The sequence below is a fragment of the Manis pentadactyla genome, chromosome Y (assembly GCF_030020395.1).
Source record: "Manis pentadactyla isolate mManPen7 chromosome Y, mManPen7.hap1, whole genome shotgun sequence".
In the NCBI taxonomy this organism is placed as follows: Eukaryota; Metazoa; Chordata; class Mammalia; order Pholidota; family Manidae; genus Manis; species Manis pentadactyla.
The window spans coordinates 32,878,791-33,842,129 of record NC_080039.1 but is presented as its reverse complement, the minus strand read 5'-3'; the positions used below and the strand labels follow the sequence as shown (position 1 = coordinate 33,842,129).

The 963,339-nt window shown below is 44.6% G+C and overlaps 2 protein-coding genes and 1 long non-coding RNA gene across 14 annotated transcripts; 1 reads left to right on the top strand and 2 right to left on the bottom strand.

The window, feature by feature from the left end:
* Positions 1–13,162: 13,162 nt before the first annotated feature.
* On the bottom strand, positions 13,163–305,568 carry LOC118935983 (uncharacterized). Its single transcript, XR_008995389.1, has 6 exons — positions 304,991–305,568; positions 260,579–260,677; positions 231,031–231,144; positions 132,401–132,524; positions 48,291–48,337; positions 13,163–14,297 (listed from the first exon to the last, which is right to left on the bottom strand). It is a non-coding gene; the product is annotated as an uncharacterized LOC118935983 (long non-coding RNA).
* A 78,182-nt stretch (positions 305,569–383,750) lies between these two features.
* On the bottom strand, positions 383,751–481,606 carry PUDP (pseudouridine-5'-phosphatase). Of its 3 annotated transcripts, none has more exons than XM_036932601.2 (4): positions 481,452–481,606; positions 458,920–459,138; positions 445,423–445,652; positions 383,751–384,567 (listed from the first exon to the last, which is right to left on the bottom strand). In XM_036932601.2, the coding sequence occupies exons 1-4, from the start codon at positions 481,519–481,521 to the stop codon at positions 384,487–384,489; spliced, it is 600 nt and encodes a 199-aa protein (XP_036788496.1). In that variant the 5' UTR covers positions 481,522–481,606; the 3' UTR covers positions 383,751–384,486. The 3 variants fall into 3 exon arrangements, with proteins under 3 accessions (XP_036788496.1, XP_036788493.1, XP_036788494.1); XM_036932598.2 differs by lacking the exon at positions 383,751–384,567 and adding an exon at positions 426,937–428,417; XM_036932599.2 differs by lacking the exons at positions 383,751–384,567; positions 481,452–481,606 and adding exons at positions 426,937–428,417; positions 474,375–474,734 and having other exon boundaries at positions 458,920–459,106.
* On the top strand, positions 480,159–950,109 carry LOC130678838 (steryl-sulfatase-like). Of its 10 annotated transcripts, none has more exons than XM_057496242.1 (11): positions 480,225–480,557; positions 492,396–492,600; positions 540,097–540,237; positions 542,932–543,053; positions 543,142–543,264; positions 544,845–545,268; positions 555,724–555,860; positions 577,787–577,924; positions 600,319–600,478; positions 607,065–607,186; positions 619,504–622,517. In XM_057496242.1, the coding sequence occupies exons 3-11, from the start codon at positions 540,101–540,103 to the stop codon at positions 619,875–619,877; spliced, it is 1,737 nt and encodes a 578-aa protein (XP_057352225.1). In that variant the 5' UTR covers positions 480,225–480,557; positions 492,396–492,600; positions 540,097–540,100; the 3' UTR covers positions 619,878–622,517. The 10 variants fall into 10 exon arrangements, with proteins under 10 accessions (XP_057352226.1, XP_057352225.1, XP_057352222.1 ...); XM_057496237.1 differs by lacking the exons at positions 480,225–480,557; positions 492,396–492,600; positions 619,504–622,517 and adding exons at positions 480,924–481,482; positions 870,723–870,821; positions 950,035–950,109; XM_057496238.1 differs by lacking the exons at positions 480,225–480,557; positions 492,396–492,600; positions 619,504–622,517 and adding exons at positions 480,925–481,482; positions 870,723–870,821; positions 891,954–891,973.
* The last annotated feature ends 13,230 nt before the right edge of the window (positions 950,110–963,339 follow it).

The window sequence follows — 963,339 nt, the reverse complement described above, 5'->3', positions numbered from 1 at the left end:
GCACTAAAGGAAGAAAGAAGACAGACAGAGACCATGAAAATATCTAGCCTTGTATCATTAGCTTAAATTTGCCAATGAAATTCATAATGTCGAATTATTTAAATAGAGCAGAATCCTAAAAAAGGCAGTTAATCTGTACACTACCACTCTTCTGATCCGTCTGTCTGTCTGAGAAGCAGTGAGGACCTTTTCATTCGGGAAGGACTCCTCCTGTGGACATGACACCCACTCTTCCACTTGTTTTAGAAAAATATAAACCTGAATGAATCAAACTACTTCCTGCCTTTGTTTTTCTACCCCTTCTCATCAGGCTTCATGCATTTGTGGAACTGGGAGGCTCCACAAATCCCTGCCTCATCCATGTACAGGATAGACACCCAATGCAAAAGAAGTTGCTAGAATTGGCAAAAAAAACAAAACAAAAAAAACCACAAAGGGCTGGGGCAGGACAGGTGGTAGGGAGATAGTGCCTTCAGGCATGGAGCTCCCACTCCAGATACTCATCAGAAGCTGGGATCAATGATAGTCATAACAAACCAGGGGTGTTTATCTTCTTATGTTCTGCTTTGCAAGCTCGCTATCGTGCTTTAGGTCCACCACTTTGTTAGGTGAGGTATGCTGGGTGACACTCTCTGTAGTCCCTTATCCCATATGATGTGTGAGGGGGCACCTGCTCTTCATTTGTTCTGCATTACCTTTCCAAGAGCGTGTGTACAGTCAACAGCCTTGGAAGATGGATGGTGTATTTCTCAGAGTCAAGGGCAGGCCGCCTCGCTGCCTGTAATGAAACATTAGTTTCATAAGCTGGGCATGCATGGGTAACATCTGCCTGAGCCTCTGTGCATGGCCCCTTTAGAACTTGGAGGGCACAGGGAACCTTTGGCAACAAGTGGATTATGCTGGCTGCTGTGCTGTAGCAATGTTTTTTGTCTCTGACCCAGGGGTTTCGTGTCTTCTGCCAGCATCCATGGCACTGTGGCTGCCTATCTTCTTAGCTTCCAAAAATGAGTAAAATCTCAGATGCATCCTAGTTCCTGAAAATGTATACAAGTGGTACCAAGAAGTAAAATCCATCACTGAATCTGCCTCAGTTGGCAGCACCATGGACCATGGAGCCCTTGATGATGGAGAAGTGACTTCATCAGGAAGGCCAGCGTGCGCTTTAAGAAAGATGATATTTTCTTATAAGTTTGTCATCAAGTTCCAGGAAAAGCAGCGCAGTAATGCAGTGACTCTCTCGCTTTGTGTTTTCAAATATCTTCTACTGTGTCTATATAAGTCTCATCAGCATGCCCCGGTCTTGAACACAAACATGCTACAGACTCCGAGAGGATGCTCATCAGAATGCAGCTCTAATAGTTGTTTTTTTCTGCATAGCCAGGGAAGCAGAGGGAAGGTTTTTCACGGAATGGGGTAGAATTTTCCGCATCTATTATCTTCCTGAATATTTTTGACCAGCAGAAGAAGATTAATCTACCTGTATTAATCTACCTGTATTAATGTGCCCCTAACACAGGTGAGAAGAGAGAAGCTTTGAGTCTACAAAGCAATGCCTTAGATGTATGCAGCCAATAAAGCTATACACAGGAGTTCCAAGAAAATTGTTTTTCCTACGCAGAGGCAGGCAGAGTAAAACACATAAGTAAAATACTGAAGAATTTTGTGCAATACGGACGGCTTAGCTAACAAGAAATAGGACATGATAGGAATGTTCATGTACAAGGACTGTATTCTCCACAGGGTGATGCCACACCCAAGGGGGTAAAAACTGACCCTTGTGGGGCAAAACCATGTTACTCTTTTATGTATAAGGAGATATATATATATATCCATATATGGATATATATATATATATATATACGTATATATTACATAAGCAGATCTCTGGTATTAAAATGACATGGGGAGGGGTTAGGAAATCCTATCTAAAAAGTGTCCTTGGGGGTGACATTGGATTCAAATGATCAACAGGTTGATGAATACTGCTATCAGGCACTGAATCTGTGTGTTCAGAGACAAATTAAAAAATAGCACTATTTCTTCCAATAGCATCAATAGCCATTCAAAAAAGGTAAGTAAATAAGAATTTATTAATGTGCAGGGGCTCGATTAGTGCAGGCCACTTTCATAACACAGCAAACGGAATAAGGCAGAGTCCTGAAGAAATGTATACTTATGTCATGAAATAATACACACAAAGTACAACGAACGACAGGCTGAAAAATACTCAACTATTGGGACTCTGGGCAGGGAAAGCCTCGATTGGTAGCATTTGGTGATGTCTGTGGTGAAATCCTTGAAGCCTGCTCAATATCCCAGAACATGGAAATAAGGTGTCCCCTGTCCTTTGATGCTATAGGATTCCCACATGAACATACACTAGGTTTAACCTGAAAAGCATAACTAATAGTAACATGTACTCAAATTCTTAGTCAGGGATGAGATTAGAGCATTTATTACTCTTTCAAATAATGTATTTAATTTTAAGGTTATAGAATTAATGTTTTATTGGTGGCTGTGTTTAACAACCGCCTTTCAAAATTCCCAAAAAGGGAGCCACAGGCAACCACGAGCCAGGCCTGGGTCCGGAAGCACTGCAGCCAGAGAGGCCTGGGAGGTGGTGTGTGAATGAGCCCTGGATTATGGAGGATGCCCTTTAGAGAATCCAAAAAATTGACTGATACATCAACTATTCAAATTAATACAAGTGTTAAACACAGTCTACCGTCGCTTTTCTTTTTGTACAAATAACTCTCTTTTAATTGACTTTCATTTAACTGCTATTTCTGAGTTTCTTTGGATTTTGATGGCTTCTCACAAAACTCACTTTATTCTGAGTGGATTTATTATTATTCTAAGTCATTGTGATGAGGTTAGTGTAGACCTGCAGACCTTTTTATTCTGAGCCCTGTGTCTCTTCAGTATGGATCCGGAGCTTTTTAAAGCAACCAGGATTCTGAGTATTGAAGTTTTCATATTTAAAAACTTAATAATGCTTTCATAAGTCTTCAAAATAAAACCCCATCACACCTAGCATATAAAAAGTAAAGAGTTAGACTTAAATAAAAGCACAGCTTTGGTGATAATGCAACTGGTGACTCGCTACTGTCCCCTCCTAAGAGTCTCCTCTTACGGTTTGGGAGGGCAGGGGAGGATGGGGTGGGCGTAAGAGAAACGGAGGCGTTCAGCATGGAGTTTTATTAATAGGTTTAGGGAACAGACATTAAAGTTGGTTGCACTGATCCTTCAAGGTATTAGATAATATCTTTCTACACTCATAAGTACAGGAAACAAACCTGTGTTTGCCAGAGGGGAGGATGTCAGGGGATGGATGACATAGGTAAAGGAGATAAAGAGGTACACACTCCCATTATAAAATAAATAGGTCATGGGGATGAAAGTGCAGCGTAGGGAATATGATCAATAATACTGTAATATTTTTGTATGGTGAAGGACGGTAACTACATTTACCATGGTCAATTCTTTATAATGAATGCAATTGTCCAATCACTAAGTCATACACCTGATAACCAATATAATGTCAAGTGTACTCTAATAAAGAATCTTCCTGTCATTTATAGATTTATTCATTTTGCTGCTAATGTTTAACGATTTTTTAAGAAGTTGCTTAAGAAATTTTATACTTTAACACAATGGCCAATCAACACAGTGCATGCAGTAAGAGTTCTCGGCACACTCAAGCTCCCTGGGTGTTACCGATTTCAGAAAGAGCCATTTATCCCCATGATCCCACAGAAGAATCAGAGGCTGACCTGTCTCCCTCTAATTGGAGATGAATCAGGCACAGTTCCTCTACATACTCTCATTTAACTGCAGTCATCAAGAGAATATTCTCCACCTGTCATCTAACTCAAGGACTGGCAACTTTAAATTATAAGCCACGGGCATATTAAAGTAAAAGGATATAAAATTAAAAATCACGTGTTTTCTGTGAGATTATGGAGGGTCTTCCTTTAAGTGTATTTTTTTGTTGAAGTATAGTTTATATACAATATTATATTGGTTTCATGTATACACATGGCTATTCAAGTTATTAAATCCTCACCCCCACTAGTGAAGTTACTACTTGTCAATATAGAAAGATGTTACAAAATCATTGGCTATATTGTCCATACTGCACTTCCGTCCCGGTGATTAGCTTACATTATGACTGAGATTTTTGTGCCCCTCCCCCATGGTAACCACCAGTCACATCTCAGTGTCTGTGAGTCCACTGCTATTTGGTTCATTCTGTTTGTTTTTAGATTCCAAATGTAAGTGAAGTCATACGATATTTGTCTTTCTCCCCCTTGCTTATTTCACTGAGCATAATACCCTCCAGCTCCATCCATGTTGTTGCAAGTGGTAGGATTTCTTTCTTTTCATGGCTGAATAATATTCCATTGTGTATATGTACCACCTCTTCTTTATCCATTCGTCTACTGATGGACACTTAGGTTGCTTCCATATCTTGGTTATTCTAAGTGCTGCAATAAACATAGGGGTGCGTATGTCTTTTCAAATCAGAGGTTTTCTTTTCTTCATTCTTTTTTTTTTTCAAGGGAGAGGAATTTAAACATTTATCTCACACTTTAAAGGGATTAATAATGGTGGTTTTAGGAAAACTTTTTATTATAAGATTTCATTCTTATCCAATCAGCTTTCTCTGATTGAAGTAGACATTTCAGGAAAGGTAATATGTTGATTGAATGTGAACATCTCCAGTGCATGAATATCTCATTCTATGAGAGGAAAAGAGACAGGCGGGAAACAATGTGTGAACTAAACCATAGGAATGTGCTAAACTTGATTTCTTACATTCCGTTATGGGGAGGTTAAAATGCAGGAGGCTTTCACTGAGAATACTTACGCAGATTGAAAATCACCACTTCTACAACGTCATTCCTGTTTATTTCCATAGCGTGGCAGTCCGAATGTTTTGTTGGTGGAGTCCGATGTTTAAAAACATTTATGAAAATGATGTTACCGTTTTTAAAAAGCTCTGGAGAATTCATGGTTTTTCAAAAAGGTACATGCATTTCTGGGAAGGAAAATAACTAGTATCAGAGAACTTTCTGCTGGTTTTTGGCAAGCTTATTATTTCTTTAAAGGTGCTCCCATTTAATTGGGATTCAGGGGGCATAGCTAACAGTGCTCCTGGGGTTGAAAACTGGAGAACTACGGTGAAAGCACTTTGTGGAAAAAAAAAAAGGTGTTGTGGGCTATTTTGGCTTTGTTTCCATACACTGTACAATCACAGTGAAATATATGTTTGCATTGTAATAGTCAATGAGTTTTGGTGGCAAACAGCTTGCATTAAGAATAGGTAGCTAATATGCAGTGTATGGGGTTACTTTGGGGTGTGGGTAAATTTCATGTCATGGCATCTTTCCACCAGAAGAATCAACCACAGCATATCTCTGTGGTTCCAGGAATCATCTTGAAACAATGAGTCCGTATGGTTGCAACACTGTGTCCTTTGCTGACTGCATTTGCAGGAAACATTTGTGAAGTGCCCACAGATGTATGGGTAAGTTTTGGTCATTAACAACTAGATTTTTCCCACTCTGCTTTGGATGTGACCATGTGAGAGGAAGTGGCTCTCTCTGCTCTTAGACTCTGTCTGAATTTGACCTGCTTTCTGGTAGTGCAAATACAACGACCTCAGGAGAATTTACCTGAGGAAAATGGTGTGCTGAGTTCTGCATTGCTTCTAGGAACCTAGATTCACTTTAGGGTTTGCAAATCTCACCATGGTTGACCACGTTGTCTGGGAATTTTCATGGAACCTGTGCCTATCAAGATTGATACATATATCTTTGTCTAGCCATTTGGAAAAGTGTCTTCCATTGCTTTGTTTTGTTTTGTTTATTTCATTTGGAAAATAAAAAGGAAAGGACAAATCACGTCTGCTCTTCCCATCCCTGGCTCAAAGAATCTTCTTGCTAAAGCATGTGTTGAAATACTCAAGGGTTTCTCTCCAGAGGAGTCCATGTACAGCCAAAAAACATACTGCCCTGAAAAACATTATGGATTTATCTAAGAAAAGCTAAAACCAAACACAGTCATTTCTGGGTAAGTCAGAGTGAACACCAAGGTTGAAATTAAGAATTTTTTTTTTAAGAAATGGATTGGCTGTCTTAATAGGTCTGCTGTCCTCTGAATGAAAGACACACTCAGTTTGCTTTGGTGGACCTTGAAATTGAACAACCAATTTGGTCTGGCCATTAAGTCAGTCTTGATTTGGTCTGGGCATTAAGACAAGCTTCAACCAATTTGAATGACTTTTTTTTTTACCTTCTAAACTCGCTGTTTGGCATCATGTAGGAAAAGTTTTGGTTTCAAGACTGTAGAAAGAACAAAGAAAGCGCATTACAACTTCCCGTCTGGAAACTAAAATATGAAAGGCTACATGAAAAATTCAGTTTAAAAATGTTTATCTCCACATCGACGTAGTAGGATTTTCCAGCCTATATTTATTCCTGTTTTCCTTCCATTTCATTCTTAAACTGACAGCCAGGAATAGAAGAAACATCTCCCACAGTTCCATTGGGCTTTTTCATGCAGATATGTATGTGAACTAGGATTATTCTTGTTAAGTACAGTATGACTACTGTATATAAGTCATTTCTGCATTTATTATTAAGTGTCACACCCTGTACTAAGTCCAAACAAAATCACCATCCACCTCAGTTCCATTCTGCACACAAAATATTTAGCTTGAGAAATTGGACACCCTCATCCTTCTTCATCCTCCATCAGGCACTGTATTTACCATACTGAACAGCTTTCCTGGAAGGATGGGTTTATCAGTGCCATGAAATCCAATGGAAAGGATGCAGATCGCAGCAGTTGTTGGCAGCCGTAGCATCAGAGATGTGTGTGCTTGGGGTGGGACATTGGGATTTTTGTTTGTTTTTGGACAAAAAATAAATAGGTAATGAAAAAAATGATAATATTTAAAATTAAAATAACTTAAAGCAAAAATAATGTAAAGAGAGGTTGGGTATAGTCAACTTTGAAAGTCAACGGTTGGATCAAAATCATCTCACACGCCTGTTGGTGCATCATTAGCAGGAAGAGCTTGCAAACAGGAGCTGAATGGGAGGCCAAGACGGGGACATTCTAAGGCAGAGGGGGCTGCCTTGAGGTGGTCCTTCATCGCTGCACATCAGCCATTCAGTTGAGGATTCAGTGCTGACTGGAGCCCTTCTGAATGATTTTCACCTGGGGGGCGATCCCACGACACTGGCTAAACTGTGGAATGTGAGTCTACTGACACCCTATCTATTAATTACTTTTTATAAAGGCAGAATTAGGGAGAGCAAATGTGGCCAGACTCCACTTTTTTTTTCTGGGTGTGTTGGTTGTCATTCTTTCTAGTAAAACCTTCCATCCTTCATGGATCAAAGAATCCAACTTCAGCCTCAAAAGTTCCCTTCGATAGGATGGGCGTTTGTTTGAAACAATACTTAGAGAGATTCTCTGTTCTTATATTTCTTTGTGTTTTCTTCTCAGAAATCCACAGAACTGGGCAGGAGAGGAATTGCTATTCTCGTGTCCTTTCACACAGCAATTGTTCTCGTAAGGTTGTATGATCAATGTGTCTGCGTTAGGTCACAAACCCAAGGTTGCTGATGTTATCTATGGATGTTCCTCTTGATGTTCTAAGTATTTTTAGATGTTATTTTGAAAATCTGCCTGCTGCAATTTTCACATACTAAGCACATGTGAAGAATCAGAGCAACAGACAGTCCTGTCCTTAATGGCGGGTTTGCAAACAATGGTTCCTGCAAAACTATGGCCACCCTGTCCGTGTAGAGTTGGCAAGGTACGAAATGACTGAAGAGTCAGTAAAAGAAGAATGTTTTTTGACACGTTAAGATTGTATGAGATTTAACCTTCAGCACCTGTCAGTCAGAGCTCTTGGTACACCCAGCCCTGCCCGCCCTTTCTGTGCAGCCTGGTGATGGCTGCAGGCTTCCGGGGGCTCCAGGGAGGTCGAGAGCGGCCACACAGAGCATCTGCCCACAGAGCCTAACCTGGTTAACATCAGTGTCTTTACGGAAAACACTCGTCCAGGTCTGGTTTAGGGAAACACCTCGAAACAAATGCCCTTGGATGGGAAGGGGGTTGTCCCTGGAGTTGACCTGGAGAGAAAGCTAAAAGGAAGAGAAAGATGAACTGCTCTGCTTCTCTGATGGATTTGGAGTCACCAAGGACAGATCTGGTGATGGGGCCAACTTAGTAATGTGGGTGTGTGCTTGAGTAAATGGGAATGGCCCACTGTACAAGGAAGGGGCCTCTTCGTGGTCCACAGCCAGTTGGATATTCAGTGTGTCACCAGGGGACAGCCAAGGATTGTTAAGATCAGCATTTGCCCTATTTGTTTTAAAGGAGGTGCTCCTGTGGCCCCAGCCCCAAACGCTGCTGGGGATGGGCCATCAAAGCAGGATATGGGGTGGGCCCTTGACCCTTAAATGGCTGCCTACTGCATGGGGACCCCAAAAGACGGGAGGGTTGAGGGGCAGTCTTGTGGCTTGCACTTGAGTTACATTTTGTAGTTACAACAGGGGACCTGCAGGTACAAGGTCTACTTGATTGCAATTATCACCCAAACTGCTTTCAATCATGAATTTTAATTTTACCTGTTCCTTTAGCTGTTAAATGCTCAGCACATCTATGGCTGAATCACTCTCCAAATATATATTTGGATACAGGAAGAGGAAAATAATAATGTTTTTGAAAAAGTCCCAAATGGATTCTGATGATAATCTTATTTCAGAGAAAATAATTAAATGAATTGTTGTTCTCCCTTTAACTGCTTCACACTTAAAATCAAACGTACTCAGATAATACTTTTCTGCATCTAATTGAATCTCCATGGTTCCTTTTATTATAAGACTAGGTTAGATGGGGAGGTGAGGACTTCAATGTGACTATAACAGTTACACAAAATTACACCATCGAAAACTATACAGCAAGTGTACCTTTTTTTTTCTTTCTCCTCATGGAATCATATTCAGTGGAGAACTGAACTCGAATGTGAGACGGTGCACAGGCAGGTCAGAAGCCCATTTCTGTTTTTAGGATATAAACAATTTCTCAAAGAGTTGAATTGTAGCTATGATGTTAAGAAAAATAAAGTTAGACATATCTTATATATTTACTTATTACTCAACCTGCAGTTTTAAAAAGAAGGACATTTCCAGCCTATCTCTGTATATATATAATGTTACGTCTTTTTATTGACCATTAACCATTGTTTGGTTTGATGAATGGCCCTTCTTTCTCCTGGATATTTAACAAGATCCACTGTTCTCACAAAGGCACTGTAGGATCCATTGCCATGATAGAATGGTTTTTAAAAATATGAGCCTGGAATTTCCACATCAACATAAAAAGTCATGATGAGTGATCTCACCCAGTTTTTACCTTTTTGTGTGAACTTTTTTCATCCTTGATCTTCAGCCTGGATGCTTTAGGGAGATTGTAAATCAATATATTTTTCACATTCCACATGGTTTCTATGTACTATGAGGCCATGTTTGAGCGACGTCAAAGATGTCTCTAAGAGCAATGCTTGTTTGGAAATGGAAGGTTCTAAATGTAGACATATTACAAGCACAGTGATAAAGAGAGAGTGTGCCTATCATAGAAAAAAAGGAATAGACAGTTCAAGTAGTAACAACTGTGCAACCCTATTCTCATTTATGATTGCAATGTTCATGGTACAGGGAGATGATAACAGAGGCTGACCACTGTGACTATACTCAATATATGTAGTCACATCCCAAGAACTATGATCTGATCCTCATAAATTCAGAACTTATGAGATAATTTGAATAATCTTAGGGTCTTTAAGTACAGAAATAGTAGGTAGTAGCTATATTTGGGTTGAGAAATCAGTGGATCTAACAATTTCCAGAAGGCTTGTCTGTAAGCCAAGGATTTACAGTCATTCTCCAATGTTTCCTAATAATGGTTTAAAATTGTTTTTTCTCAATTCCATCTTCCATCCAATGCATCCTGCATGTTTCCATATGTAGCAGTTGTATGATCACACATTTAGATTCCATGTACATATTTTATACCTTCTTATTGCTAATATCTAATATAATTGCACAATGGACAGTGAACAATATTTTGATGATTTTGATTCTTTGGAATTTTTTGGTTTCAAGATTTCCTTTGTAGTACAAGTTAAACTCTGTAAATGATCCAGACACCCTGTAAAGATAATGCACGTGTCTTGTTTGGTTATATCAATTCCACTATCTTGTCATATCCCTTAGGTCATGCTTGCAAATTATCACATTCCAGGTTTTATTCTTTGTTCTATTTATTTTTTGTCTATTTCCTTTTACAGTGCTTGACAGGGGTTACTCAGTTCTCCCACCAATATGTGTTTTTAAAATACCTTTGGGTGATTCTTTCATTTTAAGCTGTAGATATGTCAAGGCTCTGCCACTGGCATTGAAACAGATGTTGGAGATTATCATGGATTTGTAATGGGATGTTTCCTGATGATGTGTTATCACTGACCTCTAGTCCCTCCTTTGTCTTCAGTTCACTGGTATCCCAGCTTCACGGTTCTCATTAACATGGTGTGCAGCTTTCAATTTCCATTATTTTCAAACTCTTTTTAACATTTTGTGATAGACAGCTTGCTGGTAAATAGTTGCGAGCTGAGTTACTCACTTTAATCCAATCTGAGTGTCTGTGCCTATTAATTGGGAGGCCAGCCTTTCATGTCCACTATGATTACCTACACAGTGGGCACATTCCTACTTTTTCTAATTGCATTTCCATTCCTCCCCCTCCCCCTTTATCTGCCTTCTTTTTTGTCTCTCCTTTCCTAACCTCTGGTGATTTTATCATTGTTGGCGTAGTTTTCTTACTTTTCCTCACTTGCTGAAACTTTTAAATATTCAGATTTCCAATTTCCTAATGAACTTTAAAGCTCTTCAGTATCTTTATCCTCTTTCTTCTCCAGTCCCTGGTGCTAATGTACTCAATCTGGTCAGATACCTTCCCCACCCATCATTCTTTATGCCTATTGTTTAGCATTTCTATTTCTGCTTACTTTTCAGCATAAAAGTTTAACATGGCATGAAAATCATTTTTGCAATTCACATATATTTATAGATTTACCAGAATGGCTCACACTGGCCTTTCCTTTTCTAGTGCATTTAATCCTATTACATCCTATCAAGTTTATGACTCTTTGAGCTAAAATATATTATTTTATGGTACCTTTATAGAGGATTTTTGAGTAAAATATTTTGGAGTCATTAATGCCTGAAAAATATCTTTATGTATTAACTGTTGCATCATGGATGGCTGTGATTGGAATTCTAGATTCATATATTGTATATAAATATTTCCAATAAATTGTGATGGATAATATATTTGAAGGACACCCCAGTGATCCCCATTTCCTGGTGTTCACATTTTGTAAGCCCCTCCCATGGAATGTAGGTGGGATATGAGATTTTTTCTAGACATATAGAAAGTCTTAAGAGGGATTATAGGTGTAATTTATGGTTTCACATTAATTCATTTTGAGTTCATTGAAAGGAAGGTTATTTAGGCTAGATCTGACTTAATCAGGTGGAGGTCCTTAAAAGAGGGACTGGACCATCCCTGAGAAGAAGTCTCTCCTTAGTCCATGTGTCAATGAAGTGTGCAGCCATAGTGGAGAAGCCCTCTTGTGCTCACTTGTGTTGGATACATGTTAAGATGACCCCCATACCACCTTGTATATGCCCCCCCTTGTTGGGTATGCCCAGGATCCCAGGATGCCACTTGTGGGATTACTTGTGCTCCATAAACCTGTATCTTGCTAGCAGATTTTCTTTGCAGACTTTTCCTTGCTGACATTGAAGAAGTGGGTGGTCATGTTGGAGAGCCCACCTGACAAGCCGAAGATATGAGACTTCCTCTGCCTGACACCCAGAATTGACCAGAGCATTCAGTTATATAGCCATGAGGAATTTAACTCTGTCCACAACCTGGGTGAATTTGAAAGCAGATTCTTCTCTGTAGGACGCATGTGAGACCCTGAGCATCAGGCCCACATAAGCCATACCCAGATTCCTGACCTGCAGAAACTGTGAGACACTAAATGGTTTTACTGAATAACGTTAAGCTGCTATGTTGTGGGATAAGTTGTTACACAGCAATAGATAACCGATACATGCATGATTTCACTATTATGTCCATTTGAAGCAGAGTGCTTAAGACCAGGTTCTGAATCCAAACACACTCATTTTGGTCATCTATTCATTGGGGGTAAATAGCCACATGCCATGATAGAATCATTATGCAGGCAAAGCATTGATTTGAGTGATTTAGAGCGAATGTTTAATAAAGCTGTGATTATTATTGTTGTCATTATTATTGAAGAAACTGAACATTCTGAGAAATGAACATTGCTTATCTGATGTTTTCTGTACTTCTTAGACCCCTGAGTACTCAATAGACAAGAGCTTCTTGCCTTAAGGAACTTGCTTTCAGAACATCTGACCCTCTCTTGTTTGTGTGACAGGTTTGAATATCTGGTCTCTCCCATCACAAGATCTCTGTAATTATGTGCTTTCTACACTTACCCAAACCTTAGCAATCTATTGATTTTTGAAGTGAACACATTGATTTTTTCTCTCTCTCTATTACAGTGCCAAAGGCTTTTAATAAATGAGCAGTGGCCTTTATGTGAACTAACAGAAGTCGCCCCGATGAAGCAGCTATTAAGATATCATCCAGACATAGAGGCAGATATATTTATAAGGTCTTGGCATTGACACTCTTGGTCATCTTATGCTGGTAGATACTGGGACTGTGACCCCCAACCAAAATGTAAAACAGACCACTCCCCTCTAATTATATAACTTAACATCACAATTTTTTAAAGTTTTTCTGATATTTTATGCATTATAGTTCTAATAAACAAAACTAGCCTTTTATTTATGACAATTTCTTATTGGTATCTAAGTTACTTGATTTTATAAAAGGACATCTCAACTTTCCTTTTATACAAGAATAATGACTTGTTTCATCTCTATGGATCAAAGAAGAAAATGGACACATAAAACCAGAAGTTAGGTTACCAATACATCAAAAGTATTACTTAATTTTCATTTACCCTATCTGATGTATTCAGCCTCCCCAACCAATTTGCTTGAAAGAGAGTCTTTAAAAATTATCAAACAACTGATCCCACTGTTAAGAAGTCATCAGTTACCCCAAGGGTACACTTAGTGAACATTTTGGAGCAGATCATTGTACCCATTTTCTGTTGTTGTTTAACAAATTACCTAATAATCATAGAGGCTTGAAACAACACACAGTTTATTATATCATAGTTTTTATGCATCTGGAATCTGGATCTGGTTTATCTGGGTCTTGGTTCAGGATGTGAAAAGGCTCATCTGGATGTTCAGATGTGGAAAAATCCAATTCTAGACTCATTCAGGTTGCTGGCAGAACCCATATCCTTGCAGTTATATAGCTGAGGGTTCCCGATTTTTGCTATGCCTTTGCTAGAGGACACAGAGGCGTCCATGATTTCTAGAGCCCACCCACAGTTCTGTGCCTCTTGAGTTTCTCCACCATGGACATTTATGTCATCAGCTCTTACAAGACTCTTTCAGCTTGGTGAGGCCTTGGTCCACATTAAGGTCTTTCACTTGATCTGAGCAAGCCCACCCAGAAAAAACTCCCTTTTAGTAAGCTCAAAATCAACTGATTTGGGACATAAATTACATGTGAAAAATTCCTTCACCATTGCCAAATTCTTGTCTAGAGGCAAATTCACCAGGGCGGGGGCTTAAAGAACCTCTCATGCATGCTAAGAATCCCACTTGTCGCCAATTGAATCAAGATTTCTATGATTTGGACCTCGGTGTTGGCATTTTTTTTTTTTAAGTTATTCAGGTCATCCAGCCTCGGTATTGCTGAGTAACAGATTCTAGCTTTTGACCTAAATATATGTATTTGGGACAGCTTAGGAGTAACCTCAAAACACAAAACAAGGAAGTATAAATCATGTTTTGTCTTGAGCTCCAGCTTTCTCTTTAGCTCTCAGCTGTTGCTTGATTTTACACCTCAGACTATTTTTTCTTTAAATACTGATATTCATGACCCCTGACTTACCTTTTATTTTCCTGAAGAGGATCCAGAAAGATTACACACGTGTTTGATAGGCAGACTTCCTTTGTGACTAAAGATGCAACAATTCCTCGGGTGGCTTAAGCTCTCATCACAAGTGGATCCTAATCATTGTTGACATACCATGACTGCAGGAGAGAGAAAAATACTCATTTGAAAGCTGCAGGCATATTTTTTTTCTTTCCCTGAGTTAGTGAAGCCCTCTTCTCTTCTGATTTGGTGAAAAATGCTCCTACTCTGAAAAAACAAGCAGACATGGCTTCCTGGATGGAAGAGGTTACCAACGGTGCCTGGGTTCACCTGGGTCCCCGAATAGGAGGCTCCAGGATGGATCTTCTGGGGAAGCAGGCATAATGTGGTCAAATACCTGCATGAAGGAAAATGGGGAAGGATCTGGGTACAGTTGGGAGACCCACCAGAGCTCAATATAAGTCTGACTTTGAGGGAAAAAAGAGGACAGGAAAAGGAAGACTGGGAAAGGTGGTTTGGATTTGCTGAGATATAAGAGATGGAAGGCTTAGCATGTGCCCAGGCTTAGTCTGGCAGCCACCTGGTAAATGCCTCACCAGCAAGGCCAGCATGAGGTGCCAGCTCATGAGCTCAAGCAGTGGGGATGATGGGGACATATTCCTGAGGATGGTTGTCTACTCTTTGGAGATGACTAGAGATGCTTTAGGAGAAATGCAACCAAAACACTGGACTTCCTGCAGGCACACACACATGGCGGCTGGGACCTGCATGTGTGAGCCTTGCAGTTATATGTGTGTTATGCCCTCCTTTCTCCCAGTAGTAGAAACACACCAATGTCAATTAGAAACCACCTCATTCATGCTCTAAAATAGTGTCTACCAGAAGGGTACTATCTCACTATGAATGCACATTTAAATTGCAATCTGGGAGTATTGGTTTTCTTCTTAGGACTGTTGCACGATATTGCCAACCTCCAACGGGCTGGGCTGTACGGTCAGTTGAACCTTTCAAGTGTAGGTCTCCATCTACTCTAATTTTTCTGAGAAGGGTAAGCATGTTTTCCTTGAAATTTCTTGCAATTAGCCTAGTTCTGCAATTTGGATGTTCTGCCCAGGACAGAACAAATCAATTTCTCCTTCCTCATTGCTGGCCAAGGGCTTGCTGGAGGGACATAGGTCCTGGCTGATTTGTTCTCAGAGATACAAAGGACTGACAGCCAAGATGAGGGTGTGGGTGGGTTGGTTCCTTCCCAGAGATGTGTATGTGGGAGATGCCTGTCAACTGTTTCTGACAGTTTGTTGACCATCTACGGTGATCTTTGGCCTGTGCGCACATGATGGCCACCTCTGCCTTCATCTTCCACCAGGCTTCTCCCTGTGGGTGCCTATCTGTCTCCAAATTTGCCCTTTCTCTAAAGGCAGCTGTCATCATGGATTATGGTCCACCCTAAGGACTTCATATCAATTTAATCACATCTCCATCAAACCTGTCTCCAAATCAGGTCACTTCTGAGGTGACTCCAGGTTAGCTCTTCAATGAATGAATGGTGAGGGGACACAAGTCAACCCACAGAAACACTAGGGTGTCACAGACATGGAACTCGAGTTCAGAAATGGAGTGCCAAGGTCAGGGCTCTGTGGGCTGCCTGGTGATGCTCAGGACTTGGCGAGAGTGACTCCGTTCACCAACAGAAGCTGGCTCAGCAGCTGAAGGAAGGAAGCCTCCCACACCTGCCATGTTCAGCTGTCAGGTTCCCTGAATTCTGCAGAGGTGCCACAGTTAATTTGATATCTATAAATTATCCCAAGTCTGGCTGATCAAAGAGGCTGTGCCAAATTCCAAAAGTAATGAGTTCAAATTCGTGTCTCATTGTCACACCTTACCTATAATGCTCACAATATCCACTTTGGTGACTATTCACTTTTTAATGTAGCCCAATTAAATAAATGTCAAGTGCTTTTTTTTTGTGCGGGTTCCTCAGATGTGTTCTTAACAATTACAGCCTGTCTGCTCAGCAGCAGCCTTAAACACCGTTGGCACTTGAGAATATTTTGAGTCTGTCTTACTTCCTGGCAGAATTTTTAGAACCTGGATAGAAACCTGCAAATCTAAGATCTCAGGTTTTTCCCTTAGGAGCTATCTAATGCAAATTTTGTGGTCCATATTTTTGTTACTAGTAATGATTGCTTCTTTATCTTTAAACACAGATTTAATGATGCACTTGTTAATTAAGTCAACCGTTGTCTAAAGGTCTGCATGGACAGGGAACACTTCAACCCATTGCCAGAATGAATGTTTCTTAGGTACAAGATGTAAGACAGCATGGTGATCTGAAGATGTGGCTGTTTCAAAGATGCCTCATACCTTCAAGGAAAAGTTATTTTCTTTTTCCAGAAATGAAGTCATTATTGATCCTCTCTAAAGTACCTCAGTGGAGACTTCCAGCAATAGAATTCAGCATTTCACAACCTCTTCTGCAGACTGTCAACTGTTCCCTCAAAGTCCATGATCGTTTTATAAAAACAGGGTCCAGCCTAGCATCGTGTTAACGGAAATGAAGGAACTCAAGCCTACTTAATACTGAAAGCCAGAGCACATATGGAGAAAAATGATACACAGGCAAGAATTAACTGTTGGTGGAGAACACACTTGGAAGCTACTGCTCCCTGGAGGCTATTACAGCCTTGTATTTGAACCTTCTGGAAATAACCTAGCTCAGCAAAGGAGGACACACGTATGCAAAACCTCTTTCATGCCTGCCTAATATTCCATTTTGGAACCACTGTCATTGAACTTCTGTCAATGGTCATTTCAGTGTTCTCTTCCTATTTCTGCACTACTATAAAACAATTCTGCAGTATATGCACCCTGAAACATAAATCCCTCTGCCCTGAGGGAGTGGGCAAGCTGCATTCCTAGAGGTGGCAGTAGATGCTGCATCCAAGGCCATGTGCATTTGACATGTGCATCTGCCTTGCCCATTTTCTCTCTCACGGGGCTACCTAATTCATACGGTCATGATCAAAACAGTTGCTATGTTACCAATTTTTCAGACTTCTGTCAGTTTGAAGGTTAACAATACAGGTTTTCATCACTGTTTTGATTTGCAATTCCTATGAGTGGGGAAAGAAAATGTTTCACTTATTTAGTTTCTATTCTGTTCAGACTTTGTTGTTGCCAGCCCGTAGTGTGGACGCAGTTTAGATACGGTAGCCCGCCGTTCATATTGCGAAGGTTAGTTTCATGTTTACATTATGTTGCTTGGGCTGCCATAACCAAGGACCACAGACTGGGGGGATTTTGAACCACAGAAACTTATTGTCTTACAGTTCTGGGGGCTGGAAGTCTGAGCTCAAGACCAGAAGTCTGTCTTCAGGGGCCATGAGGTGACTGTCCATTGCAGTTCTCTCTCCATGGCTTGTAAGTGGCTATCTTTGTCCTGCACCTCTTCATACGGAATTCTCCCAGTGTGTGTGTCTCTGTATCCAAATTCTCCTTTTTATAAGGATACCAGGCACATTAGATAAGAGCTCAGTCTAATGACCTCTTACCTTGATTATGTCTTCAAATAAGGTCACGTTGTGAGATGCTGGGGTTAATATTTCAACACATACACTGTGGGAAGGACACAATCGAGGCTACCATGGGAGGGACAGCAGTATGGTTCTGTCGTCAGGGAAAACTGGTGGCAGGAACATGCCAGGTATTACAGGGAGTGTGAACTCTTGTCCCAACAACTATATAAGCAGGTCTTCCTGGGGCCCTTAACCAAACTGGGCAGGGTCCACCATGTCACTCTGCCAACTCCCAGGAGAGGGAGCTGAGGGGGGGGACAGGCTGCCTCGTACAATTGACACCTGGAAGGCAGTCACAGCCCAGAAGAAGGTCATCCTGATACACTGGACCACCTCATGAACCCTTCTTTGGATATCTAGAACCTCGACGATCCAACAGTCACTCAGAGGTGCCTGTTACAGTTGCTTCTTAACTGCCTGCCATGCTTAGAAATGATGACATCTTTTCAAGACTCCGGAAAGAGCTTTAAGATTCCCCAAGACGTGCTCTGAAGGCCACGAAGGAGAATGAGAACCATCAGAATCAAGTGAGAAGGCCATGAGCTAGGAGGTACCTCAGACCAGGGCTTACAGCCCTATTTTGGGAAGTGATGCCAACACGGTGGCAGGAGCAGGGGCACTTTCCTAGGAGCCAGCCCTCGGTGCCTGACTTAGGAAAGGGGAAGAGGACAGAGAAGGCAGGGGAAAGGGGACTGGCTTTGGCCCACCAAGTCCTCATCACCGTGGCCACCGCAGGAATTCAGAGGGGTCTGAAATCATGGCACACACCAAGACTTTTTGTCGTAAACTCCACGGCGTTGGCGTGGATGACACGTTTTCCTAACTTGCTGCTTAAAATTCCCTTCATACAAAACTTCTCCAATTCACATGCACGGTAAACAGACTTCTTTATTGATGTGCAGCAGGGTAGCTTTGTAAAAAGAAAAAAAATTCACTTCATTGAGATGTGACAGGCATACAAAAGGTGTACATACGTAATGGATACAAGCTCATGACTTTGGAGCAAGTATATACCGCTGAAACCGTCGTGATCTGTGCCACAAAATTACCCACCACCTCCAAAAGTTCCTTCTGCCCTGTTCATTATTACAACTGGTGTGCCTGACAACATTTAACACCAGATCTACCCACCCGCTTGGCTCATTCTAAGGATGAATATTGCTAACTACAGGCTCTATGCAGTTCAGTACATAGCTGTAACTTAATTCGTTAGACATCACCAGCATTTTGTACCCTTTGACCAACTCCTCTTCATTTCTCCATCCCCCAGCCCCTGGCGAGTACCGTTCTACTTTCTGCCTCTGTGAGTTTGACTATTTTAGATTCCACGCGTTAAGTGATCTCATCTGGCGTTTGTCTTTCTGTGCCTGCCTCATTTCGCCTAGCGTAATGCCCTGGGGGTTCATCCATTCCGTCTCCAGTGGCGGGATTTCCTTCTTTTTAAGGTGAGCCGTATCCCATTGTATAGATAGACTGCATTTTCTTTATCCGTTCATCTGTCAGTGGGCATTTAGGTGGCTTCTCTCTGTGGACTCTTGTGAATAATGCAGTGAATGCGAGGGTGCAGAGATCTTGTTGAGAGCCTCATTTCAATTCCTCTGGATCGATACCCAGCATTGGGACTAAGTGGGACAGTTTTAAAGCCACTCTGCATCGACTGAGCCTCTTGGATGCAGACCTCAGCAGGTGCTACGGGCTTCTTCCTCTGAGAAAGCGCCTACAGAAGAAAAAAAGAAGTTTTTCTGGTGTCCCTAGTCCCTGGCCCTGCTGAGCTATGCTGCTTGGGGCTCCAGAATCTGAGAGGGGTCCTGTTGCTGTCACGTGCCCTCTTATCTTTGCCACCCCGCTGTGGCTTTGCCAGGACACCCACCCCTTCTGTGATGTGCTCTTCACCAACCCCAATGGGGACGTCAATGTTCTATAATAATTAGGAACCACTGACGATGGTGATGGGGATTGTGTCTTCGCCCACGACATCCTAAAAGGCACAGTAGCCACAGGATAGCTGTGTCGATTGGCTCATGCTTCCTGGCTCTGGAAAGAAATCAGGCTCTCCTCAGAAGAAGGCAGGTTTTGGGGGAAAAAAATACCTGGAGGAGCAAGTGAAATGGGAAAGTGGGCTTCTGTGTATTGATTGTCTACTCATCTTGAGAAGAGTGAATGAACGATAGGTAGAGAAATGGTTGCAAACATGGTAATATTGGTTTGGTATGTAGGCAAGAAGAGACAGACTCTGGGAACTCCTAACTGGGGGAGAGAAACACGTTGGGCGATTGCTGGCAGCCTGCATCAGCCCCCTTCCTTTACGGAATGACTCCCAAGCTTAAAAATAAGGGATGAAGACAGCATGACATCCGCCACACGTTGTCAGCTGTGAAATGTTAAAGCAAAGAATATTCTTCCATGAGGCTCCCGTCAGAGATGCAGGGGAAGAAGACCACCCCCCACCCCCATGCAGAAAGCTCAGCGTGTTACTAGGAAGCTAGACGCACATTAATATAATTCTTTCCTCAGTTATTTTTCACACCATGGAAATGATTCTATAAATAACCCGCAGAATTATGTAACTCCCTTTGCCATTGTATTCTTGTCTGTGTTTTTTTTTTTTCTTTTTCTTTTCCTTTTTTAAGAACTTTGAGTCGGATCCACCATGAGCTGTTTCGGCTGGAAGCAGTATAAAAGATGTCTATCTCAGTGGACCCTTCTGGTTCATTAAGCCTTAGACAGGCGACGGTCCCGGGAGTTATGATTTAATCTCGGCAATCTTGGCAGTGCGGTTTGAGCAGTGGGTTAAGCTGTAAAAGGCGTGCTTCAACATCTAGTGCTCTCACCGTGAGATGTAAATGTTTTTACTGCATTTCTACAGCCCAGATTCTCCAAGAAAGTAAAAAAAAGAGAGAGAGAGACAGACAGAGAGAGCTAGACCAAGTGCTCAGTTTTGTGGATGTGATACATCAAGCTAGGTTCACAAAAGGAGACAGATTGCTGTGGAAAAGGCCCTGAGCACGAGGAGTTGGACGACTCGGGACTGAACAACAACACCCTTTAGGACGAGTCTTTGATGCCAAGCGCTATGAAGTTCAGCATTTGGAGTCACTGCCCAGCTTGGAAATCAAGAGTTCACATCCGCACCCCCACCCTTCCCATGGCTCATTTTGCTTCAGAAGGTTTTCTTTCTTTCTGTTTTAAAGAAAGGAGAGGGCTGAAGGGCATCTTATTACAAAAAATGAAATCTAAAATTTCCATTCAGATATATTCACAAGTTTATTGTACGGTGGTCCTAAGTCATTTAGGGAGCCCGAATGTGCTGGTAAAATGACAGCGAGAAGCCCCCGGGGGGTTCCTTGTGAACACTAAAACAAGGTAAATTTCCTTTTTCTATTTTTCGTTGATGGAGAATGTGAACAAATCATGAATTTATTTTAAACTCTATGTGAAATGCCCTAATGAGCCTACAATATCAGTTAGTAGACAGCTGATTTATGATTTCTGTGTTTGCTCGGTTTTGCTTATCACTGGAATTAGATAACCCAACAGAATCTATTTGGTTCGGTGGTGTTAAAAAATAGATGTGAATGAGGGCATGTTTGGTGTCTGAAGTCTGTCTTTTCTAATGCTGTAGAGTTTCAGAGTCCCTAAATATATCTTGTCAACTGTTATTTTCTTTTTTAGTTCTCATCTGTATTTAATGTTTGCTTTTGATGTAAATTCATTGAGGGCACGACTCTGCCTTTTTTCATCCATAAAAGATGAATTATTCTCCTTCTCCTTCTTCAACAAACCAGGATAGCAATTGAATTAAGTTGATCCGTTGCACATATTTCATCAAAAGTTCAGTGTTAGGGGTTAGATGAGGCATGCTTCTCCTAAAAGCATCACCTTTAAGAGCATAAATTCCAAAGTGATGCTAATTTGAGGAGCCATTAAATATCCCTAAAAAAATTTGGCCACGTGATTCAGAGCAGAAGGTGGGAAAATATGCAAATCACCTGTTTTCAATTCCTCCAACAGGTGTAGGGAGATGGGGCTCTATCTGTTTAAGCGCTGTTCATTTTATGAATGGCAGTGATGCACAAATTAAGCAGCCTGGCCAGCTCTGGTGTGACCTTTTCTCAGTCACACTGCAGAATTCTGTTGCTCATACAACTAGAAGGAGTCAAAACCTTAAGTCCCGAAATAATGGAAAGGTCTTTGTAGGGTCATAATCATTTCCTATTGTTTCAATCGTCAGAATCTATAGTTGGCATACATGACGTTCTCAACATATTTTTCTTGGATGGATGATTGCATGAGTTTAACCCATGTGCAAAATTCTGTGCCTTGCACTTTGGAAGACCACTCGCCATACGGACAGACAGGGAGAACTCTAAACGTACTGAAACGCCTCCTCATATCAGGGAGATTTGTGTTGCCTTTCTTCAAGAGAGTAATAAATAAGAAGGGGAACAGTAGGATGCATGGAATAGAATGCACCAGCTTCATTTGTGTCTTCACAAGAACCATAATTGAGGGTTGGCTGCCTTGATTAATAATGTTCCTTGATACTTCCCAGAAGGGAGAAAGGCAGTCATCTGACATTGACGGAGCACTGTGGATGGGATCAACAGCCCCGAGTGCTTTCAGGAGTATCTTTCTATCACGTTGTTTGGTTAATCAATGCTCTGTGAGGTGTTACCACCTCACATGTACCACCCAAGTAAGGAACTTGAGCAGGAGACGAAACGTGACAGCAGTTTCAAGTGGTTGATAAATGGCAGACCTGGGGTCTTAACCTTTAATTTCCAAATCCGGGTCCAGAGCTCTTACCTCTCTACTGACACCTGGTGAGGGAGCATGAATTAGTTCATGGTACACTTAGCGTTAGAGCACACTCCAGCACAAGAATATTTTCAGCAACGAGATTAACTCCTTTGCAGAATGCAAAGCCATGGGCTTCCGATTCATGACCCGTCCCTCCTTACCGAAGTCATTCTGCCAGTCTGATGATGTTGCTAATGGGTTAGAGAAGTCCCAAGACTGATGTTGCCACAGTGATCCCTCAGCCACCCACAGGGTCTGATAGGATTCATCCTTCTTGACTGAGCAGGACAGGGGATCCATTGTACAGACTGTGTCCAGGAGAAAAGTCTGGAGGTCAGATCGGTGGGTTTGCATCCTGTCCTGTCACCCAGCTTCGTTCCATCGATGCCACTGCCCCTCCTGGTAGCTACCACCACCTCTCTCTGGGGGACCCCCCTGTTTCCTCACTTTCTGCTCAACCTTTCTGCTAGCCTCGAGTCCAACTTGGGCTCTGTCCTGGAACTCACAACTTAGCATTTAGTCAAGCAGGAGGGTTTGACCCCAGAGATGGGCTCAGGGATCATGCTATGACCCAAAGTCATGAGGACTCAAAGAGGATGTGACTGGATATGCTGGGATCTACATCTTCATTCAAGTATGAACAGTCCTTTATGCAGGTACCCGGAGACTGAGCACTTTGCTGCTTAATGGGACAGGAGTTTACAAATATGTACATGGTATTCTTTAAATATCCACATGCATGTATCCATATACATTTATTTATATCCGTATGCATGCATTCTGTCGATATCACATATCTATATTATTTATATATTTATACATATGCATACTTGTTTTGCATATATCTCCCCATATCATGTGATCAATGGGAACCACAAATGGCTAAAAGGCAGACTTCTCTGTTGGTCAGTGGTTACTTCTCCACAGGCTTTTCATCTTCATACAGCAATGCTAATAGGATTATTTGAACATCTGACTGCTTTCGCCCCTATTGTTTTATTTTTTAAAGAGTAGGAAATGGAACAATGAGTGTATGACTCCCATAGTAGGGAATACACGTTTCAAAAAGTTAATGAGAAATGTGAAAAGCATTCGGTGAAATGGAAAACAGTCACTAGTCTCCAGCTTTTGTGGGCTTAAGCTTGCGGGCAGTGTGCCGTCTAGAAGAAAGAGGACACAGAGAAGTCTGCCATACTCGACTAGTACCATCGACACTCTTGTCTAAAAGGAATATGTTAGTGTTCGTTTTTTGTTTTATGGACCTGAAGTTCTCTTGTTAGCATGGTGGTTGTTATTTGATTTTTTCATATTCCAACGTTGTATTAGTTGTTAGGAGCATTTTGTATCATAAAGGAGTTAAAAGCACATTCACACTACGCCTCCTCCACTCACTTACTAGTATATTCCTGGGATTTTATCCCATTTATGATATTTATGCCCTGCCTCCCCTGCAAAAAAAAAGAAAATCCTGATAAAGAATGGACCTTGGTCTCTCTCTGTTGGAGCACTTTGATGTGTCTTCTAAAACAGCAGCATTATCCTCTTATTTTCCCCCATTCCTGTTTATTTTCTTCCCTGGAGACCTGAGCTATCTTGGTGCATCCCAACAAGGGCTGTTTTCTTTTCACCTGAAGTCTTATCAAGAAATGAAAAGCTCTTCTTTAGGATATGGATCGTAGTGGGGAAGTATATATTTTTTCTTTCCAAGACTGTCACATTATGAAAGTCCCTCTGGGTTGGACCCACTGTGTCCCTAGTTTGTCTTCCACTTAAACGAAGCTCCATCTGCACTTTCTCTCTTTTAAGAGTTTTCCTGTTCAATGATGTAGTCATTTGCTTTTCTAGAAGACTTTCCCCTTAATACCTTCCCCTTCATCATTACCACCATCCTCAGAATCCTCAGGTAAAGAAAACCCTTCTGCTGCAGGAGAACATGAGCCTGCTCTAGTCCTACTGGCTTCTCAGTGGTATTTCTCTAGGCTACAGCTCATGATTTACTGTATTTTTACATTTTCAAGACCAGTAGGTTTCCTGCCATGAGGCTGAGTTCTAGAACACCTGAAGGCTTTGCTCAGAGAAGCCCTGTCTTCATGGGACAGGGAGATGGGTGCCAAGTTTGACGGCTATCAAAGGATCTCATAGCATATGACTTGTCATTCCATTTGATTTAAAACATGTTCCCCGAGACCCTCATATCGATGCAGAAATAGTACACTCTGTCCTGCCACTGTTGCCTAACTTCCCATGTTCCAGTAAATTTGCCACGGAAATCCTTGAAGGTGTCAGCCACTCAGAAACCATACATTTTCACAAGGGTGTGTATGAGTTGTGCGTGCTTCTGTATCTCCTCCAAACTAGTCATCGGGAAAACGCAGCCCCTGCTACGCCATTTAACATTCTTCCTGTAAAACTCAACTTTGATCTTTCTGACTCAAAATTTTGTAAAAGTATGAGTTGTAAAACCAAGAAAATGGCCTGGTTGCAAAATCCTTCAACTTTATTCATGTATTATCTTTGCAGTTTTTCTTTCAGGAATAATAAAAAGGGAGAAGCATGCAAAGAGATAATAATTGCACAAAATGGCAGAGAGCTAAGGACATAAAATTTTAATAAAATCTTTTGGTGTTTAGATAGGAAAAGGAAATGTAAATCATTTACAGATTTTTAAAAAATGGATGTAAGTAGGTCTCTTTAGAGACCATGCATATTTAATTTTTATGTTTTATAAAACAGAACCATGTTTTAATCAGCCATACATACACAGATTAAAACAACTTTCTCATGTGGCCATTCCAATTCATCTGGCTTGTTTATTTTGCATTATAGACACCTAAAACCCCAGTTCTTGGCCCTGAGAGGAAACATGGACTCTTTTTAGAGGAAATTTTCTGCACTGTTGAAAACAGTGGATAATTTTATGGACTTTGAGTGAATTCCTAGGAAGCAGGTCTTATAATTTTTAGGATAGCAAGAGATTACTCTATTTTCCATAACTAACAATAGGAAAACAAAGGTTTTACAATTTGGTCAAAATGTCCTTTCCAAGGTAAATACAGCCTAACTTATCTAAGCTGGAAAAAGACTCCCAGATAAATATTAAGAGGCAAGTATCAATGTGTGGTATGAACTGGGTAGGTGCTCACCGACCCCCACCTTTTCCTTCCTGGGTACACAGGAAGGACATAGGCTCATACAGTTGTGTTCACAGCCTTGCTACTCAAAGTCTGGTCCATGGGTGGAAACATCAGCATCATCGAGGAGATTGTTAAACAATGCACAAGTTCAACCTCATCCTAGACTTGCTCAATCAGAGTCTTCCTGGTGACAAGACTCCCCTATGATGCGTGTGCACCTTAAAATACGAGGAGTTCTGTTGGAGAGAAGCATCACAGGAGCCACCTGGCCAGGGACACCTTTCCATAGAGGAGAAGTTAACACCTGGGTTGAGTCATTGAGAGGCGGAGTTGTGTAACACAACATCCAGGACTAATCCTGTTCAGGAATACTCAGTGAAAGCCGTTCGCCATGTGACTCTCCAATCTTACACCCGTAATTATCTTACTGTTAATGTCGTAAGTGCAGAAGCACACACATTTATGCACACGATCCTGCCCCCTTTCCCTCGGTAGAACATGAACACTTCAGATTAGTGGGTGCTTCTTCTTCAGGCATTGCAATCGTGCTTACCAACCTTCTCTAAGAGCATGAGAAGCAGTTAAATATTCTGAAAGCTCTACAACGTGGCCTTTGTGTCTCTGAGATCTAGAAATGATGGAGTATCAACCGCAGAGAAGGGCAGCTGTGTTCGTCAAGGTCATGGCAGGGTTCATCCATAGATTCTCCAGTCAACACAGATCAGCTCACTTGAGAGAGCGTTGAACTCTTCTCAAAATGTTTATTTCTGGGAGCAGGCAACCAGCTCTAATGCAGCAGTGCTCAAAAAGCTCAAAATTTTCATCTAGGGACCAGTTTCCCTTCTGAAAAGTGATTCAGGACCTCAAAGAATGTTTTTTAATATGGGTTCTACTTACCAATAGTTATCAAAGTAGAAATGAAAACCTGGAAATATTTAACATATCTACTTATCACTATATTTAATGTATGCAATATAATAAACCCTTTGCATGCTAACAGAAAGAGCATTTTCTATTAAAAAGGACTATATTTATAAAAACAATAGAGATTTGCATTCTACTGTTTTGTATCAGTGATCCTTAGTATGTTTGATCAAAGACAGCTGGATTCTCATGTTGGCCTCTGTATTCAAACTCTTATAATATCACATCATGTTCTGGAAAACGTTGCTGTCAGTTCTTGAGAGAATGAGAGGGGGAAAAAGAAACAGGATCTGTGAATTGTTGTGAAAGGGGTTTTAACCCAATGATGTTTTGATAGGGTCTTGCAGACATGGAGGGTTTTCTGAACCACAGTATGGAAAACTGTTCTGTGAATGGTTGAATGCTGGCTCTTGTGTAGTCACAGGGGCCAGGACCACCTCCATTCTTTTAACAGATCCAGACAACATGGAAATTCAGGGCCCCTGGACCAAAAATTTTCACAAACTTCAAAAGGGCAATGGCCGAGCATGAAACCACATGGATGGTTTTTTAAGAGTGGGTCCTGTGTGAATGAATTTGGCCCCAGCGAAGGTGGAAATAAATTGTTTTTTCCCCTGTAATGTTGGCATTGAACGGAGCTGGGCTGGGTTCACTCCAGGATGCCATGGGCTGCCAATTGGTCCAGCAGCGGGAGTCAGTTATGCCATGCTTAAGGCAGAATCTGTAAGACCGTTTTCTCACTGTGTCTGGTTTAGGCGTCCCCCCCCCGTCCACCTTCCCCGCACAGAGCGGGGTCTCTGCATGCTCTTGATGGTGCTTGTTGATGGAGGCCAGCCTCGTGGCAGGATGAGCAGGGCTGGGGGAGGGAACGGGAGGAAATGAAGCATTCTGTCTTCCTGATCTGGTCTCAGACGTAGGCTGCTCCCTGGTTCTCAGGGTTCAGAGGCAAGGCTTGTTATCATTGCAAGGTCCTTGTAAGCACAGGAGGTTAGGGTCAGAAGAAATTCCTGCTCCTCTGGTAGGATGAGAGCATTTGCCTGCTACATTCCACCCAGTTGCAAAGGGTCTCTACCTGGGCCCGGGGGGTGACATCCCTGGCTGCTTCTTTTCTTAGGATTTAAGCCTTTATTTTCTGAGGGACGATTCTGGGAAGGCTGTGGGTCTTTCTGGCCTCCCATAGCAGGGTTTGGTCACCTCCTTCCTGTCTACAACACTGAGGCAGGCACTGTTTCCACTCCCACCTGCATCCAATCTTTCTTTCTTTTGCAGAATCAAGAAGACCAGCAGAGAGTTTGTGAATAAGTGTACAATCCCCTCATGTGCAGGGTCCCAAGGATATAGGAAAAAATAAGTACTTTGGTGTGTGCCAAATAATTTATCCAACTTACTAATTAACAAGGGAATCGGTAAGACACACAATGCGTTTGCACTTTTTGAGTCCAATAAAGGATGCTGAAATGAATTCACAAAGTGGATGGAAAGTTGACCAACTTCTTGCATCAGGTTCTTACCATATAGTTTCGTGAAGAGAACACATGTAAATAGAAAAAAATAACACTGGCAAAATCTATATGGCACGAACCAATTACATTAAGAAATATCTAAATAATTTATAGAGTTGAAAATAGACTGGCCAGATGCCAGCAAAGAAAGAAATTACCAGGACGGATATTCAATACATTTTTAAGTCTCAAAAATTTACCTTAGGGAGCTTGGAGTTATTCTAGATTGACACACTAGCTCACCATTGGCCAATAAAAGTGGGTTAAAATGTTAGCCAATTTTGTCCTGTTTACGAAGGGGAGCAGAATACGACAAGGACAAGCCCAAATACGTCCCTAGCATGAGGATTACTTTGAGCTGATAATTTCCAGGATGGTGCAGACATGACAGAAGGTCTAAAAATGGAGATGTTACCTTTTTCTAAGGGATATTCACGTGTTTAAAGGAAATTTCCATTTGTAAGGGTTTCTCCTTTCCTGTGTCAGGAAGATGAGGATGGATCACTAGAAACTCTTAGATGCAGAAGACAGCGACTGAAATGTGCAAAGCAACCACACCTATGTGTTGCTTATCTGTCTTTTTATCACAGGGGCATGTCAGCCAGGAACACAGAAGGGTTGAGGGAGCCCTATTTTTCCTGGCCTATTTTTGCTGGACTGAAGGATGGCTCCCTGTTCGTGCTGAGAAAGGGAGAGGTGGCCTTCCTCATTCTTCTTGGAGGCCCCTGTCCATTGTCCTTTTACTGATTCTGTAGTTGTGCCATTTCTAGAATGTCGTAACTGGAGTTGTACAGCACATAGCCTTTTCGGATTGGCTTCTTTCTCTCAGGGATATGCATTTCAGGTTCCTCCATGTGTCTCCATGACAGGATGGCTCATTCCTTTACAGCCCTGAATAGTATCCCATTGTCTGGCTAGACCTCAGTTTATTTATCCATCACCTACTCAGGGACATCTTGATGCTTCCACATTTTGGCAATGATGAATAAGGCTGCTGTAAACATCTGTGTGCAGGTGTTCTGCGGACATAAGTTCTCGATTTCTTTGGTTATATACTGAGGAGCTGGATTGCTGGATTGCATAAGAGGGTGTTAATTTTTGGGAGAAACCTCTAGACTGTCTTCCGAAGCAGTTGCCCCAATTTGCCTGCCCACCAGCCTGAAGGAGCATTCCTGTGGCTCCACGTCCTCACCAGCATTTGGTGCTATCGGAGGTTTGCAATTCGGCCATTCTGCTACGTGTGCAGAGGAATCTCATTGTTTCAATTTGCATTTCCCCATGACATATGATGTGGGGCTTCTTTTCAGTAAATCTGTGTGTTTTCTGTGGTTACAGTCACACAAACAATTAGACACAGAGTGCTTATTAGGCACCCTTGAGGAAGCACTTTTGTAAGCAGTAGAGAAAGCACTAGAACCTGACATCCATGCTGCTCTTTAGGACCCCAGAACCTTGCACTTTGTATTAAGGAAAACATTTCACAACAGATCGAAGTCCCTTGTTGAAAAAACCTTCCCATCCGTAGGAGTGTTTTATTTTCTTTAATTCAAAATAAAACACGCCACTGTCAAAATGTGAAGTTGCTATTTCTGGCAAACACTTTTGAGTCTTGACTGAATCATATGCATAATTTTCTCCAGGACTCTCAGCATCTGCGCATACAGGGTTTGATCTCAAGTTTTCAGCCTTGTCCTTTCCATGTGGGAAACACAATCCCATGTCGTTTAGCTGATGTCTACTTATTTTTGTTCAGGGTGTTAACTAACAGTTTTTCTGATGGACATGGGGACTTGAGGGGGTCCTTTCCTATTGCTCAGAGTGACTCCTCATTTCTGCTTTATCATGGCATTGCCAGGCACATGTAGGCAGAGGGAACTTAGAAGAGTGATGGCTGAAGGGTGGTAGGCCAGCTGCATGTGCTGAGGACACACACTCCCTGGGAAGGCCTGCAAAGACACCAGTGCGATTTACGTACATGTTGGTGTGCGTGGCTAACTGCTGCCCATCCGCACATGGGACGCATGTGTGTTCTGCGGCCTCTCGGTCTCTGCACTCAATACAAACCATACAAATTGTTTTCTAGGAGTAGCATTAGCAAATTCCTTTCCTATCATCGGGATGCATTTAGCACCACAGCGCATTCAGGAGGTGGAGACACAGAGGACACATGCTTTGTAAGGTAAGCCCCACTGGGATCCAGCCACGACTGGTCCATGATGATGATAATACCAGCCTTGTAAGAGTGTTAAAATGATACAGGGACAGACGAGCCCATGGTGCATCAGTCAACGAAGAGCATTATTACACTTACTTTCAGCAACGTGTGACTCTAATAAACATATGCTGTGAAAAACCCTCTGGTAGTTTCAAGGGTAAACAATACTAGACGAGAGACGTAGAAGGGATTTGAAGCCAAGGACTAGTTTTCATCCCCTGCAGGGCAGAGCCTTAAACAGTGATAGGAGGAAATCAGGTTCAGTACCAGCCATAAACTCAATGTCTATGATTAAAATGCTCAAAGCTTTTTCTCTATTGACATTCAATCATAGTGATTGCACACTCACTGTCTGGTCTGCACCCCCTTCAGGAGGGGTTGCCATGGGACGTCTCGTGTTAAAGCCTGAATACTGCCCATGGGACCAGTGGGGAGAATCTAACCCAAAGAACTCCCCTGCAGTCAGCCTGGGGTCAACCTGACACCCAGGGTGACCTCACCCTCCATCTGCGAACACCTTGAAAAAGAAGTGATCTTTATTTTTAAGGTCCTTTCAGTAAGTATCTGTTAACTGCTGATGAATTAAACATTGAAAAAAATCAAATATTAAAATTGTTTTTTCTATATGATTTGAACACAGGCTGACTATAGAAAATTTTACATTTCAGATAAATAAGACAGAAAAAGGCATTCTAGTAAGTCCCCTTAGTGATAATTACCATTAACACAGGTCTGTATTTCATCCCATAGTTTTTTCAATTGTATTTTGATGTATTGAGGTATTTACATTAAATGTATGTGTTAATACTTAATACGATATACTCCATATTCTAAATGTGCACATTTGATTTTTATTTCTGGTATATCATAACCCAGAATTGATGTAATGTGATTCATTTAAACATTTGCCAATATTTACAAACGTATTTAAATTACTGACTCTTTTTCTTTATTACTAACTGTTTTATTTTCACAGATGAACTCAAACTATGAATGACAACCCTCAACCATTTCTCCTTAAAGGCTTTGCATTATTTTTAAACCATCAGATGGCATTTATTGTGGAAAATCCCCCGTGGATAAACTGGGGTTTTTTTCTTTGCATTTTTTAGGTCACATCTATTTCCTGTTCAAATGCCTGTATGTGAGTCGTTGCTTTTCCATGAAATTCTTGCGGAGTCTTCTTTATTACCAAACTCAGTTATTTCCTTGGCTTAGGACATTTTTTTTCTAGGACGTTTCCAGTATGTTCTTCCCCGTCTGTTGGCCATCTTTCTCTAAGTTCCAACTATTATTTGGAGTTTGAGGTAAGGTTCTGCAGGACCCCTGAGACTCTAATAAATTATCTCATTGATTAAAAAAAAAATCCTTCTCATTTTGTATTTACGTTTACCACCTCAAACTGTCATCCATTTAGTAAGCTATTTCCCCATGTTTTGCTGGGATTTTACTTACAAATTACAATCTTCATCTTGGTAGAGCAACTCTGAATTGAACAAAATCATCCTCTACCTCCATTTATTATTCACCCATCTCAACCATTACTTCCTTGCCTGTTTTTTTTCTCCCCCACATAAGCAATCTGATTTTATGCTTACTACCTCGGAATAGTGATTTTTCCATGGTTTCTATTCTTGTCACTCATACGCATTCATGAAGAATGCTTTCGTGCACCCCTTGGAGACTTGCAACCCTCCCTGAATCCAGTGGGACTGCGCCCCGCTCCCTGTCTCAGTCTCCTAGTCGAGGGCGCTGCCTCACCCACCTGCTGGGCTCTGCAACTTCACGCCCGGGAGCTTTTTGTCTCCCTCTTGGAACTTGAGTCACACTTACCTAGTCGCACCTAAAAAGAATACCATGGACATCGCAGTGCCTCTAGGTAACAACACTGCATTGCATATTTGCAAGATGCAAAGAGAGTAGATCCTAAAAGTTCTAAAAAAAAAGTTGTACTATGTGTGGGGATGGGTTACTACAGATTATGGGCTGTCTGTGGTGCTCATTTGATAATGTATGTCAATATCGAGCCATTTTGTTGTATGCTTGAAACGAATATGATATCTGAATAAAAAAAGAAGAAACCAAAGTTTAACAAAATTTTTTTATTAAGGTATTATTGATATACACTCTTATGAAGGTTTCACATGAAAAAACAATGTGGTTCCTACATTTACCCATATTATCAAGTCCCCACCCACACCCCAATGCAGTCACTGTCCATCAGTGCAGCAAGATGCCACAGATCCACTATGTGCCTTCTCTGTGCTACACTGTTTTCCCTGTGACCCCCCACACCATGTGTACTAAACATAATGCCCCTCAGTCCCCTTCTCCCTCCCTCCCCACCTGCCCTCCCACACCCCTCCCCTTTGGTAACCACTAGTCCCTTCTTGGAGTCTGTGAGTCTGCTGCTGTTTTGCTTTGTTGTTATACTGTACAAATGAGAGAAATCATTTGGTACTTGTCTTTCTCTGCCTGGCTTATTTCACTGAGCATAATATCTTGATCTTGGACTTCTGGCTTTCAGAATTATAAGAAGATAAATATCCATTTTTTTAAACACAGCAGGATCCCTTTTACTGGGTTTGGCACATACTGTGACCTGCACTGCTCATGTCTGTCCCCACAGCCTCCTAACAAAATTGCACCAGTATATTTTAAGCTATATAAAGATAGGGAAATCATGTCTTCACCCTCCTGTTCTCATTGAGGGGCACATTATCTCAGTGCATCCTAAATAATAATGATCCAACTTATCTTTTGCATCCATTTATTATTAAAGAACACTCAACACTCCTTGTTGAGTGAGGGCAGATCTACAAAAGCCTATGTTTGCAGAAAGTGTGTAGAATCAGAGCCCAGTTGGAAGGTCTGGTTCTAACGTCCAATCTGTGTGACAGCATTATGTGATGTCCTTTGTAAGAATAGCTTGGGAGCGAATCATTTTTGAACCAAGTTTCAGGCTGCTGGGAGATGAGATATCACCACTTCCCGAGTGGCTGATGTATATCAGGAGATTCTCAAAAGAAATACTGCCTATTTCAATCTTTGCAAATACTTTGTAAACTACATATGAGCAGTTCCATTTTGTAAATAAATAAAAGTAACAATCGGAGAAGTTACCTATCTCTGGGGGATTGCACTCTGAGCTGCTGGGTCTGTTTTCATCATTTAAGTTTGAAACCCCAGACTGCACCTGCATGCAAGACTCTGACGTCTCCCTGTTGAGGACACCTACGAGCTCTCCTTGATTTTGTGAACTGTGCATTCCCTTGCTCCCCAAAGCTCTGATCCTTTCATGCTGTTTATGCCCTGGAGGTACAGACCTAACTTGGCTCGAGTTGCACGCAGCGTGGAAGGTGAAGCCTGTGCATGGCAGACGCAGGTCCACGCCCTGTGCCCTCTCATTACTGAGGATAATATTCCTTCCAAAGCCATGCCCTTCTCCATGGAATGCTGCCCGCCTCTGAGAATTAGACTGTGCCCAGCGCCAAGGATTCTAGTCTGCCAAGAAATTTTGAGTTCAATTCACATGGAGTAAATGATAATCTTTTCCCATAAATGACTACTTGCCACAAATGGCAAGACCGCTATTTTTAAACATTCATTCACTTTTACGCGATAGTCCCATCCTTGTAATGACTAAACAGGAACATGGAGAACGTCTGCTGTGAAAAGGAAATTGGTTTTACTCTTGAGCTGGCTGCTCATCAGCAATTCTGGAACTAAAACTTGCAATGGCTTTGGTCACGTGGGAGCACACAGGCGGGGAACACCGAGTGCCCACCGTCAAGACGACTGGCGATCAACCTACCCGTGTAAGGGTAATATTTGCAAGGTGGCTTCGTGCTTAGCGCTCCCCATCATGCATGGTACAAGTGCCGTCCACTCGCTATGAGTACAGGGTTGAATTCAGTGAACTCTGTCTTTCTCCTCCTTATAACTCGTGTTTCCTGATTGCACCATGACCTTTTGGCCAGACCCTCTCCCTGGCACACTTTGCTCTTTCAGTGTTAATTTACTAGCTGGCAAAGTCTGGTTATGCCAGACTGTCAAGTTCACTTTAAGCACAACGAGAATTCCATCCCTCAAGTTCTTTTCCTGATTAGCTAGAAAGAGGTACGGATAAAAGTGATGTGCTGGACAGGGTCCCTAGCATGGGAGAAAATGGAAATCCATGTGTGCAGACACCAAGGACGTAGGATAAAGAGATTTGGGGCATGACATCCTAGTATATTGTAGCTCTCCACAGTGTACTGGAGACCATTCAGTAAATAGAGTCACTGTCACAACTTGCTTTTTTTTTTTTTTTAAACTTTAGACATTCGACACTATTTGGATGATGTTGGTTTCAAAACCTCATTCATTGGAAGTTGTACCGGCAAGAAAGTAGATGAGGTCGCATGAGTTACCTTTCTTTCCACTCAACCCTGAGTTTCATTCCAATAAACAAGCGGGACTATAAGCTACCAGAAATGTGGCTTGGGCCCGGGAAGCTTCAGTTCTGATAGTTTTATATTTAATGCGTCCTTGGGTTTATGCGAAATGAGCTTGTTTATACATTGTCTCCAAAAATCATTCACTGATGTCTCTGGCCAAAGACGGTGGAGGAAAGACAAGTATATTACGTTGTTCCTCCTTAAAATCCACCGTAAGTGAAATAGCGAGACCTAAAGGAAGCTAAAACCTCTGTCTTTAATAACATGAGAACATTTTCACAGACCCAGTCAGAATGAGTCATGGCCGGTGATCAAACATGAAATCTAGATTAAAACAAAACAAAACAAAATGATGGGTCCTTTTTTTCTTGAAGAAGGGAACACAGAAAAGCTAAATCACCTCTCCAACCTGTAACAGTGGCAAGAGAGTTCAAGAGGCAGCTTGAAGCCAGGAAACAGCTGCAGAGAAGGGACTACAAAATAAACCAGAAAGCAATGAAGCCACCTTGGGAGGAAAATGGAATCGACATGACTGATAGGACTGAATATAGTCAAGGTAACGGGGATTGGGTTTGAAGAATTGCACCCACACACCGATGCTCTAAGAACAAGGTTGTTCCCTTGATCATCTCGTGGATGTTTCAACTTTTAGTGCCCATGTGCTAATTTCCATTGGAACGGTGGCATGTCCTGCCCTGCAGAAACTGGCCGCCGGTTCGCCAAGCACCTCTTCTTTCCTAGGACATGTCCTGAGTACCCATCCCGTGTGCCTCACGGGGAGGTCCAGGGCTTATGGGAGGTGAGCATAATTCATGGGACTGCTTTCAGTCCTGCTCTGTAAAGTCCCCCTGATGATACACTTCATTCCTTCTCCTTTCTCAGATGTCTGGGATGAAGACAGGCATGGTGGCTTGAGAATTTGACTGCAGAAAATCACGGCACCCCGCAATGGATAGGAAACGGTGTCTGAACCATTCCTTGGAGGAGAACGATGCGTGAGTCCAGATGAGCTGTCCTGGACATCGTGTGAGAGAAACTTCTGTAGTGTTTGAGCCACTATATAGCTTGGGGTTTATTTCATCGGTACGGTTATCTTATTATATAGTTAATATACTGTATATTCAACAAGAGACTTGAATTACAGTTAAATTATAGTTCATTACAAAGGACAAGAGAGTTAAATGTTTTCTTCACAGATAAACTCAACCTAGAAAAGAGTTAACATATTCCTGAAATTCCTCTACATTCTCTTCTTCCTACTCCTTTATTGATTGATTCAGTTCTAAATCCACAGGGAAGGGCTAATAAAGACAGGTGTCCACACCAGAGTGGGAAGGGAGTCCTGGTGGTCTAGAGCAAGAAGTCACAGCTAGACTGAGGTGTGACCCCACAGGCTGCCTGGTGTGCGATGCTGAAGTCCACAGGGGTGGGGGGTGCACAGGAGCTAGATTAGCTATGGGAAAATGAACAAAAAGCATATATATTTGCAAGAAGGGGAGCCAGATTTCTCACTCAGATAAGGGAGATAAAGTTACGGATAGAGAAAGCTTGTATGAAGACAGTGGTGTGGCAAAAGAATCCAACATATCAGTGTTCTTGCATGATTTGTGACGCAGAGACATAAATGACTATGGATATAAACGCATGCACAGATTTCCTAGCTCTGCTCACCAAGAGGGCCTGGTGACAGGGAGGATCCCCCTGATAATGAGCACACCCAGGACCCAGGTTTTGGCATCTAGGAACCATTCTTCATGAAGAGATACCGGGGAGCCTTGGAAAAAAATGGCAGAGTCCACAGCTAGATCAGAAAGTGCAAGATGAGTCAGGAATATCACATGTCAGACAGTGCCCGAGAGATGACATGGTGTCAAAGGACACGGAGCCTCATTTAAAGGAAGTATCACTGGTCCAACTGGGGACAGTGAGATTATCAAAAGAACTAATGACACGAATTCATTATAAACTGTGGAATGACATGAGAAGCCACGAGGCCCTATTGATATAAATAAATGAATAGAAAGTTGGACGAGGAACAGGCTATTTTCATAATTTGAAAGAACTGCCCAGTGGATAGTTTGTTACAAAGGGCAAATGAGAGATTTTAAAGGGAAGCAAGAGAGATGTTGCTCTAATCAAATGGTGAGGGTGCCCTGGTCAGCAGTGGTACTATGCTGTTCACCACAGGATGGATCAAAGAGAACACATTGCTACTTCTGGGCCATTCTTGCCAATGACATATAACTTGAATGGAAGCATACAAAGGAGCAGACAAACCCATTTGAGGGATATTGTACAAAATTACTGGCCTGCAAACTTCAAAATTACCAACATCATAAAGGTCAAGGAAAAATATGAGGAACTGCTCCAGACTGAAGCAGACGGGAGAAACATGGTAGAAACATGCATCATGTGATTCTGGGATGAATTCTTTGACTATAAACGACATGATTGGGATGATTGGCAAAGTTAACTAAGGTGTGATAATTAGACAGCAGTTATAGATCCAAGATCGTTTCCTTTATTTGATATAAGAATTTCCTCATTTGTAGAAAGTACGTAGTATATTTTCAGGATTAAGGATGTGTCAAGCATCTGTATTACTCACCAACATTTCCGGAAAAATAAAAATAGTTCTTTGTACTTCCTTAGAACTTCCTGTGTCTTTGAGTTGTTTAAAGCATTAAGAAAATGGGTTATCAGGGTCTCCCTTCGACACTTCTAAAGAGGATCTGGATGCTTGTAAATATGTCAGTGGTACAGATGTCAATCTTCTCAAGTTAATTTGTAAAACTGAAGGCAATCACAACGTAACTGTCAAAAGGATTGAAGCTCACAGCACCTTAACTGTCAAAAGGATTGAAGCTCACAGCCCCTGTGAGGGGTGGAGTCCCCGCCTAGGTAGGAGGAGCACAGGAAGTCCGTCCTAGAAGTTACCTGTGAGCCACTTGACTCCAGAGTTGAGGCTGATGCCTTCTTCCAAGGTATGAAGGGCTCTGCCCTCCCGAAGCCACATCTCTGCTTTTGCTCTGGAGCAGGATCGTACCACCAGAGGCCATCCAGAGCGGGGTCAGTGCCAAGGGCTACTGCTCTCTGATTCGCCACATGCAGACATAGCTCCCTGGGACCAGCAAGACCAGTGAGGGTCCAAATTCCTTCTCATGCACAACCAGCAATCCTCATCCTCCAATTTTTTCTGCAACATCACCCATTTGCTGCTGCATTTCTTGCCTTTCATACCTTGCGCCTTTGAAAGACCACGTTTTCTTTATTGTTTTCATGATGACCCAGAATATCAATGCTTGATGTTATGCTATAATTACTCTTTAATGCAATAGAGAGGAGAAATAAATAGAATATATACCTATTATACAGGAGCAGGCAGAGTTATTATTTTCAGAAGTATAAGTTTTACAAGTGAAACACTAAGAGAAAAATTAAAATGGAGAGGCTAAGACATTAAAGCGACATGGCTGCTTATGAAATAAACATACAAATTCAACAATTTCCCCATATCTGAGTAATAACATGTTACAAAATAAACTGACAGGGAGAGAATTCATGTACATCATCAAATACGCAAAAAATAAAGTGCCTCAAAATGAACTCAACAACCTGCGTATGATATATATTTAGAGAAAATGTGGAAACGTTATTGATGTATATTATCTAAGAATTAAATATGGGAAAAACATGTTACTTTTTCTTGGTGAGTTGGACAGATGTCAATCTCCCTAAATTAATTTGTCCATTGAAGGCAATCTCAATATAAATTCCAACAGGGTTTCTCTGAATATGAGAAAAGCGGATTCTCATAGTAATAAGGAAAGACCAGCCCCTCTGGACACCCAGAGGTATTGCAAAGCTGTATTATGAGAGCTGTTGGAACTGGCACTAGAGTGTACGGATGGTCATCAATGGGACCAAGTCCATAAAGAGAATGACATCAAGAGGAATTTAGTACATGACAAGGAGAATATCCCAGTGCAGAAGAGACAGCACATTTAACAAAGAGATTTGGGATAGTGACCAGAGGGCCATCGGAGGGAAAACCATATAGGTGCCTATGTCCATACATGTATATGTGTATATGTAACAGTATTTGTCACTAAATAGAGTAACTGTATACTGTATATATACACAGACTATATTTTATATAGTATCTGTGCATCTAAATAGACATAGATGATTATAGATAAATAGAGATAGATGATAGATGATGCAGATGAGGGATCGATGACAAATGACAGGTACTACTATTCAGCTATCTATACCTTATTTTATTCCTTCTATAAACTTAAACACAAAGGTAGAAATTGTGGAAGGAGAAGGGTTCCTTTTCCGAGTATGGTGCTGAAGTGGAGATAACTTTCAAAGAAAAAGAGAAAAATCCCAGACGCCGTAAAGATTTGCTGATTTGGCCAGATGTGAATTTGTAATTTCTGCATTCCAATACATGCCATAAATACAATTAAAAGACAAAGTTTTTAAAATGTATTTATTGGCTTAGGTCATCCTGAATTTGAATGTGAAGGGCTCCCATGCACTTAATTATTTCGTATCACCAAAAGCTGTCAGAATAGCACACTGATTAAGTGTCGCTCTGGACATGCTACATGGATGCTAATTCCCTGGGTTCATCAGAAAGCCATAATCTCATGTATGAAAATTTCCCCTAAATCCAGGCAGGCACGATTTCAATTACCCTAAGGAAGTAAAATCGGCCAAAGCTCCCAGAATTTGGCTAAGCAGAGACTGTGGGACTCAAAAGGAAAAATAAATCAACCCTATGGGAACTGACACAACTATTAAAAAGCAGTCCAAACTACAGAGTCCTTTGATTTCCACTTTGTTTCTTTAACAGTTTTATTAAGATATAATCCACACAGCATACAAGGCACACATTTAAAGTACACAATTCGATGGTTCCTTATACAACTGACTCAACTATTAAAAAGCAGTCCAAGATACAAAGTCCTTTGCTTTCCACTTTGTTTTTTCAACAGTTTTATTAAGACCATCCACACAGCATACAAGGCATACATTTAAAATACACAATTCGATGGTTCCTTACACAGACACAGAATTGTGCAACCATCATAGTACGCCGTGCATCAAAAAGAGAACCTGGGTAGTTAGGCTGGAATTCCTCATTACTGCACCCCTCCCAGCTCAGCCCTCAGAAACTGCAAATACGCCTGCTGTCTCTGAGATCTGCCTATGCCAGGCATTTCCTAGAAATGGGATCCCACAGCAGATGGTCTTTGTGACTGGTTTCTCTGCTTAGCATCCTGTCAGCAAGGATCAGCCACACTGTAGAGCGTGTGTGTGTTCTTCATTTATATGGAATAATGTACCATGGATGGAACACATTTGTTCATCTCTCCATCCATCAGCAGAAATGGGACTCTGTCCACTTTGTTCTTCTCTTTCAAGGATGTTTTGGCTATCCTGGTCCCTTGAAATTCCCTGTGAATTTTAGGATCAACTTTTCCATTTCTGAAATAGGCCACTGGGATTTTGATGGGATTGCTCTAAATTCAGAGACGATGTTGGTGAATGTTCCTAATCTGGACAATAGTAAGTCTTCCAAATCATGATGACAGGATATCTTTCCATTTTTTTTAACTTTGCTTCAGCAATGTTTTTTTTAATTTTCAGAGGATAAGTTGTATTTCTTTCATGTAATTTATTCCTAACCATTTTATGATTTCCTATGCTATTGTCCATGGAATTGTTTTCTTAATTATATTTTTGGATTATCCATTGCAAGTGTATAGAAATTCCAGTGATTTTTTTATATGGATCTCACATCCTTAGAATTTTCTATATACAAGCTCATGGCATCTGCAAACAAAAACCACCTTTTTCCTTTCCTCTCTGCATGCCTTTTATTTCATTTTCTTCCCTGTTGGGGCTGGAAGGTCCAGCACAATGTTGAGCAGAAGTGGGGACAGCAGAAATCATTGTCATGTTCCTGATCTTGGGGAGAAAGCACCCAGCCTATCACCATTAAGTGAGACGTTAGCTCTTGGTTTTCTGCAGATGCCCTGTGGAGATTTCTCCTGGTTTTCTGTATGTAGGAAGAGCACTAAAATTGAGGTAATGGTCTGTTTAAATTTTGACATATATACATCCATTCATCCTGTACAAACCACAGACACTGAGAGATGTGTTACTCTCTGATAACTGATCTTAAACTTGTGTCAGTAATAAAATGTAAATTCCCAAGCAGCATTAGAATTCAATATTGACCCAATTCACATTCAATTGTAATGCTTCCCCCAAAATAAAAAACAAAAAAAATAAAAAGAAGACATACAACTTCTCCCATGATATTCAAACACAGATTTTAACTATAATGTAGCACTCCTAACAAAAGTATTGGTCATCTTAGAAATTATTGAAACTACAGTAAGAAAAATATACTTTTAAATTATGCTTAGTAGGTTAAGGAACTTGTCAATTTCAGTTTAAAACCAAACTGCTACAGTACATCTGGGAAGCACTTCTCAGCTTACCAAGTATTTCCATAAACATTATCTCCATTTACCTCTCAATTTGGAGTCAGGTAAAGCGTATTCTTGAAGACACTATGTTTCAAAGACACCAATTAGCTTGTGTGAATAAACACTGAGTGAAGCTTATACTAAAAATTAAGTTTCTTCATCTCTTTCCAGAGTTCTCAACTCTTCTTTATGGCCCCCTTGCCCTGATGTTTGCAAAATTGTTTATCAATCGTACCACCACCTGTAGTTCGATCAATTAAGAAAAAAAAGCATAGAAACTCTAAAGAGCATTCACATGTCACATGGCACTGGATGGAAAATAAAAGCTGAATTTAAAAATATGATTATGGGCTGTTTGCACTGATTAATATTAATTTATTTTTTGCTACTCAGGTGCTTTCCTGGGGTGAGTTAATTGACCTGAGATGCTAGTTCTAAACTTTTCTGAATATATATTTTAGGTAAAAATGCTCCAATTTCCAGGATGGCATTCTATTTTCTCAACAGTTTAAAATCAACGATCCACCATTAAGACCATTTTAAAATATTGAAAGAGATAGCAATCATCTCTACTCTAGCTAGAGTTCACTGTATTGCCCTGGGACTTGAGTTTTGAGATATCTAGATCATGTTAAAGAATTCTAGGACATTAAAAAGAGAGTTTTTTTCTGAGAATTTTCCTTGTAAAGATGGGATTTCATGAGTGACACTGAGGTAGAAAGAAAAAATGTTCCATGATAGAAGGCGTTCCAGACTTACGTCTAGGAAGCATTATTCGTAGCTACACTGCATGCAGCCAGAATGTGAGGCCACGTGTTTGTTCATGCAAAAGTAAATAATGGCCCTGAAAACATTCCTTCATGTTTTGTAATGACATGCCCAAAACATCTGCCTTATGCAAACTTGCATTATAACAACAGAATACCTTCCTGCCTCTTAGCCATACACGGGGGGTGAATTCTTTCGAGCACAGTTGCAATGGCCGGAGAACCTGGGCAGTCCTTGGGGAACTTGTATTGCTATTTTAAGATGCATCATGGACAGCCAAGGAGCTCATTGCTTCCACACGCAGCCTAAACTTGTATCCACACATTTGCTGATCGCTCGATGTGTGTCTGACTTGCTTACAGAGCCTGGTATGATTTGGAAAATGCTGTCGGAACAGGTGATGAGTTACACGTTATACTTTAGCTTTCCGGTCTGCAGTCTGCGCTGGTCTGAGAACACCAGAGGTGACATTGAGAAATATCCTAAGTCATTGTTTTGTGGATGTTGCCTGATTGATTCTTTGGCATATGTAAGTCATGCCAAGGTTGGGTTAAGGAACCCTCACAGGATGCTTCGGTCAGGATTCTCCAGAAAAATGGAACCAATAGTATATACATATACTTGGTATCATATAATATATATCCAATAACATATATACACTATAGAAAATTCTGGAGGTTTCCATGGGAAATAGTATACTTAAAGGCTTCTGATGGGTGGTTAGTTGTTATACACTTTCTGGAAGGGAATGTAACAATAGATAGCAAAGGCTTTAGAGAAATAAATTTGCTATGACTTAGCAGTTCATTCCTAGAAATATACTGTATGCAAATAATCGTTGATGTGCGCAAAGACTTAATTGTATGTTCTTCTGTTTATTAACAGGGAAGAGGTGGCCAGAAACTAAATGCCCCAAATGGAGAATCATTAAAATAAAAAGGGGTTGAATTTCACTGTAGCTATTTCATGATGGTGTTGCAGGATCGCTGATGACGGGGGGCCAAACGTGCAATATAGGAATTAATGAAACAAGTTAAAAGGACTGGATGGATATAAACATAGCTATGGAGAGCTGTAGATCAGAAACAAATAAATAGATACAGAAATACCTAAAAGGATATATACCCCTTAGGACACAGTGATGCAATTACAGCTAATTTAAGTTTTCTTCTCTGCACATTTCTGGATGTATCAAATATACTTTTAGCACAAAAAGTAACAGTGGAGAAACCTAATACCACCTTAGCCTGGTGATCAAGTTCAACACCAATGGTAGTGTCACGTGATGGAATGTCCCTGGCTAGGATGTGATAGACATGTCTCGCTTCCAAAAATCTACAACCTCAGTCTAAAGGTGAGAAAATCGTCAGACAAATCCCGATTGAGTGGCATCCTACAAACCCCCGAGACACCCTCGGCCAAACTGTCCAGGTCATCAAAACAAACAAAGCCGGAGAAACTGTCACAGCCCAGAGAAGCCTAAGATACTATGAGGACTGAATGCCATGTGGGGTCCCGGGGAGGTACGACCTGAAGAAGTCGTAGTAAAGGAAGGACTTGGGTTAATGAAATGTAGCAATGGCGAACCTTTATCGTGACGACTGTATGTCGTTTGTGTGCGGTAAGGAACTTTGGAAAGGAGGCGGATTCCAGCAGAAAGCCTATTTTCCAGAGGTCAAGAGCTTTCCAGCTGGAATCTCTTCATGCCCATCTTCCCATTCTTTCCCACTGCAGAGAAAGATGCAAAAGGGGTGTCTCCTTTGAAGTTGAGACCTTTCTCAGGGTCTGATACAGGCGTCCCTGAGGCACAGCCAGTCTGGAGAGTGTCAGTGCTTGGAACTCACCTCCATGTGCAAACAGCTCCTGCCCGTGAATCCTCCTTGCTTCTGTGCGCCCAGGGATCGATCACTCTAGCCAGGAACGGGAGAGAGGGGGATACACTTCCTGTATCCTACAGTGATCGTTTCCTCCAACATCCCAGAGCAGGTGAGCTCACCCCTGTCCTCACCCTCCTTCTGGGCTAGACATGACTAAGGCTTGGGGGCATCACACCTCTCAACTGTGGGTGAGGCCCAGCCCACACTGATGTCACAATGTTGGGGCTCTGTGTGTTTGTGACATCATGGGTGCCCAGGAGATGGGCTGTGATTCTCACAAGTATGAGGACAGACATCGTGAATCACCTACAGTATTGACAGTGAACAGTTACACAGGTTCTAAAGCACGTTGCTGAAGATCTTTCCCCAGAAATGACAGCAATTTCTACTCCCATCAGCAATAGAGGTAAGGGCTCTTTTTACCCCTAAACTGTACTTTTAAAACTGTCTCTTAGTATATTTGGAGGATTTGCTTTTTCACTGGAAGGTCTGAGAGCTGCATTTTCCCTGAGAGAGGTTTCCTGTATTCCCTAATACCGTGGGGTCATGGTGTGGCCGACAGAGTAGTTACAGGCTCCCAGCAGTGCAGGACAGGGGTCAGGAATCCACAGCATTTGAAGGGAGACCCGCTGCTGGGTAATGGACGGCACTGGGTATGTCTCAGGGAAACAGGCTTCAGTCCTTACACTCTGTACCTTACGGTATCTTCAGACCAGCAACAGGGGGGCTCAGGCTTGCCCCCTTTCAATGCAGGGAACAGACCCCTCCAAAGTTGCTTCTGGTTCTGATATTTTATGGCTACAACTCTAAGACAAAATTCACCAAGGGGCTGGAGGTTGGGCCTGCCCAAGGAGCAGTTACATCACTATTAGGTCAGAAGGTCCTTGAAGGGAATTATCACAGCACTTGGGTTATCTACTCATGCTCTGGACTTTCAGGGCATGATTATGCGCGAGACGGCTGGACAGAAAATTTGCCAGAGAGGGAGAAAATCATGAACTGGGTGCGGTAACCTAGGTAATAGGGGCTGATTTATTCCCTCATCAAAAATGGATTGCCAGTCCTCTCTGAAATTGTGCAGGAGGTGATTTTATATAATCAAATACAGCCACGGGAGAGAGGGAAGGGAAGAGATGCAATGAAAGTACAATGCGGAGATGATAATGGGAGAAAAAGGGGGTGTTTGAGTCTGGAGGGAAGTAGAAAGCGATGTGCTCCCCTTTGGAGGGAAATGAACTCACATGTGACGGAGCAACTGGGTTGAATCTTGATAAAGAGGGCTCCTTCAAGGGGAAAGGTCGGAAGACACTTTGTGGTCCCTTCAAAGAACTGAATGCACAGCCTCTGAGCTAGAGGGTAGGATTCCCGGACAGGATGTAGGCTTTGAAGTTTGGCAGGGAGGTCAGGTCAGAGCAGAGAGGACAGCATACACCAGACTGGAGAATGTGAAAGATGGTTTGCAGGTAATGAGGATTTAAGAGTATTTTCCATGATAATTAGAATGTTATTAAGGTTTCTGGCTGAAGGGTGGAAGATGAGGAGGGGGCAAGGAGGGAGAAGGTGGATATTAAAATTGCATCAATAGACCAAAAGTGAACAATGTGTGAGTTTATGTTCAACCCACAGAGTGCTGGGCATGCCAGGCTTAAGGAAAACAGCATAGAGCATTAATGCTGCTTTATTACTAAAAATAGAGGGAAGACAGGCAACTTAGTATTCACTTAAGAACTTTAAAGACAGATCAGACCACACACAAAAGAAGTAATATAAAAAATAATGGAAGTGAATGATTTAGAGAAGAGGAAATGTATTTTCGTAAAATCAAGCTAGATATGATTTTCTAGGGAACAGCAAAATATAATGTCAGATATGTAACTATGAAAGACAATTAATATACAGATATCCAAAATGAGGGAGAAGATTTTATACAATCAAATACAGAAAAATTAAAACATTTATCAAAGATATATATATATATATATAACATTTGAAAATGAGAATGAACTAGAGTATTATTTTTACAAAAACATGTTATTAAAATTGACTCAAGAAGAGGTAGAAATCTTAGACAAATGGTTCCAAGGGGCTTTGAGAGAGCTGTCAAAGAATTATGCCATACGATGTTGTTTTAAATTCGGAAGCATAGGATTCCTGTAAATATACAATTTCTCAAGAACAGAGAAAGAAATCTGGACATTGAAAGAATATGTCAATACTAAATAAGGATTATTTCAGGAATGCGAGGCAGGTCAATGTTATAAAATCCATATATACAGCCCAGTGTATTAATGGCACATGGCAGAAAGAGTAGGCAGTTTTCTTCATAAATTAGGTCACATTAACAAATCTGATAAAATTCAACACCCACACCTAATAATGATTCTTAATAGAACAGCAAGAAAAGAAAAGTCCTAAAAAGACAGACACTTACTTCAAAAATACAGTCACCAGTAGGCAAAACACTAACTTTTCCTGAATATCCACCAGTGGTATAACAAGAATTCTCACTCCATTTTTGTTTACAATATTTCTTCAGTAAAAGAAAGAGGGACATATTTGATAAGAGGAGGCAAATTTTTTTATTTTTGAAGATGCTTTCATAGCTGACCAAAATAGTCAACTAAAGTAAATAATATCCAAAATGATTTAAGTTCATGGTGAAGCTCAGGGATTAAAAAAATTTGTCACTGACTATTAGAAGACAGAAAATCCATGTGATTTTTATGTTCAAACCACAACCAGTTAAGAAACATAATGTTAATTGTTTACACAATAGCCACAAACATGAGAAGACAAACCTAATTACTAACAAAGTTTCAGGATTTTTGTGAAGAACGATGGATTCTTAAACTTAGTGGGAGGACGTTAGGAAAAATAGACCTGATTTAATACAAACACTGACTAAAGAGAGAGACATGGCCCGCGTAGGTCTCGGAAGAGTTAAATTACAAAGATAAATTCCACTCCAATGTAATGCAAATTCATCAAACATTCAAGTTGTAATTTGAAGAAATGTTTTAAAATTCTCTTGGACATATATATTTTGTAGATGATCCAAGGAAGTTTTAAAAAATAAAGGACAGGTTTCCTGAGATACCAAGATTGGTATGAAGTTAAAATCATGTGTAGAAAGCTCCTTCGGAGTCAAGCAACAGGGCACATTCATTTCCCAAATACACTTACAGACATAACCGAACAGTCTCCACTCATCCCATGATGCAGCTCTAACTGACAAGGGGGAAATTCAGAAGACATCAAATGAAGAAAATAGTTGAAAGCATAGTATGTCCACTGTTGTCCAAATTTGATTAAAACTAAATATGTACACATAAACATGTTTACACAGGGGCACCTAGATGCCATATGCCTGTACCTCAGTGGCTCCAAAAAGATGCCATCTCACCAGCATCTTCATTTTAGCCCAGGAAGACCCCCATCAGAATCTTGACCTCCATGACCATAAGACAATACATCTGTGTTGTTTTAAGCCAGTACATTCATGGTGATTTGCTACAGGTGCAACAGATAACTAGTAGTTTAATTCTATGATGAGCTGCATCTGTTTCGCTATAGGAAAAGTCCCATTTTTCGTAAGGACCCAAACAGAAATAAACCAGACTTGGTGAGGGATCAGCCCTGTTCTTCAGGGAAATTCCTTAGATGCAAACCCTGGTTGGGATGACCTGGGGCCAATGGGCATAGGAATTTCCTATCCCTGATGAGACCTTGAACCACTGCAGATTTCCTAATTGAAAATGAAATATTTTAATACCAAAAGTGGTATGTTAGAAGGGGCAACTTTGATTCACTTTAATATGTAATCAAACCTCATGCCATTTTCTTCTTAAATGGTTTCAGAGCCTCTGAAAAATTTTCTAGGTGCTTTTTCTTTCACACAGATAGGTTGGGCTAGGAATTTAGGTATTTTTAAATCAAGAGAAGGCTTCTCTTTATACATTTACTCTTTATATGTTGTTTCCTTTTTCTTTATTTTTTTCTGCAATGCATGTACATATGTATTTGTAATTTGTATTATATGTGAGTAAGAAGAGGAAACACATTCTAAGTGCTAATTAATTCTTGCATACATGCAAAAAAAGGTAAAGAAATTCTTTGGTAACCAGGTGGAGATATTATGACATAAAACAGTAGTTTGCAGACTGTGGTCTTTAGTCCAGCAAGGTGAGAATGTCCTGAAGACTTGCTAAAAAGCAAAATTCTCAGGTATTGACCCAGCCTTACTGAGTGGAAAACCTAGAACTAAGAGACAGAAGGGACCTTGTTTATTACACAGCGCTGTGGGATTCTTTTAGAGATAAGGCTCAAAGTGTCTTCCGTGGTTTGGGTGGGAACATGCCGTGGAGAAAAAATTAATACCAGGTCTTCAAATTTCAAGTCTCACACTTACTCAGGTCCCCGAAATGGATGCCATCTGGAATATCCTTTTTCTCGATCCTTTGAAAAGAAAAAAAGTAGCATCATAAGTTATTTGCTCTTTCTGATATTTTATGAAAAATAAAGGAGAATTAATTAATGACATCCTCAATCCAACTTTCATTTCACAGATTTGAATACTGTCCCCCCTTTTTAAAAAAAGTATCATTTTTATCTGAGGTCTACTACCAGCTGCTTGCAAAACATTACAGAAAAATGGGGCTCACACAGGCATTAGTATATTTTCAAAGGAAAAAAAGGGGGGAGGAATCCATATCTACAAAGGAAGTTTCAGAATTCACTGGTGTTTTTTTTTTTAATGTAAATCACCCACGGATTATGGACACAATTTGCACTTGGTGCATTTTTATTCTTCGTCTGTTGTCTTGTTTCTAAATGTCAGTATTATTTTTGAATTTTTGTTTCCTGTCTTGTAAACCATGTTGCATTTCTTCCCCTTTGCTTGTCATGGCCAATCTGTTGGCTTTGTTTTATGTTCCAGCTGTTAATTTGTTTCATGTCAAAATAATCTTTCCACCTAATTGAGGACTGCATGTGGCCTGGGCTTTGAATTAATAGGATTATTGCTAAATTTTCATTTCACTTTGGGGTGTCAGGAGGTAACTCGAGTGTTTCAAAACCAAACATGTTTTGTGAGCATTCCTCCTGAGCCCTGGTCTGGAATTTATGAATCCAACATCTTTAAGGTCTTTCTGTTGGAAGTATGGTTCTTGGACCAGTAACATTCTCCTTGCCTGGGAGCCTGTAGGAGACGTGGGATCTCAGGACCAAACACATGCCTACGGTAGAATCTGCATTAGAACACGTTTCCCAGGTGACTAGAATAGACACTGAAATTTGAGAAGCACCTGTTTAAAGCAAACTTTCCTGAAGTCTTGAAGACTGGGGGGATCTTAAACAGCGTAGTAGGCAGGCTGGTAGGGAAGTAAGTGTCCCGTGTATTGAAACATGCATCTTTGGTGTTAGGATGCATAGGTATTGTCTCAGGGGTGGTTGAGGAAGTTTGGTCCCAAAGCTACAATGACAGGAAGTAAGGGCATCTGCTTTTCCAAGTCCCCCAGCCGGGTGACGCCCCTTGGTGGACACACGGCCTCTGGTGGGACTGATGCATTGTCCTCTATCTAACCTTGGCTACTTCCTGATCAAAAGACAGGTGCAACCCTATCTGTTTTTATTTTACTTTCAAGAAATGCAAAAAGAGGAAAATCGTTAAAGACAGTCATTGTCACCAATTTCTGGCTCTTCAAAAATATCTGAAATTCATTATCACATTAGTTTTACTCCATTGACTTTTAAGAGTCGAGAGAAAATCCTGTTCTTTGCGGTTTCCTATCTAAAGATAATGATCTAGAATGAAAAGAGATACTCATTCTTCAGAAGCTTAAAGGCGTTTCTCCTTAATTCCTAAACTACAGTACCCTGGTATCTCCACGGGTGGTCATTTCTCTTTCCAAACTGAGGAAGGCTACATCCACGAGAGGTGAACACCTTTATTAGGGGCCTAGATTTGCGAAAGGCTGAAATCCCATCACAATGAATGGAGGGTATTTGTTCTCACTGTGTGGTATCATGCCTGTTTATATGACTATGGTGCCTCCTACCTTCCTCCCGTTCCCACAAGTCAACCAGGCACGAGTGAAGGATGGCCTAGACCTTGTGTTGAGTATTGATGCCTCTAACTTCCGAAGGACGGCATCCTGCAGAATCCGGGGCCCCCCATCCTGAAGCTAAGTGTGCACATTGGGGGAGCTGATGGAGGAGCGGGCAACAAGCACTTGCAGACAGACTGCTGCTACACATAAAGTGAGTGAGCACATCAGAGGCCACGTGTGTGCACAATGGCGCTGTTCCTACCCACCCTACTAATCCCTCAAGGCTGTTCTCTGGGGTGATGCACACAGGGCAGGGACTCATCTCGGAAAGGGACTTCTGGAACCTGTAATCATCCCCTGTGACACATGACTAAAGGCCCCCTTGCATTGTTCCTTCCCTGACTTTGCTAAGTTCATGGAGCATTTAGGGACCAGGATTGTGGGGCTTGTGAATCAGGACTTAATTAAACCCAAGCTACCTGGCTCGGAGTCTAATGACCTTTGAGAATACGAACATGAAATGCCCAATTTCCCTACCAGGTGTCTGAGTGTCCACTGTAGGACACTAAAACTCGTGTCTCCGATAAATTTCTGAGCATTCTGTATCCGGATGGTGTTCTTTTATGGCTACTGGACTGGATTACAGAGATGCGATGGAAATGGTCGGATGAACCTGTAAATGCAAAAGCATTCACGGGCCCTGGCTCTTTCCACATTCGAATTATTCCATCACAGTTGGGAAACCTGGCCACCCCATCCGACCCTCCTGGGAAAAAGCACATGATAAATGTCCGATTTCAAAAAGGGCATCTCAGGCAATGTGCTTCCCTGAATCTACTAAAACCTTGAGTATATCGAGGCATGAACCTAAATCTTCCATCCTAACCAGTTACCATTTTGTCATGACATCATTTAAATTTCTCTTTTAAGCACAGGTTTATCCAAGTCTTCTAAAAAACAGTTTTTTTTCCTCTTTTGAGTAGCTGGAGGGCTGATAATTACTCTGTGTATTTAGTAGCAAGTATCATTAGAATTCTGAATCAAAAATAAGATTAATGATTTAATTTCAATCTTGTCGGGATGACCCATTTAAAAAATAGTACTGATGTGACGGAGTGCTATAAAAGGTTTAAGCATAATTTATTGATGAAACCATTACAACTGGACTGAGATGGCTATTTGTGTACATAAGGGTTCCTGAAATCACACATAGTACTCTCCCATTATCTTACTGCAACATTTTTAATTCCTTTTTGGAGGAACTATTTTTTTTAGCCACCACATATGGTCTTACGTGCCAGCCCCCTGTTCTGAGTGTCTTACAAATAGTAGCTCACTCAGACTTCAAAACCACCTGATAAGGTGGCACTCTTGTTATCTCCACATGATGCATAAGGAAATGGAGATGTGAGAGGTTTGGTACCTTCCCCACTGGAACACAGCAGGGGAAATTTGAAGCCATAATGCAAACCCATAGATGCTGGCTCCAAAGTCCAGCCCACTGTTCTGCAGTGTTTCTCCCTTACAGGAAAACCGACGAGACCTTGGACGGAAGACAGTAGCAAATGCACATTGGCATTAGGAGAAGTAGCCAGGTGACAGGATTCCTGATGCTAAATGCTCTGAAATGCATAAGGCCGGTATTTCTCACAGCCAGATGAGTTATTCCAGAGATTTTCTCATAACAAGGAATTATATAACTTAAGATGTAGAAATTTAAACTTAAGATTTCTGCTTTTGGTTAAGAAGGAGCAATGAATTAGCTCCCCAATAGGAAAAAAAAAAAAAAAGAAGAAGAAGAAAGCACTGGTTTTCAAGACACTGGCTATCAACCAATGGAGACAGAATCCTAGGGACAGGAGTAACCAGGGAGATGAACCCTATATTGGTACAGCTGCAGCCCTAAGTGAGATTCTAGCTAATGGTAAGGGGAGGTGGGCACAGGAAGAACCCAGCCGACTCCCCGAGTTGAGCAGTGGACCTGAGAGTAGAGAGAACAAGACCCTTAGGATTTTGAGAGCCAAGTTTGCAGGGAAAGAGACGGTTGCCTAGAGAATGCCAAAGAGTTGCACAGGGCACCCCTTAATCGATTGAAGAGATTACTAATCAGGCACGTGACTAATGCAGGACATGCCGCTTACTCAAAGATGGGGATAGGACCCCCCCAAAGGAATAGATAGGATAATGCTTAGTGCTCAGAGGGCTGTAAATAGTTCCTGTTCCCAGTAACCAGTGGGGAAAAAGACATCTCATAATACCTAAGACATTGCATAGAGGACTGAGGGGGCGCCCCCTTAGGAAGGAGGAAATCATTGTCCATCACCTGTGTACTACTCAGGGTTTTGGGTAGGTCCTACCTTTAAACAAGACGAGAAGAGATACATCTCCTTACAAATGGCTGAATGAAATCCTAGAATTAAGCCTATGATTTTCCGTGGTATAAAAATACCCAGCCCTAAAGTGGTAAAATTCACAATATTCTACATTCAAATATTAGGAAGTTTCAAGCATAGCAACTGAAACTGTTCAAAAGTGAAATAAAGAAATAAAGAAATAAATACAAAAACACTGAAAAGAGCATAAATGATTTGTGGCACCCTGCAAATATCCCATTGGATGGGCGACTGGAATACCCAAAGGAGAGGAAAGAGGACATTCAAATTGTTTCTATTTTGGTGTAGTTGATTCACAGCACTATACTGGTTTCAAGTCTATAACATACTGATTCAACAGTTATCTCTGTCATTCAATCTTCACCCTAATTAGTGCAGTTACTATATGCTTACATAGAAAGATGTACAGAACTATTGACTATGTCCTCTATGCTGTACTTTCATCCCTGTGATTAATTTATATTATGATTGTGATTTTGAGTCTCTTTATCCCCTTCCCCTATTTCACTCACCCACCCCAAACCCTTCCCCATGGTAACCACGAGTCACTTAGTGTCTATGAGTTCACCGCTGTTTTGTTTTTAGGTTCCGCAAATAAGTGAAGTCATATGGTATTTGTCTTTCTCCACCTGACTTATTTCACTGAGCATCATACCCTCTAGGTCCTCCCATGTTTCCATAAATGGCAGGATTTCTGTTCTTTTATGGCTGAATAGTATTCCATTGTGTATATGTACCACATCTCCTTTATCCATTCATCTACTGATGGACACATAGGTTGCATCTTTCTCTTGGCTGTTGTAAATAATGTGGCAATAAACATAGGAGTGCATATATCTTTTTGAATCAGAGATATTGTTTTCTTCAGGTAAATTCCTAGAAGTGGAAACACTGGGTTATATGGTATTTCTGCTTTTAGTGTTTTGAGGAACCCCCATACTGCTTTCCATAGTGGCTGCACCAATTTACATTTCCACCAACAGTGTAGAAGGGCTCCCCTTTCTCCACATCCTCACCAACACTTGTTATTTCTTATCTTTCGGATAGTGGCCATTCTGACTGGTGCGAGATGATATCTCATTGTAGTTTTGATTTGATTTCCTTGATGAATAGTGATGTGGAGCATCTTTCCATATGTCTGTGGGCCACTGGCATCTCTTCTTTGGCAAAATGTTCAGGTCCTGTGCCCATTTTTAATTGGCTTGTTTTTTTAGTGTTGAGTTACATGATTTCTTACATATTTGAAATATTAACCCTTTATTACAAATTTATCATTTGTTAATATACCCTCCCATACCATAGGTTGCCTTTTTTTGTTGTTGATGGTTTCCTTCGCTGTACAGAAGCTTTTTAGTTTGATATAGTCCCACTTGTTCATTTTTGCTTTTGTTTCCTTCATCTGGGGAGATGTATCCAGAAAAAAATTCCTCATGTTCAAGAGAGTTTTGCCTATGTTTTTGTCTACAAGTTTTATGGCTTCATGTCTTGCATTTAGGTCTCTGATCCATTTCAAGTTTAATTTTGTGTATAGAGTTAGAAATTAATCCAGTATCATTCTCTTGCACATAGCTGCCTAGTTTTTTCCAACACCATTTATTGAAGAGACTGTCTTTTCCCCATTGTATAGTGTTGCCTCCTTTGTCATATATTAATTGACCATATGTGCATGGGTTTTTTTCTGAGCTCTCTGTTTTGTTCCATTGATCTACGTATCTGTTCTTCATAATGCCATACTGTTTTGATTACTGAAGCTTTGTAGTATAGCTTTAAGTCCTGGAACATGATACCTCCAGCTTTGTTCTTCTTTCTCAAGATTGCTTTGGCTTTTTGGGGTCTTTTGTGGTTCCATATAAATGGTAGGATTATTTATTCTAGTTCATTGAAAAATGCCATTAGCACCTTGATAAGGATGCACTGAATCTGTGCAGGATGGCCATTTTGACAATATTCTTCCCATCCATGAATATGAAATAGATTTAAAACTTTTGAAGAAATAATGGTCAGAAATTTTCAAAATTTAAAAAATAACTATAAACCTATAGCTCCAAGAATTTCAACAAACTCCAAGTGTAAGAAATATTAGAAAAATTTTATCAAAGCACATCTTGATCAAAACACTCAAAATCAGTGATAAAGATAAAATCTTAATAAGCATCTAGAGGGAAAAAATGTGTTTTATATAGACAAAGATAAAAATAACTTTAGACCTCTTGTCAGTAACAGTGTAAACAAGATGGTGAAGACACATATTTAATGTAGTTTCTAAAAAGTCACCTGGAGTTCTATACCCAACAACAAATATCTTAAATTAAGCATAGGTTAAGAAAATACATTTTTCAGATATATGAAACCTGGAGAAATTCATGATCAACAGACCTGCACTAAAATAAGTGTCCACATAATTCCTTCAGCCAGAAGGAAAATGACATTAGATGTTTGGATTTACACCAGAATAAAGAGCAGAAGAAAAGAAATCTCTTTGGTGAATCTATAAGATGGGTTTTTCTTCTTATGTATATATATCTTTAAAAAATAATTGATGGTTTAGGCAAAAATGATCGGAATGTACAGTAGAATTTATAATGCATGTAAAACTAAAATGCATGACATAACAGTATATGCTGAGAGAAAAATAGAAATATACTTTTGTATAAAACTAGACAGATGTAGCACAAGAACAGAAAACTACAGACCAATATTCCTCACGAACATAGTCAAAAATTCTAAACACATTGTTTAACAAAGTGTAGCAAAACAGTATAAAAAGGATAACCAAAAACCATGATTAAGAGGGATCATGCCAAGATTATGAGGTTGTTTTAACATTCAAAAGCAATGCTATACTACCCAATTAAAAAACATTTTAGCAGAAAAGAAGATTTTTGAAATTCAGTGTTTATTTCTGATTTTTTAAGAAGATGCTCAACCAGATAAGAAAGGCACTTCCTCTATCTGATAAAGGGCATCTATATAAATCCCATAACTAGTAGCATTCCTCAATGTGTATCTCCCCGCCAGACCCTGTTAACTCGGAACAAGACCAACACGTCCGCTCTCTCAACTTCTCACCATTGTACTAGACATTCTAGCTGCTACAATGAGGACATTTCTTTTTTTAAGTCTCCAGATTGGAAGGGAGGAATTAAAACTGTATTTACAGATTATTTAATCATCTATGCAAAAAATGGAATCCACAAAAGAAACCTACTAGAACTGTTAATGTATTTAGCAGGATTGCAAGATAAAAGATCAATATGCAAAATTAAACTGTATTTCAAATACTAGCAATAAACACACAAAAACTGAAATGGAGAAAACAGTATCAGTAACAATAACATCAAGTGTATGCAATACTTTGGGAAAATTCTGACAAAAGGTGTGTGAGACCTGTACACTGAAAACTATAAAACATTGCTCAGTGAATCTGAAGGAGACCTAAATAAATGGAGACGGCTACTGTGCCCATGAGTTGGAAGACTGTATTGCCAAGTTGTCAGTTCTCTACAGATCAATCTTCAGATTCTATGCAATCCCAGTCAAAATATCAGTACGTTTTTTTTTTTTTGTCAAAATTAATAGACTTATTCTAAAATTCTAAAGAAGCTGCAATAGAAAAGAAAAATCTTCGGAAAAAAACAAATTTGGAGGTGTCACAGTACTGAATTCTAAGACATAGGCAAGTGATAATAATCAAGACAGCATAATATGGGCATAAAGATAGACAAATAGATCAATGGAATAGAACGGGGATTTGAGAAGTGGCCCCCCACATATATGGCTAACTTCACTTCTAAATATACACACACAAAGTCCACTTGACATTTGAGGGTCATCAGAAGCAGATATTTGGGACTCACGCCACCATATCCTCTTTCAGCTTCCAGGCAGACTAAATGATCAACATTGTTTCCAGTTAAGCCTTCATTTCTTCTCAACAAAGAATATGATGTAGCAGTTCCTAGCTGATGATACATCTGATTCACCATCTTGGATGCTGACCAACACACATCTCATGTTACAGGAGAGAAACCCAGGCACTGGGGATAATGAGAGGCTGATTCAGAATCCTATATGACAGGACAGAGGATAGAAGAAAAGAGTCAAAAAAGGTGTAAGATGGGTACAGAAGATGGTGCAACTAAAAATAAAAAGCTAAATTATCTAAACTTAGACATGTACCATAGATACTTTTATTTGATCTACCTTGAATCTGTTAAGATATTTATGATCTAATAGCATCTTAACAAGGGATAAACTAGTAATTTTAATCCTGGTTTATCTGAAAAGATACATAATTGAAATTGTGCTCTTTTTTTATATCCTTGGTGGCTTATTACACCATGGAAACCATTTTCCAATTCTGGAAAACATAGTGTAAGAAGACTAACTGGTTTTTATAAATGTATTTCTCCTGGCTAGACAACATGTCACTAATATATTTAAAAAGGATATATCTACATGAAATACACTTATTATCATTTTAAAAATTAAGTTATTATGTATAAGAAGAATATATGGAATTCTATATGTACTGACAATTCATTAAGGATTTATATCCATTTGTGATACTTCTGGAATAAAATTAAGTTTCAAAATTGGGATGCCTTTTTTAACTTTGCAGAGGTTCATCCCAGCCAAGCAGGCTTCCCCACCGATTACCCCTCGGGTGCTGTTTTTGGTACATGGGTGGGAATATAGGGCATACGTGTTCCGTATGTGTGGAAGTGAACAAGGTGATCTGCAGTCTTCATTACTGATGACACAGGCTGTTAATTATCTCCTCTGTAATTGAACATAATGAGCGTCAGTGTTTTAGACTGAGATGCTTTAGCATTGTCTGATATAAACAAATGAAGGCCTGATGGAGAATCACAGGGCTTGGTGATGTTATAGTTCACTCTCAAACAAAGGTGATTTAATGTTCAATTAATCTTGTGAGGAGGGACAAGCTGTCTCACATCGTCCCCTGATACCAATTTATATGTACTGCTGGGTCTAGTAATAACCTGATGTGAACTCTAATAAAGAAGAACATTTTTATCCAAACACTCTGTCTCCAAGTAGCCCATATGTTTAGTCCAGACATTTCATAAAAGAATGTTTAAATGTGGAAGAGATATTTACAGTGCGCTACTCAGTGTAAACTATAGTCTCTTAAAAGTGCTCATCAGTTTATTACCATAGTTATGATTCATAATGAATCGTTTGTAAATGATTTTGATAAGCCCCTTGTAATTAAGGTGTTTTAATTTTGTTTCTAATTGTTCTAATCAATGCATTATAAAAGCTTACTGATAAATTTTGTGTTGTCAATGGTTAGGAATTTGTAAACACAGTAAAATCCTGACTAATGATATGTCACTGATCAAACCCCAAAATATTTTCTTTTTATTTAAAGAGATTTATGAGGAAGAGGGGAATGCTTTAGGATTTTAAAAATGTAGACCTTAAAAAAAAAAACAGAAGGTATATTTTGTTCCTCTTCCAAAGTAGATTAAAATTTAGAGCAAGTCTTTATAGTGTAGACTATGTTGAACTAGCCCAAGAATAAAGTAGAGAAGTAGACCCAAGGACACACGGAAATCTTGTGTAGCCAAGTTAGGTTTCAGATCATTTGGGGATGAATGGATGTTTTAATAAATGGCATTATGACACATGTATGCAGCCATTTCAGAAATGATAGACATTAGGTCCATACCCAAGAATGAATCCCTGATGGACCAGAGACCAAAAATTAAAGGAAACAAAATCACAAAAGTCCTAGGAGGAAAACTGGGAAAATTCTTCTATGACCTCAGTGTATGGAAATGGCTTTGTAATGATGACACAAAATCCAGATTTAATAAAACAAGAGATGACAAATTTGACATTACAAAAAGCTCCACATGGAATCAGACTCCATAAATAAAGATAAAATAAAGACAAAGGAGGAGAAAATATTTCTCACAGATAAAGGGCTGATATTCCCTAATATACAGACTTATAATAATGTGGGGAAAAGCCATAGATTTTTTAAAAAGTAGGCAAAGGCACAAACTCATAACTGACACACAAGATTTTTCTTTTTTAATGACCCTTATATGGAAGGGTGTTGAACTTGACTTTTGTAGGGAGAGATATAAGCTAAAACAACACTGTCTTCTCTATATTGACCGTTATCAACCCCTTGGCAATACGATCTGTTGGCCAGGCTCTTTGGAAATACTGCCCTTAGGGCTGTAAGACATACAGCGGCTCTCGGGGGGAGTGACAGTATGTAACAGGACAACATACATCTTTACCGTGCAACTCAACAATCCCACTTCTGGAAATGCAACATTCCCACTTCTACATCTCCAACAATATGAAACACATGTGCACGAGGCTATTTCTATGGCACTGTTAGTCATGGTAGGTATAACTATTGGGAGCTACCTAAATGCTCAAATAGAGGCAACTGGTTGAAGTAATTATGACACAAAGTGGAGTACTATGCAGCTATGAAAAAGATGGAGACACTCTTCGTGATCTCCTGTGAGTGACATATTATTTTTTTAAAAATCAGTGCAATTCCTGTACATATGGTATGCTAGTGTATGAAAGAAAAATAACAAAATGTATATATAACTGTTTATAGCTAGGGAAAAAAAGACATATTGTTACAGTAAAGCATGAAAAATAACAAAGAATCCATGGGTCCACACCACTAATAAATAGACAGGTAAATGGGGAAGAAAAATGTTTCCAGTAGAATGTGGCATGTAAGCATGAAAGGAGCGGAAAAATCATCAGTTTGCTCTCATCATAGCAGATGCCTTTAAGCAGGAATCATCAGTGAGTATTGTGTCTGTGCAGAAGGGATAAAAAAAGAAACTGTGCAGTGGAGAAACTTGAAAACACCTACCATGTCATCAACATTTAGCATTGCTGGGCACAGGTGCTGAATATGGACACATTGCTTAGGAAACCCTTCAGCTAGGGATGCATGACAAGGGTTAGAACATGGGGACAACCAGGCAAATGCACACTGAGGACCATTTGATGAATAAGCGTTCAGAATTCATCTAAATGTTGGTGTTACCGCAAAGAAAAAGTGAGACTCTTCCAGACAAAACAGACAAAAATTATAACACACTACCCAAGGCTGGACCATTAATGGGAGAGAAAGGATGCTAAAAAGAACAGTATTTGATTGGATAAAAAACTGGAAATTGCATAGTACAATAGGTAACATTAACTTAAATATACTGAAGTTGAAAACTGTTCTGTGATTATTCAATGAATAGTCTTTCTATTAGAAAATACACGTTAAAATATCAGGGTAAGGTGCCACAATACTTACTTTTAAATGGCCACAGAAATTGTCTACTATCTCTCTCTCATCTAATCTCCCTATCTCCTTATCTATCTAATCTATGTATCTTATTTTATCTGTCTGTATGTATGTCTCTATCATCTACTTTCCTATCATTCTATCAGTATCTACTGTCTATCATCTATCTATCTATCTATCTATCTATCTATCTATCTATCTATCTATCTATCTATCATCTATTTCCTACCTATTTCTACATATCATCTATTAATAAAGCAAAAATAAAACAAATGGGACAAAGTATTTATACCAGATAATTCTGGATAAAACATAGGCTGCTGTAATATTCTTGCAACATTTCTCTAAGTTTGAAATTACTTTCATATATAAGGTTAATTAAAAAAAAAACTCAAGCCACAAAAAAAACAAAGCCTTAAACAAAAATTATGGTTTCCGTAGGAAGAGCTTGTTGTCAACAGAGAGTAGATGCTCAGTAAATGTTTCTTAAGTAAATTAGTGACTATTTTTAATCAGATAAAATATACGCAGAATTAAAATGTGTATTCTTTTTATATACAGTTGAATTGAAATATGCATGTCCTAAACTTGTCTTTAATAGCAAGTTGTTACTAAAGCGTGTGTTTGTAAAGGAGCCTCTATGTGCATATTATTGCTCTGATAAAAATCAGAGCCACAGTATCCTTCGCCTGCTTAAGTGTCTGTCTTTGTGTTTCCTTCTGAGAACAGATGACCTTCTGAATTCCATCAGGGCAGAGAAGGTCCGACCATGCACGGAGTGCTTGGTACATGTTACTGTCCCAGGTTTCATATCAGTCCTTGTATTTGGGGTGCACTAAGGAACACAGCAGCACCTCTTCCAAGAACACACACTGCTCCAGGGTATGGAGAAGCTGTGTCCTGGGTGACCGTCCCCATTATCAGCAAGTGTCCCATTTTCCTTCTTTAACTGGTGTGCATCGCAGGCCTGCATGCCCCCACAGCTTTCACAGAAGACGAGGTGGTGACACCATGATTATCATTCAGCCTCTGAACGTCCTGAAGGCCTGCGAGGCCTAGTGGAGCCCTGCGGTGTCAGCGGGTCAGGCCAAGCCTTCCTAACCAAGGGAGCAGAGTGGGGCAGAGGGAAAGGAGAGAGATACACGTGAATTTGTCACAGAGGCAAGTCCCATTGTCGTCAAACATTACCCAGATCCACGTGGGGATGGGCGGGGAATGAAGGTGGCGGATGAACCGTCTCCTCTCTTCAACTTTCTCAAGTATTACTTTGGGAACACCTGGCATCGGCCTTCCATGACCTCTGCACCCTGTGGAATACGTGTGGTGGCGAGGAGCGAGATGATCTGTGGCTTTGTTCACACTTTCTAGCTAAAAGCACAGGACCCACTTGGAGTTTTACACATTTGGATGATTGCCTGAAATGCTACATATGATCTGAGTTTGGAGAGGTGCCATCTTTAAAAATAAAAAAAAAAGAGCCATTGGAAGGTCAGCCACCAAAGGCAGGACACCTATAATTCTGGCGGCCAGTGGGGGCATCCTTACTGTAAGATGCTTTTCTCCCAAAGCCAGGAAATGGGGCCTCCAAGGCAGGGTTTGCTGAGATGGCTGGAGGTCGGTGAGCACATCTGGGCTCTGGAGCTATATTATCTCAGGGTTTTGGGGCGTTGGGCTGAACCGGGAACTTCTGCTGTTCGATTTCTCTCCTTGCACTGAGGTTTGTTATCTGCTGCGTCTCATAGTACTGTTTCTTTCCACAACAGCTTTCTTTGGTTTGATCTCTTTTTAGATCCTGGCATTTTGTGAACACAGTTTTTTGTACAAGACTGCTTTCCTCTGTTGCTTGGTAAAATGCGGTCTTTTTAAATGGATGATGGTGGTCAGGGTGGTGGGGGTGCAGGGGGAGACCCTTCATTTTCTCCTGTTTCCTTCTTTCCCTACATGGCCACGTCTCTAAGAGGACAGTATTCTGATAGTTTCCCCGAGGCCATGATACTTCGCCGCTACTCTCTTGTCCATCAGGTTCTGTGAGCCACTAACATGTATGCACAGTCTTTTGGTGCTTATCATTTTTATAATTTATATAATGTTCATATAAAATGTAATTTTTATCATTTGTGTTTTCATGTGTCTGAGCACATCGTGGACTTTCAACCTAGAGTAGATGGTGAAGAAGTTCAGCAGGGGAACTCACACACTGTCAGACACCAAATTCTCTGGTAGCAAAGTTGTGAAACTTTTTATTTTAAGAGATAACAATAACATCTCTCATTTAATGAAGACTGAACCTGGTGGACGGCAATGCTTGGATCCATAAAGATCATTTTTGGTTCAAAGTTGAGATAAAAGAAACGGTGAATTTGATTGGCATGAGGTTATTAATGCGCAACAGCACGGCTTAGCTAGGCACGGCAATAAATATATGGAGGAATTAATTTATTATCACCCATTCTTTGGGAAAGGCGTGGAAGAAAGAAACTTAGCTAAAAGAAAAAGGAAATTGGAAATGATTTCAAAGAAAGCAACTCCTCAATTATGGGAGTGAAATAAAGTGTGCAGCATCGTATGAGAGAGGCAGAATTAGTATTTTTCAAGTGAAGCATTCCCATAATATTTGGGTCCAATATTGTGACACCTGCCAAAGATGGCAGTTGCCTATAAAGCTAGAATAAGTGTTGTCATAATACATTGCTGAGATTTTATATTTATCTTTTCACAGACGAGAAATATGTTTTGGTATTTTTCTGAACAGACAGCCAAACGTTCCCCAGCCCTACAGTTCACCATATGTGATGTCAAAGAACTGAATCAGTTATACTACGGTGTCTTCTTCATCTTGGAGACAGCAACCTGCACCAGCCTAGCTCTTTGCCTCAGCGTCTCTGGCCCCATGGGTAACTCACAAATCAACAGTCCTGCCTTATCACACCGACTTTGAAGTCTCCTCAATACTGATTCTTCCCATCCCCGTCCACCTTCTCCAGTCCAACCAGCTTCCAGTGTATCTGAATTCCAAAATGTATTCCTTGTTCCCTGTTCTATTATAAAATCAATAACCCCTGAATGTACATACATCCATAATAAATAGCATACCTGATGCAGAAAACCTGTAACACCTCCATAATTAACAGGTATTTGAGAAAAAAAGATGTTTCCATCAGTGCATCTCTTTCTTAACTTTATATAGCACTCTTGGATGATAAACTCAGGCTGAATGGCTGAATCCCCAACCAACCTTTTAGATGTTATTTTGTACCAATGCCTGCTTTGCGACAGAAGACCAAATTCAGAGGCATTTCCCTGTCGTTGTACCAGTTAACTTTCTTGAGACTATTTGGGGTTTTTTAGGAACATAAATATGACAGACACAGATGTTGGAAAAATGACCAACATTGACTTTAAGCTGCAATTGCTCTTATTCTGCAAAAGATAGTTTGGGTGAAAGAGCCTCAAAACTTTTCAGTGTTTCTAGGAATTATTCCTTGGTGACACAACTTTCTCAGAAGCGGGAGAACTGAATTTTCCACACTACCTCACTCTGTTTATACTGACCACCTTGCCAAAATAATTTCTTTTGGGCATATATGATATTTTCTTAAGTGAATGAAAGCTCATTGTTTTTTTAAATTTTTACTTACTTACTTATTTATTTGTTTATTTATTTATTTTTATTTTGGTATCATTAATCTACAATTACATGAGGAACATTATGCTTACTAGACTCTCCCCATCACCAAGTCCCCCCCACATACCCCATTACAGTCACAGTCCATCAGTGTAGTAAGATGCTGTAGAATCACTACTTGTCTTCTCTGTGTTGTGCAGGCTTCCCTGTGCCCCCCTGACATTATGTATGCTAATCATAATGCCCCCTTTCTTTGCCCCCCCTTATCCCTCCCTTCCCTCCCATCCTCCCCAGTCCCTTTCCCTTTGGTAACTGTTAGTCCATTCTTGGGTTCTGTGATTCTGCTGCTGTTTTGCTCCTTCAGTTTTTTGTTTGTTCTTATACTCCACATATGAGTGAAATCATTTGGTACTTGTCTTTCTCCACCTGGCTTATTTCACTGAGCATAATACCCTCTAGCTCCATCCATGTTCTTGCAAATGGTAGGATTTGTTTTCTTCTTATGGCTGAGTAATATTCCATTGTGTATATGTACCACATCTTCTTTATCCATTCATCTACTGATGGACATTTAGGTCGCTTCCATATCTTGGCTATTGTAAATAGTGCAGCGATAAACATAGGGATGCATCTGTCTTTTTCAAACTGGAGTGCTGCATTCTTAGGGTAAATTCCTAGAAGTGGAATTCCTGGGTCAAATGGTATTTCTATTTTGAGCTTTTTGAGGAACCTCCATACTGCTTTCCACAATGGTTGAACTAATTTACATTCCCACCAGCAGTGTAGGAGGGTTCCTCTTTCTCCGCAACCTCGCCAACATTTGTTATTGTCTGTCTTTTGGTTGGTGGTGATCCTTACTGGTGTGAGGTAATACCTCATTGTGGTTTTAATTTGCATTTCCCTGATGACTAGTGATGTGGAGCATCTTTTCATGTGTCTGTTGGCCATCTGAATTTCTTCTTTGGAGAAGTGTCTGTTTAGTTCCTCTGATCATTTTTTTAATTGGATTATTTGGAAAGCTCCTTGTTTTTGAAGATTATTTAAATCATTCATAAGGCCCCTGGGTTAACTGGCCACACCCAGCTATGTTATTGAAATAGGGGTGAATAAATGATTTGGAGGGACATGGAGTTGCCATGTGAAACAATACTTTGAAATAATGTCACATCTCGTGTTCCTGGGAGAGGGAAGAATTTGTTTTCTCTGAGTTGTAGTTTGTCCAAACCAGGCTGCAGATGAAGGGGAAATTTTGTATTTCTGACAGGGAAACATACCCCATATCCCAGGTAAGCTTCTTTCATAAATCCACTCCCACTTGGTTGTAACGGCTTCCCCAACTCCCCAACCTCTTTCCAAGACTTGCTCCATCCCCTGGGAAAGGTCAGAGGGTAACTTAAGATTGATTTGCTTCTACTGATTCAGTATAAAAGTGAAAACACTAAAGGTTACCAGGGAGCTACAGAATGAAGTACTAATTGTTCTAGAAAATATGAGGACAGGAGAAGTCATGACTGACACATGAAATCATGGCATATGTAACACCCCTATTTTCTTGTTTACATAATTCCAGAATACTAGGACCAGGACACATTCCAGCTGGTAGTTTTACGGAAGCTCACTGATTCATTAGGAGAAGCAAAGATTGTTCTGGAACATGAAGCTGTCATTTTGGTGTGGGGGACGGGTTTCACAGGGTGATGTAAAAAAATGGAGTGATCACCGTTTCTCACAGCACTGTTACAATGGATGAAATGAGACATAAGGAGGTTTTTGTGCTGGATTTTCCAGAGACAGATGATATCGTATCTGGTTCACCTTGGCTGCCATTTGGTGCTGCCCAAGAAAATGTTGTCCTTGTACCCAGAGGACACACATTCCTGATGTTGTAGCAATCTACAAGGTAGGTGAGTTACTTCTTCAATTAATCCTTAGGCTAATTCTTCAGACCAGGTTTGCTGAGATCTTGAGTGGAGGTAGTGTGGAATTATTTTATTCTAATAATTAATTACCATTTGTTCTTCCCTGATACTGAAAGGCAGGGTGCGACGTAAGGGTCATGGAACACAGAGCGGGATCCACATACTGTATTAAGGTGGGATTGTGTCATAGAGTCTACCAAGTTACGGATTTTAAACAAGATTAATTTTGGGGGTTGTTGGAGAGCAAACAGGGGCTTGTGAAGCTGGGAGAAGCAGATAATGAAGGGAGAAGTGTAAGCCATCTATATTCCTTCAGGAAGGTGAATATACATAGCCAGTAAGATTTCCTGGTCCCGCTGCCTAAAACAGAGCCAAGAAAATAATGCTTCATTGGACTTTTATTACAAGACGTTATGAAATCCATGCCATTGCTTGGAATCTTCACGAATGCCAACCTTTACTAGTAGAAACCCACATCCTACTTGCTTATCAGCAGGAACAAGATGCTGAGACGTCACCATTTTGGTGGAAAAGTTGTGGATGGGCAAGGTGGCGATCACAACAGGATGTGAGGCCAGTAGACACGGTAACCAGAGACGTCACGAATAGCCCCAAACGAAGTGGCATGGCCGTGGTGTGCAGTAGGACCGCATGAAGTCGCTCTTGTGGGAACAAAAATGTCCCTCATCATTGGAGGCAAAAGACATCTCTGAATGGCAGTCTTTCCAATCAACACATAGGATTGCAAGGAAATTGGCTCTATGTACCAAGAGAAATAAAGGAAGAATGTCTGATTTCTCTAAAGTTACAAGAATTAATTAGGATTTCTTTTGTAGGTAAGGGAGACCATTTCCGTGGTGCCAAGCCCAGGATAAGTTTCAGGGAAAAGTAGTGAAATAAGCCTATTTTTTTAAAGGTAGATCTTAAAGTCTTAAAGGCAATTTTAATTAAACCTATCAACTAAGCTCTGCAAGTTCCCCAAAAGAACAAATATCCCACATCTATAACAGATACTTGGAATATACCTTGTTCTCACCCAATTATATTACTGGTTCATAATGACAGTTGACTTTATATAGTATTTTCTAGGTGTCAGGCACAAATCCATATACCATAACCTACATGATTTTCAAAAGTTCTATGAAGCACATAAGTAGTTTTTATCAGCATCCTGCAGTTGAAGAACTTAAACCAAAGAGAGGTAAATAGCTTGCCCAAGGTCACAAATCTGATAAATGATCAAATATGAACCCAGCAATCTTAGCCATTATGTTGTAATTTACCGACACGCATAATTTAATCATCATCGTCATACTGGCGATAGTAAAAATAAATTCCCAAGAAATAAATGAAAAGTAATATGTCGTAATATAACACATATTTCCACTACATGACTTAACGAAGAAACCCAAAGAAGTTGGGGGGTGAATTGCTTGTACCAATAACGCAAATATCATGAACAGTGTTGGAATTTTTCTGAAATTGTTCACAACTCTTGGGTAAGCTTCCAAACAAATAAACTTCAATTTTCCCTCTAATTACTTGGCAGCTGTGTTCCTGGAAAATTTAGTGCCTATTAAAGCTGTGTGAAAAAAATACTGCTTGAGGGATGATATAACATGGAGTTAGGTTCTAGACTGAGAGATACTTCTTGAGAGCTTTTGTCTATAAATGACTACATGGTGGAAACGTTTCAACAGTGTGTAGGAAATAGTATAATTCCTTTTCATTTTGTTTTATTTTAATGTTCCTCTAAATGCTGTAGTATCCCTCAGTTATTACAGTAATGGTGACAACAGTGAAATCCCAAAACCACCATTGAAGAGATAACAGTTCTAACAAATCTATGGATAGAAGTCAGGACCTTCTCAAACTCTGAAATCCTAGGCAAAATATTGAGTATAGAGGCATCCTCCTGGGGAGGTTGTCAATAACTTGTAGGAAATTCTCAAATCATGATTATCATCTAATCATGTATAGCTCCAGCAGTTCAATAAAATTCATTTTTCAATAACTTTTTAGAATTTATTATAGGATTACACACTGTTTTGCATCCCCGTTTCTCTCCAGTTGTGGTTGAGCAATGGAATTACAGAGTCACTTTATTCAGCATTGTTCTAATCTTGTTACTTTCAACTTCTAACTCTCCTTATTTCATCTTTTTAAATGTTAGTCATTTATATAGAATATTGAACACCTTTTCTCTAACAGTCCCCTTTGCATGCGGCTTTCACAGAACGGCATTAATCATTGATTAAAATTTTTAAATGTTACTTTAATAATATTAACAAAGTATTTAATCCCCTATTGAAAATTAAATCCATATTTCTTTTTTTTATGACTGTCTGACAGCTATTGAATGAGCTGCCCAGCAGCAAGGCTAACGGGATTCCTCTCTGGGCATAACTGTTAGTCTGTGTCAAACGTAACAAATGAGTTCCAGCCAGAGTCCTCTGGAAACTGGCCCTGAATATAACCCTGAGAGAAAGGTTACAGTAGCAGTTGTAGAAGTGGTTTGTGTCTGTGGTGCCTTGTTGAAATGTTCGCCCCTCCTGTGGTGTTGGAGGAAGGCATAAAAGAATGACATGTCAGAGTTTTAACCTTTTGTATGGTTCTTATGTATACAGACTTGGAGGAGAGATCAAATTTGCATAGTTTCTCTCCTGGGATTAAGATCTGGAGGTCCAAGCGAAAGCATGTCACGGTGGGATTCTGAGGAGAACCGGATGCCAGAACCCACAGGGGACTTGGTCTGAAGACCGTCTCAGGGCCATTGGATATGCACAGCGTCTGAGCCTTGTTTCATGAACGAAACTGAAAAAATAATCAGTATCCTGTCTAGTTCCAAAGGTCCAAATAAAATAAGGAAGTGGGCATAAAAGTGTTAAGTTGATCATGAAATTTATACAATTATAAAGTTGAATTATGACCACCTCATAATAATTGTTAACTAGCGCCTGTTTGAGAACGGAAGCAGAGCTCTTTTTTTTTTTTTTTTTTTGAGAGGGCATCTCTCATATTTATTGATCAAATGATTGTTAACAACAATAAAATTCTGTATAGGGGACTCAATGCACAATCATTAATCAACCCCCAGCCTAACTCTCAACAGTCTCCAATCTTCTGAAGCATAATGAACAAGTTCTTACATGGTGAACAAGTTCTTACATAGTGAATAAGTTCTTACATGGTGAACAGTGCAAGGGCAGTCATCACAGAAACTTTCGGTTTTGATCACGCATTATGAACTATAAACAATCAGGTCAGATATGAATATTCGTTTGATATTTATACTTGATTTATATGTGAATCCCACATTTCTCCCTTATTATTATTATTATTATTTTTAATAAAATGCTGAAGTGGTAGGTAGATACAAGATAAAGGTAGAAAACATAGTTTAGTGTTGTAAGAGAGCAAATGTAGATGATCAGGTGTGTGCCTGTAGACTATGTGTTAATCCAAGCTAGACAAGGGCAATAAAACATCCACGTATGCAGAAGATTTCTCTCAGAACGGGGGGGGTGAGGTTCTAAGCCTCACCTCTGTTGATCCCCAATTTCTCACCTGATGGCCCCCCTGCGACTGTGCCTGTCTTAGGTTGTTCCTCCCTTGAGGAATCTTACCCGTCCGCAGAGCTCTTTTTAATTCTGCGTTGTCCTTTACGGATGGAATTCAATATTAGTATTGTACATCTGTCATTCATTCTCAGGGATTAGTGAATTCTCCTTGTAGCTGTTAACATGCAGGCAGGCTTCCAAACTCCGCTAAAGGCATGCATCTAGGATAACCATAAATCGAATGATATTTACTGAAATCATGAGTTCTAATTATGGATATGAAATAAATTAAAAGACATGAAGTATTTACCCGGAAATCGACCAGATTAACCCAAAAAAAAAAAAAAGAAAACAATGTAGGACATTGTGGATACTTACTCTCATGATGTATTGCAAGGACACATAAATCTGTGCTCTTAGAAGTTTAAACTATATATTCTGCGCTTGATTTATAAAACCCACTAATAAATCCAGTTCAACTTCTCATTGAGAAATCATTATTCTAAGTGTCAGCTCTAGCTAAGTATGAGGATTTATAAGCCAGGAAAACACAGGTACAAAATGATTTTGAAATCATACCAATAAATCTTGTAAAGAAAAAACAAAACAAAACAAAAACACAACCTTCTATTTACAAATCCTTACCTTACACTTGGAATACGTGAAAGATTCAGAAACCATGACCTTCAGTATGTACAACTATGGCCTGCACAATAAGCCATTATCTAATCTCAGTTCAACACTTTCCAGTTTCTGAGGGGTCCCTGTTAGCAATCACCGCGTGAAGAGGAACGTCATTTTAAAGGAAAGCTTAAAGAGATTTTTCATCGTAGGAGTGAGTTGGTGATAGAAGCTGCTTGGGGACCTTGCCCAGACCCTCTGCAGGGCCAGTGCACATCTCTTTCTCCTGTCGGAAATGTGGTTGCTCTGCCTGGAAAGGTGCCCCCGACCTCCCCACCCTCGTGACCGGGATACCTATCCCTGCCGTGGCATCAGGACAGATATCCAGAAATCCAGAGGGCTGGAATTTCCCGAAGGCTGGTCTTTTTTCATTTCTTTCTCCTTCCTTATTTTCTTTCCTTGGATACCTTTCCCCTCCCCTATTTCTTTCACCCACCCCCATATTTTCCTCACTGCTTTTTCCCTGTGTATCAAACGCACGCAAGTCCCCATGCCAGGTTCTGCTCTGGCCGACCCAAGCCAAGTCTCCTGCTATTTCTAACGTTGCTCACATGTGTATCGCCACTGCAGTTCTTGTGGATGACCAACTCCAATCTAAGGGAAGCAGGGTGTCCTTTAATGTCCCAACAAGTTATTTATTTGTTTTTATCAGAGAGCTTCTGAGTCAATCTGAACATCTGAATGCCATCAGCGGTGGCTTCTCATTTTTTTCATTTTGTGTTTGTGCTTCCCCAAAAATCAGAGGTGGCTTGATATGTGTGCTAGCTAATTATCTCTAAGAGGGTTTTTCATGGGGTTTCACTACCTGGAGTGAATGAAGTCTTGGTTATCTGAGCGCTGGGTATCGATGTCTGTCTTAAGATGGGCAGGGCTGTCCCCACCAGGAAGAGAGGTTCTAGTGAGATTCTGGCCTTCTGATCCAAACCCTCTGTTTCCCCCCACAACTTGGAACCACCATTAGGAGATGCATTAAGCATGCAGGACGTTGTGCAACGGGCACACAGCACTTTGAGAGCTAACACAACATTTTCCATTCCTTGTGGATGATGATGAATGTGGCTGTCGATGAGGAGAATAATGGGGCTTAAAAATTTCAATACATGGAGAACGTTCCCTCCAGGAGCTGCTTAAATAGATGCAAGGTTGTTAGTGACTCTTGGTGATTCACTTGCATGCAGCCAAAGCTTTTGCTTTGCAGCATCTGCATCCTTAGCAAGAGAACCAAGAGTCACAGATGATCCTTCGTCACCCTCTTTTGACTCGGAGGTGCAAACACAATTATTATAGGGAAGAGATGGGGTTCCATCCCCTTAGTAGGGAGAATGGATGTGAAATTTACATGGCCATGCCTGGTCTTGAAACTGGGAAGTGAAATTCAGTTGTGCAGATTTCTGTGGACATTCAGAGCCTCTTGAAGTGCCATCATGCACGTGGGGACAAGTGGGATCCCACGTCCGTGTCCAGCAGGGCATGTGAGCTGGGAAGGGATCTCTGGACCACTGCCTGGAACCACGTCACTGCTAACACTTGGCACTTGCTTGTTACGGGGCTGAAGATATAAGCTGCCTGTCGGGGCATCTGCACACTGTGTGTAAAATGGATATCAAAATACCTTGTAGCACATGGCTGTTTTGAAGATTACAACATGAAGTCAACAAATGTAGCAGACTTAGAAAGCTGCTTGACATAAAACTCTAAAAACCTGGGTGCAAATATATTATTAATCAGCATATTTCATTAATATCAACAATATAACATCTAATAATCTATAATAAAAACATAATATACAGCTATATAATATAATGTAATATCTATTAATATATTAATTAGCACAGATATTTCTATTTACATATGAATATATACATTAGCATACAGATATTGATGATCAATGTATTAATATGTAATAATATAAACTCTGTATATTTTAGTATAATAAATGCTTGTGTGTATATATAGAGAGTGACAGAGAAGGAGAGACATATATATATAGGTATATAAGGAGACAAGGGTCCATGTAGGCTCTCTGTGTATAAAGGATGCATTTCAATAAGAACATTGGCAGTTAAGTCTGTAAGTTTCTTTGTTTTCAAGCAATATCAGCCTCAATAAGGTCTGTTCGAGCTGGCACCATTATTCCTATGTTCTCTTCCTGCACCGTCTTCCCGACACATCAAGTTTTATCCTACTTTAGATCGTAGGAGACATAGGAGATTTAATCACACCACTCTCCGGATCACTCCACTCAGAGAAAGAAATAGGAAGTCCAGACTAGAAAGTCTGATCCCGGGAAGGTAACTTGGCAGGTAAGACATATGGACAGAGATATGGTTTGTTCAATTCAGGGAATACTGGTGCTTTAATACACACTTGCATCGGATGCTAGGAATCAGATCAGAGTAACCTGACCGTCATGACTGAACCTCTTTATCAAAGCACGCGAGCTCATGCCCATGTGTTTTAACACATCCCCAGGATTCCCAGAGGCCTAACTCCTTAAAAAATTCATATTTTCAAATGGAAAGAGCTTACGGCTTGTTGCTTGATAATGTCTGTGATACATAAAAAAAATCACATGTAAGCAGGAAAACAAAACGCTGAAATGAATGAAAGAGGGAAATAAACCAATTATTAATAGAATATTTTTCATTGCACTTGAAACCTACGAGCCATCACTTCACACTGGGAAAATAACGCATGTCATTTTCCTCATGTCCTCAAGATGTTTTTGAAGAGACCATGTGAGCAGGTTTGATGCTGTAGAATGTAACTGTGCAGCTGGGGTACAGGGATGGGGTGTGGTGGAGAAATTAGAGGGAAGAGGGGTGTGAACAGTTTTCCCACATTCCCTTCATGCCTACTTTACACTGGTTTTCAAACCATAATAACACTGGAGAAATATTTTTAAATCCCTATATACCTGCCCTCTATTTCACCTCTCTCTCTCTCCCTTCCCAGCAAGACCACTCAATTTGGTTTTAGCAGTGCCTTATGTCCTTTGATAGTCTTATCATTTTGATAAATGAGAGGTCTGTCTATCGTCCATCTGTCTACCATCCACCCATCTTTACTATCATCTGCCTATCATCAGCTACCTATTTACCTATCATCTGTCAATCAAACCTACACATCCATCTCTCCTACTTAGAAGCTAGCTATCATTATCATCATCTACCTATTTATCTATCTATCCATCTCTATCACCTATCCATCCATTTTCAAAACTTAAGAAAATAGTGTCATGCTGAAGGTCATCTTTCATTTCATAATTAAATTTGAGACTCACTGAGTGGCTACCTGTAAGTACATTTGACTCATTTTTTTAATACTCGATTATTCTCATGGGGGTAGTTTCCACGTTTTCATTATTATAAGCAAGTTGCTGCAAACACTGTCATGTAGTGTGACGCCACACAGCACCTTCTGTGGAAAACACTGCTGTCTGGAAGGCTGAGTGTCTCTTGAACCCTACGATGTTTTGGATGTTTTGAGAAAGCTTCCCAAAGTGGGTGCATCAGTACACACTCCCTCTACCAGTATAGGGACCCATCTTTACTTCATGTTTTCCTCCTCCCTTGACACTGACTTCATTTTTTTATCCAACTGACGCAAGTATTATTCGTGTTTTAGCTTGAAATTTCCTTGTCCATGAGTAAGAGACAACAATGTGTTATTGGCCATTCAGGTTTTTTTCTTAAAAGAAAAAAAAAATCATTTAAATTACATTTTAATCACTTGCCTATTTGTATGGAGTTTTTACCCCTTTTCTAAGTGATTTTGAAATCTGTGTATTTACATAGTGTCATATACAAAAATATTTACTTACATTCTTATATATATGAATGTTTACATTCTTATATTCTTGATACTAATCATAAGCCCATTGGGTAAAATGTGTTCCAAACAGCCCTCACACATTCTAAGTTTTTCTTTATGTTGATGATATCTTTTATTTTTTGGAACATTCTTCATGTGTGTTCAAATCAATTTCCATTGTTTAAAAACAATTGGTTCTTCTTGTGTCTTACGCCCCAACCTAGTAGTTTTGAAACTATGCTCTAAGGACCCCCAAGCGCTGTGCTGAGCCCACCAGGAGTGGAAGGGGTGAAGCTGTGAGGGGCTGAAGGGCTTTCTGGTTGTTGATGGATTGTTTGCTTTCTGTGTTTTGTTGTTTGTTCAGTAGATTGAAGTTCCAGCTATAATTTCATCTGGAGAGTCACGATCCATCCTTGTACCTCCTTTCCCATGTGGAGATGCCACAGGTCTAATCTGAGGTTATGGAATTGGAGCAGGTCTAAGATTAAGGTGTCAGGGCTTGCCACACACCAGGCCTCTGTATGCTGCCCTGTGGGTTTACCCTTATGCACTAAAGGACAAAGGAACACAACTCCTCTAGGAGCATAGCCATAGGATGCATTATCCTTAGCCAATAATGCTTTCCCGAAACCCCAGTGAGACAGGGACCATGGATGTAGTCAGAGCAGGGTGAGGGCCTCCGGAGGGTGCAGGGTGGGATATTTGCAGTCAGAGCAATGTAACTACACGTAAGGAAACCCCCCTGCTAAAACTCTGTTAAACATTGAGCTCTAGAATCATTCTTCAGTGAAATCAGTTAATGTTCCCCAGATAAAGAAGAGTAGCACATGTTTTATTATGCTAATCATTTGTAACCATGTGTAAGATTCACTTTAGCATTCTAAAAGGCCCAGGCCTATGTGCTGTCTTTCCTCCTTCAGATCTGACAAGGTGATTCTGCAGACTGAGCGACTAACTTAGCATGCAGACCCAGCTGTAGACGGCATGGTAAAAGGCAGGAAGAATTCCATCTTAAGGATAAGATTGCATTTTAACACCCAGGAAGTTCAACAGGCAAGATTCTTTAGCAAGTAGACAATACCTCAGCCCACCTTGGGGGCTGGGCAGGCAGCCTTTTGATGTGCTCCCAGACCAAGGCGCTGGTGTCCCAGAGAGAAATCAAGGCAGGAAATTCCTTATGTTAAGTTAATTTTTAATATTCAGGGACCACTTAACAAGTCCCCACCCCTAAGTTTTTTCACGTTCTTGAAAAATCCTCAACTGCCTATAAAACCCCCTAGACAACACACCAACGACGGACTCTCCTGTCCCCTCCTGGCGTGAGCCGGGAGCTCTGTCCTCTCACTTTATCTCTAAATAAAAGCCTGTCCCTTGCTCTCCTACCTTGGCTGTTTGTGAAGCTCATTCTTAGTCTCCACAAACAAGAACCCCGGCGTCACCAGGTGCAACGCTGATCCTTGCTTTTTTAACATCAAACATGGACAAGAAACCACAAGCCAAGGAGATGTGCAAGCACACACAGGAACAATGGGTCCTCACGATGCTGCTAAATGCTGGCAGTTTCAGGTATTTCTTAAGTAGCCTGACTAACGAGGCTCTTCCCATTGCATAATGACAAAAACAGGACGGCCACTTACAAAGACAGCTGGTATTAAAAGCATGTTATGTTGTTTTTTGGAATTAAGCACATTTGGCTATTACTGGAAACCATCGCACCATCACCACCTAAATCACCACCATCACGTCGTGCAGAGATAGCAGGGTTATGTTTCCCACGTACATTTAAATCACTTTTATTCGTGATTACCCTGTGCCCTACTTTTTTAATTGGAAGGTATTCCCTCTCGGTACTAAGGTCCTAATGAAATCCTCAGACTCAAGAATGACAATGGCCCTCATCTTTTCACAGGAAGTGGACATCCTTTCAAGGAGGGATCCGTGCCTTGCAATTATGAGGCTCATTTTTCCATAACTTGGAACCAACCACTGCATCCTAAAAGAATAAATTCTACTGAAGGTTGTTCCCGAATTGGGGTTATTGTATTCTACAACCCTACATCTTGTGAGATGAACTTAAAAAAACTCCCCTTAGTGAACCCTGAGGACATTTTACAGGTGTGTCATAAGCCAGTCACAAAGGAGAACACGGGAATGCCAGGGGCTGGGGGAGGGGGATGGGAAGACAGTGTTCAGTGGGGACAATGTCCGTTTTGCAACACAGAGAGAGTTCTGGAAACGGAGTGCAGGGAGGGCCGTCCATCACCCTTGGCGTGTATGCTGTTCCACGTTAAACGGGCGACAAGAGAAAACACGGCCCATTGCCAGGATATTTTCTATGAGTGTTTTTTTTCTTGAAATGTATTCGACCTATAACACAGTGTCCATTTCAGGTATGCCATGTCGTTTCAATACATTTATGTATCGTAATGTAATTGCCATGGTGGCCTTAGTTAGCAACAGTATTGTGCCACATAATTATCATTTCCTTTCAAGATATTTTCTGTGGGATGTCTGTAGTCATGGTATGCCAAGCTATATAGGCCAGGTAATAAGCTCAAGTTGTTTTTGAGCTAATTCTGAAAGTAAGGATTGGAAAAAAAGACAGGCATGAGAGAAAGGTTTGTAGCTTTCTGGACTCTTACAGCTTTTCTAGCTCAGTTTCAAACTCCTCTGTGTGGACAGCAGGAAAACAGGTGAATAACTCCAGGACAGTGGTTGATGAGGACGGAAGCCGGACCTTGTGAACTTGTGGTTAGAATGTGCTCCCCTGGTTTTGCAAGAAGCTGCTCAGCCGCACATCTTCCTCCAGGTATTATATCAACTTCCCATCTTCTGGCACCTCATGGAGGTGATGTCGGGTGTCATGCTCAATATTTTTCCCTGTACCATCAGTCATGAAGCTGAGCAGGACCTGGGCCTCCCATCCTACTTTTTAAATTTGAAACAGACTCTTAATCTGATGGCATCTATTGCCTCACACAGAGGATGATCTTTGTAAGGTGGTCTGGGCTTGCTTTGGTTCAGACTTCCAAAAACTATGAAGACGCGTGTATGACGGAAACTGGATTTCTGCATCAATTGCTGAAAAGGCTACTTTGTCGAAGGCCAGAGGTGCAAGTAGTTCACCCTGGAAACCTAGCCACACATTTTTTTATCCTCGAAAATCCTTCTGAGGATTAAGTGGTTTTGCACAGTGCCTATTGTTTTTCTCTAAATCCTGCCTTGTTGAGGGCAATGTCAATAAAGCAGTGCTCAGAGAGGGCTTGGCTGTCATTTATGTGCGGGCAGATTCCACAAATCACGTCCTTTTTATGAACATCTCAGACAAAAGATGGTTCTGTTGATATCAGACTGATACCATCAGACTGTTTTCTCAAAATTCCCAGTGGGAACAACAGTCAGGAAGATGGGGGGGTGTAAGGTTGTGTAACTCAAACAAGGAAACACGTGATAGTTTCCATAAGCGTCCATAAACTCTCACTTAAAGATTCCATAAGCTTTAATATGCAGGTTTTACTGATAGTCATTGTCAATAATGTGATTACTGTTAAATTCACTACCAGGAAGATAATCCAGACCATTCTGATACTTTCAAATAGGGGTTAGCAAATTATGACCCATGAGCCAGATCTGGCCAGCTGCCGATATTTGTTAGTTTTTAAACAGCTGGTGAGTTAAGAATGGTGGGCATATTTCTAAATGGCTGAATTTTAAATAGTTGTATGGATATCTACATAATCTCCACTCTGTTTCTTGGTTCATGAAAGGCTAAAATATTTACTCTCTGGCCCTTTAGGAAGTTTTCAAAACCCTGCTCTATTATTTCGGTTTTATACATAAATGTTTAATTGAAAATGGGCCACCAAGAATTTTCTAAAGAATCCCAAAGAATGGGATGGCTGTTGCACCGGGTCAAAGATCATTTTAAAACGGGTTTCGGCATTTGTGCATTGTGGTCAAAGCCGCTGAATGTGTACGGAAGAAACCCCCAAGTGTGTGAATGTGCCTTTTTTTTTTCTTTTTTTTCCTCTAGGGTCTATAAAAAGCATTTAGTAACTTAAAAAAGAATTTCCCTTTTGTTCTGCTCTGGTGATAATTTCCCTGTTAAATAATTACTGGTAAAGGAGTTTAGTTACACAGGCGTTTGTCTTCTAAAGGGAACTATTTAAGTCATTGTCTTAGTGCTGTTCACACAGTTCTTATTAAGGTATTGGCCCAATAAGTTGCTAAAGAGGGTGGGGGGTAATCGCAGGACATTTTCTAGTTCGTCTTCACTTCAGCTCCTTTGGGCTTAAAAGCGCAGTGATGTGCTCCCCAGGCGGTGGCAGGGAGAATTCCCTTCACTTCAGGGCATCCAATATCCAAATATTCACATATGTCTCTAGATAAATATCTTCTCACTCTATAGTTTAACCCCCAGGAAGAGCAGGCGCATACCCAACCATGGAAGGATTTTAACCAGAAATCCATTTTCTAGAGAAAGTACACTTTTGGCCATTTACACCCATGGCTTCTCGATAGTGCATTTAGCCCGTGTGGGATGAAATCTGTGTAGCAAAAGAGCATGAATGAGCATTTGTAATCCACGAAATCCCTTTTCACTCATTTTTATGGAACTGCTCTAGAGAATGTTAACAGAATTTTGATTTGCACTGTTAATTGTTACTACGACGACGGCTTATACAGGGCCAACTGTCTTGGCACTTAGCGCTAAGCATAGATAGGTGATTTTAAGGCTCTCAGGAACCCTACAGACAATGAGCATAATGTGATGAAAAGGATCAAAGTCTGATTTTGTCCCCTACTATCCGTGTTCCTATGCATTTTCTCCTTTATCAAGGAGAGGACAAGAGAGAAATGATGGTGGTGATGAGAATAACAGCTCGTTTAACTTGGAGCGTGTCTGCTGAAAGCACCATGCAAGAAGATAGCTTTAAAACCAGACTCATAGAAAGTGATGGTGTCTGAAAACATTTTAAGGCTCTTGGATTTGTACCAAAGAGTATGTGATGGAAGCAGAGTCCCAGCTTCATTCAGATGGCATGGTGCAAACCCACTTAGCAGGGCGGACACCGTGACAGCTAGATTTATGTGTCACCTTGACGGTTATGGATGCCTGGGTGGATAGCTGGTTAAATACTATTTGTGGATGTCTCCATGAGGGTGTTTCTGGTTGAGATCAGCATTAGAATTAGTGCACCCGGTGAAGCAAATGCCCTGGCCCAGTGTGGGTGGGCCTCATCTAAGCAGTGGAAGGGCGGACTCATTAGTTAACGTGGCTGGAAGGTGATGCTGCTCTTTGACTGTGTGAGCTGGAACACCTGCCTTCTCCAACCCTGGCCCTGGAAGTGAGTGACTCCATCAGATTTCTGCTTCTCAGGCTGTCAGAGTCACACATCTCTGACTTTTGTCTAACGGACACCGTGTCATCTCTCCAAAGATGTCTGGTGCATTATCACCTCCATCTCTATCACCCCACTTTACATCTCTGCATCACGTCCCCTCTGTTTTACCAGTCATCCTACAAAAGCTGAAGGTTCTGCCTTCCTATAAGGGAATGATCCCCTTCTAGAAATGAAAGCTGCCCCCATCAAAACAGAAGAGGTCCGTCATCTATCAGAGTCTTCATCTGAGCTCTCAAGGCTGTTGTCTGCAAGCCCGATACAGGACTGGAACGCTTGCATCCACTGCTCGGAGCCTTTGTGTGTGTGCACCTCACTCCCGACCCTCCTGGGAAGCTCCTACTGGGTCTGTGTTCTCATGTCCTCTGCTTCCCAAAGTGCCTTCCACAACTTGACTTGTAGACTAATGGAGCAGACCCACTCCCTGGTCACAGTTTAAGAGCACTGAATTTTTCTGACTTTAAATTCCATTCAAGAATAACAGCCAATGTGCGGAAACCACGAATCTCACTCCTGGCCACTATGTTTCCCTAAATAGCATGTTTTGCGTATCTACACGACATTCTTTGTAAGACAGGACCACCCAAAACTCAAGGGCACAGAGGGCAAGGGGCAGAGGGTGAGTCTTGATGATTTTGTTTACCTGGCATCCTCTTCAATAGAACCTGCATGCCCAGGTCTCAGCACACCTCTTACAGGGCCTGAGAAATGCCTCCTGTGCATGTGATCACGGTGTTCCTTGTAGGGAAGGGCAGCTGCAGGGAGGTGAGTGAGGCCTGAATTCATGGCATTGTACAGTCACAACGTGGTTGTGCCCAGCGTGTTCCTGTATGCTGGGTGGTCCAGAGGAATGCTAAGGTACACAGACCCAGAAATGGGCCATCTCTGCTTTGCATCCTGCATTGCACCTGCGTCCCCACCTTCTGGGAGCATCCCCCACTCACTGCTTCTCAGCCTTACATGCTTACCCATCAGGCTTGACCTCAGAGTCTAGCTCATGGATCTCACCCCACTGCCTGGAGCAGGGGACGTTTCCCAAATCGCTGGCACCTGTCCACCCCTGAACCATTACTAGTTGTTCCACTCAGGGTAACAGCGGAAATTCTATGACTCTGGTTTCTGAACATTCTCACATTTTTGCTTAGCGCCCCTCACCCCCATGCATCTCCCTGAAATAGGGGCTTGCTTCTGTTTCAACACGTTCTCACGTAGGAAAAATAATCGGCAGCATCATCTATTGAAACGTGCCTGATTCTGGTGAAAATCTGTATAGCCACCCTCCTTCTCCTCCTCTTTCCTTCTTTCCAGGGTCCAGTCTGGATGGCATCTGCTCCTCTCTCTTGAGACCTTTTTGTTCTACTTTCTCCCCGAGTATTTCGGTTCCTCTTGTTTTTACGACGGTGAGCTGCTTTGAGGAGCCTGTGCGTGTGGATTAAGTGCTATTCATGGCACTGCACATCATGGTCCTACTGACACCCGCCAGTCCTGATGCGTGTGGCCTCTTGGCGACCCACCGAACCTCCTATGGGATGTAATGTGGGTCACTTTGGAGTCTCTCTGTATTGGCCCACCTCTTGTATTTTTAACAATTCCAGTTTTGAATGATGGTTGATTTGCATTGAAGACAATGGTTTTTGTGAGAGAGGAGAAAGACCTAATGGTCTGTAATTGAACATAAATGTCATAATAGTTCCCCAAATAGGCACATTCAGCAGGTAACAGTTAAGCCTTAAGATTTCCTATACATCCCATCTTCCCCCAGATTTGCCTTTGGAAAGTAGAAACGGTGTCTGGGCAGATACATTAAAAATCATTTTGGCATCTCCCCAAATATCCAGAGATGGAGTCCGAGCCAAACCCTGGTGGTAGTTTTCCATTTCTGTCCTGCTGAGACGTCATCCTTCTGTCATCTTGGAGCTGTTCTCACCAGTAACAAAAGGAACATTCTTTTTGCTCCACTTAGCTTTGCTTAAACCACTGCTTTATTGGATGAATGTTCGAGAAGTGCGGCGGGGTGGCAAACAGCTCCGATACGGAGGGCGCCGTGTTTGTTAAAGACGAAGCCACTGTTCACCTCTCCCTCCCACAGGGACCTTGTCTTGTCTAACCTTTTTTCAGTGCCAGTGCACAGATCTGGCTCTTGCCTTTTAATGACCCCAAGCTTGCTGGGAAAACCTCCTCCCATTAACCAAACTTCACAAGATCACAGGCTGCTAGGAAAGAGCGGGGCTGTCCGGTCATAACACATTCTGTGCAGAGGTCTTGTGGGGCCCGGGCATGTGCAAAGATGCTTCCAAGGAGGTGTCCCGATGCTTTAAAATACGTTCAGGGAAATTAACGGGTCACTTGACATTTAGGAAATGGTCTTGGGCAGATATTGACCCATGAGCTGGTCTAGAGGAGAGACAAGTTTATGCATCCAGCAGGTGGTGACTGATTTTTCACCAGCCTCGTTCTTGAACAAACCACCTGCAAATAACAAATTTTATCTCTTGTGCTGGTAACACAGCTATAAAGTGCAAAATCAAAGTGCTTCGCAGGCTTCAAATCCTTGCTTTCTGTTCTATTACCCTTTTGTGTGATGTTCTCGAAGGCCAGGTGATTTCCCTGGAGGAGGCCCTGGACGGAGGGCAGCTTCCCTCTGCTGTGGTTGGGGGTACGTGCGGCACACGCTCACGCAGGACGTCTGAGGACAGAGCCCCATGCTGCTGCACCTGCCTCCCCATGGATACAGTACAACTAAGGCCTCTTCTCGCGTCTCCAGTGTCCACAGAACACACTGTGTGGGGTTTCCCACAAATACGAGCCTCAAAGGACCAGAGGAAGTGCTTTTCAGGGAGAAGGAAGAGGCACTCTTTTCCAGAGGCCATCAGGAATTTTCCAATCCCACTGGGTTTTCAAGTTTGGAGGTTCAGGATACAATGGGGTACAGCCACTGATCTCAGCCCCGAATCCCATGTGTGGAGCACGGGGGGCAGGCATGGGCTTTGTGTGTCATTGCTGGTCCTTATAACTCTGGCTGTACATTGCCCCTGGAGACCCTTTGCTGTCCCGACATCCAAAATGCATGCTTTGGGGGCCCTGGGAGTCTTGGTCAGTGGGCAGGAGAAGAGCCGTCTGCTGCGAATGTAAGGTTTCCACTCTCTCTGCTGGGAATTCAGAAAGTTGATGCGAACATGCCGGTTGTTAGAGTCCACCTTGGCTGGAGTGCAAGCTGCTGGAGGGAACAGAGGAGGTCTCAGAAGAAACTGGGGGAGAACCCTGGAGTGTGGAAGAGGTAAGCAGCCAGCAGTGATGCGTGAAGGCTGCCGACCTCAGTTAAGCAGTTTAGCAATTGAAGGAGTTCCAGAAGCAAGGCCAGCAAGCAGGCTTTGGGGTGCCAGACATTTCTATCCAGCTGAAGTACAGGGAGAAGTGGGGGGGGCACCCAAATCTATTGCCTTTTACAAAATCTACCAAACGTGACTGGGGCCTGGAGGATGGAGGGCTTTGGCGTCACCCCCAGACTCCTTTCCACAGGAAGGATGGACAGCCACACCACTCATTACTTCTGAGACACAAAGAAATCCCAACCCGAGGCATAAATCTAAGCCCTGTGAACCTGTTCACTGGCTGTCCTAAGCCTCTGGCCCCAGCATCAGAAGCATGTCCATAACCACTGAGCGCAGAGCAGACACTGCATAATTGTTGCTCGTTGTCTCCCAGTGACGTGACGTGGGGTTTGTGCAGGACTTGGGTAAACACACTAATTGCTGAGCCCCCTGCCCTGCTGAGTAGACACAGAAGGGCATTCTCGCCGCTCAGCGGCCTTGACTTCAAAGATGCTCTTTGGCAGCGTGATTTGTGGGGCTGTCTGCTGCCTGATGGGTCCTGAATGGCTGCATGTCACAGGGGAGGCGGGGGCTGGGCTTTCTGGGCGTCCCGGTGAAGCAGGAGGATCCCGAGGCTTACATATCCTACCTCCGTGCTTTTGGAGGGAAAAGAATGCTCCTTGGAATCCTTTGAAGGGCCTGCCAGCTTCGGGGCCACCTCATCTGCATGGCCGCACTTCAATGAGCTCATTCAGCAAGTCTTTCCCACAGCCTGGGTGCAATCCGGGAGGCCGGTGGGGTTTTGTGCGCCTGCCTCCCTGCCAGGAAGGGACGAAGCGTCCTGCGCTGCGTGTCCGGTGACAGCATTCCCAGGCCAGTGCGTCAGGGGACGGAGAAAGGGCCTCAGGGATTGGAGCGAATGCATGCCACCCCAAACAGAGTCCCTGAGGCCACAGGGGAAAGGACTCTTCTGCGAAAATCTCCCAGGACGGGGAAACCAATCCTTTCAGAGTTCAGGTTGTTCTTTAAAATGTCATCTGTAAGGGTAATGAGTAGCTGTTTGTGTCCACCCTGTTGTAACAGTCCTTTTACTTCCCCCCAAAATTGATGGAGGCGGTATGGACTTATTTTTTGCATAATCAAAGCCACCTAGAAAAATGTAATGCCTAGACTTGTTCCAAATGATGTCTGTGTTCGTAAAGTCCTGGGGGCCTAGCATTTGAAACTTGGGGTTCTTGTCATTAGGAAAACAGCTTCATTGTTCTTCCGTTCACACGGTGTAAGGCGTTTGGCTGTGCTTGACCCCAAGGGGAAGCCAGCCCATCATGGAGCCCCTCAGGGGATTCTGCCCACATCTGGAGATGTTTTCACCATCCTCACTGGGAAGGTTCCTACTGAATTCTAGTGAGCAGAGACCAGGGAGGCTGCCCAACATCCTACTATGCCCAGGACGGCCCTCCAGCAAAGAAGTATAGGACCCCAAATGTCAGCAGTGCTGAGGTGGAGAAACCCTGCAGTCGACCCAGGAGGAGGCATCCCTCTGGGCTCCGAGGACTCACCTTCCCGATGGCAATGGTAATACCTAAACTCCGTTTTCCATCCATGCTGAGAACCATGAGCCATGCAGGAGGATTCTCCAAGCAACCTTCATATGGAGCAGTCGGACATACAACAGCGTTTGTAAGTAGCTAAGACACGGCTCCATATGCAAGGTCAGGAACCCACTTTCCCCTCCCGACCCCGTCCGACGGTCCTGCCCCGGGCAGAGCTAAGCTGGACCCCAGGAGGCCGGCGTGTTCTTTCTCAGGAAAAGGGTACTTCCAGGGGGAGAAGTCCCCTACGACTCCTGCATGGATTTTCTCGGTCGTTCTGTTTGTTCAGCAGCGTGTCTTCCTGTTGTTCTTAGAGTTTCTGTAGCAGAAACACCCCCTGAATGCCTCCTTGGTTGCTTCAGTGCTGTCTTCTTGAATATGATTTTGGCCGGTGCCCTGGCACATTAGGCGTTGTAATTCTAATTGCTGACACCCTCCTCTTTTCCCAAAGGTCTCATCCACCTTTTATATCCACCTCTGCATTTTTCTCTACCCTGTCTGCATAAGGAGTCCTCTCTAGTTCTTTCTTCCCCCGAGAGAATTCCCTCCAGGTTAGGACTACGGACTGTGGCTGCCGCACAGCCAAGAGACGATTGAAACATTAGCATTAAATGACATTTCCATATTGTGCTCCCTTCTGTACATGACACGAGTGGCATCTTTAATCGCTCTGTCTTGCATCACTTCCTAGTCTCTGCTCACATCTTCACCTGCACAATGACGTCCCCATTTCCATTCTGTCCACCGAGATGCCGCACAGCTTTGAGGTCCACCCGCAAGCCCACGGACTCTGTGAAAATCACCTTTGACTGGGCAGCCTCCGTGGCTTCCTACCCCTTCTGAGCTCCTCCTGTGATTGTAACATGCATGCGGCTCTCGATTATCACAGAATTTCAGAGTCGGAGAGAATGTTACAAGGGGTTTGCTTCCATTTGTTCATTTTATGGGTGAAGTAAACTGAGTCAAGACAACTCTTACCACATTGCCAGATGCAAGGTTCTAGCATTAGCACGTTTTGTCCCAAGTTAATTTTTTTCTGCCCTGCTAGATGGCAGGGATGGTATAGCCATCTGCATGTAGTGGACACATCTCCCTGTGCCAAGCCCATGATATGGGTGGTGGTCAGCCAGAAAGATACGAGTCTTTCTTTAATATGCTTTATTCCTTTATGCGTGTCTGGCAAGCGTTTCGAGGGATTTTGAAATCAACAGAAATTTATGCATCAAACGTCAAGTTAAAGTTGAGGATGCAAAAGAATTCTCTTTTACACAGTTGCTTGTTTGTCCTGGTGAGAGGATTCATTTCTCCTGCTGCGGAAACTGTCTTCATTTGCATCGATTCTTAGTTACTTTGCAGAGGCAACCAGCTGGGGGCCAGTCTTCTGGAGATATTCTTGCCTGGAGCACACATCCATCTTACAACGCCCCAACATGATTCGTTTTTCTCCTAAACCCAGCTATTTGCAACTTCTTCCATTCCCAGATACTCACTGTTTAATTCCATAAACAAATTCAGTGATCAGTTACGTCCTTATTTCTACAGAGTGGCCCTCTTAACTTTCCTGCGAGTTTTGACTCATTATCTTATTTTTCTCAAAGAGAATGTAGGATTCATGACACAGACATGGTCATTCTGATAGAATAGAATCAGGATCTCATTTCCTGGGTCTTCTGTCATTCTGATACTCGGCACGCCTACAAGCCCATCTGAGAACTGGTTTGTGGGTATAAGTGTTCATCCATCCAGAAATTAAAATATATTTTTTGCCTTCTGGAGGGGTGATGGTCTCAGTTCCTGCTGAGCTCCGCCCTCAGCCATCTGAAATCCCCACATCACACACGATGGACATAGTCTGTCCTGAAGACCCACAGAAGGGAGGTAGAGGAAGTTCCGTGTCCCCATCCTGCAGAGCTTGGTCTCCCCGGTGTTCCTCCCCAAAAGCCACAAGGCAGAGCCATGCCTTCAAAAGCCAACCTCCTTGGGGTTCTAGACTTGACCTGTGCTAGACTTAGATACTCATTATTCTAGAAATCTACACTCGCTTCATCTAACACATACTCATCAACCATCTATTATAGATGCTTTCTATCATTTTAGTGTGTGTGTGTGTGTGTGTGTGTGTGTGTGTGTGTGTGGTTTTTACATCCAAGAAAATATAATGTAATTTCCAGGTAAAGCATCTGACAGATAATGTGAAATGATGAAGGAAAAAAACGATGTGGTGTGATGGCCACCAATCTTCCTACCTCAGCCCGTGACTTAAAACGCTCCCACTAATAAAAAACTGAAAGTGGACTTTCATAACTAAACATCATCCACTAGTTTAGCATTGGTTTCTGTATTTTCTCATTAGATGTAAAGTCAGCTTTGATTGTCTGTTAGTGGGGAACCTTTTAGCTCTTGTTCAATACATGAGAAACTATACCCCATGTCAGAATTTCCCTTATAGATATTCCACATGTGGACAAGATTCAGAAAGTTCAGTATCCATTGAAAACCCCACAGAAATGCAATAGTCTGTAATCCCAAAGAGCTACAGTCTAAGGGGTACCTGGCTGGTCCTAGTCAAGGCAATAGCGAATTAACTGTGATCATAAATAGTCCTCGTCCTGCAAAAAAAAGTTCCCCCAGACCAGCTCTGACAGTACCAGGTCCTTGTTATGATGTTATTTACCCAAGTCCTAAATTAAAAGTGATCAAATTTGGGGTATGCAGCCAATGCTCTGGTGATGTTATTTCAAGAGAACACACAACTGGACTCTAAAATATGTCCATGCAGCACCATCACTGTGGAATTAAACATGCATGAACTGGCTTTTAAACAGGAATGCAGAACAGTAAATTCTGGAGAAGTAAGTTCCTTCCAAACATACCTCCCTTTTGATGAAATAAACCAATTATTGCCAGTGAAAGCTATATAGCTAGGAAATTACATGCATATGTGCAACAGGAGTGAATGAATAAGTACACATGATATTTTATACTGAGATGAATTGCCTTCAAAATTTTCTCTATTTCTATATTAAATCAATTTATGATATTTTTAAGAGGTGCATAGTACATGATTAATAAATTGGTAGTGCCTGAAAAATTAATGAGCATATAGATTATTTTAGAAAACATGATTATTCATTTTTCTCAGAAATTCACAAAATGATAAAATTCCAATAACAGGATCAACCTAAAATTACTGGTTTGCCATTATTGTTATTATTTGATATTTACTTAGTGTTAAGAAAAGAAACACAGGAAGTCATACGTATTCTTCCTAGAAATAAATATTAAAACATAGTAAATCCACCCTAGACCAGGTATAAAAGGGGGTAAATAAAGAGGTTAAAAATCCTGACTTCTTTCACAAAGCAGAAAAAAAAAAAAAGAATGAAAATAAAAAGCACGGGAACTTTTATGTTAACATCAAATGTGGAGTCCTAAAAGTAAAGTAGAAAAAAATAAGTGGAGGTAATTATGGCCTGGGGCTCTATCTTTCTCGTTATCTCCATTCTTTGAACGGCAAATGAAATGGCATTACCATTGTGGAATATAAATCAATTAATTAAAGATCCAGATCTAAATAACTTAACAAAAGTTTAGAAATATAGATTACTACTACTATTTATAAATACTCCGGAGCCCTTTTTAAAATTATGTAAAGTTGCTAAGCTTCTTGTAAGTCCTTTGGGAAATCTAAAGACAGATTAATTTTTCAATTACAAGTATAAACATCTGTGTCTTGGAAAAAAAGACCATTGTTGTTTATGCTTTTCTTCTTTATTTAGGGTTGATTATTGGTCTATTTCTATTTTGGCAATATTAACCCTTGTTATTTAACATGCCCCGTTGAATTCAGTCTTACGTGTTCTAAGATTATTTGTCAACAGAAATAAGACAGAATGCCCCTGAATGACAAATTCAAAGAGCCCGCTGTTGACAACACCAAGGAAACCTCGAAAGAGGTTAAATGTGGTAAGATGGAGATTGATGTGCTTCCTCTGACCTTCCCCATCGAATGGGTGGATAGGGCAGCAAATGCCGTCCACAAAAGCCCCCGGAGAACGGGGATTATTAATAACAGCATAGACGGAATGATGAGCAATGTGCACCTACTGGGATGCAATGACCTCTCAGCTGTGCCCGAAAATATCACGCCCACCAGTGCCTCCCTGGTGATGGCACTGAAGGTCGGCCACAGGTAAGATGGACCGACCTGTAAGGTGGGCTATGGATGTAGGAGAAGGAAGGAAAGTGCCTGGGGTCATGATCCAGGTGTATAAATGTCATGCGTGAGTTCTGGTGATGCAAGGTAGTGGATACGGACTCCCCCAACACTGGGAACCACAGCCAGGGTCCTGAGCCATTCCACACACTACCTTTGGGAGGGCTCTTGACAAGCTGGCTGGGCTTGTGACCCTGAATCTGTGATTCATGGACGCAGTGACCCAGGGGAACTGCAGCCCGCCGCTCCCACAGTCAACTACACCACAAAAGAGCGTGACCCCATCCTTAATCTTTAACACCAGCACCCACCTCCTACTCGATGACAAAAGGCTCTCTCTCAGCCCCAACCCTCACCATCCCAGTGTCACGGACACTCCTTTTCCATGGAGGCAGGTAAGTACCCCTCCTCAGTGAATCCTCTCGGGAATGTGCGTGGAGTCATTCTCAGTGTCCATGGGAGGCTCTTTTTGTTGCTGGGCAGGTGCAAAAACTCCATACGTCTGAGAGGGGCTGTGCCATCGGCAGAGCACAGCCCAGCCTGAGCCCTGATAAGCGCCCAGCCTGTTCTTCCAGAGCCACGGAGTGTGGCCAACGGATGCAAACACAGACCTAGTCTAACACTGAAAGGGGATTACCTGTGCAATCTTCATCATTTCCTCATGCTTTTGATTTCATAATCTGCCCGTACCTCCCTCGTGCCCAGAAGCCTCTTCCAACATGATTTTCAATAGTCTTGGTATTTCTCTCTATTTCTCAGACATACAGCCAAGTTAGTTTTGTTTTGAAACATCCTGGAGTAACCCTGAGCCAGGTGTCTCAAACTTAACTGCTCCTGAGGTCAGACAGGTAAAAGGAAGGTGAGGATCAAGCCGGTGGTGAAAGAAATCACAGGAAACAGAGAGACAGCAGACCCAGAATTTTGGGTAGAGAACCAACAGGATAGTGCACTAAGGAGCACGTGACCCCTCTACTAAGCCATTTGCATGAATTGGCAACTATGTACAAAGGAAATTGTTTCAGGTTGAAAATTTTGTTTGATAGCACTTTTTGCCATGTGAAAATAGAGGTCCCATATTGCTGGATGTTCCCATTTTTAAGGGAAACAGAAAATCAAATTCCACAATCAAACTGTAACCAATGTTTAGTGCTTGATAAATCATATTCTAAAAGATAGTTGCATTGAGGGAAAAATGCATGAAGAAAGGTCCACAAACTCTCTTTATCGCAACTGCATGTGCACTGATGATGATTTCAAAGTAAAATGCCATGCAGATCAAGCCAATGTAGTGAGCTGGGCATTCTACAGCGTCTGCGTTAGGCTGATGGATGAAGTGATGGCTGTGCCTCAATTTTTGGGATATGGTTGTTTCCTTGTTTGTGGCTACCAGTGAAAATGGCCTCATAAAAGACCTTACGTGTACACAGGGGAAAGTCTGTTTGTAACGGATACCCATGCAACACTGAGTGGGAAAGTGTGTGTGTTGGCAGTGCCCTCCTGGTTTCTGAGAGGGCCTATCCATCTGGCGTGCCATCACAGTCTCTATAACCAACCTGGGGACCTTGAGCAAGCAATGACCCCAGACGGTGTAGGTGTAAGCTGGAAGAAGTTAGTATCAAAGACCCAAACGTGCATGTCCCAAACTAGCTGCAAACAAGACAAAAGGAATAAAAAAATCAAACTGCATTTAAAGGGTAGACTTGTAGGGTCCTAAAGCCGAATTCAGGAATGTCTTTGACCATGTCAAGTATAAACTGTCAAAATCTCTTTATCACAACTGCATGTGCATTGATGATGATTTCAAAATAAAATGCCATGCAGATCAAGTCAATGTAGTGAGCTGGGCATTCTACAGTGTCTGCATTAGGCTGATGGATGAAGTTCATTTGTGTGCTGTTTAGGTGATTTTCACTAAGACACACTGTGGCCATTTCATGGGTCTCTCTGATGAAATTGTGGGCATTCCTATGTTTGAAGATACATTTTTGAAGTTCTAAGTTTGTCTGCCGTTGTGCTGGCTTGGATTCTGATGGCCTATCTCTCTATCAGTAAGATGAGAATAGTAATGTGGTCAGCTCTCTTAGTTACAGTTAAGCTCTGAGCAATCAGTTCCTTTAAGCCAGTTTCAGAAATATGGTTTACACACAGTAGAAAGCACAAGAAATGGAGGGTCAGAGGATGCCATTTGGGAACCATTTGATGGTCAGCTAAACTCCCACAACACAAGGAAGACTGAACACTTACCAAGACTGGCTATACAGGCTCCTTGTAACTTAACTTTCATGGGCTAATTTAATTTCATCTTCAGTCCTGAGCAGCAAAACTGTGTCTGTCCTGTATTTGCTCAGTGGGTGGGTGAAGACACTGAGATGCACAGACTCCCCTGGCTCCCTGAGGCAGCGTTCTGCGTAGCTGGCATTGACTCCAGAGCCATGTTCTTAAATGCTCCAATACGCTGCCTAAAACCACCTTCCTATGCCTTCATCTTCTCTGTAATGCAAAAAAGAAAGAAATTCTGCCTTCTTGCACACAATTTTTGGGATCCAGGAAGATTTATCAAAGCGTGGTACCCTTCCAATCACAATGTAGAATCCTACGAGGTGCTGCATTTATTATCTAAAACTGAGAGGCAAATTGTTTCATCTGGAAGGCATTTCTTGCAAGAGAACCAGGGCTGGACTTCTTTTCAGAGACTCTTCCTGGTTGGTAAGGCCATGGAAGCAAAGCAGAATTGGATGCTGGGAAAATGTGGCCCGTAAACCCAGGGCATTGGGAGGTAAATGTCTCCACGTGTCCACTGGGAAGGGGCACAGTCCAGCCCATCCATAACAAATGCCCACTAACACTGTATGGAAATAGCAATCCGGGCAATGCTGGTCTTGCAAACAGTCAGGACTTCCTATAGGTGCTCTGAAAATCATCTGCAATGATTTCCGTTAAGTACTGTGGCTTTGTTCACATGCAAAGTCACCAGTTATCTTGCAGGTCATTGCCAAGAACACTCATGGGTGCCAATTGTGTTCCCTTACCCACATGGCAGACTTGTTCTTAAACCTGTATTCCCTGCAAAGTGAGTCCTTTAGACCGATCTTACATTCTGTGTAAAATTAGAATCTACCATCCACATATTCACAGCCATGCCAACACCTGGCTTTTTAACTCGTCATCACGCAAGTCTGCAGGGAATCGTTTTCCCATTTAGCCAGCCCTTGTGATGATAATGCAAAGGATCTTTAAGTCCCTCATTCCATGGGACTGTAAGAGGGAGCGGGATGCTTGGAAGGTGTGTCTGAATCATGCGCTGCTATTAAAGCAATTATTGGATCAACCATAAATCCGGCTGGATAAACTCTGAAAGAGAAAATCCTTTTTAACATCCCTCTGCCTATAATGAGTGCACACGTCTTCCTGCCTTGAGCTCATATTTACCTGACAGAATAATGCTGGGAGCTGGCCAAGCTTGAAATTATTGAATGGAAACATCTCATTCTGAAAATCCACAAGACTGATTCTTCATAAAAGCCTTCTGCGTGAAGGAACAGTCCGTCATTCAGAAATTATTGGTGGAAATAAGAGGTGTCCCTGGGACTTAGCCAGGCTACCTACTGGTGGGCCGGTGTGGTGTGTGTGCAGGTGGGGGGGGGAGAAAGAGGGGGGCAGAGGGTGGAGCCCTCGTCAGTAAACTGTCGGAAATGTTTGACATAAAGAAACCTTTTCTTTTCACCAGGGCTATGAAAGCCAGTTAACGAAACACGCCTTGTTTCTGCGTCAGTGTGAACCGAAATCGGGAGTCTGCAAAGAATCTGTGTGGTCCAGCAGGGGATGGGGAGCTGAGCTGACGGATGGCTGCTCCCCTCAAGGTGAGTGTTGGCTGCTGCTTCCAAGGGGTGTCTGAACACCCCTGGGGAACATCCGGATCATGTACCCTCTTGATTGCCCTAATAAATTACCCTTTTCAGGAGAACCTGCATTTTTAAACCATCTTCCCTTTGTTTGCCAAAGAACTGGTTCACTCCATTAGTGGTTAATTGGAGAATCAAGAGTACTTTTCTTTTAAATTTTTAATGCTTTATACCGAGACATTGATACAAGAAGCTGAAATGCACTATTGAGTCGTGATTTCTTGCTCTTAAATCAGCGGGCAAGCCTCTGAGCCTTCCAGTGTCAGGAAAGTAAATTTATTTTGTACCAAATGATCACCTATCGTGGACACTGCCTGGGCCTTAACACTTTGTTTTCATAACTAAGGCTGCATAATATTGCTGAAATTGTTGAATGTAAACATTCTCAAATCATTCTGTCATCTTCTTTTTTCACCGTGGACTTCAACGCTTCGAGAACACTTGCTGTGTGCTTAGTTAGTGTATTTGAGTTGACGTGGAGGATTTAGTATTTAAATCTGGCAGATTTAAAGGGAAAAGTTTCTTGTGCATGCATGAAAGAATATTTTCTTGTTATGGAATTGTTGTTTTTATATTCATTCATTCATGTATCCATCCAGATACTAGACTTTGGGCTAGCATTTTTCTGAGTCCTGGGCAGGTAAAGACACACTTATGTATTCAACAATGGTGCAGGTGTTTTAAGTACTGGGAACCAAGTGGCAAAAAGCAAAGCAAAGGGAAACAAACAATCAATAACAAAGGTCTTGTGCCCACAGTGTTTACATCTCAGGGGACGGCCAAAGAAATGTTTTCTTCCGGGGTTCATAGCTGTGATCATTTTTCTCTTGCGCCACTCAGCGCTGAGCTGGAAGAGTCCAGCTATTCACTTCTCTATCCTGCACCCTCCAGGTTTTTTTTTTTTTCCCTAACGGGTCTTAACTTTCACTTCCTGGTTGTTGAGCATCTACTTTCCACCCACGATAGACCAGAGGATATGTCTCAAGTAGGTGTACTGAATAAAAGCACCTGTCATCCCAGGAGCATTATCTGTGGGTACCATGTTGCACAGCAGATCCTTAGAATTTATTGATCTTGCATGACTGAAACTTTATACCATTTGAACAAGTACTCTTCCCTCACCCATCCCTCGTACCCACCCACCATGCTACCCTCTGCTTCCATGAGGTTGACTACTTCCTATGAGTCAATTATATATATATATATTACATTTTCTTTATTTATTCAGCCATCGATGGACATCTGACTATTTCCACATCTTGGCTATTATGGAGAGGGGTGCAATGCGCATCCCTTCAAGATCCTGAGAGCCTCAGCAGTGGGATGCCTGGATCCTATGGCACTTCTATTTTTAACTTTTTGAGGAGCCTCCGAAGTGTTTCCCAAAGTGGCTGCACCATTTTACATTCCAACCTACAGTATACAAGGGCTCCAATTTCTCCACATCCTCACCAACACTCGTTATTTTTTATGATAACTATCCTAATGGGTGTGAGGTAACTACAAAGGTAGATCTCATACACACAGAAAAGCAACAAAGAGACACAAGGAAATTTTGGAGGCGCTTGACTGTGTTTATGAGAACATGGGTGTTGCCTATGTCCAAACTCATCAAATTGTATACATAAATATATCTACTTTTTTGAATGTCAATAAAGCTGTTAAAAACACGTTGTCATCACATAGTCTCAAAAACGTTCTTGAACTATAATAACCCTTTTGAGGATGACTTGTATGAGGGTAATATCAACATAAAATTTCTACTAACATACGATGTAAATTGCCATTTCAGTTTCTACAATTCAGAACATGACGCAGTAAAAATTTTGCAAGCTCATATCTTAAAATAGTTCCTAACCTGGGAGAAATGTCTGTTTTTGCACGTTATCCCTTGGTCATTTATATACACTTTGAGCAAACCCTTTTCATTCTCTTCTATGAGAAGTTTTCTTATCTTAAGAATTTTTGTTAAAACGTTAGAATTTTAACAAGAGTTCCTTAAGTTATCTGCCTTCATTCATAGGTCTCCCCTTATAAATCTCTTGGTCAGCTCTTCTAAAAACCACTTGAGCATTTAAGATGTAACTTCATAGTCATTCTATTTTCATTGAAAGAAAGCTGCTGACACATTCCTGTTACAGCTCAAAAGAGGCCAAAATAGGTATCTGTATCTAAGAGACCAAACTCCCCGAAATGGGTTTTATTTAATGTCCATATCTCTCCATTGCTACCCCACTCATCATATGGTCCCTGAGAGTAACTATACATCCTTTCCTAACTTAGAAACCCCCCAGTTGTACCTGGAGTTTTAGAAAACCTATTGCATCCAGTAGAGTTTGTTCATTAAGACATTTCCCCCCCTTTTTCTTTCTTCTCAGCCTCCGTGGCTACGCTTTCCAGATTACAAATAATGTTGTTTTCTAAGAGCACGTTTATGACTGCTTTGCTCATTAGAACGGAAGGTCCCTGAGGACAGCACAGGACTTGGGTATCGACTCACCCGTGTGTTCTGAGCACAAGGATGTTGAATAAATATCTGTCAGAGGAATGAATAGATGCACTGTTGAGAGTATCTTCACAGGCAGTCTTTCTATGGGAGCCAAAAGCCAAACATCCTTTGCAGAGGTTGAATGTAGACTGCTGTGCTGACGTCGTTTGGCTGCAGAGGAAAGGGTGGCTTTCATATGCCTTTAGAAGGTCACCGAGGCAGGGTGACAGGGAAATGAGGGGAGTTCTGCACCACGGAGAGACCCTCCAGCCAAACTTCTGTAGCAAAAGGAAAAGACCCACTTCTCTGAGTGGTGAAAACCACATGCTTCTGTGAATGCTCCGTGCAGGATGAAATATGCATTAGGAAATAAAAACCCTGTAGGGAAATGCAACTCAGCCAGAAGGCAATAGATGTTCTCGCGCAGTCACAAGGCTTCAGAGTCTCTTTGAGGAGTTCCAGTAACGACTGACATTTAAAATCACTTTCCTTTTTCTCTGTTTCTCAGTGTTTGACATTCACTTCGATGCTAATAGAACACAACGTGGTTTCCATGGAGACCAAAAAGGTGTTTCCTTGTTTCCATAAAATGAACTGAATTGCATGCGTGAGAAGACGCAAAGCATGACTGAGGGACGGAAGCAGGTTCCTTGGGGGCTTTCTCCCACAATTCCAGGTGCATCTTTTAAGAGTTTCTGGGTAGGAAAGTGGCCTCTATTGGTTACGCAGTAGATTCATGTCTTTCCTTTGACCTTACCAGATGCTAAGTAAAATCAGTGAAGGGATAGCTGAAACCTGAAGTTAGACAACAATCCAGCAAGCTGGTTGCTGCTATTTAAATGGCTTTAAGATGTGTTATCATAAACTCAAAGAATTCTAGTAATTCTAATTTGAAAACTTTTAATAATTCTAAATGGCAAACCCTTGAGGTAAGGGATAGACTTTTATTTCTGCTAAAAAAACTGGACTTGTACTTACAAAAACTAGGTCCTAACTCATGATATTTGTAACATTCAGCAGGTCACTTAAATTCTGTTTATATTTATGATCTTTAAAATGAGGAAATTGGACTAAGCTTGTCTACAGGCTATTCCTACTCTGAATTTTTTTTTTTGGGAGCTTGTATTTTGGACAGTTCAAATTCAAAAAACATTTGTTAGATGAACCTGAAGAGATAAAATTCAGTTTACTTCTGAGAACAAATTGCATTGAATGCATGGTGTTGCGTTATTTTTTCGCAATTCGCATTAAAATGCTTCCCTTGTAAACTCAATGATGTATTTGTTTATGAAAATCAACTGTATTTGCCATCTAGGGTAGAATACTGTCATTTTAAGTCCCTAATTCAGAAATGCAACAGTATCCATAAAGGATGCATTCCAAATATCCTTTTTGAAGTCTACCACAGAGGATCCTTATTTGTCGTGATTTATATTAGAAATAGTTTTTCTCAGGTGATGGGTTGGAGACAAGATATGTGGTTGAATAGTGTGGCAGGCAGAATAATGCCTGCTCCAAAAATGTTTATACAGTAATTCCCAGCCGCTGTGAAAAATGCTACCTTGTGTGACAAAGAGTAACCAGGTTGTGGCTGGGGCGGAGGAAACAGATTTTGCCCTAGAGCCGACAGGGGGCAACATGTCCTGCTGACGCATGGTATCAGCCCAGGGACACCATGCTGGCAATCTCCGCTAAGTTGCTGCAGGATAAGGGATGTGGGTGGTTTTCATTCCCGAGGGTGTGGCGGTGTGTTTCAGCAGCCATAAAGGAGAGCAAGCTTGCGTGCTTCTGGGAAGCTGGCCACCTTGGAACCTAACTACCTTCAGGACCAGGATCTTGGTATTGTCTCTGTCCACTAAACACACACACACACTTCAAAGGGAGACTTGTCCAAACCAACCTGAAGTTTACCTAATCCTGTCTCCATAATATCATTCAATCTCAGTATATGTCTTTTGTGAAAAGGATTTGTGTCCAAACACAGAGTAGAGGCTTTCCTGCGTTTATCAAAATACGTCTGCGGGCTTGTACATATTTGTACTGTTGGCAGAATTGACCTTCGCTGCGTTTCCACCAAGCTGATGGGCTGATCTGTGTCAGGTCCGGACACTCCTGATATTTACAAACGGGACCTGGGTATTGCTCAGCACCTAAATTAGTCCAGGTCAGATAAGGGCTAAAAAAAAATTAGTAATAATAAAAAAAGGCTATCTAATTGACCACAATCGATTTAATAATGACAAATGAGCATATTCTCTTCATTATCATCTGCCCTATGGACAAATTTTGCAAGCATGTAATTTGTCAGTGAGCATTCTAGAAGTTCACAATCTTCACTAATTTAGACTGACCTTCTCTACTGTACATCATGAATATACTGCCACTACTTTGGAACAACACGAATCAGCCTGGGGTCAATTACAAATATCATAAAACTCACATGGACGTTCTTCCCATTATTGGGAATCAAATCCTCATCTTTACTGAGCAGTAAACAGTGCCAAAGTGCATGTTGATCAGGTTAAGCTACACTGAGAGGAAAGGGTGGCAAAATCCCATTATTTATTTATAAACCAGTCTATTTGATCTTCCAGATTTAAACTCCGTGATGGCAGGGGCTGTATTTTGCTTGCCTTTGATGTCTTTAAGAATGAATGTCTGTGCAAAATGCTATCCCTTCCTTAGTCCTGGAGATATTTAAATTGAATGAATCAAAACCATTGAATGAATTTAATTCCATAATTTCCTGTGTGGTCCTTTCAGAGTCAGAATAGGATGGAAAAATAGAGAAAAGTAATTTGGGCTGGGTACTTCCTGACTGCAGGGGCCAGAGGCAGAGAAGCTGAGGTTTGGGGATATATGCTAAAGATGAAGAATGAATTATAAAGATGTCTTCTAGATGGAACTTGATTCAGTGTGATGACAAGGAGGTCCACTAAGAAGCTTACAGCACCGTCCTGAGATGTGACCATCCAATGAGATAAGGAGAAACAGGCGAATGCTTGGACACTCAGTGCTCAGGTGAGCAAGCCCGTGGCTTCCAAATTTGATTTATATGTAATGTTGGGTCCCCTTGTAGATTAGGGTGGCAAAAATTACTACCTTAATTTGAATATATTCAAAGATAATGGCTTTGATCCTGAGATGGAAGAAATAGATAAGGAGGGAAGATCATTAAAAGATGTAAAGAGTTGACATCACAACCATGAGGTGATATTCTAGTGAATGAGAATTTTAGATATTGTGTATTTAATTACATAAAAATGAACATAGGAAAAACAAACTTGTGGGAAACAACCCACAAAAGATTTGACATTTATTTCAAGGAATTCAGGGATCCTAGTGAGTGTATTTCCTGCCCCTCTCTCTCTCTCTCTTCAACACCTTTCCATAGGAAACTTGTATTGTTTATCAAAGAGAGACATAATTTTTTTTTTTTGAAAAGAAGTTTATTTTAAAGTTGTGAGCATGCGATTTAAATGATCCATGTCATTAGAGGAAGGACTGGAACAACCTATGTTTTTGGCTCAGCTTTAACAAATTTTCCACAACTTTCCAGGATATATAAAACACTCTGATATTAATGTAAAGATCCATATTTAATTTCATAAATACATTTTTCCTTCCAAATATCCATGGTTTATGATTTCACCAACCAGCAACCAATTTGGTTTCCTGGGAAACTGTATAGGACTTATTTCATGTTCACAAAAACTGGTTGTAGGAGAATATGTGAAATTCAGACAATCACACGTACTGAAAATAAACCCCTTGCGCTTGGATTAACGAAATTCAATTTAGAAAGAACATGAGCACTTTAACTAAAAACATGTAATTGTGAGCATTTAAGCCATCATGTACTAATTTGGGTTAAAAGAAGGCATCATAAAGTCTAATTCAATATGAATACCGAGACGCATTCTGACAATTCATCTCCAAGAGTTCTTCCAACCTTTCACTTTCTTCCTCAGAGAACATCTTGGCAATGAGCTGAGAGCCCTTAGGTGCATGAGCAGACACCCAAAGACCTAACATAACAGGAAGGAAGATGATCATATACATAGATGGAGCAATTTTCCCAATGATCATTGTCTTTTTTCAAATAGTTAAGATCCTGGCATTTTCTTTAAAGGATGCCTTGCTCTGAAATCCATCACTGATCATTTTAATATTCTCCAGAAAAGATGTGAAAGGAAGAGATAGATGTCGAATGCTGCTCTTCTACTAACCATGTGACATTTAGTTTGCTACAGACAAAACAGGGAGCAAGTCATAAAGATCACTTTATTTCATATATAATCAAGCACATAATATCCACGTACTACTGTGTCCCAGACACTGAATCATGCTTAGGGATTTTAAAGAGGAGAAAGGGTTCCTTTGGCCATTTACAGGGGACTCGGTCTGTGGAAAGGAACCTAAATACAGAAGTAAATTTTGCCTTAAATGTGTGTAGGAGGCCAAGGCACTGCAAAATAAGACTCGCCTCTGCCTGGTGTTATGTGGTTTTTTGCTGGAATATAAGCTTCTCTAGGGTGAGCATTTCTCAGTGTCCACAACCAGAGCAGTGCTTGGCATACAGGTTAAGAAAAATTTACCGAGTGGACCAGTGACCAGATGTCCAGTGGAAACTTCTGCCACAATGGATGCGCTCCACATAGGTCGAGTCCAAAAGGGTAGCCACACGTGGCTATGGGACACTTGAAACATAGCGGACATAAGCAAGGAACAATGTTTTTTTTTAATTTAAATAATGAAGATGTAAAGTGCAGTGATAGCAGAGCTAGCATTTACATAATGGACACCACAAGGCTGGGTGTTTATTGGGGGCTCTGCTAATACAAGAATGGAATATTCCTTGGGTGTATTCCCTGCCTATGTGCAATTAATACTCTCATAGAAACTCTTACTCCAAAAAGCTAGCAAAGGGACTCATGTTGCTTTGATGTCATTCGTTTATGGTGTTTGTTTTTACACAGAAACTTGATTGATCCATGTTTCCCTTGGTGTTTTATTTGTATTGCCCTAGTGAGAAAGGTCTTCCCCTCCAAGACACATCAGTTCTATCATCCTTCCTTCTGTTACATTTTAAGGTTTCATGGTTTGCATTTAAACCGTTGACCCATTTCTTAATTGTCCTTGCGGACATGGTGCGACACATCACATTTTTCTATTTTTCCGTGTGGCTGAACGGATGTTGCAATATTTTATTGATGTGTAGCTGGTCCTACTGACTGATATGGTAATTACTGACGTCCAGAAATCCTATATGTATGTTGGTGCATATCTGGACTCCAATCTATTCCAGTGGCAACGTCTGTGCTGGAAATACTCCCGCTGCGGCTGATCGCAAGCTAGCAGGGCTTTGTCACACAAGGCGGAGATGCTAAGAGAGGCACCCAGTTGTGCTCCGGGCAGCCAGCCTCAGGCAGCTCCACATGGGAAGCGACGCCAGGCATGGCTGACAGAAGTCAAAGAACATAGAGCCTAGCGCTAAGGCGGACCCTAGACGACATGGAAATAAATCTAGGAAGCCCCCAACGTCTGTATTAGAACTCTAATAAAGGTGTAACTCTGCGGCTTTATAGCGTGTGTCTCAGTATACGATTTGGACACGGAAAACTGAAGCTCACACAGCACAGAATCGTAACACTGGGTTTCAAATACGGTTGTGCCCACCCACCGGCACTGGCTCACATGAGATCTACAGCCTATATTTGATGTCAAGACCTGGCTGGCGCTGGAAATCATGCAAGTGAAGACAATGAATGGATCGTGGAAATGCTGACAGCCTTTCCAGCAACCTGCTAATATCAGAGCCGCACAGAAACAAACCATAGATCACTCATGCATCAGAGTAAATCTGGCTAAGATCGGGGCATCTGTGAAAAACAAACAGGCTTGAAACATGTCAGCTTTTATCCTTCAGGGAAAAATGTAGAATCAACATAAGCTTTCTGTGTTTGTTATGAAAAAGGGGGAAAAAACATGTTATCCTTCGATTATTCAAACATGTTTTCAGGTGACTTTAAAAAAAAAGGATCCTTAAGAAAAATGTCACCATGTTAAATTATGCCTTCTTGTTGAGAATGTTAGTGGAAATAGCTGTTTGAATAAATACATTTCTCTCTGGGGAGATTAAAACTCACACACAATAGCTAAAATACAGCGTGATTGACTCAAGGTAAGAGCCGGGATGATGGCAGTTTAAGGAGTTATCACTTGGAGTTGGGGACAATGGATTCTCACGGTTGACTGCATTGTGACCTGAACACAGTACCTAGACATGAATTTTTTTGTTAACGGTAGAAATGTTTTCTTTCCCTCCCACACATGTAACATTCATTGTATTCTACTGAAGACCAAGAACTAAATATTTCACTTTTGTGTCTCTGCCATGGGGTCCTTTTAAGTTAAGTTGGTCTCCAGCTATTTTATTTATTTTAATCCTCTGAGTTGATTTTTCCTGACCGTAAAGCCTACAGCTTACCAAGGTCCTGGCAGATGCACTGAATGCTCAAAAGACAGAGCCACCACGTGACTTGGCAAACAGATTGTCTCATCCCTGATGCAAGCGATTGAGTTCCACAAGCATTTACAGCAACCTGTTATACTTTTCTTAGAACCATCATAGAACTTTCTTCTTGTTCATTTTCAAGTTATATGAAATGATGGTATTTATAAAGGAGACCTACCACCTGTTAAAATGAGGTTCTTAAGACCAAGATCCAACTGGATGTTTTAAGATGTATGCAAACGGGGTCTCAGGTCAGGTTTTCCGTTACAAGAGCTGTGGAAAGGATTCTTCCCACACATGCATGTGAATGTTTGAGGAACAGCTCTCAGGAGAGGGTCAGGCATCCGGGGCAGTGGGCTGGGAGAAGCCTGGGTGGTGGGTGCGACGCCAGCTGCAAATGCTCTTCAGCCTGACCCCGCAGGGAGGTCCTGAACATGACCTGCATCCGGAGATACGAATGTTTAGTCCAGTCCGGCTGCCATAACAGGATACTGTAGCCTGGGGGGGGTTTATAAACACAGACACTTATTTCTAATCGTTCTGCATGCTGCAAAACCAGGATGAGGGTGCTGGCAAATTCTGTGCCGGGGAGAACCCACTTGCTGGTTCACAGACGGGTCTTCTCCCTGCATCCTCACCTGGCGGAAGGGGCAAGGCACCCCCCTGGGGTCTCTTTTATAAGGGCACGCATCCTATTCCTGAGGGCTCCACCCTCATGACCTAGTCAACTCCCAAAGACCTCACCTCCAGATACCATCCCCTGGGGGACTAGGCTTCTGTATACGAATTTTGGCGGACACCAATGTCCAGTCTATAGCAGTGACCTTGTGGCAAGAGGGCCAGCATCCTGCAGTCCAAGTTCAGCCTGTCATTGGCCACAGGTAGCAGGTGTTAGTGGCACAGACCTTAACATGATGTTCACGAAGGATTTTAACAGTGAAAAAACTGGATTGCGGTGTGTGTTAAGCAAACTGGTGCGTATACATGAATCTGCCCATGGTACAAATGTAACTGTCTCATGACCAGAGGCAAATACACCCAGTGCTACTAGAAGTTGTCTCCGGAAGATGCAGGACTGTCAGTTTCTGGAAGTTTCCAATATTTTCACAGTGCATTTGTGTAGTGAACACCCACTGAGGATGTGTCCACCACCTTGCTCAGCAGCCTGACCATCATCCTTTTAGAAAAGGTGTCAGTTTACTATGCTGCCTGTTTTATAAAGTTTTACTGGGACACACACATGCCCACTCATTTGGTGCAGCCCACGGCTGCTCCCACACCATTGCAGAGTTGAATAATCTCAATAAAGACCATGTGCGTGGCCTCTGATGTATATTCCTCATTTGTAAACAGGGTAACAATTCTTACCCTCGTAGGAGTTCTTAATGGTTTAAAAGACAATGCCAGTCAAGAGCTAAGTCAGCTTTACATACAATCATTAAATGTTCCTATAGGGCTGATTGGCTCAAGCATTCGTTATTATTTGTGGACGATGTGGTTTTTAAGGGATGATGGAATGTGTTTCTTCTGTATATTGGAGACAGCTAGAACTTTATGGGTAGCATATCTGGGTAGAATTTTTTTTTTTTTGCTTGAAGAATGTAAGACTTATCAGCATTCGTTACATGCCTTCTCCAAGAAGTAATGATATCATGCTTTTAACTTCTGTTCCAAAATGCCATGCTGGGGAACAAATGCAATTTGGGTCAGACATGTCATTTCTGCAGTTCCCTACACTCATCACTGAACTCTATAGATGTAGGCTAGAAGAAAATCAACGTAGCTGAATGAAGTCTATTTTCTATGTCTTTATTTTCCACGTGAAATGTTCACCTGGGGAATCCTTACGAGTGAAATGCAGGTCGTTCTAAAACTGTAGGAAAAAGCTGCCTCTCAATGTCCTTTCCACTTCTGTTCCTCCGAACAGCTGTTATCTTCCCAAATAACTGAGTGTCTCAGGAATGGTAAATGATAATGGCTTAGGCTGCACCAGAAAAAGGACAGAGCAGAATTATGATTCCTTCTGACACGGATGGCAGGTGATATTTAAAAATAGGCTGTCCATTTATAAACAGTGAATGAGTCCCTCCTATGCACAGGCACCCTCTGAGAAATGTGTAAATAAAACTATCCCTGAATTACATAAGCTTAACATTTTTGTAGAAGAAATAAATGTGTTAGGTAAATGCTTATAGGACAGGAAAGAAGCGATAGCTTTAAGGCGTTCAGCAAACACAACTGGGTATTTTCTATATGCCGGGTCACCCAGAAAGAAGAAAGAGCACCCCATCTTTCTCCTGTGACTGATATTACAAATGGTCTGCCTTTGAAGCGTCCAGGAAACAGAAAATCAATGACTACATAATTGAAGAATTTCTCTCCATGGTGACGGGGGAAGAACGTAGGCTCCGGATGGACCAGACAGATGCTCGGATGATCCTGGAAGTTGCTTTATCCTGCGGCCCCTGAGGTGGGAGTGGGGATGAAACTGAAGACCAGAAGCCACAGTACTGAGCTGAATGCGTGCTTTGCAGCAGGTATGTCCACACCTCTTGAGTGTCCTGGAAGACGCTGTTCCCCATCTCAGCCTTCACTGGGTGAATGATGGACCCAGGAAGCTAGGTTAGTGTTGCAGAGGGAATGAAAGTTCCATAGCTGCTGGCAGGAGAAATGCCTGCCTATGTGAGGACACTGTCTTCTGGAGGTGGCCGCCTATGAGCTAGGACGGTGGGCAGGGGCTCCCTCACCTTTTCCTTTCCACCCCCATCACTGGGTTTGCTTGGACGCAAGCATTTGATGGTGCCAATGCCATTTAGAGAGAATGGTGTCCGAGGGAGCAATACTGCATGGACAGAAGCTCTAATACATTCTCTTCTGGACCAGGACTTGGAGGTAAAATAGATAAAGACAGTCAAGGTGGTCAGCGTTCACACAGGTGAAGATGGGTGAGCTGAGTTACAGCCTAGGCTGAACTAAAGCACCTGCCAGATGGTAGAGCTGAAATCCCAAGAGGCTCTGCTCTTAGATCCTCAGACTCGGAACCTGGTTGGGAAGAAAGCCTTCCCTAGACATCCGGGCACCTTCCTGAAAATAAACCATATGGTGTTGCGGCGGACCACACCTACTGTCCTCCGAATTAGGGGCTCCTACTGTGCTCCTCCTGGTAGCCACGGCAGCCCAGGCTGAACCAGAATTATCTCAACAGTAAATAGAAAAGGAAAAGGACCTCATTTCACGAGCTTTGTGCTGTAATTGGGGAAGATGAATCAGCACATGTTTCAGAGAAGCTTGGAGAAAGGTTTTCTGTATTCGGACAATAAGGAGAGGGAGGGCTCATTGGGATGAGGACACATCTCCTCTGCTCCCCAAGAGGAGGGGATGGACTCACCAGGAGATTTTGGGGGGGGGCCCAGGTTCCCAGGAGGTCGAGGTAAAGGTCAAACATGTTGGACCTTTTGTAGTTTATTCTGCAAACCCTAAGTAGTATTTGTTTGAAGCACATGATACGAGAAAAAGTAAAGAACTCTACACCCAACAGGGTAACAGACGGTGGAAGACAGTAAGAAAGGGTGCTAAGACGTGCAGCCTAGGGGGATCAGCTCTTGAATGGGACATTCTTTAATGGACTGTGTTGCATTAGAATATTTAATCTTTATTTCAAAGGCACACATTTTATAATGATACCAGTCAGTAATATTGGGTATTACTGTGCTCTTTTTGCACCCTTGGAAACTAAGGCTCAAAGAAGAGAGACTCATTTATAAACCCGATTGCGATTAGTGGGCAAAAGTTGGAATTTGGACTCAGATCCATAGACAAAAAGTTTCTACGCCTACTTTAAAAATACTAGTGAAGCTACTTTTCTACATTTGCTTGTAAAATGTATTAAGCATTTCATAAGAGAAATCATTGAAGATGCCCCCATTGAATTCATTATTCCCACCAAAGAATAGATGGAAATGCACGAATTCTGTTTACAAGAGCGATGTTCAGACGTGTCTTTAACATGGACGGCAGGGCAGCAAATGCCAGGATGGATACAGAGGAAATTCATCACTCCTTCGGTTTCCACTTTGGGGAGAATTAAGGAGGCACCTGACCTCTGGCAGAGCTGATTTGATACCTCATTGACGCGAGCTCAATTACCTGCCGTTTCTGTTCGAGAATTATGGGTTCAGTAGAGCTGGTGGGGCGAACTGTGTTTCCCCACATAGCAAGATCCAATACTCAATTCAATGAGCTGAAATTAACTGCCTCTCCCGGCTGGTAAACAAGCATGCCTCCAAGACGATTTCTACAACAGTAAAGTGAATTAATCTATTTGCACACACTCCGGAGAATCTGCCGGTCTCTCTCCCAGCCCAGACTTTCCTTGGCATGAGGACCAAATGCTGTCTTCTCACTTGCCCACTTTTTACTTAAAGGAACAAGGTAGCTAAAGGGTAAATGGGGGATGGTTCATCTTCGGGATAGACTGAAACCAGAAATGTCTGAAACTATCCTCAGAATGATTGAGTCCTTGGAGGTCTGGCCATGGAAGAATTGAAGGGATAGAGTTCCTGGCTTGCAATCACTTAAGAACTTGGAGGAAATCACAGAAAGATATTTTAAGTGCTCTATCTAATCTGTGCCGACACAAGAACCGAGGTCATACAATTGATAAAGGAGATGACAGATTGACATTTCCTTTCACGCTATTTGAAAACTGAGGAGGCATAATTCCCCAGGTGGATGCATAATCAATTTTAAAAATCAATTGATGGAACAGCATATAATCATCGAGCTCCTTCTATCTTCATAATATTGAGCAGAACTCCAAGGTGAGTGCAATTTATTCCTGGGAGGAGGCGCATGCAAACAATGTTGTGTACACAGGGGTTTCTTTACATCTGTTATTTGATTCCTATCCATAGGAGTCTCATAAGGTCGGTAAACTGATGCACATTTTAGAGCTGAGAAAACAGAGAAGGAAGAAGCCACGCAGCTGCAAGGCTGGGTTGTAACTCAGAATCTGGCTTGCTTGCCACCAAGAGCCTGTGTACCATGGATAGCATCATGTGGCTTCAAGGCGGAGAGGAAAATGTGTGTGTGCATGAGCACAGAGATGCAGTGTGTTTATATAGCAGACACCCGCACATTTGTGCACACGGAGCCTAAGAGACAGGCTCCACTGGATGGCCGGTAATATTGCTATTCCAGCTGGCTGGCAGTGAGCAGATGGGCAGGGCTGGTATAGACACCAGTCTACCCAAGTTATGAGGCAGGGAACTTGTAGGATTCAGTGGTGCTAATGCACGGGGCAGAAAAACTCCAGGAACGTGAAGCTTTGGGAAACTGACTCGTTTGGCTGGAGCCAAGATCTGTCTTGAGATACAATCATAAGTTAAGTCTGGAGGGGGAGATGGATTTCAATCTTAAGCGTAAAATAGACTCAGCTTTTTCATAAAGAGAGTATTGGCTGGAATTATCAACATCACGGCCCTTGATGTTGCCTTAAATTAAGATCTTTCATGGGTATATTTGAGTTCACAGAAAGTTTTACGTTTGTGCAGAACAATTCTCAATGATGGTACGAGACTAGAAAGATCCATTCTGTAAAGTCCAACTCTTAGACTCCACGAAGGAGAAAGTCTTATTTCAGAGAGAGGAGGGGGCTTTGTATTATCTGATGGAAAGGTCTTAGGTGGCCTCTTACGGAGCCTAAAATGAAGACAGATTCCAGGCTAAATACACAGAAACATTTCCAATGTAGAAGTTCACTGCAGGAATCAAAAGCCCCATAGAAAATAACAGAATTTATTTCCCAAAGAGGAAAAACACACACAAAAATAAAAAATACAAAACAAAAAGGATTCCATCCTTCACCAACCTAATACAGTTGATAGAAGGATAAAGACACATGGCTTAGAGACTCAAATGTGAATTCTCATCTTCTGATTTTAAAAGTAGTGTTTTTCATGAAAAGATGAGAATACTAAAACTTGCTTTGGTTTCAGTAATTCTCGGATGAAGGCGACCTTCAAGGAGGAACACACAGCCCCATTGCCCAAGGGCCATGGGAAATGCAAATGATACAGAAATGGGAGTCAGAGACTCTACTTTTTGAAGAAGAGAGATGATTTTACAAGGATTGTAGAGCCCACGGTGGCCAACCACTATACATCTTCACGGGGAGGGGCTCATAAAGGGAAAGAAGACTGGGAAATCATGCCATGTTTAAGGCTGAAACATTGGAAATGCACTTTAGAAGAATGTGTTTTTTTTCTTTCCCAGTTGCCCTAATAATTCAGGCCAATGCTGTCTGCCATCTAAAGGGTATTTTAACAGGTGACTTAAATGAATGAACAACAATCATTATGAGTCAAATTCGGGTGCAGAAGTAAACACGTGATGGTAAGTACGAAGGAGGAATAGATCATCTCACGCCAATGTTCTAAGTTTAAAACTTGCAGGAATGTCTGCATTTTTAGGATGTATTTATGGGCAAGTCTAGACACAATACAATGTGAAATACTTGATTCCCCCACCCCACCCCCAAAATGGAAATGGAGCTACAGAAATTCACTTGCAGTTATTTGAATTTCTCATGTTCCCTTTAATAATAAAGCTAGAATAGAGATTTTTGGCCAAAAATAAGACTTGATTTACCTGCTTAATAGTTAAGTTTTCTGATGCTGTCTTTCTTTCTTATGTGAATAGGGCAAGTGAATCCTTAGAGTTTGCTTGTCCGACATTCAAGGTATTGGAGGACACATGGGTGCAATAGTCAGTGTATGAAGTTACCATTGTTCACGTGAGGATGGTAGGCTCTGAACTTAGTGCTTGGTTATGAAAACTCAACATGTCCTCTTTCCTTTTACACCTTGACTCTTTTCAACAGAACTTATACTGTCTGCGAATGCTACGGGGTCTGAAATGTCCCAGAACAAATGTGCATGGCTGGGAAAGGGGATGGGTGAGAACTGAGCCCAACTTCTCAGCCACATGTGTGGCTAGGCACCTGATGTGCATTCATTTATTATTAAATATTTATAGCTACCCTGTAACATAAGTCACGTCAGCAACCTCAAATAAGGAGGCCTGGTGTCAGGTTGGTCTACAGGAAAAGTCCCGTTTTGCTTTGTATTGTTAGACATGTGATCAAGTGCCATTGTCGTCTTGATGAAAATTCTGGCAATCTGAGGTGATCAGAGTCACTTGGGGACTTGGGAATTTTAAAACTGAGGCACACTTGTTGAGTAGGTTCTACATGTCATGGCTAAGCTGACGGTCTAATCATTTTTGTATTTTAGTTAGAAAACATTAGAATGTGTTCCAGTCAGTCAATTAACCTAGGCAACATCAACGTGTTATTTGATTAAAATATTCCAGTATGCCTGGTTTTTGGAAGAGATAATGATATGAACAGTTGCATCTGTCTCCCTATTTGAGTCTATACAGACCTGAGATCAAAAGAACCCCTCCGAGCCAGTGCAGAAACTGACGTGATCGGGCTCCTGATATGATGTGCTCAAAGTCCATAAGGAATGTTCTCGCCAAGAAGCTTAACCTGAATCTAATCATGACAAGGAAGCAATTAGACGGATCCAGATTGAGGAGCAATCTATGAAACACGCAGCATGGACCCCTCCTCAACAATGTCAGGTTTTTGAAACAGACCCAGACAGAGAGGGGCAATGCTGCATTTATAAGGGGCAAAAAGATGTGACAAGTAAATGCCAAGCATATTTCTTACCTGGAGCTTGTCTACCCAGATATTTTATATGTAACCTCATATATATACATACACACAAACACATAGGGATAATCCCAAATATATACACACACCCATATTATATATAACATGTTATATATTTGTGGGATTTTGGGACAATTGGATACTTTTAATATGAGATCATACGCTAGATCTTCTTGCATCCATTATTAAATATCTAGGGTGTGATCATTATATTGTGGTTATGCCAGAGAATGCTTTTGCTCTTGAGAAATACCTACTGAAGTATGTATCAGTAAAAGGGCATCCTCCCCAATGATTCAGAAGGAGGTGAGTGTATATTATTTCTATGTATTTTATAGGGATTCATATATGTGCATTATACATGTATTTATGATTATTTTATGTATATAGAAGAGCATGCATAAGCAGAGGAGAACATAAATGTGGGAAAATGGTAACTGCTAGCGGTCACTCTCAATGAGGGATATGTGGGGTGACCATTGTATTATCATGACAGCTTTTCTACACTTTTGGAACTTTTGAAAATAAAACCAGGCAGGGGGAAGGAGATGTACCTCTGACTCTCAGGGAGAAATGGGTCAGTAAATGTCAAATATATATTTTCTGGAGCAGCCCTTCTCTGTTACCCCTAACTTCTGCATTTTGGCTACACCGTATGGTCTGTATTATTTTTACATATTTGCAATTGTTTTCAGAGGTAGCAATTCATTATTTTTCTGTCTTCAGTGATACTTTGTTTCACCTCTGGAAAATAGCCAAATTTATTTAGAGCCAACTGTTGTGACCCTGATGGATAACTACACGGCAGTGTGACACTGCCAGGAGGGCATGGAAAGAGTCAGAACTTGAAACAAAACCCCTGAGTTCTGGTATGACCCCAACACTCACCCCAACACTGAGCAAGTAACTGAACTATGTGCCTCAGTTTCCCTAGATGCCTGTTGCACATCCCAGTGTGTTAAATTGGTAAAGTTCAGTATACATAATGGGCTCATCAGAGTAACAGAGGTGTTAACAAGTAATGAATATTAGCAAACTGAGAAATACTGTCTTTGTTGAGCTCTGGAGATTTTTAAAGCCACAAAACTGATTGCACATGGTATGTAATGTGTTCTCTTTTTAAAACAACCTGTACCAAAGTAATTCCCCAAATGGGGTAATGATAACACATGGACCATAACACTTGGATTCATAGGTTAGGTCCATTATTTTAAAAGCTTTGCATTAAGGGATCCACTGAGCATTTATGTAGAATTACATTTGTACGTGCATGTGTGCTGATGTCCACACTGATAAAAGCTTCCAGGGATTTCCTAGAGGTTGCTAAGAAGCAGACAATTCATGCAGCGGAGTAGAGAGAAATGAACAGAAAATACAGATTCAATGTATGTGGAATAAGAATGTAATTTTTCAGTGGCTAGATTTGGGCAGACGGTAGGAGTTTATACATAAAAAGAGTACCTGAAACCATTTGGGGAACTGGCAGGCTACTCACCTAAAAACTCTGCAGAGAATGTAGTGGCAGGATGAAAAGAATAGTTTCCTATTCACAAACGAGTTGCTTTTCAAAGGGTAATTCTTCCCATAATCAATAATACTGCTCCCCTTGAGTCACAGGAAACTTAGGAATTGACTTTAGTTTCTTTTTAGGATGGAAGTGTGACACTTAGCCTCACTCCTGCAAACCCCCAGTTCATGTGATGACTTTCAAAGTCCTCGTCCTTGACCTGCAGACCCACAGACCCCTAGGAACAGCGGCATCTATTTCATCGACTTTCCCCTTTGTCGCTTCCACTCAGCCCAAGCTCTGGCTCCTGCACGTGACGCTCTCTGAGCTCTGAGCTCATGCTGGTCTCATTCTGCTTTTCCACCCTTCCTCCCATGGCCGCGATGCTACCTTCACTTGGTGGGAGCACGTGCACCTGTACAGAGTTCGTAAAGACGAAACTGCCACATCATGCACCCCCAAGTCCCTCTGGGTTTTTCTGAGCACTGATGGCAGGTAAAACCATGACAATAAAAGCCAGCATGGTTGATTCGGGTCAGAGAGGGGACACGTCTCCTAAGGTAAAAACTGCATTGCTAAAGGTGGAGATCCATCACCCAATGAAAGGACAGATTGTGGTATATCCATACGGGGGAATATTATTTGGCCATAAACAGGAATAAGGTACTAATAGGTGCTAATAATGGATGAACTTGAATCATTAGTCTAAGGAAAGAAACCAGTCAGAAAAGGACAGTATTGTATAAATCCATTTGCCTGAAATGTCTATAATAGGCAAATCCATAGGGACGTGGATTTTGTAGAAAGTAGATTATTAGTGTTTGTCTAGGGTTAGGGGTGAATGAGAGAGATTAGGGGAGATGATTAAGAGAGGCAGAGTCTGCTTTTGGAGGTGATGAAAATGTCCTAAAATTGACTGGAATGGTGGCTACACAAGTCTGTATATATTCTAAAAGCTGTTGCATTGTATACGTTCATTGGGTGAATTGCATGATTTGTATTTTCATTTCAATAAAGTTCTTACTAAAAACACTGTTGAAAACAGCTTTGAGACGATGTAACTGAAACATTAAAGTAGGAATTGGTGATGCCCATCAGTCGCTGATTTTTTCTTCTTTTTTTTTGTCTCCTGCAGCCAAGGATTTGGTGTGTTAACACCTGCAAGAGATTTACCTGCAAGGCTTATAAAGCATGTTTATGGTGTGGCACAAATGCCCACTGCTCTGCGGGGGATCGGGGTAATCTACTCTATAACTACTGGCCCAAGCAGAGCCAAACAGTCCAGTTTATTGTCTTAGATAACGACACCCAAGAACAGAAGCCTGGCTGTCCTGGGGAGCTTAACTCCAATGGTGTCTATCTTCCTTGGCTCTCTAAGGGCTGCAAACAAATCCATTTTCACATGCTCAATATATAAACTAGTACATACAGTATTCTGTAGATGCATAATTTTTAGTTTAAAGTTATACAGGTTGCTTAATAAAATCAGCCAAGGAAAAGTTTTTTTTTTTTTTTTTGACAAATGTGGAAATTTGAAGTTTGAATAGCGGGTGACAGATGTAATCTTATTACATTAGTTTTCACAAATTTGAATCAACCACTCCCAGAACATCTGAAATTCCTTCCTAAAGCAAGGGTTCCTGGGAACAAGTTGAATGAATACCGTTTTAACTGGCTCATTTGCCATTTAACTTTTGAGTAACTAAATTTCAGTTTCCTTGTCTTTAAAATGAACCTGCTTCTGGTGTGCTGACCTGATTTTTCAACTGCAGTTCTATATGAATTTTGTGGTAAAAGGGTATGGTCCTGAGAGATAAATTAAAAGACATATATATGTATGTGCAATATATATTTTATATGTGTGTATCTATTATACACATGTGTATATGTATCATACATATTTTTTATATGTGTGTATATTTTAGTTAATCATTTTTTGACCACAAAGTGTATGATAACAGAAAATCTTACAAAACATGATTTGTTACTATCAGTAATTGTACCCTTCTTCATTTGGGGTGTAGGATTCTACAAAAGACAATTGGATTTTCCCATATGAAATTAAAACAGACATACCAGTCCTACTTAATTTGACCACTATAATTTACCAATGACATTAGTCTCTTTACACACACACATCACATTTGTGTCTGAGTTCTTTGCTGGTCAGAATTTTTCACTCTCTGAGTCTTGCCTTCTCTGTGCGGAGAATTTGAAATAAAGCATGCCACCAGCAGATTCAAAATCAGGCACAAGGTGACTTTTCTCACACCTGAGCTTTTGTCCTCATCCCTCCACCACCCAGGTGTCTGCCTTGACTCTAAGGTGACACAACAGATCCCTACATCATCTTCTTGCTTTGCCTCCTGCTTGATACAGCCCATCCTGCATTCCACAGCCACACAAAGTCAGTCTTCTGAGATGCATTTACCAGAGAATTGCTTCTTAGCCTAAAGACGTTCCTCAGTTTATCCTCTGTTATCTCCAACGACCACCCCCCCACAATTCCAATCCTGCTTCAATTAAATTCCCAGCCCACTGAACCCCACTGGTCTGCTCACAATATCTTAATTTTTCTTGAGCTTCCCCCATTCCATGCTATTTTTCCTGTCATGGTGGGAAGTAAACATCTCACTTAAGTGCAGGCTTTGACTTATCCGTGTGTCAAGAACATGTTTTCAACATTCCACAGTCCCTCTATAGAAAATTCCAGCCCAGAATGGGCACCACACACACCAGATATTTGCTTCTTTTACAGTGAGCTGTCTTTTAAACCAAGATTTTGTAAATGCAAACTTACATCCTGTTACAGGTGAAAGATCCATGCCCAGGAATGGTTTGCTTATATTTTTTGCAACCTTTTTATTCGTACACATAAGTTGCATTCAACCCACACATGTCAACATAACAGTGACATGGAGCCCTCCCAGCATTGCAAAAGTGGGAATGTTCACAGCATTTTAGTGTCATTGCAATGGGAAGACAAGGCGTGTTTAGACTCAAATCTAGTGTCACACTCAAGGAGGTCTAAGTCCTCTGAAACATCTCATGCTGCAAAAGGCGGCCATGTGTCAAAATACTGCATCTTCATGGCATTCTTTTCTCAGTGTTGGGCTGATACATGAAACCACCCTTATTCAATGTCACTGGGGATCTCGGGAGCTGGGGTCACCCTTTCCGTGCCTCTGCAACAATTTAACACAAAGTGAGCATCTTAGAAGAATACCCACGTGTTAGCTTGTGGATTCTCTGGGGGAGATTTCCAGACACAGTGTGGCTCAGCTGGTTCTCGTCCTAGTCTCACCAGAATAGAATAAATGTGTAGGCACCGTTTCTTTGCAGATGCCTCAGTTTCCAGGGGTCTCTCCCTTACCTGGCCTCCGGCCCCTCTGACACCAGCCATGGTGGGTGGAGCCCCTCCCATGCTGTGAATCTGTCTCAGCCCTTCTCTGTCTCCCACACAGCCCCCCGAGTGCTTCTTCACCTTTTAAGGGCCCCTGCGATTGCACTGGGCTCACCTGCATAATTCAAGATACTCTGTTAAGGTCATCCGATGAAACCTTAACTCCATCTGCAAGGTCCCTTCACAGCAGAACCTGGAGTAGTGTTTGAGTGAATAAACTGGGGCAGGACCCTTGGGGAAACATTTTTGGAAGCGTGTAAAGACGGGTTAGGATTCCACCACGCCCATCCATGGAATCCTAGGAGAAGCCAGGGCTGAGATGAAGGAAAGCAATGATAAGGGTTAAGGCACGTGATCGTCAGCCACGTGCTGTTCATGCCTCAGCCATTGCCCCCCTTTGTGCCGGTCTCTCTCCCTAACTAGACTGTAGCTCTTTCCCCTTTATATCCACACAGCCTTGCAAAAGGTTCCTGAGATATGTGAGGCACTGAATCAATATTTGTCGAATGGAGTGTTATTGTTATAAATTAAACAGCAGGTTGGTGATAAATGGTGTCGTGGAACGTTGGGCATAAGAAGCACGTGTAATTATGTTTCAGCCTTAGCGGTTTCACAGTGAACCCAAAGTTTGACGCTTTTCTTTAGGGATAAGTGATTGGATGGGTAACAATAAGAGAAAAGCACAATTACATTTAAATACTTACTGTAAGTTAGAGTGGGAAGCCTTACGCAGGTGTTAGAAGAATGCCTGGGAAAGCCACAGGTCGACCCCAGGCGGAAATAAAAGTCACCCCTCAGTCTGTAGAGCTGCAGCTAATTTGCCATAATTAATGCAATGACTTCCTTTCACAAAGCCAAGGACAAAGGATGTTTCTGAGTCCTCATCCCCTCTTCTTATAGGGACACCAGTCTTATGGGATCATGACCCACCCTAGTGATCTCACTGTACCTTCATCACTGCTTTAAAAACCCCACCTCCAAATACAGTCATATTCTGAGACACTGGGAGTCATGACCTGAACTTATGAATTTGGTGGTGGTGGGGCACATGATTTGGCCCGGAACAGCCATGTGAAATAACATATCCAAAGGTTCCATGGATGAAGACATGGACCTTAGCAGGGGTACTGGAATTATTCAGCCTACCGCACAGTTAACCTCTTGAAAACCAGCCAATAATCCAGCATATATGACTCAGATTAATACCATCTAGTAAAGAGTCCTCATGTCTAATACAGCAAAACTAGGTACATGGGCAGTTTAAGCTAAAACTGGGATTAAGTAGAATTAAAATTTTAAATTCAGTTCTTCAGATGTACTAGCCACCTTTTAAGAGCTCCATAGCCACGTGTGGCTTGTGGCCTTGAGACTTGGCAGAACTGATAAGGAAGTTTTCATCCTCACGGAAGGAAAGTCCTGTTGGACAGCATTAGTCTAGACAGTAATACCATGATTTTTCCGTGATGCGATTCCCTCAAGAGGATGTAACCCATTTAAGGGTATTACAATATGGATGTTGATTTCTTAATATGGTAATATTTATGATGATTAATTTATATAAAGGAATAATTATCTATTCAATTCAAGACTAAAGAAACAAAAAACACCAATTATATTGAGGATGTCAACCAGCAAAGAAATGTAATTACCGGAAGATAGATCTGTCTGCCTCCTGCATTTGGTTCCATGTCCTGACAGGTCTCCAGAAACATAATGCTGGCTTTCATTGCCCATGATGGATTATACCCAGTAGACCCCTAAACTTTGGGTTTCTAGGTCACTGTTTTCAGACCTGATCCTTCTTCAGAACAAAGTTCAAGAGTTAGAAGCAGTGGCTATGATCTCCTGATACACACACAGTCGCTTCGTCCCAGTTAAGACAGCAAACGTTCATTCAGAGTTCATGAATGGGCTGTCAAGTTATCTCCTAGGTGGCAAAGAGAGGCTCACTGCTGTAAAATCCTTCATTTTCACTTCTTTATGGCTGCCACTCAATGCATTTTGCTTGAAATCACACACCCAACAGAGCTTTCAGAACCCTTTTTAAAGTGGGGCGGCTCTTTGAAACCGATGACACTTTTGTCTAAGTCCTGGTGGTGATTTACTGTGATGACATAAGGGTCTGCCATGACCCCTAGAAGACTTGAGTAGGAACAGAGAGGTAGAGCTCAGACAGAAGCCTGTTTGTATTTATTTTTGTAATGCTGGCAGATCTTGGCCAGGTAGGTATCTGTGTACCTGGTTGCTTGGTTAATACATTACTGGTATTCATAAAGCGCTGGTACTTTTCAACTGTAGAGGCACATTTCAGGCACACAGACATGCAGACAGGCCTGCAGCTGTCTCCCAGCGTGTATTTACCCTATATGCACAGAACTGGTGTGCACATGGTGCGTGCCCTGCTGCATCTAAAGGGGAAGTCCTGCTTCGCCACATCTCCATTTGCTGGACTACATGACCGAAGCCTCTTACCGCGTCCAGATTCTTTAAAGTCCTGAAACACACCCAACCTCTGACTCTACTTGCTGAAGCCCCAGGAAGCTGCTTCTCTGGTCTCAGAGATGTATTAGGAGAAAAGCTTCAAAATTAGAATGCCAGGACCTCAGAGCTCAACACAGCTGCCCCTCTGTTGTCTGGTGTTTGGCAAATCATTTAATTATTCTGAACATCTGTTAAAAAGCACATTTACTAATGACAATGGGTCAAAAACACTAAGAGTTGCACTCGGAACATATGAGCATCTGTAGCAGGGGTGGGCACATATGCCCTGAAAAGCACCAGGCTGTAAATATTCTGGGTTTTGTGAACCATCCTGTTTCTGCTGTGACCAGGGGCGGGAAAGCCACCGTAGACTATGTAAACAAAAGAAGCGTGGCTGTGTTTGCCTTTCTTCTGTTTGGCCCAAATCGAAGTGTTGTGATTATCATTTTCAATCAAGACCAAGCCCTGGAAGCTTTTTATGTGTCCACAGATGATGCGCACAGGTTGGACCTGCTCCGCTGAAAAAACATTCTATGGGAAGGGTGATCGTGATGATTCAGGGTGTTACGTACATTCCAAACGACGGTAATAACAACAACCATTCTCATCCTCATTTAACGCTTCATCTTGCCGGATGTTTTATCTTCCCAAACACATTATGACGTAGATAACGATGAGTGTCTCCAATTTCCAAGTGCGCAGAAAATGAGATGTGGAGAGAGGCGGTCCATGGAAGTGTCGAACGGTTGAGTGAAGAGCCCAAAAATGCTGAGGTGGCTACACAGCTCTCTGCTGGTTCCTTCTCCCCGGCTAATGCTAAACTGCATGTTTCTGGTGCAAATACACAGAGCACGCGTTGTCAGTCTCTCATCAAATGTCTTTCCTTCACCTTCACCTAACGGCTCTGTGAGCTAAGCACCTAACCGTTCTATGTCTGTATCTAGAGGGTGGCATGGGAATGCAGCACTGCTACATACATCCACGGACTGAATGAGGTACTTAACTTATAAACACCGTCGCACATGGCCAGTGCCTATAAATATCAGCTTTCAGAAGTCAGGAGGCTCTGGTGTTTGGAGCTCGGTGAGAGGTGCAGGCTACAGAGATCCATCGGGGGGTGAGCACAGGGAGGCTGTTTAGCCATCAGCCTGGAGGATTTTTCCTGGGGTAGAGGGTATCAATTGTTTCTCCTTTTGGAAAAAAAAAATAGGGAGATTAACCCAAAGCTGTGATTGGAAAAAGGGGAAAGCTGAGGCTTAAATTGAATTCTGCTGTGTTTCAGAGAATCACGCCTTTTCCAGTGGAAGGTATTGTCCGGACATGACATGACCGTTTTCTGTCCAGGCTGCTGCGCCCGAGTGTGCACCACAGCCCTTCTCCCTAGTCCACTAGTTTCCCACGGCTGCTGTCACGAAATTAAGGTGAGTGTGGGGCTGGCTCGTGGAGATGTCTGTGAGGGACAGACACAGTGCCCCCTGCCTCTCCCCAAGCTTCTGGAGGTTTCTCTCAATCCTCGAAGTTCCTTGGCTTGTAGATGCAACCTGCCAATCTCCGTCTCTCTCATGGGATGTTCTCCTTGGGTGTCTCTCTGGATACTAATCTCCCTCTAGCTTGTCTTATGGAGACACCATACCATTGGACTAAGGACCACCCTAGTCCCATACACTTTCACCCTTATTACATATCAGAGACCCTACTTCCAAACAAAGACACGTTCATGGTGCCAGAGGTGAGGACTTAAGCTTTTGGGGGACATGATTCATCCCATTATACCTAGTAATCCCCGACTGCGATAATGTCTTGAGAAGACATGAACAAATGGGGTAAATGTGTCCTAAATCCATAACCCCAAAGCCCACTTCACCAGGGGAATGTCGTCACATCTCGGGACGGAAGGTCTAGTCCATGGCAGTTGAACAAAGGGCACAGGAAGGTTAAGACGTGTTGCTAGACATTCCCCAGCTGGAGGGCCAGGCGGGCGCAGGCTCAGCTGCCTGGCCGAGAGGAGATGAGAGGCCTGAGGCAGAGTGAGTTTCATGAATATCGACAGGCTGCAAAGACCACAGCTCCAGGAAGGTGGAAGAGGGCAGGGTTGGGGACCCTGCGCTAGCCACCCTTCACAAACCCAAGCAAACAGCCCGTGTATGCAGTGCTTGTTAGAAGTTAGCGCCATATGCCTCCACCTGTGTCCAAGGCCCAAACACAGTTGTGCTGATGGAAATGGAAAGATCAAGGCAGGACCCTGTCCCTACGGGGCTGGTTAGGAGGCAGAGAAGCAGGCAGAGCCTGGACAAAGCTAGAGGTCCCCCAGTATGGAGCACAGCCGGGCCTGGGACCTTGCACCACAAGCCAGTTACCAGAGCAGGAATGCAAGTCAGAAAGGGTGACAAGACAGAGTCAGGAGGAAGTTAGTGGGGAGGAGAAGGAAGCAGACATTTTCATGTGCAAAGTCCAGGGTGGCCACGTGGAGGGGCTGTGGATGGACACGGCTTGACAAGCCTTCTATCTGATCACCAAAGGCTTCCTTGGGGCTATCCTGACATCCTACAAAAGAGTCAGAAGACCAAGACCCCTCCCTTGGCTTCGGCCCTGCAGACCAAGATCCTGACGTCAACCTGCCAGTCAGCATGGAGGACAAGGGTATAGAATAGATTCTTGAAGGCTCTAAAAATAAAACGAAATGGAAACTCATGTTTTAAACATTGACGGCTCAGGCACCACGGCGGTCCTTTGATATAGATGTTTTGCTGTAGGCTGAATTCATTAATTAATTTGCATCAGGCCTCCGAACTCAACTGAGTGTTTCTTTCTAAACTAATATGCATTTCCACAAATAAGCCTGGGGAACAGAAGGCAAAGTAGGACAGCAAGCCCCAGTTTGACCTGAATCCGTTGGGCGGCTTCGATCAGGCGATCCTTACCGAATCTCCTGATGCTCCTGGTATGTTTAATGTGCCATCGAGGCATGTTTCAGGAAATGCATTTATCACAGCGAGCGTCTAAAATTCAATACTGAATATCCCTTCCAGGTATGTGTGGTACATTGTAGATGCATTTGTTATAGAGGTGCAGAAATTCCTTTTCAACTTTGTTGTAGGAGAAATCTGTGGATTTCAAGGATGTTTGGGGTCATTATCGCTGATGAGAATGCAGATTTTTATTCCAAGTTTGATTCTTTCTACGAATAATTATGCCAGGCACTGTGCTTAATGCTCAGGAGAAGAAAAGGAAAGAGATTCAACACTGGCCCTCAAAAGGTTTAAAGACAGGGAGGGGAACACGCTTAAGGAGAGGTATTCCTCTTTTGACTGGGCTTGTTTTACTGTGTGTGGGACACACTGTGTTTATTAAGAATTGTAGGTTTAGGACAACCCTTCAGGAGCATGACTATGGAGCCATGTTTCCAACAACATCTGCTCACTTCGTATCTCTCTGTCACATTTCGGTAATTCTTGCAGTATTTCAAACTTTTCATTATTGTTACATTCGTAACGGTGACCTGCAATCAGTGAGCTTTGAGGTTACTAATGTAATTTTGGGGGGTACCATGAACGGTGCCCTTATAAGACAGTGAACTTGATCCATAAATGTTGTGTGTTCTGACTGCTCCACTGACCAGGGGTTCCCCTGTCTCCCTCTCTTCGGGCCTCCTGGCTTTCTGAGACACAGCCAACTGAAATTAGGCTAATTAATAACCCTCCAGGGGCCCCTAATGGTTCAAGGGAAAGGAAGAGTCACATATCTCTCACTTTAAATCAAAAGCTAGAAGAATTAACCTTAAGAAGGTGTGTCGAAAACAGAGATAGGCTGAAAGCTAGGCCTCCAGAGACAGTCAGGTTGTGAAGGCCAAGGGAAAGTTTTTGAAGGAAATAAATGAAAATCACTCCTCCAGTGAATGATAAGAAAGAGAAACAGCCTTATTGCTGATATGGAGACAGTCTGAGTGGTGTGGATGGAAGATCAAACCGGCCACCACATTCCCTTAGGACAAAGCGTAAACCCGAGCATGACCCTAAATTGCTTAAACTCTTTGAAGGCCGAGGGAGGTGAGGGTGCTGCTGAAGACGAGTTGGCAGCTGGCAGAGGCTGGTTCGTGAGGTGTAAGGAAAGACGGCGTCCCCGTGACATGAAAGGGCAGGGGAATCCGCAGGTGCTGATGGAGAAGCTGCCGCCAGTTACCCAGGAGGTCCAGCTAATGAATGAAGTGGCTACACCACACAGCAGGGGTTCAGTGTAAAGGAAGCAGCCTTCTGTTGGAAGGAGATGCCATCTAGGACTCGCATAGCTAGAGAGGAGAAGCCAATGCCTGGCTTCAAAGTTTCTAAGCACAGGCTGCCTCTCTTGTGAGGGGCTAATGCAGCTGGTGACTTTCAGTTGAAGCCAGGGCTCACTGACCATCCTGGAAATCGCCAGGCCCTTGGGACAGATGCTGCATGTACTCTGCCTGTGCTGTCACAAAGCCTGGGTGACAGCACAGCTGTTTACAACATGGTATACTGAGTGTTTTAAGCCCACTGCTGAGATCTACTGCTCAGAACAGGATTCCCTTCAAAATATTACTGCTCATTAATAATGTCCCGGTCACCCAAGAGCTCTGATAGAGATGCCGAACAAGAGTTGTGTTGTTCTCATGCCTGCTAACACAGCATCCATTCTGCAGCCCATGCAGCAAGGAGTCATTCCGAATCTCAAGAACTTGTGGGAGAAATACATTTCATAAGGCTCTAGCTGCCATAGGAAGTGATGTCTCTGACGGAGCTGGGCTAAGTCAGAAACGTTTCCCATGTTCACAGAGTGCCTTCCTGGTAGCTGAAAAGTCAAATTCATGGTCATTACCTGATTCCCATCTTCCCCCATTTCCCCCGCCAGGTAACCACAATGTAAGGCATCAGCGCTGGGTCTTTGAGACACTGTGCTTAAATGGATATCACACCAACGCAAGAAGAAAAAGACAGAAATCTCCATCAATGAAATGGAATCTCGCTCCTATTATCCAAAGAACAGCAACCTATTATCATGTTTTCCTACCAAGAGGTGGAGATTATTACAAGTTTGGTTTGGAGTGAAAAAATGTGAAGGCAAAACACGGTGTTACAAGAATTTCCCAGGGAAACATAAAAGGGACAGCTTCCCCGAGCTGCGAGGGGAACCGAGAGAACAAACAACCACGTGGACAAGCCGGCTTGGACAGTAAAGGAGTGTTATGGGGGGGCTACTTACAGAGTGGGGATGGCATTCGGGTGGCTGGTCTGCTGAAGCCCACCGCCCCGTTCCCCCCTGGCTAGCTGTTATCAAGGAAAGGGGAGGCGTATGACTGCATGCAGGGAAGCATGCAACCTGGACACCTTCCTCTTACCTTGGTTCTCTCCTTAGACACAGCACAGGTGTACATTCTTTGCATCCTGCCCTGGCCCTTTTTGGGGGAAAGGGAAGGGCTACTCCTTGTTCCCAAAATTGTAGCTGAGGAAGGAAGCCCACACAGAATTCTGAAATGACGTCTTTAGCCAAGGCAGCTCCCCTTTGACCAGGGTTCAGAGGCTCGGCAATGCCAGAAGAGGGGGCACCACCGTCAAGGTAAGATGGCAGGATGGCTCATAGAGGTCCGCTTCCATGAGTCCCGTGTGCCTGTGAGCTTCACGTCTGGTGCTGCCCTGCGAACTCATGACAGACCTGCCCACATGTCTATGTCAGCAACACACATACACACAGTCATCAGCCTTGTGATAGAGATGCCTGCTCGGGAAGGTTCCCTCCAGAGACGCATAAAAGTTGAGCACGTATGCATGTCAAATGGTAACAAAAACATTTGAAGGAGGCTAGAAGGCACACCTACGTTACTATCCTAATTAAAAGGCATCCAACCACGATGTCAAGCCCAGCAGAATCTATGTGTGCACAAAGTATTATCTTGACTCACAAGCTAATTGCATGGAAACATGTTGAGTTTCTACATGGTGTGATGTAGAAGGACTATATACGGAACCACAAATAATAGATGGATGGATTCTCCACAGTGCTTCACAAGATGACGAATGGTGGGTTGATTCTGTAACAGGATCTAGATAAGGGTGTCTGCTAATCAGGGCCTGAGGATACAGCCCCACTTCCTTTCCCTCGTGCACGCTCAGCATAGGCCAAATTTCTTTGTGGATGATGAATGGGCCATGCCAAGGAGCATGAAAACTACAGGTTTGAAACACCATGCCCTGCTGGCCCTTTGGCGGGAGAGCCGAGGGGAGAGAGGTAGAGCTCTCCACATGTCCTTGTCTTTGGGGGCAAACGTTTGCATGACTCTAAGGAAAGGGACCGGCCGGTGTAATTAGGGAGTGAGGCGTTTCTTTCTGGGACTTGGTAAAAAAGAAACGGACTTGAATCTGATATCCATAAACCATAGCAACTGGCTACTACGAAAAGTGATTTAGCAATGGAAGTCAACTTGGCAGAGGTCGACAAAACGCAGCACAGAGAGATGGGCAGTGTTACGGGGGCCGAGTGATGTGGGCTCACCCGAAATATGCGTGTCCTCACGTCCAGGGTGAGGGGCCCCTCCAAAGCAGAGGCATCTCACACGACATGGACAGGTGGTGACGGAAGGCGGGTGGGAGGGAAAAGCAAATGCTTTCCACTTAAAAAAGGAAGGAGGAGAAGAAAAGGGGTCATTCTGGCCCTTCTCCCATCTCCTTATTCCATTAGAAAGGCTGGGTGAAATGTGTATTTTAATTATGTGAAGGCTCCCCCCACGGGATGCCATTATTATCTGTAAACGACAAAAGCTCTTTTTCTCGCCCTTCCTGAATAGGCAAAGCAAAACGTCAAGATGTGATTTTGCTTAATGTATTGTTTTTAATGAGAGAGGCCAAAGGCGGGGTAATGAGCCTCTTGGAAGACAGCAGCCTCCTGGGTGCCACAGGGACGTGGCTCTGATTCGAGAGAGGAGTTGGCACGTGGCCCTCCCCCCTGCCCCTCCCCATGCCACCTTTTTCATCCCCCTCTCTTGCCCTCTCTGGCTCCTGTGCTTCTGCCCCTGCGGTGTTCCTGCAGTGGCTAACTGCTCACACTCATTTATTTATTCGCAGGCACACGAACAGTTTATCCTGAGCCAGAGGCTAAAGCGATTTAGACGCCTAATCAAATAAAGATGTGCTCAGGAAATAGACTAGATAATGTCTTGTTAAGAGCAGCATCCCTTTGAAAAAGACCATCACATGTCTCCAATTTTGGATGCCAAATGGGTCTTTGAACAAGTGTAACCCATTTAGATATTTCCTAAAAGTGACAGGTAATGCTTCTCCCAGTAACTCAATTTATTGGGGGAAAAAAGAATCTTGAATCATCTGCACAAGCGTGTCAGGCATATTCCTTGAAAGCTGTTGGAATGCTCAGTTCCAAAGTATGTTCTTGGATTCCTCGGAAAGAGACTTGGGGATTTAAGTCATCCATGCAGTCGATTTTACCATTGTTCACTTCCAATGTGACAACTTTTCTCCCTTCTATAACTTGGACTAACTTTCTCCTCCAAATATCAAATATTTCCCAACGAGCCTTTTACAATGAAATAAGGATGCATGTAAGTCCTCTTCTGTAAGAGGGTCTTGGGATTTGCCTCCTCTTCAATTTAAGATTTGTGGGCTCTCTCCATTAGTGACAAGTTACTCTAAATAGGATCCAGGCGGTTAATCAGTTGCCATTAAACAGGAGTGAATTGTTCTGTGCTTGGTTGCTAATAGCGCAGACTTTTCCATGGAAAAATAAACACTGCTAGATCCACTCTGCAGACCATAGAAGCAGTATCAGTTCATCAGGACAGATAGCCACTGGTTGTATTTTCAATACAATATTCAAAGGTGAAAGATTTTTGTTAAGTGCACCTTGGAGTATTTTGGTCTGGATGCCATGGAGGGAATTAGAAAACTGTGAAAGATACATTTCTGAAAACACACAGGTAGGAGGGAAAACTTCATTTCTCCAGTAAATGTGCCAATCGCTTTCTCTGGAATTTATGTTTTATTTCCTGGCGAGGAGATGCCTCTTTAATTGTGTGTTTAAGTGGAAATGGCATAAATACTAAAAGTGATGGTTCCAAGCAAAGGAGCATTTTTCTTATGGAATTAACAACAGAAATGTATCCTACTCAACTTTCTCCACAGAGTTGCAAAGCTGTAAAGCTCTTCTCTGGAAACATGGATACTCATCACTTGAGTGACTGAAACAAATTGGTGGGGAATAAATGGCCCGGAGCTGGTCCTTTACACTATGGCATTAAAAACGAATATTAAGTACACCCCCAACTATGTAAAGCTATCACCTGGAGGCCAAAATGAGTTTAGTGCCTTGACCATAATGGTAACCAGCCCATTCTTAGAAATTTACATGCACTCAGAACTTTATATCCTCACAGCCATTCTGTAACTGGGGTGTGACAATTATCTCTGCTTTGTCAATAAGGAAAACAAGGCTTAGAGAGGTAAATAATGCCTGGTGCAAACGGAAGTCAGGGAAGGAGATGCATTATGTACCTACGAGTGAGGGCAAAACCACACACCTAAGGTTAAAGGATTCTCCCTTCCACAGGGAGGGAAACTGAACCCAAATCCAAATGACAGTATCAGGGACTTGGCAACAATAATTGTAGCAAATATTTAATAATACATACACCTGCTATGTATGGGAATAGGGTACCATGCAAAGTTACCTGCAGAGAGATGGGTAAAATAGAACCATTTTGCAAAGTTTATGATGCATGGGAGAGAGAAACTGCAATAATTACAGAACAACATCTTACTTAATAAGAAAAAATAAATATAATTTAATGAGGAAACGGCATTCTCTAAGGATTCCTTTAACTCTTGCTTGTTTTAAATGAGAACATAATGATCCTGTCCCTGCAAAATCAGTTAAGTATTTATATTTCCATCTGGTATGTCATATGGGGTCTTCGATGAAAAACTGGCCCTTTCACGGGAGAGCTAAGGCGAAAGAGGCTGAGCTCATTCTTAGGGTGAAATTTTCAAGAAAAATTGTCTTTTTGTGGTCATTCCATTCTTGTTTCTACATTAGAGAATTACTCTATTGTATAAAGTTAATTTTGGAATCTTTCAGCTAAGAGACCCTCCCTCAGAGATTAAAGATATTACTAAACATAACCCAGGAAAATTGCCTGTTGGTAATGCATGTACTCAACGCAAATAACACAGGTCTTTAAAATAAAGTAGATTGCTTCACTGTGGGTACAGTTCTCTATAACCTGATCCTCTGAAAACACAACTCTGGACCAAGATTTCTTTCATTGTGATTAAAAAAAAAAAAGACCAGGACCTTGTCAGCTGGATTGAGATAACTAGAAACAAAATTCCTTCCTTAAAATGTCCTGGGCATGTACATTTCCTAGAGAGTATCAAGCTATTTGCAATGTGCCATATTTCCCCCCAGTGATGATAATCACTGGAAACTTCCGGCCACACACAGAGTCATTATTTGTATTGGAGACAATGTATTTTATCTCATAAAAGAGCACAGACACATTTTGCTATCCTTGTCTAGAATAACAATCTGACCGCACAGTTCTCCCAAAGCCAAGCGGTAGAAATATAAGCGCTCAAGTGACATAATGTGTCCAACAGATATTATGTTCCCTTCAAATTATTCACAGATTGTCTAGGCTGCATTATGACTCATTCTTCATCAAGACAAGACTCAATCCATCCTCATGCAACAGATTTATTCAGTCTATGGCTAGTGGTTTAGCTGTAATTTCTTCAAATGTTGATTTCTAAGGAGACCTTATGAGAATTGCAATTTGGAAAATCCTGACTGGAGTCGTGACAGCAGCTTAGCTCCTAATTTTTCTTTTATACTACATATGAGGCATTCCTAAAGATGCCACCTGCTCAGAATGCAGGGCTTATTTTATATACCATTCCCTTCCTGAGAAAGTGGAGTAGTGAATCTGATGTGGTGGACTACCTCATTTTTCACTCCCAAATCACATTTAAAAAGGCCTTAAAAGGTTTAAATAACCACATACACCAAAATGGCCTGTGCTGAGGATCAGCGACATGTCATTCCCTGGGAATTTCATGAATGGCAGACAGAAAGAACATCTTGAAACTTGAGTTATAGGGGAAATTATATGCCAGATTTCCAGAGTGGGCAGGTTGCTCTGAAATTAATCAGCCATTATTAAAATTTACTTTCATACATACTTGGCAGACCGGGTCATTTTTGTTTGTTTATGTACTCACACAATTACTGAAGTCAGTGTTATGCCATACAGAGTACTAGACCTGTGGGATAAGAAAATGTTCCTGCCCAGGATCTCACGATCTAAAAAGAAAGACATGGCAGTGTGTATGGCACTCTGTGAGTGAGTTTCTTTCTCACTTAGCAGAATGTTTTAAGCTTCATCCAGGATGGGACACACATCAGCACACCTCCTTTTCATTGCCAAGTAATATTCCTCTGTAGTGATGGAACACGCTTGCTGTATTCATTCATTCATCAGTTGGTGATCTTTCACTGGTGGATGTCAATATACAGTGTCATGCTTGTTAAAATAATTATCTGTTCTGTCAGACAATTCCCACAGCCCCCTCCGTCTGCTACAGTTCTGGGGTTTGTTCTCCAAGGACACGGCAGGTGGCTGTGCACATTAACCTCTACTTTGTCTTCCCTTGCACCTCTCATTTGCAGCCACAGGACCAGACCCATCCTGGCCAGTCCCATCAGGCTTCTAAGAGCCTGATCGGCTTTCGGTCTTAACATCTAGCTCCCCACTTCTTCCACGGAAGCAAACTAGACCACCCAATTTCTTTCACGGCTCATGGAGCATAATCTGCCCCTAGAATCTCCACCGCATGCTTTTTCTCTTGCATTTGGTGCATTACTGGGATTTCCTTTGACCTAAGCGTCAAAGTCCTTAAAAGTCCAGCTCAGGAATTTCACCAAACCAAAGTCCAGATTACCAAACCAAAAGTCCAGATAACCAGAATAAGTTCAAAAGACTGAATACCAATCTAGCTGAAGTTAGTGGCCTGCTGATAGAAGTAGGCTGGTTCTGGAGAACAGGTGGCGCTTGGAATAGAGGAAACACTCTTGCCAGTTTTAGCCCCAAAGCAGGTGACCACCTGTACTTTAGGGAAGGAAAAGTCCATTGTTGTTCCGATTAGAAATGGAATAAAATACTGAGGCGGGCAGTAAGCTCAAATGCTACTTTGTGTGTGAAGTCTTCCTTCAAAATCCTGCTTGCCCCCCTAAAACTCAGTCCCTTGCCACACCTCAGGACTTCCCACTCTTTGGCACATAGCATTTGCAAGCCTGCTGTTAAAACATCAGTTAGAGACATACACTTTTTAAAAAAATGAATAATCCCAGTATTTGAGATCAGAAGGAAATTTTGTTAGATGGGAAATCATGAAGCGTTGTAAATACACAAGCCAGTTTCCTCTGAACTCTATGTGGCCCCTGAAACTTGGGGATGGGTGGAAATACCACAGATGAGAACTCCTTTGAGTTATCAATTACATCTAGACATTTCACTGCAGTTCCGGTGTTCTCAATTTATCCACAATCTGAGAACCAAGTTGTGTTTTCCCATGGGAAGCTTATCCCGACTCCATGAAACCTCTGCCCATTGAATGGCCCTCTGTGTTCATATAAAACCAAATCACCCTGCTGAAAGAAGAGGTCATATGTGCCTTGTCCCAGTCAGGACTAAGAATCATGGTTTTTAAATTTATTGTCAAACACAGGGCCAGGAAGATATTTACCCAGGCCAGGTTTCTGTAAGGAATTCTCAGTTCAGTTTCATGCTTTTGATTCATTTATTTTTCCCATAACTAGCACGCATCGGCATATATTTCTGCATTCATTCACTACAGCCCTGGATTAGAACATTTTCTCCTAAAGCTTTATTTTTTCTCTTTTCTCTGTCTCAGTTTCTTATAAAATGTTTGCAACACTATTTATGCCTCTTCATTTAATGTGAAAAACCCTGAGAAGTTAGTTTCCACTTTGGATTATATGTATGAGTTCTTTGAACGTTCTCAAAGACCTGAGTTCTTGTTTTGCGATTTTGTATGTCAAGGTTGATTGGTATAAGTTGAACCACCCAGCCATTCACCAACTGCAATATTCTTTTCTCAAGTATTAAGTAATGATTTCCTTTAAATGTCATTCACATGATTAACGGGGGGTTGTGGATATTGCAAATCGTATCCTAGGAACGTTTTCGTAAGTCCATAATTTATAAAGACAGAAAAAAAAATCCTCCGCCCACCAGTAAAAACAACACAAAAGTGCTTTTCTATAAAACGCTGAAAGCTTGATGTTTTTTGAGTTGTTTTTTATATCCTCCTGTGGCCTTCACATTATCACGAGGTGTCTGGATGTCTGTCATGGAAGTGAATAAACACCTCTATTGTGCTGCCTTTTACTTTATGGGTGGACAGTCCATCTCCAAGCTGACTTTGTTGGACTTTGATTATCTGCCCGTATGGGAGGAGCTGTGCCTTGCGTGGGGCCATATGCTCACCACCAGGCCCTTGTCCTCCGTGCAGGATCCGGGACTCACACGTGCACAGCCACAATACGGCATTTGAGCCTGTGTCCTGTTGGTTGTCTCCATACAAGGAAACCTGTACCCCACCCCCTGTCTCCACGTCTGCTATAGACTAAATGTTTGCAACTCCCCTAAATTTGTATGTTGAAACCTAACCCCCAATGGATGGCATTTGGAGGTGGAACCTTTGAGAGGGTATTAGGTCACGAGGGTGGAACACCATGAATGGGATTAGTGTACTTATAAAAGAGACTCCATTGCTTCCTCATGTTACACACACACACACACACACACACACACACACACACACACATACACACTGGAGGGAAGAGCTAAGAGTGCCCCCGTCTTGAATCTCCTGCATAAATGCCAGACCTCCCATGAGCATTCCCAGACGCAGTGCCTGCTCCCCACCACTTGCCCCACACCTCAATCTACCCCACCTCGTCTTCTTGGCTTATGCACCCTTCCTCCAGCAGGAGGAAGACCTTTAAGCAGTGTGCTCTCTACAGAACGATGCTCACTAGCTGACACTTGAGTCCTTGATAGTAATAACAACAGCTTTCATTACTGGACACTCCCATGCCAGCTGCTACAGTTTCACGTGCATTACCTGCCTTGTTCATAACATCTATATTGTGGGCATTTCTATGTCTTTTCACCTCCTTATTTTGCAGTTGAGTACATAGGGTTTCAGGGAGGACAAGCAGCTTTCCCAAAATGACACAGATAAAGCACAGAGTCTGCTCTGTGGTGTTATTCTATCCACCTTCCCATCCTCCAGCACTGGGACTAACGAATTGCACTATTCAACGACGAGGATATTTATATTATAAATATAAATGTGCCATCTGGACAGTCGGTACGGCTTTACGCTTTCCAGTGTAAAGATCGAAATTCAGGGAAGAGCCCCACTGAATTGTGAAAATTTTGATTTCACTCTTTGCATTTTGATTGTAGTCATTATTTGAGCTTACCACTGCAAAGTTTGGGATAGGTACATACATGAAATCTTAAAGATCAACTCACTCGGGCTTCAGACATTGTGTAATTTCCAGAAAATGAGATTTTCCCCATCTTCATTAATCCAAAGGAAGCCTCCTTTTGAACTTTCCTAATTCTTCTTCAATTGACCATCTTTTTGTTAATTACTTTACTGTTTTTGAAGAGCAGATAGTTCACTAATACTCAGTAAATGCTCCAAAGTTCATTATGAAGGGACAATGTTGGTTTTATCTTTCCTACAAAAATAGCTGTGTCCATGGAAACTGTACACTGCCCCTTAGACTAGATGTTGAATGTTGGTTTGTGCAAAAGAGAAAATCCTATTCTGTTCATTTTTTTCAATTCATCTTTTTTAACTAGTCACCACTTAATATATGGTCCATGTGAGGTAATGTTGCTTCCTTCTCATAGATACATAAGATTCGTGGGATCATGACCATTCAAATGTATAAGGCTCTGCAATAGGTTTAATATTTTCTAGTTAAGGTATTCTGATAACACTTTTATTATACAAGGCCAATGTAAACTGTTAGCTGGACACTTTGTTGAGCTATTCTGTAGAAATGTACACTCTGTTCATACATTTAACTTTTTCCTCCAAGTCATGTATGTTAAGAAATTAGACATAGCTAGTCCTTTTATCAACCCGTTTAAATTTACCCAAAGAATGAATATATCTGTAAACTTAGTCTCTTCGAAGCTTGGCAAACACAGACACAGTGTTCGGAATGGGATTTGCAAATCAGATTCCCTTGGAAATGAATATTGGCTGAGCTTATACATACGAGTGAAGATGTTCCTTAAGGTTTAGATTTTCAAAAATACCCCAAATGCTAGTGTACAGAGAGTTTTTGAGGGAGAGAAAGATGTGAGAATACTGAAAATATTCTAAACAAAATTTTAAAAAACATGTATTACCTGATTTTCAGCCAATATTAAGGCAGTAAACATTTTAGATCTTAATATCAAGAGCAGTGACGTGATGTTAAACGCACATGTGCATCCTTTAGTACACCAGTGAGGCAAAATGCTTGCTCAATAGCAGGAGAAGAGATGTCTAATGAGACAAGCCCCACAAAATGGCTCACAGAGATTTCTGTGGCTCCCATCCTGGGACAGGCAGTGTCTAGAGAGGGCTGGGTGGGACTTGAGTTCTGCTCCTCCAAATTACACCATGTCTTTTCCCATTGTTGAGCATCACAGCCTTATTGCATGACATCCAATCCAGGGAGCAGAGGGGATGGAAAAACACAATGAGAGGTCGCCATCTCTCACTCAAACCCCACTACCCCTCAACATCCACACAAGAGGTGGACCAGCTCCCTGTAAACACTGAGCTATCGTTTCCTGTTCTGTGAAGGGTAGATACCACATCCCTCCCATGTTTTTTTGTGAGATCACAGGACAAATTACATGTGAAAAAAGGTTTTGTGAATTGTCTATATTTTATGTACCCCCAAACATGGGTAAAGGGTGTGGGAGCAGGAAGAAACACTGTTGACATTGAGAATAAAATCTACAGAGGGAGAGTGAGGCTTGTTAGTGAATGAAGTTGCAAAGTTCAAGTCCAGTTTATTTTTTGAACAACTAAGCAAAAATCACAGAATTTTCCCAGAAAATATTGCCTTCATCTACATGGCACTGTCCTCAGTCATATAGCACAAGGGCATCTGATCATCTTACAGTTTCCAGGAAATGCTTGTATGTAAACCTGCTATTACCCTAAAGGATTCATTGTTATGGAGACCATATAAAGATTCTACTCAGAAAGCAAAAACCCTCTCATCTTACAGGGTGTCTGTAAATGAGTCCACACATTCATGAATTACCTTCAGGGTTCCTGACCCTAAGAAAGAGATAATTAGCATTATGCTGTAAAAAACTGCCTTACGGAAACCTAGAATTATACGCTATTCTCCTTAATATAACATAGGGGAAAGACAGCATCTTGGGGCTCGTCTGAAAAACATGCCCTGAGACATCTTAGGAGAAAGTAAGTTTGCTTTCCAAAGGGTAAGAGAGAGCCTGAAACTCAAGTTCCCATCAACCACACACTTATAAATAATGTATCAATGAAAAACATATCAAAATCTTACAGTGTGTTGATAGGTATTTCCTGCCTGGCTGCAACACCTCCTAATGGAGGAACTGTATTGTTTTACCTACATTTCTGAAAACAGACATCTTTTTGTTGTCCCACATGACGTCCTTCTTTCCTGTTTGGCTAATGAAATAACGCAGTGTAGTACTTACCTATTCCTGCATGAAAAGTTATCCCAAAATGCAGTGGCTTAGAGCAAACCACACGCATTATCCCACAGCTTCTGTGCTCAGCTTAGCTGCATCCTCTGAGCACAGTCACCTGAAGGCCCAACCGGGGAAGCACACGCGTCCCAGCCCCCACGGTTGCTGACAGGGTGCAGTTCTCTGAAGTTTGCTGGACGGAGGGCCATGCTTCCTTTGTGACTGGTGGTCAGAACTTTCCCTCAGTGCCTGCCCTTGTGGGCTTCTCAAACATGTCAACATACACCACCCAAGTCTGCAAGTCGAGAAGGTACTAAAAGTAGTCCACTACCAAGATGGACATCGCAGACTTTCATGACCTCATCATAGAAGTGACATCTCTTCATTGTTTCAGTACAGTAGACCCCTTATCTGCATTCCAAGACTCCCAGTGGATGCATGAAACCATGAATCATACCAAACCTTCTATCTATCTATCTATCTATCTATCTATCTATCTATCTATCTATCTATCTATCTATCTATCTATCTATCTATCTGTCTATCAATCATCTATCTATCTATCTTTATCTATCTACCATCTGTAGGTAGATAGATATATGTATATATATGTATGATGTTTCTCATGCACATATTCCCATGATAATTAGTTGTAAAGTAGGTACAGTAAGAGAGGAACAATAATAGTAAAATAGAGTAATTATAAAATATACATAATAAAAGTTGTGTGAATGTGGTCTCTCTCAGAAGATCTTATTGTACTTCACTCACCCTTCTTGTGATGATGTGAGATGATCAATGCCTACCTGACGAGATGAAGTGAGCTGGATGGTGCAGGCATCGTGAGGCAGTGTTAGGCTACTGTTCACCTTCTGGGGACACATCAGAAGGAGGGTCATTTTCCTCCAGATGGTGGTTGACCTGGAGTAACTGAAACCACAGAACGCAAAGCCACAGATGAGTGGGGACTGTATTATTCTATTCATTGGAAGGAAGTCATTAGGTCCTCCCACACAAATACACAAAGTGGGGGCACTGCACAGGTCCCATCAGGAGGTGGGAAATCATTGGGAACCTTTCTAGAAGCAACAGCATGCAGACCTGCCTCATGGGACCGAAAGGGAGCTCAAAGAGACAGGACAGAACACTTAGCACGATGCTCAGTGATAATCTGCATGCTGGACCCATGTCGTTTGCATTTTTAAACAATGGTTCAGTTTGGATTGTAAGCAAAGTTCTAAGAAAATATATTGGGGAATTATTTCCAATGCTTAGTATGTCCTCCCAAATGAAATCCTCATTTGGTCCTCAGCCTAACAATCAGATTCACTCATACCCATCTATAAAGTTTAGGTTTTAATAGGATAACAGAAATGAAATAAAGCAAAACATTTTCTTTGTGTGGCTCATGGGAATGATAAATCCATACATTAAACTGTATTTCCTTAGAGGTAAATTCCTAATGGAAGAGAAATAAGCAGATATGTTATAGAGTTGTTCATGGCATGTGTTTTTGAGCTGAAGTCATCATTAGATTTTTTAACAAGACTTCATGATTATAAAAAGAAAACGTGGTCACACTAGAGGATGTCAGAATATGTAATGAGGCAAACCAAGTCTGCAACATAAAGAAAAACACTGCTTCTGTTCTTTTAACAGCTTTATTGAGCTGTGATTCCCACACTACAATTTCACCTCCATAACGTGCACCTTCAGTGGTTTTTACTGTATTCTATCCACAGGGGTGTGTCATCATCATCACAATCAATTTTATTTAACCTGTACTTTGACATAGAACCCCCTAGCCTTTTCGTCTCCGCATTAACATACATTTTTTATAACCTGAATTTGCACTTGACATGTTGTATTCCCCCTTCCAAAAATATTCTGCAGGTGCGTGCTTTATAATAGGCATGTGGTCATATATGGAAAAAACAACAACAACTTTCTTTTATGGATGGTTAGTTTTCAGCAAGACACTTTTGCTAAATAATAGTGTCATTTAGTCTTTGAAAAACTTTGCAAAAAGTTTGCTCTTATTTATAGAGAACCGAGGGCCATAGAGAAGATAAGATTCTTGACCACAGTTGTTGACGTGGTAAGCAGTGAGTGGTCTTCTCATTTCCAGGGTCTGACTCTGCTTTCTTCATATGATCATACGCTCATTTGGTTGGCCAACCCCTCAGTGTCGAAAATGTAATTGGTTTTTGATTATGAGATATTATAACTCTATCATTTGTTTAATGGTGCATAAGAACCGATCCAAACATTTAGCAAGTTAAACAGTAATTTATCTCATAAAATTTGTGGGTCAGGCATTGAGGAGTAGCTATACTGGGTCCTCTGACTTAGGAATACTTATGAGATTGTAATTAAAAGTCAGCTGGTCTGGGGTCTTATCTGAAGTCTCCCTTGGGGAAGGATCTATTCCCAGACTTGCTGGCTTGGCTTTAGGAGACGTAAGGTTCTCACTGGCTGCTGGCCAGAGACAGCATTTCTTTTACATGCTATCTTCTCCATAGGCTATAGGATAAATGAGGTTTTCTACCCAAGTTTTATAGTTCCAAGCATTCTCTTTCACTCCTTGGCCCTCGTTAATGGGACTCATTAAAATATGCAGTCGTTGTTTTTCAATGTGAGTGCTGGCCTTCCTGGGGTGGGGAAATAGTTACAAGGACCCAAACATTAATTTGTCCTTGAAATTCTCTATCGTACAGTCAGGGCTACATTCATTGTTAGAATATATCATGTTGGTGATGGGTGGAGAGGAGGCATTCAGCGACAATAAAAATCACAAGGATCCCAGTGCCCCATCCCAACTAGTCTATAAAAGAGATAAGAAGAGTCAGTGCTAATTGTAGAATTTGGTGCTTTCTCAACCTCTGCTGGAGACGCTACTTTTTGCTCTAATGAAAACTTGTATTTCATCTGCTGTCCTTTGACTCAAAGGCTACTGGTAAGAAATCATGACGACAGTCCTACTGTTCTAACTTAATTCATGCTGTATAATAGAACCACTCTCCAAGGAGCCCGGATTGCACTAGATATTGGATATATAAATATACCACGTTTCACAAGATTTCAGATGTGTGTAATCCTGCTCTGTTGTGTTCTTTTCCGGACAATTAAAACAACAGGATCTTATTGCATAATCAGGTGTTACTCTAACTTGGTCTCTTTAAATGAGGTTAGTTATTCTCGGCATTCAAACATGCTACTGAGATGTGCTCCCACTTTTAAAAGTGCCCCCAGTGAATGAAGACAAAGACACCTGCTTCCCCTAAGGCACGGCCATTGTGTAAAATGCAGGCATGGAGTAATTTATGACTCACCTTCTCTGTAGTCATACCCAGACCAACTAGACTCTGCTAGTGGTGGTACCAGCCCCTCCCCATTCCAAAGATACTGGAAAGTCTGTGTTTGAAGAGACTGACCTGAATTTACGTTTGAAACATTGCAATTTCATCCTATATTTTACAAGAATGGATGGAAGTGTCTGTCACCAGTCCTACATTCTTCCTGGAACGATGCTGTTGAGCATCTTTGGGTACCACAGGCTTGTTCCTTAGATCATTCAAAGTATCAAAGTCATACTTTGCTGCTCAGACTTATGCTCTGCAAAGCGTATCAAGGATTAGTCAGGCCATAGTCATCTGCAACTGCTAAATGATTTTATTAGAAGGAAAATCTTACAGCTCTGAGACAAAGTATGAATTCAAACTCAGGGGAGGGCCATCATACAGATAAACAACTATTTCTCCAGGGCTGTTAAAATTGCTATCACTTGGTCAAACAGATGATGCGGCCATTAAAACAATTTGTCAATGAGGGAAATTTCCCTCTTTCTTTATTTTCCATAGGATTCTGTAGAAATAGCTTCCATTCGAAAACCAATCAGACTGATTTCTGTTCCCCTCAGAACTCGAATGTTTCTGGAGCCAAACATCCCTCTATTTTCTAGGGATCAAGTCAAAGTTCACTTCAGTTTTGAAGATATCCCTCATTTGCCCACCTGAAATGGACTTTTTTCTCTGAAAATAATTTTCTGCTACTTTCCTTAGGTCTCATGCTTCATTCACAATTTACCCAATTTATATTTATTTGTGTGTTTGCTTTTTAACATTAACTACACCATCTTATTCCTCCTTTTCTTCCTCCACGTTTAGGATAGAGTCCTGCAGGCAATAAATGGGAAGACAAATAGCTGCTTAATGAATTAATAATTTGCCTGAATGGATCCTCAAATATAAATTTGGATCAACCAGTAATTACCAGCAAGTTTCTCAGATATTATCAGACCATATAAATAATTGAAAATGTCTACATCACAAAGAGCTTCCGCTATCCTTATAAAAGATCTTTCCCTCCAATGATGAAATTGGGTATTTCAGACCAACTCTGCAGAAATTTAAGCACCTGCAAATTCATGTATTTCTATTTTACCCCTGCACCCAAATTTAGATGCATCTATAAGGACTCTGCATGATGCACAGTGTCATTGCATTAATTCATTTACAAGGCTTGCCACTCTGATATATTTTGCAGAAATATTCATGAAATATAAGTGGCTTTCATGCAAAAGGCATTAATCCAAGAAGTCTTCATTTAAGACAACTAATTATCTTTACAACTAATAAGAGCATAAGCAAACAGTTAATGAATTTGCTAATTGTTTTTCCATTCTTTGGACCTTTGTATGGCCTTTAGTTGTTAAAGATACTCTAACTAAGGTGAAACAAAGAACAGCTACATTTCAATATTTCTTTTCCCTTTCTCTGTTTTGTTTTTCTATAAGTCAACAGAGCATATGAAAAAAAAAATTAAAGCTAAGACATGATTTCATTCATTGAACAAAAAAGTATCTGTACTTTTCCAAGGTGTGCACAATGCATCTTCATTTGTACATCAATTGTTCATGGAAAGGCAGGCACAGAGGTAACGGCCATGACCTGGTCTTCAGGGGTCTAGAGGGGTCCGCAGGCTGGTAGGATGCATGAAGTCATCTAGCAGCTATGATAAGATGGGAGGGGAGTACAATGGGGGTCAGAGCAGGAAGCTTTCTGTGGCTGTACAAGGAAAGGGCACCCACACTGATTACAGGCAAGAAAGGGATGTTTAAAGCATAACTGCTGGGTGAGCATGACTTGTAGGAGGGCAGAAGGGGGTTAGGGGATCTGGTGTTGGGGATGTACTGCCATCTGAGTGGGCAGCATGTGTGAACCCTGAGAAGCAGGAGGGTACTTGCCCGTTGGTGATCAAGGCTCACTATGTCTGAACAATGCTCCAGAAAGGAGGCATGGTGAGACACAATGGGGACGTGATTGCCACACATTTATGGGGTGGTCTCAGCTCTGGAAAGCTTCCAACTCTCTCCAAAATATCTCCCTCTAGATCCTTTCTTTGTCCCCCACTGCCTGCTTCCTCTCTTGGGGCTGTGATATGGGCTTTCATGAGAAAAAAGTGTCTGCAGTGTAAGCCCCCCAGTCTGTGGTCCCTTGTTACGGCAGCCCTAGTGATGAATACATCCTTCGGGTGGGCGCCACATCCCATGGACCCATCTCTAATTCCATTCTTTGTCTCAAGGCCATGTATTTGACAGCATTCTTCTAAACCCTCTCCCCCTCTGAGTCCCGGGGTGGAAACGGCTCTCCTTGGCATGATACGCCAACCCAGTTGGTTAGTGACACCGGCCCGCATGTTTGTAAATGCCCCCGGACAGCCATAGGTTCCGATGGAGTGCCTATATTTAAGTGTGCCTGTACTTCCCGTAGGAACCTGACCGACAGTCTGAGCTGGGAGCCGAGTGTTTGGCTTCTCTGGCTCTGCTGGGCTCCAAACAGCGGCACCTCAGTCAGCTTGCATTGCTGGACAGACGCAGGTGGGACCTTTGTTAGAAAAGCCACTGTTCTTCTAGGCAACCACGTTTCAGCCCATGTGTCTCTCTGCATTAAGAGACCTTACAGGAAGCCAGACTGAATTCCAGTGCCAAGCTCCCCCATGCCACAGCCCTGAGGGCACCTGCTGGGTTAACGATTTAACCAGCAGCTATGATGTGTTCCAGGGACCTGCAGATCCCTCAGCAGGCTGGAAGGATCCTTCTTGGGGCACCCCTAAGTCCTCCGCATATCCAGGTCGATGGCTTAGGATCTGTCACTCCATGCCAGCCCGGGTAGATGCCATGATTCCTCTGCAACACATCCATTTTGGGAGCCAGTGGGATCAGATGCCCATGCACACTCACATAGTGCCCTTGTGAATGGCCTCTTCTCTGCCTACAACCTACTCAACACATTACAGTCTTGGCTATTCTTCAGTCTTGCCATCACATTTCACTGTTTTAAATGTAGTGATTCCTCCCAAGTATGTCCTGACGTCTGCTGTCCATGAATCATGGGCATATCAAAAGAAGCATGGCCGCGTTATAATTCTTGGTTTTCCCCCACCCAGAAACTAGGCATTTTGTCAGTTTTTTTAAGGTAGTGGGTGCCTCATTCATGGGCTCTGAGGCATGGCTAAAAAGCTCAGACATACCCGCGGTACCAGCCTCAATTCCCCGATCTGCTCACAAGCCCGAAAGCTACCCTTTGCACCCATGCTGCTGTTGTGTCTAACGGGGAGCCCTGGGGGATTACAGCAGGACCGTGTCTAAGTGGGCCTATTTCCCCTGGGCACCTGATTGCTCTGTGCACTGGCTGGAGGTCACAGATCTCAGGCCCTCCTCTCCTGGTTCCTGCTTCGCACAGGACATCTGTACAGTCTCCAATGAGCTCTGGATCTGCATTAATCTCCATCCAGTTTTATTTTCCTTAACTACACTGAACATATCTAAAGTGGCCTTGTTCGTGTACTTGTGTCTCATCTATTGCTAGAGCTTCCCCACCAGCACCCCCAACACACATACTAGAATATAATAGCCATGGAAGCAGAGATCACACCTCTGTGCTCATCACCATATCCCATTACCTAGGGGGATGTCTGGAACCCAGGAGGCATGCATTGAATACCAACTGAGTTAATTATTTGCTTTGCCATATTTAATCATCAATGCACATATGCCTATGCATGATGCATTGATCTAAAATCTACAGAACAAGATGATCACACGGATAAGTTGGCTGAATGTATGGAGATAGCCGTGGTACATAGGGGACATAGGGACAGAGCCGTCTGACCAGTCGGTGTTCACTCACTGACCTGGGTCTTCGCTGAACCGTGCTCATAGTATGAATCAATCACAGTGAAGCCACACTTACTAGGAAGTCATTGAATCTAAGTTGCTATAGTGCTCCCCACCCCTAGGGAGGCCGCATTTCAAGATCAGTTTCTTAAAAATGGGGCACAGCGCTTTCTTAAAATACAACTTCTCGGTGATAGGGGGTTATTTGAAATTGCATCGTTGATCTCAATCCTGGATGACTTCAAAACACAGAGATGTAAGTGATTCAAAGGACAAATTGTGATGCCCCTGCCTTCTGGGTTTGCAGTTATTGGGACCATATGTTTCCTTAAGCCGTTACAACAGTTCCTTTGTGGTGGAAATCAACTTACCGGCTATTTTATGAAAAGGAGCATTTCATCCCCAAGAGTTCTCTAATCTCGTTCCAGGACTACCAATCTCTCAACACTAGATGTTAACAGCCCTGGTGTGATAACCTGATTTATGCAGAGCGGCTGGCTGCCCGGTTCATTCTCGCCCACAACAGAGAGTATCGGGCCTGCGGGCGGTTCAATAACTAATTTAACCTCAAGTCTAATTCTTCTAATGATCTATCAATCACAGCCCCTTAAAACGCCCATGTCACATGAAAATATACAGCTTTGGCTTGGATTTAATTAATTTATACAGCATGCATTTTACCTCGATGAACACCCATATAGGTGGACCGAATATTTATGAATGTATGCAAATTTCAGGTCCAGTTTTCTCTATCAGTGAAAAGTACATCAAGTAAATTAAAGGAAAAAAGTCACCCACCCATTAAGATACGTGATATTCTCTTCCTATAATGGCAAGGGAGGAAAACAGGAAAATAAGAGTGAGAAAAATAGTGTTTAGTATTGCTAAGACCCTATTGGTGCCCAGAAAAGGAAGGTGATTTCTACTCAGACCTGAATGGATCCCCATTTCTTCCCACTTTGCCCCAGCGCCAAGCTCGACATGGGGAACATAAATGAGTGCAGAGGACAGATGAATTCTCAGAGGGCAGGAAGGTGGAAAGATCTGGGTTCTGGCCCCCAGCGTGTGGGGTTCTGGGCAGAACCCAAACCTTATGGATGGGGTTTTGCCCTTATTTACTTGGATCTTTGGAGTTTTCTCTTTAATTCTCTTTTTAACATTGAAATACGTTTGACATATGACAATCGTGCAAATTTAAGGTGTCCAACATATTAATTTGATACATTTATACATTGTAGCAATAATAAGCACCTCTAGCATGTTACGTATTAGTTAGATCTCCGATCATAACAGGCTTAGAGGTTAAAATTCAACTCCCGTTGACACATATTTCAAAGCTTTTGCTTTCTGGGATTTAGGCCATTGTTCTCCGTATGAAATAAAGAGAACTCACAAGACCTGCTCTGGTTTTTATTTAATAAAGGCAGGCAATGTCACAGTGATGGCACCACTCCCACAAAGACACACCGCAGAGCAGACAGACCTCAGTGTGAGGGCGCAAAAGATGTTTGCTCATGACGGTAAATGTGTCATGATTTGGGGCCTTTAAAAAAAAAACAGTGGATCTCTCTTGAAGGAACACAAGGTATTCAGAGCTGAGGAATGCAACATTTAGAGAACATGTATTTATTCATGTAGTTCATTTTACATCAGCGTATATTTTAAGATGAACGAAAGGAAGGAAAGCAAAGGATTTGTTTCATGTCCTGGACTGAATATACAACTTGATGGTCCCTGGTTCTGCATGAGGAAGAGAGGAAGGGACCCAATACCTTCTTTCACTCAGGAAAGCAGAAGGCCACGCAGCGGGGCCAGGAAGGAGCTGAGCTAGTCTGCAGTTCAGCCTCTAGATTCTGCTTGGTTGGTTTTGTGTTTTTTTCGGCCTTAGGGGGAATCTATAGGCTTGGTGCTCTTTCTACAGATACCTTCCTGGCACGTTCTCTCTCCTCCTCCAATTTTGTTAGTTATATTTTCATTTCAGAAAGGGCAGGTTTTATAACAATTCAATTCAGCCAGTTTCCAAAACATCCTCCATCATTGTATCCTAAGATTGTAGTGGAATGGATGGAGTGCACAGCACCGCTCCTTCTGATGGAGGCTTCCCATGTCCCGATTATGTCCCCAGGCTCACTGGGGTGGTTTCATTCTTGGGGAGACTATTGTCTAGGAGTCAGACTTGCTGTCAGAGGTCTTTGCAGTCCACGGACGATTCTAAGGAGTATTTTCTTTAAAACTGGAGGCACTGCTCCATTCCCTCCTAACGCTGAGGCCATCCTGTTTCTTCTCCATGTTATAGTGGACTTGTTTTCCTCCCCAGTCACCCCTAGGATTCTCTCTTTTTCGCACTGGGCAACATCCACAGGCTCTGTTTTGGTGACAGTTTCCTTGGGTAGCAGCTTTTTCCAGAACCGAGTTTTGACGACTAGGTTCAAGTCTTGCTTTTATCTCAAGAAAGGTCTCTTCTATCCTGTCTGAACCTTCCTGCTCTTCTCGTCTCCAGGAACGCTAGTTATATAAACATTTTATCCTCTCCATCTTCATTGCTGTCCTTTTCTTCATTCTAAACATCTTCGCCTTTTATTGTTTTATTTCGAGTGACTTCTTTCAACCTACATCCTGTGTGTTTCCGGCAATATGTCAGTCTTTTAAAGGCCTTTGGACGGTCCTGCAAGAGGCTTTTTCAACCTTTTGCGCCCTCCTGGTCCTCTAGTATCTCTCTCACTAGCTTTTCCAACGTGCTTTACATTTTGCTCTGCTGTCTCATAATCTCTTTTGTCTTCTGAGACATTTTATTTCAACTCACTTAAAAATGAGAAGTCCTGTGTTGGAAATTTGTTGTAGATGATGAAGAATGATCTGCCTTCATGTTTTTTTCCTTATGTAAAGTTTCTCTCTCATTTTTGTTTTGCTCACATGCCTCGTTGTACCCCAGCCCACCTGCTATTTTTTGAAGGTTAGGGAACCATGGTCTGCTGGCTACTCTTTGAGTTTTCCTTATCGTGGGATAGACGACAGTCCATGTATGAAGATTGAGATGAAAGGAACCTGCGCTTAAGCTTTGAATTACGTTCTTGCTTTAAACCGATTATCTGCTCACTTATCATCTGCCCTGGAGGGCACGTCTCTCATCACATTCAAGAGTTCAGGGAGAATTTGTAGATGTAGGAAAACCCCTCACCCTGTGCTTTGCATGTGGGATAGTTGGAATCTTAAGATGACTGCATTCTCAAACTTAAGGGAACTTCTTTACCACAGGCAGCCTCCTGGAGTTAGAAGCCTAACCTATGGGAACACAATAGACAGGACAGCTTACACACATTCAAATGCTTTTCTCATGTTTATTCCCATCAACAGGATTGTATCCTGAGGCAGCCCTAAGCATCTCTCTCCCAGCATAAGGTGGAGAGGTGCTTATAGTCATATTTCCACTTTGAAAATAGGATTTTGGAGCAAACGGTATAGTCTTGATAGATGGGCTTTGTCAGAGAAAGGATTTACGCATGGCCATTTGCATTTCTTTCTAATTACTGGATACGGCTTTCAACTATGACAGTTTTTTTCTAGGATCTGTTAATTCTGATGGAGGACAGGCTGTCAGTCACCCCCTCTCCGGCAGACTTCACTGTTAGCTGAGCAGGAGCTTGGTTAATGGGCTGGAGTTGGCATTTCTGGCTTTTATTGAAGAAGTTTTTCTATTTACACTAAGAAAGGAACTGAAGTTAAAAAAATACCTTTACCATATTGAACAGGAATACTGGATATTTATTATTTATGTTCTTCATCTTAGAAGCAAGTCTGTGAAAACTTGACTTTTCTTCCCTGGGGATCATTTAAAGTGCTTCAAACAATTACACAGAAATATTCACAAGTGCCAATTATGAGCCTATGATTGTCCTGAATATGGATTGTTGAATAAAAGAGCATGCTAGCTACTTTCTTAGAGATTACAATTTAATTTGAATGGCTTCTTCTCCACAAATTCCAATATCCCTGATTTCTAGCAGAATTAGTTTTGTAAGCCAATTTGCCATTCTGGGCACAAAATATCTTTCTTCATTTGAAATAGAATTCATTCCTCCTTGAAGTTACACGAGCAATCTGTATTTGAGGTATGCCTGCTATGTTCAATCCTCTTCTCTTCTCTTTAGGCCAATTCAGACTCATTTCCAAGGTACTCTCCTTTCTCATTTTAGATTTAATATGTATGATTTTTCAAGCTATTTTTTTATTCCATTAAATGGAGTTCTTCATTTATATTTTTCTTGTTTTTGTGTGTGTGTGACTATTTAGAATGCATGCAAGCATTTAGCACTGAGCTCAAAGTGCATCAGATATTCAATAAATGTTGGTGGACATTAGTTTTGATGAAGTCTTAATGTCCAATTTGCAAGGAGAGAGTCACCTCCCAGACACATTTTTTTTCCCCCAATTTAAGGTCTTAACAACCGACATGATTAGAATAAAGTAAGATTGATTTGAGTTACTTAATAATCATGTAAGCGCCAATGTTTTCTGCAGGAAAATTAAGCAATTAAGATGACTGCTGACCATTATGGATGAAAATATAAATGCATATTTCCAAGGAGAAAAGTTGTAAATATTTCATGAATGTGCCCAATCATGTAAACTGGAATCTTGCCCGCTGATAAATGACACTTAAATAGTACAGATACAAACATATTGCATTGTTTAGAAAGCCGAATGAATGTTGAATTTGAGTTTTTTAATTGAAAGAAAACATTCTAACTGAAGTAAATGACTCGTTACTGTCTAAATTCCTCAGGCATATCTACAAATACTGAGAAAAAGAAATAGCATGTTATTATTAAGGCAGAGTTGAGTCTGGTATAGATTCAGAACAAGAAAACAATACTATGTTTACAGACAGCTTATGTGTACCTTCAAAGCCAGAAATAAATAGTAGATATATATGGCAAAAATATATAGAGATTATATGATTACTGTATATATTCTATATAGAGAGATTACGTGTATAACATTATCTGTATACGTTATAGAGAGATTAGTTTATTTTCTAATTTAGCTTAAAAAATAATGGGCAGATGTTTGAAAGAAACCTGAAGATTGAAGGGAATGGCTTAATTGTGACTGGAGATACAGATATATGATATTTCTTTGGGTTAAACTTAGAAAAATTCTGATTAACCAATTTTCAAAAAAATATCAGCTATTATTCTCCACACCAGAGGGAAAACTGTCAACCTTATTTAAGGTGATTTTCTTTTCCGGCTACTAAATATGTTTGATGAGATCTGTGTCCATAATCAGATATAGTATTCATGTATACAGATGTGTCACGACTAATTAACCAATATCTGCCATAGGGAAGTGCATTCATGCTGCTTTTTTGGTACTGAAAACTTCCTTGGGATCATATATGTCCCCACCGATGCTATATTTCTTTGGGTTAAATTTATGAAATTATGTGTAGAGACAAATTTAAGACATTCAAAGGCTTTTATTATATATTTTCAAAGAGCCTAACAGAAAGGTTATACAGATTTATTCAAAGTGTTCCAGGATACTCCTTGCTGTTTAGCTATGCCCACATTTCCTATTATTCATATTTGTTCATCTCATGGAAAATGTATGCAGTGTTCAAATATAAGCCTTTTTTGTTCATTAGTAAACAAACTATTTCTTCATATGCTTATGGGCTCTATAAATGCTTTTATAAATAGTTTTTTTTTTGCCTTAGCCATTATTTTATTTTACTGATATTTTCCTATCAATTTTAAGAGCTCTTTATATTATGTTTGATATATATGCCGCATATTAAAAGCTATTGTTTCATTATGGGTGATATACATTTCCTTTTTATTGTACAGAACTTTTTATTTGTAAGTATCTTTCAGAAAATATTTTTTGAGCCCCATTATGGGAAAGAAACACTAACCCTGGGGCAGTAATGTTGCGAAAAATTTGCCTTGTCTCTCTCCTGAGGGTTTTAATATGTTGAAGGAAAGAAAGATGTTTACTTTAAAAAACAGAGAAATCAATATACCGCCATCAGTTTTGGTTCAGGCTACGAAGGGTTATCAGAGGTTATGATGCAAGTGTTTCCTGGGGACGTCGGATCCATGAAGTGGGTGTAGGTGGGCAGGAAATGAGGTGTGAGCTCATCTGAGGGGTGACCTGGTCCCAGTGGGGAGGGTGTGACTTCGGGGTGGGAGGAAGGACAGGTGGACGGCAGAGCTGGGCGGGCCCAGGCCGCTCCGGCTGGGAACGTTTAGAATCAAGCTTACCAGGTCTTTCTACATCTCAAAGTTTATTAGTATTTGTGTAATTTTTACAATCTACTTCTTTACTTTCTTTTTCTTTGTAAATGACATGTTTCATCGGTCTGAGATTTATGGGTGTACTGTGTGCGGTAGGGATCTAGTTAGCTAGCTGCTGTTTGTCCTAATGTCGATGTTTTCCCACCACTAACTTGCCGTTTGTGTTCTTATATGTTAAGATTCTATCAATATTTTCATCTCAAGGGCCTGTAAAATAATGTCAAAGAAACTTTGACATTAGAATTGACTTAAAAACAGAAATAATGCCTGCTGCTCTAATAATAAAATCACAGACATGGCATAGAATGATACCTGGCCTTTAATAGAGGCCATGGGTATTTAGGTTGTACATATGATTAGAATAGAAATGAATGATTTGCGCTATTATTGTTTTTCTAGAATTTGACTGGAAGGATTCTGCCCCACTGAGGTGACCTATCATTGGACATCCTTTGCTTATTCCTCCTTCTACATCCACCTTATTTGCACTGAATAGCTGACAGAATTCCTTTTTGTACAATACCCATTGACGTATCCATCTCAAGAAACAAACACCCCATGTCCTTGGGGGCAGAGCTTTTATAAACAGCATACAGAAAGCACAGACCTTAAATGTAAAGATGGCAAAATTGGCTTTCTTATCACCAACAACCTATTGTCAAATGTGATGACTCTTACATGAGTGGGAGGGAAAGTGGCACGTCAGAGGAGAGATGGGAAATTCTTACAGCTGAAAAAAGAGATTGGCATAGTGGTATATATGCAGGACGACTTCAGATCCATTGGAAAAGAATATAATGAGACAGACAACCACATCAAATATAGGCAGGACACTTTTCTAGGTGCTTTACAAATGAGAAGCTCTAAGTGGTCAGGACACATATGAAAAGTTATCCAGACTTATTAGCCACCAAGTAAAGGCAAACGAAAACCACAAAGTGATACTGTCATGCACACACCTGGATTTCTAAATGTGCAGACTCACAACACCAAGGGTTGCAAGGACATGAGTGGTACTGCCCAGTGGAGCTTTTTGATATGACTGTGCTCTATTCTGTGTCGTCCAATATGGTAGCCACTAGCTGCATGAGGCCACAGAGTACTTGAAATTCAGCTCCTAGGACTAGGAAACTAAATTTTTAATTTTATTTCATGGTCATTACATTTAAATGATGACTGGTGGCTGCCATACTGGACAGCACGGATATAGAGCACCAGGGAAATATGCATAGGCTGTTTGGGGGAGAAAATCAATGAATACCAGGCTTTGAAAAGTGTACATCCTTGTGTAATACAGGTGAACATATGCCCTATGACTCATCAGTTTTACTTTTAGGCATATATGTAAAATGAACACTCATCAGCATTACTTATAATAGCCCCGAATGGGAAACACATCAAATGGCCATCAATGGTAGAATCTATTGATAAAGGACAGTATCTTTAAACAATGCACCACCATCTAGCAACAAAAATAACCTAATCACCACCATGCATAACAGAATCTCAGAGACATAACTCTAAGTAGAAGCAGAGAGGTGCAAAAGAATATCCTATGATTCTATTTTTATAAATATTAAAAGGAGCCTAAAATAATCTCTGGTGCAGAAAATCATGACAGAGAATAGAGGGTTAGTGGTTTGGGGAATCTGCATGTCATGGTTAGCATTTCATTCAGAGATGAATACACACATATATTCATTTCTGATCATTCAAGGTGCATGTAAATAACTTGTACCCTTTCAAATATGTGTGCTGCATTTCCATATAAATCGTGCACACGAAGCACGGAACGTCACATAGCAAATACTAATGACACGGGAGATTATTGCATAGTGCCAGAAGTCGTGAACATCGACATATAAAACATAACGGAGTTTTCGGGGCCCCTTGGCTAACTTGTTTTGTATCTGTTTTCTGTCTCATGTGTACACAGAAGTAGTGTAACAAAATACATATTCAGAGTGCCATTTGAGTAAGTATAAAATAAAGATCATAAGTGATAAGGAAACATTACGTCATCGGTATAATTGGCAGCCAGAGAGTAGTGACAGGCCGTACAGTCCAGTTTTCTTAAGATTAAAGGAAACAGAGTAGCTGATCACTACTGAGGTTTCCTAAAGGCAAACCAGACATCACACATCAAGCACCATAATCACGGGACAGGTCAGAAAACCGTCGTAAATCAAATTGTGTTCCCATTGAGGGCAGATGGGATTTGAAGAAACAGGAAACAAACAATAGACAGTGGTGGCTCCGAATGAATTATAGTAATTTAAATATTTTACCGAAAGGAGTGTCTTTCTCCATGGGTGGGTAAAGTCAAGAAAGTCACAGAAAACCAGGTTTACATGTGCCTTGGTGATTTGTTCACAACAGCCCTTTTAAATCAACGCATATCTAAAAATTCGACAACGATTTATGGGAAATGATCATCCCGTGTCAAACCTAATGTCACACCTACCCTGATGTATTTTGTTTCATTGGGTGTGGGAATTCACAATGGCTTATTTTATTTATCCTCACATCAAATGCACTGTCTTTTTAGACAAGCTCTGTGTCACCGAGGACTCTGTGTGAAGACTTTTCCGAACTTGAGTCAATGTCTTTTATGAGATAATTACAACGTCCGAAGCGTGTTCAGGACGGGAACAAACACCGGGGTCTGCTCGAGCTTTGTCATGTCCATTCTCCCTCTGACGAGAACTTTGCCATCTGAAAAGCACTGCTGCTTTTGAATTCTGTCATGTGCAGCAATGAAATAACATGCAAAGAATGCACAAACTTTATTGAGCATTTTCTACTGCTGACCCTTTCTCACTACTGCTTGATTTGATATAAACAAAGCAGGCTTTCATAATCAGATGGCATCAGAAATTTTAGTCTTATCAGCAACAAAAGGAGAAGTGCATGAACGCTTGTAGACAAGTACTTGCACTGGGACCCCGGCCGCTGCCTCACAGGATGGATGTCCCCACTTATGCTGCCGACCAGAAGAGTGCTTTTGCACATGTGTTCATGCCCCGCTCCATCCCAGTGTCCACGGAACAGCTAATGCCATCTTCAGCTCCTCAGGGTATCTCACAGAACCACAGCAATCCCTGTAATCTTGCTGGTGTGCAGCTCAAGAACGGGGCAGGTCATGTCATTCTTGCTAATAAGAGGGATGTCGTGAAAACTCTCAAGAGAACAGATAGCTCCTGACTGGCAGAGATGTAGAGGAGAGGTGGTCTATTAGCCTGCACATCACAACTCTGTGCTGATGCCAAGCTGGGAATGGCAGAGAAATCCTACAGGTTAAAGATGACCAAACAATGCATGTCAGGAAGAAGGAAGTGCCGGGGTTCACAGTGGCCTCACTGACTGACGTCATTCTGTCACTCATGCCCAGCTCCCCCCCGCCCCCCGGGTTACCTGGGAACTAAAATCTGGACCTCGTGGACAAGTGGGTCAGATTTGGAGTCTGGCGGACTGACGGGAACGCAAGTAGAGTGTTTGATCATAGCTCTCCCAAATACAGGGTAGCTTTCCCTCATCATGCTGAAATGCTTTGAAAGGAAACATTTTCGGTCATAAGAATGTCTGATCTGTTTATCTCAAAATTATTTTCAGATAATGGGAAGTTTGAACAAGTAAAAAACAAAACAAAACATCGTTTGCTAAGCTCACAGATGCCCACAAAACCGACCTATTGTTCAGTCTTGATCAAACGCTTTAAAGGAAGTAGTTTGAACACAGTAGGACCTTTTGTACAAAATGAACAATATCAGTAAAGATGAAGACGGCAGAAAATGAGCAGCTATCACAGTTTCTAAGGGAGACGTCATTCCGTTTATTACATGTAACTTGGGGGTAATTATCATATTCAAGGCACTGTGTGGGGTCCTAGGAAGTCACAGTTGACGTACGTCACAGATTCTTTCATCAACGAGGACAAAGAGCTCATGTATACATGACAGTCTCCTTGGGTACATGGAGTTTGTGTGGGGCTAGCGACCTATCCTTCACGGCTAAAAGCAGAGAAGAGGCAGGGGTGCAACTGGCAGGGTTTAATGGGTCCAGTGCTAGCCCGTTTTGACTTCCTACGCTGAGCGGCACATGGATACCCTATCTGCCTGCTGTGCCCGTAAGCTGAAGCACGAACCCCTCCGTGTAAGGTGGGTCAAAGTCAAGGGCCATTCCCCAGTAACCAAACAGGTAAGATACTGGTCCAGGTCACAGGAGCTGGAGGGGTTCTTTCTAGCTGCAGGGGGGTGGGGAGATTAAGAGGACAGGAATGTGAAACAGCAAATGCAGTTAGAGGATTTTACCTTTCCCATTGGGCTGGTCCCTGCAAGAGTCTGCCCACTGGATAGAGACCTTAGGATCCTTCCCCATCCAAACCGTCTTGCATAGAGCTCTTTAAGACGTGCTTTCGCTGAGTAAGTAAACACACACCAGTTTGACCAAGGGTCTGAGGCCGGCAGGAAGGATTGTAGAGCTTTCCCCAGTCCATAGCCAAGTCATGAAACACCGTTTTGGGAATGAGCTCGTAATTGTGGGGAAATGGGCAATGCTTCGGGGCAGGAATGTGATATTCCAGGAAAGCCGAAATTGTGAGGACCTCTGGTCGGGAAATGAGGTGTCAGAATTATTGAAGATCAGCCGGAAAAAAAAAAAAAAAGGTCATCAGGCTGCTGTTTGCTGTTGTTTTTCTTATTGTAGAAACAGAAGTAGAAATGCAGCAAATTAAAATATTCCAGCAAAGCAGCACCCACACTCCACACATGTCTATGCCTCCTGTAGTTGCCACCCCCCTGTTAAATTCTACCAAGTGTCCTTTCTTGGGTTCAGAGTCGGCCTTCTTGCACGGATCTTTGACACGGCAAAGATTACTCATGTCATACACAAGGCCAATGCATTACAAAACTAGGGTAGGCTTATGCAACCAGGAATAAAATAAGGACATGCTTATCAGAAATTCCACACAATCAACGAAAACCTGGAGTAGAAACAGGTGAGACAAATACTGGAAACAGCAAGGTGATGTCGGGTTTATCAGCAGATGCTAGAAAACCAAAAGAACTCAGTCTTAGATGGTTGAGCACATTGATTCCAAAATATTTTACAACCTTTCCCCTAGGTCACATATAATAACCAATCATTTTGAGATAGCAAAGCAATGGAACACAGGGTATAAAATATGTTGAGATGTCCTCTGAGGGTCATCATGTGCATCAGCCCCCAAACAGGTTTCTGATGTGACCACCCTTCCAGCCAGCTGCCTGCTCTGATCTGCAGGACAGGTGAAGGAAGTTATCTTTTCTAACAGCCATGCAAAACCATTAAGGGTTTTAAGAAGGACAATGATGTGTGATCTCCTCTGTGGTTTAGAGTCTTCTCTCTGACCACAGAGAGGAGAATCGCTGGCAGGGAAAAAGGCCAGGGGCTAGAGAGGTCAGCCAGGAGGAGGTATTTGCTTTAAAGGAGAAAAAAAAATTAATTGTTAATGGAAAGCTACTGTCTACTCACAGCATTGCTGACGCCAAATGTGAGCTTTCTGCACCAAGCAATTCTCCATTCTCTGCAGAGACAACTGAGTCCTACCCTCGAATCCAACCTGACACTACTCCCAATGAATTCAGACCCCACAGGCTAAAGGTGGGTCCCACAGACCACCAGCACTTCAGACGCCAATTCCAAGTAGTGAGTCCCCGGGGCAACCCACACTTCTGTCCGACTTGGCTACAAATAGGGGGTTCCAAGGGCCCCCTCTTCGGTTTGGATAACATGCTATGAAGACTTAAGAACCCAGGGCACATGTTACTTACTATTACACAGCTGTCATGAAGGACACAGATAAGCAGCCAGGCGAAGAGGTGCGTAGTGGACGGGTCTGCAGTACCAGATCCTCTGTCCCCGGGAGTTTAGGATGCACACTCTCCAGGGATGCAGATACATTTATCAACCCAGAAGCTCTCTGAACCCCTCATTCATGGGTTTTTGTGGAGGTTCCATTAGGTATGACTGATTGAATCATGTCCGTTGGTGAGGGATTCAACCTTCAGATCCTCTCCCATCCCCGGAGGTTCAGACATGGGGCTGAAAAGTCCCATCCTCTCCTCACATGGCTGGTTCCCCTGGCAACCTGCCTGCATCCACCAGGAGCCCATCGTTAGCACAAACTCAGGTGTGGTGGAGATGGGCTTGTTATGAAGAAACCAGGTGCTCGCCTCACTGCCATCAGGGCAGCTGGACCTGCCCTGCCTGGACCTCGGAGCCCCACCTGGACCTACGATGTCTGGTCTCCAGGGCTGGGGAGGGTGATTCCTATGACTGTCAGCCTCCCAGGCTGTGGGCCCCCTAGAAAATCAGCACAGTCCTGAAATGTACTTAATGTCTTCTCCTCCACATCTCACCAGTTTCAGGGTACTTAACTTTCTAACTTAGTTCCAGTTGTTCAGTAAGAGACTTGGTAGTTAAGTGAAGGTACCACCATGCACGTTGGGGAGACTAGAAGACTGGACCCTCCTCAGCACACCTGTACGTCCACCACTTAGAATGTGGAAGTCCTCCCGACAGCTCTGCCTGGCCCCTGGGTTAATGAGCACAAAGCTAAAGGTGACCTTCGGCTAAGAAGAGCCTTCTGGGAGGGACTGAGCTTCAAAGGTGCCTCTAGCAGCCATGTATTCCCAGATCTTCTCATTCATTTTCAGACAAGGTAAAAGAGGTTTTTACATTAATTTTAATGAGAGGAGAAACAACCTCTCCTACTAAATTCTAGGAAGAAATATGGCTGTGATGGGACCATGGGGAATGGCGCCTACACCAATTTCATTCTTTTCTTAAATTCATATTTATTAAAACTAGAGTTAAAATATTTTTAAGTACCAAGGCGTGGATAGTTAAGCAATGAAATTTTGAGGAGAATGTCATAATGAAGTGAACCATTATGAATCAGGTGCCCCAAATATGGAATTATTTGATTTGTTGGATATAATGATTACAGTGACCTGTGAGACATAGGTACCTCCTGGAAGAGGTCCTCAAAGTCTGTGCCAGGAACATTAGCAGCCAGCTAGGAACTTGTTAGAGGGGTAGATGAGGGGGTCCCACCCCAGATCCACCGAGCCAGAACCTGTGGGGTGGGGCCCAGCCGTATGGGTTTTATGCCTGTGCAACGCCTGCGGACGCCTATGCAAACCTCTGCCAGCATATGGCAAAAATGGAACATTTATGCTTCCATCTCTGCAAGCAAGTTCACAGCAAATCTGACAACAGTAGAAAAAGAATATGATTTTGTTTCTCGAAAGAATCACACATAGAAACTTCCATGGGTTTGTTAGAGACTGACCATTTGGGAATCTGCATTTTTATTTTGAAACCTTACTTAATGCAGATGAATCACTGGCTTGAAAATGGGATTAGTGCAATTTGGCAGCTGATGAATTTAATTTGGTCCAAACTCAGTAGAGAACGGTGTCTTGCCTGAGGGTTCCAGTCCCCAGCAAGTTCACCATGGATTTGGGGAGACCGAGAAATGACAACGGAATGTTCTTGGGGTAAAAGGGTTTATACTGGGCTTTATTCTCACGGGAGGAGATGGAGCACTAGAGCCCTGTCTGCACCCAGCAGTCTGCAGGTCCAAAATCCACCTCTGTCTCTGCCTGCGTTCAGAGCACCACGTGGAGCTCTTCATGTCGTGTCTCAGTCAACAATAGTTCATTGCCTACGGGTGTGGGAGCATCAGCCTAGCAGCAGGCCAATTACACCATCAATAGTTTAGGGTCAGGTGAGGATCCTGATCATAGCAACTTCTTTTTCCCCACCAACAGTACATGCTTGAGGGCGTAATTGTTGATGGCTGCCCAGGGGAGACCCTGGAATCAGTGCGATGGTTTCCCCAGCCACCAGCAAATGGGAACAGCCAAGCTGTGCCTCTAATTAGCTGCTCATCTCTGCTCTCCAGAAAAAGTCACTACTGTTCCCAGAAGACGACACCAATTTGCTTCCAGAGCCCTGTCCTGGGAGCTGCAGACTCATGCTTCCCCAGCGAATATCCAGGTGACCAGAGAGGGGACAGAAAATTCCAAAGGAACAGTGAAAAGTTTATTCCCTGTTCTCTCTTGACCCAGAGGAACGAGCGATACCAGAAACCTCCACGTCCCCAATGCACAACCTTATTTAAGTTTCAGAAAGGTTTCACAGACGCAGTTGTGTGTGTTTCGTAAAAACTGTTGGGTTTATTACTGATGACAGGCATAGCTGCAGTCAAGAGCATGCACGTGAAATTAAATTATCTCTTTGATAAGGGCAGGACTGCAATCAGAGAATGAAATCTGTTTTCTCATCTGGTTATCTGCCAAAAAGCGTACATACTGTGGAGCTGTGTTCTGCTTTTGCTCACATGGAAATCATATAGAAAATCTGCAGACGTGTGTTTAGGGAATGCTCCGAAACAGGGCAATCATATAGCAGCAGGCAAATGGAAGTTAGATTTCCTTTGCAGAGTATGAAAGGGAATTGAAGATGTGTATGAAATTGTGAGGGCAATTCCAGGTAATTGAAATTCAAGCATGGATTCTTTTCTTTGACTTAATTATGATATAAGACAAAAAGAGTGGACGCTTGAAATCTACAATATTGGCCTTCAGTTTAAAAAATCATGAAATTATACTTTCAAGCAATCTAGAAATAACAGAGATATACCATTCTCTCTCTCTCTCTCCATCTCTCTCACACTTACACACACACTTAATAGCTAGTATTGCTCTGAGTGTGGTATTTATAATGTAGTACATATATTTTTTTTGGACCGTTCTTGACATTTCTATTCTGAAAAAGTATATAAATTGGAAATAAATTACATTTATGCATCTATGTACACTCCTCAAATATTCAATCAAAATTGGAATATTTCCAGTAAGACTGAAAAATAATAAAAATCCCTGTAATTTGAGAGGTGGAGAAGAATCTTAAAATGTACATTAAAACACTATAAAAATAAGGATAGATTTGTCTTGCCTGAGAATTTCAGCCCTGGGCAAGTTCACTATGTATTTGGTGAGACTGAGAATTGACAACGGAACATTCTTAGGGTAAAAGGGTTTATACTTGGCTTTGTTCTTCTGGCTGTGGGTCGAGCACTAGAATCCTGTCTGTACCCAGCAGTCTGCAGGTCTGTAACCCACCTCCATCTCTGCCTCCTCCCAGAGCACTGGGCAGAGCTCTTTATATAATGACTCCGTCAATAACAGCGTATTGCCTACGGGTGTGGGAGCATTAGCCTAGCAGCAGGACAATGACATCATCAAGTAGTTTAGGGTTGGGGGAGGATGCTGGCCGTAGGAACTTCCATTTTCCCCACAGATTCTATCCCAGAATGCCTGCATTCCATTTCTGAAATGTGATTTCAAGGACTGGGGAGATAAAAGTGACTTAGAGACAGAATCATGATAGTAGAGAGAGCAATTCTCAGTCGCATCTTTCAGGGTGAAGGGTTGTAAGTGTACCTGAAGCAAACTTGTGATGTCCTGTTGGCTCTGGGACATCCCTGGGGTGGACTGGACCAGCGCCTGGGCCAGAAGGGGCCCATACAGCGTCAGTCCAAGACCTGTATCAACAGATGGGGGGATAGCCAAAGTGCGTGCACAGGGGTCTGAGACCACCTCCATAAATGAGTTGAGACTTCTGATAGCTGTGGCTCTTCCTACCTCTTGAATTCTGTATGCATTATTTAAGCAAATAGAGAATGTTTTATCTACTCTCAGAAGTCAGTTACCACAATAAATGCCATATGTGAAAAACCCACCACTAACATCATACTCAACAATGAAAAACTTAAAGCTTTTCTTCTAAGGTCCAGTATAAGGCGAGGATGCCCTTTGCAGCCAGTTCTATTCAACAGAGCCCTGGAAGTCCCAGCCAGGGCAATTACACAAGAGAAAGAAAGTCATCCAGACTGGAGAGGAACAAATCAGATGAGCTGTGTGTGCAGATGACACCATCTCAACAACAATAAAAACTCTTAGAACTAATAAACGAATTCAGTAAAGTGACAGGACGCAAAATCAACATACAAAAATCAGTGGCCTTTCTGTCTGCTAATAATAAACTGTGCAAAAAGGAAATTAAGAAAACAATTTCATTTCAAATGGCAACAAAAATAATAAAATACTTAGGAATGAATTAACCAAAGAGGTGAAAGGTTTGTACACTGGACATCATAAAATATTGATGAAGGAAATTAAAGATGACACAGATAAATGGAAAAACACTCGTGTTTCATGAACTGGAATAACTAATATTGTTAAAATGTCTGTCCTACCCACAGTGACCTAGATTCAATGCAATCACTTTCCAAATTCCAACAGCATTCTTTACAGAAATAGAGAAAAACAATCCTAAAACTCACACGGAACCCTGGAGCCCTCCGGAGCCAAAACTATCTTCCTCTAAGGAACATGTAAAGGAAAACACACAAATTAGGATAAATGCTAATTATTACTGTTATCTGATGGCCTGAACTGATCCTTTAAAGGCGAGGATTTCAAACCTGATGTAGCTATGTTATTTAACGTAACACTCAAATAGTATCGAAGCATTCATCACCAATAGAAATGCTTTCCCTAAAGGGAAAATATACAAATATGTGGAAGACTCCACTGAAAATAGAATTGTTTCTAATCCAAGAATAAAAGTGATTAATCATAGGAATATTGACTTATAAGAAATTTTAGCTTCCAAGTATACCTATGGCTCGCAGATAGGAATAATTCAAATACTTAGGTTTTTTTTCTTTTGCCTGATGTTTTCAAATGAATTGATGTGAATACATTGTAAAATCTCCATGAAAGTCATCACAAGAGTATCATTTCTTCAGACAAATTTTCGATAGAAATATCAAGAGTCTGTCATTTCTTCTGATAAATTTTCAATGTTGAAATGAGGTTGGCATATAAACCTCCACCCATTGGAAATACACTTGATGTCACAAATGGCAAGATTACACTCTTCAAATTATAAAATAAATTAATGGAATGGAAGAACAACATAGAGCATATATGGCCAATAATATTGTAATATCTTGCTATGGTCACTGGGAATAATCACACTTATGGTGGTAAGCATTTAATCACTTCAGGTGTACAACATGAGTCACTACGTTGTTACACCTGAAACCAATACAATATTGTGTATCAACTATATTTCAACAAAAGAAAACAAATACAATTGATGAGTCTAAGGGAAGGGAGAGTAACATCTTGAGACAAATTCTCCTCCTCTCTTAAATGGGAAATATTTAGGATTTTGGAAGTTGAATAGGCACGTTTGCTTTGATCCCACTTTTTGTTTTAAAAATATATGTTGAATTAGTCCATTGAATTTTTCTTCAAGAAACATGTATAAAATGCTTTCAATTTCCATTACTTTACTTTTGAGTTCTCAGTTGTGTGGGTGAGTGTGGATAGAGACACCAGAAATCTTGTTGTTGTGAAGTTATAAACTAGAAGAATGAACCAAAAGCATAGTATGGCTGCAGAAATCATATAATTACTGCCAAAAAGAAACCATACACTCCCTTATCTCCACACCCCACTACATGAATCTTTCTATAATGTGCACACATACGACATCATACTCTCCTCCCTGTGCCATATATGATGTCATAAATCTATATACTCTCTCTATATCATCACATGGATATATCTAGATCTGTATATACGCTCTTGTCTCTGTTTCCCTGGAGAACCCAGATTAATACAATGACCTCTGCTTTTCATCCCAGAAGTCATTTGAAATGTTTTGAGTATAATAATGTAGCCTCCTAGCAGAGACAGAGACAAAATTCTTTCTCCTGTTGCTAATAATGCAATTACCTCACCACTAATAATGCAATTACCTAAGCAGCTATGAGCAGGTAATTAATCATAAACCAGCAAGTCAAGAGTGGGAAGCATGGGACCGGTGTTTCCTAAGAAACAATTTTGTGGTTGTCTACTAGTAATACCTTTAATGCACATGAGACTAACTTTGCCTTTTAAGACGGACAAGGCTGCTGACTCATTCACGCCTGAGCCCTGTTGTATGCCTCGTACATGAATGCAGACGTGCAGACAGGATCCCGGCCCCCGACCACCTTCAGGGTAACCAAGGAGGGGGTGTGCCCACGGCATGCCACGTGGAAGGCAGAGCCCAAACATACCTGCCTCATAGCTGTGCACCCCTGCGCATGCTCCTCTAGGATGCGTGCCCCTGTTTTGAACCTGCACCCCAAATAAAGCCCCTTGGTTGGAAATGCCTGTATCATTTCTGGCTGTATTTAATCCTATTCCATTCTCTGTCCTCCTTAGAGAAGAAAGATGAGCTTTATCTGGCTTCATCAATTTCTAACAAGCAAGCTGCGGCTACTGTAATATTTCCCTGATGCTATTTTTCCTTTTCTTAATGGTCCCCTTCAGTCACTATTTAAAAGGAAAAAAAAGAGAGAAATGACCCTTTATGGTATTTGTGTGGTTCTCAACCTCAGGGGAGACGGTCCTCCCCCAGGGGACACTTGTCAGTGTCTGCAGACGTTTTTGGTTGTCACCGCAGGGGGAGGGTGCTCGTACTGACATCTGGTGGGTGGGCACCAGGGATCCTGCTGGAATCCTACAGGGCCAAGACAGTGGGGAGCCCCCCACCACAAGCAATGTTCCAATACTGATGTCCATCGGGCCGGGATGCAGAAACTGATGGGCCCCAGTCTCTGAGATTCTGACCCACAGGCGAGCTGACATCACAACAGAATTAACATAACCCTGGACCACTCGTCACAAATCGAACATGCATAGGGGCCTCTGGCCATTCCTGGAAAGTCTAAAACATTTGTGTGCACGTTATTTCATTTTCTCTGTTCTGTTTGAATAAACCTTTAAAAAGCCTCCATCTGGGGCCCAGAACTGCGGGCACAAAGGTGGATCGGATGCTCCCGCATTGCTCGAAGGCTGGCAGAGGGCATCAGCGTTCCATCACACACACAACACTACAGTGTCACCGAGTAACGGGGCGGCCACAGGCTCTGCAAAGCCGGGAGGAGGCACCTCTCCTAGGGAAGGCTTCTTCAGAAAACTGGTGCCCTGGGTGTGAGTCTCTAGGAAGAGGCAGGAGTGCCGGGTGAGAAGGGGAAAGAGGCTCCGTGGACTCCATCCTGGGAGTCCAGACAGGGCCAGTGTCTCCTGAGATGTGAGAATGCCAGCGTAGCTGGAGCCCTGGAGGGGACTCTCAGCAGGACAGCGGAATGAAGCCCAGGCGACACTGTCCTGGTTTTTCACATGATTGCCAGTTTGGGAAGTTCACATCGTGACTGTAGAAACCACTTCCAAAAAGTGGGTGGGTGTCTAAATGACCAGTGTCGAAGAAAACATGTTTCTCTCCTATTTTACAATCATAGACTTGGTTACCCTCAGGTTTTGCATCGCTTGCAAATATTTATTAACATGCATTTGGTTTTCTCTGTTTACTTCAAGAAGAGTGAGATGTACACGGTCCTCCATCAAGAGGGTGATTTTCTGAGGCTGGGTGTTGCCTTCCCGACGCCCTGCTGGTAGGGAGGTGCAAAAGGACAGCTGTGTCTGCTCCTGTCTCGGTGTTCAGGGTGTCCCCTGATGCTCCTGTCTATGCTTTGGGTCTGGGTAAAGATCTCCGGGTTTCCTGGGAGAATGTGTAGTTCGTCTTATGTGTTTCTCCAAGTTAGCTGCTCATCAATCTCACCGCTTTGCATTCGCCCCTTGCAGAGGCTTTGCAATGGAGACCACTGTCCACACTACCAGGTTCCACTGTCAGAGTAGGTGCCTAAAAACCACCACTAGGTTACTCTGAGAAGTGTCTGGAAAACAAATGATAAGGCTGGAAGAGGAAACAAGGGCAGCAGGGAGGGGAACTCCCAAAGCTGGACACTCCCTGGACAAGCTGGTGCTCCCAGCCCAATCCACCTGATCCTCACACCCTCTGACCACTAGCTTCCTTCTCCAACAATCCCTCATCAAAGATGCGTGCAGGTCTGTCTCCGCAGCTGGCAAGTCTAGCCACACCAGGGTAAACTGACCGCCCAGTGTCCCTCATCTAAACATAGGGCCCCATGCGACCTGGTTTATGCTCCCCATGAGTGAGCTAAATTCAGTGGAGCTGTCCCACGGCCTCATGCATCCTGTCCCCTCCTCAACTGCATTCTCAACTTGCCATTTACTTCGCAGAATCAACAAACGCACGGAGCGCTAAGAACTATGATAACGGGAACAGGTGCTGTCAAAAAGACCTCACGCGTGACTAACGCAACGGATATTTGTGCCTGTAACAGGCAGGGGAGTTTGATTCTTTAATTTCTCACTCGCTAGTCTTGTTAGGGAGCTACAGGAATATTTAATGCTCCATTGTAAAGCTCTGTAATGCAGAGGAGAGAGCAGGCAGGAAGCGGATGTTTGCAAGTGACAGGCATGCAAAGGTGAGCGTCCTAGAGACACGTGATTGGCAGCTCGGTGCTGTAGCAAATGCTATAAAGGCACCTTGTATCTCTCTAGGATCATCCTCCACAGAATTCAAGGTAGTCAGAAGTGATTTTTTATGGCTTGGGAAATTCCTGCAAATGAGCCCTGAATTTTATTCTAAGACTTCTTAGCTAATCATTGTTTGTTTGTTTGTTTGTTTGCATTTTCTTTTTTTAATAAGGTATCATTGACATACAATCTTATGCTCAGGTTTCACATGAGCAACATTGTGGTTACGACATTCCCCCCATTATCCAGTCCTCATACCCCATTATAGACACTGTCCATCAGCATAGTAAGATGCTATAAAGTCATTACTTGTCTTCTCTGCAGCACATGCATTTTTTTTCTTTTAGTTTTTTTATTTTGGTATCATTAATCTACAATTACATGAAGAACATTATGTTTACTAGGCTCCCCCCATCCCCATGTCCCCCCCACATACCCCATTACAGTCACTGTCCATCAGCATAGTAAGATGCTGTAAAATCACTACTTGTCTTCTCTGTGTTGCGCAGCCCTCCCCGTGCCCCCCACACACTATACATGCTAATCATAAGGCCCCCTTTCTTTTTCCCCACCCTTGTCCCTCCCTTCCCACCCATCCTCCCCAGTCCCTTTCCCTTTGGTAACTATTAGTCCATTCGTGGGTTCTGTGATTCTGCTGCTGTTTTGTTCCTTCAGTTTTCCTTTGTTCTTATGCTCCACAGATGAGTGAAATCATTTGGTACTTGTCTTTCTCTGCCTGGCTTATTTCACTGAGCATAATACCCTCTAGCTCCATCCATGTTCTTGCAAATGGTAGGATCCGTTTTTTCTTATGGCTTAATAATATTCCATCATGCATATGTACCACATCTTCTTTATCCATTCATCTACTGATGGACATTTAGGTTGCTTCCATATCTTAGCTATTGTAAATAGTGCTTAGCTAATCATTATTATCAAGAATGTGGTTTTAAAATTAGGTAGATGTCTGTTATATATTACATGCCCAAATATTGCATAGTGTAGATCAGATATAGTTAGATATGGATAGATGAATAGACAGATAAATGATAGATGCATGGACAGATTAAGAGATAGATGGGTGATACAAGATAGATATTGATAGATGTGGGCTTATGTTCAGTGGGATGGTAATATGCTATGGAAGGTAAAGCAAAAATATAATTATCAATAGAAATATAAAACACTGGAGAATAATATTAAGAAGTGCTGCCTTCATTAGCATTCTTGCAAAAGGTACTCTTTTGAAATTTTTAACCTGAACTCCTGTGCATCTTCTGTACAAAAATAATTGACAGTCCCAAGACCAGGTACGACATACAGCAGATTCCCAACCCATTACCTGAGCTGTCAAAGAAATATTAAATTATGGATTCATTCAGGACAAAAGTGAGATTAGTTTATAGGCCAACTAATCAAAATTTGTTTGGGGAAAAAAAAATCCCAGGGGCTGTTATCTTTTGTTTGACTCTGAAAAGATAGCGGTATTGGGGAAAAATGTGTGTGGGGTGGGGGGGCAGGATAATCAACAAAAAGAGGCAGTTGGGCTCGTTACTTCATTTTCCTGCTTTCATTCAGTTTTAACTGAAAATAAAAGTCATGCACATACATAGGAGGAGGATTCTCCAAAGGAAAAAGGGATATGAGATGAAGAGAAAATATTGTTAAAACCCATACCATGACCATTTTCAGACCCATTGTGTATTGTTCTTGTGCACACATATCTGTGTATAGTTGTATGTGTTTATGTATGTAGGAATGTGTATGCACATGTGTATACACAAGTGTGTATACATACCAACTATATCGAGTACTATGGTATACAAGTTCATATGTATTAAGTTCATAAGGAAAAAGTGTGAACATTGTCAAAGAATTTCCAAAGGGCAAGAGCATATATTTCATATTAAATAATTTAAATTATATACATATATATATATATGTTACATACATATATACATATATAATTATAAAGATATATATGCATATATAATTACATACACACACATACACACATATTTGCTATGCAATTACTGAATTCTCTTCTTTCTAACAGGTTTTCCAACTACAGTCTTAATGTTTTCCAGATATACACTCAAATCTGAAAATTATTGTGTTCTTTCCTGCCTATTTTTTATTTTATATTTCTCTCTCCTGTCTAACTGAATTGACTAGTAATTTTAGAGCAATGTTAAGTCATAATGGCAAGAGGGGGCAACCTTATCTTAAACAGACTTTATAAGAATTTTTCTCATATTTCCCTGTGAATTAAAGCTGGTTCATGGCAGAAAATACTTATTTTTTCATTATAAAATTATCAGTCCTTTTTTATGACTCATTTTAGTCAGAGTTGACATTGGATTTTATCAGATTCCTTTTGGCACATATGGCTCATAAGGCTGACATCCTCTGTGATTTATTATTGTGGTGCAGGGCATTAATAGATATTGAGCTATTCTTGCATTTTATGGGATGAATTAGTTTTGAGACTCATACTAATTTTGAAATTCAATAATATTACAAGACATTTATTCTTCAGAAGTGGGCATCAGAGCTGGGCAGAGATCCTGATGCAAGCGTCAGGCGGTTGGGGATGGAATTGGGTTGAGCAATCTCATGGTATTGAGTGAGTTCATTTATCAATTCACCATTTATTCATCTAAGGGCAGATGCTCAGCAGAGAGTAAGACGGACCCTCCTTCCCACCCCACAGCACCTGGAAATGAGGTTTCATCTCACTTTGCTCATTAATAAGGCATTTGTGTGGTTTTTTTGTTGTTGTTTAAATTCCTACTCTCTAAAATCCTTTTTATGTTATTACTGAGGGCTTTTAAATACAATTAATTACACTTAACTTGAATGAAACGGGTGGGTGGGTAAGCACCAAACACATTTTGAGCAAATGTATTTGAGAACTTTGGAAATTTCATCTCTGCTTTGGGGGGACAAAAGCCTAACTTTGAATTAATCTAAACACAAATGACATCATTGGAGAAATGATGAGAGTGGGGATTTATCTGCACATTCTGGCCACCACTCCCCAAAGGTTGGTCACTATTTCCCTTTAATGTTTTAGGCAGAGCCCACCCTGAAATAGTACATTTAAACCCCTGAGCTCATGCTTCAAGAAACACTAAGAATAATAGTTAGTCCCAAAGATCACCTAATCTGAGCACAGACTGAGAAACATGTTGAAAAAATTTCTCAAGAATGAGCAAAACAACATATTTAATTGCAAACTCCTAACAGTTATCACTTTTAAGTGCTTAGAATCACTCTCATGTGACATCTTTGCTTTCAATGAAGCAACGATTTAACAAAGAACATGTTAAATTCAGAATTTGTGCTTTTAAGATATTTTTTTTTAACTTTGAGGATTAAAAGAGGAAGCCTGATGAACTCGTCACCTCTGAAATATGAATGACTCATGCGTGCTCCCAAGCTCCACACGTGGTGCTGCATCCCGTGGATGCAGTAGTGACATGGCTAAAAACTCCCACTGAGTTTATCACCCCGTGGAGGGGGAACAGTCATTAAACAGAGCCATACAGAGGGACAGTCAATCAGAATGTGGGCAAGTGCGATTCAGAAGAATACGTGGAGGAAGCACCACAATTTAAACCCCGATGTCAGCTTTCCTTAGCAATCCTATCCGTTGGACAGAGTAACATCTCCATTATGGTGGGAGGTCCAGATAACAAGCCAATCAAAAATGAATGCAAAGAAGCAGAGATGTTTTCTCTTCTCCCCCGACCTCCACACTTTCTGCACCATCGTCTTATGAAAAATATACAGGGTTTATTTGTCCTTTTGCATGTGCAATAACTCGTCACCCTTCACGTCTTCACTCGGAAGTTGTTTATTGAGGGCGAGGCACATGACCGAATGCCAGGAACACAGGAATGAGATAAGCATTTCCTCCAAGGGTCCAGGGCAAAAACCGGGGGCGCTCGATGTAAATATCCTAATGCCGTGGAATGAATGCACAATGTGGGTCTGTAGGAAATGGTTTGAGAGCGACAGGTTTGCATCAACTGTGCAACAAATGAGGATTAAGGGTTGGGCCACAGTAACACAGGAAGGGCATGTCCAGGCCCTTTAATTGCCCGTCCCCTAAGGCCATAGCCCCATTGTATAACAAAGGGATGGATGTCTGCAGAAATGCAAGGACTGCACTCAATTCCCACATCCAGTCAATGGGCTGCCCTTTCCTATCAGACCCTGTCTTCCTTTTATTACATTACATCACGTGGATTACGTTTATCTAATAAGCCTGTGTTCTGCAAGCCTTTGTGCGCAGTCCGTCATTTACCTGGGGCGTGCAGTCTGTCCTTTCTCTCTTATGTTATGGAGGTCTCCAGTGGGCCTGTTTGGTCTGCTATTTCATCGGTGACGTTAAGAAGGATTTGATAACACAGGGCATTTGCCTGGAGCGAAACCCCAGCGGGCATGCGGTGTTGTTTGTGGAAGAAAGATGCCTGTGACTGCTTTCAGCAACATCAGCGAACTGCTTCGTGATGTAGATAGAGGGCTTCATTTTAAAAAACACAGAGCCAGCAAAACAAAAAGATGATGAATTGCATGGTGCCATCTTTTATTTCAAGACCCCTAATGATAACTGACTCCTAGGTCATGGCGGCATCAGCTGATCTGGTGAATCAGACAGCAAAACAGGGTGGGTGCGTGGAAAATTTGGAATAGCAACGTATTTTCTGCTCAATACTGAATAAGTCTGATTGTGAAGATCTAAGTTAGCCCTCCAAATACTATATAAGTTATTCCTTGAAGTGCTATATAGAAAATCTTTAATTAAAAATTAAAGTGCTGTTTACATTTGTGAGAAAACAGAAATAAAGGTTGGGCTACATCCCCAAAGGGCTCTACGATGCATCATTAACATTTCCTGGGCACTTCTTTACTTTCAATCACTTTGGCCTTAGCTTTTAAAGGCAATTTCTGAAAAGAAATTCTGGTATATTTTTACCTAGAAAAAGTTCACCTTTGTAAGAGTAAATGGGGTTCAGGCATAACAATTTCATTTGAAAACAGCTGAAAGCCAGGGAAGGCAAAAATGGATAAAGAATGGTCCCACCTTGGTTCCAACATCTGAGATGATTTTTTCCACTCTATTATATGAAGAATATTTTGAGACCAGCTGTCTTTGCTTTGATGAATTCCTCCGAGCGCGTGTCTGGTGCTGTGGTTCAATTTACTACCAAATGGGGGAACGCCCGAAGGAAGTGAACTTTCCAGGCGACGGGCAGAGTGTTTGGAAATGTCCCTTCGAGCTACTGAACTGCTCCTGACCCTCCTGGTTCTGCCCTGGGAAGGTGCCGCTGCCTCCAGCAGGCCCACGACAAATGCCCAGTCGTGAAATCAAGAGCAGCTTCTCAAATGTTCCTGGGGTTATTCAGGGTTTCCTAAAACCTGGAACTTTGACTCAGTCAGCTTGCCTTTGAAACCAAGGCGGGTGCGTGGAATAAAGGCAGAGGAAAAAATAAGGCGAATGTTTGATGCCTTGGGATTTTTATGCATTGAAATCTAAGGCAGATACTACGCCATGGGATCAAGAAATCCAATGAAGAGGGATAACGTTCTTGCTGATGAGCCATAGTATCACTGACATCTTCTTAAGCCTTTAGGGGATCAGACCAAACAGATGCTTCTGATGAGCATGTTCAGGATGGACGGGAATACTTCGGTCTGCTTGCAGAGGCAGTCTTTGCCTTTGGCAATTCAGGGAGCAGCGCCCGCCTCTCGGGGTTCTGCGTTCCTACGTTGTTTCTGTGGTTCTTCCAGTCTGAAGGGGTAACGCCTACCTCAGTGTTCAAGGCATCGTGACTGGGATTGTTTATCCTATACAGGGAAACTTTTATGCTCAAGATTTGTGAAATGGGTGACACCAAGAACTACTAAAAATGCACCGCTGGACGGTTCCAATTTTATATTGTGCTGACCCACAGTTTAATGAAAGAAATTTCTGTATGGGTCCAGGATGTGGCAGCTGGTAGCTGGTGGTGGGATGTCCCGGGACATCCACTCCAGGGGACATTCTGTTCTGAGTAAATAAACCTGCGTGTCACGAGATGAGCAGATGCTGCTTCCTTCAGCGCTCCAACAGCCCCCCTGCACCATTTTACCGATGAGGAAATGAAGGGGCTTTGCATAACGTGTGCAAGGTCCCCCTGAATAATAAAGCCAAGAGGGGCTTTTCACTTCCCCAACTTTGCCACATGCCAAGCTTACCGCTCACGGTAAGATCCTTTCCCAATTCGAAAGCCACACGATTTGCATGGGGCCATGTGGCTTTCTGGCAACGAGAAAGCTTGAAATAGGTGTCCTGCTAAACATGTTTTGCAGCGTTACTTTTAAAACTTTGATTTATAAAACTTAGAATAAAAACTTGCATGGAATAAACGCAGAGGAAAAAATAAGGCAAATATTTGATGCCTAGCGATTTTTATAGATTAAAATCTAAGACAGATACTACCAAAAAAAAGGAGATATTCAAACATCCAAACATACACACACACGCACAATAGTTAAATAGTAAATATGTATATTGTAAACATGTTGATTTATTTAAGTTTTGTATTGTATATATATTCACAATTACTCATATTATTTAAGGTTTATTTATGTATTCATAATTATTCATATTATTTAAAGTTTCTATTAAATATATATGTAATTATTCATATTTCAGGTTTCTGTTATGTATGTATTTGTAATTACTCATATTATTTAAGGTTTACATTATATATGTATTCATAATCATTCATACTATTTAAGCTCCATATTGTATATGTATTTGTAATGATTCACATTATTTAAGGTTCCTGTTGTATATGTATTCGTAATGATTTATATTATTTAAGGTTCCTATTGTATATGTATTTGTAATCCTTCATATTATTTAAGTCTTATACATGTATTTGTAATCCTTCATATTATTTATGTAGCTTTGTTCACTGTGAGTTTCCTTCATGTTGGCATATTTCTTGATGTAGATGTATTTTTAAAAGGTGCTCAACTTGGTTAGCCTCCGGGAAATTAAAATTAAATCCATTACCTACCAGAATGACTGAATTACTAAATCCTCGCAAAGACTGGCAACATCAAATGTGGACAAAATGTAGAGCGGCTGGAAATAAGCCAGAGACTGCTGAGCCCCGAGCATGTTTTTAAAACAGAAATTCTCAAAAGGGAGTGAACATCCTGCCACCAAGTGCTGGGAGGGACAACAAGGAATGGGGCCCCTCCTCCTCTTAGGGAACCAAGTAAGAGAGCATGTGGCAACCACACCCCTGCTGTGTGACCCCAGAAATGGGACAGTCCATACCCCTGTGTGACCCCAGAAATGGTACAGTCCACACCCCTGCTGTGTGACCCCAGAAATGGGACAGTCCACACCCCTGTGTGACCCCAGAAATGGGACGGTCCAGACCCAGAACAGCGTCCACATTAATAATTCTCCCTTTGAAACCCAGTCACTGGCTGTCACTTAAGCCAATCTGCTCTGTGCTAAAACTTCACAGAAAAGAGAATTCCCTTCTCCACATTCTGCATTGCAAGTCGGTAAGTTAAGCTTAGGTAGAAGAAATATGTATTTGACGTGTTTAGTACATTTCAAAGGTTTATATAGTATAGGACAGTGTTGTGTTGGGCATTTTAAAAGAAAAATCGGCTGCCGGTAGGTCAAATTCACAAATATTGACTATTAGCTATTTCAAAGTTGTAACCATTTTATAGGCTGTAATCACTTACAATCGTAGTTCTAGTTCCTCTCCCTTCTCATGAGGTTGAGCATTTTGTCATTATGACTATTTGCTTTCTATGTAAGCTTTGACTATTTTGTTACTTTTTTTTTTTCTTATTGGAGTATTTTTGATGCACTGTTTTTTATGGACTGACAGGAGCAGTTGATAAGCATGATAACCATCATAAGTAAGGGTGGCAATCTGGTTTGCTCTTTATTTACTTAGTTTTACACTCGGAATTTTTCCAAGCAGGCATGAAGCTGAAGTATTGGAGTGTCAGAGCCTCTCGAGCTCGGGTTCAGGGAACGCATCACTGACATTTTCCTCTAGGTCTCTTACTGCTCCGGTCCTGATGCAAGAGCCTCCTCCTCCCCACGAACATTCTGGTGTTCTGTGTGCTGTGGCCGTATCACCTTTCCCTCCGTCCATCCCTCACGGATTGGAGATGCTGTCTCGTACCCATGTTCCCAAAGGTGGGCTCCCATGCACAGCCCCTGACCCTGGGGCTGCCTTCTGGGTGCGGGACTCTCACAATCCAAGCTGGATTATGTTTGTGTCATGTTATTGACCCGCCTGTGTCACATTCTTCCACCCTCTGCCTCAGTTTGTGAACACATCAGCAACCAAGCATTGAAACTGAACCTGGAATCCCGTCTTGGCCTGTGTACACCCCAATTACTTTGCATGAGCTCCTCTGTATGTGAGCTTCTTGGCTGTTGGAGGGCTGTCTTCAAAGGCGCAGTCTTCTGTGCGTGCACAGAGCATGTCCTTTCCTGTGTCTGGAGGTGCTGGCACCCCTCATGAGCACCTGCGGGAGGCGTGGACCACTCAAGGTCATGAGCTGTCTGCTCTCCTTGCAGTTCTGGAAGCGTGTCTCCTTTGCCTGGCATTCTGGGGTGCACGGCACACGTGTCTGCTCTTCCTGCTGGGGCGAGGTGTTTTCAGGATTCTTATTTGTCCCTGAGTAGATGTCACTTGCTCACACGTGTTCTATTTCAACGATGCCGTTGTCTTTGCTACCCAGCAGGCTGTTCATTGTCTCCGTGGCTGTTTTCATTCAGTTTTCCTTTTTTGTCTCCATTGTGTGATTTCTGATCTCTGTGTGCATCGCCACGGTTTCCTTGTCTCAGCCTGACGTACTTTGCTCTTGAATTGTGTGTGTGTGTAGATCAGAAATATTCAGTTTGTCACTCTGCTTCTTTGAACACACTTTGGTATAGAAATACCACCCTCTGAGGAAGACAGGTGATACAATTCCAAGTTTTAGTTGGTTAGGCGGGGAGAATTTGGGAAGGTTCATGGGGCTTAGATGTCCAGACTCATATTGTGGCCTATGATTGCTTGATGGAAATTGGAGTTTACTTATCCTATATTTTATTTTCCTTGCACTGAGAAAAATATCAGTGTTGTGGTAGACTGACAGAAGTATAGAAAGTTTAGTGTTTAAAAGATACTCCTAAGATTACAAAATGTGGCAGCGATATGTTATTTCAATTCTCATAGAACTTGCCTCGAGATAAATCAGGTTTCATTTAATTTGAGGATATATTTGTTCATTCTCATGATTTGCATTGTGAAACTGATTAATTCGGTTTTCTCCTTATTGAGTCAATATCACTTAACATTTTCATCTAGAAGATAAACATCTAGATAAATAATTTGTGGTCATAAAGTTTATCAGCATTTCCTTTTATAATTTCATATCTGTTCTATTCCTTAGGTATCTTAACAAGGAATGATTTCATCAATAATGCTCCAGTTCCTGAGGGAAGAGAATGAGTTTAATGAGGATAGCCTTTTTCATTCTGCAAGGATGCCATGTCTCTGCACCGGAAAATTAACTAACAATCGAGAACCATCTGTGACTGCTTCTAATACTTAAAAAAAAAAAAAAAAAGTTTAACAGGAAAAATAAGGTGGAAGGCTTTGACTCATTCAGGTATTATTCATTACTTATCTTATATTTTAACCTTAAGGCAATTTTCATAGCAATTTCATTTCCAGGGTGTCATTAGGGAAATGATCTTATAACAGCTCCGTTTCCATTATGCTTATAATTCTGTGACAAATAAGTATCAGCAGGTGTGCTTGGAGAGCAGGGCTGATGAAGCCAAACTATTCAACAGAAGATACTAGGACGACCCAAGTGTGAACGACACACACATTACTTCCCCACCCGGAGAGGCTGACTCTTTAGAAATGCAACAGGGAAGCCCTTTTAGATCACGTGGTAGTAGCCAGTATTTCGGGGTAACCACAACCCTCTGGCCTGGCATAGAGGGATTCGAACTCAGTTGGAACAGAGGTCTCTGACCTCAGCGGCATTGTGACCACCCAGGGGGTGGGGGCCTCACTGACAGAGGGTCTTGTCTGGTAACTCAATGGCAGGGCCCTAGATCTGCTTTCCTAGCAAGTTCCCAGGTGACGCTGATGTGGTGATCTCAGGACCACCATTCGAGAACTCCTGACCTCGGGTGACTCTTAAGGCTTCACAAAGAGCGAGGTCCTCTCCAGATGAGTACATGCCTTTGCTCTCTGAGGTCGTCCGCTGGGATCAGAGTGGGGCAGAAATCTCCCACGGACACGCAGGGTTATGCATCGGAACTCCACCGTGCTTCTTTAGCTCATGAGTTCTTGAGTATTGCTGCCTTAAATCCCTCAGCAGGCTTAATCATTGTGTTTACAATGTTGACATTTTAACGTGCACAAGGAATATTCTATTGTGGTTTTAAATAAGTCTCTGTGTTCGAGTAACTTTTCGGCATTCCGACTTATTAGGTTACCTTTGCTGTTGAACCTGGAGGGACGGGGAAGGACCCCTTTCTGCACGGATACCTCCCTTCCCGTGGTTTGTGTATGTCTACCACCAAACGTCAGGCTGTCTCCGTTCCATTAAAGATGCGATCCATCGATCATTTTTCATCTTTACCAGATCCATAACTGTGCGCTTGCCTGCCTTCACATGAACCTCTTTTCTCAGAATTGTATTTGCAGATTTCTATACTGAAATTCTCATGGAAGGCATATATTTGTCTGGCTTTATTCTTCTGTCTTCTCCATAATGTAGTTCACCTTCAGAGTGTGAACCTCTCATGAACAGCACTGAGTCTGAGGCAGTTAGGAAAACAGCTCATTTATTGCCCCTCCAAGAGGCCACGGAAAGACACGTTTCCTTCTGACAAGTCTCTACGAACATTAGTAGGGTGGTATAAATCCTTTTACTAATGCAGACTATTTTTAAAGTGCTATTAAGTATTCTTATCTTAGGACAATGCCAAGAAATCAAGACTTGATTCATAATTGACCTTTCTTTTACATATGAAGCTGATTAAGGGGAATTCTTTTCATCTAGCTCATCGCTGTGACATTGTGTTTTGTTTTTAAAGTGCTATTAGGTCAAATAATTTAGAGTCAAAAGCAATGACTCATCAAGTAGATGTCTTTACAAAGACATCCCTTTGAACATTTTCATTAGAAACCCTATGCAACACATTGTTTTATTTAGCTTTACTTGGAATTGTGATGCCTTGGGTATCTATCTTGTTTTTTTATTTTTTTATTTTTTACTGCTATCAGTTAGGCTTCATTTGCGTTCAGACTCCTGACTCAATAAAGTCGTTCTGTTTTGCATATCAGAAAGCCCTGCATATTGGAGTTTGGATGCATTAATTTCAGGTTCCAATTACTTAGCATACGTTTTAGTAAATGTTTCTGCCCTCTACAAAGAAGAGAAAACTCATGGAAAGACCTTACTCCACAAAGATGCACAAAGTCCTGGATTCTCATCGTGGTCTTAGGCATTGACCAGCCAGGGAAACCTGGGGCCAGTTACCAGTTTGCCTGATTTCCAGTTTCTTTGGCTACAAAATGGCAACAATATTTTCTCTGCCTCACGATTTTTTTTTTGGTAGGAAAGAAAGAAAATGGTAATTTATAAGAACCCGTGGTACTAACATGTCATATGATCACAAGGTGGGATTTGCAGTTTGCCCCGAGGCACATTCTTCTCTATCAGAGCTCTTCCTGTAACTCTAGCTGGGTCTGAGGGATGAAAGGACCATCAGTAGATGCATTCACGGACCTCTTTGAAGTGCAATATTTTTATTCTCTGCGTTCAGTCTTGTCGGTGCAGGGGAACATTCCTGCTTTTTCTTTATTTTTCCAGTTCTTTTTTTTTTTTTAAAGCACTGCTCTGGTTTGCATTCTGTTAGGTGTCCAAGAGTTGGAGAAAGCCAACATTCTGGTGGATTTATTTGTTTATTGTGTCAATGAGGCTCAAGGCTGTACCTATGTCCTAAAGCAATTACTGTGGGTGGAAAGATAATGAAACATTTTAAGGCAATCCAAAACACCCCCCTTGTTTTTCTAGAGTCAGTGTGTAGACATGGTATATGCAACAGAAGATGGCATGTAATTGGGAAATGGGGAGCTTGGACCGCAGAAAATGGGAGATATGGCTGATGGTTACCATGGGTTAGAAAGAGGCAGCATGAATGCAAAAATCTGAATCCTGCTCAAAAGTGATAGAGTTTCTGAAGCGCTCAGGTGTATATAGACTCGATTCTTTTGAAACAGTGATAATTTAGAGATTTTTAAGGAAGAAACAAAAAACCAGTGTTCCTAAGTCTATCTATGTCAGCTCCATGACATATGAACACATTTATCTGCTTGGTTCTATTAAGAATTTTTGTGAAGAATCTTAAGTTTTCCTCCAACTGCAGGTTTTTTTGCATCCTTGAATTGTCAAACACCTCATTCCTCTGAACAGGCTCATTAAGAATCTCTCACATTCCTTGATAAAGTATGTCATTGTCTTACAGGTTTCTATTATAATTAGTCATTAGGGATAACTGGAGTAGATCTAAATATTCAAAGATGAGGGTGCGCCTATGAACTGCATGTTGAAGAAAAATAGAATGTACATCAAAAACAAAAGGAATACGTAAGACTGTCTAGTCTAAGTCAGCCTCTTAGTAGTATATTAAAGCTCAGTTGTTAGTTAGATCAAAACCTGGGATTCAAAACATGATTTCATGAACCTAGGTCATGTAAGATATATGCACTAGATTGCTTTTTCTCCCTTTCAGCAAATTCTAACGAAAAGTCCCTACATGTAGATTTGTTTTGTCACTTCAGTGGCACTGTTGGTTATTTTCTCTAATCCGTGAATAGAGTGAGTAATGATTAAGTTCAGAATACTGGAATAGAAAACAATTGTCCATTGATGCATATGAGTAGTGGAATATGGACCCGAAGGGGAATAATTTTTACTCTCATGTTAAAATCACTGAAATAATGCATGCTTGTCAACTAAATTCCATAGAATAATAGGAGCAAAATATGGCTGCAAAAAAAAAATAGGAGCAGAAACTGCCTGAAAGCACAAATGGGTACCTTTGGAAATCAGTGTGTTGGGTGCAATTTTAAAAACTATAATAGATGCTCCAGTATAACATACAGACAGCTTTCTGTTTATTCATCCCTCTTGTCAGTATTAGGTTTAGAGGAAGGAGTTCAGAGCAGAACCCAGCAATTCAAATAACAAAAAATCTCTGGACTATGGGCAATTTAACCTGGTTGAACTCTTCCAATAAGACACCTGTCAAGATATGTCAGAACCAATCAAAATGGTCCTCTTGCGATCACAGCAGAAAACAGTGTCAGATTTTCCTTACATGCTGTATTTTTAGGAGGCACTTAGACAATGGAGTAGTGATAATAAATGACACATATTGACCTCAAGTTGAATAAACTTAACAACCGGAGCACTGAATTTTTTTCAAAAAGCAAGTCAAAGAAGAATTTGTCCCAGGTGACTATATTTATCTAAATATCAGAAACATGGAAAACTGAATGCCATATTTGTATTACTAATATAGTTCCCTCTAAGTGGCTATGTGCTGACATGTAAACCTGTTGGGTCTTAATACTGATGAGATCAATGTGTGTACAAGGTGTTGTGCGTGAACAGGGCATGCACACCTCCTTAAACTTTGGGTGTCCAGTGAGCAAATTCTGCAAAAACGAGAAGCTGATGCTCTGCGTCTTCCAGGGTGTATAGACATGAACCAGTCAGAGAAGAAAACTGGTGGAAAGGTTTGGGGATATCAGAGTGAGCCCTGTGTTCTGGGAAATGCAAGGATGTGGATATTTAGCGAAGGAGGGATGAGAAGTACTGAGAAACGAAGAGGGGAATGTGTGCATGGGCAAGATTTTCATTTCACATGCAGTGACTGCTCATATGCACCAGGCAACCCTTAGGTGGGGCTCGCAGGACTGTGCATGTGGAGGTCCAGAAGCAAAGGGCATGCGGTCTGGCCTTCCGGAGCTTGGATTGTAGAGTGTAAAGTTACATCCCAGAGTCATTTTGCTGTACTTTGTTTACTTGGTTTCTTTCACACTCTCCCCCTCCCCAGCTGGGCATGGTGGCAGTAAGCTAAGGGAGGTTCTGAGAGGGAAGGGGGTCTTTGGAGGGAACCCAACAGGAGGGAGGGTGTCTCCTGAGCAGATACAGGCACAAGTAGAAAGAGCAGGCGCCTGGCTGAAGGTTAGGGGGTATGGACTGTGGTGACCGGTTAAGAGGAACCCAAGGGACATCGTGCAGTCTAGGAATGGTTGGTGGTGACTGTGTTTCACTCTCCTGGGAGAACTCAGTCTGACACTGTTGGGATATAGTGCAGGTGGAACTTCTGAAGTGCTTTGGGCACTGGCTTTGCAGCAGTCCTCAGCCAAACTGGGAGTGTAGAAGCATAGGACAGAGAAACAATCATGTCTTTGCCTAAAATGATAGTGTGGCTGTTCACGAGTCCGTGCAGAAGTGCCACATGGGCTGAGAGGACGTTGTGAAATGGGGCAGTGACGATGGGACAGAGAACAGTGAGTCAGTTGTTCCATTCGGTGTCAGGGGAAAAGGCTTAGCTGATAAGGGCGATGACCAGTTATGGGTTTGGTTGAAGATTTGACCCCGACTACAAGAAACGGTCAGGAGAAAAGCTGCCCCGAGGATGTTCTCTGTTAAAATTGGATTGTGTAGTACATTTTAGGGGGAAAAGGACATGTCTATTCCAATTACTCTAGAGCATTCCTAATAAGGAGGAGCTAGAATGCACCCTCTCTAGGGGCCTTGAATGGACAAGATCATACCAACTTGAAGGCATTCAAGCCAGGGCAGATAATGAAATTAAAGAGATTCCCTTTGGTAAATATAACTACCCCACTGGCTACTCTGCTATAGAACTCATCTAAGGAAAGTCAAACAATAAGCCTGGGTCATTTTGTTTAGCATTTAAAAAAGATATTGCTATAATATTAATGTGTTCATAAACATAAAGAACGAATGAAAACCTCTCCAATACGTAACTACATTTGGATTACCCATGATACATAAATGTAGTAACTGTATGAAAATGTCCGGTGTGGTCCAGGATGGAAGACAAGACCAACCCAATCATTGTTCCCAGGAACAAAAATTATAAAACTGCTCTGAGAAGTGCACAGCTATGATGGGTGCATTTTAGGGTGTTCACATCGGCTGGGTGTCCTTACAGACTACTTACAGAAAAAACAAGTAAGGTAAATGGTAAGTAAAGAATGGAATCAGGACATGTAAAGAGCAAGGCTCAGAAAGTTAAACAGTTACCCTAAAACCCAGCAACCCCACCCCCAGGTGTACACCCCAGGGAAGTAAAGACAGAAGCTTTGGTGGGTCCTTGCACACGAATGTTCGGGGCAGCATTAGTCGCAGTAGCTACATGGTGAGAACAATCCAGATCTCCGTCTGCAGATGGATGGACAAAGGGTGGTCTCTCCCTGCAATGGATTATCATTCTGCCTGAAAAAAGAAGGAAGCTCCAATACCCACCAGCACAGGGATGGACCTTGAAAACACGATGCTCAGTGACATGAGCCAGTCCCGAAAGGACAAATCCTGTGAGATTTCACTCATACGAGGTCCTTAGAAGAGTCACATCCCTAGTGAGTACCAGGGGCTGGAAGGTTGGGGAGTTGGTATTTAATGAGCATAGGGTTTCCTTTGTGGGGGGAGGAATGAAATATTTTGGAACCAGACAGAGGTGATGGTTGCACAACACTGTGAATGTATTAAACGTCACTGAATTGCACACTTTAAAATGGTTCAGTTTATGTTATGTGAATTTTATCTCAATTTTGTAAAAAGAGAAGGAAGCTCTTCTGTGCCATAGAAATAGCCTGACACAAAACCCAATGACCTGAGGGGCATAGAATCACTGCAGATAAAAGCCTAGACAGCATTTTTTAAAACTGTAAGTGAAACAAAGGAGAAAGAACCACGCCCCACGTTTAACATGCCCCAGAACTGCGTGATTTTGTTTTCCTGTCTACTTTTTAACTTTGTATTTTAGGATAATCATGGACTTTCTGAAGTTGCCAATGTTGTAGAGTTTACACTGTAAACTATTGTAGAGCGCACCCTTTACATTGTTTCTTCTAACGATCACATCTAATGTCACCTTTGTACAATTACAAGACCAGAAAATTATCACTGATGCAACACTGTTCACTAAGCTAGAGATCTTATTAAGATTTCACTAGTTTTCCCCTAATGCTCTCGTGACGGGAGAGAATCCAATGCAGGATTCTACCTTATACTGAGTTGTCATTTCCAATCTTTGATAAATGCTCCATCTGTCTTGTATTTCACGGCTAAGGGTGACCGTTTTGGAGAGAACTGTGGGCTCAGTTATGTGGTGTCCTGCCTGTGGGATGTGTTTAAAAGCCAGAAAGACCTCAAAAGAAGAAATCAAGTATTTTAAAATACAGGTACTCACTGGAGACATGGTTTGCAAGAAAAAACAAGGCAGAAATAAATAGCATAATCAGATTCATAAACATTGGGACACTGAATGGCACTGCCTGGAGCCGTGGACACCGGTGGGTCTCTAGGACCTCGGGGAAGGGCGGGAAGATGGTACAGAGAATGAAGACTGACACCAGGGGTGGAGGAAGAAGGCTGTGGCAGGTGTGAGCCCACGCTGACAGCCGGCACTGAGCCACGGTACCAGATTCCCCAGGGCAGTGTTGGTCCGGATCTTAGCATTTCAGCCGGTCACCACCCTGGCCTGACAAGAGCATTCTTGACATGGCTGCTCTGTTTCTTAAGTTTAAGTGTTCCTTAAACTCTGGGGCCGCACAAAGGCCTGGAACACCCCTGCCCCCTTGTCCATCTCCGTGGCTTTGAGTTCCATGTTTCCAGCTCTTCCTCCATGACGATGTCTCCTCCCTAAGTTGTGAGCTTACTACCGTCTCTGAGCTCAGCCATCTTTGGTGTCATACTCTTTACCAGTGTTATTTTATTACTGAAGCATATTTCAAATGCTTCTGTGAAATTCTGCAGACCTCCTATATTTTCTTATAAATCCAACTGATTTTGAAGCAGAGGACTCCTTAGTGCTAAAACTACGGAGACAATTTCCTCTTATTTCATTACACGATGCGCACCTATTTAACCTATTCTAATGCCCCATTTATGTTTACTCTAAGGGACTCTGACTCACACCTGACTACTCTTACCTCTAACTTCTACTTCTATTCCTGACGTGTTCATGCAGGGCCAGTCTGGTTGTGTAGGCTGGTTGGTTTTTACTCCCAATGTGTAGTCAGTAGCAAATCCCAGTGGCTTACATCAGGGTACCTCAACATTATGGTATGTTCCCTAAAGGAATATCAGTTGTAGCCTCGTTTTTCTCATTGCTCCTTTTTAGCCTTTGATATAAATTCTTCAACACACCTCAGGAAGGCTTGGAGTCCTCCAAGCAAAGGTGTATCTTCACAATTCCCACATGGTATTTCTCCTTGCTAGAACCCACTCTCTGGAAATTTCCTAGCCAAGTAAATGTAGCCAAGTTAAAAAAAATCTCCCAGTCCCATGTGCATACATTGGGTGTCCTGATGGGTCAACGACTCTTGTAAATACTAATAATGTTTAGTCCACGGTTGGTCTGGATGACTTGTGTCGAGAGAAATCACTTCCAGTTTCCAGGGACAGGAGTCTGCTACCATGGACCTCTTGCCTCCTTTACATCATCTTTCCTGTGTTCCCACAATCGAAATGGTTGATGAAATACTTGCAGCCCAACAGGAGCATGCTCAGCGTTGCCAAAGACGGAAGAAAGTGCTCTTGAAAAAGCCTTGTGTGTGTGTGTTTTTATAACACACACTGCTCTGAGGATAAAGAGAAAAGTGCCCTGTGTTCGGAACAGTGGGTTGTAGGGAGAATTTACTCTCCAGCTGAGCTTACATTATAGTCAAGTGTTTCATCTCGATCCATAAAGAAATCACCAGGTTAAAGTCCACCTCTTGTCTCCTCTTTTCCCCACTCACAGCTGCGATTATGTAGACAATAAGGAGGAGAAATTTCAACGTATAAAATAAAATCTTTCTTCTGTTCCCCCTACTTTGCAAAGCAATCCTTTATGCTTTTAGGAGAGTCCTTAAGTTCAAATGACTCTAATGGTTTAGTTGTCCAATGATAAGTTTTTTCCAAGTAAGACAGCCTTTTAGCATAGATTGTTTTTGAATTCATATGTGAAACATCAATATCTCATCAATTTAAGGGGACAGACAACCTTTGGGAAAAGAGTATAATCTTCCAAGTGTCTGTATGGAGCTAAAAGCTCCTTGTCTATGCAATTGCCCATAATTTACAGAAACATGATTGAAAATGTCCACCTAGAAATGGAATTACAGACCATGCTGCTTTTGGGGAGGGGACGGTGATGAGTATAAGGATGCTGAGGTGGAAAATAGTTTTGCCACATCTGCCGTCAGCAGTAAAACATCACTGGTACTAAAGTAATAAAATGAGCTGTGTGACAAAAGCATATGATTATTGCAATATAGGTGCAAGATGCCGGGAAATGTGTGGATCCCAGATTTCCAGCTTCCTTTGCAGTATGTGAGACACAGCCCCTGAATAGGTAGACCTCTCAAAAGGTGATCATTCAATATACAGATTTGAATACGTCCAGTTTCATAATCTTCATACCCAGGAGCTCTGATGAGCTGTAGAGAGGGTGATGGACTCCCCTATCTCTTCACTGCTTTGGGGGGAAACACTCTTGCTTTAGCGTTGATACATTATTTATCAACTGTTGAGAAGGAGGCATTTCCATGTATTGTGATGCTTTGAAATGATGGATTAGAACTCTTGCAGAAAAACGGAGGTCCTGGGTTCCAGCCATCAGGCAGACAGATTACCATTATGCTGTGTGAGTCATACCCTATAAACCCATTTGTCACACAGAAAAGGTGTCACGTGCAATGTGATTCACGGCATGCAATGGATTAGGTGATATTTACTTAGATTTCAGCAACGTGTGTAAAATAACTAACTTGGCCCATCAGCAAACTGTATTTTATCTTTTAAATCTCATTAGGACTCCCTGGGCCAATGCAAAGAATAGGTGGTTGTATTTAGATGGGCATCAGGACGGAACAACGTGGCGACCTGCTACCACAGATCATCACCAAAGCAGCCCCACTTAGGCTGTTTGCTTGACATTAGAAGGACTTGTATGGCCTCATACACAGAGCTATCGACTTATGTATGTGTGGTCTGCGTTAATGAAGGTTTGCCTTATTTGAGGAAGATCCTGTAACTAGGAAAATACCTACACTAGTGGGTCTGAATGTTTGACTAACCAGTGGGTTTTGATGCTATTACAGGGGCAAAGCAACACTGTGGACAACTGCCGTGTTGTTGGCTTCTTACTGCTTACTAATTCTGGAGGTTGGGAAGCCCGAGATCAGTGCCAGCCAGACCCCAGGCAGGGGTGGCACTGATTCTGGGCTCTGCTCAGCCCCTCCTTGTGGTGTATCGACCACTGCCTTCCCACTGTGTCCTCATCTGACAGAGAGGGAGACAGAGAGAAAGGAAACGCTCTCTCTCTCTTGCCCTGTGTCTCTTCTTTTAAGGGCGCTAAACCCATCACGAAGGCCCTCCCTTCGTGAGTCAGTCACCTCCCAAAGATCCTATCTCCAGGCACCATCACAGGAGAGATTACGGTTTCAACATAGGAATTTGAAGGAACACACTCGGTCGATGGCAACATGTACATTTTCTTTTGGGGGGAATTTCCTCGCTCCGTTTGTGTGTGAACTTAGTGCAAAGGTAAGTCAAGGTGAATGTCTCCCTTCTGGGAAGCCAGACAGGACAAAGGTGCCCTCTTACTACCTCTTGAGCAGATAAGGATGGTGGCAGGGATGGTTGACCCCCAGGCAGTGCAGAGCAGCCTGTGCAAGATGGTATCTGGCTTCCCACCTGATCCCAGTGTTGACTTCCAATGATCAAGGGCTTCACGAGCCTCCCTCATAACCTTCCTGCCAAATTCTCTGAGCTTCCCTTGCGTTCCACGGCACCCACACCAATACAGACCCTCCCAGATGCAAGGGGTAAAACCTGAGACATTTGCACATAATCCACCCGATAGCTATGCATCTCCTTCAAGGATGGGAAAGACAGACCTTACAAGGAATTAGGTATATTCTTCTCAGTTTGTTCAAGACATGGCCGTATGCAGAAGAACAGGAACTAAATGCTAAACTGCGTCATTTTTAAAAAGGTGGACTTGACTCTTGATTCAACGTAAATGCAAAGACCCGGTTGGATGACCGGGGTTAAGGTTTGAGAGTGTGGAGTTCACTCTGGTGCATCGACTTGAAGGCCACCTTTCCTGCTCAGTGGGTCTCAGCCTCTTGTTTTGTTGTCATGGGAACAGAAGATTCAAACCATGATGGAAAAGGGCAAAGAGCGAGTAGAATTGGAATCTCATGGTTCTCTTTGCCAGGTTAGAACAAGTGGTTTAAATCACCCAGACTTCTGCAGTGGATTTTTACTTGGAAAAGGCTTCACAAGAGCCCCTGTCTCCCGTACCACCTCCCACAGGGGGTCGCCATCCTCTTTCGCAGGAATTATTCTGATTGCCCCTCAAATGTTCTCCTGGCTTCTCATCTTACCCTCTTCCCTTCTGTTCTCCAAAATAGAGTGAGTCAGGGAAATCTTTAAAAATAGAAATCGGATCATGACACCATTTGAAAGTAACCGTGACTTTGACAGCTTCCTGTATCCTTTAGGGTGAATCCCAAAGGACGTGCCATGACTTTCTGAATGCGATTCCTGCGTGTGCCCAAGCTGCCCCTCCACACGCTCACCACAAGCGTCCCCATTCTTGCACAGTGCATTTATTTCTGGTTCCCCAATGTGCCCCGGCTTCTCACATCCCTGCATTTCTTCCCACGGGGCTCATGTTGCCTGGTAAACCCACCCCCAGTCTCACCTCTTGAAATCCCCTGCCCACCTCAACACAAAATGTCTACTTGTCCTTCCCATAGTAAGCACTTCTTGTCTTCTGCTAATATTCCTTCTCTGTCCTTGCCTGTCACTGAACATGCCAGTATTTCCCTTTGCTGACTCCTCTTCTGAGCCGTGTAGCCCATTTAGCTGTATTCTTGAGGTGGGAAGTGATGGCGGACTATTCCCCATTATATTCCCAGGACTTACTGTCATGCATGACTCCTAGCAGGTATCAAGAAAAGTATCTGTGGTCAGCATATTGCTGAATGAAAAGCCAATCTACTGATGAGCTGATAAACAGTAGAACTGCCAGTATCTATTCCTTCCTAACCTCCACCCCCTACCGACTTTTGAGAATACCATCTAAGCCATTCATTGGGAAGGAAGTCTCTCCAACTACCAGATATGGGGGGATAGTAACTCAGATGTCTAAGACAGGATATCTCTCATCACAATAAAAATGTCATAATTAGCCTACATTAAAAGAGCATTGATTGTACCCTCCACCCCCCCACATGATGCACAAATCCCATCACAGAATTTTGCAAACTAAAATGCTACAGACGTGCAAAGCAGAATGGTATAGGATCATAGAAATGCACTCAGAAAGAGATGGAATATGAGAGTGCGACCAAGGTAGTTGGCAAACAGACACGCTCTTTCAGTAACTGGGAGATGGATGAACGTTCTAGAGGGATGCTGTTAATCGACCTGTTACATAATTATATTCTGCGAAGCACGATGCTATCTGCTACACAGCCATTTAAAATCTCTGCTTAAAAATGGGGCCAGACTGACATGTTTTATGGGAAATAATTAGGAGAATTTGAGAAGTAGTAATTTTGGTAATTACCAAATAGTGCGATTCTCTCCCAATAAAGCATATGTCAAGTTATATAAAAACATCATTATGTTGCTTTCCCTGTTTAAGATTTTACATACGTAGCCTACAAGTTGAACAGTCTAATGCTTTTCCCCACATTTTACTTTAGTGACTTTTTCAACAAATGAGTTTTAATGTTTCACTATTTCATGTTGTCCTAGGAAACTTCAAGTTCTGAAAGTTTCTTTTGATCTGTCCCCAGTGATTTTTTTAAAGCAAAAATGGCACTTTTCTTTCTATTTATTTTGCAGAGAGGTAGCACAGGAGAGCGGGTGGAAGTGGAAAGAGTTTTGTTCTCCTAAGAAAAGGTTCTGTGTCTCTCATTCCTACAGATGACATTTTCCGTTATACATCTTCTAGAAAGAGAACTTTTTGTCTGATAACCAATCACCCTGATGCAGTCTGTTGCTTGCTGTGAAACTCTCGAGGTATTTTATTGGTCTTCTCACGTTCATTGTATTGTTGGTGAAATACCATTTGCATTTCACAACACTGAGCTAATGTCATTGCATTTCACAACACTGAGCTAATGTCACTCAGCACTTGATTTCGTATTGTTCCGAGTGATGGGGATGGTTACCCATCTGGGCCAGTGTGGGGTCATCGAAGCAAATTCAGTCTATGGCCACGACAAAAGGGAACTGACCACAGCAGAGCTAGAATATGGTTCAGGCTTTCTTTATACACTTGGTGTTTCCTTCCTGGGCCGATTGAGAAGGAACTTTCCAAAATAATCCAAATAATAAAAAAGAAAACACAAATACTTTCCCATTACTGTGGAATGCCAAGGTCCACTGGTTCTGATTCACACAAGCAAGATAGTGTGGACATGGTCTCCGCTTGTACGGAACGCACACCGTTATATTCTGTGCACAGGCAGCCCTGAGTGAACACCGCATTGCTGCACGACACCCCGTGCCACGGACTGCACGAGCCTACGCATGCTCACCAAACACACATCAAAGCTGCGGCTCAAGTTATGACAAAGACCGATTTCTGTGTGCAACTCGCTTGCCTTACAAAGCTGTCCCTCCTGGGAGAGGAGGCGTCCACCTTGTGAGTGACTGAATGGTGCCCCATCCCCAGGGGGATGGTATTGGTGGTTGGGCCATTGGAAGGGGATCGGGCTTAGGTATAGTGGAATTGGTGCCCCATAAGAAGAGGAGCAGGACTCGACCTCTCTTTCGAGCATGTGAGGATGCAGCAAAAGGACGTGAGTCAGGAAGCGGGTCTTCCCCAGAGCTGCACCACACAGCCCCGCAATACCACACGTCTAGCCTCATAATGTGAGAAATCGGCGTTTGTTGTCAATCCCCCCAGTCTAGGGCATTTCGTTCTGGCAGTCCAAAATGACAAGAAAGATGTGCACAGGGAATGAACTGGGCACACCCACCCTCAACATGCCATCACCATCATAAACCCGTGGGAATCACCGTCCCAGGAATGCTGACTGTATGCTGAGTTCCTCCACACCTGGGTGAGCTCTTAGCAGATCCACAACCGTCCTGATGGTACGGGAGGGGAGGGGTCACATTTGCCAATCACCTAATTATGCAGAAGAAAACAGTGGAGCCAGATTGGAGCCCAGGGACTTGGTGACCATCACACGACTATTTCATGGCAGAGACTCGAATACAACCCACCGTCCTGATGGCCAGGCAGAACGACTTCAATTACACTGCGGCTCATGAGTACCAGACTTGTAGCCCAGCTTTCCCTTGGCAGGCAATGATATAGAGAAGGGTTCAGTGATTGCACTTGCCCTATATAAATAATCCTATGTATGTACGAAGCGTGTGCATATAGGAACATGTGTATGTATGTCAGCATACCCACATATGCCTGCATATTGCAGAGGCATTAATATGTCCATTTGACAGCACGTTGCTAGGCAGTGATATTAAAACAATACAAAATAACAAGTCAATAACAAAATAAGAGGAAGGTCACATCTTGATTCGCTGCTCCCTTTGAACCCGTCTGTTTCCATATTTTCTATGGCTAATTTGATGGGCAGGAATGGCGTCATTCCCACCAGCAGAAAGGGTGTGACAGATTTACCTCTTGGTGACACTGAGTCCCCTTTGCAGGACGTTTTAGGAAAGAGGAAGAAAACAAGGTGGGAACTTCTTCAAGCCAGGGAATTGCTTATCGTTGTGCCTTCCCAAATAACGCATACGTCACACATGCTATGCATCCCATCAGTGAGTAAGGTCATTGTCCAACCCCCCTATGGTTTAAAACAACATGTCCAAATGGTCTTCCACATGGGGGGGCAGGGTGCAGTGCTGGTTCAGACACAGCTGTGGTGCTGGGCCCGCTCACACGGCCTCTGTTGCTGGTTTTCTCCATGCACAAGTCTGTCTTGGCCCCCAGCTGTGGGGACGCAGCCACCTAGGGACCCCTTCGCCCTCCCTCGATTTCCTTTGTGGGGAAACACTTCTCCCACCCTGTGTGAATCTGGGGGCCGGTAGATCCACGTGCCTCTGTCTTACTTGGAAATTCCAAAGGGATGGGAATCCTCCTCTCCCAAGCCCAGAAGCAGGTGTTGGGCCTCAGTTCCATACATGCAGACACCCTCCCCAAGGTTGATTTTTGACAGCTTGGCCTTGACCCACATCCCTCCCTGAACCACTGATTCCTACTCATAACACACACGAGTCTTATGCAGTGAGCCCTCCTGCAGGTACAACCTTATGCATGATCTCACGATGCAAGAAATCCTCCTTTCTGCACAATTTTCAAAGGCACTGTCATTTCTTTTTGAAAGGATGGAGACGTCCAAAGGTCGTGGAGCTCAAGCATTCCCCGGGCATGGACGGGCGATGTGAAGGCGGGCGGCACACCAACACCACCCCTATGCCCTGAACAGAAGAAAGAGATGTGTAGGCGGGTTTGGCCAAAACTGACTTCGAGGTCCCCTGGTCTGAGACACGCTGGCTGTTGATAGCCAGGGGGTATCCGTGGTGAGCAGGGCAGTCTGTTGCACAGAAAGCAAAGTTGAAGTAGCTCTGTGTGGAGATGCCAAAATGTCCATCAAGCAAAGAGGTGAGGGCAAAGGCCCATATTCTGGCAGCGGAAACTACAGCAGCTGGACAAACGATACCCAGAAATTATGGGGGGAGGTGGGTAATCCGCCGTTTTGTCTTAAAGCCCCAAGTCAGAAGGCAGGCAGTTAATCCAATGAATATTTGAGCATTTATGCAGCATCAGGATGGGTGCTGAGCAGAGCAGAACCTCTCAGCACAGCAGGGTCCAGCCAGTTTGGGTGAACGCCCTGCAAAGACTCCCTGAATTTGGGTATGTGGACGATGCGCCCAGACTCGAGAGAACAAACCCACGCAGAGCTTCCATTTGAAGATAAGGGAAATGGCTTATGAGAGAGAGACAGAGAAATACACAGAGATACACACAGAGAGAAAGAGAGGGGGAACACACAACAGAGACACTCTGGGAGTCCTGGGGGTCCGCAGGACATTCCTGGCAGGGGGCACAATCGGTCCCCTGTGTCCCTTTTCCACACACAGACTGTGTACTGTCTCAGACCTAAACCTCCAGCCCTAAATCAGCTGCTGCTCAGTCCTGTATTGCAGGCTGCCACCTCTCTCTGCAAGGCACTGTCTCTGCTATGAGAGCATGGAGGTGTGTCCTGGGCCTGTGGGTGGGTGGTCTGCATGCCCAGGGGAGTGGGCACATGGGCACTGCCCCTACTGAGGAACGGGAGCCTGTGAATCAATCCTCCAGCTTCACTGGAATCTCAGGGAGTCTCCTGTGTGACTGACACTCTGCCACCCTAGCCACAGCCCCTCATGAACTCACTTTTTATTGCTGGGGGAGGTTGAGTTCTAGGACGGACTCCAATATTCTTGACCGTGGGTGTGCCCAACATGTAGAGGGTCCTTCTCTTGAGAGTGGGTGGGCCCTCTCGAGAGGACAAACGCCGCTCCATTGATTAGGTTACTCTTGCTTGACTTTTGAGTGAATCTATGACCTTAGGTGGGCCTGACCTAATCAGAAGAAAGGGTTGAATCAGAAAGATAGGATTCTGCTGGCCTAGAAGAAAGCAAACAGTCATACTGACAGCTGCTTATCAGGCCATGTGTCAAGAACCTGCGGGCAGCCTCTGTTTGCTGAGAGAGGTCCCTGGCCAACCATGAGCTGGAAAATTGGGATGTAAGTCCTACAACTGTAAAGCACTTAATTCTGCCAGATCTATGTGCACTGGCAAGAGTCTCAAATGATGACAGCTTGATGACACCCTGTGAGCCCCACCCCCAATTGAGGACCTAGTTCAACCTGCACCTGGACTCCTGACCTTCAGAATCTCTGAGATAATAAATGAATGTGTGCTGTCACCAGCTACTGCAAACAGGCTCATTTGTTATGCAGCAAGAGCAGACTGGTGCAATGTCCTCACCTCCCGGTCCCTCCCTCCAGCATGATGACATTTCAATAAGCTTTCTGGAACAAATTCTTATCTCAGATGCCATGTTTAGGGAACCCAAACTTAGATGCGTACAGTTCTCAAAACACATAAAATGTAGTTGGGGTAAAGAGCCAGGGCTGAGGGGAGGTATGAGATAATATTCACCTGACGGTTCTCGATGGGTCAATGGAATTAAAGACAGTCTTTCATTTTTAAACTAAAATGATCCCCATAGCGCTGCTGGGATTCTCTTCTCATTCCAACTGGGAATGCATTTCTTCACAAAGGGAACAAGAGAGTATTAATTCAAATTACCGTAGGAAGGAATTTGGGAAGTTGTTAGAAATAATGTTCCTCTGTAAGTTGATCTGTGGGATGTTGATGGGAAAGTATTCAAGGCTCTTTTTACGGATATTTTAAGGGAAATAAGCAGGAATTACACTGCTGGCTGTTGGAACGGCAATTGCAAGTGAAGAACCTTCCTCAGGAGGAAACCAGCTTTGCTTTTACCATTTGGGAGAATCTCCAATGTGATATAAGTTCATTCGCATCACATTCCCAGGGCTTGATTGCTTGATGGTTGGACGAATCCACCAGAGGCTAAACCCTCCTATTAAGAATGTTATAGGAAGACTATTTTCCCTGTGCAGTGCAGTTTTTAGGGCTTTTGCTGGGGGACATGCAGAGTCACTGGGTCTCTGAAGCTTGCTAGGCTTTGATGGAGCCGCTGTAACAAAGGACCACAGACTGGCTTGCAACAGACATGTATGTCTCCACGTTCTGGAGGCAGAGAGTCTGTAATTCAGTCCTCCTGAGACTCCCTCCTGGGCGTGTGGACACCATCCTTCCCTGGGTCCTCACTGGGCCGTCCCTCTGTGTGTGTGTCTGTGTCCTGACCATCACTTCTTAAAAGGACACCAGTCCCAGGGGATCAGGGCCCACACTAGTGACCCCAGTTTACCTTAATTACCTCTTTAAAGACCTCTTGTCCAAATACAGTCACATTCTGAGGTCCTGAGGGGTTATGACCTTAACATACAAATGTGGCAGGGGACACAGTTTAACCCAGCACAAGAAGTAAAGAATTAAATAGAAAATCCTTTTAGCTCCTTTTACCTCTGGGCATCTCTGCCTCCATATGTAGTAGGATAACTTCCTAACATGTACATACAATGTTAGAACCACTTTTTTTAAAAAAACACTGGTTGTGCAATTAACTTTCACACTCCGCAGAAAGTCCTCATCGTGACTGGTGGGTGGCAGTGCAGACACCTCCATGCGTCCCCTTTCTTTCCCTATTGCTATGGACAGTGTGACTCTGAAGTCCTCTAGGAGAAGCCCTAACTATGCTCCTTGCACCCCACCTTTCTCCACGTTTGCTGACTCATCCTAGGGGAGGCTGGCACTGCACAATTTCTCCTTTAGAATCACAGTCCTGCCAGCTGACTGCACTTTGCCCTGAGGTCGAGCAGAGCAGTGTGCCCCCCGGGAAGGCACCAGAAAGCACAGGAAGGCTGAGCCAATCTCCCTGATTCTTCTGCAGCTTCCTGTCCATCCCGCCCGCTGCCACTCGCTTTGGCCACGTTTGTAGAAAGAACTGCGTTCACCTCACATCCCGACAATGCGGGTGACACTCTATGAAACCAGCAGTGTGAACCCAGCGTTGGGAGTGGGGGGTGGGGGAGGGATGGCAAGGATCCAGACAGGATTTTTTTTTTAAAGTAATGAGATACCTTGAGGCACGAGGTGTGAAGGAATTAAATTTGCTTTTGTCACAACGTGGTTCAGGGCCAACAAATAAAAAATTAAAAAGGTTGCGTGAAAGACAAGCTTATTTTCGGCTTTGTGTTTGTTAATCATCTGCTCTCACCCTGGGGTCCTGCGTAGGATCATCTGATTTCTTTCCAGGGGAAATAAAACAAATGAGAAGCAGGTCAGCCTTCCTAGTCTGCCAGCCCCTGATTATATTTAACGGTCTTTCTGCCGCTGGTTGAATGACACAAGGGCCTTTTGCAGCATCTTAGGGGTGGGATATGGGCCGTGGTTTTGTATTCAAGGAAAATCAAGTTCAAGAGCCATGGAACAGCCTCTCAGATTTTGGCGGGTCTTGACTTTGGAATGCAGCTGGTCACTGAGACCTGGGGCAGAACACTGGCATCATGCAGGGGGCTTGCACGGGCACACAGCGTCCCGTGGCTGTCACAACGAGTTCCCACAACGTGCACGTCTCCAAACAAGACAAATGTGCTGCCTGACAGTTCTGGAGGACAGAGATCCAAAACTAAGGTGTCAGCAAGGCTGTGCTCCCTCTGAAAGCTCTGGGGAATACGACTCCTCGTCTCTTCCTGCTTTCTGGAGGCTGCCTGCAGCCCGTGGTGCTCCTCGGCCCGCGGTCCCTTCTCTCCAAGCTCTGCCTCTCTCCTTCCATGGGCCCCGCTTGCATCTCGTCTGTGTCTCTGGCACCCTAATCTCGCCCTTCTGCCTCCTATGAGGATGCCATGCATCAGAGTGAGGCCCCACACACTAAACTGAGGGTGATTTCCAGTCAACATCCGTACTTATTTACCCCTGCAAAGACCCTCTTCCCAAATACGGTCCCATGCAGACATGCTCAGTGGCATAATGGAGGGGAGCGGGGGGCCCTCCTCAAGCCACTACAGGACGGCCTTGCTCTCTCTGTCATCTTTCTGTGGGTCTCTCCTTGTGCGCAAGGAGCCGAGAGGTCGTCTGCACAGGCAGAAGGAGAAAGTCTGCTATTCTGGGCACAACCCGTTATTTTTAGAGGAACATTGTCCAGGGCTCACGCGTCCCCAGAGCCCTGGGATGGACTATCTCTGCGCTCGCACGTCGATCACAGAAATCAGATCAAACATGAAAAACTCTAGCAACAGGATTAGGAACGTGGGCCACACCCCTCCGGCGGGGCCTCTTCCCATGAATCCGGCTGAGTGCAAAATATCAGGTCTTCTGTCTCTGTAATTGGTATTGTTCTCTCTCGCAAATTTAACCTCTCTTCTCATGTGTGTTTTTAGCTCCAGGTTGGAGGAATATGCAGCAATCCGCCTTCCCCGCTGTGATTCTTTCTGGGAGCTGGGCCCCGGGGTCCACCGCGCCTGTCCATCAAAGGGACAGACACAAAAGGCTTAAACCCGGGGAGGCTGTCCTGGTGCCGAGCTCCCCATTCAGGCTGGATTATCTCTGCTCTCGGGGACACTGTTACATGCCAAAGAAATGTTTCTAGGACATGGTGAGATCCCGCTGCCTGCCGTGAAGATGTAGGAGTGGGGGCAGCTACACTGTGGTGGCCACACAGAAGCGGACAGACAGGCCTTGTGCTCTGGCTGAGGTGGACGGACTAAGTTCGATCTGTGTGAGGGCAGGAGGGAGGGGTGTGAGTGTGGCATAATTGCCCATTTCATCTTCGAGGGTATAGATTCAAGTCAACCAAAGTGACACCTAGGAGGGTCGGCAGGTGTGAACAAGATGGACAGAAGTGTGAGAAACGGTAGCATTTGCCTGCCTTTCTAGAAACAGATACCCAGGCAAGCACGATAATCATAGTGATCACGGTAAAGCTCTGTGCATATGTAGTGATTTTCTTTATAGGATCAAAGTAATACGAGTCCTGTATTCCCTCCTCCCCTGGGCTTAGGAAGAAGGCACCCTTTTATTTCTCTTCTCTCTGGCTGCCTTCAGCACACCATCCCTGAAGAGAATGTTCTTGAACCACTCTAAACACAAGAGTCCATCAATGGGATGCCCCTGACCATGCAGGCCTTTCCTTCTGTCTAGGGCAAAGGTGCCCGGAGGTATGGAGCTAGCCAAGCTCAGCCCCTGGTGGTTTTGTAAATAGTTTTCCTGACATAACGCCACACCCATTTGTTTGTGTTACCCAGGGAGCCTTCTATGCCACGGCGGCAGATTGCAGAAATTAGGAAGCGACCCTGTGGCCCTCTGAGCCTGGAAGATTCACTGGTGTGCCCCGTACAGAAACTGTGTGCTGACCCACGAGAGGGGATGGAGACTTGTGGAGCAAAGAGTCTAGTAAAACAGTTTGCTCAGCCGTGTTGTGTTGTAAATACTGCAGTTCAGTATTTCATGACCCACAGGACATTGGCGAGATAAGCAAATAAGGGCAAATTTCAAGCCATTCACGCCTTGAGCAAGTGGACGGTGCAGAAGGAATGAGTTTCGCCCTAAAAAAGAATGTTAAAACAGTCCAGGAGAAGAAGATAAACCTCCGTAAGATAAATCTCTCTTCTACCTATAAAATGTCTGCCTGGACAGCTAGCTGTAAGCATCCCCGTATGTTCAGATTTGCCAAGTGTGTTCAGAATTTATGTCAGTATTCCAACTCCAATTTCGTCCTCCAACATTTTTCTCGCTGATAGGAAACTAATTAAGTCTAATGTCTTCACAGTTCTGGGAAAAGATTATTGTTTTAAGTCTACCCCATAACACCTTGAGGGTCTTTAGCACTGAGGAAAAAATACAGTCTGAAAACGTTGATATATAGTCTACTACCATGTGGATGTTAATTCTCTGTCTATAGAGCAGCCATTTAAAAATGATTTCACTTCCTTTAAAATTTGATTATCTATTTTAAGACGACCCACTGCAGCCTTTCTGTGCAAACGGCCTGCTGTGCTCCATATATGTATTTCTGGGGCATACAGAGCATGAAGAGACTATAAATTTGGGTCAGACCTATAAATTTTGGTGATTTAATATGCCTCTAAGTAGTTAAGATCTGCTGAATACATCTCCACAGCGGTTGCTAATTGACATCCATGTTCAGATGCATGTTATGTCAACCCGTAGAGGTGAGTATCAGCTCAGAGGACGTTGGTAGCTCTCTTGATTTTTTTCCCCCATTCTTTCAGCTCCTGCTCTGTGCATAATACCCTTTAATAATGCAAAACAGCACAATAGCTATTCTTCAGCAATGATTCTGCCAGACCTTAACAACCATAATCTTTAGTACCGAATTCAGGGAGAATTACACTTCCAATATTTTACAAGGTCATGGTGTTAATACTTACATCCATTTTTCTTCATTTGTCATGAATATTCTAACTGTTGTATATTACTGGGCCATCAAATTTTCCTATTAAAATGCATATTAGAATATTTAATATTCAAAGTATAATGGCGTTTAAAAAAAAAACCTTTTTCAATTTCTGGAAAATGTACAACTGGCATTAGTTATTCAATGTTAATGTAAGGAAAAGAATCCCATTTACTCTGTGAAATAAGAGAGTGTCCATAAACAAACACATATGGGTCCTGGGGTTGGAATAGGCGATGAAAGGTAAATACAAATGTCAATTGTAAATAAGTTTAAAGACATCAGGCTTAAACCACAGACCAACGTCCTTCCCAACAAGGCACCTTCAGGTATGTACAGTTGTCCGGCTGCCTACTCATGTAATAAATGTCTCTGTTCTCCATTGTTCTTTAAATAAAAAATAATTTTTTATGAAGAAAAATGCAAGATTTACTGAAGAATGTATAAAAAAGACTTTAGAAAATGAAGAAATGCAGCATGTTTCTGGATGAGGTTATTCAATATGACTAACGGCATTTTCTTCAAAATGAATCTGTTGGACACAAAGTTAATGGAGAGCGCAAGAGAATTTGTTTTGTGTTTTAGTTCACAAAATCATTCCTCTGATCATCTGCAAGAGCAAATGTGTAAGAATAGACGTGGCAATTTGGGAAGGAAGAGCAACGGAGAGAAGAAGAGGGAGAATAATCATCCCAACCATAAATTTGCAATCATTAAAAGAGTCTGATAGTAGAACAACCATACTGAGACTGATTAATAAAATGAAATAGACGCAAGAAGAAACATACAGAAACGCACAAGTGTATTAGACAATCTAATGCAAGGTAATGAGCATTTGGGTTAACTGGGGAAAAATAAAATTCATTTCCTACGTAATTGAACACCAAAATTAAATATAATCATTAGAATTGCCACTTCCATTTCAAGAAAGAACATGATTCATCCTAATAATGAAAACAAGAGTGCCCTGTTTAAAAGATGTTATAAAAATAAAAAATCTTAGTGTGTATATATATATATATATATATATATATATATATATATATATATATATATATTTTTAAGATTTGCTAAAAGTGCAGGACACAAACACACACAACAAATTCCAAAAAAGGAGCAAAAACCGTCTCTGGGAAAGCTAAGACCCATATCTATGTTCATCTTTGTTGAAGTGGTTGCGGCACAAGGAATCTTTTGTAGATGATTATAAAGAGAAAGTAGCTACATCTTTGTGACATCTTAGTGGCCACCTGTGTGTGTTGCCATGTCAGATTAGAAATACGAGGGGGCTGCAGTCTCGGATCATAGATTGACCCACCTGCCAACTCGTTCCCAAAAACTGTCGCAAAGTAAAGAGAGAGTGTGTCCCATGGGAGAAGAGGTGAGCTCAATACCCCTAAAGCATATGGGTTTCCCCACCAAATTCAAGGCAGCCTCTTTCAAAAGGTGGCATCAGGGCTAGAGATCCAATTGAAACTGTACTTGGGCATCCCCAGCCTTCACAAGTATAAGACAATGGCCATCCAATTCCAGACAGTGCCACCAGGTGGAAGGAATTGTCCTGAGGTTCAGAGAGCTGGACTTGAGAGACAAAGCCAGTACATACCCCACACTACCCCAACACAGCACCTTGGTGGGAAGAGAAGAAAGCAATCTCATGGCTAAGAAATTGGGAAAAGGGTGACTTTACTGCAAAACACAAAGAGATCTCTGGCATCTTACCAGTGCCAGATCCCAAACCCTATTAAAGATGAAGTTGTAATCCTGCTCCCCAAAAATGTGAGGTTAACGGTGAAGTTAGTCCACCTAGAGCTAGAGTATTGGTCTCTAGTCTTTTCTTCTCTCTGTATTTCAGTTTGGATTCTTTATATCTGGGTCAGGAGAGAAGGGAGGAGAGAATGGTTTGCAAGAAGAATTCAAAGATATAAAAACTGGAAACCTTCTGAAATCAATGCCAGATTATCAATGCACAGGGTAATACTCGGCAGACCACAGGCAGGATAAACACAGAGGAACCACCACCTAAATTTCATCGAGAAACTGCTGAATGCCCAAGATAAAGAGGGAATCTTGAAGGCAGCTAGAGAACAGGTATTGTGCACAGGCACATGATGTTATTACTCTGACCTTTTCACAGGAGGAAAGAGGCCAGGAGGCAATGGAAAGGCATCTTTAAGGTGACGAAAGAATAGTGTCAACCTAGAATTACATATCCAGTGAACATATCCTTCAAAGCTGAAAATGAAATAGAGATTTTCTCAGACAATGAAAGTTGAGGCACGCCTTTCCAACGGACCTCCTCCATAATGCATGCTAAAAATGTAAAAATCAAAGGTTTTCCAGATGAAGGAAAATAATGCCAGATAAAAACCCACCTATGAATCAAAATAGCAAGTGGAAGTGTAAATATCTGGGTAAATATATAATTCCTTTCTTTTTGTATCTATACGTTTGACTTTAACAAGTACTCATTATTTAAAACAAAAATCGCAAGAACATTTTGTTAGAGTCTATACAGAAGTAAATCACAAAATAACGAGAATTTAAAGGGCAGGAAGGGAATACGTGTGGTTATTCTGTCGTAAGGGTCTATAGTGTTTGTAGTTTTGGAGGTAGTATGATTTTCTTAAAGGTGGACTAGGCTATGTTAGAGGTAAATATTGAGATCTCTAGAGTGCTGTTGTTCAACTTTTGGAATCTTCTGACATGATTAATATGTTCTGTGTTATCCTGGATGGTAGCCATTCACCACACCTAGATATTGGGGATGTGAACCGTGGTGACTAAGGAATTGGATTTTTAATCTGACTGCATTTTAATTCATTTCAATAGCTACACAGGACAAATGATGACCCTCCTGAACAGTGTGGCTTTAGGCAGTCAGATATGAGCAACCATTTTCTGTTCAAGATTAGGTAGGACATTAGCTTACCTATTGTAGACCAAGAAACAGACTGGAGGGTTTGTTTATGGAGGTACATAGATAAGTACTTAACATGCAACCATTTAAAAATATAATCACCGTTCTTAGCTAGTAGACTCTATGGAAACAAGGGGTGAACCATATCCCTGCCATTGCAGTCACAGAATATCTATCTACCTATCTATCTGTCTATCATCTATCATCTATGTCTGTGTATCTATTCATTTATCATCTGTTATCAATTGAGGAGATAAGGCAGAATACTAAAAAGGATCCAATTAATCCAATAGAAGGCATACACAAGAGTCACAAGCTAACACAGACAGAAGAGACAGGTGTGAGGCCACTGTAGGAGAACGAAATCGAACTGGAATTCACTCAGACTTTCCTCGTGGGACAGTCAATGGCAAAGCTACTTTGAAGTCTCCCTGGAGTATTCTTTATAAGGTCAAACATACTATGATACTAGATTCCTGCAATACCTATCCTAGATATTTACATGAGAGATGAAAATGCATATCCTCAAAAAAAACGTGTTCAAGAATGTTCATGGCAGGTGTATGCATGGGAACAACCCATACATCTGTGCAGATTAGATGGAATAAAGAAATTGCAATATAGTCATGTGATGCATATGACTCAGCAATAAGAGAAAGTGCAAAAAAGTCAAAATCTTGGTAATTTTTCATAAATTGAATACACCTGGATAGTCATGCTGCAACCCGAGAGCTAGATCGTGACAAGCCACCCAGAAGCCTCCCTCTGTCCTTTCCGACTACAGCAATTTTGTTTCTTTTTCTGTGTTTCTGTATTCTCCAAATTCCCTACAAGAATTGAAAATATTTTTAAATAAACATTTTCCAAGTAAGTCCCCTGCCCTATTGAAGGGTTTTTTTGTACCTTTATTTCCCAGAATTGAGATCCTTCATTAGCGTTCATATACAACATATTTCATATAAAATAGTCTCTCTTTAATGGTTATCCTAAAATTGTCCTCTAGAGAAACTCACAAAGAAATTATAAATTTCATTCCTTTTCTGCAAACCTTAATTCCAATTTGGATATATGCTGGAGCAAATAGATTGCGATAAATTTTAATAGATATCGGAATTATTTGTTACTATATCTCTTCCCTATCATTTGGTAGATTTACCCAATCCGTCATGATGTTGCCCCTCCACAAGGCACATAGACGGGCATGGATTTTCTTGTTGTTTCATCACAGGCTTCTATCTTCTAGTGACATGGGAAAATCTGTTATACTTTAAGTAACTCAAGACAATAACTGTTACAAAAAACAAAATCTCTCCATACCCCTACCTTTGCTCCATCAGAAACCACAATAGTGCTTTCATTGCTCCTATCTGACCTACATCAGATAACAAACTAATTTCTCAAACTCACGGGCTTTGAAGCAACTGTTCAGGGTTTTCTGGTCCATCCTCATGACTTCTGGCAGAATTACACTTTCACAGAGCTGGATTCGTGGAAGTGCACATGGATTCTAAACACCGGCAACCATGTTCCACCATTATTAACTCTCTGGATTGTCTTTCTATTAGACTGTGAGGAAGGTGCATGGCTCTATTTTCTATTCCAGAAAGTGATAAAACCATTTCACCTAGTAATTTTATTCAGTTAGGTAGTTTATAGAGGCAAAGAGGAACAGGACATAGGCCAGGTGGAATTATTACCTTCTCTTTCACACACTTGAATTAGTCTTTTATGGTGCCCATTTTCAAGAATCATGATTCTTTCAACACGTTTGCAGATGTATAAGCATTCTTAAAAGGTAACCCCCTGGTCTGGTCCTGTGCCAGCCTGGAGAAGGGTCCACAGATTCCACTTTCTTACTTCAGACATGAGATGTTCACGTCTTTCTAAACTTAGCTTGATAACCCAACTCCTGACATCTCCCTTCATTTCAACCACCATTTTTCTCGATTTTAACTCTCTCCCTGATTCAGACCCACAATTAATACCTATACACACTGGCAGGTTCCAAGCATTTCCTTCAACTTGGGCTTCTTTTCAGAGCACCAGCCCTGACAACTGGACATCTGATATGTGGGTGTCTCTTTGGGACCACAAACTCCATCATATTCAAGAGGGACCTATTCTTACTCTATGCCTTTCTCTTCTCATGCACAGTTACTAAATTCTGTTGACTCTAATATCCAAATTTACAGACACATGTGTGTACACTTGTGTTTCTGTGTGTGTCTCTTTCAAGAAAATTGTTCATTTTCTTGAGTTCTACCGCAGCCATCCAAACTTCAAACCACTGTCTCTGCCTGGGCTGTTGCAGTAGCCCCCTAGATGGGAATCTCAAATCCCCTTGTGCCTGACTCCAATTCATTCTCTTCCAGGAAGCCCTGGCTGACCTTTTCAAAACAAAAATTGGGTGTTCCACTCTTCTTGTGAATCTCCTTCCAGAATGTATTTTTTGTTTGTTTGTTTTTAAACAATTAGGATAGAGTCTAAAATGTTCAAAATAACCTACGTTAGGCCTCATTTGATCAATCCTGCCCCCAACTCTGTCCCCCAAAACAGCACACTAGGATGATAAAATGTTCCAGAAAAGACAACAAAGCTTTTCAGCAGAGACCACGAGGATTTTACAAGATTTAAGCAGAATTTCTGGTGTCCTTTTCATAGATGAAATTTTTCATTTCCAGGTGGTCTTCGCTGAAACAAGTGATGGCCTGCAGCCAATTTCTCAACACGAGACAGCTGGATTATGAGCTTAGATTATAAACCTTTTGTAGAAGATGATTTGAACACGTTGGCATGAACTCTAGAGACTGTGAAGATTCAGCGTGGAATTGTCAAAGTTCTCAAAGCTACCTGCTTGCCCTTCTAACCACTCCGTTCCTTAAACCCTGCTGTCCCAACAGGGGACATGGTTACTTTTCACTATTTAAAATAAGGGATGGAGAAAAGAAAGTAAAAAGTTATGAAGGTCATTAAGAAAAAACAAAAACAAACGTGGACTACTGAGTGGTGTAACCTTCCACTGCTGTAAGAAAGCAGCCCAAGTTGGGGCCCCAAACTACAGATTTTATTGTCCCCCGTCCTGGAGGCTGGACTCCAGGAGGGCCAGGTGTGGGCAGAGCTGCTCCTCCTGAGCCTCCCTCCTGGGCAGGTGGACGCCGCCCTCTCCCTGTGTCCTCACGGAGTCGTCCCTCTGTGCATCTGTGTCCTGATCCCCTCTTCTTAGATGCATACTAGTCCTATGCGATCAGGGCACACCCTAATTACCTCCCCATTTCCAAATACAATCACGTTCTGAGGACCAGGGGGTTAGGACTCCAACATACGAATGTGGTGGGGGCAGGATGGGACGGGGCTCAGCTCCTAACAACCATGCTGAACCCAAGTGTAATTCCCTATGCCTTCTGCAGCCTGTCACTTAGTGTTATTAGAGTGTTCTGATAAATGACTTTGGCCGTGTATTGATCTTTTGATTCATATGGCAGGCTTGGAGAAATAACTGATTGGCCTGAATGCCTATGAATGTGCAGTGATGACTGATCTTGGCCTCTGACTATTCTGAGAGTATTCAGTCAGCTTGGAGATGTGTACTTTTGAAAACTGTGTGGAATGTCAATGACCACCCATGAGCTGGGGTCACAGTGTTATCTCCTAGACTCACATTTATAAAGCACTGATTGAGGAAAGACCTCAAACCTCTGGATGTGGGAAAATTCATTTTCCAAAATCCAGATCTTTGGTAAACACATGATGATAAAACCAGAAAAGAAAAACCCTCTATGTTTCTAAAGAAAACTTCCTTCTGATGGACAGGTCAGAAAAAATACATTCACCTTTCGATATTTATACTTTCTCTTGCCAATTTGAGAGCTGCCACGGGGTCCTGGAAAACAATTAGGTCACAAAACTAAATTCAGGGCCATGATATTTCCAGCTGTATGCCTTTGGGAAAGCGTCCATTTGCCATGATTAGGAAGTGAGTTAAATGTAGATTTAAATAATGTCTAACCCTCAGAGAAGCCTAGAGACCACCCCCTCTACAAGCACGGTAGCTTGACAGAGAAATGCCAGTTTTAGGAAACAACGCTCACAACCACCATCTGTGAATTTCTATAGGCAAACTTTTGACAAACCAAAATTGCTCTTACCTGGGTTGTGGGGTAATTAGTGTAATCAAGTTAGTCCCCATCCACCAGTCAAGTTAGGACTAAGTTTATGGTGGATGAGAATCATGCTTGGATTCCAGCAGGATGTTTTTATATTTTAAAGTATTGAAGATTTTTTAAATCTTTTTTTGTTTTTATAAATTGTATGTCCTCCCCCTATACCACTTGATCTCACTTGATCCTCATCATAATTCTCAATTTGTGGAATCACAATTGGTTGCCATGGAGACAACTGCAATGTCACAAACAGGATTATGACTTCAAGTGGAGAATAAACAGCAGGCACAGCGACCTCTTAACAAAATCCTGTTATTATGCAAATAACCTTCCAATAATCAAGTGTAACCCAAAATGGCATAATTTTCTTTCATGGTTTCTTTTTTTTTTCTTTTGGTGTAGAAAAATGCATCATCAGCTGCTAAATTCAATTCTAAAATAAAAATGTCACAGGACTTCAAAAATGTATTTTTAGAGTGGAACACCATAGTGTGTAGTAACACACACACAAAAATACTATCAATATGTTGCAAAGACCATTTTAGGAAATACAGTGATTTGCCCAAATGTTACCAGAGACATTTTCCACACCAGAAGGGGAGTGGGGAGCATGCTGAATAACTGACAGTTGATAGGTAGAAAAATAAAGAACTTGCAATAGAAATCAAATACACCGGACCTGGTTTCGGAAACTGCAATAATTATTGATCACCTGCATGTAGTGTAGACCTCAGCACTGACACAAACATAGGTATGTAGAAAAGTTTCTAGGATACCATGGAAGGCTCCTCTGGCTAGGAATACCATTCTAATGAAATCTAGAAGAGCATCTGAATTTGCCATGGGAGTCAGCTTTTGTAATAAACAGAAAAGAATGGAACTAATATTCACAGAGCATCCCCTAGCAAACCTGGTACCAGTTACTGTATGTCAGTTCACTGAGTCATCACGATAATATTGGAATACACACACACTGCCCTCATATCCCCATTTTTATGGGACTGTGAGGATCACCGAGATGATGGAGTGCGTTGCATCAGTGGTTAGCAAGTTTCAGAGCCAGCATTTAAACCCACACTCAACAAGTCCTCTGGTGACTTAAGTTGCTATAGCTCAAGGCTCAAAACCTTTAGTAAAACACAGTGATATGGAACCCAGATTACCAGTTATTATCACCTTGACTCCAAGTAGTTATAGTTGTTTGGTCTTTGACGAGAGCATCGAGTTCCTAAAAGTAAGAGGAGGGATCAATAGCACTGGGCTCTGCTCGGGAGACACAACCAGATTATACGGCTGGTGGACAAGATGTCTGCAGGATCTATAGCCCTGAGAACTTTAGCTCTAAACATCTTACTGTAAAGTCCTATCATAAATTGCTCCAGGGAGTCACTCCTAAGAGTTTCACGGTTCTCTGAATCTTGGAGTTTGAATTGAGGCAGGTGGATTTGCACAGAGAGGGTCAATAATCGAAGGATTTTCTAATAAGGGCCATCGATGCAGTCTATGAACGCATCTTACATTGGGGATAGGACTAGTGGAAAATGGTATGTGACAGGCATGATTTGTTAGTTCTTCTGAAATGCAGAATGCAGTAGTTTCCCTTGTAATCCCATGGACATGTCTAAGTGGTAATACTTAGAGATGAAGGGATTTGTGAATTAAGGCAAGTGAGGGAATCTGTTAGTGTTTCAGAAGTATATTAAAAAAAAATCTTTTTTAATGACATTAAGGATAGTTGAGGAATTGGAACGGCACCCAAGGGGTCATGCGTCTGCTGAAGAAATGCCATTCTTTTTTTTTTTTAGGTTTTTAAAATTTTTTATTTTGGTATCATTAATGTACAATCACATGAGCAATACTGTGGTTACTAGACTCCCCCCTTCACCAAGTCCCCCCCACATACCCCATTATAGTCACTGTCCATCAGTGTAGTAAGAGGCTGTAGAATCACTACTTGTCTTCTCTGTGCTGTATACCTTCCCCCGTGCCCCCCCTACATTATGTGTGAAAAATGCCATTCTTAAGCTGCAGATGACCACTCCTGGGGGTAAAGAAGTCTATTTTCATTGCAGGGCCCCCCAAGCCTGTCCTGGTGCATTTGCATCTTAGGAATTTTACACTGGGTCTGAGTACTAGATCAGCACAGTAACTGGCCCCAGATTATGTGCATCACTGAAGGAGAGAATGAGCAGGATAACCCTGCGTGGTGACTGGGGCCCCTCACCATGCCCCCTAGACGTGTCTTCTGTGCAGGGAAGAGAATGCCTGGCCCTCACCATGAGGATGGCAGGGTCCCTGGCTGGGCAGGGAACATGGTACGTGCATAGGAGCTTCTCCCTACTGTTCTGCTGTGCCTGTGTAGAGAAGAGCCGCCTGGGAAAGCCCGGACTCTGTGTTGCAGAGATCTCTGCCCAGTCACCGGGGCCACAGCCCAGCCCCTCCACGCCTCGGCTCCCGCAGTTGAGGAGCAGGCAGGCAGGTGGTTTACTTGGCTTGAGTGAAGCTGGAGCCACACTTGCACGCGTGAGGATGACATGTCATTTGGAAATCCGCTGCATTTGTTGAAGGTGATTGACACAGGCTGCTTCCCTTCCCCTCCCTTTGACCTTGGTGTATTTAAGGCGCCTCTCGCCCTGGGACCCAAGCAAACTCATCTGGATGGTTCACAAAGGGGCCAATACCCCATCAAGTTTTGCACCCATCTTCGCCCATCCTCAATATTTTCTCTTCCTTTTCCTCTTCGTGGAGCTGAAAGTTCCCTTCAATGACAGGCAGCCAGTTATGAACAATTAAGCCATGGAGACAATGAATGAAAATGACGGCTTAGTAAATATAGATACCACTGTGGTTTTTAAACAGTTTCAGTGAGCTCTCAGTCCCGTACCCACCAAGCCACCTATGTTCCCTGCACACGTCAATGACTTGGAACGTACTTACAGAGCTGCACCAGCATTAACCGTGATCTCCTTTTAGAGCGCTTCCCCCACTGCAAACAGGAAACTCACGCTGAGCAGCAGTCATTCCCCCATCCTTCAAGGTCACCCCATTGCAAATCACCTGCTTTCTGTCTCAGTTTATTTGCTTTTCTGGGGATTTCATACACATGGAATCATGCATATATATCTCATCTTATGTGAATGAATGGAATCACAGTATACATAATGCTTTTTCTAATTATAAGGAAAACACAAAATATAAAACTTGGCATCCTAGCCATTTTAAATGTATAGGTAGGTATTAAGTACATGTGTGTTGTGGTGCGACCATCCCCAGCACCCATGCAAAGAACTCTTTTCATCCTGAGCAACTTTTTATGTGAGCATTGGCCTTTCATAGATCTATTTCAGGCAAGTTTCTTTTTAGTTCCTTTGCTTTTTTAATTTAGCATACTTATTCTTTTGTTATTGAGTTACTTATATATTCTGAGTCAAGTCCCTTACTGAATATATGACTTTCCAATATTTTCTGCCACTCTGTGAATTGTCTTTTTCCTTGACGCTGTCTCTTAAACAGCAGATATTTTTAATGTGGATAAAGTCCAATTTTTTCCTTGATCTGCTGTCCCCTGTGTGTGCTCTTAGTGTCATATCTAAGAAAGCATAGCCTAACCATGGTCATGAAGAAACATTCATGTTTTATTCTAAGAGTTACATAATTCAGCTCTTACATTTAGGTACGTGATGCATTTTGAGCTGAGTTTGTATGTGGTGTGTAAGAAGGGTATTGCTTCATTTTTCTTTATATGTAGACATCCAAGGTGGGTACCACATATATCTTCTAAGGGGACATACACCTTATATAACATACCAAATACACCTTATATTTGGCCCCCAGTACCTAGCCCATTGCCAGTTATATACTAAACATAAACTCAGATTCCGTGCTTCAGTTTCAACTAAAAGACAAGGTTGAGGGCGAGAAGAGTTGAAAGACGCATCTGTGTATCTGTTCTACTTATCATGCGACATGGACCGCAATTCATTTTTCTCTATTAAGCCTTTTCCATCACCTGTTGAGAAGGCACATACTAAAATAACAAACTCTCAAGGGTGCAAAAATGCCCACTCAAACCCTTAGTGTGAATGGAATCAAAACAAGAGCTGGCTTCTTGAAACGACACTGAACTTCTGCTGAATTAATAACGACCTGTTCTAACCCTGATCCCATCACTATTTCTCCCCCAGCCCAGTGCAGAGCTCCAGACTGTTTAGACGGCACAAAGGAGAGGAAGGACACCCACATAAAAACCCAATTCTTCCTGCCTTCATGATACCGCGTATCAGAGAAGTTAGACACCACACCCACTGGACCCTGGAGGGTATCTTCCCCACTTGACTTGTTTTTTTGCACTTTTACAATAACATGCCATCAGAGTCAGAACTGCTCATTCAAAGAATGTTCTTTGTTCTGTTACTGCCCTCCATACGAAGGATTTCCTCCAAGTATCCTAGAACTCATTCCTGTTTCAAAAGGAACATTTAAGCTGCTCTTTACTTACTCTCTTATGGATAGCTATGCAGAAAGAAAACCATCAACTGTGATAAAGGTGGAAACAAATAGATACCCTGTCGTTTTTTTCTATTTTCCCCCAAAAGATGTTTCACAGACTTTCTATCCCGGGCTTATCAATACCGGTTTCCTGATATTCTCTGGCCCCGTGTAATACGTAGTACGCAGTGACTGCAGCACCAGTTCTCAATGAGAACTGGGGTTTCTGATTGAATAGTTCATAATGTTCAAAATCCTCTCCTCAAAATCACATTTGCTTTACGCCCACCTACTCCTTCAAGAGATAACACAGTGAAATCTTGAGAAAAAAGAGGTAAGGGAGAAATCTAAGGATGGTGGGCCTGGCTACTTTTCAAGAGTCCCACACGCTGGAATTCTCCACGCTGAAACTACTGACACTTGGGGCTAGAAAACTCTTTCTTGCAGGACTGTCCTTCTTATGAGCCTCCCACATGTCCACCCACTAGATGCTGGGAGCACACATCCCCCACTTCTGATAATTAAAAACATCTTCAGACATCGCCCTTTACGCCATGGATAGTAAAACCAAGATTGGTGGAGGAGCTTATGATGCATAGGACATAGGGACACAGAGGATATATACAACTATTATTTTCTGTGAGGCTCTACACCAGAATTCTCCTTTCTAACATAAAACGTTTTCTATTGTAATGCTTCAATAAAAGGTTGTCTGATTTGCACTGAAAATTATTTCACTCAAAGAGATGTATTCTGTTGACTTCATCATCTTGAGATATTCAGGTGGCATAATGACAACACTTCAAGCAAATGAGAATTAGGAAATGCTAGAGCCATTTTTTAACTAGCGAAATGGTAACTCTTACACTCTCGGGGATAACCAACAGGCCGTGTTTTACAAAGTTCTGCAAAGAATTAACACATCATCTGGTTGGCATGCGGCCATGTTGAAGATTCTGGAATCTATTTTCTGGTTTCTGTTCCCCTCCAGTACCACAGCTGGACTGGATTCATCAAGACTGTGATTTGTGATAATATGACTGTGTGGTATTTCCTTCCTATATATGTGGTTTCCCTACAGAAATTCTCTGATTCTCCCACACCAGCTGGGTGCCCCCAAACCAATTCAATTCAGACATTCTTTACCCAAAGTTAGTGCAGATCCCACAAGATAATGTCTCAGTCCTACTAGGCTGCCCCCTTTTCAGAAACCAGCGGCAAATGGGGCACCCAGTTTACCCACTTGTTCCCATCTAGCTACAGATTTGCAGTTCCTACATCCCTCTTCTCAGGTGCAATAATTTGGAGGAACGGCCCACAGGACTCAGGAAAAGAGTTTACTGTTTCAGTTTATTATGAAGGATACGATTCAGTAACAGCCAAATGGAAGAGGAACCTAGAGGGAGGTATGGGTGTGGGAAAGGCGGGGTTCCCACCCTATACGGATGTATGGATGTGCCATCTGTAGCCTCTAAAGGTGTCCACCGACCCGGAAGCTCCCTGAATCCTGCTGTGCATGCATTTTTTTATAGAACTCAGCCTCCAGCCTCTCCTCTTGAGAGAATGGGGTGGGGCTGGACGTTCCACCTTCCAACCTTCCTGGAGACCAGTCCCCAGCCCGAGTCACCTCATCAGCATGCACTCAGGTGTGCTCTAAAGGGTCTCACGATAGGTAACTGGAGACACTCCTACCATTCAAGAGATTCCGACAGTTTGCAGAGGTCTGTGCCAGCAGGCAAAGTGCAAATAGATTCTTTCACTATACCCGAGATAGAAATGACTGCCCGCTGCAGCCATGGTAGGTGGATTCCGGCTGAAAACACCACTGGCAGGGGGACGCAGGGGTTTCTGTGCATTGCTGCTCATCTTCCTGGGCTCGAGGCAGGCAGTTCTGTATGCCCATCCTGTCCTAGCACCTCTAAAAAACGGTTATACCACTCCCATGGGCATCGTCGTCCAGATTTATCACCCTGCTTCTTTAAATTCAAAGGAATCCCCGCCTCTGGAGAAGAACTACAGTTCCTGGGACAATTATATCCAGTCTTGGAGGCTTTAATTAAGTAGCACATCAGGTCATTTTTGTTTGCATTTTTTCCAAACATCCCATCCTTACCACAGGGGCTGGTGTGAAGTACTCCAACACCACGGTCTCCTCCCTGGGTACGTTATTATAACAACATAACATATAACCCGACATCCCATTTTTCATGTAAAATAACAGAATTATAAACAAACAAACCAAGAAAAAAAAGCCCTGATTCAGTGGAAACACCATTGGACTGAAAAATATATGGAAATGAAATCAGATACTGTAAATACAGAATTTATATGGCTTCCAGGGGCTCTGTCTACTCAAATAACTGTAATCAATGCTCAGGTTTCTTTGTATATACAAAGCTCTGGGGAAATAAATGTACGGGAAGCAGTCTTCTCCAGGGATGACTAGCTTATCTTTATACAAATGCATCTAACTGTCAGCTATTTCATTCCCGAAAGCTGATTTTTAACTGTATGTTGCCCATTTTCTTTTTTAAAAATTCCAATAATCCCACTTCCAGGTATACATTCAAAAAAAAAATTGTAAGCAGGATCTCAAAGAGATATTTTCCCATGCATGTCCATTGAAGTATTAGTCACAGTGGCTAAGAGGTGCAATTAATGCACATGTCCACCAATGGATGAATGGAAAAAGAAAATGTGGTATAAACATAAGACAGAAGGACATCCTGTCACACGCTACAACATGGATGAACCTTGAGGACATGAGGCTAAATGGCATAAATGAGTCATAGAAAGGCAGATACTGTATGATTCAACTCACATGAGGTATTTAGAAGTAGCTAAACTCATTAAAACAGAAAGAATGGTGGATACAACGCAAACAGAAAGAATTAGGGAGACGGTGTTCAGTGGGTGTAAATTCTCAGCTTTGCAACATGAAAATATTCCAGAGAAGCGATAGGAACGCTCATTCATTGTCGGTGGGTGTGCACAATGGTGCAGCCAATACTCTGATCGGGTGATTCAGCAATCATGCTCCTTGGTATTTACCCAAAGGACCTGAACACTTACGTCTACACAGAAACCTGCCCACGGATGTGTATAGCAGGTTTACTCATCATCACCAAAATGTGCAAGTAACTAAGATGCCCTTCAGTAGGCGATCGATAAATAAACTGGGGTCCATCCAGATGATGGGATATTATTCAAGCTAAGGAAAAATAAGCTATCCTGCCATGGAAAGCCATGGAGGAACCTCAAACTCTTATTACTAAGTGGAAGAAGGCAATCTGAAAAGGCGATGTAGTGTATGCTTCTAACTCTAGGACATTCGGAAGAAGACAAAATGAGGGAGACAATAAAAGCATCAGTGGTTGCCAGGGGTTACAGAGAGGGAGGGGTGGAATAGGTGGGTGCAGGGGGTGTGTAGGGCATGGAAATATTCTGTGTGAACCTGTAATGGATACCTGTCATTATACATGTGCGCAAACCCATAGAATGTACAGCACCCAGAGTGACCCCAATGTAAACTGTGGGCTTTGGGCCATGAAGACGTGTCCATATCTAGGTTCATGGTGTGGATGCTGATAATAGGGGAGGCTGTGCATGGGTGGGAGTAGGGGGACGATGGGGATCTCTGTACCTTCCCCTTTATTCTTCTGTGAACCTAAAACTACTCTAAAAAGATCACCTTAGACATACACATATATTCAGCTCCAGAGATATGTTGCACAACAATGTGAAATGACTTAATCTTCCTGAACACTTAGAAATGGTTTTGACGGCAAATTTTATGTTGTGTGTTTTAATACAATCAAAAACAAGAAATAAATAGCAATACATTGAACTGCTGTGTCAGCTTAGAAAAGAAAGCAGCCATTATCTGCCCAGTGCCTCAGGTCAAGGAGGAAAAACATTTTCTCTATTCTCTTAAATTCTTGTTCAGAGGGCTGTGAATTAAACAGACCAAAGACAGGCAGGAGGAAAGAGATTTTTACATATGAAAGTTCACGCAGAAAACATGTGACTCAAGATGGCAGTTAGAATTTGGGGCTTATCTGCCATGTTGATGGGGGACCAGAGATGGGCAGTGGAGGGAAAACAAATGACTTGCAGGGAAGACAATGGGCCATAGGGGGAGATGGGAGGGGTGCTGGTTTAGTGACAATGTCTGGGCGTGGTTCTGTCTTCTTGTCCCCAGTGACGAGTCTGTGTCCCCGGGGTGTTCCTGGGCAGGGGGACTCATATGGGAGCTCTTTTGAGCTCCCTCTGGAGGTTCTGCTTGTAGGCAGATAAGGGACTTCAGAAGGAAAAGAAAGCATATTCCTAAATGCCTTCCACTCAAAATATTTTTCAGGTTGCAGTAGCCTGTGCTGGACCCTTTCACTTGCAAGGACCCATCAAGGGACTCCAACCTCATTTGCTTAGCCATCGAGACTCTGCATTTACCGGGGTCTCTGTTCCAGTCCGATGCATCACAGCACCATGTGCAAATACCGGCTCCCTTTTATTAAGAGGCACGCTGCTGGCAAATGGATAAGGAAAGACATGGTATTGGACAGAGGGTGGAAAGATCAGAGATAGTGAACCACATCCAGATGGAGTCTGGGTTTTAAGCAGCAAGAATTAGAATGTCTGGTTCCCTTGGCGAAAGACAAAAAACGGTGCCAGGAAATTAACAAGGTGATTTATTTGGGCTATTGCAGGGGATGATCATTAATAAGGAACATCTTGAAGGAACGGGCGGGAGTCTGGGGTTTCCTAGAGGCGAACAGACAAGGGGATCATCTTGTCTTCTGCCAGTGGTAAGGAAGGAGGGGGGTGGGTGGCCCCTGGGGATGCTCAAGGGCAGGGTGGTCCTCTGCTGGTAGGCATTTCCTAGAATATCCTGGATCATAAAACAGTGGCGATGTTTGCTATCCTCTGTTATTTTCTGAGAGCTCAGGGCTCAGGTAAGGCTGAACACTGTCACCTGGCTAGCCACCTGCCATGGTGATGGGTGGCCTCCACCTTTGAGTTCATCCTTCGAGTTCCTTCCTAGACATAGACACCAGGAGTCCTACAGAGGAGTCACAGGTAACTGCTGGGAAGCCTGCACTGCTCACGTGGGTATACCAACTCTTTATTTTGGGGTGGAGGGCCTCGATTGAAATTTTAAATTGCCTATAGTTTGAAAAACATCTTCCCACTAGGTCTCGTGATTGACACTCCTGACATCTCACCAAACAGATTTTAAAGCCACGACTACAGGTAGAAACTGGTACCACGTGCCTCGTATATGAGGCTTTTCAGAGGCATCTGCCATTTGCGATCCCACCCCACGGAGGCTTTTACTTCACAAGCACAGGAATGCACCCAGTTCCGCTTTTTTAAGAACAAACAGAAGAAAAGAAAACAAACATTAAGTGTTTCTACTTGACTGTCTTCCACGATGCAGTGTATTCCTTACAGGTTAGCGCTCAGCTTTTTCCTAGGCAACGATGAGAATTGAACGGTTTCTTGTCATATTACACATCTGGCATTTGGGGTGAAAACCTGCAACACAGCTTCTGTCACTGCACATTCAAAAGGCTTGTTTCTCCTCCTTGATCCATCTACTCCCAGTGCTGGCACTGAGGGCATTTCCATGTCCCCACAGGACCTGTGGTTGCCCCTCACCCCACACCGACTTTTGGTCACAACATTGGGGTGAATTAGCACTGAAAACGGCCACAGTGTTTCTGGAAGCCAAGCCATGATACGCACACCAGGAGAGGCAGCCACACTGAGGTTACATGGAAGGGCCTGGGGACACACACAGCCAAACTGCACGGACTCCTGGCTCCGTTTTCATCCTTCCTGTGGCCAAAACACTCTGTCCGCCTGGCATCACCTGGCGCGTGGCCCCGTGAAGGAGCAAAGGAGCAGAAAGAGACACTGTCTTCACCAGTGTGGTTAAAGGATCCCACTGGAGCAAGTGACATTGCGATCAGGAATAAATGTATGCTTGGCTTTTCTCTGTGGTCCCCCTTTCTGGCACAGAGCTCCTAAACCCTTGGGATTCCCAGTGAGGACAGTCACCAGGGAGTCTGTTGTTATGGGAATCAGGTGGTTTAGGATGGGGGTCGGCTGCCAGGGGAACCAACGTGTACTAGAGGGTGGCACTACAACCCCACCCCTACCTCCAGAGGAGACGGACAGCAGGCTGCGTTCAATCCCCAGCAGCCGGTGGTTTCATTGTCATGCATTAAGTCAGAAACTCTCCAAATACCCAAGAGGACAGGGTTTGGAGAGCTTCCAGGCTGGTGAACGCATGGAGACGGGGAGGTGGCAGCCTGCCGAGGGCACGGAAGCTCCAGCCCCTCTCCCGGTGCCCTCGGCCTGTCTTCCGCATGGCTGGGTCTGAGTCACCTCCTTTAGACACCAGCCGGTGGTCCGGTTAGGAAATGTCTCCCCCAGTCCTGTGAGCAGCTCTGACAAATGAATCAAACCCAAGCTGGGGGTTGCTGGGACCTCTACTCTGTCATCATGGGTTCCAAGGAAATTTCTTTTTAATTTTTTAATAGAATTAGAGACCAGAGATGTTGAAATGAATATGCTAATGTTGAGTCAACTAGGTTTTCTACTGGGCTGGGGATCAAGAGGTGATTCACCCTAATTAAGCCTAAATGGGACAAGAAAGAATTTTGGGGTCTCTAACAACTACTTCGCTATTGTTTGGGAGGAAGAAATCCCTTCTACTCCTTAAGGTTTTTCTAGCTGATTCAAGAATCTAATTGACAGGAGACAGATGGGCAGGAGAAAAAACAGAACAAAACAAGGTTTAATGACATACGTGCAGGGACGCCAAAGACAGCTTCCAAAGAGAGTCAGGGAGAATGACATCTGTCTGTCATCCCGAACCCAGAAGAAGGCAGAAGGGGTCTGAGACTCCAAAGAAAAGGGAAGCAAGTCTCAAGAATATGAAAAAAGTAAATGTTTGATGATTAGATATTCCCAGGGCCACAGTAACAATGAGGGGGCACAGAGAGGAATTTTAACAGACTTAGCCACAGCCCTCCCCGTCTACCACCCCTAGTTTACATTATAACACAGCTGTCCTGGAGCAGGCCCCCCATCTAATGTCTGTCTATGCAGTTGAGGGGGGTGAGACCAAAGTTTCCACCTGAGTCTTTGGGGCCTTGATTGCTCTCAACTCTGAAATACAATCTGCGCGGCACAATGGCACATCTTTGGGGGGGGGCCTGCTCTGGGTCCCTACACTACACTGTTACCTACCATTTACAGAGTTGAAAATTAGAAAATGAATGTGTGCTCTGTGGTGGGCAATGCATACTTTTCTTTAAAGCATGTTTTCCTATAATTCTTCATTCCTAAACCCAGTTCCCAGGGAAACTCATTGTTTCACATTTGATTTTTGTTAAACCCAGCGCTGTTTTCCTTCTGAATAACATGTGACTCTACAGTTAAACTCACTTATTTTTCATACATGACACAGAACATAAACACACGAATGTGCATTACCCCCTTCAAAAAGTGTCATTTACTAAAAATAAGCGACACAGAACATAAACACACAAATGTGCATTACCCCCTTCAAAAAGTGATCAGCCTTTGACACTTTTAAGAGCAATGCAAAGGCTCAAGATATGCTTTGAAATCTTGGGTTCAGGATTATCCTCAAAGCCTGCCACAAATTTACTTGGAATAACCTCGTCTGTGGCCAATCAACTGTTTTCTCACATTCTAGTTCATTTTCTGGAGCAACCAAAACAAGTGGTGGGCAAGTTTAGCAAATAAGGGAGCTGAAGAACAACATTAAGAATTTAAAAACGAGGAGAACCATGGGGGTAGACAAGGAGGTAATGGTGTAGGAGAACCATTGCCTACTTTTGAACCACATCCACCCATTGCATTTCTCCAAAAATATTGGATGTTTGCACAGAGTTGCGAGTGAATAAAAAAATTAAGCACTATCACGTATGATCACTGTAATTCATAAAACAAAGAATGTGTAGGCAAGTTTCCTGCTTCCATAGGAACCTAGGCCTGGGTTTGCTTAGACGGTGTTGCTTCTCTGATCCTGGTTCTGCAGGGCTCTGTGACTTACATTCCTGCTGAGTGATTTTCCAGGTCTGCAAAAATCCAAGTGACTATGAATAATGCATGATAATTCTTGGGTGTAGGCATGCAAATTCTGCCCCTTGGAAACTCCACTGACGTCCCCCCTCAACAAAATGAGAAGCGTGTTTTGCCTTTGCTCATTCATTGCCATGTTTTTGACCTGCAAGTAGGATTGTTCTTTGAAGCTGTAACACCTTCCCAGTGGTCCGCCCATCACGGTTGAGTCACGTGCCATCTTGAACACTTGTTCATTTTATAGCTGAGAGTCGTGATCTTACCATTCCTTTGAAAAGTATCCTTTCAAAGACACTTTCCATAGGTTGAACTTATTTCTAAGGAAAAAAAAAAAAAACCTTCCCAAAGAAGATTTATTGACAAACTTATACTTAGCTAGTTCCCCCTAGAGATGTATTTCAAATTTTCGCTGAAAACAATGGCAAGATAAAACTCTGTTTTATGATGTTGCTCCCTTGTCTCTGTAGAAGTTTGTCAGTTTCCTGACCTTTCTGGTTTCCTGCGGTGCAAACTCAAAACAGAGCTGGAATGTCAAGCTTGTTATAAATCTCTTTTAAAAATGGATAATGCTCGTCGGCAACACCGTTTTGTTTTGTTTTGGTCTCTGAGTCCTGCCTCCCTGTTGACGGGGTTCAGGACAGACTATCCTAAAATATGGCACGTTGCCACATTCGTTGTAAAGAGGAAAGAGTTTGAGCAAACGGTGGAAGCAGAAAGGTCACCCTGACCTGCTCTGCTTCCTTGTCCTTCTTCCCTGAAACAAATCCTAAAACCCTCATGTGAAGGGTACCCTTCTGGTACCAGAGACAGGGAACTGGGGGGCCAAATCTGTACAAACAAACTTTGTAATAACTAACTCAGAACTCCCTACTTCTTTACCACTTACTACGCATGGTCCAAACCCTTGTGTTTTGTCAATTCTTCACCAATTGCTCATTCCTTTTTTTAAGGGAATTAGAGCTGCCTGCGGGCACTTCTCTGGGTCTTCATTCTGCTGTGACGGCTCTCCTGTGCATGTAAAAACTCAATAAAATGGGGGTGCTTTTCTCCTGCCGCCGTGTGTTCTGACCACTCAGCATTCAGATCCCGCCACAGACCCAGAAAGGATGGAGGAGGATTTTCTCCTCCCCCGACTCTGGAATAAGAATATTCCGAGAAGCCAGAGCACTTGTCATCATATCGTCCTTGTCTTTCCCATCAAGGACGCAGTAAAAAAAAAATCTGGCAATGGCTGGCCAGGAGCCACAGGGAGGGCGTTTCTGGATGGAGACCTAAATCATTGTTTTGCTCTCGTCAAACTCACTATTAAGTGCCTCTTTTTCTCCTCACTTCCTTCCACTCTTTGCATTCATGACTCCACATTTTTGTATTTTTACTGGAACTCTTCCTTCTATGCTACCTTTGAATATCTGTGCATGAACAATGACCTTTACTGCCAGATTCACTGCAGAGCCCTGAACACGTTATTTTCTTCCTCAGTGTATCTCCGTGCACGAAGGTATCTTTCCTTGGTTCAGGACTGAAATAATGGTATATGCTGCACACTTCTAAATACTCTGAATTGTCTTTTTCCCATCTGCCACCCCAGGCTAGCTGGACTCATGTTTTCATTCTTTGCCACAAGTCACTCAAAGACAGGGACTCCCCAGGATGCACAAGTCGTGGCCGGTCATCTTGGGGGCTTTCCTCTGAGTCAGCCTCCTATGCTTGCTACAAAATCAGACATTGTCTTACAGATTCTGTGGCATGCTGACTATGATGGAGGAAGTTTGTGCCTTGAGCAAAATGCCCATTTGATTTTGAAAGTCATCTTTCTTTTTACCTCCCCTGGAAGGCTGAATGAAGTTGCAGAGAGTTCTAATGAGGTAATTTACAGGTGATGGCGAAATAAGGCTCCTGGAACACCTGGCTTCCTCTGTCCGTTTTCTTTTTTTTTAACTTCTCCTGGCAGCTGATTTCCTTTATTCTCAGTAGAGTTAACTCAGTCATTTGGTGTCACAGCCTGAATGTTTGTCCCTCCTACAAATTCACAGGTGGAATCCTGACGCCCAGTGTGATGGTATTAGGAGGTGATCAGATCATGAGGGTGGAGCCCTCGGGAATGGGATTAGTGCCCTTAAAACGACACCCCAGAGACCCTCCTCTATAACGACACCCCAGAGACCCTCCTCTCCCATTGCTCCATGTGAGGACACACTGAGAAGATGCCATCTGTGACAGGAAGTGGGTGTCACCAGACCCTGAATCTGCCGGTGCCTTCATCCTGGCCTCTGGCCTCCCGAACTAGGAGAAATGCACTCTCTTGTATAGGCCAGCCAGTGCATGGTATTTGGGGTAGACCCGTCTAAACTAAGATACTGAGATTCAGAAGAGAGCTGCCTCACAACTTTTGGGAGGATGGGATATTCAACTTGTTTCCATGCTTGGGGAGTCTTCATTGGGCATTTAGGATATTGAGTGAAGCTTGTAGGTCCTACTATGACTCAGGAATGAGAATCAACAGTATAGATGGTGGAGCTGGAGATTCAAGAAGGACCATAAACATTTCTACTCAAATACTTTTGTTCTGAATGAATTCATTAAAGCTTAGACATTGACAGGCTTCCCACAGGTCACAGAGGGAGTGGGTTAGGGGTGGACCAGCTCTCAGAATCCCAGCCCGCTGCATTCTCCATTCACATTCTGTCCACTACTTATGGACAATGACCCCATATACTGCCACGACTAGATAGCCAGGCAGTGTTAAGCAACAACGTTGGAAACTATAGAGAAAACATAATCCAATTGTTGTATGAAACGACAGCGTGCCTGCACTGGGGACTCTCTGAGAACAGTTCTAGCCTGTGAACTTCAAGAAAGACAGGAAAGCGACTGAAAATCAGCCCTAAGTCAACAACATCCCCACAGGAGCCACTTCATAAGATCCCCATACAGCGATCAACGTGAGGAGGGTCGGAGCAGAAGGAAGGTACGAGGGTGGTGTTCCGTGAGGACAGACGGAAAAGAGGAGAACATGGCAATGGCCTTCCCGCAGCTGGGGCCCCCCCAGTTCGCTTCTGTAAACTCAGCCTCACCTCAACAGGGGCCCTACACCTGGTCCACCGACACCGACTTCCAGGCCTACCGTTGCAGGCCAGCCCTCCCCTGCATTCTGCCAGACTTCTGTTACCATGCCAGCCATGGGAATTCTGCCTTGTGTGTGAGCCTAGTTCCCAGCTCTGTTCCACACCCGGTTAACAATGGAAGCCCTGGCCTGTTCCGCATGCTCCAGATCTTCCTTTGCAAACCTGCCTAGTCCCCCAGTGTCTCCAAGACCGGGACTTTGCTCTGTGCTTGCTGACGTTTTACCGCTGAAGTCCTCCTTACGAAGCACAGGCCGTCCTGGCCCCCCCAGATTGCTTGTGGAGATGCTCAAGGCTGAATCCGTTCCCTCTGCCCGGCTGCCCCCAGAGTACCTGATGGAGGAGGTCTGGCTTCGAGCTGAGAATCCGCACTTCTGAGAAGCTCCCGGGAGATGCTTATGCAGCTAGCGTACGGCCACACCTGGAGAGGCACAAGGCTGACAGGCAGCACAGAGTCACTGGTCACGATTTCTGCCGTCTGTTCTCACTGGATTCAAATGCTTCATCTGTGTCAGCGTCCAATGACAGGCTAACCAGTTGGCAGTTCAGAGCCTCTTGGCTGCTACTTTTTATCTCCTACTCCTGCCATGCCAATGTCATGTTTTCCTCCAGATCCAGCTTCTGAAAAATGCTACTTCCTTCTCCTCCTTCCTTCTCTTGCCAATGCTCCTAAAAGCACTGGCTCCTGGGCAGTGTCCCCAGGCCTGGGGCTGAGGGATCAACAGTTTGGAAAGCACACAGTTCAGTGCCTCCTCACCCACCACATGTTCGTCACTCGCCGCACACTGTGGCTCTGAGACTGTCTTTCCTGACGAGGGCATCTGCCCTTGTGAGGTGCAGAAGCTTGGTCCAATTTTGCAGCTTTCCTGATTGGCAAATGGAGTTCCCCAGAGGTTAATTAGCTCCCCTAATATCTCCAGTTGGCCACGGTATTGAAATTAGCGACGTGGGGTGAGTAATTGGCACTCTTGTGCTGGGATGGCCCGTCAGTTGTCCTCTATTTAAGCCATAATTGACATTTTCTGCGTTACTCTTAAACTCATTATCGTTGCACATTAGAACGGAGCCCATGCACTTATCGTAGACTTTGATAAATATGTTTACTTACAGAAATTCAACAGGTGGACAATCTTAAGCTAACTGGGTCAACGGCCGTTTAGAACTTTGAATTCACAGCAGCGCTTTCTGTCTGCAGGTGTGCAAAGAAAGGCTGCCCTTTAAGGATAGATATTGCAGGAGGGAATGCAGCCCTCATGGGAAAGGCAGTCTGTGACTGTGCATGAGGGAAGCGTGGGACGGGGTGGCACCTCCCGGACAAGCCCCTTTACCTGGAATAAGACAGACATTCAGACTGGCTGGCTCTCAGCAAATGATATGGGTGGAGAAGCCCAGAGAGAGAGAGAAAGTGAGAATTCTCCTTTTAAACCTAATTTTTATTCTTCCAGAAACTGGACCTAACAGTTTCAGGGTCACACAAACTCATCTCTCATTCAGCAAAACGTAGCACTTCGCCCTCTCCCCAGGCCCAGCTGTGGGTTTTTTTCTCTCCCCAAATGCACCCAATATGTCGTCAGGGCAAAATGCCCTGTTTAAGGAGGGGACCACATCTGTTTCAGTTTCGTTCTTTGGATCTATTTTAGTAGCATCCTCATTGTGTCACAATAACCCACTGAGATATAAGACAAATAAAAAATTCCTGCAAAGAGGAACATGTTGTGGGTGGTTTCCCGATGCTGGTCTAACAAATTGCCCAGCCTCAGGGGCGTAAGACAGCAAAATGTATTATTGTATAGCTCTGCAAGTCAGAGGTCACAAGGGGGTCTCAGTGGGCTGTGCTCCCCACTACTTTATTCATGAAAGTGTCTCAACTTGTGAAACTAAACATCTACCTGCGTCCAAAGTTTTCTCCTATAATTGAAAGAGCGCACTCCTGAACTATGTATTTTAGCTTTTTCTCTGATCTTCACTTAGCCATTTCCCAAGGTGAGATGCTATTTATATACCCCCAGCTCATCTTAAAAGTACTTCTTCTGATGTTGCTAAAGAAAATAACAAGCCCCAAATACCAGCAGAAGAGTGCAAATATTAGCCTGCTGTTGATATTCAACTGTTTTTGACCTACAAAAAAAAAGTGATTTCATGAAATCCCACCAAGAAATAATTCACTACCTGAGAATTTTGTTTACATTGTCCTTTCGGATGAGAATGTGCATTGAGAGAGATGAGTGATGGGTATTTTTGTTTCATTGTCTACAGTGGTTTATACTGAATAGAGGGAGTATTGATTCATTCACTGATTCTTTCAAGAAGATGTATGAATATTTATTGTGTGTCTTTAAATGTGCTGCACTGTGCGGGTGCAAAATAGGATGAAACCCAGTCTCTGCCCTCAAGGAAGTATTCAGTGTGGTCTGGTTCTGGAACGTTCTCCAAGAAGTAGTCATCTCAAGAAAATGAGCGTCATTCCACACTTCTTGGCCACTGGCGCTATGGAGTTCTTGTTATGGCCTTGGGGTAAGGAGTTTAAGAGTCCATAGAAGGTATTGTTCGGTTTCTTTTTTGTTTTCAGTTAAGGATAAGGAAGTTAGGACAGTAGGAAGAAGTCAGGCTGGACATAAAGAAGAGCTTCCTAGGGATAAAGCATGTTCTTCTCTGAAAACACAAGATGTCTGTTTTTCCAGGAGAGGGTTCGTTCGTCTCTGTGAGGACGCTTTTTGAGCACAGGCAAGAGGCAATCACATCTCAAGGAGGGTTTTTGTGTTGTTGTTGTGGAGTTCTGGGATTCTCCTCCAAAGCGTCACATTTTCCGTGCCCCATCCCACCGGGGAGAAATAAAGAGATGGAATAGAGCCCTTTCACAGCTTTGATTAACTTTACACGGAAGGACGGGATGCTGTATTTGGAAGGCGACCGTGGGTTCTGTAAAGTGATGAGTGTATTTGGTGGCGCCATACAGAATAACGACCCTGCTACAGAGAATGGTTAAGGGACGGCCCAGTGTCCGCAGCTTTTCATTTTGGGGGGGAATAAAAAGGTGTAATAATGATTATTACATGTTATCATGGGATTTCGTGGCTGCCTAACTGTGTTTGGCTTTTCCAGGATTAGCACTCTGGGCCGTGATTGCGATTCCTTCTGATTGCACAGCACGCCGTGGTCACGCTGCGACTTGATTCCTTCGGAGCACCGGCCTCTGCATTCTCTTTGGGCTGATTTGAAGGTAATGAAGGAATCTATATTTAGGTATTTTGCAGAGGTTTTTATTTTTGGCTAAATGTTAAGTATACATTCTCCTGTCGTAAATACCACTGACAGCAAAGGAGTAGAATGGGTTTTTTGGGAGCAAGAACTCGAAACCTGACTTGAATTTAATGAGCGTCATCCTATCGCCACCGCACAACCAGGTCTGGATGCTGATGAAGGATGGATTGAGAGATGGACTGGATTCGTCAATGTCTATGCAAATGCTGTCAAGTATTTGATGGATAGGCAATACCTTTGGGGTTCCCCCACTCGTATTTTGGGCAGCAGAAATTTCTGTACAAACAGAGGCGTCCTTGGAAAGCATAAGCAATCGCAACGTCCTAACAGAGCACAGGTATAGCCCTGCTTTGGCACGTATACAGGGCCATAGGGAATGCACACTTTTATAATCTGAATCCTTGCTTCTACTCCACGTCCCTGTTTGAGTTCTCTCCTTGTCATCACCTAACTTCTGTATTGTGTTCACTGTAAGTAAACATTGCTTTGCTTATTGTTTTACATATATATGGTTTATGTGTGTTTCTAAGCCACCATAAAGCCTCTGTGGAAAAAAGAGAAGGGATGGATAGATGGGTAGATGAGTGGGTGTATGTATGAAGGGATGGATGGGGGATGACTGAGTGGATGGGTGGATAGCAGAGATCCTAGAAGGGCAGACGGATGGATGGATATATCCATGGACAGATGCAAGGATAAATGGGTGGATGAATGAGTGGATGGGTGGATAGCAAGGCAAGGGATGTGTGGGTGGATGGATGGATGGATAGATGGATAAATGGGTGGATGAATGAATGACAGAATGGGCAGTAAAACTGAAAGACCACAGTCCGTGACAGCAAACCTTTCAAGGACCTGCTCTGTTCTGCACAATATCAGTTGTCCTGTCCTTTGTCCCCATCACTGCTGACATGACAGTTGTTCTGGCTGAGTTCTTCATTCCTCAGTTCTCAAGTCCTTTCTCGTTCCTCAACCACCCTTTCTCTGAGAAACCTTTTTTCTCATGCCCTCCTCTCTTAGCAGAATTTAGACACCTCCTTTTCCTATGCCCAGAGCATCTTCAACAGAGTGGAGAGCTCACGCTGTACCCTTTGTGATCTTCTTTATGTCTTAACCAAGAGCCCAGCTGTCTGAGGCCCCTGTTCTGTCTTGTCCTGGGAATCCTAGGGCTCGGCATGGCATTCTGCACATTGCAATGACAGAATAGTAGCATGCATTGAGTTCCTATGATCTACTAAGTCTCTCATATGTATTTCACAGGCACTGACATCTAATCCTCACAGTTGTGGGTAAATGGATGCATGGAGGAATACAATTTCGGTTAGTGGTTCCTCTTCCCAAGTGACCTCCACATTCCCCGTCCTTCCAAATTTAATTCCTTCCTTTGAGTGATGTGATTCTAACTAACAGAATACAGCAGAGATGATGGAGGTCATGTCTGTGATTAGGTCACCCAAGACAGCGGCTTCTGTGTTTCTAGCAGAAGTCTTTCTGGCTTTGGAACCAAGAAGCAGCCATAGGGAGAGATCCACAATGGAGGGACAGTGCCAGGTTATAGCCGCCAAGGAACGGAGACTCGCCAAGGAACCTGCGAGGGACTGCAAACCGCTAACAGTCACGTGCGCTTGGAAGCAAATCCTTCTGGGCCAACCCTCAGGGTGGACCCCCCGTCCTGGCTGGCATCCTGATGGCAGCCTTGTGAGAGAGCCTGCAGCAGGAAACCCATCTGAGCCACACTGGGAGGCCTGGCCTGCAGCACCCGTGTGACGATCAGGGCGTGTTGTCTTAAGCCAATGACTTTGCAGTAATGCATTATGTGGCAAGAGGTGACTACGTACAAGGAGCTTGAAGTCCTTGGCTTGGAACCATGAGAACGTCAGACCCAAGATACTGACAAAAATTAGATGCAGATTCTGCGAGCTTCTTTTCCCATCACCTGACCTCATGCTAACTGGACCTGAGATCATGAAGTTACGTTTGTAAATGTATGACTTAAAAGTATAGGGAGAGCAGAATGGACAGATGGATGGATGAATATATCCATGGACAGATGCAAGGATAAATGAGTGGATGAATGAGAGGATGGGTGGATAGTTTACTTGCAGGAAAATGAGCTGAGCAGTTTGGAGCCATCCTCCAGGGCTCAGTGGCTTTCTGCACACGGGTGCGTTGCTTTGTGTGAACACAGGTGTATATATAACTCCATAATGGATGCATTTATTGACGGTGGCTAGTCTGCTAGCTAGGATGGTGTTTTATCGGGGTGCCTGGCATCCCCTGGTGAATGCCAGTCTGCCCCCTGTGCACAGGTGCATGGATGTAGGGGCAATAATGTGTGGTCACCAATGATATGAAAGTTCATTAGGCACACAGTCAACAGCAGAAGCATTTCCCAAGGCGAAGGGCTCCAGTGGCATCTGCAGTGAAAGGACAGCTAGAGGGGAGGGAGAGACTGGGTTTTATCGTGGTTAGGGGCTAGGACCAGGGGTGGGGGGCCCTGCATGCATAAGTTAGGATTTTCGTGGCTTGAACATCCTCACCACCTTCAAGGGAAGCAGCTTCTGGTGTTTTTTATTGGTTTGTCCAGCTGTAGAACAAAAGGGAGAGAGGGGAGGATTTTTATGATTCCCAGGATCCCGGAGATACTAAAATAAGGGGAGCAGCACGGACTTCTGGTCATTATCAATGACTCAGAGTCGCTGTGTTGCTGATCAGATTCCCAAGCCTTCTTTCAAAATCCTGATCTCTTCCGACATGAACTGTGTATAAAGAACTGTTTGCCCCACATATACCAACAGTTGTCCCATAAATGTAAACTGCCAGGAAAAGCCAGCAGGCAATAGAGAGGAGAGAAGCTTAACACATTTATTTGAAGCTAATCGCTTACTTTACTCAAGGGCTGGCCAGCTGCAAAGGTCAGTGGGGCAGCTTTGACAGCATTTGCTGAACTTTAATCTTTACTTAGGGAAACCCCATGATTCCCTGGGAATGTTGCCTATGTAAAGGCCGTAACATATGGGCCATTTGCAGAGACATATGTTTGAGTATTGAGCCCTCAGGCAAAACTTCCACAAAGTCCTCTCTGGCTCCTCTTTCAATTTCCAGGGAACAGATCTGCAGCAGGAAAGCCACTCCCCGTCCTCCCTTGTCCCCAGGGTAGGGTCTATGCGGTTACCAAGACCTTTCTCTCTGATGCTCTGTTCCCATCAGAAACAGGAAGTAATGACAGTCAATCCAGGCACTTGGCTCACATTGCAAAGAACCCTTTTTTTCCATTGATTAAGTGCATGGACAACTTGCTCTATTGCCTTTGGCCCTAGAAGATCAACCATCTGTTCCACAGAGTTGCAGGTGTAAAGCAAGAGTCAGGGAGCTTCAGGCAGAAGTGAGGGTGGAGATGGGCTTTGGCAAGAAAGGGACACGGCCTCACATGGGCCACTGCACGCCTGGTGGTGCCAAGCTGGCTTCTCGGCTCTTCTCTCAGGGCACAGGAAGGTGACTGCGCACACTGTTTCCCGCCGGACGCAGAAGAGCCCCTGCAGCTGTGTGTGATGGGGCTGCCACATCATTTTTTATTACCCCCTTCCAGCCAAAACACACCAGTACCTGAGTCCTCATGAGGGTCATCGAAATACCACGGAGCAGCCAGAGGTCTCCAAAGGTTGTAGGTTGTCAGTAGGGAGCCAGGTGGAGAAGGGGCGCTGGCACAGGGACAGAGGGCAGCAGGACGTCCGGAAGCCAGTGTGCACGCCCTGCACAGACCCAGCCCTAGATGCTCCCAACCCGAGGGACACCCTTGGGCATCTTTGTGTAGCTGGGCCTCTCACCCAGATGTGACGATGTGGTCCCCAAAGAAGCCATGGATATAATTACAGCACAGTAGCTTTCTGAGCATCACTTTCTCCTTGGAAATCAAAAATATCCATATAGCTTCCGCCACATGTGTTAGACCCGAAAGAAAGTGCTGCTAATAGGACAGATATGGTCCCTCCCAACAGGGGATGGCAAGGTAAGCGTACACACTCCCGAGCCTCACCAGGGCAACCTAGAGGGTCTTGGGTGAACACGGAGAAAGGGGATATTCCGGGACCAGAGAGACCAGAATGTCTGCCACGAGAAATAGGCATTCTGCACATTGCACATCTTGAACACCCCTGCTCACACACCAGCGTTGCAACCTGCTTGAACGCAGGTCATTCTGCAAGGTCTGTCTGTGCTGACAGGTACACTGCAATGCAGGCCTGAAGGTGAATCTGAGCCCTCGATTAAGTCACACGTGCCCCTCAGCCTGGAAGCACCGTCTGCACAGCTCAGATCTGCTCACCTGAGTGTTTCCCCAAAAGGTTCCGCGCTACAGGAAGGGGCCGGCTGCCGTCGATGAGGATACGGCCTGGATATGTTGGGTAAATGCCTCGGGCAGCTACACTAGGTAACACGCGCCTCATTTTTGGCAGCCTGCCTGATCAGGGGGCAAGGTGAAAGGTGCCTTTCTCCAGAAGCAAAAGCACACGGGTGGGGGGCAAAGACCCATTATCTGGATGTTATCAGCTGCGAAGAGGTGGTGGGAAAACTCTCTCTCTTCGGTATGGATTTAGAATGAGCCATGTCTGAGGTTCCATGTCAAGTCCTGTGTTGTTCCGCTGGGAAAGGGGGCAGAGCTGTCTCTCGTGATGGTGCACAACTGGGGAAGCCCGAGGGTACTCTGATGGCCAGCAAGGACCCCGGGTCGGGCGCCACCCAACTCCCTCTTCTTCCATGGCCTCTGCTTGTTGGGGGAGCAGAGAGGGGAGGGCAGGAAGATGATCTGAGAATGAGATCTACCATCTAGAATGTCTTCCCTAAAGAAGGTGGGGAATCTACGTGTGATGGAAGGAGAAAATGGTCTTCCAAGGAACCCGAATCTACAGATAGGGGAAATGTTAAGCACTGGTGTTGTTTCCTTGGAATTGAGCGGCAACGATAGGAAGCCTGTGGTTTTAAAGCCTTCTCTCCTGCTTACAGTTCCCTGTGACTGTATGCTTCCCAGCGCACGTGGCAGCTCACAAACTACTGACAAGAACTAACACGATAATACACGTAGCAACAATCCAATAAATACTGCTCATTGTTACAGAGCAGCAAGGGAGGAAATTGCACAGCTACACACAGCAGCTTTTGTGGTGAATGGTGGGAAATGTAGAATTGGCAGCCACCTTGCACAGTCTAATCCTTTCTGTTGATCCTGTGGGGGGAGAGTATCCTCTCCAGGGGGCCCTAGGGATCCCGAGCTTCGGGTAAAGACCAGCCGCGAGGGAAGTGATGAATGATACCTGTCAGAGCTACAAGCAGCGGACATCTCTGTTCTTAGGGGGCAGTGATGAGGTGGCACTTGTATATTTCTGTTGCCAACACAAAATGCCCAGTGCACTGTGGTAGACACAGGGGAAACCCCTGCCTTTCTGGAACAAGTGGACAAAGGCAAGCCCTGGGAGTGGAGAGCATGACGTTCTCTGTCACGGGTACCAATTAGTTTCCAGCTCCGTCTTACCCTTCTAAGTACTGTGACTTCTAATTTACAGAGAAGGAAACTGAGCCTCAGGGCATATATGCGGCTTTCTCCAGGACACGCTGCTGCCTAGCTTTTCTTTGTAACTGAGGTGAGAAGAGAGTTGTTGTGTCCTACACATGACTGAGTTTTGCTGCTTTAAATGTTGACTCAACTTTTTTTTTTCTCTTATCAAATGAGTCTTAGTACTTGGACTTAACAAATCTTAATCATCTTTCCACATAGATAGTGACCACACCAGAAGGGGTCAAGATTTCATTATATGGGTCACTGGTGAACCACGGTGTTGTATTTTTGCAATAACGTTAAGATTGTATGTCAACTATGCTTCGATAAAAATAAAAGTATTCATACTGACATTTTTCAAAGTCGTGCATCTATGTGGCCTCTAATGCTCTGTGAAAACGAGTTAATTCTAAGGTCTGTCTGGGAAGAAATCAAGAGAATGGGAAATGTAGGATGTTTTAGGAACAAGCGTTACAATAAGAAATCATGTGATGTGCAGGGAGAGTGGACATTGGAAGGTGGCCTCACAGAGTCCCGAACGGTCCATTTGGCGAAAAATGTCAACATCATTTCCTGCACCGACTCTCCAGGGGGAAATAATTGAATTTGTCACTGTGAACAGACATTAAATACTAGCCTTTTTTGCATTTTCTTTTCCCTTTAGTGTTTCTGTTAAGAAAAAGCTAGTGAGTTTCGGTGATTCTTTTGAATTAAGAGGCCAAAAGAAGAAAAGTACCAAATTGTAAACAAATGTCTTCATGACTGAAACCTGCCTAGGGAAATCAGGATGCCTTTGTCTCCCGCTTTACCCTCACCCCCACGTTAGCTGCAGATCACCTGGCATGCTCCGTTTCACAAATCTTAACACAGACACGGGCGAGCTGAAAATCAGCCCACATGTAAAGCAGCCTGCAGAAACCCCTAGCTGTAGCCTTTTAATATTAACTAAAGCTAAAATGAAGAGAACACTCCAATTGGGTGTGGGGTCGGGGGGAGAATCTCATCAAGTTTTGGTCTATCTTTGATTTGAAAGGAAAGCGAGTCTTTACTGTTCTCAAAACCAACCCTTCAGTCCTGAATGTGGATGTTCACAGGTAACTGCTCAATCAAGGAACATTAAAAAGTTAATATTAACTTCCTGTTCATGTATGACATACTGTGCAAAAAGCACAGACACCATGTCTGTATATGGAATGAATGATTACAAAGCAGATGCACTCATGTAACCGCCATCCACGTCAAAAAACCAAACGTTACGTGCATCTTGAAAGCATCTTTCCAGCCCGTCCCAGTAGTTACCACGCTTTATGCCAAAAATAACTGCTTCCCTGAATTCTAACACCATTGATTTGCTTGTTTTTGAACTCTGTGTAAATGGAGTCACATCGTATTTCTTATTCTGTATAGCTTCTTTCACTGAACATGATTGATCCGTGTTGCATGGCATAGCAGTTGATTCATTTTTCACTTCTGTATAACAGCCTGTTGTGTGAGGGCCCCTCATTTATTTATTCATCCCACTGTTGAGGAGCATTTTAGGTTCTTTCCTGTTCTTGGCTTTAACGGCTAGTAATGCTCTGCACATTCTTGAACAAATGTTTTGGAGCACTTATGTACTCATTTTCCATCAAGACTGGAACTTGGTATATCTAGAGTTAGCTTGTCATGGACTGAAATGGAATAGAAAATCACCAAGTAATTTTCCAAAGGACTGTACGAATTTACACCCCACTGGCCATGTACGTGACTTGAAGTCACTCTGTATCTTTGCTCACACGTGGTGATGTCAGAATTGTAGCTCATTGTAGACATTTTGCTGGTTGGGTAGAGGCCTCCCGTTGCTGTTTGAATGTAAGATCTCCTGCTGCTGAATGAAGCCGAGTGTTATGTTCATAGGTGCACTGGGCATTCGGATGTCCAAAATAGGATGCGCTGCTGCAAACCTGTTGCCCACGTTTCGACTGTTACGTTGTTATTTCTTGATTTGTAGTCCTGTCTATCTACAGGAAATGAAATTTTGGCTGCTTTTAAATGCTGTAAATATGATCTCCAAGTTGGTACCTTGCCTTTCTTCTCTGGAGGCTGTCTTTTGTCTAATTTATCAGTCCTTTATTTTACCGGTAGTGTCTTTTTAATGCCCAGTTACAGACACTTTTGAAAACTCTGGATGTTGACGGCTCTCTGATGTCTTCGGGCTTTTTGATTGTTCGTTTTCCTTTGCTGTCAGCAGGGTGCATTGTCTGAGATCAGCTAGAAAGCTGTTACTGCAAGCAGACCTTTAATCAAATAGTAGTTTGATTAAACTACAGTGGTTTTTCAAGTCTTTCCTTGATTTTTTTAAATGAAAGCACCTCATTTTCCTTTTGTATTTAAGTAAACCACCTGAATGTAATTCTTCTCTTCATGTTTTGCCCTCTAAAATAAGTAAAATATACTTTACAAATGGAAGCCATATCAGTCACTTATAGTTTAGTACGATTCAGTTATGGAATACATCTAGTTTCCCATTATATTAGGAATATAAATACAATGAGACAAAAAAAATCACTGTGTACCTATTCAGGTAGGAAGAGGAGATGAAAAAGAGAAATTGGAGAAAATGGAAGGTCTTTTTAGCCCACTTGGATAATGGGCAAATTGTCAGATCTTGCAATATATTGGCAGGTAGAAAAGGATGTCATGATTTATTTTATAGCAGTGTGAGTATTACAGGTAAGACAATTAGAATAATGAATACAACAACAATTAGGTAAGTTCTAGTCGTCATTAAATACTGGCAGGTGAGTTTGCCCATGTCCCTCAGAATTTGTCTGCATGTACCTTAGTAACTTTGTTTCCAGATGAACAAAACCCTTCTACAGAGTTTGACTCTAGCATAGATTATTCATTTAGAAAATGATATATACTGGTAATTGGTTGCATTTATTTTAAACTGTAAATATGCCTTTGCTTATATCCCTCTTATCTTAGAGAAAACGAATCTCGGTTCTATGTAACTTTACTGGTCATATTCCGTTTGGGCATCTGTTGTGCCACTCTTAGCCCTACTGTTTTCGTAGATTTTCACTCAAATAAAATGTTCTTTAATAAAGGAGATATGACAAGTATTATATTCTTTATTTGACCTAAATGAATAAACCTAGGCAAACGAAGCATACATTGTTAATTCAAGCTTACAGCTACGTCTCAACACCAGTCCTGGGCTACATTCCTGAAGGCATGACGTCTTTCAAAATGTGTGTGTTTTGTTGTTGTTTTTTAATGTGTGCTACAAAGAAACTCAGGTATTTGAAATTTAGGTCAGATAAAAAGAAATTGATCCACTTTTGCTCCGGCACAGAATAAAATGTGTAGCAAGTCTAACAAATTGATTTATGGTGACTAATGGGCAAGATGAATGTAGAGATGGGATAAGAGATTTCTCATCCTTCATCTCTGTTCAAACCTAGAAGTGCAAGTTTAATGTGGTCCTTTAGGGCTGTGGTTACAGATGCACAGCCATACAGGAGGTTTACATGCCTGACAAGAATTTCCCATTTAAGGCCAGCATGTGCACCTGGAGACTTTATTCTTTAAATTAGGCCTGAAATGAACTTGACTCCCAACCTCACCACTGAATGTTATTTAAAAAAAAGCAGTGGATATTGGCAGAGTAGAAATGGCAGAGGTGGTAGAGATGAATCCAGTGACAGATCTGCCTTTAAATAAACCGGAAATAATCATGTAAGACAAACACAGCGGTACATCTTATCTACTGCATCCCTCCTCTAGAGAAATCCCTGTTATGTACTTGCAGCTTTAAATGAATCTTAGAGACTTAAGTTACAACGGGTGTCTTTGCATCCACCCGACTCAAGCTCTCTTTGTGTCTGCCGGCAGACAGGGCAGTTAGTTTCCCAGGCAATCGGGTGGGGTTTCCCAGTGTCATCACAGGGAAAGTAATAAGCACGGGCATCTGGGACGTCATGCTCAGATGGGTGAGCAAAGTCCCCTCTCTAGGAACTCTAGCTCTTCTGGTTGATTTATTTCTACTTGGGGAACTTCTAACCCCAGGATGTATTAAGGAAACTCAGTGGAAATAGAGAAAGAAGCACACACATGTGAGGAAGAACTCAGAAAATAGATGCCACGGGCCCACATGAATCAAAATGTTTGCAATCTTGCCCTGGAAAACATCAAGAGGAATGTGACAGAGCCCAGGCCAGGGGAGGGAACTGCCCGGGGCCATGAGGGTGGGCGGGAAGGACCTGGATCCTTGGAGAGGCGGCTTCAGGAGCCGGTACCGCTGGTTGTGTGTGGAGCTTGCTGCTGTGCTGTCAGGACGGAGGCGATAACCCAACCGAGCCGGAGACACACTGTCCTGGGTGTCAGGGAGGGGGGCTGATCAGGTGGCTTTCTATAAGTTGGGAAGATGAAATGATTCAAAACTATCTAACATGTTCATCGTCAACCAACCAAGCAGTGTCTTTTTGGCGGGGACCATGTTTAGTCCTGGGAGATGAGGGACAATAATTGCAAGTTACAAAATGACATGGCGTGCAACGGGGAGATGGAAGACCAGATTAATACAACACTGGATCTTGCCACTTAGAAGCAACGATTAAAAATAGACGTACAATTCATTCCATCACTAGGTATTCATTATCTGAAGCATGTGCCTTGTTTGATAGAAATATTGATGAGGGCTTTCATGCAGTCCCTTAAAACCTAAGTCTCTAAAACTTAGTTTTCCTTGAGTCCTGTTTAATAGGAGTTTTAAAGAAAAGTAATGTTGGTGGCTGAAAAGGGAATACAGTGTTCTGCTCCACATCCCAGCACTTTCTGAAATGTGTAAAACTATGTGGGTGGTTTTTTTTCTTTTTTTCAGGTCTAGACAGTTTTGAAGCATCAGTGCCTTCTATATTACAGTCTCCTGGAAATCTCTTAATAGTGAAAACAATCTTTTAAAACTCCAACGATAATTCTGTTTCTAAAACACCTACCATGTGCCAGGAAATTAGTTATGCACTTTCTAAGGAATCTCGCTTATTTATTTAAACTTCAAGACGATGCTGCAGGCACAGATGATTGGCTGTGTTTACAGGAGAGGAATCCAAAGAGGGGATCGTCTAAGGTTTCCAAACTTCCAGGAAAGAGGCTGAACATCTGAACTCTGTCTTATTCAAACACCAGAGGTCTTGCTACTTATCTGCCTGGAATAGATTCATAAACAGGTGCTCAACAAATGCACAGGGTGATTGCCCCGATCCTTGTTCCTTTGTCCTCATGTTAACACAAACCCAGGGTGACATTTACTGATGGTGGCTGACAGGTCACAGTCGCAAAGCATGGTCCTCCAACATGGACATACGTCAGAATCATTCCATTCAGCGTCCCAAGGTTTTTTCTGTAGAGAGCCTGATGATAAATATTTCTGATCCTGGGGTCCATACAGCCTCAGACACAACTATTGAACATTGCGGTTGTAAATGTTAAAGCTGCCATCGGTCATCTGACATGGACGGGTGTGGCTGTGTCCCCATAAAACTGTATCCATGGACACTAAGGTCCACATGGCTTCCATGTGTTGCAGACTCTGATTCTTCTTTAGATTTGTTTGTTTGTTTCCCAATGACTTAAACATGTAAAGACCCTTCTTACTCCATGACTATAAAAAGGCAGATTGTGGGTCAGATCTGGGCCGATGCACATCGTTTCCAGACCCTGACCTCAAGGGTTTATTTAAGACACGGAGGCTGGGCTGCACTGTCGGGTTTCTCATGCAGTAGAACTAGAGGGTGGCTCAAGAATTGCGCTGCTGCCAAGCTTTGATGTGGTGCCCCCATCAGGAACCACCCCCCTAGGTCGTGGGTGAAGACTAAGAAGTCAACAATGAATAGCCCGTAGCCAAGTCTCCCTCAAAGGAGCGCCTCTGCTTCTGTCATCTCCCTGAGTGCTGGTGCTACCCAGAAACAAACCCGTGGTCAACATCTGCACGTTTAGATCTTTACAGGAAAATCTGAACTTTTGACTATTCTTGAAAAATGCAAAAAATGGGCAATGTAGACCCCGCATTCCTGCATGGCCACCCTGGCAGTCAGGTGCTGAGGTCCCTGTGAAGAGAGCCTTGCAGAGTAAATCCTTTGGGCTGTTTATTTAGCAGCCCCTGAATCTGCCTCCCAATTCCTGACCTACATTCATAGGCAAAGAATGCTCCGGCTGACGTCAGAAAACTTGCATGTAAATAACATCTAATTTGTGTGGGGCTCTGAGCCATATACCATATATATATGAGTGATATGCCTTGTATGTATGAACTCACATGTACACATACACACACAAACATATGTATATGCATACATATGATTAATGGTATAAAAATATGTAATTTCACTAATTTATACATTGATCACTGAAGTAGACATCACTGTTTCTGTTTTCTGGGTACAAAAAGAGAATTGCAAAGGCCAAACAAATTGCCCAAATTTACACAGCCAACAAGAAAGAAACACTACTGACCACCAGATCAGTCTGACCCTAAATTACATGATGTCTTTTCTGTATATGAAGCCTGTCTCCTCTCAAGCACAAAGAAATACTTTCTCCAGCATACGCTGCGGACAAGCATGAAAGTTTTGCGCCCCTCCTCTTGTGGGTGCAGCAAAATTATTTAGCAGATTATTTACTAGATACACGTATCAAATTTTATAAATTTTGAATCACTTAGAGTCTCATGGTGTTTTAAAATGCAGCAACAGCTTTTCTAAAAAATGCTTTCCTTTGCAAATCTACCATAGTTTATCCCCTGACACATAATTGCATGCCAATCAATTTTGATTCTCTGCTCTTCAACAAGCAATATTTGTTTAAAATATCTCTGATTTGATTCTTCAACGAAAAAGCCATGTGTTGAATAGGAGAATCAGAATGTGTTCTTGTGAAAGATAGGCTGTGCTATTTCGAATTGATGTTGGACACAGGTTCAAGGGTTAGATGTCAAAAGCACTTCAGAGATTCATTAGCTTCCGCATTGCTAGGAAAAGAGGAGTTGCAGAAATGAGGCTTTTGAAATTATGCTGTTAATGCACAGAAAAATTGGCATGATTAACAATTGTTTTAATCCATATGGTGTTATATATATATACACTAACATATGCATACTGCTGTATACTATATATATATAATTTATATAACTATAGGTTTATATATAATATATGTGGATTATAAGGCCATATATGTTAGGTGCACTTTGTGTGCGTGTTTGTGTATACATACACACACATATTCATATATATTTACACACCTGTATGTTTATATATATATATATATATATATAACAAAGAATATATTTGACATTGCATTTTCATGATATGTGGATTAAAACTATGATAAATATATTGATGTATATACAGTTATTATGTATATGATCTATATATATCATGTATGTATAATATATACAACATACAAACTATATAATATGTAGTATATTATATATATAGTACTATACATTGATTGTATATCACAACTGTTTTAATCCACATTATAAAAGTGCATCTGAAATATGTTCTTTGTAATATACATAATATATATAACATAGTATAACTATTATGTATGAACACACACACACACAGACACACACACACACAAGTACCCCTAACATACACTGTTTTTAATCTCCATACATATTACAAAGCAAAGTGTTGGGGACTCTTGCATAATATCATGTGGATTAAAATAATTGCTGACCATGCCAACTTTTCCGTAAATATATACATTATACAGACACACACGTGTATGCAACGTTCCTGTTGGGATTTATAGAGATGATGGAAACCATAATTCCTGGAAGCTACTACTCTATATTCAGAGATACTCAATAAACTAGTTAGAGGTGTGTTTGCCCATTATGATCTCGCAGTGTGTGTGTGTGTGTGTGCGCGTGTGTGCGTGCACGCCATCTCTCTGTGACCCCCACAGCCGTTCGCACTGCAGCCCCAGTGGCAGGCCTGTCTCTCCAGCCAGGATTTCCCAGCTGCCGACGGTCAGTAGGCGCTGACCCCACAGCTCAGCCAACGAGTGGGCTGCTCCTCAGAGAAGGGGTGACTATGAGTTATGAAGACACCCTGGGCCACAAACAACCCAAAACTTGCAATAAAGCCTCTTAATTCTGAGAATCTGTCACTTTGATTAGAAAAAAAAAAGGAGCACTTCATTTCTATAAATGAATCTAAAAGTCAGGAACACCATCTGGGAGAAAACGAAAGATTTAAAGCAAAAGGTAAAATCAGTCTGATTTACAGGTCTGTTTAAAACCAGCACTTGAAGTTGTGCCAATGTCTCTGTTTTCGCGTTTTCCCCCTTCACAGAGAGCACTTACTTACTCATGCTTGGAGGTCAGTTTCTTCAGGGAGCTGACAGATCAAAGCATGAAGGCATTTTTTCCAGGGATCCTGTCATCCCATATTGTCGACTCCACTCCAGCTCATCATGTCTGTCTGTAAAAGAACAGGAAACTGCTCTGAGGGGGTGCAAAAGGAGGTATTACCATGTAAAATGAAGGGAGTGAAAAAATAAATAAACAATGAACTAGAGAGAATGGCAGGCAGACCGCGGAGAAGGGGGATGATTACTTTGAATTAAGAAAATCGTCCATGGTGCTTCCATGATTCCATATAATTTCTCTTTTATCTCATCTTTGAAGGGATTTTTGTCTATTGCATGGAAATGATATTCTTTTTTTTCAGTTTCCAGGGTGGTGGATGTTCTTAGGTACAGGGACAAATGATTGCAAAGGGATTCTTTGTAGTAACAAATGATTGCAAATGGTTTCTTTGTAAGGCAGAGTGTTATTGGAGTGATGGCTCAGAAGTGGTGGAAAAACAAAGATTTTAGAAAATTGAAATAGGCTGATGTGGAGAAAAACACACTTAAGTTCACAACGTCCAAGTTATCTATAATAATGGGGTGTTCTTCAAGGACCAAAGCCCTGTCTTTTGAAAAGGAAATTTTAAACTTTTGCTCTAAATGCATAAATACTGAAAATAACTAGGCTTTCATCTGAACCTCGGAAAGTGCACACCAGACATTTTTAGGTGTTACAAGACCAACGTCCATCACTGAAAATGCTAATTATTTTTGACTTTGGTGCATTTAAACACGCAGGACGATGTTCACTTCACCCGCTGATCTACCCTCAAGGGTCCCACCAGCTCACTGCATGGCGCAAAATGCCCCATTCCACACGCAGACCATCCCCTGGGTTACTTGATCCTGACATGGAAATGACAAAAGCCCGTGGCTAAGCTGAATGTATTGCATGCACACTCATTATATTGTTTTAATTTTTAGTTTTCTTTTGTTGATGCCGGAGAAGATGGGGTATATGACATTGATGCTTTGCAAAATACCGACACCTCTGTGACAGCGAAGGTCATGGTTAATTTTTGTAAATGCATCCTGTGTTCCAAGCACAAAGATTCTCTGTGGGTGGAAAATTCCATGTGCATCTCATGACACATCGTTATTCACTGTATTGATCAGAACGTAATGCCTCCTCTTCTTTCTCTTCTAACAGTTTGATCTCCAAGTTCTGGCTAAAATCGCTATATACAAATCTCTCCTTTAAGGTTTGCCAGTTTTGTTTGATACATGTTGACGCTACGGTGTTGGGTTGCATATGTTTTTATGATAGACAAACTTACTTATTCTATTTTTGTTACATAGAGTAGAGCATTTTTCATTAGAGCATCAGTATTATCCCTTCATTATAACATGTTCAATCACAATTTTGTGAAGTCAAATAGTAAAATTGCTATCCCAGAGCAAATACTTCCCTAGAAAGGACACAAGAAGGATTAAACATAAAGAAAAAAAAAATGGGAAATTGGATTTCGTTAAAGTTAAAATTCTTTGCTCAACAAAGGATGTGGTTAATAAATTAAAGTCAGCCAGGGATTGAAAGAAAACATTTGCATTACATTTACATATCGAAAGATCTGTATCCAGAAATATCAAAAGCTAAAGAAATGAATAAAGCGAAAAGCAAACCATTAAAAAAAGAGCAAAAGCCAAAGACACTTCACTAAAAAAGAAAACAAATGGCCAATAAGCACATTGAAGGTACTCAAGATGATTAGTTAGAGGGAAATACAAATTCACGTCCCCAAAAGATAACACTTTCTGCCAATGCAAACACTGGAACAGTCCCCCATAATTCCCTATGGAGTGGAAGTCTCCTTTGAAAGTGAAATAAATTTTTTTAATGAAATAAAGCTAAGAAAAATGTATCAGCATATCTGCATGAAATGAAATGCTAATATATATTCCTCAGGCTGAAGAGAAGTGACACCAGGTAGAAACGTGGATTTTTTTTTAACTAGGACATTGCATTATTTGTGTCGTCCTGCACCCCCACCCCCAAATTCATAGGTTGGAGTCCTAACCCTCAGGACCTCGGGATGTGACTGTATTGGGAGATGGGGTCTTTAAAGAGGGGATTTAGGTAAAATGAGGTCAGTAGGGTGGGCCCTGATCCCATAGGAGTAGTGTCCTTATAGGAAGAGGTCAGGACACAGACACACACAGAGGGGGACGCCCCCATGAGGACCCAGGAGAAGACAGTCCACACGCCCAGGATGGGGGCTCCGGAGGACCAGCCCTGCCCACACCTGGACTCCAGCCTCCAGGACAGGGGGCGTGTAATGTTTGTTGTGTAAGCTGCCCCATCTGTGGTCCTGTGTTACGACATCTGTAGCAAACAAATGCAACTGTTGACATATTAAACAACGTGCCTGAATCCTAAAACCATTATGTTACACAGAAAACCACCAACAAGTGCACTCTAGATTCCCACTTATGTGAATTTCGAGAACAGGCAAAATGAGTCAATGGTGAGGACTGCAGTGTGTTGATGGGCATAAGGTCTGAGCGCCTGTGGGGGTGACATAGGCTGTATCTTGATCTGGCTTGTGCTTATGCAGGGTCATACGATCTTCAAAACTCATGGAGCTGAAAACTCACAATCTCTTATTTAGCTTAATAAGAAAAAATATCAAGATGAGAACACAAAGATGAACGCTTCTCTGTAACCAGAGCCCTAACATGAGCAGTTTTTTCCAACTAAACAGGTGTTGGCCATGGGAGTTCTAGCAGCATGCTACCTTAGGATAGTTGGTCATTGTGTTTTCCATTACATTTGCACCCCCAGAATATTCTGAGGTCCCTAAAACAGGCCTTCATGAGCAGGCAAGCAAACGTCCGGGTCAAAGGAATACAACCAGCACAACAAATAAGAATAATGACAAAGAAAACCCATGAATTCCCAGAACAGTCTTAGAAGATAACTCTGAAGAGGCACTTCAAAACCCTATTTGCATGCCAAATTCCTAGAGCTAATCAAACAATTTCCTCAGAATTAAGTTTTTGCAAAGGTTCACCATCATCATTGCCTTGACTTTATCTAATGGAAATCATGGGTCTGCATTTGCAGGCTGTGCAAAAGTTTTCTCCCTACCTTCTCTCACACTTGCAATGTTTCTCATTGCTTTGATCAAAAACACTACATGTTTCTTCAAAATCTAAGAGATCGGCATTGCCTCAATTGGTGAGACAAGGCTGAGACTTAGCACTAGACACCTTTGCATGCATTGACTCATTTATTCCTGAATTCATTCTTTCTTTCTTCTGCTGGAGTCATCAGTAGAGAGCCAGTAATTTAACGAATTGAGTACCATTTGTGACAGGCACCCCGTTAGGCAGAAGAGATACAGGTGGGAAGAGAATGCAAAACTCTTTGCCCTAAATGAGAACAAGCTTGCCTTTTAGTTTGAGAGAAGACAAAAAAAAAAGTAAAAAGAAGGCAATTTTAAAAAGTAATGAGGCAGAACATATTGTACGTTAAGTAGTGATCAGTGTAAACATCAAGTGGGCAATACTGATTGGGGTGGGATGGGATTGCTATTTTAGATATGGGCCTAAGGAATGCTCCCAGTACTAAACTTACATCTTTTTTTACTATTCGGCACACACTGCCTAAAGCATCTTGTAGATATCAATATATTCGCTCACAAGAGAACTGTATGAAATAGACTCCTTGCTACTGATGTTTCCCTTAACCATATACACAAGTGTGCATGTGGAAAGATGCATCCTAAATGGAACAGATGCTAACTGTCCTTTCCACCTCACCCGTTCCCCTGAAGTGTTAGGAACTTCAGAATTTGGGGTTCATGAACACAACTCAAAGGGGGGGGTTGCCCTGACATGGAACATTCTGTCTGTACTTGGATTTAGGGCATCTGGCATTGGAGACAGGGAACTGTATTCTTAAAAGTACTTGGAATGACGCAGATCCCAGATGGAGTGGCTGCGTTGGGGGGATGCATGGGGAGCCAGACACAACGGTGCGCCACCAGATCGCCTAGGTGTGTGGCCATTGGCAATACTCCCTGTGATTCTTCTGTGCAGGCCCAGCCTGCCTGCCTTCATTTCTTTTGGGCTGGCAGGTACACACAGCCTTGTTACAGTTTTCAGAAAAGCTCTGGTGACCCGGCTGGGATGGTCTGCAGAGATGTGCAATGTAAACAGATCGCTGGGGGCACACTTGCATTTTTTCCCATGGTGCTTGACCACCACGAGCCCTGCTCTGAAATCCACAGGGGGCTGATCAATCTGGAAAGTCTGCAGATGGGCACCGTGGGGCCCTCATAGGGTGGGATGGGGATGTGCCCTTTGAGGTCTGCTCCTCAAACAGGCCTAGGGGCTTGGGGACATCATGAAAGGTTTAGGCACTTGCTGCATCCTCTGAACACCCAGCCCATTGTCTAAGAAGTGTTGTCAGGTTCGTCACTGTGTGCAGGGAGTTGGAAAACTCATTAAATGGGCATGTCGGAGCCTCCTGGAGGCCCTGCCACAGGGCACACACAGATTCAGCAGGTCTTGGGTAAGGCCTGGGAGCCTGCATTTATAATGAGCTCTGGGTGGAGGCTGGTACCATTGAGCCGTGGACCATACCAGATGTAACCCGACTGTGCTAACCCAACCACAATGCTGAAGTCTGGACGGACATGCAGATACACTGTGACTCAAATACCAAGATGCCCGAGGGCTTTCAGATTACCCAGTATCAAGTGTTAATGACGCGTGAATGTGGCTCTGAATTATAGCCAAGTGCTTTCATAACCATTGTTTACTACAAGCTCGAAATGCCTTTCTGAAATCCATAAGACAGACATCATTTCCTCTTATTTTTTAAAAAACCCACCAAAACACAGGTTAAGTAATAGAGAAAAATAATTATACAAATTGCATCCACTGCATTCTAGGCTTGAATTTGGGGATTTTTAAACAGCAGCCAGATTTCTTCTGGATGGTTTTCTGTGCCCAGAAGTCCGGTCAAAATTTTCTTCCAACTATAAATCTATTATTGAAATAAACATTATTGACTCTGATGAAGCACACTTAGTAGTTCGCAAAACCATGTTTAGTTAGTAATTCCCCTCAGGGGGTGGGGGCAAGCCGGTTTTCCAATGAAGAGTGATCAGTATTATTTCAGACATCAGGAAGTCATGCACACCACAACGGGGCATCAGAAACCCTTCTGGCAGGGCAGTGAATGCTAAAGATGTCAAAATATATACAGAGAGTGGTTATTTTGCTTGTTACCCAGGATGGCACTGTAGGACTGACAGAAAGAAGTAAAAAATACCTCTGATTGCATAAGCTTGTTCTTCTTCTCGGGACTACCTACCACTTATTTCTTGTGCATCAAAGAGGCATGACTATTTTCAACTTCAGTAGGAAGGAATGGGTCAACGTAAGTGAAACTCAGGAGAAAAGGTGGAGGAATGAGCCATCGTGTCCCCTTAGCTTACACAATCCATAAAAAGGGACTCCGCAGGGGCCAGAGAAAGTATGTGCAGGTAATGCTGGTCAAACTAAGCTTCCAAGACTCAGAAGTTTTAAATAGAGTGGCACTTATGGTCTTCTTTGGCCTACTTGCTACTTAAAAGTCTGTGGTTTAGGAATTCTGTGATTTCTTTGGTTCCCAAAGTGGTAGACAGAATGATGTTTTACATAATTATATCACACAATCTCTTTCTTTTCCTTAGTGTCTCCGTTTCTCCCTCTTTGGGTGAGGAACGATGCTGACCTGGGAACAAATAAAAATGAGAAGTCTAAATTCATTCTTTAACATTCACTGAAGCCTGAAAAAAGCAAGTCACTTTTTTTTTTAACTGTAAAAATTCAAAATTGTAAAGAAAACACACTGCCCTGGAAAGTCAGAAAACAAAAGCTCTTTTACTGGTCCTTTTCGGGTACATTCTTAACTTTGCAGACATTCATGATAGTAATGAGTCTTACTACATTTATTGAGACTCATGTCTCAAACATTCCCATAATAATTTTAGATATGTGTACATGCATGTAAATTGTGGGGAGTCTGAGCTTTGAAATGATAGATGATAGATACATAGATAGATAGATAGATAGATAGATAGATAGATAGATAGATAGATAATAGATAGATAGCCATACAGACAGATAGACAGACAGACTGCCCAGGCAACTGAGAAGAGGCAGATGCTGGAAGAACTCTCTGCCTTACCTTCCACATCCCACCCTGTCTGCCTTAAAGTGGGACATACATGTCCATCTGAGAAGGTACACTCCCCCTCCCATTACAGGAAGAGTGCATGATCCCTGCAGCATAAACTTTATTAAAGAACCTTTAGCTACTATACATTTCCTAGTCATCTTCCCTTAATTCACTGCCCTTTGGAGCCAAAATCCTTCTGCTTTATCTGGTTACTTCTCCACAATTTATTGCATTTGTTAAAGTGGTATATAAAGTCTCTGGGTCTGATTGCCTTTTGGGTTTTCTCTTTTGTGAAGCCCCCATGCACATAAAAAATATAAGCTTCAATAAAGAAACATATGCCTTTTCTTCTGTTAATCTACTTTTGTCAGTTTAATTCACAGGTCCCAGACACAGAGCCTAAGAGGGTAGAGGAAAAATATTTTTTTCTTCTTTACAGAGAGAGAAAGAGAGAAACACAGATTCATGGATAGATGGATGGATGGAAGTTAGGTAGGCAGACTGTATCAGTCAGAGAAGTGGCAAATGGATAGATCCCAACTTGTGTCTTCTACAAAGGCTTACGGACTGAATAAGATAATCTACCTCAACATCTCTTATCCACCATATAAATTTTATAACTGCTTTTAATGTTGTATCCATGATTACTTCTGAATAAAGAACTTCACTTATTGAAGCTTATTTTAGGCAAAACATTTTGTGTAGTGAATGGGGTGATAAAGCAGTAGGAAGGGAAGTCTTCTCTTTCTGTTGTTTTAATACTCAGCTAGAAGGTAACCGTAGAGAACTTTGAATCCTAGAACCTGTTAGAGATGGGGTTCCCTTTTGGACCTTCAACCCCAAATTCTGCTTTGTATATAGTTTCGATTCCATTGACTATCAACTTTATGAATACTCTCAGTTCAACTGACTCGGCATCTCTGAGGGTCCTCATTTCAAGCTATGAGGGCTAAGATTAGGCACAAAGGTTATCTGTAGTGACTTTTGCTATCAGAATAACATACATCAATGATGAGTCACTGGACCAGATATTAAAACTGTTTGGCTCTAGTTCTCTTTCAGGGCCACCATGAAAAACAACCACTTTGGGAAAATCCCCGTACATTCTTTGTAACTCAAACTTCTCTACACCAAACCTTGTTACGCTGCCACCGACCCAAACTGAGGTTTTATGAATGCAATGAGATTGTGTTTTAGCGTGTTATTCTCTTTCAAAAGAAAAGAAATAGGTGAAAGGGGATTAAGAGGTAAACTTCTGGTAATAAAATACATAAGCCATGGCAAAGTAATGTCCAGCCCAGGGAACACAGTCAATAATATTGTAAGAACTTTGTTTGATGAGATATGGTAACTAGACTTACCGTGGAGATCATTTCTTAGTGCATAAAAATATCAAATCACTATGATGTATGCCTGAAACTTATAGGATATTGTATGTCAATTACATTTTAATTAATAATGAAAAAAAGAGAATATCAGCCTAGGGTACAGAGTGGTATCTTCAACTCTTTCCACAGTATGACAATGGACCCACGCTAGTCATTCCGCATCCCTGGCTCCAGGGATGGGTTCGCCCATGCCACATTGGCCAGTGAGTCACAGAAAAGATTTCCTGGGTGGGGTTCCAGGGAAACAGGGGCCGGTCACTGTTCATCTGTGAGGATGTGTATGAAGAAGCTCTGGCTGCTCTCGGCAACCACACACAGCCGTAATGACGCTGAGGCCCTAAAAGGAGGAGCAGGACTCTGATAACACAGTTGCGTTGTTGAACAATCTTCCCAGAGGCCTGCTGCACCCCTAGTCTTGCATCCAATAAGGTAACAGCCCTCACTCTTGAAGCCAGTTGGGGTTTGGTCTTCTAGCTCTGTGCAGCCTGCCATCAACCAAGGGATGCTTGTTATTAAAGCATCTTCATTTACCGAATTAACCTTTTTTGAGTATCTACTATATGCATGCAATCGAAGGGTAAGAAGATGCAAAATGCACAGCCCTTCTCTCTCAGATCTGGCAATAGTTTTCATCCCACACTCATTTGTTGAAACTACAGATGGGTCATTAGCAAAGTTGCTTCTTTACAATTTAAACATACTCCCAAAGAGGCAAAATATTTTTCTCTTTCATTACCACGAAAATGCACATGTTATTTTATGTCCCATAGAGTTAACTTCCAGTTAGCTGAGGTAGTTTTCCAAGGATTTTTCTGAAAGAGTTTTCATTTGTGTGTTTATTTTTTCTTTCATCTCAAGATAAATGCAGAAAGAATTAGATTTCAAAATGTCAACATATGTATAAATATCTATGCTGTATTCTTAACGAAATAAACAAATTGTAATAAGCTTAGGATGATTCCATGTGTTTCATATATGTATCATGTACAGAAAGATAAATTTGTTATGTTCATGTATAAGAAAACACAGTTGCATATTTTCCCATGTGATGCTCTCTGCACAGAAGATAGGTTGCGGAATTATCTGGCGATTAAATTGGGGGTTTTAGACAAACCTGTACCATTTGATTTTGTTTTTCACAGTAGCATATTTAACATTTGAAATGGCTTCCTCCAAATTCTTAAGTTATATCCAAAAAATATTTAAAATGTATTCAAAGAATATAGCTACTTTGTGCGGGACAAAGAAAACAGTTGGCTGGGTAAATATGATGTCAAATTAACAGATCCCAAAGATTTTTTATTGTGTCTACTTCTTTAGAGAATCATTACTCTATGCCTCTCCATAATAACAGAAAGCAAACCACATTTAATTCTCTCTTGCACTGTGTAATCTGCACCTTGTCACTGTAGACAGTCTCTAAAGCCAAGAACCTTTGAAAGAAAAGTGAGCACTTTTTAAAAAGGTATTTATGGCTTATCTCTGACCCTATGCCTTCAAAAATCTACAGATTTTCTGGTTCTGTATAGCTGATATTACCAAGTAGACACAAAAGCATGTCACTTTTACTATATATATGTATATATATATTTATTACTAATTTAATTTGAGAGCATCTCTGGAGGAAGCATGCCAGAATGAAGCAAATTCCAAAATTAATTGATTTAGGTCAAGAGGTCGAAATTTGTTCTTACCCTTTTATCTCAAGAAGTTGCTATTAATGCTTAACAATTGGACCCATTTGCAAACATGTTTTCTTTTCCATCTGGATTTATAGATTGTCTTTTGTCACTAGCTTTGGTCTACATCTTGGTGGACACCAAGCCCAACAGCTTTTATTTTTAATTTTTTTCCCTACAATTAGACTTGAGAACGTCTGTGTTCATATCTTGTGTTTACTAAGGGAGACCCAATCCAGAGCTCATCAGAATCACCTGGGGGCTTTTAAAAGTATGATCTGGGTCATTCCTACCAATTTTGAACACCAGCAATGATGCCATCAAATGGTGTGTTTGTTTTTAAGTATGACTCCTCATTGCTGAAAAACCTTGATGTTTGCCCTGAAAATGTACTAGCTGGGCTGTGTCTGCTTGCTGCTTCTGTGTGGACAATCTTCTCCTTAGTTTTTTAGTGTTCTTATCCCTAGTCAGAATGTGGTTTTACACACACAATGGAATATTATTCAGCTTTCAAAAGGAATGAAATTCTGACATATGGATGAATCCTAAGGACATTGCATGCCAGGGAACCTAACTTTCTCTCAAGCCCTCTGAGGTCTTGGCTGAGACCCCTGTAAGAAAAGGCAGATTAACAAGAGAAAAGCACACAGAAGTTTATTAACATGTTTATGTCCTGTAGACATGGGCAGTCCCTAGGGAAAAATGAGTAACTGAAAGTGGTGGCTGAGAACTCTGGCTTCTGTAGCATCATCAACAAAGAACAACCTGGGAAATGAAAAGACAAAGGAGAGTGATTTTAGGCTTCCAGGTGCAAACTTGGGAAGAGGGACTAATGGTAGATAAAGGCTAGTTAGTGAAGTTTGTTATGTAGTTCCTCTGGTGCCTTATCCAGGCTGATAGGGTCTAAGGTTGTCTCTGGTGGTGAACCTTTGTCCTTTCTGGTAGAGAGAGGGGCAGGGACATCTCTGCAAATGTAGGTCCTGCTTTTAGGCAAATAGCGGGGAATAGGGAGATTGTTGTATCCGTTTCTTCTCAATTGCCTTCATCTTAAATAATCCTTACGCCAAAGTGGTGTGTTTTGGGGTGGTGTTTTCTGCTATCCTTCAACATTATGCCAAGTAAAATATGACAGCCACAAAAGGACAAATACTGCATGATTCCACTTACATGTGGTAGACGGAACAGTCAAACTCACAGAGACAGAACGTAGATTAGGGGTTTCCAGGGTTGGCAGGGCTCAGAGGCTCAGGTAATGGAAGAATGTGGAGTTGTAACTGAAAGTATGTAGCAGGTATGGAGTTTCAGCTGGGAAGCTGGAACAGTTCTGGACATGGTTGGTGTAATGGTTGCACCACAGTGTGAATGTGCTTGCTACCACTGATCTAAAAAACTTACAAAAAGGTTAAAATGGTAACATTTATGTTACATATCTTTTACCAAAAATTTTAAAAGGTTGCCTAAATAAACATCAGTAATAATATACCAGGAATTCCTAAAGGAGGGTTGGAATTCAGTAAAAAGGGGAACATGAGGTGCCATGAATGGTACTTGTGAGTTCTATGTCATGCCTGCTCTAGAACCAAGACTGGCTGAGTCATTCTCGACCAGAGAACAGACTACAACAGAAGAACAAGAATATGCTTAGAAACACTATTCAATGATCACTATGGAGGTGGCACTTTTATAACCTTGTAGTAACTCTGGGGAAACTGTTCATTTTGGACAGTGTCTCCTCTAGAGCAAAATACTCCAATGGATTTTCTGCAATCATGGCTGGATTACCCAGAAAATGTACTTCCCACACCACAAAACAAGCGGAATTCCTAAAATAGTTGAGGAACCCAAAGGATTGCCAACCATGGAGAGATGCCCTAAGGAAAGAATGGACTCTTTCCACAGTCCCAAAATGGGTCATCTTTTCCTCACTGTCACGGAAAGAATTCTTGTGAAATGCCAACTGCCCATGGTGGCATGCATTCCAGGAGCCTCTACCTGCCCCCCCACCCCCAAACAGGGCGAGAATGGACCGGGTAGAGAGAATTCCCCAAAATAAGATGTTCCTCTCTGCCGGTGTAGAAATAGACTCTGCAGCCTGAGGTAGGACACTCTATGCCTCCCTCTCATTCCCCTGCTCTGCAGACCAGGGCCCCACGGCTGTCACATAGCCCCCAAAAGTGCTGCCGAGATGAGCAAGATGACATCTGTGGACTCCTTTGGGGCCCACAGAAAATGGCTTGTACACATAAATGAGCTGCTTTTGACATTCACCTGGAGAGCATCAGGGTTCATACCAGCTAGATTATTTAACCGTGGCAGGTAACGGTGAGGCCCTTCTTGATTCCTTATCATTTCATCAAGTTTATTAGTTCTTCGGTGGTCATCATTTTGACTGTGGTCAGTAGATAGCCAATGCCTCGGTGATTAGGGTCCCACATGAGCCTCGGAGGACGGACAGCAGCAGCCAGGAGTAGGGTGGGGACAGAGTCCCAGGGAGTCCCTCATCTGTTAGTTGACTCTGTTCAGAAGGTCATCAGAGATCCAGGCAAAGACTGTCCCAAACGCAAAGGACTCGCCCCCTCTGTCCTGCGCGTAGGTATGCATACGGAATACCCTTGCAAGCATGAACCTGGACATACAGCCCATCCTCTCAAAAAATGCGCAAAGCTCAAGGGGTCTCAGGATCTGAAAAGGTGCCCATCATCCTAAAGCTTTTTGCCAAGTCCCTTGTCAGCATCCTTTTAAATGATCCAGGTTAGGGTTCGTCACATCCCCACTCAGATCTCGAAGTGACACTGCACTGCCTATGGGATGAAGTCCAAGCCGCTAGGCACACGGCTGTTCCCAGGGTCTGCCTGTAACACGGTTCACCCCCCAGCTCTCAGCACATGGCTTGACTGGGGCCCCTGCCCCAATCACACATGCTGTCCATTTACAATCCCCCGGAGACATCATACACTTTCAGGCCCTCCTACCGAAGCTCCGATCCCAAACGTCTCTTCTCTCTGTCTCTCCAAGTCCTGCTGGTCTGTCAAGACCCAGCCTAAGGGCCATCTCCTTCGGAGAGTCTTTCTTGATTCCCCCAACAAAAGGAATCCGTCATTCAACTGTGGTGCTTTCATCCCCGGTGCCGTAGAGGAGCTATGGTCGGCCTCTCCACGCTAACGGACAAGAGCTGGGGTACTGCTCCCCCCTCCCTGGGCACAGCAGGATCTTGCTCCTAAGAGGCCCTCAACAAATGTGGCTGGAGTGGAGTTGCTTATCTCTGATGGGAGTCTTTAAAATGATACCACCTTAGGCTCAGACCGTGGGGCAACATATTTCCATCATCAGTTGGGCAGTTACCTTTAACGGTGGGGAAGTAGATGCATTTCACTCATAAAGTGCCCTTACATCCCCAAACCTAAGGCACACGCCGAGAAACCGGACATTCTTAAAATTGAATCACGACCCCGTTACGCACTCCATACAAAGTCTGCCTAGGCAGCCCCATGCTTACTGCACGTCGATGACAACAATCATCAGTATTGTCAGCCCTGATCAGATGAACTCATTCCAGCTGAAAGTAAGTAAAATCCTGGAACATGACCGTGTACAGAAGGTCCTGGTTTGTCTGTTTGGTGCACAGTCACTTTTAAGGGCCTGACTTCTGATCGGAGGCAGTGTGCGTGTGGCGGTCGGTCCCCACAGCCGGCTGCCATCTCTGTGCTTGGCTCATACCCCCAAAAGTTGCCTTTCTCTACGTCTCTCCCAAACACACAGCTTGCCAATTAGAGACCAAGTCCCGTCAAGAAAAAAAGAAAAGTATGCCGTCTGTGGGGTTGGAATGATCCAGTGACCAAAGTGCCTTTTTAAATGTTGCTGCTGGGTGGAAATATCACCCTCAGGACTAAGGAAGGGATTTGAGGTTTCCCTGTGTAGGAAGGGCCAGGTAGGTCCCTTTGGGGTTGCACAAAGCCACGTGCCTGTCCAGTGACACCAAAGCTGGGGGTGCCACCCTGCTGAGGTCCCAAGCCAGGGATACTGGTGCCCCCATGCGTGCCCTGCTTTGGGGCCCGGGTGGCACTGATGGGGCTAATGTTATGCTCTCCCACCTGACCACCCTTGGTTGCACCCTAGCTGGGGTGCACAGAACACCCCAGGTCAACCATCTGCCCTCTGGCTAGCAGTGGCTCCTGTCGAAACGGCCTTCCAGACTCATAAAACAGCTGCTCCGCCAGTTGGAGGGGTGGGCAACCGAACTCGGGGGAGCACGGAGCTGGTGGGCCAGGGCTGAGTCAACAGAAGCAGCGCTTTGGAATATAGAAATCGCTATGTTTTCTGCGGAATTCACCTCTCTGCCGGAAGCATCAAGACGAAGCGAGGTGGTTTTCGCTGGAGGAACAGGTTTCCGCGCCTCTTGGCGCCGTCAAGGGAGTCTGGGGAACTGTGATGAAGTGCAGCAGCCCCGGAGGATCGGAAACCCTGAGCCCCAAGAGGCAGATGCCTCAGATTGGAGAGTGTTCCCTGGGTCTCTGCAATCCTGTAAATGAGACCCCGGGGAGAGGCTGGTCTTTACATGGAGGCTGGTCCCTGGAAGCCAGGAATCGTGTCTGCTCATTTTTATGACCCTGGTAATCAGCACAGCAGGAGGCTCATGGAGATGCACAGGTTAGTGGAAAGATTTTGTTTAGGTTTGTGTTTTGCACTTGAAGCACTGTGTCTGGAAACAAGATACATTTCAGAAAGCTTACGCTTAACGCTATCTCGCGGGAGAGAGCAGAATGAAGCTGTCTCTGTCGGGATGCACCTTCCTCTGTGGCCTGTGGACTGGGGGTGCTACGGGGCAGCGACGGTCTGTGGGCTCCCTGGGTCCAGGGGAATACGCAGAGAAGGAGCCCTCCAGGGGACAGGGCAAGTCCAACAGGGGGCAAATCATCTCTGCAGACTGATAATGCTGGTGGCAGAGTTACAGGTGGCTTAGTGTTACAAGAACCTTAGCAGATATTTATTGCAGAAAATGCACGAATCTAGGTGGTCAGTAATTCAGCCATCCAGCGTGAGCCATGGAAAAATTTACGTAGAGATGCAGGTAGACATAGAGACACACACAGATGATTGAATGAGAGAAGAGATGATAGAGATAGACATATAAATATGACCTGTTTTGGGGAGATTTTTTGCTCTTCCATGTACTTCAAATGATATAAAAGTAAAGCTGAAGAGAGGACCTCAGAATAAAATACAAGTGAGTCTTGAGAAAATGCTTCACATTCTTGTTTTAACTCACCACTGTCACCACTCAGATCTTAGATGTCATAAACTGGCTGCCTGTTCGTCATGTGTGTGTGTGTGTGTGTATGTGTATGTGTGTGTTCAATAGGAGTGTATATATTCTGTCTATATGTATAAAGACACACACATATATAAATATGTATTCTTACAGAAAGATATATATATACACACATATGTACATATCATAGTATGTACATTATTTATATATGTGTAGACATATATTTACTAAAAAGGAGTTCATGCTGATGATTTTTAAAAGCTAACAATAGATCGTGGTCATTTCCCCACCTCAGTAGCCCTCTGTCATTTTTATGGACTGCACAGCATTCAGATATATGGCTATTGTAAGAGAGGAAAAACCTTCCCTCTACCCAGGCACCAGGATGAGAGACCACATAAACTGATGTTGCAAACCTGTACAGCCTCCCACGCCTTTTCCTAAAGGCCTATTTATCATTCCTGAATGGTATTGCATTCCCCCTCACACTGTCCTAGGAAGATAGTATAAAACTAAATTGTACATACTCCCCGGAGCCAGTTTCTTTGTGAGCTCCCATGTATTTCAGCACGTGAATAACCTTTGTCTTTTCTCCTGTTACTCTGTCTTCGGTCCGTTAAATTTGTCCTGCCTCAGTCACAGAGCCCAGGTGGGTGGGGGTAAAGTGTTTCCTCCTTGACATGATTAACTACTTACGAATTTAAAGTAGAATTTTTAATCAATTAATGAATCTAGCCATAAGCCCCTTTCAATACATAAATATCCTTTCACAAAATTCAACACACACTATCTGCTCAAACTTACTTTGGAAGAGCTAGCCAGGCAATCAGACAAAACTGGTCAAAGGGGTGGGAATAATGTATAGAAAGAAAGTATCATTAGGCACAGACACTACGATTATTTACAAGGAAAATCTAAGAGCACCTTTAGGGCATCTATTAAGAAAAGAGTTCCAGAAAGCTGCTGGATACAAGACCAATACACAAAAAGCAATTTGCATCCTTTTATGTCAGCAACAAATTATTACAAAACATCATTTAACAGGCATTATATTAAAAGCACACACACAAAAATCGACTACAAAGTGCCTAAAATATACCTATAATAATACATGAAAGTCCATTATGGGGAGAAATGAATGACTTTATGAATGTAAGAGATGTAACAATGAATAGGCACGCTTTGTTCACTAAAGGGAAGACACTATCTTTCAAGATGTTTATAATCCTCCAATTAAGCTCTGGATTCAGAGCTGATCACCTATTGAATTGCAATAGAGTACTTCTTTAAACTGGAGAAGGTGGTTCTCATTTTACACAGAAGGTAAGTGTCCACAATTGCCAGCCCTGTTTGGAAGGAGAGTCCTAAAGATGGTGAAATCATCCTACTAAATTGCAAGACATTAGAAAATTGATCGTAAAAAAAATCAAATCAGCGTGGGACACTGGCTAGACAAACTGACTAAAGGAACAGAGGAGGGAAAGAGGCAATAGATGAAGGTATAAAAATAAACTCCTAATATGGCAAGAATTCATTGCAAAATGATGGTGGGTGGGCAAAAGGACAGGCTGCGAACACATGGTGTTGGCATAGTTTTGTTTGTAGATGGTGGGAGAGGGTAGATAGAGCCCTCATCAGACTGTATTGAAAAAAATCTGGTGACTGAAAAAACTTTGAAATATCCAAATAATTAGAAGAAATATTAAAATATGTTAAAGACCTTGGACTAGGAAACGTTTTCCAAACACACAAACCCTATTTAAGGAACATATTGGTATGAGAAATCACATTAAAAGTCAGAATTTCTGCATGATTGATGACATCGTAAACCACTTTAAGAGAGAAGCTACAGACGGAGAGATTTACAAGGGACAGAACCCAAAATGGCTTAGTTCCTGACTCAGTCAAGACGTCCTACACATCAGTAAGACAAGAAAACAGTCGAGGAGAAAATGATTAAATGGCATAAAAATAGTTTATAGTAAAGGAGCTGAATAACTTTAAAAAAAGACTTTTGGAACATTTGTGCAGAAATTAAAAATTAAGAAAATATGTGTTTAAATGACAGGAAGCTACCATGGCATACCAGTTAGATTGTTTTTAAAAATTACAAGCTAAAGCAACACTGTTTTCAAGGTTGTGGAAAATGTAATTTTTCATACTGTAAGTCTGAAATACTTTAATTTTTTGTTAATTTAATAAGCTATGTTGATTGGGTTTAACAAAATATGTTGATGGCAGATTTAATTCAAAACTGGAAAGAAATCTGTTGCTTTGCTTTTCTTCCTGGAATAGCCTCACATTTTTTCTTGTATTTTAATCTTTTTCCCTTACATTTTTACTTCCATTCTGGGCAAAAAGACACTTCTTGAGTTGCCATGTTTCAGAGAACATAGTGGATAAATTCAAACCTTGAAAGGTCAAGGAACAATAAAACCATCTCATCACGCATTTACGAAAGTGAGTAAACTTACACGGCACACTGTCTGCGAATATCTGCTGTGTGTAAACATCGGCTCCACAGTTTCATTTCCCTTTTGTATTTCTCAAGACATTTTTATGAGATGTGAAGAGAAAAACACAACAGGCATAAGAACCCAACCATCTGTAAAAAAAAAAAAAGTAAAATAAAACAAAATAACCGATGTCTTAGACGAGGAAAATCCTGCTGAAATGCATTCGTGGCAGAATGAAATACACGGATGATTTCAGGACTTACCTTAAATGAACACAAGTTGATCTTCTAGTTGTTAGACTTTCATAATTCGTTAATTAGTCAATGTTCTAACATAAAGTAAGAATCACTCTTTTCTGCAGAGTTGCTTAACCGGATGATTTCTAGATCTCACTTGCTAAAATCTTGGGGAAATACTTACAGCATTGAAGATGCTCAGCCTGTCTACTGCCTTGCACACATCTATGTGGATCACAGATGTCAGGGGGAACATCAAAATGTCTATTTTAATCAACCGGATGCTGTACTCTGACACAGCAGGGCATTCTCAATACCAGGCATTAAAAAAAGGGAAAAGGTTTATTTTTAAATAAACAAATAGACAATGGAGGAAATGGCAGAATGTGTTCACGCCCCTCAATTTCACTGTACACCCATGGTCTGCAAATGCTGCTTTTTGGGCCCCAAGCGCAGGGTCCCCGATGGCACGGCTGTGCATTGTTAGGGGCCACGGCACAGGTATGTCCTCTCACCGAGGATGCCGCCAGGAGGTGGCGGAGACAATGAGGATATTTCTCAGGACATGGTCCTCACAGGATGGATGGGACACGCTGGTGAAGCCCAGCTATTTTCCAGTCCTCGGGGCTTCTGTACAAAACAAGCAGGGAACTTTCCTTTTCCCCTTTAGTCCACAGCACATGAGGGTCCATCCCCCACTGGCTTATTTCAGACAAGTGGGAGAATGAACATCACTGATTTTTCCTCATGAGGCGTACGATGGCAGATTTTAAGAGCCCTGGGGAATTTAGATATGCATGGCCAATTTTAGACACTTAGGGTCACAATATCACCTCTGGGACACACGTGGAAAAACACATTCTAAAACAAATCCTAGCCTGATGTACATCTTCTCAAGTAGAAATGGCCAGGAAATACATACTCGGGGAAATGTCTCCCACATACAAAACTAACTGAGTTTTTTTTTTTTTTAACATGTGAGGACAGTGACAATATGTCACTCATGAAATCTTCTTGGCCATGCATAAACATTCGGAGATGGGCTCCAATAAAATGAGAAATCCATCAGAATTTTAAAATATAAAATGTACCATTAGAGACAGTAAGGCATGATAATAGCCGCTGCCAAGAGGCATCTGTTTAACTGTAGAGTTAAGCCAAAAAAACGGTGATAAATAACACTACACACAGAATATAAAAGTTAAAATTCTTGAAAGAACTTGGGTGATACATGATGGGGACATGATTTTTTAAAACAGCAGGAAAATAATCCTTCGGGAGGCAGAAGAAATAATGCTAACACATAGACTGAATGGATTACAAAATGAAAAAGAAATAGCTGAATGGATAAGTAAATTCAAAATGTGAATCTCTGATTCCTGCCAGAAAAAGGAAAGTGAGAGACAGAGAAGTACGATGGAAAGAGGGAGAAAGTGTCTAAATAAGATGGTTGAGAACATAACTGAGTAAAGGGATTAATAAAGTGGTAATTTGAGGACCCTGATAAAGTTGTGCACTTTATTTTCATTAATCATATTTTTCTCTAAAACCTGTCTATCAGCTGAGTACCAGTGTTTTTCCTGGGCTGGAGGTGGATTGGAAAGATGCATTCGTGGTCCATCAGGACAGGATGCCATCAGCAGCCGGCACTGCCCAGAGGGGCACATTTGCCCACAGCGATGAGGGTCAGCCTCTCAGATCGAGTCCCCAGCAGTGGCACAGACACCAGGGGAGCAACTGAAGGGCAACCAGAAGGGACGTGGACGGAAACACCTGTTGAGTGTCTCACCTTTGCACACTAAAGCCTCTCATCCACTTGTGAATGGGGCTCGCCCGGTCATGGGAGGGGCTTCAAACTGCAGGGAAGGGGGTCTGGCAGTGCTGGGCACAGGGAGGCAGGCAGCAGGAGGGTGTTGGGGGGTGTTCAGGAGAACAGGAGGGGATGAGGTCACAGAGGTAAGCAGATGTGGGAGAGACCCAGGTGCGGTGCCTTCCGACATCACAGGGACTCTGGCTTTGCCTCCAAGGAAATGGGGGCCTTGCGGGGTCTTGAGCAGGCGGTCAGAGGCTCCTGCAGCTGCCTGGTGGAGGGCATTCAGTCTGGGTGACACGAGTCAGGAAGCTCCTAAGGGATCCGGGGAGAGATGGTCCCCTGCGGTTCAGGTCAAGGCTCTACAGACAGGTCGGATTCTGGATCTATTCTGAAGACTCTAAAGTGTCAGATATGATCTGTCCCATCAATCCACTCAGGGAAGTGGGGGAACCACAGTTTACATGGGGACTTGACCTGCAGAAAAGCCCTCAGGCATTGCTGGACACTGAATATTTCTAAGGTGTTGAGAAGGGGCTTTCCTCACACACCTGAACTCTCTCCATCCCCCATCAGCTCTTTGACAAGTATTTCTCCCTTCCGGGAATTAGACTCACTTCCATCCTTCTAAAACTGAGCCAAAATCTTTCCCCAAGAATGTTGTCTGGGATCTTGGGGCAGCATGGTGCTACCTAAGGCCACGTGTTTGTGGCCACACCAGAGCTTCGTGGCTTCCCTGGGATTTGTGATGTCAGGTGCACAGAGAGGAAATACTAAGAGGAGACTTAACGCCTGGAGTTGTAAACACAGGGCTCAAATGTGCATTGGGAGCTCATTACAAATGAATTAATCATATTAATATAGGATGCCTGGGGGAACAAATGTGCTGCCTACCATTCACACATTCCCAACCACACCTGCTCTACATCAAAACACTCTGCTCCGTGGACCCCTGTGCTCCGGGAGCCAGTGATACCCAGGCATGGGCTGCGCTTTACAAACCCGCCTGTGTTAGCGACAACATCCCATGGTTGTCTGAGTGCCAATTATACTCAGAGCGGGCGGGCTTCTTTGCAACCAAGTTAAGGTTGCACTCCGCTAACGAGGTAAACATTATATTTACAGTTCAGGCAGCCTTGGGCTGAGACCGTTCACCCTTGGACACAATTCCATCCACACTGCACTGCCGTCCAGGCGTTTTCAGTGACCAACCACCTCCAGACATTGAAAGAGGCTTGCGTCAGATACTTGTTTAAAAGTGAGATGGGGTCATTTAAATATGGTGAAGAAGGTGAGAAAGATAAAACCTCCACAAAAATAAAATGTATTCATTTTTGCCTATGTTTCCCTCTTGCTTGTATACTTACTCATTTCACACAGATACCGCGTAGAAATAAATTGAGACACAAAAGAAATAGGGTATGGCGAATGCAGTGGACGGCTCCTGCGTGCACCTTGGTGGGAGATCTGCACCCTCTTCCACATGGCCATTAACCGCTCTTTGGATAATTTTTTCATCTGATCTATGCACTGCTTTATACTTTGATGACACACGATTATTCCTACGCCACGTACACATCGGATACATTCGGCCTGTCTGCACACACACGCAGTGAATGTTTTCTTAGACGTCCACACCCCGGGATACTTCAACAGGAAGCCCACTCCTGAAGGTCACACAGGGATAGTTGGCCCCTCGGTAATTCACTGTTCACTGGTGTGTTTTCCCTCCACCACAATTCATGTACAGGTGGGATACTTCATTTAAATGGCAATAAACATTTTTGTACACATATCCCTGTGCACAGAGGTAAAAAGCCAATCCCCACTGTCTCTTCAGGAGCCATTAAAACTCTTGTGGGCTCTGTCTGGCTTCTCGCTTCACATTCTCAGAGACACTCATTTTCTTTTTTTTTTTAGAACAGTGTTTTTCTTACTTCCTTGTTTGCTTTTGGATTGATAGAAATTTCTCTGCTGCGTTTCCCATACTGGATTGGGAATTACATACTCTTTTTCGTTTCTTTGTGTTTGGTGTGTCACAGCTTGCATGCGTAGGGTCTGATGTAGATGGGTCTGTACTGACCCCTGGGAGCTGCGCCTCTGTTCTTCTCTGAAGTCTATGAAATTGCCAGCTACTCTCTGTTCTTCTCCCCTCTCCTGATTTCTCCTGCAACTCCAACGAGCCCTATGGTGGATGTTATTTATGGAGCATCTGTGATAATCTGGATGGGGGAACACAGCAATAGCATCAGAAATTCAAAAGAAAAACTTTCACCCCAGTGGATTTTAATCTCCCAGGGAAGACCTAAATCATCTTGAAATAAATATGAGAAGTAAATAGGTTGCTGTCCCTCATGGGCTCTTCATCTTTCTCCCCTAAACTAGTGGAACTCTCCTGGAGCTTTTCTACTACCCAAGGACATCCGGCAATGTCAGCTGACATTGGGGATTTCATGCAGCCAGGTCATGTGTATCAGGGACCCTGCTGAACATGCCACAGAGCACAGAGAAGTGTCCGACCCCAAAGGTCAGCACTGCCGAGGTTGACAAACCCCACCCCAAACCCAAGGGCTTTTACGATGCTGTTAATGAGTCTGTGAGCAAATTGCCAGATTTTTAAACATCTCTATTTTTCTGACGCTACTGATTTTAAGTGACAAGTCGAAGGTCGTGGGAGGGCAAGACGGCAGCAGCATGAGAGGATGAGAGGGAGAGAGTGCAGGCAGCTGGTGGAGTGCCTGCCTGCCCCCCACACAAGAGGCTCTCGGAGCCAGTCGGGAGGCCCACTCAGTCCTTCAGAGCAGCGAGCACAAGTATTTGCATGTTTTCTTCCTTCCTGAATTGTGTCTGAGAGCTACAGGAAGGACCTGACAGTCGTCAACAACACACCAGGTGTGGAGGTCGAGGGCCAACGTCTTTGTCATTGGCGGTTCTGAACGTGATGCCTCAGACAGCCTGGCTCTTGGGGGGTCGGCAGTGGGCGGTGGGGCACGGCGCCCTCCAAGCTTCACCTAGAGGACGTCGTAGGACGATGCCCTCCCGAGGGCCCGCCTCCTCACCCTGCTTGTGTGCTTGTGCACAACCTATTATGGATGATCACCTGTTAACAGAGAGCGATTGTGCCCGTTTGTCTGGGGACACGTCTGGTTGTCACAGAGTGTGTGTGGGGGGGTGGTTCCTGCAGACACGTAGTGAGGGGAGGCCAGGCGTGCTGCTCAGCATCCCACAGGACAAGGACAGCCCCCGTGGTCAAGAGCAACCCAGCCCCACTGTCAACAGCGGCAGAGAAGCCCTGGAAAGACAGCAGGATAAACACAACGATGAGTGGCTTTGCAAATGACCCCTCCTGTGTGCTCAGACCTATTCATACACCCTCTTTCACTGCACATACCCATTCCGTTCCCTGTTGTCTTCAAAATCACGCTCTTCAAAAGGGTGTTACGATAAAACGTCGAGTCAGTCTCCATGTTCCAAGGATGACGCAGTCTCAGCTGGAAGGTCAGACCTGGCCACCGTCTGAGCACGATGGCAGCTTCTAGGGCTTGGTTATGGGGAAGGTCTCACACCTCTGGCTTCCTGATGAGCCTACTAAGGCTCTGTGAGGGGTGCCAGTGGAAACAACGGTGGGACTTGATTTAGCCCACAGTTTCTCTCATTCCGTGTTGGACCCCAGAAGCCCTTTGCAGAGTAATCATGCTGTTCCCAATTTCTTCAGTGTGGTTTGCACAGTCTGTCCCAGTTTTAGGACTGAAAGTTTCATGTCCTGGGAGCTTCACCATCCTAGGATGGCTGGTCACCCTTCCTTCTACAGAACGAATGAATGAAATAACTTTTTGAAGTAACTTCTCCGGTTTTTGTTTTTTTTTTTTACAGAACTGCATGGGCACAACCTCTGAAGACATCCTGAGGTGACTGGCATTCTCCCCTCTGGAAAAGGAACAATTAAATACCTCTCATCATGGAGTAGACACTATGCACCCAGTTGGGGTTTATATGAAGGAGCAGAAGGATCATATCCTGAACAATTCAAGATATTTGTTTCTGAGAGTTGTTTCTAAATCATTCCTGCTTTCTCATTCCACGATTAAATTTTATTTTTATCTTATTTGATAAAGCTCAAGGATCCCCAGACAGACGTCCCCAAGAGTAAGATCTTTACAATTGAAACAGTCTCTTTTGCAAGCCGCTTAGTGTTGTGATTCACTTTTTCCTCCTCAAATGTAAGGCCGTGTGTCACATTGGAATAATAACCCTGTTCATAAAAGGGACCCACCACAGAGGTCCATGGAAACTCCTCCAGTCTTCAGGGTGGCCCCAAATTAGTTCAACCAGTGGAACATCAACTGGGCAATACTGACAGCCATCCACCAGCCAGGGTGCCCATCATCTCACACCCTGACAGCATCTTCTCTGAGCGTTCTGACACAATGCATTCATGCATCTGATTCGGGGGCTGCCAGGCTGTAACAGCACGACAAAGCGTGGCCTTCATATCGTATCTGTCTCTTGGCTGCCTTAATCTTTGGACCAACAAGCTTCTGCTCAGCCCCGCAGCCCTGCTCACAGGTATGTTAAGCATCCACAGGGATTTTGCTCAAGACCTAAGATTGATGCAACCGACCCCTTTACCCGAAACTTGCCTCCCCAAAGAGATGCACAGAAATGACAGCTGTTTTGTGAAAGACTTACAGGAACATCGTAACCAGAGCCATGTCAACGAGAGTCAGCTAACCAAGGACAGTAGCGTCACCACCCTCCTCAGACCCTTGCTGCCGTTCCGATGTGTGAGGCTGACCGTCAGCTTCTGACCTCAGCCCCCTCCAGCTCTCCCTTCCCTAATATTGAAGGAGCTTTGAATCAACCCTGAGATAAGAGGGGGCTTTGGGACATGAGTCCATGTCCTCCACCCACTGCCTTTCCCAACAAAGTCGCCTTCCTTGCCCAGACACCTTGTCTCTCGACTTCCTGGCATGTTGTGCAGTGAATGGCATGAGCTTGAACTTGGTAACAGTTTTAATTAAAATAATCTTGGCACTGGTCCTTTTCAGAAACCTAAGTCATTTGTACCCTAATGGCTTAGTTTGCTTCTGCAGCTCTAACACAGTGGAAAGACAGATTCCAACATACCTTCTGAGAATTATCTATGTGACATCACAAGTCTTCTACTCTGTGCTCACAATGTGCTCATAGATGCATGTGTATTGAAATAAATGTGTGTATATGACTTCAATAAAAATTAAGTATGTGTGTGTATAGGTCTACGTGTATAGAGGTGTGTGTGTGTATATGTATATGCACACAGACACACATAGCCGTAAAAAGATAAAACTGATGTAGATAGACATGAAGATAGATGGATAATAGATAGACAGACAGACAGATAGATGATGGATAGATGATAGGCAGGTAGACAGATTCCAAGAGGCATCCTGGAATTTTTTATAAGTAAATTCCTCATATCAACTTGTTTTTGCGACATTAAAAAAAAATGCATGCTGATAAAAAAATGTCTTCTTTTTATTTCCCAAATGTTTATCTTTGGGCTTAGTCAGGATAAATAATACAGAAGTGACATAACTGGATTTTCTGAACTAACTCTCAAAATTCTCTCCCAGATTCAGATATTAGATGGGCTCATTTAGGGGAGGGTCACAAAATGACAGCCCCCAAGAATAGTCAGGCTCCCTGCCTGTTTTTATAAGGAAGTTTTAAAGGCACACAGTTAGTTACACCCACAGTGGCAGAGTTGAGTATCTGGGATAGAGATGGTGGCTCAAAAACTCAAAAACTCAACTACTTGGCCCTTCACAGAAAACACCGGCCTCCCCTTACATTAGACTGCAGAGAACCAAGTTCTGTTATTTTTAAGAATAAATAACAGAGAAACCAAAATGTATAGCTTCCTCAGTCACAACGTCACCCATATTTAAGAATAGTGTTCTCAAGTATGAAAAAAAATGCATGCCACAGGCTTTTTTGTTTTGAAACATGTGAGCAATCTGGTTGCGATTGGCGCAAGTTGCTCAAGATGTTTTCTTGGGGGAGATGGATGAGGAATTTACGGCCTTTCCTGTCCACCATTTGCAACTCCCTCTGCTTTGTCATTTTTTTTTTAACAGGAAAAAGGTGTCCAGAAGTGAACACCTACTGTTCTCTTTTAACTGCAGTAACCATCTCCTTCATTATGACACGTTTCCACGTGAGGGGTCACCTGGCAACCGGCCCGCCAGCAAGGCCCAACAGGATGCCTGTGGAAGAACACAATTCCACATCTGGTAAGGACTGGTTCAAACTGTGGTGAGCTCAGTCACCACATGTGACATTATGTATTGGATCCTATCTCCCAGCGTCATACCGGGGACTGTCAAGGGCTTTCCGCATCTCATTGTCAAGGAGGACTCAGGATTTCAAACCAGACTTGCTTTATCCTCACATCCTGGTTTTCGTTATTTTTGTTTCCCATTTCTTATTTACTTTGCTCTGCTATGTTAGGTTTCTACGTTATGCCACGCTCCATCCACTTTGCAGGAAGAGAATGTGCATGTTCATACACAGTCAGCCCCGCATCAGTCTGTGCAATGCTTTCTGGCCTTGGCAGAAGAGCCTGGATTAGAAGGTGTGACTCCCAGTGACCCCTCCGCCACGCACTGGTCATGCACCGTAAGGCACCCAACACAAACCGGTTTCCGCAAGGTTGAGGTGCAAGGGGTCTCTGAGCTCTAAATGCAGGCCCACTACTTCTGCAAACAGGGCAGTCATTATAGCAGGAAGGAGAATGACAGAGCATCTTTTAAACCATTGTTCCCACCCTTTTCTTCTTTAATGTTGGTCACTGGCCATGGGTACATCTGTGTGGTCATGCAGAGGACCCACGTGTACTTTGGGGGAAATGCCCACCCAAGGCATTGCTGACCTCCCCCAGGGACCTTTGAGTCACAGTCACTGCCACCTGCCTGGCTTGAGGGAAATGGAATCTACATTTGCTGCCAGGTATTTGTCTAAAAAGCTTCCTGGATGAATTGATATCCTACAAGGTCTGGATGAGAATGATTCTGTCAGTTAAATGAAGACTTTGTCCCCCTAAACCATCCCCAGAAAATGTCCTCTACTTCATATCATACTTTAAAAGGCAAATTGGCAAGACAGAAGAAGAACCTTCAACATGTTAGATGCCCTAGTAGTCATTCTGTTTCTGGGATTTTATGCCCTCGGGAAGCATCTTCAATATGCGAAATGCTTTGTGCATAAAGAAGTTTGTAACTGAACGAGTATGTGGCAGCATAAAACTGCAAACAAATATTGAAAGAGAGAAGAAGGGCTACATAAAGAGTGACATATATGGTGGATGGAACCATTCGCAACTATTTTAAATGATGATAGGAAAGTGTGTATCATGAGAAAATATTTCTTTGAATTTTGATGGTCATTCAGTCTGTATCTTGGATCCAGTACTTTAATATATTATTTCATTTAAGTATTCATTAGGACCCTAATATGTGATTAGAGGTGTTGGTGTTACAACTGAGAAATCTGCAGCAGAGAGAGAGTTAAGACCCCACAGACGCGTCTTTAGTGCAGGATTCACCTGTGGCCTTAACTGCTCACTGTCACCCACTATTCAACACCACCTCTTCGGGCAATGTCACGATGCAGTATGATCTACACCATGTCACTGCGGCAGTATTTTAAAGCCCAGATACATTACAGTGATAACAGTGATGGAAAAAATCTGAGAAAAAAATAAAAACCCTAAATAACAATACTAATAACAAACCAAAAGTAAAAAGACAATATAGTTAGCTGAGTTTGTTTGCCAAAATGCACCAGAAAATAAGAAAGACATTTTGCTAACAGGCAATTTTGAGTCCTCTGTGCCTTTCCACAGACAGAGGAAGGACATCTCTCATGACAAACCCCTGGGTCTGGGGCTTCACGAGTTACGTGTCCAGCAAGATGACTATTTCTTGTGGAAGTTAACGGCGCCTACACTTTCCTCCAAGTCAAGTGGAAAGGCAATGCCTCCAGTCATCTGCATATCTCAGCTCCCGACTCCCCGACCCCTCTCCAGCCAGAACAGCCAGCGCCAGGCTTGGCCTCACAAAGAGCTGTGCATGCGTCTCTCAAGGCATCAACCTCACACTGCTTTGTGCCACTTGATTATTTCTGTTTCCCCTGCGAGATGACAAGTGCCTTGAGACTGGAAGTACATTCATTTACCATTCTTTAACATAGTGCCTTAGTCAACACATTCTTTTTCCTACTGCATGCATGACTGAATACATGAATTCATGATGCCCCAAATCGGGTGCTCTGTTCCTCTCAGGCTCAGTTGTATCTGCCCATGAGTCTGTCTTCTAGACCCGTGAGCTTCAGAAGTGCATTCCACATATTTTTTCAGCCATATTTTCAAGAAGTATGGTGCTATGCTGTGAGTCATACTGACCTTTCTGGGTACATACATATGCATGAGCCCCTTGTCAATATTGAAATACTCTTTAGATAGGAAGACACGTTACTCCGTTGCTACACAATTAACTACAGGCATCATTTCAGAGACTTTTCCAATGAGCGTATTATTGATCATTGGCTAATGTTAATTAGACAGCCATAATCGCTTTTGAAAATACAGGAAACGACATCTGCTTTAGAAAGGTATATTTAAATATCAATTTAATCTTGGAGGTCCTTATGAAAATACCCTGATGGGAATAATTTTACCGGATCATAATACTCAGTAAAAATCCTAACTATTCTCTGACTCACTATTAAAATTCAAGATCGCAGAGCAGCATATACCAAATGATGTATTGTACCTAATGACTTTCTTATTCAATTTTTCTAATCTCTATTTTTCATCCCCTGGGTTTTTTTTTTTTTCTCCCTCAGTAATTGTCCGGAGCTTTAAATAAAAGAATAGTAGAGATTAAGCGTCTTTATTTTTAGACTCACATCTTGAAGTCTGCAGAATAAGCAGCAGAGAATATGATAGAACAACGTGTGTGAAGATGATCTGTGAAAACCATCAAACCATTGCAGGTTATTATGTGTCCCTCAGTTCCCCACATAGAGAAAGGAAGGGAAAAAGCCTTGGAGGGGAAAGTAATCCCTCTCTTTTGCTTTGGGAGATGTTGTCCTTAGATGAGTATGTATCTATTGGGCCTCATCAGTAAGAGGCTGCATATGTTCACGAGCTGTCATTGTGAGCACGACCCCAGTTCAAGGGTTGTGACCTAGGAGCAGTCTGCAGGTGGGTGTTGCATGAGGTTGGATCATCAAACCTGTACCACGTTCACTGCCAAGTGTCTGGGAAAACCCTCAGGCCCTGGATCTGAGTAATTCTTCAGTTCCCTGCAAGCTTCTTTTATGTTCAGCCGTCGAGGCTGAATGCAGAGCCTCCCCGCACCACCCTAGCTGTATTACTCTTGGCAAAATAAGTTCTCTGATGCAAAATTAGTCATATCCTGTCTCCCCAGCACCCCTGTCCTGTGACAGTGTAGCTACGATTGGGGTCAACACCACTGAGGAGACAACTCACTGCTTGGAAACTCTCAGAGCCCCAAATCACCTCGGCAGCCTGCACGGGGACAAATGAAAAAGTCCTAAGAAAGCATGTTGTCGGAGCAACGGACTGTTTACTCCTTTTAAAAGGAGTAAACAATTAAAATTAAAAAAAAAAAAAAACAAGCGCCAAGTTTGTGAGACTAAAACTGTGTGTGTGGCAGAAATATGAGCTACAACAGGTATTAAGGTTGTGACTGTTTAGGTCACTGATTGAAGAAATCTGAGATTGAAGGGCAGTGAATTCTGAGAGCAGACGAAGGACTCCAAGTAGGAGGGGAGGAAGACGTTGTGAGTGTGAGCGTAGACAGTTCCACGCACGTTTGCCCAGCAGTGCGTGAGCTAAAATTGAAACAGTGCTGATGGATGATATTTAGCACGTATGTTGAGAAGTTGAGAAGCACGGGGAGCTCATGCATTTACAGACACTCCTTTCTCGGAAAGGTTGCGATGTGGGAGAGGAACAGGGCGGATGCTGGTGAGCACCCTGCTGCTCAGCGGAACATACCAGAGCACAGGGGAGATGCTTACCTGTGTCCTACAACCTCTGTGGACGGAAAAGCAAGGTGCAGGGATACATCATGTTGCAAGAGATGTGAAAGCCCAAGGAAGGTCCTTCCTGCCAATGACTGTCTTCTCTTTGCCTTAGAATCGGAAGATAATTTCTGCACAAGGATTTGGTGGGATGGAGCTGATTTGATCAAAGGATGAGGGATAAGAGAGGTGGGTGTGCTGGTCCGGCAGGGATGGTCTAGTATCTGAAGTGGCATCTCAGGGGAGATGGGAACAGGATGGTGGGGAAAACTCCCCAGAGAGAGAGAGAACCTAGTGGCCAGTCCACGGTGGGCACTCAGTGAATGACTGATGTGGAGGTTCATGAATCTTGATGACCTGCATGAGTCGTAGGGGCGGGCACGGTAAACATTTGGTTTCCTACCTTTGCTGGTGACACAGGAAGTGACCCTTTTCATAGGATATTTCCGCAACTGCACGTGTCCTGTGTCTGACAGCCGCTTACAAATCCATTTCTTCCATCCTGGAAGGAACAAGCATGTTGAGTTACTAGCATCAGAAACCCAAGACTCCAGGAAGAAAGAGGTAAATTTAAATGGGGTGAACTCGGCACAGTGACACCCGTACACTGAGGTGATGGGTTGTCCTTGCGGGACGTCTGCACTTAGCGTTTGGCATCAAGGGGCCTGAGGAGGGCAAAGCTATACACGGGGGATGACTACAGGCGCCGTGTCAGTGTGCAGATCTGTTCGCGTGCTGAAGCCCCTGGCTGTGCTTCCCAAATGTAAAACATGTACGGGTCGCACTGTAGAGAGTGCTCACGTGGGACTGCACAGTCCCAGCAAGGGCATGCAGGGAGGGGACACAGGCTGCTCCCTGTCATACCCCCTCAGCTCAAGAGTGTCCGTTTCGCCCACCCTGTTTGGTGCTCGTTGAATTACATGCTTTGCAAACAGCACTTCTTCTGGAGCGAGTGTGTGTGCTGCACCCGAAAGAAGACGGCACACAGCTGAGATCCCCGCTCACCAGCCCCCTCACAGGCTCCCACACATGGACGTGACAGTTTGCACAAGACAGGTGCCCCGGGAGGGTCGCTCACTGGCTGACTGCAGGCGGCTGGGGTTTCTCTGTTGGAATCCTTGACTGCTGGTTCCTTTGCTGAACGTGGCAGGGTTTTGTGCTTCCCTCAAAGAAACGATTAAATTAAAAATGACGAGGAAATCATTGGAGGTTTCCCTTCCAATGATAAGATGCGCTGTAGGCGTCACAGACACACTTGTTTAAATCAATTGTGGTTTGGTAATTAACTCAGTAACGACTTCCACCGAGAGGCCTAAAGTGGACGTGGAGATAGTGTCTGAACACTTGCCGGAGTCAGCAACAGCCTGGGAATTTTCTAGTTGACAGACACATAGCGGCGGTGCCACGAGAGCTGAACGACCTCCAGGAAGCATGCTATGTCCTTCATACTGCGAAAGAAGTTTCTGGTACCCTTCATCATTTCTACAGGTGCATTTCCTTATGTAACAACACTTGGCGAACCAGTTTGCAGACTCTGTTTTCCCATAAATGAATCCCGGCAGCTGGAGGTGGAGGAATATTTTGGTCCCTGGTCATGTTTTCGTAATCACCTCCTCCAGCTCTACATTGTATGAATTTATTTAGTAAATGGGTTGCTCATCAATACTTTAGCAATGAAGAAACATTGAGTGCCTCCTTTAGAAACAGAAAGGAGAAGAATTAAAATAGCAGGTTGTTGAAGTCCTTACGAGGGAAGGGGGAGCTCTTGGAGGGAGGGACTTGCGATCAGTTTTCAAGACATACGTGCAGGGCAGCCTTTCATCTTGTTTGAGAGATTTTGGGAAAATAGAGCTCATTATCAGCCATGGTCAGGTGTTTCTTCTTGGTCCTTAGCTCAGAAATCCCCATACTTGTATGAATGGTATTTTAATGGTGAAAACCTATAAATTGTGCAAGATTTGTGTACAGCAGGAGAAATTTAGCTGAGCACTTTGGTAGAAGAGGGATCGGTGGTTCTGCACACTCACCAGAGGTTTGGGGGATAAGAATTATGGTTTGTAGGCACTCTCAGGCCCACATGCTGTGTAGCTGTCCCCTGTCTTTCTCTCTCGTCAATATGGCCAGGAGGGGAATCTATTCTCCATCTTCCTGTCTCCTCACCTCCCCTTCCTCACCACTGGCATGCAGGCTTCTCTCCATCCCTCTACAAAAACGGTTTCACCAAAGGACAGATAAGTCATCCATGAGGTTGGAGGGAAGAAGTCAAGGCCATGGGATAAGGGCGACGGAGAACAGCCTGTCCCAGTGCTCTGTGTCCTCTGAGGTAGGGAATAGGTTCTCCTGAGGGGAAGGCAGGGACGGTGAGGGACGTGAGTGGCCTCAGCAAGGCAAGAAGGATGTGGAATTCCTGTTTGGAGGAACCCAAAGGGGCCGTAGATCTGTAAGGATGGCTGGCGGCACTGGGGTCCTTGTAAGTCGGAGGCATAATGCCAGTCCCTCAAAACACTACAGCAGGTAGAGCTGGAGAAGCCGGGCGATGCTGCTTTCAGCCAGGGTTCAAGAAATGATGGGGCAGAGAACAGGGAAATGAGGGTAATGGGACGTGATAACCCTGAGGATCAGACTGCTGAGGTGACAGGCGTGGGATCAGAGCTGAACAGAAAGGAACGCATGGGCCGTGGAAGGTAGAGATGAGCAGGAAGGCTCCCCTGGGCACAGGGACCTGCCGGAGAGGAGACACACCGATGAGGCCAGAATGCATCACCAGCCGAGAGAAACCATGTCTTCCCAGGACAAAGTCAAGGAAAAAATGACAAGTACTCTGCGTATTTGCAAGACATGCATGGGTTACAACGGCCCTGTTTTGATCAATGGACTACAAAGTCTGAACAAAGTGTAGCACGAAAGGTTTTTAACAGGTAGATTAGCCAAGTCAGAAACACACATGTGCATATGAACAGCAGGGACCTGGGCGACTCTTCAGGAAACTGACCTAGGTGTCGGTTCCCATAGGCAAAGAGTTCCAAAGGGATGAGGGGCAGGACCCGTTCTGAAACAAGTAAACCCTTCCTGGGCTCTATGTCCCGGCATTCACTTCAGGGGCATCATTCTCCATGACTGCCAATTCCCAAGATGGATATCACTTTTATGTTCTTAGGATGGTTGCTTTGTGGATAATCCAGAGCCATTTCCTCGACTGCTGAAGGGGATTTACTAAGAGGCACATTTTCACACTGCTTTGGCAAATAATTGTGTCAATTTAAAAAGAGCTGAGACCACACACCGACTTGTCAGGGAAATATCTCTCTTAAAGATATTCGCAGCATCGAGCCGGCTTGGTGGAATGGTCATGAGATGCTAGTACACCCTGAGGAGATAGTACACCTCATGCTTTGCTTGGTTTGCTCTGTGGGGTGAGAACAGAGAAACTGATTATAGGGTATGTTTATACACACACACACACACACAGACACATACACCCTACACACGTGTGTATGTGTGTATGTGTGTGTAATAAGTGTCTGTTTAAATAACTCTATTGGTTCTGTTTCTCTGGAGAACCCTAATACACACAGAGCAAAGCCAGTACTAACCTCTCAGAGCTGTGTTCACAATTCAGTGAGACGGTGCAGGACAGTGCTAAGGAAGGCCCAGCACAGGGGAGGGGTGAATTGGTGCAAAACCAGTGGACTTAGCATTACCCCTGCAGGGCCCTATTCCCTCCTCCTTGGTGTCTTCTCCCTTACAATGGCATAAAAGACAAGGAACTCAGCCATTCTGCAGGGACCTACACTGCATGCTTCTCCTAAAAAGCAACCCACACGGGGTCCAGCCACCCTCTGGCTTACACTAAGAAGGGACTCCCAGCACCCACCCTCATTTGCAATCTCCTGACAGTGTGTTTTCTGGCACAATCACAAACTTGGCTTGTGTTCTTCATTCATGGCCACACCTCAACTGTTGCTTCTCTGGCTCTGAGTGCGGGCTTCCCTCATTGATGATACTTAATTCGAGGCTCCGTGACAGGGGGTGCTGGCACAGGGCAGCCGCCTTGTCCACCTTCTGCATCCTGCATTTCTAGGAGAGAGCTTCCTGCAAAGCAGGTCCTCAGTAAAGATGTGCCTAGGAAACAGTCAGCCAGGCTACCCCACTGCACAACTTCTGGAGGGTCCAGGGGTACCCGTCTGGCCCGTGACTCCATCTTCAGGGTAGATGGGAAAAATATTCAAACAGGACTTCCTTTAGGGGAGAGGGATTGGGATGCAGACAGGTTTGGGGTCAGGAGAGCCACACGGCGAGGGGGCCACACCGCCTCCTCTTCCTAGTGGGGGTGACGGCAGGCGGTCTGCATCAGGACGCCGAAGAGTCAGAACACTCAGGATTGATAGTCCCGCTACGCTTCTTAGGAGCCCAATGAGAAGCCGGCAGGAGAAAGGAAGCGCTTATGTCACAATAAGGGAATCTTGGCCCAGTGAACTATGCAGGGTTCGGTGCACATTAAGGAGAAATCTGTTCTTAATCATTTACGGTACAGTTCAAGTTTCCACGGAAAATGTCATGGGCACAACACTAAAGCATCTCTTGATTCTCAAAATATTAAAATTAAATGGGTGGCGCTCGAAGGCATAGGACACTTTTCTACTTTCTTTTTCCAATGTAATGAGTGTGTTTAATATTTTTCCTCTTCTGGCTCAGATACTCTTTGAAAAATGTCATCCGTGTAAAGATCATGGGGCGGGAAGTGGGGAGGAGGGAAGCATGAGTGACACAACGAATAAAGGACGCTCTCCCCATAGATGACAAACATCCATGAGAGGTGGCGACAGACGGTGAGAAAGGAAATACATTTCAGAAAATGGGAAATGAATCCTTAACATACAGGAGAAAGGCCAGCTTGAGAATGACTTTTTGGAGTAGCATTTTTCAAAATAATGTTTTGCATTATAAAAGTAATACTCACGGTAAAGCATTCAGCAAACACAGCAAAGCATACAAAGGGAATGAAAAATCACTCCAAGGCCACCCCACAGGGAAAAACATGTTAATATTTGGGGTTATTTCTTCCAAGTCCTTTTTATATGTCATTTTTATATTTTAATTTTTCCAAAATGGGGGCATATTCTAAAGTGGTTTTTGATTCTACCTTTACTTTCATTCAATGCTATGTATGAGCGTCAAAATACTATTTGAAAACATGATTTTATTATTATATTGGGGGGTCAGTAAACTATACTCCATAGACCAAGTATTGACCACTACCTGTTTTATGCAGTTCACGAGCTAAGAGTGGTTTTTCCATTGAAATTAAATGGTTGAAAAATCAAAGTAAGGATCATATATCCTGACACATGAAAATTATATGAAATATATATTTCAGTGTCCATCAGTAAAGTTTTATTGGTACACAGCCATGCCCATGTCTATATATATTGACTATGGCTGATTTTGTCCTATAAGGGCAGTAAGATAATTTTGAGAGAGATTGTAGGAACCCCAAAGCCTAAAATATTTGCTGTTTGTTTTCTTGCAGAAAACTTTGTTGACTCCTGACCTATATAATTATATAATCTCTGCATATATCATAATGCATATGCTTTATCATACCTGTATGTTTTCTAATGAGATGTTTCCCTATTACTGGGCATTGGGGAGATTTTCCTTGCTATTTTAGGAAACAAAAAGTTGTGAATTCTCTTGACCTAAATTATGGTTGACATCTCTGAATGTTTTTCTGGGTAATTAATTGTGGACCAAGGGTCATGGATATTTTTGTACCTCTTGGTATAGTGTCCCCCAGAAGTATAGAATGGGCACATCCTTCCATGTCAAGAATGCTTATGAGCACACGGGGCTCTGACCTGGCACCACGGTGTTTCCTCCATGGGAGTTTATCACCTCCTGCCAGCACACAAGTCCGACCAACACACAGCTAGGATATTGGCTGGTGTCTTTATCATCTAGAACTCGTTCATCGGTTCTGCATGGTGCTGGCAGCTAGAACATGATCCACATTCATCTGTCTGATGCACCCAGAGGGTAGCAAAACTTTCCTCTCACTATCCAAGCATTTTAGCAGGTGAAATAGTGTTTGTTTCACGTTGGAATGCAATCGATCCGGGCAGGGATCAGAAAGTAGGATAGAAACAATGGGGAGATTCCTGCCCTGGCAATGGAGCCGAATGACTGAGGAGGCCAACAACAGCTTATAAAGCAGAAGGCGAGGCAGATGGCCTCCTGTCCTGGGCGGGGCAGCCAGGATTACAAGCAATTACCAAGAACTCAAATTTCAGTGCAAGGCAGCTCTTAGCACTGCATTTAAGGGAACATCAGAAACGAGGCAGCGCTGGGAACCACCATGGTTTGGTTTGAGGATGTACCTGAGAGATAGAGATGGTGGGTCGGTCATTGCTGATATGCCTCTAGCTGCCCATTGTCCACTGGGGAGTTGATATTTCTTGTCCTACTTTGTAAGATCGCTCTGTATTTTAAGACTATAAATGCTTTGTCTCCTAAGGATCATCTATGCTGGATTTCTACGCATTTTCCAGAGTTTTTGACATGGGTGGCTTGTGAATGGAAAACACTGAATCGAGCATGGCTAACGGAGGCTGTGTAACACAAAAGCCTTTAATATAATAAGGGGGATTGTGAATCAATGGGTGGGGAAGGAAATGTGGCATTTGCTAAAATTATTGAGGTATTGCACAACTTTGTTGACTAGGCATCTTTCAGAATATGCTTCCATCTGTTTTGTAGCTAAAATTCAGGAATCTGCGTAGGAAGCATGAAATAGAGAGGAATTGTCTGAAAAGACACTGAACCCTACTGAAAAATAACTACCATTTATTAGAAATATGAATCAAATGAATAGCTGCAAAATAAATATAATAAAACAACACTGTGCCTATGTACAAGAAACATCTAATCGCAAAATATTAACTGAAAAGGGCCTATCCAAACAATTAAAACAAAAAATATCTAGGAATCATCTTAATGAGGTATATGTTCAACCTATCTAGAAAAATCATAAAACTTTACTAGGCACATAAAATTAGACTTGCACACACACAAAAAATCAATTGCCAGTATTCAAAATACAAATATCTTAATTATATTCATTTTTTTCTGAATATGTTGTAGATTTGTATCATGACCATAAAAACTGTTAATGAATTTTTTAGAAACATGTAAAGTTCTTTCTAAAATGGATGCAAAATCAGTATGCAATCATATAAATAAAAGCCTTAAAAACGATAGTAAGGGAAATGTGAATAAACTGTGATAGCTATGAATATATAATATAAAATCTAAAGAAACCACTAAGAAGTTATACAAAGAGACACACTAAAAACCCCACAGATAAACCAAAATGAGATTCTAAATACTGTTCAAGTAACTCACAGGAAGGCAGAAGAAATGAAAGAGAAATAAAAAACAGAATCAACAAAAAAGTGGCATAAATGTATCCCCAACATATCAAACATTGTATTAAATGTAAATGGTCTATGTACACCAGTTAAAAAACAGAAATTGCCATCCATGCATGATAAATACTGTCAGGAAAGTAGTATTAAAGGGAAATTTTCTCAACTGTGTGGAGAACAGCTGCAAATGACTTCATCGTGCAAAGTGAATGCTTTCCTCTAAGAAGAGAACACGGTAAAGATGTCCACACTCACCACTCTTACTGAACATATACTGGAAGTTCTAGTTATCGCAATAAGAAAGTAAAATGCATATGGATCAGAAAGGAAGATATGAAACTCTTCTTGGACCAGACCCCATAAAAGAAATCACTGATAAATCAGTCTTCATCAAAATTTTGAACTTTGGCTCTGTGAAACACCCTGCAGAGAGGATAGAAAGACAAGCTATAGAGTGGGAGAAAATATTTGCAAACCACAGGTCTGACAAAACACCTGTGTCTAGAATATATAAAGAACCCTCAAAACACAAAAGCAAAAAAGCAAATGATCCTACTGACCATATATGTACAAGAGATGTAAATAGACATTTCAGTGAAGAAAAGGTACAGATGGCAAATAAGAACAAGAAAAGATGTTTCACATTATTAGCTATTACAGAAGTGCAAATTAAAACCACAATGACATATCATAACAAACCTACCAAAATGGCTAAAATTAAAAAAAGAGTGACAACACCAAATGCTGGGAGAGATGCAGAGAAACTGAATCAGTCACATATTACTGGTGGGAGATATAAAATGGTACAGGCAATTTGGAAAACAGTGTGGCAGTTTCTTGAGTAACTGAAAACGTAGCTAACACCCAATAGCCAGCAATTTCACTCCTGGACATTTAGCCTAGACAAAAGAAGACTTACGTTCACACAGAGTATTTATAGCAGCTTTATTTGCCATAGTCAAAAACTGTTGACCACCCAGATGGCTAAAGAACTGGGGTACATCCACACCATGAAATATTACTGAGCAAACAGAAAGGAACAAACTATGGGACACACAACGACCCTGTGAATCTCAGGAGAATTATGCTGAGTGAAAGAAGGTGATCCTAAGGGGTATGATTCTGTTTACATAATGTTCTTGACATGATGTTATTGTGGAAATGGAGACTAAATTAGGGGCTGCAGTGGTTAAGGAGAAACTGGGGCCAGGGGAAGGTAAATGTGGCTTCCACGAGGGGTCCCTGCGGTAATGGTAACATTTTATTTTGACTGTAAGAATGTCAATATCCTGGCTGTTATGTTGTACTTAAGTTTTGCAGAACGCTCCTCTTGCAGGTAATTGGGTATAGAGTACGTGTGATGTCCTTATTACTTCACACAACTCTAGGTTTATAATTACATCCAAATAAAATGCTTAATTGAAATAAAAAAAGACACATCTACTATCAAAAGAAGCAACAAAAAGAGCCTTTAATAGGATGGGGGGACATGCATGATATGTTCATTAAAATGGTATATGCCATTTTACACACTGTCAGAATGCATCAACATTTTATCAAGAGTCGATGGGATTTTTTTTTCTTCAGTTCATATTTTTATTGTCTGTACAGATTTTACATTTAAAACCAGAAAAATGACACTACAATGGGCCAGTGTTGTGAAGCCGTGAAATTACTTAGCGTAGCTAGGCTGATGTTGTACAAAGACTCTGGTCAACGGTGACATGCGTTGGGTCCTTTGTTAACGAACTCAAAACCGACTGCATTCTTGTTGGACACGCACCTGCCACAGAAGGGTTGACTGGTATTAGCCCTGCCATGTGTCTTAATTTTTGCTTTCTGATGAAACTCATTCATTAGCGAGGCCCCTCGTTGTCCTGAAGGAAGACCTCCCAGGAGACGCACCACTTCCTATTTTATTTTCCTCATTAGGGGGTGGGGAATGTGGAATATACAGCTGGACAGAAACACCAACCCATTTTCATGGGCTCACCTGCCTCCTGATGAAGACAGGATGGTGTCACTTCCCCTGAAATGGCAGCTGCCTTTCACCCACCTCGGGACACAGCCCACTACATCTCCTGGTCACCTGGAGGACCAGTGGACTAGAGCCACCTTCCACGGGGCAGCTCTGGAGCACGTGGGGAAGCAGGTAAGAAAGATCCTAATGCCCCAGCAGCCCTTTCTAATAATGGAATGGATTCGTGGAGAGGTGAGGAAGGTGATTCAGGCTCTGTCGGGTGGAGCTGAAAAACTCCGCGGTGAGTCTGTCTCCATGACCCTGCGCCCACTTTCCTCTGCGTGGCCAGCGAGTCATCGGTATGCCCGCTTTCAAACCCCGTCGGCTCCATGCTTTGCATTTAAGTCTGCCCAGAATCGGGGGCATCTCGGAGACTGTTGCACACACTGGGGTTCTGAGATTTGAACAGGCCTCCCAGGTCTATACGTGCCCATTTATGACACCCACTCTACGCCATCTGCAGGATGCACCTATTGGGAAGCTGGGAGGTGACCGGCCCAGAGACTGTGAGGTTGGACCGTCTGAGGTCAGCATTTCTGCAGGTCCAGGATAACGAGATGTTGGCAGTTCTCGGGGGTTCATCCAGGGGTTCTCATCAGGGGCAGTTTTGTCCTCCTTGGTTACATGTGGGAGGGTCTGGACCCATCACAGGTTGTCATGACTTGCGAGGAGGTGGTGGTACTGGGATTCGGCAGGGTGAGGCGGGGGACATGGCTGGCCATCCTACAGAGCATATGACAGCCCCAAAGCAAAGACGTACTCTGCCCCAAATTTAAAGAAAGCCGGGGTGGACAAACCCTGCTTTCATCCATGCAATCAGAAATGGCAGCCCATGGTGACCCTCGTAAATAGCTGTTTGCTCTATTGTCCTGAACTGTATGGTGAGTCGGGCAGGTCCTACTGCTGCTGGACCTCTGCTGTTACGGGGATGCCACTCACCTCTTTAAATTACCTGCCTGGCCCCTGCATCTGAGTTTGCAGCCCTCTGCTTTTGAAGAAGAAGATACTAAATTAGTGCTTCTCAAACAGGAGCAATTTTCCATCCCTTATCTCTGGCCCCTTCCCAGAGACACTTGGTAAAGTCTGGAGACATTTTTAGACGTCACAACTGGGGAGGGGCTCCTGGTATCTGGTGGGTGGGGCCCAGGGCCGCTGCTCACCATCCTACCATGCACAGGACAGACTCCAGCATGGAGAAGCGTCCAGTCCAAAATGTCAGTAGTGCCAAAGAGAAACCCCTAGTTCTGCCCAATAGATTCTAGGATTTAAGACCACTGCCTGATTGCATGGCTTCCCCATTACTTGAGTCTGCTTGAACATGGCAGCTAACACAGCAGCAATGATGCTTCTGCCTCAGGGTTGTAAGGAGGACCTAGTAAGTAAATAGGGCTTATTTCCTTTCAATGGTGTTGGGGACACGGACGCAGGCTAATATTCCCTCTAGAATTCTTTTTGAGAAAAAAAAGGCAAGATCCAGAATTCACAAGAAATTGATCAGAAGTATCTAGGTGGCTGGAGATAGAGTTTACAGGGGTGCCTTTTGCCCACGAGAGATGTCATTCCCTTTCAACCAACATAAACACATACACCAAAATGAAATAATTTTTGAAAAGGAAGTTCACTGTGGCAGAACATTATTGCACGGATTTTGTGTAGGAAACTAGCTCCTTACAGGAAAACAATGAGATATTTGCATTGTTTCCTCTTTCTCCAGAGAAGTGGCCCCCCAATGAAATCAAGAGAGGCTGCACTCTATTAAACGCGACAACACGGAAGACGCGACTAGAGCAGTTTTGTGCATGGGCGGGAGGAGCTGTGTTGAGCCGTACAGAGCTCGAGATGTCACATAATTATACCCTCAATCCTACAAACGGGTCCTGAAGATGTGAGTAAATGGGCGCGGCTCTCGTCTCCTGCATCTCGCAGCAGGTCTGGGTTCGTCTGCAACCTCATTCCATGTATTTTGTCAGAAATGAGCCACACCCGAAGGACTTCTGGCTTGATCTGCACATGTAAAAAGCACGATTTTGCAGAAATTACTTGGATTCGAAACAAAGAAGCCAGCTGGTGAGTGAGTAAGCAGGTCAGTTTTTCTCATTAAGGTGTGGGGGACACAGTCGGCTGCGCCCTGAACAACTCGTCACCTTTGGCAGGGGAGACAGGACGATGCTCTCAGGCGAGGTCACCCTGCATGGCTGTTGTGCAGTGCACGCCTGGTCCTTCATTAATCCACAGGCAGGTGTGACTCTTTGTCACCAAGATGCTGAAGCAACAGAGCAGGCTGGCAGGTGCGTCCACCCCAATCCCAGGGTGCAGGAACAAAAATCAGGATTACTTTTTCTCACTTGCCTGATTCTTCTTTAGCTTGTCGTACGGACGCTTACATCTGACCGCCTGTGTTTCGAGTTCGTTGAGTTCTACTGTATTTGGGGAGATGGCAAAGGTTTGATATTCTGGCAGCATTGTCTTGCTGTTTGGAGAAATGCTTTATAGCGCAGTCAGCAACTCAGTGCATGTCCTAGACAGGATCCTGGGCAAGCCTGGCGGCAGGGCACGGTCATACTTTAATAAATAACAGCTTTGATGGGAAGTAGAACACCAGTATGAAGGAACAGTTTCCAGTCCTTTGCTGTGGTCTGGTCACACCTGCGGAGCTCAAGCGATCTAAAAAGGACGATAAACTGAAAACACAATCTATTCCGTAGACAGTCCTCAAAGCCTTCCAGCCTCCTTGAGCATCCCAAGCTTAGAGGACAGAAGGGGAGAGTGATTCACATGGAGTCCTTCCCAAACACGGTTCTGTTTTGATTTTCTATCTCTCCCTGTCCTGATTCTTCAGCTGGACAAAAGGTTGTTCTCACCCATGACCAGATGTGAAAAGCACAAGCAAATTCTGAATTTCCCTCCACCCCTGCCTTCTTCCCATTAGATGTAGTCTAAAGATGGGCCGACTGTGGCGTGCTGGTCAATCCTGACCACGCTTTTCGTATTTATGTATTGTCTGCAGTGGCTTTGCTCTACAGTGGGACATTTGAGTAGGTGTGGCAGACACTACCTGGCCCGAACCCATGTCGGTCGTATATGAACTGACAGGAAAAGCATGCTGATGCCTGGTTTTGGAGTTAAAAAAAAAACAGAGGTCAGCGTGGTGAGACTTTGTCAAGACCACACAGATGGGCAGGCTGGCGGCAGACCCGTGTTTGCTGTCGGGACTTTGTGCTGGAGCTGCATGTCACCCTCCTGATGTCCACGCACATCACACGGCGGCATGTTCTCTAACACAGACTAACTGACACTATGAGGACCGCCTTTGTCTTGGGACAGGCAGGGAAGGAAGGGGATGGATGGATCGCCGGCTGTTAGGCGAGGCCGTTTCCTCCCAGACGGCATTCCATGCCACCACTTCATTCATGCCGCATTAAGAATAGAATGTGACATAAGACTGCATATCAATGATACTTTAATAATAAAAAATAAAGAAAGAATAGAATATCAACTCCTAAATCATTCAAAACCTGACCAACGGGTATAACAATGTCAGGCTGCTTGGTGAGTTTGAATAGAAAGCCCATCTAAAAGCAAATATCTCTCATTAGGTCTCAAATGATGAAGAAAAGAGGATGACAGCCTGTTATCTCCTGGGAAAAATCTTCAAGAGACGGGAAATCTGCCTGACAGAGGAGTAAGGCCTTTCCTTTTCCAGGCCAGCCTACTCACCACACACACACAACACTTAATCTTGTAAGTGACCTGTTGTTTCACTGTCCAAAAGTCTTCCACTGGGTTATATGCAAACTCTTCTGTCTGGGGCACAAAACCCGCCCCCACCCAAGCTCTGTGCCCTCTGCCTTATTTCCAGCTCTCTCTGACATGCATCCCGGGCTCACCGCCTTCGGGCACTGCACCCTCACAGAGGTCACAGGAGCACAGGCCCCCTCGGACAGGTGCCCCCAGAAGTCTTGCTCTACTTCTGAAACCCGCTTGGTTGCAGAATCTCATAAACTATCTCGAGGGCAAGAACTGTTCCCTTCACCCTTCTAATCATCACCTTGCCTTCCACGTAGTCAGCACTCTCAAAGGTTTTGGGGAATTGGGCTATAAGTTAGGAAAATGTAACAGACACCGGTTTGTATCAGGGTTGCCTGGGGAATCGAAGCCAGTGGGAGAAAGCTTTATCTATGTCTGTATTACAGCTCTGTCATCTCTCTCTGCTGTATTTGCATCACCTGGCTGTTTACACTCACATCCACATTTATGTCACCTACATTTATCTATATCTATCCCTATATCATCTTCACCTGGGTCTATATCTATCATCTGTCTATCCATGCAGAGAGAGATTATAAGGAATTGACTGACACAATTACGGGGGTGGAGAAGCCCCCATAGCCTGCCATGTGCACGTCCAGGAAAGACAGTGGTGTTCTGAGTGTGAAGGCGTGGGCACTGAGCAGCCAATGTTGTAAATCTCAGCCTGAGGGCAGGAAGGCGACATCCCAACTCAATAATCAGAGAGACTGAGAGAGAATTCAACCTTTCTGCCCTTCTTGTTCCATTCAGACCCTCACGGGACTAGGTGACACCCACGTCTGGGGAGGGCCATCTGCTTTACCCAGTTTACTATTCAGTAATAATCTCATCTGGAAACACCTGCATGGACAGAACCAGAAATAATGTGTAGCCAAATACCTGGGCACCCTAGCATGTCCACCATAGGTGGCTATACTTTTCAGGGGGCTATGTAAATGCTTCCTCTCGTGATGTGCATGCAGAAAGGACACCATACACAGAAGTACTCTAGAGCAGAGGTAGGCACACCTTTCTGTAAAGGGTCAGAGAGTAGATATTTTAAGCTTTAGCAATAACTCAGCACCTGCTGTAGCATGAAAGCAGCCACAGACGCTTTGTAAATGAACAACTGTGGCTGTGCTCCCATGGAACTTGCCAGAACCAAGTGGTGGGCCACATTTGGCCCACAGGCTGCAGGGTGCAGATCCCTACACGTGCTGGATGGAGAAATCCTGCAGGCTGCCTGTCAGAGAGACAAACGAATGTGGAACAGAAGACGCCTTAACATGTGTTTTCAATCCAAGAAATGAAACAATCAGCAGATGTCCATTTTCTCACCATAAACCCTTTTTAAGAAGCATTTTTCTCCACGCCTTGTAGCCAGCAGCCGTGAGCATCACGGCCTGTTCATCAGCTCCTGCTCATTTGTTCATTAGTACAACTTTTTGGTGAATCACTGCTTTATCTCCCGGTTCCTTAGTTAATTTGTGGCAATTAGCTCCTGATTTCAGAAAGGTGGGCCTGGACGGGGAGGTCTTCTTTTGACTATATTAACGTGCGGAAAAAAAAAATGTGTCCTCCTTTTTCCTAAAATGGTGATTTTAATCCATACATGAGTCTTGAGCACATCCATGTGAAAGCCACAGGCCACCTCTGGTTGAAGGGGCTCCAAGGCCACAGCAGGTCCCTGTCCCATCTATACGGGAATATTAGCAGATTGATACACAAAGCAGGGCGAGTCATTTTCCATCACCTCAATATTGGCACCCCTCTCATCTTCGACCTTTGATCTGGCTTCTTGAATACATCACACCAGGTCAAACCTCACATTGCTATTTCCAGCTTTTTCCAGAAAAACAAACGTGAGTATGGTTCATCAGATTCTCACAGAGATACATAGAGATGAAGATAAACAAACAAACAAATAAATAAAGATAGATAGATAAATAAATAATCTACTGATGGGACAAAGAGGGTTGTTGACTCTCTCCACAAGTTCATGAACTTTCTTTCCTCTTTGGACACTTTTATTATTTTTGGATGATAATTGCGGGATGACTTGAAAAATATGTATTAAAGTTTTTCTCGGACATTGTTGGGTCAAAGGCAACCTGGGAAGATGTGATGGAGGGATGGAGACGTGCTTGGATACGAGGGGGAGGCTGAGGACTGCAGGGAACTCGTGGGGGATGGGTGCACAACCTGTCCTTCCCAGTTTACCTTCAGGGTGGGGCTAACACTTGAGAATCTTCCTGCTTAGGGACAAGGGCCCTGTGGGGAGGGGACCCTGTCTCTTTCCCATGTTTTCGCTTGTTGGATGGCTCAGGTTCCGGTGAAGTCTGAGGCTTATCTGTTCCTTGTCCTTACTAGTCTCTCTCGGTACTGCCATTTAGGGTTGCTGCTCAAGGTTTTCCCAATCCAAGGCAGTTTCTGGATGAAGTTAAGTCCAGAAGATTCAATGTTTTCCTGGAGCACCATTTCCTGGATTACCTTGGAGAAAGAGACTAGAGTTCTTAGACGTATAAGGTGTTCCTTTAAGTGGAGCTCTATTTTTTAAATAATGGGGGGGACATGATTGCACATTCAGCTCTACAGGGCTCGCGGACAGTTGCCAGTTGCAGGAGATTCTCAAAGGCTTGGCGCCAGCATTTCTCAAACTCCTTAGAAAACAGAAACCCTTTGCCTTGGGAGAAGGAACAGCAAATTTCTGCACAGCGATGATCCATGATACGCAGTGTGGGAAGGGGGCACAGCCTCATGAGAAGGCAGGGTGCTGTTTGGCAGGTCTGGGGGGCAGCTGGGAGACTATACAGATCGCAGTGTCCACGTGGCTGACAAGCTTCCTGGTGGGGCTGGTCCACAGACTCTGAGCAGAACATTGACAGTGCCCACCCCTTGACGTTGTTGCTCTTTTATCTTGCAATGCTAGACAGTTTTTAAAAATTGACATAAAAATCACATAACATAAAATTAACCATTTAAAAATTCATTCGCTTCTAGTATGTCCGCCATGTACCACAACCATCACCACTGTCTCGTTTCTGAACATTGTCGTGGCCCCGAGAGAAACGCCACGCCCGTGACCCATTTCCCTGACCTCAGCCCCTGGGAACCATTCATCGGCTCTCTGTCCGTATGGGTTTTCCTATTGTGGGATTTCAGAGAAACAGAAGTGTGCAAAAGGTGGTGTTTGGTGTCAGGCTTCATGCATTTATCCTGCTGTCCTCACGGCTTGCCCATGTTGTAGCAGGGTCCCTGTGTGGCTCCTCTTCGTGGCTGAGTACTATCCCGTGGCACAGCTGGACCGCTGTTGGTTTTCCCATTAACCCATTCATAGGCACGTGCATTTTCACCTTTTGGCGACCGTGAAGAGCATCGCTGCTAACATGCATCCTTTGAACACCTGTTTGCATTTTCTTTAGAAATGGGCCTAGGAGTGCATATGTAGGGTCATATGGTAATTCCATTTTTAATTTACTGAGGAAACACAGAACTGTTTTTGACAGTGGTTGTACCATTTCCCATCCCCACTGGACATTGATATTTTAAAAAATTTCCCGTTCGAGTCCAGTCACCAGTCACTACTACCCTATAAGCAGGTGGCTGCCCTGTTAACTCCTGTTAAACAAATTTGTCCGGTTGCATGGGGTCCCCAACCAGCAGCATCGGTGCCACCTGGGAACTTGTTAGAAATGCAGATTCTTGGTTCCCACCCCAGACCTACTTCCCCAGAAACTCTGAGCACAGGAAGGGGCAGCCACCTTACTTAGCAAGGCCTCCAGAGAGCTTTAAAGTTTCAGAACAGATGCCCTATATACAATTTAGTAACTTGCAATGTTTTCGCTTAACCCTACTGCTTGTGCATCTTCCCACATCATGAATCATTATTTGAAAACATGATTTAATACCTAGATATAATATGCTAATACAAAACAGGCCCATTATGCATTTCCCCGTTCCTTTGTGGGGGGCGGGGGAAGGCATTTAGTTTTTCTCAACTATAAATAGTCCCCAGTGAATATTCTTAGTAATAAGGATCTGCTGACATCTCTGAATATTTCTCTTGGTTAAATTTAGAGTTCTAATTGGCAGATTATAGAGTTTGGACATTTCACCCTTATAATGTGTCAGTTTTTTGTGGATGGAAACCTATGCTTTCATGGGTCACACATGAAGAAGACTATCTGGATTTCTGGTTAACACTTGGCACGTATTGCTCCATCACCAATTACAGGTTGATTTTCCTACCAAACCAGGGTCAGGGGAGTAAATATGGAGCTCTATTTAGTCTCTACATTTCCAGGTTCCCTGTTTCTTTGGTATTTATGATGCTTCGGCCAGTCTTGGTTTCTTATCCACAAAAAAAAATGGATAAAGAAATGCATCACCATTATATGACTGGATTTGGTTTTGAGTCCAGAAAAGGCTGTTTATGTTGCTGGCATTGTAATTTTTATACATAGCAATTTTGCTCTATCATCGGTTTAAATCATCAACAAGCCCAAAGAAGAACATGGGAAAAAGCAGCTGAATAATAAGCCCTACAAACCGAGGGAATCTCCTCTCTTCACTGTGAACTCTATAACCTTAGCCCTGAAATCTATTCTTTCCTTGATAGTGAGGCATCAAGTCTATGGGTTCCCCAAATCAAGCATATGGGTTCCCCAAATCAAGCAGCCTACTCAGTGTGACGTAAGAATCAAGGACCCAAATCAAGACCCAAGAGCATCTGACATTAAAAAATACATTTGGAGGAAATCTCAGGTATGAGAAGGAACTTGGAGTTCTGCCACATATTCTCTGATTACAAAAATGTGAATAATTTCTTACTCTCCTTTTTTTTCTTTTCCTTGACCTAGAGAGTTCGGGGAAAATCTGATATTCTTGGTTAGCACAGTTGCTTCCCAGCCCTTTGCACGCCCGGTGGGGTGCTATTTCCATTGCGTCCATCTTCATGGAGGTTGCCTCAAATGCCTTTTGTGGAAGAGGTAGTAGAGAAACAGTGACAAGACAGCAGGCACGGGGATACAGCGACGTGATGTGGAACATGCCCGGGACCGCGGTTTCCTCCCTAAACCTTCACAGCAGGTGCGTGTCTAAGTGGAAACTATGGTATCAATGTGGGACTATGCATAACACTGTCCATTTTGACCAGTTGCCTGGAAAAAGGCCTTGGCTTCCCTGGAAATCAGGACGATTTCTAAGACCTTGAGAGGTATGATGAGCAGTAATCGGCTCTAGTGGGGCATTCAGAGCCTCACAAGAGACCTGCTCCGGAGCCACGAAGGATATTTCTTCCCATAAAGATGCGCTTGGACACGACTACTCTGGAGTTTTGGCGTGTTTCAATGAGCCTTAATGAGAAGGCCTGGGCTCTGACCCCACGACGCTTGCTACAGTTCATGGAAGCAGAAGGGGATGCCTGCCTTTTTCTTCTGTTTTCTCCGCAAAGTTTCATAGGGTAGGTCTTGCTCAGGGTGATACAGCTGAAAACACCCCGAAATCTGCCACAGGACCGCTGCTGGAAGCAAGAATGGTGTTATCTGTGTGTTTCCTAACAGGGCGATTTTAGATAAAGAGGGACGCAAATCTACAGTGACCCTTGTCTAAATCTCAGGGCCAGCCGCCCTCAGCCGGCTGCACATCTTCATTGAACTGCAGAGTTCACCCCCCTGTCCACCCGAGCATCTCCCTAGCTTGGAAGAGGCATGTGACTCCCGGCTCACTGCCAGGACACCATGTGCGCGGCAGCCCCTTCTGATGTGTCTCTTTCTGTAAATGACAGGAGCAGGGAAACAGGGCATTTGCATCCGGAGGGCAGCTCTGCGAGAGTTGGGATCTGAGCAGGCAGGGGGGACCCCTGCTTGGTCTTCAAGTCGGAGGGGGGATAAAAAAAAAGAAAAAAAAAAAAGCTGATGTCCACCAGAGCTGGTAAATGCAGGGCTGGATAAAAACAGCGGTGTGGCTCGAAGGGCAGGGAGAGCTGGCTGGCCGCAGCCTTTATTTCGTGTTAATCGCTGTGTATTTGCAGCAGCCTGAGAAAGACGCATTTGTTATGCAGACAGCGTTCATTGTCAGGGGCCGAGACCCAGAGTGCAGTAATGCCTGCCACAGAATGAATCAGCTCTCTGAACACCAAACGGGAAAGTCAGCTCCAGCCAGAGCGTGGCACACTGACAGCACGAAGATGAAAATACACTATGTGCCCACAGAGCTCGCTTTGTGGCCGCTGCTGGGTATCTGCTATTTTTAGGATGGGCCCTGAGAAAGGAGAGCTCGGGGGACAGAGGAGCGGCGGCCCCAGAAGAGGGCTCATTGATGACGCCGGGGTCCGCAGCCCTCTCTCCAAGCCCATTTCCCAGGCTCTGGAACGGCCCTTATGTGTTACTCAGTATTTATTATTTATCCTCTCTATGAATGTTGGGAATGTCAGCTATTCCAAGCATGCTACAAAAGGGGACCTGTGCTCTGCAGAGCGGCGAAAGCAAAGCTTTACTGTGCCCACAGGGAAACTGCGCAGACGCAGGCACAGGGGAGCTGCTCTGGGGACGTTCCCCCCCACCCCCGTGTCGGGGTGCCTGCAGAAAGGATGAGGTGATGCGGGGCAAAGAGCCCCTGCTGAGAACGGGTGTGCAGGAAGCAATGCACTGCAAGTGATGTTGACGTTATAAGGATGGTCCACGGAGGGGAGTTGGTGGCACAGCTGTCACCCCGTCCTATGGACACCCTGAGTCTGTCAGCTGCAGGCAAGGGGGCGGGGGGGGCTCTCCCTTCTCTGGGGCTGCTTCCATTCCATCTGCATTCTTGCACTTCTGACCAGAATATAAAGCTCAGACCCAAGCACGTGGATTCCACACAGCTTCCCCACCCAACCTAAAGGATCCCAGCTTCTAAGGCATCACTACGGTGGTGCCGTGAAACAAGGGACAGAAAAGCTGCCCTCTTAGTGCTGTCGTGTGGTCTTATATTTGTGGGACTCATTTGAATGACGATGACAAAGGAATTCCCCGAGGAGCTCATCTCAGGAGGATGGCCCAGACGGACGTAGCCCGACGGGAGGGAAGGAGGCATTGTGGCGTCCCCTACAAGGACAGTGTCATTCCCTCATCAGACCTTGTGGGCTCAGCAGTGCCCTATGTCGGTGGTCTACGAACGTGTCTTTTTCTCAACAGATGCAGATTCACCCAAGAGGTGGACCCTCTGAAGGCCCTGTTCCGTGAACTTCAGGATGGGACAGTTTGGCGTATTTCGGTGGCTTTCCCCCCAAATATTTTCAATCTTGAGAGACACGAGTCCTGATGCACAACTGAAGAAGGGGAGGAGCCTGCCACTGAGTCCCCTCAGGGTGAAATGGTAAGTTTCTGAGCTGCCTGGCCCTGAATTTATTAGGAATTCTTTTCAATTTTGTTTCGGGAACAGAGATTCCATGTCACAGACCCCCTAGGCATCTCTCTCCAGGGCACGAGTTTGACCATTTTCAATGCACCCTTTGCCTGCTGCATAAAGTCCCTGGGGAAACAAGTCCTCCAAGGAAGTGGTTCTCAAACAGGGCATGTTTAGTGATGTCTGGATATATTTTTGGTTTGCAAAATTGCTAAAGGCCAGGGGATTGGCTCTGGCATCAAGGGTATGGAGGCCAGAGAAGCAGGTAAATGTGTCACGGAGTCCAGGCCGGCCCTTCCACAGCTGATCGCCAGCCCCGAATGCTGGGAATGTCAAGGTCAGGAACCCTGCTCTGGGAGTGCCCTTGGCAGGGCGAGTCCCGTCTGAAATAGCAGTGCCTGGAGCTGGCAAACCGGTTAGGAAAAACAGTCAGGACAGCCTTTCGGCAAGAGGCCTCTTCCCTGTGGATTGTGTCACACACTCTCTCCGGACCCCGTAAAATCACATCCCGTCTGCACCGTGCAAAACAATATCTATGTGCTACAGAGAGTTACACGTGTTCAGGGGATTCCTGGGAGGAGGACTGATACTGGATGCATCTGGCTCGGGCAGGCAGGGCAATTCAGACGCCTGCGCTCCCCGCCCTTCTCCTCTCTGAACACAGACTCCACCTGGGATGATACACGCTCGTGTCTGAGCACCGCGTGCACTGTCCAACCTGCTGAAGATCTCTGGTGATACCAAGCATATAAGTCAATGGCCTCTGCCCTCAGGCGGCCCTTCCTGGGCATCAACCTTCTAAAGCCCGACGGCCAGTCCGGGAGGCCGTGCTAGCAGCCTGGTCACCCCGTAAGAGTGTCATGTGCAACAACCTGAATTCATAAATGTTCTGTGTGTGCCGTGCCGTGAGATGAGCCAGTGTGTTCAAATACGAGATTGGGTGGGTTCCCCAGGAACTCCACGTCTACCCCCTTGTCTGGGTCAGGCAGCCTCCCCGCAAGGTCTCTCCTGCTACTCGGCACCTGTGCGTCTTCCCAAAGGCCCTTCCCGTGTGACAGCCGCACCCGCTCATGCAGAAGGTGTACGGCCTGGTGAGCACTGGGTTGTGTGAGCCCCAGGACGCAGCGCATGCTTCCTAACACTACTGCGTGCAAATTCACACGGGCAGCGACCTTCCCAGCGACTGAACGATGAAGCGATGCATGCGGTTCATATTTAAGGAATGTAGAGAGAGCGGTAGTTTCCCATTTGGGGTCGAGAGCGGACGGTCTCCGGTTTTAGCCAGAGGCTGCACACATCTCCCACGATTGCTGTCTAGCGGTTGGACGTCATGGGCTTTGCTCCATTCTGAGTGTGGCCTCTTTAGCATTTATTCTGTGTGGAAGCCAGGTGCCGGTGCCATCTGGGTTTTGCGCCGCTGATCCCCAAGACTGTAAGCACCAGAGGTTGTAAACAGTCATTTAAATTCCGAGGGTCAGGGTTGGTGCCCTGTGGAAATTAGACTCTGCTCCTGGGACCCTGCAGGAAGCCAGTGCAAAAGGTCTGAAGGCAGGAGACCCTCAGGAGAGTGAGGAACACGAGAACATGGCCAGCGCACACAGTCGGTGCCAGCCTGGGAAGGGCGCACCGGCAACCTGTCCTTTGTCCCACAAACCCGCTCACCCGGCTATAACGTGAGAAGCCCTTTCTTTAGTGTGACGTTGGCTGCAGGAGGTTATTTTCTAACCAACAAAAATATAGGCTTGCTTCCTGACAGGCGGTCAGAGTGCAGCTTTCTGTGGTTTCCACTTACTCCCTGAGTTGCCCCTGACATTGTGCTCATACGAGGGCCATGGATAACCAGTTTTAATGCCCCGTCAGAGACGCACGCCAGGGTGCAGGCTGGCATCCTTTCTTCTGCCAGTGGGAATGTTTATCCACGAGTAATTCATTATTTCTGGTTTGATTTGATTCAATCAGGGATCACTCCAGAGTGTTTTTCTTAGAATCACTATTGGCTAATTTTAGAAGGTCCTTTCTAAGCAGGCACCTGTTTAAGTCACTAAGTCACTGCATGGCATTACCTGTGGTTTATTTTGTTTTTAAGATTCCTCTACTCTTTCTGCAAATGCTTTACATATGGGCAAGAAAGTGAATCAGCTAATTTCCTTACTACCCAGGGATGCATTTCCAAGAGAGTTTTCATTTCAATACTTGAATGTCCTCTTCGAAGTACGTGTCTCTTTTTTAGTATTTTTCATTTTTGATGCTTTTTTGCACCTGAATTGCATTCCTTCCCAGGATGGTGTTCCCATCATACACGCACCTCACTGGCTTGATACTTCTTCCCATTAAACTATAACCATTAGGTGACTCTGTCAAAAAACTTCATTTAAATTCCTTAATGTTATGAATGTGTGTTTTAACTGAGTTTTCCCTCAATATGGTACGTTCAGAACAAGAAACGAGCAACACATCCAATGGGTGCATTTCCAAATGCTTCCTTCACACCTTCCCTGCCCCAAATGAAAAATCCTAATGACTTTATAAGGAAGACATTTTATACATAACGACAAGTCAGGTGGCATCTATTATAGCCACATGTGGCTTTTAAGGCAAGCATGTGTTGGGTTCTGGTTTCTTAACCACCATATGCTTCTCTCCTTCCAGTTAATGAGATTTCCTCTCCCACTTCCCCAGGCTCTGTCTGGTGTAATTGGAACATGCCTTTGCTCATTTCCATCTGGGGACATGCAGGTGCTTTCTCTCCAAATCTCATCTATCATTTAAAGCCTCTACTCCGTCAACCATCTCCAAGAACGCTCAACTCTCGGTCCCCTCCGTCTCCCAAACCCCATAACGTTTATTGTGTAGGCCCCTGGTTGACCCATACAATGTTCGACTGAATGCCATTTCACTTTGCACTTGCTTCTTCCGTATCTATTTATTGATCATCTCCACTCGCCCAACAAAATGCTTGACCCTGGGGCCATCACGACACGGCGAGGGACAGGCTTCCCCGTGTCATTGCCTGGGTCTTAGTGTTTAAAATCTCGAAGCAGAAACAGGCATGAAACAGAGAAACACAGGCTGATTATTGATACTCTGAGTCCCACTTCAAGAAGAGAAATGTCTGTATATGAAAGGGGACCCGTCCTGTACAGATCACAGCTTCTCAGAGTGAGAATCTCACCAGGTGCTCCAAAGACTTAGCTCAGGTTTTAGACATAGCAAACCTTCTGTGCTACTTCAAGTCCTGCATCTACAGGCTTTGAGGTAGGCTGGGCATGTGTGTGGCACTCTTTGGCCACCACTCTGAAAGGTGCGCACCCCTCGTGCACCTACCTGGGCCACCTGTACGGCATCTTTTCTGTCACTTGCATTCAGTTACATACATCTGACCCCCCCTGGGACTTGTTCCTAGAGTCTCATAAGTATTCCACCACCACCTTCTAAGTCTTATGAAGTTGATGGAAACTTCTTATATTCCTTTCAAAACCTGTGTTTTTCTCAAATCTCTCCCCTGTACTGTGATGGGACACATTTCCAGCAAATTCTCCATCTCAAGAGCTTGTTCTGTCTCTCACTCTCAGGTTGATTTACACTAGAACTTTGTACCGATGGCCTGTTCAGCTCATCAATGGTCACATGTCACATGCTTTACGTGGTTGATGTGATTGATGTTATCTCAGTAGACAGAACTTAGGAGTGATTTGATGGCTGCTTGAAATCCATTCCAGAATCAACCCATGGGTAGTCAGGGTCTTAAACAGCCTAAAATAAAGCATGATGTAAATTATGAGCAGAGGACGTAAAACTCTGCCCTGGCCTCACATGACTATGTGCCCTTTAGACCTTGGGCTGGTTGCTGAATAGACACTGAAACATGTCTGTACCTGCTACGTACAGCTGGGAGGGATGGCACACATTCTCTAGCAAACTGCATCACCTGACAACCTCTTTGTGGAGCTAGACACCCAGGGGGGAAATGCAAAGTCAGTCCCGTCGTGGGACAGGATTTCCCCATTTCTTGGTCTCTTATTGTCTTAGCCTGATTTGGTTTTTGTGCTCTGTGATATTATCGCTTTTGAAATTCGGTGGCATTAACGACCAGTCCAATCCAATGGGTACAACGGAAGAGTAGCAGAAGATGCCACCTTAAATTATGACCGGGGGAATTTAGGTTACGTGCACTGAAGGACGCCACTTGAGCATACTGATTACTCTGAGCAGAAAGCACTTCAAAAACGGCAGATATGGGGAGAGGTTTTTTACCAAACTCTTCGTATCTGCTTCTTGAAGGCAGACCCTCCAGAAGGGATTCAGCTATCACCAGTTCCCTCCCGAGGCACGGGGGCGAGTGGTCATCAACCAGGAAGATGGACTCTTGCCACAGATAGGAGACTAGATGTCCACAACACACCCAGGCTTTGTCGCAAACTGTCATACCTCCTGTCTGTTCCCCTAAGGCCCCATCATCTTCCCCACAAATCATTCAGTGCCCCCTAATTTCCCCCAGCTAATCGCCCTCCTCTTCTCCTGCCAAGATCCTGACTTCTAAAGCCCCCACGTGGAGTCACTCAATTTTCCCGGGCACCTCCCATGTCTACGTGCAAATACATGTTAGTAAACTTCCGTGTGTTTCTGTTGCCCACCGGCCTTTTATTGTCAGGAGAGAAATCCCAAGCTGGAGGGACAATCATCTTTCCTCTACTCCACAATCCTTTCTGTAATTATAGGTAATTATTTTTCCCTGAAACTCTTTTACACCATTTCCTACTGTTTACAGCATGATAACCCAAGACCAAAAATTGGGACATAATTTCTAATTTCTGGAGGATGGAAGTACATGGCTATTAATGCCTTTCTTTTAAGTACTCATTGTCTATGGTAGTTGAACTGATTACATCCTTATGCGAATATTGTTGGCACTTATTTCAATCACTGGATTATCTTCGCCATTACTGCTAGAAGCCTGGGGAGAGCCATTGATGAATCTTGAAGGAGGCCAGTGGTTTCTTACACCTTGGCTACTACAGTTTCCTATCTAAAGCCTATGTATATTAGAGAAAAAACACCTAGTTTATATATGTAAGCTCAGTTTTGTATATTATCCTATGTCACAACAAAATAATTTACACCTTCATTCAAATATTTGGTGAGTAACAACTACGTGTTGATAAACATTTGAAGCGCTGGGCAGGGGGCTGTAAAAAGGAGAGATAAAGTCACTCTCATGAAGCCTATGGATACAATAAGCAAATAGATAAGCATGCACAGAATTTATGTGACCATACTGTTTAGCATGATGGAAAATACAGAACAACGGAAGGGAGCAAACAATCACACGCATATGCATAAGGACATGAGGGGTGGCTCTGAGTTGGCTGGTGAGCTGGTGTGGCCATCTCCTCAGCAGGTGGGCAGGGCAGGTGCCCTGGAGAGAAGACACACATACCCTCAGGATGGCAGGGAGCTGAGTAGTCACGCAGCCCGGGGAATGAGGGCTGGTCGGTGAGCAGAAGGAAAGACGGGTGGTCTGAGGCTGGTGAGCACAAAGAGATGAGGCTCCTGACATAAGTGGGAACGGGGCCACTTGGAGTGTTGGGGTCTTGCGAATGAGTCTGCATTTTATCTTGGGTTTAATGGGAAGCCATTGGAGGGTGATACATAAATCAACAGATGATAGTAGATAGGAAGGGAAATGACAGCTAGGTAGGTGGTAGATATGGATAGAGGAAGAGAATGTTAGATCAACAGATAAATAAGAGACATAAACAGATCAATAGATGAGAGATAGACACAGCTTTCTGTAAGGAATTTGCTTCCTTCCTTCTTAATGGTATGTGGGTAGGAAATGCAAGTGTCCTCCTCATATGTTAATACAGTGACTGGAGATAACTTTTGGTTTTAGCCATTTTGACCAGGTCCTAGTGAAGTTCATTTCAGCGACTTAGCAAATTACCGTCCAAGGAAGTCCATCACTGCTCAAAGAAAGAAATAAAGGAAACAAGCTCATTTGCATTCAGGGTTCACCCACTGTCTCCCCGTTTCCGTGGCCCAATGGTGAAATGCCAGCTGGTGCCCCAACAGGCAGCCATGGGACAAGCCTGCCAGTCTCAGAGAAGCACATCTGTCTGGGGAACTTCCAGCAACGTCCACCTGCCATCTTGTCCAGACAAGGCGGACCCAACATGCGACAGAGTGAGAGGCGGCTTTTGTATATTTGGTTTTGTGCTACACACATCTTTGAATTTCTCCAGAAACTAACTTTAAAGTCTCCCAAATTGTGCCAAGACGCTGTGCCCCCAGCAGGAAGACGGAGCGTGGTGTCTGGGGCTGGGTTCTGTAGGAAGCAGATGAAGACACTATCAAGAACGAGGTTTATCAGGATCTACATTTGTGGGAAGAAACAGCACAAAACGGAGCTTTGCTGGGCAGAGGGAGAAGTCAAGCCCACGGAACACAGGTTGCTTCTGGAAGCTAGATGGGGAGGAAACGAATTCTCCCACATGCCCCCAGAAAAATACAGCCTTGTCCACAGTGCCCAGTGAGCTGCAGCTGACGTCTGAACTCTAGACTGGCAAGTGGATCTACTCGTGTCATTTAACCAAGTGCGTGGTTAGTTGCACAGCAGCGATGGGAAACTGCTCCATTGAGTAAGTAACACGTGAACAGGAGCACCTATAGGACAGGTACGTGGTTGTTCTGTGGAAAATTCCTTCACTTTTTTGCACATTTGGAAATTTTTTGTAATAGAGTTTTTGAAAAAAATAAATCATTAAAAATAGTAAATAGAAGGTTTATCACCACATTGGTGCCCTGCAATTCACTCATGTGGGAAGAGACGTACTTGACACCAGAGTCAAATACGAGATTTGAAAACGGGAGGGATCTGCTAAGTGCATGCTGCAGGCAGGCGAGTGATCTGACTTTCTTGCAAACACGTATTCAGAAGAAGGTGTAATCACAGTCCATTTTGCATACCCCGCTCCGAGATATGAAACCTGAGAGCTAACTGCTCTCTCACAGCTCGGAAGGCAAAGGAAGGGTCATTCACTTATTATCCAGCAGGCTATTTATTCTTGAGTGAATTGTGTTCCCCACCCCTAGCAGGCTTACAGAATGGCATCTCCAAACAGCATCAGGCCTCTGCAAGAGGATTTCTGGTGAATGCCATGAACCCCATCTCAGCTACACTTCTTGGGATGTCTCAGGCTCCGTAGAAAGGTTTCCTCTCTCCTGCCACCCCTTCGTTCGCTCTTGCAGAGAGGCTCATCTCTGTCTCTCAGAAGGTCTGAGACCCAACAGGGTACCCCCAGAAACCAGAGGTCAGGAGGGCCACGTTGGAGAACTTAGACCGGGAATTCTTTCACTCATTCACTAATGACCCCTGTCCTGTCCTAGGTACTCATCTGGGTCTGTATTGTTAATTATTGCTGTGTAACAAATCATCCCCGAATGTCGCCACTTAAAACATGCACGAGATTGGACCCCACCATCTTTTTCAGCCAAATCTTGGGAGTGATATCTCATTGCTTCTGCCACATGTAGCTCATTAGAAGTGAACGCCTAACCCCAACGCTCTCTCCCGGGGAGGAGGGCGCACAAGGCTGTGGATACCAGGAGGCAGGACCATCCTAGACAGTGCCTGCCACCTTCTGTCCCCTGACCCCAGCAGTTCACGGTCCTCTCCCTGTAGTTTCACCCTCTGCCCTCGTCTCAAGAGACTCCTGCTCTAGATAAGTAGGTCAGACAGTTTCCTGCTCTCCCAGAGCTTCTGGAACTCAGGCAACAAAGTAGTAAAATAAACAAGAAAACTCCGTGCCCTGGTAGTTACGTGGACTGTGTTGTCAAAGGGGTCGGGTATTACATTGCGTGAAGAGTCAGTAGGCTGGCCAGCATCCCGCCTGAAGTCAGCAGACTCGGAAAGGCAAACATAGACCCAAGACCTTTTGGGGAGACAGCAAAATAAGAAGAGGCAAAGCATGAATGTGTCTGTTCTTAGGACTAGCAGGGTGAGGCTGGTCAAGAACATGGCTGGAGTTGTAGGAAAGGAACACGGGACTCCGTGCAGGCTTGGCTGCAGAGACTCCCTTTGCCTATTCCCAGACGGCAGAAAGTCCTCGCCGTACCAGTTACATTTTAATGAGAGCCATGCCCGCAGGTGTCAGAGCGGTCGTTAGACTGAAGCTGCACCCGGTTTCGTTGGCCTCGGGGCATAGTCCTAGTCCTGGAGGAACGCTTTCCTGGTGCTGGGAAAATGGTTAGCGGCCTGATAACGTGTTGCTTCTCTGAGCTTGGCCAAGCAAGGCCAAGGAGCAGTGAAGGACGGGGTTTCCTGTGCACGTCCTTCCGCCTGCTCCTCTCTTCGGCATCACTGTGGGAAGGACCACCCTCCAGAGCAGAAGCAGCTTGCTGCTCGGATGCCCACCCCCTGGGCCTGACCTCCATCTGTGACCAGTGCCTGTCCAGGACGTGGCCAGGCAGGGCAGCCCAGATTGTTAGGAAGACCATAAAGAACTAAGGGACAGTGATGGCGTCTTCAACCTCAGAAACCAGACGTGGTTAAACAGGCCTCAGCTTGGCTGGAACTTAAAACGATGCTTGGCTAACCCGTGTTAGCACTCTCCTTGCCTGGACCTACCTCTGTCTATCGCCCTCCTCCTCGTCATCCCGACCTCTCCGCTGCCCACCAGGAACTTCGGGGGCTCACGGGCATCAACCAAAAAGACGATGGAGTATTGGGCTATTCGCCACACCCGGAAATCCCAGCTGTTAGAGGAAACATTTCCTCCTCTGGAGAAGCTGTCTAAAAACCATGTTTACATCCATCAAAGACTGATAGCATTTTCCTCATCTTTGCTCATCAGCTGGTGTCCTTTGCTAAGAACTGTGAAGGGTCTGAGATGTTCCTGCAGTTGCAGCCCAGCAAGTTGGCGTCTGTGCTGATTCCCTGGACAGAGGCTCACCCAGGGGCCACGGAGAGGGTGCAGGGGGCCGGGGCCTGCATGCACAATGCACTGTGTGAGAAGACCAGCCAGGCGCTTAGGGACCCTGGTCTGAGGATCTGTAATGCACGGTGGACCTGTCTGGTCTTTCCTCCCAAGGGAGACATTATCTTTATGAATCAAGTAGTGGTATGAAAGCACATGGGCCACTTGCTTGAGAGAAAGATGCCACTGATGACTTCTGAGGCAGCTGGGTCTGCAAATGACCTTGAAAACACAGTCCAGATACAGGCTGTCAGCACCTCTCTGCTTGCAATACATGCAGAAATGCAAACATCCAAGCAAAACGGTCCCCACATCTTCTCACTGTGACTTGGTCCACAGATAAGAAAATGACGTATGGGTAGAATAGAGCTTGGAATATGTGAAAAATGGAGACACAATAACTCTCCATCCCTCTGGAAAATGCTGAGAAACTGCCCCAGGTTGGTCTCCTTCCTCCAAACTAGGCCTTTGCTGTTCACATTAAAGGGTTTCCCCAATGCAATCCTGAGAAAACTGTGCTTCAGACACCTTAGCAGCTTTGCACTCCAAGGCCTCGTGGCCACCCCATTGGGAAGTTCATTGCACCCACAACTTCCCTGTGAAGAAGGAAAGTACAGGGATGCAGCGTCCTTGGTGATGGATTCCACACCCATGTCTTATTCACCACTGACAGCCAGCTTTCTGGACCATGAGAAGTCCCTGAGTGGAAGACCACTATTGCCCAGCCAATGTGACACTTTCTATATCATTAGAGATGCCTGAGGGATCAATACTGATAGTTTGTTTTAATTAGGTTCAGAGCATGTGCATCTGTGTGTTTGTGTGCTAATGTGCAACTCTCTTTTATGATGACTAATATTTTGGACTCAAGTTATTTCTTAAGGGAAGTCAGTTTGTGGGTGGGAAAGAAGCAATAAAAGATTAAAAGTCTCCTGGCCAGTTTGGTAAAACACCATAAAGGGCTTTGTGCACCAAATGGTTGTTCATTTTTCTACTTACTTTCCAGCCATCTATTACCTCTACATCCTTGCTTATGGTATGCAGAATTGAGTAAAGAATTCACCTTAATACAAGTTGTATTTTGAAGTTCATATTGGCCTGAGTCACGGGAGCATCTGATTCTTTCCAGATGATACACTCAGATGTGTATGTTTTTAATCTAAAACAGAATGAGAGGCAGAGACTAAGAGAGGGAAGAGAGAGGAAAGACAGAGAGAAAGAAAGAATTTAAAAAAATGACAAGACACGTATCAACTCAATCATTTCTTAGCATTATTCACCACATCTGAATTTTGTAGAACAAATTAGAGATTTTATAATGGGCAAGATGTGGCCAGTGAAAACGAAGTGTCTATGCATATTGTTGAAAATATTCACCATGTAGCCCTGATGGGTACAGAGCAGATGGTATAATCTCTGATGCCTTTGACAGAAAACAATTTCCACTCCACTTGTTTAGTGAAATAATTCTCAACCTAAATGAGGAATTAACTATGGAGGAGGAACGAAATTAAATTGTTGGATGTTGTAAAGCATTATGCTACAACAAAGAGCTGGAGAAATTAACAGGCTACTCTCGGAGTGACCTTAAAGGTTCATTTTAGTGAGCACATTCATAAGTGCGGTCATGACAGCCCCTTAACTCACCCATATGGGTGATTGTCCAAGTCATAAAGGGAAATCACTAGGTCATATGCAATGGGAAATTTGGATAGAAAGGGTCTGTCTTTCCACCTCTACAGTTAGTTCCTCATTTAGGTTAAGAATTATTTCTTTGAAGATGTGGTACATATACACAATGGAATATTATTCAGCCATAAGAAGAAAACAAATCCTACCATTTGCAACAACATGGATGGAGCTAGAAGGTATTATGCTCAGTGAAATAAGACAGGCAGAGAAAGACAAGTACCAAATGATTTCACTCACTGTGAAGCATAGAACAAAGAGAAACTGAAGGAACAAAACAGCAGCAGAATCACAGAACCCAAGAATGGACTAACAGTTACCAAAGGGAAAGGGACTGGGGAGGATGGGTGGGAAGGAAGGGATAAGGGGGGGGAAGAAAGGGGGCCTTGTGATTAGCATGTATAGTGTGGGGGGGTGCATGGGGAGGGCTGTGCAACACAGAGAAGACAAGTAGTGAGTCTACAGCATCTTACTACACTGATGGACAGTGACTGTAATGGGGTGTGTGGGGGGGGACTTAGTGATGGGGGGAGCCTAGTAAACATAATGGTCTTCATGTAATTATAGATTAATGATAACAAACAAACAAACAAAAAAGAATTATTTCTTTGGCTCCGGAATGAGAACAGAAAGCATCCGTCATTACAGTAGCTTCTCTGGAGTGGCCCCAGGGATCCCTGCCCCTGCGACTCACACCCTTATTCAGACCTCACTTACGTGTCTCAGGGATGCTTTGCATGGCCAATAGATACTGCGGCTGTGCAAGCGACGCTGTCGGACTCCCAAGGTCAGCTCATCAAACACGTTAGGGTTTCTATCTCGCTCCCTGTCCTGGATCCCTCATCTGCAGAAGGCCAGCAGCAACCGTGTAAAAAGCTCGAGCAGCCCAACACAGAAGGCTGCCTGGTGAGAGAAAGCCGAGCGCACGGAGCGGAGACCCGCCACCCACAGCCAGGCCAGGGAGCCACCCTGCAGGCAGACCTTCCGGACCAAGGGAAGCTTTACAAGCCCAGTTGACATCATACGACCCCTGAGCCAGAGGGACCCAGCTCGACCACTCAAGGATGCCTGAAGCATGGAGATGGTAAGAAACGGATGGGTGTGTGGGACACCGTGCACTGTGTGTATTTGTTACACAGCACATGGTAACTGACTGCGTTGCCAGCACCCTCCTCTGCTTTGGAAATGAGATGGAAATGCTGGGAGATGAAGTATCAGTGCAACGTCAACATGGTGCGACATTGGTGTCCGTGACACGGGTCGCCAGGCCACTGCAACGATAACGCCATGTGGGCAACGCATCAGTGGACGTGACCCTGTTCTGGCAGACATTACAGCCAGTGCATTACAAGGTGGAAACTGTCAAAGTATCAGAGTCCAAAATACTTTTGACTTTTTTCATTGTCATGTGTCCATGTTCACATTTGAGAAAAAGATAAGGAAAATCAGATTTATGTTTGAACTAGGCCAGCTGATTCCGAGGTTCCCAAGGGGAAAAAACCTGCAAAAAGATCCAGGAAAGTTCAGGGAATGAAAGGCAATGAAGGGGGAAAATGATGCCCCACAGATATTAAATCATATTTTAAAGCTACAGTAATTAAATAGGTTGGTTCTAGCTTATGGGATATGACAAGAATATTTATGGAATGACTGTTTATAGCAAAAATGTTTGGACATACTTTCAATGTCCATCAATAGAATAATGGTTAAATAAATAATGGTCCGCCCACTCGATAAAATGCCACACAGGCATTTAAAAGGATGAATCGTCTCAGTATAATTATGGATCAGTCTCCGCAGTTCTCTTTATGTGGATAAAATAAGATGTTACACAGATAATCTACAGATGTAATCAGTGGCTAAGTGCTGAACTTCAGCCTGGTTCCTGTAAAACAGTTCTTAGGTTTGCAGTAGTGATTCTTTAGTAAGGCATTTGATTCTAATTTACCTGAAGGATTTAAGAGCAAGTGTGGACCCATGAGAGGCTAGTTTTATTGGCTGAAATAAACCAAACTCTTTCAGGAAGAACTCTAAACACAAATCTGGCTAAACTTGTAAAATAAAGTATTTTAAGATAGAGTGACCTCTAGATACTTAAAACGTGGTTTGAAGGTTTTTCAAGGTTTTGATTTCTATATACTCAAACATATGACTAAACCAAAAGATAAATAGCATATTTGACTGTTAAACCTGGCTTGGGATAAGAAGGTCAAGACTCTATTTCTTTTGTTAAAATGGCTTGGGCAGAGAAAGACAAATACCATATGATTCTGCTTATCTGTGGAATCTAAACAAAACAAAACAGCAGTAGATTCATAGACACTGAAAAGTGACTGGTGGTCACCATGGGGGAGGGGCTGGGCTGGGTGAGGGGGATAAAGAGGCACAAAATCTCCATCACAACATAAATTAGTCACGAGGTTTAAAATATCACATAGAGATATAGTGAATAGTTCTGTAACATCTTTCTATGTAGACAGTGACTATACCAGATGGGGTGATGGCTTAGTAACGTAGATTATCATTGAATTGCTGTGCTGTACACTTGAAACAAATATAATGTTGCCTATCAACTATACTTCAATTAAAAGTACATTTTAAAATATACCTTGGGAAGAAAGAAACAGGAAATGAACATACACTGTTTTTTTTTTTTTTATATGTATCCTTATTCCTTCATAGTTCAAGAGTTTCAAGTGTTGGGCTGTAAAACAACGATGCCCATTTTGTTTATAGACCATTGTTGATATGACTTTAGTAATAATAACTCATTTCTCCCCTGGCACTTGATCCTAATTTCATCTCAAGAACAAAAAAAATGGGCCTGTGTTTGGAGAGCGGTACAGAAACCTGTGGTGTTCTTGGTAGAACGGTGTGAAATCCTAACGGAGAAAAGGGCACCTCACTAAAAAGCTGCATCATGTTTGAATCTGATGCAATCCGATAAACTATATATTCCGCAGATGAAAAACCAGGTCTGGCATTGAAAACAGCCAGAGAATGTTTTAAATTTTCATGTTTCAGATTCTTGTCTAAATCTAGACTGAGACAGAGTCCCCCCCCCACCACTCTGCATTTCAGTGTCTTAAATCATAAATTTTAAATTCTTATGTTCTTATTTTGCCCATGCGGTGAATGTCTACTTCCTGCTATTTAACCTAAGGGAAGAAAATACTCAATTCTCATGCAAGGAAACATAAGAGAAAGTAGCCACCACTACAAGCAGTTCTGAATATTAGGTCTTCCTGATAACAAGTGGTTGTTACGGTTAAAAATGAGCTGCCAGCCTCGGATGGAAATGCACGGTGCTCATCCTGCTGCCGGGCCCCTGCAGACAGACACACAGCCCTTCCCTTCCGCCGTGCAATGAATGCTTCAGCTCCAACTAGAACTCCCGCTCCCTCCCCTGCAGTTTGGTTTTCCACTCTCTGGTGAAGGACTCTCACACCACCTCCTATTAATTTTGGCGGACATTAAATTGTCACTCACCAAGCAGGCCTCTGCGAATTCGGCCTCCCAGGACAAGCGATGGGAAATGGCCTCTCACTGTTACTGATCAATGCTCACAGCTAAAAGCAAGCCTCCTGGCCAATTATTTGGGCATCTGAGGAAGTAAGTGGGTCCTGTCCTCCTGGACAAGCCACCCTCGCCTAAAATCACACCTCGCCGGCGCCTTGCCCACCTGGTCCCCTGCCGTCTGCACAGAGTGTCTCTGTGTCTGCGTCAAGTGTCACCCGGACACACAGGACACACAGCTGTGGGTTGGGGTAAGAACTGGCTTAGAACAGGTGGCCTGGAGCTGGGGCTGGGGGAGGAAAGGCCCAAACCAGCAGGTGGGAAGCACTGTTCATGCAAATGGCTTTTCCCTGGACAGCAGGGACACATGCCACGTGCTGTCCTGTGCCTGGGGCCACTGCGAAGGGTGATTCCCTCTGTGAGGTCTGACCTGTTTTCTGGACACCCACATTCTGAATCTCCCTGCTGGGCCACTTTCCCCAGAGAGAAGGAACCCCGTGCGGAACAACTCCCCTTGTAGCTTCATGGGCAGTTGTCCATCATTAATTTCAAACACGCAGAAACCTTTTCTGTGCAGCCACGATCAATGGACCCCCGCTAGGAGGTGGTGCATGTGTCTCTCGGGGCTGGACGGGGTTTCAAAGTGAGGGATAAGTGGATGTTGGTGGTCGCCTGTAAGAGGGTGAAGCGTGAGGGGAAGAAAACGCCGGAGCCAGAGGGAAGGTTTACGGTGGGTGAGAGCAGTGCCACCCATTGCTGCTGCCCCGTGCCCAGAGAGAAGAGCTGGAGCAGGTCTCCCTGCCTGCCTGCCTGTGCATCCGTTACAGCGGGGTCTCCCTTGATGCGGGCAGTCACCAGCCGTGTGCCACGTGTTCCAGCTCACAGGGCACCTTTGCTTCAGAGAACACCCTGGACCCCCACAGCGATCACATCAGGAAGGCTAACTGTCGCACCCTTTTACAGGTGGGAAACTGAGGCTTGGAGAGAGTGTGTGAAGAGAAGCACCCTCCTCAGGCCACTCAGGGTCCCACTGAGCTTAGACCCTCGGACCCATCACGCTGGGCTTTGGTCATAGCTTGACTTGAGCATGAACAACTGTTATCCCCATTTTCCAGAAAGGGGAACTAGGTCGTGGAGGGTGTCAGTAAACCACAGGCGGTTGTGCAGGGGTACGCCACGGGTTGTCTGGCTCAATCTGAGCTCTTAGTCGCTAGGAGAGTCAACAGCAGCAGATCACAGACGAGGGGCTGCTCCAGGAGGGGACAGTCAGGGGGAAATGGTGGCACAACCATATAGGGGAGCCCAGAAATGGCACCAAAGGCTGGAGTGAGGTCTTTATCTGTCAGTCTTGGTCAAAGGAAACCCATGCCGTATTCTTGATCCTAATCAGAATCTATCCTTTGAGCAAAAGTCAGGGATAGCAACCACGAGTGCATCGGTTAGCAAAGCTAGAGTGGGCGAGAGAACGGGTCCAGGACACATAGGGTTTGTGGTGGGGATCCTTACAGAACACAATGGAAAACCTACATGAAGGCAGAGCAGAGTGGGAATACATTGTCCAGTGTTAAATTTATTTTCCAGCCCGTAAATACATCCCACCCACCCGACCTCCTCATCAATTCTAAAACACGTACTTTACACAGAAGCCCTCTCAGCATGACAAGAAAGTTGAGGGGCTGCAGCAGGAAAAACATGGCCATTTTTAAATGACTGCCTTACGGGAATTCAGCCTTATCTGGAAGCTCTCTTCTAGGAACGTGGTGATTCCTAAAATTCTGGTAAGAGATTTATGTATCTCTGAATGTGATGCATTTCCTCACTGGGGAAGGATACAGGACAATCCCACTTCACACGGAGGAGGAATTTACAAAGCAAAAAGATAAGGGAAAGAGGCCAGGGTGTCTGAAACCCACAGATGAACAGTCCACGTCCGTCAGCTCCCCAGCCGATGGCACGGCCCCTCACATCTCTGTACGGCAGTGGCTGCGAGGTAAGGAATATTGATGCTGTTTCTTTTGTGGTACTTTAATTGTATTTGTGAGACTTATATTCACAGGCCGACACATGGTAATTGAACTCAGGGGAATGCTTTCTTCATCTCAATATTAAAATTCATGTTTTTTCATGGATTGTTTTGATGTTCCAGGCAAAATATGCAGTAAACGAATTTATAAAGTTGTCTGACATGGGGTGATCAGAAAGGCTCCAGGATTAATGGCATACACGAGGTAAGAGGGTACAGGAGCTCTGGGGAAATATGCCCGTGCATACACCAAGCATGGATGCATGCGTGTGTGCACACACCACCATGCATAAGGGGTGCAGGATGCAGGCAGTTGGGTGCTTCTCATGTGCCAGGACTTCTTTGCTTTGAGTCTGCCTGTCTGAGCAAAGTTCCCTCGTCACGGAAAGGACCCCAGAACAGGGCACGCAAACGGGCTGTGAACAGCAGATGTGGCTGTACTCGTTTTTTTCTTGATGTCTCAGAAAAGATATTTAACTTCAGAGCAGTTGCATTTCCTGTCTTATCAAGTATTAGGATATTTAGAACACTCCTCTAACCCACACATGGCAGGAGCATTCCCTGGCATGAGAACCAGTATCTCCAGAGGTTGCTGAGTCCCCTGGGAGCCAGCCTGACCTCTGGGTGAGAACCGCTGATTTAATTCCACCGGTATTCCTCGTGCCTCTGCCCTGCAGTGCTGCGCTAGGTGTGCAGTGGACACAGAAGAAGCAGGCAAGTGCGAGGAGCAGAGGGGCTCCGAGGCCACCAGTCACGGAGGGACCCCTGCGTCACCGCTTATAAGCAGGGCTGCGAGCACAGCCACAGAGCAGGGGGGCACACCTGGGGACGGACCCCACAGGTGGAAGGGAAAGCAGGTCAGAGCTTTCCTAGGAAAGAGCAGCTCCACCGTGCTGGAGGGTGAACACGACTTTCTGGAGAAGAGGGGCTGAGGGACCCAGCCAGGGGGACAGCCTGTTTGAGGGTCTTCAGGGCACACAGAAGCACAGAGACAGAAGCAGGAGGGTCGGCGGGCATGCAGCCCAAAGAGTGAAGTGGGGGGCAAGTGGGAAAGGAGGCCAGGAGTCAGGTTTTGCATGGCCAGGTGGACCATACACGACGTGAATGCTGGATGGCATTCTGAGCTCTGTGGGAGCCTGGGGGCAATGACTGAGGGGTGAATCCCATGGCCGACCAGCTCAGGGAAAAGGTCATCAGGTGTGCACGAACGGGGTAAGGAAGAGCAGGTGCAGAGAGTCCCCAGGGGAAGGGTCTGGCGGGAAACAGCAAAAGAAGGCAGCATGTGCCCCGCAGTGGCATGCTGGCCATGCAGAAGGGAACAGGGGACGGCTGGCAGCCACTGCAAAGGGTGCTCATCCCCCAAAGGGGACCTGCTCCCCCAGGGCGCCCCCCCACTGCCAATCCTTGCTCTGCACAGCATTGCTCAACTTATTTCATGGTTATTTCCCTTAAATGTGTACCTCCTGTCCTGGGCTTTTTCCAGTCACACCGTAATCCGGTATCTAGGTATAGACGCCGTTGCGTCAGCCTACCTGGGCTCTTGGCGATGGCTTTCGCAGGTCACCGCAACATAACATGACTGTTAATAAATGCCAACATCTTCTTCTTCCTGATCACCGAGGCACCCACTGAAATGATGTGGCTGAGGGGACTATTTGTGTGTTGAAATTCAGTTCTCCGACTCTCACCGTTTGTGCTTTGTGAGAGCTCTGCCACTGGGATTTGCAAGAGAAATTGTGTTCCTGCTCCTGCAAGGTTTGAAATGGAAACAAGAGCATGTGTGGGCATGGCCACTTTTTCACGTGTGTGACATTGGTAGAGAAGGCGTGGTGTGTGAGAGACCAGGCTTGTTGCTGGGGGGAGATGACACACGACTTCTCTTTCCAGGGTGAAATGAGCAGGTCGGCCCCATCCTCCAGAAAGGCCCAAAGATCAGAGATGTCTTCCCAGGCTGGCTTGACGGGGCGGTGCCCGGGGTTTACCCTCATCACTATTTACGGGGGACAGATATTCAAAGCGATAGTCCAGTGGGCTGAGGTTTCCATTTTCCGTCTGCAGATAGATGGAAATGTATGCATCTCTGTTACAGACACTGGGATGCATTTGTTCACAAGGAGCAGGAAGCAGAAAGGGCTAAATCTGACGATGGAAAAAGACGTTCATGAGGTGAATAGCCAAAACGGCGGTAGCAGTTCCAATTAGGAAAAGGAGGTCTAAAAAGGTGAAAGGACAGGACCCAAAGGAGCAGATTCTAGCAGAGAAATTGTTTCCACAGTGAGGGCGGGCAGATCTGGTTCCAACACACCCACAATTTACTATCGGGGACCATGCCTCTTGGTCCCAGCCCCTAATATATAAAAAGAAGATGGTAAGTTCTACCTTAAGAAGTTTTATAAGCATTAAATAGGATAATATATATCAAAGTGCTTAATGGCATGGCATATGACTGATGCCTCCTACATTGTAGTCTTTCATCTGAAAATGTTTCAACTATTTATATTTTTACTCTCACATCTGAAGCCCAGCAGTGGATACATCCATTTACTATAACATATTTTTCACACCTTGGCAAAACTTTAGGCATAGACTCCATTAGGAAACCTATAAAAATTTCATAAATATGAAATTAGAGCCTGCAGGAATGCAAATTTTATTCTATGGTTCTGATGTGTGCCTCCAGGAAACGGCCCTTTACAACAGCTGTATCACGTTTATGCTCTGATTCTGGTGCCTGGGAAGGGGAAATAAAGTGACCTGGTCTCCTTCTGTTTCACCTAAAATGGCCCAAATAAGGGAGAATTATAATAATGCCTGTGGCTCCCTAACGGGTTTCCATCCATTATCACAGTTAAGCCAGGCGATGGTTCCCCTGGCTAATCAAAATCAGTCAGGTTAAAGGTGTTGAAGATAGAGATGTAAACTGAGTCACCCTCGGGATAAACATATGGTTGAAGTCGGGCGTTGAGTCTAAAGCACATCTGTTGTACTTGGTGGTTCTTAGAACTCAAGTCCAAGGAACCAAGATGTTCCCTACCCCACAGAGAAAGTGGCTGAGCGGCAGAGGCTTACCTAGACGCACATCAGGGCAGAGCAGAGGGAAAGAAGTCAGCTTCCTGGAGGCAGAGGCACAAGAATGAGTCCTTGCCCACTGGGGGACATGCACGTGCCGGAGACATGTGTGTTTGGCATTATGGACATGACGAGAACCGACCGGAAGACTGGATGTGGTCCCCTAACTGTGGCCGCCACACCAGATGTAAATGCTGGCCCCCCTTCCCTACTCCACTCCCAGGTGGGACCCTTTTTCAGCACCCAGCCAGGGCATTAGCATGTCTCAGGGATGTCTGCTGAATCTGAAATATTGCTTCTGAGGCTGTCCTTCGCACATCCCAGAAGCCGTCAACATTATCGCCATCCACGCGCCTTTTTGTAAGGAATGTAATGCCTTCTTTACCATCTTATAATGAAAACTCTCACACACTACACCCTAGCACAGTCATAATTTGAAAATAAATCAGTGCAATGCCCTAGCCATGCTATAAAGAAAATCGAGGAAAGTGGTTCTAATAAAATAATATGCATTCCAACACGCCAATGATGACGCCCAATGGCCAGACGTTCTTAAGGGGAATGTGGGGCATGGCAGAGGAGAATGCAGAATGCACTGCAGTGGGGACTTAGCATTGTGGGAAGGAACAACAGACAAGATGTTTTTGGAGGTAGCAGGAGAAGAAGAGGGAGATAATGGCAGACCAAGTAAGGGTGACCTGCCGACACCGGTCCCAGGCTGTCCTGGTGGACAAAAGGAGACAGCACACACCCTCACACAAGCGGCCTTATTTCTGCACATCCTTCCAGGAATACGGAATGAAGCAGGTTGGGATAAACTGCCATGGAAAGTGCTGTGCATGGGAGATGATTCCAGGATGGCGAGTAGAACTCCTGTCGTTCCCACAATGTCCTCAAATGCCTCTCAACGTTTGGGTAAGTCCCACGCAAAAGAAAGTATCCATATCTTACCTCACCATCCATGATGCTTGGATTCTGTAAGAACATGAGTGGGTTTCAACATTGTGGGGAAAAGGTATAGAGTATACGGGGAAAACAGACTTCGGTTGTAGGCTCACATACTGATGAAAAAGTTCTTTATGTGCAGGGGTATTTAAGGAGGCTTCCGAGAATCAGGCAGGACGTGGGGCAGTTCTCTGTTGCGGTCTGCCTCGGCGTGCCAGTGTGTCTTGATAACTGACCCTACCCAGAAAAGCCTTCGTGTCTTTATGTATTTTGGTTGCTAAAAAGGGCAGACATTTCCAAAAGGCTCCCTAGGGGGGCAACACCATCCCATTCAGAACCGGTAGAAGTGCTAGAAGCCAATGATAAGATTAGGTAATTACCGAGACACAACTGCCCTCAGAGGGGGTGAAACATAGGAGGTATGTTCACGGGAGGCAGGAAGAAACAGCACAGCGTTTGACAAATGCCAGTGGAGGTTCAGCACGGGGTCCAGATGCCCAGAGCGACTAAGCTACTCACGCCTATTGTCCCCCAGGCCTGTCTGCAGAGCCCAGGCCCTTCCCAGAACTGCACATGCAGAACGGACGACTGGAGAACGTGCATCCCTTCTGCTCATTAGACAACGGCTTTCTTGCTGGAGGTGGCATGCCATGTACGCCTTTCTGGGGAGATCGGCCCAAACAGTCATGTCTTCGGAGGTATTTGTCCTAAAGCAGAGCCCGCACACCCAAGAACCCCTGGGTCTTACTCACAGTCCAATCATCAAGTTGCAATTCTCCCGCTTTCAGGTGTAGCAGGTGTGTGGTTAAGACGACACATGCATTGAGGGAGTTCTTATTTCTCGCCTCGTGTTTACCATCTGGGGTGGATGACGGACACATGAGAGCAGAGACATACACACCCGAAGCCGGGGGGGTTCCCACCTGGGGCCATCCTGTGTGTGTGCCTCCTTTGCACCCGTGAACACTCTGTGCTCATCCATGTGAGCAGGGGGGCAGCATACCCCACAGGGTCCGTCCGATGCTCAGTGTAAAGGTGTAGGGTGGGTGGGAGGGCTGGGCATCCGTGAGCTGCCAGGATGCAGGATTCAGAAGGAAAACTGAGGCAGGAAGGACCCCAGGGAGGAGGTCGTCGGGAGAACACAGACAGTGCCGGGCGGGGACCAGCCGAGTGTCAGGGGGTGACACTGAAATGCTCCCACCTCTGGAAGGATGCTGAGAGCTCAGGCACATGGCGGCCCTGTGACTCTGCCTGCTGTCCCCAGAAGGGAAGGATCTGCATCTCCGGGTGGAGGTCACTGCCTTAAATCACAGGGAGCAGGTGCGCACAGACAGGCTTTAATGTGCCACCCTGGGACTTCAAGTCCTGGAAGGGTGACATGTCTCAGAGGGCATTCCTGAGGAGCTGGGGATGATGTCAGCCGTGGAACTCGGAAAACTCATCTTGCCAGGGAGTTTGGGGGTTTTGATAAACTCCTTCAGGTCCAAAATGAAGTGAAAGTTCCAGGAAATCCTAGTGGAATGGCAGGGCTCCCACTGTCGTGTCATCTGCTTTCCTGCAGCCCTCTCTGTGCCCATGGAGGGTAGGGGGCAGCTGCCCCAGGCCGGGCCACGGGGTGGGGAGGGATGTACAGCTGACAAGTCATTCCTTCAAAAGGGACATTTGGAATAGAGGGCCTTGAAGAAATGATTTTAAGGCACTGCTTTATGTCTGAGGGTATCTTGCCTTGCCTTCTGTGTGGGAAACACAACAGCATAGAGGACCTGAAGCTGTCCTAGGCTTCCACACCCAGCACCCCGTGCTTTCCTCTGCAAACACAGCAACTTCGATTTTAAGCATTGCTCAGTCTACACCAGGGGAGTGTAATCTCTTTGTGAAGAATGATTCTCTCCATTTTAAAAAACAAACAGGGCTTGATCCCAGAACCAGTGAGAAAATGAGTCCTGCAGAAGAGGGCAGAAAGTAGAATGGAGGGTGCCAGGGGCCGGGGCGCAGGGGAAATGGGGATAGAGTTTCAGTTTTGCAAGACGAATTCCTCCTAGAGCTTTCTGGCAGCTGTTCAACCCATTAACCTCCCCGTCTCCACCACCCAGCCTCCAAACATCACCCCGTACTGGGGTGAAGGACAGGGGGCTGGCACAGGTTTGTGGTTTTGTTTATTTTGGTGATTGTTTTAAAGTCATTTAAAGGATAAGAGAGCAGAGGTACCTCTAAGCAAACAGGAGAAGGAATGTCTCCCTCTCAATTTGGGAAGAAACCATTAAGGTGCTCACGGCCTCCAGGAAAACAGTCAACATGGGAGAAGGAAGGAGCTGGGGACAGGATGGGCTGTTTTTTGTGAGCCTCTTTCTTTTAAATTTATTTTTATTGAAGCGTACGTTGATATAGAATCTTGTATTGGTCTCAAATGTACAGCACAGTGGTTCGGCTGCTACTCATATTGTCAACTCCTCACCCCCTCTAGTGGGGTCACTATCTGTCAAGCTAGGAAGGCGTTACAGAACCACTGGCTGTCTTCTCCCCGCTGTACGGACATCCCCATGGCCAGCGTCTATTATGACTCAGAATTCTTTTCACGATAACTGACTTTCACAATTATTTGCATGTAATTCTTCAAATGCAATAAATGAAGTATCTCACTCATCTGTTCCATACCAAAAGTCAGGGTGATCTTCTGAAATATGACTGTTACTCTCCTGTGTAAAATTCTTCAGCACACCCCGCCCCCCACCCCCAAATGCCCAGAAAATAAAGTCTCAATGCTCGACAGCCTAAAGGGAGGTTCCTGGGTTCCTCAGGTACCCCTCCTGCCCCACGCAGGGGCTGGGCTGCCTTGCTCTTTGCCTGCCTCATGGCACTGGGATCTTGCTCATATCACAACATTTCTGGGTCTCCTCTGGGCTGTGCAGCCCCTGAAGGTCGAGAGCTTCTTGTCCAGGGCTGTGTCTGCGCCAGTACCGGTGCCCTGTATTTATGGAGGGAACACACACATTCTTGTCTCGTTTCTCTGACCCACGCTTAGCAGAAAATCCAGGTTGTCAGGAGAGCGCTTCAGAGAGGGTTCCTTGAAAATGGACAGGATTCTGTTTCTTTCTGCTAAGTTGATGAAAATAGCATGCGCAGGACATCACCGCATGCCTCTCAGGAAAAAGAGTTTCAGGTCGACATTTACCTTGCCTGCTTGGAGGGTGGCAGGGGGGAGATATTTGTGGAAAAAGACTAAGTCTATGAAAAAAACTACTGGGAACAAGAAAGCATTCACTCTCTTGGTTATGGGCATTTAAAGGTGAGCCCTAAAATCCAAAGGTTGGGTGCTTACTGGTCTTCTAGGCAAATGAGCTCCAACCAGCGGTCCTTGAACTTACATCAAAAGTGAGCCACCTGTCAAAGAATATGCAACTTGGGACTCACTGACAGCTTGCGAGATCAGAAACTGCAGTGGTGAGGCTTGTAACTTGGCATTTTCTAACATTTCCCCGTGTTAATTCTCATGGGTGCCCTGGTTCGAGAACCAGGGATGGGGTTGAGCTTTCATGCAAGACTCGGGGAAGCCTATGACGTCTCTGGGAGATGGGCATTCCATCCCCATTTGAAATCTCTTCTGATTAGAAATGTAGTGCTTTTCGTACAAACTTGTTCCATTTTCAGAAATCTCAACTGGGTAGAAAGTATTCATTTTAAATGAACTGCATACCCTTCTTTAACTTGCCTTCACTGGCACTTATTAGCTCGTTGAGAATCAACAGAGCCCACTTGAGCCCTTCTCACCTTCTAGAACCCTTTCAGTGTTTGAACAGGACCAGCATATCGTATGGATTATTGCTGTGTATGCGATTATCCAATTTTCTCCAGTTTAGTGACCCAAAGCAATGTTTACTGACACGTGCGCAGACCAAGGCCCTCTGGATGGGTTCCCCCAAAAGTACAAATCTAACTGCCCGGCCAGGCTGTGGCCTCCTCTGCAAACCCCACCTGGACTGACCTGCAGCCAAGCTCAGGATGTGACCGCTGAGGGGATTCAGCTCTGCAGAGGGCCTCTCTGTTCCACGCGGCTGTGGACACAGCCATGACGGCGGCCCCCTGATAAGACCGGCATCCTTACAAGAGGAGGAAGACACATCAGGGCTTGCTGTCTGTCCACCACGGGAGGACCCAGCGAGAAGTCAGTGTCTGCAAACGAGCGAGAACGTTCTCACCAGAACCAGAACGGCCGGCACGCTCACCTTGGACTTCCCGCCTGGGACACAGCGGATTCTGTCCGGTAAGCCCCCATCCGTGGCATTTTGCTATGACAGTCTGAGCTGATTAGAAAATGCCCCGATGTCAGATGCCTTTTTATCTGGACTCTATTCACGGAAAAGGAGTCACACGCAAGGGTGAATCTCAGGAGGCCAGGCTCAGTGGGATCCAGCCAGAGGCCCGCCTACCACACAGGTGCTTCTGAGTCTTCTTTCCTCCACGTGCCCCTATCGCTTGGCACTCTCACCAACCCACATCCCATCTCTGGTCTTGGGGTTTGTCTTTGCTGGGACGCTGACTTCGGCCGTGGCTCTTCTAAAATCTCACTCAGAAATGAAAATGAGAAGGATGTCTCTCTGTCTTTTCTTCCCCACTCCACCCAAGTCCCAGTTATTTTATTTTAGGACATTTTATTTCCATCTGCCTGCAATGCTCAGGATTTTTTCACTGAAGTCTATAGGCACGTGTCCGAGTGTGTTGTGACATCCACTGTCCGGCCACGGTTCTTGTGTTTCTTTTCTTGTTCGTGCTTCATGTCTCGAAATCCATGTTATGTACGAAGTCTCACTGCTCAGGCTGGGAGATCTTTGTTCTCCGATAGCCTTGAAGTTTTGGACGCAGGCAGAAACTTCATGGCACACATACACCAAGGGGCATTCTTTATATTATTTTAAACTCTTCCCCATCTCAGCAGTTGGAAAGGCACCTGCTGAGTAATGCTCAGCAGAACTGAGAAAGGTCTAGAAAGATTTTAGCTTCCTTTGGTCTATTTCGAGTCACAGACTATGCTTGTAAGAATACAGCAAAACATTTTATGTAAGATTCTGCATTTCAGTTTATCTGCCAGCCATAGCATCCCAAATTAAAGTGAATTAATTCATAAATATGCTGGGCTCTTAAGAGAAACAGAACAAATCCTCGGCATGTCCAGTGCCCTTTGTTGGGGAGGAAGATTCTCCTCTACCCTTCAAGGTTCTTCTGGCTGGTCTAAGAGTTAAATGGGCATGTGACAGATTAATAGCAGAAAATCAAAGTTAATTATGTATGGGAATCCACACAGACATGAGAGATCCCAACGACACTTGGGCAAAATGAGGTGTCTATGTCATGCTGGACCTCCGGGAAGGGGTAGGGGCCTGAGGCTCAATGGAAACAAGGGCAGTTCACAGGAAGATGGAAAAGAACCAATGTTTGGAAAACAGAGGTTTTCTGGGCCACCCAGAAATGATGGGACACAGAGAGGAACTGGACCCAACAGGCCTTGCCAGTTTACCACCTCTAGTTCATAGTATAGTGTAGTTATCTGCAGTGAAATGCCCTTCCTGGAGAATGTCCCATCTCTGGGTTCCTTTAGGCAGGTGCAAGACAGGCAGAAAGAAAAGCTTCCTGAGTTTTCCGTTACTGAAAAATAATCAGCCTAAAATAATCCACGTGCCAAAGAGACACATGTTGGGGTGGAAAACGTCCCCGCCCTGCACCTGTGCGTTAGATTCCATGTTTTGAAACTGTGCAAGTCAGCAGGTTTCTACTCTGCCCCCACCCAACACAAAGAGTAACACAAACTACAGTCGTCACTATTTTTATTGTTCGGCCACACAGGGTTGTCTGTGGCCGTCCACCCAGTGAACGGACCTTTGGAAAAAGCTCAGCACACGGGCTGCTTTCTTTGCCTTGCACCCCCTGCCGCAGGTAAAATATAATATCCATGTAGTATGGTGGAAAAAGCTCATGTGCCTCTGAGTTACACAGAATTGGATGTACAGCTGCATTTCATTAACCCACTTGAGAATCGATCCTTTCTAAACCTACTTTCCTGTCATTTAAGAAATGTGAATAGTCATATTTACGATATGACGGGGGCGACAGTCTAAAAGGTGAATGAAACAGTTAAAGAATAAAATATAAGTAAGTATGCATTGTTATTGTTCCTCTCTGCTATTTCTAGAGCTCACTAAGAGATTCCTTCCAGAAAGACATATCTGTCCCTGAACATATTTGTCAAAATGTAATCAGACCCCACAAAAGTTTAACATGGAAAAGGGTGTGACTTAGGTGTGAATGTAGCATGGACACCTCAGCAGTATGTTGATAACAGGGAGGATTTGGGTGGGCATTGCAAGTCTCACTTACCCAAGGGGATACAGTACAATTTGTGCTAATGGTCACATGTCCTCATTTGCATATTCCTTAGGCATCCCGCCCTCTGGAATACGATGGTGGTGGGTGGGGGAGGGGACTCAGACACCCTGAGGACGCTCTTAGTGCAAAGATTTGTGCTACCAATGGACACTTTCAACTTCCCCCTTTCTGCCTCCATAGAATGAATGAAGGGAAGAATGGATCCACTCAAAATCATATTTGAAAATGTCTTCACGGATTCCTGCTGCTTTTTTTAACCAGGGAAGCAGGTGTAATAATTTGTCTCCATTCACAAGCGCAGGGCTCTGACAGCCGGTTCTGCAGTCTCATTGCTTTTAGGAGGGCGTCTTCTCTTCTCTCAGCCGTTGTTCATGGTTAGCAGCAGACAGGGTGCCGTTTGCCACATCTGGTGTTTATGTTCCCTGCGTATTCTGACAGGACTGGACAGAGCCCACGGGAACTAATTTTAAAACAAGGAGAGCGGGCTGACACGGAGCGGGGACAGTCATGCCGTGAACCAGAGAGGCGTCTTGAGGTTGGGCTGGTGCGTTTGGGTCCTTGCCAGGTGTGGGCTGCAGTATGACACGGTGCGGGATTATGTGAGGACAGAGAAGGTGGGGGCAGGGATGCCCTGAGGGTGAAGGTGGGGTTCAAGACAGGGCAGGACGTGCATTGGGGAGCCAAGTGCGGGGTCCCCTTCTTCTGAAAAAGAAGAATAAAAAGACTGTATGCGATGATGATTGGAATGACATGGGTGCATTTTTATATGAAGTTGTGTATGCAGGGGACACACACACAGAAAAATTAAATGGTGAGATGTTAAATTTTTAGAGTGTCTAAGTAAAAGTAAATCTGCTTGGGGAACGAACAGCTCTGTCGCTTTGAGGAACACACTGGAGACAGATGTTGCGTCGGCTCTGAGGGAAAGGGGGTCCTGGAGGTAGGCCTGGGGGGCACCAGAGACCCACCGGCGACAAAACAATAGCTGGCAGCTCCCCGTTAGGGGCTTCAAGCTGCTCTTCTTCCTTTTTTTTTTTTTTTTTTAAAAAAGAAACCTTGTTGTTCATAAAAATGTAAAAATAAAACCTTACTCTGGGTTATCAATGGACAGAAAGTGAGTATCGTTCTTTAGACACACGCCAAATTTGACCGTGCTTTTACATGAGGATCAAGCAGTTATATGTGAATGAGTCATTTGTTATTTTAACACTTTTTTAGTGAATTATAGTTGCCATGCAATACTATATCGGTTTCATGTCTACAACATAGTGATTCAACAGTTATGTACATCATTCAATCCTCACCCCAACTAGTGCAGTTACTATCTGTCTACACAGAAAGATGTCACAGAATCCCTGACTATATTCTCCATGCTGCACATCCATCCCGTGACTAGTTTATATTACAATTGAGATTTTGTGGCCCTTTATGCCCTCACCCTCTGCCCCATTCCAACCCCATCCCCACGGTAACCACAAGTCACTTCTGTGTCTATGAGGCCACTGCTGTTTTGTTTGTTTTGTTTTTAGATTCCACAAGTAAATGAAATCATATAGTATTTGTCTTTCTCCACCTAGCTTATTTTACTGAGCGTAATACTCTCTAGGTCCATCCACGTCATTGCAAATGGCAGGAATTTCTTTTTTAAGGCTGAATAACATTCCATTGTGTATATGAACTGCATCTTCTTTATCCATCCATCTACTGATGGACCCTGGTTGCTTCTGTATCTTGGCTATAGTAAATAATGCATCAACCAACATAGGGGTGCATATGTCTTTTTGAATCAGAGATTTTGTTTTCTTTGGGTCAGTTCCTAGAAGCGGAATTACTGAGTCATATGGCATTTCTATTTTCAGTCTTTTGAGGACGCTCCATACTGCTGTCCACAGTGGCTGCACCAATGGACATTCCTGCCCACAGCGTAGGAGGGCTCCCCTTTCTCTGCACCCTCAACAATACTTGCTACTTCTTGTCTTTTGGATGGTGGCCATTCTGACTGGAGTGAGGTGATACCTCATGGTGGTTTTGATTTGCATTTCCCAGCTGATGGGTGACGTGGAGCACCTTCATGTGCCCGTTGGCCGTCTGGATGTCTTCTTTGGAAAAATGTCTATTCAGGTCAGCTGCCCATCCAGGAACACTAATTAGGCTTTGCTGACCCCAGAGAAAGAGGAACCACATGCCACATTAGCAGAGTGGCTTCCCAGTGAATGCGGGAGTCAGACGGAAGCAGCCCTGGGGGTCGTGGCTGCCCAGTTGTGGTGGGCACTGGGGACACAGGGAGGGCTGCCTTGCAGGCCGTGCCAGTCAAAGGCCAGGATTCCCCTTGGGAACATCGTGGATGAGGGTGGATCCGCTCTTGCGCCCACATGGACCCTGACCGAGGGGTGACCCCAGCAGCCCCCTGCCTGGGTAGCAGGTGTCTGCACTCTGGCTTCTCCCTCCCATCTGCCCCAAACTCTGAATCCACCCAGCTGCTGGGGACAGAACAGGTGCCATGCCAAGCTGCCTGCTCCCCCACATTCCACACCACACACAGGGCCATTTCTGAGTGGTTTGTCCATAGAACGTCTGTCCAAAGGAGCAGGTGGCAGCCGGGTTGAGGATCCGATCAGCTCCCTGACTTAATCTTACTTCAGAAAAATCTTTCTCTTCTTAACACAGAAAAATTGGTGCCCAAAGACTTGCATATCCACCCGAGAAGTCTTGTCATATGTGGAAGCAAAGGGGAAAATGATCCTCAAATGCTCAAGGATTCCATCTGTTTATAACCCAAAAGCTCTTCTCCAAAATAAAATCTACTTCAGCTCACAAACAAGAACTCAAACATGGTGAAATTATGGGATGCAGTCTGAAAATGACTCGTCACACCAGATAAACACAGTTTTCATACAAAAATAGACGTTTCTAATATGGTTTCCTAAATGAATTAAATATCAAAAGTTATTGAAAGAGGGACGTTTTTTGCATCATACTTAACAGATATGAATAGTGTTAAGAATCCAATACTCTGTTAGAAGAGAATATGAAAATATGACAATAAAATACAAGTTGTCTTCTTTGGATAGTAGGAGTTAAAAGGTAACCATTTCACAATTTAAGTACCAGTAATGACAAAAACAACTAATATTTAGGAGACAGTTATTAGACATCAGGAATTCTCAGCATTTTCTACGTAGATTTGTAATGTGGGTTCAGGAATTGTTTGTCTGTTTGGGCTGCACTATCGAAATGCCATAGACTGGGGGGCTGATAAACCTCCTCCAACATGTATGTCTCTTGGTTCTGGAGGCTGGAAGTCTCAGGTCCAGCCACTGGCTTGCTTTTTGGTTCACTGACAGCCGTCTTCTCTGTCCTCACAGGGTGGAAGGGGCGAGGGGCTCTCTGGGGTCTCTCTGATATGGGCACTAATCCCGTTCACAGGGGCCCCACCCTTGAGACTGACCACCTCCCAAAGGCTACCTCCTAATACCATCACAGTGGAGGTTAGGTTTCTATGTACCAATTTTGAGGGACACACACACTCAGTCTGTAGCATAAATGAAAAGTAGTTCTAGGAAAACAAAAAGGGGGCCACAGCATTTTTCAAAAAGCAGGATCTGCTTTCCAATCTTTGGGAAAGATATAAACAAACAAGATATAATCATGACAAAAGAGAAAACAAAGGAAACACGGAGAAATGCCGACATCCCTCGTCAGTGCTACTATGATAGAAACAGGTGAAACTCCTGCCTACAAATGCCACAAATTGGGCCCAAATACATCTGAAACATCTTCAGGAAAATAAGAGCCTAAGAGCAGATGTCTGACCCCCCTTGCTCCCAGTAAACAAAACCTATAGGACCTGACAAATAATCACCACAGGAAACAGAAAGCCTAGAGGAGAGAAACACAGCTGTGGTGCTCAGACTAGCATGCGGTGTCAGGAGATGCCACGCACTCCCAGGCAACTGCCTTGTCTAGAGGAAAGGGGCCCCAGGTCAGGCTCTCCCAGGGGCAGCCCCTCACCCTTCCTCCTGAGAGATGGGCGTGATTCTGTAGGATATAAATGAAAGACATCTGGGAAACTCAACCAGCCAAAAAAAGCTATGTTAGGTCTGCAGAGGCAGGGCTGTGCCCAGCTCACATCACTGGGACGTCGACCCGTGTGCTAAATAGGGAGTGGAAAGAGGGGGCACAGCTTGCAATTCTTCTCAAAACTGGCTGTTAGCGGCAATCTCCAGCGCCCCTTTTGGGGCAAAGGAGGAGGATGACAGAACTGGGAATCCTGGACATGAACAGCAAACTATCGAAAGTGGCCGTTTGCAACCATGTAAAAACGGTATGAATTGGAAGTCAGGGTGAAGAGGGGGCCTAAGTACATTTTCACGGGGACATTTTTGTGTAGAAAGTGTATCTATAACATACACATACATTGATAATTGACAGATGGGTGGATGAACAGATAGGAACTCATAGGTGACAGGTAGGTAGATGAGAGACTGATAGGTGAGAGACAGGTAGATGATGGATAGGTAGACAGGAGACAGGTAGATAATGGGCAGGGAGAAAGCTCATGGGAATAGACAGATGGATGCATGGATAAAAAGACAAACACATATTCAGGGGTCATCTCCATTGGGACTGTCTTTGGAGTCACTGAGAACATGACAGGGATCTAGGGAAAATGGTTAAATTAGATGACTTCCTGAGCTAGTTTCCTCATCTATCAGGCAGAAATACTAATGCATATACAGTCTAGTTCTTGTAAAGGTCAGATAGCTATTACCCGTCATCCAGCTGACCCTTAAGATTTTTTCCATAACTAATAGTTCCCTGCCTTCTCCGATTTAGAATGACATGTACCCAAAAAGGCATATTTAAACAAATAAACAGCATCTAATCCTGGACCATTCCGGAGTAAATGAAAATGAAATCACAAAGTGTCAATATATCATTCCTATGGTTGTGCATTACATTTTTTAAAAAGCTGAGATAACCATAAGTATTATATTACTGTGTTTCTTCGACAAAAAAACACCTGGCATACACAGAGGTGTATGTGTGCTGTGGGAGTGGGTGTGGGGGCTGGGCCTATTTAACACTACACTTTGCAAACTTCTTCAAGGAAAGAAGCTTGAAAGACACAAGATAGGGTATTTGTTTCAATGCAAATAGCTCATAATAGCTCTCAAATGCTCATATTCCTCTATTGCTAAAATGAATTTGGAAAGATAAGTTTCTCTGCCAGCTTAATTTTCATTTTTGAGAGAGAAATCCTTTCCAAATGTACATAGTAATACTGTAATAATTTCATACAGATATGCATGTGGATATATATATATATATATTCATGTGTATATTTAAATACAAAATACCTTATTGTCCATCTAGTGTCATTTATTTAGTCTCTCTTAAAACCCACAAATATATATTTTTTTCATCTGAGGCAAACATCTGTTCCGACTTTCCTGTTGGCCCTTCGTGTGCAGTTGTACGGTGAACATGTTCACTTTATAGTATTGAATTCTGTTTCTTCGAATTATTAAAAACATGACCCAGGACCCAGTGATTCTGTATCTCACTAGCACTTAGCTAATAAAATTTTTGTTAACTGCAAACAAAATTAAAACAATAAAAATGTGAAACATAGGCTTATCACTGAGATAGTCACACTAGTCAGTGGCATTGCCTCTAAACAACTGAGGTGGGAAAGGTAAATTCAGAACTCATATATGGATTATTATGTTTATTGTGAAAATATACCCATTAATGTCGGTGCATTGGTGAGATTGAAAATGGAGTAAGATGGGCAAACCCTGGTATTTCTTAATACCTGGTGTTTGTGGAAGCAAAGTAAAATGACTTCACTATATGCCGGGCACAGCTGTTATAAAATCCTTTCTTCCGACAGCTTTGCCAGACGTTGGTTTTCAGCCATGACTTAAAGTTCACATCGTTTTTGACAACTTATTTGAGGAACCTTACAGTGGGTCTAAGCACTTTAAAATGTCCTCTAGTTTTTATGCATGTGCCAAGTGATTTAAAACCTCACGAAGGACCCCGAGTTACAATGACCCAGTTAAGCTGATCTAGAATTTCAGACCCTTCAGAGACAAGGCAGAAATGTTTGATCATATTACACCACTCCGTTCCAAGATCATTTATTATGAAGGAACAGATAATGAATGCAACTGTGATCCTCCTTCACCTGAGGTGTCGGGAACCTCAGCCCAAAGGTGGGATGCAGTGTGAGGAAGGACCCCCGGCTCTCAGGAAGGGGCCGTATCCCCCTGGGTCCCTCAGGAGCAGAAGGCTGCTGGGCACGTGTCTTCCAAGCCCCACAATCCCGGGATGACAATGCTTCCATCAACCCTACATGCCTCCGTGCTCCAGGAGCCGTGTACCATCAGGATTCAGACTTGGCTCTGTTTGCTACACTGGCTCAGGGGCCCCCAGTGGAGGGTGTTAATGAGAAAGGAGACACAGGAACCCTGTAGCAAAGAGAGAGAGTGTCCCAATGCTACCCCCGGTCCTGATGTCAAAGGAACAGGGTCAGTAAAGAGAGGACTGGGGGAGGGTCACCAAGAAATGAGCACGGGCAGTGTTTTGTCTGTATCAAAAGAGTCACAACTGTGTTAAGGAAGGCAGAGGTTTTGTGACAGCAAAGACAAAGGGAAGAACACAGTCCAGGGAAGACTGGTTTGTCCCTCTGACCCTGGGACTCTCCCCTCCAGATCCAACACCGTCCTGAGCTCAGTCCTGTCCAAGAAGGAAATTGTGGACAGGAGCTTCGTTCACCCAAGTACGAAGCAGAATCGCTGCTCCCCTCCGGGCGAGCTCTGCATTTATCTGTCCGAACAGGTTATTTAATCAGCGCCCAACAGTTCTAAGGGACCGTATTCATTCCCTTTCGCAGCTGGAATGAACCACCATGACACAACAGGGACTTTCGGCCTGCAGCTCTGGAGGTCCTAAGTCCACAGAGGGCCTCACTGGACTGGGATCGAGGAGGTGTGGCTCTGTACTCCTTTCTAGAAGCCCAGGAGAGGATTCACTGCCATTCCCAGGCTCCAGAGGCACCCCAGGTCTACGCTCGTGGCCGCCCCATCTTCCGTGGGTGGTGGGGTCTTTCTCACACTGCCATGGCTTTGATCCTCTCTCCTGCCTGCACAGTCCCCTCTTATAAGGACCACTGTGATTCCATGGGGTCCACCTGGATAATCTAGAATCATCTCCTTATGTTAGCATCAGGTGTTTAGCAATCTGACCACTGATTTCATCTGTAGCCTTAATTTCCCTGTGCCATGTAGCAGGGTAGGTCCATTGGTTCTGGACATGGGGCCCAGGCACCTTTGGATGACAATCATTCTGCGTATGACAGACACCTTATTTTTCTGAGAGGTACCCCAGTGCACACGACATAGGCCCTGCCATCTGGGGTATCCCAGTGTAAACGGCCAGAAAGTATGTGATGAACTACTTTAACCACATGGTCCTGTAGAAACACAGAACAGGGGATGTGTCAGTGCCTGTGGCTGGAGAAAAACCACTAGCAGTATCTGAGCTAAGTCTTAAAGATAAGTGGTCCTCAAGAGCACGTGTACAGAGACGGGGTGCTGAGCTCCCAGCAAAGGAACAGCGTGAAGGCAAGCGGGGAAGAGCTGACGTGCAAGTGAACTTTTACGGCATTTTCTTACTGTTAAGTGAGCTAAGTGAAGAAATTAAGGACTTGCCAGCAAAACACTCTGGGGTTTGTCCTCTAGGATTCAGTTAGCAAGGGAATCTCTTATTTTTTCCAAACACAGCCTAATGGGGAGACACCAAATACAACAGATAAGGTAAGGCATCTCTGGTGGGGAAGAGGAACAGAGAGAGATGGGGAGGGAGACCCTCACCCTCTCAGCCCTGCTCCTGACTCTCCAGGAAGTGCGGAGTATGTGGAGCATTGGACACATGAGGAATTTCAAACAGTCCTCCTACATCGCTGAGGAGGGACACTGAGCAGCAGAAAGCTGGGACAGGAGATGGTCAGGTTTGCATGTGGGAACAATCACTCAACCGTAGTGTGTGGGGGGGGATGGACCATGGCAGGGGGGCCTGGAGGCAAGAAGAACAGTTACCCTGCACCTGGACTCCCCGAAGAAGTTCTTGTTTTGTTTTCTGGTGACAACCTTCCTTGCATGACAGCCCCCAAACTGACCCCTTTCTATCTAATTGCATGTTAACTTGCAAATCAGCACTTTAGTCTCTTGGTACCTGGGGAAGTCATCTTGATCCCCTCCTGGGGTTGCCTACGTTCTGTCCTGGAGCACCTCAGCAGGAAGGACTGCGTTTTCTCAACCCGGCCACTGGCTCCTGACTTTTGCTCTCACTTGTATCTTGGAAGGATTCATGGAAGCTTTCCAAAAGTAGAAGACAGAACCTCTTGAAATTATAAGTGCTCCCTTCCTAGAAATATTCAAGCCAGTATGATGGCACCGAGATCTGTGGGGAGTTCACTGCAAGCTAGGGCTGCATGGTGAAGCAGGTTCACTCAGGGGTCTTTCAGGACAGGGCTGCCCAAAGCGTGCCCTGCGGATGGCTGCCATTCCAAATATGCAAGTGGAGAGAAAGCCTTTTGAAATTTGCACAGTAATTTTGTACAGTAATCGATGACTCTCACCATGAAAACATGAGCTCACGGCATGCAGGTCTTCTCATGTCATCATTCTTATGGCTCATTTTGGTCTGGCGCCCGGAACACTGAAAACTGTCTTTCTGAAGTGGTGCTCTCAGCCATCTCCCATCTCGCAGAGGCTGTGGCTCAGGGAGACTTGGGTCCGTGACTCAGAGATCCCTTGACACCCGTGCTGGCTCGGCCTCCCATTTTCAGGTAGTCCTCCGTCAGATGCTACCCGGCCTCCCACAGCTGATGCCTTCACTCTCTGCCCGTAGGCTTTTATATTTTATATGCAAATCTGAAAGCATGTCCTCAAACTCCTAATTTGTATTGATAAGAAGAGCTGAACGACTAAGTCCAAGCACTGCTGAGCACGTGAGACATATCATTTCTATCTTCTTACTATCCATCAGGGAAGTGAGTCACCTTATGGCTGAGGAAATAGTCCAAAGAGAGTGTGTGCCTGAGCTGGTGTGGGGACCGGTGCCTGGGCTGGTGCGCGGACACGTGCCTGAGTTGCTGTGGGGACCAGTACACTTTCTTTCCTCTCTCCCACACTTAATTTATACCAAGGGATCATGTCTGCTTCCACCAAATAATTGTAATTTAATTTTTTCCTAGTTCAGGGTCATAATCAATCTAAAGTCCAGTCATGCTGACCTAAAACTATAAAAATGCTCTACAGGAAGCTCGGTGGCCACTTTTCATGAAAACCTTTAAAAATCTGAATTCTAAGTAGCGAACTACAAAGGTTCTTTGCTAAACAGTAAAATTAATGATTTCAGAGGCATCATTTAAATAGGATATAAATTTTGATAAAAGCTCAATGTGTCTCGTAGAAATCATGAAAATGTGACTTACATAGTTCCACTTTCTCAAAAGGAGATTGTCAGGCATTGACATTTCCTGCTGCCAATCTATTTTTTAAGACCAAGGAATTATAGGGGAAAGAACTGAAACAGAAATTATTTCACAGCTTTGTCCTGCCACCCTCCCCACAAAAAAAAACAAAAAAGAAGAGAAAAACATTTTACCTCAATCCAAACCCTTTTAAAATAATTACCAGAGTATCCAAAATTCAGATAGAGTATGGCCAAACAGAAGATAGCAATTCTTGTTTTACATTACAAATCTGTTCTGTTTTAATCAGAATCTCCCTTCTAAGTGCCACAAAAAGATCCCAGTATTTATACATGATCACCCTTAAGTTCACAGGTTTTACTTGGATATTTGTGCTCCAGATAATACAAGGCTCTTTATGTATATTTATTTCTCACCATATTCATATGCAATACATATTACAACCTCTGTTTCACAGAGGAAGGAGCCATGTGTGTCAGTTAGCTACTGCTGTATAACAAAACCACTTCAAAACTTAGTGGCCTGAAATAGCAGCCATTTATCCTCACATATTTGAGTCAGTTGGGTATATTTCTGACCTACAGTGAGCTGTCCGACCTTGCATGGGCTCCATTCTGCACTTGTGGTCCAGCCAGTGGGTAACGAGGGAAGACCCTCAGTGAAGATCTTCCCTCAGGCTGGCCTGGGCTTATTCTCATGGCAGTGGTTGGGCTCAAAGACAGGAAGCAGAAGTACTTTCTCAAATGCTGGCTATGTCACATTAGCCAAAGAAGTCACAAGCCCAGGTCCCTAGTCAGGACTCAGAGAGGATACAGTGTGAGTCCTGGGCTAGTTTGTGGTTTAGGTCCAAACCTGAATCCAGGGCATGTTGTTTTATTCTGCCACATTTAATATATAGGAAGGGATATGTGCATTTTTACCAGATCATTATAATTAATCCTTATCTAGTTCACAGTCATAAGAAAACTAATGTCCAGCCATGCTGACCCAATTTATAAAAACACAATACAGGAAGCAGAGCAGGGCTTTTCGCAAAGTATTTTAAAGCTCTGGATTGCACCTAACTAACTGTAAAGAAATGGACACAGAGAGGGGCATTAAACAGGGCAATTGATGCAACCAATCCGTCATACCAAGGCTCAGAGATTTGACAAGTTGTCCACGGTCAGGCAAACAGTAATTTGAAAACAGATCTGAGGGACTCCAAAATCCGTAATCTACTCCCAACTCTCCGATCCCTCCTCCAGATCAAGGATGTAAAAATGGATCACGCCTTGGAAAGAACATTTCTCCAGGGAAGCTACAAAGACAGAAAGACCAGGAGCGTCACTGGAAGCCCTAAGACAGCCTGAGGCTGTTCCCTGAAGGTGAGACGTCCTGAGAACTGGCCAGTGGGCATGGGAGCAGGTGGCGACGTCAGGGCTGGCGCTGTGTTCCCTGTGGGCCAGGTGTTGGCTGGCTGGGGGATAGAGCCACCCAGGGGTCATGTCATGTTTGGCCCATGAGGACAGCTGAGGAGGCCAGGTAATAACCCCGATGATAAGAATCTACATGGAGGACAGACTGTGGGAAAGGCGGAGGCAGAGCAGATCAGGAAAGCAAAGCAGATGTACTGCATGCATCCAGGGTGCTGCAAGAGAGACTCTCAAGACAGAAGGGTCTTCCAGAAGTCCACCAAGCTCAAGAGAAAGATTTCCTTAAATTTCACTAAACCCAGTGTGGCAGGCCGAATCATGCTCCCCAAAGATGTCCACGTCCCTAACCCCCCACCAGAGTCTGTGAGTGTGCTACCCTACACAGCAAAAGGGAGTCTGCAGATGCGGCAGGGTCAAGAATGCTGAGATGGGGAGATGACCCTGGATCGTGTAGGTGGGCCCAGGGGAGTCACAGGGCCTTATAACAGAGTCAGGAAGTCAGAATGGGTTGGAGGCGATGCGTAGACCAAAGCAGAGATTGGAATAAGGAAGTCCGTGACGAGAAGTATGGAATTCTTTCCTGGAGCCTCTGGCAGGACAGCAGCCCTGTGGACACCTTGATTTTAGACCCAGGGATTGGGTTGATATGCAAATAAATGAGTCCCATCACCTCTTCTCATCACCTGGCACGTTAAAGGCTACTTGCCCACCTCCCCTCATTCTATGAACCGAGGAGAGGAGAGCAATATTCAGCAAGTGCCTCTCGTGTGCTTTTCAGAGAGTGAAAACTCCCCGTGTCCTCCTAGCACACGGTCACTGTCTCCATCTTCCTGATTAGGAAATATGCTCAGACAGGTGCAATGATTCTCCTGTGATCACTGTGCATGCGTTCCCATAGCCAAGTGTGGCCACCCTATCTGCCTCTAAAGCAACCCACCCACCACGAGTTTGAATCAACCCCATTTAGCCCCCCACACACAGTGGACTGCCGATCTTTGCCACCCCTTCTGCACATCACCTGACAACATCCTAACCTCTCCATCTGAGTTCTCTTAGCTGAACTGTTTGAACTTCTTCCGCTGTAAAGAAAGAAGCTCTCCTTTCTCCACATCTGTAAAAGCCCACAGGACACTCATCTGCCTAAAGCCCACCAAACTTGTGTAGTTTTGCATGATCTGAGTTTTCCCCACTCCTCCTGTGATTCATTTATTTATTCGAGCCTGAGGAACCATGGAGCCTTTCCACTTTGGTCTTAGATGGGCACCCTATGTCTAGAGTATCACCCACATGATTCTCATGTATCTTATCAGAAAAGCGACAGATGGTCCAGAACATCTCTGCCACCTAGTTTGGGCCCCTTGATCACATCTGGACAATATTAGGTTTCTCAGGGCTCCCCAACATTTACCCCCGACACACAGTATGCGATTGTATGTTGGCTTGAATCTCCTCTAGGGAAGCAGTACCATTTAATTACTATCCTATAGGCTGATTTTTGGATGCAGCTTGGTCCATTTTAGGAAAACCTCATCCTGAACATCTGGCACAGGGCAAAGATGAGGAAGACCTCTCCGGACACAGCCTGGATGCTTCACTCTTGAGCTGTGTGGCTCTGGGCAACCTCAGTGTCTCCGTCTCCTCTTCCAGAACCCCAAAACTTCCATCTGGCCCAACTTACCAATTCTGTTCCAAGCATACACGATATTCTATTTCTAACATCCCAAATCACATTAGAGAATGATTGGAGGTTTTGAGCCCCTTTAGATTTGCCTTTCTGACAATGGCCATGAGTCTAATTCCTGCTTCGGATAAAGGCAACCCTCTACAGGCACCCTGGATGCGTTTCTAGGAGAGGCGAACCATAGGCAAACCATGGATGAAGGAGGGAATTCTCAAAGGACAAATACTTGAGTGCCCCCAGTGTCATGAAGCCACGTGCGGTTTAAATCCACACGACGATGCCCATTTCCACAGGCACAGTATGTGGTCAGCAGCCTCTGCTCAGCGTCCTGGACAGAAAAATGAAGCCCATGTCAGTTGTTCAGGGATTTAATATACACTTGATAAAGGACCTTTCCTACTGACATACATTTTTTAAAAACGGGATGGATAACATGCAAGGTTGGAGACGGTGGGGCGGTTGTTACAGCGTCCCGGGGTAAAAAATTACTGTCTTGAAACTGAAAATTGAAATTCTTGCCAATACCAATTTGTCACAGGTCCTAAAGAAAACCACCGAATTCGAGTCTTTAATTAATCTAAATGATAAATTACCTGGGAATCTCAAACCAGGTAGGCAGCACCTCTGAGCAAGAAGGCCCACATGAGAAAAGAAAAATAAATGAGAATACTGGGGTTGGGAATTTATCTTATAAACAACATTATTCTAAATTTTAACAACCTACTACTTTGGAGCCTCATAATGTATTTTCTCATGATCCCTGAAGGAGAGAAAGATTAAGGGTATTCTTTAGGGCCTCTACAAAGATGTATTGCCATGTGTGTTCGCTATTACCAAAAACAGACATTCAGATTAAAGTAGCTGACCCCAAAGTCACTCTCTGGAGATGCACGTAAACAAGTTAATCTGAGGCTAACCCCACAACCCAATGCACGTATGATGGATTATATCAAAAAGAAAATACACAGCCACGTGATTATTCATCTGACAATAATAGAGAAGTCTCTCTGGGGACAAAGATAAGGGGAAAAGCAATGGAGTATTTGGAAAAAATCAGTTTTCATAACATCTTCAGGCATATAACTTATGTGTTGGCTTTGTAATCATACAGGCACATATATTTTTTTGAAATCTCTTTCCCTGGAAAATTACCCTCCCAGTACCTATGTCCCCTTTCTCCCGCCCCCTCAAAAAATCACTTCTATAAGAAGAGATGATCTTTTCCTTTTTTGCATTGTGAGGCATCTCTGAAGAGGGAGAATTTGCAACATCTGGGAAGAGCCGTTCTAAGAAAACCCAGTCACCTTTCAAGCAGTGACACAATATGCCAGATGTTAACGCTTCTCTGAGGATCTCCACAGGAGCGAAGGGAAATCAGGCACTACCGTTCATTTCTTCTGCTCAGAACCTCACGGCCAAGGACTGCAAACATGCTGGTAACGATGTACGTAATGCAGGCGGCACTTTCTCGTTGCAAAATTAAAGCGTGGACAGAATTTTATTTAGTTTCCTTTGGGGTGGGGGGTGATGCTGAGCATATAACAAACTCCATTAATTACATCATTTTGCAATGTTATTTCACAGTCACGAGAGTTAGAGAGCATTTTAAGACCATTACAGGTAACACACAGCAACAAACTCTATTGTACAGACGTCCCCTGGTGTGGTCACAATACTGCAAGAGCCAAAGAGGATGACTTGTCCCCATTGCACAGGGAACATAGTGTCACGTGGGTGTCACCTGAACCCGGGCATCCTCAAGCCCAACCTTTGAGTCTGGAACACACGGTTCTACTTCTGCTCGACCCGAATGAGCCTCCAGGTCCACGGAGTGAGGGCCAGTGCCCCCCAGGAACCCTCCCCGTGCACGATGCCCCTATTCTAGGCTATCCTGGCTGTTTCCAGTTCCTAGGTGGGTGTTTGTGGGCCATGCTGTGTGCAAGAACAAAGTAGAGACATCCGTTGAGGGTTGTGCCCATTTCCCGTTTCCGCCCGTCAGACCAGGCTTCTGGGGTTCTCCTGTGGACGGCTGAGGGGAGCACGCAGAGGGGGAGGGCAGCCTGTGGGAAGGCGCTGCCTTTGAACAACAGGCCTGCATGATTTGGGGAGGGTCCCGTCTGCATGGCTGAAGGAGGCACCGGAGGGACGAGACGTACGGTGTGGTCTCCAGGCACGGTGGAGGGTGGCCCCCCGTCCTGCATTCCCGTGGGCATCCTGGCATCTGGTGGAGGACAGAATCCATCCGGGGCACCCCACAGATCAGAATGTACCGCGATCCTGTCTGAGGGGAAGGCATGTGACAGAGCCCCACCGGCCTGATGGCAGTCGGCATCCCTTTGCTGGGCTGTAACAGCCGGCGCTTCCGATGTGACTTCCACGCTGGAGGGGGCATTGTTCCTGCAGCGGACAAGCCACAGCCCACGGGGCTTGGACCCGCTGGGAACAAGAGAGGCCACCCAGCCTGCTAACCCTGCTCTCCTCAGTGTGCTTGTGGCTGAAGAAGTACCGGACTTTTGTAAAACAACTAAGTTATTGCAAATTCCCTCCTACAACCAGAATTGCACAAAACACTTGTTGGGTTCATATCATTTCATTCAGAGAGAGCGAAGGGGATGGTTTCTTTCTTTCTTAAATAAAGAGATGCATATGGTTTGTTCATCATCTGTGTGACATTCATTACGGCGACTCCTGCGATTCTGAGGCTCACATTCTGATGTGAGTGGATCCCCGGGCTCCGCTGTCCTGAGTGACCGGCATTAACGAACAATGAGTGGTCTTGTCAAGTCTCACCATATTTTTTCCTTTACTTTTTTCACACTAAGGTTAAATGGCTATAACAAAAAATCAAGCATTTTAAAATACACAGTCACTCCACGGCATGTAGCACATTCACAGTGTTCGCAACCATCACCGCTATGCAGTTCCAGGACATTTTCCTCCCCACAAAAGGAAACCTGTACCCTGTAGCAGTCAGTCCCCATTACCCACTCCCTCTGGCTCCTGGCAACCTCCAGTCTGCCTTCTACCTCTATAGATTTGCTATTCTGAGTAGGTCACATAAATGGAATCATGCACTATGTGACCTTTTGTGGTTTATAGAGCATAACGTTTTTGAGGTTCATCTATGTGGTGGCATGTATCACGCTTCACAGAAAATGCTTCATTCCTTGCTATGATGAAATATTCCACTTCCTTTAGCTTTTAATCTTCCATAATGTGTAAATTAAAGACGACCCCACTTTCACACATACAGCTCTTTCTTTTAACACTCTGACTCACAGATGACTTTGCAGCCCAGAGCGGTTATAATATTTACATGTTTTAAAGGCATCAGGGTCCCAAATCTCACAACATTTGGAATCGGGGAAAAAGAAACACCGCCTAGACGTGTACAAGTACAGATCGTCAACCACGTCCAAGTGCCAAGATTGCTTTGTTGCTCTCTCTTTTCAAGGTTTCAAAAATTGAAATTCACATCAGTTTCAAGCCAGTGCTGAGCCATTTCCAAATAATGCATTTCAATGACCAGCTCTCAGTACTACCAATTGTACCATTTCTACTACTGAAAACTGGGGAGTTGAACCGAAAGTCACTGTTGAATCTTTGTTCATCCTCGTTAACTTATTTTTAGTCCAGTGTCACCCAAAAGCACTTGGGATGTGGTGGCCTCTGGCCATCTCCAAGATGTTCAGCCACGCAACGTCCTCCACACAACCACGATACATAGAGTCCTGAGTTTTACAGTCTCACTCCATATTCAATACAACCATCCCTCTGCGGTGCCTTCACACTTTGGACCAGGATTTCCCAAAATATGGTCAAAGGAACAATAATTTAGAAAGACACTGACAGATGCTAGGAAGCAGGAAAAGAAAGGCTTGATCCAGTAAGTGGAAATTTTTGAATTACATAAACTTCAACAAGTTTCTTCACTTCAAGATTTCTCGATGTGTGGACCTTCAAGATGCTAATGCTGCATTATAAGCGTGGATGTTAGAACATTTCTCAATTTTACTGAGTCTCAGAAACCTTCCTTCAGGAGGACTCTATCCATCAGGGATAAGGTTGCTTAATATAGGCCATGGAAAAGGTCGCTTTTGACCTTCTTCAAATATTTAGACCTTAGAGTGAAAAATAAATTTAGGAGCAAGTGCAGCTTGCAGTTCGGGACGGGGATGGGATAAGGGAAGAAGGGGGTGCAGACGTTAATAAGGGCCTGTGGTTTTCATGTCGGGATGACTGGGCACACACTTGACCTGCTTCCTCATACCATAACATGATGTTTTTTATGTGCATCCGGATGGTGCAGGAATGAATAAGATCAGAAAAGTGCCATCAGAAAAGGTTTAAAGAAGGGATGGGGTTTGCTCAGACACCTCTCCACCTCTGAGAGTTAATTTTTTGTGTCCATTTGACTGAGCCAGGGGAGTGCCTAGACATTTGGTCAAGCATTATTCTGGGTATGTGTGGGAAGGCATTTCTGGATGAGTTTAACATCCGTATCAGCAGACTTGAGTAAAGCAGATTGCCCTATCTGTGTGGTGGGCCTCACCAAATCAGTCAAAGACTGGAATAGCACAAAGATGAAACAAAAACTAAGTAGGGGGAACTTTGCCCGCTTGACTGCTTGAGCTGGGACATGCATCTTCTCCTCAACTTACACTGAAACTTGGCCCATTGGTTCTCCTTGGTGGGTCTCAGTCCTTCAGACTTGGACTAGAACTAGACTTAAAACTTTCCTTGGTCTCCAGCTTGCAAACGACAGATCCTGCGACTTCTCAGCCTCCATAAGCATGTGAGCCAACTTCTTAATGATCAATCTCTCTGTATATGTCTCCTTTTGGTTCAGTTTCTCCGGAGAGCCCCGTCCGGCTCATCACCCTTTGTCCTTCGCCATCTCTCTCATCGGGTTCCCCTGAAGGGTCTCTGAACATCACTGATAACCGCTGGCTACTTCCAGCGCTGAAATCCAGACAGCAAGGGACACACCTGCAAGAGAATCATGCTCCAGGTACACGCCCTCCACACAAGTCCATCCTGTTGAACTATTCGATAGAGCTGGTCTTGAATTAATATTGCAATCGATGATCCTCCTCCTCCTTACCTACCTTTGCAAATTAATTATCAGCAGACATTGGCAATATAGACCAAGGATATTTGAAATTGCACACTTCAAATCGGATTGCAGGGAGGACCCTCTGAATAAACTGCACTTTCATGTCTAAATATAGAACATAGATCTCTCTGGAATCTGTAGATCATAGGCCTCTCTGGGAAATGGAATAACTCAGACAGGATGGGTCAGTAGTTTAATGAGACTGATTAGAGTTGATTTACATTTACGACGGGCCCCACTTTCTTGTCTTAGTTTTTATTTTCTACCTGATTCCTGATATTTTGATTTAAATAAGCCAATAGGTGTAGGTATTCAGCATTTGAATATATATTCAAATTAAATTGTTTTTTGCACCTTATATGACACAGTTTTAAGAAAGAAACCATAGCTAGTCACAAGGAAATTGAGATGGTTTTCACCTGGCTGATATTATGAACAAAGACATATTAAACAACAACCAAAAACATGTATGTACATTCTACACAGATCTGTTAAGAACTAAAGCACAGGTTAAAATCTGATGAAATTCAGCAAACATGGATTCATTTGTTCAAAAAAAAAAATCACCAAGCATTTGCTCTGGGCCAAGAAATGTTCTCCAGCAGGCAGAATAAAGAATAAAAATGTATGGTCCCCAAAGAACTGCAGGATAGAATAGGCAGAAAACGGGAGCAAATATTAGCAGGAGTGCAGGTGGACTGGATAAAGTTGCTCTCCTAGAATATCTTCTGAGTGGAGGGAATAGAAGAGATACAGACACTAAAATGCACACAAACACATCGCAAATCAAGGAGATTTCCAAATGAGATGCAAATATGTCACTTGATACCCTGTCCCCTTTCTACCCTAACTTTGGCTGCCATATATTGAGCATTCACTGTGTGGCAGGCTTTACTGAATATATTTCACAGATATGGGATACCAAATAATTTGGTCTTTGTCTCAGGTTCTGGGCACAGATGTTGAAAACCCTTGGAATGTCCTGAGGGTAGGAGTGTCTTTGTGATGTTAATGGGGACCTGTGGTGGGGATCCCTGTTGGTTTCTGGACAGGGGCTGGTCCCCAGCAAGACCGAAGGATCAGAGGGCTGGGACCTTCAGCCCCCCAGCCCTCAGGGAGGACAGCATGCTAGAGGCTGGGTTCAGTCACATGGCCAATGACTTGTCATTCCGTCATGCCTACCGGATGAAAACTTCTGGACGCTGACGCTCAGAGGAGCGTCCTGACTTGTGGACACCTCATGTGCAGGAGGGTGGGTATCCTGATTCCACGGGGAGGGTGCTCAGAAGATCTGCGTGCCTGCCCAGACTTCACCCTACATCCCTATCCTGTCCGTCCACCTGTAAGTATGGCACTTCTCTAAGTTCTCTGAGTCATTCTAGTGAATCTGAGAACCTGGGGGCTTGTGTATGCCTCTGAATTTATAGAGTTGGTGCAAAATGTGGGAGGCCTGGGGACCCACAGGCTGACATCTGAAGGTAGCACGGTTAGCCTTCTTGGAGTCTTAGTTGGTGAGGTCTTGTGTTAATTGCAGGGGTTGAAATAGATTAACACAACAGTCTCATCACCACTGAGGTAGGTCAGGGACATGGGGCAAGCATCATGATTAATTTTTCCTGCCTATGATGAAAAATACTGAGATATAAATAGTATGTATAGTAGAACAGGAGGGACTCCACCTTACAGCTAAGATTCCATTTTAAAAATCTGGGAGTTAGGAGGTGAGATTCCTAACATATTTTATGGTGATTAGCAGACAACCGACCCCCATCTTAAGGCAGGGTAAGGAGTCCTAAATGATATGTTCCCACTGCTTGAGGGAAACCACTATCTTGGAGAAGAACAGGAGCAAGAAATTCCTTGTGTTGAGTTCACCTTACAGACTATCTAGAGGACAGACTATGGACGGTGACATAATGTGTCTCATTGGAGACAGACGTCGTGAAACCGCACGTCAAGCCTACACCCCGTCCACCTCCAACCCTTTGCCCTGTGCTTGAAAGCCCTGAAAGACAGAATCCTAAGCCTTTAAGCATGCCTCCTCTCTGAGGTTGCTCACACTCTAGTCAAGCATGTACTCTGCCTCACATAAAGCCTTCTTGCTGCTCAATGTACTGCGTTTTGTCTCCGTGCTTTTGCAAGCCTGTTGGCAGGTTAATAAGAGACCCCTTTCCTGGTGGGAAACATCTTTGTTACTTCACTACGTCATCAGTTTCCTAGACTTAAGCACCAGTCTTCACTCTCTCTGTCCTACTTCAGACAAGTCAGGAGGGGCCACTGGATCTCTGATTTGGGCTTGCAAGTTCCCGTCACCTGAGTGACCCCGACAGGACTGCAGCTGTATAATCATGCTTGACAGTAGCCTGCCTGCAAATCTCCTTTCTTTGCCTTTGGGGAGCTCTCAGAACATCATGTCTCTCCATCCAGTGCTCCGTGGCTCCCCAAATCCTGGGGTGGTAGGGGCTTGATTCTCATGCGGTGCAGATTCAAGTGCACACTAGACGCCAGGTGACCCTGGCTGGCTTCAGGTGTTGGCAAGGGATGTGCCCTGTGCCGAGCAGGAGTCCCATGAGCTTCCCTCTCTTCCCTCTGCCCGCCCTTGCTCTCCGCTGCCTGCACGGCTGCTGACGTTCGCTGCTACTCTCGCTTTAATAACTTCCTTGCTTACCTGCACTCCTCAGGCCTGCTCGTGAATTCTGCCTCTATCAGAGTCAGGAACCCTCCCCTGGGCAGGTTGTGGTTTCATCTCATGCAGAGGGAGAGAGACCTCCCCAGACGCAGCTGCCTGGCAAAAGTGTTCAGAGTCCCATTTTGCAGATCAAGAGACCGAAGCATGGCGAAAACAATGAGCTCAGGGGCAGTCTGGTTTCAAGCCCATATCCTTACTACGCTGCTATTTGGCCCCAGTGAAATGTTTTGCTTTCTCCAAGATCGAGGAACATATGTCATCACGACACCTTCCTGTACATTATTGTTTCAGTGCTGTGCGGTGTTTTGCTATAAAATGCTCGACTCTGGAGAGAGAGACAAGTCAACAAATGAATAGAGACACTGGGATAAAAGGAACACGCACAACCGCGTGGATGTCTCTACTGCTGTAAATCTTGGTGATCTTCCTGCAGTTTCATAGGGAGAAATGTAGCCGATGTGAACCCGTAGCCATATTTGCATATGCAGACATTTTTCAACGTGCTAAACGCCTGGAAAATCCCATCTCTATTGACTTTAGTGTAGAGATATCTGATGAAAGTTTCATCAAGTACTGCCTCCCTCCTTCTCCCACAGGGGATGCATAATTTACACCTCTGTGGGGGAGCCAAGCCTTTGATCTGCCCACCCCGGGAGGTTCTGGGTTGAAACAGCAGAGGCCACCCAAGCCTCTTGTGATAATACCAGTCCCTGAAATGCTCCCAGGCCCTAAAAAAGCAAGCTTTGTGTCCCCAGACTTGAAATGCTGCAAGAATGGAGAGGATTTCTAACTAATTTATGAAAGTGGAGTTTTCAACCGTGGCTCAGGCTCATGGCTTCCTGACACTCTCTTCTGCCCAGTGCGTTCTCAAGAAATTCTGTAACGTTCCGTAGCAACGCTTGAGATTACGTAAGTCTGTGTCAATTATGTTTTCTCCCATTACAAATCAAAATGATGGTATTTGAAACGTGCATATATCGCAGTGTCAGATCACATGGGTGTTTAAAAGTTATGCCAATGCAGGCTTGCAAGTCTCAATTTACTAGCCTCTAGTTCGTAGGGATTAGTTAGTTTGACCATCTTCCTCTGAGGGCACAGACCCTGAGACAGGAGCTGGCTGTGGAGAGGACAGTTATTTAAAGGATGATTCTAGGAAGCACAGCTGAGGAGGCAGAGGAAGTTATTTAGCAAAAGTGACAAGCCAGAGAGATGGTGGGTTACTAAGGGGTGAAGGGGTTCAGAATAAGCCACCCCAAAATGTGCCATGGTGCCAGGTAGGCTGTTTTGAGCTGAAGATGATCGAGATCTTGCAGGCTCAAGAGGAACTTTTTTCCTTTCCTTCACTATCTAGAAGAATCTATATTGGAGTCTTCTCTAAAATAAGGGTTATTGTAAGAAATAAATCCTCTGAGTGACCCACCTGTACAGCTGGGCAAACGCCTAATTACCCAACACCTGCTCTTCTCATTGTCCTAAATTGCCCTCATTCCCTATGACGTCCCAGACCCCTGCCCAGTCCTTAACTCAGGATGGCATCAAACCTCACATGACCTTTCTGCTGCAACCACACAGGTATGTGGGGTTTCCGCATATGTGAAATTAAATTTTGGTTTCTCCTGTTCATCTGTCTCATGTCAATTTGCTTCTTAAGACCAGTGAGGGAACCTTGAGGGATACAAGAAACATTTCCCTCATCAGTGGTGTGCTTACTGTCCAGTGATTGGGGCTGTCATTCTGGGGAGGGCCAAATGGAGGGGGAAGGTGTGGACTTGGAACTTTCATCCCCACCCCAGGATGGGCAGCTTGCCCATTTGACCTCCGCCTCCATCCAGCCCCCAGCTGAGAAGGGGGAAGGAGGAGCTCGCCTGAGAAGCCGTCAGCCTGATGGGAACATCATGCACGGCATCTGCTGGGAGCTCAGGTACGAGGGTGGGACTGCCATGGTCCCTGCATGGTGGGGCTGCAGGTGCCGTGCTGAGAGAGCTCCCTGATGCGCTCATTTGGAGTCCCTACTGGATGTGCTGGGGAGGCTAAAGAGAATTGTCGGTCGTAATGGTGTTTCTGCATCACCGTCCAGACAAGAAAAGTCCCAGGTCTATACTCCTGGACACCCAGAATTCTCCCTGCTTACCTCCCCCTGGAGACGGATGGCTGCAGGGGTCAGTACCAAGTCTGCTTAATTGGCAATACACCTCACACAGAAAGCACTGAATCACTGTGTTCCACGAGTGTGCTCAACAGTGTGGATGAATGTGGATGAGCAACCGGTCCCCTAAAGGTTTAGCTCAGGAGATTATTACAGAAGGCTGTGCTGAACTTCCAAAGATGTTCATGTTATATTCAGAAGTCTGGAAGAAGAGATGAATTAATTTTCCAAACACTTGTTTTTCCACGTCATTTTAAGAGTAGACGGAACATAAAATGACTCATTGAAGTGAAACTTATAAGAAGAACCCCTGAAATATACTGAGTATCTGCCGTGATCTCTTTACATCTTCTTGATCCCTTTTGAATGGCTTGTTGTTCCTTCGCTATGGGAGGAGAACTGTGCATCACCATTTCCGATGGCCAGCTTAGAGGTATTTAGGCATGATATGCAGCCAGTCTATGCTTTAGATAAAACTGCGTGATTTTCTGAGGGTTCTTCCCTTGATCAGATTTATAGTTTGAGATTTCAAATATCTCCGGTTGACATGCCCAATACTGACAGACAATCAATTTGCAAAGCTAAGAGGCTGGGGTTGTGGTCACTTCCATTATTAGCTCAAGATTATCACTGTCCAAGAGAAATATGGTGAAAGTCACAAATATGAGCCACGTATGTGATTTTAAAATTCCCAGTAGCTCCAATTAAAAAAAGGAAAAGGAAACAAATAAAACTCAGTTTCATTGCATATTTTATATAAATCAATATACACAAATCATTTCAACACAGAAACAATATTTTAGAAATGACTGAGATAATACTTTACATTCCTTTTTTCCATAGCAGGCCACTGAAATCTGGTATTTTGTACTTAGAACCCATATCAGTTGGGACTCAACGTGTTATATAAAAGCCGTGTGGGGTGAGCAGCTGCCATATTTGACGGCGTAAGTCCAGTTTGCATTGTGGGGAACTGTGGTGGATGGCGGGGCCGACACTGGCCAATGAGTTTCAGTATAAAGGAGGGAATATCTCCCACAGACGGTCCTGAGACTGTAAATTTCTTTTTGTTTTGCGCTACACACACTCTGACATGTAACACAATACAGGTGTTCTCTGTTGGCAGTCCACACCTGTGACTCGCTGTTGTGTGGTGGAAGAGCTGTGGTTTGAAACATTCTTGAAAACTGAGCTTAGAGAAGTCAAGTGATAAGAGAAAAGGTACTTTGGGAGTGGAGGATACTTCAATCCTTGGGTGAATGACAACTTGGTCTATGTCCAGACCTGCCTTTCTGGAACCACCCACCTCCAACACAATAGGACACTTGCCAGGAAATGTTCCTATTTCCCACTGATGACATCTATGTTCCCCTAATTGAAGTGGGAGCCTGTATTGGCTTTCTCCACCTGCTGTAACAAATGGCTGCATATTCAGTGGTGCAAACCAACACAAATCTCCTCTTGCACTTCTGGAGGGCACAAGGTGGAAATGGGTCTCACTGGGCTAAGATCTGACTGTCAGCAAGGATTCATGTACTCTGGAGCCTTTAGGGAGAATCTGTTTCCTGGCCTCTTGCAGCTTCTGGAGTCGGCCTGCATTCCTTGACTCATGCCTCTTGCATCTTCAAACCCCGTAAGGACTGGTCAAGACTTTCTCAAGTCATATCCCTTTGGTTGTCTTGCCATCCTCTTCCTCATTTGTAATGACCTTTGCAATTCCACTGGCCCAAATGGATCAGCTTAGACAATCTCCTTACCTGAAGGTCAGGCTGACTGGCAACCTTGATTCTTTCTGCAACGGGAGTTCCTCCTTTGCCATACAGGGGAACATATGCACAGTTTTAAGGGTTAAGGGTGTGGATTAAGACTTGGATGTTTGCTGGGGGTGGGGTGGGGGGTTGTCGTTTGTCCAGCTGTGCCTCCTCCCATTATAATTCTCTTCGGTTGTTAGTGAAATTGTGTGTTGAAACTGTAAAAAAAAAATGCCCAACTGAAATAGTTAATGTTTTTTTCCAGAGCACAGGTATTTTTAATTTATTGGGAATTATTACTTACTATTTATTTTTCATCCTTGTCATAGTTTTTTCACTATTTTCCTGAACTGATTTCTTTCGAGTCTAAAGAATTCAGTTTTAAAATAAGTTGCTGATTTTCTGTCCTGGACAATAATCTGCAATCTGCTATTTTCAACCTCCCATTAAAAAGAGGTTTCACCGTACCTTTATGATCTCTCTCACTCAAGTGTTAAACGGAGCACAGGGTAATGTTTCCCATAAGACATGGAAGAAGAGAAGCCAGGAAATATTACAACACTTTGAGTCACTTGGTAAATGTGTCAACTTGGGGAACAGAATGACTATTCATCCTTAAATGTTCTTACTATTAGCAACATTTTCTCCAGTTTCCCCTCCTAGAAAGGTATATTCCCTTTTACAATTATGTGACTGGGTCACTGAATTTTAACTAATAGTTTAAATGTAACTTTTCTTCTAAGCATAATCATTAATTGCAATTTGGGCAAATCAGATACCTCTATCATGGCCAATATGCAAAGAATGGAACAAATTTGCACACACCTCTAATAAAAATAAATATACATTTGAGCACGCTAAGTTGCCTCATCTCAAAAAACTCACATAATTTTTTATTCTTAGGGGGTTAGAAGTAGTTAGAGGTCAAATAAGAAATCAAATCTGCTTTCAGAACAACTACCCACAGTAATGGGAAGGAAAGTTTTAGCTTTCCCTTGCTAGCTGCATTGCACCACAAGATGTGAAATAGCACCTGGTTAATAACTTTTTAAAGATTAATAAATACAAGCTAAATTCAAGCTTTCTTAAAAGTTGTCGTTTGTTTAAATTCAGTGTGTGCTCTTTCAGTGGTACCCTTGGGAAAGTGTATTTTAGGTACCAAAGAAAGAAAATGCATTCAAGCTACAAGACTAATTTAGCTGCGGCGCTGTTCATAGCATTGGGAAAGCAGTTTCTTCTAAGAGGGCCCAGCGGTGCAGGCTGACCAGGGGTGAGGGCAGAATGAAAGGCAGCCCGTGTCACCCTGCAGGGTCACGAGGAAGGGGCCCCGTCCTGTGATGCGTCTTTGGAGGATGCAGGCTCCTCGTAACTGTCACAAAGGACCGAATGTGTTGGGAATGCAGACGCCTCCCTCTGATCCCCAGGAGATTGTGCTACGGACACGAGGAGCAGAGAAGCTCCAGGCCAAGGAGAAAAGCGTATCACAGATTTATTCAGTTCTTCTGACAAATACATAGGAGAGGCTTCTCTGCAGGCAGCGGAATTCTGAGACTGGGAATGTGAAGACAGCCTCAGCTATGTGGAACTCATATTACGGTAGAGAGGAATGAAACGGCGTAGAAATCGGAGAGAAAGAGACGTTACCCAATTTGCTCCACAAATGAAACTTGACCTGGATAACAAGACAAGAAGTCCACTGGGCCTCTCGGGTGGGTTTGGGGAGGCAGACATGGATTTTAGCCAGAGGAGGAAGAAGGGCATCCACAGTCATCGTATTTCCAGGTTCTTTTCATCGATCCTGGTACTATTCCGAGAATCTCCCCTATACTGCATGTTCCCTTCGGGTTTTACCTTTTCTGCCTGGAGGTGGAGGTGGTGGACCTGCAGGTGGAGGTGGTGGGCCTGGTTAGAATATGACCTATGATCTGTCCTATGCCCGTATTCTAATCCTCTATAGATGGAGGACTTTACCATGGTAACTGTCCATCACCCACCTCACCTCTATGGAGGAGAACAGATGCAGGTTGGCATTTAGCATTTACTTTAAAGTTTCTTTGTGTCTCTCAACCATCTTTTTTGCAGCCTCTGCCCATTGTTTCTATTCCAATCAACTTGCTCTGAGTAGGAAACTGACTCCAGCTCTTCCGGCATCTTTATATACTTAAGAACATCTCAGCAAACATCTGTACCCCTGGAAAAATAGTCTCTTCTAGACATTTTCTAAGGTAGCTGTCCTTGTATGTCTTTAAATGAGTTGCCAACAGCCTCATTCTAGGAGAAATTGAAAAAATGGGGCAGTTATGGGCCTAGCACGGGTCCCTTCCCTTTATGTTGGTCTTCACTCACTTTTACAATGCATTTTCAGCTTGACGCTATTAATTGCCTGGCAAAATATAAATTCCTACACCAGGGGAGATGAACTCCTAAAGGTGACCCACAGCAGATAGTGTTGGTGACTCTTTGCCCCTTTACCCTTTGGGACACCCACTCCCCAGTGGAGAAGAATATTGGCTCCTAGAGGCTCAGAGCTACACCAACTGCTTTCAGCCAAATGGGAAATGCCAGGGGGGGTCACATCCAGCCCAGGATCAAAGCCAGTGATTGGCATGACCGTGTTCCTGTGGCCTGGCACTCCGCAGCAGACTGCCCTGGATTTAAGGACATAGAACAAGAGCTATCTCATCAGGCTCATGAATTGTGCGGGTCGAGAATCTGGACTTGAGTTAGCAGAGTTTGTCCTTGTCCGGCGTCTGGGGCTTCAGCTGAAAGTCCCAGATGACTGGAAGTGGCCTGGAGAAGCAGGCACTGGAAACCCCTGTGGTCTTCCTCAGTCACCTGACCCATGCCCGTGCTGGGAAGACTGCAGGGTGGAGCTCTGAGGGGGCTCCCAGGGGGCACAGCTGCCCACGCCTCTCCAGGCAGCTCGGGCTTCGGACAGCATGCAGCCGTGGAGCAACTGGACTCCTTAGTGCTGAATGAGTGCTCCAGGAGAGAGTGATGCAGCCGCCTGGGAGGGGCTCTCTGGCATATTGCGGTCTAGGAGCAAAAGCCACAGGGCACCCAACAGGTGCACAAAAGATGCTCAGCATCACTGATCACAAGGGAAGCGCAAATCAAAACCACAGTGAGCGGTCACCACACACACATTAGGATGGTTACTACAGAGAAAGGAAGGGAGGGGTACAGGGACGTAAACTGGCGCAGCTGCTGTGGAAAACAATACGAAGTTCCTAAAAGACGTAAAAGTAGAACTACCCCATGATCCAGCAATCCCACCTCTGCATATATGCCGAGTGAAGGAGGTAGACCTTGAAGAGACCTTGAAGAGACATCTGTCCGTCCGTGCTCATAGCAGCATTATTCACAATGGCCAAAAGGTGTCAGCAAACCACGGGTCCACTGATGGACGAAGGGGTAAACCAAATGGGGTCCATCCATAGCACAGAGTATCATTCAGCCTCGAAAAGGAAGGGAATCTTCACAACTGGTACAACACACATGAACCTTGAGGTCATTGTGCTCCGTGAAATCAGCCAGGTGCAAAAAGACAAATACTGTAGATTCTGGTTATATGAGGACCGTAGAGTCGTCAAAATCACAGAGACAAGGAGGAGAATGGTGGGTACCAGAGGCTCGGGGGCAGGCGGAACGTGGAGTTAGTGTTTGACGGGGACAGAGTTTCAGTTTTGCAAGATGAAAAGAGGTCAATAGATGGGTGGTGTGATGCTGCACAGCAGTGTGAATGTAGTTAACGCCAGCGAACTGTACACTTAAAAATGGTGAAGGTGGTAAATTTTACGTCATGTGTATGTGACCATAAATTATTTTTAGAAGTCACAAACATCTATCTGTTCCACCATATTGTACCATCCTGGGTGAAGCAATCACAGTTCTGACAGTATTCAGGGGAGGGGACGCAGACCCACCTCTTGATGGGAAGGAGGTCACGACAGTGCCGCTGTGTTTTCAAGCCACCACGATGGCCCCACAAGGTGGGGCATATCCACAGTCCCATTTGTGCTCCAGAGCTCCTCGGAGATGAAGCGAAGGCCAGCGAGCTGCAGTGAGGCCCCTGTCTGCCTCTTCTGCTCGCCGCACCTGCTTCCCTCGTTTCCTGCAGGTCCTGAGAGCGCGCCACCAATGAAGCAGTGGCCCGTGATGCCTCCGCTCACGCTGTGCTCCCAGGGAATCTGACCTAAAACCTCCTCTGAGACGGAAGCTCTATTAAAAACTCAAAAGGGCTCTGGAGTCTAAGATCTTTGTGGAGCAATGGGGAGGAATATATTTTGAAACAGGAAATTTTTCTATCAGCTCTTGGAGGAAGCCCTGAAGGATGCCAGCTCCTCACGAGACCTGCCCTCGTCTCTTAGCCCCCTGCCCGCAGAGGCCCCTCTTCATCCTCACGGCCTGCTCTTCAGACCCGAGCCACTAACTCAGGGAGACAGTCTGGCGAGCAGGGCAGGGAACTTTGAGCCAGCTTAGGGTGACCGCCTGTCCTTGTTGGTTCTGGACTAAGAGCTTTCCCTGGACACAAGACTTACTATGTCGACACCAGGAAGCCCCCCCCAACACACACAGGGACAAGGTGGGTCATGTAGGGCCAGCTAGCATGTGTGTGCTGTGGAAGAAAAGACAAATGGCAATTGTATATATTTTTAAGGAAAATTAATCTTTCCAGCTGAGTAGATTGCTATTGAATAAACATTTCCTTCAATAAAAGCAGACACACTGTGGCCCCAAACCGAGCATTCACCATCAAACAAAGACTACTAGTTCACCCCCAATGCATGAATGAGATCTCACTGATCAAGTCTACATTCAAACGGCTCATGGTTTGTTACAAAGTAAGCCTATTAAGTGAGTCACACTATGATCTGGTAATGAACTGGTGATTACATAAAGGCATATCCTTTGTAAGCTAAAAGTATGCTAGGAGCAGAGAACTTAACCATGTATTATGCTCCCCGTGTGTTAGATACCTGTCAACCCCTGTGGGCAGCAGGTAATTACCTGCTTTTTACTGGCACTACAAAAGCCAGTTGTCACTCAGATTGATGGAACAACCAATTTATTCTTATACATTGCCACTACATCAAGTGGCATTATATCCTGACATAAGCTAAGAATATACAGCCATTTTTCCATTAAGCAAAACACTAATCAGAAAAATTAAAGTTTAAACACCTCCAGCAGAATTTAGCTAAATGTGATGGTTTAGAATTTTTTTTTTTTTTTTTTTTACCCCAAACTGAGCATTTACTGATTTGGGAATGCTGACTGTGCATCATACCATCTTCCCCCCATTTTTTTGGTCTCATCCTTTTACAGGTTTTAAAGGTATCTTATCCACTTTATGTGAAAGCTGTTGTGCTGACTTAATTCCTGTGTATCCAGCAGTAAACATCCTTCCACAGAGCGAACAGAAATCAACAATCGCATTTGATTTTATTCACCGAATTCATGGATTATTGTTTGTTAAATCCCCTCCAAACTGTTTTGGACCAAGAACAGAGGAAAGACCACCAACAGAGAGGGGAATATTTGGGGAGGGTGAGTGGCTGTCGGCAGCCAATTCAGTTATCAGTACGGATGTCACTCAAATCACTGTACAGCGTGGTGCTCGGTGGCCCAGGAGTAAATTCAAGCTGGGAAACTATAGGCTGTGCTCACATGCACCGAATGAAGTGTGAAGCGGCCCCATTCTGGTGAATCTGGTCCATCTACATGGCCATCAAAGCTCCCAAATGAAGAGAGAAGAGAATTACATCTTTCCTTCTATCATGCACACTGCCTTTCAGTAGCTAAATTCCCCACCTTGCCTCTTCACTGGGATTAAATAAATATGCTGGTTCCTTCTGGGAGACGAAAGCATAATAATGTTTCTCTCCAGAAGATTCTGCAATATCCATTCCTCAGAAATTACACTTTATTTAGATGTTGAAACTTAAAACTTCACGGTCTAAGGACTCCCTCTCTTTGCATACCTTTTATGACTCAAAGACTCGGGGGAAGAAATGACCAGAGAAGATACATACATTGTTGTGAATGTTTTTCTTACATGTCCCAGCAGTTAATGTTAACTCGGTGTGTGAGCACAGCTTATTTAAAGGGCTGTTTCAAAATCTCAAAGTGGCAAGAGAGGCTTTTCTCCTTGCCCCTCCCAGCTCCATCCCTGACACGGGCACACTTGGTTTTGAACCACTGTGTTGGGATTCGGTGGCACACAGTTCTACCTATTATCTGCAATCCCCACCCATGTCTGCTATTTTTCAACTGCTTTCAGCTCAAGAGAATCTCCTTCCCAAGTGGCATATTTTGGAGTGGCATATTCTGGTCCCCTTCTATTCTCATATTGTCTATGTTGCTTTAATGCAACATCAGTAGGGAGTAGTTAAGACAGAGACCAGATAGCAACCAAACTAAGAATGTGTAAGACCTGGCCTTTCACAGGAAGACTCTGCCAGCCCCTACGTACATAAGAGAAGCATACTTTGCTGAAAAATAAAAAAAAGGCACATGAATGCCTATCAGATACACTATGGAGATGGTAAAATTCCACAACGGAACAAAGGGAATTCAATAGAAAGATATTTTTAGAATTTCTGAAGTTTGCTATCACCTTTCTAAGAAGGTATGGGGTGATTTTGATAATGTATAAATGGTCATTTAAACTTTTTCAAGCATTGAAGTTCCAAATATTTTTCTGTTGTAAAATACAAATACATGCGTGTATATATATACACGCATGTATTTGTATCTTGGTCTCGCCACAAAGCAGAGAAACAGAGAAATAGAAATGCAGCCCATGTTACGTTACTATCACAGCTCCAGGCCATCAGCATTTAAGTACAATAAATAGCCATCCCAGAATACCTGTGCAAACAGCAACTCATTCTATTGCTATAATTTCCATTAGACTGAATTATTTTCCAGAATAAATTGAAAGGGCATTTTGTTTTAAACCCCTTTTATCACAGTTTTCCTAGAAATAGTTGTATACATAAAAGAGGCAGGGCCTTTATTAATTTCTACAAAGTTTTTCACAAGGCTGATAATTGAAGCTTCGAACGCAGTGAAGTCAGTTCTCATGTCGCCTGCTTTGAAACAGTTGAACTGTTTATTTTGAAAGTAATGGTAAAAAAATCTTAATTTTTTTCAAAGACATTTTCAAAAGCATGATGGGAGTACAGACATAAACCATTCTCCTCTGAGCCACAATAAGTCCCACAAGAAATTCCCATAACTGGCAGACTTCTCCTCTGCCTGAGGTTTATTCCTTTCCTTTATGTTTGGATGGATGGGATTCTCACCTCCTAACTCGTGATGAGGCTTCCCTGGTGTGTGAGCAATTATAATGCAAGGGAAAAAGAATGAACAAATCCAAGACACAGCAAGTGGCACGAGGAATAGGAAATGCTTAGGTCTCTTTTAAGGTCACTGAAAGATTGTGTATTTAGGATCCTATCACTTAGCTAACATATTTCCTGATAAGTGCAGGTGTTTTATAGATGCAGGTTCTGAAGAGTCTAAAAGACAGAGATCAGAACTTGAACTCAGGGACATGACAGGTGGCCTCGTCCCCAACGAAAGACGCCTATGGCGACATTAAACCACAGGTGTGCTCCTTTTGAGAGGTGGCAGGATAATTCCAAATGATCGTTCTTTGACCAAAGTTTGAAAATGGAGACCGAGTCATCAGCTAGCATGAACTGAATCGATCCCTTTCTGAAGGAATAATTTCTTGGAGAAACCACATGGCTGGTGTGGAAAGCCGTGTGGCAACCGCCAATCATCTTTCTTTGCTTCCTTGCAGGAAGGAACGCTGCATTACATCTGCTTCACGTGGCCCAGAAAAGGCGGTTGACCACCTGTGGGTGAACATTTTATTACCAAGAGGAAATTCATTTCACCAGGACAGAACCCACAAGACACATCATGGTTGACAGGATCTGGCGTCCTCAGTAATGACTTCAGCAATGCCAGTGTCTAGGGGGGACGGGAACCTCATGTTCTGGCTCAACATGTGAAGCAGAAAGGACCTTCCAGGGAGGACGCTTTCAAAGCACCGTTTCCAGATGCTCCACCTGCTGGATCCCACCAGGGAGGGATGGCCCGGCCAGTGGGAGCACGCTGCGAAATGCTCTCTGGACGGAAGGCGGGTTTGAGGGCTCGTATCCGTTCTAGCAAGGGAACAGGCTGATTTGGCCATCATCTCGGAAAACACAGTGCTGGAAATGCTAAGAAGAAATTAGACAGGACTCCCCGAGCTGATTCCCAGGACACACACTGTGAATCATCACACAAGATGTATTCTCCGTACAATAGAGACCGAGACATTGCCAAATATAAACGGGACTCTGACTCACTGTTTTCATGTCTTTGAAGGCAAAGATATGCGTGCTGAATTCCTCCCCCTGAGGAATGTGGCAGGGGAGGTAAGTATGTCCTTCGTTCTTGTCTGTTTGAGATGATCTCTGGCTCATTCTCCCTTCCTCCCCCTGTCCCACTTCTGGATTAGCATTTTCCTCTCCTTTTCTGTTGAGTTGGGTATGGTGGATCATTTCGTCTTTGAACTTCTCTCTGGCATGGCACATGGGATGCTTTTGTTTCCTAAGCTTTAACTTGGTCCCTTATATAATAAGTACGTGTTGGGTGGATGGATGACTCAGGTAATTAATTATACCGTTCTGATTTGTTTTGCCTGCCTTAAATTAATGACCCGTCCCCACACTTCATCTTATGCACCCAACCCTCACTTTGTGGTGTCTCTCCCTGCCCCTCATTTTCCACTCTCCAAGCTGACCACAGACCCCGGCACTTACTTCATTGCTCAAGGGTCATACACCAGGTGTCCTCCCCAGTTCCAAAATCCTTGTCTCCTCTCTGAGGCTGGAAAAACTACCTCCTACTGCCTTTCACTTCTTGACCCTTCCTTCTTCCTGAAGACCTTTGACCCCATCTGCAAAGTTCAGCTGAAAGACCATCTCCTCCAGGAAGCCCACCACGATTGCTTACATTCTACAGTGGCCCCTCTTGCCCACAGTCCCAGGACTCCTGTCGCATGGGGCACAGATCTCGTGAACCAATGGAGTCAACTTCCTTGTTAATTTGCACAGATCACATGGTCAGATGCTTCCTAAGGGCAAAACAGGTACCTTTCTGTGCTTCTTGCCATCGTCCATAGCACTTTGCACAGTTGCTGATTAAATTTTTTTCCCGTTTCCATCAAATCAAGACTTCACAGGGAATATAGTCAATGTTATTATAATATCTTTGTCTGCTGACAGATGGTCAGCACTTACTTAGAGTGAGCATTTAATAATGTAGCTAACTGGTGAATCACTATGTTACACACCCAAAACCAATATAATATTATGTATCAACTATACTTAAATTGAAGAAAAAGGCTTTCAACAACCAGGGTTGCCAGGAAAACACAGGACACTCAATTAAATTTGAGTTTGAGATCCACGACAGACGCCCTCGAGTATAAGTCTGTCCCAAATGCTGTATGACATATACTTGTAATAAAAAAAAAAAAAGAAAGATTGGTTGTTTATCAAAAACTCTAATTACCTGGGCATCCTGTATTTACTTGCCAAATTTGGCAGGCCTACCAATAATGGATTTAATTCCCAATACGTTATTGGAATGAGCCGCCTGCTAAGGAAATACCAAAATAGCAAATGTCTTGTCTCTTAGCTGTGAAGAGGCGGCATAGAGAATCAAAGATGTAAGCCATGGGGCGCAAGTTGCCCTCCAAGGCAAATGCATACACACCGATCTGTAAAGATGATGGCGGAGGAGGCAGAGAATGTAATTCAAGTCAGGATCTGTTAAGTGATGCAGGTTTCAAGGACATGGCCCTAAAGCTGACTTTGTAGCAAGACGGGACATTTCTGGGTCGGGGGAGCCAGGTCTATTTATCCACCAAGGTAATGCAACACCACAGACGGAGCAGGTGAAACGACACGTTTGTCTGTCCTGGTCCTGCAGTCTGGAATCAGGTCAATGTGCGGGCGGGGCTGCTCCTCCTGAGCCTCCCTCCTGGGCGTGTAGATGTGCCTCTCCCTGTGTCCTCACGGGGTCGCCCGTCTGTGCATGTGTGTCCTGATCCCCTCTTGTTAGGGCATCAGGCCTGTGGGATCAGGGCCCACCCAACAACCACATTTTAATTCAATCCCCTCTTTGAAAGCCCTGTATCCAAATATAGTCACTCTGGGGGCGAGGACTTCAACCTATGAATTTTGGGGACACAACGAAGCCCACTGCACCAGGAGAGTGTCCCAGGAGGAGCTGAGACAGTAGGAATGATTGGCACGTTCGTTCACCCATTGTTCTCCGCTTCACTGTCACCAATGTGTTCTGTCTGTTTTTACCAGTTTTTCTGAAGTACCAGGCCTCTTGTTCCTAGATTGCCAGTGACAAAACCTGACCCCATTAGTCCCAAAGAACTATTCCAATCGCTTCTCCACATGCTGGGGACAAAAGAGGAACCCACTCGGAGAAAAGCCTGAAAACAATGACTGAAAGAGTGTAAGGCTGTGTTCATGCAGGTTGTGATTATTACTCCTTTCGTGAAATTCTGTAGCTCGGAGCTTCTAGGATTCGGTGTACACTCGGGTAGAAAAGCAAATGTAAACACTGTGTACCAAAGTCTCAGTGTCCATGAGGAAACGTGGGTATTCGCCAAACACTTGGGATACTGGGTTTAGTTTTGTTTTATTTTCTGCTGATTTATTCACAAGAACTTACCCCAAGAAGGGTGCACAAACTATGTTAATGCAGTTATTTTATAAGAGGAGCTTCTAAACCTCTCACTCTCAATGACTTTAGAGACATTTGTGTAGGCAAGACTTGCAAAGTTGATGTGCCTCATCCCTCCTGACAGTAAGATTTGTGAAGTTTTACTTGTACGCTGCACATTTAAAATCAGCTTCATTTTCTGAAAACAGACCAAACGACTCTGCACCAGAACTCCATCTGACAGGCAGGTCCCCAGCCGGTTTGAGGACTGATGAAGTCACACGAGCGGACTGCGGTGCCAAGAATGGTGGGGGGATTTGCTCTCTTTTGCAGGCACGTGGCAGAACTGGGTCTTTCCCCAAACCAAATTGATGGCTTTCCATCCTGCAAAGGGTGGGAAGGCTTGTTTCTAACTCCACTCATGAAAGAAGTCTTGACATTGCACAAGAAAATAAGCGACACTTTCAGGCATTCGCTTGGCAAAGCGTGCCTCCATCTGTGGGGTTTCCAAGACGTCAGCGTATATCTGGCATTCTTGCCAGAGAGAGTGTCTCATTTAGATGCTGGCCATTGGCAAAGCCAGTGCAGACAGTGGGTGTGAAGGGACAGTGGAGGGGTTTCAGAATCCTAGAGAGTCGGGTTCTGTTAGTAGTGCAAGTGATGAAAAGAAGTTTGTATTTTTAGAGAGAATTCAAATCAAACAATGTACAACATTTAATTCCACACCAACCCCGAAATCCTGTGTATCACTGAACATTGTGTATGTCAGACATGTGAGTTTTCTGGAAAAGCTAGTTGCCAATTTAAAACTGGCTTCTAAGTCCTGGTGTCCCCTGCGTCCTCAACCTAGAAACAGAAACGAAGTAACAGCTTCTACTGGTTCCCAAGGACGGATCACCAATCACCAAAGTACTGAACTCATGCGACCGCTGTGAAGGAGTAAGGCTGGGCGCAGAGCACAGACGTGCCCTAGTGGACATCAAATAGTCGTCCCTGAGAGCCCCTGTTGTGGCTGTGTTTGTGAAACTTCCTCAATCTGCCCCAACACACACGGGTTTAGCATTCCATGTCTGGTTCTATTATGAATGGAGGCTTGTTTTTTTGCTTTTTAGAACCAAGTTATTGGGCAGGTTTTACATAATGAGTGTTGCCATTGATTTTCAATTTTATTTCTTGCTTTCTAATTGTCAGTAAATAAGAGGAGGAGACACACAGGGTCTGATGAGTCTTCTGTATGGAAGCAGAATGGGTGGATGTGAGCGGCAGAGAGAGTGAAACAGGGCTGGGTAATTGCTGTAGTTAACATCGCTCAGCTGGAAATGATTCTGGAAAAATAGTGCTTCCCTTTGTCTGAATGTTAGACGTCTTCAGCTGTACATCTTAGCGCTGACATAGGGCTGAGCAAACAATATAAAGGTGCCTGTACATCAAACCCAAATGCTTGATGACATCCGGGTCTATTTCAGGGACCCAGTGATCAGAACCACAGGACAAGGCGGATGTGCGATTTCATCCTTGAACGTGGTGAACCGGCTTGATGTAGCTGGGCCTCCCTTCACTCTGTGTGTCATTTTTTCTCCTGCAGTTTCATGCAGCTGCTTTTTATTTTCTGCTTCCAGAAGATACCCGGGAGTGCCCTAAACTTGGAGTTAAATTTTTATGAGGCCCTGGTACCCAGAGATGTTGAATTTTCTAGCTCTGAGCTATCCTGACCTTTTGTTTATACAGAATTTTAGGGATAGTAGTCATGGCAGGACAGGGGACCGCTAACACTTCTCTTCTTCTGCAGACTTCTAAAAAGTACAATTTCTGAAAGTCCCTTGTTTGGGAATTGCTGCTAAATACTTTAGGAGCTGGTTTTAAAGCCAGGTTTCAATCACATATTCCTTCAGGTTTAACGGTTTGCTGATAAAAAAGTTCACGTTTTAGATGTGTGGTCATTGTCATGCTCAGAGGCAGTGAAAATCCAGGAGAGACCCACCTTTTGCCTTGACCTTCAGTCGGCCACTGCTTCCACAGGACCAGGTCACAAGCCAAGATGAGGGGAAACAATATGTCTTAGAGGAAAACATTATTTGGCTGCTGAGTAATTTAAACATTATTTGGATATGAAAACCAACACAGGTCAGGGCCGAGAGTTGGTTTCTGCATCATATAATCTAGCGTGGTTTGATGTCTTGAATGCATATATGATTCTTAAAATTCATATGCACATGTGCGTGTGTGTGTGTGTGCATGTGTATGTGTGTGTGTGTGTGTGTGTGTGTGAGATCTGATACACACTGGAGCAGGCTGCATTATCCCTCTGATATTTAACACGAATCAGAAGATGACTTCCTTGCACCAGCCACGCCACGCACAGGACATGCAGGATTAAATGTTTGCTTTTCTCTCTCTTAAGTCAGAAGGCCTGAGTTCAAGTCCACCACAAAGTGGAGTCCATGATCTTGGACAGGTCATGCACCCTCTATGTGCCTTCTTCGTTCCTGCCACCGTAAAACGGGATCATTTACCTCCCTGGGGGATTGCACATTTTCCCGAAGATGAGACATGTAACCATGCATGTAGAAAAGCAGCCCATAACGAGGGGCTTACCCTCTTTTAGTCAATATTTCTACCAAGGCTACTGTGGTAGGAGACATTGATAACACTTCCCGTTACCACCGCCTGTACTGGGATTGAATCCAAAATCCAAAATAGCTGAAGATGGAGGACTGAGCCTAAGGTGACCCAGGGGACACATGAGCCCCCACTGGTGAGGGAGACCGTGAGTTCTGATCATCTCCAGCCACAATTCAGGGAAGCCTGCCTGCCCTTCAGGAGGCGGCTACAGAACCCAGAAATAACACGTGGCTGTCTTGCCACTCTTCTCACCGGAATGCATGTCGGGATGGACCGAGTTCATTTGGGTTTTCAACACTGGAAGGTTTCAAACCCACTGAAAAGCCAAACCTACTTACAGGCGTCTGGTCTTGCCTTAAACTTCCACAGTTATTGCCTAAATGCCTACATTTCATTAACGGATGCGATCAAGGGTTCATCCTCCTGTGCATCTAACAAAACAACTCTGCTCGCTTTCTAAATAGATAAGGCAGGGGTCGGCAAACGTTTTCTGTAAAAGACCAGATCGTTCCTGGCTTTGTGGCTCATGTGGGCTGTGTTGCAGTTATTTGGGGCTGCTTATGACATGAAGGCAGCCTACAGATGCTGCATATGTGGTCAGGGATGGAGAGAGGCAATAAAACTTTACTTACGGCCGTGCAAATTTTAATGTCATATAAATTCATGCGTCATGAAATAGTGTTCTTTTCATGATTTCCCCCAGTTACTTAAATCCATAGAACAAGTGTTTCTGGCTTGAGGTCAAGACTGCCGAAAACAAGTGGCAGGCTGGATTTGGCCAAGGGGCCGGGACTGACTAAAGGATACGATCCGTGCTGTTTGTCTGAGAGTCCAGGGCCTCCGAGGTTTGCCCCTCACAACGCTCCCAAGAGAAGGTCTTCCCTCCCTTCCATCTACTCAAACCTGCCTGTCCTGCAAGGCCTAGCTGAAGGCTTGGCTCTTCTGTGATCCCTGACCGTCCCCCTCTACCCCTTGGGGTCACAGTTATAAATGCCTGCAGATCCTTCAGTGTGACAGAGCCCACTCCCTTTATGAGCACAGTCAGAGACGGACCACGCGTGGGTTGACTGCCAACCTGCTGACCTCTTTAAGTCTCTGTTCCCTTGTCCGCAAAGTCATCACCATAATGCATGTAAGGTTGTTGTGGGGACTAAATACAGACCATTTAAAACACTCACGGCTTTAGCGTGGACTAGCAGCTCATCCAATGCACCCTTAGTAGAGGTAAGGACAACAGAGGGGAGGGACTGGGACCCCCTGCAGTGACCTAAGTGGATTTCAAACTTTGTAAACTTGGCCTGCCTCCACCCTTCCGAGCTAAAGCTCACTGAGGTTACATCAGAAGGAAATGCTCTAAGTCCCAAAACGTGTCTCCCTCCTAAATGGCTCTTTCAGGCTTATTGGGAAAACTGAGATATTAAGATCTATGTTACCGAAAGTAGTGGTTCATGAACAGGCCCCCCGTGCCCTCCAGGGCACATCTGCCAATGAGTGGGGACCATTCGGGCCTCACAAATGGAGGAGGGGGTGCAGCTGGTATCTAGTAGGCAGAAGCCAGAGATGTGAAGCATCGTACAGTGTACAGGGCAGCCTCCCACACTAAAGGATTACCTGGCCCCAAATGGCAATATTAACAAGGTTGAGAGACCCGATCCTAGAAGAGAGGGAGAAATGGAGAGAGAGACAGACAGACAGACAAAAGGAGGGAGACAGAGAGGTACTTTAAAGTGCATACTCCTCTTGAAGTAGATTTCTCGGGAAATTAAGTCACTTTCTGTTTATAAATCAGTGTGACCTAAGAGGGGCTCTGCTTTTCTGCCCCACATTGCTCAGCATCAGGGAATGCAAATTAACACCACAGTGACACGTCACCTCACACCAGTTAGGATGGCCACCATCCAAAAGACAAGAAACAACAAATGCTGGCGAGGACACGGAGAAAGGAAACCGTTCTACCCTGTTAGTGGGAATGTAAATTGGTGCAGGCACTGTGGAAAGCAAATTTTCAGTCAAAAAACTAAAAATAGAAATACATGACCAGCCAGTAATTCCACCCCTAGGAATTTACCTGAAGAAAACAAAATCCTTGACTTGAAAAGACATATGCACCCCTATGCTTATCACCACATCATTTACAATAGCCCAGATATGGAAGCAACCTAAGGGCCCATCAATAGATGCATGAATAAAGGTACGGTGCATATACACAATGGAATATTATTCAGCCATAAAAAAAGAAAGAAATCCTTCCATTTGTAACCACATGGATGAACCTACAGGGACTTACACTGAATGCAGTAAAGACGAGGCTAAACATTACTGACACAAGGGTATAACAGAGGACCAAGAATTTAAAAATGGGTCCCTGATGGTGGACGCAGGAATTGAGCCAAAGCAAAGGACTCATTCTCAGGAGCTGCACAGCTTTCTATGAGGGATGTGACAGTGTGTCTCTCAAGGGAAGAGCCGATGGGAACAGCTGTGAACCCGTTTCTAGACATAATGGGGAGGAGGAGCCCAGGGTACGCTTTCTGTTAACATGACTGTAAAGATACCCAAGGAGTCCACTCTGTTCAAGGCAAAGCCAAATTAACGCATAATAGAGGATCTAGAAGCCACCATCAAAAACACATCTCCTTATGAGCAGGCATCCACACTGCCATCTACTCCTTACGCTGCCCTGTTGTTTGTGTGGTTACTTGAAACTGTGTGGTACTTAACTTCCCATGCCCCTGTCTTATCTCTCTCACTCAGTTATAAACTAACCGAAGGAAAAAAGCAGCCATGACGTGATCTGCCTTACGGTGGAATCTGTTTAAAAACACATGTGGCTATAACGATTCTCCACTTGCAGAGGCAGTGACAACCGTCCAGGTGACCCACGAGTCACCCCATCATAGGGGTTGCGGAGTCCCTGGATGTGACCCACCCCTCTCTCTAAATAACTACATCGAAATATGAGTGGCAGTGCCACAGAGGTCTTGCACTGGGCAGGGGAGGAGGCTACACTATACAAACACTGGATTTTAGAATTAAACGTTGCCAGAAAAAGTGGCTGGTGTCGAGGAAATCAAGAGGTGAACAGACGCTGGGAAACAACCCTCTTTTTGACCTTGTGCATTCATGACTGGTGTGAGATCTGTACATTTAAACAAGATGCCTGCAGTTGGGCAGCGTTGGGAGCCGACAAAGACTTAGAAGCCAGGTTCTCTGCCCCCTCTCTGCTGTCTCCCCTTAGACCAGGGCTCTGTCACTAGACGGAAGTAAGAAACCCCTCCTCCCAGGTGGGACAATCAAAACCACCCCCAGACATGGCCAAGTGTCCCCCGTCACTGGGTGAGAACCACTGCCCTAGACTTATGTTCCCTTGACCTTAATAGTTTAAAAAAATGTTTCTTAATTAGACACACCTTTAGTTCTGTGAAGTTTCTAAAAACTAAGGGCTTTAGCAAATGAGCTAAGTCTTCTCACGGCTAAGTAATGGCATTTGAGCGTCTTTTGAAATCCATTCTTCTGTGTTTTTCAGCAATAGCTCCGTATAAAGCTTTCCTATTAACCTTTCACTTCCTCGGAAATGAACCGTCTCACTTCCTCTGCACTTCACTGGATCCGTCAGGGTCTCAGTAGAGATGGCATTACAGAGGGCTCTCCTCGCAATGCGTCTGTCTGTAAGAGTGCTGGGGGCAGAGAGCCGGGTGCGCAGGAGGGACAGCTGGCGAGCAGGGGCCAGCACAAGGCCTCTGGGAGGCTGGCACCTCTGCAGATTCACTCCCCTCTCTGCCACTCGAGTCTCTGCACCTTGGACGCTGGACGCCTGCCTTCTGCCCTCACGCCCTGGGATTCTCAGGGCCGAGACCTGCCACAGGCCCCCTGAGTCAGTCAGCCCACCTCACTCCCTTCCTTCACTCCACCTTTCTCTGGGAGCCCCTTCTAACGGCCGCCTACATTTTCTAAAGGGTGTATTTGATGTCCACGGAGGCACCGAGTCTCACAGTCCTAAGGTGATAACCTGGAAAGCAACAGCTCGATAACTGTCTTTCCTGGAAGAAATGCTGGACTGGTAGTGAGGGCTGGGATGTGAGTCGCAGATCCGACGCTTGCTGGCATGGGGCTCACTGACAGGTTCCTGGTTGGGGGATGACAGGTCACCTCCCTCCTAGGTGTATCACTGAGAATGTCGGGATGATACCAGCCACGGGTGGCGAAGATGACAAGATGGCATTTGCGTAGCAATCAGCCCAGAGGCAGTGGTGGGGCAAACAGCCACCAGGCATTTCTGTTCTCTTGGTTATGAAACGCCTCCGTGATGCATGAGCGCCGGGCACAGGGAGGTCTTAAATGCAAAAGCAGAATCCTGGTATTTACTACTTTGAATGGACTTAGATCTGAAAGCTAAGGTACAGAGGAATGACTTCAAGGCATTTTAATCAATACCATTGGCAAATTTTTCCCCTCAGATTATAGTCAATTGACACGTTTCCCCTCTGATTATGTGGAATTGACGATTGTCCCCTCTGATGACATTGAACTGTTTTCCTGCCAACAATCCTCAGGAAGCAATCTTTCTGCTCTCTAAGTTTATGCGGTTTACCCCTGAAGCCGCCAATTGCAGGCTTTCCATTCTCTTTCGCTGGCCCCATACCCAGGACAGCGTTCAAAGAACTCAGTGTGGGATATTTTCCTATCCAACGGCTCTGGGGGCAAGAGGCACTTCGGTAAAGATGAGGCAGTTTGGAAATTCCTGCTGTTTACCCCTGTGATGCTACCAGGTGGGGACACTGAGTTGCAAAAGGCAGACAGTAAATGAAGACAAGGAGATGAGGACATGATTACGAAGCCCCCTGTGGCTGCACTGAAAATTGCTTTGAGTTTAGACAAAACAGTGAGAGTCTAAACCCGAAGGGAAGCTACTTCTCGCCGAGGCTTGCTGCTGGTGCAGTCAGGACACTCCGTTGGACGGAGGTGCCATGGAAACTGACCCATCGGGCGTGATCAAGACGCTAAGCGGAGGCGGGGGAACCTGAAACGGAGGAAACTGCAGGGGGAGGGGTCTCAGCGTGCACAGGTGCCAACGTTGTACATCAGAGGCACAGCCGGGCATGTCAGTCCCGGCCCAATTCCAGAGCGCCTGCTCCCGATGACTTAGGTGCCTACATGTCAGGGAATTTCAGAGGACACTTTCAACGCCTCCAGGGGCTGCCAGGGGTGCAAATGCAGAGGCTGGTCTGCAAAGGAAGGCTGTCAACCACCCAACTCCTCCCTGCCTCCCCAGGCATGCCAGGTTTCCGTGTGTGTGTGTCAGGGGAGAGGGGGGCATGGAATGACTTTTTCCCCTAGCTTTACTGACATGAAATTGAAACATAACACTGTGTAAGTTTAAGGCGTACAACTTGTTGATTCGATACTTTAATACACAGCACCACATTTCTGTGAATACAATTGGACCCCCGTTGTACCCTACTCTCAAATAAGAACCCAGAATGGATTAAAGACTTACACATTGGACTTGAACAACGAAAGTCCTAGAAGAAGACACAGGGGGAGAGCTGCTTGATGTGAGTCTTGGCAACGATTGTGTAGATATGACACCGAAAACATAGGTCACACAAGCAAAGCAGTAAGTGGGGCTGCACCCAGAGAAGAAGCTTCTGCACAGCCCAGGACCGTCCAGCGAGATGAGCAGGCGGCCTGCTGGATGGCACAAGATAGTTGCAGACCACGTATCTGATAAAGGGTTAAGATCCAAAACATAAAGAACTGATACAGCTCCACAGAAAACAAACAACCTGATTAAAACGTGGGCAGACAGAGTCTATAGACACTTTCCCAAAGACATACAAATGGTCAACAGGGACACAAAGAGGCGCTGGACATCGCTGATCATCAGGGAAACGCAAATCCAAACCGCAGTGAGGCATCGCCTCCCACCTGCTAGGATGCCGTCCTCAGCGCCCCTTTCCCTTGAATGTACAAAGCCCCCTTTCTCCTCGCTCCCTGGGCTAGAACCCTCTCCCTCTAGTTGCTCAGGGGGCTCACATCCTCCCTTTACTGGTCTGCACTCTGCCTCCTTAGTGACGCAGGGGCTCCACTCCCATCCTCACCTCTGTCCACGTCTCTCACCCTTTATTCTTTGTATCCTTTTCACAGCCTTTAGCAAGACCAGAAGGTTCACATTTATTTCATGTCAATTTCCAGGGCAACTCCATGAGGGTCGGACTTGTTTGGTTTATGGCTACAATCCCAGAAGAGAGCTTCTCCTCACGCACCGCAAGGCCCCTGCAAAGAGTCAGCAACGTGCATGCATTTGACCTGGAGCGGAGTCAAATCCAGGATAATCTCACCAAAAGGAGGAGAGAAAAAACCGGAACATGAGTCTAGCTGTGGAGAACTAGGCAGGCACATGTGAGGTGAGAAAACCTCTGTCCAGCCGCACAGAGAACAGGGATGGGGGGTATCGGCGAGAAGCAGATTGAGTAGCTGACAAGCTGCCGTGCAATGTCTCGCTTCCACGTGCCACAGGAGGAGGGACGCTGCACGGTGGGTTCACTGCTGTCTGCCAATCTCTGGCCTCAGGCTTTCCTGCTGTGAGATGATGGACACTTGTGGGATGGATGAGGGTGTCGCTGAGGACCCTCGAGCCTGTGATGTGCAGCACTATGGCAAGTGGCCTCTATGTCAGGGCCACGCAGGACCACGCAAGCAGAAAAATGGATGCGTGCCCGGACGGGCTGCTTTGATTTCAGGGAAGGTAAAATGCCAGAGATGAGGAAGACCTCATGCCCTGTGAACAGCTGGCCTAGAGTTTCAACAGGGCAGATGCTGATAAAACCTGAGCACTCATAGCATGCCCCATTCTATGCTTTAGACTTTACATTCCTAAATATCCCCCCCAAAATATCAGCAACCTTTGAGGGGACAGCCAATAAGACCATCCTCTCTTCTGATGCCCCTGACAAGTTCAGAGGTTCCCAAGACCACCGAGGGCTGACAATTCTCTAGAAGAGGTGCCCAGAACTCACTCAGGTTATATTCACCCCTATAGTTTATTTCAGCTAAAGGATAAAGATTAAAGTCATGGAACACCAAATGTGCCGAGGACAGAGTCCTGGAAATTCCCAAATGCAAAACTCCGGGTTGGCCTTTCCCTGAGGAGCCTGGGAGAGCATTAACTCCTCCCAGAAGTGATGCACGACAATAAAATGCACATGGGTCCTGCTGGCCTGGGGCTGCCAGTCTGGGGGGTGCCACCGCGTACACACGGGTTTCTGCTCACGTGCCTGGGCGCCGCCTCCAGCCCCTCATGCCTGCCCTGTGCTCCTAATCCCCTTCCCCAGAAATGAGTACCATCGGTGGTTTTATAGAAATCATTCCAAACCACTTTCTGTGCTTACATTTGCAGAGATACAAACAGAATATGTTTCAAACCCTCCCTTATCATAAACAGCTTTCCACATCAACAAATCATTCCTCCATCAAATTTGTAACATGAATGTATCAGAATTAATTTTGTCCATCTACTATGGTTGGGCATATACATTGTTTACAATCTTTCATTTTTATAAGTGGTAGTTCAGCAAAAATCCTGGAACTGATGTTTTGTAGACAAACCATGAATAGTTTCTTGAAGTCAAATTTCTGGAATGACTGGGCAAAGTGATCAAAGTATTTATGTATTGCTTGGATTATTTCTGACCCACTCTTTTTACACTTGAAATAACTATACACTATTATGTATGTGACTTGAACTGGAGAAAGCAGCATTTATCTGTATTAGATGACATCCATTTAATATGTAGCACATTTTGGATCTACAAAGCTCACCAGTTTATGAAAAAAGCACCATAGAAAACCTTAGAAATTTTTGCAAAGGAAACATTAAGGTGTTTTAAATTTTCAAGAGCCTTTTTTTTCAGGGGGAAAGACCTTCCCAGCCCTAATGTTACCATAAACTAGGTAAGTTAATAATAATCATTTTACAAATATATCAGTAGATTATTGAGACAATTATACAGATTCCCTTGCCTAAAAGATTAATTTTCTTATTTTCAAAAAAGCATCCCTTGTTATCTCATGCCCTCCAATCCTCCATCAGAAACTTTCTTGAAAATACTTTGACTAAAAAATATCAGTATATTGATGGTCTCTGTTCACCTAAGTTATCATAAAATTATTCCAAGTTTGAGAACATTTCACAGACGATGAAATCCCAAAGGTGCAGAATGTCACTCTAAAGAAATAGTATTTCTAAGAGCAATGATGATCTTCCTTCCTAATTCCCTCACCTGGAAGCTTAAAACCCCCACTCCCCAATCCAAATCATTTATAAAACTCATATGAATGGAATGTTTTAAAATATTTTTCCAAGATTTTTCCCCCAGAGGCATAGTCTAAGTGGGAAAAAAAAATAACATTGGATATGCAAAGGACCTCGGACAGAAAAGGGTGAATAAATTGAGGGTGCTCTACTGATTAACATCTGTAACCTGCTCACAGAGCCGTGAACCTAAAACCTCTGACAGGGGAAAAATGGATTTGCTCAGGGAAATATTTCATTTCCTTTCTGGGATGCAGTTGGCCAAGAACTCTGTGTTTTGATGGAGACTCTTAATAGTGACTCTCAGGCTTGTAGAGAAACCCACACGTTTCACTTTTTACTGCACTCAAAAGTCCATCTAGCTCATCCTGAACATGTCCGAATCGTGTGCCATGACTGCCAAAAATAAGCATTTGGACCATCCCTAGGTTTTGAGGTAATGCTATTTATTTGCACATCTTCTCCATTAAATACAACTTGAATATGTTCTACATTCTGGATCTACAAAGCTTCCCAAGTTATGAAAAAAAGTACCAGAGGAAACCCTAGACATATAGCCCCCATTTTCTTCGCAAAGGATTATTTTCGGAGAGTAAATACATGCGCATTCCTCACCCACATTAGAATGACACTCGAAGGATCCACACTAATGGGGTACCGAAAAGGAACAGGGCTTCGCGCTCTACTCTGTGAGCCCACCTGGATAAGAAGACAATAGCCCTCCTATGATCTGTAATTTTTTTCTCTTGTAATACAAAAGCAATTTTATATTGGAAAGTTGGAAACATACAACTGAACATGATTTCTTAAATCACACCAGTGTTCAGTTCCCACATAAAGTAACGTAAGTTCGCAGTACTATGCTTTTCAGAAACGTATCATTCAAACAAACCCCTTTAACTATGCTGAGACTCTATTTTCCACAAACACAGAGAGTTAGCCTTTATATTTCTCAGTTGTCCTTCCTAAATAGCGCACTTTGAAGGACTGATTTGAATAGCTCATTTTGTCCCAGATGTTTTTCTAAAACCTGCCTTTCTGTGTCCAACTCATATATACATTGTATGTTTTCAGTCATAAAAAACAGTAATTTTATATCCCCGCTGCTGTTTTGTTTAAAAAATTGCAGCATGTTAAGCTGATGAGTGTGTATTTCTCCTCAGTGAGATATATTTCCTTTTATATTTGTAAAAAATTCAGGTGTGAGAGCTTCTGAATCAATTATTGAATGCCCACCCCACCGACAACATCCCCCGACCACCACTTAAACATGCTTCAGTGACCTCTGGTAACATCTTTGTGACCCTTAAAGACAAGAGAGAAAGAGAAGGAGGGAGACTCTATAGTCACAAGAAAATGTGATTATCTGGACTACACGTGACCCATGATTACACTCTGTGCCCCATCTTTTGCACATGACTCGGTCTTGTCTATGAAATACATTTTAAGACCACTGAAGGCAGAGACCACCTCCTATATATTTTGCTGACCCCACCCCACAACCAAAGAGGTACTCCGGGAGGGTTTGATTAGATGGATCTGAACAGAAATCATTCACCATCTTCTCAAATGCAGGATTCTGACTCTGTCGCTTGGTCCATAATCACATCTCTTTGTTAAACGATGACTGCCCTAGGATTTAATATGTGATTTTACTTAATATTCCTAATCTCTGGGGCAGTGCGTATTGTCGTCATTTTACAGAAAAGGAAACTGTGGCTCCATTTGAGAGACTTTTAGTAGCTTAGCTGAGATATGCTATACTGCTATGCCCTTGTGTATTTGTCCAGAGAGACAGACCCAATAGAGATACACACATATTCTTTATATATACCTATACATATCCTTTATATATGCATTCTTTATATGTCTCCTTTCTTCCTCCTTGGAATGTAGATGCAATGTCTGGAAGTGCAGCAGCCATCACATGACCGTGAGGTCAACCACCACGTACTAAAGATGGCATAGCAGGGAGACAGACCAAGCTCAGGCTGCTGATGTTACTTCGGGGCTGCTGAAACAACCCTGTGAATGCTCGACTTTGTTCAGTAATGCAGCTAGTGTTTTGATTTGATTTGATTTTGACATCCTTTACTCAAAAGCGTGCCTGTAGAAGAAACTGTAATGTGTGAGTTTGCTTCAACAGTGAGTGTAAATATTATTCATTGCTTTCATTTAAGTCTAACTGAACATGATTTATAAAACAAGATTGCAGTAACTAAAATTATTATTTCTTGGTCAATGCAGAGTTTTTCCAAAAAAATAAAAATAAACATTTTGTTCTTTGTTTAATGGAAAACACGCATTGAAATACCTTCAAAAAATGCAGGAGGCCAAAGAAAAATGCTGGGTTTTTTCCCTCCTGCATTTCATTTATAGCCCTTTGACTTCTATTTTAAATTTAAAAAGTTCCTACATCTTGCTGACACATTAGCAAGTTTGCAAACACAAAGTAAACAAACAGTACAAAAATATGGAAAATCATTGGAAAAGTCTAAAAATAAAGTAGGTATCTCTATAATGAAACGAGCCTGTGGATTTCTGACTTGTATTTCGTATTCATTCAAAACAAACATGTGGTGGTGACAGACTTCCATGTGTGACGCCTGTGCAATTTCTTGTGAGTGGTTGTGCGTGAGTTTCCGTGAAGCAGAGCCTCCTCTTCCTCCCAAAGAGCTCTTGCACGGGGTTATGATGGCAGGTATGGAAAGTCTCCTGATCACTTGTTTTGGGACCACTCTGGTGAGTCACCCTAATCACACCAAGCAAGGAGAGGCCCACGAGAACAGGGTGGCGATGGTAGTTTGGATGTCTTGGGGAAAACACAGAGAAGCCACATGGAAATCAGGCGGGGTGGGCGGGCACGTGCGCTCACCAGGAGTCACCAGAAGTATCATGGAGACGGAACCTCAGCCCTGTGGCTGCGGCTGGTGCCATCTCGTCTCTAACTAGTGTCAAGCCTAAACACTCCCTCCACAACACTTTCTGCAGAACCAGCCTGAAGAGGGTATGCTGCGTACAGATGATGCCAGACGTGCCAACCCTTATCCATCTGCTCTTGACCCCTCTTTGATGTTCCACTGTCCCTCACACAGCTCTGTGCAGACAGGCAGGCAACAGGTGCACAGGGAGTGAGGAAATCTCAAGATGTGAAATGAATGGGCACTTTGAGGTGAACTGGCGATTTGGGGATTCCTGCATTTTCGGCAAAAGCGATGAGCCTCTGGTGACATCGGCATTTGAAAGCCAGTCACACAGACACCAAATCCAATCCTTCCAATTCAGCAGACATTCACTGAGTCCTACTGTGCAGAAGCTGAAATTCTTTGCAGCCTGTAAGTGCAAATTTTTTATCTTGATCTTTTCTTTGGAACTGAAACGTACATGACTTATGTCATCATGACCTTCAGAAAGCCTCCTTCCTGTCCACCCTGCCGTCCCCATGTAAGCAGAAAGCCTCGATGTATTTCTCATTCAAATTCAAAAGCAAAACCATGCTTCTACTAAATTCTGTGACACTGCCCCCATTTGGTTTGGCTTCCTGCCTTCATTAATTCTGCTATAGAATTAGAAGAGCTTTTAAACCCAAATGGAAATTTAAAAGAGAAGTCTCATAAAATTGGAGGCTTCTTTCTGCATCTGTTGAATCTGAAACGTCCTCAATGTATTCTGATCTTCAAACCAACTCAGGGGTTCTTGGGGTTCCCCACAGTTCCGTGACCCTGTCCCCACAATGGTCGTGTCCTACACACACCTCAGCCACGCGCTCCAATGGCCACAGCCTTCATTTTGTACTTATCCATAGCCTGACTACCGCAAGCGCCTGTCGTGTGGTGTCAGCGTGTGGTGTCGGCTTCTTTATTTGCCATCGACTGCTCCTCCTCATCCCATCTGCTGACTGCTAGTGCCTGTCATTAGCCAGCTCTGCTCACACCTTCCACAGCGGCTCCACAGCCACTCACAGCTTTACCGTGACTCTAAAGCCATGCATCCTGTGGCCCCTGGTGGCTTCGTGGACGCCCACCCTGCCACCACCCACTCTCTTGGCGCTGCAGCCAGCCCCAGTCCTGTACTGGTCCCCAAGAGCCCCCACCCCCCTCTCCATGAGCCACTCCACCTGCCCCTGTCCCAGGGCTGCTTGCACCGCAGCAACCATGGCATGTCCACGTCCTCTGCCTTCAGGCACCTGCTGATTTCCCTTCTCGGGGCTTCCTCCCAGGCGCCTGGCTTAAAATTTCCACCAGAGCCCAGACACTTTTCTCTTCCCTCCCCAGTTTGTGCGTCCTCCCCGGCACGTCTCCGTCTGACATCCTGAATGTCACATATTTATCCTGCCTATGACCCATCTCATACATGGACGGCACGGACGGCTGCCTGTTCTGTTCACTGCTGCGGCTCTCACGCCAACTCATTGCTTCATAGCTAGTTGCTGAATGAACGCTGAGTAGCAGTGGGTAGAGCCAGAAGGGCAGATAGCAGTTGCAGTAGAAGGAATAGAACCTGGGGTGCCAGGGGCTATTGTCTGCATTACTGGCTTTTTAGAGCAATTTGCATTTTTCTTTACACAATGTGCAGTTTAAATATAAAGCTATCAAACATGCTGCAATAGATTTTCTCTTCCTTGTAAGCCTTTGGGCCTGGTAATCATCTACCCCAATGATCAGCATTTGGTTATGCACCTCTCAGCCGCCAGCATGTTCCAAGGAAGAGGGGGCTGTGTTGGGGCTGAGCTTCAGACCAGGTGGTGCGTATCAGGACATCTAAGCGGGTAAGTGGCGCAGAACCTTTCTTTAAAAAGCAACATGAACACGTCAACCAAAAAACCTCTTCTACTGTCTAATTTCCTTCGTACTCTGCTTTCAAGTGAGAAGCATCTGCCTGTGATTAGGTGATTACAAGTTACCCTTTTCAAAGGAGAAATGGAGTCTGTCCATTACATTCAATATGGAAAGAATGCGACCTAAACACTTGGATGTAAAGAGGCTGGTAGCCAGGTGACGCATTTTCCTTATCTTTCTCTCCTCTGTTTTGGTGTTTTCCTCGTTGTCTCGTATATTGATTTGCCGCAAGCCTGGGATTATGTTTCTTAATTTCTATTTCTTGTCTTCAAACCCTGTTTAAGCAACAGGTAACTTCCAGTGCCCCATGCAGCCACACATCTGTGGGCACGAAGGGCCCTGGGTTTGATCTCTGAAAGACGGGGGTGGTGCGACGGTGTAGGGAATGCAGGCGCGAGATGAGGGCACCGATGCTCGGTCTGAGGCTGCGGGGCAGCTCCGTCGTGGCCGCCGTGATCTTTTAAACATCATGTTGTTGCAGGACAGAGAAAACGCTCTGCAGAGAGCCTCGCCTGACGAATCCTTCCCACTCTGTGCCTGTGTCTGCCTCTCAGCCTCTTGCTAACAGTCAGGCAGGGCCGCGCTATGGAATTAGTGTCTAAAAATATAACTGAATAAACACACACTATAAAACACAAAGGAGGCAAGATTTATGGGAAGACTTAAATGGGAACAGCAAAACTTAAATTATAGGTCTGAAAAGCATGATCTTTTCTTTGAAGGCTCTGTTCTTTTCTTTTTAATGCTTCTAATTCCGTGAAAACAGAATGGAGCACAAAGCCTTCGCTGGGAAAAATGAGGTGGCTCAGCACTAATTCAGCTTAATTAATGCCATCCTGTTTTTTAGTCTACAAACAATTATTGAAAATGCAAGATAACTCTCTATGCCCTTCTATGCTGTCTTGCTTTTTACAAAACCGTTTTCTCATGCATTTGTTGTTACCAAGAATGGAACTCTGCACTGTTCGCACAGCGTTCCTGCATCTCCTATAGCAGCACCCCAGTTGCCACTGCCTCGTGAGGGGGTAGGCATCTGCCCCTTCGCTTGCCTGGTATGAGTGCAGTACACTCTCACCAACCTCTCTGAAATCATCCTATTTCTTTTAGTAACTGGCACCGTGTTGCTGTTTGCACAAACGGTCTTAGCCACGACAGCCCATGGAGGCTGAGGAAACGATTCCTTATAAAGCCTCTAACTCTAAAAAGAAGTAACATTACCATAGTTCACGGCAGTAAGATGAGGCTACTCGGAAGAGCTACATTATCCTTCTACGGGATGTGCACTAACTGGGATGAGAACGCTGGGAGGTCATTTCCTCTCCTTTATGCAGAAGAACCTTCTCCTGTTCCTACGACTTCCACTGAGCAGGGCTGACTGACACTTGTTGCACGGACCCCCCCCCCCCCCGTTTCTCCCAGGGCTTAGAATGCTACGTGGTCATCAATGTGATTCAAATCCACTGTTCATCTCTTGGTGGGAACCTCCAGACCGGGAACATCCTTCTCATTATTTCCAAATCTGGTGTTGTGGCTCCAGCACGGCGTGATTCTTATAAGGTAACTTGTGAAATCTCTTTGATATCTTGCATTTTATTTTCAAACTTGGAGCACATGTGTCCTTCCATCCCATAAGAATACCCCAAGAGTGGATGCAATGTAAAATTAAAAATATAAGCTACTCACAGAAGAAGGACACAGTCACAGAGATGTTAAAAACTACTTCCCACATCTGCAATTGAATTGATACTCCCTCCAAAAATGTCACAAATGACCTGCCATCTCCCATAAGTTTACCTCAAAGAAGTGAACGAAAATTTTGCATACTCCTGATCACTCCTGGATCCTATTTGGAAAATCACAGTCCTAGAGAAACAGTACTGTGCTTAAGTACTTACTCTGGCCCCTGGTATCGATCGAGTACTGCACTGACCAGTCACTGGAGGCCAATATCCTGTTACACGGGATTTACTCAGTACTGGGGTGGCCATATTAGCTAGTAACAATACAGGGGATCCAGTTAAAGGTGACTGTCAGAGAAACAACAGTTCCTTTTCCCCAGTGTATGTTCCACACTGACATGAAATTCAAATTTAGACGAGTAACGTGCATTTTACCCAGCAACCCAAGTTTCGTACTGATGAACCCAAAACACCACACTCGGTTAAATGTCCTGCTCCTTAGGGTCCGTCCAGTCCCAGTTCCCCTGAACCTCTTTTCCCGGGTGTGACTATCACCTCTTCTATGGAGGGGCTGTGTGATCCAGAAGGCCCGGATTACAGAGAATTACCGTCCATCCCAGGCTAGTGTTAAAAGCAGATCTCTGTCACTTCCTGGGGGTGTACAAGGAGATAATGGATGTGATGGAAGGAGCAAAGGGTGAAGAGGTCCTGCCAGGTCTGCCCAAGGGCAGAGATGAGCACAGGCTCCCAAATGAGACAAGGCCAGGGGCTGAGCCTACTTCACGAGGGCCAGTGGACACCGGGGAGGTTGTTCTGTCAAGGTTTCCTGCAGGTCAGCCTCTCTTGACCTTGCTGGTCTGTATTTTTCACCTGGACTTCAGTGAGATGCTCAGCTCCATGCCATCTTGTGATTGAAGGGTGGAAACCCTCCTGAGCTTGACTGGAGCCCCCTGAGCTCCCCCTGGAGTCCTCTCACATGCCAGCCCCTGGACTGGTCCGGACGTCGCTGCTGATCCTAATGATTGTTAGGCTCACTGCAATGCCTCTGAGCTGCATCACTTGTGCAAGTGAAGGATGGTGGTCCTGTTCACAGAGGCAGAGCGTGCCTAAGAAGGACCAGGTTTCCAGCTTCGTGAGCTTAGTTTCAGAGTCACAGAGCTTGAAGAGATGCCGCGAACACCACAAACAGGGCGTTGGATAAACAGCTCTGGGGCTTAGGAGACAGGGCAGCCAGTATCTGCTGAGGAGAGTGAATTAAATCCTGACTCTGCCCCACCTTAGATGTTGACCTTGTGCAAGTTCCTTAATCTTTATCTGCTTCAGTTTCCTCATCTGTCAAAGGGGAGGGATGGTGACATCAGGACCTATCTCCACTCTCAGGGACATGATGAGGATCAGGTCAGTCAAGTGTCTGGTGCAAACCGTTGGTAAGTGTTTAGTCTGCTCGATGTGAGTCCTGTCCAGGCACTTTCTTCACGGAGCTGTGGGCTTGAGTGAGATCATCTGAGGACAGACCACAGAGGTGGAGGAGATGGCCTGGGACAAAGACCCACTCATCTCTGACACCCAATGGTTCGCAGAGCAGGATGAACCTGCAGGAGACACAGAGGGGTCCCCACTGGCCAGGAAGGATGAGAGAGTGACACGCTCTGGGGAGCGGCCAACACGGCCATGCTGGAAAACAGACCCAGAAGAGAAAAACTGGTGCATGTTATGAGGAGCCATATGGAATATGAGACCTTGTTGAGAATCGTTTGGGTGGAGTGCACGGGCCAGAAGCCAGCAGGGAATGGGTATTTTGCACGCAGACGGCAAGCTCAGACCACCATCTCGAAAAGCTCACTCCAGAAAGAAGACAAATAAGGACAGAGGACAGGCAGGTGTCTGTTCGTGTTATACTTAAAAGCGAAAATGTCTGAGGCTAAGGGAATAATACAGTAGATTTGTTATACGCCACAGGATGGAGCCTACAGAGCCAATGAAGTAGCTCAGTGTAAATCACAAAGTTTAGGAGGTAGCTCTTCTGTGCAGGGATCTTACAATGTGAGGAAGCTCAGCTGGAGATGAAGGATTCTGTGGACCTTTGGAGCTGTGGACAGGACCCAGCCTGCAGTACTCGCACGAGTCAGCCCATCAACAAGGTAAATCATTTTCCCCTACGGATCTTTCCTACTCTTCCTGTGACTCCACTGTGGTGGGTAGGTAGGTTCAAAACCTCTGTTGCTATTTTAAAAACATCTTTAATATTTAAAAGGCTAGCTTCAAGATATGTAACTCTTAGGAGGCTTCATGCCCCAAAGCTTTTAAATTAGTAAGAATTAATTCATTGCTTATCTCTATGACCACCTTATACAAGCAGCCTCCTCTTTAATTAAATGTATGTTTATACAGAAACGTATGTGTGCGTGTGTTCCTGTGCACACCGTGTATAAGAAGTTCTGAAGGCACAGTTTCAACACCATGCCAGTCTTTGGTCCTTAGCGTGGCCACTGCTTATTAACTCAGTTTTGCAGTCAGAGCGGAGCCTTCCAGGCAGGCTGGTGAATTCATCCTGAGTAGCGAAGGCAGGTCCACCTGGGTTCTGTCATCCGCTACAAGCAAGTGCCGGATGGAGGACAGACAGCTCTGGCCCGGAGGACCTTGCCCCTAACTAAACGCATGCAGCCTGCATTTCGGCATCGCCTAATCGTGCCGTTTGACATGCACAGATTTTTCTCCCTTCTGCCACCTTCTTGAGCATGCGTATCCCATCCGTTGCACCTGAACTTGGTAAGTTTCACGATTTCATCTCTGCAGGGTCGAGATTCATTCCACTGGAAGGATGAAAGTGAGGATCAAACCTCACAAAAGGGAGCAAGCTACCCCTTTCAGGTCAAGGGGTGCATGAATTATGTCAATTTAAGAAACACCTTCACAAAACGGCTTTTCTCTTTTCTTCTGGCAAAGCATGCCCGCCAAAGGGAAGAGGTGCAAAGGTGAACGGGGAACTTTAATGCAAATGTCACATTTTACTTTCAAATTCCTAAGCACAATTATCCGTTAGGTCCCAGAAAATTGGTAATAACTAAAAAAAGCAGATAATGGATAAGTACTCTAGCAGACCAATTATAACGTATGCTTAAAATTATCTCTTTGCAAACTCATTCTCCACTCTTGGCTTCTTTTGATTTATGCAAACTGTGACTTTTTATCTCTAGTTTCCATCCCTCATTTGAAGAGATCTGGTGAAATCTTTTACATTTAAGAAAGTGTAGAAAGGCCAATTTCTTTTCCATTGAGAAGAGATAGGTTTTTATCTTTACTGAACGCCTTGCCAACGTGTCGGGGGCGATGTGTTACTATATGTGAAAGGTTTCCTTAGAGCCATAGCATTAAATAAAATCATCTTATATTTTAAAATGAATATCTCAACATTTAAAGACATATTTAGTCTTACAACTTGGGGATGCTCATGAATAGAACTCAAGAATTACAGATAAATGTTAAAGAAGGAATCCCACTTACATCTTTTCAAAACACAAGGAAGATTTACGTATGATCATTTCTCTGTTCGTTATCATCAACACTGTATCAGCAATTTCTTTCATATGGTTGTGTTCACCATGTAAATTTAAAAAAAATAAATGAAATAAAACACATTCTGGGAAAGTCTGAAAACACTGAGCCGGAATCCTGGACCTCCAACTCTTAGCCTCTCCTTTCCCCTAAAAGAAAGGGTCTTTAAAGCTCTTTTTCACTGCTCATTAAGCTGGACTCACCATTTCCAGCAGAGACTCGCACACTAGAGCCCACAAACCAAATTTGGCTCTCTGATTCTTTTTGTAAATAAAGTTTTATTGGCACAAAGCCACACCCATTTGCTTACATACACATATGGCTGCTTTCACGCTACAACAACAGTTACCATGGCAAATACAGGTGTTGATAAGCATCACCAAGGTCAGGCCAACCGGCCATATTTGCAAGAAGCAAATTATAGGAAAGAAAGAAGAAATTCCTTATTAGCTCAAAGCTGGAGGCCACCTCAGGCCCCTAAAGTTTTCTAAAACTTTACAATTGCAGACTTTCTCTTATGCATTCTAGGACCCATCAGAGAATTTGCTGTCTTGTGGGTAGCAGGGGAGGGAAGTGTTTTGCTGGCCACAGGTGAGCAACCTTGAGGAAGTATGTGTGAAATGATCAATCATTTCAATAAACGTGCTTTGTCTCGCTTCTGACATGCAGTGTTTATTTTATTACAGCCACAACTCCTCTATGGTTGCTGCTGGGAGAGTTCTTATGAGAGCAAGCATTCCTCCCTTACACAGAGATGGAGCAGAAAGGGGTCCTACTCTTTGGGGTTTTTTCTCTGTCCAATGGCTGCGCTGGTGAAGAAGGCCTGCTAGACACTGCCCCAGCCCCACTCCACCCCAAGCTGTGTGTACCAGCCTGCAGTGGAGAAGCTCTTAGCCTGATTGTCCTGGACTATGGAGCCAATTCTTCTCTCCATGGAAGAGGATCTTCTTTTCCATTAGAGGGAGATATCCAAGCCTCAAGTGTGGGATTGGAGGGGGCCTGTGCAACTTGCTTTGCTCCCGACTGAAGGTGTCTTCAAGGCTGAGCTACAGGAGTGGCATGTGTGGCATTGGACTGGTCCAGTAAGGCTCCACGTTAGGGCTTGGGGTGAACGGTAGTAAAGAGGGCTCTTTCCAGCCACTGCTTTGTGGGGAGAAGCTGAGGACACAATGCAGCATCCTTGGATATGTAGGGGAGGAAACAAATTTTCCTCTACCTTCTTAGGTTCTAAATTGAGGCCTGCAAATTAAACTGATAAAAGACAGATTAACAGTAGAAAGGGTTTATTTATGCATAGGGAAGCCTTCATAGGAAAGAAGACCAAGGAGCTTATAAGCCACTTTAACAGAAGGCAATAAATTGCAGATAAGTGATGAGAAAGGAAAAGGGGCTGCGCTTCTTTCTAGCAGCGGTAAGCCATGGGAAGGTAAATATACAGGGAAACTAATGGAAGATAAGGGTTATTTCATGAGGTTTTTCTGAGAAGTCCCATCTCAGTGCTGACCTTCTGTCTCAGGGATAAGGGTTGACCTCCTGCGGTGGGAGAAGGAAGGGGTACATCTTCATAAAGGGCAATTCACGCCCTATTCTGGAGTAGATAGTTGGATGGCACAGAGTTCTTTCTGTATTTTCTGCTTCTTAACTGCCTTCAGCTCAAAATAATCCTTATGCCAAAGCAGCTTATTTTGGGGTGACATAGTCTGATCCCCCTCAGCTATCCTAAGGATGAGTAGTGATCCCTAAAACCCATGGTCCACCCAGAATCTCAGAATGTGAGTTTCATTCTGATGTAATCAGTTAGGAATCTGGAGATGAAATGCTCCGAAATTTAGGATAGACCTCAAATCCAGTGACTAGTGTCCTTTTAGGAAGATGAGAGGGGACAGAGGTCACACCAGGAAGAGTCCACAGGAAAAAGGAGGCAACGATTGCAGTGATGTTACCCCAGGTCCAGGAGCCATGGACGAGGCTACTGGAAGTGGGGGAGGCGAAGATGGTTATTTCTTAGAGCCTTCAGAGGAAGCACATTTTGACACCTCGGTTTTTGGAATTTTGACTTCTTGAACTGTGAGAGAATAGGTTTGTGTTACTGTAAGCCTTCCGGTTTGAAGCACTTTGCTCCGGCAGCAAAAAGGAAACTAATGTACACAGATAAACATCAGCATCCTTTAGAAATTGCAAGCTCACATTTGTCTTTTTTACCCAAAAGTCCCTGCATGGCGTCTTAATATCACCACGATTATGTACTACTAATGGAATTCTTCAACTCCTAACATAGGCTGGGTCTGATGTGGAGCTTTTTATGGTAGGTACATTTAAAGTCTTTCATATTTATTTCCAAATTGTGCTGTCACCGCAACATTTCCTAAAAGTCTTCATCACTAGGACTTTCAAACTATTTAATAGAATAATAGGATGTGTTTTCCTTTGCCAGTTGTCATCTCGGCAATTACTTTATTACCTAAAACATTTCAACGGTTGCTTTCATCTTGCCAGAAAGTCTTTTTACTGGGGGGCCTGTGATCGAAGGTGTTATTTCAGCTCGCAGGAGCACCGTGTCACTTATGATCCCAGAGTTCTGTTAGGTGGGTTCCAGTTATGGTGGTTCACAGACAGAACAGAATCAAAACCATACCCAGTTTACTACTGGACGGTGCTGAGAACACAGGCAACATTTACCATTGGTATTAGGCATTTAGACAGACAGATGAGGAATAACGCGTTGACATTCTGGAAAAGCCTGTTTTTATTAGTTCCGGAAGTATTCAGTGGGTTCCGTTGTCTACATCCCAAGTGTGGGATGCTGGCGTTTCCCCAGGAAGGACACACTGCCTCTCAGCCTGAGTTTTCAGCTCTCTTAAACAGTACCACATTTCCAACACTTCAAAGAGCATCTCACACACTGCCGCTGGAGGCAGACATGAATATTTTATTCCCCCTCAATAAAACACTTAAACAGATCCATTCTGAGCCATTCAAGGATTTATGACCTAAGGCCAGGGCTACACCATTTTAAATGAACACAGATGAGAAAAAAAATAGAATAGAAAGAAGTGCACATTCACATCCCTTGATCTGGTCATTTTTGGGGAGTGTGTTGGTCATTTAAATTGCAGGCTACTGCCTCTGATGTGGAGGTTTTGATTTCTTCCATCGATGGCTTTGGTGTGGTGGTGACACGGAGCTGACCATGTTTAGGGCAAAGAGCTGCCACCGACCCAGTGCTGGAGTTCGGTTCTCTCCCTGTGTGATCCTTTGCACGGTCTCCACTGCCTGCAGCTCTTCAGCCCCCATTCCTTGTCAACACTACTGACTACTGTCCACATGCCAACTGCTGATCCTATCTTCTCTCCTTCTCAAGTTCATGGAATGAGTTCACCTGGAGAAACCTGGAAAGCAGCAGCCATCCACAGTCGCCACTACCTCCAGAATTAAAAGGATATGACGTACGAGGGGCTCCCTCATGTCTGTCCGACATGCATCACTGAAAGAGGGAAGCAGGTGGTTGCAGTTAGTTCTGGGGTGAGGTGAGGACAGGGGGATTCTGTTCTTCAAAGCAGAAATATCGCCCAGACACACACATCTATGCCTGTATTCTGCCACCTTCCATTTGCCCCTAAAGTAATGGGTTCTGAGGGATGCCCAGACTTCCCATCAGTGGTTAGGCTACGTCCGACATTGAGAGGCACGTGGCGTCCATGAGCTTCAACGTCCATGGGATTTATGTAAGATTTCCATAGTCATCCATCTCAGTGCACTTAAAGAAGGGTATCTAAGATGTACGCGCAACAGAGTACCTGGGACGATTCCAAATTATTTGAAAAATATGCTAGACGTGCTGACATTATATTGTAGGTGCCTATGAAAGGTTCTGGGGGCACAGAGACCCAACGTGGTTACCACCCAGCAAGGAAATGTGGAGACGGACTGGGACAAAGCCTGGGAATGAGGAGACGGCGATTTCCAATTAACATTTGCAATTCTCTATCTTTTCCATTTTTGGTCACTAACATACATATTTTGATATTTTTCTTTTTGGGCTTTAAAATCACACGTGTTTGTATTCCACCTGTTTTGAAACTGTAACTAGTAGGAAATATTAGTAAACAAGTGGGCAAAGCAGATAAAGAACAACTGAGAAAGGAAATCTGAATGGTCAAAACAACGCAAGCAAGTCAGAGGAGTGCATATGAAAAGGATGAAAATCAAAATATTAAAATCTATGAAGATTACAAGAGTGTTTTCTTTTAAGAGGGTTCCCAAGGGGTGTCAGTGGAACAGAGCTCTGCAGACTTTTATGCACAATTGGGGAAAGCTTAAATTGGAAAACCTTAAAGACAAACAAAAAAATCATAAAGTTTTGGCCACCCTTAGACTCAGAAATTTAACCTCTAGGAATTTACCCAAAGGAGAAAAACATGGATATAAAGGATAATTTAACTACAAGGTCGTTCTAGCAAAACCAACAATCATATCACACAGGTAAGACAGAATGTGCAAGATTCACCACGGAGTGATGTGAGGCCAGTTAACAACGGTGCCAAAGGAGATCATGAATTTGTAGAGAAAGATGTGAACAGTGTATAAAACATTCATTAAAGTTTGCAAAGCAGTTTTACATATCGATCCCATTTTGTTACAACACATTCTCCAGGTCTTGCTATGATGAAGAGGTACAGAAACTTCTATGATAAAATGGAAATGTCAGTCATTCTGGCAGCAGGATCGGTGCTGGACTTCACTGCCTTCTTTATGCTCAAAGGCATTTTCTAGGTTTCAAATGTACGTGTACTAATTTGATACTTTGAAAAAGAGAAGATGTTTTGTAGAGACTTGGTCTCAAATCAGCAAGACAAGATGGCCTAGTGGAGAGTATCAACACATACATACGTGGTTACATTTTATCACCAAGGTAGACTCAAAAGCTATGAATCCAGCAGTAATCACATAAAAAAGGCTTCTAAAAATATAAATATTTTAGCTGAATATAAACTTAGAGGAAATTGTGGATTGCATTGTTCTTACTTTGACAGTGGTTAATGCTACAGAGAAAGGATTCGATGTGGGCGATCCTGTTTGTCCTTTGCACAGAATAAGCTTCTTACCGCAACATTCTCCTTTGGGCTTTCAAATGAGACCAGCTTTCTTATCCAGCCTCTTAAAAGGAAAAAGAAGAGGAGGAAAATTGGATGTTGTACATGATTCCCTGCCTCCACTCCTCCATGACTTCAACTTGAGACAAAACAAATGAAGACATCCCGCACAGAGCAAAGCGCTTTCTCCCAGCACGCAATAGGGCAATTTTGGTATCTACTCAGGAGAGAAGTCTTCTATAAAAATTATTCTTTGGTTCGGACAGCTATTTGGAAGCTGTAGAAAACGGGAGGAAAGGACAGCTTCACTCAATTGGTGTTTGAATATGGGTCCTTGTGATAAAGTGAAATCTTGGTCTCAGAAGAAACTTCCTCTAGGCTGTCAGTGCAGAAGCCAGGAGCTGGGAGTCTGACGTTTCCAACCCAGGCCAGAACCCTAACCACCAACTCCGGTCTCCTTTGCCCGATTCTCACATCACTGGTTGGAGCAGCTGAGATTTCACATTCACACCATGGAAAAGAGCTTCTCAGACTTCAGGGTGCACACAAATGCATGAGGGGGCTTGTTAAAGTGAAACACTCCAGTCTCATCTGGGGATGGGACCTGAGATTCTCCATTTCCTACAAGCGCCCAGTCCTAGACCATGCCTGAGAGTGGAGGTTTTTGATAACACTGGAGGAAGGAATATTTTTTTTGCGTATGAGAATTTCCTAGAGTTCGTATGTTCTGTGGTCAGTTTGTACAATGTTTCTGTCCTACAATGTGGCCTGGGTAATACCAGCAGAATGAAATGTCCCCAGAATGGACAAAATAGCAGAGAAAGACATGTTCCAGGGTGTTGGCATCGAGTGGGTTGGGAACCTGAGGAAACCGTCTACTTTTGTGGAAATTGAAACAACTAGGCTGACACTGTGCTCTGCAAGAAGGCAGGACAAATGTGTGACTGAAGACACAGTCACACCAGCCAACGTGGTGGTAATGATGGTGGCAAATAATATCGCTGTTTCCTAGGTCAGTCCTTCTTCATTGCATCCAAGTCAAAAATGGTGAAACCCTAAAGTCAACTCATGACATATGCTATAACATGAATGTAAAAAACAAAGACCATTTATCCTAGATACATGCACTCTATCAACAGCCCAGAAGACAGGCCTTTACTGGGGTCACCCAACACAGAATCTGTCTCCCTCACCCATTCCCATGAGAAATCCATCCACATGGGGTATTTTGTCACTTTACTTTGCAGACTTTATTAGAGATACAGCAGATGGAGGGACTAGGTATCACACCTTTCACAGTATAAGCCTCCTGATCTTTATTTCCATGTGTACCTTCTGAAGTTTTCTATCTCTTATTTTCCTTCCTTATTGGTTTCCTCCTTTGATGGTCTGCACACCCCCAGTGAAGCAAGGCCATCAAAGCCACATGCCCTACCAAACTGCATGCTCTACCAAACCAAAGGGTGCTTCTCCCCTGTTTGGCGACCATGAATTGTTGCTCTTGTATGTTGACGTAATGGTTAATTTTATGCGCCAAATTCACAGGCTGAGGCATGCCCCAGGGAGTTGGTAGGATATTATTGCTGGTTGTCTGTGGGGGTGTTTCTGGAGGAGATTACATTTGAACCAGTAGCCTGAGTACAGATCTGCCTGTGCCAGTGTGAAGAGGACCCACCTAATCCCTTGAGTGATCAAATGCAACAAAAAGGCAGAGGAAGGGCAAGTCTCTCTTCTGGAGCTGGTACATTTCTCTGGAGAATCCTCATACAGTTGGCAAGTTCTCATCTTCCATCCCAAGTTGTTATTTGCTTGCAGTAATCTCCCCATATAGAATCCTTAGATTTTTGGTTTATGGAAATGGCTTCCTGTTCCCCTTAGGGTAACGTCTAAATTCTGTGTATCAGTACTCTACTGCTGAATGACAAATGGTCCGCAGACTCTAACACCTGAACACAATGCCCATTATTACCTCATGGTTTCTCTGGGTCTGGGATAGCTAGGTCTTGATTGAGGGTCTTCTGCCAGGCTGCCATCAAGGCACCCCCTCAGAGCTGGGATTTCAACCAAAGGCTCCGATGGGCAAGGGGGCTACTGACCAACTCATTCATGTGGTCGTTGGGAGGACACAGTCCCCTGCAGGCTGCTGTCCGGAGTTCCCTCCGTCCCTTGCCATATAGAACTGGAATCTTCTCATGTGTCCAAAACAGACAGTTTGCTAGCAGGTGAAATCCCAGTTTTATAACTTAATCATGGAAATGACTTCCGATCCTTTGCCATACTCTACGGGTCCAACATCTGAATGTGTCTGTGAAGATGTCTTTGTATGAGACTAAAGTTTTCATAGGAAGGCAGGGAAAAGCCAACAGCCTTCTCTGATGTGGGTGAACCTCACCAGATCCACTGAGGGCCTGAACAGAACAAAACAGCTGAGCTTCCCTTCACCCAAGTAAAGAGGAATTTCCTCCTGCCTGACTCGAGTCATACCTCCTGTATGTAAGACTCCCTAAAAATGCCAAGACATTCTGGTTGCCCTTAATTTATGAAAGGATAAGAAAAGGGTTGAACATCAATAGCCAGCTGGGAAGTGCTTGGATTCTCTGTGGGAGAGGATGTTTCAAAGCCTGCGCAGTTAATTTCACTCTGAGTGTTATATTCAGGAGTGTGACTGGAGTCACCCTAGAATATTTCTAGATCAGGGACCCAAGGGCCTCATCCCTTACTCTATTGAACGTGGACAGAAGATGCCTGTTGTAGAGAACGTGGAATATAAAGGGTAATATAGTGGTTCATTTGGCACTAAATTTATTTGTACAGACACCCACAGTGAGTTAGCAGGAACTTTCCTTTCCCTAGCACTGTTCTTCCCGTTTAATATTTTTAGGTAAAACTACTTTGGAACAACTTTAGATTTACAGCAACAGTGTAAAGATTGTATGGAGATTTCCCTCACCCAGTTTCTCCTAATGTTACCATTTAATATAGCCATCGTAAGTGTGTCAGAACTAGGAACCCCATCTTGGGGCATTACTATTAACTCATAAAATCCCCAGTTTTTTCAATTTTCATCTTTTTCCGTTTCAGGATCCCATCCAGGATAACATATTGTAGTTAGTTATCATGTCTCTTGGTTTCCTGTATTCTGCAACAGTTTCTCAGAATTTCCCTTTTTTCTTGATGACCTTGACTGTTACGTATTTTTTTAGAGTCTCCTTAATGTGGGTTTGTCTCATGCTTGCCTGATGATTAAACTGGCCTCGTGGGTTTCAGGGAAGAAGTCCTCAATGGTCAGGTGACTGCATCACGTCCTAACAAGGGAACCATGATTTCCATACGACTCATCACTGATGATGTCACCCGTGGTCACCGGGTAAGACAGTGTCTGTCCAGGCCCTCCAGGGTAACCCCTCCTTGTTTAGTGTGATCATGGGATTTTAAAAACTGGATTAATTCTCAAAATACCAAAAGCCACATTTACTTATTTGGGTTTCTTTTTTTATGTTTTCAACTGATTTCTGCTTCAATTTCACCTTTGTTGTTTTCTTTCAGAAAAAAAAAAAATTCTTAAATACCACATGCTTCATAGAACTTTCCTGCTTAAACCTGGAGGCTGTTCTTGGTTAGAGTAGAAGGAAACCCTTATTTTGAGCACCTAAAGGAACAGTCCCCAAGACTGCCACCACTTCCGACGCTCATTCCAAGCTCTGGGGTATGAGGGAATGTAATTAATATTTAATATACATTTCCAACTGAACATTTGACAAGAATCCTGTAAATTAAATATTAACAAACCGCTTTTCAAATGAAGAAACCAATTTTCCCAAGGCCGTAGTGAAAGACAGCAAGTGATAAAACAGATAGGAAAGTGCCCAAGTTCTTTAGCCAGAGATTCACGATTACCCACAAACTTTTCAAATTTGACTCCTGCAAGGCTACTACATGGACCTGTCCCTCCAGAAAGAAAAGGTCTGTGCCCTGCAGCACGACCTCTTGCTGAATGTCACTGAGTTGAACTGTCATTCCTGCAGATCCCATTCTCCAGGTGGCCTCCCCACATATCGCCCACCCTCCGTGCGGGCTGAAGACCACCTGGCCAGTAAGCTCTCCTTCCCTATGCTGCCCCACAACAATGTTGTTCCTCTTGCACTGAGTGGGCTGTTTGTAGCATTCACTGGTGCTAGATGAGAGCCTCCAGCTTATTGAGTGGGGTCAGCCCATCCATGCACCATGCGTGGGAAGCACATAAGTTAGAGCCCTGATCAATAGTGCTGCACAGGAACCCGGCTAGAGTGCCCCAGCTTCCTGGCTGGAGCCCTGCATCGTGTGTCTCTCTCTGCACCACAGCTCCTGGCTGTGACCCCCTTCTGGGGCCTCCCCTTGCATTTGGCTATATGCCCATGCAGAAGTTAGTCAACTGAAAAGGTAAAGGGAACACTCCCCAAAACTGCCACCACTTCTGATGCTCATTCCAAGCTCCGGGGGGGTTTACCCGGACCACCCTCAGGTTCAGTAATTCACTAGAAAGACTCACAGGACTCACAGAAAGCCGTTTTGCTCACAGTAACAGTTTACTACAGCTAAAGGATACAGTGGAAATCAGCAAAGGGAAAAGGCATATAGAGAGACACACAGGAGCATCGCAAATGTGCAGCTCCCAGATCAGACGCCCTCTTCCTGTGGAATCACAGCGTTGTTACTTTCCCGGAACTGGCATGTGACAACACACTTGGAGGGGTGCCAATCCCAAAAGTTCACCGAGTCTTGGGGCCAGAGATTTTGTTTTTTCTCCATCATGTAAGTATGGATGACTGACCATGTGCAGGACCTCAATCTCCAGCCACTCTGGAAGACAAGCGGACACTGCATGACCCACAGCCCCCCACCCCCGTGTCACACTGTGGGCTTTCGTGACATGGCCAGCAGCCTCTGCCCACGAATCCTAAACCTCATGGTTACATTATCCAGTGACCCAAAGCCCCAGGCAAACAAATGACACTCCTGGCAGGCATGACATTCCAAGGGCTTAGAGGTCACTTGCGAGCAGCTAAAGTGCAAAGGCTACATCTGTTTGCACAAGATTAAATTCTTGACCACACACTTGGGTGTCTCTTACTGTCCTGGAGACCTCCGCTCTCTTTTTCAACTTTTAGCTGTACGTGTGTTTCTGCCGTAACCGGAATATGTGTGCAACCCAAACGTTTACAATGTTACCTCAGTCCTATGATCATGGACAACTTTTAAATTTCTCCTTTATACTTTTCTACTATACCCACACTTCTACATAAATGGTTGCTTCTATAGTTAGGATGGGTAAATAAAGTTTAATGAGGCTTTTTTTTTTTACAATCACTTACCCCGTTTTGCTCACTATGAGCACTAGGATATGTCCACTCAGTAAGTCATTTATATAAAATAATACCAGTAGGATTGTATGCTTTTTTTCCTCCTCTGAATTATGTGAAAAATGATGCTAAGGGATACATTAAAAATAATTTAAACTTGTTAATTACAACAATGTACGTTTTAAGCTATAATAAAACCTAAATAGACACACCTAAACAGCAAAAGCACATACAAGGCACATACATATGTAAAAATAATTAATATAAACATGTAGATATAGAGACATTGTGTGGATCATGAAAAAGTGAATATATAAGACTCAATGCCAGTATGGCCATAGGAATACTCTCCTTTCTATCTTGTCAAAATTTCTTTTCTGCCCATTCAATGTTGCAGTTTTTTTGCTACACAGGCATTCTCAATGGTGACAACAGCATTTTGAGACACAACGATTGGTTCTTATGGGTGGAAAAAATCTGTCTTTATGTGTAAGGCACAACAAATAGGCATGCAGTACCTAAACAGGTGTACATAACCTTGGTAGTAAAATTTCATGGGAGGGGAAGGGTACCATTAGAAAAGAAAATGTCCAAAAAAAAAGAAAGCACGTCCACCATGAAGCTCCCCTGACCCTCCGATAGCTCCTTTCTTCACCCCACCCCTCCCTGAACTCACTTCAGGCAGAACCGCTGCATCGGGTGGACATTGTCCATGAGTTAGTGTGTCTGCTCAAGCACAGAGTCTTTGTATTTATCTCTACGTTTGCAAGGAATCGGCACCATCTCCAACACACGGGAGGTGCTCAAAAATCGCTTCATGAATAAACAAACACACCAGTGAAGAAACAAAGGTGAACAATGAAAATAACTCACAAGTATGGGATGTTTATAAGGAGCAAAGAACTGTTCTGTTAATCTCCTTAATCGTCACAGCAGCCATATGTGGGAGACACTGCAAGGACCATTCTCATTTTATAAAAGAGAAAAATAGCACCAAGAGACTCTAAGTCATTTCCCAGTTGACCCCGTTACTAAGGGCAAGACCCAAGAACCTGGCCAGGGGTCTGAGGCGCGGGGGTTGGCCACTGCACTGCTTCTCCACGCCGATACACTTCATCGTTATTCTGAGAAGAGAACAACACTTGGAAGAAGGGTTCTTTATGCTAAGAAAGAATAAACATCCCCTTCATAAATAATACAAAAACAAGCAACTGCCTCTGCAGAGTGGAAACCTACTTTCAACGAGATTGAAGTATGCTAGGAACTGATACAACATTTCAAAATGCACTCGGTAATTCCGAGACAAAAAGGGAAATCAGTTAATGATTCCGAAAGGAATAGCAAGTGGACACAATTATTATAATTTTACATGTATTGAGAACCCATAACAGTCCCATGGTCGAGCTCACAAAACCCACGCTCTGTGCTGGGGAGGTGTAATTTTAACCAGGGGTAGAGACGTCAGTCTCCGTTACTGGGCCACTGTTTTAATGTGTCAGGGTGTGCCTCTGAGAGATGTTCAAAAAGTCAAACAAAATAACACAGATGTCCTCATTGGGTTGTCTAATTCCACAACATTAGTTTGAAATCCTATATCCCCATGTTTGAGTCTATGAGAGCATTCACACAGGATACATTCAGGGAGCTCACAGTAGGCAGGATTAATGTCTCAGGGTTCTGTCTAGTTTTCAATCAACTCTTTCCTATAAAATAAAAGTCAATTCCAGAAAGTCCCATGTTTGGACTTAGATTCTATTATTTCTTGAACATGAACTCCTGTTCTAATAACATAGTCACTCTGGAAAATTCTTATTTTGCTAAAAGTGTCCCTGAGCATATGTCTAAGTAATTACGGTGCCTCAAAAATGCAAAATAATGCAAAATTTTATGCCATGCAATTCAGCTCATGGGAAGTTCCTGTCAATTGTTCTATATCCACTGCAAAGGGCTGTTTGACTTCATTTTTCATTTTTCCAGTTGCACAGAAAGCTGGTATTTAGAGTGCTTAAAATTAGCTTCATATGGCTATTGTTGGTCTCTTTCTACATGTTCTAAAAACTACATCCTGGGTCCCACTCTAATAGAACAAAGCTAGACCTTCAGCTATGGCTGATAAGCTGTGATTTCTCTCCTCTACCTTGATTTCAACAAATAGATGTTGGACGACAACACTAGCAGGCATTTTACATGCATTGTTTTTTATTTATCCTTGCCAGAACCAAAGATGTCAGCTCTGTGACCATCCCTAGTTGACAGAGGAGGGTCTGAGGAGAGACACTCCCAGAGCTTGTGTGTCATAGCAGGCCGAGCTTCAGGAACAAACAGGCCGCACAGGGCTGGCTCAGACGTGGTCACTGTCGAGCACAGCACGGAGCCTGGGCCGTGGGGCAGGGGAAGCCTCTCTCCACACAGTCTGGAGATCTGAGCAGTCACACTTCTGTCATGTGTCGCTCACGTCTCGCACAGTCCCCCGAACATCAGCGTGCAGTCAGCCGGAAGGCAGTGCAGGGAGGGAATCGTGCGTGACTACGCTCGGGCCTGACACACTTCAGCTCTGCTCAGCATCTTCTGGGAGGACACGATTGCAAGGGGGCTGGAAATGGGCATGATGGGGCACGCAGGAGAGGCAGTGGGCAAACATGGTCTCCACGACGAAGAAAGATCCGCAACAGGTCTGAGCAAAGTTGTTCTGACTGGAAGTCCTGTATCTTCTCTCCATCCACCACTGCTTGAATGCCTTTTGGCCAGATGGAATGAAAGGACCTTTGGATCGGACAGACCTTTTTCTCATTCCCAACATTTTTTGAGAGGATATAGCCATCACTGTGGTCAGGCCAACACTCTATCCATCAATGTTTTCCTCTAGGAGGATCCAGGCTCTTTACTTCCTGAGAACACGGTTGACCCCAAAGGGGCATGACTCAGTGCACGCCTACGCCACAGGACGTGCACAGAATGAGCCACACCAGCTGTATAAGCAATTGTATACACATCAGGGGTATTTGGTTTTGCCCAGGGTTCCAGGACCAGGACCCTGCATTCTATAGGAACTAGTAAGGAGGTACCTACTGGGGACCCCCCTTCTAAGCATGGTGACCTCTGTAGGCCAAGAGTCTTAGAGAAATTAAGAAACTTGCCTGAGAGAGATACAAACATCTCTCCCCCAAAATCTCATAGGTGAATGTTCACATAGCCGAAACATGGAAACGGCCCAAATGTCCACCAATTAATGACTGAATAAACCAAATGTGGTCTGTCCACACAGTGCAACATCATTTGGCCATATACAAAGCAATGAGGGTCTATGTGTGCTACAATGGGGCTAAGTCTCAAAAGGTCATCACATATTATGGGCTCCATTTATAGGAAATGTCCAGAGAAGATAAATCTATAGGGACAGGCAGCAGACTGGTGGCTGCCAGCTCCTTCTAAGGGACATGCAGTGAGCTTGTCCCAGCGAGGTCAGAGAGGGCTTCAGGGCTTCCTCCTGGAGGCACTGGGGGGTCTCGGGGTTCCCGCAGCCGTGCCCGCCAACGAGAGCTGCGACCCCACACCATGGCACCGACCGCATTCCATGAACAAGGATCACACAAGACCCTCTTTCGGTGCATCCTCAGCATCCTCATTTACATGCCTGTGCTCAGAGCCTGCGCAGCCAAGAGGCTCAGCATCTGTGTCAATGTTGCTGCCAAGACCCCCCCAGGGTTCCCCCAGGACAAGGTTGAACTTCACCCGAACACCAGAACCTCATGATCTTGCAAAACTGTGAATGTTACGAAATCGCTCCGTTCCTGAGTTTCCAGAAAAGCATCAAAGAACCATCCTTCTACATGCAAGTTAGCCAAGAGTCACAGATATCCCCCTTTTTCACCTAGGACAAGACCAGACACCCCCTCCAGATTCCATTCTTTGCCTCCTAAATGATTCACTAAACAGCTTTTTCTCGGCGATCAACTGGAACAAAATGCTTGTTGGCCAAATTGGGTTCAGCTTCCCTTCCTCCCCCAGCACTCTGAAGTTTGGTCCACCCCCAACCTGAGCCAGCACCGACCTCCGCCTAAGGCCAGGCTGGCTGAGGGCAAAGTCCGGACCGTGCCCGCTTTCATTCTGCTTCCCCATGCTAAGCTGTTTCTGCATCGGTAGGTCAGGAAGGGCTCGTTTGCTCCTTGCACTAAGAGAAATTGCCCTGGGTTTTGCCTGACTTCTGTCTGCTGATCTTGGAGACAGAGCATTCATTCCCCTAAACCCGACAGGCTCCGCCCCTCCATGGTTCTCCCTTCTTGCAATAATCTTTTTGAATGAAAGTCTCTTCTTACGAAACCCACATCTGTAATTTTGTTTTGTCTTGTTTTGATATCCACAACCCACATGGCACTTTTAGGATTGAGTTTGGGATTCCCACAGCAACGCCCACCAAGGGAAGTACTAACCCATCCCGTGACACCCACGACGTTCCGTGAAACAGGCTCACGCGAGCTGTTCGTCCCAGTGCCATCGCTCCCCTGGCCTGCCTGCAGCCCTGGGGGCCTCGGTTTCTCCATGTAGCTCCTTGCTTCGTCTCTGGTGCCCCCTTCATCCTCTGCTTTCTTTTAGCAAGTTGAGTTACTCACCCCAACAATCAGATTCTCAACACATAGCAAGCCTTGGAGAACTTCTTTCACTTTTGCAGGAAGGCAAGAGGACCTTCGGCGGTAACGGGATGACTGTAATGGGGACTGTGGGATAAACACGATGGGCGACAGAGGACACACCTTGGTTTCTCACATCCCCACGGAGCAGCTCTTGGACGAGGAGTCTCATTCCATCTGGGCTGGGTCTTCTCTTTCACCTGCTGATCTGTGCCCTGAACCCTCCTTTTTACTGGGCATTTTCTGGAAATGCTGAGTGGTTAGCAGTGCATTTCTAGCCACATGTTGACACCACGAGGGCAAGGAGGATGCCAGGAGTCCTCTGTACCCTATGCATAAGTGCTCCCCAGGGTGGTCACAGGGGAAGCTGGTTTGAATCCCTTCATGTCCCACACTTTGTGAGCTGTTCCAAAGAAAGAAACAGGTTGTCCAGACATCACTTCAGTCTCGTGCATGGGAGGGAGGAACGGAATGTCCAGTGACTCTCAGCCATCTCATTTTCTACAGAAAGCACTACTGTTCTAACCATGGAGGGTAAGTGGTTTGCATTTACGTGGCTATTCTGCTATTTTTTCAAGAACTGCGTTCTGGGAAGTACACGGTGGACCGACATCTGTATTGTAGGCAGTAGAGAGCTTTATTTACAAACCGAGTGCTTTAGACAAAGTCTTTTGCATAATACAAATAGCAAGTGATTATTTTCAAATGACCATAAAACTCCTAGTCAAAAGCTCTTTCAATTGAAATGGCATTAGCATACATCTTATTTTCTGGAAAATGTACTGGAAACTGCAAGAGAAGGCACATTCTCTGTGTGCCTGGGAACCCAAAGCTCTTGAAGAAAGAGGAAAACCTAAGTCGATATTAAAAGACCTGATTCCCCACTTTGGGTAGGTTCCATAATTAAATTCAAGAAACGGGTCTTGGGCTTTTTTTGTGTTGGAATGAGGCACTGTTCAAGCAGCCAGGGATAAAATGTTGAATAAGATATGGTCCTTTCTCCCTAGACGCTTACAATCTAGTTTTACAAATACTCTAGTCAAGACCTGCAACCGTCATGCTAGACGATGGCTCCTTTCCAAGGTTTGGACTTTTTTTTTCCCCTAATACTGTCCAGATTCAGCATCTCAACCAAGAAAACAATGATATCTATGTGGACCCAGACAATAGTCCAGAGAATCAAAAGCTAAATGACTTTGTCCTCTGTGTGGTATTTGCCTGATTATTTAAAAAAAGAGAAGTCGATGACTGTTTATGCACTAACTATTCACAACCCAAGGCGTTCTTCTTAGATTTAAGGCTCTTTAGGGTCACTGAAGTGTCATTTAGAAGATTGCTTCCTGACGCATAACATTATGGTAATGATCTCACAAAGCGGGGCAGACAGGCTCTGCTGTGAGAGCTAGCAATTTATTTCCTTCCAAGTATTGTTTTAAAACAAGAGGCAGCTGGAGGTCAAGAGAGAGGCTTTGGGTTATAACAGGCTTAATGTGACCCAAGGCATTTATTTTTTTTGAACATACTTGAGAAAGATGATTCACAAACTGGTATTTAGAGCAGCTCAAAACAAGGGAAAGACACATTTCTCTTACATCAGAGCACACGGTTATTACCTATGTAATGATACCAAATAAGGGAAAAAGTAGAAGGTACAGACTATAGGGGGTGTGGCTAGAATCCAAGAGATCTGGATTCCAGTCCCACCTTGCCTCTCACTGATTATTACCCATTTAGTTTACAAAGTCGGCTTTTGGAGCTCAGCCCCGTCATATTAAGCAAAACTACCCGCCTCGAAGATGGCTGTTAAGATCGAATAGAATAGTGCAAGCAACGGTTAAGGAGCAGACGCTGGTACGTAGCATAAACTCAGTAGCCAACTGACCGTCACTACTGTTACTGTTACCCAGGAGTCACACAGAGTCGTTGCATATGGTGCCAGGGATGGTGCTCAGTGCTTGAGGCAACAGCTAATTTTGTGTATCAGTGGACGACACCTAGGTCCCATTCTTTGGTTCAACGCTAGTCCAGGGGTTGCCGTGATGCTACTTTGTAGGTGTGATTGCATTTAAATCAGTAGAGTTTTAGTAAAGCAGGTTACCATCCATAATGTGGTTGGGTAGAGGGTGGTGGGGTGGGTCTTATCTCATCAGTTTAAGGCCTAAGCAGAAAGAATATGGCTTCCCAAAGAAGAAGCAATATTCTCCCAAGACTGCAATACTGATCCTGAAATTCGAGCTTTTTTGGCCTACCATGCAGGTTCTGGACTTGCCAGCCCCATGGTCACATGAGCCAATTCCTTAAATTTCTTAGCAGATAGGTAGATTCAAGTCTGTCTATCTATCTATCTATCTATCTATCTATCTATCTATCTATCTATCTATCCATCTATCAAAATATCTATATCTACCTAAAGAGACAGAAAGAGATCTGTCTAGATAGACGGCAAATAAAGGCAGATAATATATAAACGGATGGATGCATCTAATAAAATCACAATTATCTATTGTGTAAATAAAGATCTATTGGCTACTTCTATTATCTGTTGAGATTTGTCTCTCTATATATATATATGATCTATAGATACCTCTGTCTACTATCTCTCTCTCTCTCCATTTATCTATCTATCTATCTATCTATCTATCTATCTATCTATCTATCTATCTATCTATCTACCTACCTATCTATCTATCTATCTATCTATCTATCTATCTATCTATCTATCTATCTATCTATCTATCTATCTATCTATCTATCTACCATCTATCTATCTCTGTGTATATCTACAGATAGCCAGCTGGGTCTCTTTCTCTTGAGCGCCTGACTAATTCCAGTGGGGGGAACACGTAAGAAGGCAGTTTGAAGGTTCCACCACAGGTCGGTCTCATCAGAACTTGAGGTGCTAAGAGAAGGAGTAGAACAAGTGTCACTTAAATCCGTCTTTGAAGGCTGAACGGGATGAAGCTGCCCAAGAAGATGGTTGGAAACGAGAACACCCTTTAATGGGTGGACACAGGAGAGGAAACACAGGGACAGCGGGAGGGCTGAGAAGATCAACAAGACGGTGTGATGTGTGAGGTCGTGAGAGCCGAGGAGGGACATCTTCCCAAAGGGAAGGACGCAGCCCATGGAAGCGGTGCAGGGAAGGTCAGTCAGAGGGCAGGGCGCTCGCACTGGGGATCTGGGGCAGGTCTTGGTCCAGCGTGAGCATTAGGGGCAGGGCACAGCCATGGAGGAGGCGGGGATGGAAAGAAGGGGAAGGCCCTGAAGTGAGAAGACCATGAAGCCAGTAGGTGCTGCCTCGCGGAGGTCCCTGGGGTGCAAACCAACGGCCATGCCCTGGACGGCACTTCAGGGCAAGGCGCCCCCAGACAACGTCGTCCTGAAGGCATGTGAGGCAAGAAGGTGGCAGAGCCATGTGCGCAGAACAGCGTGAACAGCTCCAGAGCCACACGATGCATGAGACACCTGATTAGAAACCTGGCTGCACACATACTTCCCCCCAAGGACTTCTGCTTGTGAAACAGGTGTGAGCATCGCATCTGTCTGCAGATGGCAGGACGTCCCTGGCATCCCACCTCCACCAAGCCCACGTGTGTCCTGTCTGCTGGCAGCCTCATCAAGGCTGACTCTGTCCAAGTGAGCAAACAAACGGGGTGTCAAGAAATGTCCCCAGGGGGCGCCCGTCCTAGGAATAAAGGGAGGTCTCCCCGGCTCTTTGGAACGGATCTCTCTGCAGAAGCGAATCAGCCTCTAAACCATAATACAGATATGGGACATGAACTATGGCATCTTATAATATTGAAGGTACAATCACACTTCTAAACACACAGTGCTTTCCTCTGCGCAAATCTCAGTGAAAAAATATACACCATTTAATACATTTTCTACTAAATACCTATAGCTCTGGAAAATAGATTTTGACTTAACACAACATAGCAGTGGAATGGCCACTCATCTATCATTTAGCCATTTTGCAAAATCAGATGACAGAGGGTACACTGTTATTCAGAGCTAAACGTTCATATGGGAATTGTTTGATGTTGTGTCACACTGTAGAAGGCACAAAGATATGAACAAAAAGCTTAGTAAAATAAATCTCCCCCTTTAGCACAAAAAATAATTTTGGGGTTCCCTATGGGTAGGGAAGTAGGGTGTGGGTAGTAGGTGGAGTGAGACTGGGTCTGTGAAACCTTGAGAGGGGAAGGCATATAAGCAGGTGGGATATGGCAGCATGCAGAGCAGACCAGGTTTCTATATGGCCACACGGATTGGGCCTGTTAGCCTTTATCTTCTAACAATGAAACTTCCCAGGAGCACCAAGTCAATGGTGCCCCTTGGGAGTCCCATTTACATTGGCTGCAGTAGATGGCACCCCTGGAGCTGGGCAAAATAAAATAGCTCAGGTATGATTCTGGGCATGCAAACGGTCAGTGAGATAACAGTCCTTTTAAAGTAAGGTTCAGCCTCATTCCCTCAGCTCCTTTCTTAAAGAATTCTGAATGTGGTTCCTTTCAAAGAACAATAAAGTCAAAGACGCATCCCATAGCTGCTTCTCGGGAGACTTCAACCCCTCATAACACCCCCTGGATGAACATCAGAGCTTCTCATGCACCTACCACTCTAGGGGCCAAAATGTCAAGGTGAAAGCCATCCCCTCTGACTGTCTGAGCATGGAATCCAAGCAAAATAATCACAGACTCAAAGGGCACGTCACACGTTAGTGAACATGTAACCATGCAAAGCAGAGACATCCAGTGTGTAAAATTCCAATCATCGGTCAGAGTGGCTTTAAGGATTCATATCCTAGGCAACAGAAATGTGCTCTGTAAAAGAAATCTGCCCACGTGCTTTTCTATATTTGCCAGAGTTAAGCCTGCATTTAAACCAAGGATGAGTGACTTACCTCTCCGCTGAGTGACCCTCGGCAAATGAGAGCTGTTCTCCAAGTCGCTCTGGGAACAGACAGAAAGAACCAGTCTCATTGTAGGGACCACAGGCTGCCCCTTTGTCTAAGAAGAGTACAGATCTCAGTATCAAGGCCCCAGGATGTAGGTGCAAAGATGTCAGATGCAATTAAGAACAGAGAGCTTTTGTGCAAAACATTGTTGTCTGCAAATGGAAAAACGGCATCTTTGACCGAGAATCAATAGTACACACATTCATGGGATTTGTTCCCTATAATAAGACCATTTTTATGTTGACACACTTCTTTTCTAGTTGAAAGAATAATCGATGGGATACATATGAGATGTCAGACTGCATTTATTGCAGTCATGGAATAAATTATTCTTTTCTTCCATGGAGGTTTGACTCTTGACTTGGGACACCTTGACTTTTAAGATGAGAGCTAGACACCTAATTACAAACTCTCAGCAGCCCCGAAGCTGCCACATCCCGAGCGCTGCCATCTGGGGGGTCTGCTTGGGGCTCGACGTGCTCCCGGGTCAGTGACTCGAAGAGCCAGAGGCAGGGACAGAGTCTCCATCAGCTGAGACCCAACGCTGAGGCCCTGACCTGGCCAGGCCTCAGGAAGCTCTCCCAGGGCCGAAAGGTCAGCACAATGGAAAAAGCACAGGGTGCACAGTGGGGTTCTGAACGTGTGCTCCACCGCTTTGCAGTATGGTGACTGTGGACATCATGGGTGCCCAGGGACTTCTGGGAAGGTGCGTGGCCTCCAAGCTCTGGGCGTTCTCCACATGCAGCCCAGCAACCCGGGCGCTGGAGTTGGGGACCGGAGTCCCAGGCCGTCATGAAGTGCTGCTTGCTTGATGGATCTTCATGCAGCAGGCGGTGCTGAACAGGGCTTACAGGAGGGAAGGCCTACAGACAAGCCCTACAGTAGTAGGTTCCAGAACCTTACAGGGAGACAGGAACTTATTGCAAACACCACAAACTGTCTTTATTTTCCAAACCCAGTTCTGTGGAGTGCACTGCGGCCCTCTGAGTATCATAAGATGCCATCTCTTAGGGGCCTTCTGACACGTCAGCGGTCTCTCTGATGCAGCCCGAGATGGTCTTTCTGCTGAATTCCGTCTTCCATGGGCAACACCGTGGAAACGTCTTTCTGAAGAAAAGGAACAAGAACAGGAATTAACAACAGAAACATAAGATCGGTTTTTCCCTGGGTTGTTCAAAATTACTGAAATAAAGTAGCCCAACTTGTTTGATTTTACTTTTATTTTTAATCAATTTCTATCATTGTCTAGCTAGACCTCACCACCAAGAGATAAGAAAACTATAGTCATGGACTCCTTTTACGTCAGGTAATGGTGATGATGTTCAAACAAAGGCAGATGATGTAACAAAAGAATGAATGCTGTGATCCTCTCAGAGTAAAAAAAAAAAGCAAAGGAGATAAAATAGAGCAAGGGGAAAAAAACTTTCAACAATCAGTTCTGGGCCACCATGACGAAGGGATATTTTTACAGGCAGGCATGGTCAGAAATAGCACACCAAGAATTCACCCCAAGTGAAAAGGGAAGGTTTTTGGTACAGCAGAAAATGCGGATTGTATTCTACAAGGCTGATTTCCTGTCTCTTGATGAAATTGCCTCCATTTCTATTTTCAAGTCCATTCACCAACCTTATGACCTCTGAACTATGGGTGTCTAGGCTTGGATCCCTCCAACAACTGTGAAATAAGTTAGCTTTTAAGGACCTGCAGAAGCTCAAAGGTGTCTACCTCCATGATAGGCAGAGGATAAGCATCTTTAGACAAGAAATACTCAAGACTCATTGGCTGAGACCTGCTTCTAGATTAATGTTATGTCATTTAATAGTGTTATTAATGTTATAATGACAAAAGGTGTAAAACATAATGTTATAATAATTTATGTCATCTAACAGTATGTTCTCTTTCAAAGGATGTCTTTTTGCAGCTCAATCAGCAGGCATTTGACAGCACAAATCAACATCCCATAATTAAAATATTTCAAAATAAATACGATGCGGGAGCTTTGCAAACTGCCTTCTATTTTGATCAGTGGGGGAGCCTTCCCCACCCCTGGCCCCTGTATAGAGGTTTTCTATTTACCTCTTTGTTCTTGATTTTTAATTTAATGCATTATGAAGAGAAAATGTGACTTACATGATACCCACCTGATGAGATTTACTGATAATCTGCTTCATGAACTAAGTGTTCACTTTTCATAAATGCTCCTGTATTGAGAACGTGTATCTTTCCTTTGAGGGCTGCCATGTTCATAGGCTAACGTGAAATGCATTCTTTCTTTCCATGATATTTTCTGCTTTTGAGATTTCCACTACATAGTGAAGTTATTGAATTGTTGAGCCATGTTCAGAAATTCCTTCCGATATGTTTATAGAGTGCTTAGAATATGCTTATACGTGGCTTTGTGCGAGGCACGAAGAATACAGTGAGGAAAGAGACCAACAGTGGGCTTGTTCCCGTGGACCTGCTTTAGCATCTAAAGAGACAAGTACTCACACGGTTATTTAGCTACTGCTGTGTTCAAGGGCATAAGGGTGAAGACAGCGTCAGGTGAGGAGCAATGGTCTGAGATGAGGTACCGCGGCTACAGCATGCTGCACATCGCCAGCTGTCCTCAGAAGCGTGGACACAGATGTAGACAAGACGCGCAGGCATGCGAATCATCAGAAAGTTTGAGTCCAGCTCTATGCCTGTAGCCTTCTTTGTCTTCCATCCTCAACCCCTCCCCATCTCCACCAGGTCTTTGTTCCATCCCCTCATCTCCTGTCTTCCACCTGCCCATCATCCTCTATTTTCTGTGTCCTTACCACCAGTCGTCATTCTCTGAAACATACCACTGGGCAGTCACCACGAAACTCCACAACTCTGTGCGTGTGGTCCATTCACCAGTCTCCAATGCCACTCCCACACTCTACATTGATTTTTCCAGCCCCAAAGTTACCCGGTTTACCAAATTTCACTGTTACTTGGCAACATGCACCTATAAATATCAAAGTATTTTAACTAGTTACTGTGCTGTTATTCTAATGAATGCCGTCAGCCAAGGTGAGGGCCGAGCTAAGGTTACTTACCCCACGTTCCACATTTCATCTCTACTGCAATTGTGTTAACTTATATGAGCACTATCGCCGTTACACTGATTACACCAAGGACCCCTACTGCCTGACAGTCAATGAAAATGCCTGGTTATCTTTATTAGGCAGGCGTTTCAGCCCTGTCTGCCCAAGTTTGTACTTGAGTGGCCGGCGTATTTGACCAAGTGCTTAGCTGCTATCAGTGTCCATAGGTTCATTTCCGTTGGTCCAGCCTCGCAAGTGTCCTCTACACTGGCTCCTTCTATTCTCACTTTAATTCCTGGCTTCCTTCGTCTCAACTGCGTCATTCAATGTGATAGCTAATCACCCCAGCTTCTCTGACTCTGCAGCACTGATCGGCAGGCTCTCTTTTCCTTCAGCCAAGTCCACGGGAGAGGACTGAGGAGACAGCCAGGGAGAGAGCAGGAGAAACACCCCTGCAGGTGGACAGCCGTCCCTAACTCATTAATGCCAGTCATTTCAAGTTGGTCTTAGTTGCATCACCATCCAGTCCTCAAGGCTACGACTGAAAATCTTTATCCGGATTTTGCAACATCTCAGATGGAGATACTGCTGTTTAATCAACTCATTTCTCCTCTTTATCAGTCCAGTGGAAAGGTGTTAGTCTGGCATGAGTGCTTCATAATGAGCCAACCCTGACTCACAGTGCCCTCTGCTTTCTCATTTACCCATTCACCAACCAACCTCTATGATAATCCACTTCCAAATTATCCTCAGGGATGACATCAAGCTTGTGTTCTCGCCATTCTGAATTGATTTCTTGCTGATCTCGAGTGACAGCTAATCACCAAACCCAGTGTCCTGTCCGCAGCTGTCCCCACTGACCTCTGAATGGCGTCTGATTATTGCCGAACACCCCGTTATTCTTCTGGCACGTCTGTGCAATTAAGCCTCTTCATCTTTGAAGAATTAGAACATTTGTTCATTTTCAGTTTCTGGGAGGGACATCTCTACTGTCTTGTAAAGGATTTTTCAACATTGCCAGTAGCGATTAATCTAGACGATGTGTAAGCTCTTTCATGAATCTGAGAAACAGCTTATCCAGGCTTGAAAATCTTTCTCCACAACTGGGATCCCTTTTTAAGCTCCTCGTGGTCTTAGGATGGCAATCTTCTTCTAAATGTTAATTTCATGACGACCTGTCTACAGATTATTCTCAAAGACAGAGTAGAGGAAGCACAATGAAAGCCTGAGAGACACTCTGTCTTGCTATGGAAAAAACTAGCCAGCGGTTCTGAACCCTGTCTATGTGACGGAACGCTAGAATTCAACATCCCCTCTGTGAACACCTCCATGTTGTAAAAGACCATGATTTTGGCAGTTATTTTTATCTGATGACCAATTTGGCAATACTATAAATAACATAAAATTAGAGCTATGAACAAAATACCCTCACTCCCTGTTATTCAAACAATCTCATTCTCGTGTTTTCTGCTAATAATTGCTTGCTTATTCTTTATTTGTTCTTTTTTCCAAGGGGAGGAGCTTAGTACATAACAGTCAGAGAAGGAGGCGGATGCCAAACCATTAGGAAAAAGAATTACAGGAGGAAATACTGTAAGACTGCTACTGTTTTTTCTGTTAATTCTGGTGACTTGTAAAAAGACCACAGCCATCCCATAATTTCAGGAGCAAGGATCCAAGGAAAACGTGGTGTTGCACAAGGAAACTCCTAAGCTTGCTATCAGGAAGTCGGGAGTGTCCCTGAAATGCCCATTACACACTCAAGGAAACGCAGTTGCTGAGTGGAACTAATTCCCATCTGTCATCTACCTTTTTGAAAGAAGTCAGTAAAACGCATTGTTTTTTCTCAAAAACCTCCATCTCTACTTTATAAAAGGATTAAAGATAGTGTCAGCTTCCCCTAAAGAAAGACACGTGTCTGCACAAGCTGAACAGATGTGAAGGGCTCCAAAGCACAGGAGCAGCAGTGAGCTGGATGGAGATTTTTTGATTTCCCAAGTTTATTATTGCCTATGTATTTCCCCTTACTGATTACCACGTAGGCCCTTAGATAATAAATGAGTGCATCTCCTTTTATCCAGGAATATCATGGAATTGGAAATCAGGAGTGACTGTTCACACCATAGGTTGGCTCTGGGGAAAAGAAGGCAAGAGAAATGTCAGCAGATGGGAAGGCCAGCAGCAGCTATGAAGGAATAGGGGGATCTCTTACCACCTGGGTCCTGGGGAAGGAAGATTTAGAGAATCATTTTCAGCCAACGCTGCAGAGTCCCTGTGAAGGCCTCATGTGTCTGGCTAGCTGACCCATGGAATAGAAGCTGAGGTCCTCTCTCCTTCTTGGACCTGTAAAAGTTACCCAAAGGCTCTTTTGACACCTTTCAGACTTTCAGATGCCTTACTTATTGTGGGCTTAAGACATCCTGATACTTTTCTTACAAATATCTGCAAGAATTTTATATTCCTTGGGTGGCTGTGTGCCCATCCTTCCTTAACTAGCCCAAGTTCCTGTGATGTCTGAAAAGAGAGCCACATCTCTCTCTCTGAAACTGAGATTTCCCCATTATATTGTTACAAGGAAAGTCCCTGAAGAGATTTTGAATTCCTTCCTGGCTATAGGGCCCTCCTGTAACCTCTGGTCAAGTTTTCTCCTTCTCCATACTGTGATTTTTTTCTTGTTGTGTTTCTCCCCTTCTCTTTATGGAAGTACCAATTATACATAGCTTGGACACTCTGTGCTAGTCTGAGTATCCTAAATTTTTTTTTTTCCCATCAGTGCCTTGCATTATGATATGCCCTTATTCACGGTTAGCAAGAGGTTTCCCTGAATCAAAATTCCACAGGATTTTTGAAGGGTGAGAACTATCATCCATTTTGCTCACCCAGGTCAGCCGCACAGTGGCTACCGTCTATAAATTCTCTCCTATCATGCCATGTTTGTAGCTGTACCTTGCAAATGTACCAAGTCTGACTGCTTCCTTGACATATCTTGCTTTCCATGCTGCCTTCCAGCACCCTGTCCTGTCATCCTGATTTGCTTTCCCAACCAGTGTCTTCCATTTTGCGTTGGCATCTCCTCTGAAGAATAAGGTATTCCTCCTTAGTATCTCCCTGTCACACTGCCCAAGTTTCACCATCTGACAGCCTTTCTTCCTGTACTGTGTTCAGCACTTCAGTAGTTCTTCACTTCATCGAAGATGGACTTTAATTTTAATACTTTTCTTTTTGTTGTTTTTGATTGTTTTGGTCAGGAAAGGACAGATCTCTAACTAAGCTTATGAATGGGAAAACTTATTTCTGTTCATTTTTCTAAAATTGTGAAATATAAAATGTAATATGCTAATTATCTCCACTGTAATTGCCACATTATTTCATACCGGTTCCTAATATGTTCCAATATTTACTTTTTGGTCTATATACTCTACTAGACCGCCAACTCCATGAGTATAGATTCATTAAGCACGTGTGGGTTGAACTGAGTTGATTTGGACCAATTAAGGAAACGATCCTATATTCTGCTCATTTCATACAAAAATATAATTGTCCTTGGGGTGGAAGGCGTAATACAAATTTAATCACACTTATTTTGATATACAAAATGGACACTATTGCAATGATTGACATCATTCTATAGATCTATTTTTTCCTTTAGTTTTCAAAATGAGCCGCTATCAAATCTACTTTACACTGACTTTTTATAAATATATAAAAGTGCATGTGTCATTTCTCAGGTTCTGGAAGGCCTCTGGAGTTCCTTTCTTTTTGTGGAACCATTTCTTTACTGTCCTTTTCCACATTTACATATACCCAGAGACACCTGCTTGGCAATGAATAGACTCAGCCTGCTTATATCTTGCTCCATCATTGTGACATTCTTTTCTGCCTTCCTGTAGATAAATAACATCTGGGAATTGTGGAAAAGGAAGTAATCTTAGAATCTGTCCACTCCAGCTCCTGTACTTAACAGGTGAAGGAACTGAGGCCAAGATGCTCACACACACACACACACACACACACACACACACACACACACACACAGACATTCTCACAGATGGTGAGCAGTGAGCTAATTTTCCTGAGATCGAGTCTCATGTTCTTTCCACTGCCTTTATTTTGAACTTGAGCATCAGCTGAGTAGACAAGTACAGCGATGCAAATGTAATTATGTCCTTGGGAATATATATAGCATCCCCCTGAAGCCCAGTGACTTGGCAGCCACCCAAACTTTAGTTTTACCTCCAAGCAGAAATAAAACATAAAGCGTGTCATTAGTATAAATATGACAGATAAATTCAGGGCACATAGAGGCTTCATGCTTCTGGGTGGTGACCATCTTTTGTCTTTCACATAAGGTGTCCTGTTTCTACCACAGTCTCAAAATTCCTCTTTGCCCAGAACACAGCAAAAATAGAACTTTTTTTTTTTTTACTGTCAGACTCACTTTTCAGTATCTTCAATGGTTTAATAAAATGCATCAAATTGACAGTAAAAACAATGGGCTGCAGCAGGTTATCTAAGCAGCTGGTTTGGAGCAGTCACACACGAGATGCCCACCTGCAGCCCAGGCAAGAAAATATGTTCACAGACAGACCAGAAGTTAAGTGCAAGTGACTTGGGGTTGAGTGGTCAAGTGGATAACACCAGCAAAGGTGCAACCAGCTCCATCTGTGGGAGGCAGGAAGGAAAAAGTCTTCCTTGGGAGCTAGAGTATATTGGGAAGCTACGTAGGGCAGAAGCATAATTCAAACAGGGAGGGACTCATCAAATTGTAGGCAATGCCATCGTCTTTGGCAGCAAAGCGGAACAGAGGAGGGCCAAACCTGGGAAGACCAGGCTTGCTCAGACGTGAATAAGCGACCATCAACATCGCCATTATGGTGCAAAGAGGCAATACAACGGTCAGTAGGTGCTGACCACCCGGAGCCTCCCCAGAGCCGCACTTAATAACAAAGGAGGCTGCCATCCTTACTCGCCTTCTCCGGGCTTTTGCAGCTGGCACCGGCCCACATTCCGTTTCTCCTGACAGCTCCCCCTTTTGGAGGGATACCAATCCTGGTACTATTATTACCTCCTGCCCGCACTCGGACAAGCTCTCCCTGCGAGTCTCTGCCTCTGAGGCGCTGGCGTTTCCCGCATCTTCCTTCCCACCCCCGCGGCTGCTGAGAAGATTTCAGCTGGTACCGTCTCCCTCTTTGGAGCTGGGAAAGCCCTCCCTTGTTCTGATGGCAGGGTTATCACCAGTTGGCAGGGGATGGGGGGCAAGATCAAACCACACAGTGCGTTTGGATAGGAGACATAGGTTAGGACCCAACACAGATTAGGAATCTGTTGACTCCTCTCTCTAGAATTTTCTGTTCCTTGACTTGAGACTGCAAAGGTTGCTTGAAATAACTGTTTTTCTCTTAACTGGAGAGTAACGTGGGTGCCTCATGCTAGAAAAGATGTGGTCCTTGTTCCGGCTGTGCCCCACACCACTGGACAGATGGGAAACGGACAGGTGCGCCCCACGGAGGGATGTCAGGTGATAGATGGCAGAATGCCCTGAGGGCCACAGGGCAGCATGTGGCCTGATCTGGGGTAGTGGGGGGGAGCTGAAGCTACGGCTTCAAGGGGTTCAGGATATAGACCCCTGCCCACCCAGGGGGAGGGGCAGAAGGCACAGTCAGGGCAATCACCACCCTGGGCATGTGTGAACCTATGTGACCTCAGGCTGTAAGTTGGCAGCGGAATGCCACGGGATTTCATGATGGGACTTGGGGAAAGTAACCCCTAAGAGCCTCTCTTCTCACCAGTAAGTGGAGAGGACAATACGTAGTTCATAACATTAAATGGAATCGCCCAAGACCAGAACTAACGGGTCATCCACAATGGGAAGCCTTTGCTATTCTCAAGGGAAGGACGATCACCTCATGTTCTGGAGCAGGGGTCGAGCTTTTACTGGGAAGGGTCAGACAGCAAACATATTCAGCTTGGGGGCCATACGGTGTCTGCTTCACCCACAGGATTCCACGGCAGCAGCCGGAACACAGCCGAGGACGGTGCAGGGTGACTGCATGACAACAGTTCCGGCGAGGCTTTATTTACACAAGCCAGCAGCGGGCCGCGTTTGGCTCAGGGGGCACAGATTGCCAGCCTGACTTCTGGAACGCTGTCCATGGCTCATGACACCTGGTTTACGGTATCAAGCAGCGTGTCCTAGCTGCTATCACATATGCAAACTACCACCCCAACAACCTTGAGAGGGAGGTTTTAAAGGACTTTGCTCTTTGCAGTGAGAGCCCAGTTATGTTAAGCAGTTCACTGAAACCCACACGATACACTCTACGTTGTCAATTCCAATGACCTGCAGCTAGTTTCCTTATGGGGTCACCTTCCTGGACTGGGAGTTCATGCTCCTCGGTGCTAATGTTCTTTAGGAAGACAGAGGTCCATTCTTCTGGTGACTGTGACATTTCTCACGTAAGCGTGCTAGGTTTTACGTTATTCTTTGCAGACTCTTTCGATGCACGCCTCCTGGCTCTCTGTCCACTGCTCTGTCCAGATCCATGGCGTCCCAGCTGCACGATGCATGCATGTTTTACCCCCTGTAGGTGACTGCCAATGTTTCAAGTTTCCCGCATACACAGTTCCCGCCCCACAGCAGGCTTCCCAGGTCTTAACGTCATTTTGTTTGGAGAACAGATGAAATGGGGGTCTTGGCTGCTGGAGGAGGAAGTTGTGTGCAAACTTTCTGATCATAGGAGCTCAGCAGGCCATCTCTGCCCCAGGTCTGAGACTGGAAATGAAATTCTGCTGTCAGGACATTCGGATTCACAAGAAAATACAACGTGAACCCAATTTATTTTCCTCTGACACCTCTAAATCTAGATTTCATATTTGCTAGTGTTTACCACCCTCCAGGGCTGCCGGCCATCCAGCGTGCACGCTTCCTGGGAAGCCCAAGAGAGGACTCCGCGTTCGGGGCCAAATGTAACCACAGAAATAGCAAAAAGTGCCAGGAAAGTTCATACCAGAGCCCTCGGCAACTCTCTGTTTTCGATTTGTGATCAACTTATATATGTCTTTCAAGTGCTTTCAAGGGCATCCCTTCTTCAGGGTACAATTTCTTCCATCTTTATGGAAGTACACAGCCACCTCTTTCAGTCCTCTGGGGCTCCAAGGGCTGGGTGTAACCTTCTGGAGGATTCTGCCACGATGCCTGTGTAAGTAGTGGGAGCAGGTATCAGGGTCCAGGGCTGAGCAGCACAGGAGGCAGGAGCTAAGGGCGAGCGGCCAGACAAGCTGAGGGCCCTGGGCCACTGCTGCAGAAGGGTGGGCATGCTGAGCATCTTCATGGGGCCAGGGGCTGCCTCCAGAGTGGGCAGCCTGCAGAAAAGTTTATGAAAGCTTTTGACAAACATTAAAGCCCTCTTAGGAGGGAACTTGGAGAAATACCAAGCACATTTGTGTTTCAAAACACCAGTCCTGCAATGGTAGGAGCGATGTTATGCAAACACGATATAATGGGCAGAAAGGCATTCATTGCTTGACTGTGTGGATTCACCCCATTGCTATGAAATCACCCATTTCCCCCCCTGACTGTTTCTGGGATCCTGCCTGTGAAGCAGAGCTTCTTGGGAGAGCCACGTGTGTGGGTCCCACTTAATCGTGAGGTAGAATTCTGGTCCCTGAGGTGGGATTTCCCCTGGATTTATAGGCAGCGTTCTCCTGGACAAACCCTGGGCTTCCTGTGGCCACAAGTCATCTGGACGTGTTTTAAGCCTGCAGAGACACGATGCAATGGATGTAGGTGGGCGGGCAGCAGTGGAGAGCTCTGCTCACATCATTAGATGACTGATTAAGGACACCTTTCATGATTTGCTTACGTGTAGCAACTTAGAGACTGGTGGGCAAACACTGAACCACAGGTTAGCCCCACCAGAGCTCCTGAACACCTTTCTCATTTAATTTTTCTGGATAGCCCTTGCGGCCTTACGTACTTCCCTTTTTTTTTTAATTAGCAGTTTTACTGAGATACAATTCAGACACTGTACAACTCACCCCTATCATGTCTATGATGCAATGGATTTCAGGAGGTTCAGAGTCGGGTAACCATCTCCCCAGTTGCGTCACCCCACAAAAAAAAGTCCCTCTACTCCATGGCCTTTTCCCCCTAACCCATCTGTGCCTGCAGCCCTTATAGGCATCGTCTGATTTCTGTTCCTGTGGACCTGCCTAGTCTGCACACTTCAATTAAACAGGGTCACACCGAACCTGTTCCTTTGTCTCTGGCTGCTTTTCCCCAGGACAAGGTTTTCTCAGCTCATCCATGTCACAGCGGGTGTCAGCATGCCTTTCCTTTCCATGGCTGAATAATGTCGACCACGGCTTGTGTATCATTCATCAGCTGATGGGCAATGGGGTTGTTTCCACCTCTTGGTGACTGTGAAAAACACTGCTGTGAATGTCCATGCACAGCTTTTCTATGCATCTTTCTTTCTCTTGAGCATATACCTGGGGGTGAAATTGCTGGGTCATGTAGCTAAGCACTTTCTTCCCCACTGTCTGCTGCCCCATGAGGGCCTGCAACTTTGTCTGCACTGTTTATTCTGTCTGGAATATGGCAGACACTTGACAAATTCTTGTTCAATGAATAAATGAATGAAAAATGTGGTCCGGAGACCTGGGTCCCACCATGGGCTTTGTGGAACAACTCTGTCATTTGGAGAAAGGCGCCCCTGTTTCCTGACTCAGTTTACATATCTACCAAGCTTTGTGCTAGAATAGGTGGGCTCTCAGATGGCTCAGGGAATACAGTGTATGAAGGGACGGGTGTGGGGTAGTTTTTCCTTCGAACTGAGCAGCAACCCTTGCAACAGAGCTGAGGATGCGCGACAGAAAGGAGAGGCTGCGTCAGTTTCTCGCACTCTTAGACCTGGCGTATTTCTCAGGTAAGACCCACCGGTAAACTGTATATTTTTCTACAGTACCGACTGCACGAACATTGCTATTTCTGCTGGTAATTGAAGGATATGGGAGTCGCCACAATGATAAGCCAGTATTAGTGAAGAAGCAATCGTAAGTGTGTAGACAATATTTTATTAAACACATGCCAATTTTAAAACACTAGGATTTTTAAAAACTTAGTGAATGAATAAAGAGATGACGTGGGAGTCGGGTGCAGACTGGGATTTGCTGAACTTGAGTCTCACCTCTAATTCCCACCTGGTAGCGAGTGAGGGCCACCTGCCCTTTTGTCTGAGCCCCTCTGGGCAGTGTGGGGGCTGTGGCACCGTGTGACATGGCTCCGTCCTTCAAACGTTTGCACGGAAGAGAAAGACCCACACAAAGGACCGAATGTCACAAAGCAAGTGCCCCACGACCTGGGATAAAACTTCCATTTGAAGAGTGACTGGTCGGCAGCAAGGAAGTTAACACTGTGACAGGAGGAAAGCCACCCCCAGCTGCCCTGACTTAGATCCTCACCGCTCTCCCTTCTTTTGAAAGGTCTCCTTTCCCCCACTACCTGCGATCTCCTGCACTGGACAGACTGCAAGCTTATAAAAACAGCCCTGAAGACCTGTTCTGACAGCTGCAGGCATGACGTCGCACCGACAGCCCCGAGCAAGAGGCGTGGGCAGCAGCGAGGGTCCCCGATGGCTCGTGTCTGTGGACAAGGAAGCCCGCTGGCCGAGCAAACCACAGACATGCTGCCCTCCCCTCTGCCCGCCCTGCACAGCAGCAGCCCCATCCAGTCGATCCCAGTCTCCCGGCCTTGAGGGGCTCCCCGACGGATGGGCCTGAGCCACCGCGGTGCTCACTGTGCCCTGATGATGTCGGCCCACCAGGTCCAGGAAAGTCCTTCATGCCTCAGGCTTGGTGTCTCAGTGGGGCTCCCGCAGGGAAACAGCACGGGCTGGGCGGCTGGAACACACACTTCGGTCTCACCGCTGCGGGGGCTGCAAGTCCCAGGGGGGGCCTGCAGATTCCCTTCCTGGAGGGCCTCTCCCGCTGACCTGTCCACACCTCGTCTCACTGCGTCCTCCATGGTGTGGATGGCCACAGACTGCGGGCGCCTCTTCCTCTGCCCCAGAGGCACTGGTCCCACACGGCGCCCATCCTCGTGACCTCATCTGAACCGAACGATCTCCCAAATACAGGTTACGGTTTCAACACAGGAATTGGGGGGGTGGGGGTGGCACAGACATTCAGCTGATAACAAGTGGTTTAACGTGGTCCTGAAGGAAGGGTGAGATTTTGCCATCTTGGGATGGAGGCTGGTAACAAGGACGGCACAGGAAACTGCACAACACTTACTGGACAAAAGGCGAGAGCCCAGGGCGTCTGGGGAACGGTTTTCAACTTTGTTACTGTATCTATGATCACAGTTGTTTTCTTACTCACGTCCTGGAGCCACAGAGCTGCCAACCATCTCACCCATCACCATATGAATTCTTTAAATGAAAGCAGATACTTTTTTCTGTAAAAGAACGTTCGGCCACCCCTTTACGGTCTGCTCTTCTGACCAGCCTACGGAATGAATGCAGCTTCCATTGGAACATCAGCAGGGTGTGTGCGAGACATTTACAAGGTGGTTGTGAATGGTAAATGGAAGAGCAGACCCCTGAACAGGTAAGGCGCCCCTGGAGAAGGGGGACAAGGAGGAAGTGGAGGAGAGAAACCTCATTGTATTAAGAATCAGGAGACACGTATGGTGATTACACCCGTTTGGGGCCAGAGCTACAATGGACATATTAGTTGATGCAAAGAAACAGACCTTTGGGACAAGGACTTTCCATACATGGCAGTGAGGGCTTCAGACGTGTGGGCCCAGCTGGGATCATGGTGCTGGGATGGATGAATATTGATACACATGGAGAAAAACACTGAACCGAAACCCCACCTCGCGCTGTGCACAGCGACCAACTCCAGATGGTTGGGAACCTCAAATGGCAAAGATAAAGCTCTCCCAGTTTCAAGACAATTTTGGAGACTGTCTGATATCCTCAGGATAGGAAAGCGTTTCTTAAACAGAAAAAAAAAGAAAATGCCTACAAGGCATAAAGAAGAAGAAAAACAAATTGACTGCATTCCCTGAATTTCTGTTTGTCAAAAGATGCCAGAGAGAGAAAAAACTAAGTCAAAAGTAAAAGACAATTACTTCTAACACAGAACTCACAAGGGCTTAGCATCTGGAATACATAAATACATCCTCCAAGTGAATATAAACAAGAGCACCCCACAGGAAAACAAAAATGAGGAAAAACCCTTAAACAAGGATTTTATAGAAGACTCAAAAACATACGATGTTATGTCCAATCTCATTAGTTATCAGGGAAATGAGATAAGAGTTTTACACACACCAGATTGGCAAAAACTGACAGATCCAAAACCAGGAGCTGATGCACGTTTATCGGCTACCCAGGCAAGTGTGGGCAAAACTGCATAGGGCGGGTGTTCATAGGAAATGCTAAGAATTTACTGGAGGACTCTAGGACCAGCTGCTAGACTGTCCATTATGAGAACATGCAAGCGGGGTGAGATCTGAGACGGGCGAGGAGATGTCCTCAGAGCGGTCTGTCGCCACAGAGTGGGCAGCTCTGCCCTCTGCAGGGGCAAAGGGGCACACCCGAAGAGCCATGACATGCGCTCCCTCAGACCCCAGCCGGGGGCCCAGCCGAAACACCACGAAGCAGCCCTAGAAAGCCCCCATGTGAGCCAGTTCCAGTCCCCTGCAGGCCATCCAGGGACGCAGAGAGGCCTGTCCACTTCACCCCACACGTCCTGTGGGCCAGGCGTGCGTGACACACAAGCGGTACCAAGTCAGTTTCCAAGTTTGAGCTGTTACACGGGACTTGTGTCCTCATTATGGAAACCGAATGGTTTCCTGGCTAGAAGTGCTGGGAGGGTGTTTTACTGTTGGAATGAGCATCTCCAAGTGTTTAAGAAGGATGGTCAGAGGCTGAAATATAGCTCCCGTGCTGCTTCAAGTTTTTGGCGCCATATTCCTGACCCCTTCATCATCTCTTCAGCATATTTTTGCAGGGATTCAATATTTAATATAGAACGACATCTAAAAGGAAACTATAAACAACTAGAGGACAACATATGTGCCTATATCTGACCAGAAAATTCTTTTGTTGTATTTTTTTCCTCTTCTCTAGTCTCTGGATCTGTAATGGGTCTTTCATGCCATCCGTGGTCCAGGTACCCGAGGCTCTAGGCTTCTGAAAAGCAAAGGAAAGAACCATTTTCTCTATGCGCCATTCTTTTTATTTCTCTGTCCCTGGACATGCTTTTTGATTTCTCATGCCTGCTGGGCTTTTTGGAAGAGGGACAGGGGTGTAGGCGGGAAACAGAGGCTTTACAGGAAAGCTGAAAACTTCAGGAAAATTCCAAAAATATCCACACTGTTACTAGTGATTATCTCCAATGATCAAGTTACTGCTGACTGTTTTCTGTGATATCCCCCAGGTTCCAAGCTTTTCATGATGAGAATGAATGACATGAGTAATAAAAATAAATGCATAGAGATTGTTTGCTTTGAATGTCTCTCTGATTGCAGAAACTGAGATAATGCTCCCAGCGGGCACCCAGCTGCCCGTTTGTCTCAGCCCGGGGTCTGGTGCATCGCAGACCCTTAAAAATAGTTGTTGCCTTCAAGGGGGTGAGCCAGTTTCCAATCCTACTCTTTCACCCATTTAAAAGTGCAAAACTAAACTGATGATACATAATCTCTTTACAGCTATGCTTTTGACCATTCCCAGGTAACAATTCTGAGAGCAAAGATGACTGACGTGGTCTGTCCTCATATTTTCCTGCAGACACGGATAAGCTGTGTATTAAGTAGTAAGTACTATTGTTTGTTTGTTGAGTGTGTATGTGCCAGACGCGATAGCTCTCCGAGAAGCCGATGATACAGGACTTCTAAGGGGGGTTGTCCCCCCTTACAGATGAGGAGAATGTAGATATTAAGCCGTCTGTCTGTGATGCCGTAAGTGCACATTACTGGACTGTCAACAGTGTCAGCTCTCTCCCAATATGGACACACATCTTCCATTTCTGAAGTCTCCTTTAAAGCACAACAAATCACTGCTATTTATCCAGCCTGGAGGAATTACACTGCGGGGAAGCCATGGTGTTGATACATAAATTATGTTTGAATCCTTCCCGCTTTAGCCTCATCAGGTAGGCTTACTTAAAGCCTTTGCATTCTGGACCCCCATGATTCCAAGGCCACCTCGCTCGCCTTGCTGCCTTCGGCTCAGCCTCTCTGCTCCGTCCTGGGTGGCTGGCTGCCCCGGGTCCTCCTGGCATTCCTGCCGGTTGCCACCTGGCTCATCTCTGCATCGCTCACTGAAGCACAGATCCTTTGGGGAAGTTTCATCAACACCGTATTAGCCACCTGATCCCTGCTGTAACAAATTCCCACAAACACTGGCTTAAAACAACAGGGCCCAGTGGGTACACCTTGACCACAGACCTCATCACAGGGTCCCCACTTTGCCAGCTTCTCTTTCTCCCTCTTGACTGGGAGCCCCTAGAAAATGGGAGTGGACTGGCATGTTTCTAGAAGAATGAGTGACTGACTGACTGATGGACTGAATGACTGACTGAATGAATGAATGAATGAATGAATACAGAGCTTATTCTCATGTTAATTATTGCATTTTGTTTCCACAGGTTGAAACTGGGTTCAACTGACTTTGTGAGATGTGAAGAGCGAACCTAAGTTTTTTATTTTCACACAGCTTTTCGGCATCCCCATAGACAAGAAGTCATTATAATCAAGATTTATAGCTGCTTTTCTCATAGAGCTTCCTGGCTTTTTAGCTACTTGACTTACACCTTGAGAAACCGAGTTAGGACACAGTGAGGGAAAGGATCTGGACTGGTTTGCCAGGGACCACACTGGTATCTGGTTGTATCCCTGCTGTCCTGCTAATTATTAATGATGCCCCCTTTTCTGTACATGTCCTGATGTTGATGGAAATAAGAGTCGCTCTACAAAAATTAGTAATTTCAACATCAAATACATCAATTTGCTTGGGAAAAGAAGGAAAGAGAGAAACCAGTGGAGTATCTGCAATAACCCTAATTTCACACACGGGGTCACTTCCTCCAAAGTTTGGACACTCACCGGGATTCCTGAAAAAGTTAAGAACAAGAAGAAAATTTTTACCAATTTTCTTTTAGGAAGTGGCAGGTGTTCAAGCCAGCCTCAAAGAGCAGCGTTTCCACTGGCATGTTTTGTGTTGAAGCCCTGCCCTTCTTTCTCAGATGCTATGACCTCTTTGGAAGGAACTCAACTCGCTGACAAACGGCTGCAGAAGTCTTGCCGAGAAGAAAACATTAGGTCGGGACAGGGGCCAGGTGGACAGGCAGCGTAGGTGAGGACGCACCCAGCTGAACGGAAAACCACCACGGTTGAAGGGAGAAGCAAGCGGGTGAGAGCCAGTCGTGGAATGTAGGAAAAGAAAGCATGTGCAAACGGTCTGAAGGAGCAACTCATCTCTCGCCTGAAACCGAGACTAAACAACAGAAAGCGAGAGCACAGGGGAGCCCCAGTGAACGGTATGTCCCACTATGAGATTGGTATGGCGGGTCCTGCAGAAAGATTTTCCTTGGGTCCATTGAAAGATGAATGAATGCAGCTTAAAATATCAGGAAATGGCCAGGAGGAAATACAGGACATTCATGCTCATCTGCTAGAACCAGGCTTATTAAAAAAAATAATGATGGTGGAAGAAAAGTAGGAGAAAAAGATATTGTTCAAGAATTCTAAAATCACTTATTCAAATTCTAGAGAAACAGAACAATAAATATTTCCTGTGCAGCACATCTATCGAGTTGGAGCCTGGCAGAATTACTGAGAAGGTTGCTTCTAATGTCTGATGATAAACAAGGACTGGTATGAAACTGCTCACCCATCCCTAACTTTTAACTCATTTTTCACCATTGCCTACACAACATCTACAAGTCACCAGAACAGAAAGATCATAAATAAAGGTTTGCTGCTTATTTCCTTTAATAGACCCTTCCTTTATATCTGGTCTGCTGATGAGGCCATTACTCCCTATTAAACAGAAACCTAGGGGTATTTGAAGGAGAGCGATTTTATATTTAGATGACCCCCAGATCTTCTGGCTCGTATGTGGAAAATGAAATCATTGCTAGAACCATTATTTAAAGATTAGGGTATGAAAATAGTATTAAGAGGTCAGAAAGTTCTTTCTTTAGCAAAGGAGCTTATCTCGACTCATTCAAAGAGCTTCAGGCCAGTTTGAGGTCCTTCTGTAAACTTTAAATTGCTAAATGAGAGACCGTATGTGTCCCGATGCTGAAAGAATGCAAAAATCTCATGAGCAGGAGGGACAATTCCAGTATGTTCCCTGAAGTTCTGGCAAAAAAGGAAAAAGGACAAGAGTTGCCAAACCATTCAGTGTGAGTGCTTACGATGCCCGTGCATGGGCTGGCTACGAGGTGGAGGAAACCATGAGTCATCCCCACGGGGTTTACGGTCTTGCTGGGGCCAGCAGGGGTGGTCAGCGTGGGCCGCTCCGACCAGCCTGCACTAACACTACACAGACTTCTGCGTCGACGGCTAGGATCAAAACCTCAATGAACGGTGAGGGCCATTCAGAGAAAGCAGGGTTCAGTTCAGCTGTCTGCAAAATGGAATATTTCATAGAGGCAGTAACACTTGAACTAGACCTTTAGGCGTTGGTAGGATTTTAAAAGGAAAGACAGTGAGGGAAGAAAGGTCAGAATGGGCAGAGGCACAGAGGTGAGGCAGAGGAGTGGTTATTCTATTTTTTAACTGTGTTAAAATGCACATACATAATTTACTCTATCATTTTTAAGGGAACAGTTTGTAAGTATTAAGGACATTCACATTGCCATGCAACCATCCCCACCATCCATCTGCAGAACATTTTTCATCTTGCAAAGCAGAAACTCTGTCCCCACTGCTCCTAACTCCCCACCCGCTTCCCCGAGTCCCTACGGATTTGATGACTCTAGGGGCTTCATGTAAGTGGAGTCATACAGTATTTTTTTTGGCCTGGTTTATTTCAGTGAGTACCTGTCTTCAAGGTTCGTCCATGTTGTAGCGGGTATAGAATTTCCCTCCTTTTTAAGGCTAAATAATATTCCATTGTGGCAGCTACTACTTTGTTTATCTATTCAATACACGAATAGACACCTGGGTTGCATGCACATTTTGGTCATGGTAAACGACTCTGCTATGAACATGAGTGTTTATACTATCTATTTGAGAATTTGCTTTGGGTACATAACCCAAAACTAGAATTGCTGGATCATATGGTGTTTCTATTTTAATTCTATTTTAAGTTTTCGAAGAACAGCCAATATTTTCCATAGACCATCACACGTTTCCCCCAACAAGTGTTCCAATTTCTCCACATCTCAGGCAACACCTGCTATTTCCTGTTTTGTGATAACATTCATCCCAGTCCGTGTGAGTTGGTATTTCATTGTAGTTTTGACTTGGATTTCCCCAGTAGTAGCCTGCTAGCCATTTGTACATTTTCCCTGAAGAAATACCTGCCCAATTCATGGCCTGCTTTTCACTTAGGGTGTTTGTTTTTCTGTTGTCAGGTTGGGGTGGCAGTCTCTGAATACTAGCGGTGTTTCAGCAAAGCTGGGGGACGGAAGCCAAGAAGAGCGCTATCAGTCATTCACCTCAGGTCATGGCTCGGATGGGCTGGACCTTGTCCAAGGTGGGGTTGAGGTTTCCTCAGAGGCTGCGCAGCCAGCATCCATGAGCAAGGGCATGTCCCAACTGTTCCCTCACAGGAGGTACTGTGGGCTGATGACAGGGAGAAGGCTGTACTGGAGTCAGACACAACAGCAGGCTGAGAGGAGAGATGGAGCTTGAAATGGGGGAAAGTGGGTTCTAACATGCCAGGGGTCAGCCTCAGCCAGCAGCAACGTGGAGAAACCATCAAGACAGGAGACTCCAGATCTGAGGTTCAAATTCCAACATCATGCGTCCATTTTCCCCCCAGGGCTATGGCGAGAGTTATATGATGTAATACACAGAAGACGGAACAACACAGATGCATGTTACCAACCTGTCTCAGCTAAGATGACACAGTCCTGTCTGTGCTGGGGTCAACACCAGTAGGGTGTGACGGTAGCTCCTTACTGGGCAAACGCACTTTCTTTACTCCAGTACTGTCACCATGGCAAGGCATCTCTGAAGATGCCCTCACCACCCATTCCCCCACTGACTTCAACAGATACGGCTGCAGGAGCTGGCAAGTGGTGGCTGAGCTTAAACTGCTCCTCATTTTTCCCTTGCAGGCTGACCCTCCGGCGCAGGAGCAGGCCCAGATGTCCAAGACCTCATGTCAGCTTTGCAACTCATGTTGCAGACAGAGTTTAGGATTAGTGTCGTCTCCATCGCAGATGACACGGAGGTCTTCACGGAGCTGCCGAACGTGAAAGGACTGTGGGATTCCATCGTTAATGAGTGATTAGCTGATGCTTTGAAACCCCAAGAAAGCCATCTACATGTCACAGTCATATAGGGACATGAGGGCTTTACTGTATATGGTGATGTTTTAAAGTATGCTGGCCCAAAAAGTGAAAAACAAAAATAGTTTGTTTTTGGAGCATAATCCCAAGATAATAACTCACCTGTGAACCGAGTATTTGCCATGTTATCTGGTACTGCCTGAACACTGGCACGACTTAAATGCAGTGCAGTTAACATTTACACGGTTCTTGCAAGCCTTGGAAACCCTCGGGATGGGTGGCCCCACCCCTTCTGCGGTCAGGACCAGGGGGCTGCTCTCAGAGCACGTTCTTCCCTGCATGTCATACCACTGGCGTTGGAAGGAAATTTCAATCTCTGATTTTTTACCAGAGGCAGAGAAATGCTTACCTTACAGCTTTGTTTATAATGTTGTTTCTTGCAAATTCTGTGCTCAAAGCAACTAAAAGGACATGAATATCATGAAAAAGGTGCTCTTTCTTCACCATTACCCATGCTTTAAAGTGAAATAAAACAAACCTATGGCTTAAAATGACAATCAGAAAATAAATCATGCCTGAGGTGAGGTCCTGCCTTTGAAGGTTAGAGCCCAAATAATGTGACATTGTGCTCATGAAACATTGAAAATAACACTTGGGGCAGCAGCCATCAATAATTTAGAGGGAATAAAACTACTTGGACTTTTGTGGGGGAATTTACAATGTAGCCTAATACCATTCAGATCAAGGAAAAAAAATCATGACTTAGCTATTTACATTTTTTAATGTGTGGTGTTGTGAAGTTGTTGAGAAGTAGAAACAGAAAGAGAAGTCCTTGAACATAAAGAAAACAGATTTTTATAAAATACATCTGATCTAATTAAGAAAAAAAGTGAATGTCTATCATACATGAAATAAATGATTTCAGAAAAACGTGAAGCTGCAGAAAAGTCTTAGAATATTCAACCAATATTGGCTGTGGGCAGAAATAAAAATATTTTTCAAAATGTTTTTTAAATATTTAAATTACATAAAAATTATCTAAATGTTGGCCATCCAGTGTCTGTAAAGTTGGCACTGGGAGGACACTTGTTATTGAAAGGGGGATCTGGAATATATTTCCAGGGATTTGAAAGAATATGGGGTCATGATTATTAAGTGACGGACATGGGATAATTCCGTGCATGGGGCTTGAATTCAAGTGCAAATCGTCAGGTCCAATCCCATTATAATTCTTAGATTTGGCCCACTGAGCTGTCAACAGTTCAGGGTCCCAATCTGTCAGGAAAAACAGCTGTTGTCTCGTGTGAGTCCATGTGGACAGGCCTAAGTCTTCCCCACAAAGATGCTGGTAGACACACAGCCCCAGCTGCGTCCTTGAAGTGGATTTGCACACCCAGAAGTCGCATTCAAAGGGCGACCTGCGGAGCTTGAGAGGATTCAGTGCTCGATCCCACCCACCAGAGTCTGAAGCAGGTGGGTGCAGTCGCGACGCCGGGGTGGTTTCCCTCCCCCGGCTGGTCTGACAGGCATCCCAGCCCCCCAGTAGGACGAGCAGCCTCGGGCCCCAGCACCCTCTCCTGATGGATGACTGGCTGCTAGGTGGACCCGTGGTTCTGTAGGGCGGTCAGAGCCGAGGGGGTGAGCGCTGTTCTCGCAGAGAAGCCAGCATCAGATCAGGTCCACTGCTTAAAAAAAAAAACAAAAAAAAACCCGTGCCAAACCTCAGCAGTTTCACAGTTCAACTCTTCCCAGTTGCCCAGCCCTGGTTATGAAGACGCCTGGTTACAGTCCTCACACTAGGCTGAGGCGGCCCACCGAGGAGAGCCATGCGGACGTGCTGTTAACGGGGTTACAAATCAGCCCCAGTGTGCAGGCACGGGGCACAGTCCTGCCTCTCACTGGTGAGAAAGCCGCTGGGCACCACGCCAAGTGCACACACACTGAGGATGGCCTCACAGGGAGATGAGCTGCCTAGACGTCTTCCAAGATCTTTACTTCCCTCCAGTCTCACTGCCTGTGAAACCACAGAACCTTCCCTTCATGTCATCACGCGCATCAGTAAGGGAGCAGCCTGTCTGGGTTGGGGATCTGGTTCTAGAGATGCAAAATACTGACCATGGGGGGGTTGGGGAGGAAGAGGCTTCCAGCGCCCGTGCCTGGCACGGGGAACGCCCGGCAGCCTGTGGTTTGCTCACAGCACGGCCGCCTTGGGATGGAAGTGCCCGGTGGCGGCTGGCTGGCCTTCTCTCTGTGCTATTTAACCATGACCAGGGGAAGCACAGCTTCCCAGCCACCTTGTCTCCGGGAATGAGTGCCTTCATGTGTCACCACCGTCCTCTCTCCAGACCTTCCACCACATGAAGGCCTGGGTGGGCCCGAGTGGGGAGGCTTGCGGGGGGCGGGCAGCGCCCTGCCGACGGCCCTGGGCAGGTGCTCGCTGGGTGGCCATCCTCGGATGCTGGCTGTGGCTTCCCTCTTCAGACCAGGTTCTCCCCACTCCTTATTCTTTTGATCCTGCACGGGCTTCAGAACAAAACACACAACTTCAGAAGAAACCAGGTGGGGAACCTACGTCTTGGGAACGCTCTCCAGATGTAAGACTGATTGGTGGGGTCTCACTCGGCATTGGTGACTTACAACACGGCGCACAAGAACATCGGCATTTTCATGAGGGAAACTTGTGTTTTGGAAGTGAATATCGTAATACCAACCATAGTCTGCGAGCTGGGGAACAGTGTGTGTGTGTGTGTGTGTGTGTGTGAGCTCTGCACCCAAATATACAGATCAAAGATCAAAGCATTTATTTCCCAAACTTGTCTAATCTAACAGTCTGAATCGAGCTCTTCTCTTCTCTTCCTCATGCTACCTCAATTCTTCTCCATCCCTCTAGGCGAAACCACTTAAAACTTTTACCTAGGTTTCCTTTGTGGGCAAGCAGGGATAACAGACGCCCGCTAGCCATCTCAGAGTCATGTCTGATGCCAGCCGTTACGTGCTTAGATGAGGACGGAGCTTTGAGCTTCTGGAAATCAGCTGCTCTATAAATATCATCCGCAAGCTGGGAGATTTTATCATTTGAAATGGACAAGCACTTCTCTTCGAAACCATCCCATCTTTAGCCTCTGGACACATGTTCCCGAATGCTCTCACTCTGTGAAGGTCCACTTGGCTCCACGAGAAGAGGTGTGGTTCGCCACCGAGAGCTGCTCCTGAGAGCCAGAGCAGGGGCATCCTGCCTGCGGGAGGCACAGGGGGATGTGCAGCGATCCCGGCAGGAAGATCTTGGCCGTGGGAAGGGATAAGAAGAAGGGAGGCCCTCCTGCTCGGATGGCCGTCCACCGGAAGGGGCACGGTGGGGAGCTGAGGCGGACACGCGGCAGGAATCCAGACCTGAGTGAACCCTGGAGCCCTCCTGTCCATTCCTCCCCACAGGCGGCTTCCCTGCAGGTAGACGTGCTTCACACCGGGAGCCCTGCTCCTAAGCCGACTTAAACAGAGAGAGGAGGGGGAGGTTGAGAAATGTCCTTGATGAATTTTCATATGAGTTGCCTCCATTCTCTTCCTTTTTGTAAACGGGGACTGAATTCTCAAGAGGGCATAGAATAAAGTGCTTAGTGCCACCAAGTGCTTAAAGACTACAATAAGAGTGGAATGCATGAGACGTGTTCTTCATCAGTTTTCAAGATGTATGCAGGCATGGGGATGTGGAAATACAACAGTAAATTATCTGACCCAGTGATGATAAAACGGCATCTGTTCCATGAGAACTGGCTGAGAGAATCACATATGTCTGTCCACATTTCTGCAAAATGATGACTACGGTTTGGGCTGATTTTCCAAACCATTTTTTAAAATTTCCTACTTCCAGAACATGGGTCCAGTCAAATTAATATAAATTTCAAGGGGATAGGCCAATAGCCAGATATGAAATCAAAGGAAAATAATGAGGCTAGCGAGTGTCACTTTCCTCTGCTATCATCGCACAGCAAAGTTGACAGCCTAGTCATATGGGTTTGGGGAATTCTTCCCATGGGAATGACTTGTTTCCTGTGCCTTGCGAGCTAAGCTGGTGAAAATATAGGCTGGCTATAGTCTCATGCAGGATCCTTAAGCTGTACTCCAACCCCACAACTAGCCATTTTGTGAGTGTCTGATGATGACAGGCACCAGGCGCGACTCTATTCAAATCCGCTGGAATGTCAGCTCAAAGCATCTAATTTGGCAATGATGGTTTAGCATCAGGACCTTTGCTGGGGAGTGGATTCAGAGAACCTTAAAGTTTAGAAGGATTTTAAAATTAAACCAAATATTATCTCTTAACTACTGTAAATGCCTCTGCAACCTTGAAGCTCCTATTTCAATTTGATTATTTTTTTTTTTTCAGTAACTCTGATGTGCCCAAAAGTTGTTAGGTGCTAGAAATACAAAGGCCAGTAAGACATGATTAATCTCTGTCACTGAAATGTTGACAGCCTAGTGTGGAAGACAGCCAAAACACAGATATCTTACTCAGAACGTTCTAGAGACAGGATGGAGCACAAGAAGAAGCATTTAAGACAAATTTGAGACATTTAACCCCAACGAGAGTATCCAGAAAGCTTAGAATAAGTCCAGACAAGGAAAGTCAGGTTTTAACAAATTGTAACATTCCAATTGATAATCAACATCCTTTTTGAAAAAGTAGTTCCTAATCATAAGTCAAATTCTTCCTTCGTATAACTTTTACCCAGTGCTCCCATTTCTACCCTCTGGGGTGACGCAGCGCATGTATAATTCGCCTCTTCCGTCCTTAAGACAAGGAAGGAACAAGCAAAGCCTCTCCTATTCTCAACTGGAATCGTCCTCATGCGCACTGGTCTACAGTAATGAATCTCCAGGGAATTACGTACCCTGGGCTCTTAAATGTCCCCACCTTCAAGATGCTTGTGCATCTCCCAAGGCTGACACTAGTGGGCCCTCTTGCCTGGAAGCCTGCTGTACACCTTTGGTGGGTTGGGACAGGAAGAGACTGAGTCCCAAAGAAGGCACACAGATGGCCAACAGGCACATGAGAAGATGCTCCACGTCACGAATCATCAGCGAAATGCAAATCAAAAGCACCGTGAGACATCTCCCACCTGTTGGCAAGGTTCCTATCGACAAGGCCAGACCCGACGTATGCAGGCGAGTACGTGCAGAAAAGGCAGCCTTTGTGCGTGGCTGGTGGGAATGTAAACTGGTGCAGCCACTATGGAAAACAGTACGCAGGGTCCTCAAAACATTAAAAAGAGAAACACCAGACGGCCCAGGAATTCCACTTCTGGGGATTTATTCAAAGGAAATGAAAACAGGATATTGGAGAGATATCTGGCACCCCTACGTTCACTGCCGTGTGATTCACAATATCCAAGATGTGCAAACAAGCTAGGTGTCCATCTGTGGACAGATGGATAAGGGTGAGACACACACACATACACTACTAGAACATTATTCAGCCATAAGGACAAGAAAGTCTTCCCTTTGGGGACACACGGGTGGACCTGGAGAGCGTTATGTTCAGTGAAGTAAGTCAGAAAAAAGACAAATATTCTACGATCTCACTTGTATGCAGAGTCCAAATAAAGCAGTCCTCAGAGAAACAGGAAGGAGAGTGGGTGTCACCAGCAGATGGGGAGATGCCGGTCAAAGGTGCAAACTTCTAGCTGTCAGATGAGCAAGTTCTAGGGATCTAAGAAACGGTAATTGCATGACATGATGAAAGCATCAGCTCACGCCACTGTGCAACATATTCCGCGGCATGTAAGTGCAGTGTGCAAAATGATCGAGTTGCACACCTTAAATTTAAACCACGTTATGTGCCAGTTACATCGCAGTAAAGCTGGAAAAAATAGATGGAGAAGCACAAGTCAGAGTCCTCCCCTTCCTGAGCACCCCCGTCTCAATAATCAGACCAACGTGAATTGGAGTCCAATGAGACCTTACCTGTGTCCGCAATGAATACATCAGGGCGGCTCCAGACCCCACCTATGGCCTGCTCCCACATGGACTGGCCACCCACTGCTCCTGGTGTCTGTACCTCATGATAGGAGGTCCCTGGGGGGATCTCCACCCACTGCGGTGGTCAGCTCTGGTCCTGTGCACCACCGACTCTCACTTACAGTTCCGTGAAGGCCCCCAGGGGACACCAGCTCCTGCAAAGAGCCCTCAGGCTCCCCAGGGTATATCACATGGCTTTGCTCTCCTACCCGAAAACCTCAGTGAGCCCCCACTCTGGTCTAAGACTGCGATGAGATGCTTTCATTTTACGTTATTTTGAATGCATTATTTGTACTTTTTTGAATTGAACTACAGTTGATTTGCAATATCACATCAGCTTCAGGTGTGCTAGACGGTGATTCAACAATGACATACATTAGGAAATGCTGTGTGATTGCTTTTTGAGGATCTAAGAGAGCATTTTTCCTGAAACGTGAACTAATGGAATGCCGCAAGGACTGTGGTCTGTTTATAAAGGCCTCTGTCCACTCTGCTCCGGGAAGGGCCAGGGAATAATTAGGCAGCAGTCGATTCTTGCTTTGAAGGCCTGTCCTGAGCAGAACACTGGTGCCCTCAGCAACCGCGGCAGAGCCTCCTTGAGATGTCACTGCCAAACCTCCCTCCCCAGGCCTGCACACAGCGCTGCAGGGGCCCAGCAGCCTGGCGGCCTGCACGCCACTTCCGTGTTCTTCTTCCAACCCTACTGTCAGCTTGCCCAGCCTTTGCTGTCAGGACTGTAGGACGTGAGAACAGATTTCATTGTACCTGCTGTGCGCCTGCAGAGAAAGCGAGGCTTCATTTCATCCTGGTGGCTCGCATTTCTTACAGTCCTTCCTAAGACCATGTGTTATGTATTATCCACTTTACACACGCCCGCCTGCACGCACACCGAGGCCTAATGAGCTCTCATTTCTTCCCCCAAGAGGAAAGTAATGGGAGTAAATGAGGAATATTCCTTTTACCTCTTGATCATTTTAAATGCAGGTAATTGTAAAAAAGAAGAAAAACGATATATAACTTGCTCTCACTCATAATCCCAATGTCTCTCATGATGAGCACACATTTCATGTGCTGGAGCTCACAGACTTTAAGGTACTAAAAATGAAAGATAATTTTGAGAAGCAGAATTAGTGTATTTTTGATATCCTAACACTTTGGAGAAAACCTGGGGCCCCCGAATAACTAAAGAGAACAAAAATTCATGTTTTACGGACAAGGGCACATGTGCTTAAATTCCACAGTGGTGATAACACGTGTGTGATCTTCTACTTTGGGACTGTGTTTATTTAAAAAAAACAAATACAAGGTCAGTAACGCTAGCTTATGAGAATATAACTGTTGAATCCCTGTGTTTTATACTTGAAACTAATATTGTATATCAATTATGCCTCAATTTAAAAACAGGTAACCTATGGAGGGCCACCCCTTTTTCCCCCTCTCCCACTTTCCAAGACAGATGTTGGGTCCACCTGTTCACTTTCTGGGGACCCACTATGCTTATCAAGATGATAAATTCAGACGCATTAGGAAGAATTTCTGAAGGATTGGGCAGATTTGAAGATTTAAAAATACAGAAATTAGTCTCAGAAAAAATAAAAAAAATAATATCAAAATGGGGGGGGGGCAATGGAGAGAAAGTTTAGGATGGTGGCAGGAGGTCTGAGCATATCAGACCTGCTAGAGAGATTCAGAGCAGATAGATTACAGGAAGAGAAATTTAAATGGTGCTGCCCATTTGATAGACCTTGAGAAAGAATTAAACTTTTTTTCAGACTTCTCTGGATGTCAGCAACGTTCTCCATTGTGATGTGACGAGCTTCACATTGCAGTGGCCTAATAGAGCATCAGATGTCTCTAACAAATCGCCAGTTAACTGGCACACACTGAACAGGCATTCAATGCAAACCCTCAGGTCTTTCTTTCCAGATTTGCAATTATTTGTCAATCGTAAGTCACAGCTGTACTGAGCATGTCACCTTCATCCCTGATATGCTCCTTCTCGGTACCATTTCCCATATTAAACTGCTCTGTGTCACCAGGGCCAGCTCCTCTGCCACTGTGATGTGAAGGACGTGCTCTGACAGAAGGCGGCGTGCCGTTAGAGCTGTGCCCCTACTCCTCCAGGCCCTTCTGTTGTCTGAAGGCTCAGCATCACCTTGATGGCCGGTGTGTCCACCCCCAGTACCAGCCGTTCTAGCAGAGTGACTGGGACACCCCAGGGCCTGAAATGCAGCCCGGGGCTGCCGCTCTGACCCCTCCCTGTGTACGAGCGATCGGGCATGGAAAATCACACAGCAGCAGCCTGGACCTGCCATGGACAAGTGGCCTGGACCCATGCTGAGCAGCAGCCGATGGTTTTAGTGAAACCACACGGCTATTCTGTGAGTCTGGCGAGGCTGCTGAGGCAGGTGCTCCCTGTCCTGACCTTCACCATCTCTGGCAAGGTCATGAGACCACGTGGGTGTCTGATGAGGCAACTAGGGTCTAGTGGTTCCACTGTGGCCGGTATCACGTCTGCTACTGCAAAGGGCAGTCTGCTCAAATAAGTGTCCTTTTATTATAAAAGTAACACCCGGCCTTTTATTTCAGTGACAGCTGTATGGGAATGTTAGTTCTGCCATTATTGGTGCAAACAAATGTGGAAGGAAAGTCAACCCAGTGGGCCACATGGACTGGAAACTAATTGTTTAGCACCCCGGAAATAACTGGATGGAAGGGCTTGTGTTATAGGGACAGAAACAAGCACAGTGTCCCCCCGACCAGCACCTTTCAGCCCTCTGCCCCTTGTTCCTATCATATTTCGTATCGCCACCCTGATTACTAACAGTGCCAGGGGGATGTGCTGTGTATTACTGCTAAGAACCCCTGGTGAATCTCCGACGTTTGGAATGTCTAAGGTAAATATTTCTTGGTTGCAAATTACTGCGCAGCCCCCTCCTGCACCCCCTCAGCTTCCCACATGGCCTGTACCGGGCATGTCTGACACACTGTTTGGGACGCACAGCCTCTCATGCCAGGACCATGCCAGTGGACGGGGTCAGCTTGTCCACCCGCGCCAGCCCTGCTCCCACACCCTCGGCTCCCAGCAGGTCTTGCACCCGAGCTCTCCTCGCCGGGGCGCAGGCCAGGAGCCCACAGCTAACAAGGCCAGCTTCAGAGGTCCTCTCAGAGGCTGCCCGTCACCAACGGGATGAATAAGCCTCTTATGCTGTCCATGTGCGCAGCTGCTGTCTAATACTCTGGCTGATTCCTTTGAGCCTATCCTAAGAGATCGCTCTCACATTCCCATTTGCAGGGTGGGAAGAATATATATATATATGTCTGCCAGAGGACGAAGATAAATAGCTCACTTTTTATCCACGCTGAATCCATAAACATCTATTACTGAGCAAAGACACCTCAACGCTCTCAGCAGAGACAATAAGATTCAAACTACTGGCAAGGAGTCATACAAAGGATCTGGCTTTTTTGCAGCCCCTCTCAAGTTCCTCTGACCAATTTTAAGACCCTACAGATGTGTGAGCCGCATTTGCTGGAGTGAGAGGCTCCAACTTACCCAGCGGCAAGACAATCAACTCAGGACAGGAGAGGCGGGTCTGTGCACACGCACGGGGAAAGGTCTGCGTCAGGCCAGGACAACGGGCCGGGCGGTCCTAGAGAAATGAGCGTGACTGAGGCAGATGACAACAGGTAGGAAATGGAGCTTAGCTCTGTGGTCACAGTACCTGAGTGGCACTCAGCTTAGTGTCAGTAGGAAGGGATGCTCAGCCTCGCAGACGTGCTGTGACTGGGAAGGTTTCATAAGCATGTTCATGAGTGTCCCAGGGCTGCTGTAACACTAGATGGGGTACTCATTTCCATAATTCTGGGGGCTGGGAAAGAGCTCCAGGTGTGGGCAGGGCTGTCTCCCCCCCGAGGCCTCTCTGCAGGGTGCGTGGACACCACCTTCTCCGTGTCCTCATGGGGTCGTCCCTCTGTGCGTGTCTGTGCCCTCCTCTCTTCCTGTAGAGACACTACTCCTATGGGATCAGGGCCCCCCTATGACCCCATTTAACCTTAACCCCCTTGGGACACACCCCATCTCCAAATTCATTCCTATTCTGAGGCCCTGGCGGGTGAGGAGGTCAACACAGGAGCTTTGCCAGACACACAGTCCTGCCCCTATCAACAGGCTTCCCACGGGGGGTCCACAGTGGGCTTCTGAGGCAAGAGGACAACTGAGTAATGACGTTCGGAAAAGATAGCCAGAAAGGGCGCAGTCCTCCCGAGAAAGTGGGTGCCCCCAGGCTGGGGCACTGAATCTGTCAGCGCTCTTCCCAGGGCCCAAGGGGATGCATAGGGGCTGGCTCTTCGGAGTGGTGATAGGTTTGCATTTAGCAGGCCTTAGTCCTAAAGAACAACCCCCCTGCAGGCACTCACACCTGAGGGACTACGGGAGTGGGAAGGAATTCCCTTACATATCTGAGGAAGTGGGCGGGGCATTCTCCTGATCGCCTTCAGAGGATATCTTGTAATCAGCCATCCATAGAGCGGTGACATCGAGCCGGTAAGCAACACGAAAATGTTTTACGGATGCACCCACATAATTCTTTTTGCGAGCAAAGTTCAAATTTCTGTTTGGATGTTTTCCAATGGTATCTTAAAAAGGTCATCATCATGCCACCGCTTCAGGGTAAGGTATTCTGCAGAGGAGCAGACATCATTTCTAGCCCAGAATGTGAAGATCTGCATCTCTCAGAGGTGGTTATATGGTCACGTGATGTTTCTCTGGTTTCAGCTTATGCAAATGAACTTATATATATACACACACCCACACACATACACAGAACTGTAAACATTACCCCTGTGGTCTATGTTTCCCCCAACCAGCTTTTTAATCTTCAAAATCAAATTTCTGGGTGCAGGGCTGAGAAATACGGAATGAAACAGCTCACAGCTAATGGGTTGACACTCTGCTCCTCATGAAAACCTGCAAAGTTCAACTGCCTTTTCTGTTTTTCACACCAGCAGGTCTAATTATCTATCGTCGTACCTGGGAGGGAAGAAATCCTCCTTCTGATTACGAAGTTATTTGATATCAAAATATAATGACCTGCAGATGGATTCAAGCAGGTTATGTTTTTGGACTCAAGTATCTTCAACTCAAGGAAAATGCCATTTTTGTCCCACACATTTGAAAGTTTGAATTAAGGGAGGTGAACTTCTGTAAGACAATATATAAACTCACAGTTCAAAACCACTCAGATAAATGTCACAATTAAATATAAGGAAAATAAAAAACTCTTTGAATATTAATGCACAGAAACTATAGTGCACAAAACCTTCCAATACATCATTTTCTTTATTCTGACCCAACTTCATTGGCATGTATATATTTTCCCTTCTTCAGATAAAATCCAGTGCATAGATGATATACTATTTGTAATAACACGCATAATAAGGATGTTTGTAAGCCCCTTTCAGGCAAGCGTTTTATGAACAGATAACTCTTGAAGGAAAGCATGAGAAATATGTGTTTGCGAAGTACACAATGTCTGCGTGAGACGAAGCTGGCGTTAACCAATCACCATCCATGCCTGCCGTTTAAGGAATTAGTGCTTTAACGTTACACGTTAGAAAAATCACCCGGCTCCATTTTCAAGTCAGGGAAAACATACGTGGTTCCTGATGTGTTCTCCGTCTCTCAACCTAATATTTAGTTTCTGTTTTAAAAACCTGCAGAAATGTAAAAGCACCTTGCTAAGTGAAAGAGAGTGATGTGAAAAAGCTCCATCGTGTATGACTCGGGCTCTGTGACTTTCTGGAAAAGGCAAAGCTATGGGGACAGTAGAATATGCGTGGCGGACAGGGGCTGGGGGATGAACGGGAGCACACAGGATTTTCGGGGGAGTGAACGCAGTCTGCATGGTACCGGCACGGTGGGCATGCCGTTTCTGGTTTGTCAAAACCCACAGAATATGCAGACCGAGAATGAGCCCTAATATAAACTACAGGCTCTTGTTAATAGTACCAGTACCATCGTGGACTGCAGCACACGCACCCCACTAATGGGAGAGGTTCCCAAGAAGGGAATCTGGGTGAGGGAGGGACATCTATGGGAACTTGCTGGTGTTTGATTCAAGTTTTCTATAAACCTAAAACTTCTCAAAAATATATACTGTCTATTAATTTAAAAGCGAACCTTCAGATCTTTTTGGCTGTCCTGGCCAGCAGCCTGGTCCCCTGGGTCCTCGGCAGGCTGCGACCGACTAGGGCTCAGAGCGCTTCCTTCCACTTGCAGATGACAGTCTGGCCACCACGCTCAGACGTCCCGGGGCTTTTCCGGGAGAGCAGATGTCCCTTGAGCAGGACTTTGAAGTTAGGGTCATGTGTTAAGATGAAGAATGGAGTGAGGGACTGAGTGACGGCACTCTGCTCAGATCCTGCTCCTTCGAGGAGCCCTCCACACCCACCAGCGTGCCTGCTCCTGTGCCCACCCTGTCCTTGCCACGAGAGTCTGCCCATCACCGTGCCCCTTTCTGTCCTGGACTTTCGCTCATGTCCTACAGAAGCGTTTCATGTTCCCTGCGTCCAGGTCTTGGGCTACAAAAAGAAACCACATTTGGAGTCGGGGACCTCACCTGAGGCTCTTATTGAGAATTCTTGGACCTCTTTCCAAGAAGTCTTCGTAGGGGATCTGCCTAATATTGCTGATGTTTACTGTACTGAAATGAAATAGACTGAAACATTCTGCAGGATATATATTTGTTTGAAAATGGATAGCATATGGTACCATTCTTCTTTTGAGGTAATACACACAGTCTGTGGAAATTAGGTTTACTGGCATCATGAGCCACTTATGCAATTATTCTTATGAAATGAAGAAGCAGGGTGTATATTTGATTTGAATTATTGGGTTTTCCTTGCAAACTTCTGAAAAAAAATGTTAGCCTTTTAGTTTTTCTAGTGCTAATGCCCATCACCTATATATACACATCCTTCTTTTGCTTGAGATGAATTCGAAAACAGTACCTTTTGAAAGCTTGGAATCCAACATGAGAAAAATCGGCGTTGTGTTGTACATTTCATTTTCACTTTTAACTGCATTTGCTGGTAGGATTTTTAATTTAGTAACGTGATTCTATCTTGCCATGGTGGACAACATTCATTTTCTTCTCTGTGATCCTCATTTCATCAGGCTTTACCACGGTTCTACACTTAAATACACCCTTTGAGGTTGCAGTGAATCTTTCAGACACAGTTCGCCGTGGTTGGTGAGAATTCAACCTCTGTTCTTCTGTTTTCTTCATGGACATATATCCCTGGAATTTATCTATTTGTATGTGTTAGACATATTTTCAGTTTTGGTTGCAAGCTTCGGATGGGCACTACTTCCTTGAGGACTTCTTATGCATTGCCCCACTGTCTTCTAGCATTGCATGTCTGACCCAGAGCAATCTCAGCTTTCTAGGTTTTCTCCCTGAGTATCCATAGAATCTTTTCCATAACTCAATGTACCAAGGACTTCCTGGACTATTTCTTTGTGAATTAATCTATATAAATACAGCCTTGGGTTTCACTGTGATGTTCAAACTTTCAGATTAAACTTCCCTGCATTTCAGTTTTACCTTGAATGATATCTTTGACTGTTTCTTCTGGTTCCATTGATTTTGAATTTTGGCAGGGTACCAGTTTTACAGATGTTCCACCTCTTCTGTTTCTTGGTCTCTGTGTTTATCTCTGAGTCCATCCATCTCTCTGTCAATCACTGTCTCTCCATTTCTGTCCCCATCTCTCTGCCTCTCTGTATGTCTCTCCATTCGACTCTCTCTCTCCGTCTCTCTCCCTCACTCCCTTCTCATTCTCAGTTAATTCTCATTTATGTCTGCTTTTTATTTCCCTGTCACAGTGTTACCAGTTTTTCCTTCACGTCTTTTCTCTCCTTTTTGAATTTTCATTTCAGAGACACGTTTAACTGCTTTGGTGCTTGGGCATCTTTTGTTTAAATGGTGATCTGAAGCACCATGAAAATAAAAAGCCCCTATGTGTTCACTCTTGGGGGCCCTGAGAACGATGTATACTGCAAATTGGAACCCGTCTTCTTGTATTGCCAGCGTAAGTCACACACCCCAGATGTCCCCCACCACCTTCAGCCAAGTTCTCACACACACACGACCATCTCAGGGTATGTACTGTGATGGACGGTCTTGGGGGACCCCCAGCATCAGCCAAGATGAAATCCCCTTGCTCATTATTCCCTTGGTTGTGTTAGGTTCGTGTCACAGAAGAAATGGGACAGAAGTACATACACAGCCATCTGTAACTGAGAGGACAATTCCTTGAAATCCACTCTGTTCTCCCTCCGCCCAGTGGATCTGACACCAGAGAGAGGGAGGGAGAGACACGACTTGAAGGGCATGTGCAGCACACATGTACTCAGAAGTCCCGGGCACCACGCACAGAACATATATGAGGAAAATAATGTGCTTGTTAATGCTACACAGGGACGGTTTATGGAGAATCTTCCTAATGAGGATGGAAGCGAGAACAACAACCTGATGGATCATTTTAATTCCATCAGAGGAGAGGGACACGGCACAGGAATGCTTTCCTTTAATTCAGAACGGCAGATGGCACGGACAGCCACATCCCATCTTCTCTAAGCTGTTTGGATTGAAATGTACTGAATCACATTGGTCTTTTCCCCCAATTTTCACCTTAGTTTCTATTTTCTCCTTTTCGCTCCAATTCTGCCAGTGGAGAGCGCTTTCCCTGTTTAAGCTCCATGGACTACTGGCCCCCGCTGAGCGCTGAGCGCAGTGCATAAATGCATGAACTAAGAGGGAAGGGACCACCTGGGGTGTGCGACCTGGGCTGGCAATACAACACGGGCTCCGATTTGCATACATCCTCCTCAGGTCCCCCAAGAGTGGACATGGAGGGGCTTTTGACTTTCAGGGTGCTTCAGAGAGCCATTTAAACACAGTTAAAGTTAGGTGAAGTGTGTGGGTTTCTGAGAGATCAAAGAAAGATGTCAGTTTTGAATCCTCTTATGGAAACAGTTGATTTATTTCAACAAAATAAGTTTTAAAAGGATGAGAGGGTTCTTGCTATTGCTCAGTGCATATGGAAAATACTCAGAATTGAAAAACAAAGCATATTATTCTCAACATTCATACCATTATGGCTGGGTGCAAATTAATCTGCATTATTTAGTAACTCTGTTTTATAATGGATTTATATTGAAGTGAAATAAGGCAACTTTAGCGACGAAGTCATACGCTTGAAGGAGAAATAATTTATACGTTTATTCAGATCTCCATATGCCATGGGATGAATGTTGCTCTTTCTCTGATTGCTCATTTTCTACCGTAGTAAGATTAAAAAAAAAAATCTCACAGTAGACTTTTAAAGCATGGCTGATTTGATTCAGCCATCTCCAGGGCTTATTTGAGAATTAGTCTGATATATGTAAGTTTATTTTACAGCAGGACTTTCTTACAGCAATCTGTAATGATGTCAGTTTGGAAATGAGTCTCCAGTGCTGACTGCAAACTCTTTCTCTCTCAGCTGCTGAGATGGTATGTGTATACTTTGGGGGATAATAATGGCATTCTTCTGGGAAAATTCTGACTCTGGTTGGCCCAGAGGGGCGTTTCTTCTCTCAGTTTTCTCTGAGCCACTGTCTGGTCCCGGTTACGTTTAGCGTGACAGGCCACTCCAGTGCTGGGATGTGGAGACACGTTCCTTTCTGTGAACTCACCTGCTCTGAGACTCACGGGTAAGGTAAGGGCACAGGCATCGGCCTGGAGACAGAGCTTTTTATGACCTTGGGCCACAGAGCCACCAGCTGACCTCCTGGAAAAGTGGTCCAACGCAGCATCGCCATCACCTTCAGATGCCCAGACATGGGCACTGGCAAGCCCAGAGCCGGGCACGTGCTCTGGAAAGGGGTTCAGGAGAGGCGGCCCCAACGCTGTTGGCCCACTGAGTGGATGCAGGGCGCCGGCTGCCACAGGGCTGGACTCCAACAGAAATGCTGCCGTGGGGAAGCCTGGCCACGGACAGACCGCAGAAGAAAGCCCAGCACCACCTTGGTGATGCACCTCCCTTTTCTGAGACTTCAGGACACCACCAGTCGCCTCCTGATCTTGGTGCCTTTGTGCTCCCCACGGGGGAGCTCTGCAGAGTTTCCAAAGGAAGGGGTAGGCTCCGAGTGGTCCAGGACACCTAAGTGCTCGGACAATGGTGGCAGGCGTGCACCATGAGACGACCAAGGGCATCCCGGGAGGTGCCGGCAGCTCAGGTCTAGGTTGCCTAACTGCACTCTCACCGCCTGCACCCAGCAGTTAGCGGCCTTAACGGCAGGAGCCAGCACGAGGGGAGATGGTGGGTGCCTGGGCAGTCTCCTTCTCCAGGCCCCACCCTGCCCTGTGGCAGCACCCTCTTCTCCTCCCCCCTTTCTTCCTGGCCTCCTATTACTGTCAATCTCTGCGACGTCCCATGGAGCACCCACTCAAAGCAACTTCCTCACCTGCTGTGCTGCCTATTCCAAGGTCCTCCACTCTTAGCTCCCCTCTTCATTTCCCTGAATCAAAATCGGACTCCCTCTTATGAGCATTTCTCCGCTAATGAGGAGGAAGCAATCTGATGAGAGAGGGTGAGAGAGGAATCACAGTCTCCGGGTCATGTGCATTGCAAGGGGCTTTGTGGACCTACTGCTACAGTCACCATGGAATTTTGCTCCGAGCAATGGGGGGCAGGAATGAATTCTGTTGAGTTCAGGAAGTGGTATTTGGGATGGGAAGTACTTGGGGGTGGGGGTGGGGGGCCCCAAATCGTACAAGCACGTGGCTGTTTCCTACGCAGAGCTGTATGCAAATGCATCTTCTGAGTGGGACCTGAAGAGTGAGGGAGCACAGTGACCCCGGGGAACTTCAGGCAGTGCTGCACGGGATGGTGGGGTTAAGTGGACTTCCGGGGAAATGCCAGTGCAGCTTGTGGGGGCTGTTGCCTCTGGGCTCGCCCTCCACCTGGCTGGCTGCCCAGCCTGTTCTCTCCTCCCTGTCTCTCGGAGGCCTCATTTCTTGAACGAGAAATTGAGACTGTCCACTGCTGAGGGATCCTCACTGCCTGTAGGATATAGCTTTGGTCCACCATCTGGAGCCTAGAAGCGCCTCCTCTTTCTGCCCACTTATGGTCTTTTGGTCACACCACACTCCACAGAGACTGGACCCCAGGGCGGCTCCTCTCTGCCCTGTAGGGACAGCCACTGTCTTTGCTCACGTGACCAGCAAACCTGTACTCATGGCCCATGTCCCCACGTTAGTCTGCAGGATGCCCTGCAGCGTCCCCAGCGGTCCTAAGCTGTTCTGTGCAACTCCAGAAAACCAGACCCTTGCCCACCATCTGCCCTGATCTTCCTTCTGGCGTCTCTGCTGCATTTCAGGTCGACCTGCACTTCCACGACATGCTCCGTATGGTGCTCGGTGCCACGAGCAATTCCCTTCTCCCCATTTCTCAGGGAATACCTTGTCTGGATGCCTGAGACTCTGCTGCAGCTGTGCATCTCCTCTAAGCCCGGGGTCGTCTTATCGGGACCAAGTGGTGGTGGTGGTGGGGGGTCACAATACCACCATATGAACCAGGCGTGATCTGAGCTCCTTCTGATCTGCTGGTTCTGCTAACGAACATCACATACTGCTGAGGAGGCTTAGGATATTCACATACAGGAAATGGACCGAGTCTACGGATTCATTTGGCATATTCTGAACACCCAGTTGAGATCTGCGTTTTCTCCTGTCCAAATTACCTAACTAGTTAGACATACAGGAAGATGTTTTGCTACGAGCTAATTTAGAGGAACAGGTTTGAGTGCTGTGGAACTCGCCACCTCCACCAAGCCAGTGCCCTTCACCGGCTTCTGTAGCCCCCTCCTTCTGACATATCAGGAGCGGAAATGTCGGGCATTGTACGATCTAACTGCTTTCCTTTCAACAAAAGTGCCCAGGCTAGCATCTACTTCCTTCTGATGGCATCTTAAAGGCTGCTTCTGCACCGAGGTCCCCTCCTTGACCCTACACACCCTGAATGGTCACTGAGTGGTCACTGCCATTCTGTCTTAGGCTCTGATTTTCTACTTTGTGGAGTTTATAAGAATTTGCAATAGTGCCTTTATGCGTGTGACTCCTTCCCGTTTCTCCCACACTAAATTACACACTGCAAGGGGGGGTCAGGGCCATGTTCCTCTGGGTCACCACTGCTGGGAAACAGTCTGGGGAAATGGTTGGTGCTGGCCTCCACTCCCACACTACTACGGCCCCCCCATCCCCCTGCTGAATTCTTGGGATACACTTTGAGGTATTCCTTCAAGGACGTTCTGGCCAGAGAAAGGCAGGTAACGGCTCATAGCTAACAGGAGGGAGTGCGTCTGCAGGGGTGATCAGAGCATCCACGCATCTCATATGTTCTTCAGGATGCCGGGAACCACGCAGGCAGTGGCTCACCCTCCATCCTGGAGTTCAGGTAGTAAATTCTCACTGGGTGTTGGGAGAGTGGGGCTTGGGAGTGTGGGAAATTGAGATGGGAGGGAAGCAATCAAGGCAGATGGTGGACATCATCTCAGGAAAAGGTGTGATGGACCAAAAACCTCCATTCTTAATCCCTGAGATGCCTTAAAAACCCTAAGAATACCCTGATGCTGGCGTTTAGGACCTCTGGGCCTTGGGATGGGGCGATGCTGGGGAACCTGCACTGTGGCTGAGAACATGCAGATTCTTGTCGGCTCAGGCCCAGCCTTGAACCAGCTGACACCCTGCTTGTCAACATGAGCACACGTTAGGAAGGAAATCAGCAGAGAACAAACACTCCTCACACAGGCTCCATTAAGTACTTGCAAAGAACAAGCACTCCAGAATGACATTTTGCAGTGTTTTCAAGGATGCTGAGAATACCAAAAACCCTCGTGAAGGGAAAGCTGTCTTGTGTATGGATTCGAGGCAGTGTTCAAACACCTTAGTATCTTCCCAGTTAGTGGGCATCTAAATGGGTTTAAGGACAACAGTCTTGATAAAAACTGACCGTGAGGCTAAGGCAGGTACGTGTTCTGCGTGCCGCACCTGTGGGTGTTCAAACGCAGGACCTCTGCTCCCAGGTCGGACCCGAGTGGGTCGGCTCTACACCAGCAGAGTGGTGATGGGGCCACAGACATCCTTTTTACCAGAACTACTGAGAATACGTGTTTCTCTCCCTGTGATGAAAGATGATGATGCCGGGGACACGACTACATTTTCAGGAGTGTGAAGTGAGGGTCACTTGTAACTCTGACCCTCGGCTGCCTCTTCGTGAGGGAGGGGCCTTCCCAGTCACGGCCCCGGAGGGCGACCCCAGGGGAAAAGTGAGCAGATAGGGAACAGGGAACATCACATCCAGTACAGAGACGGGGATGCGACACAAACACACAGGGACGTGCGGTCATAAATATATAAGTGCCCAGCCTGTGCTCAGAACTCAAGAAATGTTAGGTGGCCTACTCAGGCAGAAGTTAACAGTATCTTGCAATTTTCAAGTGACCAGCCCGTATGGATCCTTTGTACTAAATAAGACCGTTTTCCATGAGTTTGTCGCATTTCAGCCAGTGTCCGTGTGCCTTTCTCCTCAAGGTGGGCAGTCCCTGCAGGCCGGTGAGCTGTGTGGCTGCTGGTTTGCGTTCACAGAAGACATGGAGCCGTGTGCAGGGGAAGGCGCAGAGGGGAAGGGAAGGTGCCTCCTGGCTGGTGCCAGTGTGCCTGGCCCCCTGGTTAATTTAGAACTCCAATCCTCGTTAGGTGTGTGGGCTCCGTCCAACTCCAGGTCATCCCCAAGGCCAGGTCGTTTCCTGTTTGTCCTGCCATCATACGAGGGTCCTCTAGCCCCCGAGCCCTGGCCTGTGGTCGCATAGCCAGTACCTGGACAGGACTCACGGATCACACACATTGCTAAGAGTGCACCTTTCCGTTTGCTTTTATGCAAGCCTAGGAATACTGCAAGAGATAATGGCTGAGAAGTTTACAGACACACAAGCAAAAGCAAACTAGACATGGGGTGGGGGGATCTACAAGGTGCAAATGCGATTAGAACAAAGCAAGCGATTGCTTGGAGACCATGAACAAATCTTCACGGCAACTTCATGCTCCCACAGAGAGGAGACAGGTGGCCTTCAAAGGTAGGACTACCCAAACTACCAAAGTTGGATAATAGAAAATATTATCTTTAAAGGGGAAAATAAAGTGAATGTCAAACCAGAATTCAATATCCAGTGAAAAGATCCTTAGAAAGAATGGTGAGAGAAAGACGTCTTTAGACATACAACAGCTGAGAGAAGCTGTCATCACCAGACCAGATCGGTTAACATTAAACGGCATTATTCACAGGTGGGAATTTCTAGAACAATGACAAAAGGTCACAGTTACCTTGATTCTGCACTTCTAAGTGGAATGTCTATTTTACCACCAACTACAGCATTGACTTGGTTTCCAGAGAAATAGGCATTCTCTGTACTAGTGAAATACCAATTCGTAGTTTATGAAGACTTTGAATAAGAAATGCATGCCAATTCTTTCCTGATGTGGATTCTGAAAACATACCATTTTAAGCGACTTTGCATAACATGTCACCATCGTTTGGCAAGGGTCTTAAAAAGTAATTGTTTATGAGTCTGTGTTGCCATGGTCTCATGTTTGTGAAGAGAGATTAGAGAATATAAGTATTCTTTGTAATTTTCAAGCCCTAGAGAAATATACTATTAACATTATGGTAAGTAATTGGACATATTTTCATGTAAAAATACTCATTTCATATACAAAGCTGGAGAAATTCACCACCTTGGGAATCATTTGTTTGCAATAAAGAAAAGCAAGGCTTTAATACAATGCTTTCGTACTAAGGGGACTTTGCACAGTTCCTAATGACTTTTTGATGAGAACCCACCACAGCGGGGGGAACAAGGAAGAGCAATTACCTCCTTTATCCTTCAAAAAGAACTCGGGTCAAAAAACATACAGAAAAATTTGGTTGATTCAAGGAGTAATCAAATCAGACCAGACGACACAATGACCTGGTCGTGAGTCGCACACTTCTCCTGCCCCTTAGTGTGCAGACTTGACAAACACCCTAAGATCCAGTCTTATTCAATTGTGTACATCTGCAGGCCTGGCACATTGTATGCAAGCAGTATTTCTTGACTTACCCTGGATGACAGCTCTCCTGATGAAAAGTTACACCCAGTGGAGGTATCTGTGGTTAATAAGAGAGAAAAATTAACTGCTTATGCGTACAAGATACCATCTATGAAAGACACTGAGGGGAAACCAGAATATACTGAGATATCCTGCAGACCTGCCTTCACAGATAATCCGGAAGATGTGTATCCATCAACACATGTTGTTAAAAACATCTTTCATAAATGAAGTGTCTCCAATCAACAAAAACCAGGTGAGAATGCTGCTGGGACCCTGATACTGGGAGTGTGGCCACCACTTTGCAAATCATTCATAATGGGCTTAGTATTCTCACTCCATGTGCAACTTCAATCTGTTCTTCACACCAGTGTGACAGAGAACTCACTACCCCCATCTCACAGGGAAGGAAACTGGGGTAGAAATCGATAAAACAAGGTGACACAGCTGTTTAGCGGCAGCACTGAATTAAAGTTTAATTTGCAATCTTTTGCTTTTCAACACTTCATTTCCTTCACAGAAGAAGAAGGATTCTAAAGACCTCTGGTGATAGACTTTGGTCGGGAATCATTCACGGAAAGCCAAGGAGGTCTGGACTTTAGCCTGTGGAATTGCAGCGCGAAGACAATGTTAAACAGAAGAGTCAGTCGGTACAGATAGGCTAAAACTCAATGTTCTTCGGTATGAAACTTGTTAGCGTGTGTCCATTTGTTTCTGAAAGTTGGAACCACCACCCATAGCATGCCAAATTTAGCATCCAACTGTCAGTTATGTTCAAGGAATACACGAACCGCAGTAGCTAAACACTGACTACTGTTTGCACAGCAGAACAATTCCTATTCTTTAATAAGAATTCCCTCAAGTGCAAAGCAGGTGTCTTCCAGGACTTTCTGCTTTTATATAAATCACTGAACTCCAGCTGAGGACTTATTAGGTGGAAAAACTCTAATAAGTAGTAATTAGCTAGTTCTCCAAAGTGTTCCACACAGGTGGAATTAAGCAGCGATTAATAGTGTCATCTGTCGAGGGGGGCTGTCATCAGTAGCACGAATCCTCCCAAAGGATGTGCAATGGGTAAGCAAAGAGTAGCTGCCAGTTAGGGAGGACCTGCATCGCTCCTAATAATGCCTGCGTGTCCCAACTAGGACAGACGTGAAATGAGCCAAGACAGAACACTGACTCTTCATACTTCATGCCTTCTGCACTTCATCGTTATGTCTCCATGAAACTGACACGTTACTCAGTGGGATAACATCTCTAAAGTGTAGTGAGGCAACTGATGCAGGAGAATAAGAAAATGTGTGCTTTGGCTAAGAGCAGTATTTTCCCTGGTACCAAAATACAAGGGTTTCACCACAGCCTTGGTTAAAACAACAAAAAGAACATGAAGGCACCTGACATAAAATATACTCTAGAGGAAAACATACCCTGATCTAGATCTACACCATTTACAGAGGCATTAAATCTCCTTACACTATTCACACAAAACGGTTTAGGGATTAGAAAACAGCAACATTAATATTTGGAAGAACAATAAGCCAAATCTAACAAGCAACTGTTCAATAGAGAACACATAGTTTCTGTAGGCAAGGGCGCTATGGTTCACTTATATATATTTAATGCCATTTTGCAGTGTGAGTACTGTTTGGTTAAAGAAAAGTCAATTAGTCATATTTATGTTTTACATTCATTAGAAGATGTAATTCCTTCTTTAAAAAGACAAAACCATAGAAACATAAGGTGCAGAAGTGTCAAAGACTTTATTCAACTCAATTAATTGGTGAGGGAACCAGTAAGATGTTGCAACCAGTTCAAAGCGAACTGAAGTAGGTAAGGAGATAGGCAATCAAGAATGCTGAAATGAATTTGCTAAACTGACGCAAAACTGATCAACAAGCCGTGGCAGTCATGCCACCAGACAATCACACATATTACTATGGTTTTTCTACAACTTACAGAGTTGAAAAATGAGATCAATGACAATCATGAGAGAGGCCGCCTGGAATGGTACACTGAGCAGGAATACCCCTTGACTGTATTTTCCCATTTTCAATGTCTTTGCCAATTTTCCCATCACAAAAGGCTGAGTACAGCTATTAATAGGGATCAATCACCGAAGTGTAATGTGTGATACGTTATTCCAAAAACGTGTCATGGCTCTCAGTCATACCAAGTATACATTCTGAAATGAGATATTTGCATCAAAGAATGTATTAGAAAAATAAACTTTCTTCAAGGAGGGAGGTTTTTTTTTTTTTTGAGTAGAAAACATTCTCACATGTGGACACGTGCCTAGATATAAAATACAGGCTAAATTATAGGCACACTAAAAAGAAAGAAACTATTAATGACATGGCTCAGAGTTAGTCTCTGAGCGGAGGCCAACACAGACATTTTGAGGGTACTAAAAGAATGTGAAGTTTGTCATAAGGAGAATTCATTTCTTAGGGCTCATCCATAATGTGGCTTTCCAACTCTGAATACAAACCAAATATAGAATTACATCTCATTTTATCAATTGCTATTGCATGTTATAATCCAGTGGAGCAGTATAGTATACACATGTGTGTGTATATAACTATATGTAATATTTACATACATATATATACATATCCATGTACATATGGATATACACATCTACATGTTGTACATTTTCTAGTCAGGGTTTAGAAAAACAAAAAAGAAATGAACGTAAGTGAACTTTCATTTTGTCTCAGATTAGGTATTTTACATCTCTGCATGCATATATACATATATACACGCACATTCATGCACATGTATGCGTATGTATCATTTGTATGATTATCATGTGTTTATTCAAGTAGGGTATAGGGTCACTGACATGACGATTCTGATCTCTCTTCTGAGCTATATCTGCTTTCCGTCCAACCGTCAAGTTTCAATTCAGCACCACTTTTGAGAGAGCGGGCCAAGCCCACATGGCATGAGGGCCGAGTTCAATCTGGAATGAGAGCGCACTTGGTGATTTCTTGGGTGGTGTGGGTCACACAGTGGCCACCCAGAGCAGTACCTGGACCTGTCACTCATAGGGTGGCAGGCCGAACAGCTCGGGCTGGAAGTCCTGCAGGGAACCCAGCACCAGGGTCGCCTTGGATGTCAAGTCTCGGTGTAAGTTGGCATCTGGAACCATGACCACCTGCATGCCTGCTGCAAGGGCTGCCTCCACCCCGTTGGGAGCATCTTCAAAGACGAGGCACTGTAGGGTGAGGAAGAAAAAGAAGGTTGAGATGGCCTTTTCCGTAACGAGACATTCAGGGGTTTTCACTATCATCATCCCAGCCGGCTTTGTCACTGTGCAGAGGGAGACAGAGAGGAAGTGTTATTTTCCCAGGAACTGTGGTGAGGACAGCCGTTTGGGACCCGGTCCTGTGGGCTTTACGCTGATACTCTAGAAGGGCGAGGTTTCCATTGCTGCTGTTAAAGCATTATTGAATGTGGTGCAGCTGGGCAGCAAGATGGGATTCTGGGTTTAAAACTTTATTAGAATCATAAAATGTGTGCAATCAATAATTGAACATTTAAAGCATGAGAGGAAATTGTGTGTGGGGGGAACCCATGCTTTTTAAACATAATTTCAGAGCTGGTAATGGTGTAGGTACTGCAGCTTGGAAATTACATGCAGAGGGTGTTTTAGTAAAATATTCAGGCCCTGTGTGAGCCAGAGTTATGCAACGAAAATCTCGTTAGCACTAAGATTGAGTGCCATGCGCGGGTTCTCTTTTGGCTTCTTGAGTAAACCCACCTTATTACTGGATGAGTGACGCGCATTCCACCACCCAGATTTAAACAGGGTGTCTGTGTACTTTCTCCATCAGGAATCTCCAGAATGTCCCCCACGGGAACAATGCTACGGGAACGTTCACATTCGGATTTGTTAAAGAGAGACCTGAAGTCTATCCACAGGTGAGTCAGCGCGTCATCTCTCTGTCATTCTCCATCCTGGGAAAACGCACATCTAGAATGCTTCCCTGCGGCCCTGGAATCACACACTGGATGTGGAAGCAAGTTCATAAATCCTTTTCCATTAAGATTCCGTCGGGCCAGACATCTGTAAAGAGGGCTCCTCCATCACGGGCGGCAGATGCTCGTGGGTTCCCACCGTTCTTAACTGCCGGACGACTCCCGGGAGTGGCGAGGTTGGACCCTGGTCTCCCCTCACCCCGTGTCCCCACCCTGGTCCCCCTGCCTTCATTGGGATGCCTGGTCCCTGTCATCAGCAGAGAGCTGGCTGCCCGAGAACTGGCGCTGGGAGCGCTGCGTCCTGATGCCCTTAGGTCAGTGGGCGGCACCCCCATATACACACACTTGCCCACCCTCCCCCTCCCACACACACACTCACAGAGGCAACTTCACACACGCATGCCTACAGTCTTCCCCGCCGGTCTGCTCTGCAGCAGGTACACTTTGCCCCCTTCTTCCCTTCTGTCTGGGGCTGAGAAGGGTGGTCGGCTGGCTCACCGTGGGGTCAAGGCGAGGACCAGAGCGGTTCGAACAGGTCGCAGCGCCATGCCGGTGCCCAGCCGCCTGCAGGGAGTGGGCTGGCCTGTCCAGCAGACAGGGCTGGGGGCTCAAGCCTGCCCATCGGGGCAAACTGCACACAGTCCCCCTGCCTTCCCCTCCAGAGAACTTCTGGAGACCCTGGCTGTTTTTTAGGCTGTCTGCTTGCACGGAGAGATGCCGTCTCCATCTGAGGGGGGAAATCACTGCACTCAGACCACCCAGGTTGCTTTTCTTAGTCATCTGAGCAGAGGCCTCCTGCTGGTGGTATTTCTGTCCCTGCCTTTTTAAAGCTGCATCCCGATCGCATTCTAAATGTCCTCGGCTGCTTGACCTGGGGCCATGGATAGGCACTTACATGTCCAACGACATTTCGTTTCTGAAATACCAGCTTGTTCTCTGAGAATTTGGAAGCTTTGTAAAGTCCACCTGAGAAACTGCGTGGGGCACAGGAAGAGACCTTGGGGGTCCCTTGGGGCAACTCTGCTTGGCTGGAGTCATGAAAGTCACTTAGTTTGGATTTGTGTGAGGCGCCTTCTGAAAAGCAGGGTGGGCTGGCAGCAGGGAAAACTGGCGGCGCAGAAACGGTGGCACTTGTCAGAAAGGAGGCCCAATACCTCCATCCCATCTGAGACACTGAGGATGCCCTCCGCACCCGAGAGTCTTTGCAAACACCACTGCTTACACTCCAGGAAGTAGGAGGAGGGCCGTGGGGTGATGAGCAGAAGCTTTACAGGAGTTTCTGGCTGCGATACAGGGAGTCACCCACAGGCCCCCTTTCTGGATATGTCCCTGCTTCCTAGGCCATGCACGTTTTATTGGTTTCTCCATTTCTAATCCTTAATTTGTCCCTACCCAATTTTGGAATTAACATCCAAATGCAGCATCTGCCAGGCATGGGCAGAGGGCGAAGGAATGTGCTGAGTAAGACAGCCCCGAGAAAACACCCAGGATGTTCGAATGCCAGGGTAGGTCAGCCTTGCTGATGCCACTGAGGCCACAGGGCACCACGCAATGAAGGGTCATAGGAACGTCGGTGTGCGCAAGCGTACAAGGCGGTGATGATCCGGGCGGGTGGGGAACACAGCAGGCTGGTGTGAGTGTCTTCCTCCAAAGCACTCTGTAGGCTGCTGATTCCACAAGGTCACAGGCGACTGAGGTCTCTGATACAAATACAGGCGTGGGTCACGTCAGCCACAAAAGAACCACTGAGCCCAGACAGTGTGACACACGTCACTGGAGCCCAGGATCCCATCTGCACCCTCCTTCCCGCTGCCTGTTCACTAGTAGTTGTCACAAGGTGCTTTCCATGGACGTCAGCTGGGCTCGCATGCTTCACATCAGCTAACGAGATTCAAATCAATGAATGTGGAGATGTGAAGAGAGCATGCGAAGTTTTTAAAAGCTAACTGACCGCCTATGGGAGGTGGTACATGCTGGGAATGTGGCCCGAAAACTCAGCAAACAGGGGAGGTACAGCAGCGAGCCTTTCAGAAGAGCAGAAGCGCTGGGCCTCCACGCACGCGCGGGTACGCGGCCACATCTGGTTAGGAAAGCAGCCGAATGCAGGGCAGAGAACAGACTCCAAACAGGACCTGCCCACGTGGCACCAGCCCAGTGCTGGGTCTACAGAACCACCCACCCGCGGGCTGCACTTGCGGCACCGAAGGCTCAGTGAGCCCACTCCGTGTGCGCCTGGCTGGAGCTGCCCACGCCCTCCTGCCCCTTAGGGGCCATACGACCGCACAGCAGAACCACTCTCCTGGGAAGCACCTGCAGAAATGTCCCCAAATGCCTCTTATGTCATCTTTATTCTCCATGTCTTGGCTCCTAAGATCTATGTGCTTCTAAGGGCCACTCAAAGGAGAAAAGTACCCAGTGTCTGAAAACCTGCACATTTTAGGAATATTCACAGCACGGCTTTATCTATCTCTTGAAACCAAAGAATAAATCTTTGAAAGTTACCCGGACAGTCTCTGCCTGTGACTCACAGGACTCAAGCATCACGAAACCATTGAATAATATTAGCTAAAATAACACAGCGTATATCTGCACAAACATAAGGGGGAGTGTGCTGGTGCATCGGAGACCCAGCATCTGCCTGCAGCTCCTCTCTGCTCCACGCAGCTGATAGGAAGCTCCACTGGTTGAGCGGTAATTACCCTCATTCCCCAGCCAACCAGAGTTTCACTGGTCAAACGTCACCCCCTCATTGTTAAGTGCTCTGTTCCCTCAGTGCCAGCCCTGCCCGCCCCACCCTGCTCTGAACGACTCCGCTGGTCCCTGAAGTCATTACACCCACTCGCAATGCATGACTTCCGTCCAAGCCCTCTGGTCTCTGTGAAGGACGCTGTCCCTCTGAGTAAAGGTTCCGCAGCACTGCCGGCAGGCAGGAGGGGCTGGCAGCCCAGGATACCCTTTCTCCCTATGCCACGGGGGTCATGGGAGCATGCATGTGCATTTGCACGTTTGTATCACCTAATTAGTGTAGTGATCTCCTGGTAGCACAGGACACGTACTGGGTATTGCAGGACACATTTCCATGACCTCAGGGAAGTGTCTGGGCAAGGAGAACGTGCTCGCAGCTGTGTTCACACTCACCTGGGTGTCCCTAGGCAGGGCTGGGTCAGTCACAGCCTCACAGGTACCCAGCAGGGAGTGAGCATAGGGACACCTGCTCAGTCAGGGAGCTGGCCAAGTGTCCTGGCACAGGACGTGGGGCGTTAAAGGGCCCCCGGGGTGCCCCAGCTGGAGGAGAGCGGCGGGCCCAGCGCCCTCCTGTCATGGGTAAGGGGTCTGGGCCAGGGGAGTTCAGAGGTATGCTCAGGGTCACGCAGGCACGCCGCTGACAAAATTCAGGAAGGGCCCGGGTCCCCAGGATGCCACGCTCTTCTCGGGTTACCCAGCGGAAGGCTGAACTATGTCTGAATGCCATCTCTAGGAGAGCAAATGAGCTGAAGTAAACTGTAGCTGGAGGGGCTTCGTTTAGACAGCAGGGCATTTCCAGCTACTGAGGAGGTGGAGCATCTACGGGCACCATCTCTCACGGTGCTGAACCTGCTCTCTGAAGACAGACGCTCAGCAGTGCCCTGGGAGGCAGCCGACGCCCGTGTCCTTCGCCGGGCTGCTCAGCAGGACCACCTGAGGGGTTCTTGTGCATCTTGCACTGCAACTTTCTAGAAGGAGCATCATGTAACTGAGACGCTGCATGTCATACCGAAGGTCTGTGTAACAGACTCTTTGTCTGAGAGTGGGGGGCCTGGATGGAAGTGGGTGGGAGCAGGGAGGGGCTTCAGCCGACGGAGCTTGATGCAGGACACGCTGGAGAGGAAGACAACATGGTCCCAAACCCTGTAACGTGCGGGGTCCTGGGGTGAGGGGTGGGGTCGGCATGGGAAGGCCAAGTGCAGCGATGATAGGCAGGTGAGGGGCTGAATGTGGGTCGGGCGTAAGCTGGAGATGAAGGGGAGGGGTCAGGAGTGGCCGGGTGGCTCTCCACGGTGCACAGGGCATCCAGGCTCTGGGGACAGGGCAGGGCAGCAGCAGGGCCCAGGTGAAGGACCTTCCCAAAGAGAGGCCATCACCGCAGTGAGGGTGTGCAGCTGCCCAGAGGTGTGCTCGGTCGCCGGGACCCCCATCCCAGGTAAAGGCTTACGCTGGGCCCCGCTCGTGAGACCTCCCGTCCCTCCTCACAAGCTCAGGGGAAGGCACCCACCAGGGAGAAGCCCCCTTCGGTCCCACCCTGGCTCGCTCCCAGCCTCCGGGGCAGCACGCTCCACACCGACTTCAGGCTGCACTTGGTTTCTTTTAAATAATTACAAGTTACACGATTTTCTGGAACAAATGGACTTTCCAAATGTGGCTCTATCACCTCTTGGGAATAAAGATTTCCCTTTGCAAAATGCAAACTTGATAGAAAACCACTTCACGTTCATTTTCGAGACTCTCAGAAATCCTGGACTTGTACAATGAACACTTCTATACCCCAAAAGCAGGCCCCATGCCTAGAGCCATGTGTGATCTGAATACACTCACTAAAAACAACAATGTTCTGCTAAAACACCACTTGTTCAGTTAAAACTTGCATCGTATCACTTCTGGCAGGGTTTTTCCCCATACATTAATTTGCAATATTAAGTTCAGTTTTCAACTTGTTAGGTATCAAAATTTCCAGGAGGCCTTAAAATCTGTTTTTTGGTTAGCTTCCAGTCAGCAGCAGTCATATGAACAGTTAAATGTTCGTCTCCATGTTCTCTGCCAGGGAATTACCTATAAACAAGGGCCACGATATTGTGAGGCTGCACAGGCACATACTTTGTGAGGTTTATTGAAGTGTCTTTAGTGTAATGCTGTAAAAATGACCAGTTTCAATGTATTTTGTCATTCGTAGTTTGCATTATTCACATGTCCACCCATCAGGCATGCAGGCATCCATCCCCGCCTAGCTGTCTGTTGGTCTGTCTTCCCACCCCCCCACACACCTACAGGTAAAGCACACCTAGTTGTGGTGTGTTCCCTGCACAATAGGGTCTGACCTTGAGCTCCCGTACCCCTCGGGCATTGCAGAGGTACTGTCTTATCAAATAAACTTTGGTCTGAAAAGCAAACTACAAAAACCAGTACTGACAGAAACATATTCCTAACCAAACCCTCCAGACTTACAAGGAACATAAATGAAAGAAACCACCACTGACTTGACTCCCTTTTCTTTTGAGAAAAGGCTTGGAAGAAACTTGGGATCTTAACCCCTTGGTGGGACTGGGTGGGGAGCTTCCTCAGGAATTTTCTGCGTCGGTGATTCATGAAAAATCCATTGTGAGGCACTGTCGTGGCCACTGTAAGGTGTGGGCATGTAAGGTGTGAAACACAGCTCAGGAAACGTTTTCTAAAATTCTCTTGTCAGATTCCGTGTCCACCAATTTGTCAGAAGCCACTGAAAAGCCCAGCAAAGCTCTCAAAGGCACTCAGTGTTCTAAAGATTCATAAACCAAGTCCTACCAGTGTGTGAGAGCGTTTTTCTTTTCCTGCTTCGTCTATGTTCACCCCATAGTGTAAGATCACCCCAGTCTTGCTTGGACTTCTGCTGATACCCATGATACACAGCATGGCCTGTGCCCAGATTAGCTTCACCTGCTAAGCACTAAGCTGTGACGTCGTCGGCCTCTTGCAGATTATTCACCTATATGACTAATATGCCTAAGTATGTGCTATGGGCTGACTGTGTCCCCCAAATTCATGCTGAACGTAAACCCTACTCCCCAATGTGAGTGTGCGTGGACAGAGCGTCCTTAGGAGGACTTTAAGGTTAAATGGGCAGAAGGAGGGCCCTAATCAGATAGGATTAGTGTCCTTGTAAGAAGAGGAAGGGAGAGGCTGCTCACCCCCTCGCCCCCCATGTGCAGAGAAAGGGCTGTGAGGGCAGGGGGGCTGGGACAGAGTCCTTTCCAGAAACCAGGCCCTGCCAGAACCCGGATGCAGGACTTCCCAGCCTCTGGAGCTGTGGGAATGCCAGTTTCTGCTGGTTAAGCACCCAGCCTGCGGTGTGTGGTCAGGGCGGCCCGAGCAGGCTACCACACAGCAATAAGCTGCACTTAACCTCCAGCCCGCGTTCTCAGGACGGCACACCTGCGGCTGCCCTCCTGGGAACTGCGTGTGGCTCGTGGGAAGGGACGGATGCTGCCTCTGTGGCAGGGCTCCACCACTCCCCGGGGTGGCACAGCCATGTTCCGCCTGCCCTGGGAGCAGCTGCTGCGCAGGACGCATCAGGGGTCATCGCAGGGCAGGAGGTGCCACGCTGACCCGTGGGAGTGACGTTTCCCTGCAGTCTCCATGCCCTGCACTACTACTACGGGAAATGACAGCCCCCAGGGAGAGCCGGAGGGACGCACTGTGCCTGCAGGGGATGAACGCTTCATCGCCGAGCTAACAGACGGGTGAGAGTCACTGCAGGGGAGCACGCGGCACGGCGCCTTGCAGGGGGTCTCCGGTCTCGGGGAGCCACACTGCTCCTAAGGGCCCAGCCACCTGCTCATCCCGCGACCCGAGGTGTCTGGGGGCGATGCCCTGAGGGTTTACCTCCCAGGGACGCTCTCACCCCCATCCCTGTAAACATACGAAGTGCCGAATCCCCAGGTGAATGCTGGTTTTGACCCACGTGGTCGCAAAGCCAGCACTCCTGGAAATGAAGGCGCTGCATTCCAGCTGAGGGTAGCAACCGTTTCACTTGTCTCTCATTGCCCCCATTAATGTCCAATTCTAATAAACTCCCTACTAGGTTGTCATCATGCTTCCAGAATGTTCTTTGACGCACCCGTCCAGGGAAATCTTTGCCAAAAAGGAGATTCTGTGCCTTAGAAGAAGAACTGGACAGTCACTATTAACACAGAAATGGTCCAGAAGTACTGTCATGGGTAAATCTGTTGTTTAAACTTTGCTGCATTTGTTTCCTAAGTGTGGAAGTTTTTCAGAGGAAACCAAGAAATGACCTCAAAACCAGGGCTCGGAGGAATGCATCTGGGGCAGGTGTTTGCTAGATACGCCTGACAGGGGCATGATGCGTGTGGATGCAAATGAAATTTACCGGCTGCATTTTCGGAAGTGTTCTGAATCTTCCCTTACACACTGACTGTAATTTAGGTGCTTACAATAAACCAAAGCACAGATGGCAACTCTTGGCTTTACATGTCTATCAGCTCTGGCATGTAGGTTACACTTGCATTTCATTAGAAACGGCACTGGGTGCAGACAAAAAGAGCTTGGAGAGGCGCCCTTCCTCCCCTGCCTGCTCAGATGTGGGTTCCACTGAGCACCCCAGCCAAGAGGCACTTCAGGTCACCACAGCGTGTGTCCTGGTTAATGTCCCTCTCCTTCACATAAACTTCTTCTCAGTCTTGGGATACAGAGCAGGCATCTATCCTTCCTTTGGCAACCTGGGATTCACGTGGAGCCTTCTTTGCCAGAGTAACTGGGACACGGTGTGCTGGAGAAGAACGAGGGGGCACTGGGGCATTGCTGGGCAAGCCTGGGGATGCTGGCAGAGGGTATCAGACCCCTGACGGTGGGCAGTTGGGAAGGGATCACTGGCCAAGAAAACCCCAGGACCTGGGTGCACGTGACAGGTCAGCCGTGCGGTGCTGTGCAGTGCAACCCTGGAGGAAACGGGAATCTGAACCCTTGACAATGATTCAGAAAAAGCCCAGGGTGCAGAGGAAGGAAGCCCAGGGCTTAATCACTGGGGGCAGCTTTACTCCTGCAGCAAACGTAATTTCCGCAAACCCTAATGGTCTCGCCCCATTTTATCAGATGGGAAAGGTGAAACTCAAGGCATTCTGGTAGGCAGATGGCCCTGAGATGTCCACCCCTTACTGCCAGGACCTGTGACTATGGCCCTGTATGTGGCAAAAGGGTCTCTGCAGATGGGATTCAGGTTATGAATCTGAAGATAGGGTGGGTGTCCTGGCTGGACAGGTGGGTCTGGTTTAATCAGTGTGCACTGAAAGCAGGGGCACTTTCTCTGGCTGGAGCAGCAGAGATGCTGCAGAGAAGATTCGAAGTGCAAGAAGGTTCCAATGTACCCTTGCAGGCTCCGAGATGCACAAAGGGAGGCCTGCCGGAACCAATGGCGGGGGCCAACGGAAGCCAGCAACAACAGGGAGCCCGGAAAGTCCTGTCCTGAGAGGAACTGAATACTGCCAGCTCCTTAAGAGCTTGCAAATGCATTTTTCCCAGCTTGTATAGATAGGAGCCCAGTCCAGTCAGCATCTAGATTCCACATTGTGAGGACTTGGGACAATGCAACTATGCCACGCCTGGAATTCTGGCCTCTGGAACCCTGAGGTTTCCAGCCATTGACTTTGTGGTCCTCTCAATGGCAAGGATGGAAAATGAGCATATGCATAACTAGCCTGATGTTAAGCCTCGGAATTCATGTAGAAGGCTTTCTAAACATACCCAGCTATAGATGCTGTACCTCACTGTTGAAAAAATAAAACAAAATGCAACCAACGTAGCCTGATTATGCTATGAGGCCTCCAGCTAATAAAACAAAGTGCATGTTCCTCCCAGAAAATATCAAGAAAGACTATGCTCTAATTCACTAACAGCTGAAAGAAGGCACTCTGGCAGAATCCCAAACCAATGGCCAAGCTACTTTATTTCTGTGGAATTCACACCCCAGTTCCTGTGCCTTCATTGGGAGTGATGTTTTGTTTTACAAAACAGTCAGGGACTCCATTTAATCCAGTTTATGCCCACAATATGTGAGGGGGTTACAGACTTTCAAAATTAGGAGAGTACTGAAGAATGGCTGGCTCAAGATTCCCTGCACCCCACAGAAATTAGGACCCCCTGATGAACACTTCAGACAAGCTCTAGCCAGATCTGGGCTTGACCTGGGGTGACCAGGCCCGACTCAGTTGCCAGGACACAGAGACCGAGACCTACAACTGGGATGGTCCCCACCCAATCAAAATGACCGAGTCACCTGGTTTAAACAGACAGTGATGGAGACACCCTTCGTAAAACAGAAAACCACCTCTGAATTGATTAAATGCCATCCTTGGAAATCATTGGGGACTATTGGCCCAGTTGATTAACTTAGAAATAAATAATTAACTTGGAGATGAATTGGAATTACTAACTTAGTATATGACGAATCCAGAGTTTCAAAACCATTCTGTTCATTATTACTGCCTAAGGAGCCTTTGAAGACATTCCCCCGCCCCCCACCCAAACCCACAGGCTCCCTTGTGATATGCCAGTAATACAGGCAGAAAGCTAAGGTGGGGCCCTGGAGTAAGCAGGAGGGGAGAAGGCCAGGCTGAGCGGTGTGCCTGCCACGGGGCTGCAGGGACGGCAAGATGGGACCAGAGCCTAAGAATGGTGCCACAGCAGTGCTTTAGAAACATTAACAATGCAAAGCCATCAATGTACAAAGAAACCCTTCCAGGGCTAGTTAAACGTCACTGGCCCTTATTCCTGCAGTACTATTTATATCTAATAGGTGCATCGGAGGGCACACGTTTCATTAATATTTTTTTGGAAATCCAAGATACAGCTCATCTTCTTAAATATCTGGGGTTCTGCCCACTGTTTCCTTCTGTGATGGTGGCTTTATGTAGACAGGTGATGTGCTACACGACATCATGATGGCCTAATGAGAACTATCATTCTTTGAAATCGCTAATATGTGAAGATTTCACAACCTCATGCACGGATATGCACAGAACTGAGGAAACCGCTTAGCAGTTATACTGGTGCAACCCCATTACAAGAATAAATTAGAAAGGAGTCCCTCAACTATGGTGCTAAGTCATGGTAACAAAGAGTCGCTCCTGGCATATCGTTTCAGCATTTACATTTCATTTGATATATGTGTCTTGTGTATATGAATCCAAAGAAGAACAAATTAATTGCCTATGAATTTATTTACCAGACGTCTCAGTGAACAAAACATCACCCATAGGTACAGCGTGACACTCCGCACGGGTTAAGGGTCTTTGGGATTGCAAAGGAAAGTGGTCTTGCCATCGTTTTTTGTTTATTCAGTTCAGTTGATCTGTAAGATCAGCTAGGAAACTATCAAGAGCAATTATCAAACTTGATTTTGAAATGAAGATGAGCATCGTTCAGTGGGTCTGGGAGGGAGAGTGTGCGGGAGGTAGACCGTATTTGCTGTCCCAGGACATTGGATCTTTCCCATTATTCCATTAGCGATTGTGAATACAGGTAATTATGTTTTTAAATATTGCAAATATAGTATTCTATGCGTGTGAGTTGGTGTATAGCTTGTTTCTTAGTGACAATTGAGAAAATCTACAAAAGGCTGTATCCGATAAGAAAGGTGATCATGCATGCATGTTTTTATTTCTTTAGTGCAGCCAGCAGGGGAGACACTGCTAAAGGTCTGGAAGATGGGCAGAAGCCACCTGAGTTCCTGAGCGCAGAGGAAGGCACGGGCTGGCAGGTCTGGACGGGATCTGCAGAGCAGCAAGCCTCAAGGGTGGCAAGGGGCTGGGATAACCTGGGCAGAAAGCAGTAGGTGCCAGGGTGAGAGGCTGCAAGAGGAGAGGGCTGAAGATGCGGTGTGAGACAGGGCCTGAAACGGTGGTCTGAGCGGTCCCTGGGGCAGGCCACGGGGCCAGCTGCTTAGGAGGGAACCAGGCCAAGGACAGCAAGATGCCCTAAGGCCACACGGACGGGACGGTGGAAGCACCTGGGCTGAAGTCCGGACTGCAGAGCCAGAGGCAGGATTATTGGGAAGGGAGGAGGCTGTGGGAACGCAGCAGGCAGAGGGCCTTATGTTTGGCCAGCTAGACACTGAGCATTCAGAGGCGGCGGCAAGAGGGTGACAGTAGGGTGTTTGGAAAAGGAGAACAGAGACTTCTTGGTGGTGAAAGGGGTCCAGAACATGCCACAGCAGCTTCAGGATTATTTTGAGCTGAAAATATTTGAGAATGAGCAGCTGCACAAAGAGGCTTTGTCTCAATTCTCCTTATCATCCTAAAAGCAAAGCCTCCATAAAGAATTCATGCGTTTTAAATCCCCTTCCTGGGAGTTTCACAACCAGGGAAGGTTCACTCTTGTGGCTGAAATCCGCACAGGTCAGCACCTGGATAAGAAATCGCCTAAACACTGTAACATTGTCACAAAACTATCACATCTACCACTGGTTTTCCTAGGAGACCGTTTACTTTCCCTAAGTTATTTGTTCTCCCAGCACTGTCCGGCCCGCTGTCTCTCCCCAACCCCTATTAAGATGATCTGTAAGCCCCAGATTCTAACTGCCTCCTTGAAGTACATTTTTCTGTAAAATTCCAAGTATATGTAAATAAACTATCTTTTCTCTATTAACAAGGTCTTTTGTCAGTTTCATTTGCAGGCCCCTCCTAAGCGAACCTCAGAGTACAGGAAACACCTTCCTCCCCAGCCGTGGGATCCGGGAATGCAAACAGTCTTGCCCACTGGCCCTCAGGAAGGACACCAAGCTAAGCCAGACTCAGTGAGAGAAGTAGAATGGGGAACTGTGAATATAACAGTTGAGTTTCTGTTTTTGATGAAGGGAGGGCCTCGTACATGTGGCTGCAAGAGCCATGAAATAATACTGAAGCCCAGTGACCAGAGGTGCTAGCACTGTGCTTGGTGAGTGACAGGAGGAGAAGGTGGTCACGAGGCCTGGGCGGTGATGGCAGAGAGGCAGGGTCCCTGCAGCCGCTGGGGGTGGTGGACTGCAGTGTGGTGACTCTCCTCCCCCCCTAGGAAGCGCTCCGGCATGGCTGTGCGGCTGCAGGGCTCGTAGGGAACGGGAGGCTAGCGATGTCAGTCACCCACAAGACACGGGCCAGCACAGCTCAAACCTGAGTTCCAAGCCGGACACGGCCAGTGCATCCACTGGTTTCCGTTCTTCTGGGAGGTAAACAAGTTCTTCACAGTCGTGAATGACAGCAAGATGCTGACAACCCACACCTGTGCCCAGATGTGGGGACATGCACAACGTAGGACAAAAACAGCTCCAGGGATTGATTCTTAAGTTAACCTGTGTCTTTGTTAACAGGTTATGTACAATATACTAATGGCCTTTTCACATATCGGTAAGTCATCTCAGGTGATGACTCCTCTGACTGGGGGAATGGTCTGAGGTTTATGATGAAGACACCACACAGTTAACCAGAGTCACTGGTTAAAATGGACTTACTGTGCTGTGTATGCTCTTATGGTGTGTTAAAGTTCCATGTGTGGAACTTTCTTAAAGACAAAACAGGTAACTAAGAAAAGAAAAAGCCCTGAAACTCAGCTCTTGACATAAACAAGAAAACTAAAATATGCAAAGTAGCGATTATTATGCTTTTTAAAATGGATTTCAAGTTTTACTTGTAGTAAGTATCAACCCAAGACATCACATGTCAAAGATGCCATCATTTTATTTTTGAACCAAGTTGGGCACTTTTGTGCCTAAGAACTCGAGTGGCAGAAGTCACACAGCAGGGGGCCAGGGAGCGACTGACTCCCCACGTGGTCCCTCCGCCTGCCTTGGCCCGGCGATGTCCCGTCACCCACAGACACGGGCCAGCACAGCTCAGACGTTAGCTCCAAGCACCCTGCCAGCCCCCACAAGTGCGTGCGCCAACCGTGAAGTTTGAGCGCGATCCCCTGCACCCCTGGGGCTGCTGCTGCGAGGCTGGGGCGCCCTCTCACGCGGGAGCCTCCACGCGTGCTCATTAGCGAGGATTGGCTACGGGCACGCGGCAAGACGGCCTTATCTGTTTACCTTGAGCATGGAAGCGTGATTCGCAGGTAACTCAGAAGGAAATGTTTTCAATGAAAGTTTATTTAATGCAGTTCTCCAAGGCACTTTCTCCTAGTAAAATTAACTCATGCCTTAAGAGGACGTCCCCCTTTTCCACTGCTTGCTTTCTACTGTCCTACCACTCCAACTGCGCCTAATTAATCTGGTGACACCCACCGCATAAAAAATTCCCAAGAGCAACTGTGAGAGTCTGTAGCGACTTAAGTATCACATGAAATGCCCTTGAACTCCGGAGGCGCACTAGCAATGCGCTCGCACCAAGGAGAACACAGCAGGACAAAAGCATGTTTCAACAAGCCCCTTGGAAACCGCTTCCTGTGTTAGGAAGACAAAACGCAAGGAAAAAATGAGGGGTCCCTCTACTTCAGGGAGCCCGTTAGTATCTCCTTTCAGCATTACAATATGCACATCGTGTGAGGAAAAAGCCCGAAAGCCTTAACTATATTTGCCTAAAAATTATGACAAGAAAGGTTTCACTTCTGCAAGACCATCACACCCATAAACAAACATGGATTAGTTACAAGGGTAACGTCTGGAACACGTTCAGAGCTAAGTTACTCTTCAGATCTGTAATTGCTTGCTTTTCTTGGCCGGGTCTGAAACAAACACTGCCAATGAGGAGAACAGGGAAATCAGGCCTTTCTGCACGGTGCCTCCTCAGGGGAAATGTCCACAGGGGGAGACGTGCAGGGGGTTCTGTGCACGGGGGAAGCATGCAGGGCTTCTCTGCAAATGGCCTCGTACAAAGTGAGCACATGCTTTCCATACACACTCTGCTTCCTACACACTTTAAAACTCAGAAACGTCAGGTTTCCATTAACATGGGTCTCCTTGCAAATGAAGGTCTGCCTTAGCTGGAAGAAACATTACATCCTCTTCCTTTTCTGCCTCAGCCCCACACACAGATCACATCAAGGCAAGTCTCCTCTCCGATCTTTAGGAGGAAGTAAAGGCCGGACTGAAAGGCGGTGTGTGCCCACTCTGAACCACCCTGGGAATCCGCTGGTCCAGTGTGGCACCTCGTAGAGAAAATGGGAATTTCTGCCCAGGATTCCCGCCTGGCCTTCAGAGCACCCACTGTGTATATATGAGAGCCTGCTGTGCATACTTATGAGAGCAGGGAGATGTTTACCGGGCACAGAGCGGCTGGGCAATCACAGGAGTACGGGCCCAGGGGAGGGGTGGAGGGGAAACACCCGTTCTCTCAGTTCCTGGTACGTAATGGGTCGAGCATCTGCCAGTCACCAGGGACCTGCCGACAGGACACCTCCCTGGGCCAGGAGGGCAGGGAGGTCAGACCGCGGAGAAGGGCAGCCGGCAGGGAGAACAGGAGAGAACGGCAGCTGGTGGAGGGAAGCGGGGGTCTCTGGTGCTCAGAGAGGATGAGGCCTGTGCTAGGGAGCAGGACGGAGCCGCACAGGACCAGGAGAGGCTGAGACCTCCCGCCCTGAGAATAAACAGGGTATGAACCCCTTTACCTGCCACAACTTGCTTTTGTCTTTATTCAGTCAAACCGAATTCAGCAGGAAAGTGCCATGGGCGGAGAACACACCTTCCCTGTACTTGTGAACAGATAAACAGCAACTTGCACCAAACAAAAAATGGCATTTCTAAAAAGAGGAAGGCTTTACAACCGGGAGGTATAAAAAGATTCTTTTAAGGAAGAAGCTAGTCCTTAGGGAAAAAGAACACCTTTCTGTGTAATTTGAGCGGGATGCCAAGCACGCACACATACGGATGTTCTGACATAAGGAACAGACACACTTTACACCCAGGAGCCCCTCTCAACCACACCTAAGTTTAGGCTCATTAAGTGACCCCTGGCTGATGCAGGGGCCATAGGTGGCTTCAGGACTGGGTCTGGGGGCAGGAAGAGGCATGACTAGAAGGCTGGAACTTTCATCCCCATCCCCTGGCCTCCACGCCCAATGATACAGTCACCAATGGCCAATGATTTAATCATGAGGCCTAGGTAATGAGACGTCTGCAAGAAACCCTAGAAAACGTTCTTGGAGCTTCTGAGCTGACGGGCACACGGAGGTGAGCCCAGAGAGGGCAGAGAGCTCTCACCCCTGCTCCCCAGACCTCGGGCCCCAAGCACATCTTCCACGGGGCTGCTCCGGAGTTGTATCATTTATCATAAGCCAGTAAACACCAGCGTTTTCCTGATTCTATGAGTTATTCCAATATATGATTGAAACTGTGACAGGGGCTGTATGGGAACCACGCAGTGTGCAGTTGACTGGGCAGACATGCGGGCGGCCTGGGTACCCCACTTGCGGCTGACATCTGAAGTGGGGGCAGTCTCGTGGGACTGAGCCCTCCGCCTGTGGCTTGCGCACTGACCCCAGGTAATTAGGGGCAGAATGCAAGTGAGCTTGGGAACACCCAGCTGGCACTAGGGACTCGGGGACAGGGCAAGGGTCCCATATTTTCACAGCCTCTATGGGTCAGCGTGGTAAGTTAAGACCTTGATCCAAAAAACACTCCAAAACACATCATTCAAACGCCCCAGCCCCCGGCTCCCTCGGAAGCAGGTCTGAGCGACTGTCCCAGAGCTTGCCAACTGCCTAGCGAAGCGTCAGCACCGTCTCTGGGTCACTCCTTAGTGACAAGGGGCCACGGTGAAGCACTTCTCTGCACCTGAACGAGCTCCCCCACCAAACAGCCAAGTCCCCGGGAACAAGAGCCCTGGGGGATGCGGCAGCGCCCGTCAGCCCGGGTCGCCCGCCTGCTGCTGCTGCTGCTGCAGGGGCACAGGTCACCTGCAGGAACCCCGCGCCGCCCTGTCTGGGCACCTGCAGGAGCGGACGGCTGAGGCTACGGCCCCACACAGCAGCCACTGAGTGGGAGGAGCGTCCGGAGCAAAGCTAACAACCGCCGCCCACTCACTCTCAGCTGGCTCCCAGCAGCACCACTGGCCCCATGTCCCCCGTGGACCCCGCGGAAGGAAGCAGCCAAAGAGGCGGGAGGGGCAGGGCAGCCCCCAAATCCCCAAGCCACCCGCTCCCAGTGCAGAAGCAGGCAGAGGCCCGGAAACGTCATGGCGTAAAGCAAAGGTCACTGTGAGCAAAACCTTGTGAGCAACGGAATGCTCACGACACATGGGGACGCCAGGGCGCCACTTGACCGAACGCCCCCTTCCTGCACGGCGTCCCCGAGGCAGTGTTTTGTGACGGGCAGGCTTTCTGCGCATCCCAGACATCGGGCGGTCCGGCTGGCTGGGTGGCTCTGCTGGCTGCACGCGGGGGCGGTGCAGGGATGCCCTGTGCGCCTCTCACCCGGGGACCCCCGACCCTGCTGTCTAGGTGTGGGGGGCACGCGAGGTGGCGCTGAGCACGGGGACCTCCAGGCTGGGCCACGCGCCCGGGCTGCCCCTTCCCGCGCCCGCGGGGCTTACCTTGTCCAAGGGAGCAGGAGGCGCGAACCTCTCCGCGCAGGCCAGAAATATGTCGGGGTGCGGTTTCCCGCCCCTCACCGCGGGGTCGTCGCCCAGGACGACGTGATGAAACAAGCCGAAGAACTCCTTGTGTCGGCTGGTCTTCATCTCGAAGGAAAGGGTCCCGGAGCTGGTGGCCACGGCCACGGGCACGTGGTGCTTCCGCAGATGGTGGATCAGCTTCTCAGCCCCTGGAGGGGGAGGGACAGCCTTCAGGGTGCACCCCGGGGCGCCCTGCAGGCTTGGGGACCCCAGCCCCCCTGCTCAGGAACCGCCTCATCTGACACACACCGACCTAGAGGAGGTTGTCAGCTTTCACACATCCCTCCTCCAAGCAAAACACAGAGCAGCGGTGCACTGGGCTCCTGCATCCCCAAGGAACGGGAGGCGGTGCTGCTGCAGGCACGTGCCGCGGTGCCCGCTGAGCCTCCCCGGCCGACGCGGGGACACGGGGCAGAGCAGCCCCGGGGAGGCGCCTCCTGCCCCGGCGAGCCGTCGTGCGGGCTCGGTTTTGCTTTATTTCTGAAGCAGCAGGTGTGCTCTTGGCGCATTCTGAGAAAACTCGACTGTGCGGGAAGCCATTCAATCATTCCTCTCAGACTGCTGGGGGGAGAGAGGGGGACACGGCCTCCATCAGAGGCCGAGGAGGGAGGGGTTCCCAGCTGAAGAGAGGAGCCCTCCCTACACAGCGAGGGGCTTATTCCTAGTAAGAGAACAAAACAGACCCTGCCTGACATGGCTGAACGACAGCCGCCACCACGCAAAACGCAAAGGGACGGTCTCCCTGACTCTTAGTAACTGTGAGGATCAGGAACAGGGGACTCGGGGGAATGTTGTTACTCACTGACCAGTAAGGGACGGCTGGTTGTCAGGAATGTCAAAAATGACAGGAATTTCTACCTTTACCCTGTGCTGATTAACCAGCACCAACCTCTATGTTTAACCTAAAATAATATTTTGAATCATCATATAATCATGACTATTCTGATAATTACATGAGGCAGTGAGTGTCCCTACTTTCTTAATTGCTGCAGAAAAGGTGGACACAGTTCTTTCAAATACCTAAAACCATTAAGGCAGCTGATACTGTGAGCACTTGACCCTTTAGAGAAATAGTCCTAAGATGTTCAAAGGAAGGTGTGGATCTTAATTCCATTCTAGGACAACTCTTCAATGAAATGAAATCTCTATAATCCAGCACTCCGCTGGATATAAAATTCACAATGTCCAAGATCCAGTCAAGAGCTACCATGCCCACAAAGTAGAGAAATACAACCCATAACCCAGGAGAAAAAAGGGATCATTAGAAATGGACACAGAAATAGCAGAGATGGTGGGATTAGCTGTTAATGACCTTGTAACAGCTTTATAAATATTTTAATTTGCCCAAGTTATAAAGTGTCAGAATGGAAAAAAATGCAACATTTTTTTGCCAAGCTGGACAGAAGCCTGACTAGGAAACTACAGATCTACGTCCTCTCGTGAACACATACACACACCCTCACAATTAAAAACAACTTTCAACCAGTGTAAAAGTATTCTACACGAGGGGTTTCCACAGGGTTTGAATGCCTGAGTTAAAAATATTAAAATGCCAGAACATCCCATTAGTTTGTAACAACCACCAATTAATATCATGGAGGATAAAATTTATTAGCTACATTTCAATAAAAAGAACCTTTACTTACCCAGTGGATGGCTTAAAAGAATCCTCAAAACAAAAATACAGTGAATAATGAAACTTTCTCTGGATAGAGTAATTAAAGCTGAGTATCAAAATGACCAGAATTTAAAACAAGTTTTTTCAAACTGTATTACACAAAAATAAGCCAAGACTTTAAAAAATAACGGAGCATATTTAAACAAATGGCTCACTCTAAAACATACCGGAAAAAGAACATTTTTTTGGAAAATTTATTTGGTGCTATTAATTTAAAAAAATTAAATAGTTTCTTTGGTATTAGCTTTTCCTTGTAACATTTCTAGTTCTGTGAATACTTTGTAAAATACCTAACATAACAGTGCTGTCATATAAGTAAACAGACAGCAAGAAGCCTGTACTAGAGAGCATACACAATGATTTTTATCGATAGAGCAATGGATCAAAAATGCTTTTGGATAACTGCTTTTAAATCTGTCCCAACATATGTGTTTCTTCAAAATGTCTGAGACCAGTACAGACATGAACTCAAGAGAAGGGCCTCACGTAAGCACGTGGGTGGGCACTTAACATGCATGAAGGAAGCCCAGATGAACGTTATCACTGTCACTCTCTCATTCGACAAAACTTCAGCTTTACAGTCTATTAATAAAACATTCAAATACCCTGAAACATAATTGCCTGATTCCTTCAATCACTTTTGTGGCCTTTAAATATTGCACACCGACTTTTTCTTATTCAGGCACCGTCTCTGAGAAGGAAAGGACTGTAAAAATGTAAATGCACTTCTGTCCTGCGGAGAAGCTGCTTAATTAAGTATATAAATGAAATCCGGCTAACAGCTTTTAGTCCTTGGTGTGCATATGCTGGTTTAAGGGAAGGGCAGGAAGACTGGTATCTATGGCTACCCAGAACTGGATCTCAGAAGACTACCTCCAGGTGGGGGGCGGAAATAAGGAATGTGAGGAATGAGCAATCCGGACTGGAAGGAAGTTTCCACTGCACCTCATCCTAGAGACCTCAGGTTGGTGGAGACACAGGCGCTGCCATAACGTGGATTTGAAGAAGGAACCATGTAGAGCAGGCTGAAAGCAGACAGGAGCTCTTTGCAGTATTTCTCTGGGATTCATTCCTTGCATGGAGACATCCGCCCACACCCTACGGCTAAGGCTTTATTAGCAGCGCTCCACCTAAACACGAAGGCCCGCGCTGAGGAGCTAGCCGTCCAAAGGAGACGAAGCCACTTACGGAAACGCGCACACCACGAAGAACCGTGCGGTGGGTGAAGAGCCTAGGGGTCTCTGAGTGAGACAGCAAGATGATGGCAGGTGTCACTGCGGACGGGCCATGGGGTCAGGGGATGACCACCACCAGGTGCCCACAAGCAGAAGAGACATCGAGGCTACCCTGGGCCCAGATACGCTGTGTGGGGACTCTGCCAGCCTAGACCTTCTCTGCGTGCATCGTGCTGACAGTGCTGGGCTGGGCTCCTCCTCCCCTGTCCCTCCCCACCCTCCCCTGTGCAAGGACTGGCAGGCCACCTCTCTCAGAAGGCGGCATTCCCAGTACCTGAAAGGCAGGGAGGCTAACAGTGCACTGGTACACATCAAAGGCATGCGACTGTGTGCTGGGTGGGCTGTTGACCAAGCCCAAACCCTTGGTGCCCCTGAACACGGCCTTCCTTGGCACAAGGGTCTTTGCGGATGTGGTTAAGGACGCTGGCAGTGAGAGCACGGCAGGTGTAGGCACACCTGAGACTGGTGTCCCAGTCCGTGCACGCTGTGGTAGCAGGCGGCCTACGAACGCAGAAGTGTACTTGTTACAGTTCTGAAGGCTCAGTCCCGATCAAGGCACTGGCAGACCCCATGTTTGTGGGGAGCCCTCTTTCTGACTCAGAGATGACCGACTTCTCGTTGTGTCCTCACGGGGCGGAAGGGGCGAGGGAGCTGTCTGCGTCTCTTGTATGAGGGCATGAATGCCACCAGGGGGTCCACGCTCATGACCGATCACATCCACAGCTCCCACCTCCAAAAACCAGCACACTGGGGGTTATATATGAATGTGGGGGAGACAAACATTTTCACCAGAGCACCCGGTGTCCTTATATGCCAAGAGGAGAGACAGAGGAGACATGTGACAATGGAAGCGGAGACAGGAAGGATGTGGCCACAAGCCCAGGCCGCCTGGAGCCCCAGAAGCTGACGGAGCAGGAAGGAGCCCCCCCTGGGGCCTCAGGACTGAGTGCAGCCCTGCTCACACCTTGATTTTGGACTTGTGGTCTCCAGACGGTGAGAGCATACATCTATGTGCGCTAAGCAACCAACTGTGCGGTCCTCTGTTACGGCAGCCCTGGGAAAGTCAACACAGGGCCCGAGCCAGCAGAGACGGCAGTGGAGACCAGGAACGGGGGCCTTGGTTCTGAAAAGAGCATCATTCGTGACTGTTAAAGAGAAAAATGTGCTGGCAACATTTCAGAACCTGTGAGTGACCACGGACAGAGCTCACCAAGGGGAAGAAGGCAGAGAAGGCGGGGAAAGGAGCAAACAGCCTGGGGGTTGCTGTGTGCATCAGTAGAAAGAGGCCCCGGGCATTGCGAGCTGCCATCAGACCCGGAGCCCTGGACCCCAGCAGGGCAGCATGGACAGGGCCTGAGGGCTGCTGGGCAGAGCTTCTCAGAGGGGTATCTGGATACCTCGCCTTCCTCAAAGGGGACCTTTGGCAATGCCTGGCTTTTCACTTCATTCCTGATTTCTAATCAGCACTTTGAACTGGAACTACCCCGGACGCTGTGCTCACAAGCCTGTGGGAGATGAAGGCGTATCGACTCCCACCATGAAGCCCTGCACCGTGGGAGGGGAACTCTTCACATGGGCTGTCATTGCCCTCAAGGAGCCTGTTCCCCAAGCCCCGTGCCTGGGAGCGAGGGCAGGATGCCCGGTCCTCTCCCTCACCGTCCCCACCCTCCCTCCGTCTGTGGACGCGCTCCTGTCTCGGAGAACTGCAGGATCTTGCTGGTTCCCTCAGGGGCCTCCGTGGGCAGCTGCTCCCCTCGCCTCTGATTCCCACTGCACCCTCCACACACCTGATCGTTCATATTTGAAGTCTCTCTGTTCAGCTTTTAAGCATAATAAATAGCCTGTTTTCTGCTCAGGGTGGGGTCGGCGTGGCATCTTGGATACACAAAGGGGGATGGAGTGCCCAAGGGTTCGGCTGTCTTGCATCCAAGATTTCAACCCTCACTTCTTGAGACCTCATCTTAAGATGCTTCTTCGAAATGCATGTCCAGCCCACCTGGATTTTTAAATGGAAAGTGCCAGAAGAGGGATATGACAGAAAGTTTGAATTGAAGGGTCCACAGAGAAAGTTTTGTGGGAGTGCAGCCACACCCATCCCTCTCCACATTTTCTGTGGCTTCTTTTTGCTAAGGATGCAGAGCTGAGCAGTTGTGACAAACAGCACACGGTTTATATAGCCGAAGGCACAGGAACAGTTTGCCAGTCTCTGCGGCACACCACCAGGTCTTGGGCAAGCACCAGAGGAAAGATGGAACATACAAAAGGCCGGGAAAAGTTGAGGCAAATTGTCGAGGGAAGGACGCCACCCAGGCTTCGGAATCTCACCGCTACCCCCACCCTCTCACCCCGGGGTGCTAATGATCAGTCATCACAGTTCACAGGAATCACTCCAGCAGCTGAAGTGAAGCTCAGACCACATTGGAAATTAACCTCCTAAGGAATCACCATTCTAGAAAAATGATTCACAAGCCCCAACGATTGTCTTCCAACATCCATTTAACTAAGTATTCTGTATTAATGTCCACATTATTAAAGCATGATTAGAGCAAGCTGTCAAAATAACGTTGAGAATTTAAGTATCTATAATAGTACATATTTTATATACTACATAATAAAAGGTCATCTACATATAGCATGCATGTTTATTAATGTGTAATGTTCAATTCCTGGGCTACATAGCTCAACTCTGTAATGGGGATGTTAGTGGGCCATATACTGGACAGTAATCATTGGCCTACCATTTCAATGCAACCTGAAAGGGGCAGAATTTTTTAATTTTCGAAAATTTTCTTCATCTCATGAAATGCAGTCCAAAGAAATCCCTAATAGACAATAATTACATACACAAAAAGTCAATCAGTCTGATATGCCAAGCTGTTTGAAATCTCTGCATAAGACAAGCAAAAATCAGTTATGGAAGTTCATACAAACCAGGTAATATCCGACTTGGAAGTTTCGAACTGTTCTCTGCAGTGGGCACTCAGAAATGCCCATTTCCGGTGCATTAGGTAAAGGGGACACTGGTCACATGTGACGCCCATACCCAGCCTCTCAGTTCACAAGGCCACTAGGTCTCAACACAGAAAAGCCCTTTGTTCTCACACGACAGCTGCTGGAGGTGGTGTGGGGGTTCCATGCGCAGCCCTGGGCCCGACCCCTCTTGGACAGCCAGCCTTCTCTTCTACCACACGTGACAAACCTTACCTTGGTCCTGAGTTCACCTGGAAAAGTCGGGACCTGCTTTGTTTTCAAAATTGAGTCTGTTGATTCGCGTTATACCACAACTTTGCCAGATTTTACTTAGATGTGCAGAATTTGCGGCACGGAACAGCCCCAGAGCATCCTGGGTGGCACAAGGACCTTAGTTAATCGAGCTGAGAGGCCTGCCCATTCCCCGTGCCCATCAGCGATGAGGGGCTCAGCTGACCTGTCGCTTCCAGAAGCGGACACGCTCGCCGATGTGGCTCCTCCACACTGTCTGTCGGACCGGGCCCTCCCCATTCGCCCACCCACCTCCTACCTGTCCACCTCAGTTCACCGCAAGCTCCGGCCCCCAACCACAAAGCTGCCCCTGCCCCCACAATAATTCCCTTAATTTTCCTTCATAGCCCTTCAGCAGCTCTTCCATGAATTTCTCTTTTTGACATGAACCCAATATGCACTGTGGATTTTCACTTGAATGGACATGCATGCCCTCTCAGTTTACACACCCCACTGAGAAAGGGACATTCCTCTACTGTCCCCCTCAGCTGCCACTCAGCACTAGATGCATTCAGGAATCAAGTGACACAAGAGGGGCGTTTCAGGCTAAGAAAATGAATGTCTTCTTGCTCAGTGAAAGAAAGCACGTTCATAAAGGGGGGAGGCTGTTGATAAATATGTTAACAGCCATTGGGGATGAAGGCTGTAAGAAAAATAAAGAACGAAGTGAGAGAAGAAAACCACCCACGCCGCGGAGCTGGAAACAGGCGTAACTACACGGGATAAGATAGTCTGGAAAGAAGGAAAAAATGGACTTGGGTAAAAATGGGACCAGGGCCCACAACACAGTGAGACATGAGCACTTCATGGCTGGGTTATGTCTTTCCAAGAAGCCGAGCAGAGATGGAGAAGAGTGGGGCTGACTCTGCAGTCCCCTTGAGGACTAGATCCTTGCTGGGGAGAAGTTCTCTCATGTGTTCTCCAGTCATGGCTGATCTTACAGCAGCCAGGAGGCGAGAGCTAGGACCAGGAGGATAGGAGGCCCAGAGGTGCAGGGTGCTGCCTGCACACCTGAGGGGCTGTGTGCCACGGGGCAGCCCCGGGTTGCCTGCAGTGCATGGACCACACGGCCTTGTCACACTCCTCTCACGGACTCAGATGCCCTGTCCTGGGCTTTCCCTTGGGGAATCCCACACCCTGTGAAACAGGTGCACAGGCAAAGAGCTAGGACCTCAGGTAAGCCTTGCAGAGGGTCCTGTACCATAAGACATGCTGACGTTGTTATTGGCCTTCTAAACCAAATCACTCTCATTAAATTATGCCAGCATACGTTATTTCTCTAATCTCGGGGAATCCACAAATGAAAGAAGTTGCTCAAAATGCGACGGCGGTAAGCGACATCTTTCATGGGTAATACTTCTGAAAGGTTTTCTTTTATCGCAAGTCAAGAATTTTCCTTACTTAAATCACATTTCAAGTTTTGATACCGCCCATACCTGTTAAAGCCCCAGAAGACTCACAGTGGATGAACCACTTATGTATTTTTTTCTCTGAAATATTTGTCACAATTTAAAAGATGCCTATATTCAGAAGATAATTATACCCTTGAGTAAGCCATAGTTTACATTTCTCTGTTAGGTCATGTAGACAATGCCTGCACAACTGCTGCTTGGATTTCCTGAGGACATTCATGGCCCATGCCTTCCTGGAAAAAGGCTTCCAAAACATTCAGCAATTAGACTGCCGATGTGAGGGTGATTTAGATGAGTTCCGTGGGCTGTTGCATGCCCCACGGGTCAGCCCTACCCTCCCTCTAGGTGGCTGGATGGGCCCAGGCAAGGACACGCACTCCCACCATAATCGGGGCCCGCTTCCCCAGGTGACGGGCCCAGGAAGGGAGAAGCCACCCATCACGTACAGGGGCCACTTCCCCAGGTGATGGGCCCAGGTAGGGACACGCCCCCATCACAATCAGGGCCCACTTCCTCTGGCAATCTGCCATCCATTCCTCCAATTTAACTTGCTAAATACCTGCATGGGCCACACCTTTCATCTTGAAAACATGAAAGAAGGAAGGATGCTGAATTAATAACATACCCTCTCTACCGGCAGCCTTCCTTTCTAATGAGCTCGAGGTGACTTCCACCACCTAAAATCACCTACCAGAACATTCCTTCAGAAAGAAAAAAGAAAGCCAAGGGTTACATTATCATCCGCAGTGTAATAAAGGGAACACAGCAGTAAGTGAACAAAGCAGACACCTAGATCTAGAAAGGGGACAGTGACAACATTTTCTGAATAGAGTCACCACACCCAGGATGCCAGGAGGTCACCTTTCCAGGGGAATTCAGGATTGGCTCAGATAAAAGAGGTGTCAGAGGAAGGAGTGCAGAATGAATGGAAAATAGGGAGCAAAGCAAGTCCTTTTGGGGTGGAAAATGACCTATTTTATTATTATTCTTGTGCCTGGCATATTATAGAACTGAAGCCCTATGAAAAAAGATGTTTTTGGATCAACAGGTTTACTCCAGTCAATCCTACAGTTTCCTTCTCAGTTTTCCTTCCATTTCAGGATTAAGTATAATCTCTAATCATTCTGTTACCCTAACCATCTCAGAAGGTCAAGGTGACTTCTGTCGCTGGTCAGACCCAGCTTCTCTGCCTCATTCAAGCTTCTCCTCTCCAGATTCCTGTCGCTGGTTGGACCAAGCTTCCCCGCCTCATTCAGGCTTCTCCTCTCCAGCACTACCTTGAGCTTTGTGCTCTGTGTCTGCCTGTGTTTAGCTCACCTCCCCATTGAGTGTGTGGTGTGGAAACGACCTCATGTTTTGAAAGACAGACTTTAGAATCGCTGGTAAGTGCTTGCACTCCTCTGTGAGGCTAGGAAAAGTTAAAATCAGTACACATAAAAAAATCTTATACACAAAAGCAATATTCATATAATTTTAAAAAAATAGCTCTTTTAGCACTCTCATCCAGAAGAGGTCAACAAGTGGCACCACTAGAAGAGGCACCCAGGTAGGTCCTGTAGGACTAAACTGTCTTTGAAAAACTGATTCCTGCCTCACTTGTTCGGTGGAAGTTTCTGGATTCAAGTATCATCTATGGTTATCTATGCTTAGCACCTGAGTCGACTGATACCTGGTCCCTGGGGGAGCCAAATGGGAAGGCTACATAGACTGGATCAAACAGGTTTCATAATAAAGACCTTAGCATTCCTGCCAAATCACCAGATGACCGAGATAAGACCTCATATTTTCTTGGAATTGCATTGGAACATATCTCAATTATATCTTAGAACAAAGGGAAAAAATTCTAGAAGGAAAACCACTTGAAAGGCCTTGCTGGATAAAGAAGAAAACAGGTACATACATATACAGTATGGGTGCTTTTGATGTTAAACAATGAAAGAGAATCCAGGTCAAATATTAACGGTATGGACCCATCCTTTGCTAGATGGGAAACAAGTGGAACAAGGGAAGATTCCCGAAGTGAAAGAGGACACATTAAGATCAATGCCACAAAATAAAAAGGATTAAGGACAATAATAGAAAAAGTGTATGCCAACAAACTGGGTAACCTAGGAGACATGGGCAAACTGCTAGAAACAAATGACCTACCAAGATCAAATCAAGAAATAGAAAGCTTGATCAGACCTAAAACTATTAATGAGATTGGATCAACAATCAGAAACCTCCCAATACAGAAAAACCCAATGCTGAATTCCACCAAACATTTAAAGAATTAACACCAATGTTCAATCTCTTTTAAAAAATTTTAGAAGAGGTTACACTCCCGAACTCATTCCGTGAGGTCAGCATTACCTTAATACCAAAGCCACAAAAAGATACTACAAGAAAATAAAACTAATCAATATCTCTGATGAATACTGATACAAAAACAGTCAACAAAACACTAGCAAACTGATTTCAGCAGCACATCAAGGATAACGCACCATGACTAAGTGGGATTTAGTCCTGGAATGCAAGGATAGTGCAACACGATAAACAATGTGATACAACGGATTAACAAAATGAACGGCAAAACCACACGATCGTCTTAATTTACGCAGGAAAAGCATTTGACAAAACTCAATATCCTCTCCTGATATAAACACTCAAACTAGGAATAGAGGAAAACTACCTCAGGATAGTAAGGCCCATCCATGAAAAGCCTACAGCTAACATCATACTCAGTACAAAATGGCTGAAAGTTTTCCCTTGGAGATCAGAAACAGGATAAAGACGCATTCCTTGTCAATTTCAGAAGTGCGGGACAGCAATTAAAGCAAGGAAAAAAGAATAGTGAGCATCCCCATTGGAAGGGAAGGTGGTGTTGCATCTGTCCACAAGTAACACGATCTCTTATGCAGAAAACCTAGCCATTACACACAGAATTATCAGAACTAATAAACAAATTCAGTAATACTGCAGATTACAAAAAGTCAACATGCAAAAATCAGTCACCCGTCTATATACTAACCATTAACAATCTGAAAGAAATGTAAAACAATGCCATTTGTAATAGCACCAAAAAAGGAATAAGCTTAACCAAGAAGCTGAAAGACTTATACAATGAAACTATAATCACTGTTGAAAGAAATTGAAGAGAAAAACACAAATAAATGGAAAAACACACTAAGTTCGTGGACTGCAAGATTTGGTAAATGTCTTTTTGTTAAATGTCTGTTTGTTAAATGTCTATATTACCTAGAGCAATATACAGAGTCAAAGCAATCCCTATCAAAATCTGAATGGCATTTTTTGCAGAAATATAGAAATCCATCCTAAGATTGTAGGGACTCTCTCAGGGAACCATGAATAGCCATAATAATATTGAAAAAGAACAAAGCTGGAGGTCTCACTTTTCCTGATTTCAAAATATATTACAAAGCTATAGTAATCAATGTCGTACTGGCATAAAGACACCCATACGGACAAATGGAACAGAAGAGAGGATGCAGTAATAAACCCTCACAGATATGGTGAAAAGATCTTCAACAGGGGCCCAAGAACATTCAATGGGGAAAGGACACTTTCGCCAACAAACTGTGTGTTGAGAAAACTGGATATCCACATGCAGGAGAATGAAGTCGGGCCTCTATGTTATGTCATATACAAAGATTAACCAGAAATGAATTAAAGACCTAAAACTATAAAGTTCTAGGAGGAAACAGGGAGAAAGCTTTATGAGATTGGATTTTATGATGGTATCTTCTGACACTCAAGAGCAAAAATAGCCAAATGGAACTGCGGCAAATGTTAGAAGTTCTGCACATCAAAGCACACAATCCACAGTGTGGGAAGGCAGCCTATGAAACAGGAAACCATGTATCTTTCAAGGGGTTTATATCCAGAATATATAAGGAACTCCTACAACTCTTCAACAGCAAAGTTAACCCTATTAAAATATGAGCAAAGGACTTGAATAGACATTTATCCAAAGACAGCATACAAATGGTCAACTGCATAGGGAAACGACGCTCCAGATCATTAATGATGAGCACAGTTCAAATAAAAACCACAGTGAGATATCACTTTACACACATTAGGAGGGCTACTATAAAAAAAAAAATACAGAAAATAACAAGTGGTGGAGAAAATGTGAAGAAATCGGAATGCTGTGGACTGTCAGTAGGAAAATAAAATGGTGCAGCCACTGTGGAAAAGTGTATAGGGATTCCTCAGAAAATTAAAATAGAATCACCATATAACCCAACTAATGCAACTGTGGATGCATAGTCAAAAGAATCGAAATCAGGAACCCGAGATGTCTGCATCCCCTACGTTTGTGGCCACATGACTCATGAATGCCGAGCAGCAGAAACCCAAGTGAGCCCTGACAGGTGAATGGATAAACTAATGCAGTCGTGCCCCACCATGGGGTACTAGTCAGTCTTACAAAGGGACAAAGTCCTGCCATGCAACAACCTGGATGCACCTTGTGGACCTGGTCACAAAAACACAAATGCCGTAGGATTCCACTTAGACAAGGTCCCTAGAGGAGTCAAATTTAAAGAGACTGAAAGTAGGTGGTGATCCCCAGGGGGTTGGGGATAAGGGGATGCGGAGTTAGTGTTTAATGGGGACAAAATTTCAGTTTCGCAATAAGGAAAGTTTTAGAGATGGATGGTGGGGATGGTTTCACAACATGAACAACACATTTAACACTACTGAAACTGTACACTAAAAAATGGGTAAGATGGTGAGTTTTAAGCTACGCAGTCCCGACACAATTTAAAAAATTAACATTTGTATGGATGCGCTCCATTTAAGGCTTGTCAGGATGGCTCTGTGTGCAAACAGAGCAGCAGACACGGAGTGCATATGGGGGTCATGTGTGTGTGTGTGTGTGTGTGTGGTCTGTGCGAACTAAGGGCAGCACACGTGGTTACTAAGTGACACAGGCACAGGTATGAGCACGGCCTTTACAGCAAATTCTCTAGTTCCAGGAAATATTCAATCTGCATCTTTGGGTCTATGTAGAGACATAAATAACACATGTCAGAAATGACTGTGATTCATATTAACGTTTTAAATCCAAAATTACTGCTGTAACTGCAAATTTTTCCTCCCCTCGCACCACGGATTCTAAAGACAGAGCATTCACCTTGCTTCCTGAAAGAATCTTAAAATAGGACTCCATTTTTAAGCATTTTTCTCCTGGCTCCATAATCTAGAACATTCTTGACCTTCTCAGTGTTAGCCAGGAACAGCCAGCAATTCAGTTCTGACCAATCTTCAGTCAACATGCCCCGAGGGAGAAAAGGCATCTTTCCTTTCAAAGGAAAACAAGTCATGAAAGGGGTAAAGGGCAGGCAGACAGGCTGAAACTGATCTATGCTTGTAACTTAAAAAAAAAAAAAAAATTAAGCTTCTCCGGGAAGATATAGCTGCTCGCTTATCATCACTGTGTTGAAGTCTGCCTAGTTAATATTAATCCTGCACCTGGTTTTGAAAAGGAGGCAAAGTAATGTATTAAACTCTGAAGCGCTCTGTCCCGAGTATCATTTTTACATAATATTGGCACAAACAAAACTGCAATGCTTTTGGACTTTGGGGACTCTGTGAAACGAATGCATTATTCTAAGAAGTCCTTAAAAAAAAAACAAGACTGAATCACAGCCCACAAGAGGGTCAGGCAATTCTGACAGAGGACCCTGGAGCCCCAAAGACGGAGTGTCTGAGAAGTCACAAGGCACACGGACCCGCTCAGCGTGCCTGGGGCTGGACGTGCCCAGGGATGTGCAGGAGCATGGGTGCCATGCCCGGACGCGGCCCGGACAGCGCGCGGGGACCGCACCTGGCATGAGCGCGGCTGTGGGGAACACGTCTCGCAGCATCCGCTCACTCTCCTCCAGCAGCTCCTCTTTGGCCATCGGGAGACGCAGGACGTCTATGACGATCTGTGCGGCCTCCAAAGCCTTTTTGCCCATGACAAGTGACTTGACTTCCCAGGTGTATTTCTTTTCATAGCGGTCACATATTTCCTGAAACACCACGGAATAGAGCCGTTCAGTATCTGCAGAGGCAAAGGTGAGAGAGAGATAGATCTTCAGCGTGCACGCTGCTGCGTTAATACAAGTCTGTATCGGATAAGCGTATACACACAGTGTAGGCCACCTTCAGGGAAGAGGCCTATGGGGACGGTGGAAATGAGCTAGGGTCCTCTGGACTGAACCATGCCCCGGACAGCCGGCTCTAAGTTGGCTGCAGTATCTTCAGAGCTGTGACCTCAAAGTTAACAACTGCGAGAGAAATGAAGTTTCTGTTATCATCAAATGGTCGTTTGCATAAACAGGTATGTATTTGAGTTCAAATATGCACTAGAAGCCATGAACTCCATCTGACACTACGAGGTGTCATTGCCCCGTAAGCCCAGGGTGCCTGAGTACAGCACCCAGGACCCACTGCTGTTGGGGACGTCCTCGCTGCCCCCTGCCAGCACCCCAGGCCCTGGTGCTGCTGGGACGCTCCTCGGGGACAGCGCACATGTCTGCACAGGCCTCCGCAGGGGACACAGTCCTTGCTTCCTCCTCACCCCACTCCACCCCTGGCCTCACAGCACTCCCAACAGGAAGCCACCCCGTCACACCAGCTGGTTGTTGCACAGCTCAGTTCTGACGGCGTCAGACCCCACAGGGGAAGGCAGGGCTTAGCCCTGCAGGAATGCCCCTCCCCTCCACTTCAACGCCAGCGTGAGTCCAGGCCGTCACAGGCAGCATAGCCACCTGACTCACCAGCTATGGCTGGAAGGCTCACATGACCCCCTCCTCGGGTTCAGTTAATTTGCTAGAATGGCTCACGGGACTCAGGAAAACGGTTCACTGTTTACCCACTTATCAAAAAAGGATGCAATAAAGGACACAAATGACCATCCACATGGAAGAGATGTGCTGGGCAAGGTGTGTGGGAAGGGGTGTGGGGCTCCCGTGCCCTTCTGGGGTGCACCACTCTCCTTGCACCTCCACATGCCCCCCCCCACCAGCCGCTCTTAGAACTGCAATACTGTTGGGGTTTTTATGGAGCCTTCCTCATGTAAACATAATCATCAACTATTTCCAGCCCTTGTCCGGAGAATGGGGGTAGGACTGAAAATTCCAATCCTGTCTTCCAATCATGGCCTGGTGTTCCTGCTGACCAGCCCCATCCAGGAGCAGACCGGAGGCCCCTTCATTAGGACCAAAGACCTCCCGTCACTTAGGAACTCCCACGGGGGTTAGGAGCTGGGTGCCAGGAACCAGGGGCAGAGGCCAATATGTGTATTTTCTCTCATTTCCCAAGGCTGCACCATTACGCTGAAAGGCCGGCCCGGGAGCCTGGGAGCTGAATTCCAGCTGGGCACGTCCTAGGGGCAAAGCCTCAGCCATCTCGGGCAACCTCGTGGCTTCCCTTGCACATAAACAGACACAAAGTGTACAAAGGTGCGAGTCACACGGAAAGAGCTGATACGCATACAGCAGATTCAGTGCAATCAGTAAACAGTGCTCTCCAGATTTGCATGTATGTTTTTATACATTCATAATTCATATATAAATAGTAATAATACTATTCCTAATGTAATACCAGTGTGAGGACTACACGTTCAGGAGCCATAGGTAACCTTCTCGGGACAGCATCTGATGCTCACCGGGGCCTCATTAAACGCCAGCTGTCATCGTCAGCCTTTCCGTCATGCTGTCCATGATGTGTCCATGGACCTCTGCAGAAAGACACCTTCACTGAAAATCCAAGCAACACCTATGTGACCTGCAAAAGGTGGCATTTACGGTGGAAAGCGGCATCTGCGAACTGAGGCAGGTCTACCACGGGTGAGCATTTCACGACCAGGTAAGCTGCACAGGGCTGGGGGCTTTCTGGGGACCTGGAGCCCAGGTGCCTTCAGGAAAGCAGGAAGCCTTTGTTGAGAGGTGGAATAGGGCCCTGGCTTCCCACTTGGCTGCAGAACAGACAGGCACTCGGCAATCCCAAGAGGCAAGGCCGTCTGGGTTCACAGGTGGCTTGCAAGGCAGAAAAGCAGATGCATTTGACAAAGTTCAGCTCCGAGGTGGTTAGGAGATCGACCGCCCTGTTCTAAGTGCCGTAGTAAGGTCCTCGTACGGGTCATGAAGCAACAGTAAAGGAACACATTGTACACCAAGTTCATAAAGTTTGGCACCGTAACAGTTCTTGGAAACTGCTGGGTTCTCAATGCCTTTGAAATGTCTTTCCTTCAGGGAGCTGGAAGAATACAATATCGGTGCCTAAATATGACTTCCTTCCATCTAAGATAATATTTGGGAGCTCCAGGGCCCAGGAAAGCCCATGTGCACAGAGGGAGCAGGGGGAGGGCTGTGCGTGGACATGCTGGACCCGAGGATTCAGCAGCCATTTGCATTTGTGTTCATATACATTTAGCGCGTACAGGCGCACATGCTTATCCTCAACTGCCTGGATCTATATGGAAGGTCTTCGAGGCACGGACCCATAGAGTTAAAGAGGCTTCAGTCTGAGACCCTGCTCCTCCCCAGAGGGACTCGGAGGGCTGCCTGGAGTACACAGCAGCGCCCCGAGTCTGCGGATGACAGGAGGCACACAGCTGTCCCTTCACCTCCACAACTGGCGTGTCACTGTGCCGTTTCTCACAGACATAAAGGGATATCTGAGCAGTTCCCCATCTCCACGACCTCCCTTCCAAATCCACGACCCACAGGAAAGGCCAGTGCTACCTCCTAAAGGCGGTTTTCGTGTTTCCTATGTGTCACACTGTGTGGATCTTCACGTCCTTCCACATACAATGGGAACTGACAGACACCTTTCAATAGGTTTGATTACCGTAGCGCCCCAGACGTCTTCCCCAAGAGTGTCTGGGTCACAGAACATGTGCATTATACATTATAAAAATAGTAATAAGAAAATCTACATATAACTGGTTCTGCAGGTTTTGGAAAAGGGCTTCTGAACCCACACCGATAACCGCTTGCTACTTAAGGTCCAGCTGGCCCACTGGGACCAAAGCGACTGAATGCTTTTTTCAACATTTCACGTATCTTATAAATAGTCTTACTTTTTATTATTTCCAGATATAAAAAAAAGGGGGGGGAGTGTCTAAAGCCAGTGCTTTGTGTTCCAGGTATTTGGTTCCTTAAAGATAGAAAATATTTTCTCCCATGGAAGAGGCCCTCTGGACCGAAAAGAAAACTGTCCCAAGCCGGCAGAGAGGAAGCTCTGGTGGACCGCATGCTTCTCTCACCCGGACATGTACCAGTGCTGCTGAATGGGGCAAAACTACGTTATTTTAAGTGGGGAATGGCTTTAACAATGAAAACCGGGTGTATAGTATATTTGGACAAAAGCGGTGCTGTCCTTTTCGAAGCTGTTCTGATAGTATGTGGTAGGTAAAACTTTTGGTTGAAAAGATTTATTTTTGAACTTATTTTGTTCACCTAAGATACCCTTCCAGTGGTTTCCTTTACCCACTAGTACATAAGGGTGGTCCCTGCATCAGCACCATCAAGAATGCAAATTCTCAGGCCCACTTGTACCTGCAAAGGGTGGTCCCTGGATCAGAAGCATCAAGAATGCAAATTCTCAGCCCCCACCCCTTATCTGCAAGAGGCCAGCAGGTCCTTTTTAGGAAGCGTCCCCAGGGCATTCGGGTGTGGGCTGAAGAGGAGAACCATGGATCTCACGTTTTTGTTGAGCCCTGTGCTGCACAAAGTCAAGTGGTTTTAAACACGGATGCATGACAACCAAGAAGAGCTAAATTTCAACAACTGCACACAGAGATTTATTTATTCAGTAGAAATCATAGAAAAAAAATGTGTGATGTGAATCTCGGTATTTACGCTTTCCGCCACGCTGCATCCTGTCACTAAACTTTCACTTCTTCCTGTTTCTCTCCCTCACCCCATATCGGATTTGTTAGTCTGTCTGTAGTGAAACAAGATCCTTCAAGTAAGAAATCTTGAATGCGCCCTGGCACAGGCCTGGCATCAGGACACCTCCTTTGAAAAGACACCCGATATGCCATAGTTTCTTTTGAGGAATAAATACACAGCTTAAGGGAACATGCTATATTGAAAGGATGACGTTAACTGGTTCATCTTTCTTGTGAAAGGATCAGCCAGTGACCAATGACTTAGTCGATCCTGACTATGCAGTGAAGTTCAACCATTGTGGAAACCAATATGAAGTTCCTCAAAAAACTAAAAATAGAAATACAATTTGACCCAGGAATCCCACTCTTTGGAATTTACCCAAAGAATACAACTTGTCAGATTCAAAAAGACATATTCACCCGTATGTTTATCACAGCGCTTTTTACAATAGACAAAATATGGAAGCAACCTAAGTGTCCATCAGTAGATGAATGGATAAAGAAGAGGTGGTACATATACACAATGGAATATTATTCAGCCATAAGAAAGAAACAAATCCTACTATTTGCAACATGGATGGAGCTGGAGGGTATTATGGTCAGTGAAATAAGACAGGTGGAGAAAGACAACTGCCAAATGATTTCCCTCGTTTGTGGAGTATAACAAAGCAAAAATGAAGGAACAAAATAGTAGGAGACTCACAGACTCCAAGAAGGGACTAGTGGTCACCAAAGGGGAGGGGTGTGGGAGGGCAGGTGGGGAGGGAGGGAGAAGGGGATTGAGGGGTATTATGATTGGCACACATGGTGTGTGTGGGGGGGATCATGGGTAAGACAGTGTAGCACAGAGAAGGGAAATAGGGACTCTGTGGCATCTTGCTACACTGATGGACAGTGACTGCATTGGGGTATGGGGGGGTGGCTCAATAATGTGGGTGAATAATGTAGTAACCACATTGTTTTTCATGTGAAACCTTCATAAGAGTGTCTATCAATAATACCTTAAGAAAAGAAAACACCAACATGTACATCAGCATCTTTTCCTCAGCAGAAGACCTAGTGCAACGTCACCCCCAGCTAGCCCAGTGCCATCCCAGAAACGTCCTCTTTGGAAGCAGAAGTCAGGCCGAGGGATGTCAGGAGGCGCACATGACTCCTAGCAGTAGGGGGAGGAGGGAGAGAGCCAGCTGAGGAGAAGCTCAAGGCAGGGGGTGCACCCGTTCTCCAGCGCACGCTGCAGGTTCTCACCCGGTGAGGGCCCTCTGGGGCCTCCCCCATCCGTGAACATACTCCACGCTTTGCCCACACGGGCAGGGAACGTGTATACGCTGCTGTAGCTATTTAACCTTTACAAAGGGGCGACATTTGTAAAGAAGGGCATCCTTGTGTTTAGGAATGTAAAAGACTGACGTGAATAATTAACAAGAAAGAAAGAAATTGTATGAGTCCCAGTACTATTTGCTTCAAACTAGAAGCTTTCTTGGTCTCATAGGGTTAGAGAAAAGTAGTTAAGTATTTGATCTATTGTTTCCTGTGTGGCTGGAAGCTATCTGTTTTGAACTGTTCATAAGTAATAATATATGTGATGGCTTAAAATAAAGCTCCGCAATGATAATTTAATTGAATGACCATTTGTAAAGTAACCTCTCTGATTGCCATTCAGCACGATTCACTGGCATTATCAATGACTCCATTTAGTAAGTAGGGGTTTGTTTCACAATATCTTTTTTCTGAACATCCATATTAAAGTTTAACAGATCTTTTTAAAAATGAACTTGTTCAAAAAATGTGGCTGGATCAAATATGGATGTATGGAAATAGAGTGTATCTTGTGAAAAAAAAAAAATGAGCATCGTTCCTTAGCATCATAAACCTAAAGGTAAAACCAAAACTATAAAACTTTGAAAGAAGACAAAGAACATCTTGGGAATCCTGGGCTACATGAAGTTTTCATAAAACACCAAAAGCCAGAGCCATAGTTGAACATGAGGGTAAAGGGGCTTTCATCAGAATCAGAAGACACCAGAAAGAAAAGAAAAGGCAAGCCACAGGCTGAGAAATATTCACAATACACACACACACACAAACTTGTACCTAAAATATATAAAAACTGAACTTACAGATGAAACAACAAGAAATGGACAGAGTAACAGCCCCCAAAGATGCCCAAGGCTCCCCACCCACCCACCCAGGAACCTGTGAATATCTCATTGAGAAAAATGGACTGTGTAGGTGTGTTAAGTTAAGAATTTTGAGACAGCGGACGACGAGCTGGATGGGCCCCAGCAACTTGTGCGTTCACAAGCCCTGGGGCAGAGTCGGATGCCTGCTCAAGGGTGACAACCACCGCAGCCCCCACGGCTGTTTGATGGCACACATTACTTATGAGCCTGTAACTGCGAAGTTAGTTAACAGTCAGTCACTGCTGGGCACGCCCATGGCCGGGCGCCACGGAAGTCGGCCACAGCCCTCCCTGGGGTGTCCCAGGAGCACCTGCACCCAACTCCCAGCTGGGCAGCCTGGGGCTTGCAGGCCACTGTCCAAGACCACCCGAAGGCAGAGGAGACCCCCTGCTCTTGTCTGACTTCCTGACCCCTGCTCTCAGTCCCTGTGCAAACCTGCCTCTCTGGGGAGCGACTCATGTTGACCAGTAGCTAGACTGCACCCCGGCTGGGGATTTTCATCTCGACCCAGCAGGTCCTTACTTTGCAAACCTGGACTCCAGGTTCTGAATTTGTCCCTGTTTCATTCCATGTCACCAGGAAGACTAATCTAGAAGCTCAAAGCAGCAACACCTCGCTCCCATATTCCCAGAGTTTGAAGAAAACTGAGCCGAGGGAATTAAGCAGAATGACTGCTGGGGTCCTGGGTGACAAGTGAGCTGTCTGAGCTCCCCAAGGGTAAGGCTGCTCCAAGGTCTCTCTCAAGACCTGGAGCAGAATCTACCCTACCAGGGCACGGAGCTCCCCATGAGGTCACGGAGTCTTACAGGGCCCTGCAGCTCAGGGACATGAACCTCTTCCTTTTGCACACAGACTCTGTCCCCGAAGAGGTGTGCTCTCCCTCCACCCACGTCACTCCTACACCACACCCTCCTGCGCTCAGCCCTCTGCCTCCCCACCTTGTGGCATAAATACAGGCCACAGCGCCAGGCAAAACCTAAGGGGGCCCATCAGTGAAGCAGCACACAGGAGACACCAATTCCCCTCTTAATGGCAGTCCTTTGAGAACCGGATCTCAAAGGTTTAGAATCTGAGAACCACAAACAACAGCCTCTTTCTGGGCCAGCACATCAGGGAGGAGGCGGAGTTCACGTGCGTTAGCTTGTCTAGGCAACAGTGGGTCACGCCGGCTCCTGTTGGGGCTGTCCGTCCCCCACGAGGGCTCTTTAAACATCTCTCTGCACCTTGAGGCTCGGGCAAGCTTGTCACAATTATTTACCGCCTTCCGTCTTGGTGCAAAGGCTGGGAGGGCAGCACTGTGGGCAGAGGTGAACGGTTTCACCAGCTGGTTCTTCCGTGTGAGAAGCTGTCTTATCCCCAAAGCCGGGGTCTTGGGGGTGCGCGGTGGAAGGAGGGGGGTGTGACGGTGGAGAGCCACACAGGTTTGGATTTCCATGCCAGCACTGCCACTGCCTAAAGGGACCACCCTGTCAAAGGGAAGGCGCCCTGAGCATCAGTTTCTACCACGGTGCAACGGGGAGCCCGCGCCCCGTCACCTAAGATGGCCTGGGGATGAAATATGTCGTCACACAGAAACCGTGCAGACAGAAGATGGGCTCAGCACACACCGCTTCACAGGAGGGGAAGCCGAAAATAAGCGGAGGGTAAGACGCTGCTTCTCCCATGAGGGTCTCAAAAGGGGGGCGTGAAGATACAAGGAGGACCCCTTGGCCCGGCCTCGCGGGTAGGAAGGCACGCCCCATGGTTTTGAGCCTCCGTCCCCAGTCCCGTCCTGCCCGGGGCACAGGGCGCCACGTACTCCACGGTGCTTCCTTAGGGAGTCACCCCTCCACTCCCACACCATCCTGGCTAAAGGGAGGTTCTGCTCCTCTTTTACGTTTAATTACCGGGAAGGTGGGCTGGAACGGACTACTGAACAGGAGAGTGAGGTCGCCTGGCTCCAGGGAAGACGGCCGGCCCCACCCACGGAAACACTGAGCGCCGTCCGACAGAGACAACCTGCAGGTAGGCAACCCACCTGCGACCCGGGAGGCAGGCGCCTGGCAGAGGCTGGGGCTGGCGACAGGACGGGGCTGTCTCTCCGGATGCTGCATGACATGTGACGGCAGCAGGCGGGCAGAGTGTGAATTTGTACCTGCAAGACAGCTACGGGACCTTTCAATTAGCTGTACGAAGGACAGGGAGCCTTAAATCCTACAGAGAGTAATGCTTTTACCTTCGTTTGCACAAGAAGCTGATACACAGAATAAAGAGCCCAGATGTACAGGGAGTAATCGCACTACATGCTACACGCGTATTGGTCTGTCGTTAAGACCACACTTTTAGTAGGTCCCATGGGGAAAAAAGGCTATTCACGTTAGTTTCCTATTCCAGATATTGACAGACCCTGGCGTTTCCTGAGTCCTTCCTGCCCACGCTTACTTCGTGGACTTTTCCAAGCACAATCTTAGAAGGTGTAGATGGCGATGAAAGACCGCTTTCCTATTGCCTGTAAGGAAGGTGCGGGGCTTTTATGGGATGGTATTTATCTCCTCACATTTTGGATCTGGCTCTATCAACAAGAGCCATCCTGCTACAGCTTCGCTGTCAGGTCACCCCCTCCCCTAGAAAATGCCACCGGGTATGTGGGCACAGCTCAGGGAGACAGCAGAGGGCGCCTCCCTGCCACTGGGGATGCTGGGCATGACTTACAGAGACTGCTGATGGGCCTGGACTCGGATTCTGATCAGCCACTTGGAAACCAATGCGTACTTCGAGGTGACTGCGTAAGAGCGCACGGAAAGAGCGCGCCGTCCCCACTCACTGGGCGGCCCGTGTGCACAGCGCTTGGGAATCAGGGTGGACCCTCGCTGGGACTTTCTCCAAGAGTCCTACGGTTGAGACTATTACTAGGGTCACGTTGTGCTTTTTGTATGTACTTCTCTTTGCAACATTGCTTTCAATATTTGAAAAAAGTTTACTACCATAACAAAAACAGTTCTAACCGGAAGGTGGGAGCTAACGCCGTGATTATCATAGATGTTTATTTTTTTGTTTTGCAAGGTTTGGGAACATTTAAAAATGTGATACCTTTTACCAATAACATTTGTTTTTTGGTTCATGATCCAAGGACAAATGCAAAAATTTCCTGGGCCATCTTTCTGCATCAGGCTAAATGGCTTTAAAATGAGATGAAGAAATAATGATTTAACTTATACCTTAAAGTGATGCTTCACAAATGGGGGAGAAATTATGTCCACCGAGAAACATAAAACATGAATGTGTTTTTAGTTTATACATTTTTTTTCTCCTATCTGACTAGAAAGACAACTGTATAAAACAGTAATTTTAACTCTGTTGACATGCACATAAGGAATAAGATGTAATCTTTCTGACAATAATAGGACAGGTGGAGGGTGAGAATGAAGCTACATAGGGGCAAAGTTTTTGTGTACTTTTTGAATCAAGTTGGTATTCATGCAAATAGGATGACTGTAACTTGTTCATTGTAATCCTCAGAGAAACACAAAGAAAATAACTAAATATAAATCAAAAGAAATGACAAGAGAATTAAAGTGGTGCACTAGAAAATATCTAGTTAATGCAAAAGAAGGCAGTAATAGAGGAATAAAGGGGTAAGAAAAAACAAAAAACAACAAAATGCTGAACAGACATCCTATGCTATCGACAGTGGCATTATATGTAAATGGTTAAAAACCCAAGCGAAAGGTAGAGGCTGGCAGAATAGATTGAAAAAAGAAAAAGAACATGGTCCAACTTATATATTGTCTAAATGACATACTTTAGATTAAAAGGTGCAAAAAGGCTGAAAGTGAGAAGATGGAAAAGATGTCCAGTGCAAACAGGAATGAGCCCAGAGCAGACCGGCCGTATCACGCAAGACACACTCAAGACAAGCATCTTCACCAGAAACAAAACAAATGATTTCAGTAGAGACATTCTATAATAATAAAAAGGTCATCCATCAAGATGCAACTAGCATAAACAGGTATGAGCTAACAACAGAGCCCCACAATGCATGAAACAAATCGATCACACTGAGGGGAGAAACAGATGGGGGCTTTGATAAAACGCTTCCAGTCACGGGGAGAATATAACCAGGCGAAAAATTAACGAGGAAATACAAGACTTGCTTTAAAACCCTGAACTAGTTGAACCACCATACACCAGCAGGCCCGACAGACATCTGTGGGCCCCCCACCCAACCATAACAAAAGAAACTTCTTCTCAAGCACACAGGGTGCGTACTGCTGGGCCTTAAAACAGGCCTCCCCATAAGGTGACATCATGCCAACTATTTCCCCCATCAACAGAGGAATGAAGTGAGACGTCAGAGGCAGAAGAAAACTTGGGAAATTCACCAACATCTGGAACTTAAACCACGCACGCCTATACAGTCAACAGTCACGAAGAAATACCAGAAACTAGAAGATACTTCGGGATGTCTGAAAATGCACACACAACATACCAAAGTCTATGGGATGCTAGGGAAGCAGAGCTGAGGAGCACGTTTATGGCTGCAAATACCTGTATTACTAAAGAATGCTCAGGGTCACAAAACATGATGGGCTGGAAGATGAGAAAGGAGGCCAAGGGCCAAGGAGTGCTGGCAGCCCCTGGTTGCTCGAATAGGTATGGAAATGGACTCTCTGTGAAGAGCCTGCAGAAGGAACACACCCCTGCCAACCCGCCAACTTTGGTCCGGTGAGACCGATGTAGGATTTCTGGCTTCCAGAATTTCAACGTGATACATTTGCGTTACCTTAAGTTTGCAGTAACTGGCTGCCAGAGCAAACAGACAACTAATACAATGAGAAACTCTCTCAGCCATCCATTTCTCTTTCTCTCTGATTGCAATGGCTTCTGTACAAGGACTCTGAAACAGATCAAAAGCACAACCTAAGGTTAAACCATCTTCACATCTCACTCCCAAGCGCCCTAACAAGCAGAGGTCAAGGGCAGCTGCAGAGAGCTGCAGGAGGGCGTGTGGCCACTTCCCTGAGGCCACCTGCGTGGCGGCCACGCCACAATCACACAAGCATGAATCTTTCTAATCACTGGGTTTGTCTGTCTTTTTCTTTCCATTTCTTGTGGACACGTCACAGCCCTGCCATTTAGTAAGAAAGAGACGATCACAGGGTTCTGAACGGACGTGCTCTTTCCCATCTTCCAGACAGCTGAGCCCTGTTCAGAGCTGGTTACCCTGGACCCCAGGCTTTCTGGGTTCATGCTGAATCCACATGTTCTTATGTCTTCTGAAAATGTGAAGTTACTAAAGAATGCTCGGCCATTCTTTACCAGCCCTCAGCCTCCACAAGATGCACAATGGTTCTAAAGACATTCTTCCCCAGCAGCCATCGGCTTCCATCCCTCCCCAGGGTCTGCCTTTAAGGGGCCGCCTGCTTGCCTTCTGTTTCTGTCCTCGCTATAGGTTCCAGGGAATCCCCGACTGACAGTCCCTTGGAGTAGATCCCCAGCCGTGTAGGCATTCGTATGGAGACGATGCCAGAAAATAGTTTTAATCAGGGCAATCAAATCGTCATGAAGTCCAGGAAACACACTGAGATGAAAACAGTGATAAATGGTACAAAATGCTCCTCCTTTAAGAAGCAAAGGACAAATGTCGTGTAACTGGGGTGTTCTTTATTCAATGATTTTGTGTGTGTGTGAGTCTGTGTAGGAATGTCAGAGAGCTCTATGGCGAAAGGTGACAGGAGTGAGAGAGGTGAAACTTGCCCTGTCATCTTGATGGCTCCCACTCAGCGCCCAGCCTGGACACTCACAGTCCACATTCCTGGCTGCGATTTGCAGAAATCTTTAAGTGCTGGTCCGGACCACTTGATCCCTTCACGGTAGCAAAATTCTAAATCTCTGGGTGCAACAGTCCTCTTGGGTTGCCGTAACCAAGTACACAGACTGGCGGCTTAAGCCACCGAAATTTACTTCCTCACAGTCTGCAGGCTGGTAGGCTAAGTGCCAGGGGTCAGCAGAAATGACACATTTAAGGGACGGGTATGTTTCTGAAACTCTAACATCACCAGTTGGTAAATTTTTAAAGCTGGAATGTACAGTAGCCCTCACAGAACCCAAGACGTGCCCTCAGTAGTGCTAAGCTCCTACGATAAACTCACCACCTGTGTGCGTGCCAGCCGTATGATGAGAGCTGTGTGACAGGCGTCAGCCATACAAGTCAGGGCTGCACCTTACTGGCCACAAGGCAGAGAAGGGCTCCCCTGGAGCAGAAGTGTGCTCCTGGCACTCCACGCTGGTGCCCAGAATGGGGTTCCCCATCATCAGTAAGAGGTGGGCGTGGACACTGGGAAATCAGACAGCTCTGCCGGTGTGCGGAGGGTTTTCTGCACCTGGGTCTGGGTATCTAGTTTCTATTTACAGCATGGCTATCTGGGGAAACACGTTCCACTTTTCCAAGTTCTGCACACACCTTAACTATGTTAGGCCCTTTGTTTACAGCCCAGTGTCGATGGCGGTGAATGGTGACAAGACCAAATTCAGATGGCCGCTGCGTGAAAGCACAGGGCCCAAGGTGGGCATTCCGGGAACACACGAGGCTACGCATGTGCTACATGGCAAGTTCCTGGCCCAGCCACGCTGTCTCTTTTCTGTAACTGCAGTTGTTTACTAAGCGTGCACTTAAGTGCAGCCGCCCTCTGAGTTCCTGCGGGTGAAACAACACGTTGAACACTGTCCTCACCCGGGAAGACAGGACAGAGACTTTAGCCTTTGGCAGTTCTGCGTACCACTGCTCCGACATAATTAGAGAAAGCCAGTCCATGCAAAAGATGTTCTAGGATGTAATTAGTAATGCCCCAACATCTCATTAAGGACAGTTAACAACCCCTGGAGATCACAGGGCGCATACCACACCGTATCCCCAGTTCTCTTCACGTGTTTCTGTTTTCACACTGCCTCCACTGTATGGAAAACGGGGCGTGCAGCACACAGGGCTCAGCCTCGCCCTGCCACGGAAGGACTACCCTTCCCTCCAACCTGCAGGGGTGCACTCATCTGCGTTGCTCCGCTGACAGGCGCTCCACGTCCGGGCATGGCTCTGAGTGCTGACAGCGAACAGCCCACAGACCCACCTACAGCGGAACCTTCCAGGAGAACACGGTCTGGAAGCCAGAGCTGTGCTCACGGACTTTTCTCCCAGCCCCAGAGGGTGGGGCTGAGCTCTTCTGCGCCGTCAGAGGGCTGCGAGGGCTCAGCCCGCCCCAGGCCCTGGGAAAGGGAGGCAAAAACCGCCACGAGGAACGGCGGCCCCTCTGGGAAGCACCGCTTAGTTATGATCTCCTCGTATCAACAGCCTGGACTTCTCCTTTGGAATACGAGGTCCTCCCTTCTTCAAGGACTCAGACCCTTTCAAGGGAATCAAAGGAACACAGACTTTGGAAGCCGCACAGAGTGACACATCCTCAAAGACTGACCCCAGAATGGCAGGCTCTGACACACAGGTCAAGACAGAACCAGAGGATGCAGGGACCTCAGACCCATGAAGCGCTCTGATGGCTCCCTCTGCACTGGGGTAGCCCGCTTCCCTCCTGGCTTCCAACTTGTTCTTTTGCTATTTCCATGCAAAATAAAACAAAACATACAACAAAATACGGTGGGCATAGGTTAGTATAGATTTCCAGCTCCGTCCTTCCTAGCGCACCTACCTACCTGTGCACTGTCTGTGGGAAGTCGGACCTCAAACATAAATTGAAAACGTCTACGATGGGTATGGCCGCTGCAAAGATGGGTCTCGACTGACGGCTACCTGTTTCCATCTCCTTTGGGACGGCACGGGGGTTTTGCTGTCTTGAGTGGGAAAGCACGGGAGGTTCATCCATGACGTCCCCCTAAGGGCTGCCCAGGCTTTCAGGGAACTGCACCTCCCCACGTTCTCACGCCCGCAACAGATGGCATCACTTCTATGAGGGCTTACCGACCCCTCTGGTCTCTACTTCAGAACAAGGTGGCGCTGTTCACCTGAGTCTGACAGGCTCCTTGCCATGTCTTTCTCCCTCACCCGCACCCAAGCCAGCTGCCAACCAACGGGCTCTGGACCAGGCCTCTCCACCTCCGCTCACACCAACCGTGTCCTTGCGTGGGATGCACCCACGTGCTGCCCTCCTGGACCCTGTGTAGGGACCTTATTTGGAAACAGGCTCTTTGAGGCTGCGATCCAGCAGAGGATCTGCAGATGCCATCACCCTGAATCACATGGCTGGGTCCTAAGTCCAGTGACAGGTGTCACATGGGAGAGGTCACGGCAAGACGGAGCAGAGACTGAAGGGTCCAGGCCACAAGCTCAGGGACGCCTGGGAGCTGGAAGCAGCAGGAAGGACCCTCCCCTGGGAGTGTGGCCCTGTTGACACCTTGATTTTGGACTGCTGGCCTGAATACCCTGAGGAAATGAATTTATATTGCTTTCAGCCACCAGATCGTGGCAACTTCTCACAGCAGCCCTAGGACACGGACACAGCCCCGCATCACCCACCGGGGTGACCACGACAGCCTGCTAGCGGGCCTCCCAGCGCCGAGGCCGAGCCGGCACACCCTGAGGTACACCCTTCCACGGCACACTCTGCCTCCGAGGGAGGCTGCCGGCTGGGAGGTAATGTCCAAATTCCTGAGTCCGGCACGAGGGCTCACCTGCCTGTCCTGGGCACGGCTTCCTCCCTCCTCTGCTCCTGCCACGCACTGGGTAGCTCTTCTCTGGTGCCACCCAAGCCGCCTTTTCTCCAACCCCTGGCCCTGCATGTCTGCACAGCCCTGCGGGCACAGGGAACCCTCAGCTCCTCCTCCACCCAGCAACTACCCCAGCCCCCGCGGAGCTCAGGATGAGTCCTCCGTGTGGGAAGCACACTCTTCCTCCCAGCCCGGGTCAGCTCGGCAGAGAGGTGACAGTGCAGGAGGCGGCATCTGCCCCCCACCCCGCACACCACAGCACGCCCGACTGTAGTCCCGGACGTGCAGGGGCAGTGCTGTGTCCCGTCCCCGCCCCAGTCTGAGCACCTGCCACCTGGGGGCCATGCTACCGAAGGCTGTGGGGGTTCCTGATGGAAGGAAGGCCCTGAGCATCCCTCTCTCTCGTGGTCCCCATGGAACCACCCCACTGGGCACTGCCTAAATTCCTTATCAACTTAAAGTTCTATCTCCAAACTCTCCCCAGCAGGCAGTGCCGACCACCTCCAACCACCCTGATGGACCCACCTCCCGGCTGGCAGCAGTAGGCCACTCTAACCACCTCAGACGGCTGGATACCTGCATGGCTCCTGGGACCCAGGGGAGTCTTTAAATGTTTTTATCAGGCTGCTTGCAGCTGGGCAGGGTCAGCACGACCGCTTAAGCAAGACGGGTGTTGACATATGGCTGGGGCTTCCGGAGAGGAACACGAGACCCAGAGTCGATTACACATTTGTTATGAGCACATACCCAAGCACACGAAAAGATGCTCCACATCGCTAATCATCAGGGAAATGCAAATTAAAACCACAGTGATCTCTCACCTCACACCAGTTACGATGGCCAACATCCAAAAGACAAGGAACAACAAATGCTGCTGAGGATGTGGAGAAAGGGGAACCTTCCTACACTGCTGGGGGGACTGTAAATTAGTTCAACCATTGTGGAAAGCAGTATGGAGGTTCCTCAAAAAACTAAAAATAGAAATACCATTTGACCCAGGAATTCCATTCCTAGGAATTTACCCTAAGAATGCAGGAGGCCAGTTTCAAAAAGACAGATACACCTGTATGTTTATCACAGCACTGTTTACAATAGCCAAGATATGGAAGCAACCTAAGTGTCCATTAGCAGATGAATGGGTAAGGAAGATGTGGTACATATACACAATGGAATATTATTCAGCCATAAGAAGAAAAGAAGTCCTACCATTTGCAACAACATGGATGGAGCTAGAGGGTATTATGCTCAGTGAAATAAGCCAGGTGAGAAAGACAAGTACCAAATGATTTCACTCATCTGTGGAGTATAAGAACAAAGCAAAACTGAAGGAACAAAACAGCAGCAGAATCACAGACTCTGCAAAGGGACTAGGGGTTACCAAAGGGGAGGGGTGGGGAGGGAGAAGGGGATTAAGAGACACAATAATTAGCACACATAATGTATTGGGGGAGTACGGGGAAGGCAGAATAGCACAGAGAAGACCCGTAATGACTCTATAGCATCTTACTACACTAATGGACAGTCACTGCGATGGGGGGTGAGGACTTGATAACATGGGTGACTGCTGAAACCGCACTGTTGTTCACGTGAAAGCTTCACAAGGTTGTACATCAACGATACCTTAATTTAAAAAAAATAAAAATAAAAAAGCAAGAGGCAATAATTAGGCTTGCAAGCTGCTGAAACTGAGGTCAGCAAGGGACAGCGAACCCTGTACATGCATGAATAAGTGACCCCAGGGTTCCAACGTCAGGGATACCTCTGTGCCTACGGAAACACACATACTCGAGCATTACTTTGAGAATCATCTCGTTAGTTCACACACATTCAAGCTCCAACCCCAGGTTTCCTTGGACCTTGGCAGCCTGCAGGTAGGGAGGTAAAACGAACCCAAGCCTGGGGCTACGGAAGTCAGCAGCGCCGTGCAGTGAGAACCTGTCCCAGGAGCCCAGGGGAGTCGGCTGGCAGGCAGCCGCAGAACAGTGTCACCCGCTCTGTGCAGCACACCACGGGAATCGCAGGCCCTGGGCGGATACTCTTTGGAATAATTTAGGAAACTTAACATTCTTTTTTGGGGGGGATGTGAACTCCTGACATACTATCACCTCCCAGTTAAGATACCACAAAAAGAAATTCTGGGTCACAGCTGAGAGAAGGTTTTACTGTATCGAATGCCCAAACGATCAGTCACGGGTATTCATGTATCCCCGTGAAGGGACTGGGCTGTCAAAGGGAATCCACTGTGCCCTAAGGCTGCGACACCTTCCAGCTACCCGCTGTCCATCAGTCGCTTGTCAAACATCGTGTCCCAGCTTGGATGAGTTAGTTACCTGGGCAGGCACATGGGGGGTGATTTCAGCAATGGTTCTGAGGGTATTATCTACCTTTGCATTATTTGCATTGCCTTGACTCACCTATCTACCCCTGAAAAAATGACACAGTGTAACTGATTATTTATATAGTAGTTTAAAAAAAGGTAAACAAAAATAGAATCAGAGTAAACAGCACACAATCAGAAAGACAAAGGGGACAGAAGAATCCTCAACACACAGCTTCTCAAGGACGAAGAACAAACAGGTTCGTGAGAAAATACGATGACTGCTCTCCCGTGAACAGTCCTGGAGGTGACGTGCCAGGACGCCAAATACAACCACTAGGAGGATGCGGAGGCAGGAGAAAGCAGGGAAAGGGCCTTTCACACGCGCACTGCCAGGAATCTGCGGACTACTTCAGTCACGGTGCCGGCTGGACAAAGCCCTCATTTATCCGCAGGATGGTGCAGTTTAAATCTCGCCGCGGCCTCGACCATTCTAGAAAACAACGGCAGGTGTGGGGGACAATCGACTACAAACTACATAAAAAAATGGAGCTTCGTGCTGGTTGACTGGGAAGCAGAAAACTAAAGGCGTCTGAGGCCAACCCGAGTCCACACGTGCATTGCTTTTTGATTACTGACCCACTTTTCTTTAACGGCCAGTACGGTCTATAGTCACCTTCCCCCAAGCCCTGCCACCATCACACTCCCACCTGAGGAAGTCCAAGGCAGGCCCCCTTCCGTGTGGGCCCCGCTTGGCCGCGAGGTCTCAGACTGGCCTCCCAACGGCAGCCAACTCCTTTGCAAATGTGGACAATGACCTAGATTTCACCTAGCAAGGTGACATGAAGAGCAAGTGGGTGCCGTTAGCTCCCAGCAGAGCCAGGGCCCACAGAATGTAAACGTCCGTCCTACCGCAGAGGTGCCCCGACATCCGGGAAGCACATGGCAAAGGCGGGTTCTCCAAATGAAGAGCTGAGGATGGTTATCTCACTCCTGCTGAGAAGGCTGCAAGTTCTGGGGGCGGACAACCACACACAGGGGCATCCCAAACCATCCTTTACTTTTCCCGACCTTCCCGAGAAAGCACCGAGACTTTCTGGGAATGCTCGGGTGCAGGAACATGATGTGATGCGGGCTATGGGCACTGGAAAGCGCATTATTTCCACTTTTCAGCCTCGTAATTATACTGCAGGACCAAATGGAAACATCAGTCAGTCCCTCCAAAAATAGATCAAGGGCATGTACTCGTACCATACGTAGAAATGTTTCACCATCAGCTTTATGAGTGTTCCAGTGTCCAAACAAATCAGCACAGATGAGATGAACAAGAGAACGCCAGGGTGGGATGGGATTCCCGCCGGTCTGGGCATGACTGAGAGCTGGTTCAGTCAATGGAGATTTCCTGGCTCAGCAAAACCAAAGTCCCTGCCCCTCCAGGAGCTTATGGGGCATCCTGAGCCCTGGAGAAATATGCACCACCGAATAGTCTCAACTGCTATTATTGGGCAGGTAGGAAACTATGGGAATGTGAATTATGGGAATATCAGTTACACTCTGTGTAATGATATTTACAATGTCTAATTGTAATGAGACATCTCATTTTGCATGAGGGAAGCCCCATGTCAACCCATTAAAATCCTGCAATCTGTGTGTATTTATGGAGATGCAGTACATTATAAACAATACTACAAATATTCTTCTCATTTCTCCTTGCAGACCCATCTTCTTATTTTCTGATTTTTTTTAAGAATTCGAAAAGCTTATTTTTCTTTGCTGATTTTTTTAAGGATTTTAAGTAATGACCACATCAGATTCCTTGAAAACAATTTTACGTATACCACATCGTATAGATACCAAAATGCCTCTTTACAAATATTCTTAACATCTACCCTCTGTCTGTCCTCATTATCAATAGCTGGCAACCTAGGTTGCTTCCTGAAGCTCTCCATCTGGACTGTTTGGCATGGCCAGCAATCCCAAAATGTGGCTATCAGACATGTGAAATGTGGCTAGTCTGAGCTGAGATGGGCTTTGAGTGTAAAGTAAACATACATTTCAAAGACTCGGTATCAAAAAATCAATGTAAAGTATCCCAATCGTTTATATATTGACTGCACTGAGTAACAGTATTTTGGATATGCTAGCATAGAAAAAAAAAATGTACCATTCAAGTTCATTTCATCTGTATGTTTTGTTTTTTTGGAGTTGCTACTAGAAAATTTTATGTGGTTCTATTTGTCTTAGTGCTGCTCTAGACCACAGAGTTCCTTGTGTTTTAAAGAGAATGAGACCATCTCTTGTGCTCCTAATTTCAGTTATTTATGAACTAGATAATCTTCCCTTTCCAGGAGCTGAGATGCAGTTTAATACTTGTCACTCCCCTCCTTCAAAATCTTGTCCTGGTTCATAAACAACTCAATCCCCTTTTCTCTTCTGTAAATGGCACTTGAGAGCTGAAATTACCACCTAGATCACAGCTGACTGCTACCTTATGTCAACAAACACATAATCCAAAAAGGTATTTTTTGTTTGAAAGCACAACAGCATTGTATGTTTCAAAAACACTTGGAAAGTGCGCTGATGTTCTTGTCAACATTTCTATCTGCAAAAACTTCACTTACTTCCTCATGTCCTCTGATTAAACAAACTCCCATAATGTAAGAATTCCCCATAGAACTCTCTTTTTCCAATTTCCCTTCACCAAGAATGCGTGTATTGGGGCTACCCTGACAAACAGGACTTCCTGGGGAAATGCATTCAAAATGATGAAAAGCAGACTTCCTGCAAAGGCCTCATTATAAACGATAAGATATTGTTATACAAACAGTGGATATACTGAAGTGAAGCAGTGAAGAATTAGAGCAGGCCTAACTGGGCAGAGTAAATGAGTTAAAGTAGTACATTTTGGAAAGTGGTGTTTTACACAAGATGGTTTGTAGAGGAAATAGAATAAGCCAAGGTGACTTTTTGAGAAAGTTCTTCAAGGCCTTACTACCTCACAGGAGTTAGGGCAGAAAGGAGAATAAGGGCAGAAAAGGCAGAGGGAAAAAAGAGGTAGGTCTTGTCTTCTCTTAGAGCAACGTGTGGGGGCTCTCCGAACAGTTCAGAAGATTGCAAATCAGAGCCACATGCTGAATCAATAAACTTGCCTGAACCAGCAAGAGGAGAGACCCTAGTTGATAAGTAACCCTGTGGGTAACTCGACATAAACCATATTCATTGCCCCAGGGAATGGTACATGCGAATCTCGAGTTGGGAGGAAGCATTAAGCTCATTTAGTTTAATAAATTTAATTGTAATGAGACATCTCATTTTGCATTAACATTAATGAGACTCCCACAACTGGTTCTCTGGACCTTTCATTAGAGGGTAAGGAATTTAACTGACAATTTAACTTCTTACCCACCTGAGCAGGGAAAACCATGTCTACCAGCTAAACGTATCAATCCCAGAAGGTTTTTGAAATTGAGTCATTTCCTATTTCATAGCTGCATATGCTTTATCTCCAATTAGGGACCTCTGTGGGGATTTTTTTTTATTGCCTTAGGACTTCATCCATGTATCTATCTGCACCCTTACAATGAAGAGACTGGTTTTCGTATGCGTTTAAGTAAATCAGTCTTATTACTGAACCACGCAGCAGCTGAGGGGAGGGCAAAGTCCCACTCACCATGGAAGAGGGGCACATCATTTGTATTTAGAATCACATCGATCTTGAGTCATCTCTCACTTTTGTTCCTTATTAGCTCCATGGGGTAGTTATCTCTCTGACACGCAGTGCTTTTTTTGTTGTTAGTCAATGCAAATATTTCTCTGTACTGTCATCACACACACGCAGCCCCCTTTGGATGAAGCCCCTAAGACATTTCTGCAACAAAGAGAATCCCATGTCCCTCAGTTATGACCCAGAGTGTGTGTGGGTAGTGGACTGAGTAATTAGAGATTAAAGAAAATTGGGAGTCTGCAAACCAAAGTAAAGCAAACTGCACAGACCCAGGACTCTTAGTTCCCCCTCAAGGCTATAGATAAACTCTGGAGTAGTGTATTGTCCAGATGTTTTATAGGACTTTGACCCCTAGCAGATGGGTTACCTCCTGACCACAAGCACACATATTATTAGCAGACTGGGTGGACCTAGAAAGACTGATTAACTACGAGCCCTGAAACGGTCACATCACCTCACCACTGCCCATCAGAAGATGGGCATCGTCTGACCACACACCGTGCAACCCTTTTCTATCATTTTGTTCTTAAAGACCTTTGCTTAGAAGCAAACGTGAAATTCGGGACCTTGGCCATTAGCCGCTCGTTCTCCTCGCAGAGCGTCCTGCAGTCAATACCCAGTGTCTGTCACTGCATCCTGATGTCAGTTAGACTTTGCTGCGCATCAGGTGAGTGGACCCAGGTTTGTGTGGATGAGGAACAGTGCCCTGCAGGAGTTTATGAGATGAAGCAATAATGGATGTGCATGTCCACCAGCTCGGCAGTCTAAAAGTATGCATTTTCACAGTTTTATGGGGGCAATGGTCAGAACATGCGTTTCATAACACGACAACCCTTCATAGTGTTATGAAACAGGTCGAGGCTTCGGGCGAGGACTCAGGGCACTTCTGAATTACCCGTGGGGCGTTTTCTTGTTTGAATTCTACTTTTGGGTTGTATTTGTGGCGAACTTCCTGACCGCGCGCCGTTGCAGCCCGACTGGCGCGCGCCCTGGGACGCCCCACCCCCACCCCACCCCCCTGCACGGCGTGTTCTGCAAACTTTGAGGAGCTTGGGAGAAAATGCAGATTCCGACTGCGCAGATGTGGGGTGGGGCCTCGGTTCCGCACGGCCAGCCGGGCGGCTCGGGCTGATGCCGGCGCGGCCAGCCGAGCCCTGCGCGCCGTCCCTGCAGCGGGCAGCCCCTCTCCGCACGGTGCCTTGCAGCGGTGCCCGCCGGCTCCAGAGGGCCGGTAGCCAGCCGGGCTGCAGCCGCTGCGCCCCAGGGGCGCGCCTCCATCTCGGACAACCAGACGCCGCCGGACACAGTGGGCAGAGACCCGCAGCGCCGGGCGGCCCACCACGAGCCCAGCGCGGCAGCGGCGGCCCGGGCCCCGGCGCGCAGACCCGGAGCAGCGCCGGCCCGAGGTACCCGCCCGCCCGCACGGGGTCCCGGAGCGCCGCCCCACGCGCCCCGCCGTGCGCGCCCCGAGCGCCGTGGACGCCGCGGACCCGCCGCGCCGCGCCCGCCCGCCCGGCGGTCCCGGGCTCGGCCCTCACGGGAGGCGGCCCTGGCTACCCACCCAGAAGGAGGCCGTCCATGTCGAAGAGCAGGTGGGTCACTGGCCGCAGCGGGATCCCGGGTGCCGCCATTGCGTCGCCGCCTACGCCAGGTGGGGGCAGACAGGAGGCGCGCGCCCGTCGTCCCGCGCACGCGCGCTCTGGAAGCCTTGCGCGCCGCGAGCCGCTCTGCGCACGCGCGACTCGGTCCTCGTCGTAGCCGCGGCCCGAGCCGCGCACGCGTGTGCGCGCTCCTGGTCACCCAACCCCACCCCCCCCTCACCCCCTCGCCGGCCTCAAGCCGCTCTGCGCAGGCGCCCTGTTACCTCTCTTCGGGCCTTCTGAGCGGCTCCCGCGCACGCGCACTCCAGTCTTGCCGGAATTTTTACGGGGCAGGCCTCGGGCTATCAGCACGTGTGCAGCCGTGTGCCCCTAGGGGTGGGGATCGTCCGAGCCTGGAGGGTGTGCAGCCCCTGGCGCCTCCCTGGGACCTCCCCCTGGCCAAAGCTGATAGGAAAGGGCGACAGAACAAGAGTTTCTGGCCTGCCTTACTGTACCCCCGCATATCTCATCTGCCTCCGCTTGCTCTGAATTTTCTTCCTCTCACAGCCTTTCTGAGTGCAACTTGAAAAACTTTTTTTTTGCGAGGGTTGAGGGGGGGAGATGTTCGATTTTGTCACTCTCAGAAATACATTTTTGGTCCCTGTTCCTATTGAGTGTCTTTTGGCGTTGTATATGCATATTTAAGCATAAGGATAGGACCTTACAATAAGCAGATGTAAGGAAAGTTCCAGAGACGGGAAAATGTTTAAAATATTTCCAGTGAAGTGCATAAAGTGTGCGCTGGGCCATGCCTGGCCTCAGCAAGCGTATCCACGAGGAGACGGGACCTCTGTCTGCCTCAGGATCCTCATGGGGAAGATGGGAGTGTCCAAGAAGATAAGGCGCGTCTTGGTGCTAGCAAATTGTGGTCGCTTCATTTATGTCTTTTTGTAGCTGTTCTTGTAAGAGACTCACCCTTGTTTAGTGTTGTCATGATTTCCCTTTGAGGACACTGCACCTCGGAGAAGGCAGTTTATCAACCAGTTAGTAATGGGACTGTGATGTAAGGCAGCAAGGCTGCGGTAACAAAGTACCTCCAGCTGGGCGGCCTCAGCAGCAGAAGTGGGTGGTCTCCCAGCTGGGTGGCCTCAGCAGCAGAGTGCGTGGTCTCCCTGTTCTGGAGGCCAGAGGTCTGAACTGAAAGGTCAGCAGGGCTAATGCCTTCTGAGGTCAAGACAACAGGACGTGTTCCAGGCCTCGCTCCTTGCATTGTGCATGGCCATCTTCTGTCTATGCATCTGTTTTTGTGGGCAAAGTTCCCTCTTTATAAAAACACTAGTAATATTGGATTGACCACCCACCCTCATGACCACCTTTTAATTCGATTACCCATATAAAGATGCTATCTTAAACAGGGTCGTGTTGTGAGGTATACTTGAGTTTTGGACTCCAACGTACCTATTTTGAGGGTTGACAGATGGGCTCCGCAGTGATTAATGAGGCCGCCGGTACGCCAGCACTTGACCTGTGGCAGCCTCTGCAGTTCTGCGTCCCAGTTGCTTTCCATTCTCCGGAAACGAAAGGAACTGTTCTTTCTTCCTCCGCTTGTAACAACGCTGTACTTCCGCTGATTCCTCAGATAAAAGAAGTATTTTTTTAAAGGGAAAAAGAACCAGGAGTGAGAATTTGAAATGCAGGGAACCTAGGAGCTATAGTTGATCTGAATGTCGGGGATACTTGGCTCCTTAGAGGGAACTTGGGGACTTGTCCGGGTTTTGAAGCTTTCTAGAGATTTGCTGTAAAAGTAAGTATACACATATGTGTAGGCGATGAAGGTGTCAGACAAGTTGGTACAGACATATTTGGAGAGGGACCCCCATGTCTGGCTTTTCAGCCACTAGCACTCTCGGCTCTTGGCAGAGAAGCCAGTTTGTTCACTTACCTGAAACAAGGTGCCCTTCTGGGAATCCCCCTAGAAACCTTGGCTGAACCAACAAAACCACCTGTCACTTGCCAAGAGTTGCATTCCGGACCTTGTGGACTTCTCCCCACGGATGTGAAAGACATGGCTCAAATTATTTTTTTAAAGTCTTTTTAACAGCACTCCTCAGACACATCTCTTGCATATGATGGAAGACACCTCTTTACTTGAAAAAAGAAAACAAACAACAACAGCAATAACAAAATGCCCAGAGTATTTTAATGTTTGTTCATTACAAGCGTGAATGGGAAAAAAAAAAAAATGTAAGAATTAATGTGGTTTCTGCAGCAGGAACCAGATGCCCTTTAGGTTTTCATAATTCTACCAGCAGTCAGAGATGAATACAAAGAGTCGAAGCTTCAATGAAGACAGAGGATGTGTTTCCTTGCACAAATGACAATTTAGTTTTGCAAAATTGCATTTTTCCCATGGGGCAATCAGTTCCTTTTCCTGACAAGTTTAAAATGCAACCGGAGATCCAGTAAACTGTAGTCCAGCATTCATGAGTGATGGCATAATAAGAAGATGATCCTTTCGCATATAACGTGTAAACGTAAACATGTATTTCTTATGAAAATTAAGTCTGTACACAGTCTTATTTCAGCCTCCTCATTTCGCTGTGTTGTTCCTTCTGAACGTCTGCTCTGTGTGTTGTATTTGGAAATCTGCTTGTAGCCCGAGTTATCTTTGGAAGCAGTCCCAGCCCTGCCGTTGACCCTGAGCAGTCCTGAGTCCCTTCTTTGTCCTGTGACCTGGACCCATGGAATGTGAGGGTGACGAATGATGCTCCTCCTACAGGTTGACCTTGCTGCCAGCGCTGGGCCCAGAGGGGTATGTTGAGTCAAGACCCAAGGAACACTGGCAGCTGCACACACACCGACACACACACTCTTATCATGATGTGTATTTATATACTTTATACATATTTATTTATATTCCCTGTGTATGGGTACACACGTAAGCATAAAGTATATAAATTCACATATTTTTTTCTATTTAATGATTTCACACTGTAAACAGCACACAATAAGGAAAACATACACACCTGCAACCTCTGAAGTGCGTCCTAAGGTCACACAAGCAGTCTGTCAACTTCAGAGACTTGTAAATTCATTGTGGACCTTTCTGATGAGAGACCCTTACTAAGAGTGTATCAGTTTGCTTGAGCTGCTGGAACAAAGTATTACAGCCTGGAGGGTTTAAACCACAGATGTTTGTTTCTCACAGTTCTGGAGGTTAGAGGTCCAAGGTCATGGTGCTGGGAGACTTGGGACAGCCGGCTTCTTGGTTCATGAATGGCTGTCTTCTTTCTGCTGTCTGGTCTTGCAAGGGTGCTAATCCTATCTGTGGCCTTCACTTTCATGACCTGTCACACCCTAATAACCTTCCTATGATATGGTGAATGATAATAAACATATATGTGGTCTTACTCCCATTTTACGCAGCTCCTAAAACCCTAGGAATTTCCATGGTGAGGAGAGAGATAAAGATGTCTTTTGTTATATGAATGAGGTAACTTTTGGAAAGCCAGTAAGGATGGGGGCTGGTTTCTAGGGGGACCCAGGCACAGGGCTAGAGGGTTTTAAACTTTCAGTCTTGCCCACAGACCTCCAGGGAGTGGAGAGGGGCTGGAGGTACCATCGATCCCCAGTGGCCAATGATTTAATCAACTGTGGCTATGTCATGAAGCCTCCGTAAAATCCCAAATGAACAGGTCTGGAGAGCTTCTGGGGGGTGGACATGTGGAGGTGCTAGGAGAGTGGTGCCCTCCAAGAGGGCATGGAAGCCCCACTGTGCTTCCCACACACTTTGCCCAGCACATCGCTGACCCGTGCATGATCATCTGTGTCCCTTATCATATTCTTTCATAATAAGCAAGTAGATAGTCAATAAACTGCTTCCCTGAGTCCCGTGAGCCATTCTAGTAAATTAAAGCCAAGGACAGGGTCCTGGGGACCTCCTCAATCCATAGCTGTTGAGTCAGAAGCACAGGGGACAGCCTGGACTTGGGTTGGCATCTAAAGGTTATGGGGGTGGGGGGCAGTCTTGCAGGGCTGAGCCCTTCCCCTGTGGGGTCTTGAGTAGAATTGTGGTATATATACACCCAGCTGGTATAGGGAATTGCTTCATGGTGTTGGAAGACCCAGGAATCAGAATTGGCATCAGAATCGCAGTCCCAGAGGCCTCCCCTCTAAATGCCATCCCACTGGGGGTAAGGACGTCAGCCTGTGAAAGTTGGGAGCCACCTTCTGTCCATCACCGAGTGTTAGGTTTCTTTCCAGCTCTGCTCTGTGGGATCCTTGGTTCTGTTTTACATGGAGTGACCGGGTTACCCTGCTGTGCCCAGGGCCTTCGCAGGAGACAATGCATTTGGGGACCAAAGTGGATGTTGCTGTAACAAACCTCCAAGGTGTCTCTGAGGGCTGGAAATGGAGGTCATGCAACATGTGTCTGTCCCATGTCATCTGCGTGGACAGCTTTCCTTACAGGGTGGGCCTAAGTGTGACCCACAGGCAGCTTCCCAGAGGGACAGCAGATGGTTCAAGGACACTCTATGGACTGACCCACGGGGTTTATTTAGCGGGTAGGTGGGGAAACAAGCAAGTGCATGTTTCAGAATCCTGCAGGAACCACAGGAAAACCATTTGGGGTTTTTCCCCTCCGTGGCACTGTTAATATTTTGGGTAGCCAAATTGTGTCCTCCAAAATTGACACGTTCAAGGCCTAGTTCCTGGTATATCTCAAAATATGGCTGTGTTTGGAGATGGGGCCTTTCAAGAGGTGGTTAAGGCAAATGAGGTCAGTAGGGTGTGCCCTGATCCCAGGGGACCAGTGCCCTTATAAGAAGAGATGAAGAGGTGGGGACACAGACACGCACAGAGGGATGACCCCGTGAGGACCCAGGGAGGAGACGGCGTCCACACGCCCAGGAGGGAGGCTCAGGAGGGCCAGCCCTGCCCACACCTGGACCTCTGGGTCCAGCCTCCAGGATGGGGGACATAAACGTGTTGGAAGACCCAGGTGCCTGGGTGGGCCCTCGGTATTGCAGCCCGAGCGGACTCAGACAATAGTTGTCTGTGGCGGGGCTGTCCTGTGAGTTGTCAGCTGCTTACCAGCATCCTTCCACCCACTGGACGCCGTAGCCCTTCCTGCCTGTGTGTCGGGCCCTGTCCATGGGCGCATACACACACCCACACACATGTAACGATAACGTGCTGGCATCTGGGAGCCAGCGAGGTAGGAAAACAGGGTGGCAGCTCAGAGGCTCTGTCGGGTCTGAGCAGCGCCTTTCACCATAGCTCTCCTCTCCCGGGACTCAGGATCCACCTGGAAGAACTCTGTCTCGGATTCAAGTGGGTGAAAACAAAGAACAGCTCCCCCCACCCTGCCTGCCCCATCCCCCTGTACAGCTCCTTGCTGGAGACAGCTGCTGTGCAGACGCCCATGAGGCTCCCCCTTCACCACCCCTTCTCCAGAGACTGCGCGGGGGACGGTGGCATGAGCCTGCCTCGCGCCATGCAGACCTGTTTCTGCAGTTGCCTGTCTGCCCTGCCTGCCTTCTGGGACCCACCCACGTCTGGTCCACCCGTATGTGTGGAGGGCGACAGGCAGCCCTGGGCTTGGCGTTGTCTGTGGCATCTGCAGGCAGGTGCCTGTAGGCGGTGGTCACACTCACTGCATCCTGAAGAGACGGGGTCTTCACTGAGCTCAGGGTCAGGATGGGCCTGGGTGGAACTCTCCCTGAAGACCCCCGGAAAGTAGAAAGCCCTGGGTTCCATCCCTGGAGCTTGGCTTCCCTCCCGCCACCTGCTCCCCCAGCCTGGTGGGCTCCGGAAGGGAGGCTTCCCATGGTGGCTGAGCTGGGGGCTTGTGGTATTGTTCCTCTGGGATGTGGCTGGTGTTGTGGGTGGCCTTGTTATTCTTGGCCTTCTTTGCAGTCAGAGAGCAGTCTGCCTCCCAGCGAGGACCTGGGCTTCCCCCTCATCCTGGTGGACAACTACAGGGTCCAGGACCCTGCTCTGGGACCATCCAGCTTGCAGGCTCCCGGCCCCACCCAGGCCTGGGGAGCCAGCATCTGACTTGCATCAGGTCCCCGGAGGCTGAGGCCACTGAGCCCCTCCTGGGGGTGTCCTGGAGACTTTCCAGGACCCTAAAGAGTTTTCCCTTTAGGGTCCCCTCGTGACACCCCTGATTGTGGAGTGGGGCTCATGAGAACCTCTGCCTGCGGTTGTTTTTATATTAAAGGGTAGGAAATAAGTAAGCCTTTCACCCAGCAGACGCTGCAAGTGAACTGCATGGTGGGCAGTCATGCTTCCTGTGCCGTCGCCGTTTGACTTGATTTCAGCATCATGCCATGTGCATGTAGGATTAGGTGTATTTACAGCTTATATTACTTAACTTTTAAACCAACCCTCACAAAATGAACAAAGGACGTTAAATAAATCCTACAAGAACAGTGAAACGCCACCCTCCAGCACTGCTTAAAGGTAGGCGTGCCCACGGCAGACTGTCTGGGGCACTTTAGAGCTCTCTCCCCAGACTCATGCGGGTGCCCACGGCCCTGCGTGCAGAGTCGTCTCTCCTGGGACCGCGTGGCTGCCTGACCTGGCACGGCCTGGCCGGGTGCTGTCTCTGACATGCACCTTGCACAATTCCGACTTCTGATGAAACCACTGGCTCCAGGGAAGGGCTCGGACCCTGTGTGGCATCTGAGACAAGCTGCCAGATTCCAGATGGTGCCCACGTATGTCATTCAAGACAAGTGTCAGAAGTGCAAATTAAAGAATGATTTGTTGCTCATGGCTTTTTGTTTCAAAACAAGGGTAGTAAAATCCACCAGCCTTCCAAGGACTAGGCTATGTTCTCTACTTTATAACCAAGCTCAGCGACCTCACAGGGCAGGTGCTGCAATTACTCTAATACATAAATGAGCAAATGGAGCTCACAAGGACTTCATTACTGCACCTCAAGCCATACACCTGAGGAGGAGCAGCTGGACCCAGCCCTAAACTGGTTTTGCTCCCCCTAAGAGAACGAACAAACAGAACAATCTATTTTTATATTTTTCTATACGTTTTTATAAATTTCTTATATCATTAGTAGGTGATCTAAACTTTAACCTGAACAGATGACTAATATGCAAAGCAAAGGTATTCATGATTGTATAAAAAAAAAAAAAAAGGAAAAAATATTCTGGAAACCACACACATTTATATTATATATGTAAATGTAGTGTGATTTTAAGCAGAGTAAATTTATATAGGAAACTGTATAGAATGAGAATCGTAAGGACCTCAGATAGCAGATTTTAAGGATCGTAAGAGGAATGGGATGTGTGTATGTACACATGTATATGCATACAGACACGCACACACGTTTATGTTATATATGTAAACGTAGCATGATTTTAAGAACCTTGAGAAAATGTACATAAAATTTAAATGCACTTAACTTACATACATATATACACATATTTGTGTGTAAGAGATTATGTATGAATAACATGGGTATGCTTTTAAAAATCCTAAGGAAAAAGTCATTACATATCATTTAAACATACTTTATTTACTTATATACCTACATCATATATGTAAATATGCATGTGTATCTTTAATCAATCTAAGATGAACAGTTCTGTCTCTACAATGTGTATGTGTACACACATAATTACAGGCTGGAGACTGGCATGATAGGATAAGTGAAATAGATGGATCAAACAGGTACAATAAATGTATTTTGCTCTTTTATGGATACATTTCAGTTGAATATGTTGGCTGGCTGCTGTTCTAATAATGTATAAAGAATAACATTTAAAAAGCATATATTTCAACTCCATTTCCTAGGAACACTTAAACTATCTGAAAGAAACTCAGAGGCAATCAATTCCTGTGACTCCTTCCTTCTGGCATAGACCCAAATGCCATTTAAAACAAGGCAGTTTACTAGGAGACTTCTTTTGGGGTTTAATAATAAAGCTGCAGCTTCAAACCCCAGAATGCCTTCTATCCAGAAGAAGCCCAGGATTAGCTGTGCTAGCAAACAGGAATGTGCATGATCTGCTGAATAACCAAAAAGCACCTGTCCTGAAAGTGCTGGAACTTGCGCACCCTCCTTCTTTGTTTGCCCCCACCCCACCCCACCCCCCATCTACCTCTGTGCAGCATACAGAGGAAGAATTCTGTGTGCTGAGAACTTTCATTTTAATAGCCTGAGAGGGTCTCCAGGCCAATGGCATGAGACCACCTAGGAGGTCTTAGCACTTCTGGGCCTTAGGAAGGTGTGAACAGTTTGCTTGAGAAGAGCTGAGCTCATCCTGAATGTATACATGCCTGTGATAAATGCTGTGCCATTGTGGATAATACAGTAGGAGGACTGCCCAGTGCATTCTGGAGCTCCAGGCCCCCTTCCGTCCACGTGGCTAAGATAAGAACCCATCTGTGGGCACTGTATGGCTCCTATGCCAGTTGCCTGATTTGCATTGAGATGCTTGTTCCTTGATTCAAGGCTCTAATGAGTATGCGTGCTCTTAATGTTCAGTGTTGGGGAATGAATCTTTGCTTGCTAATCCCTGAATGACTGCACCATGCCCTAGGTCTGTGGGATTCCAGAATTTCCCACCAATAGTCTCCCCATTGGGCTCTTCCTCTGTAGGGTCCCAACTAAGAAGGCACACCTGGTTTTCCCTTTAGGGTCCCCTCGTGACGCCCCTGATTGTTAGCTTGGCTGGAGGGATGTCAAACACCAGCTGGGTTCCACCCTAGACGATTTCAAAAACACCTATGCCGATGACGTGACCATACAGCCCAGTGGTTTACATAGTTCTGTCAGGTGGAATCTTTTCACTTCCGTCACTCTAAAATTTGACAAAAAGAACATCTGTTTATGTGCCAGGCATCGTGCCCTGGGCCATCTTCTCTAATGCATAACCCTGCCTGGAATGCATTATTCTGTCTGCTGTGCAGAAGGGAAAGCCAACCCTCCGAGATTAAGGACTTCTCTGAGGTCACACAGATGGCTAGTGCCAGGGTCAGAACTGAAATTTATCTCATCTGACTCCAGAACCCCACCTCCCCCTTAGTAAAATAAACCGTTCTTAGGGAATATTATGGTAACAGCCCACCAAGTGGGAAGCCTCGGCTGGAATGCAAAGAAATGGGGCTCTGGAGGCACCTGCCATGAAGGTAGCTGCAGCCCTGGAGTCCCTGGGGCCCCATGAGGCTGTAGAAGGCTTCAGAAGGACAGAGGAGGGGTTTATGAAGTGGTTTCTCAGCATTTGCATTTCAGCCCCCCCACCAAGGGGCCGTGGGTGACTGCCTCCAGCCCAGCCCCTCAAGGAGGATTGGCGAGCATCCTTAGACAATTGAGGTCGGTGTCTGCACCTCTGGGGGCACCAGGGGCTGGCGCCAGGCTCCTGAGCCAGCTAGGCAGCCGTAGCTGCACTCCTGGGATCCCTCCAGCAAAGATGCTCCACCAGACGGGGGCCAGTGTGGAGACAGCCTTGCAGCCATCCGGACATCAGCTCAGTGAGACCTCTTGCAAGAGGGTGGCGGTGGGGGACTCCTGCAGAGAAGGCCCCGCCATCCATGTCTCAGGAGTTGTCAACAGGCCGGGTCAAGCAGTGTGGCTCCCAAGACCTTGTGAAGAAGCCAGGCAGAGGGAGGTCAGCCTCCAGGAAGCCTGGAGCCACCTCCTGATGTACCAGCGATGGGAGACCTCACTGTCCCTTTGGGTTCATCGTTCCCTGCACATGCCATGCCAGGGGGTCCAGCACAGCAGCTGGGGGTGAGGCAGAAGGTCACTGAGAAAGCCAAAGCCGCCCTCCGCAGGCCCTCCCTTCCACGGCCACGAAACCATGCCCGGGCTGCGGGGTGACTTCTCCAAATTAAACCCTCAGAGTTTTAGAATTGCAGTAGACATTTCATTTTGAGTTTAAAGGCATGCATTCTGGGACATGCTGGAATTTTGACCACTAGCTGGTGTAAAACCTGTCCAGTGCCCAAGTATTACAGAGACCCCAGGAAACCAAATGTAGCCTCTCTCAGATATCCAAGTCATGCTTATTCATGATGCCATTTTTTCAGGTTTCCGCGCATGCTGTCATCCCGGGTTATCATTAAGAATGGGAACTATGTTAGCACCTGCTACATTATGTATTAATTATTTGAATGCCTACCGAGAGCCACAGGCACATGAAATAATTAAAAATAAGCTATGTTTTATTTATAGATGTGCAAGAAAGAAAACAAAGACTCATAATTTGGCTCTATCTTTTTTTTCTTCTAAACAAAATGAAATGAATGACACGGGCACAATATTAAAAGAGAATTGCTGGAGTTATTTCTCCAGCGGTACAATTTCCCTCAAGACATGGGAGCGGATGCCCCCCCACACCCCCCGCTCATTCAGTCAGCGTCGAGGCGATGCCTGCATGCTTCCTGTCCACGAAGCTTCCTGGTGGCCTTGCCTATGGCCCAGCCTTTGTGGTTGACGAAGAATGAATTCCGTGGGGCTCCATGCGTACGTGCGTAGGTGTAAGTCATATAACAGGCCCCCAGGGCTTCCGTGCAGAGCTATCAAAAGAGCATTCCAACCATGACCGTCACTGTTAACCTCCATCTGAGTTCTTATCACTGGGAAAGCCCGGCTTCGTGTGTCTGCCTGTCCTACCATCAGAGGGTCCGCACTCTCCCTGTAAAGTGTGCCCCGGAGGGGGCAACCCCAGGGCCCAGTGCTCGGAGCCACTTTCACTCCTGTTTCCACTCAGGGTGCCTGCAGGTCCACATGGGCAGCAATCAGGCATTCAGGACTGGTCGTCATGTTTCCTACGGGGTGGTTACTCGGTTCAGGAGGTCAGGCTTTCCTCTGATTTAGATCTGAGGCACGTGGGGTGTGAGAGAAGCCCAGGTGGAGAAACATATGCAGTTAAATAACTTTCTTATGATAGATTCGCCAATTACACAGTGATGACGTCATGACCAATGATGGTCAGTATAACTTCCAGAGTTGTCCAAGAATTGCTCACATCCCAGAGCATGTGACTGGGGTGCTGTCCAGTGGAGTTATTTGAAAAGCTGCGTGACATCCTTGGAGCAAAGGCATGGTGTCTGTTTCCCATTGATTAGCCCCACCAGACAGCCTCCTAAGAACTGGTGAGTTGGATTCATTAATTTGCTTCTCTACTGCTAAAATATTGAGATAAATGATGACAGAAAATGTCTACTGGGAATGGTTACTCGAAAGGTGCTGCATCAAAGAACGCTGTTTCCTGCCCTTTCTGAAATAGCATGCAGGACAAGCGTTTATTAGATAATTGAGGAACTAAGTCTTGGCTGTGGGAGATGGAGTTTTGAACCATCTCCTGTGGGACTAAGGGAAGTTTGTACGTTTTGATCTGTCATGTTACATTTTTTAAAAATCTGTAAAACCACCTATACAAATACAAGTGTTCTCATTTGTTCATTTGCCCTGAAATAGAGATTTTTGGGGGAGAAGAAACTAATCGCCAAATAGTCTTTCTTTCTAGTTCAAGTGGTAGTTTGATAATACAAGCTTGGTAAAAAGAATTAACAAAGGGCTTAGAGTCAGGAAACCTAACAGCCGAGTCAATGAGCAGGTGCATTTTGCATTATACCTTCTTCAAAAAGGAAATTGATTCATGAGCCTTAATCAAAATATTAGAACCACTACTTCTGAGTTAGGTACCATGGATATAAATAAGGTGTATTTTCCATTACATGTATTCCATGACGGATGAGTGCTATTCTAAGCTTACTGCCATTGCTTTTCAGAAAAAAAGTAAATTTGAGAAGGAATTAATCACATGCAGTTCCATTCTCTGTCAAAGCTTTTTTTAAATTTTTGACATATTAATGTTCATTTTACATGTACAGATTCAAAATCTGTCATGAATGCCTTGGATGGGTGTTCTGAGAAACAGAAAGAGCATGCACTAGGTCACTGAATTTATCCTCCGGACCATAGAATCGAACATTTCTTAACAGGCTGTGATGGCTTTTGTTTAGGATGGGGTGTTTGTTACCCGAGTGACTGTGTTTGCTGTCTAAGCCACCATCACAAAGGAGCTGTGTTAAGGAAGGAGTGCGTCGTTCAGAAATCAACTACTCCATTCCGAAAATGTACACTGACTATCAAAGTGACCATGCAAGACAGTTCAGGCTTTGTCGTGAATGCCACACAAAATTTACCAACTTTGAATCAACACACATGTATGATTTCTTTTTTTCCAAAAAAAAAAAAGAGGTGCTAGGAAATGTATGTCATTCCTCTTAGGATCGCATGAGTGAACGATCCTAATTAGTTAAGACCTTCTTGCTTATACTACTTCTTATCTGGGTACCATCTGTCATGTACACATCGATTCTGCCCTCTGGAACCCTTGTCAACTGAATCAGAGGGCTGTCTGAAAGGATGGTCAGTGAAGATGATATCACTAAAACTGGTGAAAATATTTTATTGAAAGATTTTACGGTCCTTCACTATAGGCAGTCTTTGTCTCACTAAGCTGATAGAAATGAACCCTATGAATGGGTATTTACAGTGACATCAGTATTTACCAACTGAGAAGTTTCCCCATGTTCATTTATAATGAGATGATCATGTAGCAACTGATGGTATCAGGATCCAGAAATGTAAAAAAAAAAAAAAGAGAGAGAGATAAAGCCTCCTTCTATTTGCATTGAAAACCTAAACAGTAATCATCGCCGGGCATCCTTTAAAAGGCTGAATGCAACAGGCGTGAAAAGTCTGTGGCTTAAAAAATACTAAGACATGTTCTTCAGACCAGTTTCCATCTGCGTGGCTTTGTGTCTTGTCCTCTTATTAACATTCCTGCCTCATTTGCAAATTAACCCTGTAAAACTCCATCACCGAGTCAACAAGCCCTTACCTGTCACCTCTGAGATCCAGGTAATAAAAGATGTAGCAATGATGAAACACGTCCAGTCTCAGCTCCGAGGTTGTCCAAGACGGTGTGAATACTGCAGGGGACAATGTTGGTACTAATTAAATGGTTACCGTGAGGAGGAAGTACACGGTAAAGATGCAGTGCTGGGCTTGTTCGGGGCAGCACCTTTGACTTTTAACCCTGATAGAAAACCCGGAGGTAAGACTGCAGGGAATGCGGGTCTGGTGGTCCTCTGCGGTGGGTCCAGGATTGGGGGACGTCGTGCACAGAGGTAGATGGATGGGATGCTCTCTTTTACTATTAATCTGTCTCCCCCCGTGCTTCCAGCTTCTGCACTTCACAGTGCATCGACCTGTCCATTAGAGGATGTTCAGACTGTAGCCTCTGATGCCAGTACTCTAGGTAACCCCCCTCTCAAAATGCCTCCAGCTGTTACCCAATGTCCCTTCAGCTCCACTGACCTAGAAACAGCTTTTAAAATGCCAGAGGTGGAGCTTTGACCCAAAGCAGGGTTGCTCCACCTGGGAACCTGCCTTCTTGACGGCTTCTTTCCAAGTGCCGCCTGCCGAGTTCCGGATCCCCAGCGCTCCAGGCACAACAAGAAGAAACAAGAAGAGATAGGAAACCAAGTTTTGGGGGAACTTATTTAGCAACACCACAAACGAACATAAATCTGACATAAAGTTGAACTGTCTTTATTCCTCCCACAGAATGCAAATGGTCCTTTTGCTTCACTGAGCACCTGTCAATAGATGTGACTCCAGGTCATTTTCCAAAACTTTGCTCAAGGTGTTGTGGATGGCATGAGGTAGTGGCCATTACCTTCATGTATGTGCATGTTCATATATTTATATAGAGAATGTATGTTATGCATTGGGTTATATACAAATATGTGAAACAGTATTTAAATATATAAAATATATACTTCATTATATAAAATGTACCTATTTACATATATAGAAAAAATATCTATTTTTAATATATATCCCATGTATATACATATACACACACACAAATATATTTTATACATATTGCCAGTTATATTGAATGGCAAGTATGTACATATATTCCAGCTTTACTGAAATACAATTGACATAGAACATGGGGTATGTTTCAAGTGTAGAGCACAAAGGTGTGATAAACCTACGTATTGCGAAGGGTTCGCCACAGTGGATTGACACCCATCACCTCACATAGTTACCCATTTTTGTCTGAATGTCTCATGGTGTGTGTGATAGAATGACTGTTGCATAGAAAATGACAGTGCCCAAAACTGACCTGCACACAGCTAAACTTCCAAGTGGTCTTTGAAGGCATTTAATACATTATTTTCAACTCAAAAACCCATTACCCTCTATCATCCGAAATGTTTTGAATTTTGAAACAGCCATGGCCCCAGCAAATGGGGCATGGTTCGTTTTCAGTGACTTTGCACGCTGGGTTGGCCATGCCGTGTGGACCTTTTTGCGTGTTGGGTATCATCATGTTGCTCGCATAAGCCCTCAGAGGTGGCGTGGAGCATTTAGAGCCTCGTTCCTTTTCTGCAGCATCCAAGAAACCTGATATTCAGCCAGAACAGCTGGGCAGAATGGCTGTGCCTCTTGGTTGCTGTGCCCAGGGATAAGCAGCTTCTGACCCCAGAACCCCTGAGCCCAGGCATCTAAAAGGCAGACTGCCCCTTAATTCAAACCTCCTAGGGGTCATGATGGCCCCGCGTGGGTTTCCATGTTCTGGGAATACTAAACAGAGAAGCATGCATTTGCTTTAGAAAAGCAGCTATGTGATCCCATCCAAAACAAATGGCAAGTCCATGTTCGGTTCTTTAAGAAGAATGGAAAAGTGTTGTCTGGCAAGCCTGTGTGCATGAAGGAAAGGGTTTCTCAGCCTGAGCGTGACGGATATTTGGGACTGCGGGATTCTCTACAGGACAGGATCTGTACACTGTAGCATGTTTAAGCTGCATCCTCTGACACTACGGAGGAGACGCCAGTAGCACCCTTCTAGTTGTTGGGTGCTACAGACATTGCCAGGTATCACCTGGGCAGGGGGGCAAAGCCACCCCTGATTGACAACCACTGTCTAGGAAAAGCGTTTCAAAATTAATTAAGACTGAACTTTGTGTAAGAGCTGGATTCTCCCCCTTGGCACGACTGATCCTTGGGACCAGCTTATGCTCTGTTGTCAGGGACTGCCCTGTGCATTGTTAGATATTTACCAGCATCAGGAGCTTGCCCACAGGTTGTGACAGCCCAAAATGCCTCCAGATGTTGCCAAGTTTTCTCCTGGAATGTAGGGGCCACCCCAGGTGATAAACCCTGGTCCAGGCCAATACTGTAGTGTATACTGAGCCTTGTTATACAGGTACAAAAAATAAACCTGTTTTCTTTAGATAATGTCAGAGGGTCAAGATTGTTTTTGCTCCACCCTAGTGTCACACATCACATGGGTGACTCATCCAAAGGGATGTCGAAAGTCATTTGTGGGCATTCTGGGTCACAGCAAAGAATTGACATATCACAAGGCAGAGTCACCATCGCAGGCAACGCAAAATGGATTCCAGGAACTTCCAATCTGCAAATCAGTCCAAGGGACAAATTTGTTGACCAAGCAGGTGACAGTCACTGGTGGCTGTGGATGGAGGGCACACCACTCAGAAGGTTTTTGGCTGGACGTGACGGAAATGCAGCACCACCTCACTCAAACCCAGGAAGGCACGTTTTGGTTTGCATATGTGGGAAGTTCACAGAATCAAAGGGAAAACCACAGGACTCAAGACCAGTTTCCTCAAAGACAAGTTGAAAATCCTTTGTCGTCTGATTGATGTGACCCGTTGCTACTGTCTCTGGCTGGTGGAGGCAACCACTGTGTTTGAAAAGGGTCAGTTTTGGTTTCTGGTTAAATTCGGTAGTGTTCTTCTCAATACTTTATGTATATTTGGCAGCCAGTGTTGCATAGCAGACCAATACTATTGATTATCTCTTAGACTGATACCCGTGTATCTGTCCGTAATCACGTTGTCTGGGCATATGGTTTCACTGTGTCCTCTGCTCAGAGTCTTATGAGGCTGTATCAAAATGTTCACAGGGTTGTGTTCACCTCTGGAGCTTGGGACCCCTTCTGAGTTCATTCGAGATCTTGGCAAGATGTTATTCCTTCTGGTTGTAGAACTGAAGCCTTCCGTTTTTAGGGATCACACCTCCCTGCAGGCATCTCCCACCATGAGTGTTTCTGCAAGGTCCCCAGGGCACATCTCTTCTGCATGGAGTCTATTTTCAAGGGCTCACCTGATGAGGCCAGGCCCACCCACAGCAGTGTTCCTTCTGATTAACGCAAAGTCAGTTGATTAGGGGCCTCAATCACATATGCCACATCCCTTCATGTTTGCATATCCTATTGGTTAGAAACACGTCGCGGATCCCCCCACATGCAAGGGTATAATACCCTAGAGATGTGTGGGCACTAGAGGCAGGGGGTCATGGAAGCTGTCTTTAATTCTGACTACAACAGGGGCATTTTGTCAGTGGATGTGGGAGCCTAAATAGGATTTAGAGAATCAAATGACCTAGAGTCAGATATTTGGAGAAACCAGTATGTGAGGCCAGGTTGCCAATATTGATGCAAATGAGCTCCCTTGAACACCATTTCTTTACATTTGATGATAATAAAATGGGAAGTCCAGGAAGTGATTGCATATTGCATGGTGTAAGGCCAGGACCTCCTCTTACTCATCAAAGCCTTATCCTTGTGTTGCTCAGGAGCGTGTCTGGAGGCTGGCCACTCCTCTGAACACATGAGGCAGTCAGGAAATGTCCTTCTCCACAAGCAGGCTTGACAAGGTGTCTGGACAGCCCCTGCCTCCCTTCATGCAGGGGACCCCACTGATGTTGTTCCTCCATTATCCTGGCTGCTGGGTCAGCCTGCAACCTGTGTTCCATCCCGCCAGGCCTTGCAGCAGGAAACCCTCTCATCGATTGGGAATGAATACAGCAAGTCCTTGTGTCATTGTACACGTGTTGAAACGATGTCTGAGGTCCTTGGGCTGAATGGACGGTCCGCATCCTCCCCAGCTTGACCTAGCAAACCACTTCCACGCACAATGGGGTTTTGGCATTGGTCCAAATCTCAGTTGCACGCTGTTTATGTCATGCCAATGATATCAGAATGGTCGATATTATATTTTTAGAAATCCGCTTCAGCTTTGATGTCTCTTATTTTATTGGGGTGACATTCACAGAGCATGCAATTAGCCATTTGCAAGTGTGCAATTCAGAGACATGTGTGCATTCAGCCACTTGGATTGTTCCACTACTACCTCTGTCTAGTTCTAGAACTTTTTCGTCATTCCCTCCCTGCCAAAAAAAATCCCTATCCTTTAGCAGTTGCCTTCCCCCGGCCCCTGGTAACTACAAATCTACTTTCTGTCTGTGCATTCGTTTATTCTGTGCATGTCGTGTAAATGGAATCATGCACTATGTGACTTTTGTGACCAGCTTCTGTCCCTGAGCATCATGATTCCAAGGTCCACCTGTGTTGTAGCATCTCTCGGGCTCTCATTCCGCTTTATGGCTGTGTCCTACCCCGTGGCTTGGACAGACTGCCTTCTGTGTACCCGAGTGTCCGTGGGTGGACATGATGCTGGTTTCCACCTTTGGGCACGCGTGAGTCGAGCTCCTGTGAACGTGTGTGCCCATACCCACTTGTCTCCTTGCTTTTAGTTCTGCGGGGCACATGCTCGGAAGCAGAGTTGCTGGGTCACACGGTAATTCTATGTTGAACGTTTTGAGGAACCGCCATGCTGCTTACCACTGCGTGTTGTGATGCCTCTTTACTTTTGAGGTCCTTGTCTTAGCAGTTTTCTCTGCTCTGTCTGAGCAGCCCTGAGAGGCAAAATGACACTGCCTCCTGTCAGAACCTGTGTCGAGGAGGAACATGTTGTGAAATAGCCCTTGGCACAGCCACCGTTTATATTACTTGCATTTCTAGGACTTGTTTCTGTCTGCCCTGCAGCCCTTGGGAAAGGCAATAGCCAGGGCAGTTCCGGCTCTGGTGGAGTAAGAGAGAGGGGGTGTCCCAGAAACTGTCACCTGATACGCTGGGTCACATGGTTCCAGGGGCCTCCAGGCAGGCCCTCGGGGCGCCACCCAAACCTGTCCTAGGGCGGTTGCAGCTTGGCACCACCTGTGGGTAGCTCTTTCCCCAGGCTCGAGTGGCTGGTGACATTCCCAGAGCAGTGCAGCCATTCCAGGCGTCTCTGAGTTGGTGAGTTGGATTTGCCCCTCACCTGCAACTGCGCCATGCAGCCAGGAGCAAATAGCGTCCGCTGCGACCCATCCTTCACCCTGCTGTTCTTCAAGACGGGTCACTCACTGTCCTCTTGCCACCTGGCATCCTTGCTGTCCACCCCTGCTCCACCCTAGTACATCACCCATGCCTCGGTCTGCGGACACAGCGGGTGGTTCTGAGGTCTAGAGGATGGAGCTAGTGGCCCATCGCTTAGGAATATGCGCGCTCCAGTTATATCAGGAGCTGGCATGTTTGTGGTACTGGACTAATTTCTGTCTCTCTCGCAACACTCAGTTCCTCACCTGCAATAAATAACAGTTGGCAGGGCGCCGACAAGTTATGAATTAGGGGTTTTATGGCATAGAAGTGGCTGAGTGACTCATTACCAATGATTTCTAGCAAAAAGTGTGCTCTTGGCTACTGTGCAGCCATTCATTAGGAATGGAAACATGACGCAATGCTGTATGTGGAATTTATGTGATACCTAATTACATGTCTGATTAAATCCATCGGAGGAATCAATATGGTTACTCTTGGTAGCCATCTGTAAAGAATTCCATGCATTCCCAGTGACCTCTGAACATACAAGTGGACCATCTATTCCTCTGATTTGGGTTCAGGACGTGCACTTTATATTTGCATCTCATAACACACAAAAATACCCTTTGAGTCTAAGTACTTTTTCTCGGTTTAAATGGTGGCATCATTTTGCAGAGACTGGCATCATTTTGACCCATGCTAAGGACATTTTAGGGATAGTAGGAATCATTCCTGTGGCCCTTCTGTATTTTCTTACCAATGCTATGCTTGGTTATTCACCAGTTTGCTTGGGATGCTGCCAACAGTTAACTATAGTCATAGAAATACTTGTTTTTAAATAGGACTTTTAGAATTTCCTTTTTTAACCAAACCTGTAGCCTCGCAATGCACAAATCTGGTCTTGAAAGGATGTTTGCCTGTAGCATATAATTATATTCTCAACACCATCATCCCAGGCAGGAAATGCTTCTGGTTTTCCTGCAGAAATGCGCACTGACAGTTTTTCCTGGGATGTTACAGGAACAAAGGTGAATGGAACTCCTCCCAGTGCAGTTGAAAACCAGGGCTGATGTGTGACTGCTCCGTTCGTTACAGATGGGTTTAGGAGCAGGGCTTTTTCCATTCTCCGTGTGTAACCCAGTAATTATTGAATTTAAGTAAATTTGATCAGAATGAGTTAGGACGCAGCCCTGGCAGCCTTTCAGTGGTAAAAATAGGGTTTGATTTGAAAACATCCTCCTTTAGTGGAAATAATCTTGACGATATTGTTCTCTCTTTGGGTATCTTACTAAAAAAAGCACAACTTTGGAGTATCTGTGGGCTATCAGGGTGCTGGGCACTCATATTTAGATGGGGGACAGTGAAAAGCTGCTTCCTGCCCCCCAGAACTGCTTAGGACCCTCAAGCCCCCATGCCTCCAGTAAGGCACACTCCTCAGTGCCTAGGAAGCCTCCCATGTGCACCACTCGTGGCTGAAGGTGGCCCTGAGCCCCTAGCATGGACCCCTGTGCTGTCCCAATATTGTCTCAGTAGGTAAAGCTCTGTTCACTTCTCTCTCATATTTGTGTGCTCGCTGTGTGACCTCTGCACTGAGACTGCCTTCTCTTAGCCCTGGGAGTTCTCCATCCTGGCTGTGCTGCCCCCAGACCATGGGGAAGGCCCTCCCAGCCCCTTCCTCTTGGCTTGGTCTAGGAAACACCCTACCCACTCAGCAGACCCTTCGCACTGCCTCCAAATGAGGTGTGTGTGCAAGCGGCCACCATACGGGCCAGGCACCCAGCTGTGGCAACTGTCCACATCAGTTCCATACCGTGGCAGGGTTTCTCTTGAGCCCTGCGAGATGAGGGGCTAGAAGCCTGCAAGGGCATCGAGATACCAGTCAGTCCTCTGTGTTCACATTGGGCAGAAAGAGAGGAAAAGAGTAGTGCATGAGGTCCAGCCTCCTCCATCACTTCACCGGCCCACAGAACACGCTCTTCTAAATCCATATATTTGAAGTCAGGCTGTTCTTTTTTTTCTTTAAAGAGTTCTGATGAATTACACACTTACAGCTTTTTTGAACGTATTTTCCATGTCATTTTGTTCACCCACTTGCCGAACTCTGTGGTTTTTTTGACATAGAGTTGTGCAGTCATCTCCATAAAACAGTTTGAGGACATTTTCCTCACCCTGGGGGGATCCTTGGAGCCCACTTCTGTTCATCCCCATTCTCCCTCTGTGCCTGAATAGGTCATTAAGTAGTCACATCTTCCTAGGTCTCACCCTGTTTCTTTGAACCCAGGGCACCGGGCTGTTGCCCCGGGACCTCTGGCAGTGTCCTGATTGCATCAGTCTAGGACATGTCCCTGTCATCATTGTCCTACAGGGCCCAGAATGAAATTGCTGAGCCATAAGGAAACAAAACCTGTGTGTTCTGTAAATCCCTGTGACCGTCCCCGTTTGGAATGCCTGTCTTTCATCCACCTTGGGACTAAGCCCTGTGACCCTGCTGCTGATTTTCCCTTCTTCCCCTCATTAGGGTCATTGCCTATACTTCGACCCTTAGGACTGATTTCCCCTAGAAGCCAGTCACCATCTCTCCATCAGACTATCATCGCTTGTATATCTCAGCCTGCTCTCATTTGACCAAATGTGTAATTATTGCAAAAGATGCTGCTAACTAGCAGGTGTAAGGGAAGTGCACGGGATAGAGGCAGATTGCATTGTAAATAAGAACCAGAACTTTAAACCTGGACACGGAAGTGTGCTGGGGCAGGATTTGGTCCAGACAATGAGCAATGGGTTCTTACCTCCAGATAAGAAAATTGGCACAGAGGCCTGATCTATTGGTAATCTGGGACTTCAGATACCTGGACATCTGCTGGACATCTCACCCCAGCTGAAAGCTTAATATGTGATAAACTCTTATTTCTGGAAACTTCATCTGGCAGATAAAATATTGTTCTGAAATTGACCGTGATAAATGAGAAGTTGGTCGTTGAATTACAAACAGTAGGAATCTTGGGAGGAAGTGACCAGTCTTTTAAAATCTGTCATAGTGAATGACTGACACGGTTGAGCATGTGCCCTGGCATATATATACAGGTGTTCAGATAAAAATGCAGGTGTCAATAGAAATGCCATTTGACCCAGGAATTTCACTCGTAGGAATTTATCCAGTTTAAAACAGACATATTCACCCCTATGTTTATTGCAGTGTTATTTACAATAGCCAAGAAATGGAAGCAATGTAAGTGTCCATCAGTAGATGAATGGATAAAGAAGAGGTGGTACATGTACACAATGGAATATTATTCAGCCATAAGAAGAAAACAAATCCTACCATTTGCAACAACACGGACGGAGCTAGAGGGTATTTTGCAAAGTGAAATAAGGCCGGTGGAGAAAGCCAAGTACCAAATGATTTCACTCATCTGTGGAGTATAAGAACAAAGGAAAAACTGAAGGAACAAAACAGCAGCAGAATCACAGAACCCAAGAATGAACTAACAGTTACCAAAGGGAAAGGGACTGGGGAGGATGGGTGGGAAGGGAGGGATAAGGGGGAAAAGGGGCATTACAATCCGCACACATAATGTGGCAGCAGGGGGGACATGGGGAAGGCAGTATATACAGAGAAGACAAGTAGTGATTCTATAGCATCTTACTGTGCTGATGTACAGTGACTGTAATGGGGTATGTAGTGGGAACTTGATAATAGGAGGGTCTAGTAACCATAATGTTGCTCATGTAATTGTACATTAATAATATCAAAAAAAAATGCAAGTGTCATCATCCGGCCAGGCGTGCAGGAGAAGGAATGGCTGCAGTATTAAGATGTCCCCCAGCAGGAAGTCTGCCTTCACAGTCCCAGAGCGGTAAGGAATCCCATGGACAAGGGAAAGTGTGAAGCATTTAGAGAATGCAGCGGGACCACGGATAGAGGGTGTCCCTTGACAGAACCCAGGCTTGGAAAGGGAATATTTGGGAGGGTGAGGAAGGAGAGAGAGCCTTGAAATGAGAGGTTTGCTTTTCTAAGGTCAGACCCAAGCCCCAAACAAATGGATGGAAACACTGCCTCTGTGCCGTGGCTCCCATGTCGACCCAGATTCCGATTCCATGCCCTTTGATGGGATCACATGCCCTCTGCATCAGACGCAGCCCCCTCGGAGCTAAGCCACCCATTTCCACCGTGTCGATATTTTTAAAGGCCTGATACTGCCTTGCCCCACCTGACATTAGCAGATAACATTCTGTCCTGTTGCTTCGTGTCTGTAACCTCAGACTGTGCTGAAGCATTTCTTCCATACAATCGCGTGCAAATGCTTGTTGATTCCAAAGAGTATGTGGCCCCACGTCCTCTGCTGTGTCTTCTGTGTTCCTTCTTGATTGATTTACAGACCTGAAGTGAGCCTCCTTTTGCACCCCCCTGCGTTCCAAGCCCACCCTCCTAGAATCCTACTGCCCACCGCTGTTCCTCACACTCTGAGCGGGAGACTTTTTCCCTGAAAACTCTACTCAGACAAGCAGACTGATTCACTGGCAGGCCCGCAGATATTCCGTGCACATGTTGGTCTCTACCTACATCTGCCTTGCTTGGCCTCTTCTATAAATGTCAGGTTCCCCTTCCGCAAAATGGGAGGGATTCATACATTACAGAAAATACAGTATGCATATCAGTGACATTTATTTACAGCAGTTAGATAATGCCCATCCGCCTGGTCAGCCTTAGTAGTTGATGATTTAGTATTTTGTTGTCTGTTTCCTCGGACATGAGCTCCCACAGGTAGTTCTACAGCCTCCCTGGCCTCATTTTCTAGGCAACTCAAAATCTACCTGTTTTGTCTCTGTGCCAGTCATTCGCCTACATCCTACGTTGTGGCTCATTTCTCCTGGAGGGCCTTCCTCATCTTGCTTTCAAAAGTCTTGCTGTCGGCCCTCTGATGCTTGCAAAATCTATTTGCATTTGCCTCCAAGCCTCGCGTTTCCCAGGTCCTCACTGTAACCCCTCCTTCCAGGGTGCCAGCTTGGAGCACCTTCAGCCCTCCGGCCGCTGCCTGCACCCCATTCCCCTCCAAACACTCGCCACACTCAGCTTTCCCTCTTTTCCCATATCCTTCCTCCCCTTTGAAGATACCCTTGACCACCTTCCCAATCCCACCTTCAACATGCAGCTTAGATCTTTTTGTTCTGAGAGGTGAACTAGAAGGGGCACTGCAAACCTGATCTAAGTGGAGGTTCGGGTGCCCTCCCACCTCCAGGGGTAAGACCACTGCTCCTTACCAATGCATGCCCGGTCAGCGATGCCCATTGAGGTGGCATGCATTCCAACTATTGCCCTTTACACACTGGGTCTTTATTATCTGAATGAAAAAAGTAAGCTCCCTGAAGAGAGAGTGCTGGCTTCTCATGGTCCCCTGTCTGTGACATGTATTCTCATTACATGATTTTGATGAATGAACCTCATAGGAATCGCAAACATGTCTTAGAATGCTTTTTGTCTCATCCTTCTTTCTGTCATTTGGAGATGATATTGGCATTTGTCGACCACTGCGAGCATGGGCGTTTGCCACATTTAGGTCAGAAGGGCTAAAGTCAATGTGTCGGCACTGCTACATTCATCTGGAGGCCTTACAGGACAATTATGGTCCTTGCCTTTTGCCGTGTCTAGAGGCACCTGCATTCCTAGCTCCCGGCCCCTTCCTCATTTCACCACAGCCCCTGGCTTTTCTTTGTGCACATCTTCTCTCACTCTCACCTGCCTGCCTCACTTTTATTAGTACTCATGGAGTAACACTGGGCCCACCCAGGTGATCCATGACAATCTCCCATCTCAAGGCCCTTAATGGATCACCCCTGCCAGCTCCCTTTTGCCTTGTAAGGTAACCCATTCACAGGCTCTCAGGATTAGGGTGCGGCCGTTACTGGGGGGCCTTATTCTGTGACACTTGGTTTCCATTGATAACCTTCCTAAAAATACACCTTGATCGGCGCTTTCTGTGGGCCTATTACTTAGCTTTTTATCTGTCTGGAAGTTCATTAATAAGACATTGCATTGCTTGCTAAAATGAAATTATTATTAGAGAAGCTGTAGTATTTATATGTCCACTGACAAGTAGTATGAACATAAACTTCCCTGCCATCCCATCCTGCTTTGATCTTACACAGTGGAGACTTTTTCTCAGATCAGTATACTTGAGCTGGTTCAGGGACATCTGCTGGGTACAGAGACAGATTTACTGTACAGAAAACAAAATTGTTCTGTCCACACAAAACTCTTAAAACCAAAATGCTCATTGTAACTGGGCACTAGCCAAAAAAAATACAAGTAAGTTTTCCCCCTTCCTTTTCTTTTTTTTTAGCCACCAGGGCTTCCATGCAGAGAGGAACTGTTGAATGACATTGCTTCTGCTATTTGTTCAGTAATCTTAATAAGTTGGGGGAAAGATTTTGCTGTAGGCACAGGGGAGGGAGTTTCAGCCTCTGTGGCCTCTCCTACCTGCCTGTTTCCATCGGGTGCCCCTGGGGCACCGCCTGGCTGCGTCCCCAGAGTCCGTGATTTTCCCTTCCCATTTGCCTCTGCCATTCTTCTCTTGAGCTAAACTGTTCTGCTTTCTCTTCCTTCCCTTCCTGACAGACGTGTCAAGGAAGCCAGAGTTAGCTGTGTCTATGCATGGCCCCTGGCTTCCTGCCTGCTCGCCTGGATGGCACAGGTGCTCCCATCCGAGTCTCTGGTCTCTGCAACTGGCTGGTGATGAAACTAGACAGGCCACTGTTCCCACTTATTAAAAGTCATTTCTTGGCAAACGTAAGAGCTGGGGATTAGTTGCCCTTTGCTGTTATGACTGGTCTTTGTGTCCAGGAGCCGGGGTCATTCACTCTGTGGGGCAAAGCGATATCGTGTCACCTGGCTAGCATGGAACTGGGGTTTGGAGACCTGGAATTCTGCAGCCTCCGTTGCTTCCTGTGTGATGTTGGGCAAGGCGCTCACCCTTCATGGTCTGCATCCTGTAAATCGAGGTCTTTTGATTTTAATTCCTGTGAAGCATTACTCAAACTCAGCAGAGTCAGGCCCAGTGGGTTGAGCCATGACACCATATTCTCCAAAGTTCCCAGGCTAACATTGGAGATCAAATGTCCAGAGCTTATGTCAGGTCCTAAAACCTAAAACCAGAGATTGACTTAATGACTGTTACTGCACTAGTTGTGGGGGGGTAGGGGTATCGATCCAGTTATTCGGTAATTTATAAAAGACTTCGCCGGGGAGAGCTGGCATGCTCCATAAATCCCCCCAGCTCCCCAAGACTAGTAATTTAACACTGAAAGCTAGTAATTGTGAATCTGCCTCTAAATCAAGATGTGAAACCCACATTCGAAAGTTGACAAACTGTCCTCAGAAGTGAGATGCCACTTGTCAGGAAGCCCAAAGCCAGGACTTTTCACTGCAGGCATGATTCCTAGTGTCATTGCTCAAGTGTACACCTGTTGAGAAGGGGACATTTAATGTCCGTCGGGGAAACCCTTCATGGTTTAGTAGGCAGGCCGAGCATGTGTGCTGACCAGGGACTATGGGACTGTCTTCCATGATAGTGTGACAAACCAAAGTGACGTTTAGCCACTTATGCTTTAAAAGTTGTACACACGTTCATTCATACTATCATGTTTAGCATAAAATGTTAAAACTATGAAGACCCATCTGCCAACTGTTAGATCTCAGGGTAAACCCAAATTCCAAGTGTTAGAGCTGTCTTCATGAAAATGACAGGAAATGTGGTGGGGTCAGGCCAAGAAAGGTTTGTGGGGAAGAATAGGAGGGACACGTTGCACTGAGGCAAGCCTCAGAATGGTGTTTTGTGCCATCATTTCAATCTCAGTCCTATTTCAGGCATGCAGGCCACTTTATAGCTGGACTCAAGTACTAAAAAATCCCGATATTTTCACCTGTGGATTGGAAGTTAAACCAGCTCCCAGTGACACGAGTGAGGCTGCACCCTGTGAAATGGGGAAGGACTGCACAGCCCCTGTGGCTTTTTCACTTTACGTAACCAATTAAAACCTTGCTCCTGGGAGAAAGGGGCTTCCATGAAGTGGGAATACAGCTGTGTGATTTGCTCTCATCATTCCAGATGTCCATACGCAGAATGACATCCTCACCCCCACTCCCCACTCTGATCACATTCCCAGTGTCTCCACCGTCCTGGGTTATACAAGCTCTCAGGGCACGCTGAATATGATAATGCACCCACAACTTCTTATCGGGAAGCTCTGGAAGCCAGATGTGTTTTTGAAATTCAGAGTGATGCATATTTTAGATAACACGCACCTTTGCCATGTCTCACCAGACACCTCAGCAGGTTGGGGGCAACACTTAATATGCCTGCAGAAAAAAAAACAAAAACGCATGCATATTCCTCCCAGGGGGACCTTTGGAGACTACAAGCCCTATAGTAAAGTATTTACATAGTAGTATGTTGGTGAATTAAATTGCGTGGTGATAGATGATGACTATGCTAGGTGCATCCTGTATCCAAGGAAAATACCAGAGGCAGCCAATTCAAAATAAATAAAATCCCTGTGATGTATGTTCATAATCTCTGGAGGCTGGATTCCCTGTGAGAAGAGGGCACTTCAGGGCCTGATTAGCTTCCCTGTCTTCCTTCCACTGGTAGATACAGACCGTTGCGGCCGTACCACTGTGATAGGCATTGTGACTTAATCCCTTTAGATGCTCATTAGTCACCGTGGGTACTGAGCACAGAGTATCAAATATGGGTCAAAGGGCTTCCATGCTGATATGGTCAAATCTGTTTTCTGTAAATAAAAGGTGTGGGCAAGAGAAAGGAACACATGATGATTCGGCTCTTTCCTGCCTCTCAAGGGAAATCTCCCCTTGTTCACATCCACGCCGGTGGTGTGTTAGCCTTGCCGAATAATGTCGTGGTAAAAGAGCACAAGAGGTGACCCTGCCGAGCGGTTCTCTGCTCCTTCAGCAGGAGGTTAAGGATCAATGTCGACAGCACATCACCCTGTTTCAACAAAAATCCAACCTGAAAAGCCACGCCGGAAGATTGATGACGGTTTCAAATGCCATCTCCGGGGGAACAATAACATTTCTGGGACACCGATTGAACCTAAGAAATGATTGCTGGAAGCTGAACTTCCACAAGGCAAGGTATCCCCATTTACAAAAATCTGTGGAACAGTAGTTTTGTTCTAATGGAGTGTTGTGAATATTACTAAGTGGGATTATGCTTCATATTTTAAAGTATGAGCAATGGCATTATACATGGAGGCATCGTTTCAAGGCACAGACTAGTTTTTGTCTAAATGTCAACGGCTCACAAAAAATCTTCAGTAAATTCAGACCCATCTTCTTGGCTTTCTTCTCACTTTTTTCAATTCACATATAGGACTCTATATCAGGGGTTGAAAAATTTTCCCGTAAAGGGCCTGATAGTAAACATTTTCAGCCTCTCGGGCCAGACAATCTTTGCTGAAGCTCCTCAGCCGTAACGCTGAACCGTGGAAGGAGCCACAAATTATAAGTAAGCGGATGGATCTGGCTGTGTCCCAGCGCACTGTATTTACACACACAGAAATACGAATTTCATATACTTCTCCCACACTGCAAAATACTCTTCCAACCATTTGAAAAATGTAAAATAAACATCCTTACTTGGGTCCAGAAAATGGATGGAGAGGGGGACAGTCCTGTAGGCAGGAGTTGGTGTCCCCAGCTGTCTTCAGAAAATATTTATTGAGAGCTTGCTTTGCTTGAACAAATGGCTCATGCCCTCAAAGTTCTTAAAGTCTGTGCGAAGGACAGATACCAAATAAAAATAGATCAAACAGATATGTTATTGCAAATAGTGATAACTGCTAGCAAAGGAGAAGATGCACTATGGTAGGTGACAGCAGGAGACGTCACTCGGAAGACTTCAATGCCCGTCCACGAATGCTTGCCTCGCCCTGACCGTGCTGTCCTAGTCAAGCAGGAGTATCTGGTGGCCTTTGTCACGGTCTTCCGGAAGATTCTGGCTTCGCAGAGGTAACATAAATGTGGAGCTGACCCACTACCCCTTTCTTTTCTAATGAAGGGTCACCTGTGGCCAAGGGGCGCCTCAATGAAGGGGAGCGCATGTTGCTAGAGGAAAGCTGCTGGGCACCAGAGGGCAGTGCCCTTGGAGTAGTGGGCAAGGGCAGGTGGCTTGTGATGTGGCACATTTTGAGGACGGTAGGGGTGGGGATTTTGCAATGGTCAAATGTGTTTCCTGGACCTTTGTGGTGATTCTAGTTGAATCACCAACCAAGCTGGAAACGCGTGGCCACGTGCGAAGGCTCATGGTTACACCGTTTGGTCCACCTGCTTCCCTGCTTCAACAACCTGCGGGGCAGAGCAAACTCCTTTCCTGCAGTGTGAGCACCTCCCCCTGGCGGAGGGCAGGGCGTGCGTGGTGGTGTCAGATGGGCTGAAGAAAGTGGTGTTGTGAAAGGCCTCAGAGGCGGGGAAGGCATGTGCTGCACGCTTCCCTCAGACAGAGGCATGTCACTGGGACGCTGTGCCATTAGGGTGTCAGACTGAGCACTGCTGCGTCCATGGCATATCATTGTTCCCTGTGCCGCAGCTCAGAGGTGCACAGCAGAACCTTTCAGGAAAGGGGCACCCCGGGCCAGGAAGGCACCCCACAGTGGAGTCCCAGACCCGTGCTTCGTGTGGCCACTGAGCACCCTGGCTTCCATCCTTCTCAGGGAAGTTTTACCCTCCAGGAAATTTGGCACAGTCTGGAGACATGTGGGTTACATGACTTGGGCTTTTCTACAGGCATCTGATGGGTGGATATCAGGGATGCTGCTTGCCATCCTGCAATGTCCAGGATGGTCCTCCCAGCGAGGATGTAGCCCCCTCAAATGTCAGCAGTGCCCAGGTGCAGAAACGTCAAGACCCTTTAATGTCAGCTGCCCCTTTCTTCCTAGCGTGCTCAGTGGTCCTGTACTTTGAGAAACCTGACTTACAATAAGGCTTAAAGGGAACAAAAAGACAATACCCTTTCAGGATGTTTTTGCTATTAAACTTCAGGCCCACGGCAGTGGATTCTGTTACCGTAGGAAACACCCACGGGCTTAACCTCAGCTTCTATCAGACGTAATGCTGCGCAGCTTAGTGGGTTCATTTTCTTTTGCGATTCTTCTAACTTGTTCTTTAAAAGAATCATGTGTTCCTTTTCTCTGTTTCAAAACAGACTTTCCGGGGATTTTTTAAAAGAATCATTTACTTCCAACATGATCATTAATGCAGGAGCCGGCTTTGATTTCTGACCCGGCTTTCAAAGCCTTAACACCTGCTACGTGCAGTTTTATTTTTATTCCTGTGGAAAACGACTGTACATTTTGCAGGGAAATGCATCGAGTTTTTTTTTTTTCTTTGTCATTTTAGTCTAGAAGGAAGGTTGACTGACATTCTTTGGACCCAGCTAGAAGACCTCAGAAGAAAATGGACAGGTTCAGTCACTAATTACAAGTATGCAGCTGAAAAAGGCTCATGATTAATTCATGAAAAACTAATACAGCATTCATTATCCTCTCTTAATGTTCTGCTGTAAAGTGGGAGTCTTCCAGTGGGGACTAAAATATCTGTTCCTAAATACCTAATAACAATATCCATCATATCTTACCAATATGAAGCCATGCGCGTGGGGGATTTTAATAGAATTCCCAGGTTTGAAGTCAGGGTTCTTGGATGCAACATCATACACTCTTGGATGAAGTGCATGAAGACTTTGGTGAACATCAGGAAAATAACTTTCATTGTGTCCTTGGTATTTCCAATTTGTTCCCCTCCAAAGAAGAGTTTTACTGAAATTAAAAATTTCAAGGAAAGGAGATTTTCTAGGAGATGTCCTTCCGATTGACAAGACCTGCCAGGAGTCTCTTAATCTCCTTCAGTATATGTGAGGCTAGTCAGTCATTTTTTTTTTTAATGCTTTGAAGAAGATGAAAAAAGTTTTTCCAGTGGACTGTAAATCCTTATTAAGGATATTTTACATCAGCAAATGCCCGTGATAATATGCACGGTTCGGGAACAGACTCATCCCACCCCAAGAATGATTTTTTTTTGGTGTCTGTGGTCTGTGTCTCAGGGAGAAGGATCAAGGGAAGGTTCCTTACGAGGTAAATCGTGAGAGAAAAACTGGAGCAATCTGGCGGTGGCCGTCCTAATCAAGAGGCCCTCGATAGTGGGGCCCCTCGCCATGTACCTCCTTCTATGGGGCAGCAAGGATACAGAATAAACCTGCCTGAAATCTTCAACCTGAATCTGTTCACAGTGAAATAGGAAGGCTAACCTGCCTCTGTCCACCTTGACTCTGGCCCAGTCCTCTCTTGAAGTGTGTTTAAATAAACCTTCTGCTCTGCTTAAGGAAAAAAAAAAACTCTTCCAGAATGAATCACACTGTCTAAGATAACAGTCTGGACTTCTCCCAAAAAGCCAGTGTTGTGAAAAACAAAGACTGAGGACTGTTCCAGACTTAAAACAGCAACCATAAACAATGCCTGAACCTTGAAGGGGTCCTGGGTCAGTAAGAGAAGCAGGTGGTGCAATGATTTGGGGACTGTCTGGGAGATGAGTCGATTGAATGTTAGCCATCGTCAAGTTAGTCCTCACAGAGCAAAACGTCCGTACCGTGGGAGACCCGTGCCGAGCTACTTAGGGGGTGAAGTGTTCCAAACCCTTGCAGCTTACTGGGAAACAGCGTGATACACAAACATATGTATCCCTTATCCTGAATCTTCCGATGGAGAAAAAAATAGACACACATGTCATATGTGCATATGTATGTATACACACATGAGTACCCACGTACAATTAGCGAACCTAGGTGGAGTACACTTGTGTTCGTTTTTATTCTCTCAACTCTTTTGTAAGTTTGAAAGTTGCGAAGATAACATTGGAAGTTTTCTTTTGCTTCTCCTGTTTGAGGAGATCTTTTAGTTCCACCGATTTTGTTTTTAAAATTTTGTACAGGACAAGTCCATGACAGGCACACCCTCGTTTACCTGCACCGGGGTGCTGTCCTTCTGATGCATTAGGTCTGTTTGTGATGCATTGGCGTATGATTTTAGGTTCCATTTGGCCAACCTTGATCCCTGTGACTCGAAAAGCAATCCCCATTTCTTGGTGGGGTGCTATTTGCAGGAACCCTGTGCATCCTGTCATCTTGCTCGTCCACGTAGCTGTGTGGAGGGTTGAGCACAGGATAGATTTTTCATCAAGACGTACACTCAGAAATTGGCTCTGGTAATTCCTGTGCCATCTTCTGAACCTGCCCAATTCCTACTTTCTTTTACCAGAGATAGGGTGCACGTGACTGTTGAATCACTCCTGCACATGAATGCAGGAAGTGTCTCAGGACGCATAGAAATAGCGGTCTGCTTCATTTCTCTGAGTGTGTGTGTGTGTGTGTGTGTGTGTGTGTGTGTGTGTGTGTTCCTCTGCGTGGTTTGCTCACACACGGTTAGCTCAGGTCTGTGGATCTCTGCACGAGGGTGGGAGTAACAAAGCCCGTCTCGCTCCTTCTTGACAAACACGGGTTGTATTCATACTTTAGACAGATCATTTTGTTCTATGTTTTTAAAAATAGCATGTAAAAATACCCCAAAAATAAAGCATTCCGTCTCTGTGAAGACACCTGTAGATGCACTCCGGGCAAGCGCTCCATTCGCAGTCTTTACATCCGTTCTAGTGAACATCATTTAGGATGTTAGCCCCGAGAGGCCGTGGTCAGCAAAGTCTTCCCATGGGAAGTGTGACCGGGCCTGGGAGGGGTGGGCCGAGCCATCTACCCGAGCAAAGCAGGGCGGGTTTTCATCTCTGTTGGACTTTCTTATGCAAGAAGACAATGGGACTTAGAAACAATGCCAGAAGATGGTTTCTCTACCTGTCCTAGCTTATAACTGAGGGCAATGCTGAAACCAAAAGATGTTCAGTTATTTACATGAAGACGAGATGGGTCTGTCCATGGCCACGGATGCTTTAGCCGCATTACTGTCTAGCCACAGATGCACTACAAGAAAGAGACACGTGGTTTATGTTGGAAGAAATGACATTTAGACCCAAAGAGCTCTAACCCCCAAAGAGCCACAGCCGCCTTCCGTTTGTTCTCAGGAGACTCTTGTCCTTCCTTCCATACCTGGGGCTGAGCCGTTATCATCTCACACCCGCCTAGAGGGCTGCCTGCATCCATTAAGGCCTCGCTCACCATCAGCAGCTGGAGATACATTCCCAAATCCCAGGCCTGATCCCGCTCTGGACCTGTTAGAGTTTTCCATTGGCTGCTTGGAAGACAGATTCCGGGACCAGGGCTGGGAGGATCTCCGTGGTTGAACTCCTACCCACTCTGCTTTCTGCCAAGCTTCCAGCTCCCCCTTGGTTTCTCTCTCCCCTGCAGGCACGTTATCTCACTAAATATCTCCTACAGCCAGCTGCTCTTCCCCCTTAGGACCTCCCCATCAGCCACCCTCTCCTTACCCTAGGCCTCCAGCTAGGTAATGCCCACTCCTTCCTCCAGACACACACCCATCCCATTTGCCCCTTCATGCCATCACTGTGCTTCTGTGTCCGACAGGGTGATGTGAATCTTATCTATCTGCAAACACACTGCAAGCTCCATGGGGGCAGGAGACGTGCAATGCTCACTAGTACGTTCTAATAGTGTAGAGTGCCATGTAGGTGTTTGGTAAATAACTGTGGAACCCATGAGTGAAAGAGAAGGATGCCAATCTCATAGTGATACCGGTATAAATGACATGTGTTAGAGTTCAATCAAGTAAGGTCACATGCAAAAAAAGAAATCTCCTTTCTGATAGGGCTTCCCTCTAACTTACACCAGTGCAAGGAATGACATGTGAGTCAATCGGGTTTCTTAATGTGCATCTTTGCCTAATATCTGTTCAAGATTATCTCCAGTTAACCTACCCCAGATCTGGGAGAGGAACAGAAGCGTCCAATTCCTGGAAGAAGCAAGTGCCTTCTTTTCGTAAATACTGATAGAAACAAACTTTGAAACTAAGGCACATGAATTTTCTGCCATATATCCCCCTGTATGCTTTTGTTCCCTGGCTCACAATAATTGAAGGAGTATGATAGTTCCTTAAGGTATGTTGCATGTGGGGTGATCAGTTTATGAATTTTGTCCGCTTTTAACCTCTCCATGTTAGGCGTGAGTTCTATGGAGAGAAAGTCCAGTATATAGGTCCAAGTATAACATATGTTATTTGAAGTCAGGCGGAAAATAATCTGTACCACACTTCAAACTCTTCATCATGTTTCCGTATAAAATCTTGGAAGGTGGTAATACAATGTCTGTCCCTAGATGGATTTTTATCATTGAAAGGCACAGCCTTCTAATTTTAAAAGGATCAGTTGGCGATGACTGATTGATATACTTCTGTCAACTTCTTGTACTTCTTGTCTCTATTTTTATTGAAATCCACTCTGTGTTTGATGCTGTAATGAAAATGTACCTTTGAATATAACACTTTGCTAATGTTCTGCTCTCATAATATAAAATGTGCATTCTTTCTTTGAATTCTGCATCATTTTAACAGTACTTTAGTCTCTGGAGCCCTTAGGTTTTTCTCAGTGTATTTCAAGAGCCTATGGGCATTTGATGTGTATATTCTGTCATATAATATACCAGATGAGTGTGGAGCCCACCGGTTTTCATTATCTGTCAGGTTTATTTGCTTATTTCATTATGATTTGTCATCATGATTTATTTATTTCCAGATCTCCTATTTGGGGGTAGGGACTGATCAGGTGCAAACCTACTGTATATTTACAGTAATGAATAAGATGTTGTTCCCTTCATGAGTTACTTATGTGCTTTGCTGTTTAAAATAAATACCAGACCAATTATGCTTAGAAAAAAACAAAACAAAACAAACATTGACTCCAGAATTAATCTGCCTCCAAATAACATTTCTCTTTGCCAGAAATAGGAAGTTGCCTCGAACATCCTTAGCTTTTGGAGACAGGAGCATATGATGCGTGTGTGAAGCATGTGATGATATGGGACGTCCTACTGAGAACTTAAAGTAATTTTGATTTCCTATTCCGAGGCTACCAATTTGAAGTATTAGAGAATTTTGGGAAATTGACAATTTTTTTTTTTTTTTATTATACTGGGCTTTATTTGCACTGGTATTCTGGGTCATCTTGATTAGGAATGCCAAGAACTGGATTCATTTCTACTCTCTAGTTGCCTTCTTCATAATCTGAAAACATTATTTAGGTAATTACTGTTGTCACCGTGACTCTCCCATCATATTGGAAAGCGTTCAAGAACTATGATGTGATTCCTTTGAGAAAGTGGCCTATCGGACGGGCTGGGGATGTTGAGATTGCATAGGATACGTCGACCCCCCCAAATCACATACCGATGTACAGTGTCTGTGATGTTAGAGAAAAATCTTCCACTTTCCTTGCCTTACCGATGTGGTTAATACCGTCGCTCTCATTTCGGGAGGCAGAGCGAATGGCTGAGGACCAGCTGCATCCTATGAGCAACGAAGTGAGCTTCCTTTTCTCCTGCTGTCTGTTCCTACCAGCAAAGTTTGCCTTCCTGCCCTGTTGATGGACTTCTGCTGGGTCAAGCAGGGGGAGGTGTGTGCCAAGGAGAGAGAGAAGGCGGGATGCATTTTGTTTATTTGCTCACTCCATGGTGGGCGTGAGCCTTCAGGAACAGGAGACGGTGCCTGGTGCCACGGTCAGCCCGTCTCCGTAGCTCTGCATCTGCTCTTTGGGGCTTCCGTGGATTCACACTCAAGTCCCACAGATCTTGCAGCCTCTGACTCAGTGGCCCGCAGCTCTGCGCAGCTTGGACTCCCATTTTCCCAGCAGGTGGTCTTCCCCATTATCCCCAAGCCCCACATGTGCCCCTCGTCCCCATGCTCTGTGCAGCCTTTGATGTGCACTTCCCTTTGTCCCCCACTGTTTAAAGGCCACCATTTGCTGGTCACAAACATACACACACACACATACACACACACACAGGTATGTACATATGGTATTTTTTGTCTCTGCACCCCTGGGGTTTCCACACTGAGAATGTTCTTGAAGGGACACGTTTGGGGTGTAATGATGTCTCAGCGACATAGACACTCCTTGAAGGACGAAGGACCTTGAAGGTCCTCCATATGAAGACCTGAGCCAGTTTTGTGTTTTTCATAGCCTCTGTCTTTCACACACACACACACACACACACACACACACACACACACACACACACACACACACACACACACACAACTTTTCTGGCAGCTTTAGGATTGCAAGAATCCTAGTTAAAACTGAAGAGCAAACGCATCAGGCACCTCACCTGCCGGCAGTACCCTCACTTACACCCTGTGTCCTCTTGGGGTGCGCTCTGGGCAAGGTGACATTTTATGGCACCCGTCCTGGTCTTTGATTGCATTCTTCTCAGTAATGACCTACCCACAAGTCGTCATGCTGTGCATGGATCTGGGAAGGCCCGCCCGCTTCAGGGAGCTGCACATTTATCTGCAGGTCAGTGCATTTATCTTGCAGCACTGATTTAGAGGCTCCCCGTACGAGTTTCAGGGATGTGGAGCCGCCTAGGATGTAACGTAAGAACAGACTCTCTGCCTAAAGGCAGGACCCCTGAAATCGTGACCCCTCCCACCCCCACCTAGCTTCCTCCTTTCAAATCCATATGCCACCAATTGGAAATAATCGCTCTATTTTTTTTTTTTTTTTTGTCTCTGTCTCTCTTTTAACCACATACTTTGCTGGTCATTTTCTTTCCTTCTGGCTAAATATACCAAAAAAACAAATTAAAAAATGTGAGTGGAGAAAGTAAATCAAGCTTGTTAACTGTCGGCATGCCCCACACAGGTGTAGACCCACGGCATGCCCTCTGCTGCTTTTCCGCAGGCTCTGCCGTTATAATCAGAGGTTCCTTCCACAGGGAAAAACTCGAGACATTACAAATGTGTTAATTCGGTTCTCTGCAACCAGTATTGAGTAAGCATTCGCCATGTGCTTGTGCTAACAGAATAGGGACGTAAAAAGATTTCTCTGAAAAGGGATCCTTGTTTTATATTCTGATTGTGTGACAAGGGCCAGCTGCGTGGTATTTGACAGAACATGGTTATTTAAAAATCAGGCCTCATCAAATTGATGTTGTCTAAATTAGGGTTTCTCCAGGCCAACTGGACACCCAGGTCCATTTTCTTTTTATTCCCATTAGGACACATTATCATGTTGGAGGAGTTTTGTAAGTTTACCCATGGCACCATTTCCACGTGCAGAAAATATGATTCAATCATACTTTGTGGTACAATTTCTTTCCTGATTGTAAAAATAAGAGCATTGGATAAATACATGAATATGTAAAAAATCATATAGAAACCTCAGATAATCCAACTCCCTCAGAACTGATTACAAATCAATTTTATCTCATCTTTTTTTCCAGCTATGTATGCGTCTGTCTACACACACCTATAACAAATACACATCATACATGACAATGAACCTTTCCTTAAAATTAGTGATCATGCTGCCTTTATTTAATGCTGGATTCTGCATTTTCCTCCCCAAAGTATACCACAGAGCTTTTCTTCATGACAAAATATTCCTCAAAACTCAAGAATGTTAAGGGCTGCCTTATACTCTATAATGGAATTTATTTTAGCTTTCTACATCTTTACCCGCTTCACAAACCTCTAACTAATGTTCCTGGGACTGTATTAAAAACAGCATGCGTGTGCCTCCTAATATATACATGGGATAAATTCCTAGAAACAAACACCAATTCAAAGAGTGTGAACCTGTTGAGACACTTGATGTCTATTCCAAATCTGCTCCCAAAAGTCAGTGCAATTTGCGTTTTCACAGCCACTGCACAACAGTTCCCATTTCCCCACCTCTTGTCCAAGATGCAGTGTTACCATGTCATAATATTTACCAAATTGATAGATGAAAACCAGCATTTTCCTTGCATTTTAATTTTAATTTTCCATCCCCAGTGAGATGGAACATTTTTTCACATCTGTGTCCATTTATGCTTGCCTGTTTGCACATTGTTTGACATTATTTAATTAGCATGTGGGTGTTCCCCCCTCCTTCTCATCCTGCTCTGCCATAACCATTTGCTTATCCACCAATTGCTTCACCCTCCTACCAGGAAGGGTCATAAAATCTCCTTTGAACTACTATGGGGCCCCATGCATTGATTTAGACTCTAGATCCTTCTGAAAAGCAGAGCCCACATTTTGTGTAGTTGTAAATAACGCTAGCAGGCTCAGATACTCTAGTGCCCAGACCTCGTGGAAAAGGGGAGAAGATACACCCGACCATTTCGGTACGGACCCTTTTCCCATACAATGGTCGTGGGCTAGTATATGATCACGCAGGCTGGCAGAGTAAAGAGGCTCGCATTTCATGCAGTTGGTGACTCTCATTCTGCTGGGTTACATTGGAAGCAGACACTGATTTTTGGTACCTCAGCCCCAACATCCTGGTTTCACGGTGAAAAAAGAGAAGGATCAGCAATTCAGTTATCGGAATGCCAACTGTCCCCAGGCTGAACGTGACATCTCTGTCTGGCTCTTTGGGGATCTCACGTATGAGGGTGTAGCAAGCACACATGGTCCCCCGGCCACAGATGCTGTCTCCCCGACACCTTTCTAGTGTGTTGTGATTCCTCACTTCTGTTTACAGTAAAAAGGGAGGCTTGGGAACCTTGTGGGATGGCCGGCCCTTACATCCATGAGTCCAGCTGCCTGCATCTGTTGTCTGTCCCCCACGTCCACCACCTTCAGCAGACAGGAGCTCTGTCTTCCAGGGAATCTGGCTCCCTGCACAAGGAGGCCCCTGGCTCTGTGGGCGGGCCAGCCCACTCCCCCTCGGTGCCGAGTCCCACCCACCCCCCTGCAAGCACTCACATTTCAGCCTCTTCTGCTTGCTTACTTAGGGACACTTCCTACAGTTGCCAACCTTCTAAAAGCCTGTGGATATTTGTGCTCTGCCCTTGTCTTCTTTCTGTCTTCCTCTGTCCCACCGGGCTAATCGATCTTAAAACTCCCTTATTGGAATTTTAAATAGCTGTAGAGATCATGAATTTGATGCATCTGCCATTTTACCATTAAAGCTCTTGTTTGCTGCCCTCCTCTCTGCAGAATAGCATTCGTATCCCTCTTTTATGATGAGAAAACAAACTCAGAATCGTTAGGCAGTTCCCTGAGAATCCCACGGGAGGTGTATTAAGAGCTGAGGCTGAATGCAGTTTAGCCCGGCACCTGTCTACATGATCACTCATTTTAGGCTGTGACACCCATTTGAGCCATATGACATTGCTGATCGGTAATCGTTTCTGACCTATGAGAATGGGTATTTCAAATGTTTTGCCCTCCTACTTGGATCAAAAGACCTTACCCTGTTTATCAATAATTAAAGCTTCTCTTTACCACTATAAACAAACAGACCTAGGTGATCCCAGAGCATTATATAAAAGGCATGGGTGCCCCTGTGTTGAGTAAAATGTAAATCCTAACTTGAAGGAAGGGCTAACCAAAGTTATGGTGAAAAACTGCTGTGAATTTGTCACTTTATACATCCTACAGACTCAGTGGTTATCAGAGAAAACACTTCATTCATTTAGGGTTGGCAAGCACATTGATACTCCTTTCCTGTAATGCACTTTGATAGCTTGAAATTTTTATGAAGAATTACAATGGTTCCCTCATGTAAAGGAAACACATTTTAAGAGTTGATGGTTGATTTTTCTGCATTACTCAGGAGTTGCATTTTTATTCACAAAAACAACAATTAGCATACTGTCCTGAAATCACCTTTGCACTGCAGATGAGTCTTATGGTCACTGCCTGCAAAAATTTCCATGACAGGCAAAGTATAAGGATTAAGGAGTTTCTGGGAAGTCATGGGCTATAGGACATTTGTCATCTTTTAATAATTCAGTAATGGAAGTCTCTCACAAATGCTTTCAAGCAGAGGAAGGACTGTATTTACACTTCTTGTTATGGACTCCACAAATGTTCATTTTTAAAGTTTTGAGTTGTCTAAATGATGTCAAGAAAAATCTTGTTGGTAATAATGAATTAACTAGACTTCCATATTACAGTTTCACCCTATAGTACGGACATAGTGACTGACAGGACAGAGTTCAGAGTATTTTAATGTGTTCCAAATCAGAGCTTTAACAGAAGGATCATTATGTACCAATGAACTTGGACATACACTTTCCTGTATTTTTGCCAACTCATTCATGATTAAAAACTAGACTCAATGGTTATCAATAATTCATTCATTTAGGGAATCTAATGCATCACTGAAGAATTATTCTCTGATTTCATGGGAAGAATCATTCACGTGATTACTTCTGGTAGCGCAAAGGTTACACGTGCTGTTAAAAATCACAACCTTCCCTGAAATGAATGTGTGGCACATTTTCTTTGTTCTCTGTCCTAGGAGGTGAGGTGATGGGCCAGGGCCAGGGCCAGGGCCAGGGGGCAGGGGGCACAAGAATGGTCTTCTGGCCTCCTGGTGTTCATAGAACAGTACGATGCTGTTGGAGGCAACACAGGATCTGAGCTGCTCACTTCTGTATTGTAGTAAAACCAGGTATCTGCTTCCCAAGCAGTGATACCAGAAGCAGGATAACAGTTTAAATAAGCATGAACAAAATGTGGGCATTAAATAGCTGTTTTTCTCCATGAGATATTGAGTATAGAACTTACTCTTCACCCTGTTGTATTTTACTTTTTAAAGTGTTTTTGTTTATTTTTATTGTGGTGATGTAAGTAAGGCACATTATTAAAAAAATTGAAAATCAGAAAAGCTTAAAAAAGAAAATAAAAATACCCTAGTCCCTTCACCCATCCCAACCGCTGTAATTGTGTGTGTGCCTGCGTACCGATCCGTCTATAATATACTGCCTACCACACCCACATGCTTTTGGCCTCCGTTGGTTGGACCTTGTCCGCCTGTAGAGAGTTGTCCTCTGTGTAACCAGCGTGCTCTTCTTTCCCACTGCTATTTCTTATATCCCGTACTGTGGGTGCCATGGCACGCTCCAGCTTCCTGGGCCACGATGTCATTTGCTCAGACTCCCAGCGGGGGTGGAGGGAGAAGTCTGGGCAGCTCTTGGACCCATTCAACTGTCCTTCTTTATTTCAATGTTTCATCTCAGTGCCCTGCCTCAAGCAGGTGGAAGGCATCTCTCCAAGTCCAAAAGCGGGGCTGGGATCGCATGCAAACATGTGCTTCTCCTTCCTGCTCCCCTGCCTTCAGAGGCTCCCTGTGACAGACCCATTAAAGAGATGATTCTCTACGTGGTCCTTTCACTGCCTGGCCGTCCTTGGACCTAACAGACCCATGCGGGAGCGCAGAGCAAGGAAATATACTGCAGACTCGGACAGAGACGTGTGTGTGTGTGTGTGTGTGTGTGTGACGTAGCGGCTTCGCGGAAATGGGACCTCAGAAGGGGAGGTGGTCCTAGGTACTTTCTTACAGAAGAAATATGCCCCGCAATATAGACTGAGGTCTCTTGTCTACTAAGAGTTTGCTGTTATAGAGGGGATTTTCTAGAAGGCATATACTTGGCACCTTGTCCTGAGAGCTAGTTGTTTGTAAACAGATAACTCATCCATTGGTCCTGAAGGTAATCCCTCTGAGATAACCAGAATGCTTCTTTCCTACATACACGTAAGCCACAGGTGTTCCCTTTGGGTGTACGGGATGAGGGATTGTTCTACATGGTGTGCCTGCAGACAAGAACTGTGTGTTAATGAGCTTGCTGGGTTTACCTGTCACCAGCCCTAAATGGGATGCTTGCTTTCCCAGTACCTACACACCTTGCTGCGGTCGGAAATGCTGCAGTCTACAGTGGTTTCCATCCACATACAACTTTCTTCATGTTTTCATGTGCAAAGGCTATCCCTGTCTGACCTCAGCATAGGAACTGGATACTACGAGGTACCAGGCCCGCCCCTGTCTTCTCTGCAGGTGCCAACTGGCATTTTGCTTCCTACCCCCCACCCTCCCTTATTGGTCTAAGGACTGTTGTCTAGTTTGATGGTGGACCTCACAGTCCCTTTTGAGCTTTGGTGCCTAAAGGACCTCTCTATAATCCTGCATCAGGGAAGGCAGTGTGGATGAAGGTTGACTGGGCCACACACAGAACTGGGATTGGGGAGCTCAGGGCTTGGGGTCCAATTCCTTTGTGATGAGGGTGGAGGTAGGACCCCAATCCTGGAAACAATAAATGACCGCGGGAGGCTGTCGGATCTTGGCCTCAGAGGTGGGTGCTTGCATACGAGGATGCAGATAGAGCTGAGATATTCTGTCAGCTCTTCGGTGTCAGACTGGACTCCAGCGTGGATACCCCATGCAGTGTCTTCCATATTGGTGTTATAGGGTCCAAGGAACCTCCCATGACAGAGACCTCCATGTCTTGGATCGGTGAGAGTTGATGCTTGCAGAAACTGGCTGGCTGAGCCAGCATTCTGGACCCACATGCAATACTATGAGATCACTGAGAGGTTGGGAACTGAATTCTGGAATAGCCCATCTTTTAGCAGGCACTTGATCATGGGCATTTCCTGGGGAGGGGGAAAATAGTAAAAGTGAAAATAATTATTTCCTATCCACGGTTTGAGTTTCCTAAAAAGAGAGTAGTTTTATTTTTATGAAAAATATCCTCTCAATATTTATCCTCCCTGAAAAGACCTATAAAAATCACAGGCAACCTCACACTGGAATTTAAGAGTGATCGTTTTGTTCACTGGGCATTTTCTCTTTCATTTTATTGTAAATCCTCCTGGACAACTTGTGCATAGCAGCCTTGTGCTAGAACGTCAGCCAAGCAGAGCACCTTCTGCAGACATTACTGTTTATCGCACATATTTTCTTTGGAAGGGCAGGCCTGCAGGGATGTGAAAAGCCCTAGATCTAACCCAGTCTGACTCACAAGCGCATCCCCTTTTTGCCACTGAGATGAGACGGTCTCCGGTCTTACTTCCTGGGGACCACGGGTTAGGAGGCGTCACGTCTCCCGGCTGAATGCAGGTGCCCCAGGCTGGACAAGCTTGTCTCTGAATCATGGCTTCTGAACTTACCAGCCACCTGACCGTGCAGGTCCCGAACCTCTAGGGCCATGGTTTTCTCATTTACAGATGCCAGGTGATGCTGCTGCCTGCCTCAGAGGGTTCTCCCATTACAGATGATGTGGGACCACCCTGCCACTCATCTGCTAACCAGGGCCCTTCGGAGGTTGAGCGGAGATGGTCATAAGGATGTGGGGCAGCCGGCCCGGCACTTAGACGGGATGGTATCTGCAGGAGCTTGCCAAGGTGCCAACGGCGCAGGAAGACGCGGTGATCCGTCACATCTTTGGGATCGTCACATCCTTTATGTGCAACACGCAGGATGGTACCGTCTGCACAGCAGGCCCACGAGGGATGCTCTTCCTGTTTGTTTCCACCTGCAAATGTTCACGTTTTCTGCTCCAAGCCACATTTCTTTCTACTGAAAGCAAGGGGCGCCCAGTGCAAAAGCAGCAACTCAGGCAGATTTATTTCCGAAATCGGCACGTCAGGAGCCTTTGGTGTCTTGACCTTTCCACAGAGCCAGCCAGGCGGCCTCCTCATCCCCACATGGTGGAACCTCACATCCAATCCAGGTGACCACGATAGAAACCCCCATCAAAAGATCATTTTGCTTTCTTTATGCATTAGTGGAAATTGGAGTCAGTACCGTCCTTCTCCATTTCTAGTTTTTATTTTTATTTTTTAATGTCTTGCCCTGGGTTGTGGAATGAAGGCAGTTAACACATCAGCAGGCAGTGGTGAGGAAACACACAGCTTTTTGGAAGCGGGTAACCCAGGGTCCAGTGCGTGGTCTCACCTCTGGTGCTCCCAGACAGGTGTGGACAGCGCTGGATGCTTGCTGTTCTGGGGACGTGGGGACGTGGACGTCACCCGTAATGTGGCGTGACAGACACATCAGTGACACAATGACCTGTGAGAGCACTCACTTCCTCCCTGGTGCCCCACAGAGGCACCCGGGTCTCCTGCCAGGAGGAGGCCCCCTACGAACTGTATAAACAGATTCTCTTGCCCTTTGGCTCCGGTTTTGTTTGGCCAAAGTAAACCCAAGAATTGGAAGTGTCTGGGAGTTGGGTCCAGGTGCTCATCCCACCCCCTTCCTTCCCTGCAGGCAGCTCACTGGCTGTGGACGCCACTGTCCACTTTGGGTGTCGGGGTGGTACCCGCTCCTGGGACTGACATGCCCCCTCCTGGCCTGCCTATTCCCGCCCGCACCACAGTCAGCCGTCCTTGTGATTCTCCTGCTCTGCACGTGCTTCTCTTACCTGCTGGGAGAGCGGACTCATTCTGGCCGTTCCTGGAAGCCCATTCCCGGACCCACGCGGCCATCCGCAGTAGCCCAGGAGGGAAACACCTGCAGCAGGCTGGGCGCCCACGTGTATAGCAAGAATGTGGGACCATGCAGCTCACTGAAGCTGACCTGAGATGTTTACCCTAGTAACTGAGTAGTAGATAGGCTGAGATACCCCACGTCTCAGGAGAGGGGCAGGCGCACACCTGCTCCAAAAATCATCAAAATCGTGTCAGTTGAGCAGCATCTGGCTTCCTATAGATGCTAAACAGCCAGGATGCTACGCCCAGGGCTGGGATGCTGTCTTCTTTATGATATGTCACAGGGAAGGGGGGCTGATTTTATATAAAAATCAGCTTAAAAAGGTTCCGTCTCTGCAGGTCCAGGAGTCTGTCCCCAGAACAACCTGCTTTGCACAGTGACCCAGTCAGAAGAGACTTTTATTCAGAGGGGTTATTGCAAGGGGGCAAATACAATAATAAAAAAAAAAGCATAATGTCTGGAAGATTGCCAAGTTTAAGCACAAAATGGGTTTTTTGTTAGAAGGAGGTGTAAGCAAGGCTAGAAGACCCAGGTGTAGGCAAGGAGGATGGAAGGGGGCCTGACTGCACAGTGGATGAGCAAATGGTTCACCCAGGAGGGGCTGTCTTCTGGCTCAGGCCGGGACAGTGAGTCCAAGTTCAGGGTCCCATGGGAAGAATGGAAACTGAACCAAAGTTTGGTTAACAGGCATGTTTTTCCGACTGGTCAGTGGTGACAAGTGATTCAGTTAATAGTTTGAGACACGGGGCAGAGGAATCCAGAGCGTATGTGTCTGGTCTTGTCCTCCGTAGGCGTGGGGGCATCTGTGAGCCTTACGTGAGTCACACAGGGGAGGTCCTTTGCAGTCATTTTCCAGAACACAGAGAGTTGAGCATTTCTTAACCATGTCTGTTTCCCAAGATCAAGGGGTTTGGGTGCAATTCAGCCCATTAGGGGCATGACGCGAACCTGAAAACCTCTTCTTGCATTCCTTGTTGTTGAGGTGCAGGGGACCATACATTCAAGGGGCCACCCCATAGAAGACCCTTAGGCATACCCTCACTGCATGATCACACACGACGCTGGCCGAGCCCCACCAACAGAGCCAAGCCATACGATAAAGATACACTTGAAAAGGATGCCAAGACTGGGTGGGCACATTAACCTCCCTCTGGGGCAGAAGCCATGAGCAGAGGATACATGCATGAAATCGCCAGGCCCTCCACCATCCGCTCACATCCCTGCGGCTTAAGGCAGGAGCTGGAGACGCCGTGAAGATAAACGCACCTTCCAGGAGCAGGCCTGGTGCTTTTAACCTTGAAGAAACCAGCCGAGTTGGAAAGTGCACAGCCGCTACCTGCTTCTGTTGCCTATTCTCCCAACAAGTATTGTCATGTACTTGTTTTTAAAATCTGTTGTGGCTTGGTAATTTCCATCGATTATAATGATTTTCTGTCCTGCCACAGCAAGGGAAGGTTTAGAAGGGGTTATAAACAGAGCTAATTAGTAAGAAGTAAATTGGTTTTATGGATGTTTCAAAACTTTTAAATGATCCGTAATTAAATTACGTGGCCAGATTATTTATTAGTTATCATGTTCCTGCCTAGCTGACTCCACCAGGAGACCTCACATATGGTCTAATAGGCGGATCAGGGGGCATGGTGCAGACAGACGCCTTGCAGAGATAGACAGGATGCTGGTTAGCATGGGGTCCTTTCTCTCCGGGTACGCTTTTATCTATCATTTCTGCTTCACTATTTCTTAGGTGATGGCTTTGCTTATGGACTGATGGAATCTCCTGCATGGAAAGGATGGCATTAGACACTTTGTTCAAATTCCCCAGCACTCCAGAAAGTAATTCCTTGTGCAGAATCCCCCACCAGATGGGGTTCCCAGTCTCCACCCGGTTATGGCAGGGATGATGTGATGTGACAGGCTGCTCATTTCGTGGTCTGGCTGCTCTTGTGAGAGTGTGTGTTCCTTATTTGGGACACAGTCCTAGCTCCTGCCTCTCAGACAACAGCTAATGCTTTCTCCTCTTTTGCAAACAGCCACTCAAGCAGATTTCAAGGCGACTCAAGATGCCTTTTACGCGCTAGGAGAAATGTTAATGATTCTTGAATAATCACATGCCAAGTGGCTTCTGGAGCCCTAAGCATCCTGTTTTCACCTCAGTAAGCCAGCTTGTATCTGTCCCTCTTAATTCGCAAAGATCCAAACGGATAAAACATTATTCCAACTCGGGTCTGGCACCTCAAGACTTGAGTGGAACTTCTCTTCTTTGTCTCAAAAACATCTCCCTGTTCACGTATGCTCCAGTAGCATTAATTTTAGCCTCGGTAACTGCAGGCCACTCCATCACTCACCCGGCTAACAACTTGGCATCGATTAAAATCTTCACATGACTTGCAATTAGGTCACATCTTAAGATCTGCACCCTTGCACTGCTGGTTCTGTGTCTTAAACAGGTAGATGATGCATCTCGCCATTGGATTTAATTTGGCTCATTTCTATCTTTCATTCCAATTATCAAGGTCTTTTCGGAGACTTCCCTCTCATCCAGACCACGAACTCTTCTTTGCACATTGGATAAATAGTCTCACAGTCCATTCATGCAAATCACTGGTATGAATTATTGAGGAAAGAGGAGTCTGGGTGCACGTTCTGGGAAACCTTTCACATTCGCTGCAACTTTGTTACACATCAGCTCTCCACAGAACAGCTGCTTAGCCACTGAAGCTGCAGTGTGAGATTTGCAGATTCGGGGCGAAAATTCCTCTTCATTCCACAGCTGCCAGTAGTAGGATAAGACACCCGGTACCACTATGTCACAGGCGTGTCTTGTTCCTAATCAGCTCAGGACGGTCCCAAACGATTGCCATGTAGCTTCCCAAGTCCACACACCCCATCCATAAAACATTAATTCTGGAATCTGCTAGCACATACATCTTGAGTACTAGGCTCTAGTTTCTAGATCTTTTTTTTTTTACTTAAAGAAAAGGATACAGTTCTTTGTAATATGGCATCCTCACGCTGCATGTGCCTCTCATCAGTACATGCATTTCACTGAATGCCGTAGGTAAATATTACATTATATACTGTAATGTCCTATTACATTATAATATCCTAGAAAGTAATAGGACATTTACCTATTACATTCAGCATACTCTGTGGTGACATCGGGCACCCTTTGTTTACGTTTGCCTAGGCATCGTGTTAATAAATAAGGAGCTACCATTATTAGCCAGTTAATTAAGCAGAATTACATTCCATTATCAACTGTAATTGTGTTGCTCTTTGACCGTGGATCTACTTGGTGTTCCTATGATTCTAACTGTCTGTCAAGCTTAAAGCTTAAGGAAACTGAGCACATGAAATTCCTTGCGAAAGGCGTGTCTCCTTTACAGATGATGTCCTTCCTTTAGGACTCCCTCTGCACAATTGAGCACAAACAACAGAGGTGTGTGTGGGGAAAGAGGCGCTCAGCTGGAAATGTGGTATCTTCAGTCTGTTTCAAAATGCCATTTAACCAAAAGACAATCGTTGCCACTAAGTCCTTTATTATCTAGACTTTCACAGGTGTTGCTTTATCTCAGACGAATAATTCTACCCTAACAGTGAACTTGGACTAACATTTTCTGTGTGCTCATCTTCTGCTCAGCCTGGGAGTTTGTTTTTGAATCTTTTATTTTGAACTTCTTCTTTTGAGTTTGATTTCAAACTTTATTTATCCGAAGATGGGAATGTTCTTATCTATGTGCATTAAAACTGACCTTTAGCCAAAGGCAATGTCGAATCGCTTCCCAGAAATCCTGTTAATTGATTGACAACGTCTGCAGATACTTCTTATCCAAAAGGCACTTCCTGTGGAAGACAAGGAACGTGGCTAAAGTTCTTTTATAGACCTCTGAGGTATTGATTATGGTCAGGCCTGTTCTAGAAGCTGGGTAAGATCATTTTAACATTTGTTCATCTTATGCTACTTCACATGTCATATATATATAATTACAGACACATGTATGTAGATAGATATGTATAGATATTTTTAATGATGCACATTGAGTGTATGGGAACAGTGGACACCAAATTCAGTATTTACCTCTAGGCACCGTCACACCGCTTTGTGTACCTGGCCACCTGTAATGAGCCCCTCCGTCAGCATAGGTGATGTTCCCTGTAGCTGTAATGAGATTCACTTCCCTCTGGCTGTCGGTGCTTTGCAGAGGAAGCACCACCTCCCCATTTACAGAACTTAGGGGTTGGGGCGCCAGTGATGCAGAAAGGCGTCCCTCTGCTCTACAGCCTGGCTGCTGGCCTGCTTGGTCTTGAAGGCCTTCTCCTGGTGCTCCCCTGCCCTGAATTTGATAACCACACATTCCCACGCTGGCTGAAAGCCAGGACCAAACGGGGCTGCCCCAGGTGTAAGCTCAATGTACCCTGGAGAGGGTCACAACTCCCCTTGTTGCCCCACCCCAGCCGTGACGAAGTACCTCCCAGTGGGGTCAGAGGGGACCCACAGGAATGGGTGCAGTTGGGCCACATGGCTGGGCCTTCTCGGGGTCCTGAGGGGTGCACCCTCAGCCATTCCGCCTCAGCCAGCACCCTCTCCTCCCCATTCCCTGTGCCAGTGTGAAGCAGCTAAGGGTGTCATCTTGGCACAAAGGTTTAGTTTGTGCAGGTTTCTGATGGGTTTAAAACAACTATGACTTTAACCAAGAGCCTTTAATAAGCTAGTGAGAAAATCAAAGGCTGAAATGCTGCAGCCACTGTGAAAAACAACTGTCAATTCCTCAATTAGTCTAATGCAGAATTTCCACATGCCCCAGCCGTCCCACTCCTCGGATAGACCCACTGAAGTTATAAACAGGTGTTCAAGCAAAAACCTATGCACACAGGTCCATAGAAGTATGATTCAGAGTGGAAACAGCACAATTGTCCAGCAACAGATGAATGGATAAACAAAATGTGGCCTGGCTGTATACTCTGGAGTATTACTCAGCCATGAAAAGGAACTCAGTGCTAATACACGCTGCAAGGTGGATGAACTTGATGCTCAGTGGGAGAAGTCGGACCCAAAAGGCCACATAGGGTGTGATTGCATTTAGAGGAGGTGCTCAGAACAGAGAAAACTTATCAGTGATTGGGACGGGCTGGTGGAAGGGGAAGACTGGTAAACGGGTGCAGTCTTCTGGAATGCTGAAAATGTACTGCAACTAGGTAGAGGGGGTGCTTGTACCATGTTATGAGTGTGCTAAATGCCATGGAGCTGTCCACTTTACAGTGGTTTAAGGATGTAAATTTTACAACAATTTAAAAAGTAATTACGATCTTGAGGCTCAGTGCTTTATCACACTCTTGTGGTTATAGCGTCCCTTTTACTTTCTGTGTCTTTGCTACCAATATAAACTCATTTTTTGAATCCCATAACTGCCTTTTTTTCCCCCTTGAAATGTTTTTAACTGTCTGTGTGTGTCTTGAGAGGACAGAGAGTAGGGGTCTTTCTGAGAATCCAACTGGGGGAACCGAATTCACATGCAGAGCCCAGAAGTCAGGAGCCTGTGGAACTGGTGTGAACCGGAAAGCCATGGGGAGATGACCAGAGGGGTGTGGAGGGGCAGTCCCCACAGCCGGGCACCGTCTGCAGGATACCTGAGTGAACTGGTGGGGGGGACGGCCCTCAGCTTGAGTGCTGCTAACATGTTATCCATGCACTGTGGTTAATAAAACACATTCCTAGGACTTTATCCCGTGAATCTTGTTAACCACCTGGAGACATGGAGGATGGCATATAGAGAGGACAAGAGAGAAGAGTGACACACATTTAGTTCTGCCAGGATCACTGTCATCTCCTGCCTTGACTTGTTCTGAGATCTTTCTTCCAAACGGTGGAGTCGGGCAGGGTTTCCATTTAGATTTGTTTCCCTCTTGCCTAGACGAACATGGTAAGCACAGCAGGTGAGGGCTTCCTGCTTCGACACGGGAATGAGAAGGAGGTGCCTGCTCCCCCTGGCACCCAGCCCTCAGAGGGCTGACTCCCTGGGCAGAAGTGGGAGGCAGGGGCTGCTGTGAGCCGGCGCTGACCCCAGGCCCAGCGGGATCTTCTCTGGATGGTCCCATTGGCTTATAGGAGATGTCAGGCTGGCTCCTGTGGCAGGTGCCATGAAGACCCACAGGCAAGGATGTCATAATGACCTGGGTCTGGACAGAGATCAGGTGAGGCCCTCTGCTGTCAGGGGTCTGAACCTGGGAGTGTGTTCCAAGAAGGCCATGCCTTTCGGCTGCCTGCCATCTTCTCCGTCAAAGCAATTAGAAAATGAAATGCCTCTGCATTCTGCTTACAGCTCCTCTTGTCTGCACATCTTCCCAGTGGCTAAAATACCAGTGGTGATTAATGTGATGGCTTATATGCAGGGGTGTCCATTCCCATCCTCCCAGGAGAGACGGCCAGGCCGACCCACATTGCTATGAACCCCCTTTACGCAGAGGGGTCCCCTAGCAAGGCAGAGCATCAGGTTCAGAGAAAGAGCAGGGCTAGCCCTCCATGTAGCGGGGTTTTCTCATGGCCTCGAGTCATCTTTGTCTGGTTCCCTAACCTGGTTGTTAAATCAGTCGTGCTTGGTCCCGGTTCCTAATAGCTCAACTAGTATTCTCCTTTCTCATCTCAAAACATGGCCTGGCTGGACGGTCCTCACCCCATGAAGAAAGCTGTAGGACTCCAGACTGGACAGTCCCATGACCTCGCGGTATTTCCCACACAGATGGCAGGGTCAGCATATAGAGGAGCCCTGTGCTCCATCTCAGACCCCTGCTTCCTCTCCTCTGAGCCTTCTGCAGATTCTCTGTATGTGAGCTGCCCATGTTCGCATTCTCTCCATCATTCCTTCTTTCTAGATATCAGCAATGCAAGTGAGATAGGGGTGCTCTGTGGTGTTTTGGCCAGGGATTCTGGAATTTGCAGCTAGCCCAAACCTGTTCTTCCTATGATGCCTGAGAAAACTAGGTGGAGAGATGATTTCCGTAGGCAGGGTAGCACTGTATTATGGGCCCCGGTGCTGAACCCCAGAGAACTCCAGCAAGATGGACGGGGAGCCATCTGGACCTTCCTTCCTGCATATGCCACACAGTTGGCCATCACTTCCTTATGGGGCAGAAGGGATGAGAAGCTCTCTGGAGCCTCGTTCATTAGGGCATGCATCCCATCCCCTCCCAAAAGCCACACCTCCCAGTGCCATCCCCTTAGGGGGTAGGATTTCACTGTGAACTTCAGGAGGACACTGACATTGAGACCGTACTGGCATCTAGGTCTTTCTTACAAAAGCCTATAGCCCACTCTTACCAATAGACAGGTCTTCGAAAGCCAGGCTTCTCTCCGTCCCCCCATACCCCAACCAGTGATCCCCCTGCTCATTGTCCAGGTACAGAGACTCCGCACCTGCCAGAGAGGAGAGTTTTAAGACACTCACACTCCCCAAGATTTTGAGGACCACTCTAGTACACAGTCTTCATAAAATTCAGTGCGTTTAAGTCCATGAAAACATGAGGCACGCTATGGTGAGTGGCTAACAGAAAAGCGTCCAAGCTGGAGGCTGAGGAGGGGTGTTGTAAGACTGAGCAGGCCCCCTCCCACGCAGTCGCCCTATGCTGAGCACCATTTACATCATCGCCGTGGCTGGTGCACAGACGCTGCGGGAGGGGCAGGATCTCACTGCGCCAGTTAGACCTGAAATTTGAGTGTCACAGCCCCACGTGTGAACGCATTGTGATGCACCCCAAGTGGAAGTCGGCTGGCATGCCCCGTCCTCACATGCAGTATCAGAATTCATTCCGGTGGGCTTCCTCTGGGGAAGGCATCTCTTCATTACAGAATGCTGAGCCCCCTAAAGAACAACCATGAGAAAACATTAAGTCTTCCGAAGCATAAGAAAGCGTAAGAAAATTAAGGGAAATGAAGTGCTCATGGGGATATTCCGTGTCGGTTATTCACATTTGTCAATGTGCTAGATTCTCCTGAGGTTGCAAGTCCATCTCCAAATGCACTGTGTTCTTTAGTTTGGAAAACAATGCAGCTTAGGGTTAAGATGACTTCTTATCTTAAAAGGCCATCCACGCATTACAAAGTATGCTTCTCACAAAATGACCCTTGATCAAAGCTCCATGACAAGAACTATTTTCTGGAGAGCCTGATTGTGGGACTAAATATTTGTGTAGGATAATTATGAATTATTATACATAGAGTGGGGGAGTGCTAATCTTTGGTCTCTGAAGCAAGCCAGTAGATGTAAGCATCTAACTACAAGAGATTCAGCGATTTAGAATGAAAATAATGTGCAAGCAGCCATAAAAACTTCTTGTAAAATTTGGGAAAACATCATATTAAGTCTCGATAAGGCAATGATATTCATAGACATTACAGCGTAGTCACATAATATATGTGTGCATGTGTATAATCTGACAACAGAGGCATACACTTTGTCATACTTTTTGTTTTTTCTATATAATATATGTGTGTGTGTGTGTGTATATATATATATATATATAATATACAGTGTATATAGTGTGTACATATGTGTATTGTATGCCAGAAGTATATTTCTGTTTTTCAGTTACTTAAGAATTCATTGAGAACTTAAAAGTGTTCGCTTGGGTTGCACATAAACAGAATGTCTTGTATCCAAGAGTAACAATACCACCATATGGCTCAGAACGATCAAATATGTTATTAACGTGCACATTATACAGTTACTTTAAACTATGTCGATGTTCTCAACTTTTAATCCTGCCAACAGCTGACAAAAAGAACTCCATAACAGTGGTCAGGACTCCAGGACTGGAGTTAATAGTGATGAACTCTGTGGCGTCTCATTTTCTATAGTTTTCTTTTAAAATTATGTTATCACCATCGACAGATGAATGCATAAACAAAAACGTGGTGTATCCATGCAAAGGCATGTAAGTCAGCCTTAAAAGGAAGGTGATTCTGACGCGTGCTTCATGCAGCATGGACGTGCCCTGAGGACATGATGCGGAGAGGAAGCAGCCCGCTCAGAGGGACAGATGCTGATGGTTCCTCTCAGATGAGATACTTAGACCAGCAAAGGAGGGAGAAAGTGAATGGGAACCAGGAGCCCCTTTGTTCTCCCAGAACTTGGTGTTTCCCCACCTGCTCTGAAGATTTCACATGTCAACACTGAGGGTGGACGACCCTGATTGTTTTCGATGTTACCTTTCTTTACTAATACTCTTCAACTGACATACTTAATTATAAGAGGTATAATTGAATGTATTGAGAAATGCAGAGACCCAGGACCCTGGCCACTATTACAGTCAGTAAAAGTAGGGGTTTGCTAAGTAAATAAAACATGAATCTTTATTGTAGAAAAATCACAAGCAATTTAAATAGATAGTTAAATCCAAACAAATGCCCTTTTTAGCTCGTACTTGGGTAGGTGTTTGCTGTCCTAGTGTCAGACTATTTTTCTTTATGGGTTTAAAACAGGGCATCTGTTAGATAACACTTTGTTAACCAAATTTCACTTATTATTTACATAGCTTGCATTGAACAAAGCTGCATTTCTTCTAAAAAAAATAGCTTGTAATGTAGGTTTTTATCTATTTTCAATATGCCTTTTTCCCCAGTGAGTAAACAGATCAGGAATGTTTTCTTAGCTGTGTTCAAGTTTTTGTTATATAACACAGTGTTAATTTTCTTTTAATGAACAAATTTAATGTAATTACATCTCTGGTTATAAAAATGTTCTTTTGTCTCTCTCCTTCATAAGAATTAGGTTTTAGGAATACCTGTTTTCTCAGGAAAGGTTTTTTTCCTTGTGTTTTTTTTTTTGTTTGTTTAGCCAAATTAAGGTTCAGAACAGCAAGGGGAGAAATCATGCAGTTTTCAGAAGTTAATGTACCTGCTCTTAATATTTTGGAGTTGCACCCTTTCCTTTAATTTTTAAGCACTTTTATCAACTCACTCTGTTTTAATAGTTTGAAACATATTTATGAACACCTTATTCTAATCCATGCTTGTAGGAAGAAAATAAGTTGTGGTGACATCAGACAGTGAGTATGTATATGCAGTGGATTCCAAGTGGCTGTTAGCACATTTTCAAACATCCTTAATTGGGCTGGAAGGTATTTGTCCCCCTTGATCTAATCATCTCTACCCTTGGCACATTTTGTAGGTATAATTAATGATATACTGTCACATTGAGCTAACCATTCAATTCTGTGATTCAGAAATTATACAGGTATTACTATTTATTAAAAGGCTTTTATCTTCCTCTTGGGTTTAATGTCAATAAAAAGAGTCTGTACTTCAACTAAGGCTCCCAAAAAAGCACAGAGAATTAGAATGAATAGCTGGGCTTTTGGTGACACTTTACATAACATTCATGCTGAATTTTGCTGCATTTAATCTCTCAACCATGTTCCTCTGGGTTACCATAAAGACTTTTTTCCATTGCTGTCATGTCCACTTTCAGCCTGTAAGACAAAAATTCATTTTTTACATGGTTGGTGAGCTGAGCAATGTATCTTTAAATTACTTATATAAATTCCAACTACTCATTACTAATGAAACACATTCTTCTAATATGTTCAATATGACCTTCTGAGCCACTGCCGTGGAAATCCTTTCTCAGGTCCCCATTAACACAGCTAAATCTTCACCTTAAGTTATTGCACTTTGAATCAGTTATCTACTACTGTGTAACAAATGACCCCAACACTTTGGCGCTTAAAGCAGTGTGTATTTGTTCTCTCACAGTAGGGGGGTCAGGAATCTGGCCACAGTGTAGCTATAGTTCCACCATTGCAACCAAGGGGCCAGCCAGGACAGTGGTCTCATCAGAAGGTTTGACTGAGGCAGGGTTCGTGTCTGAGTTCACTCGGATGATTGAGGGTAGGATCCAGTTTCTGAAAGGCTGTTGCCCTGAGGGCCTCCTGTCCATGCTGGCTGTTGGCTGGAGTTCCTCATCACAGGGGTCTCTCCAACATGACAACTTATTCATCAAAATCAAGCAGAAGTAAAGTCTTCCAGCAAGACAGAAGTCATCACCTTTGGGAAACCTAGTCAGCGAAGGGGTGTCTCATGGTCTATTCATTATAATGAAGTCATGAGGTCCAGCCACACTCCATGGAAGGGAGCTGTATGAGATATAGAGACTAGGAGGGTGTCACTGGGGCCATCTTTTAGGTGGCCCTCTGTATCTCTGTTCGTAACTCTTATTACTGGATTATTATAGCCTACACGAGGTTATAATACTTGTACTGATAATAACAACAACTACTGGCCCCTAACTAGGAGTCCCTTACTGAATCAGAGTTCTGTATGTATAATGTTATCCTCACAATACATAAAAGGTATTATTATGTTTATATCCATTTTACAAAAGAAATTGCTGGCAGATAATATATGGCCCTTGATTTTACCAAGCAGGGGGCCAGGATCAAAGCCTCAACTGCAGAAGCCACATTTCTCACTCTGTAGCTCATTTCAGTGGGGTTCCTTTTTGGATCCCCTCCTGTGGCCACTCAGAACCTGGCAGGGCGATTCTCTGTCTCAGTGAACTACAGAAGCATCACTAGCCTATCACAGAACCTGTTACCACTTTTTGCCCCAGAAACATTTGTTGAATTGACATGGATTTGGCTGAATTATCAGTAGATTCCTCTTAGCTGTACCAGTGGAGCTAAATTCAGGCACCCTTACAAGGTGTATTTGTGTAGCCCTTTATCATTTCGAAAACCTTTTTATTTTTATTTTTCCTTTTTCTCAGGGGAGGCAGAGGAATGTTCTTCCCCCACCTCCTTTATGGAGGTATACTGGACAAATAAAATTGTGTATATTCAAAATGAAAACAAGATGATTGGACATATGTATACATAGTGAAGCGATCATCACACTTATGTCAATACATTCATCACTTCACATTTTTACCGTGTGTGTGTGTGTGTGGCACAAATGCTTAAGATGTATTGTTTAAGTAGTTTTCAAATATTTAATATGGTATTATTAACTATATATTAGATCCCCAGAATGTATTCATCCTAGAACTGAAAGCATGTATACCATTTGACTGACATTTCCCAAAGTCCACCCACTGTCCCTGGTCACCACTGTTATCTGACTCTATGAGCTCAGCATTTTTATTCCCTCTTTCTGGTTCCACATATGAATGAGAACTTATAGCATTTATCTTTCTCTCTCTGACATTCTTCCTTTAGCAAAATGGCCTTGTTCATTCATGTTGTTACCAGTTGCAGAATTTCCTTTTTTATGGCTGTGTAATATTGTGTGTGTATATGTATATATCTTTTCTTTTACACAAACACATATGTAAAATATCCCCACTATGTAAATATACCCATTAGATCTATATTATTTTTATATATTATTATATATAAGTATTTAATAATAGTATTAAATATTTAAAAATATGTAATATATAATATTATTAAATATTAAATACTTTATATCACACCTTCTTTAATATGTGATACGTTTTTTATATATATCCCATCTTTATATATGTGATATATATACAATATATGTATTACATATTATATATTTAGCCCATCTTCTTCATCCATTCAACTATTTACTTGTGTCGGATGTTGTGAATAATGCTGCAGCAAACATTAGAGTGCCGGGAACTCTCTGAGATCCTGATTTTATAGAAACCCTTTGTTTCCATCATCTCAGTTGGCCCCGCAAAGGCAGAGCCAGGACGTCAGGGAACATTGGGTGACGATAAGACACAGGGAGCTCATCCTTCATGCCCAAGACCTCACAGCTGGTGTCCTGAGCTGGGACAGCACCCCTGATTCAATTCTCCACTCATTCCCTTAGTGCCCAATAAATAGAATAAAAGTCACCAAAGAGAGAATTAGGGACAGAGTTAGGGATGAGAGATTGGCTTCAGGAGGAGCCTGTGAGTAGTCACATCCACCTGCTTGCTTACCTTCAGAGGGAGGGCCCCTGGTCAGCTGAGTTTACCTTTAAGAAAATGGATACCCCTCGAGAGGGAGACAAAAAGAGGGGATTTTGGAGCAGATAAAGCAGGGGAGAAAGGTATTGCTCCAGATTACCACACAGGGGGGTGAAGATCCTTTGATCTGGATTCCAAAAGGCAGGATGTCTGTTTGGAGAGGGCAAATCCTGCTACAAAGGCAAGTGGGGAAAGGTTTGCCCCAGGGACAGGTAAGTAACAGGTAAAACAAGTCGGAAGAAGCTCGGAGCCTCATGTTTTCCATGAAGAGCGTGGTTTTGAGATTGTGGCCTGTGTGCCCAGGAATTTACGGGCTTCTGTAACTGGTGGGGGGCACGTCCAGGCCCAGGAACATTATGCGTTTGCATTTAAGATGTACCTGTGGGTGCAGAGTAGAAATCCAAGTTTACTCAAGTGGGGTTGGCATTTCCAAACTTGCCATAGAAGCCAGGCTGTGAACATAAGCAAAGCGTGGGGATTGTGACTGTGTCCTGTGCAGGAGGTGAAGGTTCTGCAGCTGTTTCTACAGAGGATGTGTTTTAATGCAGTGGTTCTCAACGGAGGGCAGTTTCGCACCCCCAGGGACACTTGGCAGTCTGGAGATACATTTGGCTCCGGAAGTCAGGGTGGGAGGGTGCCCTGGCATTTTGTGGGTGGAGGCCCTGGATGCTATGGAGCATCCCCAGGGCACAGAGCCACCCCGCAACAAGAACTCCCGAGGCTGAGAAGTTGTGTCAACTCACTGTAAGAATGCCAGGTCAAATGTAGTGCAGAGTAAACACATTCCTATCATATTTCTGCATATAGCTGAGCTGATGAAGAAGTGGGCAATACCCTTAAGGTGCCTGGAAGCACTCAGGAAGTTGTAGTTTTACAACAAGACAGGTTATTTATTTTATTCTCTACTAAGTGAAACATGAAGATAGATAGCAGAAACACAAGCACGGCATGCTGGCTTGCTCCTCTGTGGTGCAAATGGTGTATGTTGCATCCTGATGGGAGCAGAGCATTATTATGTCTATTCTCTTAAAGTTACTGGTATTAGTTAAGGATTTTCAAGCCGTTAAGTCCACTTGGGGGCCCCCTGATGTGCCAACCCAAAGCCCGAAGCCTCTCGTAGGCATTACCAATGGGTGTGTCTCTGGTGGTCTTCCAAAGCTCAGGATGTGTGGGAGAGCTCAGGTGGGTGCATCCTGCAGGCTGGCCCCATTGTGGGCATCCGACCCTGATTCTTGGCCAAGGTGACCGCATGAGGACTCTACTGCCCCACCGCCCACATGCCTGCAGGTTCTCTTTAGCATGTAATATTCGCCTGGCAACTCTGGACATCAGAGAGTGGGTGTCGGCTGTGTGCGCTCAGGAGCCGTCCTCCCCCGATGTCTCCATCCGGTTGTTCTCGAAGTGTGTGTGTAGTGAAAGAGGATGCGGCTCCTTCCATGGAGGGCCTTTGCTCTGACCTATGCACCATGCACAGCCCCAGCTGGGGAGCTCATGCTCCTTGAGTTTTGAAAGATTTACCCATGTTTATCCATTTCCCTTCAAAGAGCTACTGCATGGGCACTCCTAGCTCCTTTTAGAAAGGATGGGACATTAGAAAATGGGTCTTAGTGAAATACATGTCTTTCCAGAGCTCAGAGAACTTTTAGTTAAGGAGAAAGCCTAGCCACTAAAAGACGACAGGTAGTAACGGGTTTTGTTTGCCTGGACAGAGCCCATGCTGTGGTCTGGGGAGAAAGCAAGAGGTGTTTGTTCATTATAAAAACTGCAGAGAAACAAGTGTTTGTTTTGGAAGCAAGCTCACGGGAAGACTGATAAGACACTTGGCCCAGCGACGTCTTAGAGCATCTCTTTAGCACGTCTCATCTGGGGTGGGCCGCCTGGGAGAACACAGTTTTCTTTGAGGAGGGAGGGGGGTCCCAGAGAAGGAGAAGGGTCCTCACGCGCCATGGCCCTCACCTCTGTGTCTCCTTTGCAGGGAGATGAGGATCCTTTGGTTTCTGCTGCTGTTCCTGTGTGAGGCCCGGAGCCAGGCAGTGTCGAGGCCCAACTTCATCTTGCTGGTGGCTGATGACTTAGGCATCGGAGACCCCGGGTGCTATGGAAACAAGACCCTCAGGTTGGGTGACATGGTTGCCGTCTCTGTTGATGGGTCTTTGTCCCTAGACAGTGAACACACACCACCAGAGCACAGACCACGTTGAAGTGCCCAAAACCCTTCAGACTGTGCACACTCTTGGGTGCCTCTCTGTAGATACAGATAGATGTGGGCATTAGGAAGGCAGGTGTGGCTTTACCTGTTCACATGAACACATGTAGGGAGCTGAGTAAACTCAGAGAATACTGGACAGATGTCCCTAATCTGTGTTGCTCACCACTGTGCTCCACCTGCACACACCCTCCATGTGGACCTCCCTTTGGCCCACCTCTTCTAGTCTGTCTGCTCTTCAGGCACCTGGCTTCATCCAGTGTGCAGCCCACCCTGTCCCTGCTTGCCAGCCACCCCCGCCTGCACGCCTGCCTTCCCCTTCTCACACATGTTGTCCTCCATCATCAGCCAGCCAGCCCGGCTGGGGACAGGTGGACAGGGATGCATACTATGTCGGATGATGGCAGAGGGCTGGGGGACTCACAGACAGAGGAGGAAGTTTTGTATCTAAGTCTGCTGGGTACACCTGACTTCATGTAAGGGATGTCTTCAGGATTAAAACGGAGAGGCTGACCTTGTGTAGTACCGTATTGGCCATAGGGCTGTCTTTTCTCTTTATAATCACAAGGAAACCAAGACCTGAAGATGGTTCTGTGAAAAGCGTCATCTCACACACGATCAGTACAAACGGGTTTCAAGCAAAAGATGGAGAAAGATCATTAGCTTCTGTGAGAGTCCTCATGAGATCTATGAATAGTACTTGGAGTTCAGGGTGGACCTGTTCATGCAAAGGGTCACGGGACTCTGATGTACCTACATGGCAGCCCTCTGGCTTCGCATGTTTGCAACACAACAGTGCATCTTGGAAGGTGCTTCCCATCATATGTGTCTGATCAAAAATGAACTAAATTATTCCTTTGTGGAGACACCAGCCTACAAGACATAACAAGATCTCAGTTCCAACCTGAGGCTTTGCCTCAAAAGTTGATTGTTATGTTTCGAATATACATGTAGCTCTGACATTTGTTAGATTTTTAAAAGCATAGACAGGGGTAAGATTTGATTTCGCCAATGTCTGTTTTCTGGCCCACCTTCTGCCTCCTTTCGTAACATGTTAGATCTCACTTTTTGACCTCTGTTGCCCTCTTCCTTGTTAGAAATGTAATGCTATTTATCAGGGCCATAATTTCTATTCTCTTTTTTTCATTTTATATAGTACTTTTAATATATGTATTTTTAAATTTTACAAGGTTCAGTTTCTAGCAATTATGAAAAGAAAAAAGAAGCCTAGAAAATCCCAAGGAAGAATTTGGGTCAAGTCTACCCTAAATGTGTCTTGCTCTCCATGATGCTTTCCAATTCTTTCTGAGACATTTTTCATTTTATATTTTATAGTATCACAGCCCCAAATAACCCAGTTTCTCAGTGGGCCCATCTGTGCACAGGAAGTTTAAGCCAAATGTACAGACAGTTTCCATCTTCCCAGCGTCTTGTAATGCAAGACAAGAGGAAGGTGGAAATGTGCACAGTTCGGCGCCTAAACTACAATGCAGGTGGGAGCCGGTTTGACGTCGCAAATGCCGTGACATGATCTTCCCGTGCCGGTTGTGCAGTGTGGTGGCTGGGCTCTGTGTGGGCTGCGGCCCAGGGAGCCTGTGGGGGCCACTGTGAACAGGGAGGGGCAGCCCCCCTGGAAGGGAACACAGTTAGCAACACCCTCCCTTCAGGGTGTGCACGCTGTGGTGGGCGTGCAGACAGACGTCCTGCACATGGAACAGGCCCCTCCTGTAGGACAGGAGGCCCGTGAGAATTCCCTCTGCCCAGACCTGAAGCGTGGACAAGGACCAGCCTAGCAGAGAGGCAGGGGCCAGGCTTCCCAGTGGAGCATATGGGATAAGAGCCCAGCACGGTCTAAGAACAGAAAGACGTTCATTTCTGAAGGCTGGGGAGGTATGGGAGGCCTTCCTAAGATGAGGCCCAGACCCTTCCTGGAGAAAAGGCACCAGGAAGGCCTGTCTTACACAACCAGCATCCCAGAAGTGAGCTCAGAGATGAATATTTCCTAAGCATAAAAAAGCTATATGAGGATGTGAGTGACCCATAGCTTTGCCCGTCTCCCGGGAGTCCTGACCAGTGCCTGGTGTTCTTCGGGAAATGCCCACAGAATCCTGCTCTTCACCTCTGCCTGGGGGCACGTGGGCCTTCAGCAGAGACAGAGAGCAGGTTAGCAGCCTGCCCTTGGCTGTGGAAGAAAGGACTGAAGCTGCCCCAGACCTTTCTCTTTTGGGGGCACACAGGTGCCTGGGGGGTCCGTGGGTGGGGAGTTTCCAGGAGCCAACCCCCCCCCATCTCTCAGCTGCCTGTTCTCAAAGCCTCGTTCCTCTCTTCTCCCCTACGTCGCAGGCAACAGGGGCTCAGAGCCCACCAAGGGCGTGGGTGACCCCCCCCGAAGAGCCAGACCTGGGTCATCTAGAACTCCTCGTGGTTTTATTCCCTGTTCTAGTCTTGGTTCTGTATCATCTCTCCTTTCCCTCCCCTCTTCTGCCTCCCAAATCTCACACAATCCTCCGTTTCCCTGGATTCTTAGGAGGTGACGTCACTACCAGAGCCACAGAGGAAGCTGTGTTTTCCCAGCCATCCCAAGTGACATGACTCTTGTTCTAGGACACCCGGTATGGACCGGCTGGCCCAGGAGGGCGTGAAGCTCACCCAGCACCTGGCGGCATCGCCCCTGTGCACGCCGAGCAGGGCCGCCTTCATGACGGGCCGCTACCCCGTCCGATCAGGTAGCCTCCTGACTCCGTCCCCGGGGCCCTGATCCTCCTCGGGCCACCCCTCAGCCCCAGCTTTAATGGCTGATTTCTCCCGCTTCAGGAATGGCATCGACGGCCGGCGTGGGAGTGTTCATCTTCTCGGCCTGTTCTGGAGGACTTCCCACCAGTGAGGTTACATTCGCCAAGCTTCTGAAGAATCAAGGGTACTCAACAGCTCTGATAGGTACGGACGGCTGAGGAGGGGGCGGCGAGGGCCTGCGTGGGGTGAAAGAGAGAGGGTCTCAGAGCAGCCTTCCTAGGGATGACATCGTGATACGGTTTGTACAACTTTAGGGAAGAAATTGTTTTCAGTTCTCAATAAAACACAGTGCATTTATCTGGGCTATTTGAATGTGTAGGTATATGTCACTATATGTGTGTGGGGGGATGGATAGTAAATAGGAAGATGAAGAGGGAGATAATACATGGATGGACAGATGGATATATGGCAAGAGAGATGATGTAGGTGATAGAGATGGGAGGGACAGAGCCGTAGAAGAGATGGATGATGGGTGGATAAATGGATGTTGGATGGAGGGATGGTGGGTGGATGGATGGTGGGTGGGCAGGTGGGTGGATGGTGGGTGAGTGGATGGATGGATGGATGGATGGGTGGGTGGATGGGTGGGTGGGTGGGTGGGTGAATGGATGGATGGATGGTGGGTGGATGGATGGATGGATGGTGGGTGGGTGGATGGATGGATGGGTGGGTGGGTGGTGGGTGAGTGGATGGATGGATGGGTGGGTAGGTGAGTGGATGGATGGATGGATGGTGGGTACGGGTGGGTGGGTGGGTGGGTGAATGGATGGATGGATGCTGGGTGCAGGTGAGTGGATGGATGGATGGGTGGGTGCATGGATGGATGGTGGGTGGATGGATGGATGGTGGGTGGATGGATGGATGGATGGATAGATAATGGATAAAATAGATGAGACAGATGATAAATAATAGATAAATAATTATACATATATACCATACTATTGATAAAGATTTTCCATTTGCATTTCAATACTAAAATGGTATCACAAGTTGCCTGGGTCAATATTCCCATTCATGCATCCATCGGGAGGAATGGTGCCTTCTCCCTTTTTCCCCAGTTAGCTTGATCTGTGCAGGTCATCAGGTGACTCCTAGAACGTCTCCTGGGAGCATAATAACCATTCTCTTCCCTCCCACATCATTTTTTTGTGTTTTGTGAGGCACTCCCTAATTTAGTGATGTAATTAACATTGTATAAGAATGTGCATAGGTGTTTGAAATCATTACTGAGCTGCGAGTATGATTTCTTCATGCCTCTAGGGTAGTCTTTTGAAGAAGGATTCATTTCCATTCACAGTCAAGGAGCAAACCCAACTTTGTTCCAAGACTTTAATTTTAAAGAAATGTCTTGGAAAGACACCTGTGCCAGAAAAACACTTAGGTTTTTTTCTGTGTAGTTTTGTCTCCCACCTATTTGATAGATTAGGTGTTTGTCTTTTGTTTTATTTATTTATTCATTCATTCATTCATGTATTTATTCATTCATTCATTTGTTCGTTCATTCATTCATTTATTTATTTATTTCAATCCCTGAATTAGTTCTTGTTTTCTGGTACATTGAGTCGTTTGTGCCCTGTTTCTGGAAAAGGGAGCAAAAAGCTGCGGCATCCGCCAGACTCGGCACCTGGCTCATCACTGTGCCCAGGGAGCCTCCTTTTTTGCATGGGACTCAGACGTGCCTGGGTGCTCTGGGCACTGAACCCGTCACCCATTTGTTTCCTCAGGAAAGTGGCACCTCGGTAACAACTGTCACAACAAAGCGGACTTTTGTCACCATCCCATGAGCCACGGCTTCGGTTATTTCTACGGGCTTCTCGGGACCAACATGAGAGACTGCAAGCCGGGGGATGGCACCGTCTTCATCCGGGGCATCAGGGTGCTGGCCTTCACCCCGCTGAAGGTCATCACCATCACCCTGCTCACCTTGGTGGCCCTCAAGCGCCTGGGCCTGCTCCGCGTGCCCCCCGCCGTCTTCTTCTGCCTGCTCTTCCTGGCCGCCCTGATCCTCGGCCTCCTGCTGGCCTTCCTCCACTACTTCCGGCCCCTGAACTGCTTTCTGATAAGGAACCATGAGATCACCCAGCAGCCCATGTCCTTTGACAACCTCACGCAGAGGCTGACGCGCGACGCGGCCCGCTTCATACGACGGTCAGTGCTGCCTGGGAAGCGTCACGCGTGGTTCTGTCCAGGGAGGTGGGGAGAGCCGGGTGGTGGTCCTTCGGGCTGGAGTGCCCCTTCAGGCTTTGGAGATGCCCCCAGACACGCCGTCTGCAAGAGGAGGGGAACATGGGTGGTGCACGTTGCATGACCTCCCAGAGGAGATGGGGTGCGGGGGCTGTCCTCAGTGGCTTTGCCAGCATCCCTCCTGCCACGTGCTTCTGAGGCCACGCCGGATGACCAGAGGGGCTTCAGATTTAACCTTCAAGTGCACCGTCGAGAGTATAAAGGTCACTGGGTGTGGTGTAGCCCTTGCCCTTGTGAAAGAAGCAATGGGGGCAGACCTGAAATATTCCAGGCAGATCCCTGAGCAGAAGAACTCTGGAAGCTGGGAGAGAGCACGACCTCTTTGGGGCCTCTTAAGCTCCCTTCAGTCCAGCATTTGGGGGTTTGCAATGAGCAAAGGGATTAACTGTCCGCAGAGGGGTGCACGACAAGCCTGAGTAGATGTACCTCTGCAACCCTTGCTGCTAAAAAGACACAAAACCGTTTTGCTGCATTTATTCTGTGCAGGACGGTACTGTAGAGAAAAGCAGAAGTTCCATCCAGAAATCAGACATCTGGTCTTAGCAGTCAAGGCCATGCCCGGGCTGGGATGACCTCTCCATCAGGCAAGAAATACCAGACACGAATACCTAGGGGCCCCACAAAATGGCACAATGAAAGACAGCGTGATTCTTAGGAGAAGGAGGACAATTTTAAGCTGTTGATCGTGCTCCTGGGCATCTGTTTCCCGTACTGTTTGCACACGGAGACGCCCTTGAGTGCCTACGGTAATTCCAACTATTGGCGCACAGCCAATGGGAGGCATTTCTGGGGCAGCTTCCCGCACCTTGGGTGTGGTGCTGGCTCAGACCACATGATGGCAAACAAAGGGGGGTCATTGGACCTTCTCACAAGTAGACCAAGAAAGGAAGAGGGGAGAAGGCTTGGCCATCACTATGGTGCAGAGATTCCTCCGAGCTTGTGTAAGGATGACATGGGGTGCTTCTGAAAACAGCACAGCCCGTCTTTACCACTGAGGTGCCTGCCAAGTTCTGAGGTAAAGCTACACATCTCCATCTTAACAAGCTCCCTAAGGGTATATAAACCAGGTGTCCCAGCGGGCACTCTGAGAAATACTGGAGCAAGTGTGGACTTTTGCTATTAGGAGCACATGCCACAGTTGTTATTACACCTCTAGACTTTTTTTCAGAGTGAGATTGACGTAGAATCGAATGCATTTAGAATAATACAATGTAGATGTTTACGTTTTCATGCAGTGACATGTACACAGATACCGAACCAAAACAAGCTTCCTGCAAAGACCTTTCCCTTGCCAGAGTGATCCCTTCTGATGCTTTGTGTTCTGTTTTATTTTCGAAAAATTACCTGGTTGTGACTACTGAACGCTGCCATGTCCTCTCCACCTACCAGCAATCTCTCAGAAACATGCAGAGAGAAGATAAATAAGCCCATGCCTGTTACAAAATGACAGGGTTCAGAAATGATTCTCAGTTTCCAGGGCGAATCACTTCTTTACAGTGTGTGTTGTGGTGTTTTGATGGAAATGATGGAATTGATAGTACATATGAATATTCATGTGATTACAAGGCATTGTAATGAGGTCCTCTGCCAAGGAATTTGGGAGGGGACTGTAACAAATTTGATTATCATAGGGGTATCAAAAGGCCAATGGTTTAGCTTCATTATACTGGGGTGTCTACATGTAGAGATTTATGTTGTTCTGGCAGCACCATAACTGGACGTCATGGTTATTGAGTATTTGCAAAAGAACTTATTCTCCAAAGTAGATGAATCCAGTGCAAATGGCTGTCACCCACATTGGAGCAGTGCATGCATGCCCAGTATCAGTGGAAATATGAACATGTCTACACTATGGTGCTGTTCTCAAACGCTTCTTACATTCATTGTCTGGAGATACAAGATTTAAAGCATCTAGGTAAAATCATCCTGGGATAAAATTGTCCTCCTGTGATATATTAGATGTTTGGTTCACTGACTAAGAGATCTAAGAATCTTGAGAGAATTGCCTCAGTATGTCACTGAAGAATAAATAAATGATGGTGACACTGCCTTATTTATAAAAACTGTTTTCCAGGATCCAAAGACACATTTGTATGTGTTATTTTATGGGCCAGAATATCCTGAATAATTTAGAATTCTCAGCTTTGTGAGATGGATTTAGAGTTTGTCAGAGCAGCAGAAGAAAAGGGGTCAAAGCAGCGAGAACTGGGCCCATGCCCCAGGATTACAGGCATGCAGGTGGGGGACATGAAGGTTTGGCATCTATAACCACACGCTCCAACCCTGATCCACTCTTCTCTGAATGAAATTTATCTTGGGAAGATGCTTCTATTAGAAAGCTAGGTAATCAGCTCACCATATGTGGCAAGTTGTGTAGTAATTCGAGGGACAGGTCATCCTTAATACACTTTAATGGTCAAGAAATCCCTGTTGAGCTCACAGGAAGAAATGAACTCTAGGTTTCTTAGAGATTTCTGGCCCTCCCTGTGTGTCTCCCATGAGGGATCCCCCAAACCCCGTGCCGCCCAGCCCCCGAAGCCAGCTCAACTTTCTCCCTGTGCCATTATTATCCTCAGGTCTCTGCCATCTACTCTACAGATACACTGAGAAGGTCTGCATACAGATTCATTGGAAAAAGGCTAAGGGATGAACTGGGGGTCTCAGATTGACCTCTGCAAGGGCGAGAGCCCGGGTCCCATGCTGCTGAAGGAGAATGCATCCTTCTGCAGCCTTCCTGAGCTCCCGTGTCTGCAGCACCCATCGGCTCAGTGGTGGGCCCTTCTGCAGCCTTCCTGAGCTCCCGTGTCTGCAGCACCCATCCACTCGGTGATGGGCAAGTACCTGGGTACTCAGGAGGGGCTAAATGCTGACAGGTGCGCGAAGCACATTCGTGGTGTCCACAGACTAGTTTTTCTTTTGCTCAAGTCAAGGCTGCCTTTAAAAAGCTGTAATGCCAGCGGGCAGGAGGAGACCCATGTTTTGCAGGGTGTAGACTGGAGAGAGGGGCAGACCTGGGCCTTTCTGCTGCAGGAAGAGTCAGCTGTGTTAGCCTGTCCCCTCTCGAAGTGCTTTGAAATCAGGGCTCCCTTGTTAGGAGAAACAATTCCATTGACAGAAACCTCTCTGCTCAGTATACACACTCTTGCTCTGAAGAGGAAGTTTCTAAGAACAAATGGTGGCTCTATACCCCCATGTAATTTTTAAGTTTGTGGTATCTGGTTATTGGATTCATGAATTCTGATGAAATTTAGCATGAGTATTGTGTTCTTAGTTTATGCAACATGTATCAACATAGTCTGTGTGTGTGTGTGTGTGTGTGTGTGTGTTTGAGGCTATAATTGGAAGTGCAATAAATAATTTTCAGTTAGGCTTAATATGGGAAATCTCTTCTGTCTTTAGCATGAGGTCTGCTAGAAAACAAATCCAAACTTTGGGATGGCGTGGAGTTCTGTGTCTAATCTCTGACTGCACGGAGTGGGATGAGCTCCTTTTTCTGACTCAAGCGAACCCTGAGGGCTGACGGCTCTGCGTATGGGAGCCAACGTGACGTCAGAATTATGGAAAGTACGGGTAACGGGAGGGAACACCTCCGTGGAAGGATTATGCCCTGAGTGGAGGGAAAGTCACGGGCAAGAGTCCTCTCCTCCATTTCCTATGGTCTGTAGTTCTACAGGGAATACCGATTTCTTTCTGCACGCATGGCATATGTAGTCATAATGCCCTAAAACCTGTGACAGTTGGTGAATGAATTGGGGGATGATGTGATCTTTAATCCTGGGCCACTGCCATTTCCATTGGGCACCGTCAAAATCCTGACACGCATTTACAGGGCATCTCCAACCTAACCACGTGCCGTGGTTAAGCGGCCATGATGCATGGCAAGGATCTGGCCCAGAGCATCTTTGGAATAAAGGGATCTTGGGATGATGTTATCAATTCCAGGAAGACTTTAAGCCAGAAAAGAATAGGGGCGATATCGATTTTAATTCATGGGGAGACCAGTAAATTAGATAGTAAGGGCCACATGGACAGACACTCTGACACATTCAAAAGTGCTTTCTTGCCAGTGGGTTTCAGCCCCTGGGCACATTTGCTATGGATTCAATGTGACCAAAGAAATTGACAGCAAAACGTTCTTGGGGTGAAAGGGTTTATTACCCTACTTGTTCTCCCAGCAGTAGGTCAGCACTAGCGTCTCTGCCTCCGCCCAGAGCACTGGGCCAGCTCTCCATGTAGCGCAATAATGGCTTATTGCCTAAAGGTGTGGAAGTGGTAGCCTAGCAACAGGCCAGTTACATCATCAGGTGGTTTAAGTTCAGGGAGAATCCTGGCCATAGGAACCCCAACTTCCCCACAGTGGAAAGGTTAACTCACTAAAGGTTTGTCTTGCTCTGTAAGGACAGAAACCACTTGATTGGTCTTTACCTTTCCTGGACCAACGGGGTAAGAATCTAGGAATGGGGCTCGGGGTTCTTTGGAGGAACCCCGCATCAGAGACTGAGCAGGCCATGGAGGGAGGCTCGGGTTCCGCCACGCTGGGTCCAGGGCAAGTGTTCCTAACTGAGCAGGGTGTGGACCAAGGGTTCTGAGTCCTTCCTCTTTTCATGAAACCCACACACCTGTTTTATGCCCTGGGATCATGACCTAAACTGGAATCTGGAAGCACGCCCTTCGGCGTATCAGGCACCGAAGTGCACACCACAGGGGTCCAGGGTGGTGGGGGGGAGCGTGATGGGCCCATGAGCCTCGGGGCACAGCAGCTGTATTTGCTGCAGCTCATTAAGGGGTGACGCCAGCCGCCGGCCGCCCTTCAGGAGTGCAAGTGATGCTCTGGCTCCCCTGCCTTCCAGAGAAGTGAGAAACACCTTCTTTTATGGTGGGGTGGGACTATCTGGCAGGGATTCATGGGAAACTTCCCAGCTGTTTGAGGATCATCTGGTTTTACAGCACGCGGTCCCCAAGGGAATGCATCGCTACCTTGGTGTCTAAAACAGATCCCGATTTTGCTCACGTTTCAAGCTGTCTCCAGTGAGGACAAGGTCCCTCCCACCACTCATGTCCCACACGAGCTTCTGTGCCCATATCCAGGCTGAGAGTGAAGATGAAGAAAAATGAGCTTTCTTTATACCGGGTGTCAAAATAATAACAGGTGTTCCTAACATATGAATTTACTCTGATGGGTTGAACACAGGCTCTATTGTGAAGTTTCTTTGGGGATGGGGGTCTGTCCAAAGGGGGTGCCCTCCTGTCCCTGTAGGACATGCCGAGCTGTTTGCCACACCTCTTCCTGAACACGTGCTGATGAGCCCTTAGGCTTGGCCGCCCATTTGCCACATGCCTGCCCTGTCCCCAGAGACAGCCTGTGACGACCCTTGTGTCCACTTAGCTGGACTCCTCCCGAGAGGAAGGGTCTCAGTCCAGAAAGCTTGTGGACGCCGCCTCTGCTAAACATGGGCAGTGCCTCACACCAGTGTATTACGAGTTGGAAGTAAAAAGGATGCACGTGGACATCAAGAGGAGAGAAAAGAAGGGGTGGAGTCTTCCAGTAGCTAAAACGAAGTAGACGATTTTCCAAAGGCACTTTGGAGTCCATCTCCTTCCTTAAGGTCACAATTTCTATTCCAATGACATCAATTATTTCTTCACATTATCTCAAACAAAGGGACATTGTGAACTTTCTTATTCCCACAGACATTCAGAATCTTCCGCTCTCTGCATTAGGGGACCTAGTGAAGGACGCCGGGTCATTTGAAACCAGAGCCTCCAAGTCTTTTTCCTCCACCTGTTGTCTGGCAAACAGGTGGACAAACACAGGCATTTAACTTCTGGTTGAGAATGAGCCAGGAGTGGGGGGTGAGGGTGGTCGGCTCCTAGTGTGATGTCCTCGGTTTACTCCTGACGGGGACCAATCTGTGTCATCTAAAGGAATGTGCAGAGCCATAGGTGAGGTGTCTGTGAAGGATGCTCATGGAAAGAGAGCCCAGTGGGAAGCGGCATGGACGAGGCCAGTGTGGGGACGCTGGGTGCTTACCGTGGCTGGGAGGGCGTGGGCAGGATGAAGATGAGCCAGCGGGTCAAGTTTAAAATGCTGTCCATTTCATCTGCCTCCTTTGTGTGGGCAGGAGGTGACTGTCATAGTTTTCCTGACGTTATGTGTGTGTTTAAGTCATAGCTTCCTCTTTTATGGCTACAAAAATGGCATGTGCTTCTTAAAAACATTAAAGTGGTCATCAGAATGTAGAAAGTAGAAAAGTAACACTGTTGCCAATGTTTGATGAGTCCATTTGCCTTTGCAGCCCGAGCTAGAGCAATGCCTGCATGTTTGTGATACCTTTCTGGGCTTCTTTTCATGTTTATGGGTTTTTATTTTGAAGAATTATTGTGGATTACCAAATGAATAGTTTGGGGACACATGCCTTTGACATTGTGCCTTTAGCTCACTGGGTAAATACCCTGGCAATGGCTCTGCCCCTGTCAGTGCACACGTCTGAATACCATCCGAGGGAATATAGCTCCAACAGCAACGTGTCAGCATTGTCACACACCGGCACGCTGCAGGAACCTCTGCCATCAACCTCCCTGCAGGGGCAGGTTCTGAGCCCTGCCCGGTCGGGACCCGCTCCCCTTCTCTGTGTCCACCGTCTGTTCCGCTGTTGTGGCATTCAGTCGGCTCAGACTCATCTTTCATGTTCTAGTCTGAATGTGGGTCCCTGATGGCCAGTCTGGTGGGCCTGCCCTTTATACTTCCAGCCCCTCGTGTTGTGTCAGCAGACGGGGAAGGCATGGAGGGACGAAACGAATGGTTGCATGTGTACGTCTGTCTCTGCTGTACACAGCGGTGGCCATGGGATCTCTAGTGGGGTGACTGTTGGGAATCACCAGCCTCCGAGGGCGGTCAGAGAGGAGAACCTGTAGACATTGCCATTTGTACTCTTAAACTATGCTGACGTGAGCTGGGGCACTTGTTAACTAATAAAGGTCAAACCCTCAGATGAGAAACATTAGTTAAAAGACCTTCTCTGCACACAGAAAAAAAATAACACCGTAGCCGTCTTCTTGCCTAGATTTTCCTTCATGCATTTATAGGGTGTACATCTTTTGATTTGCAGATTGAAATCACTGCAGGTTGCTCGGAAGGCGCAGAGCAGGGCCATCTGTATTTTTAACAAACAGAAGGAAGACATGTAGCAGCTCAAAGTTCCATCTTTTCACACAGCATGCGAGACAGTGGCCATAAATTCTCAAAAGAGTTTTTACCTAAGCACTCCAGCTAATAAAAAAGGAGTTAAGCACTCACTGAGAAAGCTGGCTCCCACCACCCTGCCCAAGCGTCAAGGTTGTACAGACGAGCAGCCTGGGCCTCCTCCGCTGGCGTGGCCCTGAGGGACGTGGCCTTTCCTGCTCTCTGGATGCCTCCCTGCGAGAGCAGATGGCCAGTCACCCTCCACGGCGTGTGCAGGACAGCCCATGGTGTATGTCTGTCCAGCCTACATTCAAGGGCTCCACTGCATGCATCTCTGTTCCCGGATGGTGAATCTTTGTGCTGCGGTGTTTTAGCAAGCCGGGTGCTTTTTCCTACTTTTCCAGACTTCGTTTTGTGTAGAAAACCTAGGTACTCTGCTTTGACACCCAGGACCTTGGCTCTGGGTATCTCTGATGTCTATTGGATGAAGAAAACCGCTGCTTTGTAAAGGGGTGGAGAGGGGTGCAATTTTATAAATGTGCACAATTTTATAATAAATGCCGGAAGGGCCTTGCCCCCTTCCATGGAAGGTTCTCCAAATTGGGAGACGGGAATCCCGTTTCGTGGCTTTGATGGAGCACCGATGTGGCACGTCTTCTGCTCACCTGGTCTTTCTGCCCCGCCCGTGACCCACCTTTATCTCGAGCCCCCTTATTAGCTTGTCAAGCCAACTGTAGCCCTTCCCTCCTCATTTCCAGCTCGCGATTCTAAATGCCTCCATCTTGGGATTCCAACCAGTGATGCTGACTGCGTCTGGCTCTTCAGCGTGGTCTCTGTGTCGTGTTGTTGGGCGGGGCATTGGTTTTTATTCTCAGCCCACCTGGTCCCTTTGTGCTGCAGTTCCAGCCTAGACCGCATGCACACTGGGAAGGCTGACTTCCTAAGCCCCCTGTACCTCGTTTTCTTAATTGTAAAAAGAAATGGGAGAGTGGGTGAGAGTCAAACGTGCCCCTCCGTCATGGACCTGTCTGCTGAGGGTTGAGTATGAAGTGTGTAAATGTGTGCTCATTTGGGAAAACTACACTGGGGTTTAGGGCCATAACCTGCTCCTTGAGAAGGAAATGCACTTTGTCCACGTGTCAATAAACTTCCCCCAGAATGACCAGGTAGAGGCGTACCCACCAAGTCCATACATGGCTTACTTTCAGGTCCCTTAGGACCTTCCGGGGCATCTACCCTTCAGGAAGCCACAGAGATGCTTGGTTGACATGGTCCCTTGTCAGTCCTCAGCTGTCAGGACAGCTCTGAGCATTAACATGCCTTCTTTCCTTTCCGAGAAGCAGTAGTGAGTTACAGATCTGATGCACATTCCAATTCTCCTGCCTTCTAAGCCCAGTTGCTCTTGGAGGCGGGACACACCACTGACAACTTAATTCTTGTTGGTTTGTTCTCTCTGTTGTGGAATAATAAGAACATTCCTTCATCTTATACTCTTGCAAGGAAAAAAAAAAAGGGGCAGAGTTCATCAACAAACACTGAAACCATGAAACGCTTCTACAGATGACCAAGCACGGTGTGCTGAATCCGGTCAGGAGGGACCTGGCCCAGTCCACACGTGAGCCTTTGTGCTTATGTCCTGTTTGAAAGGTGAGGGGTTAGTGCAGGACGCGGTCCTCAAGGTGAAGCATGGTTGGCGGCGGTTGTGAGGGGCTGACCCCCAAGGCACTGCGTTAGCAGAAGAAACTTGAACTGTATTCATTTTAGGAAATTAAAAGCACCTTGGGGAAAGTATACAGACTTTATTTTTGAGAGGTGAAGTTATTATACCAGCAAGAGGCGCAGTTCTCAATTTGAAATGTTTCTGGTTATCATGAGGACTAAGGGGGTTAAATAAACGTGTAAAAGCAACATTGATTTGGTGAAATACGGGAACTCTTTGAATTTTTTTTGCCATTTGGTAAAGACATCAAGCATGGGAGATGATCCCTTCCAAACAAACAGAGACCTGGCTTAGTCTGGAAGTCCAGAGATCCATAAATAACAATAACAACTCTAGATAGAGTGACTTTTACAGAAATCATACTGCACTGATGAGTCTCCGAGGTGACTGGGGTGCTAGTTGGACCTGAGAGAGCCAGTGTGGTATTTTGGGAATAATCGAGTTTTTCGGGACTGGTGCTAGTGGCCGTCACTGGGCTGGTGCCAGGAGCTCGGTGATGGGAAGGACATGCCCCGTCTCATGGCCTCATGTGGGCAGTGCCCAGGTGCTCGGCCAGGGCAGAACATGATCATTGACACCTGGCTTTTGTCGGGCCCCCCATTCCTCCAGCCCCGCCTGCCTCGGGGCCACTCAAGCTCTGTTCCCGCTTAGCCAGAAAGGAATGGCAGACGCCTTCCCAGGCTCAGTAAACACTGAGCCTATTATGTATTATGTAAGAGAAAGCGACCCCTTTCAGCAGACTCAGGCGGGAGCCCCCAGCCTCCCCGCATGAACCGGGCTCACAGCAGGTGTCAGGAGGGCCACCCCTTCGCACTGACAACTGCCCATCATCTGTGTGTGCTCAGCGAGTACCACAGACTGCGTTTAGGTGCACTCAGACCTGAGAAATGCTTTTGCAAGAACATGAAACTTTAGACTATAGATTTGGGCTGTAGCAAATGATGTTGCCTTTCAAAGCCAAAGTTTCAGTGTTGACAAATAAGTCTCTGTTCCAAGAGACTTGGGCTGTCATTGAAGACGGCCGTGTGCATGGCTTGGAAAGACTAATGTGATAACAACTTGAGATACTATCTTCACTACAGTGTGTATGTGTGTGTGTGTGCACGTGCATGTGTGGGCACATGCATTCCAAAGACAATACTCTTTTGAAAGTATTTGGATGAGTATTAATCACTGTATAAAGAGGGAAGAGTAGAATTGTGGAAGCAGCACGCCATTGTCCACTGCATTTCTTTCTGGGTCGTGACATCAAAGAATGTCTGCTCATCTGTACAGGGTGACAGTGAGTCGCCCGACAGGCACTGTGAAGACTCCCTTCCTTGAATGCAGCGTGTGCTCTTGGGCATCCTTCTGTGTTGTTGTCTGTATGTTCAAATGGCATTTGCTAGTGTGATTTGGTCCCAGTTAAAGCGGTGGCAAACATACTTATATTGCCCTGGCCCTTTTTCTTTTCCAGGAACGTTGACACACCGTTCCTGCTTGTCCTGTCCTACCTGCACGTGCACACGGCCCTCTACTCTTCCGAGGAGTTTGCCGGCAAAAGTAAACATGGCATTTATGGGGATGCTGTCGAGGAAATGGACTGGAGCATTGGTATGTGTGTCTTTATCCACTATATATGCGTAAGATGCGGCCGACGATTTTCTCCGGAGTGTATTTCCTATGGATTTCTACCTGTGTTCCTGATGCCTCCATAGATAGCCAGTTGTTTCAGCTTGGTGGTTTGTTGTGCAAAAAAAAGGTAACCAAACACGAAGGGTGAAAGGTAAACAGAACGTAGAATCATCCTCAGTCCTCGGTGCGTGGACACGGTTCCAGTTGCTGTGCAGCCAAGGGAAGTCGGAGTCTCAGGGCAGTGAGCAGAGGTTGATGGAGAACAGAGGAGTGGTGCATGTGGGACCAGCAGACCCCGGCCAGCCACAGCCCCGGCGAGCCTCTGCAGGCAGCGGGGGGCTTCCATGGCCGCTGTTACCGGTGGCCGCCATCCACCGTGTTCCCTTCTCTCCAGGCTGGTGTTCTGCCCCTCAGGGCCTCGAAGGTCCCCTTGTTCTCCGTGTCCCCTCTCCTTCTTCGGAAGCAGATTGCCCTATTGCTGAGAAGGTGACTTTTTTTCAGAGGTGCTGGGAAGACTTCTCATTGAGGTTTTCTTTAATAATTCTGTCTTCCACTCCTACGTGAGATAATATGATCGTGCTTCCTTTGATGTTCTTCTGCACATCTAGGGGATCTTGCGCCTACTGCACAGTGTAGAGGAAGCAAGTGTAAGTAGGTTGAGCAAAGGACAGGGAGGCGAGCGGGCACTGCGATGTGCTTGTGGTCCCTGTTCTCTTCTAGTGGCATCCTCCCTGGGGCTGACATTGCTCAGTCCCTATGGATCAAATTGGACAGAATTGTCCAAATGTCAGTCCAGCAGGTTGCTAAGCTTTTCACATATTTGCTTTCTTTTCCCTTTTTTATTTTTTATTTATTTTTGCCTCTCTCATTCTTTCCTTCCTTTTTTTTTTTTTTTGTGCACTGAATTGGTAGGGTTTAACTTAGGAATCTTGATGTTTTAGAAGCGCTTGACATAGCCACAGAGCGGTGTTTCTGGATGGCTGGTTTTGAGGGGCGCATTGCATATGATGAAGATCGCCTACCATGTTGTCAACAAGAACAGGTTTTGTTTGGTTTAAATCTTGAAGTGAGCACCATCTTAAGACACAAGAAGACGGGACCCTTGGTCTCATTTCTGACTCTTTCATGAACTGTGTCTGTGAACTTGAGAGGTGCCTTAAACCTGTAGATCTCAGGTCTGCTATTTTCACAGGAAAAATTGAGATGAGGTGAGTGTAAAGTTTCTTCCTTCTCTAAGGCTGTGTCATCCTGTAAAATCCCAGAAGTGAGTAGCAATGATGAATCCCTTTGGTTTGGAAAACCGAACCCAGAACATCGCCCCCTGAGTGAGACTTTCCATCTATTATCCTTCGGTGTTTTGCGGACACCCACACAAGCCTGCCTTTGTTGTTTCCTTCTCAAAACGTCGCATGTAAATCAGTTTACGATTTCCACACCTTAGTAGTGGGGATCAGTCGAATATTTTATCTCTTTAATGAGTGTTATGTTTTAATGTAATTGGGCTTCTTATACAACTCTATGATGTTGGCTAGCAAGCAAGCTCGTGCTGGGATCATCACACATATTGATTGGTTTTTATTTAATTATAATAGCATATATGCCTAGTCTGACTCCTAATGTCTTTGTACTACTGGTCCTTCTAGAACAGAGTGGAAATTACTTCTCAGTGTTTAAGATGTCCATGAAGACTCCACTATCATATCCTGTGACTGTGTTCTTTCCTTTTTTGCCAAAATATAAAATACTCCCCTTCAGCCGTTCCCTTAATTCCAGGATATGTCTGCTGGTTTACAAATCCCCTACACCTGAGCATTTTAGGGAATAGTCCTTCTTTCCAAGAAGAGCTTTGTACTGTTTCATACAAGGGGACTGTAGCATTCTGAATAATTGTGTAATCAAACAGAATGGAAATCCTTGCTTAAAAAGTAATGTATCCTGCACAGAGGCAGCCCGGAGAGAGAAAATGCAATTAGCCGGAGAGGCCACATGTCTGTCATTCAGAGCATTTTCTTTCACAACCCTGGGAGATAGCAGAGTTACATGGAACACCATTTTCTCCACCGAGGGTTTCTCTGTATCCTGTAAAGGTGCGATGATAACAGAGAACCTTTATTATTTAATTGTCCCCCATGACTTGTTCCACCCCACATCGTCGTGGCGTGTTGCCTCATTCCTAGCTGTGCCATTGCTCTGTCTAGTATTGTTAAGATAGCTGAGGGAAGCATCTGCACAGACAGGGGGTCAGGACTCCCAAAGGGGCCTTGTAGAGAAACCATGTAAGGCCGGCTAAAATCCTGGAAGTATCCCAGCACCGTGCGACTGGACGGGGGCCAACGTGCAGTCCCAGTCATGTCCTGCCTCTGAGCATGTGCCGTGCCTGCTGCCGGCCTTCAGGTGTGTCCCCTGCCTGTGTGCTGTCAGCAGCATGCACCTGCCCCAGGTGTATTCATTACATAATTCATAAGGGGTGAGCAGGAATGCCAGCGCAGGTGGCCCACCCCATGGCCTCGTTTTGCAAGACATCTGGGTGGTGGTAAGAAACAAAACACTGGTGCAATTTGGTTAGTGCCCCTCACACATTCAGCGGACTTCTAACCAGGATTCGGCTCATTGGACGTGAGTCTGATGGGTTATCCATTTAACAGTGGATTCTTTCTAGGACTGTCGGACTGAGATGGTTGTGGGAGCCTAACATGCAAGGTGCTCAGTAATTCATTGTTAAAGGTAAAATCATGGGGGTCAAGGGTCTGACAGGTGCAAGACCCTGTCCAAGGTGCTGGAATCACTAGGAAATCGTGTCTTCCTCTTACACGTGAGGATGACAGTGCAACCGTGGGGGTGGGTGAGATTGCTTCTCACAGATGTTCCGAGCAGTGTAACTCAACATTCGAGCTCTCCGTCAACACCCAAGATAAAAGTTTAGAAATCAACCTCTCTGTGGTTCTACTTCTCCAACACTAACATCACAGGGGCTAAAAACACAAGGCCAATCTTCTTGCCATTCTTTCCTTCTTTATAGGACGTAATTTGAGCTGCAAAGCTGTGTATCTCCTTTGGGATGCAGTACATCCATTTTCCGTCTTCAGTTTTTTAAAGATCTAGTTCTTGATAAATGGGGTCTTCTTTAAAGGGTCAAAATAATGTGCTCACTTCCAGTGGATACTGAAAATGCAAAGCCAGGTAGGACATTCAGAGGAAGGGCAGAAGAGGAAAAGGGAAAAGTCCCCCCCACCAAAAAAAAAAAAAAAAAAAAAGAAAGAAAGAACAAGCCTGAGATGGTGGAAAGACGAGAAGTGATGTCCTCGATTCCAGGGACAGGGAGCCTTTCAGAGAAGGTAGATCAATACCAACGAGGGCTTGGGAGACAGTCCTTCAGGATGAGATAAACAGGCACATAGCTGCTACAGGCTTTAGGTTGTAGTAGACTGCAGAATGATGACATTTGAGTTCGGGGTCCCGGTTGAGTGGGGTACCCCTTCCAGGAAGCATGGTGGACCTTGGCCAGAGGGATGACTCGCTGGCCTCGGTCTGAGCTCAGTTCTGCTCAGAGAGAGATCAGGTGTCAGCTGTTTGGCATCAGCGTGTGGAAGTTTGTGATTTTCTGTCCAGTGCAGGGGGCAGGGAAAAGGAACATGGAATTGATGGACAATTGAAATTTTTCCGGGAAGGTTCACAGAAAGCAGTTGGGCATGAGAGTTTGAGGGTTTAGCAAGAGGGCAGTGGGAGTGGTGGCAGACCTCAGGAAGGATGAAGGGAAGGGGTGGTGGCTTGCGGACAATGCATGGGGGTTCAAACAAGATGGGAGACAGGGAAGAGGTGTTTACATCCTGGCGTGGGGCCATTCCTGGGATGGACAGTCCCCAGCATGATCTGAGGATAAGGAATGAATAGAAGGCCAGCAAGTTCCTGGCATTCAGCCGGCACCCTTGTCTTGTTAGTGTACATGCCAGGAATGCCGAGCCCAGCCATCCTGTAACTGTTACCCTGATGGGCTTCATCCCCTGTCAGTGTGAGGTGTATGGCTGGGCAGGGAGGGTGGATGGATAATGCTGTACTTTACAGGAAACACGACGGGCCCCCCACTCATGAATGCAGCTTCGGGTTTTATGAGACACAGGACATTGAGGGTTGAACGTTATTTCATGCCTGGTCATCACCAGCTGCAGTTGCAAGGTTTTAACAGGTTTCAGAGAGGAAGGGAGGTGGCCCGAGGCCCCTAGAAGAGGCTGGCTTCCAGCTCCATAGAGAAAAGCCCCATCCCTCAGCTGCATGACACGAAGGTGGTACAGGGTGCGGAATACCTGTGACACAGGGCTCTCTTCACTTTGTAGCTGTGGCGCCCATCCCAGGGACCTGCTCTGGGGTGCACTCTGAGGCGATAGGAAGCAGAGTGGGGAAGCATTTTATCAGCAGACTCTTGAAGCTTCTGGAGAGGTGTATTCCCCTCGTCCTCAGAGCCAAGGTTGGATGCGGTGTGCGTCCGTAAGCACATTTCCAATTTGCCTTTTGTTTAAAAGCATGCTCTGTAGAGTCTAAATAAAAATAAATGAAGCTGGGTGGGACTGTCTCCATATCAGAGAGAAGGATGGGAAAGAGCAGGCAGCCCAGAAAGAGGATTTCATGTAAAGTGAAAGGTGGCATTTCAGGGTGGACGGCTAAGAATAGGTGACACGTTCGTTGCAGTAGGGTAACCAGACTTTTCCAGAGGCATTATCGTTACCTCACTGGTGCCCGGCGCGGAGGTCAGTGTTTTGCACACACTGGAAAGATGTGTGGGGATAGCGGTGGGGGTAACAAAGGTGGAGACAAAGCAGGTCATCGTGAAAGAGAAAATGGTGATGGTCCTGGGGACAAAAGCAATGACAGGTAAAGATGACCAAGGAGATGATAGAAGTAATGAAGATGAGGACCAGAAGAGGAAGACAGGGGTGTGGTCAAGATGAAGAACTCAATTTTACAGGGACCTGAGGTTCAGAAAATGAAAGCTATTTGCCTGGAGTCACAAAGTGTAGGAGGCCTAAAATCTTAACCTGGTCCATCTGGCTTGCATCCTACCCTGCTCCTCCGTTTCAACTAAGTAAGTTTCCTGGGTATATTGAACTTGGAAGATGGAGCTACAGAAAGAATGCAAGAAAGTATGTTGCCATCTGTTGATCTGCTTTGCTGTTGACCAAGGTCTTTCGAAGCATCATAGCAAAGGAATAACGAATAAAGGAAAAGATTGCTAGATTCAGCTACATGAAATCTAAATTTTCCTGATGTCAAAACAAAATATTAGCAGCTAAAAACACCAATGACAAGCCAGTTAAAAGTATGTGCAACATCTATGTAAAAAAAGAAAAATTCCAGAGATACAGAAAGAGCTCATAGAAAGAAATGGGTAAAAAAATAAATACCAGACAAAAGAATTCACTGCACCGATTTATTGCATCAGTTCACTCCACATCTGCTGGCTTTGAGCATCATGATTTCTAGAAAAGCAAACAGAAAACCCAGAAAACAGAAAAATCTTTTCAAATACAATGAGTGACATAGGGCAAATCTCTTTAAAAAGCTGTGTAGGCCACATTATATTGATTCCTAAAGGGTCAGATGTTTTTCTTGTTTTGTTTTTTTTTCATAAGCAAACACAAAAATCTCTTGTCATGTATCAAGGGAGGTGAGCCTGTTTTCCCAAGCATCGTGGTCCAAGGATGACTCGATGGAGAGATCAGGCAGCCACTCTTGGCTATCATGCAGCCCCGACCGTGACACTTACGAAGTGTATCTTAAATATTGAGCCAACGCTTTGAACTTCTGAATCCCAAGGCTTCCATGACACAATTATTAAAACTCAACTCAAGCAGCAAAGTGGATTTTATTGTCACAAGGATGCTTTTCTTCCTTAAACATTCTCTTTTGGAATTTCCAGAAGACTTTAGGATGTCTGAGTGTGTGTGTGTGAGTGTGTGTGAGTGTGTGTGTGTGTGTGTGTGTGTGTGTGTGTGTGTGTGTGTTTACATGTGGTTCTTTTGCATTAAATTTCTCCTCAGCGGTATCCTAAGTAGTGTGCTTTAGAAACGTGGATGAGTTTATAAAACGTATCTGATTCCATAACTTCAGTGTGATACTAATTCCCCAGAATGGAAATTGAATTTAAACAAACAAAAATAGGAATTCTATTAGTTCACCCCAGACTGTCAAATCTTTGCTATTTGCTTGGAACGGCAGCCTAGCCCTCGGTCAGGTAAAATATGACCTGCAGACCGATGTGGTAAGTAAGCCCTTGGTATGGCAGGAATCATGAAACAGGGCCTGCAGACAGACGTGTCTTCCCAGGGACTTTTCACAGGGCCTGGTATTCTAACCTCTCTGCCTATTAAACAACATTTTTACTCCTTCCACGACTGTCAGACTAATAAAGAGACAGTATAAAGATCACATGCTTGATTGGCAAAGGTATATGCTAAGATTCAGGGCATGGGCACAATATTTAAGGAGATGCGCTGTTAATGCTGTTTGGCAGTGATTAACGGGGACTTTCAAAGGCAGGGCTTCCATAAATTATACGTGTGATATTGTTCCTGGGATATGATTTTATTTATTTTATAGGATTCCTACTCTTTTCAGCCTTGAAGAAAACACTGAATGTATGATAAATGAAAGTGAAATCGCCTATGCCAGCATTGTCTGTTACTGGCATTTTCTGAAAGAGATGTTTTGAGGAGGACACAGTAGGCACGGATGTCACTGGCCAGCCCAGAACGTGCTTCCTTCTGTGCTCCAGAAAACTGCCCTGGGGCAGTGTTCTCCCCGTTTACGGGCTGCCCTGCACCAGGACGAGGTGATGGCCACCAGGCTCTGAGGTCAAGAGCAGAGCCTGAGTGGGGGGCTCTGTCCATCAGCACGTCATATACCACTTTGCAAAAAAAATACAGTAATAATTGTTGCCTCATCATTGCATTTCTTGAAAAGTCAAATGCTTTCCTGACTTTGCCTAATTCTTTTTCTGATGAGCGAAGCAACCCATATTTTACAAAGCCGCAGAATACAGACACAAACAGCAGAAGGGAAGTGTCCCGGGTGATTGATTCCACCCCCAGGAGGTCGCCTCATTCATGGCTCACTGAATCTGTGTCACTTTTTAATATTTTGCAAAAATTATATAGTAATAGTCAGACATGATCCTTATTACTATTGACAGAATTTTACATAAACTCCATACACTGTTTTGCAGTTTCCCCTTTCCACTTGATAATATACTTGGGCCTTTTTCAACATCAGTATTTCCACTTGCACTTCATCGTTTTGGACTACAGTTCACCTAACCTTTCCTCTGGGAGGGGCATCTCAGGACCCACCAACTTTGTGTTTTTCTCTTTAAGGCGATGCTCTCATGAATACGCTTCTCTACACATCTATGTAAACTTGTGGGAACATTTTTGAACCAAAATTTCCCAATATTAAAATGCTGGATCAAAGGATATTTATTAAAACATTAGATTTTAGCTGATATCATCTAAACCGTCTAATCTTTTTTTCCCCCGTGGCAGTGGGATACCCACTGATGAGCTCTGAGAATACTAATTTCTTATAATCTTACCAATATCCATAAGATAAGATTACCATAATCTCTAGGTATTATGGTAGTTGTAAAAGTATATTTTCTTTTACATTTGTCATATGAATATATATGTCATATGAAGATGTCATATATATATATATGAAGTGGTACCTCACAGTTAAATTTCCCTTTCTATTACCCATGTTGTTGAGATTAACATTTTAGTGGCAATTATATTTTTTTCTCCTAAGAATTTCCTGCTCATATTCCCTGTTTTGCAGGGCACTTTTCCATTGGATTTTCCATCTTACTCTTATTGATCTGTATGGACTATCTATATATTAAGGACAGTCCTATTTTCCTTGTTGTATGTTGCAAAGATTTTCTCCTATTTTCTTGCTTGCCTTTACATTTTATTTGTAGTCTTTTTGTGACAAATTCCCATAATCAAATTAGATGACTTTTCCTTCATGGCAGGGAATTGATGGATGGCTCACAAAAGGTTTTCTCTTCTCATCAAATTAGATACTTGTCTCTTGTGTTTCCTCCCAGTATGTTTAGGGCCCCTTGCTTTTCAGTTAGGTAGTTAGTCTTTGGAGAGGAGTGTGTGTGTGTGTGTGTGTGTGTGTGTGTGTGTGTGTGTGTGTGTGTGTGTGTGTGTGTGTGTGTGTGTGTGTGTGTGTGTTAGTCTTTGGAGAGGAGTGTGTGTGTGTGTGTGTGTGTGTGTGTGTGTGTGTGTGTGTGTGTGTGTGCAGGACCATGTGTCCATTGCCCCTTCTTCTGGATTTGTCTTGGGAGTCAGCGTTCCTGGCTGCTGTGGGACTGACCTCTCCGACCTTGAGTAGGACAGGCTTTGGGGACCAGAGGCTGTGCTTCGGCTCCAGACGGTAGCATCAGGTGCAGCCCTTTCTGTAGGGCCAGGGTGGAGTTAACAGTAATGAAGCTCATGCAGCCCCACCATAACCCAGGAGGCTGTGGTCCCATGGCATCTTCCCACAGGGACTGGCAAAGGACTGTTCCTCAGGCAAGGTCCACTCTGCACATCTGAGGGGGCAGTGCTGATGGGTCATACCTTTCCTGCCACCGCCAGGCATCGGTGTCAAAGCATTTTAGGGCAGTCAGGCTGGTGGCCACATCCCCTCGGGTACCTGTTCTCCCTGGCATTACTGCTCCTGCTTGCCAGGGTCACAAAGCCTTGGCATCACGCAGGGGAGGGACTGGCCCCGATCCCCGCAAAGGGAGGTTCCCACTGTGCTCCCCACGGTCTCCTGGGTGGTGAGGAGGGAACCGCCAGCCGGTGCTGTACTGCACATGAACCATCCCCTGTGTGACCCACCTGCAGCCAGACGCCCCAGGTCCACCTGGGATCCCACTCCGTGTCCCCGTGATGATCACGCGTCATGTTCCTCCTGGATGAATCGTGTCCGCTTTGCAAACAGAGTGAGGAAGAGGAAGGCGGGAAATGTGTGTCTCCACCACAGCTCCCGGATTTCCAAACGCCGGTGTTAAAGCCACATGGATTTTTACATTCAGAAGAGGGGAAAACACAAGATCCTTAGAAGACTCCTGCGCCCACTCACGGGATGTGTGATGTCGTCAAAGGAAGCAATCCCCGAGCCCATCCTTTTAGCCCCAGGGCTTTCCTCAAAGGCTGTGGGGCGTGACCCCTTGGCTGGGTGACATTCACGGTTCCGTGTCATAAGCTGGCTAATGATACGGACACCACAGTAACGGGCACAGGCATCTCCACGTGCCGTCTGCTCCCTCGCTCCAGGCATCAGGAGCTCCTGAGAGCCCTCCCACGGTCCTCTGAGGACGGGACCGCATTTCCCCGATTTCCAGATGTGTAACCAGCCAAGCTGCACAGCACAGAAGTAGCTTGTCGAGCCAACTCCCACAGCCGGCAAGGAACTCGCGCAGAATTCAGACCCAGGTCTATGTTTTTACATGCCACATGGTGTTTCCTGGACAGATGGCCTCAGGACACAGCTTCTGGCTATTGACACTGGTGGGGGTGCTGGGAGGGGCACAGACTGTGGGGCCAGACACCTGGGGTTTCTCTCCACCTCCACCGGACCCTGGATGGTTCGCTGTCTCGTTGATCCTCTACTTTCTCATCTGTAAGATTATAACATTTTACAGATTAGGGATGATAACATTGCCTAGCTTGCTGGGATGTCTTGAGGAATGCCCCAGGGTAATTAAGAAGTGTACAAATGTTTGTGATTATGATAACCTTTTCCTTCCTCCCCTCTCTCAGGGTGTGTCTGCTTTCTCATCTCTCCTCCAAGAGTACCTTGTTACGCTTTTTTGGTGGGAGAGGGACGCACATGGCCATCGATGCCCCAGGGCACAGTGTCATGTGTTCAGGTCTTGTGATAGTTGGTTTAATATGTGGCCATGGGAAGATGAAATAAGCGGAATCTTCTCACGGCCTCTGCCACCTGGGGTCACTGGGGATGACCCCCTGCGTACAACCTGGAGGAGCTCCTTCTCCAAGAAGCCTGTGGGGTGGAAATTCAAGGCCACTCACAGCGTCTGCTGGGAGCTGTCTGTGCTCTTGAGTGGTTTCTGGGCTCGCCCCCTGGGGCCACATCTCTCAACACGGTGGCAGGAGCCCTGGGTTGGGGGCAGGAATGGGCTTCTGTTAACTTAGAGACAGAAGCATTTCGGGAGGGCTGTTCTTTCACGGCAGGATTCTATAAGTCATTGTGTTCACTGCCGAGCAGTAAAGCCCAGTGAAGGCAGGTCAGAATGTTGCCTGTTTCCACAAATGACTCCTTCTCAACCCAAAAAAGACCTTATTCATTGGTATCCCAGATGCCCTAGATGCAAACAATTGAAACGGAACAGACCTGTTGTTTCTGGCATTAACTGGGTACTTACTGTACTTCACACAACACTTCATTCATGGGAAGTCACTAAGAGCAGGTGCACGTGCTCATTCTAAGACAGGAAGGTGGCTTCTGATGTTTATCAATGACTTACACGTAAAACAGACCCCTGGTGATATTCGCCTACCTCATCTCCTTCCCGTGAGCCATGGCAAAATGTAACTTCTGCACACGTTCACATTTCCGGTTTTTAGAAAATTGTTAGAGAGAGAACATTGCTGTCATAATATTTCCTCATTCCGAAGTAAGACAATAATAGCCAGAGGGGAACAAAAATGACGAAATTACAGCATTTTAGATCTTTTAACTTTAGTCATTTAAGGTAGAATTGCCTGTCAGATACCTTTGTTGACATTGCTATTTCTAGTCTGCCAGATTTCATCAGTAACAACCGTGTTATTAATGCATTGATGCACCCAATTTTTAGCAAGTAAACATACTATACTTTATGAAGAAGAAAACCTATGGAAAATAAGCTTTTTGACAACCTCTCAAGCTTTGAGAAAAATGATTTCACTTTGTTTGCACCACTTGACATTTTGGTCTTGTTTAGAGCTGCCTGGCAATTAAGCGAAGGGCTAGGCAAGAAGGCAGAGGATGATTTACTGTGAAATAGAGGAATTGCCCTATTCACAGAGAGGGTAGGTGCTTGAATGTCTCTGTTAGTTTATCCTCACAGAGCTTGGAGAGAGGGTCTCCCAGCACGAGCGTGCTTCTGGGCCAGACACAGCTCTTTTAGACATCAGTGGGTCTGGCTCAGACGTCACTGGCAAAGGAGGGTTGCTGTCTACTAGATTTGGGTAAAAAAAGGGAATCTCTGACCGGAACAGTATGCATACACTTCCGACCACCACCAGTGTTAGTGAGTACTCACAGAATGTCTATCTGCCTGCATATATATTTGCATGAGCGTGCATACCCTGAATTACAAGCAATATGCTACACATTTCCTTCAATGCTGTCTCACCTGAAACCCAGAAGCCCCTTCAGTATTCATGGCTTGCACAAAGGTGTGGTGCTTCGCCCGTAGGTTTGTTTGTCAGGACCTTGTTCTGCGCTTTGTTCCACTTGCCAAGACAGCCATTCTCAGCATGACTGTTCCCTGGCGCTGGGTCTTTCTTCTCGTGGAAGAAAGCCTCACTCCATCTGCGGGCAGTTGTTGCAGCATCCTACTTGAGGCATGTCCTCAGTTGTAGGACGGCCCTTCTTATTTGCTGCTATGCAGGTCTAGGCGGTCCTGCCAATGGAAGTCCTGTGCTGGGGTCGTCTCTTCCCATGCACACTGCGTTAAATGCCAGTTGCCTGCTTACGTGCTAGTGGTTTTCGTTTCTGCTCTTAAAACAACTGTGGGAGGGGTTGTAGGGCTTGCCCATATTTTAAGAGGGAGAAAAATGATTTCCAGGTCTGTGACTGTGTAAACACTGTAGAGGAACTGTACAAAGCTCAGCGGCCCTCTGCAGATGTCTACACTGCAGGATTAGAATCCACACAGCTCTCTCAGAGCTTGATCATTGAGAACCAGGCATGCCCACTGGATGTGAGCCCCTCAAATGCATCCTTGACTCAGAACTTCTGAAGAGTAGAGGGATGCATGTGCTACCACAGGGCTAATATCAAGAACTAATGTGTGGCTAAAGATGAAGGCAAGATACAGCCACAAGGGACCTAAGATTAGTCCCACTGATTGTCCCTCTTGGTCTGTCTTGCAGGTTGGCAGTACTGATGTTTTTCACTGTGTTCCTCCATGACCCCTGTCTGACTCACTTGCCCCCCAGTATTGACACATCACGTGCATGCTGCAGTCAGTCCTGGGCTCTGTGCCCAGCTGCATTGATGAGAAATGCTTTGATTTTGTGCATTAACCCTTATCTTCAAAAATGCAGTATTTCTCCTTTAACATTTTCTGGATTTTGTATGTGCCTCAGGTAGGTGCATCTGGAAAGCTTAATGTAAATGAGGGTATCAGAGAATCCAGCGATAACAGGGCAGCAAGAACAGAGGAAGCATACATATTGTGTGTGTTTTTCTTTCTCTTTGCTGCGTAGGTGAGCTTCTCATACACCTGTGTTTGTGACAAGGTGGTAAGCTTTCTGTAGAAAGACGGTTTTGCATCCATAGCCTAGAGGTCTAAAGAGTGCATGCAGGGGAATCAGAAGCATGTGGACAGCTCACTGGGCAAGACCACAGCAGATCTGGTGATCTAAACACAATTCATCCTGTAGCGTATTGCTCTTGGTCCTCTAAATTGATTTGGCTGGTAAATCATTAACCTCTGGGTTTCATACACTGTAACAAAGTTATCATCTTTACGAAGCCCAAAGCTTAATTTCATGTTCTTGGGCCTGGGATGGATACTATTTTGCCTTCAGTTGACTTCTCAAATTAAAATGGATAGTTTTTTAACACTGTTTTATAAATCATTTCCATAAAGCAGAGAGCATCATAAATTATCAAGGCATCGAGTCAAGTAATTAAGTCAAACAGGATTAATGAAATAATGTGGTAGTCTTTCCACCCCATGAAGAATAGCTACAATGATCACAGCGATAATAATAAACAGTCATTGACTAACAATGGCTAAAATGTAAAAGGCATTTAGTATGTTCTAGTCACTTATGGAAACATTTTCCCCGGATGATTTAGATAATTCTCATACCTGTGCTTGCTATCAGACAGTGTTATTTGGAAAGAGAACTTCTCAAAGGTTAAGTGACTTGCGTATTGCTTCTCAGGAACACACAAAGATTTCCAAATTCTGGAATTAATTGAGACAAAAGACCTGTGTGCCTCTCTCTAGCCACAGACTTTCTGTAAGACAAGCCTATTTGGACCCATGACCCCTAATGATCTTTTCCCAGCTCTTGGGTCCCAGGATCCATCAGTTTCAGGGTTCTTGAGTTTGATCATGTACTTTAGAGATGTCTGTGCTCAAAATTAAGCAACAGATGTGGGCAACGGTAGGTTGTGGGTATCACAAAAGTGTTTTAGATAATAACGTCTCCACCTGCACATTGAATTTTTCTAGGTAAATATTTCAAGGCACAGACAGAAAAGATGAATTAGGATTTCGGAAGCTGGCTTAAGACAATGTTCAAGTAACATCCCAGCGAGTTCCCATGTATACATTTGACAGGTGAGGACAAAACTGGGGGTCAGGAATAGATTTCAGCACCTGTTGCATTTAAGTTGTGACCCAATTAGGGCTCATCAGAAGACCAAACGCAGCAGCTTTCCTGCATAGATTTATTCCACCTGCTTGAATTTAGTTGAATTAATTAATGGGATTCAATAAAGTCATGTATTTAGAGTCCATATGTAGTCACCATGGTGCCTGGCATACAAGCGGTGCTCGACAAATATACCGTCATTATAAAATAATAATAATTACCATTTTTATGATTTTTGTCCCTTTCTCAGAGTTGTCAATCATCTCCTTAAAATGTGCATATGACCCATTACACTGAGCAGGAAAATCATGGATGGGAAAAAAGTTCATGATGGAAATGTAAACATATGTTTGCACCATTTTGTGTGTGGGGGGGTTATATTACTATTGGTGTTTCACCTTGTACTTGACATGTCCCCATGGAGTTCACACTCGCCAGATGAGCCTGACCGCCCTCACCTTGGAGTAGGGGTCTTGGCGGCAGAGCTGCACTGCTTGCAGGAGCCGGAGCTCTCCCCGTAGAGCCAGCCCAGCACACCGGAGGTCAGTGGACTCTACAGGGCAGGTACAGGCAGGGAAACTGGACGTGCCATTGAGCAGGAGCAAAGCCTGAGGGAGGATACGGTGGCGGCTTGGTCCACGTGGCCAGGCTTCATTTGAGCAACAAGAAGGGCTTCCTCCACTTGCAATTAACATGCAAGGTGTCAGCGAAAGGAAGTCATTTTCAATCTTATTTCCTGAACTTCCTAGATGGTAAAATCCAATGCATGCAAAAGATGTCTCATGCCAGAATAAGAATGACTATGGATGGGGTGGTAGAGAATCTGAGTAAGAGATTCTGAAGGGTTACTCCTCTTGTCGGTTATTCGATGCCTCCAGACATTGTCTCCTCTCACAGCCCGGCTCAGACAGGGAGCTTGAGGTCATGCCTTGCATCTTATGTGGCTGGAGATGTCCTGGCTGATAGGTTTCTGGAGCTTTACATTGGCTTCGATCATAACAATGGCCGTATGGTCATCTGGGCAGCCTCATCCTCCGTGACGAAGCCTGGATAACCTCCCAGGCAAGTCGAGCCAGTGGTATTTCCAAAGAGCAGATGGGTGCACCAGAACCGCCAAGCTTTATTTTCTGTGGGACAGGACAGCCCAGGGAATATGGTGACACATATCAAGAGCGGTAAGGCTCATACACTTGCAAGCAAAAAATTCCCTGCCTGTCTGATCACCTGCTGCTCAGGTGAACCGTACTGTTGGGATATTTATGACTCCAGGGAAGCAGTGACCCCAGGCACTGACCCAGAGTGGCTTCCTACGACTCACAGGTACACCAACTTTGAGTTTTATACGTGTAATTCCATTGAACAGACGCAACGACACCATTCTCCCGCGTGCCTCTGCCTCACGGATGCAGAAAAACACTGGCGTGCTCGGTGAGAATGACGGCTAGTTGGATTTATTCAAATTATTTCCAGCAAATGCAATGCCCTGGAGAAAACACAAGTTATTGTTAATCCAAGAAGAGCGCTGAGTGGAGCCCTGAAATCATCGCAGATGGTGAGACCAGATGTAGGTGCAGGGCATAAGTCACACGTTACAGCTGTGATTAGGGCAAAGACGGGTTCCGTGGAGGGAATCACAATGTTATCCTAACAACCAGAGGCAACACAAAATAGGGATGCTCTTCCTGGAAGCAATATGAACTCACGTGGGAACTAGCCAAAGAGGGAAATGCCAGCAAAGAGAAGAAGGGGGCATCGAGAGAGAGGCAACGCATCAATCTTATGGTTTTCCATCTCTTAACTGCCCTGCTAATACTAATGATAGTTTGTGATGTTCAGTCACTGTGTATAAAAGTTGTGTGAAATTGTCAGAAACACTACCGAAATCTCATTATCGGTGTAGTTCTTGAAATCCGTAAAATGCCGTCTCCTTTTATTATAGGTCAATGTTCATATCAACATAGTCAAACATGAGGTTTCTTTTAAAAGTCTCGTTCTCGGGCAGGCATCCTTTAGGAGCTTTTCAGAAGGTCACATTCTCAGAACTCACCCCAGATTTACACAATCCGAATCTTCACCTTTGCGTGGTTCCTTCCCAGGATGATAAATATGCCCATAAAAATTGGAGGAACACCGATATATGATGTGAACACACATGGGAAACTCCATCTTCAGTTTGAGGTCCTGATTATGAGGTTGGGTCAGTCAGAAGACCAGAAAAAAATAAATGCATAAAGCAGCCCGATCGGTTCCTCAGTATCACATTTCCTTACTTTCCGTAGCCCTTTGGACCATGCTTAGGGATGGTCTAAACAGGTTTTGATCTTCTAAACAGGTTTTCAGGGACATTTTTATGTTAGTTTAGGAGATGGGAAACTGAGTGAAATAATACCAGAAGATCCCCAAACTCATGGATGCAGTGCATCTGATTGACTAGGAGACGGTTGAGCTCTGGCATTGTGTGCATGGGTGTACATTTCACTCAGGGCCATCAGGGAAGGATGTATCCCTTTATTAAAGGCCTTCAAAGAGAATGGCTCCTTCATATGCTTGTGGCGGGCTTGGTCCCCCGCATGCAACTTAAATTGCTCATGACAAAGCTTGAGCCACTACCTCTTGCTTAGCCATTAGCAGGGATGGAAGCCACCCTCCCGTCATTCCCCAGAAGTTCCCCTCTGGGTCCCAACCGTTTACTTCTTGGGCCCATCCTGCAAGAGTTTCATTTTCGATGCCTCTTTAGACCTTGGTGTGTCCAGAAAGCATTGGAAAATTGAATCATAGATGGCATTTCATGCAACAGTTGCATTAGATCCAAGTAAAGGAAAACGCAAACGCCACATCTTCTATTTATTTAATGATTATAATATTTTGCTTGCTTCTCTCTAAAAACGCCCTCCCATCCAATAGCAGATGAAAAGCCAGAACAAACAATACCAGCTCTCCCCCTCCCCATATCCAAGAAGCCGGCAGAACATCATTCTTATATCTCAGCTACCCTGCAGGATGTGGCTAAGTCATCCACATTTTATTTTTGGTCATATACTATTTTTTTTTATGGGTAAGCTTTTGGACTTGACTTTATACTAGAGGTAACTCAGATGCTTCCCAGTGTCTCTCTCATCTGTGGGATCTCTTGAGCTCCATGTAATGGAGAAGATCAGAACTGCAGTTTTGTTGATCTTGACCATTTATTTGGGGAAGAAGGCCTAGATCGGGTTTACCTGCATTAAGTGGACCTTGCTTCCAACTCAACACAATAAATCTATTTGTCCATTGACAATACATCCCGAGGTATGGGGTGTTGGTTATGCTTCTAATCCTAAATAAGCTCACAAAGAATTGCCTTTCTGGGGCCAGTGACATCAGAATTTCTCTTTGCCACTCGGTTTACAGGTTCAGAAGAGCCCAGGGTAACCTGGCTTCCTGGAATACCACCTAGCTTTGCACGTGCCTTACTGACAGTTACAGCCCGCGCTAGGTGCTACAATTAGATACTCTGCTTTATCTTAAAATCCTGGCCTCAGTGGGACTTTTTGACCCTCATGATTAACCCTTTGGTCCAATGAAGGACCCACTGAAATAGTTTTAGGGGAACTTTTTAGAGTTTCTTTGTGTTCCCTGCAGTTCCACTGAGGTGGACATCTTTTCTTAATTATTCATGGTGTGTGGCTGCCTAAGAGATGTTTTTTTCCTTAATGAGCCTGATGTTTCCAAAAATGATAAATAGTCCCTTCACAGCATTTTGCTCCAATGTTTTGCCTGAGTCAACCTACCTTGTAAGAAAAGAGAAAGCCAGACCAAGGGAGATAAATAATAAGGCTTTAATTCGGCAAGCCGATTTTCCAACCCCGGGGGCAGAGCCGCCGCACATTGAGCGCTCCGTGTAAGCGGTCCTGAACTCAGTGTTTTGGACGTGATTCGCTTCCTTCATTCCCCTTGGCAACCCTCTAGTATTGTAGGTTATCATCGCTGACTCAGAGGCAAAGAGGGAGCCCCCGGGAGCAGGCTGGGGACCCCGGACTCTAACCGGGTGTGCTTCCGTGAGGACCCAGAGACCAGAGCTTGACTGTTTGGTTCTGTTTTGATGGAGCATCTCCTGCAAGACCTGGAATTTGCCCGCGCTGGGAAACCCCTCTGCCTGCCATGTGGCCTAGCACAGGGTCCGACTCTGCACAGTGGCCTCGCCCTAGTTTGGGGAATGCACACATGGAATGAGGGAACCCTCCAGAATGTGGTGTCACCCACATTCTCACCTGGAGGGGAAAGGGGCCTGATTTTTACATTTCCAAGTTTTGTCCTTTAGGAGTACAAAACTCTGGTCAAGAAGTTCTCATTTTTTTTTGACCAACCTGCTCTTGTTGTCTTCAGTTAAATAACAAAGTGCTCTTGAAATGGCTCATTTTCTGTATTTGTTTCATCCAGGGGATGATGTGAGAAAGCTTTGGAAATAAAACATTTCATTTATAAGCTTATTCTGCAGCCCATCATAGGTAATTCAAAACTATCATCCTATATAAATTGGTATCATTATCCCTTGAGAACCTTACCGAAAAATAATATTTGTGGACCTCTGACTTGCAATATATTGCTCCGAAAGCAAGAATAATACAGCAGTATTTGTTCCCACGGGAGATTTCTGCTCAGAATTTTTAAGAGAGAAATATGTTAGAACTTTGTGGGATCAATCTTATGAAAAATTAAATGGTTAATGGGCTCCTGGCTTTACAAATGAGATTCCGGCGTAAGGCCTAAACAGGATGGGATACAGAATGTGTCTTTTGGGAACAAAAGAACTAAAAGGAAATCAGAAATCTGGCAATCTGTGCACATATTAAGCCAAATATTGCACCATTTGTACATGCCTGATAGCCTCAGCCAACCTCTCTTGCATTAATCCCAGCCTCGTTGTATATGGTGCCTTTGGTGAAAATGGTAACATTACCACGCTAGACAATTCATAAGAAATATTGATGGGGACAAAGTAAATATCTCATCATGGCCCTTTGAAATAGTGGAATTTGGAGGAAATATGCAGGCAGGGGTGTTAAGATGGGACAGGATGCAATGTATATTTTAGTAGAAGAAATCTGTATAATAAACACAGCGCAGGTTTTCCTGGAGATGCAAATAACCAGGACAGGAAATGGTAAGTAGGAGATGCAGTGATTTGAACAAAGGAACCGAGTCACCAGGAGAATCTGCAGAGGGACATTGTCCCTGATCTGCTGTGGGGCCCCAGCCTTCAGCACCCAGTCGGAGCTCAACAGGTACTTCATAAACACCCCCTGAATGAATGGATGGCAAAGTCTAGGGGTCAATGTTACACCTGAAAGGCATTTAAAAAATCAGTTCAGCACATGTTGCAATTAATGAGACAATACCGACACATTATTATTAACTAAATCCCTGCTTTCCATTAGGGTTCACTATTTGAATCCCACATTCTATGGGGTTGGACAAGTGTGTATGATGACACATAGTCACTATTACAGCATCAGACACAGTAGTTTCACTGCCCTGAAAATCCCCTTTGCTGTGTCTATTCACACCTCGTTGCCTCGAAGCCCTTGATAACCACTGTCTTTCTATTGCTTCCATCCTTCCAGAAAGTCATAGAGCTGGAGTTCTGGAGCATGTAGCCGTTTCAGACTGGCTTCTTTTCACTTAAATATATGCATTTCAGGTTCCTCCATGTCTCTTCACGGCTTGATAGCTCATTTCTTTTGAGCGCTGAATAATACTCCATTGTCTGGGTGCACCATAGTTTATCCGTTCACCTCCTGAAGGACATCGGGTTGCTTCCAGGGCGATTATAGATAAATGTGCAGTGATGACTTCTGTGCAGGATTTTGTGCTCATAGACGTTATCATGGAAGCCCCTTCTTATTAAAGGCATTTCTTCACAGGGGTTTCTTCTAAATACATTAAAGGTGAATTTCATTTGAAATGGAGGGGTTTGCGTGCTCTATTGCAAAGGAGCATTTGCATTTTTTCACTCCTGGTCACACAGTTAGGAAGCTAGATGGTGATTTTCAAAGTGATGAGTCTTAAATTAGTGTCAGAGCCAAATGACCCCGAGTCCCAGTGTAAAGGTGGTTGGCTCAGCTGTACCAAACCACGTCACAATAAATGTCTGCCTGCTAATGATTTATCACGGGTGACAAACTTCTAAAATGGCCTCATGCATCTTATTGCTTGGTTCCGAGTATGACATTTATGTATATGGTGTGGCTTCTAGAGATGTTTATTATATGAGTCAAAAAATTGAGAACGATTGAACATACGCTAGCCCATGGCATTTGTAATCAAATAGCAAAAATATATCTTCTGGCAAATGACTTGGGTCTCACGTTTGCACTAGAAATAATCTCTGCCACCTCCATGGAGACCTACCTAACTGCAGATTTTCTCCCCTTTTCTGGACCAAGGAAGGGAGGGCGCAACCCCAGTGTGGAGAGCCTGTCTCCACCAAGGGGTGGCCGACTTTCTGGTTACGATGTACCCATATTCTGTGATTGTTTCTGCTGCAAAGGATACCTGGCATTCTTGTAGGATTCCAGTAGTTGTGGTCATCCTACAGTGATGAGATAGAGCTCACCCCAAATTTGGTTCCCATCTTGAGACGGATGATACCACATCCACACCAAGAGGCCATGGAACAGTTTGTTACTCACATAGTGAGGCTTCCTGGGGGAGAGCAGGGTAGCTGCTAAGCTGGTCTGAAAAGAGCTTGGGAGAGTTGGGAAAGGAGCCTGATTGAGCTGTCATGGTGGCTGGGAACTGGGGGTTGGGTAAGGGGGTTCCCATTTGTAGCCAGTGTTGCATAGTTTGAATCTCCCTTGGGCACTGCAGCAGGCGGCTTTTCTTATTACCTTGCTAGGCACAAACTCCTTGCAATCAAACAACAAAAAATGGAGTCAACCCTTGAATCTTAGTCCAAGTATAAGTACACATATTAACTTGCCAACTTAAACTAGCAGCGTATGAGTAAATAGATCTCTGTGGAAATAATAAATTGTGTGCGTCTAGTTTGACCATCATTTTGTTCTGACTTGAAAGCAGATGATAGGGTCCTAATCAGAGACCGCATGGTTCAGCCCTTTCTCCACCCTCCAACTGTCTTCTGTTTGCCTTATGGGAAATTGTAGGCATAACTAGCAACGCACAGTAAATTCCCATATCTCCTTGATGCACAATGAACAGTTGTGAACACATGCCCTGTCTTGTGTGATCTGGGCTCACTTCCTTCTCCCTGTTTTAATTGGAAGAAAATAGCAGCTGGGTATCATTGCATCCACAGGCATTTCCATGTGTATCTCAATTTCTTTTTTTTTAACTTTTCCTCTGTGTTTCTCACTGAGCCCATCCACTGAACTACACAGGGTTTGGGTGATTTGACTTTGGAATCAGATGTAACTCCTACACTCTCGCCATCTAGCTTCCTAACTGTGTGACCAGGAGTGAGTCAGCTGTCTTCTTCAGAGCACCACTGCTCCCACCTGCAAAAAGGAGCCAGTTCCATTCACTTGGGGGGGTTCAGTGTGGTCTAACCAAGGGCACAGGTGATCAGGTAGTCAGTGCTTCCAGATGGAAGCAGTCAATCTTGTAGCTGTTGTTGTGTATATTTTGAAGTGTTGATAGGTGGGGGGAGTATACAATGCCAGGTGTGAGCAAGAGAGAAGAAGAAAAAGGGAAGTGAGAGAAATACTGATACTCAGCATGGACAGTCTTAAACCTGGGTATCCCCTGTAATTGTTTAAAGAAGACATTCATCATAAAATATTTGTAGACATATTTGTTCACGTAAGAGGGACATTGATGGCTTCGTTTGGTTCCATTCGATAAGAAGCAAGAGTAGACTTCTTTATAACCCGCGAACTTCTGTATAATCTCTTTATAACGTCTTTCTACTTTTATATCCAGATGTTGTTGCAACAGTTTGACCTGTGTCTTTGGCATCTTCCTCAAAGGGGCTCGAGATGTGTGGGCCTGATTCTTCCAGAATCCTTTCTCGGGTCTCCCTACAGAATCACTCCATGATGTCTGGAGTTTCAAACGATGCTAATGGATGACCCTTAACCCAATAACTGAGTCTTCTTGTTGTCTTTGCAAAGAACCCTGCCACAGTCGGCCATCCTGATTAGGATGCGTCCCCCTTTGGTACTGGCATGGGAATGCTCCAGTGCCCAAGAGCATTTCTTTGCACTTTTGGAAATTAATGGACAAGTCGATGAAGGCGAATAATCCCCCTTTCTTATGTAAAGATTGAACTGTTTTAAAACTGAGCATTTTCTCCCACTTCAGGACAGATTTTGAATGTTCTGGACGAGTTGAGACTGACTAATAATACACTCGTCTACTTCACATCGGACCACGGAGCACACGTGGAAGAGGTGAACAGCAAAGGGGAAGTTCACGGAGGAAGTAATGGGATCTATAAAGGTGAGACATCTGTGAAGGTGGGGGAGGGTGAGACTGATAAGCTCTGGCCTCTCTCCTTCCCCGTCTGCCACCTTGTCCTTAAACTCAGAGCTTCATTGCTGTGCGTCTACCACATTTCCAGACACCGCGCTTCACTGTGTCATGGGTCAATGTGGCCATTCCTTTTAGGGTCCCTAGAGGCATTAAAAGGACACCCGTGCAGACATTAGAATGAAGGTGTTTTTGTCCAGATGACAGCCAGCCCTGTATTGTGTAGCTGATTTAAACAAGTAGCCCTCTACCCCCATGCATTAGATTAGTATCGTGACTGGAACAGAATAACACATACTTCCTGGCTTATAACAACGCAGCGTAGTGACTTGCAATTCTAGAGGTCAGACGTCCGAGATGGTCTCCCTGGTCTGAAATCAAGGTGGCAGAAGGACTGTGTCCCTCTGCAGACCATAGGGGGCAATCTTTTCCTCGCCTTCTCCGGCCTGTGGAGGCCACCTGTGTGCCTCGGCTCATGACCTCCGCATCCATCTCTGAAGCCGGCAGCGCCGTGTGCCCAGACCTCCCTCCTGCCTCTGCCTCTGCCTCGGTAACGTCATCTGCTTCGTTTGCCCTCACCCTTGCCTCCCTCTCTTAAGGAGCCTTGCGATTTTATGGACTCACCCAGGTAACCCAGACTCTTGGTGGCATTTGCAGTTTCCCTTCCGGCCTGGCGGCCTGTGCTCAGGCTCTGGGATGAGGGGATGTAGACATCTTTGTGAGGCCATTGCTCTGCCTGCCTCGGTCTATGGGAGCTTTGGGGCTGATGTGCATTCCTGACACAGTCTCAGCTAAGCCGCCCATCGGATGTATCTGGCGGGTCACTGGGATGTTAGATACTACGTGTTTGGTAAAACCCAGCCACGGACCACGTTGCTGGTACGGCATACTCTGTGAACACAAGACAGACACATCTAATTATTATAAAATGTGACCCATTTCACAAAGACTTAGGTGAGATTCCCAAAAGGGTGTATCAGGCTAAGGGTTAAGACACCCACTGGAATCTGCAGTGGGTGTGGATTGAATGTAGCATGGAGAGGTGAGCAGAAGTGGCCTTGCAAACAGGTGAAGCGTGGTGCCCCTGATGGGGCTGGGCGGCTGCCTCAATAAGGCAAGAAGAGGCAAAAGACACACATGCGTGTGATAAAGGGCCTTCTGGCTTTGTGTTATCCTTTCCCAAGGATGTTTCACAGATTTCCAGGGATTCAGGAAATCTGAGTTTACCTCCAAAGATAAGAAAGGATAATATAGGGAATGCTTTCATCCATTCATTGGTTTAGAAATAATGACTGGACCCTGTATCTGGCACTAGGCCAGAGGCAAAAATAAATATAAAGTGTGGTGCATGCCTGGAAGGAAGTCGTGATGAACCGGTGGTTGGGTGGGTGGATGGGTGCCTGAGTGGGTGGTGGTGGGAAGCGTGGGGAGATCTTTATGCTTTAATAAGGGCGTTTACACTTTTGTCCGCACGAGATGCTAGCAGTGCCTACAGAAGGGGAAGCCTCGCTTGGCCAAGGGTCCCATGATACATTTCCAGAGGAGGCAAGACTGGAAAGGAGGTGGTCACTCTGTTCTCCTTCTAGCTCTGTATGCCAATCCCCAACCGCCCCTGCCTGACAGTGCTGGGAATAAGAAGAGGCCAATGGCTGCTTCTGCAAACCGCAGAGCTGGATAATGCCAGAGCACAGGGCGCCAGAGGCAGGGATGGAGAAAGGGCAGTGTGTTATCGTTACAGTGGTGCTGTCACCTGCAGAACCTTATATGTCTGCTCACACCTTTGTGTGCATGTCTCAAATCCTTTTACATTCTGAGCACCTTGAGTCCCCTGGGCCCTGGAATGAAAGGATTCCTCCTGTTCAGCACTGGTCTGCAAACTTTATAGGATGTCCGTGCCCCTCCTTAGCACCCCACTGTTACCTCACCAGCACGTGATGGATATTTCATGTGGGTTCGGTAAAGGAACCAATGTGTTTAATGTGAGCAGGGTTCACCCTAGGAGACTGGCACTGTCTCAGCAAGCCCTCCTGTTTCCAGTCTTATTTTAGAGCAGTGAGAAATAAAAACGTGTATGCCTATATAGTAAGCTGAAGTTTCCGTCGTATTTCCATGGGGTCATCACCTGTGTGGAGAGAGTTGTTTTTATTTTATTTTATAGATTATGGTGTCTCTAAAGATGGAGTTACAGAGCGCATTTCACGCACAGGTTCCCCCTATTCGCTCATTCTGGGTTGAAGGCCTGTTAGATTCTCAAGTAGCTTAGCTGCCGTGGATCCGACGTGTACATAAATCATAGTAACAGAAGTGGGTAGAAAGCTATAGGTTCTTAAGAAAGTTACATATACAAAGCTATGGAGCTTCAGTTCAAGGAGGCAGGGCCAGATGACTGCAGGTGGATGAACCCAAGGAAGCATTTCGTGCAAGAGGAGAGGGTGGCCTTTGCATTTGGCTTTCACGGTTGATTCTGGAGATGGAAGCGATATGGGTTGGGGACAATGTCAAGGGTCCCATATTATGGCTGCAAACCAGGGTTCTCATACCCTCTGAACAGCATGTCAGTAGCTTCTCCCTGATTTATCTTTAAAGAATGAATTGGATATGTTAGAAATGCGTTGCTGTTTTCCCTGGAGGGCTAGACATGCCATCAGTGTAGGACTCTGTTAATATCGCAGCCGCTTCTATACTGCAGCGTATTACCCCTTTGTCAAATGTAGTTGAAGTCAAGTTTGCAGTGAAACACTGTTATGATAAAAGGCCCTGGAGGAAAGACGTGGTTTCCCTCTAGCTGTGGGGAATGACCACAGACTTCTGTATGTCCACACATCCCGTTTCCTAAAGCTGCGACCTCAGACGCACTCTCGTGGTTTATGCAAACACACAGGGATCAGGCCGTTTACACTCCCTGACCAGAAGGCGTCCTTTTCTGATTGACAATAATGACTTCTCCTCCCAATGGGAACCCATCAAAAAGATCTTTACTCTCTGAGCTCAGGGGTCCCACCGAAGTCCTCAGTGAAATCTGTTTTTTAGGTCATGAGATCTGTGCGCTGATTGGATAGAATGCCCACGATTCAGTCATCCTGCCACAGAATTCAACAGGTGATATTCCTTTTAACCCCAGGGATATGAGATCTCTGTTCCAGTCTGCATTTAAAAAATACATTTCCTTCTGCTGTCACACATTCTGAACGATTGTGTCAACCTGATACAATTAGTTTACCAAATAGTCATCCCTTAACCCCGTTTTAAAGGTAAGGAGTCCTTGATATCCACTGAGGCGGCTAATTTGTCTGTGTTCCCATACTGAGTTATTGGTATTTTTAGCGAGAACAAGATACATAAATAAACAACAAAAATCTGATACTGTTTGCATTTTGACCTGTCACTGCTTAACAGCTGTTCAGTGTAAAAATCCCATCAGGGCTGTTGAAGTATCAAAAGCATCCCCGTTGCAAATTTGGGCCTGGGAAAAGCCAGCACTTTAAAGGGACACAGGGTTTATGCTGACCTTGCCGTCCTGACGCACGGCCAGGAAGCGTGGGCTATGGCTCTCGGTGTGTGCGACTGTGCCCTGGGCAGGTACGGGCTGTGTTCAGAGCAGGGGTTGGGGAGCATGAGAACATGCACCCCCCCCAGGTCAGGGCAGTGGTATAGGAGCTCCAGACCACCATCCTACAGATAGCGGTTCCCTTATGGAAGGGGCGGGTGGCCCCCAGCTTCCCGTGATGCCTGAGTCAGAGCTTCAAGCCCCTGGAGGCTTTGCTCGCAGAGAGAAAGCAAGTGAACCACAGAAACACCACCTCCACCTTCCCCAGTGGCTCCCCTTCTGACCTACGCCTCAAGGTCACAGATCTCTGGTCCCCTGCCTTTGTTATGTACACCCTGATCCTAAGTGTCCCATTCAAACCCACCACTTCCAGTGGCACTGGAGTGCTGGTAACCCCATACCCAGCCCCCGGCCCTGCTTTGGGAGCCCGAACACCTGCATCCAGTTGCCCCCACGATATGGGGTGTGGCTGCTTGGTGGGTACATCCTGGTTAACAGATCCTTATTAGAGACCTTATTCCCCAATGCCACCTGTCCCCCACCACCCGCTTGAAGCAATCTCACTGAGCAGTACTATTCTGCACACAGTAAATCAGCCCCAAAACTGGGGTTCTCTGCTGCCACAAAGCCCCTTTCTTTGACCCGCCCTATGCCCCATATTCCAACAGCAAGTCCTGTCAACTTCATGTCTTAAATATACCTGGCATGGGCCCGCTTTTCTCAGTCCCATCAATCACGTCTCTGCGGGCTCATCCCCCATGGGGTGTCCCGGAAGTCTCTCTGCTTCTTTCCCATGTCTACAACCCATGATGCACCCAGGCACATGGGTGAGCTTTCATGAACATATGCTCCACGTCCCATATGGAGTTTCCCAGGGCGACTGACAAAGTCCGGCACATTGGGTGGCTTCACAACAAGAGAAAGTGGTTCTGTTCCTCTGCAGACCTGACATCCTGAAGAAGGGGTCTGCAGGGCCGTGCTCCCCCTGAAGGCGCTCGGGAAGGGTCCGTCCTTACCTCTCCCAGCTTCTGGTAATCCGCAGCGTTCCTTGGCTTGTAGACATGTTCCTCCTACCTCTGCCTTCACATGGCACATCTTCCTCTCTGGAAACACTCCCCGTGCAGTTTCCCCGTGCACGGAGGACACGTGGAGTCTGCACCTTGCATGGACACAGCCCCGCCTTGACCGAGTGCCCTTCATCCTCCTCTTTCTGGCCTTTTTAGGTCCCCCAACACCCTCTTCTTGTTCCCACCCCAGGGCCTCTCCATTGGCAGTTCCTTCTGTTGGAAAGTTCACCCCCAATCTTGGACTGGATGTGATCCATCAATCCCATGCAGCCTCTACAATATCTCCCTGGACCGAGTCAAAAGTTCTCGCCCCTCCCACCATCACACCACCTTATTTTAATTCCTTGCACATCTATTCAACATGCTTATTAATATATTTGCTCGTAGCCTGCTTTCTTGTTATAATGTGAGACCCACGGGAGCAGGGGCCTGGGCTGCCTTACCATGCTATCCCCATGCCTGCAACAAGCAGGCAGCAGGTGTTCAGCCAGTACCTGCTCGAGGAACAGTGAGCGCTTTCCAGATTTCTCTTCCTTCTGCTCCTGATATGCTACCTATTTCCCTAAAATGCACTCCCCGCTCCCCCATCTGGGACCAGAGCCCCTTCCCTAAGGTTTTCTGAGTGACGCCGTTTGGAGCATACTGCTTCTTTCTCACAGCAGAACATTTCCTGTAGTCTCAGAAAAGACCTGCTCAGGCTTTCATTTCTGTTCCTCTCCCAAGTCAAGGTCACCCTGAGGAAGGCTGTGCCCCCACCTTCCTTTTACTCTGCCTAAAGGCAAGTAATAAACATCAACGGGATGGATAAATTAAGTCTATAGATGGTGTCTGCAGAAGTACGGGGGACAGAAATCAGACTCTCCTGAGTGCTCAAGAATGTAGGCTTCTTTCCCGTGCAGAGAAATGCTTTCAGAATCTCCTGCTGCTAGCATGAAGATAATACCCCATCTGGAATCTTTCCTCCCCCAGCTGTGCATATGCCAAAGGCCGTTGATTGGCTTGTGTCCCTGTCACTCATGTGTGCCTTCGGGCAGCCCCTGAATTTGGCATCTGCCTCCTTCATGCAAGGACACGTGTTCCAGACAGCAATTGATACTTTTATTGGGAAGAAAATAACAGCAAGAGGCTCTGGTAGTTTACCTGAAGGGTGTGTTCAGGTTCTGTCTTTAGATTTTTGACATTTTCATATGCTTCCCAAGAGCAGGCCCACAGGGATCAGAGTTTTGTGTGAGCCCAGGAGGTACCCTGGAAGCTTTGCACCTTTGAAAGACAATCACGTGTTGTGTTCATTGATCAGCTCAGTCATTCAGTCAAATTTGTGCATTCACATACTGACTGTATGCAGCATACCAGGCATAGGGCCAGCCTCTAGGGTGCAAGGGCAAAGAATACAGGGACCCTGACTTCTCATGGCTCACAGCTTATTGTGGAAGTGGAGATCTAAAGAAATCGTCACCTTATAACGAACTGGCAAGGGAGCTCTCGAGAAGGAACAGTTTGAGGTGCTCCACCCAACCTGGGAATTCAGAGCGCCTCACAGGAGGCTCACCTTTTGCAGGCTGATATTTTTTAATGTTGACTAGGAGAGGAAAGGTGGGGAGTCCACTGCAGGCAGGCGTGAGGTGCTCGCAGTAAACCAAAAGCAGTTTGGCGTTGCTAGAGATGAAAATGTAAACAAGGGGCATCAGGTGGCGTGGCTGACGGGGTAGCTACATCCAAGTGACTGTGTCCCGTGGGAATGAATATTTAGAGTCACTGGCTTGGAGTAGTAGTTAAAACTGGAGGTGAAGAGTATCACCCAAAGCCTGTGTAAGGAGAGGGTACAGGAGTGGAAATTAGGAGAGATTCAGGAATGCCAAGTGTCAGGTCTCTTGTCTTTAACATGGGCATAATAGGATTGCTGTCATAGGAATGCCATGGAGGATCGTTGAATCAAACTGAGGAGTAGAAGCCAGTGCATGCCAAGTGTGAGTGAACCTAGGCAGTGAAAGGTGGTCTCCCCTAGAGTGACAGATCTGGGATGGCAGGTGTGTCATTTTACTCAACACTTCTATCCCCAGAATGTACAACAGTGCCTGACCTGTTCTAGAAAATCATTTTTGACTGAATACATAAACAAACCAACAAAAACTGCTTTTGAAGGATAAGCAGTTTCAGTTGGGGAGGACACGGAAGGAGGGGCATGGCCACACTGTTAAATCGATCGGTATTGGCAGTTGATTGGATATTGGGTTCGAGGGAATGGAAGACATCAGACATGTCTCGTGTTTTTGGCTTGTGTGATTGGGTGGACAGAGGTTCCCTTTAGGAACGAGGACTTGTGGACAGAGATCTGTATTTTGTTGGCATGTGGGGAGGGAGGTATATGAGATCATTTGGTGTTAAAGGAGAAGAGGGTCAAAGAGCAGAATTTGAGGAGCTCTCACTGAAAAGGTGTGTTGGAAACAATGCTGATCTGACAGAGACATGGAGAGAGTTAGTGGGGAAATGAGAGCAAAACGAGAGAGAAGACAAGATTCCACCGGCAGCACGGGGGTGTCAACCCTTCCTGATAAGCCTGTTGCCACCTCATTGTCCCACATGCGCTGTGGTCCTCACCCAGCCTCCTCTGGCAGATGACTCTGCTTGCTTCTGCAGAGAGGAAGCCGAAGCCTTCGTTTGGGAACACTTTATGCTTTCCGCCCTTGTACATTCCAATCTACCAGCATCCGCTCTGCTGGTCCTTCCCGGGATAGAGAACGTTCCTCCTCCTTTCCGAGGTCAGTCCTCTTGCTACACTTTCGATTTCACTTCTCACCATCTTCTCCGCAATCTGATATTCTCAGTCATCCTCCTGTCTTAACTATCTCTGTTGATGTTTACGCAAGAAAATTAAACGTGCTCCTATCTTTTCCGTGACAGTGTCTTTCTCTGGCAGCCTGCCTCCCTGCATAGATAAGTGTCCGCAGAGAACTTGAGAAATGTCCCACCTTCCACCACCCTTCCATCCATACGGCCCCTGCCCCGACCTTCCCACTGAAAATATCCTTATGAACATCACATGCATAATAAATGCCATGGTCAGGATTGATGCACCCACCTGACCCCCAAAATCTAAATTCAGTCACTTAGAGCAAGGATTTGCAAATGATGGCATTTGGGCCAGTGGGAGCATGACATGTGATTTTTGTCAATAAAGTTTTATTGAAACACAGCCACTCTTGTGTTTGGTCCCCCAGCCCTGCTGCTTCGGACATGCGGCGGTGTAGTTTGGGAAAGAGTCTCACAAAAGCTAGAATAGTTATTATTTGGCACTTCAGAGAAAACGTTTTCCAAGCCCTGGCCCAGATGTTTAGTGGTTTGATTGATGTATTGCTTGCTAGCCACCCTTCACTTTTCCAACCATGAGCATTAATTTTAAGGGTATTTCTCAATATACTTTCCCCCTCATTTGAGTACTGACATCAGAAGGTTGCTCTTTACTTTTGCCTGATAATATAGGCTGATAGAACCCAATGGTTTTGTCATATTTCGCATCTGTAATTTGTGGGGTTCAGCCCCTGGAATAAATAAATCAAGAAAAATGTTAAATGTAGCATGTTAGGCAAGAAAGTATTTAGTGCCGACTATACTCGTCACGTTCCTTCTTACGGTTTTGCCTCAATCCAGCGAACGGGTATTACCCAGATCAGGGGGAAAATGACAAATAGAATATTTCATAAAAGTCCGTGCCCGGATCAAGCATCCAGATGGGTAACATATGCTCCAGCCATTAAAAGTGATTTGACCTGCTGGGTGGCAGATCTCAAAAGCATAAAAATAGAAACGAGGCTCGGCAACAGCTCCTCCTCACAAAAGTCTCAGAGTAAATTGTAGAAGAATTTTCTCTGCACTTGTCTGGAGAGGTTCAGTAACTCACAGCCATCCTCCCTCTGTGACTTCCCATCATGTCCAAGTGCCATCTAGATGTGGAAAGTGTGGATTTGACAATTACCCGGCCAGATTGTAAATTTGGACCACGGCTTTTTTTCCTCTGCACGTACGTTTTCAGAAAGAAAAAAAAAGAGAGCTAGAGAGGAAGAATGCCAATTCCTTAACCTGTTTGTCTTTTGTCTGTCCTGCAAGGCCATCTTCTACTTGACTCAGCATTTTTTTTCTCCTTCACAAGCCAGTTCAACATCTTTTGACCCAGGGCTGGTGAGAGGCACCCCTGTGCTTCCTGTGGGCTCCCAGTGTCACTGTGTGTGGGTAGGTCTGAGCTATCTTTGAAGGCGTGGGGTTTCTGCAGTGTGCAATCCTCATTCACAGGTCTTTGTGTTCCCCGGGGACTCTGTCTGTCAGAAAAGCGCAGCTCCGAGTAGCACATATTCTAGATCCCCACCTGCACCGTCACATACTTGCTGTGTAACCTGCACCAGCATTGTGTCAAGTGTGAAATGGGGTACCTGCCTCGTGGACAGATGGTGAGGGATGAGTGATTAACACCCGTAATGAGCTTGCGTAGTTCCTGCGACAAGAGGGCAAACTGTTTCACCAGTATTCCTGGTCACACTGAGCCACGCTTGGTGTTCAGTGGTCGCGTCCCTGTGACCTTCATTCTGTGGCAATCACAGCAGTTCCTGGGACAGCCGCGTGCTGCCTCTTCAATCCTGACGGACACATTCTGTGCATGTCCTTTTCGATGGAATATGGCAGGGAGAGGAAGGCTACAGCTAAAATGCCATCTGACAAGCAATGGTATTTGCTTGTCAACACATGCCTGGCCACGTGTGATTCCATGACCCCAAATGTTTTTCCCAGAGGCAGAGTGTGCATGGATGTGTTTAGGATCTGTTAAAAGTTTTAAATATATACGTGTGTGTGTGTGTGTGTGTGTGTGTGTGTGTGTATGTTTTGCCACTGCTGTGAAAACACTGCTCTTACAGCTTTAGGAAACTACATGAGATTTTGTTTGTTGATCAGTTTTCTGAGTTTCTGAATATAAATTCAGAACCGTGAGCCTTAGGATGATACTCCTGGGGGTTCAGATTTTCCAGGCTGAGCATATCCCCAGTAGAGTTTGTCTTCAGAAAACCAGCTGGGGGTGAACCCACAGGCTGCCGCCAGAGCTGACCTGCCGGGGGGTCGGTACGCGGTCTGTGGGGGCTGCGATACAGCAGGCTCCCCTGCGCCCTCCTCCGGGTGCTCTGAGCATCTCACCTGGGCAGAGGGACAGCCCTGCTCTGCACCCCCCGTGGAACTGTGTCCACCAGGGACACTGTGGCTTGGTGCTTTATTGAGGATCTTGAGTCTCTGGCAAGGCATGACGTTACCAGGGTCTCTCCGGGAGTTTTGTTTGCAGAATGGTGATGCACTGAGCTTCCATTGACTTTTCTTGCATCACCTGGAGGTCTGGGATCTCAGCAAAGTCCCTAGAGCAGAACAGATCCCTGACCTTGGATCATGATGTGTGCACACACCTTGGCTGCCTCTGTGGATTTCTGTGACACTCTCTGACCTGTGGGTGGTTGTCCACCACAGGACGATCCAGTTCATTTTCACAACACACTGTGTGCACATGGATAGGCATTTATATAAATGGTAATAGAGATGGAAAGACTATTTGGATTACTTATGGTGAAAATAGCAATCATATTTACTAAAAACAAGTATTTCCATTGCTACATTGTTTTCAACTTTCTTGATGTATGATTAACTAATAATAATTGTATGTATATATATATAAGCTGTACAAGATGATGTTGGGATACATATATCCACTGTGAAATGATAACCACGATCAAGCTAAGTAACACACCAATCACCTCATATAGGTACCCTGTCCTTTGCTTTTTTTTTTTTTTTTTTTTTTTTTTTTAATAATTATTTTTTATTGAAGGGTAGTTGACACACAGTATTACATTACATGAGTTTCAAGTGTACAACACAGTGGTAGAACATTTATATACATAATTCTAGGTTCCAGCTATCACCCTACCAGGCTGTTACAATATCTTGACTATATTCCTTATGCTATAACTTACATCCCGGTTACTAATTTATTTTACCATTGGAAGTCTGTCCTTTTTTTTTTTTTTTTTTTGTGAGGGCATCTCTCATATTTATTGATCAAATGGTTGTTAACGACAATAAAATTCTGTATAGGGGAGTCAATGCTCAATGCACAATCATTAATCCACCCCAAGCCTAATTTTTGTCAGTCTCCAATCTTCTGAGGCATAACAAACAAGTTTTTACATGTAGAACAAATTCTTACATAATGAATAAGTTACATAGTGAACAGTACAAGGGCAGTCATCACAGAAACTTTCGGTTTTGCTCATGCATTATGAACTATAAACAGTCAGTTCAAATATGAATACTCATTTGGTTTTTATACTTGATTTATATGTGGATACCACATTTCTCTCTTTATTATTATTATTTTTAATAAAATGCTGAAGTGGTAGGTAGATACAAGATAAAGGTAGAAAACATAGTTTAGTGTTGTAAGAGAGCAAATGTAGATGATCAGGTGTGTGCCTGTAGACTATGTGTTAATCCGAGCTAGACAAGGGCAATAAGACATCCACGTATGCAGAAGATTTCTCTCAGAACGGGGGGGTGAGGTTCTAAGCCTCACCTCTGTTGATCCCCAATTTCTTACCTGATGGTCCCCCTGCGACTGTGCCTGTCTTAGGTTGTTCCTCCCTTGAGGAATCTTACCCATCTCTGGCTAACCAGTCATCTTCCGGGGCCATACAGGGAAATGTGAAGTTGGTAAGTGAGAGAGAAGCCTTATTGTTTGAAAAAGTTAGCTTTTTACTTCTTTGCATATTTATGCCCTGTGGCTTCTATGCCCAGCATTTGTCTTGAGGTGTCTTTACCACTTGGAAGAATTATGATACTCGGTAAATTTGATATGAGGCACGAATTCTATTTAAGGGTTGTAATTAGGAAGGAAGAAGAAAAGCTATAGAAGTAGCAGGCAGAAGAAAACATGGGAAGATTGATTATTTCTTTGACATATCTTCTTGTAGAGTAACTTCAGCATGTATAGGTTTTAAGCTACTACTTAAATTGCACACCCACATTAACATAATAGGAGTATAGTTACATAACCAAAGCATATCTGTAATTACCAGCCATCTGCAGTGAAACCAAGAAAACCAGTTAGGCACCTTAGGCATTTGTGAAAACTTATCTATGATATGGTGGATATTGTCCAAATGAACTTGAACAGTCTGAGAGAAATCAGACAAATTAAAACAACCCATTCCTGGGGACTGTTCACATGCCATATGTTCTTTTAACAATAAATAGTTTGTAGTTGTAAGACTTTGGAGCGCTACAATTTGCACTTCTCCAAATTCTTGGTTGAGTTCCAACAGTATAGATCCAGTCCAATTTTGTTGTTTTACTGTATGCACAGGCCAGCTTAGATATCTCCTTCCTCATTCCCATGGCAGGTCCAGGAACTGGTGGGATGAGTGCATCTACAGCTGTAGCAGTGCGTGGATCTTTGTTGGGGTTTTTTGATGATCATCTTCTGGCATGAGTCTTCCAGAGGGTGCAGATGTTGGAAGTTCTTTTTCATATCGTATCTTAGTTCATTTTCGGGGTAGCCAAATTAGGCTTTGATCCTCTGTATAAACACAAACAGACCCTTTGCCTACACTTTTATATGCCCTTTATACCCTTGTGTAGAACTCGTTGGAGGTTACCACACAGGAACTGCCCTTTTTTTTTTTTTTTTTTTGCTATCACTAATCTACACTTACATGACGAATATTATGTTTACTAGGCTCTCCCCTATACCAGGTCTCCCCTATAAACCCCTTTACAGTCACTGTCCATCAGCATAGCAAAATGTTGTAGAATCACTACTTGCCTTCTCTGTGTTGTACAGCCCTCCCTTTTCTCCTACCCCCCCATGCATGTTAATCTTAATACCCCCCTACTTCTCCCCCCCTTATCCCTCCCTACCCACCCATCCTCCCCAGTCCCTTTCCCTTTGGTACCTGTTAGTCCATTCTTGAGTTCTGTGATTCTGCTGCTGTTTTGTTCCTTCAGTTTTTCCTTTGTTCTTATATTCCACAGATGAGTGAAATCATTTGGTATTTCTCTTTCTCCGCTTGGCTTGTTTCACTGAGCATAATACCCTCCAGCTCCATCCATGTTGCTGCAAATGATTGGATTTGCCCTTTTCTTATAGCTGAGTAGTATTCCATTGTGTATATGTACCACATCTTCTTTATCCATTCATCTATTGATGGACATTTAGGTTGCTTCCAATTCTTGGCTATTGTAAATAGTGCTGCAATAAACATAGGGGTGCATCTGTCTTTCTCAAACTTGATTGCTGCATTCTTAGGGTAAATTCCTAGGAGTGGAATTCCTGGGTCAAATGGTAAGTCTGTTTTGAGCATTTTGATGTACCTCCATACTGCTTTCCACAATGGTTGAACTAACTTACATTCCCACCAGCAGTGTAGGAGGGTTCCCCTTTCTCCACAGCCTCGCCAACATTTGTTGTTGTTTGTCTTTTGGATGGCAGCCATCCTTACTGGTGTGAGGTGATACCTCATTGTAGTTTTAATTTGCATTTCTCTGATAATTAGCGATGTGGAGCATCTTTTCATGTGTCTGTTGGCCATCTGTATTTCTTTTTTGGAGAACTGTCTGTTCAGTTCCTCTGCCCATTTTTTAATTGGGTTATTTGTTTTTTGTTTGTTGAGGCGTGAGAGCTCCTTATATATTCTGGACGTCAAGCCTTTATCGGATGTGTCATTTTCAAATATATTCTCCCATACTGTAGGGATCCTTCTTGTTCTATTGATGGTGTCTTTTGCTGTACAGAAGCTTTTCAGCTTAATATAGTCCCACTTACTCATTTTTGCTGTTGTTTTCCTTGCCCGGGGAGATATGTTCAAGAAGAGGTCACTCATGTTTATGTCTAAGAGGTTTTCGCCTATGTTTTCTTCCAAGAGTTTAATGGTTTCATGGCTTACATTCAGGTCTTTGATCCATTTTGAGTTTACTTTTGTATATGGGGTTAGACAATGGTCCAGTTTCATTCTCCTACATGTAGCTGTCCAGTTTTGCCAGCACCACCTGTTGAAGAGACTGTCATTTCGCCATTGTATGTCCATGGCTCCTTTATCAAATATTAATTGACCATATATGTCTGGGTTAATGTCTGGATTCTCTAGTCTGTTCCATTGGTCTGTGGCTCTGCTCTTGTGCCAGTACCAAATTGTCTTGATTACTATGGCTTTATAGTAGAGCTTGAAGTTGGGGAGTGAGATCCCCCCTACTTTATTCTTCTTTCTCAGGATTGCTTTGGCTATTCGGGGTCTTTGGTGTTTCCATATGAATTTTTGAATTATTTGTTCCAGTTCATTGAAGAATGTTGCTGGTAGTTTCATAGGGATTGCATCAAATCTGTATATTGCTTTGGGCAGGATGGCCATTTTAACGATATTAATTCTTCCTAGCCACGAGCATGGGATGAGTTTCCATCTGTTAGTGTCCCCTTTAATTTCTCTTAAGAGTGACTTGTAGTTTTCAGAGTATAAGTCTTTCACTTCTTTGGTTAGGTTTATTCCTAGGTATTTTATTTTTTTTGATGCAATTGTGAATGGAGTTGTTTTCCTGATTTCTCTCTCTGTTGGTTCATTGTTAGTATATAGGAAAGCCACAGATTTCTGTGTGTTGATTTTGTATCCTGCAACTTTGCTGTATTCCGATATCAGTTCTAGTAGTTTTGGGGTGGAGTCTTTAGGGTTTTTTATGTACAGTATCATGTCATCTGCAAATAGTGACAGTTTAACTTCTTCTTTACCAATCTGGATTCCTTGTATTTCTTTATTTTGTCTGATTGCCGTGGCTAGGACCTCCAGTACTATGTTAAATAACAGTGGAGAGAGTGGGCATCCCTGTCTAGTTCCCGATCTCAGAGGAAATGCTTTCAGCTTCTCGCTGTTCAATATAATGTTGGCTGTGGGTTTATCATAGATGGCCTTTATTATGTTGAGGTACTTGCCCTCTATTCCCATTTTGCTGAGAGTTTTTAACATGAATGGATGTTGAACTTTGTCAAATGCTTTTTCAGCATCTATGGAGATGATCATGTGGTTTTTGTCTTTCTTTTTGTTGATGTGGTGGATGATGTTGATGGGCTTTCGAATGTTGTACCATCCTTGCATCCCTGGAATGAATCCCACTTGGTCATAGTGTATGATCCTTTTGATGTATTTTTGAATTCGGTTTGCTAATATTTTGTTGAGTATTTTTGCATCTACGTTCATCAGGGATATTGGTCTGTAGTTTTCTTTTTTGGTGGTGTCTTTGCCTGGTTTTGGTATTAGGGTGATGTTAGCTTCATAGAATGAGTTTGGGAGTATCCCCTCCTCCTCTATTTTTTGGAAAACTTTAAGGAGAATGGGTATTATGTCTTCCCTGTATGTCTGATAAAATTCCGAGGTAAATCCATCTGGCCCGGGGGTTTTGTTCTTTGGTAGTTTTTTGATTACCTCTTCAATTTCGTTGCTGGTAATTGGTCTGTTTAGATTTTCTGTTTCTTCCTGGGTCAATCTTGGAAGGTTATATTTTTCTAGGAAGTTGTCCATTTCTCCTAGGTTTCCCAGCTTGTTAGCATATAGGTTTTCATAGTATTCTCCAATAATTCTTTGCATTTCCGTGGGGTCCGTCGTGATTTTTCCTTTCTCGTTTCTGATACTGTTGATTTGTGTTGACTCTCTTTTCTTCTTAATAAGTCTGGCTAGAGGCTTATCTATTTTGTTTATTTTCTCGAAGAACCAGCTCTTGGTTTCATTGATTTTTGCTATTGTTTTATTCTTCTCAATTTTATTTATTTCTTCTCTGATCTTTATTATGTCCCTCCTTCTGCTGACCTTAGGCCTCATCTGTTCTTCTTTTTCCAATTTCGATAATTGTGACATTAGACCATTCATTTGGGATTGCTCTTCCTTTTTTAAATATGCTTGGATTGCTATATACTTTCCTCTTAAGACTGCTTTTGCTGTGTCCCACAGAAGTTGGGGCTTAGTGTTGTTGTTGTCATTTGTTTCCATATATTGCTGGATCTCCATTTTGATTTGGTCATTGATCCATTGATTATTTAGGAGCGTGTTGTTAAGCCTCCATGTGTTCGTGAGCCTCTTTGCTTTCTTTGTACAGTTTATTTCTAGTTTTATGCCTTTGTGGTCTGAAAAGTTGGTTGGTAGGATTTCAATCTTTTGGAATTTTCTGAGGCTCTTTTTGTGGCCTAGTATGTGGTCTATTCTGGAGAATGTTCCATGTGCACTTGAGAAGAATGTATATCCCCCTGCTTTTGGATATAGAGTTCTATAGATGTCTATTAGGTCCATCTGCTCTACTGTGTTGTTCAGTGCTTCCGTGTCCTTACTTATTTTCTGCCCAGTGGATCTATCCTTTGGGGTGAGTGGTGTGTTGAAGTCTCCTAGAATGAATGCATTGCAGTCTATATCCCCCTTTAGTTCTGTTAGTATTTGTTTCACATATGCTGGTGCTCCTGTGTTGGGTGCATATATATTTAGAATGGTTATATCCTCTTGTTTGACTGAGCCCTTTATCATTATGTAGTGTCCTTCTTTATCTCTTGTTACTTTCTTTGTTTTGAAGTCTATTTTGTCTGATATTAGTACTGCAACCCCTGCTTTCTTCTCACTGTTGTTTGCTTGAAATATGTTTTTCCATCCCTTGACTTTTAGTCTGTACATGTCTTTGGGTTTGAGGTGAGTTTCTTGTAAGCAGCATATAGATGGGTCTTGCTTTTTTATCCATCCTGTTACTCCGTGTCTTTTGATTGGTGCATTCAACCCATTAACATTTAGGGTGACTATTGAAAGATATGTACTTATTGCCATTGCAGGCTTTAAATTCGTGGTTACCAAAGGTTCAAGGTTAGCCTCTTTAGTATCTTACTGCCTAACTTAGCTCGCTTATTGAGCTGTTATATACACTGTCTGGAGATTCTTTTCTTCTCTCCCTTCTTGTTCCTCCTCCTCGATTCTTCATATGTTGGGTGTTTTGTGCTGTGCTCTTTCTAGGAGTGCTCCCATCTAGAGCAGTCCCTGTAAGATGTTCTGTCGAGGTGGTTTGTGGAAAGCAAATTCCCTCAGCTTTTGTTTGTCTGGGAATTGTTTAATCCCACCGTCATATTTGAATGATAGTCGTGCTGGATACAGTATCCTTGGTTCAAGGCCCTTCTGTTTCATTGTATTAAATATATCATGCCATTCTCTTCTGGCCTGTAGGGTTTCTGTTGAGAAATCTGACGTTAGCCTGATGGGTTTCCCTTTATAGGTGACCTTTTTCTCTCTAGCTGCCTTTAACACTCTTTCCTTGTCCTTGATCTTTGCCATTTTAATTATTATGTGTCTTGGTGTTGCCCTTCTTGGATCCTTTCTGTTGGGGGTTCTGTGTATTTCCGTGGTCTGTTTGATTACTTCCTCCCCCAGTGTGGGGAAGTTTTCAGCAATTATTTCTTCTAAGATACTTTCCATCTCTTTCCCTCTCTCTTCTTCTTCTGGGATCCCTATAATACGGATATTGTTCCTTTTGGATTGGTCACACAGTTCTCTTAATATTGTTTCATTCCTGGAGATCCTTTTGTCTCTCTCTATGTCAGCTTCTATGCGTTCCTGTTCTCTGATTTCAATTCCATCAATGGCCTCTTGCATTCTATCCATTTTGCTTATAAACCCTTCCAGAGTTTGTTTCATTTCTGCGATCTCCTTTCTGGCATCTGTGATCTCCCTCCGGACTTCATCCCATTTCTCTTGCGTATTTCTCTGCATCTCTGTCAGCATGTTTATGATTCTTATTTTGAATTCTTTGTCAGGAAGACTGGTTAGGTCTGTCTCCTTCTCTGGTGTTGTCTCTGTGATCTTTGTCTGCCTGTAGCTTTGCCTTTTCATGGTGATAGGAATAGTCTGCAGAGCTGGGACGAGTGACGGCTGGAAGGACTTCCTTTCTTGTTGGTTTGTGGCCCTCCTCTCCTGGGAGAACAGCGGCCTCTAGTGGCTTGTGCTGCGCAGCTGCGCGCAGACAGGGCTTCTGCTTCCTGCCCGGCTGCTATGGAGTTAATCTCCGCTGTTGCTGTGGGCGTGGCCTGGCTCGGGCAGCTGCTCCAAAATGGTGGAGTCGCGTTGGAGCAGGAGCTGCTGGGAGGCTATTTATCTCCGTAAGGGGCCTCCCTGCTCCCTGCAGCCCAGGGGTTAGGGTGCCCAGAGATCCCGGATTCCCTACCTCTGGATTAAGTGGCCCGCCCTGCCCCTTTAAGACTTCCAAAAAGCACCCGCCAAAACAAAACAATGACCACAAAAAAAAACAAGAAAAAAAATTTTTTTAATTAAAAAAAAAAAAAAATTTTTAATTAAAAAAAAAAAGGTGGTCGTTCGTTTTTCTTTATTCTCCGGTGCCAGCCTCAGGCCTCTGCTCACCGGTCTTTCTGCCCTGTTTCCCTAATATCGGGGTCCCTGTCCCTTTAAGACTTCCAAAAAGCGCTCGCCAAAACAAAGCAGCAAAAAAGCAAAAAAAAAAAAAAAATGGTCGCGCGCTTTTCTTATGTCCTCTGTCGCCCAGCCTCCAGTGCCCGCTCACTGTTCTTGCTGCCCTGTTTTCCTAGTATCGAGCGCCCTGCACTCTGGCCCGGATGGCGGGGGCTGGGTGCTCGGCAGCCCTGGGCTCCGTCTCCCTCCCGCTCTGCCTGCTCTTCTCCCGCCGGGAGCTGGGGGGAGGGGCGCTCGGCTCCCGCGGGGCCGGGGCTTGTATCTTACCCCCTTCGCGAGGTGCTGGGTTCTCTCAGGTGCGGATGTGGTCTGGATATTGTCCTGTGTCCTCTGGTCTTTATTCTAGGAAGGGTTGTCTTTGTTATATTTTCATAGATATATGTTGTTTTGGGAGGAGATTTCCGCTGCTCTACTCACGCCGCCATCTTCCGCCCCCTGTCCTTTGCTTTTGTGGTGAAAGCGCTTCCGATGCACCCTCTTGGCCACCTCAGGTGTACGTTGCAGTATTGCTGGTGATACTCGCCCTGCTGCACAGTCGAGCCCCAGATTTATTCTTCTCGCATGACTGAAACTTTGTACCCTTGGACTACAACTGCCCTCTTCCCCCGGCCCCAACCACTGACTCCACCGTTCTGTTTTCTTCTTCTCTGAGTTGCGTATTTTAGATTCCACAAACTTGTCTTCCTGCCTGGCTTATTTCACTTGTCCTAATGTCCTCCAGGGCCACCCATGTTGTTGCAAAGGGCAGGATTTCCTTCTTTTTTAAGTCTGAATAATAGTCTAGGGTGATATATAGTAATATATATGTATATATATATATATATCACTGTATCTAATACATATACAACATGTAATATGTATTATATAATAACTATATGATAACATGTATATATTAATAATATATATGTTTGTATATATATTATTATATGCCACATTTTCTTTTCCCACTCACCCACTGATGGACCTTTAGGTTGTTTCTCTGTCTTGGCTATTGTGACGAGACGTAGCGAGTGCTGGCGAGGATGCGGAGAAAGGGCACCCCTCCTATGCTGGGTTGCTGGGAATGTAAATTGTTGTGGCCAGTGTGGGAAACAGGCTGGAGGTTCCTCAAGAGATTAAAAAGAAAACGATGAGATCAGGCAATCCCAGTTTTGTGTACTTACCTAAAGGAAATGAAAATCATAATCTCGACAAGATACGTGCACCCCCACGTCATAGTGGCGCTTTTCACGGTAGCCAAGATGTGGGAAAGTACTGTTTTTAACAGCCACCTTCTGTCTTGCTCTCTCCCGGACTAGCAAGTGGGGGGGGCGCCCCTCCCCTTCACCGGGTGACCCTGTAAACCGTCCCTGGACATTGCCTTCTACCTGAAAGACGACGCGCTTGTTAACTCCCGGGAGGATGAGGAAGGCGTTCAGTGCCACGGTCCTTCTCACGCGTAAGGTTTGGATTTGTCTTTCTTAGTTTCCAAATCCTCCTACCTGTGATCTTCGTCAGGCAGCGTCCAGACAAGCCGGCTCCGATTGTGTTGCCACAGAGATGAAGTGGTTTTGAGGAGTTGCTTCGATCCTCAGGCTCTGGTGTCGGGTGAGGCAGGGTTCATATCGCACTCTGCAGCCGGCCGGGTGAGCAACCTTCAGCGCATTGCCTGCACAGCTCAGATGTTGTGTCTGTGAGGTGCAGAGAGGTACGCGTGTCCCCATGGTGTACGTGCAAGGGTGTGAGATACAAAATGCATGCATGCCACGGTGTGTGTCACCCGGGCCGCGGTCGATGGAACTGAGCCATTAGAAGCAGTCCTCATACAAGCCTGTGAGGTCATTCACGCCATTCTCCCTACTCCGACCTTGGGAAGGCAGGTTCTTAGTTAAGGCGGGAGCATGTACATGTGTAGCTACAGGAATGTGCACTTTGATACCTAGGTGTGCATCTCCACGTCTCCATCCTTACCTGTATCTGGGTCTAGGTCGTTATCTGTATGTTCAGTAAAGCTTTTACTTTGGAATCAGTTTAGATTGACAGAAGCACTGCAAGAAGAGTAAGGAGAACTCCTATTTGCTCTTCCCTCAGCATCCTCCAGTCTTACCTTTCTGCATCCCCAGAGTCTATATCTGTCTAGAAATTAACCTGGGTGCCTCACAAGGAACTGAGCTACGGATTCTCCATGAATGCCCTTTTTCTGTTTCAAAAAACCCGCCATGCCACATTGCATCCGGAAGATAAACTGTCAAAGGGTGCTTTCCATTCTCTTAGTATTTTGGGGTCCCTCCCGTGGATTTATTCTGTTTCTTTTTAACCCATGGGGCGATGAGTACAGTACAGAAGCCAGTTCATTAGACCGGCTCTTTCATAGTTTGTAGCCATTTTGTTGTGTTGAAATTCAAAGAGAAAATGCTGCGAGCTCAGTCTGCTAGGGGAAGAAGTGGGTGGACACTCTGGGAGCTTGGTCTCCTAGGAGAAGCAGGTGCACATGCGAGAGCTTCATCTGCCGCAGAGACAACCAGACGGTAATTCCCACATTGAGGTCGCTCCCACAGCTCGCCCGGCTATTGACACCTTGAGGAAACTATGGAGAACTCCTTAAACTTCCCAAATCTAGGGTGTGGCATAAAAGGATTTCGGTGGGCGGTCCTCAGCGACAATCCCATCCACAGTCATCACAGTTCTGTCTACCCGCATGAGAAACAGCATCAAGACATGAGGATTCCCTTCAAGATCCTTAAACCTCTATCTAGGGCGATTCACCTTTTACGTTTAAGTGGGGTTTATGGCCGGGCATTATGTCCCTGTGATGAGCCAGTGTTCTGTTCTCAGCTTCCTTCATTTAATTCCTCATATCAGCCATTGGTTTGAAAATGCCTTTTCTAGTCGCTGAACTTCGGCTCTGTCCCTCCCAGCCTCGGCTCCTGGGTGTATCACTCCGGTGGTGTGCAGCTGTGTGCGTACCTTGTTATAGAGCCACGGGGGGAATTACCCTGGGGGATCGACACATCTGGTTTTCCAGCCACCCAGTGCTGCCTGCATGGTGCAGCCGTGCCTCTCTGAGCCCTGTGCCACCACACTGCCATCTCCAGCCCTCAGGGCCCACAGTGGGAGGCTGTGGTGAGCACCTTCCGTGACGTGCCCATGGACGTTTTGACCCACTTGTCAGCTCACCACTGCAGCCCCAGCCAATCCCCCCCTTCCTGCCCCATCTGGTTATATTCAGTCACTTCCTAGGTACCAAGCTCGCCTCCCCAACTAACCAACGAGAGCTATACTGGTGATCAAATAAGAGCAATGATGGATGTCGAAAATGGCCATTTGGGGTCTTTTTTCCTGTCTTCCAGGCACTAGGCTCTGCACATGAGCTCATGATCCCATGTTGTAGTCCCGCACCACACGTGGTCCTACAAGGCTCAGGATGGTGGATTCAGTCCCCCAGGGGGCACAGACCTGGTGTTTTGTTTGCAGCGGCTGCTCTAACAGATCACGCATTTGCTGCCTGAAGCAATGCAGTTGATGATGCAATGCTTCTGGAGCCAGTTCAGATGTGCAAAATGGGCCCATCTGGGCGAAAATCCAGGTGTTCCTTTCTGAGGGTTTTCAGGAAACCCCGTGTCCTTTTCCAGTATCGGGAGGCCACCTGCAATCCTGGGCTCAGGGCACCTTTGTCCCTCTGCAAAGCAGCTACCTAGCATCTCCCAGTTCCTCTCTTTCACTACAAGGCCTGCTTCTCTGGTTCCGATTCTCGTGTCCCTCTCTCACCCTTACCAGCACCTTGGCGATGACAATGGACCTCCTCGGCTAACCCGGGATAATCCCTTTTCCATACATGCTACCATATCCCCAGACTGGGGGGATTTGGACATGGAGCTTTTGGGCATCATTATGTGGGCTCCCATACCTGGTAAAAAGTAGCAATGGCGTTTGAACTTCCTGAGCCCAGAGCCATTCCCTGGAGCCCTCTATTGCTCTGAGATTCGAGGCTCCAGGATCGCAGAGCCGTCACTCAGGACCACAGCGCCGTGCTGGGTCTGTGTCAGGCATAGCAGTGACCGTGTCCCACGTCCCCTTTTCACCGTCCCTTGTACTGAATTGCTCCTGCATTCTCACTGAATCCATGTAATTAGAGCTTGCTTCTCCCCAACTGGCCACCCACACTGAGCAAGCAACGAGATGCACTGAAGGGAGCGGCCACCTGAGCATTGAGCAAACATACATCTCCCCGTTCCCTCTCCTTTGGCATTTTAGGGGGAAAAGCAAATAACTGGGAAGGAGGCATTCGGATTCCAGGCATCTTCCGATGGCCAGGAGTGCTTCAGGCTGGGCTGGAGATCGACGAACCCACGAGCAACATGGATGTGTTTCCGACGGTGGTCAAGCTTGCCGGATCGCCGCTACCTGAGGACAGGTACCGTGACGCCGGGGTGCTTGCTGTGGGCTCATTCGCATTATGCAGGCATGCTCTGGCTTTGCCCGTGTTGCAAAACCAGTCCAGCTTGCTCCCTCTGGCTGGACTTGTTACCCACGTCCCGTTATGGGACTTCCTGGCAGGCCTGCAGATGTGAAAGCGCCCTGTCAGTCCCGCTATCCCAGCAGGAAATAAACCCTGAGGCACCACGTGGATGGATGCCCTTCCGCAGAGCCTGTCTCCCATTCTGTGCCCTTCATGGGCTGCTCATAGGCCTCTCGCCCCCCAGCCCCCGCCCCAGGTGAGCCCCATACCTTCCCTTTCAGCCCCGGGCAGCAACGATTCACGGCAGCAGAAAGCAAGGCACCTAGTTCCCCAGGAAAGGGCCCCATCCCCAGCGGCTCTCCATTTTGCAAGTTCCAAATGAAATTCTTTCTCTTAAATTTAAACGCAACTTCGGTGACATGGCCAACCGTTCCTTCTTGAGTGTTATTACCAGTCTGAGGAGATTTAACTGACGCGCACTGATTAATTGTTTGCATTAGTTCGGTGGCAGGCCAGGCCGGTGCTGTGAAGGTGGGCTGCAAATCTCATTTAAATCAGCTGCCAGCAAGAATGAAGGGGGAAATGCGAAAACGGAACAACAGCTTAGGAGGGGCTGAGCCCGTGGACACATTCGCTTACCTCCCTGGCTTCCAAACTTGGTTTGCTGCTTATTTTTCTTACTGTTTTCCACCTTCTGCTTTGGGAACCCCTTACCCCAAACACACGTGCATGTGCACACACACACACGCACACACACACACACACACACACACACACACGCGCGCACACACAGCAATGGGAAAGGCGGAATGACCGAGTTCAGCCATCCTCACACCTCATGGTCTGAAGACCTTTGTGTGCTCCTCCGTGACTGAGGCGTTTATTGGGTTGTATATATTGACATTGACCCTAGGAGCAGTTAAGCGTGAAGAAAGACGTAAAACACTGGGCACCCGAGCACGCGTTCGCTCTGCTGACCAGCGCCTGCCCTGCAGCCACTGGGAAAGGCCCCATGTCCTCTCCGGAATGCATGGCTATGCAAAGGACAGGAACCGTGTGTGTTACTGTGAAAATGGTGTTGGCCGTGCAGACCTCCTGAGAGGGTCTCGGGGACCCGCGTGGGCGCCTGCTTTGGCAGCAGCTGGTTCTGTGGGTAAGAGCAGACAGCCTCGAGCCTGTAATGCCTGGCTTCACAGCTGGTTAAGGGTTTAACCGACTGGGCCTCGATTCCTTGTCTGGGCAACAGGTTCAGTAGCAGCCCCGACCTTCCACGTCTGCAGAGCATGCCAAGTGTCGCAGAGGAAATGCCTGTGCGTTTGCGATTTTTGTTCATGCTTAGGGAGAGTTCTGTCTGCTTCCACATTTAACATTCATCCAGACTCATAGAATCATAACATCGGAGGGTTGAACGGGACTTTTAAGATCTACGCTAGTCAACTTATTCTTGTTCTGCCCTAGCGACAGACAGACACTTGGCAGCCGTACCCGACAGAAAGTCTCTTCTTATATGAAGCCAAAAATCTCACTCCCTGTTACATCTACTCCTGGGCCCTGGCTCTTTCCCTTGGAAAACTTAATATTTTGTTAAGTAGCTCGCACAGAGTGTCCAGGTAATTTCATTAATGGCATTTTTCTGTCAGGGCTCATGATATTCAGATGAACGCAGTTCTGCTCTAAGTGGGTTTCCATCCAGTTGGGGAAGGAAACAGTTCAGAGACAAAGGTAGAAACGCAGAGGGAAATCTTGCCGCTGGTGCGTCCTACCCACCCCCGGGTCTGGGGCTGCTGGAGGTTGCTCTGGTTTGCTGGTACGTGCCCCTGGAGGAAGGAAGTGGGCTCCCTCTTAGGCAGACCCCAATGTCTTGTATGTGGGCCAATGGTCATCAGCAGAATTCTTTCTCAATACTGAAGGGTCTTCTCATGGCTCTCAGGGACTCTGGTTTACCGAAACCAACCCTCTGGTACTGTCTCTGGGTTCAGCCCCAAGGCCTTATAAAATGCTATTATCCTCCTAGAACCAGCACAGGTAAGAAAGCAGGAATCTGCTTTCCAGTTCCTTTGTGGAGATAAAATGATCACACAGTATCTCTTTTAAATCATGTCGCCAACCAGGTCCAGAAAACGTGTTCCCTGGAGACGCTGAATGCGTAAAGCAAGGATGGTCAGCAGGGTGACCCTCTCCCCTTCCCCCAGGGGCCATCCATCAATATCTGGACATTTTTGATAGTCCTGGCTCTAACTGCTCCTGGCATCTGGTGGCTAGAGGCCAGAGATGCTGCCTAGCACCCTACAGCGTTGTGGGGCACAAGACAGCCCCCAAAGACCGAGTGAGTCAGCCCAGTACACTAACAGGTCTGAGGTGGGGAAGCCCTGCTCTGCCCCTTATCTTTGCTCATTGATGGCGTATGGTAGAAAGGAGAGCCTCATAAAGACTTTTCAATAAAAGCACCTGGACACAGTGCTCCTATTCATATCCATCTGTAAATTTGATACACAGATCTCTACTCTTTAAATAGCCTCCACTTTTTCCCACTATAATTTCTGGAAATGAGCTTTCCTCATTTCTTGCTTGAGTAATATCGCATTTACATCTCTCCAGAGAATCAAAACTCATTCAGCAAGTTGAACCTAAGCTGTCGGGGGAATACTTCACGAGGGGCCCTCACTTCTTTCTGCATGTTTTGTAGGAACAGAAGTGTTTCATTTCCGAAGACCCCTAAGCCTTCAAGGACAATCTTGTAATTCTTCAGCATCATTTTTGTGTCTACTTAGGGCCTTTCCTGACCAACCGGAGCTTGGTGGGAGATGAGATATCAATGCAGGCTTTCTGCTTAGGTGAAAAAGAAGCTATCATTCCACTCCACGGTGTGCTTCTCTGAGAGTCCTCTCTGCAGTGAATTTTCCCATCTTACATGAGTGATTCATTTGCATTCAGTGGCATGGTTTATGTAAAGAACTTGCAGTTCCATCACCCCAGGCATGTTCAGAAAGCTAGATCCCCCTGTGCTCCAAATAAGCTGATTCTGGAAATACACGGGTGGGGGGGGGGGGGCAACCATTTCTGTGTGATATGAAACCTAGGCAACAGAGACTTAAGCAAAGAAGAGTACAATGCCTAAATGCAGTCATTCATTAAAATGGAAAACCTCTCTGTCGGTCTCATCTTTGCAAGCAGACAGAAAATTACCACAGTGAGTCTATGAACATGCCTCTTAATGTTGGTAATAAAGATGTGTGGTAATTGGTTAAACCTTTGGAAAACATCTACATGCTGGCGGTAGACCATTCCGCTGGATGGGAAGGAAAGGGAATCAAATTTCAGAGGTGAAATACTTAATTCTCCTCTTCCGTCATTAAAATAAAATTAAATTGGATTGCTTTGTTTTTTATTTTATTTTTTACAAGTTAGGAAAAGAAATCATGACTTTAATGCTCAATATTGCTTTTGTCTCATGAAGACAAGGGGAGTGACTTAGTTCTCCCGGTAGCTTTTGCTGATGGCTACTAGCTGGGCAAGTACAGACCTCTTCAGTGCAGTATGATAGTGGAATAAAACAGGAGCTATTTCTAGCTCACTTGTGGTTCACAAGATAAAACACGAACTGCTTGATATACATACAGCCACTTAAAACTGATCTTGATTTATATTCCACAGGGCAGAATATTTCATATCTGTTAATGGAAACATTTTTAATTATGAAAATAACTCTGGTTACATGGTATTCCCTTAAGTTTATTGAACATATACCTACTAGCTCCTAAAATTGCTTCCTATACTATTATTTTCTATGTTGAAAAAAAAATCAGTTTATTTTGAATATCACACAGGTCACTAACAATCATTATGCCCCCAAATTAACCTCTTTGTCAGTACCCCAGACCTTCTCTCTGTGTTCCTCCAAATCTTTCCCTTCTCCTGGGACCCCCAAATCCTTCCCAGACTTGGCCAGGCAAAAGCAGGTGGTCCACTGGCTCAGAGCTAAGAGAGAGAGCAACACGTGTATGGGACGCAAGGTTACTGCAGCCTGGGGAACATTTGCAAACATGCTCTTTCCAATTACAGGAGAGTGGCCCCCGACACTATTTAATTTGACCTGAAATTGAGAAACAGCTCTCCTTGAAAAGCAATGATTAATATTGTGACTCTCCTTGTGGGTCAGGAACCCATGGAGAATAATCCCATTTTCCAAACGAAAAACAATCTCAAACAAACACACATTTTCCCCAGCATGGAGCAGACCCTGTGAAAGAACTCGTCTGAATTTGTAGCAGTGGCTGTCAATACAAACTTGGTATGAAAACTTAAATTCATTGGCAGAGAAGGTCGGTTGGACGATTTCCATAGGAAGCAGCAACTCTTGGTGTGGCTTTGAGAGTGGATTGCTCCCTCCACCCCACCGCTGCAAATTGTGATGTTATGGAAACTTTTCCTTGACAGCAACTCCAAGGGAAATAAATGTGCGGTGTCAAGGTTATCACCATGGCAAACGGTGGCTTTGCACATGGGGTTGAAAACAATCCCAAGTGTTTTGATATCTTAGACACCATTTACATGTTTAGCTCAATAGGGTCATTTTCAATTTCTCATGGTGGAAGAGAAGCTCCTTCCGACAGGCCATATTTCTACTGCTCTCTAAAGTAGTGGCTCTCATAGAAGCCTGATCTATTGCCTGCTCTAAGGAACACATTAGGTGTAAGAAGTAAAAAAAAAAAAAAAAAAAGGAGATGGGTCTCTGCATTTGAGGAACAAGAAGTTGGCAGAATAGCCTTGCCTTCCCTCCTTAAAAAAAGAAAATAAAAAGATTTTTCTTTTAAGACTGAAGAATTGGTGAGATGGGGAGTTTTAATTTTTTAAACTAAATCCCCGTTTGTATTCTCATGACCCAGTTTGGTTGTGAATTACCCATCTTAAGGAAGCAGTTCTGCCCTGTGTACTGAAGCCAAGAACTGAGTTTTGTTGGCTTATGACCAAAAGCCATCGTGGGCTCATGGCTTCAAGAAACAGAGGTGAATGGTGGTGGAGAAACGGAGATTCCTTCTCCCCCAGGCGGTCACGGAAAGGCCTTTGTCTCTGCACGTGGGGTCAAGGTGCTGGAGGGCACAGGACTCCATCCTTCCCTCAATCCCAGGCCCTCTTCTGCCCTGGCAGCGTCGTACGCCCACCCACCCACACACCTGCTCCCCTCTCCCCTGCGCTCTTCAGTGTCGCATATTATTAAGGACGGAGCCTTTCTTGAAAGGAACTGCAAAAGAACAAGGCACAGCTGCCGTGTCAGGATAGAAAAATAGCATTTCAGAGAACACACAGCGTCCGCATAGAGCTGTCTCCCCGCCTTGCTGGGTGCTCTCACGGCCAACAGGAAAAGCAGGCTTGGGAAGTGAGCCAGGTCTGGCTTTTGTTCTTAGTTTTAACGGATGATAATAGAATATTTTCAGCCCGTAGACTTCGGTGGAGTGCGTGATGAAGAACTAGGGCGCAGGCCACAGGAGTGCTAGGCAACAAGCCTATAATTACAGTGCGGGGTCTTCCGGGACACCAAAATAAACCGGAGAAAAAGCTCGAGGGGCGCAGGACCTCTCAAGAACCCTTACCCAAATTGCACACCCAAGCCAGACTTCCAGTCTCCCCTTATAATAGGGGATGACAGAGATGCAGTATTTTTCACCAAAGAAAAAGTCCTCAAGGTGAACAGTCTCTTTCAAAGGGAACCTTTGTTTCCATGGCAGTGGCCCCCATGGTATCAATGACATCACCTTCTCTAGTGGTTGTTAATGTATGTTTACCTCGGAACAAAGCATTGGGCTTTTTCACTGTCTTTAAACTCCAAAGAATCTTCTTTTGCTCGTGTCCAGTTGTATATTATCTGTTGTTGGCAGTCTGGAACGTTCCCAGCGTAGTTAGATACCCCAGCAGAGAGGAGAAACATTTATATTTGGAAACAACCCACCCCAGGGGTAACTTAATGTCATTGTTATTATTATCAATAAATTCACTCTCATTGAGAAATTCATTTTTATGGAAGTCTATCCAATCCAGGTTGCTCTCGTGTTATGTATATGTATTTTTTTTAACCCAAACTGTCAGGTGTTCTTATCTTCAATAGACCTGGATGTTGTGGAAACCAAAGCTTTCCCACTGCTGAAGCGAAAGGCAGAAAATAGGGTTTAGGAGACACAGCAGGAAAGAGCTGCTGAGCCCATGCATGGCCCAGTCGGCTGGGGGCCCAACATACGGGCTCTTCCCGGCCACGTGCCCGTGCATAAGCCACACCGTCTGGCCTCCGATTCTCCACCCCATCGTCATGGAAGGAGCGCGGTCCCAAGTATGGTTCTGTCTGGAGGATAGAACGAGGCAGAAGTGGCCTCACCGAGACACACATGCCACCCGACAGGGGTCAGCAAGCGCTCTCTGCCTCGGTTACTTCCTGCAACTGTGTAGCTCTGCTGTGCTCTGGGTTAGGACAGCTCAGAAGTCAGGGCATTTCGGCCCAAGAGTGACGTGGACATTCACCCGCTGATGCCTCCCTGGTTTATTCCCACAGGGTCATCGATGGGCGTGATCTGATGCCCCTGCTTCAAGGGAGAAGCCGACGCTCGGACCACGAGTTCCTCTTCCATTACTGCAACATGTTCCTAAATGCCGTGCGTTGGCACCCGCACAACAGTGAGTAAAAGATGCGCCCTTGTGTCTAGCGCTTTGTGCCAACCGTGCTGTGCGAGCAGATGAAATTGCACGGGGGCTTTGCTCTGCGGAGGCAAGAGATGCCCCAAAGTGTGACTCTGCTTGGCTTTGAGTCCCTTCTCCACCTGTGCTCCCTATTCTTTGCGGTCCCATATTTGTCCAGGTAGGACCTGAGCGTGCACCTAGGAAGAGTTCCTCCTTCCAGGCAGAGGCAGCCCTCAGCCCTCAGCAGGGCTCTGCGGCCCTCTTCCTGCTCCGGCAGCTGCCCAGGTCCCCCTGCGGGCACCCGCCGCTCCCTCTGTCCTCCAGCCAGACAGGCCCTCGGCTCTGGGCACGGCTGGGACTTGTGCTTCTTACAGCTTCCCCTGCCCTCTCGAGCCTGAAAGATGGCAGATCATGACCCCTTGATCTGTACTTTGTCACGCATTGTGAGTCTCTGCTGGACTAAGGTGTTTAAACCAAATTTCAAATGCTTTCGTGTCATTCTCTTTCCCAAACCAGATGTTCTTTGTGCCCATCTAAGTTGGGTTTTCCGAGACCACTTTTAGAGCTGTTATTTCTAAGGAGCATGAAGGAACGAATGGAATGAAGCAATCATGCTAAGGGTAGGGAGAGGTTTCAGAATTTATTTTTTCATGTATTTAAACTTGGAATTACAAGAATGGTCATAATACTCAGAGGCTTAGGTTTCTATGGAAACCCAGCAACTATTGGTACGGCTATGTAGACGCCAGAGTAGATGGATTCTCTTTGGGAAGGTTAAGCAGAACCCCCTCTTCTCCACTGTGCTTCGGAATTCTGCTCCTCGAGGTTGCACATTCCCAGGATACGTGGTGACCTCACCCCCGATGGCTCATTCCCCAACTCAGGGGGATTCTCATACTGGTGTTCAACCCACCCATCCCTACCCCACTCACCCAGCCAGTTTACCGGACCTCCCCTGGGAAGAACAGCCTCTCTGTTATGTTTGAAGTGGAAAATTACAACCCTTGGATTAGCTGCAAAAATCGCAGTGGCTTTACCCTTCAGCGACGGTGCTTTAAATACAGGCAGCTTACTTGTGATACTGTCTAGAAGAGAAACATGATGAAAAGAAGGGCTTAGGATTCGAGATGTGGGAGGAGTCTGTTCCCCTGCCTCATTGGTGTATCCATCACCCCAAATCTCCCCAGGCTTAGATTTCTCTTTCAGATTCGTGACAGCAGTGCAGTCCGAGTCATGTAATGAATGAGAGCCCCCATTTCTTTTTACATGGACTTTGGGAGAAATTGATGAACTAAGTTCTGTGACCCTTGGCTCTTAGAGAAGTCAGTCCAAAGTCAATCCCAAACCTTGCAAAAACTGCATTTGCATCAAGCTCCCCTCGCCCCCGCCCCCCAACTCCACCCCAGTTGGAGAAGCCGGAAGGAACATATTGGATCAGGGGCTAGAGAAGCACATGATCTGGAGGAGTGCAGAGAAAAAGGACAGGAAGAGGCAGAAAATAGGAGTGAGAAAAACAAGACCCACATTCTGATAGGCAGCTGGCCCTGGGATGAAATCTGCTCCTTTGACAATGATAGTTCCTCTTAAAATCTCCTTCCTTAAACTCGCAAGAAAAGAGGAGGAATTACAGTATCTCAATGCTGGAATCTTTCATCCTGCCCGAAGGGTCTCAGTAAACCACAGGCTTCATGAATATCTCTTACTTACTTTTGAGGTTTTTTCTGAAACGTGCCAACGATGGTTTCCGGTGTGGCTGTCACTCACGGCTTAGTGGTTACTTACTCAGTATTTCATTGTCATTTGTTCTGCAGATGTTTACTGAGCACCTACTATGTGTTGCCCTACTGTGTGTTACTATGTGTTAGGGAGCACATCTTCCGGGGAGGAAACCAGACCAGACTCCCTGCCCAGAAGTCATATTGTCTTACCAGGGGGCAGGCTGTGTGAGATTCTGGGAACACAGGGATGCATAGGGAAGGTGGGGTTTTTCTCTGTGTGGAGCGACCTGTTCTGCTAAGAAAACAGAACCCAAAGGATCGTTGGTTGGCGTAGTCAGCTTGGAACATCCCAGGCTTACTGTGGTAGGAGATCTCATAACCCTGGGACACTTCCCAGACTTCTTAGTATCAAAGGGTCATCCTCTGACATGCAAGAGTTTATCAGAGATGAAAAGAGAAATTTAGGATGGTTTAGTAATGGGCAGTGGACTGGCCAGGAATCACACCAGCTCGTTAAACCATTGCAGACAGGAAGTCAGCCCTGCTTAGGGGATTTACACCAGGGCGACTGGCAACCCCAGGAAATCCAGGCTTTGTCCCTCCATCTGGGCGACCAAGCTGACCAACAGTTTGGCCATAGCAGTAATTTCACTTGATTACACATGTCTTTAAGACCCAAGTACCATTTGTCCTGATTAGTCCTAGAACGTGACAATTCTAGACTTACTTTTGCAAAAACTTAGTCCTAGAACGTGACAATTCTAGACTTACTAAATACTTACTTTTGCAAAAAACTTAGAGCTCGAGTTCTGTTTCCACCCTTTTAAAACATGAATCCCTTTTAACCTTCATATATAATGTCTTCTCTATAATAATTCCATAATTATAATAATTCTATAATTTACTTGTCTCAGCGAGTTGAATGACATAATTTAATTATGATCTGATAGCATTATTCCTGTGACAGTGTAAAAGAACTCACAAAAGCATTATTATAACACTGATAACTTTTCTTGCATTAAAATGGGAATTTCGAGTTAAAATCCACTGTTCAGTGTGTATTAAAAACCTTGGCTTTAAGTTTTGACATATGAATCAGTGCTATTAAAAATCAGATGTAGTGACAGCTTGATTTCACGGGTAAAATTCATCTTAGAAGGGAGGTAGGTGCTTGGTGCCAGGATTCTGTTGCATATTCTCAAGCTGATGAATATGGTCTATAAAATAAATGCTCTCATTAATGTCAGAGCCTGCAATCCAGCTGATCATAGAAAAATCACTGGGATATGGACATCCTGACACTCAGCCTACAAGGCCTCAGAAATCATGCTGCATTTTTAATTCAAATTTATTGGAGACTTTTTTCTTTGAGATAAAAAAAAAGCATCATTTTTTTTTAAATCACAAGACAAAGCAGTAGGATTATAAAATTCATTCTAAAACAATGTGTTCATACCCAACTTTTTAAAAGGTACCTTCTTTCCAAACTAGGAGATCAGTAAGGTTTCCCATCAAAACAGCCTTACTGTGGTAAGTGAAGAAAAAGGTTTATTTTGTTCACTCTCTGAAGTTTTCATTCCACAGAAACATTAGCTTTGCCTCTAAAATACACCTCAGAGAAGAGGGAAGATCTAAGCTGCTTACGTGTCATGGGTGAAGTAGTGTAAGAAAGGCTGTGCTGGGCTCTGTTCTGCCTTGATACTTTCAGTGCATATTCGTTGAATGCCCTTCCTTGTCTGATAATTGAATGTCAGACCTAAAGGGTCAGAGATAAACTATAGAGGGGCTGACGCTGTGCTAACGTGAGCGGCAGCATCTACAGATGAAAACCAGACTTTCCCACACTGGAGGTGACTTCGAGAAGGACAGGTTCTCTCCCAACCAATGAAGAACAAACAGATATGGAAAACATTTCCAGGATATATTTTAAGTCTTAGAATCTCCTTTTCCTTTTGGAATACCTCAAGCAATTGCTGCCTTCCCACTGCCCTTCACTTTTCAGGCATTGACCCGTTAATGCTGTGACACGTGCTCTGAGCCACATCGTGAATGTGTGTACCCCATAATTGCAGCAGCACTGGGGGGGTGGAATCTAATTCAGCAGCTATAGCAGGAGGAGTGGCGTAGGAGGATGGAGAGCCCTTCCTGAAGGGGTTAAATTTTTATTTATTTTATGTCCTCATTTGCTCAGACTTTCCAGTTAATGAGCTGAGCTTTCCAAACCATTTATTTCCTTTAATGGAAAAGAGAAACTCACAGATGGATTTATTTTTCTCCAACTTAGTCTGTTAAAATATATTGTCGTATGGCACCTCATAGTACCTTTCCTACAGATTTAGGCAGTTTTTTTTAAAATAGACACCTACTTTTCTACTAAAGTTTTCACATGTCTGACCTCAGATTACATTAATGCCATGGATGAAAAAGTGCCCCCTCTTGGGTTTTGTTCATGTGTCATGATGCTTATGGACTTCTTCAGAGACAAAATAAATGAGTGTTGGATTTTCTTTCTTGAATACCTCAAAGTACAGTGTTTCTGAAGGCTAAAACCCTTGGTTCAGTCTTAGCACCCAGCTTATTTGCTTATTTTAATCTACCACGTACCACTTCTTCTGCCTCTTTTCCCTTACAGAATTGTTTGTGCCATTTTACTGGTTTTCTGCAATGTTTTGCACATCTCTTTTCTGTGACGTCAGCAGGGGGACTATCTGCTTTCTGCCAGTTTGTCTGCTTACGTCTCTGCCTCCATCTTCCAGTGGACCTGCTATTTTCTACAGGGCCACTTCAGTTCTAACCGAGGCACGTCATCATAATGGCTGTGTCTCCCTCACCTTTGTACTCTCTATACAGAAATGTGTGCTAGCTGGTTATATAGTTTACTCTTGCAAATCCTTATTGTTGGCCTCTGTCATTTTAATGCGACCATTGTTCATCTGTTGATGACCTATGTCATAAGAATACATCCTTGCATCATTTCTTCCATGCGTACTGCCTGTCCGACGCTGTGCCATGCACTTCGCGTTAGATGTCCCTTTTAATCTTCATAGTTAAAGGAGGTTTGTGTTGTGTTAGTATCGGGTTTGGCTGTAGCAGAAAACAGTGAGTAACGGAAGCTTCCATCAGAGGCCAGCTTGCATCCCCCTCTCATGGGGGACTGGATGGTCCCCTGTCTCAGGGATGCAGACTCCGGGCTTGCTGCCACCACCTGCAGGGTGCAACAGCTTCCTCTTGGTGGGGAAAGGATGCTGCAGTCCACCCAGGGGCAGCGCGGTGCACACAGGGATGGATGGACAAGGGAGAAAGGAAGGGCGTGAAGGTCAGCCATCTCCCCACGAAGACATCCAGATTCTCCCAGCTGAACCCCACACCCCAGAAGTGGGCCGGCTGTGCACAGCTAGGAGGTGAAACCTTCATTATGGGTGTCCATGTGCCCAGGTAACTCCCAGTGACTGTGGAAGGCTGGGAGAGCAGCTAGCAGTCTCCCCCAAAGTGATTTCTCCCATTTGCAGACAGGGAGACAGGATTGTAGGACGTCACACACAGTAAGAGAGTGGACCACGGAGCTGGTTTCCCAACCAACACTGTCTGTTTCTAGAGCCTGCCCCTCCCTCAACAGGTGTGTCTTCCTCTAAGGCAGGAACTTCTTGTGCTCACACTTACAGAGACGGTCCTGCCTCCTAATAGTCTGCCGGGCATCTGCACACCTCCATAGACTGTTTCTGGGATTGCTTCTTGTCATCTTGTTCCTGAGGTGAAGCTGTCCTTGGGGATGTCACCTCTGTTCTGCCCACGATGGGCTCCATCCCTGTCCCATACCCTCCAACTTGCCGTCACGTCCCCCATCCATGCCCCTCCATGGACGTCCCCCTCTGATGGCATGGTGACTCATGTGTCCCGCTTAATTCCAATGGCTGCCCAATGTTGGCCACCAAGAGACCCCAATATAGATATACCTCCAAAGCCTTGGCCCTCCTCACCTATTTATCCGCCATTACCAGATGCCTCCCAGCAGCCTGCGTCTCCAACATGGTTCGGGCCGTGTCGGGCATGGAATGGTTTTAGGCAGGATGCCCAGGTGGCCCCGAGGAGAGACGTGGAGCGCGAACTTCCCGGTGCCCACACCAGCCGTCATGATGACAGCCGACTCCCTCCCTCTCCCAGCCCTTTGCTGCTGGTCCCATCATCTCATTCAGTTACAGGCTGACCCAGCACATCCTTGTTGGCCATCCGTCCGTGGGAGGCACTGCATGCTGGGCATTTGAGAGAGGTGGGACAGAGTTCCTGCCCTCAGAGGGCAAATAAGCTAGCGAGAGAAATGGGGTCCACCGACAGTGACACGCCTCACAGTGTGATTTCATGGTGAAATCGTTGAGCAGGACAAAACCATGGATAGCATCCAGCTGGGGATTTGGACACACTGCTGGGGGGTGGGGGTGGGGGAGGAGGTGTTGTGGGGGGCCTGCAGAGGAGGACCTCAGCACACAGAGGCACAGAGGGGCAGCGCGGATGTAGCATGCACTGGGCATCCACTTGGTGCCAGGATTTCTGCTTCTTTCTCCCAGCATGAGAGCTGAGGCTCCTTCTAAGAGAGGTTTTTGTTTTCGGACCCTCAGGCATCACCTGGGGGAGCTAGGGGAGCTCTGATTCCCGCCTGGATTTGAGGGGCGTCCTCTTAGCCACGGCCTTCGCTGCTTCCTCTGCCTTCTTACTGCAGCCAGCTGCCAGAGAAGGCAGAACATGATCCATAACCCTTTAGCCCAGCGCGGAATCGCTCGGGTTGGGGCTACCGGGAAATGGTAGGACTGTGCCTCCAGGGTCAAGCAAAAGAGGGCTGGGCCCACAATGCTCTTTGATCATGTGTGTGTCCTCAGAAGACACTGGGGCTGGGGTGGCTCCAGGGGGTGCCACACTGTAACATTCTTCGGGTCTAAGAAAAGAATTAGGGAGTTGGTGTTACATGGCTGCAAGGATCGGGGAACACACAGAATGGTGCTTGAGGTGTATTGCAGAAGCAGTGAGGCCCCCGTGGCCTTGGGGACCAGGGATGGAATTTCAGATGTCAATAGGTGACAGCATTTCAGAGGCACAGGCGAGGGTCCCCTTGGAGAGGGCTGTCTGCGGCGGGAAAGCAGAACAGAATTTGAAGTGGTTCTTGAAGAGCTTCAGGATGGTGATCTAGGCAGAAACCCTGCCAACACTGGGAGCCCACGATGTCTGTGTGTGGCCTGTTTGCTGTATGCATGGCACCCTCCAAGGGTCAGAATAAATCTTGGCAAAGGCTTGCACCTGAACACCATTCGTCCAGGGGAATCCGAAGGGGAGCAATGCATTAAGAGGCAATATTGAAGCCATTTAAACTTAGTTGTCCCTAATCTTTAAGAATCCTAGGTGGGGAAAAGACTGTCTTAAGACATGCATTACAGTGGCAAGAGATTTAAGAGCAGACGGAAGCCAATGTGTTTTCCATTTAGATCGACTGCACCTTTATAGTCTCATATATTCCTGGGTGGTCACTGCTACATACCCGGTACTGTTCTGAGAGCTTAACACCTAAGAGTAAAGTTCTGATGCTCCAGGCAATGCCACGATTGCCCTCATTTTACGGAAGAGCAGACTGGGCACTTGGACACAGACGGGTTAACGTCTGGTGGCTTTTTGTATCCCAAGAGAAGCCATCCAGTTGTCCCTGAACACTTGCCTTTAAAACCATTGACCAAGCCCCTGCCTTCTGCACACTGCAGTCTTTGCCTTCCTCTGTCTCTCTCTTTCTCTCTGCTTAGTCTCTGTGCAAGTCTTACGCAGCATCAGGCTAAGCAAGCCAGGTGTCTACCTGTTTCATGAAGACGCCCGTCTCCCCTGGAATGAGAGATGCTTTGAGCACCTGCACTGCCCTCCTGCATCGTAATTTGCTCAGAAGAGCACAGAAAACTCAGGTCCTCGGGTCTCATCCTCACCTTTGTACTCGAGTTGTTCTGCACTGCCTCTCTCTTCTTCAGAGCTGCTAATTCCTTCCTACCGTTCGCTGCCAGGTCTTCACAGCTTAGGCTGGTGCACATCTGAGGCCAGCTTCTGATTTGTTTCACTGAGAATAAGTCATGCTTTACTTCCTGGTTTACCACTCAGATGGGTTCATGCAGGGACTCAAGTCAGGCCGTGGTAACCATTAGCCCTGATACCACAGGCGCCTGACCCAGCTCAGGTCTCTTCTCACAGCTGTCATACATACAGGGTCTTCTCAACCTGGCCGCTGTTGACTTCGGGGGCCAGGCAGTTCTTTGTGGCGGGGGTGGGGGCTGCTGTCCATTGCATTGAACATGTTGAGCAGCATTTCTGCCCGTTCCCCTCTCCGTGTCAGTAGTAAACCCACCCCAGGTGCATTAAAGCAGTCTGCAGACATTACCCCCAGGGCTCCCCCAGCCGAAATGGTGCGGTAAATCCATGCCTTCAGTAGCGGGGAGGTGACGGCCCCCAGGTGTCTCCCAGACGAAACGGTGTGGTGCATCCATGCCTTTAATAGTGGGGAGGTGACAGTCTAGGAGGAAGGAGCCCAGCCAACCGAGTCACTCAGGGACACACGTACTGAGACCCGTCAACTGGAATGTCACCAGCACAGGAGACAGCTGTTCTGCGCTTTGGCCTAGGAAAGATGTGCCCCATGCCGCTCTCATGGGGCCAGAACTCGTCACGGGGCCTCACCAAACTGCAGGGAAGCTGTAGTATGGGCTGCCTGGGGGCTTGAGCAGAGAGGGGGTGAGCTCATTTTTGTGGAATCCATGTTCTTGGTGAGGGTGCCTTTCTTGGGCCCCCATGGTTTAGAAATGGCCCCAAATGGCACCGCAGCAATGTGAGATGTTTCTGGTTATGTTTCGTGGCGCCGAGCACAGAAGAGTTTTCTGAACTGTCTTCTCTGACACCGAGACTTCTGCAGGGCAGCCGTCTGGAAATCCGGGGAGGCTTGAAAGGGCTGGGAGTTCTGGGGTCTGGATCCCGAGAGCTGTGTTGACAGCTGCTATAGATGCCAAGCCCAGAATCCGGGATCCCATGTGAGGCTCCTGTCTCATCAGGAGAGGCAGGAACTTGGGATAAAGGTGAGGAGAAGCCTGAGGTCCCTCCCCAGGGGGCGTTATTAGGTTCGAAGGGAGTGGAACGTGATCCGACTCAGAGAGGTCCATGGGAGCACGTGCTAGCCACTGATGCTTGAATTTTAAATGCTTAAAGCTGATTTCAAAACTGATCCTTTAAACCGATCTTCTTAAATGTTAGGACATAACTGTATTTCAGGTTTAGTGTCCGACTCCCTTCTCTTCAAAGAAGAAGCATTGCCGAATGGCTTGTATGGTCTCTTTCTGCTCTTGGTACCTGTCTTCCTGTTCCGGGGTCGTACACCCCTCAGATGCCAGGGAATCTCAGGGAACCCCGGACCCACTGGATTCACCCTGTCCCTGGTTTATTTTAACATTGACGAAGTAGCTGTTTCAGGTTTATACTCGGAAGTCGCTGAGTCAGGATCCAGCCTAGGAGTCAAGCTTTTCTCACTGAAATTCTATTTGTCGTTTTGTCAAATGACTATCAGCTTTCCTTTCTCATGAACTGAGGAGTTACATCCATTCGGTGGTGATGCCATATAAAAATATGTGTCAGCGGGTACGTGGTGATTTCCACAGCATTTTGGATTACGGGGACCTAATACCGTAACCACATGTCACGGACATCTTTGACAGTTATTTGTGACAATTGTTTCTCTTAAATTTGGGAGCATTTTTCAGACCTCAATAGAGGGACTGTTCTTATCGTCTCAAAATATATTTTAAAAACATGTCCCTCTTCTTGTCCCTGTGTGCTTGCTATAACATTTAATAACTGCTTTCCTGGTTGGTTGAACCTCAGTTATTAATGTTTTTAAGCTTTCATTGCAGTCAAACTTTTTATCTGTTATACAGGTGAGAAAGAAACTATCTTTTTTCTGCATCCACTGGAGTTATAACCATAGTGAAAGAACCATTTCTTTAATACACATTTTTCTAGCATATGGAGAAATCCAGGGTAAGATTCATTGTCAAAATGATTTTTGGAGGTGGGACTACACATACCCACTAGAAATATAAGGTGACACCTGGTGCCTCATATTTAATCCCAAAACTGGGATTTACTCTTTCCTTTCAAAGACATCAATTCCTGAGTCGCTGGTGAATAACAACAGAATCTCGCAGCAAGGACCCATATCTTGTAAATCTACGTGCAGCAAAATGCAGACCCATGGCTTTTGTTTGATGAAATCCATAGTGGTCCTAAGAAATAGTGCGGAGAATAAGCAATCTATCATTTTACAAGACGTTTTGATTATAAGATAGAAAGCCTACCCATTGAATCTTCAGAAAAAGTAATTCTTGATTCTAGACGTGAAACTGTGGAGTGCTCACACCGTCCCTCCCAGGAGACCATGCCGGAGATTTCCTGACCGGCCTTCGGGTCTGTCTACCAGGTCACGTCCCGGACGGCTTGGCTAAGGCGGTAATAACAGAGCCCGTGTGTGCAGCTTTCAAACACCAGTGGGAAATACAGGCCCTTAAGATGAATTTGTTCCAGGAGCCTGCACTCTTTTGGGGTTTTAAGTGTCCCAAGACTTGAGTCGAATTTCAAGTTTGAACCACTCACCAGGTTCGCTGTGATCAGACCAGGAGCAGCAGGGGCTCCTGCCCGCCTCTCTCTGTAACAGCGCTGGCCTGGCTGACCCACCACCCCTGAGGATGGAGGCCAAGGGGTTGCAGGTGTCCCTAAAAAATGCTTCCAAGGGAAATCTGGCAGGAAAGGCGGAAGTGAGGAGTTGATGTAAAGCATCCTCAGGTAACCCACCCACTTCTCTTCTGGACTCCCTGGAGGAGGTGACCATGTCTACACATTCTTTCTGCAGTCTGACCTCTGCTTGTCAGCTAGCTGTGCCTCCTCTCTGAAAGGCAGGTGTGCTGAGCACGTGTAAATGGATGCAGACATAATGTGCCGCCCCTCCCAACATCAACTACACCCAGTGCAGCGGCGTCCCATTACGGGTTCCCTTTAATACACCCATTTATGACACATTCACATTGCTTGTACCGTGCAACCCATTTCTTTCCAGGAACACCACCCAGGCTCACTGCCCATTGAACATGCTTGTCAGAGGCCAGGATCTCTCGGAGAACCACACGGTTCCCCATGACAATTTGCATTAAGTTTCATTCCAGTAACTTATCTTGTATTGGGGTCATTTGGTTACTAAATACCCATAGTTACAAAAGTGACCATTACCATTATACATGCAAATTGTGAAAGCAGATTGAATAGGTGTGTGATGCCTGCTGGTGCAAAGGTCCCTAAGGTTTAATGTGAAAACACTGAAAGCATGGTGAGTTCTGCGCCTGATTCCGCTTTGCTTCATGTGCATTGCTTCTGTGTCTAGCCGCTGCCTCTTTCATTCCCAGGAGCCAGTTTTCAGACCTCTATCAGAGGATGTTTGATTAGCAGTCCACCCCACAGAAAGTCATGACATTGTAGAATAAACAGGACATGAGTCAATTATTTCATAATTGTACAGCAGTTTTTTGTAAAAATTTCAATATTTGGGGCTTTCATGGCACACAGAACTCACACATTAAAAACGATTGAACCGTCTTACTGCAAGGCCCATGCATTTCCCGGATTTGGAAGTCTGAACAGCTTTATTAAGGTGTGACATAGAGAGCGTGACATTCATATGCAATCATTTTTAGTAAATGTATAGAGTTCTGCAGCTCTAGTGAAGCAACGCTTCCTATGAGAACATTTCGTTGGCCCCTAAAGATCGTCTGTTAACCCTTTGCAGCCCCCTTCTGTCCTCTCCTCCCACACTCATTTAATTCTTGACTTCGTATGTCTGGATTTTCTCAAAACCGAGGAAATGAAAAACTGTGGTCTTTGTGTGTTTTGCATTGTTCCCGATGGCTCTATTTGTGCGTGTGTGCATTTTGTATGTGTGCAAGTTATTCACCTCTCCTGTACTTATTACCACTCAGCCAACCTCTTCTCTTACTTTATTCTAAGCAGAGATGCAGACATGTTTAAAATGTTAAAGTGGGAGCACAAGAGGGGGCAGAGGTGAAAGGTGATGACCTGTCTTGTCGGTGTATATGTATTGAGTGCCCGCTCTGCTTCTCCAGCTGAAAGTCTATCACACTAAAATGACCGTCTCATTGGCGTTCTGGGCTCCGACAACCAATAGGCGTTTTCCTCTCCTCCCAGCAGAGCATCGCATTAAGGAGTTAGGGGAAAAGGAAACAGGAGGCAGAGAGCAGTGGGCGCTTGGGAGGGAGGCGGTGGGGAGAGAGACTGATTCTGCATAAGGGCCATGGTGACACCGTGAGCTGGCATCGTAGCGCCTGTCAGCGTGTGCTTTCTTGGCAGCTATGCAGGGATGCTCGGTGGTTTAAGCTATGGCGGAGCCGCAAGCATGGGAAGTACATGCATTTCACCCGTAATTAAGTGAAGAATTTCCTCGCAGCGCCGTGTCTGTGCATGTGCCATTTGTGGTGACTGTCCTGGTCCTTTGCACGTGACTCCATCTTCTGTTCTTATGAACCGCAGGCTCGTCCATCTGGAAAGCCTTTTTCTTCACCCCCAAGTTCACCCCCGAGGGGGCCAACGGATGCTTTTCCACCCAACTGTGTTTCTGTTATGGGCAGTACATCACTCACCACGACCCGCCTTTGCTCTTTGATATTTCCAAAGACCCCCGAGAGAGGAACCCCTTAAGCCCGAGGACCGAGCCGCGGTTCCGGGAGATCGTGGCCACGATGCAACAGGCTGCGGACCTCCACAGCCGGGCCCTGCAGGCGGTCCCCAACCAGCTGTCGGTAGGGAATATCCTCTGGAAGCCCTGGCTCCAGATGTGCTGCTCCTCCTCGGGCCTGCCCTGCCAGTGCGACCGGGAAGCCCACGACGAAAGAGAGACGCTTTAGCCAGCGTGCGCCCACCTCCTCCCTACACCCCCCCCCCGGCTGGGCGCCCCTCCATGCATGGCCAGCCAGGCCAGCACCACGGACGCATTGATTCCCTGTCTCCTCACCTGAAGCCTCCACGGAGGGCCCCCCGCGGGACAGCTACCCCACGGGAAGGAGTCAGGACTTGCCGCCTAGGGAGGGCATGTGGCCGAAGCCCATGGCTTTCCTGTAAATGCGACTGGGGGGGTCAGAATGAGCATGGCCAACAGCAGCCCAGACAGTAGGAAGGTGCACAGCTCTCCTGGTCACCCCTGAGGAAATGTGTGTGAGGAATGGGGCAATGTGTCATTTATTCCATGACCGTGTGTGGCACCCTGGCTGCCATGACCCCCATCCCCCACCTAGTGCAATAGTAATAAAGAGAATAACATTGAAAAAGTGTTCAGTAAATCTTAACATATGCAACTGTCCCTTTCATACCAACACCAGATGATGCGAAGGTCCAGTCTGGTCACATGAAGGTAATTCCCAGCATTATTTAGAACACATATTAAATACTCTATATGACATGTTTTTATATATGCACAGCCTCTTTCTTTCCTGGACAAGGGTGAGGTATCTAGAATGTGCAACTAAAAGCTTATCGCTGACTGAAAACAGTAGAAGCTCACAGGTGTGTTTCTGAGCCAATAGAGGCTGCAGGTATTTCACGGAATCTGTCAGGCCCTCCAGTGATCTCAGGACACACCCCTCCCGGCTGACTTCCACCCCCTAGTTTGTGATATTACATTTGCGTCCTGATGTTTCTTTGGTGAATGGAAATTCAGAACTAAAAGGCTATAGCTCCACAAACTCCTTCCACGATAATTCAGAAGTATTGCAATGGCAAGTGCATGATCATGTGGGGTCACAAGCAGCAGTCCACGGTCCACACCGCGACCATGACATCTTTAGTTCTTGCAGCATTTAATGATGGAAGACAGCACTCAATACAAGTCCTTCTGTTGTGTTGTGGTCTTGTCCTGTGGCCAGGAAATATCTGTGCCTCCAGTCCACAGTGAGATGTACAGGTTTTTTTTTTTATAATTCCATCTCCCCAATCTCAGCAATTAAGGGACAAGGCGTAATGGGGTCACATAGGAAATTGGCAGATAGGGGCACAGCAGGACTAAGCGTTCCAGCCTGCACCCGGTGTCCCTCCTGAGGAGAGAACTCAGCCTTGTGAAATAGCTTTCTGCCAGTCCGGAAAACGCAATGCAGTCCCCACCAGCATCACAGGGTCACCATCCCTGACCAGCCCACAGGAGCTTCCATTCTTGTGCCCAGCTGTTCATCTCTCAGAAACCCGACTGAGCATCCTGTTCACCCAGCATTTGCTCAGTTCCACGAGAGAGCGGGCAAATGGGAATCCCAGACGCGCGTGGCGTTTGGAGAGAAGACGTGCCCCATCCCAGGTGTTCTGGCAGTGGGCTGTAACTTCCTTTATTTGTCCCCCACTGAAGAATTTCCAAGATACAACAGCCCTTCCCACTTCCTCTTAAGATCTGCTAGTTCAGATTTCCACCTCTCTTTTCTTTTTCCTAAAATAATAAAAGTGGATTTTTTCTTTGTGTTCCTGGGGATGGTTGAAAGTCAGAAAACAAGACAGGATTCTTAACTTGAATGTGGATTTCTCATTGCAAAGGCAGCTGACGTCTGTCATCCTGTGTGAGGAAATGCGATTAAGGAGCGTTTGTGAGTTAACAACATGTTAGGATGATGGCTAATGTTACTGTGCAAAAACTGTTTGAGGCCACTATTAGGAACTTGTGTTTTAAGATGATCCTGTTTACCCCAAGTCCACATACACAGAGCACATGAACTTTCCCACAGCACTTTGTGGTATGGGAATGTGTGTTGCACAAGTGAATAACTTGAAGCACTTTTATAGATTATGTGAATCCGTATTTAGGGATAGAATTGTTTAAGCTGTATGCTAACAGCAAATGAAGGACACATTTACCTCTGGAGATAAAATGGGCTTTGCAATATTTGCCTCAGTAGCTTAGATCATCACTGTGTATTCAAAAATCAGGTTTGTTTGGAATAACCATAATTATGTTAGATTTCCAACCATTTACCATCTGAAAGTTTTGCTTGGAATGGACAACAGGACATTGGAGGTCTTTTGCTCGGGAGAGACCTAAAAGTCTTCTTTACAACCTTGTTTTGTTTTTATTTTTACAAAGCTGTCCATGGCTACTTACTTCCAAACCACCCCGTTGACATTACCTCTCGAGTTGCATGTCCAAATCTTGGTGGGTTCTGAAGCATTAAGCAAATGCTTTAAAAAAAGAAATCTTTATATTCCTTGTATTTCATATATGTGAGAAACTAAGCAAAGAGTAACATGCAGACAAGCGTAATTTTACAAGGTCACTAACGCTGCCTGGGATGCAAAACCACAGCCTACATACCGAGGCAATTAAGGGTTCAAGAAAGGAAACAAATTTTAGTTTGCCCTGAAGGGCATACAGTGGAGAAGAGAGGCAGGGAAAGTATTTGGTCCACGTCTGAAAATGCAACCTGTAAAGGAGGTGCATCTAGTAACGGTGCCTCTGCACCTTATTGTAACATAAATGCAAAGTTAAAATAAAATTTTCCTTGCCCGTGAATAAATGCTGTGCTCTAGTGTCATGCTTTCTCGTGTGACTCAATTCAGCAAGTGTGTGGAGTGTTTACTACATTTCTGGCACAATATTAAACTGTGGGAATACAAGTTTCATTTCAATAAATCTTTACGGAGTCCCTAAAGCTCAAGGAAGGGCATAATAGGTGCAGAGACGGACACGAAATAGCAGAGCCCCTGACCTTCGTGATTTGAGGGCAGGGCAAACCAAATTATCCATCGTACACACTGCCTTTGTGAGGACTAGCAAAACAATATCTTCATTTCCTTTAAAATCAGAAGAAGGAAAGAAAATGAACATCTGAGATTGAAGAGTGTAGGCACATGGGCACCAGCATAGCCTTACAACATAAATGTAGTGTGTTTTAATATGTCTTAATGCTCTTATATGACACATGTTGATCTTCAAGCACATTGACTATGTTTTTCCTTCATTCGTGGATGTCTCAATTGGCCCCAAACCCAGGGCAAGCAGCGGCTTTGCCTGACAGGTATTTGCAACAGAGATGTTTGAAGGGTCTAAATTTTGATACAAGCCATTGTCCTCTCTTCTCTGACTTGGGACTGGGTTGCTGAGGAAAACCGAAGCAGGGTCAGAATAAACGTCTGAAGCAGTAAGGAGAAGGAAAGAGCATTAGCCCTGGGATTCGGATGGGGCCCTGTGGGACTCAGCCATTCCAGATTAAAGGTCCAACGTGTGCATGGGAAGGCGGGCGGACCACACATGACAGGGACAGGTGCGCGTGGGCAGAAGACACTGATTCACAGGGGCTGCTGTGTGGCTTGCAAGTGAGCTAAAAGCTAAGACTCGTTACCTCCTCTTTAGCCCTCAGAGAGTGTGATGTGTTATCTGGGCTTCCTCCAGGGCACCTGCAACCTGCCGTGGGCCTTGTGAGTATGCCACGCTAGCGCCCCGGCCGTCCTCAGTTTTCCTACCCCAAGAATCACACGTCCACATTGCTGGAGCTGCTTCTAGTGAACATCACCGCACACCACGTCTTTGTTTCATGGGCCCCAAATCCAGGCATTCCTCATTTTAGTGCACTTGGCAGACGCTGTGTTTTTTTGCAGATGAAGGTGTGTGGCAACCCTGCATTGAGCGGGTCTGTGAGCAAACAGCATTTGCTCACTTTGTGCGTCTGTGTCACATTTTGATCCTTCTCGCAGTATTTCAAACAGTGAGCTTTGATGTTACTATTGTTATTGTTTTGGGGTGCTGTGAACCATACCCTTGTGTAAGATGGTGAACTTAACCCATAAGTGATGTGTGGGTTCTGACTGCTCCGCTGACCGGCTGTTCCCCGTCTGCCTCTCCTTGGGCCTCCCTATTCCCTGAGACACAACAATATTGAAATGAGGCCAATTCATATCATGTAGCGGCCTCTAAGTGTTCAAGAGAGGAGGACTCTCTCAGTACAAATCCAAAGCTAAAAACAATACTTAGAGACAAAGGAGTGTTCAAAAACAAGATGAGCCAAAATCTAGGCTTCTTGCACCAAACAGCCCAGTTACGAATGCAAAGATAAAGTTACTGAAATGCAAAGTGCTGTTTGGCTGAACACAGAAGTTATCAGAAAGTGAAACAGCCGTACTGCCAATATGGAGACAGTCTGAGTGGTGTGGATGGAAGATCAAACCGGCCACCACATTCCCTTAGGACAAAGCGTAAACCCCGAGCATGACCCTAAATTGCTTAAACTCTTTGAAGGCCGAGGGAGGTGAGGGTGCTGCTGAAGACGAGTTGGCAGCTGGCAGAGGCTGGTTCGTGAGGTGTAAGGAAAGACGGCGTCCCCGTGACATGAAAGGGCAGGGGAATCCGCAGGTGCTGATGGAGAAGCTGCCGCCAGTTACCCAGGAGGTCCAGCTAATGAATGAAGTGGCTACACCACACAGCAGGGGTTCAGTGTAAAGGAAGCAGCCTTCTGTTGGAAGAAGATGCCATCTAGGACTCGCATAGCTAGAGAGGAGAAGCCAATGCCTGGCTTCAAAGTTTCTAAGCACAGGCTGCCTCTCTTGTGAGGGGCTAATGCAGCTGGTGACTTTCAGTTGAAGCCAGGGCTCACTGACCATCCTGGAAATCGCCAGGCCCTTGGGACAGATGCTGCATGTACTCTGGCTGTGCTCTCTAAATGGAGCGACAAAGCCTGGGTGACAGCACAGCTGTTTGCAACATGGTTTGCTGAATGTTTTAAGCCCACTGCTGAGACCTACTGCATAGAACAAGATTCCTTTCAAAATATTACTGCTCTTTGACTGTCCTGGTCACCCAAGAGCTCAGATAGGGATGCACAACAAGAGTCGTGCTGTTTTCATGCCTGCTAACACAGCATCCATTCTGCAGCCCAAGCAGCAAGGAGTCATTTCAAATTTTAAGACTTCCTGAAGAAAGACATTTCATAAGGCTCTAGCTTCCAAAGATAGTGATTCCTCTGATGAATCTGGGCAGAACCCACTGAAAACCTTCTGGAAAGGGTCCTCCATTCTAGGTGCCATCAAGAACATTTGCGATTCATGGAAAGAGGTCAGCAAACTCACATGAACAGGGTTTGGAAGAAGTTGGTTCCAGTCCTCACAGATGACCTTGAGGGGTTCAGGGCTTCAGTGGGGGAGATTCAATTGTAGAAATGGTAGGAGAAGCAAGAGAACTAGAATTAAAAATGGAAGCTAAAAAAGTGAGCCTAGCAGTTTGACTGAATTGCTGCAATCTGTTGTTAAAACTTGAACAGACAAGGAGCTGACTTTTGGTGAGCAAAGAAAGTGGTTTCTTGAGATGGAATCTGCTCCTGGTGAAGATGCTGTGAAGACTGTTGACATGACAATAAACGATTTGGAATATTCCATACACTTAGTTAACAAAGCAGCGGCTGGACTCTAATTTTGAAAGAAGTCCTGTGTGCAAAATGCCATCAAATACCATCGCCTTCTACAGAGAAATCAGTGAGAGGAAGATGCAGCCAGTGTCACTGTCTTTTTGTAAGAAACTGCCACGGCCACCCCCGCCTTCAGTGGCAATCACCCTGATCAGCCAGTAGCCATCACCTTGGAAGCAAGATCCTCCCTCAGCAGAAAGATTATGACTCACTGAAAGTTCAGAGGATGGTTAGTGCTTTTTAGCAATAAAGTATCTTTAAATTAAGGTCTGTACATTGTTATTTTGGACATGATGCTATTGCACACCTCACAGACTCTGGTATAGTATAAACATAACTCTTACATGGCCTAGGAGGCCCCAAGAGTCATTGGCCTCACTTTATGGCTCTGTCTGCTTTCTCGCGGTGGTCTGGAAGTGGACTGGCGATGGCTTCGAGGTATGCCAACAGTGATCGTGAAGGACTAATATTTCACAAGGTCAAATGCTATGGTGGAGGACCGACATCAACTTTCCTAACTAACACAAAAATTAATTCTTTTGTGTCTACGTATGTTTTTAAAATTCTATTAGAATAAGAACACTTAACAAGATCTGTCCTCTTCACATGTCTTTAGGTGTGCAGAGCGATATTCCTAAATATAGGCACGATGCTGTGCACTAGACCTCTAGAATTTATTCATCTTCTGTAAGTGACACTCTACACCCATTGAACGGCTCCCCATTCATTTCCCTTCCCCCCCGCCAATCCCTGAAAACCAGCATTCTGTTGTCTGCTTCCATGAGTTTGACTATTTTTGACTCCTTCAGTGAGTGGGATCATGCAGTGTCTGTCCTTCCCTGACTCACTTATTTCACGTAGCATAACATCCCTGAGGTTCACCCTTGTGACGTGTTGCAGGATTTCCTTCATTTCTAAGATGAAGGGTGGCTATTATCAGAAAACAGAAAAGGGCAACATGGATTGGTGAGGATGTGGAGAAATTAGACCCCTCATTTACCATCGGTGGGAATGCAAAGTAGTACAGCCACAAAGGCACATAGTATGGAGGCTCCTTAAAGGATTAAAGGTAGAACTGCCCTGTGATCCAGCCGTCATGCTTCTGGGTACTTCTACAAAATAATGGAAATCAGGATCTTGAAGAAAGATTAGCCTAGCCATGTTCACTGCTGCATTATTCACAAAGGCCAAGACATGGCAACCCCTTAAGTGCCCACTGAGGGGTGAATGGGTAAAGGCAATGTAGTACATGCATTCTTTAATGACTGTCAACTGTGTGAAAATGGGAATCAGGTAAAATTAAAGACAAAAATAGGGTCAAGATGACCCCCTATTGACAGTGGCCCAGAATTGAGGGTAAGTGGCTGTGTGCCTGTAGTTTGGCCGAGAAGGAACCCTGGATACTTTATACCAACACACCCTGAGGATTACTTAAAGACTGAGGTTCTTTTTTCAACCTGGGATGTTACATTTTGCTTCACTGATTATATGATAGCAAATATCAAAATGTGTTACCTCTATTGAAGAAGGATGTGGATTTTAATGGCCAAATTTCCCAATGAATGTATTTTTTATAAATTATCCTTTGAATTCCCTATACATGCATAACCTTTTCAATGCCCTTCGAAAATATTCTTGTGCATACATAAAGGACTCCAGTGAGTGTTTTGTTGATGAGATTTTTTAGTTTTGGAAATAAATCAAAAGGCAATGTAATGTTTTTCAGCCAACTTCTTCCAGCGACCTCTGAAATACCACGTAACTCATGTTTAATGTGGCTAATTAATTCATGAGCTTCTTGCTTGCCTGCATGTTTCTTTAAAAGTCACTGTTGGAAATGTCCTCGTAATGCGTCATTTTCTTGTTAAACTCTGAGGACGTCTGCAGCAAGGTTTGAAAGCGGTGTTGTTTAGTGCTTCTCGGGTTGAAGGTGACAAGTGCCATGTGAAAAGGTTGGCAGAAGTCGGAGTTTCAAGTAATTCAGAAAAGGACAGGCATGGCCTTTTATCAGACGAGGGAAATGCATGGCTTTGGCAACGGCTAAGAGAAAGAGGCACCAACAGGCCTTCCATTAGGGCTTGTATCAGGAGACCCAGTCCCAACTATCACACCCGCAGCGGAGATAAAGTGAGCTTCTGCAACAAATCCCATTCTGCTGAGGGTGGACAGGAAATCAGTCCCAGGGGCCATGCGCTGATGTGCTAGGCTCGAATCTGAGATGATTTTTGGTTAGAATCATTAACTCAGAGCTGTTTCCAAGTGCTCTTTGGGTCAATCTAGTTAATCCTCACTGAACATCTAGCAGGTGGATGTTATGATTGTCCTGTTATAAGTACAGAAAACAGGGCATACATAGGCTGCCTTATGCTTAGAGTTAGGTGGCGATCTCTTGGTTTAAAAAAAAGTAAATGGATAGACATGCATATCTCTGTATAAGACCGCACATGCTGTCTACTGCACAACCCCAGAGGTGATATGAACACACCGCAGTCGGAAGAGTGCTTCATAAATCTGTACGGTGCACAGCCTGTCCCACCGTATGTAGCAGCATCGGTTAGATTGTGACACTATATAAATAGATGGAGATAGAAGTTGTTGATAGCACTTACTATCTTGATTTGCCTAGCAAAGAACATGGGGATGCCGGGTGAATTCAACCCCATGCGTTGAATCTATGAGCTGGCAGCTAGCCTTGAGACATTTTCAGACCAAAAGAAGCAATCTGAGTGTACTGACCCTGAAAATAGAGTTCAAATTAATAGAGAAGTTGGTTTATTGCAGTCAGAGAAAGAGGGCACACGGTTTTGTGTTTATCTGTTTCTTCGGATGCAGCCACGTGATCCACGGCATTTGCTAAAGGTTTCCAGCTTGCCCCACTGTCTGGGCACACAGTAAGACTATTATTTGGGCCTCTTGAGAGCTATGAGAATAAATGTCACCTGTTGCTTCAGAGCTTAAGCGTCAGTTGTGAGGATAAAAATCCCCCAGTGCCTTTCTCTCTATCCCAGATGGAGGGTGCTCCCTACCCCCCAAGGCTGCTGTCAGGTTGAAGATGGTGGCAGACAGGGCCCCAGATAGCCCATGATAAGCATACAGGGTGACCATGAAAGAATTCTCTGTTGCTCAAGTGACTGAGATTTGCACATTGTCCCTGAAGCAACAGCACGTTCATCTTGGAAAAACAAACACCTGTTACCACCCTAGTTTGATAAAGGAATGGTTACATTCTATAAACTAATTAATCACTGATTTTTCTTCCTTGGAGAATCTGTTCTGTGGAATCCTGGGGACATTTTGGATACTGGAATACCTGAGCCTTAATCAGGCTTAGAAAGATATTTTAGATTGTTTGGGGGGAAAGATGAGTGAGGATGGCTTTGGGCTGGGGTAAAAACAAAAACAAATAAAAAACAAAGAAACGAACAATAATTAATATTTCGGTTGACCGCATCTTCAGAAATATATGCAGCCTGTGTGGGTGTTAAGGAAGAAAATACCTCTTCATTGGATAACTACTTAAGTCACATGGAAATGTAGCAACCTTTATACAAGTTTATATCCCTTTGCTGGAACAACCACCCCACAACCCTATATTTTCATGCCATTTTAAATGGTTTTTAAAATGTTTCACCCTGTTTTTAATTGTATGTTAAATTTTCTTGACAATATATTTAAAGTAAAAAGAATACATAGGAGCCACAAGAATGGTTTATGTGCATCCTGCTATTAGCACTTTGAATGTAGCCAAACTGTCTTTTGACCTTTTATCGTTTGAATTGTTTGCCCCTTTTTTGTTCAGCCCAGTCATGTTTAGTGACTCCCAGTGCTAAAAAAAATTATATAGTGTTCTTCTTTTCCATGACAGCATTTGAAAGGGCGAGCTGAGTTAGCCGTATTGTGTGATTTCCATCCCAGCAATGCTAAAGATTTTCCGGGACTGTAAGTGGGTCCTCTTGTGTGTAGCTGCTTAAACTCCACAGTGATGACAATTAGAAGACGGTGAGCTATGCATCGCCATGGGAAAAGGGGTGGAAGTGAAGAGAAAGGAGAGAGGAAGCACGCCGTATTCCTCTCCTCTTCTGTTTGTGGTACCATTCTCTTAAAAGATGATGCACTGCAGGTCGCGATGTAACTTGCCATCCAATTACCCAGGAATTGTCCATGTTCTGTGATCTTAGATGATGCACAAGAATCCGCTTGATGAATGCTTCTGTCCAGACGGCTCTTCAGCTCCAGGGCAGCCACAAGAGCCAGAATTTCAGACCTCACCCCTCACTGCCTCCTGTGTCTAAAATGTGCAGCCTACAGTGTCAGCTCATGACTGACCATGCTTTGAAAACACATATTTCTCTACAAAAGATGGTCTCTGCATGTCTCCGCTCTACGGATGTTCTCTAGAAATATAAGAAATCCTTTCTGAAGATGAAGCAATATATTCTAAGAAAGGACGATGCTGTTAGATTATCTTTCAATGAGATCTGGCCACGAGCTACATCCAGAAGAGCAAGATGGCATGCTGCCCTTTGTAAAAAGTAGTGACAATGAAAGAATGTTTTTTTTGCTGCAGCGCAAGAAGCTATGTTAATGCCTACTCCATGAAAGCCGTAGGTGTCTAGTGTCGCCCATCTTTTTGAAACATTCAATAATGGCAGAGAGCTAGCCCTCTCCAGCTAGGTTTACATCCTTGGCTAGGCTTCAAACTCCTCCTTTGTGCAATAAAACCACAGAAATTTGTACGATATGGAAGGAAAACAATCCGACCCAGCAAATTAATGTTACCCTAAATTAGTAATTCTGAGAATTTAGTTTCAAGATAAAATCATCCATTTCCATAATGTAAGGAATTCCGGGGCCTGCGAAGGGAGGATAGGGAAGACAGTGGTAACTGAATTTTTCAGGCATCATGGTGATTAAACACAATTATTTTATATAAGCATTTTCATTACTCTAATAAGAGAGGATCGCCCAACTAGAAAGTGTTTTCCATAGTGCCATATTAAGACCCATTTTGATACGTCTCTCCTACTGTTCTAATTGTAGTTTGTAAGGAGAAATGCAAACTGAGATGGTACTCCAAACCATTTTCCCATTCAAAATATTTTCCTGAACTGTAAAATACGGATTTGCCAATGTAGAGAGTTCATCACATTGCCCTAGATTTTCTCTTACATTGGCAGAGAAATAGAGAGTTCTTTCCAGCATGGAAATTGGTTCTCTGATTACTTTGTGGTCCATTTTAGCTGCCAATACCTTAGATGTTACAAAAGCAAGACATTGTCATCAAGCCCTAAGCTATGACCTGGGCTCCTATAGCAGACTCCGTGCGTTTTTACATCAACTGTGATATTCGTAAAGGTCATTTGCTTACAGTTTGCATGGAAACTGCATTGTGCTTATGTTGAAAGGGAAATGTTTTCAACCTGCCTATTGAAACCTCAACAATTTGGAATGAAAACTTAGCATAAAATAATGAAATCATGCTTGGTGAGTGAGGCACGGATGAAAACCTAAATTTTAAAATCCAGTCTCCTCTATGCTCTTCTATATGCAAAGACAAAATAGAAAAAGTGAATTGCAGATTGCTAATCATGTTTTTTTCAATGATTCATGGAGAATTTCAAGTGAACACAAAAGTAGAAAGACTATTATTGAACCATCCATGACCTCATCCCCAGACTTCAAACCACTGTACAAATCTCCAAACACTATTGTAGTCTCAATATTTTAAAATGTTGCATAGTCATCTATGAGCAGAACATAACAATTGTAATGTCTCCAGATATACTGCATAAATTGCTGTAATGATATTGTGTCCCCAGAGTGTATGTATTTTCATGGGCCTCCTCCATAGGATCCAGTGACTTTGTCAAAGGAATCGAAAAAAGTTCTTAATAAATTAAGGTGCTATTAGGATCTTCAGAGAAGCACACACGTTTGAACCATCTTCTCATCTGAGGCCCCCAGAAGGTGAAGATAACTTGAAAAACTCCTCTCAGCTCAACTACCATTCAGATTGATCCAAACAGCCTACGAAAAATGGTCCTGGTATAAGTATTTATCCCATAGAATCATAATGCTCTGAAATTGTATATGTACTACATGTATTTAATTTCTCACCCACCTAAATATCTCGACTAAATGGCTGATTTTATGTCATGTACATTTGTAACCTCTCCTCCCTTCAGAGGACAATTTCTTAATTTTCTTCAGGCTATTTTGAAATAAACTAAACATCTTAGGGAAAATCCTATCATAGCAGATTCCAGACTTTCTCTGTGCCCCAAATCCCAAATGATATATTGGTATATTTGGAGAGTTAGTTTTTTAGCAATAAAAAGTCAAAATGCAAACTTGCCTAGCTCTGGGAATAAAAATACCTGAGCCACAAGACAAAATGTGATTCTTTTGGCAGACAACACAGGCTTTAAATAGTTTTAACTCATGTTTAAAGATAATAATAGGATAGGGTCTTGACCTAATTAAAATCGTTCCAGATGATATATAACATAGATTCAACTTTTACTTACCCAAGACTTCACCTACTTGGGCTTGTTAATGATAATTAAACTCTAGTCATAGAATTAAATCCTAAACAATTTGTGTCTGCTCTACCCTTTCAATCAAATTGATTGATCAATTTTTCTCTTCTTGTCTGAGCTGGCTTTGCATTTGTGGGATAGAAGAGACGACACAGCTGTCCTAAGGCTTGATGTCATAAAAAAGGTGGAGATTTTCCAAGGACGATGTAGAATCAAACTGAGTTAGTGTATGGATGCATGACTGGCGTTTACTCACTTATTGTACCCCTAGACATTTCACAGAAGGGCTCGACTTTACATAGATTGTTAATACATGAGCATCACCATTTTGGTGACTTAAAAGGGTAACATTTCTTAGGCATAGGTGATGTGGCTGATCTGCATAAGCATTTACATACTTTTGCATATGTGGCATTCAACGGATCTGGGTAGACAACATTCGCTTGTGTGGGTTTGTTTCCATCCCACTGCCAGTTTCTTGGTTTTGAGGCAGTGTGTTGGCATTTTTGGCCTTCTAATCTTTGATGCCGGTGCCCCCTCATTCTGTTTAAATTTCCAAGTAGCAGAGAACCATAGTTGTAGCCCTTCAGAGAAGTGTATTGTCTGTGGTTCAGGCTTTGGCTGGGAAACAGGCATGTATTAGTCAGCTATTTCCACAATTATGCTGTGTAACAAGCTTCTCCTAATTCAGTGGCATAAAAATACATGTTTATTCTTATGCTTGTTGGTCTGTACATCATGTTGATGGGTCTCTGCTCTGTGTGTTGCACACAGAGGGGCGAGAAGAAACACATGCTACACTTCAGATCTATGCCTATAAATATCATTTGTGTCCACATTTCTTTGGCCAAAGCATGCGACAGGGATGTCTGCTCCTCCCGTGGATGTGGGGGGAACTGTATTATATTGTTTTTCATAGGTACTATAATGGATGGCCACAAACATAGCAGGCTGGACGTGTCACAGTTCTGTAAGCCGAAGCCCAGAGCAGTTAACTCAGCTGGCTTGTCTGAGGCAGGGCTCACCAGACTGAAGTCCCTGTGTCAGCCGGGACTGACTGCAGTTCTCCCCTGCGGCTTGAGCTCGTCGTCCAAGCCCAGGGGTTATTCACAGCATTGACACCCTTCTCGTACACTCCACGTGGGTTCCTCCATCTTTAAATCAGCAAAAGCTGGTCAAGTGTCACTCTGCCTTTTTGTTCTATTCAAGTCCCTCAGTGGAGTGCATGAGCCCCACCTGCGTTGCAGAGGGCAGTCTGCTTGGCACAGTCTTCTGATTCAAATGCCAGCCTCCTGCACACACACCCAGAAAACATTTGGTCAAACGTCTGGACACCTCATAGTAGCTCAGAGTCAAGTTCAAGCAGGAAATTAACCATCACGGAGCATGTCAAGTTCATGAGCATAGCTGAAACAAGCAGGGGAAAGTGGGGCTGGAGGCAGGCAGGCAGGGAGCAGGGTGTGGGAATGTCTCATCAGAGGCCTTGGCCTGTTTCCTAAAGAATGCTGGGGAACCATCTGAGGAACTGAAATGGGGGAGAGGGCGGATCGCATTTGAAAGACCACCCTTCCTGCACTGTGGAGACAGAGCTGTGCACAGGGATCCAGGACTCACTGTTTAGATGACTGTTTGCAGTCTCGAGAAGAGATGATGGGACTCTAACCTTGGGTGTAACTCTGGAGAATGTAACAAGTGGGTGATTCGACTTTAGCAGCTGAAATCATCACGACTTGGTGGTTAATCAGATGTAGAAGATGAGGGGAAAGAAGGTCTTCCCCCTGGCACAGGATCCAGGACAGTTGCAAAGGTTTTGCATGTACTCAGGCTTCTCAGCTGTCATCTGCACATCGTCAGGGTATCAGTGAGTTCTCTGTAGAAACTTTTATCTTGCATTCTCATTTTACTGACAGTGCAAGAAAAGAAAGAAAAACCTCTCTGAATATTGTGAATGATCTGGGCACCTCCCTCACAGCTGAGCACTGTGGCGTTATGTCAGAGTCGCCACTGGGTTTGCGTGATCAGGGCATTAGTGTCCCGTGGGGACCATGCCATGTCCCAGTGAGCTGTTTGAACAAAGGGTTGGTAGTAGTTCAGTAGAAAAAGTGGTGAGAGATGGAGCTAGATCCCCACTCCAACGGGGATAGCAAATCGGAAAATCCATTCTTCATAAATCAGTGTCAGTACCAGAGGACAGGACAGCGTCGCTGTTAGGCTGGGGATCTTTTGAAGGGCTCCAGGTCTCCTGGGGCATCCTCGCCCCCCTACAGGAACCAGGGGCTGCCGATGGGAAGACGCTGACCTGCGGGCTGGCTTTCGGAGGCCTGAGACGCAGGGCCGGGTGGGAGGGACTCAGGAGCAGAACCAAGAGGGAGGGACGGCGCTGACAAGAGAGACGGGGGCCCAGAATGAACGTCGCCATCTCTCCGTCGGTCTGAGCTGTGATTACCTCGGGTATTCATTGGGATATTTTGCACAGGTTCAAAGCAAATGAAGTGTGACTTACATGGTATTTGTGTTTCTTTCTCTGCCACGGGGAATGTGGGCTGGTATTCGGGTGGCTTTTGGTTCATATTTTGTCAGGGTTTCGAACTCCCGGTTGGTCCTTTTGTGATCCTGAGGGTGCTGCCTTCCCAGGCAAGTGACCAACACATGACGTTGCAGTCCCTGGGGAAAGGAAAGGGGGAGGGAAAGGATGAAAGGGTGCCTCTTCTTTTCGACAAGCTTGTTTTAGAAGTTGGACAGTGTTTAACTCTCATTTTTCATTGACAGAACGCAAACTGAGTCACAAAGGGCTCTGGGCAAAAGAGTCCTTGTGAGGGTAGCTATGTGCTCAGACGACAACTGCATCATTAGGAATGAAGTGCAGAACAGATCTTGCATGGCATGATGCTGGCAGCCTCTACTGCCATCCGTAATGACGTCCATCCCCGCACGTCACAAGTCTTGCTAACATTACAACATCTTATTCTCATGCTATACCGAGGAGGGTGGGGTGATTTTCTCAGTTTTACTTTACTTGCAGGAGTGTTCAGTGGTGCTTGTAGTGTTCAGTGGGTGCATAAACCAGCCGGGGAATTGTAGGAGGAAGGAGGGAGCCGAGGAAGGGTGGACGTCGTTCCTCATGCCAGCGACTGCTTCCGCGTCCTGGGCCTGCGCGCTGTGAGCCCGCGTGGGTTTCTGTGTGCGTGTGTTTGAGCGCCTTTGTGTGTGTTATTTATGAAGAATGGAAGTGAGAGGCGTGGTTGACGAGGCAAACACTGAAAGGTTTTAAGAAAGGAGCTAACTGCAGCTTCTTATGACGCTGATAGTGACAGCAGTGGAGGGGGGGTGAGGACTTGATAATATGGGTGAAGGGTGAAACCACAATGTTGTTCATGTGAAACAATCATAAGATTGTATATGAATGATGTATTAATACAAACAAAAAAGCAAGGAACTGAAATATTTCTCGGAAATGAAGGTGGAGCAGCTGCCTTTTTCCTTCATGTCCGTGGCACCTCTCAAGGCCCTGTGGTCCAGCCGGGCAGAAGGCGCTGGACAGAAACGCTCGTGGCTTTGTAATGAAAGCAAGCCCCTTCCTCTGTCACAGGCTAGGCTAGTGATGCTCAGAACCCTTTGCCTGGAAGGGCCAGTACCAGCCTCTGCACAGTATCCCGTGCCACTCAGAACGCCTCCCCATGTTTCACCAAGTCATACTTTTGTGGTTTGAACAGCAGCGAGGATGCGCTTGGAATCTCGCTTCCAGAACGGAATGCATAATTTTTGCAAGAGATTCTTGTTTCTTTCCAGATGAAGGGAGGTGATCTGACCCTTCTCCAAAGGTGCTAAGCGCCAGGCTCCTGGTACCCACTTCCCCACCATATCCCTCTGCACTGAGCATCTTGGCACGAGCCCCAGGCATCGCGGCACAAGGCATATTTAAATTCCATTAGGATTGTAAATGAATTCAGTATCAGCAGATGCAGTAAACTGTGGCTGTCTTCAGAGGTGACATTGCTGCAGACCCGTGTACATCTCTGAGGACAGACGGCTGCTCCTCTTTTCTCCTCATGGATTCTGAGACGCCATAGAAAATGCTCCACAATGGACTAAATGATGTCAGGAGAGGGAGTGGAGGGGCATAAATCCATGCACAGCAGCGTGACCGGGGTATATTTCCAGGTAATGACTCTACCTAGAACTCTTTTCTAGAGCAACTCCAGCCCAAAGCCTGTGGAGAGCCATGCCCACTTCTGAGCCAGGGAACCCCTTCCCGGCCCACCTCAGCCCCCCAACTACACCCGCAGGCAGATAGCAATAGGCAATGGCTGCATCTAGGCTCATAGAAATGTGTGACCTCCAAGGCAGGGCATGAAGGAGCCACTGAACCAGCCCCATTTCTGGTCAAAGTTTCTTGTTCGAGAGCCTCAGAAACCAGGCAGTGGCTAGAAGGGCCCCAGCTGAGCTTTGTGAACAGTCGTGTCTTGAGGTGACATTGGAGATCCTCCCAAGGACTGGAGTTCTGAGAGGGCAGCCAGCTAAGCCAGGACACAGTGGGTACAGAGAACAGGTGGAGCAGAGAAGAGATGCAGAAAAGCTGAACGTGGGGCAGAGAACAAGAGAGGAAGAGATGACTTCTCTGCAAAAATAGGGCTCTGTTCAGGGTCCCTGGTGGGTGCTGCACTTGGATGTCTTTCTTCACATGTCATTAAGTTTCCCCGAACTCTTAACAATAACACGCACTGCTCTGCAACCTAGTTATCTCGAGAGGACAGCCGGTACTTGCAAAGGAACACCAGCCCCACTTCAAGTCAAAATTAGCTAATATTTACTGCCTGCTTACTAGGCACCAGGTGATGTTCTAAAAGCTTTATGGATATGGACTCTGTTATTTCTAAAAAACGTGGTGGCAATTTGACCCCATCTGCCATCCGTAATGATGTCCATCCCCGCATGTCACAAGTCTTGCTAACGTTACATCATCTTATATTCATGCTATACCCAGGAGGGAGGGATGATTTTCTCAGTTTTACTTTACTTGCAGGAGGTAGTGTTCAGTGGGTGCATGGAAAAGAGACTTGGAAAGGAGAGTCCTGTGCCCCACGACTTCCCATAAGTGTTAGAGCCGCAGTTTCCTCGTGGCAATGTGACTCCAGTGTCACTAGCCTCTGTTAGCCACCAGTCAGAGACCTGGGATGTGTTAGGCTGTATGGCAAGCTGGAGAAAATGAGCCTCATCCCATGCATGGCGTGTTTGATGTGCTGGTTGGTCCCTGTGTGACCAAGACTCTTGGCTGCCTTGGAACAGCCATCCCGTGAAGACAGCCATCATTGCCAAGCCAGGGGTCACCACTGATTCACTGTACCCACTGTTGGATGTTGCCAAGGAGGGGCCAGCTGCACTGGAAGAAAAAAGGGGACACCGTCCCCATGACAGCCCAATTGTGCAATGTCAGGAGCAGCAACACGAGCAAGCACGTGCATGAGAAAGCTTTTGCACAGAGTAACCAGGCCCCGGAGTGGTTTTGGCTGCACTGGTTGAGAGATGAAGGGAGAACGCACTGTGGAGAGCTCCAGGGAGGGACTAAACCCTCACCCTCCTTACCTCCCTGTCTGCCCTGCTTCCGGGCACGCACCACCCCGGACGCCCCAGTGTCAGGTGGTTGCAGAGACCAGAGGCCTGCGTGCTCCACCAGCCTGCTTTTAAAACACCATGTTGTGTGGCCATGTACTCAATTCCTGTCGTGTAAGGTGCCCATAAAGACACCTACCAGCTTGGAGGATTACAACGGGATGTGGTTGACGCATATGCACTAGCTCTTCCAAGAGTTTGCAGTATGTAGACAGCACGCCTGGCCCTCTTTGGCCACCTGCAAATCCCATGCCTCCTCAGCAGCCCTCTGGTGGGCTTACTGCATGACCTGTTCACACGGTGGTCCCTGCCACCGAGTTGCTGTCCTATGTCCCTGTCTCCAGACTCCTACTGAACAACGTGGAGATGTCTGTTGGCCAACATTCGTGCACCACTTCCACACCTCACTCAGATATTCTCTGTGCCTCGTATTGCATTTTATCCCTGTCTTGCAGACTCCTCTGGAAGACTCACCTGTTTGTTTCTTCGGTATCTTGAAGCTCTTCCTTTGTACCATGGCCCCTCACCAGCCACCCTTTCTTTACGATGCCTGTCACCCCTCCCCTGACACGAGCACTTCAGGCACTCTTTGTTGCATCATAGAACCTTTTGCTACATTAATACCGACATGCACCGGGTTCCTTCTGCCTCTGGCTCTCCCTCCAGCACAGAGCACACCTCCCTGGACCGCTGTCCATGCCAGTGGTCCTTTCAAAGGGCTGCCTGGTCTTCCCGTGGCCAACTCGAGTGGCCCCTTTCCATATGCCCATCCTGCTGGAATCCTCTGCGCTACTTGACATTTGACACTGTGAACCAGCTCTGTCTCTTTAAAGCCCTCCCTCTTGGGTCTGTGGCACCGCCCATTCCAGGGACCCCTCTAGCTTCTTAGACCACATATTGTCCTTGGAGGAATTTTCTGTTTCCTACCATTTCTCCCCACTGCCTTTCTAGTACATAGGACTTACCCCTTGAACTTTCCCATCTCTCATTGCGTACTCCCTCCTGGCTGTAAGAACTTCCTCTTAGAACCCCTTCCCGCCTTGCTCACGGGCTCTCACCTTCCCTGAAGTTTGCAGTCAGTGTCATAAAGTCCTCACTGGACACTTTAAAGCTCAACACTTCCTGAGAAGAATTAATCAACCTCCCCTTTCCCTGTAGGTGGAAGATAGACACCACCCTGGCTCTTGCTTTTCGTGAATTGCATTCCCATCTTCTGATGCATTTAGCCTCAAAATATTGAAGTCCCCCTTTTTTTTTTCACAACTCTTCATTTAATTATTATTGAGTTCTGTTGATTCCACTTCAGAAATATCTCTTGAACTTGCGTGCTTTGATTGATTCCAAATGGCACTCTCTTCGTTGAGGGTCTTGTCATGTCTTATCGAGATCATTTCTAATTGATCACCCTCCCTACAGCCTATTCCCACGCTGATCTGTGTGCAAGAGTTGGAACTATTATTCTTGACGCTGATTTGCTAGCCTGGTGTCCCTGCCTCTGTTTGCGCCTCTGGGCATGTTTCTTATGTTCACGTCACATCAGAGAAGTCGACATTTCCTCTCCTTGGTCGCAACCGTGTGTGTCTTGGCTCACGCTAACGGGTCCTGCTGCCTGCAATGACTTTTCCCCTCCCCGTCTTCCCCTTAGAAGCCTCTCTTCATTTTCTATTGCTGCTCTAGAAAATTCTCACAAACTTAGCAGCTTAAAACCTCACACACTTATTATCATCTCATGGTTATGTAGGTCAGAAGTTTGGGGGCAGGGGGAGGCTTAGTTTGCTTCTGTGTTGTGGACGTCGTAAGGTGAAAATCAAGGGGATGGGTGGCCTGAAATCTTACCTGCAGACTCTGACGGAGAGTCCACGTCAGGCTCGTTCAGGTGGTTGGCACGATTCAACTCCTTCTAGGCGTGGGCCTGAGGTCCCTGTTTCCTTGCTGGCGGCCAGCCAGGGGCCCTTCTCAGCTCCTTGTGTCCCCCTGCTTCCCCCTTGTGCCATGTCATCCACTCCGTCTTCCGAACAACAGCGTGCTGAGTCCTGCCTAAGCTTCAGGTCTCTCTGACTTCTGCCACATCTCTCCCACTCCCACTGGAGAAAAGTTCTCTGCTTTTTAGGGTTTGGGCGATTGGATTGGGCCAACCTGTGTAATTCATGATTACCTCCATAGCTTAAGGTCTGTGACCTTAATTACATCTGCAGATGTAATTACTGTGTGCCTTGTTCACGAGCTCAAGGGATTAGGAAGTGGACATCTTTAGTGGGGGTGCATTCTGCTCACAACAAAAGCCCAGTGATTTTTCAAAACACAAACTCTCTGTAAAGCAATTTTCACTTAGTTGTTTCCTTCAAGGGGTTATCCTAATATGGGGCTTATTAATGTCCTGTTCATTCAGTACCTGACTTTATGCAGTATTTTATCATAGGAGTGTATTAGGCTGGCTCCCACCATCAGTGATGGATTCATGAGCTCAGAAAACACAGCCTGATCATCTTGATTTTGCATGCAGACTCCAGCACAGAGCCTTACATGAATTTGCAAAATGAATTTAGTATGTTCTATAATATTTTGGTGAATGTTTATTAAATACTTGCTATTCTTAGGCACTGTGACCTCCACATCAATTAGTGGAAAGCGCAATGGATAAATCTTTGGAGATGTTCCCCACATCGAGACACACTCTGACGTGCTTAGAAGAAATACCCCACACACTCATTGTATTCCTTGTGTGTAATGCCTAAGAAACTGCCATAAACTTAGGGGCTTAAAATGGCAGATGTTCATTATTTCAGTCACTGTGGGTCAGGAATCCAGGCACAGCTTACTTGGGTCCTTTGCTTCACAGTCTCTCACAGGGCTGCCGTCAGCGTGCCAGTGAGGGCTGCGGTCTTATCTGAAGGTTTGGCTGAAGGTATGGCTCAGCTCGTGTGGTTGTTCGCAGATTCAGTTCCTTTCCAGCTGTTTGCTGGAGGTTTCTCTCCATTCCTTTCCACATGGGAAGCACCAGCACAGAACATGGCAGTTTGCTTTTTCCAAATGAGCCAGCTGAGAAAGCAGGAGAGACTAGAAGTGAGATAAGGCTGCACTCTTTTGTGCCCTGGTGATGGATGTGATGCCCCATCATCTCTGTTATATTGTGTTTCTTACAAGTAAGTTGCTAGGTCAGACTTACTCACCAGGGAAGGCTTTGACCCAGGGTGTGGATTACCAGGAAGCAGGCTCATTGGTGGCCACCTGAGCACTGAGCGTCTGCCTCCCCCATCCATCCTTCCAAAGACACAGGTATTTAACCACAAGAGATCATTCAGTAGACTGAAGAAATGTGCACGGGGAGGAGAAAGCAAGAGAAGGTGATTGGAGAGCTTGGTGGCATGATTATAAGTCAGAAGGAAGGGCTGAAATGCTAAGGAAAGTGATTTGGTAGGTAGAATAAAGGCAACACTAAAGTTAATAGTCTTCACATAAATAATCAAGACATATTCCAGCCAGCTAACAAACCCCCACAGCCCACCTGGGAGCATAGGAATATAATACCTAATTGCCTGCACAAACCAGGAAGCTTTTAAAATAGTGGTTCTGCAATGATTTGTTGAACCACAGGACCCCTTTTCAGCCTTAAAAATGATTGAGGGCCCACAGAGATTTTATTTATATGGCTTTTATCTGTTAAGTTCACCAGATTAGAAGTTAAAATGGAGACACTTATGATAAACCTGCTTCACATATTAAAATATGTTCATGAAAAGTAACTATATTTTCCAAAGTTAAAAGAAAATAGTAAAAAGTGGTATTACATTTTTTTTACATTTTTGCAGGTCTTTTGAATGTCTGACTTTTTTTCTGGAATCTTGAATTTTGTCACTGGCAACACACACTGTCCGTCGTTTTCCATGAAGGGACAGACCCACTTTGCTCATTTCTGAGAAAATACCAAATACCCAACTCTGAACTGCTTTTGACTGTCAGTCATTCCATCAGTAAACATGATAATGACTCCTTCACCTCACTACCCCAGCAAATAACACATTTTTATTTATTTTTCTCCTGCACACAACATCAAACTTCACTTGTGCAGGAGAAGGGTATTTTTGTGTGCTTCTGATTACCTCATGAAAATATTAAAAAGACATATACTTAAGAGACATTTAAGAAGATCAGTCATTTCTATAGCTTCATCAGCATTCCTAAGTGAAACTGGCGTTCTTTAACTCGGAGCATGGTGGTGGTGAACTCTAGCATGGTGTGGGACCCCTGTCTTGATCAGTGCTAAGATGCTCCGTTTTACCTACCACTGCTTTTGCACCATCAGTGTACCCATCAGCAAGGTGACATGGCTTTTGCATATGACTATGAAGGCAGATCTTTCTCAAGGACCCTAAGAACCAGCTCCCAGACTCTCAGGGGTCCAAGTCTCACAGTTTGAAAGCCTCTCCAATAGAATACAGCACACGGCATCCTTGAGTGATGCCTCCAGAGATCTCAAGGGCTAGGACCTCCTTAACTCTGAACTCCTGTAGTCTCTCTCTCCCATCAGCTCTGCAGCTAAAACTCAAATAAGCATCGTCTTTCTTTCCACCACTTCTCTGAACAGCAAAACAAAGTGAAACTTCTCAGTTGAGAGAGAAACTTGTTACTGGCCACTTGTGTGATGACCAAACTGCAGGTCTTCAGATCCTCCTGGGTTTTTTAGTTATTATTGTTGCTGTTTAACTAATTTACTTGTAACATTTGCTGGTAATTCTGACTCATTTACTTAGGATGTTACTCCTTTGTGTGTAGGTACTGATTTGCATATAGTTTGATGAATGTCTGTTCAACCGCATTCAGGACCCCTGCGAATTCTGTGCCTTTCCTAGCATATTACACTACAGTTTGAAATATTGAACACTTCAGAGCTTTTTGTTAAATAAAGATAAATATGTGCCATCTAATCAAACTATAAAGAAAATATCGTTAAGCATGTAAAACCTGGGGGGAATATCACTGTCTGTATTTTTGTAAGAACTGAGAGAGGAAATTGGAAAGAAAAACAAATTGAAGCAATTTTTTAATTAGTTTCTACCACAACACACCTTGAAAAGCTCCTAGAAACCTGTACCATAGGCAATCCTGGCAATTACAAATAAAAGCAGTGCTAGAAAGAGGGATGAAGGGATGTTGAAAGGAAAATTGATGGTATAACAAGTCTCTAAAAGCAAGCGTTTTGTGATTGCCCTTGAATCGGCTGCACAGGGAAACAATCTTAAAATGTAGTTGTGATTTTAAATGTTCACGGCCCAGCTGCACTCCCGTTCTAGAGTTCTGCATTATGTGGGTTGGAGAATTGTACACATCCTTGATTCTGGGCCATATCCTATCCTGAGCGTTATCCCTACATGTCCACCTGATTCTCTATGTAGTACCTGCAGACGCCTTTCAGTCATAAAGGAACTTATTTCTCTTCCCTTGGGCGTGGCAGGGATGCAGGAGCTTTGAGATTCCAGTAAGGAGCGTGGGTGTTCCTTGACATTTCTCTGAGTCTCAGTTGTGTTTTCTGCTAAATGGGAATAAAACACATTGGCGGTTCAATAGTGTTGTTAAAGTTAGAAGTAATATATGTGCAGCACTTTGCATATAAAAGGTGCTGAACAAGTGTACCTGTTGTTTTTGTAAAGCCTGTTCTGTAGTCTCACATGACCATTTTTCTGTTTCATTGATCCCTGAGAAATGGTTTTTCTTAAACATTCGATCATCCTCATACCTCACCGCCTGTCAGATTCATTCTCACAGAAATTTCACTTCTCACTAAAGACACTCGATGACTTGTCTGCTTTTCCCACACAAGTTTCCCCTGACCTCATCTGATCATCGTGCCCTGTGCTTCTATCTGTCACCTGGCCTTCAGGAGGGTCATTTCTGCCTGGTAAAGGCCTGTGTCTGGTTTCCTTTTTGCTGACTGACCATGGGGTGCAGGTCTGGGACCTGCAGAAAAGGAGGTGCAGCCAGCTAATGCTCCTATAAGTCTTTGATTTGCACCGTTAATGGTAGATTTCAAGTTCCGACATAAATGTGTCACGATTGGGCAATTCTGCCTGGGATCTGCCTTGAATATTCATCACCAAGGTGTGCTTCAGAAAGACTGGCCTCTCCTGGCCTTTTCTTTGTGTTACACCATCCCAAGAAAAGGAGAAAGAGATGGAAAGAAGACAGCTCTCATTGACTTCTGTAATTCTTATGCATTATTAATGTTCTTAACCAATAAAAAAAAAAAAGGAAAAAAATAGCATGCATGTCAAGATTGATTAGACTTCTTAATGGATATTTAATTTAAGGTTGGTCACACCATGACTTGTAGCCAGTAGGACTGATGGTTGAGAAGGCATGATTCACTCTCTACTAGTTCTGTTAGTAGTTATGCATGAATGTCATGTCTAATGTTCTCAGCAAGCTGCCTGGTCGCTATATGTCTACACATCTCTTTACACTTGTTTTTCCTAATTGAAATTAATTGGAATAAATGTGTGTCAAATAGTTAAACTGAGTAACCTAATTTTAATGCAATGATTGGGCTCTTTTTCATACTAATGAGCCTGGTTAATTTTTCCTCTTATAAAATGTGCTCTTTACATGACGACGTGTTCTTCGTATTCCAAGTTCTCAAATATCTCAGAAGTAGGTAAGATTCAGGATACCTCTGCAAACAAGAACAGAGCTGGTCCGTTTAACCATGTCCTCCAAGGGGCTCGGGGCACAGAGGAATCAAATCCTTCAAACTAAGGAACTGCACATAGCTGTTCCATGTAGTAATTATTCCACAGATGCTAGACAAATTAGTCTGAAATGAACAAAAGTGTTAGGTGAGAATGGTATGACCTTGCCATTCAGCACACATGTGAACCCAGCCGTAGATCACAGATAGGCAGGCCCTGGATGTTTTAAGAGCTCACTGAACTTGAAAGAGTTATTTATAGGCATGGCTGCATTACTGTATCATTAGAGCTGTCAGTCATCTGGGTTAGCACGAGCATCCTTTGATTCTCTGGCTCGGGATGCATGTGCAGAGTGAATCACAGAGCAACCAGTAGCAGGTAAAGGATAGCTTGTGGCAATAGCCAAAGACTCCAGGGGCCAAGAGCTAAACTTTGCACGTCAAAGAATCGTACCCTACATTTCAGGTGTGTGGGTGGCTGTCATGATTTGCCTCGTGGCCTCATCATACAGAGAAAGCTCCCATGTCTGCCCATGGTACTGGGGGAAGGAAAAAAAATACATGAAGCTTGGCTTGGAGTGTAACAGAGTCTCTTGTGGCTTTGTATTTTGGGTAAATTCCAAGAATTCAAACTCCCAACCAGGATGGAATTGTCCTCTACTGTCGACAAACCTGCCTCCCATCCATGTCTCAAAATGGTATGTAGGTTGAGGGCGGGCTTTTGTGACTTCTTGGCCAGGAGGAGAGTGAGGCATGTTTTCTCTTCTCTCCCCTTGCTTCCTGCCCTGTAGGAACACCTGCCATGGGCATGGCTTAGGGTGCACTGTCTGATGAGAGAAGTGCTTCCAGTTGACCCCCTTGGGCTGTTCATGGGCCCCCTCCACGTGGCTGGCTCTTTTGTCCCCTGCATTGTGGCTGTTATTTCTGGTTGCTCCTGGTTTGGGACATCGCAGTCTGCAGCCCTCCTGTTTGGAGGGACTTCTGTGTCAGCCTGTGGGATCCTCTCTCCTTCTCCGCACGGTTTTAAGCTCAGAGGGCCCCGCGCACCCATACCTCAGTTCTCTGACTTCCTCTTCTTTCCTTCCTCCTTCGGACACCAAAAACCTATTTTACCTTTGTGTGTGGTGACGACGACCTTTACATTTTAAAATGCCAGGCACATAACTTCCCATTTTGCCTTTGGTTTATCAAGAGAAGCTTTTTGAACTTAGAAAGTCTTTTCCTTTGTAGCCAATGCCTGGCCTGAAAAACCACAGTTTCTCTAAAGATCAGAACACATCCACTTTGCAGCCCCAAATTCACCAATGAATCTTTTGTTCTAGGGACATGTGCCTCCTTTTCTAGTCATTGATGCATTTGGTCCGCTCGTTGCAGATGGCTGGGTCTCAGTGAAAAATATTTTTAATATTTCTAATAGACTGTTAGCTTTATAGATGAATATATGTGCATGTTGTATCCAATCACTGATCGTCTCCCGGTAGTTATTGAAATGATTCAGTTTTGCATATTTATGGTTAGGAGAAGTAGCGATTTTCAACTCCCAGCTTGTGGCGGGCTCACATCCTCACCTCGAGTCTGGGCCCCCTGCATGCCCTTCCCTCTGCAGGCTGTGGTATTAGTGTCCAGGTTCATCCACCTTGAGGAGGAATGGGGTGCCCCTCTCTGTCCTCATGGCTTCAGAAGGAAGCTATAGAAGGAAGGGCCGCCCCTATTCCCAGGTGTCTATTCCCTGATCTGGGCCCCCGGGGTCAGCCCCCTGCCTAAACCCTGGGCATCTTTTTACAGTCCAGGTCCTTAGGTCCAGAGGTGGACACGCACATTTGGGCCCCCCACCCCCATCTTTTCATTTTTGAGCATAGACTTTAACGGGACTGACCTTAATAGTCGTGCTTCTCAAGGTCAGGGGAAAATCGTGTTGATTCATACGACACTGGTTGATTAAGTAAGGAGTTTCTGACTTTGTGAGCTATGTCTGCTTCACAAGTGGAGAACTAACAAAGGGGAAAATGGCAGGAACACATCAAAGGTACACTGGACCAAGTGGCCCGTGATTGGAAAACTTCACATGTGTAGAAGAATCCACCCATCACCTGTCTGTACGTACCATGCCAGTTTTGAACAAAATGCCATTTCTGCTCGTAGAATGGCAGGCTTTTGTACTGTTCAAAGGGAAAAATAACATATGTGTCCTAGTAAAACCTGGGTGTTAAGAGTTCAAAAGGTGTCTTCCAACAGGTGGGTGAAGACAAGGACTCAAAGAGAACACCGGCGAAGAGAGAGACGGATGAAGGGAGCGGCGGAATTAGGGAAATATCCGAAAGATATTTTTGTATCAACAGAAAATAAATGGATTCCACTACTATATACCCAATGTAAGATTTTCCCTTAACACAATACACAGACACAAAATCATTGGTTAGCCTTGAAGAACATTTTCCAGTTTCACTTGATTAGTTTGCACACCTGGAGGGGGCTGAGGTCACAGCCGTCTTGGTGCTCTTTGTTGCAAAGTCCTCTCATTGCTGAATTTGGGTCTCTCTGTATCCCGAGGCTCTCCGGGGTGTCCAGAGGTACCTTGCTTTTCAACACGCTCTCTGGGAATGTTAAACATGGCCCGGAAAAAGTCCCCTTGATGGGCTTCCCCAGTCCATCTGCTGCGGCAGCCACTGTGATAAAGGTGGGACGAGGCGTGTGGGGGGCATTCACTGCTGCCCTCCGTGTGTGTCCACCTCCATCCTCAGTCCTGACCGTCTGGGACGTTGGTGCTGAAGCACAGGCGTTCTAGTTGAGAATGTGACGTGAACCCCCTTCTCAGATGCTCAGCAGTGTAAACATGCCCGGGGTCCACAGGTGCTCCACGTTCCCCTAGCCTTTTGACATCCTTACCTGGCGGAGTGAGGATCCTGTACCAGCAGAAATGCCACACGCTGGCTCTGTGATGGAGCTCCGCGCTGCATGCGGGATGGCACGGCGTCCCTGCGTCGGCTCCCTGGATGCTCTGCAGGCCCGTCTTGTCCTCGTGCCCCATGCTCAGGCTTTACTCCAAAGAGAAACCCCGAGTCCATTCCTAGATCTCAGCACAGGCTTCTTGCCTTTGCTCAGATTTTTGTGCCAAGACCCTTGTGTTTTATGGGCTCTCGTCCACCCTGCGGCGGGCTGTCCACACTTGGCTCGACTGTGCGGCAGGTGAGTGGTCTCCGACGATCTCCTCGGCAGATTCCCCACCTTCCTCTGCACTCCTGCATGCCCCTCAGGGCCTCCCCCACCATGCATGGCTCAGAGCCCTGGCATTTCCCCCCCACCTCTCCTGACGTGCAAGGTCTCCGGGCTGTTAGCTTGAATGCACCAGGTGTGAAATTAAACTTTTATTCACTCTTGTCTCATATGGGGGAGGGCTAATTAATGCCTTTCTGTCACTATTCTCAACTCACTTCCAGACTTGCAAACAGGGTCGTGCCTAGAGTCCATTCTGCTGCTGCCTGAGAGCAATGGTATACCTTCCTTCATTCAACAAATGCTTTCCAAGCATTTTGGTCTGTGTGCCAGGGGGCGGATGACAAAGCAGCCCCTGTGCTGAGATGGGGCAGGGCAGGGACGATGCAGGCTTGCCGTCAGAGACGGGCTTCCTTGAAAGGAAGCAGGGACTTGCTGCAACCAAGGGACATGGATGGCATCATGCAGCCTTCCGCAGGGGACTGCACCCTCTGCAGGTCTTCAAGGAGGCCTGGGAGTCAGCCGGGTAAAGCCTGTGGGGAGGCAGGGCTGTGGGCAAAGGGTGGAGGCAGGGACATGTCCCCAGGGATCTGTGCATAAAATGAAGTCAGGGAGGGCTTCTCGGGGGCAGGGACATTGCAAGGAGTTGGTTTCGCACTTGGAAAAAGGCGTGTGGCAGGAAATTGGTATTTCCATTTCCTAGAGGTCACATAGAATCTACCCACTTCAAAATCTGCGAGGTTCGAATCAGGGCTGCCCTGCCCATTATGGGATATTTCCAGAACGTGAGGACCCAGGGAGAAGACAGCCACCTGTGAACCAGAAAACAGCCCCTCACCTGCCACCAGATCCACCAGGGCCCTGATCTTAGACTTCCAGGCCCCAGAACTGTGAAAAATATATGTGCGCCATTTATACACCACCCAGATTGTGTGGCATTTTGTTACAGCACCCCGAGCGAATTAACGCACATTCACCAAGTAGCTTTCTTCTTGGATTCGTTTTTCTCAACATGATGCTTGGGAAGGGAGAGAATAAGCCAGTGGCCATCCACCCTGCTGGTCTGCGTGAGTTATGTTTCTCGCCCAAAGTGCCCAGTGGTGCTCTGGTGTGCACTACGGTCACTAGGACGACACCCGCCTTGGCTTGGGGACGCATCACCCATGTGCTAGGGGATGGAATTCCAGCCTGCGCACGCACCCACAAGAACCGAATGGTCCCTGATGCTTGCTATAGCCTCAGAAGGCCCTCTGACCCCTCCAGCCCCATCTCCCAAGACCAACTCCATTCCAGGGGAGCCTCATACTCGGGCCCACTCACTATGTCCCAAGTGCCATTCCTTGGAAAGCAAAGGGTCTGAAGACATCCAATTCATCTGGGAAATGCTGATCCTTATAAATAGATTTTTTTTTTTTTTTTTTTTTACTGTGGGACATCTTGGACTTTTTTATTTCTGAAAACACATGAAAATCCCAGAAGGACCTATATTATGAATCTTTTCTGGAAGGTAGTCCAGCGAAGAACGTGTTTCCGTATTTCTTGCTAATTTCTTTTTCCTGCCGTCGTCCCCTCTCGTTTGTGTCCTATTCTGTTCCTCCTGTTCTCAAAACAGTGCCAACACGGTAACCCTATCCGGGTCTTCTCTGACCCCTACTCCAGAAAAACGTCCATCTCTCTGTGCAGACCCCAGGCACGTGGTATTCACGCCATTTGTCCAGATCTCTGTCTCTTTTCACTACTGATATGTTCTTACTTTCTGGGTTCAGGAAAGAGACATTATTCTAATTCAGCCTCTCACCCTGCCTTCCCTCACCTCACTGGAAGCCCGCATCTGGCTCACACTGAGTGTTTGTTAAAGTCAGACTCAGAATAGACTAGCTCTGGGTCCACACGTGTTAGATGTCGCAGCTGCAGCGGCCCTGGGGACCAAAAGCGGGAGGTGGTGTGGTGAAAGTCAGCACCGAGGCAGGGGCACAGGGGGTGGTGGTCTGGCTTGCTGCCCTTCAGGGACCACTTGGGGCTTCCAGGCTAGACTCGGCGAGCCCGATTCTCGTGACCTTCTCTATCCCACCCGTCCTGGGCGGTGAAGCCCCTGGTGACCAGGAACCTGTGATTACGCAGCCTGTACCTCCGTGACAACCATTCAGCCTTCACTGCTCTTTCTTGGCAAGGGTGACTTCAGTCACCTTCCACTGACCATCTGTCTTCTTCCCCTAAGGCCCTGCCTGCGGACCTCAGCCCTCATTACAGCTCCAGGTCCACTGACCTCTTAGACGAGCAGGAACAGTCAGGATGGACAAAATAAATTAAAATTGTCCTGCCAACTTTAGAGCCACTTTAGCATCACTGCAAAGGCTGCCCTGGCTGGGCTACCCTGTGTTGATGTTCGTGGTTATTTAATTCTTGTTCTCATACTGGAAATTGCAGACCCTAATTTTTTTGTATGGTATAACCTAGCAAGGATTCAGACCCTTTCCTAGGAAGAGCCCTAGGCTCTTACATATAAAATAAGGTCCAAAAGGGAAATTTGGGTTGCCTAGATTTTTCTCGAGTTGTGCCGCTGAGATAGGGAGTAGCCAGGGTCTCCGCTGAGGGTGTCCTTCTCTCTGTGATAGCAAGTCAGAGATGAAAAGGTCGGTCTCTTCTGCAGCAAAGAATTTTGTCTTACAGGGGCCCCTCTGTCCCCCTTTTCCTGCTTTCCCTAAAATCCCCTTCAATTTTGGATAATCCCAAACCCATCCATCACTTTTTAAGGAAAATTCATTACAATTAAGAGATTTGGCTTCTTTCACTCTCTTTTTAAGTCCTGCCCATAGAAATCTACATTTTCTAGCTTCTACTGAGAGACTAGCCTGGTAAAGAAAAGAGTGGAATAGGAAAGTGCATTTTGATTGTGTTAGACCCTTTCAGGCACTGACTTGTTTATTTCCATGTTGGGAATCAGAAGCCCTTCTGAAATGATGTAAGAGGGCATTATATTGGGAAAATTCCTGGACTTATTAATGTGAGGATGTTGGCTAAATTCTAGGGAGAGAAAAATTACTTTTTTCTGAGTAGGGGTTCTGTCTTCTGCTAATAGAAAATCAGGTAATAAGAAAAGGGGGAAGGGAAAAGAATGAAATAACTGTTGGAGGAATAGATCAAGAAGTTCACTTTTCTGTATTTTATATTTCTCATATATAATTTATTTGCACTGAGTCCCTCTATTACCTTGAGAATGCAAAGAGCCGATGAAATCTACTAGAAATACGTATTAAACATCTATGTTCTAGTCAATGTAAGGTTAATTTTCTCAGTTTAAAATAGGCTTTTTTGTTATTGTTGTTGTTATCCAGGCCCTCTAATGGGATTCAGGAACAAATCCACACCCTTTCCACACACAGTAAACACGCTGCAAGACAGTGCTTGATTTGTTCGCTCACATATTCCCAAAGGTTTTCGACAAGCAATTGAGAAAGAACCACAATTCTCAGTGGAACTTCAACTGAGTAACAGCTGGACAAATTCAATAAATACAGGGCCAATGGGAAAAAAAGTTGTGTTATGATGGAGAAGTACTACTCACACAGACCCATTTCATCCACAGTTTTTGCTAAGGAGGTATCTTGGCATTACTGTGCCATTATTCCCAAGGATTGCAAAATGCGTGGATTCTCCACACTGTGTGCCACCATGTAGGTTATGCATGGGGGGTAAAGCAAAGAGGCATTGCTCCAGAAAATTCTTCCTCTGGCACAAGTCTTATGAAAATAACAACTCTGATGGCTAACATTCCTTGAACACTTGTTACAAGTAGGTGGTGAGACATTTACACAGACTCTATAATCTTTTCCCAATGGTAGGAGCTATTGTTTTCTGTATTTTCCAGATTAGGATATTCATAGAACTAATTTATTTCAAATGATAAAGTCTTCCAGAAAGATGGACCCAAATGCAATGAATGCACTCCCTCATTCACTGGAGTTCTTGGAGAAAAATATAACTTGCAAGTGGGTAACCAGAAAGGATTAGTGGAAGAGAGGAAATATTGATCAACACCGACATTCATGACAGGGGAAGAGAATGCATTTCAAAGTGGATGAAAAAATGGCTGGAAACTCACCAAGGAAGGCCTGGAGGCTCACGCTCAGGCCATGGTGAGAATTTGCTCTGTTTATCCCAGTACGGGTGATGAACCCTCAAAGCCCATGTCAGGGAATCTTTGAGCCATCCCGTTAGAATGAGTGTGGTAGGAGCAGTAATGACCCTTCCCTCCCCTGTGAGTATATGTCACCTTGCATGGCACAGAGGACTTTGCACACGTGATTACGTTCACACCTGGACTTAGGCAGATTGTCCCAGATCATCTGGGAGGGCCCCAAGTCATTCCTTGTAAGAGAGAAGCAGGAGGTGCAGTTTCAGAGAAGGAAATAGGACCGCGGGAGCAGAGGTCAGAGTGGTGTGACCCCAAGTCTCGAAAAGCTGGAAATGGCAAGGAAACACATTCTTACTGAACCTCCTGGGAGAAATGCCAGCCAGTCTGCCAGCAGCCTGATTTTATCCCTTTAATACCTGTCTCAGAACTCACAACCTCCAGAATAGTAAAAAAAATACATCTGTGTGAAAGCACTCAATGTGTGATCATTTGTGGTAGCAGCCATGAGAAATGAATACAGTGAGCTAACCGCTTACACACACATGCTTCTCTTCTACACCACGAAACCACGTTGGTAGGTCCACGCTGTGCCCTGATGCACAAGGGCCGCAGCAGGGCTGTGTCTAAGGTACTGCACAGCAGCACGACCCTTTGAATGGAATCCACATTTGATAGTTCATGTCCTGTTGCTATGGCGCCTGGATAAAATGGCTCAAAGGCTTTCTTTTCCCCCCCTAAGGGCAAAATTATAAGCTCAAATATTCCAAGAAAGATGAGCCACTTCTCATCTTTATTTCGGGAATACAAACATACAGTTATTTTTTCCAGAAGTGTGTATGTCAGAAAATCATTTCGGTGAACGTCCTTCGCATTATTTGGAAGGAAACACCATCTAAAAATGCACAAGTCTTCACATTGATTCTGTTGACCTTTGGCTTGCTAACCTTTTCTTTGCTATTTTCTCAGAGAAACTCATGAATTGTTCCCACAGAAATATAAAAGGCGTTAGCGAATTGGACAGCATCTATTTTCTTATCTTTCTTCAGTGTCTGTGATGAAAAATGACTCTTGGAGATCATCAATAATTGTGACATTTTCTAAGTTGGATAAAAATCTACCATCAAACATATAGCCTTCAAGGATTCACCAGAATATGTGAATTGCATGCTACATTTTTTTTTGTTTGTTTTCTTTTGTTTTTTGAATGACATACACACAGGTAGATTCTCTGGCTGACTGTGGAAAACATCACAGATTCTTTAGATTTCTATGAAACAAAGAAGTCCAGCTGTGCTCAGAATCTACTGTAGAGTCATCTTGATTTTTTTCCCCTTAACATCAATGCTTTGTGAATCAACACATACCCAGAGATGTTTTTGAGTTGTTTCTTGATTTGAAAGTAGGATTTTTGATAGAACAGCAGCCATAGGCACAGAGCAACTCAAGTTGAGAAATTCTTGATCATGGGGCATAAATCAAACCCCCAAATCCAGCCTTTGTTACCTTTCACTCGCTTGAAAACCCCACAGAACTGAGTGGAATTCTGACTAACACAGTTCCTGTTTCCAAGCCTACAGAGAAAGCTTGCCCGTGTTTCTGTGAGTATGAATGATCGCTAAATTTTCTGTTATTTCCCTTGTTAGCGATTGTCCCCCAAGACAGTTGGGGTGGGAGACAGAAACCTCCACTGGCGTCCACACAGTGAAACTAGTTCACCTGGTTTTCGTTTCTTCAAATGTTTTCTCAGTAAGATTTCGATTTGAAGAGTTAAAGACCCCAAACTTGAACTAAAAGAAGAACATTCCAGATCCTAGTACTAAAAACGCCATGTATTCTGTGACTGTGTAATGTCTTACTGCACGCAGGCTGCTGTAACAGAATGCCCCAGACTGAATGGCTTAGACACAACTGACCATTTATTTCTCACATTTCTGGAGGCTGGAAGTCCAAGTTCAAGGTGCCGGCAGATTCTGCATCTGGTGACGGCTCACTTCCCGGGTCACAGACACTGTCTTCTTACTGTGTCCTCACGTGGTGAGGGGACGAGGGAGCTCCTGGCCTCTCCTTAGGGGGACACTAATCCCAGCCCTGGGGGCTCCACGCTCATGACCCCATCATCTCCCAAAGCCCACCTCTTAATCCTATCCCCCTGGGGATTCGGATTCAACGCATGGATTTTAGGGCGACTCAAACATTCAGCGTATAGCAAACGATGACAAGAGAAAGACACAGTAGGACAAAAGAGAAGAATGTCAAGTGAATCTCAGGGATCCGACTTGAGAGCGTCGGTGTTGGGAAGATAGGTTCCTTCAGATCGTGCTGACCACCCACGCAGGCTCTAGACGGTTGATAGGTGTCAGGCAGGTGGCATGGGTCGGGGGAGGTGTTCATGTCGGGTAAGATCTCCGAGTGGGTGCCAGGAGCTTCTTGAGAAGGCGAGAGTCCATACAGTTAGTAAATCACAGTGGAACTTTGTGATCAGACAGGAAAACAGTAGAATATATACATATTTTTTAACCTGTATCCAGCCGGTGTTGAATATAGGATGCGCAGGGATTCTGTGTTTCATACCCTGTGCCTGTGTATGTGCTGTAATTGAGAATTTAAGAAGCAGTGTCTCCACGAGGGACAGGAAGCATGGGGAGCCGTGGGCTTGTATGTCAGGGATTCCTGTTTCATGGTAGAGCTGTGTTCGGCTGGCTGGGGAAGAAAGCCGGGAAGAGACCGCATTGATGGAGTGCTAGAGGCAGCAGCACACCCCCTCTGGGCAGGGCCGCTGGGGCACTGTAATAGGGTGCCTCACAGCTGTGCCAGGCCACTTGTGTGTCCCCTGCTAGAGAGAAAGCATCTACACCTACGTGCTTTCTCTCCTTCTGTCACCCTAGGAGCAGGGACACCCGCCTGGGAGCCATGTATGGTGGCTTTTCTCTCTCTCTCTCTCTCTCTAGTCCAGTCCCAAAGTCCAGAAGAGCTTAGGTATGTCTTCTCCAAACGGTGGTCTTGGTTCTCCTGGTGGTTTTGCATCGTGGTACTTACTGTGCATCGTGGAAAACCCCTGGTCTCCCAGAGATGCTGATGCCTGCTAGCTCTTGCAGGTGACATGCAGGCTCTGTGCTCAGACGTCCCCCATTTCCATCCTAGCTCTTCTCTTGACCGTCCTTGCAACCTACAAGGTCCCTAGACTTCACTAGGATTCATGTTCCCATCCCCAAAACGTGGCTGATGACAGAATACCTCCCTTATGCGTTGTAGGGAGGATTAAAATGAGATTCTTCACAAAGAGTGATTTGCACAGTGCCTGGTGTTGGCGAGCAGTGGGTGATCCACTGGTGCTCGCTGCTATGCTAATGGTGCATCCAAGAGCTGTGATGGGTGGCGGGGAGTGATCTTGTCATGCCTCACGGGCCACAGAACATGAGACTGCTCTGCCTTGCAGGGAGAGGGTCTCCTCACCATGCTGGGTCATCTGCTTCCTCCTCTGGAGATTCCCTACATCCTTCCCTTAGTCCTCCCTGTCTTGGGTGACTCTGTCCCTTGGGTGGCCATCTGCTCAGGCTCGGTGGAGTCTGTGTGTCTCTGGCTTCAGGATAGTTTGACCACCAGTGAGCCCGGGTGAGACATCACAGGAAGGGTGGAGGCTGAGGAGAGAGGCACCTTTTCCAATGGCTCCTGCAGACTAATGGGTCTGCCTCCAGGTGGGAGGATCTCTGCCTTCGCCAAGAGGTGTGCTGGCTACATGATGCTGCTCAGAGTTCTTGCACAGTGGGTGGTGTCCCTGCACACATTTCGAATAGACCATTAATTAAAACAACAAGAAGGACAGACTCCTTCCCCAGATACGCCTGCTTGGAGCATGCCCTTTATTTCTTGTTAGTCTACCCTTTCTCGAGTATGCCGTATAGTCAGACACATTTCAGAGATGATGCTTCCCCAGATCACTCACAGAATGTGAGTCCGTGAGTGCCAGCCCTTCTGGATAACACGTGCCACTCTAAAAGGCTTTGGAATATACAAGCAGAGGGAAATGTTAAGGTCTGGCCATAGAATCATTTTACTGAGCTGTATTGTAAGATTATGCATTTAAGTCCATGCTCTGTGGGTATGGGTTTTGCACTCAAACATTCTTAGCAGCCGCTAGCATTAAGCACATACACAAAAGAAGTACCACAGTGGGTATGATACCTCATGTATATACATAAATGTTTTGAACATACATCTGTTTTATTTGCACAGATTTCTCACACTCTTATTTCACCTGGTTTGTGATGGTAATTTGTTAGTCTGAACCTATTGCTATAGCAAATGCACTATTTCTGTATTTTTTAGATTTGCTATTTAGGTTCAGAAACCTCTGGAAAGTGGACTTCTGCAATGTTACACAAAAGAAATGGGGCAAGAGATGCTTTAATTTCTCCCAGCAACTATGGTGAATCCTAGTAAAGTATTTCACTGATTGTCAAAGACCCTTTCAACCCCCGTGTTTGTGTCCACATATAGGATTATCATAGCTTCTAGTCCTTCTGGTAAAGACAGAAATTCTCTTCCCATTTCACAATAACCCTCGATGCTCGATTTCAGTTTAGGTGCTAGAGAAAGGCCAATTATTGTAGGGTTTGGGGGCATGGGGATAAGAGAGTTGTTGCTTTCTGCATCTGAATGGAAACTCAATCCAGGGATCTCTGAGACACCTGAGGATTGTTCCTTTGGCCCAGAAAGAACCTGCTCAATGTGAACTTTGAAGGGAACTCAAACATTGATGTCCAGCTCTTTGATGCAGACTGTGTGTGGTGCAGTGGGTCTCAGACCTAGGGCAGCGGTTCCTCGAACTTGCCCCTACCTAAACCAGGACCTTCTTCTGACATATGTGTTTCCCAGAAGTCACAGACAATCACAATCTAGGGGAAGCTCTGGGGAAAACCTTCTTTGATGGCAGAAAATGAATTGACAGATGCAGGCAGGAATCAATAACAGTGGGCATACACTCTAACCTCTGAGCACAGTATCCAAAATTTTTTGTGTTGCCCAATATTTATTGACCAGCTCTACCCAGGGCGTAAGAAATGCTTTAGAGAGTCAATGCTTGATATTCTTCAGTTGTCTTTAAACCTAAGATGGAATATTAAGCTAAGGGATCGATTCCATATTTAAAATTCACCCTAACTTTTCTAGGAGATTTTTATCAGAAAGTGTTCAGTGCGGAGGACATGGGATATATAAAGTCAATATGGGCTACTTGGTTAACTGTGCATGTTGTATGTGGATAAATTCCACCTAAATCCACGGTATTAGTGGTTCTTTTCCCTTTCAACCCAGAGAGAAACTGTGAGCAATGTCGTGGTAATCCACACCCTTGAACACCAACTGTCCTTGGTTCTCCATGGAAGCCAAAGTTAGGGCTCTACCATTAATACTTAGAAGAAGGGGTAACTTGTACACGCTTTTTGTGTTGTCATTAACACAGCACAGAGATTTCTACTCTTGATGGAGCCATTGATCATCCCAGTGCGAGTTTTACCTGCTGAACTTGACAATACCTTCCTGCCTTTTACCATGACTAGTCCAGGGAGGGTTGATGGGGTGGGGGGGGGGGTGAGTCTGATTTCCAAGAAAAGAGGGATTGTGAAGAAGCAGTGGGAATGGATAAGTGCATTGATTTTTGCTGTGTAACAAATCGCCATTGCTCATTACACTCACCTATGACCTCACTAGGTCTGCGGGCCAGGAACCTGGGAGCGGCTTCGCTGGGTCCCCTGCTCAGGGTGTCTGAAGGCTGCCGAGTGTCAGCCGAGGTGCTTTCTCATCTGGAGGCTCGACTGGGAGGGAATCTGCTTCCAAGTTCTCTTGGTTTGTTGGGGGAAAACATTTGCTTGTGACAGTATCGTTCACAGCAACCTGCTCCTTCAAAGCCAGCGACTGCAAACATGGGGCAGAGGGCAGCTTGGCTGCTTCTGTACCCAGAGTTGTCCTAGGGTCTTCTTTTAAAAGGCTCATCTGAGGAGGTCAGGCCCACCCAAGATAATCTCCCTTTTGGTGAACTGAGTCGATGGGGGAGACTTTGGTTACATTTGGAAAAGCAGGCCCCTTTAGCCATGAAACACAACATGGGGTGCCACCCATCTCCTCTCCAGGGGAGACATTCTGGTTTCATAGCTGGTGGAGCGGGACAGCTCCTGGCCCCTAGAGGCCAGAGACTGCATGCCTAACGTCCTGCAGTTCACAGGACGCTCCCACAGAAATACGCAACTGGTGGAAAACATCAGTAGTGCCAGTGTCAACAGACATGGAAAAACCGTGCACCGCATTTTGACTTAATAAGCTGTTTCTCCAACATGGTGTTTAGGAAACAAATCAACCTGCCTCTTAACTATTCTGCAGCTGTTCTGTGGGCATCAACATGCACTGCGGTTGGCCGTAGCATTTCACCCAGTTCATTTTTATGATTCTTGCCTCTTCCTTCATGTCAGCTCTTGGTGTGTGATTTTTTTTCCTGTGAGTGTTTTGCTCTTACAAGGTTGCTTGTTGTTGTTGTTTTGCTGTGTGTTTCTATGCATTCTGCGATTGTGAGCTCCTTCAAAGGGGGGCTATGTAAAATAAATAGCAATAATGTTGATGTTTACAGCGCTTATGCCTAGCAATTTCAGGAGCATCATGAAAGAAGACAGAGAAGCAAGTGACAAAGGAGTTTGTTTAGCGTTTTGCATTTCTTGTCTATAAATATGCACAGACCAGCGTTCCTCTGTGGTGAAGTCTTCATAGGCTGTTTTTTTTTTCAGCATAAGTATGCATTTAGTGCTTAAATGTGTTTCACCCTTGGATACCTTCAATTTGTCTTCGTTTTACAGTTTATTCTGTTAATTAGAAAAGGTTATAAGATTAATAACTAGTCATTGCTAATGCATTCAATGGACCACACATTCAGCTTTGATGAGGGCTTCCCCGCTCCCAAAGGAACATAAATATCAGTTCATATGCATTGTATCAGGCGGTTGATGAAGTGCACTGCAAAAAGTACTCAAGACAACAATGGCCCTTTAATGGTTTTCAAAATCATCCAAACATTAAAAATGCAATTATATTCCCTGTGCATAATAAATTGACTACCTTGGGAGGGACGAGATGTTATCAGTTGAGATGATGTAAATCATGTGAACAGATTCTGGTTGAATATGTAATAATCACAATAGTATTCATAGGAGTAAGAACAAAACTTTATAGTTGTACAGGGTTTTACCATTGTCAAGGGATTTTCACAGCCCATTCATGACCTTTTTTTTCCAGAGCAGTTAAAAAATTGCTTTAAGATCACGTATTAGGTGGTAAACTGGAGCTAAATCTGTTTCTACTGACTTTGGGTTCATTCCTCTGTATACTTTTTAAGCCCACCAGTTCTATGGGAATGAACAATACAGAGTTTGGGCATAGCAATGAAATCAACTAGCAAAGAAAAAATAACCGTGTTGAGAGATTTCACAGAAGAATCCCGGATGAAATGGGGAGCGCCTCACCATTCAGCTGAGCTCTTGGAACTGTCTGCAAATAGTTGGGAGGGGCTGACTCTTCAGGAATTGTTGTCTAATAGCTTTGCCATAATTAAAAAGAAGGTGAGGGACCCTGTTCCTGACTTGTAGCTGACTGCCTTTGGCTGTGTGCTCACACATTGGAGAGGAAGACAGGAAGTGAGAGGCGGAGCGAGATCTCTGGTGTCTCATCTTAGAGGGACACTAATCCCGCCAGGTGGGCCCCACCCTCATGATCTGATGATGTCCCTCTACATCCTGAAGACCCCCATCTCCAAATACCATCACAGTGGGTATGAATTTTGGAAGGGTACATTTCTGCTATACAGTGGATAATTTCAGAAAATATCTAACAAGCACATTATGAATTAATGGTGCATTTTCAGGATTATTCTATGTTATGTTGGGGGGTCTGATTTGCCTTTTGGGGTATCATCCCCAATCATGCTATATTACATGTTTGCTCGTAACACGGTAACCTTTTACGTATTGGGTGATTATGCGTTTAAAACACACCATTCATTTACATTGAAAAGGCGCAACGTTTGGAAAGGTGGGAATGGGGCTGCCAGTAATTTTCCACTCATTACTATAATACAAAGAGCATTTTTATGGAGGAAATAGCACAGGGAGTTTGGAAATAGTATTTTAACATTCTCACATTTAAGAAGCAAAATTTCCACTTAATAGATAATAGTAGTACCCAAGGGAATGTTCCATTTTTCTGATTATTTCAGACTTTATATATCAGGGTATGATTTAGAAACCAGGAATTGCTGTATTTTTCCTTTGCATAACTGTTGACTACTTGGTTTAGTAAAACCAAAGGAAAAACATGATCTGTGTATTGTGGGAGGGAATTCAGCTGGGCTTAGTGGTACCGTCACCTTGAATGATTAGAAAATACTACCTAGCTTTCACTGAACACTGACTAAGGTAGATTTTAGTTGAAAAAAATCATGGAATTATATGATGCATAGGCCTCTGTCATGAAAACATGCCATGTAGTGGAGTGGTATCTACTATTTCTGGATTTGAGATAGAGATTTTTGGGTGGAGCCCTACATTCATGCCCAGTCATGTGACTTTGGGGAATGTCCGTAACTTCCGTCGTTGTTTACACAATAGTGATACTAACTACCCACCCACAGCCACACAGTGTTGGGAGAGTGTTATACGAAAAGCACAAAATAATAAACATCTTTAAGAAGTAAAAATGACACAAAGGAAAAATAAGCAGTAACCAATTATGAAGTATCAGTCAAGCAAATCTCAATGTTATAATGCATTTTCTCATTTAGAAGGAAAAATGACTACAAGTTATTCTGGCTGTTACATCTTCATGGAACATTTGGCATGATGTGGTGTGTCACACAATCAGCCTTGTGAGTTTATCACCACTGGATGCTATCTAAAGGGTTCACACAAATCGTGTGACTTGAAGACAATTTTGTTATTTTCTATAAAGGGAAAAGAAGTTTTCCCCCTTAATACACAAGTTTTGAAGAAGGACTTCATTGAAATTATGTTGTAATTCCAATCTGTGTATTACCCATAGTAATCTTGGAATATATGTTACCCGGGATAACGTAGCATATAGGTAATGTGACCTATATGTTGACTTAGGCAATTGGTAATGTGATCCTGAGTTAGATATATAAATCATTTTCTGAGGTCATAATATGTCTGGTTTCATTTGTAAGAGTATAATGCTCTTTTCGGGGAGGAAAAAGGACCTAGTAGGTTGCTAGATCTAGCAGGTGGCTGGACATACAGTGGATTTTGGCAGTGCACATTTTTAGAGTTGAAAACCTGAGTGGCTAAAAACAACACACATTTATTGTCTCACAGTTTCTGTGGGCCAGGAGTGCAGGCATGGCCTTGCTGGGCCACGGAGAGGCCGCCTCCAGTTCCTCCAGACACGGCACTGATTCTCTCCAACGTGGCATCTTGTGCCATCAAAGCCAGAGTCTACTAGCAAGAGAGAAGTCTCAGGTTTTTGCAACCTAGTTATGGAAGCAACATTCATTACTTTTGCAATATTATATGTGCTGAAGTGAGTCACGAGGTCCTAGCCCACAGTGGCTCCACAAGGACTTGAATATCAGGAGGCGTGGATCATTGAGAGGGGCATCCTAAAAGTGTGCCTTCCACAGATGTCATCTCTCATTAAATCCCCCCCCCAGAAAAGAATATTTAAGAAGAGCAAGATACATGAATGGGCTGTGTTTCCCATCAGGTTAGTGAGGCTGGCCAGACTGGAATCCTTGTCCTTAGCGATTTGTCAGTGACCCACTGAAATCTCCTGTCTTTTGACCTCTGTGTCCAGCCAACGCGGCATGATGCTGAGCAGCATACATTCAGTCTTGGATTTGCTTCCCAGAAAGACGCTTCCAACTTTATGGTCACAACATGTAGACAGTTACACACATTCCTATTTTACTGATGGTGAATAGACCCTACATGCATTCATGACCTTGAGAGCCCAGTGGCAGCCCAGATAGAGGAATTGCTTTTAAAATATGCTTCTGTGTCAATTTTACAAACAACAGATTGTCGTTGCCTGGAGCAATGACCTTGAAATCAGAGCCGCAGATCTGTAAACCTATTCAGCCGCATGGTTTCCAGGTAATCTGAAATTACAGTGCTTTTAGCACTAATGTATTTATTTATTTTTTCTGACTTTTGAAACTCTTTTATGGTTGCTTTAAAGCTAAAGAGTTCCAGTGTCCTGTGCTCTGGGGATGTGCCCTGCTTGTCTTTCTTTCTAGAGAAATGTGATCTCCCTGCTTTAAGGATGACGGTGTTCAGGAGCAGGGCAAGTCCCTAGATGCCACGTCAACCAAGCTTTGAGGTGGCCGTGTCCACAGTCCTGCCGCAGCAATTCAGAATCACTTTCTATTTTCTTAGGTAGGAGTACAAGGAAGATGTAGCCCCACTTTGTGGATGATTATCCCCATGAAGCCTCGTGCCAACTGCTTACTGGTGTTTTCGTCTCTGAGGGTGGTGGTGAATGATGTCGAGTCAGAGGACACTGTTGATGCATTTGGGAATTTTACAGTTGCTATTACATTTCTCTTGAAGGGAGCTATAAAAAAAAAATGACGGCTGTAAGAAAATGTTTAAATCGATGAATGGTATCTGTGTTTTTCTTCGTCGCCTGTCTTCCTGACCTGTTGCCCGACCCTCTGGGCATTTGGAGCATTCTGCTGAATGGATACCTTATTCTGTCTGTTAGTGCTAATATTAAGCACCGTATCTTGGCCAGAGCCTGAGGACACTAAGCCAAATCATATCTGCTCTTTCCCTCAAGGAGCTTATAGCCTCAAGGGAGTCTGACAAGGAATTTGGCAAATAAAACACACTGCAAGAAGTCATAGAAAGTATGTGCATGCAGCTATAGGGCTAAGTTGCAGTTAGGCAGGCAAAAAAGGGAGAGGATTTCTTCCTGGCAATTGGATAACATTGTTCTGTGAACTGTTATGAAATGTTTAAAGAGTTAATGTTACTTCTATATCATTGGTCACATCAGTGCATGATTAATTAGGGTAGGAAGGGGCCAGGTCCTAGCAGGTCTTGTGTGCTAAGCTCAGATTGAACTTCATCCTGAGAATGACAGGAGCTGTTCAGGACTAAGTCCATTAGAAGACTAGTGTTTATGGGGCAACTGGAAGATGGAGCATCTATTCATCAGACAAATAATGGGTGGACAGAGAAGTATGAAGATAACCTCTAGGGCCTTATGACTTAGGACTGAGAGATGAAGTCCTAGGAAGGAAGAAGGGGCAATATTTCGGCTGGTTTATCCAACACTTCTCTCTCAGTGAGCACAGCTAATGTACGCAGAAGGAAGTTTCCTCAGTGGGACGAGAGAGGGGACAAAATAGTAAAAGATGATCCAGTCACACCTAAGTGATGTGGGAGACACGAGGAGGCAGGTGGAATGCTGAAGATACCATTCCTTGGAAGACCTTCATGGAACCGTGGGCTTTGATGCAGGTGGTCTTTAGCGAGGGCACTAGGGCCTTAGAGAAGAGCCCCCTAAGGACATCGCACTCAAGGAAAGGGTGAATCCAGAGTAAAGGAACAAATCTCCCCCACCCACAGCCCCCAGGAAACTGAAAAATAGTTTTGTGCTGAGCACTGGGAGGGTAGGCTACACTGCCTGTTTCCCCAAAATCTGCCAGTCATGGTTGGCCAACTCACTACCGTTAATCCCAGGAGACAAATAAGAGTACCCCTTCTGGAATGCATCAGAGAAAGGCATGTATGTTAACAATGCTGTTTATTGGCAAAAAGGAACATGGAAAATGTTAACATCTAAATATTGTTCTTTAAAAAGTCTTCTTTAAGGATAACACAAGAATGACTCAGAAATGTTCCAGAATTAATTCAACCATGGCCTACTTTCAACCTTGTTTTCCAAATAATTGGTATCTTCTTAACAAACTGAGCAAACAATCTCAAGGAAGTACACCACACTCAAGGAGAAGATTATGTTTATTTCGCATCTTCTTGATGCAAGGAGTCCAATCAAATCATCAATTTCATATCGAAATGCAAATGCATGCAACAGAAACTTAGCTAATGAGATGAGGTTTTCAGAATACTAATTACTACCATGTGACACTGGCCCTTGCAGTCCTGGGATAAAGCCCAGGTTTGATGCATTATAATTTTGTCTGTATTTTTGGAAGTATTTATTAAAACTTTCTTTCTTTCTTTTTTTTTTTTTTTTGCATCTGCTGAGGATGATTGACCTTTCTCACACTACCATGACAGGTATTGGAATGAAGATTATTTTAGCATATAAAATAATTTATTGACTGTTGCCATCCCTGTTCTCCATAAGAGCTGGAATAAAATTTGAATTACTTGTTCTTTGAACGACTTATGATAATCACTGATGAAGCCATGTGGGCCTAGCATTTTCTTTCTCGAAATATTTGACTGGGAATTCAGTTTTCTGAAGGTATATATGACTTGAGACATTCTGTTTATTCTCTGTTTTTAAGTTACATCTTTCTCGAGATTCATTGCCTTAATGTTTTTCCTATTATCTCTTTAATGTTGCAAGATCTTATGGTTTTCTCTTTGTCATTTCTAATATTTGTTATTTCTGCTTTCTCTGTCTCTCCCTGGCTATTGATCAGACTGGCTAATGTGTTCATTTCATTGAATCTATTCAAGAACCAACTTTTGTCTTTGTCAATTTGCCCTGCTACGTATTTGTTTTCTATTTCATTAAACTCGGCTGTTCTATCTTTATTTTCTTCCTTCGGTCTGTCTCCTTCCTGATTATTTATCAGCTTTTTCCAGATGGTGATGAGTTTATGAATGTTCAGTCTTTCTTCTTTGCTAACATACCTTCTGTCTCTTAACTCTGCTCTAAGCGCATCCAGAAGATTGGATATGTATTTTTCATCAGATGGTTTAAAAATAGTTTCTAATTCCCATTATGCTTACCCCATTTCCCAGTGGATAATGCATACTTAAAAAAAATTATAAATATATAGGGACTTCAAAGTTCATTGCAGAGAGTTCAGAAATCTACACTGTCTGTTTTCCATGTTTCGAAATACATCAAGACCTGCTTTTGGTGCAATGTATCATCAGGCCAAGTGAAAGGTTCCTGCAGGGTTGCAGAGGATGTGTACTTCGCAATTTTTAGTGTAATATATATGTCCGTCACATCAAGTGTACTAACTAAAGCAGTCTGATCTCCATTCTTGCCAAAATTTTCATTTGCTGGTTCCATCAATCACTGGAAAAGATATATTAAATCCCCCACGATAATTACAGATTTCCCTACAACTCCTTTTTGTTCTTTCAGTTTTGACTTTATGTATTTTAAGGCTTTATGTTTCTCACTGTGAATTTTGTTTATCTAGCAATGGTTCATTCATCAAATACGTTTTGTCTGATAGTACAGTTGCACTAGTTTTTGTTTATTCGGTAGTTACAAAGTTTATTTCCTCCTGTTTATTTTCTTCAATCTCTTTGCCCAGTTCTGTTTTAAAGAGGAGAATTCCATAATGTGTCTGCTCATTCACCTGCTGATGGACTTTGGGGCTGTTTCCTATTTCTGGCTCTTGTGAACCAAGCTGCTGTGAACATTCATGCACAAGTCTCTTATTTCTCTTGGATAAAAATCCAGGAGGAGAACGGCTAGGGGTATGTTTGATTTTATAAGAAATGGCCAAAATGTTCTCCAGAGAGATTATTTCATACTGGTTAGTGTATTCTGGTCGTAGAAGAGGATTATTTTGATTTCCAGTACCTGCAATTCATGTTACAATAAGGAAAATGCAGAACTCAAGTCACTGAATGATGCATATTCCATTCCTGTTGGAAAAACACTGGGGCAGAGAACCTGTAGAAGATGTGGCTTGCCCTGTGGTCCCGAACAGAGGGAGGGGAGAGAGCAGGGTGACGGGGCTGAGTCCTTCCCATCCTTCACTATGCAACACCTCTTACTCTCTGGTAAAGTAAGAGGCTCAATTAACTCCCCCCAGTATCTCTTATATGAGGCTAAGCATCTAAAATAAGGGAAGGATATTCACATTCTTCCCTGGGGTGATGTGTGATTGATGTGGGAGAAGAATGCTCATTCTGTCATGACCATTTACTTTCGGTCCATTATCTCTCCTTCCCCCCAAAAAGATGCATTTTCTATTTTAATGGCTGGTGTTCAAGAGGGTGTCAGTATGTTTGAATGCTATTAAACACATCTATATTTTTAATTAATATGCTTCAGTTTTTAGAATAGTTTTATGTTTGCAGAAAAATTGAGCACATAATATAGAGAGTCCTTCCTAAGTTTCCGCGGTCATTAATGTCTTGCATTACTGTGGCACATTCATCACAATTAATGAACTCCTATTGATACGTTGCTATTAATTAAAGTTCATAGTCTACATAAGCAGTCACTCTACAGGGGCTGAAAAATGCATAACATACATCCTCTATTGCAGAATGCAAATATTTTTAAATGTCAGTTAACTAAGGAGACGTGAAGGAAGCTGACTAAAACTAAGGCAAGTCCAGAGACTGTCAAGGGACAATACCTGGACAGAAAAATCCCATTCTCACAATATCCTATTTGTGTTATCAGTGTACCAGTGACTATGTCAGATTCAGAAAGAAGGATGTGCGTTTTGTTACACACAGCACAATTTGAGATATAAAACATACTTATCTTTAAGGAAGTTGCAGCAAGTGGAGGGATTTCTGATCTGGGGACGAGGCTTACTATGTTGGTGAAATGGATTTCATGGTAGAATAGGATTCGATTTCTCATGCCTCTGATTTTAGGAGGGGAATCAGCCCACTGTTGGCCCTGAAGGTGACCCACAACGCAACTATGGTGTGATCATTGCGAACTGGAAGGAAACTTGAGGAATCTTTATTTTTGCATTGGAGAAGAATTCTCGTTTCACCCGCATTTCGGTTTTCATATCATTTTAGGAGAGTCTATGACCCGTATTTTCATCATTTATTCTTCTACACCCATTTTTCTGTTAATGTCAGTACTATCTCCTAATTTTTAATGTTTTCTGAAATTTTTAATGTGCTGTGAGTTAATTTTTGTATTTTAATGTGTTATGGTCTTATGCATTTCAAATACTATTTTTTTTTGCATCCAAAAATTATTTTCATGATTCCTGAATATTGTTTTCCCTTTTCTGAGTGAGACAGATCTGTGTCCGTAAACACAGTTCTCAGTCCGTCTGAGGGACGTCTGGTGTCTTGGAGGCATTTCTGGTCGTCCTAAGCGGGAGGGGTTACTGGCGTTCAGTGGGTAGAGACCACAGATGATGCCGAGCATCCTGTTATGCCAGGGCAGCCCCACCGCAGACAGTCGTGCAGCCGCACATGTCAGTAGGGCTGATGTTGAGAAACCGTGCTTGACAATTTCCTCCTTGTCCCATCTGACTGCTGTCAACAAATATTTACTGGGCTGGGATGTCAATCAACAGCCACCCTGCCCTACTATTCTGAAGAGTCAGATTCGGGTATTACAGAGAAAGCATAGGAATCCAGCCACACGCCAGGGCAAGGGCCTGCACTGAAGAAGGAGAAGCTGGTATGGGCAGCCAGATAATTAAGAAAAGCATTTCGCTGGGTAGAATATGTGTTTTAGGAAATGACAGAAATGAAGCAGTATGTTTTGAAAAAATAAGGCATGTCACAATTCCCTTTAAATCCCTTGAAAGGCTGTTCTTCCAGTAACTTGTCATCATCCGAGTCCTTTTTTCTTGCCTAGACCTCCATAAGTTCCCTCCTGCTAATCTCATAGAATCCTTTCTTTTTCTTTGCAGCACTCACAATTTCAAATTCCACCTGTGCATCTACGTCTCTGATCCCTGTCCCCTCCAGGAAAGTGCCTGAGGACAGGAGGGGTGTTTCTTTCCCTCTCTAGGACTGGTTCATCCACAGGGGGGCCACTTATAATGGTCAGAGAGGGTGGGGAGCGTTGGAGGGTCCCAAAGAGGAGGCAGGGATAGGACCAGATGGGTGCAGGCGGGCTAAGGAGTGTGCTACGTCAGCAGGTGGGCAGGATTAGGGCCACCCTCATGGCCGAGGTCCTGTTATTAGAAAGTCCTGATTGCTTGGAGGAAGTCAGGCAGACCTCCTGGGGTAGGTGGTAGGAACAAACCCTTAAGCAAGAGTAAAACACAGTAGAAGCTATGTTGTGAAATAAGAAATAATCTTCCGTAGATAATTTATTATTGAGGCCTAAACCGGTTTGACATTTATACACACATACACGTATGTATGTAATATTGCATGCATATAATGTGCATCATCATTGCATCCTCTAAGGTCATACATGGCAGACCTCTCCTTCCACAATCTCCTCTCTTCCATGCCCACTAGAAGATGCATGATGTGTAGCGACAATGTCAAGAATGATGTTCACACCCAAACAGCTTCCTCTGAGATCATTTTGTAGTCAGAATGTCCTCATAGCCGATAATTTTCTGTGGATCACCATGTGTTTCGGGTTTTGAGGAGCTTCCTTGTTAAAACACTGACAGCCTAGATGTCATGCCATCTCTAGACCCCAGGGTACCTTTATGAGACCATGCCTTTAGCAGGTCATTCCAACAGTTTCTAATATTCTAACTGTGTTTCATTTGGAAAATGTTCACCTCTCTCCTGTCTTTAAAGTTGTGCATGCAGATCCTCTATTTCTCTCTTTTTCTAGAAGACAGAGCATTGGAAAGGCAATGGTGATGCTCAGATGTACATCATGCAATGGGGTATACGCTTCTCACTCGTTACCCACCACCTCTGTATCCTCCTCTGCATGTCTTTTAATTTGCTTTGGATTCGCAAGTCCTGCTTTTCAAGTGTTTCATCTAGAAAGTATCCCTGTCAACCTTTCTTTATGCCATGTTCACGTGTAAATCCCTCTTATCTTTTGGTGTTATGCTAATCCTGGAATCATATGGCCACTGTGTCTTTATTTTCCAATGTAAATGCTCTTCTCTGACTTGTAAGCCGCCCTCTTCTGTTTTCCACATCAGGCTCTGGAATTGTCCACGAGACGTGCTCCATCCACACTGCTTAGCTGTGTGTACCTCTGTGGTTCTGCTGTGATCCCCGTCTCATGGAAAGGGTCCCGTGCAGGACCACAGCCCAGGTTCCAGCCCACGTGCCTTTCTCTTTGGGGGCCCAGGTCTGCTTCATGCATACGTGACTTCGGCTGTCCTGCTGGACCCCATGTTTACAAGGACCCTGTGCACCCTTTAATGTTCCTCTGTCACTGTCTCAAAATGCTTAATAATTTCAGACAAGCAGCCCCACATCTCCCTTTTACATGGGGTCCCATGAGGGCTTGACGTTCAACCTGCTGACTTCTGAGCTATTGCCTCAACACTCCAAAACTACAGAAACCACACTAAGTTCCCCACATGCATGTGCTTTTACGCTTTCTTCTCTTTTAATATAAGTATCCAAAGCTTTCTCTAAATTCTCTGTTTATTCCAGCATGAAACAGAGATTCTTCCCCTAGTTACTGTTCATCATTTGAACTGTAACAATTTATAGGTGGTTAAGTAAGCAGTAGCTAATTCACAGTGTCAGTAAGAAAAGGTATCTTTCAAAATGGATTATGGCGTCCTTATCAATAGTTAATGACTTTGGATATATACCTTTAATGTCCTGAACATTTTATACAACTTCAATAGCTAGAATAATCAGTTATTTTCTTTAAACTTCTCCCACAGACTTCTTTCTTATTTTATGCTTGCATACTTTTGTGTATCAAATCCTCTCTCTCTCGTTTCTCGTATCCTGTTTTGATGAAGGGTTTCCCCCAGCCCTGCACTGAGGTGCCCTCGTTAGAACCCCACGTTCCTCTTCAGTCATCCCTGTGCTCATTTCTCAGCCACCGCTGTTGTAGGGTCCACTGTAAACGTCTCTTTACTCTCCCTCTTTTCTCTGTCATCATCGCTACTGTCGTACTGGAAGTTTGTTCATCAAAACAAGAGTTTTGTCTCTTGTCTCTCTGCCTGGTGCTCAGTGTCGTAGCCAGAATGAGCTTTGTCAAACATCAACCTATACATATCATGCCTCTGTTGAAAACCCAGTAGGCATCATTGCTAATTTCCTTGGAAAGAAAGCTCCATGCTTTTTAACTGGGTGATCTCCACCTGTCAGCAGATCGCTGCACAGTTTCTATACAATTACCTACCTCTGGCCCTTTTCCCTGCTGGTCTTCCTGGATGAGACGCGTTCATTCCCTGTGTTTTCTTCCCATGCTCATTAGTCTTTCTCTTCCAGGACTCACCCTGGCCTTTTAGAGAGCCTTAACTCTTTCTCCTGGGCTGATTCCCATCCTTGCCACGCGTCCCAGTGCCACCCTGCGTCGGCCATCCCCACTGCACACCTGACTTTATCCTTCAGTTCTAGCCATGGACCTTTTGTACCTATAAGTCCATGGGATTTAGTCATGCAAATACAATTTCTTGTTCAAGATTGGCTCTTCCCTGCCGTGCCCAGAGGCTGGTGCACGCCCCTCACGCACACAGGACGGAAGAGGGGATGCGTGTTTAAAAGAATCCTGCCTCAGACTCTCGGACATGGCTGTATGGCCCGCGACTCTAATCACCCTGAATCCATTGCATTCGGACCTCAATTCTTTCTACTTGAAAACCAGTTTTGTAAAAATCCTCTTTATCTAGATAAACATCGACAGAAAGCATGAGGATTAAGAACACACCTTCCACTAAATAGTGCAAGAAAATCACCTATTCAACTCTTCAAAAATGCCAATAGAAATTTCACTCTGCTGGTAGGTCCTTTAAGAAGCACCATTCTTCCCCAATCAGTATACTTCCCCAGACCGAAGATCCTCTGGAAGCAGCCGCATTAATAATATGTAATATATCTTCATATTTACATCTAAATCCTTGAGTTTCAAATTAACACTTGAAGGAGACCTGTTCACACCAACGAAATTTGAATTGTAGATAAAGTGACACTTTGGAAAGGGTTATGTGATGTTGTAGCTTTTCAACACTACCGAGATTTAATTTATGGAGTGTCATTGCCAAGAGAGAACTCTAATGGCTTTTTAATTATTCTCAACTTCAGAGAATAAATGGGAGGGACACCTGTTCCCAGACAAAGGAAGAAAATATTGGAAGCTGAGTGGAGATAATTATGCAGCAATGTCCTAGTCAAAGTCCCTTAGGACATGGGTGTTGAGAGCCCTTTACTGCACACCAGCCTGGGCAGTAGACCACAGCCTTATTTTTCCTTTCTTACCATCAGGCCTCATTCTTGAAGGTCGGTGATCACATTAGTAAGTCAGGGGAAAATTAGAAAGCTGGCGTTTCATTTTTGGGGGAAGCTTCTAGGGCTGTGGATTGCAAAGAAAGAGTAGGAGCAGTTTATCATGTCCATTTATGGAAGTCAGAGATAGAGTGACTTTGACATGATGGCTTCTGAAAATCCATAAACAGTGTTTATGCACCGTAAACATTGTCCAGAATGAAAAAGGGTGTAAACACCGTGCGATAATAGGAGAACGTTTTAAGCTTAAGTCCCTTTGGGTCCTTTGTGGGGATAGGATTTCTTGCGAACCGATTGCCTGTATGGTTGCCCTTTAAACTTGAAAAGTGCGTGATGGGTAAAATGTGAGTTTCAAAGGTAACTGTACTTAATCCATGATTGATTTTAGAAATGAAATATAGTTTGTCTAAGAGCTCCCTTGGAGACCATGTAACTTGTATGTTCACAAAGCAAATAGGTACTATTTCTTAATAATAATAGTTATAGCACCTAATAAATCTTTGTAATATGCTAGGGACTAGAGATTTGCTTCCCAAGGGGCTACTCAGAAGGGCCTTAGGGATACGGAGAGATCCAGTTTTATTCCAGTGGAAGTAAAGAACAAGAACACATGGAGGGACAAAAAGATTATAGAAGCAATGAATAATGAAGTAAATCCGATATGTTGCCGTTCTGATAAGCATGGGACATGGAGAAAATAATGCATCTCACTACAACAGTCCAAACGTCCCAGGAAAAGCCTTATTAGGAGAGGGAGAAATCAGGCATGCGGGTGTTTCTGCTAAATAAAAAGGTGCAAACCGAGATGTGAGTGTTAGCCTAACAGGATTGCGGATCAGGTCAGCCAGCGCAGTGCGATAAAGTTGCTGTTTCGGTGACGTGTCGCCCCTGGTTCCTATGTCGTTGCTCACGTGTGAAGTTCTCTTCAACTCTAGCTTAAAATGAAGTTGCTCCTTTGCAGAACGCTTCCTTCTGACTGGAAGCAGTAAGACGTTACCTCCCTGCAAAAGTCCCCTGCATGTCCGTGATGGACGGAAGTTTACAGGTTTCAAAACCTCGAGTCACAGGCCCAATGGAACATTTACACCACATAAGAATGTAGCTTTCAAGGGAAAGGAAAGCATGTCACATATTTAGTTAGAAGGCTCTTCCGGCACCCAATAATTATTTTATTGAACCCACTTCCAAGACCTAAGAGGTGCGTCTGTGTGTTCATACTTTGTATCCCAGATTGTGAGCAACAATTCCTTCTAGTTCGATGTCTTGTCAGGGGCTTAATGCCTCGTGTTTTAAGCCATCGATCAGGACTCTTGGGCCTCAGATATGGTAAATAACACTGCTGGCCCTGGAAAATGTTCATATCGATGTGGTCCTAAGGTGACACATGGGAACTGCCTTGAAACACGTAGTTCTTGAACACTGTGGACAGAAACACAGACACCTTTATTCTGTGTTCAGGGCTCCCTGACGCATTTTGTCACCAGGCTCGGTAAGAAAACATGCCTGTAGAATAAGTTGGAATATTTATTTGTTAGGCGGTACTTCTTCCTTCCACCTGCCTTTGATCTGTTTCTATCTGGACACCTTTACGTGCCCTCTTCTCTCCTCATAGTTTCCGTTTTCTATCACAATTCCTCTAAATCCCACGGTGTCATCACCGAATCTGGGTTTGGAAACAGACCCATAGCTTCTGAGAAGAGATGTAAAATGCAAGAAATAGTGAACGTGATACATTCACATGATGGTGGGAACTGTGGATGGATCTCTCCGGCATCCCAGGCAATGTTGCCCTCTTGCAGCGAAAGTGGATCATTCACATCTTTTGTTCTGCTGCTGTGGAAAGTTCAGAAGACAATTTTTTTCATGATCCCCCCCCCGCCCACAGAATTCCTAGACACTGAGTAATGAATGCAGCAAAGAGGGAAGTTTTCCCTGGGGATTAATGAATATCTCTTCATTAGACACTATTCCATAATTAAACGTTCCGGTTGCATGTCAGTGGATTCCCTATTATGCTCAGCTTCTCTACTGTTGCTTTATGAGGGTCCTACAGTTTAGTGGCAAAATGAAATGGCTTTTATTGCACAGATGGATCTGGGCAGGGCTGTCCCTTCCTCCCCCCACCGCCACCATCCCAGATCTGTAGAATTAAAATCAGACTGTTAGGTGCAATGAAGGACTCTCGTAAGTCGAATCCGGAAGTGCGTGACTTTCCTCTACAAAGCCACACATGGTCCCATGACTGAGATTTATTCCAAATCCTCTCCACACTCCTTCATTTATTCAAATCGGAGCTATATTTGAGGGCACAAGGCTGTCATATCTTGGCAATGCTCATCTGTTGTGGTTTCTCTGGGCCGAAAAGGTACTTGATCTTGCAAACTTACTCGGCTCTGGGACGTTTCATGAGTCTGTTGTGAGCTTATACTGTACGATTCTAATGTGGGCTTCATGTCATATTTATATATTTATATTTATTCTCATAGTGCCTGGTAAAATGTACAATGTTGTCTGAATTACAGTCGTGCCGAACCATGTGGAACACAGCTACTTGGAATGCCTAGAATAAAAATGAAATTTGTGCATTTATTCATTCATTTTTGTCCCTTTATAATGGCTTTCTATATTTGGAAATGATATCATGATTATACATTTTGACAGTAAGTTTGCAGTGCACATTTCTTACATTAATAATGGCATAAAATTAGTAGTTGTAAGAGCATGTATCGTTTAAGGAATGCAAGATTTGAAATGATACTAATTTCTAACATTGAAAACAAAATGTTAGTCGCCTAAAAATATCAAGCGCCTAAAGGCCATTGATAGAAAATAATAATCTCTGTTGTAATTCTGAGCATTTGCAAGTCCCAGTTTTTAAATGCATATGGGAAATGGTGACTGTTCAGTGCTATACTATTCATCATAACCAACTACTTAAGTCTAAGATTCATGTTCCTATACAGATACAACTTACTGGAAGATATATTACAGATATTAAAATTCAGTCTCTCCCTTGCCTTACAAAAATAAAGAAGAAATCAAAACTCAATTGCAGCTTGAACATTTAATAAGAAATAGCAATAACAAATATTTATTTTAACCAGGCAGTGATCCATCTTGGAAAATGAGTATGAACACCGATAAAGAACAATATGAATGATGGAAACAAAAGGCACCAGGACCACATAGAGGGACATCATTTGCTTGGTTTATGTGCACTTGCTGCTCATATAAGGTAGAGAGCTAGTCAGACGTCCCAAAGCACATGTACGGGAAGAGCACGCGTGAGAAGTTCGCCAGACACCCCTGGTTATGAAGTGAGATAACTGCTCTACCGGTGTCATTCCGAGAACCTTGAGGAAGGATCACCTTTTTGTGATGGACAGAAAATCAGAACTCAGGAAAGAATTGATGGAAAGTGTCTGGGATGGGAGGGATGGTCACATCTAAAGGAGACATAACATCAAGACCCAGAAAGAAGAGAGAAGGTATGTGCACACGTGGCTCTATGTTTGGCATGAGAGCGTCCTTCTGACACACTGAAGGTGAGGGGGGACTTCCCAGACCTCAGACCTGGAACCTCTTTCTGTCTGTCTTGCTTAATATCAGCCGGCGATGACATTGGATATGGATTCAGTAGATTAGATCGGAATGTGTCCAAGACGCTGCATTTCTAAGCTCCACGGTGATACCTATGGTCAGAACATTGTCCCTTGAGAGGTGATGCTGACATCCCTGCACCACGGGGTGGACGAGCAGGACCAGGAGTGCCTGGGGCTCCAGGCAGCTGTGTTTACCGATACTAGCGTGGCGTCAAGCTGTGCTCATGTTCTGTGATTTCTGCAACAGGTGAAGGGTCAGCACCATATACTCTCACGCCGTGCTATGGCTGTGCTACTGAGACATTTACAAGTGGAGGAAGCCACCGGAAGGGGCAGACACGTTGAACAGTGGTGCTGTTCTGGATACTTAGAAAAGTGAAGGACACGCAGGTTTGAAAGACAAGGTGGTTCGGGACATGTTGTGCTTGAGGTACAGCCCAGCTGCTCAGAAGGAGGTGTTCAGTGGGTGAGCTGTTGCCTAAGATTTTGTCCCCCAAGAGGTTGAAAACCCTGTGTTACCCCCATGGCTATATTGTGGTTGGTGGCAAAGGGACTCTGCAGATGTTGTCACGGTGCTCATCAGCTGCCCTTGAACAAGGAGATGACCCTGGCTTATCAGGGTGAGCCTGGTGGGATCCCGTGAGCCCTTGAAATCAGAGCATTTTGCTGTGCAGGAGCGAGAGATAAACAGCAGAAGGGACGTCATCAGGAGCAGAAGCACAGGGAGGGCAGAAGGAGGGGTTGCTGTTGTAAAAACAGAGGAGGCAGTGTGCTCAGGAACGCATCCAATCTCCAGAGGCTGAGAACAAAGCCCAGTGGACAGCCGGCCAGCCAGGAAGCCGGGGCCTCCGTTCCAGAGCCCAAGGGCCTGGATTCTGCCAACCACCGAATGACCCTGGATGCGATTCTCTCAGCCTCCAGATGAAAGCCCAGGCCAATGAGTGCCTCCATTTGGCCTTGTGAGACCACAAGCGCAAGAACCAGCCGGGTCCAGCTGGACTGCTCAGGGACACGGCGTGAGATGAGAGCTTTGTGTTGTTACCAGCCACTGATCGTGGGTCATCTTGTTACTGGCAGCAAAGAAAGCTAATTCAACGGGCACCAGGACGAGCAGGGTGCAGGGTAACGTGAGAGTTCTCTGCACACTTCACTCAACTGTCGCATTAGGAGAGGGGACATGGGATGTCCGTGGAGCACGTGGACGATACCAAGGAAGGAAAGGTCCCTTCAGAAGGAAGGAAGCAAGCTGCGAGAGAGGCTGGGTGCCACCTGGATTTGGGGATGGGCAGGCCACCATGGGGAAGCTCTGAGCACAGAATTTGGCAGAGCCCCAGAGAGAGTCGGTCAAGAGTAGGGCATAGAGGTGGGACTGGGCTGTGAGAAGAGTCAGGCCTGCTAAGTGTCCACTCTTCGTACCTTCAGAAGGCAGGTCAGAAGCCAGTAGCCCATCTCAGAGCAAAGTAGACATCTTTCATTGTGAGCTTTGGAGAAGTGCCAGTGTGATGTGGAAAGAAACCCGCCAGGTGGGCACTGAGATGCCTGGAGAGTGGCGAGGACGGGTCGGGCAAGTGCAGAGGGGGCACAGGAGGGCATGGACAGCTCTGCCCTCAGCTGCCCCTTACTGCCCACCGTCCACAGCCTAGCCTCTACCCACTTTTTGGAGCAGGCTGCAAGCTTATCCTTTCAGTCTGAAATAACTGCCCTTAAGCAACTAAATACCGTGTTTCCTTTGCTTATGAGCCTCTAGGCCAAGAACTCAGTCCTCTGTTTTAAGATTCCCTTGGGGACGGCCAGCATGCCAGCTCCTGTGCGTGTCCTCCTGAAATGACTCCAGCGTGCATGTGTCCTCCTTACCTGCACCGTCTGCACACGGGGATTTGTCATTCACTGTCTCCTCTGCGTGGATAGAAAGATTCGTGGCTCCATCCTTATTTTCCTCAATTCTCTTCTGAAAAATCACCTCTTGTGCCTCTTATTGGTATATGAAATAGCAATGCCTAAGGGCAATCTATATAAAATGGGAATTCCCAAATCTCTATGTCTATCAATCGATTGATCTATCAGCTAAACCTATTTATCTACCTATTCATCTACCTATCTATTCGCTATCTACATCTATCTATCATCAATCTATCATCTCTCTCTCTCTCTCTCTCTCTCTCTCTCTCTCTCTCTCTCTATCTATCTATCTACCTACCTACCTATCTGTGTTTATTGTCTGTTTCCTTGACCAGAAAACTAAATATATGAGTATATCAGACCAGGACTTTATTTTATGTTCTTAATGGCTACCACAGTGCCTAACACACAGTAGGCACTCAACAATGTTTTGAACCATGAATGATACATTGGCTTATGTAGAAAAGACTCCTGGTGCTATGATGAATTAAGGAAGAAGATAACATATACCTGTGAACCCTCCCTGCACCAGGATTCCATGCTAAGACATTCACAATCTGCTACATTCTAACACTTTCTATATCTTTTCCCTTATGGCAAAACTGAGTTGATTGAATAGTGAAAATCCTATAAGATTACATATCAATCTTACAAGAAGATTCATCCCTACCAAATCATTTCCAGCATAATCTTTGAAACTAAACTCACCAACCCCGGGTCCTGATAATGAGTACATGTGAGGTAATTGGTACAGTTCTTTACTATTTGGGTTATAAATATTGTGTGGATAATTCAAGTTTTCTGTATTTGTTTCCTATCAAGAAAGAAGAGGAAAGTTTGAAACACCTTATGTTTATCCACACCACCGACTATATCAAGTCATTTCATCAAACTGATTTACCTCTTGAAAGCTACTACATTGGAAAGAGAGGCAGAAACCTATCCATTCACTGTAACCATTGAAATGCAATAAAGAGGGAGTTGAGATCTTCTTAAATTGTGTGGGCCACAAAATTGATCAGAATTAAGAAAAGATAATGGAGTCACTTTATATTTTCCTATTCACCCAGGAAGCTCGTTTGTAACCTTATAAAAGACTATTTTACAGTAAGGTTGAGCATGGACCATATATACTCAGAAATGCACATAATCAGTGAACATATGCACTCAGAATGCATGCAGTTAAGACAGAGAAGACCAAACGTGACTAACATACACACACGTAGGACCAAAAAGAGAACAGGAGTTGGAGAAATATTTCAAAAGTTACCCAGTCTTTGAAACAATAATATATTCCAAGCAGGCTAAGTGAAAGTGTCTGTTATAAGTATTGTTCTCCTGCCTTGCATATGCATGGCTTCAGCTTTTACAAAAAAAGATACACGAAACATTAAGACAAGAATACATGTGACTTCAGAAATGTCCACTGGCCTGAGTTATACGGGACATCAATCTGGTCACACACATGCAGGGAAGACTCAGCCATAGAAGGGGATTTTTGAGAAGAGAACTGAAGATAATAAGGATGGAGCCACATGTCTTCCTGTCTGCACAGAGGAAACAGTTCATTCCTGAGAAATTCATAACTTAAGAGGCCCTGGAAAACATGGTGATGTGTCCTTTTATCTGTCCAAGGAGTTCTTATTACTGAACTTATTCTTAAATGAAATAAGGTTCTATAAGAATAAAGTCTAAAAAACATTTAAATCCACCCATGTGCAAATTATGAACATGCCTCTAAAATCTCAAGAAAGCAGGGACTGATAGAGGAAAGTGGAAAATTATTCATATTTCCATCTGTCTGGAATCGCTCCTTAATATGAATATAGCAGGTCTCTACACTACTATAAACTAAACTCCGATACTCTGAACTAAAATGAATACAGTAGCTTTCTTTTTCCTTCCACAATTGTATTTTTGTGTCTCTTTAATGTCTCCAAAGGCACCTGTTTAGTAACCATAGCCATATGCCCATAACATACGTGAGACATCTGCATAATAAACCTGCAAATTTATGTTGCTTTTGGGATTTGTGTTGCAAACTGTAAAGTCATAATGCGTGAGCCCAGAAGACCACCTTGGAGGCCCAGCATCAAAAGTCACAGCAGAAGATGTTGGTCTTTTGGACTAAAGGTTCATAAATACCTGCAGGATTAACTAGACAGTCTGATTGGCATTGTCCGGTCTCAGTCTCTGATCCATGCAAAGTGATGGCATTTGAGTGTGAGCATTATCATCTCTGCATACTAGTATTTAGGATATAGTGAAAGCAAAGTTTGCCTGACATCCTTTGCTGGTTTTTTTCTTTTTACTTAATTTATTTCTTTTCTCTCTCTTTTTGTTTGGTCAGTAACAAAGCTGAGAGCAGATGGTGTTGAAAAAATAATGTAATTGCTATTCTAATTTGAAAGATTGTGGAAGTATTTAGTGCTCCACCAGTGGAAGAGGGTCGTATGACATTTAACTAGATGGCGAAGTCACAGTGCATTGTTTGGAAAGAGATCCTGCCGTCTGTGTCCGGTTGGGCTCTGCTTCTCCCTGGATGGGTCTTGTCCATGTCTGCATTCCGTAAGGATAAACTTCAGTCGCCCCAGTAGCCGTCTCAGGGAAGGCATGATGTAGGACCTCTCCCAAGAGCTGGGGTACAGCTAGACGGCAGGGAGATGAAACCAGATAAAAAGGCGGGCAAGTGACAATTCAGATCACTTTGCTTGTCTCTCCTCTCACTTCCCCTGAGCCATACCATGTGCTTTTCTTAAACAAGGATCAATAAATCCACTGTGCCTCAAGGAAAGACCGAAAACGAGGCTGATGGTTCTCCCCTCCCTCCCAGAGCCTCCTTTGCAAAGTCTCTGTTGTCGCCCCAGAGCATGACCTACCCCCTGCTGTCCCCAAATGTGGACACAATAAGAGTCATTTGCTTAGTCATGTCCATTGCACACACAGTTATGCCACTCCATAAATAGTGCTGTGTTGAAGCATATGACAAAGCCAGGCTGGGCCCTGGCACTTCTGTGTGGTTCCTGACATGCCTCTCTAAGTGCATTGGATTCATTCAAAGAAATACAGGGATTCTCTAGGGCACTAGATGGACTAGGGGACTTCGGGGGAGTCGTGCTTTGTCTGGCCTCATGGTGTGGGCATGCTCGGCACTCCTTGTGATGTGCCTTTGGAATGTCTCCTGCGTCTTGCTCCTCCCCCACTTCTGGGGACACAGAGGAAGCCAAGCCCATGCCTCTGAAGGTAGGTGTGGTCAGGTGATAACCACAGACGTGTCACAGTGACATGATGGATGTCACTTCTGGGCTGAAGGAGTCGCGCATGCCTACCTGTCCATCTCTCTTCCTGCTACAAAGCCTAACCTCTCATGGGGATATGGGGGTGTCTGCATCAGCCAGGTCTGTGCGTAACAGGGAGGAGCAGACCTTCCCTGGTAGCCCCACTGGGGAAAGACTATGAGTAAGAAATACACCTTTGTTTTATGCCCAGGAGAGGTTAGAGTGCTTAGATACTGTCAAACAGCCTAGCTTATTCTGGCCAAATGGCTCTGGAGGGAAAATGTGCTAGAGGCATTCCCCAATAATGCTTGCTACCCTGGGTGAGGTTCGAGCCAGCACTTACTGTGTATAACGGTAGAGAAGGTAGAAATGGCCATTCCAAAAATCTGAGACTGGCCCCACAGCCTGCAACTCACCCAGAATCCTATTTGGAAACATCTTCTCCTGGGAGGTCATCAAAATCCCTCACATGACAAGTTCTGAAGGAGTTGAACCCTTTCCTGCTTTATTGATGCCTGTAAATGTCATTGTCAGAAACCCCAAGAGGGTGAGGTATGGGTCTCAGTGGTACACAATCCCCGGTTTTGTCAGAGCGGGAGGGAACTGTAGTCAAAACATCCTGAGCATTCATAAACCCTGCTAATATCACTAGCAATTAATAATAAAGGGCACTCACAACTGACTTTCCAAAATCTATATACAGAAATGTCATCTTTTTTGGAGGGACGCTATTTTGACATGTGGAATTCCAAGAATATTAAACACAGCTGTCATTTCAGTGTACATGGTTGAGAACTCAATCAGGTAGCATCAGGGGAGAACTTACAAGACAGGCTTGACGGGAAGAGGTAAGAGTTAATTTCAGTAGAAAAATAGAAGAAAATAAGATTTATGCAGAGCATATCCTGCAAATCTTGCTGTCATCCCTAAAGGAAGAAAAAACCCTTTCAACTGCTCTATTTATAGGTACAATTATAAATATTGCCTAATCCTCTTTTCAGTTTTAAGATAGTCAGTAGACAAAATCTGACAAGAAAAACAAGAGCAGTAAATCCAAGTTGCATAGTTTTGGGGCAGATAAAACCCTTTTCCGCAGAACATGAGGAAATGGACAACAAGCTTTGCAACTATTTCTTTGCTACTGTTTTTAAGCAAGCTGTCGATTTCATGGTCAAGGTTTGCTTAAGTTCCTGTTTTATGATACTAAAGTCTATTGACTGTATTTGTTTTTGTAGCACCAGTTGTACCAGTCTAATTAGAAATTAAAATAATAGTAATCAAAAAGGAACATTACTAGTAAAAAAAAAAAAAAAAAAAAAAAAAAAAAGGAACATTAGACAAAAAGGGCATACCATGACTCAGAATTGTTTAGTCTGGACAATGAGCCTGGCTATCTTTTGCAAGAAACCTGGTTTTGCATAAAGAGAATTACTTCCTTCTTTGCACAGAAACAGAGATTGGAAATGCTTGAGTTATTTGTGTCAAGTTCATAAAAACACGTTTTGCTGATGCAAAACGGTCATCCGTGAAAGCGAAATGACTGCATAACCCGGGGACGGAAGAGTCTGTGATGCCTGCAAGAAGGTCGAGATTATGGCAGGTGGAACTGGTCTTTTCTGTTCTTCTCCCCTTATTTTGCTGCCCGCATCTGTGCCCTGTCTTGTTCCCTAAACAGCCCAGGGACCTCCAAAAGCCACATGTCTACACCCTGGACTCTGTCCCCGAGTCTGTAGCTTTCCCAGGTTCTGTAAAAGCCATGCTCCAACCAGGAGGGCAATGGGGTGAGACCTGAAATCACCGCTATAGCCCCAGCCCTGTGGGTTCCGGGGCAAGAAGGCTTCTCCCTGGTGGAACTGACCTGGCTTCAGAGTGCTGACGTTTAACAGGGACTGTGGCTTGTCTCAAGGAATCTGGACTCCCCCTTGACCTCTGGAGAGCAATGCTCTCCCATTTCCCCTTTGCTGGGAAGTGGGTCTTGCGGGAAGTGGTAAAATGCTCATGAAAATGCTCTCTTCCTTGATTTTACATAAAGCCATTTCTCTGGTGGCTTACATGCTGCTCGGGTATAACCCTGAAGGTGGAGGGGTGAACAGGAGATGAGAAATTAGAGGATAAGAGATGGGACGTGGATACAAGGACCATGAGCAGGAAGGAAGGGCACGTTCGTTAGAGCCTCGTCTCCACATTCCCAGGGAGTCACCTGGGTCCAGTCAAGGAAGGAGACTCATGTATCTTGCACCAGGTACGCAAGCTACCTGGGAACAGAGGCAGCCTCAGTGCCTGGAGCCATCCTGGGCCCCATCCAAGTAGGCTTTGCCTCTACCTAGATGCTGCTCTAAAGTGCTTTATTTAGCCAGTAGGAGCATAAGGTATAACCAACTCATTTCATTGCCACATTAAATTCTGATCACCTGCCTTCACTGTCTTGTGCACGTTCCTCAAAATGCCATTGCTTTTCATGGGAACTGTTTTCTTTATCCTTTAAGGAGACAGATCTCTTTTCAAAGTCCTAACCGTCTGCCCTGTGAACATCTCCCTCCCCTCCTCCCTGGCTTGTATCCAGGAGAATGCTACTTTTATAGAATCTCTGCCCCTGAGCCTCTGATAAAGGCCAGACACGATTCTGCACAACACTAGCAAAAATCTCAAGACCCAGGGTTGTGGTGTTCTTTCACATGCATCTTATTAAACAGCTAATAAAGTTTAAGAAATGAAATCGATATGCTATGATAGACTGGGAGGCTGAGCGCATGTTGACTGCCACGCGTGTGTTTGCTATGAGAAGTCACTTAGGCTGCAGCTGGTTGGAACAGCTGGCTGGGGTGCCCTTCTGAGGCAGAAAGGTCGAGGGTCAAGGAACTGTGAGCTCTGGGTGGTATCCTGGCCCACCGTCCAAATTCTAGCCCTGGAGTCAATCTTTTAGCACACAGCTGGCCTCCCTCAAGGTCCCCGGGGTGTGTGCACACATGGAATAGTGCCAGTGTGATTGCCCTCAGGGCAGCGGCTCATGCCCGTTGCCTTGTCTGCGGTAGGTCAGTAGCCTCATCCGTAGGAGGGGCCCACGAAACCAGCCTGGTGACCTAGGATTAAGCTGCATGTCTATGATTATGCAAACTTATCGAGTGTTGACAAAAAAACAAACTATTGATTGTTGCCCTTGGACTTTGCATTTGAATACCTGAGAGTGAATTCCTCTCTCCTTCTACCTACCTCTGTTCCTCTGCTTTCTCCTAAACCCTTTCCAGCTAATTGCTTTTGCTTGTAAGATAATCTGACATCAGAGAATAATTCAAGTACAAATTGCCCCACTTCTCACAAAACATGTACTACTGTATAATTGAAACCATTTCAAGTCTCTGGCGAAGCTATTACGAAGAATTCAGTATTTGCCTATTTTTATTTATTGTTGGGCCAGCCCTTCTCTTTAAGGGGCTCCCTGTGCCCCTAACATGAGGGGGATTCCATTTGCAAAAACAAAGATTGGAAATCCCTGGGGTGTGCCGCTCTCCTGGATGAAAATGGAAGCTCAGCTTCAGGGGCCCATCCTATATGTTAGGGACTGAATCATGCACCCCCCGCCTCCAGTTCATACATTGGAGCTCTCAGCCCACATCGGAATGTGAGCATATTTGGACACAGGATCTTTAAAGAGGTGATGAGGGTAAATGCCGGTCATTAGGGTGGGTGCTGGTGCAGCAGGACTGGTGTCTCTATAAGAAGAGGACATTGGACACAGACACGCACAGAAGCACTGGGAAGATGTGAGCGTGTCAGTCGTGTAAGCCTCGCAGCCATGACAGATGTGGCCCTGAGCGACTCTTACACCACAGAGGACACAGTGGGCATGTGTCGTCTGGATGTGCTTGGGTTTAGTTCTTTCAATGGTAAACCCAGGGACCTGGCTCAGGCCTGCGCCCCGAAGGAGTGAGGATATAGACCTCAGGTGACCCCAACCGGGTATTGTCAGGAACTGCGAATGGCAAGATCATGGCCTTCCGGAGACTTCTACACCCTAGTCCCTGGGACCTGTGAAGATGGTTCTTCCCAAAGCAAACAGGACTTTGCAGCCGTGATTAATGCTGTGGACCTTGAAATACAGAGATTGTCCTGGATTGTCTGAATGGACCACCTTTATCACTTGATCCTTTTACAGTCAGAGAAGAAGGTGGAAGCATCAGTCCGATCGGCGCCGCCGAAGAGGAGGAGGAAGGCGTGCAGCAGCATGAGGAGCCGATGCGTGCTTGCTGGTTCTCAGATGGCTAGGAGCCGAGTTCAGGCAAGGGCCCTGCAGGTGACCCCAGGAGCCTGGGGCCGCCCGGGGGCGACAGCCAGAAAGATGACAAAGACTGGATTCTGCCAACCACCTGCATGAGTTTGAGGAGGGGTTATTCCCAGAGCCTTCAGGTAAGAACCCAACCTGGTTGATGCGTTCATGTCACCCCTGACCAGGGGACCTAAAGGAGCCCCCTGGACGTGTGACCCACAGAACGGCGAGCTAATAGGTGGTATTGTTTCAGCTGCTAAATCCGTGGTGATGTGTTATAGCAGCCCTAGCAAATGCATGCAGGAGTATCTCACCACAATTTTGGCTGTCTGCCTGATGGCCTCAGATGATTTTGAACCTTACTGTGCAAAATATGGCTTGGAGACCAGCAACGTCCGTCTGCATGCTTGTTTGGCGTGCAGATCCTTGAGCCGCATCCGGACCCACTGCATTCGGATGCGATGCCCAGGTCCTCTGTTACACACTCACTTGCCACCTGCACTTTTCAGACATCCAGCCAAAATGAGGAATTTATTCCAAATAGTGTATTCTTTTTTACTTAGCAACATCACGAGGATTTCCAAAATTCCCTAGGAAAAAATTAATCTCTTAGCTACGTCCTAGAAGAAAGGGTAGTTTGTGTAGTATTTCTAGATCATCATCTGTTTGAAGCCTTTTGAATACATGCAGTTCCCGCCGTCTCTTTCATGGATGGCCAAGCTTCTGGTGATGGGATATCGATCGGGAACCTCCTGGGGCCCAAAGTGACTTCAGCCCACATGCGAGGATTTTAGTGGCGAACGTCCCCGACTGAGCGGTAATCCAGGCAAGGCTGGTCAGCTGCCGCTCTAGAGGAACTACTGCAGTATCCCGGGTGGAGAGTGTTAAATGTTTATACAAGTGTGTCACATCCTCCCTTTTGTCATATAAACCTCTTCCTTCCTGAAGTGTTTCTCTCCCGGCCTGGCAGTTGCTGGAGTGTATTATCCTCTGAATCCAGCCAGTCCTTCTCTCTGCCTGTCAATTTCCTTAAATCCTGAGTGATCATTTCCGTTTGACTTTTCTCTTTGACAACTGCTCCTGGGAATTGGTGGGCAGGCTAATAATCAATCCTTTTCTCAAAGGTGGGCCATCTCATCTTCATAAGGCTCTCTAGCATGCTTGCCCACCCAGACCCTGGATGGTGACAGCCAACACTATCTCAGCCCCTGTGTTTTTCCTGCACAAGATGATTACCAGCTCAGATTCCCCCACCCTTGGCTTTTGTTTTCTCTGTTCACTGCTGTACTGACTAGGCGGTTTACATATTAACAGGTCTTTCAAGCATCCTGTTGTGACAGAGTAAGCCAAAGGGCTGCCCTGACCTAGCTTTTCAAGAGAGGACCTATTCCTAATTGTACTTTCCTAGAGGCAAACCCAGATAGATAATCTGAATAAAAGCAAATTACAACTCAGAGAGTACATGTAATAATTCATCCAGGTAAATTTGGGATTAAATCTATTGAACAAAAACTACCTCTAAGACATCAAGAGGATAGTCATTTGATATGAAATCATCCTGTGGTTTCAAATACTGTAAACTGCCTGCTGATGTTTTTTACAGTAAACAACTGATGTTGCTTAAATCTTCACAGTTATGAAAAGTAGAAACCATGTTTTATTCAGCCCCTACTACGAGGAGGAAAACGGTCCTTTGAGAGGGACATCATGTTCTGCGGGTGATTATTAAGCCCATGAGCATGTGTATCAGGTGTCAGTTGTTGCATACTGCAACAGACACATTCAGTAAAGACTCTGATGAAAACGAATGCTTTGAGTGTTCAACGGTGGGAGCTAAAACCATCAGAGAAATTTAAATCATGCCACAATCAAAAGTAAAAACACCCAGAGCTTCTATTCATCAAACACAACATTCAAGGAGTGAAAAAGCCAGTTAGGGCGTTGGAGATGGGAGTTGCAACATTTCAGATAAAAAGTTAATATACTGAATAAAGAACTTCTATCAATATCAGAAATGCAGAAAACCCAATAGAAAGATGGGTTTGCATAGATACCTTAAAAAGAACCTATCTAAATAACCAAAAACACATTTAAAGCTTCCCAGACTTATTGGTCATTGGGAGAATGCAAATTTGAAACCACAGCATGATAATACTGTACAACCTCCCAAGTTTGCTAAAATGGAAAAGACAGACAACATCAAGTGTTGGTGAAGATGTAGAGCAACTAGAACCCTCATGAGTGTATAAATTGGTTAGTTTGGGAAACTATTTGACAGTGCTAACTAAAGAAGAATGTATCCATACCCTGTAACTCAGCAATCCCACTCAGAAATCCATGCATTTATTCACTGTCAATGTGGGAGAGAATATCTTTTAGCAACACCATTTATAACCACCTCAAACAGAAAATGGCCCAAATGGTCATCTGAAAAAAAATGAATAAGAAAATAATGAGAAAGTCTTACCAAAGGAGAAGTCTCAGGCTGGCTATTGAAAAATGAGTTGAATTTCGCCCCTGATTTGTTCTGAGTTTCCTTCTGCTCATTTTAACACCATGCACATTCCTTTAGTTTAACATATTTCCACACCCTGAACTTATTTGCATTTCTGGTTATTCATCGTTATATTTCCTATGCCTAACTCAGTGCCCGGCACAGAACAGACACCTGTAGAACTGCATAAGTGCATGTCTGCTGGGAAAAATAAAATAAGACAACTTTTCAGACAGTGGAAGCTAGTGCTGTTTTCCCTTTGAAGTTTATTCAAAGAGTCATTTAGAAACTTTAAAAAGAGATTTAATTACAAGAGAGTGTATCTGCTGTGTGATGCTTCTATCACTTATGTTGGCTAATTGGATTTGGCTATTGAGAAAGCTGAGTGAATTTTGGAGGATAACAATTGAAGATTTTCATCCTCATATTAAAAGGTATTGTTAACTGGTGATAAAACGCAGCCCAGATAATGAAGTCCTTGGCCATCATCCTTGACCTCTATTTACTTCTAAGAGACAAACTCTTCAATGGAGGACCCTCATCTCTGAAAACTTTTGTTATTCTTCACAGTGTGTTGAGACAGCCAGCCCTCTGAATAGAGGGAATGGTACCAACCACTGCTTACTAAATAATAATACTGTAATAATAAAGAGACTTAGTCTGTCTCCTTTGGAGATGTGGAATTCATAATCCTGGCTTAACATGCCATTTTTTAAAGGAATCCTTGCAAAGAGTACTCGTGTTTAATTTAAGGCATAACAATGCAGGTGTTCTAGAGAAATCTTTGCATAGAATCTTTGTGTTTAATGTGCAGGTGTAACCACAAAAACAGAGAATGATGTAGCTCATATAACAGCTAGCCCTTATTCCACTCTTCCGGTTTTTGCACCATCCTCTTCCCGGATGTGGTTGCTAGGGGTCGTATGATTCCTCTTCAGTGATCTCCCGTACCTGAACATGCATTTCAGGAGGTAACAGGCAGGGGAAGACCCTTTGTTATTCTCATTATCTGCTCTGAGCTGGAAGCAGGCAGAAGCTTTCTCTGGATCACAGGTAGTGAAACAAAACCTGCATTCTTGCTTGTTTCTGGAGTACTTGGTTTGGAGTACGATCCTGAGCAAATGAATCTTTATGATCCAGTTGCCTAGCGTGCATAAAGAAGGTACTATCCTAAAGAATCTGATTCCATTTTTGACATTGGACTGCTGCCAGCTTCAGGGCCACAACTCTTCCTTCCTCTTCTGTTCCAAACCTGGGCAAGATGATAATGCCCAGGGGTACCCTCCTTTGCCCATTGTGGGAGTTTTTAGCTGTGTAAGTTCCAGCCTGTGTTCAGGGACTCTAACCCCATCCTCCTGCCCTAACCACCCTAAAATCTCAGATGTCTCTTTTCCTGCTCTCTCAAGCAGTTCTGTACCAGCTTGGGGGCCTGTCCTATTCTCCCCAGAAAGCCTCATCATATAAGTCATAAAACATGTCATACATCTTCATGCCTGTTGTGTCAGCAGTCTTGACCTATAAACCAAATTGTGGGTGGAAAGGGGTCCAGCCCACCTCTGTGCAGTGACTCCAACGGATGCTAAGTCCCAGCCCTGAGCAATACCATGGAAGAGCCCAATATCATTTTGCTGAATGAGCAAAACTTTACTCTGAGCCGTATAATGCACTCACCCATCGATACTTGAACAACTTACTATTTTGAGACTTTCCAAAGCTGTATGTTTTTACTGTTCTTTCCTTAGAGGCCTTGTGCATGGACGTTTTAGTCTGAAGTGATTCTCTCCCCTGTGAAATGTCATCTTAAACAATTGATTATAGTCTCCCTTCCTACGGTTATGTGAGTGTGTCCCATTCCTTTGGGCATAGGGGTCATCTGCTCACTGTGGAAGGGTGCCTCACACGATCCATGTTCACTGAATGTGAGAATAAATCCATTCTGTGCCCCAAGAGCAAAGGTGTGATAGCACATAATGCTATGCATTTATGTGGACACACTTGAGAGGGTCAAGCAGGCTCTGCCTTGTTCTGCCACCATTTAATTCATGCGGCATACAAGAACACCTGTTTTCTTGTTCACTAATACCAGAAAAAAAAGAAAGAACAAGCCTTGACTATGGCCTAATGGTATAACCAAGTGTGTTATGGGAATAATTACAACACTATCTTCTCATTTATGGAGCCATTATTGTGCACTGGCCACTTTGCCAAGCTCTTTCGTGTAATAATTCAAATGACCATTACAGCAATAGTATAAAGTTTATACTATTTTTAACACCATGTACAGATCTGTAAACTGAGCATCAATGAAGCTAAGCAGCTGTCAAGGTTGTAGGATGGGAAGCTGGGGTGCCAGGCATGGGAACCCAGGTGTCTAGACTCCTTGCGCACTCAGTGGCTATGCTGTTCTGCTGGCTGTTAGACTCCAAGCTGGCTCCCAACATTCCCCACTGCTGGAATCTACACCCTCGTGTAATTCCCTTCTCCTTTGTGTGGACAGGACCTGAGACTTGCTTTTAACCCATAGCTTAAAGCAGAAGAGATATGGTGCCTCTTCTGTGATTTTGCAGCAGAACGTTGTAATGTCCACATTGCTCGGAGCCTCTCTCCTTTGCTGGCTTTGAGGAGGTAATCAACCTGTGGTGTTGCAGAGGCCCTCACAGCAAGGTGCTGAGGGCCGTCTTCAGCCAACAGCCAGCAAGAAAGTAAAGTCTTCAGTCTTACGATTTGCAAGGAACTGAATTCTGCTAACCATGTGAGCTTGGACGTGGACCCTTCCCCAGTCAGTCCTCAGCTGAGACCACCACCCTGGCCAGCACCTTGATGGCAGCTTGGTTGAGAGACCCTCAAGTAGTAGACCCGTCCAAGCCATGCCCAAATTCCTCATCCACAGCAAGCATAAGACAATAAATGTGTGCTGGTTTAATCCCCAACCATATGGTAATTCATTGAACAGACATAGATAACTAGCAGTTAGTATGTAGAGAGAGCAGCCAAATTCTTAGAGCCTTTTACCACTGGCAGCCTCATTGTTGATCACGTCCCTCCTTTTTCTTCCTTCTCACCTCATCTCAGGGCAATGCCTCTTAAAGGCTCCTGATCATGTGCATACTCTCTGGGTGCTTAGGAAGCATACAGAATTCCCATCCTTTAAAACTCAGTCACTATTGTAGGGGTCTGGAATTTCAGCAAAACGCTCATGGTTGTTCTTTGCTTGGGAAAGATGCAGAGTGCTGTCATAGATATAGGCAGTTGATCTTGACCTTGGTTGCACTTTGGATACCCGTGGAGTTTGGAGAGTCTTACCTGGGGGTGGGGATGCCTAAAGGACCGGGATTTTTCCTTTAGATGCTCCCCAAGTGATTTTCCTATGCAGCCAAATTTAAGAATCTGCTGACTGCCAGCAGGCTCAATATCAAGCACTGGTCAGGACTCTGTCAAGGATCTGTGCTGCTATCTCATGGGGTGGACCTATAGGGACAAGTAGGGTTCTGGCTCATGGGTCCTTTCCTACAAGACTGACTTCCTCAAAGCAAGATTGTCAGCGCATCCTTCAAGGCTATCTTATTAAAGTAACTGATTCCAATATATCCAAAAGGTAAATATAACTAACGGCACAATGTTGCCTTGAAAGATACTTTTGAGGATCACTGTGAGAAAATAAAAGCCTCCAATGAAGAGAATGGCAGAATTGTCTTTATAATGCCCAGACTCTTCTAGAAACTTGGATGGATTATGTAAAGAGTTCACATGCAGACAGAATTTGCCACATAATTTGCACAGCCCAATACAGAATGAAAATGTTGAGATCCCTTATTCAAAAAGCAGGAAACACATGCCATCAAAGGAGTGAGATATCAAGTCTTTTCCTTTCTTGCACACACTCTTTCTTGATGTGTCATGCTGTTCTGTATTTGCTATTTAATGTTCAAAGTAAAGGAAAATTTAAAATGTAAGTTATTAGCGTGAGTATGGCCGTTCATCTCTGCAATGCCAGTTATCCATGGAAATAAATGTAAGAGCATTTAACTTATACACAGAACCACTGAAATTACCCAATTTATATTTCATATCCAGTGCATGCCTGTGTATTTTGTTCTTACCAGATCAGTGAAAACATTTCACAAAACGAAATCAGCTGTGTTTATTCTGCTTCTTTGCATGTGTGCTTTCTACCAACCCTCTCTACCATTCGTTCACAGATGAGCAGGAAGAACCAGATAGAAAAGAAATTGTGGGCTCACCTATCTTGGTCTTTCCTTCTGTGCCATCCCTTTCAGCCTGAGTGACTGACCAATACCGGAAAGGATAGGATAGCGCTTCACGGAGGTTTTATTTCTCAGCACGGCACACGGCCTTTCTTTACATGTGCAGCACATGCTGTGGTTCCAGCGGAAAGCATGGCCTTGCCGGGCTGGTGGCACTCCTGCTTTCTCACTGTAGACATGACTCAGTCCCTTGTCCTCACCAATCCTCCAAGCCTTGTGGGTCCACCACACATCTGTGCTTGTGGGGTGCTGCATGGGAGGGCACAACAGGGCAGAGTGAACATGCACATTGTGTGTTTTTCCTCTCCACGCATACAGGTGCCCTTGTCCTATTGCATTTCACTTACAAGGCCCAAAGCCAAAGAAGGAATTACTGAGAATTTCAATGACAACCCCAGAGCATAAAACCCAGCATGGGGTCCTGTGTGACCATGCGGGTCCTGTGCGTACAAAGCCAGTCACAAAGCTGTCTTTGACGGTAGTGAGAACCAGGGTAAAAGGGAGAGAAATAAAAGCAGTACTCAAGAGGGGCCATCAGCAAGCAAAAACGGCTTCACTGCCTTTGAGACCCCGGGATACTGATGAGATGGTTTTCTTCATCCTGATGAATTTTCGTTAAGCTGGTAGCCATGCCTGAGCCACTGACCCTGCATCTCAGCAGCAGACGGTTTTGCTGTTAGGATTACAAAGCCAGGTCTCATCAGCGAACCAGCGAATATTTCTGATAGAACAAAACACATTTTATATGACGCTGGAGGCACAGGCCTAGCAGAGGAAGTGTGCATTTCTTACCTTTCGCATCTCTGGCCACGGCTCTCGGGATCTGGGTCTGGAGAGCAATGCACTGGGTACAGAACGGCACCGAGTGATGCGTTCATGAGATCACAAGGGAAGCTCTGCGTTTTGATCTCCCTTGCTCGCTTGTCTGTCAGATGATTGTAAAATCAGTTCCCAAGTTGGTTCCCGCCGAGCCTCACGCCTCTGTAGCACCTGGGCCACGTTGGATGGCGTGTCCTTCTTTACATCCTCTGGAAAGCTTGGGGAAGGAGGGGGCCAAACTGCTCGCATACGTACACTCCGGCCCCCTTCCATCCAGCCGGGGGTGGCCACTTACAGAGCCACAATGTGGGCTGCTTTCTTTTAAAACAACATCACATTTAGGTTGGTGGAATTAAAGGGAATATTATTTCTCCCTCATCCCTGCGGCTTCTCAAAGACAGGCTCAGCCCTTAGCACGGCTGCACTCCCTTGGAAACATGTGAGGGCATTTTGAACAATCTTAACAAGGCTGCCGGGGGGCGGGGGTGGGCAGGACCCCCAGGAGCTGCCTCTCTGAGGCCCATGCTGACCCGCCAGGCACTGTGAGGGCAGATACGGATTAGAAAGAAGAGGCTTTGTTGTCCCTGTGCAGAGTAGGGGATGAGATGCCCACCCTCCCTTTTGTTAGGATATTTACTCTAGAAAACTGAAGAAGAAAAGTTCTTTCTTCTCTCTGAAATACCATCTCTGCCAAGTGCACGTGCTGGAAGCTGACTCCATTGCTCAGCAGAATTGGTCTTAGGACCAAGTAGCCTCGATTTGCCCCTAAGCATTTCATCTGAAATAATGATGGCATTTCTGTCGGACTTGGGTCATTTCTCCCTCCGTTTTCCTTAATTTGACAATAACTATGTTGTAGGGACTCTTTACTAATCATTCAGCATCACTACTTCTTATTAACTTTTATGTGCATCAAAAAAAGTAGTAAAACAAAGAAACGATGAGTCTCTGGGGGCTTCTATACCCTTTTAACAAAGCAATGAGGGCTTGGGCTTCAAGGGATGTTAGTTTGTGTGGAAGGGACCAAAAACTGGGTGGGTGGGACTAATGGAAAATACAAGCTATGTTCATGACCTCTGTTTATGGAAGTTCTTCTCGGGGTCACTTCCGTCTTTGATGACAGGAGATGGGCCCCGCTTTTTAGCAGATCAGGAAGAGCAGATACTCTTCTTGCGGTGGGGATTCTCCGTTGTAAGCAGCTCAAAAGGATCCTCGTGCCAAATAGGCATATTTTGGGGTGCTATATGCCGATCCCCTCTCTACACACCTAGAAATTGTATACTCTACTTTGTGTTCTCTTAATAAGCGTATTTAAGCTTATTAAACTCTAAAATTAATCAGTTTTCCCCCCATGGGACTGTCCGGCTGTTTCTGCTCCATGTATGGAAAAGGTCCATCTTTTCTCGTCTGAACTGCAGTGACCCCTGTGCCCTACATCAAGTGTGGGTCTCTTTCTGGACTCTCCATCCTGTTCTGCTTGTTTAGTCTTCAGCCATGACCACACTGCCTTAGTTACTAAGGCTTTCTATTGAGAGACCGATTCGCAAACAGACAAAATGCCCAGATTATATAGAAAAACAGAACTTGGGCCAGAGCCGGACCTCAGCCTGTGCTGCAGCTGGCCCAGAATGCTCAGGACGTGGTCCATGTCTGCCAATTTCCTTGATTTTTTTCCCCTCTTTCCAGCTCAGAACCAACCAGAGAAAGTCAGATATACACCCAAAGCAATCACATGAAAAGTCGCACTTCTGTGTAGCCTGTCTCCATTTCTTCACACCAGATCTGGACTCTTTCCTTGACTCACTGTAAAGCCTTCCCACTTCTCTGCCTGCCTTTAGGTCTCAGCCAAATGCAGATATCGGTGGTCGAGTCCCTTTTGGTATAGCAGCCCCGGCCCTGAATAAGCAGCCTCTGCTTGTTTTCATTTAGAGTTAGGGGTATCTTTGTTTTGACAATTGTAAGTCCCCAAAAAAGTGCCCCCCCAAAGCTCTTCTAACTAACTTTATTCTCCTTCAGGAATGTCTTGGTCCTGCTAGGCCCTTTGCATATCCATATACATTTTAGAATGAGGTTTTCACTGCACACAAAAGTCTGCTTGGTTTTGGATTGGGATTGAATTCGACTTTTACACCAGTCAGGGAACCGTAGAAATCTTAACAACACGGAGTCTTGGAATCCATGGAGATGGTATAGATTTCCATCCATTTACATGCTTTGCATTTCTCTCAGCAGTGTTTTGTAGTTTCCAGTGTAGAAGATTCATACATCTCGTCTTAGATTTATGCCTTGGTATTTGGTGCTTTTGGATGCTATATAATCAATGGCATTTTAAATTCTCTTTTTTCTCACATTTCATTGATTCTGTAATGATTTCTTGTGCATTTCATGATGTATGTGTGGCAGAGAAATGTGCATTCATTGGAATATGGCTTGCAAGAACTCTCTAACATCTACATTCTAAATGATTTCTTTAGTGAAGATTGGTGTCTGCTCCCACCAGACCACTCCTGGCACTTACACATTTGAGGCTTAAAACTGTGATATGGGACCACATGGGTCATATAATTTCTGATGACCAATTTACCACCCAGATTGTGATCATTAGGTTCTCTTTGCTTTATGCACAAGTTTCAGATGACACTTTCATTTTTCAGACCAAGGCTTGGGGGTTCTGTTCTCAGAAATAGACCCCTTCAGTGACAGGCTTGTGGAAGACACCTCCAGGCACCTCTAGACATTTCTCCCAGTGCTAGATGACTTCAGGGACGTGTGGTCATAGGTCATAACACCTGATTCTTAGGCACATGAGCTCAGATTTAGTGGGGGGAAAAAAAAAGAATGTTTACATTCTATCTGTCATTGTGTAGTTCCTCTACTGGGAGAAATTGCTGCAGCCTACAGATGCCCTTAATGCTGGAAACGGAGTCTCTCGCCTTTCAGAAATATTCTTTACTTAATGTTTCCATGATTCACAAATGACTAGGTGACAGTGCACCGTGTAGTTACTAAATGTTTCCCCTATAATTTCTTCTTCTTTCTTTAAACCTGGAGCTTTCGATGAAAAAATGGTTGCACTCCAAACTAAAGAAGGGCATTTATAAAGCTGAAGAAAATTAATGCTAGAATCTTGTTGTCTGAAGAAGTTTGTTTGGATTTAATTGTACTAAGGTAGGCTACAAAAAGAAAAATCCTTTGCACTTCCCTGTACAACTACAAGTAATCAGAAAAGATTTCAAAAAAATATTTTTGTATACAAAATTGTTTTGTGCACATCTCTAAACAATTTGAATGTATAGGGTCTTCTGAGTTTAAAATCACATTGCAAATACATAGAGATCCATGTAAGTTATTTTTAATTTCATGTTTGATAAAAATTGAGCAGCATTATTCTTTATACACAAAGATATCTTTCCAGTCCACTGATTCCCTCTCTGTGCTCCAGTAATAGCAGTGATTAATCCGATAGCTCAGAACATTACCTCTTCAATGTGTAGTTTGCGTGTTATAAATCATATTTTCATATTTTTATTTTCTACTCACTGACTTCTTCAAGTGTTTCTGGCTTCCAGTAAGTTCTTTCTCTGTATTTCTTTCAGCGTCTCTGTTAAATGTTTTCCATGGTTTGTAAACCATGAAAAATGTTGGAAAAGTTGATTTCATGGGTGATGGCATCATTAGCAATGTGGACATACAAGGTTTATGTTACTCAATCCCCTCCCTCCCTCCCATGATGGGAACACGAGACCCGTACGCTGGGGAGCTCCGAGTTCACTGTGGCCTGGGTACCATATTAAGGAGCCTGTGGCCTCCATCCAGTTTTGTCAAGACCAGTTCATATGCGTGTGCTTTGTCTGTGGCTAAAGCCCCCGTTTAAACCGTGGTCAGCTACCACGATCTCTGTTTCACTGGCTGTAAACTGCTCTTGTTGCATGCGTGCGTATGGACTTAAATCAGTCCTTACCCCGTCGTGTGCCCTCCGCTCCACGTACTCCAGGGGGCATGGACTGCAGGAGTGCATGCCCTCCACAGTTATGCACAAGGCATACAGTAGGCGCTCAAACAGATGTCTGTGTAATGGGTAGAGGTGACGATGCATAGCCATGGTTTTCAGCTCCTCACATGAATGCATTTTTTTATCCTAATCTGAGGAAAGCAGGGACACATCTGCATGCCCGCTGTGTCCTTGTAATGGTGGGTGTGGCCCTGGGAGCTCCTCCTGCCTGGCGCTTACTCCCTGCCCTCCCCATGAGAAGTGGGATGGTTATCTGGTGGCAAGGGGCATGCTTCAGCCAGCTCCATCTGTTCCCCTTCCTCCTGGGAGTTGGCAGCCCTGCCATTCTCTCTTTCCCCACATTGGGGGTCTTAAGAGGTCAGTCTCAGAAGGGGAACCTGCCTCAGCCCCATGCTGGCTGGAAATGAGTGGGGCAGGTCTGATTCGGGGTCAGTGCTGAGGTTGCCCCTGACAAAAGCCACCTTCTCCAATATCTGCTACATCGATGTCAATAAAGGTGACATTTTTGGTCCCCATAGACATATTTTTCTTAATTCAGAATTTTGATAGGGAAGAGGGGTGCTATTACTCAGACTCCAAAAGATGGTCTCATTTCGTGTGATTTCTTAAGAATCTTCTAGTAAGTACTCCATTAAGAACAACAGTGTCCTTATGCACAAAACAATCTGTATATGCACACCATATAGTTAAGTGTCTGTGTGTGTGCAAGGGGACTGGGTATTTCTGTATTTCATTCCTAAAATTGTAGCGTTCCCATTACAATGGGTATCCAAGAAGAGAATGATGCTGGTATCAGACACAAAACTCTCATTTATGTCTTATTTAGAATGATGGTTCTTTCTTTCTTTCTTTTTTCCTTCCATGTAATATAGTCAACCAAACCATTACCTGGGTGCTGCCGTCTTTCTTCTCATTTTGCGACAGCTCTTATGCATGAGTCATACCTTTAAAATCCAATAACCCTTAGAATTAAGAGTAAATTATATAAACCTTCATGAATGACAAAAAAGCATTGTGTGTATCAGTCAGAATGTCAGTTATCTAAATAAAACATGACACTCAAATTATGTTTACATAGAAGGTCATAGGCCACTGGCTCAGAATGGAAACACAATTTGTTTAACAGAATCAACTGTGATTATGAATAAATTTTATAATCTGCAGGCCCATACTGTGTTTCTTGAAGTAACTTTTTGAAACTGCTTAAAATTAGGCAAGTATGGATTAAAAAACAGCAACTTGTTATACCTCTGGGATACTTACTATCAGATGAATAATTCTATGAATGTTGATGAGATTCATAGACGTTAAATATTATAGGATTTGATTTCTTTTAATACGTGAGAGTTAACTGACCTTATGAAGGTTCTTGAAAATAATTCGCAAAGACTATTTTGCAGAGCAGAAAGTTAATTGCTTCCTCTTCTGAAAATCTCTCTTCTACATATTTCTCTCTATGATCGTTCTTCATGTTTGTATATAGCCTTTAATAGAGACACTGGACAACTTCAGCTACTTGAAATGACCTTGGGAAGCAAAAGAGGAAAGAGAAGAGACATGGCTTACAGCAACGGTCTCCACACCCCAAGTCACATGGATGAAAACAAATTCCTGGGAGCTGAATTCTAAGAAAAACCGTCAGCTCTCTCACACCTACACTAATGAAGAGACGCAATGCTAACAAGGATTCTGGAGAAAATGCCATCCATCTATACATCCATCCATCCATCCATCATCCATCCTTCCATCCATCATTTATCCATCCATCCATCCATCCATCCACCCATATTCATATCCATCCACCCACCCATATTCACATCCATCCACCCACCCAACCATCTATCCATCCACCCGTCCGTCTACCCATCTTCCCATCCATCCATCCATCCATCCATCCATCCACCCATCCAACCATCCATCCATGCATCTGTCCATCCATCATCCATCCATCCATCCATCCATCCATCCATCCATCATCCATCCATCCACCCACCCATCCATCCATCATCCATCCATCCATTCATCATTTATCCTTCCATCCATCACCTATCCATCCATCATCCATCCATCCATCCATTATTTATCCATCCATCTATCATCTATCTATCTATCCTTCCAACCAACCATCCACGAGTATCTACCATCTTTACCGACACAGCTGACATAGTCTTTACACCCCTTCCCCTCGTTACCATCCTCCCTTCCCCCAGAAAAATCTGGAACAGAAATTTGGTTTTAATGTTCACCTCTATGTCTTTAAAATGTCTCTATGGATTAGATTTTCAGAAATAATATGGAGACATTGTTTGCATGATTACAGACTTTATATACATCACATTGTGCATACCTTCCTGTTATTTGCCATTTCCCCCCCAGGTTTGTGTTAGAGTTTTTTGCATGTTAGTCCATCTGGAGTTGATTAATTTGGTCTGCTAAACATGTCTTTCAGGCGTGAATATCCAGCGCACGCCTCTGCTTCTCTATTGGTGGAAAATTAAGTTTTCAGTTTACTGCTGTTCCAGGAAATACCTCAGGGAAGCTTTCTGCACATGTCAGTGTGAACACAGATATGAGTGGTTCTTCGACATACATGATTAGGAATGAAATTTCTGCCTTAGAAAGTGATCATTATACTGCTTTTCAATGTAGACTTTGAATCAGCTCTTAACAATTGACATCGGCAGAACTTTTTAATATTTGCCAATCAGATGGTCATGAAATATGAACTTATTGTAGTTTCTGGTTGCCCTCCCCTGATTACAGGGGCAAATATCTTTTCACATGTTTATTAGACATTTAAATATCCTTTCCTGAGAATTTCCTATTCATATTCTTTGCCCATCTTTCTCCTTTAGTTTTTGGGGTTTTTTTAATCGACATTTATATACACAGACTAAAATGCACATGTATTATTGATAGTAAATATATAATGTAATATATATTTTTATAATAGGTTTCCTGTATGATATGTATTTATGTAATGTGTGCCCTAGTTGTCTATTATTGATAAAAAAACCTTCATCAATTTCATGCACAAAAAAAACCAGTATCATCTGTGGGTTTATATTTGTATGTTTTGTTTATTCTTGGTTGTTAAAGTTATGGCTAAATAATTTTTTTTATCTTAAGGCTACAAATATATCGATCGTTTCTTTCTTGATTTGTTGCGTTCGTACTGGTTAGCTATAATTTACTACTCAGAGTCATGACCACATGTTAATATATTTTCTTCTAGAAGTTCTAAAGTGTTTTTCCCTTTCAAGTACAATGAGTTATATTTTCTTTCAAAATAACACTTCTTCAAAACCACAGCTTCTGTTTAGCCATCATCCAGTCAGATAATCAGTATGTGACAAGTGTTATCAGAGTTGGAGAATAGAAAATGAAATGTACATAACATGCTCAGGCTTAATCACTAATAAAATAAAGATAATCACTGTAAGTCTAACGTATCATTTACAAACTGAACAAGAGCAGACATAGAGGTGAGACAAGTTGAGTGTGTTTCAGCGAGGCAAGCATGTTGATATCAGCCACTTGCCATTGTGCCAGCACTTGGCACCACAGAGCGCTGAGCTAGGAGAGAGGAGGGCTCCCAGCTAATTTCACATGCAAATCCCTCCTGTTTAACGGTTTAGGACACACTTATGCTGAAGCCTAGCTGGGGCCTTCCCTAGATCATTTTCCTCTAATTCCAACAGAAGTTGCCACGTGCTAATGATGTCTTTCGTCCCAGGTAGGACCGAGGTGGGCTGAACGGGGCTCCAAGCCCGTGTAACTGAACTTGGTTTCTTATGGCTGTTCTGTCCACTGACATTTTGTCCCAGACATTATTCTCTGTCATTCTGAATCAGTTTACAAGGGTCTGATCGATGCTGGGTAAACAAATAAACGTTGTGTTTTTGAGCCAGTTCAGAGTGATCCAAGCAGAGGTAATTGCATTACTCAATGGAGGCTCTGTCGCTTATCACTGGACAGATGGAAGCGTCCTGTGGTTAAGACGCACTTTGCTTCTGTTAAGGGCCAGATATTTCTTGCAATGCTTGTAAGAAACCCACGTTACCCTCCCCGCTGTGAGACGGCCTGCAGCCAGTCTGGGAAATCTGGGAAAATGTGAATGGTGAAAGACCTACTTCCTTCCATGCCTGGCCTCTAGTTCTCTTACTGCAGATATCTGGGGCACTGGTTCAAGATATCTGTGTCAGGTCATGGTGTCCGGCGAGGTCAGCATGGACAGTAGTAGGTGGAGGTGGAAGGAAGCTCCTGGTGACTGTCATGGTGCTGCTGCCGCAGACACACCTGGATCACACTCCTCTTAGGCACCCTGGGCTAGGATCCTGGGCTCCCAGGGAGGGGAAGCCAGCACGGCAGTGAGGAACAGGGCAGTAGGTCCCCTGATGCAGGGGCTTGAGGAAAACTGCTAAAAGGCAAGTTGTGGGCACCAGAGTTGGCAAAAAGGATCAGCTGGGAACGTGGCACAGCAGTACGTGTCGAACTGCAAATCCATTTACCAATGGATGTGGCAGGAATTCAGTCTGTGGCAAACTGAAGACTTAAAAAAGAGAGAGAGAGAGAAAAAAAATGCACTAGAAATCCATCTCCAGCTCAACTATTCCTTGCAAGGAAAATCATATTATTGTTGATGGTTTTCTCCACCATCATCCTTGAAGAAAATTACACACTCACCGAATGTCCATTTAAAAACAGATTCCGTCAGCCATGTGTGGCTGATTGAATCTGGAGTTCGTAGGAGGGAAATTGGTTGATGAGAGAAGACAGAGGGGACTTAATTTGGGGGAAATTATTGAAAAGATTTATGTAGTGGCAGAAATGGCTGTAACTTGGAAGGCAGCCAAAAAAAGCTGCATCAGAGGAATTAAAAGGAAATCAATACACGGTGAATAGGTTGCCTGCAAAGAAAACAGCGTCTTTTGAAGTGTCTGGAAGCCATGACAGCATTTCAATGGGAAAATAATTCAGGTGCACATTATTTTTCCCTGATGAAAAGTTTTAACAAATAAGGGTTCAGTCATGGAGTTTTACCTTGATGCTCTTTTAATTTTTTTATACCAGCCAGAAACAGTCTGACAGTTTGTACAAGAGCTACTTTATATCTGGAGTTTTCTGTCCTTATCAACCTTTGGCACTGTAAGGCCAGAGGAGGCAGATTACAGTGCACGAGACAAAACCTGTCCGCCGCCTGCTTTTGTTGATAAAGTTTTATTGGAGGGCCACGAAACCCATCACTTTCTGTATTGTCTGCAGAGCTATAAGAGCAGAGATCTGTAGTTGTGACCCAGACCACATGGGCCACAAAACCTAAAACGGTTAGTCTCTGGCCCTTTATGAGAGGTTTGCTGCCCTGCACTGGGGCAAAGTGAAATTCCAAAAGTCATATGGCTTCCTTCCTTCCTCAACTGCGTTGTTCAATATCCTGGGAGGGTATGAATGTCAGAACTCATCTCAAGAAGTACAATATGTGCCACTGTCTAATCTTGTCCTTAAAAGTCTCCAAATTTTTGAAAAGAGGAGAATGCATTATCTGCTTCTTTGAGCAGGGATTTATCTCTGGGTAACAAAGTGATGGATGAATTGTATTTTATTCTTTATACATGTATGTTTTTTGCATTTTAACAAGAGACATGCAAGTATATCCTCTATAATAAATATATATATATATATATATATATATATATATATATAAACGTAGAAACTTGTACAAATCTCAGAAAAGAATTCTTTCTCCCCAGTCAGTAGGGGGTGGGGTTGGGTCTCGGGCACAAATCAACATGTAAGGAGTATCTTCTGTGTTAAGATAATGTTATATATACTCCACAATGATGTGATGTTATGATTTATAATAGAGGCCAAATAGTTATTTTGTCTTTGTGATGATTCCTGGCCCAGAGCTTGTAAGACCCTTTGAACATCCTAGGGCGTTAGAACAATACAGGTGTTTCTTATGTGGATGAGGTAACTTTGGGAATGCACCTAAGGATGGCGTGGTTAGGAAACTAACCTTAAATAGAGGGTCAGAACTTTCAGTCCCAACCCCAAGGCCTCCAGGGAGGCTATGAAGGGGTTAGGAGTCAAATCAGTTGCCAATTGCCAACTATTTAGCCAACAATGTGTATGGTAAGGAGGTTGCCCTTAAAACCCAACAGGAGGGGGTTTAGAGAGCTTCCTGGTTGGTGAATGCGAAGAGCTGTGGGGAGGGTGACTTACCTGGAGAGGTCATGGCATCTCCAGGTCCTTTCCCCACGCCCCTGACCCTCTGCGTCTCTTCCGTCTGATGTTCCTTTCATCATAAGCTGGTGATCTAGTCAATAAAATATTTCTCTGACTTCAGTGAGCTTCTCTAGAAAATCAATCAAACCCACGGTAGGGGTCATGGAAACCTCAGATCTATACTGTCTTCAGAATGACAGGTGATATAACCTGGATTTGGGATTGGCATCTGAAGTTGGGGGTGGGGAGAGTGGTTTGGAAGGACTGAACCTTTAACCCTCTGGGATTGATGCTATTTCCTAGATAGCATCAGAATTGAATTGAGTTGTGGGACCCCCAGCTGGTTTCCTAGAATTGTTTCATGGTGTGGAGAAGAAAACCACACACACTAGGATTGGTGACCAGAATCTTATAGGACAGTATTTTCCTGGATTGAGTATTATCATAGTTAGTTCTGAAGACTTGAGTAATTTTTTCAATATGACTGTGTTTGCGAGGGAAGATTAAGAGTTGGATCTAAACCTGACTTTCATGTTTATGGTCTATTCACTGTGTCACATATAAACATTATCAAGTACTAAATGAATCTGAAACATTAAATGTAAAGAAAGAAATACATTACTAACACATCAAGAGCACCATATACTCCTCTTGGAGCATTATATATTACCAGAAAAGACATGTATTTCCAGATAAACATGCTAACAAATAATAAAGAGTAATTGAAGTAATTTTATGGTCATAATCTCCATGACAAATGTGTCTACTAGGTGGGCGTTCATATTCGTAAGTAAACAATTGGAGGATTTTTGATAGACATTTGATTATGGGGTATTATTTTCACTAGAGTTAAATTAGGTCAGATGCTTGTCTGGTGCACTTCAAAGAGTGTTAGTAAGGTTTTCTAGAACAGTAGTTCCAAATGTGTTGTCTGTTCAAGGCTATCTTTGTGAGATAAAACTATGTGTCCACTAGCAAACGGCTGAGCACATTGGAAAATTCAGTCAATTTGACTTATTTCTGTACCACAGAACTTTTCAGGGCCTTTTCCAGATTATTATTCTTTGTGAATATTGAGGACAGGGTGGTTTTAGGAAAGTGTGGAGACATTTTTTCATTTGCCCCAATCGGAGGGTGGTGGTCATATTATTATCCAACGGTTGGGGACTAGGGATCTTGCAGAACGTCAAGTACTACCCAGGATAGCTCCCCAGCAAAGAGTTACTCAGCCCCAAATATCAACAGTGCAAAGTTGAGAAACCTTGGATTTGGAAAGACCGAGAAGCTCTACTAATGTCCTGTCGTCGTATTTCACGCTCTGACCTAGAGGCACTTCCCAGAACTCCAGGGATCTACAAAATGCTGCTGGAGGGAATGCATCCAGGACCGTGGGGTCGTGTCTCTGTGATCCGTGACTTGTTGAAGCACGTCTGCATGAGAACTGGAGACGTCCCTGTGAACCAGCTTAACATCTGAAGCTTCCCAGAGGCAAGCCTTTCTGGGAACATCTGGTCAACCAGTGCAGACCCAGTATTATCAGGTTTGTACTGAAAGACTCCTAACAAACACCCCCTAGGAGAAGAAGATGCCTAGAAAAAGCAGTCGCCCTATTAATGGTAATCGTAGGAGGGAAATAAGGATTTTGAGTGATTCATATCCGGAAGTTGTTTCCAGCCCTCTTTAAAGACACAAAGATCAACTTTAGAAGGAGACAGTTTCTGGATGATATTTTCTGCCCCCAAGGGATAATAATAAAGGTTGTGAAGGTTAACTAAAGGGATGTCCAAGTTTATGGGGCATGTTTCCTGGAGCTCAGTGACTCTGGAATAAGAAGGGAGCCCGGCACTAAGACAGGACATGCCCTGGGGCACAAGCCTAGCAGTGGAGGGATGCCATGACCCTGTTTTACACCAAGACAGGAAGCTCTCTCCCATCTTCTGCCGCCCTAGGCTGTGGTCCACTGCCCAGGGTGGGCTTCAGTTGTGTTCTGTGCCTCTAGGGTGGTTCCTGGCAGTGAGCAGGAGATGTCAGTGGTGGGGACCATGACCCAGACGTGGGAAAGCTGTGTCCGGCATGGACGGGGCATGTGTGTTGCAGTGTGCTGGCAGGAGCGATTTGTTTCTGAGTTTGCGTGAGATGATCATCTTGCCTTCTTAGCACAGTTGTAAAAGGCTGAATAACTTGGATGACGACAGTGAACCAGTGAAACGTGCCTTGTTGTATCAGGAGGCTTTCCAGGTGACTCGGGAAAACAGAACCAAGAGAATTCAGTTTAGATTATGATTAAATCAAATATGGACACATAGAAGGATAAACCAAAGTAGGGAATGTTATAGAGCTTTAGCAAATGTCTAAATGACTTAGAGAGAGTAACTTCTTATCTGGCAGGACGTGCAAATGACAGGTGGTTACAATGATAGTAACTATTAGTAAACATAAACAGTAGGAATTGTTAGTAAAAAGAATGTGCATATAGTTCTTTCTCCTATGCCTTGTCCACCACTCTGTTCCTCCCATGTTTCTTCATTCCATGTGTGTTAATTGAGCACCTATTGTTCTGATTCTGGACCCAAAGTTGGGAGCATAAAAGTGAATGAAGCACATTCCTTGCCCTCTGAAGTTCATAAGCCATATGAGCAACAGACACATTCAGGAAAGAACAACATACTAATGGCCATTCTGCCGTGCTAGATGCTGTGGTTTTTTTGGACAGAGATGGGATGATTTTTAATTAAGTCAGGGGAGTGAATTGTGGGCTCCACTTGCCTTTTATCTGACAGTAGAGGTGGATATGAACAGGCTGTTCAAAGGAAATAGAGAGATGCAAACATTAAGTCGTAAATGTCCACAGCGTATGTCAGCTGCCTGCCAGACGTTTAGTGGGGCTGGCGTGGCTGAGCAGAAATAGGCAGAGGGAAGTGGCAGGTGGGGGCATTTCACCAAAGGCCTGCAAAGCCATGCACGTGGGGATAAACAGTCAACATACCTGAGTAACACTTGTCTTTTACATTATTTTAATTTCATTTTCATCAACAAAGACTTGATATATATACATTTTTTTCCAATTCAGGTGAAAAAATGTTCTTTCTTTGCCATTGTCTTCTTTACCTTTCTATTAACCAAGAAGTGAACCCATTCATAGGTGACATGAAGCCCAAGAGATTCAAATACCCCAAAACCCATCCTCTGTGCATAGTAATTTCCTGGGGGGGAGCAAGGCCATCTTTCAGAAGGACTGGAGTTGCTGGCAGCCATTAGCTTGAACCAAACATCCCCCCGTATGCAGAATGCAAATCTACTTGTCTTCCAGAGACGAGACCCCAAAGAAAGCAGTAGGTTTCGGGACCCCTGGGCGGTCACGCGACCTCAGACGGTCAAGTCATTGTGCTTAGTTAGCTCTTCTCCACCTGCCAGCAGCTGTGCTCACGTTTGTGTCTCCCCCAACTCAAAGATGAAGAATTAGGCAAGATGAAAAAAAAAAAAGAATTAGGCAAGATGAAATGATGTTTCAAAGTCACACAGCCCATGTTGCCTGCAGGGGAAGAGCTTCAGTAAACCTCAAGGTTTCAGGCACCTGGAATTCCCAGAGTGTGTGATCTGGCTTGTCACACGTGGCTCTGGGATTTGGCAGTGGTTGATTTCATGCAAAATAGAAGAGGGAAGAATTGTATTTAATAGGAGCACAACATGTTCAGAAAATCCATAACCTGTTGTGTTGCATTTATAGGAAACTGATTGCTTTTCTGTATCCGGTGTACTAAGTGAGGTGGGATTTGATGGACAGGTAGCAAAAGATGGAGCTGCTGGACTTTTCTCGAACCTCAAGACACTAAGCCAAAGAGAGAGCAAAATGAGAATAATCCATCCTCAAATGGATCCTATAATCTGGAGTAGGGAGTGTATGTTCCTCTCACTGATCCATTTGAATCGGTTAGTGAACGATATCGGATTGATTCAGAAACAGTGTGATAACCAAAGATACTTCTCAGTTTGTGTATGAATACTTCCTTGTCTGAGGGCACCTGAAGCCTGACTGAAGTATTTCCTGGGACAACTGGTATCGGAAGTACTGCATTTTCTAAAATGCAAATTCTTTGAATTAAAAAAAAAAAAAAAAGCTATTTGGAGGTAAAATTATTCAAACGCTTTGGTTCATAGCTAAACACTATACGTATTTTTCCAAAATTCAGTGGCATTTATAGAAAGCATGTGGATTTCATTTACATGCAAGTAGTCTTACTTACTTAGTAGTATGTCATGTCCTACCTAGCATACTCTGGAACCTTAAGGAGTAGGACTGTGGAAATGGCAACTTTTGCCCATCTTTTTATTAAGAAATAGGTACTTCTGTATCCACAATTTTTCCTCTGGACCTGCCTAATTTAGCAGGTGTTTCCATGGGAGAATTGCTGGGCTGCAGCAGGGCAGGGACCCCACTGGTTTTTAAATTAGCCTTTGCTAGAAAGCTGGGGTTTTTGTTATAGTGACGGGCACTGTAGGAATACTTAAACAAAGCTAAGACATTCCTTATGGTGTTTTTTTGAAGAGTTATGATAATCTTGCTCATATCATGTCTTACCAAACAGAACAAAGCTTATGATCATTCAGTTAATCAACAGCCCATTAAAGTGGGGAATCATATCAAATGATGAATGCATTCTTTAAACATACTTTATTTTCAACTTATAGTACAGGAAAATGACCTAGTTGGTAAATTCTACATTTTGTGTAGCATCCCCTGAGTCCCAGTTCAATTATATCTATATCTGTATCTATATCTGCCAGGAATTGAGCCTGTTTGCAAATTAGCCAGACTATTTTATGGAAGAAGTGGTTCTGCTGATTATCCTGACAAGATGATTAAATCCAGGTCATTGTAGAGAACTTCCACTGTGATAATAAAACTAATAATTTCTTATTTGGGTATTTGTTATTCCTTGTCCCACCTCTAAGTTAGGAATCCCGGAACACAGCAGAGAATTTTAGGAATGAGACATCCTAAACTTAAGACAGTGTTTTTAGTCACATTCTTTTGATTTGACCTTGAATTATTATGAATTGCTAATTCATACTGCGTGTGCTGCAGGCATGAACTTGGAAGGACAGAGGCCCTCTTTTGTTCTTTCCGTCCTGTGATCATATATTGATTTTACTCCAAAACTGTCTGGTCATGTTCCCCAGGCAGCAAGCTTCACAAATGTCAAACAAACACAATATGACATGATAGGGCAAAATTTGTGTTTCCGTCCCTCTGTTCACAGAATGAAAAGAGAGGGAAAATTTTGAACTAAAGAGAATATTGAGCGAGATGTTTCCAACTCTTGTGCAGGCAGATGATCCAGGTTTGAAAACATTACATTTTGCGCCCCATCCCCTGAGTCCCGGTCCTGAACAAGTAGACTTATTTCATGAAAGAGAGCTCAATGCACAAGCAGTGGTTACAGGAAAGGAGTAACACTTCCCCAAAGTTGCCCTCCTTGGGCTTCTTGTTTCCTTCTGCAACGTGTACTATGATTTGTTTGACTAACCAATCGATGATTGGGTTAACTAACCAATTTAGAATGCTTCTAAACTTTCCTCTATTCAAAAAAAAAAAAGATGTGGTGAGTATGTGTAACTCTGGGGAGAGGAAATTCCAGGGCAAAATACCTCTAAAACCAAAATCAGTCAAAGGGAGAAATAAACTTTAAAACCTGTTTATTGCTTACAAGCAGCGGTCTGGGGTCATTTCTCTCTCCTGCTCCGGCAGAAGCAGGCGAGACCTCCCCCAAACCTCTCAGGTTCAGATAAGCCCTGAGTCGCCCAGGTAATTACCCACTGGTATGGAGATGAACTACTTCTCTCCGCCGCTTAGGAACGCCTGTTCATATGGAGATGCGCTAAAGCCAGGGGAGAGATGCTAGAATACTACAGTCGTACCCACAGTATGTTTGTACGTCTGTACATTTGTCTGATTATATTCTAGAAGGTAAACTCCTCAGGTGGAATTCATGAGTAGATGGACACGCGACTTTAAGATTTGGGTATCTTTATCTAACTGTTCTTCTGTATACATCCATTCACACTGTATCCTGATATAACGTAATACCGACATTTTTCATCGATGTCAATCCAGTTGTTGCAACAGGGACATTTTTTTGATCCAAATGCATGAGGAAACTCCTTTTTTAAACTCGACTCATTCATTTAAAACATAAATGCATGAAACATTTTCCTTCATTGCCACAGATGGACTTTCCCCACCTCCGCCCATTATTCTCACGATTCTTGGTGAACTTGTAGGTTGTCTGAAAGTATATTTTTGTTAAATTTTAATTGAAAAGTAGGGTCCATAACTGAGGAAAATTAAAATGTTTGCAGACTATACAACTATTTATTTGTTGGGAAACTTTTAGTTCTGAGTCTAAGGAACTGAACAAAATTGTTAATATAGCTCAAAAGTAGAGGCCTTTGTGTTCAATGTTCTCTATTGAGCTCCTTATTGTTATGGAGAAGATAGAAACATTAGGATGACTTAAGCATTTACAATTTTCCTAACAAAAGACCATTCCATCTATTTTGGTTATTAATATTTATTGAGCATGTCTGCATAGAAAGAACAAAGGTAGCCCAATGATTCTTTGAAATCAAATGAATGATTAGCATGAAATAAAAACTGAAAGTTTTCTAAAGCCAAATGAAATAAAGAGATGTTTAAAATTTGAAATATATGTTATAAAGAAAGTGTTCCCTAGGCATGAGAGTAAGAAATAGCATTCTACCTGGAATTTCAGTAAAATCTGTTTACACGGCATGGCCAGAATGTATTTAAATGCTTCTTTTACCTCCAACCTCCCTGAGTTTGATGGACAGGCTGAAGCTTCATGACAGTCTATGAACTATAGTCTCAACGGGGCTTGGTGGGTAACATTAGTCCACATTGCAGGACACTCTTTGAGGGACACCAATCCCTGTGACAAAGTTTCCAGTCAGGTACAGGGTCACCCCAGTGAAAGAAATGCAAGAGAACTATTTAAGTGTTAAAGGGAATTAGACAGACACTAGGACAGCCTGTGTCCTGGAAGATAAGCATCACAGTAGAGAGGGTTGTCCTACAGGCCAGACCCTGGGGCACGCATTCCTGGTAGGGCTTGGAAACGGATGCCTAAACAGCCAGGCAGAGAACCTTGACTTGTGCAGCTGGTCAGGTGGGAACTCCAGGCGACGCCAGGCAGGTGTACTAAGCTTCAGTGCCCATCCTGTGTTGTTGCCAGACTGTCTTCTTTTCACAAAGAGAGATGTCCTCGGTACTGACTGCGATGACCTGCCCCCTACCACCTGTTCCAAGCAGCGGTATCTAAGACCACTGTCTTCTTGCCATCATGTAGGGTATGTTTTCCTGAACCACAGACCAGCTTTGCAGCTCTCCAGAAATACACAGACCTATGTGAGCACCTCCAGCCAGGCTGTCCCAGGTCTCCCTCTAACCAAAATGATTCTGGAAACCCTGTTCTGGAAAAAGAAGGAAAGGAGGGTTCAGAGAGTCTCATCAGCATGTTCTGACATTTTTTTTTTTTCTGACATGAATATCTTATCAGAGGCACTAGTGTTTGCCAACCACAGAAAACCTCTTGCACAGCTCAACAAAGTAAACAGGTCATTACAGGGAGACTCCAGCGTCCTGCAGAAACCTGAGGGAGTGTAGGCAGCTGCCCCTCGTGAGGAGCCAATGGTGCATGGCAAAGACTTTGGAAAACAGGTGTTAGCTCTCCCCACCCCCACAACCCCTTCCCACATGGTCTTGTCGAAAAAAATGTACTTCTTTGTAAGGAGGTAACAGATGGATATGCAAATTCTCTCTTGTTCAAAGATATTCAACTGGCCACTCACCCCCCTACCCCACAAAAAGGAACAGTTTTGCTTCATTTATAAGTCCTCTCTTCATATAAATGTGTGCTTTTCCCCTACTTTGAGCCAGTTATGACATCTGAGTCTCTTGTTGATTAATGAGTAAACTAAAATCATCAGCATGTTTTTATTTTTCATTTGCATAAGAGACATGCTTTTCCTTTTATTCTGAAAATCCTCTTTCCCCTGTCCTGCTCTTACGGATTCTGCACGCACTCATGGAAACGCAGTGGGTTCGTCCCCTGCTGACTTTGTGTGACCTCCGTTCAAAGGAACAGTGCCTCTAAATCTCCAGATTCCTGGTAGAGAAGAAAATGTCTGTATGTGTCTATCTGGTAGCATCCCACCCAGGCTACAATTAGGAATGTCCAGAGGTGAGCCCTCCAGTGCCCACATGTTTAATGGACACAGCACGGTTGGTTGGATATTAGAGAAGTTCTCAGGATTGTGTGTGTGTGTGTGTGTGTGTGTGTGTGTGTGTGTGTGTGTGTGTGTGTGACTGTCTGTCTGTCTGTGTGTCTGTGTGTTGCGAATGGTTGGGAATGGTTCTTGTCCTGAGCAGATATTCAAAAGGAGACTCTCATGGATGTAATGGCTATAAACATAACTCATACATGCCTTGTAGAATTAGGGTATCCATGAACAGGATCGAGGCATAAGCCATATGCGCTTATTCATCTCAGAAAACTTCATCAAATTGTGTAAAGCCGTTGCTAGAAGCGCTAGTGCAGAGCAGAGATGCAAGGCAGACACATGGCTCACTCTCATTCACATTATCGTGTAGTGTGTGAGGTAAAGAATGACAGGTAAATGTCCACGGGCTCCTGGAAAAGGACCACATGACTTCCTGGTGGAGGGCATTAGATATGGCTTTATAGGGTATAGCAGTCATTGTGGGCCCTGAATAAGAGACCAGGTGGGAACTGGGGTAGGGTACGGGGGTGTTGGGGGACAGCAGTACAATACCCTGTATAAGTCAGCCGGAATCTCTTCGTTGCTTAGAGCACACCCTTCTGGCAGTGAGACACCAGGACAACTCAGTGTCCCCTTCCAACTCCGTGTCTCTTTAAGTTGTAGCTGGATGGTGGATATGCAAACTCTACAGAACCCCTTAGAATTTTCTCCTGACTGGGTAAAAGAGGTCGCCTGCATTTGCAATTCAATCCCTTTACTGCAGGTGCATTTTTGTCTTTTCTTTCAACAAATAGTAACATCTGCTTGCTTCCCTCCTATCACGTGCATGGAATGAAATCTTTCACATATATTTATATTACATGTGCTCAAGATCAAGGCTTTACCTTCCTCTGAAAATTTATCTTTTATGAAGCCCATTGGCAGCACTCTTTTTTTGTTGCAGTTTATCTTTCTGCAGTTAGGTACCAGGTTTAGTGTCCCCTATTTCAAGAAACCATTTCCTATTCAAGGGATACTTTGAGATTCAAACTCCTGTCTCCAGAAGGAGGAATCCGGCTGGCCCCATTTTGGTCACAATGTTTGCCCCTGATCTGATCCACTAGCAGGATGTGGACCCCCTGATTGTGTGAGAGAGGAAATTTTAAGACAAAATGGGTTATCCGTATGTATTTTCTCTTACAGCTTGGAGTCTCCCAATGGAGTCATTTCAGCCTAGTAAGTCCTTGATTAGCCACTATGTGCCTGGAAGTTCTGGTTTATTTCATTAGCATAGGCAGGACCCTATATAATGCCAGTGCAAGATAAAGGCAAGGTGTAAGCCTCGATTTACAGAAACCTAGAAATCCTTTTAATTGATGACATATTTTTTTTTTGCCCCTAGGAAACTTTCACCCTGTGAATCTGATTCTAAGGTAGTTTAAATTTTAGGAGAAACAGCATTTGGAATTTGTTCTATCTCCAGCACCACATTTTTTAAATTATAGGAGTTCTTTTGCTTCAGGTTTGGTATGATAAAAATTATTTCCCATTTCTCCTGGCTGTTTTATCCTCTTAACACTATGAAACCTTTTCTTGTTTACTCATTCCTCTGTGATTCTTGAGGTGAGGCAACAACATAATAGCCTTTCCGTCCAGCCTGGGAGACAATTCGGTCCCTGTGTTCATGTGGAAGCATCTTAACAGTAAATCTCAACCCTGAGGGCACAGAGGAGTCGAAAACACCCTGACAGATGAATATCTTTCAGCATTGGGAAGACAGCACCCAACAAAGGGAGTCTCAGTTAGAGGCACAAGTGTTACTAGCCTTGCACGCTAGCAGAAGCAAACCCAACAGATTTGAATTTAAATAATTCTCTGATCCACTTCTATGGGGTGTAGGGGTCAGCGATACATAAAATGGCTAAATAGGAAACAACGAGCATAGGGAAGAGTCCAGATAATCCCACAACACCCTGGAGAAGGTGGGGAATCACTGGGCTTTAGCCCAGACCCAGAGCTAAATTAAAGAAAACCAGACATCATTTTCTAAGTTCAGATTGTTTTCATCTCAAGTGGATATCAGCAGTCGGGAGACACAGGTGTTCTCCAAATCTCTCTGCATTGGAAAACACGAGTACGGAAACTGAAAACATTTGTGAAAGTCGGGAAACCATAATTCAGATTTTTTTCTGGTTCTGCAAAATCAGTACTGTATTCCATCGTTTTGTTCCCTTGTCATGGAAGCTGACGTCCTCCTCAAATACACGTTTTAAGTGAAAGTCCATCTTTTAGAGGGGAATGGCCATCCAGAAGAAGGACACAGGCAAGCTAAGGAGGAACTTTTGTGTTTTCTTGGTCTTTTCCTTTAGAAGGACAGACAGTCAAGAAGATGATCAGGGTTTCAAACAATTGTGAACATGCTACAAATGCATTTTCTCTGAGCAATTAATCGCGCATCCATTGAGTACCAATGCTCATGAAACTGGTAACTAAAGATGAAGATGCAACATAAATAAATTCATGTTAATCACAATCTTGTAACCTCTTAGGTATTGGCTTGGACAGTCTATTCAATATTCAAGTATTCATCGTTTGATTCATAGCTCGTATCTTTCTCCAAATATGGCAATTCAACGCCTCATATTTTCACTGCGTGGGCTCCTTAGTGGATTTCATACCCTATCACTCAGGGGTCCACTTTTCTGAGCTGGTAAATGCTTCTGTGTGTCAACACTTAATATTTTGGAAAGCTTATATGTGAATATTATTTGTAATTTACAGAAATGTTACAAAAATCGTACACCGAAGTCCTGTAGACATTTTATATAGATTGACCAAGCATTTACATTTGGTTTCATTTGCATTCTCTCTCTCTCTCTCTCTAAGTCCAGGCTCTTTTACTGCTAAATATTTCAGTGTATGTTTCTTAGGAAGAAAAAAGGCATCTTCCTACATAACTAAGGTACAATGATCAAAATCAAGAAATCAGACCTTAATATAATACTATTTTCTAATTCACATTCTGTACTCAGATTGTGTCAATTTCCCCAATATGGCATATATTTCTGAGCCTCAGATCCTAATGCACGATCACATGTTGCATTTAGTTTTCCTTTAATTTGGAAGGTCCTTAGCCAGTTATTTTTGGAATATCCCCCAGTGGCATTTGGTAACTCACATTCCATTCGGATATACAGTTGATTTTGCATAGGATACAGAGTGATAGGGCCAAACCTGAAGATAACAGATTCAGTAGCCTGGGTCCTTAGAGGCGACCTCGTGATTGGTAATGTATCGATCTACTTATTGTGTCCCACAAGGGCCTTCAGCCAGGAGGTCAGAAAGTAGGTTTTGTTAATGCGTCCAGGGCTTGCATGTTTAGCAGCAAACAGTTAACCCCTGGAGAACAGGTTCAGTGGAGGCTGGTTAAGGAGATTCTACTTGCTCCACAACCTACTTGTTCTAATGAGTTACACATTGCAAAGAAAATCAGGAACCCAATTTAATTTGATTAGGTTACCTCTGAGTCTCATAGGTTCTATGGTAAATATAGCCTGAATACTACATGTTATGAAAATGCAACGAAAGGAAACATAACTGAGAGCTGGAAACAGTGATTCTTTAGGTTGTGTTAGATGTGGAACTGTGTCATGCCAGGCCACTTGGACACTGAATGTTTTGACAATAATTCATAATTGTCATCAGGTACTATTCCACCTTAGCCCAAGGCAAAAAGCTCAGGGGATGAGGGTCTTTGGATCAAAAGCAGAGCAGAGACCAAGTCCCAGAAACACCTGTGTAAAGACCAAACTGTGGTCAGAAGGGACTGATCATTTCCTTGAGCTGTGCCTGTTTGTTTACTATTAAACATCCAAGTGTAAACTGTTCCAAGGGAGTCTATTCCATGGATTGTTATCTCTTTGTTTTTCTTAATAATTCCCATGTTAATATTATGTAAATTAGCTGAGATAACCTAACGAGCTTTATTAAAACTCTCCTAGTGGACATGCAGTATATGCCTGATGACACAGGTTCATAGAGTTGGTGGTCCCATGGGTGACCATTTCCTCTTTGACCAAGGTTTGAAAATAAAAACTTCCTAAGACCAGCAGAGTCCCTGGAATTCCTAGGAGAACTCCTTCTAGGTAAGCAAATCAAGTCAGCAAACAGATACAGGATGCTGTGCTAGCTATTTAGCTAGCAGGAAATCCGGTCCTGGGTCTAGGAGGCAGTGTATAAAGGGGAATGTGGCAAGAATCCGATAGCGGATGTTAGCGGGGACACGTCTGTGAGCAGCCCTGGGAGGCATGGTCAGGAGCTTGCATTTTATTATAAGTCGAATGAGAATCCACTATAGAAATAAGACACCACTCCATTTATGCATTTCTCTGCTGCTCTTCTATATGTATCTCAAATACTTCCACTTTGTTCACAAAAGTATAGCAGAAACAGAGGACTGAATACAGAGAGAGATGCTCAGACAAGGCAATGACTGGGTTATGATTCAACTGGAAAGGCAACATTAAAATTCATAGTGGAATGTGTCAGCTTTGGTAATATCGAGGACGAAGAGGCGAAGAAGACAAGATGACTGAGAATGAAGTTTTAATCTGCACCTGGATGGAGGGAAACGAGATAGCAGCTGAACTTAGAAACGCCCACATCCCTTTTGCTCTGCAAACATGGAGCCACAGGGGTTGGCGTTGGGGAAGGGGGGAGAGTGTAAGGAAGGCAGGTGCATGGGAATGAAGGCATGGCCACAAGGCGGGCGGGGTGTTCAGTGAAGATTGGGAGATGAGGGCTGGGTGCTAAGATCCAGAAGAATTGAATGTGTATCTATCTCAAGATCACGGTACGGAAGTAGGAAAACCATCAGTGTCAGTAGCGACCAACCTGCTTCGATTTGCTTAGGTTCCGTTTTCACTTCATTGGTGCCACAGCATTTGGCACAAATTCAGTAGCTTCAAACAACATCAGTTGGTAATCGCACAGTTCCGTCGGTCAGAAGTCGTGGTGGCTTTACTTGACTTCTCTGCTTAGGGTCTCAGATCTGAAAACAAGGTGTTATCCGGGCTGGCCTTTACCTGCAGGCTGTAGGGGACAATCAGCATCTAATCTCACTCAGGATATTGGCAGAATTCATTTCCACGGGATGGAGGACTGAGGTGCCTGGTGCATAGTCAGCATCCACAGGCTACCTGCCTTCCTCGGCTCACACCCCCTTCACGTTCAAAGCAGTAATGCTATACCACATCCACCTTGTACTTTGAGTGTCTCTGATTTCTTCTTTGTTCTCGCTTTTAAGAGTTTATGGGATTTGATTGATCCTACCTGGATATCTTCCAGGACAAACTCCCAATCTTAGGGTCAACCAATGAGTGACCTTAATTAGATCTGCCAACCCCTTTTGCCACAGTCACGCTCTCAGGGCTAAAGGCACGGGAACCTGTTGGGAATCTGAATTCTCCAGACCGTAGATTTCAATCCTTGTGTTGTCCTTGCCTGAATGCATGATTTGGGGCAAATCTCTGCATTCCTGCTCTTCAGTGTCTTTTAAATGTGAAATGAGGAAAATGATCCTCCATGCCGTGGAGACGTTTGAACAATGAAGCACATTAATAGTTACATAATAACTGATAGAATGGTGCTTGATCTGCAGTGCATGCCCACTACATGTTAGTTGTTTTTTAAAAAGTAAAATACAAAGGCCGTGAGAATCAGAATCCAACAGATGAATTGCTGATCTGAAAAGAATGGGAATCCAGACTTGAGGTGCCTAGTCCGACTGACGGTCACACTGGATAATGGGCACAAAAAACAATTCCACACCGCAGGGTAGGTGAGTTTAGTTCATAATCAAGCAAACAAGCAAATATGATGATTTCTCATAAAACTGAATGTTGATGGAAAAAAAATCACACAGGGATATTCTAGGGAGAATTCCTTACTTAACTATGTCCTTCTCTTCCGATTTCCTCCTTGGGAGAAGGCTAGCTGGTCTGATAGGGAGATGCTGGGGGTACACTCCTCTCTCATCTCTTCTTACCGAGGGGCTCCGCTCGGGATGCATACTGCACCTAGGACGAGCTGGAGGGTGGGGAAAACCATCCAGTGATCACATTCTGCCTCTGGCTTTCCATGGAAACTGACTCTCAATTTATAGAGGGCCATCCACAGATCCCACTGGGCAAGGGTTTCAGAGACCGGCCGTGAGCCTGGCATGATAGAAGGAAATAGACTTTCCCACCCCTACATGCGAGAGACCTTAGAAATTTGTTATGCATTCGTCCAGGCCTTTGATTCACTCTGCTTGGATTTTAACAGATATTTGCATAGTTTACATAATTTTATGATTTTAGTGGCTTGCTTTTTCTACTCTCCGCATTTAAAAAAGTATCTGCTTCGTGGGAAGGTCTGCCTCAAGGATATATGAATTTTTAAAACGTGTACAGACATTTATTGAATGTCCTTAGAACAAAGAGGGCGAATAAATTGCCTTTTTTTTTTCTGGATGCAGATAACCAACTATGCTTGTTCAGAACCCAAAAGAAAGACATTGTGGGGAAATGAGGTCCCTGAAGAACATTTCTTAAGCCTTAGAGAGGATGTTAAGTTTTCTACACTACAGAACTGCTAAAAACAAAATAAAAAGAAGACATTTTTATTAGATTTTTCTTTTCATTTCTGTGACTTCCATTAGCTAAAGTGCTTAGAAAAAGATACTGGTTCTGTGTACAGAAAATAATAGAGGATAACCCCCTTCTTGTCTGAGCTACTTAAAAAAATTGCCAAATTTAAGAATTTCTTGAGGAAGGTAGTAAAAAAGTTGAACTGCATAGAAATATGCAAAATGCATGAAATATACATACTCATTGAAACATTATATAATATATATAATGATATATTGATATTTTTGATACATATTAATATATAGCGATATATAATACATATTGTATGGAGAGCTTGATAATATAAAGTATTATAATGCTATATATATAATGTATATAACATTATATAGCTGTATTATAACAGTGCACATGTATATATATATAACATGCATTTTAATGTAATGTCATGTTATATATGTGTATATAATGCTTTATATGCAGATATGTGCATACATATATACATGTACGACTTGGGTTTGTCTAATATGAAAAGCGATGCCTCTTCCAATTTTTCTCAACTGTTTGAGGCAATACCATGTCTAAATGGATCATGTTTAAATCCATTTATATACCGTTTATGTTAATGTGTAAGTAACTTTCCAAGAAATGGGATATTCAGGAAATTAATTTTTCTCTGTTTTGGGGCGACATCTTTCAATCGTGAGTTGACAGCAGAGAGAATTCCTGGAATCTTCCCTGAAGATAAACTGTTAGACCTTGTATGTCAACAGGCAGCACATACTACATTTTCCACAGCAGAATGCATCGTGCACACAGGAAAGAATTTTAAAAGTGCCAACCCCCGTCTCCCAGCGGCATCCTGGCAGTCACTGTGTCATGGGACTGACCGCGGCTCTCCGGCAGAGGGGCCGGAGGTTTGTGTATCGTCCTGGCTCAGTGCCCAGTGGGAAGCTGTGGCCGGGCTGGCAGCAGGCACTCTGTGGCACGGGCTGTGGTGCAGGACCCCAGCTCCCCCTGTCTTCCTCCTTCACAGGATATCTGTGGAAGGGGAGAGAGGCATCTGCCGTGGGTGTGGTGACAGACGTATTTGTGGCGCTGTTCCTCGCGCTGGGTGCCAGCTAGGGAGGAAGTATTTGGCAGTGCTGGGCACGGCCAGACTCCTTCTGTGCCAGCCCTTCTTGGGAGAAGCTGGAGGCACAGGTCCCAGGTGCACCATGGCCAGGAGAGAGGAAGCCGCTCGCCGTGTCACCCCATAGACAGCCCATTCGTCCCTCCACCTTAACTTGCATGATAAAAGAAAATGAAGGGCATGCCTGTTCTTAGTTGCTCTGAAAGTGTTCCTCATTCGCAAGAGTAATTGTGTCCCAAGTTCCCCGCAGAGGAGCTCATGCCCGGCCTGGCTTACCCATGCCTGCGAACGTTGTGAATTCATAGTAAAACTCACCCACCTCAGTGTCCTGTTCATTTTTTTTTCCGTTGAAAGGCCAATAGATATGTGATCCTGAAGAGAGTACCCTCGATGGAAGACGTGTGAACTCTGTGCATCTGATCATAAATATTAAATTCACCTTCTTATTCAGACTTGAATGCAGGAGGGAATGAGAGAGACAACGACGAACAGTGGCATTTTATTTCATTAATTATTCTCCTCTTCAGACTTTTAATGACGTATCGTGCTTTGCTTTCCCCTACAGGCAAAATCATTTCCTTTTCTTTCCTCATCACTTTCAGGGGACACAAAAACTCAGTCATCTCTTTATCCGGCTTCTCTGAACCAAGGACATTGAAACCTGTTCCTAGAAATATGGTTTATTCTCCCTTCCTCCTCATTATTCATCATCATTAGTATTATTTTCATCCTGAGGTTCCCTTTTCACTCTTTTGTCTCCTGTTTAAATCCATCCTCTCTGCAAACATAAGGCAATCAGGGTAAATCCGGTCGGGGGACTGCATGCTCGCATGCGGGATCGTGCTGCGGCCTAGTAGTGTCATAAGGCTTTATCAGGGTGACTCCGTGCTGTCTTAGGTGCATGCATGATGCAGCCACATACATGCATACGTGGGCCTTTTATGGCCATCTGTAAGGATACACAGTTCTTTAAGGAGACCCAATTTCTGCCCATGCAACAGATCACAGGAGAAAAACCAGCTTTGATGATGTCCATCAACATGGGACTTTTCAGAAAAAAATGTGGTGTGAGGAGGCCTCCAGATAATTATGACTTACCTGCCACCCAAGGCTAAGCCAAAGGGATTTGGGTACCTAGTGCTTTTTCTGAGTCTGCTGGGGTTCTCAGCCAGCTTCTAGGTCAAAATAATTGCTGTACCAAAGAGGCATATTTTGGGGTGGCCCATTCTGGCAATGTGCAACTTGAATGTACCTTTCCAGGGGCTGGGCACTGTACAGAAATGCTCGTGAGGTGAAAAGCCCTGTCGGAGGTAAGGTGGTGGTGCGTGTGGAGGGGGGGGACGACCGAGTCACAGAGCTCTAGGCTTTCATCACAAATGACTCTGGTTTTGCTCAGCTCTGTGCGTTCTGCCTGGACCCAGGGTTTTGCAAGGACACTTCCACAGCCCAGCTCTGATGAAACAGAAACATGATTTCACTGACTGGAAACGGATTGAAAACGTGTTGCACTCAAACTTACCTCGAATGTCCACATGGAGCCTCGTCTCATTCTGATCCATTACGTCTGCATTAGGGAGGCTGTAGGGGGTGGTGGTGGCCAGCGACAGAGACCTGACAGAAGCTAGCTCCATGGGAAGGGGGAACGGATCCTCTCACACAGCCAGAAAGCTCAGGCCATGTTGGACCCAGCTGAAGCGTGCTGACTCGCCTCCTGACTTTTCTAGGATGCCAGCTCACCCTTGTCCCCGTCCGCTGTTGGCCAGCTGTCTCCTGCAGACCCAGATGTCCCACAGAAGAACCTCTCACCATCAGGAAGAAAAAATCATTTTCTTCTGTCTTTCTGAGCCCTTGCCTGAGACCTCTGTAATAAAAGACAGATTAGGGGGAGGTTTTTAACATGTCTACCTCCCGTATATGTGGGAAAGACCCAGGGAAAATGAGTAATTCCCTACGATACTGGAAGCCACAGCTTAAATGTGATCTTCAGCTAAAGACCAGAGAAAGAGAACAGAGCTGGTGATGGGCATTTATGGTGGGGCTCCCATGGAAATTAAGGAAAAAACAGTATACAGTTTGCTAGGCAGATTTCAGGGGCTGCCTTCTGCACTGACAAGCGTCTCTTGAGTCAGTGCTGGTGCTGAGACGGAGACACCTTTACAAATGATTTCCTTCCAAATGGGGAACTTCTCCATTTTCAGAGCTTCCCCTGGCATCTCATGTTGGTTCTCAAAATAATCAGCTGAAATAAAGCCTCAGGTATACACAAAGCTTCTCTGAAGGACACTGCCCAGAGCAGCTGCGGTCCCAGCCCTGGGAGATGAACGTAGCGGATGAATGAGCCACGGGTTGGCACTTAGGAGCATCCTTAAGGATGGGAGACAGGTGGATGGATACCTGTGCCTGGTGGCCACACCTGGGCTCCCGGGCTGTTGTGGGAGACAGGTGGATACGTGTGCCTGGTGGCCCCACCAGAGTCATGCACATTACAGGAGGGTCATCCCTCGCTGGGAGGCAGATGGAGGTCTGTACAACAGCCCCATGCCGCTTCCCCTCCCTCATCCAGCATCGACAGATCATTACAGTGCGTAGTGTGGGCTCAGGGGTCAGGATGTCCGAGACAAGCACCTGTGCCAAGTCACAGCCCCGTCTGCCACACTTTGCCCAGGTATAAGACGTGCATGCAACAGACTCTATCTCACCGCGCTTCCTTGGGGAGTAAAAGAGACAGTAGTTGTAAACTGACTAGCACAGGGTCTGAAATGTAGTACTTGCTCAATTAATACCAACTTATTAACCAGTGCCATGCTGATTCTGTGACATTCTCAAAGCATATGCCAGTTATAATGATCCTTTTAGGAGGTGTCTGCCTCCCCCCAGACTCATGTCAGGCTCTGAAGTGTTGCTAATTACTCCTGAGAAAACGGAGGTCAGGGGATGCACCCATCCTACTAAGGGTAAACCCTGAGACAAAGTTTTTAATACCTACGTCACATTCCGAGAGAATTTTCTACGGCCCGCGTAGACCTGGGTGATGTCTACGGAAGTTACTGTCTTACGCCGTCAGTAAACCGTTGGCGTATTTCCTATTAGCCTCTGCGGTCATGAAGCAGGTTTCCCCGTCACCTCAAGACTCGTGATGTGAGAACCTGGTCTGCGTCCTGGCTTTCCCCTCCCCCTCCTGTGTGGACGCTCACTTTTCTCACTGCCACCTGTGCATCGTGAACTGTGACCACCTTGTGGGGAGAGTTCAGGAGCCTCCAAGGCAATTCATGCATCTGCTTCTCTTTGAAGCAGGGTTAGCTGGAGTAGAACACACAGAAAAGGGCACAAGTACATGTGCAGCCTGATGGGTTTTCACAAAGTGAGCAGACGTGGGTCTCAGCACCACCCAGACAAGAAAGCAGAACCTTGCTCTTTGCCCAGAGGCTCCACTCCTGCCTCCTCTGAGAGGCAGCCCCCCACAGGGTAGCCCTGCTGACTTCTGTCACGGAGGGTGTGTTCTGCCTGCTTTTGGCCTTGATATGAGTCGCCTCGTGCACCATGAGCTCTGTGTGCACGTGAACGTGCCAGGCTGCTGTCACTCAGCACGGTGTTTGTAAGCTCCATCCACGGCGGTATAGCCGCAGATCACTTACTCCCATTGCCGTGAAGGACCTGGTGGAATAGCCATGGCATTGTTCTTGGAAGGTCTTGCCGCTTCCCCTGCAATTTCTTCCCCAGGACGTAACCTAGGAATCTGTTTTTAAGACAACTACATGTGCACTAAATATTATGAGATGTTGATTATTGGGGGAAAAATATACATACTGTTTAATAGTTTGGCTATAAAACCTCAACGCAAACACATTTGCCTTCAGAACATTGACCTCATTGTTCTATGACTTGAGTCCCCAAGGATGTGACTAGACATGCATTTTTAAGAAATAGCATCTCCCGCTTCTCTCTCTGCGCTGTTGGAAATGTCTTGTCTTCACCCTCGTGGTTCCGGGCATTCGTCGGAATGTGTTGTGGGGCCGTTTCATCCTGCCATTGCCACGCCATCTGAAGCTGCCACCATTTCTCCTGCAAATGATGAAATGATTCTGTGATTTAATGTATGGCTTTTCTCTCTAGTCTCTCTATTCCCTCCCTGTGGAAACCCTACAAACTCATTATTTAATTCCTTGATCTTCTTCAGTTTCCTTTCTGTTCCTGTGCGATTTTTGTTCTATGCTCTGGAAGATTTATTCAGTTTTATCCTATGGATCATAAACTTACTCTTCATTCTGTTGGGAGACTTCCCGTGAAGTTCATTTCTAGCAACTGTCTCTCCCTGTTCCATTTTTTAACAACCCCGTCGTGTTTTAGGGAACAGCCTCTTCGGTCTCGCTTAAAATACTAATTAGGTTTTAAGAGGGTTTTTCTTTGTTTCTTCTGTTTGCAGTCTTTCTTTGCCATCTTGAGATATATATATATATATTCTTTGCTTATTTGGTTTTCTGTGAGCTGGTCATCTTTGATTAACTGTTTATATTATCAAATAAAAACCTGAATGGGTTAGTGCACGTAGCTGGCATGAATGCTTTCCAGTCTTATGGTTCTTGTCATAAATGTGGGTGTTCCTTCACAAATCTGGGATGACAGGTTATGTCAACAGACAGGTTTCTTTGAGGGCCCATTGGGGTTCCCACAGGAACTCTAAAGATTCCAGTAAAAGCACAAAAAAAATAAAGGATGGCCTCATCCTAAAAGGTGAGAGCCTCCAGAATTCCACTCCTTGGCCAATTTCGTTTCATTCTTACGTCCAGAGAGTCACCCCACATTGCCTCGCCTCTAGTTTCCTGCATCCACGGTTCTATCAAGGGCTCTTCCATGGAAACCTTGTACTGTTGAGAAGGCAGATCTGGGGTCTGTGGTGGGGACAGGTGCCGCATCTGCTCCATAACCACACTAGGGTGAGGGGCCAGCCGATAGATCCCCATGTGCCTCTCTGCATGATTCTAGATGCATAGTATCTGTGGGTCCCACACAATCACTTTAGGATGTTCAGTGGTGGCTTATCTTCCCATATAATCTCATTTCCATTTTAAAGTGTTCTGAAAAGTTGTTGAATAGTAACGGTCTCTTCTTCTGGGCCCTAGCACACACTGGTGGTTTTTATTTTTTAGAACTTTATTTCAGTAGGATCCCAGGATGGAGAGGGGATGGCTAATGCGTGGCTGAAATCAGCCTGTTGAACCAGAAATCGCCCCCCTGCCGCTGAGTTATCATCCGACTTCCAGACTGGCCAAGTAGATGGGATATAGCTCCTTAACATTTCCCTTATGAAATATTAAGCACTAAGGAGATGATCAGAGTTTATTGTATATCCCAGATTTACATTGTTTCCTGATTTCTGCATTTTGTGTTTAGTCAAAGAAATATTTGTATGGACCCCAAAACACATTTGACCACATTGGGAAAACGATCTCCTTTCTCAACGCTGCTCTGACTTTGAACATTTGACCCGCATCCTCTTTCATTCTGACCTATATTTTAGAATGCATTCTTTGACCCACTGACCCTGAGCTTGTACTTCCAAATATCCCTTACTCTTTCTCTCACCTAATTCTTTTTCTCTATTTCTTCTTCCATCTTGTTTATTGTTTTTTCTTTTCTTTTCTGTTTTATCAGCCCAACTGTGCACACCCAGGGTATGAGTACTTATTACATAGCAACAGCCCAACGACCTTATCTTTGTCAGGAAGCCAAAGTATCATGAAGTTCAGGCAGATTCTGGTTGTAATAATGAGCACATGGTAAACATCACCTTCATCTGCTAGGTCCTCACACTTAACAAAGAACATGGCTTTATCGTATCGAGTTACTTCTCACTGTTGGATATCCTAGTTTTGTTAGGAAACTTTGAAATAGATACAAGGGCAAACATTTGCAATGTGAGGTTGTGTTCCTATTATATTTATGAGGTAGTATGACGCCTGAAGCAAATTAATCTTTACGAAAATGCTTTAAAGCCACATTTCCCTTATATTATGTGGCCACTGGGTAAGAGTATTTCACCATAAATAGCAAAATATAGGCCACATTAAAACTACGAAGTGGAACGGTTTCAATAAGAGAAACATTCTTGACTATTCCATCATTGATGAATATTCTAATTTAATTTGACCTAGGATAGCAACACTGGAAAACGTACTCAATGGTGGTTTTCTAACATTTAAAGGGAGCTTCTGCCAGTGTATATATGTGTTATGAGAAAAGGCGATTCACCCAAATTATGACTTCCTCAATTGGTTCAATATACCTTATCTAGCAAAGAAAAGAACAGAAAAAACAAAACAAAACAAACAAGCAGAGCCGATCTACTTTGAACCAAGATGAGAGCCTCATTTGAATCAGAAATGAATGGGTTACCCACTTGCATGTGTTTTGCCCCGAGGAGAGCAAAGTTGGTGCTCAGAGGCCATTGAACAATAACAAAGTGTTTCATACCACATGGCAGGGAGCAGAGCCATACACCAAAGCTCAGGATGGAAGGAACTTTTAAACCCCATTCCCATGTCTACTGAGGTTCATCAGGTCCCCTCTTACCACCTAATAGCTCATTAAAAGGTGTACACGTCTCAAGTGAACCAGGATTCTCTTATAACCTGGATCCTGTTAGACCCTCAGACAAAGCCATTCCCTATTTCCTCATCTTCCTCATCTTTAAAATTAGGGCATTTGAAATTCCAAGTGATTGATTTCCCTTACTCTCTGAATTAAGGATCCTGTGACTAACATAAACATATTTCCAAGGCTGGGTGCAAGCCCAGGTGGGTAGATTCACCTGCCGCATTTAGAATCCCCTAGAGAGAGAGTCAGACGGCAGATACATGGAGTTGATTTCACGGTTTTAAGCACCCCCAGGGATCATTACTTAAGAATCATATTTTATCACTTTTGAAATGAATAATTTCCCATTTTTCCACTATACAGGCCACTTCTTGATCCATGCATGGTATTATTTAACCTTTGGAATTTTACATTAAATAATATTTTTAAACCTTAATATTTAAAGGTGATTTCTAAGGGTCTACTGTTATACATGAAATTGTTTGGTGACCTGGAGTATCTTACTCAGTATTCCATTGATATTCTATGTCTTTATAAAATCCTTCCATAGAAACAAATGTAGAAGTACTAAACGGCATTAAACTTTCCAGAATCTATGGTTGCATGTAAAAAATGAAGTGCGGCCCCCATATTATTCTATTAATAAACATGCTACACATGCATGTTGTTAATATAACAAGCTGTACAATGTAAAAATGAGGAAAATACAGTCTCATGTGTTAAAAAGTGGTTTGGGTGCATTTTTAGGAGTAACTCAAAATATTATAGCTTTTCAATTGGATAAGAAAACAACAGGAAGGTTTCAAAAGAAAATGCACTATAAATAATCCATGAATCTACTGAAGCAGAGAAGATCTCACACATCACACTAGATGTCAAGATTCACAAAGTCCCCTGTGCCATCAGGAGGATAATTTATTCAGGTGGGTTTAATGGCAATAACCATTTTGTTGGCAAAACTACTGCATTTGAGAGTCTTTACCCAAAGTGTTGTTAATCCTCATGGCCACCCTGCACGGGGGATTTTACTGCACACATTTTGCAGATGGACATGCAGAATGCAAAAGGCATTTGCGGGAGGTCTGGTTAAGGCGCATCACCCACTGGGGCCGTCTGTGGCCATTTACATGAAGCCCCCCCATTTCAGGAAGATACCATTTGGAAATTCTAAGTTGTGAACAGGGACCATGCAGACCCTTCACAATTTATGGAAAGTTTTTAAAATTTTGTTTAAAGTTACTAACAGATGTAAGCAATGCAGATATCCGTTCCTTAACACTACAAAGGATTTTGTATTCAACTCATTCAACTGGCATTTCTTCATCTCTTCTCATGTTACACTGTAGCCATTCATATGTATGCAGGCTTTTATCCATTCCTCAAGCAACCAAGGTATAGTTTATACTTAGCAACAGCTAAAACCCTCTCCTCCCGCTTTCTAAAGTGCAGCTGGAACAAGGATTTCACTTAAAAGGCGAGATTTTCCTTTCATGGTAAACACACTGGTTCCCTGCTAAGATGCTGTTCTCCCAGCACTGTTTAGCTAATATTAGCATTTGAGTTCTTAAATCATGTACCACACGGTTTAGGCTGTTAGGTCATTTTGTCTCTTGAGTGACATGTAACTTTAGTGCTATCTGTATTTAGCAAAGCGATGTGCTGATGGTAGGCACCCTACCACTTCCATCTTATCTTGTAATTATTCTGAAATTATTGTCTTGATGCAACCTCTTGAGGGTTTTGAAGATTCCATTTTCGGTCAGAAAACGTGCATTTTGAACATGAGCACATGCTACCATGAATTGGAAAAGGTTTATTTGTTGGGTGGTGGAGATGCAACGAGGGGATAGAGGTTTTCCGCACCACGTTATAGACCCTATTTGCCAGTTTTATGGACGTTCTCGGCGATACCCCAAAGGAAGGAATTTATGGAGATTTATTTAAAAATGAGGTGTAGTCGCTGCTAATTCTGGCTGTGTGATGGGGCATAACTCCGGAGGGGCGGGATGTGGGGTGGAAGGCAGTGCGGTTGCTGGGCTGGAAGCCAGGGCTTAGAATCATTGTACTTGTAGATGAAATAATAATGATTTGAGTTTGTTTGCTAATCAGTGCAACCTTGGAAGTGGTTGCTGACAAGCACTAGCGAGATAATTAAAAGAATTTGCATACATTGATGCTTTGATCATTGTTTGCAAGATTCCCTCTCTAGAAATAGGCTTCACTTCTTTCAAGATGCACGGCACGCTCAAAGTAGGGGCTGGAGTACTACAGTGCGTCAATAATGCTTATAACTAAAGCGCAGAATCCTCCTCACATAGACAAGTTACCTAGAGACACTCTTCCCTTTAATTGTGAGACAGGCTCACCTGATTTTTTTTAAATGATATTAAATATAGCTAATTAATAGTGGCTTTTCGCCACCTTCAGTAAAAACGGAAGTTGGGGACTTGGCAAACACATTGGACAGGCCTGTCAAGATGTGTTATTATGGATCCTGAAATAAGTCCTATTCTCTGTCCACTTGATGAACGGTCCATTCTAACATTGGTGCAGAAATTAGACGTTATAGTTTTACATAGGAGTCAAAGGGTTTTCATTAAGTGAGCGCAATGTCAGGCGAAAGCTTTATATGTGACTAGGACTCCAGCTTTGCCTGAGCATGTGGACCTCAAATTTCAAGGAAAGCTTCATCAAAGAGGGATCCCCCCTGAGAACATGCCCCATGAAAACATTAGAGAGAGCATCATGCCTGGTACCCTCTGAGTCTGGAAGCCCTGCTCCTGATCAGGCCTTTTATTAGTCAAGTGCATTCTGTCTCTTACTTTCCTTATTTAGAAAATTAAAGAATTGGCTCCAGATACCACTGAGATCTCTTCCAATGCCTACAGCCTTTAGGAATCATGTTAATAACTTTTATTTATGATCATTATAAAATTCTGTTGGTTTAGTGAACACATGATTTGCAATTTATACTTTTGCTAAGATCTGTTTTGTTCTTGTAAATAAATGCATCCTTACGGATCCTAACTGGTCACCATGTTTAAATGGAAGGGCTTTGCAAATGCATTTAGAGGGAATATTCAAATGGACAGTAGACAGACCCCATATGACAGAACTGAGACCTTGTCACCTATTTGCAAACCTGCTTTGCATTCCAAAGCCTAATATTTTCATCCGTCACACCGGAATGGTTCTCTTACTTTTGCCTTTCTTCCAGTTTAGAACCAACCAGAGAAAGTGAAATATTGTGCTCCGAGCCGATCCCATGAGGTGCTTCACGTCACATTAGCCTGTCTCCAATTCCATAAGCCGGCAGCCTCCGGTCACTGCACATTCAAAGCTGCCCGTTTTCACTATCAGGTGAGTCTTGCCCAACGTGAGGGATGGTGACCGACTCCCTTTCTTCAGCAAACTCTGAATCAACAGCTTTGGTTGCCTTTCATTTGGAGGGGGGAGGGTGTCTCCATCAATTTCCACAAACTTGCGATGGTTTCAAATACAAGTGACTGGACACATCCCCGTGATCATAGTTGACACAAGTTCATTTCCATTTCGCACCCTAGATGTTTCTATTTTGGAGGAAAAGGGAATGGCCGATGTTAACATCCTCTCATAGAATAAGAGGATTATTGTTGGTTCTTTATTAATGAGAGTCGCTTTCCCAGTAAGCCCCATGTTGTTGATTTTCACTGGTTTTTATCTCTTTCTCCTGGTATATCTGAAAAGCTATAGCAGAAACTTCAGTCCACACGGCAAATGGTAAGCACAGGTGTAGCAAGCCCAGGAGTTGAGGGGAAAAAAAAATGGGAAGGGAACGATCAGTCATTTTATCACTTGGTTTTGTATAGCGACAACCTCTGAGGGTGACCTGCAGTACCATCCCAGAGGAGATTTTGCAAATGGAAGGTGATTTGTTGGAGAAAGGAGGAGATTTGGGGAACGTACGCACAGAATAGGAGATTTTCTTTGCAATTTGCTACATCTGAGTGGTGCCGGTAGAAGATCAGGGTATTGGTTCCAGGAGGTCTTTGTGCAGGGTCATTTGATCTGGGTTTTTATCCTGCTGCATGATATGACTCTAGGCACAGACCTCTGAACGCTTTCTCTTTATAATACAGTTTTCTTACCTGCGGACAATTGTAAGAAAAAGGATAGAAGATGAAGCCCTCTGGTTAGACACGTGTGATGTTGCTCTACCAGCCAGGTTTCCCTGAGATGCGGCGGAGGCCCTTTCGTGTTGTCTGTTCTAAGAGGCACCCCTTTGTCTCTCCAGGAATTTCACTGGAGCAGAACGTGGCATCTTTGAAGCATCAGGGCCCTGTGGAGTTTAATTCTAAGGCCACTTAAAGCAGAGCCAGTTGCGAATTTGATCCCTTCAGAAGGAAGAGACAATGTTTCTGAAAATAAATGCCTTTGAACATAAGACAGAGAGATTGCACGAAAGCAATCATCTGCATTTGAGGGCATTTCCCGTTTCTGTCTCAACCACTGGTTCAGATAAAATGACAGTTGATCTTGATTTCTTATTTAACCAGTCCCGGCACAAAGTCACGCCAGACTTTCACCTATTGACTTTGAAACGCTGCTTACAGGAAAAGTACCTCTGAAACATACTTACCTTGTATTTTTTTTATAAAAAGAAATGCCAGTAGGACATTACATCTGTGTCTGCCTAGCTAACCCTGCTCCCATTTAGCATTAAAGGTGGACCAGAAAGAGAGAGATGTTCAACCTTTTTACAAAAGCCTGTTGACATTTTTGTTAAAATTTTTTAGGAAGCAAGGGTATGAAGTTGGGGGTGTTTAGCCACTGATTCTCATATCCTGTTAGTTGGAAGGTGGTCCTCAGGGTAGTAATGCCCCCATTTAATGCCCACTTTAAAGCTAACAAGTTTTAAAGCTCAAATGTGATGTGAATCCATTTGGACTGTGTTGGATTATTTCATAAGTGACTTTGTGAGCAAAAAAGTGCTGGTTTCCTGTTACTTCCTAATAAAAAGAAATGCACAAACCCTGCTTGCTTCCTGGATCAAAAGCATTTCCTACCAAGTGAGCCTTTCGATCTTTCTCAGAATGTCAGTAGACAGAGGAGTCAGCCAGTACCCACATCGGCCATTTTTGTGTCACAAACACATTGATATTCTGTTCGTTTGTGTGACCATCCCATTTAAATTGTCATTTACAAGTGAGTGTATGGGGAGGGGTGGGAAATATAAGCCAGCCGCACATTAGTTCCAGAATCATTTCTCATTGTCTGTCCACTGGGGTTACACTGTGACCTAGGTATATAATCCTGAAGGTGTTCCACAAAAGTGTAGAAATGGAAGCCATGCTTAGAAATGGAATAGCTCAGAAGGACAACCAGCTTTGGACATGGAGTCATGGCTACGGAATGTAACACTTATGTCCCATTTATTACTGTGCTGAGTGAAGAGATCTGCTTGTCAGTTTACTATAACTTAATCTGCCTTTTAAGTGAAATCTCTGGGTTACTTATTTCGTAAATATGGGAAGTTCTTCGTGGCCCTCTGTGTATGCATTTTGTATGCGTTTTGTTAACAAAATAGCCTTTCAGCTGTTTCATTTGTTTGCGGACAAACATCCACAAAGCACTCAGTAAGAAAGCGCATCTTTCTGTTCTCCCAGAACACACGAGAATTAGCATTAATTAGCAGCTGGGCTTCTCTGAGGGTCAGTTAAGTGTTATCGCGCCATCAGCTGTCGATTCTGTCTTCTGCATCGATTTCCACTTGATGTGGCACTTTCTGCAGCCCAGGGATGCATCCTGTCTCTTAATCTTCCCTTCTTTTTCGTTAAATTCTCATTTGCAGGGTGTCAATAGGGTGCTTGGCACTTCCACATGGCTAATCTGGGCTCCTACATCACTTTCAGCATCGCTTTATGGTAGCATAATGACATTGTTTATGACTGTTCACTCCTGCAGCTCTCTGCTGTCCAGCCTGTGAACTCGGTGTGGGGATGAACCGTATGATATTTACCCTCGCATCTTCTGTTCCAATCTACGTGCACACATCCACGCACACACCCACTGTGTTTCTCGACCCGTAAAGATACTCAGTAGCCACTGGTCAAATGAACTGAATAATGGCACCAAACACAGGGTATGTCCCTTCCTCAGGTCTGCTTGTGATCTGATATAGGAGGAGTGGGCGGTAACATGTCCAGGTCATTGCATAAATATGCGTCACCTCCTCTTGCTCAGTCTGGACCGGCTATGACAAACATGTCAGAGAAAAAGAGCTGTCTGTGAGCTAATTCCTTAGCTGCAAGATAAATTAATCGCCATGTTGGTTATAGGATATGTCTTACTGGGCTTTTCCATGTTGCATTTCCTTCCATGCCCATCAGAATGCTGCTTGTGCTGGAAAGAAATGCCAAACATCCTTGACCCACCAAGCTAACGCTCTGTAGACTCCAGGTGGTGTGTCCACGTAGACTTTAAGGGATGGGGCAGAGCCTCCCTCTGAGAGAAGCAGACCGAGAAATGAGCCAGTTACCTCTCTCTGCCCCCAGCCATGTATCCGACTTCTGCAAGGGACTGAGATGCCTTTCTTCAAGCACCCTGTGGCCCCTCTCACTGACGTGGCACAGCTCGGCCCTTCATTCCTGGAGACTCTCTCCCTTTCACTACTTGCTTTTCATTTGAATTGTGTGTTCCTTGACAGCGTGCCATGTCGTGGATTGGGAGGGCCTGGCCAAACCCTGGATGCATGACAGTTTTTCAATAATCTGCTGTTGACCCATAGCCCTTAGGGTGTGAATTATGAGTTCTACTGAAAGGCGAGGTGCCATTTGCATCGTTGTTAGCTGAGGACTGACAGGGTAATGAAGGGCTGTGGTACTTCAGAAGTGCCTCGGATCTGAGTGACCGTGCGAGTAGGGTGCATACTAACTGCGTGTCAGTATCCCCAAGGCGACATCTGCAGAGGACTGTTCATGTGTATCATGCAAGGAGCTTACAGAAACTTCCTGAAGCACTTGGGTAGGACTGCAGAATTCCAGCACGTTCTGTGAAGGAGGCTAGGAAGCTGTCCTAGAGATATCTGACTTTGCAGTAAGCATCAGGCTGGTGCCCTCACTTAAGGCTTCTTAATTGGCATCATGTGTACACCTCAGAGGATCTGTATATACATTATTCAGTGTATACATTATATATATGGGCACATGTGCGTTGAATACACAGGAGAGGGGAGCCATCGTTGTTCCAGAGACCCCTGGGCTGCTCCTCGAGGTAAAGACACTGCCACCGTATTTGGGCAGGACAAAGGGCCATTGGGAGCAGGTTGGTCTCCAGGACTGTTTGGAACCCAGCTTACCTCCTTATGGCTCAGCTAAGCTTTCACACACGTAGCCAAGCTCAGAGCCAGGACAGTCCCTTGCGGTCTGTGTGCTCCACGGGAGCGGGAAAGCGCAGGGACGTAGTCTGGCTGCACATTCATGCTGGGATGGGGGAGGAGGCGATAATCTTGTCAGCATTTTTGGCCACTTGCAAAATCGGTTCTCAGAAGCAGGATTACTGCAGAAGGTAACAGGGCTTTACTCTCTCCCTTGCCGGGAATATCCCTCTTGACAAGTCAGTTCCAAGAGTCCTCCTGGCACCACGTCCTCCCCGAAGACTCCTGGTGATGGATCAACACGAGCGCTGCCTCCCTTCCTTCTGCTTCTTCCTGAGCACAACCTAATTCAGCTTCGCCAGGCAGGCAGGTTTCCCACCCGGGGCCTCCTCAAGATCAATCAGGTCATCGTACCAGACGGATAAGGCGTGACTCTCTGGTTCATAAGACTTTGACGCCATTCTTCTGGACCCTGGAAGGTGATTACCCAGGGCAGCGATTTTGCGTGCAAGTGTGCTGTCTTCCTGAGATTTCCCAGGGTGCTGCTCTGAAGGGATTGGTGCCCACTTTGCAAATGCAAACTCTTCCTACCAGGCAGGGATCAGCACAGCTTTCCAGACACTCGACATGGACCTTTAAAAAAAATCTGTCAAGTGCAATAGCAATCATGTGGTAACCGTTTAAAAGAGGGGAAAAAGTGTGCTTTACAGGGTCAGAAATACCCTGGTGGGCCTGAGGACTCTCAAGTTACAAAATCAGGGGTTCTCAGAGGGGTTCACACACCCCTGGGGGACTCCAAACTCTCTTAAGGGTTATCAAAACTACTAGCGAGAGTGTTGAGGGTTGACTTTGTACTGACAATGCCAAGACAGCACAGGAGAAAGCTGCCAGCCCCTTAGCACGGCTCAGGGCAGGCATCCTGCTCATGTTCACTGTCATTTTGTCCCTCTCGCTCCACACTGCCATTTTTAACAAGCCTGTTTCATTTACGAATGTCCCTGATGAAGCAGGAAATGATCATACTTTTATTAACCCTCAGGGCTGCCTTCTCTGTATTTGGGGGGACTGTGGGACCCAGGGATTCTCCCAAGAGGAGAATGCCCTGTTTTCATGTGGGGGAGCACCTGTCCCATTATTTGAGTTGCATCCTAAGCTGGACACTTCTCCCACGGGAATGAGGGATTGGGAGGCAAATGTCCGGCTTGTGGATTTGAAAGATGTTTTCTTGAAATGACCGAAGTGAACTGGTCACCCCAAAAATAGCAGGTGACAGTAATTGTCCCAATGATGATGTTCAACAGCCTCTCCATACTTAGAGACTAGGAGACCAGGGGTAATTTTCACAAGTGACATTTTTAAAGGCCGTGTAGTACGATGCACAGATATTTTGATCTGAGTAATATGCTGAAGCAATAGCCTGCAAATGAATAATGCATCCTGTTACAAAAACATGCATGGCTGAAAGACCCATTTAAAATGCAAGCAAGACCCATGGACTTTAATATAACAGCATAAGAAAAGATAATTAATACGGATTACAAATTCCAAATTTCAAGTCATCTTTAAGAAATTAGTCTTTTTAGAGTTTGGATGTAATATTAAGAATGCCCGCAGTTATCTCAAAAGGCTTTTAAAATACTCCCTTTTCCAACTAACCCTGTGCATGAAACTGGGTTTCCATCACAGACTCCAGCCAGAACAGTGTGTGGCAACCAACAGAATTCAGGGCAGATGCTAAAATCAGGTCGTCCCCTAGGAAGCCAGGGGTGAAGGAGGTTTATAAGAGTGATAAAAACAATAACTCTCTTCTCCTTTTTAAATTTTGTTTTGTAAGGTATGTTTACGTTCCACAAATATGTTATTTATGTCTTGATGCAGCATTGCTAAATTAATATTGTAGACATGTCTCTGTTTTAATTTCCACTGGGATAAATAACAAGAGATACCCCTCCATAGCTCCCTGGGGTGTTCAATAGTATGTCGGGATGAGAGGGAATCTGAGACGATCAAGTTTGAAGGCTGCTGCCTTAAACAGTCTTCCCGAAATGCAGATGAACATGAAAACCCGCTGGGGACTCACTCTCACCCATCGGGATCTTTGGCCCCATTTCCTGAACATACTAAATCTGGGCCAGGTACCCTCAGTCCCTGTACAGCCAGGGCAGAAACTGTGGGATGTAGAGGCACAGTTTGTGGGATAAACGTAGCAAATAAAAGTGAAATTTCATGCTGTATCAAGCCTTTTTTAAAAACCTCAGTGGGAATGCCAATTTAGGTTTTCTACACCTACAGGCGTTCAGATTTACTAATGCCAGGGGCACGCTGATGATCTTGGGAAGCCATAAATTACCTTTCATTGTTCCCACATGGGACTCAGGCTGCTGTGTTGTCTTTTCAGCTGGAGGAATCACCCTACTGGGTTTGGGTACAAGTTGTCCGTGGCTGGGAATCGTGTTGGTGAGTTAGAGCCAATACTCAGAATGTCAGAATGTCTTTTTTCTTTGTCTGCACTCAGTTTATTCAGTCAGGCATAAAACACAAATGTTCTTAGTTACCAAACTAGTTATAACTAAATAAGAACAGCTTGTTAAAAGCTGTCATTTCAATTATAGGAAACAGAGAACAGAGTACCATTTAAAAGACACCATTTCTTTATAATTCCTGGGTGATCCATCTCTATGGGAGACGATAGGCACTGAGAAATGAACAGTTTGTTTTATAACTGAGAAAAAGACTAAACTAATAGTGAATAGTGGGAGGGAGAGAGGCTGATAATGTGGTTCAGTTAAAATTTCCAGAGGAAAAGATTTATGACAAGCATTATAGAGAAACAAATACATCCTGTAAAAAAAAAAAAAAACTCACTAAGACTCAATCTGATTCAAAAAATTTTGAGCAACCCCTACAATTCTGACAAAGAGGTGTACAGAACATGGTTTTTCTTTTTTTAAGAATTTCAAGTCTAGGACAATGACTGGCTAGCTGGAAAGAGTCACACACAACATGAAATATCCTAGAAAAAGTTGACTTGACTGTAGAGTAGTGTTGCTCCTTGGAAAAAAGGGATAAAGGGGCTAGACAGGAGATAGTTGGTACCAGTAATAAAGAGGTAAAAGCTGGGGATTATAAATACCTAAGGCAAATTTGGCAAGAAAAGCAAGCATTTAGGGAAGAGGTAACATCATCTCAGCAGTGATTTAGGGGAAGTTAGATCTGATAAGAGGGGGAAATTGGTGTGTGATTTTTAAGAGAGACAATGACGAACATTAAGCCAAAATGTCATGTTCGAGACATCTCTGTAGAGGCAGATTTGGAAGCAGAGGTACCTGGCCTGGGGTAAATCATAAAGGAATATTATTCTTTAAAGCTACAGTGGTAATTTGAGCTCCGTCATTTCCCAAATCCACATTTTTCTTGCAGTTTGGGCCAATCACCCATTAAGAGCAAAAAAGCAATTCCTGGCTGCCTGCTTTGCACGAACTAATCAGGAAATGCCTTTTTAGGGGGTAACCTGGTGGAGGTTGGCATATGTGGATGATGCCTAAGTCTTTAAAAAGTCTTTAAATGCTGTGGATTTTGGGGGTGACCTCTTGGGGGACATCTCCAAAGTCCCTGGAGGTATTTTACAGTCCTTCACTGAAGCCCACTGGGTGTGGAATGTTGAAAAGATGCACACAGTCGGCATCCAGTCTTCACCTGGAGGAATTTCATGGGGTGTTGTTAATTACTGTGAGACCCCCTCACCCATCTATTGTCCATAAATTCCATGTGTTGTTGCCAATTTAACCTGTCTGTGTCAGAATCAGAGCAAGGGTTTCTCTGAGGGTCCTTATTGCAAAGGATTAGTTCCACCATCTGTATGTTTTTAGAGGGTAGCCTCTGCCCGTGGGGCTGATCAGCGGTGATTGTGACATTTAGGATTTGACGGAGCCCTGACATTGTACCTAGACATCGGGTCTGCCCGTGACACGTACCACTGTTCTTCATTTATCATGTGCTGGGTTTTACTAATCTATTTAGATGTATCTTATCCTTCCTGGCACAGAAAGCATTTGTTTGTGACAAGTGGATCACCTTTTACTAATTGTGAGAAACATCTCTCCAACTCTTGAATTTGGTATAGATCCAAGTAATAATAATGGTATAAAAATAAGTGATTTGTTTGGGAAATATAGCCTTTCTCATTGAGAAATGCAGAACAAAACAAAATAGATTAAAAAAAATAATTCTGAACGGTCTAAAGTATCACAGGCGTCCCAAGTAGTCTGAATATCATTGCCAATGCAGAGATGTGCCTTAAGTCAAGAAATTTTTTTAAGTTTAATGGAATAATTACCAAAGAATGTTAAGTACTACTTAACTGATAATACAGGATGAATGATTCCCTGGGGAAATGTAACCTTCCTCAGTGGACCTGCACAATGGAGAAAACATTCATACACTTAAAAAAAGAAATCAGTTATTAAAATGTGTAGTAGATGGCTTAATGGTGGATTTATATCTACTCCTATTTAATTAATAATTCCAGTATAATTTACACTAGTACTTCCAAAAGTGGTGGTGGGCAGTAGTGTGAATTGGGGCAGGTGGGTATCTGGAGGTGTTCCCTCTAAGTGTGTGAGGTTTTATAATCGACTTATTTTCTGGACTGATAATCAGCTCTGGTTTAAAATATTCTAGACAGTAGGGTAGGGATCAAAAAATAATTCTCTCTCTACCCTTCTGAGGTCTTGGCTGACACCCGTTTAGTAAAAGACTAACGAGACAAACAGAAGTTTGCTAACACGTATGCCTCCTGTATGCATGGGAGATCCCCAGGGAAAAATGAGCAGCTCTCCTAGATGACTTAAATTCCTGCCTATGTGGCATCTTCAACAAAGTATAGTGAATTTGTGGACAAAGGGAAGCGGTTTCTGGCTTCCCAGGGGAAGATAAAAGCTAGTTAGTGGAATTTTTATAGAGATTCTTTGGGACCATCTCCAGGCTGAGAGGGTCTAGTGTTGTCTCTGGTGGTGAACCTTTTTACCCTTCCTGGTAGAGAAGGGAGGAGGGACGGCTTTGCAAAGGAATGTCCAGATTTTAGGCAAATAGGGGAGCCCAGGAAGACTTTCTTATATCTGTTTCTCAATTGCCTGAAACTCAAAGTAATCCTTATACCACAGTGGCATATTTTGGGGTAGCATTCAGTACCCTCCAACAGCATTCTACCTTTCAACAGAAAATATTAAAAATTGTCGAAATTTATTTTATACATGATTATAACATTAATTTAAAAATTGCACAGTAACACTTAGATCAATAGGATAAGATAATTTCCTTTGTGGATACAGATGAAAAATTCTAAATAAAATGGTGGCAGACATTACACAGGTCTAGCTCCAAAGTAAAATTGTATTATAATCAAGTAAAATATATTTCATAAATGAAGACAATTTCACCTTCAGAAATTATATCGATATAATTAAGTGGTAATACAAATTGAGAGAAAAATTGATATTAACTACATCAGTGGATGTCACATAGGCATTTGACATATAAAATAGCCCTCAGCAAGTAAAAAAATCTAAGTGAACCATGTGGGAGAAACTGCTTAAATATGATAAATGTTATAGACCCTAAATTCAAATCATCAATGTAATAGTGACACTCTGGAAAATTTCTGTTCCAGTTAGGTACAGACCTAGGACATCACTATTATTAAACTCTTTTGGTTTGCTTTAGAAGTAAAACACAAAAGAAGATGATAAAATTTATTTTAGTATTAGAATATGAGATAATTATTTATATTTGAAGACTATTTGGAGACTAGTAAAAATGATGTAGAATTAAGCGAATATTTTCAGGGCAAATGAGCATCACTACAAATTAACTAAAGTAACCAATGGACTTTTTTCTCTGCAGGGAAATACCATAAAAAACAATGAAAAAAATGACTAACTCATAATGAAGCTGAAAAACATTAGTTCACAGAAATACATTTAGTAAGAAAGACTGATGATTTATGTGCAGAAATCTGTGAAATCTTACTTGGTTCAAAATAGAAAACCTCACATATTGGGAGGTAGTCCACTGTCCTAGATTTGAATTTTCAGTTTTATAAAGATACAAATTTGCAAGTTGAATGCATACAAGCAAAATCCCAATGAGCAGTGGGTGGGAGTGGGGGTGGGGTAGAAAGGATTGAATGCTTTTATTGTTCCAGTAATAGTCAAGGATATTGTGAAAAAGAATAGTGTTTGTACAATGATGTCTGTGTGTATATGTGCACAGTGATATAATTTACCAGAAATTTAAAGTTTCCATAAAGTTCTTATTAACAGAAAGAAATAATATTGGTGAATATTACGTGATGAAAAATGGATAAAATACATTAAAGAAAAGACATTGTTGGTGTCATGTAGGTATATATACATACATATATACATACATATTAAATATTTAATACATATTAAATACACATGTAATCAAAGAAACAGTTTTAAATCAGTAGGAACAAAATAATAAGATAAATTTATTTGATCAGTGATTCTGTCTTCATTGGCTATTTATATCGAATCATGTTTTTTAAACTACATTCCTTCATCCAACCATATTTACAAGTGAATTCCAGATGGGTTTAATAATTCATGAAAAACATACACTTTTAGAAGAACATTGAGCAAAATGAATGTGTGTATCCTGGAGTCACTTTATTACTGGGCATCTTGTTTTGCAAGCAAATACATTTTCCGTTTTTCAGCCATCTCGTGTTGGGTCTTCCAACGTTAATTGAAAGAATCTTTGTTCCTACATTGGACATAAATGCCCACCAAGGCTCCATCACTGACCTTCAGTGCCTAAGGTTTCTAGTCAAGAAGCTATATCTTAAGTTCCAAATGCCAGTCATTCACATAAAATCACAGCCAAGTTGTGCTTTTCCTCCTATTGACACAGTCACTCCCCATTATGGGATTTCCGTTTCATTTTGCTATTAATGTTTTCCATGGGTTGGCTTGGTTACCTGCTCTTCATAGACTGAGTCAGTACCTTCCCATAGACCTGATACTCAGCTCTTTTTCCTGGACTGACTCGGTTGTCGACATATTAGGCCTGAGCTGACTCGGTCATTGACTTGTTTTGCCTGGACTTAGTCATGGACTTGCTTTGGAGTGACCCGTCATTGACTTAGTTTTGCCTGGACTGATTGGTCATCAACTTGCTTTGCCTGGACTGACTCGGTCATCAGCTTATTTTGCCTGGAGCAAGTCCCTTATCAATTGACTTCAGTGCCCTGAGGGAATCACTCACCTTGTCCTTGTCTGGTTTTCATCCTAGGGACACACTCACTCCACATTATCCTCATTGGGGGGATTTCCGTGTCATTTCTCCATTGGTGTCTTCCCTGGGTTGGCTTGGTTACCTGTTCTTCATAGACTGAGTCACTCAGTACTTTCCCATGGCCTGACCTGGTCATTGCTCTTTTTTGTGGACTGATCGGTCATCAGCTTATCTAACCTGAAATGACTCAGTCATCAACTTACTTTGCCTGGACTGATCGGTCATTGACTTATTTGCCTGGATTGAATTGGTCGTTGACTGACTTTGCCTGGATGAATCGGCTGTCAACTACTCTTCATGGAGTAATCGGTCATCAACTTATATTGCCTGGATTGACTCGGTCATCAACTTACTTTGTCTTACTGATCAGTCGTCTACTTAGTTTGCCTGGACTGCTCGGTCATCGACTTATATTGCCTGAATGGACTCAGTCATCGATTAGCTTTGCCTGTACTTACTAGGTCATTGACTGTTTTCCTTGGACTGACTCAGTCATCAACTTATTTTGCCTGGAGCAAGTCCCTTGTCAATTGACTTCAGTGCCCTGAGGGAATCACTCACCTTGTCCTTGTCTGGTTTTCATCCTAGGGACACACTCACTCCACATTATCCTCATTGGGGGGATTTCCACGTCATTTCCCCATTGGTGTCTTCCCTCGGTTGGCATGGTTTCCTGTGGTTCTTCATAGACTGAGTCACTCAGTACTTTCCCATGGACTGTCCTGGTCCTCTGGTTTTTTTCCTGAACTGACTCGGTCATCCACTCAGTTCCCCACAGTGACTCGGTCATTGACTCATTTCCCTGAACCACCTTTGCCTGGAGTGACAGGCGTTGGAGGAGCTGGTCTCCCTGGGCTGCAGCCTGGCCGGACTTACTCAGCCGCCCTCCCTGTCCTTTTGTCCTGACACCCATCCTGAGCCCTGGGCTGCAGTCCACCAGCGGCAGGGACTCCCCTCAGTTACCCCATCCTGAGCCCTGGGCCAGCGCTGCCCTGACGGGTCTCCCTGGAATCAGGCTCACTGCACTTCTCCACCCAAAGCATGTCTTGTATTCATGCATGTTCATGAAAATCTGAGTTTCTTGGTTTGCATCCCCACCAGAAATGTAGGGCGGGCTCCAGAGCACAGGTGTTGCTGAACTTGTATTTCTCCTGAGCAGGAGAGGTGAGAGGGGTGCAGAGTGTATTGCACACGGTGCTCATCTTTACAATCACCTCATGTGGGCTTGTTCCCCAAGACTCACGCAGACACAGGAAGCTGCACAACACTGAAAAGACGACATTTTATCCTCCAGAAAAAAATATGTTAGGAGCCTAAACTTGTAGGCAATGAGCAATATTGCTAAAAACCAGAAAGGCAAACCACAAGGGGATGTGGACAGATCCACATTCATCTTTTTCAGGAACTGAGAGAGCAAGGAGTCACTGAGATTTGAAAGAAGATAGCATGAAAAAGGGCGGAGAAGCAAAACAACATGTAGATGATTTAAACGCCCCCGTCAAGGTGTTGATAGCCTGGATATGCAACAAACATGTGACCCGATGACTGCAGATCACATGTAATAGTCAAGGGTGAAATGTGCACAGAGGTGTCTGCAGGCTACGCAAGTCTCAACGAGCTCAGATCGCAGGGAGCATGCAGATCATGGTCCCTGAACACAATGAAGTAAAATTTGAAATCAAACAAAGATATAACTGGAATCCCTTATTTTTTACCCTTAAAAATATAAGCTCTCAATATTAATGGGTAAAGAAGGAGATTGTAATGAAAATAAGAAAGTAAGACAAAACAAATGTGTCATTCACCACGATTAGTGACAATGCCACTAAAGTTAAATTAGAGGGGAATTTATAGACCATAATGTGTATCGTAAGGGTTGGGGGGGCACAGGTAAAAAAAGAAAAACACTAAAACATAATGCAATAATCCTCCAACTGAAGAATATAAAAAAGAAAAAGATAAAGAAGATAGGACCAGAAACGAAGAAAATACAAAAACTAACAAAAGAACAGTGGAATGAATTGCTCATGTGCTCCACAGGAATGCGTTTTCTGTTTGTCATTGTAGGAACTTAGGGGGTCGGAGCATGTGACCGTAGAACCTAAGTCAAACTTTACGTCTTTAATCTGCACCATAAGTCACCCAACCCTCATGGGCTAAGACCAAAATAAATTAGAAAACACAAAGAGAGGGAACTTCTGGTTTTTGGCAAATTCGCCTTCTTCCCCACCTGTGACTGTAGGGTCCTACAGGCTTAGTCCAGGCAGCAGGGCACTTGCTGGGTGGGACAGTGTTCAGCGTGTAAAATAGTTGAGCACGCCCAGATGAACCAGCCTTGAAACACATTTTTGGCGAAGCAAGAACAGGTGAACCAGGCAGCCTCAGGGCCTTGGGCCAGCCTGCAGGGAATGATCCTCAGAGTGCACACCGGGGACCTGAAGGTCGGACTGGCAAGTGGGCTGTCACGTTGCTGTGCATGCCCCTCAGGGTCAACCAGAATTACCAACGTCTTGAGCAGACCAAGGGCCATTCCCAGGGATGACTGGGTCCCCATAGAGGTGTGCAGGGTAGAGGCCTCCAGAGCAGGGCTGCTGTGGCCTGGAGTCATAAACACAGGAATGGGGGTGCTGATCAGCCTTGTGGATGGTTAGCTGTTACCCTCACAAACCCTGGGGGCCACAAGACTGAAAGATGGGCCCACCAGCCACCACACCCCTGGCTTACAGGAACTTTCAGATGGGTGCAGAGGAGAAAAAGGTCACAGACATCATCTGGAGCAGAACGTGTCATGGATCTGGGTACGTGACATATATGAGCAGGGTTGGTCATCAAGAAAATGTAAGGAGGTGGTGGTGGGAGAGAGGGCAAATGAAAGTGAGAGAGTCATACACTAGAATGAAATAAAAAGGCTTTAGAGGGGAGACAGTGACCAGGAAGCCTCAGCCAAGAACTTTGAACCACGTAACTTCCCCAGGACCAAAACACCGAACACAGGAAGATGCATTTCTTCACCACTGGGGGTCATAGGCTGTGTCAAAGGGGGGCTCCGTGTCCCAGATGTATGTTAGGGCCCATTTTCAAAGCAGGTCAGAATTTTCATCCTAGTTAACCAAGTAAAATAGGTGAAAATACATTATTAAAGCAGGCGTAATGCAGGGCATTTTCCAGACTGTTTACAAGGCAGGCGAGGGAAAGCCGTGGATCGAAAGCAAATGTACAACTTCCGTTTACTCCATATTTTGCAGTGATGAAGTCTCGACAGGTTAGCATTTGAATGTTACGTGATGCATGAGATTTTCGTGTGTGCTTTCTCTTTTTCCTCTACAATATGTGACTCTATATTTTCCTCCTCCCAAGAATCATGCCCAGAAACTCAATCTGTTTTATATTCCTTGCAGCTGCCAAGGGGGAGAAAAAAAAATTGCTTACTTTTTCTGTTAAAAATCTGTGCAATTCTCACACAGAGTGGATTTTTTAAAATGCCTTCAATCCAATACAATTCTTTAGAGTGCGATGTATGTACAAATGGGGAGGAGAACCAAAGTATTAGAATTCATGGCTCTAAATTTTGCATTCTGGGTTTCTCAATTTGAAAATAAGTGGAAATGTTTAAAGATCATATTCTAATATGACCGTAAATACTTTGTTCACAAGTTATTTTAAAACCCGGATAAATTGGCTAAGAAAGCATTTTATAAACTTCCGGATCCTCAACGTGCTTTTAACTAGTTTCAAAGCCCCTCCCATGTGAAAATATATGGTAATTATGCCCAAAAATGATACATAAGATTTAGAGGAGATGATAGAGCTGTGCAAAGATAACGTGGGTAACAGGGGTGGCTTTTAAAAACATCAGTACTAGTGTCCCAGTTGGGGAGATCTGTGTGTATATTAAAACAAAAAACATGAAATTGAGGACTTGGTACAAACTGTGAGTCTCAGTGACCTTTAGGGCAGACAATTGGCAAAATTACCACATTACCAACATTGATGAAAACCTGGGTGTAAGCTGAGAGTTCTGTTAAATTTTGATTGCCCTAATTTTCTTGATTATGGAACATTAAAATGGGCTGTAAGAAGTCTGGCTTCGACTTCTTAACCCATATTAGACTCAGACAAGAATTCTCCCATCTGGGCGTATCGAACACATCCTCAGGAGACCTCTGCTGTGAAGCCTGCTTCCATGAGTCATGTTTTCATTGATAAGGCAGGTCCTTGTAAAAATAATTATTCATATTTTGATGTAGGTAATTTGGGTGCAAGCCCCAGGATTCTTTTCACTGAGTTTTTGGTGTCTCCTTAAAGGATGCGCATGATTTGGGCCACCCCTAGGCGACCCATTTTTGACAAGAAAGTATTTTCTCTTGCTGGCATGTTTACCTGCAGATTTGAAATCATGCTCCTGTAGCATTCAATCTGCCCTTGCAAGGCTTGTTATGATGAAAGGGACCAAGGAGAACAGGAGGATAGCAGGGCCCCCTTGACTGTGGAATGAGGGGGATAGAGTTCACTCTGAGGGTCTTAGAGGACATCCAGCCAATTCACCTACACACACTGAACACTCTTTGGTTCCAGGCGTGGTTCTCAGTGTTAGGCATATATGTTCGAGCAGGGGCACATGTGCACACACCTGTAATGTGTATACTTACCATGTGCCAGGTCCCAAAGGCTGAGGTGGTAAAGGTGAGAAGACAGACCTGTTCCCTACCCTCTGCAAGCTTACATTCTACATGGGTGAGGATGGTTGGGCATTCTTCCAGGCAGAGGCAACTACATGTGCAAAGGCTCTGGGGCTGCAAACTCCAGACCTGGGGAAGGCAATAGCCATGTTAATGGCTCTCTAGCTTATCCCAGAAGAAATGACAAGTTCCTAAAGGCCCTTAAATGTGGGAGGGACATACACCTGTGTTTCTAATTGAGCACAGGACAGAATGGATTTAGGGCGATGGGTCAGTCAAAGACCAGGAGGTGTGGCGGTTGGCATAGGTCTGTAAGGCTTGGGAGGGGTACAGCACAGATGTGAATTCAGGTCCTCCGGGACCCCAGCCAGCATGCTTGAATGCACATAGTCAGGTCTTTCCTGGTCAAGGAAGCTTGATTTGGTTTGAGTGCCCAAAGGTAATGCCAGCAGTGGACACTGGTCTGTGTGGGCCTGAGGTGCATTTGAGCCTATTTCTGGGCCACAGTTCAGGTCCAGTGGCACCGCTCTTGGGCCCCCTTTTGAAGAAAATTGGCTCTTTTTGTACCTCTAAACCAGCCCAAGTGCTTACACAAACACAGTAAGAGGGGATCTGCAAGCTGCCCTGTACGGGAGGGATACAAGGAGACGTAGGACATGTGGGCTGTGCCCACCAGCAACTGCATATCTCTCTGGAGGCAGAGCACATGTCCACCCCCACCCCTTAAATATGAGGAGCAATTAGGGGCTAAATGGCCTGGAGCTAGTGAAAACAGAACACATGCACATAAATAAAACCGGAATTTAGGTGAACATACTCAGAACTCTGAAATCCATATGTTTACATGCAAAGAAAGGCTGTCTAAAAACACAGCCTTTTTTTTTTTTTTAAAGAATTCCAATTATCAAGGAAAAGATTACCTTCCATCTGTGAAAAGACTTCTTTGACATGCCAGGGAACGTGGATTTGGGGATCGACAGAAATAATGACTGATCTGCCAGTGGAACTTGATTCATTTCACAGGCATTTATGGAATTTGTCTTGTGTTTCTAGCACTGGGATCCAGCCATTTGCTTGTTCAGAAATGAAAAGACTCTTTGAAATGTTGCTTTTCTTTTTTATGAAAGTCTGCCGGCTGAGGATGTGGCCACAGACGTGAGTCACATGGGGCTCGTAGATGGAGTTGTTCTGTTTTCATCACTGTTGGTAGTTTGTGGCTGAACAACCAGTTAACCCCCCGAGTTAAACAGCGGGCCTCTGTTTAACCAGAAGAACCATTTATTGATGTGTGTTTTGCTTTAATAATTCACGGAAGGAGGGAACGCAGACACTGACCCATGTCAGGTCCTGCTGAGCCGCCCACCAGCTGAGCTATGTGTTGAACATCTCTGTAGGTTCAGTCTTATCATCTGTAAAATGGTGAAAATAGGAACACCTACCCCAGAGAACTGTTGTCAGGATGAAATAACCAACAAATATAAAAAGCAGAGCCTGTTACAAATATGCCCCAAATGTTAGACATTATTATTGACACACATGTAAGCACAGACATGACATGAATAATCACATTATAATACGAGCATCGTTTTCTGATATAATGCCTATAAAGGAGCATTTATATATTTATCCAAAGTTTCAACCTGAAACTGACTGGAGATACTATTTTGAGTGATCCATCTTTAAGATATTTTTCACCAGTTTCTCAAATCATGAGACAAACAGATACCCCTGGACCTCTGTTTTGCAGCAAAGTCGATCACTTGAAGAAGATCTAGCTCTGGATCAAAGAGGATCTAATTACATGAATATGCAAAGCTCTTTGCACGATGCCTGGTTGACAGAGGGGTCAGCAAACACTACCTCATTCCCTTCCGTTCTGTTCTTCATTTTCCTCCATTACAATGTCCACCCCACAGGAAGTGAACAGGTGATTCCCTTTACCAAAGAATGTTCTGGCAGGAAGTTGTAGGCTGGAAGGCTGGGCCAGGGAGTCTAGAATACCCTTTTTGTCTTGCTGACAGGAGGAGCACATAATTACCTTTCACGGTCCAATTCTTTTTTGGGTAACCTTTGGCAACCGTTTTCTGTAGCCACCTCGTCACTACTCAGCAGCCAGAGGAACATACCCGGGGGCTATGTTCTCTGTCATACAGCTGGGAGAGTGTCTGGGAAAAGGTAAGTGAAGGTGTTAAGAAATAATAGCTGAAAACAGGTTCCAGAGTAGAAGAGTCCAGAGAAGGGAAGGTCGTGGAGGGCTTTGACAGCCCCTTAGAGCCATGCTCAGCATCCCAGATTGCTTTCGATAAAGGGTCTTTCCGCTTCCCAGTGACATGGGCGAAGCCAAGAAGGATAGCATGGATCCCAGTAGCCTTTAAGCTGGAAAAAGGTGGGTCTGTCTCTAATCCTTCCTGGATCTTACGCAGACCTGACACCCGATATATCCTCAATGCTTCTGACTCAGCCACGTCCAACCATGACTGAGTTGAGTTGGGAGTGTGAGGGGTTTAGTGGTGGTGTCCAGGGGTACAAATTAAGTGAGGGATTGTATCGAACGCCCAAACCAGGAAGGACCTGGTGTCCCTTTGTCCCTTTCCATGTGCCCACCTGCATAGAAAGTCAGAAAGCACGAAGATGAGGTTTGGGAGACTAACAAGGCAATGCACAGGCCTGCAACTTTGCAAGATGGAGCTGGAGGTCGGTGTCTCAGCTGCTCTGCCGTCTCTATAACCCGGAGAAGATAATTCAGCACCCTCCTGAAAAGAGTGGGTCCGGGGGAAAACACACCTTCTCTCTTGGGAAACACTAGATCTTTTTTTCTTAAATCTTAGTTTTATAATGAATAAATACAAGAAAATATAAACAAATTAACCGTGAGTCCTATTAAAATAATTCGGAACCAGATGAAGGGACTATGGGTGTTTTGTTAGGTTGCTCTTCAATTTTTAATCTAAGCCATAGCAGCTTTCCCAATGGGTGGGCCCCCAGCAGGTGGGTGCTGAGAGACAGAATCTCAATGTGGATGAGAAAATTCAGAAGGCGTTCCAGCCCAAAGCTGAGAAAATCTAGTTTAACATAGTCATACTTGATTCAGTATGTCATCCGTATAATTCCTGCCACAAGAGGCCATAACAAATTTATAATTTGGAGGAGTTTGGGACTTATCCCAATCACATTTATTATTTTGTTAGCTGCCAGACTGTTTATCAAAGAGGGAAAAATATGAAGGAAATCCTTCAAAGTGTGAAAGTTGTGAAATTTAGAAGCACACTGTGGGGTTGCCGCTGGCTCTGACAAGCACCTTATTCCACTGACGTCTCAGCACCTTCCTACGGAGAAGATGTGCTAAGGGGAATGTGGAAAAACCACTGGCCCTTGGCTGGTAGGAGAGGCAATCTGTGTGTGTCCGTGGGATCGCTGATCAGATGCGTCACAGGCTCAGAGACAAGCAGGGCAGCTCCTGGCACTGCTGGCTTTGAACCGACCCCAGCAAGGCTGAGAAATAACCAACAAAACCATTGCCACCTCCCAGAAATGCCTTATTTGTTTCTTACGAGCAATGCATGTCACTGATGCACCCTGCAGCCAACTGCCAGTACTTCCGATAAAATAGACCTCCCCCATGGTATGCATCGTGTTGAGGGACAACTGGAAGCGAGGCTTTAAAAAATGATTTCAAAGGACAGAGTCTTGGCTTCCCAACAGCTTGCAAATGGTCTCATAATGTGGGCAAGAAAATTAATTACTTGCTGATGAAATCCCCAGGGTGTCAAATATTGTGTGGAGTGATTCTTTCAGGAGAGCTGTGAGCAAAGTTCCCAAAAAAGGGGAAAAAGAAATGGTTCCCAGCTACGTTGCCCAGTCTCCCTTGCCCCCCAAATGCCGCAGAAACACAAAACATGGTATATTGTTGTCAATGGCTATTTCGCTCATGCAGCCCAAATCTGTTTCTTTCAATAGATTTTATTCCAACGAGGATTTGGAAGGAAATCTCACCCGTTACTAGACCAAAGGTGTCTCGTGTTGACACAACTGTTTATTTCAAATTAAAATGCGTTAGTGATTTACCCATCCTAACGCATAATGCGGCTCCACGTTCTTACAAAGGACTGTGTGCGTCAAAAATATACCTGCAATGTGGTTGCCCGACGAGAAATCTGGCACTGCCATTTTGGGGAAAAAAAGTGATACCTAATCTTCCACTGTACAGGTAGCTTCTGATGTTTCAGTGAATCCAATCTTCCTGAAAAATCAACAAAGACAACAAAAAAATCATAAAAATGAAATTAGACATTTGTTGAATGTGGGAGAAAATTTTCACAGAAGGAAATCGTGTGGCTCCGATGCGAGCAGATGGTAAGATTCTCTGGCTGCTTGCCCGCCCTGTCAATGAGAAAGAAGTCACAGCAAGGTGAATAGGGCAGCGAAAATATAAACGTCCTCATCCTCCTTCAGCCGGAGAAGCCGACTGATTAGTCAGAATCTGTCTTCATCCGTTTGAAGGGAAGGTCCTGCAGGGATGGCAGGATATTTTGTAATGATTTTGAAGCAAGCAAGCAAAGAAAGAGAAAGCGATTCATTCTCCCCTGTTTTCAGATATAATAAAAAAAATAGCAAGATGAAGTATTTTCTTTTTGACTTTACATCTAGAAAACAGATTCTCAAATGCAGGGGGCGCAATTTTGGCGGGGGACCAGGGGACACTGGGCAATACCTGGAGATGTTTTTGGTTGTTAGCACTTATAGGGGAGGAGCAGGGTGACCACCTCGTGGATGGAGGCCAAGGGAGGTGTTAACTATCCCACTGTGCGCAGGACAGCCTCCCCTGTCCCAGCCTAGAGATTCTCTCCTTTGAAAGAAAGGAGAGAGAGAGAACAAGATTGCACCAGAGCATTGAGGGACCATAGACTCAGGTGCCTGCAGGTTTTAGCATGTGACATGAATGATCACAAAGGGCCTGTGGTCAGCATTACTGAGGCCAAGAAGCCCTGAAGTAGAATAAATGTATTATTCACCATTCTTTAGAGCAAATGGGGAGGATTTCAGGGTTTCTTGTGTTTTGAGCACAACTCATCCTTCAGTGATTTCTAGAAAATGCATGCTTTATATATATGAAGACAAGGAATCACTTCCATGGTTTTCAAAAAAAAAAAACTTACCTTATATAACTGAAATGAACTGTTTTCCTTTAAAAACGTGCCTCTCTGTTTTTCCTAAAGAAGGAAGCTGCATTTTCTTCTCATCTCTTTGTCTCTCTGTAATAGGAAACCTGTGGTCACCCCCATTACATTTATGTATTTGTGGAATGCAAACATCTTAATTCCTCTCTGTCTTGTAAAGTCTTTGGACTTTCAGAGGATAGCTTAATTGCCTGAGTCACAATTAAGATTTTAGCTATCAATCTAAGAGTTTTCTCTCAAGGGCAAAATACTAACGCCAAGTCTACACACTTCCCCCGGGATGTGTCATTTATCCAAGAAAGATACAAATAAGATTCATCAGTCATGATCCCAGCCAGTCATTTGTCTCCAAAACTTCCCAGAGGAAAAGTATGCCCATTGCTCATCTTTAAATCTACAACCTTAAAGTTAATGACCGTGAGTGATGGATTGTCACTTTGTAATATTAATACATATGTGCCATCTGCGGTTACTTAAAAATCCCTAAAGCATTGTCTCTTGGTTTTTGATACACCTTCTCGTGAATTCTGACTCCGCACCCTAGACGCTAACAAGCAAACGGATTTCTGGTCTCTCCCACGGCTATGGGGCAGGTGTGGTTTTCTACCGACAACAGAGGCGGCATGATTTTGAGCTCAGTGGCCATTTACTGATGCAGCAGGGGAGCAGCTCCTTTATCAGCCCAAATCTTCACGGCGCCTCTAGGAATTTCTCTTGGAAATGTCTTTGGGTCTGTGTTAATCCCTTGCAAAGACTGTGAGCTCTCTATCTCTCTCCCAGTGAGTCCTTGTCTCCTTACAATTCTCTAAAGCCCATTGTGTGACTGCAACCAGTCATCTTGACCAACCAACGTTAAAACAACACGAGCCATAACAGCCAGGGTCTGTAGAATGCTCCTTGAAGAAGTTGAAACTGAGGTCTCGCCTCTTGTCGTTAAACCTGGTGTGAGGGCAAAGCAAATGGCCAGTATAAGAATGAAAATGTGTCTTGCTAAGGAATGCCTTGCAGGTTTGACACTGGTAGCTCCGAAACGCAGCACAGACGGACGCAGTTGGTGGCCCCCTTTCCTGTCTCTGGATAGGCTTCCTGCAGAACGCAGAGCCCAAGGACAGCTGTGTGTAGGTGGGAGTGTGTATGAGACACAGAGCTTTATTCCACCCCAAATGTGTTCATAATGAGCAGTTTGCTGAAGTGGATGGATATTTTATGTTTTTTTAATTGACAAATTAATGCCCAGGTTTCTCAAAACATATTTTCTAAAACTTGCGTATTAGAAGGAACACTTATCTCTGGTTGTCTCTGTTTTACTATTTCCTACTTCCATCGTTTGCCTCTCTCACCAGCAAACAGTCTCCTCAGTTTATTTGATTCACATCCTGCTTGTTGACCTTCTGTGGAATCATCAACCAAGCACCCAGCTTTTCTTTCCTAAGAGGCAGAGCAAAATATGTCCTTTAAGGAAATAAAAATCACTCAGTAGAAGCCAAAAGGCCAACGAGGAACAAGTTGCTGAGGATTTTGCAAGATAGACTTGCATCGAGATCTGTAACCTCGAAGCTTATTTAGCTTTGTAGTGCTTCACAGCACCCACACCTTCTCTCGATAAAGGGATGTGTGTGTGTGTTTGTGCGCTTAATAGGATATGAATTTGGCTTCCGTGAGCAATGTTCCTGTTTGGTAAATTCTTAGTGTCACCACTCACTTCTCCTTTGCCCCCAGGACAGCCCAATGTTATTTCTCTGTAGGGACTGCTTTTCCCAAGCACCTACCCCAATGTAGAGGAAACGTTTCCCTAACCGCCTGGATTATTCCTGTGGTGTAAACCTCTGAAGTGCAGCCCTACAAATGCAGATGGAGCCTGATTTAGGAAACAATCACATTCTCTGCATAATTACTTAAGGGACAGACTTCCCTCTTCGCAGGGAGTCAATGCCAAGATGGGCCAGGTTGGCGTAGTACGTTGAATAATCAATTCTCTTTTCATTATATACACCATGCTAGAATTTTTTTTTTTTACTGTGATTTGTCTTCAACTCTTGAATTCTATCAACCTTGATGGAACAGAGCATCTCAATGTAGGGGCTGGATCACACTTAGGGGATAGCAAGATGAGGTGGGTCCCTTCTGGACAGTCGTGCCTGGACTCGAAGTTTGAGGAGGGGTCTTCTTTGAGCAGAGCAGCGGGAAGGCATTCCAGCACCAGCGAGTGTCTGTGCACGGGTCGACGCTCTGTTTTCTTAGATAACAGCTGGAAGGGAGTAGTGGGTGAGGTAACGGGCAAAGACACGAGCCCAAGAAGAGGAGCCCAGAGACGAGGGGTGGGGGAAGACGTTGAAAGGTACTCAGAGTCCCGCCGGCTTCAAATTACACAGAAACCCAATGCAGGGCCATCAGGAAGTACTGCCATTTCATGTGACAAGTGATTCTGAGAAAATGATGATGCACTAACACCACATGTTTTGAGTAAATATTATTTATTCTTTATGCAAAAATATGAAAATATAGGAGATATTGGGGACGCAATATCATTAGCTTCCAGGGGAGATGAATCATTTTATTGCCTGCTCTTTGGGATTTCATGTAAATTATGCTGTTCCCTACATAATATTTGCAGTTTATAAAGCCTTTCTAAAAATAGTATTTCACTGTCTTCACAACCTCTTGGGGAGACATGTGGCTACCCCTACATTACCGGAGGAAACCAACTATCCTTGTCATCCCACGATCCTACTAACCCTCATTGCAACATTCATAAGATGATCCTAGATTATTGAGTAAGATCTGGGAACAAAACAAAAATGGAAAGCAAATTCATTTTCCTTGTCCATTTTGGAATGCCATAATGAGACCTTTTGATCAGGGGATGATTAAGAGGACAAACTACTTCTGAACTCTTCTTCCAGTATTTATGCTGCACAGAAATCTCTTTAGCATAAAGCTGATACATAAAAGAGATTCAGCCATGCTTCTCCAGCAGATGAGGAGCTGGGGGCCTCTGAGCCCACCTGCTCATCTCTCCTGTCCACTTCCTGGCTTCTCCACATTATTCCTCTTCTCCCCGTCCTTGAAGCATTGTGCGAAAATCATTCTTTTAGAAAGTAGATGCTATGTGTCTTTGGAAATGTCTAGATGGAGGCTGTCTTGTAATAAGTCCCATCATCCTGTTTCTGGAATTCAAAAAGAACATGAATTCAGGTCACTCAGAAGAAAGTCATTTTCCCCGGAACCCACTGCGAAGGGTAGAGAGCATTAAAATTCAAAAATGATTTGCAAGTTAGAAATTCACCCCTGAGCTAAAATAAGAGCATCTGTTTAAGTCACCATGGACTGCTCCTTATTCTGTCAATGAGATTCACACCTTTCCTTGGCCCTGTATCTTTATATATTTCTGCATGAACATTTAGCGGATTCAGGTAGTTAACTATATAAGAACACGAATATGACTGTCAACTAGGAAATTTGAGCATGTGATGACTTACTGTTGAGATAACTTCTTTCTTCCCTCGTTTTCCTCTTTAATGCCTTTGCAGCTGAAAATTGGCTTGGCTTTTTGGGATCTAAATTTTTACAAATTTTTTGTTGGGTTATTTTCTGAGAAAAATCTTTATATTCTGCTCCATGGTGTTATGCCCTGTGCTTCATCATAAGCACCAAAACACTAGTGAATATACACAGTCTGCCATGTCGTGAGTGAACACGTGCTTTTTCTCAGATGTGGCTGGAGATAGGCTCCCTAACAGAAGCAGCTTGGGGAATATAATAGAATGTTTTTCTCTGTTTACTTTGAAGTGTACATATACTGTTACTATGTAGCTATTAAAATGAAAAGGAACAGGGACGTGCCAGGGGTCAGCATTTGCCTGATGTATAGGCATGGTTTTGAATCACCTGTGTTTAAGTGGCTATCCCAAGTTTGGTTATGTTGCTAAAATGCAGTCGTGCTAAATTAAATTCGACTGTGCATAATTTTATAAAGATACCTAACAGGGTTCCTTTCCCTCTGTACTCCAGATAACCTCTCTTTTTGGACCATTTGCACGATTTTGCATTCCCTAAGATGTGTTGATCTCTTGATCAGCCTTGCCCAGCTGCCTTCTAAATAAGCTCTCTTTCAGGTCATCATCTCTGATACGAGGATTCTGGCCTTAGATTTGGCTTCCAGAGTCTGGTTAAAGAGGACACCGAGCAGAGGAAGGCACGGATCTAGAGCTCCATCAAGTGACAGTTATCTCAGATGTGGAAACTCTGCCTTTCAGATTCCTGGGAATAAAGACCAAATGGTCAGAGGACCCGAGCTGCTGTTCGGTGAAGCCCTTGTCTTTCTGATGAAGGAGAAGAAACAAGGCAATAGCAGGCTTAGTTACATCACCATTTTCTTTCAATAGTTCTTCTTGTCACACTTCATGCTTTCTCCCCAAAAGGGCTTCTGTAGGTCTTCATTCGGCTGAGGGCATGCTGTCAGTGACCTGCGCACACCCTCTGATTCCGTGTCACTGACCGAGTCTGGGGCTTCCAGAGGCTGTCTGTCTGCAGCCTCCAGGAATCTGCATTCCTCCCAGGGCAGCCTTCCCCCAAGACTGGGTATGTACACGACACAGGGCTCAGCACCCCCTGGCCCAGCTGATGTCACCTCCCCTGTTTTCAGAGTTCCTTGTGGGATGGAGTCTGAACAAACAATGACTTTTTCATTTCAATGAACACTGGCATCCTAATTTGTCTTTCACCTGTTAGCTAAGGAGGGAAACGAATCATTTTTGCCTATGAATATAATTCATATTAACCAGGTGCTTCTTAGAAATGTCTTCTGGTGATTTGGTTATGTCCGCCCTGATATGATGTAGTTCTCTCAATTGAATAAGGATTTTCAACAGCTGATAGGGATTTTCATCCTAAGAGTATGTCTGTGTCCCAACTGGCTTCCAAGCTGAGGATCCAGAAATTCAATTTGCTTCCAGTTCTCTGTGTATAATGTTTAATTTTATATATTTTTAAAATACAGGCTAGTTTGAACATGCAAGAAATTACTGTAATGCTACAAAATCTCACTCTGTCTCTTGGGTTCCCCCACACCCTGACACCCAGCCGAGTGCAGAGTGGACGTGCTACCGTGAAAAGGTGTCATTCCTTTTTAATTCACGCAGTGCTTTGATCTAAAGGATTTTTTTTTCCTAGTTGAGACTAGAGGAAAATAATGGAAGGGTAATAAAAAAAAACACAAATAAATTAGGAAAATTTGCTGAATCTTAAGTAAATACAGCTAAAGTAATGCACCTGCCCCTTCACTTTGCTTTATTTTACTCCCTTATATTTGTCACATTCTAATGTTATAGCACCGACTTATTTGTTATGTTTTGTGACAGTCTTCCTGAGGCATTGCAACTCCATAAGGTACGTGTGGGTGTCTCGCTCTTGATTTATATGCCAGGCAAAAGTTTCCATGAGGATCAAAGGCAAATGAAAAATAATAACCTTCAGACACCCGGACACAGGCCCTGATAATGGTTCCAAACTTTTCTCAGCTGATTGAGAGGCTGAAATTCATAATGTCCTTCACAGGACAGTATGGGATGTTGATATTTTAATCCCACGAAAAAAATTTTAGAAATTCTGTCATCAGAAAGCATGACCATGTTCTCTATGCAGCGTCAACCTTAGCCAGGCACATTTATCTATAATAGGCTGGCTCTGAATTTTTCCTGAGGCTGTTTATTTGCTACTGTGTGAGCAGTTCGTCTTCTACTAGCAGACATGCAGTGACTTGAGAGAAGCAGATATCTGCAACCTGAGAAAAAGTTTGGGGAGAAAAACTTAGCATTGGCAAATTTTGACCATCGACATGTACTGCTCTTCCTCCTAGGAACTGGGGAAGGGCATGATTTTCCATTGTAGCTGGACATTCCGTCATGTCCTTGGTTTACAGATTAGGTTCTGGGGTTGCAAACCTGCATGCTGGGCAGGTGCAGTCAGACCCGGATGTCGTCTGTTATGCGGGGTGGTCCTGTGTCTCTGTCTCACATGGGTATATCTGAATGCAGGCCACATTACTCACAACCTATTCTTTGAACTTCGGTGATGTACAACTAATGTCCTAACTAGTACTAGGCATGTAGAAAGGAGCACACACAGTGCGCTTAGGGTCTGATATGGAAGAAAAAAATAGTAAGCAAGCAAATAAATGAAACTCATCTTAGAGGGCTGCCTGCCCCTTCAAGGTGTGTCCTTAGGGACATGCACGGTTACAAATACCACAGTGGTGTTTCGTCATATGACATCTAGTGGAAATGACTAAGTCTTACCAGTCTCCAGAGGTGCTTGCATATTGCCCCGAACATTCTCCACTTCCTATTTCCTTTCAGCCATCCTCCCTGATGTGGGCTCTGGGTGGCTGAGCTATGGTGGACAGCATGAACAGACCCCTTTGTCATTTGCTTCCTATCAGTGACTATTGGGCAAACACTGGATGACTGGCAGGTCATTAACCAAAGGAGAGTTGGGCGTGAAGTCATGCTGGGAATCCTGCCACTCTCTCCCTGTGGAACCTCACCAGCTGGCACAGGGGGCTGCATCTTGGGTTCTGGGAGCTGCTCCCCCCAACCCAGGGTGGCAATGCACCCCGCACCCCCGGCCATTCCTGCCCTCAGAGCGCTTGCACACGCCTGTGCATCCCCTACCCCTCATGAGTCAGTTGCCCACCCCTTGGTGTGTAGCTCTTCCCTACATCCTAATGACCTCCTCTGAGTGTGACATGTTTTGCTCCACACAGTTTTGACTTTACAAAGACTGTGCAGAGTAGAAATTCTTACCAGGCCTCCACTGCTTCCCCACACTCGCCCTCTTATGCACACATGCTGCCTGCCTGCCGTCCTTCCCTCCCTCCTTCCTACCTTTCATCTGTGTGTTTAGAATAAAAGAACCAAAAGGTGACCCTAGAGAATGTACAGTATTTCAGGTTGCTCAATATGCAAATGGCACGTGCACATGTAAACGATTTATTAGAAACACGGTGTTCTCTTAGTAAACGATTTTTATGTCAGCCTCCCCAAACACATGGTCATCAAATTGTTCCAGTCATTTGCACGTTGGAAAAAAGTAAGATGTAGGTTTAATTCATCTAGACTGAAAAACATTTTCCTTTGTTCTGCCTTACTCGAGGGGAGATTAAGAAAGCCTACAATTCGATGATTAAATAAATGGAAAAACAGTAGGAATGCAACTTCTCCCCCGACTGCTCTGTGAAACAGGGTATTTTGAGTCTGATTTCCCACGGACTTGTGAATTGTGTATTATTCCATGCTTAAACTCATGACATCAAGCTTACATTAAAAATAGTTCCAATTCTCCAGCTTGTGATGGGATTTGAACTTAAAACTTGGCTTCTGCCTCACTTCCGCTAACCAAACGTGTGTGCTGAAGTACTGATTTTATTTTGCAGCATGGTTGGTCCACAAATGCCATCCCTAACATTTTATGATCATGTGAGCATTAGCGTTCATACCTGGCAGGTCCAGCCAAGTGTACTCCACGCATGAGCGTCGGGTAACCAAGGGCAGGGTTGGCCGTGGAGGGATTTTATGTCTGGAGAGCAAGAGGATGGGAAGGTGCTCTGTGTTTTTAAATGCTGTGTATTCACTGAAAAACCTCCACGTACCCATCCCTGGTCATACGTGCCTCGTCTCCCACCCCGTGTATTCTGAGTGGGTCACCATCCTTACGCCTGCCTTTTTGCTTTTATAACAGAGAGGGCCATTCTGGAATGATATATTGTCTTATATATTTGAAATGCTCGTAATCCTAGAGAAATGCCATCTACCTTTTTGCAAGGAAAACTTGGAATTTTATCTTTAAGACAGTGGAGTCCCTATCGAGATTTCATCAGGAAAAGTGACTCAGTGAGGCTGAGTCTCCTAAAAACTCTAGGAATATTTTAGCCTAACATGAAGAAAGGATGTTGGAAATGAGGAGAAGGTGAGGAATTCCCTGGAAGACATATTTTAGCAGAATGAGGATACGAACTGAGCCACGTTTCCAGAGTGTTTGCTGGGCCTCGGGGAAGGGGATCCTGAGAAGAGAAGCAGTCGGGAAGAGCCTTCTAGGACTCGGCATCCTAGATGTCCTCAAGGGCGCAGATGGCTTGGATTCTGGATTGGAGCCCATGGATGCTATTTGTCTGCATGTTGTCTGAGTTACTTGGCGAAAGCCAGCCTTGGCCAGCGTGTAGGGGGAGGAGACCTCCATCCTTGAAGCCGGCCACAGAGGTAACAGTTCCTGGAAGTACGAGGTTCCATCCTCCTGGGCCTTGAACCTTCGGCTATTGGAGTCGTCTGTGTTAGTCCATCCGCTAGATGAGCAGTGGTGATCCGTGAGCATAGATGTCCCCCCTGCGGATGGGGAACTCTGTTTCCTGTGGAGTTCAGCGGGGCCACCCTCCCGTGGTCTGTGGGATTGCTATTCTCTAGGTTTCTGCAGGGCTGTGCAGGAGCGGCCTTTTTGCCTTGAGGACACTTATTCCAAATTCACCGTAATCAATACTCAGCAAGGGCGACCAGAGGTACCTCACCCGAGGCCGTGCTTTGTTATGATCTGCTCAGAAACTGCACAACGAGATGCCCTTGAGACCACACCATCCCGCAAGAACGCTCTGACGGAGCGGACGGCGGAGCAATCTTTAAAACTACATGTAGTCACATACATAAACTCGCGTGCATCCTGACTGTGAAATACTGCACCGTCGCAAGAAGAATGAGAAACCGCTTTATGCCCACATGTGTAAAAATCTCCAGAAAGCTGCTAAGTTAAAAAAAAAAAAGTGACAAACGGGAGAGTTTTTATAGTATGCTACTTTTTGTTTAAGAAAGGGGAGTAATGTGCTGATGGATGGTGACTGCAATGGGGTCGGCGGGGGGACTTGATAATCTGGGTGAATGTTGAAACCACAATGTTGTTCATGTGAAACCTTCATAAGATTGTATGTCAATGATACTATAATTTAAAAAAAAAGGAAGGGGAGTAATGATATATATCCATAGATAAACACAGAAATATTAGACGGATATGGAATGGTTGGCCAGAAATGGAGGAAGAGAGGGTTAAATTAGCAGGAAACGGACAACTTGATATGTGTCTTTCCATATCACTTTTGTTTTGAACCATATAATGTTTACTTATCAAAATACTCTTAAACGATAAGGTTCAGTTTAGTTGATTGTCATACTGTGGTTGTATGAAATGTTAGCTTTACACAGTGTAGGAGGAGGGTGATAAGGAAAGTGGATTATTTTTGCCACTTTTCATTAAGTCTAACACTAGTTCAAAGTGGAAACTTTTTTAACGTGACACACAAACATCTGATGAGCACATGAAGATGTGTTTCACATCACGAGTTATCAGAGAAATGCAAATCAAAAGCACAGTGAGACACCCTTTACATTGCCAATTAAAATGGTTACATTTTTTTTTAAACCCTGACAACAACAATTTTATTAGAGAAACTGGGTCTCTTCTGCCCAACAACATTGGAGTATGGTTTTGGTACGTTCTTATAAAATTAAATATGTGTATACCTTTTCACTCAGAAACTCCACTCTTAGGTGTTTATCCATGAAAAGTAACTGTGCAAGATGAGAATAGTGGCTTTATTTACAACCACCCCCACTGGAAGTAACCCATATGTGCCACAGGAAAATAGATGGAGAAAAATTACAGCATTCCAGCCATGCATATTGTTTATTGTATAGCCATACACTGCAATACCACAATCGAGAGAGACACACTCCTAATACCCCACCACAGCGAGGATGGAGCTCCCGGACATGAGGATGAATGAAACGAACCAAACCCTGACACTGAAGAATCCAGGCTGCATGCTTCCATTTATATGAGACGCTGCAGCAGGGGAAACAAAATATCAGACCACTGCTTGCCTCTTGCTGGAGGAACCACAGAACTTTTTAAAGGATGGAAACATTGTCTATGGTGTTCACCTTCTGGATTGCAGAGGTGTATCCATTTGTCAGCCCTGTGCAGTTATTTTCTGTATGTTTCAATGTATGCTTATTCTGTTTCAAAGGAAGGATTGTCAAAATAATAACTACATGGGAGTCGGGAATGCATAGAGGTATAGAGGGCACAGAATGGCAGAATATTAGTAATTGTTGAAGTGGAGTGATAGAGCCTCAGGATTTCATTACACCATCCTTTTTAGTTTGAATGTATTAAAGATCATCTGCAGTAAGAAGTTAAAACTTACTTTAAAAAAAGATGTACAGATTTTGCTTTAAGGGGAGCAGTAGTTTACAGCAATAGCTGTTTGTTTGTTTGTTTCTTTTTTTTTTTCTTACTGAGATGGGAATTTTATGGTGTGTTTTATGCTGACAGGAGTAATAGAGGTCTGGGTGTAAGAAAGAGCATGTGGTACAGCAAGATGCTCCCTAATGACACTGAAAATTAAAAGAACATTTGAAAATGTGTGAAGTTAAGATTATAATAAAAGAATGTCATGAACAATGGATCCCAGGCTTATGGAAAATGCTGAGGAAATCTGAAACATCTTCTAGAGGTAGCTTTTGGGTAAGAAAACCCAAGCCCCTTACTAAGAGCAGGTGGTATGTTAACAGATCTGCAAGAGAGCCCAGGACTCCTTCACACACTGATTATCCTCTGCCTTTTCTATACAAGCAAATGGTCTTCAAATTTTAAAGGTTAAAGCAAATCCTTAATGTTCTCAAAGAGATCCTCTAACATGTCTTCAGAGGCCATAGTCCATGAACTAGTAATGTCTGGAAGCTCCATGGGTTTGCTAAGAGCCAGTCCCAGCCTCACTGGTTTTATAAAAACCTGTGGGTATAACCAGCCACCTTGTCCACATGTTATCTGGCAATATTCATCTTGCTATTCTGGAGAAGACAGATGTATCAATGAAGGAGGCTGAAGCCAGAGAGGTCAGGCAGCCCTTACAGGCATTGGCACAATGCTGCTGATAAATTTCACCACCCACTGAAAGGCTGTGTGTTTGGGTCTCCTGAGCCTAATGTATGAAAATGACATGCTCATGTCTGCATTTCTGCCTGTACTGGCATATACATGCATGCCTGTGACCATCTATCTACCTGTCTACATATAAAATGAGCCCACCTCCTTCCTTACTTCTGAAAAATGAACCACCTGCTACACTCAGAGAATGCAGTGGCCTGGTTATTTGAACATTCCATTTAAGACTATCAAAACTATTTCTACTCCTCTTGTTGCAAATAATCCGAGATTATAGCAGATTGTAATAAGATACTTGGCTGTTTTAAGGCACAGAACACAGGGAACACATTCAATCATCACATTCTTGGAGACTCATCATCTTGTTGAAGCCTCAAGGATGTTTGGGCTTGTTATTGTTGCCCACTGGCAGGGGAGGTGGAGAGGGCTGGAGATAAGGCAGAATAAATTTTGGCACTATTGGGTCATTTTTGGAATTAGATTTTAAACAACAGTGTGCACTTTTCATTCTCTTCCATCCTAAAAGTGAATTTCTCAAGCATGATTAGAGGCTTCTAGCTATCCGTCTTGAAGAGCCACCTGTCTCTTAAAAGTCTTTGTGATGGTTTAAAAAAATCAGTTAGTTGAGGTGCTGTTCTAAATGACTCCCTACTGTGTGGAGAAAAGAGACCTGCAATGAAATGGTCTGTGTGGAAGTTTCCATGTGCATGCTGTCCTGGTTCAAAACTACATTCTCATGTGCGCGTAGCACCTTAGCTAATGGTCACCAATGAATCAGCAAAGCAGGGGGTTCACGGCGGCATAGCCCACTCCCAGCCCTGCTGAAGAGCCTCGCCGATGGTTCTGCAAAGATCATGTTGAAGCAAAATCGCCGAGAAAATACCCATATACTCGTCTTTTCATAGTTTTCTTCCATGAACATGGTCCTCCAGTTTGAAGGACCATCTCTCTTTAGTTATCAGCAGTTTCGGGAGGAAAAGCAATTCCGGTTTTAAGGCATCATCCCAAGCGTGCAGCTACCTTCTGACTTGCACTGATTATTTTTGGGGTGTGTGATGCCAAAGTAAAAATTGCTGGCAGCCTCAAAACAAGATAGACCTTAGCGCGTGAATCACACAGTGTTTCGAGCTGTTCCCTGCAATTCCTCTTGGTCTACCAAATTGTGATCCACTGCAGAGAAGGAATGGCGTTTGGAACGTATCAGACAGTCCCAGTCCTAAGGATAATTATGATTGAAATTACTCTACTGGATAGTTTATAGTAATTTTGTCAATAGCTGACACGATGAGAGGACGTGAGATGCAGTGTCAGAAGACCTGGGGTTCAGCAGCTCTGTGACCCTGCGCAAGTCGCTCCTTTCTTTCAGATTCAGAATTTTCCATCTGCAACAGTGGGGAGAATGGTGATCATGGGGAAAAATGGCACCACAAGAATTGTCCCAGATCCTGCGCGAATGACTCCATGGAATGAATATCCCTGTGGATGTCTCAGCCCCCCAAAATGTTCTGTGCCCTCTTTCCCTTCACTTCCCTCCCTTCCCTTTATTTTCTAAAAAAAAAGCTTCCCTTCTCTTGTACTCCTGGGAACAAAAGTATCCTAACTTTGCTTTGCTTGGTGGACAGTCTGTCAGAATTCAAGTCTTGTCTGCATAATCCGTAAACACTTGCTCCTTTTGACCTAGCAAGCGTCATGGGTGTTCAGGAGTATCAGGAAAGCAAGCTCGAGCCAGGATCTCTAAAAACACGGGACTGCACACTTTTTCACTCTAATTCTCTGACTTGGGTGCAGGGGGGCAAGTCTCAGGAAGCAGAAATAATGAGCAGCGTTTGGACATTAGGAAGAAATAATAAGGAATTGATACCAAAGGTAAAAATAGAAATGCTTCCAGAGAATACACTTATTAAAATGGTAAAATTAGTTTTGTAAGTGATCATCCCACCCAGACTTCTTGGCATCCTGCAATCGTTTTCTTGAAGAATTTCACCTTTGCACCTGTTTTGAGCAGATTCATTGCCTAAACAGAATGCAAATTAAAACTTTTCTTCCCCTTAGGCAGGAGATGAAATACATTTCAAAAGTGGGATAGGCTTATTTGTTTTGTGGGCTTAACCAATAACAGAAATAATGATTTCTTGGCTGTGGTGATTATTTCAGACACAGTCCAGTGGGCTTTCTGTTATGAACGGCTTTGTATGTATTAAGCTAGGAAACTACCAAAGCCTCCAGTCAAGCCTATGGCCACTGCTGATTAGAACTGTTGAGTATCTAAGTTTAGAAATAATCTGTTGCAAACCTTTAGTAGCCTTGGATACTTAGAGCATGAATCTGGCGGGTCGTGCTTCTGTGAAGGTTAATATCACGTGTCTCCCTGAGTGGGCCACGAGGTGTCTAGATCGTTGGTCAGACATTGTCCTGGGTATTTCTGTGACGTGTACTGGTGACGTGAACACTTAAGTTCATGGGGCAAGTAAAGCAAATCGTCCCTTCTCATGTCGGTGGGCCTCGTCTCATCATTTGAAGGACTGGATCGTGCAAAAAGTCTGCCCTTCCCTGGAATTTACCTGCCTGATGGTGTTCAGACAGACACATCAGCTCTTGCTGGTTCTAGAGCAGCGGCTGGCTTTTGCCTTTGGACTGGGAGAACCCTGTGTTTCTCTGGAGCTACTCTCTCCGTTTATGCAGACATCATAAAGAGCGGTTGGAGTCACTCCCAAACACTCCCAGGTCGTAGGTCAGCACTGCAGCATTCTCATGAGGACGACTTACTCTTCCAGGCTTCATTTGAGAATGGCATGGGAGACTTCAGACATTTTGCTTGAAGATCATCATGTCGGTGATTATCTTCGTGTGATGCCCTTTTATTTAAGTCAATACCCCTGAGCGCCTAGGATGTGCACTGGGCAGGTTATTACCAGACAGGGTTCTTGTGGAATAGCCTTGGACTGCATGAAAAACAATAACTGTTTTTTGGTGGCTTGAGGAGAGGGTGTGAACTGGAAATACACAGGAGTCAGGATCAGAAACACATGGTTTTTGGAGAAGCTGCCGAGTGCTGAAGTTACCCTTTCTTAGTGAGAGAGAATGCAGCCTTCATGTTAATTTTTTTCGATGCTGTCAGAGCCCATTTGCCATGGAAGGCACAGCTTGACAGACCCCCGGAGAGACATAAGAGCGTCTATATTAGGGGGTCAGTGTACTTTTTCTGCAAAGGGCCCAAGACTCAACCTTTCATGCTCTGTGGGCCAGTCTCTGTAGCAAGTACCCCAACTTTGCCATTTTACAGCCAAAGTCTGAGAACTCATCCAGTGAACATGGCTGTGCTACAATAAAACTATATTTATGGGCCCTAAAATTTGAATTTCATATTCTTTCACACGTTATAAAATAGTCTTTTGATATTTTTGGAAAACTATTTAAAAATGTAAGAACCCTTCTTAGCATACAGATTGCACAAAATCAGGCAGTGATCGGCTCATTTCCTCTCCCTGACCAAATATTACAGAGAGTGATTAATTTAATTAACATCCCCACTAACATTTTATCCATATGTACAGTTATCCAGTTAATATGGTGTCACATTAATAGAAAGAATGTTGGAAGGAACATTCATAAGCCGATTTATTCTATGAAACATTGCCGTTCCGGCCAAATCTCATTACCAGGCATGTTATAATTATCATCTTGTTTCTTGTTTTTTTCTTTCTCACGGTCTTTTCTCCCGGGTGTAGCGTGTGTACCTGAATTGATGTGGATCTTAGGCTAAATGCTACCAAACAAGACATCAGTGCAGTTCTGATGTAGGCAAACTTTTTCTTAAAAGGCCAGATGGTGCATGTTGTAGGGGCCACACCGTTTCCATTGCAGCCGCTCCGCTCTGCGGCCGTGAAGCTCAGAATCAGCCAGAGGCAATGGGGACCCTATGCTGGTGAATAACTGAGGCTCTATTCCAGCGTCAAACTTCACAGAAATAGGCACACACCCAGATGCAGACACCATCGTTTGGTGACCTCTAGTCTAGATGGTCTCAAAATGCCTCCACAGACCTGGAAAGAAGATGAATGTTCCTTCACAGAAGTGGCACATCCCAGGGGGTTTGGCAATGCCTTTTTCTTTTAACTTCCCAAGAATGGAATTTCATCTATGTTTCATAGATGGAAAAATTGCCGCATTAAGAGGGCTGGTTACATAGGCAGTTACATCAGAGGAGTAGGGGACAGCGATGATTCCTTCCTCATCACGGGAATCAGGGGCTCCAAACTTTTGTGTTTTCATAAAGAGCAGTTACTCACTTGGAGGTACCTTGCAGAGGAATTGCCTTTACTGATTTCATTTCACATTTGTTTGATAGGTAGACTTTATGCATGTTAAATATCGTCAGCGACAAATGACCTTTGCAGTATTCTCTCCCTCCTCCAGTGTATCAGCTAAGAAAAGTGTTAACATTTCAATTAAAATCATAACAAACTGTAACTCATGGGAACTCTTCTCATTTCTCACATGTACTATTCTAGGGACAATAGCTTAGAGATACAGCAAATTCAGGCTACATTAAGCAAAATGTCTAATCATGAAAGTCTCAGGAAGTTTGTTTCAAGTGTCCGCAGAAGGGGCTTCCGTTCCTTGAACACGTTCAGGGAAATTTCTGACCTGGTCCCCCATCAGTACCGGGTGCTAAGTCGTCTTCCATGGGACGGTAGTTGCTATAGGGAAGCTGTATCCTTTGTGGCTGCCTGTCAAGGGCTAGCTGGGCGGTGTGTTGTCTGAATTACTCCCACCGACCATCTATTCCAAAGAAATACACCGTGAGTGGGTGCTGACGACGTAAGAAAAATGTGCACACAGCAGAACTGCTCCCAGAAGCTGCTGAATTAGCAAAACTTAAACCAACGAAGAAAAAAACCTTTTAGGTAAATGAGCTCCAGCTCCGGATGGTGGTTATCCCGTGTCTATCTGCTCCACTTGGCGCAATGCAGAACAATTCATGGGTGCGCCTCTCAGCCCACTGTCGTTGACACCGTGCATTTTCTTTAGGAAATAGCTCAGTGCGGATGTCTTCAGGTGCTTTCGGCAGATGGTGCTGGGAAATCATTTCTCAAATTGTCTCCTCAAGAAAGCGGCGCTTGTAAGAATCGCATTGGGGTGAACCAATCAACCATCCTGGATGTTAAGATGCCCGCCAGTTTTTCATGTATAAACTCAGCTCGTGTTGGTTGATAGGGATGGAATGGGTGCATCATTCCAAACGATAGGGATGGAATGGGTGCATCATTCCAAACGCTGATGTTTGCAGTTCCTGATTTTGGGGGTTAATTGTTTAGTGATCTATTGAAATGTTTAGTTTAAAATCTTAAAATGAATGAGTGATCTAGGTTACAGTTTAATGATCTTAGGTCTAACCTGAGAGCATAATTCACTGAAGTTGTTAAATATTTATTTGGTTACTTAATGTCATTTTCTCACTAGGTAAACAGTAACTGAAGACTTTGTAACCCCCGCCTGTATTAGGAGAAATTTGATACATATTTGTGGAATGAATTAAGAAATGAAGGAATATTATATTTGAATATTACATTAAGGCTTTTCTTATCTTTGTCAAATAATCAGTAATGTATATATTTCAGAGATTTGAAGAGAAAGTCTTTGAATTCACATTCTTTAATTTGTAAAGTGCTACTCAGGGAGATGATATTACCTGGAAGTCTGTGAGCATTTTAGATCCTCTCACATTTGGATACATAAGTGAAATCTTTATCAGTTAAATGTTCTCTTGTTTGGTTCAGGATCTGTAACCATGCCAAAGGCATTGAAAACACTAAGGTTCACTTTTGTACTCCTTTCTGAGACCTGAGTCTTGCTTTGGGAGTTCTGTGTGTCCTGGTGACATTTTTTTCCCCCAAGAGAGTAGGGGAGGCCATTCAGAGACATCACGAAGAGCAGAAAGAGAAAGCAAACACGTACAGAATCTTGGTAAAGTGTATGTATACATTAAAAATTTAGCCATGCAAATAAATATTTTTTTGAATTCCCAAAGGTCTGGGAATAGAATGAGGTTAAAAATAAGGCAGGCTTCGAAAGGCTAAACACTGGCGTGAGGCTTTAGAGAGAAAATGTAACCGGGTCTTAGCCTTACTAAATCCAGTGAGAACGATGTAAACCCCTGCTAACTCTACACTCTGTCATTTTAAATGTTCACTAAAATAAGAGATCATCTCTCTAATCCGTAGTATCAAGCACAGCGTACTTAATTCATATTTTACAAGCTTGTTTTCAATTTGAAAAATATGGAAATAACTCGATGTTGTAACATACCTTAATTTAACAGACATGCATCAAGAATATGATATTTCAACCTGCCAGAATGGGTCAAGTTAAATAGAAAGAAAATGCCAAGTGTTGTCGAGAATAAAAGTAACTTTTATACGTATTTCGTGGGCAGGTGAATTGTTATAAAAATCATTGGATAGTGTCAATTTAAATTGAAATCATGCCTACTCTGTGAGACAGGAATTCCACTTCTAAGGTATGTAGCTGTGAGAAATGAGTACATATTCCCATCAAAAGACACACATAAGAATGTCTTTATGAACTTTGTTCACTCTACGCCCAAACTGGATAGAACCCAAATGTCCATATTAAGATAATGAAACTGTCCTATATTCTTAAAATGAAGTATTATATTATAATACAAAGCAAACAAAATCTTCATGCATGAAAATGGACCATCATCACACATATAATATTGAACAACAGGAGCTGGACACAAAATAGTGCATCTTGTATGATTCCATTGATACGGATTTTGTAAGTGTGAAAAATAATAGGAATCAAAAAGGTGGCTAACTTTGGAGGAATATTGATTGAAAAGGAGAATAAACAAACCTTTAGGTGATGGAAGATTTTTCTATCAATCTTTGATTTGGTTTACAGGGACTTATTTGTATAGAAAAAAATTAACAAGCTACGGTCTTTTCAATGTAAGCTACAGTATGCATATCAAACTGTAGTGTATTTTAGAATTATTATTTTGCATGTTTTCATACAGATACATTATTTCACTCATTTATATATATGGCTTCACACGTTTCATCAAGATGAACTAGAATTAAAACACATACATTTTGTAAGAAAGAAACAAACCTTCCAGGTACCTCACTGCCCTTTTTAGCGATGAGGATAAGTCGTTATTTTCAGCATGTCTGCTTCCTCAAACCTTCGTTATATTTCCTGCAAGCCAGTTCAAGAGTGGAACAGTAATGCAATTACTACTCAGTGTTTGTGAAGAGCAGTTCATATCCATTACTGCTGGAACATCATGTCCTTCTTTTCTACAGGCTTTTGCCTGTGGAAAGGCTAAAACAATCATGAAGGATCAGGGGGCAGTGATAGGATTTCCCTGGAGTTTTCTTTTCCAAATGAATACACTCCTTCATTGTAATTGATTGACCTTTGATCGCTAATGTAAATCTTATGGCTGGTTGTTTTATTAATTGCTAGAATCTTGCTCACTGGGGTTGTTAATTCACCCTAAGCAAGGACCACCAGCAATGAATCTTTCTCTAATTCTTGACACCACAGGTTTACCATTATTGATTCCCTTTTTAAAACGAATTCGATATTTTAGTCTTTTACCAACTGACACAAAAACTTCAGGTCCCTTCCATGATTTCAGTGTCAGAAGAGAAACACCATTAACAACCTGTCAGAGGCTCATCTATAATGCTTAAGTTCATTTACCTATAACCGTTGCTTTCTCTCTTTAAGCCAAGAGCATTTTTTTGCAAGGGACACCCAAATGCAGATGTTCCATGCCAACAGAGCTACATTTGATCTGCCCCATGTCCTCGTAGGCTCAGTTGGTGACTGACAAGAATGCATCGGACCTACCTTGTACCTTATAAATCAGAACTGACAGGTACAGACCCATCCTCATCCGTGACAGAGTATCGCTAGCACGGTGGTGTTCAGGACCACAGACAGCAGCCAAAGTGTCCAGGCCCTTTTAGACAATAGCTATTTATTTATATTCCAAACCACTCCATGAAACAAAATAACATGTGCTCCTGATCCCAGCCAAGTGAAATATGATAATGTGTCTCCTAAGTGTAGGATGCATCCATGTCATATTTTCCTTTTCCCAATTCACTTCTTTCTCCTGTGACATGGACCCTTAATTAAACAACAACAAAAAAATGTATCCATAAGCAGGGCAAAAATTGACAAATGCTGATGGAGTGGAACACAGGCACAGAAATGTCATGTTCTCAAGGTTCATCCTGACTGTCTCTTGAGCTGTCAGCAACCTGGCTGTTTCTGCTGAGTCTCTGCTAGCCCCGCCATTCACCTGTCAGCCTTCCTGCCGCCCCCTGTTCACTTGGGCAGCTCTCTGCCCTGTGCCTTGGTATCCCAGTGGGTTTGTCTCTTTTTGCCTGAATGGGTACTTCCAGGTACGTCACCCTTTTTGTGACTCAAGTCCTCTGTAGGCTGCCAGGCCCCCTCTATTGAAAGACCCTATAGGAAGCTCTACCATGTATTTCCTCTTCTTGCTCCTGGTCTCAAAGAACTTGGTACTCAATGCCGGCAGGTAAATAATTTGCCTTTGAGTGTGTCTTCTCTGTTACCTGAAGGTTTGGGGAGAATGTATCCTGAGGAAGAACACTTTGCCCTTACAACTTACTTTTTTTAAGATTAAAAATATGTGCCAGTTAGCTTAATATGCCTATTAATAGTTCTTTATCTATAATAGAAACATGGCCTCCACATCACTAAAATGTAAAGCATTAACATTTATATAGTTTACTTCTTAAATGCTGGTTCACTCTTTTTTATTGATGTATAGTCTTATTTTAGATGCAAGGTAACAACATAGTGGATCAACAGTTCCCTGTATTACTCAATCCCCACCCCCACTAGTATAGCTACTACCTGTCACCATAGGAAGATGTTACAGAATCACCGAATGCCAGCTTACCCTTGAATCCACTCTGCTAAAACTTTGTCCACCGCCATCCAATACACCTCCCCTTGCCCAGACCACCAATAATCTTCCTATTACTAAATCTAATGGACAATCCTTAAACCTCATTTGATCTGGTCTGTTAATACTCGTGGATACCATTGAATACTTCCTCTTAATGAATAAAATTGTCCTTTATTTAGATTCCAAAGAAAGCATACTTTGCTGATTTTCCTCCTCCTGTTACACCAGTTGTTATCAATGTCCTTATCTGTTCCTTCCTCTCTCCCAATTCTAAATGAAGTAGTGTGCCCCAGTGTCCATTCACTACTTCCTCTTGGAGTCTATTTACCTCCTTGGTGTTCTTACGTAATATCAAGTTTAAAGGTTAACTCAGTGATCTTGACTCCCACGTTCTACCCACCCCATGCTTAAATGCAGACTCACACGTACCCAACTTTGATCTGCACATGTGTCCACTTAGATGTCCAGCAAGCAGCTCTGACCTCACATGTTCCATATTACATGTCTTGAAGACCCCTAGTTGAAACCTGTAACTGCTCTTCACCAGCTGAGGAATTGACCACTCTTGTCTGCAGTTGCTCCATCACTTCTGAGTGCCTGCCCCCCCAGTTTCATGTGTTCCTTTCCCATTTGCAACCTTCTTTTGAAGGACTGTCTGCTGAACACCACAGTCAGGACATTGGAAGCACATTACCCACAATTTTCAAGTGCTAGAAGATTTGCTCTCATTTTCAAGACATTGTGGAGGATCTAAGTCCTTTGCATTTTCATATACTTTTTAGAATCAGCTTGATAATTCCTACAGGAAGGCTCCTTGTGGTTTATGTTTGGATAACCTTGTATCTGTGAGTCATCTTTGGGAAGAATTGCTATCTCAAAAATATCAAAGCTTCTCGTCTGAGAAAGTAGTAAATATCTCTATTAGTGGATATGTCTGTTAATTTCTCACAGTACTGTTTTATAGTTTTCAGTGTAGAGATCTTGGGCAACTTCTGTTAAATTTATGTCTAAGTACTTTTTGTTGATTATTTTAATGGCAATGGTGATGGTTATTTTCTTAATGCCATATTCCCATTGCTTCTTGCTAATATATGGAAATATTAAGGGCTTTTGTATATTGACTATGTATCCTAAGATCTTGCTAAATTAAGAGTTGTAGTGTTTGATAGATTTAGTGTTTTTCAAGAAAAAATCATGCCATCTTCCAATAAAGATACTTTGACTTCTTTCTTTCTTAGATTCTAATTTAATCTTAAAAATTCTAATTTAAAAAATTATCTTAAAAATGCCCTTTATTACTTTTTCTTACCTGAGGACCTTTAATACAAGGCTGATTAGAAACAGTTAAGAGTAGATAGCCCTGAGTTCCCAATCCTTGTGAAGAACTGTAGTATTTAACAATTATGTATAATGTTAGCTATAGATTTTTGTAGCTGTTCTTTATCCGGTTGAGAATTTCTCTCTCCTGGCTACTTTCTTTATCAGTCACTTTTATGTGTATCTTCCTTCTTAGGGGCCATTTCTGGGGACCTGGCTTAAGACAGATAGATGTTAGGAAATTGCTTTAAGTCGATGTGTCCGACATTGTTATGTGGAAATAATAAAGAACACACTTTGGAGGAGGGATTTGCTCTTTCATCGGTCATGCTCCTGAGACAGGTACCGTGTACAGAGCTGATTTAATTTCCTAATGCCAACAGGAATGCCAGGGACTTGGCTGAAGCATTTTTGTCTTACTTCCATGTGCTTTTACAAATTAATGCAATTATTTTTTAATAAATGACCAATAATAACAACTTGAAATATATTTTCTTTTGCTAGGTAGGGAAAACATCTGATCCATGTCATCTGTGGCTTGCAGCTCCTAAATAGTGAGAGAACTTAGCAAAATATCCTTTCTCTCATCCCTGGAGCCCGGAGGAGTAGATTATAGACTGAGAAGAAATGTGATCCTTCAAGGACTCTTTTACTGCTTCCTCTTGCTTAGGTCTCTACAAGTAGTCTCCACTCAGAATGTGATGAGTCTGAAAAGAAATTTCACTGTTGTTCTTCTAATAAACTGGGTTAGGAGTCATTTTTTATCTCCTGACCAATAGGCAAGTTAAGGCACTCCAGCTAAAGAAAGAGAAAAGAAATTAAAACAGAAATATGAGCAATTAGCTGCCAATACTGTGAGGTAAATTCTCACTAGAGTTTCGCCTTCTCAGGACCACACCACCAGGTCGTGGCAAAATGAATGTGATACCCATGATAATACAGTTTGTTTCCACTGTAAACACAACTCTGTTATTCAGGCTAATCGTGAACAAGAGGAGTAAGGGTAAATAAAATCTCCAGATAACCTTCAATGTAATTGTATTCAATAGTCTCAAACCCTTTCCATCTCAGCAGTTGCATAAACATCATTACTGAGTAACTAAATTCACTAGATTGAATTTTGGCTGCCTTAATTTCCATTTCTCTCTGGCTAGCAGCACAGCCTGTAATTAATGAAATGGCCCTGAAAGAAACATAAGAATGATAGTTTAGATTATATACTGAATGGGTGACCCAGAATGGCAGGCACATGGGTTTTCTGCGTAGTTAAGATGCATGCAGAAGAGAGAAGTGACAAAAGGAACAGATATGTCAGGCTTAAATGAGGAGCTAAAGGAATTGGAAACATAGGCTAATTATTTTATACTTGTGTCATTTTCATAATAGGACCTCCCTGAGAAAATGAGTCAGTTAGCATACACATTATAACAGGTTTCCGGATAGGGCTGTCAACCTCCCAGATGTTTCAGGTGTCTGCCTCTATTCTCTATTTCTGCGTCTTTCAGCATGAAGACACAGTCCAAGTATTTATCATTCTGCACCTGGTTATTGCCATAAGCAAGACAGGAGTTCATTCAGCCAGAATAACCTGGATCAAACAGCAGATATTTGCCAGTTCAGAAACCAGAGTATCTAAGAGTAGCTCGTATTGCTTCTCAGAATGTAGATCTAGCAGGGGACACTTGCAGTTTTACCCACAGCAGCGTAAACCCTTTCACTCCAAACACGTTTGCTTGGCTAGTCATCTTACTATTCTTGGCTTGTAATGTGCCCCCCAACCTCATTGTCATTCCCTGTCTCCTATCATCTCCCCTTAAGGAACACATTTTACCACTTCATAATTATTGCTTACCCGATGCTTCCGTAGATGGTTCAGATTTCACCCTCTGTGAGACGCCAGTCCTGTAGAGCTTCTGATTTATTGTTTGTATACCTGCCTTCATTGGAAATTCACTCTTTATTTAAAACATTTTCACTTTCCAGTGCCGTTGGAACATTTCTGAGTTTTCACATTAAATGGGAAACATGCATCCAGAGCCCAGGGGGCTAGTCAGGGATAGGAGTGCACATAATACCTAACAGAGGAGCAGTGTGGGATAGGAATATACCTCGAGTCATGCATTTGGATTGCCTCTGCTTCTATTCTCAACGTCTGATCATCAAAGTGTTGTAGAATCTCCCCTATTGCAGGACTGGACTAACATGCTGAAAATATCAAGTATACCATTAAGCCACGATTTTTAAAATTTGAGGTATATGTACATCAACTAGAGAGGTAGATAAAATGTTGGTCTCCTAGCCTCAGTATCAGAGAGTCTTATGCAGCAAGCCTTGGGTAGGGTCAAAGAATCTGATTTTGTAAAATAACCTGAGGTAATTAGGATGTAGCCTGTTAAAGGTGCACTTCTAGACTCACTGAAACAGAGAGTAAGCTAATTTTCAGTTGGCCCAACAATACTCGTGCTATGATGATTCTACAAATAATAGGATATATTAAAGGCAATGATTAGATGATACCTAACTTATGGTGAGGATTTTGTGATGGGTGTGTCAAATCACTGTGCAGTACACCTGAAACTAACATAATATTGTATGTCAACTATAGTTAGAAAAATGTATAAATAAATGCAATGTTGTATAGTCATAAATATATGTAATTACTAAAAAACAGAGCAACATGTAAATACACTTGCAGACATAGAAGACAGAGTGTGATCTGTTTACTTTTCATGTCACCAAGCAGTGTTTTTTTTTTGTCATTTGATGTTTTATGTAGATTTTTACTTTTTAGCCAACCAAGGTATCTAAGAATAGATTTGCTCATCAGCTGGGGACCTTGGACAGCTCCCCACCAGTTGGTCCAAAGATAGGACATTCCTGAGTGGAGGTCTCTTGAGTAGCCTTGAAAGTAAAAGGGATGAATGGGTCAGTCACATTGATATCTTCTCCCTCCACACAGTAATAATAAGACAATGAAAATGGTGGAGAGAATAGTGCAGTAATCTCAGAAACACTGGACACAGAAAACTGAAGGATGGTAGCTAGTGTAAAAAATAGTCAGACCCTTTGTGTTAAATGCTTGTTGAGGGCGGCCAGGGCGAAGAGATAATGTTCAACCCTGACAAGCTGGGGAATCGGGGATGGTTATAAGTAAGGCATAGGGTGGAAACAGGAGAACTAATTCAGTGTGCAAATTACACTATTGAATCCCATCCCCTTCTCCCTGTGCCCTGCATAGAAGGCAAATTTAGTGCCTGGAGCAGGAATGCAGAAATGCAGAGATTTCTATCCTAATGAAAGTAAAGGTGGCCAGACCCCAAATTAAAACCAGCTGTAAGAAACGGACATCATAAGCCATGGTGTAGGGAACCGCAGCCTGGGGTTATTTGTGTACCACATATATGAGCGACTCAAGATTTGTATCCAGGATACATGAAGAATTGCTACAAGTCCATATAAAAGGCAAACCACCCCATCTAAAAGTAGGGAGAGGGTTTGGACAAGTTTGTGGAAAAGAATGAGCCTGGTTAGTACTAATGAAAATGTAAATTAAAATAATAATGCACTGTCCTATTACTGGAACTAGAAAAAATAGATGGGGATCTACCCACCAACCTTACCAAGTCTGCTATCTCTAGGAAGAAAACAGGGGTGGTAAACAGACAAAGGAAAAGAGGCCGAAGTGGATATCAGCTGTATCTTTGGCATCCCGTTCTCTTAAGGAAACCTGAAGCTAAGCAGAAACGAAGGAAAGGAGGGAGGGAGAAAATGAGGAAGAATCAGGTAATTATAAATTATACTGCTCTGCACCTTGTCTTCTGCCTCTTCATACATAAAGGCTTTGCAGAATAAAGTCATATGTTTATTATGGTTATTTCCAATCGAACATGACGCTAGGTATATTTACTGGGTACCCTGTGATTTGAAACTACCTTCAAAGGATAATTTTCTCTAAGCATAGAGACATCCAGGGAAATGACTGTCTTCAAGCCTAGTTGCAGATTTCCATAAAAGCTAACATTACCCCTGTATTGACAGAAATAAATCCTGTGATATCCCAGAGGGCTTTCCTTTGCTTACAGAGCTCTGTCCTACTGTACTGGAAATGTCACCATGCAGATAAGTTTAAAATGAGCTAGAAAATATCCCTTCATAAGACTTGCCACAATTCTGAGCAGTTGGGGGTGTTTGGACAAAACATTTCATCTTTCTTGGGCCATGATTATTGGCAAGGAAAAGCTCTGAGGGATCTGAATTGTGCTTATCCACAAGATATGCAGAGAGATGTCTGCCTCACCTTGATTCTGCGGTCCAGGCTAATCATATCTGTGCTAAGGAATACCTGCAGAGCGTGCAAGGATGATCGAGAATTCGGGTCAAGAATCTGCAGGATCTGGATATGACAATCTCCATGGAAATAAGAGCAAATGCAGACATATGGGAAGAAAAAAATGCTCTCCGTGAACACCTTTGAAACTATCCACCTTTGTGAATGGAAACCCACTTGAATAGACAAAAACCCAAGTCTATGCCCCAGATTAGAGATCCTATTTGAAAATATCCAACTATAGTGTGACACTCCTTTGATAGGGATTGTTTTTCATTATCATCCACCTGGGGAATCAAAGCCAGTGCTCCTTAATAAGAAAATAAATAGTATTGTTTTAAGAAAAGCTGTTCAATCGATCTTGGAAGTAAGGGTAAATGAAGAAAATTCATTTGCCCCACGTTACAATCACTTAGGTTTCATTAGCCTTCCCAGAGGCATTCTGCATCGGGCGTCTGCAATGGTCTACAATAAAGCTATTGTTCTAGAACACTGCCCTGCTGAATGACCACATCTGCGGATTGCTGATGTTTATTTATGAGTCGGACTTGGGAAAAGATCTGTGAAGTCAGACTGGGAGTCCTCAGCTGTATGTTTGCTTTTCTTCCAGCTTGGGTATTACCAGGAGTGGCCCCAAGTAAAACTAACATCCATTTACGCAGCAGGACGTGTCCTTGATAACTGGGCAGATGCTCCCTCAGCACGGAATATTCACTGGCAGGGATGAGAAGAGGGAAATCGGGAAGATTCCAGTTCCAGGAAACCCACTGCATTCATGCAACCTTGAGAAGCAGGGCTTTGGCACAGTCCTCATAATGTGAGGGTAGTTTTCAGAGAGAAAAGCCACATTATGTGTCCCCTGGATAGAGTGTGACGTAAGGCGGTGCTACTGTTCTCTCTGTAGCTGAGGTTTCAGCTTCTCGAGCCTTGCTGTCCTGCTTAGGGGAAGAACTAGATCAATTAGGGTTCTCCAAAACAATAGCAGATATATATACATATATTCATGTTTAAATATGTATATATATGCAAATATATATAAATGTGACAGGTTTATTTTAAATAATTGGTTCATGCAATTGTGGCATCTGGCAAGCTCAGTTTCCATAAGGGGGGGATGGCAGGCTGAAAATGCAGGCAAAATTCCTTCTTCTGTCTTTGCTCTGTTACTGCCTTCCGCTGATTGGATATGGTCCACCCCTATTCGAGAGGATAATGTCATTTATTTAAAGTCAGCTGATGGGTGATACTAACACATCTACAAAGTACCTTCTTGGCAGCATGTAAACTAATGTTTGACTCAACAAGTAGGCACCATCGCTAGCCAAGTTGGCACAAGTCTGAACCATCCCAAAGAATCCATGCCATGTTAAAAGCAAGCATTTCCAAAAGGTGGTTCCTTGAACAGCAGTCGAGCTATTTCTCTTTGAACCGTGCATGGCCCAGCCTGTTCGATGGCTGGTCAGTTGTAGGTTTGTTCCTCACTGCCTTGCAGGCCTGACTGTGATTGCAAGGGACCTTTAGTGTCCATAGCTGCCAACGCTTGTCAATGTAAGAGTGATCAAATGCTGATAGATAAATATTAGAGAGTCACTTAGCGATGATACTCTGTTCCTGATATTTTAAGTAAGATTTTTTAAATGCTATAAAACGATGGAATGAGCTATTTGGTCAGCTTTTATTTAGAGGTCAGGCATCTAGGACAGTCCCGGCACCTGAGGATACCAAGATTTTGTTGAAGGTCTCAGTGAATGACTGGCACGTGAACAAATGGAGAAGACCGTCAGGAGAGGAGAACCATTGAGACTTCTAGATGCTGAGGTCTGGGAGGTCTTAGTGGACCTGAGAAGTGGCTGTTGTTCAATGTCCAGTGATGGGTCAGCACATGGCAAGGGATGGAGATTCCTCTGCTAACTGGTGAAAAAAATCCCTTTAGCTGAGACTCTATGGTTCATGGTCTGTTTGCTCTATTTTGCTATCAGTCTGAACTGCTCTCAAAAGTGTGCTTTTCATGTTATTGACTTTAACATGGTGTCACCTGAATCAGTTTGTCAGGAGGGTACCCCCATGGCCCAGGGCCGTCGAGCAGGACCCTACTTTGCTATTTCTCAATGTGGACGTTTATCCTTTGGATTTCAGTAATAAACCAAGGCTGGACATTTCTGTATTCCGTCAGCAAGCAATTACTAAATCCCTAGGAGGGGCTGAGCTATAAAGCCCATCGAGGAAGGAACCTAAGGGAAATCAAGAGGGCTTCCGAGCTGGTGCATTTGTGTCCCAGTTCCAAGCCCACTATCTGTACTGTAGGCTGAGGCTGCTACCCAGGAAACGCCTTCATCTTTTATCTGCCGGCTCCCTGCTTTGTGTTACCGAAGGTGGAGATGTTACAAGGCCAAAAGCAGGGAGTTAAAAGGCTTCTTTCCTGTCGGCTCACTTTTGTTTTCCCTCTCTCCCCAGCTGTGCTAATGACCCAGGAGGGGTCAGTTCCCAAATTCTGCACTCTCACATGGACTTGGGGCTAGTGTGCCCACCCCAATATCCTTGCTGCACCCCTCATGTGGGGCCTGGGAGCACTCCAGCAAGCTCTTTCTGAACCCACATTTTTGAAAAGGTTTTCTGGGTCACCTAGGATTGCGTGAATATTTTGTGCTGTGACATTTACACATTATGGCATAACCACCTAGACTTTTTCATTATTTTGTTTCCTGGGGTCCACCTTAGCGGTGCATGGGGACAGTGAACAGGACATCTTTTCCTTCTTAGCTCCCCAGAATACCTAAAAAGGCTTGATGAGTATTTGCCAACACCACCAAATAATCTGTTCTTTTAGGGAGTCTCTTTGAATTGAAATGTGCATTGAAGTGTCCCGTAGATACCCCATTCTTCAGCACCCCTCCCCATCTATGTCTGTCATCAGTTAAAACAGCTCAGGAAACACAAAATTTTCATGCTGCTTTTAATGGATGTCTTGTTGGTTAATAACCAGAATTTGCAGTCAGCACATGGCTTCAGCAACTGAAATTCATGCATTAAAATCTATGCGTGGTGTCCAAGAGCTGGACGGATAAAGGTTGCTTTGCACACGTTACATGGACTCCTGTCATTTCTTTTGAGCTTGGAAACCTTTCAGAAAAATAGCCCAGCTACTTGAACTGTCCAGTTATTTTCTCTGATGAAAATAGTCCAATTTACATTTTTAGGTAGACACATAAGACGTCCTCCCTGTGGCTTAGAGGTTTTTGATAGATGCTGAGAAAATATTTTTAAATCAAAAAAAAATTTTACTGTGGTAAAATATATGTAATGTAAAATGTGCCACCTTAACCATTTTTAAATCTGTAGTTGCAGTAATATGACATATAGTTACACGGTTGTGTGGCCAATCTCCAGAACTTTTTCATTTTGCAAAAGTGAAATTCAGTATCCATTAAACAGTTCCTCACCCACTACCCCTCCCAGCTCCTGTGATTCTGATGACTCTAAATACCTCATATTTGTGGACTCATACAGGTATTTTTTTTAATGACTGGCTTATGGCACTTTACATAATGCCCTCAAGGGTCATCCATGTTACAGCCTGTGTCAGAAGTTCTTAAAGACTACACTGCATTTTGTCTACCCATTCATCTGTCAGTAGACACTTGGGTAGTTTCTACCCCTTGGCTGTTGAGAATACTGCCCCTGTGAACATATGCATACGAATACCTCTTCAACTCCCTGCTTCCAATGATTTTGGGTATATACCCAGAAGTGGAATTCCTGTATCATAAGGTAATGCTAAATTTCTTTTTTATTTTACTTTTTGTGGGACCCCCATAATAATTTCCACAGTGGCTGTACCATTTTACATTCCTATGTGCAAAACATTTCCAGTGTCTCCGCACCATCACCAACATTTGTTATTTTCTGTTCTTTTTTTTTCTTTTATAGTAGCTATCCTAACAGATGTGAGGTGCTGTTATTGTGGCTTTGATTTGAATTTCCCTGATGATTAGTGATATTGAGCATCTTTTCATAGGCTTGTTGGCCATTTGTATAACTTATCTTTGAAGGAATTTATATTCCAGTTCTTTGCTCATTTTTTAATCGGGTTATTTGAGGGTTTTTGTTGCTCCTGAACTGTAGGAGTTCTATGTATATTCTGGCTATGAACCTCTTATCAGATGTATGATTTGCAAATAGCATCTCCCATCCCATAGGTTGCCTTCTCCGTCTGTAGATTGTTTCGTTTGATGCATGGAAGCTTCTAATTTTGATGTAGTCCCGTTTATGTAATTTTACTTTTGTTTCCGGTGAGAAACTATTTTTAAGAAACCAGAAAACATTTCAAAATGTAGCATTAGTCCAAGTTGAATAATGACAAGACGTCACATCCCTGACTTGATTGTATGACATGGTTCAGCCTCAGTCCTAACGGGTGGATATTGTAACTACTGGTGACCCAATGGCCTCAAACTGTGTTCAGAACATACCTGGTAAGTCCAATTCTGCTGTTTTCTCATCTCAAGCAAACACTAAATTTTTGTGGTCGGTTCAGCTCAGGCAAGGTTACATTGTCAAATCTGATTTAACACCCAGGTATAGGAAACAAAATCTCAAACCCGGCTGCTCTACATTTCTGTTTTGTGATCCACAGTTTAAAATGAAGAATAAAACTAATTGTACCATGAGTAACATTCTTACAATAAGGAAACAAAATCAGCCATCAGTCACACTGAAGGAAAGTGGCAGAGATGATTAAGCTAATGATTTTTAAACTGAGTGTCACTCTGTCATAGTATATACGCATGCCAGAAGATCCATTTGGAAGTGGTCCAGATGAAATATATGCAATAAAGATAAAGATTATAATTCAAAAGATCTAAACGAAAAATGCGCAAGTGTCATTTAGCCCAAGTGGCTTTCAGTGCACGACTGGAATACAAATGGCTATTTTTGCCACTCTGCCTTAAGGCAAGGTTTGTCTGTAATGTGCCTGGTGTCTCCTCTGGAAGATTCTGGAAAACGCTCCAGTTGGGTCCTTTGCACTTGCTTGGAAGACGATGCTGGCTGATGAGTTTATTCCCCTCTTCTCTGGGTAACAGGAATGACGAGCTCTCAATATAAGATCCCGGACGTCACCAAGGTTTCCGCAGTTGCCCATCGCATGTCCCTTGATGGGAGACCTCTGAATTACATGTTGCCATGTTAACAGCCTGTGAACTTGGTGGGGCCCCCTTAGCTCCAGACTCACATACTGCACATCAAAAGTCAAATGCTGGCTTGGTTGCATACTCGCCTCTTTCCCTGAGCCACAGAGGTGCAGGCACGGGGTGGGGCTGCTGTCCGAGAGGCTGCAATGACCCACCAAGTACTGAGTGTCCTGTGGTGGGGGTGCTGCGTTTCAAATGGTGCTTTCTTTCTGGAGACTACATAACTTAAAAAAAAAATCTAGTTTTGGGGCTATTGGATAAAGTTATTTCTGTACTATTTGTTCCTTGGTAGTTTTCCAGCCCTCACTAAGTATGGGCTCCGGGGCCAAGCACCCCAGTCTTTCTCAGAACAAGAATGTTGTGCCATATATGCTCCCCGTGTGGCTTGCTTGGGGTGTTGCCCCTTCCGGCAATTCTGTGGGCATTGTGGGAATTACATCTCCTCTGTCCCTGTGGTCCTCGGTCCGTTTGCCAAGGGGTGAGCGTGCTGGGCCAACTGGAGACCCTGTGTAGGAATGAGTTTTTTTAGAAGAGGTTCAGCTTTCAGTGTCAGCTCTCCTGAAGCTCACGGTTGTGCTTTTACTGGTCTTCTAGGAGCCACCCCCAATTCATCCCATAAATCGCTCTTTTTTTTTCTTAACTTTGTCAGAGTGAGTTCTGATAGTCTTTCCCCCCAAAAGCTGACACAATGGTAAACAGCAGAAAGCGAATGTACAGGCTGAAGATCACCTAAAAGTCAGTGTAGCACTCCACTGACTTTTAAATAACAACCAATTCCCTTCGCTGCCAGGCATTGATAATACAGTACGGGCGAGGTTCTAAACTAAATGTGGTGGAGGATGTGACGTTTGGCAAGAAAAGTGGTTCCTTTTAGATCTGCAATCAGGGAGACTAAATAAGAGAAATGCAGAAATGACTAAAAAAAATAAAATGTAACAGATGGAGAGAGTAGTTGAACTTAGTCCAAATATAAGATATGTTAAGAAAGGCAGTGAATGATCAGATTAGAAAGACATCTCCATTCATTCATTTGTTCGTTCATGCATTCATTTCTCATAGACATATGCCACACTGATCAACAGCCATCAGAGAGCCAGACATTTCCACTGCTTTTAATTGGAAATTCAGACTTTCCACTTAGAGAACAGAAAGCTCTTTTTTTGTTGTTAATATACAATCATTCTAAATACATTCAGAGTTGGGCGAAGTGACATGATTTCTGGGGGCGAGGAGGAGTATTACTTTCAACACATCTGCTCATTAAATGTCTTATAGTTTGCCACAGTGATGGCCAAATACTTTCTGGTAAATTACTGCTTTCTCAAGAAAGATCAAAGCACAGATTTGTGTTACAGTTGTTCCTTTGCGTCTGAGATGTACAGAAGTGGACCAGTTAGTGCCATTAGGGTACTGCCCTAAACTATTTGGAGGGAAGTTCTTTCCTCCTCATTTTGAGATGGCAATGGAGAAATCCCAGTAAAAATAAATCTTGGGTGGTCCATCCACATACATTTACAGAGCGCCCTAAATAAAAAGCAACCTCTCTACAAGACATTTTCCACGCATAATACGATAGATGCAGACCTATTTTCATTTAGATCCTTGAGAACTGTAATGCTCCAAAGTAGTGTTGGCAGATTTTTCTCTGCAAGCGCCAGATAGTGAATGATTTAGGCTGTGTGACCCGTGAGGTCTCTGTTGTAGCTACTCTATTTTTCTGTGGAGCATGAAGGCAGCAAGACGTCAGGAGGTGAAGGGGTATGATCCATGCTGCCACAGTGTGTTATTCACTAAAACAGGTAATGACGAGATGAGGCCCCTGGGTCACAGTATGTGGACCCCTCCTCTAAAATGATCAGTGCACTGTTTTATTTCTATCCAATCACAGGAGGTTTTAAAGGAATTAAAGACCACATTTCATGACCTAACGCTGAAGAGGAGATTCAATGACTTGTCCTCAGAGATGACTGCTTGTCTCATTTCTCTAGTGGAATTTTATGCTTCGTGCAATGTACTCTGTACCCATTTTATTGACAAATAGTTCCTTAGAGAAGGTTAGGGTGATGGGAGCCGTGTCATCCTGCCCAGAGCCCCCTTCTTCAGCATCCAGGCACCTATTTCCCTGTCCCCTGGGGTGTGATCTTGGCAGATCTCCACTCGGTCTGTCTCCCAGAATTGCCCTCAGCTCCAGAGAGCTGCCTTGCACAAGGCTGTGCCCCCACTTCTCAGGCCGCCTGCATTTAATAACTGGTCCTGTTAGGGGTACAAACCTGGTCACTGCAAGGGTGCATGAGCCCGAGCGGCCAAGCCAGTCCCAGAGCCCTCCAGCCAGCCAGCTGAGGCCTTCTGCGTCCATTCCTCCCTGTGCCCATTCTGTGGCCTTCACACCCAGGGCGCTCCTGAGTCAGGGGAGATTTGAGGATGGACTTTGGTGGGCCTGGGAGTCGAAGGGAGGGGCCAGGAAATGTCACAGAAAGACAGTCAGGGCCATGGAGGAAGGGACAGGATCAGGGAGGGAAGTTAGGGGTAGGTCTAAGGTTGATCAAATGATTTTAAAGGGTTCCCCTGTGGATAATTACAAAATGTTTTCCTGGAAAGGTGGGTATTTATACCTTTTTTTAAAAAAAAAATTGAAACATGTTAACCCATGTTTCTTAAAAGGTGCAAGTGAAGCCAGCAGGGATTTGCCAACATTTTAACACAGCGAATCGTGAGCAGTACTTAATGACATCCTTGTATTCAAAAAGTGTCCAATGGGGTAATAAGGTAGCAGTTACGTGCTCTAGCACTCTCCTCACTCACGATGTTTGTGCATGGATTTGGAATATGGGGCAGAAATGCAGAAATGCATCAGCAACTAACTTCTGAGGCATGAGATTCACAGCGGGGCAACACTTTCCTTTCTTTTTTTAAATTCTGCAGTGAGTGTTCATCCTCATTCCCAGACCATGAGAGGAAATATCTAATAAACATCTGTTCACTGATTAAACAGAGATTCAGGCATGGTACAGACGCGCACGTTTAATTCAAGCCCCATCTTTAAAATTTTCAGTTGTGCCGGAAGACATTTTTGCCCCTCCTCCCAGAATGCGGTAAGGAATACTTAAGAACTGAATTTCTAGAAGTTCACCACTCTTTTGAGAAATTGTGTTGCATAACACATTCAAGCATAATGCATTAATTTTTAATCAGCTGAGTATAATCATTGCTGTTTCAAAACAGGATCGTTTCCAAATACTAAGTGCCCTTTTCTAATTGCAAGAGCTCCTAGAAAAGCTAAAAGTGTTGGTCTTGCAATAACCAGAAGCCAGATTCCTTGCTTTAGACTACGGTCATCTAGAAAGCAGGAATTTTACGCACCTTGATTCTTTAAAGTAATTCTATTTAGTCTGCAAGCATCCACGGGTTTTATCAATGGCTCTCTTGTGATTTATATGCCTGCTCGGGTAGACCCATGTCTCCTTATCTACCCTGAAATGTCCCACACTATGTCTTACACTTCTGGGCCTATTTCATGCCTGGAGCAGACTTGAAAAGTGAGGCCACGGCAGAACTTCAGTGTATGGCTCAATCCTATCCAAATTTAGTAGTGTACCGGGGCCTCTCTGTGTCGTTCAGAATCTATGATGATCTTCTCTCCATGGGCCATTCCATAAAAACAGCACTTTGGCCGATACAAAATAAATCTAACAGCAATAACGTCTTGCAGCTAGCCAGAGGAGGCAATGCACAGCCATCCGCAAAGCAGCCGAGCTGCGGAGGGTGGGTGTGCAGTGCCATTGTCAGCAAGCGTCAGCTCTAGAAATAAGCCTAATGGTCAGCCATTCAGTTTTGCTCAGTCCCTTTTACCCTCTTTAATTTTTTAAGCATCGTTTTAGCTCCCTTAATAGAACTGTCCTGTGTGAATCTTTCTAGTTCTTTCTGGAGGTTTTTTTTATGTGTGTGGTCAGCCTTTGGTTTGTGGGTTATGATTTCTGCACATTGGACTACTCTGTGTTGCTAACTTATCCTTTCTCTGTTTTCCCTAAATTTCCCTCCTTGTGGCTATAAGAGAGAGAGTTTCTTTGTGGCAGACTGGGATTTGGTGAACAAGTCTGTGCCCATCCGGGTTCAGCTGCTCAGGACTTTGTAGACTTCCATCCTATTCCTGCCAGGTTCCTTCTTTAAGGATGGAATCATACTGTCCTACTAGTCCTTTAAGGCTGTCTGCGCCCACTCTTCTTGCCTTCCCTCCCCTTCTCCGGACCTCTTCCTGGTCTGGTCTGTTAGGACTTTATTGAAGTGCAGAGACCTGAACAGGATGCAGTATTCTTACTGCCGTGCTCAGAGGTTCTTCAGACATTCCTTTTTTTTCTCGTTCATGCTGTCCAAGTCTTCCCTGGGGGCAGCAGGGGCATCACAGGAGACTTCTATGAGCCGGGCTCGGATGGGGCATATGCCACTTCTGCTCCTAAACATTTGGCCGGAACATCGTCCAAGAAGACCACCCAAACACTTATGTTTCCCGTAAACTTGGTGGGGAACTTTCTCAATGTCATATTTCACCAGTATTTTACTAAGTTCCAATATGTACGCAGGCTCCCAAGGTGGGCGGGAGGGGTGACCCCTGAAAACAGAATGTCGTAACATGAATTTACTGGGGAACAGCCGTGGAGACTCTGTCTTCCTAAGGAATAGTCTGGAGCTCCACCTGTGCCTTCCTGCAGTCAGCAGGCAGGATGTGAAATGCGCTCGGTGGAGCAGAGGGGCCGTTCTCCCTCGGGAAAGCCCCCCCAGGTAGCAGGTCTCCTCTGAGTCCTTCCTGATGGGCTGTCCTGGTAGTTGGAAGGGCTGAATGAGTTTGAGTATTCCACGCTCTTGTAACTGACCAAGGAAACATGAATAAGAGCTCGATTCCCATGGAAGTGGCCTTTGGTTAGCAGCCCGGGCTGGGTTGCCGAGGGAGCCGCCTGAGGCAGAAGGGAGTTCTCAGCTCCATGCAATCTTTTCGGGGTCCGACATTCTCTGCAGCTGCAATGTCCACGTGATGTGAGCGTGGCCAAGGAAAGATGCATTTCACCAATTGCTGGAACCTTTTCTCCTCTCCTTGATCACTCTCCTTGCTTGGGCTATTGGCATGGTACCTGACACTCAGCAGACATTTGATGACCGGGCCACGGAAGGCCCGTGGAACCAAAGACAGAAGGAGCCTGGGTCACATGTCTGTTTCTTGTGTTGATCCCAGAAACCCCACAGTGTTTCCAGAGATCAATCTGCCCCTTAACTGTGTATGTCACCTTAGCAAGAGTTTTCCGCAACTCTTGGCCCAAGGAAATCCTAACTGTCACACCATTTGTCACCCATCTCTGTTTGGAGTCAGGGTAAAATGCTAGCTGTGTATTTCTAGGAGCACAGTTTTGATGAAATTTAGCTCTTCATGTTTAAACACAAAGGCTAAAGATGCTGATCGGAGATTAGCAATTGTACTTTTTAAGAACCTACCCATAAAGGTGTTTTGTGGTACATATGATACACTCTAGGCCATCCACCTTTAAGAGCTGTGTGATTATGATGCTGAAAACCTTTTTCAGTTACACGAATGGCTTCATTTTATAAAAATAGCCATGAATAGTCAGGGGGATGCATTGGTGCTGAACGTCTCCTCATAAAGACACATTTGAACAGTTGCAGTTACTGGCATAGTCCTCACGCCAGTCAAGGAAGAAAATGCAACATCCGAGGAGGTGTTATTAGGTACAGAATACACTATAAGGACCATATTTAAATGATTTGGTATTAGCCTAGTGAAAGGTAGCACCCAGGAATGCCTAGAATCAGGAACCAAGTCAGGAATTTGGTCTTGGGCTAGTAATTGAGAAATAGTTGATCCAGTAGGTAGAATATTAGAAAAATGCCCAGTCAGACATAGGAATTCACATTTTGATATTACAATATTTCAGAAAAGTGGATGATTTTTTTAAATAGTGGTAGGGGCAACTGAAAAGCTCTTTGGAAAAACGGCAATGCTAGATTCTTCCCTCAAAATCTGCAACAAAATACACTGTGTGTGATTTAAGCACCGAGCTATTTAAAAAATGCAAATATGGAAACTACTTCTTTTTTTTTAATCATCACATTAAGCCTAAAAGTAAAAAAAAAAGTATTGTAAATGTATGTCCCTCTCAACTGCAGTCCAAAAGCAATCTAAAAGATAGATGAAAATTTAGAAGAAAATTAAGTCCTTGCAAAAATATGTCCAGCTAATATGGTTTTCTTTCTAAATTCTCATGCAAATGAAAAAGATTGCTCCTCAGTCCAAAAATGGGCAAGGATCTGAACAAGAAATTCAGAGAGAATCAAGTACAAATGGCTGATACACATTGAAAAGAGTCCATTCTACTCAAGAGGGAACAAATGAGAGAAAGACGAGATGCTGTTTCTACGTGTCAGATGGGGGACGGTCAAAACGGGTGATGCTCAGCTCTCTTTCTGGTCATTCTGCAGGCCCTGGAGTGGCTTAGTCAAGAACTGGCTTCACTAGAAACCAGCAGACTGTCAAATACGGATTGTGCTTTCTACTCGTTATCAATGAAAACACGTGTGGCTTAACACAGTGCATGCTTTTGTGATCACGATTAAAAACAAGTACATGGAAACGGATTTGTTTTTCAGGTTGTTAGAAAGAATAGCTAGTAGCAAAGTGTTAAAATTAGCATAGGACACAACAGCTGTTCAACTCGTTTTTGAAAATGATTTTTATATATGGCTTCTGGAGCACCTCCATTCAGCAATAAACAAAATCCTGCAGAATGTAAGCATTTAAGCTGTGTGACAGATGGCCGCTACTCATTTCCTAATGTGTTTTGTAATGGAAATTTAACAGAGAAAACACTAATGATAAGGCTGTTAATAGAGTGCCTTTTCCCTAGGAGCTTCAAACGCTTGACAGACATTACATAATTAATGCTTAAATATTATGCAAACATCCACAGGAAGTGGGCACCGGATGGCAGGACTGGTTGCCTCCTTATGCACCTGCGTGCGGCACAGATCCTCACGGGCAGGGGCAGTTGGACCATAACGTGCACAGGTGAAGAAGTGGTTTCCAACTGTCCCTGAACCTGGTAGAGTTGCTGGAAGGGAGGAGAAGGCTATGTCCCCTCCACCCTTTGTTTTAATTCCTCTTGTTAGCTGTGTGATTGTTTTTCTTAACCATCCCCAGGGAAATTCTAATCTGTGAGACCAGTGCTCATGGTCTGACACTGTACCATGTCTTATAAAGTCCATGAAGGAAATTGAAACGTTCTTGTTGCACTTTCCATTAGACACACCAAGGTGCGTGCATACTTGTCTTCAGACACCGGATGGTTTGGGACGCCAGATTCCCAAACTGTGATAGCAATAGTTATGCCAATCTTCAGGTGTGACTGGCCTCGCCAAGTAGGCGGGTATCTACATTTTTGTTTTTGTTTTGTTTGAATTACTTCTGGTTGTACCTTCAGCATCACCGATGCATAATGGATAAAGTAACCGAAATGAACTCCTTGGCCAGAGGCAGGACCCAAGAGCACACAAGGGGTGCTGAGAGGAATGTGGTTCCCCACAATGGGTGCCTTTCATCCAAAATACTGAAGTGAGCCTTCAGAATATTGACTGATAGTTTGATGAGTACCCTTTTGTGTAAGGATTAAGAGATAAATAAAAAGAAGTTTATGAATGGGGAAAGTGCTGTCTCTTAGAGCATAAATGGCCCTCTTTGAGCCCAGAATGAAGCTACAGGAACCTGAAATTTCTCCAATAAATCAATACATAATTGGTGTTGCTGGGACTGCAGAAAATTAATGGATGGAGGAGCTTGGGGCACCTTTACTTCTACGTCCGTCTGCTTGAAGCACAATCGATCCATTTCATTCCATGGTCAGTCCCCAGAAAGTGAACCTGCGGCACCACTGTGGCCCTAGCTGAGCAGTTTCTAAACAGGAGTCCCTAAAGAGACTTTCATCTCAACCTTATAGCAAAAGGGAACTTGGAAAAGAAATGCCTGGATTGGGTTCCTTCCTTGTAACAGCAATTTTAAAAATCAGTTTATTTCTGCTTGGGGACGTTTTTCTGATTGCCGGTCTGAATGGCTACGAGCATATCGTTTTGCAACACATGCCGTGATGGGTAATGTTCAAAGGCTGCCGGTACCTGCAAATAAGTCCTGTACGTCTCCCAGACCATGTGATAGTGTTGTACGTTTGTAGCCTCGTTACTCCACACAAATTAGTCTTTCCTTAAAGAGACGCTGAAATGATGCCTCCGTTTGCTAATTTGGGAGTCTGCTTGTGCAAGTGTAGTAAATTGTATAAAATGATACTAAGACAAAGTATGTATAATCCAGACCATTACGGGGTTAGTGACAACCCTAAGGTTATTTTTTAGAAATATGAGAAGTTCTCTGTGGCTTCAGTACAACCAGGTTTTCTTGTTGTGGGGCTGCCTGGTGCACTATGAGATGGTTAGAAGTCTCCGTGGCCTCTACCCACACTGGCAAAGACATAAGATGTCTGCATATTGCCGGGTTTTGTGCACACACAGCCGCCCCAGTTGAGCATGACTGATGGATGTCAATAACGCACTTTGTGCGATTCTTTCCATTCAAACTAATTTACTGCCCCACTGACTGTTTTTGTCCTCGAATTCAAATACAGTCTTACAAGTTCTTTCGATAAATATGACCCCATTGCCACTCTCCTCTGGTGAATTTCTATAAAATGCACTCCAGCATGGTTTACCTATTTTAATGAAAATGTGTTTCATGGTTTTCTGCCTGCATGTCCCAGCCTCTTTATCTGGGTTCTTTATGTCCTCTGTTGATACTGGTAGGCTGTTGATTCTCCTAGCTCATCCTACATGCCCTTGAGCAATAAAGTGTTATTTTTAGAAAAAGATTTAAGTGGAATTTTGAAAAAAAAAAAAAAAAGAATATACAATAACTGAAATGTGTTTGGCACCAATTCATTGGTGTGATGAAAACAAAATTGAAAACATATTTTATTTATAGGCAATTTAGCATTACAGTTCTCCTGGGATTGTGCATGGCTTAGTTACATTCTGGCTGGAGACCAAGTGATGGCAGCCCGTGCAAACATACTTAACTTGGCCTGACCCCTGAGTGCCCTTTGACTTCAATATGCAAGTTTCCCCCAAGTTCTAGCATCTTTAAGAAGTCCAGTGATGAAAGAGAATAGTAACTCGGATGACTGGTGCCCCGGGGTATTAGGAACCAGAACAAACATGGGAGTTCCTAGCACTGGAGAAAGCTGGGTCTGTGCTGAGGCCCCACCAGGAACCATCTGTACGACCGTCAACCAGATAATTTCACGTCTCTCAGCGACAGTTTCTGCATCTGAAAAGTGAGACAATGAGAAACATTCTCCAGGGTTTTATGAGGAATAATAGAAGCCTTGTGCCAACTGGCCATGTTTGCCACACATAGGGGCTTAATAATGTTACTCTTTCCATCCGCCAGCATGTGGGCTTGCTGACTTGTTCTGGAAGACACACTGCACACTGCAGAGAACAGGACTTTATGCCTCAGGCTTGCATGAAACCACAGGTGTTTAGAGCTCAGATGGCCGTGGAAGTGTTCACGGGTGACTGATACCTGTGTTCTGAAGGGCAGCTTGATTTCAGTGGAGAAGGCTGGGTTTGGAAGCCAGGCAGAGGCCCTGCATTTTCCTGGTATGGGAGGAGTGTGAGATAATAGAAAACAAGATAATGTAAATATGTAGAGAGGGGTCTGTCTCCCAGCTCCTGACACAGAGCTCTAAACCTCTTGGAATTTCCTGGGTGATAGGCGGTCTTTGCTTCTAAGGAGGTGGCTCTGGCTGGGCTCCTGGGTGGCGGCTGGTCAGCAGGAACACTGAGCCATGGTCAGCAGCTTGGAGCTTTGGCCTTCCCTCCTGTTGTCCAGGAAGGGTGGAGGGGCTGCAGTGGAGTTAATGATGGATCATGCCTATGCGATGAAGCCTCCTTAAAATCCCGCAAGTATGCGGTGGGGAGCTTGCAGGCTGGCGGACGCCTGGAGGTGCTAGGACACCACGCGGGCACAGAAGCTGCGTGTCCCTTCCCCACACCTTGCCCTGCACGTGTCTTCCATCTGACCGTCATCTGGGTCTTTAGTAACTTCTTGCATGGTAAATCAGCAAATGGTAAGCTCTTTTCCCTACTTCTACGAGCAGGTCAGGCAGATAAACCAAACCAGAGGAGGGGGTTGGGGGAACCTTCCTGATCCTTAGCTCTTGGGTCAGACGCTCGGGTGACAGCCTGGACTAGGGATTGGCATTGATAAGCGGGGGCTTGGGGGCAGTCTTGCAGGGCTGAGCCCTTCCCCCGTGGGGTCTGACGCCATCTCCAGAATTGAGTAGAATTGTGGGACCTCCAGCTGGTGTCCCACGTGGCTCAGCGTGGGGAACCCTGCCCCTGGTGCCAGGAGTGCCTGAGTGTGGTGGCAGTGCAGGAGAACTGCACACCTGTAGGTGTTCTGAAGAGGGCAGGTGATAAACAGGAAACCATGGACGAAAGTGCATTAATGGTCTTTAAAGAGGAGGCTGCCCTGTTCCTATCCTAGGGCCGTTTCTTTTATTCTTCTATTTTTTTAAACAGCTTTGTTGCTGTGCAATTTATATACCATAGAACTCACCTGTTTAGTGATTTTGCGTGATTTATGGAGTTGTGCACCCTTCACAGCAGTCCAGCTGCAGAACGCTGCCATCTTCCCACAAAGGACAACGTGCGCCTGTGGGTGGTCAGTCCCCACGCGGAGCCCCCAGTAACCGCTAAGCTGCTTTCTGTGTCTATAGACACACCGATTCCAGGCTTTTAATGTAAATGCAATCACAGGCTGTGTTCGAGTTTCAGTCTGGTGGCTGTGACCATAAAGTAACGTTTTTGAGTTTGGTCCATGTTGTAGCAGGAACCAGCACTGCCGCATTTTATTCTCTCTTCGTGATGTGGTGACATTGTGGCACCTACTCTCATCTGTGTGGAAAAATAACCATATTCGGGTTATGCTGATGACAATAAAAAACGACACACATGAAAAGCCGCAGTACTGCGGGATGCTCAGATCAAAAGCTCGCTGTGACTGGTTTCATTGTCATGACCATTAAGGTTCTACTTAATCATCGTTTTTAATACTGTTAACCAGCACCGTCCTTATCCACTTGATGCAAGTCTCTCGCCGTTCATTGTTTATGCTCTATAAAATCTGTTGGGGCCACTTTTATAAAATCTGTTTTATTCATGGCTGGATCCTAAAACTGGGTCCTAGAGCTACGAGGGGTTAAATGAACCCTTGTTAAAAAGGAGAAAAGTGTGGATGGTGGAGTCCCAGCACCCAGCACAGGGACTCAAGTGTGCTGATATTCAAACAATCGTTGTTGAATAAATTAATGATGAGTTCAAACTTTAAAATAATTGCAAAACTGTAACCAGGGTTTAATGACTAAAAGACTTAGGGTCCTTATATTGTTGATGCTAGGACCCAGTAACCCATAGGCTTCCGTTGCAACTGTTGTCTAATGTATGGGGCTGGGGTTTGAGGCAAAATTGGGGGAATTGTTGGAGGTAGTGGTTAAGTAGTGAGGAGTAGAAGATCTCAGATATGTAAGGCACGCATCAAGGGCAGACCCCGAAACCTGAGACCCAGAGGGTGGGGAGAAGACTTTTTCAGAAGCACAAATGTTTTTATTTTAACACAATTTGAGAAGACCCTTCAAACCGCAAATAGCTAGCGCCTGGGGATTTGATTTACCTCTACGTAGGTTTCGGTGCTCGTCAGCCTTGGGGATCCTTGTGCATAAGGAGAGATGTAACAAAAGCCTATCATGTCCGGGAGTCGTGGACAGGCTGCAGGAGAGACACTGAGATGCTCCGCCATAAATAGGGCAGGAAGAGGCTGCTCTGAACTCCCACAAGCCTGGCAAATGCGGGACCGGGTCAGCAATCTCAGAAAGGAGCGGTAATAAAAAGGCTCGTTTTTTGATGTATAGAAGACACATTTAATAGTGAGAAGAGGAAAAATATTTTCAGAATCAATATTTCTCAAATGAATTTTGTGCTGTTTCCGTAAAGATGTCTGTGATTGGGTAGGCCCTCAGGTGTGGGTTTAATTTTGTTTGCTTATGATGTATGGTTGCAGAAAGGTGGTATTCCTGAAAAGCCATCAAAATATAATTAAAAAGTTGGCAGAGGTGATGGCTCATTCCTGGCTTTGTTTATTTTTTTAATAAAAAAGAAAAGGTGGGTTGTGCTGTGTTTGGAGTGCAGTGAACATAAACTAAGAGGGATTCACACTCTTGGAAAATCACAGAAGGGAGGTGGGTTAGCATTCTAGACAAGGCACATAAAGATCTCCACCTCAGTGTGTTTATTCTTCCAAAGATTCTATCTCCCTTCATCCTGAACGCCTGAAATTGATGAATAAAAGGTAACAATGGAAACTCTCCATTAGTGAGAAGGGCAACGCCAGTAACCCTTGTCTGTGGATGGCTCTCTGTCCACACCGCTCCTCTACTCGGGTTTTACCCACCCCTTTGCATCAATGCCGGGTGGTGACTCCCTGCAGAATCCTGCTCGGTCTCCTCTCCTTGAAACCTTCCCTCACAGCCCCGCATGGCATGTCATGCTTCACTCCTCCTGGGTTTTGCTTGTAGGTCATACAGATGGGTGCATGGAATTAGGGCTGCTCCCCTTTAAATCCCTAAACATAAGGACATGTTACTGACCCTCTCACCCTTGACCCAAGTAAATGGTCCGTAATGAGAAATGCCAAGTCAGTGGTAATTGAGCTGAGTTAGACCTACAGCACATTCTTGAGTACAGGACATTTTGGGATTCTATATGTTTGCATATGTAATAAGCATATCGATTCATGTTTACATTTTTTTTTTTGAGAGGGCATCTCTCATATTTATTGATCATATTTATTGTTAACAACAATAAAATTCTGTATAGGGGACTCAATGCACAATCATTAATCAACCCCAAGCCTAATTCTCAACAGTCTCCAATCTTCTGAAGCATAACGAACAAGTTCTCACATGGTGAACAGTACAAGGGCAGTCATCACAGAAACGTTTGGTTTTGATCACGCATTAGATTCATGTTTACTTTTAAAATTCATTCATGGAAGACAGTTATAGATTTGATAGTTTGAACCATTTACTCAGAGTTTATTTGCTACCTTGTGATGGCTATGCTTAATTGTTGAGCGTGAAACTGCCCCCCTGATTCTGGCTTCATCTGCAAAGAGGGAACTTTTGTTACCCCAGGAGGCATTATGAGCTTCTCACTTTGGAGCACGTTAACAGCATACAATTGCTTAGAGTTAAAGTTATCAAGGGTTAAATCTAGGAAGTGGGTTTATGGGAGAGTGTTAGTATTTTATTATAGATTTGCATATTTTCTGTATCACCAACCATGAAGAATCATTTTATGATAAGAAAAAAATAAGCATGTGTAATTTAATATATATATATATCCCAGCATAGAGGAGCTCAGGAACCCTCTATTGCATCACATTACACCCCATTCCACTCCATTCCACAACATTCCACCCATTCTGCAACATTCCACAATGTTCTATTGCGTTCCATTCCATCAAAGAAGGCTCCATTTGCTTCCAAACCACCAAAGCTCTCCGAAATTGTGAGAGTCATTGAATTCAAAACACATCATATTAGACCCTCCTCAGAGAGTGAGGGGTTAATTTGTTAATATTCATGTGGATCAGACTGGCAGGTGAGACGTTTGCATTTTCCTCTACCCTGCAGTTGTGGAAGGTTTTAGGAAAATCCCCGTTCCCTTGGTGAACTGAAACCTAGCTAAGGGGTTCTGCGAAAAGCTTGTCAAACGGTCCCAGCAACCCTGCTGAAATGTTGGCTTTTACTGCAGTCTGGGAGGTTGGGTCCGGAAGTCCTCAGGGTGTGACTTCGTAAGTGTAAAGCCCATTTTGGGCGCAGCCCCTGGGTGTGCATGTGGGCCTAGGGCAGTGGGCGCTCTGCTGGGAGCTCTCAGGCAGCGTGGCTTCAGTGCCCCTACATCTGGGGATGCTCAGTCCTTGGACTCTTACCTGTGCTCACTTAGCCATGTGACCTTATCCAATCCCTTGGTTTAACCACCAGCTAAACCCCAACGATGCCCGAATCCTCTCATCAGCAAGGTCTTCTCCCCTGAATAGAGTCCTATGTATCCAACTGCTTTGTCCGCATGAGTCTTTAATTTCCTGTGTCCGGAGTGAACAACCGTGGCCATTTCCCCCAGCTCTGCCCTCAGTGTTTTTTTTTTTTTCCTCAGTAAACAGAGTCATTATCCAATTAATTACACCAAAACTTTAAATTCCATTCCGACGCCTCTCTTTCTCTCTCGTGCCACAAGCTCCATGTCTCTCTGTTAGTGGTAGGAAGTTCACAGTACAACGAATTGTCCTTTTGTTTAGAAGGGATGTCCTGGCACGCGCCAGACCCCTGGACCCCTAACACTTCACCTACGTAGCAGGCTGTAAATGTCTGTTGAATTCATCTCCCTCCTCCTGGCACGCCCGTGTTTTATGAGGTCATGCCATCCCCTGCTCATAATGTGACGTCATGAATGGACCGTTGTGATCCTATGCAGGATGCCAGGTGATGAGGCTGACAGAGAGAGCTGAAGAGTCAGTGCGTGAAGGGGAGATGCTTTTGATCTCCCTGATGATGGCTGGAATAATTCTCAAAAAATGAGACCCCAAGAGACCATTTTGCCCCTGCTTCATAAAGTACAGCATTTCTAGAGTAGTGGCTTGGGAGGGGATACTGTATGCTTACGTCGGTGGTGGTCCCCGGTAATTTCCTGTGATGTTCTGGTTTGGTAGAACGTAGACAGGTGATCTGTGCGAGGCTGCAGTGGCACCACAGCTCCAGCACCCTTCAGGGCTTCAAGGCTGCACCCAAGCGTGCATCGCTTTTGGCCTGACTGTATCGTTGCTACTGATGAACCATTTTGGTCAATGTGCGGGACTTCCTCTGGGCTTTTCTCATTAGCATGGCCCTTCCTTCCAGGTCAGGGAACTGAGGGAAGACGCTGCCTGCCACATAAGTAGATCCATCCCACAGATACACGTGGGAACTGGGAGAGAGTCCTGGGAAAGTGTGTGCGGCCGCTGGACCACTGTAAGAATCAGGTCCAAAGTAGTGACTCTGTAGCATCTTACTGCGCTGATGGACAGTGACTGCAATGGGGGGTGAGGTCGTGACACTGTGGGTGAGTGTTGAAACCACAGTGTTGTTCATGTGAAACCTTCCTAAGATTGTGTATCGATGATACCTTAATTTAAAAAAAGAAGAAGAAGAAGAACTGGGCTTAAAGCCCTTAATTAGGAGGTCCGTGAGTCGCCGGAGCTCTGGAAACAGAGTAAGCAGCTGTGTTATTTCTGTACATGGCAGCTTTCCGCTTGACAGTTCTAGTTTCTTTCTGTTAAAGGAATCAAGAAGTGTCATTCGCATCGCCGTGGTCTGGGAGGCGCTGATTCTCTGAGCGTCAGGCGCACTGACTGGGTTGATGCCGGTTACAGTAACAGGTCCGCCTTGCTTCTGATGGCTAAGTGCCGACACCTTCCCTGGGCCGTTCCAGAATCTAGTGGTGGGACTGCACCACGTACTCTCAAACCTGCCCTGCAGATGACAGCCCCGAGTAGCTTCTAAAATATGCTCAGTCCCATCACCTGTGCGTTCCTTAGCTAGGAGGCCCTCAGAATCCTCCCAGGGAACAGTGTAGGGCAGGACGCCTCTGGTTTGACAGCATCCCAACTTCCCTGCCCTTTGTGCCCCTCTCTCGGTGCTGCATTGAGATCTGGCCACCCCAGTCTATTTACAGAAGGCCATTTCTGCGTCCACTATGCCAGGGGCCATCCCATCAAAGTCTAAGGGTCCACTCCAGCTATCCTTCAGAAACTCAAACCCCGAGGCAGGTGTGAATGCCACCATGCCAGTGGATCCCCTTGTCTGGCCTCATTTTCTGCTCCTCTGCTGCCAGTCTTGTGTTAACATTCGCCTCCACCCGTGTCCCTGCAGCTGGTCCGCGTGGGGTGGGCGTTGCATCCCCTCTGACTGAGCGGCTGTTTCTGCCAAGTAGGGCTCTGCAGTATTGCTGCTCCCACCCCCCCACCCCCCGTGAGAGCTCCCCTACAGGGTTTTAGGAGTCTTGTCAAAACAGTTAAGTAACAAGTGAATACCTTACCGAGGGGCAGTCTTCTGGCCCATCCAGGCAACACTAGGCCTCAGGCTTTGGTGCGAGAGCTCTAAGCGCCTGCCGTGGTGGATGAGGCAGCCATGTGGGAGGCCAGCCCTTGTCCCAGCTTGGAGGAGATGAGCCGCTGCGACAGTGGCCCCTGGTCCCTGCAGTGAGGAAGCCTCCAAGGGCAGGGGTCAAATGTCAGCCAAGGGGAGAGTGTCACCTGAACTGCGTCGCAGGCCCCTGGGAGACCGTGTCTGTGGCAACAGGCTGCACCGTGCAGGGAATTCCTGGCAATGACGGGTCAGCTTTACAAATAGCCCAAGAAGTTATCTTTTCCTCCGGATTTAAGCCATTTCTCTCTTCTCTTTCACTTCGGGTAAAAGATGTTTGATACTCTCAGTTACTAAAGCTGGACTGCCTCTGCTCCTCACCACATCCATCCTTTTTCTTAAATAAAATAGCAGTTGTTCAGACGGGAAGACTACAGGCTGTTCACTCAGAAAGTGCCGTGGTCCTTCACTTTATAAATTATCATCTCAAAAGATTTGGGAGTTCACAGAGAGAGAGAGAGAGAGAAAGAGAGAGAAAGAGAGGGAGAGAGTCCCTCTGCTGCGTTTGGTTGATCTGATCTGGCCATCAGGCCTTCTGAGGCCGCACCATAGTGTCTATGGTGATGCAGCTATGGTAATGCAGGCGAATCATTCTGAATGTGTTCCTGTATGTTCTGTGGGTCCGATGGGGTTCTGGGTGTGAGGGATACAGGAATGGGGCAAAGACGTGAAAGTCCACCTTCTTAGACCTCACATGGACCAGAGCTTCAGCTGCTTGGAGTTTCTGTATTGTGAGTGTAGCTTCCTTTCAAACAGCTCATTTGAGAAGAAGACACTATTATTATTTCTGTTTAACTCAGAATTTCCCTCAATTATGTTCCAATGGCCAGACCTGATGTACTGGTTCTTTCTCAAAATCTGCTTAAACAATGGTCTCAAAAATGGTGTCTAAGTAAGGATTTTGGCTCCACGGGAGAATTGATTTGGATGAGCTGTCATTGCCTTTTGGTTGGTTATCCCTCTGTTGTCTGTCATATTAATTATTTTGCTTTGATGAGAGAATCAAATGGAAATTTCTTCGGTATCTTGAAAATAAAAAGACAATTAAGAACCTCATGTTTTTCCCCATGAGGAATATTTTCTGTTTTCATGTAAGAACATTTTTACAAAGTCATTAGCTAAGTCGGCAAACAACAGAGGTGCCCCTGCATTTCATTTCGCCTTTGCTGGCCTGGAATCCAACACTAGATCTATTTTGTAATTCATTCTCCAAATGTGAAACTCTCTTCATAAAAAGGTGTTGAAATTAGCTGCCCAACACCTGTCTCCACTTCTTTATTTCATTCCCTAAGGTTATATGCCACTTTTATTTGGTAGTTCTGGCCAAGGACCAAAAATAAAGTATTGTTTTGATTTTATTTGGGGTCTAATTAGAAACAAAAAGCCAATAAAACACATTTATTAATGTAATCAGCTACATGCAAAAGTCTATTCACAGGAAGTGTCTGATGAAATTATGTGAGATACATTATTTTGTACATACATTTGAGATATCAGGATGAGAAATCTGGCTAAATTCACTCCCCTTTCTAAAATTCTCTCCATGGTAGTGTCTACTGAGAGTTAAGATATCATCCTCTTTCAAATAATTTCTTAAACCTAAAGATATTTTTAATGGTATGTATATCTCTGCACATACTCCCTCCCAGAACACACAGACATAGTTATACAAAGATGTTAAATCAAGGCATACACATTTGCAGAGGTGTGTCTATGAAGAAGTGAATAATGTTTATAGTAATCTGGTTTAAACACTTCCAAGGTAGAGATGTTTACTAAAAAAACATAAGGATAACTGCATAACTACGCTGCAATGAGACAGTACACTTTAACCGTTCTGTATGGTGGCTTAGTATTTTCTGTTAACAAGGGCCTTACTTTATAAACAACTCTTAGGCTATCACGTCTCACCCAAACTTTAAGAAATATTTCATTCTTGAATGTAAATTTCAAAACTTGTTTCGCTGAAAGGTTGCTTTGTAATTATATTTTATCTATATTTATGTGTGTATATGTATATACACACACACAAAAACATACACACAGTGGCTGTGTGTGTATATATGTATATAAGTATACATAATAGCCAATTATATCAGTACATAATATATATAACTACATATAATAATAGATTACACATACTGTATGTTATATATTTGAGTATATGTAATAACCAATATATATCAGTAGGTAATCCATATTATAACTTATTATATTTATCTCACTCTATACAATCTTTTGCTTTTATACCAAGTCTTATGGAAAATTACCAGTGATGAGAGGTACACTTTTCATTCTGAAGTCAGCTGAGGTAAGTAGCCTTCAACAATCTGGGAAAAACTCCAGCCTTTAGGTCCCCGATTACAGCAAAGATTTACATAGCAAAGAACACAGAAAATCCTTGCAAAAAGCCAGGCGTTGGTTAAACTTTCAGCATTTGACAGGTTATAAAAGGAAGCCCATTCTGGTTCACAGAGTTATTAGAAGATCTAAGAAATCATGCTGGCAGCGCCGTGGAGCACTATTCATCATTCCCCTCAGAAGGAGAGAGGAGGGATGAGATTAGAAGGATCGTTCCCCAAGAGTTTAAGGGTTTCTGAAGCACCCGGTGTAATTAAAAGGTGAAAGTACTGTTGACTCGGAAATACAAAAGCTAACAAGTCAGGCGGAGGCTCTGTTCATGAGGATCATGGAGAGTATGACAGAGTTCTTTCTTTTCTTTTTTTTTTTTTGAATCTTGGTAAGGGAAAAGAATTAAATTTTTTTAAGTCAATAAAAGAGTGTTTTCAGTCATGTTCAAATGCATTTCAGGGTAATAAATTAATGAGCCAGAGTTAATTTTAAAACATTGTTTAGCAAAACATCCTTGCAAAGACATAACTTTTTCTCTTCCATGATTATCACTTCAATACATTTATTAGAGTATTGCTTGTGAATTCCTTCGATGGTGCTATACAAGCATATTACCTTATTTAAAAAATTTTTTTTATTAAGGTGTTATTGATATACACTCTTATGAAGGTTTCACATGGAAAAACAATGTGGTTACTACATTTACCCATATTAACAAGTCCCCCCCATACCCCAGTGCAGTCACTGTCCATCAGTGCAGCAAGATGCCACAGATCCACTATGTCCCTTCTCTGTGCTGCACTGTTTTCCCCGTAACCCCCCCACACCATGTATACTAAACATAATACCCCTCAGTCCCCTTCTCCCTCCCTCCCCACCCGCCCTCCCCACCCCTCCCCTTTGGTAACCACTAGTCCCTTCTTGGAGCCTGTGATTCTGCTGCTATTTTGTTCCTTGAGTTTTGCTTCATTGTTACACTCCACAAATGAGGGAAATCATTTGGCACTTGTCTTTCTCCGCCTGGCTTATTTCACTGAGCATAATGTCCTCTAGCTCCATCCATGTTGATGCAAATGGTAGGATTTGTTTTTTTCTTATGGCTGAATAGTATTCCATTGTGTATATGTACCGCATCTTCTTTATCCATTCATCTACTGATGGACACTTAGGTTGCTTCCATATCTTGGCTATTGTAAATAGTGCTGCAATAAACATAGAGGTGCATCTGTCTTTTTCAAAGTGCTGCATCCTTAGGGTAAATTCCTAGGAGTGGAATTCCTGGGTCAAATGGTATTTGTATTTTTAGCTTGTTGAGGAACCTCCATACTGCTTTCCACAATGGTTGAACTAGCTTACATTCCCACCAGCCGTGTAGGAGGGTTCCCCTTTCTCCACATCCTCTCCAGCATTTGTTGTTGTTTGTCTTTTGGATGCTGGCCATCCTAACTAGTGTGAGGTGATATCTCATTGTGGTTTTAATTTGCATTTCTCTGATGATCAGTGATGTGGAGCATCTTTTCATGTGTCTGTTGGCCATCTGGATTTCCTCTTTGGAGAAGTGTCTCTTCATATCCTCCGCCCATTTTTTAATTGGGTTATTTGCGTTTTGGTTGTTGAGGCATGTGAGTTCCTTATATATTTTGGATGTTAACCCCTTATTGGATAAGTCATTTATGAATATATTCTCCCATCCTGTAGGACAAGCATATTACCTTTTAAAGCACCATATAGTAACAAGAAATGTGTCATCTCTCTCCTGCCTCACTTTTTCCCTCCCTTCTTTCCTTCTTTTATTTCAAAACATTTATTTAATAAATTACTATGTATCATCATGTATTTTGAACGTTGAATGAGAAAATTGGTGAAGTCACAAAACATATATCTAGATATAGTATTATCTTTTTCCCCTCTCCACTCCAGGACAGAGCCGTGCCCCGTTTTAATTAACCAACTATTTTAAATAATACTTGGCTTCTAGGGTAAGAGTAAGCTTGGAGGGGATCCAATAAAACAGAAAAGCAGTGGTCATGCCGCTGTATACAGTGAGGAAGACTGTCCCCTACAGTGCCTCAGGGATGACAAACAGTTGATGATATGTTTTGTGCACCCAGTTCAAGGGGTCTGAAAATGCCTCTTCAAAATGGTTACTCATGTCTGTGGTTTAAAACATTTCCTTAGAGAGGGCAGATGGAGTGAGGAGACACTCCCTTCTGCCCAGTGATGGGCTGAGCTGGCATGGGGATGGTGGCAGGTTTCATTATTTCAACTTGCTCCTCCGTACTGTAAATATTTGGCAGGAAGACGTGGCCTGCTAAGTGTTTTATGAAGCCTCACCTGTGGCAGGACTTTGGGTGCTAAGCTTGGAAAGGCGGTGGCGGTCCCTCCGTGCTCTCTGACTGGAGCACAGCCCTACAGTGTGGGCCAGGAGAGGGAGACATCCAGTCCATCCCGCCAGCCCCTCGGGGTGTTGTAGGCTCTGCAGGTCTTCCCTCCCCACCTAGGGACCATGCACCTGTGCTGATTCAGTCCCCTCCACGACTGGTCCCAGCAAGTACCTCCAGAGAAGGAGGGGTTGTAGCCATTGTCTACTGAGGAAAATCCGGACCCATTCTAGAATTTAGATTGATTTTGGGTGCTCACAGCTGTCTGATGACGTATCTGGGAATTGTTAGGATGTATTTAGTGTGTTATTATTCCCTAGTTATTACAACAGGAGCAGTGGTTTGTTTCAGCTTCTGTGTCCTAACCAGATGTCAATGTTTCATGTTCTGAAAGCTTTTAGGCAACTTTATTTAAAGTCTCCAAAGAAGCATGTTGAATGCATGCTTGAACATGCTGAATGCAATTTTAAAAGGCCTTATTGTAATATTCCATTTTACCTGTGTGACCTCAAAAAATATTTTCATGTTGTAGCTTCCATTCTCCTGTTTTACACAAGTGGGGATAAAACTCACTCACTAAATCAACCCCCTTCATGGATGCATTTCCCTCTGCTCAAAAGGCATGTGACTCCTAAACACACAAGAGTTCCTATAAGTAGAAAGAAAGCCATTCTTGCAGCGCAGAGAGAGCTCCAGCTTTGTTTATGCTTCTGGCTTCGTTTTAAAGGTGCGTAAATGTTCAAGTTGATTGGATGATATCATTGTCTTCACACACTGAAGGCAGACATTGCCCGGAATTCAGCAGTCGCTATATGACGGGCACCAGTGCAGTCAAGCCCTGGATGTGTTCCTGTGAAATACAGAGGAGAAAAGGTGTGGCCCCGCAAGGTGAAGTACATTTCTCAAGCTCAGAATGCTATCAAGTGGCAAAGCCAGGCTTCCACCTAAAATCATGTGACTCCACTGTTCATTGTCCTCACTGGCATTCTAATAATGATTAGATTTTTATTTTTGTAATTTCTGGTTGGGTTACTAGATAAATGCACGTGCCATTCAATAAAAGAATGCCGAGAACACAGCATCAGTGAAGTTGTCAATGGCAAAGTGCTCACCGCTTGAGTATTTTATGAAAGGAAATGCTGCCTTGAATTCACTGAAGATCAAATATGATCACTCACTAGTAAGATAATAAGTGCAATGTATAGAAAAAAGTCTCACTAACGCGGAAATGAAAGCGTTCAATGTCTCATCTCAGTAAGTCTGGACCTACGTGGGTTTAAATGGCCAGCCCAGTGCATGATTCATATTCAGCTTGAAGCCGTCAGCCTTGTATCTGGTGTATTTTCAAATGGAAAGGTGAGATTCACACAGATAGACAGGGAAATTGGGGAAGGGGTTATCTTTTATTTTGGAATATTGCAATAAAGCAGTTCTTTTACTGCAATGATCATGATCATTTAACTCAATGAGGAGAATCATCAGAAGTGATTTGGTGAGGGGCGTTCGTGGCAGACGGGTGTACTCTGGACAAGAGACCTTGCATCTCAAACCCACTTGAACAGGAAAACAGAAATCCTGCCTCTGACAAGCCACTGTGCCCCGTGTGCTTTGGGGGAGAGGGGGGTCGATATATAGAGATGTTTTGTAATCAGCTACACTTCTAGGTTGGAGTGGTGGAGGAACCTGTGGGGAGCTAGGTGGGTCTGGGAAGTACAGAGGGTAACCCAGTTCTTCAACCAATGCCAGGAAACCAAAGTGCCCGAATAAGCAGGGAACTAAAAGCAACCGGTGGCTATGCCTCCCTTCCATCAAACCCCACAGTGCAGATCCCCGTTCCGTCACCCGAGGGCTGGCAGAAGTCCGGGCACCGTGTGCACCCTGAGGATCCGGGAGGTGTCCGTACGCTGTGTAGGGCATGAGTACGGACTGCCCACTGGGACGCTGAGAAACTCCTCGAACCCCCATGGCATTCATTTCCAATTCCTTGCCCTTCTATTTCTCCAGTACCAGCTGGATCTAAGGAATATCCTAGTCCGCTGGCTGTACTTTTAGGAAATAAACAGAACCTCTGCCCAGGAGAGACGGACGACTCTGGGAAGAGGGAACTGCTTCCCACTGCACCCTGCCGTCTCACCCTCTGTCCTGCCTCGCCTGCCCACCTTCCTTTGCAGGTGGCATACCCAGGACAAAGACAAAAGCATGCCCCATGGACTTCATTGTTTTATCCTGGAATCTGTGCAGATTTCCAGCAGACCCTGTGAGGAGGAGGCGTGACGTGAAGCCGAGAACCAGCAAAGTTCACCGCCAAAAGCTAGCCTGGGGCTTTTTTTTGTTGTTGCTTCCACGACTTTCTGACTGCTTTTGATTTGTGAGGGTTTAATTTTTTTTTTTTTTTGAGTATATATAGACTTAAGTTTTTAGAACAATTGAGCAGAAAGTACAGAGTTCCCATATAACCCCACATGTTTGATTTTAATGATGATAGACTCTTTTATTGTCCTGTAGAAGAAAACAGGAAAGAAAGACTCTAATCCTATTTTCCAGCAGGATGGAAGGCACAGTGGGCCCGGCTGTCAAATGGTATCTCACACGTGGCAGCCTGCGGCAGGTTTTATCCCGCACAGGCAGGCGCTTTATCCCCTAAAGGGTATTTTCGCCTCCCAATTTACCGCTAGGTTGGATGTTTTTATTATTGTGGTGCCCCCAGAGGGCCTTTTCCTCCCCCTTAGCCGCCATTGTATCAGGTTCTAGGCTCACAGACCTTTTATCACCCAGTAGCAATTTCTTAGGAATGGATGGGACCACCTGCAATATCAAGTTATTGTCATTAAAAGCCATCTGTTTTCATGGCAGGAGTTACTACATTTTGCAAAGAAGTGCTTCTCAGGCACATACATCACCGAAGCCCAAATAAAACAGCAAAAAATAAGCCTCTTGGCGTTGTGGAAGTCTTTGGAAAAGGAGCCTCGAGTAGGGGAACCTTGTCTGACTTGGGCCACGAACTTTGCACTCCAGGACCAGGAGCGTCATTGTGTCCTTCCTGATCCCAGCCCGCTTTAGAATTCAGCAATATTTCCCACCCCCCATTCCCAGCCTGCTGGTTCATTTCCATGCAGGATTCATCAAGGGCACACCCCCTTCTTGCACATGGTGTTTGGTGCGGCTATGCCTGGAGTCATGCGCGTGACATTTAGGTTTCCCCTTAGTAAAGGAGCTGTGACAGAGAATGACAGCAGCACAGCTTTCCAGGTTTGAGGCAGCACAGGGAATCTTTGCCATCACACCAGGCCTTGTGTGCTCACGGCTGTCAGCCCCACAGGCAGAAAAGCAAGGATGCTGCCCCCCACTTGGGGAAGAGAAATGCTTGTAACCCCTGCTCTCTGAAGTCATAATGCACATGGCTGTCTTCTAGGCGAAGCAGATCAAAGATGCCTTTTGGCTCCAGCTTGCATCCTAAACCACTCTTTGTCAGTCCCCATCCACACGTTTTACTCCACACATTGGAGGGATTCCTAAAACCAGGGCTGTGCCCACGGGCAGAGGCAATCCTACAGAAGGGGAAGTTTTCCTAGCAGAAGCCAGGGTGACTGGGAATTCTACCTAAGGGCCACAGGGAAAGGGAAGCGCCACAGTGAAACGAAATGAAATCATGGAGACGTGATTATGTAGCCCGGGAAATAGGATCTGATCCTAGGAAAATGAGCGTGTCACCGTTTGGGGCTTTTTTTTCCCGTTATGCATGGCATTATTGACTCATCTGGGGATTTTATGGTGAAGCCAGAATTCCATTAGTGTGGTTTCCTCGCTTGTGTCTTTCATAATTACATTTCTTTGTGGTTATTTAAGCCTGTGATTCATAAATCATCATTTATGGTGAAGCAATTACCTCATCCCAGAACACTTCAAATGGATAGCGACGCTGGGCTTTGTGCAGACATAAGCCAATGTCCTATATCATTGTATGTGAGTGAAACTGGGAGCAAAGCAGAAAAATGTTATCTACAGGCCTCGTCAGGATTCAGGCACCAGGTGCGGCAAACTTTTCTGTTAAAGGTCCAGATGGTCCATGTTCTATCTAAGCTTTGCTGGCCAAGAAGCCGCGTGCTTTCCCTCGGTGGGGTGCAAGCAACTACGTAGGCAGCACAGAAATGAGTGGGACGGCTGATTTCAGGGGTGCACAGACCAGGCACTGAGTGGTTGTGGCCCTAGGCCATAGTTTGCTGATTCAAGCCCTATTCTAAACTCTGAAAGAACCGAAGTGTCCATTCACAGACCACCTCTGAACACCGGCATGGTCTGTCTTAGATCTTGCTAGGGGTCGGGAAGCTCGCATTCATTGTAGTAGAATGGATACTCAGGGTGATCCCCAAAAATTCTAGAGAATGGGTGCTAATTACTTAGGGGGTATGAGCCTCACGCTGAGACCTATACTCCCCAAAAATAACAGAGCAGGCCATGCAATTCTTACCTCCATTTTATAGACTGAGAAGCTGAAGGTACAGTAATGTTTAAGTATTTCTTACAAAACCACACAGGTAAGGAGAGAACTATCTGTGTGTGAAGGCAGGTGAGTCAACGAGGGTGAGCAGGACTTCAACCAACATTCTGTGCAGGGTGGGGAAAGGGGTCATAGGTCATGGTTCCCTCTTTCTAACTAGCTTCTCGTTTGGAATTGTTTTTCTAACCAAGTTGGTAATGTTTATCATGACATATATGCATGTATATATGCATATATATGTGTATATATATGCACAAACATATATACATATGTACTTGTATATGTTGGGTGTATGTGTATGTGTCTGGATATGTATATGTGTATGAAACAATACATAATATTGTGTACAAGTCAGTTCACTTGTAAACACTTGTAATATTTTACAAGTAACATTCTAGTTACTCCCATGTGGCCTAACTGCCAAATTTTATTTATTCATCATCACAGCAATTTTCAAAAAGCCTTGAATATTAAACAGTATGCGAGTCTGGAGTAAAAAAAAAACCTAATAATATTTGACATGAAATTCCTCTTCATATTATTGATTTGATCCAATCTAAGGAGATACTCTTGGGTGGGCAGTCCACCTGCACAAATCATCTATGGGCACCCCAATTTCATATTTAGGGAGAGAAGTCACGAATTATAACTCAGAAGATCAAGATGTATTGACTCTTACAGGCTCTTTGAATTCTTTTGTAAAATGATTATTTAGAACAGTCCCTCCATTCTTCACTAAATAGTTATGATTTTGGTATATGTTCTTATAGCTTTATCCCTTTTTTCCACTTAGTATATTTACATAGCTGAATGTGTATTTATCCAAATGTCTGTTCATGATCATTTTAATGAGATGGTTTACACACAGTGTACTGTTTTCACACTGAATATTTCATCACAAGTATTGTCTCATGTTACAGAAACTTCCCCTTAAGTCATCATTTTTAATTTTCACAAGTTTGTTCATCAGCTAGTCCACAAATGATGTGATCATTTAAAAAAATTATTTGACATTCAGGACATTAACTTATTTTTTCTAATGTAACCAAACCCATAATGGTTTATCTAATACCAAGCTCAAAAAAATGTGTTGATTGTTGTATTGTCGCATTATGCCAAAGGAGAAAAAAATGGCTGGTAGAACTTAGAAATGATTGAGTGGGCTAAAGAAATGGCAGGTATCTACCTAAGACTGTTTCAGCTTGTATTATGTTTTAAGAGGTTATTCAAATGTGTTTTTTGCTCTTATCTCTTCGCCATGTTTTGCCATCTTCCGGCCCATCCTGTGTTTGTGCACCGTGATTGAAATTGAAATGTGTTTGTTCAGAACACAAAGACACTGTCGATTTCCGAGGGCATTTCGGCTTGAAAGGGGAATAAACAACAGAACGGAGAAAGAGAATTACATGGTTCCGGGAGTGGATTAGAACAGTGTGTCACTGTGGTGCAGTATGTATTCAAAAGATTTAAAAGATCCCTGATCAATGAAGACAAAGATTGTCTTCGAGTGTGAGTGGCTTCACTGCATGGCTCTGTCCAGCATGGCCTAAATGCTAATTCGGGTGCTAAAACAAAACAAAATTAAATACCACCAGGTCAAGGGCATTTCCTAAGAGTTTGATTCCAGAGATAGCTAATGTGTAAGTTTATATATTTATTTACATTATGCATTTTATGTATGTATATACATGTATGCATGGTAAATATAGTGTCTGTATATGTCTATGCATATAAAATACACAGCAAATACTTATGACAGTGTGTTTAGTGAATAGGCTTTGCACCCATACGCTCACCTAAAGTCTGCACAGTGATATCAGTGAAATTGTCCAGTCAGAAGCATGCCCTTTGCAATCTTAACGATTGTTCCTGTATCTGGTAAATGAAGTGAAGGGGTCTGAGAATCACAGCCAGAAAGCTTGGAGCTTTGGAAAGTAAGGGGAAGGGAGTACCTTCCTCACAAAATGTGGGAAACAGGGAAGTCAATCTTTAATTTCAAAACCCAAAGCATTAGTGTCTTTTATTCAATTTGCATGTCTCAGGCCCTGAATCTAAAAGGGTAGAGGAGAAGTGTTTCCCCTTCTACAGGACACAAGAGTCCACATACCCCTTTTAAAAAGTTTGCGTGTTTCTCTACCCCATGATCAGGTGGGCTCCCAGCCCCCCACCCCAAGCAGCAATCAAGAGACCAGCTGGAATGAAAAAGGGGGATCGTCTGAGGTGTTTATTTTTCTCCAGGAAAAGATGTTAAATGATTAGAAAGGGAGTTAGAGTGCAGAATGTGGATGACATTTATGAAATGGAAGACTTGGAAGAACTGTGGATAATTCACTATTTTAGCAAATTTTCCTCCTTCACCGCAGTTGAGTCTTCCGGGGCTGACGTCAGACTGCTTAGGCATGAATCCTGCCTACTTGAGGAATATAATTTTCTCAGTGCTAAATGCGGATGGTGACAGACCCCACTTCACTCTGTCAGTTGTTGTGAGGATTAAATAAATTAACACAGATAAAGTGCCCAGAAGAAGGCATGGACACTGTAAGCATTGGACAGATGTAATCCATCATTATATTATGCAAGGAGTACACATTCATCCTGTCACCAGCTCGCTAGTGGTACAGTTACAAACTCCTCTCGGCATTACAGTCTGGAGGGACAGACAGCCTCTCATCAATCATGCATACAGCTACCGTTTAAAGGGAAATGGTTGGAAATGTTCTGGACGGTTGCCATGTGTACAGTGGGGGGCACCTAAGTGGGTTGGCGGGTGCCTGAAACTTTTAAGAAATGGAGGAGGTTGATAGGCACACAAAATGCCAGAGATAATCTGGGCTGAAGGAAGAGTGTGTTTCTTACCAGAGAATGGTAAGAAAGCAGAGTTAATACTATTCAGCTTCTGACATTGCAAGTAAAGGGGATCAAAACATGCCACTGAAAAATATACCACTTTGGCATGAGGGTTATTTGGAGTTGAAGGCCGTCAAGTAACAGCCGACAGGGAGGAACTCTTTGCCCTCCCTGCCTTCTTCCTAAAAAACAGGGCACCATTATGCGGTGCAAAGGTAACACATTTATATTTGTAAAACTGTGTCTCTCCCCCAAATAGAGCACGGTTAATCACCAGAGCTGACTGCGCAGTGCCAGCTCAAGTCTGCATAACACACCTTACAGAACAGGCCCTGCCTACCGTTGATTTCCCTCGTACCCTTACTTTCTCACACTCAGCCCCACTAGGAACTCAGACGCTCCTTCCTTTCATTGCTTCGTCACTTCTCAACAATGTATTGCTGTTTGTTAAAATGATACATAAGCTCCCGGGTCTAACTGTCTCTTTAGGGGGTCTTCATTTCTTTTCCGTGATCCCCCCCATGCACATATGATTATTAACATCAAGAAAATCGGTATGCCTTTTTTTCTGTTAATCGTTTGTTAGGTTAATTTGCATGTCTCAGGCACAGAATCTAAAAGGGCAGAGGGAAATGTTTTCCCCTTCGATAGCACACCAGAGTCTACATGGAGCGTCAGGGTCACCTGGGAGGCTGTGGGAGGTGCAGAATCTCGCCTAAGCCAAGACCTCCCCATTGGACCTGCCTTCTGACAGGATCCTTGGCTGATGCGTATGCTGATTAAAGCTTAAGAAGTGCTGTTCTAAGTGGTGACCAATAATTGTTTGTAGAAAGAAAACAAATGAGTGCACATGAGTAAGTGGGTGACTGGGTGAAGCAATGAAGAACTTGGCAATGGTCTATCTTTCCTTACCTTGTTTCCAGTGCTTAAATGCAAAGGCTGAGTTGCTGACATTTCCATCAAGCTGTTCTTCAACAAAGGGCAAACTATTCCCAGCCATCTGCTTTCTCGACTTGAGTCCTTGGGTTGTGCTAATAGAACTGGGTTCATCCTCTGAGGCTCAGCTCAGATCCAGGCTTAGTCATCTCCCTTTGTGAATTGTAAACTGCTGCTTCTTACAGAATCTAGTCCCTACAGCAAAAACTCACTCCTTTAACCTTCCTTCTTGCCAGCCCCTACTTCTTTATAAATGTTTATGTTTTCCCATTGAGGAAAGAAATTTGGTGTTGACATAGTGCTGAGAGAGTAGCCACATGAATCCGCTAAACAGACCAGTCTTATCAGGGACAGAGGTGGGGAGATAATGCCAGACATTTGGAAAATAGCACCTGTTGATGAGGACGGGGGAGATAAATGTCCGTGGGGCTGCACGTCCATCATGTTGAAGTCCTAAAGAAATAGGCTCTTGACCTTTTGAAGTAAAGCTAACTAATCAATCAAACAAACCATCATAAACTCCAAACGGGCACCATACTGTCCTTCTGCTGGGAGAAAACCAGGAAGAGTGGGTTTGCAGTCTCTCCTTTAAGCTCTTCTGTTTAATTTCCTCTCCAGCTACAGAAACTAACATTAATAGGTATTAATTATAGAACATGCACACCAGAAGGCAGTTTAGACATCACTTTGCTCAGGCATCTCAGTTTACAGAAAATTAAATGTAACTCAAATAGATGTTGAAGTGAATGTAATATATTGTCCAAAGATATGAGTATTTCTTAAGGCACATGGTAGGCAGGCCAGTTTACACCGTCAGGAGGTTATAGCGCCATTTCCATCAGACCCCCTAAGATGTTGCGCCTGGCATTTCTGTATGGGTTTCTCAGCATGTGGCGCTTGACTTTGGATCACGGACTCAAGGCCAGAGGTTTATGAGTGCAGAATTGGAAGTAGTTGGAAATAGGAAATAACAGAATAGACTTCATTGCTGTTACTTACAGGATGCGTGCTAGTAAAGTAGAAATGGAGGTTTAGGGACACAGCGATTTGTTGCGCTCCTTTTGCTGTGTTGATATCGGTGACTGCCCCGTACACAGGGGTGACTGCCCCATACACAGGGGTGACTGCCCTGTACACAGGGGTGACTGCCCCGTACATAGGGGTGAATGCCCCATACATAGGGGTAAATGCCTCATACACAGGTTTGGGGCAGGGGTTCTCTCATCCTGGACCCGGCTGACATTTGGAGCAGGGTCTTTTTTTGTGGGAGCTATTCTGTACATTATAGGGTGTTCGGCAGAGGCCCTGGCACCCATTAGATGCCATTAGCGCCCCCTCACGTTGTGGTCATCAAATAGATCTCCAGACATGATGACATGTCCTCAGGAAGGGGGCACATAAGCATCCCCATTTGAGAGCCACTGTTTACAGTCGTGTGACCAGCCCTCATCTATCTTATTGGAGAAAAGACTGATTAAAGGAAGCCAACAATAATAGCAAACACTTCTAAAGTGTGGAGGCCGTTTCCCAGTGTAAACTGTCCACAAATGTTTGCTGTGCAGAATGGAGGCCATCTGTGTTCTGTGTGTGTGTGTGTGTGTGTGTGTGTGTGTGTGTGTGTGTGTGTGTGTGTACGGATGGGTGGAAATGATCTGCATTCCTATAGAGAATATGTTGAGTAAAGGGTCCTGTAACGTGTGGATTATTCCAGCAATCTGAGTCCAAAACAGGTGCTTTAGGGGAGGTTGTTGAGAGGCACTGGACACACACAGCCAGCATACCCCACGATACTGCTAGGTCATTACAGGGGGTGGCCATTCCTCCGTCTGCAGCGTCAGACTGGCTGCCTTGAAAGAGGGGAGAAGGCCATAGTCCTGCCCCGTCTTCATGTCCCAGAACAACCAGTTCGACCAGTTGGACCAGCAGGAAAAATTGCAGCAGGTGCCTGTGTGTCTGCTGAGGGTGCCATTTTCTTTCTGTAGTCAGCTTTCTTTAAATTATCATCGTCCCCCTTGGCCTCCCTCTTTTCTGTGTGTGTGTGTGTGTCTCTTGGCCTCTTTCTGTTTCTCACACACACACACACACACACACACACACACACACACACACACACACACACACACACACACTGCCAAACTATGAACTACCCAGGGATCTTCTGTTTTCTTTTTTTCCCTTTCAAGGGAAGAGAAATACTTGGGTCATCTCATCAACAGGGAGCTCTTGGTGATAAAGCATTGCTTATTCCAGGGCAGTGTTTGAAGAGAGTACTTCAAGGCGATTCTTAAAGTCTTAGGTTGAGTAAAGCAACTATTCCTCGAGTACCATCCTGGCACCTGAAGAGCAAACGTTGCCAAATCGGGGAATTCACTGGCACGGCTGCAGGGGCACTGGGGTGGGACTGATTTGGAGCAGGCTGGCTGTCCTGAAGCAACTTAAGTAAGCGCTCCATCCACCCGAACCTAGGAAGACTCTGAATGCAAAAGTGCGGGTGGGGAGGAAATCTGAACCGATTTGATGAAGATGAAGACCTGGTATTTTAAGTTCTAAACAATACCTCTTAACCTTGTGCACTGACACCTCCTGCTGGTTGCTTGCGAGTGTCTGTCCTGCTTGGTCTCTGAACAACTGTTCTGTATCTTGTATGCATTCCTCATGCAGTGTTGGCCTTCTGTTCATGTTCAGTATAACAATATTTATGTGCCTCCCATGTGAAGGGAGTTGGGTCTATTTTGGGTTTAGATTTCCAGTTGCTAATTGTGCCCTATGCAAATGATGCCGGGGTTCTTGTTTGCGAAGCCAAAGAATGAGCTTCACAAACAGTCAAGGTAGGAGAGCCAGGGACAGGCTTTTATTTAGAGATGAAGTGAGAGGACAGAGCTCCCGGCTCACGCCAGGAGGGGACAGGAGAGTCTGTCGTTGGTGCATGGTCTAGGGGGTTTTATAGGCAGTTGAGGATTTTTCAAGAACATGAAAAACTTAGGGGTGGGGACTTGTTAAGTGGTCCCTGAATATTAAAAATTAACTTAACATAAGGAATTTCCTGCCTTGATTTCTCTCTGGGACACCGGCGCCTTGGTCTGGGAGCACATCAAAAGGCTGCCTGCCCAGCCCCCAAGGTGGGCTGAGGTGTTGTCTACTTGCCAAAGAATCTTGCCTCTTGAACTTCCTGGGTCTTAAAATGCAATCTTATCTTTAAGATGGAATTCTTCCTGCCTTTTACCATGCCGTCTACAGCTGGGTCTGCATGCTAAGTTAGTTGCCCAGCTTGCAAAATCACCTTGTCAGATCTGAAGGAGGAAAGACAGCACATAGGCCTGGGCCTTTTAGCACGCTAAAGTGAATCTTACACATGGTCACAAATTATTAACATAATAAAACATGTGCTACTCTTCTTTATCTGGGGAACATTAACTGATCTCACTGAAGAATTATTCTAGAGCTTAATGTTTAACATAGAGTTTTAGCAGGGGGGTTTCCTTGAATGTAGTTACATTGCTCTGACTGCAAATATCCTGCCTTGCCCCCTCCAGAGGCCCTCACCCTACTCTGACTACATCCATGGTCCCTGTCTCACAAATATGTACCTGTCTTCAGAAATGGAAGCACACAGGGTTTCCCCATGCAAATCAAAGAGCAATAGCGTGATCATTCAGGGCTAAGGCATTCCTTTACAGAAGCGGTTCACGAAGGGCTCTGCTGATGTAATGCTACCTAAGTCCATTCTCATCGTCTATGAACAGACTTTGTGTTTGCTCATGTTTGTGATGGGGTTTTGTCCCTTAATCTCTCCCCTACTGAGTTGTTGAGAAAGAATGTGGACACCATGCAGTTAACACAGGAGTGCTGGCTCAGCCAGCTTGACCAAAAGAGGCCCCCAGAGCAGGTGGGGAAGCCATTTGTCATCACAGACAGGATTAACCGCTGAAAAGGAGCACCTGAGCCATAAAAAATTTCACAGACAGCATTTATGTACATGCACATGCACACACCCATGCACATATACGTGCACAGGGGCACGCATGTGCACATATATGTGCACACATGCACACACCCGTGTGCACATACTTGCACATATACATGGCACAGAGGCACATGCACGCATGCACCTATACACATACAGACGTGCAGACACACACACACACACACACCTTTTTTTTCTCTCCTTGAAGCATCCTCTTGAACATGTAGGAGAGGAAAAAATCTTTTTTCCCTCTATCCTACTAAATTCACTGGCCAGGGCCTTGAATCACACTGATAAAACACAGATTAGAACACCAAAAAATTTTTGAAAGACCAATTTTAATTCATTGGACTTCACAAAGAAAAATGTGGCAGAAACAGCCACGCAGACGATGGTGAGTCAGGTCTCACAAACCCTTAGGTTAAACAGAAGAGAAGTGGTTTGGGTTCTGTCCCGGGTGGCACTGTGAGGGGGAAGTGAGGGGAGGAAATGGGTGGTAAGAAAGGGTTGTCTTATTACACGGAGAAGAGTCTTCCAGCTGATAAGAATTGTCTGTACAACTAGCTGTCTTCCTGCTCAGGAAACACCTTTACAAATGGAAATTTCCTTTGTAAATGTAAATTTTCTTTACAAAAGGGGAAATTTATATACTCTCTTTTGAGGCAGTTGGAGGTAAAGAGCTTTTCTAGTGTCTCTGCTGATTCTCAAATGCCTCTAACTCAAAATAAACCCTACGCCAAAAAGGCACCTTTTGGGGGTGGTACCCTTCAAAAAACATCAGGAAAAGGGCATTTTCAGGCATACCAGGACCTTCACAGCATATAGCACAGTGCAGAACCCAAAAACTCTAGCAATTTCCAATTCTACACATTTAGGACCGGGGTGGTGGAGGTCAGAACGGAACAGAAATAGTTAGAACACAGACAATAGAAATGCATTTCCTGAAGCTTGGTTGTTTTTTGTCATGTTCGACTCTGAGGAAACAGACCGAAGGGTCGAGCTTGTTCTGTGGTTACTGTCGGAGCTATCTGGCACTTTGCAGGTGCTCTGCGGTTGAGTGTAGCTCGTGTAAAGTGCAGAGTAACAGCTAGTTGGGGTGGCAGCATGCACTCCAATGATACTGCCTTTCGTCTTACAAGTACCTTGTACTTTTCTACAGCTTTTTCTCTCTTTTGGTTTACTTTTCCAAATTTACATTTGATTACAGTATGCAGCCCTGCCCCACTGCTAGTTTGACTGGCACTTTGAATTTTCCCACCGGCTTCACTCTGCCAAGCTTTGAAGCAAAGAATCCAACACCTAGGGCATTCAGGCAAGTGGGTCCTTGGACTTTGGAAATTCTAGAATAAAGCAACAGATTGAGGCCAGCTACATGGATAGGTCATGGTTCCAAAGAGGCCTCTCACTTGCAAAATGCATAGGTCCAGGTTCATTGGTGTAAGCTTCAAAGAGTCTTTGTGGGTAAAATTGCAATATTTCCAGAATCTCTGCCTGGCTTTAGTGCATCTCCGTATCAATAGGTGTTGCCAAGGGGTGGAGAGAAGTAGTCATCTCCATATCAACAGGTAATTACAAGGGCTCAGAGGGCTTATCTGGGCCTGAGAAGTGGGGTGGGGTCTCTTCTGCATCAGCCTGGTAGCGCGAGAGATGCGGGACAACTGCTTGTAAGAAATAACAGGTGTCTGCCACCTTATTTCTCCCTTTGACTGATTTCTGTTTCCAAGGTATTTTGTGCTGGGATTTTCCCCCTGGAGTTACAGTCTTACAGAATTTTGGGGGACATAATCAAAGGAGATTAGGGACATGACTCCAGGGCTTGGAAATTCATTTCACTAGAGTTTCAGTTTTTTGAATGAATAGAGTAAGGGACTGAGAAACAGGTAAGTCAGACTGCATTGTCTGGCTCTGTTGTATATTAACTGGGTATAAAAATACTTCATGAGATTGACGGAGGCATCAATTGCATTACATTCTAATGCCCATCATGTTGTAGATGCTGAATAAATCCCATGCTTTGCTGTTATTTCTGTTGTAGTTACTAATTTCCCTTATTACTGGGGAAGGTATTGAGTTATAGTACAAGTTATAGTAGTGGAGAAGTCGGATGTTAAACCCGAGAAAATAGCAGGCAGGGAGTTCTTCTAACAGCAGGCTAAGAGGGAACAGAACCGCAAATGAAATGCAGAGCTGGAGTAAAGGTTCTGGTTGGCAGCCAGGCTGATTTCTGAAGATGTGTCATAATATATTGACCTAAATAGTCTTCTAAAGTTGCATCAAGCTGATACACAGATCTGGCCCAGGTTTTTAAAGTCCCTCTGCTTAGGAGGAGCAGACTTGATGTGTTAGTAAGGATTCAGTGAGGGAAGGCAAAGTACGATGAGCAATGAGGAATAGGGATCCCCCCCCCCAAGTATGATGGGAGCCTAGAATTTCAAGTATACTCAGGTGATTGGATCAGGTTGTATGGTGCAGGTTGGCATTCACTTGAAAGATGGATTACAACATTGCTATTTCAAACATATTAGTGTAGAATAATGCTAATCGTGGGTTAGAGATTCCATCCTACCTTGTAGTCAAAGGAATATTCTCAGATTACAGGAAATATGTTTTAAACTATTTTAATACTGGTCCATTGAAAGCATGTATATTGTTTTGTAATTGGAAAGCAGGAGACAGGGGACATGAAAGTGATGTTTTATTTTTAATTTGTGATTACGGACTAAATAGCAAACAACTAAAACAGACTGCAAGTAATAGGAATAAAAATACCAAAAAAATATTACAAGTGGCATTTAAGAGAAGACTGATGGAATTTGCAGGAATAAGAAGTTTTTAACTAGACCTTATGTAAGTGGGAGAGACACTGGCATGACAGAACTCTGTAAAGGGACAGAGGAGAATCAGAGAAAAGTCATTCGTCAGGGAGCACGAAAAGGACCTGGTAAATATGTCTGTGCCAGACTGTTTGGTGCCTGTGCACCTGGTGGTAAGTCTGAAGTCAGCATGGAAGACCCCTGAGAAGAAAGTTGGACAGAAAGCAGGGGAAAGCAAGGACAAACTGGAGCCCTCCAGGACAACCTGGGCACCGACGGGACCACTTGTAATCTATCAGGACAAACGGGAACCTGTATCCCTCTAGCCATGTATAAATCAGAGAATTCAGTGACCTTCAGGGGAAGCCAGTGCCCTTTGTTTGCCTCTGTATGTGCACCTAGCCTGGGCTCGCGGTCACTAGAGGAGGTGTTGTGGTAGGATGCTGAGGGATTGCAGTCCAGCAAAAGTAGTAGGTCGACAAGGGGGTCAAGCAGATCAATGACAACTTGCAGAACTTCCTGTGGGGCCAACCCTCACCCAGAGTCACACAGGGGACTGGAAGGCATACAACCAGCTAAGCTACATGAAGACAGTACAAAACTACCATACATGGTTTCACTGATGCATAGGTGAGGGTCAAATGGTCCCATTTTCACAAACCAGAAGACAGACACCGCATGTTACTGAGGTTTACCCACTGAGCAAAGGAGCCTCGTTCAGGGGAAATAGTCGTCTCTCTACTCTCGCCTCTGTACGCACCCAGGGTAGGATGTGCACCTGCGGTGAAATGGTCAATATTTTCTTTCCACGGAGTCTTTGGACCAGAGGAGACAATTTCTCTAATGAGCACAAAGGCACTGCCTAGGCTGGTGGCGAATCAGGTGCATGAGGAGACAGCTGGGCTGCCCGTCGAACTGCAAACTCCCTAGACTACATAAAAGCAGTCTTCTCTATATACATTTCCCAAGTCACTTTGTTCCTCGCAGCTCGTACTCTGTGCCAAACAAAATGTCTCCCTGTGGCTTATTTCAGACTCTAAAGATCACCACGAGGAATATCCTAAACCACCGATAAGTTCTTTCTCTCCCTTCAGCCCATGGCAGTTTCCAACTAACTGCTCACTCATTCATTTGGCCGAAACATTTCTTTCTCTGAGAGCATATCACTGGGGGAGAAAATGTCAAAACTTTAACCAAAGGCTTGATGTTTAAGCTCTACAAAAACATTTAAAAATGCAGGAAAAAAGGGCAGATAGCATAGTGCAGACCACAATTCTAGTAGAGCATTTACCCACACACAGGTTTTTTTTGTTTCTCTTCCGGGAAACATCTTTTACTAGCAAAGCACGACTCTCTTTTATGCCAGTCTGTTGCTTAGGGATACAAATATTGCAGCAGAATGTGAAATTAAACGTGTGTAAATGGCTTATCACTCTGTTTTTGAAAATTTAATTACTGCAAAATTGACCATGTTCTCATTCATACTCCCTTAATATGATATTTCTGGTTTGATACATTTTTGATGTACCCAGTAAGAGAAATATTTTTAATGGTTTTGAGAAATGTCCATCCTGAAGATCCTGTAGGATTTTTACCCCATATTTTCATCTCCAGAAACTGGATTCAACTACGCAAAACCTTTCCATACTGGCTATTAAATTAACTGGAAGCCAAAGGAACAAAATTGTCTTCTCACCGCTGTGGTCTGACATGTGTTTGTTAAATGTCTAAAGATAATGAAAAAGTACTTTGGGTAAGAAATATCATTCTTTTTTTTTTTTTCTTTCTCTGTCAGGGAAAAGAAAAAAAAAGATGGTCCTTATTTAACATTCTCAGGTATATGGCACCACATATTTTGTCTTGTAAAAAGAAAAAAAAAAGATTATTAGGATACAGTTTGTGCGTTTTTGACAAACAGCCTGGTAGAGGGCCTACTTTGCTGACTACTGTCAAAGTGAAATACTTTTGGAAGTTGAGCTGGCTATATTTTATGTGTGCTTGGTTTAAAAATGGAGTGCGTTTCCTTGAAATATGATTTCCAAGTTTTGAAGTCATTATGCACGAATGCACTGCATTCTCACGCAGAAGGCCTTCCAGGGAGAGATGGATGGGCAAAAGATGGGGGCACTCATGTGGCCATCCATGTCCTGTCTGAATGATTCAAGAGGTCCCATAGAGACATCTTTTTATCAATGTTCATGTCATTTTTAAAGATGACTTGTACACAGTTATTTTTGTTCTTAATAATTTTTTTCCTCTCCAGTGTGATTTTTCAGAAACCATTTATTCCCCCTCTTTTTCTTTTTTGCCATTTTAAGATGCCTTGGAATTAAAAATAAAGTTTCCATTTCTTTCTTCATGCCAACCAATGTCTTAAGATCCTTAAGAGTGTTTAAGAGTGTAAACTGTGGCGTCAGACTGCCCGGTTACTAATATTGTTGTGCATTTCTGAAATGTCTGATCTTAAGCAAGCCACTTACCCTTCTGGGCTATTCAGCTTTATTGGCTGTAAGGTGGGGACAGTTCAAGGACCTGTTTTATGATTGGAATGAGAGGTTCACGAATCCGTGTGATTCCTGAATCAAACCATCTGCTGGACTCTAATGAGCACTGGGGAAGTGTTTGCCACAGCATGTTGTTAGTATATAATGCAAGTTTCTGACATTTGCTTTGCCATATAGGGAATCTTAACAAAGATTCTCTCCTTGAGCAAATCTAGTCAGACCCCTCTGAGCCCAGGTGGGGTCCATTCTTGGGCATGCCCTCAAGAGCTCAGTTTTAGCAGAAACCCTGTGGATTGATATTAGCCAGACTCCCCGACCCTCTGTGTCGGATCTCCATCCACAGTCCCCACCATCACCCACATGCTATCTGAGCACCCTGGCCTATCTTTAACAAGAAATGTGTGGTAGGTTGGTTTAGCAAAGAGTTGTCCTCTCTCTCAGTAATTTTCCATCCACTGCAGCCCTCCCGCTCACACACAAGCTCTGCTTCTTGGCTATATCGTTGCATTTGGACTAGAGGCCCGCCCTCTCCCTCGTATCCTTACACCCATCAGGACAGTCCTAAAGCAAGTCTGCCTTACCAGTTTTGCAGATTTCATAAATTACAATTTTTTTTTATTTAACAATCTCTATTTTAATCCCTCTTCCTTCCGTTTGCTTCACCTGTCATACATTTGGAATAAAGCTACCCTATGAGCCAGCAATCCCACCTCTTGGCATACACCTTAAGGAAACAAAACTGTTATCTCAAGGAGATACTTGCAGTCCAAGTTCACTGCAGCATCAGTCCCTGTAGCCAGGACACAGAAGCAACCTAAGTGTCCGTCGATGGATGGTTGGGTCAAGGAAATGTGGTCAGTTCATATATACGATGGAATGTCATCCAGCTTTCAAAAGGGATAGCCTGCCATTTGCAGCAACATGGGTGGACCCCGAGAGCGTTAGATTGAGTGAAATAAGCCAGAGAAAGACAAGTACTTCATGGTATTACTTATACATGACCTCTTAAAAAAAAAAAACATTAAACTCACAGAAACAGTGACTGGAATGGTGGTGGCCGGGGGCTCAGGGTGTGGGAGATGGGGAAAGATTGGTAAAAGGGGGTAAACGTTCCTCATAAGATGAACACGTCTGAGGATCTAATGCTTAAACGGTGACCACCATATTGCATAACTGAAATTGCCAAGACAAGGGAACTTAAATGTTCTCACTGCACACACACGTGCGCGCGCACACACACACACACACACACACACAGATGAGGTGGATATGCTGTTTGATGGGGGAAGTGGAGGAATATGCTCTCACAAGGTATACGTGTATCAAGTCATGTTGAATATGACTTTCAACAGCTTACAGTTTCATTGGTCAATTACACATCAGGGAAGCTGGAAAAGTGTGTGTTTGGGATGGTGTGGACTGGGTCTACTACTTGAATGCTTCACTCCTCTTTATTCTTCACTATAAACTGTGATTTTTTTTTTTTTGACTCAACAAAGAAGAGTGACTTAAATGCATCATTTGTTTTCAAGTTGAAAAAGAGTGAAGCCTTGCTTCAGGGAAAATGAGAGAGAGAGAGAGAGAGACAAACAGACCCCTCGCAGACGATATGCTCTCTGTTTAACACCCGTTTATTTCAAAAGCACCGGTGCTGTAGAGGGTTCTTTGTGGAGAGTTTGAGGTGCCATTTTATTAAATGTATTTACTTACCTGTTTCCTGCGGGACAACATAACGCATCCTCTTTGTACGCTCAGCCTCCAGCACTTGGTAGACAATCAGCGCTTCTTTCTGAAACTCCACTTGTTGTAAGAGTTGTTTTCCTAAGGCTCTTCTGGTTGAAGGACATGCTTGAGCTTAGCCTCCACTGAGTGGGGTCGGGCGGCCGTTGAAATCACGTGTTGGGTGCAGACACATCCAAGGGACTGTAGTTTGTTGTTCCTCGGATACTGGCTCCCTGGGAAATGGGAGTTGGGAGTCAGGCAGGGGAGCTGGAAGCCAGCACAGGAACCAGGAGACCCATGCGGGGCTGAACCGGAGCGGCAGCCGTGTGTGTGGCCAGGAGGGGCCACGGCAGGCTGACCCCGGGCAGAAAAGCAGCCCCGATCCTGCTGTTAGCCTGTCAAGGGAGGTGAGAAAGAGAAGAATCCGTGATGACCTCTGGGCCGCTCCCCATTCAGGAGAAGGAAAGGGAGCCATCCGTGGGGAAGGGAGACGCCAAGGACACCACACAGATCTGCAGGGTCATGGCAGCAATTGCCTCCATGATGCCCAGAATCCAAATATGTCTCTATTTTTTATTATTTTATTAGGATATATATGTATACTTTGCATGCAGTCAAATTCATCCTTCTAAGTGTTCCATTTCGTGAGATGGCAAATGGAGACAGTCATGCAATACCCCTCAAGATACAGAACAATTCCATAACCACTGCCGTCCCCACCCACCCCCAAAAATGCACCCCTTTAAGCATCCCCAGCCCAGCGCTGGCCGCCGTGGATCTGCCCACTGACCATACAGTTTTGCCATTGCCAGAATGTCATGTAATGAATAATGCAGCCTTTGGTCTTTGAATTTGGCTTTTTTGACCCAGCGTCATGCACAGAAGGCTTCTCCTGAGGGCAGCTCACTCCTTGGGGTGCACAGCAGCATGTGGTGGTACAGAGCACCACGTCTGTGCACCCGTGCCCCAGGCGAGGGGCAGGTGGACCATGTCTGGTTTTTGTCTGTTTAATGGAGTTACAGAAATGCGATTGGTAAGCAGTGCAAAAGCTGTTTGGGAGCAGGGGGTGCAATGAAAGCCAGACAAAAGTTAGATGAGGAGTGTGTGGGGAGCTGTCAGGAGGAGGAGGCAATTACAGATGACTATTTCATGGAAATTTGTCTGTGAAGTGAGGGATGGCTAGAGATGTGTAGTTCCGGTGGGAAATGCGAACAAATGAAGATTTTGTTAGTTTTATTGTAGGAAGATAAGAGCTTTGTGAGCATGTGGGTACTCTTGAGGGCAAGAACAGGATTTGGATTTGTTCTTTGTGTTCTTTTTCTTCTTTTTTTCTGGGAGAGTTGCACCTGGAAAATAAATGTAGCCATCAGCAAAACTGCCCACACCCAGGAAAGCTCGTGGAAAAATATGTGGGAAACATTTTTCTCAAAGCCTTTTGAACTTTGTAGGCTGAGTGGTAAATACAATTATATCAAAACCACTAGCAAATGAAAAAGACATTTAAAGTGCTAATTTTAAAAGGATGCCAAGATGAGCATAGAATGTTATCTGAACATAAATGATGATAGCTTGACGGGAGGGGAGGTACAGAACGTTCTGGAAGACAAAGGCAGAAACACACCAAGTCGGGGACATGGGCACATCAGCTGGGTGGGTGACAGGCATGTAGATAGAAGGACTGGCTACGGGGAAACAGAACAGGCAGTGAACGGAAATTGTGGACAATGGAGATTTTTTCCCATGTGGATGACACTTTCTTCTGCATTCGTGTGCTTGTGTGCCCTCGCTGCGACTGGGCGGTCTGCATCATTAGTCTCTGGAATAAAATTTATATGAACAGTGCAACTTCCACATTGTACTGACATCATCCCTCCAGAGATCAATGGCATATGAGCTAATTCATGATATGGAATAGGTGTTTCTCAGGAGAAAGAACGATGCTAAAGTTACAGGAGAGAAAAGTTGGGTGTAATGAAGTCCCAAATAATTTAGGATCACTCTGTGTGCCTGTCATTTCACTGTGCAGTCTTTGGGGAAAAGTCTTGTAAGATAAATTCTAACCGAAATAAGCAGGCGATGAGAGGCAACAAAGGGCCAGACAGTTTATTTGAGCGCAGTCCCAGGCGAGGTTCACCAGTCTATGTAAATGGAGGCTGGGGGGAAGTCGTACCCGGTCAGGGAGGTGGGGGCTTATAAGGGGTTAGAAGGGGGAGGAGTGGGCAAGCTATCTTAGGGGCCGTGGAGAGGTATGATTGGCTAAAGGTGACATGATAGACAACTAGAAACTTTTTTTCCTTCCAAGAGGGAGAAGGCTGACATCCGGGTCTTAGTTGGCACATCAGAAGGATGGAATTCAGGAAGAGCTGTTCCCTTTCCCTATAAGGCACGGACCTTGGGGTCTGGTCTGTTCTCCTTTTAGGGTATCTCTCTGTTCTGCTTGCATGTCCTTGTTTTTCCTTCCTCCAGACTAACAAGTCTGGGATATGGTTTCACCATTATCTGTTCATGCCTTGCTCACCCCTGTGAAAGGTGAACTTGAAGAGAGAAGGTTTATATTCCATTCATCTTCGAATGCAAGGTCTCATTCCCTGTCTGGCAGCTGGAAGGTGATGCATCTGGCAGGTGTACGATGAACGTAGGAAAAGGGAGAGAGCGGTCGACTTATTTTCCAGTTAGGGTTAATTCCCTTAAACTGATTGCATGCATTCTGCATTTTACCCGTGGGTTAGCGTGAACACACATTCAAAGAAGAGTAAAGCCAATGGTCTGGCGCAGATGTTCACATGAGGAGAGACGAACACAGCCTGCATGAGGGACAGACTCAGGTTCCATCCCCTGACCCTGCCGGTTTGTAGCTGCAGGAGTTTACAGAAAGCTTGTCTCCTGCCCTTGAACTTGTGGTCCAGCATCAGTATCACATGCGCTCCTGTTAGAAATGCAGAGTCCCAGGTTTCACCCCCAGCCCTGCTGAAACAGAATCTGACTTCTAACTAGAGCCCAGGGGCTGCATGTGCACAGCATATTTTGAGAAATGCTGGCCCAGACGCTCTGAACCTTTCTTTCCTCCGTGGCAAAGTAGGGGGCAATGCCCTTCCTACAGAGATAGGAGGGACACAAAAATGCACCTAAAATGCTTAGCACATAGGGGCAGAGCAACAGAGAAAGCTGTTAATAACAAGAAGAGTGGTGAAATGCAGCAGTGAGCGGGTTAGATGTCAGAAATAGCCAGGGTGCAGGGAACATTCCCTTCCTCTGTATCTCTCTCTCTCTCTCTCTCTCTCTCTCTCTCTCTCTCCCTCCATCTTTACGAAGCTATACCAGACCAAGGGAGTTTCTAGATTTGCACTTAGCTTCAGTTATGCAATGGCTGTCAACTGTGAACAGTCTGCCCTGGGGTTTCTGGCAGTGTCTGCAGACAGTTTGGGCTGCCGGGTCTGGGTGGGACAGATGGTAACTGGCATCTAGTGGGTGGAGGCCAGGGATGGGGTGCACTATCCTGCAATGCCCAGGACACTTCCCTGCAACAGAGAATCGTCCAGTCCCAAGTGTTCATAGTGCCAATGCTGAGAAATCCTGAATGCTGGTAAACTAGAAACATCTCTCTGTAGATAGGAACTGTTTTTGAAAGCAGAGGTCTTGCAATAGGGTCACAAATGAATGTTATGCAGATGTACTCAAATCACATGAGTAGGATCGTGCAAAGTCCTTGGGAAAAGGGATGGAGGAATGAATGAATCAGAAACTTGAGGAAAGAATTTTTTCTTTCATCTCCATGCATCTATTACTCATCTCAACAAGGATGTTAAATTGGTACAGCTCTTGTCTGCTGGGAGAATATTGTAAAAACTGGGCATGGATTGTGAAGGCATTTCATGATGCAGATGCAATAAACTATTATGTAACGTGCAAGGGATTGTAAATCAAACCTTGAGCCAATATTTCAAACAAGAACGTATCACCTTTCAGCACAAAATGCTGTTAACGATAAAGTCATGCTCAGCTTTATCTTGTATGTGGTGGGAAAATAGCAACTGGAGAATTACTTCATTTGCGATGAATGGTCACATGAGTTCTCTGCAATAAACATAGTCTGGGTCATTAAAACACAAGTCAAAAGGGAAACGTGTCGTAATTTATTACCTCAACTTTGTGTCCCAATTTCCCTTGCTATTGCTCTTTATATTAATTTTATGATGTTTTATGGTTTATTTACAAGCAGAATGCTGTCCCAAAATGGATGGACCTGTATACTAGTGAATCAATAAACTGTAAACATTGCTATAAAATAAAGCATGTGGTGATAAATCAAAAATGAAGAATTCTAGGTATCTCAAAGGAGCAATTTTGGTGGGTTACGTCAACTAACTCAAATCCAGAACTCGTGAATCAGTCATTTCCACTGGTTTATGAACCTTGCAAAGCACAAAATATTCTCCTTTGTTTCCTGATCAGCACATCTTTGTAGTAAAAAGTAGGTGATTGGTTTTGTCCTATCATATGCTTTCTGTATTACACTTTGTAATAATCACATATAAATCCATAGGCTTATGGCTTCTTTTATGATAAGTTTTTCATCCGTTTAACTCATCATCTCTCCGTGCTTCGTTGTAAGGACATAGAACATAAGCAAGACGAATCACAATAGTCAACCGGTGGGTTGTTTTTCTTTTTTTGTGTTCACATTCCTTTGTTACATTTATTACCACTGGTTGCATCTTTACTCCCATCAATGTACGTATCACGTAACACCAGGTTATTTGCCTTCCACAGGTGGCTTTCTTGGAAGACCCGAGGCAGAGCCACGGCTGCACATGAACGAGCCATGTGAAATGCATCCTCGCCCTAACATGAGCAGAATGCTCCTCTGAAAGGTGAGAAAGGGTCTTGGGGGGAAGAACTTGATAGATCTGTGTACAGAGGAAAGTGAAGATTCGCACACAGAGTACACACAACCCAGATGAAATAAAATATGCATTAAAGTTGGAGTAAAGGGAATTGCAAAATTTTAGCTAAGAACAGTGAATGCTTGCACTATTTCTGACTAAATAGTCTCTCTACCGTAATGGCTCAATAATCGTCAAACTGTTGTATACTTCCATTTACCAGACTCTCTCTCTGCTCATGACCCATTCAGGAAGTGTTTGTTTCTAGTTGACTCTGAGCTCGTCTGAGTCAGATATTGAACTGCCTGATGACACTCATGGGAAAATGTGATTCTTCTCTATTCTTCCCTAAAGGGACAGAGACCCCTGGGGCTTCTTACCTTGCACAGCACCCATGAAGATTGGGGAGAAGGGATGAGAAATGCCATACAGTGTCTGTAGGCTCCCCTCATCTCTTCTGTCTTTCTCTGTCTTATAGAGTCACATTGTTTAATTAAATGCATCATTTCCTTGTTTTTCCAACTTACGTAGTAGGGAGTGTTGGCTACTGTGGTTAAATATATCAGTTGCTACCATGTTGAGTATCAGCGAGGGATCCCGAAAAAGCCAAAACGGAAAGAAACATCCCCAAGATATCCAGGACTCATGGCCGAGTGACAGGGCTCTAGGTTGCCTCCTTTAGGGAGGATGTCAGCAAGTTGTTACTGTGCGTGCAATTATTGCAACACGGTACGTGAAGGATCATTCTGAAAATGTGTGTTTGAAAACGAGGGTTTTTCTGATGTTAAATAAGAGGCAAGGGATTTTAGAGGAGTTTTTGTTTTTGATTGCATATCATCCTTCAGTCTCGTTGCATGAAAGAGCTCAAGAATGGTTGTTGAGCATTAAGAGTTTATTTGGAGATTTAGAGTTTAAAGAAAGGAAAGAGTACATGTCTGAGAATTGGGGCACATGGGCAGACCTGGAGAGGGCTGCACATGGGACAATAGGGAGCCTTTTTTATATGAAGGGATGTGGTTATTCAGTAAGTGGGGTCATGTTACAAAGGGAACAGATAGAGTCTTACCGAATTTGGGGTTTCCTCCACCCTCACATTGTTGGGGGAGCTTTTTTGGCTACATTTGGTTCTCCTGGACCCTGTCACAGCGTGGGGAGGCGGAATTTCTTCTGTTAGTGAGTGTGTGACATGCTTGAAGGTGAAATCACGGCCAACTCCTCCTCCGTGTTGGAACCAGCCAGTTTTGGCCAGTGTGTGATCTATATTCTCATTCCACACCCCAGGAGAACGACCTGCATGGAAATTAGTAGGCTATACGCAGGCATCTAGACAAATGCAGCCCCCTCCCCGTCCCCTGCTCATGTCTGGCTGTCTGCCTACCATAACACGCCCATTCATCTCACCCCTATGACAGCATCCTGACTTCTTACTTGGGGAGGAGGCATCCCGAAGGGGTGAGCGTGTGCTCTGATGTAGGGCAGTCGGATTCACTCGTTCGTTATGTGCTTTGGATATTAAGCAGCTCAGGAAAAGGGCTGCAGGAGGTACACTTGAACAGAACAGTCTGTCTGCTGGCTGCCTCCCGGAGATGCTCTCGCCCTTGCTGGTGGCTGGCCCCACTTCTCTCTGACCTACCAGTTATCCCACTGGTTGAATTCTTTCTCTTTTGTTTTGTTCCCCTTTACGTTAGCCCACCTTGGTTTCTATTGCTGGGGCTAATAAATAAATCCAGACCGACAGTCTTGGTAACTAATTTCAACATGTCACAGTTCATTAGGCGAATAGGAATTACTTCTAATTTCTTTTCCATCTGATCGACAACCTTGGGCTGTCCACTTGCCGGTTGTATTTTTTTTTAACACCAAGGGGGGCCCAATGAAGAATATTAGTACTATAATAAAACTGTATTTATTATAGAAATTGTATTAGTAATTGTAAAGGTTTAAAATAAAAATCAGACCACCTTTATTCACATAGATCCTTCCATTAGATAATGCAAAACAGCAGATGCCACCATGGTGTCTTTACCACTGTGGGGTTGTATTTTGTGTGGGCAGCAGCTGTGGAACTGGACAGTGTCAGTATTCTCGCCCCTATGTCACCTCCAGGAGAAGGTCGCAGGGCTGGGCACTAAGAGGCACAATAATGGGCACTGTAGCTACACGAAGGATAGGAATAATAAAAGGTCAAACTCATCCGGACATGCTGTAAATGAGGCCATCGTTGCGTAGACCCCATCACCAGGAGTTAAAATTGAATCAGAAAACCTCCGTGTGGGCATAGATCACCACACTGTCAAGAGTTAGGAAAAGATGCAGATGATTGATTACGTTTGTAAATAGCCCATGACAACTGATTTCTATGCAAATCAATTGTGCGACTGCTAAGTAAATGAAGTTGATTGATAAGGATGGCTGCTTGGGCAGAGATTCCACCAGATGTTATTGTTTTTTACAAACGTTTCCCCCCAAAATATTTTTTGAATATTTTTGAATATTTTGAAGCTCGGGCCTTCTGGAGTCGCTCACCCAGTTTAGAGTTGGACCAACAGAAATGCTAGGCATTGGTGAGAAATGAACCTGGTAACCGATGATTTGAGGAGGTCATCCCTGATCCCTTGGGCTTAATCCCAGCCTTCCTTTGGGGAATGAGTTAATAATTGCCCCAGGAAAAGTCCCAGTGCTTGTTGTCAGCTCTTCCTCTGTGATTAATGATCAGAGGAGACCTTCCTAAGGAATGCTTCGGGTAAGAAAACCAGAATGTTCAAGTTTAAACTGCTGTGACCATGAGTGTAGAATACTTGGGTCATCTGTAAGCAATCACAGCCCCGTGATACTGGGATAAGCAGCTGCCAGTCTCAAAGTGCCAAGCACGTGGGCTGCTTTTTCTGATGACTGGATATTGGCGAATTGGTTATATGGATAAATGGCCCACAGAAATGCTCCGGCTCTTTGTTCTGGGACACAACCTGAGAAGGTAATATTCCCCTGTTATCAATCCTGCTGTTGTACCCATGAAGGGGTTTGTATGGCTTTTTTGGTAAATTTTCAGCTCTGTGCTACAAGAAATAGTTCAGGTCAATCATAAAAAAAAAAAAAAGAAAAGAAAGAAAAAGACAACACATAGCCCCCCAAACAGGAAACTACTGGGATTAAGCAAGTATCCATTTTAGGAAAGTGATCTAAACTTACCTTTGTTATCTCTTCACACTCTGTAGTCCTTTTGGGTTAAATCGAAAATTCCCTCGGTTGTTTGCCCCATGCAAGCTAACGTCTCATCACTTTGTATTTATTTTTGACTGACATACCTACGACTCATGTGAGTTATGTATCAATCTGTTTCCATTTCCTCAAATGGACTTATCTTTCTTGATTAATGTAAAGAGTATCTATTTTCTCTAGAGTAGGACTTGTCAAATTTTAATGTTTATAGAAATTACCCTTAAAATGCAGATTCTAAGTCAGTAGTGCTGGGGCAGCACCTGAGCATCTGTATTTCACTCAAGCCCCCGGATGATGGTGACATGGGTTCAGCAGCTCAGAGTAGCAAGGGCTAGGTCAGGGGTCAGCACCCTGTTTCTACAAAGCCCCAGATGGTAAACATTTCAGGCCCTATGGTCCACACACTCTCTGTCCTGACTCTCCGTTTACCGCCCAGTGTAGCCAGAGACAAAGCAAAAACAATCACCCATGACTCTGTTTCAGTCTCCTGTCATTTCCAGCCACTAAAATCTGGGAGTCACAGAATTTTCACTTTCTACAAAATATGATGCGTTTGCATTTTTAAAAAACATTTAAAAATGCACAAAAAAGATTCTTAGCTCGCGGGCCATATACAGACAGTGGGTCAGGTTTGGCCCAGCCATAGTCTGTTGATCTCAGTTTTATGTCCGCATTGGTGTTAGATTGAGGTATCTGCCAAGTGCAACAGGCCTGAATAAGGACCCTGGCTTTCTGCCTCATTTCCAGATGCTGCTCTCTGTTTAGAGTTCTCTAAAAGAGCAAAAGAAGTAGAGGGTTTCAAGTATTATCTTTTAACATATTTTCCTGATGATCTGTGCTAGGAGTAGGTACCTTGGCCACATTTGTATCTTCACTTATTTTAATTTCTAAAAACTATTTTTAAAGCAGGTATCAACCATCGGTTGAAGTGTTGCATATTTAGTATTATGTATTAAGTGTTGTGCATGTAAGTGTTGTGTGTTAATATTATGTTGTGGATCCGTGGTACATATAAAATACATTCACCAGGAATTACAGAAATTAGTCCTTGTCTAATCAGGGTCTAATTGGAACTTGAGGAATTGATTGTAATTTCTGTTAGTATTTCTGTATGTCCTACTGTTACCACTAGAACAAAATGCACCCTTTTCTATAAGCCAGTATCATGATTTTGAGCCTCAGGTAGTGAGTACACTTAGCTTGGAGAAATGGAAAGGTGCTGTGGTGGTGCAATGCCCAGGCAGTCCACCACCCTGAGATGGAGCATTTGCACAAGGACCACGTTAACTTCCTAGTCGGACTTTACTACCCTTGGCTTAAGTTGAACCCTTATTGTACAAACGACTAAGAAAAAAAATTGTTTGACGTCTCTATGACTGTGCCAGTCCGTCGATTGTGACGCATGCTACCTTCATATGTGGTCCTGAGAATCAATGAAATATAGTATCTAAATGCCAGGTGCATACTTCGGTGAGATTTATCTAACGTGACATTCATGTCCGATCGTGATTATGAAAATGCCAGTTCTACAAAACTTCCATTTTCATTGCCTCGTTTCTCTCTTTCTAGATAGGGTAATAATGTGATTATTTGCTGAGGAGTGAATGGAATCTCAGATCCATGGGCTGTCTCGTTGCAGGTCACACAGACACAGCATCAGTTAGGGGATTCTGGCTGCCAGAGCACATCTGGGCGGGCGGGCCGTTCCCGGGAAAGAGCACAGCACACAGCGTGCCTGATTGGCAGCTCGTTTTTCCCCAGGTAGGCTTTTGCGACCCCGACACCTTGCATCTTACAGAAACACCGTCTTCCGGGGATACTTTCCAGTCATAGTAGGAGCTTCAAGTGGGTGCAAGTGGCAGAGTACAGGGAGGTTGTTCGTGGCACAGCCCAGCCCTTCTGCAGACACTCCTTTTAGCTGGAACTCAACTCAGTCCACCAGCCGGCATTCCTTCAGGGAACGTCAGAAATGGGTCTTGCCTTTTACTCACCAGAGAAGTTACTTACTGCTCAAGCTCAATCCTTTAGATCTTTTTTCTCTCCTCCTCAACTTGAACCCCTGCTCATCTTTTTAACACCTATACTCCCCAAATAACACCCCAAAGGGGAAAGATGACCAATATGAATGATTTAGGGGATAATAACTTTTCCCTGCCCATCCAGGGTCGGCTGCTTTTAATTTCAGTTCCGTATGATAGGCAATTCTGAATCTCACTTCCTGAGAGTTTATGATAGTGCTCTTTAAATTATTCAGAGTTATAGTTCTTGGGAATAATATCTTTGTTTTAAATCTCCTAGCCTATTGTATCAACTAGTGGAACTTGTAATTTTTAGCACCCTGAAATTTTACTGGTATGCTTCCGACTTCAGTTTAAACTGGGATGAGGAGAGGAGCTGTTTTGAGGAGATTGATATGCACAATTCTGCATTAAAAATCCAGGACCATGATAGAAAATGCCAAGCTCTAAGTAGCCCGCCCTGGGAGAAAATTGGCTCATTTTAACAAGTGACTTGCAAAATAGAGCAGACTGCCAAAAATTCTAGAGTGTCTGCCTTCTCTTCTCCCCATAGTGCTTTCTGAATACATTTTATGTTTCTGATCCTGGGATGCGAATAAAAGCCCATCATTACCAATAGGTGGGGGGTCAGCCAGGCACACAGACAGGAGTGGCTCTCCTTGCTGTATTGCGTCGTTGAAATGTCCCTGCATAAGCCGTCCAACAGCTCGGCCTTGTGCTAATCACATTCAGCCTGTTGCTGTGGCTTTTAAAAGTAATGAATCAATTATGCAGATGTCTTTATAGGGCTCTGCATCACAGAGCTAGTGTCTCTTTCAGGGAGCACAAGGACAATCGCAATAATAGAAAGATGAGGGGTAAAAAAATGGAAATGTTAATCTGATATGTAGAAAATCCTAAAGATTCCACACAAAAAACTCTTAGAACTGATCAACAAATTCAGCAACGTTGCAGGATACAAATTCAACACACAAATCATTTGCTTTCTGTACACTAACACTGAGCTATCTGAAAAGGGAATGAAAGGAAACAATCCCATTTAAAATAGAATAAAAAAGAATAAGAATACTTGGGAATAAACTTAGCCAAAGAGGTGAAAGACTTGTACACTGAAAATTAAAAATGATGGCTGAAAGAAGTTAAAGAAGACACAGATGGAAAGACATCCCATGTTCATGGTTTGGAAGACTTAATATTGTTATGTTCCTAATATACAAAGCAATCTACAGATTTTATGCAATCCCTATCAAAATTCCAATGGCATTGTAGAAATAGGCGAAAAAAAACTGAAATTCATAGGGAATCACAAGGGACCTCAAGTAGCCAAAACAATCTTAAAAAAGAAGAATAAATTTGATGTGTCACACTTCCACATTTTAGAACATAGTACAAAGTTACAGTGATCAAAACAGTATGGAATTGACATGAAGACAGACAGAGACCAATGGAACAGAACTGATAGCACAGAAACAATCTCTTGTATCTTCGACAAGGATGCCAAGAATAGAGAAAGGGCATTTTAACAAATCGTGTTGGGAAAACTGAACATCCACCTGCAAAAGAAACAAGTTAGACCCTTACCTTATACCATATGTAGAAATTAACTCAAACTGGGGTAAAAGCCTATACCTAAGACTTGACACTATAAAACTCCTGAATGAAAACATACAGAAAAAGCTTCATGCCAGTTTGGTAATGATGTTTTAGCTATAACATCAAAACCATAGTTCATAGTAATTGTAGACACTTAAAGGTAAAAATCCACAAATAGGACTCCATCAAACTTAAAATCTTCTGCACATCAAAGGCAACAGAGTGGAAAGGCAACCTACAGGCTGGGGAGAAATATTTATCAATCATATATTTGATAAAGGGCTCATATCCAGACTGTATAAAGAGCTTTTTTGAGCTTAGTGAGCATTTTTTCCATAACAACAAAAAATTCCCCAAATTTTACTAAAATGTGTTCAGGGGAGAACGTTGTCTAAACAGCGGGGTGAATTTCAACAGGATATTAGCATTAAGGTGATGCTGACAAACTTCCAAGAACTCACAAAGGCTGGGAAATTAATCACTGGTGTCAGTGTTCACGAGACTTGTGTCCACTGCTTCCTGGGACTCAGAACCTAAAATAAGGGCATAGGTGCTGTTTCTCAAAGTCTCAAGGCCACTGAGGGGCCCCTTCATGTGTGGAGTGAGGGTGATCTGATTGCATATGTGACACCACTTCCAGAAACATGCATCGTCAACAGTGCAAAATACTAATAAGGCTAATTTTTGAAGTAACTTTTGAGTCGCACCCACAAAGGTCTACCCATGTCTTTGGAAAACACTTTCATTGTTTGATTACCATGCGAGTCAAACAGCTCTTCTGGGCATCTAACTTCAGTCTGCAGAGCATTTTTAAGATCTTTTATTCCTTCTTGTGAACTGGATTACTAGTTTCTACCTGAAAATTTGTAATTCCAAGGACTGTCTTAAAGGCTTATAACAATGGAAGACTTTTTTGCAATTTTATTGTAAGTACAAAAAATACACCAAATGATAGTTTAAACTTTGGCGGATTTTATGAAATACCATTTTATATGCATATATATGCAAATACCTAAAAATTTTGAAAAGAGTACTTTTTCTGTACCTTTTACGCATCACTGGAAAGTGAAAACACAAATCGTACCCCAGTTGTGAGAGGGATATTATTGTTTATTATTTATGTGTCTGCAGGTACACATGAAGACCAGGATTCAAATAGAAGTGACTGGTTTAGAACATAAAACTAGGTGAATGAGAACTTGAGACAGGGAAAGGAAGGCAGCTCGAAGCAGCAGAATCCACGGAAAAATCCTGAGAGCCAAATGTGTCATTTTAAACTTACTAACAGCTCAATCTTCTAAATGTGGGAAAAAAAGGCAGGGGACAGATTAATTTTAATAATATGTTTTACCTAACCCAATGTATCTAAAATACCATTTTAATATGCCTTGAGTATAAAATTATTAATGAGATATGTTGCATACATTTCTTTATATTAGGTCTTCAAAATCTGGTGTGCATTTTATATATAAAGCGTACGGCTCAGACGGCCCACATTTCAGGTGCTCAATCCAGATGTGCGTAGAGCCATAGAGGACTTCTCAGCACCAAAGGGGGTGTTACTCAGCCAGCTCCTTCTCTGGATAAGGGGAGCTTAGTCCTCCTGGGAAAATGCTGGGAGCCAATGTTAGAATTACCCTAGGAGAGCAACTTCCCCTCATTCCTTACCTGCCAGCTGGACAGGACGGTGGAATCCGGTAGCTGGAGAGACCAACCCCTTGCCTCTGGCAGGAATGCCCTCGGGTGGTCAGGATGTGAGGGCCATGGCAGGCAACCTGTCATTCAACATTAGTTAACTACAGATCAAGGCAAGCTCTCCTCACTCTGAGATAATTCTTCCCTTCAACACTTAAAGCAAGATCCTTGGAAGTTTTTTTTTAAGGTTTTTGGGTGTTTCTCAGGTTCAAAGATACTGCTTATGCCTTTGGAAAACGCTTTCATTATTGAATTACTGTTAGAGTCAAATAGCCTGCCCCAGAGTCTAATTCAAAGCTGCAGGGCAGGGCTAGCGCATTTGCTCCTGGTCTTTATGCAGAACTGGTGTGCTTTTTTGTCTTAAAGTTTGTGAAACCCATAGGACCCGCCTCTCTTTAAAGTGCAAACTTATTGCAATTTTTTTAGAAGTCCCCCCCCCCAAAAAAAAGCCAATGAAAGTTTTTACTTTGACTGTTTTTTAAGTCAACTCAAAACTTACAAATAGCTTCGGTATCATGTAGTTTTTTAATGGATATGTCCGAGTGACACCATTTCTTTACATTTCTTTAAATATATAAGGTACTGATACAAATGCTAAATAATAGGGCAGAGGCTTGATGCTTCATATATTTTAAAACAACTCCTGAGTCCCCCCTACAAATCTCAGCTGGCCTATTTTTGCGGCAGCTCAATTTCATTTCTTAAAGAACCGTGCAGGACCTTCTTTTGTGGATGTGCTGGGGTTTTTCCTCATCAATTGTCAGTCAAAAGCCGTGACAAGGAACGTCCAGAGAGAAGACTTTCCTTCCTGCTAACTTGGCCCTGTTGGGAAAGAAACTCCCTGTCCTACTTTAGAGAAAGTGCAAAATAAAAACCGTGAAAAAGTAGCACGAAAAAAAAAAAAAAAGAACAAAACAAAACGTAGCACGTTTGGCTATTGTGAGGGTAAAGGAAACTATTTGAAGGTACAGACCATGTATAAGAAAGCTTCAGGGCCAGATTCTGAGGCCAAATGCTGCAGGCTAATACTATTATTTCAAAGTGAACCCCGTCATCTTTCTGTGCCTGCTATCTACCTGCCACGAAACCCAGGTTCTCCAGAAACAAGCCTTAGGCAGAGCACTGGCCGCGGTGCTAATCCTGCCCCTTGAGAGGCAGCCCAGGACAGGAAGCCGATGATCTGTGCTTTCTCAGCACTGCTTCTCTCTGTGCCCAAGGGACAGTTTGAGCGGCTGCTCTCACTGGAGGACCCAGGATGCCTCAGTGTGGACACCACAGCACGCTTTAAATTTTGGAACAGGATGGGAGAAGACTTCCTTTGCTGCCTTCCTTCTGTCTCTGTGACCCATTGGTGCCCGGTGCCCGTAGAGAGTGGGCATTTGTGCATCCTGCTTTGCTCCTCTGGGTCCCTTCCGCGGCTGCTGGGGCCCGATGCTTCTACGTGGGGGAGCTTGGGGGGTGCTGGCAGTGGGCGTGTGGCTGGGGTGGACTCTTGCATTCCTACCGTGTGGGCACACAGGTGTGGCTGACAGGGAAGGCAGGAAGGTCTGGGAGAGACACACAGTGACCAGCGCATCAAGTGACCGTCCATTTCTGTCTGAGTTGTTCTACCTTGCAGCTTAGTTTCCAAGGTTACAAATTGAGGGCTTTCTGGCATGGCTTAAAATTGTCATGTGGACCAGCTGTCTGTTAGGTTTTCTTGCACTAATATATGTCTGTGTCACGTGTACGAGAGTTTGACCGCGGTGTGATATAAGCGATCATCATGTCAAAGAGCAGGCTGAATACATAAACAATGAAAAATATCATTTGCTCTCATTTTAAGTGTAAAGAAAATATAAACTACCAAAGAAATATTTTAGAAAACAACATGAAATTATTATCACATAAAATCCTGGTCTAAGATAATTGGTGTTAAAGCATATTCATTTTTGCTCATAAATATTGTAGAGAAACTGAAACTTACCTTCTCAAGTATCAAAAATAACTTTTTAAATGTTCTAAAAGTGTTCTGAACTTTGGAGTTCCTCCTGCTAAAGGCAAGATAAGGGCTTAAACTTTCCAATCAAAACTTTTCTGCTATGAAAACCTGTTTTTCAGGTTAATTCAAATTTGTCAGGGTATATCCCCTTTTCTCTCTTTTCCTAGGTAAACTGATACCTAAAATGAGGGAGGAGCTTAAACTGATCTGACATTATGAGAATTTCATTAACCCACACTCGGTGCCATCTTTTTTCTCGATCACAATTTTTTCAGAACCATAATTAATGAGTCTTCCATGAACATCTTCATATTCCTAGTCAGTAACTGAAGTATTGAATGGATTCCTTTTTAGTGAATCATCTTTTTTATGGAAATTATGTAAGAAGCGGGTCTGCCTGGTAACTGTGTATTTTCCTGGGGTACACTTCACATTTTGATTTTGTTAGACCTTAACTGAGAACCTGGTATCATGTCCTCTGGCATATTTTATAGCTGGAGATGGAGTTTTATGGGGGAAAAGAGGATCACCATCGAGACAGTTCTTTCCAGTCATACTGCTGATCCGTTAAGAGAGTTTCATCATTTATGACTGCCTCTTAGGTTGTGGGGAGTCAGCCACGGTTCATCCATTTATGCATTTAAAAGGAAGAAAAGCATCAGAGTTCAGTCCTACGGCCAATTGTATCCATTTATTTAGATCATTTGCCTGATCTTTTAAACAGGTATTTGGGAAACATTCACATTGCATTCCTGAACCCGCAGGGAAACATAAACAAGAGACTGTAAATAGCCGAAATATAGGTGAAATGGCCACACTGAACTGTGGTTGTGCTAACATATCCCATCATAGCGCACATTTCCACCAGCGCAAAGCCAATCATAGAGGACTTTGTAAAGTGAACTGTGCACCTGGCTATCTGCCTGAGTAATAATAATTCTTAACTTCCAACACACTTTGCAGTTGACAGAGTGTTTTCAGCATGCATGTGGGTGAGCATGTGTTTCCATTTCTCTCTAACAAACCTACTCTCAAACATCTTGCCGACTGTCATGTTCTGTGATAGACTGTGTAACCCTATTTGGGGGTTACGGGATATATGCCATCATTGAGTCGTCACACACACCCTATGAGTTGGTATCCAATATAAAGAATCTCTTCACTGAATCCTAGAGGAATCCTGAGTAAATATATTTGACGAGGAGTCTGTGTTCCATAGAAAATAAATAACTCGTACAAGTTTAGCTTGCTTACAAACCCTTCCCCTGGGAGTTAAAGTTGGATCACTGCCCCCAGATTTGTCTATGTCTATGCTACCAATCAACACCAGTGAAGTATAACCTACAGATTAAAATGTCATCATCCCAATTTTGAACTGAATGTTGCCACCAAACCAAAGCATCCCTGATGACACGTTAATTGGGGAGATGCGTTCTGGAAGCAGAACGTTCTTTGAAGTGATGATGGAGAAAAGGAACTGTGTGGTGTGAAGCTGTCCATCAGGAAGGCAGGGTTCATGTCCAACATCCTATGAGGATAGAGTCCAGACCTGCTGTCATTGTAGCTTTTGGACCCTAGGAGATCCTCAGAACTTTAAATGTCACTCAGTGACTCGCCCCTGGGCATGAATGCTACCTGGTGCTAACGGTTCTCCTGAACCAAAACAAAATAACTGTGTGAACCAGACAGTGCTTCCAAACACCTAAAGGCAGGTTGCTTTTCCAATATCGATACCCCAGTAAAGCTGTGCCCCTGGTGAATGGCCACGCCAGCCTATCATCCCACAGTCAGATACCACACGCAGGCGGACCCCAAGTCCTGAAGTTATGGGGAGTCCAAAGAGGAGCTAAACGTTCTGCAAAAGGGCCACAATCGTGAACCACGAGGCTATACCCTCGCACACCCTGTCAAGAGGAAAAGTAACCTCTCACCAGGCACTGAGCTTTTCAGATTCTCTCCGCACAAGGGTAGCAACCGAGAGCCGTGGTGGCTTGCGTATCAACCATTTAACATCTGCCAAGTCTTTTCCATTAAATGCATACTCTCATTTGACAATCCCAGGCAATGTTAATACAGTCTTGAAAGGCTAATAATGGCACACTTGGCTTACCTAGTAATTCATGCCATGGACTACGCAAGTCAGTTATTGGACACAGGAAGTAACACTTACAGATCTTTTAATTCAATTCTGAACAACCAAGTGACCTCCCATTTTGCAGAAATTGCAGTATTTATGGAAAGGGTCGGGTGCAGATCGAGTAATTGTATTCTCCAGCTGTGGAACAGGAGCTTGTCAGGAGATAAAAAAGCAATATCCTGGTGCTGGAATAGAGTGTCCAGTAAAAGCATAAGGAGAGTTCAGCGTCCACGTCTGAAGGCAGGGCTGTTAAGAGGAATTTTTTAAAGGCATTTCGTGGGCCTTTGGTCTGTGATTAACACAGACGGCAAAGCAGGAGGTCATAAAAGGCAGGCATTTGGGAGCTGGCCGGACCTGGAGTTGAATGTCTGTCCCAGTCATGGTTTGGACTGGGGAGGGCTTCAGAGTGGCTTTGCTGACTCATGAGCATGTGTCCCTTCCAAGTTCATGGGAAGCCAAACTGACGCTGTGCAAAGTGGTTGTAGGCTCTCCCGGGGCTGGGTTCTGATCCCGCATATCCTTGAGGCTGTTTTCCTCATTAGCATCATCAGGAGAGCCGCACATCACAGGGGCGTTCCTGACAGATGGAAACAGCCCTGCAGAATGTATGATTTATAGCTGCCGCTCAGGAGCCTTGGGGCCTTTCTGATTCTCGTAGGCACTTTCATAGCACATTGTGCACCCCTTTGCAAAAACACTTATTTCACTCTATTGAAATTCCATCATTTACAAATGAAATGATCAGTTTCTGAATAGCAAAGCCTCTCTTTTATTGTTCATTATATGCTTAGAATTTAGCACAGCATTTAACGGCTATGCTTTGAAATAAGTGATTAACGGTCTGAACTTATGTGAGTCTATTTCAGTATCTTAGGATATTGAGTCCCGTAAAATCTGTCTGGTAATAAATACTTTTTCTTAAGAAGAAGAAAAATTGTATTTGTTATTTTTCAAACACATTTTCATGAGCTGGTCCATGTATATGAAATCTATATGTATTATATCATCCTATGAATATATCTACAGTTTATGTGTGTCTCATGCACATGTTTAAGATTTCCTCTGAGACTTTCTACTTTGGTGCTGAGGAGCGGAATGGCTGGATCATGGAGTATAAGCGACTTCCAAGTTCTAGACTACCCCCAAATTTCTTTCCGAAGGACCAGTTGATGTATACTCCCACCAGAAGTATTTGAGAGCTGTGCTTCCAACAGATGCTCAAGGGCACTGGGTATTATGACATTTTAGTATTTTCTAATCAGGTAGATGTAAAACGATGTGCATTTTACGTTGAGCTTTTAATTTACATTCCTCTGATGATGAGTACGGTTGAACATCGCTTTATATGTTTGCTGATCACTTATTCCCACCTTATCCTTCCTGGCAAGTGTGTTCAATATTGACCTGTGTTCTTGAAGTGTCCCCCTTCCTTCAGCTGTTACCTCAATCACCTGCTAAGTCTTCACTGGGGTCTGTTCCCCCACTATGTTCCCTTTGTCAAAAGCACACGTTCTTAACTACTGTGGATTTGGTATCTGTTGGTCCATAACCACCCTTTCCCAGGAGTATTTTGGTAATTCCTGGCCTTTGACACATCCATATACATTTTAAAAGACGCTATCAAGTTCTAGGAAAATCTTTTTCTTTTTTCCTTCCTCATCCATCCTTCTCAAAATATATATCTTTCCTCTGGATCATTTTCCTTCTCCCCTAAACGTCGCCTTCAGAGATTTCTTTCATGGGCCTCTCTCAATGGTAAGTCATCACTGTTTTTGTGATCTAAAAATGTATCTATTTCTACCTCCTCCTTGAAAAGATCATTCTTTCGGAAGTGCAAGTATGGGTTGTAGTTGTTTTCTCTTGGCAATGTGAAGAATGGATTTCACTCTCCTCTTGTTCTTGGGCTATAGTAATAGCTTGCTGGGGAATACATGTGTGGGTGGGTGGGTGTGGGGGTGTATACGTGTTAGTACGTGGACCTGTTTTAGCCTCTTTGACATTGGTGTTCTTGGTATCCAGTATTTTTATTACTGTCTCTAAATGTGGATCTCTGTTACTTTTTCCTGCCTGAGGGGTGCTCTGTTCACTGAATCTGATATATGGTAAATTGAATCATCTTAGGAAGATGCCTGTCCAGACATGACCTGCTCCCATTCTCTCCTCATCACCTTTAGGAGCTCCAATTGCACGTATCCTAACCTGCTCACAGAGCTTTACACATCCCTTTCACCCATTTGTCTTCCTGCATTTTTGTTCATATATCTTCAGAGACCTCTATTCTAGTTTTCTAGTTTCCTTTCTGCTTCTGTCTCTCTCTGGTCTAGACACAGCCATTCAGAGATCCTATTTGCATTGATCAAGAGGTCTGGTTATGGTGACAGATTGATGGGTTTCATATCCTATTCCTAAGACATATTAGCAGGGTGACTTTAGGCCAGTTCATATTTACCTTGTAAGACTAAAGGATTATGTGAGTTAATGTGTGCAAATTCTTAAAGCATGCCTTGCACATACTAAACAGTACATTATATTGCATGCCATTGGCTAACATTTTGTGTCAAATATATATATGTTGTTTCAGCTCCTTTAAACTTTGCTCTCCATTTTGATAATACTTTTCTCCTCACTCATGAGTTTTATCATTTCTTTTTGATTGTATTAAAGTATTTACTTGATTGGTATTTGCTCATCCCAACATCTAGAGTATCTGACTTTACAGCTCGTCCTTTCTGCTTACTGTTGCTCATTTTCCTGGCTTCTTCCTAAATTCTGTGGCCTCATGGTCAGCAGAATCTTTTGTAGATAAATGTTTGCAGCCTGAATTTGCAGTCAGCTCCTTGACAGAATATTTGTGTTTACTCTTGTCAGGGTCCCGGAGGTATTGACAACCTAAAGCCGCCTTAAACCAAATCTCTCAGACTGAAGTTTTTTAACTACACAGTAGGTATGAATTCAAGCCAGAAACCCATATAAATTTTTAGGGGTGCTCCCTTGCCCACCACTGCACAAAGTCAATCTCAATAAAGGAAGTGTTTTATTATCCCTCATATGAGATATTCTGTTGTCAGCTTGTCACTGAGAGGATAGCAACTCCAGGGTTCTGGCTTTATTCTTATTTTGGGAGAGCTGAAGACATTTTCTTCATTACCTGTGCAGGCCCCACACACACAGTTGAAGGTCTTTCTTGCTGAAACCGACAGATAACCCAGGGGCAGTTACGGGCCTTAGATTGCTTCTTGCCGTTCATTCTTCTATGTTATTTTATTTCACTTCTCAGAAGATATCTCACTTTTCTACGGGGTGGATTGGAACATGGTTTTCATTCCTTAATGTGCATGCAGGTCACGTAGGGGTCTCATTAAAGCGTGATTATGATGCCTTCTTGGACCTGGGGTGGATCCTGAGACTGTTTTTGACAAGTTCCCAGTGCTGCTGAAGCAGGCGGACCGGGAACCTCACTTTGCGTAGCAAGTGGTTAGGAGGTAAGGATGCAATCTCGGGGGACAGGATCTCAGGGAGAGCCAAGCCAGCAGGATGGGGCTCAGAACTGACTCTCACAAGCAAGAAGGTAAACAGAATCATACAGGGAAAGGGGTGAAGACCGGTCACACAAGCCTGGACCGAGTAGACACAACCACTAGCAATATGCCTGCTAACTCTGCTCTCTGTGAAAGGAGTAGTTCCTTCTCCTATCCTTTCCAAGTTGTGCATAGCCTTGTGACTTATTTGGCCAACATGATGTTGGCTAGTTGTCTCTCTCCACGTAGAATCATTTTCTTGCTGTGGTGCCACTCACTACATAAGTGTGGTCACCAGACCCGCTGTATCCACATGCCTGGGAGGGTTAGCAGTTCAGACCAGAGATCCTGCCCCCAAAACTCTGGTAGTAGCCGAAGCTTTATTGTTACGAGCTCCCAGATGGTTTCCATGCAGGTTAAAGTTTGTGGGTACACAGGTGACATACAACCCCAGCAGCCTGCAGTGGACAGGTGCACAGCGCTCAGCTGACCTGCAGAGCAGCCTCGACTTTCCATAAGGAAAATACTGGTTTCAGTTAGCAGATCTACTGAGACTGTGGGATTGCTTATGCTCGCAGCAGAGCCCAACCATCCTGACTCACGCACCGAAAAAACACCCCGAACTACTAAAGCCCAAAGCTTCACTGGGAAGTTTTGCAGATATTAATCAGAGTAGTTAACTGAGCTCACTTCTTGTAGAAAATGGAGATAATTGTCTCAGGGGTTGTTATGGAGATTAGTACATTTGCACAGGTGCGTAGACATACAATAGGTAGGTAATAAGGTAAAAAGGAGAGTAATTATTTTTGTTATTGCTGTTGTGGGATAAATGGCCAGAGTTCAGGATGCTGGTGATGAAGGCACACCAGCCCCTGGCCCAATCTGGCCCATTGCCTGTTTATGTAAATAAGTGTAACTAAGTACAGACTGACCCAAGTCATTATGTGTCATCTGTGGTGGCTTCCTCACCACCACAGCAGGGCTCAGTAGTCGCAACAGGGTTATTATGTCTTGCTCTTCTGCATAAAATCGTAGGTGACTGTTGTTCCAGCCCTATGTGCTAGCTAACATGGGGTGGCAAGGGGGATATCTATCATTTTTCTTGCCACGTGGCTGCTGACCTGGTTGAAGGGAGGTGGAACATGTAGCATTTGTCAAAGAATCAGAGGCTCACTGAGAGAGAGGCCAGACCCCAGAGTTTAACAATGCCCAGGTCACATGCTGGGTCAGATCTGGTATGAGATTTATTCACAATGGGATTGTTAAAACGTGCCCTCGTCTGTGTGAAATATGACATCCAGATTTATTATAGGAGGAAGAAATATCCCTCTTCCGTTAGGTGCCCATTCCCATAGAAGCAAAATCCAAGAAATGACAGCTCCCCTTTCCCTCCAAATGGTAGATTTCTTTCTGAGTTATTTTAAAAACTGCTCTTGTACTGTATTCATACTCTAAAAGGCACAGGCTCTTTAGAAGACCCACTAGCAAGCTGTAACAGTAAGAAGGCAGCACAGACTTCTTGAAAGAGCTGTGACTAAAATACAGCACAATTTCAGCGTTCTGGGAGCAGAGCGCAATAATCAAAAACTAGAAAATTAATGGCAGGGGCACATGCCTTTGGGCATCTCTGTCACACGGGGGGCTGGATCACCTGCTGAACCAGCCGAGGCCTCCCCATTCTCACAGCCTGCAGCCCCAGAAACCATGACATGTAATGCCAATCTTAATGGAGGATAAAATACAGAAGCAGGGGACGGGCGGATGGCATAGGGGGTCAGTTCCCCCCCAACTCGTAGGCTCAGTCTTTATCCACAAAGAGAATTGTGGCAATCACACAATTGGTGTGAATAAGGAGACACAATCTTCTTTTCTTTTTTTTTTTTCTTCTTTGCCAAGTATCTATTTTTCTTTGTTAGTGAATCATTGTGGCAAATTTCTTTTGGAGAATCACATCTCCTAGAGCACGTGCAGTTTCTCTGGGGCTTGCCTATCAACCCCTTCCCTCCCCTTGTCAAGGAATGAGAAGGACCGAGACCAGTCCAGTGGATGCCTCCGAGGACATCTAATCCCTTAAAGGATGAGTGGGTTCTCATTCATCCTAGCAGCATGTGAATGTACGAGGGAAATTATGTACTGCTAAGAGATTCCCTGGAGCTGCCCTCTGCCTTTTCATTTCTGCCCGGATTTTTGGTGGTTCCTTGAGTTCTGTGAACAATGTCCATTTCTTTCCAATCATTTTCTTTTTCTCTCAAGTTAGTTCGGAATGGATGTATTGTATACTACCAGTGATCCCTGACGGATACACGCAGGTTTCAAATATTTCCCTTTGGCTCTTGATTGAACAGTGCTATGGTCTCTAGAACCATCGTGTACAGATCCATAGTAATTTTTATGTTTCTCTGGCTATTATGTTAACCCTTACTGTTGTTGATGATCCTACGTAACTCAGCCATACATCGGAAATATTGTACTAGTCAGTGCAGTAGGGTTTGAGCTGTTGGGAATTCTATGCTAAAATGAAAATAATTCTCAGTGAGAATTCTCAATGAATTCTTTATTCCTTTTCCTGAAGGTTTTAATTATTTTAAAAATGCAAGTTCTCTGGGAACCATGATGTGTCTTATCCTGGCTTCACTAGAAAACAGACCCTGGGGAAAGGAAGATGCATAGATGTTTTATTCTGAAGGTGCATTGTTGTTCTGACATTCCTTTGTCAGATCCTCATCCACTTCCATCTCATGACAGGCGTAGGGTGGTGGTCTTGGGCCTGGGTGGGAAAGCGGACAGGGTCTGGAGATCCCAGAGTGATTCTTCTTGAACACCAGAGTCTCACGGGTGGTATCAGTTCTTTGAGCCCTGCTGTACTGTATGTCAGACAAGTTATGGGAAAGAGACGTCACAATGTTGGGTGGCAGTGCGGTGGGATCCCTCAGTAATGTTCTTTCATATGTAGAGAACTCTGTCCAGTTTACGCCTCCTTATTTAAAAGGGCATGAATGACATTTGAGAGGTTTACGGAAGCCTACTAAGAAGAATAAGGAGCTAAATCACATGCAGATCGGCTAAAGGAACTGAACTTGATTAGCCCAGATTAAACAAGGAGTCCAGGAGAGAGATTTTCAGCTCAAGATACCTTGAGCACCTAAATTTAACTTCTTTTCCAAATCCAGTCAAAATGGCCACAACATGTATCATGAAACAAAGATGTATTTCTGGAAAGTGGCAGCCAGTGTTTCTCACGTGCACAGAGTAGAATAAGGAAGAAGGGAATTCCTTTACACTGGCGTTTGCTTGCAAAGGATCGTTGTACCCTAGCACACCCCTTGCAAAGCCCTTTAAATGGGGCACTGCCATGCTCGCTCCTTGGAAAGCATCAGTCATAGACATGTTCTCAGGTCCATCCAATGAGCAACAGCCACACCAAAGAAAAGGTCTTTCACCGGACAGCCTACCTTGGTGTACTGTACCTCCGAGTCCAAGTCCCCCCTCACTCCCCAGGGGCCATAACGTTGGCCGTAGAGGAAACTGTAGAAAATATACCTTGACTTTTATCTCCCCTCTTGGTTCAAAACTACTTACCCTGGGAGTGGATAAGGTGCATCACTGCCTGTCAACTCCCCAAAGAGAAACAAGAGGAAACATAAACCACCTGCTGGGCTGATATGCAAACAAAAGGGTGCAGACTTTGAAATCTCCACAAGTGCCGTTCTCAAGGGCATCAGCGCTGGCAGGTGAGGGGCTATGGAAGGGAGCAACCCTAGGAAGGAAGCAGCCAAAGGTCAAAATGCAAGAGGTTAAATGGAAATGGTGCCTGAATAATTTAAATGACAATCAGCACAGATACTGATGTGTGTGTTGGGTAATTAAAAAGGTGAATTAGAAGGTGGAGTCTAGAAATTATCCTGTCATTCAGGTTTTTTAAAAATTAAGAGGTGAAATTGGTGGGGGGAGAGGTGAGGGGAAAGGCTTCTGGAATCTCAACATATTGCAACAGGAAAAGGGAGTGATGTTAAGGAAGAACAGATCGGAAGTCCCCTAACAAAGGGACCTTCAGCGTTGGAGAGAGCTGGGCAAAACGAAAGACAACCGTGCATCCTGGTGATTTTCTTCTTTAATATCAACATTGAAGAAAAAAAACCCTAGAAGCTTTCTTGTAAATAAAAGAAGGCTGGATAAAATATCAAGGGAAGGTGTCCCAAAGGAGGAAAATAATCAGACTTCTTCTTTTAACAGGGAATCCCAGAGTACATAGCAGTAGGTAGGATTATGAGAATGAATGGTTATGACATTCAATTTCAATATTTAAGATACTCATCAATAAAGGCAATAATGTGTTTTTAAAGAGGCTGGGCCTTAGAACATTTAACAGTCACTTTTTTGTTGTTGTTGTCCTGAACGCTACCTCAGAAAATTCTGTAAGTTCTGGAGATTCACGATAAATCAAACTATGTATTGATCAAAGCCCTTTCTTGACTCCAGGACAAAGATTATGGAGATAAAGAACATGTTCTTTATGCATTTATGTATGTTCTTTATAGATACACAGGAATCTCAAAACAAAGAAGAACCAGGACAAGCCCAAGCTAATATTTTGCTTTAAATCAATGTTTGCACATATCAAAGGTACTGTTCTGCCGCTGTTATGTTCCTCGCCTACCTCATCAGGCATTCTTTCTCTGGAATGTCTTATTCCCTCGTGAGACAGACACCACTTCCTGCCGACCTCTTGGGGTGCACTTAGTTGTTTATTAAGCCTTTGCATCTCCTGCCATCCTTTCCTTATCAGTTTCTTCTCCTTTGATCCTTCTCTCCCACCCCCATACTTTATTCCCCATTCCTCCTCTTGTCAACTGACAATTTAGCTTTACAACAAATCACGTGTGCCCTTCTCCGTCCCTTGAGCTTGCAATGCATTTTTCTTTCTCACCCCCTTTAGCCGTTTCTCTGCTTCTGACTTATCTCTCACTGGTGAGCACAACCATCGAGCCTCCTTATAATTCAGGTGGACAGGCTTCTGGTTCCCCTGCTTTACCATGGCTTCATTTTTTCCCCCTCACGTTTCATATGTTGTTCTTAAAAAGGAGCAGTGCCGTCCACCCTCCCGATCGCTGCCCCCAACACAATCCCTCCCCTACAACCTAACCCCGGATCTTTCCCTCTAGCGTTATGTTCTCCATGCATTCACCTGGGGGATTTTTCCACAATCCTGTTTCCAACCCTGATTAAGATTGAGTTGCTGTTCTCTCTGTTCTGTCTTATCTCCGTAGACCAATTTTCAGCTCCAAGTGCCCCATGTGGAGCTGCACACCTGCACGTTGGAGGTGGAAATGTAAAAAGGAATGTTACAGAGCCCTGAGAATCTGGGAGGCCAAACGCAGTGCAGGTTTCTGTGCAAAGGAAAGCAATCTTCCCCCTGCCCAACACCTTGCTTGTTTAAATTCTCCAGAGGTTTGGAATGGAGATTCCGTTTTGCTTCCCTTAATACCTCTGTGAAGTGATGATAAAAACAATTCTCATTCCCTGCAGGAAGGTAAGCTGTTTTTATAGCAGTTGGCTGCTGTGCTGTGCTCCCAGGGCAAGCCATTTTTCTTGCAATGCATGCCCCTGTTAACCTCCAGACATCACCATCTCTTCATACGTGACCTCTCCGCTGTAGATCGGCGAGCTCCTCGCAACTGGAATGTGCAACCTGGACCGGGCACTAAACACTTCTTCAGAACCTTTCTTGTAGTGCCCACTATTTAAAAGCAATTTTGAAAAATTATGCGCTTCCCCGCTTATATGAAAGTCAGCCTCTGCAGTTTTTTCACATACTGAGTGCCAGCAAAGGATTTAGTTTTATATTGAATTTATTTATAATACATATATTAAATAAATATAAGATACATTTCTGTATAAATATTGGACCAGCAGAAACCGATCTAATGAACAAAAAAAGTGTCCGTTATATAAGAAACTTTAAAACCAATTGTGGGCTGATCAAAAATCCAAATTGGACCTCTTGGCTATCAAAAAGTGTGACTGCATTTTTTCTGTTCAAATATATGTATGTATGTGGATATTGAACACTCTTCCCTCTACATTTTGGAAGTCCTCTGATCAGTAAGGTATGGTCCTTGGGGTGAAAATCAACACTGTCAGGAGGATGGTGGAGAGAAAGGGAGGTGAGCATTTGTGTGGGGATGGTGGCCAGCCTATTGAGGCTATTTCTACAGTCCACAGGGCACTGTGGGAGGTGGTGGGAGCAGGTGCCAGTCTCAGGTTATTCCTTCAAAAAAAACAGATCTGAATTCCCACTGATACATTGTGGACGTCCCATAGGCAATTTAAGCTGCATTATCCCCTGAGTAAAAGTTCCTACCATCCTTTGGGTCACCCTGACTTCAGAAAGAACAGTCCCACTGTTACTTTAGTTAGGTCATCAAGGTCAAATTCAAAGTCAAGGTCAAGGTCATTACCGGTGAATTGTCAGGTTCCTAACCTGTACCGCGTGATATGATGTGAGCCAAAAGGCCCTTCACCTCTGTGGTCTTGAACCCCAAACCCTTGATCCCTGACTAATCAATCATGGGAAAAACATCAAACCCCAAAGAAGCAACATTCTACAAAATATGTGCTTGGTGTACTTCTCAAGCCTGCCAAGGTCATGAGAAACAGGGAGAGTTTGAGAGCCTGTCACGGGCCAGACGAGACTTAGAAAGCTTGACAGCATCAGGGGGATGTGTGGGGCCGTGGGGCAGAGGCACAGCACTGGCGAAATACGAATACCGTTTGGGGCTCAGTTGGCACCGACTGACGGTGTTAGCGCTTCAGCCGTGGTTACGGGAGATGCGAGCCTTGGCAGAAACGAGCCAGAGGCGCACACGGGAGCTCTCCGCGTATCTCTGCAACTGTCCTGTAAGTCTTAATGTATTCCAAACTACGAAGTTCATTAGGAAAGCTAAAAGGGAATCAGGGGTGCAGATCGGTGCTGACCGGTTGGGTGCCCACACATCCCTGAGGCCATTTATGCTCAAGCCTGAGTGACGCTCAAAGCCCCATGAGTCCAGGGACAGTTGCTTTTTTAAATTTCGTAAGGGCTGCCAAGAATATGCTCTTTAAAAAAAAAAAAAATCATCACACCAGTTGCATAATTGACACCAGGGTTCACTGTTGGCAACGTGCCTTCTGTGAGTGCGTACAGATGTGTAAAGGTGTGTGTCCAGCATTACATTGTCATAGATACTCTCTTCACTGCCCTAAAAAGCCTGCATGCTTCACCTGTTCATCCCTTCCTCTCTCCCCAACCACCGATCTTTCTATTGTCTCCATAGCTCTGCCTTTTCCAGAATGTGTTGTGATTAGAATCATGTCATGTGAAGTCCTTTCCGACTGGCCTTCTTCACTTAGCAATATGCATTTAAGGTTCCTCCATATCTTTTCATGGCTTGCTAGTTTATTTCTTTTGAGCTCTGAATGATATCCCACTGTCTGGATGGACCCCAGTTTATTTACCCATCCACCTACTGAAGGGCTTCTTGGGGACTTCCAACTTCTGGCATGTGGAATAAAGCTCTGTGAAGATCTCTATAGAGCTTTCTGTGTAGATACATAAGTTTTCCACTACTTTGGCTAACTACCAAGGAGTGAGACGGCTGGATCTTGTGGTAAGGGTATGTTTTGCTGTGTAAAAACACTACCAAATGGTCTTCCAAAGTGGCTGTGCTATTTTGTATCCTGTTTGCTGTTTTACCCACCTTGATCTTCAGGACCTCAAATAGCATCTGGCACACAGAGGATACTAATAAATATGTATTTGATATTGAATGATAAGCACCTGGCTTATGTATTGAAAATGTGTGTGTCTAAGCCAAACCCCAAGAGACTCTTATTCAGCAGGTCTGGAGTGCGTCCCAGGAATCTGCCTGGGTAATCAGCCCCCGGGGATGCCAATGTGCGTGGTCTGAAAACCGCACTCAGAGAAACACTGCTTTATGAGCTCATTCTGCCAAATCTTTGTGTGCTGCCTGGTCCCAGAGGATGGCTTTGCCCACTTTTGAGAAATGGTAGTTCCTAGTTGATCCTGTTACACCACGGGACCCCGATATTACTACTAGGTGGCCTTTAAAATAAACCAGCCTTCTCTGATGGAGGTGGATCTGTGCTTTGTTCCAAAAAATATTTACTGGAATGAAAATCAATGAACAGAAATGCAAATTCAGAATGGGGAGCTTTGGGTAAGCGTGCAGGACAGCAAGATTGGAAGGAGCATACTTTTCAGACAGAATATAAACACTTGAATCGCATGGAAACATTCAACCGTGTTTTCCTGCAACAAATTTAGAAGTTGCACAGATAAAAGCCAGAGAAATAGGACATTAAGATAAGGCATTCTCTTACATAACCACATGCAGAGGTCATAATTAGGAACTTAACACTGATTCATGCTAATATATTATTCGCATGCTTCCAACTGTAAGAATAATGTCCAATATCACCCTTCAGCTATGCTGTTTCTTCAGTCTCTTTGCATCAGGAATAATTCCTGTGTCTTTCTTGGTATCTCACAACATTGACACTTTGGAAGAGAGCAGGTCAACTCTTTTGTAGAATATCTTCAATTTGGGCTTCTCTGATTCTTTATGATTAGGCTCAGGTTATGTCTTTTTTAAAAAAAAGAGTTTAAGCTTCCAGGCAATCTATTTATCGCTTAGCTCAAGGAACCTACTGTAAGGGAAGACAGATAGCTAAAAAGTGTCGGAGAGCTTTTGAGATGAAATTCTGATTTTCTCCAAGGTGAAAGATTTTAGTGAGAAATAAAAGATTGATGTAGGGTAGGGAGTCTTTCTTCATTGGATCTGTATTTTCCAAATGGAGGGCAAAGAGTCTGACACACTTCTGAAATTTATATTTTGTTTTCTTTAACCTTTATTCCCCTACCCTCTGACTTTCTCCACACCACCAATTTATTGGGGAGACCAGGATACTTCCTATAGAATATCCACACTCTAGATTTTGAAGAATGCTTTTTCCCTGTGGCCTTTTCTAATGAAATTCCTCTCAGTAAAGAGTACATGAGTGACAGTAATACCAAATCTTGGACCAAATTCTAAAACAGTTACGGAAACAATTGTCCTGTAAGCATTTAGCAAATGTTCACAGGCTTATACTAAAAGCATGGGCTGGCTAGGGACGCATTTGCAAGATGCCATTCCCTTTTCTTGATGCAAAACTGATCGTCTCAGGCCATTCTTCACTCATACGGTGTCTGGGCTCCAGGTACAAGATGGGCAGCCCCGTCCCGTGTGTTCGTGATGATGCCACCCACCACCTCTGCAGAGCCTCTCCTGTGTCAAGAGCGTCATCAATACCCTGTGGATCTCCTGATCCTGCAGACAGAATTCAGGAACCAGGCAAGTGTCCACTGAGACCTCAGCTCTGCCTGTTTCTAACTGGAGAGCTCAGGTGTGGGACTTGACCTCCTGAAGTCTCAGCTTCTTTATCTGTAAGACGGTGATAATGATTACATCTGCTTCACATAGTATTTGTGAGGATTCAATGCAGTGAAGATGAAATGCCAGTGGAAATCATAATATGGTGACTTCCTGTGGTAAATTCTCAGCACTTGCTTTCTGTTAGTTATCACTCTCCCCATCATACAGGTGACTGAGGGTCAAGGAGGCTAAATAGCCAGATAAGGTCCCCCAGCTCCAAGTTCCGGAACCAAGGTCCTTTCCATAATACATTGCTGCCTCCTTGAGGAAAAGCCAGAAGAAAATGTGAGCTGGAAAACAATACAATTGTATAGATTTATTTCTAGTGGTATCAGCCTCAGAGGTTCCCAACTAAAATGAATCAATGCCAGAAGTACAGTGTGGGGTCTCTGACATGGCTATGGGACCCTCAGCACCAACGTGGCCCAGATGAAGTTGTTTTTCCAATGGCAGAGGAAAAGAAACTACACCAGATAAAGCTGTAAAGGAATTAGGACTTTAAAAATACAAAGTGATTTAAACAAAAAACTTAAATTTGGATTATGAGGTTTAATCAACAATCCATGCAGATTTCTGCCTTGTTGTTGTTGCTCATGCAGATTTCTGCCTTGTTCTCCCAAAAGAAAAACTATACAAATGCAGGGTAAATCACTTTCAGATTTTGAACTTGCTATGAAACATAATAAGGGATTTTTATTCCACCGTCTGCATCTCTGTCTGCTGTGCAGGGAGTTCTCCAGTCCAGAGAAAGAGAGAGATGCATTCTGCATGTGCTGCAGGATCCACAGCTCAGGGATTCAGCAGAGAGGATGGCATGGGGGTATGGGGGTGGGACGGGGGGACCCCTCCATCTTTATGGCTGCGGTATGGCATTGAGCAAAAAAAACCAAAAAAGTCCCTCGAAGTATGTGCTATGCGGCCACCAGCTGGGGACAGACCAGGAACTCTGGTTCCAGGCTGCTTTGCGGAGAGCACCAAACCCTCGTGAACTTGGACCATACATGCAGCCAGTGAGGGATGTGACACATCAGAGGATGGACCTCAGAGGAACCCGTCTGGACCCTGAAACCCGACCTTGAATGTCGTGGTGGTAGTGTGGGAGCTGGCAGAGAAGACTTCTAACAGCGGAAAATGCTAATGATGTGGAATTAGGCTGAAATGCTGTTGTGGAAGGAAAGTTCTGTGATGGGCTGAATCACGTCCCCACAAAATCCATGCACTGAATCTCTGATCCCTCTTGTCAATGCATCGTGTGACTGTATTTGGACATAGGATCTTAAAGATGAAATTAAAGTGAAATGAGGTCCTTAGGGTGGATGGACCCTGATCCCACGGGCCTGGTGTCCTTATCGGTATTTTGCTGTGAGCTGACCAAGACAACTTCCTAGAAGGCAGTTTTTATCAACATAAAATGGATTCCATGGTTACGCGCCTCCACGCGGAAAGCATCAGCTGCTCTGCTGAGGACTCGCTGTGCCAAACGGACAAAACGAGGGAAGCGGCTGGACCTCATGGGGCTGAGAAGGGAGGGTTAGAAGAGGCTGGATTCTGTGTGTCTCCCTGTCCTTTTCCTGCACACCTGCGGCCTCTGGATGCCAAGTGTGAAAAATCACCGTCTAGAGAGGGTGGTGTGGGCTACGCTCTGCAGGCCTAAGCTGGCCTCTCATTGTGCAGACGGCTCACTGCAAGCCCCGCGGCTGATTTTAGGATCCACCAAGCTTTGTGATGCACATTCGAAAAATGCAACTCTGCATTCAGCTACATGACCGAGAAATCTCAGTCGCTGTGACGGACAGCATTGCACGTGTCCATGAACCAGCATGGTCCCCGCGGCGGGGGCTCCGTGAGGTGGGTAACACCTTGCCACACATGAGGGTCCATCCAGATCCGAGGGCCTGAGAGCCCACCCACGTGCCACCTCCCATTCGTGGTGCTGGAGCATATGCAGTACTGGGTCACATCATGCGATGCGATGACCAGCAGTAGGGCCCTCCGTCAGCTGTCACCATCTTTTCCTGTATGTCATTCAACATGGACCTGTGGCAAAGGCTGGATGCTTAGAATAACTAACACCCTACACTGCTGGGGCGTTTTCCCAGAACGGTTTTCTCAGTCCTGTGGAAGGAGGAGCATGCCGTGCATCCTCAGGAAAGCTCTGCACCTCCTCGTGGTCACATTCTGACGCTCAGCTGTCATTTAACGGGCTCCTTTATGACAGTAATGGAAGCCCTGGGTTCATGGTGAAATAGGGCATCTGCGGAGAAAGGACAGGAAGGCGGACTCCGTAATAGCTGTTCTTCTGTGCACCGGCTCACAAAGGGACCCGGGACATCAGACAGGGATCACGGAGATTGCTCTCTGGCGGTGGCCCTGTCATTAGCTTAGTAGAACAATCCCTTCCCACCTTGCCGGTCTGACTGAACCTCCAAGTCCTTGACCTGAACACTCCCCGCTGAACCCCATCTTCTATCGGAGTCATTTGAGAATGCGGTTTCTTCTGCTCCTCTTTGCAAAAAGGCCTTTCTGTCAAGACGGCTCTAATGTCTTTGCACTTCTCTGCCAGGAACGGCATCACTTCAGATAAAAAGCTGTAATTATATCCATACAGCTGTTGAATGGAGGTGCAGGTAAGAAGAGATGGAGGGACATACCTGCTTTCCAACGTTGCCTTTGTGATGATTTTCTTATTTATCTTTGAGAAGATTGTGCAACACTGAAATTACATAAAAAGGCAAATTACTATTTGTCCTTCAGTCAAATTCAAAAAAATCCTGGAAAGGCATATTTAATAAGAAACAAGTCTATAAACTTATATTTCTGTGCTCCTTAAATTCCAATGACTAAATTTGTTCGTTTAAAATTTTGTTCTATTTATATCCAGACCTGTTTTTTTTCCTAGGCAGATAGCTGCTAGAAAAACATAAATAAAAGATGGCTTTGAGATAATTATCTGTTTGATTTTTAATAATTCTTTTGGTACTGCTAATGCTACATCTTATAAATATAACTTGGGAATAGACATGCATACACACACACACACACACACACACACACACACACACGCATTACTTATTTAAAAACCTGTGTAGCATTAATGGAAAAGGAAAGCATAAGAGAAAACAAGATAAAAACTCATTTTAAATCATACGAAGGTTATAATTCAATTCACTCTTCTAAGGATTTTGAGAGGATGTCATAAGCTGTGTCAATATATTGCAATTAAATTTTGCTTCGCTGACTCTATAACTCATTTATACTATGAAATCTCTGATGTTTCCTTAACTGATGAATCTTGTATCCATTTGAAATATACAAGAATTATTTTTATATTTGAACTGCCACCGAAGGAGTCTGGATTTTCATTTCCTTGAGTGGAAAATAATCATTCTGTTGTGACAAACATATTTTGGTTTGTACCAAAGATTGCCTACAGGGGCAAATCACTTAGACTTTACTCTCTCCATTGCTGTGGTGGATTAAAGATGGTTACAGTATTTGCACTTCAGGGCATGGAGTCTTTTTTCTTCACCCCTTCCACGGGGACAGGCCGTTGGTTTTCCTTTGCCTGATAGAAAGCAACCAAGTGACACTGTTAGGATTCTGTGCCTCCCCTTCTGGAAGCAACTTAGTTTCCACTTCTGCTTTCTTGGAACCCTGCTGTAATGTAAACAAGCCCTGGCTAGCCTCTTGGAGGAGGTAAGGACATCTGCAGCTGGGGCACAGCCCCTTTGACCATCTCTGCAAAGGGCCCAGAAATATGATTGATCCCAGAGAGGCCACAAGCAATTGAGATGAGCCATCTCTGCCGAGTCCTACCCAAGGCATCAACCCCACAGGGTCATGAAAAAATAAGCATGCCTGTTTAAAGCCATGAAATTTTGAATGCACGACTGTGCAGCAAAACTGAGAGAATACTGCCCCCGTCCAAATATAACCAGGGGATTCATCTCAGACTATATCTATGCAAAGGCTGGGAAAAGATTATTACACTAAATTGAAACCTAAGCTAATGTAGCAACTGAATTGATGTGCTAACATTTACTCTGTTCTTTTGGGGGAAAGATAAGGCTCAAAATTATTATTTTTTAATCTGATAAAGGAAGCAAACATATTAGATAAACAAATTTTTTCCTGACGTGAAATGTCAAGAGGGATTTGTCTCATGGATAGCTTACATAGCAGGTAGTTTAAGAAGATACAAAATAACCATTTTTATCTGTCTTGAATCTGAAAAATACATTGAATGAGTACTCAAAGGGAGTTAGTCTAAGATGACAGGGGTGAGGATTTCGGGGGACATATTTTGATAAAGGAACCGACTTAGAAAATATAATGAATATGCAAGATCCACACGTCACTTAACCGTAAACAACACGTCCAACATATCTATCATTTTTTCCAACATATCTATAATTCCTATTGTGGTGGTATCACAACTTGCATACCAGATTTAGCATTGCACAGTTTCTCCATGGATGCCATTAATAGAATTATTCTGAGAGTTACAGAACTGGTGTTCTATTCTTGAGAAGATCTTTATTTACAAAGCTGTCATGATGGAAAGTCATGCCCAACTGTGTATAAACACCCAAACTTTATCAAGATTTATCTCATGAAATGGTAACTGTTCAACGGTGCATGCAATTACTCGTTTGGAAGCTTATTTCTGTGACTTAAAGCAAGAAGATACCATCTTGGCTTAGAAAATATTGTGCGTCAGTTACCCACTGATCGTTGCCAGTATAAAAACACAACAGCCCCGTGCCTGGGAAGTTCCAGTTTTGAGCATTATGGTCTCCCCAGGCAACTGCCAGGATGAAGCAGATGTGAGGGGCACCCTGAGTAGCATGCGTTCTAGTTGAGTTCAGTGGTGAGAAACATCTGCTCTAAGTAATGCTGCCACTGCCCGCCCCAGCCGGGGAGCATGCCTGAGCTAGCTTGCATGCAGAGGGGACATCCACGGTGCCCTTATCTCTGCCGACAGCCAGACAGCTGTGGGCCGTGGGAGTGAATGCAACAGAGAAGCCAAACCCGTGCCCACGTGGACACAATCTCGGTGTCCAACCCATGCCACACGGGTGAAATAACGGCATTTTATTTTAAGGCACGGAGGCGAGGGAGGTTTGGTGTGCAGCATTACGATAGAACCAGGTAACCGATCTTTTCTTAAGTGTGCCCTTGTGTAACGGTTGCTCATGACAATTGTTGACATATCAGCAGTGTGTTGAAATCACCCCACTAAAAACGGGAGGAGTATGTGGGTGTTACATAGTGCCATACTTAGGGACATGGGATCCATCCATCTCTCAGTTGAATCAATAAGCTTCAGTCATGCTAATCCCATGGTATCCTCTGTCCCTCTCATGTTAACATGTTAATAATTATAAGAACTATGTGACACCAGGATGGTAAGCAGGCTCACAGACTCGATTTTGAGGTGTGTTTGAGTTCAGTCATCCAGGTGCCATAGGGATGAAATTAATAAACCAGGGAAACCTTTGAACACTCTTCAAATACCCTTAGTAACACCAGGAAATTCACTGAATAATCACAACCTATAGATGACCTGTGTTTTTGGACCCTATGTTCTTGGTAGAAAGATAAAGCGGTATAATGGGCACTGGCTATAGAGTCCAACCACATTTTGCATGGCTGCATTTGGGGCAAAGGAGCCCTGTGTTCAAATCCTAGCATGATGGTTGGTTAGTTTGGGGGAATGTGAATACAATCCTTAAATTCTCTAAGCATCAGCATTCTCATAAAAAAAAAGAAATGTGGTTATTAAGATTACTTCCATAAGAGGGTTGCTTAGAGAATTAAATCAAATGGTATATTGAGAATGCTTAGCAGAGCACCTGGCAGATATTTAACTATTCAATAAATTATAGTTATTATTATTAAGACTGCTTGCTGCTTATATCAGCCTGAGAACTTGGGAGCAGCAGTTTACTGAGAATGATGAGCTATGCAGTAGTGAATCACAAAACTTGTGACATAGAGGGTAGCCTCTTTTTGAAAATGGGCCAGATGATTATTTTTTACTTCATCCAACGGGACTTGTCATGCTCCAGAGATCAGAAGAAGAAGGACAGGGACTGGGTGTCTCATTTGAAGCACGATGTGAACACACCTGGGGAAAAGAGATTGTCTGGCCCGGTATCCTGTTATGCTGATGAATCATACAAGTTATCAGGGATCATGCAAAGTTGCTGATGCTCCCAGAGTAATGATTTTTGGAGGCACATGAAGACTTTGGGAAATAGGAAGTCACCAACGTTGGTATATTATATAAAGTGACAATCCCAGTGAGAAAAAATCTCTCTTTTAGAGTGTTAATGTTTTGGTGTACTGTCTGCCAATCTTTCTTCTTCTTGACATTTAAGGGAGAACCACAAACTCATTTGGAAATTATTTCACAGAAACCAAATAGGTTTTTTTGTGTTTTTTTTTCCTGAAAAGAAAACAAGGTGTTATTTCATTGTGTCTGACAGAGGAAGCTACACAATGAACTCTCAGATAAACAAAACATTTCAGTAAAGCATCCCCGTTCTCATTTGCACCCTCAGAATTCCTGCGATAGATGCCGATGTTTTTGAATCCTTGTTGTGCTGGGAGGTGATAGGATAGTGTGCTCAGGTGTCTGACATAAACAAGATTGTATTAAACGACCCCACTTAGTAGGTTGGAAATATGCTGATAGAATAAAAGTAACAGTCTCTTGAATAGAGGAAAAGTGTGTTTTCTGGTCTCTTAAAAATGTGCAACATTGAAATTTCCTTCAGTTTTGAGTTGATGGACACTCTGACCTATCACTTCCTTGGGGTGTTTGAAAATGATCTCAGGATGCTTCACATCAGCATAACCCATGAATCCTTCTGGTAGAAGTTTACTCGATTTCCTGACACCCGTTCCTATTAGGCACATGAGAGAGTTAAGCGCAGCGCCCTAAGAGATTATGAATCCAAAAGGAGATTGGATGTGATGTACACGGACCCCAGCTGGAAGGCTGTGAGAAAGTGAAATGGGCAATCGTCCTTTTAAGTTTGAAGGTTGACTCCGTACGTCCTGGAAAGAAGCAGGTGTCCTGACTTGAAGTGAATCCCAGAGACCCCTTCAAAAATAACATGCTGCCCTAGACTCATAGAACCTGGGTCATTCCCCACACACTCCTGTGTCTCTGGCCTGATCGTCAACCTTCAAGTAGATAAAGGAAACTGCTAGTGAACCATTTCTGGGACCCAACAGCATGAAGCGCAATGAAGAACAGAGAAGCCTGTTTACCATCCCCATCAGTCATGCCGCGCAGAGGCAAGGAGACAGCTGAAGGGGATCTTGCGGTGCATGAGCCAAAGACATGAATCTCCCCCTCCATTGCCTGCAGAGTCCATTTCCAAAGATCCGACAGAATATAACAGAGTGCTGAATCGGTGCTTGGCACATCCATGAGGCTTATTGCAGAAGCAGGACTGTAAGTGGGCCAGGTGACAGAGCAATTCATCTTTGAATCATTGCCTGAACTCACATTTACAGGTAGATATGAAAAATAGAGGAGGTCCCAGATCACCAGCTTTCCAAGGTAGCATCCAAAGAACTCACAATTATCACTGTTTCTTTTTTCTAGTCAATACCTCTTTCTCACCACATATTAATCAAGGACTTACTTCTGAGTCATTCTATGTCTTTGCTATCAGCATGTCAGGATTTGGGCACTTCTTCATTGGTATCCACCCAGACAACTTAAATTCCACTTTTTTCTGACTGCCATCAGCCGGATGAATGATTCGCTATACTAATATATACACACCCATTAAAATTATGAACGGGTGGCACGGGCTTACGGGGATTTCTCCGGTCCCATTTGCAGTGTTTTGCTAAGGAACCCCACATCTTGTTTCCAGAGCATGCTAGTTGCTCAGTGCAGGTACATGCCTGGAATAGAAACTTGGCCATTTCCCTGCCCACAGACAGCCTCCATCGCTGGCTCCTCTGATTTTTGTTAGATTCACCCTGAAGGAGAGACGTTGGTGGGATGGACGTCTGCATCTGGGCTCTGGCAAAGCGTCTGCGGGGAGGTCCTAGGTCTATTCGCAGGAGCCAGGCTATCAGCCGTCTCGAGCGGCCACGCTTCTCTCCTTCGTGGGCATGAAATCTCCAGGTTACTCACTTTAGTCACACCCTTTTTGGTTCAAGTTCTCAGCTCCTTTCTTTGCCCCAGTATTTAAAGGTAATTGTGTCTAAATAAGGACTAACTAGGAAACCCCCACCCATCAGGTGAGGTGCCTTGGAACTGCTATTTAGGAAACACCGGGACAGGGGGAGAGGGCTCATCTAGGAAAGACGTGATCCTGCTGTGGAAATATTTGAAAGTCACATGGTGCAAGGAAACGCGCTCACCCCGCTGGGTTCCAGAGGGCAGACCTCGGTCTGTCTGCATAGGCAAAAGCCGGAGGCAGAGGTAAGAAAAATATAAATATGCTCAATGTGAGACTTTTAAGTTTAATACTATTTCCAAAAGAACACTGATTATTGATTAATACAATTGCAGTTTGTATTCACACCATTTTCCAAAAATAACTGGAGCTTTTTCATAATTGTATTTCTAATGCCTTTCACAGTGCCTACTGTTTAAGAAATGTTCGGTAAGTACTATCATCATTATCTTTGGTGTTATTACTCTTATTTTATTATTAATTCAGTGTTTTCCCAGATATTAACCAAGTCTTGGCACACATAGATAATATACCACTCGCTCTCATCATTATCGCCGATACTAGGCTGGTTCCTGACACAGGAGAAACTCAGTTAAATTGTTAAGTAATAAAACGAAAGCAATGAAAGCAATGTACTCATTTTTTGCCTGATGGTTAAATAAATAGAAAAAGACATTGAAAACCACGTAGAGAAAGCAGGGTAGAATTCCATTAGGAACTGCTGTGAAATAAACACTAATATTGAGCAATGCATTTAGTCCAGACAGAGCGTTCTGTAAGCCAAAGGGAGCATGTTGCCAACTTGCTCTGCGTGTGAGGGAAAATGGAGACAGGGGCAAAGATGCCCACTAGGCCCCTCACCAGAGGCCCCGGCGCTTCTATTTGCATGAGCCCTGGGCACCAAGGAACCCCCAGGTGGCTTTCAGAAGAGTCTTAGGACAATGGTTGTGGCTCATATTAATCTAATAGTGTATGGAATCTTTTCTTCCTTTAATAAAATTGCTTGCCATGTAGGAAGAATTTCCTTAAATAATTCGATGCCTAGAGCAATGACTACCTGATAAACATTTTGGGTATGGGTAAACATCTATAGGTATGCGGGAACTAGTTTATATACTTTACTGGGTATGAGTGAGCCAGTCTGTAGACTCCACTGGGTATGGGTGAGGTCGTGTAGGATTCTTTCATGGCAATAGATCTATCTACATGGGGGTAAAATGCACAAATAAATAGGAGCTAGTGTCAGGGAGTTGACATTCTTGGGGACAGGTATGGGAGGAAAAGTGTCACAATGTGGTCTGGAGAGAATGAGCTTGAATCTGTTTGCCATAGGTTGGCATACACACCGGGCACAGATTCAGGCAAAGGAACTCACCTGTGTTTGCTCGTGTTTAATCAATGCATCCAACAACTGCTCAAGTCTTCTATTTGCAGACAACAGTAATAACAGTAATCCTAAGCTATTATAAAAACTCCCTTGGTATATGGAGTCTCAGATATATTTTTCTCAATAATGCATGATTTGTTAGAAAACAGCTCTTAGAGTACAGGATGATGAATGGTTTGGGGGTTTTAGGAAGACCTGCAGGATTCTGGCAAATCAAATTAGATGGTTCTAAGTGAGCATTTAGTTCTGAAAATCAGCCATCTCTTCAATGTAGGTATTCCACCAATTTAGTTTATAAGGTATGTCATTTATTTTGATACGTTTAAATTTGGCAATCACAACTAGACAAAGAATGAATTCAGACATTTAAATGTGATGCATTTAAATAATTTAAGTGGGTCAAAAACTTTAAACTAAAATAGGTTGGAATGCACCTTTCAGGATAATATGTGGGTGATGTTACTTAGCTCACATGTTTTTGTTTTTCCTTTGGGTATAATTATTTTCTCTGACGAACCAACGAATGAATAGTAGACACAGTACATGTTAAGAAACTATATTTAGAGCATTGTCATGTTCTCAAGAAAAGCCAGGAAAATCTGACTATTTCTTTCCTATCTTCACAAACGTTTCTTAGTATTAAGTGTGTTCCTCATCAAAGTCTTGTTGCCATGACAGGTCACAGACACCTCTGCTTTAGATGGGTCTCATCAGTGACATTGCAGACTCCCCAGTCTGTGTGTTGTGAGACGTGCTAATTGTGTAAGGATGCAGGCATGCCCAATCTGACAGTCGGCAGGGGTAATTCAGGTGCTGGAGAATTTATAATGGAGCTGAACAGCACTTTGTTTTATATAACACTATGTACCGGACTCTTGACTGCACAGAAATTAGCATTCCACTTGCCTGCTGAATAAAGATGGAAGTTTTTTCAGATACAGTATACCTATTATATGTTGGAATTAAGAGTCGTTCACGGCACTAAAATATCCCAGGGAGGGAGCGGGTCCAAATCACCAGACTCATTTCACGGCTTCACTGAGCCCTGACAGATCAATTTAATATTTGGACATCATTAACGTGAGTATTTCTCATGCAATTTAAGGCTCCCACCATATAGCACAGGGACAAGTTGGGATGTGGACTTAAGAAAAGCCATTAAAGTTTATAAAGGAATTGGAGACATTAGAGTGCTTAGTAATGGTAATATTCCAGAACATTCTCCATATTTAAGGCGAGCAGATCCTAAAGATACAGAGTGAGAGTTGCTACAAACAAGTCGAACAGGTTTAGATAATTGTTTCAGAGCTCACATTTGTGTACTCTATCCAGGATGTATAATGGAAGCTACAGACGCGGCTCATTTCTTTTTGAGGCCACCTTTCTCCCAATTTGTTTCCTGGGAGAAACAGAGATTGTCACAGCAACATGGAAATCCCCTGGAGAGGGACTGACACTTCCTATTAGAGGCTAAATAATCTTTTTTTCTCTCTCTTCATTTGGAACCCCAGGAATAAAACCTACAGCTATTTAGAACCATATAGGCTCTCTCAATGACAAAGACACAAAAGGCATTCATTTTATGCAAATTGATCACGGCTGTCAACATGGAGTAAATAAATCTCATGATCATTTCAATATTTTACTGCAAAGAATAGGTTTCTTGATCTTGTTTCGGATCCTTGGCACTGTAGGAACGAATCATAAAGAAGGGCACCCACAAAGGATTTCACTTGCGGTACTCTTAAGTATTTCCATTAAAAAAATAATAAGGGAGAAATTCCAAATACATTTGACTTCATCTTATTGGGATCTTTAAATGAAAATAGGATTGTATTTCGAAAAGGGGATTGAGGCGTGAAAACCATTAACTGGCCTCTAAAAAAATATGCAATGGAAGATAAGGTATGAGTGACTTCAGTTTGGAAAAGTGATTTCTGCCGGACTTTATTTCTCCTGGATTTTCTGATTCTCAATCACTCGTTTGTAATGCGGTATTTAGACATTCTTGCAGACGCGAGAATTTAAGATCCCTGTCACAGAATAATGATTATCCTGTGCTTGAAGATCCCTGTTTCAGAACGTTGTCATGGGGGAGCTCTTTTTAGTAGATCCTGCCCATTGAATAACGTAGTTCATGAGGGTTTTTTTTTTTTTTTATTGGAGAGATGAGACAAATTATGAGAACTTCTCTTAGGGTGTTTTCATTTGCTTATCTCGATAAATGCGTGCAGCCGTGGTTTTGTCATTAATATGGATGAGGTGAAGGAAAAGCCTCTTGCTGTCAGCCAATCTTAGGGGAAATTATGTTGCAAGAACTTCTCCGTGAATAACCAAATGGCTGTTTATCGTACCTATCCCAGCTCGCCTCCTGGTCAGTAGCAGGAGGGTTTACGTCTGAAATTCCTTCTCCAACTATCCCAGGAGTCGATGGGATTTGAAGAACACCCTGGGGACCACAGGGAGGGTCGCAGCGTGGAGGAGGAGGACCGACTGGGCTAGTGGTGCCTTCTGACCTTCATGACAGGCGGTGGTGGTGCCAACTGGTCAGGAACTATAATGAATCAGACTCGGTTTTCATGAATTTGGTGTCTAGTTACAAGGGGACTAATTAAATTGGTCAAGTTGGACTAGCTCTTTAGTTTATGGTCCTTTCAAAGTACTCGTTAGTAAAAATGGTGTTCCCTACACAATGGAACCACTAGTACATGTATGTATTATATACATCTATATCATGTATAGTACATATGAATATTATAATATATACTTGTAATATATATCCTGTGTTGATATTATATGATATAGTTAGATATATGCACATGTATGTGTATATGTATATATACCGTGTGTGTGGGGGGGTGTATGTAAAGTCATGACACTGAATTCTAACTACCCCAGTACTTTAAGCTCCTTTGGTATAACATTTGTAACATGTATTTAAGGTTAGTGAAATGATTTTACTTTTTTAAGTCTCTTTTCTCTCTCCCTCTCTCCTTTGAATCTCAGAAACTTAGGATTTCAGAGGCTCAAAGCCCTAATGACATGATAGTCCAGTCTAATCATGTGGAAAGGTTTCAAAGGAGTTGTGGGGCTTAACATTTCATGTAATTTGGGGGAACAACAGCGCGTTTTGTTATTTATAGAAATCTAAATTAAACCAAGCTATTGTTTCCCAGGAAATGGACATGTTCCCAGATCTATTTCATTCTCTGGATGTATGGATGAAAATGTCAACTTTTCATCCCATGTTCTACCTGGCTCCGTAGTATCAAAGTAGAAGATAGAAACTTATCAGTTGTAACTTGTGGGTGTGAGAAATTCACCAGACACCCTTCTTAAATTGTCAGCCATATGTGTTCATAGCAGTTCCCATAAAATACATGTATGTTCCCTAGAAAGAAGCTGTTTCTGGTTTCCTTTGTTTGGGGTGCTTTTGGGTGTGTGTATTTGTTTTACGAGGCAGTTGGTCTTCGGGCATGTTAGAAACATTCTTATTCTATAGCAGGCTTGCATTTGATGGACTTTTGAAGTAACCATTATCTTAATTAAAATGCAACCAGTGAAATTCAGCCTCTTCTATTGATTAGATCAGGAGCAGTTTTCTTCATTGTGCGCTGTGTTTCTAGCGATGGGACAGAGTAAAGAACTGGAAGGGTAAAGGTAAGCTTAGGATTTGCTTTGCTGGCCTTTGTTTCTCTGAAACCCACACGTGGCAAGTCTCTAGAAACCGGGAGGAAAGGATTCTGACAGCCGAGATTGTAGAGATCAAACAGCATCCAGTCTTGCAGCACCAAGGCGTCAGGTGTCTCAAAGAAGCACCTGCTCCTTCAAGTGTGAGTTGGGGTCACGGGCGTGATTTAATAACGACTGAGGGCTGAGCCATCAGGCTAATTGCTCAGACCCTGTCGCAAGAGCCTTCGGTGACATTTTACTGTGAAAAGGTCTAAAGCTGCTCAGTTCCTCTTGTCTGTTTTATATGTGATTATAACAGTCTACACTTTGAGAACAAAGGATTCTTATTCAGAAAAAAAAAGGGGGTGGGGGGAAATCCCCTAAATTATATATACTGTGTCTAGCTAATTAATATTGTGGCATAGGGACTATAGGTGCTGGTCTAAACTTTATAATTTCCATGCCCAATGTGAAAAAAAAAACATGAGCATATGCGGATTAAAAGGACAAGTGTGTATTTGAGAAATTGGACTCACTCTTTCTCCCCTTTCCCTTCCTCAAGTGCTAATAAAAGTTTAGGTGAATTTTTAGACTACAGATTTTTTTTTTCCCCGTGGTTAACCGTTATCATCTTCCATGCAGTGGTATTTCAAACTATTTTGAGATTTCTATTATACGCATGGGGATATGAAGGAAAAAATAACTTATTGCTATTTTGTCTGTTTTCCAAATAATTCAACAGGCTTCTCATGAAAGGGAGGTTGAGTTGTAATAACATTTTACTGAGGGACATTATCAGGTGATGATGGCATGAGGTGTTCATTTCTGTCACAGTAAGGAACTTGTATCCTGGCTGCGCTCTCAATTTAACTGAAACCTCATGATTTCGTGTTTTGAACAAACACCTTGTTAATTTCTGGCAGTTACTCCCCCCAACAGGCAGCCACTGCCTGGCGGCTGTGATTATTAATATATCCACTGATGGCCCCAGAAAGGTAGGAGGTGAAATCCTGACTTGAGCATGACTAGAATTACTTACAGGGCAGCAACTTTTCCCCTTAAGTTAAAAAATATTTATAAAAGCAATGTCCCAGAGCCAGATACTTCTTTTAATCACAACTACACAAATTCTTTGTATTGCTTTGAGCATATATGCACACAAATCAGTCCTTTAGAGAAGACTTAAGTTTTGACTTATTACTCAGCTTATTAACAAAAGAGGAATTGAAGAGTGCAGTTACCTAAAAACATGTCCTTGAAATGCTTGTGAATCCTGAGAGGTCTTTGAGTATTTCTTCCTGTGATGATGGGGTAAAATGGCCAAATTAGTGTGTCTGGGCGAGTGGATAAGAAACACACGTTGCATACAAGTGCTTTTTGGGAGCATGTGATCGAACTCTTGGGGACAAAGGCAAACGGAAGCCGATGTGATATAGGAGCACAGAAGAGGGGCACCTCACCTGACACATCCATGGACCAGGTGGTGAAGTAAGCCGGCTGCATTAATGCGTTGTGTATATTTGCTTCCAGTAAATGGCTATGGCAGTTTCACTCATACATGTTTTATGTCCTGTGTGTGTTGGAATCTGCTGTCTGTAGGGTTGAGCCTTGCAGCTTCATATGAAATAACACTGAAAACATGTTTTCTGTCCATGGAAGCTTGTATCTGCACCTAGGGTATGGGCTGGCATGCTGGCTGGGATCCGGTGCATGCGCTTATCTTCCCGCACCCTCCTCCCACGTGCAGGGGCTTTCAGGTGGCCGGCTGAGGCTAACGCAGATCATCACATGTTCGCTTTTCTTTGTACTGCACGCACTTTCCTCTGTGACAGCAGGTCAGGCCTCCGACGCTCGGTCTTGGGGCTGCCTTAGACCTCGGAGCACACGGCACTGTCTAGCCGGGCCCCTGGATGGCCATGCCCTTGGGGTGGTTTCTCCACCTAAAAACCAGTGCTGGGCCCTTTGCCTTTGGGAGTGTTCATGTGACTGCCTGCCCGGAATTGAGCCCACCTGCTAATGTCTCCTCCTGCACCTGTTAGCCAGACACCCCGTGCTCATCTTTACGCTGCTGATCTTCAAGACAGAGCACGTCTTTACTAATGCCTGAGATGACAGCGAGCTCACGAGCTGAGCACTCAGTTAAAGGGCTTAGATCAGCTGTTTCAATAAAGGACACCTATTCTGTCCTACGCAGCTAGCTGTTGATACATAAAGGGCTTGGAAGCCCTTTCAAACATATTTGGGAAGCAAACAATTTTATTTAAAACAATCATTTTAAGTTAAAAATGGCCTAAAGATAGAATGCCCCCAAATAAACGCATACACACTTTATTAATGTGGTATAAACTTGTATTATTAAGTCAAACAGTAAATAACTTTTGCAATTATGACCAGTGAATCACGTCTAAGTCACAGAGGTCCAGAAAGTGCACCAACGAGCAGCTTCTCCATCGTCAACATCAGAAAAGCATACAGGGACCTCGTGGTGCGCACTGCACTGATTTGGTAACCAGAGATGTCTACGGGCTGTTTCAGAATGTGTCCTCGCACGTGACTGGGCTGAGAAGTCATAGGATGGCAGAGCGAGGAGCGCAAACTCATTGCTCAGCAGCTCTGAACACATCTTTATACACCTGTTGCATGCTGGTGAGATTTGTCAGCATGCACAGACTATTAAAATGTGGCCATCCCCAGATCCGTCAGGACTTCCCAGTTTAGAAAAATTCCAAAGCTGCACACCAGGGAGGGCTCGTGCAGTCCAGTCATTGTGCAGAATCACACATATGAACGTGGGGACAGGTGTCTCCCATTTGGGAGCTTACTGTGATTTAACTCATCCTGTTGTCTCAGCGACCTCCTCCATCCATATTGGCTGTGACCTCTGGCCTCATCTATCTCCATAATCAATATATTAGCTGAAGTGATTGGAAGAGGTTTCCAATCATGTTATGCATTATAATGTGGCTGCAAAGATCAAGGGATATCCCCAGCGATAGGAGGGAGGTGGATATGTTGTGAGACCCTGGTTCCAGTCTTGACTGTGTATCTTTCTGGGAGGGAAATAGATTTCCCACTTTTTTAATCTACAGATTATACCTGAAGATGACATGTGCAGTAATTGTACACTGTCTTTCACAGTACTTGCTCAATTAATATTAGTGTTTCACAAATCATCACAGACGGACGGGGTTGGGGAGAATGGGGGGTGTTAGCTGACATCATTTACCCATTTTACAAGAAAACATAAAATACAGCATGTAATTGATTTCTTATGCAAAAAAAAATAACATGAGAGGCGTCAAAGTGTGGATCTGTTTTATACACAGGCTATTCTAGAAGTATTTAAATATGCTCAGTTGGAGTCTGAGTCTCTGCTGGGAGCCATGGAGCACTTTTGAATATTGAGCAACCAGTCCTGATTAGTAGTTGATCAATTCAACTATTGGGAAGGACAGTCATCAAGGCAGACAGACTGTTTATGATTCTGTCTCACACTGAACTACGCTTAAGAGCACGTTTATGTCAAAAATTCTACCCGTGACCTCTGCATGTGTAAGTCCATCCTGCAAGGGAGGTGTGTGTATACGTGCACACGTGAATATATGCACACACGCATCACAACCTGATGGTCATATTTTCTTACTGAAGCAGAGCTCTGGGTAAACAGTTTGAATCAACATGGAAGACTCTTCTATAAAATTCTAAAGAATGGCATTAATGAAACTTACAGATAATTACCATTTTCCAGACTTTGGATTTTAGCTTTAGTTCTGGGTAACGAATATGCTTTCCCTTCGCTTTATACATATATCTGGTTTCTGTGCTTCCGTAAAAATGCCTGCTGAGTATATATTTTTTTCCCCCTTCCGTGGAAAATTTTTGTAGAGCTACAAAGGAAATATAGAAAATAAAAGATAAGCTACCGTACGGAATAAAATTCATAAAAATCCCTGCCCTAGTATTTCTCCAGGCAACCTCAGCTGCAAGTTTCTGCAGAGTGCTTAAGTTTATCTCTGATGATTCAGTGGTACCAGCCACCCTCCAATTTCTTCCTGCAGATGTAGGATAGTTTACTTTTCAAGGAGGTCATAAAACACACCACTTAGAAAGCACTTAGCTACACTGTACTACGCAAAGAATAACATGTTACAAAGCAGAGAAGCCTGTCTTAAGGAGCCTGATGTTTAAAGTACCACAGTGGGATGATTTATTCTCAGAAATCTACCTGGGGGAATTTCATGGTTTAGGTAAGAACAATCTCAAGCTACAATACACCAAACTTTCCCAAAATGGGGTGGGAGGGGGGCGGTGAATTCTGCTCTCTTGTCACTTTGTATCTGATACTAGAACTAAATGGGCTACTTGCTATTTATGTTGCAACTAAAAGGCCAATTATCATCATTTAGTTCTTACTAAATATGTTTTCACATGTATTATTTAAAATATGCCTCAGTGAAGTATTGCACCGTTATTTTTGTAATTTACTAGTAAACAGCAGATATAAGCTTCATTTGGAGTAAGAGCCGCCCCAAAGATTTCTCCATGTTGGCACCACTGATACTTGACGCTGCACAGCACCTGCTCGTGGGTCTTTCTGTGCACTGCGGGGTGCGGGGCAGGGTCCCTGGGCTCTATGTACCTTGCCGATGCCGGTGACCCAGCAGCCCCGCCTGCCTGTGATAACCAGAAATGTCTCCAAACCTTTGCAGTCTTCCACCAGGAACAAAATGACCCCTGGGAAGAATGACAATTTCTCAGTTTGCTGATGTTTAAATGAGCATGTGAAACCATTGCAAGTGATAAAAACTTGCAGCCAAGTTTGAGAATCAGCAGTGTCTGCCTTAGCGGCTCCGAGTCTGGACCACAAACCCCTACGAGCGGCTGTGTTCCCTGGAGCTTGTAGGAAATGCAGGCTCTCAGACCTACAGCCCCAGAATCTGCATTTTACTGAGTCCCCAGGGGACGCCTATGGGGTCAGGTTTTAGAAGCGCTGCAGTCCCTTCTCTGAGAAGTGTCCCTAAGTCCCAGGTCCTGCAGAAGGGGCGGCCTGGGCCAGCGGGGACAGCACGAAGCTGGTGCAGGCGGGGCTGGGGAGGATACCTGGCCTGGGGGCAGGGCGTGCTGCAGAGCTTTGTGGCTCCAGCTAGAGCAGATCGGATTTCCTCTAGAGAGTTTAGGTTGCCTGCAGGAGTCGAGATGATGTCAGTTCTGGTTGGAAGGGGACATGGATAGGCTTTGGGGGCAAAGCTGAGTGAAGGTGATGGCCGTGGGGATGGAGGGGCCCCGCCGCTGGAGCCCTGGGGATTGTCCTCTGTCTTGTCTTCCTTCCTAGCCTGCTTGGCAAGTTGTGTCCCTTCCCTCCAGCTTGCAGGCAACAGTGAACCGGCATTTCTTCTTAGTTTGAGAGGGTTTTCCTGGCAGCTAGTTTTATACGCAACAAAAAAAAAATGAGAATCTGTTTTACTTTAATAGATTTGGGGGGTGGAGATGCACAAGAACGTCTGTGCGCCGTGCCGTTAAGTTTGCAGTGAACGTTGCATCGTCACACATTGTCTATTGGCTAAACTCTTCCGAAGGGCCATTTGGTGGAGATGTTTAAAGATCTTTAAAATACTGTTTTTAAATATATATTTTTGGAAAAATCCAAAAGAAGGAAAAGGAGGATGAAAAACAACTTGTGTTAGTAGGTAAATGAGTAAAAACACCAGTCACCAGTGTTGTGTAGACGGATAGCAATATCACACAGTCACTAAAATGGTACTCCCTAAATTTGTACAGCATTGGAAATATTTATGCTGATTAAATGACAAACACAAAAGTGGAGCTGTATTCACGCAAGAGCGAACGCAGCCATGACAAGGGTGGGGACGAGAATGAATCGCAGATAACGTGCGTCGAACTAACACAAGATTGTGCATTTTTAGATTTTCATTTTCGTAAAGGGAGATACCAGATGAACATGTGCTTGTGTTTCTGTTTTCTCTGCTTACACTGGAAAATCCAAGAGACTGTAGAATTAGATATCTTCTCTTAATTACTTTTCAATACACTGTAAAGAATAATAGAAAGAGGTGACTTCAAGTACACCTAGGTGCAAGAAATATGAAATAATCGCTTTGTCCATGGAGGTAGAAGTGTTTGGGGGCCATGTCTGAGCTTTTGCTTATTTATGTTTTTAATGAGCTGAAGTGTGCATGTCACTAAGTCGGCTGTCGCTGCCTTCAGGACCTTGTACGCGTCGTGTGACTTTCTGGACTCCGTAAACTCTCTAAACCTCTACTTCCGTATCCATGAAACGGGTACGGCTATAATAGTACAGGCATGGAGGTTTTGATAAAATTAAAGGGGCCATTTTCACAAAAAGCTTGGTGCAGCCCCTGGCAAATCACTATCAGGTAACGGATGTCAGTGGTCGCTGCTGGTCTTCATTTTAAGTCAGCAGCAAATCCATATATGGAAAGATGGTTATATTGGTCCAACGCCTTCTATTTTGCTAAGTTTTCAATTTCAGTATCTTATCATAATATATAATCCTTACTGTGTACTCTTTGTTAGTATGTTAAATGTCAGTGCATAGGTAATAAATTTATATTTATAAACATGATTTAATGGACACAATGGAAGTATACATTGATATTTTCGTGTTTAAAATTCTGGCTTGATTAGATACATGCAGACAAAAGTATTTGTTAAGAAGACTTAATTGAAAAGTGTATACATATAATCCACTTTTCATTAGACTAATTTTTTTTCTCTATGAACTTTTTTTTTAGATTGCCTAACCTATTGAAATTAATTACTGACTCCAGCAATCCCAATCCTCCATAACTTTTGGGTGCTATTTTTTTTTTTCCTCCAGAAATGTGTTACAGGGAAGATAAAGCCAGCACCCTGCTGTCTAGTATCTCGGCACATTTTGGTCTCTGGTCAACCAGGATTTTACAATCTGCATTTAGCAGTAAGTACATAAGCTTGGTCGAAATCTGTTTGAATATTCTCAATATATTCTTGATAAAGTTAGTGAGAAATTATACTTCTTTCTTTAAAGATTTGCATGAAAGCAAAGCATCTGTAAAAACTGATTCTGTTAGATAAGAGTGTTGACTGGCCTTAGTATTGGGCGGCACCCGAGTTTCTCATCGAAGTGACCCGGGAAGCAATGCTCAACTAGCTGAAATTTGACTTAGCGGCACCCAGTGGAAATGCCATCACGTGTATCACTGAACATCTTTTGTGTGATTTGCGATGTGGCAGTTCCCGTCAAGTCGGTCTCATTTTGGTGGGCCTTGCCAATGATGCTCTATCTAGTTTGTTCCAGACCATCTTTTCAAGGGTGTTTGTATAGTGGGCAGTTTGGAAAGATAGAGAATAGCGTAGTTTCCGCCAGCGCAAAGGACACGAATGTCCACTGCCCATTATAAAAGATTCTGGTTGTTTTCCTTAGAGATTCCAGGATTCTGTCCTGTGACAATCCACAGTGCACCTACGCACCGTTGGAGTGCGTCTGCTTCATCCTGGGGTGTGGGGACAAAGGGGAGCTGGTGAGAATCTGGTGAGGCTCATGTTCCATGCCAGGTCAGCAATAATTATCGGTCCATCTCAGACCCAGGGTCTCATGTCTTCTTCCAACATGCATGAAATTGGCGGGCTACCTTGTTGACTTGCAAGCAAAGTGGGGAGAAGTCTCAGCTCCTTCCAAGCTCCTGCTGTATGTGGGTGTCACACGCTTAGATACAGAGTAGGAGAGGCTTATGTAGCACTTACACACTTAACGAGTAAACAGACATGGAATTTTAAAGTGCCACCTTGTCCCAGTCGTGTCTGTGTTCTCTCTGCAAAGACTTTCAGATCCAGGCAATCTGTAGAGTTTCATACTAGTTGCATTTTTAGTTCCAATCATCCATGATCAGTTGCTTATTTCCCTGCCAGAAAGTATGCATGTGCGTGTATAAATATGGGTGTGGGTGTATGAGTTTTATATATATATAATATATATATTATATATATATATATATATATATCTTGTGCATTTGCTATTTTTCAAAGGATAGGGATTTCTTGTTTTCTGAATACTACTTAAAACAGTGGTTCTCAATCTTGGCTGTCCATAAGCCTGGAGTTGACTGAGTTTAAAAAATCTCAATGCCTCTCTAGACCATCTGCATCTCAATCTTTTATTAAATCACCTACATGCAAGTTTGAATGTGTAGCCAAACTTGAGAACCACTGGACTAAATCTGCAACATTGGACGTCCTTTCCATGCCTCAATTCAGTGTTTCTCAAAGTTCAGGACGTGGACCCATCACCCAGAGCTCCCATTTGGTCGGTGGGGAGTGAGGGTCATGTGCATCGACAACAGGCTCACTGTTGAAGCCATTGCTGCCTGCCCCAAGGGCAGAATGTTGAGAAGCCACATCACAGTGGTTTTCCTGCCAAAAAGAACAAAAGGTACACAATAAGAAACAGAACGTGACCTGAGCACCAGGGTTTTTGGCTGCTGAGACGTAGAACAGACTCTTACACTGACCTTTTTTTGAGAACAGTAGTGACATAAAGACTGAAGTCTAAGAAAAAGAAAAATGTGGCCCAGCCAGGGAATCAGCATGTTGTCACTCTCTCTGAAATGTACATTTGCATCCACTGACTCAGTCTGCTGCAGAATAAAGCCCGCACAACTGGAAAGCTTTAACCAATGAGTCCCCCGTGCCTCCCCTTGGCATTGACAGAGCCGAAGGGGACCCAGCCCTCCAGGAAAATGCTTGCTGCCTTCTTCTTTGGACCATCTCGTCACTTCTCTCGTGTCCCTTCAGTACATCCTCCAGAGAGACAGACAGGTCAGATGAGCCGTACCATGCCTCTCTAACCACGTGGGTCCTTACGAAAGGTCTTAGGGTGGTTTGATAGCAGAATAATTGACACAGAGGTGCTCAAAAGTGCTTCCTCTGTAGATTTTAGCCTAAACATGAGATGAGTTCCCAAAGCAGTGAAAACGTGGAGCACAGATGTGTGGTGGCTCCACTCCCGCACACACACACGCTCCTGTTTGCATCTGTTTCCCTCTCTGGCTGGAGGTGAGCATCGGCATGCTTTTGTCAGGGGACCATGCCTGCAATCAGGCGCATCCCCAGGGCTCATTGCTCAGATGGCAATGGAGGGAAGAGTCAATAGTTCTCCGATAAAAAAGACCCAAAATACAGGGCATAGAGATGGAAGCACAATTAGAGCCTGGGGTGGGCAAGCACTGAAGCACGGGATATAAATAAAGAGACGGGCATGCATGTGTCCCCAGGGGTGGCAGGGGCTGACACTCATCCTAGCGGCAGAGGCTATACTGCTCCATAGATGGACATGCTGTATGATGCTCAGGGGTGACTGTACATTCAGAAGGCCTCGCATTATATAAATCTGTGAACCATGGATGGAAAATACATGCACCCCGTGAGAATGGAAATAACCGGGGGAGCTGGTTGACCTGGTGTGACAGGAGTTTATGGCACAGGTCAATGTCCAGGGAGGAAATAGAGAAATGTTTTCCAAACAAATAAAAAGAGCACAAGAAATCTGCACCACAAATAGCAATGGAAGGCTACTTCCTGTGACTAGTAGGGCAGAAGACAGCCTGCCTCACTGAAAACCAGACAAAAGAAATTTAAATGAATTGATATTACTTGAATATATACATGTATATACACATGTACACACAGATATGATTGTATGTGTATGTAAATCTATGTAGGGATATATGGTTATGTATATATGTATGCATGCGTAGATACACATTTACATATATGTGTGCACATGTGTTTGTATTCACAAGTACACACATATGCATGCCAGGTGTTTTTACATGTGCAACCTTTGAATTTTCACAACACCCAGTGAAATACCCCTTTATAGGCCAAAGGCAGCAAAGACTCGGAGAGCTTAGAGAAGTTATAAGGTGTCACCTAACCAGTAAGTGGCAGAGCCGGAAATCCATCCCTAAGTTGTTTGAATACATGCAGTAAAATACGTATCCCTCACTTGATCAGACCAAGCCTGGGTTGCAGACCATGGGTGGCTGTCTGCCAGCACTTTATGTGCACAGGGCGCTACGGTTAGAATGAGAGCCACCAGTCTCCTGTACTCACACCGAATGGGCAGTGCCGGCCTTCCAGAGAACGTGCGTGTTGTCTGGAACTGGGTTTGTGGCGAGGACCGTGCGCCGGGGGCAGCTGAGGTGGGGAGGGGCGGCCACAGGGTCACTGGGGCGCAGAGCCCTCCAGCCCTGGCCTGCGGTGTGAGTGCCGTGCCCCCTGCCCACCTTCAACTCCAGGCCACAGCTGTGGTCAGAGCGAGGCGGCCTGACTCTGCAGCGCGGTGCGGCTTGCGGGGCCCTCCGGAGGGAGGCAGGGCCGTCCGGAGCCTGTATGGTGTTCAGACGCTGTTGCACGGTCAGTCCACAGTGAGCGAGCCACAGGCCTCCCTGGGCCACCGTCTGTCTGCTCCTTGGAGTCACAAAAGATCCCCACTGCTGGTGGGCCGCTCCCCCTTGGTCTTTTTATCAGATGGTCACACTGGGCTGCCCTGGGAAGCGGTATCTAATTCCCTTAGTGCCCCGTCTGTGTTTCCAGAGAAAACGTCCAGGCCCACAGCCCGAATTGAGGTATTGCAGCTGGTCAGAACAGAAGAATCCTCAGGGCCTTGAAACTGCGGGAATAATTGGGTCCCACGCTGGGTCGTGCGCCAAATGGTTTGACTCCAACCGACCTCTGACCCAAGCCCTTTTGAGTGTTGTCCTGGGAAGGCTTTCTTGTGCTGGCGTGGGGACAGCGCGGGTATGGTCGTACTGCCCCAGCCGGTACATTTGGCTAGGCCAGGGCTCAGGTATTAAATATTGAAGAAGGAGCAGAGAAATGCCTGCACCTGAAATTGGCCAGATGCTCTCGGACTGTTCTTCCATGCGCTGCCTCTCTGCACCCTTGCTACAGAAAGTGCGAGTGACAAGGACATTCTTTTTTGTTTGCAATAATCTCTGGTCCCCACATGACTTGAATAATAAACGCCAATAGCAGTGCCGGGAAAATAGTGGTGCCTCCGTGGTGAGGGTTCCTGCTGTCCCAGTGAGTACCAGAGGTGGTATGGGGGGTGGAGGGGGGTATGAACTACAGAAATGACATGCATTTCTCAGGGCTCTTCAGGCTGAAGTCTATGGTCAAGACAGTGGCTGATTCGGTGTCTGGTGGGAGCCCACTTCCCGTGGACAGCTATCCTCTCACCGAGGCCTCACTGGCAGGAAGGGCAGTGGACAGTGTGAGGTTCCCTATAAGGCACTAATCCGTTCCAAGGGCTCTATCCTCATCACCGAATCACCTGCACAGGGCGCCACCTGCAAATACCATCACACGGGGAAAAGCTTCAACATGGAGCTTTGGGGACTCAGAAACGTTTGGTCTATAGCCTCCCGTAAGGCTGAGGTGGCTTCTTGGCATGCCGGGCAAGAGGATATGATGTTGCAGAAGTCAGGGTCAGAGAGGAAGTGAAATAGGAGGCTGCTCCTTCTGTCCCTGCGGACGATGAGCCAGAGCAGGGAGACAGAGTCAGTATAGTGGTCAGAAACTAGGCTTTCCGCACGGCTGTTTCAGGATGGACCTCCATAAGCATGGAGATGATATGACAATGCCCTGAAATGCACAGCATGTGTCCTGGGCTCTGTGGGGGACAGGACAAGGCTCTCAGAGAAAGGCAGGCAGTTCTTGCAGGGGCTCACAATCCTGCGTGATGTGGGGAGGCTGGAGAGAGAGTGTCTGAGGGGTGTGTCAAGAGGTGGGGGGTGAGGCTTGTGGCTCCCCCGAGCTTTCCTGTGACATTTGGGAATCTGCAACATTGTGTATACTTCAGTGAGGTGATGTGGAGGTGCGGAGGAGGCTTGGGGTCGACAGAGGCTGGGGAGAGGACGGGAAGGCTGTTGTGCGCAGACCCAGAGACCAGGGGCTCCAGGTGTCTACCCTGCAGGCAACATGCACAGATAGCACCAAATGCAGGCACCCAACCACACAGGTCCTTGGGGAGCAGAGAAGAGTAAGGACTCAGACCACCCCCCACGGATCTAAGTCTCCCTTCCCACCGGCACCGCGAGGGCATGTTTCTTGGCCTGACGGACACAGGGATGTCATGTTGGCATGAAGCCCGGGGCAGTGGAAATCAAAGGATTGAGAGTCTACCCAGGAGACCATGCCATGCAAGAGATGAAACAGAAAGAAACCATTGTAATCCGAATAGATGGGTGGGAAGCTCTGATCGTCTCCCACCCTTAACAAGGTTTTCAAAAAAGATCAGATCTACTTTCCAAACCGTAAAGAAGACACACATTTCTTTGCACGTTTGAGTAGAGAGTGAGCACATTTTCAGGTGGCAAAGAGCAAAATAGGACGCAGGTGCCTAACCTCAGTGTCAGAGATGGTGCACATCATGCAAAATATGAATCAACAAATAGCTTTTTCAATAAAACCCTCAAAATGAAGTTGGTCATTTCCCGTGAGCTCTTGAGTCATACGCTGTGGTTCCCGGAGAAGAATGATGACCCTCCAGAGACCAACAGGAAGAATTCCTCTGGGCTGAGAAGCAAGTTAAAGGGCTTCCTTGGCTGTGTTTACCCGAGCACCTGTGTCTAAAGCTGGCTCTGGGCAAGGCGGCCCTCACACAGTCTTCATGAGAGAAACACCGCCGTGCTAAATCAGTATCAGAGTGAACGTCTAGGGCTGCATTATTAAAAACATATTTTTGCTGAAGAGTTCTAACAAAATGAAATGTCTTGCTCCTATTGGTCTTAGGAGAGATCTGGCTAGGTGAAGACATCACAGTCACAGAACTTGGGAAACACAATCATTCCTGCACATCAACGCGGTATGCACATGGATCTGTCTCCTAGGGTGTCATTTAAAAATGCATACTTTGTGCACAAAAATAATCTCTTTGCAAGACTTCTGCAAGTATTTAGCTTAAACATAGGGTAATTTGGGAGCTGTTTTTCACTTCCCTAATGGTTTACTTGCTAAGGGAACCCGTGCCATCCTCCCCATCATAGTTACAAACAAAACCCTTTCTTTTCCCAGATCTGTGCTGGGGAAAGATTCCATTTGGACCACCTCCCATTTACAGGGGGATGTGTAACGGTCATGTGCAATTTTAAGTTTTAATAATTTTAGATGAACACTGGATTGATGCAAATGCCTTAATATGATTGTTCATTCATCAAAACCCGATTCTTTGGAGGAACTCAGGGTCAAGTTCACAAACTCAATTTATGAAATTGCTCTGCAGCACCCAGACAACATTTTCACTAAGTCGGAAACTCGTTAATCTGAAACTTGGGAATTTCAAAAGAATGAGTAAGGCGTGGGCTCTTAATGGAACACGCTTCCATGTGTAGAATGAGGTTGTTTCAATCATGTGCACGCCTGAGCTCATTAAAGCAAAAGGTAACCCAACAAATATCACAGACAGAACAATCCCTATGTAATATTGGGGGAATTTTTTGAAGGATTAGGTCCAAAAGGCATGTGACAGGTTTTTTTGATGTGAAGAGAGTTAAGATGCTTCCACTATAAAGTTTTGAGTATTCAAATTCTATGTGGTCAGTCCATATTGACATAATCAATAAATTATTGATACACATTGGTATATAATATAATTGATATAAACCAACAAGTTATTACAATAAATGATTGAGGAAATGAATACATGGGGGAGAGAAGCAGATCTCCTGTGCAGGAAAATTCTGAATAATTAATGTAGATATTATGCCCTCATTCCAGAAATAACTCCCACTCCTTGGGTGTGGCTTCCTTCCCAAGCAGACAGTATGGAAAGGGGCAGAAAAGAATGACTTTGCAGAGGAGAGACGTGTCAGGTGTGACCTCAGCCAGGCTATCAAGGTCATCGCCAATTGTGATAAGTCATGTGGCGCCTGCATCTTTGATGCGCTGTGTTGAAAATGGTGTTTACCTCTGTGGCTTCCTCTCCGAAACCTTGCCTCTTGCCTGATCATGAGAGAAACATCAGGCAAACCCATTTTATAAGACATTCTCTCAAATACCTACCTGCCTGGTACCTGTCCAAACTGTCAATGATGTGAAACGCAGGGATGAAAAAACTCTTCGCAGCCAAAGAGACATGACTCGTTGATCCCGTGTGGTGTCTGGACGGGGCACTAGGGAAATCTGAATAAAGTATGGACTTTGGTTCATAATCATGTATCTACATCAGGTTATCAATTCTGACGCATGTACTAGACTGGTTCAAGATGTTAATAATAGGGGAAGTTGAGTGTGGGCTGCATGGGAACGCTCTTACAATCTGCCATTTTTCTGTGAAATCTAAAACTACTCTAACATAAAAAGCTTGCAGATATTTAAAGTTGTGTGTTGTCAAAATGATTTCAAAAATAAATAAGACGTTTCCTGCCGGCAGCAGCTCACATGGAAGCCACCGTGGCACAGAGCTCTCTCTGTGTCTCTCTCCCAGAGTAGCCCACACCCTCCTGCTGCATCTCCTATGTCCACACCCAGTGCTTTTATTTAGGCAGCTGTTGTGTTGTGAGCCCTGTATCGCGGGGAGGCCCTGCCCCCTCTACCCCTGGGACTCCACTGCAGTGTGTCTGTCATAAATGTCCTTCTTGAGTTTATCTAGCATTTTATCAGTCCCTCTGTTTCTGTACTTCATGTTTGCTGCCTTAAATCACACCCTGTGCCTACATAAATCCGTCTCCTGTCAGTTTTGTAAGGCATGAGAGAGGCACAGTAATGCTCACCTTTCCTATTTCCACGTAATGTGTAAAGGGCAGCCCAGAGTGGGCAGTCTGAAACTATTAAGTGAATGTGCACAATTAAATGAGGATCATAAGACAGTTACGAAAATGAAGGGCAGTTCTGAGACCGCAGACGTTATTTCTTCTTTGTGTTTCCAGGTTATACTTGCAGAGCTCCTTCAGGGAAACAGATAACTGCCAATTCATTCTTAAAGATTTCCAAGGAAGGCAGTTCTACAAAATTCCGCAGGACTCCATTTCAGAACACGAGAACTGAAGTGTATCCAAAGAAATGTCTCTTTTTCCCTAGAGCATTCTTGAGGTGTTGGATTCATGTGCCCCTCCATGCAGCAACAGGACGTGGCAACTACGAAACCTAAACACCTGTTCCTGGGCACCCCTGAGCCAGAGTCTGGGGGCCTCCCAGAAATAGCTTGGGGCCACCTTGAGAGAGGCTGGTTTCTAGCAGCCGTGCTGGTGGGAAACTGTCACAGTCAGGGCATTAAACATAAAGTTAGTTTTGCTGTCACGAACGATCGCTGTCTGTAGCACATTTATCACGTTGTAGCCTGAGTCTTGGCATCCAGAGCACATTTAGTAAGATGTCTTTTTGCCGTCTTTTTGGACTTTCAGTAATTTCTATTTTTATTTCTGTGTAATATTCAATACATGTGAATATGTGAGCCTGCATGTGTGTTGAAACAGTGATCAAATGGATGCATGGGCACCTCCTACCCAACCTGGAGAGCCATCACTACTCTTCTGTGCTACTGCACCTACCTGGGTAATGTTCCATACAGCATCCCCCACCTGCTCTTCCCCCCTCTGGAAGTCACACTCACTCTAAATTCATTGTCTACCATTTGCTTAATTTTCTTTAATAGTTTTGTCAGGCTGCATAAGTAAAATCTAAACTATCTCTTGGTGTCTGTTCTATGTATTGCCCATTTTTAAATGCCATACTAAATTGTCTTTCTTTCTGATTGAAAGGATCTCTTTATAGACTTCAGATACTCACCCACTATAAGTTGCTTGAGTTGAAATATCCTCTTTAGGTTGGTGGGCCCACCCCCCTTTTTTAAGGTGTCTTTGATCAATGGAAGTTCCTAGTTTTAACGGGGTTGAACTTACGAATCATTTTATTTATATAAGTTGGTGCTTTTCATGCCTTTAAAAAAAATGTTTTCCTTCCCAGGGGGATGTTTTCTTATAAAAGTTTCTTATAGATTTCTCTTTCACTTCTGTGTCATTGATCTATTAGTAATGAGTTTTGTTTAAGGCCAAGGTTGGGGTTCTTTATTTTTTTCTGTTGATCACCAATTATTCCATCATGTCAATCAATGAGTCCATCCCTTAGAGAAACAACCTCAGTACAACCTCTGCATCATATCAAGTTGCCACACAAGGGCTGGCATGTTCCTGGATCAGTTTGTTCATTCTGTTCCAATGATGAATTTGTCCATAATTTGGACCAACAATTTTAACTGAGCATAGAATGCCCTTAATGTTTCCTTAATGTGTTTCTCCATGTATTTCTTACAAGAATATTTTAACTTTATTACTAAATATCATATATTTCACGTTAAACCATAATTAAATTTTTTACACTTGTTTCTGGTAGACTCAAGTGCAATATAATTTTTATGTGCATCTTGTGATAGACCCAGTTGCTAAATTTCCATGTTTGTTTGATAACTGGTCTGTGGATTAGTTGGGGTTTTCCATGTAGCAATGATTTCATCTATAAAAGATGGTAGTTTTCTTTTCGATGCTTATCCTTTTAGTTTATGCATGCATTTTATTTTTTATAACATAGGATACATCCTTCAGTGCAGAATAGACTAGAAATAGCCCTTGTCTTGCAGTTACTATGAATTATAGGTTTGTAGTAGTTTCTTAGGTAAATGTGCTTAGTTGTATCCTTATTTCACTGAGGGTCTAAATCATGATTAAGTGTGGACTTACATGTTCAAAGAATTTGCTTTAAGGAGATTTTGACTATGTTTCCTTAAAAAATGCCCCATTTGTAGCATCTTACCAATAATAGGATGGATGTATAACATTGTGAATTCTTTCCAGCCCTGATAAAGACTAACAACTAGCCTGTTAGTAAAAAGGTATGATCAAATAGAAACACAATTAGGCAGTAAATCCTCACAAAGTATGATGTACTTCATACTTTATCAGGGCATACTATTGATAATCAGATACCAAATTATGAGACACAGTCTTCCACATTACAGGTCATAATTCTGAAATGTAATGGTTGTTTGTAATAGGATTAAGACCACACTGTGGCTAACAATTTATCTAATATCTTGAATGACATTGATAAATATCAGTGGCTGAAATCACAAAATTTCAAAATGAGGGTTTTTAAAAAAATATATAAATTTGCAAAAATGCAATGTCAGTGCAATGCTCATATAAATAATGTAGCTTTCCTGAGAGGTTCCTGTTGCCAAAAGTGAGGGAGTGCCCTAGGATGCTGCTCCATTGGGTCATCCTGACACTGCACGGACCAGAACAGTGTCCCTGGACCGAATCCCTGGTTTTCTCTGAGGAGCCTGGGATGCATGAGCTTGACTTTCAAGCCTGGGGACCAGGTGTAATCTCTGGTTGAGCCTGCTAGATGCTTTCTAGTTTACTTGAGAAATGCCAGTCTGAATTTATTCTCTAGCATTTATAGTCCTGCTGCAATAGGTTTCGGTGGCCACTATGAAACAGATGCAATCATCTCAGTGTGACTTTCAGAAAAGAACACACACAAATTGAGATCGGATGGGCAAGCATCCCTTCCCAGCATGCCCCCTGTTTCATAGTGATGGATTCTATTTAAGATGAATGGCACAAACACCTTTGGAACTGGAGGGTGAGAATGTGATCTCCAAACGGGTTTTTAGGAATCACGTTCTGCAGTCCCCTGGAATGAAATGGTCAGTCTGTCTGTCGTCTGGGTACCCATGCAAGTAATATAGTCACTAGATATGTTATTATGTCTCTTTCATTTAACCCAAAAGTAGCCAACTCTTCTCCAGGAGGACACTGAGAGCTTTGAAGGAGGAGCCGTTTGTGCGGTGTCTTTCTCTCTGCTAATTAGCGATGGGAACTCTCTTGAATTTAACAGTAAATTGTTTATTTCCAAGAATTGAGTGCCTATTCTTTCCAGTTTGTGTCATCTTGTCAAGAATGGGAATCTAGTATTCAGACAGAAGGAAGACACCCAGTCATCTCATGCCTTTTTGCATAAAGATGTCATAATAATGTATATTCCAGGGGAAAGGTTCATGAGACAGAGAAATGTCCATTTATTTTGTGCAAAAAGAAGCAAGGCCCAAACAGTACCCAAGGCCCTTGTTTAAAAGTAAAATGATGTATTCAAGAGGAGAACTGAGTGGAAACAGAACTCTCTTACGGATTTGCTGAGGTTCTGGCTTGGAGATCTCCAGAAGAACGTGGTGGCACTGGGTCCTGTGCATTCTGCGTTACCTCCTGTGGTTGTACATGAAACCTCACAGTCAGTGACCTCGGGCACGCTCCTCTCCTCACGCCTCATTTGCAAGGCCTTTCTTCATAAAATATTGTGACTTCCTAAATCCGTGTCCCAGAGTTCCTATAGCAAGAATAACAGAAGCCGTGCATGGAGACCCAGTCCCATCCGTCATAGTCTAGGAGTTTTCTAGAGTAAAGTAGGGTTGGGGGTGACAGCATCCCAGGTGGAAAATATTCCCCAAACGCTTTCCCCAGAAGAAACAGAAAAAGAGAGAAACTATCTTAGGTTTGCATCCTAAGAGCTTTAACCATGAGGAAGGGGGACTTTCTTTAACTGGTGCCAGCCCTCTTCTTTGGCCGCGTTCCCAAGCTTTGGGACTGCTTGTACATGTACAGTGTGCTACTCCACAAAGCCCCATTTCCTCAGGCTGGCCAGCAGGCACAGATGTTTCTCTGATCCTGCAGGTTAATAAGAAATGGTGGTAGAAATCCACATAAATGACTCACAGATCGGAGAGGGACGGAGAGAGACTGACCATGCGTCCGCTTTCTTTGCTCACTTGCCAGGAGCACAGGGCCAAGGGTTGGGGGTGATTGTAGATTCCTTACCTTCGTGTTTAATATACATGTATTATCCATATTTTAAGTTCTTGGCTTCAGCCTGCTTAGTTCTCAGTGCTTCGGGATTTCCTTTATCCAAATCATTTATTATTGAGCAACCTCTAATATTTGTATTATTAAATATTAAACAGTAAAATGAGATCACTTCCACCCCCGCCTTTTTTTTTTTTACTTAATCTAAACTTTAAACATTCACGAGTTCCAGAGCAGACCTCCACAAACGTTTACTGTAAGGGGCTAGATAGAAATATTTTCAGCTTCCGAGGCCATATATGGTCTGTATTGTAGCTCCTGGGCTCCGCTGTCTTAGAGCAGAATTCACCGCAGGCAATGCTTAACCCCACAGGCGAGCTGTGTTCACTGAAATGTCACATAGAGACCCCGAAATTTGAATTTCGTATCATTTTTACATGCCGTGATAAGTCATTCTTCTTTAAATTTTTTTTTCTCCAATGATTGAGAAATGCAAAACCCATTCTGAGCTTGCAGGCTGCCTTAAAGCCACAGGTGCCTGGCCCCTTCTAAACTTGAAGAGGGGTGCTCACAGCTCCACAGCCTGCAGTGAAAATTTTGCAGGCATCTGGACACATCACAGGGACATCTCGATGTTGTCCCACGTATTTAGATGGATAGGGTATTTTTGCTTGCTTGAGGTGGAGCGCATGACTGAGAACTCAGGGTCAGGTCTGGGGAACATGAATCTCTTACGAAAGCACACAGGCAAAACCCATGATAAGTGAGTCTGAGTCGCTCAACTCGTGTTCAGAAACACCAAAGGGCAGCTTGGCAATTAATTCGGGTAATGATTTTTCTTATAAAATGAAGAGATCGTTTAGGTTAGCTTAATGAGGGGCCCTAGTACCTTTTTTTTTCTTTTTCCCAGGTATAAGCTTTGTCACAAATATATCGCTCTTGCATATTTTTCTGGGAATTCTTCAACAGTCTTGGGATAAAAGCTGAATTCCACCAGACCCCAAATGATAAAGTAAGCCACTTAACATTTACTCTGCCATCGCCAGAAATCTGCTTCCTTCGCCCCGCACTTCCCAGAGATCACCAAAGGCCTCCTAAATGACCAACTTCAACAGGATCTTCTCAGTTCTCATCAGATAGGAGGGACCGGTACAGACAGGCTCATGATTGAGGAGATAAGGTAATGGCTGTAGTCATCCTGAATCCTGATTGGAAAGGCTGGTATAACTTTTCAAATAATTGCCTCTGATCATTCGATGCACCATTTAAAGGTTGCACACGAGTCCCATTTTGTCTGCTTAACGAACGGACATTGGTTACGCACGGTACGCAAGACATTGTGCCTGGCCCCACAGAAACAAATATTTCTCCTGTGCTCTCACACATACATAGTTTGTATGCAATATACTCTCACCATTTATTTGGATTTCCTTTTTTTTTAAAGCATTGGGTTGGCTACTAAGCCCTGTTTTACCATTATACTAAAGTCGTTTAGATCAGTAGCAGCCCAGATCTGCCACGTTCATATGCCACAGTGAACATTTGGGTTTGAATGTCAAGGCTTTTGAACCTCTCCCCAATTGTATGTTCAACACGGCTTTAGCAAAATGCACTTGGAAGTTATATTTTGCTATACATTCCAAATTGCAAAATAGGTTAACTGCACACTCTTTCAATTCACTTACCGCTTAAAGTGTGACTGTAAGATGAAATAAATGAAAGCTGATTATTTCAGTATGCGTTTTTCAATGCGACTGTAACTCTGGCATTTAGACCCAGGTAACAGACAATTAAATACCAAAACATTGTGACTACCACATGCATTTAAACTTTAAAATTAACCCATGGAAGATAGCTTCGCATACTGATTCCATCATCTGTAACTGACAGTAACCCAACTCCATAAATATTGATGAACTTCCACAAATGTGGTCTCACTACGGTTGAGTCTTACTAGGTTCCATTTGCGTGTCTCAAATTGAAATTCTTCTGTGAAACTTGGGGAAGTTTCATTATTAAGGTGCCCCAAACAGGTCACATGCAATAGTGTAGGTGATAAGAAAGAGCAGATTTGCAAATAGAATTCTCATATATATATATATATATATATATATATATATATATATATATATATATATATATATTTAGCTCAGTTTCTCTCCCAAGGGTGCCTGAGAAATCAGTCTTTTGATGCATCCCACAGATGTAGCCTGAGACCATTATTTCCTGTGAGGACACAGCAATCAGAAAGAACTTTTGGTTATATTAAAAGGGCAGTGTACTGATCACATACATCAGACCTGGTCCCAGGGAAGCTGATCCTAGCGGATGATATGTCCACCAATTTTAGGAGCCTGCCACACAGAGACCATTACTGGCATGGCTGTGAGTCAGAATAAGTGGCATTATTTTCCTAGGCTGCAAAGTTCTGTGAAGGACATAACACTCCTCTCACTTTATGTTAAAGCCCAGGTGATGGGGCTGGGTAGGATTTTGTTGTGACGGTTTGTGTACGTGGGAGGAACATATACTGGACACTGTGGTTCGTGTGTAGATCTGTTCTGAACCTGTCCCTCCAGCATTGCTGAGAGGTTACTTTCATTCTTGTTGTTGCTCTGGAGGAAAGTGTTCATTGTGTGGGGGCTTTAGGTCTGCAGATATTCAACAATTCCCATGTATTGCCATTTTCTAGGAAGAGTTACTTGGGGAGAGGGGTGGTGTAACAGAATTATTTTTTTACTTTGACAAAAGGCTTGGAATTTTTAATATTGTTCCCAGGTAGGCCTCCCATTGGCACCTGTGGATGTATACAGATGTGCCATGGATTTACACAGCCCTAAAAAAATGAGCTTCAGACCCCCTTTAAGCCTTAAAGCTATTGTGGATGTCACACAGACTTGAGTATAAACTGACCATTACAATGTAAGGCAGAGGAAGCCAACCCAATGGACAGACATGGGTCAGTCAGTGGCCAACGTGGGGCCCTGCTCCCACCCAGCCACCCAGCCCAGACGTGCAGTGGAAAGAGGCCACCGAGGGTCTGGGTAGAATTTACCCACTGGAAGATGTTGCAGAAGAAATGCAAGACAGCCTAAGCTGAACACTCCCCTCTAGGAGGAAGAATGCGGTACCTGACGGCCTGCAGCAGCAAGCGGGGGCCCGGCTCTGAGAATGTCCAGGTTGGGAGGATAGTGTTAGACTGTGCAAGCTCCTATCACCGTTCTGGACAAAGTCATGGGTGGGTTCCTGGGCTGGGAGATCTGCAAGACAGGAACCCCTGCTGATCTGCATGTGCGGCTCCAACTGTACTTCAGGACAATGGTGTGGGGTGTCCAGAGGCTGGTGATGGTCAACCCACATTCACACCATCCCCAGGGGTCAGTCCAGTGGGCACCCTCTGACCCCAGCTAGGAGCAGAGCAGAAACAGTGGGCAGTGACTCATCCAGTGATCCTCAACCAAGGATGGTTGGAATTGGTATGAAATGTCCCAGCTTCTTAGCCGCACTGTTGGGTAAATGTCTTGTCTGAAAGTTTCATCCCTGGGCAGGTTCACTGTGGATTCAGTGCAACTGAGAAATGACAGCAAAACGTTCTTGGGGTAAAAGGGTTTATACCTGGCTTTAGTCTCCCAGCAGGAGGTTGAGCACTGGAATCATATCTGCATCCAACAGTCTGCAGTCCACAACCCGCCTCCATCTCTGCCTCCGCCCGGAGCAACCAGCAGAGCTCTTTGTATAGTGACTCCGTCAATAACAGCTCATTGCTAATGGGTGTGGGAGCAGTAGCCTAGCAGTAGGCCAGTTCCATCATCAAGTACTTTAGGGCCAGGGGAGGATCCTGGCCATACAAACTCCCAATTTTCCCCACAGTAACTCTAAGGCATGTTCTGCATAGGGGTACACACTGGTGAACACACCCTTTATTGGCTTTTCTCTCTTCTCTGTCTCCCCTCTTCAAGTCCTCATTGGGAAAAACCACCTTCCAGTTAAGCGACACCCATCCTAAGCCTTACTCAGCCGAGAGGGACTACTTTGGGGGAGTCAAAAGTAAGGAAGTGCTTGAGATGGAGAAGGAGGACCCCCTGGATCCACTGAACCAGTGAACACGTCCACCAAGTGTTAACACTACCGTCTGGAAACTTTCTGATTAACCCCCAGCGGTCAAGTGCATCTGACTTGAGTCCCAGGTTGTGTGATTAAGCTGGTGATGCTTCCCAATAAGGAGAATTATTCCACTCTGGCCCTGAATTTTATGAGTTTTGATTCAAGCCTCTGCATTATCCTTTCTTTCTCTGTCTCACATGCACACACACGCATACACATGTGCACACATGCACGCACACACACACACTCTACTGCTTTGCTCCATTGAGCAGCAGCAGTGTTGTCTAGCTTCAGTTTCTGGGTTTCTGTTGTTGAACATATAGACTGAACACTTCTGGCTGAAGTATTTAGCATATCACGTTCTGATTCTGTGGACCAAGCAAGGGAAGATCAACACTTTTTTAAATCTGTGTTTCAAAGACACTACTTTGGATTGTGGTCCTTAAAAGTCGACTGTGCTTATTTACTACACCAAGAAAACACTCCAAATCCTCTTTGAATTGGCCTTGAATTTAGCTATTGGCAGAGTCATGTTCACAACAGCTGTGGGCATCTATGGATCAGCCTGCTGGGTTGAGGGAAGGATGCTTCTCATCTTCTGACCCTGAACTCTTTAAGGGTAGACAGCTAAAGTTTAGGATTCCCCTTGGGTCTTAAGGTAAGGTTCTTGGGAAAATGAGATTTAAAAATATAAAACAGGTCAAGAGCAACAGTAATGGCAGAAAAACAAAGATGTGGACACAGAGAATAAAGGAAAATGTGCCTCCCACACTCCATTCCATGCAGAGGGTAGCAGGAGACTGTTCCGAATATGATGTGACCCCAGGAGGAGATTGGGGAAAACCATTTCCTGTGTAGAGGTAATTAGGGAACACCTTCCATGCAGCAGTCAGAGCTATCCGGAAAGAGATGGCACACACAAAGTGAGTCCCCATGCTTCAAGTCTGGGTTTTAGCATCACACTGACCTTTCCCTAATTAAAAAGAAGAATTTGCATTATTGTGGAGAAAACAGAAGTTCCTGTGGCCAGGATCCTCACCTGCCCCTAAACCACTTGATGATGAAATTGGCCTACTGCTAGGCTATTGCTTCCACACCCTAGTCAATGAGCTATTATTGACTGAGTCACTATATAAAGAGCTCCACCCAGCACTCTGGGTGGAGGCGGAGATGGAGGTGGATTGCAGGCTGGCATACTGCTCAGTGCAGACGTGATTCTAGTGCTCGACCTACCACCAGGAGAATAAAGCCATGTATAAACCCTTCTACCCCAAGAACATTTCTTTGTCATTCTTCAATCTCACCGAATCCATAGTGAACCTGCTCGGGGCTGAAACCCTCAGGCAAGACAGTTATATTTCAATTGCCTCTTTTCTTGCAATTGTAACTTGCAAAGCCCCTAGTACACTGGAGTTAGTTAGCCAATGGGTAGAGAGATCTTGAATGAAAGAATACAATGTGTGTGTCTTCTATTTGGTAGCTTTTTGCTAATCCTTGATGACTCCACTGTACATACACTTTCTCTTAGTTGGTCCTAGTGATATAATTTTTTCTAACAATAAGAAGATAAAGGCAACAGGAAAACACTACAGATGGTAGACATGCTTTTGTGCTTTGAGAGGGGGGAGTATTCAAGGAGGCATTGCTGCGTAGAGAGGTACATGTGAAGATCACAATCTGGAAAGCGATGGGTTTATTTTGACAGCTCCAGGACTGCCTTATCGCTGCATTTCTATGATCACCAGCTCTCACCCAAACCAATGCAGTACGGGGTAACACATGGGGTGTCCCATGCAAGGTCTCTCAAAAGACCTGAAACTGAACTTTCACGAAAGAAAGTAGAATTCAAGATGATGACTGTAAAGGGCTTTACGAGAGAGAATGATTGACATGTGGCTACCCACGGCTGTTAGGGAAAGAACTCTGATAACGATACACTGAAAAATATGGATGTTTAAACTCAAGCACTTACATATGCTGTCATCACAAATATGTAACTGGTACAATACTTCATTTGTACGTTTCCTTCAATATTTCATCAAGAAGTCTCCATATTTCCAATTTTCTAAAACTTGCAGGAGGTCTTTTATTTCCATAGATATTGGAATGGAATACAAGGACCTTTCTAGTAAACTTCGCTAACAACTCCAATGACACCATCTCTTGCTGTTGGCGTTTGAAGCTGGCTGCAACAATATTCCAAACAGGGTCTTCTCATAAATATGCAGTATTCGAGTATGGCATGTCTGACTTGAGAGTGATTTTAACTGCTGTCTAGGGACAGTCCCATGACCCAGAATCCCAAACATAAAGTGATAAACTTTAGAGAACTTCATAAGCTTTCAAGTCTATCTTAAAAAAAAAAAATAGCAGACTTAAAACTGGTCATATCTATTATTTATCATCCTTAGGATGCTGTGAGATCGCCTAATTCCCAAGCTGTCAGATAGGATTGTAAAAATAGTTTCTCTTGGTGATTCTTCTTCCTTCCCAAAGCCTTCTTATAACAATCAAATTTATATAAAAGAAATGGTGACTTAAGTGATTTTTAACACGGAGTATTGGATCTCTTTTATTGGATCGTTTCGATGACCAAGAACCCTTGGCTAATGCTTAATAACTTTTGCTGTCAGGACATTCTTTTTCATCTCTAACCTAGCCTTCCTCTGGTAGCACTTAAATCCATGTATGAAAATTAAGAGGAGCTGACCACCTTTCTCTCCATAATAAGCTTTCACTGGGTTAATGACATTACTGCGTCATGCTTCTGAGGAAATTTTTTGCCTCATTTCTGCTCTCTTATTCCTCATGCATGTTAGCCTCAATTCCATTGTGTTACAAAGGCATTTTATTTGCCTCGTTTCTGTTTTCCTATTCCTCATGAATGTTAGCCTCGATTCCACTGCGGTGTGAAATCAGGGTGAACCGGCTGTAAGTATCTCACTCTAGGGCTTCCTCCCCCTTGCCTGGAAATAGCCCCGGAGAGCAGTTGGCCCCAGTGGCCATGCCCACACTTGCGGGAGTGTTGTTCTGTCCCCGGTAGTAGGACTGACTCAAGGTCACATGCAGAAGTCAGGTTGGACCTTCTCCAGATGTACCGAGAGCCTGATATTCGGGATTGAGGTTCAGAGGCTGGGACTTCTGGAGGCTGATCCTGCTGTGCTCCTGGCTGATCTCAGAAGGTGTGTGATTTTCAGCTCAAGACACAGACTTGTTTCTGGGCTTCCTGGTTGTTGTTGCTGAGTTATTTCATTGAGAAACGTAATATCCCGAATCAATTCTCATTTAAGTCTTGAGGTTGCAGACCTCCATGTCTGCTTCTTGAAATCAAAAGTATCCTAATACACATTTCAGTGACCCACCTTTCAAAGAAATAGACCAATTCTGCCGAGGGTTCTGAAGGAGGGATTAGGTGAGGACCGCACATACCGCGTGTGACATGTGTGTGATTCTGGATTAGAGGGTGGGACTCTTCACGCCCCTTGCTGTGGTATAAACACCAGAGGTGATGCGCATGACAGTGTATTTCAGTCACTTTTTTGCACACGCGTCTGCTGTTTCCGGTGGGGTGTATGCAGTTCTGTTCTGCAGCGCGCTTCACTGGGATAGGGCCGCCGCACGTTTTTGGCACGGGTTTATGGAATGAAACCTTTAACAAGGGAAAGTAAATGAGGCCCTTTCTAGGGCCATGCAAGGGGTCCTGTGCTTTACAAAGAAAGGAGAATTCCAGGCGCTCCGACTAAAACCCTATAATCAAAAGCACAAACACACCAGAGCGTGCAGCAGGACGGACACTGAGAGGGGAGGCCTACCGGGTATCGAGAGCCTGCAAGAAGAAATCAAGTGTGCTGGGTGCATTTAGGCATCGTCACTCTACTACCAAGAAGAAAAGTGCAAATGTGACAAGGAAATAGACTCCCTCTGGACGTGTTTGTATGGCAGCAGGAGAGGAAAAGTTTTGGTTAAGAATAATCATAAGGGAGGACAGGATGGGGTCTCCCGATCCTGTTCTCTCACGTCTTACCTCTCAGCCTGCTTTATTATTTGTTAACATGGTGTGCTTTGTGCTTACTCATCTGTTCTTTGTTTTATGTGGGAAAAAGGAAGGAAAGAAGGAAGGGAAAACAGGTGGTTCTGGAGCTTTGTCATCTCCCAGGCTTTTGCAAGGAGGGCGTGAGATTCGTGTCATGGACGAGTCGTTGAACTGAGGGTGTGGCTTCTCGGCGCGTGTGATTTCTCACAGCCCTTCAGGAACGGCACTGGAAGGAGGTTGTTCTCCTCCAGGGAGATAAGAAACTGTCCAGCTGGGGAGGAGTAAGAGAAAAACTCTTTCGGTGCTTGTGTCCCACCCACCCAATCCCCCAGGAAAAAACATAAAAGAATAGTTCGCCTTCACTGCAAAGATCTAGAAGATCTGGATGGGTCCCTCTAGCCTCAGACATTCTCCACCTGCTTTGGGGTTTCTGATAGTCCCTGAACCTTTACTTGGGGAGGTTTAGGTAGGAATTTTCTTTCACCATTGGACATAATAACCTTAAATATGAAAAGGTCTCCAAGAGGTAACACCTGCATGCAGATACCGTAATTAAGTAGTAATCAGATCCACCACAAATAATAAAAATCTATCAGAACATTCACGGCTTTGAGTACAAGTAGGAAATAAAGATGGAGAGAAGGCCAGCTTCTGGGGCTGGGGAGAGGGGCTTCCTCTGAGGCCGGGGAGGCTGCAGTGGGTCCAGAAGTCTCAGAGTGAATCTGCAGATGCAGACCACTCAGGGACAAATGGGATGGTACAGTTACACAGAAGCACCATGAAGCAGGGATGTTAGATTAACGTGCATCCTCATATCTCCACCTCATGTAATTGGTGAAGATGTTTATTTTTCAAACTACCGAGTGCTTTTGGGAACTTTTTCCCCAAACCATGGTTAATTAGCCTATTTACTCAAACAGAATGTTTAGGACTTGACTTTCAGCCCATTAAGTTTTTGCTAATAAAGATACAACTCAGACAGAAGCTAGAGTTAGCAGAGAATGATGGACTTGGGGATACGAAGACGACAGAAATTTCAAACATGTAATTATTCAAGTGAGCCATATTTTCTATGCAGGCTAAGTGTGTTCACTGTCAAGAAAACAGAAATGGATACATGAACAGAAATATTTTAAAAACATAAAAAGATGATGAATGTTAGCCCAACCTGTTGTAATCATTTCACAGCACTTGTCATGCAAACCATCACGCTGTGCACCTCGAACTTCTATAGTGATGTGTGTCGATTATTTCTCAATAAAACTGGCAACTTTTCTACAAAATTTTGTTTCTGCATTTTAGAAAGCTAAGGATGGACTAGGCCAGACAAAAGAGTGAAAAGTGGAGGAGAGAAATGACCAGGAACACAGAGATGGGAAGAGAGGACGCAGGACAAGACAGGTGCCTGAAGGAGGGCACGCATGCAACAGTGAGAGGGAGGCCTACAGCCAGAGTCTCACCCGCAGGCAGGAAGATGTCCAAATGCAGGGAGGGAGCAGCCATAGACAACAAGAGCTGGGTCAGAAGCTTCCAGAGGCACAGTCAGCGCTGTGCCCACCTGGGGTTGGTGGGAACTTTGGGGGGAGGCAGAGTAGCACAGAAGTAAATGGTGGGTCAGCTGTGAGTCAATGGACAGAAGTCCAAGTCCTCGCTGGGCCACTCTGGGGACTGAGAGAGAGCTCTTTAAGCTTTAAGGACACTGAAGAGAGCTTAAGTCTTCTTGTTGATTAAAAGAAAATTTATTTTTAACATTTATAAAATGTTTTTATTTATAACACTTTAAATAGAACATTCATACAGTGTTTGTTTAAAAGGCATCTATTTACAGGCTGTTGTGGATGAAATGATAACATAAAGCCCTCAGTTGCATGGCAGACACCCTAGCCCAGGAGACAGAAGCTCGGATGCCTGCAGGTATGATTCTAGAGAGGGAAGCTTTGGGGACCCAGAAGGGAAATGCTCCTTTGAGAGGGAAAGTGTTGTCAGCTCCAGCCATTAGCCCCTAAGCAGGAGCGCAGGCATTGCCAGATTTCCAGATGATTTCCAAGAAAAGCCATAGAACATTCTGATGGTTACTTTTGTATTTAAATGCTTGCAAATGATTCAATTTTAACAAACACTGTGCAGGACAATGAGCACAGCTAGAGGCTGTAAACATCTACCTGACCACCAGCCAAGGACGTCTGTATTAAAAAGTATATTATATTATGATCGTTTTTTTCCTAACAGCCCACTCTAGTGAAGAACAGAATTATGATCATTTTCCTCTTCTTTTTGATGCATGTCACTGTCCTCTGCACTACAAAAATTATGGAAGAAATGTAATACAGACCATTGTAGGATGTTTAATCTAGAAAATAAGTTAATAGGTGCAAATAAGTACAATTAAATACTCTACAAGATACAAGTATTTTTAGATTACTTCCTAAGATGGCGGCGTGAGTAGGACAGTGGGAATCTCCTCCCAAAAACATATATATTTTTGAAAATACAACAAATACAACTAACCCTAAAAGAGAGACCAGAAGACACAGGACAAGACCCAGACCACATCCACACGTGCGAGAGCCCAGCGCCTGGTGAAAGGGGGTGAGATACAAGCCCCAGCCCGGCGGGAGCCGAGCGCCCCTCCCCCCAGCTCCCGGCGGGAGGAGAGCAGGCAGAGCGGGAGGGAGACGGAGCCCAGGACTGCTGAGCACCCAGCCCCCGCCACCCGCACCAGAGTGCAGACACAGTACGTGCCCAGGGGGCCCTGGATGCTAGGGAAACAGGGCAGCAGGACCGGTGAGCGGGTCCCCACAGCCGGTGCTCCTGGGACAAAGAAAAGCGAGTGCTTTTTGAAAGTCTTAAAGGGACAGGGACCTCACAGCTGGACGGAAGCATCCCGGGTCACAGTCCAGCAGCTGGAAACTCCAGGAAAACCCAGGCGCACTAACCCCCTGGGCAACAACTCTGAGACCCCTCACGGAGGTAAACAGCCAAACAGCCCCCCCCCCCCCCCGTCCATTACCCCTCCCGGGGCCCCGCCATAGCAGAGCCGCAGCCTGAGGCTGGCCACGCCCACAGCAAGGGAGCTTCCTCCATACCAGCCGGACAAGATACGGAGACACAGTCTACATGCAACTGCCAAACACAGGCCACTAGGGGTCGCAGCTGTCCCAGTAAAGACAGGCCAGGAGCAAGTGGAAAGCCTTGGCCCTCCCAGCTGACAGTCAATAGCACCTGTCAACATGGAAAGGCAAAAAAATTTGATCCAGACAAGACTAACCCAGACAGCTTCGGCATCTGCTACATCTTCCCCTGAGAAGGAATCTGGGGAGATAGATTTAGCCAGTCTTCCTGAAAAATAATTCAAAACAAAAGTCATAACCATGCTGATGGACTTGCAGAGAAATATGCAAGAACTAAGGAAGGAGAATTCAGAAATAAAACAATCTCTGGAAGGACCTCAAAACAGAATGGACGAGATGCAAGAGACCATTAATGGACTAGAAAACAGAGAACAGGAACGCAGAGAAGCTGATGCAGAGAGAGATAAAAGGATCTCCAGGAATGAAAGAATTTTAAGAGAACTGAGTGACCAATTGATATGGAGCAATATCTACATAATAGGGGTACCAGAAGAAGAAGAGAGAGAAAAAGGGATAGAAAGTGTCTTTGAAGAAATAATTGCTGAAAACTTCCCCAAACTAGGGGAGGAAATGGCCTCTCAGACCACAGAGGTACACAGAACTCCCATGACAAGGGATCCAAGGAGGGCAACACCAAGACACATAATAATTAAAATGGCAAAGGTCAAAGACGAGGACAAAGTATTAAAGGCAGCCAGAGAGAAAAAAAGGTCACCTACAAAGGGAAACCCATCAGGTTATCATCAGACTTCTCAACAGAAACCCTACAGGCCAGAAGAGAATGGCATGATATACTTAATGCAATGAAACAGAAGGGCCTCGAACCAAGATTACTGTGTACAGCATGAATATCATTTAAATATGAAGGAGGGATCAAACAATTCCCAGACAAGCAAAAGTTGAGGGAATTTGCCTCCCACAAACCACCTCTACAGGGCATCCTACAGGGACTGCTCTAGATGGGAGCACTCCTAAGAAGAGCACACAACAAAACACCCAACATATGAAGAAGGGAGGAGGAGGAATAAGAAGGGAGAGAAATAAAGAATCATCAGACTGTGTTTATAATAGCTCATAAGCGAGTTAAGTTAGACAGTAAGATAGTAAAGAAGCTAATCTTGAACCTTTGGTAACCACAAACTTAAAGCCTGCAATGGCAATAAGTACATACCTTTCAATAATCACCCTAAATGTAAATGGACTGAATGCACCAATCAAAAGACACAGAGTAATAGAATGGATAAAAAAGCAAGACCCATCCATATGCTGCTTACAAGAGACTCACTTCAAACCCAAAGACATGCATAGACTTAAAGTCAAGGGATGGAAAAAGATATTTCATGCAAACAACAGAGAGAAAAGAGCAGGTGTTGCAATACTAGTATCAGACAAAATAGACTTCAAAATAAAGAAAATAACAAAAGATAAAGAAAGACATTAAATAATGATAAAGGGCTCAGTCCAACAAGAGGATATAACCACTATAAATATATATGCACCCAATACAGGAGCACCAACATATGTGAAACAAATACTAACAGAATTAAAGGAGGAAATAGAATGCAATGCATTCATTCTGAGAGACTTCATCACACCACTCACTCCAAAGGACAGATCCACCAGGCAGAAAATAAGTAAGGACACAGAGGCACTGAACAACACACTAGAACAGATGGACCTAATAGACATCTATAGAACTCTACATCCAAAAGCAACAGGATACACATTCTTCTCAAGTGCACATGGAACATTCTCCAGAATAGACCACATACTAGATGATAAAAAGAGCCCCAGTAAATTCTAAAAGATTGAAATCCTACCAACCAACTTTTCAGACCACACAGGCATAAAACTAGAAAAAATTGTACAAAGAAAGCAAAAAGGCTCACAAACACATGGAGGCTTAACAACACGCTCCTAAATAATCAATGGATCAATGACCAAATCAAAATGGAGATCCAGCAATATATGGAAACAAACGACAACAACACTAAGCCCCAACTTCTGTGGGACACAGCAAAAGCAGTCTTAAGAGGAAAGTACATAGCAATCCAGGCATATTTAAAGAAGGAAGAACAATCCCAAATGAATGGTCTAATGTCACAATTATCGAAACTGGAAACAGAAGAACAAATGAGGCCTAAGGTCAGCAGAAGGAGAGACATAATAAAGATCAGAGAAGAAATAAATAACATTGAGAAGAATAAAACAATAGCAAAAATCAATGAAACCAACAGCTGGTTCTTCGAGAAAATAAACAAAATAGATAAGCCTCTAGCCAGACTGATTAAGAGGAAAAGAGAGTCAACACAAATCAACAGTATCAGAAACGAGAAAGGAAAAATCACGACGGACCCCACAGAAATACAAAGAATTATTACAGAATACTATGAAAACCTATATGCTAAGAAGCTGGGAAACCTAGGAGAAATGGACAACTTCCTAGAAAAATACAACCTTCCAAGACTGACCCAGAAAGAAACAGAAAATCTAAACAGACCAATTACCAGCAACGAAATTGAAGCGGTAATCAAAAAACTACCAAAGAACAAAACCCTCGGGCCAGATGGATTTACCTCGGAATTTTATCAGACATACAGAGAAGACATAATACCCATTCTCCTTAAAGTTTTCCAAAAAATAGAAGAGGAGGGAATACTCCCAAACTCATTCTATGAAGCCAACATCACCCTAATACCAAAACCAGGCAAAGACCCCACCAAAAAAGAAAACTACAGACCAATATCCCTGATGAATGTAGATGCAAAAATACTCAACAAAATATTAGCAAACCGAATTCAAAAATACATCAAAAGGGTCATACACCATGACCAAGTGGGATTCATCCCAGGCATGCAAGGATGGTACAACATTCGAAAGTCCATCAACATTATCCACCACGTCAACAAAAAGAAAGACAAAAACCATATGATCATCTCCATAGATGCTGAAAAAGCATTTGATAAAATTCAACATCCATTCATGATAAAAACTCTCAACAAAATGGGAATAGAGGGCAAGTACCTCAACATAATAAAGGCCATATATGATAAACCCACAGCTAACATCATACTGAACAGCAAGAGGCTGAAAGCTTTTCCTCTGAGATCGGGAACAAGACAGGGATGCCCACTCTCCCCACTGTTATTCAACATAGTACTGGAGGTCCTAGCCATGGCAATCAGACAAAACAAAGAAATACAAGGAATCCAGATTGGTAAAGAAGAAGTTAAACTGTCACTATTTGCAGATGACATGATATTGTACACAAAAAACCCTAAAGACTCCACCCCAAAACTACTAGAACTGATATCGGAATACAGCAAAGTTGCAGGATACAAAATTAACCACAGAAATCTGTGGCTTTCCTATATACTAACAATAAACTAATAGAAAGAGAAATCAGGAAGACAATTCCATTCATAATAGCATCAAAAAGAATAAAATACCTAGGAATAAACCTAACCAAGGAAGTGAAAGACCTATACCCTGAAAACTATAAGACACTCTTAAGAGAAATTAAAGAGGACACTAACAAATGGAAACTCATCCCATGCTCCTGGCTAGGAAGAATTAATATCATCAAAATGGCCATCCTGCCCAAAGCAATATACAGATTCGATGCAATCCCTATCAAATTATCAACAGCTTTCTTCAATGAACTGGAACAAATAGTTGAAAAATTCATATGGAAACACCAAAGACCCCGAATAGCTAAAGCAATCCTAAGAAGGAAGAATAAAGTGGAGGAGGGGGGGATCTCACTCCCCAACTTCAAGCTCTACTACAAAGCCACAGTAATCAAGACACTTTGGTACTGGCACAAGAGCAGAGCCACAGAGCAGTGGAACAGAATAGAGACTCCAAACATTAACCCAAATATATATGGTCAACTAATATTCGATAAAGGGGCCATGGACGTACAATGGGGAAATGACAGTCTCTTCAACAGATGGTGCTGGCAAAGCTGGACAGCTACATGTAGGAGAATGAAACTGGATCACTGTCTAACCCCATACACAAAAGTAAACTCCAAATGGATCAAAGACCTGAATGTAAGTCATGAAACCATAAAACTCTTAGAAAAAAACATAGGCAAAAATCTCTTAGACATAAACATGAGTGACCTCTTCTTGAACATATCTCCCCGGGCAAGGGAAACAAATGTAAAAATGAAGAAATGGGACTACATCAAGCTGAAAAGCTTCTGTACAGCAAAGGACACCATCAGTAGACCAAAAAGGTACCCTACTGTATGGGAGAATATATTCATAAATGACAGATCCGATAAAGGGTTGACATCCAAAATATATAAAGAGCTCATACACCTCAACAAACAAAAAGCAAATAATCCAATTAAAAAATGGCAGAGGAGCTGAATAGACAGTTCTCTAAAGAAGAAATTCAGATGGCCAACAGACACATGAAAAGATGCTCCACATCGCTTGTCATCAGAGAAATGCAAATTAAAACCACATTGAGATATCACCTCACACCAGTAAGGATCGCTACCATCCAAAAGACAAACAACAACAAATGTTGGTGAGGATGTGGAGAAAGGGGGACCCTCCTACACTGCTGGTGGGAATGTAAGTTAGTTCAACCATTGTGGAAAGCAGTATGGAGGTTCCTCAAAATGCTCAAAATAGAAATAACATTTGACCGAAGAATTCCACTTCTAGGAATTTACCCCAAGAATGCAGCACTCCAGTTTGAAAAAGACAGATGCACCCCTATGTTTATCGCTGCACTATTTACAATAGCCAAGATATGGAAGCAACCTAAATGTCCATCAGTAGATGAATGGATAAAGAAGATGTGGTACATATACAGAATGGAATATTATTCAGCCATAAGAAGAAAACAAATCCTACCATTCGCAACAACATGGATGGAGCTAGAGGGTATTATGCTCAGTGAAATAAGCCAGGCGGAGAAAGACAAGTGCCAAATGATTTCATTCATATAGAACAAAAGAAAACTGAAGGAACAAAACAGCAGCAGAAGCACAGAACCCAAGAATGGACTAACAGTTACCAAAGGGAAAGGGACTGGGGAGGGTGGGTGGGAAGGGAGGGATAAGGGCGGGGAAAAGAAAGGGGGCATTACGATTAGCATGTATAGTGTGTGGGGGGTGCACGTGGAGGGCTGTACAACACAGAGAAGACAAGTAGTGATTTTACAGCATCTTACTATGTTGATGGACAGTGACTGTGAAGGGGGATGTGATGGCAATTTGGTGAAGGGGGGAGCCTAGTAAACATAATGTCCTTCATGTAATCGTAGATTAATGGTACCGAAATAAAAATTAAAAAAAAAAAGATACAAGTATTTTTAAATGGCTATGAGAAAAGTAATGTCCTCTTCATTTCAAACACAGCTATGGTATGTTTTTCAAAGAATTTCATTTCCATGCTGGTCCCGTCTGAAATAGACTTCAGACTGAGTGAGGTAACACCTCTAGAGAGCTTGATAGACGTTATCATTTATCCATGCCATTAGGCTCATCATCACTTTACATAGGATCAGACAGCTAACCTAGTGGTGCAGGTCAAAGTCTTAAAAATGCCTTTAAATATTTCACATTTTCCTCAAGGTTGATGAACTTAACACCAGATATGCAAATTAATAGCTGTCAGCCCTTTGAACAGAGGAACAATGCTATTATGTCCAAGGAAGCTTCTGCAAGGAGGGAATAAAGGAAAGATTCTACATGTTCATCAATAGGGCAATTGTTAGGAGACTTCTGTGCAATCGGGTGCTGGTGTTAAAAAGAGCAAGTTAATGATGGTTACGCACTCACGTCGCCTTTGTACGTGGATAAGACCCTTTCCCTTTCTTATTTTAGAAGAGTAAGAATTATATTATACCTTCTATTTTAAGTCTTTACCCTCACACTATGAGGCAGTGATATTTTGTGCTCGGTTTACAAAAGGGGAAACTGAGGCATATATGGGTTAAGGAATTTACCCAAAGTCCCCCAGGTAGGAAGTAAGGGAGTTAGACCTTGAACCAAGTCATTGAGATTCAAGGTCGACGCTCTTAATTGAGTACCAAGTCCTCAAGCACAGCGGTAAAAACTTCAGGATGAAGAATGACGTGTGCAGTGGTATTTAACTTAAATAGTCATACCCCATCCACAGTTACACGCATCCCATGTGTCTAGAAGGGGGCTCAGTCACCTCTCAACTCAGGCACTGTCATCCCTGTCACTTGCCTGTCCAATGTGGAGTTTCATGTCCCTTTTTCCTGTTAAATTTCTTTAGTTCTCAGCAGTTCCGTTTCTGAGTCTACTCATTTATTTATTTAGGAACTCTTGTTTTGGACCCAGGCAGCCTACGTTGTTTTCTAATTATAATGTCTTTAAAAATCATATAACCTGCGTAATTTTTCTCCTCTACGTGCCATTATTTCCACCTGAGTAGGGAAGCTTGGCCCCGCATATGAGGCTCCCCACCTTACTCCTGTGGGTTACACAGCCTCCCTAAATGAAACACGCTTCCTTTCTGCCTGCTTATGGGAGGCAGTACCGCAGCCTGGTGACTCCAGTGTGTGTTCATGGCCAGGAAGCCTCTTATCTTCTCATGGTCTGGCTCTGTGTGAGACGACACCTGTGCGGACCTCCCCGCCGTGGGTGGGAGATGCTCTCTCTGCTTGCTTAGGCGTGAGAGGGGCCGAGGTGTCCTCAGACCCCCCCGCTGGCCTGGAGGCCCCTCGGGGCTGCAGTAGAGAATGGAGAGTGCAGAAGAATCCTACCACAGAAGCGCATCTGGTGCCTGTGCCCTGAGCTTCAGGGATGCATCTTCTTTCTCCTAGTCCACTGGTTACTGCCTTCGGCCTGGAAGCACATATTCTCAGGCTCCAGGATCCGTCACTCTGTCTTCCAAGACCTCAGTGCAATTCCAGTTCTAGGGACACATCCTCCGGGCTTGTCCAACATGTACCACGCATGTGATGCTCCCCTGGGGCAGCAACGGGAAAGGCCACGAGCAAGCCCCCTTCCCTGGACATATCATCACATGCTGGTCATTTTCCTTGTGTGAACATTCTTCCCCCACAGTTTTATTATGGACTGGATGTACTTAGGATGGATTCATACCAACATGGACACTGAATCAAAGGGGATCGCATGTTATACACTGGGAAACATGTTCACAGATCGGCTTCTCAAAGACACATACTCACCTACATGTCCTCTGCCAGTGTTGAGTTTCCATAGCCATGAATCTCACCCATGACGGCATATGACTCCTTGTAAGCAACAATTAAAAATAAAATTATAGAGGGGCCTTTTTCCCCTTTGTTTCCTCATTAAGTTTGATGGATCCTTACAATAAAAACCAGTTTAAAGTGGGGAAAATGTTGGAGCAACGCTTTTCAAAGACTTCCCTTTTGCTATTGCATTTGCCTCCAGATCTTTGAAGGCTTTGCTGCCCGTGGGCGCTCTCCACTTCTGTGTTCTCCTGGAGGGATTCCCCGGGGCCCGGTGATTTGTCCCACTGCAGAGCCATCGGCCACCAATTTCTCCAGGGAACCGGCCATTCGCCGGTACTTTTCAGAAGTGCGGCGCTGCTTCAAGTCTTGAGTCCCGCTTTTGGAAACAGTGGCCCCATTTTAATGTCTAGCACCATTTCATAATGAATTACAAGAGCGATGTTTGGCTCTAGACGGTTTTCATCAGCAGCTGAGTTGACAGCTCCACGTGATTAAATAGAGCTTTAAGAAATTGAATGAATTTTTGACACTGCCTTTGGGTGCGCTCATCATATTTACAATCACCATGACATTGAAAAGGAAAACCCCGTGAGATGACCCATGCTAACAGGTGAAAATACGTTCCCTTTGGAAACATTCAACTGTCTTTGTTTCCGATTTCAATGATATTTGTAGTTCTCCTCCTTCGCAGGCCAGTAAATTTCAGTGAGAAAGAACTGCATGCTAATTTGGGCCCCATGTAATCTTTTTTCTCAGATACCCTCAGTGGCATGAAATAGCGCCCCCTCTCCATATAAAACTGTCAATCATGTAGAGATGAGCGTCCTCTACCAGACGCTCAAACTTCTGTATCATCCTTGCCTTCTGTCTGCAATACCGTGTGTCTCTACTGCTTCTCCTGAAATAATGTATGCCATGCACTTATTCACCATGGTGCAGCTGACCCTAACTGATGTCCCGCACAACCAAAAGAGACTGAAGGGACACGTAATGAAGAATTGTTGCAACGTGGTCACCTGTAGTCTAATCAGCAAAATAGACATCCCTTTGTATTAGGACGGAAAGGTTTTCCTTTGCTCCTCCAAGAAATCCCAGACCTCTTTACCTTTTAGCTGTAGGAATTCTCACAGCCTGGATACAAACATTTGTGAAAATGCCCGGTCACACTTACCTACATGAAACGCTGAGGATGTGCACAGCTGGTTTCACATAAACCCTCACCAGACCATGTAGATTTTAGGTGCATAGTCCCAGACACTTCTTGCCAGGAATTTTCATCTTCTGAGCCAATTCTGCAGTCTGGCACAAGGCTGATATTTGTGACATTCCTCATCTAAACAAAGCCCCATAGACTAGTGTGGAACGATCACCAACCTTCAGGGGAAGGGCGTGCGACAGCAGAGTTCCAGGAACGTGCATCTCATTCTCTGGTGTTCAGAGTCAAAGGGAAAGGGCGCGGAGGCATCCCTTCCTCCTATAGTGGTCTTTGTGTTCTCGCTCTTCATATTCTTGCCTCACAGAACCTGCCAGTGCCAGGAGCTCATATCTACCTCGGCTGAGCACAGCAGTCCCTCTCTTTCTCAGAAATCAGGATGGGAAGTGAGCCCCTCAGCCCTGCTGCTCTCCCCAGAGCAAGCAGGTGTGTGGCGAGGCTGAAGTCCCAAGTTCAGTGTCTGCTGCTCTCCCCTGCAGCAGGGGTCTCTCCGCCTTGCCCCTTTTGCACAGAGGCTGCACAGTTCCTGCCTGGGCTGGGAAGGGGCTGCCCTGTCATTCTGACACGCGGACAGTACCCGTGGCTTCCTGGTGCTGTGAGCACCTCAGCACCTGCTCGCACCTGTGACACACCGAAATGTCTTGAGGCTTTGCCGGATGCCTCCTGGCGTGGCATGGGGCAGAGGAAAACTGCCCCTGGCTGAGAACCAGAGCTGTAGCATACACTTCTTCAAGAATCTCCCTAGCTACCAACTGGCCCCTTCACAGGACATCCGTTTTTGTAAACTTATGTTTAATCATTTTCTTCTTACTTTTTCAGAACTATGGTATCCAATATGGTAGCCACTTGCCACACACAGCTACTTAAATTAGTTGAAAGTAATTACAATGAAAATTCAGTTCCCTAGATGCAGGAGGCTACTGGTTACCATATATTCTAGCATATTAGCTTCATCACAGCAAGTCGTAATGGGCAGTGCACATCTACAGCAAGCCTCCTTATGAGAAAGCTCACATCCAAGGGAAGAAAAAGGCTTTCATGGAGCCAGAGGGATCGTACTCCTTCTATTCATAGAGATAGATACGTACGTAGTGCAGAAATATGTAAACATTAAATGTATAAACAGTATAGTTGTGATATTAAAATTATAAGTGAGGTGAGTGCAATTAGGTAAAATGAAGTCCAAAAGGCCTCCTTAGGAAAGGAAATAACTAACCAAAAAAAAAAAAAAGAAAAGAAAGAAAAAGGTGGAGACATTAAATTAGAGTATTTTGTTTTCTCTTGAGGTAGGATTTGGAATGCAAAGTATTAGCTTTGAGAATGTGGAGAAGCTTCACAATAGCTCTATGGTGAACAGTCTCTTATTTGCCTTTCTGTGTATGACTTTCTAATAATTTAAGGTCACTGGGCATATGGTTTTCATTTAAAAAGAAGCAAAGGAGCCAGTGAAATGTTGCAGGAGAAAATTTCCTGAGTTACTGGAAACTCCTCCACATACATGGTGATTCAACAAAGGGACCCTACTGGAAAACATTAGATGCGCTTTCTATTATGGCATTCATACAGGACCTTAACATTATTCATTCACTAGGAAGCAATGTTCTTAACGAAATAATGTTTTGGTGGGAATAATGAATATATTGGATTTAAACAAAAAAGGCCCTTCTTCTTTCCCCAGAGCAGGTTATTCTAATGGGTGTAATGATTGGCCCGTGTGACCTGAGACCCTTGGTGGGCTTGGAGAGACGGGAGTATTGAGTCTCAAGAGGGGGCAGAGCTCTGTTTGCTGCTAAAGGAACAGGCCATATTCTGGCTCTGCCTGACCCGATCAGTCACAGACCCGTGACCTAGTATTAGGCGCTCAGATGTTTGGACATAAAGTGCGTCAGGGCGGTTTAGAATTTTGGTCAGCTACCTCTGGTCTCTTAATAAATCTCCTTGCTTCTTATGTTTGCCAGTTTCGATGCCTGTATTTTGCATCCACGACTTTTATCTGTTATAAGGATTTCCACCATATGCCTCTCCAGGGGGAGTGCTTGAGCTCTTTACCGAAGGCGCACCATGCGGCCGCCTCTCTGAGCTTTGTGTCTGTCTGCTCTACTCAGTAAGATGCCTTCCTCTGCTTCTCCAGCCGGGAATGTTCCTCCGGGCACAGACCAAGGGCAACTGTTAGATTTGCCCACAGAATTATCTCAGTTGTTGCTGAACTATCAGTGGTTCGTAAAAACAGACTTCATGATTCAACACTGGAACCAGTAGGCGAGAGCGCTAACGTTGTGCCACATCTGAATGCAATCACTGGATATATTTTGTCCAGTTTTCTGGTTTATCATGTATTCCTTTTTGATCTAGCATAAAAAGCCTACGGTGCTCAGCTACGTTCCATTATAAAGATATACTCATTATCAGGATTGATGTGTCTGAATATCTCATATTCCTATCTTTTCTAATGTAGCCTTCTAATTACTCTCTGACTCCACTCTGGTCATTTCCTTTTTCAAAATTTTCACAATATAGAAACACATCTTTCTTACCTGGTGGTTCACTGCTTTATCAGATGTCTTCCCCTCAGGGTGCTTCACTCTGCACATAGTAGGTGTCTTAAAAATGTGGCAATTACCTAGTTGAAATGCCTTGAACTCTCTATGTGTGGGATGATCACTCTTCAAGTAAATTCGTAAATTTAAGGCTGTCTATTTTCTGTAGAATACCATCTCTTTAAGGATTTTCCAAGCTGGAATTTTGACAAGACGATAATTTTATATTCCTTAAAAATAACAAGACAGAAAGGTTACTGAATAAGGTTTATGCCCTAGAAAACATTTATCAAATTGTACTACAGTCATTGCAGGAACCCCAGAGATAGCCAATTGCCTGTCTAACAGATATGCTGTGTGGGTTTTTGCATGCATGCAACTATATAGGTGCTGAAGGAAACCAAGTGCATATAAAAGTATGAGACCCATTCTTTGCTCCCAATGTGCAAACAATCCAGAGACATGAAGTATTATAAAGGCAACACAGAGACTGAGTTTTTCTGTCAATAACGGGAATGATTTTCAACTGCAATAATATAAGAAAGGGTTGGTTTTGAGTTAGGCGGCAAGAGAGACCAGGAAGATAGGCTGAGCCCAGATGATCAAAGCTCATTACTGTCGTGTAAGTAAATGTTAGTTATTTTAAAGGCAGAGAATGTGCTGAAAGTGTTAACGAGTAAAATGAGAAGAATCTCCTTTGGAACCGTAGCAGGGAAAAGATGAGCACGGGGAAGAGAAGTTCGGAGCCTCTGCTGGCAGTGGGACTGACCCCTAGCAAGGGCTGGCCTTTAGTTGGCCTTAGACGGTGCGTCATGCGGGCCAGGCTGAAGGGCAGAAGGAAGGAAAAACAGGCTAACTCCCTGCAGGACAGCTGGAGAGAGCTTTCTAGGATCACAAGGCAGTGTGGTTTGGGTACACACATTTGTGGCATGCCACCTATGAAAGTGAAATAAAATGGGTATGTGAGAAATTATCGGCATGAGAGTTAAAGGCCACCTTTTCAGGCTTTATTATCGGAGCATTATTAATTTATGTCTACTCTCCTTGCTTATTCACTGGAATATAGCAATACGTACCTTGTCCTGAGGCCCGTCGATATGCTACATTTTCCAGCTCGGCCTTTTAGAGCAGTGATCAGGCACTTTAACTTCTGATCTCAATCCTTGACATGCAGTAGCCGCAGCCCTACTTAGGAGCGAATTATCCTGAGGGGACAGACACAGTGAGCTCTTCATCAAGATTTGATCCCACACATAACTGAAGTATATATATCCTTAAATGACTTTTAAAACCTACTTGAAGTTCAGGGCCATAAAACATATTTATTTTTGATGCAGTTCAAAGTAAGAAAGGCTACAGAAAATGAAAAGATTACTGCTCCTATTTTTCAAAATCCTAAAACTTAAGATGATCCTATAAATTTTGGACTCAAGAAAAAGGTGGGAAATAGGTTACAAAAATAAGTCTGCCTAGAAATTGCCTTTTGAAATGCTATGCTAAGAAAATATTCTGGACGTAACTGTTATTTCTTTTGCACGGGCATGCTGCTGGCTCAGATATATTTCTCTTTTGATGTGCATGGAAGGCTTTCTGAAACAGTGCAGCGGAAAGATGCATCTAAAACGTGGGGTTTTACAAGTAGGACACAGGATGGTGCCGGCTAAATTTCATTTTGGCAAATTAGACTGAGGATAAGAGGTCGCTCTCTGCCTGCCTCTCATCTGGGTCACACTAAGCTTTAGCGTGGAGACGACAACAGGCTGCCTTCCAGGGTAAGTGGCAGGAACAACTGGGGAGCATGAACGACAGGTGTGGGCAATAAGGGTGGACAGCAGGGAGGGGAGTAGAGGCACAGACACCATTGTTTAGGAGCTCCTGAGCACCTGGCACCCAAACATCCATGCTTCAGTGCGGCCTTGGGCTCACCTTCCAGTGTCCTCTAGGGAGTGGACAGCGCCCGCTCCGTATTGCCCCCTTTCACAAAACTGAGACCCAAACCTTCAGCCATGTGAGCATCGCCAGCCTCAGTCCTCCTTCCTGGGCGCATGTCTCAGTTTCAGAACTGGCCCAGAATGGAGCGTTTCCATCCTTGATGGATCTCGTGACTTGTTCTCTGTTGCATGAGAGACAGAAAATAACGTGAATGGAATGGCTGGGGAACTCCGCAGCTGGGACTAGTTAGTTACTCAACTGCGTATCCAGCCAGCAGGATTTACTGCATTTTAACAGAATTATCTTCGTTGTCTGATGAACTATCAGTGGTTTGTTAAAAGAAACTTCATGATTCAACACTGGAACTGGTAGGAAAGAGGCGGACAAGGGGCGGTCTGTGAAAATCTGTTTGAAGGACTGGCAAGCCCTTGTCTTAGACCAGCAAGCCGGACAGGAGAGCCCTGCTCCTCGGCTGGGGGCTCCTTGCCCTCCAAGGGACATCTGGCCTCACAGCACGCAGGAAGCACAGACACGTGGTCTGCTGGACCCTGTAAACTGGACATTGTGGCCACCGCGTCTGTGGCTAGTAGGAATTCACCAACATTCCTGGCTTTTGGGTCACTGTTGGCAAACTCAACATCTGCCTGGGTGATGTCTGCTCACACACCCATGTCCTGTCTTGAAAGGCTGACAAAACAAACACATGGCCTTTCGTTTTCTGTAATAAGAAATGGACTCTGCTGCCATGACAGCAGGCAGGATGGATGTGTCCCAATATGGGAAAGGGTTTCAGCGTCAAGTGATGCCATTTGGCCACCCAGATCATTCAGGGTCCTCTCCGCATCTGTGTCAAGGCCATCCGGCTCCCCAACCGTAAGTCCATTTGCAAACTTAATTTCCCTCCTCCACATACACAACCTATTCACCATTCTGGGGATCAGGCTGTGCACGTCACCGGGAGGCCATTATTCTGCTTACCACACTCACCTAGGTTTGGAGGCAGGGTGTGTGGTCTTGCAGGCTGACTCCAATGTTTATCAGGTGTGACCCCAGACAGTGATTAACCTTCTCAGTGAATGTCTGCAGCAGGAAGACGGCCATCCCAGAACGACTTCCGACTGGTTTGCTAATCTTCCTCTAGGTCGTTTCGGTAAAATCAGTGAAAAGCTGTGTGGAGTTTTCACAGGATGCAGAGGTACCGGATAGATGCTGTTTTGAACTGTGGCTGTGTGTCTCTGCTTTCTCAGTAGGGTAAATAAGTCCCTGAAGTTAAAAAAAAAATAGTTGTGGTAATCAAATGAGGCAATTTAAATAAAAATTCCTGGTTCATAGCGCACATAACACCCAAAAATACCTACGTGTGTTTAGACCGGGATTTCTCAAACTTTGCACTGGATACTTGGGGCTAGTGATTTTTTTTAATTTTTTTTTTTTGGCTTGGGATTAAGAGGGCTGGCCTGGGCATTGTGTCCTTGGCCTCTTCGCATTAGAGGGCAGTAGCCTCCTCACCCCTCAGCCGTGACAATCAAAATGTCCCCAGATGTTGCCAGATGTCCCCTGTTGCTGGGGGAGATTGTCCCCTGCTTTTGTGAATCATTTACCTAGACCAACACCTACTGGATATGACCATATATGATCTTTACAATATTTGATTGTAAGTTGTACATATAAGTCATATATAAAAACATAAGCACTCAAAGATTTACATGCTATCTTATAAAAATATAATATGTAAAATGTGACAACCTCCTCTGCCCCCTGGAGTAGAGAGAAAGGCTGCGTGTGACTTCTGTTAAGTCTGTTGTTGACAGCAGATATATACCTGATTTATTCAAGACCAAAGAGGCATGTTTAACATCCCATTTAGGCTGGGACATTACTCCTTTTTTTACTTATCTACATTCATTTTGAGGCAATTACTACAACACACTTATCAGTTTAACTTCATCAGATGCATGCATCCCTGTGTCATTACAACACAAATCCAAAATAACAAGTGAAAAATAACAAGTGAATGGGGGAAGTTTATCTTTTTCACTAAAACCTATTCCTTCTGCTACGGTAAAGAAGCCTCCAGCTGGGTCTGTCTAAATGCAAAACACACAGGAAAGCTAAAGCTTGCCCAACATTTTAATTAGACTCACACTTGTGGAGTGGGGAGATAATGACCCCAGGTTTCCCCTCTGACCTTAACAAAGATGCAAATTAAGTGCTCTTGCAGGTGAGAAAGAGCCAAATGCTCTATTAAATTTCACGAAATTATACATATTATTGGTTAGGTTCATAGCATGAAACATTCCAGAAAATCCACCTCCCAGGAGCTTAGCAGGTGGGGGAATTATTTTCAACAGTGAGGTAGACAGTGAAGTCGTCCCTTCGCCAACTGTCCATCGACATTGATCAAGAACGTCTTTCTGCATAACCCAGAATCCAGTGGATGAAAAGGCAGAGGTGAGGATGAAGGCGCCACTGGACTTCACAGCATAGTTGTCAGAGTGAAGACATGGCCTGCTGCCTAGATGGTGTCCAGATGTTGGCTGGGACACATCCCTTGTCAAAGTCGGGTGGGCCAATTAACTACGGAAAGACGGGAAGCTTGCAGAAAATACTAGACTCTTCCAGGTTTCTCCAGAACTGTATTTGATGACTAGATCAAGAGTCACAGCGCAACATGAAATGGACATTGCTGATGAGGATGGTGCAAGGACATCCAATCCCGAGTATAAAGGCAACCCAATACGGGGGCACATTGTGGGGCAGGGTACTGAGGGGCAGGGGGTAACTGACCCAGCCAGTGAAGGAGCTTCTCAACTGGTAACGGGTCCCAATCCGGGAAAACTACTTCCATTTCAGGGGAGTATGATTGAGAGGCTTTGAGAGGAAGGCCATGCCCTGGGAGAAAAGGGATGGGGTCTGGGGGGAGGTGGGGGATGATGGCTTCAGAAAATGGACGCAAGCCAGAGGAGCATGAACAAGGGGCATCCAGGGTGGGTGGCAAGGCCGAGGAATAGAGGCCTTGCTTTGAGACGTGGATCGCAAGATCCAGAAGGCAAGGAAACTCAGTTCATCTTCCAGACGGCGCTCGGCAAACCACAGAAATGTTGCCTTGGGACCTGTCCTGGGGTCAGAGCCTCAGTGTGGACGGCAGGAGCTGGTCTTGCATGTTCATCGCAACCCAGAGGCTTGAAAACCTCTACTGAAACCGCAAGCCCGCTCATCGTTCCTTATTTCATGAAGGGTCTGCTATTCACTTCAGGAGAAGGGACCACGGCCTCCCCACCTAATTTGTCTGTGTACTTATTTTCCAAAGCATGCACAGCCTCCAGTGAAGGTTCTAGTTTTAGTCCCACCGACACCATTGAGATGAAGCACCTCTCTGGGTAGAAATATAAAAATAGAGAAATCCATATCGGTGCGGGATTTTTTTTTGTTAGTTAAATGATTAGCATTATTCTTATCTCTCAACTGGACAAGTCGGGAACTGTAAACAGGCCAGAGTCATTGAACCATAAAATGAGATTCTGAATGAAAATAACCTTTCTTATTTTGCCAGAGGAAAGTAACGATCATTAGTATATGGGCGTTTGCCAGGTATCGTCTATAAAGGCTCTCTAGACCAGCCTAGCAATAATAGTGCGGAAAATTAGACACGAAGAGGTTAAATGATAATCTGCAAGGGAGGAGAACTGAGAGAAACCCGTTAGCTGGGAGAAAGGAAGATAACTACATGCTGTCCAGACAACATTTACTTGGGAGGCTAGCCCTGCATTTTATCCCCTGAAGACTATTTCTTGACCCAATAGCTCTAAGCTTCAAAGAAACCACTGGGGCCTTCAGAGATGAAAGAAAAACGCTCCAAACCTCCAGCTCATCCTAGTGAATAAATAGAACTGAGGACTGCTGGTGGCCGATGGGAACAGCCGGAAGGCAATGAACGCAGACAGGCAACTTCTACAGGAGAAATAAAATTGGGTCCAACTCACCTTCCGCCTGACCCTTGGCAAAGGCTGGGTGGAGGACGGAGCCAGTGAGGGACGGAGAGGTCACTTCTGTAGGGTCCTCTCTGCTCATGGCCACGGTGGCGGGAACTGCATTCCCAGGAGTGGTTTCTCAAGGTCGAGGTCATGTTTTCAGAAAGGTGACTTCTTTACATGGAATCGTCAAGGCGATTGTTTTCCTGGGCAACGGAAAACCAAGTGACATTTACATTGAGTGCAGAGAGCAAGAGAGGCAGTGAGAGGTAGCCTGGCTGCCTTGGGACTATACAGACCAAGACAAAGTCCCACCCAGCCTTCATGATGCCTTTAGGGCAAAAGGAAGACTGTGTACTTTTGTTCCAAACCACTTAGAAAGGATGTACACACTTGGACTTCATCAACATTACAAAATACATGAAACTGAAAAATAAAGTATATTTTTATTTCATTCTTAAACGACCACGACTACCTGGCGGGCCATGTGTGACTTGACAAAAGTTGGATTGGGTTGCATTCGCCCATTCTCATTTCCCAGTCCACGTGGATGTTTCACCCAGCGAATGCCCAGCGCTCAGCTTTGCAAAGATGTGATGCCGCTGAAAGGAGGATAGCGTGATTTAATGTTGAAACTCAGAACAAGTGCCAGCAGGTCCTTTGCTGATGTCTGACAGAAGTCAAATATTCCTGTATTTCTCTCAAAATTTAAAATATCTTATGATGCCCCTGGGGGTCATGTGGGGGCAGGTACTCAACTCTACTGTTGCAACTTGAAGGCACTGTAAACAATATATAAACCAACCAGTGTGTCTCTGTCCTAATAAAGTCTTACTTGTAAATATGCCCATGTTTTGTTGAAACAGGCGGTTGGTGTGATCGGTTTGGCTTACAGGACATAGTTTTCCAACCTTTGTGCAAACACGTTCTATGCCATACCGTATAGGACTATCTCAGAGGTGGACAGAGCCGTACATTGTCATTGTTTCATTCAAGTCCCATAAATATGCACGTGTTATAATATTTGTGCTCTAGTGAAGGAAAGCACAGGCATCTAAATTGAAGATGTTCTTCATCTTAACATCATCTCCATGCCTTTTTGCTCACCCACATAGGTTTTTGCATGGTACCATCCATGACCACCAAGTTTGTAAATTATTTTGTCTAACAAATGCTCCACATTATGATCATTCATTCACATCTTGATGTCTGTTCTTTCTCCACAACACCAAAGTTCATGGATTCCTTGTCATTGCTAAGTTCTTCATGTTCTGACTACCAGAAATTCTTCTTTGGGACCCTGTTACCCTTCGGACTGTGGCTTGACATATAAAGACTATGACTGGTTCTTTTGATAGACACGTTTCTAACTCAGAAAATATCCCGTTTCATTTAGTCTGTTTCAGAATCTTTGTTTTAATTGCTCAAAATCCTGAGGGCATAGAACTGAAAGGGGACGCCACAGATGTCCAATTCCTTAAGAAGAAAGCCAAAAAGGAGACATAAACCCAATTAACATTTGGTTTTATAATGTAACTAAATGGGGAGCCCACTATGAATTTTTTTTTAAATTTCTAATGCTCTTTGCATTGGAATATATATATATATTATAAAATATACATATATTGTTTATAGTTTAAAGCATATACTAGATGTAATGAGAGAGGATTTCATTACAATCAGACCGGTAAAGTTTTGTTTTCAAATGCCTCTATGTCTGTCTCACATTTGTTCATGGCAACTGTTGAATTCCCATTCTTCCCCGTTCCTTTTACAACTCCTGTCTAAGTGTGAAACAGTGAGCATCGGTGCACAGCAGCGGTGAGGTGAGCACCACAGAAGATCAGAAAAGAGTAAGGCGGAGGGGAGACAGGAAGAGGAGATGAACATCTCTGGTGAACACCACAGAAGACAAAAAGAAAGGCCGTGTAACGGTGCACATATACCCACCTGGATCCTGTCCTGTTCGTGTTGCATACATTGCCCTTCAGTTAAAAATTGTGGACAGAGGCCAGTACCAGTGTTCACTGCTAAATTAACATCCTTCCATGGCCAGCTTTCCACAGCACAAGGCATGCAAAGAAACCCGGGGCCTGGGGTAACAGCGAAGGGGTGTGGACATCTTCCCACATCACTGGCCCTTACCCGCAGCACCTTTTGAAGACTGAACTTGCGTGAGTCAAAAGGCTGCTCAGAAATGAAACACCTTCTGAAGTCGTGTCCTTTGGTGGCGCTAGCAATGCCTAGTATAAAGTCACCTTGAAGCTGGGGCCACCCACCATTAGAGTAATTTTGATCAAGACATCTGAAAAAAAAGGAAAAGAGCTTTTCATGATCTTTCCTTCCCTCCGATCATGCCAATAACAGACCAGTAAGTAGGAATGATACGTCTCACACTCGGTTTAGGACTAGAGAGGAAGTTTATAAATGACAGGCCAGGATGTAAAGTTATTTCATCATCATTGGTGAATATTTATTGACCAGCGTTTCTAGAAAATTGAGGGGTGGAAAAAGGAAATGCACTCCTCTGTCAGGCAGAGAAGTGATTGATTGGATGCATGTATATGTGCTGCAGACGTGTGCTGAGCGGATTCTGTGTGTAGCCACTGCGCACAGCCAGATGCCGAGAGACCCAGTTTTGGGCTTCAGGGAGCTCTGTCTGGGTTGGGAAAGTGAAAAGAAAATAATCAAATACTGCAAAACCCGGGAAGAACTCTGCTAAATATTTGCAGAGGACTATTGTGAGAACATAGCATGGAGGCATGGAGAGAGAAAGTCTAGAGATCTCCAGGGCAGGCCCATTGGGCTGAAGTTGGAACACGCATCATCTTGCCAGTAAAGCTGAAGTAGAAAAGGACAGGGTCATAAATATAAATAGAAATTATGCAGGTCTTCTTATTACAGAAGACAGTGGTTTGGATTTGTGAGTGTTTCTTGACATACAGAAAACATTAGAGCAGAATGTGATGAAGCTCACGGGATGATGACCCCCGTGCACAGCTGCTCTTAGGGCCACTCCCCACGCCACTCCCCACCGTACCCTACAATGCTCCTGGCTGTGTGAGTTTGTAGCTGTTTCCACTGAGGGCAAAGCATATTTACCCACTTGGCTGGTCTTGAGCTCAGTCATGGACTGCGTTGGCCAGTGAGGCTCCCAGTGTGTTTGTGGGTGTGGCAGGCCTGCTCAGCTCCTGCCACAGGTATGTGAGCAAGGGGCCCGGCTTCCTGGCCCATTCAAAGGCTGCCTGCATGGAGTCAGGCCAAGGGAAGTGTAGCCTGGACCAGCTGAGCCCCGGACCTACGCCCCGCAGACAGGAGTCAGAGCAAACCACGGTTCCCTTAAGTCACTGGGTGTTGGGGAGGATTCCTTCGTGACTCGTACACCCGTGTGTGCATCAGCTCCATTGAACCGATCACTTCTGACACACTCAGTTTGGTTTTTTAATTTTTTGAAATAAATCACAGACCTCATGACCCTTCATTCCAAAAATATCTTTAAGAAAAGCATATCTTTGACCCAAATCACAATACTGGTTTCCATACATAATGGTGAAGTGGTTTCGTGAATAGCCTCTGGTACATGAGCCATGTTTACATTTTCCCAGGTGCCTCCAAAGAGAGGATTGATGGGCAGGTGGTTCAAACCAGGATCTAGGCAAGGTTGTGTCATGGTCTACCATCCATCCCCTCGACTTCACCTTTTTTAAAATGATTCTGACTTGGCAAAATCAAAGTTGGTTGTTAGCTAAAGCTTTCGGGATTTGTCTGATGGTTTCCTCATGTGCTAACTTGCCCTCTGTCTCCCGTGCTTCCTGTTACCTGGAAGGTCGTTCTAAAGGCTGTATAGATGATGGATACACATGTTGTTCATGAAATTTTCCTAAGTGTTATGTGTTTAATTGCATCAGGTGGCCCATGGCTTCTGGCTGTCCACCAGGGAGCCGCTAAGACTCACCACGAAATTAAGAGGGGGAGCCGGATATCCCCATTACACGGTTCTCCCCCCTGTAACCAGAATGTTGCAGTGGGGGGCGGGGGAGCATTTTGAAACCAGGTGAAGACCCAATTCCCAGGAGCCTTGTCCTTAAAAAATTGAACTTTTAAATTTACAGGAAAACCACAAAGGTAGCACAGGGTGTCCCCACATGGGCTGCCTCCCCTTTGCCATCTTATTAACGTCTCGCACAAGTATGGCACATTGCTCACAGTCCATCAGCCACCTTCGATCCATTTCTGCAATCGAAGTCCATACATTATTCAGCTCTCCTTACCTTTCCCCTAATGTCCTTTTTCTCTTCTAGGATCCTATCCGAATGCCGCCTTATGCTTGGCTGTGTCTCCTGTGACACCTTTGGGCTGTGACAGTTTCCGAGACACCCCTTGGTGTGGGTGGCTCTGACAGCTTTGAGGCGTGCAGCTCGGGTGTCCGTGGAATGCGTGTCAATTTGAATGTGTCTGATGTTTTTCTCATGATCAGATGGGGGTCACGGGTTTGAGGGGGGCAGATCACAGGGGTAAGGCGCCATTCTCATCACATCCAGGGGGCGCACCTGGCTTCTCACTGGTGTTCACCTTGATCGCCTCACTTGTCTGTCACGCTTCCCCACTGACTTTACTTTTTTTCTTTTTACCTCCTCCCCGTACTGAAATCTTTGGAAGGAAGCCGCCGTCACGGAATGGGGAGCTGTTCTCCACCTCCTTGGGGATGGAGGGCGGCATAAATTATTTGGAATTCATCTCCATGAGACATTTGACTATTCCTACCTATTTCATTTATCAAACATTTCGTTTATATTGCTCTAAAATCATGCATATTTATTTAATAACTTGGGTTAAAATGCAACACTATTCATTTCCATTAAACGTTTACACCATGATTTTATATCCACTGATCCATGCTTGGTATAGATATATACCTATATATCTCATTAGGAACTTAGCAAATCACTAGTTGTCTTAACCCTATCATTCCTTCTGCATTTACTAGCTCTCCCATGTCTGCAAAAAAGCGATTTGCTTCCTTACAGAAGGGCAACCTGCTGCCCCGCAGTACGGCTCCTCTGGAATGCACACAGTCTTCACTGCAGCCGTTCAATTACTAATTCTCAGACTAAGGAGTCCGTGTAATGGTTTACAAATACCTAGTGCAGGTAGTTATTTTCCCAAAGTTTAATTTATGGAGCATTGAAGACCCAGGAGCCCTGTGAATAGCCTTCCAAGATCTTGGAAGCTTTATTTGCCCAAAGTTACCAAGTTCAGAAGTTACAGTAGCATGGTGGAAACACACGTCTGCTGGTTCCAGAACCTATGATCCGACAGCCATGCTGTCTGCACCCCTTTTTCTGCATCCCTCTTCTGAAGCTGATGAAAGGGAGGGTCTTCCTTGCATAAGGCCCTCCAGGGCTCTGTAAGATTATACTGTTTTGTTTCCTAAGTCCCCCAGATTTTCTAAGCATTAGGCTCTACTTTGATCTGCCCCTGCTCACGTCTTAAAATAGCTGTAGAATGTGAATGTTTTATTAAATAAAATCAATATTCCCACTCATCTTCTCTCCCAGCTCGCTTCAATTTGGAGTGAAAGGAAGTTCACCTCCTCTCTGTCCATCTCACTCCTACCAGCATTTCTACTTTCCAACACGTGTAGCATCGTCCTTCCTTTTATATAAAGTCTCTCACGCTTAGAGGGGGTTGGGAGAGGACCGTGACTCTGGTTGCCATAGCGGTGGACACAATGCATGCACCCACTAAAATGCAGATTGCAGCCAACACTTTGCCCCCAAGACTGTGTGGCTGTCCTGTGATTCACTGTGAGGCAAAATACTATCAGCTTGCAGCAGTAATCAGTGGTCCGCAGAAACAGTGATGCCTTCAAGAACTCTAAGATGGAGCTATGCTAATTATATAACTCCTTTCCACCGGAGAAAAGGGGACAGCAGGAAGAATTAGGGAACTGCTATTCTGATTCTGCACAAATACACGCAAACTCCGCAGTATCGAGCTTTGCACAAAGCTATCAGAAAGCAGAGGTGACCGCACTTATGTTTACCAGACCACAGGCTTGACCTGCTGTTTCTCACTCCTATCACATAATCACACACAGGATTTCTGGGAATATATGTTCCCAGAATTGGGTTTCCCTGGAGTTTTACCTATTTCCTGGCATGTTTTGTGGTCTTTTGATAGCATACACATTCAAAGCCTGCAAAGGAAAAAAATTATTTCACACAGCTAGAAAAAAATTGTAATTCCTTCCCTCCCTCTCAAAAGAGAGGAAAGACAATGTTAACATTGTGTTCAGACCTTTCCAGAAGGGATGGGGAGGATATTTAGTGGTAGTGATTGGCTTTTAGGAGAAGGGTTTAGTTCAGCTAAAGTAGGCTTTCTGAATCATATCCCTTAAATGACTCACTTATCTACTCATATCTTTTTCCTGTTTGTATAGTTTGTTTTCTCCTATTTCTTAATCTTTGAAATGGTTTAGGAAACTCTTCTGTGCATAGGGTTAGTAGGACCATGACTGCTAATTAACGAGGCCTTATATGCAATCAGGAATCAGGTAGTTAAGTTTCCTGCAACCTGGCCACTCAAGGTGTGGTCCAGAAGCCTCACCATCGCCTGAGCCTTGTAAATGCAAGTTCCTGGGCTCTTCCCAGACAGACTGAATCAGTCTGCAGTTAAACAAGATCTTTGGGTGATATGCACACACATTAAGGACTGAGAGGAGCTGGTTTAGCCTGGTGTTTCTCAACCTTGGCTGTGGATTAGAATCACTCGGTGATCTTGCAAAAAATACCGATGCCTGCGGGAGAAATACCTCCTGGAGAGCTAATGTACAGCGTGGTTACCAACACTGGGTCGTATGCTTGATATGCACAAAGAGAAAAGATCTTAATTGTTCTCACAGAAACAAAAAGGTAACTGATATGTTTATTAGCATGATTGTAGTAAACATTTCACAGTGATACATATGTCAAAACTTTTCACTGTACATCTTAAACGTATACACTTTCTACTGGTCATTATACCTGAATAAAACTGAAGAAAATATACTGGTGCCTGACCTGTGCCCGCTGACATTCTGAATTAATTTGTCTAGGAGTACGTCCTGGGTATGGCTTGTGTTAATTCTGCAGGGGGTTGTTCTAATTGGAAGCCAAATCTGAGCTCGTCTTTCCATACATGCTTCTTCCTCTCTGCTCCTTGGAATGTGACCTACCTGCTATCTAGATACAATTAACCTGTGATCTCTTAGAAATTCCAACTGTGCATCCCAGCCCAGACCTGCCGGATCAGGACCCCAGGGGGCTCCCCTGCGCTTCAATCTCAGCATCACAGTCCTAGGGCTCATTTCCCTGGTGAGGACCTACCTTGGGAGGCTTCTGGACTTCTGGAGTGCATTTGACCTTCTGCAGTGCATCTCTGCCAGCTTCTATTTTGGGGATCCTCGGCTCAGACCTTCTGTGTTTCCGACCTTAATTCTTGCTTCTTGAGCCAGGCTTCCTCCCAGTTCAAAGCTATGCATTTCTTACCTCGTCGGGAAAAATGAGCCCTGTGTTTCCTTTGTAGGTGACGTGGTTTCAGGTGATTTTAACCAATAATTGAGCTCCAGGGATCGCCAGCTTGTTATAGTGGCCCAGCAGGAGAGACCAGAATCCCCAGACAATAATTCAGACCTCTTTTTTTGAATCTGGGATGTATTAAGAATGTGAATCGGTAAAGCCTTCTTCCCCTGTGATGTTGAACGAAGACAAGAGATTGACGGTGCATATAGCTGAGCGCCCTTGGTGGAGAAGAACGTAAATGAGAAACAGCCACGCCAGCTAGTGTTGCCTCGGTGCATTCACTGCCATGTCAGGCACTATTTCTGCGGTAAAACACAGTAAAAGGTGGGCTTTCCAATTAAAAAAAAAAAAGGTAGACTCAATAGCCTTGAACCTGTTTCCCATTTAAATTTCCCAATAAAATGTAACCTGTTTACCAACATAGCCTGGTTGCAGATGGATCCGAGAGGGAACGGAATAGATTTAATTTACAAATGAAACTAACATGCCCTTTTTCTTCTTCCTGGGGATTGATTCCATTCTAAGAGTGCCTAAGGTTTATGGGGTAACAGATTATTCCAATTAATGGGAACAGGAAGAATGGGGCCATCAAATCTTGCTCCTCTCCTTGCACGTACATTTCTGTCCATCAGCCCACTCCAGGTTGCCCTTTAAGGGACTCATTTTGGGGGTACACAGGGAAGGTGCCTTTGCTTACACTGTGGATTTCATAGTGCAACGACGTCCACCTACATACACTGGAAAGACTGAGGTTTAGGCTGGGATAAAGACTAGGTTATCTCCTCTGAACTGCTGCCATGTGTGTTTGGGACATTTCCCCAGATTGGAGACGGGTGGTTGAGAAACCCAGGTACTTGACAAACTGCATTTATCGGCACTGGGTTTGTGAACTTAGAGAAATCACCTGACCGTACACCTACAGCGCCCCCCACCTGCTACCGCCTACTACTACCAATACCTGGGCCCCACAGTCTAAGGAGAGAGTTCATACCACGTGCATCTGTGGATCTTCGTGGACGCTCTCCTCCACGGTCTGTGAACGGGAGTGTCACAGGAAACTGTCCACATACTAAATGTGTGTTGGAAAATGTGAGCCGCTGTTCTGTGACAGCTAAGCTAATAAAACTGTTGTGCATTTAATATGATTTAATATCAGTGAAACCCGACAGACTTTTTTTTCAGAAATGGAACAGAAAAGTCTAGGTACTAACTTAAATATTCACTAATGGGTCTGCCCCACCCTGATGCAAAATTGCAACCCACTTGATTCAACACCTAACATAAAATGTTCGTATAGTATATTACAAATCGCTGGGATGCAAGATGTTGAAATCTCTGCCCAGCATTATTTTAGCACATCATGTTTTCATTAGAAAAATTTAAAAACGTAAAACCCATAAGAACTCTCACTGGGCATTATGTAATGTTCCTCACTGTGTATGATACCCCTTGGGGGAGGCTGCAGATGGATCAGAAATGAGCAGGAAAAATGGCATAAAGTAATTTTCTTATAAACTGTCTTCAGAGGGTACCTTGGTGGGTACAGATTGATAATGGACTATTTCCCATTTGACAAGTAAATCCTTTTCCAGTTAGGTGCAAAATATCCTTTCACAGCTCATTTTCAGGGAAAACGTGTTCATTCTAATTTGCTCATCCAGATACTTCATGGTGCTCATCACAAACCTGGGGCTTCTGCGGAGCTTCCAGCCAAGCACCCACAGACCTGGAGTCGGAATTCCATTTACAGCACTCAGCCGTGTTCCAGTGTGTTCTACGGGGGAGCTTTTAGGACAGTGTGAAGCTTCCGTCTGAATAATGTAAAACGACACTCGTAAAAATGGATGAGTTGAGAACAATACCATGGAATAAGAAAGATTCGTGCTTGTTTCATTTTCATGGAAATTCTCAATTCTATAACACAGAAGCACTCTTATTAGCAGAATGTGCTTGTGAAAATGATGCCGGGGTTCTTGTTTGTGGAGTCGAAGAATGAACTTAGCAAACACCCAAGGTAGGAGAGCCAGGGAGAGGCTTTTATTGAGAGAGACAGTGAGAGGACACACAGAGCTCCCGGCTCACGCCAGGAGGGGACAAGAGAGCCCGGGGTGGTGCATTGTCTAGGGGTTTTATGGTCGGCTGAGGATTTTCAGGAATGTGGGTAAAGGGCTAGGGGTGCAGACTTGTACCACCTGCCCTGCCCTCAAGGTGGGCTGGGTTGTTGTCTGTTTGCTAGGGCTGTTTATAGTTGAGATACAGTGAAGTCACAGCTTATGCTGAGATGCCCTTGTGGAACACTCAAACATTCCAGGCCAAGTTGCTCCTGGCCTTCTGAGCTTTCACTGATCTCACTGAAGATGTCTATATTCCTAGTCTGGTGTCTTTACCCTAGAGAATTAGTGTGACTTTGACTTTGTATAATGCTTAACATAGAGTTTCTATAGGGACTTCTTTCCACATTGTTATGCTGTTCTGTCTGTAATTATCTTGCTTTGCTTTTTCCAGAGGCCCTCACCCTACTCTGACCACACCCACGGTCCCTGTCTCAGAATCATTCACCCTCCACTCACTTCACTCCCTGAGACCCTCTTGATTTGATGTGATATCTATCACTGTATGGCGTGGTGTGGTATGGTGGGTGACGCAGACAGTAAAGCAAGGTTCTAGTGTGTTGCACCAATAGCTCAGGCTCCTGCACATTTTTCTTGGAATCTGAGTTACTTGGTTTATTAAGTATGTGCACCGGAGAATTTACTCCAGGAACATAAAATCTTGGTTTATATCACCTCCCGTTTGCTGAGTGGATGGTCACAAAAGCAGGGAAACCAAACTCCCAGAGATAATGTCAGGATTTGTTGTCTGGTGACTGGCTATGTCCCTTAGCATCATGCGTTTCAGGATCATCCATGTTGTGCCCCGTGTCAGAATTTCCTTCCTTTATAAGGGTGAATAATATTCTTTGGGGTTCTCCATTCTTAACCAAAGAAGCATGTGCTGGGAGCAGTGCTTTCCAGCGGAAGGGTCTTATCAGGGCTCCACCTGACGCCAGGTTTTCGGAACCAGCCACCTGTGATTCTGCACGCCTGCAGTCCGCGCTGTCACTCCTTGCATGCCACGCCTGGCTGTTCTGCCCTTTTCCTAAATCGGCTTCCATGAGTGGGCACTTTCTTCCACTTTTCTTGACCGTTTTGCTTGTCCACTTCTGGTTTGCCGAGTGCCACGGGTAATTAAGTCCCGTTTCCTTTGATGTTCTCCTGGTCGCCACACCCTTGATTGACGGGCGTCCCGAGCATCTGCACGCACGGCTTTCTGACTCACCTTTGTTCAGCCAGGAGGACCTTACCTGGTGGAGAACACAGCAGCCTGATTTCCCCCAGTTGTGAGTCCGGTGCTGTGACACGTGCATCCTCAAACAGCATCACAAGTTTGGAAGAGAACAGTTCGAGAGGTGTTGCAGAATCTCTGTCAGAATGAGCTAACAGAAACGTAACGCCCATCACAATGCATGTGCCCTACTGATGTTTCTATGCATGCTTTTATCCTTCCCTAGAGAGGCTACTAAACTATTTGTACATTCCTCTAAAGTCCTGGCATAGTTCACACAGAGGCACAATGCCATCTGCCTGATGACTACGCAGAACGTACAATGGTGGCAGAAATCATTTAAAATCTGTTCGACACACTCTTCAATTTTTTTGCTGGGGAATGGGGACGTCACAGACCTGAACCCACAGGCCAAGGTAACCAACATCCCATGATTCCCAGGGTTTACTCCTGTGCTCACATGCCCATCGCTATTTGCACGGTGGCTGCTCCCGTGCACCCATAGTGCAGCAGGTCTGATGAGCACGTGGCTCACTTGCTATGTGGCACAGCAGGGCCTTCTGCATGGAGGTACAATCCAAGCTCAAGAACTCACTGAAAAGGAATCTCTCCAAGAACATTCTGTGTCTCTCCAAGAACATTCAGAAGAATCCAATGAATATTCCTTAGGAACACTTTAATTTCCCTAATCCTGCCACATTCCACACTCTGAAGCTTCTCTTTCACCAGTGTTCTACCCAAACCACCCGTCATGTCTTTTCCACGGCAGTTGAATGCTGTTCTCTTCCCGAACCTCACAAATCTACTGAGGTAGAAACGATGGCCACGCTTTTGTTAGAATCATACTCGGTCACTTTTGGCTTACTTCTACTTGCGTTGGGTCCCTCTGCTTTAGGATAGAGCTTCAAATCTGCTTCTCTGGCAAATTGTCAGAGGCAAGATGAGAGGACCTAAATTAAGCAAACTAGCAGCTCTCTAAGCAGTTTGCCTACAAGGTGTTCATAAATGGCACAACACAGCATTTGGGGGAGTCTTAGGTTTTAGGATCTTTAGTTCTGACATTATTAGCAGTTTGTCAAATGCAAGGACATGAGGCGTGATCAAGTGCTTTCATGTGATCTGAGATTCAGAGGGATCGCAGATGTCTTGGTGAATTGAGTCAGGACTTAAACGGCCTCATGCCAGCTGGAATCACAACAGGTTATAAGGCCTGCTAGGAAAGGGTCAGAGATATATTCAAAACAAGGACAAGATGACCTGAAACTCGGGATGGAAACTTTGAAGACCAATGAGAAGTGCCTTTTGGTCGCAGGGACCACAGTGACGCTGGGCAGAGAGTAGAGGAAGCAAGGGCGGACGGGAGTAAGGTTGAACAAACCCAGAAGCAGTGCCAAGTCAGGTGCACGTCCACAAAGAAGGGTCATGCCTTTGTTTAGAGGCAAAGCAAAGGCCCCCCAGGGGTGGATGCTCACAAATATTGCCAACTAAAATACACTTTAGCTCCATGTCAGTTGGAGTTATGATCAGAAACAGGAACTATGTTACTCTGTAAATATTTTTTATTTCTAACTCTCCGTGGAGTATTTCACGTATACCCTTAGTTGTCTGATAAAAGCTCTATTTGAACATTTCCAGTGTTGTCTCCCATCAACTCACTGGGATCGAAAAGCTATTGATAGGCTGGAACTATGAATCTTCTCCTCCAAGATGAATGTTGATTGTGTGAAGGTCGCAGCCTCCCCTCAGGGGGCCAAAGAGAACTTTAAAAGAAAACACATTGTGGATCTTTAGCACAGGATGAGAAAAAAATAAATAAAGAAACAAGCATGTTGTTATTTAACAAAGTGAAGATGTAAAGTGACCACAGAGGTAGCTGAGATTCTGAGAGAAAGGTGACTGGAGTGAAGAAGGCGATAGGCAGGTTGTACTTTGTACGGGTGGGAACACACGGGTGCAGTTGGAGTCAGTCACCTGGACAGGGACCCAGACACGAGCACATTCAAGAGACGCGGACCGCATGGTATAATGGAATAGTTAAGTATGGTGGTGCTGAAAGGCCTGAGAATCTTGATCTTGGAGAGGAAACAGCGTAGAGGAGGTGGGATTCTGCATCGGAAGACTCACCCTATGGAAGACAGAGGTACAACCTGAACACGTGGGAAAGAGCCTTCCCACTAGACCTTGACGTAAGAGAGGAGCCTCTTATGGGGAGAGAAGGATGTGGCGGGTCCTTTTAGTGTCCACAAACCAGCCCTAGGTTCAGGGATTCACTGCAAGGACTCACAGGACCAAGAAGCAGTTATGGTTTTTCACAATGAAAGGATACAAAGCAGAATCAGCACAGGGAAAAAGCCACGGGGTAAAACTCAGAGGAACTCAGGCACCAGCTGCCATGAGACCTCTCCCCACAGAGAAGCACAGGTCGCTCCCAACTCCTCCAGCCGTGAATTGTAATGACATTTGCAAAGTGTTGTCTTCCAGGAATGCTGACTCAAGTCTTAGAACCTGGCATTTTTATCAAGGGTCAGTCCTATAGGCTCATGTACATTTTTTTGTGTGTGTGTGTGTATGTGTGACTGAACATGATTTCCAAAGCTTCAGGCCCCTAGAGGGGGAGCACATGTTCACCATAAATCACTTTCACATACTACTTAGATAGTCTCGTAAGTATGGTTCAAGGTCTCAAGCGTGAAAAGCCCTCTTATCAGTCAGAACGTTCCAGAGCTTAACTCACAGGAGCCAGCCAGGGCTCAGTCTGCTGAGTTAACTGTTGCCTGCACAGAGGATCAGGTTGGTGAATCCACTGCAGGGCTGTGAAAACTCTATAGTGCATGTATAAACATGGGCTCTTCTTTTGTCTGGCCCATTATGGGAAAGTTAGGGGAATTAGAACAAGATTCGTTGGAGTTAAAGTCTGGGCTGTGTCCTTTATAAACTCCAGTCATTTGAACCAACTCCTCAGTCTTAATTTGAGCAAATTGTTCAGCCTGAAATACTTTGGTGAACCTTGAAAGAAATAGCTATCCTGGTTTGTAAAGTGGGTCCAGCAAACCGATGGCATAGGGCAGATGCTGTGTGAATATGTTTCTCTCTCCCCTGGGATGGGGAATATGGGACTCCAGGTGAAGGACTGTAGTTAGGCCTTCTTCTTCGAGTTCCAGCTCCTTCTCAAACTTCATGTGCACACAATTCAGTGACCACACAGATGAGAACTCAGTGGGTGTGGAGATGAACCTGAGGTTTGCTATTTTTAAGAACCCCCAAAGAGGTGGTGGTGCTGTTGGTCCATGACCACATGTCGAGTAAGGAGACAGCACAATATTCTCCATCCCTCCAGTTACGGTAGTCTTAAATCGTGGAGGAAAACAGTTAATATATTTATTATAGACTCTCTGTATTTCCACCCCCAAAACACCCTGTTCCATTCCAGCCACCTGCCCTCCATCTGGTAGCACCTACAATGCTATGCAGCAGTGATACTGTTCAAAGAACTCCCTGGTTTTCTGATTAAAAGCAGGTTCTGAAACTCCACTGTGCCTTTCGGTTCTGAGAAACAGGTTCAGGAATTTGCATTTTTGTTGCTCTTTAAGGAGAACTCTGTGCCATCTGATCTGGGTACTGGAGGCTCCGGATTTCTCTATGAAGGAGCTCAGGAATGTCCGTGATGGAGGTGAAGATGGGGAGGGTGTTCAGAAGCTGTGTTTGGTACAAGTACTTAGTTTGGGATGGCTACAACTGTGTATTGGTCAGGGAGATGTTGAGGAAGCTGATGGAGATGTTGGGGTGTCTGAAACCATTCCAAGTCACTCCTAGGAGCAACCTCTGGACAGATGCAATCTGTGAACCACACATAAAGGAGGGACAAGGGCTCCTAGTCAAATCCCCTAACTTTTGAAAACCTGGTTTGTCTAATCAGCTGTGAGGGGAGTAACAACACTTACCTTAAATGGGATTTTACCATCATAGAGCCCAGAGGAAATACCCAGGAAATTCTATTTGCCCTTTTGATTGGTTCTCTTATGCCTGAACAGAGGAGGGAGTTTCTCCATACTGATTCTTGTCTGTATCTCCTTTAAAAGTGACCCAGGGAGGGTTTAACAGTGAATGTCAGGAAAGAATGGACGCTCTGGCCTCATGTTAGCTCGGACCCTCTCCCAGCAGCTCGTCGGAATGGAGGGAGAGGAGCCTGCTCCGCAGCCATGCAGAGCTGGAGAAGAGCATGCCCCTGTAGGTCCCTGCCTCTCCCATGTTAGGAGGAGCATGTGGCCCCGGAGGTTGAAATGGAGAGGCTCTTGGAAGTCCGCAGACCAGCCCTTGGCTGGCACAGCCCAGGAGGCTGAGATAACAAAAGGATTGACGGTGGCCCCAGTGGGAACATGAGGACTGCAGACCCTGCCCTTCGTCTCCCAGGCAAGCTTCAGTCAGGGCACCATCTGCCTCCCTGCAGATAGGAGCAAATCAGCCTCTTCCCAAACACTGTGCCCTGTGGGACACTGACTTGGGGGCCAACTATATGTGTTTGCATTGGCTGAAGGAATAGTTCAAGCTGCTGAAACGGTTGAGGCTGGGTTTCTATCCTTGACGTAGTTATTAATAATTTAGACCATGGGGAAAATAGGATGCCTCCTGGAATTCATATTAGTAGTAAAGCATCAAGAAAAGTGAAATTAAGCCAGGAGACCAAAATGTTAGGTTGCGATGTTAAAATAATGTTACACACATCTTGGACGGAAAGATAATGCTGGCTGTTGAGTATCATGAGTGATGCGTGTGTGGCTTTTGCCTTTCATTGTGGTTTTGTTTAGTTTATGGCTGATCTGTGGCAGTGGTTTTAATTGTTTGTAAAAAATGGTAGCAACGCTCCCCCATCCAAATGAGCAGTTCCTTTCATGTCAGCTTGTAAAGCCACATACTTCCCGTGATGTCGATTGCACTTAAAACATTTTTTTTAATGCCTACTTCAGAGCCTGAGGGTATTTTCTTGAAATATACTTATTAATAGCAGATTTTCCCATGGAGTCTGGGTTGGTGTTTGAAAGGATGTAGAAGGTTGAGAACATCACTTGGAGTCAAAAAGAAACAGGAATGGATGACCCAAAACGTGGCTAATGTCCGCTAAATCGGCGTGTGTTCTGAAGGCACAGTGGGGTAACCACAGGAAGGACAGGCCCCCCTCAGAAGTGTCACTGGGCTGTCCTCTAGGCACGTGACTTGACTTCAGGTGGAGGGTGGAGCAGGTGTGAAGGTGAACATGGTCTGCGCTGCGTGGGTAAAACATTTAGCCAGCACTCTCCCAGAAATGATGTCTCTGTTTTCTGTCTCAGTCAAAGATATTTCATGCCAGGGACTCCATACCTGTTCATGTGTGGTATTTACACACTCAGGAGTTGTCGAGGCGTTCCAATGTTCTTGTGATGATCAAATAGAGAGAGCAGTGCGAGATGGGCTGGACCAGTGATACAACAGGCGGAGGATGTCCAGTGATCCATCCACTACACATGCACTTTCCTCTATATGGGATGCAAAGAAGAGGAAAAGGAGACACTTTAGGCTTTTGACCCAGAGTCAAGTCAGAGAGGCATAAGGAGGCTTCCTGAGTTTTGACTCAGTAATGCTGAGTCCCAACCCTGCTCTTCCATGATTTGGCCAATGCAAGAAAGTATGGGACCAGGGAGGGACGCATAGCAGCAGCTGTATGCTGAGTGTAAGACCATGAGTGAGCAATTTTGAAGTATCTGCTGTTTTCTGTATTTGAGAAATTCTTTGGAGCCATAAAGCATGTTGTGTCCCGAGGACTGAGGGTCATTTCCCAGAGAGCCACTGGCTTGACGATCTTCATGCAGGAGAGAAAGAAAGGAGATGCTTCAGCAGCTGTTGAGAGCAATAAGCAAGCTGTTCTGTGCACTCACCGGCCACTTATTCCTAAGGGGGTCACCCCCTAAGGAAGACAGCTGACAGAGTAGAAATCCAAAACCATATTGAGTCCCTGGGATGAAGCAGAGATTCCTAAGGTAGGGAGAAATGTGAAAGGCAGTACTGATCATTATATAACCTATAGATCATTATTTTTGTAGATGCATTTCATATAAATTAAAAATGCAAATGCCAGTGCAAAGTACCCAAGAGAGAAACCCCAATCTACCCATTCTTACCCTGATAGAAGGCATAGGGTGTGAGGTGGCGGGGCTGAGAAGTGGAGAGGTACAGCCTCCTTCGTCTGCAGGGAGTCTGCGCTCTGTGTCGTCAGGGCACCTCCATGCTTGTTTTATATGGCCTGTCACTCACTTAGAGACTGCATTTGCTTCCTTAGCGTAAGATGATGGAAGTTCCCTCCTCAGGGTGCTGCAGTGGGAACTGAAAGCTTTCTTAGGGTTTATCTCCTGTCCTCCAAAAGTGTCCTGTCCACCACGTGCTATTGGTCAAAGCACATCACAGTCACCTCCAGATCCAGTACATGCAGCCTGATGCCATGTCTTTCTGGGAGGAGTGACAGCATGGCATGCGTGGACACCGGGAGGCGTGTCACGTCGGACATCATTGTGAGAGCAATCTGCAGCATTTCTCTCTGAGCTGACTCCGGAAGAGAAGGTGGCCACTGGCTTGATTTCTGAAACCCAAGTCTCTTAAGCCGTCAGTGGCTCCTTTGATTGCACAGTGTGTATCTACTGGCAAAGGAAACCTGGGAGAAGGAAAATGCAAAGGAAGAGCTGCTCTTCTGTCCTGGCTATTCTTCTTAAATGGAAACGATAGGTTTGGGTCCCCTGCAGTTTACTGTTTGCTCATGTACTTAGTTAACGTATTTCAGTGAGTAATACATGCATATATGATACAAAATTAAAAGGCACCAAAGAGCATCTATTGAGAAGTAAGCCTCCGTCCGTCCTATATTGTTTCCCTCTGCCACCCAGTCCACACCTAGAAAGAACCATGTCGCTGTATTTGTAGAAAATGTGCATGGACCTAACTTTATCGTATTCAGATCAAATATTCAGAACAAAATGAAGAGACCTGTACAGTCAGGGAGGGTGGGGGTATTTTTCTGAAGTCAGCAACTGACTGTACCAGTTTCTGCTTCTTCCCAGATTAGAAGCATAAATTGTGTGAGGAGAAAGAGATGAATACAGGTGCAAATCCAGGAAGCCCCTCCACAGCCGTCGTGCTGAGCTGCAAAATGCCCTGCAGGCTGAGAGGGGAGACTATGAGAAGTGATGAGTCTTTGGTCTCCCAAAGCATTTGACAAAACAGATTTTTAAGGACACATAAAATATTAATAAGGTCCATATGCTTATTTAGCTGATGAATAATGCTAAGGCATCCCGTCCCTGTGAGTACCACATTGGCACTTGTCTGGGATGCTGCTAAATGACTGTTAGGACAAAAGAAGATACAGGAGATGGACGTGAGCTACTTGGGAGGCAGGAGAAATTACTGAGGAGAACATATTATCTGTGACTCGTTTCAGAAATGTGCTTGGAGCAGACGCTAGGCTGCAAGGGGTGAGGAATTAGAGACAAGAAAGAGCAAGCCACAGATGATTGTGTGAAGACGTGTGGCTGTGACGCAGAAAGAAATAACTGGAGTAGGTTGTATGATTGCAGGCGTGGTTTCTCTAATAGGGAGGACTTGGTCATCGACCTTGCCTGTTGCTATGAGCCAGCCTGCTGCTGGAACAGAGCATGTTTGCTGAGGAGTCACATGCACTGCACTCCACGAGCAGGCACCACACCTCCCGCAAGCATAGAGAGAGCGCAGCCCCCATGACCAGGGTCAGGGAGGACTGCAAGGGCACGAACCTAGGGGCACTGACCGAAATGCCCTCTCCTGTCTGATCTGCATGAGCTGTGCCGCTTCGCCATGGCAGCAATCCGCTAGGCACTGATTAGCTGCGTGGCAGGTTCCATGAGATAAGGAAAATGAGCCCTGGTGAGACCCGCTGCTTTTCTGCAGGTCACCAGCTAATAAGTGTAAGGCTGATACCAGAAGCCAGCAGCCTGACCGCAGAAGCCACCGTGCTCTACCAGCACGGCCATCTGAGACTCACACACAGGAGTGTCAGGAATGAGGTGAACACGTGCAGACATACATTTGATCGGAGAGACCGATCTCATCGTACACATGAAGTCCATGAAGGCAGAGGTCAGGGCTAAGCGATGTCCATTTTCTCTGTAGTTTCCTCTCATTCACAGATTTCACTGTAAACACAGTTAACCCTCCTACCATCAGATGCAGCTCTAAAGATTTCAGTGATGGACCAATTCAAGAACCAGTTCTGAGGACAACACAGACGTACCCTGTTCTCTGATTCAAGAGGCACGTCTGTAGCCGATGGAGCGGGCAGTTGGGTCAGTGTGATGATTCACTTTGAGATGTCAGCTTGGCCAGGCTCTGGTGCCAGGAGTGTTTGGGCAAACCCTTGTGCAGATGTTACCAGGAAGGTGTTTTGTAGATGTAATTAACATCAACCGTCAGTTTATTTAAGGAGCTTAATGACCCTCAGTTACACGGACGTATCCCATCCAATCCCTTGAAGCACTTAAGACCAAAAACAGATTTCCTGGAGTGAAAGAAATTCAGCCTCAAAACGGTAACATAGAAACCCCAGTTTCCAGCCTGCTAGCCTGCCCTATTCATTGCAGAGTTGCCAGTCGTACAAGCCAATTTCCTGTATATTCAAATATTTCTCGAAATATTCCCATATTCTTCAGTTGCCTTGAAATTAATGTAAGATTAAATAAGATGCAATGAATAAAGGTAAATCTCAATATAGAGATAGATGGGTAGGTAGATTGATGTATCTCTAGACCTACATAGGTCCGTCTCTATCATCTATGTATGTATGTATTTACCATCCATCTATACGTATCATCTATCATCTATCTATATCTATATATCATCTATTGTCTATCTATCCTGTTGCTTTTGTATCTCTGGAAAACCCTAGCTGATATAGTAAAGAGACTGGCCCAAATCACTAAAGCTCACAGGTAAAACTTGTATTTCCAACACGAGCTTTCTTTCAAGTTGGCTGTGTTTTGTGCCCTCACATCTGGGGCTTCTAATCCAGGTAAGTTCACAGGATTTCTAACCACTCTTATATGTGTTCAGTGTTCCCCATCTTTACCCTCAGATATTTCTTTTTCTCTCCTGGTCTGCATTCGTCTGTAATATCTCACTGGTAATTCTATATAGTCTGTTAATTATTTCAACAGACCCATCTAACATCCCTAGTAAGAATCACTGTTTATCAATCAATTTAATATGTCAGTTAAGAAGCACAATTTTCTGTGATCCCAGGAGGTGAACACCTGTTGGGCTGTAATAGATTCAGGTGAAAATCATGTCCAGTAAAGTTAGTTAATTATGCAGTTAATATCTGAACATGGTTTCTTTTTCTATCAGTCTGTTACCTCTCTCTCACTCAGCCACCTATCCGGGCATGAATACCAACAGACCTGCTTTATTTGCAAGAGTAATACCTAATCACTGTTTTATTCTAAATTTCATTGTAACTTCGGATTTCAAACCCCACTGTTACTTCAAAAAGTTAATGTTTACAAAAGCGACACAGCTCTGTTATTTTATCAAAGGTCACCCCATAAAATTTAATAGAGTTCTGGTGCCAGAAACCTTTACACAAACAGCTCTTGTAATTTATGATTTGAAAGCAAAGCCAATAAATTATTTTAATCTGTACACATATCTTACTTTTTTAATGCAATATTCCATGGCTAAGAAAATATACCTTTCTCCTGTCCAGTTAAAGTTAATTCCTTAAAGTAATAAACAGAAGAAATAGATTCCTAGGAGGGTAAGAACATATATAAAAAGATACATGAATATTTACTAATAAAAGCAGAAAATACATTAGTTAAGTGAGAAATTATATTGTTTTTTAGAGGGTCCTTTTTCTTTTAAAATCTCTTTTGTAAATTATTTTTTCTTGGTTCCCTGCACTCCTTACATTTTCTCTGATGTCTTTGCAGTGATACTGCTCTGCAGTTACCTGAATTATATCAGATCCACAGATCACATGAGCATGTAGCCATAGCAACAGACAGGCCAGGTAATGGTTCTGATTTTATATAGATTCATGAGCCCTTAAACTAGACCTTTTCCATTTTATGAATAAAAAAGAAACATGTCTACCCTTTAAGATATAGGGATATTGAAAAATTGCACCCGTTTTAATCATGTGTACTAATGATTGCTTTGAAATTAATGTAAGATTAATATGTAGTGAATAAAATACAGATTCTGTTTTGAAAACGTCAGAAGTGTAAATTGTATGTTGAAATAGAAAATCTGTAAACCCTGCTACACATTAGTGGAATGAGTCATCTAAATTGCATTTCAATTTGAAGGGATCTACATGTTTACTACTTTAAGAATTTGCACAGTATGTGGAGAGCTTTGCTTTGCAGAGATAACATTTTGCTAGGTGATGTGTAAACCTTCGTGAATTCCCAGTGGGATCAGCAATAATGAGACGTTTCTGGGGGAGGGGGATATCTTAATTAATGAGAGCAGCTTAATCTGGTATTTGGAGAAGCGGCTTTGCATCAGGTGTGGAACTGGGGTTAACGCCTGCGTTTCCTCTGCCTGTGCCATATTTTCTGACGCATAGTGAACTCTCCGGTGTGATACATGAAAATTATGAGGAGCTGATGTAAACTTCGCAGGGCGTATATTATGGTAACATTTTAAACAAAAAATGGGAACGTCCATAAACTCCATCCTTGCTGTGAGCAACTCATTTTCCTCCTTCAAAATTGCCAGCTAATCTCCATAATAAATGGCACTGAATTTTGAAGTCCTCCACCCGTCCATTTCAGCCTAAAATATTTTCATCACAGCCTCCTCTGCATCATCCATTACTTGAAGAATCACTGTTCATGGAGGAACCGTAAAGGCATATTACAAGTGAGAGATGCCAGTCTGAAAAGTCTTGATTCTGCATGATTCCAGATCTGTAACATCCTGGCAAAGGTAAAACTGTGGAGACAATCGAAAGATCAGTGGTTGCCAGGGATGGGGAGCGGCCGTGACGAGGTGGAGCACAGAGGGTCTCTGTGTGATAGTAAATGATGGACACATGTCATTACCCATTTGACCAAGTCCATAGGCAACGGCAAGCGTGATCACTAAGGTAATCGATGGACTTTGGGTTATGACGATGTGTCAATGTAGTTCATTGTTGGTTAATAAAAATGAAAAGTACTACCCTGGTCTATTTTGCCTCATTTTTCTCTTCTCTGTTTGTCACTGACAGTGTGAGACCTGCTAAAGGTGGTCTACACACTGCTTGCAGCTCCTGGGTGGGCAGGTCTGCGTGTGTTTGTTCCCCACGTAGGCCTTCGGGTCCGTTCTCTACTTGGTGTCGTCCCCAGAAAGGCTGGCCTCTTGAAAACGTAATCGTGTTTCCTTGTTGAGTATGTTTTATGGACTAGCCGTTCCTTTAAAGGCATTTTATGTAGTTGTCACAGAAACACGGCAAGGGCAGTATTTCCACCACCCCCGTCTTACAGATGGCGGAGTGGAGTTGGCGACGTTAGGTGGCTGGACGACGTCCTGCAGCGGGACATTTAGGGCTTCATTCTGGGTAATGTCTTCAGGTTCTTCCAGCTCTGAAGTCCGATACCTTCATTTTGTCATGGAAATGAAGTAAAATGAGTATCAACTGAAGAAGAGGGGATTGGCTGTTCCTGGGTGAAACAAAGCCAGTGCCTGTGTTCTTAGCTGACCCAGGAGACTGAGGACTCCGTGGGAACAAATGAGGAATGTCTGAGAAAGGGTCCTGGATCCTCTGCCAGAGTTGGGGCCCACAGTGGGGCCCAGATTCTGTCTTTAAAGAGGAATCCTGGGCCATTAAAACAGCCCTTTCCCAATGCAGGCATTACAGGGTCAGTTTCGCAGATGGTAATATTGATGCTCTGAAAACAAACTGTTCCGTGGTAAAAAAAAAAAATGTGGGAGTCCTGGATTTAACACTTATTTAAAAGGGTTTTATTTCCCCTGTGTTTGTTTTGTCTTTAGGTTTGAAAAACCATGACTTCCGAGAGTATTTGACAGAGTCTTTTCCATCTCTGAGAGGGGTGGCACAATATTCATCAATGCACACATGTGTTGGGCTGCAGGACCCTGTTTTTTAACGTAATCCACTACCTGTGAACTAATCTCTAGGGAATTGCTGTGTTAGGCATTGTTCTTCAATGTCCCTGAACGTGTGATGTGATGAGCCAGTGGCCGTCCCTTAGACCAGGGCTGTGGGCCACACGGTCAAATCAACAGGGTAAGTTAAAAAGCATCATTGCCAGATTCCGATTTAATTGGTCTGGAGAGACACTGGAATGTTGAGAAGCTGCCTGGAGTTTTCTAGAATGCAGCCAAGGTTGAGAAACAGTGGGTCCAGGACTCAGCACAGGGTTATCCGCTTTGCAACAGAGCTTTCACCTTGTGGGTAGTTCTCGGGGAGATGAGGCTTAGGTTTAGGGAAAAGTATCCAGTGAGGGATAAGTGGGGGAAGGGTGTGCCCAGAGCCTGGACAGCAGCCGCAGGGAAAACTTAAAACCTTACTGGTTTTGAGAGCCCCTGAAGCTTTTCCTTTTCGGATGTCTGGGGGCAGTGACAGAGGAGAGAAACTTCCAAAAGGCAGGGGGATGAACATGTAGTTAGGCAGACATTTACCTTCAAGGGAAAGGGTTGGAGGCCACGGCGATGGAGTCTATTTTTGTGTGACTCATATTGCGCTTATCACACGTTGGTATCAATAATCATTCATCCAGGTAAACATGGGGTCCTGAGTTTTAAGTGCTAAATGAACAGTTGATATTCATCTAAAATCAGCAGTTTGCTCCTCATGGTGATTGTTATTACCAATTCCAGATTATGGAATTTACTCTATATGAAATAATCTATGAAATTGCATCTCTCTAGCCGTGTGTGCCGTCTAGAAATCATATGCTTTCTCTCTGCGTGTGCACTGTGACATTAATTAAAATGCATTCAATCTCTCTTTAATTTGTAAACTCAAGCAAGCAGTCAATAAGTTTCTCTGCAACCTATTTATTCACCTGCGTCTGTTGCTAGTATGCAATGCCATCTCTCTACAGGAAATGGATATTTCTTTTCCTACCCTAAATAATTAACCAGTGTGATTTCCCACCCTCTTCTAGTTGCCTGAGCACATCCCAATTATGAACATCCATTTTGTGTTCTATTATTTCACATGCATCCTCTGTCTTCATATGATGAAAATCCTATGTTCACATACATTTCAAAAGGTATATGGTAAGATTTATTTTAAAACTCTATCGACTTACAGAGAAAAAGCTTTGGACTCTAAATGTATTTGAGCGAGGAAAAAATGCAAAATCAGTTTGTTTTTTTACTTTTGGCTTTTATGCTTCAATTCTACAAGTCATTAATTTTTAATTTTCATTGTGAAAGCATTTTCTTTCCCATCTATACAAGTGCCCAAACCTATCAGGGAATTTTTAAGCAATAAAGACAAAAAGGGTTTTGTTTCTTTTTTATTCTTTTGGTAACACTGAGTTGAAAGTATCTGGTCGAAGAAAGGCTTTGGGAACCATCACATCGGGCACCGCGCTCTCAGCTCTGCTTATACTATGTATTATTTAGCATATCCTATGTGGGAAAATGCACTGAGTGCTTGGGGTTTTTGCAAGAGATCTCCAATAAGATGTTTTGAGGCCGAGTTCCGCTTTTACCAAATCGCATTTGCAGTGTGTGTCTGCAGACCCGCCTCTAGAACCTTCCATCGGATGCACACAAGTGCTCTTGGTGTGATGCTCCAATCCCGGTACCTGTTACCGCCGATCCCATAATGTCACAGGGCTATCGGCACCTCTTGAAAAGCTGCCCTGCTGATCCCACCGCACAAGGACCGCAGTGGGGACGGAGAGACGTGGCTGGACTGAGGAACAGAGCTCACGGGAAGGGGGACATGGGCAAGCCGCAAGCAAAGTAAGGCACCAGCTGCCTGGCAGTTGGTATTGCCATTTCTTCATTCATTGCTCCTCCCCCAGCCACACGATCCTGGCTAGTCCCTCTGCGTCTAGGGTGCTGGTACCACACAGGGACTGGACCTGCTCCGCGTCTGAGCTCCCCACCTCCTGCCCACATTCCCTCCCTACGCCCCGTATTCCCCCCTTTCCCAGAAGGCTGAACAGGAACAAGTCCAGGTGACCGGAATCATTCACGTAAAGAGGCCAGCTGGTTCACAAATTAGAATAAAAGCATAGAGCATAAAAATCGACATAATGTTTAGTGTTAGTTAAGATTTTCTTGCCATTTGAACATTTCTTGTCGACGCTTGGTTCCAAGGCCACCCCTCATATCGCCCACTGCACTGCACCCCAACATCACACCCCCCCTGACACACCTTGTTGGAGTGAATCTCTTATTTAGCTCTAGAACTGTTTTCGTTTTCACTTCCGTTGTGCGTTTGATTGTTCCTGGTGGAGTTCATTGTTTGCATGTCCTGTTTTACATACGCTACCTGTGGGCACAGGTCAAGTCACACATTTCTGATCATTTTCCAAAAATTCTGGTGGAGACAATTTCCTCCTTTGGGCAGAGCTTTCTGTTTTAAAACCCATAACAGTCACACCCACACCCACCCACCTCCATCCTTTGCTACTCTGCACTGGATTTCATTAATGTTTGCGTCTGCAGACACACAGACCTGAATTAAAAATACGTTAATGTTGTGCATTTCTGTGTGAGTTGAGTCTTTTTTAATGCACACTCCTTTAATCAAACATTTACTGTGTAATGAAACTGTTAAGTTTGTGAAATCATTTTCATCCATCTGGTGGAATATAATACTCAAAAAAAAGTCTACTTAGAATGTATGTTCATCTAAATATTATATTTGGGGCCACTGGGTGATACAATAGACTGAAAAAGGGTAGCATGCTTCTGCAAAAACAAGGATTTATATTTTATTCTTTATAGCAACTTTAAGCTAGATTTTTCTTATTCAGTTGACTGAGTTACCCTGTGTTCTATTTTTTGGTTGTTAACTGAGTCACATTTGGCTATTTTTAACTTCTTTTAACTTTATGCAGAAACCGAAAATTGGGAAACAAAAGCATGATATTAACAATGTTCTATTTTTCCCAGAATGAAAGGAAAGTTTTGCTTGTAGCAGTTTAATTTGCCAGACACGATTTATAACACCATAAAGAGACATTTCTCTTGAAACCAAGAGCCCTGTCGTTTCTTTTCTCCTTTGACATCTGCAGAATGAGAGTAAATATTTCTTAACTTGGAGGAAGGTAAGGCTGTTTTTCAAGTGAATCCCCCAAATTAATCCACGGGAGTAGGCGTTATGTCCTTCCCCACGTTTCCCCTAAACATAGTACCTGCAGAGATGAAGAAAGTGGGAAAATAGCTTAAGATTTAAATAGGCGATATTGTCTCATATAGGAAAGATGAGTCTCACTGATTATATAAAAGTAGCTGTTTTTTAAACTTCTGGATCTCCACTGGCTTGATTTTTTCATGGAATTCCTATATTTGGGATGTAATTAATGGAAAGCTTTAGCTTTGCCCTTCAAAAGCTTTTCATTTTTCTCGTAAGATTGAGTCACTTGCTGATAATGAAGTAGTGCTATATTTTTGGCTACCTATCCATCTATTTTCCATCTAATCATTGATTTATGTCTAGCCTGTCTTGTTCCAGAAGCTTCTAAGGCCATAACACTTACTAGGAAGCATAATCATGTACTGTTCTCAATGTGAAGGTATTAGAACTCTGGCATATGAAGGTTGAAAGGTCAGGGAATGATTCCAGATCAGAAATCTGATTCTGGAAATGTATTCAACAAAAAATATCCAACATCCAAAATATTTCAGTTAAATGTGCACAAAGCTGCATGGGCACATATCGATGTCTGGAGCTCAGGTGCAGCTGCAACTGTCTCAGCATAAGATGCAGTGGCCTGGCCTGTTTGGGAGAGGGATCAGATGTCTTGTGACTTCTTGTTTAAGTCTGCTCAGCCGCCATAACAAAATACCACAGACTTAAACAGTAGAAATCTGTCTTCTCACAGTTCTGGAGGCTGCCAGTCTGAGATGAGGATGCCAGCAAGGTGGGGGGTCTTAGTCCGTGCAGGCTGCTAGAACAAAATGCCACAGACTGGGTGGCGTGTAAATAGCAGAAATCTATCCTTCCTGGATCTAGAAGCTGGACATTCTAGCTTAGGCACCCTGGCAAGAGTCTGCTTCCCGGTTCACAGAGGGCCACCTCCTGGCTGTGGCCTCCCAGGGCGGAAGGGAGGCGAGAGCTCTCTTCAGCCCCTTTTAAAAAGCACCAGTTCCATTCCTGAGGACTCTGCCCTCATGACCTGGTCCCCTCCCAAAGCCTGGCCTGCAACCCCATCTAAACTGAATCATGTCCCAGTGGGCACCTCTCCAAATATGACCCCTTTAAGGGTGAGGGTTTCAGCATAAGAATTTGGGGACACACGGTTCCGTCCATAGTACCTCCCATTTTACATGAAATTTTAAGCTCATACTTTGAGGTCTCTTTGCTTCTAATATACAGGACCAAGAGATAAAAAAACAAAAAGTAAAAATAGAAAACTGACAGTCAAACTACCAAGTGTGGAAATCATTTCCTTGAACAAAAAACAAACAGGGACTCTGAGCAGTGAGTGACCTGAGCTGCTGGACTCTAGGTCCGGGTGCAGGGAGATGAGGGCTTTAATGACTGTGAAGTAACAAAAGGTACTCAGGAGTCCACGCGACAGAGCCCAGCCCTTCCTGAAACCAATGTCCGTGCTGAGTATTTCTACTTCCAATCCTTTGGGAACTTTAACCTCTCCATTAGTATTTTATTAATATTTGCCTGTGTACCGGTTTTTTTATTTAATCTATCTAGAATGACTTCTGATAATTAAAAGAAGTTGTTGGAAAAATGTAAATGACATCAAATAGTCCACACTGTTTTCCTCTTCAGAGGTAACTGTCTACACAACCAGAATTCAAGTGCAATTTCCTACAATGATAAAACCGTCCTTGACTGGGAAGGAAGTCTACGGGCTTGTTTTTTCAGCTCTGACCGCTGTTTGCAGATGAGCTCGCTCGCGGCTCCCTGGGATGGTGGGGGCCAGTGTGAGCCGCTGGGAAGGACGCAGGGAGGGTCTGTGGTTTGCGCTCGATCCCAGAGGTCTTCACTGACACAGATATTTTATTGTATGATTCATTCTGCTCCATCTGGGGGCAGTTTCACTACTTGACCTCCTCTTCCAGGGACAGGAATGTTCTCTGCTTCTCCACTGCCACGTGGGAAGGGTGTCCACAGACCGTCCCCACTCAGGGGCCAGCAGGGGAGGTCGTGGCACATTCTGTGTGTGGCTCTTGGCCAGTTGCCTCTTATTATTCTTTTATTTTCCCATGTGCTGTTGCTTTTGAGCTGAGGATGATGGCCTCATGTTCACAGTTTAACTAAATTCTCTGTCACTGAGTTAAAATATTTAGGTATACACGATTTTTTCTTTTCGTTCAAAATACAACATCACACACTTAATAAATCAAACAACCGGATCATGGGAAGTCTGTAGAGAACACTCGAAATGGATGAAGTAGGTTCAGTTCTTCAATTATGAGGCTCAAAAGCAGAGACGATGCTCTCATCCTCTTGACAAACACACGAACATGTTAATAGAGTAAGTGCACTCACAGGAGAATGACAGGATGAAGTTCTTGAAAACACACACGCAGACGGGCACTGCTTGGGGAAATCCACGGCTACTGTCCTAGGTGAGAGCCTCTTCCAGCTCTTAGCCTCGCTGAGTGATACACAGATTAGGAATACATGATACTCAACAGGGAAAATGAGTAAAATAGTATGTGTGTGCATGAACCTTGCTTCAGAGAGATGCAAATTCACCTATGCTCTTTTTATCGCGTGGACAGAGCGATGAAAAATATCAGCACTGCACAAGATATCACTAAATAAAAATGCCTTAGAAGGCAGGAGGCCTCAGTGTTTTGGTGCCGGCCAAGCTGTGTGAGGTTGCAAGGGAGAAAGTTGCATATATAAGCAAAGGCACAGATATACAAACCATCAGCCAACAGTTAGGACATCCTTTCACTGACCAGCTCCACCTAATAGTGCAGAAATGCTAGTGAATCTTGGCTTTTCAAGAATACCCTTTGTAGAATGACATGTACAATTAGTAATCCAATTATCTCTTTACTTCTTCAACTAAATGTTACTGTCCCCTCTGTCACTTCCTTTGAAGCACCATTTACAGTCAAAGGAAATCATTATAACACAGCAAAAACATGATCCATGATATAGCACAGTCATGTTAACATTGACGACGACACTGCCTAAAATGTGTTCATCTTGCTTTGAAATCTATGGCAACGCCCATCACTGGGAGAAACAATGGCTGCCCATGCCATCCACCAGCTCAGGGACCAGACGTGAGGTAAGAGGGTCATCCTACTGCTGGGAAGCCAGGAACATAGGCCGCAGGACAGCCACGAACACCTCACTCTCCCAACAGAGCAGAGAAAACCAAACTGGACCTGTGGCTCAGCTCACTGGCCTTCCCCCTCCCTCCGGCTCAGGCCAGCTGTGTGCTGAAATACAAGAGTGTCCGTTTCCACATCAGACAGACCTTGGTCTTATTCTTGGTCCCACTTCTTACCCGTAACCATGGTGACTGACTCAACCTCTGGGGCTCAGGGCTCCTTGGTAAAGTGGGTGTGTCAGTGACCACCTCACAGGGTGACGTGGACACAGGCGGGCAGCTAAGCAGGACGCCTGGTGTTTAAATGGTCTGATGCAATCAGAGGTGGTGTTTATCTATGGATCTCCCCCCTGGGCCATGGCCACCTTGACCAAGGCTTCCCGGACACACACAGTGGAAGTCCAAGCCCCTGGCCCAAGACGGGCCATCAGATCTGGGTTGGCAAGCACACAGCAGGGGCGCTGGGCTCTGTGTCTGTCTGCATGGAGGAGCCTGCAGCCCGCTGGCTGAAAGCCAGGACCAGGAGACAGGTCATGTTTGGGCATCACTCCAAAGGCCAGCCCTAACCCAGCAAACACCAGACCCCCAACTTCATGAACTGCCAGCAAGCATGCAATGATCAGTCTCACCCCTTCTTCCTCAAAGCTCCCCTTCAGAGGGAAACCCTCTAGCAAGGGAGCTGTAGTTGTGGAGGAAAGAAACAACACCGGGCCTGCTTCTACACAGACATTAGAAATGACGGTGGTCCCCTGGGCAGCTGGGCTGTGTCTCTGTGCCCGAGTATCTTCATGGTGCTTTACATTTGCACTGGCTGCTTATTTTGGCTCAAAATCTTATGGAAATGGCAAGAGGAACAGGATGTGGCTGGAGCATTTCAAGCACCCTACAGCAGAAGGACTTGAAAAAAGTGCCAATTTTCACCATCTAGTTTCTAGCCTGTCCTCACGAGGTGATTTTATTCCTGCTCACCTGGTGACCAGGTGACATCGTGACAGCTTCATTAGCATCTGCAGCCCCATGTGCCACCTTAAGTGTGACAAGTGTAAGCATGCTAATTTTCTGAAAGAAAGCAAGAAAAAACTGTTTCCTGTTGGAGGTGGGAAACAGATGGCGTTCTCCCCAAACCATATGGTTCCCAAATCTGAACCACCTCGTGAGGTCTGTCGAGGGCTATGGGATGTGGACCCTATTTAGTTAACACTTAGGTCACTCTTATTTACTCTTATCTTATCCTCAGTGATTAAAGCAAAAGTCAAGCTTTTCTAGGGCATTTTGACCTAAGGGTGAAAAAGATGGGCAGTGGAGGGGAAATTGTACTTTCTGGAAAGAATATCAATTAGCCAGGTTTCAGATGGCTCTTCTCCACATCAGCTCTATCTTTTCTCCTCAAGAAAATTTTACTCTGTTCCCATCCCCCTAACTCAAGATCCAGAATAGTTTACAGTTTTTCTATGTGCTTGCTTTATAAAGTTGCATGCATCCCTGCACCCAGTGAGATGAAATTTCCACATCCACACAAATTTGGAATGGTTTATTAAACACCATCCCATCCTTTCTGATCACTGGGCACTGTGTGAAATGCCTGGCCCGCCTTAATTCTTCCCGTGTGCATGAGGACCATGTACCTTAGGCACCCTGTGTGCAGATGAATGGAGGCGCAGGTTGCTTCTGCAGCTTGTTGGGAATACTGCTCGGGTGGTTCTGCTCAGGTCTGTCTGCCCAGCCTGGCTTCTGCGCATCCCCAGGCAAAAGGAAATTCAGCAAAACGGTGGGTGTAAGGACCGAGCAGTCACGGACTGGAAGCTGTTATCTCTTTTCCTGAGATAGTAGTATTTCTGTGAGCTGGCCTTCTGTCCCCCCCCAATTCATCCTCTCCACTGAAGGACCCGCATAGTCTTGAAACTCCATTTAGGTCATCACACTCCCATCTCCCAGGGTGATGTGCAAAATCAGATTTTTCCTCCACGAGCCTCCAGCAAGCGCCATCCTTCCTCAGGGAGTCCTTGTGCCTAATCCTTCCCTGCGTCAAGCCCTGTGAACTGCCTGGAAGTAGGCACAGAACCTGAAGGGTGAGTCGGGGTGTATGACCCAAAGGCAGTCAGTCACTGAACACTTACCGTCTAGAAGCAAGGTACAGGCACTGTGTGAGAGGCACTGAGCCTTCCACAGGCTTTGCTGAGGTACCTTCCTGCCGCTCAGCCCTCTGCCTTTTCTCTCCATCATGGCATGGGTTAATCTGGTTTGAGATGCAAACCTATTTCAAGGCAGAGACAAATATAGTCCCTCAAAATGGTTTTCTAATTTTGTGTGGGTTATCTATAGAAGTGTAAATGGTTCACAGCAAGGAAGTGCTTTTTAGAGAAGCACATGTAAGACCCAGAAATCTCTAGGCTTACCTGTACCTTAACTTTGAAAAGGGGAAACATTTAAAAGAGAATTTCTTCCTAAAGATTTATGTTCTTTAGCTCTTTGGGAAATGTCCTAGATCTTTCTCACAGACAGCCAGTTTTCTAAGGAATTGGGATTATTGTCTAACTGGGATGTTTGGACTTATTTCACTCTTTCAGAATTGCAAATACAAAGGCATTCATAGAGTATAAGAAGAGAATGGGATAAGATGAATTTAGACATGACTTAAACCTCCCCCTGACCAACACACAGAAACCCAAAACTCAATGACCAAATTTAAGTCTGCAATGAAATTATTAAAGAATGGAACAGACATGAAAAAATACTCAATTTTCTGGCATGTAAAAACATGGGAAGCTTTCCCAGAATGCTATTTTCCCAGAAAAAGAGGAAAAATAGATTTAAATGGAAAGAGACTAAAATAATAAATGACAAAGAAAAGCATCAACTTCTAATTAGTGTTCTTGAAGATAATTTGAAAGTAAATGGACCAGAAATAACAATAAAGGTCTGTGACAAAAGAAAACGTTACTGAGGTTTGAATGGGTTCCCTTGGGGTTCAGGCAAAATTAATAAAAATAGAACTAAACTGAATCACACTGTGCTGTCATCATAATTTAAATACAAGGCAAAAGACCTCTATACCCTGGCAAAGAAAGTTGGTAGCCAAGCAAGGCAGGGCTGGTCTCATGCTTCTCTGGAATGTCAACTCATAAAAGAGTTAATGTCCAGACAATGTGGAGGGCTGACCCGAGAATTCAGCCCAAGATGTTCGTCCAGTGTGAAGGCAATGGGAAGATGTATGTGCTCAGGTGGACTACAGCTTGTGATATCTATCATCCAGGTAACTTTTCTGGAAAAAAATTACTTGAAGGTATATTCCAGGTTATCCAGATACAGACTAAAGTCATAGAAAATTGTTCCTGATGGTGAACCAATGATTGAATTGTTTGTTCAGCTTTCTAGACAATTCTTGAAAATGCGATTGCAATCGAAGGAATGAACCACACATAATTTTTGCAAAGGATTACATGGGGAAAAGGATAATTATGTGTTAACCACTGCTGATTGTGTACTTTGTCGGTGCTACTCACTGGACCTTGGGATTCATAGGAGTACAGTGATGTACTCTTTTCAATCTTGTGATGATCATATGACTGTACATTATGGCCCAAATGCATAGAGAGAAACAGTTACATGACATCATGTACCCAACATATGGAAACTTTTTTTAGGACCTTTTCAGATTAAGATTACAACAGTAAATGCGATGGCTAATTAAGTATGATATGTTTATCTTCCAGTTTAGCAAAACTCTACCCCAGGAGTTTACAAATGTGTGTGCACACTAGACTTTTCCTGGGGAATGTCAAAAATAAACAATGCCTGTGTTCTACCCTCAGAGAGTCTGATTTTATTTTCTGGGCTGTCGCATGGTCTTTGTGGTTTTTAAAAATCACCAGATGAGGCTGATAGGCACACAAATTTAGGGGACCACTAATCTAGACAATATTAACTGACTTCCTCCACAAAGACCTGGAAATTGTGTGAGAGAAACAGAAAGAACCTTAATTCTATCCTTGTTCATATGGAATAATCCTCAGCTGTCGGTGCGTTCTTTATTTTGATAAAGACTGGCTGAAGAGCACTGAATTCCCTTCAAGGAAGTCACTGGTAGGCAGTTGGAAGACCCTGAAGGAGGACATTCCTGTGGAACGGTGTTGAGCTAGGACCATGGTGCTGAACTGGGGAATAATGGTCCCCACCCCACCCCCCACCGGCAGACACTTGGCAAAGACTGGAGGCATTTGGGACTGGCAGGACTGGGGGGTGAGGAGGGGTGGGAGGGTGGCTACTGGCATCTAGTGAGTGGAAGGCAGAGTCGCTGATAAAAATTTGGGCATAAGACATGGGTTCCCGCTGGAGAGCATGTGATATATAGAAATCCTAAAAATACGTGTAATGGTTCATTTTATGTGTCGGTGTGACTGGGCAACAGGGTGCCCAGATATTCGGTTAAACATTGTTTCTGGGTGTATCGGTGAGGTTGTTTCCTGCTGAGATTGGCACTAGAGTTGGTAGACTTGGTAAAGCAGACGGCCCTGCCCAGGGTGGTTGGGGGTATTATCCAGTCTGCTGAAGGCTATGAATAGAACTACGAGCTGAAGAAAATGGCGGAGGTAGGGAGACTTTGTTCTCCCACCATCCCTCTTCTCCTGCCCTCGGACTGGCACTTACACCAGCAGCCCTCCAGGTCACAGATCTTCAGACTTGGGCTTGAACTTTACCAGCTCTCCTGGGCCTCCTGTTTGCAGCGGCAGGCCATGGGACTTCTCAGCCCCCATAACGAAGTGAGCCAGTTCCTTATAATCAATCATAGGACGAGTTGCTGTCCTAAGGAAACAGCAGGGTGAGAACCTCACCACTGGCTTTAAATGGCCCTTTCTGCAAACAAATGCAAACCACATTTCATTCACAGGTAATTGAAGCCAGAAACCCCACTCAAGAGTCCTGCACAAAGGGACAGCGAATACCTCTCACAACTCTCCAGTCAGTAACCAGACAAGAAATCCTTCTTGGTGGGACACTTCTTGGACTGGTGTTCTCTACCAAGCACTGTAAACACCCGATAATGCTCGGTGGCAACTGTGCATGATTATACTACCATAAAAAGGTAAGACAATTTATTCAGATGAAAGAAATCTGTGGGCATTATCCTCAGTGTCAAAAGACCAACCATTCAGAGAAATGATTTCCTGAAACTGTTTCCCAAAATCATGAGTCATTTTCTATAGACCAGCAACGGGTCTCAAAGAAAACGGTATCAGAAATCTTTCAGGGAATGAATCAAAAGAAAAAAATGTAAGTTGAAAGGGCAAACTGATTTTCAGGATAAATTGTTAGTTGCTACTTTTAATCAGCAAAGTTTTAAGTCCCCTCCGTGATTGAGCATAATGTCCTCCAAGTCCATCCATGTTTCCTGCCTTGTAAGGCTAGGATTCCTTCCTTTTTAAGGCTGAGTAATATTCCATTGTACATGCACATAGTTTCTTTATCCATTCATCTGCTGATGAACACTTGTTTCCATATCTTGGCTACTGTGACAATTATACAATGAATATGGCAGTGCAAATATCTCTTTGAGATCCTGATTTCAGTTATTTTAGATATATGTCCAGAAATGAGATGGCTGGATCATACGGTAGTTCTAGTTTGAATTTTTTGAGGAAATTCCATACTATTTTCCAGAGAGTTCCACCATTTTCATTCCCACCAACATTGTCCAAGAACTGCAGTTTCTCCACATCCTCATTGTGTTATTTTTTGTTGTGGTTGATAGTAGCCACCCTAACAGGTGTGAGAGGGCCTCTCACTGTGGTTTTGATTTGCGTTACCAAAGTAATTATTGATGTTGAGTCTCTCTTCTCATGCCTGTTGGCCATATGTATCTCTTCCTTGGGGACATGTCTGTTCAAGTGAAATAAGCCAGTTACAGAAGGACAAATTCTGTCTGATTCCCCTCATATGAAGTGTCTAAAAGAGTTGAATTCATAGATGCAGAGAATATAGTGGAGGGTGCCAAGGGCTTGGGGGAGAGAGAAATGGGGAGTTGTTCAGTGGGTATAAAGTTTCACTTATGCAAAATGAATACATTCTAGACTCTGATGGAAAACATAGTGCCATTTGTTATAAACTCAACAAACTATGCACTAGAAAAGTGCAGTTCTTCATATATCAGCTATACTTCAGCAAACCTGAAAAAAATTTTAATTAAAAAATAAAGGTCTGCCCGTTGAAAATATTTGCAGTCTTAAAAGTAGAATTAGGGGGAAAAGATCATGTTCTTCAAAAGCAAAGGAGACAGCGGATTATTTATTTGAAAGTCAACAGTATGACTTCTATTTTCATTTCTGAAAGCTAGAATGGGCTATGTCAAGGAAAAAAATGAAAAAAGAAAGCAAGCACTTCCACACAGAAAGCTTGCCTATTTAAAAACTTACAACTAGATAATGGGAAATTTTTCCATTTAAAAATTGTTAATCTGTATGAAAAGGAGTCCTGCCAAGAAAGAACTGGGAATCTTTCATGAATTTATAGGCACGGTTTGCCAACCTGATCCAATTTTTCTCTTGCTGAAACTGCTTCATTAATTTAATGTGCAAGAAATAAATATTTGATGTGCAATTAGTTGGAGATTATTATGGCCATAATGGAACCTTTCCAAATAAACAGCTGCTCCAGCACTTTCTGTGCATGAAAAGCAAGTCACAAAATGGAAAATATAATGACACACCAGCTCTACAGAGGAAAAGAAGTTGAAATATTCCATTAGTGAGTAAGATGCCTGCTCATTTAGAAGTTTGGTGATGGTTTATCAAAGCGTAACGAAAAAGCTGCCACACATTTAGCCAAATACCCACCTACCTGAGTTGCCACAGAAATGTATGCATACAGATGTAATATGCTCTTGCCCAAGAAGAAAATATTATGGAAATAGATACTGACCAACTCTACCAATTCTGTCAGATTATTCATTTTATATATAAAGATACAAGTCAGTGTATATTTGTTGAAGTTTGATCGTCTTATATTAGCATTTTATGCATGATAGAAGTGTCAATTTTATATATCCACATCTAATTGTAATGATTCTACTCCAACGGAGAATGGTGTCTATCTGGAAAGTGTAATGTTAGCTGGATTGTTTTAATTTTGAAGGAGACTTTGAGGTCTCACAGCACCTGCTCAGGCCCTGGGAAGGAACTCACTTGCCATTCAAGTATTTAAACTCCTTAGGAGATGCACAAAATTATACCTTCCTTTAGAGACAGACCACAAAAACTGGAGCCACACCGCCTGAGGGTAAAAAGTGTGACAACTCTCTCAGTGTCTCCAAATCCGGACATGATTCCCCGCCCACAGTGGTTCCATCGTGTTCGCTGAAAGGATGCCTGCAGCTATTTGCAAGAGAGAAAGAGAAGGAGCTGAGCATCAAAGGGCGAGCGTTATGAGCCACAGAAGATGGTTTGCTTGAAATGAGTAGGTGGTGTCTTAAAGAGGGGAGCAAGGAGAAGCATTCTCTCTGCCCATTCTTCCCTTCTTGGGGAGTCTGTAAGGAAGGACAAACCCAGTTCCTGGACCTGGTAAAATCTGGCTTATGATTACAGAACTGAGTGTCAGAATAGGGGGAACTGCTTACAGCAGCCAGCGCCCTGGCTCACTCCTCTAGAAAACTGACTTGGGGTGAATGGATTACTTCTTGGGGCTTTGTTCCACTCTGAGGTGAAATTCTGCAATCCATGGCATTCTACCCTACTCCACGCCAGAGCTCCCACCGGTCCAGGGAGGGCAGATGCAGCCGCACATACATGAACCACAGAGACTGGGGAGGAGCCCGTGAAGACTTGGGAGCATCACTTTAACAGCATCTTGTCCTGATGGAGATGCACTGTCCTGTTCTATACCAAGGCAGATGCTCTCCGGAGCGGGGAGAGTTAGGGTCCCCTCTGCTAGGTGGGACGCTGCCTGTTTTCCAAGCCTTGGTCCTCAAAGGTAACTTCTTTCTAGTGCTTTGGGGAAGCCAGTTAGCCACAGAGAGGTAGCACCCTGGGACCCTGCCCACAGCCCCGCTGAGGTCCCAGGCGATAGCCAGCATCAGCCCCAGACACGCGGGAGTCACGCTTCAGACAAGGAGTGTCCACCTGTCCCTCCAGCAAGGCAGCCATTCCCACATGGACCAGACCCAAGCCGTGCCCACCAAGACAGGCCCAAACAGTGCATTTATGAAAAATAAACAAACAATTGCTGTCGATGTCAGCCAGTAAGTACTGGAGTCCTCTGTGAGGAAGCAAAACGTAACTGGAACACATGTGCCTCAATATATGCAGTGACGTGTTCAATAAATGCATTTTTTTAGTTTCTAATGTGCAGAAGCTATTCAGAGGCCTGGCACTCTCACTGCCCTGTCACACTAACCCCCCACCACACGGCAGGGAAAGGAGACTTAGGACAAACATCTTTGTGGGAAGCCACAGCACAGCTGGTTTCCACAGGCTGGGAGCTTCCATTATTGCAGGGAAATGGAGACACGTAGAAATCAGAACCACAGAACAGTACACAGGGGCGCACATTAGGAACGTGGCTGAGCTCTAACACCGTCCTTCCTAAGGTATGTGGTGGCTTATCAGTGGCAGCAGGCTTAAAATACACAGAAGTTACAGATGCTTGTTTCAAGCGTTTACAGTTTTTGTTACTAATGACCAGAAAAGTGTAGGCGATTTTTTGACTAATCATATTTCAAGCCAAGTGTTCCATAAAAACATATATATATATATATATATAAATACACATATATTTAACCTACAAGAATATGAGCACCACACAAAAGTCCATGTGAATAAACCTTTGTGTCTGGACATCTAGGGAAGTGATTACAGCACACGGTTTCCTATTTGGTTTCTCTGCTCGAGACCCACGTTATAAATCCCAAGGCAAAGATGGTTCATGACACTTAGTCATGTACTGCCCGGTGTGCCTGTCAGAGCATTGTGCGAACTCCCTCTGTGGATTCAGGTCATGTTTGCTTATGATTAAAACATCTGTCCTGTGCCCTGGAGTAAGGAATCAGGCCATATTATTAAGTCACTTTAATACATAGTTCGAAAATCAACATTATTTAACATTCCTATATTGAATATTTACTAATTTGTAAGAAAACTGCATTTAAATATACGTAACATAACATTCTGCACATGGAATAATATTTAATGATTCAAATGTCTCCATATGTACATGCATATATATACATACCTATACATGTGTACATGTATATGGATAACTTAAAAAAATCATATATATGTTATCATATGTATACACAAATATATGGTTTTTCTTAAAAGTAATGCTCCACCAGGAAGCCATGACCAATATTTGTATGGAATCTAAGGATTAAATTTGTTTGTATTGTTAAGTGACAATTCACTTAAAAACCTGCCATTTAAATCAATAAATAGCACATTGCAGTCTCAGAATTTAACTTCCCGATTATCTTAAACTTTAATTCCCTTTTTACAGCAGCAAACATCCACTGAGGAATGGCTCACACTCCCATGGGTAACTGTACAGCTTTTAAAATCCAATAAAACCTAATAAAATAACATCTTACAAACAAGAGAATTAATTTCTATTAACTATTTATCTATTTGTATAGTCCATGGCTCATCATCAATCAAATAAAAATGATACCCTGGAGCTGAGAAGGACACATAATGCACCCATCCTAACATGAGTTTTATTACCTGCCTTTTCCTCTGGAGGGATACATCAGCGAATTAATGAAATCTGCTTTTATTACAGATTCATTGCATTTAAGATGAAGCATCTCTGCATGTTCAAGAATTTAAATTGAAAGGAGAGCAGGAAGTCTCAAGTTGCCGGGAAGGGGCTGGTGAAGACAAAGCTGAGAGCGGCTCCGAAGGCAGTGAGGATGAAGGGCGAGGGGTGGGTGCCCGGGCCACGGGGCTGCGGGGCGGTCTGCGAGCAAAGCCTAGAAACCCGCAGCCGGGGGCTTTTGGCACGGAGTCCAGGATGGGTGTGGGAAACCCCAGCTCACTGCTGAATGCCAAGTGTAACTGAGGGATGCTACGGATGCGCGTCTTTAGCCCCCAAGGGCACCCTGCCAAGGGGGTAGCAGTCTCACCCTTCCAGAATTGGGGCGGGGAGGGGGGATGGCAGCTTGTCAACCAGTTTCGCAGGAAGCCCCTGCGAGGCCACCACTTTGACAGGCCCTCCTTGTACCGACCATGGGCAGATTCTTTCTGCTTCCCTCCCCGTGCCCAGGGGTCAGCTTTCCCTTGGCTAATTCTCAGAGGAGCGAGCAACACTGGGCCAAGGGCGTTGAATCGCATCGCAAACTGGTGTGTGTGGAGGGGAGGCGACGGCAGGGGGCTGGAGGTTGTGAAGTGTGGTTCGGGTTCTGTGAGTGTCCTCTGGGTTTACTGTGACTTCCCAAGGCCATGTCCTTCTCCCCTGCTACACCGTCAGTGCTGGGAGGGCATGTACGGGTCTGCTTCTAAAACGGGCACAGGATCTGGCATGGAGAGGTGGGGGGTTCCTATCTGTTGGGTAAATGAATGACCGTGGCAGAGTATACTGAATGGTGGGACGGATGAGGGGACGCGTGCATGCATGCCTGGGTGAGTGGATGGAAGGTTAATGGTGGGTAGAGGGAAGACAATGAGAATAAGTTGCTTATCATATTCTTTTCAAGTTATTTAAGAAATACATGTAAATACATGGAGGGCAGTCCCTTCAAAGACATGCTAGATTGGACAAAGCTCTGGTCTCAGGTCTGCGCTCTTTGAACCACTGCCGGAGACGAATCTCCTGCCCTGTGTACAGAACATCAGAGAAGCTCCGTAAGTGGTGTAGCACCTGTCCCTAGGATGGGACTCGAGGGCTTCCTCTTTAGCAGTCTCTCTCTTCTTCCTTGAAATTAATCCACTTCCTAACATTTAGACAAGAATAGGCTTAAAATGCAAATGTTATTAAAAAACTTCTTTTGGTTCGCTTTGTTTTGGTTTTACTCGCTCAGAGTGCCTCTAGCTCAACACTGAATTGGACCGAAATTCACCAGAAAATCCTAAATGTTGCACAGGAAGGGGCTTTCTGAGGCCCTGGAACTGTATGAAGGCATTAGAGAAACAGGAGTTTGGGCAACTCTGAGACAAGAGGTCAGAAAAGCTGGTGGAGATGCTGCAAAATCTCACCTGGGTTCACCTGGGTCATTTTGCCTGCGCTCATCTCTGATGATGGTAAAAGTCATCATTTACATCTTCCAAAGAAGGTGCACCTACAGATGGAAATGTGAGCTTCCCAAGTGGACCCCAGTTACAGAGGGGACAGAAAGAATCATCAAACAGAACTGGAGGAGTGGGTACAAGAATAAAGGGGGGACTGAAAAGGATGTGTCTCAGCGATGAGAATTTACTATGCTCAAGGCAGAGTGGTGGGTCGACTGAAAAGAAGTCCAGGCGGTTTAGGATGGAGTGAACGAGCCTGAAATGATTCTAGGCAGGGTTTTCCTCAAGCAGCTGAAATGGATATTTTCAAAGTGCTGGATAATAATATATGCAAGGGGGGGTTTACCAAAGACATTATCATGATCTACAGGGACTGCAGTGGAAATAAGCTTTCCATTATGTGTGGTGGCATGGACGTCGCCTTAGAGATGACGATCAGGGAATTCTGGAACAGCCTGTCATAAAATACAGTATAATTTTTTATAATCTTAAAATAACACAGTATATGCCTTGTGTGTGAAAATTGTTAGTGCCCTGAGGCTGAGATGCTTGTCAATTGCGGGGAAATCGTCCACAGACTCATACCAGTGAACTACTTGAAAATCCCCTGAAGGGCCCAGATCATTGTCTACCAATGACAGACTTTAAATATCTCATGTGCATAGAGTGCTTACAGTATAAACTGTCTCTACACATACATTTACTCATTTAAATCGCCCAGTGTTCTGTGGGGCAGATGCCAATCACATTTTACAATGAGAAAACGGAGAGGCAGAGAGGCAGAGAGACATGGCTTCTAGGGGCACCATCCTCCCGGGAGTCGGGACCCGCCTCCCACCCCGGACACCGTCTTCCCAGCCACACCAGAAGGATGCATGAGGTCCCCTCTGCAGCGCCGGGCAGATTCCTGCAGAGCCACCCTTGAGCAGTGCAGTACTTGGTCACCCCCAAAAGAGTGTCATTTTTGCCATTGGAATGTCAACACAGTGGCAGTAACCCCTTAACAGGCGTTGGTGAGGTCACTCATAGGGGTACTCACGGGTTCTGAGTGAGGAGATGTTGGTCTGAGCCCAGGATGGCTGGCAGGATTGCTGGCACCGTGGCAGGGGCCAGTGGGAGCGGCTGGGTGGGGGGCGGAGCTCCTGGCCATGTCACAGTAGCCTCTGACCTCACAGGGCAGGCAAGGCCCCCAAGGGTAAAGGACAGAACCCCAGTCACAGGGCTTGGCTGCCTTCCCCCTGCCTGCTCCTCGGAGGGAACAAGAATGGATCCCCGCATCAGCTCAGCCGATACTAAAGATGCCTCTCCGTTGGTAAGTGGTTTTAGGTGCTGGAGAGAGAAAGTGACAAGACTCCTTGTCACCAGAGCTGGTAACGGATATGGGCCAGATACTGCCCGGACAGGAGAATGGGTGAGACAGACAGTGAGGGGCATGGGGAGGGCGGTGGCACGGAGGGTAGCATCCAGTTAGGGCCAGCTGCTCTGCAGGCATAGGAAGCGTCAGGGACTGAGGGTGACCAGGGACAGGGGTGGCTGTGGCATCCACGGGTAGGACGTCTCAGCTGCAGAACAGAACGGTCAGAAGGAGCCGACCGCGGACAGTGGTGGCAGAGTGTATTTTGGGAGGAGGACCTAGAACTGCCCAGGTGCTGAGGTGAAAGATTGGTGAGGCCCAATGTGTTCAGAGCACGATGCAGGGGAGCAGAGACGGTCTTGGGGGGCTGGGCTCAGAGAGGCAGAAAGGCGCCAGGTCCTGGATCTAAGTGCCATGGGGAGAAAGGGTTTCATTCAAGTCCGGATGCACAGCGCTCCACTAAAGCAACCGATACATAACTGCATCAGATCATTCTGGTGACTTGAGGAGAGGTGGGCTGGAGGGCGTGGAGGGCCATTTTCAGAGAAGCAGAATGACAGGCCCTCCTGCAGGAGCGTTCTAAGCAGACAGGGCATGAAGCCATGCTCGTAGCACGTTTACACGACACAGAAGGAAACTTGCTCTAGGATGGATACAGGGTGGGAGCAGATTATTTAGGGCAATGCTCTTCCTAAAGAAGTATAAAATAAAACAGAAATAACTGAGCTCTTTATACAGCCCAGTCTTAAACTACTGCCAGCCTTAGGGCTAAGAGTTCCAACCTGAATCGCCACGACCCCCAGCCCTCTTGAAAGGTGATTTCTGTTAGGCCACCATTGACTCGGATAAAGCAGGGGGGACATTCAAAGGGAAAACCTACCTTGGGAATGTTTCATACTGTGCTTCACTGAAATTGCTTCTTGCTTTGGGTTTTGAAAAAACCATGTTATTTAAAGGCTGAATGTCATTGAAAATTCCTATGTAATAATTGTATTAGCATGGCCAAATAGGGTGGTGTCTCTCTTCCTTGAACACAACCAGTCCCCTGTGCCTGTATGACCGGACCACCATGTAACACAGCCCTGTGGCTGTGTCCCTTCCGTGTTGTGAGGGCGGTTTTCATGCTATGCTTGCAGAGAATGGCTGCCTAGCATGCGACGTGTTAACACTGCACCCCCACCCTTTTATTTCTGAGTAATTATACACCCATTTACCATCTCACTTCATGAAGGGGCTCAACTCCCAGCTTTTATTCCCATTTGTGAGTTCCAGTTCCACATTTTATAGTATTCTCTTTTTTGCATTCAACTCCTGCAAAGTAATTTCTTATTGCCTAGTTTGGGGGCATAGATTTGCAGCAGTTTTGCCTTTTTTTAAAATTTTTATCAGTTCTCCCCAGAAGGCAGCTTGCCAACGTTCCTAGAGTTTGGTCTATTCCAGCGAGTAGGATGTGCTTTGCATAAGGACGTTTCTGTCCCTGTTGTTGAAGGTAATGCTGCCTGGGCTCCTGTGGCCTCGCCGAAATGGAGCAGGACACATGAATCATTTCCAGTTTGGTTTTTTCTTTCAATGTATCTAAAAAAGGACAAGGAAGTATTGCTATGCTCCTGATGGGACCAGAAACGATTTTTCAGATGACGGGGATGAGCATTGTTCTGATTGCGTTCTGCATTCAGAGAGAGGGGAGGTTTTGGGGTGGCTGTCGCTGATCCTCTGGCACGGACAGAGAATATCACGTTGAATAAGGAAGGGTGGCCTCTGAGGAAGGAGAGAAACACCCCAACAATCGTAGGCAGTTGTCAAGGTGAGTCACCCACCGGACGCTTCATATGGAGCCTCTCAGCCGGGGATATAAACAAAAAGAGGCACTCCACGCCTATTCTGTCATTCTTGTTCCTGGCAAACTGCTTCTTCAAACACCAGAGAGAGGACTCTCTGAGAGCAGCAGCCCCATCGGGGGCTATTGTGACAAAGGGAATATTGTTTCTGGTGAGATAGAAATGCCTGGAGACAGGACAAAAAGCAAAGGCATCACTTGGGATTATTGAAGTTTGAGGGAAGCTCATGCCTAAGTTTGTGTGGGGCTGACAGTTTATGCAGATATTACAGACATGCCCTTCCGGGACCTTCAAGGAAGTGTTCATTGAGAGCGAATGTGATGCCTCATGCCTGTCTTCTCCAGACAGTGTATCAGCCATGTGCTTCGATGAGTAGAGTTTCTGTAGTTTTGTAAGTGAGTTATTGTACATATCACCTACTGTCCCTCATAAAAGCCCACATGATAAAACATTCCCAGAATTTTAGTGTGTGGGGTGGCAGTGGGTGCAGGGGAAGGAAGGGCTACGTTTCTACAAAGAAATGTGTATGTTTTCTCTTAGAAGCAAAAGAGAATATTAGACCAAGGAGTCTCTGTTTGGCTTCTCTCTCAACCAATGTTGAACTAACTTCACAGCCAAGCTTCTGAGGCTAGTGAGTATGAGCTCCTGGGAGCACCAGAGTCCTCGGGTTCTGATGGACTGTGTGCTCATTCATTCTGTGCATGTATGTGGTGCTTCTTCTTCATCTGGAAGCTCCCTCATTTGCCTGCTTGTCGGCAGACGCAGACATCAGATGGATGAGCAGGACTGCCTTTTGTTGAGGCTTCTCATGCCTCAGGTCCCTGAGAATCTCCAGCGTCTGGGGGTGTCCAGAAGTCCTTTAGGGCACAATGCTAAGACATAAGACAGCCTTAGTGACCACCCCATCTGTGGGCATCCCGCAGTGCACTGTGTGTGTTTTCTAGATGGCTCAGTAAAAGGGGAGACGTCTACGTGATACACTGTTGCGTGGATCAGTGACACACTGTATTTATCAAGAAAAATGACAGTGAAGTAAAGATAAGTCGGTGCACAAACCACATTCTAAAACACTGGGGATGGGTGAAGGTTGGTCACGAAAGGACAAGCGCACTGAATGGATTAGAAGGGACGGACAGTTCTGAGGTATTCATGGGCGACTCACAAACAGATTGCAGTCAGCACAGCTGCCAGGTCCTAGGATGTGACCTTCTCGTCTCCCCAAATCCTAAGCACACCTAGCTGATTTCTCCTGCCTGTCAGCGTTTCTAAAATATAATAAAATACTATCCCAACTTGCTGCTTTGTAAAATCAGAGGTATAGGACAAAGCCCAAACACCAAATTTTGTGAGAAGCAGGGTGTCTCTTGGAGCCACGCATGCCGAGGAATGAGAAGCACTGCCCCACATAGGACACGGTGGTGGCAGGGTTATTTTGTGATTGACGCAGCCCTGGAGACTGGGGAGCAGATGTGAAATTCTGCCCTTGCTTTTGGCAATAGAAGGCAGGATATGGCGTCCACCCAGGAATCCAGACTAGAGGCTGAGAGGCTTCCTCTTAAGCGAGTCCATGGGTCCACCCTGGCTGCTGCCCTCCCCAGCAAGTCCCCACTATTTAGCATCGAGGCATAGAAGTGTCACAACATAACTTAGCCGTGGAGAATAATACCAGCCTGCCTCAATTTTGACTAGGAAATGGGTGCATTCAGAAGCAAGTGAGGACTGCTCCAAAGATGTCCATCCTACAAAGAGATGGCACGAGGTTTGCCTACGTCTTCCCCAGAAATTACTCTGGCCCTGTGGGAGAACAGCAACGCTTTCTTTGGACATATCCTAAGAAAATACAAATTGTTAAATCTGTAGCTTACATGTGCCCCCAAAGAACCCTGCTTTTTCATGAACAAACTCTAATAAATACAACATCCTTATTCCAAGGTGGTATCTCATAGGAAACTTAGGTGAGCTTGATTATTCTTCAGCAGAGGCATTAATAGCCAGGCAGGCGGTGTTCTGACACCTCTGTGAGGTCTGCCGGCTGGCTGAGCTGCCATCGGGCATGCATTGGAGCCGGTCACTTGGGAAACCTAAATTAACAAAACATCAGTGAATCAGATGATGCGGGACCATCCGTTTTCAGGTACCACTTTGGGAGTGCGCTAAAGAGAGATGAACTTGGAAGGTGTAGAGAGGGCCATAGTGGCTCCTGCAGACACATTGCTCTTGGTCTCTTCCTGCCGGCTCAAGAAAAGAAAAGATTCACATTTCTCAACTTAGATCTTTCTTGGGACCAACTATCGGAAAATTAAACTCATGCTGCATGATAGGGATTATCTTTACAAGTTTTCTAAAGAGCTGAGACTCTTCTTTCACATACACACAAGCACACAAAATAGAGACTTGCAGATATTCTAAGGTTTCTGTTTTGATTGCTATTAAGTTAAATCGGGAATTATTTAAAAAGCCCTTAAAATTCTTTAGTTGTGGTGCTTGCTTTAATCCTTTTCTTTATTATGTCATTTCTGCTGTGAACACATTTTCTTTACCTCCAGTGAGAGCACACGCTTACATGATTTTTCTCATCTTCTCCGCCACCCCTACTGTTTAACTTCGCAGTGGGGGGGAGGTGCTTCCCAGGACTTTCTCCCAGTTTTCCTCCTGCTGTTCTGAGTCCAGGGGCAATGGCATCTATTCCCATGGTCCTGTGTAGCATTCGTAGCATGAGGACCCTTAAATTCTTGTCTCCAGCTCTGTCTGCGCTTTTCCCCAAACCCTAAATCCAGCTACCTAACTGGTATGTACGTTTGGAAGCCTACAAGGCAGCTCAACACGAATAACTCTGGAACAGAGCGACGGATTCCCCGTGCCACACAAACTGCAGGGCTCTCCTCATGGGTTCTCCTTCCCAGTAACCAGCACGGGCACCCAGAGTGACACCTTCTGTTTCCCTTCTTGCTCTCTGCCCACAGCCATGACTAGACTCTGTCCGTAAGCCTGTTAATTCTAGTTGTAAGTGACACTGCAAATCTGTCCAGTTTTCCTCGTTTCTACTGCTGCACTGCTCTCCAGGCTGCCTCAGCCCTCGTCTTTGCTGATGCAAGAGACTTCTCGTCATCGCCCAGCACAGCTCATGCTCTTACACAGTCCAGTAACTAGTGACCAACAGTTCCACATTTTGGGTTGTAAATCATCATGCTTGCTCAAACCTCCCCTCCACCCCCAGCATTTCCAAGCACATTTAAAAATGCAAGCAGGACTCCTCGCTTAGCCTAAAAAGCCATGCATCTACTTCCCTGTCCCCGCTTGTCCCCTGTCATCTGCCTCAACCACCATGTTTCAGCTCAGCTGCCTGGGTTCGGTTTTTGGGGTCCTCAAACATGCTAAGCGAATTCCTGCCTACAGCCCCTTCGCTCGCTGCATCCTCAGCACGGAATGATCTTCCCCAGGGTGTTCGTATGTCCGCACCCTTCCCGATGCCCAGGTTGCAGTGTATATATCCCCCTCCAAAAGAGGCAGCCTGGATCCTACAGAATGAAGTCATTGATCAGACTCCATTACGCTTTTCTGATTTATTTTCTTCGTAATATTAGTTACTTACTATTTATTTGACTTTGGACAAGTAGTGTTTTTACGCCTCGTTTTCTCCATCTTTACAAAGGGCAAAGTAATATTTCCTGTAGTTGTTTTCAGGATTAAAGGGGTTCATATACATCAATATACTTGGAGCAATTTTCACACAGGCACTTAACAAATTTACTTTTGCACATGGCATTCAATAAATATTAGCTGGCTCATAGTAACTATCACATCATCTAGGATATGACCTCGTTTTAAATCACAAGTAGTAATTACACAATAATTCTGCCATGCAGTTCTCATATCCAGTTTCCAAATTATCATTGTCATCTCCAAATTCAAGTAGGTCAGACAGCCAAGGACTTAATTTTATTAATTTATTCTCAAAAGTCTGTGGCTTAAAAGTACTATAGGGTATTTTTACCCACTATAGGGTGGCAGTATAACCATTCTTACACCTGCCTTTTAGTGAACACATATCACTTAACTAGATATTTACCCAGGAGTGGGAATGCATGGCCACAGAGCAAGCATGTATTCAGCTCTGTGATACCACAAGTGTTCCAAAGTTATTTCCAGACTATAAGTTTACACCAGCCAACTGGTTTTCAAATTATCTACATTGAAAAATAATTCTCCTAGAATATAATCCACATGACAAAATGTATTCCTATTAGCTCAAAAGATTTGATAATTAGGAAGAAATGTATCTGCATAAAAATGATATAGGAATTACAAATTACGTATCAGTCTGCATTTGTATTGCAAGTATCATTATTGGGAAGATCTCATTATTTTAATTGCAACCAATTATTCAGCTGGAAAAGTCACAGCAAGTGGTATTATATATTTTAGGAATAAATTAAATATATCATCTCAGAGCTCCTGCTAACATCCTGCGTTTGCATTCATTAAAGGATCAAAGTTTCCATTACTGCTCAGGAATTTTGAATCAACATTAATGTATCGTTAGACTGTAGGTGAACGTCTTTAAGGTAGATTCACCTGCGGGTTGGAATGTGAAAATGATAGCCCATGTGAATTTATGCTTTTAATTGATCATATGCAATTGTAATGCTCTTACAATACTCATATCGACTGTGCCATCTATAAGGTTTAAAGGTAACAAAACACGAAGATGTATTTTGTAATTGCGTTATCAGGTTTTTATTGTACGAGCATCCCACATTGTCTTCATTTGGCTTCATTATTGATTCTCTAGGTAAATAAATTATCTTCCAATTTCTTATATAAATAGGTTTATAAATATATCTTATATTATTTTTGCATATGTCGTTCAATAAATACTAGCTGGCTCATATTAACAATCATATTATCTAGGCTATGGACTAACCTGTTTTAAATCACAAGGGGTAATTACATAATAATTCTGCCATCGAGTTCTCATATCCAGTTTCTAAATCATCGCTGTTGCCTCCAAACTCAAGCAGGTCAGATAGCCAAGGACTTAATATAAGACACACAAGTAACAGATCAATGAATATTTTGTAAACAATTTTAAATGAAAATATCCTATGGTGCAAGACAGGATTTAAAAGATTGTGCATAAAAGTTGAATCTAACAATGTGCCTTTCTACTAGACTTTCCTCTACACACCAATATAAAAATCCTTAGAGCTGACCTTCTATGGTTTGGCACCTGCATTATTATATTTGCCATTTTGTTTCATTTTTGATGCTTCTCCCCACTCCACCAGCACAACATGTTCAATCTGAGTTGTGTGCATTGAGTTGTGTGGTTAACTCATTACCCCAGGTCTGTTAATTATTTTTAATTTGGCATTTTCCCTTTCACTGTTGAACCAGATTCTAACTAGGTTAATTGCCAACTTTTGGCTAAATCCATTCTCTTCCTGTGTTTCCCAACTGATTTTCATTGGGGTCCTCTGTCTGTATCTATCTTTTAGATGGAGCTCACTAACTTACATAGATTAAGAAATAAATCCTACAAAAATAGAAATACATTTTAGTTCAGGGTTAATACTGGGGGAATGAGCCAATTGAGCTTCATTTTCTGGAATTTGTGCTTGTCTCATCCAATATGGATTTAGAAGTGGATAGAAAATAAGTCCATTTGGAACCTGAACTAAACCTAAGGTTTAAACTTCTGTATCCTCATCCATCGGAAGCCCAAGCCCACTGTCCCAGGCTGTTGGGCTGCTATACCAGAATTCCAGACCCTGCGTGGCTTATAACCAGCAGACATTCATTTGTCACAGTACTGGAAGCTGGAAGTCCAAGGTCAGCTTGGTCTGTTGACCAAAAAGTGCTATTGGCAGATTTGGCACCTGGCGAGATCTGACTTCCTGCTTCACAGTTCTTCTCACGGAGTCCTCTCCCCGGGGTCTCTTCTTAAGGGCACTGATCCCATTCATGGGGGCCCCATCCTTGTGATCCTATCCCCTCTCAAATGTCCCACCTCCTGACACCATCACATGGGGGCTAGATTTCCACCTATGAATTTCGGGCAATTGCACATATATAAAGCATGACTATGAAGGAATTAGAATTCCATGGCTATATTCCTTTCCCCATAACTTTTTTAAATGTGTCTGTATCTCCCATGTGCCTGGCATCCCAAAGGGGACAGGAGCGGCATCGCCCTTGCTCACCACCCTTTTCCCACTACTCCATCCTTCTCTCTGCCTAAGCCCCCTCCCACTTCCCTCTTCCAAGACCCCTGCCCACCAGCCTTGGACGTTCCCTTGACTAACTGCCCTCCTATTTGAGGACTCAAGTATCATTCCCCAACAGACACTGACGGGATGACACAAGGACCTGGGAAATATAAAGCATGCAGGGCTGTCCTTACCATGCCTTCAACACACTGTGCTTACAACGTAGTCTCTTGTTTCTGCCACTGTTGTTTAGAATTCATTTCCTTCTTCTTCTATTAACTTTTTTAGTGAGTTTTCTAGTTTCTCCAAAAGACTTATTTAATCATAGACATTGTAGCACTTAATTAATTTCTATCGAGTATGGTCTCAAAATATCTAACACTTGAATGCAGGCTCTACTGTTTTCCATCAGTGACTTCCTGGCAAATATTGAGTTATTTACCCACAGAGCAGGATACATACACAATCTCATTAATCTCTACTCCTTCTCCAAAGCCTTCTCCTCCCAGACCTCAATGTGAAACATATTGGATATCCGGCCTCATATATTATTTAGAGAGTACCATTGATTTATACAACTTTTCCTAGGTCAGGAGTCTGATGATTCATTGGCCCCACATTCAGTTTGACTGCAGAAGAGTTACTGTTTGTGAGAATACTATGCATGAGAAATTCAATGCCTGAGGCTGTCCCAGTGGGCTTCGTCTGGTTTATCCAAACAAGAACTCTCTGTACGTATCACAACCTGAAATATTGTGGACTATGTTTGGGGAATTAATTTTCTAAGGATAGGGTAATAGCTGAAAAAGAATTATAACAACCATTAAGGTGATAGATAGGCTTACCCAGAATCAGAAATTAGTTTGAAGGTAATATGGACCATGTTTCTAGACCTTTCCACAATAGTGATGAACAAAGAAATGGGATATGTCCAGATAGAGCTCCCATTTTGTAAAATCATTTTTGTATTAGACAAGTGCCTATTCCTTGCTAAGTAGTCCACAGCACACTTCATCTGTTGCTTTCATGTGCATGCCTTAAAATGTTGACATCAGCTCACCTAATGTCTTAAAAGATATCTGAATATTCAAGTCTTGGCTCATTCTCTGTATTGTTCGGTGTTTGAAAACTTTTTTAAATAAATAAAAATGGTTGTGAAAAAAATTGAATGCCACAATCTTAACACCTTGGGAAAGAAAGGCTTAGTGGTAGCCCAGGATTTCATTTTCTCTTTACTGGGGACACTGAGAAAAAGAGAGGGGACCAGGGCCCCTCCTGCCATGAGCTTATCAATGTCAGCTCTTGGCAAACATCGTAATGCTAATTCCTGGTAGGGGAGTCATATGTATGGTCCACTTTTAACAGAATATAATTGGCATGGCTAGTATTATTGACTGATGTAGGGATATGGTGCCCCAGAAAATGGCTTTCTGTCAAGTACATAAGCTATGTAACTCTCTGAGTGTAAAAGGGGATCTTTCAGAGAGAAGTGGCTCCCTCCTGTATAGAGGATGTTCCCACAGGAATCATTTATAGACCTCCTATGGTAAATGAGGGTCAGAGAGTGTCCTAATGAAACAAGAAAGAATTTGAGTAGTGTTGCTGGCCCCAGAGCTTGCTTTTCCTGTGTTGAATTATTATTACAATTTGGTCCAGGGTAGGATTTCAGAGTCGCATTTGATAATACAATGCATCTTATCTCTGTGCTGATTTTGTATTACTAGATATTCCTCAGTTTTTTCCATGAACATAAATACATCATACTTAAATATTTTATACATAGTGTTCACTTAGCTCTGCCATATTTATAAAGAAGAAAAGCTAAAACTTAAGGCACAAAGCATCCAACTTTGAAAAACAAGAAATAGAGGTATGTTTTCTTAAGCATAATTTTCCCTCTCCCCTTAGTTCCGTATTTATCTTCTTTTTGTTTGAATCGGTCTGTATATCATGTTAATACTTGGGCTGACTATTCGGTCATCCTGGACTGTGCAATCCATTTTGAAAGCAACACATTGAAATGTCAGCTGGTGGCTTCTGTTTTCCATTGATGGACTTCACAGTAAAATAACTCAGTAGAGACTGTAATCTTTCACTGGGGGACCACCTGCAACAGAAGCTGAAGTTATTTTTCCCAGGGTTGGTCAATTTCTCGGGAGAAGAATTCTGGCCGTTAGCAGTTGGTGAGCAACTGAGGAAAGGACTAGACAATTAAGGATTCTGAATAAAGAACTTAGCCTAATTCATAGTTTTCAAGGTCAAGGAACTCTACCTCAATATAAACATAATCATCATGTTGATTCGGAACTTTGCAATGCCTTCAAAATCCTATGGGAAAATTATTCCCCATCTAAAATCCCATGTCAAGCAAAATAATCAAGTATGAATAGAAAATACAAATATTTGCAGACATTCAAACTCTCAAAAATCTACCTCTTCACAGGAAAGTATTAAAGAGT

Coding starts and splice junctions, on each gene's coding strand:
- LOC130678838 (XM_057496234.1), top strand. CDS start 481,022: ATGCCGGCGCGGCCAGCCGAGCCCTGCGCGCCGTCCCTGCAGCGGGCA. Junction 543,054..543,141: donor CCGCTACCCCGTCCGATCAG/GTAGCCTCCTGA, acceptor CTCCCGCTTCAG/GAATGGCATCGACGGCCGGC. Junction 607,187..619,503: donor GCGTTGGCACCCGCACAACA/GTGAGTAAAAGA, acceptor TATGAACCGCAG/GCTCGTCCATCTGGAAAGCC.
- PUDP (XM_036932598.2), bottom strand. CDS start 481,521: ATGGCGGCACCCGGGATCCCGCTGCGGCCAGTGACCCACCTGCTCTTC. Junction 459,139..481,451: donor CATGGACGGCCTCCTTCTGG/GTGGGTAGCCAG, acceptor TTGCCTCTGCAG/ATACTGAACGGCTCTATTCC. Junction 428,418..445,422: donor CTCCTGCTCCCTTGGACAAG/GTAAGCCCCGCG, acceptor CTCACCCTACAG/TGCCTCGTCTTTGAAGATGC.